This window comes from Eulemur rufifrons, chromosome 4 (assembly GCF_041146395.1).
Source record: "Eulemur rufifrons isolate Redbay chromosome 4, OSU_ERuf_1, whole genome shotgun sequence".
Taxonomy (NCBI): Eukaryota; Metazoa; Chordata; class Mammalia; order Primates; family Lemuridae; genus Eulemur; species Eulemur rufifrons.
In genome coordinates this window covers 21,988,969-23,142,401 of record NC_090986.1, presented here as the reverse complement: position 1 = coordinate 23,142,401, position 1,153,433 = coordinate 21,988,969, and the positions used below count along the sequence as shown (strand labels likewise).

General features: G+C 36.9%; 4 protein-coding genes, 1 non-coding gene and 2 pseudogenes across 13 annotated transcripts; 4 read left to right on the top strand and 3 right to left on the bottom strand.

Annotated features, from left to right (window-relative positions):
• Nucleotides 1–17,955: 17,955 nt before the first annotated feature.
• On the top strand, nt 17,956–25,812 carry METTL21C (methyltransferase 21C, AARS1 lysine). Its single transcript, XM_069467082.1, has 4 exons — nt 17,956–18,085; nt 21,167–21,318; nt 24,447–24,564; nt 25,418–25,812. The coding sequence occupies exons 1-4, from the start codon at nt 17,956–17,958 to the stop codon at nt 25,810–25,812; spliced, it is 795 nt and encodes a 264-aa protein (XP_069323183.1).
• A 6,129-nt stretch (nt 25,813–31,941) lies between these two features.
• On the bottom strand, nt 31,942–104,845 carry TPP2 (tripeptidyl peptidase 2). Of its 4 annotated transcripts, XM_069467079.1 has the most exons (31): nt 104,629–104,820; nt 98,474–98,602; nt 89,751–89,846; nt 87,915–88,019; nt 84,556–84,680; nt 79,725–79,888; nt 78,004–78,158; nt 77,261–77,337; nt 75,297–75,424; nt 74,727–74,826; nt 70,483–70,631; nt 68,748–68,863; nt 68,065–68,233; nt 67,199–67,356; nt 66,117–66,193; nt 63,977–64,083; nt 61,271–61,425; nt 60,045–60,161; nt 59,803–59,903; nt 58,413–58,509; nt 57,280–57,417; nt 55,293–55,537; nt 54,982–55,060; nt 47,500–47,651; nt 44,204–44,300; nt 43,029–43,159; nt 40,364–40,466; nt 39,770–39,788; nt 38,503–38,723; nt 35,464–35,583; nt 32,779–33,648 (listed from the first exon to the last, which is right to left on the bottom strand). In XM_069467079.1, exons 1-31 carry the CDS (start codon nt 104,791–104,793, stop codon nt 33,559–33,561), a joined length of 3,885 nt encoding a protein of 1,294 aa, XP_069323180.1. In that variant the 5' UTR covers nt 104,794–104,820; the 3' UTR covers nt 32,779–33,558. The 4 variants fall into 4 exon arrangements, 3 of the variants coding, with proteins under 3 accessions (XP_069323181.1, XP_069323182.1, XP_069323180.1); XM_069467080.1 differs by lacking the exons at nt 39,770–39,788; nt 40,364–40,466 and adding an exon at nt 53,067–53,105 and having other exon boundaries at nt 31,942–33,648; nt 38,503–38,710; nt 104,629–104,845; XR_011233465.1 differs by lacking the exons at nt 39,770–39,788; nt 40,364–40,466 and having other exon boundaries at nt 31,942–33,648; nt 38,503–38,710; nt 43,018–43,159; nt 104,629–104,845.
• A 137,667-nt stretch (nt 104,846–242,512) lies between these two features.
• Nucleotides 242,513–886,751, top strand: FGF14 (fibroblast growth factor 14). 5 transcript variants are annotated; one of them, XM_069467077.1, is made up of 6 exons: nt 242,513–243,075; nt 250,785–250,858; nt 741,516–741,626; nt 747,345–747,448; nt 881,457–881,655; nt 884,644–886,751. In XM_069467077.1, exons 2-6 carry the CDS (start codon nt 250,813–250,815, stop codon nt 884,778–884,780), a joined length of 597 nt encoding a protein of 198 aa, XP_069323178.1. In that variant the 5' UTR covers nt 242,513–243,075; nt 250,785–250,812; the 3' UTR covers nt 884,781–886,751. The 5 variants fall into 5 exon arrangements, with proteins under 5 accessions (XP_069323178.1, XP_069323174.1, XP_069323176.1 ...); XM_069467078.1 differs by lacking the exons at nt 242,513–243,075; nt 250,785–250,858 and adding exons at nt 328,269–328,281; nt 331,940–332,105; XM_069467073.1 differs by lacking the exon at nt 250,785–250,858 and having other exon boundaries at nt 242,868–243,075.
• Nucleotides 614,224–615,336, bottom strand: LOC138382863 (lipoyl amidotransferase LIPT1, mitochondrial-like; annotated as a pseudogene).
• On the top strand, nt 793,892–794,343 carry LOC138382596 (DNA-directed RNA polymerases I, II, and III subunit RPABC3-like; annotated as a pseudogene).
• Nucleotides 886,752–891,081: 4,330 nt separating the features above from the next.
• ITGBL1 (integrin subunit beta like 1) lies at nt 891,082–1,146,868 on the bottom strand. Of its 2 annotated transcripts, XM_069467071.1 has the most exons (11): nt 1,146,607–1,146,868; nt 1,145,419–1,145,636; nt 1,037,610–1,037,756; nt 1,026,646–1,026,768; nt 1,022,852–1,022,992; nt 1,019,521–1,019,661; nt 995,805–995,951; nt 909,060–909,176; nt 900,246–900,392; nt 892,988–893,101; nt 891,082–891,946 (listed from the first exon to the last, which is right to left on the bottom strand). In XM_069467071.1, exons 1-11 carry the CDS (start codon nt 1,146,705–1,146,707, stop codon nt 891,855–891,857), a joined length of 1,488 nt encoding a protein of 495 aa, XP_069323172.1. In that variant the 5' UTR covers nt 1,146,708–1,146,868; the 3' UTR covers nt 891,082–891,854. The 2 variants fall into 2 exon arrangements, with proteins under 2 accessions (XP_069323172.1, XP_069323173.1); XM_069467072.1 differs by lacking the exon at nt 1,037,610–1,037,756.
• Nucleotides 1,049,897–1,050,003, top strand: LOC138383127 (small nucleolar RNA U13). The gene has a single exon (XR_011233568.1). It is a non-coding gene; the product is annotated as a small nucleolar RNA U13 (small nucleolar RNA).
• Nucleotides 1,146,869–1,153,433: the final 6,565 nt, after the last annotated feature.

Genomic DNA, 1,153,433 nt, shown 5'->3' with positions numbered 1-1,153,433 from the left:
TTCTATGCGTGAGTTATATGCAACTCACGCAGCACTAGAATCAATTTTTACACCTCACACCTATTGAGTTGTGTGTGACTCACGATATACTTACTGAATTTATTTCAGAGAATTGAGTCTTCATATGCTTCATGAGGCCCCAGGCTCAAAACTGTCATGAGTTAAATACAACTCACATGGCAAGTAATGTGTTAAATTTCCTGTGGTCAAATTTATATATCTTTTTAAAAAACTGGTGCTGGATTTTCAATCACGGTTTAAAACGTTTTCTTAACTCCCAAATCATAACAAAATGTACCTATGCCTTCTAGTACTTATATAGTTTCATTATTTACCTTTAGATTTCAACCATTTGGAATTTATCCATGTATTTTTTCCCAAATTGCTCAATATTATTTATTAAAAATCCAAAATTACCCCATGATTTGAGATAATACCTTCATCACTTATTAGATTTGCATAGCCATATGAGTCTATTTCTGTATTTCCTATTCAAACGGAAACTTTTGGTCTGTTTATCTATCACGTGTCAGTACTATGAATCTTTGAATATAGGTTTCATGATGTTTTAAATATCTGATAGGATTGGCCTCCCATGTTGCTCTTTTCCCAAGAATTTTCTTTAATGGTCTTGTTCATTAATTTTTTTATACAAATTTTATAAACTAGCTCCAGGGGACAAAAACATGTAATTTTTATTGGAATTGCATCACATTTATAAATTTAGTAAGGGGGAAATTACATCTTAAAGAATTGAGTCCTCTTGTCAAGCATGCATTGTGTGTTTCCAATGGTTTAAGACAACTTGGTGCCTTTTATTTGTAGGCTGCATAACATTGTTTCTGTCAACCATGAGCCGCACACATGAGGGTGGTTCCATAGATCATAATACCATAGTTTTATTTCTGCATCCAGCGACCAAACTGCCTTCCTAAGGTGTGTGGACCAGGAAGAGGTGAGGGAGGTAGAGTCAGAAATCTTTTGAATCAAATTTTTACAAGTTTGCACCAATGATCAACAATACCAGATGCCCGTGGTGGTAGGGGGAGTGAGAGGGCCAGCAAGTAAGTATTTGTCCATTGCCAGGGGACAATTGTGATGAAAGGCACACAATTGTTAGACTGCTGATGGTCTGGAAAGCTGAAAATATCACAAAGATTAATTTCAAAGGCCCACAGCGGTGTGTCCAGAGTTGGCTAATTGAACTGGAACATACACAGTCAGCTGAACAAGTGTCCAGAGTGGCAGGGCCCCACCACAGCCCCACGAGGGGTTCAAGGGTCAGATGCAGTCAGGCTGCCAGAGCAGCAGGAATACCCTCTGCAATGTGGCCTCCCCATTGTGAGGCAAAGAGGTCAACTTGTGGTGCCCTCACATCATGAACATGGAGTCCTTCACTCTGTACCCTGTCTATGGTGGTGGGTCTGTTGACACTTCCAGCACCACGATGGATCCAGGCAGCAGCGTGGCCATCTGGGTGCACAGGCTCTGTCGGCAGCTTGGTTCTAATCGGTCTCATCAGAGAAGGGGCCCTTACCATTTCCATCTACGTGAGTGACCCAGATGCTTCTCTCAGCAGCCAAGATCTGTTTCCACAGTTTGTGGCCTGCAGAAGGGGTGCTGCTAATCTGGAGTCTGTAGTTTTCCAAGTGGCAGACCAAACATCTAGCCATTGACAACAGCCCCAGAATGACTAAAAATAGGACAAGCAGCATCAAGGGCAGTGTTGGCCAGAGCTGTGAGAGCAGCCGTGAGGTCTGCCTTGTGAGCAGAGAGATCACGTTTGCTCTTGGCTCTGTGCGGGCTGTGCTTAGTCTGTAGTCCCAGCAGCCCAGGGGATTCCACTGTGGTCCATCTTAGCCAAAGCGTCAGGGACCCAAGCCCATGCATTTAGGGGAACTTCTGTGAATTGAGAGTCTCTGAAGCCACAGTTTGCTTCAGGTGGTGAATGGGAGATAAAATTCCCCTCCGAGGGCTATGTCCACTGCCTCACATAAAGCCAAGATGCTGCTGGGGGCCAGGCTGGCTGAATTCCATTTTCCAACTGAAGCCTGTCAGGCCTTTCTCACCTTGTTAGTCTTTCAGTTTGAGGTTATGCACCTCAAAATGGGAATATCAGGCTCGGGAGTCACAAGGTCCCCATAGGTCAGGTATGACCTTTCCACCAGAGCCTGAGAGCAAGCCAATAGCTGATTTTCAAAAGGGTTGAGCCTGGTGGTCACACCAGGTAAGTGTCAAGCCTGAAGCTTCTAGATGTGCCTCTGGGTGGAGGCAGTCTCCCATTGCCAGAGACCCCAACTGGCATGACCATCAGTCACAGCAGCTTATAGCTCAAAGGAGCCAGGAGTGTGTCAGTGCCCAAGGGCACTAGCAGATCTCTACATGCAGCTCGCTCCTCCTGACCAGAACCAATACGCCTGGCGCTTTAGGACAGGAAGTACAAGCATGTAGCACATCAATTCCTACCATAAATTCAGATATAGAAGATGCTACAACAGCAATATTGATTAACTTTTTACCTTATTAGAAAATATAAATTTTATATACCTGCTGAAAGGGACCTTTGCTTCTCTATCCGTTTCCATTTGAGACTAATCAGGAGAAAGAAATCACTCAGGGAAAGTTGAATATAAAGAATAAGTATAAAAAGAGATTTGGAATAATGAAGCATTGACTAGTAAGAAGAGAACTCTAAAAAATGTAGAAATAACAAATGTAAGGAGCAGCCATTGTGCTTAGGGCTGAGATAGAACTTGCCCTTCCCTAACAGGGCTGAGATCCAGAGCTTGCTGAGAGGGCATGGCCATGGCTCACTGGATTGTGGAGAAGTCGATGTGGTGCTGCCCTGGCCACATTTGTCAGAAATCTGCCCTAGAGGGTGCCAGGGAAGGCTGTCATGGGGAAGCAGTGAGTTACCCGGGGGCGCTGGTGGGGGAGGTGAGCTGCTGCCGCTGGGTGCTGCTGGCTGCCATGCCCTGCAGGAGCTGAGCCCTAGAGAAGTTATGAGCTCTGCAGGAGCTGGGTCTGGGGAAACCATGTGCCCTAAAGGAGTGGGACACTGGAGAAGCCTGTGGGGCTGCAGGAGCACACCTCAACCAGGCAGCAAAAAAATCCTTTCCTCCCGCACTACCCACTGACAAAGTTTAGTAGGGCCCACATCCATTTTCATAGAGCAGGCAAAAAGGATGAATTTGGAGCTGAGAGGCAGTAAGTCCATGATTGACACAGTGTATTTGTTGGGAGGGACCTTTAGTTGTATCTGTATCTTAAAAAAAAATAACTGGAAGCAAATACAATAAAAATATTAAGTTAAAATTTTAAATGGTGGGAATTTTGGAGCTTATTATAATAGTTTTATAACTTTCTATATATTTTAAATTTAGCAAAGAAAAATCATGGTGAGAAAAATTGATCGATACATTACTCAAATTTGAGAAATCTTGAGCTGGTAGTTAAATCTCTCTACTTATAAACAAACTGATCTACATGAACTTGTTAAACTTGTGTGACCCGAATTCTATTGAAGAACTAAAAAAGATTTTGTTCCCATTGTTCGTTCATACATTCATTTACTCTTTAACATTAAGTGAGCATCTTTTCCATGCCAGTAACTAGACCAGGTACAAGGTTTCAACACACATGTTCCACACAGTCCAGAGGGTGAGAGACAGAGCCTCAGGTGATTAAACTGGACTTCAAGTAAAGAGAACATAAGATGTGTATCTTCCAAGAAGGGGTTCTAGAAGTTCTCCTGGTGCAGATGAAGCCTGAACTGTGCTGAAGGAAACAATAAGAATTATCTGTGTAAAGAGAGGCAGAAAGAATTTTCCAGAGAAAGAAAGAATTGTTTGGAAAACAAAAAAGTCAAGCCTAGTTTTTCATTTATAAAATACTTAAACCAAGAGAATGGCAAAGGTTACACTCTAAAAAAGAAATATCTGTAAGAGTGAGACATATTTTAAATAGAACGATGGAGTTAAAGCATTTATAAATGATCTACGATCCTACAGCTCCCACTGTGCCAGGAAAGCTAAAAAAGGAAAGACTATATTTGGGTCTCAGTCAATTTCCTGGCTATCTGCTAGTGTTGAAGGTTTTAGGTGGTTGAGATAACTTGGCATGCATTTCAGAGTAGAAGCAATACAATCAGGGACAGGTGACATAGATATCTTTCATGAAATGTACCTTTTATCACATTCATCTTCTCTTATGCGAGAAGAGGGTAACATTTCCATGCTCTCTCCTATTTATCCTGAGCTTCTCAAAGAGATGCTGCTGCAATAAGATCTTTGTTTTCCGTGTATGTGTAATTGAGTATTTCCGATCTTATTGTCTATGTATTAAGGCATGCTGCAATCCTTTCCTTTGGGAGAGTCCCTGTGTTGTTATTCCAATGTTTGGAGTGATTCACATGTCTGGAATGAAAAGATGATCCTGTATCAGAGCCACTGATAATGCCATCGTTATTGCTGTGCTGGGAAGAGAACCAAGACTGGTAACTGAATCAGCTGATCTTCGACACGTGTAAAGCACTTAAGCTACCCTGCAATTGAGGGTTTCAACTTGCACTGACTTGACGATTGAATTCTGATTTCCACTCAGGTTTTCTATTAACATTGTAAGACGGGATCGGTAAAGTATTGACTTGTGAAATTTTTTTTTTTTCCTGGGAGAACTAAATGGAACCTAGCCTATTATTAAAGTCCCTTAACTAAAACCTTAAATCTTGAGGATTTTGTTGCCATTTACTTTTATTATGTATGCAGCTTTTAAATTGCATGCAGTTTTAAAAAATAGATGTTATTTTTTTGAGTTTTAGGTTCACAGCAAATTGACCAGAAAATACAGAGAATTCCCATATAGCCCATGTGCCACCCCCTCTTCCAGCCTCCACCACTGTCAACATCCCACACCAAAGTGATATTTTTGTCACAGTTGATGAACCTACACTGGCACTTTATTCTATAGTTTACATTAGAGTTCACTCTTAATGGTGTACATCCTGTGGGTTTTGGCAAATGTATCCGCCATTGTGGTATCATAAAGAGTGGTTTCACTGCCCTAAAAATCCTCTGTGTTCTGTCTGTTCATCCTTCCCTTCCTCAACCCCAACCCCTGGCAACCACTGATCCTTTTACTGTCTCCATAGTTTTGCCTTTTCCAGAATGTCATATAGTTGGAATTATACAGCTTGTAGCCTTTTCAGACTAGCTTCCTTCACTTAGTAATGTGCATTTCAGCTTCCTCCACATCTTTGTGGATTGATAGCTCATTTCTTTTAGCCCTGAATAATATTCCATCGCCTATATATTCCACAGTTTACTTATCCATTCACCTACTGAAGGACATCTTGGTTGTTTCCAAGTTTTGGCAATTCTAAATAAAGGTGTCATAACAATCCGCATGCAGGTTTTTGTGTAGACATGATTTTCAGCTTATTTGGGTAAACACTAAGAAGCTTGAGGCCATCTGTGGTGGTTCACATCTGTAATCCCAGCACTTTGGGAGGCCGAGGCGGGAGGATTGCTTGAGCCCAGGAGTTCGAGACCAGCCTGGGCAAGAGGAAGACCCCATCTCTAAAAAAATAAAGCTCAATTATTGAATAATGAGTATGTTTGTTTAGTTTTGTAAGAAACCACCAAACGGTCTTTGAAAGTAGCTGCACCATTTTTGCATTCTCACCAGCAATGAAAGATTTTCTGTTGCCACATCGTCCCCAGGATTTGGTGTTGTCAATGTTCTGGATTTTGGCCATTCTAATAGGTGTGTAGTAGTATTTTGTTTTTATTTGCATTTTCCGGATGACACATGATGTGGAGCATCTTTTCATCTGCCTATTTGCCATCTGTACATCATCTTTGGTGAGGTTTAGGTCTTTTGCCCATTTTTTATTTGAGTCGTTCATTTTCTTATCATTGAGGTTTAAGAGTTCTTTGTATATTTTGGATAATAATCCTTTATCAGATATGTCTTTTGTAAATATATTCTCCCAGCCTGTGGCTTGTCTTATTCTCTTGATGGTGTCTTTTGCAGAGTAGAAGTTTTTAATATTAATTAAGTCCAGCATATCAATTTTTCTTTCATAGATGAAGTTGGTTTTTATTTACTTGTATTTTCCTTCTCATTCTGATAAAGATTGCTGTCATGTAGGCATCCTGCTGCCCTCGAAGAGATGACTACTGTGGCCTTCTCATCCTCCTTACTCATCCAGTATTGATAATAATGCCATTTCTGTGAATCCCACACAGCTGTTGTGAGCATCAAATGAGATAATGTTTATGAATCAGGTTTTTTTTAATTGAAAAGCAGTGGTACACATGTCAGGTGGCGATACTAGTCTCTTGACAGCACACACACAAGCATACACACACATGCTTTTATTTTCCTTCTTTGGCCAATGGATTTTACTCATGGTATCAATTAAAAAGAGACTAATTTCTCACTACAGTTGACAATAGTATTTGGAATCTAGGAGATAAGAAGCTGCAAATCCCATCTTTAAATCCAGAGGTTTTAAGAGGTTAACTTTCACTGTCTCAGGGAGAGCGTGGGTCTATTTCAGTGCCCTCTGTCTCTGGAAGCGACAAAGGTTCTTTGCTTGACCAAACTTTAGCCAGGCTCCTGAACCTTTTCCAGGGCCTATCTGGACCCTGCCTTGTAAAGCCCAGTTTTGGCAAGAATCCTGTTAAATCAGGTTAGTAGGAAGCTCCTACCCTTGGTCATCTGATCGCACTCCACATTCTTCCCCCTCTGGTTCAGGTTCCTCACCCTTCCATGCCCCAGGTGATGTCTGACCATGTCTGACCTCCTCAGCCTTTCTTCAGCAAGGATTTCATTAGGTCGTTAGTTAGGTAGGTTTAGCCAGAATCCTCCTCACCCCTTATGCTTCCTCTTAGTAATTTTCTATCCGCTGACTCCCCACCCTGCTCCTTGGCTACAAATTCCCACTTGCCCATCCTGTATTTGGAGCTGAGCCCAATCTCTCCATCTCTGCAAAACCCCATTGCAGTGGTGCCTATGCCTACCTTGAGGGTCCTGAATAATGTCTGCCTTACCATGCTTTAGCAAGCATCACTGAATAATTTTTTTTAAACAGAAGTATCAAGAATTATTTCATGATTTTGCAAGATTTTCCCAGTTTACATTCATCTCCTGCTTCGGGTGTTTTCTTTCTTCACATTTACACTCTACCCTTGACCACAGAGTTAGGGGCACCAATCTCTGTGTAGCTGAAAATCTGTGTATAACTTCGGACACCCGCACCCCCAACCCCGCCAAATTTAACCATTAATAGCCTACTGTTAACCAAAAGCATTACCATAACGTAAACAGTAGATTAACAGATATTTTGTGTATGTATTATATACTATATTCTTACAATAAAGAAAGCTAGAGAAAAAATATTATTAAGAAAATCATAAGGAAGAGAAAATATATTTACTGTTCTTTAAGTGGCAGTGGATCATCCTAGAGGTCTTCATCTTCATCGGCTTCACACTGAGTAGGCTGAGGAGGAGGAGGGAGAGGAGGGGCTGGTCTTGCTGTCTCAGGCGTGGCAGAGGGGAAGAGTATCTGCATATAAGTGGACGTGTGCAGTCAAGGGTCAACTGTAATTTGACAAGAATAAATGAAACTGTAGTTACCTTTAACTGAATAATTGAAGACGACAGAAAGAAAACAAAGCTAGAGAGAGATAGAGAGAGAATCCCATTGAACAAAGTGGGCCTTCTGTGGCAGCACCAGCACTTTGATGTCTTCTGGCCCACAGGCCTGGCTGCAGTGCACCTCGAACCCTCGGGGCTTGATGTTACAGTTGCCCATTGACTGAGCTGCAGGGAGAGGGAGCAGCAGAAAGACAGAGAGAGAGAAAGAGAGAGGAAGAGACAGGAGAAGGGCAACATGGAAGGCTCCAAAAGTTTCTGATTTATCTTGCTGAAGATCTACTCACCAACTAGAGAAAGAAAGGTGTTGGCAAATGTCCTAAGTGGTTTATGATGGCTCACAATACTTCCACCCCATGGGAGTCGTGGGAGTGTTTATTTGGAGATGTCTCTGCACCAACTTCAGGGAAAGATCCTGAGAAAGAGACAATTTCTTCTAAAATCTTTAAATAGATCCATTCCCTGGTACCTTAGAATTTTTGTTCTGTAGCCAATTACCTGTTTCTTAAATTACCTTTTCAAAGTTTTTGTTGTTAATGTGTAAGAATGCTGTTTTTGTAAAGGATCTTATACAAACTTGATGAATTCTTGCATTAGTTCTCACAGCTTGTCTATAGAATTTGTTAACTATTTTGTGTAGAAAATCATGTCATCTACAAACATGGACATTTTATTTCTTCCTTTCCAATCGCTCTCTTATTTCATTTTCTTGCTTTTACTGTACTGTCCAGACCTTCAATATATGATGCTAAATAGGAACAATGATAGCTGATAGCTTTGTCTTTTTCTTGTTTTTGTAATTTTCCTCGATTTAATGTATGTACACAATGGATACACTTAATGTGGGCTTTCCATGGATACACTTTGTCATGTTCATGAAGTCCTCTCTTATTTATGTTTATTTCAAAAGATCATGAATGATCTTGATTTGTACCAAACTTTTTTTTCTGTGTCTTTAAGGTATGTTTTTTCTTCTTTAAGCTGTTAAAGGGAAGAATTCTACACATCCACATTTTTCCCAACAATGAAGATATGTATTTTTCTGATTAGTTTAACAATGCACACTCATCACAGGAAATTCAACCAGTATATGAAGGTGTATCAGACGTCTCTTGTTTGGCACTTTAAATCATCCTGCCCCCGCCCCCTTCTCCAGCCATGGCAGCCACATGGGCTTCACAGGCCCCATCAGTACCACAGACTCACCTGTCCCCAGGGCCTGCCCTGTCCTGCTTGCTGACCAGGGCTTCTCTGATGCCCCCGCATGGGACACCCTTGGGAACCTGCTGGTTCTTATGCATGCACAACCCAGAAAAGCCATGGTGTTATGCTCACGGGGTCACCTGTGACCAATGGCAAACAGGAACACATGGAAGCTGTTTCCCCCTTTGGTCCTCTGGGTGAGTAATTCTGAGATGCATTTCATAAAGCTCCTCAGAAGGCCCCACAGAATGGAGTTCCAGTTACCTGCAGCAGTGAGCAACTGAAAAATGCATTCTTAGCCAGGTGTGGTGACACACACCACGTCTGTAGTCCCAACTACTTGGGAGGCTGAGGCTGAAGAATCTCTTGAGCCCAGGAATTCTAGACCAGCCTGGGCAACATGAGGAAGACCCTGCCTCAAAAGAAAACCCATGCATCCTTGGGTTTTTCCTTCTTCCTTGTTTCTCTTTCTGTTCCCTGGCGTCACTTCTAAGTGAACCTCTCTGGAGGAACCCAGATTAACACAGGGTGTAATGAAGCAGAAAAACTACCCAAAATACAACCATCCAGATACATTAAATAATTACCATTAACATTCTGGTTTTCTATTCATGCATGGGACCATAGCACAAGTGATATTTAAAATCCAGCCTCTTCATCAAATCCCACGAATATCCCAGGATATGTCCTGTGCTTTTCTTCATGCTCGTAGACCCTCATCATCTGACAAGAGTACATGCGCGCGCGCGCACACACACACACACACACACAATCACTTGGGTGAGACTGGAAGTATATGTGGTAACAAAACCCCAGCATCTCAGTGGTTTGTTTATCCCATGGAGTTTTGTCTTGAGCACATAAGATCTGCTGGGCACGGGGCAATGGCACCAGGCAGCAGTTGTCCATGAGATGACTCAGCTATCAAGGCAGCTTCATTGAAAGGCTCCATCATTTCTCTGCCCAAAGCTTCTGCTTTTACTAGGGCACAAGAAAGAAGCAGATTGAAGAACTAACTTCCCAGAGCTTCTCCTTCCAGAACCCTGGTGGAGTAGGTATGTTAAAGGTATTAATTTTTCTACATAGGCAAAGGAAACAGAGCCTCAGAGATTCAGTGATTCATCTGAGGCCACAGAGTTGGCAAGTGGGAGAGCTAAGCTTCCAAGGAACAGCCAGCTCCTCTCTGTCCCTTTTCACTTGGGTGGATATTTAAATAATTCAGCATATTTCTCCCAAACCTTGACAGCACAGCCTCATGGGAGAACATCTTTCTCAATTTGAGTCTAGAATGGGGGAAAGAATGAAAGGAATTCCCTGTTGTGTCACATCCCAGAATAGTTCCACCAGGTAAACACATTCTTTCCTAAGAGAAATCTGTTGGGAAAAAATGATCTTTCTGAACAGTGGTCAACTGCTGTTGCTAAAATCGGAGCATGATTAGTTACAACTAAGTCTCCTCTAAAAAGTGCCATATCCCAGCAGTGGATGGTGACATGGAAAGAGCAAATGGTGTTGGAGGCATTTGTGTCTGGCTGAGTCGTAGGGTGTCAGAGGTGTTGTGCAGTCTGTTCTTTCTGCTCCACAGGTCTCACAATAAAACTAGAACTGAGGTATCATCTCCCATCCTCATCCTCAAAACTGAAATACCATGAAGAGATGCTGTTTCCATACTGATACATTTATTTGGCTCCGTTTATCCTAGGATTAAGGTGAGCTTCGGAAAGCTATCATTTATTACAGTTTAAAATAAAAGGAATGTTGTTACCAAACTATTTGTTATTCCAAAGATATTTTCTATGTCAGAATTTCTCATCCAAACCTATTTTGCAAGCATGACATTCCTCCATGATTACTATCACAGGCTTACAGCTCAGCCCCCAAACATTCTTGGCTATTTTCATAACATGAAACCTGGCAATTGCTCATTGTGATTTGCACATGTTTGCAGTTGGAGATTTTTCATAAATTACAATAAAATTTCTTTGAGGGGAAATATGTTTTAAGAACTGGATTGGGGAAAAAAATTAAAAATAGAAACAAACAACTAAGTACATCTATTCTCCAAAATGCATGTTAGTCCGTCAAGGCAACTCGTTGGTTCTCTGTCACAGTCACTTTATAAGGCAGATAATTTATGGGCAGCCACGCGGGTCCACGAGGTTAACTATGAGACTCAAATGCCCAGGAACAGGCATGTGCTATTTTTAAAATGAAGTGACTATAACTTCACCTGCTATTTCCAAACCTATTGGATTATTTCACTCAGAGCCTTTCCCTCCTTCTTCACTGGTAATGTTTGTCATTATATAAAGAGCACTTAAGATGAAACAGAAGTACATTCTTCCACATCCACAAATCTGACAAATTTTAGTTTACAGAACTCCTTTCTTTGCAGGGGGAGATTTGACACTGCACGCAGTCCGTGCGGGATTTGATTGTTACCACAGCCGAAACCAAGGCAAGAAGAGTCCATCTTAAGATCCGGCTGCACAGGCTGTGTCTGATGGCTTGTACAGAGCTAGGTGGTCCCAGTCTTGCCATCCCACACAGAAGCATCAACAGACCCTTTCCTCTGCCACTCCTAGGAGCTGCCCCCAGAAGTCTGGTCCATGAAGGGGCACTGTAGCAGCCCGGGGTCATTTGACAGAGGACGTTCTGACCTTTGGGCCACTGTGTTAGCAGCTAATTGAGGGACTAGAAGTTAGGAGATTGCATGATTTCACTGTGGTCAAATATTTTCTGCATAACACTGAAAAGCACACTTGACATTAGTGGTTCCCAGGGTTCTTAAAGAAGGTCTAGTTCTCCAGGGAAACCCTCGCCTCTCTGGGAGTGAATTGCTAGCACAGTCTCCCTTATAAGTCAGTATGGTGGATATGTCTTACATTGGTGTGCTCAGCATCCCTTCCTTTGTGGAACTCTTGGGGATGATCATGTGAAAAGCAACGAGCCTCCTATTCCTGCTCTGGGATGGGAGCAGGAAGAGCAGCCTGTGATCAGCAGTGGTGAAATGGCCAATCAAGTTGTCATCCGTGGCCAGCTGGGATCAACGTGCCTATTGAGGAAGAAGCAATGGAGCCAGGGTAGAAACGGACATCATCTAGTGGTTTGGACTTGCGGAAGAGAGTGGCTACATTCCCTCTGGTTGCAGTAGCTGAATGAGATGTTAGGTCGTCTTCTGTTGTACAGAGGATGGGTCTCCATTTGGAAACTGTATTTCTGGAAATAAGAAAGTGTGGGTGGCTGGGGGAGCCATGAAGGGGAGGAGGGCCACACTGAACTCTTGCCTTCTATGGGCCCAATGTCCTTCTTTGAGCTGTCAGCCTGCGTGTCATGATTTGGCGGGTGCTTCTCACCCCAGCCAGCCCTGACAGCAATGGTGAGCTTATGACGGAGTTAGACCAGTAGAATCTTCTTCTCCAGACCCTGAATCTTGACCACAGGCACACGGGGCGATGGTGACTGCAGTTGAGACCTCCGACAGAATGTTTAAGGAGGCTGTCCATGAACGGCTGCTGCTGAGATCTAGCCAGAGCAGCGCTGGGTCCTTTATTTCTCACGGCCATGTGCTCAGCTTTTCTGTCTGATTCACTGAGTGACCCAGAATCCTTCCAAAGAACCCTGCTGATTCCATCCTCTGCTTAAATGACATATAATAGAGCACAAGACATTTATTTATCGATGACCTTGTGGGCACCAGGCGTTGTGCCAAATTCTTTCAGATGTATAAAATTTCAATTACTTGATATGATTGTGTAAAGGAATGATGGCATTTTGGGGGCTGTAGCAGATGCTGTCACAGCCTCGCTTGCCTCTCGCAGACATATCTGAGTCCCCAGCTGCTGTCTCTGCATTTGTGCCTGAGGTATTGGTGTAAAAATGCCCCAGAAGCTCTCTGCACCTGGACTGGGATAGTTCTGAAGTGTGTGTTTTGCCTCATTTCCCAGCGTTTGCCCATGGGTTTAAGCTCCCATTGCCTACTGCAGTGGCTGGCTTCACCTGTTCCCTGGATCACGTCCATCTTCCCGGCTGTGTTGCTCATATTTCACGAATAAAATACTTTCACTGAAATTCTTATCTTTGTGTCTGCTTCTGGGGCTAAGACTAAGTAAGACAGAGGTTGCTGGGATGCTTGGAAGACATAGCTCAGCACTGGCTTTGTATTAATCCCTCTATAAAGGAGGGCGCTGAGAGATGGGGGGGCAGGAAACTTACCCAAGGTCTCCGGGCTAGTGGACACCTAGGATGGCAGCTAGAATTCATGTCACGTCACAACTCTGATCCATTGCCTGGCCCAGGGTTGTTCCACCTCCGCACTGTTGACATTTTGAGCTGGTGATTCTTGGTTGTGGGGGGCCGTCCTGTGCATGGTAGGATGGTTAGCAGACTCCCTGGCCTCTGTGCACTAGATGCCACCAACACTCCATCCCCTATTGTGACAACCCAAAATGCCTCCCCCAAATTGCCAAATGTCCCCTGGGAGGAGGGGTGGGCTCTCCCATGAGAACCACAGCCCAAGAGAGCCAGGTTCCGTCAGAAGCAGCACCATGGCCTGCGTTGACGGAGAGGGCCAGAGTGACAGCACACGCGTGGCCTATTTACTGACCCTTATAAGCCTTTGATCCACTCTTGCATCTCCTGACTGCAGATCTGGCCCACTTTCCATTATGCGAGGCCTCCTGAGATCAATTGTTCCATTGCTCTACTTGTTAGAAAGTTCTTTCCTATTGAGCCCAAATCTGCGTCCCGGGAACTGACTTCATCAGCGTGCCTTCCAGGGCCACGCAGAGGCCTAATCCTTCTTCAGAGGCTGGCACTTCAACTATTTGAAAACAACTCCTGTGTCCCTGCCTCGTCCCCTCCCCACCAGGCCCTCCCTGAACCTCTTGGATCTTCCTGTGGCTGCTCAGGCCCCCAGAGGGTCACGCTCAACAACACATTCCGCAGCTGTAACACCTACTGTGTGCCAGGCACTACAACTCAAAGAACAGTTCTCGGAGGAATTCAAACTTCTAGGTTCCTACTCACATGTCTGAACAAGAATTTCCAGGGGCCTAGAGTTTATGTATTCTAAAGCTTCCAGGTCATTCTGCTGTAGCCCACCTACAGTCCCATATTCAAGCACTTCTGATCTAACTTATTCCAGCTCCAGGCAATAGAGTTCTCATTTATTTCTTAAAGCAGCTACCTAAAAGATGACTTCTGAAAAAAACATTAAAAGGAAACTCTTAAAATGATAGGATACTAGGTCAAAGAGGTACATGTTTCTCAGTAAAATATTATTTTTAAAATTTATACCAAAAAAACCTAGAAGTTGACACAAAAAAAATGCTAACTAGGTTTATTTCTCTAGAGGGTGGAATTAAATGAGATTTAAATTTTTTCCTTTGTTCTCTTCATTTTAAAGCTTGTGGAATGAATATATGTATATATGTGTGTGTGTATATATATAAATATACATGCAAATAGTCACATATGTTGTAATCAGTTTTTAATTATTTATAAAACTGTAACAATGACTACCTTTTTACTATTTCTTATAGGGATGGTGGCACCTGGTGGAAATAAGTGACAGAGAAGCAGCAAGCAGTCATAGAATTGGACCCATTTTGGGACTAGGAAAGCATTAGAAAGATAGAGTTGAAAAGCTCCAGGTCATCTCCCTTCATGTGCGGATTCGGGAAAGAAGACTTAATAGTTATGGGACCATCGCACATCCGGATAAAGATCCTGAGTGAAAAGAAACTGACATAAAGAACAAAAAATGGTGACGGCAGAGAAGCAAGTACCAAGGGTGGATAAAAACATAAAAATAGGCGCTTATATCTACTCAAGACGCAACACCATTCATCCAGCTCACTGGTTAAATAACCATAAATGATTATTTCCCATTTGCCTAAGGCTTTACTTTACATGACCTAAAGCCTTATAAATGTTTCCAAGCTTCATAAATGAGCCCATGATTTTCCTCCTTCCCTTTTGACTGTCCCTTATTTCAATTAAGTAAATATTACAATGGCTTACTTTTTTCTTGGAAGAGTTTCTCTGATTTCCTATTCTTGCTGCTCCTCCTAAACACCCATATGCGACTTTAAGCCTTTGACTCACGTCGCTTCTTATGGATAGGTGGTCTCCTTTCTTCCTCCCACAAGTGCACCCTGTCGGGAGATTCCCGTGTTATTTCTGGCTGCCAGGATCAGGGTCCTGGGCAGAGGCCGGGGCAGGCACGTCCTCCCTGCAGCCACAGGAGTTTGGCGAATGAGCACAGAGTTTGTGTGTCTGTACAAAACCCCAACTACCCAACCCCCACTTCTTTTTAAAGTGAACCGAAGTCTACATTTCAAACCATGCCACAGCAACTAGATACCACGGGGGACAGCCTTTGTTTTGCTGGAATGATATTTCTGGATCTTTCCAGGGCAATTCCATTTCACATTGCCAGGACTGTGTGTGTGTGTGTGTGTATGTGCGTGTGTGTGTGTGTGTGTTTGTGCGTGAGGGAGAGAAAGAGAATTCTACTTTGCTAGCAAAGTAACGTGTCTATGAGTACTGGTGGGTAATGCTACCCTAAATAACTTGGGCTTCCACTGGCTGGCTTTTGTTCCTAAAATGCTAATCCTTTCAGGTGTAGACCTATATAAAACATTGCGGATTATAGGTGCACAGAAACCTCAAATCTCTTCTGCTGCATAAGGTAAAGATATGTTTAAACTAACAGTTCAAAAGTATTTTGAGGGTACTAGCAAGGAGTTTAAGACTTTCCAAAGTCCTTATTAAATACTAACATGTGAGGGAGATGAACTAATAACACTGAATTAATAACAGGCACTAGGTAGATCACTGTAGTTATCGTCTAGATTGCCTTTCATGCACAGCTGTCTTTGGGAAAAAATTAATTTCTCATATCAACTAAAATGATGGGGAGGGAGTCACCTCATTTCACAAGGAAAAGTATCACCTGGTATTCGAATGAAAATAGTTCCCCTTTTCTTGCATGCAAAATGAAGAAGGGTCTTAGATTTAATGTTCAGCATCCCATGGTGATGGGTTGGAATTCTACATGCAGTGTCACACTGTGCTTTGACTCCATAGCTTTGGGGATACTAACCACAGTGGATATTGTATGTGTGAGGGGCTTTGCACAGGTCACCTCTCTTCCTTCCCACAACCACCATATTTAGTAGGTGTCATTATCTACATTTTCAACATGGATTCTACAAGGCAGTGCTAAGATTTAAACGCAGGTTCCTCACTATGCTGCTGAGACATCTACACTGAGGATCTGCTAGGGACTTTTCAACAACCACTCTGCTATTTCCTAGGGGGAACAATTAACTTACTGGAGTTGTGGGAAAGCTGAAGAGAAGGAGCAAGTAAGTATTTGCAAGAGGAAAAAAAAAATCTGCTGTGAACCACAGACTGGTAGAGCACTCTTGGCTGGTTTGGTGAGTTGGAAAATTGGGGTAAATATGTGATTCTAGAGCCAATGAAAATGCCACATTACTTCCATGACAGTCTCATTTCTTTGAAATCGGTTGCGTAGAGATGTGAAGGACACACAGCCTCTCCAGGTGTGTGATGGGATTACAGACACGGCAGGGGGTGCTCTTTCTGGTGCTGTCTTTGTTCACGGAGGGCGATCCTGAGCAGAATGGCTGGATTCAGTGTTGGGTGTAGGTGAGCCGGTTAGTAACGCACGGCTGGTGTGTCCAGTTGCCATCCTCGGTTGGCTGAAACAATGTGATGGGGCAACTCGTGTGTGGAGAGTAAACCCAAGATGGTAAAAGCACAGAGGAGGAAAATCATTTACTTTTTATAAAAAAAAAAAAAGACCGGAAGATGTCACTATGATAGGATGGACTTATGATAAGCTAAATATTATGAGTCATTTCACAGCAAACAGGGCAAGGAAAACCAAAGCGGAACCAAGGCAACTCAGGCTGCGTCCTGTCTGGTGGGCAAGATCAGAGACTCTGCAGCTGGACGTCCCAGGCTTCACACTTGGCTCTGTCCCTAGCCAGCTGCGTCTGGTCTTGGGCTGGTTTTTTAATCTCTCTGTGCCTGAATGTCTGTCATCTGCTTGATAGGGTTGTTGTGAGGATTCAGTGACTCCACTTAAAGCACTAGAGCCGTGCTCAGCGCCAGTGTGGCAAGTCCTCCAGCAGGGTCAGGCATTATTGTTTTGATGCTACTCAATGATCCCAATAGCCAGGTCTCTCGTTCTGAATCAGGTATAATTTTTGTACTGCTTTAATAACCCCTTTTTTGCTCTTCTGTTTCTCACTGCAGCCCTATGAGGTAGGCAGATATTATTATTCCCTTTCTGCTGATGAGGAAATGGGCGCTGAGGGGATTAAGTGAGTTGCCAAGTGTTAGAGAAGGAGCCAAATCAGGCTCCTGGCCCAGCCCCAGCGCTTTCTACTATCTTGCAATAGAGCTTCAGATGAAAGGAGGGCAGCCTCGTGTTTGCTCCAAATCCCAGCTTCTCATCCATGACGCCATTAACCCCATGATCCACAAGTTCCCCCAATGGTATGCAATCTGGGCAGGTTTTTGTTATTAAGATTCAGTTCCAAAGGTTATTAGAAATACATGTAAGACTCCCAGAACTTAGTGATGTGCTACAATACTTGGGAGGTGGGGGTGGCAAGGATGGCAAAGAATAAATTTGCAAAATAACAACAACTTGCCATAGCCTCCTGAGCAACATGGTGCCTGTTCTCAGGCTACCATTGCTGTTTCTGCATTTCTTCATGCAGATGGCTTTGGGAATGTTTAATGGTCTCCCTGGGCTTGAAGCTCGGACTCAGGGGGATGGGGGGGGGGCATGGGCAATATATATAACCTGAACTTTTGTACCCCCATAATGAGCTGAAATTAAAAAAAATGGTCTCCCTGGACCTTGCTCTGCAAAACCAGGATGGCAGCTCCTTGGGTGGCTGCTTTGCTCACCCAGGGAACGAAGCTGAAAAGCAGGCGTTCTTTTGGCTTGGATAAGCTACACCTTTGGAGCCCTCCAGGAATGTCAGACTTGACTTGGGCCGAGTGACTCCGGTCTTGTCCAGTTCTTTCCTCCCAGCAGGCTCCGGTTATGGACGTGTGTCTGAGCTCCGTGCAGCAGCCCGGGTGCGTGGGGGGAGAACCGAGCTCCCCAGCTGGCTGGTTGGAGGCTGAGAAGGAGGGGGCTCTCCAGGAAGATGGCGCCGGGGGACCCCCGGGAGGTAAACCCTTTCTCATCACCTCAACGGTTTTCCTCAGTTGCTTTCCTCGTGGTGACATTTTCAAGTAAACTTCAGTGACAGGAATTTCCATTTTCTTTTAACTCTAGATTTTTACTGTAATGAACCTTAGTAGAAAAATGCCTTTATGTGATCATAAACATAGTATTAAAAGTAATCTCTGTTTTTTCATTATTTACTTATCAAAGTCCACAAATTTGTCTTATCTTATGTATAAATCTAAAATAGCTATATTTTCGTAACAAGAACTTTTTAAAAAGTCTAGATTCATTTCTGTTTTTCATCAGAATGCATTCCTGGCAGCTTCGTCATACAGTGGATCGTTGTAAATCAATGCTTATTTTCCCATTAGGATAATTTAGCAGTTTAGGGTTGCATTTCTGGGCATGGATTCAGTAGTAAATAAACAACAGACATTAACAAATGAAGTCATAAAAGCCAAGATACAGCATTTAAAATGTTTGCAATCACTTAAAGTGGTAAAAATATATCCCGATTCTATGAGGATGTTATTTTATTGAATTGTTTACATAAAAATGCAACTCTCCTTTATTTCTAAAGTCTGATCTCTCTAAAATCTGTTCTCTCTAAAACCGTAGGCCAGCACAAATAGAATAAATGAAAATATTTAAAGTGCAATACACATCCATTTCTCTGTCTCCGTAGAACTTCGAAGAGTCTGTGAGAGAACAGTCATACGTCCACATTTCTTCACAGTGTCCACTGGGGAAGTGTAACTGTCAAGCTTAATATTTGTCAGTTATTTACCCGTGAAAGGATGAGCCATTGAAATCAGTCCACCAACTTTTCCTACAGTCTTGGGATAAAAATAAGTCCCCACGCAGTGATATGTGGGAGCATGGGCAGAAGGCACACTCCAGGCGATGGCGGGTAGGAAGGGGTGCAGGCCGGGCTGGCATGTCCCCGACTCTCTGAGTCAGCCGCCCGGTGGTGTGCTGGAGGTGGCATGTACCGGTGCCTGAATTTCGAATGTTAAACATGGCCGTTATTAAAATTTAAGTTATATAATCTTATGATTAAATAGGTTATATTAAAGACAAAGGTATATTAAAAAGCTAAGGTAATAAGTACTCAAAACTGATTATTTTACATTTTACTGCTATCTATGCTCTTGAGGTGCTTTTTGTCTATTGTGCCCATGTGCTACTGCACATCTGCTCCCAGTGAGCCATGCTGGTGGGAGTGCTTGCACCGGGCAATTGTCAAACCCTGCAAATCGGCGTTCTTCCAGGATCCTCGCCCCCCAGACTGGTTGTTGAACACTCATCAGCATACCACTGTCTCCTCTGCCTTTTCCAGCCTCCCAACCAGAATTCAAAGTCAGCCTCTCGGCTGTAAAGTAGAAGCTAGGGCTTCTTTGGTCACACGTCAATACTGGGTTCGTGGTGTTAGATGTCAGTGGCTTCCTGTCCTAAGAGGCAGGCGAAGGCTACGGGTCTCCCTCCCTCCCCTCCCACGCACGTGACGGTAACGCGCAGTCTCAGGACTGAATTGGCTACTATTTATTGGCAGGTTCTAGTGAGTTCGGTGAAGTGTCAGGTCTCTAGAAGAACACCCCATTTTGGTCAGGGCAGAGAATTCACCTTTAGGTGGCGAACACACTAAATCAGAACCGTGGCCGAAAGCAACACCTGAAGAGCTAAGGGCGTCCATCGTGCTAACTTACAAACGACTCGCTTCACTCACACTGCGGTCAAGGACCATTTCCTAGCGTGCTGCATGCTGATCTTTCGTCACACACAACAAAAACGAATTTCTAGAAAAACAAAATGAAAATATACAGACATAAAATATAAGCCCCATTGTTGGGTAGTTAGATTCAACTGACATTGTCAAATTATTGTAAATATTTCTAAGTGCTTACTCCAAATTTCTGTACTTACTGTGAACCCGTTACACAGGGCCTGCAGACCAGCAGCACAGAACTGCTCTAGCGTGTATTGAAATCAGCGATACTTGAAACAGCTTGTAGGGCCTCCCCCTGCCCCTGCCCCTGCGGGTGCGCTGCTGAGTAGACTTCTTCCAAGGGCCACTTCCCTTTGCCTGTATTCACTTTCCCTTCCCACGCCCCTCCTCTTGCACCCTGAGAGCATTTTTCTGAGTAGAGCACTTCAAATGTTGACTTGCTCCTTCCAGTTTTTTCCCAAAGCCCACATTCCAGCCCCAGTTAAACATTTTCCAGTCATATCCCAGGTAACAAAGGCAAATTTCATGCAAATAAAACTGACCTTCCCAGACTCTGCAGTGTTAATTCTTTCCCACTGCCAGTGCCAACACCTTTTCCTCTGCTCCTGACAGCCACTAAGTACGTGTTCACGCAGCATCCTCCTTCCTGACACTCCTACTCACCACTCTTTTTTATCCTTAAACACTCTGGAAACCTGCAATGATTTGTGATTCCATGATGTCAGCCCAATCAGGTGTTCTGTACCTCTCATTTTATATGATATTTTAGAGCTGCTAGAGTGGGCCGTGGGTTTAGAGGAGTATTTAAAGCAGTAGTAACTTAATAGTCAGAGCTCATCTGACAGCCCCCCACCCCCTCCCCCCGCAGGGCTGGAGAGCTGGCTGGGCTTTGGGTGGCCTGGACCTTTTGAGGAGCAGTTGTGGGAAGGATTTAAGGAACATGCTCCAGCCAACACGTGGGAATGTTACATCACTTCAAGACCTAAAAATAACCAGGTCCATGTTTATCTAGTTCCTCCTTATCCAGATAGCTCATTTGTGCCGGTGTGCTGGTAAGCTAGCTTCTTCCCATCAGCAAAACATAGGTGGATCCACACCTCTTCTGTCACCTCCTAAATAAAGGAAAGACCCAGGGCATACCTGGGCATGTTGTTGTCTTATTAAAAGGTCACATCTGAATTTCATGTCCCTGTCATCCCATATAATTCAGTTTTGTGCTAATTTGCAGGCATTGTCATTGATAGGCTCACCCCTCTGTTTGTGGAACACCCTATTCTCATCTCACCAATTGTACCAAGTGTGTATTTGCACTGGATGAACAAATCATGAAACCCGTTTTATTTTTCTGCTTCACAGGTTCTAACAAGATAGAACCAACTCTTCATAGCCTCCAGAAATTTGTTCCTACAAATTATGCCAGCTACACTCAGGAGTATTATCGGTTTGCAGGCAAGAAGATAGTCATTCAAGAATCCATAGAGAGTTACGGAGCAGTGGTGTGGCCAGGGGTGAGAGAACTGTTATGTTTGTGATGTTAGGATTTCTGGAAATAATTTCGTACATCTGTGTTGCCTTGGATAATTTGTCAAGTGCTTGAACATTGTGTGCTTCTCAAATTGAAGTTCAATTGCCAGGCCCCCTGAGGCATGGTGGTGGTGTGCTTCGAATCAGCAAGAAGTAGTACTTGCCCCAGAAGCATTGGTTTTGCTTTAAGCTATGTTTCTTGAAAAATTATTTTTATATTAAATAAACTTGACTATATCAGGAAGTAGGATGCAAAATCCATATGAATTGTTAAGCAAAAACCCCAGGTAAATTAGAGTTTAGTTGCAGTAGGCACCTTTGGGCCACACCCACTGACCTTTGGCCATTCATACCACTACAGGGTGGATATTTTAGCAGAAACGTTTAGGAAGCATTACTTCATCTCATGTTACCCCTGCAATACCCCTGGAAGAATGGCATTGAAATGGGGGACATAGTATGGGTTTAGAGCCAGAAACCCCGCCATTTCCATGTGGTGTGGTCAGCAATGTTCACTTCACCTCCATTTGCCTTCACTTCCATATTTAAAACGTGGGGTGTTGGTGATGTCTAGTGCCTGCCATGGTGGATGAAATTGTGAGAATTGAATTTGGGTTGTGAGAACTAAATGAAGTGCTACACGTAAGCTCATATAAGCTGTAGTCATTGATGTTGTATCATTTCCACCTTGTAGCTGAGGAAATGGGGGCTGGGACGGTTCACTGGTTTGCGAAAGCCACTCTGCTGCGGGCTCGTGCAGAGCCAGCTGGCACCTGTGCTCTTTCCACTGCAGAGGCTGTCAGTGCGTAGAAAGGCTCCAGATCAGAACTCCCAGATGGTTGGCAGGTGTGTGAATCATACTGTGATCCTGGCAAAATGCAGATTTTGACTCAAGAGATCTGGGGGTGGAGGGTGGCTGTGACCGCTTTTCTTGCACGCCCCCAGGTGATGTGCATCTGCTGGTCCAGGGACCCGCGTCGAGCAGTCATGCTCAGAGGGTCCACGGGGCTCCCTCAGGACGTCTAGGGGGTGGTGGCAAGTCAGGGGGAGGGGGAGCCAGAGGGCTCAAGGGTCTTAGGGCTCCCCACTTCCAAACAAGGAGGCTGTATACTTAGTCCTTATGCATAGAAGCATGATTTCCTTCGAACAAAGGCTTTTCTTTGCCTTAACACAAGTTTGAAAGCCACCAAACTACTCCACAGCTTCCCAATATAATACTTTTGGCAAATACACAACTGTGGCAGTGGTATAGCCGTATAGCAGTAGAGTGAGAGATTAGAAATGGGAAAAGAGTATTGGTCCACTTGACTGTTTCATTCTCAACAAGGCGTCAGTCAGCCTTTCACGCACCCAGCACTGGCCTCTCTTGAAACCTGTTTCCTGAAAGCCGCAGAAGGGTACACAAAATGGGAAGACACCCTTTTCTTGTGTGGCGTGAAGTGCAACTCTGTGAAAAGATCACTTCAGAGTTCTCTGCCAGGACTGAGGGGCCTATCTTGCAATGTCAAAAGACACGGCTGTTCCTGGGAAAGCTCTGTCTGTATGTGACACACGGCTGGAGTCAGCCATCCCACAACAGGGCTTGGAAGGGGGGATGCCGACAGCTATTTCCAGGAAGTCCCTCCACACTTGTCCACTGGACACCTGTCCTCTGGATCACTCTAGGTGACCCTCTCTCCCTAATATGGAATAACCCCTTACAGCAAATACTTACCGTCTCTCCTTAAGAACTCCTTTCTTCCAGTTCTGGAGCTCCTTGCAATGTGCTGAGGATGGTAGACTTCACACCGTGCTGCCGGTTCACCTGCCGCCCGGCCTGCAGCACCTCTTGTGCTAGGATGCCGGGCTCACTTCTCCCAGGCCCCAGGAAGTTGGTCTGACTCCTCAGTGGCTCCATCACCCCCCAATCCCTGCAACCAGTATATGCCTCCTTTATGCCACTAACCTCCCAGGGACACAATTTATAACTGGTTTAGGTGTCCCTCAGCCCCGCCACTGAGTCCCTGGACAGTAGAGGTGACTTTGCACGTGCCTGTTCAATATGAACAGATGAGGACGGAATGGAGTGACTTACGGGGTCAGGTCCTGGCCACCCCCCACTCCAACATGGGCCCAAAATAGAAAGTGGAGCCTGGAGGAAGATGAGGGCATATCTTTAGCTAGGGCTAAGCCTATAAGCAAATTATAGAGCTCATTAAAACAAAAAACAAAAAACAAAAAACAAAAAACACTCAGTGTTCACATCCAACTCTAGGCTATTTATACTCAAATTTAAGCCACTTTCTCATGCATAATTCTTCCTAACCTCTCTACTCCAAGGCATGGCTAGCTTGGCCTCACCATTATAAATGTAAACACCTCATTAATCAGTGCAGATCGAATACCCTTTCCTCTTTGGAGAAAGGTGAGGGGAAGGCGGAGGGACAGAATGAATAAAGAAGGAAAGGGACATTTGATTTCCTGTATAGAAGTCTGTATAGAAGGTTTATTCACACATAGAACATTTAAAAACAATTTCCTTGCCACCACTGCTCAAAGTGTGGTCCATGGTCCAGCAGACGGCGTCACTGGGGGCTTGTTTAGAAATGCAGGCTGTTAAGCCCTACCCCAGACCTACTGAATGAGGATGCCTGTCTTTAACAAAATAAAATAACCGCCTAGTTGTCCAATACAGCAAATAAATTCCTAACCAAACTGAATTTTGAAAGAGGAGTCAGGAGAGAGTGTTCAAGCTTATAAAACATTCTTAAAGCAAGCTGGAGACCCAATGTGATTAAACCAGCAGAAGAAGTTGCTATTTTTCAGCCTGATTTTTAAGAGCTGAGCTGATTTGTTGATCATCTTCTTCTTTGGAGATTGGTCAAATATGATGTAGGCAATATAACAAATCTGTTTCTCCAGTTCCTTAGATGCAATTTATTATAATTTTTATATTCCAGAGGTCTGAATAGGCATTGAATGTATATAAATACATTCAATAAACTCAATAATGAATAAGCAGAAAATATTTAATAACATGTATTTTAATATTTAACTTGAGGTGGCAGAAGGGGTCACGGCTGGTTTCCAATGTTCCAATGCCCAGGTGAAGACTGTAATAAATGTTTTTTAGGCTACAGCTTTGTGTCACTATTTGGAGGAACATACAGATGAACTGAATCTCCAAGATGCTAAAATACTTGAAATTGGCGCCGGACCAGGCCTTGTTTCCATCGTGGCCAGTATTTTAGGTTTGTTTGTTTATTCCTGACCTTGTTTCAAAAGACCTTTCCTGTGACATGATAGCAAGTGCTTCCTGTATGACAGGCCATGGTGTAGGTGCTTGGCCATGACTTCACTCAGTGAATGTCCCCAAACTGTCATGCAGCAGCGATTACTACTGTTATCCACAGAGATAAGATAACTGAGTCTTAGGGAGGTTCACGAACTTCTCCAGGCCACCCAGTTTCCACGTAGAGGAAGTGACCATCTAGAAGCCCAACTCTGAATCCCATCCCTGTTGATGGTCACTACCCAGGTGGGGGGAGCTGGGGTGCTCTTGACATCTGGTGGGTGGAGACTAGGGGGGCTGCTAATCATCTCATAGCACACAGGACTGGACCACCCGCAAGAAAGAACTATCCAGCCCAAATTACGCCAAATATGTCCAGCCTACAGGCCAACAGGGCCCGGGTTGAGACATCTAGTACTATTAAATATTTCTGGCCGGGCGAGGTGGCTCATGCCTGTCTGTAATTTTAGCACTCTGGGAGACCAAGGCAGGAAGAATGCTTGAGCTCAGGAGTTCGAGACCAGCATGAGCAAGAGTGAGTCCGTCTCTACTAAAAATAGAAAAAATTAGCCTGGAGTAGTGGCACGTGCTTGTAGTCCCAGCTACTCAAGAGGCTGAGGCAGGAAGATTGCCTGAGCTCAGGAGTTTGAGGTTGCAGTGAGCTAGGTTGACACCACTGCACTCTAGTCTGGACAACAGAATGAGACTGTCTCAATCAGTTGATATTTCTTGTGTTCCTCCCTGAGATATGCACGCTATGGCTGCCCAAATGTTTCCAGGTAATTATTACCATTTTTCTCTTTTTCTCTTAGGAGCTCAAGTCACAGCAACGGATCTGCCTGATGTCTTAGGAAACCTTCAATATAATCTTTTAAAAAACACACTGGAATGTACAGCACACCTGCCTGAAGTGAAAGAACTGGTATGGGGGGAAGACCTGGAACAAAACTTCCCCAAGTCAACTTTTTACTATGATTATGTTCTGGCCTCGGATGTGGTCTACCACCATTACTTCCTGGACAAGCTGCTCACCACCATGGTGTACTTTTCCCAGCCAGGGACTGTGCTGCTTTGGGCAAACAAGTTCAGATTCAGCACAGATTATGAATTTTTAGATAAATTCAATCAAGTTTTTGATACAACACTCTTGGCTGAATATCCAGAGTCATCTATCAAACTTTTTAAGGGGATACTAAAATGGGACTAAATCAAACAAAATGCCATTCAAAACACTAGTGTGTCTTTTGAGCTGTGTTAGAAACTGCATTAGCAATTAATGACTTCTTTTATAAGATTGAGGCAGTGGTGCATAAGAAATGCCTATACCTAGAACAGATGTAACTTAGTGCAGATATTTTCTAAAATAAGATTATCTGGTTAATCTAAATATCTACAAGTGATAATGTGAAAACACAAAAGTACCTTTGTTGACCTCCAAAAGTCTCAATTACGGTCAATGAATTTTACATGAATAAATTAATAAACAAGTGGATTTCCTCCTTGTTACTTCTGTTGCAGAACACAGTTTTAAACTTGTCAATAGTTTTGTCACATGATTTTTGAAACTGGGGTCGACAGGGTCACTATAGCTTAGTTTGAAGAATCTACTTACATAGATTTTTAACTGTAGCAAAAGGAGAGGATACTGAGTGACAGAAAATAGTTAATAGGCTGAACACTGATTAAAAGTGAGAAAACTGTTGGATGAAAAAAAAGCATGCTGTTCTAGGGACTTCATAAGAGAGTTTACTTTACAAATACTCTCCCTCTGTGTCAATCACCTGTGATAAGTTCAAGTTAAATTTCTGCACTGCCTGCTTTTCTCACAATAAATACTTTACACTTTGCAGGCCACACACTGTTTTTGCAACATATTCTTTGGGGTGTGTGTGTGTGTGTGTGTGTGTGTGTGTTGCTTTTGCAGCCATTTATAAAAAGATAAGAACCATTCTTAGCCCACAAAAACAGGCTCTGGGTTAGATGTGGCCTGCAGGTCAGATTGTCAACCCCTGGAACCATAGGCAATCTACAGTAAAATTACTGGAATTCGTAAGAGTTTAGCAAGGTTGCCAAATGTCAATAGCCAAAACTCAATTTTATTTATAAATTCTAACTACAAATATTTTATATAAAGATACCACTTAATTATAGCAATATCAAATACTTAGGAATAAATGTAACAAAAGATGTGTAAAACTTCTACACAAATTTATAGCATTATTGAGACAAATTAAAGATAACCTAAGTAAATGGGGAGGCATGCCAAGTTCGTGCAATGGAAGACACTGTAAAGATGTCGATTTTCTTCAAATTGATCAATAGCTTATGTGAAGTCATAGTCAAAAATCCCAGTATGAATTCTTGTGGAATTTGTCAAGCTGGTTCTAAGATCGTATGAAAATGAAAAGGCTAATAAGAGTCAAGACACTCCTGAAGAACCAGGTAGGAAGATGTGCTTTACAAGAAGTTCTTTAAAGATGTAGTAATTGAGATACCAATTAGTATTAGTTGCTGATACTAACATATATTGGTATCTTTTTTTTTTTTTTTTTTGAGACAGAGTCTTGCTCTGTCACCAGAGCTAGAATGCAGTGGCATCACCATAGCTCACAGCAATCTCAAACTCCTGGGCTTAGGCGATCCTCCTGCCTCAGACACCCGAGTAGCTGGGACCACAGGCACTTGCAACGATGCCTGGCTAATTTTTTCTGTTTTTAGTTGCCCACCTAATTTTTCTTCCATTTTTAATAGAGATGGGGTCTCACTCTTGCTCAGGCTGGTCTTCAACTCCTGAGCTCAAGGAATCCTCCCGCCTCGGGTATTTCTTAACACATGTACATACATATTGGTATTTTTTAAAGTAAACTTTAAAGTCCTCCGCAAAAAATTAATAAGCATTTATAAGTTTAAGGGCCAAATGAATATTCTAGACATAATTGGAAAGATTTAATTGCATCTATTTTCTCCTTTACTGATACTGTCTATTAAAAACATGAGTAAGGTATTTGGTGATGAATGTTTTTATTTTCTCCTTTATTGATACTGTCTATTAAGAACACGAATAAGGTATTTGGTGATGCATGTTTCTAAATACTTTCAATTCCTCTGGATGGTGATTAAAATTTCTTCTTTTAAAACAAATAAAAGTGTATTAATCAACTAACAGCAAGGCCTATGTGACAAAAACCTATTTCCAAGATTTTAAGACTAAATTTAAACAAAATAAAGAGAGGAAATTATGACGTGTTCCCTACCCTCACCAGAAAAAAAAAAAGTTGACTAAAGCAGTATCCTTAATTTCCTTCTCTTAAGCAAAGGGAAGGAAAATAAACACGCCATTTGCTATGTTCTCCCTTAGGATACAGAACTTACAAAATCAGGCCCCCAAATGTGGAAGAAAAGTAGGAAAAGATAGGATGTCTTTTACATCCAGATAATGTGTGGCAAGCACAGGATGTTCACCCGGTGATTCCTGATTATTTGACCCAGTTTTACTTGCTGCTGCTTCTCTCTCATGTAGACAAGGGTGGAAAGATAAGTCAATCTGGAAATCCTTGGTTTGTCAGTATGAAGCTCTGTAATCAAGTCAGTCGATTTCAGCATAAAAATAGAGATACATAGCAATGGAACAGAAGAGAGTACCGAAATGGACCCACATATATGTGGTCAATTGATTTTTGGCAAAGGTAATTCAATGGGAAAGTATGGTCTTTTAAACCAGTGGTGCTAGAACAATTACTCATGTACACACAGAGAACCCTGAACCTTCTCTCATACCATACACAAAAATTAAACTGAAATTGATCATGGACCTAAATACAAGAGTTAAAGTTATAAAAACTACAAAACTACTAAAAAAAGGATAAAATCTGTGTTATCTTGGGTTAGACCAAGGTATCTTAGATATGACACGAAAAGTATAATTCATAAATGGAAAAAATGATGAGAAAATATTTGCAAAATACGTATCTGAAAAAGGGCTTGTATACAAAATATATAAAGAATTTTCACAACTCAGTAAGATAGACAATCCATCTGAAAACACTGGCAAGAAAATTGAAATAAAAATTTTACCAAAGAAGATACACAAATGTCTAACAAGCTCATTATTTATTAGGGAAATGCAAATTAAAATCACGAGATACACAACCAGTAAAATGGCCAAAGTTAAAAAAGTGACAATATCAAGTGCTGATGAGGATGTGCAAAACCTGCAACACTCACACACTGCTAGTGGGAATGTAAAATGGTACAGTCACTTTGGAAAACAGTTTGCTAGTTTCTTACTATGTTAAAAAGAAACATATATGACTCAGCAATTTCAGTCCTATATACCTACCCAAGATAAATTTAAAATATATGCCCCCACAAAACACTTGTAAACAAATGTTCACAGCAGCATTATTCATATAGCCTCAAATATAAACAATCCAAATATTTATAAACTGGTAAATGGACAAAATCACACAATGCAGTTTTACTCAGAAGTAAAAAAGAATGAATGGATATATTCAACATGGGTGAAACTCAAGAACATTATGTTTAGTGAAAGAAGACATAAAAGATATATTGTATGATTCCATTTATATGAAATTTCTAGAAAAGTCAAAACTTTAGAGATGGAAAGCAGATCACTCGTTGTCTGGGACAAGCGGAGAGAATGGAGATTGACTACACATGGGCAGGAGGGAACTCTTTCAGACGAATGGAATTGTTCTAAAACTAGATTGTGCTGATGGTTGCACTACAGACATTAGACTGTACACTTAAAATGCTTAAATTTTATAATATGTAAATTATACCTCAATAAAGTTAAAAAATCCCCCCATGGTTTTTCCCAAATATAATGCAAATTCTCTTTCAAATCCTCTACCTTTCATGTATACAGTACACCGGGAACTACCAAGAAAATTTTAGCAATGGGATGCTGCCTCCTAAATCTCTTCTTAGACTTACAAATGGATTCCTTTCACAGTCCCAGGGCAAAGGGATATGATCATACACTTATTTTGTAAATGCACAGAATTCTGCCCTTTTAGAAAAGCTGAACTGATTGCAGTTATAAGAATCTTTTTCTTCCAATTTTTTTATTAAAGAAAAATTTAATTATGTGAAAAGTAGACAAATTATACACTTTAAATATGTGCAGTTTATTGTACGACAACTATAGCTCAATAATCTGCTAAATAAGTAGATGAGTATTGTGAACCCCTCCATCCTCTCATGAATTTTCAACTCATAAAAAATTTTGCATCACCTAAACCTCCAACAATCTCTTCACTCCTGTATTAATTTGAAGCAAATCACAAACAAGTCCTTTCTTCTATAAATTCACTTTAAATTAATGATACATAACCATATTATCACATCCATAAATATGAAAACATAATTTCATATTACATACTTTTAGTAACACATTAAAATATCCAATGTTCAAATTTCCAATCGGCTAGTAAGTGTGATGATATTTACAGTTTGTTTCAATCAGCACCACAAGGCCCACATACCTGTTTGATTAGTACGCCTCTTAAATCTCTTAACCTGCTTCTCCTCCATCTTGCTTTTTTCCTAGCATTTCAGTCTACTGCATTATGTGGACTGGATCATCAGGGTGTCCTTTAATTTGTTCTTCTACTCTCTGTTTTTCCAAAAAATTGTAAATTTTAACAACTCAGGCTTGGAACCATCTAGGCCAAGCTCAGCTTAGATCTGCCAAACTCCAACCAAGTTACACTCCTGAGTGAAAATAAATTATTGGAAGCTGAGTTTTAATTTTAAGGTAGCTTATTCACAGAATTATTGAGGAATATGTCAATACATTAACTTTAAAAATCATAGATAACATCAAGGGAATTATGGAAGGTTATTTCTACTTGCTTTGTATTCTATTTGCATTTTAGATAGGATCTGGCATAGTCAGATTCTAGAGTGAGTTTGGTTCATATGACTGATAATGCAGGCAGTCCTAGCTGAAAACTGTGACACCTGGCATTGATACTGGTTTATACGTGTAGTTATACATATATTAATAATTATACACGTTTGACCCTTGAGAGGACATGGCTTGAATGCAGTATACCCTTGCTTGTTTGAAATTCTCTCACAAAAGCAGCAGTTTGAAATGAAACTAAACAGCACCTCTGCTGCTTTAAAAGTAAGGACCCTAAGAAAATACAGAAGGCAAACTAAGCAGTACCTTTGCAGAGCTGAGTGCAATGACGTGCTGGTGGACACTGCTCCCCATCAAGTCCTGACCCTGGCACTTCCAGGGAGGGAAGAGTTCTGGGAGAGGCCCAAGAGCCTTTCATGTTAGAGCAGCACTAACATCACCTTTTTCTAGATTCTAGGAATTTATTCTGTTTCCTTTTTTCAATTTATTACCCATTACTACCAATGCAGTTTTCTCCTCTTAGTTTACTGTGTTTGGACTCAAAGTTCAGAATTTCTTTCTTATTCCTCAAAAAAAATTCTTTCCATTCAAGAGATTTTTCCCCCCTTTTGGTGGGGGGATGGAAAGGATCCTATCCATCTGCCTACACAGGCTTCGCTGACTTAACGCCTGCAGGGAAAGACAAGACACATATATACTTAATGCTGGGGTGCTGGGAATACAGAAAATGAAACATTGCTGAGGAAAAGCCTTGGTTAAATAATTTTTGAGTTGCAACAGACACACTGAATCCAACACCATACTTTTCTAGATGGGATCCATGGGGGTCAAGTGATTTGGCTTGTCAGTGCCTGAACCAGGACTACACAGCCAAGTCCCAGGATAGGGTTTCCAGTTTATGGACATGCCATTAAAGCTAGGATGGAATGAGAAGGGGTTTGAGGTTTGTGGTACCTAAGAAAAGGACAAGACTGGGCTCTTCTGGTGTAAAGAGAAGTTATACTAGGAAGCAGGTCAATATTAGTGAGGAGTAAGAAATCCCATGAGATGGCAAAACTACCAGTAACAACTGGGAACTACCTTTTATCATTGGAAAGGGGCCACAGAACCAATACTGAGCACACTTCTGCTCAGTATTGTCTTTCAGTTGTCTTCAGTGGGTGTGTGCTCTTTCAGTTGTCTTCAGTGGGTGTGTGCAAACGTTGGCCACTATGACCGAAACAGGAAAACTGTCACCTGACTTTTTAAAGCACCATCTTACCGCCTGAATTATTTTTAATCACACAGAGACAAACAATAATGATTTTACTGAGGATGCCTTCTAAAGCTTACCTGGGTCCAGCTGTTAGCATGGAAGCCCAGTATAATCCAGACAAAAAGCAGCAGCTGACAGCAGCCCTGTATAACTGCTTCCAGTTATAGGAGTCATAAATAGATGGGTATGGCTCTGTTCCAATAAAACAATTTACAAAAACAGGCAGCAGTACAGTTTTGGCTTGTGGGCCACAGTTTACTGATTCCTATTCCTCAAAATGGCAAAACCTGGGCTGTAAAACAGGTTTCTATAATCAATAATCAATCAGCAATATAATCTTGGGAAGTCATCCTACCCTTTCTGAGCTTCTGGATTCCCTTATTGGACTAAATAAGCCTGTATACATGGAGACCTGTACCTGTGCAGGTGAAAGTATGCCTATGTGTACAAGAATGCAAATGTGGTTGCTCATGGATGGTCTTTAGACTCTAGATGCCCCAGAAATTGTGTGCAGTTTACATGCATATTTGTATTTTCTCATAAAGGTTCTAATGGTTTCATGAGATGAAACAAAAATAGTCATGAATGACCAGAGAAGATTTTTGCAGTCTTTTGCAGTGGTAAATTTGAAGGAAACAAGATTAAAAAACCATACACACACCATTGCTATTAGATAAGTAACTACAGACTTTTTAATATTGTTTACGTGTGTGTTTATTTCATGCATTAATGATGAGAGAAGCAGGTATTGTAGCCAAAAGGATAAAAATAATAAAAAGTTAAACATACACAAAAGTTAATCACACAATAAGAACTGGAAATATATTCAAATAATTGTAAGCCTATAAGAAACATTATAAAATAAATTACCTTATGTTTAATTTTTTTGTCTGTGGATTTAATATATTGTTATAACCCCAAATTTTATTTATGAAAAATTAAGACCAACTTTAAGAAGCTTCAATATTCACTTTTATTATTTATTAAAAAAAAATTAAGGTATAGAGTGCGTATGGTGTACTGTGATCTTGGTTTTGCACATTTATTCACGTGTTTTACATTATTTCAACTTTAATAAACATACCATATGTGTATCTTTACAATACCTGATAAAGATTTAGCTGTCTGGCACTTATACATGTATTATTAGTTCATTCTGATGCTCTGCACTTCAAGAGGATGTTCAAATGACTTGCCTGTAATAATCCCAAGATGAAGATTTACGGAAACAGTTATGCTCCAGCAACTGCCAGGGATTTGTGCCATTTCCCCCCTGTAATTGAATGTAAACGTTTGCCAAAAAAGAAAAAGAAAAAGAAAAAGAAAAAAAAATCTGGAAATGAAGTTCTTTTAATTTTTAGTCCAATAAATAATTTTAGCTACGCTTAATGTAGCTTTTTTAAGGCCTTCATACAATTGAAACAAAAAAGTTGAGCATGTTAAAACCCTGTTCTCATTTATAAAATAAAAAATAGAATTTTACAGGTTTGCAGTTAAAAGTTACTGTTCAAAACCTATCATGCATGTATAAGCTGCAACCCAACTCAAAGGCCTGGGTGCTGGCAGGCAGGGCATATCCCTGAGCCAGCAATGGTGAGGCAGTAAGAAAACACCATGATGTCAGAGGTCTAGATTTACATGTATTAAGCCACACGCCAATGAATTATCTCATAAATACACATCATTTTAATAATCAGCATTTGATAGTGGATGAAAACATGCATTAGGCTAAAAATGCCACAAATTTGTGTTTATATCCATTCACTATAAAACTTCCTTTTTAAAAATTTTAAGTCTTGGTTTCTATTTTAGAATACGCAATAATCAGGAGGATACATGATGGGGAGCCAGTTTTCAGTAAAAGATGCACAATGAGTCCATCCAAGTAACTTCATCAGCTACAACAAAACACAGCAACATATTACTAAGGGAAATGACAGATTTTCAAGCTCAATATTGAGGGTGAATTCTGTATTAAATATTCAGTAATAACAAAGTAGTAGCATATAGAATCTTCCTTCCATCAACCCACCCATCCACTCATAGTCCGTCCTTCCTACCAATCAACTTTTCTTAACTAACAACTAATCAACCAACTTTCTGCCTGATTATTATCTCTACCAACTTTCCTTCTTCCCTTCTTTCCTACTAACCTTTCTGTCTTCCTTTCTTCCTTCCAGCTTAACCTACTTGTTCCATTCCTTCCTACCAACCTAACTTCCTTTCATTTTTTCTGAGTGTCCACTATTAAGTCAAATCATCTTCTAAGCATCAGGAAAACAGCACCGAACAAACTCAACTCCCACTTTCAGGAAAAACAAATAATAATAAGCAAATTAATAAATGGATGAATAAACAAGTAAATAATTAAGATATTTATCAGGCATATAGTAAAAATAATACCTGATACAATACAAAGTAACTGGGCAGTTAGATAGTCAAGAAAGGATCTCTGAGAAGGTGACATTTAAGCTGAATTTGAATGACAAGAAAAAAATCTCTGAAAATCTAGGGGAAGAGCTTTCCATATAGTTGTAACAGTTAGTGCTAAAATCCTTCTGGGAAAGGGTGTGGCTGCTTTAGCCAAGCAGAGAGAGGCTGCTGTGGCAGAGGCAGAATTTATAAGGGCAAATGTGGTATGAGACAGGGCTGCAGAGGTAGGCAGGAACCTTCTAGGCCACAGGAGAGAGTCTGGATCTTATTACAAATGCGATGGAGAATCACCAGACATCTTTTCTGGCATGTGGAGAACAGACAGTAGCGGGGCACAGTAGAGGGGAGACAAGTTCTAAAACACCCCTGATGTGAGTGTCCAGGGGGAGATCATTGGCTTCACAGACATAAGTACTCAGATTATATTTTATGTGATGAGAATCATGCAAGACACATCAACAACTGGCTCCAGAGAGAATTTTCCTGATCTCATCAAAGATCTGAAGGAGCCAATTTTAAATGTTTTACAATTTGGACTGACTGGTGAAGGTAAACAGAAAAAGTTCTAAGAGCAAAGATAACTTATACTTTACCCTAATTATCAAAAATTTTCAGAGGAACCTACCAGTCCGTTTTACATCCAAAGCATACTTTGAATATAAAGTATAAGTAACCCAGATCAGCCCCTTAGGTGCATCTGGCACCACCAAAATCCCCTGCCTTCATACATGCAAACCAATTGGCCAAAGACAAGGTAAGATTACAGTAATGAAAAGCTTATAAAAAAAACTTGACAATTTCATACTTGACAGTTAACTTGTGCAGAAAACTCAACTACAGAATTTCTCTGCCTATCTGATATATGATAAAATAATTAACAAAAATGGCCTATCATCTCAAATGAAGAATAAAATTCAATATAAACTCTAAAAGTCCAACCATTTTAGAATTGACGAAATATGTATTTAAGAGGAATTGGTTCCTTCAAAAAGGAAAACTGTCTTCTAATTATACAAGATTCAAAATGCATTTTGTCCTTGCTGAAAACATTTGAGGCTAAACATACATTTTATGGATAGGAGTAAAAAATGTTCTTAAAATTCAAATAGCTTATTGACTGTCTCTCATGTATTTTATAATTCACATTACATTACTTAAAGTATAACTGGTCATGATAAAATCAGTATTCTTATATATTTCCACCCCAAACTTTTCTAGTTATCTTGTTACTATGCAATATTGAAGTGACACTTAACAGGGACATTTTAAAAACCACTTACTTGAATACAATTTTTCCAGTTTTCTTTTGTTGGTTTTTCTTCCACAAGTTTAGTTGCAAATTTAAGGCCTCTCCCATACATTTTATTTACTAATGCATGCTTATATGCAAATGTCAAAACCTAGAATATGAAAAAAGATAAAGCTTATTTACGATATATTTACATTTTAAAGCACATAGCTTTAATAATAAAAGAATTAAGGTTTTAACAGAAGTACAGCTTTTAAAATGAATATGTTACATCAAGTAAATTTTTTAAAACTTTTTTTTTTGAGACAAGAGTCTTACTCTGTCACCCTGGATGGAGTACAATGACATCATTGTAGTTCACTGCAACTTCAAGCTCCTGGGCTCAAGGGATCCTCCTGCCTCAGCCTCCCAAGTAGCTGGGACTATAGGCATGCACCACCATGCCTGGCTAACTTTTCTATTTTTAGTAGAGACAGGATCTCACTGTTATTCAGACTGGTCTTAAACTCCTGAGCTCAAGCAGCCCTCCCGCCTTGGCCTCTCAGAGTGCTAGAATTATAGGCATGAGCCACTGTGCCCGACCTTTAAGAATTTTTAAAAGAATAATTAATGTCTTCAGAAGAGCCAGGTTTTCCTTAGAACAGATCATTTATTTTGGGGAAGAAAACTAATATTACGAAAAATCACTAGCTGTTGAAATCTATTTTAAAATAACCTCTTCATGCAAAAGAAACCAGAGCTAACAAAAATAATTATAAAAACGCAAATTGGGATAGGAATCCAAAAATATAGTCACTACAAATCAGCGGTCCCAAACCTTTTGGCACCACAGACCAGTTTCATGAAAGACAATTTTCCATGGACCCAGAAGTGGGTGGGGAATGGTTTTGGGATGAGTCAAGTGCATTACATTTATTACGTACTTTATTTCTATTATTATTACATTGTCACTTGCCACTTACTGATAGGGTTTTCATATGACTCTGCCAGCAATTGATTTATTATGGTCTCTGTGCAGTCAAACCTCTCTGCTAATGATAATCTGTATTTGCAGCCGCTTCCCAGCACTAGCATCACCGCCTCAGCTCCACCTCAGATCATCAGGTATTAGATTCTCACAAGGAGCGTGCAACCTAGATCCCCTGCATGTGGAGTTTACAGCAGGGTTCACAATCCTGTGAGAATCTTACGCTGCTGCTGATCTGACAGGAGGTGGAACTCAGGCGGTGATGCAAGCGATGGGGAGTGGCTGTAAATACAGATGAAGCTTCACTCCCTTGCCTGCTGCTCACCTCCTGATGTGTGGCCCACACATCAGGAGTGGGAGACTGCAGGTATAAATTACCAAAACCACAAATGAGGAAAAAAGTAAAACAAACAAACAAAAAAAAGCATTAGATTATATATATAAACATGCTCCTTTTGTACAAGTTTTATACTTGTCAAATATACTTGTAATCATTTATTTATATTTCTGGTCTCCACTTTAGAATGTGGAGAATGTACTCAAGGAGAGGAATCCCGTTACATCTTCGGTCTCCAATACCCGGGCCTCGGATCTGTACCAGTCCATGGCCTGTTAGGAACCAGGCAGCACAGCAGGGGAGCAGCACGTGAGTGAAGCTTCATCTGTATTTACAGCTGCTCCCTGTTGCTCGCATCACCACCTGACTCCACCTCTCCCTCCACCCCAATCTGTGGAAAAATTATCTTCTATGAAATCAGTCCCTGGTGACAAAAAGGTTGGGGACTGCTGTGTTACACTGATTTGTACTCTAAAGCCAAGTAAAGTGTTGAACAATTATTGCCATAAATGTGGTACACAGATAATACAATGCAAAGCTCCCAATATAGTACTATTGCAAAAACAGAAGTATCTATGACAATTTTATTATGATGGTCACCAAATGTTTATCGATCTCTGTTACATTCCTCAAAGACAGGGACCAGGTTATTATTGGTCTTTATGTTTCCAGCAGCCAGCAGTGTTTGGCACATAGCAGGCCCCCCCAGTAACTGTTAACAGTAACAGCAAACATTGTTGGGGACCTTCCAAGTGCTTAATACTCATTCCTAATGGCCTATAGGGTAGGTAGTGTAATAACAAAGTGAGGCATCAAAATTTAGTAACCTGCCTGAGGTCACGGATAAAAGTGGTTAGAGGGAAATTGAAGGGGTCTAATTTCAGATCCGAATCTTAATCTCTGGTGCAATACTGATTCCTTCAGTTTCATGAATATGATTGAGTACCTGCCATAAATGTATTGGGAAAATACACTGTTCTGTATTGGGAAAATCTGAAGCATATAGAAGAATTTTTTCCTACTTCCTCAGTTTTTTACTGCAAATTATCATAATTAATCCTGAGAACAAGCATCTATCTACTAAAACAAAATGATTTTTTCTCCTCTGGGCTGGGTGAGGAGAATCCTACTGATTTCACTTATTTTATTTCCTTTATCTCCACAGGAAAGAAAGACTGATAAAAACTTGTAGTTATATAACTTCTACTGCTAAGAATTATAGTGGAGAGCTAAAGGGATTTGAAATGTTTGTGTAACTAAAATCCAAGTAAGTTCATCAATGTTACTTTTACCAAAACTGGGTTTTAAAACTGATTAGCTACAAATCAAGATGACAGTTATTTGGAAGTTGAAGAGTTTTGAGGAAAATAAAGAATACCTAAACTAACAAGTATACTCCCCTCTCCCCCTCCTAATCTTTGACCACCAACAAATTAGCACATGAATAGATGTGGGGAGGCCTGAAGACAATTTCTATAAGACTTTATGTCAGCTTTACACATAACTGGTTTAACTAAAAGACTACTACATATATTCTCAAAGTGTTTTCAAAATTATTGTCGTTAAACAGCCACTTTGCACTCAGATAAAATGATGGCTAAATGTTTTTAAAACAGGTAAGACACACACGGTATCAGGCTAAACAGAAAGTCTTCTTCAGCTTCTTCAGAGATGAGCCTCCTCCTCTTCTGGCAAGCAATGAGGCACAAGAGAAGTTTGTCAGGTAACCCCAAGAACCGTTGTAAAACAAGAAGCAGAAAGATTACCTTATTGTCAAAAAGATCAGTCCATTTTGTAGTTTCCCAAAATGTTTCTGCCAGAGAATCCAAAGTACTTTCTCCCTCCTCTTCTTTTCCTTCTAAATCACTTGAAACAGCCCCATCGGGAGCCTGTGTGTGAAGAAGATGGTCTGCCAGCGCACATCCTTTCCTACAAAGGGCATCTACCAGGGTAGATTTTTGTTTGTCCATATCGCTGTATAGCAAATCAAAAAATACGTCACATATCAGTAAAATGTCTTTAAAAGAGTCTTACCTGAAATTAAATTCATGCATTCTTTTGCCGAAGATTTATAATGCAGAAATATTATATATTCACGTGCATACTTTTGCACTGTTCATCAAATAAAATGCCTTATTATTAATAAACATCAAATGAGCCACTATAATACACACATGATTAAATGAGTTAGCATAGCTGTACCTGCTTGAAACAATGTCATAAGCAATAGAGTTGAAAGATTAATCGCTATTCTAAATTCTGTTAGCTACGTATCTCTTAATCAAGCCAATATCTTGTAAGTCCTTAGATTTCTTATAAATGTAATTACTGTATTACATATTAGCCCATGTGTAGGCACAGAGGTTATTCTAGTCAAGAACTTTATGACTAGAGCAAACAAATATAATCTTACTTTGAATGAGTCAGCAACTGTCTTAGCATTTTAACTTATTAATTCACTCACACTCAAAACAATTCTATTAAGATACTGTTAATTACTGCCATTTTACAAAGGAGTAAACTGAGTTCCAAAGAGATGAGAGGAAATTTGTTCAAAGTCCTCCAGTTAGGAAGTGGCAGATCTAGGCTTCTAAGCTCAGCAGTCTGGTTCTGGAATCTGTGCTCTTAATCTTTATGGTAAACTGCCTTGCTTTGGGGCATCCATCTTTGTCTTCCCCCAGTGCATTCCAAGTGCCTAAGAAAATGCCCAGCAAAGAACAGACACTCAACAAATCATTTCACTGTTGAATGAAACATAATAACAACGTATACCCCAGGAAAAAGCCTCAGTCTCTGGAATGTTTATTTGAAACATTCTGTTCAACTCAACACATGTGAAGACAACCAGGACTAAAAGTGCTGAGGAAATGACAATGAGGCACTTAGATGTGGGATGAGTTGTCTAACAGTAAGAGTGGTTCTGAAGGAACCAGAGTGAAATGTGCAACCTGTGAAATCTGCTAGGATTATACAATCAACAAAATCAGGAGGAAAGACAATTATCAAACCAACAATTTGAGGGCTCAAGGGCTCAGCCACTAATCCTGCGTGCCTAGGAGTGCCGTTAATTTAAGAGGCTACATGGTAGGGAACATGAAGGCTAAGTATCATGGAAAATGCTGCTTCTGAAACGTTTCCCAAGACTGGGGCATTCTCAGAGGTTCAAAGCCCATTTGATTCTGTACCTTGAAAGCGAGTGGGGAGGCAATGTGGATACTAGAGCTGCCAAATTCTTTCACATTTGCAGAGTTCATCTAAGAGGGCAGTTATCAACCTCAATACATTTGCAATGTAGATGAAACTATGCCTAAAAGACGCCTAAGTGTTTATCAGCAAAGTTTCAAAGCTTTTAAAGAACCAACTTTCACTCCCTTTTTGTGGAAATGTGTCTGGAGACTGCTTGGTTACTCTGGACTGAAGAACAAAAGGATTTCTGAATAGCTTTTGGGGACTTAGGAGCTGTGGGGCATTGACAGAGCTTCTAATTTACTGAGCCTCACACCCCTCAGATGCCAGGTGCCATCCTTCATGTCTTCCTAGCAGTACTTCACCTACCATTTACAACAGCCCCAGGAGTCAGGCACAATTATTATCCCTATTTTGTGAAGAGAAAGGGGACGCTGGAACGGAAATGGACTGATGGGCAAATTTCCTGATCCATGCTAATACTGACTGAAGGGTCCTGGCTGCCAAGAGAAGGGCTGGAAGGATGCAGAATTCAGAAGGCAAGCTGGAGATGACCCAGGTGTTCTGTTCTCATCAGAGCTTGATTAAATTACCTGTGAAATCCCTTTCTATTTTAGCACCCTCTGATCCAATAATCTAAATTCTCTAAACCTGGAATATTCCTTTACCACCTTCTTGTAACTTAGTACTGACTGACTAAGGTTGAATACCTTGTTAATCTATGAGGCTTTTCCCACTCAGAAGAAAGTTGGCTTTCCTTCCCATAGGCTTTTTACATTTTAAAATATTTATTATATTTCATGTATCTCTTAATCACTTCCTATTTGGCAATTTCATCCTCTGGACTATAAATTTTCTAAGACTAGAGAGGGTCTGCCTTGTTCATTTCTTAAGTCCCTCTCAGTGACGCCTTGCATGTAATATTTGCTCAATAAACATCTTTTGGATTAAATTTAATTAGGTACCCATTAAGGTGATAATAGGTACATTTTAGGAAGCAACTTAATTTGAATCAGATATTTTAATGTTTAAGTATGTAAAGTGCAGTTTCAATTTACCTAAAACAGATGAGCAACAAAAGTTATCATTTTTAAGACTATAAAATGGCTATAATTTTTGACATGAGTGATTTAAGTGAAAGCAATTTTGCACAGAAATGAGAAATCAATGTTTAAGTCTGCTGCTACTTGCCAAAAGATAACACTTATATGAAATAGTAAATATTTTCTGATAGCATCTTATCTTGAAAGCAATGGATTTCTAGTCTGGATATGGTACTCTGTTCAAAAACAAACAACCTGGTCAGAATCCATTTCAGTCAGGCCGAAGCAAAGGCCTGGAGAAAAATACCTTAATTACAAGGATGGACAAGCTGATCCAATGCTACTAAAACGTAAAGTAGCTTCACTCTTTGCATTTTTACAAGGTTTTATGGCTCCTTTCTAGTTTTATCCCAGTTTATTTCTGATAGCCATTGGAGTCAGTGCCCAGCATTCTCCAAAGAGTAGAATTTTTATAAAAAACTGAGATTTAAAAAATAGTGAGAAAAAAGACTAACAAAACAAAACTAATATTGTATTTCTGCCTCACTTAAATATGGAATTTAATTTCCTCTGTGGATGGTAAAATTTAGAAAACATGAACCTTAATATTTACTGAAATTTTAAAATGAGCCATAACATCCCTTATTAAAAGGACTTGTTCTGTAAAATTTGGATTTGGTCAAAAGGCTGCACTCAAGGATCCAGAAGGCCACATGTGGCCCCAAGGCTGCAGGTTCTCCCACCCCTGCCAGACAAAGTCTTCTCACCCTAAAATGGAAGGAAAACAACAAGGATGGGGAGGCAAGGTGGTGATATGCCTGCTTTTTTCTATGAGAATTTTTGAGGTTATGTTCATTTTCTCAAGAAGGGAGTAGGAATTTAAGGAGAAAAGAAAGGGACAGGCTTTGGAGACAGACCCTGGTTTGACTGCTGGGTTTCCCACTTCCTAGCACTGGAACCTTAGCCAAGTCATCTCATCTCTCTGAACTTCAGTTTCCTCTTCTATAATATAAAGGAGGGTTAAAAATATCCCTATTTCACATGTTGTCTGGAAGACTAAATTTAAATGAGATAATGTATTTAAAATGCCCCAAATAGTCACTTGTACATAATTGTCACTTAATAAATGGTGGCTATACCATTATTATTACCATTAACAAAAACAAAATGGCAATGTTTTAAGATTCTTTTGGAAAATATGGAAGAGTACTAACAATGACCAAATAACCAATTTTAAATAAATTTTATTCTACTTGAAAATTATTGCTTGTAAGAGTTGTAAGATCCTATAATATCAATATAACCAATATAATGGCAAGAGTTCTAGCAGTATAGAATCCAAATGTTTTATGGAGAATGAAATACTGAAACTGCTAAAATTTTTTAAGGACAATCACAGTACTTTCAGGCAACTGCAACAGTTTTAGTTTATTAGTTCAAATGGCAGCTTGGTTCAAATGGCAGTTTGTTCACACCAACATATGGAAATGATCTAGATGGAAGCAACCATACCAATCACGCATAAACCCTGGTAAGCTTCTCTACATACATATAGATAACATTAGGTGTTGTAAAAGCTAAAGTATAAATTCTCCTCACGTCATACTGTAAAGTCAATTCCATAACACTAAAGTTGCCAGATAATTTTAATCTGATTTTATTTTTTATCATTTATTTCACTAAGCATTACAAACTAAATTTTAGGTTTATCATGCTACTGGTCAATAAATAGTTTAAAAATTAATTTTATTGGGTGTTATGCTTTTGCCTTCTCTATATGGTCCAGTTCACACAAATCCTCAAGTGCCTGGACTGTCTCATCACAGCTATTCAAGTCCCTCTCCCTCAACAGCACATGGTAGAGAAAGCAAACTACTTTTCTTGGGCTTAGTCTTAAAATTATTACAAAATTTCTAAGGAGAGACTATCCAAATACTGATAATCCTAATTATAAAGATACAACAAACACTGGAAGAGCATTATCTTCCATAACATTAGTCCCTACTTTTTAAACAAGTAACTAAGAAATGAGATGCAAGGAAGATTATTTACTGGTTAGGTACTTTTTTATAGTAGCTGCATCAGGCCTGGGATCAGTCTTCATTGCAATATAAACTGCGAGGGCTGTCTGATCTATATGAGAAATAACAGCATTTGCAGCTTCAACAATTTCGTTAAGTCTTTTCATTCGTTCCTGGGGAAGAAAAACGAAATAACGAAAAATCAGTAGATCAATCAGTACATGAAAGCATTTTCACTTCTGTAGAGTTGCAACTGAATTGTGAGAGGACTATGTCATCTACTTGCAGCCTAGGGGCTCTGTGCCACCTCTTAATGTGGTTTGTGTAATTGCCAACATCTCTAGAAACCTGGAGCTCAGATGTGAAAATACCTAATTTACATTCCTTGCTGGAGCTCAATGGTGATAGTAAGCAAAATATAAAGCTCATAAAAATGTAAAGTGTTCTTTTTTTTTTTTTTTTTTTTACCAAAGGCAACTCTTTTTCTGTGTATCTTAAGATTCTAGAAATGTGACTGGATATGTTATTACTCTGGTCCCACACTACATAAAACCAGAAGAAACAAAAAGGACTAGCTGATGAAACAAATCCTTTCTAATCCATCATTAAAAACACAAAGAGTAAACAAGATTATAACCAACAGGGTCTACATGTGATTATCAGCGTGTTCTCAGAAATCTGCTTCTCTCTTGTTAAAGTCTTTTAAGAAGTCTCCTTTGAACACTTTCTAGTTCACTCTAAACCCTTAGTGATTTTTAATTGGTTATGGCTAGCACCTTCCTAACTGCCTTGATTACTAATGAAAGCTGGTCCATGTTAGGACAGTCTGGAACTATGGCCAATTCTCACAAACGAGAATCACTAACAAAATTAATGCAAAGTAGGAATAATTCTATTAGTGAAATTGTTTAGATTTCCAACTGGCCAGGACCACTGCTTTTTGCTCCTTGCCCTGTAAGTTAAGGTCACAAAAACAATCCTTAGGGCGTCCTCTCTATTACTACTCTCACTAACCAAACATGTACAAGAATGCTAAACTAAACTCATAGTAGTGGTCAGCTTCTGTAATTACCTTAATGAAAACAGCTTAATACAACATTAAGTTTGAAGAAACATGTTTTTAATCAGTAAGAATAAAAGACAGTGATGCACTTTTATTCAAAACACAATCCTTATCTAATATTACCAACAAGATACAAAGAATGAACATGTCCAACCTTTTCAGCATCCAACTGATGAAGTCGTGCAACGTACAGAGGAAGATAATTAGGGTATGTTTCTTTCAATTCATTATAAATGTCACTAGAATCCAGCCTATGTATGTAAGAAAGAGAGAAACATTCACTTTTTTCTTCAAAAAAAAAAATTTCTGTCTTCTGTATTATTCAACATTGTTTGGAAATTTCCAGTCAATAAAATATGGCATCAATTTGAAATAGAAGTATAGTGGTTGACAAGAATTATCATTTTGACAAGGATTTCATTATTGGCAGGTAGTATAAATGCTTACCTATAAAACCAAGAAAATCAAACTGAAAATTATTTAAATTAAGAGTTCAATATGATGTTCAGATAAAAATATGCATCAATAGCTTTCTTACATACTAGCTGTAATTAATTTGTTAAAAAGGAGGAAAAATATTCACAAATAGCATGAAAGATTAAAATATTTAGAAATATCTAAGATCTACAAGAAGAAAATTTTAAACTTTTCTGAAAATTCTGAAGTCTTGAATGAATAAAAAGGACACTCCATGTTCCCAGATGGGGAACCTGAATCAAACTATGGCAATTCTTCCACAGGGTTAAAACAATCCAAATTAATATCCAAATGGTAAATAACTAGCATCAGAGACAGGTCACTTACATTAAATTCACTTAAAATATTACCAAAATTGCATAGTGATAGTATAAAAATAAGGTTGACTGGGATTTTGATAGTGGAACTTTTTATGAAAATAAATTTAACTTACACAACAAAATCTGTACCAATTCTTAGTACAAAATCAAGTTGTTTTTTTCTTTCCACCCCCTCCAACAATTATACAACAGCAAAACCAACATTTTCGCTTTACACTTAAAAACTACTACAGCTTAATTATAGAGAGGGTTTTTCTCCAAAAAATAGTCTAAGGCTTCATAAATTCTAAAAAGGATCTCTAAATTCTTTGCTGTTTTCTTCTAAAATACCTATTGGGTCAAGAACCTTTTCAGTTTTTCTCCTTGATGTTTCTGAATAGTCTAATCACATTTGTTATGCCTTTGTGAATAATTAGTCTTATTCTCTAATATCATTTGCATTAATTTCACTGACTCATGCATGTTTTACAAGATTTGCAATTTCATTTTTTAAAAACAAAAATAAAATTTTAAAGAATTTCATTCTTTAAAAAGAGATATATTTCACATATCATATAATTCATCCATTTTAAAAGTATATATTTCAATGGTTTTTAGTATATTAACAGATATATGCAACCATCACCACAGTCAACATTAAAACATCTTCATTAACACAAAAAGAAACTCTCATACCCTTTAGCTATCAACCCTCCCCCAGCCCCCACAGCCTTCATCAAGCACTAATCTATTTCCTGTCTCTAAAGAATTCCCTATTCTGGACATTTAATATGAATGGAATCATATAATATGTGGTTTTTTTGTTACTGGCTACTTCTACTTAGCATACTGTTTTCAAGGTTCACTCATGCTGTAGCATGCATCAGTCTTTTTTGTGGCTGAATAGTATTTGAGTGTATGGCTATACCACATTTTGTTTATCTATTCATCAGCTAATAGACATTTGGGTTGTTTCCACCTTTTGGGCTTGAATAATGCTGCTATTAACTTTCGTGTGTAAGTTTTTGTGTGAATATAGGTTTTTATTTTTCTTGGGTATATACAAGGGAGTGGAACTGATGGGGTATATGGAAACTATGTTTAATCATTTGAAGAACAGCAAGATTGTTTTCCAAAAAGGCTTCACCATTTTGCATTTCTACCAGCAATGTCTGAGGATTCTTTCTCCCTATACTTGCCAAAACTTATCTGACTTTGATTCTAGCTAACCTAGTGAACGTGAAGTGGTATTTCATTGCGGGTTTTATGTGCACTTTCCTGAAGACTAATGATGTTGAGCATCTTTTCATGAGCTTGTTGGCCATTTGTATATTTTCTTTACAGAAATGACTATTCAGATTCTTTGCTCATTTTTAAAATTGGGACATTTGCTTTTGTATTACTGATTTGTAAGAGACTTTATAAATTCTGGATATAAGCTTCTTAGAGGTATATGATTTGCAAATATTTTCTCTCATTTTATAGGTTGTTCTTTTCACTTTCTTGATGTTTACAAAATCCTACAATCAGCTAGAGACAGACCTAAAGACTTTGACTTCTGGTAAAGATACAACCTAGTTTTACATGGAAAGGTAATTTCAATGTGAACTGACATTACAATGGTTCAATCTTTGAAAATTATTTTCACATTATGATGACTTCTGTTCCCTCTAAGACCATATAACTTGAATACATAGCTAAAGACGACTCCCACAGAAAATTAGTGGTAAAAGAAATACTGCATAACAAATGGAAAAAGCAATTGATTCAACCACATAGAAAAAATTTCTACTATGTAAAAAGTAAACTAAAAGTCAAAGAATAAGCTGGGGGAAAATCTGTGACAAGTATAGAAAAACATTAATATCTTTTATACTAAAAAGTTTAAATTGACAAGAAAAATCCAATGTCTCCGTAGAAAAATGGACAAAGAATATGTTCAATTGACAGAAAGTATACAATGAAGGGTAACATCAAAAGAGCTCACTTTTAATAATAATTAAAGAAATGTAATTTAACAGAGCCAATAATGGCTTTTTTTGCATCCTGTGGTGGTGTACATATACACTGCTAGATGGAGTATAAATTATTATAATCAATCTAAGAAAGCAATTTGACAAAACATCAAGATGACTTTTAAAAATTAACACTTGATTCAATAATTATACTTTTAAGATGCAATCAAAATTTCAGCATTATAGAGAAAAGCTATGAACATATACCAAATAAAATGTTTAAATCAATAACACTGCATACATAAACCCAGTCATTAAAAATGGTATTTTATAGGGCTAATATATAATAAGAAAGTAATTAAAGAACTAGGATATACTTTGTTATACTGCTACATGTACAAATACAAAGAAAAATAATAATAGGACAATGACAATCTTTGGAGTGTGGGCCAAGGTGATTTTTATTTGCTCTTTTTATACTTTCCAATAAAATTCTCTTCTAAGACAAAATTAGAATAAGTTATTAAAATATTTAAAACATTTCTTATCACAAAAGGTAATTACAAAAATATAAATACAAGAAAATTTAAAAGCACCTGTAATCCTACTATCTACTGTTAACATTTTTGAAGATAGTGTATGCATATATACACAATATTGTTTTAAGCAGGAAAATAAAACTAAACATTTGAAGAATTAAAATACATTTAAAAACCTACTTTGTCATCCATTGAATTTTAAGATCTCGTAATGCTTCAGTAAACTCTTCTTTTAAATCTTTCTCTTTTTCTGGATCTTTTTCCTTATCTTTGCTGCCATTCTTAGTCTTTGTGGGTGGAGGTATTAGGTAGTAATGAACAGGGATTACATCCTATGAATGTGGAGAGAGTTTCTTAGATTAATATGCTTAATTTTACATACTTGAAAACCATCTTCAAGAGCTAAATATCATGTAACAAAGGCTGCACCTAAGTTCTAGTACATTGTTTTTCAGATTCTAAGGGTCACAATATATCAAAAATTCCAATCTGCAATCTCAGTAATTTTCTAGTAAACTTTAAAGTACTGATACTTCTAATGTCTCCCTTAAAATAAAAAAGAAAAAATTTTTCTCCATTTGAAAGTACTTGGTATTCTTAGCGTAACTTCACAGACTGATGACAAAAATACACTGACCTTTCACATTTTAAATCTGAGAAGCAAAGGAAGTAAGTTAAAACTAAAAGGGGAAAAAAATTATCTTTTCTAAGTAAATTTGAGGGGACATTTATTCCTTTGTCCAATCAACAGGACTTACTGAGCCCCTCTGATATGCCAGGTAATGCTCTAACAAGTGAAGAACAGAGCACACAAAGCCCTTTCTTGCCGTTATGAACACACATTCTAACTGGGGAAATTAGACAATAAACAAACAATAAATCATTTCAGATATGACATGTGATATGAAGAAAATAAAACAGAATAAAGGCTAGAGTGACTGTTAAGGTAAGGTGAGGGAAGCAATGTATACAAAGTGGTTATGGAAAACCACTCCGAAGAGGTAAATATCTGATCTAAATGACCCTATCTGACCAGAAGATGAGCAACTGCAAAAACCTGAACATGGTATATAGTAAGCATAGCTCTATGTGCTAAGAAAGCAGGCAGCAGCCAAATTAAGTAGGGCTTGACAGAATATAGTAAACAAACTACAAAAACAAACATTTTACTCTAAGTGCACTAAGAGGTCTACCAGAAGAGTTTTATGCAAGGCAGTGACCTGGTTAAAGATTTTTGCTTTTTGTTTAAATCTGGATCCTATATGGATTAAAATTCTCATTTTTTTAAATAATTCTTGATACTATGTGGAAAATGGATCCTAGAGGGTAAAAATGGAGGCAGGAAAATAAGTTAGGAAGCTCAAGAAACCCTACACTGCCTTGGATTAAAGAACACGCTGTAGAAATGGAAGAAAATGAATAGATTTGAGATATTCTTTGAAGGTAGAACATGTTTGCTGACAGTGCTGACAAATATGGGATGAAGAATGGAAAAAGAGTAAGTCCAGGACTTGGTGCTAAGCATTCTATTACCCAGATGCTCTGTGAATGAGAAAGGTAGGAAGCAAAAAAAATCTGGGGTCATAGAAGCCTTGAGGAAAAACCACTGTGAACCAAGAGGTAGCGGTCAACTGACCATGCAGGTGAGAGGTGGTGCACAATGGGGAAAGATGTAACTGGAAAACCCGGCAGCACAGAGCCTGTTCATCACTGTGACAAGAGCAGTATCACGGGACAGTGGAGGCATAAGGCCCGATGAAGACGGACATGAAGAGAGAATGGGAAGTAAGTATATCTACAGTTTTTTTGAGAAGCAGAGAAATGGAATGTAACTAAATCTATTTTATTAGCACATTAAATCTTTACTTATGAAAAAAAGTAAACAATTATTTGGAAAATGAAATCACATATTATACCTGCTAACTTTGTTTCTGGTACAATACTGGGTGCCCTTCATTAAGTCATTATTTATTAAATCAATCTCTCAAACTCTATCTTCAGGTTTGTATTAAAGCTGCTAAATGAAAATTTTATATTCATTTTAATTAACAAAGTTTCTAAAATTGGAACAAATTATGTTACCAAAAAGACTTTTATTGCCCTAATCACAGTAATTTCAGAAAAAACATTATACAGGTTGAGTCCAAAATAGTATTGCAAGCCCCCATCTTCCCCAAAATAGGATTTTTAGGTGTATATATTATATAAATATTCCCATTTTTAACAATTTTCACAATTAAACTCAATTTAGGGGTATAAAATGAGATAATGGTAAATATGAACTACTTTTGTAGCATTCCAACACAAAGTAACAACTATCTCCATATGACTCATTTAAAACACAGAACACCACCTTGATGTGAGATAACCATATAAATCCATTTATACCCATTCAGTATCACTCTCCCCCTGAGGTCAGGGAGCCAAAGCCTGTAAACAAATGCCTTATGTGAAATGTGGGACTGGGAAAAAGGAGGAGGTCTACTGCTCAGGCTAGCTCTTTTGGGACCTGGCCACCCATCCTTCTCTCCATCTTGAGGTTCACTCTCCAGGGTGGGCACTACCCTGAGCAAAGCCAAAGTAAGGTGTCTGCAAAATCTAAGCTTATTATCTACCACCAATTTCATATGGAAACAGACTTTTTCAGTGTCATCTGTATAGCACAGACAACATATCTAAGAATTAAAGGTCTAAGTGATTTCCAATATTTAGTCAACATAGTTCTATTCTTTTTGGAATCAAGCTTCTTTATTTACTCTCCAGTGTGCCAGAATGTCAATGCCACTTGCCTGGCAGTCCCCATTCACTCTAACATCAACGTGTTCTCATGCCTCCTTGCCCTATCAGGGAGAGAAGTATGACCCTTCCAGGCAGGAAGCCTATGTGAGGCAATTCCTCCTCTGAAATTCTCAGGTGAGTTATTTGCTATTTTTGTTTTAGTACAGAAGAGAAAATAGAATTGAACTTAAAATGAACAATCCATTAAAACTAATTTATGATTAACAATGAATTCTAATGAAGACCTGTAAGAAGTAGGAAGAAATCATATACGCGGGCAATCTTGAACTATCACTAAAAGCACAGAGACATGGAAAGTTTATGATGAATTATCTCAGGAAAAAAAAATCAAGGTTTTGTAATCAGCATTTTATATAAATATATCAAATTAGCAATTATAAATGTTAGTATAATCCTATAAAATATTTTAGGACAGGAACTTTTTATTATTTAAAACCATGAACTTGGTAGTTTTCGTTTCTAATCAAAACAAAAATGGTGCTATTTTTCATTTGTTTTATCATGGTCATTAGTTCTTTTTGCCAATAAGCATTTTTACAACTTATTTCTCAAGGGCTTAACATAGGATCAATTTCATAGAAATGAATTTGTACCATAAATCTTGAGAAATGTTGATTATGGTTTAAAAAGACAGTCAAAAAGAAATCTTCAGGGGGGCTGTGGTGGCTCATGTCTGTAATCCTAGCACTCTGGGAGGCTGAGGCAGGAGGACTGCTTGAGGGCAGAAGCTCGAGATCAGTCTGAACAAGAGTAGACCGCATCTCTACTAAAAATAGAAAAAATTAGCTGGGCATGGTGGCGTGCACCTATAGTCCCAGCTACTTGGGAGGCTGAGGCAAGAGGATTGCTTGAGCCCAGGAGTTTGAGGTTTTTGTGAGCTACGCTGACACCACAGCACTCTAGCCTGGGCAACAGAGCAAGACTCTGTCTAAAAAAAAAAAAAAAAAAAGAAAGAAATCTGCAGAGCAGAGCAGAAAGGATATGAACAGTTCTCTATAATACATATTTAATAGTAAGTTAAAAAAAACCATTTCACATTCCATCTATTCACTATTGAAAGCATTTCAACAGTGTGCAAATTGAATAATATTTTCTAGAGTCAGACCAATCCACCAAACCAGTAACTACTCTTTAAGCAACATAACAGACCATCATTTAAGTTGGGTTAAAGATTTAAGCAACATAACAGACCATCATTTAAGTTGGGTTAAAGATTGTAATTTCTTTAGTTTCTACATTATTAATAACTACATATTCAAAAACTGAAAAGCTTTACACAAACTATTTTAAAGATTTATATCATATTTGAATGCTATTTATGACCTGTTAAAAGTAACTATACTCTTTTCATATTACAATAAACTTAAAAAAGGGCAAGGTACTTTTTCAAATCAAGTCACAAACTCAGAGAACAAATACATTAAGGATTATGTACAAAATGTTATTTGGTATTTTCATCAACTAAAAATTATATGTATTTCCTATAAAACTCTTAATACTGATTAAGTTTAAAATAAAGCTTTACTGTGTACTTGCACTGGAGATAGGGAGGAATAAGCAGAGGTATCTCTAGTTGCCAAGTTCTTCATATGAAGCTTTACTAACCAACAAGTAATAACCTTCCTACTCATTGATACATTCCTACCTCATACAACTCCATCCAAATAAAAATCCAGGAAAACCCCAAAAGGTCAACCATAATATATAAAAGGAAGAAAAGAAATTGGCTATGGCTCTTGTGTACGTATCTTCTATTTTTAATGAGTTCCTAGGATACCTTTTCCTCATTCTCCAAAGCAGTGGCTTTCAAACTATTTTCACAATGACCCAAAGATACACACATCAATACATAAAATGAAATTACAGTTTAAGGAGTATGATGAACTAAGATTTACTACTTTTTAAAAAAATGCTGATAATATTCCATTAAATAAATTTACATGGCCCCAAACAGGTCGAGACACCCAGTTGAGAAATACTGGTCTTCAGTCATTTATCTTGAAAGATGATTCCTAGTGGTGCATTTTGTTTGAACAAAATGTTTACCATTATGTAATAATACGGACTTTCAGAAGACATTTTGATAAAGGAATTTTAGCTACTATAAAATGGTGACCCCCCGTCCCACATCATTATAAATTAAAAAAACAAAGTTATTTTTTTGTTTACACCTTAAAACTCTGATTCTCCCACTGCAATACTTTCTGCTTGAAGAATCACTAAAATGCTGATGTCAGCAGGTCTTCACCAGAGAGCTCATCAAGTGTCTCTTTCTTTAGAATATACCTAAAGTAGAAATTTTCTTTTTTGAGTTAAATTTGGCTCTCATAGTCAATCAAAGATTGCTTAATAAACTACAGGGAAGTCAATTAGACCACTTGTAAGTATGGTCTTAAAATCTGTTTGTGCTTAGTGTGAGCTTTAATTTTTGGTCAGCGGACCTTACTTCTGTTCTTTCTATGTCCATTGCTCTGCCCTTCCAGAACTAGGATAGATGGAAGAGCAAGGAATAAAGTTCACTTTAAAGAGCTGCAATATATTATAAATCATATCATCCAATTTAAAAATGCTTTTAGACTTTAAAAATAATAAGCACTTTGGACTATATGGCAAAAAAATTACACTCATCTCTCTGTAGGATTTTAGATATGCAAAATTTCAAATAGTTACTAGGCATCATATTTGAAGCAAGAAATGAATAGCATTAAAATTTTTCTATACACAGTAAACAGGGGTCCTTCCAGGAATTTATGGTTGAAAAATAAAACCTTTAGAAAAGCAGTATGTCAGCATTGCTTGCAGGGATAGTTAAGCGCACTATACTGCAGAATGTAAAGAAAGGAAACTAAGGGAAATATTTAAAAAAAAATTCGTAATAGTGACAGAAAAAAGGTTTAATACGCAAATAAGGCTTTAAGACATCTTTTTTAAAAACTGACAATCAGTACCTTTTTAAATTTTCCTTGTCGTTTTGCTGCAGACTGCCCCTGGGAGTTAGAACGACATTCTGTAAGAAAACATGCATAATCTACACAGGATGGAGACACCACCTCTGTCTAATTTTCTTCCAGTTTACGTTCCACCTGTGTCACAGCACTTAGAAGGGTCAGGTCTCTGATCAAAATGGCATGCTTTTAAGGAAAGCAACATTGCCACTTTAACTTTATAAATAAAAATGCACTCAAATATGTTATTCCTAAGAGTAAATCTTTTTCAACTTTTTATTGGAAAAATTTAGATCAAAATCCATTAGTGATGAAAACGTTTTTTAAAATATTAAATTTAGCTGATGGTCTACAGACTCTGATTTTAAAGGATGTCATGACAATCACACAAGCCTATGCATTCTTACAAAAAGCATCATTCAAAGTTCTGTGAAAGTCAAAGCTAAGTAAAAAATCAACAGTTACTTTCCCAACTACCAAAAAAAAGAAACGCAAAACTACCAAGGAAAGATTAAATAAACAATGTGATAGAAATTATAACAAACTCAATAGCTTTAGATTATTGCTCTCTCTCAAGAAAATCTACCCTGATAAATAATAACTATAGTTAATACCACATGTTTATAATTTAATATCACAACTGCCTCTGAAATAATTTAGGTAGGAAGTAGTCACTATTTCTGAATTGCTAAAAGCATACCTCTACTAACACTGCTTTTTTATTATACTCTTTACAAGGAAGTGGATGCTTTGTAATAGTCATCTGTCATGTGAATGAAAAATTCATAGCTGAAGCAGCTAGCTATACTTCCGGAGATATGAAATCTATCAAAAATGACTACCAGGATTTCTTAAATCAGTGCATATATGAATTCCAATATCATTAACAACTGACTTACTTTAAATTATACTGAAGTATGTATAAAAAGTATAAACTGAAATGAGAACCAAGAAATGTCAGAGTAGGCAACTTTTTCTAAGCACAAAATTCCCCATTTATGCTTCAATGACAGTAGATAAATAGCCTTGGGTTCAACAGCAGCAAGAAATAAATATAATTTTTAAGATGCATGAGATCTAATTTTGATAATAGAATTTATAGATTCTATTAGGTGGTAGACTTACTTAGGTGGTAGACTTACTTAGCTTTGTAAGAACTAATGCTAAAGAGAAATGCAAACGTGTAAGAATGACAACTTTTACTGCACTGAGCTAAAATGCTTTTATAAAAAAGGTGATAAATCTATACAAACACCATTCTCACAATAAATTTCTAACGAAAACACAGACAGAAAAAAGAAAAACAGGCACCTGTAAAATTGTAACATTTATCTCCAAACTACAACCAGCAACATGTTTCTAACAAAAAGCATAATTTTGAAACTAAAAGGCAATGCCAAAATAAATATCTCATATTTTCTATTATGTAAAACTCCAACAAGAAAAAGGTCTGTACATGTCTGAAAAATACCATTCCTTAGTAATAATTATTCTGACTAATTTTTAGAAGTAATCCAACAGGATTTTATTTATTCCTATGTCCACAATATTATGTTGGTTAAAATTCTATAACATGTTTTAATTTTGAACATCCCATTTACTTAAGCAAAGTTTGATTTGGATCTACATGTTTCACAGGAAGTTTGTGTGTATTAGCCACATGAGCTAGGACAGGTTCAGGGCTCAAGTATTTAGGCTTCTGAAAAAGAACAATAAATATTTGAATATATGACTCAATTTAAAAGATAACCAAATATTAATTGACCTTCACTAGTAACTTGGGGGGAAAGGCTATTAAAATTTTCTTTCCAGGGATATCTTCTCTATTATCCATTGTGAAATATGGAATTAATTTCCATCTTCAAAGAAATGGAAATTTTGGAATAGGTAATTTCAGGGTAAATAAACTAATACTTACAGCTTTTTTTCCAAGTTCAGTCTTTGATAATGTTAAGGATCCTGCAAGGTAGCATCCAGGTCCCGCCCCTTTAGGTATTCTAATAAGAGAATTCAAAGAGGGGGAAATAAAGCAACAAAAGAGAAAGTTTCACAAAGATAATTAAGGGGAAAAACATCAAAACAATTGAGTGAATTCCCATAGCTAAGATTTCAAGAATCAAAAGGGAGAAATAACATCAGCCTAAAATGATAAATGACAACATACTAAAAATTTAGCCTAATGTATTATGTATAAGATGGGCATTAGGTATAAGCAATGTTATCACTTACTTATCATCAGGTAAGGAAGTAACAAAGAATGGCTGGTTATATTTGGGTGGTAATGTCAAATTGCTTGATTTCTTCTTTCCCAGAAGCGCAAGACTATGATTTTCATGAATATCTAAGCTCAAGGTATTAGACAATCTATGAGAAACAATAAATGGAAGATCTTTAAGACGTTCCAAATCACTGATTTGCTCATGGCGAATCTGTAGCCGAATTGTATAATCTCCTTTCTCCAGTTTCAAAGAATACTAAAAATAAAAAACAACATTTGGGTAAATTAAGTTTAACCAAGTAAACTGAAATCACAGTTAAGAGGATAAGTGAAACAGTTACCATTTTCAGACTGCTTACAGTATGTGAGGTACAGTAAAAGCCACTATACAAACATCTACCTGTACACAAAGACCCTAGTGTGCTGGTGAGCAGACAGGCTCAGGGACATCAAGTGAGTTGCCTACACAATACAGAAGTACAAAGGAGTTGGAGTCAGGTCTAACTCCAAAGCCCTTAATTCTTTCCACAACAACAGAACACTCCCGTATTTTTAGCAAAAATCAGTGTCTGCTCAATACCAATAAAACCCATGACTTTCTAGTTCATACATCCTCAGAGATGTGTATGAAACAATACCAAAAAGTTCACAAAATTGTGGTGGGTCATGCCTGTAATCCTAGCACTCTGGGAGGATGAGGCAGGAGGATCCCTTGAGCCCAGGAGTTCGAGACCAGCCTCAGCAAGAGTGAGACCCCATCTCTACTAAAAATACAAAGAAATTAGCCAGGCAACTAAAAAAAAAAAAAAAAAAATTAGAAAAAATTTGCTAGGTGTGGTGGTGCGTGCTTATAACACACATGTGTATACATATGATGGTTGGTTGGTTTGGTATATATGTCTGTATGTATGTATTTATTTAATTAATTTATTTGAGATGGGGGTCTCTCTATGTTGCCCAGGTTGAAGTGCAGTGGCTATTCACTGGTGCAATCATAACACACTACAGTCTCAAACTCCCAGGCTCAGGCTGTCCTCTTGCCTCAGCCTCCTGAGAAGCTGGGACTACAGGTGCGTGTCACTGTGCCCAGCTCATCTTTATAATATAACCAAAATGCCATCACAGACAGGAAAAACAGGAAGTCAACAGAGATCAAAAAATAACAAATCTATGCTCCACACCAAGTTAACATGTACAAAAGAACAGGATGCTATACTCTACAGCAGCAGTTTCTTCTGAGATTTAAAAAGTGACCGAAGTAATGGCACTGCAATAATTCAGTCTATAATGAGGTGTGCAGCTGCTGCTTGCTTTGAAGAAAAAAAGGATGTCATTCCTTGAATGACTAACTGGAAAAAAACCTTCATAAATTATTTTCATCATTCAGCATAAAATTATAAATGATACAGGAACTTTCTCATTTCTTTGTAAAAATATTTAGGTGTAAAATTTCTATAAATTACATGATTACAATATTTTTTCTCTTCAATGTGACAGCACAAAGCATGGTGCCTCAGACGTAGTAAGTGTGCAGTGCAATACACAGCTGTCCAAGGAAGAAGTAAATTTGAAAAGTACTAATAAACTGAAGACACAGGGACACTGCTGTAGTGTTCTCTTTATCCTATTCAGACCTGGGATCATTTCAAGGTGCTCACATCTGTCTGATGATTTGCTTTCCACCTTCAGACAGGTGGAAGCAATACATGTAGGAAGGAGAAAAGCTATAAACAAAAAGCCACCCTGATCAGTGTCTGCAAGCGTCATCTCTGTCCTCTTCCCCAAAACATGATTCATCACAACTACATGACAGAAAAAGTTGTCACAATCTGTTCAACAACTACAATAAATAACAAATATTCTCATGGTTTAAAAAGTACTAAATGTAAAACTATGGCATTTAAAAAAAATATGAATATTACTATAACAAGAAATTAGCGTTTCATTAGTTCAGGAAACAGCTTCTGTTAATTCTAAAAATTACAGAGAATTTTATACCTGATGTGGATAGGCATCGCCTGAACCCATCTGTCTTTTGTTCTGGTCAAAAATAATCCACAGCTGGCTGTCAAATTCTGATTCATATAATAATTCACAAAGTAGTGGGCAGCTTGGAGTTACTTCCCCACTCTTAGGCTATAAAAAAAAAATAAGAATGATTACTTGACGTGGTATGAACTGTTTTTTTGTTTTTTTTTTTTTTTTTGAGACAGAATCTTGCTCTGTTGCCCAGGCTAAAGTGCCTAGCTTACAGCAACCTCAAACTCCTGGGCTCAAGCAATCCTCCTGTCTCGGCCTCCCAGAGTGCTAGGATTACAGGTGTGAGCCACCACACCCAGCCGGGTAACATATGATTTCTAATACAGATTTTCAATACTGTTATTGACATCAGACTTTTTCATTTAAAAATATTAAAAATACTTTCTTGTGCTAAAAAAAATTGTGAAATGTAGAACATCTAGTATTTTGGCACTAACAAAAGACACTTTTACAGAGTTTTAAAAATACAAATCTAGCTATCTTTATTCATTAATAAGCAATATATATTCATTAGGAACTCTAACGACTTCATAAAGTTGAAATGTGACAATTTATTGAAATCAGTCATCTCCCTAACATTAAAACCAAATTGATACTATGTTTCAACAACAGTTTTATTGAAGTCTCATCAATCCTACAAAATTCTTCCATCCAGCATTTCCACTGGTCTCAATTACTTTTACCACTCATCCCACCTAGGAGCTATTCTGATCTTTCCCTGTCCTGATGCCTGCCTCACAGAAAGCAGGCAGGCCCAGCACCATGACCAAAAGGCATGTGGTATTTCTGAAACATCTAACTGTCCCTGGATCAGATGGCACCTCTGGTCAGGTATTAGTATCAGTGATTGTAAAAACTAAGGCTCAAGACCAGGTCACCGCTAAATTATACTTTGTGACTTTACACCTGAATGATACTTAGATAATCATAAATTATAATTTCCTAAAGAGTAAGTCCAAATTAATTCCATATTAATTACTTGATTTCACTTACTTATGTATCTCATATTTACTTTCTACTTTTGATTTTATGAATCATAAACAAACACAGAAATTCATCATAAGGGTATACTTTATTAGGTAAACACTTACTTGATGAAAGCTGTACGTCAGGACCATCTCATAAAGTTGACGATTATTTGGCAAAACATCCCTTGATCCTAAAGGTTTTGTTTTTGCACTCACTGGCCTGTAATGAGGGAATCACATAACTGATTTAACAGTTCACTGAATGAGACAAATAAAAGTGTAAGTAACAAAATCTATAAAATGACAGATGAGCATTCCTGAAAATTGTTCTTTTTAGTATACTTCATAATATTTTAATTAGTAACATATAATTCTTTATTGACTGAACCATAGCAATACATACAGTTTAAATTTCACAGTAAATATTACAAACATAATCTTTTCATGATAAAAACATTTTTCAAGTGCCAACAAATGGCTCTTAACACAACCAAATCCCAACATTAGGGTGACTATCTCTAACAGTGTTGAAGGACAGGTTTTGATCTGAACCCTTCTATCTAAACTCCTGACAGCATTATCCATGCACAACATAGCCCACCCCAGCTAGGCCACCCTAGCTCCCTGGTGCTGCTCACCACACACCAGGGGCCACACTCAGCTCTCATCTTGACTGAGTGAATTGTATTTATTACTTTTAGGAGTCCTGTGAAGCAAGTTATTAAGGTATAGATTTTATAAAGGAAAACACTGAGATTGGGAAAATAAGTTTTAAATACAGTTTGAAATGTTGATAAAACTTAATAGTCTACTTTAAATTTAGCTCTAATTTTGAGATTTTGGGGGAAAACATTAAGATGACAGAAACTGGATATATCTTCTTCAAAAGTTGAAGTCTTAAGTTTTATTGCTAATTCTAGAAGGCAGTATATCTTTACATATTATTGTGTCACTGACTACTATCCTTAATTGGTTATCTTAATGTACTTATTACTAAGCTTCATGCTGATATGAGTTAAGGTCAGATTAAATAATAAAAATCAGGTATCTTTCTACCATAGTGAGTGTGTGAACATAGGTCAAGGTGCCCTGCTTTCATAAAGGGGGCTGCTAAAGCACCAACAGCAGACTACAGTACTTAAGTTTCTACCATTCAATAAAACTTTCTAGTACTGCAGTTTCTGAAAAGGACTGGACAAAGATTCAGAAAATAATGTCAGAGGGAATGTTAACTTGTTATTTTCTGGCAAGAAATAAAAAGGTTAATGCCCACTGATCCTAAGTAGGCTTGACAAGGATGGACTATCTATCCATCATACTTCACCAGCTTGTGCTGGTCAGGTGGGACAGTAAGGCTAGAAGTTGCTCCTGGGGCTGCCCCCCAGAGACCTGCAAAGATACATTCTCATCTCCAACATTCAGATGGATTAAAAAAAAACTCTTTTCAAACAGTGTAAGAGATTCCCCTCAATCAATATTCACTATTTGTAGCCCCTAAAATATGGAATGGTACCGCAGTGTTTGGACCCAGCTCTTCAAGGTTATGCAGGGAGCCAGATCTTCGTATTTCAAGGAGGACTGAACATCGAAACGGTTGATTCCTTCAGATGCATGCTACAAAGGATATTTATCATATTATTTTCTTAAACTTTTTAAAAAAATTTCCCCATTACAGTTTAAATCAAACCAATGAAATTACTTGTCAATAATAAAAATAGTTGACATTAAAAATGATGTAAATGTTGTAGAACTTACAATGTTTAACTGAGGAGCAGTACACACTATCCCATGGAAAGAAATGGTATAATCAATATTGACATCACTGAGACTTGCCCACCAACGAGCAATGCAAAATTCAATTGCTTTACCACCCTGCAAAAAAAAATTATAAAATATGGAATATAAATATTAGCTGTTTTAGAGGAATTCTATGCTTTTAAACTTTCCTATTTGTAGTAAGAAAATGTAAAGAACTTTTATCAGCTATGCTAAGAGACAAATCACAGTTGCATAGACAGGATGTAGGTATTTATATATTTGCCCATAATCTTATACTTTTTGTCAAGAAAGATCTGAGGCAGCTTTTGAAAGCACAATAAAATAATGGTGAAAAATAAGATGGAATAAAAAATTAAGACCAAGAGAAAAATAATTAAGAATAATGACAAGAGAAAGGACACTGTAACTCTGTAAGTTATATTCAATAGCCACAGTTGAGTTTTGGGCTCAGAGATGACTGCATGGTCACATTATTCTTATTAAAAAATAAAAATAATAAAATGGATAAACTGTTTTAAATCACCAAGTGTTTTAGCACTAAGTTTTAAATCAAATTTTCTAGTGATCAGTGAATTAGAAAGTTTAAAAAGATGAATCATGTAACAATGATCCATAGAAGAACACAAATGAAGGTAACCAGAAACACAAGAGATAAGCGGAAAAAAATCACACAACCAACTGAAAACAAAAAGTAGAAGTTTAGGAAAGAACATCAGTACCTTCACCTTCTATGGAAAAAAGGCTAGTCATCACTTCTAGCACCAGAGATAAGAGGGAGATCTCACATTATTTGAGATAACTTAGACAAGAAACAGTAGCAACTTAACCTCATAGATTCTTAACAACAGAGTATTATAAAATAACTGACATACAGAAAAGTCTTAAAGAAGGAAATAATCTATTTTGCAACAAGGAAGCAATCTAAATCAGGGTCTAAATTATGAGGTATCACAATCTACCAGACTAGCACTTTTCTTTGACTAATTATTCAAAAATTAAAGAGATGAATATTTACCTCCAATAGGTTTCAAGTACCCTAATTAGACTTCCTATCTTCCTACTTCATTTTTGGGCATTAACAAAATATACAGTTCCAATGTGCTCTGAATAGAAACTATAAAATCAAATTCAAATACTTAGTCTTAGCCCGTATCAAAAAGGAAAATAATTATTTTAGAATTTCAAATTGTAATTAAACTTACTAGGACAGGAAAAGCTTCCATCAGTGTTCCTTTTTCTGGGAGGGAACAAAACTTATAGAATTCATGACTTCGATATGCTCTTTGTTTCACAAGCTGTACTGCATGAAGAACAAACTTGGCTGACACCTCAGAAGAACAGGAACACACTGTAACTTCTAAAATAACAGGGAAAGAAGCAAAGTTTTAAACTGTTAAGACTTAAAATGGACATAGAGTAGTTTTAATAATTTCTACTTGTTTAGGGAACATTATATCAAAAATAAAAGGATATTCAAAGGAAATATGAAAACTTCCTTTAAAAGAATCAACAGAATATTAATAAAGCTAGAAAGGTATAAGATTTTCTTTGGGAAATAAATTAGTATAAAAATGAACCACCACCATGCTACAAACACCAGGAAACAGCAGCTGTCCACATATGCACACACTATTATCCTAAATAGGTACCTTTTAAAATCCCTTTCTTCTTGTTTTAGCTGAAAACCAATCAATTCCTGATATAGAGGATTATAATGTGTTATCATGCCTCAATCCCATTAGTACCTATTTATTCAACTTCATTAATAACTTTTCCTAGTGTCTACCTCTCGTGTCCTGTTTGCATCTAGAAAGTATGACCATCAGAACTACACGTGCTTAGCTTTACTCTGAGACAGAGCTGGAGAGAAGCCAAAATCATTGTGAGGCAAGATCAGCAACTTATCTAAAGAATATCTGCTTTAATTCAAGGGAACTGGGAACTGAAGCAAGGCTCAATCCATTGGTTCACAAAGCCAAGTGGGCACAGAGCTTTTGAAACCTTGCATCAGTTGCTAAGAATACAAAATCTAATGTTACCACACTATTTCTAATTATTTGAAATAGAAATCATCTGTGGATTTCTAATCTAAGACTGTTAAATGCTCTAAGCTACTTCCATTCTAGATCATTTGATAAATTTTTATTTAAAAAACTATTTTCAATACTTACCTAAATAAATCATAATTAGGGTATTATAATTACTGACATTTACCACTAAACAATTTCAATTCACTATTAACCACAGATTTTTATTCTTTAGTATTAATTACTAATGTACATTTTACCAGAACCTTGAGGTGTAAAACTTCAAGGGGCCCTGTGTGAAATGACACCACAGAGCTGTTCAATGCAGCAATTCCGACTGTACCCCTTTGAAAAACTGTCAAGTGTATGAATATAATCTCAACATGCATGAGCTATGAACCAAGGACTTTATAAAATCTCTAATCCTTTCAACAGGAGAATAAACAGTATTTATAGTTCAAACAGAAGTTCAGATAATTAAGAAACCTGCCCCAGGTAACCATTAGTGTATGGCAGAGTCTGGATTGGAACCTAGACTTGTCAGTGTCCAAAGCCCATGCCTCACTACTACTCCATGCTGCCTCCCTCTATTCCAGGTTCTCTTAACTGCAAAATAAGTAAGCGGTTTGGATTAGATGCTCCTCAGGCACTTCCTAGGAGAAGAGGTCTCTAGAAGCAGGGTTCTTTTCTATGTATCTCACCATATAGCCCTTTCAAAAGGGCCTGGCACACAGATGGTACATATAAAGATGTTTAACAAGTGAGTTCAGATTATCCACAGAAGGCTATCAGTACTGCAACAGCTCCACTGTTACCCAGTGTGCACATTAACAGGCTATACTGGACCCTGTTCCATTTGTTGCTTTAACTCTCAGCTTTTGCTATTCATTATTTTGCCCTTACCCAGTTGTATAAAACCAGAAAAGCCTTCCATTTCCTGTGCTATCAAGTGACAGACAGACGGACTGCATATAGATAGATGGCCAGAAGACGGTATGGGGAACCACAAAGACAATTAGCTCTTCCCAAACAAGCTCTCATATGATTTCATTATTTCATTTTTAATAAGCTCTTAGATGTAAATACCTCTATATTTGCATATGAGTATAAAAATACATTTCTAAGTCAAGTATAAGCCATTTTTACTAATGGCACCTATCTACCTCATAGATTCTGATGGGACTAGATGAGATATAATCTGTCTAAAGCGCCTAGCAGAGGGCCCCAACCCAAGAAGTATCAATAAGGTTGGCTACTAATTTAAATTGGGTGACACTTTCTTGACTGCCCACATTTCTTTCTTTCGATCAATGTGAGTGAGCTCTGACAGCTTACATTCCCCACCCCCAACAATGACTTCTGAATTACATAATTAGGACATAGAACTTGTGAAGGAAAATATGGTATATCCATACCCTTGTATAAAAGCATGACATGATTACTTTCATAGGACTGTAATATATAATTCAATAGCATTATTTTAACTAATCATTTACTCTCAAAATTTCAGAGACACTAAAGTGAAAATCTTTTATGAACTTTCAATTTGTTTACAGAGCTTCAAAGATTGAAACTCCATTACTAAAATTCTAGAAGTTTGACAGTTTCATGTTTAAGCAACAGCTGCTCTGGTTAAATAGATTTGTAGCATTAAAAAAAAAAAAAAAAAAAAAAAAACTTAAGATGGCCTAGATAATATGCTGTATGAGCCAATGCAAAATAGTACTAGATTTAAAAAAAAATTTAGATCTGACAGTAAATCCAAGGTACTAAATACATATAGTATTATTATGAGAAAAGTATGTGTTGCTAATGTATAAAATTCATATAAATCTTCATACAGATAGAATGTACATGGAGATCAGACTTCATTTTACTTACCAGCCCATGTTGCACCCTCAGGAACCTCAATAAAATGCCTTCGAATTTGACCAGGTTTAAAGTGTACATCTGTAAAGGCTACATCATAATGTGATGATTCATTTACTCTGAAAATAAAAATAAATTATTAAATGTGATTCTCTCATACAACAGTTTTATATTTATAATAAGCCCACTGGTACTCTAGATTTTATTGAATAAATATAAGAGAACAGTTCACTAGAATAAACACAGGGACTTAAAAGCTGGTTACAAAACAGTATGCACAAACATCCAGTTTTTGCAATATGTTAAAAAAGATAACCTCTTGATAGCAGATAATTCTTTCTACTTGTCTATTTCATAATTTGTAAGATACATACATACATACACACTATAAAAAAAAGCTCTTTTTTGTTAAAGGAATTTTACAACATACACAGAATTTTCCAATTACCAGATTCCGAATGATAGTGAGTCCTAGATATTAAAATCAAGGGTAATGTTTTGTGTCACTGATACTGTCTTACTGCTATAAGACTGGTTTTAAATTAAGCCCCTCTTGTAGCTTCAAAATGCTCCCATGCTGTAAAATAGTAAAGAAGAAAGACAAACTACTTTCGAAGCATTTTTGTAAGCAATCAATGAAACATAAAGGTCATATGTATAACCACATGCCATGGAAATTAAGTAGATTCTAGAAACAAGTTCTTGTCTGTATGACAAACATTTAACGAGTGCCTACTACATAGGAGGCACTGTTATTGGGAGCTACAAATATAACAATGAAGAAAACCTGAGCCTTTGCCCTGGACAACCTAGTGGGGAGAGAAAAACCATCAGAGACATTTAACATAAGATGCTCCTGGTAGACAGGAAGCATTAGGGGGAAATGGGTGAAGAATATACTTGTTCATCCAAAGGGAATCTAGGAATGCTTTCTGAAGGAGATGATATATCAGCTGATTCCTGAAGGTCTTATAAGTTACCTTGTCTAAATTCCTACTGGACTTTGAGGGAATATATGGCTGAGAATTTAACTGTTGTGCAATTTTTCCATGTGTATGCCACTTTTTAAGTTTAATGTACTCAATTTCAACTGATGTTTCTCATGGGCTGAGACCTGTTACATACTTAGTTATTTGCCCAAATAACAAATTCAACAGAAATTGTTAACTTAGAACTTTCACTTGTTTCCAATACTCTCATGCTTCCAATCTCACCATTCATCTACTAAACAATTTGCTTTGCTTTGTACATACTGTATAACAGGCTCCATGCAGGAAGGATTAAGATACAGACCCTGTGTCTTCAGTGGTCGCACAATCAAATGGCATAAATTAATTAAAAAGTTATAATATATTAGCTAATGTCTGTTCAGGGGCATGTAGAAAATGCCATGAGGCAGAAAGAAGGGACTCCCTCTATCCAGGGAGGAATAAGAATGTGCCTCGTCAATAAGTTAAAAGACAGGCAATCAAAGCCAACGAATCAGCTGTGCAAATGCACAAATCCCAAGGAAACGTGGAGTATCAGAATCAGTGAGTTGGTTAAAATATTAACCAACAATGTTAAAATTTGTTGCATGGAAACACTGGCTGGGGCTATAATTGCAAGGGACCATTGTTAACTATTTTAAGAAGCTTGAATCTGATCCTTGGAAGTGCTACTGAAATATTTTCAGCAGGAAGTAAAATGATCAGATTTCATGGCCCCAGGGTGGATAAGATGGAAATTTAGAAACTAGAAACATTAAATGCCTAGAAAAGTGGAAGAACCAGGAGAAAAGAATAACCCCAGACACATGGAAACAAAAAAGGCAGGGATGGAAGGGGATGAAGTAACATTGTCAAACCCTGCAGAGGAACTGAGTAAGATGAAAGCTGAGTTATCCTCTCAATTGGGCAATGAAGAGGTCATCAGTAACCCGGACAGTTTTGATGGAAGAGCAGGGCAGATGCCAAGTGCCATCACTTGTTCTCACAGTTAACAAGGAATGATATGGCTGACTCACACCACCTGAAAATGCTAACCAGTAGCAGAATTAAGACTACATCTCTGATACTTAGTTCTGGACTAGCGATCCATTAAAAGTCTACACTACTCCACAGCCACTGAAAACTGCAATGTAACAGTAAACTGTGAATATCCCGTTACTTACTTTGCTGCTATAACTGCGGTGATCGGAACTCTGAACAGAGGACCTGCATTAGGGGATGCTATATCATAGCCACATACCTCGAAAAAAGAAAGCTATGTTTCAATATCCATAAACAAACTTTTAAAAGAGGGCAAAAAAAGGTATAATCTTTTCACAGAATAAATTAATTCAATCTTAAAAGTTAAAGGTCCTAAGTACAAGATGATACCAATTTCCCAACACTAAATCACACAACAGCAAACAGACCAAACAAATACATGTATAACAATCTCTAATTCAGACTAATGGGGAAATGAGGCATCAAGTACAAAATAAATAATTTTAATTACTCTCAACTGAAAATCAGCTCAAATTAGTATTACAGACAACTCTGGAGGTAGACATACTGTTCTATGCTTACTTAAAACTACTGTTTAACAGATGCTTTAGACAGCTGAGTATGTAAAGGTAACTGCAGCCAGGATTAGCTGACTAAACAATGACCTAAGTAAAAAGGTTCTACTGTACCAATTCTCTCCCTTTGCTGCTTCACAAAAGGACATGACATTTTTTTTTCTTTCTTTATTTTTTTTTGAGACAGAGTCTTCGCTCTGCCCAGGCTAGAGTGCCGTGGCGTCAGCCTAACTCACAGCAACCTCAAACTCCTGGGCTCAAGCAATCCTCCTGCCTCAGCCTCCCGAGTAGCTGGGACTACAGGCATGCACCACCATGCCCGGCTAATTTTTTCTATGTATTTTTAGTTGGCCAGATAATGTCTTTCTATTTTTAGTAGAGACAGGGTCTCTCTCTTGCTCAGGCTGGTCTCGAACTCCTGAATTCAAACGATCCTCCCGCTTTGGCCTCCCAGAGTGCTAGGATCACAGGCGTGAGCCACCACGCCCGGCTGACATGACATTCTTAATGTATTTCACTGCTTAAATGGATACAGACATACCAGAAGAGCAGTAAAATTTTGGAAGTAAAAAGGTCTAGCTGTTTCTTAACAAGAAAGCAATACATTATAAATATACCTGGGATAGTTTATTTTTAACTTTTAAACATTTTAAAGAGCAAAGAAAGTAAAAGTGAAGACATGTCAATACCTCTGTATAATGCAATCCTTCTCTTAAGCCCCTGGGATCCACACGTATATTTATGTGTCTACATTGATTCATGAGTTCCAAATGGCTGGGACACTGAACCCAAGATGAATTTGAAGTTAAAGCTAAATGAAGCTGAAGGGATATTTTTTCAGAGTTTTCTGGCATTAAAAAGACCAAAAGTTAAAAATTAGTATTTTTTTCCTTTAGTATTTTTTCCCTTTTCTTCCATTTTAAAAAGTTCTGTCGTCTCTCAAAAACATTTAGCAACTTAGTTTAATTGACTGTAAAACATACCCAAAACATGGCTTAAATAAAACAGTCACAGAATCTTCCTTACATTTCAGTACAATCATGATCCAATCATACTTTCACCAAACACTGGTATGACCTTAAAATACATTTTAGTGGATATTTTTCATTACTGTGTGCAGATAATAGCATTCGACTGAATGAAGACTACCAAATATAAAGTGAAGACTACTTTTGTTTATACCTAATTGAGCTGCGATTCTCCCTGGCTGCTTCTACTTTCCACTTTCCAACTGAAAGCTCTATCTTCTACCCAAACAGTTAAGGGGGAAAGAAAAAGAATTTGATGTTTTATTATCCACAATGTAATAAAAATATAGGTTACTGAAGGCCCACTCTACAGTTTTTTCTCAGTAGTCAAGATATTAATTGCATTGCTATTGAACTGGGACCCCAAACTGCTCTACTATTTTCCCTTGAATCTGTAAGAAGTAAAATAATCATATTGTAAATTCATGCTTCCTTTTCAGAACACTGGCCCAAACAGCATTTCCCTATTGTGATATCATTCAAACCACAAATGTGAATCTTTCAGCTTATCGCATCCTATATCTGACCTGTGTTCTCTGGAAATACAGGTTCAATGCCAACACCGTGATCTGAAGGTGCAGCCACCTGGACAGGATCTCGGAGGTAGATGCCACGGTTGTTTCCAACAGTAACAGTGAAACCTAATTTATTAGCGAATGATGTATTCTGAACGAGGTAGTCATAGGCTTTATCAACCTAATTAAAAGAATATAAATGGTTGAAGTCAAGAAAATAGTTTGTTGCAATTTATCAATCCACTTGATTTCAGTTCAAGCAAGTACAAACAAAAAGTTTCCATATGCACCTCTCTCAACTACCCATTACCCCAATTAAGAGGACAATTTTACATTTTTAGACACCAGTTGCATCTTCCATTCTGCTCTTTAGTCACACTGTTCTCAAATGATCAAATTTAAGAACTGACGATCCCTGTGGCCATTATGACTGACCAGTTTTTGACCTTCTCTCCTTTGAATTTCCAACCTCTACATGGCCTCCATCTATTATATTTCTCCATCTTAGTGCAACGAATTTGTCTGTAACTATAAAGTTGCTTTCATATCCTTTCTGCTTACAGTTCTACTATGGCCATAGAATCTACAATTTAGATACACCGAATCATTGTTATAATAGAAAATATTATCCAGTAACATCTAAGACATTATCTTAATGATGTTTTCCAACCCATTTTTCATACAGGCAACAGTACCTGAATAATACCATGTCCTTGGGCAAATACTTCTATATTGTCAGCTTTCACTGCAGTGTTTTCTAGAGCTCTTCTGACTGAGTGCACTGTATAGTCAACATTATTAGCTTTCAGACCTAAAATTAAAAACAAAAACAAGAAAAGCAGTGTTAGAGAATTCACTATCTGAAACTCTAGTTCCCTCAAACCAGTATGATGACATGCAGACTCTCTGGTTTTAATGTCTTGTGTTTCAACACTCATTTTTTAATCTTTTTTCAAAGTGACCTAAACAGTCTGAGTCAAACTGTTTGCATCACACTGAGACTTCACTCCACAAAAGTCACTGCATGTCCATTATGCAGTGGCATTAATGCAGGTTATGCAGAGGTAATATAAATGTACAATCACACACCTAAAGGCACTGGACTGACATTTTTCTTTAAAAACATTTTCTTTAAAAGAACATGGTTGTTGGCAGTCAGTGGTCAACACAATTGCACATTATAAACACCTGGGTAACTTAAGCAAAAAGGATGCTGAGATCTCATGACAGACCAATTAAAGCAGAACCTTTGAGGACTGGATCCCAGGAATTCCTGTTTATTAAAAGCTTCCCAGGTGATTCTAGGATCCAGCCAGGTTGGGAAAAACATGGAGGCCATCAATTTGTAAGCCGTGTTATCTTGACTGTTGTTAGAGATAAAAGATGATTACTATACCATTCTTTTCCTCTCCAGAACTCATCAAACGAAACTATGATATTTTAAGAAATAAACAACACAAGCATGGAAACATAATGATGCTAAAAGAGCAAATCAAGAAAGTGACCAATTTTGTCAGTGAGAAACTTAAAAAAGTGAAGCTCCATCAGAGGAAATGACAGATGAGCTGGGTCTTATAGAAGGTACAGGAGTTTGCAAGGCCAAAAAAATGACAGAAAGGACTTCTAAGCAGAGAAAGCAGTATACCCAAAGATGGAGGCACGAGAGACCTTGAGATATTTGGTGAGGTTGAACAGGACTAGAAAGTGGGTAGAATCACATCAGGGATTATTATCCTAAGAGTTTGGACTCAATCTGGTAAATGATGTGGAATTGACAGGGGCTTCTAAATAAGTGGTATATAATCACTGGCTTGTGTTGGTAGTTCTGTAGCAGTGTGAATGGACCACTTTGGGGAGACGTGGTGAGCAGAGGAGAGAGGTATGATGATAAGGAAAGGGGTGAATAAAGGAGGCAGGGGAGAGACAACTGGAAGAGGGACATTTTTGAGGTGGGAGCTTCACAACAGCTTGGCTATCCTGACTCTGAGTCCTACGATGACCCCGATGACACCCTATTTAATACTGCGCACCACCCTAGAAATCCCTACTTCCCTTTGTACTTCATTTTGCTCCACAGCATTCAACTTCTGACGTGTAACATAACGGTTATTTATTTTGTTCAAAGTCTATCTCCCTTAACTATAATATAAACTCCACGTGGGCAGTTTTTTGATGTTTTATTCAATAATTTAGTCCTAGAGCTAAAATACTGCTTGATAGTCATTAAGAGTAGACAGCCAATAAATATATTGCTGAATGAATGAAGACAGATTCAAACTGTTATTATTATATTAATTACTTTCTACCTTAAACTTTACTTTGTGCCCTAGGACGTTACCAATTCTACCACATGTTTTTACCTAGAGAACTTCAGAAAACAAAAATATTGGTCTGCAATAAGGTAAGAGAATAATAAGCAATTGTCCTTACCTGAAAGTATCAGGGCAATACCTCCACATGCATTAGGGGAAGACATAGATGTCCCATTCATTAGCTGAGTCCCCCTCAATGTCCAGTTAGGAACAGAAGCAATGGCTCCTCCTGGTGCACTGATACTCACGCCAAGGGCCCCATCAGCACTAAAAAGAAAGCCATTGAAGTTTGTATATGGTGGTGAAAGTTGGGGACACTTGGACATTCTTAAGGAGGCTACTGGTCAAATCAATTATAGTATAATACTATGGACCGTTTGCAGTCATTACAAATAACGACAAAGATACTATTACAGAAAATCAATGGGGAAAACATATCCAGCATAGCTATTTCCCTACATGCAGCATTTATTTTTTTCCTTATAAGTGAACAGAAATCTCTGTGTGTATGGGCTTACGTGTGTGACAGGCCAAAGGGTGTCAGATATATTTACAGAGAGAAAAATAAATGAGTGTCATTGCTCAGACTCCTTAATTAAAGTACTTCTCTCTTATCTGTAATCAGTAGATTTCCCTTTAAATTTAATATAGCATTGTACAATAGAAATATAATGTAGGCCACATAATGTAATTTTAAATTTTCTACAAGCCACATTTTGAAAAACAAGATTTTAAATTTCTTTTTTTTTTTGAGACAGAGTCTCACTCTGTTGCCCGGGCTAGAGTGAGTGCCGTGGCGTCAGCCTAGCTCACAGCAACCTCAAACTCCTGAGCTCAAAGGATCCTCCTGTCTCAGCCTCCCGAGTAGCTGGGACTACAGGCATGTGCTACCATGCCCGGCTAATTTTTTCTATATATATTTTTAGCTGTCTATATAATTTCTTTCTATTTTTAGTAGAGATGGGGTCTCGCTCTTGCTCAGGCTGGTCTCGAACTCCTGAGCTCAAACGATCTGCCCACCTCGGCCTCCCAGAGTGCTAGGATTACAGGCGTGAGCCACTGCGCCCGGCCTAAAAACAAGATTTTAAATAATATATTTTATTTAATCAGACACATCTGAAATATTATTTCAACACATAATTGATAGGAAAAAAAGAGTTTACATTCTTTTCTGTACTCAACCTTCAAAATCTGGTGTACATTTTATACTTATAGCACATCTCAATTCAGACTAACCTCATGGGAATGGTGGCTGGCATACTAGACAACTCAAGTCTAACAGGACTGCCTAATTGAGGGCTTCGGCTAAGCAAAGTCTAATGAGTTAAAAGCCCTCACAGTTTGTGATCACATTCTCATCCAACACAAGCTCTGTCCTCTGTCCCAAGTAAAGAAATAACATATTGGTATACTTTCTCCTCCCTGGAAAAGTGGCCATAAATTCCCCAGAGGTTGCTAGACTCTCCCTCAATCATTCTTCCCCCAACTGAGTGAACTATTTTTGTTCCTGACTAGGAATCAATCCTAGGGCAATTAATTTGGTTTCACATTTTTTACAGAGAGCTGACAACAATGCACATTTGAAATGTGTTGGTGGCACCCCTTTTAGCGAAGATCTTAGAACAAGTATTAGGTAAACAAATCTGTTGACTGTAAAGATGTTCACGACATATTGCTGAGTGACAAAAGTAGGTTATAAAAGTGCCTGAATAGTGAGGACCTCCCATTTATGCATAGGAGAATGACAAAAAAGATGTTCATCAAAACATCACCCGTACGTTTCACAGATACTGAGATTTGGGGTGATTTTTACTTTCTTGTTTGCACTATCTATACTGCCTAATGATGTTCATAATGAGAAATGGGTATTTTATAATTGGAAAAAAGTAACTAGAAGAGTCATGAATTCTTTTTTTTTTCACATGCCAAACTTCATAAAGAGAGACATGAATTCGAACTGACCAGTTCGTATTGCTCTTTATTAATTTTCTACCAAACTGTTAAAGTCGCAAACCATAAAGCATTTCTCGGTATTTAAATCAGTACTAGAAAAATGAGTTGGATGAAATGTAAATAACTGTTTCCTTAAAATTTAAAAACACCAGAGATATTTTCTTCTAAATTACAATATACAATTCAAAAACATCAAATTCAAAATCTGTTTATGTAGACATTTGGTAATATGTCATTAAGAAATATGCTACAAATATACGTAATTCAAACACTTGTACTCTCATAATATGCTGAAATTAAAAAAAAAAAAAAAAAGAAAGAAAAGAAAATAAAAGAAAAGAAATATGCCACACTTGCAGACACCTGGAAGTAAATGCTACATGTCTGACAGTCAGTGCTGGCCAAGAGGCAGTGTTTTTCAAAGAGTACAGAACACACTCTGTTCAGTGATTATTAGTCAATGTTTTATATAATTTTATACTGTATAATAATTAAACCAAACAGTTTGCAATAATTCATGTTTCAAATATAGCAAACATGAAATAAATTCCCTCAATTCTTAGAACATTTGGTTTGTGAATCATTATCTGCTTTAATCCAAACTTCTTCCATAATTCATGAACTCCTTGGTGTTTTCTTAACATAATTCTTTAAATGTTCTATGGCAAATAAGATTGGCAAAGGCTGGTTTAAACATCCTCTAATACTTTGTTTCTTCATTAATTATAAGACAAAACTTAAAATTTCAAAATCAATTTTAGAAGAGAATTAAGTTTATTTTTTATTTTATTTTATTTCTTTGTGACAGAGTCTCACTCTGTTGCCCAGGCTAGAGTGCCATGGCATCAGCCTAGCTCACAGCAACCTCAAACTCCTGGGCTCAAGCAATCCTCCTGCTTCAGCCTCCCGAGTAGCTGGGACTACAGGCATGCGCCACAATGTCCGGCTAATTTTTTTATATATTTTTAGTTGTCCAGCTAATTTCTTTCTATTTTTAGTAGAGACAGGGTATCTCTCTTGCTCAGGCTGGTCTCGAACTCCTGAACTCAAACGATCCTCCTGACTTGGCCTCCCAGAGTGCTAGGATTACAGGTATGAGCCACCGTGCCTGGCCGAGAATTAAGTTTATTAATTTGATACTTTTATTAACTGAACATAAAACAAACTTTTGTTAATTTTCCACTCTCCTTCCTAGTCACTCTTATCCAGTGATGTTAGTTGGGCTGACGAGGGTGGTCTATGGAGATGGTATAAGGCGAAGCTTTCTGATCTATCACAGCCTCATTGTTTTCAATGACAGTTTATAAAAAAACTGCTAAATTTATTCTTTAAAAAGGAAATTACCTTAGAGAAGACTAGGAAGGTATTTGTAATTCATAGAATTGAATATAACATTATCTATCTCATCTGATCTGATCCCAACCAATTTTTCTCATTTTATCTTCCAATATTCCCTACTACCTCTTTTATACTTACACACACCCAACTCCTACTTATTTCCTCCAAAACTTTACACTAAAACCTGCTTATCTTTGGTTTCATGTTAATTCTTAGCATATCTGTCTCTCAACATCCTATCCATCCTTCAAAGAAAACCTGAATACCATCTTCTCCATGAAGGGTCCAAGTGATTGCTCCTACCTCTGTAGTCCCATCATCCCAAAATGACATTTTGAATTCAGATCACAAACTGTTCATTAATGCCTTGCCTGCTGCAGGCACTAAAGTATCTGCTGAACTGAATTCCAAGTCTATTCTTTTTCTAAATTAACTCCAAAGAAGTAGAGATGAATTAAAATAGGCTCTATTTTTCAGAAGGTCCCTGTACCACTGATGTCATAATGAAGGATTATATAAATTCAGACTTAATATACCTCTTGAGAAAGATAATTCCTGGAATCAGATAAATATAGTTCATAGAAGGTTTTAGGGAACCAAAACAGACGAACTTCATTTGCCAATCAGAATTTGCTTACTTAGGGATCTCACCCATAATTGTTCAAAGCAGGTCATAACTTAAAAACATGAACATTGGTATGCAGGCCCTATACTGTGATGCTTTACAAAAGCTTAGAGATTTTGTTACACTGAAGTTCAAATATCAAAATTATTTAGAACAAGGCCATCACTACTTTTTAAGGATAATAAAGTCCTGACATTCTTTAGATCCTCATAAATAAAGGATTATGAATACAGGAATAAGAATTTATACTCAGAATAGTTATATTCTGACAATGAAGCAATTATTTTATTTAATTATCAGTCCCTGAGATGAGACTGCTAATCAAAATGAAAATATTGAAAAACTTAAAAGCCAATAGAAGGAAACATCATCTAAAATTCTGCCCTTCCCGATAATGTAAAGTTTAACCAAATACATGTAATGGTCCCTATACTACTTGCACCTACCTCGGCCCCCTAGAAGACCATGTATATTGATTTGCAGGTAATTTCTCTCTCAACGAATACTCAGCAACCATCATATCAGGAGAAACATAAGCACCAACACCTGTGGAATGAATTTTATTAACAAAAGAAAGCCAAATGTGTATCTTAATTCTAAATCTACTGTTCACTTCGGTAAATTGCTTAATCTGTCTACACTAGTCCTGTTTTATAAAACAGAAAGATGAAATATAATAAGGAAACAAGGAAGTTTACTACGTACCAGACTTTATACTAAGTACTTTGCTTTTGGGTATAAAAATAACTATCTTCCAAAATTATTTAGTGTATTAAATATAATAACGTACCTAAAAGTATCATGTGTACCTCTATTGAACTACTTTCTCCAGTCTACTTTAAATTACAATAAACTCTAGATATGCTGGTTCCCATACAAGACTGTAAATTTCCTGAGGACACAGGTAAGCTCTACCAGTATCTTACATGTAGTGGAAATAAAATTAACATTTGTTTAACTGTCATTTTTTGTTTGCTTGTTTTTAAACAAATCTATTTCTAAAACAGGAAACTAACCTATCACACTTGATGTAGTTCCACCTGGACAACCGACTGTAGAAAGGCATGGACCGTTATTTCCAGCACTTGAAACATAAATTATATTGTGCTTCCACACTGCTTCATTAATTACTTCACAAATTCTCCTGAAAAAGAGAGAATTCCTTTAAACATATAAACTGTCTCATTTTTCAAGAAATACATTATAATATATAATATAATGTGAAAAAAATTTCAAATATAGTTTATCTCATGAAACAAACTAAAATATGGGTTCCAAATTGTAGAACTGAACGGTAACTATAAATAAGGGAGTGTACATTAGAATCACTCAGTAGACATACTCAAACTACAAACATTCTGCCTCTATTCCCAAAGTGTTTATAGTACCAAAATCTTGTTCAATTATATGAGTACATAAATTTTGGCACTTACACCCTTGGTGGAACATGATACAGCCATTCTAAGTGATACACTCCAGATGGGTTTTAGCATAGAGGAGTCATGAGGACAGATTAAATGTGGGAAAAATGCTAGATGCCAAATTTAATATATATGGGAAAATATACTACAATACTAAAATCTTAGCAGTGACTGTGGCAGTAGGTGTTTCATTTCCATACCCCACTTAATATAAAGTATTCAGAAGAAATTCCTCAGATGATTACTCTACATATTTGTGAGTAGGAACTGTCTGACTAAAAGAACAACCTTTAGTGGCAAAGGTAAATTAGGACACTAGGAAAAACCTAGGAATAAGATTTTCAAATATAAGAAATCTGGTTAGAGCTTGACAGTAAACTAGAAAAACTATTCAACGTTAAAAGAGATGAAGTTAGATAACAATGAAGAAGAAAATGGAGCTAATATAAAAAAGGTGTAGGGCCACAGGACTCTTCCAAATTATAAGCTTGAATATCCGGGCAAGGAAAAAATGTTAGAGAAAGAAGAATTTAAAAGGATGAATAACAAAGAAGAAGAGAAAGAAACACATGTATGTAACTAAGACAATAAAGTGAGAGGAGATGTGGCAAGATTGCATTAAAGAAAGAAATGACTGAGGATGACAGGGTGCATGTTACAACATCAGTAAGGTGATGTCTCCCAAGAAACCCAATACCAGTTATTTGAGAAAATTACATAATTTGATAACAGCAAACTACAGGGTCTGGCTTGGTAAAATTTCCACTCTAATAAGACATTCTTCAGAAAGCAGATAATGAGTATATTTGCATGGCTTGGTGGTGGGAGTAGGGGAGAGACTGTCAATAAGTAAATACTAGAGATAAAGTAATTTCAAATAGTTATTACCATGAACAAAAAAAGGCAAAGTAACATAATGTCAAGGTCACAATGCTAGGTTTGGCAGAGAAAGACACTGAAGATAAAACAAAGAAGAAGAGGGTGTGTGAGATACACTGGGATGCATCAAGGAGACGTGGACACTGAAGATGTGGAGACAGTGAATACACACAACCAACAGAAGTTTTGTAGATCAGGTGCAAGGTCACTATAGGGTACAGCAAGTCTGGGGGTCTGTCAGGTATGTACCTTCAGGGTGCTAATGAAATGAGTAATTATAACGATGGAGGGACCATCAGATCTAATCTGGCTGGGAAGGAAATGAAGATGCAGTGGAGGCAGCAGTGAAAAAGTACCAGGATGGGGTCTGTGGGTTGCCAAGTCTCAGAAGGGTTAGGGTAGAGTAATCAAGTAAGAGCTACAATGGACAGCAAAGGAATGCTTGCAATCAAAATTTCAGGCATGGTGCAATGAATGGCACTAAACAACATCAAAGATATGACCACAGGAATGGGGGCAGGAGGGCGGGGAGGACCCTGAGGTCCAGGAGACATACAGTTATTATCCAAGCACTGTGACTGTTCTTTTTTCCATCGTGACATTTAATCCATTTATGAAAAACATTTAAAACTCCTTACTTGCTAAGTTTCTATGGCTAACGACTAGGAAAAAACACTCACCCAGAATTTGGCCAGTGAGTTGCTTCTCCATAGCTGTAGTTGACAAGATCACACTTATGATTTATAACTTCTATCATCTATTAAACAGATTAAGAGTTTAGGCAGCAATTTACAGAAACAGACTAGGCAGTAAAATAAAGGTATATATATAATCCTACAGTTTCTGAGCCAATCTCATTCTAATTTATAAATTACTTCCAGGCGTATCACCGTGTGTTTGAACATTATAAACAAACAGAAACAAAAAGGTAAGAGGAGATACATAATAGTCAAAAAATAAAAACTAACATTTCCAGAATGGAGTGGGTGGGGTTAGAGGTAGAGGGAATAGAATGGTCCTTACTAGATTCTAAAATCACTCAAGTTGAAGTAAAATATAATTTGTGTGTTAAAATGAAGTACTAGTTGAGGTCTTACATTCCCCTTAGTCTGATGAAACAAGCTGGGTAAGAGGTGCTTTTAATTTTTTTGTAACAAGTATCTCAAAATTGCTTAGTAGGAGATTTACCAGAAATGACAAGTATAAAATAATTTTTTCACAAAGGTTACGCCAAAAAACTTTATCCTGATAGTTTTTAATAAAAATAATTTTGAAATAAATACATTTTTTTCTTTTTAAAACAAAGTCCTGTACACAAAATATAGTTCGATGTATTCTCAGTAAACCAGGAGTACTTTATAAATCTAAACATATCCAAGATCATTAATCATTAATCTTCTAAATCAACAACTCAAATACTCACAGCTCTTATGAGGCCTGTGCCTGTTTCCATTGTGCTTAGCCTTGTATCACCAATCTTGATGGAAAGAATTTGAGCACCAGGAGCTATTCCATTCCTTTCAGGTTCTTCAGGAAAATGCCCAGCAGCTATACTAGCTACGTGTGTCCCATGAGCTCCTAGAGACCAGAGTGGGGGTGGGTGACAAATATTCTCACAGACTGAAAGTTTTAACCATTTGATTCAATTTGCATATTATTTATCACAATAAAAATAATCAAATAACATATACTCTGATCTATATATATTAAGATAGATTATCTTAAATGTCTTGCCAATAATTAAAAAAAAAATCCTTGAATTACACCCACTATACTGCTACCCTGATCACTGAAAGCAAAAATGCAAGTAACAAAGGAGAGAAAGTATTTACAATATACCTGAAAAAAGCTTATATCCAGAATATATAAAGAATCATTGAGATTGAAACAAAAAAAAGAGAGATTACTTTAAATGTTTACATTAGAAAAAGCATTTCAAAGAAGAGGATATCCATATAGCAAATAAACATATGGAAAGATGTTCAATTTCATTAGTAATCTAGGAAATATAAATTAAAGCCACAATGAGATGCCTCTACATATCTTTCAGACTGGCTAAAATTTTAAAGACTGACAACAGCAAGTGTGGATGGGGGTGTGTGCATGATATACTGCTGGTGGCAGTGAAAGCTGAACACAGCCACACCCTATGACCCAGCAGTCCCACATCTAGCTACATACCCCCCAAAATGCATGCACATGTAACTAAGGCATCCACAAAAATGTTCACGGCAGCATTGTTCATAACATAAATTCAAAAACTTAAAATAACTTCAAGATCCATTACTAGTAAATGGTTACATGGCATACTAATTCATAGAACTGAGCAATACGTATGAATTACTACTATGAGATGAAGCTCACAAAAGTCACACACAAAAGCACATATACTGAATTGATTCCATTTACATAAATGAAAAAAGGCTACACATGTGAAAGTGTCACTATTTTATCATTTCTGACCACAAAAACAGCAATATCATATGGTCCAAACTAACGCACTGACAGCAATCAGGATTGTAGTTAACTTTGGGAGGAGGAAGGGTAGGTTACTGATTAGGGAAAAGCATGATGGGGACTTTCATACTGGAGCATGTGCGTAGGTTACATGCAAATATGCCACTTATATCAGGGACTAGAGAATCTTCAGATTTTGATATCTGAGGGAGGCCCTGGAACCCATTCCCCACAGATACCAAGGGACAACCATGTTTCATTGTAAGAATAACATACAATTAAAAAATATATATATTCTTTTGGTTAATGGTATTTAGGTAGTTTCCAACTTTTTGGAATTTGCACAGAACACTGTTAATGAGGATCCTTTTATCTGAATTTCTGTACTCATGGGTGAAATTCTCAAGGGTTAATATTTGGAAGTGAAATTACTGCTCACATGATGAATTATCTTAATGGATTTTCTGATGTTGGACCATGCTTGTATTCTTGGAATGGATCCTACATAGTTATGGCTTTAAAAAAACAATATTTTAATAGTATAAATCACATCTATGATTCCAGACCTAGTCCTTTAGTTAGGATCTCTAGATTAAAATTTTCTCTAAGGTTGCTCTGAGCTACAGGAATTAATCATCTTACCACCTCATAAATATATCTCTCATTAGTGAATTTGAAAGAGAATACCTCCACTGGTTACAATGGAGAGCAGGTTTCCATCATCATATATATTAACAGAGTAATTCAACATCTCAGCTGTGCCAAAAGAGCCATATTCTTGGGCCTCTTTGTAGTTTCTCAATACAGTAGATTTACTCAAGTCCCCATCTTCATTAGAATCAATGCAGGCTCTGTTAATCAAAAAGAAAAGGGGATATCAAAATTTATCAATTTTCTTACCTTCCTAAAAATCATGTGACAGTTTTTCTCTGCTACCTTCTTACTATCCTACAACTTCTACCACCATAAATAACTGCCTGGTTTAGTCTGTTTCATAGAATCAGCAGCACAGATTAGGTAAGATAGCTTATAGGAACCATTCCTTACACCATGTACAATCGGCTTTAAGAATACTGTCCTTCACAAAACCTTAGGTAGAAAACCATCTGGTCACTTAAGAAATCAGAATCAAAACTTGGCCTAGAGTTTTAGAGCAGTTTAGAATGGTTTAGACACACAGCATAGGCTTTAATTGCTGCTGCTTCTGTTAGTACTGGCTTCATGAATCTAACAGCTTACACGTGCTCCTTGACACTAATGAACTTCACTGAGCTTTAGACCTATAGTTACAATAGACTTAGGCACACTTCATAGGTCAGTTTCTTATAACTGCCATCAACATGGAGTGACTCAACAAATACAAGCATTACATCAAAACAAATTATTAAGTACTTCACTAAATAACTCCACATACAGCAAATATGAATGCAGTGGAATGTTATAGCTTTCTGAAGGTCTGTTTGGCCTAATTCAAGGAGTAGCTGTTAGAATTACAGAGAAAGGGAATATGAAAATGAGGCTCATAAATAGAGTATGTGTGAGAGTGGGGAGGAATAGGTGGAGGAAATTATGTTTTATAAATTTCCTGATATTTTCCACACATTTCTTTGCCCATTTTCTATGAAAAGAATCCACAGCTTTCATCAAGGATCTCAAAGCAAACACGACATAAACAAGATCAAAAAACCACTGAAAAGAAATCAATTAATAGCCTTTCCTTTGTGTAATCCTCTGTACATACTGTTTCTCTCAACCAGTATTTTCTCCATTTTGAGTGACAGGAAGTCTGACAGTATACAACCTGACAGATACTCACAGTATACTGAGTTACACTGGGTTACCTGAGAAGTGAAGAGATACTGGGTTAAGATTAGTACAAATGTGGAAGGAGGAGGGCAGACTGGACATTCCTTACAAAAACAAAATAAAACAAAACAAAAACACAAGGTACTTAAAGAATAGGTCACTATTTCCCCTAAGAAACAGCTGGCATTTCTGAAATGAGAACACTTGCAGACAGAGATAGATTCACCTTAGGTACCACGGGATCATCAAGATTCTCCTCAAGGCCGGGCATAGTGGTTCACGCCTATAATCCTAACACTCTGGGAGGCCGAGGTGGGTGGATCGCTCAAGGTCAGGAGTTCGAGACCAGCCTAAGCAAGAGTGAGACCCCCCCCCCCCGTCTCTACTAAAAATAGAAAGAAATTATCTGGCCAACTAAAAATATATATAGAAAAAATTAGCCGGGCATGGTGGCGCATGCCTGTAGTCCCAGCTACTTGGGAGGCTGAGGCAGTAGGATCGCTTAAGCCCAGGAGTTTGAGGTTGCTGTGAGCTAGACTGACGCCACAGCACTCACTCTAGCCCGGGCAACAGAGCGAAACTCTGTCACAAAAAAAAAAAAAAAGATTCTCCTCAAAAATTTTGGATCTCACACCTCTCACCACTCACAAAAATCAACTCACAATGTATAACAGGCTCCAACCTGAGGCATGAAACCATAAGAATTCTAGAAGAAAATGTTGGAAAAACTCTTACAGACATCAGCCTAGGCAAAGAATTTAAACCTGATCAAATTAAAAGCTTCTGCACAGCCAAAGAAACTATCATTAGAGCAAACAGACAACCTACCAAATGGGAGAAAAATTTGCATGCTATACATCTAATAAAGGGCAGGTAACTAGAACCTATATAGAACTCAGGAAAATCAGCAAGAAAAAAATCAAACAACCCTATCAAAAAGTGGGCGAAGGACATGAACAGAAACTTTTCAAAAGAACATAGACTAATGGCCAAAAAACATATGAAAAAATGCTCAACATCTCTAATCATCAGGGAAATGCAAATCAAAACCACAATGAGATATCACTTAACTCCAGTGAGAATGGCTTTTATCAAAAAGTCCCAAAACAACAAATGTTGGTGTGGATGTGGAGAGAGAGGAACACTCATACACTGCTAGTGGGACTGCAAACTAGTACAACTTCTATGGAAAGTAGTTTGGAGATACTTCAAAGAGCTAAAGGTAGAACTATCATTTATTTGATCTAGCAATCATACAACTGGGTTCTTACACAAAGGGAAAAAAAAAACCACATTCTATAAAAAAGATATTGGCACTCAAATATTTATAGCAGCACAATTCACAATTGCAAAGATGTAGAAACAACCCAAGTGCCCATCGATACTTGAGTGGATTAATAAAATGTAGTATATGTTTACCATGGAGTACTACTCAGCCATAAAAAAAACTGAACTACCTCCTCCTGTATTATCCTGGATGGAGCTGGAGCCAGGATGAAGTATCACAAGAATGGAAAAACAAATGCCACGTGAACTCACCATTAAATTGGTACTAACTGATCAAAACTTAGGCACACATATGGAAGTAACATTGATCAGGTGTCAGAGAGGGGCATGGAGGCAATGGGTAAACTCACACATAATGGGTGTGGTGTGTGCTGTCTGGGGGATGGGCACACTTATGGCTCTGACTCGGGTGTTGCAAAGGCAATTTATGTAACCAAAGTGTTTGTACCCCCATAATATTTTGGGGGGGAAAAAAAATTGGACCTAACTCTGAGATCAAAGCCCTACAGGATATACTGTGTTATGCAAAAAAGTTAAATTATTTCTAGTAGCCCCTGAAAGTATAATTCTGCTGTATTTTTCACTAATGATTACAATAAAATTTTCTAAAATGTTACTCTAGATTTCAGATTTTATTTCACTTAATGTTTGATTAAATTTCATTTCCAATACAAAAGTTCTTTAAAAAAATCTTAAGAGTAGTCATCAACAAACTGCTACAAGTGAATCACTTTATCAACTCCCTTGAAGACCAACAAAACCTGGAAACACACACTGGCACCCTGGACATTGTGACTCAAAAAAATTTCTTTCCATTAGCACAAAGTAACGTGCTTTCAGAACTTGGAGGAAACACTTTAAATGAAACCACTTATTGCCTCACTATGCAATCCCTACTAATATATTACTATTTTTTGTTTTTAAGTCCTTTGTAGTATACTTTCCCACATATACTCAGTTTCGTCTTTAGCATTTTCCTCACATTTAACCTTCCCTCCTCTCCAACAGTAAAATTCACCCAAGGCTTACAAACTTGGAGTGACTGTATCACCACATGGCAGATACCCCAAGATTTATTAAACTATACATCTGAACAACTTTTTAATATTACAAACATTGTGATCAAAACTTTCTGTATAAAGCTTTTGTAAAGAAATTTTTCGAAATATGTATGCACCTACACACACCAAAACAACATACCTGAACATACAAAAACTGCATTAATATTTAATGTCATCTGGACTGAAATAGTCATATGCAGATATTTTTATTAACATCTTCAGTCCCAAATGCAGTAGGGATTTCTCATACAATTGGCCATTTTATATAACTGTAATCAGAGATGAGTTAGCATCCAGATACATGGGAGGAGAACCCTCCTTTAAAAAGGTGCATCATAAAGGTGAACAATCTGAGAGCAGTAATTAAGTAGTCACATCATGTTCTGCCACATCTTGTGAAACAATGCCCTGCATTATGAGCAGGAACTCGAACTCAAATAATTTTTGATTACCAGTTTTAAGGAAGGGTTCCCCTGGTTTACTGCAGGAATTCTAAAACACACATATGGCTAAATATGTTAAGAACATCTTCCTGTTTTCATGCAGAGTAATTTAAGACACACTAACCAACTGTAAGAAACATACCTGCAGTACACAAGCCACGAAGAAAGAAACTGAAAAATGTACATGATGGGTAACTGGTAGAAATCACATTATTAGCAGTAGTGTAGTAGTAGAAACAGCAGCAGCAGTAATAGCTTCCATTTGCTGAGTGCTTACTATGTCTGAAAACATCAAATTTAATTTTCACAAAACCCTGTAAGTACTTTTATTATCCCAATTAACAGACGAGGAAACAGACTAAAATAGGTTTAAATGATGCGTTCAACGTCATACACCTAGGATTCCAACTCGCAGATTAGGCTCTTAGTCACTGTATTAGACTGCCTCACTTCAACTTAGCAACACTATCTCCATTTATAAATCTTCAACCAACTTTCCTCCTCTGCTCTTAAAATATCTCTAATAAATGCTTTCTTTTCAACATTCACTTGCAGTTACTTTCCAAATTGTCCAGCTTCAATTAGGAACATCTCCATATATACCAATGGTCAACCTGCTAATATCTAATTAATGAAATAAGTTTAAGACAGATAAAGGTCAGGTTTAGTGTCAAAGAAACTAACTAGAAGAAATGCAAAAGGCTTATCCAAAACTACCCAAAAGCCACCTTTCCCTGGTGGTCTAGTGGCTAGGATTCGACGCTTTCAAAACCACCCAAAAGCCAATTGGATTTTCAAACAGTTTTTCTGAGTGCTATCACATAAAGCAAAACTCTGTGCAGCTCTGAGGGTTTAAATGTTCATCAGAGTAGATAAAAACATTTTCAAATGAAGAAGATCTATGAGAGAGATGAAGTTTACCTCCAGGCTTCACCATCATGCCATACTAAGCAGTCATACACAGGGCCAGGATCACTATATTTTTTCTCAAAAGAATTTAGCAATTCCACTTGACTTTGAAGCTCTTCCTTGATTAGTTTATTTGTCTAAATCAATGTAGAAAAGAGAATAACATCAGTACATTTTGTGCTTCAGAAGGCTGTATTAACATATAAACAAAGATACAATGTCACCCAATAGCAAAATCATTTTATCCCAGAAAAATGTAAGAAAATTTTCTTGTTGTATTTATACAACTTATAATTCAATTTATTGAAGCAGATGTCAATTAATATATTAAACATTAAAAAAATACTTCTAACTCAATCTCATTCAATGACTAGCTTGGCCTGCTTTGGTAAAGACACTGTGCTAAGTGTTACATATCTATAATCTGTATAACTCATTTCTTAAAGTACCTCCAAAATAAAATTGCTGTAAACTAGGTTATCTATTGACTTAGATTTTTATATTAGGACCTTTCCTATCTCAAATTTATTTCTTAAGAACCCAAATAAATAAAAACACGAACTGTTTTATCTCTTTTAGAATCTGCTAAGTTAAATATATAGAAAAGTTTAAATGGGGTAAGTAAAACTTTTATTTTAGCTCTGTGGTTGTGAATAATGCAAGTGCTTCAAAATAAGATTATGTACAAACTGGACAACAAGTGGCCCTATCAGGTGTTACCCCCGCCCCAAAAAGAGTTCTCTAACATGCAGTATCAAAAAAATGTAAGTTAGGTATTCAAATAATTATGACAAAAAAATGACAGGTTTAAATAGAGAATAAGTTGGCAAGTATAAAAGCAAACAAATACTGAGATTGAGACAAATAATATATTAAACCCCTTAAAACTGTGGTCCCTAATCCCCAGGCCATGGCCTGGTAGGAAACAGGCTGAATATCAACACCTGAACTCTGCATCACACACTGCCCCCAACCCCAGTCCCTGGAAAAATTGTCCTCCATGAAACTGGTCCCTGGTGCCAAAAAGATTGGAGACTACTGCCCTAAAAGACACCCAATTATAGTCTAAAACAACAAAAAACACCTCTAGATTCACTATATTACTGTTTTAAGATCCAGCAGGGGTTGAGAAATCATGGTACAGGGCCAAATCTAGCCTGTAACATGGTCGTGTAAATGAAGTTTTAATGGAACACAGCCATGCACATTCAGTTACGTATTGCCCATGTTTTCATGATATACGGGTAGTGCTGAGTAGTCATAACAGTGCTGAAAATGTTTGCTATCTGGCCATTTACAGAAAATGTTAGCCACCTTAACAGCACTTAGTATTGTTTGAAATCTGTTTTCTCTCTATGAATAGTGTGGTAAGAGTATTATCCTAGAGCCAACAAATGTGCATTCAAATCCCAGTTCAGTCACGTATTAGCTGTGCAATTCTGAGCAAGTTACTCGTCTTTATGATGATCCTCTGAGGCTGTCACAAACTGGTGGGACAGGATGATATCTTGGCCAGTGGTACCAAACTTCACTGCAAATCACAATCATTTGAAAGGCTATTAAAAAGATTCTATGTCTCACCCCCAATTATTAAATCAAAATATTAGGGAATAAAGCCCAGAAATCTGAATTATTTTTTAAATAACTGAAGAGATTTGGAAACAACCAGCCCCTTAGTATCAGTTTCACAAATCAGCATCTATGAACCAAAGAGTATAACCCTGTATGTCTGAAAACAAGACCATGAGGTCTAATGTTGAGTGAAAATAAGGTATTTTGAAACCCTCTTTAAAAATACTTACTTATAATTATAAAATGTATTAGGTCAAATCATAGGAAATTGCTATTAACCATTTTTGATCAACAAAAATGGCAACTTCATATGCTTTGACCTAATTTTTTTTTAAAACCATATACTGTATTAGATTGCTTTACATTCACCTAAATAGTCCTAAGTGGACAAAAATTTGATTTTCACATGCTCTAAAAATTTTGTTTTGCTTCATTTTTATTTATTCAATATAGGCAACATTTACTCCTCCTTAAAGGAAATAGCCAATTATATAGACATTGCTGGTATTTAAAATGTAATAAAATGAATAATGAAATTCAGGTATCTCTTTATTACAAAGTTAGCTAAATATATGTAGCACCTAAAATACTACATTTAATGTGTCTAACAATGAGTGGTTGAAGAAGTATAAATATTGATGTAAAAGAAAATTGCACAGGTGCTTAAAAAGGATGATATACATAGATTAAGTAAATAAAAGTTAAATTTGTATATAGGTATACATAGGCCAGTGGTTCTCAACCCCAGTTGCACATTAGTTAAAGCTCCTGGGGAGTTTTAAAAATGTCTCCCTGTTCCACAAGGTTTTAATTTAATTCCCCAATAGAACAGAAGCACTGGCAGTTTTTAAAGCTCTTCATGTGATTCTAATAGTAGCCAGAGCTGAGAACTACTAATATGATTCCATTTTTGATTAAGCAAAGTTACATGCATGCATTAAAAGAACAATTTAGAATGATAAACACCAAGTTGTGGTGATCACCTCAGGGGGCTGGCATTATGAAGGCTTTTCACTTGCTACTTTACACACTTGTGTTGTCCAAAGTTGCTGCAACTAGCACATATTATATTTTCATAATAAACACCAAGACATTATATTCATCTTATAAACTGATTCAAAAAAATTTAATGGCAAGGGTGTAGAACAATGGGAATTTTCATATATTTCTTGTGGGACTATAACTGGTACAACCACTTTAGGACCCACCAAATGTTTAAAATAGCATTATTCTTAACAGCCAAAAATTGAAAAGAAAGCAAATAGCAATCTGCAGAATAAACTGTAGTGCACCCATACAACAGAATATCATAAAGCAATGAAAACTTAAATACCCCACAACATAGACGAGTATCATAACATAGTATTGTGCAAAAGAAACTACGAATAAAGGGATACTGTATGGTTTTATTTTACAAAATTCAAAATAGTCAAAATCATTCTACAGCATTGTAAGTCAGGACAGTGGCTGTCTTTGGGAAGGAGGAAGGGAGCAATGATGAAGGAAGGGAGGGATTTCAGGTACAGCTTACATGGCAGAATTTTTAACTATACACCTATGACTTATGCACTTTTACCCTATGTGTATTATATGCTAATTAAGTTTTTAAAAAATTGATAAATACATATGTAAATTGACTTCAGGATAAATGATAAAAGGAAAAATTAGTGAAATTAACCAACTTAAAAGAAAATTTGTGAAAAAAGAAAACTTATAAAAATACAGACTATTTGTTCTTTAAGAACTCTATGGTAATATGGTTGTGTGATAATGGTTAAATAAAAGCGACTAGCACCAACTTGAGAAGAGCCATTGTTGGCAACATCAAATTCTTCCTGTTTTCTACAGGCTTCTGCAAGGGCCACTCTGTGAACAGGGTCCCAGATCTTTTCCTTCCGTTCTTTCTGCAAGGACAGAAAAATTACCTTACAATTAGGCTGACAAATATTCAGGTAAACCTAGACGGTTATTTATATGTGGATCTTGTTACCAGTTGTGATGCTACACCATTCTCATAGAGATTTTTAAAGTGTTTCTAATGAAGTAAAGCAGTGGATCAATTATTAAAAACTGGTTAGTTAATTCATCATACCTAGGTTTTAAGACATTTACCAAGACACATCCAAATGTATTTTTATATATCGTATTTCCCAATTTAAATCCTTCCTTTTTCCAAAAATATATAGTACAACATCAGAAAACTAATTAAATTTCCAGTCATTGAAAATAAGAAAATACTGTATTCTGGGACCACACAAAATTGGAAAGTGTCACAAGCCAAGGGCAAGCCGAGGACTAGAGTACAACTGCAGCTGCATTGACAGACACGCAGGCTTCTTCCATTTCCTCCCTCTCTAGGTTATTTTTTTCCATCGTCTTTGACTTGACAGGGTTCTATGTTACTAAAATTTGTCTTAACCTTTATTTCCAGTGTCTTTAACCCATGGTGACTCCCAATGGAAGTTTGCTACTTAAAGGAGTCCTTTCCAGTATTAATAAAATAATCACCTCAGCTAATCTAAACGAAGAGTCAACTTTCACTTATATTTGCATGCTAATTATACCCTGTCAACGCAGCTGATTAAATTTAATACAGTGCATAACGCTATCCATGTATTTCAGCCAGAAATTTAAAAAAACAACATAGTATCCAATGAAAGTTAAGTTACAAGGATTGAAACTGACAAATAAAGGTTAAATATGTAATCTACTGAGTAACTTCTTATGCTTTATAGACCCCTGGGGAAGCAAATAATATAATAATACTGGACTCATATGAAAGGGCGCATAAGTCTTATTCATTTTCAAGGATTACACCTTACCTTACAGTTGAAACCCTGGACTTGTACCAGCTACTAGTGTTACTGCAGTCTTTTAAAGAGACACTGTCCAATATGGTAGCCACTAGCCACATGTTGCTGTTTAAATTTAAATTAAAAGATATTACATAAGATTAAAATTTCAATTCCTTCATCCTCTAGCCACATTTCAAGTTTTCAACAGCTACTGTGGCTGGTGTCTACCATAATAGAGCAGACACTGAACACTTCAAACATTTTCCATCATCACAGAAAGTTCTATTGGATAGCACCGTTTTAAATCAAGCTCCTTATTGCTCTACTTATAACTCTTATCTTTCTAATGACAAACTTGTGTTTCTCATACTTCAGCAGTTTAGGTCTGATTAACCCTTCCTTAATATTCAATGATGACTAATTGGGAGGAAGAACGCTAAACAGCAAAAAAAGAAAAAGAAAGGACAAATTGTCATGGAAACTGTAAGAACAGAAATAAGGAGGTCTGGACTTTAAATCAACTGTCTTTAGCTTTTTTCAAGTAAGTTCTTTAAAAATCCAATGAAAGCTATATCCTATCTCCCAGAAAAACACAAGTACCTAAAAATTTGAATATGATGTCAGTGTGCTCACAGATTCTCTAAGCTTATCCATGTATTCAAGATTAAGAACCACTAATTTAAATGGATAACACTCCATTGAACAGAATCCTTAAGCAGTCATTGTTTGAAAGCCATTCAGCCCCCTAAATAAAATTTTATGAAAAATTCCTTTTTCTTCAGTAGAAATAAAACCTGAGGAAGAAAATATACAAGTCATTGATACCAGGTTGTATATTACCTGTATCCTTTCCTTGAGAGCCTTTGGGTAGAAGTCATAACCATTTTTTATGCCAATATGATATTTGCCTGAGGGATTTGTCCAGGTTGCAGGAATCTATGGAAAAAAAGGTAAATTGTTCATTTGCACATTCTTCTCAATTCCAGTGATACACTACTGAGAAAAAAGTATTTTAATTCTACTCTAATAGCTCAACTTGGATAATACTAGAGCAACATTTTTAATACCCTTGAGTAGTCACTTAATATCTTTATAGCTTCTTTTTTCTCACCCATAAATAAGTTGGTTCAACTAGAATAATATCTTTCATTTACACAATGCTTCAGTCTATAAAGTGCTTTCAACATACACTACCTCATTGAACTGCTCAGATTGTTAGTTCTTAAATATCAATGACACCTCAATTCCCCTTCCACCATTCTACCACCTGTCAAATGGCTGGGAGGGGAAGAGGCAATTTACAGAACCTTCTCTATGCTTAGATTTCCTGTTAAGAAAAAGAATTTCACTGTCCTGCACATCACCACAGGGATAATGCATAGATACTAAACAAAAGCTCTTTGAATTCTTAAGAAGAAAACTCTATAAAATCATGTTAATTATTTATAACATCTTACAATACTATTTTTAACTATTTCAAAGTATTTAAAAACACCAGTTAAAGCTTTTGATTAACAGAATGACATAAAGAGCACGCCCAGTTTGCAAATAGAAAGCAAAGCAGCAAAGACAAATTAAATTACTTGTCCCAACAACAGTAAGGTTGAAAACTGGAACCTAGTTCTATCATGAAGACCAAAAATTCAGCGTAAAGGATATGCGATTTCAAGTCAGATAAATCTGGCTGTGAACCCAAACTCTATCAGTAACTAGGGAACTAGGGAGACCCACAGGCTTCTACTTCCTTAGAAAGAAAATAATCTTCCTTGGAAAGAAAATAATCCCTACCTTATGATTCTTGTGAATAATAAAATGTACTGAGCATCAACCAACTTGAAACGTCAATCAAGAAAATGCAGAATATTCATATTCTATGCAATCATAGGACCCCATCATCAAAAACAGCTTTTAAATGTATATAAATTATAAAGCTGAACTATCAACCACTCCGGGCTGGCTGACTTACCAATCCTCATTCGTGAAATATCTTTAACCAACTCATTCCCATGTTCTTCATCCAATTATTTCACAGGTAGAAAACTTTTAGATGAAATATTCTCATAATTCAAGACAAGAAAACAACCATTTGCAAAACTTCAAGGATCTACTGAATTGTGACTTTTCAAAGGCCTATGTGTCATTAATCATTTCTTTTTTTTTTAATTTCAGCATATTATGGGGGTACAAAAGTTTAGGTTATGTATATTGCCCATCTCCGCCCCCCCCTCCCCCCGTCAGAGCTTTAAGCATGTCCATTCCTTAGACTCATTAATTATTTCTGAATCAACTGGATGTCTGGAAATTGTGAAATTTCAAATACGTTCGCGTACAACCTAGCTTTTTTAATTCAAAAATTTACCAACCTTTAGAAAATAGGAATTGTTAACTAATGTTTTCTGCAACAGACCATGACAAAACAACAATAATAAAGTATTGCAGCAATACAGAAGCAAGCAGTCACTAGCTGGCAAATTCAAAGAATATTTGACAAGTATTCCACAGCATAGGCAGCCTCGTAACCCTCAGCTAGTGACAACTTCTTTGTTGAAAAGAGATTACAGAAAGCCATGAAATGCCAAAGGATTAAATGGAAGAACTAATTAAAATAACTATAAAATAAAAAGGGGTTAAGACATATTTAATCACAACTTCTTAAAATATATAATAAAAATAATCCAAGACATAATTTATATTTAATTATAAGACCAAAATCTTCGTGGTCCATGGAACCAGATGCTTCTTAAACCATGACTATATATTTTCCTTACAGTGAAGGCAGACTAGTTACAAAAATCAGATAAAGTTATAATCATGGTTATCCTATCTAACCTTAGCCAAGTTAAAGTTTACTTGATGAAGCCATTATGGAATATGTTATTTTATCTATTTGAATATTCTACAGACGAAGTTACTTTTGGTTTCTTTAAGAATCAAACCTTTACATTTGACCACTTAAGTTGATAGCTTTAAAATGGTTCTAATTACATGGTAATACAATGTAATAAGACTGATTCTCATATGCATAATCTCTAATTATCAGTTACACCTCATTTCTCCAACTCTTTTTTTTTTTTTTTTTTTTTTGAGACAGAGTCTCATTCTGTTGCCTGGGCTAGAGTGAGTGCCATGACATCAGCCTAGCTCACAGCAACCTCAAACTCCTGGATTCAAGCAATCCTCCTGCCTCAGCCTCCTGAGTAGCTGGGACTACAGGCATGTGCCACCATGCCCGGCTAATTTTTTCTATATATATTTTTAGCTGTCCATATAATTTCTTTCTATTTTTAGTAGAGACGGGGTCTTGCTCTTGCTCAGGCTGGTCTCAAACTCCCGAGCTCAAACAATCTGCCCACCTCGGCCTCCCAGAGTGCTAGGATTACAGGCGTGAGCCACCACGCCCTGCCTTTCTCCAACTCTCTTAAAAAATGGATGTCTAACAAATAGAACATTTTAGTGAGCCAAGTGTCATCTGAGTGTTATTGTACTAGGCAGTGAAGTCCTTTTAGAGGAGTTTTCTTTTGCTTCAAAACGATTTCAGCTATCACAGCCTCATGTACTCATGTGTCCTCTGGCTATCTCTTCATCTAAATAGTGTGCCTAGATTTACCTTTAAAAAAAAAATATGTAAGGCTAAATACTGATTTTAAAAAATGACTTCAAGTTAAATGTGGCAAAATTAAAAAAGCACTGTGTTCCCTTCCAAAATGCTCCTAAAATTAGAATAAAGGAGGGAAAGGAGGGAAAAAACACCCAAAAACCAAAGGGACAAAGAGAATAGGAAGTAAGACCTTAGAAGCTCACATTTTGAAGGCTTCAAACTGAAAAGAAGGCACTAAAAATTAGTGGGGAAATTGTGGAATATTAATATATGGTGTTGGGGCAACTGGGTCTTCTTATGGGAAAGAGAAAATAGAACTCCTATTTCAAACTAAGCATATAAAATCAATTCCTAGGTAAATTCTAGAACAAATACGAAAAGAAAAGCTGTGGGACTTTTTAGCGTATCAGAGAGTATTTTCATCATTATGAGGTCAGAAAAGTTTTTTTGACATAAAAACCCTAATCAAAAAGGCGAAGATTGATAAAACATCATACATAAAGTAAAAATACAAGTACAGAATGGGAAAAGACATCTTAACACATATAATCAAAGGACGGGTAAACGGATTATATAAAGAAATCCTACAAATCAGTAAGAAAACAACAAACAATCATTAGCATAAAAAAGGCAAATGTACTTTAATAGGAACTCAGTGCAAAAGTCTAAACATACGAAAAGGCACTTAATCTCAGCAGAAATTAGGGAAATGCAAAATTGAAACTACAATGTGATATGCCTGGATTCCCAGCATATTTTCAAAAATTAAAAGTTTGAACATGCCAAGTGTTAGAAGAGTAGTATAACTATTGAAACTCTTACATACTGCTAGCAGAAGTGTGTTTTAATATAAACACCTGGAAAAACTGGCACTGTCTAGTGAAATTGTATCCCTATGACTTAGCCATTCCACTCCTAGGCACACGACCTGGAGATGTCCACACATATGTGCACAGGATACATATACAACAGCGCAGAATGGACCAAATGTGGTATGTGCAACCATGGCATACTACACAGCAACGAAACTGAATAAACCACTGTTACACTTAACAACATAGGCGAAGATTACAAATCTCACAAACACCACCAAGGGTGAGAAGACATAAAAGGATATAGAAATGAGACGGTCATGTAAAGTTGAAAAATAGGCAAAACTAACAATACATTTTATGTGTCCACATAGGTGTGGTAAAACTACAAAGGAAAGCAAAGAAATGATTATCATAAAAGTCAAAATAGGTTATGATAGGAGAAAACGCAAGAAGTTTCTGAGGTATGACAACATTGTTAGTCTTGATCTATGGGGTAGATACAACTGTGTTAGCTTTAATTGTTCATTAAACTGTACAGATGTGTTTTACGTACTTTATGTATGTATATTTTACAATAAAAAGTTTTAATGATCTATTCACTTTTTTCCTTTTACTTATGAGAGTACCAATTGCCCAAAGTAACTTACCACTAGGTTTTTCAAGGAGGCCTTGGAACATCACCATCCTAGAGAATGAGACTACTAAAATGTTCAAAGCACCTAACTAGTTGATCTTAAACTGGGCGATGAATAAGACATCATCTGTCAGCAGTTTATGGGGCTATTTAAAAGATGGGGAAATAGAATATACATTTAATTCATTTTAAAGCATGACTAAATCAAAGAAACTGGAAGACTTTATTGTGCTGCTTTTTGTTGTGTACCAAAGAGTTGGACAGATTCAACTAGATAGAATCCCTGTGAGTAGTGATTCTTCTTTTTAATGACTACTGCAAAAATATATGAACACCTGCACATCTTTGAAAAAAAAAAAATAACCGAACATGAGTGTGGGTACATTTTATATATGGATGGAGAGGGGAGTTGTAACCAAGAAGATTGGTGGAAAGTTGGTACGAGGAGCAATTAAACTCCCACTGCCCCATCCCACATCCTGCCTAAACTTCACCCACCAGGCAACTCTCCCTATTTGAACCAGAGAGATGCTAGGATGTTAACTCTCCGAAGAGGTTTACATAGCAAAGGAGAGAGAGGCCCAAGGGTATAGCTCAGTGGTAGAGCATTTGACTGCAAAGGAGAGAGACAGGACATATTGAAAAGAGTCTGCCATGAAATCACCCCAAGCCCCTTCCATGGCATGACTCCCTGAATAACAGCGACAAAGTTTCGCTCTCACTCGTCCTCCTAAACCTCAGGCCAAACAGGCTAAGGTCCTCTTTCAGGTAACTGAGCGTATCAGTGGGGAAAAAAAATACTGACATTCTGGGGTCCCCCCAAAACACTGTTGTTACCCTACAGTGAAACCCACTGCCAAAATATGCTTCACAAGCAAAGAGAGCTTCCAATCACCGTTCCTTGTGCTTTGCTAAATAAATAAGAGACAGCCAGGGATGACTAGACACCTGAGGAAAACATCTAAAGTAAAAAGCAGAGAACAAGGAAAGAGAAAAGGAAGAGGAAGGACTTCACCCAGAAGGAGGAAGAGGAGGAGGAGGGCGAAGAAAAAAGGAAAAAGGAGAGGAGAAGGAAACAGATGAGGAGACTAACAGGAGAAAAGGAAGAGGAGGGAAGAAACAAAGAGCAAACAACTTTAAAGACAATAATTAATATTCTCATAGAGATAAAATGTTGCATACATGAGATAAAAATATGCTCTGAGTGAAAATAAAAGGGCTTTTGCAATGAAAAATAGGCAAAATTTGTAACAAAGTTTACACAAGGGCTAGAAGACAATGTTGAGAAAATCTTGGAAATCTCTCAAGAAGGAAAAAGACAAAAGCAGTGAAGAAAAGGTGGAAAAACAAGAAAACTGAAGGATCAGTTCAAGAGGTCCAATGTCCAATTAACATGAGTTCCAGATAAAAAAAAAACAGCAAAAACAATAGGGAGGAATTATCTAAGAGATGATGCAAAAGAATTTTTCAGAAATAAAGGACCTGCGAGTTAAACCCTCTTCATCCACATATTAATTCCACAAATAAAGACTAAGACTAGGGAAAAACTCAAGAAATAAAAAGCATTAGAGTGTTACTTAAAACACTGAAAAGAATTTAATGTACCAAAACTTAAGCCCAGTGGAGTCAAAATCAGCAGGGGGGAGATGGGACAAGGGACTTAACTTTTCTTGTTAGAAGTCTTGTAGAAATATTTGTCTTTTCAAACTATGCAGACATATTGAACACAATTAAAAATTAAATTAAAAAACCCAAAATGACGAGCTTAGAATTCTTAACAGTAGAGCTAAAGAAATCTGTCAAGACCAACCTTATCAATTTTTTAATATTATACATTAGCAATATACATGGTATATATAATTCTACCTTTGAGCACTAATGATATTATTAGCTCATGTGGTTTATCCAAAGCATGGGTTACTAGAGCTATTTTAAAATAAATGGTTGAGAAGAATATTTTATATGGTTCTAAATCTGTATGACTTACTAGGAATGCTCTCTAGTTTCCTAGGATAACATAACTCACAGCAATCCCAAGTTTCTCTTTGAAACATGTACTAAATAACAAGGTTGACTGGGGAAAGACAAGTCAAAGTCTAGAGTAATCCAGAGGTGTGGAAACTAATTTCCCTGCGGTTTTTTTTTTTTTTTTCCTTAATAAAAGCACATGGTGTCTTAACTCAGACTGCTACAAGAAAATACAGGGTGAGTGAGTATACCTTATTTGAAATGCTCGGAACCAGAAGTGTTTTGGATTTCAGATTCTGGAATATTTGCATTATACATACAGGTTGAGCAAACCTAATCTGAAATATGAAATCTGAAAAATGCTCCAGTGAGCATTTCCTTTGAGTATAATGTTGATGCTCAAAAGAGTTTCATATTTTGAAGCATTTGGGATTTTAAAGGGTATTGGATTAGGGATACTCAACCACTACATATGATGCAAATACTATAAAATCCAAAACACTCTGGTTCTAAGTATTTCAGATAAGGGATACTCAACCTGTACCATAAACTGGATGACTTTAACAATAGAAATTTATTTTCTCACAGTTCTGGAGGCTGGAAGTTCCAACAGGGTACCAGCATGGTTGAGTTCTGGTAAGAGCCTTCTTCCTGGCTTGCAGAGGCTGCCTTCTTGCTGTGTCCGCACACATCCTAGAGAGAGCAAGCTCTCTGGTGTCTCTTCTCATGAGGATACTAATTCCATCCTAAGGGGCCCCACCCTCGTGACCTCATCTAACCCTAATTACCGCCCAAAAAGGTCCAACCTCCAAATGTCATCACATTGCGTGTTAGGGCTTCAACATATGAATTGCAGAGGGACACATTCAGTCCATAACACATGGAAAAGGAAACAAAACTTGGATATTAATGCCTGCCATCTGCCTGTAATAGGCAGATTTCTAAGATGACCCAGACCTTTGTTTAGTACCTCCCCTTAGTGAAGGCAGGACCTGTGAATATGAGACATCACTCCCATGATTATGGTATGGTATGTAATGTGGCAAAAGTAAAAAGATTTTGCAGATGCAATTAATGACTTTGAGTTAATCAAAAGGGAGATTACCCTGGATGTGCCAGAACTTATCAGGTGAGCTCTTTAAAAGAGGAACTGTGGCCATCTCCAAGGTCAGAGATGCTCCTGCTGGTCTTGAAGAAGCAAGCAGTCACAAGTTCCACAGCTCCAAGGAAATGAATTTTTCCAACAACCAAACGAACTTGGAAGAGGACCCTGAGCTTCAGATGAGGTTTTGACTTTGACTGCAGTCTTGTGAGACCCTGGGCAGAGACCCATAAAACACCATACCTGGACTCCTGACCCATGGAAATAGTGAGATAATAAATATAAAAATGTATGAGATTTTAAGTTGTTCAGCTTGTGACAATTTGTTACACAGCACAGAAAACCAATATGCTGCTATAATAAGTGTATCTAAAGGACAATGCCTAAACATAATTCAGATAGGTGGGAAAAGTTAAACTATAGCTCTTCAGGATATCTAAATAATCACAATTTTATATTCCAAACTAATTCTGTTTGTTGCTTTAAAAGATAGAGTGCCGAATCATAGTCAAATTCTTGCCATCCTCTATAATCATTAGCTAATATCTCATGATCTGCTCTATGCTTGTTTGTAATTATTTTTCATGTTTAACTTACCCAAGTCCTTCCAGCAAGGACATAGAATAAGACAAAGCCAGTCATTTAAGTCTACAGCTATTACATCCTAAATGTTTTTTCATGGTCAAGTTTGCTGGGAATATTAGGAAGGGACAGGAAAAGATGAAAGCAAAACCATCATGCAATAGCTTTCTCCACCTTTCTATAGAATAGAATTTGGCAACCTCATTGAAAATAGTAACTCAATTCCAAGTACTTTTCCAAACAATAAAACAATGGCTTTTTCTAAGATGGCCCTAAAGATTCACACCTACTGGTATTCATGCTCTTTGTGAAATCCTCTCTCCTTAATTGTGTGCTGGATTTATTGACTCACTTCCAACGAATAGGATATAGTCAAATAATAGGTTGCCACTTCAAAGACTGCTTTTATAAAAAACATTGTGACCTTCATTGTGGGCACTCTCTCTTGGATCCCTATTCACCTGAGCGATGGCAGGCAGCTGCCATATATACAGTAAAGCAGCATTGTGGAGAGGCCCATGTGGCAAAGAACCTAGGCCTGCCAACAACCACTTGAGTAAGCCTGGAAAGGGAACCCTCGTCCCCAACCCAAGTGGAGCCTTCAGATGAAGCCACAGCCACAGCTAACAGTTTGCAACCTCATGAGAGTTCTTGAACTAGAGGCACCCAGCTAAGTCACACCCAGATTTCTGACTCACCAAGACTGAGAGGTAATAAATATTTGCTGTTTTAAACCATGAGATTTTCAGGTAATTTGTTATACAGTTATAGCTAATATCCTACCATCAAATGTAAGCTAAAAACATTAGATACTTTGAGGCAACAGTACAAAAAAAAATTCAAAAAGAAGATAAAAGCTCCAACCTTAAGCACTCTTCCTGAAAGACCAATAATTTCACCATCTTTTGGCTCGACTTCTGTGGCAGTATTCACATCACCACTTCCTGTTGTATCAATGATATCAATGATCTTTGGTTTTCCATCAGGTGTAACCTGAAAATTGAGACAATTAAAATATGAATTACAGATTTTAGACTTTTATCCTTAAAGAAAGCAACGTAAACTTATCTCTGATTCTTTACTCCAGTTTACTCCTCACATCAAAGCTATCACGAAGTCCTATTAATTATTTCTCTAAAACACAGTTCAAATCCATCTTCCCTTCTGATTTTCACTACCACTATTCTCCCTCTTCAAACCATCAACTCTTGCCTTCATTATGTGGATCACCTCCTTAGAGCTTCCACCACTTGCCTCAACCAAAATTAATCCAGGTTGAATATTCCTAATCCAAAAATCTGAAATCCTCAATGCTCCAAAATCTTTTTTAGAGCTAACATGACGCTCAAAGGACACGTTTATCGGAACATTTCAGATTTTTGATATTTAACCTGTATTAAAACAAGCTATATTGTATCAGTCCTCTCCTTTAAATTCATCAGTGGATTCATGAAGCACTCAGAATACTCCGTATAAAAAGTCCTGCGCTATCTAACCCCTGCCACCCCAGTCACTCACGACTCTAACCACACTGACTTCCTTTCAATTCCTGAAACATGACCAACTGTTTCCTGCCTCATGACTTTCTAAGCAGGGTATCCCTTCAACTGTTCCGCAGGACTCCACCTTATCTTTCAGTTTTCCATTAGTGTCATCCCTTCCTGATGACTTCCAGAGGTTGCCATCCTAAACTTGAGTATTCTTTCTCACCGTACCTTGTTTCTTTCACAGCACGTAATTCAATTTCTAACTATACAGTTACGTGATTCTTTATCTACTTCCTCAATTAGAATATAAAGCTCCATAAGGGCAAGAACTATGTCTATCTTATTCACCAACATATGCCCAATATATAGCAGTGCTTGTTAGGCATGCAAATGTTTATTTAATTATTGAATGACCTGACATTAATTACTTAGAGCAAAGAAAGGCTGATTTTTATGAGGTATGGTGTCTTGTCGGCCCACAAATTTTCATTTGAGCCATAACACTGCTACAGGTAATAGTAACACTATATTGTCATACTGTTTTTGTGGGGGGGAAATCATTTCTAGGCTCCTTCTGGACTAGCTTTGCAAAAGGAATTTGTTGCATTCAGGATGTATGCACCGAGTTACCAGCAGGAATCAGACACACAGACAGAGACTGAAGAAAGATGACACCAACCCTCAATAAAGAAATAGGAACATAAAAAATGTCAACAACGTGAAAGAGCAAAGTCTCCTCTTCCTCCTGGAGAATTCCTAATTTTTAAGACAAAGCTTAATGCCTATTTCTGTGAGTCTTTCTGACCAACATGCACCCCTCCCCAACACCAAGTATTTCCTCTGCAACATCCTCAAAGCTTTGGAATTAAGGGTATACCCTATAGGAGGAGAAGGAAATATGGAGGAAACAAAGGGCACACATTTTTTTTCTTTACAAGACAAAGCAAGGGAGTAGCTAGCTAGTGGACCCCCAAATCTCTCTTCAATTATGTTGCCACAGAAAAACTGAGGGCCTGATAGCTTCAAGTGCCATAGAGGCCTCCCAAGTACAGCTGTTACTTTTATGTACGGTAATTCTTAAGTTGGATGTTTACTTCTTGGGAGCTGTCTACAGCAGTAACAAATGAGAATTCTAATGCTCAGAAGGCTCAAAATCATAATTTTTTAAAACAATCACTGTGGAAACACCAAACCGTGATACAATTATGATAAAACTTAAATCAGATACTGATTTGAAGAGATGGGCTATGTATCTCAAAAAATAAAATCAAGAAAAATGTAAGAAAAAAAAACCTACCAAAATAAAAATGGAAACAATTAAGAGGAATACTATCCTGTGAACTAGCTAGGTCATGTACTAATAACATAAGAAAATATTTTAAAATGTATTCCAAATAAGTACATAATTTGAAAGACACACAATTAGCACTAAGAACACAAATCACCCATTTTTATATTCTCATTCAATGAGCAAACTTCAGTGACTTGAGATCAAGAATAACAAGTGATCACTAACAAGTCAGACAGATCTCTGATTAGAAACCTCATTATCAATATGTGCACAAAGGAAAAAATGCCTAATGAGATTTAGTGGCTTATTTACCATCTATTTCCACAAGCTTTACTTACAAGGATCTCTCTCTCTCTCTCTCTCTCTCTAAAAATTCTCATTAAAAGTTCTTTTTTGTTTTTCAGAAACAGGGTCACACTGTGTCACCCACCTGGCACAATCATAGCTCACTGCAACCTCAAACTCCTGGGCTCAAGTGATTCTCCTGCCTCAGTCTCCTGAGCAGCTGGGACTACAGGTGTATGACACCATGCCTGACTAATTTTTTTTATTATTTAGAGATGGAGTCTTCCTATGTTGCCCAGTCTGGTCTCAAACTGCTGGCCTCAAGTGATCCTCCCACCTCAGCCTCCCAAAGTGCTGGGATTACAAGTCTGAGCCACTACACCCTATTCTGTAACTTTTATTCTGAGAATATAGCGATGAACAAATAAGAAATCTTTGCTTTCAGGAAACTTACTATCAGTTGGGAAGACAGATGAGTGGAGAGATAATGACAACACAGAACAACAAATAATAGAAGTAAGGACAATATGAAGCATTTAAGAACACAAAATCCAGCTTGGAGGAATGAGGGAAAGCTAACTGAAAGAGAGGTAATAAAATTTAAAATTAGTAACCAATTATATATATAATACATAACTTACTGTACTCTTTACTGTATTTTAGTGAATGTAAAAATAGATTTTTATAGGACTACTTGTAACCTTTTACTCTACAAGGAAATGTTCCTTCCTTGTGCACATATATACATTTTTTTCCATTCAACGAAAACATTTAACATTGTAAGCACATTTCATACAAAATGAATTTTGATATATGGTTTCAAAGAATGTTAACCAGGAAAAAGGTACATAAACAGAAATACTGAAATGACTTATTTTAAACGTTACTGGAGGATAAGAGCAAATTGCTATGAGAAAAAAGGGGAAAAAAAAATCCTAAATAACTGTCAGCAGGGATCATCTTTGAAGCTTCAGGCTCTAACATAATGGCTGGTATGTACATATAAATATATGGAGGGGGGTGGATTTAAATCAGTTGATTTCCCAAAAAGTAATGGGGTCAAGAAACAGCTGGGTCTTAATGGATTAAGCGGTTTACAGGTGATCGTAGAAGGCTTGCAGAAAGATTATACACCACATGCAAAAGCATGTGTTGGGAAAAAGACCTGAAACATCTGGGTGAGTGGAAAAGCGTGAAAAGTTCAGGGGAGAGGCACAGGATGAATGATGGGGGATGGAGGGGTGATGGGCAGAAGAACTGAGGCTGCAGGAGGTGAGGCAGCTAGTGTTGAATGGTGAAAGGCCTTGTATACAAAGTTCACATTTTTTGGATTTGTATGCAAAAGCAAGTGGGATTCCAAAATGGTTTTGTTTCTTTAAGATAAATAACTTTGGCATTGTGAAGGATGGATCAAAGAGAAGCAGGACTGGTGGCAGGGAGACCTCCTAGCTACTATATATCTATATATATATATATATATCCTGATCTAGTCCAAGTTCCATTTTGTCTGTGAAAAACAACTGTTCCAGCTCTCACTGGCTGTCACTGCCTCCCATTGCCCAATCTCTGTAACAGTTACAGTCTGCAAGACTACATCACTGAACACAACCTTTGGCACCTGGCAGGTGCTTGAATATTTGCTGAGGATATAATTATTTACGTAATTATTCCTTCTCTCATGCTGTCCACTCCCCACCTCCCCAACACACACTTTTAACATGTCCAGAGAGCTGTCACAAAAGAACTGGGCCCAAGAAGTCATCAAAGAATGATACAACCCACCGTGTTCTTGAAAGTTTTCACTTGTGCCTCTAGCCCTTTTCTCGGATGTCACCTGGCTTTCCAAGTGGCCATTTCAGCCTCCTTTTCCTATTTCATTCTTTCCTTCCTTTTAATTTCTATCTACCTTCTAATCTTAATGATGTATACATAGATCCTAAGATAAATTTCTTAGAGGTAAGAGGGAAAAACTCCTTATAAATTCACTCATGTTTACAAGCCACCTTACTGAATTTCTTTTCACCAGTTGTGTTTAGATCAGTATCAGAGAGTTAAAGTTGTTAGAAGATAATGAGTTATGTTTTCATTTGATTTTAATATTTTGGTGCTTGAATATGTTATTACATGCAAAATCTAACACATATTTACCCTTCAGATAATTGATTAAAGATTCAGCATAAACTCCTACTAAATATCCTTGCTTAAAAAAATTAGTGTTTAATACTTTCCCTGAGCACTTTAAAAAAATCACATGTAATTTATCCTCCTATAATCAATTTTCATAGCAACTCTGTGGGGTGAAAAGCATTGTTACTTTAAAGAGAGTAACAGAATAATCTGATATGCAGGATCTGGAAATTGTATGAACAAATTTCTATGGAACGGTACTTCTCCAAACTTTTCTGATCCTCTTATTATCCTGACAAAAGAACCAGTGAACCACTTATCCCAGCTGTTCTCCTCCCACTTATCCTATAAAAAGTAAACACACTCCACAGTAGAATGGAAAGCATTATTACTCTGAAATAAAGCCTCAATGAGGTGACGGCTGTCATTATTTCAAGTCTTAAGAGTTATTAACAACACCTATATAACCACAGTTAGCAGGAGGGAACACATCACCTGCTCCTTCTAATTCCTTAAAGATGTGTGCTGTACAGAGGTGCTTCTGAAGAATTAACACCAGGAAGCAAGATTTCCAGACGGTTTCTATACTGTCAGACTGCCCCCCCTCATTACTTACTGACTTCCAAAATGCTACCTCAGTTATCAGAGAGCACAATAAAGGATCCAGAGGAGAAGAGACATTGGGGGCAGTAGGAAGAAAATTATTAAACCTCAATGTTTAGTGCAGAAAGGAGGATAACATACACAGATGAGGGACAGATAAAAAAGAGTGATGAGCATACAGTAGGATTAGACAGGGAAGACTCTGAGAGATGGATCTTGAACATGGTGAAATTTTGTTTATCACTAGATTTCAGTAAAAGGCTACATTACAAAAGTTAAACTTTAAAGCCTTTAAACCGAACGTTAACTGAGAGACAATTTTTTTTTCTAAACAATTACCTTTCGGTGTGGTATCCTGATCTAAATATTTTAAAGCTGCCTAAGGCAAAACTAAAACTGCAATTAAAGCATATCATCTTATGTTTTTGAGGTTTAAATAAAAATACAGAAACATAATTTCATAAGGCCTTCAAAGTTCGCAAAAAACAAACTCAACTGGATTCTTCTCAGGTCAACGAAGACTATGCCACAAGATTGAATGACCCTAAGCAAATACACTGCAGATCGTTTAAAAATAGAATACACAAATCTACCAGAAGAAACAATTCCGGAAGTAGATAACTTAGTTATCTTCTGAAACCCGGCTTTTGAGTTTAAAGACTATTCTTCCCAAAACCAAATCTCCCGAATCCTACAAATTAAATTCTGGATAGGTCATTTGCCTATCTGTTTTCTCCACCCCACCCCAATGATAAAATTATTTGAAAATATCCGGCAAGGATCGGTGCTCAAGACACGAGGGACCTGCAGAGGAAAGCGGCGTGGTGGGAAGGAACCCCGAGGTGTCCGGCCTGGCAGTGTCTAAGCAAAAAAGAAGGGGCATGCCTGGGGTGAAAAGCAGACCCAGGCTCCCCCAACCAGCCGCGCCAAGCACACTGCTTTTGTCTGGGCCACGAACGGCCCAGCCCGGGCGCCCAGGCTCTGGGCCCTAGCCCAACCTGCGCGTTCGGCGCTCGGACGCCTCCAGGGCCCCTTGGCGGGCGCGGGTCCCTCTTGCACCTGGCTCTGCCCTCTGCCTCCTCCCGGCGCCCAGCTCTTGGCGCTACCAACCCCAGCACAGGCTGGGCCACAAAGTGGGGCTTTGGCCTGCCAGGCTCCGAGGCTGGGTCCCTGCCCGCGTCCCAGTCCCCTGCGCCCCGCGCCCGGGCCCTCGGGGGCTGCCTCACCTGCATGCCCGGAGCCCCGGGGTCGACCCCTGTGTCCAGGACGGCGATGAGCACCCCCCGCCCGTCATACTCCGGGTAGCGGCAGAGGAAGGAGGCGGCCCCGGTCTCTTTCTTTGGCAGGAGACCGTGAAAAGGGAAGGGCTCCTCGGTCGCGGCGGTGGCCATGGACGCAAGCTAGAGGACGAGGAAGAGGCAAACTGCCAGGTTGCGCGCGGACAAGCTGCGCGAGGACACCCGGGTAGCCGCGGGTCGTAGGCGGGGGCGAGGGGCGGGGTCGACACGCCTCCACCAATCCCGACCCGCCAGAGTAAGCAGACCAATCACACGCTGTTACGTAAGCCAACGGCGCCGCTCTCGGGAGCTAGGGCCGAGTGTTGCCCAGGCTGCAGTGGAGGGGGCGGAGTCTGAGTGTATTACTAGAGGGTTTCGTTCTCGAACCTGGGGTCTTAAAGAGACCCACACTTGGGATTTTTAGGAGAGCGCAAGCCTCGTAGCAAAGGCCCTGGTGTCCCGGACCGAAACGCTCTCCGAGAAACTGGGAAGGAAATGGACCGCCAGCCAGGAGTAGCGGGAACCCTCCGTCTGGCAAACAAGGTTTCCGAACTTGAGGTGGTGGATGAAACTTTTCCGTGCGGCTGCTGCAGGGGTCCCAGTCCCAGTGTGCTGACCCGAGGAAGGGGAGCCTGCTGACATTGGCGAAATCCCTAGACCTACGTTTTTGAAAGATCTTAGATTCAGTGGTGTAGGTTTTGGGTTCCCCTGTCTGGTTGTGCCCGTTTGATGGCGGTGGGGGGTCGGGGCGGGGGAGCGGGGGACGAAGAATAGGGTGGGGATAGGCAATAGTTTCAGTCAACAGGAAGTGGGTTGTTGGCCATTCTATCGCCTTTGTAGCCTGTAACAAAGCGCGAGACTGAAATGGGCCCCTCCTATCCTCATTGCCTACCCTTGGCTTCCGGGATTTCGAAAAAACATTCTTTTTCTTTCTTAAATTGAAGTTCCTGATTGCTCCTTACAGCTCTCAGCTCAGTTTGCAGTTTTTCAGATTCTCAGTGACTGCCATCTATTGCACCAGGCTGCACAGTGGTCCTCTAATGATCTTTATGTCTGCGTTCATGCCAGAGTAATGCCTTTTTTTGTGCCATAGACCCCTTTGGCAATCTAGCAAGGCCTGTTTCTCAGAGCAATGTTTTTAAAAAGATAAAATGAAATATGTACGATTACAAAGGAAATAAATTATATTGAAATATAGTTATCAAAAATATTAAAGCCAATTTGTTATATAGCAATAGTTTTATACGTGTGTATGGAGTTATGTGTGTGCTGGTTTTCGCATTAAATAACAGGAGCTAGCGCCAAGTGTAATAAAATACCATAATTTCAAAATGGTGAACATAAATATTTTGAAATATCTGTAACAACTGCACTGTAAGAAACCGATTTTTATTGGTAACGGTAACTAACAGCTAATACTACTCTGGTTATTGACTACATTTGTAATTGAGGGAAACATTTAATTAAGAGGTTACCCCTTGGATTCTATCTATGGACACTAAGTTAAGAATGCCTGATATAAAGGAAAGCCCCGTATATGCCAGTTTCCAACGCACAGTATCTAGGAGATCCTCCACGAAGTCTCAAAAATTACTCTAACGGCTGTGCAATGATGGTTTAAACTGATTCCTTGACCATTTATTCATTCCATAAGCCTTAGAGAAGCATGTTCTCTTTAGTGGAGAGGAAGGGAGAAAAGTTAATGTTTTCTTTCTTATTCTCAACTATGTTTATATTATTTCTAGGAAAGAACTTCAAATTAACAGGAAAATAGAATGACAAACTCTCACAAGACATTGAGTATAGAGTTTATAGTGACAGAATGGAATGGCTCGCAGTTTCAAATGAATAGTCCAATCACTACATCTTATAGATGAGGCAACAAAGCTTGACAGGTTAACTGACTGCTGTGGATTATAAAACGAGTAAAAGAAAAAGCTGGATTTCTGTTCTCATAATCTCTCCCCATTATTTTCTACCACGCTATGTTGCCAGAGAATCACTCAATGAATAAATGGGGAATGAATTGTACATGATGAAACCAAAGTGGCAGACTTTTTATTAGACTGCTGTTAAGAGTTCAAGTTTTTTTTTGCTTACATATCTTATAAACATTTTTAGAAAAATTATCCCTTTGTACAGTTATAAGATAAAGTCTAAATTTGTCATAAATTTTAAAAATTATAAAGGATGTAATTTCTAGCATATTATAAATATTGGTATTCTTTGATGAAACTTTTACATCACTTATTGAAATATAGCCAATTGAATGTAATTCTTTGATACCATTGTCTATTTATAAAATACCTGAACATGTTCCATTTAAAATTAGCCAGACATTTTACATCACTATTTTTTCTCGAAGTTTTATTTCCATTCTCCACAGAATATTATCTTTATGTAATTTGCATTTATAATGGAAAGGCATATTAATAATTTATCTGTAAGAAAAATAGGTATATTAATATTTTAATTTTAAAAAATTTCCTGGGATCAAAATGTTAAAAGTTTTGAGTTATCAGTTATTATAAAGTTGATCAAAACAACATGAATAAGTCTTAAGTTTTTATTAAAAATTATAGAACAAAAAAATTTTATTGAAAATGCAGCTTTTAAAAAAGATACATGGTATGAATAAGTTACACTTACATTAATGACAAGACTAGTTAACAAGGACAAGGTTTCCATGTCTGTTTCTCTTGTAAAATTGGAACCATTAGTTGGTAAGCTCTTAGGAAGCAAAACTGGGATATGTAAGTATTATGTAATATACCTAGAAGGTGACGTGAACAAGATTCAGAAGCACAGCCACTCCCATTTTAAGAACCACCCATCTGACAACTGTCATCTTTTGCTATAACCTTTGCCTAAATTGGAGAAAAGATGGATTGAATGAGATGAGCAGCTGTTTAACATAGCACGCAGCAGAGTACTATATGCTGTTATGCTTTGGTATTTATTCCCTGGCACTTGTTCCTCATAGTAGATTCTCAGATATTTTTAAAAGACCTTTTACTAATTGTGGTCTTACTGAAAATTATTTTTTCCCTAACCACTATATGACCACAGCACATTATGATAAAAAAAGATGCATGGGATTGGTTACTGGACTCTGATTAAAGTTTTACTGACAATATTTCAAATTGTTCCTTTATTTGATGCCCTGGAAGTTATCACACCTGCAGGTGGTGCACAATAGCGAGATTCTGGATGTATGTCTTTTTTCTAAAAAGTGGAAGATGGAGATGCAGCTGTGAAATAGATGCAAAGGAGAAGAGTTATGTCCTTCCACCACACGCAGGGGCAGGCAGATAAGTTTAGAAAAGAGTAGATATGTTTAATCATCTGCAAGTTGATTTTGTTGAAATTATGTGACTTTATACCACAGTTTGAAAACCATTATTTTATATAACTCCTGAAATCACTAACTAAATGCAAAGTCATTTTACTCTTTGTCTTCAAGCCATAGCATTCTACATATTATATGTGTTTACAACATTTCCCTCTTTGATGTAATGACACTTTCAGCTAAGGGGAATCTTTCAGTGTTAAGTCAGTTCGTGCAATTTGACAAACAACTTGACAGTTCATTGGATATTGGAAGAAAACAAAGGATACTTGTAAAAAACAACGAACATATAGACGATCTGTAGTAACAGTAGATAATAAAACAAGGGCTTAGCATGGGGAGAGGAGGAAGGAGAGGAAAAGACAAAACAAGGTTAGTAGACCAAGGCATGTCACCTTGTGCAAGGTAAAGTAATAGGCTGGCCGCACGGAAACCTCCCACGCAGCATTGCTCATAGCAGGAAGTGCGTGGAGGTGTCCTCCAGGAGCATTTCTTTTTCCCAACACCTGCCCCATTTGAGGCTGCAAACCAATGCACAGGTGCGGTGAAAGGCAATAGTTTCCTAGGAGTCACCTTCTTTGCAGCTGTTGCTGCACCATATCATTTGGAAAATATTTTGAAAATCAGCTTCCCAAAACTGTGTAGAGATTGCGTAAGTATCCAACTCGTCCCGCTGCTGATCTTTGACATCTTCGTCAGCACTTGCAGCGAGGCCACACCTCCCGTGGGCGGTTCCCCGTCCATGATTGAGTGCAATAGGAATACTGGAGCAGATTAGTTCCTGGAGGAAGGGGAACTTCTCTGACAGTTGTCTTAGGCTCGAGGACTCCCCAAGGGCTTTGCCAAGTTTTCCCTAGACTGCAAGGTAGTCTAGGACTCTTCCATTCAGCCTTCTCTCTCTCTCTCTCTTTACTCAGAGTCAGACTTGCATCGTGGCCTGATGCCTTTCCTGGCCTTTTGTGTACCTCACACAGGCACGTTAGTAGAATCTTTGCTCATTTTAGTCTTGTCTGGGCGTCCCTTTCTCGCAGGACTTGAACTGAAAGAGCTCACACCAAAAGAAACTGAGGTTCAGATGCCTAAAGCTTCACCACTGCTGCCCCCTAATGGCAAAAGCCTACCAAAGATGCCCGCTTCCTAGTCGGTTGAGTCCAAAAACTAGGTGGGCTACCTGATCTACAAAGTTTAAGTCAGGTGCCTGAGCCAAGCTGTAAAACAGCCTGGGAGATGAAGTTCTGACTTCTTACATGGAGAGGCAGAACTGACAATGTGGGAAAATTCATTCACATAGGAAGGCCTTTCAGGAGATGCCAACAAATCATGACAAATATCCATTATGCCAACATGTATATGTATGTCAGTATATAGACATATATTCATTTAGCCTTGAGACTTTATGTCTCTAAATCCTTAGAGTATCTTTGCTATCCTCCCACTTTCTATTCTTTCTACTGCCAGATCAAACTTGGTGATATAACATCAAGTTCTAGACACTTGAGCCTCCAGTAATAAATGGTACACTAGGCAATTTGGACCATGCTTCTGGTGAGAATGAGAAAAAGCAGACAACATATGAAAAATATCTGCTTGAAATATACCTTCCTGAAGGCATCCTGGAGATAACCGTGTGGTGAAGAATTTCTGGAGAAGATGTAATTCTGAGACATAAGCCTTACATTTGAGACAGCTTTGCCTGTCAGGGCTTCTGCTAATTCTTAAGGCTGTAGCTGAGAGACTGAAAAGCCTTTTTACAGCCTTCCAGGGCTACGGGTACAAGGATGAGGCCACAGCCTGCCAAGAGTCAGGGCGGCCATGATAAACTAACTGCCTACATTTTGGGTCGAGACTGCACCCCAGAAGTAAAGTACTGCACCCCAGAAGTAAAAATGCCTTGAAAGTAAACTTAGACTGGCCCTTGGAGGGGTAGCCCATTATAAATAATATTAAGTTCTGAACTTGGATCAAGGTGATGATTCTCAATTTTGGATGTTCATTGGAATCACCTGGAGAAGCTAAGAAATACTGACATCTGGGCCCACAGATTCCTGGAATCCTAGAGATTCTAATTTAATTGTTCTGAGGTTTAGCCTGTGCACTGAGATATTTTATACCCACCCAGATTGTTCTAGTAGGTAGCTAAGGCTGAAACCCACTCGGCTGGTGGTGCCTGGCAGAAGCAAAGTACTCTAAAATACCTATTCTTACTACATTCAAGAAGATAAGGCAAGATTAAGTTGAGATTTTTGGCAGAAAACTAAAACCTAAAAAAAGACATAGCCAATTTAGAAAAGAGTCAACTGAAAAACACAAAAACAAAACCAAATTAAGAACTCAGTGAATGAGTTTAATAGCTATTTTCATTTAGCCAAAGAGAATTATTGCACCAGGAAATAGATTGTAAGAAAATACTTGAAAATACCTGGAGGGATAAAAGGATGAAAAACACAGAGAGGAAAATAATCATAGAAGTAATAGTGAAAAGTTGTAACAAACTTCTGGCAAATGAGAAAGAGAATGTGGTAGAAGCAATATTTGAAGAGAGAATTTATGAGAATTTTCAAAAACTGGTGAAAGGAATTAAGCTATATATTCAAAAGGTCCTATGACCCTGAAACAAGATAAATAAAAATAAATCCACATCTAGGGACATCATAGTAAAAAACAGAAAAGAAAAGGTCAGAGTAGCTAGAGAAAAAAGACTTTCAAAGGAGCAGCAATTGAGTAACACCTGAATTCTCAACAAAAACAAAGAAAATCAGAAAACAATGAGATGACAGCTCACCAATGGTGAAAGAAAATAATCGTCAACCCAGAATTCTATAGCTAATGAAAACATCTTTCAAGAATGAGGATGTGATAAAGACATTTTCAAAGACACAAAATCTGAGACAGTGTGTCATCAGAAGGGCAGCAGAAAACACTAAAGGCAAAAGAAAAACGATCCAGATGCAATGTTGGAAATGTATGGGTAAATCTAAATTAATATTGACTTAGGAAACAATAATAATATTAATGTATTGTGAGATTTAAAATACACTTGAATTAGAATACCTGACAGCAATGGCAAAAAAATTGGAGAGGGGGACAAATGGAATTAAGATGTCCTAGATTCGTTTCATTGCCTGGGAAGGGGATAAACATACCAACTCAGTTAGACTCTCATAAGTCAAGGATGCATGTCTGTAATCACTGAAAAGATAGTAAAGGAAGCTATACCATACAATCTCTAACCAAAGGAAATCTGGTGAAGCTATTTAAAACTTAAAGTAAACTTTAGGGCAAAATGCATTAGTAGAGTTAAAAATTGGCACTTAATAATAAAATATTCATAATAATTAATAAAATGATTCTAAATTAGTATGAACCAAATAACCTCAAAATATATAAAGCAAAAGTAGGTGAAAGACAAGACCCACAATCATAGTGGAAATTTAACATATTTTCCTCAATAACTGGTAAAACAACAGACAAAAAATTAGTAAAAGTGTAGGTAATTTGAACACTACTCATTTTTGAGGTTGCAATTTAGTTGTAACTTTTTTCAGGAAGTCTCTGATTTCCTACCTGCCCCCACTTCAGTCTACCTCTTCTCTTGGATGAGGTGATCACTGCTGCTCTGTGCTCCTAAGTGCAACCTGCACTTCTCCATGTTAGAAATGATCATAATTGTTGAATTGGCTATCTTACCAATCCCATCAAATGCTCCATGAGGACAGTGACTATGTCTCTCTCATCATTTGCTGTATACAGCACATATTATACTGTCAAAACTATTTATTGGATGGAGTCAGACAATATTAGTTTGCACTTAAAAATGAATGTGGTCCTTTGTATTCTCCTTCAATTTATATCACCATTCTCAAATAAGTATTCCATGGGGAAATAGGTATTCCATTCTGGATTATCTCTGGATGGAATGCTGGTATTATTGTTGCTAAACTTAATCTCCAAGGCTCTTCAGATAAAGAAATGAGGTGAAATGTATATGTTTTATATATATATATATATATATATATAATTACTTTGTTATCTTAGACTTACATGTCTAAGTAATCTAGACAAAAAGTGTATATATATATGTATGTGTGTGTGCATGTATATATTATATATACAAGAAATATATATGTATCCCTGTATACACACACACACACACACACACACACACACAAGAAATTATACCAAAGAAATCTCTAAACACCTCAATATAAAGCAAAGCTTCCCAACCTTATTTATCCAGACAGCCTGAGAATTTGGCTATGGAGCCTGCAGGGTTGTCACAGGCTGTGAGTAGCCTCGGCAAGTTTCTTCAATGTGCCATACAAATATTCTCATTTTCTGTGGGTGCAATGATGTAGGAAAGGTTGGGAAACTCTGACATACGGCATATACATTCAGTCTGATTGCATCCATGGTTGAAGGAACCCAGCGGAAAGCTAGTGATAATAAATTCTCAGTACAGTATGTCTCTTTAAGATGTATTTTGTTGCCCCCTCACTGCATGGCAATCATTTACTCTAAAGCCAGATAGAAAAGGATTTAGATATGGCTTTTGCTATTAAGAAATTTATTACATAAAATCTTTTACTTTTGAGCAAATTCGCCTAATGAACATTCCCGTTGTGGTCGCTCTATCTATCATCTCTCCATAACCGATTGTGCCGAGGGCCCCACTTACCATGCCTCGGTCTCTGAGCCAATCCTTGCTCATCATCTGTAAACTAGTGTGTAGGAGTTGAGTTCCAGCATAGGTGACACATTCTTTGTGGTGACAGAGTTTACTAATGGGAAGCCAGACAGCTATACAGAATTATGAGGAAAATGGGCAGCAAATTCTAAAAATTCAGATTGTAGAGGCCATAGACTGCTAGGGTGAGGCAATGTCAATTGTCCATCCATGTCTAGCCCTGCGTAGAAGTCACTGTTGGAGGAAGAGGAGAGTTGGCTTTGGGATGCTGGAGATCTGAAACTTAGTCTTGGCTCTTTCTTTTTAAAGATTTATTTTATTTTTAATTGACATGTAATTGTACATATTTATGGAGTATAATGTGATGTTTTGATATATGTATACAATGTATAGAATCAAATTAGGGCAATTAGTGCTTAAAAAATAGTAGCTGAACTACACCATGTCCTCCCTGGGTAAAGAATTGTGGTCTATCATACTCAATTATTTCTCACACTGCTTTTAACTTAGATAAATTCTCAAATCTTTGTGCATTAGCCCAATTTATTTTAATATCAAATGTTCACAGTATTTGGTTATGACTGACTGCATAGTCTTTTCAGCTCTATTGCTTTGGTATTCTAAGTGAGAAAAGAAAAGTTACAGAAAAACAGAATAATATGAATAATATTACACTTTGTAGTACCACAGTTAGTAGGAATGCCCAAGAAATGTCTCATCTTGAAGAGCATAAAATTCTCTAGACTTCTTTAAATTGTGTAACCTTCTGGAAATGTCTTCTACATATAAAGTATATTTCCTCTTGTTTTTTACACAAATGGTAGTATATTGTGCTCACCGTGCTGCACTTTGCTTTGTTTTTTTCTTTACAAAACTTTCTGATGAATATTAGTACACAGAATTATTATTCTGTCTTTTTAGTCCTGCATACTATTAATTTTTTTGGATATGTCATTGTTTGTTTGATCCTGTGGGTTTGTTTTTAAATCTCTTCTGAAGCTGGAAATAGGTACTTTCTTGCAAGTACAGTTGTTTCCAAAACATAAACCTTTCAGATAATAAAAATTTTTATTTACTTTAGCTCTGACAAAGTAAAATTTCCATTTATGGCTTAGAGAAGGCCCACTCCCATGCTTAGAGGAATTCAACCTATCGTCCCTGCTAAGTGAGCAGGAAGGATGTAACCCACCTACTTTCTGGCCATAGTTAATCAGGCCAGGATTGGACTCCTGACCTGAGACCAAGAGAAAGAAACAGGTAGGTATGCCATGTGTGGTAGAGGCGCAAAGGGAGGGTCTGTCCAAACAGCTTCTCTTTTCGGGTTGATGTGTGACTCCCTTGTATCCTTGTATTAAATGCTCTTACCTGACATTATGTAGAATTTTCTCTTACTCAAAAAAACTTTAAATAGAACAGACATGTGGCACTTATTTTGTTTCACCTCAATTCCTGATATATTTTAATCAGCAGAAAAAAATACTCCCACTGGATTCTATGACAGTAAATCACCATTAGGATGGCAAATATTTATTCAATCAGACAATGAAGGAATTGTGCAAGGAGTAGTTCCCACCCTCCATTGCTTCACTGCAGGAAGCACCTCAGAGCCTCTTGGGTCTCTGGATGGGCTCATGCCTGGGCTTGCCTAACTGGGACCTTTGTTATGTACAGCACCTGCACGAGATTTCATAAACCCCATCCATCTGCCCACACTTGGAATGCCAGAAAAACATGTTAGGTTTAGGATTCCAACTAAAGGCTAATCCCAGTGATGATCCTGAACATCTTGAATTGAACAAGAGGCTGACAACTATGGTAACAAAAGCAGTTAGACAGAAGTTAAAGAATCTAGTCTTCTAGGTCTAGTTCTGCCACTAATTAGCTATCTGACCTTTAACAAGGCCTCCATTTCCTCAACTACAAATCTGGAAGTTTTATAAGAAATGAGAAAAGTGAGTTGAGTTAAATGAGAAAAAATACCTTCCACGTGGCAATAAATGATTACCATTATTATAACATGGCTGGTACGTAGTAGAGACTCAATAAACTAAACTGAGACTGGTCATAGCACTCCACTACTAAAGTTAAGACTTAAGTAGTCAAACATTATTTTTTTTTAAAAAAGGACTATTTAGTTCATAAGAAATGTTTTTTTAAAAATCATTCGGCATATAGTAAAGGGATCTTATCAGCCTGTTTCTTTGAGGTAAATAGATCAAATTATTTCCTCCAGGATTTCTGAAACATAATATGGGCAGATAAGTTTATACTGTTTCCAGAATTTAATTTTTTTTAACAACATACATCTCTGATCTTGTGGAACTATTGTTTTTTCCTTTAATAAAGAGAGACAAATGGAGCACTCATTATAAAAATCACTTTGTGCGTGTGTGTGTGTGTGTGTGTGTGTGTGTACATGAACTGGGGTTTCACATTTTGGATGCCAGACTCAGAATTCTCTGAAGTGTTCTGAAACCAACTATTAATATAAATATTTATTTAGAACAAACCAATTTCCAATAAATTCATAAACTGTTTTGGGGTGTTTTGGGCTGATTTGGGGAGTATAAAAGGAGTTAGGGAGAAGATAGGAAGTAAAGAGACTTTTTAAAAAAATAAAATCTTTATTAATATTCTCAAAGATTTTGAATACATATTGGTTAATTTAAAACAAAAAGTTTAACAAAAATTACATTATCTATGTGCGTATATAGTGTACACTCTATAAAATATGCACACATATACACACACACACACCCACACCCACATTAAAATCAGGAAGCAGTTATCTCCTGAATACTGAGAAAAATATTTCCTCAACCAGTGTCTGCAAACTTGCCCAAAGGGTCTGAATCACGAAGTGCACTTGTTAAAAATGCAGATTACCTACTGAATCAGAGTTTCAAGTGGAGAGCCATAATAATCTGTGTTTTTAAACAAAGATCCCAGGTAGTTCTTAGCATCAGGGAAGTCTGGGGAACACAGACTTGCTGTACTCAGTGCTGAGATAGCGCTACAGTACAGAGAATTAAAACTGGGAAGTTTCTGTGGGGTCGTTTACTCCATTGGGTGGTGTGCCAGTTACCAGTTTATTGCTTCTGGTCTCCAAATGTCCCCTTCTCTGCTCTGCTTTGTTATACTCAGGCTGGACCCCGGGAACAAGTCTTCCTCACCAGATGCCGCAATATTAAGCTTTGCCAACTTTCTATGTGTGTTGTCTCTAATTTAACCCTTCCATTGTCTAAGAACCCAATCGGATTAGGCTCCTCCACCTTTGAGACCGTTCACCCTAAGACCTCCACACTGCTAAATCTGAAGGCTGACTCTCGTCTTTTTATCTGACGGTTGGCAGTAGTATTTGGGACAGTCAAGAGCTCTTCTTCTTCCACAGTTTTTCTTTCTTTGGTTTTCAGAACAGTGCTTTCTCCTGTCATCTTCCTGTCTCAAAGCTTCAATCTCCTTTGTTAGCTCTTTTTTTTTTTTTTTTCTGACTTCTGAACATCAGCATTCTCTAGGACTCAGTCCTTGGACCTCTTCTCTTTTCCACCCACACTTATTCTCTTGATGATGAAATCTAATTGCATGGTCTGAGTACCATCTGCATGCTGAAGATTCTGAAATTTGAATCTCCAGTTGGGCCTCCCTCCTAAATTCCAACTGCCTGTTTAATATCGTCACTTGGATATCTAACAAGAATATCACACTTTACATGCTCCAGACTTAAATGCTGATCTTCCCCAAATCTGTTCTTCTTCTAGTATCCCTCTCCTAAGTTCCTGGAACCTTCGTGCTTCTGCTCACTCAGGCAAAAAATCTTGTCTCCGCAGTTTCTTGTCACGCATCCTGCCCATCGGCAAAACCTGTTGGCTCTATCTTCAAAATACTTCAAAATATCTTCAAATTACTTTTCATCACCTCCACTGCTAACTTCTTCATCCAAGCCCAAATGATGTTTTGTCTGCATTATATAGGAGCCTCCTCTATCAAGATAGTCTAGGTTATGTTGTAATCAAAATGACTCCTCCCTTCCCTCAATCTTAGGTACTCACAACAACGTGTTATCTCTCTCTGGCTTGATCATTCCCTGACATCTTCTGTTCAGGCTGTGGCTGATGGAGCATCTGTACGCTAGAGCATTGCTAGCTGCCTATACGAATGAGGGAAAACAGAGTGTATGACACGTTGGCTCTGAAAGCTCTGCCTGGACAGCAAACACGTCCCCTTTGCTTCCATTTCATTGGTCAAAGCATGGACATGCCTGTTCAACACCGCAGGGATGTGCGGCTGATTCTTATTAGTCATGGTAGTTACATTCTATAAGTTATAGAAAAAATTGAATTCGCAAACACCGAACCGTTGCTCCTAGGCTGGGAAATACAAGATTAGGTTCCTGTGAGCTTCTGGTCACGTGTTCATCAATGGAAACATCATTTGTGTTAGGTAGGTTCATCTGCCAACATCCTTGTAAAACAAGCCAGTCTCATCAGTGCTGAAAACGTGCTCTTCCACATAACCCTTTTCTTATATAACACTTAGTAGGTATTTTTTTTTACTTCTGTATTTTCATATTGGGGAAGAAATCAGCCCTTATCCTGGGACTGATTCAATGGAAGCTTCTTGTTCCATAGGGATAAAGGAAGGGGCTTTTATCCCTCTGAGGGGATAAAAGCCAGTGTAGTTGCTTTGTATGCTGTGATGGGTAGAAGGGATGAAGTGAAGTGTGAAGGCCCCTTACGCCCTCATCTTGCCTCAGATTGGGTCCTGGAACCCTGGGCAGAGAGACTGGGACAGCAGCTTTGTGGGCCAACCCAGGCACTTCCTGCCTCGGAGCTCACAGTGGCCTCTCTAGCCCTGCTAGCTCATCTGCTCCAGCAGGGGTTTTTCAAATTCTTCCTCAGCCTCCTGATCTGCAGAACCTGCCTCAGCTGCAGGTTTAACATTCCTGGTGCCATTTGGCCTTTTGAAATGAGCCAGCCAGTGCCAGCTGAGAAGGGTTTAACCCTTTCCTGACCATAAGGAACATGACATACATTTCTTTGGCTTTCAGCCTCAAAACAACACTGTGCACTATGCTTTTTGAATCAGTGGTCATCTCATCAATCCACGAATTTGGCCTTCTTTCCCTCTTTTCCATAGCTTTATCCCACACTGTAGACGTAACTTCGGCACTTTCTGGAGTGATCTTATATACAGATTGATGAATCTCCTCTTCATTTTTCTGGATGTACCACATTGTTGATTCATTAACATTGAACTCATGGCCAATAGCACTAGAATTTACGCCTGAACGAAGTTTATCTAACTTGTATTTTCTGCGTAAGGCACATCACAGCCTTCTTTTGCTTAAAAACACTAGGCAGCACTTCTACATAAGGGCCATTTTAAACAGCAAAATTTCCAATAAAAAGCACAAAAAAAAAAAGAAAAAGCAAAAAAACTTGGCATAAAGTAGAACTTGAAAAAGATGTGAATTGTTTTCTTTTTGGATAGTTTGTTGGATTTGTTGTTTGGATAGTTTGTTGGTGGCGTACAGAAATGCAACTGTGGTTGCCAGGAGGCTTGCATGACACTTCTTATGGTTGTGATAATGTATTTTAAGCTGATAACTTCATTTCAATTGCATAGGAAAGCTCTACACGTTTATCTACTCCTCCCACACTTTATGTTATTGATATCAGAGTTTATTTCTTTTTATATTCTGTATCTATTAACAAGGTTTTGTGGCTATAGTTATTCTTAATACTTTTGTCTTTTAACTTTATACTAAGGTTGAAAGTGGTTTATATGGAGCCCTGAAGCCCTATGGTGAAGCTGAACTCAGATCACAGCCAGGATTCAGACATGCACAGCTGCATTCATGGCATTAACACGGGTAAAAGAGTAAGAGGGTGATGATGGGAAGTTGGCAGTCTACAATGCAGGTAGAAAGGAGAGGAGAGTGCCTAATCTTGCAGACCACATTGAGCGCTGCACAGAGAGTGGAGGAGGTGAGTGGGGTGATTTGGCCCTTGGATCCCTGATGTGTGCCTATGTGGAAGAGGTGGACTCTTTTGCTGTCCTGTAGAGCGGCTGAAGGGGACTTCTGCTTGGTGTTCTTTACGGTCCCCTCTACTTTCAGAGGCTGTACAGTACAGTGGTTAAGTGCATAGACTGCAGCTAGACTCCGTGGGTTTGAGTCCTGGCCCTGTCACCCATCCACTCTGACCTGGGGCCAGTGACTTAACCTCTCTGTTCCTCAGTTTACTCATCTAGAAAAATAGAGGTGCTAATATAACAACAAACCAATTCCATAGAGATGTTGCAAAAATTAAGCGACTGTGTAAAGTGCTTAGTACCATTCCTGGTAAATGGTGAGAGCCAGAAAATTTTGCTTAAATGGCTGTAATATTTACTACCGGCCACAATTGATAGTAAACTGCAAATCTACACATATAGGGAAGCATGCTGTGGTGGGAGCAAACTTTTAAAATACATGTCTTTTTTTTACAATTACAATTCCACTGTAATTATCATTAACAGGAGTACACATTTCTTGGTACTTTTATCTACATAAAATTTGATCCAATATCTGTGTGTGTGCGCGCGCACGCACACACATGCCCGTGGATGAGTGAATCTTAGAAAATCAAAAGCAATTCAGATTTTCTTTTACTCAGCATTGGTTTTGCAATAGTGCCACCTTGTGGTTGAAGTCCGCCTTTACAAGCCAGCATCTTGCCGAGGCTTGTCTGACCGTAGTGCTGGGTAAATTGTGATTTTGTGCCGGGGAACACTTGAGTGAGCCATGGTAAACCAATCCCAGCAGACTACTCCTTGAAGACGTCGGCCTGATATGTCCTAGAAGAAGAAAAAGGATACAGAATTCAGGACAACGTAAAGAAAATAGAACTAAGAAGTTATGATAAGCATATAAATACACCCATAGTGTGGATTGGAATACTCATTTGCTTCTGATTGATCAGTTCTCCTTTGGAAATACACAGTGGAACTTAATAAGTTGCAGAAAAGGCCAAATAAAATGATTTTGTCAAAAGACTAGGGTTTTTATGAGTTTTGAATAGAGGGAGGGAATACAGTGTTCCGTAACTGTTCTGGAAAAATAATTGTGGTAGTGTGGGGCAAAGGCAGACTCTTGAAGACAAAAGTTATAAAGGATAGTGCCACACTCTACAAATTATAGCAACTTTATGTGACTCATTAGCGTGAGGGGATAAGAAAAATAAAATATTAACATACTACGTAGTAGGTATTTTAGGTGTATTATCTAATTTAATTTTCACAACAACCATGCTGTACACTTGGTCTTATCGCCCCCTTTCAGATATGAGAAAACAGAAGCTGAAAAAAGTTAAGTATCTTGGTCAAGTTTATAGAATTTATAAGTGACAATTGTGTCTCTGACTCCAAAGGCTGTGCTCATGCTAGTGTAGTATATGCCCTGTCACTCATTTTCATTTTATTTTACTATCATTTTTTAATTTTTAGAGAAAGAAGAAAAAAGAGGCAACATGAGCTAATATTCTTTTAGCATTAACTTTGTGCTATGCATTATAGTAAATGCTTTTACACGTGTGGCTTCATTTACTTTACAAAAATAGTATAAATCACAGTGGTGTTTTTTTTTTTCTTGGAGCTCATACATGCCTCAGTTAATTGTGTATTCATACTGTTGTTTGTCTTGTCCAAGAACAAGGTCTTCCCTTCCCTCTTCCTTTCTTTCCTTTTTCCCTTTGCTTATATCCACAATCCTCACTTCCACCTCCTTAAGGTGCAATTCTAACACATGCAGTGATACTCTTTTTGCAGGTATGTGCTATTGTAAAATGTGTATTGCTGTCGTACGCGCCTTTGTTCTAACGTTAGTCTGCTGTATTATTTACTTGTCTCATATTGTTTCTTACTTTGCTCACTCTACACTATGTTAAAAATCCCTGTGTGCTGCGCTGTGTACACCACTCAATTACTTCTAATGGCTGACTAGTGCTCCCTTATACACTTGTGTCTTGGTCTACGTCTCCACTCCCCAGGGATGGCAAAGCAGTGACCCTATGTACGCCCTCTCACAGACCTGGGCGGGATTCCCAAGGAGGATTGATACTCCCTAGGCCACAGCGAGCAGTCCCCATGTGTTTTGACAGAGACCTATCAACTGTTCTCTAGAATGGCTGCCGAGAACTCGCCTGCAGTACGACAGCCCTATAGCGTCATCTCTCTGCTAGCAGTGGATTATCCAGCTTTCTAGTTTCTTCCTGTGTGATTAATCTAAAACAAAACCTCATTGTTGCTTTAATTTGCAATTCTGATAACCAATGTATTTGAACTTTTCTCCATAAACCTAGTGGCCCTTTGTTTCCTACTCAGGTCTTTGGTCCATTTGACTTCTTATTGGTTTGTAGGAGAGCGTCACATAAGGTCCTATTATTTCCATTTCTAGACAGGCGAGAACTGACTCTCAGTGAGGTTAAGTGACTGGTCTAAGGTAACCAGAGTAAGCGGTGAAACAGATATTTAACCCAGCTTTATACCTCTGCAAAGCTGGATATTAGGGGACAACTTGTTGAATTGTCCATTAATTTTGTCTATTAGGTTAAGAAAACTTCAGAATTTTGATTGTTGAGAAAGGAAGATGGTCCAAAGCAGAAGAGTAAAGTTGTCTTATATCTATTTGATACCTCTCTTCCTTTCTCTATCCTATATTCTTCTCCAGAAAATAGTTCATTTTATTTTTCGTGAATTAAAATCAAAAGATTTATCACCCACAACATGCCATGCCCCATTATCCCTCACCTGGAAAATATGTATAAGTATCTAAGATGTGCAACATCCTCTTCTGGAAACCATGAGAAATAGAGCCAGCACTGGGATTTTATATATTCTTTTAAATTTCTGTCTAAAAGACACTTTCAAAGATCAGGTAATTCCTCTTGAATTGTATATAATCATATAATCTGTACCTATATTGATTATATTCTTTACATAATTCTTGTTGGAAGGCTACAAATATATAGACTGTGGTTTATATCAAATTTGAGTTCATATTTAAGAGCATCATTATTCATCAAAATAAGTCACTTATCTCTGTAAGTAGGAACAATGATAATTTAAAATTAATTTATGGTGAAAAGTGTATAAGAAGGAAGCAGGCAAGACATTTAATATTGTCTCTTGGGATTTTCAGAGCTTTACTGCTATTTTTAAAGATTTCTGAACATAAACTTCATTAACACTTTAGTAAAAACCAGTACTATTAACATAAATATAATCTTGAATAGTTAGAAAATAGTAAATGTATTGATTATAAAATAAGGTATTAGTTCATCTTTTTTAGCTTGTAAAATAGCTGTTTCCAGAGCCTGGGAAGTAGGGGAATTGGGAAGATGTTGGTCAAAGGACACAAAATTTCAATTATACAGGAGAAATAAGTTCAAGAGATCTATTGTACATCATGGTGATTACAATTAATGACAATATATTGTACACTTGATAATTGTTAAGAGAGTAAATTTTAAGTGTTCTCTCTACCAAAAAATGATATGTGAGGTAATGCATATGCTAAATAGCTTGACTTAGCCATTCCACAATGTATACATATATCAAACACCATGCTGTACACCATATATATATATACAATTTTTACTTGTCAATTAAAAAGAAAGACACCTCCCCCAAATAGGTATTTACAACTATATATTCCAATAAAGAAAACAGAATTTTAAAGATATTGTAATATTAAAAAAAATTTAAGTTCTAGTTTGGGAATTGTTATACTTAGTAAATATTATAGTGGTGATAGTTTACAGTTCCTTTTCTTTACTTTTCACTTACTGATGTGTCCTGGATTCATATTTCATTGAAGTATATTGATTATATTATTAAAATTATTAATTTGTCATTTCTTAACATTAAATGAAAAGGATATTCATTTAAATGTTAACAAACAAAACTTTGAAAAAAATGAGACTTCTATAAGAGGTAGGAACTGTGTTTCATTGCTGATAACAGACCTGAAATAACAGTGACATAAACAAAAATAATGGCTTGTTCTTTTCTAAAACATCACAATCAGATATAGTCAGTCAGTTCACAGCTGGCATTGTGTTATCGGAGAACCAGGTTCCTTCTGTGTTTCTGCTTTGCTTTCCTTAGCACCTGGGTTTTCATCCTTAAGTTTTCTTCCTGGATGATTGTGGCCACTGGAATGGTAGAACATAGGCATATTCCAAGAAGGAAGACAGAAGAAGAGAGAAGGACAAAAATGTTATGTCTGCCAGTTGAGTAAATACCTTTCTACTTTTACTTATATGTCTCTGGCCTTCTCTGTCTGCAAGGGAGCCAGGGAGATATTGTTTAGCTGGTCTCACTGACACAATACAGTGGCTGTTTAATGAAAAAGAAAATAACTATTGGGTAGGCAATTATTAGCATCTAGCACAGCTCTTAATCATCTTTTATTCAGTACAAGGTTACCCACCATGAATGTGTATTTAAATATATTGAACGTCATCTTAAGTAATAAAAATCTTAAAATTCCAGGTATTAAAAAAATTCCAACCTATAAGGAAACTCTCCCTCACACTTCTTGATCTCAAAATCTACTATAATACTATAGCAATCAAAACAGCATGGTACTGTCACAAAAGCAGACATACAGACCAATGGAACAGAATAGAAAGTCCAGAAATAAGTCCATCCATTTATGGTTAACTGATCTGTAACAAAGATGCCAGAATACACAACAGGGAAAGGACAGCCTCTTCAGTAAATGGTGTTGATACAATAGGATATCCACACGAGGAAGAATGAAATTAGATCTTATCTCACACCACACACAAAAATCAACTGAAAATGAATTAAAGACTTAAACATAAAACCTAAAACTCTAAAACTACTAGAAGAAAACATAGGAGAAAAGCTCCATGACATTGGTCTGGACAATGATCTTTTGGATATGGCCCCAAAAACACAGGTAGCAAATGCAAAAACAGACAAATGGGATCACATCAAAATAAATAGGTCTGCATACCCATGGAAACAATCCACATAGTAAAGAGACAACCTATGGAATGGGAGAAAATATTTGCAAACCATAGTCTGATAAGGAGTTAATATCCAAAATATGTAAGGAACCCAAGCAACTAGAAAGAAAGCAAATAACCTGATTTAAAAAAAATGGGCAAAGGACCTGAATAGACATTTCTCAAAAGACATACAAATGGCCACCAGGTATATGAAAAAATATTCAACATCATTAATTATCAGGAATTAAAACCATGCTGAGATATTGCTTTACCTGTTAGAACAGCTGTTATCAAAAAGTTGAAAGTTAACAAGTGTTGGTGATGATGTGAAGAAAACGTAACTCTTGCACATTGTTGGTGGGAATGTAAATTAGTACAGCCATTATGGAAAACAGTATGAAGGTTCCTCAAAAAATTAAAAATAGAACTGTCATATGATCTAGAAGTCCCACTGCTGGATATGCCCAAAAGATATGAAATCAGTGTGTTGAAGAGATATCTGCATGCCCATGTTTATTGCAGCACTATTTACAATAGCCAAGATATGGAATCAACCTAAGTGTCCAGCGATGGATGAACAGGTAAAGAAAATGTGGTATATACACAATGGAGTACTATTCATCCTTAAAAAAGATGGAAATTCTGTCATTTGGGATAATATGGATGAACCTGGAGGACATTATGTAAGTGAAATAAGCACAGAAAGACAAATACTGCATGATCTCACCTATATGTACATCTAAAAAAGCTGAATCCATACAAGAAAGTAGAATGGTGATTACCAGGGGCTGGGGATGAATGTGGAGATGGGGAGATGTTGGTCAAAGGATACAAACTTTCAGTTAGAAAGACTGGAGATCTATTTTACAACATAGTAAGTATAGTTAGTATTTTATTGTACACTTTAAAATCGCTAACAGAGATTTTACCAAAATTGGTAAGCATGTGCAGTGAAGGATGTGTTAACTAGCTTGATTTAATTATTCCACAATGTATACATATATCAAAACATCATGTTGTACACCATAAATATATAAAATTTTTATTTGTCAATTTAAAAAATAATTTTAAAAAGCCTATAAGGGATCTTTCAACACGCTCTGGTCCAGTTTTCACTTCCATAGAAGCTGCCTCACTGCGTTGGGTTAAGGGTGGGCTTGTTAGAGACAGACAGATCAATTCTCATTTGGTTATTCATTCATTCAATAAACAATACTTAGCACCTAGTATAGTTAGGCATTATACTATTTTTGGGGGCAATAATTACTATATTTGTATAGTGCTTTATAATTTATAAAGGACTTTCATCCATGTTTTACCATTTAATCCTCATGTAACACCAAGAGATAGGTGTTATTTCTTCATACTGTAAATGAGGACATTGAGGAAAAGGAGGTTAAATAAATGCAATTCATAAAATCAGTGTCGGTCAGATCCAGGACATAAGCTGGGGAATTCCATCTCCTGTGAATTTTCCACTCTTCTGGCTTTAGAAATTGGACTCTGTTGCTAATTAGAGGACTAAGAGAATTCTCTCTCATTCTCTCTCTCTTAAAACAGGGTGTATGTAGGTCAGGAACTGCCAAAGCTGGATCTTTTGGGGCATCTGTTTGGTTTTCTTATAAGCATTTGATTGTAGCCATTTGAGTTTATCTAGACTGATAATTCTAAGCCTCCCTACCTCCAGCCTATTCCCCCTATTATGTGTGAAGTATAAAGTTAAAGTCTGAGACAACTGCCACAATCATACCCAGATTTTCACAAAAGCTCCTCCTCATTTTATTCTGGTAAAAATAATGCATTACAATAACTTGTATTCAGTATGGCTATTAAGGTTTAGCAGCAACGATTACTTACTGCTAAATTCAGGTACAGAATATGGACAGTACCCTGATTCCATCATTCACTTTCTCCCTCAGAAAAGCTTATTAACATGAATGAGAGTTTCTTTGCTATAGGAAAACTCTTGAATTCACTCTAAAGGACAAAGCTTAATGACTTCTCCACTGCACTGGATCTTGAATACAGTCTTAGAATAGGAATGAGAACCCCCCGTCTATGGCCCTAAACTGCACCTGATTGACACAAAGGTGACACTTTATTAGGAACCACAACTTACTGGACACAAACCTCACAAATGATCAAGAGAGCTTCTATTGAGATGCTCAGGTTGAGAATCTCTGATCTAAATGTCCTAAGCTTGATGACTATAGATACACTATTTATTCTCGTTTATTCAATCTTTCAAAATGTACTTAAAGCATCAACAGTCTTACAGCAAGGGTCACTAACAGCTTACCATTAATAAATTAATATCTGGATACATGAAATTCTTTGTCATACTATGACACTTTTAAGCAAAAAACACACACAAATTCTCAATCATGGAAAATAATAAAAGGGTCTCTTCGGAGGCAAAAATGGGTGCCCAAAAGAGTTAACTGGTGATTTTTTTTGTTTCTAAAGCTGTCAAACTTCTCAATAGGAAACAAAGCAGACAAAGTGCTGATCTCATTGTGAGGCACACAAACCAAAATTTAGCCTTGTATTGATATGTGAATATTAAGAAAATTTTTATCATTTTTTCTTTTATTTCTTCTCCAAACCTGATGACAAGCAAAGCTTTTAAATCCCATACACATATTTATATATTCACTTGTAAAAACTGTTCATGTCATCAGGATGTCAGTTAGTCACCAAACCTAAAAGTAGATTTGACAGGCCAGACCTGGTGGCACAAAAATATAGATTTCCTTCAAAGAACAAGGACCTGAGCAGTGTTCCAAACAAGGAAGAACCTGTAGATGTCTCCAGTTCATCTTCTATATTTGGACTTGTGAGATCATTAGTCAGCTATAATATTTATCTCCTACACAAAAGTATTTCAAGGTCTGTGGGAGTTTTCTCCAGTTAAGGTTAATCAATCTTTATTACTTTCGATTTTAGCTCCCAGATGCTAAAGTTGGTGAAGACTTTTCTATTTAAGAAAAGTTGAGTTCCTTATTTGGCCTCCTTTAACCATTCTCAAAAACCTGAATTCACACGGCTATTAAAAAATGAATTATAGGGAGACTTAGATTTTTTTTGAAAGTCCCTGAGAAACATCTATAGTGTGGCATATCATAATAAAGTAAGAATAAGGGGAAAATGTTAACAGGTCTAGGCTTTTGAACTCAGTATGTTTCCACTAAGCCTTTTGAGAACCCATAAACTCTACATTTCTAAACTGAGAACTACAATTTAATTTGTTCAGCTAAATAAGTCATTTATATAGGAGGAGAGATTTTGTGCTGAGCCCTAATTTATTATAAAACAAGGAGCTACTTTTGATATAATTGCGTTTCTGCTTAAAATAAAATCTATTATACATTTTATCCTAAAAATGAATCATCAAGCTAGCCCCTATGCTTCCATGTGACTCTGGCTTGTCATTATGAATGCTCCACACGACTGAATTGGATTCCTTTTCTGTAATTGCAAATCTGGTTTCCCCACCTTGGATTGGTATCCTCAGATGCTACCATTGCCAATACAGTCATCGCTTGGTAAACTTAGGAGATTGGTTCTAGGACCCCACATATATCAAAATCAGTTATACTCAGGTACCCCAGTTGGAACCTGTGTATATGAAAAGTCTGCCCTCCTAATACACAGGTCCAAATCTTTTGAAGACTGTATTTTTGATTTGCGTTTGGTTGAAAAAAAGTCACATATAAGTGGACTTGCATAGTTTAGGCCCATGTTGTTCAAAGGTCAATTGTATTTTCCTCACTATTTCTCATCAAATTGATGATGCAAACAATATGATCTACAGTTTCTTTACCAGTTAAGTGAACTATCCAACTTGAGTTCCTTTGCTGAGTCCTTCCAGAGTCCCTGGGGCATCGTGGCTTCTGTTGGTTGGTTTCCATCTCCACCTCTGGCTGACGAGTCTTGTTCTCCGTGCTCTAGCTGAAGCAGTGCCGTCTGTTTATGCCCCTGTTCTCCCCAGTCCTGTCTCTAGCAGGTCCCTTTCAGGACCCTTTCCCTGTTAGCAGCCAAACACAGCAGCAAGAAATATCAATTTTGATATCTGTGCGTATACACTAATTCCACTTTGCAGCAAGCCATGGGGTTTGCCTTAACTTAATTTCTACATTAAGCTGCTTAAATTTTCTCAAAACTCACTACTTACATTTGAATTCATTCTGTCAATCAACAAATCTTCCTAAAATATATCATTTAAAAGCCTCCTGCAAATGCAATCCAAATAAAAGGTACAAGTTCAAAGGGGCTTTCAGTACACCATCTCGAGAGACTCAATGGTGGAATCTCATGGCATAGAGGCATTCATGCACAGTCCGTAGTAACAGTTCCATGCTATGAACATTTTTCAATATCTTTGGATTGAAAAAAAAAAAACCTAATATAGATAATGATTTTTTTTGCATGACTGTCAAGGAAAAAGGAACGGTTAATATTTCTGGGGCACATAGCACCAAAGCTTAATGGGAGTGAAGATTAGAGGAGATACTTTCTTCTGATACAGTAAAGAGATTGAAAAAGTGTTTTTTATAGGTTTTTTTCTTTTTCTGTTTAAAATTAGACACACAGAAACCTGTAAAGCAGGTAAATAGGTAGGAGTTAGGGCTGAGAGATGGGGGAGAAAAAAACGCAAGCAGAAGATGGAACAACTACATTTTCATTTTAGTATTTAGCAAGACAATGAAGTGGTGGAATTGACTGCACTGAATGTAAGGCCATCATCGGAATGCTGCAGCAAAGTATGGCCACGCTGAGCAGAGGGGAGGAGCACAGCTGTCAGGGACAGCTGACACAGAACGTTTCTTGAATCACAAGACTACCATGCAATGAGATTTACACATGTAACTTCTGTACGTGATCTTTGTTAGACTCTCACCCACAACTCCTGTGTCTTCTTCATCTTCTACAGCTCTTCATTGCTGAGGCATTGCCCTCTCTCTCCCCCAGATTTGACCATTTAACTGAATTCTCCAGGATTTTTAGCTCCTTGGTTGAGGGTTAAGGAATGCAGCCGTGCTGGGAGGCATGCCTTCCATGGCAGGTGTCAGCACAGTAAAGACTTTCTGCTGTTAGGCAAAGCCATGACTGTAGTCATATCTGCCTGTGTTGTAAGATGTCTTTGATATAACAGATTCTTAGGTTTTCTGAGCAAAGTGCCTTGAGCAGAATAGGGACTCCATAAATATTTATGATTAATGGTTTCTAGGACTTGCATTATCCATGTCATCTTTGCAGCCCACTGTTCGGGCTGGAGAAATGGAAATTAAGAGCAAACAAGCAAGCCCTGTATTTCCAAATGGGAATATACCTAAGGGAAATGAGCTAATCATAAATTTCCTACCAGACTGCAACTTCCCATTGTTTATGCTGAATTCTGTTGAGCATACATATGTGACGACTGCTCAGACGATTCCCTGTGACACCCCCTCAAATGGGAAGGCATCTGTTTGGTCTCAGTTGGGAAAGCATGCTAAAAATGTCTTGTCTTTGGCGTTAAATCAGCTTATTTGAACTGCATACAACTCCCAAGTAGATGTTTCCTTCTTTTCTTTTTTAGTAAAGTATTTCATTTGTAATCTATTTCTGGACAATGTAGGGACTTTACGCATGCATTTAACCTAAATCCTAAGGTGAGGACAAGTGTCTGCTTGTTAAAAATAGTAATAGTTTTAATTATAATGTAAAGTGATCACAGAGAAGAGTTTCTTAACATTTGGGCAGATTTACTCTTAAGATACAAATCATGAGGACACATGGGTATATTAGTTTAGCAGAAAAATCTCTTCTTATTCTAAGTTGAAAAATGCCATTAAATAAAATTTACGACAAAAGGAGGATTTTCATAGTTGATTTTTAATAATAAACTGAAAATTTATTTCTAAGCAATAATAGTTCAAGCTTTTCATTCCTAAAGCAACAGATTCACTTATTTGGTTAGAATATGTACCACTTTTATGATAAGGGTGCATTAACAGGTTGCCTTTTAATGCTTTAATGATACATGAGAATTTACTCCTAATAGATATCTGTAACAGCAAGTATTTATGTGACAAGAAGAATGTACATGAGCATGGTGACATTACAGGTATAAATGGTGCCTAAAATAATGACAGTGTTGGAATAATAGGTATCTTGATAGTGGAATGTCTCTCCCCAAGAGAGACGTTCTGATAAGTCCTCCAATTTAGTTTGCTGTCATGAGAAAATTTATGACTTTTATACCAAAGTGGAACTGGATCCACATTTCATAATTTGGTAGGTTACTTCATACACTTTTGGTGTTTCTGCCAGATTTGGGGCAGTTGTGGTTTCTCCGCACTGGTCAGCCATGTTCCCTTAACACCAAGTTGAGTGGTCATATTAATAAGGATGAGATATGGGGATCACCGGCAGCAGAAAGCAGGAAGCAGAACGTCATCAGTGGGAGAGGAAGAGTGTGTCCAGGTGAGAGGAAGCAAGCTGGGGTTTGTGGGAAGAACGTGGGACAGGGAGGTTAGCAAGGCTGGTGGAGCTGCTCTGGAGCACAAACAGCCTTTGCAACCAGTGGGGCCTTGGACAACTCCTAATTTCCCCCAGCCACCTTGGGGTTACCACAGTTATGGCAAAACACACTGGGACATGCCTCTGTTTACTGAAGTATGTGCAAGTAGGCTCCGTGTTACTTAGGAAATTTACTAAAGATGCAATGGCTTTCACCTGATTAGTTGAGAGCTGTCAGCTCCACAGGAGTCTAAAGAAGTATTGACCTTCCAAAAGTCTGTCAGGGAAGAGACAAAGCAGAGTCTGAGGACTGATTGGAACCTGGGACACAAATAACATCAGTGACCTTTTTGCCCTAGTTCTTAACTCTGTATGTCGACTCAGTATGTTGTCTTCATTATTCTTATTTCATAATTTCATACGCTTCCTGCACATGATAGGAAAGGTGGTCAATGAATTCTTGAGCTTTTCATATCATGGTTTTATTTCATGAAAGACTGCCCTTTATTCTCTCCAGTATCAAGTCATATGTTTTTTGTATTTTAATGGTCAGAGGGGTTAATTTGAATTTCTGGATCAGATGGTCAAAAATCCCAAGAAAATCCCATCAGATCAACTTAGCTGACAAACCCATTGCTGTATAAACCAACTGTGCTCAGAGGTTCGGGGTCAGTAAGAACATGGGGCTGCTACGCCACCCAAGTGATGGGGAGCAGCCCCAAGGAAGGAGCAGCCCCATGGAAGGTGCAGCCTAGATTTTGGCTATAGGAGTAGGATCATTCCACTTAGTTGTGAGGCAGGAAGTTAAATCTTTTTTTGTTTTTAATTATTGCTATCTGAATTATCCCAGTTTTATTTTTACTAAATTCTCAGCCTCATTTTTTGTTTCTCTTGTTCTTATCAAAAGTCATAGTGTGTAATAGGAGCTAAAAAGATATTTGCTAATTTGAATGGGATTTATTTTCATGTCAATTATAACATGTGAATGTATTTTACAATTTTCAGTTAGGAATTATAAAAATTAACATTTTGAATTTTCTTTCAACATCTGTCACAAAAAAATTTATTTTGTAAGGAGCCATATTCACTACACTTTGTATTTGCTTTATGTACACAAGTGAAGTTCAGAGATTAAGGAGAGCATCAATGGTAAGGTAGCTGTACAAAGTGCAAAGTGGCTATTTTTGTGTTCTTTGGTGCTGGGCTGTGGTGATCTACATCGGGTGCCTCTGTCGTACACCAAGGCTCCATGGATTACATAATACCACATCATATGAAGTACGCTTTAAGGAGGAAAGAGAAACAGGCAGAGTTATCAAAGAGAGAAAGCATGGGTCCCCCACCCCCTTCATCCCAAGAGAAACATTCTCTGTTGGACACACAATTTGGAGTTGACTCTTATCAGAGAGAACATCCTACTAGGGGTCCCCTTTCTTAAGGAGCAAAAGTGAAAGTGACCCTGTCAGTGGGTAAGCCAGGCAGTCTGGATTTGGGTGCCAAATGAGTATAGGAGTTTTGTGGGGAAACAAGATGCTCAGAACTTGGTGACTTTGAGGGACCTGGGGGACTGAAGCCACTAGTACTACTGGAGGATGAGTTTGTAGTAGGAAAAAGCTTTCCTACTAGGATAAGAGGGTGCTCATGCTGCTCTGTCAAGCTAGCTCATTGTCACATCAGCCAGAGTGGGACCTAACAGTCATTCTGGGGGGGGGGGGGTGAGGGACTATAAAGGTACAGAAGAAGACAGCTTTTAAACTGAGGGATCAACGTGAACTGGATGTGCTCCATTTACCCCTCCAGGTCCACTCTTTATCCTTCTTCACCCTTCTCTGTGCTGCAGGAGACTGACCTTTATTGTCAATGGGCTTCCTTCCTTCCTAGCTTTTGGTGAGTGGCAGGCCCTGGCAGAGATGGGATGGAGGTAAGAGAAGAAGGCCAGAGTATTTATTTTCATAGATTCGCCCTATTTGGATCTCTGTGAGTTGGCTTCATCCTTCTACCAAAGGCTCGTGTTGATTTTCACTCTTCTATTCTAACTGTTCTCTCTGGTTTCCAGCACATTCTCCCAGATCTTGCTCCTTTGCCTGCAGTGATAACTGCTCCTGAAGGGCTGACCCCTGGAGGCAGCAGCTGGGCCACGCACGGGTTCTTCCCTGATATGGGACCTGGATGGCACCTATGGCTTCCATATTTGTAGTCTACTATTGCCCTGGTCTTCCAAGCCTTTTCCAAATTAGAATTTCTTTAGTTCTGATTTAACTTTTCCTTTATATTTAATGATCTGAACTTCTATTGTAAATCTAAAAAAAAATAACATTTATTGAAGGCCAACTATGACTCTAATGCTATGTTAAACGTTTCTGTCAATTGTCTTTTACATTTTTTCACAATAGCTATGTAAAATACATTAGGAATCTCATTACAAGGCTCAGAAAGATTGAACTTAATGCTCATGTCTGTTTTACATGGATACCTATACACATAACCACTATGCCATGCCTCTAAAATCCTTCATGAAGCAAGGCAAAAATAATTTACTAATTAAGTGAAAACAAGAACATGTTAAACTTTACATTCTTTGTGAGTACTGTGCATTGGAAGAAGAATGTTATGGGAAGTTAGCACCAAACAACTATGTTAGAGCCAGTGAGTTTAAGCTACCCTTTTTAAAATGCTAAATTTTTCCCTAAACTCACTTTAGGTTTTATCCTTAGAGAGTTCTCAGCTATTGCTTCTGACTGTCTTGGCTCCATCTCTACAGCTATCCACCATGGCTTCTGGACTTCTGTGTGTCTCTTCATCACAAGCATCCACCTATCTGTGTTTAATTTCACCCTTTCTCTCTTCCTTGCCTCTGCTCTGCTCTCACAACACTGGTCTTTCAGGTCTTGGAGCACAGCTAGTCCCTCCGCTAGCTTTTGAGTGAATAAAGGCACCTTGTAGGGGTAGATCTGGTTTCCTTTATATTGGGCTTGGCTAGTGGATGTTGTCTGTGCAAATTAGAATACAGTCCTGAGCTTGGATGGCACATAGTTTAGTTGGAGGGTGCATGGGTTGAGTGCCTGTCTCACTTCCCACCTTATTTAGGTATCCTTGCTCAGGGCCACACAACCTGCACAATCTTGCATGGTGACCCTCGTACCAGTCACCTACCCTTATATCAGACAGCTGTAGTTTGGGTCAGCTACCTAATTTCCAGGGTTTCTCTGCTGTTCTAACCTGCTTTGGTATCTATTGGTTTATTTCTGTAAATCCAGAACCTAGTGAGCTTAGGTGTGGGGAAGGTAACAAAATGCCTCTTGGACCAAAGATTCTAGTAGTCTTTCCAGTAGTCTGACATTGTTCTTAAAATTTTCTTCAGTACTGTGTCTGATAAGTTCATTATAATTTTATCTGTAAGAGTAAAACATCGGAAACAAACTAGCTATCTGGCTGTTGGAGAATGAATAACTGATCCACTTGATGTCATGATGAAAAAACAATTTTGATGTTTTGGACAATTGTTGATAAAAGTGTTAAAATTTCAAAAACATTTTCTAAATTCTATATATATTGTGATTGCTCCATAAAAATGTGTACAGGGTGATTTGAAGAAAATATTTAAAACTGTCATTATTATACTGTACAGTTATGGATGGGTTTTTCTAACATTAGAAAATTCTAATATGCTTCTTTTGCAATTACACAATAAAATTCCTTTAAATTCATTTTCTTATTTTTAAAACATCTCTATTAAATTGCAAATTTATTACTTGTCAATATAAGGACTAATAGGTGATGGTTTATAAGCTCAATCAAGTATAGAATCTCATAAGATCTTGTTGCATAAGAGTGTTGCAATTCCAGGTTGAGGGTGTAGAATTCAATCTATTCAAATCAGACAGTAAAAGCACAAGTTGGATTTGGATAGGTAGTGCAGAATCTCACCAACTTAATCACAAAAAGTTGTGATATAAGAAGTTACATCATGCTACGTCTGTAAGAAGCTGCTCAGGGAATGGCTCACACTGAATCATCCTGGAAGCAGCTCCCAGTTCCTGCATGGATATCATAAGCCTAATTGCTGTCACAGGCCCAAGATAGATAACTTTGTTTGTCTTAGAGGAGGGATTATACTGCACCCTTGAGAAGGTTTTTAAGTAAGAATAGAGATGATAAACAAATTTATAATTTTGTATAAGTTGGATCCACATAGGTATGACAATAAGTTCTCTAACCATTCTGCTTTTTTGCCTGCTTTTTCTTTCTATGTTTTTAAATGTCTAAAATAATTAAATGTTTATGTTAAATGTTTAAAATAATTAAAAGAGTGGGTTTCAAAGTATACGCTTGGACTCTTTAGGTCCCTCAAGACCCTTTCAAGGGACCTGTGAAGTCAAGACTATTTTTATGATAATATAAGATGCTACATGCTTTATTTTCACGTGTTATTTGCCTGTTAAGGGCCTGCAACTTTTAAGGAAAACAACTGTTAGTTTGTTGCCAATCATAAAACTTCAGCTTTCAAGAGATAATTAGATCTTTGTGTCTTTCATTGTGAAATTGACAGCTTCCCAGCATTTACTGAGATTGGGGTAATATCAGCACACATTTTTCTGATATTGTGAAATAAAATATGTCCACATTTGGAAGAATTACATAAATCAATGAACCAATATATTCCAAAAAACAATGCATGATGTTACAAAATCATTCATGGGTAAAATAATCTCTTTGAAGTGCACAATAGACCAATGGATTTTAGTGTTACAGAATATGAAAGGTAAGGTTCATTAATATGATTTCAGAGTCTACATAGCAACTAATCTTTATGAAATTATCACTTGTTGAATTTTGGTGTGATATAAAAGAAGAATAGCCAGAATTATTTGAAAAGTCCATTAAAAATACTCCTGCCTTTTCCAAATACTTATCTGTGTGAATCTGGATGCTCTTTGTATACTTTAACCAAAATAGCACATAACAGTACACTGAATACAGAAGCAGATACAAGAACCCAGCAGAGCTATCCTTCAGAAATATTGCAGAAATATTTCTGCCAAATAAATTACTCAGTGTTTTAAGAGAGCATGTGTACGTAAAAGCAATATGCCACGGTTCTCCAGAAATGGCCTGTGGTAGATTGAATCTCCAAAAAGATGTATGTACAAGTACTAACCCCTGGGAGACCTGTGAATTTGACTTTATTTGAAAATAGGTTTTTTTCAGACACAATTTAGTTATGGCTGTCAGGATGAGGTCATCCTGGATTTTAGGGTGGGCCCTAAATCCAACAGCTGGTGTCTTTATAAGGGAAATGACAGTGAGATTTGATACAGAGACACAGGGAGAAGGCCACGTGAATACAAGGCAGAGCGTAGAGTTTCACAGCTGCAAGACAACAAGAAGCAACCCCCGCAACCACGAGAAGTTGAAGGAGGCAGGGAAGGATTTTCTTCTAGGGCCTTAAGAGTGTGGCCCTGAAGACATCCTGATTTTAGACTTCTGGCCTTCAAAACTCTGAGAGAATATTCTGTGTTATTTGAAGCCACCCAATTTGTGGTAATTTGTTGTAGCATCCCCAGGAAAGCTCCTGAAATATGGTCTTTAATTGAACAAGGATAGACTCATCCATAATCATATGACTCTTTAAAATAGGGTACTATTTTCAGTATTATATAGAGTCATCTTCGTTGAAGCTGTATTTAGAACGTATAATCTCAGGACTAAAGTAATTTTCTTAATATGGTTAACAAGTCTCTCGTAACGGTGTGATATTTAACCGAGCCTGAATGTACATTATACATATTGTATTTTTGGTCTCCGCAAATATCTCAAGGTGGTAATGACTTTTTTTTAAATTTCAGACTGTTATGCAGGTACAAACTTTTTTTTCAAATGAACCTATAGCTTTTGGTGGGGTTTTATCTTATTTATTTATAAAGTCTACTCCTATGTCCTGTCTTGATTTCCCCTCCCTATGGTCTGTAGTGCTTCCTTGTCTGGACTACATATTTTGGCATATTAATTAAACTTGCTTTTACATTGTATAACATAATACAGGTTAATCATGATTAGGGAATAATAGCTACCATTTATTGAGCACATAGTTATGTGTGCATAATATATGTCATTTCTAAATCCTTCAGCAATGCTGCAAGCCGGTGTTATCTCTGTTTTATAAATGAGGAAGCTGAGATTCAGAGAAGTTAACGGACAGCCAATATAGGACAGAATCATAATTGAAGTTGGTTGTCTCTTTGACTTCAAAGCCTCAAGCCTTTCTACAGGGCTATTTGGCTTCTTTAGAAATTTCTGCAAGTCAGTAATTTGAAAAAAATTTTTGAGAGAAACAATACCTCCCATATGTTTATTTAACCTACAGTGTACCTGTCCCAAAACACAGATACCTTTAAGTATGTATAATGATTTTTTTAACCACTAGCAGTTATGGAGAAATAGAAGGCAGAAATAATAAAAAAGTAAAAACTTAAGAGAAGTGTCCCAAAGGCAGCTAGCTGCCCGTGATGTTCATTGCATGCAAATAAATGAGAGCTCACTCGCTTATCTTCCCTTTGCTGCAAAACATCTTTACTCTTAGGACTTCTAAACACCCTTCTCTTCCTAGTCTCTTCTACAATTAGTGGCTCGGGTCTCATTCCCTTACAAAACAAAGCTTAGGCCCATGTCTTCCCTTCTCAATCCCTTGGATCTTGAAATTGAACGTTGTTCTTTTTATTTTGGATTTTTTTTTTTTTGATTAGCCTCTTGGGGGCAGCAATCCCTCAGTACTGAGTGACATTTTCTCAGCTGGGATGATGGTAGGCTTCAAGTGAATCAGTGGTGGCTTATTTGTTTTGTCTTCTCTAGTGGAGTTTGTTGTGATGTCATTGTTTTAACGCTATGCTTCAATCCACAAACTAAAATAGTAAACCTATGTATCAAATTCAGATGCTTTTGTTAATTAACAAAGAACAAATTTGCATGTTCAATGAAAGGAGCAGTTGATAAATTGGCTCACAGCTTAATTTAGCTCACTTTCATTTTTCTGAAAATCTATAGAGCAAAATTCAGTTTTTTCATTGTCACCCCAAAAATTGGATTGTTCTTTAACTGTTTTGTGTGTTTGTTTCTATACCTGACTGTAACCTCCCTGAGGCCAAATGCTATAAGGTGTATTTTTCATTTATTTTTTAACTAGTCCAGTGCTCATGAATGTGTTTATGTAGGCACTTAATAGTGTGAAAGCTATTGGCTTGAATTTACTTTTTCTGATGAACACTAAAGTGTCCATTTTAGGGTAAGCATAATGCCAGATAATAAGAACGCAAAGATAGATACAGTCCCTTTATTCTCAAGGACCTCACATGTCTTATTTATTTTGTGTCCTAAATATTTATGTATTGATTTGAATAGGTGATAGAGATACATGGTTCTAAATTAGAACAACATATAAAAGGATTTACAGTTAGACATGCTGCTTCCACTTATGTCTCCATCCAACCCCCACCCCTAGTCCAATCAATCCTCATTTGGTAATCATCTTCATTATTCCATGTGTATCCTTTTAGGGTTTCTTTATGCAGACAGAAAAAATATATATATTTTCTTATTTTCTTTATTTTTTATACAAAAGTAAGCATATAAACCAACCTGCCCTTGTTTTTTCACTTACTGTACTCTAATAATAGTTTTATGTCTGTACATAGAATGTTCTTACTCTATTTTTAAATGACGACATACTATTACATTGCGTGACTAATTGTTTAACCCAGGATTTCTCACTCTAAGCACTATTGAGATTTTGGGCTGGATTTTTTTTTTTTTTTATTGTGGAGGCTATCCTCTGCAACGTAGGATGCTCAGCACCATCCCTGGCTTTTATCCGCTAGATTCCAGGAGGAGTGTACCCCTCCCCAGTGTGACAACAAAAACCAAATCACTCCTGGTCGAGAACCCCTGTTTTGAACAATTGTCTAATGAGGAACACTTGGGTTGTTTCCAATCTTTCTATTATCACAAACTATGCAGTAATGAGTAATCTTGTATATGTGTTATTTTTATGTGTGCAGGGATGTCTGTAGAATAAGTACTAGCCATGGAATTGCCGGGTTAAAGTGAAAGTACCTTTTTAATTTTGGAAATATTGCAAACCTTCTCCAGTCAGCCATGCATTCAAAATAGAGTTCAATTTATTAAAATTCCATTTTGATCCATGTTTTCAGGAACCCAAATAACCTGCAGGTGTGATATGTTTTCAAACTGTTATTTTATAGTTTCTTCTTTCCTCTTTCCATTAATTATAAAAACCAAACATTAAGTTACAGTTTATTTGGGGGAAGTTGTTTCTTCCCTAATATCTCCTAATTAATGGGTTAAGATAGTGATTTCACTTACAAAATTCCATATTTAAAAAATAAAAACATTTAATAGAGCAGAGTAGTTTGAACACAGTTTAAAAGAATCCTTGAAAATTTATGTGTGTTTTAGGACTCTTTCAGCTTCAAACACAGAAATCCCAACTCAGGTAATTTATGATCTCACCATCACAGAACATCCAAAGCAAGGTGGATTTCAGGGTTTGGTTCAGTGGCTCAACAATGTCATCGGGATACAAGCTTTTTCCATCTCTCTGCTCTGACATCCTTGGTGCTGGCTTCAACCCCAGGCTGGTGTCATGATGTTGCAGCAGTCTGTCCCCACCTGTCCCCCAAAGGTCAGAATCCTAAGCCAGTTGCTGGCAAGGAGAATGATGAGATTATATGGGAGACAAGAGTGGAGTCAGTTTCCCATCTGGTCCCTGGCTGCCTAAAGAAAGGCGAACTAAATGAACTAATTTGTGGATCTATGAGGAAGGAGGATTGGGAGAATTGCGTGCTGGCTAGGCAACCATGATCTTTGGAGAGTTTTTTTTTCTTTTTCTTTTTTCCAGTTCGATGTCTCTGTGGAAACTGCTTCAAGCTTTTCTCAGGATAGCATCATATGTCAAAAGGAAGTATTTCTACTTAGGCATTTACAAATAGCTAAGCACAAGTTCTGAAATCAAATTTTTAATCTTCAAAATTTTTTAAATTAAACAAAACAGCTATATTTTCCTAAAACTTAGAAAATTCTTTGGGTTGAGATATATTATATCTCATGTGAGAGGGTGACTTAAAAATATCTAAGCGATTATTGAGGCAATATGTTACCACTGTAGTTACAAAGCATTGATGTTCATTGCATAAAATAACTCCACTGTTTAATAAAAAGAGTAAAATTTTCTCTGTCCAAATGGTAAGTGATATGGTAGTGATAATATATATGTATGTATATAAACACACACATATACCATATATATGTATGTGCACACGTGTGTGTGTGTGTGTGTGTATATATATATATATATATATACTGTAGATAGAGAAAATATACATGTAAATGTGTGTATGTATATATCACTATAGTTCCATCATAATAATAGAAGTCTATGTTCTCATGTTGATAAAATATTATTTATTTTCTCCTAAAACTCTCATATGATTGGCAACTTTTAGTCTTCTACTTTGTGAATTTTTCCTCCTATTTCTTCTGGTTCAGTCTGACTCTAAGCCAAGGTGTGCTCTCTTTGGACTGTATCCTGAGGCTGTTATGGTCCTTGTGCTCTATTTGTTAGAAAAAGAGACAAAGGAGGTGGCTATATTTCACTCAGAAAAATAATATTATAATGTCAGGAAATATTGAAAAGACTTGAAGAGACGTAAAAGAAAACCAAATTTTGGGATACTGTTTCACTAACATTTGCTAGCCTCAAATTATTTTCCATTTTTCCATGGAGGAATTATTTAATCACAATAATTTTCATTTCTAGGGCAATTTACAGTGTTTTGTGAAGGTTTCACATTGAATCATTATTATTGACCTCAGGGAGCAGAAAAAATGTAGAGAAACAATGTGTAAATGGAGTGAGCTTTTTAAAGCTGGAGAAACAAACATGAGAATATCAGCTATTTTAGAAACAAGGCTTTTAAAATAAACAGCCTTGGGATTCATAAACACAGAAGCTTGACACATAACAAGGCTGACTCGGGCTTTAAATATTGAAGGGATAAAATTAACGTGTTTAAACACACCTCAGGTTCAAGGCTGTCTTTACATGTATTTTTCCATTTTATAATGTGAATTAGGCATTCCAGTATGTGCTAATGACACCCCTTTATAATCACTACTGTGAGCCCCAAGGCTGATTATAAGTTTTTGTAACATGCCATTGATTTGACATCTTTCCCTACTTCTCTGTTCAAACCTAACTTTCCTCAGCCACCCCTTATTAAGAGTACTTTAGGGACCTCTAACTCTAGTCTTAAAGATATTTGGGCATCTTTATGTACAGTCACAATCATTTATAATGACTGATGTTTGTCTTTCACACTTGGGCATGAAATATTTGAAGACAAAAGCTGTTTTACTCACTTTTGTGTCCATCGTCCTGTGCACAGTTTGTAACACATGGTATTCAATAAATGTATTGAGGAAACAAAATAAAGAAGGGCATGAAATACTTTTCCAACTCAGTTTTTCTTTTTAACATTTCTATGGTTGCCTCTGAAATATTTGCATGTTAAATAGTACAAGGATTTCCATGTCACTGTAGCAAATACTACAGATATGGCTTGAACTGTCCTCTTGTTGAATTCTTGTGTTAGGAGAATGATGTGATGTCTCTTTCAGGTGGTCTACAATCTCAGTGGAAATTATATAGATAGTTTAAAACAAAAAAAAAAGAAACAGATTTTCCCTCAAATATTCAGATTATGGAGTCTGAGGATATTCAAGCTGTTGTGGAGACTTGTAGATTAAGCATGTTTTGTTTAAGTTAGGTTGAACAGAGAGAAGAAATGGTTAATCAAAGATAAGATACAGGCCAGGCACTGTGGCTCATGCCTGTAATCCTATCCCTTTTGGGAGGCCAAGGCAGGAGAATTGCTTTGGGCCAAGAGTTTGAGACCAGCTTGGGTAATATAGCAATGACTAGTCTGTACAAAAATGAAAAAAAATTAGCCAGGTGTGATGGCATGTGCCTCTAGTCTTAGCTACTCAGGAAGCTAAGCCAGGGAGGATCCCTTGAGCCCAACAGTTTGAGGTTGCAATGAGCTATGATCATGCCATTGCACTCCAGCCCAAGTGACAGAGCAAGACCCTGTCTCAAAACAAACAAACAAACAAACAAAAAACCAAGAAAACCCCAAAAAACCCAAACCAAACAAAAACCACTTTGGGTAATGTCCAAATTTCTTTAATTTATTTTGGAATCAAATAATCATCAAGTCTGGTTTCTTTTCTGTTAGGAAGATACAACTGAAACATTCGTTGTTTTTGAGTCATGCGGATGATTGTGTTCAGGTTTGTGATCCATAAGTTTCAGGGAATTAGATTCACTTTCTGTAACTAAATGATAGCAAACCAATTGGTCAATTGGTGAGTGAGTGAGGGGAGAGCCCTAAAACAGACAATTCAGGAGAAAAAGAAGCAGCCAAACTATTTATGTGGATATAATATTTGTGAGACTGGTCTTCATGCTATTATCAGGATTCTTGTATATAAATAGCAGGATTCAGGAATCTCTTTGGCTCTTAGAAAGTGATCTGAGGCTTAGGTCTTTGTCAGTAATTTGTGGTACTGCCTTTAATGCAAACCATGGAAGACTGCCATGAAAAGGTAGTTATTATTTTGAAAAGATAGCACTGCAGTGCATATACGTAAATCAGACATCTCTGGTGGGTCAGCTAGATGATGGTGGAGTTGATGCATCCACTTGCCATTGCTAGGCATTGAGGGATAAACACTCTGAAGAAGAGAAATTATGAAATAAGTGGTACGACCAAGTGGGCTTCATCCCAGAGATGCAGGGGTGGTTCAACATACGTAAATCTATAAATGTAATTCACCACATAAATAGAAGCAAAACCAAAAACCATATGATACTCTCATTAGATGCAGAAAAAGCATTTGACAAAATTCAACACTCTTTTATGATAAAAATGCTTAACAAAATAGGCGTAGATGGAACCTACCTAAAAATGATACGAGCCATATATGACAGACCCACAGCCAACATCATTCTGAATGGGGAAAAATTGAAAGCACTCCCACTTAGAACTGGAACCAGACAGGGCTGCCCACTGTCCCCATTACTTTTCAACATAGTATTGGAAGTCCTTGCGAGAGCAATCAGGCAAGAGAGCAAAATCAAGGGAGTCCAAATAGGGAAGGAAGAGATCAAACTCTCACTTTTTGCTGACGATATGATGCTATATCTGGAAACCCCCCAGGATTCAACCATGAGACTCCTGGAATTGATTAACGAATATAGCAAAGTCTCTGGCTACAAAATTAATATACACAAATCAGAGGCATTTATATATGCCAATAACAGTCAATCGGAAAACCAAATTAAAGACTCAATACCCTTCAAAATAGCAACAAAGAAAATAAAGTATCTAGGTATATACCTAAGTAAAGAGGTAAAGGACCTCTATAAGGAAAACTATGAAACACTGAGAAAAGAAATAGCAGAACTTGCAAATAGATGGAAAAATATACCATGCTCGTGGATCGGAAGAATCAACATTGTTAAAATGTCTATACTACCCAAAGTGATCTACAGATTCAATGCAATCCCTATTAAATTACCAACATCATTCTTCACAGATGTAGAGAAAATAATTATACACTTTGTATGGAACCAGAGAAGACCCCGTATAGCAAAAGCAATTTTAAGCAACAAAAACAAAATGGGAGGTATTAATTTGCCAGACCTCAAACTATACTACAAGGCCGTGGTTCTTAAAACAGCCTGGTACTGGCACAAGTACAGGGACACAGACCAGTGGAACACAACAGAAAATCCAAATATAGAACCATCCTCATATAGTCACCTAATTTTTGACAAAGCAGGAAAGAATATACTCTGGGGACAAGAATCCCTATTCAATAAATGGTGCTGGGAGAATTGGTTAGCCACTTGTAGAAGACTGAAACAGGACCCACAGCTTTCACCTCTCACAAAAATCAAATCACGGTGGATAACAGACTTAAACCTTAGGCGTGATACAATCAGAATTCTAGAAGAAAATACAGGAAAGACTCTTACAGACATTGGCCTAGGCAAAGAATTTATGAAGAAGACCCCCAAGGCAATCAAAGCAGCAACAAAAATAAATGATTGGGACATGATTAAATTAAAAAGCTTCTGCACAGCCAAAGAAACAGTCACGAGAATAAACAGACCACCTACAGAATGGGAAAAAATTTTTGCATACTACACATCAGATAAAGGACTGATAACAAGAATCTATTTAGAACTCAGGAAAATCAGCAAGAAAAAATCAAGCAACCCTATCAAAAAGTGGGCAAAGGACATGAATAGAAACTTCTCGAAAGAAGATATAAGAATGGCTAACAAACATATGAAAAAATGCTCAACATCCCTAATCATCAGAGAAATGCAAATCAAAATCACAATGAGATATCACTTAACCCCAGTGAGAATGGCCTTTATCAAAAAAACCCAAAACAACACATGTTGGCGTGGGTGTGGAGAGACAGGAACACTCATACACTGCTGGTGGGACTGCAAACTAGTGCAACCCCTGTGGAAAGCATTATGGAGGTATCTTAAACAGATTCAAGTAGACCTGCCATTTGACCCAGCAATCCCATTACTGGGCATATACCCAAAGGAAAAAAGGTCATTCTGTAACAAAGACACATATACCCGAATGTTTATAGCAGCACAATTCACAATAGCAAAGATGTGGAAACAACCCAAATGCCCATCAATACATGATTGGATTAGTAAGCTGTGGTATATGTATACCATGGAATATTACTCAGCTATAAGGAATGATGAAGATACGACATCTCTTTGGTTCTCCTGGAGAGAATTGGAACCCATTATATTAAGTGAAGTATCCCAAGAATGGAAAAACAAGCATCACATGTACTCACCAGAAAATTGGTTTCCCTGATCATCACCTAAATACACATCTGGGAACGACACCAATTGGATGTCAGACTGAGGTGGGGGGCGGGGGAGGGGATGGGGGTATGCTTACACAATGAGTGCATTGCGCACCGTTTGGGGAGTGGTAACACTTGAAGGTGCTGACTCGGGAAGGGGGGGGTGGGGAAGGGAGGGATATATACCTACATGATGGGTGCAATGCGCACGACCTGGGGAACAGACACGCCTGGAGCTCTGACTTGGGGGGAAAGGCAGTACAGGAGCAACGTATGTAACCTGCAATTCTGTATCCCCCATAACAAGATGAAATAAAAAAAAAAAAAAAGAAAGAAATAAGTGGTGAAATTAACTTTTGCTTTAATTTTTTTTTAATCTTAAGATGAACCTGACTATTATCCAGAATGGCAAAGATAGATCTTCTATCAAATGAATAAGCCGTAAAACATTTGCTTGAATTTTCCATTTCACATTTGTGTCCTAGTTAAATGGAATATATTGTGAAATGAAAATTATTTCATTTAAAAGAAATAATTTTGCAAATTTTTCTTGCCTTAGCCTTCAGTAATTTTGCTATTTTTGTCATATAAAACATTTAATTAATTATAAGACATTTGTCCTGTGCTATTACCTTTTCAATCATCTAAACATACACAGACTATAATTACATAATTATTGGCTGTTAAAATGTGGATGCTTAGTTTTTAAAATGTTCAATTAAATTCAAAAAGGATGATATGCAATAGAAATGTATTTGTTGTATCTCCATTAGTGCCATCAAAGTGAAACAATTTCTAGTCTAGTTACACATTGTGGTTTTTTTCCTTCATGAAAATGAAGGAAATAAAGCAACTATTTCCTTATCAATTATTCTCAAAATAACATCAAAATGTTTCAAAATCTATCTACAGGTGACTGACCTACTGAATATCACTTTAAGAATAAAGTATAAGAGAAGAAAAAAATAATGGAAAATATTTTAATAAAGAAATGATCAGTTTCCTCTTTGAATGAATCTAGTCAATTAGCTGCTCAGTTTAGACAAAATTCAACCAGAAAGTCATCTAGAATCAAATTCTAAAGCAAATTTTATTCAAAATAAGATCAGGTCTTAATAATTCTGTTAACTCTGATATTCTTTACTTTGAATCTTAGCTATGGCCTTTATATTTTTTTATTAAAAATAGTATATGTGAAAAGAAAAGTAATATTCATTCTTTTGCTTATAAACACTCTCTTCATATCAATTATTTAGTTTATAAAAATTCAGAAAAGTTTTGTATACACAAAATGGTGCAAGGTCCGGGAGGAGGGTGCTACTGCCATCTAGTGGTTGGATGCCAGGACCAACCAAAATTTGCTGAATGACAAATGCAGCCCTCTACAACCTCACAGGTGCTGAGGTTGAGAAGTTCTGGAATAAATCCTTTAGGAGGATTTTCCCCAAATTAGCTAAATTTTCCCCAAATTAGCTAAATGTAGTCAACAGAAAGACAGCATAGATTAGCAAAGGTCTAGAATTCAAGTTCTGGCTCTGCTAATTAATAGTTGTGCAGTTTCATGTAAATCCCTTAATCTCTCAGTTTCAGTTGTCTCCTTTATAAAATGGGAATAATCCCTGCCTATTGCATATATTACTATGAGGATCAAATGAGATAATGTGTATGAACACACATTGTAAACTGTAATGCTAATTAAATTGAACCGAAGGCTTTTTCCAGTGGGAGGAAGATATAGACCAGAAGTGGGTGTAGGATGCTAAAAAAGGTTTGAGCATCTGATTCAGCTGTCTGAAAATAACCAGATTCTTTAATGTAAATCTGATTTGTGGCTGGAGATTTTTTTCCTTAGTGTTTCTTACATGCTTTCCTGTAACTACTTCATCTCAGCTTTTTTTACTTCAGTCACTGCATGATACAGAAATAACTTGCTCCTGGCTTCTCTCTATACTAGGGGTTGTCAAGCTTTAGCCTGCATCAGAATCACCCAAAGTTTCTTTTTAAAGCTTTATAAAACACAGATTGCTGGGTGCCACCGCCACTGTTGCTTACCCAGTAGGTCTGAGAAGGACTGAGAAATTGCATTTTCTAACAAGTTCGCAGGTGATGCTGATGCTGTTGGTCTGGTGACCACATTTTAAAGAACTACTCTCAGCCCTATTATTAACTGGAGGACAGAAGATAATGTTTAGATTGCTAATTTCTGTCACTGGCAAGCTTTGGCTATGCACATTTCAATAGCTCATTGCCAAGACTCTTTCGACATAAAGAATAGCTTTTATTTCCCTGGCAAGTGAAGCCATCTCCCATAATTATTTATTCCTTGCCTAAAAAGGCCCATTTATTTCTCTTTCCTATTCTCAATGATGTTAATGATTTTAACAATTTAGTATTGATAATGGCTTTGGCTGGTGCTCAGTTAATTGAGGCCACTCTAGTAATCACATTTAACAGTAGAGGATGTACACTTGGCTTAAACAAAGACAGGATGTGCTAATGTCTTTAGATAAAGAATAGTTTTGTTAGTCAATGTTTGTCCTCAGTCCAGGAATTACTGCACTATAAAAAATAAAAACATGAAAATGAAGGGACAAATGCGACCTGAAATCTTTGTGTGTAAATGTACATGTGCACCATGTGGCTTATGTACAATTTGCCTCAGAATAAATTGGGTTGTTTGCTTAAAATGCAGTTTCCTATGCTCCATCTCAGAAGTGAGGGTGCACACATACCCGATGCTGTAGGGGGTCTCTGAGAAAGAGCCCTGCACATGCCTGCCCCAGGCTGAGCCCAGGGTGGGTAGTACAAAACCCTCCAGATGCATTTGGGGATCTGATTGCAAACAGCCTCAGCAACCTGCCTCTATCTGGTGGAGAGTCCTAGGTATGCCTGGCACCATGCCAATGCAGACCCACATGGAGGAACAGAGGTGGCCTTCAGTGGTCCAGTCAGAGGGGGACTTAGATAGTCCCAGAGTCTCCTGTGGCCCAGGCAAGCATCCCACAATTTCTCAAACACCCAGGAAACTGCTGAGAGATGGCTGATAGGCGTGAAGTGGCTTTGCCATCAAATGAAGAAACTGTCAGGGCTGGTGCCGCCCAGACAGAGACGTTCATGCCAGGAATGTAGGTTCTCAGGGTGCTTGTGCTTTGACTCTGTGCACAGATGAGCTTCTATGCAGGGGTGGGGGGTTGTGGTACAAGAGCTAGAAAAAAACTGGAGCCACCTAAGGGGGAGCGGGGAGAAAAGTGACCTGCAGTGTGGAGCTGTGAACCCTCTGTCTGGACTCATACCCGTATCTCTGGGCACACTGGGGACACATTGTGCTTGCAGCCACTTCCAGATCTTCAAGTCCACGTTCTTACATATTGAGAAAAAACCAGATTTGTAGACAACCTCTTTAACTTCTTCAAGGAAAGAAGTACAAAAAATTAGAAGCATGCAATGGAACGATCTCTACGGGGGAAAAAGAAGTTAAAAAAAAAAAAAACACCAAAAAAAAATCAACCAAACAAAAAAGTAGAAGCAAATTTATAAAGATTTATTCTGATATAGTGGGCTTCTTTGGAGTCTAGATTATAAATCCCGAAAAGTAGTCATTAAAGATATCAAAAGCTTGAATATATTAATATCACAGATAAATTGTGTATAAATTGAAAGTACCCCATTGGGCAGAACATAGCCTAGTGCGTTTAATGCTCCAGGTATGTCCTGTTAGGTGGTAAGAACCACCTGAGCCTCACGCACCACGAGGAGGGATCTAGGAGAAACGGAGTATGTGTTTATGTGTGTGTGTGCGTGTATGTTTTAGGATGAGGTTTCCAAGTTGCTGCATAATAAATTCAGTAGGTTTGGATTTCTATAACGCCAAAGTTTTCAAGGAGACTGCAACAGGAACATCCCAGGTGTTGAAACTGAGCCAGGCAAGCTATGGAACTGTGTTGTGCTGTTGAAAGTATAAAATTGTGACATCAGATCTGTGAAATAAACAGATTTATTACATTAGGGGAGAAATGTGGCAGAGTAATGTTGTCAAGTATTCAGCGTAGCTTCTCTCCCACTATCTTCTTTTAATTTCAAAATATTAAGGGAGTACAAATGTTTTTGCTACATGGATAGCTTTTATAATGCTTAAGTCAGGGCTATTAGTGTGCCCATCACCCTAATAGTGTTCTTTGTACCTGATAAGTAGGTTTTTCCTCCTCCCCTCCCACTGTGTTTTCATTCCATGATCTCTGTTTGGACCTTGAATCATGAGGTGTGCACCCCTGGGAATGAAGGAAAGAAGAACGTCTGAATTGACTGATTTGGCCAACAGAACAATGCCCCCCCCCCCCCACACATGTCCACATCCTAACCTCCAGAACCTGGTGGACATGTTTCCTTACAGGGCAAAGGGACTTTGCAGATGTGGTTAAGTTGAGGATCTTGAGATAGGGAGATTTTCCTGGACTTTGTGGATGGGCCCAACACAATCACAAGGGTCCTTCTAAGGGGAAGAGACAGGTAAGAGAGCGAGAGACGAGGATGTCTCAATAGAAGCTGAGGTTGGAGTGATGTGATCACTGACTGTGAAAGTGGAGGATGGGGCCAGGAGCAAAGGAATGTGGCACCTTCTGAAAGCTGGAAAAGGCAAGGGGACAGATTCTCCCTTAGAACCTTCAGAAGCAACACAACCTTGCAGACACCTTAATTTTACCCCAGTGTAGTCCATTTTGGATTTCTGACCTCTAGAACTGTAAGATAATAAATGTGTGTTGTCTTAAGGCTCTAAAGTTGTGGTAATTTGTTACAGCAGCAGTAGGAAGGTAACACAACTGAATTTCAGTTTTAACTCAGAACTCACCAAGCTACTATTTTCTGAAACTGGACAGAATGGAGGTTTAAAGTGGAGATTAAGTTGAGTAGTAGAAAAAAACCTTGAGAACTAACTTTAGAGACACTAATTTACAGGAAATGGTGGTTTGAAGGTTTAAAATAGAAAATATTAAGCAGGGCAGCATTCTTTTCTTATTTCTTTGAAGGCATAGAGTGTGTGGAGTAATCACATTCATATTTCAGTGTACTTCATGTGCTGTGTTCCCAGTAAATTGAATATTTTAAAATATACATTCCAAAGCACCCGTTGAGGATGAAGGTATTCCACCACAGGTATTGTTACATTATCTTACAATCTGGAAACTTAAAAAATTAATTTACTCTACATGTCATAAATGTACAATTTCACTGACTCTTAAAATGATCTACAATGGTGCGTTAGTGGGCGTTTAATATTTTCAAAATCATAACATCATGTATAAACCGTATTCTGTGATGAGAGCAGTCACAGGCAAGATAATAGTCTATGTGTCACGTAACTTTCAAGAACCAGATTTTTTACCTTGTTGTGTCCCTCTTCATGTATTTCTCCAAATTTGTTGGTGAATTCATAGATATTAAATATTGGAAAATGACTCTTGAATTCCGGCTAACTCCATTTCCTAAATTAATAGTAAGAGGCCGTGGGTTGAGTGTCTCCAAGTGTCCAGGACTAGAATGTAGACATGTCAAGGGCAGGGAAGCTGAGGCCAACAGGAAGAAGCAGACGACATATTCCCTGGCAACGAGGAGGAGCAGGCGACAGCCGGTGAGAGCGCCATGCCAGCAGAGCGCCATGTGCCTGCCGCAGGAGTGCAGCTCACGCCTTGCTCGCCGCCTCTGCTCGCTTTCATCCCCATTCTCCCCAAACATCCAAAGTAGCGTGTCTTTCCTACGCCACTTTCTCCTCTTTGAACCTCTCCACAACTTGATAAATCTGTTTCTGCTGATGTGCCAGCTGCTCCCTGAGGGTCACATTCTTTAAGGTGGCCTGGCCAGAGGGGTTATCTGCATTTTAGAGGAAAGCTCTCTCAAGCACTAAGCAGCCCTGCTCCTCTCCTCTCCGGCTTCGGGCCCTGTCTCAGGTGCTCATTATCTCTCGCCAGGTAGCGTGGCTTTGCCTTGCCTGCATTGACTCTGCCCTGCTAACATACCTTGCATATTTCTGGCAGGGTTATTTTCAATAATTATAATGGTAGGACACTTATGTGTCAGGCACACTTCTAAGCTCATTATATATGTTAATTTAATCCTATAACAACCCTAGGAGGTAGAGTTTATCATCTCCATTTCATAGATGTTCCTCCTTTGAAACTCTGAGGAGTTAAGTGACTTGCTCAAGACCTCAAAGTGGTAACTCCAGGTTGCAGGGACTGTGTTAAATTTTCATCATTCTGCCCCTCTGAATCACATCACTACTCTGCTCTGTGATGATTTACTGTTTATATAGCATCCATTTCCCATGAGCTTTGAGAGTTGTAGACTAGACAGACATAATGAATGCCAGCTCTATTGCCACTAAATGGTTCTGTGTTTCTGGCTTGTTTCTGTAGAATGAAAGTAGTAATATTAATCTCATAGGGTCATCACAAGCAACTAAATCAGACAACACATGGGAAGAATTTAGTATTGTGCCTGAAGTGCAGAAGAATTCAACAGATGGTAGCCATTTTAATGCTATAAAATTGTGATTATTTCACACTTGAAATAATCCACTCCTGTCCCCAGGCTATACATTTCTTGCAGGAATTACTCTTCTGCCAATATTCTTCATTAGGACTTAGTATGAGTTATCAGCAGCCCTTTAAACTTGGGATAGAGCCTGTCCGACTTCTTACCCAACTGGTATTTATTTGCTGATTGCTGGGCAGACTTAGTCAACAGTAGTCAAAATTTCCATGGTGTGTTAAATGTCTCTGGGTCCAGCTATTACTTATCTAAATTTTGGACAAGTCTATTGATATAAAGATTAGAAACTAAGAGATTCACTGAAAGAAATAACCTTAGGAGTTGATTATATAGAGGCCTATCGAAGAAATGATTTGGGTACCTATTAATCCATTGAAATGGATTTTATGTAGGTAGATTCACTTTCAAGTAACTTAATAATCTCATGCCAAGTATCTCCTCAACTTCCTCTCTCATTGCTTTTCCCCACACAACCTATGCTCATGCTGAGAAGTTTTATGTCTCTCTGTGTCCATGGTGTTTTTTCTACCTGGAATGAAAAATATTCTTCATCTGAAATGTATCTCTTCTGCCCTGTCCCCTGCTCCTGGACCTCTCTTTAAAAAAATTCTATCTCCAGCTAGCACTTATCACAGCTTGACAAGCATTAACAAGCCAAGTTCAACATAATCAAATCCAACAATAATTTCTTAGTAATTGCTAGGCTGTGCTAGTGCTGAGGAAACAGGAATAGAGCATCTTTTTCAAGGATGTTTGAGATAAATTTTAAGCACATCAATGCCACATATTGTGGGAAGTGCAAACATATTTTAACTGTGGAGACAAACAGAAGAGAGTAATTGACTCACCTTGCAGAGGCAGGGAAGGCTGCCTAGGAGAAGTGGCACTTGAGTTGAGTCTTGAAGAATGAGTTGGAGTTTTCAGGGCAGACAAAGAAGACAAGAGCAGTCAAGTTTGAGGGAATTCCGTGTTCAAAGCAGCTTCAGTAAAAGAGGTGTGTCTCAGTGGATAGTGGGAGATGACTCTAGTGAAAAAGCAGGGACCACAAGCCAGCATTTGGATTGACATCCCATAGGAAATTGGAAGCCACTGAAGGAGAGTGATCTGATTGTACATGAGGAAGGTAATTCTGCTGATGTGTGTAGGATGCCTGTGGTGGGGCAGAGTAGAGGTGATGGCAACATCTCAGGGAGAGGCGATGAAGCCCTGAACTAGGGCAATGGCAGGAAGGATGAGAATCCTTAGACTGTAGGGCTGCGTAGGGGTTAGTAGTGAGTGAGATGGCAGAGCCCAGAATAACTTTCAGGTTTCTAACTTGGATGAGTGGATTATTGCCATGAATTAGGATTGATAATAGAGGAGATTAGTCAGATTTTAGGAGATCATGAACCAGTTTAGTTTCAGCTACTTTAAACTTGGTATAACTCTGAGACAGTCAGGTAGAGATGTCCAGTATGCAGTTTGTCCAATGACTCTAGCACTCTGGGACCTAGGCTGGGGATAGTTTTGGAATCATCTGCAAGTTATGAATCAATGTGTTCAAATTACTTAAAACTAAAGCCTGGAACATAGTAAATGCTACTATTATGCTTATGATTAAAATGATCATTTTTAAAAATCAGCATATAGGGATGGCAAAAGCCACAGTAGTGCACAAAAATACCAACAAGGAGCTGAGCAGACTGTGATATCGGGGGACGAGTTCTATGACTTCAGGCTAACCTCAGATCAAGAGGAATTAATCAGAGGGAAAGGAGCTCACACAAGAGTCAGGCAAGCTAGATGAAAAAAATATTTCAACAAAGAAGTGTTGTTGCTTCTAAATGTTTCTGAGAGTTCTAGTGTCTGTTTATTCCACGATGAGCTTTCAAGGCAAAGGCCTTCTTGTTCTGTCCCTCTCTGTCCTAACCTAGAACTTTCAATTGAAATCAATGGCAGCTTTGTCTTCCCTACAAATTCCCTACTAAGGACCTCAGGAGTCAGGGGTGTAGAATTCTGCTTTACCAGCTATTAGAAGTTCCACTGGGTGTAAACAGTTTTGCGATTGTTTTTGTGCTGTTAATCCTCTGTTTTATTGTGTAGAACTTCATTTTACCTTTCTTTGGGTCAAATCCTCCTCACTGTGATTTATGAGTACTTGAAGCCTCTAAAACTCAGACATAAGAGAACTGATCTGATCTTAGAATTTCAATATTTAGTCACTATTAGGTCTCAATCAGATCTGCAGGGTATCATCTCTAAGGAAGTGAAGGTGATTAAATCCCTCACTTTGCAAATAAGATATGTCCCTGAGGGCAGGAACTGTGTACTGTATCTGTCTTGCTCACCATATGTATCCCCAGGGCCTATATTTGAGCCGGTGGTCAATAGTTGTTGAATAAATCAATAAATTACATTTTAAAATAATTTTCTTTTTATTAATATTTTTCACAAAGGCAAGCTCTGCTGAGGTCTAAAATGGATTTTTTTCCTATTTGGTGTGATCTATAGTCACTACTGTTTCTATTAATTTGTTTTTTTAACAGCTTTTTTGAGGTATAATTGATATACAAAGAGCTGTGCCTGTTTGAGTGCAATCTGATTAGTTTGGACATATGCAAATGCCTGTGATATCATTACCACAATCAAGGGAAGGGACACATCCGATACCTCCCAGAATTTCTCTGTGTTCTTTTGTTTTTGTTTATTTTTTGTTTTTTATGGTAAGAACACTTAACATGAGATCTACTCACTTAGTAAATTTCAAAGTATACAATGTGTATTGTTAATTTCAGTACTATGTTGTATAGTAGATCTCTAAAACATATTCATCTAGCATAACAAACTTTATACTTATTAAACAACTACTATTTTTATATAAGGTATGTGATATAATCATTAACAAAGCACTTTAACTTACAAGACGTTTCAGAGGCCTCCAAAATTAACGAAAGGTCATGGGCTCTCAGAGCACTGCTACCTGGTTCCTACTTTTGTTTTTCTTTTCACATTATGAAATATGTATGTTATCCCAGTCTGTCAGTAAAGTTCACTATGGCAGCCTCTTGTGGTTGGTACTTGGAGGCAAAGGGCTGTATCTACACCTTGGACAAAGATATGGGAAGGTATCAGAGCAGTGCCCAGAAAGGCAGGTAAAAAATGTCATCAGGGACTTGTAAGAACTTAGCCTCAGAAGCATATGAGGAGGTGTCTGAATTTCTTGCTGTCACATAGAATGAGGCTTGTTATTTTATTTGTATTAATGAAAGGGCAGGGTGGCCCTGGGAGACCGGAAAACTTGATAACACCCGGTAGACATATGGGAAGAACTCAGGCAGCAAGGGATCAGCTAGCTAAAGGAAGTGCTAGCTAAAAGGAAGCAATTAAGCTTCGTAAAATGTGTTGGGGAGGATTCCTTCCTTCTCAATGTAATGGAATAATTTCTGCAGGATAAGTACCAGTTCTTCTTTGTAGGTATGGTAAAATTTGGGTATGAAATCTTCTGGTCCGGGACTTTTTTTTGTTGGAAGACTTTTTATTGCTGCTTCAATTTCATTACTTGATATTGGTATGTTCAGGAATTCTATTCCTTCCTGATTGAGCCTAGGGAGGGTGTGTGTTTCTAAGAATTTGTCCATTTCCTCACATTTTCAAGTTTATGTGCATAGAGAATTTTATACTATTTGCAGATGATATTTTGTATTTCTGTGGTATCAGTTGTAATGTCTCCTTTTTCATTCCTGATTGAGCTTATTAGAGTCCTTTCTTTTCTGCTTCTGGTTAGTATAGTGAGAGGTCTGTTAATTTTGTTTACCTTTTCAAAGAACCAACTTTTTGTTTCATTAATCTTCTGTATAGCTCTTTTATCATTGATTTCATTTAGTTCTGCTTTGATCTTTGTTATTTTTTTTCTTCTGCTGGGTTTGAGATTGGTTTGCTCGTCCTTTTCCAGTTCCTTGAGATGATTCATTAGACTGTTGATTTGTGATCTTTTTGTCTTTTGGATGGAGGAATTTATGGCTGTGAATTTTCCTCTCAGGACTGCTTTAGCTGTGTTCCACCGATTTTGATAACTTGTGTTCCCTTTATCATTGAGTTCAAAGAATCTTTTGATTTCCATCTTAATTTTCTCCTTGACTCGACTATCATTCAGCAGGTTGTTTAGTTTTCATGACTTTGTGTAGAGATGGGTGTTTCTGTTGGAGTTGATTTCTAATTTTATTCCACTGTGGTCTGAGAAGATACACAATATAATTTATATATTTTTTAAAATTTGTTGAGACATGTTTTGTGGCCTAGGATGTGATCAGTCTTAGAGAATGTTCCATGAGCTGATGAGAAAAATGTATATTCAGTGGTTTTGGGGTAGAATGTTCTATAAATGTCTGTCAGGCCCATTTGTTCTAGAGTTCTGTTTTTTTTTTTTTTTTTTTTTGTTTTTTGAGACAGAGTCTCACTCTATTGCCCGGGGCTAGAGTGCCGTGGCCTCAGACTCACTCACACAACCTCAAACTCCTGGGCTCAAGCAATTCTTCTGCCTCAGCCTCCCAAGTAGCTGGGACTACAAGCATGTGCTACCATGCCCTGCTAACTTTTTTTTTGTTTTTTTTATATATACTTTTAGTTATCTGGCTAATTTCTTTCTATTTTTAGTAGAGATGGGGTCTCGCTCTTGCTCAGGCTGGTCTCGAACTCCTCACCTCGAGCGATCCTCCCACCTCGGCTTCCCAGAGTGCTAGGATTACAGGCGTGAGCCACCGTGCCCAGCCTAGAGTTCTGTTTAAGTCCATTGTTTCTTTGTTTATTTTCGGTTTGGGGGATCTGTCCTGGTCTGTCAGAGAGGTGTTGAAGTCCCTGGCCATTGCAGTAATGCTGTTTATCATTTTGTTTAGCTCAAATAGGATTTGCTTTATGAATCTGGGTGCACCTGAGTTAGGTGCATAAGTATTTAGAATTGTTATGTCTTCTTGTTGAATTGTTTCCTTTACTCTTATATAATGACCATCTTTGTTTTTCATTACTTTTGTTGATTTGAAGTCTATGTTATCTGATATGAGAACTGCTACACCAGCTTTCTTTTGGTTTCCATTTGCATGAAATATTGTTTTCCCTCCCTTACCTCGAGTCTGAATGAGTCCTAATAAGAAATGTGCTATCTCAATGGCAGTCCAAAACTACAGTTTATTTTTGGATGGCACTTTGTTACATCATTCTGTTTCTTATTATAATCCCCTAATAACCATGTAGGACTGCAGGGTTAATAGGATTATCCTTGTTTTTACAGATTTTGTGACTCAGAAGTTGTACTACACCCATGATCATCAAACTATTCCTTTTCAGAGAGAACCCAAAGGATGACTTCAATTTCAATACTCTTAAAGTGTTTTAATGACATAATCAAGGAAAGCATAGAATTTTAAAAAGTTATTTACAATGTAACATAAAGAAGGTTTGAAAACCTTCCTTGAGGGAAGACTCATTGATTTCATTTTTGTGTACTCACTGTGCTTTGTAAATCATGATATAACATATATTTGTTGCATGAATACTGGTTATGTACTAAGGTATATTTTCATACCCATGTTGCTTAAAATTGCTGAATTTTTAGTGTTGAAAAGTGTCTTAGAGATCATCGACCCTCCCTTATTTTTGTTGTAGATAAGGACACTGAAGTGTACAATGGTTGGGGTGCTTGTTCAAGGTCCTATATCTAACTAATGACAGAGATGAAACAGATCACAAACATTTCTCCCTTCTATAACATTTTGCTATCATTTCACACAGGGCATTCCTACTGGCAGTTTTTTTTTTTATTAGTGTCTAGTTAGACACTTTTGTTTTAAGTAAGGTGTTTTTCCATCATTAAAGGCATAAAAAGCAAATTATCTTGCTAATCTGTTACCTCTTCTTTTTGTTTTCTAGACACATCAGATTACTCACTTCAGGTCCCTGAACAAAACATAATTTTCGTACCTCTGTACCTTTGCTTATGCAGTTTCTTGCTGGAATGGAGTGTATAGTTCATGAAATCTTTCTCTGTTGTAATATTAATATGCACAGAAAGCTCTTAGTGTAAGAGTAAGAGCTTACTGCTGTTCATTAACTATTTGTGGGTAGGAAGTTGTTTCACAGAAGTCCATTGGCAAGGCTGAGACAACTCTCGTCAACCATTGCCTTGTGTATCAAGTCAAAAATTTATTGAACTCTTATACTTTACAAAGAGCTAAAATTGATGAGGGGAATACAACAACGACAACAAAAATAACTGATTGAGTCTTTGCTATATACCTGCATGCACTACACTAAGTATTTTACATGCACTTTCATTTACTCTTCACAAAATAATTGTATACTTTTAATTCTGCACAACCTCCTTGAGAAATGTTAAATAGCCCATGATCTACATGCTATTTGTAAATTCATTTAAATGCAAATCATGTATTTGACTTCCATTTCAACAAAAGTATCAACACATTACTGAGGACCTAGTATGTATAAAGTATAAAAGAAGTATATGTATAATTTCTGACCATAAAGGTGTTGCATAATCTGGTTGAGCAAATCACACAACTTCTAACACACAAATGTTATAGGGCATCTTAACAGGGATATATGTACAATTGTTTGAGAAATTCAAGGAAAAGAGATATGCATACAGGATTAATTCAATTGTTTCTTCTCACTGATTTTAGACAGGCTCTGCAATGTTGCACTTTAATAAAGCTGTAATCTGGTTAAAGCTTTTCTTCAGTAATATGAGTAAAACATGAACAAACCTGACTTTTATTTATAATCTGGGTTTAGAAGTTTACTCTGTATCCACCAGCCTACCAGGCTTATTTTAGCATTCAGACAGAAGCTGAAGACCAGAAAGAGTCCAGGTGGTAAGTATTTGCTTCTAACTTACAGGGGGAAAAAAACAAGAAAAGAATTTAATTTCCCTGTAAAAACATAGAGCAGCTGCTCTTTGCAGTAAGAGCATTGGCTTCAGCAGTACACGTTATGTGCAAGACTGAAATTCTGGAACCTTATAATATGTGTGTGTGTGTGTGTGTGTGTGTTTCCAATTGGCCTCTTTGCTGAATAACTCACCATGGAGTTGTCATGAGGGAAAGATGGAAAGCTGAATCAGATTAACCAGCTTCTTTAAGAAGCAGTATTTCTACCCACAAATATGCCAGTTATGGTGATTCTCCTTTCTCAAAGCTTTTCCTTCTTGGAAGGAATTCTTGGTAGTAACACATGCCACTCAACTCAAGGTAGAGTTTTGAAGAGTGCTTTTGAGCTTGGAACAACCCATGTTTTGTGGAAGATAAGGGAATGTTTTTGGCAGAGTAAAAGAATGGAATGAAATAATGATTCTTTGCTCCTATGATTGGACAGGTTCAAATGTCACAGCCAAGCACAGCGTTGAAAACTAGTTAGCATCCTGAAATCATTATTGCTAAAATGAATTTTTCTTTGAAGTTTTTACATTTTCTTGTTTCATAATAATTTGATGTATTATGCTAAATGAAAGTTTTCTCAAATTCTAATATATTCTAAATTTGTTCATTACTAAAATGTTATTTTTTTGTTTAGTATTTTTTATTATATTATTACATTATTCATCAGAAATCAATGAAAACTACTTGTTAGATAATACATTTTAACTAGTTAGATAATAAATTTTAACTTATTTTCTGTAAGTTTAATTTTATTGTTATAATAAATTATAATGTAAGAATGTTATTTCATTTATAAAGTGGTCTCATACCCAAGCTGTTGCAAAAGATATATACACATATATAAAATATATCTTCATGGCTATGTGTATTATAAAAACATATCTATATTATCTATATGTAGATAACAATATTTAATGATCTGAGTAGCTCCAAGATACTCCCAGATACAAAGTTTTAACCTAAAGTCCATGAATCACCTGCAATTTTATGCACAGTTTTGTGTGAATATGCATTTTAATGAATATTGGATTCAAAGCTTTCATTGTCTTCCCCAAAGGATTTGTGATTCAAAAAAGATTATGAATTACTGTATTAAATAGTATTTTAATGCCTTGGTAATGCTAACAGGAATTATCTTAATTAGGAAAAATATGTTTTTCCTGTTAATGAAACAAAAGTATCTTTCCCCAAAGTGTGTGTTGTAATAAAAACTTACACAATGAAAAATATGGTTTGAAGTTTTCATTCTTTTCCTTCTTGCAGTTATGATACCTCTGTGTATTTGTGATGTGTGCTGACATTTTGTAGATCAGAGGTTAGAGTGTTATGTCTCAATAGCTGATTTAAAATAGGCTGGGTTTGTATTCCATACATTTCATATCTTTGAATCCACAATGTCCTGGTAGATTCCTTGGTATTTAACTGTCTTAATGATGAATCTCTGAAAAATTTATCAGAATGCATATGTAATTTATCTGGTTCTTTTATTAACATTGCCAAGAACTTAAAACTGGCGATTTCCTTCTCAGAACAAATTTTGCCACCACGTAAACTATGTAGTGATTTTTCTGGAAAGGATTTTTCCCAAGTTAGTTTTCTTGGCAGAAAAGACATTTGTAGAATAGATCTGACCAATTCTGACATTTAGAGAAGGTCATAAGGCATCAAAATTTTTCAATTTCAAAATATTAAAAGGTTTAGACATTTAGTTGTTCAAAAATGAGTTCCCAGTGTTTTGCTGGGCACTGTATACCTAGATTAGTGAAACTTAAAGGTATCATGGTCCAAATTACTCAATTTGTATATAAAGAAACTAAGACTGTTCTAGGTGGCTCCTAAGTTAGCCAAAGGAATTAAAGATCACCTATTTTGGTTCTCTGTAGCCAACTCCCATGCTCCAATAGATTTGAAGACTCACTACTGGGCACTTATATATAGTAATAAGGAAGAAGACCCAAATAATTATACTCTGTGTGGTGTGTAATAATAGAAGTAATACCACCTGTGCAATCCCATGTTTTCCAATACTTTGTCATAAATCAGTAACAGTCATTTTCTAGGCCTTCTTCCCCTTGTTAGAGTCCTGGGCCATCACATAGCTATGCTGGGCCTTGACCAATACTCCTTCATCCCTCCCCACGTGGAACTTCAATAAAACTCAGAGGCTTCAAATACTGTTGTTTGTGAGTTGACATTATTGTTTATCAGTTTCTAAATTTAAGCTTAATGAAAGAATGCCAAAACATGCATACGTATAATTAGAAATGTTCAGAAGCTTATTTTTAAAAACATTTAAACTTATTAAATTTTTACCTCACCTCTTTTCAAAATGAAACCTTGAGAGAATTGGTTCATAAAATTTAACGTTACTACCATGAGAATGAAGGCAGCATCTTAGATAGGAAACAGTGACAGTTTTGGAGTTGTTTGGAAGTGGGTTTGAGTCCACTTAGGGATTGTTTTGTTCTTGGTCAAATTACTTAATCTACCTGAACTTTATTTTTTCCATCTGTTAAACAAAAAGTGGGGATGAGTAACATTTAAATCAAATGGCTTTTGTGAGTATTCAATGTTGTATATATTCTTCTATATGTACATATAAGAAATTATAGCGTATGATAGGCACTCAGTGGATAGTCACCATGGCTCATTCCATACATTCAAAAGGTCAGACTTTAAGGGAAAAAAACTTTTTACATTTATTTGTATGTCATAAGTTAAAATCAAAACTGGAAAGGCAAAGCAGGCCATTAGACTGGTACTTTCATAATACTTCAGGAGATTACTAGAGTAACACATGGACTGAACATCATTAAAAATATGGCTTTCTAGCTTCTTTTGTTTAACTTAGATTCTCTGTCTTGCTTGGAATATAAGAGTAATAATAGCAGTAAAAAACCCACTTTTATTGGATAACTAATATACATGTCATTCTACAACTTTTGAAATTTAGTTAGATGTAAACAAAATGAGTATAACTATAGTTCTGCCAGTGAATACAAATATTTGCAGCAAAATAATCATAAGTATTTTTGTTAAACCTAGACACACCATTAAAATAAAATTGGATAAATATATGCCTAGAAAACAAAGGTAATAGCTCCTGATGCTCCTAGTAAAATGCTTTCAGGATTTACTAAATTGCGTTATGTTTGCTTTATAATAGAAAAATTCATAGCAGGTTAAAGTTATGTGACTAGTGACATAAGCAATTGACATTATTCTGCCTGAATTCTGCCTGGTATTTTCTGATTTTTTTTTAGAATAATAGAATGTTAAGCAATTCTGATTTTTTTAGTCAGTAAAAAAAAAAAAAATCATTACAAATTGTTGGGACTGATAAAAAATATGAGCTATTTTATTATCATTCATCCTTGCTTCTCTTCCCTCTTCTTGTCCTTCCTCCTCTTCTTCCCCCCTTCTTCCTCTCACTTTCCCTCCTCTTTCTTCATCTTCTCCTCCTCCCCCCTCTCCCTTTCTTCCTCCTCCTCAGCATTTGTACCCTAGCAATCCAATGTTATTCAAGAAAGATTATTTCATACAATTAACTATGCAGCTGGATTCCATCTTTCTAAAATGCAACAATCTTGGTTGATTCTAATATAATGTCCGGTTGGTGTTGAGTAAGCAGTCTGAAGGCTGGCAGGTGAAAGACCTAGAAGCGTCAATGTTTCAGTTAGAGTCTACAGGCAAAAAAACCTGACGTCACAGCTCAAACAAGAGAAATTTCCTCTTATTTAGGGGAGGGTCAGCCTTTTATACTATTCAGGCCTTCATCTGATTGAATGAGGCCCACCCACATTAGGGACAGCAATCTACTTTACTCAGTCTATCCATTTAAATGTTGAAGTCATCCAAAAACACCCTCACAGAAACACCCAGAATTGACCAAACACTCAGATTGACCAAAATCTGGGCACCTCATGGCCAGTCAAGTTGACACATTAAAATTAACCATCACAATGACCTTTACAGTTTTGAGAAACACTAGTGAGATATTTTGTAGATTGTCTTTCAACTTGAGTTTATCTGGTATTCTCCTCATGATTGGCCTGGGGTTATGAGTTTTGGGGAGGAAAACCACAGAAGTAAAGTACCAGTCTCATCACGTCATATCAACATGATTTATGACTGTTGACGTAAACCTTGATCACCTGGGTGAGGTGGGGTTGGTGAGGTTTCTCCATTGTCAAGTTCCCATTTTTCCCCTTTTTATACTGTATCCTTTGAAAGGAAATTATTAAGTGCCCACATTTAAAGAAGGAGGATTTATGCTGCTCCTCCTCCTTGAGTATAGAGTAACTACATAAATTATTTTGATTTCTATTTCAAAACAGATTTGTCTGTTCTCCACCATTTAATTTATTTATTCAATTACTTATTTATATCTGTATGAACTCCTGACCATTTTATACTTTGGGTTATAATTCAATGGAACTTCACATTGATTTTGTTCCTCCTATTATTCTGAACTTGGCTACTGGGAGCTCTTTTGGCTGGCAATTGATAAAATATTTCCAATCTGATCTGGGAAAAATATTTTATTGATTTGGATTTTCCAGATTATAAATGAGATTAGGAAGTTTTCATGGGTTTATTGTGCTTTGGTGTTGTTTCTTCTGTAACATAATCTTCTATCCTTTGCCCAAATATAAACTTGATTGAATTATATTTTCAATCAATATTTTGTATAGCTACACATATGTCTTATATAATCTTACCCCTTACCTTTTATTAAATAAAAATTTAATTTAAAAAATTAAATAAATTTTATTAAATATCTTTTATTAAATATTAAATGTTACAAATATGTTATTCTATCTATTTCTTGTCTTTCATCATGTAGAAGTTGCAGACTTTATGTAGTCAAATTTGGCAATAATTCCTTTGTATGGTTATTGTTTTTTTCTCTTTTGTCTTTAAGATTACAAAAAAAATTCTCATAGTTTCTTTTATATTTTACTTTGTCTTAGGTTCCTTATTAATTTAGAATTTATTTTCTTTTTAGATTAGAATCAAATTTTATTTCAGATTTTCAAATGGATATACCAGTTGTTTCAATACCTTTCACTGATTAGACCATTCCTTTCCTGAGGTTTCAGAATGCCAGTTTTATTTCTTGTAAGCTCAACTTTTGTATATACATAGATCTGTTGCTGCAGTTCCTGCTCTCTTCTATCAATCTATTCTTTTTAGAGTAAAATGGTGTTTATCCACTATAAATTTCAACCTTTTGAATCTGGATTAAAACTTCTATGATTTGACTTTGGACTGTAGAATTCCTGGCCTAGTTGTTGAGTATAAGGTATGGAGCATGAAGTTTTATATAGAAAAGATATTTCTGTATGGCACATTTTAAGATGACATGCAATTTACATTTATGAATAGTATCTTCCTGAAAAATGTAATTATTCTTGGCTTTCTTCAGTGTCAGATCATGTTTAGTCAAGCTTCAGGTAGGAAAACACAACCTCTGCCAGGAAGAGGAAATTTGGTATAGGAAACCAACTAAGGTGTTAGAAGGGCTGAGAGAGCAAACAGTGGAAGGTATGTTAACCCAAAAGAATAGCAATAATAGGGATGTAAGGAAAAAGGGAGGAGGTGGTATTACTGGAAGAGTTTGAGCTGCCTGGAAGTAGTTACATCTATGGTGTAAGACTGGCTGAAGGAAGCTGGGCTGAAGATGAAGATGCAGCTCCCACTGGAGATGCCTGAAGCAGAGAGAGAGGAGCAGAAATACTCTGACTTCTTCCCTCTTTTCACCCTTCAATCTACTATCAGGGAGTATTAGAGAGCCTGTGACATATAGACCTGCAATACCAAGCAAGCAGGAGGAGGAGAGAAATGGATCCAAGACTAAATAGACATTGATCAACAGGGATGGCAATAGGTTATATCAATATTAGTCTGCTTGGGCTGCCATAACAAAAGGCTGGGTAGCTTACACAATAGAAATTTGTTCCTCACGCTTACAGGCTCGGAAGTCTAAAATCAAGGTGCTGGAAAGGTAGGTTCATTCTGAGGCCTCTTCTCTTGGCTTCTAGAGGGCCACCTTCTCTCTGTGTCCTCACATGGTAGAGAGAAAGCAAGCTCTGGTCTTTCTTCCTCTTCTCATAAAAACATGAATCTTATCAAATGAGGGTCCTACCCTCAGGACCTCATTTCGCCGAAACTACTTCCCAAGGACCCTATTTCCACATGCAGTCACATTGGGGGTTAGGGCTTCAGCACGTGGGGGAGGGGGGCCAAACTCAGTCAACAGCAGTGATAAAGAAAGACCACTGTGTGCAGATGCAGGATACTTGGATTCTAGCTCTGTTTTTTCTATGAAGTGCTTTTCTTAGTTTCTCATCTGGAAAATAGGCATCTAACATCACCTGTGGAAGAGTCTGCTAGTTGTTCCTCAATATCCATTCATCTTTTCTTCCACTGTAGTAGATCCTTCAATTTATTCAAGACACATGGTCTCCCACATTAAAAAAAAAATGCATTTTCCAGTCATGTTTGCAACTAACTGGGGCCTTGAGACTGAATTCCAGTCAATAGGATATAAGCAGAAATGTCATGAAGCAACTTGTAGTAATAATACTCCTTAAGACACTTAGCCTATGCCCTTTGCCCTTCTTCTTTTTCATTTGTTCTCCTGTTTTGCAGCCTCCAGTTGTGAATGTAATGGATAGAGCTTTAGTTCCATCTTGACCATGAGGCTGAGTTCTATATGCCATTGATATGGGAAGATTGATCTGGAAGGAGCTTAGAACCCTGAATTTCTCAGGGCGAGGCCATCAAACAATCCTGGACTTTATCTTGAAAGAGAAATGAACCTCTATCTTTTTTAAGCCACTTTTGTTTTGTTCTTTACAACTGACACTGAATCTAATCCTAACTGGTACGTTGCCCTTATATAACTCAAAGGTTAACTGTGAAGTTCAAATAAAAATATATATTAAAATACTTTGAGAGTATAAAGCCTTCTACTAATCTAAGTGATAATTATTACAGGCTTTAATTTTTGGTCCTATTGCTTTAAAATTTTCTAATAGCTTTGTTTGGCTTTCTTTGAAGTTTATTTTTTATTCATGCATTTTTCAGAGGATGTACTGATGTATGTATCACTCAGGTGTGTATGACCTGGTATGTTTTTCCCAGTATTTATTACCCAAGCAGCAGTGAACATTTTTATATCTTTCATCAATGTCCAGAAGTCAAAACACTGTAGAATTTTGATGTATTTGCAAATGTGCTTTCCTTAGAATTGCTTGGTAATTGCTGGTAGAGAGTTATAGAAGAATAGAAGAGGCTTTAAACACTGGATGTCAGAGCTGTGGTATTAATTAATTCATAGTTCCATATTTATTAAGTATCTGTATGCCAAGCGCTGTGCTACAAACTTGGGATATTAAAGTAAATAAATAGCTAAGGTTTTCATGGAACTCATACTATAGGTATCAAGACAGACATTATGCAAGTAATCACGCTAAAGGAGGCAGCAAAGCTACGGGGCATATATCAGCAGGGGGCTCTAATCTTATGTAGGGGTCATGACGGTCTTCTGGAGGAAATGATGATTGAGTTGAGACATTAAGCAAAAGTAAGAGTTATCCAGTTGAAGAAAGGAGATTAGAAAATATGTATTCTAGGAAAGAAAATGGTTTAGTTGGAAGCATTGAGGGAATTTCGGGCTCCTTTGAGAAACTGAAAAGGCTTGAGCATGACTGGATGTAGTGTGAGCCGAATGCTAACTGTGGGTCTTGGAAGGCACAGAGTGGAGACTCCGCAGATTTACTGGCTGTGTTACGACGTGACAAGAGTTTGGACTGTGTCCTGGAGATTATGTAGAGCCACCCGAGGGCTTAAACCAGGAGGTGATACGAGTATATTTTCATTTTTGAGAAGTCACTTAGGTGAAAATGGAGAGAGTGGATTCGGGCGTGAGAAGAAGGGGCAGAAGCTGGAAGGCAGAGAGATAGTTAGCAGGTACTTGTCACCATTCATTTATTGTGAAGGATTCGTTTACGATTCATTCAGTTGAGAAAGAGGTGGTCTGGGGGAAGCGAAGAAGCCCAGAGATGAAAGATGAACGTAGGGGTTTTTGACTGGACGGGATCAGGTGAGCGATTGGATGCCAGCTGGAGGCTGGGGGAGAAGCAGGATTGCGTTCGGGTTTGTGACCCAGGTGACCGTCGGAGGAGAAGCAGGTTGGGAGGCTGGAGAGTGGCTGGAGGTAATACTATTCCTAATGGGTAGAACCTCTGAGAGTTTCATATGTGTTAGGCACTGTCTAGGTACATAACATGCCTGAACCCCTTTAATAGTCACTGGAACCCAATGAGAAAAATTCCAGTATTATTTCAGATTTTATGGTAGAGGAAACTGAGGCACAGAGAGATTAAAGACTGTGTTCTGGGTCACACAGCAAGGAGGTGGCAGAACAAGAGTCTACTCCAGGCACTTGGTCTGGAAGCCATGCTCTCTCTCTTTCCTCCATGGATGAGTTGCTTCTGGAGTCTGGGTTTGGAGCCTGAGATTAAATTCTGGGCTGCTCATGTGTGAATGGTGAAATTACAGAGAGCAGCTTCAGTACTAACAGCAACATTTCGGTTTTTATTCTACTTATGGACAGAGAAATAAATGGATGATTCAGGGGAAAAGCCTGGAATAAAAATATCAAAGAACCTTTGGCCTAATAGCATCTGACATTTGTATTAATACATAACATTTTATTATGTATTAATACAATTTTCAAATTGTTTCCATGAATACTATCTCATTTATTTTGCAGAATGACTAGTAGGGCAAATATTCTGTTCCCATTTCACACAGGTGAGGAAATTTAAGCTTGGAGGGATTAACTAACCCCCAAGGCCAAACATTAATATCTTATAAAATGGAGCATTCAAATTCAAGCCTTCTGCCTTCTTTCTGTTCAGGACTATTGGGGAAAAAAATTGTGAGGAATGAAACATTTTCTAATCTCACTTGAAACAATTAATTCTAGATAGTTTTCTTCTTACTGGAATCACCTTGAAGTAGCTGCAGTGCCGTGTCTACTTTATTACTTGGAATCATCATCAGCCAAAATAGTTTCAAATTTCAATATATAGGAAGAAAGCTTATGGAGTTTAGACATGATTTCATCCAACTTATTAATCATAAAAGCCATCTGGACATTGGTGTTCATTATTTTAGTTCTTCTTTGGGTAGCTACTGCTAAATTGACTTTAAACAATTGTCTCTCAGTATATTTTGTTCCTGAGTCAACATTTAAGAAACACTGTTTTGAGAGTGGGCTTTGTCTTTGAATTATAAAGAGGGAGTAAGGGGGAGGCAAAAAGGCTGACTCATTTTCCAGAATTATACGTGTTGAGGAGAGCAGCACAATTGCGTGTGCTGCTCCTGACATTTACAGCGAACGCTGAAGGAGAGGGTTCATGGTGGCACATGCTGTCCGTCACTGCCGTGTTTTAACTGGCCAGAGGTTGGCTCTTTTTGTTCTTATTTCTGCCAAAGTCCTGCTTTTGTAGCCCACACACTTATGATAAGCATATACAGGACAATAGTAAGGGATTGTAGGTTGGAATACGTTTTAATGAGAGCCCTAGGAAGTTGGATGGGATTAGGATCTATTGCAAAATTGAAGATGGCAAGGCTGTGGTGTTAACATCATGTTTTTCTCTGTTCAACACGAGGCTGAGCTAACGCCCTAGAATCACGGCGTCAAAGAAGGTTTATGTGCAAGTGGACCTTGGGGAGCTGATGAAAATGTTTTTGATTAACTGATTAAATCCTTATCAAATATATTTTCTTTCTGCCATGCTCTGTGGGGCGGTAGGGAGATGAGGGAAAACCAGAGAGACACAGCATTTGTCCACATGGAGTTTACAGCGTAACAGGAAAGACTCACGATTAAACAAGGAAGCATCTGTTTAGCCTGCCCAGCGGCTGGTTATCCAGCCTTCTCATCATCCCATCTGGTGACTGGACAACCCCCAAGGTGGCAGTGTAAGGCCTAAAATTAAGGCCTATTATTACAGGGGCCTTGATATGTTGGGGATAACTAGGAGGGCCTAAAGTGGCCTAATTGCAGGTTCCTCTACCCACTCTGCTGCCACGGGCAGTCCTCTACCCAAACAGCCCTCCTTACCACAGGGCCTGGGCACAAGGCCTGCTTATCCTTGAGTAGCTGCCTTCAGTTCCCTGCCAGCCTGCAGAATTATTCAAACAAGGAATTACATCCCCTCCCGGGACTCAGGGGTCACCTTATCCTCTTGTTACTGCAAAACCTGCCTGCTGCAGTCTCTGGTTCTTCAGTCTGTTCCGGAGTACCGTCCCTCATGGTGTGGCATCCTTCTCTCCCAGGCTGTGAGTATGTGTGGCTAATAAACAGCTGTGAATCTCATCTGGCCAGTGTTGGGTGTGTTGTGTTTGGCCATATCCTCAGTGCAGGACTCCTTCCTTCAAGAACGGATTGAAGAAAAGGTGATCAAAACAAAGGTATTTAGATATTGGGTTAAAATTCAATTCTTTATACTATCCACTTGTTGCAGGGCATTGGGAAGTGAGTAAGAGTTTGGAAATAATTGATATGAATGTAGACTACTCTTCGAAGTCATTGAACACCAAACAACCACAGAAAGAAGGAAACTTAAAATTGTTGTACATCTTCCCTCAAAACCTTATTTTCATGAACTCAGAAATGGCTCAGCATTATTGAAACTTTCATATTAATCCTAGCTATAAACCAATAGAAGAATTTAGAGCCTTTAAAAAGGCAGAGACTGAAATTTAATATTGTTGGGTTCAAATGTTTGGCTTACGTGGAAGGTTCAATTTTTCATCTGTCAGTTTTCAATCCTAACCTTGATTTAACAAGTCTTGCGGAAAATTATTCATCTCTGTGTCAGAAATCTACTGGGAATGGTTGACACATACTTATAATGCATGTCAGTATAAAAATGAGGTGGCTTATGCCTGTAGCAACACCACCACTTGTTTTCCTGAAGCAATACTTCCCTGACTAAGGACAGATTCATCACTTACCTCATCTTAATTAACTTATATTTTCATTTCAGTTAAGAGCAAACAAATCAGTCTGGCAGCCCTGAAGATGGAAGCTCTTCAAATCAGACGCCTGCTGTGTTTGTTTGGCCACATGCCATGGCATCCATGACAATGGTGATTTGAAATTAAGTAGACATTGTTACCTAACTGGACAAACAGACCACCCTCTGCCACTGAGCGTTAATAGTGTTGGGAATGTTTGCCCCTACTGGGAGCCTAGTACAGTAAGTGACGACTGAGGGTATTGTCGAGAGATACAAGGATGACGCCTTGATCTCAGTTATGCCTCACTCTCTGAGTCCAGGGAGTAGGCAATTCTACTTAGAGCTGTTTTCTACCCTATCCCGGCATCTTTAATTTCAGGGGTATTAGAACGCTGTCTTATTAGGGGAGTGGATGGGGAGAACGGAGATAAAAAAGGAGGATCTCAAGAAAAACAGGACAAACTTGGGGGCAGGGAGCCTCTAAAGCCAAATTTTACTCTGATTTTACTTTAACTGTCTGGGGACACTCAGATAAGAGAATGGAAAGAAAGGGCAGACAAGAAGACATTGTGAAATTTGATAGGACATAATAATTACAACCACCACTTACTGAAAGTCTGCTAAAGGACAGGCAGTGGACTGGTTATTTTCATATTTAGTACTAGCTCAACAGGGTTTTTTAAACTTGGCAGCACTTTGGAATCACCTGGGGAGTTGAAAAAAAAAAAGAAAACAAAACAAAACTGATATTCTGGTGTCCTCCCCAAGATTCTGATTCAATTGGTCTAAGGTTAGCCTTGAACATCTGGATTTTTTTAATAGCTTCTTAGGTAATACAAATGTACAGTAAAGTTTGAGAACCATTCAATTTAATTTCTACACTACCTTAGGGGGTAGGTATCCAAATTTTAATAGTGGCACAAAGAAGATCCAGAATTTAAATTATTGAAAATCATGCAGCCAAAAAGTGTCAAAGCAAGAACTGGAAACCTCTGCCGGACTCCTGGGCCTATGCTTTTCCATGAACTAATCTGCTCCCCTGATGATGTTGGAGTGGCCAGGCAGGGAGAGGGAGCCCCTGCCCTGGGTATATGAGAGTTGACGACACAGCTTTGCTGCTCATTATTCATCTTTTATATCAGAAATGAATTGTACATGTGGAAACTAGGATTCAGCAGCTTGAAAAAAATGCTACTAACATTTACAGCCCCGTGTTTCTAAGTTAAACCGATTTTTCTATATTTAGAGACATGGGAGCTGAGGTTGGTTCTCTGAGCTCCTTGACTGAAAGAAAAGAAAGGTTATATTGGAATTATGCTTCAAAGATTGAAATCAGTTCTCTTCTGTCTTATGAATGAATTGCAGTGAATATATTTGGCATTTTATAATTTGTCTTACCACTCCCATTATCTTTTTTTGAGCTCACTTTTCAAGTGACAGAGTAATTTATTGACTGCCTTTTAAAAGTTCCATTTCACTGAGCAAATGGTGAATATAAAAATCTGCCACTTGACCTATCACTGACTCAGATATTCAAAAGCTTCGTTTGATTAAAAAGAACCCAAAAAGAACAGAATTGGAGGCCAATAAATGTTAGAATATAAGAAAATTGAGAAAATTCCAAGATTTGTTCTTTCAAAAATCAGTAGGAGGCAATTTAAATTACATTTTCTTTTAGGGTGACCAGAGGCTGGGTTTGCTTTTGATTTGTAAATTACATGTTTTATTCCACAATTTTGTCTGTCTCCATTGACTTCATCTAAGGAACTAAAATGCATTACCACATTTCAAGGAACAATTTCAGTACACAAATCTCTGCCCCTCCTGCCAAAATCCAGGGCGGGTTACTTGCAGGAGAACTTGAATGTATAGCCTCAAACCAAAATTAAACTTCTATATTCTTTTAGGAATTATTTTGTTATAAAAGGTCTGATAATAACTTATAAAAGCAAAAGACTGGAAATAACACAAATGACCCTCAGTAGGGAACTAGTTAAAAATACTATGAATTATCTTTACAATGGAATACTATGGATAAGGCATTGCATTAAAATTTTTAGGGGTGATGATGATATTGTGATTATGTGAGACAATAGAAAAGTTGTGCTATAAATGCCATAAATGGAGAATGTTCTAGTTTCCACTGATCTTGGGGGAATATTATAATACCTATAGCCTTCCTTGCTTGAAGTAGCCAGCACTGTTAAACTGACATGATTTAGTTTAGGCTGGCTGGCATTTTAGCAAAACAAGGTCTTGTTATTTTACTACTGTTAATAAGATTGGAAAAGAGAATTCCAAATACCTGCAAGCTGCCAGAAAGGACTTTTTTCCAGGTGTGACCTGGAGTAAAAATTGAAAGAAATAACTGATTTGCCTTTGGAAACTTTGTTTCATCCCCTTGCTATTTGTTTTCTTCTTTGGACTCTTCGGCAGGGTGCAGTGTGAATTTTGGGGGATCCCTCTGGTCTGCCTCTTTGGTCAGTGCTATGCCCTAGTTCCAAGCCACTCAGACTTCTGTGCTACTTTGCCCCGCTCTTCCCTCTTTACTTCTTCTGCTTACCTTTATCCTAAAAATATCTACTTTTAATTGGGAGACTAAGATGTGAAGTGTAATTTCGGGTACAGGATTGGAGTCTTAATTAACCTGGGGACACTAGAAAGGAGCTGAGATGGTCCTGGGCAGGTAACACCTCTGGCTTCCTGCAGAAACAAAACACAAATCCTCTCTGAGGACAAAAATCTTCAATTATGGTCTCCAGTTTTTCTACAGATTAAGATCAAATATGGGTGCATATTAATGACAGTATCAGATACAGAATATAAAATATCAATTCATAAAATGTTTAACATAATTAAGGGTAAAATTTTAAAATATCAATATGAAGTTATCCAAAATGACCCAGTAATATATAAATATGATACAACATAACCAAGCTGGGTTGATTTCCCAAATGCCATGTTAAATGATACTGACAAACTCTGGAATTTAGTTTGGCTGTTTCTTATAAACTAAACATACATTTACAATGCAAACCAAAAATTTTGCCCTTGGGTATTTATCCTAGAGAAATGAAAATTTCTATTTACACAAAAACATATACATGAATGTTCATAGCAGTTTTATTCATAATAGCTCCAAACTAGGCACAACTAAAATGCCCTCCAATGAGTGAATTGTTGAAGGGTGCGGTGGCTCATGCCTGTAATCCTAGCACTCTGGGAGGCTGAGGTGGGAGAATTATTTGAGCTCAGGAGTTGAGACCAGTCTGAGCAAGAGCGAAACCCCATTTCTACTAAAAATAGAAAAAATTAGCCGGGCGTGGTGGTGCGAGCCTATAGTTCCAGCTACTTGGGAGGCTGAGGCAGGAGGATTGCTTGAGCTCAGGAGTTTGAGGTTGCTGTGAGCTAGGCTGATGCCGTGGCACTCTACTCAGGGCAATGGAGTGAGACTCTGTCTCAAAACAAAAAAAAGAAAAATAAAGTCAATTGTTGAATATGTGCATCCATATCATGGAACACTATAAAGGAAGAAACTATTGATATATGCAACAACTTGGCTGGATCTCAAGGGGATTATGCTGAGTCGAAAGGCCAATCCCTAAATGTTCCATAACGTGTCATTCTATGTAGATAATAGCTTGACATGCAACATTATAGAGATGGGGCTGAGGAGTGGGGAGGAAGCAAGGCTGATGGGGCTGTGAAAGGGTAGCATGAGGGATTCTTGTGGAGTTGTTCTGTATCTGGGATGTGTGGTCTTATGAATCTACACATTTGGTAAAATTATATCGCTCTAAATACACGTGTATAAACACACATACACAACTGAGTGTAAAACTGGTGAAGTCTGAGTAAGAATGGCAAATTTTATCAAGGTCAATTTCCTGGCTGTGATGCATAATCATGTAAGCTGTTACCCTTGGGGAAACTGAATGAAGCACATGCAATATCTCTTTGTATTATATCATGTAATGGCATGTAAATCTATAATTACCTTAAAATGAAAAGGTTAGTTAAAACAAAACCAAAAAATTGATACTTTTAAATTTTTTTTTAAAAGACAGAGTCTAGTTCTATTGTCTAGGCTGGAGTGCAGTGGCACTATCATAGCTCCCTGCAGCCTTTAACTCCTGGGCTCAAGCTATCCTCTCCCATTAGCCTCCCAAGCAGCAAGGACTACAGGCTAGTACTACAGATGTGTGCCACAACATCTAGCTAATGTTTAAATTTATTTGTAGACATGGGTTCGTGCTATGTTACCCAGGTTGGTCTTGAATTCCTGTCCCCAAATGATCCTCCCACGTTGGCCTTCCAAAGTGTTGGGATTACAGGCATTAGCCACCATGGCAGACCTACACTATTTTTAAAATAGCAAAAATGTAAGGTATGTTGGCATAGATCTAGCAAAATTATATGCATGATTTGTATGGATTAAATTATTAAACTTTATTAGGAAACACTATAAAAGATCTAAATAAATGGAGAGATAAATACATTCATGGAATAGAAGATTTAATATCATAATGATATTAATGAAGGTAGAGATCCAATAAAATTCCAGTCAAAAGTCCAATGGAATTTGTTGAGAAAATTGACAAGCTGATTCTAAAATCTAGATTCAAGAGGGTAAGTTAAAGATTACTTAAAATACCTCTAAAGAATAAGATGGAGGGAATTACTCTACCAAAATATCAAGATTTTCTATTAGGCTATGGTAATCAGTTTCATATGTTTTTGGTCAGGCATAGACAAATTGACTATGGAATGGAAAAATTTGCATATGTGCAAATTTCTTTATGATAGTGCAAGTATTGAGGATTGCTAAGGAAGAAATTTTATTAGACACTTGGTTATTTAAATAACAAAGCTGAAATTAGATTACTACTTTATACCTTACACAAAATTAAATTCCTGATGGATTAAATATTTAAATGTAAAAAGTTTTAGGAGAAAATCTTTTTATGACATATGAGTAAAGAAGGGTTTCTTAATCATAATACAGAAGATACTAACATAAAGGACTAATTAAACTAAAATCAAGAACTTCTGTTCGTCAAAACATCATAAAGAAAATGAAAGACAAAGCTTAAAGTGGCAGAAAATATTTATAATATATAAAATCAATAACAAATTAATATTCAGAAAACATAAGAACTATAAAACGGTAAGAAAATGTCAAATAACTCAGTAGAAAAATCACCAACACACAATAGAAGTCATGCAGAAAAAGAAATATAAATGTCCAACAAACTTATGAAAAGATAATTAATTCTACTAGTAATCAGAAAATGCCAGTTAAGACAACAGTGAGATACCATTTTATATTCACTGAATGGAAAAAGAAAAGAAGCCTGTTAATATGAAGTGTTAGCAAGGAGGTGGAATAATGGGAGATTTTTACATATTACTAGTATAAAAAATGTACATTGCTAGAATACTTTCAAATGAAACTAGGTACCAGCTGGTAAAGTTAAATATTCACATAGCCTCTTTGACAGAAATTCCATCCTTAGACCACGCTCTAGAGAAACTCTTGCTCATGTGTCAGGAGATGTTTATATAAATTTCTTTACAACATTGTTTGCAGTATCAAAATAAAGTAAACCTAAATGCTCATTGGTTAGAAAAAAGATAAACTGCTGTCATGTTTTATGCAGTGAAATACTACAGAGCAGAGAAAATGAATGAAATATAGCTACCTTTAAAAACTTCAGTGACTCAGAAGAATCATAAAGTGAAAAAAGACAAGCCATACTAGATAATCTTCAATCTGCCATCATTTTTATAACCTTTAAGACAAGCAAATTTAAACATTCTATTGTATTCATTATATGTTTGTCTCAGTCTGTTCAGATTGCCATAACAAACTACCATAAACTGGGTTGCTTATAAACAACAGAAATTTATTTCTCACAGTTCTGGAGGCTGGGAAGTCCAAGATCAAGTTGTTGGCAAATTCAGTATCTGGTGAAGGTCCACTTTCTGGTTCACAGAAGGTATTTTTTTGCTGTAACATGGCAGAAGGGGCAAGAGAGCTTCCAGGCACCTCTTTTATAGGAGCATTAATCCCATTCATGAGGGCTCTCCTCCTACAACCTAATCACCTTCCAAAGGCTCCACCTCCGGGGTTTCAACACATAAATTTTGGGGGGACACAAACATTCAGTCCATAACAACATTATTACGATATCTTTTAAAACAGGAATAAACACACAATTCAGGATAATGATTAACTCTGTGTGGGGTGTAGGGACAGGCAGATGCAGGATAATAACACATGGAGGGACCATATATTAAGATGCAAGCTTCTTGGCAATGTTCTAGATCTTAAATTATGGGTTTACAGCAGTTTATTTTAATACTTTACTTCATTACTTACATATCTGTTCTATATTTTTTCATGTTTCAAATATTAAATAATACATTTTAAATAGAAAAAAGTCCCTTATAGAAAATTTCAAAAAGTTCAAATGTCAGTAAAAATTCATGTTTCTACTTCATAGACAACAATAACATCCATTGGTTGAGAAAATATATAATGATGACATTCTGTGACTTCTATAACACTTTTTGAATGCATTTATGTATTAACCACAACAGTGTGTGTGTGTGTGTGTGTGTGTGTGTATCTGAAAAAAAAGTGTGACTTCCATCTAGCTGTTCATAGAGTTCTTGGGAGGGTTAAATGAGAGAACAGAAGTAGAATGTTTGGAATGGTGGCCAGCACATATTAGATACTCAGTAGGTATCATTTTCCAGTGTTGCTATTTATTCAGTTTTAAGGCAATTGGGATACCTATGAGTTCAGCAAGTCTATGAAATCATCCCAAAATTTTGGCCTACATGTGGGGAACCAATGAGTTTAACCCATGTGTAGGAGGCAGAAGAATGATCCCAAAGGATGTCCATGTCCTTATTCCTGGCACCTATAACCATGCTGTGTCATGTTATACGGCAAAGGGGAGCTAAAGGTACAGATGGAATTGAGGTGAATCAGCTAACCTTGAGATGAGGAAATTATCCTGGCTTATCCAAATGAGCCCAGTGCAATCACAAGGGCTTTTGTAAGTAGAAGAAGGAGGCTGAAAGGAGAGAACCGAGAAGATAGACAGCAGCATCGGACCCCGTCTGATGGAGCTGGCTTTGGAGATGGAGGAGAGGAGGAGCCAAGGAATTCAGGGGGCCTTTAGAAGCTGGAAAAGACAAGGAAACAGATTATCCTCTAGAGCTAGCAGAAGGAACACAGCCCTCTTGACACCTTGATTTTAGCCTGGTAAGATCCATTTTGGACTTATGACCTCCTGAACTGTAGAATAATAAATCTATGTTGTTTTAAGCTACTATGTGACAATTTGTTACGGCAGCAATAGAAAATGAATACACCAGCCACTCTACTAATGGCAATTTCATAAACAATCGGGCAATAATATGGAAAATGGGAGTTAGTATGAACTTTGGGCAGCTGCTATGTAGGAAGTTATCCCTTCTGCTTACATATGGGATTGCCTCTTTATTGCCCTGTGGTCAAGACAATTATACTAATCTTTACTTATTTTGGAGCTGGAGAGTCTTAGGATGATCCAAATTTCCAAACTCTGCCATTTAGCTGAGGTTTTAACATGTTCTCAGGCATTTCTAAAAAGAGGCTACTACAGAGATCTGAAAATGAAGATATGCAAAGTTTAGAGAGGGGTGTAATTGCTTTTAAGCTTTTATGTTCACACCTGCAAAAACAGGAAATGAGAAAAAAATGTTAAAACCAAGCAAAATGCTCTTTTCTTCATCTTCCCCTTCCCTTCCCTTCCCTTCCCTTCCCTTCCCTTCCCTTCCCTTCCCTTCCTGGGTGATCCAGTCCTAGAGCTGTTTAACAGACTTTGGATAGGGCAGAGCAACGTTGCCACTTACCTGAGGGGAAACCTGGTGAGGGCTGCTAGAACCACGGGAGGGTGTGCGTGCAGGGGGTGGCCGGGCAGGACAGGTAGTGTCAAGAGTGTGAGCAGGAGCAAGAGGGCTGATATGAAGAATGATGAGGAATGGTGTAGGGGAAAAGGGAGACTAAGCGGGGAGTTGGTGCAGGATGAAGTGACAGTAGCCTGAGTGGGGCGAACAGGACATCCATGCATGGGAAGGCCCAGCACAGGTTACCAGAATAAGCAGGGTGAGGAGGGCATTCTCATGAGGGCATAGCTCAGCACAGGTGACAGAGACATGCAGGGTGAGGTGGGCATTCTCATGAGGGCATGGCTCAGCACAGGTGACAGGAAGAGGAGGGCATCCTCTTGAGGGCATGACCAAGCATAGGTGACATTTAAAGACAACCAGGGTAAGGGGCATGTCCACATGGGTGGGTCAGTCCTGTGTAGTGTATCAGGGAAGTGTGAAGAACAATGGTGGTAACATGAGATTGGTAACATCCAGGGGAAGTGAACCTGTAAGTAGATATCTTAAGTATAAAGTGGGTCATGTTTCTTAATGTTGGAGGAGGGAGCTACAAACATGGAAAGAGAGAAAAGTAGAATATATACTGTGATATGGGATTGAATTTGGAGGTATAAGTGTGAACTCCTGGTTTTTAATGTATGTAGGTAAAGAAATAAACATACACATGTCTATGTCTATGTATGTATACACACAAATACATGTATATACAAAAATACATGGTATTGCATGCACATACAGAAACACACATATATATGAGCACATATATTATCTTGTCCACTGAGAGATTCTGGGAGTAGCAGTACCCCAATAGGTGTGAACACATCTAGCACCCAGATTTCGACTTCCAAATAGCATTCTCCACTAAAAGGTACCAGACTTCCTTGGAGAAAAGGCTGATTCCAGGGCTGAGGAGGAAAAGTAGAAGATGAGCCTGGAAGCTTTTTCTACCAGAAAGCACAGTGCCCTAGGATTGATGAAGACATTTCAAAAGGTCACAGAAGCCAGCTTGAAGGGTTCCCAATATTCCAGTTGGGCACAATTTGAGCAATTTGAGCACCAAAATCACTAATGAGAGCAATGATTTATAATCCATTAAATAAAATAAGAATCTATGAATCCATATTAAATACATGAATCAAAAGTTTGATGAAAAATAGGTTATTTACATGTTTAAAATTACCTCCCCACAAATATTTGTTAATTACAAAGAAGAATAAGAATGAGCTCTTGGTGTAGAAGCCTGGAAGTTACCATCTTAACCAAGCGATCAGAGTGACCACAGCCAGTAATGAGACAAAATCAGGTACCACCTATTAGGAGAGCAAAAATCACAACATTGCTTTTGTGAAATTCCTGCCACAGGTACCTAACCTAAGTCCAGTCATGTAGAAACATCAGACAAATCCAAGTTCTGAAAAACAACTAGCCTATGTTCTTGAAAAGGTTCAAGATTGTGAAAGTCCAGGGAAGGGTTGAGGAACCGTATTGGGCTGTAGAAGACCAAAGGCACACAGCACCTGATTGCAATGTGTGGGTCTGCAGTGGGTCCTGGAAGGACATCACTGGCAAAACTGGAAAGGGGTCTGGGGGTTAAGGCATAGTAATATACCAATGTTAATTTTCTGCTTTTCCTGATGGAATTGTGGAGATGTAAGAGAATATCCTTCTTTATAGGAAATATACCCTGAAGCGTTCAGTTCTGACAGCATCAGACCGACAACCTACTCTCAAACGATTCAGGAAAAGAATGTACTGTACTTGCAACTTTCCTATAAATTTGAGATTGTTTAAAATTAAAAAAAAAAACAAAGCCAATCATCGTCAGTGTTCTCAATGGGAAATTGCAGTGCTGAGTTTTCTATCTGCTATGCTTGTTTCCCCTACTTAGAGGCATGTAAACTCCTAGTCATGTTGAAAATCTGAGAAGCCCCAGGGGAGCAATTGCTCTCAATCTGGTGTTCACTTCAGACGGCCACAGTTTCCTCAGGGCCGAGTCAGATTGCTGACCCAGTGAGCAAGGGTCTCCCTCAGGAGACAGGTTATAAAAGGCCATTTGCCCAGATGCACTTTTTTTTGTTGTTGTTGTTAAGGTTTCCATTTCTGTGTTCTAAAATACAGGGATGTCAGAGATAGGCATCAGGGCATTGAGGGCCATTACCAGGAAAAAGAATGAAGAAGAGTCTCACATCTCTCCAATCTCTGCTTGCCATGCTGCCTCCTTCCCTGCCCCAACAACTCCAGTTTGGCATTTGGGTGCCACCCTCCCTTCCGGGACTGCTCCTGCTTGTGCTGACCCTTCTTCCCTACCCCTGCCCAGCTCAGACGTCCCCACCCTTCTCAGCAGCCAGCGCCACAGGCCTGCCATTCATCTGCTACATTTTAGAACTTTCATATTTTCTTTTCTTAATCAGGATTTATTTGTGAATATACATTGAGTTTAATATAAAATTAGTAAATATAATAAGCTGGATTTAAGTCTGGAAATGTCTCTAGTGTGGAGTTGAGCAGCTTTCTAACTGCTGGAAGAGCCTAGAGGACAAAGTAGAGAGTTCGCAGTGGGCTTAGGGCCCTGGCTGTTTTAAGTGTAATGTAGTAGCAGTACCAGTTACTCCTGTCATCTCTCAAGCATTCAGGAAAGGTTTGCTTAACCTCACAGTTAAAACTTAGGCAAAGTTTGAGAAGTTAAGGGATGGAACAGTGTTTGGGCAAAAAGAGCTCTTTGGCTGTGGCTAAGGCAAAGTTGGGGGTGGAACAGAAGAGAAAGTTGGTCACAAGAGGTAAATGGATTGCTACCTGTGATATATTTTCCAAACTTTCTACAATGGGTATGCATTGCTTTTGTTATATATATATATATATATATATATATATACACATACATATACATACACACACACACACACACATACAAACATACACACACACACACACACACACATACATACACACAGTGCCTGTGAAGATATGTCCCCAAAATGAGTTGAATAGTGAGTCTCAGGCCATGTGAAGTTCCACAGAGAAGCCATTGCTGAAGAGTATCTGATATTTTTCTCCTTTTTTAAATTTCCCACTTCCTTTAAGTACACCAGATATACAAACACTTTTCTCTTGAAAAATCAAGTCAAACTTGTCCCATTTGCAATAATGGTGCCCACTGATGTCCATTTTGAGGGTGAAAATGACCATAAAAATGTAAATGTAATATGAACTTAGTGGTAACTTTAATGAGAAATCATGTTTTTGCTATGGATAATAGTAGTATACCAATAATATGGTTAAAAGCTGCCAGGTGCCAAGTTTTCCTTAAATATATGTTATTTACTTCTAAAAAGTATATAAAAAAGTCACTATTTTGAAATAATTTTGTAGCACTTCTACTTCATAGTATTTTTATTTTTGGTTGGTCAAAAATTAATCGTATTATTCAATTGAAACATTAATGTTGCATAAGAAAGCAAGGCATTTTGTAAACCTAAAAATAGTTTAAATGTAACTCTTGAGTTCTCAGGGGACTTACAATTAATTTTTTAGAGGTGTTTTGAGTTTTCATATTGAAATCTTAGTCATTGTTTAAATGTATCACTTATAGCAATTCTTTCAGATACTCATTTATTTATCAAAACTTATTTTGGGTATCTACTATGTGCAATACATTCCTTGAGATATAAGACTTGGTGTTTGTCTTCAGAGAGCTTACAATCTAGAAGAGGAGATAGGATGTGTATGAAAAATACTATAAATATTAGAAAATGATGGGTCCAGCAGGAATGAAGACAGGTGAAGGTGGTTGTAGTGTGTGAATGGGATAGGGAAAGAGGAAGGCCACTCTTAGGGGGAGGAAGAACACAGCAAAGGAAGGAAGTCAAGAAACCCAGCGTGTGATCAGAACAGCGAGTAGAGGTTATAGCGTATGTAGAAAAACTGCTATTGGCCACTGACCACTGTGGTTTATATACAATGAATGAGAGGTTTGTGGGTTTTATGGTTCCTGTTTCATAATAACCTCAAACCCATTAAAGATGACAAGTAGATTTCTGTTGGACACAGGAGACATATACTAATAGGCCACCTATTTGACTTCGCTGGGGAGTAGGCTTCATTCCTCTTGTTCCCAAGGCTGTCTCACTTTCTCTCATAGTTATTAATGAAGCAAGCATTTTTTGATTTGCATACCTGTGATGATCAGTTTTGCATGTTAACATTACTAGGTGAAGTATTACAAGAATGGAAAAACAAGCACCACATGTACTTACCATGAAATTGGTACTAATTGATCAACACTTATGTGCACATCTGGAAGTAACATTCATCGGTGTCGGGCAGGTGGGAGGGGGGAGGAGGGGATGGGTGAATTCACACCTAACAGATGCAGTGTGCAGTGTCTAGTGGATGGGCACACTTGTAGCTCTGACTTGGATGGTGCAAAGGCGATATATGTAACCAAAGCGTTTGTAACCTTGTAATATTCTGAAATAAAATAAAAACTATATGTATAAACAAGGGGAAAGAAAACATTGCTAGGCTATAGTTCCCAGCTACTCAATCAAATGTAAATCTAGGCGTTGCTGTGAAGGTATTTCGTAGATGTATTAAAAGTTCATTATTGGTGAACTTTAAGGGGTATTATCCTAGATAATCTGGGTGGGCCTGATTCAATCAGTTGAAAGGCCTTAAAAAGAGAGTCTCAGCTTCCCTGAGAAAAGAGAAATTCCTGTGGCCTGGAGTTTCCACCAGCATCTTCCCTGCCAGCCTGCCCCTATTGATTTCAGACTTGCCAAGCAAGCTCCCATAGGCACATATGACAATTCCTTTCAATAAATCTCTTCATATGTGTCCCTTACTGGTCCTGCCTCCCTGCTTGACCCTGGTTGATGCAGCACAAAGGTTCTTATACTCCTTTGTGAGACTATACTTTTTGGCTCCCTTTATTGAAATTTCCCCTTTCCTAGTGGTCTAATATATGTCAAATTCTCCAACTTTTCTTTTTCCCAGGATTTATTTATTATTTCCCATTAATATTTATTACTAACTCATAATTCTCTTCTGGTTTTTAACATGTTTATTTTACTGTATTTCTTAATTTTTTGTGCTATAGAAATCCTTCAATCCTTGGCTCTAGTACTTTCTTCTTCCCATCCTCCCTCTCTCCTTCCTTCCTTCCTTCCTTCCTTCCTTTCTTTTCTCTCTCTCTCCCCCACCACCATCAGTCTCTGTTTACCTTTGGCAAGTAAGTCCCACAGAGGTAGGGAGTCTTTGATTGGTTCATTGATATTTGCCAAGCACCTAGAACAGTGCCTGGCACATGAGAGATCCTCTTTAAATGTTTATGGAATGATGGATATTATTTCTTTGTAAATCTCTCTCTATACACTACTCATACAATTATACTGGAATTACATAAACATTTCTGTCTGCCTCACTGTGGGATTTGTTGGTGTTAGGCAGCTATTTTGGGAAAGTATTTCTGCTTTGAAGATTCAAACTCTCCACTGGGTGTGTAACCCCAAGGTCTAGACATGAGGTCAAGTACAAGGCAGTTGGATGCTGGCCATAGAGCTGAGCTATTCCTTCCAGTTCAGCATTACCACTAACATGGGTAGTTGAATCTCTGTTCACCTGTTGCCTGTGTTTATTCTCAATCAGTTCTACACTCAGAGACAGTTGCAGAGGTATACTTAATTATGCCCCCAGACTCTACAACATGTGCTATGCAACAAATCTACTTTCGGTCTTTTGGGGGAAAGCATGCATTTTTCTTTTCATGGAGAACCTATTCCTTTTTCCTACTTAAAAATTTTTGTTATAGTGGAACTTCCAGTTAGATAGTACTCAGCCTTTCTTTCCTCAAAGATGGGTGTATGATGCAGGCCAGAGTTCTTCCCAGAGGTATTTTTGACAGGAGACTAAGAAAGTGAGCCTGTTCCTCTCTGGTGTCATTCTGATAGCGGCCATCTTTCCACAAAATTAGTTATGAATTTTGGAGAGTCCTCTGAAGGAAATTGTAGAGGGAATTGAGCAAGCACTCCATTGGCACTGTACTGGCACCAACTGAATTGAGAAACAATGAGTTTAAGAGTGCCCAAATGCCTACCTTTACAGAGTTTTCTTCAGTAGTGCTAAAGGTGAGAGAGCAGGAAAGGAACTTGTGAGTGAAATATGATGGAGATTCCTAGCTAAATTGAACTTTTAGGAGGTTCAGGTGGTAGGTGTTAAGATGTCATTCAGCATGGATTTTGGAAAAAGGATTCACAAAGTAATACTAATTGAATGGCATCAGTCACTGTATTTCCAATTCCTATTATCTGCTTTTTCCCGTAAAGAATGTTTGGTTACTGGCCTTGGAAGCCTCCCTGTAATTCCCAACCTGGTTCTGACACTGGGCATCCCATCCCCTAATGATCTCCCCTCTTGGTTCATAAACTGAATCTGGCACTCACTCAACATTTTTTTTAATATCAATTCTTCCAAGTCATAAACCCTGCTGGGTATGATAATGCCCAAGTTCTTTTACCAAGACATAATGTTACTTAGTTTCTTTAGTAGTTTAAATTTTTCAAATTGTTCTCTAGTAATAAATAGGAATGCATTTTTGTTTGAGAGAACATAAAGATTTATAGCCTTTTGAAATATTGGGCTTGTCTTTCATTCAATACAATATTTATCACTTTTGGTTATTAGAACATAATGTTCATCTCAAAGAAAATCAATACTTTCATATGCCTGTGAACATGAAGTGCTGTTAGATTCTAAAACTGATTCAAGTAGACAATGGAGTGACTAAGCGATGTGAGTTTGCTATTATTTCAAAACCTCCCACTTGTAGAAATTTGTGATTTATGAGCCAAGCTGAAAAGGCTTATTAATCTCTCTGGTAATCAGATAATTATAGCAAAGAGTACCTTCGTTAGAACTTAGCAGAGGGACATCTGAAGTCAAGTGTAGGGCAAAATCAAAGGAAACAAAAACAACACATTAACATCACTCATACATATGTAATAAAATTCCTTTTGTTAAGAATAAGAAGCATTAAAGTATCCCCTCCCCTGGGCAGGTCCCTACCACCCCTTCTGTTCTTTTGACACTGGTGTACTTTTCACCAAATACATTGTCAAGGCAACATCATTCCTCATTTGTTGAATGTCTGTTGGATGCCAGGCCTCGTGCCAGCTATTCCGCTGAATACAAACGTGAGTAGAACACAGTTCCTTTTGAAGGGGAGTTCATAGTCTCCTGAAGGAGACAGACGTATTTAAGGTGGGTAAGACAGACATGTGTAAGTATGTCTGATTCCACCGGAGGAAAGGGCCAGTCATGTTGTGTCACGCTGCTGGGAGATTTAAACTGCATGGAACCAGGTAATTTCCTGGGCTGCTGGCAGCAGATCAGAAGGCCTAAATGAAATGGCTGCATTCAGAAGATCTCAAGAGAGGAAGCAAAATTGGAGGCCAAGATCTGGGAAAATACTAGAATATGATGGGAAGGAAGCAAAATGTCAAGAAGGCAGGAATCTGTCAAAATGGCCATGATTAGGGCTCAGATATCAGAGGTTTTCTATTTTTTTCTTTATTTAAAAGTATTTTCTTTACCTTTTTTTGTTTCAAAATATTAAGGGGATGCAAACTTTTTGTTCCATGGATATCTTTTATAATGCATAAGTTGGGGCTTTTAATGTGCCCATCATCCGAATAGTGTTCGTTGTACCTGATAGGTGGGTGTTTACCCTTCCCTTCCTCCTCCCTCCCCCCTTCTTGATTTCTAATGACCTTTACATCTCTTTGTGTTTCCATCACTTAGTTCCCAATTATTAGAGAGTATATGTTTTGTTTGTTTTTCCATTCCTGAGTTACTTCACTTAGGATAATGGTCTCCAGTTCCATCCAAGTTGCTGCAGATGACATTATTTCATTCCTTTTTATGGCTGAGTAGTACTCCATGGTATATATACATGCCACATTTTCTTTATCCACTCATGACTTGACGGGCACTTAGGTTGATTCCATATCTTTGCAATTGTGAATTGTGCTTTGATAAACATTTGTGTGCAGGTATCTTTTTGATAAAATGTCTTCTTTTCCTTTGGGTAGATATCCCACATGAGATACATGATTTGCAAATATTTTATCCCATTATGTGCATTGTCTTTTCACATTCTTTTTACTGTCATTTTCTGTACAGAAGTTTTTAATATTAATGAAGTTTAATTAATTTATTTTCTCTTTTGTTGCTTGTGCTTTTAATGTCATATTTAAGAATCCATTGCCAAATCCAAGGGCATAAAAATTTACCCCTATGTTTTCTTCTAAGAGTTTTATTGTTTTGGCACTTATATTTAGGGCATGGATCCGTTTGAGTTTTTTTTTTTTTTTTTAACACAGTGTGAGATATGATACAGGATGGGGGTCCAACTTCACCTTTTTGCATGTTGATATTCAGTTGTCCCAGCACCATTTGTTGAAGATATGATTCTTTCCCCATTGAATGGTCCTGGTACCCTTGTTGAAAATCAGTTGGCCATAGAGGTATGGATTTACTTCTGGATTGCCAATACTTATTCCATTGGTTTATATGTCTGTCCTTATGACAGTATCACACTATTTGAATTATGTAGCTTTGTACTAAATTTTGAAATTGGGAAGTGTGGTCCTGCAAATTTTTTTTTTGTTCAAAATTATTTGGATATTCGGAGCCTCCTATAATTCTGAGAATAAGATTTTCCATTTGTGCAAAAAAGGCTATAGGAATTTTGATAGGCATTGCATTGAATCTGTAGATCACTTTGGATAGTACAGATTTCTTAACAATATCATCTGCTAATCCATGAAGATTAGATGTCTTTCCATTTGCTTGTGTCTTCTTTAATTTCTTTCAGTAATGTTTTGAAGTTTTTGGTGTACAAGTCTTTTCCTTTCTTGGTTAAATTTATACCTAGGTATTTTATTCCTTTGGATACTATTATAAATGTAGTTATTTTCTTAATTTTCTTTATGGATTGTTCATTGCTGATAATCATTTCATCTTTTGAATCTCTTCTCAATTTGAGCCTTTCATTTATATCCTCCAAAACTTCCAGATGCTGCTAAAGGAAAAGTGGTCCAAATGCTGAACCTAGCACCTCAGACTCCCCTCATCTCCTGGATATTGGCCCCACAATTATACACCTACTTGATAGAAAAATATATTGTTAACTAGGATATAGGCCCCATGGTGTTTGGTTGGGTCAACTGGAGTTCAAAGCACAAGGCCAGAAATAATACAAGTTAGAGCATCATAAGTGAGAAAGATGGAGCACATAGACTTGCAACCACGCTGATCCTGCCGCTCTCTAGTAATGTTTCACTGAACAACTTGTTAAAACCTTCTATATGTTAAGTGTGTTACTTGAATGGAAATGATTATAGCTATCTCATAAAGTTGTTTTGTAGATTAATGAAGATAAAGTGAGTAAGGCTCTTTGTAAATGGTAGCTATCATTCCTAATTGCCACATTAAAGACAGAAAGTAATGTGAGGATGGGCTGATTAAAAAACCTTGAGTAGACTCAATTGATCCAATTTGGTATATATCCTTTATTATTTTATAATTCTGCCTATCTGTCCTAAGGAATTTAGCATTCACTAAATTGATCTAACAAGAATTTTTTTTAAATTAAAACATAGTAATGTCTAATTAAAAATATTACACTTGATAGCATTCTGAAATAATTTCTAAGAAGAATATTTTTCCTTTGAACAAAGCTGAATATAAACAAGTCTTTATGTAACCCTATATATTGGAATTAGTGTCAAACTGGGGACACCCATCAAATAAGTGGCATCCAAATGCTCTATAAACAGCAACAAATATTTTAAAAAAGGAAATGGAAGAAAAAATTAAAGAGAAATATTAGCATTTGGTCATATAAATGTGGATTTAGGTCTCAACTGTAATTGTGTTTTTTGACATATTCCATGGATATGTTGTACATTAGCTCATTAGAAATTTAAAAAATAAGACAAATTGGAGCCAAACCCTTAAACACTGACTATAGAGATATCTTTTAAAGCCTTCAATTATTAAACAGCTGTATTAGTACGTTTTGCACTGCTACAAAAAATGCCTGAGGCTGGTAATTTATAAAGAAAAGAGGTTCATTTGGCTCACAGTTCTGCAGACTGTACAAGAAGTATCACATCAGCATCTGCTTCTGATGAGGGATTGAGGGAGCTTCCAATCAAGGCAGAAAGTAAAAGAGGAACAGGCGTGTCACGAGGGAAGAAAAGGAGCAAGGGAGGGAGGAGGAGGTGCCAGCCTCTTTCAAATAACCAGCTCTCTTGTGAACTGATGGAGTGAGAACTCACTCATTACCGCAGGAAGGTCACCAAGCCATTCATGAGGGGTCCACCCTCATGACCTAAGTACTTCCAACTAGGCCCCACCACATTCAATAATAGGAATCAAATTTCAGCATGAGATTTGGAGAGGCCAAACATCCAAGCCATATCAACAGCATTTATAAAATCCAAAATTCAAAAAGTGATGGTTTTATTTATATTCCTGCTTCATGGATCTTCCCTGTACCTAAACTTTGCCAGCTGTAAAAGAAATCTCTCACTTATATAGGAAAAGAGAGGGTAGATGGATTTGCTTATAACCATTACTACTGGTAAAAAATAATTTTTGCCCTGTCCTAATAGTGAGTTATTATCCCTATTGTCTTACGGAAAGGATGACACTTCGCTTTTTCATTAGTTCAGCTACAAACTTTTTGAACAATTGATGTGATTAAGTGACTTACTGACACTTGGGCCAACAAAATAATGATAGCATATGTCAATCTCTAAATATTTGTTGTTCAAAAGATCTGACTTCACCTATATTAGAAAGGAAGTCTTTAAAAATACTTTCTTGGTGACTTTATCATTAAAGTTTTAAAAACATTTAAAATTTTTTTTTATTTCAACATATTATGGGGGTACAGATGTTTAGGTTACATACATTGCCCTTGGCCCCTACCCCTAGTCAGAGCTTCAAGGGTGTCCATCCCCCAGATGGTGCACATCGCACTCATTATGTATGTATATACCCATCTCCTCCTCCTCTCTCCCATCTGCCTGACACCTGATGAATGTTATTCCTATATGTACACTTGGGTGTTGATCAGTTAAAACCAAATTGATAAATTTTCCAAGTTTATTTGACATTTTGGCTGTTATTATTAGAAAATAGCAGGGGTTTCTATGGATAAATGAGTTTCAGAACTTTGAGTATTCAACCGAGGTAATATGATATTTTTACTCCTATACATTGCAAAATCTGTAATATGGTCATGCCTTTTGTGAATCTCCAGGAAAATGAGTTTGGAGTGGAAGTTATTATCAGTTCCCAGAATCACAGAGCATATTTCTCAGCCTTTTTTGTCTGGAACACTTAGAAGAATTCTTATAAGATTTGTCTCTTTGTACTTGGATTTAAGAGAAATTTAAATTAGCAATTATCCACAAACGGATCTACTTAAAAAATTTTGTCCTTCGTGTTGTAGCAAAAATGTTATTTAGAAATTTTAATTTGATTTAATTTTATCTGTTAGATACTGTTATTTCTTGAAAATTCACATCTCAGGATCCCGTGTATTAAGAAATTTGGCATCCATATATGATGAAATGATATGCTGAAATGCCTTTTTAGTGAATATATTAGCTATGACTCTTTCGCTGGCAAGTTACAAAAATTAACCTGAGCTATATTAAAGAAAAAAGGAGGAATTTATTACAATGATACAAAGTTATCATCTAGAATCCATTGGCAAAAATGCAAATGGGTGCAGGATTGTCTAGGACTATGGTTTAACAGAAAAATAATGTGAGCCATGGACGTGAAGCACATCTCTAATCTTGATCTTTTTAATAGCCAGATGAATTTAATTTTATTAATAAAAATGTTTTATATAAACCAATATACATACAAAATATTATCATTTTGATATGTAATCATCCTAGCAATATTAGTAAGATATTTTATATTCTTTTGTCTTTGTACTAAGTCTTTGAAATCTTATGTGTATTATTACACTTAAAGTACATTTAATTATAACTAGCCACATTTCAAAGGCCCAAAAACCCTATGTAGGCCGGGCGTGGTGGCTCACGCCTGTAATCCTAGCACTCTGGGAGGCCGAGGTGGGCGGATCATTTGAGCTCAGGAGTTCGAGACCAGCCTGAGCAAGAGGGAGACCCCATCTCTACTAAAAATAGAAAGAAATTATATGGACAGCTAAAAATATATATAGAAAAAATTAGCCGGGCATGGTGGTGCATGCCTGTAGTCCCAGCTACTCGGGAGGCTGAGGCAGGAGGATCGCTCGAGCTCAGGAGTTTGAGGTTGCTGTGAGCTAGGCTGATGCCACGGCACTCACTCTAGCCTGGGCAACAGAGTGAGACTCTGTCTCAAAAAAAAAAAAAAAAAAAAAAAAACCCTATGTAGCCAGTGGCTACCATACTGCCCAGTGCAAGACTAGAGCAAAGAATGACAAAGATGTAGGAAAGCCAGGTAATTCTTTCTCAGTGTTTAAATTTCAGAGCAATTTATTTTGGTGAAAATATTCTAAATTTATTTAAAACCTGTTGAAAGATAAGGAATGGTACACAAGATTTAAAAATAAATTCATCTATATGTTATTTTCAGAAGTGGCACCTAGATAGAGAGCAAATTCTGAAAAACAAGAACACAGAAGAAGATTTCTCAGGCAAATACTATATAACAGATTAGAATATCACCTGACATAGGCTGTAAGGAATAAAGAGGTGCACACTGTAATGATAAAGTTTTCAATTTGCAAAGAATATATGATATTAATAATTCCAAACTATGTACCTAATATAGCCTCAAAACATACAGAGTAAAAATTGGTAAAACAAGAAATTTACAAAACAACTCTTTTAGTGAAATGTGTTAAGACACTTCTCATAGTAATTGATACATGAAAAAAAATTAGGAAGGATGCAGAATATTTAAACAATACAATCAATAAACTATCTTGACCTAATAGATAAATATAGAACTCTACTAAACAATCAGAAAAATGCACATTTTTTTTGAAATATACATTTAAAGGTTTCACTTATAAAAAGAGCAGCATACTATCCCATAGACTAAATTTCAATATAACTTAAGAAATGTTATTATACAGAATAGGTCCTCTTACTCCAATGCAATTTAGTTAAAAAATAATAATAAAAGATAACTAAAAGTCACTATGCATTTGAAAATATAAATGTGCAGTTTTAAATAACATATAGAACATAAAAGACATTTTAATGGAAATTAGAACTCAGAATTGGTAATAAATATACTATACATAAAAACTTGTGTGATGCAGTTAAAATCCTACCTAGTAAGAAATTTATGTTTTTCAATTCTTATATACATAAAGGATAAAAATTAATAAGGTTCAACTTAAGAAATAAAAAATGATCAACAGAAGTTCAAAGAATTCTGGGAGTTGACTTACAGCATTCTATTTCCTTTTCCATCTCATATAAACTTGTCACATATTGTTGATTCTGCTTTCTAATTTTCTCTAGTATCATCAGTCTTTCCTTCTTCATTTCCCATGCGCTTGTATAGGTTCAGCCTTCCTCATTTCTCCCTTAGTCCATTGGCTTCCTAACAGCATTCTTTAGCACCAGCATACCGCATCCCTTTAACCCATTCTTCTTATCACCAGAGGAACTTTCTAGATCACAAATCTGATAATTCCAATCATCAGTTTAAACCCCTCCAATGACTCTGGGGTTGCTCAGCTAAATCCATTCCCTTTCATCATTCTTTACTGGGAGACCCTGATTTTGTTTGAGTGCAGATCCTTTGTGTATCCACGCACTGAAGGCGTTCCCTCCCTGGCTCCATAGGGTGTATCATGATTGGTCTGATCACCATGGGCAAATTACCATTTTTCTCCTGTGCAGGGATTGGTTTATTCATGGGCATGTGACCAACTGGAAAATACTTGGCTCCAATAAATAGGGAGGGTTTGGAGGAAATGCTTTTTCTTCTTCAATGGACATATCATGTCTGCCTGTGACTTGGAAACTGCTGCTGCCCTATTTGGGTCATAAGGGAACATGTTGACCTGCTGAGGATGGCAGGCTGAAAAGATAGAAGGCCCTTGAGTCTTTAATAACATCATTGTGACACTGAATAAACAACTCTGGAATTGCCCTATTTCTGAGCAACTTGCTATGTTTGAACCACTCTTAGTTGGGGCTTCCACTACTGGAAGCCGAAAGCATTCTATCCGATTCAGGCTCTCAAATTCTTAAAATAATAAGTGAACACCTGAATAGTCCTATCTCTCCAGCCTCATTTCGGACTGCTTCTGTCTTGCTGTGCTTCCACCCGGTATTCTACATGATCCAGTCTCTCTGTAAGGTTCTCTCTGCTTCTGAGTTTGACTATTTTAGATGTCTCATGTAGGAGGAATCATGCAGCATTTGTCCTTCTGTGACTGGCTCATGTCACTAAATATATTGTCCTCAAGGTTTATTCATTGCCACATATTTCAGGATTCCCTTCTTTTTTAAGGCTAAATAATATTGTGTTGTATGTATATACCACATTTTCTTTATCCATTCATCTGCTGATGGAGTTAGGTTGTTTCCACATCTTGACTATTATAAATAGCACTGCAACAAACACATGGGAGTGCTAATATGTCTTGGAGATCCCGACTTCAATTCTTTTGCATAAATACCAAGATGTGGGATTGCTGGATCATATGCTAGTTCTATTTTTAATTTTTTAAGAAACCTCCATACTGTTTTTCATAGTGGCTACACCATTTTGCCTTCCTACCAACACCATGCAAGCGTTCTCTTTTCTCCATATTCTCAACAACAGTTGTTGTCTTTTGCTTTTTAAATAATTGCTGTCTTAACAGGTGTAATGAAGGATAAAAATCACATAATCATTTCAATAGATGCAGAAAAGCATCTGATAATATTCAACACCCTTTTATGATAAAAATTCTCAACAAAGTAGGAATAGAGGAAAATTACCTCAACATAATAAAGGCCATATAGAAAAAGCCCACACCTAACATCATACTTAATGGTGAAGATTTAAAAGGCTTAATTCTAAGATTAGGAACAAGCAAGAGTGAGCACTTCTGTTCAACATAGTAATAGAAGTTATAGCCAGAGAAATTACAGAAAAATAAAAAATAAAAGGCATCTAAATTGAAAAGGAAGAGGTAAAATTATCCTATTTACAATTATATGATCTTATATATACAAAGCCATAGGGACCCCACAAAAATCTGTTAGAACTAACAAATTCAGTAAAAGTAGTAGAATACCAAATTAATATACAATTATCAATTGCATTTTATAGACTAACAGGGAGCTATATGAAATGGAAATTAGGAAAAGAATCTCATTTTTAATAGCACCAAAAAGAGTAAATTACTTAGAAATAAACTTAACTAAGAAAGTAAAAGACTAGTATACTGAATCTACAAAACATTGATTAAAGAAGACATAAACAAATGGGAAGACATCTCTTGTTCATGGATTGGAATACTTAATACTGTAAATTGCCCATACTACCGAAAGCAATGTACAGATTCAATGCAATCCCTTTCAAAATTTCATGAATAGAAAAAAAAAATCCTAAACCTCATATGCAACCACAAAAGACTCTGAATAGCCAAAGCAATCTTGAGCAAGAAGAATAAAGCTGGCGGCATCACACTTCCTGATTTCAAAATATACCACAAAACTATAGTAATCAAAACAATATGGTACTGGCATAAAAACAGACACATAGACCAACGGAATAGAATAGAGAGCTTAGAAACAAATCTATGACAAGAACATACAATGGGGAAGGATAGCCTCTTCAATAAATGGTTTTAGGAAAGCTGTATATTGACATGCAGAAGAATTCAGTTGGACCCTTATCAAGCACCACATGCAAAAATCAACTCAAAATGGATGAAAGACTTGAATGTAAGTCCTGAAACTGTAAAACTCTTAGAAGAAAACATTGCGGGGAAACTCCATGACATTGGTCTGGGCAACCATTTTTTGGATATGACCCTAAAAACAGGCAACAAAAGCAAAAATATACAAATGAGATTACATCAAAATAAAAAGCTCTCCACAGCCAAGGAAACAATGACGAGAAAGAAGGGACAACATATGGAATGGGAAAAATATTTGCAAATCATACATCTGACAAGGGGTTATTATCCAAAATATATAAGTAATGCAAACAACTCAATAGCAAGAAAACATAACCCGATTAAAAAATGGGCAAAGGATCCGAGCAGACATTTCTCAAAAGAAGACATACAAATAGCCAAAAAGTATATGAAAAAATGCTCAACATCAGTGATCATCAGGGAAATGCAAATGAAAACCACAGTGAGATATCACCTCACACCTGTTAGAATGACTAATTATGAAAAAGAAAAAAGATAGCAAATATTGGTGAAGATGTGGAGAAAAGGAAACCCTTGTACACTGTAGGTGGAATAGTAATTAGTACAGCCATTATAGAAAGGCTCTCCCCAAAATAGAACTACCATATGATCCAGTGATCCCACTTCTGGGTATATATCCAAAGGAAATGAAATCAGCATGTTGAAGAGGTATCTGCATTTCCACATCCATTGCACACTATTCACAACAGCCAAGATGAAATTAACTTGTGTCCATTTGACAAATGAATGGGTAAAGGAGATGAGAATTCCTGTTTGCTTTTTGAATGCAAGTATGTATTCATTAACTTAGAATTTATATATATGTGTATTTTCCTCATTTCTCTAGGTGTGGAGTAAAAAAAGATTTTAATTTGTTCATTTCTTTATCTTGAAACTGCTGTCCTTTTCCTTTATTGTGCCAGTCCTTTCTTGTATTAGTTTCTGTTCCTCTTTCTTAGTAACTGTATCTTTTTGAACTCTACCTATATATGCTGATTACTGATATTTCATCTTGTAAAACTAAAACTCTATCCCATTAAACAATTACTTCCCATTCCTTCCTCCTCCAAGCCACTGGCAGCTACTATTCTACTTTCTACCTATGAACTTGATTACTCTAAGCAGCTTATATAAGTACCTAGCATATAGTATTTGTCCTTTTGTGATTGGCTTATTTTACTTAGTACAATGTCCTCAAGGTTCATCCATGTTATAGGACATGTCAAAATTTTCTTCCTTTGTAAGGCTTATGAATATTCCATTGTATGTTTGTATCACATTTTATTTGTTCATCCATTCATCAAAGGACTTGGGTTGCCTTCACCTTTTAGCTATTGTGAATAATGCTGCTATGAACGTGGGTATGCAAATATCTCTTTGAGTCTCTGCTTTCAATTCTTTTGGGTATATACCCAGAAGTGGAATTTCTGAAGCATATAGTAATTTGATTTTTAATTTTTGAGGCACTTCTGTACTGTCATAGTGGCTGTACCATTTTTCAGTCCCACCAACAATGCACAAGGGTTTCAATTTCTTCTTGTTATTGCCAACACTTAATATTTTCTGTCCTTTTTTTTTTGTAGTAGCCATCCTATTGATGTGAGAAGGTATATTTTTAAACACATAAAATTCAACAGACCTCAGCCCAATATTAAACTTTCATTGACTTCTAAATGAAATATCTTCTCAAAGCATCACATATAAGAATACCAAGTCCACGTGGCCACTAGTCTACCACCTCTGTGAAAGCAGAGACTGTGCCCCAGCTTTTGCCTGCCACTGTGGCTAGAGAGGGCCTGCACATGGGAGAGATCAAGGCATGTTTGTTGAATAAGTGAAAGGTGTGTTTCTATGGACAATGAGCTTGGAAACAGACAATGTGGTGCTTGTTACCATGGGTAGAGGACAGTGTCAAACATGCAATCACTGACAAACCTGGGGATCATGGGACCCCCTTGTTTCTAGTTAGCAGCAGGTTTGGAGTGAATGACTGCCTCTTCTTGTGCGTTGGCATGAGTTGATTTTGAGCCTTCAGTGAATAGTAAAGACTTGGCTTACATTTTAGAGAGGCAGCCTAGTAGTGTAAAGAGAAGATTTGGGAAACACAGCTCTGTACCTACAAGGCATGTGGCCTTTAAGAAAATCTCATCTCTCCAATGCCATCTCCTTGTGTGTAAAATGGGATTAATAATGCTGCTCCACAAGATTGTTGAGAACTTAACGGATAATGTATGTAAAGTGCAATGTATACATATATAGAAAGAGTAGACATTATTGTGACTATATTTTAATTAATTAAATTTTTTCCTTTAATGTGTGACACTTTTTCATGGGTGAGAAGGTTCCTGCATTAAAAGCCATTGATAAAATATTAAAAGCTCCTATTCTAAGATTTCTCTGGAGATCCCCTGATATTTTCTTTTAATTACCTAAAGAATTACTTTGATTAGAGAATAAAAATCTAGCACTAATGTGCTACTTTGTAATCTACGTTACATCAACTAGAGTAAGAACTGAGTGAGATTGCTGAATTTAACCTGGGCTCAAATAAAGAGCTAATTTATTAAAAGGGCAGTCAATGCATGATTACTGCGAGGATGAGTGTCCTTGCTCACTGTGATGAAGTTTACATATACTTCCCTCAACTTTATTAAATATATTTATGTCAGCTAAATAAGGTGATCAGCAGATATTTCTTCGAAAGTTCCAGAAGCAGTGAAGAAATCAAATTTTCCTGGTGGACTTTCCAAAATTCGAACATACTTTGTTCACTGTGTGTCTCTGGGAACATTTTATCCTTATGGTTCAAAAGTTGAGTCTCCTTGGTCATGGTTTATTCAATACATTTTCCAGCAGAGCAGCTCTGTCTAATAGAAATTTCTGCCTTGATGGAAATGTTCTGTGATTCTGGGTCTAACTCATAGAGTAGACATCAGCTACATGTGGCTATCGAGCCGTTGAAATGTGTCTAGCGTGGCAGAGAAACTAAATTTTTAATTTTATTTAATTTTAATGAATTAAAATCCAAACTTACATAGCCACATGTGGCTAGTAACTATCATATTGGATAGTGGACAGTGTAACCCTAGCATGTCTTTAGGAAAATAAGTGCTGGTATACAGCTATATGAGAAACACCAGCACATGGCCTAAACTGGGAAGCTTACCTGGAGCCCCTCACTCTGTTTTTTGTTTGTTTTAGTTTCAGTTTTAGTATAGTAAAGGAAGAATAGTATTCCAAGCCAGAATTTACTGTTGTTATGTCTACTAGGTATAAGGAGGAATAATTCATTTCAGAAGAAAAATGTGCTTCTCTATTGCTCTTACCTTTTGTAGAGATGGAAAAGAGAAGCAGAAATAGATTAAAATTTCCAAGCCTCGGTCAACCCCTCTATATATTGCTGTTGGGTGAGATCCAACAGAAATAGAAATCCAATAGAGATCCAATAGAAATATTAACAACATTTTGTATATGCAAAAGTAGACCCAGGTCTAGAAAGTGAGTGAAGAATGACTTCAAGTTTGAATTTCTAGGTAAGGGGAGAAGATAGTTCAAAATTTATGGAGTACCAAAGTGAAGAAAGAGAGAGAGGCGAGAAATGTGAGGCTGTGGGGGTGGTGAGAGAGGGATAGCAAGCTGGCAGCGGTGCGGTTGGAGGCTGGGGTTACCCAGAAAGTAGCCGGTGAGTAATCCCAGGAACAAGAAAGCTAAGGCCATTTTAAGAACAAGGATATTTACTTTCCAGTTTTAAGTTGATTGCATTTCTACAGGATAAAAACTTCTTTTGCCTTTTTTTTTTTTTTTAAAGCAAACTCTACTCCACCCTCAAAGCATTGTGTGGATTATTTGGGGGGAAAGTGAGAGAAAAGGGGCTCCTTTTTACATCTGGATTAGCACAGGGATGAGAGAACAGCCACAAGGAGTGAGACAGATGAGACAGGCAGGTAAATGCAGGAAAAGTGATTATGGGACTCTCACTCCCAAATATTGAAGGATGGAGTGGTCAAAATCTCAAAGAGCCAAGTGGTCTCCAGAAACATCTAAAGGAATGAAGACATTGAATATAGTATATTATCTTAATGCCTTCCCACATTTTTAGAGCAGTGGGATTTTGTGTTAAGTTCATGCTGAAGAAGTCCACATCAAACAGCATGTGCTATTTGCACTAAGATTTTTAAAAGCCTTGGATTATTGTTTATAGCATCAACAATTCTGATTTACATTTACAGTTGTCTCCAGAGTGCACTTCAGTAGCTGCATTTGTATACTTTGGGCAAAAATAAAATTATCCCTTAAGGCAGAAATATATGCAACCAGATATTCAAACAAAGATAAAACCTGAGTCCCAGCATGACTAACTGGGATTGAGAAGAGCTATAATCCATTTACAAAGAAATCAAAAATTTTCTCTGGAAAATTCCAAGAGTAAATTTTTAAAACAGTCTTTCTTGGAAATAAGAGAATACAATTAGAGACTTAGAGTTTTTCTTGGCCCTGCAATTCTCCAATTTCTGCAATTCAAGCACTTCCTTTATTTTAATCTAGTCATTGGAGTTCTGTTCTGCTTGTTTTCCACTTTCCGCCATGAAACTCTTTGACAGTTACAGAGTGTTTCACTACTTTTGTTAACTTACTTTCTTTTTCCCAAGTGACTCTAAAGACACCGGTTGCCACACATAAAGTTGTCAGTGCTCAGGAAACATTTTATTTGCCAGAGCTCTTCACAATGTGTACTTCAAACATATCCTCAAGGGCTTTTGGCTGGGCCCATCTGTTAGTTTTGAAGACCAGATTTCAATATGTTGGTGACTGGACTCCCGCACATTCTGTCCTGTCTTTTGCAGTCCTCCTACAGCAAAGAATCTTCATCCTGGAATTCAGAAAGAAGTCCAAGTCTTTTGTGTTTTAGCATGTGAAAACCAATTTTGCTTTGGCTGTTCCCCTTCTGTTTCAGCTGCTGCTGTCTCGTGGGCTAGGCAGTGAAGTGGACTGGTCCTCCTATCACTGTTTAGTGAGAAATACAGAAGTATCTGCAGATAAATCCCTATGGAGTCATCAGATTTCCAGATAAACCAGTCAAAGATATTTTGAAATTAGATGTTATCACATAGCCAACAATTGCAAATTTCCAAGAATTCTTAATTTAAAATATAATTTTGATTTTTAGAGATCTCATGGAAAACATCTGAACCAGAATGATTTTTAGATGTACTTCTAGTAGTCGGATTTTGCTTGGATGATCTTGATCAATTCCTGAAGAAAAAAATAAAAGGAAAAGTTTGTAACATATCATAATCTTTTATAAAGATACCTTAATAATTTTCAATATAAAGAACTTATGTTAAATATAAAGTACAAAATCGTATTATATATAAATGATATATGTAAATATACATAAATTATATATAAATTCATATATATGAAGAAGATAGACTACTACAAGTAAAATGAAGCACATATTACACCATAAATATTTTAAGGTGAAAGTAGGAGTGGGTAAACTAAGGCCCACAGATTAAATCTGTCCCACAGTCTGTTCTTGTAGAGCCTGCAAGCTAAGAATTGGTTTGTGCATTTTAATGAATTATTAAAAAAAAAGACTATGTGATGGTACGTGGCTCCCAAAGCCTAAAATATTTAGTAGCTGGTCCTTCACAAAGTTAGCTGAGCACTAATGTAAAAGGTAATGTTATTGAAGCAGAAATTATCTATTAAAGCAAATATATATTTCAAAAACATGAAGTTCAAAGTTGTCTCACTGGTAACGATCTTGTATCAGTGCCTTTAAAATTTCAATTCATTTCATTTTTATGAGAATCAAGTAGTGAAACTATTAGTTCTTAAAGGGCAAGACATGATTTATGAGAAAAAGACTTGTAATCTAATTAAGGAAATGTCAATTAAGGTCGAGAAAATATCTAAAGTAGCATAAAGTAACATTTTATGCTCCAGTGGATCATCTGAACTTTTGGTGGGTTTACACTCAGGTATTTGTAATTTAACCATCCCCCAAATTATGTTAATGTAAGATGACAACCTTATGCAGCTCAGCTTAGATGCCCAAGTCAGCAGGTCTCTGCTTCCCACCAGCTGTCCACGGTTAACAACGGTCTCTTTTCCTCACTTCAACTGACCTCTTTGCAGTGGTCCCTTCCTCCTTCCTCATATACTCTCTTTCTTTGTCATAACAGCTCCACACAATCCCGGTTCTCCTTCTATTTATCAGCCTTTCTCAGACCCTATAACCAGCTTCCCTTCCTCTACGTGTCCTCTAGGCACTGGAATCCATTAGCCATCTGCTCTCTTCCTGCTCTTCCTTGTCCTGGGTGATCTGGCCCAGCACATGCTGATGCTGCCCACCTCTGCCTCTGCTCAGCTTTCAATCTACTAACCCTGCTGACTCCAATATCTAGATCAAATGTGGGTCTGTTTGATGTCTTTTTTTCCTTCTTGATTATCACTCATATAATCTTGGCCTTTTCCATGTCTAGTAATTTTTTATTGTATGTCTAACATTGTTATAAAAGATCAGAGTCACCAGATGACATTATATTCTTCAAGAGAAGATTTTCCTTTCCTCTGTTAGGTGGATAGGGTAAAAGCTTGATCACCTTGGTCCCATCAAGAATTGAGGTGGGTAGGAGCTGGATTGCAGTTCAGCAAGACTCAGTCTACTTTTGGCTACCTAACTCTTGCTTATCTTTCAGTCCTTTTCCATCTAACCATCTCAACTGTAGGAATTTCTAGTTTCCTAGTTAAAATTCCTACAGTAACAATGCTAAAGATTGTGGTTAGTCCTAACAGTCTTAAGTAGAGTTTAGCTACAGGATCAAATAAATGGTCTTTGGTGGGAATTTTTAAAGGCGTTGCTAACAGAAATTTTATTCTCTTTGAATGTTTGCACCAGCACAGAGTCACTACTTTAGAAAGCCTCATAATTAGAGAAACACACTTAGTCTTTTCATTGTATAAAATATATGATGAGGAATGTTCTATTTTATTGTATACTTAAAAATTACAAAGAGAGTGTTAAGTGCTCTCACCATAAAAAGAGAAACACATGAGGTAATTGTTATATTAATTAGCTCAATGTAGCCAGTCCACAATGTACATATATTTCAAAACATCATATTGTAAACCATAAGCATATACAATTTTTATTTGTTGATTTAAAACAATTTTGTAAGAGAATTTCTATTTTATGAGATACACTGGAAAGACTTCTGCTATTCTCAGATTCTCCATTCTCTTGGCCCACCAAATAATATCCCCATGTCTTATGAAAATCCTGCCCCTAAGGACTTGGGCCTTCTGATTTCTGTCCCCGTATGTGTTGTCTTCTACTTGTGGCACCGTTTTTGGCACAGACACAGCCAATGATCAGTTCTCTCTTGTTTTGGTCCTGGCCAAGGTTGTAGACAATGATCAATTTCGCCATTTTCTGTCCTTTTCTAATAACCAGAAAGGTAATCTCAAGTCCCCAGGGAAGAAGGAAACTTTAAAAAGAAAATAAAAAGACTAAATACGGGCCAATGTGAGTATCAGGAAAAATTGGAAGTGTTGTTTACCCTTTTATGGTAAAAGACAAATGTTTTGAGTAACACAGCCTGCCTTTATTTCTGTCTTAGTATTATTCTATGAAATATTTTCAATAAATAACAATTTCAAGGCAAGTGAATAAAGGCCCCTGACTATGCCATCAAATTCAGTAATCACCAGCCACGTGTATCTATTGAACCCCTGAAATGGGCCTAATTTCAAACTGAGTTGTGCTTTGAGTATAAAATACCCTCCAAGCTTCAAAGAAATAGTATTTAAAAATACAAAATATCTCTTTAATTGTATTTTTATATTGATTGTATACTGAAAAATATATAGGACATATGGGGTTAAATAAAGTATATTATTCAAATTACTTTCATTGTTTCTTTTTGTTTTTGTTAATATGACTATAAAGTAACTTAGGGTCTTGCATTATATTTGTTGGACAGGCTGCCTAAATGTTTTAAGCATTGTTAGAAATAGGAGGATGCAGCAGGCAGGCATGGCACAGGCATTACAGCATCTGTGGGTCCTTCTGCCTCCATTGCTCGGGGGAGAGGACCTGCCTGCCAGATTATATCCACCCAACTGTAGATCTGGTTTGATCTAAGACCTTCCAGACAGAACCAGGAATGCATTAGCTCCATGCCTGTTCAATGGACCAGAGCAGGCAAGCATTTGAGGACATAGATTAGCACATGCACAGATTGCTTTCATGTCCTTGACAACAGCCTTGAGAGGTGCACATCTGGAGTGCAGCCCAACACGCCCATATCCGGAGTATAGCCCAAGATGGCAATGTCTCCAGGGACCCAGACAGCCCTCGTGGGAGGGAGACCTGGTACAACTCCTCCTCCCCCTCCAAACTTGGCCTCCTACAATAGTTTCCTAATGATTTCTGCCTCCATGTTTCCCTCTTCTTTGTAATGTATCCTCTCTACTTTCCCTAGAAAAAAAATTTTAATTTTAACAACTCTATCTAATTTTTTTTTTTTTTTTTTTTGTTTATAGCAGGTTTATTCATCCTGTGAAAGCCTGGAAGCAACCAAGATGTCCTTCAATAGTTGAATGGATAAACTGTGGTACATGCATACAATGAAATATTATTCAGTGCTAAAAAGAACTGAGATATGATGCTATGAAAAGACATTGAGAAACTTTAAATGCAAATTGCTAAGTGATAGAGGACAATCTGAAAAGGCTACATACTATATAACACTGACTATGTGACGTTCTGAAAGCCAAAACTTTAGAGACAGTAAAAAGATCAGTTGTTGCCAAGGGTTGGGGAAGAGAGGAATAAATACAATAGTTGGAGCACAGAGGACTTTTAGGGGAGTGAAGCTATTCTGAAATGATGCTATAGTGGTAGGTACATGTTATTATACATTTGTCAAAACCTAAAGAATGTACAGTCCCAAGAATAAACTCTAATGTAAACTATGTAGTTGGGGTGATAGTGATGTCTCAATGCAGGTTCATCAACTGTAACAAACGCACCACTCTGGTGTGGATGCTCAGAGAGGGGGAGGCTTATGCATGTATGGGGACAAGGGGCATATGAAAACTCCATGTACTGTCCACTTAATTTTGCTGTGAACCTAAAACTGCTCAAAAAACAAAGTCTATTTAAAAAAAAAGTTGTGCACATCTGAGCCACATGATATACTATGATTACATTTTTCTTGTACAAAAAACTTTTTGTTTTCTTGAAGTTGATCATTGCTTTTTGTCATCAGTTTTCTACATTCTGAACATTAATTCTTCCAACTCCCCATTACCACTGTAAAATCACAATCAATTTTATTTTTCATGTTCAAACACATCATACTCTATCAGACACATTTTTTTTCCTGGAGACTTTCCTCCTGAAAGCTGCCATTTTTTTTTTAATTTTTATTTTTATTTAAAAATTTTTATTGCTCCTTCCCTAAAGTATATGTTATTTAAAACACAATGATACAGAAGCCACATGATAAATATTCCTTGTTGAGAAATTTTCTGGATGGACAGAACTGGCTAAGATTTCAGGAAGACTTTGGATAGCAAAAGCTGAAGGAAGGACAGATTCCACAGCTTCTTAGAGTTGGTTTTGGCCACAATGACTAGGAAATAGTAGAATTTTGGTTATCACCGTGGGATTTACCAACCTTCCTCCTCCCCCCACTGTCATAAAAATCTGTTGGTGCAGGGTAAATCAGTTATATTTTGTCTGCCTGTGTAGACTGTGTACTCTTTGAAAGTACCATCCATGCTTTTTATATCTGTGTATCTTCAGATCTTAGCATAACGTCAGTGCCAAGTACTTACTCAAAAGTCTCTGAAACAAATCAATGAGTTGAGTGAGTGAGTGAATAAATAAATAAATGAGAGTGAGTCAATCACTCAGTCTTACTTAGCTGTCACTTGTGAGAGAAGGCAGTGTAGTGGGTAGAGCAGGACTCCAAGGAAGGCACAAAGTTGCCACCCGCAATCATGGTGACTGTTGGCAGAGAGGTGGTTGTGAATCATCAAAGGACGAGATCAAGAAACTCATTTTATGCTGCAAGCAGGATCTGTTCTGAATTTAATAACTGTTGCATTTAACCTTCTCTCACTAACTGCTCTGTGACATCCACTAGAATAATCCTGCTTAATTTTCTACAAACTGAATGAGAATGATGCATGCCTGTAAGTATTTATTTATTTTATTTATTTTTTATTTTTTGGGACAGAGTCTCACTCTGTTGCCCTGGCTAGAGTGCCATGGCATCAGCCTAGCTCACAGCAACCTCAAACTCCTGGGCTCAAGTGATCCTCCTGCCTCAGCCTCCCAAGTAGCTTGGACTACAGGCATGTACCACCATGCCTGGATAATGTTTTCTATATATTTTTAGTTGTCCATATAATTTCTTTCTATTTTTAGTAGAGACGGGGTCTCGCTCTTGCTCAGGCTGGTCTCGAATTCCTGAGCTCAAATGATCCACCCGCCTTGGCCTCCCAGAGTTCTAGGATTACAGGTGTGAGCCACTGCGCCTGGCCACCTGTAAGTCTTTAATTTTTTCCTTCTTTCCACTTGAAAGATGGATCTGGGCATCTGTGAGAGTCAATGGTGCTGTTCACCAAGTATTTCCCCCTTTCTGGGCATCTAACCTGAAGTTATTCATGATCAAGTGACTTGCTTGAGACAACAATGGATGTCGCTTGTAGTCAGAACCCTTAAGATCTACTATGTAACTGAGACAGTTCTTTCCCCTCTGGCACAGCGACCTGCAGTATTCCATTTAGTGCCTGGAACTTGGAATGAGGACATTGAAGAGTAGAGCTCCCAACCAGCTTATGATGGACTTGTAAGTGAGAAATAAAACTTTTAAATTTTAAGCTGTTGAGATTTTGCTATCATTCGATATGGTAGCATGGTTTAACCTCTCGTGATTAATACTGCACTGGAGAAAATAATAGATAAATTTTTTAAAAAAAGTGGATAAATGAATAATCTTTTCTGGAGAGGTCAACATATTTTAGTCTACTAACCCTTACTTGAATCAAATCCAAGTTTCACTACTTATGAGCTTGGTGACCTAGAACAATTTATTTACACACTCTGTGCCTGTTTCCACCATAATAGTAGTTAACTTCTAGAATTGTCATGAGAATTAAGTGAATCCAATATCTGTAAAACCTAGAGCAATGCCTTGCACAGCATAAGTGCTATACATATGTAAGCTATTGTTTTCAGTTTTAGCATTATTGGACTAGACTTTCACCTTGAGTTGTATCATTCCAATTCATTTCAGAACTATCTAGTCAAAGACCACATCTCAGAATATAGCCCTGTGAATGACTTGATGGTTAAGAGTTACAGATAATTGAAGTATAAAAATAAGCTAACAAACAAACAAAAAAAATAACAACGACAGCAACAAATACAAAATCTTGGGAGGTACAAGGAGGTGTCATGAGGATGCACCAAGAAGTAACATGGTCTTACAAATACAATAAACAATAAGAAGCATACAGTTTGTAGTATATTAGACTTACACAGCTTTGACACTGGACAAAATATCGTCAGAATTATTTATCCATTGATCCTAACATTTCCTACCCACTTGAAAGCCTGGCCTCTTCTTTAGCTAAGGCATTATTTAATATCACTTTGTTGGGAAGAGAATAACTTTCTAGTAAATGGTTCTATAATAGTTGTTGGGTCGGATTGAAAGTTGCAGAACTGGGATATGAAGGGAATTCTTTAGAGAGCTTTGCACAGGACTGTCACCAGTACAAGAAATTCCCAAACTTTTGAGTTTCTCATTCCTTTTATATGGAAGTAACCTAATAATAAGTGATCTGGAGGGACAAGATGGGAAAAGGTACACCCAGGTTAGCACACTGAGGATGGAGGATTAAGCTCATAAGAGGTATGAAAATTAAAAATGGACTCATAAATATGTATTTGGAAGCATTTTGTTCTTTTGACTTACTGCCTTTGTAAACAAAGTAGCTAGTTTAGACAACCAGAAGCTAGTGAACAAAAATCATCGTCAAATTGAAATCTCCAACAATGGTAGTTGGGTTTTCTCAACCCTTTTCAGTACTTCAGAAATCCTAATGGAAAGCACACATTTGCCCATGATAAGATGTACTGTCTGAGCAAGCTCGTGTACTCGGAGCTGGAATTATATAACATTATACGGTAATGAAGTAGACTTTGCAACGGGAAAAACCTGGGTTTAGGACTCAGTTTCACAATTTCTGGGTGACCTTGGGCAAGGTATATTTTTTCTTTGCTTGTAAAATAATTACATTTGTACCAACCTAATACAGTTTTTCAGAAGATTAAAGGAGATTATATAGAGAGTATCTAGAATAGTTAGTTCACTTTTGATGGCATAGTACGAATTTTTAGAAACCTTGGAGAAAAAAATAATAAAGGATTCCTGGGTGGTGAAAATATTGTGAAACATTTAGTTAATTAAGTGATGTTCAACTATACTGTGCAGAGCTGCAAAGAACTTGGAGTTGCCTTAGGAGCTCTGAGAGCCTTGTGATGGGAAATGTAGGCTACACCAATGCCAGGCCCAGTGCAACTAGAAAATCTGCTTTTACCTGTTTTATTCATTCATGCATGTGGTTTATAGTATTTCATCAAATATCAATTAAAAAGGTTCCTCTGCTATTGAAAAAAGCTAGGTCAATAATGATTTAAAGAGCATAAAATATGTATTTGATGTAACCTGAACTAATTTTTTTTTTTTTTGGCCACATTCTACAGCATAATGAACTGAGTTTTTTAAATCTAATGATATCATTTTACCCCTTTCTTAATTATCTCTAGGTGGAAATATTTATTTGATGACCCTGGAATCTAGCATTACAAAGTCAAAAATCAAATATCTGTACCTTTGATAACATAAAAAGGCACATGTTATTAATTCAGTATTGCATTTGCCTTTTCTCAAAGTTTTGTTACCATTAATTATTGAGTTCTCACCCTATTCCACTGAATTTAATCAAATGACAGTTATTATTGCAAGAGAATTCTGCTATAATATGAGGATAGGAGAACGAAGAGGAAACCTTTGCCACTGACTTCCCATGTTGTAAAAAGGAAGAATTATTGCCACCTACACAAGGAACTTGATTTATTTGCAGCAAATCGTTTTATAGATCAATGCTGAGGTCCTGGGCATAAGACAAGACATTTTTTCCCCCTCGTTACTCACCCATTGAAGACATACGTCAGTCTTCACCAAGGATGAATCCAGGTTGGAGCATTTTGTTCCACCCCCAAGGAGGTAGAGAGTAGCTACGCTGAAGGGTCTTGCCTTCCAGGACTGGGGCTTTCCCCAGAACAAGTATGTGTGACTGTCCAGGAAACAGCATTTGTTGACCTGACGTGGTCGTTGTTGTTTTGTTTTATTTTCTTCAAATCCTTGATGACTTCCTCTGGCTTACATTCTAATGAGAAGTTCCCAAACTCAATAATAATTATAATAACTAACATTTACTCTTATAGGTGGCAATTAAAACCCAAGCAATCTGGCCTTGGAGTCCATAAGCCTAACCGTTGCCCCTTACTGAGTCAAGAGTCATTTTGTAGGGAAAAGGGAAAATATAAGAAATTGAATTATAAGCTATAGGTGTCTATGACTAGTCTAAACAAAAGGTATTGGCATACTATTAAGTCATAAAGTATAAGGATTTAGGGGTCAGACTCAGTGGAAAACAAGCACCTGTTTCCCAGGCAATGTTCTCTCAGGTTGAATCAGGAGGATTGCTTGAGCCCAGGAGTCCAAGGCTACAGTGAGCTATGATAGGCCCACTGCACTCCAGCCTGAGCAACAGAGTGAGACCCTGTCTCAAAAAAAGGTTATTTAATATACATGTTTTGTTCAGATTTTTTTATTGGGGGTATCTGGGGGAAAAGGAAGCTTGAGCCCCTCACCTTGTGATTCATGTTCTTATATATTAATATATGCATAGAGAACCACATGACAATGATTGCCAGATAGCAGGTGCTTCTAGATAATATCATTGCAGTACCAAAGAGTCAAGGTGGGGATCCTAATAGCAGGACAAATGTCCATCACAGTAGCTAAATCTCGTGTAGGCAATGTTGCCAGGAGCATGACATACAAATGGTGAGCATAACATTCAAATCTTACAGCAGTGGGGTACTGAGATGGTGGGATCACTTGAGGTGGGCATAACCTTGCCAACCTTGTTCTAGCTCTGGTTATGTATTCATCCATTTTCCCCACAATGTTAGGCACGGTCTAGAAGCTAATGATGCATAAATTTATGGCACAATTCCAGCTATTGAGAACCTCAGACTACTAATAAATAAAGAGTTTGACATCTCCTTTAAGCGTCTATTTCAATGTCTCTATGAATTCCATATATGGTACACATATGTGTGTATGGATACTACATGTAAAGTATGATCCTGGTTAAGTTACACATGATACAGGGTTTTATATACTACTCTTTTCACTTTGTGTTCTGTCAGCACTTTTTAATGTCATTCAAATTCATTGAAGCCTTCATTTTTAATGACTACATAGTATTTTCTAATATAAATGTATCATATTGATTCAATCATTTTCCTTTCGTGTAGTTGATGCCAAATTTATCATTGCTATAAACAATTCAGGGATCCAGCCAATCCTAACGTTGGCTGGAAACTCTAATTCTGGCAGCCAAAACAACAAATCAACGTGTCCTGAGAAAAGATGTGAAATTTCTCACCGTTGCGACACGTGATGACTGTAATTATCGCATTGATCCTGTATCTCATCTCCATTGGTAGATATGGAAACGGAAGTTCAGATTGTTATGGAAATGTGTCCAAGGTCACACAATTAACCAATGGAAGAAGTAGAATTTGAACGCAAGTCTGCTTTACACCAAAATCCACACTTTTCCCCCTGTGGTGCATGTCCTGGTTCTGACTTAGGAATATTTCACTCTGTAATTCCAGTCCAGGGGGCTGCGGAGTATCATGGGTGTTGTGAAATAAGACCCGCCCTAGAGCTGCGCTCAGTACACCCTGTTTCCCCAGTGGTACAAAACAGTCATATTTCATTATTCTTCAAATCAAATGAATCAGGTCCTCCTCTTGCAATCTTTGAAGATCTTCCTTCCTTGCCTCTGGTATTTCACTCCTATCAACTGCCACATCCAGAGCATACGTACATGCACACTCACACGCATGACAGGTGCATCAGGGAGGGTCCCAGTTAGTGTCAAAATTGCCTTGCAGAGCGGAAACCCAAGTCTGATGGTCTTCTGCCGTCCCTGTAGCCGTTGCTGCCACATGGTGTCACTGTTGAAGCACAGGCAGACCAGCTGCCCTAGTGCTGTCTCCTTTGTCCCCAGAACTGGGCATGAGCTTCCTGACCTCAACAGGCCCTCCCTAAACGACCTGGTGACCTGGAAGTCTGATACAACCCCTGGCTGCTCTCTGGCTCAGGCACTTCTTTCCGCAGGGCAGAGTCACCATCATTCATTACCCATATATACAAGACTCACGAGTATTTGAGCTACCTGTCTCAGGTGTGCAAACTTAGCCCACAGACTCTTGGAGTTTACATACTAGTGATCTAGGTTCAACCCACTCACTGGTAACTCAGCTACTTGAGATAAGACAGGTAGTGGCGGTGATCTGCTGAAGATTGCTCCGTCCACTATTTTTCTCCTTCAGCCAAAAAGAAAAAAAGTTATTTTTCGCTCTTGGGTGTGTTGGGGAGCTGGTTTACTCATCCAAAAAGACTGATAGATGGAGATTATTCCCTTCAACCCCCCTCTGAGAGAGGGGATGAAAGTCCTTTATGTTTTAAGGCCTGGATTTTTCTTTCTCTTAGAGGAAAGAAAAAAGCATGTCTTTTGTGTCTCAAGAGTCCAGGGCCTTCTCTTGGGCAATCATGTTGACTTTTAGAGAGAAGGAACTGGTGTTTCAGGGGTTAAAAAGAAAAGCAACTGACTCAGTGGGTATCTCCAAATGCCAGGAAAAGAAAGCAAGGTGGGTGTGGGTTTTGTTATGGGCAGGTAACATGCATGTTCTGGCACAGTACTTCTGTGGCCCCAGCTCAGGGAATTGCTGGGGAGAAACCTGAGCACTACACCTGGGTGCTGTGGCTGGGGCCCCAGGTGCAGGTGCCCTGAAGCAGAGGAGGTGGAGATACCAGCTGTCAAAGAAGCTGACTGGCCTGAGGCTGCAGCTGGTGATGGCTCTGTCCTGTTTAGGTGGGAGCCTGGGTTGGAAGATCAGACTAAGAAGGGGGAAAAACACCCATGGGAGATGAGAGACACCAGGAACCCTCATATCTTAGAAGTGGACATTTGGAGGAAGCCACCTTTGGGACATGGAAGGTATTCATTTTCTTTGACTACCCCAAGGACAGTAGGAGAATCCCTAAGAGTTTAAGAAAGGACTTTGTGCCAATCTGGCATTTGGATGCCAAATCAGATGAAAGTTAATTTGGAGACATTAAAGTGATGTGAGACCACACCCAAGTGTTGAGTAAGGGTCTGTAGAATTACCCACGTCCATACTGCCACCTGTCCAGGTCCATCTGAAGGGTAATACAAAAACCCTCCCCTCTCGCAGGTCAGCTTTGCCGTCTGTCCCCTGGGTAGGAGGTATGTTTTCAGAAGAAATATATACCTGGTTATATGCACTGATCAAGTTATATCAAGGTTTTACTGTATGTATGTGTTGTATTCAGGGCATTGTGATATGGGAACATAATTATTCCTATGGAATAGCAGCCCCATCCCTGAGCCTGTATTCATGTACAAGTTTCCTTTGCACCAAGGATAGACTATCAATAGCATTTGTCCCAGAAATCATTTGCAAATAGTCTGCTGTTCTGTGCTCAACAGAGGTGCCAGGCACTTTCCTATGCTCTCAACTGGTGACCTCTTCCACTCCACTCTTCTTTCCCAAACTAATATGAATACTTCCTTTCTTTTCACCCTTGGCATCTTGGGGAGTTTATTTTGCACCTCATGGGTCTGTGCTTTCAGAAGGTACTGTAGACTTGCTGGGATAATTTCTCTGGTTCTTTCCCATTTATTTTTTGCTCTCTTATTTTGTAACATAACACTTGGATGGGTTCATTGTCCTTGCCCTGCACATTAGAGACTTGCTCAGTTTATAGTTGTTTTGGCTTGAACCCCATCTCCCTTGAAGTTTAGACTTGGGGACAGGATTTGACTGGATTTGCTTTGAACTTGGTCTCTGACTTTCAGATCCTTTAGAAGAATGCCACCGCTTCCCACATTTCATTTTTTTTGGCCTTCTGATCTCTGGGGCGTTTTGATTTTGACCTTTTGTCTTCATTCTTGATGTGCTACATGGCTAATACTGCAGTGGGGGCTGGTGTAACCAGCAGCCTCCCTAGCTCATAATGCCTGGGCAGGTGTGATGGTATTCTACAAGAAGCATCATGGCACAATCTTTGGACTCCAAGCATTTAAAGACTCCTTTCATCATAGGAGCTTTAACATCCTTAACATCATCACAGCATGGAGAATTTTTCTTCTGGACTAAAATGAGGCAAATAATTGACACCCCCCCCCTTTTTTTTTACTTTGAGTATTCAGGTTACATGGAAGACATGTGGTCTTGCGAGGCTATGGTCACAGGTAAGCATCCCTTGTAACATTTATGATGACTCGAAAGGAAAAGCAGACATCCCAGGGCAGGTCAAACAGTGAACAAGAAACACGTTGAAGAGAATACAGAACTGTCCAGCACAGAGCTTGTCACTTCAGTGTGTCATTACTAATGCATTGTCAATAATTAGTTTGCATAACAAATTACAGGCCATTCTCAACATCTACTGTAAGTTCAGTCATTCTCAACAGACACTTGTGTCATCTTAGCAAAATGCCTCCCTCTTGCCGGACTGGAAGAGGTCAGTCCCATCATTCACACTCGGGATCCCTCCAACCCTGTCCAGCGGCTTCAGAGACATCTCAGCATTGACTACTCTCTCTTTCTTCATCCCTTGCCTTGTCCTGGTCTCTTTCCTATCCCAGTCTCTTCTATTTTAAAAAGCTTTCTATCACGTTCCAAATAATCTTTGCATCAACCCCTCATATGTAGCTATGACACTGACCAAAGACTGTAGAGTGGTCTTGCTCTGTTGGCTCTCCCAAGAACTGCTTATTACCTGAGCATCCAGTTGCAACATAAACAATGGAAGTAATTGGGATCATAATGCAGTGCTAGAACTCATCACCTCTAAGGCACAATCAGGACTAATCCTATGGTGCCTCAGTTCCATGTTTGCTTCAGTCATCCCCAGAAGTCCAGACCTCTGCCCACATTCATACCACCTGAAATCCCCTTTACGTTCTTCTCTGTGTATCCCTGCACAACCTTCCCCTTCACCTCAAACCCTGTCACTGCGCCTCTGGAATTGTCGATCTCTGGTTAGCCAGCTCCTCTCTGCCCCAGTCAGCCTGAGCTGCCATGACAAAATACCACAGACTGGGTCTCTTAAACAATAGACATTTATCTCTTATAAGTTCTAGAGTCGGTGAAATCTGAGCTCAAGGTACTGGCAGGTTTGGTTCCTGGCGAGGGCTCCCTCCTTGGCATCCTGGTGGCTGCTTTCTCACTGTGCTCTCATGTGGTGGGGAGAGAGGCTGCACTCCAGGCTCTTCCTCTCCTTAGAAGGACACTAATCCCATCATGGGGCCCCATCCTCATGATCTCGTCTAAATCCAATCACCTCCAAATACCATCACACTGGGGGGTTGGGGTTTCCACATATGAATTTGGGCAGGGGGAGACACTCAGTGCATAACATTCTGCTCCTGGCTTCTCCCTCCTTTAATTCATGTCATTCTTGCATGCAAAGTACATTTATTCCATCTCAACTGCCCCCAAAGCCTTAATTTTTTCCAGTATTAACTCTAACATCTAAAGTCCAAAGTCTCATCTACATGTCGTCTAAACCAGAGATAGATGAGACTTGAGGTACAATTTATCCTAAAGCAAAATTCATCTCCAGCTGTGAAACTGTGAACCTAGATAAGTTATGTGTTTCCAAATTACAACAGTGGAGCAGGCACAGGGTAGATATTCATTTCCATTCCAAAAGAGAAACAGTGAAAAAGTAGGTGGTGATGGGTCCTAAGCCAGCTTAAAACACAGCAAGGCAAAAACCATTACAATTCAAGATGGGGAATAATCCTCTTTGGTCTGATACTTTGCCTTCCTGACCCACTGGGACAGTGGACCCACCTTTAGGACTCACTGGGGATGCTGTCCTGCCTTCTCAGCTCTGCCAGGTAGGGACTGTGACCCCAGACTTCTGGCAGCCCCATCTCCAAGGCCACAATTGGATCTGATAAAACTGAGGGGATGCTCCCTGGTCCCTGCCTTTTCAAAGCGAGGTGGAGGAGGAGCCCATGTGATCTCTGCACTGCCTTCCAGGTCATTCTTCCCTTGTCTCTGAGAAGGGTGTAGGGTGTGTCCCATTGCATATCTCCATGATCTGTTCCTATAGGATCTAAGAAGTCTGAAAGCCTGCCTTCATTTCCTCCCATCTTCCACTCCACCCTTAAATCTTTTTTTTTTTTTTTTGCCATTATTTCCAGTCAGGGCCTCTAATGGAAACCCTCTGTCCCCGCTGCTTCCCCTGCAGCCCTTCAATTGGAAGCATTTTTTTCCCTTTCCTGCACCATACACTACAGAGCCAGGTGGTGGGGTAGGTGTCTCCTTAATTCTCATCACCACTTCTGGACCATCAGGCTTTTTTTTTTGGCCAAATTCCATGCTCATACCATCTGATTCTATCATGGTATCAGTCAGAGTCCCAGTAAGGAAACAGATGGTACACTTGAAGTAGGAAAATTCAAAGAGGGTTTTAAAAAGGGAGCATTTACAAAGATACAAGTAGGATGGAGAGAAACCACAAGGAATAGTGCTGGAACCTGGAGCTAGTAACAGTGGTCACCTCAAAAGAAGCAATAGGGAGCTGTTACCAAAACCCAGAACCAGAGACTCCAGTAGAATCGAGTATCTCGAGCAAATAATGACCTTTAGCCAAGGAACACAACCTCCTGCAGCCTGGGGAATAAGTGCGCAGACCTTCCTCCCTCCAATCTCCTGAAAGGCTCCAGACGGGCTGAACCCTACCAGAAACCAGAGGACAAAGGAGCCCCTTGAGTTATTCCATAGGGGAGTTTCTTGGGCACAGAGCCAAGTGCAGAGCTGATCTGATGAGCACACAGACAACGTCCAGAACAATCATTCTCTTTTCTCTCTTACTGCTATTGTCTACTGACCTCCTGTATTATTATAAATTTAATAATTTATCACTAAATTTTCTTAACCACCTTCTGCCTCCTTCTGTCATTTTCTTTGCCTGGTAAACCCTGGTCTGTGATGACTCAGCCATGCAAGCACGTGTTCAGTGCTTACATACAGACAGCTGAACGTTGCAGGAGGAAAGTAATGCAGCCAGGCAGCCTGGCTTCTTTTTAAAGAAATCATATAAAACTCCAAGGGGCCATTCAACCCTGACTGACAACTCACCTGGATTTGTCTTGTAAGTTGCTTTTCTCACTCTTTAAGTTAATTATTTTGTACCTTTTCCTTTCTCCACAAATTTCTCATGCCTTCTTCCTGTACTTTCATCCCTGCTCTTAACCTGGCCCCTTATTTCACTCAAACATCAAAACCATCAGCTGGAAATTTCTTCATCATTTCATGTCCAAGTCCAGAAACCTACCTGCATTTAAACCTATATCCTCCTTCTCTCTAGAGAGAGGGAGATAACTTTTATAAAAGTGCAATTGGGGCTCTGGATCCCATTTCGTTTAGCTTCCTCACAACCCCTGGTTAGTTCCCCACCTCCACCTTTACTTCTTTCTCTTTCAACTGGGACCATTTCTGCATAAACATCAGCAATTGTCTGTATCTCCCATCTGCAGGTATTAGAGCCGCTCTTCGAACTTTACCCTTCCTTCCGCTATCACTTTATTTCTCTACATCACTTCTGTCTTGGCTTGGTTTAAACCTCTCCCTGATTTCCTCTACCCAATTGGTAATTTTTCCTCAGGCTCTTTTCCTGGAATCTTCTGCCGTATCCAATCTCTAACTGATGGTGCACCCCAGGGACAGTCTCGGAATTTCCTTTCTTCAGAGCTCGGATCCATTCTCTTAATTACAGATGGTCCCTGACTTACAACATCTGGACTTACAATGTTTCAACTTTACTATGGTGCGAAAGTGATACACATTTAGCAGAAAACTGTACTTCCAGTCCCCATACAACCATTCCGTTTTTCACTTTCAGTGCAGCAGTCAATAAATTACACGAGATATTCAACATTTTTGTAATAAAATAGGCTTTGTGTGAGTTAATTTTTCCCAACTGTAGGCTAATGTAACTGTTCTGAGCATGTTTAAGGTAGGCTAGGCCGAGCTATGATGTTTGGTAGGTTAGGTGTATTAAATGCATTTTCAACAATATACAATATTTTCAACTTACAGTGGGCTTATTGGGGCATAACCCCATCCGAAGTTGAGAAGCATCTGTACCACCTACATACAATATTTTTTTCCTCTAAAATTATGCTCTGGCACAGGGACAGGAAGGAGAAGAGGTACACATGAACTGAAAACCTTGTGATTCTGCTCTTCTGCCCACTTCCTGATGCTACATCTTTCTGCAACCCAAAAGAGCCCTTGTGAATGGGGAGTCATAAAAAGCTTCAACCATCTTCCTGGAGAGAACAGTTTGCATTCTTGATTGGCTGATCTTCATGGCCAAGGGCACAAAGGGCAGACACAGGGCTCACCTGTTCCCACCCTTGCTCCCACCATAGCAGGGACTTGGCACTACTCTTTCCCAGCCAATTGGAACACGGCTCCATAAGCTTTTCCCAAAGAACTGTCAAGTCATCCACTTCCAATTTCTTTGATCTGTCATAGCTGATGAACCTAACTTATTATCTTTGGCCCAAACAATTTCCCGAATTTAATAATCTTTTTACTAAAGAATGTTCCTACTTTTCCAATTTTGGGAGCCTATTGAAATGATATTATAAAATCCTTTTTAATGTGAATTGTTCCATGGAACATCTCTAATATCTACATCAACTAATCACTCTTCTTCTTTAGGTTTATAATGCGATTTTTCTCCAGATCTTTTCCTTCCTGAAGGCTTAAATTCACAGTTTATTTATGAAATCCTACAGCCCTTTCCATCACAAAAGTGGCCAACCATATCATACCTCAGTTAAGATGTCCTAGGCTTGCCGATCACAGGTCTTACTGCAGCACTGAACACAATGGGTCTGTATGACCTAAACTACACACAGATGTGGAATCTTGCTTGCTCTGTTGGATTCCTTGGAGAAACTATGATTCCCTGTCTTAAGTTTGAAGCAAAAAGTCCAATCTGCTACTATTCTTTCAGGTTATCAAATACGTTTCTAGAAATGAATTCTAGAAAATAACTTCTTTTATTTCTCAACCTCAAATCTTTCTGATTACACAAGAAAATATTCTTGGCAGGGATAATATTTGGCAAGCTCATCAATTTCAGTAAAAAAGTTCAAGGAATAATCATGGGGTTCTATCCTCATACAATAAGAATGTGTTTCTCTCTATCTTGATTCAATCCCTATTTCCTGTATAAATGGGTATGTTTTACAGATCTCATTTCTCTCGATAAGATACACTTGGATTATTTGGATATTTGATTTAGTAATCATTGACTTCCTTATAATCTAAGCACTTTATGTCTGAGAACAAAGATGTCTGGAAATCCATGTACCAGGATAATAGTGGCAATAGGCTTCCTAAGAATGAATAAAGGTTTTTATTTTACATCCTCTCTTTCTGAAGCCATGCTATAAAAATTTATTGTTTTAACAACTCAGCTTAATATATGCTTCCTTTAGTACTTCTTAATTTTAATTTTTTATTGGGAATACGGGGTTTATAAAATAATCTATACAAACTATTTGTGAATATTCTATTTTATGTGATGTCTTGCTTAATATGTCAGAATTCATTCTTATTTTTCATTCTTTCCCCCCAGGCTGCAGGAAGGGAAAGACAGAGCCCACAATTTCCTCATGGGGCACAGTCATAATAGGTTCAGTTGTCAACAATGTCTGGTACCAGAAATGTGAGGAGGCTTCTTTAGAGAGCTCATTAAAGTGGAGCTATTGAAGATATGTAGAAAGGAAAAATATGTTAATAAGATTAAGACAACTTAATTCTTTAATTTCACTTATTGAACTGTTGGTGTAAAGAAATTGGGGTCTGATTTGTTAAAGGTTAAGGTGAATAGCAACCAGTATTTCAAGATCTACTATTTCCATACCAATAGTAGAAGATAAGGAAGAACTAGGTACTAGGCAACCTATACCATTAATCATTGAATTATAAAGGTTTTTTTCTCCTAAATTTCCATTCAGCAATACTAATTTGTGTATATAAATAAATGTGGCCAGTTTTCTTGTTTGATTCAATGAGCCATATCCTTAAGATTTGACAAAGGGAGAAATAATCCCAGATTTCTTCCAGGTAAGGCTTTAATAACAGCAATGAGTTATACAACTATTCCTCTGGTTTTGGATACAAATTAATCATTTCCTCTTTTAAGAAATAACAAAAACTGTTCAACTTTTTTTTAGTTAAATAACACTGCAATGAAGATCTTTGCTTATAAAAATCAGACTTTGTATGAATTATTTTCTTGACAGTGGAAATTCAAGTCAAAGGCTAGGATACAGAAAAAAAAACAAACCCAAAAGCAAAGAGAAGGTTAAGATAATAGTAGATGAGGAAAACAAGCAAGGAAACCCCAGAAAACAAGGTACTATATTTTTTTAATTACATGAAAACAAGAGAAGAGGGAATTCTGTGAGACTGAAAAGAAGTTAGTAAAGCTGGCTAAAAAATTCTCCTTCTAAAATTAGGTAAATGAAATTCACATAAAAATAAGCAGTAAAAAAGTATGATAAATTCCATACTATGAGAAAAAAGGAAATAAGGAGCAAAAGAATATTTGTACAGACAATGCAAGCATGCTGGAAAGATATGTTTAGGAAGAGGAAAAGGAATATACATATGTGTGTGTATGTGTGTGCATAATTTCTAGCTCTATCCATGAAAAGGTCACTAGCTCAGTATCAATAATCATCCACAGCATCCATATGGTGATCCTAAAGACCATTCCCACCTTTTTTTTTTTTAAAGGGGTTCTTAGAGAATTGATTGGGGACACAAAAATGTATGAAATGAGACTGGAACAATTTGACATGCCAGATACCAAGGAAGCTGTACAAGACTACTAGGTTCTTGGCAGAGGGACTCAAAAGCCAATTCAAAGAAGCTTGTACTGGCCACAGGTGGGAGAATTTGAGCTTTAATAAGGATAAAAGTTGCAATGGGCTAAAACCTATCATATGTTTGAATCTATGAGTTCATAGTGACTATCTATCTATCTCTAACAAGAGAATATCAATCATTTATCCTCACTGTTCTATATAACCTCTACCCCTGGGTAATCAAATAGCAGATGAGAGGAAATGTCTTTTTATAAAGTTATTATAGCTAATAAGTGAAAACAAAATGAAAGAATTAATATATTTCGATTTGCAGACTCTGATGAATTAAAGGATCTAGGCATTGAGCTTCAAAGGCTGCTAACATCAAAAAATGGAAAGACATTATGTGCCTCCTAATGAATGAACACACCTACTCTAACCTTGCCAAAGGGATCAAACTGAATCTAATTGAGACTCGATCCAGCTGCCAATTTGCAGGAAATGTAGAAGAATATGTTGCACTGAAGCATGAGTATGCACTTAGCAAAAGCCAGACTATGGGAAACTTAGGTCAAAAATATTAGGTTCTTCAAAAAAGTGAATTAAAATAAAAGAAAAAAGGTGGGCTAAAAGGAAGTTAAAGTTATCAATTTTAAGAAATGAGAAGGCTAAACTCCAGTATCTAGGGATGCAAATGAAGGTAACAAAACAATACAGAAACAATGCAAGGAAGTGAGTACTCTAAAAGCCAGGAGGGCAGTTAATTCTGGAGGGAAAGAGCTGTGGTTGGTACCAGACATTCTGGGGGCCTTCTGGAGTGGCTGGGTAGTTTTTTTTCTTGACCTGTGAAGTAGCTAAAGGTATCTTGAAAAGATAATGTCAGAACAAAATTGGTTGATTTGCAAGCAAGAATGAAAAAGAATAGAGATAATCTATAGATTCAAGTACCTGTGGGATTGAAAAGAGAACTGCTTCTCAAACCCAAACAATTAAAGATAAAATCAAAGAATTCTTTGAATACAACCTAATTTTACATCTCAAGGGAGGAGAAAAAGAAGAGCAGACTAACTCAGAGTTAGTGGAAGGAAGGAAATAATAACAATTAGAGTACATATAAATCAAATAAAGGTAAGAAAAACTATAGAAAAATCAATGAAAATGAGTTGTTTTTTTAAAAAAACAAAACAAAACAGACAAACCATTAGTTAGACTAAGAAAAAAGAGAGAAATCTCAAGTAAAAAAAATCAGAAATGAATGTCACAGGCTAATTAAAACGCAGTAAGATGAGGATCAAATGAAGAGTATGGTTGTCATGCAGATTATTAAAGTTTCTGCATAGATTAAGATTTCCCCAGTAAGTTCTTTTAGTTGGATAAAATGGCTCAAGACAAAGAGACTAAGTGGGTGGCTCTCCCACCAATGCCTGATAAACTACATTAAAGTGATAAACTGATAAAAGGTAACAGCTTTTGAGTGTGGAACATGGAACAAGAAAGGTGATTGGAATAAAATAGATGATAAGCTGTCCACATCTTTGAGAGAGTTTTATTGTGCACAGAGCCACCAATGGGACTAAATGAAACTGTGGCTGTCTAAAATATGGCTGTTCAAGTATCCGTTGCATAGACACCCATATTTCTATTAGGAAGAAGCAGGCTGAGAAAGCTACTCAGCCCTCAAGGAGGACATACTCTTCAACGCTCTCTCAAGTTGTGGTCAAGGATAATAATAGAAAAGCAGGGGGACCTCTGGGAGAGCTGAGCGAGAGGGTAGAAGGAACGTGGCCTGGGAAGGTGCTCCCAGAGAGTAGCACACATCCTACCCGGGACGCGAGTGCCCATCACATACACGCAGCAGGACTTCGGAATTGTTTCTTGTTTTTCAGGATAGGATAGTGTATGGATGTGTTATCCTTCCCCGCTGTCTTTTGGAGTGTGGAGGACAGATACCTTGTCTCCAGTTCCTGAGTCTCCAGGTCAAGATTTGATGTAGAGAATATTGTGTATCACTCCGAGATCCGGGACTGAGTAGTGATTGAATGGAAATATTCCTTGGGGAGAGGTCGAGTGGGATCCGCACTGAGAAGGGAGAGGGAAATAAATATTTGATGTTCAGTAGGACAGGCCCTGAAAAGTCATAGTATTACCAGTGATCAGTTCTAGCTTGCGTTTGGTAGGAGCAACTGCATTTCCTAACTCTTTCAATCTCAGGAGTGGTCAAGAGGTTTGCCTTAGGCAATGAAATGTGAGTGGAAGTGATGCCTGTAACGTCTAAGAAGATTTTAAAGTTAGTTTCTGCTTTTCCATGCTCTACTCCGCTGCCCCCTGCTACAGGTACTGAAAATTTTTGAGTAACTCTGTCATACTAGGTTCCTGACTGAAGACACAAGTGATGAAATTATTATTTGAAAAATATTTTGAAGGAAAAGATAACATTATCTTCCTCTGGAGAGAGGTGTTTTTTTTTTTTTTTTTTTTTTTTTTTTTCCTTTTGGGGGCACTAGCAAAAAGGAGTCCTTTAATTTGACCCAAGATTTGAGATAATCTGTCCACCAAGTTGATTTGGACTTGGTTTGGTCACGTTGTCCTTGTAGCCAACATTTTTCCTGGAGTCAAGTCTTTCAAAACCCAACCCTTGGTTGCCTGGGGACTCTCTGACTACTGCCCCATATCTCTGGGATACTGTCACAAGTACCAGCCCTTCAGCAGCTACTTCCTCATGACAAACAGCCCCAGGAAAGAAGAGGTGCCATATGCAGGCTTACGTCTCTATTCTTCTTAATCTTCTTGGCTTACCCATTCCTTATACATTGTTATTTATTTATTAAAAGGAAGATGATTCTAGAATGTATACACATTTCAACACCACATGTTGTACATGATAAATACATATAATTTTTGTCAATTAAAAAATTTAAAAAATGTTTCTTAAAAAAGGAATAATGGTTCAGATGGAGTGTTAGAATGACTTATCTGGTCTCACATTACTGCTTGCTGAAGTAAAATTTTATTCTCTGTATTTTCAGGTTCTCTTGGAGGCATTCACTGTGTTTTTCAGCTACTGACTACATTTGATTTTCTTGATGAACTCATATGCTTCATTGTTTACTATGACAAGACTTTTCTAATCTATCATGGTTTCTTTTTTCCCCTGGCTGTCTGAAAACTCAAATTTGAAGCTTAGTCACATTGATCCAATTGAGCCTTGGTTGATTTTATACTTAATTTTATTGTTCTATATTCTTCCAAGTATCTTGTAATAAGTTGACTTTAAATACAAAGGGAAAGAGGCAAGGCACAAGTAATTCACAGAAAATACGAGACACAAATTAAAAAATGGAAATGGTTGATCTTGGGGGAACAGGAGTCTAAATCACACAAATGTGATGAACATGCAAAATATAACTCTGAAATTTCAAGAGGTCACTGAGAATATTTCACACATTGCTCAATATAATGTTTATTTGAGTAACTCCCTATCTGTATCCATTTCCCCTTAATTTTTTGAAAGAAAATAGGGAGCTTCTGCTAATACTTTATTAATTTGTGCATTACCTAAAGAAATGACTCACTAGCTGTTATCATGCAATAGTAGTCTAAGTTTTAGTCTAGATTGCCTACGACTTCTGTAATTCCTTGTTCTGTTTGTCTCTGAAGTCAATAGTTCAATGTCAGCTCCATGATGTCAGTTCCTCCATCTGTTCCAATGACTTTGTAAGCATCTAATTGCCTATATTAAATTCGTAATTCACCCAGAGTGATATCTCTTTCCTGAATCACTTACTGATATAAGTGAGTTTACATTTAAATGATAGTAATAATAAAACACAGTCATTAGACAGCAAAACAATAAAAAGTATAGACATTATAATTGAAAGAAAATTAAAAGAGCTTATAAATTATCATGAAGAATAGCTTAAAATAAAAATACACTTCTTCATTTTTTTCCCCCCACAAGTTAGATACAACATTGGAAAGTGCAAAGGGTTAATGAAGCATTTTGCTGATGACTTGCTAATTAACTTTCTCATTTTCTATAATTCCATTGTGGATGGAAATTGTGGAGAAGAGGTAATAGAAATAAATTTTTGGCCTTGGAAAAACTATTTAAAGGCCAAATCTCATAGTATTTTGTTCAGCCCCATTTTGTGGAAGTGTTTCAGACCTGTACCACATCCTTCTATCCCCAAAGCCAGGAGTTTTTAGGAGACATTGCAGGCAGCACCATGTCTCTTAGTGGTTTTTTTTTTTTTTTTTTTTTTTTTTTAGATGACGAAAACAAATGGTCAACTTAGGAGAAATTAAGTTCAAATACTTGTGTTTATGTGTGGGCTCACACAAGTTACATGTTAGAGGGAGAGGGAGAGAATTAATAAAGATGGTCTGAATTTTAAAACTTTCATTGGTTGGTATTATGGACTGAATGTCTGTGTCTTCCCCAAATTAGTATGTTGAATCCCTAATTCCCAATGTAATGGCATTTGGAGGTGGAGCCTTTGGGAAGTAAGTAGGATTAGATGAGGTTATGAGGAGGGGTTCCTCATGAGGAGATTAGTGCCCACATAAGAAGAAATACCAGAGAGCTCCCCTCCCCTTTCAGCCTCCTAACCACCAAGGAAAGGCCATGTGAACTCACAGTGAGCCATCTACAAGCCAGGAAGAGAACCCTCACCAGAAACAAAATTGGTTAGAACTTTGATCTTGGACTTTCCAGTCTCCAGAACTGTGAGAAAATAAATTTCTGTTGTTTAAGCCACTTTGTCTATGATATTTTGCTATGGTAGCCCAAGCAGACTAATACAGTTGGTTTCATCCAGACAAAACTGAAATTTGGAGACTCAGAAACAGATTTTCTAACACTCCCAGAGGCTTGCCAAATTCTAATCAATTGGCCGGCTAAATGTTGGAGATAAAATCATCAGGCATGTGCAATACAGATTTGCAAATTTTTAAAAAAATAAATAGAACTATTGATCCTCAAATACATTAGTTACATATCAGTGTTATACTCTGCTTTGTGTTAAATGCCACTCAATGCTGACTTTTGTTATGATTAACATAAATATTCTTCATGTGCAGAAGATGATACACAATAGGTTGGAGAGATGTGATACTTGAGAATATACTCAAAGAATTTATATTTTTTTCATTTATTAGCTGTCAGTTTTTAAGGAATGACAAATAACTTATTTAGAATATCATCAGGCATGTTATCTGAACACTATAGTTTGTCTTTGAGGCCCATCCTTGCAAATTAATTGGAAATAGCAACTTTATTTAAGTAGCTGCTTTGTTGACACCTGAGCATCTTATTGTGCAGACAAACCCTTTGAAAGCCAAATATTTATTTACTTTCAAATTAGTAGGAAAGAGCACTACCTTTGGAATTTAGCCTTGGATAGAGTCTCTGTTCTAATGAGACATGTGATGTCGAGGGAAACTCTTATGCCTCTCCAAACTTTAGTTTTCTTCTGAGTGAGAAAAGTAATAGTACTTTTAGTGTTGTTTAAATTTTAAGTGAATGATGCAAGTAAATTACTTAGCATTGTGCTAAGTAAATGCTCAAGAAGATTTAGCTATTATCATTCCATCATTATCATCACCATCAATTAGGAAATATTTGAGTTAGTTGCATATTCGCCCCTTTGGGAGCTGTTTAAATACATTCCCAAAATAATTAGACACCAATATGGTAACATTTAAATATAAAAAAATCCTAAGGCTAACTCATCTCTTGAAAATGATCCCTTTTTTTTGCAGACAAACGAACATTATTGCTGTGTGGACACCAAGACACATACAAGGTTTGCAAGGGCTTTTTCTTCTTGTTTTTGTGCTTTGTTTTATTTTTTTATTGAAGTATAACAAAATCTACAGAAGTGCTCAAATCACAGGTGTTTAATGAATTTTCAAAACATGTATACACCTGTGTAAACAGCACCCAGAGCAAGGAATAGAGCATTAGTAGTCCTCCAGATACCTTCCTCTATGCATTACTTCCCAGAAGCAAAATATCTTGTCTTGTACCAATGTAGATTAGTTTTGCTTGCTTTTGAAGTTGTATAAATGGAATTATACAGTATGTACTATTTGTCTACTTTGTGTTCTTTTTAACATTACTATGTTTGTGAAATGTATCCAAATGTTCACATGAACATAGGTGTGGTTTCCCTTGTCATTGCTATGCACTATTCCACTATGTAAATATGACACAATGTATTTATCCATTCTTCTCTTGATGGCCATTTGAATATCTTCTTGCTTTGTGCTATTACAATTAGCTTTATTGAGAATGTTATTGCACAGTTCTTTTGGGGAACATATGAGCACATTACTCCTGGGTATGCATATAGGTGTGGAATAGCTGGGTCATAGATGTGTCTATGTTCTACTTCAGCCAAAAATATCAAACAGTTTTCCAAAGTAGTTCTAATTTTCAGTCCCACTCAGTATATGAGTGCTCCAATTGATGTTTTCTTGGTGATTTCTGTGTTTTTATTTTCATACTCATATACAATCATTTAAACTATTTTTGGGAGTGTGTCTGATATGTCAATGCCCTTTAAAATGTGAAGTAATAATTTCATGTACATTTTCAAATGTTTACTGGACAATTGGGTATCCTCTTTTGTGGAGGTCCTGTTGAAATCTTTTGCTCACTTTTCTAGTGGATTGCCTGTTTTCTTTATTCATGTGTAAGAATTCTTTCTGTATTCTGGATACAAATCTCTTGTCAGGTATGTGTTTTGCATATAACTTCTCCAACTCTGAGGGTTGCCTTTTCACTTTCTTAATGGTGAATTGTTGAACAGAAGTTCTTACTATTATTATAGCTTATATTTTTCCTTCATGGTCTTTGCTTTTCCTGCTTTATTTAAGAAATTTTTGCCTACACCAAGGTCATAAAGATGTTTCCCTATGTTTTATTCAGAGAGATTTATTATTTTACCTGTTACACTTAAGTTTGCAGTCAATCTGAAATTGATTTTTGTGTATGGTGTGATGTAGGGGTCACTCTACAATTTTTTCAATGTGTATATGCAATTGACCCTACACAATTTATTGAAAAGTTCATCTTTCTCTATTATAAGGCAATGCCACTATGTTGTAAGTCAGGTAATATTTAATAGTATAACTGTGGGTCTGTTTTTGAATTCTCTAGTTTGTTCTATTGGTCTGTTTGTTTATGATTGCATTGATATCGACACAATGGTCTTAACTTCTCTGGTTTTTAATAGATCTTGATTTCTGTTACTGTAATTCATTTAGTTTTATCATTCAGGATTGCCTTGACTATACTTTCCCCTTCATATTTCCATATAAATTTTAGAAACAGTTTGATAATTTCATTTACAAATATACTGGCATTTTATTTGGAATTGCCATTCAATTTTAGGTAGAATTGACAATTTGTAATATTGATTCTTCAATTACACGAATACAGTATATCCCTCCATTTATTTAGATCTTTAGTTTCTTTCAATAGGATTATGTGTAGAAGTTTTGTACATCTTTTATTAGACTTATTCCTAGATAAATGATGCTTCTGGTACTATTGTAAAGAGTATTATTTATTAAATTTTCTTTTCTTTTTTTGATATATCCATCTTAAGTTCAGTGACCTTGCTAAAGTGACATGTTAATTTTAATATTTTTATGGATCCTACTGAATGTTCCTTCTATTTGTAATGCCTTCTATTTATAATGACAGTTTTATTCCTTCCTTGTAAAAGCTTTTACATAAGTTAAGCCTCTCTCTACATCCTGCAAGTCTCCACCTAGTTCAACTCCTTAACATCCATGATAAAGACCTGCTCTTTGTGAAATGCAGCAGGGGCACTGTCATGGAATAGAGGAGGAATGAAATTTACAATGACATCTCTGCCCTAAATTTTTTAAAAAATACCTTATTTTTTAAATGCTAAATATTTTTAATTCCTAGCACATGTTCACAACTACCAAAACGTCTTCAGATAGTGCCAGGTTGTCTAGACTTTTTATTACCAATGATATTGCTTAGTTCCTTCCCTGGGTCTATAATTAATAAATAAAAATAAAAATTTAATAAATATGGTACTTGAAAACTAGGTAAAAGATAGAAGAAACTCATTATAAGATAAAAGGCAGTGCAAGGCACCACTAGGTATCTCCTTTTATGGATAAAGAATTAGAGTTCGGACATAAAGGAGTTCAAGACATTAGGAGCAGCCAGAAATTGAAAGGCAGCAATTATGGAGAAGAAAAAGCCACAGAGGAAGGAACAATAAAATCTGCATACAAATTCTTTCCTAGTCTTGAATGACTTCAGAATTACTCAAACACAAGACAAGACTGCAAGAAACCAGATAGAATGCATCAACTGGAAGGCTAAATAGCTTAGCATAGATTTTAGCATCTGCTTGGTGCTATGGAAGCAGAGATTGCAGTTCAAGTTCCACAAATTATGAGAGACTTGAAAAGCAACTCAGGCTCTTAGTTGTGACCTCAGAAGGACCATACCCTTGATAGGATTAAAATGATCTGGTGATATTCCACCTGTCTACCAGGATAAAAATAAGCTCCTTTTTTGTATAAATATAACAACAATTAAAATTTATTCACATTTCCATATGCAATATGGCATCCAGTCAAAAATACAAAGCTTGATATAAAATAGGAACAATTGACTGTAAACCAAGAGAAATAGCAGACTTTAGAAATAGACCCATGAGTGATTCACTTAATGGAGTTTTCATACAGGAACTTTAAAATAACTGTGATTAATATGTTCAATGGAGCAGAGGATAAAAAATTTCAACAGAGACCTGGAGTCTGTAAAAAAAAGAGTAAAACTGAAGTTCTGTGACTAGAACATAAAATAACCAAAATTAAAATTTCCACAGATGGGATTAATAACAGTATAGAAATAATAGAAAAGGAGTTTTGAGCTGGAAGACAGTCAGTAGAAAGTTTCTATGCTGACACACAGAGAGAAGAAAGGATATAAAATATAGAAAAGAGTTTAAAAAACTTACGGCAAATTGTGAAAAGGAGTAGTGAACATGTAATCAGATTTCTAGAAGAAGAGGAAAAATTGATGGGACAGAAGCGCTATTAAAAAAAAAAACTGAGGAGAATTTTTCAATAGCATAAAAGACATCAACCTACAGGTTCAAAAAGCCCAAGTCAAATAAATGAAAAGGAAATCATATCTAGTCATATATTAAAACTGTAGAAAAGAAAACATAATGATAAAAATGCAAAATCAGTTACAAAAAATAAGGCATATAATCTTTGAGGAGCAGCAGTAAGAATAGTGCTGACTTGTCAAAGAAAAAAAAAAAAAAAACCCTAGGAAAATTAAGACAATAGTAGCAACATATTTAAAGTGTTGAAAAATAAAACCTCAACCTAGAGTTCTATATCTGGCCAAATATTCTTCAAAAATGAATGTGAAATAGAGACATTTTCTAGACAAAGAAACTCTGAGAGAACAGTGCAGAAAAGAACAAAGAGCACCCCCAAAAATAAATGTATTATAAATAAATATTGATTATAATTACAATGCATAGTCTAAAACATATACAAAAGTAAACTATATGTCAATGTAAGTACAAAAGACAAGGAGGTAAATGGATTTAAACTGTTATAAATTTCTTGTATTATAACTGGTGAATCACTTGAAATCGGAATTAAACATCTAAAAGAATTTTAAATAATTTTTAACAGGATCTGAGCTTATAATGTTGGCCAGCAATAAAGAAGCTTAGACTTTTGCACACACGTACACACACATGTGCGCACACACACCAAAACCATTTTTTGATGAAGAGGTGGCAAAAATTTTATTATTTCAGTTATGTAAATTGTGTTAAAAATTACAAGGAAAATACTTAAGATATTTCACAAAAACTTAAAGATCTCCTATTGAGCTACCAAAAAATTGCCTGAAGAATACAAGATGTTTCTATTAATAATAATAGCAATGATCAATTGATTCAAAATTGGAAAAATTTCAAGTTTTTTAAAGCTTCATATGAGTTGTATATTTTTATTTACTTATTCATTTATTTATTTATGTATTTATTTATTGAGATAGAGCCCTGCTCTGTGACCAGGGATAGAGTGCAGTGGCATGATCATAGCTCACTGCAATCTTGAACTCCTGGACGCAAGAGATTCTCTCATGTCAGCATCCCAAGTAGGTGGGACTACAAGCATATGCCACCATGTCAAGCTAATTTTTAAAATTTTTGTAGAGATAGAGTCTTGCTATGTTGCACAGGCTGGTCTCAAACTCCTGGCCTCAAGAGATCCTCCCCTTGGCCTTCCAAAGTGCTGGGATTACAGGTGTAAGCCACCATGACTGGCAAGTTGTATAATATGAAACATTGCTGAATTAATGCTTTGGCTATGTCTTGCCTCAAAAGATTTAAATTTTTAAAAGAATTATCAATTTGTACTCTAAAAATTCAAACTTGTGTCATTAATATTTTTGAATGTTTTACATTTTTCAAAGAAGGACTTCAGGTAGATATGAAAAATTAGTTCTATTACAATAGATAATATTCCAGCTATGTTAGGTCAAAAGTAAAAATTTACTGACATTTTTGAAACAAAAGCCTGAGTTTCTATAATTGCTTCATTCTACTGCATGATACATATCGAAAATATTGGTGCTCCAGTTTTGAAGCAGACTATGAAAAGTGTCATGGATATGGTTACTAAAATCATTTAGTATATATGTGAAAATGTTATGACCCATGTATTTCCAGTTTGTGTAACTGTTAAAAGAAATAGAAGACAGTTAATTTAGTGATAGTGTACACTTCTCAAATGCTCATTGGTTGAATCATGGAAGAGTTTTACACAGATTTACTTCACTTTTAAGTTCAATTCAATACTTTCTTAAAACAAAACGAATACTAAACGTTTAATAGTCAAAGATGAAAAATGACAGTGACTTATGTTTTCTCACTAATATCACATTGCATATGAATGAGATAAATTTGAATTTCCTAGGAAAAGAAAAGCTTATGTGTAACCTAACTGGACAGAAATAAGAATTTATGTTGAAATTGAAACTTTTCATTATACAGATCATGAATAATCATTTTATACATTTTAAACATCAGTCAATATAAAGAATATTTTAATTTTCCTCAATAGAATTATGTAAATTGATTGTAAAATCTATCAGAAAAATTCAAAGAATGCTTTGTTTTTTTTTTTTTTTTTTTTTGAGACAGAGTCTCACTCTGTTGCCCAGGCTAGAGTGAGTGCCGTGGCGTCAGCCTAGCTCACAGCAACCTCAAACTCCTGAGCTCAAGGGATCCTCCTGTCTCAGCCTCCCGAGTAGCTGGGACTACAGGCATGCACCACCATGCCCGGCTAATTTTTTTCTATATATATTTTTAGCTGTCCATATAATTTCTTTCTATTTTTAGTAGAGATGGGGTCTCGCTCTTGCTCAGGCTGGTCTCGAACTCCTGAGCTCAAACGATCCGCCCACCTCGGCCTCCCAGAGTGCTAGGATTACAGGCTTGAGCCACCGCGCCCGGCCAAAGAATGCTTTGTTAAAGTCCATAAATTTAGAGTCATTCTACAATGTATGTAATGATCTTTTGACTAAAATAATAATACTGCATTGACAAAAGATTTAGTAAATTTAGTTAACTTGAAAGACATAATTTTGAAACTGATACGATTTTGCTTCAAATGGTTACTTTTGCTTCAAGTTGCTCACTTTCTAATCTATTTTATGAAGCCCATATAGTCTGATTTTGCTTCAAGATCATATGAATTCTTATAGAAAAAATTTTAACCAGTTTTGTCAATGTGGATGATAATATAAAGGAAAATGATTTCTTGGTAGTCAATTCAGTTACTGGAAATTTTTAAAGTATATTTTGAATATTTTTGGTATATGAATCTACTTTTTCAACTGTAAATTTTATGAAATCAATATAAATTAAAGAATTTAGATAAAATTTAGCATTTTGAGATATACATATGTAAATTACAAATGATTGTGAGAACTTAGTAAAAATAATATAAAATATATCATTAATAACTTAATATTTATCAAATATTGAAATGATAATATTTTGGATATATTGGCTCAAATAAAACATATTAAATCAGTTTCACATTTTTATTTTACTTCTTAAAATAAAGGTAAAATTATTTTAAAGGTTTATAAAACTAAGATTTTAAAACTACATATGTAGCTTATATTATATTTCTATTGGACAGTGCTGATATAGGTGATTTTTATGACAGTATTAAAGGATTAAAACCTAACTGACATTCAGAGATCACTTTATTCAACTATTTCAGAATAGTTGAAATATTTTTTCAACTATTTTTTCAAGTGTTCATAAAATATTTGCCAAAATAGAACATATTCTGGGCCAAACAGTTACTTTCAGCATATTTCAAAAGATTCAATTATATTATCTGAAGGTTTTTCACTGACCACAGTAGGAGTAAACTAAAAATTGGCACCAGAATATAAATGGAAAAAATCTTCATATGCTTGACAATTAACTAATATACATATTAATGAATAATGAGTCAAAGGGAAAATTACAGGATAAATTAGAAAATATTTTTAACTGAATAAAAAAAGTGACATCAAAACCTATAGGATGTAGCCAAAACAATCCTTAAAGAGGTATTTATGGCTCCAAATGCATATATTAGAACAGTCAAAAGGTTGAAAATTAGTAATCTAAGCTTCTCTCTCAGGAAGCTAGCAAAAGAACATCAAATCAAATCCTAAAAAAGTGAATGGAGATAAGGGAAGAAATCAACGAAAATAAAAAGTAGACCAACAGTAGAAACAGCCAACAAAATCAAAACTTAGTTTTTTAAAAAAGAGATAATAAAATTAATGAATCTCTAGCAAAAAAAAGAGTGATTTTTTTTTTAAAGGATAAAACTTGAGTGACATTATTAGAAATAAAAGGAGGCACCAATACAGATCCTACAGACAATAAAACCTTAAGAGAATGTTTTAAACAACTTTATTCCAATTCATTTAGATAACATAGAAAAACCCTTGAAAAACACAATTTAACAAAACTAAAATGGAAAATGGAAAGAAATGGAAAAATCTGATATCTGTTAAAGTAATTGAATCTGTAATTGAAGTCTTTCCACAAAAATAATTACTGGTTTATATGGTTTTGCTGATAAATTTTTCCAAGCATTTAAAAAAGAAATATCAATCTTACACAAACACTTCCAGAGAAGAAAGAAGAGAGCTCACTTTCTAATCTATTTTATGAAGCCAGTAAAACCTAAAATGATAAAATTAAAGAATGAAATATAGCACTTCATTAAAAATTAAGAACTCTGATGATTAAAATACAACTTTAGGAAAATGAAAAGACAAGTTGCAGGCCAAGAGAAAGTATTTGCAATATACATATACACAACAAAAATTGTATACCCATAATGTTAAGGACTCCCACACATCAATGGGAAAAAGTAGACAACTTAAGGAAAAAAATAGTTAAATGATTGGAAAGGACATCTCACAAAAGAAAATATCCAAATGGCTAATAAGCAGATCAAAAATTGATAAACATGATCACTCATCAGAAAGATGGAAAGTAAAACCACAATGAGGTACAATATAACAGAATGCCTAAAATAAAAAGGGAAAAAAATGGTGTTAGTGACAGTGTAGAGAAATTGTAACTCTTGTATTCTGCTGGTAGGAGTTTAAATTTTCACAGTTAATTTTGAAAAACTGGTGTTTTTTTATTAAATCTTAATATATGGCTAACCTATAATCTAAGTATCTACTCAAAGAAAATGAGTTACTATGTTCACCCAGACATGAATAGAATGTTCATAATCCTGATATGGAAACTACCCTAAAGTTTATTAATAATAATGTGGGCAAAGAAATTGTGATATATTCAACAATAGAACAGATCATAGTAATAAAAAGAATGACCCACTGCTACATGTAACAACATGGATGTTTCTCACAGCTATAATGTTGAGCAAAAGGTGCCATACACAAAGACTATATTTATGATTCCATTTGTATGAATCTCAAGCAAAAGTAATCCTTGGTAAAAGAAATCAGAATAATAGTTTCCTGTAGGAGTAAATTTACTAGAAATGTACACAAAGAAGCCTAGGGGATACTGCAAATGTCCTATGTTATTATGTGTATAGTGGATGCTCAAATATAAACACGTGTAGAAAAGTCATTGTGTACATTTAACATCATATACTGTTCTGTGTGTATGTTATACCCTAACTTAAAAAAAAGGTAAAAGTAGTAATCATGCCCAATTTTGAAGATTAAAGGGGTGAAAATGCTAACCAAACATTTTTGTTCTCAAACCCTGAGAATACATAGAGATTCCACTGTGGCTTTTCCAATTTTAGTATTGACTCCCCTGTACAGTGTTTCCTAAATCCATGTAGCTTTTACAATTAAATGATCATTTTTAGCCCCTCTCTTCTTCTCCAGAGCCCCTTCCAATTGTGGATTCCTTGGGCCACAGAAAAAATCTTCCACCATGTCCTGCCCACTCTATTTCTTCATCTCCTTCACTGTGCAGCTTTTTTGCAATGTTACTCAAAAGTCCTAAGCCAGCTTGCATCCTCCATCTGCTTCGCAGACTCAGAAAACTTATGGCTCAAAGAGTCAGAGCAGGATAGCATAAAGGGAGTAAGAGCTGCAGAGTGAGAGCACCTGCGTGAGATTCTGGCCTTGCCACTTATTGGCTGGGATTCTGTGGGTAAATCCTCTGACCTTTTTGACACTCAGTCTCCTCAGTTATAAAGTAGCCTTCCATTTCATAGTTATTGTGAAGTATTGACTTACACTCAGCAGAGTGCCTGACATGTAGTGAACATTCAATAAATATTAGCTATTGCTACCTCACATTGTGATGTAGCCTTGATGACCTGAGAGATTAAAGCAGACAAGGTGCACTATGTGGATCCAAGACTTATACTTCAGGGGGCTTGTGTGTCAGTGCTCAGAGACTATTATGGATTCCATGTGGCACAGACCACCACACATCAGATTGAAAATAAGCTCACACCCATGGCCTGTCCTTAATAATGACTAGAACTTCCTAGAGGGTACCTTGAAAATGATCCACAGCAAAGTCATCTTGGGGCTGCCTGTGCTATTTCTTTTGCAGCCATCTTGAATTGATCAAAAGACAGACATCAGGAACCAAGACTATGCTGTGTTTCCTTGCAAAAGATGACACCTTGTCTCCTAATTTTGTGTTATAATGGGTAACGTGTCCCAAAGCAATACCACAAAAAGTGTATTCCTAATTGAGTATCACATTGGGCAAGTTACTTAGCTTCTCTGTGCCACAATTTTCTTGTTTGTGAAATGGAGATTATAAGAATACCTGCCTCATAAGGTTGTGGTGAGAACAATGCCTAGCACAAATTAAGCCCTCACTAAATCCGTCATCACCGTTGTTGTTGTTGTTGTTGTTGTTATCATCACATCTTGTGGTAGTAATATCCCATCTTGTAATTTCTTCTCTGTTAGAACTACAGATCCATTATCCACTCTTTTCTGCTCTGTGCCCTCAGAGACCCCAAAGACTGCATCACCCGGGCTCCCCTGTCCTCTGTCTTCCAGCTCAGTTTGGCAGTAGGAGGCAGCAGCAGGAGAACAGAGAATAGAAGGATAAAAATCAGGATATTTCTTTCTCCTGTCCTCTCTGCTCTCCATTTTGGTCTTGGCTTCTCACCTTGACCCACGCGGCTTATAATGTCAGCCTCTTCTTCTACCATTCTCGCTCTCCCTGCAATCCAATAATATTCTGTCCTCTCTTTCCCACTTCAACAGGGCAGTGGTAATGGTTTCCCACTGCTGCTGTTGTCTGGTGGACCTCAGCATTGCTTGTTGCTTTCCTTACCCCCTGCTCATGTTGCCACAGATAATCTCTTCAATAGATTCTCATTGGCTAAGCCCTTATGAGTGAAACTGACTTCTTACTGAGGTTTTTAAAAATTTTATAGAGTCAAAAACATGAAACTACTCTGATGTCCTTCTCACTGCACCCTCCAGATTCAGCCAGGAATCCATGGAAAATGGGCCACAATCAATTTCAAACTTCATACCATATTAAAAAATCACCATTCCTTCTGAATCTGAGTCTGTCTTCGTTGATCCAGCTTACATGTCTGAATACTTCTCTGAAGATGGGTCTTCTTGATCTCATAGGCACTTCTCATGGATCTCGTTGGCCCACAGCATCTCCCACGTAGGCAGGAAGGACAAGCATCCAGAGCTCTGTGCAAATTAGGGGGGGGAATGTCTCTTCTGGATGGACCAATTAGAAAAAGGCACTTTTTCTAGGTTGATCAATCAGAAAAAGCATATCCTCTAGGCTGACCAATTGGAAAAAGGCATTACCTCTGAAGGACCAATTAGAAAGTGGCAGTGCCTTTGGAGTGAACCAATTAGAAAATGATACTCCTCCTTGTCTAGGCCTTTGCTACCCTGCTGGGCCATTGTCCAAATGGAGGTAGTTTGCATTTTAGTTCTGACTAACACATCCCCTTGGGCAGCTGCTGCATGTGAAGTTTCAGTGTTCAAGAGTTAAACCAAAGTGTTTTGCTGCAAATAGTGTTCTTTCCCCCCATATTGTAGGAAATAAAATGGAAAAACTATTGATTTTTTAAAATTCAATTTTACTTTTTCTCCTAAATTCTACTAGATATTTTGGTGCCTGCTGCTAATGTTTATATTGTAATCTGATAAAGATGGTATAAGTTTTATCTCAAAAGTATGTTTAGTAACTTTAAGTTTACTGTAACACTATTCTATGTGGCTCTGTATTGAACACCATGACCTCCAATCTTCTATTACCTGAACGTATTTGAAAACCTAACTTAAAATATGCCCTTAATGGAATAATATCAGACTCAATTTACTAATGAACCTTTAAAACAGATACATAAAAAAAGTGGAAAAACCTATATAAAGCATATGCTCATTTTAAAATGTAAAATGAAAACAAACAAAATCCTAAAGTGTATCAGAGTTTGAGAACTCTGTATTAAGGGAAAATGGTTGCTATTGAGGTTAAACTATGATTTTTGTGTACTTTTATTCCAATTGTATCCAAATTATAATTCCCTTAAATAAAATCTAAAATATTATTCTGAATATGTTTGACTAATTATTTATTGTTTACTGTCATATTTATGTAAAAAAATAAAACTAAGTTAATGCTAAGTAGTAGTTATACTGAGCCAACATACGTGTATATTCTATTATTTATCTCCTTCAGGCCAGTAATAAAGTAAAAGTGCACTATTGTCCAGATGCCAATAATACATTAAACCAAATCAATGTTCAAAAACAACATTTTAAACATTTTTCACACCTTCATAGACAGCAATTCAATTATGTGCATTTAAATCTACAATATTGTAAATGTTCATGAGGATGCTGTTGACATGAAATGAGATTTTTTTCTGATAATGAAATCTTTAGAATTTAAGTTTATGTCAAAATTTAATATTTAAGACATGATAGTTAAACGTGTACATGTGAGATTATGAGGCTGCTGTATTAAGCAAGGTAAACTTAATTTTTGACCTCTGGAAAACTATGGTCCAACAGACTTGTGCCATTTATTTTTTGGAATGCAAATTCTCTCTGAGTTGACATTTTTCTTCATTTAGTTTGTAACCTAAATATGAGAATCTATGACACATTTTTTTGAATTGCAATTTTTATATTTATTTTGATAAATTGCCTTGTGAATGACATATTTTAACTTTATGGCAGGAAATGTCAGTTTACAAGTTAAATAATTTCATGTATTTTCTTATGTGAGAGTTGAATTTGATTTTATAAATCTCTTTTTTTGGGGAAATATAAGAAATAAGTCCAACTAAGTCATTTGAATTCAATTCAAAGTGAAAAGTACTACAGATTCAACTTGATTCTCTCCAAAACATGGCCTGTTGGAAGCTCATGCTGGGGTGCTCAGTAGACACTTATAGAAGGAAATAATCTCTACTTACATGTTTAACAGTGTGTTATAAAACACGTGGATATTGAAGGTGTCATTGTCATACTTGATGTTTAGGTATCACAAATTCAAAGCAAATTCTTTGGCAACAAGGTACAAGGTACCTGAGATGGCTTAGCAACTAGGCAAAGAAAACACTGAGGTGCCGTCTATGAAGGTGTGAAAAAAATTCTAAAATGTTTTTGAAAAAATGTTTCAAATGTTGTTTTTGAACCTTGATTTGGCTCAATGTGTTATTGGCATCTGGACAGGGGGATCAGTCAGAAATATTAAAGTCGTTTCATATTTTCTGGTTTCAAAGTGTTTTAGTATAGGAATTAGGGACTTAGAACTGTTGGGAAAGCTGGGAAGTGAAAGTCAGGGAAACTATCATCCATGATCTCAGCCTGAAGCACTGAAAGTGGATGCTCTTAAAAGTCGATTGGGAAGTGGCTGGGATTTCTGCCTGAAGCAGCAAAGCAATGATTCTCAAGGATGTGCCAAGAATCGACTGTGAATTTCACATTGGCTGGCAACTGACTTCAGAGAATAATGGCCTCTTCTCTTCTGCCATCCAAATCTCGTTTGAGGGCTTCTCATTGGAGAAAGCTATCCTGCAACCACACAAAAAGGGTATGCTGGGAAATTTAGTCCTGGCTTCTTCAGGTGAGCTTGGAACAGGGTATTGGTGCTGAGTTGACCACAGGCAATTAATCACACAGAGAGATGGTCCTCTTCTATTTAGGCATGTAAAATTACTTATTGCCCAGTTTTCCAAATTTTATAAACTATTGTCCAGGATAAATAATATTTGAATTTTGGAATACACGAATCTCTCCCTAAATGAAAAAAGTTTAGTGGAAAAATTTCTCCTGTAAATTTAAATGATATACCCAAAGTTGTCCTATTCAAAAGCTATAGAAATTAAGAAACTGGATTCTATGTACATAAAATGTAGTCTCCCCTTAGAAAACTTCAAATCATAGACAAAAATGATTTTCAACGGAGGGCACACTTTCCTAGAATAAGGTCTGACAAAAATCTGGGTTAGTAAGGAGAGAGTAGAGTATAGTATGAAGTAGTTTATAAAGTTACCATTGTTCTGATTTGGTTTTATTGAAGATATTTAATTCATATTGAAATTTAAATCACATTAAAGAAGGTTTAATATGTTTATTCACAGGAGGCATGGGTTACAAACGTCTAGAGACATTGATATAAAGGGCCATGCTGCATAGGTCCTCAAATTGCTTAGGGCCAATCCTGCCTGTGAAAGGATCCTCCTACCTGCCTCAGAGGACCCAAAGAGGGGTCCTCTGGACTCTTCCAGGGCTGAATAGGAAATTGGGACGTTATTGTTAGTTTTATCTATACAGGCTAAGGTAAAGCTCATTACAGTGAGAAATGAAGCCTCCTGGCACATCATATTTCCAAGGACTCAAGAGAATTCACCTGCTTTTACCTATATCTCTTTGCAGGTTCTTCTCTGGTTTATTATTATATTTTCTGAACATAATAGGAACAAAGAGGGGGACTTTTTTCTCACAGTGTTTTTTAAGTATTTTAGGGTCTTAAGGGAGGTGATAATTAATTCTGTCTCTTTCTTCTTACTTCTAAGTTCAGATTCAGTTAAGAAAATGGCCATACAAGTTAGAAAGATGGAAATAAAAATATTAGTTATATTACTAAGGTTATTTGGGGATGGAAACTTGACCTGTGGACAAGAATTGGTATTCCTAGATACTTCCCCCACATCTGGAAATTGCAAGGATCATCCAAGAAAGAATCTGGATCTGTAGAGCAGGCACATTTACCCAGAACCTCTGCCTTTTTTGTTCAACCCTGTCTTGGCCTGATTTTTCCCAGAAAATGAAGATTCTAGAGCTCGTAGTTTATTTGGGAGAAAATACAGCAGGTGAGTGGAGAGTGGCTATAGGGAAGGGGAGAAAGCCTATACCGTGGTGCCAACCCAACTAGCCCAGTGGGAGACTGTGTCTTTATCCCACAGGGAAACTCTGTGGATGGATGTAAAGCACATGCTTTATCATTATCTCTCCCAAGAGACAATGAATGGAGCTGGAGTATTTAGTGATAGAGAAATTCTCCCAGGGAGTATTAATTTCTACTCTTTTCTGTGAGTACCTAGACAGAGAGGCCTTCTGTGGTTGGAATAAATACTCCTGGGCTCAGAGATGGAGACACTGGCAGCTGGAGGTGGACCAGAGCACACGGATATGGTAGGAGGAAAGGGACATGTATACGGCACTGATGATGTGTGCTGCAAGCCCTGTAAAGAGTTCGGAGAGAGATTGGTCTCCAGACCAGCTTTTGGAAGGGCTGCCATGAGCTCTGAGCCTGACTCAATGCTTCTTGCACTGAGGAGGTAAAGCAGAGGAATCTGAAAACTTCTTGTAGGCAGGCAGATCACAAACATGGAGAGAAAAGAAGGGGCTGGGCCACTGAAGTCATTCCTCATTTATTGAGAAGTTGGGAGGGGGAAGAGAGAAGGACTGAAGTCACCTGCTCAGACTATTCCCTCCAAGAGAGAGGAGCAGAGGTTTTCTATGCCACAGGTCAATGTAGGAACATGGGGAAAGGAAAAATAGGGTACTAAGGAGTAGTACAGGGATATGAAAGTTAGAATTATTCCTTAAAAGGTGAAAATAGTTGTTAACACCAACTCTAGAGAGGAAATGTGTGCAAAGAACATAAGGCTTCATCTTTTTAAAAGAGGTTTACAAAGTAAATATAGACACTGAGGTCCTCATATACACATTGATCTTCTTTTTCTATCTCTAATCCCTTTACTACCAACTCTTTCAATCACTTTCCTCTCTGCTCTTCTACTTCTTTCAGTGATCAAAGCTTTATTGCCATGGTCATGAGCTCTAAACCTCCATAGGTTACATTTGATGGGCAGGGAGCAGGGCAGAGGAGACAGGGGAAATAAGTTCTGACAGTGTGATGTTTGCACCAGTGTTGAGGATAAGCAAGGGTGGTTTTCAAGAGACAACTGAGAGATAAGTAGCTGCTACAGTGACTAGAAAGGAGAGTAGCAGACTGGATAAAGCCTTATGTTTATGTTATGTACTTACGTTCTTTATCCTTTTAAAATAGATAAATAAATATTACATGTGCATTATTAATACAAGTCTGGTCCGTAAGATAGTAGAAAGGATAAGCTACTGTAACAAATTCACATAAAAATACAGTGGCCTTTATATGGTCTGAATATTTGTGTCTTCTCAAAATCCACGTGCCCAATGTCCTAGTATTGAGAGGTATGCCCTTTAGGAAGTGATCGGGTCAGGAGGGTGCAGGTCTCATGAATGCAGTTAGTGACCTTATAAAAGAGACCCAAGGGAATTCACTTTGGGTCACTGTTAGAAGGCACCATCTATGAGGAAGTAAGCGCACACCAGACACTGTTGGGACCTAGATCTTGGACTTCCGAGCCTCCAGAACTAGAAGAAATACATTTTGTTCTTAATAAATTACCCAGTTTATGGTATTTTGTTATCTCAGTGTGAATGGACTAAGATAGGCTCAAGATAAAAATTTCTTTCTCTGTCATCTAACAGTGAAGGAGCAGGTAGACAGTCCAGTATAGGTTGATGGCTTTGTCCACGTCCTGGGTTTCTTCTATCTTGATCCTTCACCATTCTTGGTGTGTTTTCCTATCCATGCTGGCAAAGCTGCTCACACCATTGCTTTCCAGCTCATAGGGAGGATGGAAGAGAGAAGAGGAAGAGAAGCAACTTCCTTTGAAGAATGTGACCAGGAAGTTGAACATGTCACTTCTGCTCACATCTCATTGGTCAGAATCTAGTCACATGACCATAGTTAACTATAATTGGGGCTAGGAATGATATTCTCTATCTGGGTGACCACATGCTCTTCCAAAACTGTGGTGGTGGTGGTGGGGTTTTATTAATAAAAGGAAGAATGAAATAGAAAAGCAACAGCTGAGAATAGAAAAAGCATGCTAAGATAGTTTCACAGATTTTAGGCAACTAACTTGGTGAAAGTTCACATGTCTTATATTAAAATAAAATGTATATGTTATTTTGTCATGAAATTCTGGTGATTATACTTTCTATTAGGTTTATTTACCATAGGATGCTGAAGGTAAGTTTAATTTTTAAATGAACTTATTTACGAGTACTGGGTTTATTTTACATTAGCTTTATGAAAACACAATCTTACAGATTTTTTTCTATCTATGCACTACAGATTTTACTGTCAATGCTTATAGTTTCAGTGAGGTTTTCCTTACCTTATTTTTTACTTACATGCATCTCAAAACTTGCATTTTCTTTCTAGTAATTTTCATTTTTGTCATCTAATATTGGTTTGAATGGAGCATGGCAAATGGCAAGCAAACACTTTGGTATCTTCTAAAACAAAACTTAAATAGTGGTCTGGAACTCAGGTCAGCATAATAAATATCTTTGGATCATCCCTGATCTGGAGGCCCCAGCAAGCTGGGTTAATTTTTGGACCACCCCTGGCCTTTATTGTGTAACTGGAAACTTGGTTCAATTTCACGATTTAGTATCCAACATGGAGTCTTGCATAATTACTTTCACAGAGTAGATGTTTGATAAATATTGGTTGAATGATTAAATTGGGCCATTCAGAGTCCATTAAAAATTGTGGGTCCTTTGGACCAAAAGTAACCTAAATTGGTATTAGTCAACTTTTCCAAACAAAAATAATTACTTTTTGGGGGAGTATGTTTAATAATGGGAATAATAGCCTATGCAACATAAGTAAATAATGTATCAGTAAATATAGAAAACAAATGTAGAAATATCAAAATTTCATACATTATAAGAAAAAGATTTCTTTTTTTAAATATCATAAAATACGAGAAGCAACACACTACTTGGCATAATAGAGTCTCAATAAATAGTAGTCACAGATAATTACCTTTTATGCTGTTCCTTAGGTCACAGGACAAAGAAGTAACACGTTTTCCACCAACGTGAAGCAAGGAAAACCATAGCTTCCTGATAGTCATTCTTTATTTTAATAGGGAACAAATTCATTGTCACAATGTAAAGAAAAAAGTTGAATTTGAAAATTCAAGAAGAGCTGATTTGAGAAATACTGTCTTTATACAAACTTAGCATATAAAAAGATCCAGAAATTACAGAACATTTCCTCAAATTTTACTCTATTTGTGAAATACCCCAGGGAACTCAGCAAGCTTTTACAGAACCTTAGAGCCTGGTGAGTACAGAAGACCTTAATGGAGAATATTTTTTATTCAACTGTTTCTCTGGCATTTGCCCAGGGGTAATATATTGGGATAGTCTGGAACCCCCTAGAGGACAGCAGAATGTTAAAGAAACAGCATATGGTATCTGTCTCTGATTGATATCAGAAATTATTTCCTAATTATTTGGCAATGCTATCCCATTTTTCCTCTTTCAAAAAAGAATTCTACTCTTCATTTTTTTTCAGTCTGCTTCTTAGTAAGTCATTTGGTATTAAATTCATGTACTTTTAGTATTCCCTCTTTCTTTACTTCCCAAACTTTTTTAGACTGCAGTTAATCTTAGTAATTGTTAAAGCTGTGTGACACATCAAGGCCATCACTATTTAGCTTTCTGATTTCTTCATTTTAATAGAATTTACTTGTTTTAAATTCTTTTTCCATCTTATCTAAAATTGACTGATGTTTCCCAAAAGGTCAGGATATTGGATGCAAATCTTGGCATCTTGAAATGACTCTTAATTGTTAGAGAACTCTAGGGATGGGGAAGTTGTTTATTACATTTTCATTTTTTGACAACTGATAATCAAGGAGTTAAATTTCTTTAAAATCAGTCTCTTCCATTAATCCTCAATGACATAATTTTACATCTTGTTTATAAGAGAGTTTGCTATACCATGCAGTAGAGGTAGTAGTTTTAATTTTTTGAAATTAAGATGGAGATTTTAAATATATATTTTTGAATTAGAGTTAAAATTTTTATGTCAATTTACTTACAAAAATGGAAACCAACCGGCATAACTTTAATTCATTTACCTAAAGAGAGTGAGAGTGGTCAATTTTACTTCTCCAAAATCCTTAGCTCACAAATATGATGAAATGTTCATTTTTATTAACTTTGAGTAGTGGATACACTGGAGTTTGTTGTATTATTCTTTGTAATAGTATGTACTACTTTGTACATTCTGTTTTCCCCCAAATAAAATAAATCAACAGCTTTCCCCTAAGTCCTTTGATTTTCTAGGTAAGTAGGAAGCTGGGTTATAGCTAGATGAAAATAGAAAATAGAAAATTTGCCTGTTTTATTAAGTTAATTGCAGTGTAGGTGATATGCATAAATGAGAAGTAAATGAGGGTGAATTTAATGTTAGTTCAATTAATGGGTGAAGAAACATGCAATGCATTAGGGCGTGATTTAAACAGAAGACATCCTGTACAAAGAAAATCATTTAAAGATAATGTGCAGTCTGTCTAGAAAAGACATAAATTTTCTCATGTACAAATTACCCTCCCCACAAAAATATAGTTTGCTACCTGGATTTTAGTGGTTGCCCTTTTAACAGGCTGTTTCTGGTAATAATATATATTTGTCATATATCTAGTTTGTATTTTTCAAACAGCACCTTCAGCAGGACTCAAATAATAAGAATTAGAGGAACTTGAGTTTCTTTCCCTTAATGTTTTAGATGCTTTATACGCTGCATTTGAAAATGTAAAGGTGGAACTAATTTTGGCTGTGTGGCGAGATATTAAAGTCCTATTTCTCTTTATCTTTCCCCCCACCCCCCACCTCCCAACATGTATTTTCTAAGGTTAATCATTATAATTGTTAATTTTCTTTTCCAAATTCACTTTTAACACGAGGCTGGTAGATTGGCTCCAAGAGCAAGCGGCAGGCCCACTCGTGCTCGGCGGAGGAGGGAAAGGGTCGCACGTTGGGGCTGGGGCTGGGTGCCGGCCGGTGGGAGCCTTCACTAGCAGAGACTGCAGTGACACTGCCCTCCCTGGGCTGGTTGAAGCATCTCACTGGTGACGGGTCTGAAAGCACGTGGCTACGTCATGGAAAGCCAGTCTTTTCAATGCAAACTTCAACTCCTCCTCCTCCCTCTAATGCCTGTAACTCACATCCGAGGCTGGGCGAGGAATCCGGAGGGGAGATTTTCCTCATGCTCACGGTTGTTGGAAACTGGAAGAGTGAGAGGAAGGAGGAAGAGGATTTGTGGCGCTCTCTACCTACTACAAGACTGACAAGGGGAGGGGGCACCTAGATTTGCATCTTTTCTTCGTGGTCGTTGAGAACTGCAGGTTCAATCCGATCCCACTGAGCGCTGGCGATTGATTATAAAAAAAAAAACAAACAAAAAAAAACCCGACACTGGGAGAAGGGAGGCTCTGTCTTCGGCTGTCAGACTCAATCTCGGAGGTGGTATTGGTGTGTGAGTGTGTGTGGTGGTGTTTTTTTTTTTTTTTCTTTTCCTTTTTTTCCTTTTTTTTTTTTTTTCTTTCTTTCTTTCCTTTTTTTTTTTTTTCCTTTTCTCCTAGGGGCTACACAATGGCAGTCTTCTCTCAGTAAGATGAATCCTGCTTTGCCTTCTGCAGATCCACCCATCCTCATAGCGATCAAGTAAAAGGCTATGGTTTTCTCTTTGGGGATCTTTTGTGCATTACTGTTCTCCCTGATTAGTTTTGGTCTCAGTTGGGATTTCTTTGCTTTTTTGTTTGGCTTCATGCTGAAAAAGGATTTTTTTTCCAACCGTTTGGTAATAATCCGATGGTGACCAAGGGGGGATAAATCATTCACCCTGGCCGAAAAAAAACAATCACTGAGAAGTCTCAAAGAAATATACCACGTGAGGGGGAAAAACTGGGAGAAGATCCGGAATATTATCGTTTTTCCTATGGTAAAACCGGTGCCCCTCTTCAGGAGAACTGATTTCAAATTATTATTATGCAACCACAAGGATCTCTTCTTTCTCAGGGTGTCTAAGCTGCTGGATTGCTTTTCGCCCAAATCAATGTGGTTTCTTTGGAACATTTTCAGCAAAGGAACGCATATGCTGCAGTGTCTTTGTGGCAAGAGTCTTAAGAAAAACAAGAACCCAACTGGTAAGCAAAACATGCATCATGTTATGTTTTTCCTCATAATAACCTGTCTGTTGCTCATCCAGCTAGATCTGCAGTTCTGCTATGCAGGAAGGCAGGGGAAACATACAAGGAACCAGGACAGTGTTGCATATAGAGGTGTTGCATGAATAAACAAGTAACAGCTGGATCAGCGTCTGAGAACCTGAAAACCATTATCAGCATCTCTTGGCTGTGACACAATCCATCACTAGGAGGGAGGAGGAAACTTTTTTTTTTTTTTTTTTTAAATGTATTTGCTGGCCTATGTTTGGTGGAATATTGAAGGGCTATGGCTTAAGGTTGTGTCCGTGTCCTAGGCAGCTGAAGCTTCACTAGTTGCCAGGAAAAAGAACCGCGAGCTTTCCTTACTTTGCTGCAGGTTCGGGGACATAGCTCCGTGCCGAGAACCTGCTCTAGACTTTCTGATTAGCTTGCACAATATTTGCCACCGCGATCACCTTTACCAAAGTAAAAGAGGCCCCCTCCTTCGCGGCCCCGCTCCTCCGTCAGCCCCCGCCTCCCTCTCCCGTCTAGCTCTGGGTGCCCGAGTATTAACTCATTCCCCCTGCCTGCCTCTGACACATCCTGCCAGTGGGAATACTTGAGCAGGGTTTATGCCTGGAGGGAACCCCAGACTTAGAAGACAAGCCCAGCCCCTCCAATATATGTAATTTAAATCTCCCATTTGAAAAGCAGTGTCAAAACCCTGCGTCCGGGTTCCACGAGGGGATCAGCCAGGCCGTGGGTCCCTGCTTTAAGCCTCCTGGTGATCATGCGCCCCGATTCCAAAGGGCTCCAACAGGGAAACTTGCAGTACATTACATAAGAAATGCAAATTCAAGTGATTTGGGGAGTTGGATCCCAGGGGTTCACTTCCCGGGGTCTCAATCCGAGGCGATTAGGGGCGGCCACGAAGTTGTGGGTGAGCAACCTAGTGGAGGCAAGGCCGGAGGGCTGCATGGTGGCGGCGGCGGCGCGGGCGAGGAGGCTGGGCGCAGCCTTTCCCGGAACCGCGCTCGCTGGCACCCGGGGGTGTGTGGTGTCCCCTGGCTCCATTCAGGGTGGGGAGTGACCCGGGGCCCAGTGTTTGCGTCTGGGGCTGCGTTTGAAGGAGAGGGCGGGGGAATCCGCTGTCCTGCAGTGGCAGCCTGGGCGCTGGAAGCTCCTGACGCTGGCACTGCGGTGCAGTAGATCACGGCTTTCCGCGGCCGCCCTGACACTCCAGGCTCAGCCGGGGGCCGCACTGGCACCTAGAGCCCCGGCGGCTGGGCAGCAAGTGGCTGCTGCCTCCCAGCCTCCGAACCTTGCAAATGCAACCAAGCTTGGGTGGCGCGCTCCGAGGGGGCTGCCGCCTGCGGGTGCAGCGGGAGGCACAGGAGGAGGTGTGGGTGGGCGGGGATGGAGGTGGTGGGCGTGGAGGCTGAGCTCCCTTTTCGGCCACCACTTCCGCAGCAGAAGGGAAACTGCTAGTTGTTAGACCATCCAAAAGGGTATATGCTCTGGTGCTCAGGCGGAGAATGGTGCCCCCAGCTCGGACTTTGGGGAGTCAGTTGAGGCTCTGGGAGTAGCCTCTGGCTGCTCCGCGGGGGCCCGGTGCTGCAGTGGCTCCGTGCTCTGCGCTGGAGTCCCCATCCCCATGTTCTAGCTCCTACACTCTTTCTACCCAGCCGCCTCTGTTTCCTCCTCCTCCGTCCCCTGTCCTTTTACCCTTCTCTCTCTTAACTCCTCGGCGTTTAGCAACTCTGAACCAATACCATCATCCTGAGAATTATCCAAGGGGAAAACAGTGCTGTCACCTTACCATCCTCGTTTCTGATCCATCCATGAGGTGCACCCCAACCCCTGGGTGCTATGTAACACTTGCTGGTGCTTTTGTTCATACAAAACCAACCCACATCTGCAACACTATCTTACAACCTAATTTGAAGACCTTTTTTGCAAGACTTCTCCAAAGTGGAACAAGCCAAGGGCTGTAGTTGGGAGAGGAGGGGTTACTGCCTCACACAGTAAGAATAGTGGGTTTTGAAGCTTTCTTGTGCTCTTCTGTGAAGAGATTTAACTCCATTCTGAGAAAAGAATACCGTAAAAGCATTTTTTTAAGATGCGACCATTTATTTGTCTAGGGACCTTGAAGCCCATAGTTCAGTTCTTCCATAGTACTGGAGAGTGGGCAATAATTCAGCAACGAACAGTAAGTTTCTTTGCAGGGCTTTGTATTTTTTTTTGTAAACGATGTTACTGGAAACACTAATTTCTCCCTATACACGATTCAAGATCTTTTTATTACACCTCCCCCACCCCACCCACTTTCATCTCTCTGGAATAGTTTTTTTTCCCCCTTTCAAGGCGTTTTGGAATGTGTCAAACAAATGACAGTTTATTTTTAGAGCAATTTATTTTTCAGCTTATGAATACTAAAGTACTTGGGTGTGAATTGATAGGTTAACTCAAAGTGTGTCTAATAACCTCACCAACTATTCTAATAGGATAATTTAGTTTTAGATTGCTAAGGATTAGAGTTCCAACCTGGGAGTTAGAGGATTTAGTAGATTTTTAAAAAATGGGACATTAATGTGTCACGATACATATCTCACCTTCTAAAAGTTTTTGCCTATTAAGCTTGTCTCACACCCATATCTTGTCATTCCCTTTCACTATTGTACTTGGTGAGTTCCATGCTCCTTCTGCAATTAATGTGAAGTCTAAAATCATTTGCAGGTTTTTGATCCCAAGATAGCAGTACAACTAAGAAGTTAATTGGGTAATTAAAATAAAACAAAGACTAAAATCTTCCTAACTGTTATAACCAAAAAGAACAGATTGACTACTATCTATTATGTTATCTTAAATCTAAAAAGAGGACAATTAACTGATTTGAAATTAAGAAATTTGGCAGAATACTGCCAAGTACCAGTGAGTTTGGTGTAAAGCACTTCTTAGTATTTCAGAGATAAATATTAGATTAATTTTTCTTCCCAATCTTTGCAAGTTATGAAATAATTTACTGATTATTCCCTATTCTTTAAACTGTCAACAAGTGTGGATAGTTTGATCCAGGGTTCCTGAGAAGAATTTCAAAGTACTGCTATATAATCAGTTGGTGTAAAAATAAGCAGATGATAGAATTATGAAGTTAAGGGCAAAGTTATTCATCTACCCAAAAGTTTTTAATTAGCTTCATAGTGCTTAAGTAAGAGGTGTTCATTAAATAGTGTTTTGCAGTTGTTTTAATGTAAAATTTTACTGGAAAAGAACATGAAAAATGTATTTGCACAATATATGCTTTTAAAAATAAATTGCAATAGCTTAAAAGTCCTGGACATAAAGTAAACTTACTATCCTCATAAAAACACCCAATATCTCACAACTATTATCAGAGGGAACACACACAAACACACACACACACACACACACACACCCAAATGTCCTACTTTCCTAGCAGAGCAAATAGCTATGCATTTAGAATAAATGTTACCTGCTTCAACTTTCACTGCATGAGTCATGCAAGGTGACTGTATTTTAGGCAAATCATTAAATAGGGAATACTAAGTCCAAGGTACTTAGTTTGCCTGGAGGAGGCTTGATATGTTTCTTTCCAGTATGAGAGTTTGGACTGACCAATGTATATATAGCAGGCTGGTTTGGGAAGTAATGTAGGTCACTGCACTTTAAGCCAAGGGCACTAAGGAAAGAAATGTGGTTGAAAAAAAAAAGTCCACATAAAGGTAAATACTAAAGTCATGGCACTCCTGTCTCTTCAGACACATAATGTAAAACAAACAAAGGAAGCCATAGACCCTTACATACACACACACACACACACACACACACATTCACCCCCACACAGGATACCCCCAAACCTCCATGCCTTGATAGGATTTTGGATTAAGATAAATTGTGATATAAGAGAATTTATTGAGTAAGAGTGTCAGTGGTGTGGCAAGTGTCAGTACAAAGCAGATGCCCTGGCCTAGACCTAGTTCTGCAGAGCACTTTGAGAGCATCTCTTTTTGGAACAAACTCTCTCTCTCTCTCTCTCTCTCTTTTTGGAACAAACTCTCTCTTTCTCTCTCTCTCTCTCTCTGTCACGTAACCGTGAGATGGAACAAGCAGGGTTTGGTAGGATCCATTATCACTTTCTATTTCCTACTTGTTTGTCTACCTTTTGTCTCTACTATTTGCCTTTCACTAAGCTGTTTTAAGTGCCAAAACTCACCTGATATGCCACTGTTACTCAGTTAAATATACCTTTTTTTTTTTTTAAAGCTACTTGTTTTACGTCTAGGGCTGTCATGGTGTTTTGAAGTGAGAAAATGGGGAGAGAGGGAAGGAAGAAAGAGAGTTAGCACTTTTTACTCCTTCTCCTTCTCAGCCTGCCGACTCATCCTGGGTTCCTGTAGAGCTGGGAGCCACAAATGGGCCACAACCTCTGCATTTCTAAACACTGAGTGTATGTCAAATGAAGACATCAAATCCAAACTGTATGGCTGGAACACCAAACAGGTGTAAGCTTCTTCTCCCTCTAACATGTTTGATTTTAGAGTGGGATTCAATGTAATTGGCATTGGACTCCATTCAGGAAGCTGTAGCTCCTTGAGGTAGCAAAAGGAGTTTTACAGAGCAGTGCTATTCCAGGAACAAAAGGATGGCATTTTAGATAGGCTTCAAAGTACTGACTTGTTGGGAGAGTGAAATTTTCTTTTTTGAAATTGATATCCAAGTTAATAAGTGTAAAATTCAATGCATGATAATCTAAACTTAGCTTTAACAATGAAGATGACTTTGGCTGCATCCAGGTACAGCCTGTTCTCATCTTAGACAGGATATATAACTGAGAAAATTTGTTCAAATGATGCATTGCTTTCTGAAGGTGCTAAAGCTAATTCTATACTGTATTTCACATTCCCCACAATGAACCATTCCTTTAAAATGTTTGAACCCAGTCTTCCATGTTTTAGCAACACAAACATTGGAGACTTTTGTGAAGTGTTTTTATACATATGGTAACAAGGACAACAACCAATGTTTTCACTCCTTTGCACATTTTGGCATCATACCTCACTCAAATTGACTCATAAGGTTTCTATAAATACCATGTAGATGTCTCAAAATGGAAACATTTATTCAAAATAGTTTCTTTTGCCTTAAGGGGAAACAGTTGGGATGTTTGAACAGTAGAGCAGAAGCTCCTCTATTCAGTTTTAAAGGAATCATTGCACTGAGCCTATATTTTTAATAAAATCTTGAGCCCAACCCAGTACCACCTCCAGGAGGGACAGGGAAATACCTATTTAAACAGCCACCTGCCCAGTGCTGTAGTCTGTGTGGTGTTCCTTAGGATTGTCATTTGTGTATCATATACTAGATTTAGTTATGTGTTCAACCTGGACACTGAAAGGCAGGGAATTTTCTGACAGAGACTTTCAGTTCCTCCATATACCTTTAGAGATGTAATAGTATTTTTGCTTTTCTGCTTTTGTAGGATCAACTATGTCCTGACGTTTTTCCTGTATATTTCTTCAGTTGTTACGAACTAATTTTTTACTTTGGTCAGAATGTAAAAGGTAGATTGATGAAGGGAAGGGAATAAAAGGAGGAATTTTTAGGGACTTCCTAAACATAAATGCAAAAAGGAGGAAGAATGCAGATGTGTTTTATAGGGACCACTGAAGTTTTTGTGTGTTTAATCTACTAACACCATCTAAGAAAGTCATTTGGCAACTTCTTAAAAATATTCTGCACATGACACATGGCAGGTTTTAAATTCATTTTGGTAAAACGAATTAGTAGTGAAAAAGAGGTGACTCGGAAAAAGTAACTGTGGGATTACAACTCGCAGGATTATACATTTTACTTGGTTAAGTTCACTTAACGCTTACTCCTTTCCGATAGTGTCAACCAAGAATTTGGCTTCTAAATGATAAAAAACAAAAAAGAAAAAAACGTGTTAGTGGCCTTAACGTCCCGCTCTTCCTCCGCCATGACTGGGCATCCCAAATCGGGTTCGCACGTTCCCTTGGCCCGCGGTTTATACCTTCTCTCTAAATCTCAAAACTTGAGGCCTGTAGTCTATTCTCCACACTTGAGTCTTCCACAAAAATACAAGCTAAAGACCCAGTTGCATTCTCCCCTTCTGTCACTCTGGGCCTTAAAATAGCAAATGTTGGGGCACCTAATACTAGGTTCATGTCTGGCAGAGCCCTTTCATTTTCTTTTCTAATCTGAATTTTCTTCTCCTTAAAAAGGAAGACATTCACAAAACAGTGAGTACACTGTTCCTCTTCTGAGGAACTCCTGTCTCTGAATATGGTAACGGGGACCTCATTTGCGGCAAGTTTCTATTCTTGAGGGGACCGCACATAAAGAACTTCCAGTTCCGGCTGCTTTGACAGGAGCCTCCCTCTTTAATATTTTGTTCTTTCACAGTTTTAAACGCCGTCATCTAACTTGGTAGCTCCCTGCACTTGCGACAACCACATTTATCTATTTCGCTTCCTCCTTTTTGGAGCCACTTAAAAAGGGAGTGTGCTGGGCCGCTGTGGCCTCGGGCTGAGAGGCAGGGAGTTTCTGTCAGGGACGAGTAAGTTTGGCGGAAGCCACGGCTCTGGGCAGAGGCCTCTGGTTTCCAGAGAAGTGTACCATTATTTGTCTTCTGCAAAGCCGCGAGAGGGCCAACGCGGCAGCTCTTATTTGCTTCCAGGTGTCCAGCCCCTTGGTGATGTGGCTGAATCTGGCTTCCGTGTCTGCACTACTTTGGTCCTGAAAAGAGTGGGGGCGGGGTTAAGCGGGCAAAGCGCGCGGGCTTCCTCCAGGCGTCACCCGGCGGCTGGAGTCCCCGGCGGCCAGAGTCCCCAGCCCAGCCGCGCTACTGCGCTCGCGGGAACCGGCCACCAGCGCGCTCTCTGCCTCGGCGCGCCGGGGACTCCGCTACGCAATGCGGCGGAAGCGGGCCGTTGGGGCCGCCGTAGCGCGGGAAGTTTCCGTTGCCACGGAGATGACCTCTGACCGCGGGGTGTCTCTGGGGCCTGGCAGCCGGCGCAGCCGTTGCTATGGAAACCATGGCGGCGCTGGAGAAAAAGTGGCGCTCCGGCCGGGGCTGTGGCTCCTGGGAGGGCAGAGTTCTTCGCTCCTCGCACGGGGCCGGAGGCCAGGGTCGTTGGCTGCTGGTCCGGCGGCTGGCAGGGGTCGTGTTTGCAGGCCACTCCGCGGACGTAGGGGCTGAGAAAGCCACGGGAGGCTCCCTCTGCCCGTGGCTCCTCGCCTCACAGTCCTAAGCGCCTGCTCTGGCCCCAGAACCGACTTCAAGGAAAAGGGAATGGGCGGGAGGAAGGAGCCGGTGATTTTGCTCAAGCTCAGGACTGGGAAAGGATGAGACGAATTCTGGTCTCAGCTTCCCCACTAGCTACTAGGAGACCCTGGGCGTGTTCCTGAAGTTTTCTGGGCCCCAGTCTGTTAAACTGCTGTAAGAAAAGTATTGATTAGGTTAATCTCAGGTCAGCCCCAGCTCTAACAGTCTAGGTTCTTATAACTTCCATACGCAGCAGCTCTGATTCTAAGTGAACTCTCCTGCCCTTTCCCTGTATCTCTCCAGACCTACGTTGAGTATAAATTTAAATTGTATTCTCAAATCAGAGACTATCAAAGATAGGGAGGGAGCGACCATGGGGATCATGAGCATCCTCCTTTTACAGGTGTGGCAGTTCCTTCTTAGTGGAGAAAATGACAGTTCCAAGAGACAGTTTTGGGACTGGAGGCACAAACACAGGTGGCAACTTTGAGTCTTGGATGAAGAAACACGTATTTTACTGGTGACACTACGAAGAGCTCCTTATGCATTTCATAGAGTTGTGTGTTTGGTGCTGAAATAGATGACATTTCATTATATCTGTTATATTCCCCAGATGGCTTTTCCTTAAAGACTTCTAAGCATTTGGGAGGGGGTGTCTATCTACACTGTCTTGTTTTTCCTTCTGTCAGTTTCAGGCTATGGAAAAAATCACTTAAACGTTTTAAATCTTTTTTTTTTTTTTAAACCTCATTTGTAAATTAAGTTGAAGAAGATTATTTTCAGGGTTTATTCCAACTCTGAAATTCATGAAGTATTTCTTTTAGGTCCACATGCTCTTTGTCATCTGAGTAGTAACTATTCTCTCTCTCTCTCTTTAATTTACTCAATAAACACTTTAAAAAAGTACTACTGTGTTCCAACTGTTGGTTGATGTTGGAGATACAGGGATGAAGAAGAGTTCTTCCCTCAAGGAATTTGCAGGAGACACAAAGGGTGAGATCAGTTCTGGTGATGTGACATGTCCTATGAGCTGTATGTAGATGGATAAAGGTGTTATAGGGCCAAAGAAAAGGGCATGGAAGGCTTTCTGTAGGGAATAAAACTCAGGCTGAGACATGAAGAATGACTAGGAGTTAGCCACGTGGGAACAGCACTGGTTAGGCTGCCAAGGAAGAGAAAACAGCATACTTTAAGCTTTGAGGATGTCAGGGAGTGTGGTGTGTACCAGGAATGTCAAGTACAGCTGAGAAATAGGAGGGTATTTGTAGGGAGTGGCAGGTGGTAGGGTTGCAAGGTATTCAAGAACCGATCATGTGGTCTGTTTTGTGACATGGTCACATTTACACTTTAGACAACTGTTATGTTATGGCCACAGTGTGGAAAAGACCTTTAAGTGAGGCAAGATTGTGGAAAGGCCATAGAGGAAACAACTGAAGCAGCAAGAAGTGGTGAGGTACAAAATAAGGCAATGACAGGCACTAGAGAAGAAGTGGAGTCCATCCATCTCAGTGGCCGATGTGAATTTGAGAAGGAAGTTGAAGGAGGAGTCTAGAATTTCTGACTACAGGTTTTGATTTGGACAGCTCCTGTTGAGCTAGTCCTCTGCCTATTTGCCAACATAACACGCCCATCTTCTTGAAACATGGAATAAAAACTTGGCTCTCTCCAGACTGTTCATGTTGAGGGGCTGAGCTTTTAATAGCAAGCAGAAAACTTTGACACACTTCTTTTTATAGATTAAAATTTAAATAGGTAGTTCTAGGGAGAATTGCTCTGGGATAAAGAGTTCATTTTCTTGATTTCAAACCTGAAAATCCTCAGGAGTGGGAAAAAATGCTTTGTAATCAAGTAAGTCAAAATGATTTTTTAATGATTACATACAATTCTTTGTCAATAGCAGATGTTTTTATACACATAATACTTGGTTTAGTTTGAGGAGTCAAGTAATGCAATTAAAAGCCAAGTTTTCAGATTATTCAGGTCTGGGAAGAAAAGGAAGTGTGAACTTTATTGAATTTACATACATAAGTGTATGCACCTGCTTTTTAGAAGGAAATGAATGTAGTTGTAATTAAAATGCCTTTTTTTTCCCCTGTAACATTTTGTTTTTCTGCACAATTATAGTGGATCATTGGAGTATGTAGTAACCTTTTCTGTAATGCTGCCTCTTAAAGTGTAGTTTGGGAGGGATTGTGATCTCTATTCTTTCCAATTCCTGTGTGGAGCACATGCTATAATATTGTTGTACTTTAAAAAATAAGAAATGTGAAAATAAAAAGGCTTAAAGACTAAAATACAAATAATATTTCTTACCTTAAGAGCTTCTTTTTTTTAAATAGCCACTTATTTAAAGTCAGAAACTCATCTTCATTAGTTGTATTACTGTTGTACACTAGGTGCTGTAATTCTTAAGCAAAGGAAAGACTGTTAGGAGACCTGTGTCAGTTTTCTAATTAAACACTCAGTAGTAACCATCATTCTGTCTCAATATTGTACTGTTGGGGCAAACTGAAAACACTAACCCAATATGCAGTTTCCTTCTTCATTATTAAATGATTTATTTCTTAGGGATATATATTTTTCATTAACTTAATTATCTTTCTTTTACATTTAAATTTTTCCACTCAGATTCCAATTGTGACAAAATCCCTCATATCTCAGACAATAATGGATATTAAATATTGGAAATACTTTTAATGAAATGAATACTAAATGTTGGAAATATTTTAATGATGCAGTAACAAATTTGATATAGGGTAAAAATTTTGCATCATTATTGCTTATACTTTTCTCTTTTCTAATTATATTTCCTTTTAAAATCTTGGGAATAATTTTAAAGAACACAGTGCTGAGGTGATTCTGATACATCTGTGGCACACGTGCATTTGCATGGGGGATACTAACCAGTGGCATGTTCGCTACAGAGAGCATGTGGTCTGATATGCAGAGCCATGAAGTCTGGTCGACTCTGCCTGACCCCTTGCTCTTTGCTGTAGCAAAGTGCTTTTCCATCACTGAGAATTCTTCCCTTTGTCTCATTCTCCCTGTATTCATACTATCCTACTCTAGATTTTGTCCTTTTACATATTTTCTTTAGTTATATCTTTCAAAAGTTTTGTCATCAACTTACTCTTCACATAAGATCCGGATTAGCGTTCAATTGGATTTTCAACTTTTACATGCATCACATTAGAAAAATAGGCAAAAAATAACAATGCAGTTGTCAGAAAGTAAATGAGACACATCTGCCTGAACTTGAAACATTTACCCAAAGTGGCATTTGTTTGACTTAATGTTTTTCTTTTTGTATTTCAAATTAACATGTAAAACCACTGTGATGTGGATTTACTGCTTTATAAGATTATATAATTAATTGATTTTGGGGCTCTTATAAATAAATATTCCTGCTCATTTTCCCATTGATGAATGTGCATTAAACTTACTAAATTTTTAAAAGCATATTATTCCTTTTCTTTAACCAAAATATCCTGAATTATTTTGAATACTATGATGTTATCATTAGCTCAGCTCTAAGTAAGTAGTAATATTAACTAATCTTTAGAGAATGCTTTCTTTATGCTAGGCACTCTACCTATGTTACCTAATTTAATCCTCAAAGCCACAGGTCAGAACTTCTATTCCATTAAAAATTATGAAGCCTACGCATGAAAAAGTTAAGGAAGTTGCCGGAGAGTACCCAGCTAGTAATTGAAATATCTGTGTATAAACCCAAGTAATCTTACTCCAGAATGCATACTCTTAAATCCTTATATTTCAGCTGCCTCACTAAAAAGGATGTTCAACAGAATGTTTGTAGAAGTGACCAGTATTTGTCTATGTTTTTGTGAATTATTTTGTCTTGAAACTAAAAGGAACTGCAACCAATTCAATGTTTAGGCATCTAGAGTTTTTAATGCTTTCTTATTGAGATATAACTTACATACATTAAAATGCATAGTTCTTAACTGTATAATTCGATGTAGTCTGACAATTAAATGCATCATTGTAACCACTACCTCAATCAAGATATAGAATTCCCATTACTCCCCCAAATTATCTCTGTTTCCATTGAATTACTATCCATGCCCCCTTGAAGAAGCAGCCACCATTCTGATTTCTCTTACCTTAGTTTGGCCTGTAGTAGAACCTCATATCATTAAATCATGAAGTCTTCAGACTTTTGAGTTTGTTTGCTTTATGCAAACATATTGTTTTTGGGATTCATTCATGTCATTTGCATGTTAGATATGTAGAATTTAATGTGGTAGCATCTGTTTTATTTTGTAAACTAGAAACTCTTAATTGAACAGACTGACTTTTAGTTAACATCCAAAAGTTGTCAGGAACTGCCAAGATCTAAGAGTTTACCCAGCTTGCTAGTCTGCCACAGTTACATAGATGCTGGTAGAAGGCAGGAGACTCCTGGGTCAGAGATAAAGGAGTTTATTACTCAGGGTACAGAAGGCAGCATGAGCTTCATGTGCTCCTCAGTTCCCCTTGTCCCCCAGATCCCTCAGGAGCAATGCTGAATGGCCCAGGTGGATGCTTGCACACAGTGGGTTTGTATCACACCTGAGGAACTCTGAGTTTAGGAAATTCCCAATCTTTTAAGAGACTTCTAGCAAAGCTCCCTAATCTTTGCTGTGCAGGGAGCATTATCTTTATTATCCTGGTCAGGAAACAAATCTGTCCTCTAACCAAGAGGAAGGCTCTCTCTCTAGATGACAAGGTTGTTTGCTATGCAAATAATTTTGCAAAGATAGTCTGGTACAAAAGCTGTTATAAGACAGGCAGAAATGCCATGAGTAAGTTCTCATTTAAATCTGTTTTTACAAGGCAACTCTTTCTTCCTTTTCTATTTCTCTCAGTACCATCATTCTTACTGCTCTAGTGATGCACTTAGTCTTTAGAAAAATACTTGTTATTTAGAAATTATCTTAAAAGTGATCCTGAGGTTTTGAAGAGATAGAAAATGTACAATCCTAGATGATAAACTCATCAGCATTTATTAAATAACTAAAAATATAAATATACATGTGGTATATTACATGTTCCCATATTCTGTAAGGATTTGGTGTTTGACCCGTAAGTACTTCAGCTAAATGTATGAAGAATACTAGTTATGAGAAAGAGTTCTGCAGGAAGACTCAACTGGGATGAAAGGGGAAGAAAGGGCAATCTTTTAGAGAAGTGTGACCTGAGGTGGCTTTTGAATGCATGTTTCATTTCGTAGGAGAGATAAGCATATTCTTGGCAAGGAGAATAATGTGAATGAAAGTCAAAGGCTAGAATTATTTAGGATAGAGTAAAAGGTGCATGATTGGGGATTTGTGGAAAAGTTAATGGAATCATATTTTGAAGGATTAGTGAAAGCATATTTTGGAGTTTCAAAGCCTGGCAGAGAAGTTAGACTGAATGTGTTAAAAATTAGTGCACTAGAGAGCATTGCTAAAAAGGGGAGTGACATGATTGAGAATTGCTCAGTTTTAGTTGGGAGGTGTACTGGGAGGAAGGAGGGATTTTTGTAATAAGAAAGCAATCAAATGAAAATGTCTTTCTATCAGTTGGAAATGGGGAACAGGAGCCTGGAGGAAAGGATGGTTCTGGGTATGTAATATGGGCAGAAGAGAGATTGCTCAGTAATTTGGAAGAAATAAATCGAAGGCATACATTGAGAAATCATGGACCAGAAAGGGCACAACTTCCTTGGAACTTGGAAGGAAGGGCGCAATGAAGGGTGTAAATGAGATGTAGAAGTCACTGTGGTCATTGTGGAGCCTCATGGAGAAGTGGCCTCCATCTACTGTTTGAGGTCATAGATGATTTTTTGAGAATGTGAGACAGGAAATAAGCTATCAGCTGCATTTATGTTGTTGGTAGTTACATGTAGTTGATAGTTGGATGAGCATGTGTTATACATTTTCTTACATAGTTTGAGCCCAGTTCCCAGTTTAAATTTTCTTATGTAATTTGAAGCCACTCTGCTAGCCCTGATGACTTTATTGGCTTTTCTAAAGAAGGGAAAATGGCTTTCACTACTTTCTTCAAGATGTAGTAATAAACAACTTTGTAGTACTTATGTACTTTTCTTTGCAGCAATTTATTTCCCTGCAAGATGATGTTTTCTAGTGAAATAGCACAACTAAGAAGGACTAAAAATGCCACAGGCTATTTGGATATAAGGAACTTTTTATCAACTTGGACCACATTTTTTTTTTTCTGCAAGAATTCTAATGTGCTGCTCTGGCTCTAGTAGTGTTATGTGTTTTAGTAACCCTTGATCATTGCTTAGTGGAGATATGTGTTAAGGAAAAGTTTGCTAAAAAGTACTTTTGTAAATGAATTTTGGTTTCCTGTTCTTTTCTGTTATAAAATCTGAATTGTATTTTAAGGGGGTCAGTATCTGTCTTCTGGATGTTTTAGTGGTTAAGAATGCCACAAAATTTATTGATGTTCTAAGGAAGAATGATATTCTAAGGAAGATAACTTTTGTTAAAATAAGAGCAATTAAATTGTTAATAGCTGTTCACACTTTACAAAAATGTAACTTATTAATGCCTTATAAGCAGCGGTTGCAACTTCTTTGATTTAGAGCTAGGATGCTTACTGGAAATCACAATTTATAAGACCAATATTTATAGGGCCACAAGCATAATTCATACAAGAAGGCAGAAGAGGTTCATTTTAGGTGGTGATAGCATAGTAGACATACTGTGGTGGGAGCAGAGTGGCAGTATATACCTGAATTCTGTCATTTCAGTGGCTGAGTAGTGATTTAATCAAACTCTTTGCAAATTAGGGTAAAAGCAATAGGTAGCTGAATAATACTAAATACTACAGCATTAATTAAAGGGTCTGAATGTTTTGCATTAGCATAGCTTTGAGTAAAAAATTGAAATGTACACCTTTTACATGTAAAGATGCCACTTCAGAATCATGGTCTAGTATGTGTCATATGGATATGTACACATTTTCCTACCTGGTATCTCTGGTGCCCACTAACTTGTATTTGAGAGAGCCTGAGGAAAGGAAGTTAGAGTCATTCAATTCACTGATTAACTTGCAACCTTACTGTAATTTTTAAATTGGGTTTAAGTTTTCCCAATTTTAGGGGCAAACATTAAGCAAGTTGAATGTATTTATGGGTATATATAAGAGCTAGACATTTAGCTTGTGGCTAAATCCTAAGTGTTTGTACACTTACCCCATCTGTTGGCCATTAGAATCTTTCACTCAAGAGAGCCATTTAGGAAGGGTTCATATTAACAGTAATTCGAAAGCAGAAAGAAATATCTCAGAAGTAGAGTAGGTTCAGTACAAAAATAATTAATATTTTGTTTTTAAATTTGTAATTTTGAAATTAAAAATAATATTTAATACTCACACAAATTCATTTCATAGCTTTCAAGTAGCTTTTGTTGAGATTATTTTAATTAAAATTTAGGCACTGAGATCTGCAGCATAAGATATAATTACCGAACAAGACATTTTTAAGTGTATCTATTTCCTACATCAAGTTTACTAGTCAGGCATCTTGGTTATTATTATTTATGAATTGGTACAGTATAACCAACACTTTAAGGAGGCCATATAAATAACTTAGAAGTAAGAGTTGAAATCTCCAAATAGGTGGTACGTTTAAGACACACTATAGGTTCTTTTATGGTACAATGTTGTCTGATACCATGATTTCTCTGTATACTGACAGATATTAGATGAGAAGCAGAAAATAAGATGCAAAAGGAAACATACATAGTCAATAAGACTGTAGGTTATTTAAAAATTCACTGGGAGGAAACGAGAGGCATCCTGAATAACTTCTGTTGTCTCTTGTCTCCATATGGTCATCAAAGGGGTTTTGAGATACCCTGTGCTATCGATTGCCGCTGCATGTGGCTAGACATACTTGCCAATAGTTGCCAATAGGTTTTTACTTTATAATCTCCTAAGGACTTCTATGACTCATAGTTCCTTATTTACCTTTCATCTAAAGGAGCAAAAGCTGGAAAGCTCTGGTTGTTTGATTTTAGATGCTGTCCGCATTATTTTTTATTTTCTTTGTTTGTTTTTAGTTTTCCTTTAGATATTTTACTTGGTAAGGAGAAAGGACATTCTAAGACCTTGATTCCAAGACCCCTTTAAAATTAATCAGCTTGTGATCACTTTGAGGGCTGATCTCCAATTTGATCAGAAGTGATGGTTTAATAAAACAAAAACAATATGTAGACTTGTGGTATGTATCTGCAAGGTAACACTTAACTAATTTTTCTGATTAGTATTGCAGGGTACGGTAATGTCATAGAGTGATCTTTCATTTCTGTGGCTGTGGTGCTATAGGGCCCACGAAAAGGGCATGGAAGCCTTCCTGGGGGGAAAAACTCTGTCTGATTCACAAAGAATGATAGCCAGGTGGAAAAGGCACTGGGTAATCTTTCAAGGAAGAGAAAGTAGCATACCTTAGGCACTGGGGGCATGAGTGAGTGTGGTGAGTACCAAGAATTAAAAGTACAAATAAATGAGGAGTAGAAATTTGAATTGATATGCTTTCCAGTAGACATAATGATATGTGAAATCTGAGAGTTTTACCTTATCAAAAATAGTTATGCTTTGTATCTCCCAAATATAATCCTCTAGTAGTCCTTCTTTATATGATACAATAGACAGATTCTCAGCCATCTTCTTATTTGCCATACATGATGGATAATATTCTCATGTCTAATGTACTTTTTTGGTTATTTTTTCCTGCCCACACAAGTTATAACTTCCTCCTTTCTCTACATCTCAAGAAATAATAATGAAATATTGTAACAAAAGCATTATTAAAAGAATGGCTTTGAATATATTTTAATTATATAAAAAGTAAATATTGACAAACACAGGATCTTATTTTATTATTAACAAATTACTTGAGCAACATCTTACAGCTGATCATGACATATGAGTGATGGGACACCATGACTGAGAACTGACGTTTTAGATTTTAATGTTTAAGGGTTGGTCTCCTTTTTAAAAAAGATATTAAAAATTTTGGGTAATATTTTAAATGTATGATATACCACTTCAGATAGTTGATTCAACACCCAACACTTACTGACTTCTCTCTACATGAAGAACAGTATGCTTGGCCCCATGAGTGATCCATAAATAAGACAGGATCCTAGCCTTTCTAGGGGGATTAGAGGGCTCTGGACAGTTGGGTAAAGAAAAAAGAGTTGCTGGGGATGGTCAATCCTGGAGCTAAAGAAGTGATACTGATAGAGATGAAGGAATGAACTGATTCATACTCCTTCTCCTTATTCCTTCCATTCCCCTTTTCTCCTTGTCACTGCCAGTCATGTCATGAGATTCTACTCATTGTACCAAACTAGGGATGGATTTGGACTGGAGTATTTCAAACAGAATGAAGAGTCCACCCTGTTCTTAGATAGCATTTGATGATAAGTTGGGTACATTTTTAAGTTGGAAAGATAGTATGCAATGAAGATAGTAACAGCTGCAAAATAGATTATGACTGGAAATTAGTTTATTGTTCTACAAGGCTCACTGACATTGCCTTTGGGGTCTTTGTGGTTTTGTTTTTTGTTCTTTTAAATATGCTTACTTGCATACAAATAAACATATTTACCTAGCAAATAATGAGAAAATTTTAAACAACATTTTTCTGTTACATAAGAAATCTTAAATAATTTGTGGTATGATTCAATTATAGTTGTCATTGCATTTCTCAAACCTAGATTATAATCCCACTTTTATTAACAGCTTTTGTGAAATATAATACACATACCATAACATTCACCCTTTTAAAGTATACAATTCAGTATTTTTTAGTATATTCACATAGTTGTGCAACCATTACCACTAGCTAATTTTGGAACATTTTCATCAACTTAAAAGAAACCTTATATCTGTTAGCAGTCATTCCCCATTTCCCCTTCCCCCCATACCATGGTAACCACTAATATGTTTTGTATCTCTTATGGACTTTCTTGTTTTTGGTATTTCTTATAAATGAAGTCATTCATTATTTGGCTGCTTTTACTTAGCATAATGTTTTCAAGGTTCAAGTATGTATCAACATTCATTCTGTTTTATTATTGTATGGCATTGCACTGTATGGTATACCATATTTTGTTTATCCATTCTTTAGTTGATGGACATTTGAGTTATTTCCATTTTTTTCCAATATAAATAATTCTACCATGAGCATTTGTGTATAAATTTTTACATGGATATATGTTTCTATTATCTTGGGTATGTCAATAGTAGTTGGATTGCTTGGTCAGATGATAATCTATGTTTCACATTTTAAGGGACCACCAAACCGTTTACCAGAGCAGCTGTTCCATTTTACATTCCCGATAGCAATATATGAAGGTTATAATTTCTCCTCATCCTTATAATACTTGTTATTGTCTGTCTTTTTGATTATAGTGATCCTGGTGGACGTGAAGTAGTATGTTATTGTGGTTTTGATTTATATTTCCCTAATGAACAATGATGTTAAATATCTTGTAAGTGTTTATTGGCCATTTGTGTATCATCTTTGGAGGAATGTCTATTCAAATCCTTTGCCTATTTTTAACTGGGTTATTTATCTTTTTATTTTTGAGTTATAAGAGTTCTTTATATATTCTGGATACAAGTTTCATATCAAGTATATGATTTGCAAGTATTTTCTTCCATTCTGTGTATTGTTATTTCACTTTCTTGATAGTGTCCTTTAATGCACAAAGTTCTTAATTTTGTTGAAGTCCAATTTATTCATACTTTTGTAACTTATGTATTTGGTGTCATACCTAAGAAACCATTTTCTAGCTTAAGATCATAAAGACTTAGTCCTAAGTTTTCTTCTGAGAGTTTCAATCTTTATATTTAGGTATGTGATCTATTTTGAGTTAATTTAGAATATAATGTGAGGTCAGGGTCCAACTTCATTCTTTTGCCTGTAGACATCTAACATTTGTTGAAAATATCATGAGACATATAAATCTTGTTTTGAATTAATATATAACCAAAAGATATTTTTACCATTCTTAATTTGTTTTACTAGGGAACAATCTAAAAATGTCTTGGTATTTGAAAGAAGTGAGACTGTAGTAGGGATACTGTGAAAATTTTTGGTAACAGTACATGCCTACTTTTACTGTAGCTTAGTTTGAAGAACTTTTAAAAAATTAATACTCTTGTGAAATGTATAAGCACTTTTAAGAAATTAATACTGTCATGAAACTAGAACATGTCTTAGTCCATTCAGGCTGTTATAATAAAATACTTTAGACTGGGTATTTACAAATAACAGAATTTAATTTCTGATGGTTCTGGAGACTGTGAAGTCCAAGATCAAGGCATCAGCAGATTCAGTGTCTGACTGACGAGGGCTCACTCTCTGCTTCAAAGACGGTGCCTTTTGGTTGCATTCTCACATGGTGAAAGGGAAGAACAAACTCTCTTGAGCTTCTTTTATAAGGATACCAATCCCATTCCTGAGGACTCTGCCCTCAGGAACTAATAATTTCTTAAATTCTTAATACTATTGCATTGCGGATTAGGTCTCAATATGAATTTTGAGGGGACACACACATTCAGATAGTAGCAAACACTTAGACTATGTGTAGATAACAGAGTGAACAATTTTTATATACAGATGGTCCCTGACTTACAATAGTATAACTTACTATTATTTGACTTTACAATGATATGAAAGCAATACATGTTCAGTAGAAACCATACCTCGAGTACCCATTCAGCTGTTTGGTTTTTCACTTTCAGTAAAGTATTCAATTGAGATAGTCAACCCTTTATTGTAAAATAGGCTTTGTGTTAGATAGTTTTGCCCAACTGTAGGCTAATGTAAGTGTTCTGAGCACATTTAAGGTAGGCTAGGCTAAGATAAGATGTTTATTAGGTGTTTTTGATTCATATTTTTAACTCATGATAGATTCATTAGGACATAACCCCACTGTAAATCAAGGAGCTTCTATATTTATCTTTGATTCAAAAATTGCTTTGACTCTTCTTCTCTATGTTTATTTTCAAGTCATGGACATTTCATTAATGTATCAAAAATATGTTATATTTACATTTAATTTGTCTACTTAATTTTAAAGTTAATGTAATGAAGTTCAGGAGTCGCTGTGAGATATAAACTATACTTCTTGAAATTAAATTTATTCTGATTCACTTATTAAATATCTCATGCAAAACTTAAACATTCCTTGATATGAATGTCATCTAAAGTTATAACAGAGCAACATTTCCTGCTTCAGCTTACTGTGCTTTTTTGAAAAAAAAAACCCAACAAACCCTATTTTTCAGTAGATTAAAGCCCTGTCATTATAAGTAGGTAGAGCCTTTCTCAAAGCAGGTAGACGTTCTCAAGGTCAATCATCTGAGGAAATTTGCAAACATTAATTTGAACCCAGAAAGTTAACTAGAGTTAACTAGATAGGAAAAGAAACTTTACGCTCTCTCTAATACTTCTCTTGAGTTAGGATATTTAGGTTGCTAGATATAATTGGGCATTTTGGGCAGGTTGGAAACTGAATAGGGAGGCAGTCAGGTACTGAACTTTTCACTGAAAACAGGTAAACTGTATGTTAGATTATCTAGTTCTATGACATTCTATGTTGATTTCCTTTGTATTATATCCAAATATTTAGTTACCTTGTTTTTAAATATTTCTGCCTTGCCTTGGCTGTTTTCTAGGGAATTAAGAGAAGAGACATTTACCTTTTCTTGAAGCAGGGTATTAAATTTAGAGCAGTGCCAATATTCTCTCTTTTGAAACCACGATTAGTGAGATACCCAAAGGGGAAGACGAATTTCAGGAGGCAAGATTAAGGCTATAAGAGGCCTAGCTGGCTTTCCAGTGAAAAACTTTAGAGGATCCTGGGTTTATTTTTTAAGGATTATGGCAATTTGTCTCTCCAGAAGTAAATTTTTTTATGACATAAAAAAATTCTTTTCAATTACATTGCCAGGGAAGAGTACAATTATGTGAGATGACTTTTGCTTTACTTTTCTAACTTGTTTACTTGTTAGACAAGTAAGCAAAGTTCAGCCTCTAAACTTTAGAGCAGGGTAGAATTGTTAACATGAGCACATTAGCATGTTGATGTTCTTATTGTCTTAATCTGTATGCACATTTAACATTCAGAAACATATAGTAAATGTTGGCCTTTGAATTCTCTCTTTTTTTGTCTTTGTGTGTGTGTATTAAAAAAAAATCTCCATATTACCTAGGTCTACAGGTAGATAAAACATACAGAATCAAACACAGAGATATCTCTTTGCTCTTTCTTTATCTTCAGTGTTAGACATACAGCTTAACACTTAGTGGATTTGCTGAATGAATGTAGTCAGAATAAGATGGATTTCCTTGAAAATAAAGATGATATTTTTCTAATGCCCTTAATTTACTTATCTCCAACCTAAACTTGAAAGTGGTGCTGTAAATACAAATAACCACTTTAGTAGAGGTTTTTGATGATGCTGTTATAATGTTAAAAATAAAATATTTAAAAATTGGAATTTGACTTGCTTAGCCATTTCCCTTTAATCGAAAATGTCCTTTAGAATAAATGAAAACACTCTTTTATGTCCTCCTCCATGTTATAGATGAAACTTTTGGTACAACTCTTAGTGAAATGAATGTATCTCTTTTTGACTTGTACTGACAAAAATGTCTCTAGTCCTATTTATCTAGATGGGCTAGTTTTGTGTGATCCTGTTTAAAGGCCACTAAATGCCTGTGTTCTTACTGTTTTCCACTGATAATTACATAGCTATATATTTTAAAAATCCTTTTTTTGCTACCGTTAGCTCTCTTACTGAAAGAGCAGTATATGAACTTTGGAGTTAAAGATTAAAATCCTAGCTGTAATTTCTCTGTGTCTTAGTTTTTGTTTGTTTTGTTTTTGGTAATAGAGGGAGAATATTTCCTTTATATATTTGTAGTGATTAAAAGGATATGTTTGTAATATACTTAATGCAATACCTAGCACATAGACATTTGTATATTAGTTCTTTCCTCCCCATTTCCTTGTCAGAAACAATGTTAGTTTCTTTGCTACATTCTTTGATAAGTTATCTATACTAAAATTCATATTTTTAATTAATTTAGTATTTTAAAGCTTTTACCTATAGCTAGTGCTATAGGGTTCATAAATACATTTTTTTTTTTTTATTTTTTTAAGACTTTATTGTTTTGGAGTAGTTTTATGTTCACAGCAAAACTGAAAGGAGGGTACAGAGATTTCCCACATACTTTGCCCCACACATGCACAGCTTCCCCCATTATCAATATCCCACACAAGAGTGATACATCTGTTACAATAGATGAACCTACATTGACACATCATCACCCAGAGTCTGTAGTTTATATGAGGGTTCACTCTTGGTGTTGTAAATTCCATGGCTTTAGACAAATGTATAATGTATTTACCATTATAGTATCATGCAGAGTATTTTCACTGCCCTAGAAATCCTTGTGCATTTTAAAAATGTGTCCAAGTAAAGGTTGAAGGCAGACATATTTAGAGGCCTGGTAAAAGCCTTGGTCTACTGAACCTTCTTTTGTGCTTTATAGGCCTAACAAGTTAATTATTTGTAAGCCTTTAGGACCTAAAGGAGCCTAGAACGTTGCATATTTCGCCCAGAGTGAGACTGGCTGCAAACAGACTGTTTTGAAGTCCTTATAATTGTTCTTGAGCTTTTAAAGAACATTGTCAAATATCTGTGCCAGAATATTAGAACATCTGTTTTTCTTGTATATATTATAGAGCACCTTTTTGGCAATAGGGACTGGTTTCATGGAAGACCATTTTTCCATGGACCAGGGGTGGGGGGAATGGTTTCAGGATGATTCAAGTGCATTACATTTATTGCACAGTCAAACCTCTCTGCTAATGATAATCTGTATTTGCACCCACTCCCCAGCACTAGCATCACCACCTCAGCTCCACCTCAGATCATCAGGCATTAGATTCTCATAAGGAGAGTGGAACCTAGATTCCTCCACATGCACAGTTTACAGTAGGATTTGTTCTCCTATGAGACTCTAATGCTGCTGCTGATCTGACAGGAGGTGGAGCTCAGGTGGTGATACAAGCAATGGGGAGTGGCTGTAAATACAGATGAAGCTTTGCTTGCTCACCCGCAGCTCACCTTCCTACTGTGCAGCCCGATTCCTAACAGGACGAGGACAGGTACCAGTCTGTGATCCAGAGCTTGGACACCACAGTTATAGAGTATTAGTCATGTATACCAAATGAATACTTTAAAATGTTTTCTAGGTTTTTATGATATGTATATTTCACTTCATTGTAATTATTGTCTTCCTTAATTGCTTACACCTGAAAAACTTTGAGGAAAATTTTACTGGTAATTCTCATTCTTGGATGCTTTTTACCCTAGTTATAAATGAATGAAGGACATTTTAAAAGCAACCTTTTCCTATCATTATTCTGCTAAGAGACTAACTGCCCAACTATTCCTTTATTTCTTTGGATTTAAAGAAATCTCATTTGCTGCTTTGAACTCTTTATTTTGCTGTTGGGTTTTTATTTCTTTTCCATCCCCCACCTAACAAAGTACTTAAGTCAGTTTTGCTATGGGTGATTCTGCTCACACCTGAATACTATAAATAGCCTGTTCTGTCAATTTTTTTACTCATGCAAAGTGTAACCCTTTCCTTTATTCTTCCTTGACTACTTGGGACTCTGTCATTCATTTCTTTTCTTTAGGGAAAAAAACTAACCTAGATATTTGAAATCTAGCTTATTTGCATCTTTCGAAGGGCTTGTAGGAAATGCTGTGCTCCATAAATGAGCATCCAGTCTTGGGAGGCAGAGACGTTGTACCCAATGAGCACATTTCTCACACCAGGCTTCAGGTCACTGGGGCTGCTTCTCACAGCTGGCACCACTGGGCTTGTGACAGGTGCTTATTGCTTGAAAGTTACCACGAGTAACCGACTTCTCTTTTTCTTTGGAATACATTGGAAAACACACAATTCCAATGCACTCAGAAAATAGTTTAGAGAACCTTGCAAGTAAAAATGATCTGATTCAAATGTCAACTAATTAAGTAATTGACTTCCTGTTGAATACTTACTATGCCAGGAACAATGAAGTTTCACTTAAATTTACTTCATACGTCCTTGAATATTTAGTTACTTTATTTACTTAGAATTATATAGTTGTGAAGTTTTTTTCCCAGGAATGTCTGTGGGTGAGGAGAAATATCTTTAAGAGAGTTGTAGACTAGGCAGTTCTTTCTGCTACTCAGAAGAGAGGCTTGGGCTATAGCAAGCCATGGTAGCACCATCAGTGGTATGGCTGATAACTGGAAATTTAGGAATGAATGACGGCACAGAGGGGAGAGGAGAAAGAAGGGGAAAAGAGCACAAAAGAAGGTGCTCTAATAGTTAATGAAATAATTGGCCCAGCCAGGCATTTTTATTGACTAATTTATTCCTTAAAATTTGAATATCAGTGTGAGAGATGGACTCTAGAAGCTACAGCTTCAGAATTAATAGATTTTTTTCACTTCAATCAGATTTGAACTCAAGGAAGGAGAGAACTTTAAAGAAAAGATACACTAGTACATCCTGTTCTTTGGTTATGATGTTTGTTTTCATGTATATCATTTTTAATTTGTTTTTGATCTTTTCATGGAGCAAGGTTGAAAAAAAACAAAGCAAATGGCTTTAATTGACATTTTATTTGCTGATTTGAGGTTGGGCTCTCTTAAAACTAGGAATTGGTTATTTTGTATGGGAAGAAACCTGGTGAATGTTTTACATTACTGGAGTTTGGAAGACATAGTCCTAAAATAGAAATTAAAGTTTATACTTAAAAATGTAGCTTCCCATACAAGCAGGCTTATTTTCTGAATTTTAAGTTATTTATTTTGCTTCACTTAGAAGGTGGGTTTTGTATAATAAAATTATTATTATTTTTATTTATAAAGCCTTGCCTAGTCTTCTACATCATTATCATTTAATAATTGTAAGTCGTGTGAAAGAGTTGACTTACCAGTCATTAATATACTCCAAAGTCCTTATCTTCAGCTAAAACATTTTGTTATTTGTATCACACTACATGCAGCCCCTGATGTGATCATTGCTGTGATTTATGCACTGTGCTAGAATTAGGGGACAAGAGCACAAAAACTTAATACGGCTCCAGCTGAGCACCGGCCCCTCGATCAACCCTGCATCTGGTTGTGAAGATTAACTAAGACAACATGGATGTAGATTCCATTTGTGGGGTGTAACTGTGGCAGCAGGGGTATTACTTTTTACCAGTGTTCGTGACCTTTCCTCTTGCTCTGTGTGTTTCCAGTTTATATTTGGGTATAGTCAGCTGAAATGACTGGCCAGAGGTGATGGCTCATTTTACCAAAGTCTTCCTTTAACTCTACTTTTGTTACATTGCTCTGTCTTTTAAAACTCCTTTTGTGAGTTTAAACAAATAAAAATTTAGTGGCCTCAAAGAGAATTTAGCAATTGCATGTTTATTAATCAACATTCTCTCATATCTCAAATATTTTTTATCTTTCAGAATCAGCATAATTCACTAGCAAGCTTGTATTCTTATGACATTGCTTCAAGTTTTTGGGAATTTAGTTGAAATTGCATAAACTCCCAATAAATCTTGAGTCACTCAAGAAAATTGCACTTTAGCCCTTGATTAAAAAATCTTTGGAAGAAATTGGTTTGGTTTTGCATAACAAAATTCCTTTCAGTAAGTGCTTAGTGAGGTTAAAGAATCTGACACATCTGCTTACTGATATATATATAATATATATATATACGAAATATGATCTAGGACTTCTAAATTTTACTTATACATTTATTCTTCTTCAAAAAATATGTAAGATAAGGACTTTTGCTCTTATAAAAAGAATACTTCTGCCTGCATTTCTCCGTCTTCACGACTGGAATAATCTCTTACATGAACTGTCATGCACTGAGACTTCAAACATACTGCCCTTACTTTTAAATTAGAACCATTTATGCATATTAAATTGTAAGTTCCAATAAGATCTGAGACTCTGGCTAACTCATTGTTGAGTGTTCCATACCTATAGGAGAGTTTTGTCAGTAGGAGATGCTCAGTAGATATTTAATAATTGAATTGATTGTTCAGTTTTAATGTATCTTCAATAGATAATCAGGACCTGGAGAAGAAGTATTAATAATAGCGGCATCCTCTTTGTACTTTGAAGCTAAACCTAGCAAAAAATATGGCTGCAGTAATTTATTCCTAATTTGCACATCCAAAGAAACTTCACATTTGGTGTATTACAATGTTATAGTAAGGGTCACATGGACAATCAAACTTAGACTCTAAGACTTGTAAGTGTCCCGAAATGTCATCCATTCCAGCTGTCCATGCAACGTTTAAGTTCCTTCTGTAGCAGTGGTTCTCAATCTTGGCCATATGTTAGAATGACTTGGGGAGGTTTAAAAATTCCAGTGTCAGGCCTCATTCTAGTCTGTATCAGAATCTCCAGGGGTGAGACCTAAGCATTGGTATTTTTTAAAGCTATGTAGGTGATTCCCCTGTCCAGTCAGGGTTGAAAGCTATTGTTCTATAAAATTCCTACAATATTTTTCCCCAATCTGATTGAACTCCTCTGGAAATGAGCACTTCACTACCAACTTAGACTTGTGTTTAGTCCATTTATTCAAATAGTAACAATTTATAAGGGAGTTTAAATTATAAACTGGTTAAGTATATAACATAAATCAAGGTCACCATTTTAATACTCAGCTGTTGATAAACAACACAGAAGAGAGATGTTTAACTTTGAATTATCTTCTTTGAAGTAGTATTGTAGCACTTTTGAATGACTTCCAAAAGGCTGATCATAAAAATTACTTAAATCATTTTCAAATTGTACTTTAGCAGCAATCAAGTTATTTGGTGTGACTCAGATGAACATTCTGCTCTGTGCTACAGTATTATGATCATTTCATTTTCTGGGACATGGGGAAGCAGAGAAGTGACAAGCAGATTATTTTTGTTTTTACCTGTACCTTACTGGTTTAACTTACAGTGTTTAGAGTTAAAAGTTATGTGGGCCCTTTCAGAAATGTGCTCACTTCTTAGGAAAGTAATGTATCATGTAGGAAGCTTCAAATATACTGAAAGAATTGAGGGAAATAGTGAAGGTTTGGCTTTATAAAGCTCTTTGATTTTAGAGTAGAATTTTTAGAGAAAGCTCCATGTGACCATGCATAAACACACAAGCAAACCTGTATTATTGCTTAGGAATTTATCTGTCCTGAAAAAATCCACCTATATGTCAATTCTTTTGAGAACATTTGCATTTCCTTTGGTTCTTTAATAGGATCCGGCTACCAAAAGTCAGTATATAATATCACTTATATAATATCACTGTTAAATAGTTAAGTAGTTCTGGAGTCAGAAAGAGCTGGGTTTGAGTTTTACCTCCATCTCTCCTCATGGTATGGCCTAAGGCCAATTATCAATTTATCTAAACCTCAGTTTCCTTATTTGTATAGTGAAGATAATGGCATATGTTTTGTAGGGTTGTTACGAGGATTCATAGTAATAATGCACATAAAACCTCAAATTGCCCCTGGGTTATAGAAAGGGCTCATGAACTTAAATTTTATATTGCATTCGTGTATCAGCATTGCTGGGAAGATTACAATGATTATTAAAAAAAGATGTTTTAAGGCAGTAGTAGGACAAAATCCTGAAGCTAGTTCTGTAGAGAACATCATCTTTACTCTCTTTTATTAAAAACTATTCTGAAACATGATCTTGAATTGTGACTCTATAAAACTGCGTTTCCTATTGGAAATCCTAATGCCACGGCACATGGGTAAGGGTGAGGCTCTTTAAGGCTACAGAGAGTTGACCAACTAAGACCCTCCTAGCATCTCTTTATTTCTAGTTTTCTTATAGACCGCGCAGAGTTGTCAGATAAAATAAAAGACAACCATTTAAATTTGAATGTCAGATAAATAACTATATTTTTTAGTATAAATATGCCCCAGATACTAAAACATTATTCATTATTTACTTGAAATTCAAACTTAACTTAGTATCCTGTAGGTTTGTTTATTTTATTTTTTTAACTCTGGCAATTCTGTCTGCATGCTATGTAGAAATTTTTGGGTTAGATGTTGGGCAGGTTTTATCTAAAAGTAATATATTACTATTTTTGAATGAAGTATAGAAAATACTGTTTAATAAGTGAAAAAGCTAAATTATAGCATTAAAATGGCTTTATTTGTTGAAATACTATAAATATAATTGTTACAAATTAAATATTAATAAACATAATTAGACAATGATGATCCAGATAGAAGGATGTCTTCCTACTTCTCTAATCCCCCAAACTTGAGGGAATTCTGAACCCAAGCCTCTTCCAATTACTGACTCATGGCATATTCAAGAGAAGGTATAATAATCTATGTGTCCTATTTTAAGAAAGTCTGAAGTTAAAAAGGGCTGAAGTGTGAGTAGTCCTTGCTTTTTTAGTGCAAATAAAACATGTTATGTACAAAAATTTTAGTTATGTATGTTTTACATATATTTTAATGTAGCAATTCTTGATCATTCTGTAACACAGTGAATTCTCTTTTCTATAAACTCTTTTTTTTAGAGGGCAGAAGTTTATTTTGGAAATTTAGTTAGGGTACAGAAATGCTGAGGTTATAGGAGTTCTATAAACTCTTAAAGTACTTTGGTATTCATTCATTCATATTAACTAAGGATCTTATGTGTACCAGGAATTATGCTTGGTGCTAAGGATATAAAAATAAGTAAGACAGAATCTCTGCCTGTATGGAACTCATACTACAACTTTGGAAACACATATAGTATTGACATTATAATGCACTGTGACCAGAGCTATAACAATAAATGAATTGCTTCTAGATCCAGAAAAAGTAGCCTTAGGAAGGCTTCCCTGAAGGGGAGACATTTAAACTGAATTTTCTAGGATGAATAGAAGTTTGCTGGGCAAGAAGAGAGTTAAGGCTGTTTTAGGCAGAGAGGGAGAGGGGGAGAGAGAAAGAGAGAGAAAATAAAAACAAAACAACCCCCTCCCCTAAACTCAACAGCCCAGTTTGTGAAAAAACCTGGTATAACTTGGAAATAGGAAGAAGATGGCAAGAGGAGGGCTACTCTGGAAACAGGGTAGAGTGTACGGAGTTGGTGATTACAGACTAGATTTTAAAGACCTAAGAATTTTATATCAGGTTATGAGTTTTGATTTTATTATATAGTCAGTAGGGATTTAAGTAAGTAAGACTGAGGTTTTAAGTCAGTAAGACCTAATTGTTTAGTTTAGGAATATATCTGGAATATGAAAAGACAAATAGCCAGAAATTGTTGCAATAGTTTGTGGGATACATTATGATAACAGGAATAGAGTAGTTGGTAGTTGCCCTAGAAGTGGGAGACATTTTTAAGTTAGAATACTTTTTTTGGTCAATTTTTGGATTTGGTCAATTTTTCTGTTTTCTTAATTTGTTTTTGTTTGGTATAGGGAAGAAAGTGTGAGGGTAAAAAATAGAGAGAGGTCAGATGTGTGTGCGTGTGTGTGTGTGTGTGTGTATTTCCTCAAGGTCTTCAGAGGCAGTGTCCCTCTTCTAACAAACAATTCTCAATAAGTTCTTGTTAAATTTAAACAAGGAACACAAAATGACAAAATGTGTAAGATGGGGCATGTTTGCATATCTGTACATCATTATCATTTTGACAAATCTATTGGATATTACAGGAATAACACAGGATGCATAGGACATTTTTTATCCCTCTTAGTTAAATAAAATAATACAGTTTTCTGATAATGATTTGATGAAAGTTAACTTTTGTCTTTAATAACGTCTTCTGCCTTGTGATTGCTATCATTCACTTTGAAATGCAATTATGGCTGGGTGTGGTAGTGCATGTGGCCATCCCAGCTTCCTGAGAGGATCGAGACCAGCTTGGGCGACATTGAGAGATCCCGTCTCAAAACAGACAAAAAAACAAGCAAATGTAATCATGTAGAGTTCTTTTATTTTTTTAATGTGTCAATAGAATTGTTCTTCCCATGTTACAGTTAAAAAATTTAGTGCTGGGGACCTCTGAGACAAACCAGATTGTGGACTTTGAATTCACAGTTGTAGCTTTGTCCCTCAGCACTTAAATCATAAAACCTGAGACAAAGAAGCAACAAACAGTGAGGCTAATGTAAGGACTTTCTTGTTTCAAGAAGTGTATTTCTTTATATACAACACAATTAATGTACTATTTAGATACTATAACATAAATAATAATATATTCTTATACATTACTTTTTTGTCTCTCTATATTTTTATGTTCATGATATTTAATGCTTATTGAAAATGCTACATGAGGCCGGGCGCGGTGGCTCACGCCTGTAATCCTAGCACTCTGGGAGGCCGAGGCGGGTGGATCGCTCGAGGTCAGGAGTTCAAGACCAGCCTGAGCAAGAGTGAGACCCCGTCTCTACTAAAAATAGAAAGAAATTATATGGACAACTAAAATATATATATACAAAAAATTAGCCGGGCATGGTGGCACATGTCTGTCGTCCCAGCCACTCGGGAGGCTGAGGCAGTAGGATCACTTAAGCCCAGGAGTTTGAGGTTGCTGTGAGCTAGGCTGACGCCACGGCACTCACTCTAGCCCGGGCAACAGAGTGAGACTCTGTCTCAAAAAAAAAAAAAAAAAAAAAAAAAAAAGAAAAGAAAATGCTACATGTGAGTTTAGTTTTACACAGTTGCATTAAGGTAGGCATATCAGTTGATGAGGTCTCCAGTGAGGTCTTCAAACACACCCAGACTCCAAGGCAGCAATGCATAACCTTGAACAGGTGAAGAGCCAGTGGCCACAGAGTAGGGAGAGAGTGCGACATTGTAACACCCCATTGGATAAGGTCTGCAGCAAGATACTGTGTCACCATGACTCAGCACCACTCACACATTGATTCCGCAGCACAGGAAACACACAGGAGAGCAGAGCCGGGCTGTCAAATGGTGATTAGCTTGACACACTGCACCTGTATTCTCACAGCGCATCTCATTTCCCTCTATCTGTGGCTACAGCGGTGGAAAGCAGAATGGATCAGGGCAATTCGTTTTCTCACTTTTGTTGAGGAGAGGGAGAGCAGGAGGATGCCTGCTGTCCTACTTTTTCTGTGCTGCAGTGGGCATGTTGGCCCTTGCTGGGAGCCTCCATGTGACTAAGAAGCCACATTCCACAAACACCAGTAGTCTAGCATTAGGCTGTGTGACCTGGGCACGTTACATGGGCCAACAATTCCATGGCTTACATCCAAAAGACACACAGGGACTAGTTTTTCAGTGAGGAAACAGCAGGTTATACTAGTCTGTTGATTGAGAGCTCATAGTATATTGGTGGTGAAATCTCTCTGGAGCAAGTCCTGTGAAGCCGTGTAATGACTGTTGGCACACAAATGGCTGGATTCTCTTAAAGAAAATAATTCTCTTACTGTCTCTTACTCAAATTCACTTAGCGCCAGAGGATCCAATTGTATTTCAGTTTTATATGTTATTGAATTTAGAGATGACAGAGTCAAGTCACATCTTGCAGAGTTCTTTTGGTGGGACAAAAGACCTGAGAGAATAAGGTGGCATTTCTGGGCCTGTAATATAAACATTAAAAAAAAAAAAAGGCAAATTGCATTTTCTTTATGTGTAAGAAAATAATGACTACTTTAGGGTGATTCTGAAATGAAGTCATGGCTTTATTGTCAGAACTGGTAAATCTTCTAGTTAAACTATGACCAGTTCTGTCATGCGGCTGTGTTTTAGGTTTTAAGTAGAAAACATGATATTTTTGCTGGAATTATCAAATAAGCTCAGTATGTTAGCTTCCCAGGGACTCTGAAGCTTTGAATATAGAGGAAGGGAAGTTCTGATGGAAGGAAAAAGACCTTCTGCCCCCCTCTATGATCACATTTCAGGGAAAGGAAGGGACGAAAATCCTGAATATTTATTAACTCCTTACTAGGTGGTAAGAATTTTTGTGTATTTTATTTCTTTTAATTTTGAGAGCAATTCTGTGGGGTGAATATTATTCCAATCTTTGTGCTAATGAGGAACAGGCTCAGAGTTGAGAACGTGGTCAGAAACTGACATGTCAAAACACCTATCATGTATTAGTTACTGTGTTAGGAACTTAGCACATATTTTCTCATTTAATTCTGAAACTAAATATCATTGTTTTAGGTATGTGAGTTAGGATAGGCTAGATTATACGGTAGTGCTAACAGACACAAAATCTCAGTGGCCTAATAACAGAAAGGCTTATTTTTCACTTACGCTAAGTTCACTATGGTACCAGGTGATCTTCCAAGGCAATTCCTTGAGTGGTTGCTTGGCAGTCGAGGCCAGGAAGTACCACCATGTGTGATGACACTGCCTGGGACAAGGGGGTCCTTGGTTGTTGCCACAGGGAAAAAGGAGAATAGTGCATGGGATTTTAAGGCCTCGGCCTAGAAGTTACGCACATCCTTTCTCTCATAGCCCGTTGGCCAGAGCTCTGGTCACATGGGCTCACCCCACAGTAAGCAGGATAGGAAATGTAAGGGGACAAATGGGTAGTGGGACCATCACTGAGTCTGCCACAATATTGTCATCCCCATTTTAAAAATAAGAGGACTGAAGTTCAAGGAGGTTAGATCATGTTCCTCACTCCCATCCTTAGTAATTGGGAGATTTCGTTCTTGAAACTAGGTCTCTCTCAGTCCAAAGAACACTTTTATGCCCTCCACCCCACCCTGCCACACACTGAGCATTTTGGAGGTTTAGAGTCATGTATGCATCTGTGGTAGCCAACCTCCAAGGTGGCTTCTGGGATCCTCGCCTCCTGGTACTCACGCCCTCGTGTGGTTCTCTCCGTCAGTGAATAGGGCCGAACTCTGTAACCAATACGATATTGTAGAAGTGACGAAGTGTGACTTCTGGGACTAGGTCACGAAAGACAGTGGTTGCCACCTTGCTCTCTTTTGGATCACTCGCTCTGGGGAGAGCCAGCGGCCATTCTGTTGGGACACTGAAGCCGCCCTATGGAGTTCCCATATGGCAAGGAACTGAGGCCTGCTGCCAGCACCCAGACCAGCTCGCCATCCGTGAGAGCGAGCCATCGTGAAGGCGATGCGGTGGCCCAGGTCAGCCTTCAGATGGCCGACGTCGTGACAGCGCACTCACGGGAGATCCTGGGCCAGAACCACTCGACTAAGCTGCTCCCAAATAATGCTCAACTCACAGAAACTGTGTGAGATGATAAATGCTTACTGCTGTTTTAAGATGCTAAGTTTTGGGGTACAGACCTTTTTGGATTACTTCCTTTCATTTTGTTTTTCCCTCAATTCTGAGACTCTTCCTATTTATGGCAGTGAGTTTTTAAATTGGCCGAATTATAAAGTAGGATATATCATAGTGATTGCTGTACAATAGTATGTTATTAATGTTATTACATTTTAGTTGAATAAGTCTAATTATTTACTTTAAACTGGTAATTCTAAGCAAGCTCTGTGTAAAGGTTTGTACTAAAAAATAATATACTCCACTAGTTCAAAAGAGAGAATTTTTGTAATTTATTTTCCAGTAAAGGTATATTTTTCTGTTTTAAGATGTTAACCGTTTGAGATTATATTTTAATTATATTGTGAAGTTTTGAGAAAGAACAAGCTAAGCACACTTTTATTAACAGTTTATTGTTGGGAGGAAGGCAGAATATAGAAGCGACTGCTTGTTTCTCGGCCAGGAGAGTGTTTTCAATGTTTCGGTCAGTGCTTGTTGCTGAGGCAGAAGGAGACCAGGGTGCATAGAGCAGAGTTCCGCCGAGGACAGACGGCCACAACGTGAGCTCCAAATCCCCATGAGGATCCCGGTCTTGATTATGTCCCGAATGCCATGCCCAGCATTCTTATGTGATTGTCTATCGCTGACATTTAGGTTATTAATCACAGAACATGTTATATTTATAAATATAGTGATTTTAAAAAAGATTATAGTTCAGCAAACTGAACACTGGTACAACATGTAATAATATATTGTGCTGTTAAGTTTTTTAATCACTCATGGGCACTAAGCGGGGAATTCTTGTGTTTCCCAGGGTACGGGGAGGGGGAAGATTGTGTGCAAGTCAGTTCTTGCTAAAGAGTCAATAATTGATGAATTCCAATAAAAGGCAACAGGATACTATTTCTATTCTATTACACATTTTCTTAGTATCTCTGTTTTAAAATCCTTGCATTGGATGATATAAAATTGTCTTAACAAAAGCCCATGCATTGGCTGTTCGTATTCATTTGCCACCTTCCTCTGTTAGCAGATTCTCTCTCTGTGCTCTAAATGTTCTGTCTTGGCTTACTTTTTGCCAGTTGGGCAAATGATAGTAGACAGTATATCATTTAGATCAAATAATACTTATTGTTGGAAACATGGTTATCTCATAGAAACACAGCCAGGGGAATAATGAATGTATATCACATTCACACATACAAATTTTATGTTTATGTATATAAAAATAGATACATATGTCTATTTCCATATATAACAACCTATGTATATAACAGGTTGGAAGTAGGAGGGCTCCAAGGAAGTGGAGATTGAAATTCAGACACGAGGACCTTCTTAGCAAGGTGGGTGAGACAGTGAGAAGTGCTGAGAGATGCCTTGTGGGAACATTGGACAGATTTTAGGAGACAAAACAAAGAATCAAAGATAACTCTAGGGTTTCTAATTAAAAGGTATACTTTAACCTGCATAGGGAAATATTATTACAAAATTTTGATATATATATAACAATTTTTATTGATAGAACTCAGAGAGGTGGCTATGGCAGGAATTATTAATATTATCACCATTTTGTAAGTGAGAAGGCTGACTCAAAGAATTTTAATTGATTTGTTTAAGGTTTCACAATTTTAGTAATGGACAAAGCTGAAATTTGAATATGGGGGTTCTGACTTCAGATCTTTTCATTTCTTGGGATTCCTCAATTGGGGTCCAGGCATGACCCTCGGGGATCCACGAGGGGCTAAAACGTCATGTGTAGGACATGTGTGTGTGTATGAATTTTCCTAATTAGAAGGACCCAGACTTTGAGATTCTCAAAGGAGCTATGACTCAATGGGACTTCAGAACTTTGTTTCTCCTTGGTGACTGCCTGGCTCATGTGACAAAAGGATGATGAAGTGGGAGGGATGGCCCTACTTAATAATTAGATCATGGAAAAGTGCATTCCCAGAATGGAGGCACCTAGTGGTGTGAAGAATCCTGATTGTGAACAAAGAGAAAAGAGCAAGAATGTTGGAATTTAGATGAATTTTTAAGGAAAAAATTGTACTTGGGGCTGGGCTAGTTCTGCATCCCAGTTGGGAACCCAGGTCAGACATAGGAGCTTAGGCCACACAGACATTACAACTAAGCCAAGGACTGGAAACTCATCCATGTGCATGAGGTTTCTAGTTTATTCAGACATTTCTGCTGTAGACGGTTGAATTTTTGCATTCTGCTGTGTGCTGACGATCAACTGTAGAGGAACTGAGTGGTGAAGTTTGGAGAGACTGGTTTCTGACCGCTGGCTGTGGTGCTGTAGGTGGTTCCAATGAGGGGTGTGTGCCTTTTGTTGAAAACTACCTTAGATTTTGTTATCAAGGGCCTGTTATCTCTGCCATTTTATAATCTCCAGTCAGATATATTCCATAAGTAAAATATTGTTGGGTTTAGTTGGCAATCTTAAATGTCTATTGAGAAGTCCTTCAATTGCTACAATTCGTTTTTTCTCAGAGGTAATAAATAGGAAACATTCTTAAGCATGAAATAGTGAAGAGGTAAAGTGGTAGGGCTGGATTCAAAACTACCTGAACAAATTCAGCCTGTAGAAGAATTCTACTTTAGTTGGGGCTACTGTGAATACGCTAGCAAGTGTCTAATGTTGAATTGAGTCCACCATGGGGTTCTAGCCTGTTATAAGTTTTGAAGCCATGAAAAAAATTACCATGAAAGTGGTGTCATGATAAAGTATTTCTGGTTGCTCTTAACCTCAAGCGTGGTGCCCCGAAACATGTTTTACAGCACAACTGCTTTTGATCAGTTGAGTGTTTACTAGGGAAATCAGTGCTATTGCATCATTACAGATGTGCACATTTGTGCTGTCGGCAATTAATTTAAAAAGTTTAGTCCAGAATCTAGTGACACTTACAGCATCTTCCTTATAATAAAAAAAAGTAGCAGTGACACAGTTGCCTTCAAGTCCACCACCATGAAACTGGGTATCCAAAGGATCTAAAATTGTTAGCTTAGCTCTGCCTCCACCTCAGGTGGAGTCAAGGAAGCTGAAAGTGTGTTTTGAGGCTAACTATTCAAATGCAACTAAATAACAGTCAAGAGCTTTCTACAAGAAAAGATTCACTGCAAGACTTGATGGTAAGATCCTGCAGGGCATTGAGTTCCATTGCCCTGAAAAATGGAAGTATCTCCCTGTTTAAAGTTAAATATGAGGATAAAGAATCTTGCCTATAAATTTGTAGGGGTGGATAGAGAGCAAATCATTCAAACTATTCAAAGTGGCAACAGGACAAAGAAAGAGCTCCCGACAGCTGTCACTAGTAGATGATAGAGATATCACATTAGAAAAATAAAGTATAATATATTTTCTGCAGTTCAAGAAAATGCCTTATGTTTCTCCTTTTGGAATAATAGCAAACATTAATCTTAATGGCAGCATCGTGCTATGGGAAAAGGAGTCTTTTGTAACAAAATTTAGTGGAGGTGTATTTGAACACATAGTGTTCTAATCAAGCATGTACAGAACCTACGTTTTTATAGCACTTTATAGTTTACAAAGCTCTTTTAACATTTATTATCTTATCCAAATGGGCTGGAGTCCTATTTCTGATTTCCCAGATGATCATGTGAAATACAGAAAATTGCTAAATCTCTCCCAGAATCATTTCTTGCAAAATGAGGAAGTTAAAGCCATCCCAAATGAATGTTTTCTTCCAAATAAGTGAATGAGTATATTTTCTCTATAAATAAATTGGCAACCATAATAACTGAAGGTCACAATCAACTGATCTAAATAAGTCAGTTAACCATTTAATTTGAAATTTGGATTGTGTTCATTTTACCTGTGATTAGAAGAGCTTGGTCCAATGTTAGTGTACATTTTAATTTCTCTGATATTTAAATGTTTTTCTTTCACATGTATATATCTCTTAAAAACAACCAATTTTACTGTATTTCATGTGATCACAATCAAGTATTATTAAGGTCAAATCAATATATAGTAGATTACAAAGCATTATGCCTTAATGGTCTAATTTTCTTACCATGCTCACTATTTTTAATTAACTTTTTTCCTATGAAAAGTAAATCATGTTCTTTTTCAACACCCTGAAAAAAGTAATATTTCCCACATGTATTTAATTAACATGTAAGTTTTTTTCCTTCACAATGTGATTAGATAAAGATAATTCAGAATTATTTTAATCTGATTTTTTAAATTTAACACTGCAAAATAATTATTTAAAATTTGAAATTTTTTTCTATACTTGTATGGGCCTTAAAAATGAGTGTCAAAATGAAATCCTTTTTCTTTCTTCTTTTAGTGTTGAATATAACAGTGATGTGGATAACATAGTCTCCATTGTCAACAAACTTGTAATTTGGTGGAGAAGAGAGATAGAGATTTCTTGAGCATTTAAGTGCCATGTTAACAAAGTGCTATTGTACATAGAGGCAAAGCAGTTGATTTTGTCTACAGGCAAGACTAAGTGCCCCCATATCATTACCTTCATATTGCAATTATCTTGTTGATAAAATATTATAATGAGTAAAGTTTCCATCTCATCTGCTAAATATTTAACCTCTTAGGGCAGAGCACTCTTATTTATCTCAATATCTGGATTCCTGACCTTGCTTCATGCTCATTAAATATTTACTGAGTTGAGTTGGGTGGACAGAAGTTAGAACAGCTCATGGAAGAGATAATATTTAGCAAATGAGATATTATTCAACCTGAGCCTTGAATAGTAATAATAATAAGCCAGAAAAGACTCTATTCTAATAGGGGTGAGGAAGAAAGTCCAATCCCAGCAAAATCACGAAGCACTTACAGGACCGAGTCTGTAAAGTATTTGAACAATGTTGTCTCAGTGTTAGGGAGTGGCTGGAACTGGAGACGAAATGGGAAACCCAGGCGATAATTAGAAGGGCCCTCACTATCATGGCAATGACTTCAGGGTCTTCTGGAAACAATCAGATCAGATCAGTTTCCAGCAGTAGTGAGGAAGCTGTCAGTAGTGATGGCCCCAGAAAGAAGTGACAGTAGTCAAATAAGAGCAGACAAAGTCCTGAACCAAGGCAGTGGCCATGGAAACCCAGAAAAGGACCTGGTTTCAAGAGACAATGAAGCCTGAAGGAGACTGGGTTCCTGACCCCATGAATCCCCCACAGCAGCCATGACTGCTCACACTTGGACTGTTATTTAAGAAATTAAAAAAATATATATCTTGTTTAAGCTAATGCTATTAGGTTCTCTGTTATATCAGTTAAAACCACACCGTAACTAATTCAAGGACGACTCCCAGTAGGTTCAGTTTGGGAAATGTGGAATCTGAAGTTGTTTTAAAGGTCTAGAGTTCAAAATAGTATTCAAAGCTAAAGATAAAATTTTGGAAATGAATCCCACACGAATTCATAGTTGAAGCCATAAGAGTGAGTAAGATTGCACAGGAAAAAATGCATAAAGTTAGAAGGGAAGAGAACCAGGAGACAGAGGAACATCAGCTTTAAAGGGAAGGCAAGTAAGGAAGGAGTAGCCAACGGTGCAGAGAACAGTCAGGGAATGAGAGCAGCATTTCTGGAAGTAGATTCTGTTATATATTCCTGTGTACCAATCTGTAGGTGTGCCATAAAGGAAAATTCACAACCAATACACAGCTCTGCTTGTGCCTGAAGCCTACAACCTCTGTGGCCAGCCTTTATCTTTGGCACCATTTCCTAAACCATTTTGGAACCTGTGCACTTTGAACATTTTGGGTATCAGCATTTGAAGCCAGCTTAATTTCCTCCTTCTTCCCTGACTCTGTGTCACCCAGGTAAACAGTGTTCTGCCTGTTCTTGGCTCACCTCCTCTCCTGGACCACAGACAATTGCTGGGAGAAAATGCTGAGCACTGAATATGCTGTTGATGATGACATTGGCTTTTCTTTGGAACTGCTCTGATTTGATGGTCTATCTTTAAATGAGATGCCCTGTAAAAAAGCATATCAATTGGTATTACTCTTTAATTTATGGTTAAGATACTGAGATACTATTTGCTTAGTCATTTTTACATGGAGATCTTAACTCACTGTCTTTTATTGCCATTGTAAGCTCTCTAAGTTAGATAATGGTAATTTGTCTGGGAGATACATTAGAATTACCATCAAATGCAGCAGCAATCTAATATCTTCTTTGCAATTTATGGCCTGTGTGTGTGTGTGTACATGCACATGCATGTATACTGTCCAACATTTAGAGTGCAGTATGTAATAGGAACTGGCTTGGCTATGACATGACAACTAAAGAATTATTTTCCAACTGAGAGCAAAAGTCCATCTAAGGAGGAGTGTTCTCTGACAGGTGTGAATGGTTAGCCAGGGGGTGTGATCATCTTGCTCCTTGTCATTGACTTCAAAAGATGTCTGCACTCTTATCTTCCATTTTTCTTAACTTATTATGGAAGTATTATCTTTGATTTCTATAAACTCTAATTTAGTATTTATATTTTCATCTTGTAATACCTCTTAGGGTAATAGTTCCACTAAGTAACTAGTAGTGCATGGATTGCCATTTTATTTGTCTCAAAATTATCTCCTTAATTTTTAAAGAGCATGGACAAACTCTGTCATTCCTTTTTAACCTATTGTACTTCACCCATGGCAGGTAAAATTTTTAATCTAGATACTGCCATCTAGGCCAAAATGTTTGGGTTTCTTTGCCTTTGAGTAGATGCAAGTACTACAGTTTTTGGGGCAAGTCATTTAATTATTTTGTAGGTTAGTTTTCAAATCTGTAGAATGTTCCTAACAAGATCTTCTTGAAATTGCATGTTATACCATAGTTTTAAAATCATAACAAGCTGACAAAAGGCATGATCTTGATCTCTCTTCAAGCAAAGATTTTACACATTTTATATCCTCTTTTTGTGTGTGTTGATACTACTTTAGTATTAATTATTGCTTAGTAAGAGTGATGTTAGAATGGCTGAAGGGGAAAATTGGTAATCAATCCATGTTTTAATGTGTTATAGCTACTTCTGATATTTATAGCTCTTTAGCTTTGTTTTAAATACATCATATTTTTGGTTGAAATTATATTTTTATTCAAAATCTGGTCTGCTCTTTCTATGTGTCTATATATTATAACATTTTCTTCCATTATATTTAGGGCCCAGAAAAAATTTAAACAGAAAGCAAATTATTCTCCCTGAAGACTGTATTCCTTTTAACATAAAGTTGATTTTGGTTCATTTTTTTTCTAATCCACTATAGAAGTTTTCCAATGGAATTATGTTTAGATTTTCAGAAAATTAACACATAAATAAAGTAAATTTTGCTTTTCCTAGTCGACCTGGTGCAAAAGTGTCACGTAATAGAAGAATTTCACTGAGGTATGAAGGATTGAAAATGAAGTTTTTATTTGGAACAGCAGCTTGTAACTTTAACTAAACCACCAACCATTTTCAGATGCACTGTTACTGACTTCCAAATTCATCATGTTATTTTGCCTTAGGAAAACTGGGTGCTGGGGCAGCTACCTTTTAGCTGATATTACACAGACAGAAATGCAAAGGTGAAAACAACTAAGATGCATAGGAATGCAGATTTTACTTGTGTTTTGATTAAATCATCAAAATGTAGAGGGAACTTTATGTCTTAAAGATTATGAGAATGTGGAGAGGAATATTAAGGTGCAACAATAGTTTAAATGCTTGTTTGTTGTATGCAAAGCACATTTTCATCATGCTTGGCACTTATGAGATGGTTATAAATCTTATCTGAATATGACTAATGAAGATTTTTCCAGCGTTTAACTAGCATTCATTATAGAGTTATAGCTCAGATGAGCACTTACAATATTTGAAAAAAAAATTTATCTGAATCCTTCTTTTCAATATCTTCATTATCGAGCTCTAATTTATGTCAAGAATCATATCTTGTGGACTATGCAGAGAATGCTCTCGTGTCAAGGAAGTAAAAACAAGCATGCATCCAAACACTTATTGTGTTTTCAGGTGGAGGAAAGATAAGAAACACACACACCCACACGCACACATACACACCCAATGTTACTTGTAGATTGATTGATGGCGTCAAATCATAAACTGACCTGGGCCTTGACAGCCGTGCACAGTCTCCACTGCACCCTGAGCCCTTTCTTAGTTTGTTGGCACCAGACTGTTTTCAACCATCCAAGATAACATATAGCTATATATATGTACTAGCAAGATAGTCTATAGTTAAAAGCCGGTAAGTTAGGAAATCCCTTAAGTTCACCAGGATATATAACTGATTGGGGTATAAAATTCTTTATAAATGTGATGGTGTCAATGTCTACTAAATATCAAAAGCTAATTTAAAGTGGCCCTCAGTGAAGGTCATAGACAACAATGATAATTTTTTTGTTTTCTATACTTACTGTATTCCTGAAAATATATACATGAATCAAATTTTTGTTAATGATTCGTATCTCAACGGCCTTATATGCAATGACCATTTAGAGGAAACCAAGAGCTTTTAAAATTATCTTAAATGATCATTTTCAAAGGCAGATAACCACTTTCTGATTTTTTAATATAAAGTTCAAGTTTTTTCCCCTAAGAAATAAGATTTTCCTGATGTGACAAACTCCTGTCAAAATGAAAATAATTGGGTTGCTGTTGGTAAAAAAATCTTCCATTCTGATATCTCTGTCCATACAATTGTTTAGCGTGTGACTGCTGGTATAACTCCTACACATATGTACATCTTAGCCTAAAGAATGATAAACCAGACCTTGAGGGCTTGTGTGCATGTTTCCCTCTGAACTTGGCTAGTCTGAGATATTTATAAAGTGAGTACAATCAGTGAACCCATTTTCAATAACACCCCCGCACCCCCCCTACCCCCCCACTCCCCCCCCTCACCCCTGCCTACAGGTATAGAGACAAGAACACTAGCAAAAAGTGACATTTATTGAAGACATTATGTTCCAGGCACTGTTCTAAGCACTTCATCTGCACTAACTCATTTAAACCCCACAATGTCCCCATTACTGTCTGCGTTTTACAGGCTATGAAATTGAGGCACAGAGAAATAATTTGCTCAAAGTCCCCTAGCTAATAGCTGGAGGGTTCAGGATTCAAATTTAGATAGTCTGACTGCAAAACATGCTGTTTTAACTGCTAAATTGAATTACCTTTTTAAACAGGGAGAATAAGAATTCCAGAATTAAATGTAATATTCTTTTATTTCTGGACCTTTGCTACAGCTATTGACAGAACTTCTCTGTATCCTGATAGATATATTATCAGTGCCCTCATACACTCTCTCAGAGTAGACCTCTGGGGCCCACTTCAGAAAGCTCTGGAGTGGGCATGCAGGTGTGGCCCCTTCCTTCCTGGGGGAACTCTTACATGGTGTACCATGAAGGGCCATGTGGTACATAAATATAATGTACACTGTGCGCTGTGGAGGTGTGCAACAGGGCCTTGATGGTATGGGAGGAATTTACCCTGATTAAAAGTTTGGACACTTTCATTTTTAAAAAACATTCTGATGGGAGTAGTCCATGTTAAAATCAAACAGCTGGGGTGTTATGATTTAAAAGGTACACTGGTCCTTGTTCCTCTACCATTTCCTACACGTAGTCTCTTTTAACAGTTCAAAGTGGAACTTTCCAGATATTTGAAAAGTATCCACAGATATGAATCTCTGTCTCTCTCTCTCTATATATATGCACATGCACATATATATATATATATATATATATGTATTTTATAGACTAAGATCATACTTTACCTCTTGTTCTGGCATTTTATTTTTTACTTAATAAATTATAATTATCTTTCCATTTCAGAAGTCCATGTCAGTATAGTGAGAATTACCTCATTTTAAAAAACAGTTCCTGAGTATTCCATTATATGAATCTACTTATTATAAATAATAATGGCATTTAAAGTAATACAAAATGTATTTAACTGATCTTCTATCATTGGAAATTGGGTTGTGTCCCATTTGTGTGACTCAGTGGAACAGTGAACAATAGGACTTGGGACATTCCGGGTAAAGAGGCACAATCTTGCTTTAAGCATTGAGACTGGTGCTAGATCTCTACCTATCTAGCAAATTTTCAGTTTCCCATCAATAATGAGAGATTTTATGTAATATACAGCTGTTTCGTGGGGAAGCTTAACAAACTCTATGTGGTTGATTGCCTCATGAAAGCTCACTATACTTTTGTAGTATAGTAATAAGCAAGAGGTAGGAATTAGCTTTCTGAATACTATATTTTTAAAGATAAGACAAATACAATGGTTTCACATCTCAAGTTCTAGATTTGTATCTATTTGCTTCAGAGTTATTCTCCTCTTGAAAGAAACTCTTCAATCTTGTTTAAAGTTGCAAGGTTGAGTCTAAAATGTTTCATTGTTAGTAAGGAGCAAAGAATTGTGTTAAGCAAGAGCCAGTGTTTTCTTGGTCTGGCTTTACATTCAGCTGAGATGGCCGAGATGTTTCAATTGCTTCTCAACAAGGGCTCATTGAAGTCTCCTTTCTTTGACCTTTGTTGAAACATTCATTACTTTCTTCTCCAATTCTCCACTTAAAAATCTGTTATGACCCAACATCAGGTAGTAAAACTGTTTTGTGAAAAGTTCTAAAAATAATAATCCTGAGTAAGTGACTTCTAAGTGGCAATATAATTGATGTCCAGGAGGGAAGGGGACATTGTGCTAACTCAACTGTTATTCTCTCTGTGCAAAGTTGCATGAGGTTTTAATAGCACGTTGGTTGCTACCTCTGATGGAACAAAAATCTTAGGACTGAATTAGCCCTAAGATAATTTATACTTGGATTATTTCATTGAATTGGCATGAGAACTTTCTGTAATTTTCATAAAAATAAATTTAAGAATTTATATAAATATATTCACATACATTTATACTCAAAGTATACTGCACAAGGCTTTCAGATTATGAAGATACAAGCTACAGTGGAGTCCATACTGTCAATAAATTATAACTTTGTAACAGTGAGAGTAGAGCTACTCAAAATTCTCTTCCTTCTGTAGAATAACTCTAAATTCAGAAGGATGTGCAGATTGTGTTATTTTGGCTAGTGATTTCACACACCTTGTCTCATATAACAGGGTGAGTTTAAACTGGGCTTAGGCAAGCCTTCCCACTGTGTCAAAGATCTGAACTTCTAGCCAGCAGCACATACTTAACTTTCCAGAAATCACCATCTGGAGAAGGCCTCCATAATATGACAACACTCTGTTAGTTTGGACATACCTCACTGACTCATTTGGAACATGTCACCAGAATCCAAGAAGCTTTAGACAGAGGCCTTTGGTGCTGTGAGTACCCCGGTGCCTGTGAAATACGAAGTCATGTGAATTCCACTGAACACTGTGTTGATGGGACCCAAGAAACTCAATGCATTTGTTCCTTTGTCACGACCTGTGTAAGTCCATGCTTTGTTAGAATCTATGTTAGCAAGCATGTTATTCCATCGTTCCGTGTTTTTTTTTTTTTTTTTTTTTGACAGAGTCTCTCTCTGTTGCCCGGGCTAGAGTGCCGTGGGGTCAGCCTAGCTCACAGCAACCTCAAATTCCTGGGCTTGAGCAATCCTTCTGCCTCAGCCTCCCAAGTAGCTGGGACTACAGGCATGTACCACCATGCCCAGCTAATTTTTTCTGTATATTTTTAGTTGTCCAGCTAGTTTCTTTCTATTTTTTAGTAGAGATGGGATCTTGCTCTTGCTTAGGCTGGTTTCGAACTCCTGAGCTCAAATGATCCACCCGCCTTGGCCTCCCAGAGTGCCAGGATTACAGGCGTGAGCCATGACGCCCGGCCCATCATTCCGTTCTTGTTACTGCTACTTTGCTACTTCCATCATTCATTCCTCATTCAAAAAACATTTACTGGGTCCCTTCCAAGTAATAAGAATACAAAGGTGAAAAATATGCTTTTTTCCTCAAGGTTGTCACAAAGGCAAAGAGATCCATTGCAGGCAGAAAAAGTCTGCTACAATATATAAGAATATGGGTCCTGAGGGTGCAAAGAAGGGCGTGACCAGCTACTGGTCAGGGAGGTAAAGGAGGTTTTTTATAAATAAGATAACTCTTAAGCTAGGTCTTAAAGGATGAACAAACCTTACCAAATAAATGAGAAAGAAAATACTTTCTCTCCAAAGAGAGAACAGGCACTCACAGAGGTATGTATGCAACACGTTATGTGTGGGGAACTGCAAATGACTCTTTCAACAATGTTGACGTAGTGTGTGCACCAAACATGACTGGGCTAGAGGGCTAAAGGTGGGGAGCTGCTGGAAGGGAACCCAGAGAAGAAATGAGAATGAAGTCAAAGTCGGCCTTGCATAACCATGAACACGAATCTAGACTCTATCCAGCGATTGAAGTCATAGAAGGATTGATTATAAATACAAGACAAATACAATTAGGAAAACCGCTGTAACTGTGTTGTGAAGAACGGATGTGAGGGGTCAGGAGTGTAGAAAGGGAACAGTTAATTAAGAGACCGTTGCAATCAATAATCTAGGTGGGAGGGTGGTGGGGTCCCGGAAATGGGGGTGGATTGCAGAGATCCATCTACTTGGCAAAGAAGCAGTGTGGGAGTATCGGAATTGATTCAAACTGGGAAGAATGGAGCTGTGAGAAGGAAGCTTGAATTTAGTGCAGTTGTACCAGGAGGTACCTGAGGAGGAATGTTTGTGGAGAAGACACTGCTTTCAGTGTAGGACATTTTGAGTTTGAAGGACATCGAGATTTTCAGGTGAAGGTTTTCAGTAGGCAGGTGGGTATCTACATCAGAAGCTTAGGAGAGGAGCTTTAGCTGGAGGTATAGCTTTGGGGGTGAGGACATGTATCTGGTATTGAAGCCCCAGGTTGATGTGATCACCAGGGAAAGTGCTTCAGCTGGAAAGAGAAGAGGACCATGCTCAGAACCTTGAATATCACCAATAGCAAAGACCTGGACAGTGAAGAGGAGCCCACAAAGAGAAAGAATGCACAGAAAGACAGAAAGCAGGCAGTTTATTACCAAACTAAATGTATTTTTTTTCATGCCTCTCTGCTTTCATGGACTGTATCTGATATTTTTCTGTATGAATCAAATATACCTCTTTACCAGGTATATTGCTTTTATTTTTAGATGGAATGGTTTTCAGCTCCTTGTGAATTTGACACTGGACTCCAATTATTTTAGCCAAGAGCCTTGGAACTCGGAATGTATGCTTTCATGTGGTATTTATAGAGGGGGAAAGTAAATCTAAAGTCTTTTGGTTCAAGATACTTTCCTTTCAGGACAGCAGAGAAGCACAAAGGAGTGGGAAGAGGGTAGGGGTTAGAGCAATCTATTATAAGAGAGGATATTTTGAGAGGGAAACTTTTATCTCCTAAAGACACATTGTTCTCTTACTAACTGGATCTTAAAATCTTAAAAGAAGCCCTGGGTTATGTGATGGCAGATGGCTAAGGATGGACATGTCCTAATGTATGAGTAAATGTAGATAAGGGTTATGAGCTATTAAAACAACTTGTCTTCTTAGTAGCTAAAAGTTCTCTCATATTTTCATCAATGAATCATCTGATCCTATGGTTCTACAGAACCCTATAGCTATTCTATTGATATTTTAATTTTCAGATTAATATTGGAGATGTGTGTGTGTGTGTGTATAGAAAGATATAGATAGATACAGATACTCTGGTTGCATATTTTTATAGTGGTGAAATCTGTAAACTTTTAATAAGTTTAAAAGGCTCAATAATGCACCATAGTATTTGTCAACTTCCCAGCCATATTCATACAATACGGGCGTAGAGGGGCAGTGTCTGGGGAGGAAGTTGTGTTTTCAGCGTTTGCTTGTAGTTAGATTGCAGAACCTTCTTTTTTGCATGGAAATAATATTGTAAGTGGTATTTGCATTCAAGCCTTGCTCACCATGGTGGTTTGATGTTCAGAAATTCTTCGAGATGGTCTTCAAATGGTGGACCTAATTCTTCCTTCAGCATAGCCTGGATTTAGTGACTTACTTCTAATGAATAGAAAAAAGTGGAAATGACTGAATGTGGCTTCAGAGACTAGATGACAAAAGGCACTTTGGCTCTCTCTTCTCCCCTTCTCCTGAATCACTGGTTCTGGGGCAGCCTGTGGAAAGGCCCAGGTGGTGAGGAACGGGGAGCCTCCTGCCTGCAGCCATGTGAGGAAGCCCCCTTGGAAGTGGATACCCCAGTCCCTGTCAAGCCTTGAAAAGACAGCCCTCTCTGCAAAGCCACTCCTGAATTTCTGACCCACAGAAACTGTCAGATAATAACTATTTGTTCTGTCAGCCACTGAATTTTGCAGTAATTTGTTACTCAATAATATACCCACAAAAATCTGTTTAATCCAGCTTCAATACTCTGTGAAGCTTTCCAATGAGAAACTATTAAAAATATGATCTTAAGCAAAGGGGAAATTGTAAAATTGAATAAAGAATATGATTTGAAAAAATGAGGGGAAAATAGTACATTTAATTAGAGAAAAATGAGGAAGATTTTTTTTTTCTGTTTTGATTTAAGTGCCAAAGGGAAATTCTGGATTTTAAAATTGGGTATAATTTTATTATATGTATAACTATACTTTCACAAAATTTTGGTCTTTTTTCATTCACATCCTAAAGAAACATAATGAAAGATTGAGAGGAGAGGAAGAATGATTTTCCCGAGGCAGGAGTTGGAAGAGAGGGAGGAGGAGGAAGAGGGTCGAAGGGAAGTTTGAGAAAGGAGAGGGAGCCCTTAGCAACAGTGGGGAGGACGGGAGAGGGACTCTAGTGTGCAGACGTCCTCCTGAAAAGCAGCAAAGGTGGTGTTGCAGCAGATGCTTCTGCCCTGAGAAGAGGAGCTTCTGTTGCTCCCGGAAGCAAGTTATGTTGGGATGACCTGGTGCCTAAGGTGGTGAGAGGGAGGCTGTGGCGCTGACTAGCTGCACGCATTGAGTGGACATTTCCGGGAAACTCGTATGAATATGGCTGGGTCTTATGCCACTCCTTACTTCAGTGCAAACTCTATTCCCACCAGCGTCCTCTGAATTCTCATATCATCATTTTACCCCTGAATACCTGGAGGGTTGTCAAGAAACAGAGTGCTTGTCAACGGACTGATCCCCCCTCCCGCCATGTGTTCTATATAAAGGCCATGGCAGGCAGCTTGATTTTTGCCAGGTACAAAGAGGACATTTTTTGTCCCAATAAATTCTGCAGTTTTTTAAAGGAGGAAGTGTAAGTTAACTACACAAGATAGGAAAATAGAGTTGGTAAAATGACACACCTCAGAATTTCTACCTGGGCTGGAAGTGTAGAGAGGTGAATCTGCCTTTGTTCCAAATGAGCTCAAAGGATAATTTTTGCAAGGCCAATAGCTTCTTTCTTTATGCCCTTTGGAGAGGTGAATTTTTAAGGTTGAATTACCTGCTGGCTGCTATCATACAGGGCTCTGGTAAATATGGTATTAATTCATTGTTAATGTATTCACAAGTATGTGTTTTTAATAGGTCACTGTAGTCCATATTCAGTCTTCATTCTCTTATCAGGTTTTTATTTGAAAAAAGTAGGGCATAATTCAGTGTGTGTGTGTGTGTGTGTGTGTATGTGTGTGTTTCTTTTCCCCTTAGTATCTATCAGCTTTTATTCTGAAGTAGAAAAATAGAGTCCATCAATTCTATGGGACTACTGATTAGTGACAGTAATATTTTAAAAATACTTTGCAGGTTTGTTACACCATGATTTCCCATATATTATAATATTCAGAATTTGTCCTACTATAACCCAAACCCATGGGTTCATAATATGTTATATTTAGGTAAAACCGAGGAACCAAACATATTCAGGGCTTTTAACTTTCCTGCCAGAAAAATTCATTTCTCAGCTTCCTGGCTTTGAATTTCCTATTGATAAAAAGAAAGTAAAACCTGTTTCTGTAGAGATATGCATTTTTATTATCTTCGTGGGACTAAAATTGGCAGACTTTTACAACTCCCCACTCCATGGTGTTATTATGGAAACTATCTTAATATCTTTGTACAACCTGTTCAAGTCAGAAAAAATGAACTGCTAATAACATGACATCAGTTCTATTTTGAGATTTTTAAACAATAAAATGAATGTTATATTCATTGTTGACATGGAGAATACAGTAGAGAGGATTGTGTCACCTGAGAAAAGCCATAGGTCACTGAGTAGAGTAGATGGAGGGCAAATACGGAAAAGTTTGGATATAGAGAGGAACTGACTATATCAATGGAACCAGGACTTCACACATGTTAGTGGAATCAACTTGAATTGGAGGGAGGGAGGCGCACAGAGATGAGGTTTTTGTGTGGATTTAGTTCTCAGAGCAACTGATCTCAATTCTGGTTTCTCAACAGCAGCTGCACTACTCACATTTTCGGCTGGAGAATTCTCCGTTGTGGAGAGCTGTCCTGTGAACTGTAGAATGTTTAGCAGCACCTCTGTCCTCTATCCGGTGGGTGTCAGTAGCATTACCCGATCCCTCCAGTTTCGATAACCAAAAATATCTCCCACTTTGCTATATGTTCCCCAAGGGGCAAAATGGCTGGAGTTTAGAACCACTGGTCTGGGCAAAGGCAGTGGGAAGCATTATATTAAGATAGAAACCTGTGTTTACGTTTGCAGTAAGAGGAGCCTGCTGAGTAAGAAGTACATTTTTGCTAAAGGAAGGTAAAAGCAGCTGGAGAGAAAAGGATTAGCTAATAAAGAGAATGGCCCTTTGTCTGATGAGGCCTCCTACAAACCCAAGTTTCCAGGTAACTACCTAGACCTGGGGTGGGAGAGTGTTCTCCTTAAGTCTCCGTGTCTTCATGGCTGTTGTCTTCCACAGCAGTGCTTCCCAAATTTGAGTGTGCATCACAGAGCCCTGGAGAACTTATTAAACCACAGATTACCAGGACTCAGAATTTCTGATTCAATAAATCCCCGATGAGGCTGAGAAAGATTTTGTATTTCAAACTGTAGTTTCCAGGCGAGGCTGATACATCACAAAGACGCTCCATTTGGAGATCCACTGTTCTAGAATAAAATACCTTTGGCACTATCAGCTGTTAGACTTTTCTTGATTACTTTTGTGGTTTCCTTTATGCCCAGGCTTGCTACCCTTAGTTTTTCTTACATTTGCTCTTTCTGTTTAATCTTTGCCTTGCTCCCGCCATCCTTCGTTGTCCTCCTTAATTCACATTCTGTACTAATGGATGAAGGGAAAATACCTTCTCTTTATTTTTCTTCTCTCATTGGGTTTGTTTTTCTCTGCTTCAAACTGTATGAGACTCAATTTCCCTCATGCTGTATCCTGTGTCACCCCCCCGAGGCTGCCCATCTTTTGGGAAACTTGTTTCCTTAAGGCTTGGCTACACCACGGTTGTCAATAATCTAGGGTTACTTAGCATTTTATATGCTATTTTGACTATAGTAACACATTTTTTAGGGAATATCTGACTTTTAGATCCTTTTCTGAGCTGTAACTGATTTCTTGGAACTCATCTATCTACAGGGGACATTTGAATAATTTGCATAAATGAATAATTTTACACTTGCCCACATCAAAGCTTCTCTGTGAATTTCTTGCCCACTCACACATCCTCATGAAATGTCCCTATCAGATTGCATTATATTACCCAGAAAAGCTTACTTAGGGTCATATACATTCTTAGAGATATCAATGTATCCTATTCTTTCTTAGTCATTAAAACCTTTTTAATTGATACAGATCGGCCCTTGGGAGACCATCACTGTTTATATTTTTATGTGTCCATTCCCTTTGCTGTGTTGCTAGAGAACTCCCTATCCCTGATAAAACAGAATCACACGATTCCATTTCAATTTGGGGTCCAAAGTAGACTACCTACTCTGTGGCATCACCTGGTTTACCTGTGCCCGATTCCACTTAAGTAGCTGACCCCAGTGAACCACTATAAAGCTGTCAGTTCTGTCACTCTGGATCTTGCAACATGCTTGTTCTAGTTGTGTTTCGTGGCCAGGGCAGCTTGGATTGAAAGCATCGTTAGGGATGATTGCTCCTTATGCAACAGCGAGAGAGGACTTCCATTGAGTTCTGCGACAGGTCTCGCTCCCTCCCTCTCTGCACGCTTTCTAAAGCCACCTTCTGCCCTTATGAACTTGGCCTCTTCCTTGCCACACCAACTCCTGATCATCCTTCAGGTGTCTGCTTGTATGTGTCCCCTTCAACACCGCATAGGGGTCTTCCATGACACGTAGGACAAGCCATGTTGTGACTTCTCTTTCAGGACACTGCACAATACTATATTTTAATTCTTTGTAATAATATGAATCACTCACTCACCTGTGAGTTCTCTGAGGGCAGTGTCTCTTCCTTGGGTCGTTATAAATCCCTGGTGTCAAGCATAGAGCCTGGTGTCTAGAAGGACCTCAGTATTTAAGGACTGAGAGGTCTATTCCCTCTACTCTCTGGAATAACACTAAAGACCTTGCTTCTAAACTTTCCCATTTTGAATGGTCATGGTCATACATCTTGCCTTTGTTTCTCCCCTTTATTTTTGTTCTATAAGCTCTGTTTTGTTCCTTAGCTTTTCCTCATGGGACATTGTCTCCAGGCCTCCTACCAGTCTGGCTATTCACTTTTGGACGTCCTATTGAACACAGTGTTCTGGGCACTAGCACAAAACATGTGAAAGTGTTTTCTTCCTCCATTCAAGTATAGTCTGTCTCTAATATGCATCAGGACTGGTCTAATGATTTAGCACCCAAGTTGAAATGTTGACTACCACTAAAAGTCTGACCACCGCAATGCCTCAGCTATTTGCATGATGCCTTTTAATTACAGAAACAATATATAATCACTATGAAAAACTAGGAAATTTATGTAAAAATGATAATTTAAAATAACTAAACAATACCATCACCCAGAAACATTCAGTTTTAAAATTTTATAACCTTAAAAACTTTTCCCACGAGCCATCTATATATATATATATATATAATGTATAGTATGCGTGTATGTCTATGTGTGTGTGTCATGAGCTTATACGTTCTCATGCTCTCTTTCTCTATGGCTCTATACACTGCCATATGTTGCAATGTCTATTCATATCAGTACTTGTAGTTCTGTTCTGCCTTAGGAAGCAATGTAGCATAGTGGTTAAGAATCCAGGATTTGAATTCAGGTGGATCTGAACTCTATTTCCCACCATTTACTAAGTGTATGACCTGGGATGGGTTACTAATCTTTTCTAAACTTCAGTTATATAGTTATTTATCGTTAAATAGCTTACACTTACATAGTATAAAGAGTTACATAGTTGCTGTATATTACACAGTTACATAACATATTCCTAAGATATTATATAACATATTATAAATATAGTTATATAACATATTTAGCAGCTATATAGTTTATATAACTTTATAGTATTCCATTTTATGTATATAACTATCTATAACATCTTTAAATTAGATCTCCCTCATCCTACAATTTGATTTTTGATTTCTAAAGCTGAATTTTACATGTTTGTGCTTGTTAAATTTTAACTTATTGATTTCAACCCAATATTTCAGGCTTTGGAATAATTTAAAACACCTTTAAATCTTTATCTGTTGATTCTGTGTGTTATATACACATTTGATAATTAGACATTTAATTCAAATTATAGATAAAACTGTTAAATATAGTAGAGAACTATATGTCCCATCATTGTTACCATTAGAGTAGCATCTCCCCCCCATTGTTTTAGGGATTTTGATTCACTAATAACCAATTTACAATACCCTTGGTTAAGGTTATTAACTGACTGTTGAATCTATCCAACTCATTGGCATGTTCCCCATTAATGTCCCCCTCTGGCCCTGTGGAAGAGCAAAAGAAATAACACCAGAAGCCTGGAGGAATAAGAATATATTATCTTTGTGGCAATCTCACAATTTATTTTTCCAATAAGAATTTCACAAAAGTAAATAAGGTTAGGTTAGTTTGATGGATTTTTAGTGAACTCCTACTGGCTCCTTGAAATTTTCACATTTTCTTAACGATATAGGCACTATGGACACATGGTTTAAAATGCTAATGCATTTAGAAAAGGAAAATCCATAACACATCTATGCCAACATGTAAATATGACATAGACGTGTTCCAACTTTTTACTTTTAGAACAGGATGGAGAGAGGGAATGCTTTGGAGGGAGAAAGGAAAGAATGAGAAAAAAAGACAATATGGGAGGATGCCAAGAATTTTTATTTGGTTTATTATTTTCCCCTTGGGACAGCACTGGGTCTCAACAAAAGAAGAGAAGGACATGCCAATATAGTGCCCTGTTTAACAAAGTCATTATTGCATTAGAAACATATAAATACATGCTGCTCACACATGCCATAAAATGTGTGTTTCTGCTATTTCTTCTTCACCTGAGGTGGTTCACAATATCCATAATAATTATTATTATTAAGATAATAATACCTTTAAATAATATTGTGTTTATGCTCTTCAAAGCACTCTCTTGTTTGTTATCTTTTTTACTTCTTCAATATGCCTCAATAGGTTGGTGGGGTATCTCTCAAAAGAGAAAACAGATATACAAAGACTAAGTGATTTTCCCCAGATGTTCATAGTAAGTGAGTAGTGGAATTAAGACCACAAACAAGAGGTTATCTAATAAGAACTCTCACCTGAAGTTCAGTAAAATTTGTCCTCCTCCTACTCCAGAAGAGTGAGCCAGGCTCCTGCTCTGGTTCTAGAACATCCAGGATGGAGAATTACCTCCTCAACAGTCCCATCTCCCACAGTGCCTCACCTGTATCTCATGTTCCTCACGCCCGTGCTGCTCTAGGCCTTTGTGTCTTAGGCCTTGTACGTTCATCTACATCAAATTTTCTTCACATCTTTCTTTACCTGGAAAATTATTACCATGCATCAGACTTTAACTCCTCTTCTCCAGGAAGCCCTTCTTTGAACCTCATGTGTGTGGCTACCCTAGCACTTGACCTTGCAAAGCCCCTTGACCTTGTACTCAATGTGGCAATGATCTCTTGATTTGCCTCTTCCCTACTTCACTGTAAATTCTTTGTACATCCAGAGCCTAACTACCATATAGTGAGTGCTCAAATATTGTGAAAGTGGGTAAACTGACAGGTTGTCTGTATCAAACAGGATATTAGAGGAAATCTAAATCAATGAACAAATAAATGCTCTTGGACTATGTCCTACTTAGAGGGAAATTGTTTGATTTTTGAAAATACAATTTTCAAATAATTACCCTAGTAGTAGACGTTGTTTGTGTTGTTACACATCTAATTAGTGTTTTGTCCAAGTGGGCAAACATGGGTATTCTTTATCCAGAAGGAGCATGTGTTACAATCTTAACGGCTAAGGGGTTTAGTAAGGTTCTTTAGGGAAGTGATTCGATTTTAATTCAGATTCCTAAAGAAATTGGAAGAATCTTTATCAGAAATTTTAGCATTTTGACAATGTCTATCTTTTTAAAACATTCTGACATGTAAGTGATTTGACTAATATAGTTTTTAATAGGTATGAGGTAATTTTAAAATATTATAGCTGAAGCATAATTTATTCATGGAGGATCATTTCATAAGTGATGAATTTCATTCCTTCTTTTCTGGTTGAAGTAGAAAAAAGCATGTGAATTGCTGCTGCTAACTTAATAATTTTACTGATAACTAAGAATGGAACAGATCTTGCTGTGAATTATATAATCAGCTTTAAAAGCACTGTATATTCTTTCTGTGACAGAGTATGACAAACACAAGGCAGATAATATGATTATTAGAATTTTTTTTCCTGAAAAAGCTTAGCCACATTGTATTTAATAGTATAGTCAGAGAAAGATTGGGTTAAAATGATCATAACAGCCGCTCCAAAAAATGTATCTTAATGTCAGTGTGGTGTGGCTTTTCTTTTTCCTGCTAAGGAAATCTAACAGGATATTAAAAAACATATTAACCTTCAAAATATGTTTAGATTCTGCTAGGCTTTTAAAGAGGCAGTATGAATGTGAGAGTTATGTTTAGTAGAAGGTTTGACCCATAGAATTTGTAGGAAGGGGTCACTTAAATTTAGTTTGAAAGCCAACACTCTAGCATATGACTGTCTCTAATATCACACCCCTCTAATCCATTCTCTATGCAGCTGGTACAGTTATCGTTCTAAAAGCAAATCTGATTATGTGATTCATCTGCTTAAAACCTTTTAGTGGTGAAATCTAGACGCCTTAGCTTGGCAGACTAGGTCCTCCTTGAGCAGGCCTTGCAACATCTGCCCTAGAAATCCTTGTTTGAGCTATAAGAGGAAACTCACAGTGCTCTGAATGCCTCAGCCATTGGCTACTTACTATTTTGCAACCATATCTGTCTGCCTGGAATGTGTGGTCTCTGTTCCTTCTCCCCAGGGATTGACCACTTCCTCTTTTGCACACACAATCTGCCCCTACAACACTGCTCTTTCAAGCCATTCTTAACAGTTTGTGTATTCAATTACCCTTCCCTCTTAGACTCTAAACTTATTATCTGGGTGGACAGGTCTTGCAAGGCACTTGGCTGGATAGATTTATGAATGGATTCACTGATACCCAGGAGACATAGTGAATGTGCCTACTCTCAAAAACAGTATCCTTCATGGAAGTTTTGCCAACAATTTAAAAATAAATGATCTCTATCTTGGATGTTTCCTTGTGCTTTTATAATTACACTTACTGACTTTATATTAATGTTGTAGTTGAAAACATTGGAGATTAGTAGCTTGGGTTTCTAATTTCAGCTCTTACTCAAATACTTACCTTGCTATGGAAGAAAATACCTTAGGCTAAGAAAACGAGTATAGTCGGCAAAATTCTCAATTTTGACCTTTCCCCGCTCCCCTTTATTCCATAGAAATGTGTCTCCTAAAATGTTCCTATTAACCCGTTTTGCCCTACACTGCTGTTATTGGATGGGTTTAGCATTTTATGAGAAGCAAATACGGGAAAGATATCACCATTTTTAGCTAGATTGCTAAAGTTGGCTTCCTTTGACTATTAAGATGGATTCTATGTTATTTTGTTCCTTGAGCAATCACTAATCCTGATTACCAGTTTGTTGTTATTTCTGAATCATTTAAATTATATAAAGTCATATATTAATATTTAATTATATACAGCCATTTATTAGTAGATATTTTATATAGTTATAGAATTAGTCATTGCCATTGTCTGCAGGCTTAGAAGTAATTACTGAAGTAGATACCATCACTGGGATGTAGTTAGAATCATAGATTGTTGAGTTAATTTTGTCCATTTTCCTTTTTTCTTTTTTTGTTTAAAGTTTAGAAAAATGAGGCCTGAAATCTTAAGTGACTTATATAGAATTTCATATTCAGACATCAATTCAAAGAGAAGCACTGAGCCCTATGCAAAACATTTCCAAACTGCATCCCTTGCCTTTTGTATTTGAAAATCATTCCAATGGTGCTTTAATGTTGGTACTATTCAGGGACACGAGGCTTGGAGCTGGGAATTATACCATAGCTTACTTTCTGTTGTCTTCTGTTGTCTCCTTGCCAAAGAGTGCCACATGAATATTTAGCCCTTAATGAACAAAAAGACTGAGGCACACAACTTCTTTCTAACTTCTGGCTTCATCACAGTGGCTGTACATTTTTAGGTGATACCTTAAAAGTATCAGAAAACACTGATTTTCTACTTAAATCAGTAGAAACTTTGACTAGGTGAGTGAAGGTTCCTGGTCTGTAATTACTTCTGCTAACAAGTGAGCCTGTTGTTTCCCTGCAGCTTACAAGACCCCACATTGAGCAGGCTCAGTTTGGATGACAACATGGAGGTATGGATAAGCTAACAGGGGAGGCAAAGGAGAGAAAAGAGCCTTAGAGGTAAATGCAGATAGTCTTGAGAGTCCTTTCTAAGTATATCCATGCACCAATCTCTACATGGCACCTGTCTGGCATTTTTTCTCAATAGGTCAACTATTGTTGCTAGATGACTTTAATCATTTTGCAATTTCAAGTAAAAAAAAAAAAAGTAATACCATAGCTGTGCATCAGCTTTCTGTCTTTTATTCACAGTAAGAAGGATATAAAAAAGTTCTTAAAAAACACCTTTGGAAACCTTCAGGATGGTAGCCCTCTCAAGCATAAAAACATTTCAAATAACAGCTTTGTCAGTCTTCTTGCTTTGAGCTCACAGTAGGGACCATAGGTAGATTGGGGAAGAGGAAAAGAACAATCTTTAATGATACATCAGCAGCACTTTAAGGGAAGGAGCTATATATTTTTGTATTCTTCAAAGACTACTATTGTCTTAAACACACAGTCTGTACTTTGAGGTGTCTTTGCTGAATGAATGAATGGGTACATGGGTGGACGATGGATGTATATGGTACATCTACCTTGTGCCATTTTTGAATGACACAGGATCTTCCAAATAAATTTGTCTCCTCATAATGGAATGCTTTTTCTTTCTTTTATATTTGCATAAATAAAAGAATTATCCTCTTATTTTTCTCTAGTCTCATACGAAAACATTTTCTCTTCTCTGTAAAGCTGTTCACTTTTATTCTGGATTACATCTCATCCTATCTCTTTGGGACCCTTAATTATCTCTCCAGCTTTTTTAGAATTCAGTAGAGCCCCTGACCTCTGCCATGCCATCTCTCCTTGTTTGATGCTCAGCTCGTTAAAGGTGTGGTAGGTACCTACTGCGTTTTTCCCTCTCTTCTTTCCTTCTTCCTTCTCTGCAACTTTGCTCAAACTCTTTGAGGATGGAGATTCCCATGTGCAAAACTGAAACAATAATACTCCCTGGCAAGGTGGCTTTTAATATTTGTTTATTGTCTGCACATAATTGATATGTGGTTTCTCTAATTAGAATGATTTTGTTCCATAATTATAAGAAACAAAAGTTTTGTTTCTCCCCAGTCTGGGAGAACCTTTCTTTTCCCCCTTTACTTCTTGTAATTTTGCCTTTAAGGTATAGCAAAAGCAGCACCTCCTCCGTGAAGCTTCTCTTTGGTTATTCTACATTATCCTGTTTCAATTTAAAGTGTATTTAGTACCATAATTACATGAGGCAACATAACAGCGTATATTTTACTTAAAAATATCATAGCATCTAATTCAGTGCTGAGCACATAGTAGTTAATTAATAAATACTTCTTGATTGTCCAAACTATTACCCACGTATGAGAGACTCTTGCTATTTTGAGTAATTTGATTGCCATTTTATTACAAACTATGAATGTCCACCAAAGTACATTCATCATGGTAATTAATTGATTACCTCATTTTTAGCTGTTATAATAAGAAGCCCTTTGCATCCTTATTACTGCCTTCTTGATCCATATATTGATTTTAAGTTTTGTTTGTTTGACACTTTGCTGTATTTCTTTTCATATATAAAAGGTCATCCTTAATAGAATGGGTTCCAACTCTCTTCAGGAGAACAAAAGTGATTCTATATCACCATTATTTCTTACAGCTGAGTAATACTCCATGGTATACATATACCACATTTTACTAATCCACTCATGAATTGATGGGCATTTGGGTTGTTTCCACATCTTTGCAATTATGAATTGTGCTGCTATAAACATTTCGGGTGCAGGTATCTTTGTCATAGAATGTCTTTTGTTCTTTTGGGTAGATGCCCAATAAGGGGATTGCTGGATCAAATGGTAGGTCTACTTGAATCTGTGAATCCTCAGAATGAAAAAATAAGCACCACATGTACTCACCAGCAAATTGGTTTCCCTGATCATCACCTAAGTGCAAATTTGGGAATAACACCAATTGGGTATCGGACAGAGGTGGGGGGTAGGGGGAGGGGATGGGTGTATACCTACATGATGGGTGCGATGCGCACTGTCTGGGGAATGGACACACTTGAAGCTCTGACTCTCGGGGATGGGGGGCATGGGCAATATACATAACCTGAATTTTTGTACCCCCATAATAAGCTGAAAAAAAAGGTCATCCTAGGAAACACGATTGTTAGATAAAAGGACTTGAGAAGTAATACAGAATCTCTGATCATAAATTAAAAGATATGTTGAGATACATCCAAACTTTTAGGGTAAAAGGCTTGCATATTTTGTGAACCTTCTGGGACTGATGAGTACTCTTGTTTGGAGTGTGAGTTTGCGTTTGTTCTGGGGCGAGGACGAGAAGGTCAAAGATTGCTGACAGTCCTAGATGTAACTCAACCAAGAAGCAAGATTATCACTGTTATGCTTTCCTCTCTTAGTTGCTGTCAAAGAAAAATATTGTTTTTGACATCAAATGCAATTGCTTCCAATTCCAAACTAGTAATACATGGCTGCCCTCTAAGAGATTTGCCAAAATGGCAAAAGAGGTAGGGACAGGGACAATTTGCATATAAAAACATCACAACTGGACAGAATTGTAAATGAACTGAATTTGGTTGAATTTTCCTAAGTCTGCTAGGAATCTGAAGATACTATTTTTTTGTTTGCTTTTCTTTTTTTTAATGACTAAATAGATCCAAGTGCCTTTGAAATTCTTTCTTTCTTTCTTTCTTTTATTTTATTTTATTTTTTTTTTTGAGACAGAGTCTCACTCTGTAGCCAGAGTGCCGTGGTGGCGTCAGCCTAGCTCACAGCAACCTCATACTCCTGGGCTCGAACAATTCTCTGCCTCAGCCTCCTGAGTAGCTGGGACTGCAGGTGCTCATCACCATGCCCAGCTAATTTTTTGTTTCTGTTTTTAGTTTCCCAGCTAATTTTTTCTATTTTTGGTAGAGATGAGGTCTTGCTCTTGCTCAGGCTGGTCTCAAACTCCTAATCTCAAGCCATCCTGCTGCCTCAGGCTTCCAGAGTGCTAGGATTATAGGCGTGAGCCCTACACTGGGCTTGAAATTCTATTAGTTTCTTACCCAAACCCTAGTAGACTCCTTCCTTATTCAGTTTGTCATTAACTTCACTTTCACCTCCAGTTGCTTCCTACCAAACTATTAAATAGTACAAATGAAAATGAATTGTGATAGATGCTTGATTCACTTCAAATGATGTGGTTCTTTTATATTTCTTGTTTATATTCTTGTTAGTTATGTAGTCCATGCTATCATTTTGGAAGTTTCTTTAACGTTTTTTATGTGGGAACCTCTATTTCTAATATCTCATATTATTTCTCAGTATGATTTCTTGAGAAAGAAAAAAATGTCTAATATTGCATATCTAAAAATCTCTATTTCTACCCTCATGCTGGATTGATAGTTTTGCCAGGTGCAGACTTATAGAATGAAAATTGTTTTTATTTAGGTTTTTTTTTTTTTTTTTTTGAGACAGAGTCTCACTTTGTCACCCTGGGTAGAGTGCAGTGGTGTCAGCCTAGCTCACAGCAACCTCAAACTCCTGTATGGGACATTTGCTCTCACCCTGGAAATTTTAGGTATATGATGTGGTTCTTTATTGATTTTGCTAGACATTTTCAAGGACTTTTCATTTTGGGGATTTACATTTTTCAGTTATAAGAAATCTAAAAAATGGTATCTTTGATAATTACCAAATAAACTATTTTGTTTGGTCTTTCGTTCTGAAACTCCTATTAGTTAGACTTTGGACCTTTGGATTTTCCAAACTACTGCTCTTTTTTTGGTTGTTTGTTTGTTTATAAGCCCTTTCTTTCTCTTTTTGTTTTTTGGAATCCATTTCCTTGCTTTTATCTTCTAATCCTCTTATTGAATTAAAAAATATATGTTTATGTTTTTAATTTCAAAGAACTTTTTTCTTGTTCTTAAAAGAACAGGAATTATTAATTTATTCCTTTTTATGACATCTTGCTCATAATTCATGGATGCAATGTTTGATGATATCAATTATAGATTATTTGAAATTTTCATTTTTTCCTCTATTTTATTCTCTATTTAGAGGCTTTTCTCCAATATGTGATAATCCTTGCTTTTCTACTCATGTTTATCCTTAAACACTGTTGGGAAACTTTGGGAGAAAGTTATCTTTGCCCATCGATCAGCTTTTCTTTGACTAGCCAGATCATTTTTGGCTGGGGCTTCTCAAATGTCAGCCAGTATGTGCATGTTTTCCTCCAGTCTCTCTAGAGTAGGCTCCTCCAATCTCCTTTTAAGGAACAAAGCATAAACCCAGTTGTTGACATCCCAGAGCTGAGCAGTGGAGGAAGCATAGATATCTCACTGTTTCTCACCCTCCCCTGTCCCTGAGGTCCTCAAGTCCTGAGAGTCTCAGGCTCAGTTTCTCCATCTACTATTTCTCAACACCACTGAGGGAATGAGCGATGTGTAGTCATGTAGTAGGTTATGTTGGAAGTAGGGATGGAAGAAAATAACTGTTCCTTATAGAAACTTTCAAAATATCCCCTTGTGTTCAACCTTCTCCCTCCACTATACAGTCATACCTCAGAGACACTGCCAGTTCAGTTCGATACCACTGCAGTAAAGTGAATATATTATCACTATAAAGTGAGCCACGGGAATTTTTGGGTTTCCCAGTGCATATAAAAGTTATGTATACTCTGTACAGTAGTCTATTAACTGTACAATAGCATTATGTCTAAAAAGCAATGTACATACCTTAATTAAAAAATATTTTATTGCAACAAAATGCTTACAATCATCTGAGCCTTTAGCAAGTCATAATCCTTTTGCTGGTGGAGGGTCTTGCCTTAATGGTGATGGCTGCTGACTGATCAGGGTGGTAGTTGCTCAAGGTTGGAGTGGCTGTGGCAATTGCTCAAAATAAGACAACGATGAAGTTTTCTGCATCAATTGACACTTTCTTTCATGAAAAATTTCTCTGTAGAAATTTGTGATGCTGTTTGATCGCATTTTAACCACAGTAGAATGTCTTGCAGAAGTGAACTCAGTCCTCTCAAACCCTGCTGCTATTTTATCAGCTAAGTTTATGTAATTTTCTAAACGCTTTGTTGTCATTTCAAGGAAACACTTCTTTGCTCATCCATAAGAAGTGACTCTTCTTTCAAGTTTGATCATGAGATTTCAGCACTTCAATTACATTTTAAAGCTCCACTTTTAATTCTAGTTCTCCTGCTATTTCTACCACATCTTCAGTTATTTCCTCCACTGAGTCTTGAACCCCTCAAAGTCATGTATGAGGGTTAGAATCAACTTCTTCCATGCTCTTGTTATGTTGATATTTTGACTTCCTTCTGTGAGTCACAAATGTTCTTAATGGCATCTAGAATGGTGAATCCTTTCCAGAAAAGTTTTCAATTTGCTTTGCCCAGATCTGCCTAAGGAATCAGTATCTATGGCATCTATAGCTTTAAGAAATGTATTTCTTCAATAATAAGCCTGAAAGTCAAAATGACTCCTTGATCCATGGGCTGCATGCAGAATGGATGCTGTGTCAGCAGGCATGAAAACAACATTAATCTCCTGTACATCTCCATCAGAGCTCTTGAGTGACTAGGTGCATTGTCTAAGGAGCAGTAATAGTTTGAAAGGAATCTTTTTTTCTCAGCAGTAGTTCTCAATAGTGGGCTTAAAATATTCAGCAAACCATGCTATAAACAGATGTTCTGTCATCCAGGCTTTGTTGTTCCATTTATAGAGCACAGGCAGGTAGATTTAGCATAATTCTTAGGGGCCCTAGGATCTTCTGAATGGTAAATGAGCATTGACTTCAACTTAAAGTCACTAGCTGGATTAGCTCCTAGCAAGAGAGTCAACCTGTTCTTTGAATCTCTGAAGCCAGATATTGACTTCTCCTTGCCAGGTAAAAAAAGTTCTAGTCTTCTTCTAATAGAAGGCTGTTTCATCTACATTGAAACTCAACTGTTTAGTGTAGAGTCACTTTCATCAACGATCTTAGCTAGATCTTTTGGATAACTTAATGCAGCTTCTATATCAGCACTTGCTGCTTCACCTTGCACTTTTATGTTATGGAGATGGCTTCTTTCCATAAACCTCATGAATCAACCTCTCTGCAAGCTTCCAGCTTTTCTTCTTCATTTTCCTCACCTCTCTCAGCCTTTTTAGAATTGAAGAGGGTTAGGACCTTGCTCTGGATTAGGCTTTGGCTTGAGGGAATATTGTAGCGGGTTTGATCTTCTATCTAGACTACTCAAACTTTCTCTGTATCACTAATAAGATTGTTTCGCTTTCTTATCATTTGTGTGTTCACTGGAGTAGCACTTTTAATTTCCTTCAAGAACTTTTCCTTTGCATTCACAGCTTGACTAACTGGCATGAGAGGTCCAGCTATCTATCTGTCTCAGCTTTTGACATGTCTTCCTCACTAAGCTTCATAATTTCTAGCTTTTAATTTAAAGTGAGAGATGTGAGAATCTTCCTTTCACTGGAACACTTAGAGGCCATTGTAGGGTTATTAATTGGCCTGGTTTCAATATTGTTGTGTCTCAGGAAACAGGGAGACCTGAGGAGAGGGAAAGAAATAGGAGAACCAGTCAGTGCCGCAATCAGAATGCACACAACATTTGTTAAGTTCACCACCTTATACGAGCACAGTTTGTGATGCCCTAAAACCATTACAACAGTAACATCAGAGATCACTGATCACAGATCACCATCACGGATATAATAATGATGAAAAAGTTTGAAACATTATGAGAATTACCAAAATGTGACACAGAGACAGGAAGTGAGCATGTGCTGTTGAACAAATGGTGCCAATTGACTTGCTCCATGCAGGGTTGCCACAAACTTTCAATTTGTGAAACATATGATATTTGCGAAGCCCACAAAAATGAGACATGCCTGTAATATTCCTTTACATCATTCCTGGTGCTTCCAATTCTTGAGCTTTTTTTTGGTTCTTCAGGCTAAAATGGAGTGCATCTCATTGGTCTTCTCTTTCAGTAGATACCTGGGTTTTACTTCCTCTTTTCTACGAAGTGTTTTAACTGTACTTTATTTCTTGGCGGGAATGGGGTTTGGGTTATGTCTGCTAAAATTACTTGGTCTTAACAAAAGATTGCTTTTCTTGAGAAGCCTTATGGTTACATATGGAATAGACCAGTGTATAGACAAAAACAGAGATAACTCAGCTAGAAGTAATTTAGAAAATCCATGAAGTCCAACATGTAACTAATAGGAGTGTCAGCAGCGAAGACCAAACAAAATAGTCAATATTAAAATTATCAAAGAATAATGAAATGAAGGCTAATGTGATCCATTCGTGTATCTACTAAAGTGATGTTATTCTCTCTCTCTCCAGTAGTTTCAGAGATTCTGCAAGGAAAACAGGGAGGCTAACTGAAAATACAGATATTTAAGCTAAGAGATATGAGGTATTACCGAGTCACCACGAATTACTTTTCATGTAGTGAGACAGAGGAAGGTCCCTGGAGGAATATGAATATGCATGGATGGGAAAGTAGGTTTAGGTGGAAGCGGGTGTGGCTGGGGAAAAAAAGCAGAGATGTGATGATGATTCTAACATTGTGGATTCTAGCCAGAGAGGGTGCTTCCTGGACACTTTAGGTCCTATTGTGGATTGAAAACAGGTGCTTTCTTGGGGTTGGAGGAATGCCACCAACATAGCTGCCAAAATGGCCCTAGATCCCAGAAGTTCCCTTATCATAACGGGTTATTTTAAAAAATCTAGGACATCCTTCACATGATTGTCTCAAAGATAACTAAAAAAGCAAGACACATTTTCGGGTACAAAAACCAAAATTCAAGATACCTTAGAAAACCAAATTGTATCCAGTTGAGTTCATAAATACTGTGCATGTAACATGCAGTTAGAATTCTGACCACAAAAGCCTTATATTAATGCATTCTTTTATCCCAATCTAACCTGTAATGACTGGCAGTTTTTTTGCAAAACATCATGAATCTTTGTGCAACAGGGTGATCTTGAAGCAAAACAGAACATCCCGTTTGGTTTTATCTCACTGGGTAGAGCTACATGACACTGCTGTTTCTGAGAGTGGTCATTATCTGCATGCTTTGCTGCAGACAGTCTTTCTGACTGCAATAACTTAGGGGCACCTGGGAGCTGAGTTTGACAGCGCACTAATATACCATCAGGTGAGCACTGAGCGTGATGCCTTCTGAGGTGGGCTCTGTTTAGTAGCCTGAATGCAATGCACATTTCTATTCTCTTACTGAATCTACCGGGTATACCCACATGTCTGTGAGATAGGACTAAGCCAGAGATGTTCAAATCAACTGACCATTTGTCTAGGGAAATCGACTTAAAAATAATTGTGCCCAAACCAATCCATGACTTAATTGGACTTGGCTGCTAGGAGAGGAGATAAATGGGTGGGCTGCTCAGGCGGGGTCTTCTGGTTTACCCCAGGTGGCTCATTAACAGGGCTGGAGCACACCCCCTTTGACATCACCTTTCTGTGCGCGTTTGGAGAGACTGGGACCTGAACAGATGGCTTTGACATGGGCTCCCATGACTACCAGGCATGCCAAGCAGGCAGATGAGTGATCTGGCTTGTTCCTTCTTTTTTAGACTGCTGTCAGCCAGGGAAAAGTGGTGAAAATAAATCAATGGCTCCCTCCTCCAGACCCAGCGTGTACCTTTCAGTCATCAAAATAAGAAACATCCTGTGGTGGCTGGTGGGTGATTTCTCTGATGGGAAGAGCCCTTCACATGCTGGAGATTAACATAACACATGGCCAGGCAGTGCCTGAGGGAGGACACTTTTTTTTTGTCTGGGACCAAATGTTGGCACTAAATGGACAACAGCAGATTTGGAGTGAGCATTGTTTATTCACTTCCAGACTCTGTGTGTCCTTTGTGACCGGGATCAGTATTTTTGGTAACTGGTTGGTAACTGTTTACATCTCCCATCACCAGAACAAAGGAAATCATAAACAAGAACCACGCTGAATATCTCTGGCAGTGCCTTTGTGTTCCTACTGTATGGAAAGCCCAGGGGCCTCTTCTTGTAACACCCATAGTTTTGACTCTTCTTTGAGTCCAAGGCTAGCTCTACAGCAAAGAACTCAGTTTAAGACCCACAGCATAAGCTTGAACTCTTGTTTAATCTCCAAATAACAAGTTGACTCTGGGCTTGACTATTCTGTTGCTTATTTTTCTTTTATTTGGAATAAAGACCTCCCTACCTTGCTTGCAAACTATGATTATACTCTCAAAGACGCAAACTGATTTTCTGGTTCTAAATCATGGCCATTTGATGTGTTTTCAAACAATGGACATTTTGCATATGTGAAAGCCATGTTGGGTTAAGGGAGAAGGGAAGTTTTACTTTTGGGAATGAATTACATATATATAATCAAGAGGCTTTTCAATTTTGGAGGTTTCATATGGCCCGTGGGTGGCATGTTGGATATCCCAAGATTTACTTAGTGCAGTATGATAATCTAGTTCCCAAATTTTACATAGCTTAACACATAGAATTTGTAATGTTTCTAGAAATACCACATATAGAAATATCTTCATAAGAGTTCTATGTTGTGATCTGCTTTAAGTTAAATCTCATTAGTTAGCTAGAACTGTTATGGGACAGTAAGGTCATGGAATGAAAAGTGAGACTTCTGGTCTTATTTCTGATTTGTTTATAACTGAGCTATTTCTTGAGAAATATCACTTATCATATCTTTTCACTGGTGCTTAAAATACATATGCAAAATAAGGCTGTCTAACTTGCAAGACTTTTGGGGGTCTTCCTTTATAAATGTTAAGAAACTTATAAGTAAAAATTATTATTAATAACTGACATACTTAGACCTGTCAAGAAGGATGGCAACATTTCAACCAGCCCTCGAGAGGAGACAGGTCTGCTGTGAGTTAGTCATCATCTGTGGATGATGTATTTGAGGACATGATGCACAGAAGTTGAATTTATAAAAAAAAAAGTTGGTAAAGCTCTTTCTGGAGGAATCATGGATTGCAGCCTTAAGTTCTGGGAAAATGGAATTTTCCCTTAGCTTTACAAATGTGGCAGAAGGGATCCTCACTAGTTTGCATTTTTGGATTCTCATTAATGTTTCATACACACACATAGAGTCAATAAAATCTGTGATAATTAAAAACGCCATCTTAGATTTAAGATGTATTTTAAAATATTCACATATAATGGCATGTTAGAATAATGGGCATTTTACTTCTGCTGCTTGCTTTGTGTATTTTCTTTGGGGAAATGGACAATTATTTGTGCATACATACTCTTTTTTCAAATGTTTATTTTATGTGTATTGAAATAGAATGTGACCTTTAGGCTCCAATGTCCCAGGACAGCCCTGGAAATCTTAGCACAAAAAACTTAAATGTTTCTCTTCTCCTCTTCCTACCACTGCAAGTTACAGTCAGCTACCCAACACGCCCTTACGTTAGTGGGACCTATTGACTCTGATGTTAAGTACAAAGATGAGAAAAATGACACCAAAGAGGTGAAGTAACTTATTCAAGGAGAACTTGAGCAGAGCCGTGACCAGAATTCAGGTCATCGTACTCTTAATTCAGTTCTTGCACAAATATTTATTGTGTTGGGTGCTGTGCTGGTTGCTATTTCTGGGTCCTTTCTATTCCATTATGCTGCCTGTCTCTGCTCTAGGGGATTTGCTCTATGGAAGTTATTTTCCTTTCCATGGGGAACCATTTTCTTCATGCTCATTCTCTTTGCATAAACTCAGTGGATCTCCTTAGTTTCCTCATTTATAAAATAAGGATGATGTCCTACCAATTCTAAATTTTTCTAATTCTATAGTCCTTTCATGAGTTATATGTGAAAAAGCATTTCAACCCTGAAAATTCTTTATTGTGCATTTCATGTAGTTTCTGTTCATTATGCTGTGTTGTCGTTATTTTTACTTCACCTTGTTCTTAAAGATGGCATGGGAAGTAATGCTATAAATTCCCTTGGTGATGCAGTGCTGAAACGAAGAGTTCAATAATTTCAATCAGATGATTATATTTTGCTTTAGGTCTCATGTTGTGAACCAGTGAGGTTTTGTATCATTGTGGTGATTTCTTGTGCTTTGCTGGGTCATAGGTGCAGCCACACAGTGGAACATTGTGAGCGATTGTCCTTACGCCCTAGCACAATGGGAGTGAGTAAAAATGAGGCAAAAGTTTAACTAATAAGTACCAGCTGATGATGCACATGTGTGATGGAGGGAAACAACATTTCCAATGTGGGCCCAAGGTATTGGGATTATACTAGTATCTGTGCTAAACTGCATAAGCTGCACCTATGACTTTTGGGGCCTTGGGATATGAAAATATTGGAAAATGGGGGGCGGTGCAGAATGTAATCATTACAAATGCTTTGTACCTTATGACCTGGGATAATGTAAAAGTGGCCACTCATTTATTGGTTGTTTGCTGTGTCCCAAGGAATTTGCTCACTGCTTTATGTACAGCATTTTGTTTAATTATTTTAATAAATCTATGGCATAGTTTATTATCCACATTTTACAGTGAAGTAAACTGAGCTGCAGTGAGTTTCAATGACACGCCCAAGCACTCAAAGCAGCTCTTCAGATGGAAGACTGTCCAATTCCAAAGCCTTGGTGTTACTTCAGCATAATACTATAATTCTCCCACATCCATTTGTGCATTCATTTGCTACATATTCATTGGCATATTACCATTTTAGATACCAGGAAAATAGCAGAGAATAAAATAGGCAAATAATCCTGATCTCATGGAGGTGTCCTACTTAGAGGGGTGACAATAAGTGAAGAATTGAGTAAAATGTGTAGGAAGTCACATGGTAACAGGGGCTTTGGAGAACAACAAAGTGGAGAGGCAAGGAGAGAGTGATGAGCAAGGGTGTAGGGCCTGCACTTTTGAGAAAGGGGATAAGGAAAGCCTTGCCAGGAAGATCATACTGGAGCAAAGGCATGAGCAGAGGCAAAATTGAAGTAGGGGTGAGGTGGGATGAATCCCTGTTGTAGATGACTACAGAGAAACTGGAGAAGAATTGGAGAGAACGAGAATGGAGACAACCCTTTGGAGTTAGGTGTCAAAAAATTAATCCTGTATCAGGAGAATATGGGATTTTTTTTGTTTTTTAAGATTTGAGATATCATAGCATGATGAATTGGTGAATAGTAATGCTGTCGTAGAGAAAGAAAATCGATGATGTAGGAGAGAGGGGGGAGAATTGCTATAGCAATGTTCTTGAGTAGGTGAGATGGGATGGGACCCAGTGCAGAAGTGTAGGACTCGATCTTAAATAGGAACAGAGAAAATTGGTTCATAATAATAGGAGGGAAGACAGAGGGTAGGAGTGCAGATGCTGGTAGGTGAAGAGCTGAACTTGTGGGAGTTGAAGGCATTTTCTTCTGTGTGCTCCTATTTTCTCATTGAAAAAGCAAAATCAGATCTTGATCTGAGAAGGCAGATAGGGGAGGCTGCATTGGAAATCTGAGGGGAGAACAATACAGAATTGTTCTCCAGAAGAGAGGTAGAGTGACCAGAATATGTCTCTGCAGATTTGTTGCTTGCGGGTCCACCTGGGGTTAGTGGCTGGGTGTTCAGAATGAGAACAACCAGTGTGGTTGTGGGTTCAGCCTCTGGGGAGTGAACACGTTGCTCAGGTGAGGTTCAGGATGCACAGAGCAGGTGGTGAAAAGGTGCGTTTAAATGTGGTCAGGGTTTTGCCGGAAGAGTGAAAGAAAGAGATAATAATTGTGAACTTTAAGCTGGGAAGGTGGGAAGTAAGGACATAAGGCAGGAGGGTGAGGGACATGAAAAGGGTGACAAGATCAATAAGTTATAAATCTTGATAGGGTCAAGGGTGAGGGAATGAGGAGGAATATGGGAGGTGGGGATCTGAGAGAGGTGTGCATGATGATGAGGTTATTTGCAGAGTAAGTCTTCTTGGGTAGAACTTTTGGGCTGAGCAGCTGAGGTAGAACAGAGGCCAAGATTGGAGAAAAGGGTCAAGATGCTACAAGGCCACTATTAACTGGAAAGAGAAGTCACCAAGACTTATTCTGGGTATTCTTGGAGAGGTTGATGAGCTGAAATTAAAGAACTCTGATGGGGGCATCTTCAGCAGATAATTGCCCTCAGAAGCAAGTGTTACTGGGTTTTCAGGGGATGAGAAAGGCCTGATCACTGTGAGTGCTGCTCACAGCAGGTACAGAGGAGCTGTGGGTCTCCCGGTGGGAGGAAGGGAGAATGATCTGGCTAAGGGGAGCAAGGAGGACACCAGCCTCGCTCTTGGCACCATTTGGGTGGTGTGAGCAAAAAGCAGCCTTCACTCACAGGGCTAAGGAGAAGCTGAAGTCTCAAAGGAGAGCCAGGGCTCAGCCTTGGAGCAAGAAGCTGATGGGGAGACATGGAGTGAGTAGCAGGTTGTACTGTAGCCATGAGCTTTGGTGGCTACAGCAGAAGAACTTCAGGAGTTGGGGCCTGCTGGATGGGGAAGAGGATGTGCAGAGCCAGAGGGGATGATGGTCTGAGAAAGAAGGAATGAGCTGGAACTCCTAGGCTTCTTGAAAATGGACAGTGAGCTCAGCCTTTATGGTCTCCAGGCAGGCCGTGGTGGTGAGGCTGGGTGTGATGAGGAGAGAGGGGAGGGGAAGGTCTGTCACCAGCATACAGGGCCTCAGGATTTTCCTGTCCCTGCAGATGGTGGTGTCAGTTTCACTGCAACACCTGGATATCCGGAATGCTCTTCTCACTCCTAGAATATGAGCAGTGTTAGGGTGCACTCTTAATTTATACAAGATATTTATACTAAGGAACTCATTTTCTTTATTTGCGAGGATGCTCAGCTATGGAACTAAAGATTCTTCCCCCTTTCCCAGGATATGCTGTTGCTCCTCCTTCGTGTGTCACACTCCGCAGCTATTCTAAGCACCCACAATGTACCAGGCAGTGCATTAGCACTTTAAGTGAAGGAGTAGGTGGGAGCTACATGAATGGATAGAGCCCTTGCTTTGAGGAGTTTACCGTCTAGAGAGGTAGACAAATATTCTAACAAACAACAAGAATAGAAACCTGTGACCCATATGGGAGGGTACAGAAAGTAGGGACATGTTTATACGGCCATTTTTCTAGAAAGGTGGAATATAGAATATTCTATCTAGAGGACAAATTTCACCCATTTTAGCCAGAATATTTAACAGAATTTTACAGTTATCGGCAAAGAATTCGATTCCTGCCACATTATATAGTACTCAGTACAAAGTTTATACATAGTACGTATTCAAAATTTTTTGATCAATAAATGAATAGGTGGACAGATGAATAATAAATGAATTTATGAAGGACTTCAACATTCAAAGTGATTAACTTGAATAAGTTGCAAACATTTCTCATTTATGTTAAAATTTGAGTACACAATGCAACAGTGGGACTTCCCTGCCTTTAATTCCAGAAAGGAGAGTGGAGAAGACCATTTCTGCTCTGGTTTGGGATAATAGGCAGGAGACTCATGAATTTTAGGCCACTTTCTTCATTTTTCTTTTCTTGTAGTGAAGAGGAACACCCCCCGGCCCAGGTTATATATCCTTAGATCACATTCCAGTGTTTGTTCTCAATCTATTTATTGAACCTTGCAATTCACTGTATGCTTCCTTTTGCTTATAAAGTAGTTTCTGGAAATGAGTCCATTCTTGATCTCTTCTGTTTTCATGATAGTAGTACGGTTGCCTTCTGTCAGATAAAAGAGATTTATATAAGTGATTTGACCAAATTTATTTATTTGAATTAAGAGAATTGTTTGGAGTTCGAAGCATCTCTTAGTAATTTAATGGATACTTGCCCTTGCATTATAGATTGATGTGAGAGCTTTTGTAAGATAACCGTAATTACTGGTGTTGATTTTTAAGCGGCTTTATGTTGTTCTATGCTGGTTCCCCTCTCCCCACCCCCTGCCCCCTACCAAGGAGTCTGAGACTTTGGATCCTAACAGGGGTATCGCAAAGCAGCCAAGTGTGAGGAGTTTTGTGTATAATTTAATGTTAACATTAATGTTACTGAAAGTAAAGGAATATCTACTTAAATAGTTCATGCAATCTGGAGGACCAGAAAGCCATCCCTACACTGGCAGGCCATTATTTGGCATTTTTAACTTTATTTTGATAAAGACAACCTGGAAATGCAAGTATAGATGCTGGAAAGCTCATTATCCATTTAACTTGTTTCAGTTCAAGCTTTTGGATTTTTGGTGTGTTTTTGTGTGCTAGGCTGCAATATTTTTCTGGTTTCACATGTGTGCTGAACAGAATCTTCCCGTTAGGTCTTCTATGGGGAATATTTGGGGTTACGTATTCTACTGACCTATAGTTTATGTATTTTAGTCTTTGGGGACCTTCCTTTTCAGTCACAATCTCCTGGCCCTGGAACATTCATTTCCTCATATGCATTTTTTTATCTTTCCCCCCTTTCTTTCTTTCTTTATTTATTAATTATTCAAGTAACATATAAGATTTTAAAGTTCTTTATAATCATTTTGAGCTATTTTCTTGTATACATGTTTCTCCTTTCTCCCAAACTCTATTTCATAACCAATTTATGAATAAATACTTTTTTCTTTCTTCAGTGATCAGGAAATGGTGATAAATATTTATGCTATTTATTATGCATTTATCAATCATTAATTTGTCCCAAGAAAATAGTTTACAAGGCCAAAGAAAGCATAAAAAGGAAGTCAGTATTCTTATTTTGGTTTTGGTTTATTTAAATTGAACTTATGCTATGAAATAATTCTCTGTGAGTTTGGCCTAATCATACTGATAGTTTCATTTGGCATCGGACAGTTTGTGACTTTAGCATATTTAATGAAATTTTTGAAAAACAATGTTTTGGATGACATTGTTAGTGGAGAAATTTCTTTTCTCTAGTTATTGCCTTTGATGTTTTGATGATTGTTCCTGGCTTCTGGGCTTATTCTTTACAATTTTCACAAAGTTATTGTTTGACATTGTACTTTAAACTTGAATTGAACAATATTCATGGTAATTGTGATTCATCTCACATCTCAATCCTATAAATCATAGTGACAGTAAGTTCTCCTTTACTTTTAAGAATGCCCAACCAGAAGCGCAAAAGCTGTTTTCTTTGTTTTGTTTTGCTTTTAAGCATTACCTATGTCCATTGGAGTAAGTATGAAAAAAATTATTGGCATTTAAAATTTGTTGAACAAATAAATTCTTTTTGTTTGTTTACACGAGTCACTGTTTATATATATCAGTGTACATCAATGAAAAGATAGACAAAAACAAAAAAAAATTGTGCCTTCATTGAGCTTATATTCAATTTAGGGTAGGCAGGGGGAACAGACAAAATAAAAAATAAACATGGTAGATAAGTGTAGTGTATAGTGTGATAGGGGATGGTAGTGATAGAAGAAAATAAAGCCAAGTAGGTGAGATCAGGATTGCTGGGGAGGTGGTGAGTTTGCAAATTTAAATTTTAAACAGTAAAGACTGTTGGCCTCTTGATGGACGTAAAGCCATTAACCACAATACCCTTGGGAAACCAGAATTCCAGGCAGAGAAAAACAGCCTGTGAGTGTGCCTCTTTGCACATCCAGATGATTAATATCAGGGCGGCCAGTGTGGCTGAGCAGTGTGAACAAGAGAGCGTGGTAAGAGACAAGATCAGACAGAAAGCGGTCATCAAAGGGAATAGCTGTCTTTGTATGGTCCAAAATGATATTGTTAAGGACTGTTAGTGTTGTTTCTTAGCAATAATAAAAGAGAAAAATAAGTTCAGAGTAATATTTTTCTAGATTTTTTTTTTCTTCTGTTGATAACCTTGATCTGATTGGATACTCTCTACTACTTTTCAAAATTCTGTGGAAAAAAATAATTCCAGGGTTGATGAAAAACCAGTATAATCTTTTCATCTTTCCCTTGGGATCCTTTATTCCTTGTTTCTGTCAGGTGATATTTGAGATCTGTTTGTGGAAATCTGGCCTGATCTCTTATTTTCAGGTTCCTTCCATTTTCTTTGAGCATTTTCTTCTTGATGTACTATGATTTCAAGAATCTTTTCCTTGTATTAGAAAAAATTCTATGATGCTCTGTGTGTATGTTTATGATATCGGATTGAGAATTACAGTAAAGTTTAAAAAATTCACCTTTAACATTTCTCAAATTATCAACAGAAATAACAAGTATCAATGAATGGCTGGCAGGCAATATGGTACGGTGAAAAGAGGGTGAGTTTTACTGAGTAATTATTTAAATGTGTTAATATTTGTAATGTACTTAGAACATACAGATTTTTATTTTCATAAAAAATGCAATGTGTTTTTAACAGATGAAAATAACTGTGAATGGGCAAGGCATGTCACCTCATTAAGCCTTAGTTTCCTAACATGTAAAATGAAGTTCATGACTACGTTACCCAATTGCTGTGAGGATTAGAGGTCATGTAATCCTGCATGTCCTGTGTGGTGCCTGACACTCCATCATAATAATCATCCCATAAACTGGCACTTATTAAGGCCTGCTCTCTTCCAGTCACAGCGCCAAAAGCTTTGCATCCATCATCTAATCCGATCCTCACAAGGACCACTTGCATGAAAACTTCCGAAGGAAGAAATCCAAGCATTGCTCACTGTTGCCTCTCAGTATGGAGCTTGGTGCTCAGCTTGTATTGGGCACTGAACACATACTTGTTGAATGAGTAAAAGTAAATGCCCCTTTTACAGGTGAAGAAACTGAGCTTTGGTGAGAGTAGATCAATGACCCAAAGGACACACTGAGTGAATGGCGGAGCCAGAATTTGAACCCAGGCAGTCAACCCTAAAGCACAAGCTCTTACTCACAACACAGCAGGCTCTAATGAGTGTTGTGTGTGTGTGTGGGGCGGGGAGGGACCAGAGAGAGTGTTCTCTCCCTTCCTTCTTTAGGTCCACAGCACCTTTCCACTTTTATCTTAGAATTAGGATATGGCATTAGGCACACTGGATTTAATAGCTGTAATTATCATCCTTTGATGTAAAAATACTGTCCTGTCTCTCTTTTCCCCATAATGTCAGACAGGGATGTATATGGTAATGGCTACAAACATGTGCACATGCTCACATACAACAACACATGCACAGCAACACACACATATGCATATTGCACATTGGGATCTTGGACATTCGTCTGATATATAACTCTCTTAAGATTTCATTAAGCAGTAGTTTGAAGGCTCAAGGAAATAACCCCTGACCTGGACTAAATTTGTTTCCTTTAGTTGTATGTTACACGTGGGAGAACAGCAAATTAATCTCAGAACCTGAATTCAAGTCCCCTGCAAGTATATCATTTTATTGCTGCTAGGAGGTTAATTTAATTCCAATCTTTTAAAAATGATTGATAGGATATTGATTATTGTAGGTCATGTATCTTTTTCAATGCTCAAAGTTTAAAAAAAAAATAGAAAACTGGTAAGATCTTAGTGCTTATGTTCACAAAGGAGCCAATAAACTTTTTAAAAAGACAAGACTCTTGGTAAATTTTATCTGGATTGCTATACAAGTAATATGATTTCAATTTGGCTTTGAGATAAGGTTTTGATTTTTACCAATGTCAGTGAATGCCTTTTGAATTGGCAAAACCAGCCTTTTGTGTATTTATTTGTTAGGTAACTTACATGAAAATTATGAAAGAGACTTTTAGTGGTATTCAATAGCTTACCTCATCAATAACAAAGCCAGGAAACAAAATAAAAAGATGCAAATTAATGAACTATAGAAAATATGATTTTACAAATCCTTCATAACTACATATGATTCTGATTTAATTGGAAGACTCAGAATTCCAGGTATTCTTAGAGAAATCTGTGACTAACGTAGCTTAAAAGGTTTCAAACTGACATGGAACAATTTTGCTCAGTATTTCTTATATACTGGAATGTGTCAAATGCTGACGCAGTATTAATGATAATTTTTAAATTGACATTGCAGCAACTTTTTTAACCTTACACTTGGGCAAAAAAGGGGGAAAAAAATCACTGGAGTCAATACTAACAAAATTTATGTCATGGGTGGAAATCGCAGGGCTTCTGTTTCACCTTTATGTTGTTTGCCAATTTAAGAAATGCTGGCATAAGGATCAAGTTGTGAGAAAAGCAAGGACCAAAGAGGTTAAAGTGGAACCTTCCTTAACCTTACATTTTTTTTTTGTTGTTTTTTTAATATCACATGGTGAAGTTTCTTTTTAAGTTTGGTGATAAATTGGGAAGAGGTATAGATTATACAGAATGGAGATGAATGTGTATTTGTTTCTATAAGTATGTAGAATTAGAACACGTTACAAAGTGTGCTCTGGGAATGCTTTGTACACATTTTAGTATGAAATAGCAAATGTATTAATCCTCTCAAATTACAATGTGGCCTTGGGTTTTAAATTGTTTTTGAAAAGTTAATGATGATAGCTTTGCCTAAAGGAAATCATTCACGAGGCAGGGAAGAGATATTGAACCCAAACTTTATTCATAGGAATGAGAAGGCTTCAAATTTAAGGCAGAACTTTGGATAATTTTCTTTAAAGATTATGTGCATCTCAGGAGTCCAATCAATAGTCACTACAATACTCTGTCTTTGTAAATGTCCATGACTCACCACCAGCTACTAAAATCATGGTAGTTATGGGATCCCCAAAGCAGCAGTTATAAATTGCACATTGGCATAGTGACGGACAGGCCTACTAGGTCTTTCCCACCCATAATAAATGTGTTCTAGTATTCCATGCCAAGGTATATTTTATTGACTTCCTCCAATACCATGGTGAAGCCTCAATCTTAATAGTAACGTATGTTTCAGTTAATTAACAGTTTAAAGTTAGTTGCAAGTATTAAGCCACTGATGTAACTGCTTGAGAAGTTCGTGGCAGTACTCTGCACATCTTGGCGTGACATTTAGAAAGCAGTATGTAGGTGTGTTCAGTAAAGTAATGCTTAAGCTCTTCCTAGAAGGCGTCTCTCCAGCCCATTAGTTTTTCATCACAGTGAAAGCTGGAAGGAAAGTGTCTGGTGAGCCACCCTCCTTGGGTTCCAGTGTTTGGGAGCTTCTCTCTGATCCTGCTGTTCTTAGGCTCAATCTCACCCTGTTGGGTCAAACCACTCTGGCCTGGATGTGCCTTAGGAAATTCGGTCTGCTCCTGGTACAGCCTGAGTTGAAAAAATTTAAAGGTCACTTTGCATCTTTGGGTTTGAAGACAATTAAAATGGGAGGTTGACAGGGGGGCACTAAATTAATCTGAACCAATTAATCAGGATGAACCATGATTCTTAGTTATAGAATGACAAGCCACTGAGAATTTATAGTCATTATATACTTAATGGTCCTGGTTATGAACCAGATGTGGAATTTAATTTTGTTGTATATGGTACACCCTGCCCACATTTAGAAGACACAGTAAGACTCAATCAAAATTAGTGAAATTTAAGCACATTTAGAGATTAGTTCAAATGTTCATTTAACTTCACTTGTAATAATCTGACATGCATATAAACATGCTTTTAAAATAAGGTATACAATAGTCTATTAACAAGAATTCATCAAAAATTTCTATCAACTATCACTTCACAATGTACTAGTAAATGGAAATTTGTGTTCATAATAGCCTTGGGTAGTGTTTTATTTCAAATTTATTAAAAAATTATATTCTGTATAGTTGCATTGTGAAATACCTGTTTTGCATTATAATTCTTTGAGAATTGATAATTATGTGGTAACTCCCTATATGGAGTTATATGGTAATTCCAAGTTAACCAAAATACCAAACCATCTCATTTATCTAATACTATGGAATAGTTTATATTACTTGAATTTCCAGCTCTGTCCCTCCCTCTCTGGTCAGCAGTCAACAGGCATCTGCTTAACCTGCTTATTAACTTTGAATCAAAGAATATTAGAGATATACCTTTCAATTCTGTCATTTTACTGATAAAAAGTGTGATCTGTAGCAATGAAGGGTTTGTGCGAGACCATATAGATGTTTAGAGGTCAAGGAGAGACTGTAGCCTCGCCTCCCGACTTGCAAATTGGTGGCCTTACCTCTACAGCATATCAAGCAGGAATAAGACATCTTAACACTTTTGCATGGCCCAAAATTTCTCCACATTCATTTGAACTTTACCAGCTACCCAGGTTGTGAATTGAGCCCAGCTATACTGGTTCCACAGGGAGTCCATTTTATGTAGAGTTGGCTAAGAATTTGGTGTGAAAGGTGAATGGATAAAACAAAAGGAATAGGAAATGAGTGTTGCACCTTAAGGAGCTCATAATAAAATTCACTATCCCTTCATATCTTGCATTGCAAGTTTCCAGATTTTGGTATAATGTGTGCCATCTTCAGCCCTGTTTGAGGGATGTGGTTATGTAGGTAGGTATGGGGAGTGCAGATGAGTGGATAGACATCGGCACCTGTTTCTCCTGGTGCCCCCAGATGGGTCCATGCAGGTTCCCTCTCAGAGAGCACCGTCTTCTGCCACCTTCTGAAAGAGGCGCCACCCAGTCTTCAACCTCTAATTGTGAATGAGCAAACCAGACTCCTTTCCTTTAGGATCACATGAGAGAATGAGTCTCCAAAAAATGTCAGAAACGACCATGAAAAAGCTAAGTGTGGAACACTGAAGAGGAACTTGGCCTAGTCACCATTTTCTCCAGGGTCATTCCAGTCCCACAGCAGAGGCTCAGGATGCACTCATGTGGCAACTCCAGCACAGCACCAACTGAATGCATGCTGGAGATGTTCCCAGGGGGTCTGCAGGGCCAGGAGGGGCAGTCTCATCTCCATTTGGATGAACAAGGTTGCCTGCAACTTTTACCCCACGATTGTTACCTTTGCTGACCTGGGAAGTCTCATAAATATCATTTTATTTTTTTGTAGTCTACAAGGTTCTTTCACATAATGTCTTTCATTTCATTTCATTACACTTTGTGTAATAGAAATCATTCTTTCCATTTTTCATAAGTGACAGGACTAGGGCTGAAACCTAGGACTCCTGATTGACTCCTACACCACTGTTCTTTGCAATACCCTACATGCATACACACACACACACACAGACACGCACACACACACACACACACACACGCACGCAGAGGCACAAGCATACATTTTGAAAGTGGAAACCGTAGAGATGCGTATCTGTCCACAGATACACTTTGGTAAGTACTCTCAGAAACAACACCAACAGGCCAGGTGCAGTGGCTCATGCCTGTAATCCCAGCGTTTCCAGAGGCTGAAGCAGGAGGATCAATTGAGGCCAGGAGTTTGAGATTGGCCTGGGCAACATAGCAAGATCCTGTCTTTACAAAAAATTAAAAATTAGTGTGGGCCGGGCGCGGTGGCTCACGCCTGTAATCCTAGCACTCTGGGAGGCCGAGGTGGGCGGATCGTTTGAGCTCAGGAGTTCGAGACCAGCCTGAGCAAGAGCGAGACCCCATCTCTACTAAAAAAATAGAAAGAAATTATATGGACAGCTAAAAATATATATAGAAAAAATTAGCCGGGCATGGTGGTGCATGCCTGTAGTCCCAGCTACTCGGGAGGCTGAGGCAGGAGGATCGCTTGAGCTCAAGAGTTTGAGGTTGCTGTGAGCTAGGCTGACGCCACGGCACTCACTCTAGCCTGGGCAACAGAGTGAGACTCTGTCTCAAAAAAAAAAAAAAAAAAAAAATTAGTGTGTACCTGTAGTCCCAACTACTTGGCGGGGACGGGGGCGGGGGGGGAGGCTGAGGCAGGAAGATTGTTTGAGCCCAGGAGTTGGAGGTTGCAGGGAGTTATGATGATGCCACTGCAGTCTCTCCCAGGTGACAGAGCGAGACGCTGTCTCAAAAAAATAGATACTAACAATATGCTTCATAAACTTGGAGTCTATATTTCCATGACAATTTGGGGATATCAAGAAAAAGTCTTTATCAGTGTGTGTATATATACATATATATAAAAAATAAATGTAAACATAGACTGACACACATATGTATATATGCATATATGAACATAACATTTAGTATACCTATATCACCTATATTATATATCATTTATATATCAATCACTATCCTTAGCTAGTGCCTGAAGTACCCTCCAGGAAATGTAGTGGCCAGCAGCATAAGCCTGTAGTGCTAATGGTTTCAGAGTAGGTGGAAGCACACAGGCAACCTGTCATTTGACCCGAGTACTTGGGAGTCTCCTTTGTGTTCAGAAAGACTTCCCTGAGATTGCAATGACACCCCGTCACAGCTATGTTTGGCTTGTAGCAGCGACGACAAAGTTATTATTCTGTCCCCTCACGACATGACACAGGCAGTCGCTGGCATCCCTCATGCTGGCCGTTCCTCGCCGCAGAGCTGCTGGGCTGTGCAGTGTCTGTGCTGCGTGCTGGTGACAGCAGGTCACAGAAACTCTGCGGGAAGGCAGGGAGGCCCAGCACTTACAGGACCACATTCTCACGGTTTCTCTTTCACAGTCAGAACCTGCATGGCCCCGAGTGGGGTTGCTTTGTGGCGTCATCACCTGAGCAGAGCAGGGGACATGCTTCTCAGTCCAAGCGTGACATTTCCAACCTTTGCCAGCTATGATTAGACATGTAATTGTGCATCTAAATTTAGTCTATCATTTGCATATGTAATTAATTACAATATAGTTAGTTCTTTCTGGTCTCCGTTCCCTATAAATCGAATTACTCAGGGACTCTCATATGACACTAAAATCTTTTTTAAAAGTACATATGACATTTTGAAGGATAAGACTAACTGCTATTTATAGCACTCCAACTTTGAATTCAGAGCCTTCTGCTGTGATCAGACAGCAAGGAGGCCTTAGTCTTTCAGCACACAGCCTCAGAAAGCTGCTCGCAGCAGCAGCTGCTCTCTTCAACAGGGTTCAATGTCAAGGGCGATCACAGAAGCCACATCACCCCAAGTCAGAGGCTCCTTTCCTGGAAGTCAGAAAGGATTATGCATTCATTTATTCACTTATTTAACACACATGTACTGAGTACCGACCCACTGTGTGACAGGCCCTGTCTCAAGTAACCCACAGGTAGCCATCGATGTCATTCCAAGTGTTTCGGGTTGAATTGTGTCCCCTCAAATTCATGTGTTGAAGTCCTAACCCCCAGAACCTCAGAATATGACCTTTTTGGAAATTGGGTTGTTGCAGATGTAATCAGTTAAGATGAGGTCATACTGGAGCAGGGCAGACCCTTAATCCAATGTGACTGCATCTTTATGCAAAGGGGGAATTTAAACATAGGCAGGCACACAGGGACAACACTGTGTGAAAATGAAGGAAGAGGTCAGGGCAATGCTTCCACAAGCCAAGGAATGCCAAGGCTTGGCAGCAAACCACCAGAAGCTAGGAAAAGGCATGGACTAGAGGGAGACCTCACAGCCCTCAGAAGGAACCAACCCTGCTAACACCTTGGTTTCAGACTTCCATCCTCCAGAGCTGTTAGACAATACCTTTCTGTTATTTAAGTCACTCAGCTGATGGTGCTTCGTTATGGCTGCCCTAGCAGACACACACCTGTGGGTACCCCGTTAGGGTTGGGTGGGTGCTCTGCACCTGAGGATTCACAATCGGGATCCCCTGCTGCCGACAGCTCCCACACCGCCTGGGGAGCTCCCTCTGCAGATGAAGGCCAAACTGGATTCTGGCTCCTTCCAGTGGTTTAAATCCTCCCCACCTCTGGGCCCTAAATGCCTACAGGAGTGCTGGGAGTCCATCTTCTCAGCCTTCAAGTTGTCCGAGGGAGATCCGGGTTACTGGCGCCTCCAGCTTCCTCTTTTTACTGAAAATGCCAAATACTGTTGTCAATTTTTTAAGGCATAATGGTAAAGTAACGGAACCAAAAATCAAAAGTCAAAGCATAATTGGGGCTAATATTGATTTGCAAGGACCCAGGGTGATGGCCAAGGCACACGATAGCATTCCGCTTTCATGTAGCAGTGCTTTGCGGGATCGCAAGTGTTGCAGGAGGCTCCTGTAGAAAGGGAGGATTTATCTGAGTTGAGGAAAGTTACTGTAAATAGGGCAATTTATTGGAAGGAGTTGGCAGGAATGGGGCAAGGGTTTCCACTTGGTCAACCTGGAATTGGGAGCCTGGCTGCTTCCCAGGCAGAGTGTGGGAGTGGGACAGGAAATCAGGCACTGGGAAGAAGGCCAGTCAGGCGAGCCACGTTTGGTGGACACTAGATGGGATGGGATGGATGCTCCCTCCCTGATGGTGAGTGAAGGACAGGTCCTGGCCAGGAGGGGCTCTGCTGCTCTAGCGTGTCCTGAGCTTGCTCAAACCTCCCAAGCATGTTGAGAATTTGGGCCAACATTTTGGGAAGTGTGCAGAAGAAACAAAGGCGGTTTAGAAACCAGCATGTCTCAAAGCTACGAAAAAAAAAAATTCATTTATAGTGAGGTGATTTAATTTATAGCAGGGAGAAAGGGGCAGAAAACCAGCAGAAAGAATGAGACAATCTCAAAGCCTTAAATGTGTATAAATGTGCAAGGAACATAACAATTTGTTCCTAGTATCCATATGCATGTTTTTAATCCCTCTTGTATTGTAATCATTTTTCTAATAATTATTTCCACTACAAAGAACATGGGTAGGAATAAAGGAATAACAAAAGAATATAAATTGCTGAACTGACGTTGCAGTGTTTATACATTGCTCAAATTCTTCACTAATAGAAGAGACCTTAAAAATCTTACTCAGAACCTGTTTACTCTTGCTTTAGTCACAAAGCTGGTGACTGGGTTGTGTAAATTCATGGCTTACGGAGCCAGGGGTAGGGGAGGCCACGTGGGTCCCTGCTGGAGGCAGGGGTGCTGACATCAGTAAAGAGCCTCTCTAGATCACATGTCTGAAAAGGCAAGTGACTGAGTGAAATGAATTAATGAATGGGAAATGACCTACAAAAACAATGAAGTCATTCAATTGAAACAAGTAAAATGTGGGGGATCCACTGCACATAGGAGCTGCCCTTCTACATCTCAAACATCCTGAAAACTGTCAGTGTGTAATATTGATGATCATGATGATTACTCTGAGAAAGAATTACATTATTTTTAGTGTAATCTCTCAGGTATCTCAGAGGTTATATGATTAGTTTTGAGATAAGGTAGTTAAAATTTTCAAAATTTCTTATTTTTAAAGAGTACTGCATCAGACATCTAAGCAAAAAGGTCAAGTTCTATAATAACATGGCTTAAAATTATGTGTCAACATTTGTAATATTTTAGATGCGCATACACACACACACACACACATACACATACAGAGGTGGTTCAAGAGAGCTATTTCAGGTAATTTGTAAATATATTTTATTTAATTTGTCCTAAGTGGTTCTCAATGTTTCAATATGTTGAGTTCCATGTTCAGCTTGCATGATGCATGACATTTACATGTGCAATATATTCCTGTTTTTAAAAAAATTATTTATTTTTAATGGACACTGATTGTATATGTATGTATGGTGTAAAGTATGATGTTTTGATCTATGTATACATTGTAGAAATATTCCATCAAGCTAGTTAACATGTCCATCACCCCACCAACTTGACATTTTTTCACTGAATGTTCAACCTTTGATGTGCTTGTTGGGAGTCTACTCTCCTCCTCTCTCCCACTCAAGAAACACTATTGGAGTACAAGTGACAGTAATGGTGATGGAGAGCTAATCTTGATCGGCTTTAATTTATTAAAGATACATTATTTGAAAACTTTAATATTTGAACTATTATTGGTAACACTGCTTTTGACACTCCCCCCCCCCCACACACACACACAACATGATAGTACACCATGAAAGCTTGGGTGCATTCTGTGGCTAAGAGCTCAGGAGTTTAGGATTTGAGAAAGAAAGTTTTCTCTGCCAGGCACAAAGCTTATCCTTCTGCCAATTTCTGGCATGTTGCAGTCCCCTGGGTTTAATAGGGGACTCCACGGGGTCTTCCCGTTTAGACCCTTGCCTCCTGGCAGGGCATATTTCCCCCGAGTTAGGCTGCACTGGCCAAATGTAGCTCTGGGATTGCCTAGTCCTGATTATGTATCGAAGTAGTCATGTCCTAGTTTCTGCCCTTTACAGTGCTGGTATGTTCATGAAAGAGTGTCATGTAATATACAGCAGTTTTTTTTTTTTTTAATATCCTGGGATATTGTGGAAAGGAGTAATTTGCTAGAAAGGTAAGAAGAGGGAATTAAGGCTTCCATAAATCTGTGTTAGGCTCACTGCCTTGCTGTATTTGAGGTCTTACCTAGTTTATTTTAGGCCTGGGGCTCTCCCTAAGGTACACAGGACCCAAGCTAATATATTTTAGAAGTAGTGATATTTGGGACAGAAATTTCCACCTCTTGTTTTGTGATATGATAGGGGATCCTCAAGTGTTTCAGGAGGGATTGCAAAATAGGTAAAAAGAAAATGCATTTTACATTTACTTTAATAAACGAATCCATGCCATTGAGTCCCCTTTCAGCAGTGGTGACCCAGTATGACCCAGACCACGCCGAGTACCAGGCATTTAAACACAAACAGTTCACAGTGCCATCGTGTTTTAAATTCTGCAGGGAATTTAGTCAAGTAAAACAGACCTGCAAAAAGTGTAGTGAAATGTTACAGGCACTGCCTAGGAGAGAGGGTTTGTGGAAGCGATAGTTCTTGAACTTGAGGCAGAGCTTCAGGGGATGGCTCTGGTCTTCTCGGCTCAGTCAGGGTGCAGGCTGGGAAGCACCTTGGAAGTGATGTCTTATGTCTGTGTTAAGTGTGACGGACTTAGAGCAATCAGTGTTCCTTTTTGAAAAGATCCTTTTCACAAAACAGAGGGCAGCAGTTCTTATAATATTTTCTCCTTGCTACTTATTTCTTTAACCTATTTATTAGGAAAGGTGTGTACATGTATTTAACACATAATATTCGCACTATATACACATCACTTACATACATACGCACAACCATATATACATATACATATATATACCTATGGATATGTACACACATATGTACACTGTATACTATATGTTTGTATGTATGTATATGTTTATTGTGTGACTATTTAATTATATGTTAATGTATTATTTATAATAATATATACATTATATAATTATATATATGTTATATTTTTATATATATAATTTTATAGCTAAAGCTAATAGCAGTGAGATCAATAAAACATATATTTACTCCCATGTCCACAAACACCCAACCCTTATGGCAGGCATGCCCAAGTGCTTCCTTTCAGAGCCTAGCAGAAGTGAATACACTTGAGACAGTTTTTTTTGACAGCAGAAATTAACTTTCAGAATAAAAACAACTCTTGTTGTAAACAATTTTGAAAGAGTGGTTGACATTTATTTATTTGCACATCCATCTACCTGTTAATTGACCAAGTATTTTTTGAGTGCTTACTATGAATAATTGTTTTGCGAGTTTCTGTGATAATAAAACTAGACTGCCAGCTCTCTGAGGGCAGGAGAGATTTCTTATTATTTGTTGGTTCCTGGTACCTGACAAAGTGCCTGCAAAATGTAGAAATTCCGTATACTATGTTGCTTGTTTGAAGTCACCTGTAATGTGAAGACCTGTAGACATGGTCCCTTCAGTTCAGGAAATGCACAAATGAGGACATATTCAGAAGGAACTAGTCAGTATGTGATATGTGCTGCTTAATTTGTGCATGTAGTACATATTTTGGGCCATTGATAGGAAGAGAGAGACAGTTTCAATTGAATAAAACACGAAGACACAAATAGATACACTTTATTGATGACTTCAGACGAGCTCGGGCAGGTTCAGGGTGGTATGGCTGTAGACTGATGACTCCAATTTGTAGGATTACCAGGTCAGGCAAGTCGCAGTGTGGCTAATTGACTTTAGTTCAAGGTAAATTTTCTGTTATTGTACAAGCACTGGAAAGAAATTTCTCTTATTTTCCAACTGACCTCTCTGAAAATAAGCCATTTTTCTTCAATTTGTAATACTTCATGAAGGTGGCTTGCATGGCACACGGAGTGGTTAGGTGCTCTTTCTTAAATGGAATAAACATCTTGTGGCTTGTGTGTTGGCTGTGTCTTCCTGCCTCAATCTGGCAGAGTTGTTATATAACTGCTGCATTTTCTGCCTGAGTGATGGAAAACAGGTTTGGTGGTTTCAGAGAATAGAATTGTTGTTCAATAAATCATTGTGTAATGACTGCTTTTTAAGTTTTTTTTTTCTTTCTCTGTCACTATTTTGTGGAGAGATTTGTGAAGCATTTGGGTGATATCGTTAATCTTCCATTTGGACTGTTGCAAAAATCACCAAGGTTGATGACTATGAGTGGTTTTCCATAGAATTTCACTTGAAAGGTTTTGATGACTATCTCCTTTAATGAAAAGAAAAATATGTTTGTCCTTGGGTTGGAGATGGAAATAGACATTTTTAACATCATTATGTTATTAATTTAAAAATCTGTTAAAACCAAGAATGTGAAACTCCTCACCCTCCACTGCCCCCGCTTAAAATATAACTGGTGTATTTCTGAGAGAACTCCCAAAGAATCTCCTGTTTGTACCAATAACTACAATTTCCACATCAAACTTCTCACCATTTGCTGTAAATTCTAGGCTGTTGCATCAGTGATGATACGCATTCTCATATGCCTTTCCCTGTGATTAGAAAGCCCTTCCCTGGGCTCCAGGGACACATTCTTGTTTATCTTTCAAGGTTAAGCTCAAATGTTACCTTCTAAGACTCAGTTTCTGAGTTCTCCACTTCTGTTGTAATTTATTATATAAGGAGACCAAGTACATAGTTGTAATTTCGCTGTTTGCATGCCTGCCTCCCCTGACTGAGTTCTTCCAGGCTCAGGATTGCATTTTATGCTATGTGGTACCTTCGGGGCACAGTGCCCTGTTCACAGATGAGGTTTAAGGCATTGTTGAGTTTATTGTTGGATAGATGACTGAGAACCTTGCTGTGGAGCCTTGCTTGGTACTGCCTCTCTCCTTGGAGAACTGTAAGTCTATCCATGCTCTGACGGTGTTCTACTGTCCTTGAACTAAATTTGCTCCTGTGGCCATGGCTTAGGAAGGGGCAGTCTGGTCTGCATGCTGTCCCGCCTGATGAGCAGGACACTAGCTTTGTTTGTCTTTGCCAGGGTTTCATCTCCTTTCACCCGACCTGCCTTTTCACACAGCCCCTGAGTCATTTCCATGCAGAGTCTGCACTGAGGGGGATACACAGGGCTGCAGACGGAGAACAGAACCCGTGCATGTATCTAAAAGCTGGTTTCTTTATTCTTTATGTGTTTCTGAGGACATTGTTAACACCAGAAAACAACCAGCAAGAGCTTCCTACTGTAGGAAGCTTTCAAACCTATGCCCTAAAAAGAACAGTAAACCTCCTTCGCCTATAAATAATCACTTCTATATTTTTCCCAGGGCTAGTGCTCAATGTCTTTATCCATTTAAGCCACCCAGGGGTAGCTGGAATTCCTAACAGTGCTGGAATTCATAGTGAAATGATTTAATGCTATTAATAAGTGTGTGTGGGGAATACAGTTTCTGATGGATTTGATTTGTTATAGAATATAAAGACATTTCAAACCATTGGTCCGAGCGTCAGTCCTGTTTATTCTTTTAAATAACATTATTAATATTTTGGTGACCCTGGGTAATCACTGATTTGCCCCATCGGTAAAACAGTGTATTCCAAAGTTTGTTGTAATAATTGAATAAAACTATGTAAATGAAACTTCTTTGAAACCAGAATATTAGTATTGTCCAGATGTAAGTTGCTCATATAAGTTCTTTCACATTTAGGGTATTTTTTTTTTTTTTGACTTTTGTTTAAATGAACAAACAGGGTTTACCTTTCTTTGCCTGGGTCTTTTACATTGTTTATTATGTAATATACTGGAAACGTGGGGAGTACAAAAGAGAGGACAATAATGGTTTCGTAAATCAGACAATGTTAAAGAAAATGAAATACTTTATTTAGCAGAGGGGGAACTGAAACTCAAGAGTATGAAACTTATCAAATGCCAAACAGATCTTAGCAGCATAGCTAAACTATTATAAACTCAGGTCACTTGGTCCCAAAATTCAAATTTTATTAACCCATTAATATGAAAGAGTGAAATGTGTGAGCTAAATGAAACAAATATTGGAAAATGTGAGACCCTAATAATATTCAAATACTCATTTCTGTTTGGTTTACCTCAATATCTGGAAGAGATTTTTAGTACATCAGTAAGTTTTCTACTTATTATTATGGTAAATGTTGTGATACATCTTCTGTATTTCTAAGAAACATAAAGAGAAGGGGGATAACTTGTTCTGCCCTCATCTCTGATCACAGATATTTGAGACGACTGCCGTTGTGCCTTAGAATAGCTCCATTCTTTGTTCGTTTTAAATATCCTGTGTTATACACTGTCATTTTTTAAAACTCTTCTCTTAGCCTGACCCTTAATCTCTTCTGCTTACTTCCCCCGCCCCGCTCCTTTCTACAGCTTTATTTTTGGTTCTCGGTAGTATGACAGCACTTCTGAATTGTAATGGGAGTGTTTTTCCACATCTCCAACCTGTCCCAAATGCATGAGGTGACTTTTAAATCGGCCAGATTCAGCTATGGGGAAGTGTGGACTTTTGCCAGCAGGGGCGTTGTAGCTCGCATTAGAGACACCGTTCTTTCCTGGGGAGAATCATTGACAAAACTTAGTTTTGCTTTAAAGAGCTCAGACAGAAAAGATGTTTTTCTCAGCACTAATCCTATAATGGCACCTAGTAGATCGTAAATCTCAATCTTCCAGGGCCCAGAAACCAGGACAAGAGAAACTCCTAATGCAATGTCATCTGTTCATGACCTTCTTAGAAAAGAACATCTCAGTTCTCCCTAAGGAAGGCATGTTCAAGTGCATCTTTTTTCACACCCTTAAGAAATAACCTCTTCCCTTGGACCACGCTGAACGTAATGAATGGAAGGACACTGAATGAGGCTGCAATCAGAGCAGCCAGCCGAGTTAAATGGCTGACCAAATCATTTTTGAATCGTGTGTGCGGCGTACATGTGTATAAATTTCAACGGAAGTGGGCCATATGGGGCACAGCTGGTAATATCAACAGAGGCAATGCTGGCATGGTAAAGGACACTGGCTTGAATTAGGTCATGCCCTGGGTGCCGTCCTCGGCTCCTGAAGGTGAGACCCTGGCAGTCACTTCCCACCCCCAAGGGGGAACAATCTGGTCTGGAATCTGGCCCCAAATGATTAGTTAACTCCTGAGACCAGGGACAGCAGTCCTGGTGGAAGCCGGGCTTTCTTCACCCAGACCTTGAGGCTTGTTACTTATAGATGGAGGAAGGGGATATTTTCTGGCAATTAAGGAAACACGTAGAGAAGGAAAGAAGGTTTTATTCCTTGCCTCCCTGTATCTGCTGCAGGCCCAGAAAGACACTTTTCAGTCCCTTGTGGGCACATACTCTGAGGACAGATGCAACAAAGATACATATGGGAGCTCAGCTCATAGTTAAAGAAAAAAGATTCCATTCTAATTTCAAAAAGTAAATTCTCTTCTCCTTTAATATTTATCAGTTGCACTCATTCCTTGTGTTCCTCAAGGTCACTTCCATTTTTTAAATTCCGAGATTCTATCTGTTAGGATTTCTCACTTTAAATAGTTGGTAATCCAAATAAAGATAAAAAAAAAAAACAAAAACACAAAAAGATTCTAAGTGGGGAAAGGAGGAGGAGTGTGTGCGTGTGTGTGTGTGTGTGTGTGTGTGTTTCACCTTAACCAAGACCAAATAGGGCAAGAGTAAAATTATGCTCTTATTTTTCCTTCTTTTCATTCTTTTGGGCTTGTCGGAATTACAGACCTTCCAAAGTTTTCTGAATTCAAAGCCACACCATTTAAAGGTAAATTGATGTCAGAATAACAGAGCTAGAATGAAGCAGACCTTCTATATAGTGTAAAAAAAAGAGTTCTAAATTGGTGAAGTGACAACTTAGAGTCACCCAGAGACATTTGTGGACAGTGAGCACCTTGCATATTTTGTGAGAGGTATCTATGCAGGGGTGAAAAATTAGAGCTCGTGGAGACCCTATCAATGGTTTCTATCCAGATAAGTTCCCTAGATATTCAAATGTAATTGGTTCAAGAGTAAGTGAGATTCAAAAACTAAACCAAATGTAGAGTGAAGATTCAGGAAGGTCCCTGCCATGATGTGTGGAGAAGGAGCGGGGGGAACCAGGATTTGTGCTCTAAGAAGATTGTTATTTAATTCTGTAGAGTTTCCATTCATATAATCCTTTTAATGGACGAACATGTAGCTGCTCCATCCCTTGCAACTTTGTAATAGACAACATTAATTTTAGCATACTGTTTATTAAATATTTCAGTGCTTGCCTGATTTCTCCAGAATATTATTGAATTTTCTCTCTCATGATTCTATTCTTTGTGCCTAAACTGAACAATCCTTTTGTGCAAAAGACATCATTTGTGGGCAGTAAAATGCAACTTTCTCGTTTCTTTGATTCTTTGCTAGCAGACCTAGGCAGGGTCCCCTTTGCTTTCTGGTACTGCAGAGAATCAGAAACTATGAAACTGCATTTCCCAGGGCTGGCTAGTGCAGGCTAATAGCCCCGTGGTTTCAACTGGTTAAGTGAATGCCTTTACCCAGCTGATAAAAGTGTCAGGGTTTGGAGGAGTTCCAGAGCCTCCTCTATGCTTGTAGGGAAATGTGGTAGCGTTTCCAGGCATGCTGTGTGCTCAGCGAGTTTGGTGCAATGCAGCAGGCTTGTGTAATAGCACCATGTTGATTGGCTCATTGCTCCACTTGAAGGAGGGAGAAGCACTCACGCATTGCTGTGTGAGGGGATGTGTGTGTGTTATATGCATGTATGGATTTGTGTGGGTGCATGTTTACTTCCCTCTAAACCCCATTAACCAAGTGTCAAATACATCTGCCATTACTTACTATTTCTGGTGTCCCATTTTTATTCAGGTCTTAGAAAACTCACTATATTTTTGCTGATACTTTGAAGTGCTCTTTCTCTAGGGTCTGTTTTTTTTATTAAAAACCTTCCTAGTTCATGTACGAGTGGCTGTGGGGTTTGGATCTTTGCCACCTTCTGCCTCTGGTACCACTCCAGGGACCAGGACCCACTTTAGTTCCTTGTCCAGCAAATTGCCTGAATCGAACAGCTTCTCTTGTGCAAGGGCAGATTGGCAGATTTCAAAGAGCAGAATCACAGAAATCAGAACAAGGAAGATATTTGATGTTTTGTGGACCAATCCTTTTATTTTACAAATGAGGAAATGGAGGGAGACATGAAATGACTTGCTGAGGTCATTCAGGTAGAGCCGGGGCTGGAAACTAGGTCTGCTGACTTTTAATCCAATTCCTTTCTTCTGACATAATTGCATTGAATTGTACTAGATTTTACTAGTACATTATAAAAAGTTGATTGCACTTCCCCCTGATATATCCTATAAATTTCTTTAAGGCCATGGCTGTTATCCAATAGATCAATGAAGCTCTTTTAACTTCTCTTGAAAATTATAAAGTGTAAATACACTGGGAGAAATTATATCTGTTTGGATGGTCACTGATGTTCATTATATTGATCTGCATATAATGGGTGTCCAACACATGTGGAGTCAGTTTTGTAATCAGGATTGGATTTGAAAAGGGGGAAGGTGATTGAAGCTTTTTTTTTTTGTTGTTGTTAAATACAAATATTCTGAGTTGTAAAGTTCACTTTCTGCCAACGGAGAGCATCTCAAGCATCCTTAGGGAGAGATCTGCCTTGATTCAGCTGTTTGGAGAAGTTTTAACTAAAATATTCCTATGAAGATTGTTAAGGAAGGGACACCCTCTGGTAGTTGTACATTTCTGCTGCCCATGCAGCCTTACTGGGCTTCTCTAAAACACCCTGGATGGCTAAAAGAGTCTGTTCTCTGTCAGTTCTAACCTTAGCTGCACTGTTTGTTCATTGTGAGACACCGAGCCGGTTATTAAACTTTTCTGGGCCCCAGGTTCCTCATCTGCAAATCAAGGTGCTGTTGGGGCATTAGTGCACTAATGAATGGGTAGCACCTGGAATGCAGCATGCTCCCCATAAATGCTTGCTTCTACTAGAGCGTTGCTATGGGGATTACGTGATTACTATGCGTGTGACCTTGGCACCTTACTCATAAAATCCGTGTCTCAGTTCCCTCATTTGTAAAATGGGGATAATAATAGAAGTTGCCTTATAAGGTTGTTGTGGAAATTAAATTAATAAATACATGTTAAATGCTTAGAACAGTGCCTAATCACATACTAACATGCGTATCACATACTCAAAAATGTTAGTGATTATTGGTGCTATGTAAAGCACTTAGCACAATAACAAGTAGATGTCATCTCTTCAGTAAATAGGAGCTCTTGTTATGACTTTTACCCCTTCTTCCCTTTAAGGAGAACTAGTTTATAAAAATGAGTGATGTCATTGTAATATTTCTGCATCTTGTACAGTCTTAAGTTTTGCAAATCCAAGTTATAAGCCTGTTCTTATAACTCCATCCTTAGGTGATAAACAGAATATGTTGGTGTATGAGTTTCCAAATGCTGCTATAACAAATCACCACAGATTTAGTGGCATAAAACAACATAAATTTATTACATAAAATTATTTCAGTTCTGTAGGTCTTGTATGGGTCTCACCTGGCTGAAATTAAGGTGTCAGCAGCCTGTGTTCCTTCCTGGAGGTGCTAGGAGAGAGTTTGTTTCCTGTTCCTTTGGGTGTTGGCAGGATTCAGTTCCATGTGGTTGTGGAATCAAGGTCCCTATTTCCTTCCTAGCTGTCAGCTGGAGACTTGCCTGGTCTCCTAGAATCTTCTCTCTCATCCTTGCCTGCGGTTTCAGAACCGAATTAACCAAATCCAACTCACAATGCCATCTCTCTGACCACAGCCAGGAAGTGTTCTCTGCTTTTAAGGCCTCATGTGATGAGATTGAGGCCACTGGGTCATCCAGGGTACTCTCAACATCTCAAGGTCCTTAACCTTAATCACATCTTCAAAGCCACTTTGCCATGTATGATAACATAATATACATGAGTTCTGAGGATTAGGATGTGGACATCTTAGCAGGTGGAAGGCTTTATTCTGCATTCCACAGTTAGAATACAAAAAAAATGACTCTGGCCTTTGAACCTGATTCCTTTTGGATAGTTCAGATACTATGTTATGAGCTCCAAATGTCATTGTTCAAAAGGCGAAAAGGCCTGAACGTCTCAAGAGAGGATATGCTAATTTCTTTCTTCATTCTTTTGGTCTTATGGGCCCTAAAGACATACTTATTGGATGATTACTCTTTCAGCAGTGTTTTTGGTGCATAGTTTTATCTTGCAGAAGCTCCACCTTTGTGGTGTAGGGTCCCCTTTGACCTTGTCAAAAGTCAGCTGTCTATCAGGTGACCTATGTAAAGATCAAGCTCTAAGGTCATTAATTTCATGACATCCTTTTCTCTAGTCTCCTGTTCAGCCTGTCTGTCTCTCCTACTTCTTTCCAGAATGTATGATTCTTTGCTTTGTTGTTTCCTCCACCATCTGTCTCCCCTCAGTCATGACGTTTTCCCTGCCCTGTAGTTGTCTATGTGTGTTCCTGTGTCTGCTGCTGACTGTGAGCTCCTCCACAGCTAGGATTGTTTCTTAAACTGCTTTGTATCCTCAGCACCTAATACAGTGCCTGATAGAAGATGAGCATGTAACACATCTTGGTTGTATTCCATTGCACCAATTAGAAGATGAGTTTTTGTCTAATCTGTCACTCAACAATTGTCTACTGGCCAAACACAAAACCTGAAGCTGGAGGAAGAGCCATAAATACACACAGTTCTGATACCCTAGGGGTTTACAGCCTAATTTCTAAGGAAGCAGCAAAGTGATACATCTCTGACAAAATGAGTGGTACATTCCTCATTGGGAGATGAATGCTAAGTGCTTTATCTGAGGGCAGGTCAGGCCATTAAAATTATTTAACTTTTATCTCCTAAATGCTTCCCAAGAGCTTCATAAGAGAAGCCAAACATTACTTTCAGGTCTGCTGTCTTCAATTTTGGATTTATAATACTTCTTTTCTGTAAAGGGTGATATATCAAGGCCAGAGTAAATATTGGCAACATCAGGTGCATCTATAAGTTGAGTGCACAGCTTTTCATCTGTTTATTTGAGCATTTGAATATTGACTGCAATTGATGATTTGGGTTCACTTGGCTTATGTCACTCTCTGTGCTACCACTTCAAGGAGGATGTTGTAAATCAGGAAAGAGAAAAGTTAGTTATGGATGATTGAACTCATATGTGAATGACTTATGTTCAGATTTCTAATTGGTTACTAAAGAAAACATATTTATATGAGAAAGTACAATGCAGATCTAATTACTGTGCCATTCTGGTATTAACACCAAGCTTTCATCCTTAAGGCAAATATTTCTGCCTTGGTCCTGGTCTTGATATTTTCTCTCACAGTCATGGCCTGACATTGTCTTTAACCACCTGTATTGCACATCTGTTTTTGTCCTAGACAATCCACATCTGATTGGTCATTCCTGTATTTTAAATCAGGGCTATTTACAGCAGAAAGTTATTGTTTGTTAATGTTTTTCAGAGTTCAGAGTTTAAAGTTTAAAGTCTTTGGAGCTCTGTTTTCTATAGTTTAGGCTATTGGTGCTATTAGACAAATTTATCAAAATACTGATATTTAGGGCCCTACTGAAGGACAGAAAATGTTAGCTAATAGCCTTAAAAAAAGACTCATAATCAAAACTCTAAGCTATGTAAAAAGACAAAATCCTTGTTTAGCTGTTTCTTATGCCAAATATATTTTCAATGCTGAGTTGAATGTCTGCACAATTTTCTTTGTTACAGGGCTCATGACTTTTTGGGGTTTACTTTTTTTACAAATAGATTTTGTATGCACATTGTTTTAGTTATCTTTTGCTGTGTAATGAATTACCCTAAAACTCAGTGGCTTCAAATAGGAATAAACATTTATCGTTTTACACAGTTTCTTTGGGTCAGGAATTCAGGAGAATCTTAGCCAGGTGGTTTGGCTCAAGGGCTTTCATGAGGTTGCAGTTACAGTGCTGTCAGAAGGCGCAGTCGTCTGCAGGTTGACCGAAGCTGGACCATCTTCTTCCAAGATGGCTCCTGCACATGGATAACAGGTTGGTGCTGCCTGTTGGCAGGAGGCCTCAGTTCTTTGCTAAGAGGACTTTCCCATAGGGCCATTTTGGTACCTTCATGACGTAATCACTGGCTTTCTCTAGAGAGAATGATCTGAGAGCGCAAGGCAGATACCCCAATGTCCTTTATGGCCAAGCCTCAGCTACATGGGTCATCCTATTTGATATGGAGGGGACTATAAAAGAACATGAATATCCTGGGGTGAGAGTCACTGGAGTCCCTCCTGGAGGCTGCTTATTACCACCTATTCCTCTTTCTTACTTCATAAGCCCTATCTGGCTGAGTAATGCTGATTCTGCATACTTAGAAGATAAGATTTCAGTTGATTTAGGCTTGAATTGAGTCCTCATGTTAGGGAAGCATCTGAATCTGGTAGAATATAGGGTTAACAATATTGGAAATAGTAAGGCTGTATGGAGAAGCAGAACAGCAGCAGAGATCTGGGTCAAGAAGACAAGTCCAGAAAAGAACAGGTATTGAACCAAGCAACATCTCAAGGTAGCTGCTTCCTTTGAGCAAGACAGTTTGTGGGCCAAGGTGGGAAGACAGGACTCTAAGGAACGGGTTTCAGAGATGAGAGTAAGGTGTACACCTTCCTATTTATCCTGAGAGAGGATATTTAATCTAATAGGTTTTTCTGGTTTGTGCATATGATGGTGGTGATTTGGATTCTGTAGTGGCTTGGCAAACAGATTTCAACCATTTGAACATTAGCGTCAATAGCAAACTTGTTGAAGCTAAGTTGACGATATGCTAATCCCAAAGTTACAGCAGTCTATCTGTCCTCTTAGCAAGGCAATGAATGAAAATATACTCAATGTCTGACGTCTCTGTTAGTAAATGTGGTGCTTAGCAATCTACATAGCTTTTTGAATCAGATAAGTTATCAGTCAGTGTTTTACCTGGTGTGTGGAGTTGGATTTTTAGTGACATGAATTGCAGATGCTTATTAAATGTTTCATGTCCACTAAAGTCATTATCTAGGCTCAGCACAACAACACAACTATGAGGTATGCAGAGTCAATTTAGAAAAATAATGGATTGTGGGGTGAAGCAGGCTTGGGTGTCTGCCTCAAGTCCACCGTGTACCAGTTGTGGCTGTGGGACTTTTGGTGAGTTATTTGACCTCTGTTAGCCTTAGTTTCCTCATTTGTAAAATTAGGGATTAAAAGAGCCTACCTCAAAGATTATTGTAAGGATTTAGTAAGACAATACATGTGAAACACTTCAACTGCCTGATAGTGAACACCCAACAAATGTTAGCTCTTATGATTCGTATGGATATCCTCTTAAAGATTTCAATTAATTCACTTATTTGACAATTATTTATTGATTTCCTTTTATGTAGCTGGTATATTTTTGGTATCTCTGAAGCAGAAGTGAAAAGAATGGTCAAATCCCCATCCTCATAATGTGATGTTCATAATCATAAAGTAAGCACAGAAATATAAATATGAAATGTGTATGATGGTGATAAGTTCTATAAAGAAAACAGAAAAGTAAAAAAGCAAGTGCTGTAGTTGTGGAGTGGATGCTATTTCATATAATATGATTAAGGAAATCCTCATTGACATTTGCCCGGAGGACTGAAAGAAGTGAAGGCAGGAGTTAAGCAGATGTTTGGGGAAGACGTTCTAGGCAAAGGAACCAGCAAGTACAAATGTCCTGAGGTGGGAACATGCTTGGCACATTTGATAAACATCAAGGAGTCCACTTTGCATGGAGCAGAGTGAGTGAGGGAGAAAGCGGTAGGATATGATGTCAGAGAAGCAGTGCATGGTCATCTCATTTAGGGTTTTGTAGCTCTTAGTGAGAAGTTTGCCTTGAACGTCTAGGAAATAGAAAGACACTGGAGGATTTTGAGCAAGGGAGCGACATGATCTGACTTACATTTTATAAGGATCACTCTGGCTACTGTGTTGGAATGGACAGCAGGCACCAGAGTTAGAATGAAATACTACTGAACTAGTCCAGGCATAAGATTGCTTGAATGAGGGTAGCTTTTGGTGGAGGTAGTAGAAGGAGGTCAGATTCTGGACATTTATGGAAACTAGAGTTGACCAGAGACAAAGATAAATCCAATATTTTTGGTCTGAGCAACTGGACAGATGGAGTTATTGCTCACTGAGTTGGGGAAGTTTGTGGGAAGACATCTGGCAGTTAGGATCAAAAGTCTGGTTTCAGATATGCTAAGTTTAAGACATTTTTAGAGACACTCAAGTGGAGATGGTGAGTAGACAGTTGGATTTCTGAGTCTAGAATTTGGGGGACAGAGTAAGGGTTGGGGACTTAAACTTGGGAGTTCTTAGTAACTGAATTCACAGATATGCCTGGGAAACATCATAGATAGGAAAGAGGAGTGGTCTGAGCATGCACCAGCGAAGGCCAGTGTGTACAGCACAGGGATTTGGGGAGAAACCTGGAAAAACCTCTGCTGGGAAGATGGACTTCATGATTCCTGAAGCCACATGAAAGAATGTCTTAAGAAAGAGGGGAGATTAATTGTATAAAATACTGCTAGTATATCAAGTGAAATGTGATTGAGAATTAACCATTCATATATCTCCAACATGGTGAACTAGGTACTCCAACACTATGCAGAAAACAATTAAATATGCAGGATATAATATTTTGAAAACTGTTTGAATTCTCCTTTTGAGCTGGCAAGAAAGCAAAGAATACTCAAGGAGAAAAATTGCTAAGGCATTGCTCTTGAATAGGCAGTGTGAGAAAGGATCTGGGGTATAGGATCGTTATAGAAAAGTCTGGACATTTCAACAGAAGTAACAGGGAGCAAGACATCGTGTCTGGGCACAGACGCAGGTAGTTTGTAAGACATGACGGTGGGAACGTGTCATGTTCTCCTGATGGTTTCTTTTTTCTTAGTGACGGCAGAAGGAAAACCAGTAGCTGGAAGTAAATGGGGGGTGTGTGTGCATGTGCACACACAAATACTGGAGTTTGAGAAGAAAGGAAGTATAAAATGATCTCCAGGGAATGTTGTAAGATTTTCTTTCAGCACTAAAGGCCCACTTGAGGTTAGCAGTTATAGATTTTAATGAAAGCGTACCAGCGAAGCTGCATGTTTTTCTCTGTTTATGTTCATCCTCATGCACGCAAGTGTGGGGTGGGTTTGACCAGTCAGTGTAAGGGGGTGGGTAAGGCAAGACAGAGGACAGGAGGGAGATGGGGAAAGCTCAGAAATCAAAGCCTTCTGCATTTCCATTTTGCCATTGATTATAATCTGCCTCATTCATTAATTTATACTTATTTCTCCCTCCCCCAATTGCTAAAGAGCCCATATCTTAGTCTTTGCTGTTTCCAACATACTCTGCAGCAGGGGTTTTTTCCTTCCAAAACAAGAAATCCATAACTGTCAACTGAATTGTCTTTTCATATTTTTCTTAGTCATTATATATGAGTAACATTATGTGAAATTTTATTGTAGACTCTCTTGAAAAAGTCAGCTCCATATAAATATGGATAAGGTGGTATTCTGTTCCAAAATGCTACTTTTGATTATAGCTGTATCAGCAAGGCTGAGGTAAATTAAAGTTTTAACAGTATGGTCAATGTTTTCAATTAAATAGATGGATGAAACTAAATATTTCAATAGAGAATTTGGCCTGATCTATTTGATTTGACTGTTTACGTTTTATCAAATTGGACTAGTGCTTGCCAATTTTCCACTTTATTTTGAGGAAAGCCTAGAAGATGAAAAGAAAAAAGCAATAGCCTTTTCCCTTTAAAAAATAATTTCTTTATAGTGATTATCAATTTGAAATTTTGTTAAAGTTGGGTGTGTGTGTATGTGCTTGCATGCATGTGTTGTTAAGGAGTTGGTGAGGCCAGGAGGAGAACATAGAATATAAAAAAAAGTTTGATCAGAGTTCTGTGATTGGTAAAAGATTTTTAAAAGTCCTCTCTTGTGTGATTATGTCAAATATAAAAGACTAAAAGACTAACAACTAAAATCATTGTCTTGCGGTATAGTAATATATAACTGCAGTCAATAAATATGTATTGCATATCTTCTGGTGCCAGGTACTGTAGGTGCTGGGCTACAGTATTTAAAACAAATAAACAAATTTAAGATTCTTGCTATCATGGTGGGTAAACTCACAACTAATGGATGTGGAGCGCACTGTATGGGGGAAGGGCACGCTTATAGCCCTGGCTTGGGTGAAGCAAAGGCATTATATGTAATCAAAATGTTTGTACTCTCATAATACTCTGAAATTAAAAAAAAAAAGAGAGAGAGAGAGAAAATCCAATGGGCTGTAAACTAGAGTCCTGTAGAGATAGATTGGGCTCACTTTGGTACCTGATTGTAGGTGAGGGGTCAGGTAGAGAGGGTTATAGAAGATTATATAGAAGTTTTGATCCTGAGTGACAGAGAGGATGATGTTGACACGAACTTATTCAGGGAATACAAGAAGACTGTAAAATCTGGGGAAAGATGCTTTTTAGATGTTGAGTAATTTGCTGAAAAGCACATACAGAGATTTGTTTGGAAATGTCTAGCAGGGATTAGGTAAGATTATCAAGGCATAGATAACATTCAGCATGAGAAGAAGGCAGAAAATATATATGATGCTGCTGTAGTTTTCTGGTGCAGAGAAGGGAAGATTTGAGGAAGTGACAAGAAGGTTGGCAGGAGAGAGGGGTTAGGAACCAGGTTCTAAAGAGAAGAATGCTCCTTGTTGCTCATTTATAAAACAATCAATGCTGGTATATTTTATGTATGTAGGTGATTCTAATTTTTGAATATGAGGTTTGTATTGTCATCACACAGCAGATTTGAAATTACATGAGCACGTAGGAGAAAATAGAAGTATACTCCAAAACTGTGATTTCAGCAGAACAGGTAGCTTTAAAAATATCAGTTAAATAAAATTTAATTTCAAACACATTAAAGATGATATGCATATATAAACAGAAGTTTATTTAGGGATAAGATTAGCAAACTTTTAAAGGTTCAGTTCAACTTTCTGCTTAGTTTACTTATTTGCTTTTCTCTCTGATGTTCCTAAAATATTACTGGGGAATACTCACATTTTGTGTTACCCACGTTGATCTATTCTCAACATCTGATCTTCCTAGGGCCTAGGGAATTTCTTATGTGTTGCCCTACTCATGTTTGCATCTTTCCTCATGCTGTACTTTTAGCATCAAGGTTAATGCTTGGAGGAAGCAAAGAATGGGAAAAAACAAGATGTCTTTGCGGTCCTAAGACTTTACTTCCTGGGGCCTCCCGCTTCACTCTGCCACCATCTTTCCCTCTCCCTCCACCTCCTACCATCCAGCCAGTCCTCTTACCTACACTGGGAGAGATGCAGGTAGGATTCCAGCTTGTTCCAGCAGTTCTATTCCTGTTTGATTTTCCTCTTGATCTCTTGTCTACTTGTCAGCCAATATTTCTGACTAAAGCATGCCCATAATGGAAATATAAAAAGTCCAGCCAAACCTACATGCAGACTGAAATTCTCCTAACCCTTAAACATGCAGATTGCCTGATCCTAAGACACATTGCTTGTGGATTCTCTGTACTATTTTATATTCCTAAGGGATGGTTAGCATCCATTTTCACTCTTCTGGATTTTGTTTCTCAAGTATATTTTTATAAATGCCCTATTTTAAAAAATTACTCCTTCAAAGCATATTCCAGACTAAACCACCCTGATTTTTAAGGACCATGTTTTCCCCAGTAAACAACTAAATATGTAAATAAGCATTTAATTTCATTCGTGGTGTCCTTAGAGCATCTTGCTGTTCTTTCACTTGTTAGAAAATTCTAACAGCTTGGAACTATTCAGCTTTGATTACAATGAGTTTTTTACTGACGTAGAAAGAAACAGCTTTGTCACCATCATTGAGAAAGATAGATTTGTTGGGGAAGGTAGAGTATGTCTTAGTGATTTGCTTTCAGCATAAAATAAGAGACAGATTCACATCTAGTGTAATCTGTTTGGTGCAGCAATTATTACCTAGAAGTCAAGAGAGAAGCACATCACATTTATTCAGTTCTCATCTTCACTCCTGCTTAGAGTTCTTGGAAAATACAGTCACTTAATTTTGAAGAAATGATGTTGTTGTCTCTGAATTTGAATTAAAAAAAAATCAAAAGCGTTTTTAAACTCTTTTGTTCTTGGGGAATTTTTTCCCTCCAGCTTTCACATACATAGCTCTTTGCATTGTTCATCTAAGAAGCCACTTTAACTAATTTGCTTCTTACAAGGAGCATGGTATAATTAGGCAATCACCCTTGTGATTGTGTCTAGAGTCCACCAGGGGAAAAAAGTGGCAGAATTGCACAATGGGTTCATTATAAAGTAGTGCGAAATAAAAACCTAACTTACCAAATAAAGGAAAGATAGCAAAATATAGTGTAAAATATTAATGCATGAAATAGGAAGCTAAAAATTGCCTTCAATAGAATGTCATGGTTCGTCAATTGGGATCAGTTGTGATAGGTTAACTGAAAAGATAGTTAACAAAAAGAGAGTAAAACAGGGCAATTATTAAAAGTGATACACACATATTGTGACATTTTATTTTATTTTATATTAAATATGTAAACATTCCTTCACCAGTACTTTGAGATAGCTCCACCCTCTGTTCTTTGATTGTGGTTGAACTGATTTGAGTTCTTGCAGAAATCATACCCATAATCTATGATTTCTAATTTTGGTGTCTTTAAGTGGAGCAGAATTTAAAGGACATAAGCAAGCTGAGTGCAGAATATGTCTTGATTTTCATGACATTTCCTCCCAATCTTTTGCAGCAATCCCCAACTTTCTGGCACCAGGGACCAGTTTCATGAAAGACAATTTTCCCACGGAAGGGAGTGGGGTTGGTGGCGGGGACGTGAAGCTCAGGCGGTGATGCGACAGGTGTAAATACAGATGAAGCCTCAGTCATCAGTCCAGGGACTTAACTCCTGCTGTGTGTGCGTGCGCGCACACACCCCCACCCCCACACCCCACTCCACTTTTTAGGTTTCATGGAAGACAATTTTTCCACGGACGTGGGGCGGGGTGGTGGCGGCAGAGCTCGGCGGCTCGGTCCCTAACAGGCCCGGTCCGTGGCTCCGGGATTGGGGACCGAAGTTTTATGGTAAGAAAACACATATTCAAATAAATATTTCTAGCCATTTGCCCTTAAGAGGTTTATTTCAGATCATCCAATCTATTTTTCATAGAAATAACTCTCTTTTGCACTTATACTTGTGAATTCAAAAATAATTAAATCAAGTAATGAAAATCACAAATACAGCTTGTGTAAACAAGATTGGGGCATGTGTTGGTAAGAATAGAACCGCATTGCTGGACGGTCCATGAGGGAATTGTGGTCAGCTTTCCACAGGCATCGTCACATTGCTCTGTAAAACATAAATAAAAAAATTGTTTTGGGACTGATACATAGAAATCAGTAAAATAGAGGAATGACTTATTTTTGATGAACCTCTTATTTCAGAATAGTTTTAGATTTTCAGAAAAGTTGCAGATATAGTACAGAGAGTTCCCGTTATACCCCACACCATTTCCTCTTACTTAGCATCTTACATAAGTATGCTGCATTTGCTACAACTAATGAATGCATAGCGAAATGTTATTGCTAACTCAAGCCCATCATTTATTAGGATGTCATTAGTGATTTCATTAGTTTTTACCTAATATCCTTTTCCTGGTCCAGGATCCCATACAAGATACCATGTTACATTTAGTTGGCTGTCATTTTCGTGTCCTCTAGGCTGTGACAATTTTGCAAATTTTCCTTATTTTTGATAGCCTTGACACTTTGAAGAGCACTGGTCAAGTATTTTGTAGAATATTCCTTAATTTGGGTTTGTCATGTATTTTCTTCTTGTTTAGACTAGGATTATGGGTTTTGGAGGAGGAAAATCCCGAAGCTAAAGTGCCATTCTCATCACATCATGTCAAGGGTACCTTCCAATACTATCAATAGGACTTGTCACTGTTGATGCTGACTTTGATCATCCGGCTGAGGTGGTAGTTATGTTTCTCCACTCTAAAGTTACTCTAATTTTTTGTTGCTTTTGCTTAAATGATTCTGGTAGGTAGACCACAGGAGAACTTCAGGGCTGGGCGCAGTGGCTCATGCCTGTATCCCAACACTTTGGGAGGCTGAAGTGGGAGGAATGCTTGAGGCCAAGAGTTCAAGACCAGCTTGGGCAACATATCAAGGCCTTGTCTTTACAAAAAGGGAAAATAAAATTATCCAGGTATGGTGGCACGTGCCTGTAGTCCCAGCTACAGGAGAGGCTAAGGCAAGAGGGTCACTTGAGCCAATGAGTTGGAGGCTGCAGTGAGCTATGAGCATGCCACTGTGCTCCAGCCTGGGTGACAAGTGAGACCATGTCTCTAAGAAAAAAAATAATGAGAGAGAATTTCTGCTGTATTTGCGTGATTTTTATACTACGATAGTTTACTACACTGACATGGGGACATGTAAGTGCTTTCAACCATGCTGTCTCCATGATAGAGGTCAATAGTTTGGCCTTTTTATGAGGATTTTATGAATAGATAAAAGGAGTGCACTTAGTGTCATCTTAGCACTGCTACTGAATTCCAGTTTTCTGTGTTGTTTCATGTTTCTTGAGTGATAGTATTTAACTGGAGGAAAGACAGGCTAAGAAGCTGTTTTTTTTTTTTTTTTTTTTTGGCAGTGATTTGGAAGGAAGAATGAAACACTGTGGTTGTACAATTATGCTTCTACAGTTGTGTGTGTGATTCAGGATTTCAAGCTCAAGACTGTGCCATTGCTTGGTTCAGCTTGATTTGAATCTGTGGTTAGCATTTGGATGGTAATTTGAAATTTTCCTAACTACTCTTGAGTGCACTTAGCAAAAACGTACTTGATAATTGCCTTGCAGTGCATCAGTGGGAGACCAAGGCCAATCAGGCATCCACAAGCCCTTTGCCCTAGTTGGCAGACCTAAGTCTTCCATCGCAAAGATGGAAAGCAATTCCAATGTGGTGTAAAGAGAGGTTATGTGCACTAAGCTGCAAACTGCAAGAACTCATAATCTTATACTTTACAGAAGAATTTGCACAAAACCTAAGGAACAATCTTTTAATAAAGAGCCAGACTCCTACACTATGTCAATCTATTGGAAAACGTTTTAATATAGAACACAAAGAGATCTCTAAAACTCAGAGGCCATCTGTTGCCTTTGTGGGCCTGGGAGACATGATGAGGATGTCACACCAACGTCCTTTTACCTCAATTTCTATGAAGGGGATGTAAAAACTTTTCATTTTAGAACTGAAATTCACTTACCTTACTTAAACAATGAAGTTTTCTAACCCTCAAAAAGGAACAGAAACAGTGGACCTGACAGTTTAAACTTTATCAACATGAAAGGAAAACAAGACTGAGGCCCATTCTTTTGGTTTTCTCTTCTGTAGTCCAAAAGGACTTTAGTTTTCAACTCTATCTTGGGTGAACATGGAACTCAGGCATCTGTTTCCTCAATCTCTATATCACACAGCCTCAGTGTGAACTTGACCTAGAGCTGCTGAGTGATGTAAATATCTTGCTGCCAATTCAGACATTATTTTAGTGTTTCTGTGTCATTGTCCTGGTTCCCTGCCCATTGCTGGGGCATTTGTTCCCACTGATACGGTTTTACGGAGCAGAGTATTTTGGGGAGCAGCAATGTGGTGCTGTGGAAACACCTTTGGAGAGGAAATCCTAACACTTGGGCCTTTTGTCTCTCTCTGGCACTTCTAATTTTTGATCGCAGGCAAGATCCCAGCCTTCAGTTTCCAGTGTGCTGAGGAAGAATGAGGGAACAATTAGGACCGCCTTACCTACAGTTAGGAAGGTGGTTTTAGGGTCCAGTGTGTCATAACCATGTAAAGCTATTATAAACCACACAGTACTGCACAAGTCAAAGGAAAAGAGAAAATTTAAGGCTGCCAAGGGGAGAGTAAAAGTCTACCATAACCAGGAATCCTTTTTATCTACACCAATTACTATTAGGTATCAGAGTGCATGGTGAGATGAAGATCTGCACTGTTCAAAAACAGCGGATAAGAGGGACGGGGAAGAAAGTGAATTTGTAGATACTGTTGAGAACATCTCCATGTTTCTCTGCTTAGATTACAAATGCACTTCAGTGGCATCAGAATCCATTTTCTCATTGACTTGAATACTTTAGTTGTACCAGACCATTCACAGATTTATGTCATAAGATTTTGACTAACGAAGCCACTTGTGTTATGATTGCATAAAAATTGCTATGTTCCATTTGTTAATAATTTTTGCCTGGTGTTGTGGATGTCAAGTGTTTATTTATTTTTTCATATTTCAGGTTTTAGGTTTCTACTTCTGTTTTTCCATCCCTGAATACTAATGAAAAATTACTGTACCTATGACAGGTTGCATGATGTTTTCCCCCTCTGTGCACTCAATTTGTGTATTATTGTATCATATGACATTTTGAATCAAGTGCTGCTAGTACCAAGCTGCTATCAGCAGCTGATGCCAAAAATATTCATTATAACACTTCTCAGCATGCAAGTGAGAGCATTTCGAATCACAGGGACAGAATTTCCAGCCCATTGTTCTTTTCTTTTTTGCTTATCATACAGCAAAAAGAACGCAAAATAAAAGGGAATTTATTAGAAAATAATGCTTCAGTAAAATGTTGTAAAACATGAGATTCACTGTTTGTGAAGGTCATATGAAATTCAGTACTGCATTAAAGATACCATCTCAGAGGTTTCTTCCCCCCTTTTTTTCTCTTTTTCCAAACGTTTTTCAAATGCCATCATTTTTCATTCTTTGATTATATTAAGGTGCAAACTATTTACACATCTGGAAGTAAGAAATACCTGCAACAGAGCACCAGGAAATGTACAGTGCAGCCTGCATCTACCTTATACGGCCTCTTTATATCAACATGCTGATCAGAACAAATGCCCTACCCATAGTTACAACAAGGAGAATGAAAGTGTTTATTCCCTAAGGGGAGACAATTAAAAAACAAATTGAATAAGTAAGGTTTGTCATTTTCTAATATTGACAGTGCTGAACCTGCAACTATTGGCCAATTTCATATAAATGAATTCATTTTACAAAGTGAATGCTGAAACTTGGACGCCAACTGACAAGATGCCAGGAGATGGCATGGCAGAGAAGAGGCAGCGTTCAGTGGCAATTTTGAATACATGACCTCTGGCTTTCACCATCTTTTCTGGAGGAAGAAAGCCAGAGTCCGTTGGTTGATAGGTGAGGAGCAGGAACTGATAGCTGAGACAGAAAGTGGGGTTGGTGAGGAGGGAGCTCCAATTTGCTGGTTCTTTTTCTACTGCCTGAAAAACTGGGGTTAATAATCTTGCTTCTCTCACTTACTGATCCTGGAGAGACTTTGTGCAAAAAGCTGGAGTTGGGCAAATCTGAGCTTCATTTCAGCTCTATGAATCCATCCCAAGTGCTCTTTAAATCTGTGGTTCCTGCACAATGTGCTGTGACCTCAGTCTAATAGAGAGGGCCCAAGGTCACATGTGCCAATTAGGAAGAAATCAGGACCACTGCTATGGCCCACTGTGTCCAAAAGAGATGCTAATACCACCCATGGACTCTCCTTGCCATCTGATACTTTACCTGCCCTGCTGTTTATTATGTGGGTTGGCTCCATATTTTTAAAAAAGTATTCATGTAGAGATGTTTCCCCCTACTGAGTCTTAAGCCCATTGTTGTAGATGAAGTGGTTTCTTTTGTCTGGCATGTAATGTTTTGCTAACTTTTGACTTTGAAATCGTAAAAGCTTGCCAAAAACCTTAAAGGAAAAGCTAAGAATTTCATGTTTATTAAGAACTTAGTAGGTGTCTGATACTGTAGTCAATACTTTATTTATGAGAGCCCAGAGCAAGTTGATGTCCCTGTTCATGGTTTTTAAAAATATAATTACCTCGTCTTATCTGTGGAAACCGTTTAAGATACTGATTGCACATTTTCCTGTTACATTTGAAATTCTGGAAGTTAATATCCTAAAAAATTTACCCTCAAGAAGAACAATGCATTAAAATCTCCTGCTTTGAAAAATGCTTTGAAATTGTATGTATTTATTTCGCTCTAGAGTGTAAGTTAGGAAATGTTTGGCAGGTAAAATTTGACTTTTTATAAACCCTGTTAGGTTTTTGTCAATTCTTTTAAATTTATAAAAAGCAGCCCTTTTATTAACAATGACAACAAAGGCCCACAAAACATAGGCTTTCTTGAGTGGAATATTATCAAGCCATTTGCAAACATCTATCAGTGAATTTCTGGGATGATAAAAGGCACACGAATGGGAAGGGTGGTTTAGTACTGACCACTGATTTGTGTTAGATAATTAAATGCAAACCAGAAGAACAAATTTGCACTGGCCATTCTGCAGCTGTGGGGATTGGGCAAAAGGTGAGTCCCGGCCACAGACACGGCGGGCTCTAATCCAGACTGCGGAGTCAGCATTGATGTGCTGCCTCACTGCAGCCACTCAGGCATGTCTCTCCTCTCTTAAATGCTTCCATAGTTTTTACATAGAGCAGGATGAGTGGTCCTCGCTTGGGCAAGCAGGAGGGGCTGCCTGGGGCCCTACAGGTGATTGAAACAGGAGCATCAGAAGACCTTCCCTGGACCTGTTGAATTCTTTCGGGTGCACAGTAGATGCTGGTTTCTGAGCTCTGTCTTTTTTGCCAGACTCATTCTTAGGATCCCATTTTATTCAGATTATGTGTTTGAAATTCTTCCTTTGGTTTCCCCAGTATAGCTCGGTGTCATGTGGGGCCTCTCAGCTTGGTGGATGGTAATTTTCTGGTTCTATAAAGTTTTATTTATCAATCTATCTATTTTAACTTATGTAGTTATTTATTTGTTTTGGTGAATAGAGAACACATACTTGACACAGGGAAGAAATAAGCTTTTATTAGGCTTCTCCTAGCACTGCTATGTAAACTTCCTCACTTTGTCCTTCCAAACTTTCTGAACGTGCTAGCAAGTTTCTCTGTCTGCATTCTATTGAGAACTCTAAGTATAGTTTCTCTGCTCTGAAGGTAGGACCAAGCCTCATGTATAAAATTCCCAGGGTGATGTTTGTAAAGACAGTTTCAAAAGAAGAAAATGCCTAGTTTTAACTTGTAGATGATGGCTCCCATAGGAATGTAGATAATGTATACCATTATTTTGAATTAGTTGGTAGTCAAATAATTTCTACATTTTGTAGCTGAAAAGCTAGAAAATCTATATCAATCATGCCTTTTAGCAAAGCATCTTTTTGCTACTTTCAGAGTCATGCAAAAGAAAACGTGCAGTTTACCTCTTAGAAAATACTATTGCTCAATTGTAATGCTTTTTGTTTTGATGTTTTTCTTTTTGCATGAAAATGATGCAAAGTGGAAAAGAATAACATTGCTTTTCAAAATGTTGTTGGTTATATAATTTATGTTTGATTTCTGCAACAGCGAGTGTTCCTCTCAAGGACAATTACAAACTATATAGCTTTGCATGAGGCCATAGTGCAAGCCTCACAAAGACAGGGTTATTCTCTGTTGTTGATATACCATTTTGAGGCCACAGTAGCTGTGGCAAGGGCTGGGGACAACTGCATAGAATGAAAATGACTATGTGATTTAAAGGAAGGATTGTGGAGAAACAAGGAAATAAAACTGCTCTGGCAAGGGTGACAGTGGCCTTGGATCTAGCTCAGGGTTGCACCCTATCATTCACTCCAGGCTTAAGTTGAAGACCACAGCCAAGTCCTGCATATGCAGAGGGACACAATGCTACCCTGAGAACTCGGCTCAGGCACAGCACTAGAATTTAATAGAAAAATTGATGGTTGGCATTAGAACAAAGTAGACCAGGTCCAGAGGGCCAAAGATACATTCCTCTCAACCTTAGTGGTTGTTGACTATTGCATTCAAAGGCTGCACTGGGGAGGTAGCAGCAGTGATTAATAATGTACTGTACGGCTTATTACCACTTGTCTTTGTCTGTTCAGGCTGCTATAAAGAATACCATAAAGTGGGTAGCTTATAAAGAAAAGAAATTTATCGCTCAGTTCTGGAGGCTGGGAAGTCCAAGATCGAGGCACTGGCAGCTCGCATGCCTGGTGAGGGCTCATTTTCTGGTTTGTATTTGGTGCCTTCTCTCTGCATCCTCACATGGGGGAAGGTGTGAGTCAGCTCTCTGGGGTTTTCTTTATGAGGGCACTAATCCCATTTGTGAGGGCTCCACCCTCATGACCTAATTACTGCCCAAAGGTCCCACCTCCTAATACCATCACCCTGGGGATTAAGATGTCAACATATGCATTTTCAGGGGACATAAGTATTCAGTTCATTGCATCCTTTGACTTATTTAAATGAGCTTTCCTTTGACAAATAAGTCACTTTCTAAATATCCTGAAATTAATTACACCTTTAAGGCTAACACATTTTGACTTTACTGGAGTCTTAGAGAAAGAGAAAGAGAGAAGGTATGAACAAATTCACTCACACATAAATAAGGTAACCATGGTATTCAGGGAACCATAAATTATGTGGCAGTGATTCATCCCATGAACATGCTTTGAGCCCCTGCAGTGTGTAGAGCATTACGTAAGGCGTAAACCTGTGTTGGCAGATGAAACATGGCACAGAGTCTGTTCTCATGGGTTTTAAAGTCTAATGCAGGGCTCAGCAAATTGTGGTCTGCAAGCCAAATCTATCCAATGCTTGTTTTTGTACAGCTCACAAACTAAGATTGAAAGAAATCGTAAGAAGACTAATTTTTTTTTTTTTGAAACAGAGTCTTGCTTTGTTGCCTGGGCTAGAGTGAGTGTCGTGGCGTCAGCCTAGCTCACAGCAACCTCAAACGCCTGGGCTCAAGCAATCCTCCTGCCTCAGCCTCCCAAGTAGCTGGGACTACAGGCATGCGCCACCTTACCTGGCTAATTTTTTCTATATATATTTTAGTTGGCCAGATAATTTCTTTCTATTTTTTTTTTTTTTTTTTAGTAGAGACAGGGGTCTCGCTCTTGCTCAGGCTGGTCTCCAACTTCTGACCTTGAGCGATCCACCCGCCTCGGCCTCCCAGAGTGTTAGGATTACAAGCATGAGCCACCGCGCCTGGCCAGAAGACTAATATTTTGTGTTATATGAACAATCATATGAATTTAATTTAGGTGTATTGACACTGAAATAAAATTTTAATGGAACATAGCCACGCTCCTTCTTTTATGTATTGCCTGTGGCTGTTTTCCTTTTGTAATGTCCAACTTGAGTAGTTACATCAGAGAGTTTGTTGTACACAAAGCCTAAAATATTTGATTTTAGCCCTTTACCAAAAAAGTTAGTCAGTAGGCTTTCTAATGGGTTAGAAAGCCATGAATCAGATTACCACATCATTAAAATCAAGCGTGCGGGAAATGCTGGGCAAGAACGGTGTATAACTGTATGAACGTGTAGAACGAGATCTAGAAACGTAGTGACGGCAGGCAGACGCACAGTAGCATTAAACCTTCATCACTTTTTGTTTAATTCTTTACAGGGCTCACAAGAGACCACACTCAAGGAGTGATGAACAAATTGTAATTGGTAACGTAATTCTAGCAATACTAAGTGTTGAGAAATTTCTTACTGCTCTGGTGTTGAAGGGTTTGTGAGGCACAGGGCAAGGAATCAGTTTAATGACATCCTATAATGCCCGGGCTTTTACTGGCTAACTGTGGCACCTATTGGTACTGCAACTGAAAAAGAAAAAATGACTCATTTGTATAGAGGAAAATGTTGGATAGAAACTTTTATTTATTTATTTTGTTTTTGACCCCCACAAACTTTAAAAAATGAGAAAAGAATCACCTGCATAGATATATGAAACATAGGAAATATATTTTACTCGATAAATAAGCAAAGAGTATATATTTTTGTGTTATGAAAGGGTTATTTAAAATTTATGAGAATAAAACTTTTCTTCTGAGAGATTCAAAGTACTTGTTTTGTTTTAATTCCTTGAATATTATTATTGAATACAAAAAAAGCTAACTATCTTAGTCTGCATTTAGAATGAATACAAAGCTAGACCTTTGAACCAGTTTTCCTGTTAATTATTGAGAATAAGGGGATATGTGAGAATAAGGCTGTCCACTCAATTGTGGCAGATTGTTTTCACGAGTTTGCAATAAGCTTCCGTCTGCAGCATTACATAAACAAACCACTTTATTAGTCTTTTCTGATCATGATTGAGAGAAATAAAAAAAGCTAGATAAAATAAAATCATTGTTTCAAAGTGGCATTGATATGAAATAAAATGTCAGGGTAATGTAGAAGAGCCTTTGAATTTTTAGACTCTTAGACAGATGCAACTTCAAAGACTACTTTATTCTCTGATGCAGATGCTTTTTATCATCCATCCTCAAAAGATTTTAGTGCATTTGTGTGGCTTCAAAAGAGTCTCATTTATTTATTGATCAAACAATTATTGAGTGCCTACTGTGTGCCAGGCACTATGTCTGATGCTTGGAATAACAAGACAATTAAAGAGTTTTTACTGTGCTCAAGTGGTGGCAAGACAAAGGCAAAAAGATGGACTCTAGTCATCAAAGAATTACCCGCTCAAAGACAGGCCTGTAATAGAATGAGGTGTTTAATAGAGAAGTACATGGAGTGACACGCATAACAACAATCATTTCATGTCTTTCATTTTCAAAATTTCATTTGACATATTTTATTGGATCTTCGTGGGCCATTTATACTAAAAGCAAGAACACTTTAAAAATTAAACAGTCAGTATTAGCAATTTGATCAACTGAGTTATTTATATTTTCTCATTGTGGAGATACAGATTGTTATGTGATCTGCCCTAGTGTTCTGGTCTGAAATTTAAATAAAACACAAGCCAAAACATTTTGGGGAAGAAAAGAAAAAACAAAGTCATGGCATTAATACAGATGTTTTCACAAAGAATTACTCCCCAAATTGCATACCTACCTTTTAAACAGTTCCTATGAGACAGATATATTAATAATGACTATATTCAAATAATGTCATAAACTAAGGTGGCTCTGATATCTAAGTTCAGTCACATTTAATTCCATACACTTAGCATAACACCAGACATATTACGTGCAAACATGCCATGTACACACACAACATTTACAGAAAGGTCAAAGCAAAACTGAAATATATTTATGCAAGGGAGTGCATCTTTTAGTTACTGGGACTTTTTCTAATTGCTATCACTATTAAAACTCAAATTTCACAACCATTGTCAACTATGTGTCAGAGATGAGGGAGCTGACCAGGGATGAGGTAGGTTCTCACCAGGCTTGAGAGAAGAAAGAAATGTTTTCCTTCTTTAGAAATGAATCTCAGGGATTGTGTTCATAGTGTGGTTTATGTAGAATTACATGAAGTGCCTTAGACATACATTATTAAATATTATTTATTTTAGATAACAAACACTAGATTAGGATCGTGATTTTTTGTTATATTAATAATACTGCAAACAATCTCTGACTCAACAGTGAAGCAATTCATTAATCAATAAAGATTTATTGAGCAACTTTTTTGTGCACCACGAATAATGGGCTGATGGAAAAAGTAGCGTAACATATAAATTATGACATTCATTGCTACATTCACTTAGCAAATCTCCATTAGGCAATTTGTATAAGCAAAACACCATGATGTGCACTATGAGTGACAGAATTAACGCTACATGGTTGTTGGCCTCAGAGAATTCCCAGATGAAATACTGCTGAAGAAAAACAAAAACATTTCAATGACATATGGGACTCGGTGCAATGTATAGATGATAAATACTATAGCTATTTAGGTCTTTAAGAGAAAAGGGGGGCGGTTTGTGGAAGAGGTGAAACTTGATCAATTTCTGCATGATGGGCGAGCTTTGAGCCGCAGGAGATTTCTTTCAAGGGAGGGCAGATGGGTGGGGCTGGGGAGAAGTATTAAGGATAGCTGGTGTTGAGGGGTAAGTGCTCATAATGCATGCAGGAGAGAGGGTGTGGACACATCTGGGGAGAACATGCAATGATTGCTTGGGAACCCTTGTCCTGTAAATTAAAAAGATCCATGATGAGATTACTTAACTCCATCGATAAGGTGGGAGCCTGTCTTAAACAATGAGACCTATTTTGTCCTCAGAGGATGTTTTAGGAATCTCAGACCAATGATTCAGAGACATAGACTCAGGTGAGTTTTCCTTCTGTCTGATGCTGCTTTGCGGTTGAACCCTGTTCCATGAGAGACACCTCCTTCTTGGTCCTTGTCCCTAACCCTCTACCTTGTACTAAAATCCTTGCAACTCTGCCACCCATTGCCTTGAAGTACCTGCCTTGGCTTCATGCCCTGTGTTGCCAACTATTGCAACTCTGGGCAAATTATGTACCTTCTCTTTGCCTCCATTTTTCATTTGCAAAATGGAAACAAAAGTAGTACCGACTCCATTGGAAGTTCTAAGTGTTTACAATATTTAGAACAGTTGCTGGGTACTAATTAAGTGCTATGAAAGTATTAAAAAGCATCAAAGTATTATTTTGGCTAGTTCACAAGAATTTGGCTTAGTCACTGACTAAACACAGATCTAAAAGAGTGGAGAGTTTGTGAAGGAAAATCATTAGACACCTTGGAATGCAGTGAGTTCTCAAACAATATGATATCAAAATACGGAAGAATTCTGGGCACAGATTGTGTGGTGTTAATTCTCAGTGTAACCTTCCAGGTTATTGGAGAGCCAGGTTTATTGTTGACGTGATATAAGTCTTAACTAGCATTTATCCCACTGACTGTTAGTTCATCCTGATTCCCAAAATCCATGCATGTAAATCATTGCAAACAAGTTAATTTTCTATACTTTTTATTATCTCCAAAGAAAAAACAGTTACCAGGAATGTATTTCATATAACATACACATATTCTGGAGATTCTTCTCAATGAAGTAATAAAATCCACCTTGAAGCAGCATACATAACCAAAAAAACAGTATTATTTTGGGTACCAAGAACATCCATCATATCACCAAAGGGATTATTACTATTATTCATAAATATTATCCTTTGCTCTATAAAAAATTTCCTCTGACATTAGGAAGGTAAAAGTAGATGAGTTCTATAACTAATTTGTAAATGAGTAAACATCAATTATAGGGTCCTCCAAGATTTATTCTTTAGAACTCAGGAAAATCAGTAAGAAAAAATCGAACAACCCTATCAAAAAGTGGGCAAAGGACATGAATAGAAATTTTTCAAAAGAAGATATAAAAATGGCTAACAAACATATGAAAAAGTGTTCAACATCTCTAATCATCAGGGAAATGCAAATCAAAACCACAATGAGATATCACTTAACTCCAGTGAGAATGGCCTTTATCAAAAAGTCCCAAAACTATACATGTTGGCGTGGGTGTGGAGAGATAGGTACACTCATACACTGCTGGTGGGACTATTCTTTATTTCTTTTACTCCTTTGGTGACTCTCTTTCCCCTCCTTTTTGAAAAATATGTAATTCATAGAGCTCAAAGTGGTGAGGAAGACAAATGGGGGCAGAGAGAGGTGGAGAAGGGAGAAGAGAATACAAAGCAGAGAGTGGAGCTAAGACTTAAACACTTATTTTTTGCAGTAAGAACCAATCTTAATTATTTAGAGTCTTCTTTATGCATCAGCTAGTAAGAGATGCCATTTAAATTTTTTATGTAGGATTGTTTGAATTAAAACTATGAATAAGCATTTGTTTGGTATTCCCAATGAAATGCTTTAGTTTTTGTTTCTTTTATTTTACAGCTGACTTGTAAACTCACATGTGTTTTTGCACTTGTACTCGATGCATAGAGTTGTATTTTATCTGAAAAAAGTTAGACTGAAATTAACATCACATCTTAGTTTCTAAAAATTTTACAGCACAAAAATATCATAACAGAGCATCTAGCCCAATTTCATTATTTTTTAAATGAGGAAATTTTAGTGAGAGGTCATTGCACTGTTTATTTCTCCATTGTTCTTATGCAAAGGTTAAACTTTAGGCAAAGTAGAGTTTACTAATGAATTTTTTCCATTAGGACTTTGCCACATTTATCCTTGTTAGGTTTTGTCTTATTTATCCAGCAACTGTCAATCATTCCCTTAGTCATCAAATTTTATTGAAGACTTACTTCATAGAGTTCTTCCTGGGGACCTTGAATAGATCAAGACAATTATACAAAATCTTATAATAATTGTTCTTTGTCAAAGAGTTGAGATTTGGAGACACTCTGGGTCTGCTAGCTGGGATATAGTTTTGTGCTGAGAGGTGCTTTTGGAGGAAGGATGTCTTGGCCAGGTCATTCCTGTTTCCACCACTGTTTGGGACATATAGCTATTGAGTTATTCGGTGAGATATCTAGATGGACATGTGCAGCATGTTTTTTGAAGTAGAGATTTGAAGCTGGGAGAGATGAGAAATCTGGAGAAGTACTTTGGGGGTCATTTTCAGTGACTGTTGAAGCATGAAATGTATGTGGAATAAACACACAGAACAAAGGGTAGGATCTGGGAAACAAACCATTGAAGGCACTTGTGCAGGAAGGAGTTAGGATCAGAGTAGTGGTGGAATAAATAAGAAAAACAGAGTCAAGGATTCCAAGGGGAGGTGAACAATTCTATGACAAGACTATGATTAAGGCTCAGGTGCTGAGAGATGGGAGCGGAGGGAAGAGTGCCAGCTTTGATCAGGAGGGGGTTGTCCGTGACCGTGACCGTGATGCAGTAGTCAGTTAGAGGGATGGTGGGGGTGGGGATAGAACATGCTAGAACAGTGGCTGGACACATTCCCACTTTGCTGGGCTGCTGAATAGGGTTTCCAGGGAGAGGGCTACTCTCGCCTGTTTTTCAGTGGACATTTCTAAATCCGGAAAAGCATTCAAGGAGTGACAGTAGCACAAGCCGCGGGGCAGCACTTAACCACCTCCTGAGTACGCTCAGAGCCTGCATCCAGGAAACTCAGTTTTGAAACTACTCTATTTTATAAGCAATAAAAGGAAAACCTTACTTTTCACCAGAACAATGGCTTTGGTTCATTTAGAATTCTTTTAAAATTATTTTACATTTGTCTTTTTGAAAATATTACTACTGAAACTCAAGCACTTGGGAAGAAAAAAAAAAAAAAAGAAGAAAAGAAAGTGGTAGTAGAGATAGATGAAATCCAAATACCGTTCCCCAGGCACCAGGCCTTTTTACCCTGTTCCTTTTATGCTGGTACGCTGCGGATTGCGTCTAGTCTGTTCGTTCCTGGAGCCCTTATGTTAGTTCCCTTGAAATGTATACTGAGTTGACTCAACTCCTCTACTCTGTATTCTGCGGGAAGTTCAATGTCCTCCGCACAATTTCTGTTCTTTCCCAGGGGCTCATGTTCTCACGTTAATTCTAGATCTGCTTTCATATTCGTGCTAAGCTCTAGAGCTCATTTTTGTCTTAGCTCCTGGAGCTGTTCTTACTTCTGTCTCCAAAGTGGACAAATTTGCTTACTCCAGGGTGAAACAAAAAATACCATTCAAATAAGACATTGGTGTGTATAATGGCTTCACTCAAGGGTTGCAGTGATTAAGGCAGTTTACCTTGCAGAACCAAACACTGATCCAGTTGCTGTCCTCCCTTCCCTTCCCTGCCACTGGAATTTGTTAACTACTCTCCTTTTCTGCTCGATCCAGCCTCCTGTCCTGGTGCCGTCCACTGCCCCTGCACTCTCACTGATCCCTTGCCCTTCAGATTCTGTATCTCATGAGCGGTCTTCATCAGTGGCTTTTGCAGTTTTTCACGTAAAACATTCCTTTGGGTCACACTCCCCCGCTTAAAACAGTCTCTCCAGGTATTTTCCTAAACAAAGACAGTTCTCCCTTAGGGGAATTCTGGTGCCAGCTGTTAAAATGACTTTTTTTCCCTCAACCTGCTGCATAATTTTAAAAAGATAAATATGTTATTTATTCTTCAGTAGCTGACATGTCTGGATAATGCTGGAATAATTGCCTACTATTTTTTCCTGCAGCATGTGGTCTAAGTAGGACTGTTAGTTGAACAGGGTGAAGAAAGGAATAATACTTATTATTTAATATGTGCAGAGCTGCGTCCATGATATACTTAAATAATGCCTGTAATTATTATTTACCATGTATAAAGCTTCCTTCCCGATACATTAAATCATGCACAGAATATAGCTTTAGGCATGATTCCTGGGTAGTTTATTCCCAAGGTAGTCTGTTTCTAATAGATGTAAACGTGGGAAAGAATGAGCATAACATTTGGGAGAAGACTTGGAAGGCATCTGTGCGTTGAGCAGGGAGGAAGAATGGCTGGAAAATTTTCAGGGGATCCTAGGTACATTGCAAGTGGCGTTCCTGGAGGATTTTATTCTGAGCAAGATGTTAACAGTTACATTATAAAAGCTTAGACTTTCGACTATGTTGTTTCCAAGAAGGGTTTTATTTTTATTTATTTGCTTTTTGGAGGGGAGCAAAGCTGAAGAGAGCAAAAAAAAAATCATTTAGTACACATTAGGAACTGTGCCAGTTACTTTATACGTGGCATTTGATTTCATCCTCACAATAACGCAGAGAGATGATGATGTTCCCATTTTCAGATTAGAAATGTGGCACTCAGGGAGGTAAGTATCTGTTCCATGATCACATCTAGTAAAAGGGTAAAGTTAGAATTCAGCTCTGGTCTAATCACACCATGATTGTTTAGAACAGGGGAATCAACTTCTCTGTCATTCACTTCTTGAACTTAAGACTTTGTATTCCAGTTTTTCTCTCAAAAATATGAGCACAACACTTTGTCATTCTACAAGAGGATGAGTAAGACATTCTTCATTTGCAGGGAGAATAAAGCTGTTTCAGTGAAGGAGTTGAATCACTGTGACTATTTTCCTTTGGATGATGTTTTTCCTGTTTGTCATCCAAATACATCAACATTCCTGTTCTTACATGCTGTTTTTAAAAATGGGAGTTATATTAAAATAACATGCTTGACAAATGTAGAATTTTGTTCTTTAGAGTTGTGGTCCCCAACCCCTGGGCAGAGGACAAGTACTGACCTGGCTCCATGGCCTGTTAGGAACCGGCTGCCCAGCAGGAGGTGAGCAGTGGGCAAGTGAGAGAAGCTTCACCTGTATTTACAGCCACTCCCCATCGCTCACATCGCTGCCTGAGCTTCACCTCCTGTCAGATCAGCAGTGGCATTAGATTCTCTTAGGAGCATGAACTCTACTGTAAACTGTGCATGCGAGGGATCTAGGTTGTGCACTTCTTATGAGAATCTAATGCCTGATGATCTGAGGTGGAGCTGAGGCAGTGATGCTAGCGCTGGGGAGCAGCTGCAAATACAGATTATCATTGGCAGAGAGGTTTGACTGCACAATAGAAGTAATGCACCTGAATCATCCCGAAACCATCCTCCTCCCACCCCAGTCCGTGGAAAAATTGTCTTCAATGATACCAGTCCCTGGTGCCAAAAATGTTGGGGACCACTGTTGTAGAGAAATGGCATACTTAAATGATTTGAAGCAGGTCCCTGGGAGCCAGACTTTTGGATTCCAATGCCTGGGCCATCCTGTGTTGACTCTGTGGCCTTAGGAAAATTACAGTGGCTCTGCCTTATGGCTTAGTTTTCTCTTTTCTTTAAAGATGACACAAGATAATAATAGTACTACCTCCTAAAGTTATTGTGAAGATTAAAATGTGTAAATATGTGCAAAGTGCTTAGAATGGAGCCTGGCATATACATTTATTAGAATTAGTATTATAAATTAATGAGGAACAGACAATAGTTAATAAAGACAGTCATATATAACTCTAAGTTGGAACATTAAGGAGAAAACTCTGGCAACTAAATTGGTTAAATATAACATGTACACTTTGTTAAAATATTGCTAATTGTAGCATTATTTTAATAGCTGAGAAAAAGTGGAAAGGTTAAACAGATAAGCTTATGTATGATGGTAGCTACCAAAATATCATGTTTTCAATATAGCATATTTCCATGTAAATATATTATATGGAAAAAGATGAAAACATTGTAAAAACCTTATTTAATCTGTCTTCTATTTATTCATGTATGCATATATGCATATAAAAAGGACTAGAAGAAAATATAGCTTTATGTTAATATTAAAATAATAATTTCTTCATAGAGTGATTATAAGTAATTTTAATTTTTTTATTCTTCCAATTATCTTCCACGTATTCCCAATACTTTTATAGTTACAAAATAACATTGAAATAAAATAAAACAATCCAGTTGGTACATAAGTCACAAAATATATAATATCTGTTGTCACATCATCTTTGCTTCCTGTATACTTTAGTGCAAAGCCACTAGAGGAGGGCCTTAAGATATACTCTGTGTCTACATTTCATCATTACACTCTATCTAGAGTAGCAGGTACCAGATATTCTGTCTTTGGTAAACTTTAATTTTCTCTTTCACAATTGTTGTCAGCTTTTAGTCACTTAGCTTAAAATTTAACACATGAGCATTATGATAGCAGCAGAGAGGACTTTTTCAGAGTAATAGATACACCAGGATGTAATGAAACTTGTTTTCCTGACACAAAATGTACGTAGAGTGAAGCTTACTTTTGGGGTCACACGTCTAAAAGCCTGAGTTTCAGAGTAACTTGATTTTATTTTCCGAAGGAATGATGCATTTTGAACCTATGCTCAGTCACTCTATGTTTAATCTACCCAGTCAGTTGGTTAAATGCAATAGCTTATGAAAGAATAACTTTAGGAATGGCCATGACTGATGTCAATATATATATATATATATATCACTACTTTGTTCACTCTTATCTCAGAAGTTACCTTTCTAGAATTTTTAACTTGTCCACTGCTTATTCTGTGATGGGCAGACCCTGAGCCTCAGGAGACGGCTGCCAGTGAGCTCTGTAATTTTGCTCAATTATACCTGCTGGGTCTCTGTTGTTTTTTCATCTATGACAGAGGTTCCTCTTCAGAACCTTTAGCCTGTGACTCAGGATGCCTCTCCTAATGGGCTGTGCATGTGAGTGAGGTCATTTAAAGGATTTCAGCTGCATTTTGTATTATTTCATTAGAATTTGATAGGAACCTGGTAGCAGAGCCATTTCAGCTGCATGGTGGTTGGGCTGCCACCTTGATTGCAGTTCTTAACGAGGCTCTTCAAAAACCGCTGTCAGCCCCAAAGAAGCTTTTACTCTAAGACTTTTATTTAGTTCTGGGCCAGTACACCTTGCAAGTGAATCGAGCAGATACGATCCCAACTGTGTATTTTTTGCAATCTCATACAGGTGATAATGACCTGAACAGGGAGATTGAGGGTGTAAATTAAACAAACACACACATTAAATCAGGTGGGTTACACAAGTAGGCTAAGAACTCATGGGGTGCAGGAGCACTTTCGTGGGCTCCCTATAGTAGATGTCAACGTGTGTCAGAGAAGGGTTTGAAAGGCAGTAAAATTAGTGGAAAAGGTGGAGTTCAGCATTTGGCTTTCTTCCTTCCCCCACCCCCTCCCCGCCCCCAGTTCGTAAGATCCGGTACATGGTTGAGGTTATGAAAGGCCTCCTCTCTCCTGGGATCCTCCCTGGCTTGGGATGCTTCCCAGCAGGGTAATGGGAGGCAGCAGAGCAGAGCCTGGGACTGGCCTTCGGATGAGCCTGGAGCTCCTCCAGGTCGCTCCCCAGGGAGAGAGAAGAGCATCTGCAGGCTGCAAGTTGGACTGGTAAGTCACATTTATGAGGAATCTTCTAAACAACCCTGGTGGGCGTGGTGTGGGGTACGCATGTGAGGGAGGGCACCAAATCCACGGGGCACTTCCCAGAGGAGGGAAGAGAGGAGGGTTTGATACAGAAAGCTCATAGTGGGATAGTCTCTCCCTTTAGATGGCTCATAGTTTTTCCAAGTTTTGAATAACTTTCAATGTAAGCACAACTTTAGAATTAACCATGAATGCACAAATTTAAAAGTAAAGAGACACTGCAGTTGTTTTAAATAGAAATATAAAGTCAATAATGATTTTTAAAATAGATTTTCTTGACAGTCATTCTAAAATAGATTTTCATCAACCACAATCTCTAGTATCTGTTTAAAAATAAGGTTAGTAAAACTGGCCATATTTTGATAATGTGTCAGTTGATAAAATATCTGACTACATAAAAGAATTGAAATTAAAAATGAAAAAAATATACCCTTGTGTCATCTTTCTAGGCTGACGTGCGTTTAACAAGCATGCTTGGTTTCATAATGTAATTTTCCCGGTTTCCATTAGTTTTAGAAAAGTGACCATCAGCACAGATACCAGTAAACATACAACTAAGTTAGTCAAAGTCACATTCTCCTCTTAATGGCAATACTAAGAACTCCATAGTCTCTAATTCCTTGCATCATTTACTATCAACTTTAAAATGTCATGTTAGTCACTAAACATATCATTTGTGTGTTTCTGATTGCTTATATAAGATATTGCTTGAATAAAAAAACATTCTCTAAAAACATTAAGGCCCAAACACCCATCTCTTTGTAGTTTGTTTATAATGTTTCAGAAAGAAGACTACGTATGCCATGACAGTTATGTTTTCTTAGACAACTTGAATAATGCACTAAAGGCTTTAAAACTCTTCTTAAAAGGAAAAAGAATTCTTTGAACTGACAGTGAACAATCTACTCAGAGCTGCAGAATTTTTGTGTGATGGCCTGTGTCAACGTAATAAACATTGAGAAAGTTTCCATACCCTAAATATGTCAGTACTTTGGAGAAAATTCCAAGAGGTCTTTGCTGAAGTGCCTTTGATTTCAGCAACGATGAACTAATAGTATATGCATATTAATTTCCAAGCTAGGCAGACAGAAATTTCTAGAAGTCTCTAGTTAGTATTATTCAGTAGTTAAGATAAAATCACTATCATTGAGACCTCATCTATACAATAGTGCTCACTTATATTATCCCACACAATTTCCAGGGCAACTTTAAGCATCCAGGTTACTAACAGAAAAACTAAGTCTCAGAGTGAGCAATTTGCTGGCTCCATGGGGTCTGGCTCCAATTTTTACAGTAATTTCACATCCCACGATGCTTCTTAAGCATAGTATATTTCACTTTAATCTTTACACAGTAGCAACATAGTGGCTCAAGAAGTATGCATGATACAGGTTTTTTTTTTTTTTTCTGCTCTTTAGTGTTCATTGCTCTTAAATTCAATTTAAGATTACGTTGCTTTTAGAATTATATTGCTGGCATCAATCAGTGATCTCATTCTGTCTTATATCTATATTTCATTTTAAATAATTCTTCCTTTCCGATACTCTTGGGAAGATTTTAGAGGGAGTTAAATTGGAGCCAGAGTAGTCCACTGGGGTATGCAGAGGTGAAAACTGGGAATGGACATTCCCTTGGAGGATCCAGAATCCTTTGGACTCACACTACTCAAAGGACAGGACTTTAAAAGTACTTGAAATCTAGCAGTTCATCAGGCACAAACGTCTGAGACCCATATTCTATATCGAGTGTGCTTTGCAGGGATCCACGGAAACTGTTGGGATTATTGGCAAGTTATTTCCCAGTGGAATGCCTTTATGTCTGAAAACTTAGCTTATTACTTTCAAATTCATCTTAACCTTTATTTTTAAACATTTCAAAGTTATTTTTACTATAAAGATTAGGAGAGGAATCCCTACATTTTTAAACACAAATTTTCAGAGGTTGCGGGGAATAAAAAGGTAACAGTCCCTTGTCCAGACATCATGATTTAAATTCTTCATTAGACAGTATATTTTTTTGCATAATTTTTATTTTATAAAAAAATAGCAAGTATGAAGTCTTTTCAGTTTTAGAGTGCTAAAAGAGAGATGTTGTCTCAAGAGGCAGATGAGTAGCTTCTGCAGGACATTATGGGAAGTTTTACCCACAAGGTTGAACTGTGGAGAAAACAATTAATCTCTGTCATTTGATACGAAGATAGAAGGACATAACCAAAACACTCAGGAGAAAATGCTTCAAATATATACCAAGATTCTGTCCTAGGCAAAACATAATCTTGATGTGTTTATAGAAAATCAATATGCATTTAATTATTGTGGACTCTATAGATATTAATGAGTTGAATGCTATTGCCACTATCTAAATAATTTATTAAGTAATGATGAGTAAAAACAAAACAAAACAAAAATGCTATATTGGGTACAAGGTATGTAGATATGGTTCTTACATTCCATAGATAAGAATCAAAGACAGATTCTCGGGCCACGGGCTTCTTTTAGAGAGAGAAGTGTATTTGGACTAGTTGTTTCAGAGGTTTTAAAATCTATAAACAAGCTGCATTCTTAAAAATGTGCATTAGCTATATGAGTGTTATATATAATATATATGTATTAGATATATGAGTGTTAATCAGAATTTCTGAGCAGCATTAAAAAATTGACATTTTATTCTTATTGATCACTTGCATTTTGCAGAACACAGCACTGAAACATCCAAACAAACAGCATCTTTGTTTGAACGAATATTGGAATTGATGTGTATGTGGGGGCAAAAATAGCTAATAAAATTCCAGATTCATTTAAAAGAAAAACTTGACGTTTTTGTTAGTTTATGCAAGGCTGCCACGGATAACCTGCAGCATTTCTGTCCAACTTAAACAGATGAAAATCTTTCTGACTCTCAGAGGTACAGGTGCCCCAAGATGGGATTCACTGTATTACAACAATTATATATTCAGGGATGTTATTGCATTAAATATCCAAAAGAATGTTTAAAGAGAAAGTACGATAAAGGGAGTCGCAGAGCGAGACGGAAGCCCCGCACATGGACAGGCATAGGGAGTGAATGGCAGCAATGTACATCTGCTGTTGAGCATTCACCGTGTGCCAGGTGCTCTTCACAAAGTATCTACAACTCTTGACGAACCCCATGAGGTCAGTACTATCGTCACCATTTCTCATATGAGAAGATGAAGCCTGAGAAATTGGGTGTTATGCTCAAGGTCATGTGGTTAGAAGCGGCAGGAACTGGAGCTGGATCCCAGTCACGCAGCCCCTTGACTGGATTTGCCACTGTGCCCCTTGACTAGATAGGTATTGCGCAATAACTGCAGTTATTAGGAATAAATGCAAAAACCAAAGGGGAGAAAAAAATGTAGAAAAAGAAATGCTTAGTTGAAAGAGGTGTTAAAACTGGACCTGTAGGAGAAGAAAAGTAAGTTGGAAATTTTTAAGATGAGAAAAGCATTTACTATGAATTGAGAATGCAGCTTGATCATTAAAAAATTTTTTTAGAAATCACTATTTTCTGCTTATTAAATTTCAGGTGTTCTAAATTAGTACATACGACATATTTGTTACTAAAATTAAGTTTGAGAATGTAACTATTTTTTACTTTGTTCTTCTTTCAGATCACAAAATTTACCTTTCAGTGAGCGCAATATTTATTTTTATCGTGTGGCATAAATGAATGCCTTTAGTCATTTGGCGGTAGGCCATTCTGAATCTTAGGAAAAGCAAACATCTGAACAGGTGGTGAGTCTTCAGATTTCCTCTCGGTGAAGGCTATGCACAGGGAAGGAAATTACATGTTGTGGATTAATTCTGTCTCATGCTGCTATTTCTTTTTGTCATGAATTCTATTTCCTATAAACACCATTAGTTGATGGATCAGTGGTTTGCTATTATTAACTAGGTTAGTTATATTTTTTAGTTTCCCTGTCCAAACGTAACTCAGCACGAGTTTGAACCACACCATATGTCCAGCGTTGCTACGTTTTGCCAAAATAATGCAATGCAGCAAAGTCCTTCCCTTCAGCTAGGGGAAAGGAAAGTCTTTGCCTTTTTCTCAGGACAGACATTGCATTTGGCTCTCACATCATTGGTTTTTATTGGTCTCACGACAGGTCCTAGGATATGATTTCAACAGTGACAACCTAACCTGCTGTATTTTTAAAAAAATCTTCTTTTAACTCATGAGATGCATTTTTTAATTAAACCAAAATACATTTAAAACTAGGTTTAAAAATGTTACTGATGAATTTTTCTGCTTGTTTTAAAATGAGATGCACGTAGTACAGTGGTTAAGAGATGGGGTCCCTTGTCAGTGTGTGACGTAATTCAAAGTCTGGCTCTATACCACTCTATATCTTGTGATTTGGGGCTAGTTATTTAACAGCTCTATGCCTCAGTTTTCCCCTCTGTAAAACTGGGGTAGTGACAATGACTATTTTTTTCCTACTGCATAGTTTCATATGTGTATGTGTTTGTGTGTAAAGTAAATGGATTAACACGGGTTGAGTATTTAGAACAGAACTTTATATGTAGTCATCATTCAATGAATGTTAGCTATTATTACTTCCACTACTGTTATGATGTACTTTCTTAAGGATATTTACTATGCACCTATGTTGTGCCAAACACTGGGCTTATAATGATGAAAAAAAATTACAGACAAGGTCTCTGCTATCTTAGAGCTTACATACTACAATAGGAGACAAATAATAAACAAGAATGTATAAGCCAGAAATACCATCAAATAGTCTAACAATCAGAAATGTATGAATTGACATAGGATGATATGATTTAAGGACAAAGGGGCGCTTTAGACTGAGTGGTACAGGAAGGCTTCTCTGAGTCTGTGACATTTAAACTCAAAGCTCTAGGTAACAGAAATCAAGTCAAAAAAGATATCTGAGGAAAGAGCACTGAATGGGGAGGGAATAGGCAGTCACAAAGCCATGGAGGGAAAAAGTGTGGAGTGTTTGAGGGAAAGAATGAAAATCAGAGTGGCTGGAAATAGTGAGCACAGGGGAGAGTCAAAAAGGTTGGCTGGGGTCAGCGCATGGAGAGCCGTTGGGCAGGATACGAGTCTGGATCTTAATTTACATGCGACTGGAAGCCATCGCCGAGGAGAGACTGATCAAGTTATGTTGTATAAAGATTCGTCAGAGTCCTGGGTGGAAAATAGACTCTTGGTTGGGGCCAGTGAGGAAGTGGAGACCAGGTAGGAGACTACTAACATGGATCAGGGGAGAAATGGTGGTGGTCTGTTCTAAGGAGGTGTGAGTCAGGAAGGAAAGAAGAGGACAGACCCGGATTAAACTTCTGGAATGATTTCTGTGCCATGCATCTGTTTGCCCAGCAGACAGGCTCCCCAAAGTGCTTGATCATAGCAATCATAATTCATAACATACTTATTGGACACACAGGCACTGTACTAGTTATTGGGAATTTCAATGTATAGTCTATTTGAGAAAATGGACATAGTAAAATCGATAGGATACAACCTGATAATGAGTTTAGTGAGTATGAATAAATGGTACCAGTACTCACAGGAACTCACTCGTCTGGGGCTTTCCAAAAGAATTTACTGAAGACATAATATTTGATTTCAGCTTCAAATGACAGGTTGGAGTTTGGCATGTTGAGAAATGGGCAGAAATGCACTCTGTGCAGAAAATGGAGGAGCATGACTCAGAATTATAAATGTTCATGGAGAATTTAGGGAAAATTACATCAACTGGTGTGACTGGAATATAGCAAATGGACAAGACTAGAATTAAGAAGGGAAGGATGAGTATGATGGAGCTCTCTTTTGCAGGGAAGAGGACTGAGGAACCAGCAAACAAATACAAGATATAGAAATTTCAAAAATTTGAAAAGATTCAGAACTCAATTTGAAGAAAAATTTCACTAGATACCAAATTAACCCAAAACTATGTATCTTAATTTTAATTCTGATAAAGATTTACCACAAATCTAGGGGCAATTGACTGAATCCCTCCTCCATAATAACAAGATAAAACTAATAATATTTCTGCAGGGCATGTGGAGTAACCAGCTAATACAAATACAGAAATTTTGTCCTTTATGAACCATGTTAACTGCTTATTGTACATAAGCAGTTATCCATTCATTTCTTTTAGCAAACAGCATAAGCATGGAAGTACTATTATACTTTAGTGTATTTATTCAATGGAAACAATAATGCTACTCACATTAATCAAATTTTATGTAACAACACAATGTTGAAAACACTTTGCAACAGAAAGTAGATTAGCAGACGGGAAGTGACCCCTTTCCCTGGGGTCAGGCAAAGTGAGACTTGTGGGAAGGGAGAATGGGGGGTAACTGCTAATTGAGCTATTGAGCTTCTTTTTGGGTAATGAAAATGTTCTAGAATTCAATAATGATGATGATTGTACAACCTCGTGAATATACTAGGAACCACTGCATCGTCCACTTTTTAACAAGTGAATTTTACAGTATGTGATCTATATCTTAACAAAAAATTTGCTTTTAAACAATAACAACAACAACAAAAATATATACACAAATATCAGTTGCTATAAATATGACAAAGGACTAATATACTTACCCTTGTGTAAGTATATTCACAATAAGCTGTGAATTCACAATAATCAATAAGAAAAACATTAACGCATATACGAACAAATAAGCAAAGAGCTTGAACAGACAATTCAGAAAGAAAGAAAAACAAATGGCTAAAACATATAATGTAATGCAATGTGTAATATCGTATATACATATATATGTCTATATTTGAGCTCACTTGTAGTTAAAGGTGTGTAAATTAAATTCAACTTACATTGCTTATCAAATTAACTTCTTAGCAAGCAATTTGACAATATGTGCAAAGATCCTTAAAAAGTTTTATATATTTGGTAAGTAATTCTGAGAATCTATCCTAAGGAAATAAACCTAAGTGGGATAATATTGGTAGCTATGAAAACAGTTGAAATTTCCAAGTATAGGGAAATGTTTTGAGAATCAGTGGTAAATTCACTTCATGTAATACGATACAGATTTTGAAATAAGATTTATGAAGATTATGTAATAACATAAGAAATACTTCCAACATAACATAAAATAAAAAGAGTAAAAATTATGTTTACTGTATGTTTAAAATATATGAAATACCTTAGGCAGAGAGACAGAGTGAAAGGAAAGACATTTACTCTGTGAGTGTAAGTGAAGGGATAGGGTTTTTTTTTTTTTTTTTTTTTTTTTTTTTTTAATTTTGGAGATAGAGTCTTTTGCTCTGTTGCCCTGGGCATGAGTGCAGTGACATCATCATAGCTTGCTGCATCCTCAGACTCCTGGACTTGAAGTGATCCTCCTGCCTCAGCCTCCCCAGTAGCTGGGACTACAGAGTAGCTGAGGCTACAGGTGCGTGCCACCATGCCTTGCTATTTTTTTCTATTTTTAGTAGAGATGGGGTCTCACTCTTGCTCAGGCTGGTCTCGAACTCCTGAGCTCAAGGGATCCTCCTACCTTGGCTTCCCAGAGTGCTAGGATTGCAAGCATGTGCCACCACGCCTGGTCTCTTTTTATTTTATTCCCCTGAATGTTTTGTATTTTCTTGAAGAAGCAAGTAATAATTTTATATCATTTCATCTAAAATTTTACAACTCTCTGATCAGATGACAGATTAATTCTATTTTAAAGTTGTAGGAATTCACCACCAGAGAATTTTTTTTTTTTTTTTTAACTTGCTCAGAACAGTGCTAGGTACTGGTGACCAATAACAGAAACAACCTGGACCCTGCTTTTGAGCAGCAATCAGATTCAGGCATGGTCAGATGCAAAGCTCCTGGTCAGGTCTCTAGCTCATGAACATCATCATAACCGGAGTGTTCCAAACAGCTGGGGGCAGGGCTGTCTCTCTATATTGCCCAGGCTGGCCTTGAACTTCTGGGCCCAAACAATCCTCCTTCCTCAGTCTCCCAAGTAGCTGGAACTACAGGTGCCCACCACCACATCCGACTTCCACTTGTCTTAAAGATTGCCAGGGCAGAGCCAGGCGGGCTGGTGCATGCCTGGTAGTCCCAGCTACTAGGGAGGCTGAAATGAGAGGATCGCTGGAGCCCAGGAGTTCAAGGCCAGCCTGGGCAACATACTGAGCCCCCACCTCTTAAAAAAAAAAAAAAAAAGAATATTGCCAGGGTGATAATTTGACTTTTTTGGCTTGCCTAGGAAAATCTTCATCTCCCTACTTATGTCTGAACAAAATTCTCTATCATATAGTTTAAACTCATTTTCCCTAATACTGTCCTCATAAGAGATGATAAACAGTTGATCACCATTCTTTATACAATAACCCACCTAATATAAAAAGTAGAATTAACACTCCATATGGTTTTCCCCAAATAATCTGCCCATGCTATCCATGCTGAGAGACATTTTCAGAGTTAATAAAAAGACTTTGTTTTATAATTGTAGTCCATTGCTGATCATGAAATTTATGATATATTCACAGAAATTTCCTTGACTGTTGAATTCCCACATGTCCAGCTGGTCTCCACCTAGGACTTTGTGGAATTTTTGCTTTCCCTGATGAATTGTTTTTCATTTTTCTACTTATTTGTGCCTACAAAATTTTTCACTGCCTGTTTCAGGCCACATTTTCTGTATCAACAAAACATTAGGCTTGAATTATGTTTTTCTCAGTTGAATGTTATTTGAACACTTAATGAGAAGGTTCTACCCCTCCAGATTGCTAATTGTTTGGTGATACGGTACAAAATCTAAAGCTTATCTTGCCAGCATAAATGGCATCCCTATCTTCTCGGTGACCTGTTGAACCATCTTCTTGTTATAGAAGCAGATAAAATTGGTTGCCATAGTGAGTTTATCATTAGATTTATCATAAGATGAGTCAGGTTTTTGATGGAAAATATTTTTTCTTAATTTGTCTCTATTTGAATAATACAACATGATTTCCCCCCCCATGTATTTTAGTGATCTAACTTAAAGGATTAATGCTGGAAATTTCCAGATGACATTTGTAGGCTTTATTTATTTTCAATTGAAATGATTTAAGTTATGAAACCCACATTTTCATTGTAAAAAGTTAAAATATAATGGGCAATTCAGAAATGAAAGGTGAAATTCTCCCTCATCTCCTATCATTTCATTTCCTTAATTAGAACTTCTATTGGGATTTTCATAGATGTTTGTGTATGTTATTCCAAACATTTTCCTGTATATACAACCATATATGTGTGTATAATGTATTATTACTTATATAACTTTTATGTAATATCTATATATTTTGTTTTTACTCAAGTGATATAATATTATTCTGCAGTGCTTTCTTTTCACTCAAAAAATATCATGCAAAATTTTCACGTCAGTCATTTTTAGATCTTCCTTATTGTTTTTCACAGCTCCCCATTATTCCTTTGTGTGGATTATTGTGAATTATTTCACTAACCCTTAAAGAGTTAGTCAATGATACTGAGTTCCTGCAACGTGCCTGACCCCAGGCTGGGTGCTAGGGATACAGCGATGACAAGAAAGACCAAGTCTCTGTCCTCAAAGTGCTCACATTTTTTTGTGCCCTTAAGGATGGCATTTATATTGCTTTAGTTTTTCACTATTACAACATCTTTTCTATGAAGACTTTATTTTATTCCATTTACATTTATTGATTTCAGAAATATGTTTGGTCCTATTCTGATGTTCTAGAATGCTGTTTTCCATGATTTACTGCTTCCTTTCTTATCTATTTTTAGCTTAATTGAATATATTCTTTTATGTACTTTTTGAGACATTAAAACAATGTCAGCTAAAGCTAACCAGCTTCTTTTGGTAGTTTTCTTAATATACTTAGATAATAAATTTGAATAATCATTTCTTGATTATTAACTCTATATAATTTTCTGTCTGTCTTAAAAATTAGAAAAGTGCTATGTTTATAATTTCTTTTATCCCTTAATCTTAGTGTTTTTACATGATTATTTTTATAATATAAAGGATTATGACATTTGCATTCTGTTTTGTAGCCATAATTTCCATGTTTATTAAGATCTAGTTTTTCATTATATTGATTCAAAATTAGCACTCATCGTTTACATAGAACACATTTTGATTTATCACTTGGTTGGAGATTAATAATATTTATATATATAATATGTAACTTTTTTTTAAAAAAGCCTAATACCTTTCATATGTCCTCAAATGTTCAAAAATTCACTTTCTTCAGTTTATATATTTGACTGAAAATCTTGGCTGAGCATGCAATTTAGGGTCATGTATTTTCTCTGCTAGAATTCTGCAGGCATTTCTGCACCATATCGGTCATTGGAAGGTGATGTGGAAATGACTAAGGCCTGTCTGAAATGCTCCTAATTTGCTTTTCCTACACCACACTGTGCCCAGCAGAGTGTTAGGTGCTGAAAGCACAAGGATAGACAAATCTCAGACCTTTTCATTGAGAAGCTCCAAGACTAGAGTGTGGTTGATCCCGAAATCAGTTACCTGGCTCACGGCCATAATTCTAACCCAATATATTTTGAATAGAAAGTTCACCTTTGTTGTTAAGGTGCAGTAAGTTCACTAGCATATTCAGTCTTAATATTCTGCATAATTTCTTAGTAAATACAGTGTGATTCTTTAACTTCAAGTCACCTCTTAAGAAAGATTTCTTTTGTTAAATCTTTGAACTTTTTTCTGTTTCATTCTTTATTTTTTTCAGGAATATCAATTTTGAACATTTGGTCACTTTTTGTCTTCTGTATTGTTTTCTCTCCAGTGAGATTATATTTTTATTTTTTATTTTTGTTTTTGTGTAATTTGTCTTCCAAGCTTGCCCTTGATGTTTCCTACTGGTTTCAGTAGTATATATATACTCTTCTCTCTTTCAAATATAGTTTTCATCTGAAAAATGGCTATACTGATATTTTTAATTTCTTTCTTAAAATTGGTGAGTTGGTGTCTTCTCTCTGTTACCTTTGATCCTCTTTTATCTCTTTAATATCTTTCTTAAATTCTTTACCCAGAATCCATGTTTCCATGCCCAATAAAAACAGCAAGTGAGATGTTTAAACAAAAAAATATCATTTGGTATAAATTTACTTCTGCTTCTTGGGAGCAATTCTTTTCTGAAAGGTAGTATTTATCTGATTCTTCTCCCTCCTCCCTCTCTCTCTCTGTCTCCCTTTCACTCCTGTATTCTCTCTTTGAAATGAGCAGATCGCCCCTGAAGAGAATTAGACTTGTCATTGGACATTTAGATTGCATGATTTTTAGCTTGTAATTTAGAGTCTGCTTATCCCTGATCTGGTGAACTGGTCAGCAGCTCCAAAGAGGGATGGTCCCCACCTCTTCTGCCGTCCTGATTCCTTGTGAGATGGTTTCTTGGTATTAGGAGTTTTCATGAGAAAAACAAAGGTGGCCAATGTGCATTATCCATCTCCAGTCTGGCTTCTTCTGCCGTCCTGGGAAGTAGAAGTTGACCTTGCTCTTTCTCACTCCCAGTAAAGGATCACTAATGAAACTTTTCTGAATTTATCAGTTACTTTTAACAAATCTGCATCTTGGTCAAGATCTAGAGAGGTGAATTGTCCACTATTTCTTCTTTCATTTTGTACCAATTCTATTGTATTTTGCAATAGTCTTAGTCTTTCTTGTGGGGTTGTTGTACTTCCTAATTTCACTGCAATTGCAATTTTATCTTATTTTTACTTATTTATACCAAATTTGTGAGTGACAATACAGGAAGTAAACAAATATTTTTTCTTCTCATATTTTATAAGAAATCTTATAAGATTTCTTATAAGAATAAGAAATTTTATAAGAAAGTAGTATGCTTTAAAATAGAGTAATCGGAGTATGTGTTAGAATATATTTGTATTGATTAAAAAGAACCACTTTTCAGTGTTTTCAGTTTTTAGTTCTTAGGTAAAGTATTTTCAGTTCTCAGGGATAAATATATTTATGTTTGAAGAAATCAAAATTAGAATTCCAGAATATACTCTAATTTTGATTTTTTTTACTCACCAGCTGTGATTCTTCTGTTTAGTCATTAAATCTTTCTCAGTCTTAAGGGGATAAAAATTCCCTTACCTCACAGGGAAATTTTATGAGAATCAAGCAGAATATGACATGTGAAAGTTTGGAAAGCTACCAATTTCAATGCAAGTATCAGGTACGGTCAATATTTACATTTTCCATATGAAAAAATTTCCATTTTTACATATGGAAAAGAACCCCAAGGCAAGGCTTATAGAGGACCATAATCTATTTTGCTTTTTGCTTGAGTTGTCTCCAGATAAGTGCTTATTTTTTTTTAATTTTTTTAAACTAAGCTTGATAGAGATCAACAGGAGTCCATATCAGCGTGTTTGGTCTTGCAATTATTCCCTTTTAACCTCATCTTCCTCTGTGTTTGCTAAAAGAGATCATGAGTCTGCCAGTTCTGTTTCTGAGCATTTGCAAGCAGAACAGGGCATAGAAAGAATTGAAATGGTGTTGGGGAGTTTTGCAAGAAAAAATACTGGAGAAATAAAGGGTGGTGGGGACTTCATTTTGGAGGGGAGTTTTGGTGGAGGGTGAGCATGAGAAAGGAAGAGAGAAGCCAGGTCAAAGAGAGAGAAAAGGCATTTTCAATTGTGTTTTTGGTTAGGGATTGGGTTTCTTTTAATATATTCAAAGGACACGAGTAAGTATTAGAACTAATTTTAATTACTTTGGGCAAGGGGCTGCATTTCTTTGTGGTACTGCACGACATAGGACCTACACGGGATGCCTTCCATTTCCCCCTCCTACCTACTCTCAGCTCTTGTCCATTCTTGGCTGTGCCCTGGAGACTGACCTTGACCTTTGACCAAAGAGGACCATTATCAAGCAACCACCTTGAGAGAGGAAAGTAAGGTTGGGGACTTAACCCTTATACTTTTTCCCTAGAAGTCTCTGTGGACCAGCTGTGTCCCTGGACCTCAGGTCATAGTTCCTGTGAAGGTCTCCCTCTGACTCCCGGGTTTGAGTGACCACTCTCCCTCATGCCCTTTTAGGCTCGGGTGGTGTGGTGTTCTCTGGCCCCACTCCCATCTTCAGCACCTGATACTGTTACTATCCCTGGTGGCTTCTGTACAACCCATATAGACTCTTATAAACATCCCTTTATAAACTTGTTTCTCAAACTACCCAATTTAAGTGTGGTGCTTTCTGCTGGAATCCTGAATGGTACAGGACCACATGAGTCCTTCGGACTTACTTGGTTTACAGAAATATTTCTACAGTGTCTGGAATTCTCTTAGAAAAAACACAGATGGCTTAAGTGGCCCTATAGCTCAATTAGTCAAAATGGGCAGAACAGTTATTTTCGGCTAGTTTTCATGCTTTAAATGGGAGCCCGCTGAGTTAGAGAACTGGGAATAAGCCTCCATGTTGACCATAGATATTAATTTTAGGGAGAGGGAAGAAAGAATGCAAACATTTTTGCGTATCAACTTTGTATTTTTATCAGTGTTCAACATTTCATTTTCCTATGTAATCCTAGTAAGATCTTGTAAGAAAGAAGGGTATATTTTCCTTCATTTTATAGATGAGTATCATGAAGGTTAGGTAGTCTTAAATTGTTTGTCCAGTGTAAACTTTTGACTTCAATTCACCAAAAATTGGTTCTCCAAATTTTCTGTACCTCAGAACTCTTTTAAATCACAGATTGCTGGGACTATCCCAGATCTGCTGGGAAAACCCCTAGGAGGCAGCTTTTGGATAGGGATCATAAGCCATCACCACCTCCCAGCCCCAGGGGGTGATTCTGCTATGCAGCTGGTTTGGAAAGACTGAGCTAAAGTTTCTAATTCATTTTGCTCATAAAAGACAATGAACTTTTCTTCCCCCTTGTTCTTGAATTTGGGCTATGTATTACCTTAGAGGCATATACCAGGGAGTGAATTATTTCACTAAGAGTGTTTATTCTGAATTTCCCTCTAGATGACTTTTAAAAGATATTCTGAATTTTAGCAATTGTGCATGAATTTAAGGCAATATGCATTATGTCCTGAAATACTGTACTAGAAGTATTTTTCTCTCTACTAATATTTGTATCTAAAACAAGAATATTATTTCGATTCTGTGAAAATACAATGAGCCTAAATTATTAATACTGATAAAGTAAAAAATTAGGTATATGTTTTTACAAAACTTGGCATAAAATTAGAATATTGGTATTTAATAACCTAATAATCTCTCTTTCTAATCCTTCTGCACAATAGATATTATCTCTGCTGTGGGTTCCTTGCGTGTGTTTTAGAAGTGGAGGAGAAAACGTGATGTTATACAAACCCTTAGCTCTTGGGACCAAATCTTAGTTATGTTCATCAAATTATAATACCATGTAATTTTTTCACTGCTTACTGCTCCATTTCCCCATCTTTAAAATGAGGATAAGTCTACCTTACTTAACCTCAAAGGAATATCTATCAAATCTGCTGTTTAAAAATAAATCACTGATTCCTAAGATGATATGAAATAAAAGCATTGATCACACAAAGGTAAAAGTGAACTACTTGGGGGCTTGTAAAAAGTCCAAATACCAATAAAAATGTCTTATTTCATCAGCTTTTGCGAGTCCAGGGCCTAACATGATGCTTATCTCTTAGTAGGTGCTAAACTTCGGCTTTACTTGGCTATGTTGGATTATTATTATATAATGTAACAAGTGAGAGCATGGGGCTTTCTGGGAGCTACATTTACGTAAAAAAGCTATCAAAATAATCACCCCTGCTAAAAACTTTAAGACGACTGCTTAAAATAAACAAGTGCCCATTCAGAAACAGCAAGGCTGAAGGGGTGTCAGTGATAGGAATTATGGTATCATTTTTCTTTATAAAGCTCCTCACAGGGACAGAGTGAACAAGAAATAAAAAGTGAACATGTTTTAGGGGGGTTGATCGCTTGAACGGGAGGTCCAAGCAATAGGAGGTAGAAAATAATGATTCCGAATTTTCGTTTCAATTGTAGATAGTAAATGATTGCTTCTGAAAAGCTTTAGAGCACCTCACCTAAATATTTTCTCTTAAACTCTTGAAATGTTCATTTTAAAATGTAAAAACATTAAAATATTGTATCTTAGGCACCTATAATATTAAAATACAGTGTGAATATTTCTTGCCCTAGCCAGGAAAAAAAGTTTTTGCAAACAATGTGCTACTGAAAATCAGCAACTGCTTTACAACGTTCACATCTGCTTGCCTGTGGGATTCACCCAGGCTTCCGCCCGCCACAGCTGACACGCGAGCCCGAGCCTGCTGCTTCTAGAAATCACGTAGCCAAACACCAGGGGACTGAAATGGACAGCATTCCTCTGTGACTCCTGATACAGTCACTAATGAAGCCATTCATCCCATCCGTGAATCACTGTGGATGATTACACTAAAGAGGCCATGGGCAAAGGCGCCCACATATCTCCAGCTAGTCACCCTCTGTTTTCAGGGTAGTGATCTCTTTATTTGAAATTCAATAGGAAAAATCATTTTGTCTTTAAAGCATTATGAAAATCTTTGTCAACAGACTAAGGTTAATTTGAATTCTAGGAATATGCTTTCAGATTTGCTCATGTGTGATGTATTTTTATAGAAGATATTGGACGTTCAAATCTGATAGCCACCCTTGTTAGGAAGAAACAACTTAGTTATTATTTTTGAGGCCTGCTGTCATCTTTCCTTTCCTAGTTTGGGAAGGAGAGGGTAGTATGACGGGTTATTTTGGAATATGCAAGACATGTGCTGATGAGCTATAATTACATAGTGACATCTTGGGAACTGCTATTTGGATGCTGTTTCCAGCTAATTTATAATTCTTTAAAGATGCTATATTCACATTGGTTTTCATTTACTTTCATTTTTTCCTATTCCTTTAAAACTGGGTGCACTGCTATTGGTTTAAATATCTCAAAGATTTTTGTCTACAACATGCAGCCAGACTGAGTTAAAGCTTGTTGTATCAGACAAGAAGCTAAAGGTAAAGCTCCTTAAATATTTTTCAAAATCCTCTAATTGCTTCTTGCAAAAGTTTTTTTTTTGTTTTGGTGCTTCATTCTGTCCTATTATAAGACAGAATGAATCTTCCTGAGGATCCCATGGCTTTTTTACCCTTTATTGGGGGCTAATTTAAAATAACGTTACATGAATTTGTTTAGATGAAACAATTTAAGGTATTTATTTTTCAGACATCTGAGTGTCTCCTACGGGCAAAGTCTCTGCCCCTCAGTAGCTGACAATTTGGGAGGAGACAGGGAAAGAGGCAGTCATCACAACCCTGGGTGCAATGGGAGCGCCCAAGGGGGCCCTCATCTCTCTTAAGGAGTTAGGAAATGCCCTCTGGGGAAGTAACTTCTCTGCTGAGACATGTGGCACAAGAAGAGTTATTCAGAGAAGGACATGGAAGACCACTTCAAACAGAGGCAACAGCATTTCTAGCAATAAGGAGGTGGAAGAGAACAGGCTACATTAGGGGTGCTGCAAGTTGCTGGGTAGGATGAAGGTTCCAAAGGCTCATCCAGCCCCTTTACAGAATGTCTTAAAGTGTGACCAGTTATTTTCCTCTCGATTCTGATGCCCGTTTTGCTTCTTGGCATCTTTCAGCACAATGAACAGTAGTCTATGTGACTGAGGGGGAAAGTTGTATCTTGACTCGCCCTGTTAGTATGTTGTCGTGAATTGGAGAAGAGAAGCAGCTGCAGGTTTGCAGAGAAAATCAAAACACAGCCCTTGCTGACACTCCCTTTGGGACTCTCATGAAAGCTGGGCTCACGAGAGAGCCCGGCAGACTGAAATGCTGCCCCGCCCGTGCCTGTGGCGTAGCACTTTGCTCTACGTGGCATTTGGTCTTCAATCTTCATTTGACACTGAAACAACCTCTCTGTTTTCCAGAAAGTGTGGTTAGGTTTCCAAAATCAATCAATGGTGAGTTGATCTATTTTTTATTTGAGACAACTTGAGATTTAGTCTTTACATGAGATGGAAATAACCAAGGATTTGAGTATCAGTTATCCATCTGAAAGATAATTAGGCTTCAACTGTGTCCTAAAGAAAATTTATGTAAAATTATTCTCTCCTCCTCTCCCTCCCTTCTGCCTTTCTTTTTGTCTTCTCCTCCTCTTCTTTCTTTTTCTTTTCTTCCTCTCTCTCTCTGTCTCTCTGTCCTGAAGATCAAAGGCTTCTCTGGTGATGTGCTCACTCTTAACCAATATGCAAGCCATGGATCTCCTGAAAAGGGGTCCTCGAGAGTAATTCTTGCAGAGAGGGTGAGCAGCAGCTCCCTCTGTCCAGTGAGGTCTGAAGAGGTAGTATTTATACTTAGGTGTTTAAACCATGCAGAAAAACATGCTTCTTTTTTTTTCAGACTAAAGATAGAAAGCAATGGGTATAACAGAAATATTGCTAGAATCAGAGACAGGTTTCTGGTTTTGGCTCTGTCACAAACTAGCTATGTGGCATCTTAGGTGGGCTTTTTATTTATATATTAGTAATATAATATTTGAACTGTATGAGTTATTCAGTGCTCTATCTTTAATATTCTATAATTCTAATTCCATTTGTTCATTCATTCATTCATTCTTTCATTTATGTAACAAACATTTGTGGAGAACCTAGAATGTCGTCCCAGGTGCTGCGCTAGGTTCTGGGAAATATGAAGGTGAAAAAAATCCTACTTCAAAGAGCAAAGAGTGAGAAGAGGGAGAACTTCCCTAGGCATGATGAATTTAGAGATGAGCAAGTACACAATGATGGTGGGACGAGATGTGTGCTATGTATGAGACAGGGGGACCCAGGTATTTACAAAAACAAGGAGTATTACCTAACAGGGACTGGGGCATCAAAGCTGAAGTCAGGGAAGTTTTTGCAAGGGAAGGAATCCGAAGTTATCCAGGTGGAGGTGGGCAGGGACTGTGCTCACAGAGGGGAGCATGGTCCATTCAGGAACTGTGTGTGCTTAGGGCATGCATGCTGATGAGTGCTGGGCATGCAATTGGAAGGAGGGGCTGAGAGCAGGTCCCCGTGTAACCTTGTATGTCATGCTTTGGGTCTTATCTGGAGAGTGGTGGGGAGCCACTCAAGTCTTTCAAACAGAGGAGTGAGATAATTATAATTGTATTGCAGGACAACCTCTGTGCCTTTACAAAATGAGCAGACGAATGAGGATATGGTTTCTAAACTTTTCAGATCATGCTCTTTTTTGAGGATATTAAAATACTCTCTAGAAAAATGCATATACAGGTAAAATTGTACGTTAAATTTCCAGGGGCATAAACAGCCCCTGAAGTTTGTCCATGGATCACAAGTTGTTAAACTCCGAGCCATAAGTAACATTCTATGCGTAGCTTTCTTATTAGTTTTACTTCAGTGGTATTCGTCCTGAACCTGTTTAGCTGACATTTTTACATTATTGTTTGTATGTTTCTTTATTCACTTAGTGAAGCCAAGAGCACATCTCTCACAAGGTCCATGTGCAAACCCTCTGACATTACGTACAGCACAGGGTGGAATAAACGATTCATTGAGATGCTGTCACTCTAGGGAGCTCAGGCTCAGGGCTGCTGGGATCATCGATCTGCTGCCATCTGCTGCCACGTTGTTCCCATATGTTCCTCGTCCTCAGACTGCAGGTACGGGGGCAAGAGATGACCACTCATGCAGGGGTTTGGCAAGCAAACCCAAGCTCTCAGGATCCTAGGCAGGCAGGCCAGTGTCTAGGGTGAGGCAGTCCTGAAAGGGAGCTTAGACGAGTAACTGAGCTGAGAGTGGTGTGAGGAAAGGAAGCAGTGGCTGGGGCAGGCAGCCCCCACCTCTGGGTAGGCACAGTAGAGATGGATAAGCCCCCTTAGGCATGGGCTGTGGTTGCTGCTGTACTCCTAGCTATAGGCATAACTGGTGGAGGAACTGGGCCACGGAGGGACACCAGTTAGCTCAGCATGAAGAGTTGGGAGAAAGAAAAGAAACAAGAAGACTGAAAGAAACAAGAAGCCCCTCCAGGAACACTGCAGACTGTCAGCCTTGTCAAATGCTTGAGTTCCTGCATGAAGCTCTGTCTACCCTTTCCTCGTGGCTTAGTGGAAGCAAATATGAAAAATGGAAGTATTGATGGAAGAAAAAATACATGTTGTCAGAAGATAGGTAGTCAGGGACTCTATTGATTAGAAATGCACATGCACATGAAAAGAACAAAAAGTGGTGTTAACATATTAACTGCCATGTGAGTTGTATGTAACTCATGCCAGTTTTGAGTCTGGGGCCTCGTGGTGAAGCAAAGCGCTGCAGTTGGTTCATGAAAATTTTACTTGTTGATATTCCTATTGTTACAATTAATATTGACAATTTCATTCTAAAAACGCAGATTGCATTGCTTATAACTCATGCACAGAAAACAATAACAATAAAAAATAACAAATTTATAATTAAATTAGAAAGATCATTTTGTTTTTGAAGTTTTTATTCTATTTTTGCAATAAAACACTGTCCTTATGGAAAATTTTTTTCTAATGTGGCAGTCAGTGTGTTAAAGATATCAGCAAATTATCAAAAGAATCTATTTCAGTCACTATTTGAGAGATCTATTTCCAGAAAATGTCATTATTCTGAAGACTCATTCTTGGCAGTAATGAATTTCTATTTGGTGATAGGTAATTTTTTTTCTAGTAGGTAAACTATATATACACCACCATTTACTCTGATACTATTGTCATGAGAGATATGTCACTTTTAAGTCAGCTGATGCTTAATTTTGTAATAGTCTTTCTGCCTTTAATATTCCAATTATTATGCAAGCCAGTTCTCTCTTTTCCTTACATACCAGATGAAGTTCAAAACAAACCACCAAATTTGGGTAGAAATGTATTAAGCCCATTTAAAAAGTGAAGGTAAATGGATATTATTTCATTGGGTAAAAATACTATTTATTTTTTCCATAAGGTTTTACTTCATGCCCTATTATTTTAATTCAAACTACTTAGATTTAATTTATAAATCTGCTATTGCATAACACATAATTTAAACTATGTTCTACATAGACTAATTTTATTATATTATCAGCATGAACTTTTAATTTTAAATCAAGCAATGTCACCCATTTATTAGGCTTCATTTAGTTCTGGCATGAGCAATTATTAGTAAGTTATATAATAATTTAGGGCAGATCTTGTGGAGAAAGTAAGTTCTGCTTAAGATGTGAGAAATTCCAGAAGATACATTAACTCTTTAGAGGATTTAACTCGGTAGTTCCCAAGGGAAGTTTGGGAAACATTCCAACAAAATGGAACTAGTTGCCAGTCACCTCTGTTTTGGCTTCTATATTAGCTACTCTTAATAGACTTCTTAATCTGGCTTCTCAATCTTCTTTTCATTTTTCCCTCTCTTTCATCAACTCATACCATCCTTTCATGTTTCCAAATCAAAATAGTGCTTAGTCCTAATTTAGAGTTTCAGTGATTGCTGTTGCCAATCTGTTCCCAGGTGATAGCTGAATGGTCTTGGATACTTTTCTAATCAATTAGTATATATGTTTTTATAATTGTAAAATTCAAATTTTATTTTCTAAAATCTACTTTCTCTACCAGAATTGGTCCCACCAGAAAGTATGCCTTGTAAAGGTGCCCTGACATGGGAAGGTATAGAGGAAGCATGCATTAATGTACCAAGGTTGCAGTCCTAGATGAGTTTATTCAGTCACAAGATTAGCCCTTTAGAAATTAGGTGATGGTGGGTGTTGTTTTTCCTCTCTGCAGATGTATGGTCTTAACCCAAGTAGACATGTACTAAATCAGGGGTTAATAGCCTCTTCTTTCCCAGCAGAAGTTTCTGAGACAGAAGAAAGGCTGTGTTTCTCCATCTAATTGCCCCCCAGAAGCAGAATTCCTTGATGAGATAATTATTTACTCTCAACTTGCCCAGGAAATTACATTACTTTGTAATCTTGCCTCATGCACCATCAAGGGCAAATCTTCCACATCAGGACCTTTCTGACTACATCTCTGCCTATGGATCAGGAAGACAACTGATTGTACGTGGTAGTCTCTTTTCTTTATTTCTTAGTTTTTTATTTTTGTTTTCTTTATTTCCTTTATTTATTTAAATGGATTGATTCTCCTTTGAGCTGGTCTACAGTATATTTCTGGTAGACAAGGGCAAAATGATTTATTTTTGATTAATGGAAACAGCACTGACAACAATGATCACAATAAAAGGGGTTTAGAATTTGAATTTGAACTCTTGGTCCAAAGCAAGGGTCATTATTGTAAATTTACATGGAACTATCTCAGATGACCAATACTTTAGAGATATTACCTAGCTATTTCCTAAAGTGGTCTATTAACAATTAATGAAAAAATAAAGCAAGTGGGTGAAAAGAGACAGTAGCATACAATCTCTGCTATATTTCCTCAGGACTTCAGCTACACCAGTGGTTCTCAACTGGAAGACATTTTGCTCCCCAGGGGACGTTTGGCAATATCTAGAGACATTTTTGGTTGTGGTCATAATTAGGGGATGGTGCTACTGGCATCTAGTTGGTAGAGGCCATGGATGCCGCTAAACATCCTACCATGCGCAGAGCAGCCCCCACCACAGAGAATTATCTGGCACTCAAAATGTCAGCGGTGCTCCTGTTGAGAAACTCTGAGCTATACCAACAACTAAGACTAGATGTTAGGTGTCCCTTACCAATGGCCTCAAACAGAGGACCTCTAAAGACTCTGGCCATTGGAATTCTTAGGAATCCTAATGAAGTATAAAACTGCTTCTGGGTCTGCAGTTATTTGGGGGGATAAAGAGGTTCCTGGGCTCTCTTGGAAACTCTTATAAACCAAATTATGAAGATCCACGTTGAGCCCCTTGGATCCACCTATAACTTATTTTCAACCATCTGATCCAGAGCTCCAATAGGTCCTCCAGGCTGACTTTGCCTTCCTACAGCATTTCGGGGCAATTCCAGACCCGACACTCCCAGATACCCTGAACTGTGGGTTTGTGCTGTAGGTCTTCAGCATGACATTAACAGAAATATTAATCAGATTAACTTTATAAAGGCTGCTATCCATGTTATGGTTTTGAAAGTTCTGCGATTGTTTGGAGCCATTAACTTAATCAGAATTGTCTCCAAATAATGGAGAAATTCACCGTCACCCACCGCTCTTGCCCTCTCTTGCTAGGGATGAAATTCTTACTGATCTTTGGTGGTGGTATGTGTGCTGTGTTTATAGTCCACCTTCACCTGACCTACATTATGTCAAAATCTCATGAGACGGGGGTAAAGAATCTTCATCTTATTAATATTTACTTGGGCATGGGGGTGGGCAGAGAGCTGTGTTAATGAAAGGAAATTTTTCTATTCTAGGTTACTTCTTTTTCTTCCCAGTGGATCTATATGATTTATATTTACTTTTAAAAGATATAATATATATTTTTTATTTCAGCATATTACAGGGGTACAAATGTTTAGGTTGAGTATGTTGCCTTTGCCTTGCCAGAGTCAGAGCCTCAAGCATGTCCATCCCCTAGATGTTGCACACTGCATCCTATCCCAGGTTACTTCTAATTGCAAGGGTTCCGGACTTAAGAGGTTTACATGGTACTTAAAGTTTGTTTGTACAGTTTACAAGGCTTTCACCTCTGCTACAGGTGGTCCTCCATATCCGGGTTCTGCATCCATGGTTTCAACCAACCACAGATCAAAATTATTCAGAAAAAAATACAATAAAAATAAGACCATAACAATAAAAAATACAAATAAAAAATGATACAGTATAACAACTTTTACGTAGCACTTTTATTACATTAGGCATTATAAGTATTTTAGAGATTTAAAGTATATGGGAGGATGTGCATAGGCTATATGTAAATACTACACCATTTTATATAAGAGACTTGAGTATTCACAGATTTCGGTATCCAGGGGAGGTTCTGGAACCAATCTCTCTCAGATACTGAAGGATAATTATATTTCAAGAAATGTTCACATTGTTAAGCAAGTATCATTCTCACCATCCCCATTTAGTGATGAAGGATCTGAAGCTCAGCAAAGTTTACAGTAATTAAGTGGCAGAATCAGAACATAAGTGCTATATTTTCCCTCTGAAACTAATGAGATTCCTATGGTATCTGAGCTAGACCTTACCTTGGTGACCTCACCCATGTAAGTAAGGGTACGTTAACCCTCAGAACGTCCCTCCTTCAGCTCTTCCCAATGCAATTGACATTTGACAAGTGGCTCATCTTTTCTGTTTGGTTGCAAAATGTGCATCATGCCTTTCCCAGCTCTCTTCTTTCTTAATGTGTTCCAGACAGATTGGATTAGAAACGTGGATATTCAGGTGTCTGGGGTCAGTAATACGTTGTGATTGGGCCAGTATAACATTATGTTGACAATTAATTTTGTCCATTTGTGGGTCATTGCCTGGGTAGGCTGAGAAGCAGAGGAACAAAGAAAATTAGTTTTGTGGGTTAGCAAATTTCATTTCAAATTTATCAGTGATATTTAAATAATAGTGTACTTTTGCCAATAAAGGGAAACTTGTTTGGGGATTTAATGGGGCTTGGTAGAAAGACAGATTCTGTAACATTGTTTGGGGGACACAGGAAGAGAAGTCTAAAGAGAATCAAATAAAGGGCATGGCATCTCGTCTCCGCTGAAGCAGCAGGGCTGTCTGATCACCACCGGTCCTTAGGGTGCCCCTGAGTGAATTTGGATAAGGCACCTCCTCTGGTTGTGTAGTCCTGTGAGTGCAGAGATTAATTAGTGGACAAATAACGAGTCCCACAGGCTCAGAACTTGATGGCTGGCATCTCCACTGAGTTTTAGTCCCTCTCACCGCAGCCCTTAGTCCTTTATGCAGTGCACAAACTATTTACTGTCTGCAGCAGTCCTGAGAACTCAAGAAATACTGCTTCATCATGAAATCCTGTTTCCTGACATTTTAAAAGATCGAATCTGAAAGTGAGTAAAACAAAAACCAACAAGCCAACAGCAAAGGTTCTTGAGTAACCAATAAAGCTTTCACAAAGCCTAAATACTTGCAGTGCCATGAATGCCCACAGCCCCTAACTCAGGGCTTGCCGACCGGGAGCGGCAGCTGACAGATGGATTGCAAAGAGGAAACAAAGTGATTTTCAAACAGACATCCAAGCCCTGTGCCTCTGTCCCCAAAGTCCCCAAGGGCAAAGATACTACACCACTGAGTAATAATAACTTTGTGTAGCATTCATGTTTATAATGACAAACCTGAGTAGCAAAAATGCTTGATTATATTCTGAGGTTTTGTTTTTAATGACTGCCATTTTTAAATGTTGAAATTTATAGAAGAAAGTTCCCATTATCCAGAAAATTCACTTATGTAGATGTTTAATTTCTCAATGAGATTAGCCAAAGAATTGTAGAAAAAGTACTATGAACATATTTTGTTATATAATTTATAAATAAAGGAATAACACTGTATAGCTCATTCTTTAGAATGAGTCATTAAGTAAGTACACCAAAATATATTTTAGGACATAGAGATTTAGTATTGTGCCAGAACAATGCTTTAAAACTCTTTTCAATGAAATACGATAATGTTAATCAACATTCTCTGAAAAAAACATTCCTTGGTAAATACGTCTGGGAAATATTAGGATTAACAAAGTAATAATGGGCTCCTTTACTGCAGGATTTGTCAGGGCTTTAAATATGTCAAAATCCACTGTGGCTCCCCAGGAGAGGAACATACTATGCAATGACTACCATATTTATGTATGAACTCAGTGATTAAAACCTGACCCTGTCCCTTTACATATTATTGCAGGTGATCTCCTTTTCCTTGGGCAGAGACTTGCACGGGTCCATGATATTTGATCACTCTTAGATGATAAAATTTCTCTTGCTATAAAATCGAGACAATTTAGAAAACATGCACACAATATACTCAGTGCTAATTAAATTTACAAATAAGTACATTAACTAGATCTTGGACTCTCCCCCAGGTCAGAGGGTTCAGACTGGAAGCCTATGTCTCAGGGAAAAGGTGGCTCCTCCCTCCTTGCACACCTCCTCCCTCTGGCAACTGCCATGTGGCTCCTTGATGAGCTGGGGTGTGGATAAGAGGGTAGGGGAGACATTCCTTCCACGATGGTGCTTTCAGGGGCTTCCTCTCTAACAGTTCCATTGGCAGGGAACACAGGCTTCTTTATACCCCAGGGGGTGGGCTCCTCCCAAGCCCTGGGCTACAATGCCCCCTGCCTTGTTCCCAACCAAGCCAAGGTCTCCTCTTTTGCCAGGTGGCTTACATGGGCAAGAGCAAAGCCAGCTCTCTTTCCCGCATGGTCAGGAGAGGTGGTCCAGGGAGGAGTCTGCGTGTCTCCCTGCCCTGGAAGAGCAGTCTAGAAGTGCAGGCTGCTCTGGGTCTGCCTTCAGAGAGGACAGTCAGCCCTTCTCCCAGCCCACATTAATTAGTTCTAGAATCCATGAGAGGTTTCTCATGAATAGGAGGAAGAAAAATGCTACTGTACTCTAACTCTGAAGAAATCTTTTTTGTATCTTTTAATCTCACCAAGACATTCAAGAGATGTGAAAGAACTTTCCCAGACCATTTTTCCCCTAAATTCTTAGAAATGGGGGACAGACAGGGGGTGCTCTCTCTCATTCACTTGGATATCTGAGGACCACCAGGTTGGTGATGTGTTTGAAATAGACACAGATGAAATGCTGTTCCAACATTAAGTGTTACTTGTTTCAACACAGAAGATATCCCCTGATACATGCGCTGTTCTCAGTATTGTGCCCTAATTCTCCGAATTGTTGGTGATTTTCACACTTAGCTTCCATTCCTCACTATCTACTCTTCTTGGATCCTTAATCCCTGCTGCCTCATTGTGCAAAACTGCTGTCTTCAAGGTCACCAGTCTCTTTCTGACTGTGTGACCCATTCACACTTTTTCAGTACTCATCCTCTCTTTCCCTTTTGATTTGAACAACATGATACTATCAAAGTTCTCTCTACATTCTTAACCATATCTTCCCTGTATCTTCTTTTCCTTGCTCTCAAGTGGTGGAATAACATAAGAATAAACTCTCACCCCTTGGCGAGTCTTTCTACCCTTTTAGGAAATCCCAACCATTGTGATAGATGCTCTGACATCTTCATCTTCAGGTCTCGATGTCCCTCTGGTCTCCACATACATGTCTCCAATCCTATGTCTCCAATGAGCATGACATGGTTCTGCATAGATGCCCTGCTGTACCCAGAACTCCATACATCCTAAACTAAATTCTTTCCTCCCCCGGGACTTATTTAGTGTATTAGTGGCACTGTCATTCTCCTGATCATCGGCTTGAAGTTTTGGGGTTCAGACTCCTCCTATTCCTTTCCTTTATATGTGATCAGTCATCAAGTCTCAATGGTTCTTTTCTTTTAATGCTTTTTTCCACCTTTCTTTCCACTACCTGTCTTGTTCAGTCATTTTTTTACGTCATGAAAGATTAGTCTTCACATCTTTTCTGCCTCCAGATTTTCTTTCTGCATGCAATATGTGTTGCATGTTTTGCCTGAAGTCATCCTAAAACACAGCTTCGGTTCTATTCTATCAAAATAGATAGCTCAGAATTTCCTGACAAATTTAATCCAAATCTAGCCTGAAATCCAAACCTCTTGGTAATCTGGTCCCACCCTCTCTTCCACCCCATACTTCATTTACCCCTCTACACAAACATTATGCTTGAATCAGACTGGCTTCCACATATTCATGCTGAACCACATTAAATCTATTTCCCACCCCCTCCTCTTATTGTAATCTTGAATATCTCAAGGTATATATACTCTAAACTTCTGTGAAATGCATTTCTGAAGCATTTCCTCATTTTATCTGTTTCCTCATTTTATTTAAGTTGGTAAAGAGATACACATTAATAATGTCTAAAAGTCTAAATAACAAGGACAGCGTTTTCTACTTTTTTATATATCTCATCATGCCAAATGCCATACCCTGTGCAAGGAGAATATACTAATATAATGTTGATTTATTGAAACATGTAGAGCCAATCATAAGTTGTCTAGCAAATCTAGATATGAAATTTCCTCATTTTCCCCCATGAATAAAAATAGTTTGTGTTTCTCCATATTGAAATTTGCTTCGCCTTCTGTCAGTGCCAACTATGTCTTTTAAATGCTTTTGCATGTGTGTGGATATAACTTGTGGGTTTGCCCTTACCCTTTCAACCCAACTCACCTTGATTTTCAGAAGTTGGCATGGATAGACACAACTGTAAAGTGCTGTTTGCTTTCCTTTGTTAATTCAACATTTGAGGGCTAATTGGTAACATTGCCATGACTACCAAGGCAGTGTAACAACTTTAACATAAATGGTTATTTGCTTTATCAACTCTCACAGTTAGTGTAATCATTATTACATTTTTGAAAGTGCATATAGCAAAAGTAGTCATTTAGAGATTCAGGAGAGATGAATTCTGGCAATAAAACTTCCCTTAGCCTGCTAGATATCTTGGCTAAGTTAATCAAACTTTCTATGCTTCACTTCTTTTCTAAGACCAAGGAAAATGATAATATCTACCTATCACATAATCTGTTATAAAAACAAAGGAATAAAATAAATATTTATGTTTTACGTACTATGTTCAATTGCAGGTAAAGTTTGTCAAGTGTGAAAATGAAGGGATACATCTTTAATTGATTATAAGCTGCTAAGTTAATGTTTTTCTTACTGTACTTTTTAAATTGTATGTGATGGATCTGTCTTGCACATGTTTGTTCCTGAATATTGAACAAAAATTAAAATTTTAGACATCCAGTGACATTTTAAATACATACCTCAATTCTCATATTTGTTTTTTGAGGGTAAATAGAAGCCCTTAACATGTGCAATTGTGCTTATTAAATGAGATAATGCTGTCAAGTGTTCGTTTAGTCCAGTGTGCTTAGTAAAAGCTAGCTATTATTGTGTTATAAAGTTATTTCTCATAAAGTGTTTATAAGAATAAAAAGCTAGAAGAAATTATATCAAAATATCAATGGTAGTTGAATTAGAAGTTATGTATTAATGTAATTTTTTTCTACTTCTAAATTGCCATTACTTATCTGATTAGTTTGTTCCTTCATTTAGTACCTTTTCATTGAATGCCTCCTACGTGCCAGGCACTTTGCTGAGCCTTGGTCAACCAAATATGAATGAGGCCAACATGGTCCTTTCCTGGTGAAACTTAGTTTACATTTTGTAAAAGTGTACCATAAATACTTTAAAGAAATGTCCAGTAGCTATTCTTTAATGTTTTTTAACTAACAGATTCCAATAGGAGTGCTCTTATTTACATACTACTTTAAGCTTGGCAAGACACATCTGCATTACTCTTCTGGATCTGAATTGTTAATTCTTACAGTAGCCATTTAAAAGAGGCAGTTTGAATATCTTTTTATAGATATGACTAAATAACTCACCCAAGCTCAGGCAGGCAATGGACGGATGGCATTTAGGATCACTCAGAGAAGGGGCACATGTGCAAGGCTGATTTGTCTATTGCTTGGGATAATTAAAAACAAGCTGAGATAAATATCTTTGCTACTGTTTCCTAAATGGTGAGCAACTACTTTTCTTTTGACATTGATTAGAGATAGTTGGTAGTTTCCACATTTTATGTAATAAGAACAAATTGGTGTTTTTTCTATTAAATACTATGTTGTTGAAGGACCATTATTGTGAAGTTATATCATTCCCTGTTTCAAACACATTAAATCGTTTTGGCTCTTGCACTGATGTGTGTTCACAGAAACATATGTGTTTCTTCCTTGGACGGGTATATTCTAGGATATTCACAGCAATGGGCCAGTCCACATGGCTTCTGTTGGGGACAGAGCAGGACCTCCTTCACTGTGCTGAATCAGGCACATTCCATTCTTACTTCCAATATCGTTCATTTGAGAAGTTATATTTACTTCACAAAACCAGTAGTGTAATCAAAATGACACCCTAATTTTCACCAGATTAAAATATTTAGCTTGTTGTATGCAGTGGCATAAAAAACTTAAGGGACTCAAGACAATTCAGATAGATTCACTTGCTATTTTTACACTTAGCTCTCATTTGTTGTTTTCTTGTTTCTGCAAAAGGCTAGCTCCTCAATTTGATAATAATCTAATTTTAAGGAAGAATTTCTTTTCATTTAAAGTGCTATGGTTTTTTTTTTTTTTTTTTAGCTTACACAGCTGCGCGTGTGAATTGTCAAAGAGTGGAACCCTAGCAAGCCAGAGAGGATATGGGGGCTGCACAGAGGCCATTACATCCTATCTCTCTGCACCAGGGTTGAGGTTTCCACCTCACACTCAACTTGGAAGTTAGACTTTTCAACAAAAGGAGAACTCAGGACCAAATACAGAACCCCAAAATGCAGAAGAATTCAGACCCAGTGCAGATCTACAGTGCTCTACAAATTCCAAGAAAACCCAATTCTGGAGTAAAAAGTACCAGTTTAGGTTTTACGGGAGACATGGAAGATGCAAAAATCCTTAGTAGTAATCTTGTTAAACACTTTAGTGTTTAAGGGAAACTTTGAAGCAATTGTAGGCAAAGAATTAGCATTTACATATAATGATGAGGGCCTTCTATGGAAGAAAAATAACACAGAAGGGTATGGAATGAGACTAATAAGAGATGATGGAGATCATCTGTTGAGTCAAGACATCCACAAAAGATGAACCTGAGTGGGGCTTGAAATGTGCTCATTGACATTGTTGCCAAAGGACTTTTAGTAGTGGTTCAGTGAGATCAACTGTTCTTTATAGTTGTTGAATATAAATATGTTCATTAATTAAAGGATTATTGCAAGTAGCTACACTCTTGCTGACCACCTACTACTTGCCAGTTATTAGGCTAAACACCTATTATTATTATATTGTGTTCTGGGTTGTTAATTCTAATTCTTAATTACATTAAGGGTCAGAGAAACTAGGGAACATGCCCAATGTCATGCAGCTATTAATTGTGAGATCTTGAATTTAAACCATGGTCTGCCTACCTCCTTTCCATTTTATCACACTGACACCACTAACTCATTTTGTAGCAATAATTGGAAATTGGTCCTTTTTTCCTTTAGTTTTAGTTAAATAATTTAATTATGCATTGTTATAAATACAATTCAGGTGTTAACATGTATTTATCATCAATGACTTGGGTTTATAAAATTAGATAATCTATTTGGGACTTTTAAAATTTTTTGAATGATCTGAAGTTCATATTCAAGTGGAGTTACTGCTGGGAAAAGTAGCATGTTAAAAAGCAGAATTTGATTGAACAAATTGATTTCTTCTGTATTTGTTATGATAAAGGCTAAGCTGCTATGACAAAAAGACCTCAGAAAACAGTCACTTAAAGTAGATAGAAATTTATTTTTTCTCTTATGTTATAGTCCAACCAATTTAGTCTGACAGGGTAGCTCTGTTTTGTGATGTCATTCAGAGACTCAGGTTCTTTCCATGTTGTTGCTCTATTGTCCTATAGGGATTTGTCCTTATCTTCATGGTTATTTGTAGATGGTCACTATCATATCCCTATTCTAGATTGTGAGGAAATGAGAAAGAAAGAATAGTGGAATGAATGACCAGAGTTTTATGGCCAAGATGTGAAAGTAGCACACATTATTTTTACTCACATACACTGACAGGAACTTAGAACATTACCATGCCTAACAGCAAAGGAGGCTGAGAAATATAGTCTCTAGCTATAACCAGGTGCCTCAGACAAGAGCAGAGAATTGATTTTGAGGGAAAGTTACAGTCTGTCACATACTGGAAGGGGTAGTACTCTACAAAGACAAGATTGGTTGAATAAATGGATTTTCAAGCAAAATATTGGGAAAAGGACAAAGATTAAACATATGAAGTGGGTATACCTAGAGGAGATAATACATGTGCTTTGGTTTGAAGTGTCCTACAAAAAGTATGTTTTCGAAATTTAATCTCCAATGCAACAGGGTTAAGTGGTGGGGCCTAATGAGAGGCAATTAGATCATGAGGGCTCAGCCTTCATGAATAAACTAGTGCCATTATCATAGGAGTGGGTTCTTGTCATGGGAGTGGGTTCTTTATAAAAGAACAAGTTTGTTCCCCCCTCTGTCTCTGTCTCTCCTTCTCTCTTTGCCCTTCTACCTTCTGCCATAAGATGATGCAACAAGAAGGCTCTTGCCAGATGCTGGCCCTGATCTTGGACTTCCCAGCCTCCAGAACCATGAGCCAATATATTTCTATTCATCATAAATTACCCAGTCTCAGGGATTTTGTTATAGCAGCAAAATGGACTAAGACACCATGTCGCTTCATGGAATTGCCAGGGCTTGGTTCTTCCTGACTGTCAGATTCTTTTATAAGAGCAATTTAAATGTAATATTTTCCATATTGCCTGAGGAATACTGGAGAAAGAGGAGGTAGCAGCAGGATCACCTAGGACCTTTGTGAACTAATAACTTATTTATGCAGGTTGCAAATATTTTACATTTATTTTAGCATCTCAAACTAGGTTATTCTGATGATGCTCATTATATGAATGCTTTATACTTGAAATTCAGGGCAATGAGTTGAAGAAACAGGGGTTTAGTTTTCCATAATCAAATTCCACTGCACCTTTCATTACCCTCACTTTAGGGTCTTAAAGCCTGAAGAGAGCATCTAGTTTATTTTTCATTTTCAGTTTGCCAAGAACAAAAGTTCTTTAAATCTTAAATACAAAGCAAGCAGAACTTGCATGGCTTGTAGAAAATCATTTCCTAACTAAAAATAAGACTTCCTGGCAGGAGCTATCTGCTGGATCAGAGCTTCAGGGCTTCTCATTGGCAAAACCTTGTCTCCAGTGGTTTGTGTATCCTCATTGTACTCTAAACAAACACTTTCTTTCTTCATTAAGTGGATGGTTCTGTAGGTAATGGGAGGACAGGTTGGCTGCTACTCATGAAAAGGATTTTTTAATAATGAAAAAAAATAAACTATCTTGATGTTCAAGTTCTTGAGCCCAAATTAGCAAAGCAGGTGGACAGATCATATTTTTTTTTTCTATAGTATAGCTCCAGGGGGATTCTGAGCTGTCTTTGTTGGTTGTCCCAGTTCCTTTTGACCGATACTCAACAAAGAAATCTGCATCTTTTAACTTTACTGTTGTTTCTTCTAAAGAGTCTTTTTATGGCTGGGAAAGAACAGGGCTGCTGTGTTTAGCTGCACGGGTTGTATGGGGTACAATTCCAGAACAACCTGGTAAAGTGAAAGCATGAAGGGACCCCTATAATTTCTTGTTTACTAGGGGAAAGGGATGTGGGATTTGAAATTATGCTCCCTTTTTGGGCAGGTTGGCTCACACACAGAGGTAGTCTGCACTTTCTTTTTTTTTTTTTTTTTTTTTTGAGACAGAGTCTCGCTCTGTTGCCCAGGCTAGAGTGAGTGCCGTGGCGTCAGCCTAGCTCACAGCAACCTCAAACTCCTGGGCTTAAGCGATCCTCCTGTCTCAGCCTCCCGAGTAGCTGGGACTACAGGCATGCACCACCATGCCCGGCTAATTTTTTCTATATATATTTTTAGCTGTCCATATAATTTCTTTCTATTTTTAGTAGAGGTGGGGTCTCGCTCTTGCTCAGGCTGGTCTCGAACTCCTGAGCTCAAACGATCCGCCCACCTCGGCCTCCCAGAGAGCTAGGATTACAGGCGTGAGCCACCGCGCCCGGCCCCACTTTCTATGCAAAGGAAAAAAAAATAACAGCAATTGGATTGCCAATGAGATAGTCTTCTAGCGAGGATATGCAAGAGTGCCTCTTTCTCTACAACCATAAAACCACCCACTGTTTATTATCAATCTGGTGGGAAATGTAGACCCTAATTCTTTTAATTTGTATTTTCCTGATTACTGGTAAGGTCGAACATCTTTACTCATGTTTATTGGACATTTGCATTTCCCCTCCTGAGAATTCTTTTCAGAACACTTGCTTATTTTTATATTGGCTTATTTTCTTTTCTCTTAATGAGTTGTATAAGCACTTTTCATGTTTCACACCTTAAACATTTTTCTACTATATATTTTGATATTATTTCCTCTAACAGGGCAAAAATTATTCTCTTGTATTGTTTCTCCTAATTTAATCTTTTCCCATTCATGTTTGCATCGTCACCCTTTCAACAATTTACATATGTTATTCTGTGGAAGGTATTTTATCTTCCTTCCCCTGTAGCTACTTCTCCCAGCAACACTTATGGAGTGGTTTATAGTTGGGGAGAACTGGAACTATGGTTGCTGGTCTTAAAAGTCGTGCATTTTCCAAGATGCTACTCTGTTAGAGAGGGAGACTCGAAACCAGATGTAGTATGAAACTGAAAATTTGTCTATTATTTCTAAAGTTGCAAATATCACCTCTCCAATCTGCTGGAAAAGATTTTGATTGGGCAAAGTAACAGGAGAGGTAGGAAGGGAAAGTGTGCTTTGCAGAATGAAGACAAGTCTTTATTACATAATGTGTGAGCTGGGGAAAACATTATTTTATAGAGCAGGGAGTGGCAGGGATAACAGAATGACTGCATTTGCTTGGCCATATGCTTTATAGTCTGTCTTGAAGTAAGATCACTATACATAGAGACATTTAATCTGTACCCTCTAAGCTTCTGTTCATAATCCTGAGAGCGATGTATGTTATCTACAAGAAGGATTTTTTTCCCCCTATGGTGCTGATAAAAAATAATAATAATGTAGATGCAAGGAGACAACCAGCATTTCCGGCAACATCCTTGACATAGGCTGTGCTGTAAAGAGCTAAAAGCATTGTGTTAAAGTTTCCATTGTGAAATAGCACATCTTGGGAGTGTTCCTTTTAAAGAGTCTTTTTCTAATCAGAATAAAATACTAATATATTCTTTTTATTTACTTTGTAGAATGATATTCTAGATTCTTTGATCCTCATGATGTACTTTTGGATGATTTTCCTGCTTCCACTGACATTTTTTAATGATGCATTTTCTTAAACTTTGTATTGAAGGAAAGGACTTTCTGGTCCTCTTTTTGGAAGGTAGCCTATTCTGAGTGAGTGAATCAAAAATAATTAGGAAAGTGTTGGAAGGATTGCAGTAAGAAAAGTAAATAATGAGTTATAAAACCTGGTAAAACAGTGTCCAAGTTTTCTTGGTCATTCAGTGGCTCCACTCATTTGCAGTAGTTCCAGAAGTCAAAGGGACCATTTTGGTTAGGGGCCTTATGTCATAACTTTATCTATTTTTTTTTTTAACTTGGCAGGTAGTAGCTGTGTTAGTCAGATGTGCAGCTAATGCTGTAAGTGCATATGCCCCATTTAGCAGTTTAGCCAACCTCGTTCAAATCCCAAAGCAGAACATTGGCCGTAGTCTTCCATAAGCCTTGCTACTCATGTGATCCTTGAACCAGCAGCACAGGCATTCCCTGGGAGCTTGCTAGGAATGCCCCACCCCAAACACAGTGAATCAGAATCTGTGTGTGTGTGTGTGTGTGTGTGCGCGCGTGTATGAGCTTGTGTGTTTTACAAGATTAATTTTTGAGAAACATTGTTCTGTAGCATTAATAGAATAAATATAGCTTGGATTTTAATTTCTGTTATCTTTAGCTCATCTGATAAATAGTAGATCAGATATTTCTTTGAACGTAAACCAATCAACCAACCAATCATGAAAACAAACCCCCAAAACAGATTGGCCACAGTGTGATGAAAGGGAAAAATCTGTGAAATAGCTAGATAATAGAAATTTATTAGTATATAATGCAATTGCCTCCTCAGGGCTTTCAAGTCTGGCAGACCTAGGCTGGGATCTTGGTTATGTGATTTACCAGTTTTGTTACCAGCAAGTTACTTAAGGTATATTTCTACCTCAGCTGAAATTCAGAGTTCTGACTCTCAGTTCTGTAGTCTTTTTACTCCACCATGCTTTCTACTATGTGAAGCAGATAAGCAAAATAGTTCATGGCTGTACAGAATTATATTCACTCCTGGTGTTTCTTTCAATAAACTTACATTCTATGCTATATGTACTACCTTTCTAAGGGCAGACACATAAGCCAGACATATGAGTCACATAAATGAGCTAGAGGTAAGGGAAAATTAGGGGAAATCTATGTAAAAGCACTATTAGATTATTTAATAGTTTAAATAGCATTAATAAATCTCAAACTAATTGCATTAATAAGTCTCTAGCTAATTTGCTCTAAAAATGTATCAATGATTCTGGCTGTCTGCTATATCACCATCTATACATCAAAGCTGATTTCTTGGCTATAACAACATGGGAACACCTCTGGTGTGATGATGGTCTAAACCATGGACAAATTTTGAATATGTACATTATTATGAACTATGTTCATAAATATATCTTAAAGAATGGCAAAGGGAAGTTCATCTTCTCTCTGAAATATCTGATTGAGTTGTGAGATTTGTATATGAATTTTAATTGAAAAAGATATAGTTCCAAGTATGCTGATGAAGTATGTATCTTTTGTAATTTAGAGTACCAACATGGAAAAAAATATTTGCTGTAATAGCAGTGCAGGTAGAACGAAAGGATATACAAGATAGGATAAAAAATGGAAACATTCTTTACGTTCTCCGTATTTTTCATCATGTCTGGAAGAGTGCCTGCAACCTGTTTTATCTTGAATTATGGCATTTGTTTTTGACATTTGTTAATCATTGGCTTAACTTTTATCTCATTCTCTTAAAGCTGTCACTTTATATTACTATTTTCTTCTTAAATCATTTCCTCAATGTATTTCAGAATATTTTGATTCAGTGCCTCCTTTACAATACATATTTCTCATGTCCCAATTATTTCATTTAGTAGGCATGTCAATTCATTTAAAAGACAAATTCAATGATGATAATGAAAATGTTGCCCATTAATCACATGCCAGGTACAGAAATGATAATTAACTAGATTTGGGGGAAGTATAAATGGCTGCATAATTAAAACTTAAGTAGATCTTAAAAACAGGATTATTCAGGTAATATGTGTGCCTAATACCAGTTTAGAATGAATGCCAGGACACAGATTTCCTAAATAGATCTGGTACAAAAATCTGCATATAAATCTATACTTGTAAATCAAATCACTTCTCTATTGAAACCAATGCCTTACTTTTAAAAGTTGTTTTAGATTTATTATTTTAGATTTGTAATTAATATTTGTTAATTTGCAGAAGATTAGAGTTTTCAGGGGTTAGTTCTACTCTGTAAATGTTTTTGCTTGAGAGCCTAAAGACAGTTTTTAAAGAGTATATTTAATTTATGGCTTAGATGATTTAAAAATTCTTGGTAGTATTTTAGCTTGATTTGAACCAGGTTTGAAACCCTTTCTTTCTGAAGGTGGAAAAACCCCAGGTGGTTTAGAAATCCCATGAAAATCCTCCCTCTGCTGAAATAGAGCTTGCACCAAAGCTCTCTTCCAACAATGTCAAATGATGACACTCACCACTTCTCAAGGATGCGGAATGGGCTCTATTCCCATGGACCTGTTTTCTTCCAGAGCCCATCCAGAGCTTTTGCTGGGGCTGGAGGGGACACATCCAGCCCAGTCCCCTCTCCTGTGCAGAGAACCTCTGGCTGCCCAGGTTTCAGAGGCCCAGCTGCAGGGAGCCCCCCTCATTTTGTTCAGATGTGCTCAGAGAGAGAATGTTCCCATCTCCAGAGAGACCTGTGAGTCTGTAGGGTTCCTGACTGTGGGTAAATGTGTGTGCGAGGTCTCAGGTGAATGAGTGAGTGTGAGCTAATGCTCTATCAGAAAGCCTTCCTTGTGGTGGATGACGCCACCACCAGGCGGAGCAAACAGCAGGAAAGGTAAGGGTCCTGCACCCTACAGTAGTCCTTGCAGCCTTTCTCTAGGACTTCTTTGGGAACAGTGCCGGTGAGGCGACATCAGACAGAAGAATGCCATTCACAGGACTCAATGCAAGGGATGCAGCCTGGGCTCCCTCCTTGCTCCCTGCACTCCTGTGGGACCAGCCCTCTGCACCCCAAGCTGTCTCCTTTTACCTGTCTCCTCTCACTGGGAGGTACGGGCAGTAGACGCCCTGTGAGAGCTCAGCATTCACCAGCTCAGTCTTCTCTCCTCTTTCTCATGGCCTCGGTTCAGCAGGAGTGCAGGGCATCACCCTACATCTGCTCTAAACCCGAGGTGCAAGGAAGGGCTCCGCATCCTATCTCCACGTTGACTCAGCACACGCCCACTTTGTCAACACACTGTGGGAAAACGCACCCTCTTTACCTTCTGTACTTTTCGCTCAGTGTAAATTCTTTGAAGCCAGACACACTTCTAACTTGCCTTCCAAAGTTTCTTGCAATACCCAGCCCTGTGGTAAGCATGTGGTGGGGACTCTGTTATCTCCGATGCAATACCACAAATCCCTGGCCAGGCACTGTCTAGAGATGAGACTATTCATTCCACAGCCTGGAAAACTTTGCTTACTTTAGAGTTCTCGGAGCACTGTTTGGCTTCCCAGGGCAATACATTTTGTTGTATTCTTGCCACTAATTGTTGCTCTTCTCACTAATAGGGTAAGGCTTTTTATATGCTTACCCGTGAGAGTTCTTAGTCCAACTGCCATGGGTCAGCAAGCATTGATGGGTTATTTACTGCAGGCAGAATTCTTCCCGAGGCTGGTAAAGGGTTTTGCTTCTGAAGAGGCCTATAATTTTAGGCCATTCCTAATTATTTTTCTCTCTTCTCATCCTTGGTCTAGTGATCCTAAAGGTTTAAAGACAGGAATCCTGTGTCAAAATATCCAGTTGTCTTGAAAAGACATGCTTTTCTCTAAAAAGTATATTTTACTCGCTAAGAAATAAGGGGATCAAGACATCAGAAAAATGAACAAATGTTCTTCTATGATCCTGATCCCCTTGGACTATAAATTTGGAAAATATTTATTATGTGTCTTTATATACACATAGGGCAGCTCTTCTCAAATGCTGAGATGCACACAGATCATCTGGGGATCTTATTAAAGGAGATCTGGGTGGAGCCCAGGATTTTCCATGTCTAGAACATTTTCAGATGACCAGGGCACTGCTGGCCCACAGACCAAATTTTGAGTGGCAAAGACCAAAACAAAGAATTTTCATTGAATAATTTTATTTGGTTATATTGATGACTGATGGAGATTAGATCTGTGAATTATTTGTAATTTTAATTTATTCATTTGTAAAACTTTAATGACATGCTGAAATTTTAGTATTACCCTACATGATTAATAAATACTATTGGGCATGATTAAACATCAGAGAAAAATATAAATAGATCCCCAAATATAATTTCCAAAGGAATACATGCTGCCAAATGATTTTGTGTTGTTTCAGAAATTCACTGGGCATATATACAATGGAACTTATGGATACAGCAAATTTACAAATCAGATATTTTTCAAATGATACATTGATTTTACCAGACAAGAGAGATCTTGTTCTTTGGCGGCTCCCTCAGCATGGGAGATAGTATATTTTATGTGTAAACCTTAGATGTAGATGCACATGAAGCAGAATTCATATTCCTCTGATAATAAAATAATTTTACTTCTCCCACTCAGCTTTTTAAAGCTTCACTAACCCATATAGTCTTTTCTATACAGATTTCTCCACGTACAGAAAGAAATTTATAATTCCAGATTCCAATGTATCATAACTCATACACATCACTGGGGAGATATCAAACATTCAAATTTTATAAGCTCAGCTATGATTTATGACTAACATACATTTAATGAATCTGACATATATATGTGTGTATATTAATAAAATATGTACAGAACTTGAAAAAGTAATTCTGAACTCTTTGAAGATAGTGATATAATATCTAAGCATTTCAGAAAAAAATGTTGAAAATTGTCAACTATTTAAAAATTTTATTTTATTTCAAATTATGGTAAAATGCACATAACATAAAACTTATCATCTTGACTATATTTAAGTGCATATTTCCATGCTAGTAAGTGTCTTCACATTGTTGTGCAACCATCACCACTATCTACCTTCAGACCTCTTTTCATCTTCCAAACTGAATCTCTGTGCCCATTAGGCAATAACTCCCCGTTCTCTCCTCCCCAAAGCCCTTGGCAACCGCCATTTTACTTTTCTATCTCTGAATCTGACTACTCTAGGTACTTCGTATATGTGGAAAATTGTCTGCTATTTAGTAGTCAAATCTGGAAGAGCATAATTTAACAGTTAAAGATAGACGGTTAGAAACTTGACAGAAAACCAACTAGAAGCACATTAAAAATTAGCATGATGCAAATATGAGAATGAGGATGCAGGAATCCAGTTTCTCACAGAATTCATTCTTTTGTACATCAACAACATTCGGCATCCTGTTGAAGTTGCTGGGGTTTCTACTAAGTTTTGAAGGCAGTCTGATGTCATGGAAGACTCATATCTGACCCTCCCTTCCCCTAAGGGAAGTGCAGACATTTCATCTACAGAATTACGGGGTTGCACTAGAGAAAATCTTCCAAGTTCATTCATTTGCTCAGCTATTTAACTGGAGCTTTTCCTAGTGCCAGGCCCTATTATAGGTGGTATTGCCCAGACTGGTCTCAAACTCCTGACCTCAAATGATCTTCCGCCTCAGCCTCCCAAAGTGCTAGGACTACAGGCATGAGTCACCATGCCAGTCCACTGGGGAAGCTGGACAAAAAACAAACTAAATTTAAAAAAAAATGGTATAGTATATTAGATGGTGAGGCATGCTTTGGTAAAAAAAAAAATAAATAAATAAAGCTATTTAGATAAAGTTGATACTGATGTAAATGTGAAAAATTATTTTTCTTTTTATTCTCATTAGCTTCTACTCATCACTATGACTTTTTCCTGTTTTTAGTCACTTAATAGCTAAAATAAAAATATTTTAAACATTTAGTGATAACTGTAGTTAGTTTTGTTCAACTTAATTGTAAGGCATGACTTTGGATACTTAGATGTATAATCTTGTGGGATTCATTTATTCAATTTCATGTTGATGGTAGTCTGCCTCTTTTTATTGATTACCAAAACAAGTGGTGGAAAGGATCAGAAAAAAGTGAATAAAATCCCTATATAAACCACAGCACCCTCTAATTGAATATAGATTGCACTTTAGTCTCAGGGCATTTTCTCTGTCACAATCAATTTCAGCTGATAATAGTACTACTAATAATGGTAGTAATGCTTATGGGCACTTATTATGTGCTGGAATTTTTGCATGTATTCTTGTATTCAGTCTTTCTAGTTACTCTGTGAGTTAAGAATTACTGTCATACTCACTACCTTGCAGATAGAAGAGTTTTAGAGAGCTTGGGTAATTTACCCAATATCTTTCACTTAGAAAGAGGTTGAGTCAGGTATCTGAATTCAGAGTCTGTCTCCTTAACATCATTAGATTGATGAGATCTTACTCCTCCGTGCTCTTTCTCTGGTAGGTTCTCGTGAGTATTGAGATAGCCATTGGACACATCACAGGAGAGAGAACATAACATATGCTGTCTTTGGCTGGTTTGTCAGTTATTGAATACGTAAGAAGAAACATAATTCCAAAGCAGCATAATTAGTTATACATCTCAAGAATTATGCCTTACAGTTCTCTACTTCTATCTATGAAGCTTTCTCACCCCACAAACTCTGCCTTTTGCTCTAGCTTTAAAGGATTATTCTCATTTCTAAACATTTCTAGCTCATTCTTGTAGCCAGCTCACCTCCTGGCACTGCTGTTCACGAAGAACATTTTTCCAGGTTCACAGGGTGCAAAAAGGTCAGAGAGATTATTTTTTAAAGAAATAAACAGATAAAAATGCAAAGTAGGGTGTTATTTTATGTGACCTTGATAAGCTGTTGATTTGCAAGCTGCCGTTCCGTGTAAACAGTTCTTTTGCCATTAATTTAAAATTCAGAACTTCAAAAAAAAAATGATCCATATATTTCACAACATATAAATCTGTATCTGAGAGAGGGAGAGAGACAAGTATTTTTAGTGGTAACTTGGCTCACCAGATTGGCATACATCAAAATATAATATTTCAGAAGAAAAAGAGAAGGGAAATAATTCAGTGGAAAGAATATCTTCTGTATCAAGATTCCCAAGGTCAGATTCAAGCTTCTTCACTTACCCTGAGAGCTTGAGTAAGTCATTTTAAGACTGTTTCTTTACCAGGTAAATCAGAATACCTTTTATTTTTTCACATCGGTTTGAATATTAATAACTTATAAATATGGCTTTCTCCATCTCTAGCTATATATTTATTTAACAAGTTTCAGTTAACATTACTGCCTATCTTTTCAATGCTCTGTACAAGTATTATGGTAGATTACAAATAAATACTTGGATTGTTCCCATCTACTTAGTCTTATAACTTAGAGAAGTTAGGGCCTTTCAGGAATAAACAACACAAGTCCTTTCTGGCATAACTAACACAATAACAGAAATACTAATAAAGTGTGCACACACACCCTTTTCCGGAATGCCTTTCACCCCTTCTACCTGCTACTGCTTTGAGTCAAGGGCTCCATGAAGCCAACTCCCCATACTGGGGCTGGGCCAGGAAGGGGAGCCCATGTAAATTGTCCTGTCTTTCCTTTCTGCCCCGAAATACCATTTACAGAGCTCTAATATGGACCCTTTTTATTTTAATTTGTCATCAGAGTATTTGTTTACTTGTTTCTATCATCTATTAGACTGCGAGCTTCTTAAGAATAAAGATTGTCTTATTAACTTTAGTATCTGTCTTAGTTTACTCAGGCTGCTATAATACCATAAACTGGGTGGCTTATAAATAGCAAACATTTATTTCTCACAGTTCTGGAGGCTGGGAAGTCCAAGATCGAAGCACTGGAAGATTTGGTGCACAGTGAGGACCTGTTCCTCACTGACAGTGACTTCTAGCCATGTCCTCACATAGTAAAAGGGGCAAGCAAGATTCCTTGGGCCTCTTCTTGTAAGGGCACTAGTCCCGTTTATGAGGTCTCTGCCCTCATGATCTAATTATGTCCCAAAGTTTCCACTTCTTAATACCATCACCTTGAGGGTTAGGATTGCAACATACAAATTTTGCAGACTATAGCAGTTTATTAGTGATTAGTACAACACATGGACTCAAATAGACATTCAATAAATATTAATACTTACTGAATAACCGAAAGCTGTTCAATATTTTCCTCCTGCGATAAAGCCTTCCACAGCGCACTCAAATAATTCACCCCAAGGTCACCTCTGATCTGTCCACTGTCATGATCCAAAGTTCATCTGGAAAATTTAAAATTAAAGCTCCTCCTCTTTATTAAATCCTAAATGTCCAATCATGGCCATTGGTAACCACACGTTTGGCTGTTGGAAATGCAGAGCCTATTTTATTAACCATGTCCAAGTCTTGAGAAGCCCTGAGGTTGGATAAAGAAGGAGAATTCAGAAAAGGAGGCTGAGAAGGAGCGACTAGAGAGAAAGAGGAGGAAAACTAGGAGAGCTTTGCCTCCAAAGCTGAGAGAGTGGCGCATTTTCAAGGAAATGCAGTTGTCTGCCAGTAAATCCTGATTAATCACAACTTTAGAATCTTTTACACCTGCCATTACCAGTAGCAAGAGATATTAGAAGGAAGAATGTCGGCCAGGGCCCACAACATGTGTGTTCACATCCCCTATTCCTCTCCATCTCTCTTTGCCTCTCTTCATCTATGAAATGGGGATAATAGTCATTCCTTAGCTACAAGCCTGTCATGGGGGTGAGGTTGCCACAGTCATGTGAAATGCCCTTAATGGAGCCCTGCAGGTCATTAGTGCAAAATAAACTCTAATTATTAATACTGTTGTTGGTTGCGTTATCCAAATTAAATTAGGAAAACAAAACTTAATATCATCATGTAAGATTTTTGTCTATAAACAAAGAACATCTGTAAAATCTATGATGTCTCCTATGGGTGAGAGCTCCCACAGAGCCTGGGCTCCTTCTGGGTCTTCTATGCTTCAGGGCAAGTTTAGACCCCGGCATCTCATCCAGGATGTGTAATCATTCAAGGTGACCAAGAGAAACAGGGCTTCTTTTCCCTTAAACTAGAAAGAAGTGAGGGTACAAAATAAAGGGATATTAGAAGAAGACCACATTCAGTAGAGTCTTGAGAATTTTATTTTAAAATCAACTCAAAATGTATTTGAGACTGTGTTTAAAAATATCCTTAACCATGGAAGAGGAGGTTTTATATTTTAATATTCAGCTTGCATAGGACAGAAATGTGCTATGGTTAGAAGACAGTATAGCAGAACTGTTAAGAGCACACTTTTAGAGTTAGTAACACTTGAGAAAAAAACTTCTGACACTAGCAGTCATTTACTGTGCAGTAATGAATGGTTTCTTATCTAAGCCTCAGTTTTCTTATCTGTAAAATGGGAATTGCAATAGCGAACTCCATGGGCCACTTTGAGGATGAAACTGGATAATGTTAACAAAAAGCTTAGCAAAAGGTTTGGTGCCTAAGAAGGGGTGTAGTACAGCTATTGTTAGTAAGATTGAATACAATAGATGGATGGATAGATAGACGGACAGTTACATAGAGAGGTAGATAGATAGACATTGTTTTTCAATCTCGGGGAAATAGATATTAAATATTAATTAGGCAATTCTAATTTTAACCTTCTTTAATCACATGTCATTCAATTAATACCTCCCAGTAAGTTTAAGGGACAAAGGCCACCTTCAATGTCAGAGTAGGGAGGAAGATACGGAGACTTTAATTAACTAGTGTTCTATTCATTTCACCTTCACTGTTTCCTAAATGGCTCCCCCTGCCACATAGGAATGAATCTTAATTTTTTAAGCTACTGTTGAACAACAAGAAAATATATTTTGTGTTGGTAAAGAAGTAAAACTGTTCAAAATACCTGAGGATGAATATAGTTGGATAAAATTAACATCATTCATTTTTGATGAAAACAAATCTGAAATAGGAAAAACTGCCATGAGGAAGGAACCAAAAAAGCATGTTTCCATTTTGTCATTTTTACAGTCAGCAAACATGAAAGAAAATGTTGGTCAACGTAAATGTTCAATAAGAAAAGTTGGCTGTTAGTCAATGAGGAATGGAGAGCATCATATGCAAAGTTTCCTTTTGTAAACACATTTCAAATAAAGAAATCTGGAAGTGTATGTGAATCAAAAATGTGGTGCATGCAATATATGATGTAAAACAAAGGTGGGTGGTCAACGTAGCTTGGCAGACAAGATGCCAGATGGTATGTATGCTTGATTGAAAGTACCCACCTGTTATTCTGAGAGCACAATGAGCAAAATCCTCGATTTTCATATCCCCTTCATTGATGACTCTTATTTTTCCATACTTAATATTTCTATACCTGTATCCATTATTCTAGGTTGTGCTAAGTCCTTTTGGGAAGGCAGAATATAAATAATATAATTTTATTAATAGATAAGTGTCAGTAAAACTTTGAGTTAGAAGCAGATGCATGACTGACATTGGGTAGATCTGTGCGATACAGATGGTGGTACAAATCTATGATTAGGTTTGCCAAACATGAATACCCGCAGCATGTCAGACTGTGACAGACATCAGGGTGGGGTGGAAGGAGGGAAAAAAGTAGATAAAATATTGTTTCTGCCCTCAGAGAAATTACAACGTAGTAGAGGAAGGCACAGCAAAAAAACATATATTAATAGTAAAAGCAAGTGCCCCAAATCTGTGTGATTAACTTTGACTGGAAGAGAGGCTTACTGAAGACCTGACGTTGGAGGAGTGCATTGAGGAACGAATAAGTAGATCTCCCTTAGCAAGTAAATAGACCAGGACATTCGAAATGGAGAAAAAGCAAAGTTCCATGAAGCAAGAGAGTGTGTACCAGTCCTGAAGGAGCAGCCTGGAGGGCCCCTAGTGGAGGATTCCCCAGCCAGAGGGAATGGGAGGTGGAAAAAGTGACAGGCCATGCATGTTATTATGACAATGTAGGCATTATTTTGAGACAAATGGAAATCTGTTAAATATTAAACTGGAAAGAAAAATGACCAGAGCTAGACAGGAAGCAAGACTTGAAAAACAAGCCCCAGGAACTTGAAAATATAGAATTGACCTAAATGTATATCGGGCCAGGGAATGTGAATGACATTATGGACTTAAATATGATTCTGTTGTTTCTGGCTTGGATATCAAGGGTGAAAATTGGCACCGTTAACTAAGATAGGAAATGCAAAAAGAAGAGAGGTTTGAGGGAGGAATGACAGTAAGATGTGTGGTTAAACTGATAAATTTAATTCTGGTGGCTGTTCGTGAAGAAACGTGCTAATGGCATTAGAAATAAAGATTTAGTTTCAGTGGGCTGGCAGACATAGATTTGAGAGCCATCAGGATCAAAGCAGTAATTATAAGCATGAGAGCAGAGTATGTCGCCAAAAGAGATCAGGTACAATGAGAATAAAAAAGGTCAAAAACTGAAAGAATAAGCAGATTTCAGAGATGAAGATAGAACTTATAAAAGGAGAATGAATAATGTTTGGAGAAATAAGAGGAAAACCAGGAGGAAGCATTGTTGTTAAAGTACTGAAGGTAAAATGTTGAAAAACATTTCAAAAATATTATATTCCAAAACATTACCTGTTGTCAAAAAATTGAATAGAATATGAACTAAGAGAATATTGAAATAGGCATTAGACAGCATAGTTTTAGAATAGTTTTATCAGATAATGGGATAAATTTAAAGTTAGCATAATTAGCTATTGTTTATTGAGCCCTTTCTTTGTGCCTTGTCTATTAACTTGGATCCTCACAACACCTGAATGAGACAGGACTCATCATTAGTTCATTTTTTGGTTAAGGAAATAGAGGTGTGGAAAAGGTAAATGACTTCCTCAAATTCTTATAGCTAATAAATGATCAAGTTGCGATTCAAACCCAGGCCATCTGGCTGCAGAGCCCACGTTTTGAACCACTAAGTGTAGTGACCTGGGATGAAAAGTCAGGTGCAGTGCTGGAAGGTGTGCTGCAAGGCCTGGCCCAGCCAGGTGGCTTCCAGATGGATTATAATTTGGAGGCAACTACAACACATGTGAGCTCTAGTATAATTGACACAACGTGGTTTGGTTAGAATCCGTATAAACTGACAAGATCTTCAAGTGGCCACATGAAAACTCTGCCAAGGACCCTGCAACAAGCTGAAATGGTACAAATATGGGGCTACAGTCTCAACTCAGAGGCTGCCTCAATGACAGTTACCCCAAGTGGTTAGTTACAATTTGTAAATTCTGTAACTGAATAAATGCATGGCAGAATCTTGTTTTCAAGGAAAATAAGATTTACTTTTTTATCTAAATGTTAATTTCTCTCACATGCCTCTAAGAAATAATCTGGTTTGTAATATTGCAAGAGGAAACCACAGGAAAGATATATTTTGCTGACCTGAGAGTGAAAACAACTTTTATAAACATTTTTCAATCAGTCTTTTCCTTTGTAGTTTTCTTCTACCCTAAGTGGGTATTCAAGGAGACTAATATTATTTAGTTGGAGGTGTTTGGAAATAAGCAAAGTGAAAAACAATTCTAAATCAGTTAACAGCATAGGTTGAGTACATGAAATAAATCTTTTATTGAACTGATGGGGTGGCCTGCAGTTTGCATTCATGGAAAATTGTCTTCTCTGGGGCAGCATAAAACAGAAGAAAGTAAAACAATGGTTTGAAGGGGCTTGAACTGATTAGGCCATATGTCTGGTCTAGCCCCAAATGAATGTGTAATTAAAAATGTCAGCAGTGGTTATTGCACCTAGAAATGTATTAATAGCACTGAAGAGACAGATCCTGAAGTACTAGGGTTTTAGGGGAAAGTCAGGGTTGAAAGACAATTCTTTAGAGTTGAAGGGCTTGTCCATGGGCTCAATGGAAAAGCCAGTGAAGAGGAGAGAGAGATTGAGAGAGGAGCTGCGATCAGAGAAGCAGCTGTCAGAGCTGGGAAGGCCTGGGGTACAACACTCATAGGAGGAGATGCTCTCCCAGCGGTATAGACTTTCTGAGGCAAGCAGGAAGACAGGGCTGAGATACTGGGAAGTGTGTGCCGTTGTGAAGAGAGGCTGGGACTGTTACCCTCAGAAGGGCTTCTCCTCCAGGAAGTAAGAGCAAGCCCTTCGGCTGGGAAGTGGGGACTGAATTTAGGCCTGGAATCAGGAAAATACTTGGAAAATTTCTGTGAAGAGGAATCAGAGAGTAAAATGCTTACTGCTCACCCTAAAGATAAAGTTGCAGTTTAATGCACCAATGTAGATGACGATGTGTTAAAGAGATTTTTACTTTTCTTTATGGACATTGGGGAAGTGGGGAACAGAATGGGTGTTATAAATGATCAATTATTAGTAACTGAAGGCCGGGCGCGGTGGCTCATGCCTGTAATCCTAGCACTCTGGGAGGCCGAGGTGGGCGGATCGTTTGAGCTCAGGAGTTCGAGACCAGCCTGAGCAAGAGCGAGACCCCATCTCTACTAAAAATAGAAAGACATTATATGGACAGCTAAAAAATATATATAGAAAAAATTAGCCGGGCATGGTGGTGCATGACTGTAGTCCCAGCTACTCGGGAGGCTGAGACAGGAGGATCGCCTGAGCTCAGGAGTTTGAGGTTGCTGTGAGCTAGGCTGATGCCACGGCACCCACTCTAGCCTGGGCAACAGAGTGAGACTCTGTCTCAAAAAAAAAAAAAAAAAAATTAGTAACTGAAGACACAGAAGTTTCTGAACTGGCATAAAAATAGGCATTGGGATAAGGAGAACATGTTAAAAATTGAGCTGAAATATTTTCTCTCCAAGGCATCTTTTAAGATAGCCGTAATTATTGATCATCAACATATTTACTCAAAAGGATAAAAGTATAGCTAATATTTGAATAGTTGTATAATATCTTATGTTTAATGGGAACATTTTACTTAGTATGGTTTGGTTAGATCCAGAGATGTGAGGATACTTAAAGTAGCTTATCTAACAGTTTAAAATCTATTTGATATCCATAACACAAGTTACTATCTAGAAATACTGTTTCCAGCAATCCTTGGTGCTTTTGAAAATTATTTTTTGTCAGTTTCAGTTGGAAAGGACCCTGGATATTTCCTTCTCTTTGTCCTAGGACAACCTGCACAAATGATAAATGGGATGTATTAATTCAGCATAGCAACATCCGGGTATGTCATATGATGGTGCACAAAAGAGTTGACATCCCTATGATCCTGAACACAGTACAATTAAAATAATTTCTTATTTAGGAAAAGAGCTCTCTTATAGAGGTACCACCAAAGAAGTGATTCTGAAATAATACTTTCATAGTACTAAAAACCTTTAATCTGGAGTTTCTTTGCAAGCAGTGTACAGCCTGCCCAGATGATATGGGAGAGAGCACCTTTTATCCAAGGGCTGTTGGGATGTACAGTCATGCACGAGAACCTTTTTGGAGATATGTTTTCTATATTCAAATTTTTTTTCTACTAATAATGATAGGAAAAAGTTACAGGATGAAAATAATTTTGATAGCATTTTGTAACCGCATATCTTTATTAACTTCAATATGTTTATATATGAAAAAAGAAGCCAGATGATTTTTAAAAATGCCTTTCAGAGGCTGTAGAGACTCACCCCTCACTGTCCTGATTAATCATTAGCTCAATTCAAGTTTTCACTACCATTATGTTATTCCATTATTTCAATCAGAATGAAAATCACAAACATTCTAATATAGTATATTCTAAGGTAGAACATCTTATAAATTATGCCAGTAAGTTATAGAAGCAAAATTCAGGATAGATGGTGATGAAGATTGAAACAGATAGGATAAATGTGAATTGTGACAGTAAATTGAAAAGATAAGCTAAGACTCTGATGATTTTTAAATGCTTAAAAATCAGGATGTAAAATTCTTCTGAAAGCCATAGACCATAATAGATGACTGTCACCATACAGAGGAAAAATCAGTAAAATTATCATATCAAATTTAGATAAGATGGGACCTAACAAAATTCTAGTCCTATTTAAATAATATTTAAACCACAAAACTGACAAGTGTACTTGCTGTGGTACCAAGGACAGCACTGAAAAAAAGAATTTATTTGGGAGATATAAAAACTACTGAAAAGTTTGGTCCCTTTTGGATCTCCAGTAGCTGTGACAATTCTCACTCCTGAACTGACAATCTCTGGGCTTTGCCCTTTGGCCCCAGCCAGACGCCTGTCTCTATATCTGGTCCCTGACATTGCTTCCCCTGAGTTACCACCAAGTCTTTTCATAAAGTGGTCTTGCATATAGCCTCACTCCCGCCCATAGCGAATTATGGTAAAGGTGTGAATGTGTGGCTTTAGCATTTTTCTAGGGTGGTTTTTCTCTAGGTAATTTGAAACCTATATTTGGAACTGTAGAAAATGAGGTTTTAAGCAAAGTGAAAGCTAGCATATTCCAGGATAGTTTAACTGACCCAGATAGCATCCCGATAGATGATGAAAGACTTCTACTGAAAGTTGACTTCTAAACAGTCCCCTAAAATATGGTTTCAATATATTTCCTCCATTTTCTACTAAATAGGATCTTGAGCTGCATTAATGGAAAACTTGACCTGGATTTTGGTATGTAATCAGCACCCTGGGCTGGACAGATGCCCTGAGAGGACTGTGTTCATTTCTGATGCTGTATTTGAAGAAGGGCATAGATTAGAGCAGTGTTCATGGAGATTGACGAGGATGAGCACCAACACCACTCAAGGAAAATGGGGTGCTGACCCTGGCTGGAGAAGAAGCATCCTGAATGAGGCAGAATTGCTGAATGTATCTTGAAATAATGTGCTCTAGAAATCCAGAACAAGCTATTCTGCCTTTTTCTAGTTAGAGCTAGTAGGCACGAGGCACAAGGAGAATCATTTCAGCTCAGAATGATGTCAGAGAATTCTCTGACAACTAGGAGTGCCTCTCTCTATAACAACTAGGGCTGCCTTAGGAGTTTATGACTACAGAGGTATTTAAGCTGGGGATGGCAATGCATGGGTCAAAATTTCTTAACCTGGTATAAAGCTGCCATGCATGTCTTTAATAATGACTTCAACTTTCAAAACTGCATACTTTGCCAAATAAGTATTTGTTGTCCACATGTATGCCAGACACTGTACTGCTATAAAATGCAATGCTGAATATAAAATTAACCCTGCTAGAAGATCTAGCAAACAAATTAGGGGAAATGGCATGTGTAAGACTAAGCATAATACAGCATAAGTGGTGCAATAACTGTGTAAGCAAAGTCCTAGGAGAACCCTGGGAATAGCAGTTAATGAATTCAACAAATATTTATTACATACCTGCAATGCTACAGACAGGAATTTTACTGTATTCTTTGCTCAGAATATGACTGAACTTCATAGTTCCTGAAGACCATTTGCATAAAGTAAGGAGGATTTGGAAATCTATAATAAATTCCACAATTGTACCAGTTGTTGAGTATCAAAAAGTGTTATTGCTAAAGACAAAGGAAAACAACTTCTGGCTCCTACTCATCTCCCAATCAGTGATAGAAATTCCAAGTGTCTACAAAGTTAGGGGATTTAGGGTAATAATTCAGACAACACTTGTTTTAGTTAGTTCTGGGAACATAAATACCTTCCACAAACTCACGGTCTAGTTAGGAAAGTAAGCAATGATATGAAATAATTACATAATAACCTAAAATTTTAACAAATATTTATTTTATACAATAATTCTATATTTGTAATTGAACGTCAACCATGACTAATTTTTATCCCACCTCTTTGCAAATTATCTGTTAATTTAACAAACTTGTGATCACATTTTCATTTATAATCCATTTTATTTGGGAGATATCACCCATATCAACTCAGCCGTTAAATATATATTCTGAAAGGCTGAGATGGCTGTGCTGTGTCCTTGTTATATGCAGTCTCCTTATCAGTGTATTTCTGCCTCTCCTCTTTAGACTCCCAGCTCCCTGAGGATAAGGATTCTAGCTTGTTTCTTTGGCATCCCTTTCAGTGGAGGAGTAATAGACAATAAGTTTAGAGTTAGCATCTTATCAAATTCATTTGTTGTTTTACTCCATGTTCTCAAAGAAGTACATTTTTCTGAATTTAATGTTCCCTGTTTATGATGGGTGAGTATTTGCTAGTTCTAATTTATTTTATAAAATTTCCATCTGAAAAAAAATTATTTTATCCCCAAATTAAGTTCTCTCCTGAAAAGAATTGCCTCCTTAATATAATTTGCTTAAGATCACATGGATGTGTTTGTAAAAATTCTGTTATTTAATTATATGCACTGCTAGGGTATCTAGAGTTAGTTGGACATTGAAGACCACGAGCTCTTAAGAAAATTCTTTCACAGAATCTGTTATATGTCTGCTGTCTTTCTGAGATGATGGATGTTAATGCTACCATCACCTATTTACAGAGTGCTATGAAACTGTCATTCACTTTTATACCTGTTATCTCAATATCCCTGGGTAGCATATTCCCTTATTTTGCAGATGGGAAGAAGAGTGTCAGGAAGATTAAGTGGTTTGTCTAAGATTACACGGATAAAGAGGGGCAGAGCTGAGACCAGCATGACGGTTTCAGCTCTGGGCTCACTTTTAACTCCATCCGTAAATCATGATGTTAACATGTATACGCTTGTGCTCTGGAACGTGTGCATGCCATGAATTCAATAAAGAACACATTAGTATACTAAATGGTAGTTGCAGACATTGTGTAAAGTGATTCTTGATGCCAAGAGAAGTTATAGCAAACTACAAAATATGCTTTTGAAAAATGCATATAATACCTTGAAAAACTTTGCTGTTTTCAAACAAGAACGTGATCAAATATTTTACTTTTGTGCATTAGACAGGGAAGACTAAATATAAAGAACTATAACACTATTTTAGCCATCTCTAGTAACCTGGATTGTATTTTGGCAAATATAATAAGTAAAAATGTACCTGACATCTTAGAACTTCTAGATGTTTAGCCATCTTTCTCAAATTTCTGCATGTTTTCAGTAATGACTAAATAAAGTAGCCCATTTTGCATTTTATATGTCTATCTAGAGTTTATCCTGTTGATGTCTGAAGTGAGATTTATTTAGAATTTTTTCTTCAGCATCTATCTTCTTAATGGACTGCTTGTATGTCTAACACTTCTATTTCCCTTCTTAAGTGATAAATATAACCATGTATTTTTGTTAGGAGAATTATTAATACTAAAATAAGGTTAACCGTAAGTGCCACTTCTCAAGTAAAAGCACTTTTCTCTGTGCAGTGTTGGGTCATATGGGCAGAAAAGTTTAGAATTCAAAAAGACTAGATATAAAATAAATTTTAAAAATTTGATTTTTGCCCACCATTTAGCTTTTATGGAAGGGGCAATGGAAATCCAGAAATGTAAAGTCACCTGCCAAAAGCTGTGCATTTATAGTTTTCATGTAATGATTATTTATGTGAATACTATTGTTAACAAGATTAAATTTAGCTGTAACCAAGCTATAATGTCCCAGGGTTAGGTCTGCCAAACAAATATTTCTTGAGAAGCTCTGAATATGGCTCAGACTCAACTAAAAGGAAATCTTTTGCCTTTTAATTGCCATTATTGGCTCCACTGTGATCATTTTATAGAATTCGGAGCTGTGAGTCGTGAATTGGGGCTTGAGATGTATAAACTGAGGATATTTTAGTATCAATTTCAACAGCTGAACCCCACCAAAATGATAATCCAGCCTTCCAATTTCAGGAGGAAGTTAAAAAGTAAACATTATAAATTCCTGCCTGAAGCATATTACTTTTTCTTTCATGATTGAAAATATCATTTATTCAAATTCCAAACCAATCTCCACAAGCTCAGAAGGTTCAACTCTACAACTAACTTTAACAAGATTTGAAATGGAAGAATCTCACTTGACAGTTGAACCTAGGAGAGCATGGGTTGGTATCGGATCCTAAGGATTCCTCCTTCTGTCTCTGGGGTAACCACTGCATGGAGGAAATAGCCCCAGGAATTACCACCAGGGACTATGCCTCATATAAATAGGCCCTGAGAAGACTTCTGAGATGCTGGGAATGGATAGTCTAGAAAGCAACACCCAAAGACAAGCACAGAAGAAAGAAAGCTTTTACTCTAACTGCTATAGCTCTTCTGAAGCGAGGGAGAATTTTGAAAAAGAGGTGAATTTGAATATTATGCAGGCATGAAAAGTAATGTGTTAATCATGAATTTGCTCTTAAGTAAAAAGAGCAATTTAAAATCTCAGGTATGTAAAGTAAAGAGAAAAATTGTACATGTTTATATTTCTACACACTCAGTATATGTATATATCACTGTTCTATTTTATGAGTAAGTGTAATGGTGAGATGAAAACATCCAAAGTGGTAACATCGGATGGGAGCGCTATAGGTGCAGGTGAAAGAAATATGTAAAGGAGGGTGATATTCATAGCCTCCTCGCTTAATTTTATGCCCCATTAAGATAGAAATAAGCATACACTGTATAATTAGATTTTTTTCTGTAAATCTAATATTTTCCTCCTTTTAAATTTTCTTGCAATACCCAGAAGATTCTGAGTTCTCTAAAATTCATCTAGGAATTGTACCCATTCCAGTTACAATTTCCAAACCAAAAACTGTTCTCTAACCTCTAATTCTAATTTCACAAGCCCAGATCTGCTCTGCCACGTGCTGCGGCCAGGCGTGGGTTTGCTGGGCCCCCTTCTCCCTTGGCGCAGAGCCATTCTGATGTGGTCAAAGCGCTAACTTGCAGTAATATTTGCTGAACAAATCAGATGGAAAGAAATCTCTGCTTTGAGGTCGGTGTTTCTTATTCAAGCAGAGCTCTAGCACTAAGGAGAAAAATGGGGATTTGATGAAGGATCTTACTTGGAGCTGGGATTGATTTCCTCTAAGAATCGATACTGCATTTGCAGAGTTGGGCAAAGCAGGCTTGATGAGGGTCCAAGAGCAGATTGTGCTACTAAAAAATAGAACACGTGAATACTAGAAAGAGCTCACTCTTGAAACAGGGTCACAATTTTGCTTCTTGAGAGGAATTTTTTAAACCATGTTAAGTGCTGGTTTTTAAATATATGTATATTTTTACTGTGCAAAATTGGCTTGGTCCGCACAACCATGATGACCTTACTGCCAGTCTTCCTGGCTTTCACCATCTACTCTAATAAGCAACACTCCCCATCCCCACCCACTGCAGCACGTCATCTCGGCCTAGTGATGCTTTGCCAGTAGGGCCCTGCGTTTGCTGGGCTGGTTGCATGTTGCTTTGTCTGTGGAGCTATGTAAGGGCAGGGGGGGCTTTTGACACACTTGTGAATGACCCTTCTTTTTCTGAATCAGTTTTTTTCCTGTGATTCTCATGTTTGCCACTATTTTGGGAACTTAAATTCAAATTTAATCACACAGAGTAGGCTTTTAATTGATGATTATTAATAAATAAAATGTGATTTCTTGAGTACTGAAGTATTTATTCACCTCATTTTTGTCAAATGATCTCTTAACATATAAAATGATTTTTTGGCTAATATAATAATTGAGATATTCTTTGCACAATGATTGTAACTCTGAGGTTGGGACTGAAAGTTTCTGGATTTCTGTTTCCTTTAGAACAGAAATATCTTATATGCAGTTTTGAGAGTGTCTTATTTTCCTCTCTGGAAAAAGGTAGCAATAAACCTGTGTGTGCATGTATTCCTTTTTACTCCCAAAGCATCTTAGAATTGTAGTGCTTTAAAGTCTTCTTCAGAGAACAAGCTTTCTTTTCTGGGGATTAGTGATTAGCTCATGAAGTTATAAATTGCCATTGTATTAAGAATGTTCAATATTGGGTATATGTGCAAAGGAAATAAAACAGTATGTCAAAAGGATAGTTGCACCCCTATGCTTATTGCAGCACTATTCACAGTAGCCAAGATATGGAATCAACCTAAGTGCCCATCAGTGGATGAATGGATAAAGAAAATGTGCACTATACACACAACAGAATACTTTTCTACCATAAAAAAAATAACATAAAATCCTGTCATTGTGGCAACATGGTGAAACCAGAGGCCATTATGTTAAGTGAAATAAGCCAGGCACAGAGAGACAAATACTGCATGATCTCACTCATATGTGGAATCTAAAAAGGTTTTCTCCTAGGAGTAGTGGGTAGGTTAGTGGTTACCAGAGGGTGGAGAGCAGGAGGGTAAGAGATTGGTCAATGGTACAAAGCTTCAGTTGGATAGGAGGAATGAGCTCTGATGGTCTTTTGCATGGTAGGATAACTAGATTTAACAATGATACATTATATATTTAAAAGTAGCTAGAAGAAAGGTTTTTGAATGTTCTTATTAAAAAGAAATAATAAATGTTTAAGGTGATATGCTCATTACTCTAATATGGTCAGTATACAATTTATGCATGTATTGAAACATCATGTGGTATCCCATTTGTACAATTATTTTGTGACAATCATGAAAAAGAATGTTCATAATTCAATTTGGCTTTCACTACTGCTAAAATGTTTCATCTCCAGTATTAGAATATTGTATGATGTGATAATAAAGTCCTGCACATAATGTTTGCTAATGCACCTGATTCTTTACACATGTTACCTCAACTCTATTATGAATACCTGTTTGTCCCTACTTTAAGGACGAGGAAATGGAGTTTGAGGGGAGTTAGATGACTTGTTTAGGGTCATCCAGCTCACAGCTGGTGATGCCAGGTTCAGTCCATTCTGTCTGGTTCAAGGGTATGGCTTTCCTGAATTCCAACCTATGTTCCCTCAGAGGTACTCTGAGTCCTAAAATGAGGCACATAGATTTGGGCTCTGTTTTGGCAGATTAACATAACACCTGAGAATTTTGTGTCTCTCCCAGCAATGTGAACCCCTCTCTCTTCTCTTGCCACGCTGATGGAGAGTTCGTGGTTTATCTTTCTCCCACTGCTTAACTTATGCACCCTTTAGTTACCTGGTTCCTTTCTGTGAATATTCTCCATCTCAGTCAGCTTATCTTCTGTTGTGGCTCTGGGTCACATCTCTGAGGCTCACTAGACCTCCATCTCTGGCTTTTTTTTCTCTCATTCCATCTGCTTGAGGCACTTGCAAATTACAAAGTCAACTTAACATTCCACATTGAATGAGAACAGTGCTTTAAGAAGAGGAGACATGTGCCTTAAATAATGTACATAACATCCCTATTTTCTTTCGACTCAGAAAAAAAAAAAAATTGTCAACCAGCATTTATTGAGTGTTGTATATATAACCCTATGCTTGAAAAAGCAGAGTTTCAGATGATTCAAAAACTCATAGTCTACTTTTGAAAAGCATGTTATCTCAAGAAGGACACAAAATGTTCTAATCAGCATTATATAAACGGTGCAAACACACACACAGTGGCATGGATGGCAAATTGGGGAGGGGGCTCAGGTCTAAGATCAAGGTACGTTGATTTAATCTGATGTTGGGACCCAACATTGCTGAATTTGATAGGCTTAATGCAGGCATGGGGACTACAGACGATTTTTACTTGGGAGCATTGCCTGTCTAGGAGGGTTCTTTTTACCTTTTCTGAGTTCTGAGCCAATTTGCCTGAAACATATGTCACATTTATACTTTATTTTTAAGAAGTACAGAGAAAAAAATAAAGGAGTAAGAAACAGTGCCAGCTTATGCTTAAAAGACTATTTTTAAGAAACTGGAATCAAATCAGTGAACTTTAAGTACATGTGTTATGTTATCAGTCATTCTAACTCAGCACTCAGGGGAGGCAGGCTGACCTCGGAAGCTCCTGTACTGCTCTGCGATCTCTCAGCATCGGGCCCGTGGCTGGACCAGAGGAGTAGGAGCAATTAACCTGTCAGTGTCTCCCATTTTTAGTACATTATAATTTGCATATAACCCCCCAAAAAGAGATAAATTATGAAATTTCAAACTTAATTTTCCTAGAAGAGTGAATAGTGATAGGCCCCTTCTTTACAGAACGTGGGTGGTGACATTCAAGTTCCCACCAGAAAAGAATATCTGTTTCCCACTCCATTGTTCATAGGTGAGTTGTTCTTTCAGAATTTATGGGAACTCTTCAGGCTGATGAGTACATTGGTCTTTCCATACCAAATATGAACAAATCAGACAAGGAAGAACATCTAGAACAGGCTTTCTCAACTTTGAGACCCTTGACATTTCGGGCTGGGTAATTCCTTGTTTGGGGGGCCTGTCGCCCGTGCAGTATCAGATGTTCAGCAGCTTCCCTGGGCCCTGCCCACTGGATGCCAGTAGCAGCCTCCGAGTTGTGACAATCAAAAATGTCTCCAGCAGTAGCCAACTGTCTCTCCCAGTTGAGATCTTCTGTTCTAGAAATATAAATAGTAAATAATGAGCCTAATAATAACTTAGTGGGGAGAGACCATTCCAGATGGTTGCCTGGCTTCTGTAGGAAGGGGTGAGGGTTGGAACTAAATGGTATTCCAGAGAGTGTGATTTTAAAAGGATGAATTCAACAAAGTTAATGGATGTTTTTGTCATGTTTATTGTGCAATAACCAATTTGCTCACATAGTTTCATAGAAGACTGTGGATCCTCCTTGGGAACAATTGAGGATTTTTCCCCAGGAAAGAACACCTGTCTTTGTTCTTTTTAAGCTTCTGAATTTTAAATGGTGGGTCCGAGTCTCAAATTAAGAATAAAAGGAGACAATGAAATGACTCTCCCTCTTTGCTTGAAGATAAACAGAACTTTTTATGACAACCCTTCACCATTTGGTTGTAAGTAGTTAATGGCAAAGAAAGGGAGTTAATGAGCAAGTCAGGAGACTGGAAGGATCTTCCCAAGGGAAAATAATAGACTGGTATTGCTAATCTTGCCGAGGGCAACTAGCTCAAGTAGTAGAAGTTCTGTGGTGCCATTTAAGACAGTGAAGGGCAAGGTTAGTGAAGGCTGATGACATGCTGCAGTGTACGGACTCAATGCCTGTGTCCCAACTTGTCCGTCATTTCCAGAGAGGGGCCATCTTGCCCACGGGACCTGACTCCTGCACGATGATCTGAATTCTCACCTGAAGCTGTCTCAGGTCCGAAGTACCATCCATCTTCCTCCTTTCTGAGGCTGGGGCGTTCTGAACAATACCTCCCAGCACCATAGACTGAAATGCCTCCTAATTAAAGGAGACAGGCTATTTTTCATTAGTGTGGTCTAAAGAGGCTTGACTATCCACAAATGTGGTTGGTGGCCATGGCACAGCGAGGAGTGTTTTCTAAGTTGGTTTGGCTGACTGACAGGCAGAAGTAGACACAGTTGAGGTTGCTTGTTGGGGAAGGAAGATAAACAATGATTCCATTTAAATTGTTGAGTCAATTTCTTCTCACTCATCAGTACCAGCCCTCTGACATATTGCTTTTTTCATTAGCATCGACAACAATAATAGCTATTTAAATACGTACAATATTTTGGGGTTTCCAAAGAACTTTCTTCTTTGGGACTTGATTTATTGGCAGCTGCTCCAGCAGATTCTTAACTTTAAAGTCACTTGATGAGTCTATTCCCGTACTCCTGAAAATCGACTTGACATATATGCTTCCTGACATTTCTTCACCTACCATTTAAACGATGCTTTGATCCTATTCCCAGCCCTACCAATAGCTGGGGAATGCAAAGTGTTTCAAGACTCACAAGTGAAAGGAATGTTCTAGGAGGAATGATGTTATTTTCTCAGTACAAAGTTCTAAACTCTTTCATTTATGTTTTTCCCAGTGTGAATTACTATATTAACATATAGTACCCCTTAATGGAAAGAAGTAAAGCTCTGTTAATATTTATACTGTTTGTTAAAGGTAATGGCAGAATTCCCTGGGTGGTTCACTTCATTTAATGTATCCTGATCCTTAAATTGCAAAGCCAGCTGGGCAAATGCTGGCTGCAGGCATGAATCCCCACCTTAGCAGCTGCTTGAGAACGCTTTTCTAAGAAATCTCCATCTTTGTCACTGTTTCTTTCAAGGTGTTGAATAATTTTAAAAGTGGCAGTTGCAATAATATGTAAGAAAAAAAAAGCTGACAGCTGGCAGCATTCAGCTTACTTTTCTATCCCTTTCATTGAAAGCTAAGAGTGTTTTGCACTGTGGGGGGAAGTGGAGTTTCAGACTTTATTTGGATTAGGTGCAGCATAGAGCCTGGTTAGAATAAAGACTCCTGCCAGAGCAAAGCGTTTTGCAAGCTTTGTTTGGTAGCACGAGTAGACGCCCTTCTTACTTCCTAACTTAATGTGTGTCAAGATACCTGTGCTTGTCAGGGTGTCCGTTCATTTTGAAGAGGAAGACAATTGTTCCCCCCACCCCCATGGTCTGTCCTGTAATTGGTTCTTGTTAATCTGATAATAATGTCAGAATCATAATTCCCTGATTTCTTATCAGTGCATATTTTCAAAGCTGTTCCCAGAGTACATTCCTTGCAGCTCTAAAGGAGTTAAGAGAAGAAGAAGGGAGACATGGTTCCCCACCTCCGGAAGCGTAAAGGTGAAGGTAGAGAAAGGCAGACGTTGAAATAACCACAAGAGCAGGTGGACAGGGCCCCCGAGGGAGTACAGCGTCCTAAGAGTGCTGGGGGAGAATTCAGGTTCAGGGATGCTTTGGGATCCCTTTGCTTAGTTTCTGGGATGCTGCATTTGAGATTTTATTGTGTTCAGTGAATTTGTGTGGTGCTCTAGGTTGAGACTTTCCCTCCTCCATTTGCTTATAGCTTGGGAAACAGGTTGACCTACATTAGTGCTTTAAGAGAAACATGTAATGTTAATGAAGAGCAAACAAAAAGTTTTTGAGGAGGCCTGAGACTGCAGAGAACTGGTGTGGAATAAAATGCACAAAGGCCAACTCTTTGGGGAGGGGAGTTGTGGAATGGGTTAGAGAATTGGAACTGAGCCATCTGCTCACTCCCTAACATCCTCTGATAAGAGAAAATCTGTAAACACAGGGGCCCTGAATGCTGCCTCAGAAAACAACTGTGCAACTGTGAAAGGGAAATTTAAGCAAAATCAGAGCATTTGACTTAACAGAATAGGAATTTAGGATTGAAATGGGTAAAATTATGTGTATGTCAAATTGAACCAAGAAGCCTTAATAACAAAGTCTCAAAACTGAAGTCCTGTGTATGAAAATCAGTCTTAAGTGCATGTCCAGCTGGTGGCTATGTGAGATATTTCTTCTCCAGCTCCTGGGCTCTGTTTGGTAAATTATTCTGGGTTCAGAATAAAGCTGAATGTAACTTTGCTGATCTTGAATACTTTTTGAAACAGAGTTTAAAAGAGCAACCACATTGCATTGAAAAAGTATTGAACAAAATTAAAATTTAAAGTAGATTTGAGAGCTAACCCATGTTTTCTTTCTCTAGGCCTGCCAGGTGCCTGGCACAAAGGAGTCCAGTGTCCGTATGTCGTAGTGAAGTGGTGAAGTGAAGAGCAGGACAAATTTGCCTGTTGTTTCCCCTCCCCCAAGTCTAACTCCAAAAATTCTGGAAGTAATTGAACCAAAAATCTGATTAGTTTCAAGCTAAAATGGCAGATGCAAAAATAATCTTGGAAAATAATAAAGGGGTCACAAGAACATATAAATTCTGATTATAATGAGGGGAATAAACAAGTTTATAATAGGGGAAGGCATTCTTTAAAGTGTTTTATCAAATAAGGCTGGCAGGTAATCACACACATATAATTTATATGTAATTTTTTTTTGAGGAATAGAAGTAGATACAGGAATCTAAGAGACTGACTGGGGTGTGTTGTTAATTAACTCCTTCCTGTAAAGCTATGTTTGCCAATCTGTCTCTTGGTAAAATAATTAGTGATTTTTATGCTGCTCGTTTTTGCCTTATAATCATAATCTTTTCTTTTTTACTAAGATAGGAGTCTTTCAGCAGCGAGACAGAGAATAAAATGTGAAAATAAAGGGATGAGGAACAATAAGAAAAATAAATAACAAAAGTTGTAATGTTTGCAAAGGAGAGAGAACCCGGGGGTCTTGCCTCCCAAAAGGGGTCCACCTCCTAAGGCAGGAGCTGTCCGACTACAATAAAAGGTTCAGTGTACTCTGTGGATGGGACCATGATTGTTTTGACTCAATACAATGTGCTATTTTGTCCCTCTTGATTTTGACTAGTTGGATTTTTTCCTACCTTGCAAAATTCGAATTTTTCAACCCTCTCTTTCCTACATTGTGTTAATGTGATCAGTTTTTACCCCTTTACTGTGCTGAGTAGGATTCTTAAAATGCTTCCCCTTGATGTTTAATTAAATATGTTTCTTTTGGTGGTTCTAAGGTGCTAGATAGGCAATAGTTTCGGGCCCTTGGGGAAATACAGTTCATAATTAGGAGTAGCTAAGAGTTGGGAGGGACTTTAAAATATGTGCTTTTTAAACTCCTTTGCTTTCATACAGTTCACTCCCAAAATCATTTTGAAACTCTATCTGCCCCTTGCATATTTTAAAATGAAGCCTAAAATTCATTTCATAAGTTTAAATATTGTAGTCCCAAAGTATATAATTTTTAATGTAAATGTTTCCATTTTAAAATATGTGTTACATCACTCTTTTAAAAATGTATGATCGTATCTGGAAACTACAGTGATGTATTAATTACCACTATCTATTCCAAAAATATGTAAACAATCTCTTCCTTAACATATGGAAAAATTTCCATCATTTTCTTTCCTCGACGAACTTGTACTTCCATTTAACTTTCTTCACAAAATTTGAAGTAATATATTTATATTTTAAAGTCTATTATTGATTTTCTTTTCATAATCCTCTATGATAAAAATATTCACATAACTTTAATTTTTTTTGAATTGGGTTTTCATTAGAAACATTGACAAAATAGCATAACTTTAGATTTTGATGATTATTAAACATAACTAAGTTTGTTATAAAATGCGTCTCTCAATGAAATGGATAAAGCTTTAAAAATTTCAAATAGTTCACATATCTGGGGTGAATATTATTTATTGGTAGAATGAGAAAAATGTTCAACATGAATTCTATTTTACCTTTTCATTTTTATAGTTTTAAGTGCTGAAACATTTGTTTATATATATGAGCTGATGGAAAAAGATTTATCTGTCCTTCCTCTCTTCCCAGTATTTAATTTAAAAAAACTGTTTTTTATCTCTCTTTTGTTCTATAGGTGCTTGCTTTTCATTGGCTAGGTACCCTTGGACTATGCTAGGTCTTAAAAGTTTGAATCAAGATTGCTCTAGCTTGAAATTTGACTGGGTGGTGCTTGCTATAATTAAAAATCCTCTTTGTGGGGGACACTGTAGTACTCTTTCTAGATCTCTCCTTCAAGTTGGAAGAATCATACCTAAATGCTGAGAAAATGGGCAACTGATGGCTGACAACTACACCCCTCCCTGGGAATTGCTCTCAGCCACAGGGAACTGCCCGGCCCAAAGTTAATCCTGCAGGTCCACAGCCATGACTAGCTGGTGCAGAGGAACAGATGCCTGGTTTCAGCGGGGCACAAATCCCAGCTCCAGAGCTTCCCTGAAGAACTGGCCTGAGGCTTCTGTTGCAACTATGTTGAGATTTTCCCTTTGCTCAACCCTGCCTTCCTCACACCTTGCAGATGTATTCCTGGGAGGACCTCTCATACCTTTCTTCATCTCAGTCTAGTCCTGAGAAATCCATTGCAAAACATCCGTTCATTACATTGCATGTCTTGAGTGTGATTCTGCTGAAGAGAATAAAAAAAGATCACTCTATTTTGGACAGCAACGACAGAATGGGCCTATTTCACTTATCATGGTTATTTTTGGTAGTATCTTTGTTGTGGTGTTTGTGGTACGAAATATTCAACAGAGCGACAGCTGTTGAAAATATGACCCACCCTTGATAAATATTCTCCTTGATTTTTCATTAATGAGTCAATAATGTCTTGGTTATGCCGTGGATTATCTCCTTTCATTCCCATGTGCGAGGTAGGATAAACTCAAGTGTGCAATATACTCAAACTTAATAATTTAATAATCGTCACATTTAAAATGCCTCAATAAAAACTACATTGTAGTTGAGGATTTGGTTCCTAACAGGGAACATAAACCCAAGCACACATATCCCTTAATAGCATGGAGCCAAGAGAAAAGTGAACTACAGTTCATGAATAATGCAGAATTTTTCTGTTTATGCCATTTCCATCTGTTGTGTGCATGGTATTTATGATAGTCACAAGATAAACTGATAGGAGTGTGTGATCTGCTAATATGTATATTTAAAAGCTTTAATTACTGTTTTCATGGAAGAATGATGTCATGTACTGTGACTCCAGAGATATGAAAATTTGAAAATAAAAGAGCAACACAAACAACACAAACACTCTGAAACATACAGTATTTTTATTTTCAAATGAGTGATACTTGATGTGTGTTTTATCACATTCCAGGCTCTCAAAGTGCTTGCCAGCATTGGTTGCTGATTACATGTTAGATGGTAAAGGAAGACAGATTTGAGTCTAGTGGTCCTGTCTTTCCCCTGCAAACCTCTTACCTGCACTGCCTCTCAATGGCTGTGTGTTGACTCAGCTAAATGAGGAGGGATAACTTATGTTTTTCAAATGCTCTATTAGCCTTGGAACTTATCTTGGATAACTTACCTTGGAAATTAATGTTTTAATGAAGTGAAAGTGCCTAGAAAAAATTAATAGGAAAACACATTTTTCTTTGCCATAAATAAAAGGCATGATTCCACCAAAGAAAATTTTGTTAACTTTGTACTCTACAGATTTCTGAGTTGATGTGGTTTAGTGAAAAGTAGTATAGACAGAGGGCCTGGCTTCTTCTATCACTGGGTAAGAAAAATCACCGTTTACTGTGTGGCTCTTTTAACGTCTCTATTATAATTAGAAAAATGTAGTGTTTAGGCTAGGTGACTTCAAACATTCTTTTAGTACAGATATTTTTAAGAGTCTTATATACATTGGATTTTCATAAGAATATGAATGTTTTCAGTATTTCTCAAATGCTTTTCAGATACTTTGATTCCCTTTTTTTTTTTTTTTTTGTGAAAGTTTACTGAAATAATTTGGAGCCTGTCTCCTCCCATTTTTTGATAAGCCTGGAAAGAGGTTGATTTGCTTGTTTTCAAGTTTAGCTTTCTTTGATGACTATCTTCTGACAGTTTTCTTGAGTTCAGAGATTTAGAGGTGTAAAGTGGCTTCTCAAAGGTCTTTGCATTAACTGAACTGAGAAAATGTTAAATCCAAGATGTTTGAGGGAAGATTTGTTTCTGACAACAAATACAGCTTGTTATGAATTATTGACATTTAGGTAGTCAATGGTATGATTTCAGATGAGACAATGCCGCAAATATTTGTCCAACACTTCCTAAAATTACAACAAATACTAATTCTTTTGGTCTAACACCAACCTCTTTGAAATAACATACAATATCTAGCTGTGTGTGCGTGTGTGTGTGTGTGTGTGTGTGTGTGTGGTGTTTTGAAGTTTGGTGTGAATTAGTTAAATGCTTTGTTTTCATCCCAGCACCTAAATGAATTTATCTTGTAACCCTTGTGGTAGTAACCTATTGGATTTCTTCACCAGAGGGAAGTTCTTTAGTTACTTTCTGGGGGAAGCAAAATTTGAGGGATGGGTCCATGTTCCCCAGCTGGGCATTCTAGTGGGTGATGATCCTCCCAGCATGCAGTACTAGTGTTTCAGTGCTAGATACCCACTTTCCACGTCTCATTTTGAATATGCTTCATTAGTTTTTTCTGTAGACACACTGGATTACAAGGGAAGTTTTAAGCAATTTATTTGTGGAGGTTTCTTTATGTCTCTCCCTCTCTCTACTTAGGGGAGAGATGGCAGCATGTTTTCATGTCTCTCCTTCGTTTTTGAAGGAAAGTTATGCCCTTTCCAATGGTGTCCTCCATTTGGGGGGACTCTTTCCCTTTGGAGAATAAATTCCAGGTCATCAGTTCTTCCTGTGGCTTATAAATTCCTCCCCCTCTGCCTTTTGAAAGCAAGTTGAGATCAGAGACAATATGTTATACTTTGTATCACCCATAGCATAATATATATTACATGTCCTGTCTATATACAATACACCCAGGTACTTTCATTGACTATGATTATAGTAATAGCTACTATTGAGAGGTTTTTTTTTTGTGTGTGTGTGTGTGTGCACACGCGCACCCTTGGGCCTTGTTTTATATTAAGCATTGCACATGCATCATCTCATTTAGTCCTTCCATCCATTCTGTAAGTTCGATATTGGAAATGATCTCCATTTATAGATGGAAAAACCAAAGCTCACAGAGATTAAATAACTCACTTGAGTTAACACATGTGCATTCATACGCACACACACATATGTACACACTCATGCCATGTGTCAAAGCCCTTCTCTCAGTTTCCGCTGGCTGTGTAAACAGGAGAGAAGAGAGCTATTCTTAGTCGCTGTCTTCAAGATGGGGCGGGTGCAGCTACAGAGAAGCTGCATAACTTCCACTCTGATTTGCACCAGTTTTTCCCTGAAGTACAAAATCAACCCAACTTGTACCAAGACATTTTATCTCTTTTTGAAGGACACTCCCACATTATCTTTTTTATCTCCTCATGTTAACATGACTTTAATCTTGTGGTAATAATCTTGGACATTTGTCCCTTTTCTGCCCTAGGTTTTATTATAAAGATTCTTGCCCCCCAACTAAATAAAAGTATTGCACTTGCACCAGCCATGTAGGGATGGTGCCATGCCCAGCCTGCTCTCTCTCTCCTGACTCCTACGCTTCCATGGCCACTAATGTGAGGCTTGGCACAGAGACGGAGTTGGGGGAGTGGGAGTGGTTGTGCTGGTGGGAGATGAGGTTGTTCAGCTCATCCAGCCCAAATCTTAACTGAGATATTTGCAGTGGGAGAAGAGAAGTATGGGGAGGGGGGGTGTTCCTCCTAGGAAAATGGAACCAAGTAGACCAAGGACGAGGAGTGTTTGAGCAACTACAAGATATTGTGAGGGCGCAGACAAGCTTGGCTGAAGTGGGCCAGAGAGCAGAGTTCTGAACACAAACCGCCCACCTCACAGTTCACCTGGGTCCGCTGAAAACTAACTGAATCTGAAAGCTTAGTCAAATCACAAATTTTGGATATTGTTACCACGGATTCAATTTGCACTGTGGTAATTTAAAAGCTTTAATTGGAGCACAAAATCAAAAATCCATCTTGTTCTACAAGACAGGAGACCTCACCCATCTGCAGCACCTGATCATGTAGCCTTTTCCACTGAGCATAGTTAAGCTGCTTGTTCTGACAGAAGCCACTTATCTAATTAAGTGAAGAGTGCACAGTAGGTAACAATTAGGCTTTTATTAGCAGTTGTTTCCAGTTGCAGTCGAACTTTGTGGGAGGAGGGGCGAGTGGTCTCCTTGCGTTAAATTGTATTTGCCCCAATGCAAACTGGTGTCCAAACGTGTTAAGCAGGAGGAAAAAAATATGGAATTGCAACCTCATTCCACAATAAAAAATTAGACTCCATGAAGTACACTTAAAAGCAAAGTAGAAAAATGTTTAAAATTAACTGTCTTGATAGAATTTTATTTTTTCTTAATATAAGTATCCCAGATAAGAGACTTCTAGATTTTACATATAATAAACATAATTTAATTCCACTAATGTCCTCTTATTGGCCTTGTTTTGTATTAAAATCAGTACGATGTGATTTACTTTCACAGCAGCGATAGGTACATGTTACTAAATCATAACCAGAGCATGAAGGGAAAGAAGCCCCCTTTGTGTGCCTGTTCTTGGGCCACCAGGAGCCTCTCCCCAGAGACAATGACTCTATAGCTGCTCTGATATCTTCCCAGAGTTACTCAGGATTTTATTATTTTTTACTGAAATTATATCAAAAAGTCTGCATATACATGGCTGAATTTGAGATTTATAAATATGTATTTAAAAAGCAGATTCTCCTTTGTTGCTGCTCAGTTCTTTTGGGGGCTGCCTCACATCATTAGTTGTTGATATGTACTTGGGAGATGCAAACTATTATATTAATAATTTCTTACACTATTTGCATAAGCAGAACACAATTCAGAAGGCAAATATACTGCTATCAAAACAAAGAAAAGCATGGGTTGTACTAAAACATCAAACTGAAGTAGAATTTGTTTTGGATAATTTTGGCTGCGGCTGTTCATAACTGCTGGAATGGGGCCCCCTACCTTCCATGCCTAACTTTGTCTTGGAGAGACCTAGGTGAGTCCTGATCTGCTTGTCAGTTATCGGCACTAATGGTGAACATTTGGATCAGCACTCCAGAGCACCAATAACAAGGCCTGTGGGCACTTTGCCCAATCTCCACCTCTTAGATAATTTTGGACAGGGTGTTAAAAACCGATCAGCACTGCAGGGCTCCGAGCCTGAGCCCCTTTCTTGCTGGTGGTCAGAATGATATCACGAAGTTTAGAAGCAGAGATTTTGCCAAATTGTCACCTACTTAAGTGTAGCATTTCTCTGCAAATGCTTTTGAAGGTACTGCTAGGAAGGGAAAGTTTAATTCTGTGAAACAGCTAAAAAGGAGTTTTTTTTTCCCCCCCCCAATAGAGCAGAGTATAATCTGGCATAAACAGAATGCCTTTCATGTAATACTAACACAGGTGAGTGGTGCTTCAAGACATTCTGTACTTTCTCCTTTTGCCGTCTGGCTGTCACCCTCATCCCCTCCTCATCTGTAGAATCCCAACCTCGCTTCTTGCTAACGAGTCTCCTTTCTTGCAGGTGATTGAGAACAAGAGTTATCAACTTCCTCACCATTTCTGCTAATCAATGTCTGCAGCCTTTATAGGCTCTGGACTGTCTCTGGAAGGAAACATGATACCATTTCCTGGTGTGCTGGCTTATAGGAGCAAGGCTGTTCACTTGTCCTTCACCAGTAACAGAAATGGGGGTGCTAGTCTTTCGTTTTCAATCCTTGCCTCTCTCTGGGTATTTGTCCATCAGTATTCTCTTCAGCTTCAGGATCACGACAGTACTAGCTCAGTATTTTTTCAAACATTTGCCCCACTATCCTCTCTGCTTTGTCTTACACATCATGCTCAATAGCTCATCATTCAACTCTGGACCATCCAAGATTAGTGTCCTCTAAACTCTTGCTAAAGAATCAGACATGTGTTCAGGAGACATTTCATCATCTGCCCTGGAAAGGATTTTCAGCGAAACAACAGAAGGATTAAGGTTCTTAATTATACCTAAGAGAATTTTGTCAGCCACTCTGTCTTCTTAGGGAATGTGGAAAGCTTTTGGAGGGATTTGAAAAAGATGGTAGTTGCTTTCTCTTGTACAATAAGGTCATTTTCTCTTTCTCTTTTCCCTTGATAAGTACATGTTCACTGGTATATTTTACTAATCCCTTGGGCACCTTTTTAATCATCTTCCAACTCTCTCCATATTCCCTATGCTTATCATGTTGAGGGATTTTAAGATAGAGATGGATTCAAAGGCACCTAAGTAACATTTACTAGCTTAAAGAGATCGTCCACTAGATCTCAAATTTTAGCATTCCCATTTTAAACTTTCCCTGAGGAGGCTTTTGATAAATAAGACATTAGCTCTTTTTTTTTTTAAAAAAAAAAAAGATGTGTGGTCTTCTCAGTGCTGTTGTTTACGTCTGCCCACATCTTCAAGTTGTCAGGCTTGTTTTGAGTTGCAATGACACCCTCAAAATGTAGTTGACACTCCACCCACATGGTGCTATCCACAGTAAGTACATTCTTTGAATGTCATTAGTAAAAATGAAGTCCGATTCATCAAGGAAAATGCTGACAGAACAGCCTGGTTGGAAAAAAAACAATGTCAAATGAGAATTAGGAGATCTGCATTTCCTGCGGCTAGTTGTCTATCTACGCACTGATGCATTTCTTTAGCCTTTACATTTTTCTAATGTATAATATAGGAATAATGATTTTTCCCTAAGGGTCTTGAAAAAATTCTTAATCAAGTGTATGCTGAGCATTTTTCGGAGTATACAACACTGTTAGAACCTGAGAAAGAAAATTGTATCAACAAAAGATATTGCTACTGTTTAGGAATCCAAAATGTAGCCGAGGAAGCAAGGTATACATATATAATAAACCAGTTAAGCAACAGGAATGATTCTTTACCTTTTTAGAGCATTTTATAGTTTTCAAAGCCATCATATGTGTATATATGAAATTATTTGCATATATAAATATATACATATATTCACATATAAATATTACATAAGGATTAAATGAAATTATGCATATATAAAATTGTATGTATATAAGCATATACATATGTATGTGTGTGTATTCATAATTTCATTTAATGCCTATAGCAGCCCTAGGAGGCAGATAGTAATGACTCCACAGCATAGGGTGGAAACACTGAGGCTACATGATGCTATGTAGAATTGAAAATAAAACAGGATTTTAGCACACAGGTCTCTAGATTCTAAACCTGGTGGTCTTTCTATTACAGCATAAATTCTTTTTATAAACCACAGAGTGCAATACAAGCAGTCAATACTGTGGAAGGTTTGCATGCAGAAAGTGGGGCTTGAGGAGAGCCTTGGGCAGTGCCGGAGGAAAGGGGATCCCACGTAGGGAGAGGAGCATGCACTAAGGTCTAGTGTGTGGCACACTGAGAAAGAGGAAGTAAAAACCTTACTCAAGGTTTTAAGATGAAAATAATAAGATCTATTGTTTCCGTACATGGGGTCTGAATGTGGAGGGCATGTGAACATGGAAGGTCTGTTTTGAAGGACTGGATTACATGAGTGAATACAGTGTGGTACGACAAAACCAACACTTTAGGAAGTTTAGGATGGAGACTGCCTGTGGAATGGGTCACAGCTCGGAGTCAGAGAGATGGATTACAGGACTTTTGTGCCCTCCAGTCATAAAATGCCTATGGGAAAATATGGAAAAAAAAAAGGCTGGATAGAAGGACACTTTTAAAGGACTTGATAATGAATTTATCTAGTCTATTGTTAGGGATTGAGGTTCTAGGTCCACCTCTAACTAGCTTTGCTACCTGGTAAAGATGTTTATTCTCATCAAGTCATAAAAGTACCTGCTTCATCGGGTTGTTCTGAAGATAAATAATCCATATAACGCTCATCTTAGTTCAGTACCTAACACTTAGAAAACACTCATGAAATGTGAGTTCTTTATCCCAACTGTTCTTAGAGGCAAAGTGGTAGAAGATTTTAAAAGATAATATACTGTATGAAAGTGTTTTAATTCCTTGGAAGTAAAATGCTCTTATTAACTAGACTGTTTTAACTAAGAAGCAAGCAATACCAGCCTTCTCTGTGGACAAGATTGATTTTAGTTTGGTTGGACAATTTCTATTAGAATGCAATATTAGTGACTCATGACAAAGATAATAAAACTGAGAACCACCTACACATCTTTACAAACCTTAAAAGATGGGTAATGGTGGAATAAGAGTGTTTCATGTTCTGATTTATGTCAGCTGGAGCCAGTTCTTTGTCTATTTCAGGACCTTTATTGCCATTGTGACATTTAGATGGAAGAGGATAATTTGGGACTTCACTGAAACCGTCTTAGTTTTAGAGTTTGGCAAACAGCGAGGAGCAAGCCCTTTCCCTTTGCTCAGTGAACTCAAACATTTAAGCCCCATGGAAAGGCTAAGGGTGTCTCTAAGCTGTGTCATCTACTACAGGAGGAAGGCAGTGAACAAGGGTAGGGAGTCTCCACTCATCCCACAGGTTGGTGTTTTAATGACTCTTTAAAGAATTTGGTTAATCAAATCACTTTGGCAGATTTTCCTCTCTGTATTTAAATTACAGTCAATTCCAAGTGCAATATTAAAATGTCCAAAAGGATATAGAATTTGTCAAGTGGAGGAGAAATTTTTCTCTGATCCTCAGAAGGAAAGAATGAAATTACCACACCCCTATTTCCCACTCAGAAGTATGCCCTGTTCAAATTTAGCATGAATTGCCTGGCTGCATTATGCACTTCTATCTCTCCTCTGACTTCCTAAAGGCAATTTTAAGAATAGGCAGCTGCCAATAGAATATAATTTTGGTGGAAGCAGAAAGTCCATATACCTAAAATGTCCACTTTTTAAATCATTAACAGTGGCTGGATCATCCTCTCTAGCAGGCTACAATTCAAGTTTATGTGTTATACTTCACGTTGGTTTGTGGTAGACTTATGCAGTTGGAAGACAGTTTGCATACTATTGTAGTCTGACTTCGTTTTCCATTTGGGACAATAGACCTTCAGCTTCAGGAGATTGTGTTTTCTTCCTTTGATTCTTGTCCAGCTCTGTGCCTTGACGCTTGTTGGTGTCCAAAGCAAGCATCCTTGTTTGATGCTGCAGCTGCAAGAATCAACCTCAAACGGATGTGGTGCAGGAAAACCACATTGGAAGGGACTTTGAGAATCAGGAGGTGATGACTCTGAGTAAAGGTGGGAAGGAGAAAACAGGAGGAAGGAGCTGGTGCCTGATAAAGAGACAACTGTGACTAGAGAGCCGGAGAAGAAGACTTTATTTCACTGTGATACCCGAGGCCATTTCTATTAAGATAATTTTGTTTCAAGTTTTTGGTTGTTTTCTCTTTAGAGGTTTCCCATTGATAAATGCCCCGTGAATCAGGAGTGGGCTATTATGTACCATGAGGCTGAGAACCCTAAAATAATTTTGCGATGACCTAAAACTACTTTGGATGTGCTATTTGGAGACTGTCTCAAAACACGTTTCATCACAATATATTTTGTTTATATCTCCACATTATGCTATGAATGTATGTATAATTACATATAAATAGATATCATTTGTCTTGTACATAATTATATAGTTATGTGTAAATTTATAAATATATTTTACTTATTTATTTATTGTAAAAAAAATTGAGGAATTTATTTCACACGGAAGGAGAATCTAAAATCACAGAATTTTAAAGGCGCAAGAGAGCCCATCTAGTTTACCTTCCTCCTTTTACAGATAAGGAAACTGAGGGCCAAGAAAGTAGAGTGACTTGTCCATGGTCTCAGGAAAAAGCAGAGCTCTACTGAGAAGTCACATTGCTCTGTCCAGGTCAGGACATCCTCCAATACACCCCTGCGTCCAGGGCAGCAGCTCTTGGTGCTGGTGGAGGGGTGAGGCTGTGTGTCTTGAAACTGTATCCTACATGTGATTCTGAGATGTTCCATCCCTTACTTTGACTTCATAATCACCGTAAAAGGACCAAAAAGAGAAATGTTAAGAAGTCATTGGCTTAGAGAGCATGTAATAAAACTTTAATAGGAAAACTAAATGAGTTTAATTTGCTACCAAATGCAAATGGATACCTGTTCTTCCAATGGAATATCTCTAACTGTGATCTCAAAAAACTATCCTAGTAAATGCCATGCATAGAAATAGGTTTTTCCTTTTTCCTTTTTCTCTTAATTATTGAGATCACTAATGTTCACTCTGTTTTAAGGTTTCACTGTAAGGGCAGGAGAAGCAGTCTGTGCTCAGCTGTGGACTCTTCAAAGATAAACCATCGGTAACCATGATGCTATTCTCCATTAGTGGTTTATCTTTGAAAAGAGGATGGGAAAAGGGGGTGAGTGGGAAAGAAGAGGTGTTGATCAAAGGGTACAAAGTTTCAGTGAGATAGGAGGAAGAAGCTTTAGTGATGTTTTGCCCGGAATGGTGGCTAGAATAAATAATAATGCATTGTATATTTCAAAATTGTTAAAAGAATAGATTTTAAATGTTTTCACCACAAAAAGTTATAAGAATGTGAAGTGATGGATTTGTTAATTAGCCTAATTTAATCATTCCACATAGTGAACATATATCAAAACATCACACTGTACCCTAAGAATATATACAATTATTATTTGTCCATTAAAAACAAAATTAAATTAAAAAAATAAACCACTGCCTTTTCCTTCCCCAGAGGCCGTTTATTAGATGGCCTCCACTACCAGGCCAAGGAGAACCCTGCTGTTTGGATAACAATGCTGTGTAGGAAGGGTATTTTTTCCTTCCCTAAGGCTTTTTGCTTGAGTCTACATTTCTTTACAGTTGACTCATTCCTTTCTCCTGACCCCTGCCCACTTCTGTTAGCTGTTCTGGGAAAAACAGCAAATGAATTTAACATTTGCAGCCAGTGGCTGGAGGCCACAAGACCAGGACACTTAATATGATACGGCTAGCTTTGTTTCAATTAGAATTGGAACCAGTAATGTCTTAATGGTCTCGTCTAGACAATTGTCACGGCTGTAAATTATCATCATAATAGCCACTGAATGGTTTCTAATGTCCTTACCAAGACATTATTTGCCAATCCTATAAACTTTTTGAACATGCTGTTTAGTTTATCCTAATTAATCTATTAAGAGGACATATATATCTCTGCTTCCTCTCTCCAAAGTGACATTTGAGAATTCAATTCCTTGCTTGTTGCTTGTGCTACTTGGTAATCTCACTACTGATCTAATTCTGTCTTCTGTCTGTCTGCAACAAATTTAATCAGAGGAATCATTATTGAAATGTGATGTTTTCCTTTCTGTGTTTGAGACAGTGACTATTGCTTCTATAGATTCTTGGTATTGAGCATCTTAAATGATTAACAGCTGTCTACATATATTTTGTTCAGGGTAGGGATGGTAGCACTTTGCATAGGCTACTAATAATGGTGTGCAACAATGAGTTTAAATGAACTCTTTTCAACCAAGAACTTACAGAGTTCAAAATGTGCAGAAGATAGGCCTCTAAAGCCTTGTCTACAAAGCATAAAAACCCAGTCTTTAAATCAATCAGAGTAAGAAACCATTCCACCTTAGAATGGGTGGGGCAGCTAATCATTTAGGCCATTAAATATGAAATGTCCGATTTCGAATCAAAAGTGCAGTTTAATATATATCTCAAACAAGAAGCAGTATAATTAATCAAAGTCTGCACCTTTGCCATCTTAACAGTAGCTTGTTTACGAAGCCTGGAGAGAGCAAGTGGTGAAGAAATCGCAAAAGGCTTGTTTCCACAGCTTGTTGAGAATTGAATATTTTTCCTTGCAAGAAGTGGTCCAAAGCCTGCAATAAATGGTAGTCAAGTGGTGCAAGCTCTGGTGAATACGGTGGGTGACAGAGGGTTTCCAAGTCCAGCTTCTGTAGCTTGAGTAGCATCGTTTGTGCGACATGTGGTCGAGTGTTGTCTTGCAAGGGGATTTGTCTGCCTCTATTCACCAATTTCAGCTGCTTAATTGCAAGCATCCTCATCATTTCATCCAACTGGTTGCAGTAGACATCTACTGTAATCAATTGACCAGGTTTCGTGAAGCTGTAGTGGATAATACCAGTGCTGGACCACTAGACAGACTCCATTAGCTTTTTTGAATGAGTATTCAGTTTTGGACTGTGTTTTGGCACTTCATTTTTATCCAACCATTGTGCCAAATGCTTGCAATTTGGAAAAAGAATCCATTTTTCATCACACGTAACAATACAGTGTAGAAATGGTTCACTTTTATGTCGTGACAGCAAAGAAAGGCAAGCTTTGAGGCGATTTCTCTTCTGACACTCGTTTAATTTATGTGGAACCCATCTATCCAGCTTCTTTATCTTGCTGATTTGTTTCAAATGGTCCACTATTGTTGGTATAGTAATGTCAAACCTTGTTGCTAATTCACGCCTTGGTTGAGATGGATTTGCTTCCACTACAGGTTTTAGTTCGTCATTATCCACCTTAGTCTCAGGTTGCCCACATGGCTCATTTTCAAGATTAAAATCACCAGAGCAGAACTTCTCAAACCATCCACTATACGGTGCGTTCATCAGCCACATCCTTCCCAAACACTTTGTTGATATTTCGAACTGTCTGTGCTTCATTGGTTCCACAACAAAACTCATATTTGAAAATGACACGAATTTGTGACTTATCCATGGTTTCACAAAAATTTCTCTAAAAAAATCTTTGAAAGATAATCACAAGCCAAAATATGTTTGAAAGACTGAGGATGTACCTTCACAATAAAAATAAAACAAGAAGTATCAAAGTGAAACATCAGAGATATCAACTGTCAAATTTAGTACTTAAGGAAATTGGACATTTCATACTTTATAACCTAAATATGTAGTTATAAGCTCAGGTAGTATCTAAACTGCCTATGCCAAGCTCTTGTGTGTGTATGTAGGGGGAGAGTGAAGTAGGCTAAGCTAGTACAGAGGGAGAGCAGAAGACAAGAACAAAATCAAGAAAATGTCTGAAATCCTGGTTGCTGTACTTCAGTTTCTCTAGATACTTACAAGGAATGTTCTTGTCATTTCTGCCTGAGAAACTCATAATCAGCCTTAGCATTGCTCCCTCTTGAAGCGCATTGCACACAGCTCTTTCCATTGCAGACTTCTTTCATTTGATGACTATTATTTGTCTACTTGTCTGTTTATATCAGTAAAATGTGATCCCAATAGAAGGGACTTTATTGCTGCTAATGAGGAAGGAATCAAAGGACCTAGGGTTGAATTCTGTTTGCTACTTCTTTCCCTAGCTGGATAAGTTTCAGTAGTTTTCTTTGCCTCCCTAAGCCTGGTGTTCTTCCCTGAAACTCAGGAATAATAATATTCTCTGTTTCATAGGACTGTTGTAAAGGTTAACTGATCTTAGCTATCATCATCATCACTATCATCATCATCATCACATTTACCTCCCTATTGCCATTATAAAACACACAGTTTTTTTTAAAAAAACAATTATTTTAATTTTACCTCTGAATAACCACTCTTTCAGTTCCTCCCAATGTTTTTTAAATTTACATACCATAAAATTCACCCTTTTCAAAGTGCACAATTCTGTGACATTTACTATATTTATAAAGTTGTGCAAACATCGTAAGTACCTAATTCTAGAACATTTTTGTTACTCCACAAATAGTCACCATTCATGCCCCTGTGTCTCAGTCCTTGTCAACCATTAGTCTGCTTTCTATCTGGATCTGCCTTTAGTGGACATTTCATATAAATGGATTTATGCAAAATGTGTCCTCCTTTTGTGTTAACAGCTGTTTACATATATTTTGTAAAATGTGGTTTATTTCACTTAGCATGTCTTCAAGGTGCATCCACCTATGTACGTATTTCCTTCTTTTTATGGCTGAATAATATTCCATTGTATGAATATACTACATTTTGTTTAGCCATGCATCAAGTGATGGACACTTGCTTTCTCCCCCACATTTTGACTATCATGAATAACGCTACTACAGATTTTTATAGACAAGCTTTTGCACAGCATATGTTTTTAATTATCTTGGGTGTAAACCTAGTAGTAGAATTATGGAGTCACATGGTAACTTTATGTTAAACTTTTAGAGAAATCGCCAAACTATTTTCCAGACTGAATGCCCATCTTTTATTCCCACCACCAGTATTCAAGGATTCCTATTTCCCCATATCCTCACCAAAAGCTGTTATTGTCTGTCTTTTGATTATAGCCATCCTAGGAGTGTGGAGTGGTATCTCATTATGGTTTTGGTCTGCCTTTCCCTAATGCCTGATGATGAGCACCTTTTCATGCGATTATTGATCATTTGTGTATCTTTCTTGGAGAAATGTCTATTTATTAATAAATCCTTTTCCCATCTGTTACGTGATTTATTTGCCTTTTTATTGTTGAGTTGTAAGGGTTCCTTGTGTTTAATATAGTCTTGATACAAGACCACTGCAGATATATAATCTGCAAATATTTTCTCCCATTCCATGGGAGAGATATCTTTTTACTTTCAGGATGAAAGTGAAGCACAAAATATTTTAATTTTGATCAAGTTCAACTTATCTGTTTTCTCTTGTTGCTAGTGCTCTTGGCATCTTATCTAAGAAACCATTGTCCAATGCAAGGTCATGGAGCATTACCTCAATGATTTCTTCTAAGAATTTTATAGTTTTGGCTCTTACATTTATGTCTTTCATGTATTTTGAGTTAATTTTTTTTATGGTATGAGGTAGGGGTCCAACTTCATTATTTTGCAAATGGATAGTCAGTTATCCAAAGACTATACATTGAAAAAAGTTTATTTATTCTTCGCTGCATTGTCTTGGCACCATGTTGAAAATCATTTGACAGTAAATATTTATTTACTGTCAATTTATTTCTGGACTCTCAATTTTATTCCATTGATCTGTTTGTCCTTATTTCAATATCACATTGTTACGATTACTTTAGCTTTGTAATTTTGAAACCAGGAGGGTGCGTTCTCCAACTTTGTGTTTTTCAAGATTATGTTTACTATTTTGGGTCCCTTGAGTTTCCATATGAATTTTAGGATCAGCTTATCAATTTATACAAGGAAACCAGCTTAGATTTTGATAAAGATTGTGTAGAATCTGTAGATTATTTTAGGGAATATTGCCATCTTAACACTATTAAGTTTTCTAATTCTTGAAAGTGAAAGGTATTTTCATTTATTTAGATCTTTAATTTCCTTCAATGATATTTTGTAAGTTTATTGTAAAGGTCTTATACTTCTTTTGTTAACTATATTCCTAACAATTTTATTCTTTCTGATGCTATTTTAAATTTCAGTTTTGTAATGTTCATTGCTATTGTGTAGAAATATAATTAATTTTAAATATGAATCTCGTATTCTGTAATCTTGCTGAACTAGTTCATTAGTTTTAATAGATTTTTAGTGGATTGCTTATGATTTTCTATATACAAGATCATGTCATCTGTGAATAGAAATAGTTTTATTTCTTCCTTTTTAATCTGGATGCCTTTTATTTTTTTTCTTGACCACTTGCACTGGCTAGAACTTCTAGTACAATGTTGAATAGAAGTGGTAAAAATGGGTATCCTTGTCTTGTTTCTTATCATGGAGCTTGAGGGTTTAATCTTTCACCATCAAGTATATATTAGCTGTGGGTTTTTCACAGATGCCCTTTATCAGGTTGAGGAATTTTCTTTTTATTCCTAATTTGTTGAGTATTTTTAATCATTAAAGGATGTTAGGTTTTGTCAAAATTTTTCTGTATCTATTGAGATTATCATTTTTGTCCTTTATTCTATCAATATGGTATATTTTCTCAATTGTTTCCATATATGAAGATAATTTTGTATTCCTAAGATAAATCCCATTTGTTGATATGTATAGTCTTTTTTATTAATAAACGTTACTGGATTCAGTTTGCTAATATTATGTTGAGGAGATATATATTAATTAAATATGTATTCATAAATTAATTTGGTCTTTTTTTTTTTCTTGTGATGTGCTTGTCTTTTTTTGAATAGCACTGACCTCATAGAATGAGTTGGGAGGTGTTATGTTTATTTTTATTTTTATTTTTTGTGGAAGTGTTTGTGAAGGATTGTGTTAATACTTCTTTAAACATTTGGTAGAATTCACTAGGGAAGCCATTTGGGCCTGGAGAAGTTTTTTTGGAGTAATTCAATCTTTTTATTTGTTATAGGTATATTCAGATTTTCTATTTCTTCTTGAGTCAGTTTCAGTAATTTGTGTCTTTCTAGGATTTGCCATTTCATCTAGGTTAGATAATATGTTGGCATACAATTATTTATAGGGTATCCTTGTAGTCCTTTTTATTTGTATAAGGTTGGTAGTATTGCTCCATCTTTCGCTAATGATTTTAGTGAAATTTGAGTCTTCATTTATTTATTATTTTTGTTCTGTCTAATGGCTTTTCAAAAAACCAATTTTTGTTTGTGTGGAGTTTCTCTATTTTTTCTATTCTCTACTTTATTTATTTCAGCTCTAATCTTTATTATTTCTTTCTCCCACTTGGTTAGGGTTTAGTTTGCTCTTGTTTTTCTAATTTCTTAAGGTAGGTTAGGTTTTTCATCTGAGGGCTTTCTTCTTTTTAGTATAGGCATTTAAAGATGTACATGTCAATCTAAGCATTTGTGTAGCTATGTTTTCTATGTGTTGGTATGTTTTGCTTTTATTTTTAATCATCTCAAATTATTTCCTAGTTTTCCCTGTAATTTTATCTTTGATCCATTGGTTATTTAGAAATGTGTTTTTAAATATCTCCATACTTATAAATTTTCCAAATTCCTTCTGTTATTAATTTCTAACTTCATTCCATTGTGGTCAGGGAACATACTTCATATGATGTCGATCCTTTAAAATTTATCAAGAATTGTCTTATGGCCTAACATATGGTCTGTACTGGGGAATGTTTCATGTGTGCTTGAGAAGAATTTGAATGCTGATGTTATTAGAACTGTTGTATGTATATCTGCTGGATCTAGCAGTTTTGTAGTGTTTTTTAAGTCTTTTATTTCCTTGTTGATCTCTTGACAAGTTGTTCTATCCATTATTGAAAATAGAGTATTCAAGTCTCTAGCTATTATTGTTGAATTGCCTATTTCTCCTTTCAGTTCTGTCGGGTTTTGCTTCATGTATTTTGAGCTCTGTTGTTAACTGCATATGTGTCTATAATTGTTATGTCTTCTTGATGGTTTGACACTTTTATCCTTTTATCCTTTTGAAATGTCCTTCTTTGTCTCTAGTAACAATTTTGTCTTAAAGTCTATTTTATTTGACATTAATATTGCCACTCTAGCTCTCTTTTTCTTACAGTTTGAATGGTATGTATTTTTCTATCCTTTTATTTTTAACCCATATGTGACTTGAATCTAAAATGTGTCTTTTGTAGACAGCATACAATTGGATTATGTTTTTCTGTTCATTTTTCCAATCTCTGCCTTTTGACTGGAGTGTTATTTACATTTAATGTTATTTACATTTAATGTAGTTACTGATAAGGTAGGATTTACATCTGCCATTTTGCCACTTATGTTCTATATGTTTTTTTTGTTTGTTTCTCTCTTCTTCTACTGGTCTTCTTTTGTGTTTATTAGATCTTTTCTAATATACCATTATAATCTCCTTATTATTTCTTTTATTATATTTTAAGTTATTTTCTTAATGGTTGCTCTGGGGATTACAACTAATATATTAACAACCTAGTCTGGATCAATACCAACTTAATGTTAGTAGTATCCCAAATTTTTTTGCCATATAGCTCCAATTCCTTCCATTCTTTGTGCTCATATACATTATAAGTGTAAATATTTATAGATTACAAGTCCATCAAAACAATTTTATAGTTTTTGCTTTATGCAGGTGTCTTTTAAATAAATAGGAAAAGTTACAAACCAAAGGTACATTAATAATATTTTTTATATTTACCTGTATTGTTACCTTTATCGGTGCTCTTAGTATCTCTTCATGTGGATTCTATTTATTGTCTAGTGTCCTTTCATTTCAGCCTGAAGGAATCCATTCAGTATTTCTTGAAGAGTAGATGTGAGTGACAAATGAACTCTGTTTATCTGGTGATGCTTTAGTTTCTCCATATTTTTTGAAGAATAGTTTTGCTAACTATAGAATTCTTGATTGACAATTTTTTTTTCAATACTTGCAGTATATCATTCCATTATCTTCTGGAAACCATGATTTCTGATGAGAAATCAAGAGACACTGCTCTACTACTGTGTTCAGGATTCTCTCTTCATCTTTGACTTTCTTTTTTTTTTTTTTTTTTGAGACAGAGTCTCACTCTGTTGCCCAGGCTAGAGTGAGTGCCGTGGCGTCAGCCTAGCTCACAGCAACCTCAAACTCCTGAGCCCAAGCGATCCTCCTGTCTCAGCCTCCCGAGTAGCTGGGACTACAGGCATGTGCCACCATGCCCGGCTAATTTTTTCTATATATATTTTTAGCTGTCCATATAATTTCTTTCTATTTTTAGTAGAGGTGGGGTCTCGCTCTTGCTCAGGCTGGTCTCGAACTCCTGAGCTCTAACGATCCGCCCACCTCGGCCTCCCAGAGTGCTAGGATTACAGGCGTGAGCCACCGCGCCCGGCCCATCTTTGACTTTCAACAACAATTTGATTATAATGTATCTAGGCATAGATCTTTTTAGTTTATCTTACATACATTCTTTGAGCTTCTTGGATATACAGTTTGATGTTTTTAAATCAAATTTGGGAATTTTTGGCCATTATTTCTTCCAATATTCTTTCTGCTCTTTCTCTTTCACCTCTCCTAAGGTTGTCATTATGCGGATGCTGGTGCACTTGCTAGTGACACAGAGACCTCAGAGGCCTTGTTCATTTTTCTTCATTATTTTTTCTTTCTATTCCTCAGACTAGATAATCTTAATTGCCTAACTTCAGATTCCATGATTGTTCATTACACTAAATGAAATTGTCTGTTAAGCCCCTCTACTGATTTTTTATTTCAGTTATTGTACTTTAGAGCTCTAGAATTTCTGTTGTCTAAATAATTTATATCTTTTTATTGATATTATTAATTTGCTGATACATCATTCTCATATTTTTCTTTAAATTCTTACTCATGGTTTACTTTTTGTTCTTTGAACATAATTATAATGGCTTTAAATTATAATTTAAAATTATGATTTACAATTTTTGACTAGGAAGTCCAATGCATGGGCTTTTCTGGGACACTTTCTATTTCCTACATTTCCACTCCTGTTTGGGGGCCATACTTCCCTATTTCTTTGCGTGTACCATGATTTTTATTGAAAACCCAATATTTTAAATGATATAATGTGACAACTCTGGAAATCAGATCCCCTTTTACAAACTTATTGTTCCTATTTTTGTTATTGTTATTGCTCTTTGTTTTGTGGCTTTCCTGTAAGGATGTGTATTAGAGTGACTGGTTAGTTTAATTATCAGCTAATGAGTTTTCATGTGTAGTGACTGGTTAGTTTAATTATCAGCTAATGAGTGAACATGTATTTCCTTAAATATCTGTAACCAACAACTCTCCCAGTCTTTCCTGAAGGGTTCCATGTGTGTTTAGATATGTGCCTTTAATTTTCTCATAGGCAGTTAAAAACTCTGCATTATCCTTCATTTCCTTTTTGCTCAGACCCTCAAGGTCAGCAAGAGTTGAAGAATTAGGACCTTTTCAGATCTCTCCACTTGCTGCACATGCGCATGGCCTTCTAGATTCTCAGCAATATGTTGGAACTTTTCAAAGACCATATTATTTACTGAACGTTTCTATCCCCTCACCAAAAATGGATGTCCTCATAACCCCTAATACAATGGTACTTGGAGATGGGGTATTTGGAAGTTAATTAAGGTTAGATGAGATCATGTAAATGGAGCCCTTATGATGGGATTAGTGTCCCCATAAGAAAAGATACAAGAGAGCTTGCTCCTCTCTGTCCACATGCATGCACCAAGGAAAGACCATGGGAGCACACAGGGAGAAGGTGGCTATCTGCAAGCAAGGAAGAAAGCCCTGGCCAAAACCTGACCATGCTGGCACCCTGATTTCAGAATTCTGTCCTCCATAACTGTGAAAAAATAAATTTCTGTTGCTTAAACCACCTAGTCTATGGTATTTTGTTATGGCAGCCCAAGAAAACTAAGACAGATCTTGGTACCAAGAAGTGGGGTGCTGATGTAACACATACCTGAAAATGTGGCAGTGGCTTTGGAATTAGGTGATGGACAGAGGCTGGAAAAATTTTGAGGAGCATGCTAGAGAAAGCCAAGATTGCTATGAAGGAATTGTCACAGCCAATTGTGGTGAAGGTTCAGAAAGAAAGAAGGGAACTAAAGAGACATCTTCTATCTTTTTAGGGAATGCATAAATAGTCCTGGATAGAATGTTGATAAATATATGGATATTAAAGGCCATTCTGGTGAGATTGTGGATGGAAATAGGAACAGGTTATTGGAGCTATAGGAAAGGTGATTCTTGCAATAAAGTGGCATAAAACTTGGCTTATTGTGTTTTAGTGTTTTTTTGGAAGATAGAATTTGCAAGCAATAAAATTAATTAGCTTTGGATATTTCTAAGCAAGGTCTTGGAGGAGTGGCTTGGTTCCTCGTACTATTTGTGGTGAAATGTGAAAGAGATGGGTTGAAGAAGAAATTATTAAGCAAAAAGGAATCAGAGTTGAATATTTGGAAAATTCCTGGCCTATCTATATACAAAAATATGAGAAAGCTTGTTGTGAAGAGAACACTAAGGGTGTGGCTGAATAATCATTTGATAAAGAGATCATGACTATGACTCATGGACTTAATCAGCCATCTCAGAAGAGGCCAGGAATAGAGATCAATTATACCAGCAAAGACACTGCCAGTTTGAACTACAGGGAAAAGAAAACATGAGATGCAATAAAGAAAAGCCGTCGGACTTCTTAGATCCTACAGGACAAGACCATAGGGCTGTTTGTCTATGAACTTGTGCTTTTCTTCAAGAAAAAGGAATAATGATCTCAAAAGCAATTCAGAGATCATCAGGGTGCTTCCTATGCATCCAAGGATGAGATGATTGCCTAAACTTCAATAGGCCAGATAACCTTGACAAAAGCCTTGGGCACAGGGTCTCCTGGAGCTTGAGGACAGGGCTATTCTTGAGTCTTAAGAGCCAATGGAATTTGCCTTGCTTGGTTTTGGACTTTCTTGGGACCTGTCTCTCCTTCCTTCTTTCCTATTTCTTCCTTTTGGAATGGGAATGGCTATGTCATGCCTATACCACTCTTGAATTTTGGAAACACATAACTTGTCTGGTTGCACATGTTCACAGCTGGAGAGGAATTTTGCCTTAGGATGAGTTTTACCTATATCTGATTAAGATAATATTTAGGTGAGACTTTGGACTTTAGAATTGATGCTGGAATGAGTTAAGACTTTTGAAGCTATTAGGATGGAATGAATGCATTTTGCATGTGGGAGGAACATTCATTTTAGAAGTTTGGGGTAGAATGTCATAGACTGGAGTTTGTGTCTGCCCAGAACTTAGATGTTGAACTCCTAAGCCTCAATATTATGGTGTTTGCTGATAGGGCCTTTGGGAGATAATTAATGAAGGTGAGATAAGATCATGCAAATGGGGCACTTGTGATGGGCTTAGTGCTCTCGTAAGAAGAGACAGCAGAGAGCTTGCCCTGCTCTCTCTCTGTGAGCCATATGAGCACACAGGGAGAAAGTGGCTGTCTGCAAGCCAGGAAAAGAGGTTTCACAAAAACCTAACCATCTTGAATCATTCTATCCCCCAGAACTGGGAGAAAATGCATTTCTGTTGTTTAAGTCATCCAGTCTGTGATATTTTATTAAAGCAGTCTGAGCAGACTAAGGCAGACCCTATGGACAGCTCATTTACCAGATTTTCCCTTAAAGTTTTTTTTTTTTAATGTTAATATTTATTTATTTATTTTTACTTTTTTATTTATTTTTATTTTTTATTTTATTTTTTAAATTTCAGCTTATCATCATAGGGGGTACAAAAGTTCAGGCCACATATACTGCCCATGTCCCGCCCATCCCCCCCAGTCAGACCTTCAAGCGTGTCCATTCCCCAGACAGTGCACATTGCACTCATCATGTAGTGATACCCCCATCCCCTCCTCCCACCGCCCATCCTCCTGAGTCAGAACATTCAAGCGTGACCATTCCCCAGACGGTGCACAACGCACTCAACATATAGTTATACACCCATCCCCTCTCCCCACCCCCCTCCCTTAAAGTTTTTTGGTTAGGTTCTTGTTTGCCCTAAATTTTATAGCTGTCTCAGGCAGTAATAATGTTAAGCAATTACCATTAATTGTTTTTGACAAATGTCCTGGGGAAAGATTGTTTACAGGGAGTGATCTCTGAGTCAGTTCAAATAAAGACAAGTCCAACTAGTAAAGGTTTCCAGAAAACTACCTGCAGATCCAATAATAACAATAACTGGTAATGCTGCTTTTGAGGAGCTTCAAACCTATTTTTTGCCCTCCATTGGCTGGTAGGCTGTTGGTTTTCATGGCTATGGCCATTATGTTTGCAAAGCTGTTGGTTTTCAAAGCTATTGTGAAGCTGGGAATAGAGGATGAGAATAGGGCAAGTTAAAACACCACAAAGCTCACTCTTCTCATTGAAATTGAGCTGTTTTTCTTCAATAAACAGTCTTTGAATTCCTCTGTTGGTTCATTGCTAGTGTTCTTGTGGCCATTATGGATGAGCAGATATCCTTTGGAGGTGTTTACACCATCACTCCTGCAGTGCTCATCCACACAATTCATTTTTGATGAGTACATTAACTTAATGGATTTTGTGGTTGTCTTTCTAACATTGATTTAATCCTTATCTAATAGTGAGATTGAGTTTGGAGCTGATCTGCTCTCAGACCCAGGGGTGTCCTCTGACTGTGGTAAGCCAGCATTCTTACCCTCAACACCATTGAAATTTTAGGTGCAATAATTCTGTGTTGTGGGGGGCTATCCTGTGCATTGTAGGATCTTTAACAACGTCCTAGAATCCACCAACTAAATGATGGTAACATTTTTGCAGTTGTGACCACCAAAAGTTGTCCAAACATTGCCAAATGTTCCCCGTGTGGGGCATGAGAATCGCTGTTCTAACTACATTAATATAGTCTCATTCTTTTAGATACCAAGATTGATTCAGGTAAACAAAGCTTATATTCTAAAGCAAATAAAAATCCCCTGATCACAGTTATTGATTCAGGAATGGAGGTGCAACCAATTCAAGCCAAGGAGATGTGAGGGAAGGAAATGGCTGAAGGAGAAGTTTCTTTCCTTTTCCTTCTTGGTTGGGCTGTGTTAGGAGGTGAAATCCATTCTCAACATGAAGCAAAAGTGGCACATAATATGTGCCTGACACATAGGAGTTATTAATATTTAGGATTATAATTACAACACAAATTGCGCTTATGGCATGACCTTGGTTCTCCATCTGAGACCCATTTTAGCCAAACTCTTTGAACTTAAAGGTGTCCCTTGTAAGAGATTCTCCCTCCTTAATATCTCTTTCAAATTCAGTCCCTCCTTTTCATATCACTTCAACTGCCTAATTCCCACTTCACCCCTTAAGTCATAAGTGATTAATTGGAATCTTTTCATGAAATGTTCTCTCTGGTTTTGACCTCTCTCCACTTCATCCTGCCATTCTTAGTTATTTTCCCAAAGGTCACCTCTGATTTTGTCACTACCCTGTTCAAGAAGTTTCAAGGTTTCCTTACTATCTACACATTAAAACCCATATTTCAGCCTGTTTTTTCAATTTGACTAAAACCAACTTTTCAAACCCATCAGCTTCTACTTTTCCTTTTTGATGAGGAGGCTCTATCTTTTCTGTCTCTGTTCATTTTCTTGTGGCACCAATATATTAAAAGTAACAATTACAATGAAAACAGGTGGCCTTTAGCACTATCCCTGTGTCAAATACTGTGCTTTATCTCATTTAATTCTCCAAAACAAAAATAAGACAAAATATTTGTTAGGTACTTCTATTTAGCCTTCTGTCACATAAAAGGAAATTGTAGCATGGAGAGGTTAAATAATTTCCCAAGGTCACACGGTTAATTGGAAAAACTGGAACTTAAATTCAGATCTTTCCAGTTCATATTCTTCTGCTGAGCCACAATACTATTAAATATATTGCTTTCATTTTGCTTATCTTTGTTCTCTCTCTCCTACCATTCTCTGATGCAATTCTGATTTGTTCTAGTCTAAATTTATATGTTCATTCATAACTTGTCTTTTATTTCAGTCTTTCAATTCAGAAACAATTTTTGCCTCTTTGTCTTTCATTGACCCCAACACAATGCCTGATGCATTGTGATAGATGGTCAGTATTTTTTAAATAAAGGAGATGGATGAATAAAAATTGGAGCCCAGGTATTTGTTTGTTTTATTTTGTGATTGATATAAAGAGAAAAATCAAAAGTGTGGAGTATTTTGCAGAAAATAGACACAATAAATATTAAATTATAAATTAATGGCTGAAAATTCAATAAATCAGCTTGTTGGGTACCTATTTCCTGTTTTGTTTCTCTGATAAAGGCCATAGCTATATATGTAATAGCAAAATATCAAACCATCTACCAAATATATGTGTTATGTCCACTGCTTTCTGTGTTAACTACGCAGGTGAGCTGGCCTGGGGGTCTATTTGTTCTGTAGTTGATAAAGAAAAAGGACTCAGTCTTAAATGCTTGTGGGGGAATTAGGGATTTCTATCTACACAACCAACTGTAACTATGGCTTTCCTTCCATAGAGGAGCTGTTTTATGGAGTGTCAGTCTGAAAACAAATCTGTTTAAAGGGTATGTCTGTTTCGTCTGTCCCCAAATGTGCATGGTGTTTAAGAAGAGCAAGGACAGGACACTACAGTGGGAAAGAGAGGAGAAGAGAAGATAAAGGATAGAGAAGATAAAGGGTGGAGACTAGATTAAATTAAATCCCAGAGTTCCCAAACCAGGGAGGCTGGTGCTGACGCTGTTGGCCTGAGTCAGCAACATAAATCAATTAGTCAGATCTGGCTGAACTCTGTCACCCCAAAAGTTCTTTTCAAATCAGGAATTCTATGATTCTCCTTCACAAAACAAAATTTTCAAAATTTTTAGACACAGGTCATGACACAGTTACCCCTACAGGAATGTATGAACATTTGTTCTGTGCCTGTGTGTTCCCCAAGAAAATGATAAATTTTATAATTACATTTGATTATAGTCTAGGAATGTAACATATGTATGTCTGGGTTAACTGGGGCTCCTAAAGCAGTTTGATCATGCAATTTTAGTATCACATTTTCTATCAGATTAATCTGATTAGTATGAGGCAGTGCTGTTTATTTATCCTAGATTAATGGAAATGACTAGATACGTCCTCCATGTGTAACTCAGGCTGTGCTTGTATGTCCTCCATATGCATATTATATGTTTAGCTCAGGCATGTGTCTGTATGTGTTTCACATGTGTACTACATGGATAACACATGTGTGTGTCTGTATGCATTCCACATGTGCACTGCCTGTCTAACCCAGGAATGTGCCTGTATGTGCACTACACATATATAACTCAAACATGTACTATACTTCATAAAAGTTGTAATACAGAAAAATGTTAAGAGAATTGTATTTTTCCACAGGGGGTCACCAAATTTATTTAATTTTTAAGTAAACTATTTAATTTAAGAAAATAATTAAATTTGCTTTTAATATTTTCTTCATTTGAATAAATACAGCACATTAATCGAGTGAAGGGACCCTATCAAAGGCTTCCCCCCCCATTTTGGTGTGAAAGAGTTAAAATAATAATTTCACATCATCGCACTCATTTCCACATGTATTATCTCATTTCATCATGCATGAAGAGAGGATGATGTCATCTTAAGTCAACACATGGCAAATATGTAGGTCAAGGGATCTGTGAGTTGTCCCTGTCATAAATCTGGTGAATTCTGCTCCAAACACAGGTGTTCTGACTTTCTTTCACTATACCATGTGGCTTCTCTAAATTAAATTAAAATTAATCTTCTGATAGACATGATGTTATCTAGGGAAGGTGTAATATTAACTCATGGAAACCTTTAATAGATAAATTTCTCATTCCACATCTGATATGGTTTGTGATGGTGATTATGGAATGTATATTTATTCCTGCAGACTATCAAAAAGGATTTAGGTAAAACACAATACTATAATGTAAGACAGATCTCTTAACGTGGATTAAAATATGAAAGTCAAGTAATAGAGGAAGAAAATAAGGATAAAATAAATTTTTAAAAAGTCTTGGCTGAAAAAGTTAAAGGACCACAGCATAAACTTTTTGCTCTTAACTTCCTGGAAGAGGAAAAGTTAAGAGTATAAGTTTTATTGTCTAATGAAATGAAGGCTTTGGTAGAGAAAGCTTTATTTCTCCTTAACTTCCAAGAAATTTATTATCAGGAAAAAGACTTAAAGAAGCATCTCAGAAGACAGCATAGCCCAGGTATATTCTAAAGCTTTAACTCTTTTATCTAACAATTCAATTAACAGAAATATAAAAAACGAAAGTGAAAAATGACACATTATTTGGAATATAATTTGAGGAGAGACTCAGAACCTTTCTTCTCTTAGAAATGGCTCCCTCTTCGAGAACTGATGTCACCATCCCTTAACTTCTCTTTCCACTGCTTCCTGGCCTTTCAGAAAGTCAACACAATATAAGTACAATTACTTTTCCCCTGAACATTTTCTTACCTTTCTTCTCATGAGCATAAGGCCTCAGAACTATGAAAGAAAACAGATGAGAATAGTTTCCCTTTATCTTTTATTTTTTCTTATTATGATAATTGTTTTAGCTTTATGTTCTTCTGGAGCTTAAAGATGATGCATGTGCTTTGTAGGGAATTTGGAAAAATGTGAAGAATCAGGAAACGTGTGTTCATAATTCCAGCAATAGTAATTTCTTGGTGTATTCTTTTCAATAAATTTTAGCTTATGTGAGAACATATGCTTTCTTTATTGACATTTTTAATGTTATTAAATTTCCCCATGTTATTAAAAAGCCTTCATTTTTAATGGCTATGAAGTATTCTACTATATGGATATACTTTGACTTACTTAAGCATCCTCCTAATATTGAACACTTGGGTGATTTCCAATTTCTCACTGTCATCATAATGCTGCACCTCTGTGCATGACTTTTGTGGGCACTTTGGCTTCTCTCCTTATGGCAATTTCTAAGATGAATTAATAGGCCAAAAATACAAATATTCTAAATTATTTTGATAAACATTGACAAATTACTTTCCAGACTCTTATACCAATTTACGCTTCTGTCCGCAATGTTTGAGTACATCTACTTCACCATAGATATTTTCCTGGTTAATTCTTTTTTCGTGGGTTAGGCAGACATTGCATCCCATTGATCCATGGATTTAATCTGCATTATTAAAAATGACGAACTATTTTTGGTCATATTTACTAGTCATTTACCTTTTTATTTTGATAATTGTCCAAATCCTCTTCTTACTTCTCAATTATCATTTATCTCCACTCTACCTCAGAAAAATAGAATCATGAAGATTGAAGAAATACAGAGCTGAGTGAGCGGGCAATCCCTCACTACACGTGTGAGTCTAGATCAGGGGCTGGACCACAGTCTCGTCCCTTAGACGCTGAATATCACACGTCTCTGGGCCTCCTGCCATCTTTATTTCCCTCATCCTTCCTTTCATTTTTTCTATGCCTTTCCTCCATGCATCTTCCCTTGCCATTTTTTTCTCTCTTTAATTTACAATTTTGGACATCCTTGTAGCGCCCTGGGATCAGTAGGCTTGCACTGGAAACAGAAGTTAATCCTGTTCCAAGCAGTCTGATGTTCCACCCCAAGCCTTCATGTACACATTTTCCCTGTCCCGCAGCCATGTGTCTGTGAGTATAGCAAAGGCTCGGTTACAGCATCCCCTGCATTGCAGAAACCTAATGAGTTACAAAAGTCCTGCACAATTGTGCAAAGCAAGCTGAGCGTTCTTTTCATTGTATTTCTTGAAATTTACTTTAGTTCCTATCAAGACTTTCATGGTTAAAATTTACCAAGCACCTTGTCTGACAAGCCAACCGGGTGAGCCTCTGTGGCTTTCCCGGTCAGTCCTCACAGCAACACAACAGAGGAGATGCTAGGACCCTTATTTTACTTCTGAGCTCAGAAAACTGTGCCCCACATTTTAGACTATTTCCTCACCGTCATGTAGCCAATAAGGAAATTGGGTTTGAATCTCAGTCTATCTAATTCCGGAGTCCAGCATGGCCTCTCTGCTATATTCCTTTGCCTATCTGGCAATGGGTGGAGAAACCTCAGCTGGTGCGTGTTCTCTGCTGCTGTGACCCACAGGGTGACTCACGTGGTGTTGGGTGCAGTGGGGTGGAGCAAATGTTAAATGTACCCTCCATTCTGACAGCAGATGACTGAGTTCACTGAGGAGCAGGGACAAGTCTGTGGTTCCCATTCCTGGCACATAGTAGACACTTAACAACTATTTGTTATTACTGAATGAAAGATGCTTTTCATTAAGCTATCTGCTTCTGTGTATAAAAGCAGGGTCAACTAGTCTTATAGAGAAAGGACAGTCCGGCAGTACCTGTCCCCATTTTTAATGACTCAGTCTTTCTTAAGCAATTCACTTATGCTTTCTTAACTTCCAGTTCTACAAAATGAGGCTACCAAGCTCCAAGTGGTGTGATTGAGATGAATAAGTTTTGAATTCTTAGAATAGATGATGGATAAGTAATCATAGTATTTTATTTAACTTTACTGATAATCTAGGACTTTCTGAATACTAAAGAAATACTAAGGGGAATTAATTCTGAACATATTATAGATGAGTATCATTTTTTAAATAGACTAATATTTATTTTCCCAGTCTTGCACATTACTATCAAACACGTGGTTTTCATAAAGTGCGACCTAGTGCCAGTGCTGCCAAGCTACTTGCAGACAGGGTGGTGTCCTATCCATCTTCCTGGGATGAATAGACTTGCCCATATTCTGAAAAAGAGACTCAATACTCACCTTTGTTTCAAGTAGTCTCGTATCTCATTCTGACACCCTAGACTTACATGTGTTTTCTGTCCCAACTGTACCATGGTAGCACATCACAAACTGCACAAATGAATTTTAACAATGAATAAATATAGTCATAGTAAGAACTGATATGTTTCTTTTAACTCTTTTTGAGAACCACAATTATCTTGCTCTTTATAATTAATCTGTTTCCCTAATCTGAACTTCAATAAACTATTTGGTAAAAAATGTACTGTTTAGAAATGAAAGATCCACATTTTAAGTATTTTTCTTTTAAAAATCTTGAAATTTGCTAATGCTCAGAACCACAGGTCAACAATACTTGTCTGTATAGAGACAGATAGTAAATATTTTAGGCTTTGTGGGCCAAGATGCAAAATTGAAAAATAATGTAGGCACTTCCCTAAAAAGAGAAAAAACAAATTTTCACAAAATTTGATAAAATTAAAGCAATAATAATAATGACAATTGAGAACTTTTTTTTTTTTTTTTTTTGCAATACAAGCCTCTTGTATTCATTTTCTATTGCAGCCATAACAAATTATCACAAACTTGGTGGCTTACATAACACAAATTTATGATCTTATAGCACAGTTCAGGAGGTCAGTAGTGCCACACAGTTGTCACTGGGCTAAAATTAAGGTGTGTGCAGGGCTGTGTTCCCTCTAGAGGCTCCAGAGTAGAATCTGTTTCCTTGCCTTTCCCAGATGCCAAAGGTCGCCTGCATTCCTAGGCTTATAGTCCTCTTCCTTCATGTGCAAAACTATAACTTAGCATCTCTCTAACCCTACTTCCATCATCATAACTCCTCTACCGCAGCCTGGAAAGGTTCTCCACTTTTAAGGATCCATGCAATTACTAATATATTGGGCCCACCTGCACAATCCAGGATGATTTTTCACAATTCAGGGGTCGTGAGCTAATATTCAAGGGCTGCCAAAACAAAGTACCACAAAATGAGTGGCTTAAAATAACAGCAATCTATTTTCTCCCAGTTCTAGAGGCTAAAAATCCAAAATCAAGGTGTGAGCAGGGCCAAGCTCCCTCTGGGATGTTGGGTAGAATCCCTTCCTTTTCTCATTCAAGTTTCTGACAGTGCCCCTCAATCCTTGGCGTCCTTTGACTTGCAGCTGCACTGCTCCAGTCTGTTTCCATCAGTACAAGGCTTCTCTCCTCCTGTGCCTCTCTGTCCCTTCTCTTCCTGTAAGGACATCAGTCATACTGGATTAGGGCCCACCTTAATAACCTCATCTTCATTTGATCACATCTGCAAAAACCTTGTTTCCAACTCAAGTCACATTTACAGGTATCAAGGATTAGGAATTTAATATATCTTTATAGGGGACACAGTCCAACCGTAACAGTCCATAACCTTAATCCTATATGCCAAATTCCTTTTACCATGTCCGGCAACATATTCATAGGTTCTGGGGATTAGAGTATGGACATCTTTGTCCATGATAAGAACATTGAAATTCATTTTTACTTCTTTCTTTTTTTGAGATAATAGCCTGTTTAGTTGAGATTCAAAGTTAGCATTCCTTGTTGTCAAATTTATTGCAAATCTGGAAAAATCTTTCTTAGTTATGGGTGATAGGAAAATAGGTAGAGAGTTGGCTTTGGTCTGCCGGCTATAGTTTGCTGACTTGTCCTCCAAATAAAAATCTTATTTAGGCCAAAATCTACTAGAGTGTTACTAGAAATACCATTTAGTGTTTATTAGAAATTAAACCCAGTTTGGCTGGAATTCATATGTGGGAATGAACTACATGGTAAAATAGACCCTTTGGGGTAATTTGAACAATTTCCAGATTTAGGACTTTAAATTTTATCATTGATTTATTTCAAAGGAATACTATTAATACTATCCTCCTACCTGTGTGTATTTCTCCAGGCTAATATGTACAACTCAGTGACAGAATTTCATACAGTATGTACATCCTTTCCAGGCAATTGCTAATGAACAGAATAATATCATCAGGCTTTTTACTTAGGAAAACACTACTGAGTTGGTAAAAGCATATATCTTTTATCTAAAATAGCTCATCTTAATTGGTATTGACATATTTTAATACTTGTTCAGAATGACACCATGGAAATGATAGTAAATGATCCTAATGGTTAATATTCATACTGGCAAAAGAAAAGCATCAATTTCAAATAGTGTGTCTTTCAAATAAGGAAATTATAGCTGTTGACATTTCACTGGCTAGTAGACCACAGTCGTGCTTTAGCAGTCAATGTTAACCTTTCCCTCCATTGATTTCCACAGAAACTCTCTGCCAGAAACACTTTGATTTTTCTTTGCATTAGTAATAAAACATGAAGTCAGGAGCTGCCTAATTGAGATGGTGAGTGGTTAGGTAGGAATAAAAAGTAATCATATTTATAAATCTGATTAAGTATCATTGGGAAATATATTTTAGAATCCATATGATATAAAAAAAAACTGACCAACCATCAAGATTTTTTCAAAAGGAATGGAAGATGAAAGAGCTATGGTCTGCTTGATCCTATTCATAGGATTTTCTTAAGGGAAGAATTATATATTTCTAAATTTTAGTTATGTATCTAGATTCTTTTATACTTATTAAGTCTTCACTTGTGAGCATTAGCATAGCATAGTGATAAACAACATGGTCTTTGGAGCCGGACTGCAGAGGTTTAAATCCTGGATCTACTACTTTTTAGCAGATCACTTAACCTCCGTAAGTCTCAATTTACTTCTCTGTGAGATGTGTATGAAGGTAGGACCTAAGCATAAAATGTTTAGAAGAATTCCCGGTACATAATAAGCATTATGTAAGTACTGTTCATTTGTTTATTATTACCAATAACAGTAGTAGTGGTGGTGGTAATGCGGTACCCTGTATTGCCAAACATGCTGGAATGTGGAGGCCTAGGACTAGTGGAAGATTGTGTGGTCCCCAAACCACTAAGCAAGTGATTCATTGGCTGAGAAACCTCAGCTTATCATGGAATCACTTAAACCAGGAGTGGAGGAATCTTCTGGGCCCAACACTGGGATAGAGCCTGCTGGGAGGAGAGCAGTGAGATGGGGCCATCCTCTGTAGTCACAGGAACTGCACTGATTCTTGAAGAAAAATGAGTGTTTTTTTCGTGGTCCTCATCTATGTCTTCACCACTTGCCGTAGGAAGCCCGAGAGAGAGTGAGGACTTCATGCTCACTCCACGTCTGTGCTGCTTGGTATGTGGCTGCACTACTGCCACAGGCTGCAGGACTGGATTCCATTCTGCATTTGAGATTTCTGTTAGCTTTCATTCCTGCACTTTTCTCTTTCTTTTTTACTTCCTTCTTCCCTAAGGTGTTTTCCTCGGTATCTCTTCCTCATTGCTGCTTACTGTCTCTACAATATCAGGTCCTCCGAGCGATGTCTAGCTCCATGATTACAAAAAGGAAATAGATAAAATCTTTGCATTTGAGTTTAAACTATGACGGTAAATGCAATTTAAAATTAAAGTTAAAATAATGAATGGTGAATATTCAGTAGTTATGTTAGAGAGCCAGGGTATTGAAGTGAAATCGGTGACTTAAATCAGCAATGTCATTTTTCAGTAGCCATTGTGGTTCTGTTTTACGGGATGGGAGGCTATGACTCTAAAAGGTTTTGATTTTCCAACTGCGATAATGGTATTGCTGTAACTCCCATTGTCTCCTTCTTGTCCCCAATCCTCATTTTATTTTCTCCTCAAGCTAATGAAGCAGAACAGAGGCACTGGGATTTGGGCATTTCTAGAAACCAAGAGTCTGGGCTGGGAAAGAGGACTGATCAGTCAAAATACCAATGAAGTTAGAGAATCCAGTCAAGGAGATTTTGGCCCTGTGTTTGTGCTGGGGATGAGGGTGCTATGTTGGGGGATTGCAGATTTAGGATGTCCACGTGAGGTGCTGTGGCTGAGGGGGGCAATGGGGCATGAGCAGAGAGAGGCAGATGTTGTGTATTGGAGTGAAGGACTGATATTATGGCCAGTGAATTTTTGAATGCACTTATGGGGGTATAACTAGGGATTTATATATTTTCTTTAACAGTAGATTTAAAAAGTGTAGTGATATCAACTTTTATTTAGTAATCATAAAATAAAGTGAACTTTATTTTATGAGATGGAGCTTAAAAAATATGGAACTGAGGTGGAAGTGTGTTTTTTTCTCTATATTTCTTCTACATCAGACTCGCTAAAATACCTCTTGGTAATAGGCTCCCCTTTGCACAAATGCAGGATTTCAATGAGCCATAAGGTTCCCAAGAAATCACTCGAGCAGGCTTTGAAAGTTTTGCATTATTTTTCTGCAAATAACTTGCTGACAAAACAGTGTAGGATAGATTTGCTGCACAGACATCAGCAGATGCAAAATCAGAAATAAGAGGCAATGCAGAAAAAGGATGGTGTTTCTGAAAAGTAACAGACACTGGCACATAACATAATAATTGGATAGGTTGATGATTTTCCATGAGAAAAAGAAAGAAGCACTGAGTTATTCTATGAGTAAAATGAAGAGTTTGCAACCTAAAGAAATGACAGACACATCAGGAGATGGTAGAAAGGACATTATGGCTGAAACGATTTGACGTCATTGTCATTTGAATTTTGCTTGTACCAGATATTATGTGGCTTCCACAGGGATCTGGTTACACAGGGCCTAGCTCTGGCTTTCTTTTCTCCACTATGAATGAGTTAGTAAAAACTCATCCAATTTTTAGAAAATTCAAATTTTCCAAATTAATTTATTATCAAATGCTAAGCTCTGTAAAGACACATTTCCCACTGAATCAGATCCTTAATAAGAGTCACAATGTGTTTTGTATTTGAGTTAAGTAGATCCAAGTACTTGAGCGTACTCCACCATGCGGTCATTCATTCACCACCTGAGCCGTGCATTGCCCCATTGCTGTTCTTATGAAGTAGTAAAGGCCTTGGCCACAGCCAACTCCGTTTTCTAAGACTGACTTGGAAACAGCATGTGGTAAGCATTGGTCTAAAAATGAGGAACGATTAATACGTTACAGGTTTGTGCAAGTATTTTTTAAACAACTTTATTGAGTATAATTGATGTACCCCAAACTGAACATATTTAGTGTATATAATTTGATGAGTTTGGACATATGCATACACCTGTGAAATCATCACCACAATCAAGGTAATAGATATATCTACCACCTCTAAAAGGTTTCTTGTGCCTCTTTGTTTTTTGTTTGCTTGTGTTTTCCTGTTATCATTGTAGGAACACTTACCATGAAATCTACTCTCTTAATATATTTTTAAGTGCACAATACAGTATTGTTAACTATAGGTACACCAGATCTCTAGAACTTACTCATCTTGCATAACTGAAATGCTATACCCATTGAAAAACAACCTCCCATTTCCCACCTGCCTCAACTCCTGACAATCACCATTCTATTCTCTGCTTCTATCAGTTTGACTATTTTAGATATCTCATGTAAGTGAAATCATGCAGTATTTATCCTTCTGTGGCTGGTTTATTTCACTTAGCATAATGTCCTCCAACCTGTTGTTAACAAATGACAGAATTTCCTTCTTTTGTAGGGCTGAAAAATATTTCAGTATGTGTGTGTATATTTGTGTATATATATCAAATTTTCTTCATTTATTCATCCGTTGATGGACATTAGGGTTGTTTCCATATCCTGGTTATTGAGAATAATGCTGCAATGAACATAGGAGTGCAGATATCTCTTCAAGATACTGATTTCATTTCTCTTGGATAAATATCCAATAATGGGATTTCTGGCTTATGTGGTAGTTCTATTTTTTAACTTTTTGAGGAACCTCCATACTGTTTTCCAAAATGACTACACCACTTTACATTCCAACCAACAGTGTATAAGAGTTCCAATATAGAGACTATATCCTCACCAATGCTTGTTATCTTTTGGTTTTTTGGTAAGAGCCATCCTAACAGGTGTAAGGTGATATCTTATGATGGTTTTAATTTGCATTTCCCTGATGATTGGTGAAATTGTTGAGCACCTTTTCATATGTCTGTTTGCTATTTGAATGTCTTTGTAGGAGAAATGTCTATTCAAGTGCTTTGCCCATTTTTCAATCAGGTTATTATTATTATTATTTTGCTATTGAATTATAGAAATTTCTTATATATTTTGAATATTAGCTCCTTATCAGATATATGGTTTGCAAATATTTTGTCCAATTTCATAGGTTACCTTTTCATTCTATTGATTGTTTCCTTTATTGTGCAAAAGATTTTTAGTTTAATCCCTACGTGTCTGTTTTTGTTTTTGTTTTCTGTGCCTTTGGTGTTATATCCAAGAAATCATTACCAAGACCAACACCAAGAAGATTTTCCCCTACATTTTCATCTAGGAGTTTTATTTTGTGCAAGTATTTTTTAAAATATCCTTGTCTACATTGCCTCAAATATGATGTTTTTATGTCCATATCTATGTTGCCTCAAACATAATATTTTTATTCCCAGTTTTGTTTATTTTTGAGTTACAGGATGCTTTGGATTAAGCAGATCCAATTAGATAAGGTATTGTCCGGGTTGGTGTACACCTGATATGCCCCAGTTTGGCCATCCTGGTACTTCACAGCCAACAGAGGATCTGACTGTTTGGTCCCTGTGTCAAGCTGTTGTTAAACATACTGGATATAAGCCATGCTTGATAACTGACCTAACAGGAATGGAAGCAACTTTCCCAGTGGTACTTCAGTGTTAGGTGATACAGATGTGCACCTGGGTTTCTGAGCCTCTCTAATTTTGTCCCATATTAGCAGGGTGATCTCCAGTTCTAGGTGAAAAGTACAAGTGGTATTGATGGAGAAAATATTTGTCTTGTGTGAGCAGATGAGGGCCTTTATAAGACTGACACTTTTCAGTTGTGGGCCAAACACATTAGAAAGAGATATGAGAAGAATGCTGAGTGGGTAGGGTAGCATCCACAGAGCATAATCACTCCCACCAAACTAGCAACTTTAAGAGATGGGGTAATTCAAAGGGAGAATGTCCCCCAAAACTAAGCACAGTCATAATAGGAAGCTTCTTGATATTTTTCCCAGAATGACTGACAAAATTCTCCAGTTGATTCAGATTCAGTTTCGAGGGGAGTGTAAATGTACATCAGCATGTTACTGGACTAGGCTCTAAGCTACCACCAATCCCTTGATTTTCTCCAAAATCTTGTCCTCTTGTTCTTTGCCCCAATCTCCCCTTCTCCCTTCACAAACAACCTTCTAAGGGTTTGTAATCACAGGCATGCTAAAAAATAGTATTAAAGGAAGATAATTCCAAGCTAAACTAGGGAGAAGCTGGGTTGATTAGATCTGTTTTAATTCACTGGTAAGAATTGATTGAATATTTATATTCTTCCTGAAATTCCATGAAAGTATTTTTATCATATGTCTTAGAAATATACAGGTTTAAGTTTAAAAGCTAACTAATTGTGCTTTTTTGGCAAAATTTTCATTGAAATATCTTTTGAAATATATAGAATAGCAAAAAAAAAAAATCCAGAAAACTGAAAGATTTTGTGTTTTTTTTTACTGAAGAATAATTGGGAGTGTACAATGTCCAGTTCATGACTATATGGGGGTATCTTGTGGTTTTTGTTAAGAGGATAACAACTCTCATCAAAAACTGGCATTAACAGTGTTTCACTGACAACATAAATTTTTTCCATTTTTAAAATCAACAACACATATAATTATTTTCAGAATAAAAGGATGATTTTTTTTAAAAGGCTATTTGTGGCTTGTAATTATTTTATTTGTTTTTTTAAACAAAGAATTAAATATTGTTCAATAAGATTAAGATGAGAAATGAAGACATTAAGGCTTGCTATTCTTTTCTTCTATTTATTCATGTGCTAAAAAAGAAAGATAGGCTTTTTGTCTCTTCCTGAAAGATTTCCCAAATAAGGAAAAATTAACCCAAAGGGAGAGACTTCCTTTTATACCTAAAGAGTCTGATGTTAAAAGCTACATTATCATTTGCCATTTCTGATGAGTTTAAGTGGATTTTTGGAAGACACTATTAGCAAATTTATTTCTTGAATGCTTCATGGTGTGATCATTCATTGATCTACTCAGTCATTGTTCTATTGCCCTTCTTAGGAAGTAACAAGTGTCTTTCTCACAGCTGTCTCTCCTTACTTTAGGACTGACATAGGAACAGCACATGGTCTAAGCACTTTGGACTAAACACGGGTCTAAAAAAGAGGGCTCGATTAATACATCTTTGTGCAAGTATTTTTAAAAATGGCTATGTCTACATTATCTCAAATATTACATGTTTATATCCTGAGTTTATGATTATTCTGAGCTATAGGATGCTTTAAATTGATATTATCCTATAGTTTCATTTTTGCTAAAATAACTTTAACCAAGACAATCACTTTTCAAAATTCGTGTTTATATTTTTTAAACTTCTTTTGTTAATAATTTTAAAACAATGTTTTATATTGTTTTTTGCAATTCCCTGTGTTTGTGAGCTATTTACATGAAGGATTTTAAACCGTAAGAGGTTGAAAATGTAGATAAAAATAATTCAGAAGTTAGAACATAAAAAATATTATAAGATGCAGGTCTGAATTAGCTATTAGGAGCATAAAAGAAAAACAGTTCATACTTTCTGCCATTAAAAGAATTTACCTTTGGTTTGCATGATCTAGAAGAACATAGAGCTGGGTAGCTGAATTTCACTGAAAGTTTTTTGTTTTGATTTTCTAAAACAAAACATTGCTGAGGAACATGTTGGCCCACCTGTAGTTTCATGAGAACAAAAACTACCTTATGTTCTTGGTCATTATAGATCTTTCACCATACTGCAACACTGAACTGATTATAAAATAAATGGTTTTGTGATGGAAGATGTATTTAGAAATATCATACTGTTCTTCTGCTGCAATTGCCTGTAAATGACTTTTTCTCTAAGTTAGACCAGGACAGCCATCTGCTTGGGTGCAGGGCAGAAGCAGGAACATTGCTATTAAAGAAGGAGGAGGAGGAAGAAGACAAGAATGGAGAGGAGAGAAAGAGGAGGCCGGCAATGACAGGAAGAAGAAGACGTAGAACAGTTGATATTCCCTATAATAGGTTTTTTGTGTCCTCATGGAGATAATAGACTTGAAAACTAAAATTTGTCAAAACAGAAAACTCTTAGTATCTAAATACCCTTACCTCCTCCTTTATCATACGAGGAGCCAACCAGATCATAGAGATTCCCTGTACGCCCAGGAATAGAAGATAAACCAAAGGAGGGGTGGAAAGCCACGCCTTGCCAGCGCGCTCCACAGGATGCATGGAGACATGGACTTTGCCCCACTGGGCCTTCCTGACTGTGTCTGCCACATGCCCACAGCAGCATTTGTCTTCTGCAGCTGTGCTGTCCAGTTCCACAGCCACTAGCCACATGTGGCTATATAATTTTACATTTAAGTTAATTAAAATAAAACTTAGGAGAAACTCAGCCCCCTCAGTCTCACTAGCCACACATTAAGTGCTCAATAGTTACACGTGGCCGGTGGCTCCTGCACCGGATGGCGCAGCTATGGAACATGTCCATCATTGCAGCGCCTCCTAGTGGGCAGCAAAGTCTAAAACTTCCCCATGGAGACTGAATTCCGGCAAGAACTTACCATACTTGGCTGGGATAAAGGTTATCCAATTGAATTCTTTTGATGGTGGGTTTTAAGCAGATTTAGATCAGTTAATAAGAATTTTTTTTGTTTATTTTCACATCTTCATGCAGTCCTGTGAATTCGCAAATATGGTCATATAACTTTAAGGAATTATTTCTTTTCCTTATAGAGGGGCTTTTATTGTTACTTTTGCTTTCCTGAACGTCTTATGTGATGATAATGATGACTGCCTCGCCTTTTACAACTCCCATTTAGAGCTGCTTATTTCCTTGGCACTTGGTTCAGAAACACATATAAGAAAGATCTGATCTGATGATCTGGTCTGAGTCCTGTCCTCAGGGGCCTGAGAGAAACTGGCTGTCCAACCAAGCAAAAATGTCTAAAGGGGTCTGGGAGGGTGACCGGTGTCAGGTGGAAGGCAGCAGCAGGAGACTGGAAATGGTAGAAACCAAGGGATCCTGGGCTGAGGATGTTAGGAAGATGTGAGGAAACACAGCTAAAACCAAGGAGCTCCACAGGTGAGAGTGCAAATGAGAGCAGGTGTGCTGGCTCAACGGCAGCCTTTAGTGTAATCTAGTTGTCTAAAGATTGCAAATTTTACAAAGGTTCTTAAATCCCAACACGATACCTGGGATCAATGACAGGATCAGTGTTCCCATCTCAGAGGACGGAAAGAGAAAACCGTGCATGCCTTTTCCTCTCTCTTTCTCCTCCTCTCTCTCCTTGTTCTGGATACAAGTTAGCATCTAACTGTGCTCTAATTCTCCATGTTATTTTCCCAACCATGTTGTAATAGCTGCAGCTTGGGCATCAGCATTTTACAGTGCTCTGTATCTTCCTTAGCACAGGGCAGATCTTCAGTGTGTGTTTGTTGACTGCAACAGTTCAGGAAGGGAGGAGACATTTGTCCAGGGGTTAGTCTCTTCTGGGAACCCCCACTGTTTATTTCCTGGGCTCTCTGCAGTGGTCTTCCTGGGTTTGGTTGGCTTTCCTTGCCTCACCTAGAAGACCCCCTTACCTGGCTCAGCTGTGAAAAGTGAGGGCCTTCCTTCAGCAGATATGTGAACATCTTGATGCCTTCAGCCACAATCAGAAGTCAAAAGACGGCATCCTTAGACCTGAGCGTAGAAGGGAAAAAATAGTTCAAAATCGCCATCCCTATTCCCCGGGTTCTTTTATAATTGCCAAATTGGCTCCATCTCTGAAGAACATGGTATGTTCCTGCTTAAATTAATTTTAAGGCAGACTTCCTCAGCAATGAAATATTAATGTATTTTAAACAAATTACATTCGTGTCTATGGCTTATTATAAGGAGGTCAAAATAAGAAATCCAACTATTATCCTGCTAGGTGCATTGGATTTATACAAGGCTATTTCTTGAAGTATTTTTCAGTTCCTACAGATGGTTTCACATTAATCACTGGGTAGCTGTGCTCTAAAACCCCACTGCTCAGGCTCAGTAGACTTTTGTGTCGATGCAGAACCAAGAAAAAATTAATTACACTGATGCCCTATTTTGCCCCCTAGTTTGGAGGGATTATCTGAAATGTGCTCATCACTTCTAAAAACAATAAAATGAAAGCAATTTATGGCTCCCTTTTGCCACAATTTTGCTTTTCTCCCTGCTTCCTTTCTTTGTTCTTTCCTTCCTTCCTGATAAACAAGGCAGCTACTTTTTTCCATGAAAGCAAATCTCTCTTTTTTTTTTTTTCCTGTCACTCATTTTCTGGCCTTAGCTCAGCAGTAGGATGATAACTGTTTATTGTTAAGGTTGATTTGCAGTTTGAATGTTTCTGTTGCCAGGTTAACGAGCTCAGATTTTCAGAATATGTTTTTCACAAGTTCCTTTGAATGCAGGGTTCTTCTGTAGCAGCATAATTCTCATTGGAGAGAACATTATTGATTATTAGAGCTGAAGCCTCTGATATAACATTTAAAGAAATGGCCTCCACCAAAGGAAAAATTGTAAGCTGTGGAAAATTGGGTCACATAAAAAATAAAAAGAGAAAAGCCTTATCTCTGCTGACAGTGTTTCCAAACTGTGTCCGAATTAGCAATCATGTCAAAGGTAAGGACGCAGGAACCACTGTTTCTTGAGAACTGTGATTGAGAGTGGGAGAACCAGCATCATTTTCACTGTAAGTGCTAATAGATGATAAGTGGTCAATATTATATATATCTTAGATTTTTAGGTCCCATGTACTTGAAAACACGACATATATGATTAAAATCAGAAGACAGTTTATAAAATAAGGGACATGTGATTTTCCTTTTAAGTATGATGGTTGAGGAATGAATTTGAGACAATTGAGTATTTTGGGAGTGACCTCAAAGTTCCACGGTATACGGCAATTTGTGTCTTTATCTTTGTTGATACTCACACGTGAATGTTGAGTACTTCCAGCTTAGTACACACGAACAAGTCTGTTTGCTCTAAGTGAGGACCATGCATCGTCTTCTCAATCAGGCTTTGTTGTCTTTGCGATCCTACTAATAGTTTGCTTAATCCTCCTCAGTAATCAAAAAAAAGGTATTTTCTTTTCACAGAAAAAAAGGCAAGTTTTCAGGTTCAGGGAATGATAGCCAAGCTAAGAAAGTTATGGCATGTTTAAATGTGGGGGTTCATCAGAGTTCTGGGAGGCAGCTCTTATAAATACCAAATGTCCACACGATTTTCTGAGACCTTGCTATGAATTAGTGCTGAGGTGGGGAGAAGGGACCACACAAAGCAAGTCTAAGGCTCAGTCCCTACTTTTAGGACTTCGCAAGTCTGGTTGTCTGAGGCACATCCTATCCTTATGTGTTGTCTCCTGTGTTTCTCTCCAAGTGAGAGGTGAAGACATTCAACTTTATAAAAGTACAGCAATTCATTGATTCACTGACTCCTTCACTCATTTAACAACTGTTTCCTTGAAAAAGAACCTATTATGTGCAAATACTATGCTAGGCACTTAGAATGACATGGCAAGCAAAACAGCACTCCTGAACCTTACAATCTACAGGGCGAGTTATTCATTATATAGTTGCACTACTGTAAAATTCCAAATAGTTGGAGTGCTTTGGAGGGAAATCTCATGGAGTTAAGAAATAGACATGGTGACAGAGCAGTTGACATGGTGTTGGTATTGAACACAGGTCTTGAAGAATGCATGCAATTAGATTAGACATGGAGGATTTAATGTCTTTGCCTGGCCTCCCATGTATATTTTTTTCTTCACTCTCCAGGAATTGTTGACACTGTAGAAGCACATACTTCCTATTGATACGATAATCAGCAGCACTATGCAAACATAAACTTTAATGTTTCATAAAAAGTAGTGAAGCTTTAAGAATTGGCTGTCAAAGATTTGCTTCCTCCATGGTCTGTGTGAAAAAAAAAACAAAACAAAACAGAAATACACGGTTTGAAGTTTTCAAAGCTGTTATTTTATTGAAAGAGATTCAGTTACTATGTACACTAAAAAGCCATGACATACAAGGCAAGAAAGTTAAATGAGGGGTTTTGTATATGTGTGCATGTAATATCTGGTTCTTTATTTTAACTGATCTGTCACTTGAAGGATTACGAGACATGACCTTCTCCTCTTATTAATTGACTCCTCCTTAAATATGTCCAGCATTTTTCAAACTATATACATATATTTAAAAAAGAATCTGACATTCCAGTTTCTAATATCTTAATGAGGATTCTCTAATGGATTTTCCAAAGCTCAAGGCTCTCTAGAACTAAAATCCTGCGTGTATACAGTTCCTACCTCAATGAGTTCAGTGTATCCCTTATTTTTCAGACTTTTGGTTTGCTAACTATTCAGGTAGAGAAATAGAGTGAAAATTAATCCAGGTTGAATGGTTCACATGGAGACACACAAATTAGAACTCCTAAATACAGAATTGTTTTTTTTTTAATTAAAAGGTAAACTATTCAAAGTATTGGTTAAATTTTTAGTAGATTTAAAGAAAATAGTCTGAGCAAACAGGCCAAAAATTCCAGTCATACGTGGCTTCTTTCCAGTGACTATGATCAAATCTTATGCTTTAATTAAAAGAAAATTCTGGTCTGGGACCTGGTATCCTATTGTTTCAATAGGCGCAACCTGGGGTGACCATCAATTCTCTGTCTTTGTCAGCTGCTTGGTGCTCAGGCTCTGTTGTGTAGCCTTTTGTAATACCTCTTCTGCATACAAGCCATTATTCATATTCATGGTACTTATGTTCTATATAGGCACCAAAAACACTGAATTAGCAAATACTGAACTATTGTGCTAAGGGAAAATACAGGGTTAGGTTCCTGGGAACCTCTGACCATAACATTTTCCTCAACCAATCAATATATAACCTTGTTTTATATGTGTTTCTATATAAAGACACCTCATTTTAATATACATTGTTGATTTATTAACATTGAACTCATGGCCAACAGCACCATAACTTATGCCTGAACGAAGCTTATCTAACACACTTATTTTCTCTGTAAGGCATCTCATAGCTTTCTTGCTCTTAAGAATGCCAGACAGCACTTCAGCACTATGCGTGAAGGCCACTTTAAACAGTGAAACCACCAACTCAAAAAACATGAAAAACATGGCACTGAATAGACTCAAAAAGGACACTCGTTTACAGTATAAGAGCTGAAACGAGAAGGCGGAGTATTGCCCTGTCCTCAGCTGGGACTGTACACATCTGTCAGGTGACTGAACTTTATGCTGCATCTGTCTTGTCTGCTAATGACTCAGAAAGTGCCATAAGTATTAATTTGGGGGTTACATATACATTTTAGTGAGTGGGCAAATTTGCAGATACAAGATCCACAATTTATGCGAACCAACTGTGTGCCCTTTATCTGTTCTTACCATCACCATTTTGGTCTAGTTCACATTCAGTTTTGGGTCGCTGCAAAATTTCTTCACTATCCTGTTTCACTCAATTCTCCCTTATTGCTAATACTACCCTTTCAATTACTTTTATATTGTCACTACCCTTCTTAAATTTTGAACTTTTAAAAATAAACAAAATGTTATCCTGACATTCAAAGACTCTCTGATTCTATATATATATTTTTTTCATTTCAACCTTATGTCTAGACCAGCACTGTCCAGTAGAACTTTCTGCAATGATGAGATCCTGCCCATCTGCACTGAGCTAGCCACATGCGGCTGATGAGCACTTGACTATGACTAGTCAAACTGAGGAACCAGTTAATCTGGACAGCACAGACACTACCTATCTATTAAGATTGTTGTGCTCATTCTGTCCCAAAGATGATTTACAAATCTCTCCTTTTTTGCCTTTGTCTATATGACTTTACCCGCTCTCCCTGTTACCTATCCTGGTTTTAGTTGCCTACTCCTCTTATTTTTTCTCATTTTTCCTTATTCACATTATACTCTGAGGGAAAATCATTCATGACCCATTCCAGCCAGATAGAAGGAATTTCTATACTTTCTGAATTCCCAAAGATATTGTTTTGCTTAATGTCAGCTCTTCCTAACATGACTACAAAGTCTTTAAGGATAAAAACTGGTCACCAGTAAACAGTGTCTAATATTCAAGTAGATGTCTAATAAATATTTATTCATTGATTGTTAGTGATTTTAGGCAAAGAAAATAGGAAAAATAAAATGCACACTATTTGGGAGCTATAGAAGTCAGGATAGGCCAGGAACAAAAAGACCCCTAAATCTCAGAAACATACAAGGATTCATTTCTTGCTCACATCCTGTGTTCATTGTGACTTGGCTATTGCTCTATTAGTCCATGTCCCCTTGGCTGATTGATCAGCCTTTTAAAACTTTTGCCTGTAACTGACAGGTGACATTTTATTGGCCAAAGCAACTGACCTGGCCACTCTGAGGTCAACAGGAGGGAAGATATGATCCTCTTGCATGGGGGACATCAGAATATTGGGTGAAAAGTAACAATCTACAACAAAAATCAGATTTTTAAGTTAGGCTTTCACCATTTTCCTCTCTATTTCTGGAATAGCTTCATTAACCCATCTTCTCTGAATCTCTCCCTGTTCTAGGCTATTCTTTTATTATTAATAAATCAGAATATTACAGGGTACACACATTTTGGTTACACAATATGCTTTTGTACAATTTGAATAAGTATGTCCTTCACCCGATAGTGTGCATTGTACCTGTTACGTGTGAATTTATCCATCCCCACCTCCCCGCTCCCACTTACTTGGTTTCCATTGAGTTTTACTTCCATATGTGTACATAAGTGTTGACTGATGAGTTTCAATTTAGTATTGACTACATGTGGTGTTTGTCTTTCCATTCTTGTGATACTTCACTTAGAAGAATGGTCTCCAGCTCCATCTGGGTTGTCATAAAAGACACTAGATCACTAATTTTTTATGGCTGAGTAGTACTCCATGGTATACATATACCACATTTTATTAATCCACTGATGGGCACTTGGGTTGTTTCCACATCTTTGCAATTATGAATTGTACTGCTATAAACATTCGAGCGCAAGTGTCTTTTTCATAAAATGTCTTCTTTTTTCCTTTGGGTAAATACCTAGTAGTGGGATTGCTGAATCAAATAGTAGGTTTACTTTTAATTCTTAGAGGTATCTCCATACTACTTTCCATAGGGGCTGTATCAGTTTGCAGTCCTACCAACAGTGTATAAGTGTTCCTTTCTTTCCATATCCATGCCAGCATCTGTTGCTTTGGAACTTTTTGATGAGAGCCGTTCTCACTGGAGTTAGGTGATATCTCATTGTGGTTTTGATTTGCATTTCCCCGATGCTTAGAGATGTTGAGTATTTTTTCATATGTTTGTTGGCCAGTAGTCTGTCTTCTTTTGAAAAGTTTCTGTTCATGTCCTTTGCCCACTTTTTAATGGGGTTATTTGATTTTTTTTTTTGCTGATTTTTCTGAGTTCTATATATATTCTAGTTATTAGCTCTTTATTGGATGTGTAGCATGCGAATATTTTCTCCCACTCTGTAGGTTGTCTGTTTGCTCTCATGATAGTTTCCTTGGCTATGCAGAAGCTTTTTAATTTGATCAGGTCCCATTTATTTAGTTTTATTATTGCTCTTTGATTGCCTTTGGGGTCTTCTTCACAAATTCTTTGCCTAAGCGAATGTCTATAAGAGTTTTTCTAAAATTTTCTTCTACAGTTCTTACAATTTCATGCCTTAGGTTTAAGTCTTTATCCACTGTGAGTTGATTTTTGTGAGAGGTGAAAGATGTGGATCCTGTTTCAGTCTTCTACATGTGGCTATCCAATTTTCCCAGTGCCATTTATTGAATACGGATTCTTTACCCCAGTGTATGTTTTTTTCTACTTTTTCAAAGATCAGATGGCAATATGAGGATGGTTTCATATCTGATTTCTCTGTTCTGATCCATAGGTCTATGTCTCTGTTTTTGTGCCAGTACCGTGTTGTTTTGGTTACTATAGCCTTGTGGTGTAGATTGAAGTCTGGTAAAGTGATACCTCCTGATTTGTTCTTATTACATAAGATTGCATTGGCTATTCAGGGTCTTTTCTGATTCCATATGAAGTATAGAACTATTTTTTCTACAGCTGCAAAAGATGACATTGGTATTTTAATGGGGATTGCATTGAATCTGTAAATCACTTTGGGTAACATTGACATTTTAACAACGTTGATTCTGCCAATTCATGAACATGATATGTTATTACATCTGTTTATATTCTCTGCAATTTCTTGCCTCAGTGTTTTGTAGTTGTCCCTATAGAGGTCCTTCATCTCCTTAGTTAAATATATTCTTAGGTATTTTATTTTCTTTGTAATTATTGTGAAAGGTATTGCATCTTTGATTTGATTCTCAGCTTGACTGTTGTTGGTGTATATGAAAGCTACTAATTTTTGTATATTGATTTTATAACCTGAGACTTTATTATATTTATTTATCATTCCAGGAGTCTCTAGGTTGAATCTTTGGGGTTTTTTCAGTATAAGATCATATTGTCAGCAAAGAGCGATAGTTTGACCTCTTCTTTCCCCATTTGGATATCCTTTATTTCTTTCTCTTATCTGATTGCTCTGGCTAGGACTTCTAGCACTGTATTGAACAGAAGTGGTGATAGTGGGCAACCTAGTCTGGTTTCAGTTCTAAGTGGGAATGCTTTCAATTTTTCTCCAGTCAGTATGATGTTGGCTGTGGGTTTGTTGTATGTGGCTTTTATCAGTTTGAGGTATGTCCCATCTATGCCATTTTGTTAAACATTCTTATCATAAAAAGATGCTGTATTTTGTCAAATGATTTTTCTGCGCCTATTGAGAGGAACATATGGTCTTTGTTTTTTGCTTCTATTTATGTGGTGAATCACATTTATAGATTTTCATATGTTGAACCATCCTTGCATCTGTGGGATGAATGGCAAAGCCTTGGGACTACTGTACTAACCTCTGTAACCTTGTTGCATAGTATGGTGCCTGTTGCAATGGGTGCTTAATATATCATTCCCCTAAGAAACAGGAATAGTAAAATTCTGATCTTGTACAACATGACATATTGCACAAAATTTTACACTTGATGTGTAATACCTCTTTGCTAGAGAATAATTTGTAAAATAAAAGCCGTGAAGCTGTAACACCCATAAACTGTCCACTAAGCTTTTATTTGTCACCACAGATGTAATTTATCTATGAAACGTCATTAATGGAATTGGGCAAAAAACATTTAAAAGTATTTACATTTATTGAGAGTTTGGCTCTGTTTTGGCACTTGATGGGCTTTTTAGAAAAAGAAAATCACATGTTTCATATAGTTGAAGAAACTTATGAGTCACTGTGAAATATGTGGATGTATTTTTACAACATATTGATTTAGAGGTATTTTCAAATCAGATCTGTTTCTCTAAGAGTTAGAAATGTTATTCAACTTTTTCTTTATGGTCTTTACCATTAACCTATAGGCAAATGATAGGAAAGCTCCTAACCACTGCTACTGACTGGAGGGAAACTACCCAGACTTATAACATCCCCCAAAACATCTTTACTAAACATACAACGGAAAGAACTTGGCAGCTTCTCACATACACATTTTCAGTAGCATTCCACTGATAAGAGAATCCCAGTGAACTATGGCTATAACTTTTTATATAATTTATTACTTCTGTCATTTCCATTTATAAATCGAAGATCACTCTCAGTAAGACATAACAGAATCTTTCATTATACTGGGAGATTCCAGAAACTTTATTGGTTATTTTTGAAGATCAGGTTATCTGTCCAGTGATGCAAATGGTATTACTAATATTATAAGCTTGATACTTGTAGACTCCTTTAGGTCAAAACTTTGTGATACTTTTAATGATGCAAAGTGCTCATTTGTAAGCCTGGCTATTCATCTCTGTCTCCTTGCATCTCGTATAAAAGAATTGATTTTTTAATGTGATGTTCATTTATATTAATTGCTTTGGAAATTTGCTTTATGGACCTCATAATGCCAAAGAACAGAATAGCTCATGGCTGCTTTTGCCAAAAATCTGTTTTTCTAAAAGCTTTCTCTTCAATTGCTTTTCAGTAAATGTATTCTTGTGATCCATTCTTATAATTTATCACAAAATGCCTAAAATAGCAGGCTTTGTTCAGCCTCTGACCAAGAGATTCTGAGTTTGCTGAGGGCTTCAGTTGTCATTTGAGATAGCACTGTTCAGAAGCATGCTGCCAACCAGCTCGCGGTTAGCTTCAAGTTATGGAAACTTCAACTCATTCTGGTCCCCTCTCTTAGCATCTCATAAAAACCAAGAGATAAAGAAGAAAAAAAGGTAGCTGCCTGAGTTCTGCAGAAGATTTTCCTCACTCTAAACAAGGAATTATTCCCATTCTCCAGGGAAAAGTGAATCTTCTGTTCCAGTTACCACTAGTATAATTGTGACTGTCTTGTCACCACTGTATTCCGATGTTGTCTGCTGGCTAAAGCGGTGGGGAAAGCAGCAAATACTTTCTTACAATGAGTAAATGATAGTAAGTTACAGGGTATGCTTGCCTTAACAAGGGAAGGAAAACTATCAGAGGAAAGCTTTTCAAGGATTCATTTTTATAATATTTTATTTTATTTATTTTATTTTATTTTTTTTATTTCAGCTTATCATGGGGGTACAAAAGTTCAGGTTATATATATTGCCCATGTCCCACCCATCCCCCCGAGTCAGAACATTCAAGCATGTCCATTCTCCAGACAGTATGCAATGCACTCATCATGTAGGTATACACCCATCCCCTCCCCCCATCCCCCACCTTAGTCTGAAACCCGATTGATGTTATTCCCAAATGTGCACTTAGGTGATGATCAGGGAAACCAATTTGCTAGTAAGTACATGTGGCACTTATTTTTCCATTTTTGAGATACTTCACTTAAGAGAATGGGTCCAACTCTCTCCAGGAGAACAAAAGGGATTCTATATCACCGTTATTTCTTATAGCTGAGTAATATTCCATGGTACACATATACCACATTTTACTAATCCACTCATGAATTGATGGGCATTTGGGTTGTTTCCACATCTTTGCAATTGTCAATTGTGCTGCTATAAACATTTGGGTACAGGTGTCTTTTTTATAGAATGACTTTTGTTCTTTTGGATAGATGCCCAATAATGGTATTGCTGGATTGAATGATAGGTCTGCTTGAATCTGTTTAAGGTATCTCCATAATGCTTTCCACACGAGTTGCACTAGTTTGCAGTCCCACCAGCAGTGTATGAGTGTTCCTGTCTCTCCACATCCACTTCTACATGTATTGTTTTGGGACTTTTTGATAAAGGCCATTCTCACTAGAGTTAACAATACTCTTCATGTAACCAACTTTTCATTAGTCATATTTATGGAAGAAGAAGAACAACAATAATAGCAATGACAACAGCAACAACAAGAGAAATGTGTTTAAGAGTTCCTTAATGAGACCAAGCTCTCTAAGGGCAGTAACTGCTTAATTCATCACTGTGTTCCTAGCATAGTGCACCTAGAAAAGACCAAAAGAAAATATATTTGGAGAATGAATGAATGAATGATATTGCTTACTATGGGCATTGATTCTCATCTCCTTATCAAAAACAATCATAATTTTCCTCAGTGAGCATTTCTGATATATTATATTAACATTACTATATAACTTAGAATATAAATGTATCACCATCAAATTGGTATTAACTGATCAACACTTAAGTGCATACATAGTAATAACATTCATTGGGTGTCGGGTAGATGGGAGTGGGGAGGAGAGGATGGGTATATTCACACCTAATGGGTGTGGTGTGCACCATCTGGGGGATGGACACTCTTGAAACTCTGATTCGGGTGGGGGCAAGGGTAATATACAAAAACTAAGCATTTGTACCCCGTAATATGCTGAAATAAAAAAAATTGAAAAAATTAAAAAATTTTAAAAAAGAATCCAAATGTAAAAACCAAATAGAACAACAAAAACCCAACACCTGTGAGACATCTTATTGGTTACAAAGCTTTGAAGATTGTGGGGAAGTTCTGTTTTATGTTCCTCTGTTGAGTCATAATTCAACAACACATTTTGAGCTGAAGCTGGATTTAAGGATTGGATAAGGAGTTGTATCAGTTGTTTTACCACCTTACAATCATTTTTGCCATCAAAATAAGATATTCCCCATAGTGTTCATACACTCCAAATCATATCCTCACCATTCCCAACAGTGAGCATTCTGACTTCTTCTCCAAGCCCTGCTATCTCTGGAATTCTCCTTTCTCCTATTCTAGTGACATTTTGGTTGCTGATCTTAAGGGATGAAAGGAAAGTCCCTTTGTTTCCTGTGGAGCATGTTTTCTTCTTCCCAAGGCCATTCCAAGAGAAGCTTTTGTCAAATGTAGGATGTCTGCCAAAAAAGGGAAATAATATCTCATTTTGGAGTTGAACATCAGCTAAAGCAGAGATTTGCTCATGTGTCCTTAAGCTTCTCTGAGGTGGAAGGTGGGGCAAAGAGCTGAATGTGAGAAAAGGTGGGGCTTAGAGAAGACTCAGCCATGGAGCTGGCAGCCCTTCCCTGTGCATGTGGTATGGCAAAGATGCTGAGTTTGCTGGGGGTGGACTGAAGGGTGTGGAACACAGCCAGGCTTGAGCCATCATGCCATGGCAAGATGGAGGGGGCTGTCCCTGGGAAGAGTTAGGTGGGCCCTACGAGGCAGAATTGAAGGAGAGTGAGGATGCTGGGGAGGAACCAGGTCCCCCAGAGCAGGAATCTGTGCATGCAGAGCCTCTCTGAAGCACTCCCCTGTGTGCCACCTTTGATTGCCTGTAAGGACAGACAAGGAAAGAACAAAAAAGTACCCTTGCTTCTTTCCCTTCTTGGAGCCCAAATATTGGAGCCTAGAAACATAAGGAAGAGGAGGGTATGTGAGGGGCAGAGCATCCTGTGCACAGAGGGGGACAGCTTTGAATAGGAGATGAGAGGGAGGTTTTCAACTGATTCATACTAAGTTTTAATAACCAAATATTCTACCCAGCAGGAAAAAAAGGATTTGACATAGCATACTTAGGAGTACTGATTACAAAAAATAAAACTGTTTCAATGGTATACCTCCCTGAGATGAGACATTTACAAATGTTAATTTTCTTAGTATCTGACAGAGATAACTTTTAATTGTAAGATTTCTTACAGAAAACATTTAGAAGAAGAAGTAAAGCCTTACTAGAAATTCAGCCAATGCTGACTATACATTGTAATTTTGTACTTAATCAATCCAATGTGTGTGAAATTCTACTGAAGGTCATGTATCATGCAGGGTGTTGGGCATACAAAGATAAATAAAGTAGGAGTTTGTAGAGCAATAAGCACATCATTATCACTCTGCTACCATATGAGAGGGGAGCTAGCAGAGGAGGGCATGATGGGCTCCACCTCAGGTTTTATCACAGATAAATAATTTATAGTAGTTTCCAAATCTACTCACTCTGATTTCATGATATAAAAGTTATAAATCAATTTGTAGATCTCCAAATCCAATTTTGGAATCCTCAAACTGGAGCCATTGGTTGAACTCAAAAGATTTAACTATATTTAACTATATTTACCTCTGTGTTATTTTTCGTGGACACCGTATATATAGCACAGGAGCTAAAAGCAGAGATACCAATAAAGTTGGACAGCCAAGAGACAAAGCCTGCCTTTGATTCTTACCTCTTTAAACATTACTTTTGTTTCCTAATAGCTAGAATAGAGAGAAGAATAATGCCTATTTCAAAGGATTTTTGTGAGAATTAAATAAGGCAATGTTTATAAATTGCTCAATACAATGCCCAAGAATAGTAGTAGGATTAAATATTAGTTCTAATTGTTTCTATGATTTCTGTGATTTTTCCTCCTTCTGTCTCCATCTCTGAGATTAGATGGATTTCCAACTGGAGGAGGGAGAAATAGGTTCATTGAGGTGCTTTGGTTTGCAAACTTGTCCTCATGACCTTTTCCCACCCTTCCAGTGCCCTGAATGGAAAAAAAATGGAAGCCTTTACAAGAGTTAAAACCTTTGTCTATATAGTGGTAAATTTGTACCTTAAATGAATGCCAAATACTCCTATTCTGAGGCATCCTATTTTGAAGACACCAGCTTCACTTAAACTTTAGCCTGAATTTGGGGTTGGGCTAATGGTTAAAGTCTTAAGGTACATGTTCAACTCCTGAAGACAGAATTTGGCTTTTGCAAGAAAATGAGTAGAAAGCTATAGAAAATGAATTTAATCTTTCCAGAAATATATTGCTAACCAAAATTCTTCTCAAAATGGTAATCGTTTACATTAGCACTTCACATACTGTATCTCATTTGTTCCATACAAAACCTGTAAAAATAAATAGGCTGCACTGAAGTTATTACTTCTCTATTGCATATGAAAAAGTGAACCTCAAAAAGGGTGAGCAGTTTGCCCAAGGGCATGCAAGAAGCAAATGGCAGATTTGTGGATATAATCCAGACTTCATGAGCCAAGAATCAAGTTCTTTCTATTTCTATAACTTGCTGTTATTTTATAGACCAATTGCCATCATCTTTATTTCAGATAAAAATACATATGCATATTAGGGGGTATCTACAAGTAAAATTCTAGTTCTTGTTCTCCAGCAACACAGCAGCACCTAACCCTGGCAGTTAGTTCCCTTCTCTATGATGTTCTTTCTCTCTCCTCCAGCCTCTCTTAAAATTTGGAAAATGTCAGATATGCTTAGAAAAGCTTTGTCTTAGTTGAGATAATTCTGAAATTAGTTAATCACTTCATTCTCTAGGCGAACCTCAGGTTAATGCACCTAGAAAGAAAGGAGAGCAGCAGCCTTGCAGCTCCCAGCAGCTCCACCGAAGCTGTGCACTGCCTGACGTTAGCAAGGACCTGGGCCTGCCACGGTGTAGGCAGGAGAATGAAGTCACGTAGAAAGTCAAAAAGTGGTTTCCCAAGCAGCCAAAAACAGACCTCTTGAACAGCCCCCTCACATCTTTTAAAATTAAATGTTCAGCAGAACTTGAAACATTAGTAGATTAACATGTCAATACATTTTCCACATCACTGCACAAAGGTAAGCTCTAAGAATAAAATGCACTGTTTAGGTATTTTTTTAAAAAGATATAAAAATTATAGGTGAAAGCAGAGCATGCCATAACTCTAAAAAGATCTTTTTTATTTTGGAACTGATGTTTTAGTTATTAATGGGACCCAGATCTGAACTCTAATAGATTCCCTGACACCAGTGTTATGGGCTGAATTGGGTCCTCCCAAATTCATAGGTTGAAATCCTAATTCCCAGTACCCCCAAAGTGACTGTGTTTGGAGATAGGTGTCAGGGTGGGCTGTAATTCAATGTGACTGGTATCTTATGAGAAGAGATCATGACACAGATACACACAGAGTGAAGACCACGTGAAGACACAGGGAGATGGACATCTACTAGCCAAGGAGAGAGGGCTCTGAAGAAACCAACCTCAGTCTTGGACTCCAGCCTCTCAAACGCGAGAAAATAAGTTTCTGTTGTCCAAGCCACCCAATCTACACTTTGTTGTGACAGCCCTGGCAAACTATTACAACCAGTAAAGGAGCTTTTCCAGGTCTTCAAATTCCAATGAAATGATAATGAGAGGTTGCCATCAGTAGCAACAAACTAGCCTTGGTAAAGACAACCACCATATTTATTTCCAGGAGGAGAAAACTAGTATTTGTCTTCATGAGTGTGGGGAGTGATGAAATATAAATATCAGCACTTCCATGCTTTATGTTGGGTAGCCTGAAAAAGTAGCTACTTGGGAGTCAGGATTTGCTTGAAGACCTTGCCAGCCTTGTGGCCTTAAACTTCTTGACCATTTTTTCATGAGTAAAATGGACTAATAATGTATTATAAGTTTTTAGTGAGAAATAATTGACCTAATGTCTATGAAATATTGTGCTATACATAAACTATAGAGTTATATAAATGTAAATGTTATATAAGTGTTGTATAATAATGTGAATCATTATTTCACATGGACCATTTACTTGAAAGTAAAAATGGAACTAGAGAGGTTTGAAGCTCAATTCATCTTCAGCATACAATTTAACATTAGCCTGGCTGTTAAGTACTCTCATCTTGGAAAGGGAGGTTTTTAAAATAAGGATTAAGAAGATGGTAGAAGCCTCCCAGCATAAGTTAGAGAAATGGGGATCACAGCCTTGCTGTGGGACCTCCCCAGCATCACAATCGGCATGGCCCACAGCTGTTAATTCCACTTGGATTTAGCAATTTCTCATGACATATAGCTCATTACAGTGGAAAAGAATCAAATAGCTTGGAAATTAACCTCATGGTGACCTGTCTCTTGGTTCTCTATCATAATAAAACCTCAAAAGCAATGAAGTTTTCCAATAGCATTTCTTCCTCTGCTCCCCCAAAGAGTAGGGGAAAAAAATAAATGCAATATGAGTTAACTAAAAAATGTTTTAAAATGCAAAAATAAACTAAAAAAAAAAAGCATAATCCTCATAATCCTGTTACCTACTGCTGGTGTATCCTTTTACTTTACATTCTAACACACAGTCTTTACCAAATTGCATACTTCAACTAGGCCAGAGCTTCTCAGCCTGAGTCCTACTGCTATTTGGGGCTGGATGATTATTTGTTGTAGGGGCTGTCCTGTGCTTTGCAGGTGTTTAGCGCACCCCTGATCTCTACCTAGAAGATGCCAGGGGTTCCTTCCCTCCCCCACAGCTATGGCAAACAAAAATGTCTCAGGATTGCCAAATATTCCCCTGTTAGGTGAAATCACACACAATTGAGAATCATAGATCTAGACCAAGAGAGAGATGTTTTGGGGAGTCCTGGAGAAGAACGCAAGGATGAGATGAGTAGGCTGATGCCAAGATACGAAAAACCTCTGTATTCACCCCTCAGTCCTTACCTTCCTTACTCCCTGACTTGTTATGTTCAAGGGAGGCAAGTAGAATTGTGAAGGATCAGCAAATAAGACCACAAAACATGAAGGGAGAGCTGTGACTTGGAAGGATGTAAGTGAGGATGGTGGGCACATGTAGAATCCAGTGCGAAAGTGGCCATGCCTTACGGGAATAATTTACATTTATATTGTTAGTCTTTTACATTAAGTCCTATCCCCACCTCATATCATAATATTTACTGCTGTTATTTGAAAACACAAAACACAAATAAAAATCACTCTAGAGAACATGGACTATTAGGGCTTCATAGACTTTAGACCTTCCAGCCACATCTCTACCCTTCCTGATGATCTCTGTGAGGTTCAGAGACACTAAGGGCCTTACTTGTCTGTAGTCATGAAGCAAGTTGAACTGGGACCAGAAACATTTCTTGGTTTCCTGGTCAACACTTTCCGTTATCTTACTCTGCTTAAACTAGAGCAGCATTTTCCCCTCCATCCACATCTAAGAGATCCCCAAGTTAATGATCCTGGTTAATGTCTATTTAATAAGACTGGCTCTTCTACACGTGATGATTTTGGTTTTGAGTTGGTTTATAAGCTTCTCTTCAATAAGAAGAACTGTGCTATCACAGCTAAGTAGAGGCTGTAGAACGGGGGCCTGTGACTGTCTGTTATCCTCAGTAGGGAAGAGAGGGGATGGTGTAAAGAAACGAGCATATCAGAGCAGGATTTCCCGTACCCCATTCCTACAGTTGACTTGCAAGGCCTTCTGAGGTCTGCCCCAATCTGCTCTTGCTCCCTTATCTGCCTGCATCCATTTCCTTGTCCTGCCTGGCCTCTGTGCCTGTCTCTGTCATCCCTCCCAACTCCACCTTTCCCCTCCCTCTCCATCAATCAAGTTGAAAGTCTCGTGTCAGACAAATTTCAAATCTAATCTTTCTGAACATTTCCCACCCACCTGACACTGCCATGATGTTGCACTTTGATTTTCCATACTGATGTTTTCTAAAGTATAGTTCTAAGATGTACTGTGTTCTTGGCATGGGTGTGGACATCAGCATCTGCAATCCCTCTCACAGAGTTGTTCCATGTGTAGTGGAATAATAAAGAAGTGTTAGCATACAGAGATCCATTTGACTTGCTTTACCTTATACTTTCTTAAGCTTATTTTAATTTTTTTAAAAAGCAATACCTATTTGTAGTTAAAGAACGTAATGTTTCTTAGAATCCTCCACAGGAAATACCATTGTATATCAATGTGTTTCAAACATTTATTTATAATTCTTTTAATAAATATAAAAGGCAATTATAGTTATTTTAAGATAATTACTATATTATTTTATTTATATAAATTTAATTAATAACATGCTGCCTTAGACATTCCTATTTTGCCCAATCCAAGTAAAGCACTTAGCATATAGCCTAACACATAGGAGATGATCAATACATGTGAGCTATTATTAATAATAACCTGCAGTTTTCCGTGTCTCCATGACAAATTTATGCACATCCTAATATATATAAAAATGTATTTGTACATGTTTCTACTGCAGTACACACACTGTGTATTCAAGGTATATGCTAGTCAGTGTTTGCAAAGAGGCTTACCATTTAGAATCCAGTCCAGGTAACCAATAAGTGTTTATTTGTTCAAAATATATCATAAAAATGCAGCAAATTGAGCCTAATGAGACTTTGGTTTAAAACTCTATTCCTAACACAAACTTGATCCCTCACTCTATATGTTATGCTTTTTTCATTTTTAACAGGCCAACATTGATATAACTTTCAAGGAGATTAAAATACATAATAAAGTGTAATTTTTAAAAATCAGGTTCAAAAATTCTTGTTTATAATCAGTACAATTAAAGTGATTTTATAATTTTATTTTAGAAAATAATTCTGATTGCTTAACTGAATTCTCAGTTTGAAGTCTGAAAATTACTTTTTATCCCCTCAAATTGTGTTGAATTTAAGTACAAGATTTTCGAGAGTAACTGGACAGAAGTTAAGTGAACATTTTGTGTAGGATAAAACTTTCTTTTTTGATGCAGAGACCATTGACACATTATCCATCATAGCCTTGGAGGCTCTATGCTTGGCAAAACATTTTAATTCCAAGTTATTAAATAAAGATTTTGCGAAAAATTGCATACCTTCCAGGTACAGGAAAATTGCTACATATTGGACATTTGCCAAATTTTGAAGAGTAATTATTGCTTATATTATGTGTATGCATACAAAAAATTCTCTAAACGCATGGCCTAGCATACAGAATAGACTAAAACTTGCACACTTTTTCCCTATTAAAATTTAACAAGAGAGCAATTTTTGGCATGCAAAACCTTCCTACGGGACAAGCACAAGATCACTGACATAAGGTAAACTCAGTGAAGTTTGGTTTCTTTAGTCCTTTGGGACCCTTTTCTACCACTCCCCTTTTAGTAAACCAAAAAGACCAGCTACCCTCATCCCCAAGGACTCTGTGCTACTTCGCTGGAATATTCACATTTCAAAAATCTAAATAGGTAGTACCCTCCCAAAAGGCATTTTGATGACATTTTTGACATGTACAGGAGAGATGGTTTTTAAAAGTTGTCTTTCTAGTAATCTCTCAAATTTCTTCATTGTCATAGTATTTATCACATGATAATAAAATAGCTGTTTATGTGTCTGCCTTCCATTGTGTCATATAAGCTCCTGGAAAGTGGGCACTGTCTTGTTCACCTTTATATCACATTTCCTACCCAGTGTTGGGTATATGAGAAGCCTGAATAAATGGCTTGCACGGTGCATGTACCTACCTGCATAGTCAGAAGTCCTGGACTGGTTTAACGACAAGCCTGGGAATTTGCCTGGTCAAATCTGGGGCAGAATAAAATCTGACCAAGAGTTCAGAAAACCAGAATTCAAACCCTATCAGTGACTTCTAGGATCATCTTGGGTCAGTCACTTCAGCCTGATTTTCATTTTCCCATCTGTTAGTGAAGACTCATGACTAGCTGTGAGTGAGAATCTTTTCAATAAATATTCTTTTCTTTTTGTTGTTGCTGTTGTTGGAGGAAAAAGATACAAATTCATTTTATGTGTATACATGGGAGACTTCAGAATGGAAACTCCAATAAATATTATTTCCAGTAAATATTTTGCCTAAGTGTGGCCTAAAATAATTCAACAAAATACTTGATAGCCACGAAATTATACTGTAATTTATTTTAGGGGGAATCACTAGTGGATGCTATTTATTTAGTAGCTCAGCTTTTATCAATGAGCGTCACTGATACCTTTCTTGGTGTCATAATATAAGCCACAACCCACTGGTAGAAGCTAAAATGGAACCGTGGATTGAGAGTTAAGTTTCCATCAGGACTTTGGACTTTATTCTTTGCCTCATGGCCCCTGTTATTTTGTATGATAGTCTTCCCTTTGTTTTGTACAATCCATTTTCATTATGTTCTTCATGAATGAGTCAGCTCACTAGGGCTGGTTTGAAAAAATAGTTTATTCTTTTTATTTGAAACTCATGCTTTTTCTTGGTTTAATTAAACATAAGCAGTCATTTGGAGGATTCTTATGTTATCCAAGAAGGATGGCATAGTTGAAAGAGCAGTGGCCTGGAAGTTAAGAGATTCGAAATAGAATTCTGATGCTGTCACTAAATAGCTGCACTGGTGTAAATCTCACCTCATTGGGCCTCCATTTTCTCACTTATAAAGAGCAGAGAAAAGAGTATCTTCTTGCTGAGATTGTTATTACTCTGTAAGGCTGTTATAAAGGCAGTTTCTAAAGTATTTGTTGAATGAATTAAGAAAGTAATGAAATATTGCTGTATGTATTTAAGTTCTCTTTCACATGTCAAACATAGAAAGGGGGCCACTTGTATTCATGTTAACACATGGACAAGTAGCACTGCCATGCCATACTAATGCTTATGTTAAAATTAATATGACTTTGGTGCTCATCCCACAAAATAATTTGTCAACCACCAAAATCAACACTGACCTTCATCAGCAAATTACTTCTTCAAGGTCCTATGAAGAGCTACTAGAATCAATCTAAGGTGACATGTACTGCATATAAATTACATGTTACACTGAAAAGGGTAAAATGAAACAGAACAAAACTCTTTTTTTCCCCACTGACATTGATAGTCCATGTGAAGTGACTTTGTACAAGCAACCAGGAAGGGTTTTATGAGTCACAAGACCAAGGCTTATAGAATATAAAGGTTCTTGAGTAATTGTTCTCAGTAATTTGCTTTGCTTATCCGAGTGCTAATAGGTTGGATCTCTCTTTTTTGACATACTCACTGTTTTTTTCCCCCTGATGCACAATCTTTGGGGTTTAAGTAGAATACTATTGAAAATTAAATAGGAATGATTTTGCAAGGAGGTAATCTGGTTTGTTTCTTTCACAGTAAATGGATTTCATATCTCTTGCACTCAAACAAAATAATGTTTATATACTTCTCTAAGTACTGTCTCTCCCTTTTGGCAGGATTTCTGTTCCAAATCTATTAAGATAACCAAATTCACTGGTTCATTTTATTAATGTACTAATATTTCCTGAGGTGGTTTGGGGCCCAATGTAGCTCTTGGGCTGAAGGCATATATTTATCACTTCTGCTATTCATGAGGAGCATGAAAACTACGGTGACTTTGCAGCATAAAGACTGTCATTGATGGTATAACTGGTACACCGAAGGGAAGTGCATATTTGGAGTAGGCATGGGTCATATGATTTGACATACTTTGAATAGGAAAATTCAGAAACCCCAGCTAAAATTTGCTTCAATATAAATAAAACAACTGGGGGTAGAGAAATTCAATAGTTGGTTAATTCAGCAGCTGACATTCATGTAGGTTCTATTAATATTTTTTCCCATCTTACCCCTATGCCACCAAGGGTAGGTAGATTGGCTTCAGCCCTCATAACTGTAAGATGGCTGCAGCAGGCCCGATGTCACTCAACAATGTCCAAAGCTCCTTCCATCCCTAGTAGAACTTTTCATACAGCTCCTTGGCCAGAATTCGGTTTCATGCCCATTCCCAAATCAGTCATTGGCAAGAAAACAAATTACCGTGATTGTCATAACTTAATCAGGATTCACATAGTAGTGCTAAGGAGAACTCAACCTCCTCCAACTCATACTCCCACCCACAGTACCTTGAAAAAAATTGAGGTTCTGTTAGAATTGAAGACAGGAGATAATAGTTGTTGGCAACCAAAATCATCTGTCACATTAGTCAAATGACAAAATCCCAGAATGTTTATTTTGGAATTTATATATCAAATATTACTAGAGAAATACTTGATAGTCTTTATATATTCATTTTGATTAAAAATTAATGGATAGATAGATAAATAGAAAATGTTCATTCTTATTATTAGTTTCTATCCCTCTCCCTTACCCTCCCTGCTTCTTAGATTCCAATGTCCATTACTCCACTTTATGACCATGTGTATCCATTGTTTAGCTCCCACTTATTAGTGAGAACATGTGGTGTTTATTTTTCCATTCTTGAGATACTTCACTTAGGATAATGGTCTCTAGTTCCATCCAAGTTGCTGTAAATTACATTATTTCATTCCTTTTTATGGTTGAGTAGTACTCCATGGTGTGTGTGTGTGTGTGTGTGTGTGTGTGTATCATATATATTATATTACACATACATACTATGTTTTCTCATTTTTTTGGTCAGAGGTCTGAAACAGTTTCTTTGGGCTTAAAATAATTTTGAAATCAATTTGACTGTATCAAGTTTGTAGAAACATGGGTTAAAGCTTGAATATTTAAAGCTGATTTTCAAATCTAGAAATCACTGGACAATATAAATTTCCTTTGATCTCTATTCAGCAGGTGAATTTCTTAGAATATTAATATGTAAGATTAAAAACAAGTATGTTTTTCTCCCTGGGGAGGGGGAATTGGAAATATTTTAGTAGATGGTCATGATTAATTTCAAAATGTTCGTCATATCCCTCGCTGTTTCTCTTGAAGGCTTTGTTGATGTTAAACATGTGTGTGTGTATATATATATCTCACTAATATGTATTTATATGTAATACATTACACACACACATAAACACACACAGATGCAAGTAGAAAAAGCTATATAGAGGGGTAATAGTTCTTCTGTCACATGGAAGCAGTTTGTGCCCCCCCAAACCTCCATATTTGTAAAAACCATTAATATTCAAGAAATTCTAGAGGAAAAAGCATTTGAAACTGGTAGAGGAAACTTTAGCCTCCAGCTCAGATTGAGAAAAGCTGTTTCTTAAAAGGAATACTTATTGTTACATGGATGCCTGTCGATGGGAGGGTATGTGGGAATTCGTGTCACAATTGCCATTTCCTGTGGACTTATCTATGTATGGGGGCAAACCATGGTGGAATCTCAAGTTGGCATCAGGAGGAAATAACAAAATTTTGAGCAGGAAAGGACATAAGATTTTACTAGGGGAAAACATTTGCAGAATGTGTCAGATTTGTTACTGCAGAAGGCATGCAGATTTTAGTGGAATATTTTTTAAAAAAGAATATGCTTTTTAAAAGGAAACATTGGGAGAGACTAAGCTGAGTGATTCTATGAAAATGTATGACTTCTTATTTATAATCTTTAAAATTTGTGTTTTAGAGAAATCTCAATAAAATGAAGGCAATATATATTTTGATACATTCTTATTGCTACCTGTGAATTAGTGCTTGGAAACACTGAGGGAAAGAAAATCAAGATGTAAAAGGCACAGAAACTACCAACTCATCACTTTTATACAGTTTGCTATAGCGTTTTCACTCTCATCACTGAAGTGAAAGAAATCATGCCATTCACCTTGCTATACCTTCTGTACTTTGAAGACGTCCCAGCAAACATTGAACTCAGTTTGTTTTGGCTTTATTTCCAACAGAATCATTGGATCTAAAAAGTCTCTTTTCCTTAAAAAATACCTGAAAACAAATCAACAGAGTCATCAAACCTAATCATAGTTATTTAGTACTTGTCAGACATCCAGAGCGACAAGATTAGGGACTGTTTGCTTATTCTAGAGAAGTTGGTCGTTTTTTATTTTTATTTTTTTCTTGCTTGCTTTCTTTCTTTTTAAGGCATAAAACAGCTGTTGAAGATGGAGGTATTCTGCAAGCATGACTCAAGTACATTATTGTGTGAAGACAACAACCAAATCATATCCTATTTTTACCAGGGTGCTACATTTGCTAAGGAGAAATGTGATATATACCTGATATTTACAAGATGTAGAATCAGTTTTGTGAGCTATATCGTGCTTGATGATTTTAGGAGAAAATGACTCCAAAGATTCTAAATGTCGTCTAGTCAAATATGAATACCTGTGTTAATTTGTGGCATCTTGCCATGTTTCTGTAGCAGTATTTCCATGTGTTAGTCTAGTCTTTGACAACCATTTCACTTTGCTCATTTTATTTATTTTATTTACGTCTAAATTCTTATGAACCATTGATATTTCGTATTCCTCTCATGCATGCATACTTTTAAAATTATTTTTGAGAGAAAAAGAAAGAGAGGGAACAGAACAAAATGGTACATGGTTAAGTATGAGTATGTTTTGATTTTTCTTCTCAGATTTAAAGAAAACATGCATATCTACATATCTTAACTCATTCACCGTTCCAAAACATGGAATTTTGTCATTTTCAAAACCTTTTTCCCAGAAAACAGCCTTATTTGTGCCCTCTAGTGGTCGATGCATAAATGTATGCAGTAAGATAGAAAAAGCTGACTTTTTTTCTTAAAGCGTGTAATGATTCAGCATCCAAATAACAGAATAATGCTAACCTATACATATACTTTGAGAAAAATCTTATGCAATTGAGCTTAATGTATTTTCCAAATGCACCAAAATTATGTACTAAAGAGATAACCCACCACTTATCTAGCTAGAGAAAGTTCATATGTCACAAAAGTACATCTCAGGATTTTTATGGTCCACTCGTCCAACAAAATGCTGTTATTTTTCGAGGAAAAGTAAGCACGTATTCCACAAATGCATGTTCTCTTCTTGAGGTCCATTTTATGAACATTATTCTAAATTGCTGCATTAGTCTGTAAACTGTTTCTTACTTTTGTATATATGGGTATCATTAGAAAGCAGCATGAAAAAGGAATCTGTCTTGTTTAACATAGCAAGAATTGACTCTGACAGAAAACTCCCAAATAGGAGTGGATTCTGAACTCATGGCCCACTGGACATCTGTTGGATTGACAACCAGTTCAGTTTCTTGTCCCTGAAACAGCCATTGCCTTCATGTGATACATCAATTTATTTATATGACCAAGGTTGATTGGGCCAGGAATGGACTCCTTATCCAAACCAAGCCAACTAGAATCCTCCCCTGGGATTTTTGAAACTAGAACAGAGAAAGAAAACAAGTCTATTTCTAGTGTAGGAAGCCTTGAGTTATACTTTTTGGAAAATTGTTGGTGGCCATGTTTACTGCTCAATTTGAGTGAGAGGTGGTAAGTCGAAGATAGGAAAGGACATTTTGGTGGCATTCATGGCCCTGGTATCTGCCTCTGCTGGGATACAGTTATCTGCCCTTCCAGTGTCCCCACTTTTCTCTTGATGGGTCATTTAAACTATCTTTGGATTTTGTCACCCAATAAATTCTCAGTTTGCTTAGGTTAATTTGAGTTTGAACTTGATTTCTATCATTTTCTGCCAAACCAATATGACAGTACTACAGGGTATATTGTCAGTTTTTCATCTTGAATTTTCTAATAATCCAATCTACAGATCAAGTTTTGATATAGAAATCAAAGACAGAGTTTCTGCGAAAGGGTCAGGGAGTTCCCCTCACAAAATTGTGACCTCTTTCATATTCATTACAATGGTTTGTTAAGTTCAAATTGTACTACTTTAGCCCCATTTAGAAACAACACATCTCTTTCTTTAAAACCTCTTTCTTCCTACTTTCTTACTCTCCCTTACAAAAAGAACAAAACAAAAAAAAACTAGGTAATACTAAATTACAAGCACACTGGAGTTCGTTCATAGCAATCTGTTATCTCTTACAGGTAAATTTTAGCCTTTTATCTATAAAATTGTGGAATGACACACTTTGTTTTCTTTTGAAGTAATTTTGAAGTAAAAGTAGGGGAGAAAAAGCATAAAAATCTCTGAGTGGGTTGGGCACACACTTCTTTTGCCTCTGACATGATCCAATATCTAACATTGTGTCTAGTATATAGAAATCATTTAATCAGTTTTGGTGAAATATAATAGCGAAACTACTTAACATTTATTGAGTATCTACTATGTGCCAGATACTGTACTGACTAGTCAGTTATGTTAAGTTTTAATTTTTACAAATTTGTAGGCCTCTATTGTTTTTCCCATTATAAATGAGTAAAAGTGGAGAGCTTGCCCAAGAACACACAACTAACAAGAAATGGCACTGTCTCCAAATATTTCTACTCTGTCACTGTTTTCCACCAAAGCACCAAACATGGATGAGTAATCAGTTTAGGGGTGTGTAGAGGAGTTTAACTTAAAGCTGCCACCATAAACTTGATATTACATTAAGACTTGTACATAATGAAATTTATATGAAGTTTTCATTCCACTATGTTTACTATAAGACAGTAACATTAGAATGAAAATAATTAGTCTGTTAGACACCTTGGGAAGATATGGTGGGCATACCCTGGCTTGGTTTACAGCAGGCTGTCAGAGAGAGAGGACGAATGGATGAATTAGTTGTGATAGCTGTCCAGCCCTGAGCACCAACATGATGAGATAGAAACTTCCCAGACATTCCTTGTTTCTCACGTAACTAACCACTCTTTGATTGTCTCACATCTCTGCCCAGTGCCCTCTGCCTCTGGGAATTAAGAGCCTATTCTGGGTTCCTCTCCTTCCACCCTTAACAGGAATCATCTCTTCCTTTTTCCCTCCTTGAGAGTAATCAAACCGTCATTCAGGGAGCATAGCTCTTGGGACATAGGAAGTGATGAAAAGGAACAACTTCTTTGGTTTAATAACAATCATTTTATCATTTGCCAATCACTTTTACTAAGCATTTTGCATATTTTGCCCCCAATCTTCACACCTAACCCTACAAGGTATGTGGGATTTTCCATTTCATAGGTGAGAAAACGGAGACTCAGATGAGTTACGAGCATTCAAATTCCTCCAAGCTCCGATGTGGGAGAAACAAGATTCACACTCAGGGCTTTTGATCACAGGGGCTGTGCTGTTTGGACAAAAGTGACCACCTCTGCCTCCAGAAAAGACCACAGGGACATTTGAAAGCGTCGCATAGATGGAGCTCACAGCAAGGCTGTCAAGGGGAATTCTACATGTTGGGAAATATGAACAATGACTTTTGCCTTACAATGTACATAGTGACAGATAATTAACAAGCATATGGTATTCAGGAAATTTGTAGGTTTTAAATTTGATTATGTATCTTACTTTGTATGGGTACAAAGTAAGAATTGAAAAACTGAAAAGTGGCTTTACTGTATAAAAACAATACCAGTTACAGTCATTTATGTAAGCTGCTTACCATCATGAACAACTGCTATGTAGCACCATAGCCATGCTTCATAGAATGACGCCAACCATCCTTGGATTTATTGCTAGAACTTAGTGCCCTTTCAAGTATGCCCAGCTATTTCTGTTCAGGTGCAAGGTCTGGTGTCTCTTTCCTCTGTCCTTCTCAGGGCACTAAGGCTGCCTCATTAATGAGGCACTGGATCGATGTCTTGCCACGTGCCCAGCCACTGGCGGCCACTCCTATGTTACCATTCTGGCCTTGGAGGGCAGGATCCTTCTGCACTGTGTTTTCCATGTAAACATGTGGGTTCTTTTCCCTAATTCCCACATCACAACTGACAATGAGAAATTATGAAAGTGTCTGGCAATAATGGGGACAAGAGGATGACACGAAGGATAACACAGCTTTTGTCTTACCAGGCTTCCTTTTTCATGTCAGCACTTGCCTCTATGTGGCAAGGGACAGTCCACTTTCCACCATAAGGACTCCTCAGTACCTGGTTGTCTAGGTCAACCTGAATTCTCAATCCTGGTACTTCTCTCCCCCAGGACCCTAGCTTGAGGACCATCTCCTATGTCACCATATCTTATCCCAGGACTCACACCTTTCATAGATTGGCAATGAGACCATTGTTTCTTTCAGACAAAGCCTCACCCCATCTGAATGATGTGACCTGACCTATTACAGCCCTAACAAAACGATAACACAATAGTACAACATCTGTACATTTCCCAAGGTTTGTATTATGGGACTCGAAGGGTACAGACAGATGATGACTATAATTCATTCACCAGACTAAGACATTTTGAGAGTGAAATGAAGAGCTATTAATAATTATACCAGGAGAGTAAATGAAAACTAGAATGTATGTTTCACCTTACAAACTTGGGGTGTTGACAGTCCAGAGGAGGCTGCCTGGGTTGCACCAAGCTTAAGTCCATTCCTTTCCAAGGATGCCTTATCCAGTTGGAGTCATTTTTTTCATGACATGTCAAACTATGACCAAACACTTTGGTTGTCTATTACTTTATCATTGTAGAATAATCCAAAGCCTAGACACCTATGTATAATTTCAAGTATTGTTGCTTAAATAATTTTGTTTGCTTATTCAAAGCATGTCTCCAGAGGATAAGGTTGCAGTTAATTTTTGTGAAGACACTAAACACAATTTCATCATAAATTTTAGCTTTTAACCTCTGTCAGTTATCTCAGTTTGGTTGCCAGGAGGGATAGATTTCTGAGATGAGGTTGCTTCCGCATAAATACATTGTGACCACTGGAAAAACAATGAGAAACTCAAGTTTCATAAGTGTGCCTGGTGGAGAGGTGGTGCTGCAGGAATGACTGCACGGCTGGACCAGGACACAGTGAAGCACCACGTTAGCATCCAAAACTTCGCACAGTTTAAAAGTGACCTCATTGCTGTTTCTCAAATTTAATGGGCAGGGTGGCCTAGTTTCACATTCTTATCATTGTCACAAATTTTGTAAATGTTGTTTGACTGCATAATCTAATGTGCCAGCTGCTCTCCCTGTCTTGAATAAAAACTCCATGCTGGTCCATTAGCCAAGTATGGGAGACAGGAAGGGAAAGGCTCCAGGTCATTATTCTCTTTTTATCTGGAATAAACCAAATACATATGAGTTAATTAAGATTAAAAACATGGAGAAAGATATGTTACTTTTATTTTGTTTTGTTTTGTTTTGCTAACTGGAAACAGGAAATTTTCATGTTCATATCAGCCATCCTTACTTTGGATGACTTCATGTGTTTAAGCCTGCAGACTCACTTTATCAATCTCAGCTTTTTTTCCTCTTAGAATTTATTTATTAAATCTGTGGGCTGCTTTACAGCTAGGCTTGCTGCCTATGTTGATCCTAGAAGAACTAATTCATCCAACAGGATCACTCTGGCGGCTAGAGTTTTTTTGGTATTTTTTTTTCCCCCAATTAAAGCCTTTTGAATGAGAGAGCCTATTTTCCAAGCAATGCTGTGGGTGTGTTGGAGCTGATTATTTTCTGTGGATTTTTTTTTTTTTTTGGTTAATATGGGAGGCAGAGTAGTGTAGCAGTCATGAGCTCAAACTTCTGATGAATCTACCTGAGTCCAGCCTTTAGCTCTGCCACTTAATGTATGATCTTGGACACACCCCTTGAACTTTCTATGCCTCAGTTTCCTCATCTATAAAATAGGGACAATTGTAATAACAGTGCCTACGTCACAGGATTGCTGTAAGGATTCCATGATTTAAAACACATATACTGGTTAAACCAGTACTTGGAGTCTAAAAATTATGTGATAAACACCAACTATCAGTGTTTGTATTCCAGATATGAACAATATTTTTATTGTTAAGGTATAAAATAACACAGAATGGAGCATCAGATTTAAAAAATTCTCATTGTCTAAAGATTTTTGGGTCATATTAGGATATATTTCACTTTTGGAGATCCTGCTTCTTTCAGGGAATACAGCTTTACATAGCAAATGCATCAAGATATGTAAATTAAGTGCAAAGATTTATAGCCCAACTCTCATTTAAAATTCCAGTGGGATTGAGTTTAAATTCCCACATGTACAGAAACTCTGTTTACAGGCAGTTTTCCAAATACCATAAACTCCATTATAGAGCCGTCAACCAAAGTCTTAGTACCTTATTCACTTTTAACTCTTTTTATGCTATTTGTAATAAAACAACAAATTAAAGAAATTTTTAATAAAAATTCCAGATTTAACTCAGATAAGGTTTTATTGTAATTGCATTCCTGTAAATGTGATATTTGTCCATGTGGTTTTTAGAAACTAAATGCTGTTGAACTTTTTCATAGTGAAGTTTGTTTTGCATGAGCAGTTTGATACCAGGTCTCAGTCAGGTTGGATGGAAGGATTTTAAGAGGAGATAAGGCTGTGTTCATCAAGGGAGTTGTCACATTATTCTAGTCTGTATAGGGACAGTTTCTAGGAATTTACTTCTGTGATTTGTTAGTTCAAAGAAACTTTGCCTGAGGATACATCGAAGAGGTTTGAGTTTAAGAATCTAGAAATGACCAAGAAACATCTATACCAACAAAGATTTTTTTGTTTCATTTAAAAATCCTTAATTTAAGCTACTTTGTAAAAAGATAACCAACAAATACTTGTTTTCAAATTCCTTTATTCAGATGCCATATCATTCATTATAACGAATGTTCATGTCTTTATAGAGCTGAGTTTCATCGTGGTGCACCAAACAGTAAGTCCTTGTCACTTGAGAGAAAAGCTCTTTGCCAGTTTACACTGTGAGTTGTTTCTCACAGTTTCCACACCAAGGTGGTTAAGATTATCAATTTTATTGTGTGTAAAGGCACGAGCCCTAAGACAGGCTAAACAATATCTGATGCCCATGATTACTGTAATTACTGACCGTCGTGGGGGTCCCGTGTCCATGCCTGTGTGAGGATGCCAATCACAGCACCACTTTTCCATCGAGGTGGGCAGAAATATACCTGCATTGTTCTCTTCGGCAGGTTCAGGAAAAACTCACAGGTCTGGTCAGATGAGGCTGTTTGGGGATCTTCTTTCCGCAGCCCTAGAAAGACTAAGGGGGCATAAAAGACAGGATGGAAATAACTTAACTAAACACCGCGCTCTCTCACAGACTCTGTCTACCGCGATTGTCTTTAGAATACATGGCACCTGCATATTTCTGAAGAGGTTTTCGTCCCCTTAGAGGCAGGGACTATGTCTTATTTGTCTGTTCAAAACTCAGTGTCTGGCCCAGTGCCTTGTTCAAGGCATATACACAACATATGAGTTTCAATGTAATAAATATTACGTAAGGAGAAAAAAGATGACAACATAAATTGAAGTTTTTTGTTTATTGCTCTTCTTTTGTGTTTTAGATATTTGTTCAATCTGTGTGTTTTGCAGAAAGAGATCAAGGAAGGTGAGGTATGTCAATTTTCCCAGAATAGACAGTAGGGAAACATGTCAACAGTCCACCCCACCCCCAACCCCCCACCTCCTCACCCCCCCTCCCCGTGCACACGGAGCAGGCTGTTGGTGCTTGTGACATGGGTGTTAACCTCCACAGGCCCACACCAGACACCAGGGAATTCTAGACAAGGCAGCCCATGACCTACTCTGTTGTATGACAAATGGAAGCTAAAAACATGCTTTTAATAAGCCCCAATGAAACTGTTAAGTAAGTCAATTGTCAGGTAACCATTAATTGATCAAAAATGTTGGGACTGGCCGGGTGCGGTGGCTCACGCCTGTAATCCCAGCACTCTGGGAGGCCGAGGTGGGCGGATCGTTTGAGCTCAGGAGTTCGAGACCAGCCTGAGCAAGAGCGAGACCCCATCTCTACTAAAAATAGAAAGAAATTATATGGACAGCTAAAATATATATATAGAAAAAATCAGCCGGGCATGGTGGTGCACGCCTGTAGTCCCAGCTACTCGGGAGGCTGAGACAGGAGGATCGCTTGAGCCCAGGAGTTTGAGGTTGCTGTGAGCTAGGCTGATGCCACGGCACTCACTCTAGCCTGGGCAACAGAGTGAGACTCTGTCTCAAAAAAAAAAAAAAAAAATATTGGGACTGTTTTAACTAGATTTTCAACTTAGTAAATTATGACTACTAGAATGAATATTTTTCTTTTTCCTTGGGAAATACTACCTTCTCAATTTCCATTTCTATATGTTTCTTTATACATTGTTCTCTATGGAAGTCTTTTAAAGTATATATATTCTTCTATTATATATATACACATATACACAAACACGCACGCACACACATATATATAATAGAGAACTGATTTAGCATGGTCTAAATTATAGCCTATTTTAATAAGACTTTTGTAAGTCTGATTTTCTTTTATTACTTGAAGAGTAAGCAACCTTTTATATACTCCTTTTATGTACCCACTTGTTTTATTAGGAGAAGCTATTCCAACCTGGTCATATTATTCTAAATTTTATGTAATAACTGTGATCAAAAAGCTATTTGAAATAGTTTGTCAGATTAAAATCAGGGCGAACATAGAATCATAATAGTAAGACTAATTATTTTAAAATAACTCTTCCATTAAAATATTACAGTGCTACGTTGGTAGGAGATTGCTGATGAAAAATAAATGTGTTGAGGGTAGAAAATAATGGTCAGCATCCATTTCCCTATAATTATAGGAGATAGAATAGAAAGGCCTTCGTTTCAGATGGTTTTGATAGCAGATGTTCCAAAGCTCCCTGCTGACTTTGTTTTCAGGATAAATGCAACTGCTCAAATGGAAATTTATTCAGGTCAACAAAACACCTGAAAGTCTTTTTAACATTTTCACATAATGTTTTATTGATCACTTTTAGATTTAAATAAAGGGTAAATAATGGTATCTTTACTCAAAAGTAAGCTCCCTTAGGAGACAGAAAACTGCTTGTAACTTTTAAATGAAGACATTCCTAGAGTCATTTGTCTGTTGGTCACCTGCTTCTTTAATTTGGACCTCAGAATAGAGTTAATCAAGCCTCTACTTTAATAGCTCTATATTAAAAATGGTCTTTGCAAGGCCCCTAATTTATTAATATTATCTATCTACTTATTATGATTATTTCTCCTACAGTACACATGAAATGCTTTAAAAATGTACCAACATGTGATGTTTTGTGTATATTTACAAAAATAGTTCTGTGCTATCCATTTTTTGTCTTTTCTTTCTTCTTTCAATGTTACATGTTTAAGGTCTCCCCATGTTGTCTTTCTCTGCTGCATGCTGTTCTGTAGTGTGCTTTCAGTATATTCTACAATTCCTCCTCCTTGTGGAGGCCCCAGGGCTACCTCCAGCTCCCCATTACCACGTCGAAGGCCGTGGCAAACATTCCCATTCATGTCTGCTGATGGATTTTGTGAGGGTATCTCTGGAATATACACCCAGGACTGAGACTCTTGTTCTTAAGGCAAAAAAATTCTTAATTTCATAAATCCTGCCAATTTGATGCAGAATAGCTGTACAACTTTATATCAACAGTAAATAAGAGTACTTGACTCCTCTTATCTTTACTAAAAGTTGATAATATTGACTTTCCTAATTTCTACCATTTTGAAGGATCAAATGTGTTATTTTTTCATTTCTCATTGTTATAATTTGTGTTTCTGTGATTACCAGTGAGTTTGAACATTTAGTTCTGTATTCAGTACTGAGAAAAATATAAAACAAGATGTAGGATGTCATCTAATTGAGCCTAGAGCATGTTTGAAGATCAGAAACATTACATATAAATAAATTAGATAGCAATCTCTGTGACCTTAAATACTAAGGATTTTGGAGTATGATATTAACTGAGTTGTAGTATTTGATTAAGGATTAATAAAAAAACGGGATTCAGATGAATCCCAATGAGATGGAAAGAAGAGACACTATTACAGTTCAATTAACAAGAGTGAGAGCAGGAAGATGAGAATGGGTTGAGCATATGACTGGGGCAGTGAGCAGATCAGGTTGGGGACAGCAGAGGACTGTGTAGGAGACATCGGGGGCACATCTTAAACAGGAAGGAAGAAGCTACATCATAGACAGAATTGAGAGCTTTCATTTGGACTAATATTAAACGATGGGATCTGCTGTGGTTTCTTCATGTAAAAGCATCAGTTGAAATAGAAATTTAACTTGCTCTACCTCTTTGGTTTGAAAAGACAACTACTCACATGATGGATTTCATCACTGGCATGGGAGATACTTCACAAGTATCAAGTACGCCACCAGCACATCCCAATTTGTCAGCTGCGCAGTTTCAGAGAGGATTTAGCCTTCATTGCCTGCTGCGTTAGGCAGACACATTAGGGGGAGGCAAAGGAGAGAATTCATGTCTTTATGGAGACACCAGAGACACATCAGTTGGAGGCTTTTGCTTTTAATTTCAATGAATTTCAAGTCATCCACTTTAGATGTGTTGACTGTCCACAATGCAAGAAGGCACCCAGTTTTGCTATGTATTTATTCATTTGGTGGAAGTTCTATTTAATCAAGCAGGAAGGGAGCAGGGGTAACATTTACCAAGTACACATCCTTTCAGTAAAAAATCTCTAAGCATTTGCGCTGTAATCGTAGTCAACTGGTAAGTGGATTTCATTCCCAGGGCTAACAGGGGCCTGTCCTTCCCTCACGGAATCTTAAACATCTCATGCCTTCAGCTCTTTGTTCACTTTAACAACTTAAAAAGACAGGTGGATGTGATATTTGATGATGTCATCTTAAGGCATTTGGCATTCCCTTGTACTCTGTTTTTCTTTATATTAATACTTTATTTTCCTTGTTTCTTGTTTCCTACTTGCAGCAGGTAGAATAATTGCTCCCCAAATGTGTCCACAGCCTAATTCCAAAAACCTATGAATATGTTCCATTACATGGAAAAAGCAGTATTAAATTTGCAGATAGAATTCAGTTGCTGATGTGCTGATCTTATCATAGGGAGACAAATGATCCTGAATTATCCAGGTGGGCCCAACGTAGTCACAAGTGTCCTTAAAAGTGGAAGAGTGAGGCGGAAAAGGGCAAAGCAATGTCATGTGTAAAGGGTTCAATCCACCATTTCTGTCAAAGATGGAGGAAGGGGACCACCAGCCAATGAATGCAGGCGGCCTCTAGAAGCTGGAAAAAGCAAGGACATCCAACTTCCCTAGAGCCATGAGTTAGCACAACCCTACCTTGACTCTAGCTCAGGGAGACCCATTTTGGACTTCTGTCTTCAGGAGTCCAAGATAATAAATTTGTATAGTTTTAAGTCACTAAATGTGTGGCAATTTGTTACAGAAGCAACAGGAAACTAATACAATACCTTATTGCTTTTTTTTGGCCCAAGGAAAGCACATTTTATAATTCAAGGGATTATATCTCCAAAGAACTTTAATTTACCAGGCTGTCCCTTAATTCTTAATTAGAAAATAATCTTTATTATACATATTGCACTTGTATCTTCCCAAAGAGAACTAATATGTATGTGTTATAAAGTATCGAGAAATGGAAATACCCACGTAATACACATTCCTTTATTGGTGTCAAATAAAGACATAAATCTATTGCAACGGTTATGGAATTTTAGTATCAATACTCTTTCCAAGTTTTGGTAAAAGCAGTCAAATTATGCCAGGTCTAATTCTCGTCTATTATGTGGAATTCTTCTAAATAGATATAAAACTGTATCACAATGCAATTATTAAAGAATCTCTCTGCTTCAAAGTTTAGTCAATGTCCCCAGAAGTCAGTTCAATGTGGAGTGAAAAGTTCTTTAAGTGAGGGGTTAATTTCAAATTTTAAGAAAATTCAGCATTAATAAAAGCTTGCCTATGGCCAAAGAGAATGCCATTAATCTCTTCTGAACTAAATCACTTCTCTTTGGAAGAGCATGCTTTTCTTTTTCACATACATTCCTCAGTGACCTACAGACTTTGTGCTCTCTGTGTTTCCCTTTGTCTGTTGTTTGCTGTGAATTTGGAGTGTTATCAAGTGTTCACGGGAGAATGAGGGTGGGGTTTTCCAAAATCAGCACTCACATGGGGGTGAGTCACGTGGCCATCTTTGTTAAAAAGTTGAGTAAGTTTGATTTACTGGAACTAATTCAAACTTCCCTTCACTAGAACATGGGTTCCGAGCCAAATGGTCATTACAGAATCAGCTTTAGCTCTGTTAACATTGACACTGCAGAGACCCAAGGGCCTCCTATCTTTCCTCGGTCAGTCTTCTTGTCAGACACTGGCATATTAATCCAGTTTCTTACTGGGGCCAGAGTTCCTGAATGGCTGGCCTTCCCTGTGACAGAGTAAGGCTTAAAATTAATAATGATAATAGTAATGGTAATAGCTAATAACTATTGAGCTCCTAGTATGGGCTACACTATTAAAGGGATTTATATCCTTTTAACAACCTTATGTGTTAAGTGCTCCTATATTCATCCTTTTTACAGATGAGGAAACTGAGGCACAGGGAAGTCAAGCAACTTGTGCAAAGTTCCCTTGTTAGTAGTGGTGGAGTCAGGATTTGTTATCAGGCAGTGTGGAGTAAAGGCTGTGCTGTGTGGTACTGAACCGACTGCCTCTCCATGAAAGCTGGGACAGGCAGTGTTCACAAAGGCTTCTTCTCTCCTGGAGAGGGGCAGGTGCTCCCCCACCACTGAAAGATGGGATGGAGGAGTAGGCATGAGCAGAGCAAACACAGGTGAACCTTGCTTGCCTGTGTGTTATTTACAGCTGACAACAGAGATAATAGTTGTTATTTTTGTTAATTTATAGCTCTGCCAATAATCTTATTGTTAACGCCATTCATTTGTTTGTTTTTATTTTAGTGTCTTCTTCATTCAAGTCATTGGCATTGCTCAGTGGTGAGAGAATTTCTCCCATTTTGCCTTTCCTGGAAGAAATCTAGGGTCAAGTGACATTTCATGAATGTAACACTTGTAACAAAAAGAATAGAACATTAAGAAATAATGTGTAAATAATAAAACCATAAATATTCATGATTCTCTGATTTATGGTTTCTTATGGTTCTAAATGTGAAGAAAAATCATACTAATGATTTTTGGATCTGATTTTATTTTTTATGATAAATAGCTTTTAGAGAATAAGAAGAGTTAATGTCATGGACATTGAATTTGGGAAAACTGGGAGCTGAAGCATTCATTGCATTACAACTTAGTAGTTTTGTGACCTTAGAAAAATCCTTTGATTTTTCTGATACTTGGTTTACATTTCATCTGGAAAGTAGAAGTGATAATAATTCTTAGCACATAGATTTATTGTGAAGTTAAAATAAGATAATGTATGTAAAACATTTGGTCTAATGCTTAGTGCAAAGATATTATTTCATAAATAGGTGTTCATTATTATTGTATTAATCTTGGTCCCTGTTTTTATGTATGTCCCTTTCTTCTTATGAGACAAGTGAACTTTTGTTTCAGAGTAAATATAAATTTATGGATATGCAAAAATGATCACAATATCATACATTATGAGGAGTCCTTGGGCAGGCAGCCTAGTGCAATGGAAGCACTGGACAAGGCATGAGGAAGTGAGTTCTGGGGTAACCCTGCAGTTCTGGTAACCCCAAAGTTACTCTGCTTGTTGCCTCGAGCCAAACATCTAGTCATTGAAACTTTGATTCCACCTATAAAGTGACAACAGTCAGATCTTTAGGTATTTACATTCTAATCCTGTCCACCCCCAGAAGGACAAATGGCTTGATCCTTGTTAGGCTTGGTTTCCTTATTGGTAAAATGTGACTAATGACAGTAACTGCTGCACAGAATTGTTGAGAAAACTAGATGAGATGCTGGCATACAGGAAGTGCTCAGTAAGAGATAGATATTCTTATTAACAAGATTATTGGCATTTAATTATTAATTTGTCATATAAACTTGAAGATTGGTTGCAAGTATGCTTTAAAACAATTTGATAGTTCCTCAAAAATTAAACTTAGAATTACCATATGACCCAACAATTCCACTCCAAGGTGCAAACCCAAAGGAATTGACAAGAGGGACTCAAACAAATACTTGTACTCCAGTGTTGATTGCAGCATTATTAACAATAGCCAAATAATGGAAAGAACCCAAGTGTCAACCAACAGATGAATGGACAAACAAAATGCGGTATATACATTCAATAGAATATTATTCAAGTCATAACAAGGAATGAAGTTCTAATATGTAAATGAATTCCCAAACAGGAGAGAACCATGAAAACATTATGCTTAGTGAAATAAGCCAGAAACAAAAGGACAAATATTGTATGATTCCTCATACATGAAGTTCCTAGAATGGGCAGATTCATAGAGACCTAAAGTACATTAGAGATTATAAGGGGCAGAATGGAGGGGGGACTTGGGAGTTGTTGCTTAATGGGTACAGAATTTCTATTTGGGATGATGAAAGATTTTGGAAATAGGTAACGGTTGCACAGCACATGGAAGGTAATTAATGACACTCAGTTGTACACTTAAAAATGGTTTGGATGAAGGGAGAGGGAAGAGTCAAGTCCTCTCTGGCTTGGGTAACCAAGTGAATGACAGTGCTAACCATGGGGGTAGAGAAGGGACAGAGAAGAGCATATGTAGGTAAGAAGTAAATGATCTAATCCCCATGCAGGCTTTCCCTCTGAATCTGAGAAGAATTGAAAAATTGTATAGCTTTGGAGTTTTCAGATAAAGCTTTTATTTTAACTTGTTTCATCTTTTATATCCACATCGTGAGTTGCCAAAAGGAAAATAAGAAGTAAACATTTTTTTGAAATAACTGTTGTATTTTATACCATGCTATATGATGCAAAATTTATTCTAAAAAGAAACAGTTCAAATCCACTCAACTCTGTGATATAACACAAAACAAAAAAATAAATAGTTTTTAAAGTGTTATTGCTCTATTGGTCAAAAAAAGCTGACAGCAAAATGGCTTTTTTTGTTTGTTTGTTTGTTTGTTTTTGTTTTTGTCCTGTCATTCAGCAGTCTTCCCAAGGGAGGATATTTTGTCCCAGGTCCCCAGAACCAGAATCGTAGTATCCAGTGGTTGGTGGATACACACATACATCTTTGGGTATCATCATTTTCTTTCTAGCTATATTAATTCTGGGATTAGTTTTTTATACTAGCAAGTGGTGTTTTATCTATTACTCTTAGAAACGTAGCCCTATGATTCTAAATGATGATGCAAAGCAGAATGTTAACAACGGTTATCTGTAAGTTGAGGTGTTTTTTTCGATGTTCTCTAACTTTTTTTCTGTGAGTATGTATTTTAATAATAGGAATGCATATGTAATAAGAAAATTCAATAAAATCTTTCCTGTTTGGCCAAATATATCTAATTGACTAATGAACTGGAGAATTAACTTGCTAACCTTACCAAAAGAAATTTTCAATAGAAATACCATACAAGGAAAATTTGATCAAATGTACATATTGAGCAATAGTATCTGAGGGTTTATGATGATGCAGTCAACAGTTCGAAATGTATAAAAGAGATAAACAAAAAACCAATGGGAACATGTTATGTAAATATGTGGTTATTATGTTCTACTTTGAATTATTGGGATTCAATAGAGGTTGCTGAACTTCAAAAACTTAACCTGAAGAAATTGAGGCATGTTCTGCATACTGTAGTAGGAAGACAGCATTTCTAAGAGTAAAGGGTAAAAGGTAAAGGGATTATTATTTTTCAATATAGAAAGAAGGAAGATGAAGATAAAAGTATTATTTACTGCCATAAGCTTTTTATTCCTAAGATGAATGCTAAAGAGTTTTTGCTATGAACATGTTATAACACAGGAAGATGAAGCAAAAGAAAATAGGCTTAACAGAAAGCCAAAGATGGTAGAGAAAGACAAAAGGAAAATATTAGAAACATCAGATTGATAAAAGCAAGAAATGTGCTAGCCCTCCTGCTCTTGGCTGAGGAGACAAAAATCTGTGTGGTGCATCAGAGGACTTGAACTGATGACCCCTACAGAATGTTTCTAGATCTGAGTCCGTGCTGGAGTGTTCTAAGCCTAAGAGGAGTCTGATTTTCCTTTTCTTTTAACTCTCTTTAATTTTAACAAATACAAAAAAAAAAATCTGTTAGCATACAAAATTGGTCTTATTTCTTCTAATTTAATAGCTGAACATTCCATTGTCTTGTACTTTTTTTTATAACAGACGCCCAATGTGGCTACACTTCAACATTTCCCTTCTTTTGAGAGTCTGATGATCTTTATTTTGGGTGGTCAAAATTAATGCTCTTTTAAAAAACTCCATGGACTTTTCTATTCTATGATTTACATTTCCTATACTGTCTTTTGTCCTAGATCCACACTTCACAGTCCACAGTAATTTTTCCTCTTTTAGTAACCCAGTTAATACTTTCAAATGGGACAGCTTTTTAATTTTTAGTAATTGTTAATTAATACTACTCTCTATTCTTCTCTCCCTTTATAGCACATACCTTGAATTTACCTGAGCATGAACAGTTCCCATTCTTGCTTTCCACCCTCAAATTTTTCTCATGTCACCATTCTTTCTTCTTTCTGTTCTGGTGCTATTCCCTGGATTTGAAGAATAAGGTTGAAGAATATCTTTTATCCACATGTAAATTTGTATTTAATTCTGAACATGTATTGCATCTGGAGAGGTCCTGAATGATTTTATGTATGGCAGTATTTCTGTTAACTAAGGCCATTTATGTGTTTGTTTCTAGGTCCCAAACACTTCCACGTTAAAACATTTAATTCATAAATGACTCTTGTTTCTTCATACTTATCGTATGCAGGGCCTTACAATTGTTCTTCAAAAATAAATCCAACATGAGTCTCTCCGTGCAAAGAGCTTAAAATCTGTTGGGGGCAAAAATCACTTATTGTTAAAGCTGTTGATAATATTAGGTATGTACTAAAACTCCTTTAAAGATGTAGAACAATATGAACGAAGAAAAGTAATGGGGACAATGGGAAAATGGTAGGACCATATGTTGGGACTTTGAAAGCTTCATATTGTTTGATTTTGGAAAATTGAGCAACATTCTGATCATCTTCAAAAAAATTTTGTTTAGTACCATTTCTTTTTTGTCCACCACTCAATATTCTGAATGTTAATGTCTCTCAAGGAAAATCAATTTTTACTTAATCTTCCTCTCTGGGCTAAATTCCTATAGCAGCAGCACTACATGCATTTTAATTAGTTGCTTGAATGCTTTTCTCTAATACCTTAAGCAAAAGTTCATTTTATGACTTAATTTAATTATTGATTAACCTCGCATTATTCCTCCTACCATCTTTGTAATTTTACTTGGAAAAGTGCTTAAAAGAAAATGTAGCTTCTTCTCAAGCTAGTAGCAGGCATGGTTGGCTGCATATGACCTAGAAAATTCTGTTCCAGACTTGAGTTGATGACCTTGAACAAGTTCTCTAATCTGTCTGTGCTTTGGTTTTGGCATACCAAAAGGTAGACCAAAGGCATAAGAACTCACATGGAGATGTTTTCTTCATCGGCTCATTCTTACCCTCCATTTATCTGTCTGCCTATCTTGTCATCTCTCTACCTACGAATTCCTTGTAAATGCTATTTGTCTCAGAACCAAATCCCAGTAAATCTGATTGCTTGAGGAATGAGGCATCTGGTCAAGTGAACTTTACAGGTGACTCGGCACCATTTGCTGGGTGGAGGGCGAGCTCCGCAGTCAGGCAGCCTGAGTTCAGGCACTTGCTGCCTCGGTGGCCTTGAGCAATCGTATTCAACTTTCCCTTAGTGTCTGTAAAATGGAGAAAATATGAGCACTCATCTCAGAGTTATTTGGAGGGTCAAATGCTTTCATACGTGTGAAGTATTTAAAGTAAATCTTGGAAGATTTAAGTCCTCAATCAGTGTTTGCTGCTATTAATATTATTATGATTACTAAAAATATTTATTTCAAAAATCTTTCTAAGACCAAATTGTTCACTTTCCTGCCAGAGTAAATGGAATGTAGGGGATATAACTAAATCTTTCTATTATGATCAAAATGCTTATAAAAAATGTTTTGATTTTTAACCAGTGTAAAATGCCGTTTACACAATGACCGAAAAATAACCATTGGATTTAACAACAAGGTAAAGGTGGGTTGTCTTGGAGGGAGTGCTGTATATGGCGAGATACTCCCACTGTCATAAAATCTATAAAAGAAGAAGTGATGGATGTGGGCACGCATGGTCTAGGGGCTTGTTGTGAGGAAGCCGTGAGATAAAAGGCGAAGGTGCCTACTGAAATTCAGAGGTGGGGTCGAGGAGTGGGATGTGATTAGGGTTTCAAGAGAATAAAGCTTAAAGAGCCATCAGGATAATGGAAGAGAATTCCAGCTAGGCTCAGAAGTCCTGTTACTAACATGTGGGCTGAGTATCAAAATACTAGCCTTACATACTACTGGGAAACTAGCAAATTCCTGAATGAATAGAAGCCCTCAGTGTGTTGGATGACATATTTCTTGGGTGAGTTTGTGACTAAATTAAATTGCCTTTTAATCTGTTGCTTTTAAATGCAAAAACATCCCAGGAGAACAAAACTCATGACTCTAACATATCCTGTGGATTTGTTGCAATTACAAGCAATATTTCAGTCATTAATGGTTTCTTATTTTGTCTTGGTCAGTTTACATTTGATTCCATTTAACCGAAACATAACTTTCAAATACTAAAATAAGGTTCCCTTAGCAGAAAGTGGCTTTCTTAAGCTACCCCTAAAAGTTAAACTGATAATTTTGCTTACTTTAGACATCTTAAATTTTATGTTTAATTGCCTTTAAGCCAGATGAGACAAGCCTTCGATTAGGAGCTAGACGAATTTTGAACACACTTGATACTACAAAGATGGTTCCTTTACATTCCCACCCTCAATTCAAAGACATACTCCCAGGTCTTACAGGAGTATTTGGGTGTATATATACACAACACATACACTTCAGAATATTTTCAGAGCAAAATATAAGGCTATAAATTATTAATAGTATAAGTAAACATTTCCACTGGGATATTCTAGATCTATAACACATAGTTCTTGGTAACAAAATATGATTATAAATGAAAATTAAATTTAAAAAATTTTCATGGGAAGTAAGGTTCCAAAGGTTGAAATTTTTCCCCTATATTGAGTTCTGTTATGATTATTAGTAGTAAGTAATGAATGCAAATATGATTTTTTTCAAAAATTTTAGTAATTATTAACTATAAAAACTAATTTGCTTAGATAGACATCTCTTCCTGAGATGGGTGGGATGAGAAATGGTGAAGAGTATGATCCCTTGGGCAAAGGAGACTTCGCCAACAGCAAATATTTTGAATTGCCCCTTGAGAAGATTTTCCACCTGTAGGCAATGCCCCACAGTAAGACTCCTGACCAGTGAGAGGTCTGCTTCTCCTCTGTGAAGTGGAGAAGCCCATTTGTGGAACTGGCCAGCGGGCAGAACAACCCCAGAACAAGCCTGAGACATCCATGGCAGGAGCCGTCTCAGTCAGGTCCAGTTTAGAAAAGAGCTCGCATAGAGGGGAAAGATTTGGAATCCGATTTCCTTAAACCATTCTCACTTTGAGTACCTTGGGAAGTGTTTGTGTGTGCTCCAAGGTACACATTCCCTAACTTAAAGACCACTTTTCTATGGTTTGTAAGCCATAAGGCAACATTGTGCTGTACTGTTGAATTTTTTATACGTTTTGGACTATTAACCAATTTTTCAAAACAGCTACATTTCACAAGGGTTCTGGACAAAGGCTTTGAGAGAGGTAAGTGAGGCAGGACATCTGGGAACACACACCTGTGCTGCTTCTAAAATTACTTTCTTTTCTGGTGAAAGCATTGTAGTTGGACCAAGTGTATCTACTTTTGCTCCGTTTCCCTGGATCCAAGCTTTTTAATCCCTAAGACAAACAAAGGTCTCTCTAATAGACCTCCCCCTCTTTTAAAACTCCACACGATACTGCCGTATTTACATCATAAGTGTGATCCTACAGCTTAGCTGTGCTTTGGGGACTCTCACTCCTACAACTTTCTAGTTCCTTTGCTGTTTTCCTTAGGTCTTTTTATTCAGTTGTCTACTGCTTGTTTTGTGTTACTGCTTCCCCGATTAAGCCCATATCTTCCCCTCTATATTATATTTGTGTGCATTTGCAGTTTTCCATGACAACGCTTTTCTTGATGAATGTGTTCCTGGTGGGATTTTGTTTGGCCATATAAAAAAGCATGTACAGTAGTGAGTTGAAGGAGTGGCTCCCCCAGGAGGGCAGCCTGAAGATTTGACTCAAGTGACTCAATAAGGCAACCCAAGAGCCCTAAGGAGGTGTCTATTTGTAAGGCCTGGAGATGCCAAAATCAAGCAGTGTTGGGTGGCAGGAGGGTGGGGCGTGAAGGGAGAGGGCAAGGCACAACACCGGCCCTGCATCTGTATCATAGGGAAGTTTTTTGAAAGCACCAATGCCCGAGCCTCACCCCAGATAATCTGAATCTTTCTGGGTGGGGCCTGGTGTACTTTTTCTGACTTTTATGATGAAAATGTTCAAACATACAGAAATGTCTAAAAATTAGAATAATAAACATCTTTATTCACTATCCTGCTTTAACAATTGGAATGTTTTATTATATGTCATATATATGCACACATACATGGGAACACACACACTTAAATATATTTTTATATATATATATATATATATATGTGTGTGTGTGTGTATATATGTATCTATTTCCCTCTCAGAAACATTTGAAATGAAGCTACAGACATCACTGGGCTTCAGCTGTAAGAATAAGGATTTTTTTCTGACATAGGCACACATCATTATTCTCCCTCAAACATTAAAAATAATTTCTTAATATCAACCAGTATTCTGTCCATGTTCAGATGTTCCATTTTGTCTTCCCTAGCTATTCTGTGAGCCAAGATCCAGTCACGGTTCATGCACCACACTTGGTTATTGTGTCTTATTCATTTCTCCCAATCTAGACGAGTCTCCCCAATTATTGTTTGTTTAAAAGACTCAGCCAGTTGTCTTGTAGAGTCCATGTTCAAGATTGATCTGAGTGCTTTGTCCAAGTATTAGCTAATTTGTTTCTCTATCTTATATTTTCTCCCGAATAAGAAAGTTAGGCCTAAATTAGATTGAGCTAAATCCTTTTGGCAAGAGTGCTTCATAAATGATGCTGTAGACTTCATATTGCAACACATTAGAGGCCCATGAGGTCACTGTTACTGATAGTCAAGGTGATGTTGGCCATATCTCCTTGTTATAAAGATCTTAGCATCCAAAGATGATGTCTGCCTAAATCAATTATTTCATTGAATTCATTAAGGGTTATAGAATTCTATGATTCTTCTACTTTTACTAGCTGAAAATGAACTACACTTACTCCAAAAATATAAGGTTAAAGGCATAATTATTGTCATTTGATCAATTTTCAGAGTAAGAATTATATAATAATTACATCCAGTGGTTGTAAATGAGTCATTTTAATTAACTTTTTTGGCATAACTGAGTTCATACATTTTATTTAGTCTGTTTTGTAAACAAATATAGCATTTTTTTCAAATTTATTTCTAAAATTGTATGTATTTATTGTGTACAACTTCATGTTTTAAATATATATACATGTACACAATGAAATACTATTCAGCCATAGAAAAGAAGGAAATATAGCATTTTTTAAAATTTTTTTTTCCCAAACTTTCAAAGTAGAAGTCCTTGTAAGTTCATTGATGAGTCCTTCAGAAAAACCCTTGTTAATGTTTGAACAGTTATTTGGTTTCTGGCACAAGATATCTCAGGCTCACCTTAAACTTTTTCTAACATGGAAAGGCTATCTTTTATCCAAGAAGCCCGGGATCCTTTGAGTGTGGAATGGCCTCAAGTCCAATACTTGGATGATAGGGGCTCTTGTTGCTACTGGAATATTATTTTTCCTAGGCCCTTTTGATTGTCAAAGTTTAAAAAAATATTTTTAAATAAAAATTTAATACTTTAATATTACAGAATTTTCTTCAATTATTTCTTTCTCTCTTCTTAACATTAATGAGCTTGGTTCCTACTAGCAATATATTTACTTATTTATTCTATACTATAAATACAATAATTTCAAAATCACAATTTCAGCCCAGGAATAGTGGCCCAGACCTGTAATCCCACACTATGGGAGGCTGAGGTGGGAGGATTGCTTTAGCCCAGGAGTTTGAGACCAGCCTGGGCCACATAGTGAGACTCAGTCTTTACAAAAAATTTTGAAAAATTAGTCAGGAATGGTGGTGCATGCCTGTAGTCCTGGTTACTTGGGAGTCTGAGGCAGGAGGATCACTTAAACCCAGGAGCTTGAGGTTGCAGTGAACTATGATTGTGCCTCTATACTCCAGCCTGGGTGACATAGCAAGACCCCATCTCCTAATGAATAAAAGATCAAAATTATAATTTCAACATTACTATTAACAATGAAGCTATTGTTATAATTTCACATTAGATTTTCTTTTGTCTTGAATATATACACAGAGTCCTGTGTTAAAAAGTCACTTGAAATAATTATGTTCTTTTGTGATTAGGTACTACTTTGGTAACCAGTTATGTTCATTCATTGTATTTTATATTTTGAATATGTAAAACATCTACATGGCTAAAAGTCAAAATTATATATTAATAAAAAGTTCCACACAGAGAATTATCATTTCTTTCCTATGCTCTCTACCCCATTTCTTCTTCCTCATTAGTAACCATTTGGCTTAGTGTCTGATTTATACTGCCACTGTTGCTTTTTGCAAAAATAAGTGAATAGATGTATAAAACACATGCATGTTTTTCTTATTTTTTTCCCTGTTCTTAGCAAATGTTGCACACTATATATGCTATTCTGCACATTGCTTTTCTTTCTTTTTTTCCTCTTAAAATAATTTATCCTCAGAATCTCTCCAACCTAGCTATTTTTCTTCAACTTTTCTCTGGCTACCCTGTAGCCATAATTTATTTAACCAGTATCCTAGGGATGAACATTTCAGTAGTTTCCAGACTTTTACTATTATGAACAATACCCCCTTATGCATAAGTTAGTTTTTACTTGTGGAGATATGTCCTCAGGGTAAATTTCTACCCTGACAGCATTTTTAAAACCTCTCCAAGTGATTCTACTATGAAGCTGAATTGAGGTTTCCTGGGATAAAGGTTAGGACTGTGAGTTGGCTGACTTAAAAGTTAGGTGCTTAGAACCACAGAGAAGTTTGCATTCCAGATGCCAAAGGTACAAAGCATGGTGTGAATCAGGAAGAGGGGGAAAAACTCCAGGAGGTGCAAGGATGTGAACAGGTCAAGGGCAGAAGCCCAGTATATGAGGAAAGCTCCGATGTGGAGAGTGAATAGCCCCTGCGAAGACCAAGCCAACCACCAGCACTAGGAAAAAAGGATAGAAACCAAAATGAAAGGCTAGGTAAGTGAAAAAACAGACCAGAAGCTCCAAACAGCTGAAAAGGACTTTGGGATCTGAAGCAAACAGTTGGCTCATTTATTAAGAAAGTGAGCAACACCTCAGCCTGGCTAGCGTGAGTTCCTCACGATGGGCAAGTGGCGGAACCTGTCTGGAGGTAGGACCGAGGGGCAGACAGAGTTTAATGCCACGTGGGATGCTCAGAGTTGCTGTTCGAGGTAACGCAGGACTGTGCAAACCTAAGAGGAGGTGAACTGGCGTTTTCTTTTTCTATTTTGATAAAATACAAGGGACTTCAAAAAGTGTGTAGAAAAATAGAATTCAAGATTAAAACAAAAGATATAAACTTTATTTCTTAGCAGAAGCTCCATCAAGGTCAAGACATTTTTATAAATGATGATACCAGCCATTTCATCCACCCCTACAAACCTGAGAGTCCTGGGAATTTCACCACATGAACATAGTCCTTTTTACATTATTGACAGAAGGAAAATGGATGCCCTTTACAGAGTTTTTTAAGATTAGGAAACAAAAAGAAGTCAGAAGAAGCCAAATCAGGACTATGAGGTGAATGCCTAATGATTTCCCATCAAAACTCTTGGAAAATTGCCCCGGATTGATGAAAGGAATGAGAGGAGCATTGTGTGTATATAATTAATTATTTTTTATTATATATAAAATATACACTATTGTGTGTACATATATACACACACTATCTATAACATATGCTCTCTCTCTCTCTATATATATAGAGAGAGTTCTCTCTCTCTATATATATATAGAGAGAGAGTTTGTTTATTTATTGATCTGTTGATGAACAGTTGGGTTGTTTCCACCTCATGGCTATTGTGATTCATGCTTCTGTGAACACTGGAGTACAAGTGTATGTTTGACTCTCTGCTTTTGGTGCCTTTGGAATATACCTAGGAGATTACTGATCATATGATATTCTATGTTTAATTTTTTGAGGTACTGCCTAACCATATTCTGTAGTGGCTACATTGTTTTACATTCCCACTAACAATGCGCAAGGATTAAAATTTATCCACATTCTCAGCAACACTTGCTATTTTCCTTTTTTTTTGTTTTGTTTTGCTTTCTACAATAGCCTCCTAAGGACTATAGGTGGTGGACTGTGCTTTCTGAGCAAGAGTCTTGTCCTGATGACCATGGTGACATGACTGCAGTGGTGTGGATGTGATAAAGCCTTCCCATCCTAAGCACAGAGAGGGGAGGTGGGACGGTGGGGCAGGGAAGGAGAACCAGAGATAGAGCTGTGACTCTGTGACAAAATCCATTCCCCAGGGTGGCGTCTAACAAGAGGGCTTCTTATTCAGTGTGCTGTAGTTGTTTAAGAAGTTGTGCTATCATCACCATTATCATAAAGGAAGAGGCAACCTTCTAAAATTACATACCTGGTGGGCAGAGAATTCTCTATCCTTATTTCTCCAATATTATCTTTTTTTTGTTAGCCCCATCTGCCCAATTCAGGCTAGACAATGAAATGTTTAACTTATTTCTTTTTATTGTAGTGAAAACAGTTAACATGAGATCTGTCCTCTTAACAAATTTTTAAGTGTACAATATATTGTTTTGAGTTATAGGTACAATGTTGTACAGCAAATCTCTAGAGCTATTTATTTTACTTGACTGAAACTTTATGCCCATTGATTAGTAACTCTCCATTTCCACCTCCCCTCAGCCCCTGGTAACGACCATTCCACTCTCAGATTCTATGAATTTGACTATTTTAGATATTTCATATAAGTGGAATCATGCAGTATTTTTCTTTCTGTGAGTGACCTGTTTCAATTAGCATAATGTCTTCAAGATTAATTCACGTCATCACATATTGCAGGGTTTTCTTCTTTGTAAAGGCTAAATAGTATTCCATTGTGTGTTTTTATATATATGTATATGTGTGTATATATATGTATATATATGTGTATATATATATGCACCACATTTTCTTTATCCATTCCCCTGTCAATGGACATTTAAGTTGTGTCCAATCTTGAATATTGTGAATAATGCTGCAATGAACATAACATATCTCTTCCAAATCCCTACTTCAATTCTTTTGTATAAATACCCAAAGTGGAATTGCTGGATTGTATGGTTGTTCTATTTTGACACTAAAAGCATAGATAACAACAAAAATAAGCAGCTGGACCTCATTAAACTAGAAAGCTTATGCATAGCAAAGGAAACAATTAACTGAGTGAAAAGGCAATCTACAGAATGGGAAAAAATATTTGCAAACCACGTATCTGATAAAGGGTTAATCTCTAAAATATGTAAGAAACTCCTAAAACTCAAGAATATAAAAAATTAATAACCCAATTTTTAAAAATGGGAAAAGGATTGGAATAGCTATTTCTCCAAAGGCATGCAATGGCCAATAGGTATATGAAAAAATGCTCAATGTCACTAATCATCAGGGGAATGCAAAGTAAAACTACAACAAGATATCACTTCACACCTGTCAGGATGGAAATAAGTGGGAGGGAAGATCAACATATAAGATTAAAGTGTTGGTACATTATCTCTTGTTTTCTAAGCACCCTAATCTGCTGAAATTACTAATTTCCTTCTATGCTGTAGGAGACACTATCAGTGCCTCTTTCTTGTTCCCTTGGCTTTAACCCTTCAGGGCTAAATTCCAAGGGCCAGTATCTGCATTGCTTTGCCTGAGGAAGGTCCCTCTGTGGTCCATGTATTCCTTAAGTGCCAGGAAATTAATACCATCTCATCCTCTCCAAGGGCCCTTAGGGGCCATGAAGGGTGGGAATTGGTGTACAAATAAATAGCCCAGCTCCCTCACTCTTTGGCTGGATGACTCTGGAGCATGTGTGTGCTCTGTCCCAATTACCCAAAGTGAGGTCTGTGAACCAACATCAGCATCACCTGGGAGATCATTAGACATGCACATCTAGGGCTCTACCTCGGATCTACTAAATCAGTCAGAATTTGGGGGCACGGAGCCCAGAAATCTGTGTTTCCACAGGCTCTTCAGATAGATGATCCTTGTGCACGACAGAGCTCTAGAAGCATTGCTGGCGCCTTTTCCCAGAGTGTCCCTTGGGATTAAGCTCTGGCCTTCTGAATGGGTAGCTCTCTTGAGAACACTGTCTGGGTTGGATTCCTCTCTGTCCCAAACTCACTTTCTGCATTTGCTGTTTTCTTCATCTCTCAAACTACTTGCCCTTGAACTCTAGTCTCAAGGTCCGCTTCTGGGAGAACCCAACAAAGACAGTCTTCCAGTTACATTTTCCTCCTTTGACTGAATTATTCACATCATTCTCCTTTCCTTGTGGTTCAATCTAGTTTCCAATCCAAAATCATGGTATTTTCTTTAGCCTCTTGATGGTTGAAGGATCAGAATTGTGTTTGGGCTGGACCAGAGTTCCCTCTCAGCTTAAAATAAACCAGCTGCCACCACAGTTAGGTGAATCCCAACATGGCAGCATTGGTGCTAAGGGGATTTCCCTGCCTTTTCTTGAATGTCTACTTTTTGGAGTGTGGTAGCCTAAGTAGTAACTGTTTTTCCCACAATTTTATTCTTTCTACTACTTATAAAATTTGAATGTATATAAACTAAAATCAGTAGGGTGGGGAGCTTGTGGCATTGGGGCCACATGTGGCCTTCTTGATCCTTGAGTGCGACCTTTTGACTGAATCCAAATTTTACAGAACAAATCTTTTAACAAAAGGATTTGTTCTATGATATTTGAATTTGGTCGAGGGGCTGTACGTGGGGATCTGGAGGGCCACGTGTGGCCTTGAAGCTGCAGGCTCCCCACCCGTCTAGGTATCTCCTTCTGTCAGTGGTTTTCAAATGTGGCTGCACAGCAGCGGCATCCACTAGGTTTTAACAAGTACAGCAAGAAGATTCTGGATTGGTAGGTCTGGGGATAGAGCTGGATGTGTGTATTTAGAAAAAGCTCCGAAAGTAATTCTGGATCAAAGCTTTAGATAGATTCAATGTGGAATAATGAGATATCACAATTGGATTATAATTAAGATTCCCTCAAGCAGCTATATTTGACAGCAAATAATCCCCAGGGAGCTTTGTGGTCTAAAGAAGGGTTTTGTATTCTGCTATGTCCCTTTTATGGGATTGCTGCAGTGTTTGATCAGTGCTTCAAATATATACCTTTGAAGGATATAGACATGCCACCGGGGGTCAGGTTAGGATGTAGAGAAAGGAGGGGAAGACCGGGTTCTAGGATCCTAATGAACTCAGCATCCAAACCAAAAAAGAAATATGATTCCTCTTGCAAATTGCTTTTGATCTTTCCATTGTTACACTAGCAAATCCAATGCAGAGTACCCACAGTCCAGCTTTCAACAGAGATGTTTGACTTGTTAATATAACTTAGATTCTCAGAATTAGTACATGATGAAATATTTGTCTTTAGATCTGTTCGTACAGCTAATTGAACTTTCAGATGAAAACCAATCAAGATAATTTTATGCCATTGAACATCAATTTCTGATCTAAGTCAGTAGCAGTAAAGTGTGTAGCTACATGTCTGACCTTTTCTGTAGAATTATGAGCTACCTTTACAAGCGTGCAAGAACTATGTCTTGTAGTGCCTTGTGTCCCCAATCTTTATAATACTGAACTTGAACTTGGAAAACCTCAGTGGGAGAACCATGGGAAAATTGCTCAAGCTTGATCAATCTGTGCTCTCATCTGTAAAGAATACGATACACCTGCAGAGTTATTGTGAGGACAAGAAATCCAAGTATAAAGTGCAAAAGCTACAAAGTGTTGCACGTTTTAAAAGAAAATAATATGGCAAATTAATTTATTATGACTACTATTAAAGATTTTACTAAAATAACCCAGAATTATTGCTATTTAATTATATCATCCCCCAAGAAAATTTGAGCTAATGATTTATTATTTATTCCAAGTGCCTAGAGCACAGTAGACTTTCAGTAAATGTCGATTAAATAAATGTATGAATGAATGGTTCATTCAAAACATGGTTTTTGAAAGATGGTAAATATACTTTTCAAATGATCTGATAGTCTTCAGAAAGAAATCAATATAAAACTTGCAGGTGATGTGCAAGAATCCACACATGAGGTATGACTCAGGTTTTTAATACTGAGCTGGTTGGACAGCCCTATGAGCTGGAGGGTGGCAGAAGTGAAAAGAAGGGACCCACAGCTTCTCACTCTCTCTTCACCTGAGCAGATACATGTCTACCTGCTGTAGCACAGTGTGGCCCTTTCCAGCCTGGACTTATGAGACTGACTACCTGGGCTTGAAACCTGGCCTTCTGTTCCTACTCTCTGGGCCAGGTTACCTCTGTGCCTCAGTTTCTTATCTTTGTTCTGAAAATGAGAAAATAGTGATAATAATACCCACCTCAAGGTTATGGGGGATTAGTGTAAAGCACTAGATTAATATTGATGTTCAATAAATAAATGCTCAATAAATGTTAGTAATAATTTTTACAAAATGGTTTTAACATGTCAGATTTTATTTGTGCTATGGTCTGGTGCTAGATGTATAGACAAGCCTACAGGACCGAGAATAACATGAGATTTAACTAGAGAAAATACAAATTAAATCTTAAAAAGTATAAGGACTTTTTCCAAAGAAAATGTTAGTTCTTGCATGACACTTAAGATAATAAAATGAAAAGAGGGTAAGAGTAAGGCCAGGCTGAAGGACTGTGAGTTTTTTAAAAAATTTATTTGTTTTGGTTTGTTTTAATTTTTTTTATTTCAATGGATTTAGGGGGTATAAGTGTTTTTTTTGTTGTTGTTGTTGTTGTTTTATGGATGAATTGTACAATGCTGAAGTCAGGCCTTTTAGTATGCCTGTCACCAGAATAGTGTACCTTGTACCTGATAGGTAGGTGTTTCATCCCTCATCCTTTTCCCTCCCTCTCTCCCTCTCCCTTTCTTAGTTTTCAATGTCCATTATACCACTTTATGATCATATATACCTTTCGTTACCTCCCACTTATAAGTGAGAGCATGTGGTATTTGTTTTTCCATTCCTGAAATACTTCACTTAGGATAATGGTCTCCGGTTCCATCCAAGTTGCTGCAAAAGTTTTTGTTGGGCTTATGAAAGCCCATCTCTACCAAAAAAAAAAAAAAAAAATTAAAAATTAGCCAGTTATGGTAGCTCACACCTGCAGTCCTAGCTAACTTGGGAGGCTGAGGTAGGAGGATTGTTTGAGCCCAGGAGCTCGAGGCTGCAGTGACCTAAGATCATGCTACTGCACTTTAGCTTGAGCAACAGAACAAGACCCTGTCTCAAAAAAAAAAAAATTATACTGATTTCCTTGAAAATGGATACAATAGATAAGATCAAAAATCAATCTACAGCACAAAGATAATTTTGATCATTTCCAAAGATGGAAAAAATAACCTAAAATATGTAATTCATATTTAATGAATTCATATTTAATGAATATTTAATAAATTATTTAATAGAATTCAATTTAATGCCATTATTTAGCTTAAATCATATATAACTGTCCTGAAGAAATGCTCTAAAATATATTCACATAGTCCATTAAAGTTATTGAAAATATTTTATACATACCAAATTCCCAAATGAGATTAAATGTCTTTGTGGTAACTATACAAGGATGGTAAAATTCCCCCTTTCACTAGCATGCCCACGACAGAATCAAACCACATGGCTTTCTGTTTTCTGAGTATGTCTTTCAGTTTCTGCTGTGCGTGTGCCTTCACTCATGCGGTTCCATCTGCCTGGAATGCCATCCTTTCCTTCTTTGACTTCTGGATCATGCCATCTTAAGAAAGTCCAGGTGCCAGCTATTTCATCATGGCATTATTGCTTCTCCCTCAGTACCAGCTACATACAAACACATGTGAACAGTTACATCTGTCTTTATGCATTCATCATGGTAAGTGCTTGGAATAGTGTCTAGGGTTTAGTAACTGCTCAATAAATATTAGCATTTTTCTTGTCTTCTCCTCCATCTCCTCAGAGGCCAATATCTCACCATGCTCAAAATGTGTATTGAGTTAAATTGAATTTTATTCACTATAAGAAATATAACTATCAAGGTGCAATTGGATAAACCAAACCAAGAGACTTGCCAAGTTTCCAGCTGTCTTTCCTTAAAATTCAAGCCCACTTCTTCAATATGGTTTTATCAGTTCTGATCTAGGCTTTAAATATTGTGGCATTCATTCAAATTCTATGACAATTTGTCAACAGTACATGGAACCAGATTTCTAAGGGGTTAGCAACTAGGACAGTTTGACAAAGTTCTATACTCCACTCTATTTTGGACTAATTTTTATTAAAGTTGTCTTTAAACCATGTCTCTCTTATAAAATATGGCCAGTAATCATCAAACTGAAATTCAAAAGTAGGTAAAACCTGCTGAAGTTCCAAAATGATGTGTTACAGGTATGCCAGATACTGATCAACAAAGAAAATCAAAAGGACGTTAATGTATGTTGCTCAAATTCTACAACCATCCACTCTATAGATGATTTTCTTAAAGTGGTTTCATGAGCTATGAGATTGCCCTCAGTCAAGGTGTGGGACACCTGATTAATTTTCCTCACTCACAAATAGCATTTACTTTAATGGAATATGATTTTAGTTTAAAGATGAAATAAGTATGCAGTTAACTATTTTATTTATTAACTAAAAGCTATAATGTATTTCCCCTACATCCTCAAGAAAGCACATAAGCACATTTTCTCTTAAACAAGCCTTGTTAGAAATACGAGAAGCTACTACTTATAAACACAAATAGAAATATTTGCATATAACTGTGCACCTTGTGATCATGTTATTTAGGGGTAAGGGTTTTTCAGTTATTAGGAGTGATTTACTGTTATATATTTTATATTTCCATCAGTATATGTAAATTAGTTTGGGTAACTTGGGATCAGTCGCTCAGCTCTACATTGGCTTACTGAATATGAAAATATTCAAGTTAAATTTTATTTTATAAAGGAAATCATATCTATATTAGAAAAAAATATTTTTGAAGCTGAACAATTTTGGAGCTCCTTTCTGTGGTCTAGTATAAAATTCTGTTGATCTTTTTGGTTATAAAACCCTATGGGTAAAAACCCTATAATCAATGATATATTTACTAGAGTCTGGAATCTTTAATGTTCATTGAATATGCAAAATGTCGGCTGTAATATATTGCAACATATACTCACACTTGCCAATAATAAATAGATGATGACATTGATCATTTAAAACAAAGCACATCATGTATTTAATCCAATATTTCCTGAGATTCTGGCTACCTAATTCATCAGATGAGTGGCTGAAATGCTCTGAAAGTTGAGTTTACACAATGACAGTTTCTATTTAGATTTTTACACTTAGAAAGCTACTGGTTCTGAATCACTGAATGTATTACAAGAACAATGTGTCAGCCAGGCCCTGTTGGAAGAACAAAATAAATGAAACAGGCTTCATGTCCCACTTAGCTATATTTAACACTGTAATATTTCATGCTCTCAGAAATCTACTTTCCAATAATGTAATCACTTTCCATTAAAGATACAGATTATCGGTGATAAAAATGCCTGGAGATGCCTTAGAATTTCTATTAATTAGAGATTCATAAACATTACAATCAAACCAGATTCTTTTCATCATTTTGTCAAATATTGGAAGACATGAAAGTGGAATAAAATAGGTCAATGGTTCCTCATAAAAAAAGTCTAATTGTCTCTGACAGAGGTCAACCATGGTCAATTAAATGATCAGGGGAAAATACCTAATTATTTCTCCAGACCTACTTTAATGCTGGCAGCAATTTTCTTCTTTCCTCTTAAAAAAAATAAAGAATTTTGCCTGAAACAATGGGAAAATACTTTTAGTCAAAAATATGGAATTCTAACCTCCAGCAGCAGACCATAATGTGCTGCCTTCAGAACACAATCATTAGTTTACTGACATTAAGAAATGAGCCAACTAGCCTCATTTTTCTAAGCTCTTTAGTGAATGTCCTCTCAATCAAAACAGCGGGCAACAGTTTAGTGGAGCAGAAACTCCTTATATTAGAAAATTGATATTTTCCTTGCATAAATCATATCTTGCTTCATGTCCTGGACTTGGGTTTTGGACACAATTCTTGCTGTAACTTAATTTGGACTCCGGAAATGTGTTTTACTCTTGATTGAATCCCTTAAAACCCCTGCGTATTTGTACGTAGGATCCTGTCGCAGGGCTTATGCTTTCAGGGGTGAAGGAAAGCTTTATGCCAGTGGCTGCTGACATTTCACCAGGTAGCTCCCCATCTTAAGGCTTTTAAGGTTGCTAGAATGCAAATGCCTTTGGGAGAGAGAGCTCTTAAACCATAGATCATTTAAAGCTCCAGATAAATGAATAAATACCCCTAATTGTGTGACCTATGGCAATTTACTACAGTTTTCTGCCTTCATGTTTCTTACCTGTAAAATGGAATAATGACAGAATTTACTATTATTGTGAGTTGTTGTTATGGAGATATTATGAGGATTAAATGAGCAAAGTGCTTAGCTCAGGGTCTGGCAAGTCACACATGTCTAAAAGATGTTGACTGCTGTTGCTTTTATTGTTACTGAAACTTCTTTGCAACTTCAGTACAAGTCCAGAGCTTAGCTCATAGCCAAATCTTGCTCGTGGTGAATGGAATGGTTAATAGTGGTGGTGATGGCTGGTTTAGCGAAAAGAACAGGACTTGAAGGACCCTCAGTTCTTGGGGGCTAGCGAAGATAAACATATGATTTTACAGTTTCCACTTAGGTCACCCTTGCTTGATGTCCTTTTTTGGGGAGAGGGAGCACATGAGTGAGGTGAGGGGCATTGCAGGGAGGCAAACAATAAACATACAGTAGTAAATGAGAAGATCTCTGAAGTAGGAAGTTGGAGAAAATAAAATTGAGCTTCAACCTCTGCCACTAACTTGGTGGACAGCCAGGGTAAATGTCTCCAGATGTGGATGATGAAGAAGGACCCTTATGGAGCTTATAATCCTCAATTCCAAGATGATCAATGACTTCTGCATTATCCTATAACAGAGAATGGGAGAAAGAGTCCAAGGCAGGGTGGGGGCCGGGACCTAAAATTAGGCCTACTCAGGTAAAGGACCCTGAGGAACACAGTGCTTCTCAGACTTACTGTGCAGGCAGACCACTTGGAGATTTTGTTCAAATGCAGATTCTTGTTGAGTAGGTCTGGTTGGAATTTGATAATTTGCATTTTTAACTAGTTCCCAGGTGCAGCTGTGGCTGCCTGTGTGAGAGCCACATTTTTATTGGTCACGCCTATAAAACACTAATGACTTGTTTATGAAGCAAATCAAGTCTGAAAGGGAATAGAAAATGATTTGACTTACAACCTAAGCTCTGCACCCTTAGACAAAAACAGCATGGGTTCAGTCAATAACAAACAAAACTTATTAATGTCCTCACAGAGTATCAGCATACCAGTGTGTTGGTTTCACAAAATACTTACGTTGCCACCCAACCAGGTTCATTTGCCCACTGCCCAAGAGGAAGCCAACACATTCAGACAGTAGGGTTTGTGGCATAGAAAGAGTTTAATCCACATAGCGCTAAGCGGGGAGACAGGAGAAATTTCTCAAATCCACCTCCCCAAGAATTTGGGAGACAGGGTTTTTAAAGACAGTTTGGCATAGGCAATTGGGTCTGCTAATTGGCTGGGTTTGGGGAGGAACCATAGGGTTGTAGAAATTGTCTTCTTTGCTGACCAGGTTCTTGGGTGGGGATCACAAGACCGCTTGAGTCAGTTCCTTGGTTTGGGCTGCTGGTCTGCATGGGTCATCCATTCCACTGGAATGTGGGACCTGGAAGATATCTCGGAAACTACCCCTAGGTTTCAAAAAGTCGAAGTTATCTATGGAGAACGCTAAGAATTTTTATGACCACCAGGTATGTGGCTCCAGAGTAGCAATTATAAAGAAGCAAAAGGGGGACAGTGGCTAACTATTATCATTATTTTTAGCTAGGCCCTTGCCACGGTTCTCGCCTTGCACCCCTTTATCAATTTGTAAAGGCAGTTTCACCTAAGAGGGCATTTTAAGTTAAGGTAAGTCTCCTCCTTCTAACACTTTGTAAGGCTTGTGACCTAAAACTGTGTGGTTATTTGCATTATCCACGGAGAAAGCTGAGGTTTCTTTGCTTCTAGAACTTTCATTTTCTTCCTGAGCAGAGCTATGTTTAGCAGCTCTTGAGCTGTGAGCCCATGATTTACCACTGGTATTCATTCTCTTGTTTGGTTGCTTTACAGAGAATTTAATCAGGAATTTTTACTTACACTTTTTGTCATTGCCTCTTGTTTTTGCCCTCTCCTCCTCCGCAAATTTTGTCAGATTTTTAAGAATGGCAAGTTTTTAGACCTTCAATATCATCTCTGAAAAATGGCCTTTTTGGAGAATTATATTTTGTCAAGCAGACTTCACAGGGATTTAGTGATTTATGATTTAGATCTGTCTCTAGAGTTCCTTCCTCCTGCCTGTGCGCTGGAATGAGGACTTGCAGGTTTGGGAGCTGGCCTGAGTATCCCCAGCATCCTGCAGGGTGACATGTTGCTCTATTTGAGATTTCACAGAGACACTGTCTTTTACCTGGATACGAGTGACTTCTCTGCTTCTGTGTGACTCTCTGAACATCAGTTATTCTATATGGGAAACGGAGTAATATCTATTTTACTTACACAGAGGGCTAGAAGGATGCCATGAAAAATGCATATGAAAGTTCATCATCAGTATGTATACAAATTAATTATTAGTAATCTCATTTGAGTCTCATGGGAGATTCTGTCACTCACTGGTTTGTCTGAATTATTTTGATATTTGATGGCAGGGCAGGGCTTCCTGGGGTTTTGAGTGACCATCAAGGCTGATCAAGTCAGTGTAAAACAGTCATCTTCCGCTCAAGGTTTCCCTGACGAGGAGGCTGGGTGATAGCTCCTACTCCCCATCTTTGTTGCTTACAATAAATAAACAAGAGGTTTTCCCACTTTGAGTAACAAGCTGACAACACAGTTCTCAACAAAGAGCGTTTTCATTTCTCTGACTTTCACAACCATCGCTTGTTGGACTACCACACCAAACAGTTTAATTAAGCATCAAGTCACTAACCATCCAAAATGGAAAGGAGCCCACTTCCAACTCCATTAAATACTTCAGTGGGTTTTTGCAAGAAAATGGCTTTCATTGCCATTTCTTCTTACACTGCATTCTTGTTACTACTTGTTTAGTTCACATGGTTTAACTGGGATCATTTAGGAAATAGCTGATACATATATTATTATTTGTGCAAAATTAATAACTCATAAGAAGTTTATTGGATCAGTTTTCAGTAGAATTTATTTTTTGTCCCTTGAAAGGATGCTCAGAACAATAAATATTTGGCAACTTCTGTCGGACGGTGTCTTAAAGACAACCTTGGTAAACATTGCTAGAATATTCAGAGTTAGTACTCCTAAGAGATGTATGTTGTACCTGACTCTTATCTACAAGTTTCTAGGCTCTTTGGAAGCATACTTTGCTAAGGAATGAATGCAAAGTGTGTTTGAGATTAAGAATGGGTACACTATTGCCTTTTGAAAGCTGTACCATACTTATGATGTTTGGCAGACAATTAAAAAGGACATACATAAATAGTGAATTTGGGCTACATCCCTTTTGGTCAGGTGCATTCATAATTTATCTGTTTTCTCGCTGGGTTTCCCTACATTTAAAGGGAACTCTCTGTTTATCATATTATATTCTGTTGATTTACAAAATAGTTTTAGGGAAATGACCCACTATGTATGTAATAGTAAATAGTTACACTTACTGTAATATTTCATAATGTTCCCAAATAATCATTTACTGGATAAAAGGTCATTTCTAGAAGATCAGGGACTAAGTATAAGGGATGTGAGGGGTTAAGTAGAATGGACATGAATAAAATACCACACAATCTAGTAGAAATAACAAGACTAAGCTGTATGGCTTTGGGCAAGTCACTTTACCTTTCTAAGCTTCAGGCTACTCATCTTTAAGATATAGAAAATGCGCTGTTCTTAAAAAGTTGTTGCAGAATTTAATGAGTGAATGTATATAAGGTATCCAGTGTATACACCAACCAGGTTACTGCAAACTGGAAGCTAAATTGTTCTGGTTTTAAGACCCAACTTGTTTCTTGCTGAGTCTCACCAAAGTATCCCCAAGTAGCAAGTAGCATGCTACTAGTGCTCAGGCACTTAGTTCTGATCCTCAATCACTAATGTTGTTACCACTGATAAGCCTTGTCCCTACACCTGACGTGCTGGCTGGACAGGTGGTCTGGAAGCACCATCTTCTGCTCTGCAAAGAGAGGAGACTGCTGCTCTTGCAGATCAGCCTCAAGCAGTCAATCCCCTTTCTCATATTACCAGGAGGACTTGGCCGTTTGCTGAAGGCTGGGAAAGAAATGGCTCTACGCATGTGTTACGCTGGTACGGGGAGGGTTTCACAGCACCATTGCTTCGAACCAAATCTATAGATTTTAAAAGGGTAGATTTTTGTTCCTAATGTTTTTGGTTTACATATATAGTCCTTCTTTGCCACTTGGGATATATATTCTGCTTTCATGGGTAAGTCTTAGGGAGTTCAAAGCATTTGCCATTTTTCACCTGGACACACTGATTCATTTGATTCTGAGACCCTGGTACTGCGTCTGGGTCATCATGCCATTCTTTGCTCTTATGATGAATTATCTTTCATGGGATAAGTAAAAAGAAGCTTTTATCTTCTTCTAACCTCACTCCAATTCATTAAGCATGTCTATATTTGTCTAAGCTCAATTTAAGACGTGAGTCTAATTTTTGCTTTCTTCAGAAGGCTGCACAGTACATATATAAATCCATGGCTATGAATAAATATTCCAGGGAGGAGTTGCCCTGGACATGTCTGGATATTGAATCTCACATTGCTAGGGTCCTATTACAAATGACTATGTATCATCATCATAATTATTTTATTAATAATTTTACTACAGATATTATGTATTAAGAATTTTATCAGCAAACAAAATAGTAATAAACACATGTATTTATTTACAAATAATTTAATAACAAATAGTACATTTTATTAACAAACAAGAGATGGCATTGTTGAGGTATTTATAATAAATTGGAAAGAAATTTTGGAGCCAGAGAAATCTGGGTCTAAATCCCTGCTTGCCACTTGCTTATTATAAGACTTTGAATTAAGCTATTTACATTTTTTTGAACTTGAAGAAAAAAAATGGAGCCAGTAAGATTGTTGTAAGAATTAGGTGATATAACTGTATAAAGGTTTTTTGCACAGAATCCGTTCCATATAGGTGCTTAATACATTAGACCTATTTTTATTTATCATCAACAATCTAGTTCTAAGAAATCGTGTGCAGTTAAGAGGCAGGTGGTTGAGGACTGGAGAAAGTGGGGTGTGGAGAGATAGTTAGAGCAGTGGTTAGTGGTGCAAGTGCGCACTGTTTCTCTGCAAGTAAATACCCCATTTTACAAGCCCTCTGTTATTTCTGTCCTCTTTCCACTAATTTTGGTTTTTGTAAAATGTCACACATTGCTTTTCTTTTCTATTCCATTTATCTTCCCTCGCGCCCATTCTTCTTGTCCCTGCAAAAGTATGACTTTGAGGACCATGTAAATACAGTGTGTGGTTGATTGGAGAGGCCCCTCAGCTAAGAAGGGATGGGAGCAGGAGGGCTAGGGAGAATGACACCACCCCTCAGCAAAGCTGTGGGTGGCTGCCTTCCGAGCCCTGCCCCTCCACCCTGCATCCCTTTTCTTTTCCCAAGCTCCCCTTTCTACCTGTTTTATGTGTGGTAGCCTACAGCTCCCTTCCCACTTCTAAGAAAACTGAAAAAGCAGTTTTGTGTCCTTTACTTCAAGTCAATCTATTTTCTCTCCTTGAGGTGTTTACATTTTGAGGTCTAAGTTTAATTTGGTGTACAGGCTTTGCCCCTTGTTAAAATCATTTTAGGTAACAGGCCCATTGGAGGTAACCTGGGCAGCAGGAGAGCCTTTTGTGTCCTAAGAGCACACGAAGCCATGCCTGCTGACAGGCCCGCTCCAAAATGAGGGCGAGGGCACACCCTGAGCGCGCAGACCCCAGGATTCAGCTCATACCCTGTTCTGACCTCCTCTAGCCTTAGTCAGTTTTAATAACAGCAATGCTTTTAACATCGCCTGCTTTCTGAATAAATGCTTGCTTATTTCACAGTCCAGTACCTAAATCTAATCAAGCCAATTATCATGCACAGTCTATTTGTATAAATATTTCAACAGAACATAGCAAGAGTAAATTATTAATTGCTGCAAATGAAACGTCTTTCTGAACTGTCATAGACTGCCTTAGCATAAAAACACAACACTCATACATGAATTGCTTCAGAAAAATCTTAATTCTGAAAGTATTGCTCAGATAGTTCTTTTGTTTGTAAGAAACAAATCTTAGGAGATTATCTAGGTGTTACACCTGGGCGTATCAGCCATATTCTCCTTCTAAGTGTGAATATCTAGGGACATGGCTTTCTAGAAATGGCGTAGTAAATAAAAAAGCAAATCGGTGACAGGCTGTCTGCTTGTATTCTGCATAGAGGCTCAGGGTGCATGAGGTGGAAAGGAAGCTCTTGTTTATTACTGATGGTGACGTGCAGAGCTGGCTAGTGGGGTTTCAAGACAGTTTCATCAAACGTGCAGAATTAGGGCAGGTCCAACCACAGGAATGCAGGTAATGCTGCAGATGGGAATTAGTCCACCCCTGAAGAGGAAGAGGGGACGCATGGCTGTGATGAAGCCACTGGGCTTTGAATAGGCTGCTTACTGCACACCCAGTGCATCCTGACAAGCAGCTGGCCCTCCAGACCTGGGCCAAGGCTCAGCAGTTTTCCTCTGGTTGACTGCTGGTTATCACCAACGGGAGCAGGCCGCTCAGCTCACGGCGTTGACACCTGCGTGCTCTAGCAGGCTTCAGTAGTGAGCTTTACACATGTGGCGGTTGTTATGTTCTGATTGCCCCTGCTCTGCTCACACAGAGTGGCTTCAAACACTCCATGGGGTATTGTTTGACAGATGTGCTCTAAGACAAAAACAACTTTCCTACAAACGAGGAGAGGCTGGTAATTTGGAAATGGGAAAATGGTAAACCCTTTCACTCATTTTATACCCTCCCTACGCCCCGGAGGGAGATTTTGGCATCAACAGTATGGCTTTCAGCTCAAAAGGTATTTTTGTACATCGGAGTGCTATTGGGTTGGTCTAAGATTTTGGACTTTTAATCACTTGGATCATAAAGAATATGGCAAACTGTCAGCCAAGTCTATTTGGGAGACAGAATTGCTTCCTACTAAAAGGGAACATGATAAATATGTCTGATTTGGTACTATGGTCAAATAGACAAAATAATTCAGTAAACTTACCATAAATTTGTCTAGAAGCATATTGGGAAACTATTCATCCCAGACAGATTCACCAAGAGATAATATATTTCTGACACTGTCTCTGACCAAGTGCTTTTTCTGGAAACTTGGGAAAATATTGACTCCTGAATCCTCCTGCTCTAAAAACCTCAGTCATTTTGGAACAGGAGGTACATGACTATATTTTGAAAGGAACAGGCTGATCATTTAGAGATTTAACATAGTCAAAATTGTGGAGTAATGAAAGTTTGTTTTAGGCATTTTGTGGCAACCACCTTGGATTTTTGAGTTCCACCTGCAAGGAAGTTTCTCAACAATATAGATTATTTTTTTCTTATGACTCAACAATACAGTCAGTGGAAAAGATTGTATTCTCTTGTCATTTACATGAGACAGACAAAAGCCATTTTATTACAAGTATGGGGGTTTATACGAGTACAAATTATATATAAATAGAGAATTATGGGAGCTAGCAGAGGACATAAATTAGTCTGGCTTAAAATGTATCTTGTGGATAATTTTTTATTTTTTTGAATTTTCCATTGTTCAAGAAAGGTCCTAGCTTTTGTACTTGGCCTATTTTCTTCCCTTCCTGGCTGCACAAAAAGTCTGTATTTCCTGGTTACTTGCCTTTTTTGCCTACTCTCCTCACAGAAAGAATATCCCAGGCATGTTCAGTAGCAGCTTGAAATCTGATACCTGCAAGTTGAAATCCGCCTCTGACAGTCAGAAACTGCATGTCCTTGAAAAATTCAAGTATCCTCTCTGAGTGTCTGGGAATCCCGATAAGTAAAACAGGGTAAATACAACTCCGTTTCTTGGTTGTGTTCTAATGAGTAAATACAATCACATATGGAAACCTGAGAGTACCATCCCTGGTGCCTATTAAGTTTTCAATGAATGTTACTTGTTATTCTCAAACTTAATTTTTCTGAATTTTCAAGCTAGAGTGAACATCATCCAATTGATTTTTTTTGTTTTAGAATTAAAGAGAGAAGTATTAATAAATGCCAGGATAACAGGTCTAAGTCAGACTGTCCTTGGCATACAAGGACATTGATCACCATTTTCCAAGGACTCTAATTCCCAATTCTAATATCTAAATGAGATTAGGGCTTCACCATTAGTTACCTCTGCTCATCATATGGACAGCAGTTTAACTGATCATCAGCATTTACAATTCTGTTGCTTTTCAGTTGACTATCCTCACTCTATAATTTGTCATTCATTCCTAATTTTACAGATATTTATTGAGCTGACCTTTGCTAAAAGGTCATTGTTTGTACTTTAACCTAATAATTCTTATTTGATATACTAGAATACAAAGTAATTTTTCCAGCTGTAAGAATTTAGAATAAGATACAAAAAAAGCAATGTCCTATTTATGTCAAAGAAGTAAAGCTATTTGTGCAATTGTATTTAAATGTGTACTGTTGACCCTTGAATAACACAGGGGTTAGGGGCACCTACCCTCCTTGCAAATGAAAACTTACGTATAACTTTTGACTCTCCTAAACCTTAACTATCAATAAACAAGTGTTGACTAAAACCTTACTGATAACATAAAGCTTATTAACACATATTTGTATGTTATATGCATTATTTACTGTATTCCTACAATAAAGTAAGCTAGAGAAAATAAAATTTGAAAATATGAAGGAAATCATAAGGAAGAGAAATATATTTACTATTCGTTAAGTGAAAGTGGGTCATAAAGGTCTTCATCCTCATCATCTTCATGTTGAGTAGGCTGAGGATGAAGAGGAGGAGCCGGTTTTGCTGTCTCAGGGGTGGTGGAGGCAGGAGAGGCAGACACACTGTGTAACTTTATGAAAATATAATGTAATTTCTGTCTGACTCTTTTGCTTTTTCTTCTAAAAATGTTTCTATATGGTACCAATCTTTTCCCACCATTTGCTTTATTTTCAGTGCCCAGATTATAGAAGGGTCCTCATAGAAGTCAAATGCAGTCTTAAATACTTGGAACCTTTCTGAGAGATTGTCTAATGCCAGTTTGTTTTCTGGCACTGCTTCTTCTATATCTTCTTCCTCATCATCTGGTGTTGGTTGGGAAGCACTCATGTCCACCAAGTCGTCTTCTGTTAAGTCCTCTGGTGTGGTATCTGTTAGCTCTTGAATTTCTCTGAGATTCATATCTTGAAACCCATCATACCCACCTCCTTCTTTTTCCCATATTTACAATCTCTTTCCTGATTTCCTTGACTGGCTCTGTCATCAATCCTGTGAAGTCATGCACAACATCTGGACACAGTTTTCTTCAGCAGAAATTTATTGTTTCAGGCTTGATAGAGTTCATGGCATTTTCTGTAACAACTATGGCATCTTCAAGGATGTAATCCTTCCAGAATTTCATGATATTCTCTCTATGAGGCTCTCTTCCACAGTGTTGACAATCCTTTCCATACAGTACCATGTGCAATGAGTCTTAAAGGTCCTTATGACCCCTGGATTTGGAGGCTGCATTAGAGACACTCTGTTTGGGGGCAAGTAGACCACTTCAGCACCTTCAGTGTTGAACTCACAGAGTTCTGGATGCCCAAGGGCATTGCCCAAAATCCAAAGAACTTTGAAAGGCAGCTCTTTATTGGCAAGGTACTTTCAGACTTCAGAGACAAAGTTTTTGATGGAAACAATCCAGAAAAAGTGTTCTCATTGTCTAGGCCTTGTTGTACAAGTGAAAGACTGGCAGCTGGTGTTTATTTTTTCCCTTCAAGTCTGGGAGTTAGCAGCTTTGTAGATAAGGAAAGTCCAAGGAAAGTCCTGATCATAAATACAACCGCATTTGCATAAAACAGTAGAATTAGCCTATCCCTTCCTGCCTTAAGTCTTCACGCTCACATCTCCTTCTTACTAATAATGTCCTTTGTGGCATTTTTTTCCTCCATACTTTCGTCTGCATTAAAACCTTTTCAGGCAGATATCCTTTCTCCTCAGTGATTTTGCTAATGGCATCTGGGAACTCATCTGCTACCTCTTGGTTGGCAAAAGCTGCTTCTCCTGTTAACTTGACATTTTTAAAGCCAAACCTCTTTCTAAAATTATCAAACCATCCTTTGCTGGCATTAGATTTTCCAGATTTAGATCTTTATCTTCTTTTTGTTTTAAGTTGTCATATAATGACTTTGCTTTTTATTGAATCACATTAGAATCTATAGCTATGCCTCTCTTATAGCAATCCTGGACCCACACAAAAGCTGCATTTTCAATCTGAGATAAAAAGATATTTGGCAAAAAGTGCAAGGTTTTCACACCTGCTGGCATACCTGTAGCAATGGCTTCACAAATTTCCTTTTCATTTTTCACAATGGTACTTCCACTGGATTCATTTATCTGGAAATGGTGGGCAACGACAGCTGCAGTCATCAATCTACGGTCCTTGTCAAGCAAGTCAACTTTTTTCTCTGCTTCATGGGAGCACTTCCAGCATCACTAGTGGCACTTTATATGGGTCCCTTGGAGTTATTCAAAGTTTATGGTATTGCATTAAACATTATGAAAAATACACCAGAAACATGAGAGCTGACTTTTTACTGTGATACACAAGTAACTAGAGAGAAAAAGTGTTCTTGCAGAGATGATCAGTATCACAAGGCATTTTAAGGGGATACTTGCAACACTTGAGCTCACCACAGTAGCAACAAGAGGTGGCTGTAAAGTTATTACAGTAGCACAGTATGCACTGCAGTTAATTTTATGCAGTTATAATTTAACACTGCATCTTCATGTTTGCTTATATTTCTTTTCACTGTGAATGGCACAACGTATGGTATGTGTTTTTAAGTTTTGATATAACTTTTATAATAGATTTGTATATATTTTATGGTAGTAAATGATAAAATAGACTGCTATCTACATATATTTTATGCATTCATGGCATACTTTTTTATTATTTTTTTTGATATTTCTAGGCTATGTGGTTTCTCTGTTTTTTCAAATTGTCACAAATCTCAAAAATAATTTTAAACATATTTATTGAAAAAATCTCATGTATAAGTAGACCCACACAGTCCAAACCCATGTCATTCCAGGATCAACTGCATCTATCTGTGACCACACCAACTGATTTCCAGAGTGAAAATGCACATGTATGTTCCATAGGCAATGTTTCATATGTTCCATCGAACATACATGTGTATTTTCTCTCGTAACTCCACCTGCATTTTTAAGGCTCTCTAACCCTAAACTTATGCTTTCATGTTGGTTTCTTATTCATAAAATCTTTTCTGTACAACATATTTATTAAGATTTAGAATCATTATCTTTCTTTTTCCTTTCTCTCTTCAAACCATAGTTGTCTCTCTGATGTCCTGTGTTAGGGTGTTCCAGGGTAACTAGATTGATAATCATATTCACTCTTAATATCTGATGTAGTTGTGCCTAGTTGTGTCATGATATTATTATGCACTAATATTAGTAATAATATATGTATTAGTTTTATTTCTTTCCTGTTAAAATTAACATATTATATTGATTTTAAAATGCATTTATAGGGGCTAATAATTTCTTTTTAGTGTGTTATCCCTCTCAGAAAAACTATCTTCACTCCAACTCAGATGCTCAGATTTTTGCCAAGTGAAAAGAAATATGAGGAGATGCTCTGTCAGTGTGAAAGGGCCAATGGGGTGAGTTGCCCTCGACTCAAGGCATAAGGGAAATTGCCTCTCCTGCCTCTGATTACCTTATATGATGCCCAACACATAGGGTATGTTTTAAAAGGCTACGGGGACAATATTGGTTATACTGGCATTTAGTGGGTAGAAGTCAAGATTTGTTAGACTGCGGGGAGTTAGCTACGCTCCCCGCAAAGAGGTCCTTTTCTCTTTGTTCTGATCAGATCTCTAAGTTGACTACGCCAGTTTGCAGGGAGTTAGCTACGCTCCCTGCAAAGAGGTTTTTTCCTCCGATCTGGTCTCTCAGGCAGGGGTCATCGCAAAGGATGAAAAATATAGTAGGAAACAGAAATAAAAATATAAAGTAATGGCAATAATAATACACAGAGCCAAAGATATAGTTTATAAAGTGAAAGTTTATGAAAATAGATAAAGGAGGGTATCCGGATGGAAATATTTTACCCGCATCAAATATTTCCCCGACTGAAACTCCACACAGGTATTATATAGGGTACATACAGGCTTCGGTTGCCAAGGGCAACGGGATTTTCATACTAACAGGCAGTTTGCTTTAGGGTCAAAGTCTCCTAAAAGTCTACTACAGATCCTTTAACTAACTCTAACTAGGGGAACAATGGGTTATAAAATCGTCTTGGGGCAAACTTCTAAGTTTTATGATAAGGCTATTACTTTAGCAACAAACAGAGACATCTTGGCTCTGGTGATTGTGTTCTTGGAGACAGAGATGATCCCAGAAGTCAACATGGGCTGTGCTTTGTGTTAATTACTTTAACCGCATGGTTCCATCTGGGCCCGGCTTGGGCAATAGCATATCTATCTGATTAGCTCTCATCTCCGGGGGTCCACCTGTCAGCAGCACCGGCAACCTTTGGTCCTAAGGGAGGCCTGCCTTGTCTTTCAAAACAGGTGAGAACCAAAGGCCCAGTTTACAGCTGTCTCCTTGAGATGCAGCTTCTACTGACCAGCAAGACGCCCTCCTGAGACGAGGCAGCTCTTGAACTAACACATTTATCTTTTCCTTAAGGCAAAGCCTTATTTGACTTCTGAAATCAAATCTTGTCTCCAGAAATACAGGGGGCATTTCTATAATTCAGTATTCTTAGGCTCAACATTAGACGTATGGCAATGCACAAGACTGTCCTACACAATGAAGTTTTCTATATTTTACATGGAAATATATATTTTCATATTCACATAGAAATACAAAGTGGGTCTTTTTTTTTTTTTTTTTACCATTTTAATAAGTGTGCTAAATTATCCAGGAATGCAATTGCACCATAAATCATGGGAGATTGTAGTTTGTTTTTTTCAGCACATTATCAAGAGTTGTTCATCATTTTTTAAAATAACATCATCAATGGCAATGCTGCTAGTGGTTTTTCAGTCACCAGTGTGTCACCCTTGCATCAGTCAGTGTCAGAAACTGTTGTATTTATGATGATTTTATATGTATATATACATTTATTTCAAATATTCGAATAAAAAAGAAATGATGCTGGTGATATTCAGTAGATGTCATGGTCAAAGTCCATTCAGGAGACAGAAATGACATCAGCAATTTGAACAGAGAAGATTTAATATAAAGAATTCTTAATTAGTAAAAAAAAAATTGTCATCTAGTAACTAAAAGGGTAAAAAAAGAAACTCTAAGGTATCGTGAAAGTAGCAACTTCAGGGAGCAGCTACCACCACTAGACTTGAGGGAACAAAGGGAAAAACTTAGAAACTTAGAGGCAAGGCCCAAAGAGGCTCAAACTCGGACCTCTGTGTTGGAAGTATGGCTGGGCGTGTGCTGATATTTCTGAGCTCAGAGGAGAGGCCCGGCCTGGGAAGCTGGGATCCAGACCTCTGAGAGGAACAGTGGCTGGTGCGTGTCCTAGGGAAAGTGCCAATTAAGCTGGTTCTCCAAGTGCTGGACAAGACTGCAAACTATATTCAGCTCTTGCCACAAAAAGGCTCTAATGTTGCCGGGGTGACAAGGCCTTGCAGAGTGATGTTCACAGGACCCACCAGCAGCCAAGGAGCTCCCTAGAGGCACAGGAAGGAGTAAGTTTCTGCTGCTTCCTCCAGCTTTGAAGTCCTTAGTGCCCCTAGTAGCAGATACTAACAGAGAGAAACTTGGCAAAGCAAAATGTTGGTTTGCAGGATCCCAGCTTCAGCATCACAAAGCAGAGCATAGAAGAGTAAGTTCTTTATTCACTGAGAGACAATGAATAAATAACTAACAAACACATTTGGCTATTGTCTTACATTTCCTAAATCCAAACTTACTCATTCCAACCACATCATCTAGCATGGCTATATCCCAGAATTTGCATATTGTAATACTTCTATTATTATGTGTTAGTCTCTTAACCATTGTCTTTTGTATCACAATTAACACAGTGCATTGATTTAAAATGATGCTTATAGAGAGTTAATAATTTCATTTCAAGACAGCAAAGGAGACATTAACAAATATTTGTTATGGAAAGTGGATTTTGAGTCTGATAGCACCGAGAGCCACTAACTTGGTTCAGACAGTGTAATATACACTTAGACTGTAGACTCTTGGCCCCTGGCCAACTCAGTGGCAGTGCCATCTGATCTCAGCTACAGGCTTGTATATGAAAAGGATCTCATGTGCGGTGAGACGCTTGCTTCATCGAGGAAACCATCTCCCAGTTGGTGTGCACTGATACTTGTTGGGAATGGGCATGCGTTAACGGAAATGCAAATCCCTTCAGTCGTGCTGGTAGTCCCAGCTTTGCAGCCCTACTTTTGAAGGCAATGAAGGCACACAGAGGAAGTGGCATACTCGACTGCTGCCATCTGTGCCCTTTCAGTGGCAGAACTCTGAGTGACCTTTACAGCCAGGGCATGAGCTTTCAATAAAAATTATATTTAAAACCAATGGTTACCAGTTGTTTAGATTCTACAGCAGTTAAGTACCCTGATAGGCATTGTAAACAAAATGTATTTACTCACAACCATTTCTAGGTGGTAAATATCATCTTTATTTTATAGGTGTGGTAGTTGACCTTAGGGACTTGCCGAAGGACTGCACAGCTAGTGAGAAAACCCCCTCTGCCTGTTTCCTACCACCTAAAACCCCTTTCCACTCTGCCTCTAAATGGTAACACAGGAAACAAACTCATTATTTATAAGGGGTTATTTTTGCATGTAGTACAATTATTTGACAGATTAATTGACATTAATTGAAAGATTCAATAACTCTATAATATATATGTCTTATACATATTAAAATCTCAATAAATATATGTTGTATATATGTTGTAAGTGTATCCACAACAAATTTTTGTTGTAATGATAATTTTCAAGTTGGTCCATTTTGATCTTGACTGTATTATCTATCTAATCTTTCTACAAGACCATCCTGCAAATGTAAAGCTAATCTTAACCTAACCCTGGAAGACAGTTCTTCAACAGGGTCTCTTTTCATTTGAGCTTCAGATGTGGCAAATGGAATCTCACAGCTCAGGGAAAAGAGACAAGGCTCTATGACAATTATTCCCAGAGAGTTTCCAAGTATAAACCTTGGACACAAAACAAAGAGCACTTTCATATCTATACAGTGCAGAAAAGAAAAGCACTGCTTGGAAGATAAAACTAGTAATTAAAATGAACTGAAACAATTATATGATTGATAAATCACTTGTCTCAGCCATTCAGGAAATCAGACTTATCAAAACCACCATTGTTTTCGATCTCTGTGCCTTCTAAGCTTCGATGAAGCAGAATCATTTTCCAAGACTTGGTATCATGGTGCTTGTTTTGTTCATAGTCACCTTACATAATACTGTGTCATGGTTGACAGGAAGAACTTTTGTAACAGAATGCTAAATGTAAACTCTTTGAAAGTAAAACTTGGGGAAAATGACTAGAAACACACTCTTATGCTGGCTGATAAATTAGCAGCTAAAAATCCTAACATCAGTTTTCAAAATATCATTTTATCTAAGTGTATCAATGTTCCTTAAAGTCACATTGCAGTTCATGAAAGAAAATATTTAATACATCTTGCTGAAAAAGACACTTGTTATATTTGAGCTTTACTTCCTTCTGTCTGAAATATCAGATAGCAGGTTGAATATCTGCCAGTGCCCTCTTCTGGATAGATTATAACACATTTGCAGACTTTATCCACCCTCTTTACAGTAGGGGCTAAACAATTTTTTCTTGACCTCAGAGAATGGAATCAATTGATAATAGAAAACAATCTGGTTATGTTGTGAGCATAAAAGATACACTCTATTCAAATGAATGTGAATAAATATTTAAAATGTTACCTTGGTACTTAGTTTTCCCTGAACTCTGGAATACTTCACTCTAATATTAAGATTGTATTCTGAATTCTGTATCTGTGAAGGCAGGGAAATAGATTTTAGAAATATTTCGACAACCTAATTTAAGCCCAAAGGAATTTGACCTTCCTTTTACAGAAGTGCAATCTTCAAAATCATACTAACTTGGCTCCAAATTCTGGTTTAGTGTTTCAGTTACCTAAGCTACAAAATGTAGATCAACAACTGTACCTACTTTATATGGCAACTGTGAGTATTAAATGAGTTCAGGCAGGAAGTATTCATTTTTCTACCTGATCTATGGTAAGCATTTTCTACAGTATCTGCTATAAGAGTTTCTATGACATAAACATATCTCTCTTTTAATATAAAGTGTCCTACTTTGAAAAAATTGATTTAGGATATATGTTTCTAAACATTAGATTATAGAATGTTAAACCTATACATTTTTTCTGATTAAACCATATTTATATTTTCCAAGTGTATATGTCAAATACCTTACGGATTGACTTTGATTTCTCAAGGAAAGGTTGCAGTGAAGTATTTTTATCATAGATCTTGAAAATCTACATTTATATTCTAAATATTATTCTATATCTTGAGGAATAAAAGAATACCTCATTTGTATACTAAATTTTATTAAATTTCTAAGTTATGCAAGTGATATGTTTTAACACTAACCTGTTTTTTACCACATGCTAAATATGATATGTGCCACAGTTTGAGATCCATTTTTATTAATATAAAATAAAGAATTTTTTATGATAATCAAATTTACCATTTTTGTTACTTTTCCCAACTTGGAAATGATTGTTTTTAAAGTAGCCTTTATTAAAATATAGCATTTCTAAAACTTGACAAATTATTAGGAGAAACTTAATCTCTGATGGATTACAGTTTGACAGTTGAGCCTATATGTTAACTGTGTATTGTAGAGAAATGAACCCAAACAAGGATGAAAAACTAACTCACTTAAATATGATCTTGGCATATGACACAACTTTTCTGTGCTGTAGTTCCTCTTACATAAGATGGGATAATAGTTTCAAATTCATAGGTTAGATATGGGTATTAAAGAAGAAAACTAATACAAAGTAAGTACCCAGTGTAATTCATTCTCAATGTTGTTATACTTTACATACATATGGAGACGTAGAAAAGCCATGGGCTTTGAAATCAAACATCTGCATAAATATCATTTCCTATACTCATTTCTGAAACTTACATTTCCTGCCTGTAAAATGATTATTGTGAATATTCAATCAGTTAACATACACAAAATGCTTCGTGCAGTATCTGATGCAGAGAAGGTGCAGAGTTGGTAAAACAAAAGTGACAACTTTTAATATCATTTTTGCATACTACCTGTTTTGTGCTGGCTTCTGTGTTAAGAGTTACAGTCTCTAATTCTCACTACTCCGAGGCAAGGTAGACATGACACTTGCCCCAGGTCACTCTGCTAGGAAGTCATTAAATTGCATTAGTTCTTCTCTTTTCTTCCAGCCTTGATGTTTCCCGTACTTTACTCAGGGCCGCATGTTACTTCAGGTCACACAGACCTTCACACTTTAGAGACCATCACGGTCTATGATTTCCTGAATTGCACAATGACCTTTTCTATCTCCAATCCTATCAGTTTGCACCAGTCCTGTGTCCTATTTCTTAAAATGACTAATCTGATGACCTAAACTATGGCAGGGCTATTTTTAGATCTCTGTGGGGTTTTTTTTTGACAGATAACACATTTGCCTTCTAAAGACTGGTTTCTTCTGCCTCAAATCCTACAAGTCAGGCTCATAGAGGATTATCCAGGTAACACAGGAAATCTGCAGAGAAGTTTTTGGGGAGTGCTGTGATTCTAAATTCACCCCACATCATCAGACCAACTCCTATCTCAATTGCCTTTACTCACCCTATGTAGCCCTGGAAAGTTTTAAAAACGTATGCACAGTTTCATGTGTGTCAGCCCATCTTCAATAGTCGTTATAATTGCACGTGTTCAATTTCAATCACACATTAGGAAAAATGAATTTCTTTCCCGTTCCAAATTAGGTAGATTATTTGGGCCTGGAATACAGAATGAGAGGGAAGAAAAGAAGCAATTCTTTGTCTAATAAATAGCAGTTCTAACACATGAGAACTTCAAAATCTGAGATTGAAAATATCTGTTTTTTTGGTTTTTTTAAGGATTTCTTGAGAAAGTTGCTTAAATTCTCATCTGTTAATGAAAAGCTTTGATGAAATAAGGTGTAAGGTACTTCTTAACTCAAAGAGTACATATTTAAGGCTGGGTGTGCTGGCTAATGCCTGTAATCCTAGCACTTTGGGAGGCCCAGGCAGGAGGATCTCTTGAGGCCAGAGTTCGAGACTAGCCTGGGCCACATAGTAAAACGCTGTTTCTACACAAAATAGAAAAATTAGCCAGCCACGGTGGTGTGCATCTGTAGTCCCAGCTTCTAGGGAGACTGAGGCAGGAGGATTTTGCTTGAGCCCAGGAGTTTGAGGTTGCAGTGAGCTATGATGGCATCACTGTACTCTAGCCTGGGTGATTGTCTAAAAGAAAAAAAAAAGGAGTCTATATTTAGTCTATATTTAATTTGATTTGAAATTAACTAGCAAATTGCATTTAAAATTGAGATCAACTATAGACCAGGAATCTATGTTTAAGAAAATATTGTTTTTAGCTTTTAATCAAGATGTCATGTAGCACAACTTACTAGCTAGAGCCCTTCTAACTGTTGATTAATCCCTATATGGGTTTTCAAAACTGTAGCCTGTTCTTTTGCTTGCTTGAGGGACCTTGGATATTTAATATATGCTAATTAACGACTTATTTTTAGCTACGATTCAGCAGAGCTGAAAAAATATCAGAGGCCTGATTTTCAAGATAGCTACTAAAACAAAATTCAAGAGTGGAAATTAAAATGCCTTATACCTTTGTCTTCAGCTTTTCCTCTCTACATGAGGTAGCGTGACTTTCCTTTTAAGATTTTCAACCTATATCTACCTTAAGGGATAGTTGAAAAAATTCGATTTTAGCACCTCTGACCTTCCACAGCCAAAGAAGATGTTAGGTTTCTGGTTTTAATGCACAGGTCTTTGGGCACACAAGCTTTTCCTCTCATCTGAGTATATTTTCTCTCACCTAACAAAAATAAGTTATTAGTTCCTCAGGATTATACATTGTCATAGAAACTAGTGAAATCAGTTTTACTGTTCTGGATATCACATTATGAAATGGCCTATGTCTTCCATTGCTAAATATTGTCATATTCATGGTTTATTCCATCAAAATTCTCCTCTTAATAATTATTTAGAAAATGGACTGACATCACCCCATTGTTTCTAACAGAAACAATAGGTGGTTTAGAAAAATAATATCAAATTGCAAATTGTAAAATTTCAACCAAATTATTTATCCAGCACTTAATTGTGGCATTGTGGGCAAGGGAATGTCCATTTTAGGATTGTTTTCAGGTTAAATGAACTTGGATTAAGCACAGTGCGTAGCACCTACAGAGAGTAGGATAATTGATAGATCAGCTCTTCCCAGACAGAACATACACAGACAGGCACATGCACAAGCACACACAGGAGGTGGGGGAACAAAAAGAGAAAGAGAGAGAAAAATAAACTTAGTTTTTGTCTAAATAGAATTGAATTGAATCAAAAAAGTATGTAAAGAGTGTATGGCACAAAGTGGGCAGAGGAAAGGTGGTAAATGTCAAAGCCAGTTATATTACTTGTCAACTTTCTTTGCTTAACTTTGCTGTGTTTCAGCTTTGGTGAATGGTATTTCCTAAGAACATTTTAAGTACAGTCAGAGGGTAACTGTTGGGAGTTTTGTGGGAATTTTCCACTTAAAGACCAGAAATTGCGACAGTAGGAGGTATTGGAAATCAATATTAATAAGTGTTTTGGGGAGCCATTTCTGACAGTTTAGCTCTGTGTAGTAGAAAGTATCACAATCATTTCACTTAAAGTAATCCATCTAACATGCTAATGAGAGAATTCACACCTGGGCAATGAGGTTCTCCTCTCTCAAAATGCATTTCCCTTGTTTTGATTATGACTGTAAGTTATCTGGAGAACACATCCTCAGAGCCCTTCCTGTCGCTATTTTTTTTTTTCTTTCTTTCTGTGATTGCCTCAACAACTTCCTGCTCCCTTTGCCAATGTATAATTCATACCGTTATTACAACAGATATTTACCTCTCAGTGCCAGAGCCACCTTAATTTTATGCCCTACCCTAAAATGATCAGCAGATAACCCTAGTCATTTTAATTACCAGCCTACACAATGTTTCTCCCCGAATGAATCTCTATTAGAAAATGAAAGGAAAGCATGGAACTAAAAATGTCTTGTTAGTAGCAAAGTTAAAGGGAAGAGAGAAAAATAAATTGTTCCTTCATTCATTGAATTTTCTCAACATTATTTATCAGTAACCAGTTCTGTGGTGCTGGGGATATATCTGTGAACCAAAACAAACCAAAACATCTTACAAACATGGAGTTTAAATTCTAGTCGGACAAGAATAATCACAATAAGTAAGAACAGTATACAGTATGTTTAAAATGATAACTGTAAAAGAAAAAAATGGAACAGAGTTAGGGGTTAGGGAATGCATGGGGACGTTGCGGTTTTAAATGGGCTAAGCATCACTAGGAAGGTGATATGTATGTAAATATTTAGAGGTCATGAGGACGTTCACCTTGAGAATGTGAGAAAAGAACGTTTTACAATGAGCGAATGTCTTGAGCAAAGGCTTGAAGAGAGGATGTGATTTATGTAAAAAAGGAGACAAATTACAGGAGTAGAGAGAAAGGTAGAGAATTAGGAGACAAACTCTGAAAGGAAAGAGGGATTTATCATGTAGGGCCTTTAAAGGCTCTCACCGTGGGTGGAATGGGAAACTATTTCATCTGTTTCATGATTTTGAACAGACAAATGACTATCTGCATTAGATTTTAAGAGGCTGCAGCATTGAGAATAGACTAAAAGAAAGCAAGTGGGAAACAGAGAAACCAGACCAGGAAACTGTTTCAGTAATCCAGGGGTAAAACAATGGAAGCTCAGACCAGTGTCACAGCAATGGTGGTGACGAGTAAACTTATGATATTTGAAGGTAGAGCAGACAAAATCTGCTGATAAATTAGGTGTGAAATTGGGAGAATAGAAAGGTAACATGGATGATTCCAAGATTCTTGGCTTCCACAGATAAAAGGCCGGTGAAACTGGATAGAGGAACTGAGTCAAGTGATTGTGCAGGAAAATTGGTTTGTTTGAATTATTAAATGAGTTGCCAGGGTGCACTCCAAGAGATGACCCATTAATGTGAGTTTAGAATATTTTACTTTTCATTCCAGGGACAGGAACTTATGTATCTATTTTTGAGTTGAATGTTGACTCTGTTTTAATTTTTTCCATCTCTCAGCTCTGAATTACCCAGAGTTCAGGACATATCGTTTATATAGCCATTTACCCACTTTTGTTGCTGTTGTTGATTTTTGGGCTATGAGTGTGGTTCCTGAAATTAATGAGAACTAGTCTTTGGGAAGACAGATTAAAGTCATTTGGCAAATGCCAATTCTGCATTGCCTGTTATCACAGCTTTCTATTCTATAACGAACACAAGCTAACAAGAGAAGACATGGCTTCAAGTTTTTATAATACTAAGGAGTAGCTTTGTTGGAGGGCTTGCTGAATCCACTGTGTTATTGTTTTTCCTTTTAAGTCCCTTCTAGGAGATAACAGCATTTCACAACATTATTTCACATTTATCTATAGCACAACCTCTTCAGAGTGCTGTTGACAAAATGTTATAGTTCTAATTTGTTTATTTTGCTTTTTGAAATCAGGCTATAAATTTCTTAGTGGTAATTTTAAATATAGTCATATAGTCGCTGTATTTAGTAATGTCAGAATGAGTAAATTCATAACATCTTGATATGGAATTTTTAGTTTCCCTGTTTGTGTTGGCTGCTTAAATAATTACAGCTAATTAAAAAAAAATTCCTGTTATTTTAGGTATTTTAGTTGAAACAAATAATGCTATAGTATGATTCCATTTTATAGAGACTAAATCTGAAACATTATAATTTTATATTTGGAAACTCCTTCTAATTTTGATTTTATAATTTTACCATACATGTTCTCAATTAATATGTAGGTATATGTGACACAAGCTAAAAGTTTTGGCACATTTTAACAATCAGACATTATCCCTAGGTATAATGAGTTTGTGGTTTTACATGGAAGGCAAAGGCAAGTATTCATAGTAATGTAAATAAATTTAAATACATAGGATAATGAAAACTATTTAAGAATGTTACAATCATAAAATATCAGAGCATGAGCATCTAATCAAATTGATAATTAGGTCATAATAAAAAGGAGCAAGGATGAAAAGAAAAGTTGAATTAAGTGAAAGATCCTGAAAGATGGTAGAAAATATCACTGGGGATCTTTTGACAGATGCCAGTGCGATTCTCAGGATGGCCTATTGCAGAGAGCTGGAGAATGTTGAGCAGAGAAGATCACACCCTGAGTGAAGACGAAGTAAAATGTAAAATGTCCTGGAAATACCTTGGTATTTCCTAAATTCCCCCCTCACTAGTTGATGCCTAAATTCTATCATCAGAGTATTATTCCTTTATCTGAAGTCTTTGATACATACTTAACATGTCAGGCCTCTACTTAGAGCTTCAAGGAATCTGTACCCAAAGGCAAGATGAAGTAATTCTCTCTTTTGCTTGGTTTAAGGGTTATGTTTTGGCTGAATGAATGGACAAGAGAAGCAACAATTTGACTTTAGCTAAGTAGCATGAGAGACCTTCCTCATCCTCATGTATATTAATTCAGATTGTTTTTTATGGTTTTTTGGGGCACGATTTACCATTTTCCCTCCTGCTATTTTCAAATGTTTTAATGGTCCTGGAATATGAGAGAAAGGTTTCAGGCAGAACAAATTCATTAGAACATCCCAGCAGCCTTCATCCAAAGGAATGGGTCATTGCCTCAGAGCTAGAAGGGCAATGGCATCTTTTCTCATCTTAGTTGCCTGGTGGCTTCCCCTGGGTGGTCTACAGATGCTTTCTGTCTTCCTAGCTTTATGCTGAGAGGCAAATTTTAGTTGGTCTTTAATTCAATGGCACAATATGATAAACATAATAAATGTACTTTTCAAAAATGTGGGTAAATTAGATCATTCCCACAAAACAAGATGAACTTTTCTGGAGCCAAGCTAATCCCCATTCTGCTGTATCTACATTGAGAATTAGTTCTGGACGGAGGAAAAGAGGCTGTGCAGACAAAACACCAACATTTATCCTTTTAAGTTGTCGTCACTTTTAACACTTTTAAAAAGAGTTTAGTTTTCCCACACATTTGACACCTTTGGAATGTAGATGGTTGATATTTGGAAAAAGGTGGGGCAGATAATTGAGAGAGTGATTCTTAAATGTTCTAGTCTTAAAAGAGAAGAAAATGGCTAGCAGGGAAGCCAGCAGTCAAAGGGTGTGAAGTCATATTTGGAGGACTTGAGGACAGTCCCAGCAGACTCATCTAAAAGGCTTGCCTAAGACTTGTCTAAGAAAAGCCGCAGCACCAAACCTGGGAAAAATTCTTGACGTCTCTCACACCCCACCTGGGTTCTTTCAGCAAAGTCTGTGGACACTTCTTCAAAACATGACAAGAATGTGACAACTCCTTACCACTGCCATTGCTAAAACTCCAGCCCAAGCCACCACCCTCTCCTGGATCATCCCAGATTATTGCAAAAGCTTTCTAGCTGGTCTTTTTGCTTCCACTTTTGCCCTCCTGCAATCTATCCCCTATTCAGAAACCAGAGTCAACCCATTAAAAACCAGGTCAAATGACATCATGCCTCTGTTCAAACACTGCAATGGCCTCTTAAGTCAATGAGAGAAAAAGGCAAAGTCTTTGCAATCCCATCCCTGCCCACTCCTTCACCAACTGCATCTCCCAGATTCTTCCTCTTGCTCACTCTGCTCCAGCTATAGTAACCTACAGACCATTCCTTACACATGCCAGGCAACTTACTGCTTACTGATCCCACTTCCAGAATATTTTTCTCCCAGATATGTGTGTTTCCTCTGTCACTTCCTTTAGGTTTTTGCTCAAAAGTCATCTTCATAATGAGGTTTTCCCTGGCACACTATAGCAAAGCCTTTCCTCTTCTAGCCACCAGACAAATTATATGTTGGCATATGCATTTATACATACCCATATATAAATTCATATATATATATGTGTGTATATATAATTTGTGTGTATGTAGTATGTATGAATATATACAGTCTATTTCATCCCTGAAGACTGAGCTCCATCATGGGGACAGATTCTGTGTGTGTTTGGTTTACTGCTGTACCCCCAGCAGCAAGAATGGTGCCTGGTGCATAACAGACTCTTAATAAATATTTATTGAATAGATCAATGAATAGCTTACTTTTATCTTTAATATGATTTCCTCTGGGAAAGAAAACATGCAAATTCTGTTTCTGTGACTCCTTGAAAGTTCAGACTGAATTGTATTTCATTCTTCTGCAAAAAAAAAAAAAAAAAAAAAAAAAAGCAGAAATTGTAAACATTGACTTTTGAAATAAGTGCTAAGAAAGAATTTGACATAAAAGTGAACATGAAAAGACAGGAGCTGGTGGCAGAGATCCTGTGTGTATCTGGGGAAGACACTGATGGTGAAAATAAAACTGACCACTAAGATGAGCTATACTTAGAGGCTTTCCGGTAACTATCAGCAAAGACTTCAGCTCTAAGAAACAGGAGGGCAGGGATAGCTCTGACCACATCCCAACCCAGTGCTATCCAAAGAACCACAGAGTGGTCAGGTTTCCTTCCTAAACATCTTTATAGCCTCCTCCATTCTCACTGTTACTTCCCACTGTCCACAGGTTCTTTTACCACGTTTCCCAGACTTCAGTTTTGCCTCTTTTTCCTCCATAGCATGAATGGAGAGGATTTTCTAAAAGGTGAATGTGATCATGTCATGTCCTTGCTTAGAACTCTTAGATAGCTCCCCCCATTTAATCTAGGAGAATAAAGTTCAAGTTCTTAATATATTTCACAGGAGTTTTTAACTTCATGGCTCACTATTCTTTCAGGTTTTTACACTCTTTAGCTGTGCCGCATTTTTTCCAATTGCTGGGCCTTTATGAACATCCATCTCTCTGCAGCCCTAAATCTTACCCCCTGTTCACCTTCTATACTGATGTTTGGATAAGAAGCCTTCCCTGATGCTTAATTGGGCTAAATGTCTCCATAAGGCTCCCACAGCATCCTTCATCACAGTACAGATTGCATATGTTGTATGGTATTTTAATTGCATGTTTACTTATCATTCTTTTCTCTGGACTATGAGTTTCTTTGTCTTTTGCGTGGGTGTGGTTTTATTTAATTTTTAAATTGACAAATAAAAATTGTATATATTTATTGTGTATATCATGTTTCAAAATATGTATGCATTGTGGAATGCCTCAAGCCACTTAACATATGCATTACCTCATGTACTTATTTTTGTGGTGATAACTCTTAAAATCTACTCTCTTGAAATTTTTAAGAATGCAATACATTGTTATTACCTGTAGTCACCATGTTAGACCATAGATCTCTTGAATTTATCCCTCCTATCTAACTGAAAATTTATATCCTTTGGCCAACATCTCCCTAAGCCCCCACCCTCAGCTCCTACCAATCACCATTATAGTCTCAACTTCTATGAATTCAACTTTTATTGGATTCTACATGCAAGTAAGATCATGTGGTATTTGTCCTTCTGTGCCTGGTTTATTTCACTTAACATAAAAGCTCTCCAGGTTCCTGCTTGTTGTTGCAAATACAGAATTTCCTTCGTTTTAAAGGTTTAATATTCTGTTATGTATATATATCAGTATTCTGTTATGTATATATATCACATTTTTTTAAATCTATTCATTTGTTCATGGATGCTTAGAGTCCATATCTTGGCTATTGTGAATAATGCTGCAACGAATATGGGAGAGTAGATAATCTCTTCAACATACTGATTTCATTTCTTCTGGATATATATCCAGTAGTAGGATTGCTGGATCATGTGGTAGTTCTGTTTTTAATATTTTGAGGAATCTCCATACTGTTTCCCATAAAGGCAGTACTAATTTAAATTCCCAGCAACACTGTGCAAGAATTTCCTTTCTTTCACTTCCTCACCAACACTTGCTATCTTTTATGTTTTTTATAGTAGCCATTCTAATGGGTATGAGGTGATATGTCACTGTGATTTTAGTTTGTATTTCCCTAATAATTAGTGATTTAGAACACTTTTTTCAATGAGAATGGCCTTTATCAAAAAAACCCAAAACAACACATGTTGGCGTGGATGTGGAGAGACAGGAACACTAATACACTGCTGGTGGGACTGCAAACTAGTGCAACCCCTGTGGAAAGCATTATGGGGGTATCTTAAACAGATTCAAATAGACCTGCCATTTGACCCAGCAATCCCATTACTGGGCATATACCCAAAGGAAAAAAGGTCATTCTGTAACAAAGACACATGTACCCGAATGTTTATAGCAGCACAATTCACAATAGCAAAGATGTGGAAACAACCCAAATGCCCATCAATACATGATTGGATTAGTAAGCTGTGGTATATGTATACCATGGATACATGGTATACATAATATAAGTAATATATATATCCAGTAATATAGCTGGAGTATTACTCAGCTATAAGGAATGATGAAGATACGACATCTCTATGGTTCTCCTGGAGAGAGTTGGAACCCATTATATTAAGTGAAGTATCCCAAGAATGGAAAAACAAGCATCACATGTACTCACCAGAAAATTGGTTCCCCTGATCATCACCTAAATACAAATCTGGGAATGACACCAATTGGATATCAGACTGAGGTGGGGGATGGGGGAGGGGATGGGGATATGCCTACACAATGAGTGCATTGCGCACCGTTTGGGGAGTGGTAACACTTGAAGGTGCTGACTCAGGAAGGGGGGGTGGGGAAGGGAGGGATATATACCTCATGATGGGTGCAACGCGCACGACCTGGGGAACAGACACGCCTGGAGCTCTGACTTGGGGAGAAAGGCGGTACAGGAGCAACATATGTAACCTGCAATTCTGTATCCTCCATAACAAGATAAAATAAAAAAAAAAAAGAAAGAAATACTGAAAGAAGGTAAATCAAATAAGCTAGATTCTAAATATCAACATGGTCTAGTTTCAAAAACATAATTTTGAATATAAAAAAAAAAAGAGTCTAAGCCAAAACACTAAAAATGTATTGTGGGGTTGGTTTATAACTCTGTTTGGTACTTTCCTAGACTATGTGCCTTTTCTTTTGACAGATTTTACTCTGTATCCTTCAGGTATAATAAACCATAACTGTGAGTATAACAAAAAAAAAAAAAAAAAAAAAGAGGCCATGTGTATGCCTCTTTTTGAGAGATATCTTTTCAGATTTTTTATCCATTTTTAAAAACTGGGTTATTTGTTTGTTAACTATTGAGGTGTTTCAGTTCCTTACATATTTTGAATATTAAATCCTTATCAGATGTATGGTTTGCAAATATATTCTCCCCTTCCATAGGTTGTATCTTCACTCTGTTGATTGCTTCCTTTGCTGTGCAGAACATTTTAGGTTGATGTAATACCAATTTTCTGTTTTCACTTTTGTTACATGTGCTTTTGGGTTTATGTCCAAAATATTATTGCCCCGGGCAATGTCATGAAGCTTTGCTCCTACTTTTTCTTCTAGTAGCTTTACAATTTCAGGTCTTACATTTAAGTCCTTAATTAAGACTTAATGGATTAAGTCTTAGTCTATTTTGAGTTGATTTTTGTAGATGGTGTGAGATAAGAGTCTAACTTCATTCTTTTGTATGTGGGATATCCAATTCTCCCAGCACCATTTATTAAAGAGACTATCCTTTCCCCATTGCATATTCTTGGCATCTTTGTCAAAAATCAATTCACTGTAAATATGTGGGCTTCCTTCTGGTTCTCTGTTCCCTTCTGCTGATGTGTTTGTCTGTCTTTATGCCAGTACCATGCTGTTTTTGTTACTATAGCTTTGTAGTATATTTTGAAGTTAGGTAGTATGATGTCTTCAGCTTTGTTCTTTTTTGCTCAAAACTGCTTTGGCTATTCATGGTTTTTGTGGTTCCCTATGAATTTTAGGATATTTTTTCTATTTCTGTGAAAAATGCCATTAGAATTTTGATAGGGATTGTGTTGAATCTATAGATTGCTTTGGAGGATATGGACATTTGAACAATGTTAATTCTTCCAATCCATGAACATGGGATATTTTTCCATTTATTTGTATCTTCTTCAATTTCTTTCATCAATGTTTTATAGTTTTCATTTCATAGGTCTTTCACTGCTATTAAATTTATTCCTAAGTACAGTCACACATCACTTAATGATGGGAGATGTTCTGAAAAAATGTGTCCTTAGGCGATTTCATAGTTGTGTAAATGTCATAGAGCATACTAACACAAACCTAGATGGTATAGCCTACTACACACCTAGGCTATATTGTATAGCCTATTGCTCCTAGGCTAAAAATCTGTACAATATTTTACTGTATTGAATACTGTAGGCCATTGCAACATAATGGTAAATATTTGTGTACCTAAACATATCTAAACATAGAAAGAATAGAGTAAAATAAAATATGGTATAAAATATTTTAAAAATAGTGTGCCCCTATATGACACTTACCATGAATGGAGCTTGCAGGAGTGGAAGTTGCTCTGGCTGAGTCAGTGAGTGAGCAGTGAATGAATGTAAAGTCTTAGGACATTACATTACAGTACAGTACTGTAGACTGTATAAACACTGTGTACTTAGGTTACACTAAATTTATTTAAAAACTTTTTTCTTCAATAATTAATTAACTTCCTGGTAACTTTTTTACTTTATAAACTTTTAATTTTTTTAGCTTTTTGACTCTTTTATTATAACCCTTAGTTTAAAACACAAATACATTGTACAATTGTATAACAATATTTCCTTTCTTTATATCCTTATTCTATAAGCATTTTCTCTATTAATATATTTTACTTTTTAAACTTTTTCCTTAAAAACTAAGACAGAAACACACACATTAGCCTAAGCCTAAGGCAGGATCATCCATATCACTGTCTTCCACCTCCACATCTTGTCCCACTAGAAGGTCTTCAGGGACAATAACACACATGAAGCTTCTTGTCTCCTGTGATAACAATGCCTTCTTCTGGAATACCTCCTGAAGGACCTGCCTCAGGCTGTTTTATAGTTTTAATAAGTAGGGGTGCACTCTAAAATGTCAATAAAAAGTATAGTATAGTATAGTAAATACATAACCCCATAACATAATTGTTTATTATCATTTTCAAGCATTATGTTCTGAACATAATAGATTTACTCTACTTTTATGTGGCTTGGTAGTGCAGTAGGTTTGTTTACACCAGCATCACCACAGACACATGAATAATACATTGCACTATGACTTTACATCACTCGGTGATAGGAAATTTTCAGCTTCATTATATAATAATATCATGGGACCACCATCTTATATGTCGTCTGTCTTTCACCAAAATGTCATTATATGGCACATGACCATATTTCATGTTTCTTGTAGCTATAGTAAATGGGACTGTTTTCTTGATTTCTTTTTCAGATTCATTGTTAGCATATAGAAATGCAACTGATTTTTGTATGTTGATTTTGTGTCCTGTAACTTTACCAAATTTTTTTATTAGTTCTAACAGTTTTGTGGGGGTTTTTTGTGGAGTTTTTAGAATTTTTCATGTATAAGAACATGAAGTCTACAAATGGGGACAATTTAACTTCTTCATTTGCAATTTGGATGCCTTTTGTTTCTTTCTCTTGGCTAATTGCTCTGGCTGGGACTTATAGTACTGCATTGAATAGAAGTGAAGAGAATGGGCATCTTTGTCTTGTTCCTGATCCTAGAAGAAAAGCTATCAACATTCCCCCTTTGAGTATTTTAGCTGTGGGCTTGCCTTAAATGTTGTGTTGTAGTACATTCCTTCTATACTGACTTGTTGAGAGTTTTAATCAAGAAAGGATGTTGAATTTTGTCAACTGATTTTTCTGTGTCTATTGAGATTATCATGAAATTTTTTTCTTTTATTCTATTAATGCAGTGTGTTACATTTATTGATTTGCATTTATTGAATGATCTTTGCCTCCTTGGGATAAATCCCACTTGATCATGGCAAATGATTCTTTTAATGTGACTTTGAATTCAGTTTGGTGGTATTATTTTGAGGATTTTTGCATGTGTGTTCAGCAGGGATATTGGCCTATAACCTACTTGTAGTGTTCTTGCATGGCTTTGGTATTAGGGTATTAATAGCCTCATGAGATGTGTTTAAAAGTCTTCTCTCTTCTTCAATATTTTTGAAGGTGCTGACTAAAGTGGCTTTGTTTATAGTTGTGTTTTCGGTGCCTAACACAACACCTGCCACACATTAGGTATCCAAGACTTGTTGGATAAATATTTTTATTTCGACAGATATCAACATCTGGTAGTCACAGTCTAGGAGAATACTCCCCAGATAGAGGGTTGGGTGAAAGAATAAGGTATTTTCCCTCCAGAAACAAATGTGTAGACCTAGAGCTCATAAAAAACAGCCCTTTCTTCTTTGCTGAAACTTTGTCTTGGACTTTGTTGAGAGGGCAAAGAGAGGGAGAGATGAAAGTGATATAAATAATTGTCCCACCTTTGGAAAAAACTATCATCAGGGTCTATTCTTGGCTCTCAAAAACTTGCATTCCCTTTTTAACCAGGTGTTGGTCTTTCTTTTTCCATTAATTGTTACATAGTTTAGGTTCAACTGTAAATATAGATTTTAAACATAGTTAATGAAGATATAATCGTAGACCATTGATATAAAAATTAGATGACAGAGAGATCTTCCATTTGATAATTATTGCTTTTCCCCAATTAGCATGAAAGACTTGGCCAATTAATATAAGGTTTAAGGAACCAATGAATCACTAATTTTAAATGTATTGAAAAATTTTCTTGCAATGAAATTGGCAATGATGCTTCTCTATTGGAGCTTAAAAATAGGCAAATATGCTTTCTTGGACAAATTTAACTTTCTTGGCACAGTGTTCCAATTATGCGTAAGTGTTAGGCTTTATTAGCTGGTACTGGAATAGAACAAAACTTGTGATTATTTTAACCCACCATCAGAGGTACTCTGAAATCCCACATGAACCATATGGGAAAGGATGTGGCATGATGTGTGCTGTATGTGAGAGTAGGCTTGGATGAGGAGGAAGGACAGACTCAGAAACCACTGCAAGGCTGTGTTGCTCATGGGCTTAAAGTCCACTTTATAATCCAAGTGGACTGCTGAGCTCAGGATGTGAACCAAGGAAGGGAAAACTCAAGTGTGTTTTCATGTTAGAGGTTGAAAAGTGATGTCCCTCTGGCTAGGGAGATGCAGCAGATAGTATAAAATATGTTTTCAGCATTTTCATGTCAGTGTCTCTAGGCGGGGTATGAACTCTCCAGTTTGCCACAAATTTCACCACTTTCTGTTGCCATTCATCAACCAATTTACACTTTTATATGACTAGCCCTCCTCCAGTAACACATTTGATTTTGAGACCTCAATTTACAACTTCTATTTCCCTATTCCCTAACTCCTTTGTTTTTATAATTTTTTCAAAAGTGTAAATGAATGATTTGTTTCCTAGTCCTTTCTTATTTAAAAATATCTTTCTGTTTTCCTCACACATTAAAGCAACTTGGCTGTGGGGAAATTAACTAGTTGTGAAAGTTTTTTCTTAAAACTCTGTACATGTCACTCCCTTGTCCTATATTAGTTGATTGACAAGGCGGGTAGGACTTTGGGGGGGGTGTACAATTAAATTTGTTTAGACCTCAGGACCCTGTGTCAAATGATTTCTATTAGGAAACATTTCTTTCATTAGGATATTAATTATTGCTTTAGTTCTTGGTGATTCCTCATTAATCCTATAATTCTGAGAGTGACATTTTGCCCTCCTTTCTTTCTTTCTTTATCCTCTTCTGTTTAATTGTTTGCAAATTGATTTTTTTCTATAACTTCTGGGTAAAGATATGAAGTTTGTCTTCTAAATCAATGATCAATTTGTCCCAAGAGTTAATGCCACTCTTTGCTACTTCCAATGAGGATGGCAATTCTCTGTCCTGAAATTCTACCTTCTCTGTCCCATCTCTCTCTGTATCTTATTAGAATGCATTTATTCCATCCCTTTTTTTGCTTTATGGTTTTCTGTTCATCTTTCACAAAGACTGTATTTACTTGAGGTAAAGCCTCATGGGAAGGTTTTGTTACAGCAATGAGCCTTGCCTCTCAATTTTCATGACTTCCCACCTTATTTTGCAGTAGTATACATGGAGCCCATCCATGCTATTTATATTTTCCATTTACATTTTGTGTGTAGGGGGGAGGAGTAGTTCTAGTCCCAGTTACTTTTTTCCAAGTGTAAGTCTGTTCAGGAGAGTGCAGTTACCACACTGCCACAGCAGGCTTCATCTATTTTCAAATATTTCCATAGTTTAATCCTAAATGATAAAAAATGGCAACAACTGCTGCTATATTCTTACCCAGTAGGTATCTTCTAGGGAGGCTCAAGAATGGAGAAAGATAGGATATGTCTGTATCTAGTTATCTACCATTGGTGTAAAAAGATGCAGAAAGGAGGACACACATGGATCTTTCTGTTACATCTGGAAAAAATTGTGCATACAGATGTACACAAGAAAGACAGTGATGAATCTCAGTCAACTTGCTTTTGGAGGAAAGGTTTTTGCTCTGTTGTTTAATCTTGACATGCTGAGTATAAAATATACCAAAGTGAAGGAGGAAAAGTAGAACAAGTAATCAGAGGAAGACCAGTAGAAAGCTAATAGAAGACCGGTAATAGATCGGATAGATTACCGTCATTAATTTAAAACTGAACAGGCCCCTGAAGATAGCTGGAGCGTCAGATCATCAACCAAAACTACCCAGTAACGCATTTTACTATGATTTATAAGTATAATGGAGAAACTGCTTTGGTAGTTTTCTCTTTGCTTATCCACAAAGACACTGTATTTAAACCTCCCCTGCCATCTCAGTGTGTTCTCTCTCCCTTGTTGTTGGGCTGTTATTTTGACACCCACTGTCTGCACACAAGTGCTTCCAAGGGCAGCAGATAACTTTGGTTTTTAAATTTCTTTTTCTCCTCCTTTGCTATAATTTAGGCAGGAAGTAGGTTGGCTGGTTTTGTTGCTAGTGTAAGCTCTTATTTATTTAGATGCTTAAATTGTGGGATGTGTGCCTTTTCCCTCAGATTAACTTAGAAAGTTTTCAGTGATTTTTTTTTTCCCCTGGCCAACAAGATTACAGTCCTTAGAGAACCAGTTGCCAACTGGAGTTAACATTTATATGTGGTTTTGTCATTATGGCATTATTCGTGAGGACAGAATATGAAAACAGGCCTTTGTATTGTATACTACAGAGGAAAAATTAAAATCCTGTTTAAAAAACATAATTTATTTAACATAAATATCCCATATTTGTCTTATTTTCCATGAAAACTCTCCTAGTGTAGTTCATTTTCTTTGTCAAAATATTGCTCCTAGAGTTTAAATGGAACTATTTCCAATGCAATTGCTCAATTGGGAGTTGAGAGAGTGGGGAATTCAGCAGGTTTTCATTGGGTAATAAAAGCATCTCATTACATCTTATTCATCACCATTACCAATGTTTCTAAATTATTTGCATGATATGAAATCATCAAATTCTGTGAGGCAGAATTCTTGTTCTGCTTTGTCCACATCTAGCTGAGTGGTCATGTGCAATTTACTTAATCACCTTACCATGCAACTAAATACTCATATTTATAAAATGAGAGACTTGAACTAGATTATTTCCAAATGGCCTTTTGAAGATCCTATGACTTGGAATGAATGCAAATATCACATGTCTGTTGCTTGTTTTGTGCAAACTTCTGTTGGAGACCTGGGGAAAAGTGTGACTTCAAAGCGAGCCCAGCAATGCTCTGGAGACATGCTTCCAGGTAGTAAGGTGGAGACAAGAGCTTTTGTTTGCAAGCAATAGGAGACACAGTGAGAAGGTGAGGTAACGCCAGACTGGTGGAGAGCTTTGAATGCAATTCTTTATTTCTGCAAGTCACGGGGAACCATGCAGCTTGTGAGCAGGCACATTTCATCATTCCAACATGATCCATACCACCTAGGGGTGGATGGATGGGAGAAACTGAAAACAGAGAATAGGCCCGGAGATTCCTACAATAGTCTAGGTACAAAGGGATGAGCCCTTGGACTAAGAGGAGACTGAAAGTCTGCAGATTCAAGGAAGATTCTAATTAAAGAATAACTAGGATTCAGTGCTAATTATATCTTATTTAGAGAAAGACACTCAGACTTAGAAATCTTAAGAATAAGGAGAGAAACGTGTATGAAGAGAATTCTTTCTTTGTGGAAATTTTGTTAACTGAATGTATCATTTGCAAATTCAAAAGCCTATTGGAGGGGAAAAACATTGTATTATTTATTTGGCCCCATGAACTTATTTGATGGGAGCTTTGTAAACATGAATTTAATAGAGTAAAATATATTTGATGGTGAAAAATTCATGTCTGTTAGTGTCCTTACTGTTCACTGTCTTTAGTAAAATAGTATTGTTACTGATAAGATAATTTCACTGGTTCTTCTATTCTTGAGTGCCTAATTTGTTTCCAGCTGAAAATTAAGAACCTGATGCAAATTAGATGTCAGAAAAAGGAATAGCTTTTTAATGTGTTCTCAAATCATATGCTACAGCAACAATGATAAAGAACTTTATGTACATGGTAAGGCACTTATTAGACATTGAATTAAGATTAATTTTTAAAATAAAGTTGCTATTAAGAATTAGCTTCCTATTTTAAATTCTGGGCATTCTACCATAATAATTAGTATGGATTCATAATACATTAATAACCTCCTGCTTAAAATTGGGTATATTTTAAGCCAAATGTTATTATTAATGTATTACTTAACTGTATTCTTGTGTGCTGACATTCTTAACTAGCTATATCTGAAATATAGTTAAATAGAGCCAAGAGCAATCTTCTCTTCAAAATCTACATCACAAAAGTGCTTTTTAATATGTTGAAAACACAATTGTCTGAATATTCTTTTATTAGATTACATATCCATAGGTAATGATTAAAAATAATTGATGGTTTATTCAAGTTACTTGATAAATTGGTAAATTCCTGGTCAAATCTCAATGACTTTTTAATTAAATATATTTATTTTTATTAGAAACATGTGCCATTTATTGCTCTTCTGTGCATTTTAAAATAAGTTATGTTATCTCTCTTATACTTCTGGAATCAATTTTCATAATTGTAGATAAGTTAATGTAGCAGAAATATTTTGAAGGGGTGTCTTAAGCTGTGTCATTGTATATTCAGGGACTCTCTGGGCATTGTTACAAGTTATTGAAATGATAACTTGATTAAAACAAGTTATTGTGATTGGACAAGCCAAGGGGAGGTGCTGGGCTCCATTTGACTTCAGTTCCTAGGAACAGAGCACAATAGATCATATATAGATAATTTGCCTGGAGCCACAAGTTAGACATGTTAGCCTTTATAGTGATACATAATCCTGGAGGAAAGCAGTATTTCCATGCTGGAAATTTCTAGAAGCACGATTTCCTTTTTCCTTCACACGAAATCCATCCAGGCCTAATAGATGATGGTGAATCAGGAGGCTGAGCTGAAAGTCACTAATTATTTTATAATAATGTTATTTGAAGCAAAAAGCAGTGTTTAAACTTTTGCAATGGTTTTTCATGGAAAAATTTTAATTTTGAATAGACAATGACATTATAATATCATCTATTTCATGTTTATGATAAAAATTAGCAATCAATTTTCTTTTTATCTTTCATATACAGTCATCTCTCGGTGTCTGTGGGGGGTTGGTTCCAGGACCTTCTGTGGACACCAAAATCCATGAATGTTAAAGTCCATCATATATTAATAAATGGTGTAGTATTTGCATATAACCTGCACACATCCTCCTGTGTCCTTTAAATCATCTCCAGATTACTGACAAAACTGAACGTAATGCAAACACTATGTAAATAGCTGTTATACTGCACTGATTTTTTATTATTGTATTGTTATTTTTTATTTTTTTTCCCAAATATTTTCTATCCACAGTTGGTTGAATCTGTAGTTGCAGAATCCATGGATATGGAGGGTTGACTGTATTGTTAAAAGACTCAATTATACAAATTTGAATGTTGTGTACTATGTAAAATGCCTTGGTTTTTAAGGCTACCTTTTATTTTCATTTTCTGTTTTTTTTCTCACAAATATAATATGTGTTTATATTGTTTTACTTATGTCATTTTGTTTTTTGAAGTTTGAGTAATAGAGCTAATATATTTTTCTTCTTTTGAACTCTTTAAAAACTGTTTTGAAGGACTTCAATGTGTACTAAATGTTATAGAAGAAAATGTAACATAAAAGTGGATATTTCTGACATCAGAATCCAAGTGTTCATGTGTAATGTTCTTGAAATTAGCCTAAGCAGTAATCTCCTTTGAAATTTTAAAGAGCATTCAAACCACTTCTAAATATGGTTTGATGCACATTGTCTTCAGATCTCTGGCAAAAAAGGGGAGAGTCAATATCTCTTTAGGCCCCCATTAACCAAGGCTCACTTCATGTATGTCTTAAGAGCACAAGCAATAATTTTTTCAGTTATGTTGATGATCAGCTCAGTATACTCTAAGGGGGAACCCATCTGAAGGCTATATCATTGACGTATCTGGCAATCTCAAATTAAAGATGCTTTATTTTTATGCCTTCAGTGTTTACTCTGACTTGTGATAAAATGTAGTAATTTTTCATGAACAAACAATGTCTCAGTTTTACACCTGATGGTACCTTCGTTCTTTTCTAAGTCCCATGCTAAATATCATTTCTTTCTAAAACTATTATTACATCCCTGAGTGGAGATTCTTTCAGGTTCCTTCAAGTGATCACTGGAAGAAAAGAATTTCAGTTTGCACCATGTAAGCCAAAGCAAGCAGCTTTTATGGAAAGCAAAAGTGAAAGTTACCCTCTCTTGAGAGAGAAGCAGCCAGGCTCAAAAAGGGCAGCTACACCAGGAGGATGTGGTTTTTGAACTTTTAAAGTCTTACTAAATGAAAAGAGAAATATTCAAGGTTAAGGGGTTGGATTTTACTAAGAATTTGGGTAGTAATTCCTAGAATTAACTTCCCTCCCATTTTCATACTTTATACGGTTGCTTTGGAACTGTCACGGCAATTTTGAGGGCAGAGAAATTTTAAAACCATAATGCAAATGATATTTTAATTACCCAAAGTTCATGTAAGGTGGCAGAGATAGCTGACAAGCCAGTTGAAGCACATTCTTTTTTTTTTTTTTCTTTTTTTTTTTTCTTTGTTTTTCAGCTCATTAAGGGGGTACAAAAGATCAGGCTATATACATTGCCCATGCCTCCCCATCCCCCCGAGTCTGAGCTTTAGTTGTGTCCATTCCCTAGACAGTGCACATCACTCTCATCATGTAGGTGTGCACTCCTCCCCTCCCCCCACCCCATCCCCCCCAGTCAGAACTTCAATGGTGTCCTGCAGTTATCAGTCCCCCTCTAGTTACCTTCTGCTTGAAGGTTGTTTACTTTAACACCGGCAGCCACTCTGCAAGCCCCTGCATTTAGTCCCAGCCCTGTCTCCTAGTCTCCTAACTCTATCATTCATTCAGATAATATAATTCTTCAACTTCCTTCTTTTAATGTAGGTGACTAGGTAAGTTAAATGTTCTTTGCTCAAATAGTTAACTCTAGAAAAAGAATGACTTCAGTTTTGTCCATACATTATTTGTATAAGTTTTCTCCACATCAACTAAATGAAGATGTCTAATAAGTAGTTAAATATATTTGGATGTATTGTCAATACACAGATGCTATTTGAAGTCACTGATTTGAAAAAGACAATCTAATGTGTACTTAATCAGATGAGTATAACACTGAGGAAGGACCCTTAGACTACACTGCTTTTGAGGGATTGCTAGATAGAATAAAGATTAAAATGTTAGTATTAACAAAAATAAAAGTCTATGATAAGAATACATACTCCTTTTAGAAGACATGGGAAATACAGAAAAACATAAACAATAAAATTAGAATCACCTATAACCTCAGGAACTAAAGATAATAACTATTTAATTTTATCTATTTCTTTGGGTTTTACATGTGTATATTAAAGAGAAACATAAGTATAGCTACTATAGTTTACTGATTTTTTTTAAATAAGGATGTTTCAAAAAATTCTTCAAAAATATTATTGCTAGTGGCTATGTAATAGTTCATCACAGAGTATTCCAGCTTCTTTGTTGGCTTGATATCCTAAATCCTTCAGTTGATTCTCTTGGGGGACATATATAGGCATATTGTTCGCAAACTCTGACCAGTTTATACCTCTTTTCTACTATTTGTACATCTTATTCATGTTTCATGTGTTATTGCATTGTCTTTACCTTTAGATCAAAATACAATATTAGCGATAATAGACATTCTTATTTTGTTCATGATTTTAATGGTATTGTGTTTAATGTTTTAGCACTAAGAATGACATTGCCAGTTTATAACAGAACTATATATTTGTAATAAAATGTTATGAATATATCAATGCTAGTGTCTTGATTTTGATATATTTTGTATCTATGTTCAAAGTGAAATTGGCTTACAGTGGTATTCTCTAACTTGTGTCCTACAGTAATGCATTCCACTGTGTTACAGAACATTAATAATATTCTGTGGATAAAAAAGCCTTTTACTGTAAGGAAAGTTTAGAAGCACTAATTTCTATGCTCTTGGAGATTCATAATGTTCATTATTTTATCGTAGACTCTTAGGTTCTACACTGTAACAGCAACAAAAGCCTTCAAAAGCAAATTTCCCAAATTCTTCTTAGCACAGAATTTATTTTTATTTGGTGCAGGTGTTATTAAATAGTATTAAAACTATTATTTTGATTAGGAAATGCTGTTTTAAGCAATACCTTGGTGGGCTTCTCAAATGACATTATAGTAATTTTGCATAAAAGTGGGTATTTTGCTACTCTGTTAATATTTTTTAAAAAATTGTTTATTATTGAGATTGTAGTCCATAATGGTTTGAAAGAATTCACAACTTAAAGAAAAGTCTGGCAATGGAATTCTTATAATATTTTACATTTCTTCTCTTCAGCTCTTCTACTCCTTGAAACAATGTGGGAAATTTAAAGTCATTCCAAATCATTCATTTCATTCAAATGCTTACATTTACCTCCTTGTATTATATATAATTTTGAAAATAGCCTTTGTATATTTGGCAAGGTTATTATTCTTCATTTTGATGTTATTTCAGTTTTATTCTCATTTTTTTCTTGTTTAGATTTACAAAAGGGCTTTTTCTGAGTGTGATGCAGAGCAATTTACAGGTCTACTTAACAATTCTTTTAATTTCCATTTCACTAGTCACATTTTTGCCATTATATTTGTTGTTTATTTGTTTATTTTTTGATTAGGCTTGTTTTGTTCTCTTTTCTTTTTTTCTTTTTGAATTTAATGCCTAGGATATTTTTATTCTTTTATTTTTGGCCTTTTAATAATTGTATTTTGGTCATTTATTAGTAGGTGATAAGTAGGTTTCCTATTTTAACTCAATCTGAGTATCTTTTCTAGTTGGTATTTGGAAAAACCATTTACATTTAGTGTCACAAAAATTATAAAACCTATATATTGCATTTTCTTATTTTGAAAAAATGCATATATATGTGGGTGTTTATTAGGAATGATACACTAAGAGGTAATAGTGACCCTCTCTAGATGGGGAAAATGCCATGATTTTATTTTCTACCTTTATATCTGTCTATGTTACAATGCATATGCACAACTTTCTTAATAATAAAATGCCAGTTTTATTTTTTTAAAAAAAGAATTATACACTTTGTTAAACTTCGTGGGCTAATATAAAACTCCTTACTGGAAAGTTAAGCAAATACTTTTCCTAAAGAAGAAAAAAGGACATGCTGACAAACTTTTGATCATTATCTGATAAAAAATGAGTTGGGCTGTTGAGAAAATAAATACAGATGTCTTCTATGTAGGGGAGTGCATCTAGATTTTATTTTCACATTATTCAGTTTCTATATGTGTCAAGGGAGTTCTTAGAAAGCAAGAAAATTGTTAATAAGATATTCTTTTTTTTTTTCCTGTATTTGACTAAAATAGCTGCATGTGTTAGTAGCAATGAAACTTACATAAGCAGAATCTATGTTGTTCTGTCAGGGAGCCTTAGCTTCTCTGTAACAATGTTTGATTATAGAGGCTCATGTCCTCTGTAACAAGTGCTAATGAAAATAATAAAAGCTTCACAGATTTCGGATCCATCTGCTTTGAACATGTTCTTGGCAAATTGTGTGTTCTGAGCTGGTGGCTGAGACACAACAATAATAAAATAATATGATTGTCAGTGGACGAGTTACACACACTTCCACAAATTAACTCCGAAATATACTTAGCAATGGGAGAGGGTGAGCTCAAGATTCAGCACTTGGAAAAACTAACGTACCTTGAAGAATTAACTCAAAGTCTAAATTCTTCCATTAATTGAATTGGGAATATGCTCCTTACAATTGATAAATTTGTTCAATCATTTATTCATTCATTCATTAAAGAAGTATTTTCAGTCATTCATTCAAGAGTATTTTTCAGAATTATTCATTAAAATAAGTACATATTGTCAACAAAGAGAAATTCATAGCCAAATATAAATTACAATGCACTATTCACTTTATAAGTAAGCATTTATTCAACAAATATGTATTATATGCTTCCTATGTTGGGCATGGGGCACGAGTACAAATGAAGACCATATGCTATACATCAAAAGAGCTCAGAAACTGTTGACTGAAATATGTTCTCTTCTGCTTTGACAGATAGGCCTTCATCATAACAAGGTTTTAAAATACACATAAAACTATTAGATTTGTATGATTAAAATTAGTAAAATATTAAAGTTGATTGAATTTAGTTATCATTGCTTATTTTTCTATGTTCTGTTATTGAGTCAGTGATCTTATAGCCATAATATAATAAAAATGTATAATTTATGAACTAGTATATATTATTAATTCTTAGAATTTATTTTTCATGCTTTAATTTTAGCACAATCACTTAGTTTATATAATAGAAACAGTCACATAATTCACATTTTATTGGCAGGAATGATCTAAAGGATTAAAAATTAAAATTTAATTGTTTTCAAATTGTATAGAATTTAACAGTCGTCAAAATGCAAATGAAAGCAAATTTTAAAAGTTGAAAAAAATTAAACTTATTTATATAATTTCCAAAATAGCTGCTTTTCTAAAATAGTCAAAATTACCTATTGTAATAAAAGGAAAAGTACTACTCATACTACATTCATATAAAAAGTATTTAAAAAATTTTGTTACCTTTTATATAAATATAAAATAATGTTCATTTCAGTTTTATAATAGGTCTATATTATATTTTATAAATATAATACAACTCTGCTGTTCAGTGTTGAATAGTTGTGAGGGTAAAGAATTAGGATCATGCTTCACATATCTAGACCTACTTATATATAAATTTAAAACTAAAATTTTTTTCAAATATTACAAAATGTTTCTTAGCTGGTATGTGCAATAGTTACATATAATTTGTTAAATTGTGAGTATTCCTGGAACCACAATGAGAACATGAAGAGCAGTAAGAAAATAGACACTTTTAGCACTTTGGGGAAATTATATTTTATTATGTAAGTATCTACTGCGTCCATATTTTCTGGGAGGAATGATTTGACAACTAATGTGTCTTTCTTACATCTAAAGCACTCAGATCCTCCCTAGCCTCCAAAGCCGTGTCGATCTCTGCTGTTAGTAGTGGCACAACCTGCAAACTTTTGCACCAGTTGGACAAAAAGTAGCCTTGGTTTTGAAGACACAGGTAAATAGATGTTGACAAGTGTTTTTCTGGGATCTGAATATAGGTAGTCACAAGAGCAGATATTTGGGGTTACAGGCTACGTCAGGGGCTGGTCAATTCTTCTGTAAAGGGCCAAATATTTTTGGCTTCCTGGGCCATAAGATTTGTAACGGCTACTTAACTCTGTCATCGTAGTGCAAAACTAGCTGTAGACTACATATCAATGAATGGTCATAGCTGTGTTCCCAAAACCTTTATTTGGCAAAAATAGGTGAGCTGGATCTGGCTCCCAGAGTTACGGTTTGCCGTCCCCTATGTTGTGCTAAGCCATCACTGATCACTGGATCCCAGGAGGCTCAGTGACAGGTAACAAGAGGTACCACGTCTTCTTTAATACATGTGTTATGGGTGTGGTTTTGAGATGCTGAGGGCTGGGGCACCACGCTGAAGCCTCACCACCTGGTTCTAAGGGAAGCTCTGCCAACAGAACAGGAAAAAGAGTTTAGATTTTATCCTCAGAAGAATAAGAAGCCCTTGAATGGTATTCAACAGGAATATGATATAATCTTAGTTATGTTTTAAAAAGGTTCTACTGACTACAGTTTGGAGAATAAACAAAGTACGATGAAATCACAGAAAAAAAAAAAAGACAAAGGTTGGTCCTTCAAGTGGAAAACTATAAAAATTTCACAGAGCAGATGATATTTGATCTGGCTTATAAAGGATAAGTTGATTTTTACCAGAGAGTGAGGCAAGGAAAGGAATTTCAGACACAGGGAATTGTATGTGCATAAGCAGAGAATCAAAAAGGACTCAGCTTATATTGGAGATGATTTTAAAAATTCAAATCGACTACAAAAACATGTGCATGAAGCATGTGGCAGGAAATGAGACTGAAAAACTAGGTTGGATCCTTGTATGCTACAAATGGGGCATTGAACTGTGAGAAACAATTAAGGAACAGGCTAAGTATTTAAGTGGATAAAATGAGATTTTATTTATAGTTAGAAAACTGGGACTGGAGGGTGGGCAATGGACTGGAATGGGAGGAACCGATACCTAGTTGTGCAAAAAGATGGTGGTGAGAACGAGAAATGAAAGCATGGCTATGGGAACAGAAAGGGGAGCTAGTTTCAGAGGATACTTTGGAAATAACACTGATGGGATTTGGTTTTGATTTTATGTTGGGAATGAATTAAAAGGAGGAATGACTTTGTTAACTACCTAGAAAATGTAGAAGCAGCAACACTGTGATCTGTGTTGGGAGAAGAGGTAGAAGAGGTAGAAGAGGAGAAGAGAAACAGTGACTTGTGTCTTGAACACCCTAAGTTCAATTTGGGGTGGGACATCCAGGTACAATGTCCAGTAAAATGTTGAAAATAAAGGATGTAGAAATATTTTGGAATTGGCAGAGTGGGTTATAGCCAATGCCACCCAAAAGTAGTTTTTCAGACCTAGAAGAGGACAAAGAATGGCTATCTGGTTAACATTAACCAATAAGGGTAGTATAGACATTTTAACAATCAGATAAAGGACTGATAACAAGAATCTATTTAGAACTCAGGAAAATCAGCAAGAAAAAATCAAGCAACCCTATCAAAAAGTGGGCAAAGGACATGAATAGAAATTTTTCAAAAGAAGATATAAAAATGGCTAACAAACATATGAAAAAGTGTTCAACATCTCTAATCATCAGGGAAATGCAAATCAAAACCACAATGAGATATCACTTAACCCCAGTGAGAATGGCCTTTATCAAAAAAACCCAAAACAACACATGTTGGCGTGGGTGTGGAGAGACAGGAACACTCATACACTGCTGGTGGGACTGCAAACTAGTGCAACCCCTGTGGAAAGCATTATGGAGGTATCTTAAACAGATTCAAGTAGACCTGCCATTTGACCCAGCAATCCCATTACTGGGCATATACCCAAAGGAAAAAAGGTCATTCTGTAACAAAGGCACATGTACCCAAATGTTTATAGCAGCACAATTCACAATAGCAAAGATGTGGAAACAACCCAAATGCCCATCAATACATGATTGGATTAGTAAACTGTGGTATATGTATACCATGGAATATTACTCAGCTATAAGGAATGATGAAGATACGACATCTCTATGGTTCTCCTGGAGAGAGTTGGAACCCATTATATTAAGTGAAGTATCCCAAGAATGGAAAAACAAGCATCACATGTACTCACCAGAAAATTGGTTTCCCTGAACATCACCTAAATACAAATCTGGGAACGACACCAATTGGACATCAGACTGAGGTGGGGGGTGGGGGAGGGGATGGGGGTATGCCTACACAATGAGTGCATTGCGCACTATTTGGGGAGTGGTAACACTTGAAGGTGCTGACTCGGGAAAGGGGGGGTGGGGAAAAATATGAAACTATTGTTTTTAACTTGCACTGTTCACTTAATAATTTATCATGAATAAAAAAAAAAAAAACCAATAAGGAACAAACTAGGAGGAGGTTAAGAAAATGGACACTTTCTAATCCTGAGAGTAATTCTGTGCCTCAGTATGTTTTATTCATTATGTTACAGTACAGACGGCCAAGCAGAGGTATAGAATTATCTTCTTCACATTACAAAATAGCTTTAAGTGTAATTTAAATATATGACTACAAATTATGTCCATTATAAAAAAGGAGATTAAATTCTAGGAAAGAACATCTCTAAATATACCTAATTTAAAAATTTACATATGTAATAGGATATGTCACACCAAAAGTTGTGGTAAAAAGTTACAGCCTTCCAATATCATGGTTAGTTTTTTAGTTACATTTTTAAAAAGTAATTCAATATTCCTTTATATGAGCGATAACAGATTGTTTTATCCTGCCTCAAATTTAGCCCATTTTGTCTTACTCTGTTCCCAAGGATGCTGTAAATCCTTAGGTAAATGTCCATAGCTATGAAGACATATATATCAACCATTAGGTAAATGTTGCCCATGTGCCTGCAGTCTAAACAAATTTGAGCAATGAAAACTCATTCATTCATTAATTTGTAACTTTTTGAGTGAGTACCACGTGCTAGGTACTGTGTTAAGTGTCAGGAATAAAATGGTGAACCTCTTTTCTCATGGGATTTACAGCCCGGTAAAAACAAAAGAGGCAGAACACGAAAATAGAACTGAAATTCTATTTACTTTTGTATATAATGATGTATAATCATTTCAAAATTCCAACTCTGCAAATTATAAATTCTAGGTCTTTAAATGTGTTGATTAAGTTCTCTGGTTTTTCCTTTGAGAATTGGATATAATTTTTATCTACCCCAGGGCTTGTATGAGAATTAAACATTTAAAAATCACTAAGCAAATAAATATCTGACCCTTACAAAGCTTTCTCATTTTTTGATGTAGGCATTTATTGCTATATATCTCCGTCTTAGAACTGCTTTTGCTTTATCCCATAAGTTTTCACAAATTGTATTTCCATTTTTATTTGTCTTAATATATTTTAAATTTTGCTTTCAATTTGTTCTTTAACCCATTCGTTGTTCAGGATCATGTTTTTTAATTTACAAGTATTTGTGAATTTTCTGAATTTTCTTCTACTATTGATTTCTAGCTTTATAACATGTGGTCATAAAAGATAATATAATTTCAATCTTCTTAAATTTGTTAAGGCTTGTTTTGTGGCCTAATATATAATCTATCCTGGAGAATGTTCTGTGTGTGGTTGAGAAGAATATGTAATCTGCTGCTGTTGGATAAAATGTTCTGTACATATCTGGTAGGTCCATTTGGTCTGAAACGTAGTTTAAATCTGATGTTTCCTTATTGATTGTTTGAATGGTCTGTCTTTGCTGAAAGTGAAGTATTATAAACCCCTGCTATAATTATATTGCAGTCCATCTATCTCTTTGGATTTTTTTCATATTTGCTTTATATATTTAGTTGCTTTGATGTTGGGTGTGTATATATTTATAATTGTGATATTCTCTTTATGAATAGCCCCTTTATCATTATATAATGACATTCTTTGCCTTTTCTTTACAGTTTTTAATTTAAAGTATATCTAATATAATTATAGCTATTCTTGCTCTCTTTTGGTTTCCATTTGCAAGGCATATCTTTTTATATCCCTTCATTTTCAGTCCCTGTGTGTCCTTAGAGGTGAAGTGAATCTCTTGTAGGCAGCATATGGTTGGATCTTGTCCCGTTTTGTTTTGTTTTATTTTGTTTTCATTCAGCCATCTATGTCTTTTGATTAGAAAAAATTTCTGTTTACATCTAAGGTAATCATTGATATGTAAGGACTTACTACTGCCATTTTGTTAATTGTCTTCTAGTTGTTTTGTAGATCTTTTTCCCTTTCTTTCTTTCCATTTTCCTTTGTGATTAGGTGATTCTCTCTAGTGTTATGCTTTGATTCCTCACTTTTTATCTTTTTTGTATCTGCTATTGGTTTTTGCTGTGAGTTTACAATGAAGCTTATGTAAAGCATTTCATAACAAGTTATTTTAAACTGATAACAACTTAACTTTGATCTCACAAAATTATTCCACAGTTTTACTCCACCCCCTCCCACTTTTTATGTTTTTGATGTCACAATTTATATATTTTTATATTGTATATTCCTTAACATTTAATTTAGCTATTATTATTTTTAATAGTTTTGGCTTTTAAGCTTCCTACTAAAGATATAAGTGATCTACACACCACTATTATAGGATTAGAGTATTCTTAATTTGTGATTACTTTTATCAGTGAGTTTTATACTTTTAGATGTTTTTGTGTTACTCATTAGCATTATTTTCTTTCATCTTGAGAAATTCTCTTTAGTATTTCTTGTAAAAGAGGTCCAGTGGTGATGAACTTGCTCACCTTTTGTTTGGGAAAGTCTTTACCTCTCTTTCATTTTTGAAGGACAGCTTTGCTGGGTACAGTATTCTTGATAAGCAGCTTTTTTGTTTTTTCTTCCACATTTTAAGTATATCATTTCACTCTCTCCTGGCCTATAAGGTTGTTGCTCATAAATTCACTGCTTCCTGATTAAACACTCTTATATATGATTTGCTTCTTTTCTATTGCTGATTTCAGTATCCTCAATGTCTTTGATTTTTAAATAATTTAATTATAATATATCTTGTATGATCTTGTTTGGTTTGACTCTGTCAGAGACCTTTGACTTTCCTGTACTTGAATATTTATGTCTCTTCTCAGATTTGGAAAGTTTTCTGCTAATATTTCTTTAAATAAACTTTCCATCTCTTTGTCTCTCTTTTCTTTAACTCCTAAGACTCAAAAATTTGTTCTTTTGATGCTTTCCCATAAATTCCATAAGCTTTCTTTATTTCTTTTCATTCTTTTTACTTTCTTCTCCTCTGGCTGTAAATTTTCAAGTAATATGTCTTTGGTTTTATAGATTCTTTCTTCAGCTTGGTCAATTCTGCTGTTGATGCTCTTTATTGCATTTTTCATTTCAAATTGTTGCATATTTTAGCTCTAGAATTTGTTTGATTTTTTAAAAGTAATTTCAATCTCACTATTAAATTTGTTGCTTGATCATTTATTGTTTTCCTGATTTAATTGGATTGTTTCTTTGTATTTTCTTGAGGCTCACTGAGCTTCCTTAAAACAATTAATTTGAATTATTTTTCAGGCATTTATATTTCCATTTCTTTGGGTTAAGGAGTAAGTTACTGGGAAATTATTGTGTTCTTTTGGTAGTGTTATGTCTCCTTGATTTTTTCATGTTTCTCAATGCCTTATGTTGATGTCTGCACATATGAAGTAGTCAGTCACATTTTTCAGACTCTATTGGCTAGTTTTACTGTTGAAAGACCTTCCCCTATGGGAAAGCGGGGATGTGAGGGTTCTTGCTGATTGGGGTACAGCATTTCTGGCACTAGTGAGGGTGCAGCTGTGTAGTCTCTGTGCAGTTTTGTCAGTTGAGGTCAGTGTTGAGGAAGATTGCAAAACTCCTCAGCAGCCAGTGCTGTGATGCTCACAGTGGCAGTGAGTATTGTGTGGTCTTCAGTAGTGATGGATGCTAATGTCCTCCTGATTTTTTTTCTCCCAGTGGGGGAGTTGTGGCTGAGGGGGTCCCTCTCAGCACTGGGTCTGGGTTGTCAGTCTATTTGCAGTGGCAGGAGCACTGGTGTCTGATTTGTGGTGCCTGTGGAGCTGAGGGCATGCATGGAGGGAATATGGCTCTGGGATCCTGGGCAGTAACTGCACTGGCACCTGCTATGGATGCTTATGAAGCTTCCAGGGAAGCTGGGAATGAGAACACAGGTGTATGTAGAGTTAGTGTTAGGTTGGGGCGAGGCCTAGCTCTCTATGGCAGCTCACCCAGCACCTGGAGCATGGGCTCATGCAGTGAGGAGTTAGTTCTGAGGCCCAGAGTGTAAAAAGCTTGCTATGGTGATGGCTGCATTGTCTGAGATATGGGTGGGCCTAATAAGCCTCTTTCTGAAGTCAAGCACTTATGTAGTGGCCACAGCTAGGGGTTGGGAGAGGTGACAGCTTCTTTTCTGAAGCAACTCAAGGTACCTGTGCAACTGTGTCTCCCTCTCTGGGGTTCCCCAGCAGGAATAGCTGTTGGACACTGCAGTAGCAAGAGTCTACTGGAGCTGATTCTCATAGCTTCTACCTTTTCATTGTTCCTAGAAGTCTACTGGTATCTCAAGTATGCTGATTTCACCAGCAACCCTTTCTATGTGGATATTCCCTGTTTTTTGCTCCACTATGTTGCTGCAGACTTTTTCCATGGGCTCTTGAGCCTTCTCTGGGCTATTCTGGTTTGTAGATAGCTGTCTACACTTGTTTTTTCTTTTTGCAAGGGTGAAGGTTGACATCTCCTACTTCGTCATCTTGTTGACATCACTCATCTACATTGACACTTAAGGAATATATAGATTTATCAACTAATTTTATCTCTCAATCCTCATGATTAGTCAGAACATCAATTCATTCCTAAGACAGATATGAGCATCTTGATAACTATCAGTTATTGTGTGTCTATCTGGTGCTAGGTGTAGATGCAATTTTTCTAAGTTCCACTGTGATCTGTAAAAGTCAATGGTTATGGTGATTAAGGATATGAAGGCCATAAAGTATGATCCCAAAACTACATAGTTTTGTTTATTTGCTTATGAAAAGCTTCGCCTGTCCTCCAAGGTGGTTTGAAGGATAAGATACAGAAAGCTTTTAGCTTTCTATTAACCTATTGACTTATATTGTATCCTAATACAATAGGAAGGATATGTATATCCTAGAAGTTTTTTATTTATTTTCCCCTTAACATGTTTGAATCATCCACTCGGTCTTGAAACAAAATAAACTACTTGGACATTGCCTTATTATTTCTACACATTTTTATAGCTTCTTTAACTGGAAAACGGAACACTATGTCTCCGCAGCATGTTGCTGAAATAATCTGAGTGTCTTATTAGCAGTTTTCTAGCAAAGCTATCATAACATAATTGCCACAAACTGACTGGCTTACACACTGAAATCTATTACCTCAGAGTTCTGGAGGCTGGAGGTCTGAGATCAAGGTGTCATTAGTGTTGGTATCTTTTGAGCCTGTGTGATAGAATATGTTCTATATCTCTCCCCTAGATTTTGGTGGTTTGCTGTCTATCTTTTTTGATTCTTTTGCCTATAGATACCTCTCCACAACCTTTGCTTTCATGTTCACATGGCATTCTCCATGTGTGTGTTTAAATCTCTCCTTTTTTGGGACACTAGTCATATTGCGCTAGAGGTCTATCCTCTTCCACTATGATCTGATCTTATTTAATTAATTATGTCTGTAATGACCTTATTTCTAAATAAGGTCACGTTTTGAGGTACTGGGGGCTATAACTTCAACATATGAATTTGTTGGGGATCTAATCCAAACTGTAGCACTCAAGCAAACAAATCATATAGATTTAATGATGATTTTGACTTAAAAAATCATTTGTGTCTCCTATTTTTTTTGGGGGGGGGGATGGAACACACCTATTATTAGATTCAAAATTAGCAATCACACCCAAAACAAAAGGAAGGGTTTCACAGTAACAGTGAGGCCCAATAACAGTGGGTCTATACCAGGTGCTCAGTCCTGGAACAATGATTTTAAAGTCAATGATAAATTGGATTTTCACATTTATTTATGTAGAGAAAAGAGCACATTTATTGATTCATTAAACTTGAGAATGTGGAGGTAAGAGAAAGGACATTGAATTATGTAAGTGAAAGTCTGTGCCTTTTATTTTCAAAAAAGTTATACATGGCCCATAAGGATTTTCTGACATGTTCAAGATTAATATCTTCTCGTATTTATATTGATTGTATTTTTCTTCTAAAATCTTCCTTTCAGATGGTTGGTTGGAGTTTCCTTGACTATTGATTTTTGCATTGTTTTCTCAGGAGACATGAGTTTTAGTTTTTTATTTTGTGTTATAATTTTTTGCCCTTCCTTTGAATCTAAACTTTTTCTCTGCTTATAGGCTGAAAGACATCTATATCAAAGATTGCTATTTTAGGGAGGGAAGTTATCTAGATTTAAATAATTAATGTGACAACATCTGAGGAATTAGTTGGAATCAAGAGCAATGAATAGGAAAAACCTGCTTTTCCTGCATAGCCAAGGAAGCAAAGACTAAGTAACATCACCAACGTGCCTGAGTGAGGTCACAACCTCAGTTCTGGAATTGAGCACAAGCTCTGGCCACTGTGGATTTCTAAAAACCAATACCACTCTCCTTGGCAGTACCTTCCCATTGGCAATTGAGCCAAATAAGTTGGGTCTGTTCCTTCTCACACAGATGCAGCATCATTGTCCTCAGCTGACACCTACCTGATGCCAGGTATTCCCCAGGCAGGATGAGTAGTGGAAAGTACCTTTCAGACTTGGATTCAGAAGACTTTCAGATCAGTCATTTGTGACAATAGGCAAGTCATTGAACCTCTAAATAGGCCTTACATGACTCAACTGTCATATGGAGATTATAGTTTATCTATAGTTCCCACAATGTTGTTGTTGTGGGAAAACAACACAAGAAACTAAAGTGGACAATATAATCCAAAAAATGATAGTCACCATTTACTAATCTACAATGTATCAGGCACTCTGCAAATTGTTTTACATGTATCTATTAATATTATCCCATAAGACTTTCACAGCAAATCTTCAGGGTAAGTATTTTTTTTTTTTACTCCCCGTTTTTCAGACAAAAAAATAAGACTGAGTACTTTTCGTAAGACCACAACAGCTTGTAAGTGGTAGGGCCAGGGTATGATATAAGATTTGTGTTTTTCCCAGTCTACCATGTTATTAAACAGTTTGTACTGGCCAAAAACTCCAGTTATAGCTGCCTAGAGCAAGTCACTTCATGAACTACAAATGCAATCTCTTCAGCATCAACTTTGGTTAAATATAAAAACTTTATATCAATTTCTGCTTCTTTTAAAAGCTAAGACAATAAACCAGGCTTAGGAAAGTCTCATTCCAAGGGAATATGCACCATACTAACTAAAGAGATCCATTCTCCTTTCTCATAAAAATATACTTTTGCTGCTAAGTAGAAGCATGGGTTTAACTTTCTTTTTAAATGCTGACAAAAACTACTTGTAAAAACAATGTTTAAAACATTTCAATCTGAACAGGCCAGTAATAAAAAATAAGTTTCTTTAAATATCACTCAATAGCAGAAATGATTACAATAAGAATCTTTTGGGTTTGAATTATCATCTAAATTATTCCTAAAATAAAACAAAAATTTTTAAACTGCCAAGATATGTACATGTGTGTGAGAGGAGGGCCAGAGAAGTAGGGGAGATGAAACAATTAATTTTTTATATAAAGCAAAAATAACCTTTTTGAATGATCTTTGTTGTTGTCTATATGCATTTCAATTCTAAAATTTCTTGTTTAAGTATATTATTCTCTTCTTATCTAGGTTACAACCAATAAAAGAAATATAATATTTGTTTTGAAATGTGAATTTTGTATACTCAATATAGTTCTCTAATTCACATCCAGAATGCATGAGCGTGGTTCTTTCAATACTATAAAATAACATATTCTTAGCAGTTTTATGCTAAAATATAACACTAACCTGACACCTTCCTAATGGATCCATCTGCTAAGATAATTTGGTGACCAATTAATATTTTTTTCTAAGTAATTATGGCAGTTGTGGCCATGGAGAGACATAAATTATTGGGGTGGTAACATTTACTCTGAACTAAATTATCAATGTGGAAATCATACTTTAAGTATAGCAAATTTATACATTTAATTTTTTCAGTCCTCACTGGCTGATGGTAGAAAAGAAATTAAGGCTTTCAATCTGTCAACCTTACTTTTCAACAATTGTCTGAAGACAAGATAAAGTAATTTTAATAAATCTTTTTAGAATATTTCACCTTTTATTGGATACCACAGACATTACTCACAATTTGCTAATAGTGCCATTTGAGGGAGGAACAACAAAAGCAAAATGGTAGTTTAGCAAAATAATGCATTACATCGTCAAATAAAGATTGATGCCTAACACCTCCAATTTGACCCTGAGCATCTATGCTCACTTTTCGTATTTGCTGCTTTGTCATACACCTGCTTTTTGTGGCTCTTCCTATGTAATTCATGTTCCTCTAATAACTTGTAAGAACTATCTTCTTAGTGTTCCTTTTATTAACAAAGTTTGAAAATATTTCCTGACAATATGCATTAATTTTTCTGTGTCATTATGGACACACTTCAATATTAATAATGTTTATTTGTGGGTGCAGGTACACACAATCCATTTGTCTTCATAACTCCATTGTATTGATATATCTTTTTCATTTTAATCATTTCAGTGTGATTATCTTTCCAGAAGTCAGCCCCCTGAAAAGTGACCAATAAGAGGCTTGGGAAGAAGGACTTAGGAGTTGGGTAACTGGAAAATCAGGATGTCCTGACTGGGGGAAGGATAAAAGGCATCTCTTTTTCTTGTGGATGAAGTTGGGGGTTAGAGGAGTGGTAAATGTCAACAGAGATCCTTGGTATGCAGGGAAAAGACTGTGTGATAAGTCAGTGATTACCACATGATGAGTCTTGTGAGGATGCTTTGGAGAGGAGGCTGGGCCTTCAGACCTTTTTCTTGCCATTACCCACCGCGATTGTCACACTTTGACCCTTCTACAGGAAGGACGTTCTTAGTGCTACTTGGAAACTCCAAGTCGCTACCAGACGCTATTTTATGGGTCAAGGAGCAAAGGTTTTCAGACTGAATTAAGATGCTTGCATCACAGTTTATTTTCTCAGTTTAAAACATACAACCAGAATTAATGGAAAAAAGATGTACATAGTGCACATTTCTAAACTGTGTCAGGGATCAAATATAATCGCTGATCAGACACATACATTTGTGGCTCTTCCTTTTCAAGGATCCCTATGTCTAATGTAATGTGTTCTACATCCCCATTATCCTGCCCCCGCATGGTCTTTTTTATTCTTTTCTAGCTTGTTAAGACATCTTCATGGTAAGCATCACAGTTGGTGTGTAGTAATCAACACCAGAAAAATGAGTTGTGATGAGGGTTTCTTTATATGTTAACTGAGTCATCCTCTCCCAGCCTTTTGTGCCATTTTGCATATTCTTCTCACTATGAAATTCTAAAACCTTAATGTTCATGAAAAAGATCAAGCTTTCCTGTTTCAGACATCTTGTAAGAATTAAAATTTCTATGTGTATTTACATATATTTATGTCTGTGGTTACAGCCTTTCCTTCATCCGCACAGCAATTTTCCCTTAAATCATTCCTAACGGATGTGTCTTTAGCTGATGTTGTGACATTCTCAGTCTACCTATGTGCTCACACAGGTGCTTAATTGAAAGTGTCTGAGACAATTCTTAGAACTTCATCCTTGGTTGTATATTTTAACCATCTAAATTAAACATCAAAACTATTAGATGAGTAAAAGTCAACAGATAATCTCAGACTCTGAGGACAGCTTAACTGACATGAATAAGGAATGTGAGATGATGACCACATATTTTGCCATTGTTGCTGTTCTAATTTTGTACAAGAATGATAAGAAAACGCCCCTATTTGCAGTCCATGACAGTAAGCCAGAACACACTAGCATCAGTGACATTTCTCCAATAGATCTGGAGTATTTTGTTTGACATGCTTCGTCAGTATTTCCATTAAATTGAAAATGATCTGCACGTACCTGGTCAAATAACGTGCTTGGGATTTGGTATTGGAAAGTTCTAACAATGTATATATATTTCCTCTTCTTAAATGGTGGAGGGTAACTTAAGATCCTAAGAGTGCTTTGTGCAACAATTAAACAGCTTTGCAGGATCATGGCTTTGGAAATAATTAATGTGATGATCACTTAAAGACAGTTTTTAAACTGGGTTTAACTCAATGCTGCAGAGTGTTTCCATGCCACCTGAACGTTATAGAAATTCTCATGCCTTTGTTAAAGGAAGGGGAAGCATTGCTTTTATTCCTTCCTCAATGTATCAATGATCTGAAAACCAATTGCCCTTCTAGGATAAACATGCAGCACAGGTTTTTATGGAGTATTAATTTATTTACACATTTCATTCTTCCAAAAATATGTAATTAATATAATTTATTTACACATTTCATTCTTCCAAAAATATGTAATTAATATAATTTATTTAATACAACTGTTTCTCATAGTTCCAAAGTCCTTTTGCAGTTGGTGGGAGAAGCAATAAGAAGGGAATCAGTTATCTTTTCTGGTAATTAGCAATTAGAGCAGACTCTGCTAGGAGGGGGAGAGAATCTGTGTGAGTGGAGAATCCTTTCAGAAGGTGCCTCACTTGCAGCTCCCTGTGCAGTCACAGGGCATGTCAGTTGCCAGTCCGCTGGCCAAGCTGATCTCGACCACAGGTGAGACTCAGTGGGGAAAGTATGATTGTTCTGGAGGGATCCCCTGTGCAAACAGAGGTTTCAAGACCAATCAGTCTAGCTGGCTGGAGCCACTCTGCCTTGGACTTTGGCCTGCCCATTGCAGTGTCATTTCCGTGCATTTCCACTCATAGCATTCCAGAGTCAGAGCTTAACTAACAGAACGTGAGCACTGTCATTTCAGAGATCTTTCTGATCGCTACACTTGTACAAGGCCATTGCAGCAGCTGTGGCAATAGTCTGGCAGCTGCACTGATATTCCAAATCCAGGTCAGTTAATCTGCCCTGAGAGCTGCAGATAATCTGGAGTGAGACCGAGAGAGGTGAAATGGTTTGCCCAAGGTCAGCAAATTAAGTAGTGGGACTGCTGGAAGGCAAAACCAGGTCTCCTAGATCCTAATCAATTCCGTGTTTCTCACATGGCTCCCTCTTTCGGTCAGGTATTTGCTTTTATCTTGCTTTGCACCTCTCTGGCCTTATTTGAAAAAATTTGCAGTTTTCATGTGCCAAACGTTATTTTTTCTCTTTTTAATTTTTCCCACAAACCTGCTTTTAGAGTTATAAGACTTTCTTTACCCCACAATCTGAATTCCTTTAGGTGAAAAAATGCCCGACTTTCAACACACTGTCAAGTATTTGCCTTTCTAAAAAAGAAATCTGTTGCTCAGAGTTTCAGCCTATGTTTAACATTGTGCCTGGCCTAGAGTAGACACTGTGGAATGGATGAAACCTACCATATGGAAGTTATTAAACAATTGTGATTTAATACAGCCAGTACCCGACTGGAAGAATACATCATCTGACTGGTTAGAGTGGCTTAAAACGCAATATATATTGAAGGACAGTCCTGAAAAGAAAAAAGACCACTAAAATCTAAAGGTGCCTTTGAGCACTTCATTTTACTTATCTAGAATTTTTTTTTTTTTTATTTTAAAAAGGAAGAAGTAAATATCAACCCTGTTTCCCTACAAGGTTGTCGCAAGAATCATATGTGTCTAAATGGACATCATAGGTTATAAGAGCAATATGAGTGTAAGGTATTCATCATATCTTTTTATTCTCAATGCTAATGCTATTTGATAGAATGGAAAAGATAAATAACATCCATATTCTGTCATCCAGAAGCTCATGTTTTTCTCCTCTTCCATTCGTCTGGTAAATTTGTATTCTTTAGTTCAACGCACCAGCACTCACATCACTAATATTATGAGTTTATGTCCCCATTTGACAGCAACACAGTAAGGGTGGTGAGTTTGCCTTTTCTACCTTGATGTTTATCGTGGTACTCACACATATTGGACATTGTATTCATTTATGTATTCATTTATTCCAGACATTTTTGTTTTTGAGTATCTATAATATACCAGGCCCTGTGCTAGATTCTGGGGCTACATATCACTGAATAAAAACAAAAAATCTTTGTCCCGTTGGAATTTACATTTCAGCAGGTGGCGAGTACTTACTATGAAAATTGCCTCTTAGCGTTAATATTAAGTACAAGAATAGGCACGGTCACAGAGGAACAATAATAACAATAATTATGACCTTCTATAATTCACTGAGCTAGACTGCAGTGACTAACAAGGGAGAAAGAGATGAATAAATTGTGCTAATTCATTGATAATGAGACGAATTAGGGCACATTTCACAGTTTAGTGTCACGCACGGAAGCGCCTGTTTTACTAAGTGATACCATATTTTTATTAGCATTCCTTGTCAGCTGTCATGCAGATGAGAACTACCTCATCATTGTCCTTCATTTTACATGTGGATGCCTGCCATGTGCTAGGTAGTAGGTGAATCAGAATTCAGATGTGAAAATTGATTCTGTCTTTTAGAAAAAAATTATGTGTAAGGAAATAACTAAGAAAGAGAAGTTTTCCCTTCATTTGGTGTGTTCGCTTTTTACCGTACATTTGGTTGTGTTGGATATCAAAATGAGTTTTCTAATTGAACTTTGGCTGGTCTGTCAGGGTACTGAGATGTACATCTTTGAGTAACAGGACTGTAGTAGAAATGTGAAGGAAATTAGAGATGTAATTGTGGATGCTATTGAAAGGTGAAATCATGCACAGAGCTAGAGTCTGAGAACTTTGATTTAGGTGAGTGGTTCTTGATAAGGGTGCTGCCAGCCCCTAGGGGAGGTTTGGACGCTTGCAGAGGAAAACAGGGAAGCACTTCTAGCCTTCATAAGGGTTAAGGACCCCTCACCCCTCCAGCTGTGTTTAAAGTGAAAGACAGTCTGCACACAAAAGAATTAATTGCTCTGCCTACTTTGACTTCCAAAATTCATGTTACAATTTAAATAGGAGAAACGTAAAATCTCACTCTTTTTTAATACACATGAAAAAATAATTTTTGCACAGTTTAACATATGCTGAAGTTTTCAGGAACACAACTACCATGTATATCAGAAGAAGGCCCTGCTGTTTTTGTTGAGAACTTTATCAAGAGTTCACCATTTTGGAAAATCTTATCCCAAAGAGCAACACAAGTCATATATATATATGTATCAGCTTGAATATGTAACTGTCATAATCACAATGCTTATCCAAATAGATTAGAAACCTCTAATTTCACTCATAACTTTCTAAAGTTAGTTCTATTTCATTAGAACATACCGCTTAAGAGGGATCTGACTCTTGCTTGTTTCTTCTAGTGCAGTGACGCTTGATCATTTATATATTGAGATGCATTTTTTCATTTTAAATAATTATCTTTTTATTGCTTCTTTACATTACAGTTAGGGCATTATATTGAATTTTTTAAAAATTGTGTGTGAGGGAAAGTTATATGAATTTTATTTCAGATTGGCAAATAGGAACAACATACAATATTTGTTTTTAAAAGGAAGTACTGAGGCGGCTAGAATAGGAACCACAGGCTGCAGTGGAGAGGTTCAATTCAATTCATCATTTATTGAGCATCTGCTGGGTATGGTAGTGTGCTTAAGCAAACATCATCTCTGCCTCAGCAAGTACATCAACGTGTGGTTAGGTAAGGGAGGTTCTATTATCAAGGATGGGTATTATGGTAGCTAGCTCTAAACCTTAATGAGGAGCCAGCCACCTCACATTCTTTATGAAATGAGTCAGAGATTAAATTAAATGAAATTAAAATGAAGAGCCACTAGACCCAACAGAAACAATAAAGGACTATGATTTTCCCAGGTACACCACACCTGAGTCGATTGTCTAGAAAGAAGAGGAAGTAACCAAAATGCATGCTGTAGCTTTTCCTTTATATGCCTTGGCCAAGACTCAAGAATTTTCAAGGTTTTAACACACTGAAGCAGAATCAGGATTAACACATTCACAGCCAACAAGTATTTATTCAATATTTACCATGTGCAATAGATTCTAGGAAGAAGTTTTTCCAGGACTTCACTGCATTTCTGTGGTATTAATGCAAAGCAGTTTTTATTATCTATATTTTACAGACGTATAAGTCAGGGCTCAAAGATACGAATTGATTCTCCATTACTTTTTCTGTAGCAACTATCACTGTGGAAATGCAAAATGTTCTGAAATTTTTGACAGCATATCTGTCAATTTGCCAAACATTCAATCAGCATCCTTTCTGTGAAAGGCATCGTATGCCTGGAAATGCGAGAGATAAAAGACAAATGTGATTATTCGCTGTGCCCGCAACTAGTAAGGTATGAGATAGTAAGGAAGAAAGATTTGATCATGGAAATCATAGGACGGAACATAAAAAGTTCAACATCACAGAGAAAATAACCCACCAGGGAGCAGAAGAGCAAGACGGAAGTTTTTAGGGTAACAGGAGAGATTCACAGAGATCACAATTTAAAAGAGGCTTTCAGAATGGGTAGAATTGTTGTTGTTGTTGTTATTGACTGAGGAAACAGCACAGGTGAAACTTTCAGAGGGGTCAGTAGTTTGGTTTGACTTTGGAAGCCCTGGAGTAACAGGCATGCCAGAAGAGGAAGAGGGTCACCAATGAAAGCTTTCGAGTGGCAGAATAATGAGCATCATCAAAGCAACATTACAGACAGAAAACTCTAGTGACCATGGAGGGATTTCTCTGTTTAGGGAAGCCACCAAAAGGAGTAATCCCAAAAAGGACCTCATCCTGTTTTCAGGAGGTGAGAGACTGTTATGGGTTAGATTATGTCCTCAAAAAGATTTCTTGAAGTCCTAACCTCTGGTAACTATTAATGTGACCTTATTTGGACATTGAGTCTTTGCAGATGTAATCAAGTTGCGGTGAAATCGTCAGGGTGGGCCCTCATCCGGTATGACTGGTGTCTTCATAAGAAGAGGGGAATCTGGCCACAGCCACATTAAGAACGTGTGATGACAGAGGCAAAGATTAGGATTAGGCTGCAGAAGCCAAAAAAAAAAAAAAAAAAACCACCAAGGATTGCTGACACCTGAAGCTAGGAGGGCATGATGGACTGGATTCTCCTTCCGAATCTCCAGAACCAACCTGCTGACACCTTGATTAGGGGCTTCCACCGTCCAGAACTGTGAAACATAAACTCCTGTTGTTCTGAGCTACATCATTTATAGAACTTTGTTACAAAAGCCCTAGAAACCCACAGAGGGACTATGAGCTTTTTCTCCCCCCAGGTTAAGATGCCACTCCATGGATTCTATTTTTTTTTTTCTGTCGTGCAAAAGGAAAAGAAAGTTATCTTGAAACTAAAGGGAAAATACGAGTGGCTCGGAAAGCTTCCCTTTAAATAATGAGAGCAACGAAAATGTAGTGAAAATATCATAATGTGTGGGTCGGAGGATGGACTCTGAAATCTGACAGGCTTGAATGCACGTTCCAGCTTTGCCACTTGACCAAGTAAGGGCCCTGGCTGTGTCATTTACCTGAGTCTTAGTTTCTCCCTGTTAAGTAATAGGGATAACAGCACCTATCTCAAGTTGCTGCTGTGAGAATTAAACGGGATGATCCATGTAAAGACTAGCGCAGCACCTGATGTAGAACATATTCAGGAACTGGTATCTAACAGTGCTCATGGTAGCATTTATACTAGCAGAAGTAGTATTTATGAGACAGGGACATCTTTCCTAGAAGCTCACATAAAAGCTGCAAGGCCTTAGATAAACTAGCTGGAAAACAGACATGCAATTCTGGTTGGTTTGATTTAAAGTCTAAATACAAGTGTGAGACATGATCTCATGGTAAGAACTGCCCAGATTCCCATCCTTCTTCTCTTTCCTTGCACCTGTGGCAGCCAGTTGTCATCTGGCCTTGGTAGGGGCATCCTGGGGTGTCCACTGTTTCTGTGAATCTCTTCTGCAGAGTTCTGAGCTGGATTTATTTTCTCAACATGAGCTCCCCTATTGTTCCTAGATCCACTTTTCCTGTGACTGCCTTGTAGGATCTGCTGGAATTCTCAGTCCATGGCCTCTCTTTATATGGGTGCCCCGCCCATCTCTTTCCAGACACTCCTTCCTCTGGGATACTAGGTGATCAATCCTAGTGTCACATGTATAAAAGAATGCGTTTAAAGGAGCGTTAAATACACTTTTTCTAATGACGAAGATGGCATGATTTATGAGGTTGTATTTGACCTCCTCTCCTCTGGTGAATCCTGGAACTCGGGAGCCCTGATCTGAACTCACCAGCCTCAGCCTTGATGAGCTCGGAAACCCAGGTTGGAATCCAACTGAGAAGAGGCTTGGCTTTGTGCACTGAATCAACTCCTTGTTGGGGTATATTTTTCCAAGTGTAGAGTGACAGTTTGGGGACAAATAATGTTATGTATGAATTTTTTTTTAAATCAGAAGCTTGAGGCAATTCTGGTAAAACTAGTGTTCTCTGCAAAGTAACTGTCTTTGATTCTGTCCCTCTACCCATGGTGTGATTCCCCTAACTTAGGCTGAGCTGTACAGTGTACAGTGATTTCCCCTTATTCATACTGTTACTTTCTGTGATTTTAGTTATCCTTGATCAACCTCTGTCTGAAAATATTAAATGGAAAATTCCAAAAATAAACAATTCGTAAGTTTTAAATTGTGCACAGTTCTGAATAGTATGATGAAATCTCACACCTTCCAACTCCATCCCTCTGTGCCCCACCTGGGATGTCAATCTTCCCTTTGTCCAGAGTGTCCGCTCTGTCCATTAGTCCCTAAGTAGCCCACTTGGTTATCAGATTGACTGTCTTGGTGTTGCAGCACTGTGTTCAAGTAACCCTTATTTTACTTAATAATGGCTCCAAAACCCAAGAGTAGAGATACGTCAAAGGAGATCGTCAGATGCTTTCTTTGAGTGAAAAGGTGAATGTTCTCTACTTAGTAAGGACAGATGAAAAATCATATGCTGACGTTGCTAAGATCTACTGGGACTAACTTATCTTTTGCTGCCCACATTAGTGTATATCAGTGACCCTTTAACTTTTGGGGACATCATAATCACCTGGAGGTTTTGTTAAAACATAGATTGCTGGGCCCCATCCCCAGAGTTCCTGATTCAAGTGGCATCTTAGTCCCTCCGGGCTGTTGTAGCAAAATACCTTAGACTGGGTAATTTATAAACAACAGAAATTTATTGCTTACGGTTCTGGAGGCTAGGAAGTCCAAGATCAAGGTGCAAGCAGATGCAGCGCATCTAGTGAGGACCTGTTCCTCATAGATGGTGCCTCCTTTGTTTCCTCACATGGTGGAAGGGGGCTAGCTAGCTCTCTGGGGTCTCTCTTATGAGGGCGATAATCCCATTCATGAGATCAGAGCCCTCATGATCTAATCACCCCCAAAGTCCCCATCTTCTAATATCATCACCTGGGTGATTAAGTTTTAACATATGAATTTGTTGGGAGCACAAACATTCAGACCAGAGCAAGAGGGCTGGTATACGGCTGAAAGTCTGCATTCTCACATGCTCCCGCATGATGTTGGTGCTGCTGGTCTCGGGATCTCGCTTTGGGAAGGACAGCTATTTAGTCTGTCCTTTCTTTGTTTTTTCATGCTGTAAAGACCAAGGTGAACGAGTTTACAACTAGCTCACATGAACATTGTGTGAAAAATACATTATATTGCTGAAAAGAAAAAATGTCTTGCAAATCCAAGGCTAGACATTATAAATTAGATCTCTGCTAATGTAATATAATATTTTTAGAAAATCACTTCATTTCTTAAGAGTAAGTGTTAATAAATAAAGTTTTTATGTGCAGTGTATATTTTATTTAATCATTTGGAAATATAATATTAAAAGTTAAAAAATTCACACTGAGTTAAAAGATGTTGCCTTTATTTTATAAATGATGTGGGAAACCCATGGATATGCCTAACTCTAGATCTTGTAGGGGTACAAAACTAATGCATGTGCCAAACACAGTCAACTAAAGATTAATAGGATAAAGAATAAATCAAATTAAGAAGTCAGTGTCACGTTGGGCTGTTACCTCACAATTGCCTACCTGATTTGTTGAACACAAGTCACCCATGAGGAATGAAATGGAAATTTATAATTCACATTGTAAAAATCAGGAATCAAGGAAATTAGAGATAGGAAAATGGCTAATATAACTGTTTTCAGCTGCTTCCTGGAAAATGTTTTATATTGATTTACCAAGTTTTGCATGTCCTGGGAACAGAGCTTCAGTCAATCTCTTCTGCTTTTCTATGGGTAATTCTATCATAAGGCAGCATAACTTCTTAAAATGGCTATGCTTGCTAATAACATGTATTCTAAAACAAACTGTTACATTGAGTGATATTATTCCCTTTTCATTTTGGAATAAAAGAATTTAGGAAACTTTCAATGACCCATTGGTATTTGGCTTTAGAATGAATTTATGGACATATAGTTCAATATGGGCATTTCTAAACTTGGGTATTACAGCGTTATATGCAAATTAATGAAGTCTTATTCTGGATCCCAGCCTAGAAGTATTCAGTTGACTTTTCAGTCATCTCTCTAACTCTACATTACCTTCTTCCACACCTTACCTCTTCTTATTCTGATGCACGAAACCCATTTTGCTCACATTTCTGCCTCCTTTCCATCGTCTTTTCTTTATTGCTTGTTTACTTGCTATAAGATGGAGAAATTAAATGTTTGATACATTGAAAGGGCTATTTATACTTTTTAGGGAGTTGCTTAAGTGAGTTGGCTCGCTTTGCAGTGAGTGAACATGGTGTGACTCAAGCACTGAGGACACGAGTACATCACTCAGCTCAATTCGTCTGGAAATCGATCTGTAGCATGGTTGATGTGTGACGGATTTTCTCTAGTAAATTTTTCTGTAATCATATTAGACCACGACTATTATCAACCCATTTATCAAACTACTGACTTTTGATGAGCAGAAAAGCTGGCATATACTAGGTATTTATTTATTTAGTGTTAACAGTTGGAGTAGTTGTTACAATCTTTTCCCCATTCCATTATTTTCCCCTATTTCTTGAAAACTGTTCTCTCTTCAACATTCCTATTTTTAATTTCTAGACAGAGGTTTCTCTCTTTTTTTTTTTTTTTAGAAAATTACAGTTTTAAATATTTGAGATGTGTTTATAATTCATTTTATTTATATTAAAAATAGTGCTTCACTAAATATTTTACCTATTATGAATAAAAATAGATCTGTGTGGTAGGCTGAATAATGCCCTCTCCCTATAAAATATCCATGCCCTCATCCCTTGAGCCTGTGAACTTGTGACTATGTTACCCTACATGGCAAAAGGGATTTTGCAGATGTGATTAGGTGAAGGGTATAGGAAGATTTTCCTGGATTATCTTGGTGGCTCACTATAATCAGGTTAGTCCTTAAAAGTGGAGAACCTTTCTCAGCTGTGATCAGAGAAGGAGGTGTGCCCATGGATGAAGGGCACAGAGAGATACAATTTTGCTGGCTTTGAAGATGGAGGAAGGAGGCCATGAGCCAAAGAATACCGGCAACCTCTACAAAATGGAAAGGATAAGGGAACTCTCTCTCCCTTAGACCCTCCAGAAGGGACACAGCTCTGCTGACACCTTGATTTTAGTACAGTGAGAATTGTGTTGGACTTTGCATTTACGGAATTGTTAAGCACAAAATTTGTGTTGTTTAAAACCACTATGTTTATGGTAATTTGTTTAGCAGCAACAGAAAATTAATACAATATAAGAAGACTGTATGACATGCTTTAATAATGAAGACTAGTTAAGAGTTACAGTCTTTCTTTTGATCCCTAGGAGTAATTAATCACCAACAAATTCTTAAGGGCCCAAAAGATAATTTTTCCCCAAAGTGCCTTGATTAACATAATCATCAATTAGAGTGACAAGTATATAGAATTTAGATAGTAGGCTTCTCTGAATATATGCTCCCTGTGTATTTTGCTGTGACCACTTTCAGATTTTGTGATTGCCAAGCAGGAAAGAGGTCTCCTGTCCTTCCTCACACTCATTTTCTCCAAGATTATTAAAACATAAGAGCAAACATTAGCATTGCTTTTTCTTTCTCCAGGTTAATATTCTTGGTTTCCCTCAGATCTGTTTGTGACGCAGAATTCTGCATTTCTTAGAAGCTCATTATAGAAGTCCATAGCTTTGATCTACGGCATGATGTGTTGATGCTTGTTGCTCATAATGGTTACAAAGCCCTGATCTTGGGACAGATCAATAGTTCAGCATCTGGTCATCGTATGAGCGGGAGGTGTATCATGCTTACCATATTTTAGGGACATCTGTGCTGGTGTTGGGTATAAGATTGTCTATCACATCCCCATTTACCAAAAACTCTTGCCAGACTCTCCCCAGTTCTTAGAGCTCCCTGACTTACCTGCTAGTCATTTTGGTGTACAAATAATTTAGTGAAAATATCTTTAAACAAAGGCATTGGCACTGTGCTTCAGCCCAGTGGTTTTCAGATTTCCATGAGCATCGGAATTACCTGGGGGCTTGTGAAAACACATTTCCTGTGTCTGCAATATCTGGGATTGTCTTTCTCCCTCTGTTTTCCCACCCCCACTTCCCCTCCCCAGGTTACAGCCTGGCAGCTGTTACTTTTCTGCTCCTGTAAAAAATTAATCCTCTGCCCTTAATCTATTATATAACACATGAGGTGATCTTAATATGACCTTCTCCCCAGCAGGCCCTCCTTTCTGATTCCTTTTTCCTTTAAGTGCTCCACATTTTGCTTCTTCAAACTTATCTTTAGCACATCTTCCTAGAGACATTGACACAGAACTTTAGAGCTGGAAGGACTATTGATGACTATCTGGCCAAATGTTGTAAATGTACATGTGTAGAGCAACTGTATTTTCACCTGAGATGTGGAGGGGAGGGGACTATTCATCCTCTGACTCCAGAGAAATATTCTGAAGTTAAATTACTTAATTGTAAAGCACTAAGAAAATGTTAAGATGGCATTATAAAAATCTGGTTTCCTTCTCCATGAGACTAAGGAGAGAGACTAAGAATGACTCTAGCAGTGAGAAATGAAAGTTAGCAATGCACTGCATGTGAAAATGTTGGGCACAGGTCCAGCTATTAATTGACTGACTGTCCTGAGTCAACCAGTGATAGCAGTGGTCACATCTATTACAAGGCCACGTGTAACTTGTCAGTCATATACAGTTTACAGCCCAAGAGCAAATCTAACAGAGAACTAGATTGGAAATTCCTGACTGGTGTTAGAATTGTGTTTCAGGACAAGACAGATGGGGCAAAGGTTGAGAGGCCCTTCCTAGTAAGTTCACATTTAAGTAAAGCTACCTGTTTTTTCTATACCAACCTTCATCTAAACACATGGCTGCAAACAACATAAAAATAGACTTGTAAATTATTTGTCTCCTCTTCCTGTGTGGAGTTAAGATTTCACCTTACAGATCCTTAGAATCTTATTTCTGACATGGATTTTGAGAACAGGCTTCTATACCAAAACACAGAGCTTTTTCTAGGAAGGTAACCAGTTTTTTAATCATCAACTCAGGCATCAGAGAGCCCCACCTGATCTCTCTGTATTATTTCAAGTCGTTAGAATGCATTAAACGCGTTTTCGTATGTGTTTCATTTTAGTGAATAATTGTGTGTTGGGTGGAAAAAGCACAGAGGACTTAGCTAGACACCCAGGGTTCAAATCCTGGCCCCGATACTTGACTTTTGAAAAGCTTAGTTGCCTCATTTGTAAAATGGAATGATAATGGTGATATCAAACTTTTGCAAGAAATGGGATACTGTTATAGAGAGTCTGGCACCCTACATGGACTCTACTAGATGCTCAAGGATAATTTGCTTTATTTGTAAAGCTTCCTGGTATAGACCCCACTTAATGCCACCAACAGCCCTGTGAGGAGCAGGACCGGGACCAGGGTGAGACGGGTGAGTTGAGTGGTGCAAATGCAGCATCATTTCCTGTTTTAACAAAAAATGTGATATTTTGTTTATCATGGATATTTATGATTTAATTTTTATATTTAAAAATATTGTGTTGGGGTATGATCTTGATTTCTGAGTGTTTTTGGCACCCCATCAAGTTTTGTGCCCAAGGCTAATGCCTCACTTGATAAAGAAGTCATCTATACAAATCACCTGCCTCAGAGCTAAGCTTCTAACTCCTAAGAGCCTTCTTGTTCATTGTTCTATCCACAGCCAGGAGAAAACACTGTGACTCCATCAGATGTTCCAGCTGACTTGTAATGTGATGACTTGTCACACTCCATTGAGTCAGTTCTATCTCATTATGGCGTATCCCAAAGTCCTGTACTTCTGGGGGATACAGTCTCTAGGGAAATTGAGTTGTAGCCTCTGCATTAACATTCTCTCCTCTTGTATCTGCTGCCACATTACACAATCATCTCCTTTCCTGCTGTTAGATAAAATAGCGCATCGATCCCAGAAAGAAGGGAGGCACAGCTGTTGAGATCACGGCAAAAGCAAAGCTTGCGTTTACCTCCAATATGTGGGCCTCACTTTTCCAGGCTCATTTTCTGGAGATGCAGTATTTTGCAACGAATGGCTTTTCAGGCAGACGGTATGCTGACACCGTGCAATATACAGCCCCACCTCTCCATTCTGTACATCTCCACGCTGGTGGGCAGAGCTGATATGAAGTGTTGGTTTCAAGTGCATTGAATTGCAATTTTGAAATTCTTTCAATGTCTGTGTTTTGCTTGAACCAAATGATTCTTTGCAAATAATCCTTAAAAGTGACATACATGCCTTAGAACCAGTGAGTGTTCTTGCTGAATAGATGTTGCAACATAATATAACTAAGTGCCAGGCTCTCCTCTCCTTTTTAAATGTATATTTTAGCACAGGTAGTTCAGATCTTGTCCTGAGAGGGCTTTACAAATCAGGAGAAAGTAATGCTGAGGTGACAAGCCTAAGTGTATAAGTTTTTAAGTCCCTCTGAATTTTATGGGGTGTGTGTGTGTGTGTGTGTGTGTGTGTGTGTAGGCTAAAATATTGATTTGGATGAGTCTGTTAAACTTAGTGTTCTGTTAAAATATAGAACATGCTGTTTTCTCCCAGGAATTGGTCTAACCTAAACCTTCTCTGGTCAGGTGCCCCATTAACCACTCACTTTCTCATGATGATCCTATTATAGAACTTTTTTTTTTTTCATTTGTGCTCTGTTTTGTGACCTTGCTGCTGTTTGGCACACTGTGTAACTAGCATGGCTAGTTACAGTCAGATGTCATTCAAAATGTTCTGTAGATCAGAATATGCTAGAAATACATCAAAAAAAAAATAACATCAACCGTAAAGATACTATAAATACTATCATGTGTATTCACACAAAGAGATTCCAACTTTTAAAGTTCAAGGATTTTCTTATTTTAAGGCATTTTTCTTGTGTATGAGGAAATTCTGGAAAGCAATACATAGTTGGGGTCAAGTGAGGTTTTGATTGTTGTCATTAATTTATTCTTCTGAAGAGTCTTGGATCAACATTGGACCCCATGAGCTTCTTGTCAGTGTTCCTTCTCAGCTATATTTCATAAGAAAAACTTTTAGGGAATAAAATCTTGGCTGTTTAGAGGCGAAAACTCAGAAGGGGATTATTGATGTCTTCCCTTATGGGTGGGGTTTGTATGGTGCCATTTTGATATGGCTATGACAATGCCCCTCCAAGGGATGGTGGAAAGTCAGCAATGGTGTCTGTCCCCTGCCAGCCTCCCTCCCAAACTGTGCCACATTTATACACAGGTGACCCACATAGTACAGCCCTATTGTAGTATAAGCATTAAAGAACACAAATACAACCATGCACCAAACAGGTTTCAAAATAACTCAAGATCTGTACTGGAATTTCTCAAATATATGTAGGGAAAAAAATACAGTTTCTCCAAATATCTTAAGGTCCTATCAGTTTTCTCTGCTGTCGGGTACTGTGGCCGCTCTCTCATTTTTCTTTCAAGATTTTTTTTTTTTTTTAATGTAAAATTCCTCCAACTCTCATCGGTTTGCCTCTCTTGTCCTCTTTCCTTTCCTATTTCTTTCCAAGTCTTGATCACGGAGCACAGGAACTAGTCAGACAAAGCAGGACCCTCCTTGGAGGGTAGAAGGAAGAAGCTGGCGGCCAAACAGGAATCATATTTGGTGGGCAGCAAAGAGAAGAGGCATGACCCAGTTGCATTTCAGTAATTTTTATTCCATCACAGATACAAGTTCCCAGTGGTCAGGGTCCTGCGCTGCCAGCTGTTTGGTAAGAAGAAAAGACAGAGCTGAGGACCAGCAGGAGTTTGGGAGTCAGACATCACAATCTTCACTTAGAATATCAAGAGCAGCATATTTATAACTTTCATATGATGTTATAAATTCAACATTACCCTCATCATTTTTATGATTCTCTTGCTAGGAAGCTGATGAACAGATTTGTAATTTTAGAAATGTACAGAGCAGACTATGTTAATTTTATTGTTAGTCTTAAGATCTTGATGAATAAATGAATAGAAACCTCATCACCATTATTCTTTAAATATGTTCTATTCCTTTATAAAATATTTTATTAAATATTCATATGAATAGGTTCAGCTATAGATTTTTGTCATGGGTTATACATACTCTTTTGGCCTTAAGGAAGTCAATTTCTAAGGGTCATGCGAGACCCATTTATGAACTCAAAGCTATTCAAAGGTCCAGACTGAAGAGTGCCAATATTGTTATGCTTCTTCTGTTTTGATGTTTTATCTTTTTATTATATCTTTATTGGGATTTTAACCATAATTCAATCAAATAAGAAAATACAGATTTTCAGTTTTTAATCTCTGGAGGAGTATTTATAATTCTAATTTCAAAACAAGAGGTAATGTGTCAAAATTTACCAAGCTATTATTATATTGAACATAAGAGGAAGAACTTTTAGTAAAGAGAGCATGGGCTTCATAGTGACTCAGATCTGAGCTCTAATCCCAGCACTAGCTACACAAATGTGGGCAAATTACTTAGCATTTCTAAGCCTCAAGTATCATAAGAGTTTAAGGATATCCAACTCATTGTAAGGAATAAATGAGGTATTATAATGTGTTGCTAAGTACAAGCCACATTCACCTCATTCTAATGTAGCACAATTTAAATTTCATTTTCTAGTACAGAAAATGGTCTATGCTTTGATCTTTTTTATAATCAGGTCTCCAGTTATAAAAGGTGCAAAATGAGTAAGTGGAAGGGGAGAAAAATTGACCAATGTACATGCTCTTTGTGGGTGGTTACATCATAAGACAATACACAAAATGCTCCATAAACCATAAATGTAAAACATGAACATGTTTGCTACTTATAATTTTTATGTAACTATATGAGAGACATGGAAACCAATTTTATTTCGATTTATATTATAAATCTGTTGCCAAACACCCTATGCTTAAGTCATGTTTCACAAGGAGATAGTAATGCCTAATGCATTTCTATGTAACATGGATCTTAATTTTTCCCTGTGAGATCAGAATTACAGTGGGATCCCATTGAAATTCACTCTGAGTATTCACTATACCATATTTTCCATTGAACCTCAGGAGCCTAGATTGTTATGGGAGCAAAGATAGGACAGTTACTCTGAGAGAGGGGGTGTGGATAGGAGAGAGGGCTGGAGGCTGTTTTGTATCTGCTGCTCCTATGGTCACCTTTTATCCAGGCATCTCTCAGAGTCCCATTGCAGGGCTGAGACCCCTGACACTGGCAAGACAGGGATCACCCCAAGACATTAGTGAAGTTGGATGCCCGAGCTCACCTTTAAATGGACTCTTACTGTTCAAGATTTTGCATAGAAGTTCAGAAACCATGTTAAGGCACCTTTCTGTGCTGGAACCACAATGTTGATGTTAATCTCGAATCCCGAACATATTCACCTGAGCCTTCTTTCATTGCCTGGTGACTGTCCCAAGCTAACTGCCCTTTCTTGTGCCTTGGTAGCCCTTTCTTTCCGTTGATTGGTTGGTTGCAGCTATTTCACAATGATGATGCCCAGAGCTGTATCTACACAAACTGTCCCCTTGGTGATCCCACGTCATCTTCGAAGACACGTGGGGGCATGTCCTCCCTAGGACGCAGATCTCTGGAATCTGGGGCAGACTGACTTAAAAAGCATATTAACTCTTACCATCCAGAAGACTTTACAAAGTCAAGGTACACATTTTTTTCCCTTGGCTTCCAATAAATTTATCTAAAAACATATTATCCATAGACAAAGATATGTTCCTTTTACTAAAGTATATCATTTTTTTCTTAGGAATCCTGGGGATCAATAAAAAATAGTATTATGAATGAAAATCTCTCATATAGTTGATGACCTAGTATTGCTAAAAATTATATTGCATACTTGACATATAATACCTCTTTCCTTCTAACAAGGAGAATTCATAATTTATATATTTGTTTACTTGTTTGTTGACTGCCTCCCACACAAGATCATAAACTCTATGAAGATAAGAAAAATTATTTCTCTATTGTTCACTCCCATATTCCTAGCATTCAGCATTGACCCTAATGCATAACATAGGCACAATGTATGTTGAATAATCTAATGAACTGAGCAATTCAGAGCTTTTCCCATCATTATTGTTAGTTATTCTTGAGTCCCAAGGAAAATATCAGCTCTGTTTCCATTTTGGCCACTGTTTTACACAGAGAAATGATGGGAGTGGAGAGTGAGAAAAATAATTTGGTTTCATAAATTCTGTTATTCCAAAGATTTCCAAGTTTTTCTCTTATAAAATCTCAAAGTTAAATATTTCTGTAGTGTCTGCTCTGGGCTAGGTTCTTTAAAATCATAGAATGAAAAGAGTGATGATAGGCCGCAGAAATTTTATAGTTTAATATTGCTTAAGCTTTGAGTTATTTGTAACAACACAATTCATTTCAATCTACCTACACATTGCTACTGTGGCTCAAGTTGTTGCATTTCTCAAATGCATTTATTTCAAAATATTTTGTTCATTTGGTTAGCTCTAGTGTCAGATAAAATATTTGTCATGCAACTATTCGATCAGTAGGTGAATTCTGCTTTCTGTATTGCTTCTGCTTCACTTAATACTTCAAGATAAATGTTAAAATAGAAAATGTTTCTTATTTATATTTTATGAAATTCATAATGACCTTCAGATTGGACGAGGAATACATGTTTCAAACCGACTGCATTTTCCCTACCCCCAGACTTTTCACAGCACATAGTAACCAAGCTCTTCATCTGCAGGCTCCAAATGTTTCAGCAGTCAGTCAAGCTCTATGAGACCTCAGAATGAATGCTTTGTATCATTTTACCAGCTTACTCTACAATGGACTGAACATGGTCAGAGGGAAACTATAAAAGGAGCAGTTTATCGATAAGGGAATCTAGTTAAAGAGAATGAGATGGAGAAAGTTTTGCATCCTATGTTATACCATTACAAAAAAAAAATATCCACTATCACACGTAACAACAGTGAATTAACCAAATCAGCCTTTTAAACATAGGGACGTTTGTTCTAAGTAGATCTAGCACTTGACTGTAAAGAAAGACGCACACAGAAGGCGATATGAGAGTCTTATTCTGCAATCCGCTTTGAAGTGCTTGTCAGTTGATTTTTGGATGATTTCCAAGCCACTGAAGTTACCATGTGTGCTGTGACAATCATGTCGCTATTGTTTGTATATAAATCTGGCATGTTTGATTTCCGCACTGATGAGCTGTGGATCTCTAATGCGCACGGAGAGTGCATTTTGCCGAGGCTTGTCCTCAGCTGAGTGTTCTTCCCCTGTGGAAAGTGAAGGCACGTTCCTGCCTCACAGCACCTAAAACTAGCAAGGCCAGTAGACTTGCAAAGCCCAGGAGAGACTTGGATGTCAGGCACAAGATTTACAGTCTGGGAAGATTTTAGGTAAAATAATTCATTCCATGAGACTTTTTTACACCTCCCAGTTTCTCCTTATTTGATCTTCCTTTATTCTGAAAGAAAGGCATCTGTTATTTAAAATTTAAAAAGGAAAAAAAAAATTCCTCTAATGAGAAGAATCAAGAACCAGGACAATAGCTAATTTTCTCAGTGTCTTCCTCAATACATACAGCATTTGCTTTTACATAGTAAGCACTTGATAAATAAGTGCTTGAAAGTAAGTATTTGAAAATAGTAAGCCTTTGATAAATGCTTTAGTCAGGTCAGGCTGACAAAAATACCACAAACTGGGTAGCTTATAAACAACAGAGGTTTGTTTCTCACGGTTCTGCAGGCTCAAAAATTCAAGATCAATGTGCCAGCAGATTTGATGTCTGGTGAGGGCCTGCTTTCCGGTTCATAGATTGTGCCTTATCACCGTGTCTTCACATGATAGAAGCATGCAAATAAGCTCCCTTGGGCCTCTCTTATAAGGAAAGGCACTGATCCCACTCATGAGGGCTCTGCCCTCATGACCTAGTCACCTCCCAAAGCCCCTCCTCTCAATAACAGCACACTAGTGATTAGGTTTCAACATATGAATTTGGGGGAGTCACAAACATTCAGACCATAGCATGAAGGAAGGGAGGAAGAGGAAAAGGCATTGTCTTTTGAAAGACACTATCCTTTCCTGCTTCCCTTCTTTTGGGGTTACCTAACAATGACAGTTGGCAGAGTTGTGTTGTAGCACAGAGAGTGGGCAGAGGAGAGATTTAGGTGTGACTAGGGTCAAGTGATACAAAATCAAAACCCAGAGGTAGCCACATGCTGCCAAATAGAGGGAAATGAATAATCATAGAACATAAACTTCTATTAGTTTCTCTACTGAAGAAAAAAGCATCCCTAAGATTGTCACCTTGGTTGGTGTCACAGCAATAATGGTCGTTAAGGGTGCTGCTACAGAAATATCTATAGCCTAGTCTGTAATAAATATGTGTAAGTCTTGAGGAACATGACTCACCAGCCCAAGTCAAACATGAAGACACACTCACAAGCACTGCACCTGAATTCTGTCTTTATCTTAAACTATTTTACAATTTCACCAGCAATGTATGAGGGTTCTAATTTAAACTATTCTTTTCTCTAAAAGGTTACAGTTAACAAATAAGATCACATACTAAGTCAAGCAAAGGATGGATAGTTTAATAAATAAGATAGCTATAAGCTAAAATTTTCTAAAATCCTAGTATAGATTTGACATTTCTAACAGATTTGGGGAAACTTACTTGCCATTTCTGATTTTTCTCTTTATGTGTGGAATGGGTAACTTTGGGGGAGTCAAGATAGTTACAACTTTTAGAACATAGTCAGTGTGTAAAATATCTTTAGGATTATCTTTCATGTTAGCAATTTAAGAGATATATTAGGGGAAATTAGATTACCTATCCCCTTTTTTCCTCATTTAATCTCCATTTATTCTGAAAAGAAGAAGGATGTTTGTGATATAAAGCTTAAAAAAGCAAAAAAAGAATATAATGACTATAGTATATATAGTCATCATATATGTTATATATATCATATATATGCCATACTTATACTATTTTACAGGCATAAATGTGTGTGTGTACATGTGTTTTTTATTGACAAGTTGGTGGCATTGGCTTAAGGATCACTGAAATGATGTATAAGAAGAGAATAAAAAAACAAGGTGTCAATAAACATGCAGATTCAAATGAGGTTGAAGAATTGTCCTAGTGGGAGAAGATAAACAAGAAAATTAGAGGGAGAGTAGTTGTGGTCACAGAAAAAGATATTTTAATTTCTTTTTATTGCCAAGTAATATTCCTTTGCATGGTTATACATTTTATTTCTCTATTTTATCAGTTGATGGACATTGGAGTTGTCTCCACTTTTTGACTATGGTAAATCATGCTGCTACGAAAATTCATGTACAAGGTTGGATATATATGTGTTTTTTACTTTCTTGGGCAAAATGTAAAAATTTTATTAGAAATGAAATTCCTGAGTTATGCTAATTCCATGCTTAACATTTTAAAGAGCTGTATCTGTTTTCCAAAGTGTCGCACCATTTTTATTTTTCAAGTTGAGTGAATCCCTGCTTATTAGGAATATGGTTTGTTAGTTACTCTTATTAAAACGTCTGATTTTAAATCCAACTTTGACTTGGGAATCAATGAGGTAAATGAAGGAATGATAGTCTGGCCTGAACATTAAACATATTGATGATTTACTTTTCAAATTTTGGTTACTTTGATTCCTGGGTCATTTTATTTAGGCTTGCAAATTTACTGCAATGAGTAGAAAGACAACTCAAATTGTCAGCCTATTAATAGAATCTAAGTCAAGCTATTAAAAGAATTTGTCATAAAACTCTTTCATTGAGTTCAATTCTAAGTAAAATTTAGTTATGTTATATAGTCAGGAGCTTGTTTTCTCACATAACACTGACCTTTAAAAGTATTTCTTATGTAAATAATGACTCAGAGTAAGAAAAAAAATGCAAAATAAGGGAAAATTAAATTCTGAAGCTTTATATGTATTGCTACCTAATGACATTAAAGATAGTGTTATTTCTAATTATTAACTGCTCTCATTATTATTTACTGACTTGATTGGATTAACTTTATTAAGAATTATAAATCTTATGTGTAGAAAATAGATTTAATAATACAGAACATTGAACTCACAGTTCTCAAAAAGTAAAATGACTAATTATTAGCAAATTAGTTTTAAAAGAAGCTTTTTCTAAAAAAGATTTAGCTTAATAATGTGTTTAAGATTCTTCCAAGAAATAGAATAGGAAGAAACACTTCCCAACTTTTTCTACAGGTTTAATATTACCCTATTAAAACCAAAAACTATCAACAGGAAATACATCTATGGATCAATATCACTTATGCATATAGATAAAAAAATTTTCAACAAAATACTAGCAAACTTAATCTAGCAGCATATAAAAAGAATATACACCATGACCAAACGGGATTTATTCCAGGAATGCACTGGTGTTTTAATACACAAAAATGAATTAATATAATACCCCACATAATAAGATTAAACATCTCAGGGTATGGAGTTCTTAATAAGTTATTTTTATGACAGTATTGAGATAAAATTCACCTTTTTAAAGTGTACAATTCAGTGTTCTCTAGTATAGTCTCAGAGTTGCACATCACCGCTCTTTAAACAATTTTCATCATCACAAAAAAAAAAAAAAACACATCCTCATTAGCAGTTACTCCATACTTCTCTCTTCCCCCAGCCCCTGACAGTCACTAATATACCTTCTGTCTCTATGAATTTGCCAATACTGGGCAATTCATATAAATGGAATCATACAACATGTGGCCTTTTGTGTCTGTCTTCTTTCACTTAGAAAAACTTTTTCAGGGTTCATCCATGGTGCACTCACAGGTATGGTAAGTACTCAGTTGTCAAGTTATTGTATTTTTTATGAAGTTCTTCCCCTTATTAAAAATCTTAGCACTTTGGTTGATAGCACAGTAAAATGAATGGAAGTTCAAATTTGACTTTAAGTTCAAATATCGGTTTGCTTCTTATCAGGTGTGCAACCTGGAGAAGATGCTCTGGATTTGTTCCCTTATCCATCAAATGAGTTTTGAAAGGCGATCAGGATTAAACTATAACACTTTCTTTAGCAGACATCTGGCAATCAGTTCAGCACTAGCTGGCAATGTTAATCTGTTTCATAATTTGTGTGTATGGCTGTATGTTTATGTGTTTGAAAATATTTTACTACTTGTGTATGGGTTTTTTTACTACATTGTGAATTACTCTAGATCAGAGGCTCTATCTTGTATTCTTTCCTTTTTTCTAGGGAGCCTAGCACAGGGCTTTACACAAAGTAGTTGTTCTGATTTGTCAATAGATTGAGAAATTTTCTTAAAATACCATAATGGATATAGTTAATTTTTAATGTGCATTGTGAAAGTGACACATAAAGCACTTGCCTAAAACCCCAAATTAAAAAGAGGCTTTATACAAAGGTATTCTCTTTTTTTATAATTTAAAATGAAACTGACATAGGCCGGGAGCGGTGGCTCACGCCTATAATCCTAGCACTCTGGGAGGCCGAGGTGGGCGGATCGTTTGAGCTCAGGAGTTCGAGACCAGCCTGAGCAAGAGCGAGACCCCATCTCTACTAAAAATAGAAAGAAATTATATAGACAGCTAAAAATATATATAGAAAAAATTAGCCGGGCATGGTGGTACATGCCTGTAGTCCCAGCTACTCGGGAGGCTGAGACAGGAGGATCGCTTGAGCTCAGGAGTTTGAGGTTGCTGTGAGCTAGGCTGACGCCACGGCACTCTAGCCTGGGCAACAGAGTGAGACTCTGTCTCAAAAAAAAAAAAAAAAATGAAACTGACATATCTTTTATTTGAGTACCATTTTACTATGAAATAATTCTTAACATTGTGTGCCATTTAAACTATTTTAAATGAATGGGTTTTTGCTTTTCGTTTGGAAATTAAACTGAGCGATTTTATTGGCTACCTGAGACTGTGTCATCAATTCCTCTTCTCTGAATTTCCTTCCATTAATTTATAATTCTCCAGCAATCTTCATGCCAATCCAACAAGAGGATTTGGTTACTCTGAGCAGAAGGAGTGAGGAAAAAATAAAATAGCCACAAAAAAAGAGAGGTTGATGTTGCCATCTCTTTGAGAGGGTTTAGCTTAACATCTCAAATTGGTGGGATTCCTTGCTCTAAGAGAACACTTAGCTTCGTGGACTTTTCTTAAAGGCCTATGATTAGGAAATCTTCCAACTTCTCCTAATTGTCCTCCGCTCTTCTTTTCATTTTAAAGAGATGATTACTGGCACTAGAAAGGTGTTATGCTTCTGTCATTTTTTAGAGTTCCAGGAGAGGCAAGTGGCTGTGTCCTCTAAGAACAGAGGGTTTCTCCTTGTTCTTAACAAAAAGAGCAGGCTCTATTGACTGTTTAGTAAGACCATTGAGTGAGAAGGGCCTTGTTAACAGCACTCTGGAAGTTTCAGGGCGGAGGCGGTGAAAGAAGGAAGAATTCAGCCGGATAGTTGCCAAAGTGGAAGTACAGCCGTCTGGCTGCTCTATTTCCGGGTTGCCAGTGGATCATGGCGTCACTGGTCCTGGAACTGCAAAGGTGATTTGTGATCAGCTAGCTAATCTTCACTCATGCTGCAGGCGAGGAGGCTGGGGGTTAAGGTTGCAAGTGGTTGATCAAGATCTTACTATTGCTAGAACTAAGGACAGAAGTCATAGCCCCTGCTTCCTTTTTTTTTTTTTTAATTTCAGCATATTATGGGGGTACAAATGTTTAAGTTACATATATTGCCCTTGCCTCAAGTCAGAGCTACAAGCGTGTCCATCCCCCAGATGGTGCACATCGCACTCATTATGTATGTATATACCCATCCCCTCCTCCCCCCTCCCATCTGCCCGACACCCAATAAATGTTATTCCTATGTGTGCATTTAGGTGTTGATCAGTGAAACCAATTTGATGGTGAGTACATGTGGTGCTTATTTTTCCATTCCTGGGATACTCCTTTTTTATATGTGATCTAAAAAGAATATGCTGCCTCCTGCATCAGATATATACATTAGAGTCCTTGAGGACGATGGGCTTAGGGAACAGTTTGTTATTTCTGATAGCGGATATAAATTGTCTCATCTGTGGATTCTTAGCCAAAGTAATTTCTCAATAAATACCTGTTGAAATTAAGTGATCAATAGTTTTCTCTACTTGGTCCAGAGCGAACCAGTTTTCCACATTTTTTTGTCAATTGTCCTTCCCTTCAACTTCAACTATGTCAGGTGTCTGCCATTTCTACTCTGTGACTCTGGGCTGCAGGTGAGTGAGATGCAGCAAAGAACTCCTCACAGAAGGGCAGAGCCATGAAAGGAGAAGACTTGGAAAAGCTGAGTTCCCCTGCAGTTCTCTCGAAGGGCTCTTTCTCTCTGCATCACATTTCCTCAGAATTAGGGGTGAGTTGATGTCCACCTTGAATTCCACTGCCACCAGGCTATTACTACCTTACTCTCTTTTTAAAAACCTCTTCTCTTTCAAGAATGTTGCCATATAAATATATCATTGTTCCCCATTTCTCCCTCCTATCCCCAGACCTAGAGACTATCCATCTTCTGTTCTTCGTTTATCCACAACTTTGGCACCAGACTCACTGCCTTCTTAACTCTAAGTCCTGCTTCACCTTTAATAACGATGATCTATTCCACATTTGGCCTACATCTCCAATGTCTTTCTCCACTCCACGTAAGTCACACACACCCAGTGCTCATTACCCTGAGCTTGTCATTCTCAGAAACCATCCACTTCCCAAACCACTAATCCCACAACCCACTACCTCCAGCCTTCTTGTTTATGATCTTCCTCGGGGACCATTGTTCACCTCTTTTGGATCCCTGTGTTCATTGACATCTCATTTTCTCATTTTTTTGTTATATGCTATTCCAATGGCCCTTATACCGCCCCCCCACCCCCGCCCTAAACTATCTTGACTCTGAGTACTCATTGTACTTATCAGATAACATCTCAGCTGTGGAGAAACCCAATTGTCCACTTTCAGTGTTCCTGCCCTCTGGTTGCTAAATGGTGCTGGAGAAAGTTACAGACACTGGGAAAATATAAATTCATTAGGATCAACATCAACTTGCTCCTAGCACTACTCAAAATCCCGCTCCCTTTTTCTAGTCATCTAACTTTTCCGTTCTTCAAGTAGCTGATCATTCTGCTTTTCTCTCATTCTCTTACATCCCAGAAATTTTTTTAAATCCCCTCAACTCTTTAATACCAAAGCTACAAACTTAGCTTACACTATTCATCAACAACATTGTGATCATCAAATGATTGCTTCATATAATTTAATGAGAACATTAAGTGTTCGTGTTTTCCCTAAATATTTTTCTGAAATGTAGTCTTTTATGTTTTTGTTTTATTTTGCTTTAGGCAAGTAGCTGGCAAAAATAAAATTATTTTTTATTTTTGCGCTAAACATCATCTCCCACGAAAGGCATCCATAATGTTTGCACCTGCACTAAAATGGGTTGGCTCTCCTTCTGGGTAAGCATACACATCCAGCTCTCACCCTTTTATAACAGAAGGACAATTCTGTCTCTCCTAGCTCTGTATTTAAAGTGTGCCTTTCTTACATAAACAAACAACTGAGCATACCTTCAGTGCAAGTACAACATGGAGAGATTTGAATTATGAATGTCCCAGGATTCAGCCCCTGCCACAGGCTTGCTTAAAACATCACATTTTGGGGAGAGATATCTAATTAGTATGCTATCAAAGTTAAGAAAGAGTATGACTTTAAAATTAGAGACCTATTTGAATACCTGCTCCACTACTTTTTATTAATACTTAATGTGAATTTAAGCAAGTTATAACTTCTCCAAGGGAGAGGCAGGAACATCAGCCTCAGGGCAAACTTACCAGGGAAAAAGTGAATGTTTATCTGTCATGGGAGTCAGGGAAAACAGGCACACAGCTAGCACTGGAGATACGCTGGAACAGGAACCCGGGCTCCTGAAAGTCTTAAGTGGTAGAGGAAAGCAGGTGGTTAGGCACAGGTGATGTCATGATCCTGCCTGGAGAGAGAGTCAGCAGAACCAGATTCTTCAGATTCACAGAGCAGCAGAAAATGATTCACGTACTCTACTGGTTGGTACAGCAGGAGTTATTGAGACCCTCTTCTGAGAAAGGTTATGTGGACTCCAATCCACCTGGAGCTCAAGATGAACACCTGGGATGGGTTAGGATGTGAGGACAGGGTTTGACCAACTAACTATGTTCTGAAAATTGCCATGACTCTGTCAGGTTGGCTTATCACAAAGCACAGCATGTTGTCATAATGCCTTGCAAAATGTCTTCACTGAGAAAAACATGGTGTTTTGCATTTATAGAGGACTGATACATAAGGAAGCATTTTGAATGCAGTAAATTATAATGATACGTATCCTCAGCTTTGATTAAACATGAGATTCATTGTGGATGTTTGTAAAATGTACATGTTCAGACCCCATCATTGAAGGTTCTGATTCAGCAGATCTAGAATGTTTTCTGGTACTCTATAATCCTGTAAATTCCATACTGATTCAGAAGTAGCATATTTAAAAGGAGCTACCATATTTGAAAATATTACTGTGTTATCTGGTTCCAAAATCTGTACAGTATAGCTCGTACTATATTTAGGTCTATGAATTTGTATTAATTTTGTTCCAACAATAAAAAGTTTCAGGAAAATGAGCTATTGCAATGAACTAATCTCAGTCCTCTCACATTATTCCCTGTTTCTTTGTAGTGGCTTTATTTAATTTTAAAATTTAGATGTATTTGTTTTTCATTATATTTAAAATTTCAAAGCCTTTTCAAATTATCCTGGTAGCAGCTTAGTTAAAATTTCTAAATACATATAGTCATATATATTGTGGCATAGGAAGAGAGAATAGGAAATTTTTCTTCCCTAAACCTTAATTTTCTCACCTATAAAATAGGACTTATATATGTTAAAGCTGAACTACCTCCTAGGGTTAGTTTGATGCTGAAATGAACTAAAATACTTAAAATAATGCCTTAGTTTATATTGGACACTCAAATCCTAGTTGTTATTAATGACAATAATGACTTTTCTTTAATTAAGAAGGAGTATCTTTTATGCCCAAGTTTATAGAACTATCTTTCAAAAAGAGCTTTAGGATGAGGGAGTAATAGTTCTGTAATCTATCAGTTCTATAATCTGTCAGTTCCATTTTGAGGACTAATGAGGTACGAAGTTTGGGAGAATATTTCTATTTTAATAGTTTTTAAAACAGATAACATGCAATCTTCTGAGAATGCTATTGAAGCTGAAAAAGTAAGTTTAAACTAAGGTCATTTTCAAGGCCTATACAGGGAGAAATGCACATTGTGCTTTTTAGTCAATTTTTTTTTCCATTTGAGTAACAGCATGTATTGAGCTTTTAATTTTATTCAGAATACTGCTTTAGAATCTTTGGGAAAATAGACAGAAGGAGACAGTGTTGTTCCTCGCAGCCCATCCTCCAGGCCCTGACCCCATGGGGAGTTCACAATCTGGAAATGACACTGATGCATTGTCTCCATGTTTGATGGGCACAAAGGAATCTGAGATGATCAGTCCACACACCGTATCCAGGGAAACAGAAACAACCTGTCATGAATTCCTTTGAAAAGAATTTATTATAAAGGCCTTCTGTGCATGAGAACTGTGGCAGAGAAGAACAATTAATGTATAATTGGTAGTACATATTTTTGTTGTATAATAATTATTTTTTTAGATTTATTCTTCCATTATGAATCTTTTGTCATCCAAGCATTTAAAATTATTGCATCTGTGATGATGTGAAGTAAGTTAACAGGTTAAAAAATATTCTTACAGTGACACCAAAAGGACATTTTTACTGTTTAGATAAATTTGTAGTAAATAAAAGTAGCTAGAAATGTAAACAAACTCAAAATTTTGCTGGTGTTTCTCATTATGAATTTCGACAGGAAAAATAACTTCTTTTTGAGTGGGTCTGGATTTCAACAATATCTTATACACATGACTTTTCTTAATCCTGATTCTCTCTTTCCATTTTTCTGCTACAAAGATCGATGGCAATCACAATTAAGAAAAAACAAGGAAAATTGTGGTATTTTTTATTGTGTTTTTTAGCTGTTTATATTATGAAATAGTCATTTACCTTGTGAAATGAATGATTATGGAATAGGAAATGGAGAACTTGTGTTTTTGAATCATCAACAACCATTTATATGTTTTTAAAATTCAAATTACCCACTCTTTTGGACTGAGAAAAGAGTTGAAGAATTTAGCTCTTGGTTTAATGAAATATAAATTACTTTTTCATAATCAGTCTCTCTGCATTTTTCTTCATGTTTGTTTGCTTTAGTTAACCTGGGATCCAAGTCAATACATTTACCATGATACATATAATATGGACCCAATCTCATGACTTCTTGGCTAGTTTTCACACTAGTACTTAGAGATAACTCTCCTTCAAAGCATTCATTGCTAAGGAAGGGACATGCTTCTCTGGGGGACCTTGATTCTAACTTTGGGAAATACTGCACACAGTGCCTTTCTCTCTCTCTCTCTCTCTCATATCTTGCATCCCGGCCTCCCTCTCCCATCTTCTTTCTCTTTCTCTCCTTCTTTTTTTATTTCAAAATATTAAGGGGTGTAAATGTTTCAATTTACATGGATCGCTTTTGTAATGTTTGAGTCCTGGCTATAGGTGTGCCCATCATCCAAATAATGTTCATAGTACCCATTAAGTAGGTTGTTGCCCCTCCCCTCCTCCTCTATTTTAAAATAAAGACAAAATGTTTATCTGAAACAATTGCATTTTATAGGTTTCAAAGTGCATTTAAATATATGATCTTATTTTGTTTTATCAATGACTTATGACATTATTGTTACCACTTTATAGATAATAATGCTCATGCTTGGAGGAGAAGGTGGCATTAGCACCTGGTGAGAGCTTGTGCTGGAACACAGAGTTTTCTAGCTCAGGGACTCTCCCAAGATGTATTTGCAAAACAGAATGTCTTGCTGCTGAATCTGACCACTCTACTCTTTCCTGATCCTTTATATTGCAAAGAAGAATTCCTTTTTAGGATTTTTAAGATTTTTGCACTGTTAGGATTATGTCTGATTCTGATTAATCTATACATGTGTGAGATTATACTGAGTATCAGAGAGTTGCTTTTTAAATTTTACCTATGTTAGTCAACCCACCCCAAAAAAGTCAGAGAAGAGGAGAAAAGAGAATTTTAAGATCAACATAGTATATTTACATGCTCACTATTTACTTGTGTTTTCCTCTTCTCACTCGTAAGTTCAGGCAGTATAGATAGTGATTCAAACTTCGGACTGCTGGGGTTCAAATCGTGGTTTCACCATTTTGCTTTTTGACCATAGGTACATTCCTTAACTACTCTGTGCCACATTCTCTTCGTATTTAAAATGAGGCCTTTATAGATTGTTAAAGTTGTTGTGAAGGTTAAATTCATTAATACATTAAAAGTACCTGACATATAGAAATCGCTCCATAAATATTAGCCATTGTCCTTTCTGCCCTTTCTGTGGGGAGACCTCTTCTCTCAAGCTAATTATGCCTCTTACAAGCTTTTAGACTCTAAGCAAGCCCTGTCACCTCTCCATCCTAAGGTATCTTCTGTTTTAAAATAGAGACAAAATGCTTATCTGACACAATTATTCTAAGGGTAATATAAAATGGCATATATGACAGAGCCTAGCAGGTACAGGGCTCTGAGACAAATAGATGTCAAAAATGAATCCTTTCAAGCAAACTTGTGCTTCAGTGAGATTGGCAGGAGAGATGGTCAAGTCCGTGAAATTGCTCATTGTATTTCAGTTGTCAAATTGTGCAGCTGATGGATTCTGTGATTGAAGAATTGCACAACTCCTTTGGGTTTAAGAATCTGTTTATTTATAAATTCATGTTTTTTCAATGGAAAATTTTAAACAGCCCCCTAGCGGGACAGCAGATAGTTTGTGAATGTTTCAAAATTTATGACAGAAACTTCAAATACCATTTGAGAGTGTTTGCTTCCAAGAAGATGATCCTTAGGCAAACTGTAATAGATACAATCAGTAATGGTTCTTGAAGTCTCTGTATTTTTGACATTCATTCCAATGGTTTTTTTTTTTTTTTTCAGAAAAGCTTATGATTTGTCAAGTTTTATTAAAGTTAAATTTTAGCACACCTAAGTAGGAAATTCTAGCTATGGAGGGCCCATGGTCCTTCTAATGTTTACCATCATTTCCACATCATTTCACTTCTTCTTCCTCTTTTTCTCTTCTGCTCCTCTTTGCCCTGTTTGCGATCTGTTCTAATATCTGTGTTCTTCCACTAAAAAGATGATAATCTACTTTGAAGGGGTAATTCATCACACCATTAGCAGTTGTGAGTATCTCAACTTGTATCAAATCAATAGTTAATTACTTGGCGCCACTTTTCGAGAATGAACAGAGACGAGCTTAATAAGAGGGGTCTGGCATCCAGAAGAGGTGAATTTCATGACGAGCCAGTACCAGGGCCCGAGATAGACAGGCTGAAAATAGGAGGGAGGTGTTGCCACAGGGGAGCTTCTCTCTACCCTCACAAGCCCTGACTTGGGAGCGGTTCCTCTTATTTCTCTTATCATCTTCGTTTCATCAAGTTATGAAAACCTGGGATATTATGTTACCACATGACTCTGTTTTTCATCTTGTAATCTTATTGTATTTGTTCTTAACACTCTTTGATTTCACTGTAAATAGCAATCTACAGTGAAAGAATCTGAAATTTTTTTGTCCTGCCTGTCCTTTAGCAATTGCTTTGCGTTTGTCTCGATACATCCTGCCAGTGACTAGGATGACTTCTCCAGATCACTAGCTTTAGCTGGAGGGTATGTGTGAACCTTCCACATGCAGGCAAAATAATCTAGACCACAGTCCCTGAGGGCCGAGACATAACAAAGTCCTCTAGTAACTATCTGTCACATTAGCATCAAAGACTTCAGTTTCTCCTTCCAAACCGAAGTACAAAGAGTAAGATTATAGTAAAATTTTAATTTTCATAATATTTCTGAGGCCATGGTCCCTCTTTCTTCCCCCATCCTTGTCTTCTGTCCATTTCCGCAAGGCATTGTCCAGTTCCTGGCTCGGCAAATTGATTGGTTTATATTCAAACGTTAGGGACTGTTCAAGCCTGAATGTGGTACCTCCCCTAGGTACAAAATGATAAGAGATCGTGACTATCTTACTCCTGTCCTTGGTTTTGTCTCCAAGCTAAACCTAGAAAAATCTCAATAAGCAATATTATTTTTGTTGGCAAGAAACAATAAAGACATTACCATGAATTATCATTCATGAACAAAGCCATAAGATAGCTGAAAATGGATGATTTTCCCCATCCATCTTTAGTTTAGCGGCTCTCCACTTAATTCAGGTGCAGGAAAAATATTTCCTTGGCAGATGGGCGAACTGGAGATGGGTATTTATAGAATCCTCATACCCAGTTCACATTACTGCTGCAAATGCTCTGAGAGCTGGGCAACGAGAGACTTCTGTGGTCCTTCCAGAAACACTCTTCCATGGGTTGCCACTACCTGGAGAGCAAAGTACCTTTTACAAAGCATCTGGAGCTACTCCTGCTCATGTTTCTTTTAGCTGCTCTTTAAGCTCCCAGCTATGGCTCAGCTAAATACTCAAGCAGCATTAGAAAATTATACACTTAAGTCCTATCTTTCTCCTGGGTATTGAGAAGGTAAGAAAAGGGAAGGAGTATGTATTGTAGGGTTTTTAATGTCTTGGATGAATTTTATTGGAAGCTCCATGAGAGAACGATCAAAGCATGTCACCATAGTACTTCTCTCCATATTGTGTTTAGGAAACTCTCATGACAAATTAGACAATTAATAAAATGTTATTATAACAATGCCATCCTAAATGAATCCCAGAAGAATGCAATATGACAAAGACAATGTCTTCACGTTTTTTAAATCATTTGTTCCCATGGAGATGAGATTCTCGTCTTTTCATAAAGGGCATATCACTAAAATAATACACTAAAATGAACAATGGCATTATTAAAAATGGAAAACCTAATCTAAGTATATTCACTTCTTAAATTTAGAATATTCTGATTTATATATGCAATGTTAAGAGAACAAAAACCCATTTTGATTTCCGTAAGAGTAATTTTCTCCACATTCTCTTATCCTTACCCACAGATGACTGAAATTGAGCAAGTGGTCACCACTCTGCCATACTGCCCATTATCTCCTACCTTCCACCACTGTGCCCTACACTGAATGCCTTATCTATAATACTGTAATCTGGCAAGGAGAGCATTGTTACTGTCACCTTATTTTGCAAAAGAGAAGGCTGAAATTGAGAAAAGTTAATATCCAAATATTAGAGCTGGTAAATGGTGAAGCCAGGTTTTGGACTTAAGTCTCCCTGATTTTAAAACCTAACTTTTTCCAGAAACTGAGCTATGATCATCTGCTTGGGATTTCGTTTAGCACTGACAACATAAGAAGTTTTTTTTTATTATTATTATTATTTCAAAAGATTTAGGGGTTACAGTGCTTTTTTTTTGTTACATGGATTAATTGTATAGTGGTGAAGTCAGGGCTTTTAGTGTACCCATCACCCAAATAGTGTACCCCATAGGAAATGTTTGATCCCTTACCCTCCTTCCCATTCTCCCCCTTCTGAGTCGCCAGAGTCCATTGTGCCACTCTGTAGGCCTATGTATACTCATAGTTTAGCTCCCGCTTATAAGTGAGAATATGTAGCGTTTGTTTTTCCATCCCTGAGATACTCCATTTAGGATAATAGCTTCCAGTTCAATCCAAGCTGATGAAAAAGACATTATTTCATTCTTTTTATGGCTGAGTAGTATTCCATGGTATATATCTTATATCCACTCATCCGTTGATGGGCACTTAGGTTAATTCCATATCTTTGCAATTGTGAATTGTGCTATGATAAACACAGAAGTGCATCTGTCTTTTTGATATAGGGACTTCCTTTCTTTTGGGTAGATATGGCAGTGGGATTGCTGGATCGAATGGTAGGTCTACTTTTAGTTCTTTTAAGAATCTCTATACTTGTTTTGCACAGAGGTTATACTAATTTATATCCCACCGATAGTGTGTAAGCATTTGGAGATACCACAGGAAGAAGTTGCAGAACAGAACAAGAAGGAGCAAGATTTTGGCAGATACTGACCTCTGAGGAGTGTTTAATAACTTCTTATTGTATAAATAAATAGCTTTATAAAAGATAAACACACTTTCCTTTTCTTCTCAGTGTTTACACCTAAGAGTAGGAAGGAAGTTGATTCTGGTCAGGGCTGATTGGACCCAGTTGTGTTATCTCTGTGGATTATGCACATCTCTTGCTCTAAAGTGTGGAGCAAACCAGGCTAAAGTTGCATTGGAGCCTTCTTCTCGTCTCTGTAGGAACAGCCCCTGCCTTCCTGCACTAGTGTCATATGCTGCCATTTTAACTGGTTGAATGGTGTCACATCAACTTTATTTTCTGTTTCAAACCTGTTATATAATATAAACCCACTGTGAGAGAATGTTCTGTTTCTAAACTAAAGTGAGGAGTTATGCTATTTCAACCATGTACTTAGTAAAAAGAGAATGGTTCATTTAAAGTGTGAAAGTAACTAAATAGGGCCCAGCGGTAGCAGCAGTACCATCTTCTTTTTCTCTCCCATTGCTTAATTTTAGAAAGACTTGACTCTTTCCTCCATTTCTGTCTGGGTATTTTTTTTTTTATCATTCAAAAATCAAGAACTTTTGAATAAGGAAATTTTGTGGTCATCTTTGGCAGGTTTTCTATAGAGAACTGGAAAAGATCAATGTTCTTTACATCATCTCTGTCTTGCTTTGAAAAGTTTGACTAGTGTATGTGTTGGGGAAAGAGCAAGAGGAAGAAGAAGAGGAGAGAGGGTACTTTTACCTTTTTGATTATTTCCTTTAGAAATCCAGTAACCAATTCATAGTTTACCTAATCATAAATAAGTCAAATCTTTCCTTAAAATTATTAACACGTTGGAATGTACAAAATAAGATATAACTAGTTTTTTTCAAAAATAACAACCAATTATTGTGGAGGTGTCCAGAAATGTTCAAGCTCATATCCTGGTGGTGGATGTTTAAATTGGAGGAGACTTTCTGAAGTACGATTTTGAAATCTCTGTAATAATATTTAAAATAACATATTTTGACTCATGTTTTCTATTTCTAAAATCATATCTCAATGAAATAATTTGAAACATGTGTACAGATATAAATACAAGTATGTTGATTGCAGTGCACAGTGAAACCACAAATTCATGCATGTCAAACTCATAAACAACAAATTCCAACCAATTGATAATAGGAGATTGATTAGAAAATTTACCAAAAGAATGGAATACTATTTAGTCATCAAAAATTATGTAGCACCTATCTATTATCTATCTATCCATCCATCCAGCTAAATAAACTGTTCACATGGAAAGATGCTTATGATATATTATTAAATAAAAAGGGTTATGAAATATCATTTTAAGTATGATCTTATATACATACAATACACACATACAAGCATACATGGTAAAGTCTGAATGAATATACAAGGTGTTAAAAATATAATAGATACGGACCTATGGTTTTTTCCCCTCATTTTTTAATCTGTACTTTCCACTTTTTCTTCAAAGAACATGTATGACTTTTATATTAAGGGAGAAAGTGTTTTTTTTAATCCATTCTCACAACCAACAAATATGCAAATTTGCCTGTTTTCAATCAGTTTGCTGTAAATCAGAGTGAGTATATCTGATCCTCATTTGTGATCAAATATAGATTTAGGATTGGTAAAATTAGATCCTAGAACAGGAGTAACTCACAAATGACTCTCAATCTTTTCCAGCCAACACTTATGTTGGATTGTGATTGCATATCAGTTTCACTGGTCTTAAAAATTTCCACTAAAAATGTGCTTGATTTATATTAAATAGATTAGCTCCCACAACAAGTTCAAGAGAACATCTGCTCACATCCTAGAAAACACTAACATTTACATACATATTCATGCTTTCCTTGTTCAAGAGAGCAATCAAAGCAACACATGGAAAGAACCGAGAAATATACTAATCATCTTGTTATTTAAAGGCAGTCAATTATCCTTTGAGTGTGTGACCTCAAGGCAACAAATGACATTACATTACATGACTCAGCATCAGTATCATTGCACTTTCCCAGTGCAAGATGTCAGATCTTTTTAGCTCCTGCCCTACAATACGCACAGTTTAATGGGAAGACGTGTGTAACCCAAAAATACAAAAATGCCTTTGGCAGTGCAGAATAGAGTCATTCAGTCTTGAGGTCTGTTCATCAAATAAATAGTCAGCAGAAATGATTTTAATAACAATGGAGAGGTTTAATAACCTCTGGAGAGGTCTTTGCCCACTTTGGAAATACAAGAAATTCAGTAACTGTGGGAAATGAAGAATGGATGAGTGTGTTTTCTAGGTAGATGGATGCAATACCATTTCAGAGCTCCCAGGTAGGAAAGATTTGTGGCAGGCTCTAGCAGCTGGTACATCCACACTAGATACACATCAATGAGGTGACAGTTGGTTATCCAGTTTTCTTTTAATATTCTCTTGGTGGTCATTAGAAGATGTTTAAATTTCTACAAAACTGATTTTTAAAATTTCTTTGAAATAAAGACATCTTTACTTCTTTATTTTTGTGGCAGTTTCCACCTGAATTACAAATAGGGATGCAGTGAGAAGGATGATTCACTTGTGACCTGTAGCCTCATTTCTTCTCTACCTTAATTCTCAATGCACTCATTACTTTATACTCCCCCATACTCTGATTTCTTTTTTTCTTCTTCTACTCCACTTTATTCCAATAACAAAATGTCTTAGAAGTACAGTAGAACCTCAGTACAGTTTTTTCATTACTATAGTAACTTAAATACATCACCAGAAGAATCATATCCTTGAAACATAACGATATAGAGTGAAAATTCAATAATCCCCTGTCATGATTTTAATAAAAATCAGAGGCATTTTCAAAGGTCTTCCTTCTTTAGAGTGAGCTCTCACAGGGATGAACTCTCTGGCAATTTGATTGATAGGAAGAGTTTGATGAATATTGTTTGGCAGATTGAGCAATGGAGTCACAGAGTCCCTGAACGTCATTACCTGCTGGATGGTGTCAGAGCAGCGCTGGGATTCATCTCTCCCCAGCTACCCAGTCTTTTAAGTGCCTTGCTGCTCTAACCAGGAGCACAGAAACATGCTCAGAGTTCTACACTTGGCCTGCTTTTATTTTCATCCCATTTCTCATATCTATATAATAAATGCATTCATGGTTTTTTGCTTATGGGACACATTTGCCTTAAAGTGAAACTTGTCAATAATGCCTCAGATGTACTTGAACACATATATGATAAACGATGTGTTGTGTCCAGTGGACACCATTTCATGATTCAGAGAGAGTAAACCCGAGGCTGTCATTATTCATGAAGGCACGTACGTCATTTTATTTCCTTTATTTCTTCCAAGACAAATTTGGAGAGCTATGCTAATTAAAACAACTGCACTGTTGAAATTACAGTTAAAAACTTTGTTTATAGTAATAGTCTCATATCCTTTGTTTTCTAGAAAATGGACTTCCTTCTGACCTATGGATTTTTGTCCACATTCTCAGAAGTAAGATTTTGTGACTCATATTTCAGACCTTGGTAGTTTTCAAGGCTTTTGGTTGTTTATTTTGGCTTGTTTCAGATATGAAAAGGCCTATGTATTTCAAAATTCAGTTTGTCTACTTTTGGCTTGTTTGTTTCTGTGTTTGGTGGAACAAAAGGGATTCGCCTTTTACAAAAAGGTAGGGGATTTCTAGAAGATTTTTATGATATCATGTGGTATTTGTTAAATCCATTTGCTTTCAGGGTTTCACATTATGTTGTACATAATTACAACAGACTGAAAGCAGGTGGCCTCATGCTGAGGCGGAATTTTGCCTCATCTACCTTTGGTTAACTACCCCGAGCTCCTCTCTCAACAGTCAGTATTATCGATTGACAAGTAAGTAGAACCACCTGCTGTTACTCTGCCTCAGCTGTCTTCCTTTATGCCTTTTTCTCTTTATAATTAAATAAGAATATATTTTATTTTACCCAAAAGATTTTTTAAATATTTTCAAAATAATTTCAGGTTTACATAAAAGTTGCAAACGTAGTACAGAGAGTTCCTGTATACACTTCCCCACTTTCCCACATTGTTAATATTTTTCCCAGTAAGCTTTAAATTTCTTGATGACAGAGAATAGGCCCCATTTGTCTCTAGAGCCCGTTGTAGCACTAAGAACATTTTTTGTGCCTGGTACTTACTGATTGGGTTTTAATAAGTTGGGGGTAGATACACAACTGGAGAAGCACATTTTAGCTGATTTATATTTTACAGATAAATAAGAGTGGTGGTTGTATTATGTTTATTACAAGCATGACCCACATGCATCCAATATCATTGCAAGTTTAGGAACAAGCTGTCATTTATTTTAAATTTCCTTATGTCTGTTCCAAATGATTATAATGATGACTTTAAGTATGCAAAGGTTTTACCTAATTTAACTCAGAAATACTTGAGAAGTCAAAGTTGGTCCATTTCTCCAAATTGATTACAAATTATATCAGGAATAATATTTCAGGAAAGATTGACATTTATTTCACATATTATATCAGGTTGATGTATTTTACAAGTTAGTTTTATAAGATTAATTTACATCATTGGATTTTTCCACATCTAAGTAATGATGAGAAGCCATTAATAAGGTATGTCACCTAATGTCCTTTTTCAGATGACTTTGTAACTACTGGGGTCATCTTGTACTGCTGTGCACTACAGCTTAAAAATCAATCAGAAAAACATACATAGCTATTGGAGTGATCAGTCAACTGATTGTCCCTGCTCTGTATAAAGAAAAAGATGAAATGCAGTAACCTGAAGACTAGGCCACATTATGATGTTTTGTGTGGTGCTGGCATTGAACAGCGAGATCTCTGTGCAAATTTAAAAGCTACTATCTGCATAGAGAATACTGTAATTCAAGAGCAAAATAGACATTTCTTGGACTTATTTGCATTTGATTATGTATCCACATGGGGATTTTTATAACAGCATCACTAAAAGGATACAAGAACTAAAAAGAAATCCTTTCTGTGGAAAATAGATAGTAAAGCAAAACTTGCACAATTTGCATTAAATTTTGGATTACTTCCTTAGACTAAATCCCAGGAATAAATTAAGTCAAATGTCCAAAATGTCATCCATTGCCTGACATTCCTAATGCAATCTCTTCTTTGGAAAGGAATTGATACCTCCATACAAATGCATGCTTCTCCAAAGGTAAATCAGCCAAGATAATTACTGAGGGATGAGATAACCTCACATCCAGGTCTTGGAGCTAATCAGGTTAACCTGTGCATGGAGGGACCATAACTAGAGAGAGGCATGTTGTCATGGAAAGAAAATGTCACCAAGGTTGACTGGTGTTCCAGTAAAGACTAGATTGCTTTGCTACCTACAGGCAATACTTTGGCTGAAGGGTCACTGGTTTTAAAAGAAGGCTTCAGGTCAAACATTTGCATATGCCAGGCCTTAGTCTATAGGATGATGGACCCGACACGTTCCAGTCTGGTCTGATGAAACAACTGTTTTTTACTCCTGCATGGAATCAGGGAAACATAACATTCTGACATGACTCATCTCTTTTTTTCTCCCCAAACATAATCAGACTGATAGAAAACGTCTGGAATAAGTTCTAGTCCCTTTTCAAGTGTAAGCCTATTACAAATTCTCCTTTTTCCCCCTCTCTGCTGAAGGCACAGGATGCTTTACCTCCCAACCTGATGGAGCAAATACTGTTTTGTTTTATTTTTATTCTTTTGCTTAAATAATGCTAGTCAACGCAGAAGCGTGGGCTATAAGTTCCCCGATAAAACCTGGGACTCCACTGCACTTTAGTCAACTTGGCAGCTCTCTGCCAGTGAGGATAACACACAGTTCACTCTCTGGGAAGAGCTAAGAGAAAGCAGAGGGGACGTTTGGGAAAACAAAAAAGCACCAGACAGTGAGTTGAAAAGCTTTTCTCCATTTGGTCACTGACTGGATGGTGAATGCAGTTTCCTTGTTAAGTGTAATATCTATTTATTTTGTTTCCATATGTGGGCATTAGAAGCATTTTAAAAATCCATTAGTCCCAGCTAGAGGTTGCCATTTTTGAAAGCAGAGCAAAGCTGGCAAAGGAAAGGGCATCTGTTGTTCCTGCAGGTATTTGTTAGCATTGTGTGCATTTCCTATGTAAATTGCTCCCATGCCCACATTAAAAAAAGAAAGCTAACCCTTTGCAAAAACAAAACAAAACTCGTACTTTGTTATGATATCTTTGATGTAAGAGACTAAGCTTACCTGTGGCCTCTAGTCTCGAAACATGAATGTCCTCAGCGTAACATTGTGTTTTCACAGAAATAGGCACGTGGTTCCCGACTGAGCTCACCCCTGCCCTCCGCCTTCAGGCACACAAGCACACACATCCATAATCCAGCCATCATCACATGTATTCCAGTCCCTCACGGTGAATCTTTTTTGTTTTTTAAATTTAAAATTTTTAATTTTCTCATTGAAACTGTTAGTATTAAGAAATTTACATGGACTCACATGACTCCCTTAATTTTTTCACAGGGAATATTCCATTTAATCTGCAATGCATGGTCTTGTGGATACGTTCTAAGTAATATATTTGTTAGCGCAGTAGTTTCAATTGGGCAAAACTTACTGCCAATAAAACTTGAATTTAATACATTATACATTTCAGTGCCAACCAATGATAGAGTGCTTCAATATTATAGATTTCAATTTTGCATTCTTTATGTCTATGAATACTTTAATTTCCAAGTGTGACTTATAATACATTAAAAGGAAGTGTTTACATGAAACTTTGGAGTTTTGCCATATATCTACTTCCAAGTTTGTCGTTCTTTGGCTTTGCTGTTTATTCCAGGAAACAGTGTCTCCTCTGTTGGGTTTGTTAGGTTAATGTGATTGTCAGTTTGGTGATAGCAGCATACCCTGCAGCAATAGCATTCATCAGTACTTCTCAGGTCGGAGTGGGATCCTTTTACAAAAGACTTTGTACTAAGGAAGGTGTTCTGGCAGTGATACTGCCCCTAATCCCTCGGGAAGGGCTCCTCAGCAAAGAGGACGAGAAGGTCCCATCAGTACTAGGTAATAAAGTGCAATAAAGCGATGAGCAGTACTCTGGCCGATCTTAGAAGCTGTTCCTGAGATTTTCAACTCTCCATCCAGTGAAAGGCCACATCTTTTGGTAGCCTGCACATCCCACTTGGGTTGGACAGCATTCAGAGCTCTCACAACTAATTCCAGGTTTTCCATCCTATCAGACTTGTTTTGGGTTGGAAAGGAAGTCAACTTGATATTATCCACAGCATGGTAGACTGTTCCTCCTCCACTTCTCCCAGCCAGTTTTATACTGTTTTTTTCCATCAGATTCAGGTTACATTCCTGCCAAGGATTCTGAGGTCTACCAATTACAACAGAGGCAGAATTTCTCCAAAGGAAAATAACTGGCTTGCCTTCCAGATTCATATGATCATGGATCCAGCACTCTACAGCTAGATTTTGGTAAATATTATTGGAAATTGACTGTGAAATGAGCCCACATTTTACTATGCTTTTAAAGCCACTGTGGGAACCTTGAGGTTACAAACTAAGTGAAAGCCCTTCTTCTTTGGCAACAGGATCAGCATGCTAGAGTCACATTATGGTTTTGTGCATGTTTGACTTCACCTTTTTGGCTCTTTGGGTATGCACACAGTTGGCATCCAACAGATTTTACATTTTATACCTTACTGGGTTTGGAATAAACCATTCCTAACCGTGGAGTTGGGTTGTCCAAATAGCTGAGTGTAAACTGCAACACCTTCTGCATCAGCCAGCCCCAGTCTGAAGAGGCAACACATGGGACCCAGCTGCAGGGTCCGTGGTCCCTTTCTGCCACCCAGATGAGGGCGTGCAAGCCACAGCACACACCCCTCAAAATTAATCTTATTGTTCTCCTTTTTTTCTAGTTTTCTTGGAGCACTCTTCCCTTTCTTCTTTATTCACTTGGTGAACTCATCCATTGGTTTTTAAGTTAGATGTTATTTCCTTAGGAATCATTCCTGACCTATCCTAGACTAAATTAGACTTTTCTTTTAAGTTGCTCTATAATCCCTGCTGATGTCCCTAGCATGGGACTTATGTCCCTGCAAATATTACCATGCAGTGTAATGTGAATAGTATATATTAATATATTTCTCTGCATTCTCAACTCCAGAGTTATCCTTATGGGAATGGTATATACCCATGTTCTCAGAATGGGCAGTGCACATGTAGATCATTCAGTTCCCTTAGCCTCAGGGACACTCGGCACAGTGTAGGGTAGCAGTGGATCACAGAGTCTCTTCTCTTTACTCCAGTACAAATATTGTATTTTCTGGATGACCAGATGTGAAAGTACTGGGAGGCACTGTGATAGTAGACTATGAGCTCTTTGAGGGCAGAGTTCATGTCTGTTTTATTTTTTACTGCCCTCCAGAACCAGGTACAGTGTCTGATTGACATATGGTGGACACCTGATAAATACATAGTGAATGAGGGGGGAAAAAGGTCTTTACAGAGAAATTGGGTCTTCTCTTATATACAGCACCAGGGGCATCTCTGTGACCCTGAGAAGTTATTTAAACTTCCTTCCCTCAGTTTTTACAAATGAAGATATTAATAGCATCTACCTCATAGAGTGGTTTGAGAATTATGAGTCAATGTGTGGAAAGCATTTAAAACTGTGCCTGAACACAGGGAACACTTGGTGAATATCAGTGTGATTATTGCAGTGGTTGTAATACATTAATAAAAAGCCATCTTTAGCTGACCTTTGCTCCAGGTACTTTCTCTGGAACTTAGAGATTTGTAATAATATCAGCTAAGGGGTAATCTTTGCATGCATGTTTTACAGTATCATTAAAGTATGATTACAAGTGAAAAAATCTATCTTTAATAATATATTACTGAGTTTTTTAAAACTCTAATTTCTTTAAAAAATGTCAGCCTTAATAGGAAAAAAATACTTTGACTAACTTGCATAATTAATCATACTTTTATTGTCAGGGAAAGATATAACAGGTATAAAAGGGAGGAGAGGCACAAATAGAAAAGGAAAAAGGACTCACTGTGTTCTCACGTGGTACAAAGACTAGAAGGAAGTCATGGTTTATGAGAAATTGTGACAGGTCAGTACTGTCATGCTAACAATACTTTCAACAATACTAGAACCCTCCAATAGATCCTTAGAAAGAGAACCTGGGAACAGTCTTCTATCCCCTTAAGAATGCTCTTACAATGAGTAGCTGACAGTAGAATCACGCGATTCAGTATATACATCACGTATGTGATCCAAATGTCTCTTTGAGCCTCATGCTCACTGGGTTTTCTGTCATGGGGCTTTCTTGGTGAGCACACATCACTCAAAAGTTTCTTCCCTGGACTTCATCCCTCCTCTGAAACCAGGTACTATGCTTAGGATGATCTTTCTTATTTCTAATCAGAAAAGACAACATGTCAAAATTTTTTTAGTGTGTTCTTTTCCTGGAATTGCTCTTCTGAGTTCTTAAAGGATCAAAACAATATTTTTGCTAGGAGTCCTTTTAAATTTTTTCAACGCATTCTTCTATTGTCCTGATTCTGCTACTAGGTATAAATACGCAGCATTTAATACTCTAGATCTTTCTTCTCAGTTTCCATGATATCGCTTTTTGCTGTTTTCTCTCTTTGTTACATTTTTCTTCATCCCAACCCCAAATGCTGGCTCTCTCCCTAGACTCCAGCCTTGAACTTTTTTCTAGCCCTTCAGCCGTGGCTTTTGTTCTCTTGGCTTTTGCTATTATTCTTAAGTAAATAGTTTTCTGGGCCTCATCTCCAGCCCTAGCCTCTCACTCACAGTTTTGGTTGATCACAGGACATTTAAGCACAGCCGGATTGTAAGAGTCTATAACAGAGCACTGGGCCCCTCTAGGATCAGAGGTGTCGTGAGCGGGAAAGCCGAGAATAGCATGAGCACTTGCACTTAGACGCACAGTTTTAGCAGGAGTCAGGGATAAAAATCTAGGGGGACAGAAGAGCAAGGGGAAAAGGGAAAAAGCAAAGAGCAGCAGATTAGAAAAAGCCAGCTCAGAATATTTACGTGCAGAAATATTTACTTGCAATCCAGCTGGTTTTCGAAAAATAATACATGTTTGAAGAACATATGGAAATCAAAGAAACTACAAATAAGACATTATATTTACCTGCAATATCCACACCTAGAGTTAATATTTTGGTGTAGGTCCTTGTGTACACCCTCGTCACATTTATAAATATTTGCATCATAATGTAATTACCTTTTGTACCCTACCTTTTAAACAATATATCATAAGCATTTTCACATGTCGTGAAATATTCTAGAGCATGATTTTTTTATAGATATGCTATGCTATAGGTTTTACATAATTTATCTAGCAAGCCCCCTATTGTTGAATGTCTAGGGTAAGAGTGACTTTTAAGAAATCCAAGGAAGCATTTGAGTGACCTCTGGGGAAACCCGCTTTGGGCTGGTCCTTAGTGGCAGGGGCGGAGGAGGGACAGCACGGTCCCCTAACAGCAGAATAGCTTCAATAGTCGAAAGAGAAGGGCCTGGCACTTCACTTATCATCTATCCGACTGGATATATTACTTCACATCTCTGGGTCTCTTTTTATCTATAAAATTAGGACTTTGGATTAGGACTCCCAGGTCCTTTCAGCTCTGACATTTTAAAATTCTAAGTGACTGGGGATAATGTGTGAGGAATAGTTAACTGTGTGGCATTAGATTCTGATGGAAGTCCAGAAATATGGGACTCAGGGCAAAGCTCCTAAAATGAGAATAAAGATCGCCCCATTTCCAGAGCACTGCTCATGGATTCTGCTCTTCTCCCAAGCCCTCCCCCCATCTGCAGCAGGCAGATGCTTCCAGCAAGAAGAGCCACATTGCAAAATAGTTCAGAGCTTTTGAAGACTCTGTGTGTTGAAGGAGAATGAAGTAAAGAAGCGTGAGAAGCAGAATCAGCTTGTGTTCAGCGACATTGTGGGTGACCTGCCTACCACACTATGGCCCTCCGGTCTCTAAACCACTCTCTACACATTGCTAGATTTTCTCCATTTTCTTCGAATTTTATCCAGAAATTCAACTCGTTTATATAGTTGGTTTCTGCCACTGATTCTTATAAACCTATATCACCTTTGACAAATATCTAAAAATGCACATTATTCTTTAATAAAATGTCAAATTATAAAATGAATACTTGACTACTTAGATAACAAAGTTGAGGTTTCCCCATTGATTACTTTCCAACTTGTGCCCCAATCTACCTCTCCCCACTCCCAGCCCTGTTTGTTCACTCAGAGATTCTGAGAAGCATAGTTGAAATCACTTCTTGGAGTTAGTAAATTATATGAACCTCCTAGAATAGTAGGATTAACTTTTTACCTTATAGACATTTTGGAAAAGAAAAAGAAGTGAGAATTTAACAAGCACAGACCATAGAGCATTCCAGGTGCTTTGTGCTGTTGATGTGCGTAGCTATTAGTGATCATCACTTACCCACAGGGGAGCAAATGTGCAGAGAGATTCAAAGCCACATGGCTGAACTGGGCTGTAAACTACATTTTTGCCACCTACAAAGTTCTTCCTATTGCGCTGTGGTCATATACATACACCGAATGGGGGCCTCCAACCTATGTGCGTATATGAAGATTTTCAGTGTGGGAAGGTGGAGGGGAAGACTTTCTGAAGGTCTTGCATAGCAGCTGCAAATAAATTTCAGAGATTCTTCAGAATGATAAAACAAAGGCCAATCAATAAGCAATGAATGAACTGTTAAGATCCGATTTTAATCTAATATGATTTTCTAACATATCTAGGATGACCATACCCCCTTCAATAGTCCTTTATGATAGCTATTAACCCAGTGTAATAGCACCCCATCCTCCCCCAAAAGTGTTCTTCTTCGTATGATACTAATAAATAATACAATCCCTCTATTTATATTTGGCTTTAATCATTAAAATCTGCATGGTATTAGGTCATATGTCAAAAAGGGCCCTAGAGGTAACATTAAAGAGGAAATTCCCAGGACCTTATACTGCATAATTGTACCAAAAAATGTTCCAACATTCTTTAATGTTGTCCTCACATTGTCTTGAGAGTAACCAGAAGTCATACGGTGGTGCATTCTCCTTCTAAGGATATCTTTTTTTGTTTCCTATGACTGCTTCAATGTTCTTTAAATGTGAATGTAGCTTTTTGAGAAGTGTGATGAAACTGACTGAAATGAAGTGCCATTTTTTAACCCAATTAGCAAATCAAAAGAGGTCCAGGTATTTTTAAAGTAGGTTATAGTCAGGATTTTTGCTAAACGAATAGATTTTAGCAGCTCCTGCTACACATACAAAAAGGAGTAACTATGTGAGATGATGGGTATATTAATGTACTTCACTATAGTAATTGTTTTTCTATCTATAGGTGTCCTATAACATCACGTTGTATACCTTATATATGCACAATATAATTTATTTTTAAAAGTTTTTAAATAAAGATAAGAAAAGAAACTAAAAAAAAAATAGGCTAGAAAACAGCAAGCCCGGTGGACAGAGGAGTCCCTTTGGGGCCTGCTCTTCCATCACCAAAACATGGAAACATTTAAACTCCCTAACTCTGTAGACCTCTCTCATGCTTATGCTGTGGTTATGCTATAGGTGGTGATGCAGCGGTTCTCAAACTGCAGGCTCCTGACCAGCAGCATCAGTATCACTTGGGAGCTTGTTAGAAGCAAAGTTTTGGACCCATCCTAGATCTACTAAATCAAAACCTCTAGTCCTGGGGTCCAGCAATGTGCTTTAACAAGTGGTTCTGATGCATGTTCGGGTTTAAGGGCCATTACTATAATGTCAAGAAACTGTAAGATCAGCTGTCTCCATGATTCTAGTATTAATAATTTGATTTAAATTTAGTAAATAAGAAAGGACATAGTTGCCTTATTATTGAGAGTTACCCACGTAGTAACAAATCAGCTTGAAAACTCTTGAAACCAGGATGTCTGATAGTTCCAAGTCTAATATATAAGCATCATCAATTCACTCAATTTTTATTTAGGATTCACTATCTAGTGGGCACTGTTCTAGAAGCCAAAGGTACAACTGTGAGTAAAACAAAGGCCCTGCTCTCATAGAACAATTTTTTTTTTCCCCCTGGGAGGAGACAGACAATAAACACAGATTAAATGCATACATGTCGAGTAGTCTATTGTGTCAGGACTAGTGGCAAGAACTGCTAGAAACTGCTGTGAAGCTGAGTAATAGAAAACTAGCCAAGTACCGGGTGAGGCAGCACTGGAAGTTCAGCAAGCTGCAGAAGCCCTTCTCATCAGCTCATTTAAATGGAGCTGGGGATGAGCCATGCAGATACCAGGTAGTGCCCTCGGCACAAGGAACCACAAGTGCAAATGTCCTGAGGCAGGAATCTTCCAGGCTTCAGAAAATATCCTTCATGAATTTGTTTTCTAATTAGGGTGCTGGTGGGTTCTGCTGGTTTGTGTTGCTCCCTCTCTATGCTTGGGGGATGGAATAAAACTGTTCCATGCAACAGTAATTTTGTAAACTAACTCCCTTTTGTCACTCATGAGTTTGGAAAAAAGAGCAATGGAAACCTAAGAGAAGATCACTTGGAGTATCAGGACTGCCTTTTATTTGTTGACCACCAATTCCTAACCTACTTGCAAACTAGCCGTGTGAGGCAGCTATCACACGGATTCCTAAAGCTCAGTGCTTTATTTCCAGATCTGGTCCTTTCTATGTTCCATTTCAGAGGCAAGATTTCAACCACGCCAGAAACCAGATTTATCTTTGATCTCATCTTTTTCTTTATCCACCCCCCCAGTCTAATCAGAGTTTGCTAATTATATCTCCTAAATGTTTCCATGTCTGCTTCCTCTCTTCTCTTCCCCATTGTTCCTCACCTGAATCACTCTAATAGCCCCTAACTCATCTCCCTGACTCGTCTCACAATTACCTATTTTTTGGCCGGGCACGGTGGCTCACGCCTGTAATCCTGGCACTCTAGGAGGCCGAGGCGGGAGGATCGTTTGAGCTCAGGAGTTTGAGACCAGCCTGAGCAAAAGCAAGACCCCGTCTCTACTAAAAAAGAGAGAAATTAGCTAGACAACTAAAAATATACAGAAAAAATTAGCTGGGCATGGTGGCACATGCCTTTAGTCCCAGCTACTCGGGAGGCTGAGGCAAAAGGATCACTTGAGCCCAGGAGTTTGAGGTTGCTGTGAGCTAGGCTGATGCCACGGCACTCTAGCCTGGGCAACAGAGTGAGACTCTGTCAAAAAAAAAAAAACAAAAACAAAAACAATTACCTATTTTTCTACCCATGATTCCAAAAACACAGGCACTAGTACCTACCCTTATCAGAAAGTTTCTCCATTGACACAAGGCACAAGTATGATCCAACTCTCAAGGTCCTCTGTGATCTTCCCCAAATCTCTTTTTCAAGCTCATTTCCCATATACCCTATAATTTATGCCAATTCAAAACCCCCCAAAAGCTGTCCTGCCTAAAGCAGTTTTCAAGGTCCTTTTCACACTTCTGGGCCCAACTCAAACACTAGCTTTTCCATGCAGGATTCCCTGAGGGGTGCCCTTCCGTATTCTACTGCAGCAAATGAGTTTTACTTTTATTAGTACTTCGTCTTGTATTACAGTTACATGTTAACTGTAACCCCCATTAGATTCTGATCTGTTTCAGAGTCCAATATTGGTTTTAGTCATTTTTATATCAGTCCAATTGTTAAGACAATGTGATACCACTATGTACTTGTTAAATTGAATTTAATTAAGTATTGGAGGTTGGCATGGTCTTATAAAATAAACTCACGAGTTAGCTCTTCCTTAAGCAGATTATTTGACTCACTGCCACACCTCTGTTCCACCAAAGACGGAAAACAATTGTTTTCTTTGCTCTGAACCACACTACATTCATGTTTTTGAATTTGTTGTAACTGAGATCTTTTTTTTTCTCTGAAATCATGATCCTTTTTGGTTTAGAGCCATGCTGTTTAGAGAAATTCCTCATCTATCCATCTTATATTGAGTAGCAAACATACAAAACACACACATGCAAATGTAATTCTTTCAAAGGACAATGCAAAAGCAAAAAAGCTAAATCAGGCTCTCGATGAATTTTTAGAACATTACTGCTCTTCAGATATTTTTATGACCATTTAACACAACAGTTGATAAAAGACATTATGATCCTTACTTTAACAAGATGTTCTATTCATATTGCTATAATTACTTTTTATCTTGTGGTTATCAGTACAAAGGATTTAAAGGAGAAAAATAAGTGTTTATAATGCCCTTCCAGTTTTATTAGCCATATATTAATGTGTAATGCCTAATTACATAACACAATTTATGGCAGTACTATAAGAGATCATTTAATCATGTTGAGAATATACTATTGAATGCCAGGCATATTTCAAATAACTAGGAAATTGACTTAAGAGTCTTGTTTTTTCAATAAGGAATAGCATGAGATATAATTGTAAATTTAGCAAAACGTGTTTATTAGCTGATTTTTAACTTCACATGCTACTTACTTTATTTCCTGAAGTTCCTATAAACTTCAGATTACTTCTCATGACACAATTATAGTATATTGCTTAGGAAGTAAAATAAAAATTGCACAACTTGTGATTTATGGGTTTAAGTGACCAGCTATGACCATCGTAGCTGATGATTTGGTAGTCTCTTGAGGCCAAAACTAACTTATGATGGCATTCTGGCAATTATAGTAAACTTAAGCAGCAGTGTGACACACAAAAGATCTCATTATTTGTAAATTTAAAGAAAAGATAGCATCAGCCTCATTGGCAATAAGTCTTCTGCCTTGTGAATCTTCAGAGGACACCTTAAAAGTTAAAATACGAATTTTTATCATGATATTTGCATTAATTAGTCCATTCATTCATTTTCCAACATTTTATTTTATCATTTTTTAACATATGAGAAAGTTGATAGAACCATACACTAAATGCCATGTAGCGAGCATCTAATCAACATTTGTTGGAATTTTTGTTCTATTTACTTTTTCTCTTCTTTGTACATAAACATACATATGCACACATACACACATACATGGTAAATCATTTAGAGTAAGTTTCAGACATCGTGGTATTCCATTCCTAAAAACTTCCACCATGCATATTCTTGAAATAAAGTCTTATTCCCAGGTAACCATTATCATATGTAAGAAATGAAAGAAAGAATTCCTTAATCGCTTCTAACATCCAGTCCATAGTCATATTTTCCCAACTCTTCAAAAAATATTTTTCATAGATTTCTTTGCTGCTTCTCCCCCCTCCACCATTATTTTTTCTGCCATTTATATGCATTCTATATGATCTCATTTTCTTTTCTCTGGGATTATTACTTCTACTTCTTTTTACAAAAAATTTAGTGATTGTCCAGGAGTTTGAAATATACATTTACAATGAATGTAAATCCACTTTCAAATAACACGGTGCCACTTCACGTGCAATGCAAATACATTAGCATATTCCCAGGCTGTCCCTCCCACCCCTTAGCACACTGATGCCATGCATTTCATGAACTCTTAAGCTACGAACACCCCATATATTTGTTGCTAAAAATATTTTGATATATTATCTGTTAGATCAGTTAAAGTACAGAAAACTTTAAAAATATATTTTACTTTTCACGTATTTCTTCTCTAATGCTCTTCCTTTTTCCCTTTGAATCCAAGTTTCTCATGGATATTGTTTTCCTTCTCTCGTAAGACCTTTATTTAACATGTTTTGCAATGCAGGTCCACTGGCAACAAATTCCCTCAAGTTTGGTTTCTCTAAGGGTATTTATTTCTCCTTAATTTTTGAAGGATAATTTTGCAGGATACAGAATTCTAGGTTAGTAGTTATTTTTTTTCTTCTGACCTTTAAATATTTTACTCTACTCTCTTATTTGCTTGCATGGTTTCTGAAGAGATGTCTGATAAAATTCTTGTCATAATTTCTCTATGCATAGGTTTGTCCTTCTCTGGCTTCCTTTAAGATTTTCTCTTTGTCTTTCATTTTCTGCAGTTTGAATATTATTTGCCAAAGTATAGATATTTTGAAATTTATCCTGCTTTGTGTTCTCTGAGATTCCTGAGTCTGTAGTTTGGCATTCATCATTAATTTTGAGGAATTCTCAGCTAATATTACTTGAAGTATTTCTTCTGTTCCTTTCTTCTCATTTTGGTATTCTAAAAATGTGTATATTACACCTTTTATAATTGTCCCACAGTTCTTGGATATTTTATTTTATTTTTTTTTATCATATTTTTCTTTCTGCTTTTTAGTTTGGGAAATTTCTATTGACTTATTTTCAGGCTCAATGATTCTTTCTTTGACCATGTCAAGTTTTCTAACCAGCCCATCAAAGGCAGTCTTCATTTCTGTTTCAGTTTCTTTTTTAAAAAAATTATTATTTCTAGATTTTCTTTTAATTCTTTTTAGAGTCTCCATCTCTCTTCTCTCATTTCCCATGTGCTTTTACATACCTGTCCACTTTTATATGAGATACCTTAACATAGTGGTCATAATTGTTTTAAATTCCTAGTCTGATAATTCCAAATTCTCTGTCATATCTGAGTTGAGTTTTGTTTGTTTGTTTGTTTGTTTGTTTTGATTTGGGAATTTATGTCATTTAGCATGATTTGCAAGCTTTTGTTGAAAGCACAGACATGGTGTATCGGGTTAAAGGAACTGAAGTAGATAGCTCTTCAATGTGAAGTTTTATGTTATCTAGCCGGAGTTAAACTGTGTTTCCTGTTGCTCTAGCTATGGTACCAGAGTCTACAATTTCCTCAACTGTCCTTATTTTTGCCTCCCCAGTTTTCTCTGAGTTTCCCAAGAGTCTCCTCTGTGGCTTGCAGTTCCTTCAGCTGTAATCCTCTGTTTTTATATAGAAGCCCTGTTTATATATGGTGGCAAGACTGGGGAGAGGAGAAGCACTCTGTAGTTTTCACTTAGGGTCAGGGTTCAGTGAACTTGTACACCTGGCCTGTGACCTTGACAGGTACTCTCAGCTGTCTAGGAAGAAAAGAAAAGTCTAACATTAGGTATTTGCCTTCTTCCACATGGATTATGCCAAATCAGTTAGGCTCTAGTAAAATAGATTGCATTGCTAAAGAGCACAGAAAACTCTGCACATGTTTCAAAGTGGTTACTTTTTCCTTCTCCCTGCCTACAGCACAAGGGGATTTTTCTCTGAGAACGTGGTGAAGCTCCAGGAGGTAAAATTCAGGAAAGTGTGGTCCTCCTCCCTAAGACTAGCTTCCTTTCTCAGATTTTTTTTTTTATTTTATTTATTTATTTATTTTTTTTATTTCATCTTGTTATGGGGGATACAGAATTTCAGGTTACATACGTTGCTCCTGTTCCGCCTTTCCCCCCAAGCCAGAGCTCCAGACGTGTCTGTTCCCCAGGTCATGCGCATTGCACCCATCATGTAGGTATATATCCCTCCCTTCCCCACCCCCCCCTTCCCGAGTCAGCACCTTCAAGTGTTACCACTCCCCAAACGGTGCGCAATGCACTCATTGTGTAGGCATACCCCCATCCCCTCCCCCGCCCCCCACCTCAGTCTGACATCCAATTGGTGTCGTTCCCAGATGTGTATTTAGGTGATGATCAGGGAAACCAATTTTCTGGTGAGTACATGTGATGCTTGTTTTTCCATTCTTGGGATACTTCACTTAATATAATGGGTTCCAATTCTCTCCAGGAGAACCATAGAGATGTCGTATCTTCATCATTCCTTATAGCTGAGTAATATTCCATGGTATACATATACCACAGCTTACTAATCCAATCATGTATTGATGGGCATTTGGGTTGCTTCCACATCTTTGCTATTGTGAATTGTGCTGCTATAAACATTCGGGTACATGTGTCTTTGTTAAAGAATGACCTTTTTTCCTTTGGGTATATGCCCAGTAATGGGATTGCTGGGTCAAATGGCAGGTCTACTTGAATCTGTTTAAGATACCTCCATAATGCTTTCCACAGGGGTTGCACTAGTTTGCAGTCCCACCAGCAGTGTATGAGTGTTCCTGTCTCTCCGCATCCACGCCAACATGTGTTGTTTTGGGTTTTTTTGATAAAGGCCATTCTCACTGGGGTTAAGTGATATCTCATTGTGGTTTTGATTTGCATTTCTCTGATGATTAGGGATGTTGAGCATTTTTTCATATGTTTGTTAGCCATTCTTATATCTTCTTTCGAGAAGTTTCTATTCATGTCATTTGCCCACTTTTTGATAGGGTTACTTGATTTTTCCTTGCTGATTTTTCTGAGTTCTAAATAGATTCTTGTTATCAATCCTTTATCTGATGTGTAGTATGCAAAAATTTTTTCCCATTCTGTAGGTGGTCTGTTTATTCTCTGGACTGTTTCTTTGGCTGTGCAGAAGCTTTTTAATTTAATCATGTCCCATTCATTAATTTTTGTTGCTGCTGTGATTGCCTTGGGGGTCTTCTTCATAAATTCTTTGCCTAGGCCAATGTCTGTAAGAGTCTTTCCTACATTTTCTTCTAGAATTCTGATTGTATCACGCCTAAGGTTTAAGTCTGTTATCCACCGTGATTTGATTTTTGTGAGAGGTGAAAGCTGTGGGTCCTGTTTCAGTCTTCTACAAGTGGCTAACCAATTCTCCCAGCACCATTTATTGAATAGGGATTCTTGTCCCCAGAGTATATTCTTTCCTGCTTTGTCAAAAATTAGGTGACTATATGAGGATGGTTCTATATTTGGATTTTCTGTTGTGTTCCACTGGTCTGTGTCCCTGTACTTGTGCCAGTACCAGGCTGTTTTAAGAACCACGGCCTTGTAGTATAGTTTGAGGTCTGGCAAATTAATACCTCCCATTTTGTTTTTGTTGCTTAAAATTGCTTTTGCTATACGGGGTCTTCTCTGGTTCCATACAAAGTGTATAATTATTTTCTCTACATCTGTGAAGAATGATGTTGGTAATTTAATAGGGATTGCATTGAATCTGTAGATCACTTTGGGTAGTATAGACATTTTAACAATGTTGATTCTTCCGATCCACGAGCATGGTATATTTTTCCATCTATTTGCAAGTTCTGCTATTTCTTTTCTCAGTGTTTCATAGTTTTCCTTATAGAGGTCCTTTACCTCTTTAGTTAGGTATATACCTAGATATTTTATTTTCTTTGTTGCTATTTTGAAGGGTATTGAGTCTTTAATTTGGTTTTCTGATTGACTGTTATTGGCATATATAAATGCCTCTGATTTGTGTATATTAATTTTGTAGCCAGAGACTTTGCTATATTCGTTAATCAATTCCAGGAGTCTCATGGTTGAATCCTGGGGGTTTTCCAGATATAGCATCATATCATCAGCAAAAAGTGAGAGTTTGATCTCTTCCTTCCCTATTTGGACTCCCTTGATTTTGCTCTCTTGCCTGATAGCTCTCGCAAGGACTTCCAATACTATGTTGAAAAGTAATGGGGACAGTGGGCAGCCCTGTCTGGTTCCAGTTCTAAGTGGGAGTGCTTTCAATTTTTCCCCATCCAGAATGATGTTGGCTGTGGGTCTGTCATATATGGCTCGTATCATTTTTAGGTAGGTTCCATCTACGCCTATAAGGGAAATTAATAAAACAAAAAGTTGGTTCTTTGAAAAGATAAACAAAATAGACACACCTCTGGCTAAACTAACCAAGAGCACAAAAGTAAAATCTCTAATAACCTCCATTAGGAACATGAAAGGAGAAATCACAACCGATGCTACAGAGATACAAGATATCATCTATGAATTCTACAAAAATCTTTATGCACACAAACTGGAGAATGTGGAGGAAATGGACAAATTTTTAGAAACACATAGTCTTCCCAGGCTCAACCAGGAAGAAATAGAGTACCTGAACAGACCAATATCAAGAACTGAAATCGAAACAGCAATAAAAAACCTTCCCAAAAAGAAAAGCCCTGGTCCAGATGGATTCACACCTGAATTTTACCATACATACAAAGAAGAACTGGTGTCCATCCTACATAAACTATTCTCCAATATTGAGAAGGATGGAATTCTCCCCAACACGTTCTACCAAGCCAATATAACATTGATACCAAAACCAGGAAAGGACGCAACAAAAATAGAGAACTACAGACCAATTTCTCTCATGAATATAGATGCAAAAATTTTCAATAAAATACTAGCAAATCGAATCCAAGTACTTATCAAAAAAATAATCCACCACGACCAAGTGGGCTTCATCCCAGAGATGCAGGGGTGGTTCAACATACGTAAATCTATAAATGTAATTCACCACATAAATAGAAGCAAAACCAAAAACCATATGATACTCTCATTAGATGCAGAAAAAGCATTTGACAAAATTCAACACTCTTTTATGATCTCAGATTTTTAAACTCTCAAACTAGTCCACACTGAGTCTTCGGTAATTACAGTTTAAGTGTTCCTACTGGTACTGGCTCCACCTGTAGGACTCTGGTGCTGGGCTTTTGCTCCAGAAAGCTGTGATTCTCTGTACCCACCCATCTCTGCAGTTTTAGGGGAGGCAGTTGGCCCTATGATCTCAATTCTTTCGTGGATCTAAGAAGTGTTGTCCATTTTCAGTTTGTTCAGCATTTTCTTGTTATGGGGATGGGAGTGAGAACTTCAAAGCTCTTTACATGTCAGACTGGAAAGCTTTTCTGTTTTTGATCCAGGAAGCAATCAAGGGTTACACATTTCAATTGGTTATTGTGCCCCTGCAGGCTCCTTAATCTAGAAACAATCCAACTAAACTCAAACTTCTTGAAAAACATCATTGCCATTTCAATTATGGAAGTTTTACAATATGATTTTGTCATATTGTTTCCTTATGGAAGGGACAGCCTTTGGTGATACTGCATAAGAAATTCAAGAGTATATTATATATTTGGTGGTGATTATTACACAGTTCTGTCAATATGCTAACAAATCATTGAATTGTACCCTTTACATGAGTGAATTTTATAGTATATGAATTATGTCTTGATAGTTATATTTTGAAGTATATATTGAATATATGATTAACACTGAGAAATTAATTTTCTGTGAAAGATGCAAAACAAATATTTTGCAATTGCAGGGTTAAAGAAGTATATGAGTGTTAATAAAAATACCTTAGTATTGTTTCTTTTCATTTAAATTCAGATTCAATTGTGCTCTGCTAATTTTACTTAAGTTACCTTTCTTGGCTACCATAACAACATTGTGGAATGTGTTTTATTATCCTAATGCTACATGTGAAAAACTGAGACTCCAAGAATAATAAAAATAATATCACATGGCTCCTAACAAGCTGGGATTGATTTTAACCATTTTCTCTGGTTGTAATATTATTTGTAGTTAATCTATGATGTTATTCCTCTCCTACTTCTACAACTCAAGTTGTCTAAGTTAGAATTCCCAGAAGCCTATGCACAGCCAGGCTCCTGCTCAGGCCTTTCTGTGCATGGTTCACCCCAGAGACCCACACTAATGTAGTACCAAAGATGGTCATCCTTTGGCCTCATGGTCATATAACCCCTAAAGGACAATCATTCCTTAAAGCCAAATAACTTTGAGGTGGTCAGTGAAGAGAACTGTCAGTATAGATAGACCTGGACATTTAATTAGATCAAAAAATTGAGTGAACATGTAAGACAATTTTGATAAACACCCATGCTACATTATTTAAAATTGTCAAAAATTGTGCCTTTTCTTAACCACATAATCCTATACCACTAAGCCCTGAGTAGAGTTTCTAGTTCAGGGATAGCAAATAGAATTCACCTTGTGTGAGAACCAATCCAATACATTTTTAGTGGCTGCCTGTGGTCCTGTCTGAAAGATTGTGAGGCCAAAAGAGGTTAGTAACTGATGAACTATGGCTACCATGTTTGAGGCAGGGAGTTACAGCCCTTATATATGCCAGCCCTACTCTGAGTGAGACCACCATTTGTGAATTGTGAACATAGATTTAATTTGTGTTTCTTGTCTGTGTTCTGAACTTTAACTCATTTTGTGAGCAACACAGCTCATGTGATTTTGAAAAGTTAATCTCAAATAAAAAGTTGACAGAACTATTTGGAAGAAACTGTGAGATAGAGCTCTCCTAGGGGTAATTTATTAATCTTACAATAAGTCTGGCTTGTGTTTGGAATGAGTAATACAGAGAACTTGGCAAGAATTGCTAATTAGAAGTTCTCAGTGAAATAACTTCAGGATGACATCCAAAAGGATTAAAAACAATAGGTGCAGTGAGACATCTAATTAACTCCTCCAGGAGATGCCATACTAGAGAACTTAGTTAAAGCCTTTTAAATGTTATTATGGGGAAAATCATAAACCTGGCTTCTCTGTTTACCGAGCAGTTTAAGACTAAAACATATTTATTGATCAATAAATTTACTGAATATATAAACCTAATTGTATTTGTAAGCTTTAAACCAACAATTATATATTTATATATACAAACAAACATATGCATGCCTAGTGGTGATGTGGTGTGGTCCATGAAAGCTTTATTTACTTATTTATCTTTTGTCTCCTTTTTTTCTGTATTCATTGTTTAAAATTTTTAGTTATTATGGTGTATAATAGTTGTAGGTATTTATTAAAAGAGTAGCCATAGACTTTTATCAATCAGTTAATTATCCCTGTCTAATGGATTTAGGAAATAGTAACTGTGAGATTAACTAAGAATAGTACAGTATTTACAAAGTAGAAGAAAACATGTTATAATATAGAAAACCAAATGTACATCACCCTTCCTTAAAATCAACATAGAATTCTCTATAATCTTTCAGAAAAATGAAAACTCATGGATAATTGTTTTGCATGTAGTAAATAAAGATGAAAGATATAAAAATCCACTTGGTAAATTTATTTGTGAATTGGAGCTTATAATGATAAATTAAAATTTTAATGTTTTATACATTTAATGAAGTAAAATTTACAAATAACACTATATCCCAAACAGAGAGGACAATAAATTACTTGATTATTTTAAAGCCAATTAATTCTCTCAGACATATGCAGTTCTCTTGAAAAAGTATATCTTAAGCAAAGTAAACAATTACCAAAGATTCTTTTTAAATCACTGTAGTGCCAGTAAGATTGAAGCTAAGAGCAAGACCGGTAAGAGTTATCTGAGAGGCATTTCTTGAGATATCAGTGAAAATTCAGGCTTTGCCTGGCACTGGGGAGTCAGATGTCATGTGATACATCCAGATTCTTAAAAACAATAATGTTTTACCTCAGGGATTTAACTCATTGGATACAAATCGTCTCTCTGAGGGTAAAAACATTTATTTGTCTTGAGTTGAACTTACCAGAAAATGTTGCTTCCTTTGGCACTGCCCATGGTGCTGGCCAGTTATCCTTTCTTCATTCTTTCTGAGCTATGTTGACTGATCAGCCATTAACTTGCACTCCCACTGGTTGACTTCTACTTATATCTCTCTGGCTGTGGTTGTCATAGTCTTAGCAACTGCACTTTCCTCATATTTGATTCATTAACACCAGGACTAACTTCTGCTGATTTGATCACCATTTGCTCCCATTTCTGCCTCAACTATCTAAGACCCTGACTCGACTGTCTTTGCTAATAACTCAGGAGCCTTCTCACCTTCTTAAATCTAAATAGTTGTATTTTCCCATTTAAATTTAAGTGTCTATAAGAGACTTACTTAGTAATTCTTATGCAAGAAATAATTGATTTTCTGTGCATTTCATTTATGGTTCTAGAGTGAGAATGAAAATATATCACAGCTATTCACTCAACATCTAACAAACGAGCCATAATTAGTTGTAGATACTGGCAATATATCCAAGAACATGATAAAATACACTCCTGTGCTTGTGACCTTATGCAGTAGTGGAGGAAGATGAACATTTAACCAATGATTCAGGTAACATACTGTGAATTTGCCTTATAAATGCTAATAAAAACAGATTTAGAGACTTCTTAGAAAAAATATATTAAATATTCTGTTCGCATTGGTTAATTCAGCAAATCTTTGTTGAACACCTACAGGGAAAGCACTGCTCTAGGTACCGAGGATAACGTGGAAAACAAAAGCAGATGAAAGTCTGCTCTCATGGAGCTAATAGAGAGAAATGGAAACAAATGTGTAAAAGTGCTAAAAGTTGCTGTGAAAATAATTTAAGAATAAAAGAGGGAAACAGAATGATGAAACAAAACCTTTCAACCTATAGGGGTCAGGAATGGCCTCTGAAAAGGTGATTCTTGAACAGAGACCTAAAGGACTAAGGGAGCGAGAGACACAGATATGTGAGGAAAGAGAGTCCCACGCAGAGGCAGACGGTGGAGGAAGGAGCAACATAGTGTGCTTGTGGAAGAGTCTCGCTCTTCCAGTGTCTCTCGACCAGTGTACTGGGGATGGAGCTGGGAGAGGAGTCCTGATAAGAGAGGAGGGCATAGTAGCAGGCATGGTAAGAATGTGGCATTTTTACCTTGAATGGAGTAGGGAAGCATTGAAGGATTATTTTAATAGAAGAGTTATTTGATCTGAATTATGTTTCAAAACGAGAAGATACTATGAGGAGATTAGACTGTAGAAGACAAGGTAGAATCAGGGCAAGTAGTTAGGGGACTTAGACAATAATCTAAGCCAGAGGAGATCATGGCTTGAACTAAGATGAGAGCCATTGAAGTGGGCAGAGAGAGAGAGAGAGAAATAGAGAGACAGAAAAGAGTGTCAATAAGATTGTTGGCCTGAAAAACTGAAAAGATGGTATTAGCATCTAGTGAAATGGGGAAGGTTTAAACATGGATGGAGTTTGGAGGGAGAATATCAAGGGTTCAGTTTTAGACAAGATTTTGACATGTCTATTAGACATTCAATGGAGATTTTGTGGTATGAAGATGGATATGCAGTGTGTTTTCTGAAAGTATCTCAAAGATGCTACTTGCTTCTGAGCTGTGAGCTAGGCCTTTCCTTATAAAAATATTTTCCGAGTCTCATTTTAAAAGTTCGTGAAATACAGCAATAAAAACAGTAAAAAAATGGGCCCCATTTAACATATTTCAATTCATTGTTTCCCTTTCTTATTGGAGCCAGAGCATCTTTTTCTTTGGGGCTCCTAACACCAGTGTTCCATGGGAGTACAGCTTGAGATGTACTGACTTAGAACGTTCACAGAAAGACATTAGCAATTCCAGTGTAAGATTGCTGTAGATTCAATAAAAGAGAAAGTTATTGAACAATTATTACCTCATAGCTCTGCAGTAGGTGTTGCCAAGAAGTGGAATGGACTAGCAGAAAACCAAACAGCATTTCATTTTTTTCCCCAGAAACACAAGTTGCAAAACTTGTAAACTACTGGAAAATATCTTCATGGAAAGCTAGAAAATATGAACAATGTCTAATGATAATTGTACTTTCCCTGGGTAATAGTGGCTAATTAATCTTATAATAGACCTTAAATCCTAGTCAAATTGGCATTAAAACAACAAACAAGAAGCCTTAAATATAAAATTGGATTTAAGGTTTTTTTTTCCTCCAGGCAAAATTAATTTCCTAACCTTGAAATTGGATTTTCTTCTGTCTTTGTGCATAGATCAGTCATTAAGAATCATGAGTGTAAATCTCGAATATAGATAGCAGTTGGGTGTCTTCTGAACCCTTGCAGAATTAGTAGGAATGGTCAAAATGGCAGAGCCTAATAAGTAGCTATTTTGACAAATTTTTATGACAATGGGAAACTGATGGATCATTTTATTCTACTTTTAAACGTTTAAGCTGCATCAAAGTCCTTCTGTTTATTCAGCATATATTTTGAGTAATTTTTATTGTCAACTGAATAATAATGACTCTTCAAAAATCTATGCATAGCATTTTACAAGATGTCATTTGCAGCTGCAAAAAGAGCCAGAGATAAAGATGAAAAATGCATATTTTCAGATTTCGTTATCAGAACTATGGACTTTTTTTCAACAAAGAAAAAGCTATTTCCTTGGTAGATGTTTTCACACCATGAAGGACAGTACTAATGCATTAGGAATATGTCATCTATGATTAATGCTGATGATTCAGTGAAACACAGCAAGATATCAAAATAATGGGATTTTTCTGCATTTTAGGGATGCTATTATCTTAACACATGGTCCATGGGATGTTTTAATATGTGTGTAATATTTTTTATTTTTAGAAATTATTTAGTATGATAATATAATGAATTCTGTAAAAATAATAAAATGTATGTACATGTAACTCTTCTTTCTCTAAATATGCACAAATGAGAATACAATCAGTTTATTTAATTAAACTGACTTAGAAATTACAAGTAGATTGGGAACTGTGTCCAAAAGACCTTAAGCTTTTGTTCAGGGTTAAACCCCTTTCAGCAGGTAATAAGAGTGGCTTGATGGTTTACTTATACAGGACTAGGAAAACTGATTTCTAAAGCAAATTTCTGAGATAAGTTTTTGTTATTGTGCCAAAAACCTTGAATTCATGAATAGTTCTTGATACACTCCTGACTACTAATTTGGCTTATTGATATCATTATGTTTTCACATTTTAGGTGTTTGTCTCTCCTAATCTTATAAAATCACAGAGTTTAAACACAGCCCAGTGAATCTTACAAAAAGTTAGACTTTTAAGAATATTTTTGTGTTTTTCTTGTTATCAATTATCCATATTCTATTATGCTTCCTGCATATAACTGCAATATTTTCATGACTCAGGCCTATTTCCCCCAAAATATTACTTTTTAAAACAATTTATGAGCATATGTCTTCAATGTAATTTAGTTGTCATTATTTGTTTTACAATTCATGTGTGTATATTTAGAGAATACTGATTTTTGTCTGTCTAAAATAGGCCCCCTATTTATGAGAGTATCACATTTTATAGGAGTTGGTGATTCTGATGGACTTAAAAAATAATGTTGGCTAACAATGGCTAGATAATAATGAAATAATGTAGAAGGGAATGTATCCCTTATCCAAGTGTTCTTAACATTGCAGTTGGAAATGAGTGTTAGTAAAATATATTTTATTCATTTATATTTGAATGACTTTCAAGGAAGAGTAATTTGTGGGGTCCCCCATCTTAACGAAACAGACTGAAAACCAGGTACTATTAATAAATAGATTTTTAAAAAGAGAGTTTTTTAAAACTTGGCTTATCTATATTTTTTAATGTTCATGGTTACAGTAAATGATAGATTGAATTCATGCTCTGTTCTTAGAAAATTTATGACTCCTAATATGACTTATAAAGCAATTACTGTTTTAATATTTTAGGTGTGAAGTAGTTATAGGGAAGATGCAAAACTGAAAAGCATTACAATGCCAATCTTGGGATTTATTTACCAGACCTTTTCTGAAATCAATACGAAAGACGGTCGGAGTTGTGAGTCACAGTTTTGCCTGTTACATGGCAGTTACTTCATGTACATTACCCTGTTAAATCCCTATAGCAATGACATGAAGAGCATGATATTATCTCCATTACATGGATGGATAAACGGGCTAAAAGAGAAGCTAAGTAATGTATTCAAGTTCACAGGAGTAATAAGTGGAAAATCTAGGTTTTGAATTCAGATCTCTCTGATTCCAAAGTATAGATGAGAAACAGTGACCAGGCGGTGATCCCGGATCACCAGGCAATGCCATCACCCAGGTGGCCACATGCCTCCAAGCTCTCCTCTTGTGGGGAACCCAGCTGTTGAGGCCGTTCTACATGGATGTGGGACAGGTGGATATTGGCAGGGCCCCATCCTTCTCTAAGCCCAAATCCTTATCTTATTTTTCAGGTAGTTGATGTCTACTCAAAAATGGCTTAGCACAGCTCTAGGTTTGAGTCTTGTGAAATATTTACTTTGTCAGTTCTGCCTCAGGCTGGGGTAGATGGAGAACCTGCAGCCTGAAGGCCACATGTGGCCCTTCAGATCTGCAAGTGTGGCCCGTCGACCTCATCCAAATCTCAAAATTTGGATTCAGGCAAAAGGCTGCACTGAAGGATCCAGAAGGCCACATGTCGGGCCAAGCTGCAGGTTCCCCACCCCAAAATGTGAATTCCCCACATAAAAGACAGTTAACGGGCCTGCTATTTCTACCGTAGTAGGTGGATACAGAGCTAATAATCAAAGATATTAAAGTGTCTTCTTTTTTTTTTTTTGTATTTTTATTTGCTACTTATTATATCTCTATTCCTAACAAGGATCATCTATACCTTAAATATTTAAAATATGCATTCAATTAGTATTTGAGAACTGGTCAAAGACTTGAATTTCAATTATACAGTATTGGAAATATTTTAATAGTAAAAGAATGAAATATGTCCCATATATATGGAGCCCTATATAATTCTAATATAAAGATATAGAATTAACCCTTGTACGTAGGCTAATTTCTTTGTCAGGAGTACTGAATGCTTTGTTCGGAATACTGAATGATTTGTCAGGAATGCTGAGTGCTGATTTGGAGAAATAAAAGGGTACAAATGATTCTGGGTAATAAGTAGCTTCACAAAAGTTTATTTATATCCTAACAATTTAATTCTGAAAGCCTCTTTACCAGTTCATTTATTTATAACTCCAAAGAGACAATACACAGCCATTCATATCAACTGTTGGCAGTAATCAATTGATAGGCTTTTGTTTGGGCATCTGGGTAGATTGTATCCATGAGAATTTTTAAGTAGAAAGTTCATGCATAGAGGAGTTTCTATATGGCGTTATTGATTCTGAGCTAGTCAGGTATATCTTGTCTCTTAAGTAATATGGGTTTGTACAGTAAAACATTCTCTCCAGTTTTTTCCATCTGGTTACTGGAATCTTGACTTGGGTAAAATTATTCAGAGCTTTTAGAGCCTTCTTTGTATTTACGCAAGATAGGCTATTTATATCAGACAGTAAGTGAAGTTTTATTTTGTCCAGTTTTCCTTTCTGTTCTCCAGGATAGAGAGGTCAACTATATCCATAGAGTACTTCAAGCAAAATACGGATAGAGCTTTTTGTCTTTATAACCCAGTTCCTTAAGCTTTTTTGAGATTTGGCATGACTAGCTCCCATACATATTTAGAATGCAAATTTGTACTTTTAGATAATATATGAATTGTTGTGATCTATTTTATAGAGAATTTTCTACAAGTTAGACATCCATACAAAAGCTGTTGTCTTTTAATTCATCACTTTGCAAGGTGGCAAGATGTGTACACCTTTATTCCAGAGTATTGCAGTATTCAAAGCCTTGCTGGAAGTTCTCTTTTGTAATTCTGTCTTACACTGTGGCACATTTTTAAAACATTTCACAGTGCCAAGCCTTAACATTTTGAGGATGAATTTTTGAAAACAATCAAATACTTTTAGATTTAAACCTGCTGTGTAAAATGGAAAAACATAATTTAAAACCATGTATTAATTAGAAATATGTATTTGAAACGTCCAGTAACACTGGTGGAACATTATATCAAGCAAGCATTGGAATTAGAAGATTTAGTCTAGTCTTTTTATACCTGTTCTTCCACCATAATTATTACTGGTGACACTTCTCAAAAGGGTTCTCTTTAAATCCCAAATGTTATAATCACCCTACTAACTGGCAAAATTAGAGGAAATCAGTGGCTCCCACCCATTTTTCTCCCAGTGACTACACTGGACACTAACAAGGCTCTTCCATACCTGAGGCCACACTGTCCCTTCCTTTTCATCCTTTTCGTCCTTCTAAGATCCCCCAAACAGGAAGTAGAAATGGCCATGGTAGCTATGTCTATGGAACTCGAGAGGTGCTCCTTCAAAGGCTGGCTTTGCTAACTCAGCCTGATGTCTTTCACTAGCATCCCTTGCTACTGTGGCTAAAGTAAGGGCTGATTTGTTCCATTTCCTCCCTTCTCAACCTCTGTTTGGCCAAGGGTCTGAGGGTATGTTTTTCTTTTGAGGAGACTTCCTAATCTTCAACAAATCCCTGAAGACCCTAATTTAAACTAAGCTTGAGAATCAATAGTTTATATTCCCCTCTTCCCACCCTAATATAATTTTGGGTTACTGTTTTTTTATTACAGTAACCTTGTCTCCTATGGTTTTCATCTTCTGATTTTTCTCAAACCTGTGGTCCTTACAGAGCTAGCTGTCTTTACTAGGGTGTTAGTTAGGCCTGACCTGCATTTTCCATCTCTGTCACAGGTTTTCTTAGTCCCTTTGGGATACTATAAGAATTGCTATGGACTGGGTAGCTTATAAATAACAGAAATTTATTTCTCACCATTCCAAAGGCTGGGAAGTTTAAGATCAAGGTGCCTGTAGTCTCCATATCTGGTGAGGGCCCATTTCCTGGTTCATAGATGGCACCTTCTAACTGTGTCCTCATGAGATGAAAGGGGCAAGGCAGCTCTCTGGGGCCTCTTTTCTAAGGGCACTATTCCCGTTCATGAGGGCCCTACTTTATGACCTAAATTACCTTCCAGCGGCTCCACCTCCTAATGCCATCACACTGGTGATTAGGTTTCAACATATGAATTTGGGGTAAACACAAACATTCAGAACATAGCACATGTGCTGGATAGGTTTGTTTCAAAACCATCTTTGTCTTTATCCCATTCCTCTGAGTTCTATGCTGTGCCATGAAACTCCGATGTAACATTAGGGATTATGCATTAATGTGTTAACCCTCCCTGATGGCTTGTTGATACATTGTAAGGAGAGGGGGATTTTCTATAGAAGATGTCTTGATCCACTGCAATAAATATATTAGAATATTTTAGAACCCATAATAGATATTTCTGAGAGGGTAGCCATTTCTTCAAAGGCTCTGAAATTTTTAAACAAATCAGATATAAATTCATACACTGAAATTATTTCCTTATCAACTGCTTTCCAATAGGAAATTTATCAAAATCATTATGATGCTCTAGTTTAAATTTTGTTACCTTTTCCATTTACAATAGGCTTCTTTTACATTTTCATATATGCAGAGACTTTTAGATACACTCTCATAATCAAAAACCTTAGAATGTAGCCTAGCCCTGCTTTTGGCATCTTTATTCTAATGAAGAGTATTATATTATAAAACTAACCACTAAATCTATGTAATATAAGTCAGAGTAAATAGACTAGCCTCGACTCACTCTATATTTAATATTTAGGTAGTTTAAGTTATTAGGAAAAACTACCTTGTATTTTTGCAATTTTGCTTAATTAAATTAGACTTCATTGCACATTTATCTGTTTATGAAATAACAGGATGTTTTATCCACTACAGAATGCCAGAAGTAATGAGATGAAATTACTTGTGGATGATTAATCCTTTCATTATTATGAATAGTAGCAATAACACCATGAGTCTTGGCACTTGTAGGTAGTACAAAGTCCTTTAAAATGGCATTGGTTGTTTTACTACTGATAGTTGGTAGCTTTTTTCCTTGCAACAAATGATTAAGTGTTGACTGGCAGTTTAGATGGGAATCTGGAAGTTTCTACATTTCCAATACCTTCTATGGTTCCACCTTGCCCTTTGCTTGTAGTAAATGATTCTGCATTGTCATCAAAGTGAACTTCTGCATTGTGCCTAGTTTTCTTCTTGTCATCTTCTTTCCATCAGTAATCAGCTCCATGTAGAACTTTTTTCTTTATTTTTCCATGGAGTTTACTCATTTGATTGTAAGGATAGAAATGAGAGAGATCATCCCCTTTTGCCTTCAACCTATTTACTATTTGCCTTTATCTGTTTCATTTTTCAAATCTCCTTTCTATTTCAACGTCAGCTCTTTACCATCCTGTTCCAGCTTCTAGATATAAGGTTGTACAATGGAAAAACAAACAAGCACACAATACATCAGGTTTGGGAACAATGGGGATCTAGATGCAAATCGTAGTGTTTGGGGGAAGTTACTTAAACCCTCTGTTCTTCGGTTTTCTCTTCTGTAATATACGGATAATAATACTGCCCATCTTGAAATTTGTTCAGGGAAATTAAGTGAGATAAAGAAAGTAAAACATCTATTTCTTTCTCCTTTGTGGGAGCAATTAAAAAGGGTGAAATGGCAACAAACAGCTGTAATAAATGTCAGTCCTATTTATTATTTATCAACCACGTGTATAAATACTTAATATTGTTTGAAGCACTTTATAAAGATTAGCTTATTTAATGCTGAAAACTACCCCAAGAAATAGGCCCTATTAGTGTCCTCATTTTTACCCTTGAGAAAACTGAAACACTGACCAGTGGAGTATGTTGTTGAAGGCCACACAGCTAGCAGTTGTCCCAGGTGGGACCTGAGCAGGAGGTCGGGCTGTAGAGCTCACGCTTCTGACCACACCAAACCCCTCTTTGCTGGACATGCCCTCCCTCTCTTTATTCCCTGCTTTCACATGACGAGTTTTCTTGTCTGGAAATTTGCCCCTGGTCGCTAACTTGGCTTCTATTCTTGCCCTTTGGTTCTCTGCTCTGCTTCTTCTGTTTGGAATGCCATCACACATTGGCCATCGACGGAGGAAAGGCTCTGTCACTTTGAGGCAGGTGTGCTGTGATTCAGAGGAAGAGTCGGCCTTTGCAGAGCCGGGGGAGATGAATTATTCCCCAGGGAGGCCTCATCCGTTAGAGGTGCTGTCATCCTTCTGGTACCACAGTAGTCCTTGCTGGCCTGACAAGAGGTAATTTATTCCTTTGGACAGAGATACTCTGAAAGTAGATCTGACATTTACTAGAATTATCATTGTTTTCCACAAATGCCTAACAGATTCAGCTGTGATGTTATCAGTACAGTAATATAAAAGATGCATTCCTAGTCTGGTTTTGTACTTATCCTGTTTTAATGCTTACAAAACCCATTTGGTATTTAATTTAAAATCTATCCCTTCATTTTTTACCACAGCAAATGACTTCGTTTTTTAGAAAAATTATCATTTGCTTTGGCCTTTTAAAAGCATTGGCAAAAATGTCTTTGATAACAGTGTTTTGTGGATGCTGTTTAGTGACACATCTGGCTCCGTGGAGTTATGATTAAAATCAGAAGCTAGGATGAGATGTCAGCTCTGCTACGTAGATGAGGCAGAAACAATTAAAGAGTGTGATTATAGTAGGATAGAAATGTCAAGAAAATGCCACATCAAATATCTCCATTCTACACAGATTAGAGGTAAGTGGAAAACTTCATTAGCAAGACAAGGACAGAAGGAAATTTTGCTTTGAAAATGCAACTCTATTAAAAGAGAAGTTTTGTCTATTACAACTGGAAAGTTACACTAAACAGAACAATTTAAAATCATAAAAATCACCCCAAATTTTGTTAACATGTTTGAACGTCCCTTTTGTGCAAAAGGTATGAGTGGAGAGTTAATCACGGAGCCCTTGAAAGATGAAGTAATTATCACAAAAGCTGGCTTGGCTGATTTTTCTCTCAAATGGAAATTTTAGTTCCCTAGTATTTTCTTTCCTGTTGGGAAAATTATATTCTAGTTTTTTTTTTTCTTTTTCACATTGGAAATGAGCTGTTTTACATTGCTGAAGCTTCCAGTTAGCAGATATTTTTCTGATCTTATGATTTAGTAAGCATGTAAGTTAAAGAAAACCCAAATTCTAATTGACTTACATGAAATGGGGGTTTATTGGTTCACATTAATGTAGGGTCCAATCACGATTCAATGGTTCTAAGATGATACCGGGAAACATTTTTTGTTTTTGTTTGTTTTTATTTTTGCTGATCTACCTTCTGTGATGTTGGCTCTGTCCTGAGGATAGCTTGATTTCCATTTGCAAGATTGCTGCCAAAAGTTCCTGGGGTCATCTGCTCTCTTATCCAGCTCAGAGAGTGTCATGTTATTTAAAAAAAAAAAAAAAAAAAAAGTAAAGAGGAAAAAAAAAAAAAGGAAGGAATAAAGAAGAGAAGGGAGGAAAATTCTGGGACCTTTCCCTGATTAGGTCATCTTATGTCATTTGCCTCCCATGGCCAGGAAATGCCATGGAGTGATCAGATTAGGTTCAGGTAAGAAGTCCACCCCTGAACCTTTAGACCAATTTGGGATCAATTTACTAACCTTCATAGTTGCTTCATAATGTGGAGGGTGGAAAAGGTAATCAGAAAACAACTATTTTTGTCACTGCAAGTCACAAATGGCTGTGTTTCAAAAAAGTACTGTGTATTCATAAACAGTACTTCTCTGTTTCCGAATCTCATCTATGGTGTTAGAAGTCAAGGTAGAAGTTAACTTTAGGGAGGAGGTGAGGAGTGACTGGATATTGGGCATGAGAAGCTTTCACGGTGTGTTGTTAATGTTCTATTCCTCGATCTGGTTGACAGTTACATGGGTGTGTTCACATTCTGTAAATTCATCTAGCTATAGCATTCATGATTTATATGGGTTCTGCATTAATTGTGCTTTCATAAATAAATATAAAACTTAACTGAGAATAGAAAAGATTGTAAAGTTATTTGTGTACAACAATTTACATAGAGTAGAGTAATGATAGCCAAGCTTCACAAACTGTACCCTGAGGCATCCCAGGTGCCACAGAGGACTCATAGTGATGCTATAGGCTATTTTAAAATTTTGAAGGAAACACTGCAATATGCAACATCTTCTGATCACTGTGTAAACTACTAGCTTGGGATAGTTTATAGCTTTTATATGAGATCATGCTATCTTCATTTTGATGATGTCCTGTCTTTCCCCATCTGGATGTTTTTGGCAATTGCTATGATAAAAACCAAGTGCTGCATGAAAAATCAATGAGGAACAGTGTCCAGTACAATTTCAAGGTTTAAGAAGCTGTGCAGTGCCCAACAGGAGCACACACCCCAGTAGCAATTATGGCTATTGAAGAATGAAATAAAAAGATTATTCTATTTTTTTCAATGGGCTACTGAGTTGTTAGGATATTAATGCTTATTAAATTGCTTGGACATAATTATGTAATAAGCATAACTATGATCTATTCCTTTTGGCCCAGGGTATAGCACTAAGAGTGCTAAGAATTGAGAAAGTTTAGGAATCCCTGGATTATACTATTTTTGGATGGCCAATTAGCTTCTCTGTTTGGCTACTGAATAATCAGATCAGCAAATTAATGAAAGAGATGAACAATGTATTGCACAATTCTCTGCCTTCTAATGCAGAGAATATTTAATAAATAAAATATTTTTTTATAACCCAAGCTCATTTTTCTGAACACCAATCACCACCCAGACTTTTCTACTACAGACAGGTGCTTAGGGTTCCCGACGCTACAAGGCAGAACCAGGCTGGGCTTGGTAGGACTTAAGGCCCAAACGCGGCTTTGTGTGGCTTTCATCATGAATGTATTTTAGGCTAATATTGGCAGTTTTCTACTTTGTTTAATTGGCTTTTGTTTTCTCCTGTCAGAAAAACAGGATACAGTCATGGAAGGGTGATAGCCTTTAGAAAACCTGTGCTAGAACAACCTCTGTGGAAAGTAATATGGAGATACCTCAAAGAGTTAGAAGTAGAACTACCATTTGATCCAGCAATCCCATTACTGGGCATCCACACAAAAGAGCAAAAGATATTCTATAAAAAAGAATCTGCACTTGAATGCTTATAACAGCACAATTCACAATCACAAAGATGTGGAAACAAACCAAGTGCTCATCAATACATGAGTGGATTAATAAAATATGGTATATGTATACCATGGAGTATGACTCAGCTATAAGAAACAATGGTGATCTAGCACCTCTTGTGTTGTCCTGGATCGACCTGGAGCCCATTCTCCAAAGTGAAGTATCCCCAGAATGGAAGAACAAACACCACATGTACTCACCATCAAATTGGTATTAATTGAGCAACACTTAAGTGCACATATAGTAGTAACATTCATCGGGTGTCAGACAGGTGGGAGGGGGCAGGAGGGGATATAGACATCTAATGGGTGTCGTGCACACCGTCTGGGAGATGGACACGCTTGAAACTCTGACCAGGGCGGGGCAAAGGCAATATATGTAACCTAAACTTCTTCCTTTTTCTTATTATTTTCCACCCCCCTCTCCCCCTCATTCCCTCATCCCCCCACCCCCTGCATTTAGACTTGTTTCTGAGACATTTCTATATTTCTCAGCTTTTACCTCAAGAAGTTTGGCTTCTTTACCATCACACTCAAGGATAAAGCTCTTCTTTCTGGTCTAGGCCTGGATGCACAGTCATTCAATAAGAATTTAATGAATATCTGTGTGGTACATTATTTGGGACTTTAATTTCTGAATTATCAAAAGAATATTTTGAGGGTAGTACTGGCTGTTCACCAATTTTTGTCACTGCCTGTGAGATTGTATTTTAACTGGTTAGTCAGAAAGACTTTGTCCCCGAGGCTGTCGTGAATGGCCATGCAGGGTCTGAGTCCATTACTCCAAGGGGAATCATTCCTACAGCATGTGATGGGAATGGCAGCCCCTGGCATTGTGGATCTTCAGTGGTAGCTCTTCAGAACTTGATAAGGACTAATTTTTTTATTTCCATCTTGTCTATGTCTAGGTATAGACACTTTCTCTCTTGCCTGAGTAGCAGATGCTACAACAAATTGAAATGGATGAATAACACACATATGATTTATTAACTCAGCATTCAATGATTATAATGACTGATAATGAATGGGGTATTTTTATTCTAATAAGTAAGAATAAATCTCAAGCCTTTAAAGGAATATCTAAGGAAGCAAGTAGAATGGTTACTAGCTATTGAGCCAGACAACAGCAACCATCAAATTGAGACTTCTTTATCAAGTATAAAAGAGAAAGTAAAATAATTACTGTGGCAAAGGAAAATATCTCCAAGCAAACTTATGTTAGTTCATAAAATATTTATTTTTATAGATGGTGTTAAAGTTTTCCTTTGAAAGAATGGATATATTTTATTTAAAGGTATTAGCAGGTTTCTATGACTACGACCTCTGGAGGAAGAGGATAACTTTTTTTAAACATGCCTGTGTACTATTCAGTTCCAATTATGTACCAAACCAGCTGGTTTGATGCCTTCTCAAGAGCTATAAACACAGAAATAAAGGGGGGAAATGAAGTGCATTTTCTGATGGGATCAATCAGCTAGAGTAGTAGGTATGAGAAAGGCAAAAATCATTTTTCCATTTTTAAGGGAAGGGAAATTCCAGGACTCGGGGTATTTGTCCAATTCACCTAGCAAGTCACCAATATTTCTGAAACTAAATCCCAGACCTGCTGTTTATCATTTTCTCTGCCAAAGATATCTCTTTCCATAAAATCAGCTCTTTCTCATGACAACTGAAGTTCTCCTCCAGCAAAGGAAAATCCCTATGCAATTATTCTTGGGTTTGGATTGTCTAAAAAAATTAAATAAACTACAAATTTAAAAGAATGACTTTGTCAGTAAGATTGAAATGAGTCATGAGGGTAAAAGGAGAATTTTTTTTTTTCTAAAAGTGTGAAGGAGAAAGCTGGATTCAAAGAACCCTCAGGCCACTTTCACTTCTAAACATTTTGATATTAGAGAAAATTTTAAAAGGGGTCCATGTGTAGATGAGTCAATCACACTGCAGTTTTAAGGTTCTACCTTCCTTATGCCAAAATATTGCAGCCTTGGGCAAAAATGTCCATGAAATCAGTTACCAATCCTCACATAACTGAACAATGAAACTTTTGAATGTATTTTAATATTTTCAGTTGATTGCTTTGAAACATCCTGACTCAGGTAGATATTCTCAGGGCCTTGTGCTAATCTACTCTGGTGCCAGCAAATGCACTGGGTGTTGGATGTGCAGCTGAGACCAGGTGGAAGAATCTCCATGCTAAAGTAGTAAGATATACTCACTAAATTATAAACAGAGCACCCTTGAAAGCATGCTTATTTTTGTATGACACAGATAACCTGTCATTCATCTGCTGTTGTACTGAATCTGATTCATTAGGGAATTTTACTGGCAACCTAACATTCATAGAGCAGGGGCCCTGGCTTCTCCACCCATGTGTGCTCCTCAGTATGAAATCCTCCTTGGACCCTATGTCCATGGAAAGTGCAGAGGTTCAAAACATGGCCCTTGACCTGGTATTAATATATAGAGCACACACATGTAAAATTTAAAACTTGCTGCACTGCAAAGTTATCACTCACCAGATTTCATAAGAGACAGCTATTTTATGTGGAAAATAACTTTTGTGTTTCACCCTGTTGGATCCAAATACCAACTCCGACACATCCAGTGCAGCTAAGTTGGTTAATTTCTCTTGCTCCTATTTCCCTCATCTCTGAAATACAGTGAGAATAGCTACCTCACAGTTTTGTGCTGAGAAACGAAGAGATAATGTATGTACCTGGTACTTAGTAAACATTCAATAAATGAGACCCCCCACACACACATACATTTTCCCTGATAAAACATTTGTTCTTTAAGCCTAAAAGTACTACGTAGCTTTAAAACCACTCAACAGAATTAAAACATAATTTGGGGTAGAGAAATTTTGTGTACCCCATTAGGTAACTGGAAACATCACTGCAGAAACCTATAAAAATCAATATTTTGTTATTTGCTCATCTACGATCTTTAGGGGTGAAGGGAACTTTTCTTTCACCTTCTGAAGGTTTGATTTCTAGAATAAACATGGTAACTTGATAGCAGATAGATTAACAGGAGAAAGGCATACACATTTATTGTGTGCATTTGCATGGGGGTCACACAAAATATGAAACTCAAAGAAGGGCCTTATGGTTGAAGCTTAAGAAAGAATTCTGAGATACAGAAAGAAATAGGGGTTTAATGGCTCCTGGAGGCTGGTGGTGACAAGCTCTGGGAGGGTGGTGGAGTACCTGCACAGTGAACAAAGGTTGTCTTATCAAGCAGATAAGTTCTCTCTGGTAGCAGCCCTCCCTCGAAGAATAGGTGAGAAATCTGCCTGGGGCTTGGTGGCCTGGGTGTGGAGACCTTTAGTTTCCTCTTCTCCACAAGTTCATCTTCTCTGCTTAACATAGATTCCAGGAAGGAGTTTCCTTATAGGGGAATTTCTTTTAGTCAGATAAGGGAAACTTCAGAGAAAGTCCCTTCCTGTGCTTCAGGAGAGTCTGAGGGCAAGAGGCAGGGGGCTGAAGAAGGTCAGAGAGACCTTGGGTCTAAGACTGCTTCTCTAGTTCAAAGCACTTAGCATGAGAAACTGTCATGCTTTGGAGTATTGCTTTCTGAGCACCAGCAGATTCCAGGATCTCCATATTTGATTAATCTGAAGTCCTTAAGAGTCACTCAGGGAATCCTCTAAACAGGGCAAATTAAAAGAGAATCTCAAAAATGTTTTTGGTCAAGGGGCCCAATATGCAAAGAATCAAATATATTGTGTAAGGTAGGGAATTACTTTTAAACATATACTGGGAACAAATTCAATTGAAGAAATGTTTTCTGGTTTTGCTGAAGATAAAAATAGGATTTGAGTTCAAGGATTTGAGTTCAAGGTCTAGATCTCCCATATATTATCTCTGTGAAGAGTTAAAAAACATGTAGTGTCTGTGAGCCTCAGCCCCCGCATCTTCAAAGGATGAGACTCAGATGGTGTCCCCCAGACTTGACAGCCAACGGAGTGAATTAGCAAAGGCTACCATACCGTTATTCATTTTGAATAGAATAAAAGACAGTCAAAAGAGGTTAAGAGACTTATGAAGCAAATGGCAATAAAGCTAGAAGAAAAAACATCCAAAATGTCCTGACCCATAAACTATGAATGTTTGTTACATGCATGAATAATGCAACAAACAAAAGAAAAAAAGAAAGAACATGCTGTTTTGGCCCTTTGATGGCACTCTTTGTTGGGATGTGGGGTGTTTTGTGCACGGGAACAATGGAACAACCTTCTACCCAATCCCTCTTCCACCCCCTAGCCCTCACAACTCAGGCCCTTATCAAATGAGGATTTCTTTTTTTCTCTCTCTCTCTTATGTGCCTAATTGGATGCTGTTTTTTAACTCTATGCAGCAAATTTTCATAAAAACTAACATAAGCCAAAATTAAAAATTAGTAGAAATATGTCAATTTTGAGTTTAAGGTGAACAAGTACTCATAAAACAGTCATGTGGACATAGTGCATGCACTAGTGTAAGAAATGAGGATGGGGACCACAGCCTATTACATAGGACTCTACAAACAACTCATCCCTTTACTGAATTGAAACATAATGTTTAGAAGGCACCAGGAGCCTTCAGAGGCAGAGGTATTTTGGATTTACCTATGACTGTTCAAATGAGGACAGCCAGAAGCACTAGGCTATACCTTTGTTATCCTTCAATACAGAGTCACAGGACCAAATAAAATTGTCTAGATATTTATTACCAACACATGGTAAGTGGCAACTGTGCACTAGGTGTTGGCAAAATGTAATTATGAAGACCTAGGGAGTCCACACCTTCACAAAAGAGGATCCACGACTGTTTCAAAGGCATGGAGCTCACTGGCCAGATTTCCCTTGCCTTCCCTTCCATGGGGCGTTCTCGTGTTTCTCTACTGGTGAGTTCCATGCTAGCTTCAGGCTCTAGGCATGTCCTTCTCTTCTGTCCATATAAAGAGTATCTACATTGAAATTGTGGATTAAAAGCAATCTGACTATAGAAATCCATCTTCCTGAAAGTACCCTCCCTACTTCCAAACTCTCAGCTCTGCTCAACTCAAACAATGTCTGGGAAAAAAAAAAAAAAAAAAAAATCTGTTGATGGAATGAATAACCAATTACAAATGGGAAGGGAGATAAAGGAGCTGTGGAGTGGAAACTTAGTTACTTAGTTTAGTAACTGTGTGCTCTGACTCTTTTGTAGTTTGGGTATTTTTAAATATAAAATACTAGAAATATTGAGCTGGGGGGACTTCTTAAATGTTTTCTTTTTTGATCTTTAAAAAAAAACACAAAACATGTGTCCACTAACTATTACAAGCAAATAAGATTTTGCACATGCAGCAGTTAAAATATTTTGTTACTGTTTGGTATGTTGCAAAAAAAAATCAAATAATTATTTTTCAGACTTCTTGTCAGGTTTATGATGACATGCCTAATAAATTAGACATAGGCTTTACCTCACAATTTCAGCTTTATTCATTTACATTAATTTATCTCCACTTCTGAGACAATATTTATCTACTTATAACTGCACTTTCACTCACGTAACAGATTTGTTGTAGAATGTAATCCATTATAGATTCTCCCTCCAAGTCATCAATCTTAGTTAATAAAATGCAGACAATCATTTTAAAAGTTATTTTAAAGCACTGGTGGAGAGCTACAAATTTATAATATGTCCATTGACCCAGTGGTTCGTCTCCATTACAGTTGTAGGTGAGCTTGTAATTCAGAAAAAGAAAATGTTATCTCTGTCACCAGTGTGCCCAACTCATCATCCCATTTTATCCCAAGAGTATTCATGTATCAGATTTTCCTCCTTATAATTAGGCAGCAGGAATTTATTGGGCTTTTAATGTGTCTGAGCCATGTGATAGATTTTTTAGAGAATTCCAAGGAGATAAAAAGACATCAAGAGCAAACACATGACCTCTGTCTTCAAATCAGTATTATAGCGGGTGGTAAACACAGGTGCATAAAAAATGCCACGTGTAGGATCTTTAAAGAAGTACCTCGATTTAGCCAAGGCTATGAAAGGAGAACGGTTAAAGAACAGATTTGCTTACTTATGACTTCTAGTGTTTCCATTGCTTGTCTTGCAGTTTGCGTTATTCATGAGAAGGAATAAGAGGTTCCTCCCACACAGCATAAATGTTCTCGGCGCGTGACCTTGAAATAATCATGCTTTGCCTGTACTGCAGAAACTGATATTGGCATACATTTAGCTCAACAATTTTAACTTTACCACCATCAGAAGGAAACATTATGAAAACAGTCACATAAATATAGAACAGTGGTTCTCAAACTTACTGTGTGCAAGGATTATCCAAATTGGTGTTCAAGAATAGTTTAAAATGACTTCAGATCATTCTAATTCAATAACATACCCACCCTCAGACTTTCTTATTCAACAAAAGAGGTTATCCCACCTTTAGACATTTTGTCTGAGTCAGTAGATTTGGGATGAGCCCTGGAAACTTGAGTTTTAAGGCTCCTTCTAAGTGACTCTAGTGCAGGAAGCCCAAAGTCATGGTCTGAGATATTCTGCCGTAGAACTTAACGAATGCCACAGCAGTGCTAGCGTGGTGCTATTTTTCAGAGAGCTGAACATTATAGCATCATATCAGTGCTGGGTGTTCTTATTCAAACATTGGGATTAAGGTAGCTATTGATGGGAACTTAAACTGAGGAAGAAAATTCTTATATTCCTAGAATAATTTTCTTAGGCATTCCTTTAAATTCTTTTTCTTATCTGGTTAGGAATCCTACTGCAATTTGCCAAACAATAACCAACTGTCTCACGACCCTTCGGTATTCCTGGGTCTACCCTAATAAAGTACCAAACACTGGGGTGGTTTAAACAACAAGAATTTATTCTCTCATGGTCCTGAAGGCTGAAAAGTCCAAAATCAAGGTGTCTACAGAACCATGTTCCTCCAGAGCCTGTAGGGGAGTCTCTTTTCTTACCTCTTTCTGGCTTCAGGAAGTGGTTGTTGATCTTTGGCAATCCTTGGCATTCCTTCTCTTGCAAATCATCACCCCGATTTTTGCCTTAATGTTTGCATGGTATTCTCCTTACATGAGTGTCTGTCTCTGTCCAAATTTCCCATTTGCATAAAGACACCAGTCATGTTGGATTAGAGCCCACCCTACTGACCTCATTTCAACTCAATTAGCTTTATAAAGATCCTGTTTCCACATAGGATCATATTCTGAAGTAATGAAGTTTAGGAATTCAACATATCTTTATTGAAGAAGCACATGGTCCAGACCACAACACCTTCCTTGTCCTTAGTTCTGTCGTTGAATATATTTAACACTCAGCTATAGGCAGTAGAAATAGAAAGGTTGAACTGTAGTTCTGGTAACTGTGGTATGTATATTGTTCTGGCTGACTTCCTATAAAAATATAAAATTATCAATTTTTTTTCTTTCTGGGTGACCCTTTTCAACTGTATCCTTGAAGAATATTAGGACTGGACTGTGATAAATGAAGGGAAGCTGCTGTAACCTCATCCCGGGGGTCAAATCAGTCCCTTAAAATTGATTGCCTTATGCTTTCAGCATTCTTTTTTTTTTTCCCTCCATTAAAGCAATTGACTTCTTCCTTTCCATCTTTTTATCTCTAGGTTTTTTGTTTTTTTTTCTGTAAGGCTACCTTAAAAAATCAGCACAAAACCCTTTTTATGATCTTGTGTTTCTTCTAATATTAGTCCTGGAAAACAACATTTTATTCTCTCCTTAAGTATTTGGATTAAAATAAAATTTTCCAGTTGTCAAGTCTTAAAGGTAGACACTTAGACTATTCTGTTAGTTGTTCTTAATCTCTTAGTCATTCAATTTTTTTGAATGAAATCCAAGTCAGAAAGCAATTTTTCAACAAACAAGTTAAGAAAAATATTTTTTTTACATATTTGGTGTTTGGTCAAGTTTGACAGAAATTAAATTGTTCATAATTTGATATGGTGACTGAGAAGACTGAGAAGTAATTCTACTAGGTAATATGGCACACCATATGGCATTGAATGGTGGAGATTGTTGTGGGTTCTGCCACCTGTGAAGACATGTATAGGGTTTGCGATAATTTCACGCTGTAGAGGAAGAGGTTTTGAAGGAGATGCCATGCATAAAAGCCAGAATGAGAGCCAGAGTGGGAAAACGCTAAAAAATGAAAAAGCAAAAACAAAAAAAACCCTAATAATAGCTATCGAATACATAACTGTTTGTATCCTGAATAAAGGAGAAGCATTAGCTTATGAAGCTTGTCATTGAAAAGAAAGAAAAGCATGAAAGTAGGAAAGGAAAGGGAAATAATACTCTTTAATTGCTAGAAGAGAAAAAAAGAGAATTGCAGCAAAGATGTCAAATGTTTGTACCTTCATAATATCCTGAAATAAAAATAAATTTTAAAAAAGGCTAATTAATGTTATTATTAATATGATGCTTTTGCCTTCACATGAAACAGTCTCAGTTATGTTTCTGGGCTCGGAGATACTCTCTGGGTGACAGCTTACATCACTATATTTCTTTGTGTTGTGTGCTGGGATCACAATGAGGAGGCTGTGCTCTGGCTCTTTTGTTTGTTTGCTTGCTCTGAGAGCAGACACCAGGCACTGCTGCAACACAGCATTGAAGTTCTCAGCTTCTTAAAAAGCAGGCTGTTCCGCATGGGTTGATAGACTTGGTCCCCAGATTCATAGGTCGGAAATTTGTTTTGCAAGTTTCTGTTAAAAATCATTCCTTGGTTAATGTTCACATTTCATATCCAGTTGAGGTATATGCATGTATGAGTATAAATTATATGTGTTTTTCAAACAAGATGTGAAAACTTTTAAATATCCAGCTAAAAAAGCTCTAAACCAAAAAGTCATTGGGCTAGCTACAGGAGAAACCTGTAGTTCAATAAATTTAATAAATCAAACCAAATTAATACTTTTTTCCTAATTATTAAATATTGTATACAAGCTTGTAAAATCAGATGTCTAACTTTTACCCTCAGTTACCTTGCTGGAGGAATTGTGGTTTCAGTATGGTCATATTTCATGATAAATTCCCTTAGAACTTTGAGATTTAAAAATAAACTATGTTTGAATATGTCTTCAGCATTTATCGTTTTATCTTTTATCACTTTGTATTTTGACTCTCCGCACACAGTGTTTCAACTCTTCTTGCCTCAGTATATTAAACTATTCTACGGCAAAATGGAATCTGTAACATTCCTGGTTTGTCCCAAGTACTTAAAAATCCCTTTAATCTCAAATTTCTTACAACTGGAAATTTTTCTGTATTCTCCAAAACTAACACAGTATATAGGATGTAGTAAATGTTAATTATATCTTTGTTGAATAATAAAAAAGTAAATCATTATGAACACAGAATGGGTTCAGTGATGCTGCAGAAATCACCAGGGCTATCAACAAGTTTATTTACACAGAAGCATGACAAAAAATAAATGTATTAATATTGTGGATATCTTCAAAAGCCATGGTCAGGAGCTCCTGTTGTGTATTTTGGTACAGAATGCCACTTAACTTAATCCTTGATCTCTGTAGAAACAGGGAGCCTTTGAATGATTTTAAACACAAGAAATATGATCATATCTGAAGGAATAAAGCCAGGATGAAAGTTAGGCAGTGCTGTAGAAGATGAATTAAAGTAAAAATAGCTAATACTTATATTCCACTTATATGAGCTAGGTGGTTTGCATATATTTCAAATAGTTTGCATATATTACAAGTGGTTTACATATATTAACTTAAACCTCAGAGCAAATAACAAAGTTAGGTACTGTTATCACCACTATTTTCCAGATGAGGAAATTAAAGCACAGTGAGATTAAGTAATTTACCCAAGGTTGCACAGACGGTAGATGGCAGAACCTGATTTAAAACTGTCAGACTGGGTCCAGCACTCTAAATTACTGTGCTGATCATTCTCCAAACAATACATCTAGAAGCATAAGCATGTTACATACAACTGTGATCAATAAGTCATCACAGATTTTATATTCAAAATATAGAAAATTTAACTGAAGCTATTCAAAAAGCATAGTAGAGGGCTGTCTAATTTGTTTTACTATTTTAGGAAAAATGAGTTTTATTTTTTTTCTAAATTGATTTATGATAAATTTCCCTATTTCTCTATCTTTTAGTAGCATTTTTTTTCCCTCATTTACCCTCAAGTAACTGCAATTTTGATTATTAGTTATTTCATGGGATATTGGGACCCATGAATTCAGTTTACATTTTTCAATATCATATCAAAATTATAATCTGATTAAGAAAGTAGAAAAGTAAAGATTTATTTAAAGAAAATTCTCAAAGGCCAGCCTATGTGCTTAATAAATGTTTATCAATTTTAATACTTGTTGAATCAAAATAATAAAGAAAAATACTTAGGTTGAAGCAAGTGAAACTAAATTGCATTAGTCAATAAACAGTTGATAACTTGACATGTTAAATTCAGTACAGCTTAAGTTAGTTGCTATAACATAGATTAAAAGCTTTATGGTTAAGCTAAGATATTAAATTAATTTACACACACCTCTCAGCATTTTCAAATTTCAGCCATTTGAAACTTCATTTCCAGACTTAATTCAGCAAATATTGATTAAAATTTTATTACATACTAGGCAGAGAGCTGGGCAATCTCTAGGGAAAAGAGAGAGAGATGAGGCATGATTAGAATTCTCAAGGAACTTCTGAATCTGGTAAAGGAGAAAAATACATAAATAACTCTAGTGCAAGATAAAATAGAGTAAATATCAAAACTAAAGTATAAACAAAATACTGAGGAGAAAGTGATAGGTTTTGATTGGATAAATCAGAGAAACTTGCTTGTGGAATTTAACCTGAGCTTTGAAAGATAAATAAGGTTTCAATAGTTGGGAGTTAGAAGAAAAGAACTCTAAGTTGAAATAATAGCTCAGCACATGCAGAGCTGTGAGAATATAGTGCATGTTGGGGGAAATGCAAGTAGTTTAACGAGATGGATATGAGACTGGAAACTACACCACCAGGTCAGGGAGGGCATTCAGCATCACACTGAATTGCTAATGCCCTTCAGCCAAAGACCACCAGGGATACACCTGTAGTTAAACAAATGTCATTCCTGCACATTGTATCGAGAGAGAACACACACCATGAAGAACTGTGGTGTGCCTAGGAGGATACTAGGAGGAACCTATCATAGGATTGGGGTTCTGCTTGGATGGTTTGGGGTCTAAGGAATGGAGATATGCTCTAGATTGGATGCTGTCAGAAAGGTGGGGTATCTCAATAAGTCTTATCTACAGGGAGGGAAGGCTAGAATGAGGATGGAGCTGCCATCGCTAAAGAACCAGCAGTTGCTCATTTTGGCCAAGACAAGGGGCATTTGATGTTTTATGGGTGTAACCATGTCTTTGATTTTGCCATGGCTTAGGCAAAATTATGAAGTGCCCTTCCCTTGTTTCACTTGATTATGATCTCTGAGTAACTTTCACTTCAGGTGTGTATGCTGTAAAATTGTTTAGGCACAAGAGAATATCCCAGTGCCAGGATGGCTCCTTAATGACAGGAATGCTCTTTTTTTTTTTTTTGTCAAGACTGATAACAGCATTCTGTAGCTAGTGATTATTATGGAAGACTTGTGAACTAAGAATTATTACATTCCGACTTCATTTTTCTTTGAAGGGCAGTGAGTGAAACTTGGAGAGAAGGGAGGCTGGGAGACCTACTGCAATAGTTCAGACAAGAAATGAGGAGGCCTAAACTAGACCAAATGCACAGCAGGACTGATAGACTACAGGAGGATGCGCAAGCACTTTGGACTCAGAAGTGGGACAGGAAGAAGGAAAGGCAAAGTACAGGGGGTGATGAAACCACTTCAGAATTTTGCCAGAGCTTAGCATTCCCACATGCTTCCTACCTTAAAACTCCCTGTCAGTACGTGGAAGCTGCCAATCATGGGTCGATTTTGGTTAACCTCTCTCCTCTAAGGTCACTCAGAGCATTGCTTCTGAAGGAATAGAAACACCTCACTTTATCGATTGCCAACCTCACAGACACAGAGCTTGCTTTAGAGAAGCTCTCTGAATTTAGGAAAGCTCTCAAGTTCTCTGAAAGCTGAGTACAAAGAAAGCATCATTCCCAAGAATAGTTGTTCAGGTGAGAGTTGTTTTCAGATGTTAACAGGTTTGCCATAGGCATGGTTTTAGTTACTATATTTCAATTCATGATTTTAGACCCATTTGGCACTGAGAGTCCATGTTCTTTGCCAATTCTTTTCTTGTCATGGATGGATGGAGAAGAAGCCACCCCCTGTGAACACCTGTGTGGTCGTGTATGGCATGGATTAAGGGAGTGATAATGGCTTCCTTAAACCATGCCGCACTTCCTGCTTTAGAGTTGAATTGTATTTGTGTTCTTGTATAAAATAGTAAGTCTGTGTAAACAGATAATGATTACTTGTGAGGAATAGTTATCTGGTCATGAGACATTGGGGTGGAGGGAAAGAATGAACTGTAAATTGTAACAGGCCAGAAAGGAAGGTTCTGACTTAGAGGTGCTCAAATGCTAATGTGTGTATGAGTCACCTGGAGATCTTGTTAAAATTTAGATTTTGGTTTGGTAGGTTGGATACAGCTAAAATTGTGTTTCTATCCAGTTACTTAGTGATGTCAATGCTGCTCACGGGGGACCCCATTTTGAGGGAGTGAGGCTCAGTTTGTCTTTGTATTTACTTAGTTTGTGAACTCTGGTTCAATTTCTCCAAAGATTCTATATTTTCTTATTCTCCCAACTTTGTCTAAAATATATGGTCTCTCCTTGTTCTTTTCTTCCACTTTCACTTCTACTTTTTTTGCCCAAGATGAATAATCTAAGTAAACTTAAATAACGTTTCTACTTTACTTAAATAAACACACCTAAGGTTTGAAATTGGACAATAAAGGTGTAGCTTTCGAGGGATATGGATTCATATCTCTTTATTTTATTCTGTTTTGTGTTATACTTCTCGTATCAGAATGCAAATGTGAGCACCTGAAATGTAACCCTGGGAATATTGGCCCTCCTTGGAGTTCAGTGTCTTCTTTTAACTTGGCAACCATCTGCATTCATGAAGCAGATTCTTGATTATATTTCTACATAGTATCTTGATTATCTTGAATATATTGATTACATTTAGCTATAGTTTCATTATTCTTCCAGTTAAATGTACCTTGTAGCAAGAGTTTAATTTTCTGCCTCCAAAATGGAATAATGAAATCTATCTCTTAGAGAAAAAGAGAGGAGAGGGGGGTGAGAGAGAACAAAGGAAGAACATTTTATCTCTTTTTTCTTCTTTTCTGGGAGCACCTCAGCAGCCTGTTTTATAGTCTTACAGATTGGCAGTAAAAATGCTTTTTCTTTTTTTGGTAAACTGATTAATATGTGAATATCAGGGATCTTTGCATTAAAGACCACCAGAAGTGATTCCTTGTGCAAATCAAGCAATAATTATCAAAGTTACTCCATATGATGTGTTACTATTAAAATAGCTTGTGGATATTATATTTTTTACCTCATCAACTCCAGTAGCTTATATAGCTCAGGCCTCAGTGTTGTTTGCATTTTTTTGAGAACTGAGGCTCAGAACCAAAATGAATTCCGCCAGAGAATCTAGCTGATGAATAGGGCAGTCTGCAATAAACTTCCAGTCTCCCAATATATTTCTGGCCTGTATATTCCTCCTTGTGAAATATGATCACTTCCTAACATAGCTAACTGGCAAATTCAGATTTTCCTCCATTTGCTTTAAAAAGTATTCACCACTGTAATACGATAGTGTAATCTAAAATTGGAAACTAGTTCTGTAATAATATGAGATGCCACGTATGTGTGTTACATAGAGATATTAAGATCAATCTGTCTATATCTATCCGAGGTTCAATATTCATGTTAATAAAATTTATCATGTGAATTTGTGGACCAATGGGCCATTTGCTTTATCTGGGTAGAAATTTTTCATGCAGCATTTCTCTTGTCTGGGAAACCAGTGGAATCGACTTGCTCCCTCAGGGGTTACAGGGGCTGCAGAGAAAAAATGAAATATTTTGAGATGATGAAGTTACAATGTTATTACAGACTACTTTGTTTCTCCCTTATGATTCCCTCTGGGTCCTCACCAATGAACTTACTTGCCAAATACTTTAATGAAAAATAAAAATGAAAGTATAGGACTTGCTTCATGCTTTTGCTTTTTTTTTTTTTCTGGGAAGTGCTAGGCAACAACTATTGTTGGTTTAAATGCCAATCTGAGGTTTATTTTTATGTAAAATTCAATTAATGAATAAAAGGTAACATGAGTGGAAAATAGCTCTTTGGGCTATCCATACGAGTGTGTCTGAATCAAAGACGTCTTTCCTGTCATGTTGGAACATAGGTCTTGATTCTATAGCAAATGTTTTAGAAATGTTAGTGCCATCACAGTAATTTTTACCATAGAAAATACTATAAAATGAGCTGTCCCCATAGTTTCTGCTCAGCACTGGACACTCACATCTCTTCCTTCCCCTCAGGAGTCTTTAATTGGAAGGTAGCAGGTGATGTACATCCTACATTGTCACGTATAACTTTGGCATCTAAATACATATGCACTCTATAAGATTTTAAACCATTTTCCCATTTTATTGATATGAAACCGTAGAGCAAATCACTTTGAAAGCTAATTTTCATGTCTTTATGAGCTTGTTTCCTTGCTTCAAGAATTGCATCTCTTCTTTCACAAGAAGCCAGCTTCCCTGCCTGAGAGAACAAGCCATAAGGCACAGCCACACTCCCGAGGAAGGCAATGGGCCTGCTAGCTGTGAGGATAATTGAAGCCATGCTAGATTAGCATTTTGAAAGCAAAATCCCACTGCAGCATGGAATAGTTTTTAGGTAAATTGCCTACTAGTTCAAGGACATTCCTGAAAAGTGAGTTACATATGGAAAACCACTTTGGTGTATTGCTGTAACTTTCAGACACTTAAAATGAAAGTGATCAGGTGATCAGGCTGCAGTGAACTCTGAGATTACTAATTCTGGATTTCCAGATCTGCTTATGGCCTCCAACTGGGAATGCCCCTATTGGCACTAACCAAGAGCTGGAAGCCTCAGAGCAGGTGGTAGGGCTTGTTCAAATGACAGAACTGAGACCTGTTAGATCAACAGTTAGTAAAAGCCCTAGCAAGAGTTTTTGTGTCTTTTTTTTTTGGAAACAGTTTTTATTTTGGAAACAGTATTCATTTCAGATTTAACTTGGAGAATGGGAGGGGATTAGTCAATAGACACCACGTTATCTAAGCTATTACTTCTGCCTAAAATGTTCTCCTCCAGGCTATATCTATTAGCTGAAAAGCTTAACACCATGTCTAATACTGATCTCCTTCAGCTTCTCAACTTTCAAAGCGGTTAGAGGTTATACTGTTGTTTTGTTACCACTAATATTTGCCTGTTTCATGGGCTATGCATGTGCAAACACATCCTTGTATGTGCACACTCACACACATTCACACTTTCAGGGAATTCTGAACGGTGTTCTGCCGAGTTCCCTCAGGAGCCAGAGAAGCATAGCTCAGTCTATGCATGTTTTATATATTGGACTCTCCCATAACCTTTTGTTGAAGAAAGTGGTCTATGGCTAATAGAAGTATGTAAACTGTTAATGTATCTAATATCCTCATTTTCAGTTTCTGGCAAGTATAAATTATAACTCAACATTTTTTTTTCTGCAGCCAGCTCCTCCTCCCTAGTGCCTCATACATTGTTGATGCTCCATAAATATTTATGGACTGAGTAATTTTACTAAGCAGAGCAAGTCCAGGTCAGGCCTAGTCAAGTTGTTCAATGGTGCAAAGAGATGGGTCTGACATCCTCTGCTTCCCTCATATTAGTGAGCACCTTTAGTGCTATAAGAACGCTCTCAACACTAAACATTGAGCAGTAAAACCTAACCCAGCCTTGCTTTCACCTGCTTCTTCAAAAATTTAGACAAGGGCTTGTCTTCAGTCAAGCCCACAGTAGTACTATGGAAAGAACTTTAGACCACAGAAATTATTAGAGCAATCTCTAGTTATTCACTCAAAGTCAATTAGTCTTTTCTGATTTAGACATAAACAGATGGTTATGGATGTCTTGATCTAATATTTATAGCAATACATTGATAAAAAATCCAGCAAGCTAGCAATTGGCCAAGTAATATTTAATGGTATCTCATGTATCTTGAGTAGTGGATGGAGCCTTAGAGAAGGGGTCCAAGAGGGAATGTGACATCATCTGTCCAGCAAAGTGACAGGTGGTTCAGGAGCCACCTGTCATTTTGCTTTCACATCCATTCATCTCTGTTGGACCAGGACAGCTCCCAGATCCCCTGCTGGGTTAAACAGACACTCAGGGTGTTCAGTTGAGTAGAGAGAGTTGAGTAGAGAGAGTTGACAACAGTGTGCAGGTCATGGAATGAATCAAAAAGAAAAAGATACATAAAAAATCTTGAGAATATAAAATTGTTGATGCACAGATGAATCTTAAGAAAAGATGCTTTTGAATCTGTGCAAACCAAACAGGTGAAGGTAGAAAAGGGAGGACTGAGATGTTGACTAACTTCTCAAAATGACATAGAACCACTGTTGACATTTATTAGATTGTAAAATAGTAAAGCAACTCTGGCCAAGTAGTACAGGGTGGTTTCAAATGGGTCATCTGCACAACTTTCCAAGGTATTTTTAAAATTTTATGTCGATCCATTCATCAGAAATGGTTTAGGAATAGTCTAGGAGAAGTTTATTTTGGTGCTAGGTTTCCTTTGTGGGTACCATTTGCCACCATTTAGTAAGATTAGGTTTATACAAAGGTGCTTATTCCCTCCAGTGATGATGACTGTGATGCAGGGACTGTTCACTGATGAAAATTGGTCTCTGGTAGAGCTGGGAAGGCTCACTGTTTAGTCCACACTACAGATTTGGCAGCTGAAAGGGTTATATACATTCCTATATTCGAACATGGGTATCCTAAAGAACTATGCTTTATTATTAAATATTTATTAAAGCAAAAACTGGTTGCCTCTTCATTATGAAAGATAGATTTCAAAATAATGGCATTTTAAAGAGTCAGGGTTATAAAATTATACAAATAGTGAGATGAAAATAGTGGCTGTGTTGGTTAATTCCAAACCATGATCAACCAAACACCATTGCATTGATTCTTCTGCATGTATTAATTAAGGTACTTCTACCTGCTCCAGTGAGAACCCTATCTTAGGCTGCAGTCTACTAATCTTAGGGACTGAAGTTCTGGCAAAGGCCATGTGACTCCTGTCTGTTCTAAGAATCCTGAATGTTCTTCAATATGTCAGGGAACAAAAGATAGAACTACATGGAAGCAGGTACTGGACATGACACCCTTAACTATCTATGAAAGCAACCACAGAAAAGTTATTTTTGCCAATTGTGTCATTTCATCATTGAGATTCATTATTCTTATGTAACAGACTAATCATCTGGGACAGAACTTATTTTTTGCTTGGCAATTTTTTTCTTTCAGACAATGAAGACAAAAGTAGTAAAAAGGCACCGAAAAGGAGTTATGAGGACAGGAATAATGTGTTAAAGAAGAGTCTATAGACGGCCGGGCGCGGTGGCTCACGCCTGTAATCCTAGCACTCTGGGAGGCCGAGGTGGGCGGATCGTTTGAGCTCAGGAGTTCGAGACCAGCCTGAGCAAGAGCGAGACCCCATCTCTACTAAAAATAGAAAGAAATTATACGGACAGCTAAAAATATATATAGAAAAAATTAGCCGGGCATGGTGGTGCATGCCTGTAGTCCCAGCTACTCGGGAGGCTGAGACAGGAGGATCCCTTGAGCTCAGGAGTTTGAGGTTGCTGTGAGCTAAGCTGACGCCACGGCACTCACTCTAGCCTGGGCAACAGAGTGAGACTCTGTCTCAAAAAAAAAAAAAAAAAAAAGAAGAGTCTATAGAAATCTTGACTTTAAAAGCCAATTTTATGGTGTGTAAGAAAGGGATACATCTAATGATCTAGAGTATGGCAAACAAGCAAACATTGGCAGTGGAAAGACTTGGAAGCCACTCCTGGCTCTATTGCTTGCTATTGTAAGATTGTAGACAAGCTTATCCTCTCATTCTTCATTTTCTGATCTACAAAGTGGGATAATGCATAGTTTGCATGCTTATTTTAAAGATAAAATGAAAAGAAAATGCACAAAATATCTTCCAATGTTTAGCATAGTAGGCACATAACAAAAGTTGACTGGGTTTAATTAAATAAATTGTATCACAGTTGTGAAACACAAGTTTTCAAACAAAAATGGAGTAGTTTTATTAATATAATTGGAAAACTCCATGATGTAAGCAGTAGAGTTAATATATTGACCATTGTCGGCTATTTGATAGGTGATGCCATGAAATTTAATATGACATAGTATTCTCCTCCAGGCATTAAAATTTAAGGACTGAAAAGGGTTAGAACAGTCTGGGTTATTAATGTTAGTACTAACAACAATAATGATAAATAGGTAATGATGGTGATGCACAGTACTGCTGTGAGGACATAATTATTCATTGGATTTCAATTTGGAATTCTTGCTAAATACCTATTATTTGAGGATGATGTCAAATTATGCATTGTTGAAATCTGAAGGCTTAAAATTGACTAGTTCAAAAACTATCAAGCTTTAACATTCATAAGAAAGATGAGCAACACTGAAATTCATCTTTTTTAAAGAAACAGGGAATATTAATCTTCTTGGGAAATATAACTTGAGTCTAATTCTTGTACCATGTTCCTTAATGATCCCAAGTTTCTAGAATCCATTTAATACATAAAATGAATGATTTGCCTCTTACTATAATTTCTAGAATTGTCCAGTTTACAGATTATAATTGAGTACAGGGAAACTGAAAAAAATAGAATTAAATACTTTGTTTTTTCTCTGTCCACTGCTATGGTCTATGGTTAGAATTTTACCCCACTCTTCTTAGACTGGTAAAACTTCGTAACTTGTACCCCATGTTGCTAAAAATACCTCTTTTACTAGCCTAACTATTTTCTACAACACACATCACATAAGATTAACATCATTCCTTGGCCACACATCTTAGGCAATTTTGTACTACTTTTCTTAATAAAGAACAATGTTCTTAGCCTGAACTATAAGGTCTCCTGTGATAGAACATCAAATAGCTGCTTATCACATTAGCTTCCTTCTGTAGTATACATTTTACCAAAAATTCAAGACTTTGCTCTAGCTATTATTTCAGTTAGAATTCTCATTCTTCACTCCCACTTTAACTCAATATATATATTTTAAATACTGGAAACCTACTTAACCATCAAAGAACAGCCCAACTCTTTTTCTCTTCTTGGAAGAGTAAATGCATATTCAGTTAGGGGCAATCTCTTTCTCTTTCTGCTATCATGCCATGTTTTCAGTTTACCACTTCAACCACCGTTTTCTTTTTAACTATACAAATGTGTTTTTCTCCAGTTGGCTTGAAAACTCCTTAAAGACAAAACAATCAGGTTTTCTGTTTAATCTGTTAATCAATCATATTTTAAAATTTGAATTTATTCAAAAAGCAAAACCTGCTGAGAGCAAAGACCCTGCCTAACTAGCTTTTTCCCTTTGAACAAAAAGGTATTTTGAGGTTGTGACTACACAAAAAGGTGTCTCTGAGAGGCTGGTTTCAGTGATCCAAAATTGTTTGACATTACTAGTTTGACAGTTGTTCAAATTTTAATTGAGTATTTCTGAAGCAACTCACTCTAGATGGCATGTTTAGAGACAGGATATTAAAAGGCAGTAAAAGGCACGCTTGCTGTCACCAAGGACTTTACTGACTAATGAAGAAGATTAAAATGACACAAATCAACACAAGCAAATATAGTACTCTTGTCCCTGAAGGTCCTGAGTTGAGCTTCTCTGTGGATAGCTAATGTTGCTTTTTATTCACACCTAGAAAATACCTAAACGTATCAATTAGGATGCATTCAGCCACAAGTAACAGAATACCTAACTACTAGTAACTTCATTTATAAATACATGTTGGGTTTTTTGTTTGTTTAATTTGGAATGTCTGGAGGGAGGTCATTATAGGCTTGTTGAGTGGCTCCCTAATGACTTAGAAACTCAGGCTTTTCCTATATATATTGGGCACCTCATAAGCATAAGATGACTTCCAAAGCTCTAAGCATCTCTTGCTTATACCAGTGTCCCCAACAGAATGGAAGAGGCCAGGCAGAAATACATTGTCATTTACCAAGGAAGAAAATTAAAAAAAAAGAAAAAAAACTTCTCTAGCTCCCCCCCCCCAACATCCCTCATGCCACCACTTGCCCAAAGTCTTTCTTTTATATACCATTGACCAGGAACTGGGTCCCATAGCTGCACGTCTACAAGGAAAGCAGGGGAAATGAGTTTCCAGAAGAAAGCTAATCATAGCTGGCTCAGAGCAATTGCATTTCATTCTCTGGGGTTATGCATATTGCCACAGTGAACAAAATCGGGATTCCCTTGATAAAAATGGGTGGAATGCTGTTCAGTGAAAATTTAGCATCTCCCACACCAGGCAATTCAAAATCTTTTACTAACTTTTCTTTAGGCCCTTTTCAATAAGTCAGTATCTTTCTGGGGAAAATTTAGGCATTTGGGAAAATGCATGAGCCGTTTTAAATCCCCCTAGTACAATAGCTAGAGGCCTTGCACTTCTAAGAACCAATGTGCTTTTACTGAATTTTTGTTCTGTTTACTTTTCAGCACTTGTCAAATTAATAGTATCTATAAACAGCATCCATTTACTAAATAGTATCCCAGTGTTCCCAAACAGCTACTAGCACAGTCCCTCAGGTTTCTGCTGGCCCCCAGGTGAGCAGCTATGCAGGGCACTTGGGAAGAATACTGGAGAACCTTTGTAGCAGGCAGGACTACCATCCAGTGCTCATCAGAACTGCATCATCATGGAAGTCCACACGGGGCAGCAATTGCAGCAGAGAATAGGACAGATTTGGGGGTTATTACTAGGAAAGGTTACTGGTAGAGAAAAATGTTGGACCGTGCTTTCAATTTATGGCTAGAATTCAGTCTCCTCAACCCAAGGTCCATTGGTCATTTCATAGAAAGGAAAATTAAGGCACATAAATATTAATCTCAATGTAAAATGGAGAAACCACTGTTGATAGAAGAGCAGTGCCATTATCTTGCAGTTTGCAATCACATTATCGCTGTAACTGACCCCCCAGCCCCTCCACCCACACAAATGGAAAAGAAACAGGAAATCAATTTTCTCTTTTCAAATCTTCAAAGTCATGCAAATGAGACCATCATAGTCACTTGAGTTGGACATGGTATATAGAACACTGAGGTTAAAAAACAAAATAAAACAAAAAATCGGTTGCAAAGCTGGAGAAAGATTGTTTTTATATTTTAAAATTTCAGGACAAATTAAAACTGGCTTGTGTCCTATTCTAAGTATGTTTGATAATTATATTTGCTTTAAAAACTTTTGCAAATGTGAAAATTCTGTGCCAAACTCCTCTTTTATTTGTCCTTTGAAAAAAAAACACTAACTTTTGCTTCTTTATCATTAATGAGGCTTGTGCATTGGGAACTCATTTACCATCGTTGCTAATGAGCTCATTTTAATATCTGCATTTGTGATTAAGCTGACTTCATTAGAGAAGCCTAGAAATCTGCTCTTTTGATAGTGAAAATGGTATGCAGCCACATCAACCACATCTGTTCCCGATCTCTTCTCTCTCTCTCTCTCTTCTCTCTTTCTTAGTGGTTCCTATAGAACTGTTTAGTTACATAATTCTCAATGTATATTTGTCACGCTATATATTGGGCAATGAAATCTGAGCCATTTGAAAATACATTTTGATGACTAATTACTGCTAATAAAAAATAAACTCCAATAGTAATATATGACCTCCAAAGACGTGACCACATGTCTTTGCTTCATATTGATGTTTACTATACATCATTGCTAAATTTTAGCATGTTGAAAAATATTTCCTGAAAACCAACTCTAAGAATTGACAAAAGACAAAATGGTAGTAGAAATGCATGTAAATGGCCTATTTGCACACCATTAGCTCTAAGCAATGCTTTTCTTTCTTTAAAATGTGAAACTTTAAATTTTATTTGAATTTAATTACCCTGAAAGAATTGTCCTATTTTAAAAGTATTTTTTTCCACCATTAAATTGTCTTTTACATATTACTATTTCCTTTTACATATTATTTTAATTTTTAGAAACAACTCATTTTAAAGAAAGATTTATTTTTAAGATCCCTGTATCAAAGAATCTCAGCATTAAGTGACTAAAAATTGTGGGCACTAAAGAGTTCTTCCTCTAGGTATGATATATCACAACCTCACTGGGTTCAAAATTTTAAAAAATTGTTAAATCTCAGGCAGCCAGGTGCCTCAGGAAATGATCCCATCCCCAAATCCAGAAATAGCCTCCATTTAAAGTCATCAAATGCACCTCACCAGTGACAGATTTAGCAAGAGCCACGTGACCCAGTCCTGAGCAGTGAACTCAGAGGACTCAGTGGAGAAGAGTTTTTATTCTTAAAAAGTATTTCCTAGGAGAGGCAATCTATTCTCCCCTGGATGTTACCACAACTGTTCATGATGCCAAGAACTGCTATAATCGTTTTACTACCAGCCTGAGGAGAACACCAGGTCCGCAGGTTGCAGAACAGGGAATGGGCAGATCTGAAGGATGATATCTGAGTACATAGTTGAACTCCAGATCAACCATGTGGACTGCATCCCCTTGGGATTTACTGCACGTTCGATAATAAATTTTCATATTATTTAGGACAGTTTGACTTGGGATTTCTGTTATCTGCAGTCAAAAAACATCCAAATGGATAGAATAGAGCCTGGGACTTAGCCTCTTGCCACAGTCCACCAACATCACTGCCAAGATAGAGGTCTCACCCCATCTTCTGCAGCTGTGTGTGGCTGGCTGTCCTAACAGTCACCATGAAACAGAACTGGAATAGAGCAATAGTGAAGAGTTATTTGGTCTTTTGCCCTTTTATTCTAATACTTTTAAAAATTATGTTAAAACATACATAACAAAAATGTACTATTGTAAGTATTTTTAAGTGTACATTTCAGAGGCACTAAGTACATTCATACTGTTGTGCAACCATCACCACCATTCATCTCCAGAACTTTTTTCATGTTGTAAAATTGAAACTCTGTATCTATCAAACCATAGCTCTTCATTCCCTCCTCCCCCCATCCCCTGGCAATCACCATTCTACTTTCTGTATCTATGAATTTGGCTATTCCAGGTAGCTCATAAAATAGAATTACACAGTACTTGTCCTTTTGTAACTGGCTTATTGTTTAGCATAACATCCTCCAGGTTCACCCACATTGTAACCTGGGTCAGAATTTCCTTTCTCTATAACGGTGAATAATATTCCACCGTGTGTATAAAACACATTTGGTGTATCCATTCATCTGCTGATGGAAATTTGGATTGCTTCCACTTTTTGGCTATTGTGAATAATGTTACAAAGAACGTGGGTATAAATAGCAAGCTTTAACACAGCAATCAAGTTTTAATCTTCAATGCATATTTGATAGTCTAAATCAGGGACTGGCAAACTATGACCCTCAGGCCAAATCTGGCCTGACATTGGTTTTAATAAATAAAGTTTTAGATACCAGAACAAAATTGAATTTGGTCTGGGCAGGAAGGAATGTAGTTTGCGAAAGCAGGGTTTGCGCAGGAGATAAACCAAAAAATAGTATATAGATACTTGGGAGGGTAGAAATAATCACTTTTAGGGATGTATTATGTGTCAGACATTATAAAAGTATTTTTGTGTTCTTCATTTGATTCTGAGGAAGGCCATGGAGATAGAAATTTCCTAATCCTCCCATTTCTAATAGATAAGAAAACTGGGCTTGCAGGGTTTACCGATTCCTGGCCTTTTGACTGCAAAACGTCTGTTCTTTCTGCAATATGGCACTGTCATTGAAAATACATAAACAACATCACAGTCTGAAAGCATTTAATTCATCCCACAACCCTAATTGTCAAGTGAATATTATTTTTTACCATCTTTAAGGGATGAGACTGGGAGGTTCAGGCAGCTCATGCAAGTGGCTCAAGTTCACATGAAGGGTAAGGGGCAGAGCCTGGCTTCAGACTCAGCTTCTCTTACTCTACAGCAGCCTTTCTCAACCCTGGCACTGTTGATGTTTTGACCTGGATAATGCTATGTTGTGGGGGACTTTCCTGAGTGTTGTAGAATGTTTAGCTGCATCTCTGGCTTCTACGAACTAGATGCCATAGTGCACTCTCCACATCGCATTGTGACAATCAAAAATGTCTTTAGATTTTGCCAGATGCTCTTGGCCAGGGGTGATCACCTGGAGTTGAGAACCACTGGTATATATCCATGTCCTTCCACCATGCTGCTTTGATTTTCTAACCCAAAGCAATACAAAATCTAGTAGATGGCAGCAGACACATGTGGTAAAATCTAAGCCAGGAGGGTATTATGCTGAGAATCAACATGGAACCCAGATGAGCACTGCAGTGGCTTTAGGAACACTGGCTTTCCAGCTAGACTGCCTAGATTCACAGTTCAGATCTAACACTTACTAGCTGTTATCCATGGACTAATTCTTAATTATCTGTGCCTCAGTTTCCTTATCTATAAAATGGGAATAATAATACCTACTGGACACAAAGTAAACACCACAGCCAGCTGAGTCCCCCTGCTGTGTAGGGCAGAAAGTGGGGAGTACTGGGCTTTCTATTTTGAGCTTGATTTTCATTAGCTCTGCAGATTGACTTCCATAGTGCTTACCCTGAGGGCTGGAGCTTATGCTTCTGGCCTCATTAAGGAAGGAATAGCTGTTTTATATGGTTAATTTCTGGATGGAGATTAAACAATTAACACCTTACCTGATTATATAAGTGTAGCAAAGGCTTTTAGCTCCAGTCTGTCCTGACAGAGTCACAGAAACACAGACATCAGTGTAGGAGTTATAGTCACTGTCTAGGTTAGCTACTTCCTTTACAGACATATGACTAAGATGAGAGTAAAATGGTAATCTGCCTGGGATTGCAGAGCTAGTTCCCAGGAAGCCAGGTCTGACCCGAGCCACTGATTTTAAGTTCAGGGTGTTTTTTACACCGTGTCAACATTTTCTGTTTTGTAGATATGTAAGATACACTTGAGAGTGATGATGATTGGCTATTCTGTGGCTAACAGATATATTCTATAAATTTAAAAGACAAAATCAAATGAGTATTATATTTTTTAATGTAAGTATTTCTTAATAATCTTTGTGTGTCTAAGAATAACACTGATTTTTTTTCTAAAATTTATTTTGTTATTTTCCAGGAATAGCTGCCTATGTTACTGGCTTCTGCTCTCTCTAAGGGAGTAAAGAGAAGGCGTCTTCTGAGATATTAAGCAGGCTTTTCCCTAGTCACATTATGGTGATAACTAGAGTAACAGTGTCCACTGCTGGCAAATCAGATAATTGCACCACAATTTACACAGTTACTAGATGTGAAAAATAACATTTTACCTTCACCAAGATGTATTTTCACATGCAGGTTTTAAGGCAGGCAATCGGAAAAGATACCATTATGGTTAGAAAAAATGTTAGCTTTATATTAATCCAATAATTATTTAATGATTTATAAGTAATGAGTTTGTTTCTATAAACCTAAGACTTCAGCATAATAACAGTTCCTATTTTAAGACAGTTGAGGTTTAAAATATTAAGAGAGTATAAAAGATAATTTCACACAGTAAGGTTTTAAAATAAGCAAAATCACTGATTACTTTATCATGATGCAGTTGAGATGTTTTTGAGCATTTAAAACAATAATTCACCAAAAATTTACCTGGGTTTATTCTTTTCAGGACATTCATCAAAGATTTGGAAGAGGAAAAATAGAAGACTACTAGAATAGGATATTTTTTCTTAATTTGTTCAAACCATTTAAGGGACATTTCAATTTGTTAAACTTTTAAAGCACATTATTGTAATCTAAGAATTTGATTTACTTAACTGGACAGTTGGACAAAAGCCTAACTAGAAATGGCCTTTTTTCCAAGATTTCTATGTGCTTTAGAACAGCTTCCTGGCTTTCAATGCCAAAAACAGGCAGCAGAGGGCCCAGCAAATTTTAACTATCAGGAGACTTGCTGAAACTGGAGACAGTTTTTTACTCCTCTTTTAAATTTCTACTTAAAATTTGTACTTGTAAATGGTGAAAGCTATATTCTTTGCTATAGGGAAAAAAAGTCACTAGAATACATAGAGAAAATGATCTTCTCGTGTTGATATAATTTATGGAAATCCACAAATAGCAATTTGTTCTAGTTTTAGAAATATAGGTTGGATAGTTAAAAGCTAATGTAGAATTTCACTATTTATTAGCTTAGAGATCAGGTAATTGCAATACATACACACACCATAGCAGGGAGCATACACCATGCATGAAGACCATGCATAGTGATGAAGATTGTTAAATTCTGTGGCAGTGCTGTGACCCCTCCTCTACTGAGTTTGTTCTTGCTTTGTGATGACTCACATTGTTTGAGATTTGGAGCTGTAGGGTCCTAGACATCAGGACTGGGTTAGCTGATAACATAAATCTGCCCACAATTTCGCTCTTTCAGTTCATGAGTGTATTCTTTCGTGACTGCAGGTCTTCTCTTGACCTGCACAATCAAGTCCTGTTCCCTTTCTAAGTCTTAGCAGTACCTCCCAAGGGAAGTCTTATCTCCCTGAGGAGTCTGTCTGTTCTTAAAATACAGATTTTTCCCCCCTGTCTTCCAGATCATCCCAAATGCAAATTTTATTTGCAGGATTTCTTATACATTTTTTTTCATTTATATCTTTCAACAAATATTTATTGAATTTTACCCTGTGCCAGGAGCTGGGAACAAACCAAAGAGGCCACTCATATCATGGAATTTACACTGTAGTGGAGGGAGACTAATCAACAAATGTATAAAGACAAAAATCAAGACCAGACATCATACCAACAAAAGATTTGAGAAGACAAGGAAAATAGGTGAGGATTAAAGAGTGCAGGTGGTTACTTTAAATTATCATTTACTCTAGATTGGATGGCTAGGGAATGCCTCTGAATGCCTTGAGAAGGTGATATTAGAGTAGAAACTTGAATGAAAGGATAGGTCAGCCCTGCCAAGTATTTCAGGCAGAAAAAAAAAAAACAAAAAAAAAAAACCAATTTTTGTGGAAAGCTTCAAGGCAAGCACAAGTTTTTCATGTTTAAAGAATGGAAAGTAGGCCACCCTATCTCCCTGTACTGTTTTCCATGTCACCTTGCAAAGAACAGGTGAGCACAGGGAATATTTTTCTCCTTCATCTCCCACTGGAGAATTATGGCTCCCTCAGATGCCTGTGCTTCCCTCGCTCTCCCTTAACCGCTGCCTTCCACATACTTCCAGAGGAAGAGGTGACCTCGTTTAGGAGACCTCTCAAGAGCCCTTTTAGAACTCTCTTACTTTATCCTACATTCAAAAGCCTGCTCCTTTAGGCACCTGACAACTGAGGTTGTCGCTAGCCAACCCAAAGCACAGATACAACTAGATACTTATTGATGAGAAGGACTTTAAGCTAGATCATTCCAGATAAGTCCTCTCTTTTTCAGGTCCAAAGAGGTTAAGTGACTTGACCAGGGCCATTTTTGCGAATTTAAGGAGAAAGGAGAACCAGAGAATTCTGCATCCCACCCCAGAGCTCTTTGAATTACCTTATTCTGTCTGTTGTAACATATCTCTCTGCAAAATTCTATTTTTCTTCCCAGCCAATTTTCTCCACTCTTCTCTTGAATCTCATGGTTCTTTTACTTTCTGATGCTTCCATTCATACTATTGCTCTCCAAAGCATGCCATTTCTTTCCCCCATTTTTACATAACAAGAGCTTTGATGGTTTTTGGCTCCAAAATTTTCCCAATAAACTAGATTAAACACAAACAATATAAACATTTAATCCTTCTCACAGTGAGACTATTTCAGATAGATAATGCACTTATACAAAACAGATTGGCATTTGCAGTCTATGAACTAGAAAAAAGGAGGAGGATTGAAGATTGTGTATTATCAGAATGTAGTAAGATTTTTACAAAGCTTAATTACTCAAGATCCAATTCAAACTATGGACGGCGGTACATTTTACAGTCTTACATTAACCCAACTCCTTGGCTTAATTCCTGGCTTAATATCCTGGTTTAATTCTAATTTCTTTTTTCCCCCTAGATATTGGCCTAGGAAAATTTTTAATTATTATGGGTACATAATAGTTGTATATATTTATTGAGTACACGTTTTGATACAGGCATAGAATATGTATTAATCAAATCTCAACCTTACTCAAGGTGGAAGTTGGGCTTACACTCAGGGATAATAATGTACAGAAAGGATGTTCTTTAACTCTTGGGGCCATGAAAAGTTAAACAAAAATAGAGTAAAGCATGGACTGAGATTGTTTAGCAAGCTGCCTATAGCTTACTAAAGCCATTTCTAATCATCATTCCAATGTGGGCAACGGTGCTGTTAATAACTTTAAATCTATTTTTAGGAGAGCTGAAGATATCCTGTCATTAATACTCAGAGAAAAAGAAACCAAAGACAGAACATCTATGAAATGCAAAGAATTGTATTGAACAATCATTTCTCTGGAACAAGAAAGTATAACATAGAAAAAGTTAAAGATCAATATAGAATCTGAAACTCATTAAGCTTTATTCATTCATCAAACATTCAGTGTTCAATGGCCTTACAAGCTATTCTAATGTTATAAATACCCTAACTCATGCCAAATATGAAGGCTCACACCTGTAATCCCAGAACTTTGTGAGGCTAAGGCAGGAGGATTGTTTGAGGCCAGAAGTTTGAGACCAGCTTGGGCAACATAGTGAGAGCCCCACCTCTACAAAAGAATAGAAAAATTAGCCAGGCTTGGTGGCACATACTTGTAGTCCCAGCTACTCAGGAGGCTGAGGCAGGAGGATTGCTTGAACCCAGGAATTTGAGACTGCAGTGAGCTATGATTTTGCCACTACACTCCAGCCTCGGCAACCGAGTGAGACTCTGCCTCAAAATAAAACACACACACACACACTCTCTCTCTCTATGGCAGGGTTAATCAACGTTGGCACTATCGACATTTTGAGGTGGTTTATTCTCTGCTGTGGAAAGGGCTGTGCTTTGTAATGTACAGTGTTTAGTATTATCCCTACCTACTTTACCTACTAGATGTCCCGTAGCACCCACTCCCCCTCCCAGTTGTGATAACTAAAAAATATATCCAGACATTGGTAAATGTTACCTGGGGGACAAAATTGCCTCCAGTGGAGAACCATTGCTCTTTAATGAAGGTATTCCATTTTCTTAAAAGGATAATTCTTATTTATTATGTATGTCTTATCTAATTCCAGAAAAGGATTTGAAGAAGCTTATGGGGGAAAAAAAACACAGTTTGGTGCATTTATTAGTTTAAAGACTGAAGGTTAAATGAAACATAGTGATGAGAGAGTGAGATACACAAGATAACTAGGCTGACAATAGCAATTATATTTAAAGAATGCATTTAGCTTTGAGATGCCAAGGGGATAAATTTATTTATTTATTGTTTTAAGCAAACCTGGAGGGGTTTTTTATTTGCATAAATTTAAGGGGTATAGGTGCAATTTTGTTACATGGATATGTTGGGTGGTGATGAAGTCTGGGCTCTTAGAGCATCCACCACCCAAATAATGTACATTGTACCCATTAAGTAATTTCTCATCACCCACTTCGTCCAATCCTCCCACCTCCCCCAGTCTCCATTGTCTATCATTCCACACTCTATGTCCATGTGTACACATTATTTAGCTCCACTGATGGGTGAGAACATGAGATATTTGATCCTTTGTTTCTGAGTCTTAAGACAATGGCCTCCAGTTCCATCCACGTTGCTGCAGAAAGACATGATTTCATTCTTTTTAATGACTAAATAGTATTCCATTGTGTGTGTGTGTGTGTGTGTGTGTGTGTGTACACACCACATTTTCCTTATCCATTTGTCTGTTGATAGACAGTTAGGTTGATTCCTCATCTTTGCTATTGTGAATAGTACCACAATAAACATACAAATGCAAGTATCTTCTTGACACAATGAGAAGGATTGCTGGATAAAATGTTAGTTCTATTTTTAGTTCTTTGAGAAATCTCCATATTGTTTTCCATAGTGATTGTACTGATTTACATCCAAGGGAATAAATTTAAAAGGAAAATATTATATTCTTATTGACCAATAAAAGGGAAAAATAAGTACTAGTTTTCTGTGAGTGCAATTTTCTCTATGCCTTGGATTTTATTGGGATAAACCTGGCACAGTGGTGTCTTAGTAACAATTTTTATTAGGAACTATATAAATGCTCTTCCTATGCGCGTATATATTAACCCAAGAGATAAAAGCTAAGGGAGTAATTTCAAACATTAATTTCATGAAGATATTCTTTACCAGATGTTCCCCATAATTAATTTTAACAATGCTTGAAAGGAGAGATCATTCCCAGTAAATGCATATGAGAGGCTTCTCTTTACGCCAATTAATTTGTTTGTTGTGTTTTAAGCAAATGGCCCAAAGTGGTCTCTGCCTGCAAGGGGATGATGCATTTTATTCACAAGTGGATTTAGTCTCCAAGACCGGACTGTAAAGTCAGATGTGAAAGTTTGATGAGTTGACTGTTCTTCCACCCACTGATGTTAGCAGAGCAGCACATTCCTGGCAGGACTTTTTAATTTAAGAACCTGGCCTCAATTCTGGAGGCTAGAAGTCCAAGATCAAGCTATCTGCAGGGTTGGCTTCCTCTGAGGCCTCTCTCTTGGCTTGCAGATGGCCACCTTCTCACTGTGTCTTCATGTGCTTTTCTCTGTGTGTGCACAACACTGGTGTCTTTTTGTGTGTCCAGATTTCCTTTTATATGGACACGAGTCAGATTGGAATAGGGCTCACCCTAAAAGCTTCGTTTTAACTTAACCTCCCTGTCTGCAAATACAGTCACCTTCTGAGGCACTGGGGGTTAGGACTTCAGCATATGAATTTGAGAGGACACAACTCAGGCCGTAACCAATAGATTGCCGGTTAATGCCATTTAAGTGAGGAATTATTCTAATACATTCATTATCCTCAATTACTCCATTAATCCGTAAAAGGACATAGACATAAAGAGAGAATGTTATCTACAGTGACAGTGAATTTCAAATCTTCCCAACTGCCTTTCAAGGCTGCGGCAGGCTTGGAGGTGCTGTGAAAAATTAAAGTGCCATCCTTTTTAGCAAGGGGAGTTTCTGTATATTTCACAGAGATATGAGTTGTGTAAAACACATTCTTCATTCTGTTGGAGTTCCAGACACCCCCAGCCCTACCCCTTTAATCTGACATTGTTGAGATGATTTACTCCTAAATACTCATTAATTTTTCTGTCTAGAAAAAGAAGATACATTTGCAAACATCTCTTAGAAGGCCTTGTAGCTACTGATTGAATATCGCATTCTAAGCATATTTTCTCATCCATTCAATCCTTCATTTATTCTTCCAATAAATATTATCAACAATCTACTGCATGTGCTAAGTTATTGGGAGATGATGGTGAACAAATAACATAACTTATTTTGCTGTGGAAAGCAGGAGAAATAAGAGAACTATAGGAAGAATACAGCTAGCTGCCAGAGGAAAGATTTATGGTGCCAACTGGCATGGTGGTTCTACATTCTGGATTTTTTTTTGGATCAGACACTAATCAAAATATTTTATCCCATGATCCTCACAAACTGTTGAAATGTCCCTGAAATGCCAACATTTTGCTCTCCACAATTGCTTGCCCCTTATAGTTAGAAATGATGTTGGCAACTGGCATCCCTGCCTTGAGATCTGGAATTCCTGGGGACTGTGACTCAACACGATGGGGGAATGAGACGTGGCCTGAGGTATGACCTTCAATGCCTCTGTGGAGACAACTGGCAGGATTAGCGCACCCTTCAGAACTCAACTCTTCTCAGTAAATCACTAACAAATCTACTGAGAAGTCTTTTCATTTATTTACCACATAAATGCCCAGAACTTTCATAGGTTGAGCATTAAGGAGTTTTGATCTGGTCTCAGCAGACTACAAACACCATGATCCTATAGCAGCATACTCACTTTCCTCATCTGGGGAATGCAAGGGAGAATTTCTCCTTTATAAGATTGTCTTGGTCAGGCGTCATGGCTCACGCCTGGAATCCTAGCACTCTGGTAGGCCAAGGCAGGAGGATTTTTTGAGCTCAAGAGTTTGAGACCAGCCTGAGCAAGAGCAAGACTCCTCCTCTACCAAAAATAGAAAAAATTAGGCAGGGGTCATGGTGCATGCCTATAGTCCCAGCTACTTGGGAGGCTAAGGAAAGAGAATCACTAGAGCACAGGAGTTTGAGGTTGCAGTGAGCTATGATGATACCACTGCATTCTATACAGGGTGACAAAGCAAGACTCTGTCTCAAAAAAGAAAAAGGAAAAGATTGTCTCAAGGATTAAATGAAATGATGTGTGTTAAAAGCCTGCTACTGTGCCTGACACTCAAGACATGTTAGTTTATGCATGATGTTTCAGATTATGGAAAAATCCTTTCCATAACCACCTTCAAAATTTTTCCCTTCATTTATCTGGAACAACACCACTAATATCTTATTATTTTGAACTTGCACACAATGTTTAAAAATCCTTCACTTGAGCTAGAAAAGATAATGCATTTAATGCACTCTCAAATTAATTGGTCAGAGAAGCTAGGTGACAACTTAGAAACCCTGTGGAGAAAAGAGACAATTTGCTGAACAGATAGAATACCAGTGTGGCTTTGTTTTTTGGATATGTGCATATTGTGCTTTGGGTTGGGGTCACCTTGAGAATCAGATCCATGAAACACCTACTGGTCTCTTGGTAGAGTGTGAGGAGTCAACATTGCCTGGATAATGAGTCCTGGATGGTGGACTAGGGGCCCTCACAAGCTGCTGGATGTAGCCCCGAAGGAATAGAAAGGAGGATACTGGCCTCACATCAGTTCACTCACATTTACCTAAACCTAATTTTAGAAAGTGATGAGCTTCCTTTTATCATTTCAACTTTAGTAGAAAATATTTTATTAAAATGTAGTCTTGGAAATAATTGCCCATTTTTTTCTTTGACTTTAATGTTCTGTATCTATACCTCTGTAATCTCCTTTGGTATGCAAGATAAAGAAGTTCTAGAAATCTGTATAGTATTGTATCTATAGATAAGAATATTATATTGTATGCTTGAAAATCTGTTACAAGAGTATATCTCATGTTAACTGTTCTTACCACAATGAAATTAAAGCAAGGTAGAACTGAATTTCTTTTGTAACAGTTTGGACCATGTAAATACCCAGGCAAACACCCAATCAACAGACAGTCTGCAGCAGGAGGATGTTATATTCCCCTGATCTCCACCAAGCATCAGTGGGTCCTTATATGTAAATGATTGCAATGTAGAGTGTGGGGAATATGGACTTTCAGAGAACCTCCATGTGCTGAAATTGTGCACAGGGCTACTAGTTCATTTGAGGTGAAGGTTTTGATTTGATGCTCATTTGAGTTCATGTTGTTATTCATTTATTTTGAATAGTATTTTACTGAGGTATAATATATACAAAGTAAGATGCAAATAACTTAGGTGTGCAGCTCAAATTTTGGTGAATGTGTACATCTCACATCCAGGCAAAGAATATTTCAACACCCTGGAAAGTTCCCTCTTGATGGATTCTAGTCAATCCTCCACCTCAGAGACAAAGACTCTTTAGATGTCTATAGATATCAGATTCCATTTGCTAAATGGGACCATGATTTCACTCTTTTGTGTCTGGCTTCTAACCTTTCAACCTAATGGTGTTGAAGTTTATTCTTGTTATTGTGTATACTAGTGATTTGGACTTATTAACTGATAGGTAGTACTAAAATGTATGAATATACCAATTTGTTTTACATACTCCTATAGATGGACATTTGGTTTGTTTCTTTCTGTTGTGTTTTGGAGAACCAGCTGCCTTCACAAACCACTGCAGCTTGGAGACTTCTTTTTGATATTGTAACAACCATATTTATTTACCAAATCAAGGTCTTCCATCTCATAGATCAGTGATTTATTTAAGGTCTACTTCCTTTCTTTGGTGATGAATCAATTTAAAAGTTTAAAAATAGCAAGTAAAATGTTTCCTATCTTCCCATTATTTCTTGGCTATTATAAAAATCAATACTTAAGAATAGTAACCAAAATTAGATATGGGAGTTTATAGTTTCACATTCTGCCAACAATTACTTAAGAATAGTAACCAAAATTAGATATGGGAGTTTATAGTTTCACATTCTGCCAACAATTATAATCCAAAAGAAATTATGAAATTAAAATTTATTTCCTACTCTGAATCATACTTGATATATGTATATATGAATCATACTTGATATATGTATATATATACATACACACAAAGATTTGTTAAGTAAATGCATGCATATTTATGTATATGTAAACAATAATAATATTTAGACTGTTTAGTTATTTAAATTGACTTTAAGAAAGATTAGGCAATATGTAAAATTTTTGTCACAGATTAATTAGATAAGTACACCAATATATTATTAATAACATTAATTTAATATAATTCAATGAATATATATTCACAAATCCGAAAATTTTGTACTGGTAAATTTCTTATTTATTGTTATTGAAGCATTTGCTTTATGAACAATGGGAGGTTAGAGGTGGGAAGAGAATGGGTTCTGACTACAAACTCATACAAAGTAAGCAGAAAAAGGGACATCAATAACTTTGGTTAATTTTAATGTATTTTTTGAACTTGTTTTGAAGAATAAAAATAATTAAACTCAGTTTTTAAAATATTGAGAACAAAATATATACTGTATCATTAATGTCACTAATGATAATTCAGTCATTTCCATGTTATGATCAATTAGGAAAGATGGAGATGGATAGAGTGAAAAATTAGAACTAAAAGAAAAATTTAATTAAAAAAAAAAGGAAAATGAAACACAACTGAGAGAAAATAGAACTTCAGGATGTCACTATAGCTGGTTAGGTGGTTCCATCTTCCCCTCAGGTTCTATCTTCCACCTCACCAAATTTGACTTCCAAATCATTTGATTGAAGTTTTATATTCCCTCTAAATTTGTCTCTTATATTAAACCCTGAGGCAAAAAATATCTTGGCCTAGAATTTCAGAACCTGCTTCCCACCCCTAGAATTTTTTTCTAAGTGCTTTCAGCTTTTAAAACTTAATTTACTATAATTTAAAAAGATGGGTGGAGAGTTTCATAAAAGTGGGTAGGAGCAACTGATTAATAAATAATTCATTTTAGGAAACTTGCCTATCGCCTAATTCAAGTCAGCCAGTAGTTATGTGTGACCCAAGAACCAGTTTCCCCAGCACTACCCCATGCAGTTTTGTAATGATATTGTCTGGTTTTATGTATTTGTGATTTCCTTTTAAAAAACAATGAAAAGAACAACATACTCCTTTTTCAATGGGCTCAAAATAAGGGCCACTCTGCTTTCAGTTAAAGAACTTTGTTTTCCACATGCTAAAAGGAAAATTGCAGAGCAAGGCTACAGGTCAGCATATAAAAGAAATATGTTTCCACAGAATCTTTGAAAAGATATTCTCTTAATTTTAATCGAATGTCTGATCATTTACATAATGTCTTAATATTTGAAGTTCATCTCTGAGAACTTTCAGAAAAGGTTCTTATACTGAGGACCCACTTACCCCCAGAGATTCTTTGTAAAAGTGTTCTCTGTGATTCTAATCAGCAGCTCTATGGAACTCTACTGGATTAAAATAATAAACTAATTTAAAATAAGAAATGTTGTGTAAAAGACTTAGAGGTGAAATGGACCAAGTTCAAGAATGGTCAATAGTGTTCTTCAGGTACCTGACACCGTGAGGGGGTACAGATCCACTAAAACACTGATTCTATCTGTCTCTGTGATGTGCATTTCTGATGTGAAGCTTTAACATGCCCATCATTACCCTGTCTGGCTCACCCAGAGGAAACCAATCTTTCAGCTATTCAACAACTATCCGTTGAATTGCTTCTATGGGCCAAGCCCAATTCTAGGCTCTGAGGGTATATTGTACGAGCAGTAAACAAAACAGATAAAGTCCCTGACTCAGTGAAGCTGAAAATCCCTCTTGCCTTTCAAACATGATGGAGGAGGAGAGAGGGGAGCAGCCCGTAGGGTTTTAAGAGAATTGAGATAATTGCAGCCTCATTTTGAAGTCTCTCAGTATTTGCGGCTGAAGAGAACATCAAAATGTGTATTCTGAAGAAGTGCCCAGGAAAGTGAATGCAAACTGCTAACGAAATTGCTAGTAAAACAAACCAAGAGACAGAATACAAATGAAGACTTGGAACTGAGACAATGTGAGGGTGAATATAAGGAGTGGGGAGCCAAGGACAGGCAAGGACAGAGCAGGCAAGCACGGAGGGGTTCCTTTGCATTCCAGAGACAAGTAGAAAAAAACTACAGGTTTTGTGTGATCTCAGCAATGTGGGTGGGTCAGTATCTCTGCAATGTCCTGAAAGCAGAGGGGCAGAAATGATTAGAAGGGGTATGTTTTGTAATAAAATATTTCAAGACCGTTGTGTGGAAGAGAGATAAATATTCTTTTCCCAATGAGCAACGTAAGGTAAGAGAAGACAGCACAGTTTAGAAAACCAGGCTTTGGGCCCAGTTTTGGGAAAGGCAATCTAAAAATTCAAGCCATCTGAAAAAGGAGAAGGGAAAGGAACTCTGTTGGGTCCTAACTCACTGGAGTGTTTAAGTGGAAATCAGACATCCACATCATAGGGTTGTTAGAACAAAGTAGGACCAGATAATTATGAGGACCCTTTCTACTGAAATTTTGAGCAGAAGAATAAATGTGAATTTAGCAAACTAGCCTCTGGAACTGTATATGGAAGCAGTTATTTTTATTTTCCTTGACAGATACAAAGGGTTTAGCAATATTGGTTTACCTCTGTATGTGTGTGTGTGTATGTGTGATCTACAATGATGTGCAAGAATGGTTACAGTGGAAAATAATTTACTTCTGTGAAGAAAATAAAATTGAACTGTTGATACCAGTTAGCCCAGGAAAGTCGATGGAGAAAACTTTGCAACTGACTAAATCCCTCTAGGCTAAAAAGAAAATCACCGAACGATTATGTGACGGCACAAGGAACATCATGAAAACTGAGTATCCCAGTGACAGAGATTTATTTCTGCATTTATCAATATAGCATTAAAACGAGGATATGGGGACGTGAGTGTGCTATAAATAAAATGAAGTATGTTTACCCAGGAACCAAGGTATGACTGTAAAGAGAGCAATATTTTATCACAGGAAATTAATTTTGCTCTTACTAACACGAGACCTTGTAAATACTCTCAACCCATGAATTACATTACTCATATCCCTAAAAAGCTATATTGAAGGTTGTCTCAAAGACTGAAACCTTGACTTTTCAAGGAAAAATCTTTTTAAAAAAAATTTTTTTTTTTTTTTTACTATTTTATGTCTCTAAAAACAGAAAGGGCAACGGAAAAAAATTGATGTTTAAGAATTCTAAATGCAAGGCTTTTGATAGCATATAAATGGAATATACTCTCACATTAAAAGGAGTAATAAGATTGTTTAAAATTTAGAAGAAAAACCTTTCTAATCAGCTAATGGATACCCACAGCTTGATCTTCAGCTAAACATAACGACCTTTTCCTTTATGCATGTGTTGCCCTTCTTCCATCTTTTCTAAATGAACATCTGTTAAAAACAAAATCAACCCTTTATGATTATGCAGGTAATACATGCATAAAAACGCATGCATGTGAAAAATCCAGGAAAAAGTGCAAAGGATAAAAAGTATGAAGAACTATAACGTACCACCCACTGATAAACAGTTTATACTCCCTTTCAGTATATGTGTGTGCATATATTTAATGACTCATAACCCACGCACATATATAAAAATAAATCATATCTTGTGTACATCTCCAATGACCATATCTCACATATTAATAGAAAAGTATTGGACAAGGTCAACATGAAAATAGTGAGATTACATGAAATACCCCGGTAAGTAAATGGGTCATATTGCAAACCTATGTGGAAAACAGTTCCTTGTGAATTATTATTTAATGTTTATTAGCTCAGCTGGTTCTACTCTGGTACAAATTGTCTCAATGACATATATAAGACTCCAAATTTGGTCACTGACTGAAGCTCCACAGAACTGCTTCCACTTCCCTTCACATATTAAGCTGTGCCATAACTTGGGTTTTCTCTCATTTGACATTTCCTGCCCAGAATCTCCATGTCTCCCTTGTCTACCAGGTGACTATCTCACATCTTTTAAATCTTAGCTCCAAGTGTTCTGTTTCTAGGAGACCCTCCTGGCCCACACAGGTAGAGCTGACTCTTGCCGCTGTTCTTGCACGTGCTTCCCACAAAGCGACTAAAACACTTAGGCACGTGCATCCACGAAGCATCTTCCCCACTGTGCACTGAGCTGCTTGAGGGTAGATGTCTGAACACTAGGTCAGCCATAGTGGTAGAGAGTTAGTGCTCAGTGGATTTGTTCAGTGAGTTAATAAATGATGAATAAATGAGGGTTGATCACATAACTAAGATATAAGCCTTTGTGAAAATTATATTTTGATGAACATATTCATCAAGGAGGCCTATTTTGCAAATATCAGATGCAGTAATTCATAGCCAACTCAGGCTATTTAAGGATGGTATGTATATCTGCACAAAAAATAATGGACCGTGCCTAAAAAGAAGAGAGAGAGGATAGCTGCGTTCCAGAAATGCTCTGGAGAGAGGATAATGGTCACTCTTCTCCAGTATAGCCAAGGTGTTCTAAGAAGTACAGAGGTATGACAGAGAGGTTCTTGCAAAGACACAATCAGAGAATGGAATTCAGGCCTGGGGCTGCTTCTTATTAGCTGTGAGTTTAGCAGGTTATTTAAACTCTATGGGCCTGAGTTTACCGATCAATAAAATGGGCTTATTAGATTAGATCATTTCTAAGGTTACTAAGAATTCTAACTTTTAGAGATGGGAAAAAATAATATCATATGACAAATTAAGACTTTAGTTCATGGCCATAAGTGATTAAAAATGAGAAATAAAATGCACAGTGACTTTGCCTATTTATTGAGATCAGCAAAACTATGTATGTGTACGTATTTGTGTGTGTGTATATATGTATATACACACACACAGCAATTTTATAATGTTTTAATTTTAATTTTTAATTTTTAATTGTATTAATTTTCAGTAATTTAAACAAAAAAACCTCATTGATTATTATGCTAATAAATATGTACTGAAATATGATTTTATTTTCAAACTCATTGTTATCAATAAAGCAGAGAGCTTGCATTAGGCTGACTTTTTTTTCCCCTCTTTTGCATATGCCATTCCCTTCTATTACGATGCTAGAAAAATCCACTGGGCAGTGGGGTCTCCACTTCCTTCCACATTCCAGACATAGCGTATCCCACTCATGGTGGTCTCAAGACCTCCACAAGCCTCTTCCCCTAGAGCCTCTTTTAGTGCTACAAGGAGTGTAAGAGTAGCTTCTTTTAGAGCAGTATTATGTTGTGGGTCCTTTGAAAAGTTATAGTGTTACCTGGGACAAGAAAGGGAAATAGGGCCAAGGGCAAGTAGTTTACCACTGTGTGTAGAATTAAAGACCAGGAGAAGCTCAGCCCCTGAGGCTATTGCCTCCTTGCCCTCTTCCTCCCTTTGACAAACCCTGACTGAGGACCCAGGGTGCTTTGTGATGGGGAGGCCAGGAGTGTTTGGGAGCCAAAGAGATGATCCCCAGAGAGGCAGAGGAGCTGGGAGTGGGTACACATACATTTACCAAGGGAGAGTAGCAGAATGACCTTTCAAAGGGGCCAAAAAGGGTCACTTCACAGTCGTGGAAATGGAAGCCACAACAAAGTGCTGAGAATTAGGACATCTGCATTTCAGCATCTGCTCTGACTCTTGTAGCAGGGCACCAAGAGTTAAGTTTGTAGTATAAAAATACATTAAATTGATGTCTCCCGTTTGTAGTTGAAAATCCCTGACATAAACTAATCTGAGACTTGTCCTGCTAGAACCAAATCTCTGGAGAGATCACTAAGTCCATTTCATGGAGAAGTGAACACAGGCCTGTGAGCATGGCCAGTGCTGTCTTCTCCTTAGCACAGCTGACTGCATCGATTAGGTGTCTTGGGGAAAACATTCTGTTTGGACAGTTTATCCCTGCCTGTCAGGGAGAGATCCATTTGCTGATATGTCTTGATGCTTTCAAATATCTTATATATATAGAAAATATATATAAAAGAAAATCTTTAAAGTGGAATAACTACTGTATTTGACTCACAGCCAAAGACTTCTTTTAACCATTGGGTGGTCTCATCTGTGGAAGCCAGTTTCAAATCTCTGTAGGGACTCAGAGGAAAGTAAAGAGCATAACAACACAAAGGGGACAAAGGAGTGATCAAAGAAAAATTTAGGGAACCGGGATTCTTCTGGGGCCCTAAAGTTTGTTTATTTAAAAATATTTATGGTGGGTGGGGCTTGGTGGCCCACACCTGTAATCCTAGCACTCTGGGAGGCCAGGCAGGAGGACTGCTCAAGCTCGGGAGTTGGAGACCAGCCTGAACAAGAGCAAGACCCTGTGTCTACTAAAAATAGAAAAGTTAGCCAGGCGCTGTGGTGTGTGCCCATAGTTCCAGCTACTTTCGAGGCCGAGGCGGGAGGATCACTTGAGCCCAGGAGTTTGAGGTTGCAGTGAGCTATGATGATGCCACTGCACTCTACCCCAGGGTGACAAGAGCAAGACTCCATCTTAAAAAAAAAAAAAATCTTTATGATGTTTTTCCTGAAATTATTATTTTTTTTCCTGAGGTTCCTCTTCCTCTTTCCAAATAAAACTCTGGGAAATATTTCTGATTCCTTTAAAAATCTTTCATGTAAGTGATACCTTTCGTTTGTAGTCTGTCAAACCAGACGGTTCAGGCAAATTCTTACCTAAGGAGCTAGTCTAAATTTCTAAAAGGAAAGAGCAATTATCTACTATCCCTACAGCTACATAAAAACGAAAATGGAATGGGAAAAAAAGACTTTCCTTTCACAATCTATTTCCTTCATTTGGTGATAGCCTTAGGCTCCAAATCTCATTTTGTAGAGCATCACATGGCTAGCCTTAGTTTTATTTAGTTGGATTCTATGGCCTTGAATCTCATGAAAGGCGTGTTATAAACTCAACAAATTAAATTCTTCATGGGTTTATGTGGGGCTCAGGAAATGCATTCTCACAATCCGCAGGGGAGCATAATGGCTGTTTCCACAATAGCTGAGAATTGCTGTACATTTTTTTTTCCTGAAAGATGTAATAATTAAAGTCATAAGAAATTCAGGTAAGCAGGTGGTACCAGAGAGGTCCAGCAAATGATAACACGTCATTCTGGGCAGGGAGTAAAGCAACCGGGGCGACACGAGCAGGCAATATTCAGAGATTCAATCAAATAAACAGCTGGTGTTAAAAAAAAATGATATTGGTAAGAAGCAGGACTCTAATTTAAAAACTGGCATTCTAGAGTATTTATTCTAGTATTCTAGAGTATTTATTCTAGTATTCATTATAGTGGGGTTGGGGTGGTGACTGTCAAGTGCAGCCAGTGAATATGTTAATTTACATGGTAAAAGTGACTTTGCAGATGTGATTAAATGAAGGATCCTGAGATAGGGAGATTATCCCGGATTATATGGGTGGGCCCAGTGAAAGCACTGGGGTCCTTACAAGAGGGAGGCAGGAGAAGCATTCATTGGTAGGAGAGGTGACAACGGAAGCAGGAGGTTGGAGTGATGCAAGGAATGGTCCATGAGCCGTGGAATGCAGGTGGGTTCTTGAAGATAAAAAGGCAAGGAAATGTATTCTTCCCTCAAAGCCTCCTAAAGGCTTGGCAGATATCTTGACTTAAACCACGTGAAGTTGATTTGGGACTGCCTGTCTGCAGACCTGTAAGAGAATAAATTTGTGGTTTTTTAAGCAACCAAGTTTGTGGTAATTTGTGACAGAAAATATAGGAAACTTATACTATAGGTTACTGAGACAGACTCAGGGGAATAATTTAAGGATCAAGTTTTTCAGTGCTTATATACAAAGTAGGAACTAGGCTCAAGAATAAGGCATTAATTTATAATTATAATCCCACATGCATGCACTTCGGAAATGACTTTCACATGCATCTTTTAGAAGTACATTACAAGATCAGAGGCAGATTAACAACAACTTTGCCAGAACCCTAAGGCTTCTGGTATTTAGATGTAGACTTCCTGAAACCTGCAGGCTAAGGTAAGGATTGATTCCAGAAGTTAGAGCATGCTGAATATGACTTAGGAGGAGGTGATCGCTTAGTTGTAGAAAGTTTTTGGAGGAGTGTAGAATAGGGTAGTCCCTGATGGATTCCACTTCATATCATTAAAGTGTATAATCTTTGATGCACTCACCTTACCTCTTCTCAGTCGTTAAACTGTGCCAAAAGTATGACAGCAAATTTTTATGTAAGATGATTTTTTAAAAAAACTGGGAAAACATTCCAAAAAGTTTAAACATTGAGATTAAATGTAATTTTTATTTATTATTTATTTTCATATTTCAATTTTTTTTTCTCAATGAGTATATATTTCTTTTATAGTTAGAAAACCTAGTATTGGATGTTGTGTGCTCATTCCGTCTTTGCTCTATTTAAAGTTGTGAGTTCTCATTCTTGCTATTGTCACAGATCTCTTTACCAGTTGAATGAAAACTGTGAATCCTGGTGTTACCAACATGCACATACACCCCTTTTTTGGTATAAATTTCAAGGAAATCCCAGATAATCCTAAACCCATCCATGAAGCTGCTGGGAATCCTTGGCTCTCAAATAAGAGTCCTTATTTTACGCTTAATGCTATGACAGATATTAATAGTTACATTTCAAATAGGAGACTCCTGGGTGGCAGGTAGTATGATAGAAAGAGCTTGAGCTTAAGAGCTGGTTCTTTCACTTCCTAGCAGTGTAACTTTGGCAATTATTTAACTCTGGGACTTAATTCTCTCTTCTATGAAATGGAGATCATGACACTCACTTCACTAAAATTAAAAATTCTTCAACTATCATTACTAATATTATTTAGATGTTTTATAAATTAAGAGATGCATAGTCTTAGTTCACATTTAAACAGCTATGACTGAAATATAAGCTCTAATTTATTATTAATTTCCATTTAACCATTGTGCAGAAAAATTCCAAAAGTACATTTAGAGAGATAGTATTAAACTCTTAAAGTAGTAATGAAAAAATATTTCTAAGTGTGTTTAACTGGGGGTTTGCAAACCACTTCTTTTTGAAATCACTAAGGTTTCATACTTATCTTCAACAGCATGAGGAATTTAATTGTTTGTTTTGCATGCATGCATATGTGTATGTATGCACTCATGTGTGCATGATATATGTTTAACCCATGTATACTAAATGCAAAGAACATAATCTCAATCCAGAGCACTTACTTCCTTAAAAAAAGTGGCCATTCTAGAAATCATTGAATAGAAATTGGTTACAGTGTTAAATATAAATAAAATTATATCATATGTGCATTTAAATTACAAATAAATGCTTTTTTTCCCCAAACTTTCATGACAGTTGAGTATTTTTTTTGTTGAAGTATTCAATAATATTAAAAAAAAATCCACTGATCTATCATTAAAACTCTTGGTATTATAATCTCCCCCTGCTTATTTAGATAAGGAAATATAAGTCAGTATTCACAGCTCTGAAATGACTGCAGTGCACATTTTGGATTCCCTTTAATATAGAAGGCTGGAAGCCACTGAGAATATTTTTTCCAACTTATTAGCGAGATTAAAAAGATTTACTAAATTTGTAAAGCTAAACCATCTGCTAGTATCAATCTGGTATTGAACCTATAGGAAAGAATATTCACACGTTTTTGGTACCAATAGTTTCCACTTTTTCTTTATTGAATCAAAATATTAGGTAACAATAAAATTTCTTCCAGGTTTTTTTATTAGCTAGGAATCTGTTACCTACTAGAAATAAATATATGCAGCAAAATTAACCAACAAGGCTATTATAATACTAATGTAATCACTTAGTTCTTGAAATTCTAATTTAAAATACTTTAATATTCATTTAAACTACCCTTTGAATCTAAATAAGATCAATAATACTATCACAGAAAAAATAAAATGTGATTTTGAACTTGAACTATAGTCAGTGAATAGGAATTCAATCTTAATTAACTAGTTTAAAATTTGTCTCAAGTGCATATTGACATTAATTTTTATATTCTTCCAAGTGAGTAAAAAATGAGAAGGGACATGAATATTGATCACCTTTTCAGAAGTATCTTCTACATTTTCATACAGAACTCATTTATCCAGAAAGGGGATGAAAGCAAATGCCAATATATTCTTTTTAACCCAAATTGGTTTATAATAATTTAATTGTGGAAAAATAATGTTGGACCTAATATTTTGTCTTTAATTTAGTAAATGTTTAAGAATTTCAAAAGTGATTGATTCACAAAGGAAACCATGTGACGAAATGCAGTGACTCACTAACTTGGGGAAAATGATCAAATATATATCACATTTCCTTGATTCTAAGATGCAAATACTTTTTGTGTATAAACACCTCTAAAATTGGTATTCGTATTATAATCGATAGAATGACATAGCTTAAAAAAGTGGGTTTTTCTTTGCAGTACCTAAAATAATGGTGAATTTTTAAATGAGCGGTTTCTTAGATTTGACTAATTTAGCAACGGTGAAATAGTGGCTTTGACAATGTCAGAAATGAAAGAAAAATAGGCAGTTTGCTACTTTGTGAAAAATAATAAGCGATAAAATTTGATATGGACATCCATGTACAAATTGTGTTCTTCAGATTTTTTTATTTGAAGGAGAAATAAAAACAAAAATCATGCACTTTTTAAAGTAAATCATACCAAAACTTATCTATTTGGAACTTAAACAATCTGTGCAACAAAATTACCTAGAACATATTAAAAACTCAGAAGGCAGTAGAAAAAGATGAAATCAATATCAATAAGGCTGTTTCTTACTTATACACTCCTCACTTAGAATTCATTCATTCTTATATTTATAGATATTCTAACAAATATGTTCATCTGGTTTCAAATTCTATGATGGAGTCAATGTAGCAAATTTAAAAAGGGACTTATTGTTGATTTGTCAATTGGCAACCTGAAAGCAAGAGAGAAAACAGTGTATATGTGTGTGTTGGGGACAGGGGGTTGAGAGGATGAATCACAAAGATCAGTAGTAAAGTTCTTTCTGATTCAAGTGGAATCAATCTCACATGCTAAGGTAAGCCCCAAAAGTATCACTGTGGGAATTCAGAACTCGAACTACATGTCATATTAGGTTGGGCCTGAGCCCTCAAGCAAAGGCTAAAGTACTCTCTGTATATCCTATTTATGGAATTGAGATTGTGTGTAATCCAGATAGAATTTTAGATGTCATGGTGCTTAAAGATACCCCAAGTATCATGGGGTAATTCATCCTTGACAGACTGGTTTAAGCAAGATTTTCTGTTCCTCTTATTTGGCATTAACTGTCTATCCGTACAGCCAACTTCTTAATCCTTTCAATAAACACATATTTATTGAGAATCTATTTGCCTGGCATCATTTTAAGCACTGGATATGTGGCAGTAAACATATGTGACAAAGTCTGTACCCTTATAGGCTTATATTTTAAAAAGAGAAGATAGCCCAAATAAATAAGGAAAACATACAGAAATTTAAAAAAATTATAAGTACTACACAGAACCCTAAACCAGGGAAGCAAGGATTGACTGTGTCTATGGGTTGTCATTTTAAATAGATTTGTGAGCAAACAAGTGAGCAAATAATTGAAAGAAGTGAGAGTAAGATGGAACAGCAAGTATAAAGTCTTGCTATAGGAGCATGTCAGGTAGTTTGAGGAACAGCAAGTGGTGAGTGAAGGGAAAGAAATGGAGATGATGTGAGAAGATAAACAAAGACAGAGGTGGGGCACAAAACATATAGGACATAGTAGGCTACTCTGAGCCCTCTGGTTCTATTGAGGTGTAGGATTTTTAGGTTACTATGGAGTAGTTCAAAAGATAATGGTGGTAGGTAATAGTGGAGATGGTGAGAGTGATCATATTTTGAATATACATATATTTTTTAAATAATTTATTTTTTATTTAAGAATATTATGGGGGTACAAACACTTATATTTTGAAGATAGAGTAAATAGACCTTAAAGCAATATATGTGGGGTGTTAAAGAAAGAAATGGCATTAGTAAGATACCAAAGTTTGTTGCCTGAGGTCAAGAAAAATGGAATTGCCATTCCAGAAATGGGGAAGATTGGAAGAACAGGTGTAAAGAGGAAGAAGAGTAATTAATGGCTGTGTTAAGAATTAATACAGGCATTACAGAAGTATTTAGAAGGGGTGCTAGATTCAACATTAATTGGAGTGGGGTGGTGATGGATTGGGTGTTAAGGTTTCCAGAGACGATAGCTATGCTAAGACCTATACCATGCTATCAGCTCCATGAGAAAATAGCCAAAAACCCTCATTATTTTATTTTTACTTTTTAGAGATGGGGTCTTGCTCTTTCTCCCAGGCTGGAGTGCAGTGGTGAGATCATAGCTCACCACAGCCTCAAATTCCTGAGCTCAAGCGATGTTCCTGCCTCAGCCTCCCGAGTGTCTGGGAGTACAGGTGCATGCCACCATGCCAGCTATTTTAGAGATAGGGTCTTTCTATGTTGCCCAGACTGGCTATTTATTTTAAGATTTAATGTCTACAATGTTGGCATGGTACATAGAAGACACTCAATAAAGACTTGATTACTGAATAAATGAAAACCTGAGTGATGAAGAATTAAGTGAGAACAAGTGGCTACTCTTTATTGAATTCCCATTATGTACCTGACACTACTATATATGTTTTACATATGTGTTTTCATTTAATTCTCATAATAAACTTATTGTATTAATATGACAATTTTATGGAAGAGGAAATTGAGGCTTAGGGAGGATAACTGAATTGCTTAATGACACTTTGCCTTACTCCAATTGTGCTTTAGCCACTCGTTTATACTACCAAGGAGAGTATGAAGAAGGAGCAATGAAAATGTTCCAGGCAGAGGGAAAAACATATGCAAAGTAAGAGGGACAAAGGGAACATGGCATCCTTAGGAGATTTTCAAGCACAGCAAAAAAGTGGACTAATTACCTTTCAAACTAATGTTTGTAAGGTAATTTCTGGTTTTAAAATTTTTTTCTCATAGGTGTTCATAATAATCTCTGAGAAGCAGAGAAATGTTTTTATCATCAGCATTCATGGGTGGGAACATAAGCCTACAGGGCTAATTTTGCAAATCTAGCCAATAATGACAATGGTTTAAACTTGGACTTCTTTCACCAAAACTTAAAATCATTTCTTATGTTTTGGATTATCTAAAATCTTGTCATGTATTCGTCAAGCGGGTGAGGAAATATACATGGGAATGCATATATTTTGATATTTAATAAAATATATGGAAATTGAAAAAGAATGTACAAGGTAGAAATGAGTGATCTGGAAGATAATACAGTAATAGCTGTCATTTGCTGAGCACTTAGGACAGACATTGTACTAATATTTTACATTCACTTACTAAATTTGATCTCACAACAGTTGAAAAGGGATTTCTGTTATCATCTCATTTTGGAGTTGAAGAAATTAAGGCTGAGAGAGAGTAAAACAACCTAGTAGAGTTCAGTATATATCCAGGAAGTTGCAGAGTCAAAAAATGAACCAAGAGCATCTGAAATCAAAGTTCAGACTCCTCACAGCTTGGCTAGGAGCTACACTACCTGGGCAGTACTTCATTTTGTTTTTGTCTTTATAGAGTCCAAGGTGAAATTAACAAAATCTAGGAGATTCTGATGAGTGAGAAATTATTTTCTTAATTACAGTAATGTTTGGATTTGTGTTCCCCGGCTGTGAATCGGGTTTCACTCCAGCTTTGCATACTCTTTTATCACAGCTTAAGACAGCAGATGGCTCTCTTGCGTTTTCTTTCATTTACCTCCATCTGTAAACAACCAAACAGTGTTTTGGGGAGGTAAGAGGGAAACGCAAGGATTAAGCTAAAAGACCTTGGTTATCCAAGGCTGCCCCTTACCAAGCTCCTTGAAAATCGGAAGCCACATAGAAATGACCGCTCAAGGAGTCTGAAATTCACAGTCTGAACAGACACCCCCGAGACTCAGGAGTTCGCTGTTCCAGGTGCTAAGTCAGGGGTCGGAATGCTCAATAAAGGCATATTTCTCGGTTACCGAAAAGCTGAAAAGCTTTGTGCTCTAAGGTGTGTTATTAATGTCAGTAGAAGCTGTGAGGATTAATTTCCTTTCCACCTTGGTGGGGGTCGGGGGGAAAGAAACTGCTCTTAAGGATGGAGAATATCAGAGACCCTCTTAGCCAGCGCTTTTCACCGCGGAACTTGCTCTGCTCAGAGAGGCAAGGCTGGGGCACGATCCCTGTCCGTGGTGCTGAATCCCAGCCCCGACTGGAGGCTGCTGAATAATGCAGGAAGGGTCTGAGGAACCCAAAGGAACCTCCCTGATTCACCAATCCAAGGATTTAGGGGAAAGACTGCAGTATAAGAAAACGCCTGGAAAGGGAATAATTAACACAGCCATAATAACAAAAAGCTTAATCTCACTGTTTTCAAATTCATATGGTTTCACATACATCAAAAGGTTTTTAAAAAAATCTTTAAAAACAATCTAGGTATGTTAGTTGAGGAAGTTGTACTAGATTTAAGTGGTTGCTATACTTAACATTTTGCTTATGCAAAACCTCATTACTAGAAGCTTTAGATAAACCTGTGTTCTTTAACCATCTAGCCTTTCATAAATTCAAATCTAGAAAGTCTGAAACGTCCAAATGGCCTCTCCTCAATAATAGAATCCAAGAGCAGTAGTGACTCAAAGTTCAGTGGGACTTATTTCAGTGACTTGTTAAAAAAAAAAAAAAAGACACACTTTAATAGCCACTGTATTAGGTACATTCATCTTTCTATAGATGGTCTTCCCTTTTTGAGCAGAGGCATGGCAACACAACATATTTAATAAACACACACTTACCAAAAGTGGAAGAACAGAGACATATATGAAACAGAAAATAGGGACAACAAAATAATTTTCATGCCCCCTTTTCTCACTTTTACTAACTCAAGGGGCCATTTGGGATTGGAAATTTCTGGCAAAATAACTCTGCCATATTCCTTTTAATAACTGTGCTGTTTTGTAGATGAAACAGCAAAGTGAAGAAAATAAACTTAAAAATGTTCTTTAATAGTAAATACTATATACACCATCCTAAAGCCAATAATATCTGCATTATATCCAAATCTACACACTCCAGTTAGATTGGATTCTCCTCCCAAAAGCAGCCTTGTTGGTAAATATGGAGTAAACATAAAGAATAGCAGCTAAGCAGCAGCTGCTCACATGGAGCAGTTGTGGAGAAGTTGTGTAGAGCGGAAGTGTCCAGCCTCCCTGTAATGGGCTCTCAGCTGCACTTCTCCCAGTTGCCTAGTGGCGAGTCTTTGTAGTACTTTACTGCCTATTTCTGAGACAAAGAGAAGTATGTTTTGGTTCAGAACTGCTCCCAGGGCTGCCTGTGTAGTGTGCCTGCCCTCTTTATAGCTCTAAAGCAGTCACAAGAGAAGAAGATTTTTGTAAGTCTCCTGATTACCAAATGATTCTTCTTCCCCCATCCTTCGTACTCAATTGGGAGAAGTCTCCTTTGTGCCTTTCTTTTTCTCTGCCTTCCTGTGATGATAGGCAAAACAACATAAAGGGAAGAGGGGGGAGAGTATGAAGCCTCGAGCAAGCGCTGCACTTGGTTCTGTCACTCTGAGTGTATCCTAGAAACCACAGATCTGTATTCATCCAAGCATGAAGTGTTTCTCTCCCAACCTCCTTTCTTTGGGGGTTGGGGGTGCCCTCTCCTCCCTCCCTTTCCCTTGGACCTTCATCTTTTAAGTTATCCAAGACAGAACACTGTCGGAACATAGACAGGAAATCCAGGCGAAGAGGCAGCAGCTGTTGTGCTTGAATTTTAGACACAGTTCATACGGCTTTGCTCCCTGACAGAGCTTCTCTACCCAGGGACACCCAAAGACGACGGTTCAAATTGGAGTGTCCTCAGTCTGGCTGCTTTTTGCAGTCACTGGAATACTGTGACGCCTTCCCCTCCTTCCTTAATATTTCTGCCCAATATTCTCCTGAGCGTTTTGTCCTATCCAGCTGCTGTTTGTAGCAGCTACAACGGCTGTCATCTCCTCCTCCAAGTGCTGGGAGCAGATTTGGGAACAGGGTCTCTCCATACCACATTACCACATCTCTCTTTCTCCCCTTCCCTCCTTTTTGCTCCATGTTTTCCTTCCAAAATGACAAGCCTACCCTTCCTGGCAGCAGAAGAGAGGGTCCAGCAAGTTTGGGTGGACTAGGTGAGGAGTGGAGGCACCTCCCTCCTCCTCGGGACACACTCCCCTCCCTCCCGGCCTCCCCCCTCTCCCTCCTCCTCCCCAGGGTGGGGGGGCTTCGGTGCTGAAGGGATTAGCGGGGAGGGCGGAAACCACCTCGCCCTTCAACCGCTGCCGGGAGTTTCTGTGGACCAGGAGCCACGTTGAGACCGAGAAGCCTCAGCTAAGCCACGGAAGCCTCGGGAACCAGCGAGTTTCATCTAAGAAAAAGCGCACGGATATCCCTCCAATTCCACCTGCTTTGGCTCAGCCTCTTGGCACCCCGCCCCTGCAATCCATTTTATTATTATTATTATTTTAATCATTATTATATGTACTTTTTTTCTTTCTGAAGAGATACATAGGGAGAGACCACCTAGGTGGTGGGAGTGTAGTGGGGTGGGAACGGAGCGCTTTGATTAAGGATCTCAGGGGAGAAGATTGCTCTCTCCAGATGCTGATTTCCAAAGCACTTGACAATCACGGGCAGAAGCTTAGAGCGGGCGGCGCCGCCGGCGGCACCGGCCCAGGGGCAGCCGGAGCCGGGCTCTGAGTCCTGCCCCGCGCCCTGGACAGACGGCCCCGCTGAGACACTGCCCGGACCTGCCCTCCAGCCCGTGCCCAGGCAGCAGGCGGCCGGCTCTATCTCCCGCCCGCCCGGGAGGCGGGCAGGGCAAGAAGGCAGCGCGAGTGGAGGTGGCGACCCCTGAGAGGGCTCCGGCGACGCGCAGTGACCGGCAGCGCCCACAGCAGCGGTCCCCGCTCTCGACGCGACGCAGCCAAGCGGCAGCGGCCACGACCTGCGGCTCCCGCGGCTGGTCCCTCTGCGCCCCGGGCGCATCTGCGCGCCTGGCCCCGCGCTCCGCAGAGAGGGCGATGGGACCTAGTCGGGACTGAGCGCCCTTACCCACTCCCCAACCCGCCGGACTCCCCCCTCTACTTCCCTGAAGGTGCGCCGCGGTCTGCACCGCCCCTTTCCTCTCCTGGTCCCCCCGGCTCCCCTTCCTTCTGTCCCCTTCCTTCCCCGGACCCATTCCCTGGGCCACCATGGCCGCGGCCATCGCCAGCGGCTTGATCCGCCAGAAGCGGCAGGCGCGGGAGCAACACTGGGACCGGCCGTCTGCCAGCAGGAGGCGGAGCAGCCCCAGCAAGAACCGCGGGCTCTGCAACGGCAACCTGGTGGATATCTTCTCCAAAGTGCGCATCTTCGGCCTCAAGAAGCGCAGATTGCGGCGCCAAGGTCTGTGTGGGTCACTGCTGGGAGGTGCTCCTCAGATATCTCCCCTGTCCCCGCCTGGATGGAGCTTCTTCGTGCTCCCCTCTCTCCTTCTGTCCCTCTGTCCCTCGTGTCCACCCCTTCCCAACCCCCCAGGTCTCCCTTCAGCGCGCTCCCATCGCCGTCCGCGGGGATCTGGGAATCTGCTCTCAGGCAACCTGTAGCCCCTGAAAACTCAACCCCGCCAAGAGCTGGCAAGTTGGCCCGCTCCCCGCTGGCTGGCTCTCGCTCTGAGTCCTGTGCCGGCTGGGCCCTAGAAAATGTTTCTATCCCTAGAGTCTGGCTTCCCAAGAGGATGGCACCTGACTCTAGGACGCTGGGGGAGGATCTTCCCGCTGCACCCCAGGGGCGCGCTGCTCCCAGTCTGATTCTGGATGTCAGGAATTTCTGGGTGCCTGGCCTCACTTGGCCTCCCAGCTCTCCTGGAAACCTCCTTGGACCTCGGCAAGTGCCCAGTGCCGTGATCCCCACCGTGCCCTCAGCAGGGGCCGGTGTACGAGAATTGAGTGGGGGCTGCTTGTGAATTAAGGGTTAGTTCTAGTGAGATTTACCCAAAAGCTGGTTAGTGGGCAGCACTGAGCGCTCTGAAGCCCCTCAGTCAAACCTTGGGATTCGGAGAGGGGCACAGTGAGTCTAAACAAGGAGTGCGAAGTGGGGGGAGGGAAGGTTGGGGAAGTATAAATCCCCAGTATGTGTCAGTTTTAATGGAAAACTAGCGAATTACATGAAGCAAAACAAGCCATTACTACATAAAGATAGCTAGAATAGTTGCCTTACTATAGGATTTTTGTTTGTTTGCTTGCTTTTTTTCTTTTTTCATGAAAAATAACTAGTGCCTAGAATGACCTTCTTTTGCTGGCTTTAAAATGTCAGGGTCTGAGAAGGCAACCCATATGGGAGATGGAGCCGCCGCTTTTGTCTCTGTGCTTGTCTCCACATCCAGTTGCTAAGGGTGGTTGTTTTGAGAGTATGTGAGGTGTTCTGTGGGAGAGATGGGGATTGCTTGCTTTTCATAAGCAAGTGGGCTTGGCAGGAAACAGTGAAGAATATATTTACGTTAATGAGAGTATATGTTTGCCCAGCACATTATATTCTCAGTGCCCAGCTGTATTTGTTTCAAATGCCCAGTTGTTCCAAAGCCAGGGAATAGAAATAGATGCTATACATGTGTTTTTAGGTGAATGTGGGTTTGTCCACACAGTAACAAATTTATAACCAAAAGTTTTATTGCTTGTTTTTTTTTTTTTTTTTTAAGGCTAATCCTAAATGTTTCAAAAGCACAACTGCTCATTTTCACAATAAGAAACTGGAGAATATTGAGTATCAAGCTTAACAGGCAAACATCTGAGGAAAATCAGAGTGGAAGTTCTAAAGGAAATAAAATTATATAAATGTGATAGGAGAAACTTCTGGATGGAGAACTTGGGGGCAATGATATTTTCAGAGTAGGGTAGATGCTATTAAGAAAAATGAATTTTACTTTTCTGCTTTAGCCTGGAGACTTATGCAGCCCACCTCTGTGTTATGAGACTAGCTTGACGGCTTTAATTACTGCTGATACATGGCTGGGGCGTCACATTATCATGCCTTGAATTGTTTGCTTCCCCCTTTATGGCACCAAAAAGACTATCTCTTAGAATACAGTCTTTACCTCATAGAGCTCTAAATTTGCTATTTTCTTAAAGGAAACACATTCTCTTCAAAATAAGTTTATTTTAATATCAGCAATGATTAAAATGTGCTTTAAATACATAACCAGTAGTTTATTTTATAAATATTAACAATAAATATGTTGTGTCCTATTGTGTGATGAAGCAGGATTTGCTTTACACTTAATGAATTTTTTTTCCCCTAAAATTCCCCCCTGAGAACACTTAATGAATTTTAAGATGAGGATATACTTCTTTCCCCAGTATAGAAAGACATCTGAGCTTCTTAATGGTCTATTTCTCTATTTTCAATCCTGACACCTCTCTTGGTAACCCTGAATTGGAAAAGAGAGGCATGCATCAATGATTGATAAGAAAAATGTATTTGAGGTCACTTTTGCTACATTATTTTTGGTGGGAAAATGGAAGAGAATATAGATTAGAAGGAAATTTCATCAGAATCATGTTTTATTCTTCTTATACTTCTTATGTATACAAGAATGAAGAAAAATATAGCTGTATCTCGAGTATCAGAGTTAATTTACTAGTATTACTAATTTTAAGCAAATCAAATATTAAACTTTATATTATTAAATTATATGTTGATATATAGTAGTATAATGCTATATTACTATATATAACTATATAATTATTCAATTAACTATTATTTCAGGAAACATTTTCAAGCATTTTTACTTGTTTTACACACTCTTACACACATAGGAATTTCCCCCAGGAAATTTTTAAAATGTTATTTGTTAATTTAAAGATATAACTTTTAAATATAACAGTTTTATCTATCTTATATTTGAAAATCATTAACTTGACAATTATTGAGTCTTTACAATCTGTTAGGCCCTGTTGCAGGTATTATATATACAGCACTGAACAGAACAGTTGAACTTCCTGCCTCATGATGTTCACAAACATGGGGTAGGAAGTCATTACATAAGGAAAAGAACAAATAAATAAGAAAATACAAAATTCAAAGTCTTACAAAGTATGAAGAGGGCCGAGGTAGAGAATTATAGGGGTGAGAGTAGTGGGGACAGAGATCTAACTAGATGAGGTAGTTGGGATTGGCCACACCAGGATCCACAGGTTGAGAGCTGACCTGTGAGAAGGATGCAGAGGATTTCAGAGAAGGCAGAAGCAGCAATGTGTGTGCAAAGACCCTGAGGTGGAAGAGATCTTAGCCCACTGGGATTAAAAAAAAAAAAAAAAAAAGCACAGAAAATTTAAGTATACTGCCAGTGCTGCCAGGAAGAATGCATTTTGATATATTTGCAAGCAGAAAAAAAAAAAAAAAAACCTTCACATTTTGTATTTTGGGGAAGGGTAATGTACATTTCTTAAAAGTAGGTTTTTTTCCCCTTTTTAGTATTTTATTAAGTAGTAACTTATTTATATTAATTTGTAGTGAATTTATATTTATAATTAATTTATTTAATGTAACATGTATTGTATTGGAGCTGAATGCTCCCTATCCCATCTCCATCATTCCTACCCCATAGAAGGGTGATTTTTGTACCAGCTTACTTGCTCTTGTGAAGAACAGAAATTTGCCAGATGGCTGTTACTAGTATGGTGAGCACTATGACTGTATCCCACTTTGCTGGGTTCATGGTCTTCTACTCCTTCTTTCTCTACCTTTATAGATTCCAGTGTCATAATTCACTGTACCCCAAACTAGCCATGTGCTTCCAAATCCCTGTACTTTTCTTTGTGCTTCACTGTGTGCCTAGAATCTTCTCCCCATTTCTATCTTCACCTGTTGAAATTATTTCTCTAAAAGCTTGGAGAAAATGGCATCTCTTCTGAGAAATCTCTCTTCACTGCATAAAATTAAAAGTAATCTTGGTATCAATCTTTGGTGTTTAAAAAATAAGAAAGATTAAAAAAAAAAGAATTAAAAATAGCCCTCCTGTGGCATTTTATCCCTCCCTGTTGTTTATATCAGATAATAATTAATTCAACACACAGATCCAGTTGATTGTAGTTAAGAAACAAGGCCTGTGTTTTCTGCATCCTTAGAGGATCTCCAACCTTGATAAAGTGTTTTCCATGGCCTGGGTGCTCATCATTGCCCTTGAACTAGAGTGACATAAGGAACATCCACAAGCCCAAATCTAACAAAACTGTCCTTGAACCACAATGCTCTAACCAGGTAATTTTAGAAATAAAGACTCTTTTCAAATGTTTATGTAATTTTTAATTTTCCTAAATAAATACATATAATTTATCTCTTTATGAGGGATTAGAGGGTGATTACATATTTGTGGTTATTTACAAGAATTCAAGAGTATAACCAACCTTATTTTAAGTCCTAATTAATTAATGCAAACAGATATTTAGAATATATGTTAATTTATCCAAAGAAAGAGGAATACACAAGGAAATCAACAGTTTGCAAGTAATTTTATTATTTAGAATCTTATCCAAAAAATGAAAACTAAAATAGAAACTGAATGCAATTATGTAAAATGAACACTTTGTCCTAAAAGTGTTACATTTTGTTATGAATTTTTAAACCAAACAAGAGCCTTAATTGTTTGCAGGATAAAACCTTTCCAAATCTTTGGTGGGGCCAATGTAATTGTTTCTCAAAATTTCCTTTTTTTTTTTTGGCCATGATCATAAGAGCTATAGTATTATGTGCCATGTATGTTTAATCAGTAGCTGTGTGGGTTTCTCACCAACACATCTCACCCAAAATAAATTACAGGACATCATAAGAAATAAGGAATGAAAAATGAGCTACTTAAAATATATTTTCAAGTTAATCTGTAATAGAAAAAACAGAAATGCATATACAGCTATATAAACAAAACTGCTTTGCTCAAGTGTGATAGTGAAACCCATCAGTTATCCTAGGAAAAGTGCACTTTCTTTTTACAAGGTACTATGCAATGAAAGAAGTGTCCACTCTCAGGAAATAATCAATAGCAAATAGTAATCAAAAGACCACCATTTTTCATGCTACTATTTCAGAGCCATTACCATGTGCACATAATACAAAGACCACATGATTATTTTTACTGTTTGAAGAGAACTTTTTTTTCCCCCTCTAACGTATCATTCTTTTCATTCTTTACTTTTGGGAGTGTATTTCTTTTTTGTTTTTCTTTCTTTCTTTTTTTAATTTTCTAAGGCCATGTCTATGAGACTCTTCCCACACATCTTCTGATAATACCTGTTGCTAACTTTTTGATAATTAGACAGAGTTTTATTATTTGTTAGTTGTATTGATTAATGTTAGAAAAAATTAAGTGATTCTCAAATGAAATGTCTACTTTTCAAAATATCTTTTAACAAGGAATTCTTTGTAAATGAAGTGTCTAAGTGAGAGATCTTATGGGAATATTACTGAATTAGTAAATGAAACAATGTTAGAGACAAAAAAGGTGTTTGCTTATGCATTTTTTTCCCTTTAGCTAAATTGTTATGAGTTCAACATTCAACATTTGCTATAGGTTTCTGAAAATGGTTAATACTGCAGTAGTGCAATAAGTAAAGTGTAAAATGGCTTAGGTTAAGTATCATATAATTAAAGTTAAAGAAGATGATTTGCTTTGGATTGAGTTATATTCATAGATTGAGTTCAGTTTACATGTCCTGAGAAAATAATGAATACTTCATGGCCAACTGTCTAGTGAAGAAATCCTTTCCTAACATTTTCCTAATATAAAATTTCAGAGGCATCAAACCCTGTGTCCCATCCCCTCCCACCCTGAGGTTACCATAATCATTACAAGTTTCACTTTATATTTCAAATTAGTGTAATTATTAGAATAGTTTTACATTTGGCCCCAAACTTTTGTGTTTTTTGTTAGTAATTCAATTCTTTATAATGTTAATCTTTGAATAATTTTATTCAAATTGAACAAGAACCTCCCTTGTCTTTAAACTGTCAAGTCTTCTAAATTTTATTTACTTAATTTTAAAAGAATGACAAAAATTTAAAGGGAAAAATTTTTCAATCTGATTTATCCATTTAGTTTTGGAATTATAGATTTTTTTCTAGTTATAATTGATATTAACTTTTCCTCAAATGGTGAGAAACTTTAGCCAAAAAAGACTAGAGTATTTAGATAATACATACTGTATACGACATTTTAAACAGCACCCAAAAGCTAAAATAAAACATAGTGGTAAAAAACCTGTAATAGACCATTTTAGAGAGATTAATGCAATTTAAGCCAGTCAGAGTGCTGGCATGACTAGAAAAACAACTAATTTAGTAATTCTACCTGTAATGATCCCAACGTTCATTTTAAGAAACTCCAGTCACATGGATATGGCAACTCTTTCTGTTTACTGGGGTGAGAGGACAGCAGGAGGGATGAGTACTAGGAATCCAGATACCAGTTTCTAATCCATTTTGTGATAGTTACTACTTTGTTATTCAGAGAAATTTCCACTTTTATAAAACTGTATTTTGTAATTTTTTTGTGGAATGCATGTTTCACCCTATGCTTTTATAGTTCTTTGATATACAGGTATTAATAGGGACCCATATGGTATCACCATAGGTCACGGCCCCTTCAAAGCTACAATCTCATCAGTGCCTGGCGTACAACTAACACTTCTACAAATACTTGTTGAGTGAATGAAAAATCCCATATTTCTCAGGAATATATGCAACAGTGGCATAAAGTGACAGTTAAATTAATGAACACACAGCAATGGCTATACTTGACAGGGTAATTATTAATGTGTTTAACAACTACCTACATGACACTTACTCTGTGTCCATTGAGTACTATTTAATCTCCACAACAAACCTATGTGGTAGGCACACTACCTTATCCATTTATTAATACACTAAATTATCCATTAATGGGTAATATACTAATATTAGCTACTCATTCATGTTACAACTGAAGAATCTGAAACAAACAAAATAAAAGATTGTTGTCTAAAATGTCCAAGTTCACACAGCGTTGAAGAGTGGGACTGGGATTAAGGGTAGATCAGGTTGCTAGTCTGATTCTAGGGTCCCTGCTCTTAATCAATGTCCATTCTCAATTGCCACGTACTTTATGTCATCATCTCAACTAGTTGAGACTCATCACCATTTCACAGCCTAGGAAACTGATGCTTGAAGAGTTTGTGTTTTGCCAGAAGATTTACAGCTAGCATGTGACACAGCCAGAGTTTGAAAAAATTGTGTCTATCCTGAAATCCTCTCTCTTCTCTACTACTTTACACCTTTTCAGTTCTTTATGACATTGTAAACTCTTCACTAATGGAAGTTACATTACTTCAGGGAGTATAGTAGATGCTCAGCATATATATCCATTGACTGGATTAATTGTAATGCAATTATTATTACTATTACTACAATGGTAATCCAATTACTATTATTGTAATGGTATGCTATTAACTTATTTAAATCAATGATGTAAGAAGATTAACCCAGAAGTAGAGACTGATTTGTGGGTTTTAGGGGAAGAGACCATAAAAAAAAAAGTGCTGTATTTTAACCAAACCATTTTTGACATAGGAATGGAACTTTGGTCTCCAATAGTGTCTGGATGAGGTGCATGTTAGTGTTATTTCCTTAATGAATTGCAACTTTGACCCGAAATTTTACAAAAGGATTCATTTGGACTGCTCATTACTATGTAATGAATTTCATGTTCAGTCTTGCATTACACTTTCATTAATTTTCCTGTCTTATATATTTTAAACATTTCTAATTTCTAAGTTGCCTTATTGGTTACATTCCTTGAGCCTTATTTTACTTGATAAACTGAAGCAAATCATCAAGGTTATAAGGTCACAAGTTAATCATGAAAATTACAGACTGTTAGAAATCTAGATACTGCATGAGTTTTGCTTTTTGAATTACCATTGGTTCATAGTCCTTTTCTAATGAATTCTTGTATCTTATTCTTAAAACTGATGATGGAAAAACATAACGTAGTCAAGTCTAATTTGTTTGTAAATTGTATTATGCACTTTATAGAGATTGCACACAAATGGAAATTTGACTCTGGTAATGCCTTACAAATCTAGTTTTATGTTATTTGGAGATCTTTTACTGATTCATCTTATCTGACTCTTCTTTTCTTGTTACCTTCCTTACATGGTAAAACTAACTGATCAATCCAACCGCCTACCTATTTTGTGCCTGCAATTACACAGCTGATTTTGGCTGAAGAAAAACACATAGATTGGTCCTACTTTAAATTCACCATCAATAAAATCAAGGGGGCCCTTTGTCCATTTCTTTTTTAAAAAATTATTTCCACTTAACTAGATAATATTTCTTACCTTCCTTCTCTTCCAGTCTCTTATATCTCCTTTCCCATTCCCACTCTCAACTATGTTCTTACTTCTACCTCTCTGAGAAAATAGAAATAATCAGAAATAAATTTTCACATACTTCACAACTGCCTTTTTAAACCTATCTGCAGATATATCCATTTACTCTTCCTTTTTTCCCTACTGAACTTGGGAATAAACTTTTTGTGCTCCAATCTAAGGTCAATTGAGCAGTAGATGCTCTCTCCTACTCAGGGATATCAATCCAACAATTTCTTGCTGTCTTCTGCATCATTCTACTATATTATTCCACATCTTACTGTATTAGTCTCATCAGCATATAAATGTGCTATAATATATCTCATCTTTAAAAAAATGGCCTCTTGATCATGCATTCCTTCCTAGCTATTGTACCAATAGTCTTTTATTGGCAAAACTCCTTGAAAGAGAAATCTCCAAATCTTCTCCCATTCTCTCCTGAGTGCCTTCTAATCAGGTATTTGTCCCAAGCAACAAACTATTCTTGTCAAGGTCACCAATGACCTGTAGGTGATTATACCCAAGATTCTGTTCTTAGTCCTTATCCTACTGGTGTAGCATTTGGCATTCAAATTTTTGCAATGAATTTCTATCTTTTACTATAATGTAGGTAAAGTTAGCATGAAAATACATTTATGCTATAATTTATCTCACCAAAAACCTTCATGTGATCATCCTTTCATAGTTGCAATACATTTGAATTTCTAACTGAGTATGTTAATGTGTTAACTATTGCCATGATGTGACTTGAAGTTCAGCCAAACACTATTAGTCATCAGTTGATATTTGGGTACCAATAGAAGGCAATGCTTGGTGTTTCCTTACTTAGGAAAAATATTCTTTTCATCACACCTATTTGTGTTTGGACTGAGTGACTTGTCTCCATAAAATAGAAAGAAGAATTTCAACGATCTTTCTAGGTGTTAGTCTTTTAATTGTTTTGTCTTTATATTCAAATATAATAGATTAGTAATGAAACAATCACTGTTTTTCAAACTCCTTAATAACTATTATGGCAAATAATAAATGGCAAACTAAAAATATTAGTTAATTTGCTTAATGAAAAATATCACTCAAAGTGTCATAAAGAAAAAATAATCATAAATTCAGGAAGGGCTATTTAATATAGTTTATTTTCTGTATGTGGAATATTTTCACTGATATATTTGCTCTTTATCTTTATGTCTAAGTTTTTCAACTAGTGCTAATATGTTCTCTTCTGTATCTACCTATTAATTATAGGTACATAATTATCAGCTCTGGTAACAAAATTAAGGTAACCTTTTTGCACTTGTTTTTGATTTTTCTATTTTATTTTTTGTCCGAATGACAAAGAACTTTTAAGTTATAAGAAATGGCAAAAAGCTGGCAATTGGAGTATAAGAACAAATTTATAGACAAGAGTTCTATTATCTCTTCTCATTATATCCTCTATGGATGATATGTAACTACTGGCTTCAATAGCTACTATATGAACACAGTAACTTTTCTCAGGAAACTCCTGCGTACCGGGTGGGCACCTGTTTGTTTTCTCCAGAATCCCAACAATTCTCTCTTTTTTGAAAAGGCCTTTAAAATAGTCAGAATCTCATTGCTTAATGTCTTTTTATTCTACCACATGCTTCATCTTATCTCTTTAAATTTCTGTAAATAATTCCTGCCTATCCTTGGATACATCATGCCCTTTAAATATTTGTTCATGGCTTTTTTATTCTTCTTACCATTTGACCAACTTACAATTGTTTAACTCTATTAATCTTTCTGCATAAGTAAATGCCACCAGCACCTTAATCATTGCTGTGGCTTAGGTTGTTCGATAATTACCTCCTCCTTATTCCAGCAAATGAGATGACTGCTGTTTTCATGAAGAGAATTTCATGCTGAGGCCAAACCTGGTGTAGAGAAGATGGGAATGCATCTGTTGTTTCCCTTCTCTCTGGGGGTGGGGTCTGATTTAAAGGGAGGAATGAAGAAATTAGACAAATCTATGCAAGGCAGAAGTCGTCTTCTTGGCTTTATGCCTGTCAAATTAAAGGAAAATGTAGCAAAAGTAACCCAACATCTTCACTGCGTTTGCTAGGATTGTAGGTGTTGTATACCACATCTCATATTTCTCCCAGCCACAGAAGTAGTTCATGTTATTTTCATTTTTATGGATGAGGGGAAGTGAAATCATTTTTACAAGGACTCATGCTTGGCAGAGGTAGTGTTTGAACACAGGTCTGAATGATGCAGGGTACATATTTTTAGAGTTATTAACTCAATGAATCTTAAATAATAGTAGAGATCAGCATTATATTCTAGTGTCTTCCTGGGTTCACCCCTGGGATGAGCTAGGATATCAACCACAAGGTTTCCTCTGTTCATTCCTACAAGCTAATATGAGGGAACATGGGTGCTACAGCAGTGGCTGGGACCAGTGAGGTTACACACACGATAACTGCCTTGCAGATAAGAACTTCCTCCCACTCTGCCTCCACTTTCCATTTCTGGCCAATGCTTGGGACAACAGCTTAACAAACTGTACAGAAGAGCTGAGCCCAGACACATCTCATAATCTCTTAGACCTTCCTTTTGGAGTAAGCTGTCATAGAGCATATGACAATGTTGAAGCTTTCCTGTAAGGTTTGGAGTATTTCATGTTTGTCCAACTTCTGTTTTCTTCCTCCCAAGGCCTTTGCATTTTGGAAAATTATAAAAGTTGCTGAAGTGTTGAGAATATGGTACTAATGAGCAAAGGGTTTCTGCTCCCATGCTACTGCTGCTGAACTGACACAATTTTTACCATTAGAAATGTCCCCGGTGTCCAAACACTCCCATAAATGTTACCATTTTTACTTTCTGGATAATTTATTGTTGTATAGGCAAGTGAAATTGAGACTCATAGTACAATACTGTGTACTTTTTTTCAACTTCTATACTAACAAATCAGCATACTCTAAAGGTAAAATTTTTATGTTGATGTGAGTTTTTCTTTTGCCCCTTGGCAGTAGTGGCAGTAAGGGGTTACTTAATTACAATCTCCCTGGATACATTAGCGTACAACTTAAGTATTCCCATTTATTCACTTTTTAGAAAAGGAAGCATAGCACTTTGTGACACACTAACCGGAGTGCCATCATAGTTGGCTGGCCTCATACTGCTGTTCCTTTCTTATTTATTTTTTTTTAATTTTCTACAAAATTCCTATTGTTATCTTCTGAGGTAGACCTATTGATTTTTTTAAGTGAATGTAAAAAATACTCCAAATCTCACCTATAATGCCTCTTTCATATACTTCCATCAGTGTTAATTATCTCATTCTTACTAGAGCACAATGGTCCATACTCAACTGACCCTCCATAGTGCAATGGGTCCCGGTAAGAGCACTGGACACAGACACAGGACACTCTGGATCTCACGGTGCCACAAACCGGCTGAGAAACTCGGGCAGGTCTGTTAACATGCCGAGACCTCTACGCAATGAGCAGGTTGAAAGAGATGATTCAGAAGACACCTTGCAGCTTTAAATAATTCTTCTGTGCACTTGTTCAGAGACCTTCATGAGCTAGGCCTTCGAGAATCCTTTGCCGCAGGGATTGCCTGTTATGTTCAAAAGCCATCTTCAGAGCAGAACTGTCCTCTCGGTGGTGATAGTTTATGCTCAATGTCTGCCTCCGTGTCCCCTGATCCAGATCCCACATCCTCACACTGTCCCACCCCTTTTTTTTCGGATTGGCTTTGGCTCCGTGCTTCCTGCTGGCTGCTCATTAAAGATAGCGTGAAAATAGTTGATTAATTATCCCTGTATATTATATAGATTCTATAAATATGGTGCACCAAGCCCTCCTTCTTTCCCCTGTAGTCACTCTGCTCTATCTTTAGGCATATAAAAATGATAATTGTTTTATATTCACAGATTTGAATATTGAGACAGGAAAAAAAAAAAAAGCCTACCCAAGTCTCCACTAAAAGTCTATTTAATGCTTCCCAGTATTTCTAGAACTCTATTCTTCCAGATACCTTTATTTGTTTACCTTAACTGGCCTCCTTACATTCTTCTGGGGTTGGGATCTGCACAAGATATTTTTATAATTTATAGCCTGAGTACACAAGACTCAGTCACACTAAGTGCTGAGTTAAAAACCATTTAAAGGAAATAAAGCTTTAATGAGGAAATATGGAAATAATGACAAGCCTAGGATAAGAAGTATAACTAATGTGAATCAGTACACACACACACACACCACAAAATACACACAATACAACACACGTGCGCGCGCGCGCACACACACACACACACACACTACAGTCACAGTCCCCACAACTCTGGTCTGCAAGTTAAATGAATGTCTAGTTGCCTCATAGGAATTTCAAAACTTCAGTTTGAAGTCCTGTTGAGTAATATTGAACATATTTCTCAGGAATAGCATACAGTGCTCTTAAATAGCCACTAGAATACATTTGAAGAGAGCAATTAAAAAAAAAAAATCAAATAGAAAACTGCCAAAAGGTAATCCAGATGTCAGCATTGGATACACTAGAAAATGAGACCATTGGCTATTAACCCATTTGAATTAAGAGTAGCAATAAGCTTTCTTTGGAAGAGAGGGAGAAGCACGAAATAAGTGAAGTTCTCAATTTTAATAAGTCAAATTAGTCAAACACAGGACTAAAGTTATTGGATTTGTATTAAAGTGCTGCTTTTGAAAGAAGGCTAGACTAATGTACTTCTGATTAGCAATCAACCAGTGAAAATTCAGATTCTCCAAACCATGACAGGATGTTGAGCAGGAAAAATATCCCTTGGTAAAAATCTCAGTAAATAGTAATTTTCCTAGTGAAGGAAATAATTATAAGTCAAAAGGATTCCTTTATGGCTTCAGGGAGTTAGTTATTCTGTGGGTTAGTTATTCTGTGATGCAGAATAATTGGGATCCAAAGTGATTCCATTTAGAGTGCTTTGCACACAGGCGGTTTGATTAAACATACTGATTTCATAGTGGCTAAATCAACATTGGCTGCATCGATTTTGGTTGGAAGCATCTTGTTTCATGAGGAAAAAATGTGGGTGGATCATATACTGCATATCCTGATATGGTATTTAAAGTTGCAATTAAGAAACTGTGCAACACAAAAAGAAATTTTTGATACCTGTTGTTGGGTTGTTCTTAAGAAATATATGAACTTCTTTCATTCAGATATCTCTGGACACCATGATGAACCTTAAATTGCCACAGTAAACATCAGGAAAGAGGACCAAACAAAAGGACAGAAAATATAATTTTAAAAAAGGAGAGACATCTTTAAAATGTAGAAGGTTCAATCAACAGCTAGAATTCTTGAGGTTCGGGACCTTGTTTATTCTTGTATACATTTCCCTGGAAGAGTAGCTGTCTCTGATTCTCTTTAAGCATTTTATGTTTTGAATAATCTAAGGGTGTTGCTAGACTGATCAAGCGGGATACTCCTATGGTTACAAGCAAAGATTAAACAACTGATATCTTAGCTCATCAAACTTTACCATTAACTGCATTGAACCACACAAAAACCTTGATCTGGTAATGATATCACGTGTGTATCCTCATTCCTAAACTCATAACAATGTATTGCAATTTCTGTATGTCAATTATACCTCAATAAAGCTTTAAAAAACCTATTAAGTAGACAATATTATCCCTATTTTTCAAGTGAAAGAATGGAAACTCATGACTGCTAAGTAATTTTTCCTGGGTCATATAGTCTATACAATAGCAGTAGTAGGACTACAACGCTGTACACTTTGATTTCTAGTGCAAGAGTTACTCTATTGTGTCATGACATGACTACCTCCTCTCCTGGGGACTATCTGATAATATATAAGAAAAATGTGCAGAGGGCTAGTGGCAAGAATATTCTTTCCAATTAGGTTTAGAAGTCACCACTTAGAAAGTGAGGAGGTCAAGTGTGGTGGCTCACGCCTCTAATCCTAGCACTCTGGGAGGCTGAGGCTGGAAGATTGCTGGAGGTCAGGAGTTTGAGACCAGCCTGAGCAAGAGCGAGACCCCATCTCTACTAAAAATAGAAAACATTAGCTGGGTATGGTGGTGCATGCAGGTAGGCCCAGCTACTCGGGAGGCTGAGGAAGGAGGATCACTTGAGCCCAGGAGTTTGAGGTTGCTGTGAGCTAGGCTGATACCACGGCACTCTAGCCTGGGCCACAGAGTAAGACTCTGTCTCAAAAAAAAAAATGTGGGAGGAGATGCTGAGAATTATGGTTTTATTTCATTTTCTCCCACCTCTTTCTCTTACATGTTGCTACTTAATAGGAGGCAATTCCATGTCATTTTTTAAGAAAGACTTTCTTTATTTTCTTGTTCCATGACATTTGCAAGACCATAAAATCCAGGAGGCAACCTAACAGAATAAACATTCTTCCCAACCTTTGAAAAACACGATTCTTCTTTTTATCCATTCCTAGCCTTCATTTTTTTTAAAGGCATTAATTTTCTTTTGATTAGAAACTCTTCTCAGTATTTCTCATGCAAGACTATAGTTGAAGACGTAAAAAAATTCCTAAAGTATAGCATGTCAGAAGATTCACTAAATACCCTATGTATTAAAGATGATGTGGAGGTCATCTAATTTTATTTCATAAATTTTATGGCAGTTTTTACATTCAAAATGCCATTTCACTTTTAAAGTAAATGTTATTGAAGTACAGCATGCACATTAAAAAGTGCACAAACAACATACAACTTAATGAATGTTCACAATGTAATAAATACACTTGTGTAAAGACCACCCAGATCAAGAATAGACTACTGTGAAGCCCCCCAGAAATCTCTCATATGCCTTTCCAATCCATAAAACCTAAAGTCAGGCACTCTTTTGACTTTACCACAATATATTAGTTTTGTCTATTTTAAAACTTTACATAAATTATATTATACAGTATATACTTTTTGTGTCTGGCTTCTTTTACTTAATGTCTGCAAATTCATTGGTTTTATCTCTGGGAGTAGTTCATAAGATCTGTGGTGATGTCCGCTTTTTGTACTTGCACCTTTTCTCTTTTTCTCTTGTGAGATTTTGTTAGGGCATAGAAAATTTCTTTAGTCTTTTTCAAAGAAAACACTTGTGGCTTAGTTAATTATTTCTGTTGTATTCTTTATGTTGTGTAAATTTTTGTTCTTAATTTTAAATTTTCTTTAGATTAAATTTGCAGTTTTTTTAAACTTCTTGAGAGTATAAATTACAAGCTTACTGGTTTTAAGCCTTTGAGAGATTTAAACAGGCATGTAAAATTGTAAATTTACCTGTAATTGTGGCTTCAGTTGCACTGCACAGATATTTTAATTTTCATTTGGCAGAACATTTTCTAATTCCCTTGTAATGTCATCTTTTACTAATAATTATTTAAAAGGGCTTGCTTATTTTTTTTTCAGCTCATTATGGGGGTACAAAAGTTCAGGTTATATATATTGCCCATGCCCCCCCAGCCCCCCGAGTCTGAGCTTCAAGCGTGTCCATTCCCCAGACAGTGCACATCGCACTCATCATGTAGGCATGCAGCTGAAAAAAAAAAAAATTATATTAGCTTTCACAGTCTTCTAAAAGCTCTAGTAATACATAATCTCTGCTAATTATAGATATAAGTCACCCTGAACTTTTCTTTGAATGTTATAGAAGAAAAGTAGCATGTTTCGATCTATAATTCTATGTTTGCATTTAATTGATTTTTGCAAAGTCATATTTTAAAATAGGCTTTAATGAAAAAATGTAACAAGAGGCAGCCCTAAATGCAGTCTTTCAGTGTTTCATTTCTTCCACCCCCTAGTTAGTGACCTTTCATGACTGAGTGGTTTCCTTTACAAAGGAGGAGGTTCAGTTCTATGCTAAATGTATTAAGATGTCAAAAAAATAATAATTTGGGTGTTAACACTTTTTGTAGAAAGATTTTAAAATTTAATTCATTAAATTAAAACCTTGCAATATATTCTTCATAAGCAAACTTTTTACAAAGAAGATATATCCAGGAGCTCTTCCAAACAGAATTCTATACATAATATGTGATCTAACGATCGCTACTTACACCTATTCCCTTTTCTTAGGCCAAATTGTTTTGCCTAATTGTAATAATCTTACAACCTTGTGTTCAGATATGTAGATTTAAAAAATCTCTTCATCTATCTCATTTTCACCACTGTGTTATGCTTGCTAACGCCCACTTTTTAAACTAAATACCTTGCTATTAACTTCATCCACTCTCCTACGCAACCACCACATTCCCAGATCCCTAAAACTCTGAGCTTTTTGGATAATCTACGTAAATTATTACCTTCCCTTACTCTTTGCTATATAACCATCTTCAAAAATGTATTAATAAATCTTGATCCAATAAAAAAAAAAGTTCTTGCTTAATTTCAAAATATTTAGGAATTATCTAGCTATCTTTTAATAATAACAATTTGCTCAATTTCGAGGTTAAATCTACCATGAACAGAAAACCAATGAAATATGAAGATTGAAAACAAAATATTTATTTTATTTTTGGTGGCCAGATACAATATTTTATGTTTGACAATTACATCAAGTTGGTTAATTATGCAGTTCAAATTTTCTATTTTTTAAAACTTGTTTTCTTCTCTCCTCTTTTGTCAATTATTGAGGCAGCTGTGTTAAAAATCTCCCATTGATTGTAAATTTTTCTATATCTCCTTGAGGCCTCTCAGGTTTTCCCTTCATTCTTCATAGGCCAATATAAAATTATTATATCTTACTGATAGATACGTCCTTTTATCATAACATCTGGCTTTTTTTCTTTAATGTTTACTTTGCTATTATTAATAGCATATGAACCAGTTTTTTTTGGTTTAATATTTGCATGGTGATTTTTTCATACTTTTAACTTTTCTGTATTCTCATACTAAAGGTGAACATCTTGTAAGCACAGGCTTACTTTGTTTTGGTTTAGTTTTTATTTTAAGTCCAATCTGACAATCTCTTTTAAGTGGATTATTCAGTCTATTTACATTTAATGAAATTACTGAGATAGTTAAGTTTAAATCTACCACCTTAATATTTGTTTTCTGTTTGTCCAACCTCTTCTATGTTCCTTTTTCTTTGTTTTCTTGTATTCTTTTTATCAAGAATGTTTTAACTATTCCATTTTCCACCATTATTAGCTGTGGTTTATAAATTCATTACAATATATTTTAGTAATTACCCTGGATATTGTGACATTTAATGACTTACTAGACTCTAATATAAATTTGAATACTTATCTTTTAAGACAATATTGGAACCTAAGTATTACTTTGTCACTTAATCTCTCCATTTGTTTATTGCCCTGCTTTTATTTTTATGTATACATAAAACTCATCAAAATTATTTTTATTGTTTAATATAGTCAATATTTATTTAGATATTTGCCCTTTCCATTGCTCTTTTTTTTCTATTTCAAAATATTAATGGGGTAAAAATGTTTTTGTTACATGGAGACATTTTATAATGCTTAGGGCTATTAGAGTGCCCATCACCTGAATAGTGTTTATTGTACCTGATAGGGAAGTTTTTACATCTGTTTCTCCTTATTCCTTCCCACATTTTTGTTCTCCCTCTTGGAATTTTTTCCCTTCTATCTAAACATTTTAGTGTAATGTTCTTGTTATGAATTCTCTGAGTTTTGTTTGTGTTAAAATTTCTTTATTTTTCTTTTTGAATGATATTTTTACTGGGCTTTGAATTCTAGATGGGAAGTTGTTTTCTTTTATCACTTTAATGACGTCATTCCATTGTCTTCTGGCTTCCAATATTTCCTCTTGAAAACTCAGCTGTAATCTTATTGTTGCTCATTTGAAGTTAATGCATATATATGTTCTTTTTTCTCTGGCTATTTTTAAGATTCTGTCTTATCTTTCATGTCAGTTATTTTATCAAGATGTGCCTAGGTGTGGTTTTATTTGTGTTTACCTGGCATGAGGTTTGCAGTACATTCTAAATCAGTAGTGTAAGGTTTTATGTCAGCTTCAGGAATTTTCTTTTCATACCTCCAAATATTACTTCACCATTCTCTCACTTCTGTCTTTATAGACTTCAGTTATAATTATGTTAATCCTTATCATTATACACCACATGTTCTTACTCCCTTTTCTAGATTTTATACATTTTTTATGTTCTGTGCTTTTTTTCTGGTCATCTTCAATTATTTTCAGTTATTTAATCTTCTCTTCTTTTGTTGTTAAACTCGTCCATTGAATTCTTCTTTCTAGCATTCCATTCTGTTCAGTTTTAGAACTTCCAATTGATTAACTCAGTTCTCTGGTTATATCTCCATAATTTCTTTGATTTTCTTAAATATGTTAATTATAGTTATTTTAAATCCTGTGTCTGTTATCTCATATCTAGACCACCTATGCATCAGTATTTATTTTCTGTTTTCTCCTGGTTCCTTTTGCATTTTCTTTGGAAATTTTGATAGTTTTTATTGAATGTTGGACATTTTCAATAAAAAACCTTAGAGACTCCCTATGATTTTTACCTTCTCTGAAGAGGATATTTTTTTTCTTTTAGCAGGTAATTAGAGTAGGGGCAGAAAATCTCAGTGTACTCTAGTATGAAATGTATTTGCAGTTGGCTTTCATATATGTGTATCTGTGTGTGTGTGTGTGTGTGTTAACTTGTCTATTTCTAGTTTTATTTTTGGCTAAAGCATAGCTTTATAGGGATTCCAAGTGAAAGCCTGGATGTTCACCAAGGCTACTCTTCATTGGCAAGCCCTGAACTCCGATTTTTGTCTCCCTAGCACTGTGGACTGCCAAAAGTTTTGTTCTGACTTTCAGCTTTTTGCCTCTCTCCACTTTTGAAGCAGCAAATTCTGGAGAGAAAGGGTGATATACAACACAGTGCTCATTTCCACATGTTTTCCTTTTCTTCTGAATGTTGTCCTCAAGTATGGTTGCCTTGGAAGCTCTCCAGTGCCTTCAACAAAATTTCTTTCTCCTCCTTTCTACTTTTTAAGAGTATCTAGTTTTCTTAATTTGGTAGGAGAGTTGGTCTTATATTTATTAGTTCGTTATAACTAGCAGTGAAATTTCTTTCTTAATTTTATATTGTAACTCTCAGAGAAACTGGCTATTAGGAAATATTAGGAAATTTTGGTCCCTATTCCTTAAATATAGAAAGAAAATCAATATTTTGACAAAAATAGAGGGATTTTTTGTGATACACAGTTTATTGCCAAGTCTTCATTTCTAAATTTTCATATAAATTCTCTGGAATTTTTGGAAGAAAAATCTTTGCCAGGTTTTTATTTGATTTGATCTGTTGGAACACTACTTACTGACTAAATCCATATTTATAATAGTTCTAATTTCTAATGAAATCTGGGGCAAAGATGGATATTTTTGTCAATAGTGGTTTCTGGATATACACTTTTTTTTAGCTTATTAGTATTTTTTTTATTTCAGCTTATTATGGGGGTACAAAAGCTCAGGTTATGTATATTGCCCATTTTGTGTATTATATGTTTCACACCTTTATACATGTCGAGTATCCCTTATCCAAGGTGCTTGGGACCAGAAATGTTTCAGATTTTTTTAGATTTTGGGATATTTGCATTACTCTTACTGGTGGAGCAACTCTAACCTAAAAATCCAAAATCCAAAATACTCCTGCAAGCATTTATTTGAGCATCACATTGGTGCTGAAAAAGTTTCAGATTTTGGAGCATTTTGGATTTGGGATTTTTGAATTAGGAATGCTCAACCTGTACTGTTAATACTGCCAGCTGGAATTATTTTTAGCCTTTTGTGTTCTGCCATAAAAATTGTGTTATTCTTTCACTCTTCAACTTTAGTCCCTGGCAGTTGTTAACAGCAACAAAGTTATAGATTATTAAACCATAGTCTGGAATGTTAAGAAACTATAGGTTTACCTGAGAAAGTGCAATATAAAGATTTGTGTGTGATCTAATTTCAGCTTAGCTCTTGAAGTTTATAAGAAAGGTTGGAATGGCAGATCTCATGCTCTGGGTTGCTGTAACTGGGCAGCACCCTGGGGAGACTGGAGTAGCCCTGACAAGAAATCCCAATATTCTTACATGATGCTGGTGCTGGCTTAGACCTCACCTAGATTACCTTGTTCCTTACAGAGCTCCTTCAGATTAGACATGTGTGTTTTTGAATGAGTGACTCAGTTGCTGTAGTCTTCAATATCCTTATTGTTCAAGTAAGTTTGTAATTTCATATACTCTGCCTGCTTCAGAAGTAAGATTCAAATGAGATAATGTACGTGAGAGCACTTTGTAAATTGCCAAACTCTATGCACACATAATAATAGGCACAAACCCAGGACCTAGAGAAATCTTTTGGCATATCTATTGATCAGAGCCCTTTTCTTCTGCACACATAACAACATATCTCCGAGCACGTCATGTTTCTAATTTCATTTCTGGGAATATTAATATAAATCACTTTGGGAATGTGGACTAGGAGAAAAAGATAAAGGTTATTGTTTATTTACTTTTATATTTCTTATCTTTATTTGTGCTATAGTATATTTTCCTATGTCTTGCCAGAAGGAATTTCAATAATTATCAGTTCGTTCATCTTATTTTATAGATAAGGTAACCCAATAATATAGATAAGGCCCAAAAAGGTGAAATCCCCTATTATGGTCTCATGGTTAGTCATTGTCAAAGCCAGATAAGAAAGAACTCTCCTAATTCATTTTGTTGATATACTATATGATGTAGCATGGCATCATTGCAGATAGAGCACATACACATGTCTTCCTGTGTGCACATACATCCACATGCACACTCAGAAAAAATAGCTTTTCTAAAGCTGTGAGAAAGGATCTGACGGCACATCTCATCTCTTTCTTCATCCTAAAGTGGTAGGGAAGAGTGAATTTCCTTTCCACTCAAGTACTCCTCTGTTAAAGCATCCACATCTGCTTGTTGGAATCTTTTGCTTCTTCTCAGCATATCTTTCTCCACTGTGGAGTCATACCCTGAGAAGATGTGAATATTAGAACCCAGAGTTTGTGACTATGACTCGTAAGGTTGAGGGTTGGAGTAATGGCTGGGGAGTGATGCCAGAGGAGAAGTGGGATGCATAGAATGGAGAACATGGGAAAGGGAGCTCCAGAGTTTAGGCAAATACAAAAGACGGCACCTCAGTGTGAGTGTGATAGTCTTAAACTTTGAACTCAGGGGTGTGGAAGGCATTGATTTTGGGGGAAAAGAAAGGCAAAATATTTAGATGAGACTGACTTGATGACATGAATACAAAGTGAAAAAATAATGTTCAGGGACCATTATTGTTCTACTTCAATAGCTTGAAAATTTTGTTTTCTGCTAGCTAGCGTACTTTGCAGATGGGTGTGGATACCCTTGAGGAGATACACAGTACATGGGTGTGAGAACACCTGGGTATATCTGTGAACATCAATTTTAGTTATGGTGAGTAATTTAAAATATTTTATATCAAACAGAAACAAATTGTTGAGTAGGATATAATTGTCTAAATACTTGAGTAGAATACAAGATTCCAAGGAAATTCCTGCTTACTGGGTGCTGTTTGAGGCTCCCTCCCTCAGGCTCACTGGTAAATATGACACTCACTTTCCTCTGTCATTGAAAATACTTAAGTAAAAACACTTGAGAATCACTGGAGCATTTGTGTTCTAGAATATGTCTAGGCACCCTACATAATTCTAACAAATCCATCCTTCTGCTTTTCTGTCCTCTTAATATCAAAAATCAGGTGTTGCCTTTTTGACTTCCTAATGCAAAGCATAGAAAGTTGATTCTTTGTATCAGCTTGATACATTCTTACCTGTACATTTTAATTTGCTAGTTACTCTCTTGGGCAGTTGTGTTTATACCTCAGTATCCTTTCTAACAAGAGTAATTATTTTACATCTGATTTTAACAGGTTTTACAATTTTGAATGATTCTGTGCTTAACATGAGAGAACATGCTATGTTCATGTCCAGAATAGGAGCAAATCATTTTTACTGTACAAAATCTACTCTGAATGAAAAACAGAAGTAGAAAGTAAAGGAGGAAATGGAGAAGAAGTGCATAACATGCTTTGCCTGATGGAATTATATACTGAAGTTGACATCCTTACTTTGTATTTATAAAGGATTCAAGGAATCTGAAATAAAATTAAATTATCAGACTTCAAAAAATATTTAAAATTCAATGATTTTTTAAAAAATATGACTTAATATACTTTGTAAAAAGTCAAATGATCCTTCTCAGTAATTAAGCATTTGTTTAATGGTATGTAAGCTCTCTGAAGCATATACTCACATTAAAATTATGGCAAAAGAATATAGACATTGATTTAAGGAAATTAAGAGATAGATATTAATATTAACTGGGTCTCAAAAGTTGAATTATTGAAGATGTGTTAGGGAAATAATTTAAGAGTCTGAGATTTAATAATTTCAAACAATTCTCCATTTGGGATAAATTAATATTCTCTATGAGGCCCTTAAATGGGGGGAAAAACTTTTATCATCTATTTTACTTTATTGTCTTAGGTTATAGTAGAATTAATATTTTCTCTTTTTCCATACTAGGTTCTCAATGATGTAAATGCAAAACTAAAGGTGATGAGTAGTAAAGAGCTACAACATATCTGACAGTTTCAATTACTGACACCATTGTTATTAAGTACAATTTCTCCTCATTGCCCTTCCTTTTTTTTATCTTAAAGTGAAGAGGAACAACATTATTAAATATCCAAAACCATTATAGGAACTTTGAGAAGCTTAATGTTATATGTGATGTACACTCTAAATGGATTACTAATGAAATCTGCCAACAGGTATATCTTAAGAAATATAGTGTATTATAAAGAGCTTCTTGGCATAAATAGTGGGTTAAAATCAGGGTGGATTTTTTTTGTCAACTTCACAGCAGTTGCACTGGATGTGGGACAGGATTTTGTGTTTATGATACTGCTTCCTTGTACTTAGAACAAGACGAGTCTCAGTTAGTTCCCCTAAAAATTGTGGGGTTCATTAGACTAATAGATAATTGCTAAGATGCTATCTACCAGTAGGCAGTGTTTCCCCAATTAGGAGCACCAACAAACTAAACAAAGCATCATGGCAATGATCATACAAAGGAGAATTTAAAGTTTTACCTCTCTCTCACAACCATTTGCATCTTTCTGTGTTCTCTTCCATATTTATAGATTTGTACATTCATTTAATCATAATGTAGATACAACCAATCTTAGCAGGAGTTAGTAAATCTCAAATGAGTTAAAGTACATGAAATCACCTTTAAAACTCTAAAGGGTTATTTCAAGAGCAAAAGAAGCCTATTATTATTGACACTCTTTCTTAAATATTTTTCCATATTTCTACAAGGGAAATAGTGCTTAAAAAAAAGATAGAAAGTTTGCACGAGGTTGTTGTATACAGTGAAAGTGCCTTCAAAAACACAGAGGGCCTGTCCTATACAATGCCTCAGGGGGTCAAAGAAGGTATGGTCCCTCCCCTTGAGATACTAACAGTCTCATACAAATGTATTTTTTTTTTTTTTGAGACAGAGTCTCGCTTTGTTGCCCGGGCTAGAGTGAGTGCCGTGGCGTCAGTCTAGCTCACAGCAACCTCAAACTCCTGGGCTTAAGCGATCCTACTGCCTCAGCCTCCCGAGTAGCTGGGACTACAGGCATGCGCCACCATGCCCGGCTAATTTTTTGTCATACAAATGTATTAGTTTCTTACTGCTGCTATAACAAATTAACACAAACTTAGTGGCTTGACCCAACACAAATTCATTATCTTATGGTTCTATAGGCTAGAATTCTGACTTGGATCTCACTGGGCTAGCATCAAGGTGTCAGCAGGGCTTGGTTGCTTTTTGGAAGCTCTAGAAAAGAATCCATTTCTTTCCTTTTTCCAACTTCTAGAGTCTATCTGCAGTCCCTGGCATGTGGCTGTTTCTGGTAAATTCAAGGTCAGCAGTGTTGCATCTCTCTAATAATTATTCCATAGTCATATCTCTTTTACTCTCATTTTAGGAACCCTATGATTACACTGGACCCACCCAAATCATCCAGGGTAATCTCATCACATTAAGATCCTTAATTTAGTCTCATATGCAAAGGCCTTTTTGCCATGGATTGTAACATGTACACAGATTTCAAGGGTTAGGATGCAGGTAACTTTGGGAAGCCCTTATTCTGCCCACCACATAGGGCAATCACCTGAACACATAATCACAATGACAATTCAGTCAATGAAGTAGCCACACTTGGCTGTAAAATATTGTGATGACATAATGCAGGCTGATTTTGTGCAGCTCCAAGTGCAGGAGGCAGTAAAAACCTGCTGGAGGAGATCATGGACAGAGAGGTCACAACAGGATAAGTAGGAAATAGCCACTTTAAAGGACACAGAGGGTGGCTTTCAATAGCAGGCAGGCAATGCAGAGAGCAAGCCTCTATTGAAATCCCTCCTGTCACTGCTACCTCCTACAGAGCCCTCACATCTATGCATTGCATTTGTCACTGCCCCACCTTAGAGAAAGGCTCTGTCATCTACAGCATGGTCACAGGTATCTCAACTGCATGCTTCATCCCCGGCAGTCCAACAACCAGAGCTATACTTTAACCATCTACATATGATCCTGCCACTTGCCTGCTTTAACTTATTGCCCTAACCACGTCTTCTGAATACAATTCATCTTTTATGTAATAAACCAGACCTCCCAAGATCAGGACACACAGCTGTCCTTTTCAGCCTCATTCCCTAATGACTCTCCTCACTCCTCTAAAATAATGCATGAGATTCTTATAACTAACATCCTGTGAGGTTAGTTGGACAAGTATTTTCATGTCCATTCTATGGAGAAATCTGAGAGGCTATGACTTACCTCAAACCACATAGCTAATCAGTGACTGAGCCCCACTGTTTTTCCCACGACCCTGTGGGGGAGGCCAGCCCACTGTCAAAAGTTAGATTTCACCTTTGTGGTCAAAGATGTGGAAACAACCCAAGTACTCATCAATACATGAGTGGATTAATAAAATATGGTATATGTATACCATGGAGTTCTACTCAGCCACAAAAAACAATGGTGATTTAGCACCTCTTGTATTATCCTGGATAGAGCTGGAAGCCATTCTCCAAAGTGAAGTATCCCAAGAATGGAAAAACAAGCACCACATGTACTCACCATCAAATTGGTATTAACTGAACAACACTTAAGTGCATATATGGTAATTACATTCATCGGGTGTCAGGCAGATGAGATGGGGGAGGAGGGGATGGGTATATACACACCTAATGGGTGCGGTGCGCACCATCTGGGGGATGGACATGCTTGAAGCTCTGACTTGGGCGGGGCAAAGGCAATATACATAACCTAAACATTTGTACCCCATAATATGATGAAATAAAAACAAAAAGTTAGATTTTGTACCTGGAGATTTCAGGATGGATTTGGGGATAAACCACCTTCTTGTTTTCTGAAAATTCATTTTCCCTGAAGCCAGACAACATTGGGTTTGGGGTATTTTGGGTGCATGGTAGTGAGTCATAACAACTTTAATTCCTTTCACTTCACATGTTCAATGGCCCATATAATTACAAAGTACAAGGATTTCCTCTCTGCTGTTAAAAGAATTATCAACTTAAGACTGTCTTGATCTTAATTAACTTTTACTAGGTCTTTCTGATGCCCAAATAATATATGTGGCTAAATGGTAAACATTAGGGATGAGGACCATTTTCCTTTGTTTCTAAAACACTGTTTAAAGAATATACAAAGGGAACCTACGTGGAAATATTTATATCAAAAGTCTTTTTTAATGTAATATATGCCACTTTTCCATAGGAGAAAATTAAGAGTTCAGATAAGGGATACACTTTTAAAGATCAAAAAAGTATAAAAAAGAAAGAATAAAAAAAGTGTATCTTTTACATTTTGCATTGAGTTGTCCATTTTCCTTATTTTTTTTCCTTGCTGTGCAAACTCTAGACATCTTAAACCTTAGCCATTGATAGTCTTATCAATTCTTCTGTAAGTCCTGCCAAATAATTGGATAGCTTTTTTCTTCATTCGCCTATGTGCCAGTCTTCTTACCTCTCACCTGCACACTCCCACTCTCTGCATTTATACATACAGCTCTCACCCCTCAGCTTCTTCCCTTGTTTTAGATGTTCCCCATCTGAAGCATTTCTCAGAAGATCCCTCTGTGACTGGTGGAATAAATTAAAACTCTGTAATTATTTATTACTATTAATACATTCGGTAGCTTGGAAAACAGGGATCAAAGCCTAGATTTACAACTTACTGTGTGAACTTTATCAAATTCTTTTTTGGGTTAAGTGTCAAATTTGGTTTAAATAAATACAATTAGAGTAAAAATAATAGATCTGTATGGTTTTCAAAGAATGGGATCAAATAATGTTTATAACGTTCTTAGCAGTGTTTTTGATACATAGTGAGTAATGGCTAAAGGATGGCTGTCATTGTTATTACTATTATGGTTACAACCAGCACGACCATTGAACCTTTACATACAGGAAGATACGGAGGAGAACTTGAGGACCAGAAAGAGAAGGATGCATTCTTGTATTATTTCTAGGCATGAAGGTGCTTTTTGCAAGGAGAAAGCTATAAAGCATTCTCCTGGGATGCTCCAATCTGAGTGCTGAGAGCCGAGGGGACCCATCCCCAGAGAGAGCATCTAGAATTGGATATTTTTCACACAGTTGGGGAGAGGGGCAGGCCAAGCATTAGGAGAGGGCCCAGGCCTTGAGAGCGGTGTCAGTGAACTGGAGGGACTCCTGTAGAGGAGGAGGCGCTGAGCAACATGTAGCAAGTCTCTCCACACAAAATTCCCACCCCACTGTATTATTGTTGCCAATTTCACAAAAGATTTGGATTAGGAATTCTAATTTAAATTCCTATATTCCTGTAGAAGGAACCGTGAAAATAAATGCAAAGGAAGTGGAAAACTTGACCTTGACTTTGCCTCTACTAAGTGCTAGATACTGTTCTTAAACCAGCACATACCTTATGTCACTTGGTGACATAGTGAGCCTACATTGATGGGGTAGACATTATTCCCCTTGTCGTCTTACAGGTGAGAAAACAAACCCCTGAAAGGTTAGGCACCTGATCCAACTCACTGAGCTCACGGGAGAGGACCTGCCCCTCCTTCAAGTTTTTTTCCCCTCTACCCCAAATCCCATCTTAATCAGGAGTCCTGCAGGCATCTGAGCAGAGAGCTGGCAGAAGCCCGTGTAGCTCTGCTCCTGGACTTCTGGCTGCGCTGGGCATCGCCAGGGCAGTGCTCAGCTGCAAGGCTCTCGTAACTGAGATCTGTCTGCTTTCATGAATGTTCAGAAGCGTAAATTCTGTTCTCTGACTGAGAAGCATTTTGTTCCAACATCAAAGTTGTGTGGGAGTAGAGCATTGTTGTTACACCCCATATTGTTGTAACCTATTTCATGCTATCCTTTCTGAGATGTGAGTGTTCTTTTTTTAGTTCCCATTTTGTATAAAGTTCTGCCTTTCTGGGCTGACCTTATGAGCTACTGATCCCCTTTTCACGGAGGGACTTAGAGGAACGGGAGTCACCAGTGGTTCTCTGTGGCGCTCTGCAGAGCAAAGCAGACATAAAGGTTTCATAAAAGTCCTGAGCAGTCAGCAGTAGTCTGTTTTCCAAGAACAATGTTTTCTCAGGTGAGATAGGAAATGATTTTTATAAATGGCATTTAACAGTATTCTACAGATGTGGACTGGTTAGGAAAGAAACAAAATCATCACAAAAGAATGCCCCAAACCTCCTGAGAAAGGCTCTGAAATATGCACATAGGCAATTCCTAGCTTGTATTCAGGCCCTGGCACAAGTCAAGATTTATATCAGAATTTAACTGTAACATTTTTTACTCTAGAGGAGCTATGCCTTTTGTTTTGGTTTATTTTGTTTTTGCTTTTGTTTTGCATTGTCTAAATAAATTGAGTTTTAGAACTCAACAAAGATGGTTTGTTAAAAGATCCAAATAAGGGAACGCAAAGACTGGTTCCCAACAGGCAAGACAAGAGACCGTTTCATAAACAGGGGGATATGTAAGCTCAACCTTGATACAGGGTGGTGTTTTGACAGGTGTAGAGGCATAGGAAATAGTTTGAATAAATATGAGTATAATAAAAATGCATATGTGTAGGCAAAGCAGCACACTGAGCAAACGTGCTTTCAGAGCCCACAACACGCAGGATTTGGAATCAATTCCATCTCTCACTAACTGGGCAAAGTAGGCAAATTTTGTATGTCTTCAGATCCAGAGTTTCTTCGTATAGAAAGGGCTAGGCTAAAGGTAGAAATAGATAAGGTACATTAAAGTTTTTAGATCCAAAATACACAAAGTTCCCTCCCCCTTTCTTTAATCTGACAAAACATCAACTTGACATTTTGCTTTTGATCGGTGGTTTGCAATTTATTTCCCAAAGCGGAGATGGGTGGACCTCTTCAGGTGTGGTTTTATAAACATATTTGGTTATGGGGTTTTTTTTTTTCACTTATTTCTACACCCCATGAATAAAATCAAGGGCATAAAAATAGTCCTATCATTTATTTAAACTTTGAAATCTAGAAAATTTATTACAGTATTTATGTTGAGGCAGAAAGCTGATGTCAAATTCATTTCTTCAAATATGTTAACACATATTTGTGTTAGAACGCATATTTGTGTTGAGAAAAGGCAACAACTATCTCAGGAGTGGGGGTTACAGCTCCAATTTTTCTTATCTTTAGCTACATAACCCTCTTAAATGCAGCCTGTTTTGTCTCTTAATCCATGAACATGGTAGTTAAACTTTGGGTTTTTTTTTTTTAAATTGGCAATCCCTGTATTAGTCTGCTAAGGCTACCTTAGCAAAATACCACGGGCTGGGTGGCTTAAATAACAGAAATGTGTTTTCTCACAATTCTGTAAGGTAGAAGTCCAAGGTAAAGGTATTAATAGAGTTGATTTCTTCTGAGGCCTCTCTCCTTGGCTTGTAGTTTTCTTCCTGTGTCTTCACGTGGTCTTTCCTATCTGATTGTGTCCTAATCTCCTTTTCTTAGAAGCATGCAAGTCATCTTGGATTAGGGCCCTCGCTACGGACCTCATTTTACCTTAACTTCTTCTTTAAAGGTCCTATCTCCAAATACAGTCAGGTCCTGCGGTGCTGAGGGTTAAGACTTTAACGGGTAAGGTTTAGGGGGACACAATTCAGGCCATAACACTCCATTTGAGACTTTCACGCCATTAGATATAAGTAAGTGGAAATATTCTTTTAAGGAGATGGACACGTTTGAAGCTCTGACTCAGGGGAGTGGGGGGGCAAGGGCAATATACGTAACCTAAACTTTTGTACTCCCACAATATGCTGAAATAAGGATAAAAATATAAAAAGAAAGAATTAGAAAAAAAAAAAGAAGTGTTTTGTTGTGATCTATCAGAAAGCAATGTTGAAAAGAAGTGATCTTTTAAAGTTGCCTGCCTCTGAGTTGATCAGGGAGATGCTAATGTATTTAACTGCATGAGCACATTTCAGAAAAATGTTGACTGAGATTTAAAGCTTTGTTATTTTCTATTAATGATCTTGTTACATATCTTCCCATCATGAGGCAACAGAGTAAGCTTGATTAAAAAATTATTTAAATTAATCCCCTGTGGAAATATCAGTAGGACTCATATTGAATCACCTAAAGTCACAGAATTTTAAAGTCTCCCAATTATAGAGCACAATCAACCTTTAAATTTCATATATATAATACATACACATAAACACATATATATGCACACATATATCTATGTGTGTATGTATACACTAATACACTCACAAAATGCTAACATTATAGAAAAGCTTAGCATTTCAGATTTGGAAATTTAGAAACAGAATCAATCATATTTTTTCAGGTTAACACTTTAAAATTTATTTTACCAAGCATCTGATGTATGGAGAATAGTTTGCTCCTGTCAGCAGTTAACAGTGTTCTCTAAAATGTGACTTTTGCAGGTCACTTCGTCTACTTAAGAAAAAGTAGACAAAATACTATGTGTTTACTGTCTCTGCAATGTTTAATGTGTAAACTTTTAGCTTGAATCTCACATATGCCCAGCAGACTGCCATCACCTTCACCTACTATTATCCCCAAGCCCTCCAAAGCCATTGTTCCAGTCAAAATGTCTTCAGAAAATACTTTGGACTTGCTCCCATGAAAACACCCCTTGCCTGGAAAGCTGTCATCCACAGCTTGACCATCTCTACTCCACTGCATCTCACTTTCTCTCTGAAGCATACTGTTAAACACCTGAATTAAAATGACCAGTTCTTAGTGTTTACATCTATAACAAGCATTTTTTATTGTTAATTTTTTATCAATACATAATGATTGTACACATTTCTGGGGTATATGTGATATTTTGATACATGCGTACAATGTGTAGTGATTAAACACAATGTGTAGTGATCAAATCATGGTAATTGGGGTATTCATCACATCAAACATTTATCATTTCTTTGTGTTGGGAACATTCCAAATCTTTCTTCCAGCTATTTTGAAATTTATCATAAATTATTGTTAACTATAGTCACGTTACTGTGTTATCGAACACTAGATCTTATTTCTTCTATCTAACTGTATTTCTTTACTCACTAACCATCCCCTCTTCCCCCCAGCCCCCTCCCATCTACCCTTCTCAGCCACTGGTAATCTCTATTCTATGTTCCACCTCCATGAGAGCAACATTTTTAGCTCCCACATAGGAATGAGAACATGCAGTATTTGTCTTTTTGTGCCTGGCTTATTTCACTTAACATAATGTGCTCCAGTTCCATCCATGTTGCTACAAATGACAAGATTTCACTCATTTTTACTGCTTAATACTATCCCATTGTGTGTATATACCACATTTTCTTTATCCATTCATCACTGATGGACACTTAGGTTGATTCCATTATCTTGGCTATTGTGAACAGTGCTGCAATAAACATGGAAGTGTAGCTTTTTTTCAATATACTGATTTCCTTTCTTTTGGATATATAGCCAGCAGTGGGAATGCTAGATCACATGGTAGTTCTATTTTCAGTTTTTTAAAAAATCCCCACACTATTTCCCATAGTGGCTGTACTAATTTTCATTCCCACCAGCAGTGTATGAGGGTTTCCCTTTCTCTGCATCCTTGTCAAGATCTGTTATTTTTATTCTTTTTGGTAATAGCCATTTAACTGGGGTGAGATGATATATTGCTGTAGTTTTGATTTGCATTTCCCTGATGATTAAGGATGTTTGGCATTTTTTTCATATTCCTGTTGGCCCTTTTATGTCTTCTTTTGAGAAATATTTATTCAGATCCTTTGCCCATTTTGAAATCAGGTTATTTACTTTTTGCTGTTGTTTCTTACATATTCTGGTTATTAGTTCCTTGTTAGATAGAAGGCTTGCAAATATTTTCTCCCATTCTGTGGGTTGTCTCTTCACCTTGTTGACTGTTTCCTTTGCTGTGCAGAAGCTTTTGGCTTGATGTGATCCCATTTGTCTTTGTTTCTTCTTGTTGCTTGTGCTTTTGAGGTCTTACCCCAAAACTCTTTGCCTAAATCAATGTCCTGAAACATTTCCTCAATGTTTTCTTGTAGTAGTTTCAAAGTTTCAGGTCTCACATTTAAGTCTTTAGTCCATTTTGAGTCCATTTTTTCTATAGGATGAGAGAGAGAATTCTAGTTTCATTCTCCTGTATATTGATATCCAGTTTTCCCAGCACCATTTACTGAAGATGTCCCTTCTCCATGTATCTTCTTGATGCCTTTGTAGAAAATGAGTTGGCTTTAAATGTGTGGTTTATTTCTGGGTTCTCTATTTTGTTCCATTGGTCATGGTGGTGTTTTTATGCCAGTACCGTGCTGATTTGGTTACTACAGCTTTGCAGTATATTTTGAATTCAGGTTGTGTGATGCCTCCAGCTTTGTTCTTTATAGCAAGCATTTTATAGTTAGTTCTAAAGGATGACTATCTCTGTTGGCTAGTGACATTATATAATTAATATTTAAATGTTTTTTTATTATTGATCTGTTTTCTATCTAGTCCAACTTGATAGCCACATAAAGCTATCAATTTCTTAAGGAAGAAAATACCTTAAACTTCCTAGTAGATTTGGGTCTTAACATTGTCTTTTGCATAACTCTGGAATTAAATGAAGAGTTTTTAAACAGCTTTCATACATGTGCTGAAGGATTGATCTGAAAAAATAAACATTAAAATCCTTATCCCCTGCAAAACTATAGTATAACATAAAAGAAAAAAACAGATATGGGCATATACAGAGTTCAAATGTGTTTTTGAATGTGGCATTTTAACGTTTTGCTTTTCATTTTTCTATTGCCATTTTTCCTCATTTGAAACTAGGCTCATTGAGGTCTGGCTACAAACCTTCCAGATCTTGCCCTTCTCTGAAGCTCCAGGCTTCTCTGTTTGTTCCAGGACCCTGCTATTTTTTTCAGATCAGTTACAGGCCAAAAAGGCTTTCAGGTAAAGGAGACCTTCAGGCACTGAACAGAGCAAGCAGATGAATGTGAAAATATAGAACCCCCTAGGGACAGGTAATTAAGTAGTTACCTATGTCTTCTCTCAAGAAGTGTGCCAAAATATGCTCTAAGTAGTGCCTTTCTCAGCATTTTGTTTCTTTTTTTAGAAATTAAAAGTATGGATCTGATGCCAAAGCTACAAACCACAAATCCAATTTAAGCAAAGAAAATCAAGACGTAGGATTTAAATGTACATTTGGAAGAGGCGGGGGAAGGCGGCGGGGGAATCTGTTTCTGAATCACATCACCTCCTTCTCTTCCTCCCTCCCACCCTGCGCCCTGAAAACATGTACAAACAACGAGATTACTTGTTAAATTAGCACACTATGACTGTGTAACTATATTCGTGAAACAGAGTCAAAGTAAAACTGAAAGAAAATTGAAATACAAAAAAAAAAAAAACACCGAAAATTGAATGCATAATTTAATGCAAATCTTCTCCCAGATTTGAGTAGATCTAACGCCCTCTAAAATAGGCCTGGCTTGTCTACAGCTCCACATCTCACAGTTTGCGTTATGAAATATCAAAACACTCTCAAACTTTTAACTGCTATAGACTTCTGTATTTTCTAACTTCTGCTCTAATAAGCAAGGTCTGTCTGTTTTCGTTTAACAACTGAGTAAGAAACCATTTTCTTTTCTTCTCCGCATCCCTTACGCATGTCCACTCTTCCACGCTTAGATATTACTCACGGTCCAGCCCTTAGCAAGAGGAAAGGGGCAGAGCCTGCCACACTTTACGGGGGGTGTGTGTGTGTGTGTGTGTGTGTGTGCATGTGTGCGCGCGCCTCAGGAGACAGGGGTCCTACAGTAATGAACTATTTTTTTCAATAGCGTCTGCTTTTTTCTCATGGTATTTGTTTTGCATCTTCAGGTAAACGATTTTTTTTTCAAAGCAAGCCTGAAATTTGTGCATACAAGGCAGCAATCCTCTCCCCAATTCCTTCAACAGATAACCATCCAATTTCTTATTGAATGCATCCGGCAAAGACGGACCCATTACTTTGTGGGAGTGTTGATTCTTTCTTTCCTTGGATAGCTAAAAGTGTTGGAAATTTCTTTGTTCTTATTGATCCATTTATTCATATATTAATCATGTATTTACTGAGCACCTACTATGTGACAAGCTCTGTTCTAGGCGTCTGGAATCTAGCAATAACCAAAGAGACAAAAATCACTGCCTTTATTTATGTTCAATCTTGGTGTCAGTCTACTTATTAATATTTGTCCTAATTCTGTCTTCCAAAGCAAAACTAAATAATTCACTCCATGGTTTTTTTGTGGCAGCTCCACAAATATTTGACCATGACTACATTTCACTATCTTCAGATTAATCATTCTCTAATACAATTCTTCCAATGTCTACCATATCAATCACTATCCTAGAATCTGGCGGTGGGCCCTCATTGTGTGTTTGCACTAGTCACTGTGTGTTGCATGTGGTCTGAGAACACTGGGCTCATCACCCAGAACAAGGCTGAGTGGCAGGTGGACAGTCTGGGATGTCCAGCTACAGGGACTTTAATACCAGCTCCATCATTTCCTTATGTTGCTCTTGGACAAATCACATAGTGGCTTTGTGCCTTGGTTTCCTCATCTGTAAATAGTAATGCTACCTACCTCAAAACATTGCTATGAGGATTAAATGAGTTAATATAAAAAAATCACTTGGAGTAGTCTTTGGCCCAAAGTGTGTGCTCAGGAAATGAGAGCTATTATTCTTACTATTATTATAATTAGTTTTGGATATGACCTCTCTTCACACAGCCTCATTGTTTTAGGACCCACATCATACTATTGGCTTACTGATGCTGGGTATGATTGACAGCAATCTACTTTGGCTATAAATTCCTCTCAACTCCTAGCAAAGAGCCTGGGACAAAGTAGATGCTCAACAAATGCCTGCTAAGTGAGCAAGTTAAAAATCTTAGCTTTTGAAAACACACTTAAACAGCACATGGGAATGATTTTTACTCTTATTTTTCAATGTGAAATGATCTATTCCTTGTGGTTGTATTGTAGAATGTTAGTGATTGATGTGCCATTAAGATTTGTTAAGGAAATTTTTATGAACTGCCATTCATTTTAAGCCTTAATAAATAAAAATGATGGAGATGTACCACTTCCTGGTAATAAAATATGCAGAAATTTTGGGCTTTATATTTGTGGGTTTTATACATACGTAAGCACACACACACATACAACTAAACTGGTCACAACTAAACTCTAAATTCAAGACCAAATTCTGCATGGAACTTTCACAGTGATTTCCAGGTTTTTTTTCTTTTCATACCCTCTGGTTTATATCTTTTTCCCATCTGCCTGAAAGTGTCAATGTCTATTTTGATAAATAGGCATCTCTGAGTCCTCCTCCTCCTGCTCTTCCCCCCCCCCACCCCCGACTGCTCAAGAGGTTCTGTAGGGAGTGGCACTGGTTAATCAAAAGTTTCTATCACTCCCATCTCCTCCCAAGGCAGCTGGAAAACAAATGTCTGGGAGAGCAACTTAGATGGGAGCAGAACTAGGATGTCTGCACCTTCCTTAAGTGGAAGTAGCTTTAATGTATTTATCAGTAACCTTTTTAATTAGCTCCCCATTAAGTGGAGGTTTCTTAATAGTTCTAGGTATGAACAGGCAAAATGAGTTCTATACCCACTCCAAAATACTATTTCTCAAATGGATGAGTCTCAACTCCGGTGAATGTATAGATCAGTCCTTGTCATGTGCAGATATTTTCTTAAATTTACCCACTCTCCTGTTGATTTTCTTGAAATGATACATTTAAAGAAGTGCTTCCTGGCTCTAAAGCAAATGTATGCAAAAAAAAAAAAAATTTAAAAACACCTTTTTCATGCAAAATTCCCAGTGTACTGCTCTACTCTTTCTTTTAAGAAACTGTACATCTGTTGTAATTCTTGTTTTCAAGGTTAATACAATATCCTGATTGCAATGTAACTTTCACTGAAAGGCTTTTGATACTGACTTTTATCGAATAATAATGCACTTTAATTTCAACAGATGTCCTTGATTTTTTAACATCATAATTATTGTCATGCTAATCCTGTATTTTAGACAATGCAATACAGCTGAAGAGAAAAATTAATATCGTCTGCTCTGGGTTTGAATGGCTATGAAAATTCTGTGAATGAGTCAAATAGCAGTTGTTTTCCTGATTCCTTCAGTTTAGGGAATCCCATTTTTCATTTATGAAAGAAGAATTGAATTATGCTTTGTAGTAATTTAGCTGAGTGTGCTAAATTTATGTTTTAAATTTTCCTGGGTGCCCCCTCCTTTTGCCATGCCTTGGAATCTCTCTCAACCCTTTAAAGTCAGGCAAGAGAATGGCTCACCTCATTCGTTCCCTCATTTCTCAGGGACCACCGTCCTTTGTTCCTGATGTCCAGTGTCTTGCACCATTCGGTTTGCCATGTTTTTGTTGTTTCATGTGAGAGGACACTTCTGGTCCCTGTTACTCCACCTTGATCAGAAGTAGCGGTCACTTAGGCCTTTAATGAAAGTCTGCATGATTATTAAGCTTTCTCAGATTGTGTCTTATGGCTCATGCAATATTCACATTCTTGTTTTGTTATATTTCCAGCACAGAAATTTGTTCATTATATTATTTGACTCTAACATATTAGCAAGCATTTATAATACTCTTGGGCCCTTGCTTCTCAAGCCATTTGTTTATATTTGATTAGCCTCAAATTTTGTAAAAACATAGTGGGAGATGTTATTAATATTTATAATACACAATTGTATTTTGTGTTATAATAAATATAAAATGTCTTTTTTGTTGAGCAGCATGAAGTGAAAGGATTGTCTATTAAAATCAAAGGATGTAATTTTGGCCACTTAGGTGGTAAAGTACAAACATTTTTCACCCACTCTTTGCTGTTTCAGGTGTGTGTGTGTGTGTGTGTGTGTGTGTATGTTTATTCTGACAAAGTATCATGATTTAGACATAGAATTTGCGAGGATTTCAAGATGGTACAGTTTCCTTTCAGGACCATTCATTCAAAAGGAGGTCTGCAACAATTATTGCCACGGCGGTTTCTTAATACAAAATCCTATAATGAGAAAATAGAAACAAAAGTGTCATTAAATGTCTAGAGGCTGGCTGAATAAGCATGGGATATTCTGGTAATTTAACCAGAAATACTATGTAATATGTGCTTGTTGCAAGAATATTACTACTAATTTGAACACTTCTTTGAGATTCTTACCTGAAAAAAGGTATTAAGGGCACAAATACCCAAATGTATATATACCTAGTATTTTTTGAAAAATAGTATTTAAATAGCATTTAAACTAAAGTATCTCACATTTCACTCTTTTCCTGAAAATACATTTGAAAATTTAAGTAAAATATTTAGCTATTTTCTTAATAATCTAGGGAATCTGCTTTCTCAGTTAGCTGGCAGCGTAGTCCTTTCTAATATTTATACTAATATGAGAATAATACATAAAAATCCCTCAAAGGAATGAAAATGTCTTTTAATATTTGGTGTCATTGACACATTAACAAGGAATCTGAAAATTAATAATGTGCTCATGTCTTCAAGTACTACAGATGTCACACCAAGTGACATATAAGCACACATGAGACAGAGCTCCTGCTTCCTCGCCTATGCACTCGTGTCCTGGCAAGGAGCAAACGAGATCATTCACAAACTAGGAATCCCTGGCACCGTACGAAATCAGGAAAGCAGTAGTAATAATGGAATTGACTTGGATCCCAACTGTTGTCATTGAAGAATACATATTTTTCTTACTTAAATATGCACAAGAATTTTTCATATTATCATCTTTTGCAATTATATGGTTAATATTTAGGATCTAATTTTTACAATATGTAATTACAATTTATAAGGAATAAATTAGTAGGCTAAGGCACATGATGTTTTCGTCATATAATTAGTCATCTTTGCAAGTGATGAATAAATAAGGGGAAACAATAGATCCAATATTTTGGCCATTTTTATTATTGTCCAATTCTGGATTATGTTGGTGCCATGCGAGCTCTAATATGTCTCTAATATATTAGAATTTTGCAATTAGAAAACCTCATTGGAAAGTAGTATTGGCAAAGGGTGCTTTTCTAACCAAGTTCCAAAGATTTCCTTCGTTTTGGAGCTTGAAGACTCTGGATATTCAAAAAGCTAGTGACAGTTCAACCTTGACCTTGGAATCCTGAGATACCACTGTAAGGTCTGCTGCTTGGAGTGAAGGGTCAAGTATTACTGTCTGCTTTCCCTTTAATGATCTCTTCAAACATTTTCCACAAGAGCAAGCTTTACTCATTATTCTCTTAATATAGTTTACCTAGAGGGCTTTTTATTGCCACAATAGTTTTGGAAAAAAAACTTAAAAATGATTGGTGTTTCCATTTCAAAACCCACTTTTATCTTTATCTCAAGCATGCTCTTCTCTTCCAACTCTTAAATAAGATACCAAAAAAAAAAAAAATACATTTTGCTTTAAAAGCCATTTGGGAGAAATAAAGATTCTTTAAAAAACAATCAGATTGTGAGTTCAGTTTAATAAATATTTGTTGATTGTATGTTCTGTGCGAAGCACAGTGATAGGCTATTTTGACTAATGTACAATGCAAATTATCAAGGGATTTATAATGTGAATTTGCAGGGCAGAAAGACATGCAAACCCACCAATTTAACACATGGCTAATTGACATAAAGCCAAAGTATAGGTTCTCTCCCTCTTCCCTCAATAGACAGAAAACTCTTTGAGAGGAAGAATTGCTTTGTATGAAAGATTCTATCCTTAGTGCTGAGAGGCATAGGATTCTGATAGGCAGAGAAGTGGTGGAGAGGCCATTCTAGTGTGTGGAAGCACCAGTTATAAAAAATTTAACACACATTATAGTGCATTGCACTGGAGCAGTGCACTGGGTAGTCACTCTGAAATGGCTGGAACAGGTGCATAGAAGGATAGGGTTCCTGAGGTACCACTGGTTCAATCCATGAAGGAAACTGAATGTGATCTTAAGGGATAAGCAGAAAGACATGGCAAATTTTCCCATGCTTTTGGTTTTATCTGTCATTTTCCTTTGTGTCCTTATCCCACCTTTATTTTCTCAGCCCCTTTGGAAAAGTTCCTGGACATGGTTTATTTTTATGGTTGGATTAGATGATAATTTATAGCTTTGGGCAAATTATTCACAATACTATTTTCTGCTACTGGGAGTGCCAAAATCTAATTAGATCTGCTACATTTTCCCACAAAAATGTATATTCCAAAAGTTGTTTTTAACCCTGTAAAAAAATGTGATTTTTCCATAGCTAATAGAAGAGAACCTACGTTTAAGAACCTACCCTGATAACCAATTAGTACTGAAATTTATGTGTGCATAAACACAGTATGTGCAATGTATAGACATTAATGTATTTGCTATATAAAATGTCATATTGTACATTTTTTAGTTTAAATAGTCATTAAAAATATGTGCACCATTTGATAGGTTTCCTATTCCTCTTTTGTCAGTCTGCATATTGCATGAAGACAACTTGTGTCAGTGATTGATTTAATTGAAGCAGCTTCTGAGAGTGATTGTTTTAATTAAAATGTTGTGCATTTTCCCCTGTATCTGAAGGCAATTTGACTTATTTGCATTTCTTTCAGTTCTGCATGTTGAGGGTAATATATTATGAAACATCTCTCTTTTTTTGATATGCATGCACATTAGCTTTCATTATTTCTATTTGAATTAATATCAGAGAGCATAGTTAGTACAGAGTTTCATGCAAGAAGCATCTTAAAAATGTTCTTAGTAAAATTAGCAGACACAGTAAATATATATAGAAGACAAAATTAGACGAAAAGGGGAATTAAGACAGGCAAAGAAGAGAGTCTAAGTTTTCGTATTTTCTCAAGCAGAGTAGATATTCCAAATACATAAATGTTTTAGAATAGAATAAAGAACACTTCAGTATCTTGCAATTTATAGCTAAAATATAGGTGTAGGACTTGAGATATTTATTCATCTTTCAATTATTAATTGGGTACCTGAGTTGTAGAAGTTTGGGCTACATCAGTATTGAAAACAAAAATTCTTGTTCTTTTAGGGCTTGTATTTAACATTTACTAGAGGAATATCATGAATGTCTTATCCGTGAGTTTAATGAAAAAAGTGAGCATGCACTTCATATAAATTTGTTTGTTTCACACATTTTCACTGTTTTATAACTCAAGCATTATATTAATTTAGGATGAGGTTCTATTTTTATCATAGTAGATACATTTAAGATTGACTTAATATTTTCAAACTCTTTAGGCTGACTTCATATTAGATCTGAATAGATCATTATTTCTATTTGTTACTTGTTTATATGTTTATTTTTAACTATATAATCTGTGCAAAAGAAAATGTCATCTTTGCTATTTGTTTAGTATTTGCTTTTGCTTATTTTATTAGTATCATCTTTTTTTTTTTTTTTTTTTTTTTTTTTTGAGACAGAGTCTCTCTCTGTTGCCCAGGCTAGAGTGAGTGCCGTGGCGTCAGCCTAGCTCACAGCAACCTCAAACTCCTGAGCTCAAGGGATCCTCCTGTCTCAGCCTCCCGAGTAGCTGGGACTACAGGCACGCACCACCATGCCCGGCTAATTTTTTCTACATATTTTTAGCTGTCCATATAATTTCTTTCTATTTTTAGTAGAGATGGGGTCTCGCTCTTGCTCAGGCTGGTCTCGAACTCCTGAGCTCAAACGATCCGCCCACCTCGGCCTCCCAGAGTGCTAGGATTACAGGCGTGAGCCACCGCGCCCGGCCTATTAGTATCATCTTTAATCCACATTATCTCTGTGGGATTTTTTTCCCCCTAAACTATTCTAACTTTAGTTAACCTAGATAATATAACTTATAAGTCTGCTTAACCAGGAACACATAAACTTCAACATATTGCAAAGCACTAATTGCGAACGAGTGACTGAGAGCCAGTGTTATTGTGTCACCCCTCAGAATTACAGGATGCTCAACTTGAATCAAGTACTATAAAGACCTAATGTAGCATGCAACTGACTAAAGATACCTATATCCATTAGTGTGTTAAAAAAATTAGCAAAGCTTAATTTTGGTCTCACTTTTGGAGATAATAAACAGAAAGTTCTAATATAATATCTTCACATACTGCAACACATTGTCTTGGACTCTACTTGCAGGAGGGGCACCCTACTTTGGACTCTGTTAGAGTCATGCACTTCTATTGCCGCTGCCCAGTCTGTGTTCTGTTCATTCTAGTAGTCATGGGAGATCTTCTTGGTCCATTTTTGGCAATTTTCTCTGACAGTATCATGAAACAATATATGTAAGTGAGTCATCCAGTATGTATTAGACTGAAGTTGAGATTTGCTGTAGTGTGAGAAAATGAAGGATCATATCTTCCTATTCACAATAGGTCTGGAAACTTAGTCATATCTTTGCCTGATGGTACATAACTGATATATTTCTTCTCAGTAAAATCTTTTTCTACTATGATCATTTGGTTGCATACTTTTGGCCTCAGGGAAAGGTTTTGGGTTTTGCTATGTTTTAATTATTTGAAGGAATGCTGTTAAGCTATAAATGGCCATACTGCACAATGGCTAGCTTTATACATAATAAAATATCATAGCAGGCACTTTATGGACATCTGACTGTGCACAAAAATAGACTAATAAATGTAATCCTTGAGAATCTTGGACAAGCAATTAATATACAGTAGTAATGTGTGTTTTGGGTGACTTGCACACATGTATGCAATATTATTTGCAAATATGTATGAAATGCTATTTTTACTCATTTTTTCACAGACGTTAATAGAGTTTATTAAAATCTCTGCATAGTGATTATAAAATTACCATGCCATCATTATAGAAAATTGTGCAAATAATAAAATGTTGAAAAATAAATATTCCAATTACCATCAAAATACAGTAATATTTAACATTTTGCTGTATTCTCTCTCATGTTTTTTCCCCCGTATGGATAGTATTTTTTATATAACTATGCTCATTTTGTATGCACTCATGTTATTGTACAAACAGTTATGATTTATTTTTAAGTTATATGTGTGGAAAGTACAATTACCTAGTCAAAGATGTGGGTACTTTTAAGGCTTTACTTTAATTGCCATCTTGGGGTTTCATATTGTTGTTCTAGTTTTTACTCTTATCAGCAATATATGAAATTACTGGATATTTTATTACCCCCTTGTCCATATTCATTCAACAAATATTTGATGTAGAGCTCCTATTTATTTAGACCCTTGTGATGTGATGGTTAAATATCACACATTTCAACTCTCTTCATAAAACTTGCTGTCCAATTTGTGAGGCAGATATTAATCATATAATTTCGCAAACAAATGTGAAATTACAACCATGAATTATAAAGCCAAATATTAACATCTGTTTCATATCGATGGTAGGTCCATGGGTGTAGGTTGTATCGTATTCTGTGCTGCCATACAAGAGTCCAAAGGGAGAATCTGACCTCATCTGAGGTGTCAGGAAAGTGCTCCTGAGAAAGTGGAAGTGTCAATGGAGTCAGCTTGGGAGAGAGGAAAAGCAGTTAACAACTGTGCACAGATGTGCGCATGTGGGTGCATGCCCACACAGATGTGCAAGGGGGATTTTTATGCAGGTGAGCGTATTTGAGACAGGTAAGGTGAAGTGAACAGGATGAAACTGGGAGATTATGGAATGCTTGTGAGTAACCCACAGTGGCCCAGGTGAAGCTACCTGCAGGGAATGGTGCAGGAGCAGCGGTGAACATGGCCAGCAGGTAAGATAGGCCCTGCTGCTGGAGGCTGTGTACACAGTTCAGTGGGCCGTGAAGAATCACTGAATTTTTCTAGATAGGATGGATTGTAACAGGCAAACTGCAGGTGGGAAGACCACCTAGGAGAGATAATGAGGGCCTGGCAGTGAAAAGAGAAAAAGGGAAAAGAATGAGGGACATTGTGAAGAAGCTCCTATAGGAACTGGGCAACTCATTGGGTGGGATAAAAAAGACAAGTATGGTGTAGATCTTAGGGGACTGATACTGTTAACATAAATAGTAAAGCCAGGGGTAGAAATATCTCTTGGCTGGAGATGGTGGAGATGGAAGAATTAAAGTGAAAATGATACTGGAGAAAGTTTTAAACATACAGTACCGAATTTTCAATTTTGGTGAGCATCTCACGGGGTAGATATTTGTTGGAAATGTGGCCAGTGGCAACATTTCCAACCTTTGTGTTATTGCTTGATAACACAGATTTAGCTCTGAGGATGCAGCGTTTGTATTTAGGTATAGTTGTGATTAATCTTCGAAGTACTGTTGTCTCTGTTGTTTTAAACAGATTGGTTTGCATTTTATTTTGTTTTTAAGATATTTTAGTTCAATTATTCCATTTATGGAGACCACATAGTATAGCAGTTTAAGTGGGCAGGATCTAGAGCTCAGTGTTCATATTCAAATTTCAGCTTTGGGCTTATGAGTTATGTGCCTGTTGTCAAATTACTTTAATTGCTTTGTGTCTTGATCTCCTCATCCTTAAAGGGGGGTTCTTTTAAATAAGGTTGTGGTGAGAATTCAACAAATTAATCACGGGATGTGCTTAGAACAGTGCCGGGCACTTGAGAAGTTGTCATGATGTCGAAAAAGAAAAATACCAAATAGTTTGAAACTAGATAAATCAAAATCAATTTGCTTTTATTTCCTTGAAATTAAAGGAGAACTCAGAATCATATTAATAATTTCATTTGTACTCTTCATCAGAAATGAGGGGTGGTCCAAAAGGGTGCTCTCTGTGTCGGTGTGAGGGAGCTCAGGAGTGAGTGTGTTGGTGTCTTCTCACTGCCTTGCTGGATTTAATTAATTCAACCCCAGAAGATACAGTAGCTAAAATATAGGGTTGCTTAGAAATAAGTGATGTCAGAACATAGAGGTTTTATAGAAAAACTATCAATCTCTAAAATTCTCAATATTTTTTCATGGCAATCAAGAAATTTTCCCTCAAGTAAAAAAAAAAAATACTTTGGTTCTCTTATTTTCCATGCTATTTATTTGTAGTGAAAAGCATAAATAAAATACAGCAAAACTGTGAAAAGAAGTCTTTAGTACTTGAGGATTAATAGCCCATTCAAGTCTTACTGGGTGATGGACAGACTAAGGCACAATAGTAATTTTTTCCCCAGCTAATGCACATCTTAGAATTATGTGATTCTGGAAGTTAATTATTGCAGAATAAGGTACATATGTAAACAATCCTAACAATCACTTAGATAATTCTTTTTAAAATCTAAGACTTTTAAAAACATCTATATTCTAACATGTTTAGTCACACTGATGTTGCAATGCTGTGCTGTTCATGCATCATTTTCTGGAAGGTTATTTTTCAATATCGTAGCATGCATGAAGCAAATCTATATGCAATGGAGGGGGTCATTTTTCAAATTATTAGTTATACATGATGTGCTTAGAAACAGATATTGACATTTCTTTGCAAGTTTTTGAGAACTAATCAAAAGCTTAAGGATAGTCTGGTTTTGAACAGCTTTTTTTTTTTTTTTTTTGCCTGTGTATTTTTCATGTTCATCTGTTTGCAAGTCCACAGTTTTTCTATCGATTACAAGATGCCAGGTTCATCATTCAGTAACGTCCAACTGTTTTGACAGCATGGTCACATTTGCACGTTCCATTCGGCTATTGTGGAGAGAGGTGCCAGTTGCCATGGTGAAGATTATGATGTCCCACATCAAATCTAGCCCCGTGATGGCATTGGCCTTTGAAAACCCACATGTAAATATTTATTTCCAAAGGTATAACTGGTTGTTTGTGAAGCCCTGGGTACCTCGAGTGGTTATCTTTTTAACGAATCATCAGATGAGAAATCTGTTACCACATGATTTCTCTTTTTGTTTTAATAAACTCCCAGTGCCCTCTGCCTCAGTGCCTGTTGACCAAGAATCAGATTCCATGTTGCATAACTTGACTATCCTTTTTATATATAAGTTAACAGGTTCACCTGTTTAATTTGTCTAGATTATCGCCTCAGAGCTGACTGCACTGCATAGGTTTGCGGTGCTTCACCCTGAGTTAGGAGGTAGAGCCTTCCCTTTTCCTGTGGATTATGTCTAAGCACCACACACGCTTCTGTGGATGTGAGGATGACCCTTTAGACATCAAGGGGATGTTCTCCAAATCGGAGCTTTTTCTAAGACTGTGTCTCAAATGTTAGTTAGAATGCTCTAAAAATACAGGTTTTCTACATTTTGGGGAAACTTGTCAACTTGTAAAAGGGAAACTCCATTAAAAGACCTTTAATGAAATTTCCTAGAGTTGCAAATTTGCAAAACTCTTAAACTGCCATCCGGAATGATAATATTGCTTACGTTAATTCGTCTATAGTTTAAATTAATAAATAAACTAATAGCTTAATCAGCTTAATAGTTTTAACTAATAATTTAAATACACAATATTGCTTTCCTAAAATTGCCTGTTCTATAGCTTACTACTGCATTTTCTTTACCGTCTATGATTAGTATACTGTAAGCTTGATAAAACACAGAGGAATCTGAAAGACATAAAATAAAATGTGCTACTTCTATAAAATGTCCTCCTCTGAAAAAGAAAGGAAAAGAAACATAAAAGAAAAAAGAAACTGTATCATGACACATTGTGATGCTTATGATAACTATGTTTGTCTTTCAGATCCCCAGCTCAAGGGTATAGTGACCAGGTTATATTGCAGGCAAGGCTACTACTTGCAAATGCACCCCGATGGAGCGCTCGATGGAACCAAGGATGACAGCACTAATTCTAGTAAGTGACAAGCTCAGGCCACCAGTTAACACAGTTGACAGAAGATGTATTGCCACTTAAACGACTTTTTAAGATATATTTGCAACTGTTTGGTTATGTTGATTCATTTTTATAAAGGATACATACTAGAATGCCATTTAAGATTTTATTTAAAGCACATGGCTGAAAATATTAATGGAACAACAAAAACAACTTTTGATTTTAAAGATAATGATGTTACTATTTTTTCTAACAATTGTCATACCCCCCAAATTGCCATTACTTTTATTATCATTAATATAAAAGTTGAGTACACTAGTTTATTGAGGTAAAAATTGATTATATGATATCTCTGGATGTATTATGTGATCCGACCCCTAGGATCTTAATGGTATGTGTGCAAATTCAAGTACTACAAGGAGTAGTTGTTTCAAATAATAGAAATTGAATTTTTAAAATTCTTTGCATTTAGCAAGAAAAGATAATATCTGTCTTATAGAGAGGATGTGAAGGTTGTGTGTACCTCTAAATACATTGTACAGGATGCTTAACTATTTTATAGAATTTTGTCTATGATAATTCTTTTTATTAGAAAGCCAAACACCATCCATTGTATTAATGTCTGTGTTCTTTTTGCCATTTCTTTACATATAACTTTTCTCTGGTGTACTTCTTTGCTAAACTGTCTGTCTTTTCCTTTCCCATTTTCTGTTTATATTGGCATTGGATTTTTCTTAATTTAGCATTTTAGTTGAAAAATAACCATAGTTTTTACTGTTCAGGAGAGTTAGTGAAAAGCAAAATTAAAATATTACTAGTGGATCAGCAGTGGGTATGAATCTTTTCATTTATTCATATTTTATTCTTCACATATAAACATCAATCCATGAAAAGAAGGGAGGATTTGAATAATACACATAATCAAATTATAGGCACTTTCTCTTTTAAAGTCTAATAATCAAATGGTCAGTAACACTGATTCTGGAGCAGCTAATGATATAAAACAGATCTACATTTGTTTGTTTCAATTTTTAATCTCTTTGCTCTCTTTGTGTCTCATATCATCCTTTTTATTTTTAAACTTTTCCCTATTATATGTATTTATTGGTTTATTTTTGTTTCCTCTCAATTTATGAGAAAAGAAGCTAAAACAATTCTGGTGCAGAGAAGAAAGAGGAGGCATTTTTGTGTCTGACATTGTTTACTTGTTGAAATTTTGTTATTAGGTTGGATCTTTTAAAATTATCAGTATTTGCCCATCTTTGACCTACCAAAGATGAAGATGTCAGTTTCTTATTGTTTGAGCTAATGAAAGTATATCTGCTCATTTTCTTTTCCCATTTTTAACTCCTTACCTTTTCTTTGTCAAGAGGCATTTCCTTTTCCTTATGTCTCACAGTTGCAGAGGTCGTGGAGTTTAGAGATTCCTAAGCTCTTAAATATTGTCTGATTTTCTTTGGCCAGAGTGTTACAGGACATAAGAACTACTATAGTTTTCCCTAACTCTGATCACTATATGAGCTATGACACTATGAAAGATTCATCAGACTAGAGACTGACATCATCCCTACTATGACAAAAGTTTTCAAGAGATGAAATAAACTATAGCTGTATGAAAATGCTTCATTGGACTGCTTGGAAAGATAACTTCTTTCAAACAAAGGTGTTATGGATTTTTTACCTAGCTTTTTTCATTGTGTGTATGTGTTTGTGTGTTTGTAATACGAAACAAATTGTTTACCCTTAATGATGGGAATCAATATTATTTGAGAAATTGTCTTTTAAAAGCAAAATGCTTCAGAATTGTATAAGCAGCACAATATTTTTTACATTACGAAAGTTTATATGCATACATACACATAGGTTGGATTATCTGAACACTTTTAAACACTAAACTGGAAAGCTAAGATATAAAAAAATACTCCATCTCTGTTCACTAGATGCATGGGGCTTTTTCCTTCTATTGTGTATCAGCTCTAGAAGAAGCAAGAATCTCTGAGTAACTCTTGAAATCTCTGACCCCCCAAATGTTGGTGAGGGACAGTCTTGAGAAAGAAGCAGGAACAGGAGCCCCTGCAAAAGCAAATAAGAACCAAATCATAATACCCATGCTGGAGAGATTCAAATTCTTATGCAAAGATCTGGTCGACAGCTTTTCTTACACATTATATTCCATTTGATGTGCACTGTAAGCCAAGTAGATTAGTTTTGTTACTTATTTCAACATTTGCAAAGACATAAAGAGGGTGAGATAAATGTTCTTTCCTCAAAAGACTATACAAAGTATATGAGAACAAAATTTAATAACGATTGGAAAGATTATAGCAGATTTATAAAAGCAATAAGAATTGCTAATCAACTCTACTTTTGTGTCCTGTCACCTTTTTAAGTTGAAAAACACTGTTTTTTTGGATGAATTTTAAGATATTTTCTTTTCCCTGGTTCATTGTTGTAGTCTGATGAATCTTAGGAAAAATGTAAGCACTGAAAAGAGTTGTTTAAAAATAAGGTGTGTGCATTAGAAATGATGACAGACAGGTCCTAATTAGAGTACAGCCTTTATTTGTTTGAGGAGGAGGGTGATATAATAAGGATGTAATAATTCATAAACATGTTTCCATTTTTTGATAATTCCCTGAATACAAACTATGGATTAGTCGTCCCTGAATAGGAAAAATGATGAGAAATAACCTAAAACTCACCCAGATATCACTCCAAATGTCAACAAATCACAAAACGGAAGACTTGTACCTTCATGATTGGAGTTCAACACATTTCCCACTACTAAATATGGGATCATTTAGAATGAGGAAAAATAAGAGCCATCCTGCTAAGCTGTTTTTGCTAAAAATTTTAGATGAGTTGAGTAGAGAAAAAAAGGCCCACTGGCAGGTGAACCTGGTTACCCCTCATCTCCCCTAAGATCTGGAGATCTCTGGGAAGGAAAAATGGCAAGACAACCATTGATGAGGGGTAAATGGTTCTAGTGGTGAAGACACTGTAGCAATTTGACTGCTTATTATTTTAGCTACTATGTGCCCCAGAAAGATCTTTCACAAAAGGAAGTGAGCACCTGGGTGACTTTACACTCATTTTCAGAGGTGTATTTCTTTAAAATTCTCACTGTCGGCATTACCATGAACTATGGTATTTTATTAGGGGCTGTTTTTTTCCTTCTACCAGTTTGTTTTTGGGGATGCCATGAATTTTTTTCTGTGCTGTTAAACTTCATTGTCCTATTACCAGACTTAACAGATACTGCGAGCAGAGTAGGACTACACAGGTGCTTAAAGCCTCAAAAACAAAACAAAAAAAAATCCTCTCACCTTAGAAATTCTCAACCTGGTAACTTGTGTAAAATTTGTCAGTAACACAGTGACTACCACCTCACAGATTTTAGGTTGGTGGTTCTCACTGTGGCTGTATGTTAGGGTCATTTGAGAAGCTTTTCGAAAAATTTTAATACAAGAATTGTAGGGCATAAATTTTCAAAAAATTCCTTATGCCCTAAACCCACTGGAAGAGATTGTAAATTAATAGCTCTGGGGTTGAGCCTGGCCATCCTATAGTATGAACACAACTAGTTGTAATGTGCAGCTGGAGTTGAAAATCTCTGTTATATGGAGAACTAGAGTGTTCCACAGAATAAACAAAGTCACTCAAACATCTTCATTATTCTTACACCTCTGGGCTTTGTAATTATGTAAAATACAGAGAGTAGAAAAATGTAATGATTTCTCAATTAATGTGGGTGTCTGTGGTTTTAATTAGCACCATTTCCATCATGGTCAGCTCTGAATGGCTCTCCATGTTATAGTGGATATAAAGATTCACTTCTGATTATAATTTTGTAAATCATAATATTTCTTATTTATCATGCAGGTTCCCACTAAAATCCTGGTTGAAAAAAAAAAAAAAGAAAGAAACTACTACCATTTTTTTTTTTTTTTTTAGTATGGCCATTTTAGACTATCTTGTATACTTTTTCTATTTCCCATACCACATTATTTTAATGAGTTCATGGTCCATTTGCCTTCTAGAATTGTACCATCTGGTCTATATCAAATCTGTGGCACCCAAAACTACCATTAGGGGTGCATAAAAGTTAGAATAATTAGGTTTGAATTGGCTAGGTTAGAATAGGTTGCATGGACAGGCATACAGTTATTTTTTCCCAAAAAATATTTTGCATGGAAATCAGGATTTATCCCATGGTGCTCATTTTTTCAAAATATAAGGGAGGTAGAATAGTTCAGGTATCCTATACAACAGTAAATATGGCCTTCTCCCACGAGGAAGGACTACTGAGAGTCACATTGGCACAGGTAACTCCTAGTACCCAACAACCCCATTACCTATATTTCATGTTAAATCATAGAAATGAGCAAAAATAAACCCCATTCTTCTCTGTATATGTCATAATCCCCTAGTGCCCAGAAGACGGTCTACTGTTAGTTTGCACAGTGAAAGCTAATATCCAGCTAACCAGTCATGCCCCTGAATACTCTTCCAGGGATAGTTATCCATGGCCATGGCCTGCTGTTTCCTGTCACCATTTGTGTAGTACAGACATCTTGAGATCTTGGGAACAGTAACAGATAATAATTGGAAGAGAAGGTATAACTTCTTCTACCCTATTAAGAGAAAACATGTCCCTGAGAATTAAATAGAACACAATTTATAAAGTCTATTTCTAATTATGTACTGCATAGACCTTAAAATGAATCAAAATTGTCCACATTTTGCAAATGATTTGTCTTTGTGGACCACAGTTCAGAGCCTAAAGTTAAATACTTTACTTATACATTTACTTTCACATTTTAGTGTTTTCAGTACCTGTTCTCCCCTGCTCCTATTCCTTAGAATTACACTTGAGTTAAGAAGGACTTCAGTGGGAGCAGATAACCTCAATGTGGATAATTAGCAGTTCTCTTATAACTGTATGTATAATAAACTCTCCAAAATTGTCAAGCAGTTATCAATAAGAATGATGCTACAGGACTCACTAGTCAACATGTAACACTGGCATGGAAATGCATTAGAAGGATACTAAGATTTTTAAAAATCAATTATAACATTGCTATCTACGCTATACAAAAATATAGAGAAATACCTTTATTATTTACCAACAAGGGAAGAAACAAAACATGGAAACATAAATGGATTGTTTCTCTAAAATTTTCATGACATTCAGTTTGATTAGTTCTTTCTAAATTTAGCCCACTGGCAGGTGCACATCTTTTCCTGTCTTTCTGGCATATCATATTGGTTCTGCAATAGTAATTTAGTTTTAAAATTACCCTTTCAGCTTCTGGTCTGATTACATTGTAATGACAAATCGCACCTTCTGCATGAAGGGTCAGGATAAACATTCAACTTAGACTTTTTAATTTCTGCTCTTTGAGAATCTTCACAGTTGATTTTGGTTTTTTGGTACCGAATGGCGTCAGAGACTGTGATACTAGAGTCATGATTACAGGCTTAATTCGGTTTATTATCCCACCAGCTCTTCAGAATGCTGTAGGAAAGGCTGCTAAGAAGATTTACAAAGTAAAGCTAAAGTGCTAATTTTACCCATAGCAGAAACTTTTAATTATAAAGAGAAATAAAATTTATTTAATTAGAACTTCTCAGAAGATATCAACAAAAATGATGTTTCTTAAATAAATGAGAGAAAAAAGCTGTGCTATGCTTTGCTTCTTCCTGCCTGTCGGTGATGGACCACGTTTATCTTTCCAGCACTGTTCAACCTCATACCAGTGGGACTGCGCGTCGTTGCCATCCAGGGAGTGAAGACAGGGTTGTATATAGCCATGAATGGAGAAGGTTACCTCTACCCATCAGTAAGTACTATGCAAAGATATTGGCCATTCATTCGATGTGTGTAAAAAACAATGGCAACAACAAAAACAAGTTCCATGTCTATTGATTCTGCCATTTTTGCTTTAGTATTTGATCTTTATTAGAATGTTGTAGAAGCTATTTATTTGTTATTCTTCAATGTTTGGTAATGGGAATATATCTAAAGGAAGAATAATAATTACATCTTGAATCGTGCATTTGCCATATTTTGAAAAATTTTCACAGAAAATTGATGGATTTTGAAAGAGTTGGTTTAATATAGTCTTTTGTATTTCTATTTAGAAATGCACTTAGCAAGTTTCTTATAAAACATTATTTTTAGAAAGAAACAATGTGAATTCTAAAAATAGAGAAAAGAAAAAGGAGTGTATTTCAAAATAAGACTTCAAATTGTATAAATATTTTGATGGAAAATAACTGCTTATAATATTAAAATGTATATTTCATTTTAATGTATAGTCTCAGTTTTGCAGTAATGTTTATTAGCAGTTGAGCACTTTTTCAGCCATATGACCTTTTCTGGAATATTTTTTCTTGACATCTAATTTGTACTCAGATGTGTTGTATTCATACATTACAATACAGTTAGAATTCATTTCTGCCACATGTCCAAGCAAAAAAGATTTACATAAGGTGCTTCTTCTCACTTTCCCTTGAACAAAAAGTGATACAGTAATGTCTCTAATACCTTTAAATATGCTCTTATTTGGGTTTGCCTATCATTCTCATATAAAAACTGCATTCGTTAAAACTGTTGTTGTTAAATATCGCCGCCAGCATCAAAAAAGTACAAGTATATGTGCATGTATGTGTATGTATGTGTGTGTGTGTGTGTGTGTGTGTACATATCTTAAGCAGAAACATTCTCTAAGGAATGGTGCTCCCATGGAATGTGATCTGTTAATATCTTCTTCAGCAAATTTAGGAAATCTTGTCAAAGAGAAATGAAATGCAAGCGTAGATGCCCTTCTTGGTGAGCTCAAAAAAGCCGGCTCCTGTACTCTTGAGCCTTCATCTGAGTTTTTTGTAGGGTGTTCCTGCACACGGAACTGGGTCCCACATTATGCAAATGGCATTCTCTAGCACAAGATGAATATGCAACACATTGTGAGCAAGATCAAGCTAGAATTCCCTATGCTCTCTTTAGAAAAAAGCCAATAAAGAAAAGGATCATTTTCTAGAGATGCCTTATTTCAGATACAAGACAATTTTATTGATTTGACATTTGTTCTTTTATTTTTGTTTCTTTATTTTCCCCCCAAGTAATCTCTGAGAGGCGTAAAAATCATTAGAGGCAGTATCTGCCATAGCCTCTAGTTCTCTCCGTTAATGATTTTATCACATTGTTGTACTCTAGTATATATGTTGATGACAGAGGAAATTTAAATGTTTTATCTTTTTGTTACTGAGATGCTTTTAATTTTTTTTTTTTTTTTTGTCATGAGGTTGTAAATGTATGCCATTCGTTTTTAAAGGTAAGGTATATCATCTTGAGTGTGTGGCTTATCCTAAAATAAAATTACTGATTATGCTTGGTGCAGTCTAAGCAGCAGGAATAGAAACAAGAAATGTATTAACTGCCAAGTCCAGTCCCCAGCATTTTAAATATGGCTTCCCTACGCAGGAATCAGACAAATCAGAATCAGCTAAACTAGCTGTGGGCAACAGCATTTTCCAGGATTTCAGGCTCATTGTTCTCTATTCTCAACCCCTTGATTATTATTCTCCAGTTACTTGTCTTCTGGGCCTCCCCTTTGGTGGCTTCCTTCTCTGACTTACAGAGCTTGATTTTCTCCTCCTCCCATTTTTGATTTTTTTTTCTGAACCCAGAGTCTGGAAAGAGATGCTATTTGCCCAGCCCCCACCCTAAGAGATCTCTTCTGCCCAGGCCAGGCTTTATAATTCTCAGCCACCTTTCAGGAAAAGGAATTAGATAAAAATGAAAAGCAATTTAAAGTCTATACTAACACTTTATAGTTAAAGTGCTCTGTTTATTTCAATGTAATAAAATTTGAACTTGAAATATTTCAATACTACCTTTATTCTGTAGTTACCAAGAGCCTACTAAAATAATGGTATGGAGTGCAATATAACAATTATTCCACTATGTAATAATAAAAGCTATACTTACATAATAATAATAGTGGTAACGTTCGTATAGTCTACTCTGCCTAGCACTGTTCTAAACACCTTAAATATATTAGCTCATTTCATCCTTCCAAAAACCTTTTTTAAGCAAATACTATTAAAATGAGAGAACAGAGAGTTTAGGAATTTGCCCCAAATCATCCAGGAAGCAGGCAGAAAATGCAAGAGTTAAGCATAGTCAGTCTGACTCCTTGGCTTACATTTTTAACTGTTTTTCGATACTGCTTCCACATACCAGACACTTTTCATAATATGGTCTGGCACCTTCCTTTTCTGACAAGAAGTTATAAACACATGATGATGTAATGAAAACCTTTAGGGAACTGTTACCTACAGAATAAACTTCATTTCAGGGCAAATATTAAGAAGTATAATATGAAACCTATCTGTTTCCTTTAGATATTCTTGAATGAAAAATAAAAATCATAGAAAATTGTCAGGGAAAAGTTTCATGTTATACAGTGAGTCTGTGATATTCTTCAAATTTATTACATTTAACATCTGACCTTTAAATTTGAAAAGATATTACAAACATAGTCAACCCAACTAAGACATTTTGAACTAAGTTGAGTAAATTTTTTAAAATGACAACTCCAGTCAAACTCAGATTTAAGGGAAAAAGTGCATAAATATTTAAATCTGGGATATGGAGTCATTCATTTTAAGCTTATGCCCACTTAAAAAAAATCAGCTTAATGTTTGTGCGGTGTTACCTAGTTTCTAATATGGGACCAAATTTATTGAGGATCCATAGATTTAGAATGTCATCAGTGAAATACTCAGGTCATTCAAGTTGAATTCTGTTAAATGAACATCACACCAGTGATTTGACTTTAGGTGCGTATTTCTCTATTTGTATTTCAGGAAGTCACTCTCATAATCCCTTGCTATCCAAATAAAGATATTCAATGTGTCAAATAATTCCACCTTAGGGAGACAGAAAAAGATATCTTGACTGAGCTATAAGTAATCACATTTCCAATGCCGAAGGCACTTGTTCCGTGTGAAATCTTTTCTTCAATATGATAATAGTTATTTCTTTTGTGGTCATGATGATTGTAATATGTTACTTAATGATGTGTCTCAAGAGATTTAATGTTATATATAAACTATTTGTTTGCAGGTAGAATATAAGCTGCAAGGCCACAGAAAAGAAACTGACAAAGAAATACTTTTGGTCAAAACTTAGTTTAGAATGATGTTTAAGGAAAATTGTTTTTTTCCACTAGCTATAAACTATTTATAGTGCTGAGAGGAATAATCAAACTTTTTGTTTGCTTGTTTGTTTTCTAAATAACCTGTGACTTTGAAAGACTAAGAAAATCCTCCACAGAAAGCCAAGGTCTTCTAAACCCTAAAGAAAAACTGGGAATGAAAGGAAAATATCATTCATCATCTGGGCAATGATGAAGAAGAGTTGAAGTCAGAAATGTGCTTCTGACACAGGAAAGAAAGAGGGGGAAGGAAGGCAGGCAGGAAAAGAGACGATGTTCCAATGAATAAAGCCCTGGGCTTTCTTCAAAACATCTGGATTCTGGATCTGACAACCCATACCTGTGTTACAATTTCCCAATCTCTCTGGGTCTATCTCCTCATCTGTAATAGTATAGGATTTCCCTTGTATGCTTTAAGTTAATTTCGAGGTGTAGAATTCTGGTTTTAGTCTGCTTGATTTTTGTGAATGATAAGATAAAAATTTCACATAAAATGTATAAAGATTCATTATTGCTGTTTTATCACAGGCTGGCATTTATGAGAATATTATTTTCCTAATGGTGCTGTAAAGGTTTCTATTACCCAGATGCAAGCATCTAGAGAGTCAGTAAGGCCTGGTCTTCTCCTGAAATTAATGTCTCATCTGAGTCTCTTAACCAGGTGGTACAACAGGAGAGGAAAATAATCCTTTTTCATCTATATTTTTTAAATCAATCAAGAAAATACACTGCTATAGTGTTTTGCAAATATTATGGCTGATAAGAATCACCTAGGTAGCCAGGAACAAATGCAGATTCTTTGGATCAACCTATAGTTATTTCAGTTCAGTAGGTCTGGTGGGAGGCCCAGGAATCTGCAGATTTAATAAAAATCACCCTGCCCCCTCCTACTGGCGAGTCTAAGGTTATTGTTCCAGCCATGGACAACCACACAGCCGGCGCTGCTGCAGTAGCCCGTGGGGGAGATGATGGTAACTGGAGAGCAAGGTGATGAGAAGGGAGTTGATGAGAATCAGTAGAAGGAATACACAGACACTAAAACCAACACAGAATACAATAAAACATTTATATTTCCTAACTTTTCTACCACTAAGTTGGAGTTTACCTAAGTTTTAAAGCAGATCTGCACTGTTCTTCACTCGTGCTGCAATCCAGGAGCCCTGGAGTATCGACTGATCACCTCTGTAGGCCAGCACCAACCCCCCCAGCCGTCAATACAGGGTGAATGTGCATGTAGGAATGAAATGTGTTTTAATTAAGGAAAATAAGGTAAATGCTATGTATTCTGCAATAAGCATTTTCAAGGTCCCCAAAGTTTATTTATTCTACATAAGATAGTTTTCTGATAATATGATTATGCCTTTCAGGAGTATTTTTATGAGCCTCTTCTACAAAGGTGGTTCCACCTGCTCTCCTCTGTGCCAGCAGGCACCTCTCACTGATGTGTCCTGACTTGTGTTGCTGTCTGTGCTCAGTTTTGCAAGGGCACCCAGAAAGGACAGCCTCATCCTACCAGGAATTGTATGTCTTCTTGCACGATCTGTAGCTCTAGCAAAACATGCTCGAACGATGTCATTTTCCTCTTAACGTATACCCTTCTGTTCATTGCTCAAGTTTTGGGTATAGAAATAAACTGCTATTTTTTCTTCCAGTGTGGTACCTATTATCCCTGAAACTCTTTCTATTCTTCCCTAGAGTGACACACATAAAGTCACACATATCGCTCACCTGTAATTATATGTTCACGGGGTATTGCATGAATTATTTGCCCATCCCTGATACTTGTCCTGTCTTTGAATAACACCTCTGAATGTCCATCCTCAGGAAACTGTTCATTATTTATTCAGGTGTTGGCAGGGTACCCTATTCCTCCTCCATGTTTTAGGGTTGGTTTGTTGGCTTGTTTTTAGCTAGTGGGAAGTGCATGGGATTAATTAAATAAACTGAGCTACAATGACCATCTCCAGCCATCAACATCCATTGCAGGCAAATTGAGGACCTCAGCAGCTTCTGGGGATTGCTCATCCTGGGGAAGATCCTTTTGTTCCCTCTTGGTGCAGGGAGACAAAGCTATAACTAAGCAAGACTCCAAGTTCACCTGGTTACACACAGATATACCTTTAAGAATGTAAATTTTCCATTCTTCACCTTTTGTTCTTCATCTCTCCAAATAGGTTAGTTTCTTTATTTTATAAAGTGTATTAAATTTGAGATAGTTATTAATGTCTTTGATTATTCTAGTAATCTATGACACCATATGCATGCTTTTCTGCACAAATAATTTCTAACATTTTTTGAGAATATATATACACACACACATAATTCTCATATATGTGAATGAGTTTGTGTATTTCTTTGGAATTATGCATTGCACTTAAACTGTACACACACTTATTCACACAATTCTACTCCTAGTCAGAGTGTTTCTGTTTATATTATTGATACGTTAAGTAATAGTTTCAAATTTTACATATATTTTATTTTATTTTTTTGAGAGCTAGAGTGCCATGGCGTCAGCCTAGCTCACAGCAACCTCAAACTCCTGGGCTCAAGCGATCCTCCTTTCTCAGCCTCCCGAGTAGCTGGGACTACAGGCATGCGCCACCACACTCGGCTAATTTTTTCTATATATTTTTAGTTGTTCAGCTAATTTCTTTCTATTCTTAGTAGAGATGGGGTCTCACTCTTGCTCAGGCTGGTCTCGAAATCCTGACCTCGAGCAATCCTCCCGCCTCAGCTTCCCAGAGTGCTAGGATTACAGGTGTGAGCCACTGTGCCCAGCTATATTTTACATATATTTTAAAGCTTTACTTATGCTTTAAACACATTTCTTTTTTCATTAAGTTTTCCTGTGGTTTCTTTCATACTACGGCTCAGTGGGATAAATGGCTATTATCCTTCCTTGATAACTTGGCTAAAATAATTTATAGTAATAAGGAAGCAAGTATGGTACTTCACCTAATTTTCCTCCTAATGCTAATTTCAACATCCAGCATTCATGTAATTAACATGACAGTGAACATCGATGCATAGAATATAATTGATTATGACCAAGGCAAGAATGCCATGATTCTACCTAGGGTCACTAACCAGAAAAAAAAAGGGAATTGAGAAACAAAGGCACCTGGTAAACTACATATAATTAGCTTTTGGACAAAAGAAAAATGTGAAGCATCCAATTTTTCTATTTGTTAGGTTAATAGTACATAATAAAATGACATAAATGTACTTTGAGACTATCCAAATTCCAGTGACATTTTATGGAAGATAGAGAATAGAATTGGGGGGAAAGAAGAAAAAAAGACATTGAGAGCCTATGAGAAAGAAGAGAGGAAAAAGCTAAATGGAAAAAGAAGGAGATAATAAATCAGCAGCAGGAAGATGCATTAGGCAGCATTAGGGAAAGGAGAGAGAAAAGAAAAGGAGAGAGAATGGGAGGAGGAAGGAGGAAGGAAATGGAGAAAACATGTTCCAAGAAGAGAGGGACACCCTGTTTTCTGCTCACTCCATCATGTTACTGGAATCCACCTAATTCCGGATTCCAGCTTCCTACTAGGGTGTGGGAAAAACAAAATCATGCCTCTGAGAGCCCAGTCCAGAGTTTCCTACCACACCAAAAATACTTTATCTGCTCTAGCCTCATGGCCACCTGCACCTATATCCCCTTCCCTAACCTGCTCTTGCAGAGCAATGGCTAGGCTCCGTTAATGTTATTCTCTAGGGAAAACAAAACAAAACAAAAAAACAGTATGGGCATATTTAACTTCCACAGGGTTACACTTGTGACAATGAGAATTAGTGGAAAGAGATAGTGGCAGTCTAAAAACAACTACAGTAGTCAAGGTGAGGATACTGAGGAATTGAAGAAAGCGAACTAAATAGGGCTTGAAAACTACAAAACATTTACTACATATAAATAGAACATACAGGTCTGTGTGTGTGTGTGTGTGTGTGTGTGTGTGTTTTCTGTGTGCTCTGAATGCCTTTAGGTGAGCCTTGCACTATTTGGTTTGGCCACAGTGACAACCATTCCTTAATTGTATAAAGGCAGACTCTAAACCCACAGGTTTACTTTGTTTCTACACGTAATGCTTACTCTGTTTGTGGGTCTGGAGATGTTGGTGTCTGCAATCTCTGAATTAAGGGGTTGGAAAGGATGAGAGGTATTTGAAAGTGTTTTCCAAGGAATTATAGAAAGAACTCCATGATTGTCTGGATTCTTTCTGGGTGTGACTAGCTCAAAACCAGGTAAGCTGTGATACTTTTCACTAAGAAAATAAAACCCAGAGGAGGAAGGGGTTGGGTGGAGGAAGATGCTGCATTCGGATTTGGACACACTCAGCTTGCCCATAGGATAGAGTTTAGTCCTTGTGAAGGACTATTGGGTGATAACGAAGCTCATTTATCCTGGAAAGGCTAAATTACCCTCCACATCAGAATAACACCCTTCAGGTGAATTGTTCTGCTGTGGATGGTATTTGTTGTCCTCTTACTCCTGCGTGAGAGATAAAGATGAAGAAATGGGGTCAATGGCATCAGCATGAAGTTAGATTTTGCAAAGAACTTTATTAAATAACATACCATCTAGCTTTCTAAAGTATTTTATTTGATTCCTAAGTATATAGAATGGATGGCAGCAGTTTTGGACACTGACTAATAGAGCAGAGGACCAGCTGAGTTAAATTAAATTCAGAACTTTCGTTTTTATAAAAATGATGCTAATAATATGGGAAGGGAATATCAGTTCTTCAGATCCTCTCATAGTGGTTCACATACATAAGACTTACTCAGGTAGACTTGTAAATATCCAAATTTCAGAACATTAACCTACCAGAGTCCACGATTCCAATTCAGTGAGTCTGACATGCCTCAAGAATCATAAATCTGACTATGCATCCCAGGCCCGAAGGAGAGCACACTTTGATAAACACAGGTCTACACCACAGCCTCACAAACCATGACTTTCAAATTACATGATTTTATTTTTACCATCGATTACTGTTACTATCATTAATATGATTTATAAATTCATGGTTCAGTTCAAGTGCCTTGAAGTGGGCAGAATGACATGACCATGATCATTGGCCAAATGAGTTGGCCTTTGAGGAAGTGCACGGAGAAGAGTTCTGGCTGTCGTCACTCCAATCAATCCATGGAAAGGCTGGGACAAGAAATGTGCCCTTGAGCACCAAAATAATATAGGGAGAGAGAAGAATTTTGATTTTGCTAAGGCTTTGAGAAAATGAAATAAGAAAAAATAGAAACATGTAAGACATTAAATTACAAACTAGTAATGGCTGGTTTCAATCCTGAAAAAGAGGTGTAGTTTACATCACATAAAGCTCAAGGGGGAAACCAGTCTGGGACCATCAGCCTGGGGCTGGCCGGTGCGTGCCAAAGGGAAGGGTGCGACCATGGACAAGAGCATCCTATCAGAGCAGATGGTCAATGTCATCAAGTCTGGGCTGCTTCAGGAATGAATCGTTTTTAGATTTTAAAAAATACTAACAAAAATAAATATATCTATATTCAATAAATTGTTTGTTTTTCCCTAACCCTCTATTTTCTCTGAGACTTAATTTTGTTTCTATCTGAGCCTTCCTGTGCAAGTGCTGTTTCTGGATTAGAGACTTCCTTCCCATTCCCGAGGTGACCAACAGTACCCTGCTGCTCTGTGGAAGACAGGAGCAAATTCTCTTCCATGACCCGTGTAGGGAGTGGATTCATCCCATATGGGCCATCATTATACATAGCTCTTAACTATGCCCCAAATCATAATATCTACTTAACAAAAATTAATTACTTATGTCTGATAACAAAAGGGTCTGCAAGAAATGTATGGAAAACCATTTCGACTCAATGTACTTACAGCTTAAATATTAGCTGAGGAGTCAGGCTTTTGGTATGGACATGTATATTGATGAGTTAATTTATTCCCTCATTCAGCAAACATTTATTGTATGCCTCCCATTGACAGCAGTTGTGCAATATATGCTGGGACTTCAAAGATAAGTAAAAAATTCCGGTTTAAAATTTTTTAAAAAATGTAGAGTCCAATAGAGAGGAGTTAACCATTCAGGGACATCTTGACTATATGAATTCTATGAGTTCTGTCTTTTCTCAGAATCTATGATTCCATGAATATATTTGTTCCATTTCCTCTCACTGCCTCAACAGTGGTGGCTATGCAGGAAGTCTTTAATCTAAAGTTTTTGATTGATTATTATTAAAATGGAATCAATTTCCATAGCAAATTTTTAAAATTTATTCCTTGAATAGCTTCATGTTCATTATATTTATTGTGCATGTCACTTATCTTTTTTCCCCTTGAAAAACATTAAGCATCAGCAAAGATGATATGAGTCTGTTTAGTTATCAAGATAGAATTGCAGAAAAGCACTTATTTACAAATTGCTTTCCTAAAAGAGCATGGCAGATCCACACAGAGACAGAACACGGATATTCAATGTCTGCATTCTAATATGGCCATATTTGTGTTGATGAAGTGAGTAGTAATATTGTCCTTAAATTAACAGAGAATCCTGGGGGCGAGGAATAAACCCTGGTTTTTATTTCCAGTAAATATTGCTACCACTGAAACATGAACACTTTAAAGCAAAAGCATGAATGATGATAATTAAAGAGAAAAGGCTTTGTTATTTCTACAGGTTCATAAAATGACACAAAATACTTTGGTTTTATATTTTCTTCTAGTGTCAATGAAAAAAATTATAAACACCACTGCAGTTTGTGTTGTTAACCTGATTTTTTTTCTGGGGTGAAAACTTTATAAACTACTATAAATAGCAACAAAATTTAGATCAAAATATTTCAAATTTTGTTTATCTGTATTTGTGGAGAGTATATGGTTGGTAGTAGATGGTGAATGGAATTTTTATATATAAGGAGTTTCAAACACTATCTTAAAGTTGGGTCCTAGAACAATAGATGAAACAATATTTGAAAATGTATCATCTCTCTGTTTTCACTCTCCATGTCACACACAAGAAAATGGCAACGAACTACATAAATGCTAACAAAGCCAATATATTACAGAGTAAATGACAAATCAGCTACTAAAATTTGGAGAACATTTGTGCTTCTTTAAAAATTATTTGCATGTATGAGAGACACAGCACACCATCTACCCTAGTTGAGTTGATAAGTTCTCTTCCTGACTATTTTACTTTTAGAGAATTATGCTGCTTCTTACTTCTTACTGGGAGTGGGGATGCTAGATCGACCTGTCAGGGACTATGAGAATCTGGGCTCTGAATAGGAATTGGGTATTTCTCTCTGGATATTCAATGCTGCCCCAATAATTTACATCCCATTTCTTAGTTCACTCTGGAATTAATAAGAAAAAATAATTTATTTAAAAAATTTGAAAAACTACTCTATTTTTATTTCTTTTCCAGAGAAAGAACTAAAACAATATTTATCAAAAAACCAAATTATTCTTTTTCATGTTATATACTAAAAATTGGCAAAATTATTTCTGTGATGATAATTTTCAGTGTTTTCTTTTCTTTATGCTCTGTTTGTTCCTACTGATTTTAAAACTATAGTACCATTGAAAGAATAATGATCATTTACTGGACTTAAGATATTGGCCACATTTTCATTCTAATATTAGCTGTCAGCCAGAATGGATCCAACACGTGCTAGAACCTAGAGAAATAATGGTGACAAAGACAGAGATGTAACTATGGTCTCATGGAACTTAGAGTTTCTGTAGATGCAATGCACACTGCATTTTAACTTTGATTTCTCTATGTTATGAAAGGGCGTATGGTACTCTGGGCTACTTAGAGTTTCACTGAATATTTCTTGGACTTAAGATAATTCATTCAGTACAGAATGCAATTTCATGGAAAGGCACACAGTGTACTTCTGACCAAGTACATATTAGATCTCTTAAGATTTTTATCTGGAGTAGGACATTGTTTTTAAGATCTGACCATTATATTAAATGAACAGAGATGACTCACACGTTAATAAGCATGTCCCAGCTCAGACAAAAACATCATAATTGCTTTCTATTTGCTGTTCCAATCGAGGTAGAGACTTAATGGGAACAAGATATTTTTGTGAGGCTTTGGAATCACTACATTTTTGTTCTCTGACTAGGTAGAGATATTTTATTTGGTCATTAATCCTGGATCCTGGCCATTATTTAGCAGAAATAATTATGTGGGAAAAAAGGAAACATTATTCTATTTTACTTTTAATCTGGTATAACTAGTGCCCAATGCTAGTAAACTGATAAATGGTGAATATTTCTTTGTGTCATGAGAGAAGCATTTGCTAATGTTATGTAGTAAATTAACTGTATATGCTTTCCATGAGAGAATAATTACAAAAAGTTGATCCTTGATGACTTACTATTAGCATAAACTTCTCCAATGAACTCATCTGTCTTTCAACTATGGACTCTTTATAACATTGTTTGTGCTCCGTGTACCTTAGACTCAGTACGTAACAGATGCCTGTCATTGGCCAATTACTTTCTTTTTCTTTCTCTTTTTTTTATTTATTTATTTTTCTTTTAGCATATTATGGGGGTACAAAATCAAAACCACAATGAGATGTCACTTATCTCCAGTGAGAATGGCCTTGATCAAAAAGTCCCAAAACAATAAATGTTGGCATGGATGCAGAGAGATAGGAACACTCATACACTGCTGATGGGACTGCAAACTAGTGCAAACTCTGTGGAAAGCAATACGGACATACCTTAAACAGATACAAGTAGACCTACCATTTGATCCAGCAATCCCATTATTGGCCATCTACCCAAAAGAACAAAAGACATTCTATAAAAAAGACATCTGCATTCAAATGTTTATGGCCAATTATTTTCTATGGTGAGTGATGCTCTGCTATGGTTCAAGAGTTTCCTGGGCTGCGTTTCAGACATAGCTTTAAAGCAATCGATGTCTTTCTTGCCTATAGGTAATGAAGAATACAATTGCGACACGATGATGTATTACCTTGAGACATATATTTATGGTAGTATGAGGAATAACTGTTTTTATTAGAAGCCACGTACAATGCTTATAATGCAAAGATGAAAATTAATTTGCAAATGCTTTCTTTATAATCAAGACATATGCTCATATTATTTTTGCTATTGTGTTAAGGGTAAAATGATGGTAAAAAAATTATGTACCTCTACAAGAAGTTACAGCATCTACCACATTATTATTTAAATATTGCCATTTAACATTTTGTTTCCTATCTTATAACAATAAATTATCAATAAAAGCAAAAGAGAATTGTTTTATATTTTAAAATTATCAGTTGTAATTATTGAATAAAATTCTACCTCTTGGTTTACAATAATGAATTGATATTGCAAGTTAGATAACTCTGTCTACCATTTCATGGTAGCCTTTATGTCTAATACCTACATCGTTTTTATTTTTAACACATTAACTACCATATGAGTTGTATTTAACTCATGCTAGTTTTGACCCCAGGGCCCATGAAACATATGTAATTTACACATCTCTTTGCCTTGGGAGCCCTGTGGTGTGCAGGCGACTCATGTTACCATGCTACAGCATACATGTTATATGATGGGTGGCCCCTTGGGCAAAACTATAGAAAATAATAAAAAATAACAAATTTTTCATTAAATTAGAAAGGATTATTTTGTTTTGAAGTTTTTATTCTATTTTTGTAATAAAACACTGTGGCCCCAAGGAAAAAAATTTTTTTTTCTAGTATGGCCATTCAATGTGTTTTAATATCAATTAAAAATCTATATTTCTAACAACATTTTAATAACAGATAAATCAACTTTTAAACTGTTCAAAAGTTTTCTAGACAATTTTTACCTAGGGATGAAGTTATAAAAGTTATTTTAATGTCCATAGAGAAATAAACTCTAATGTGAAATATCATATTAAAATAAAGGAAATTATTAAGAAATTATCCCACAGGTGCCATAAATGGCTTAGCTATTTTCCTAATGAAGTTTGAGCCATGTGAAAGACTGTTTTATAGAGTTAACAAAGTCAAATATATACCCAGGAGAAATAGCAGCAAACCTTTATTCAATTTAAAATTTCATTATACTAGAAGGCTTGCACAATGAAATCTGTAGACAGGAGAATTACTTTGGGCAATAGTTCCCCTGTGTTTATCTTAAAAAAAAAAAAAAGTAACACCTTGTAGGAATTTGAGTGTGAACAAATTTCTTATTAATTTTTATGCATCATTCATGCAATATAACAACAACAGCCATTAAAAAAAAAGAAAACCATGTCATCAATGGTTGTTTAAATGCACAGGGTGTTCAATCATACTTTGGTTCTCTGAGCCACAAAAGCCAGTCCTTATTTCATTTTATGCCTGATGGTCACCCTTCAGCAACAAGTAGAAATTCTTTAGAGTTTTTAAACCATGACTACCTGGTCTAAAATATGTTATTTTAATTTTTTTTTATGAATAACAACTTCATTAGACATTATATTTCAAATAGTGATTAGGGAAAAGTACTGAATGTGGCACATTGCAGCAGTTAATTTCAATTATCAAATATTCCGGCCACTTTCTTAATAAGATATTTGCCCTGGGCTCTACTGAAACATTGCGTATCTGGCCAATAATTAGTGTATGCTAATTGATATAATCGTGGAATGTTAAAATGACCTTAACCATTATGTTCAATACCTAATTATATTTTCTATAGATGCCAGTATTTTACCTAGAAACATTTGGTGCTTTAAAATAATTTTTGGCTTTAAATAAGGTGGTAGATTGCATTATCAGTTATCTGAGGCAATTATATTAATATATTTGAGGTGGTAATGGGGTGAGAACAGCAAATTGAAGGTGAAGAAATATATTGCCCAGGTTGGGCAAATGTAGGGAATTCAAAGCCCGGCATCATTTTTAATGTATTATAATAACCAATTATTATTGGTAGTTTCACCTCAAAGTGAGTATTTTAAGGGTAGTTCCATAACCAAAAACAGTGAATTCAGAGTATGTGGGTATGTAGAAAAGTAAAATTATTTTATTATGTACGCTCTGTGTGTGAATGTTTGTATATAATTATTCTATAGACATAAACTACTTAGACATCTTTCTTACATGATGAAAAGGGCATACACGTACAATTTGGTATTCTGATATGTACACATAGATATTTTCCTCTTAGCTATCATTCAGACATTTTTCTTCATACTGATTTTTGGAGTACTATAAAAATAAAATCTATCTTTAGGGCTATTGTGTAAGATCTATAATTCATAACTTCTGTTATTTTTAACTCTTCAAAGGCAAATGACTTTTAGAATTTCTCAGACTAAAGTGAGATTGAGAGGTGGACAGGTTTGATGGGAGGAGAAAATGGCCAACTCAAGACTGAATGAGACCCGGCAATATGACCAGCACTAATTTAAGCATTCAGGGTGACCTTGAGAATTCTGAGTGACTGTTTTATAACATCATGATGACATTTGAAATGCTTTCTAAGAAATAGATAAAACACTCAATTATGTTTTGTTTAATCTTCAGATATTGTGATTATGTTCTGGAAGAATGGTGACAATTAATTACATTAGGTCAGCAAACATCACCATGCCTATCATATTCACATTAAGACCAAGTCAGGATTTCACCAGCCATGCAGTTAGCCTGGCATAGTATCAGCAGTAGTATTCTTCTCTCTGTGACATTTCTTCTCATACCACAGAGAGAGCTCAGTGGTGAAACATTGGTTTAGTAGAGAATGAATGGGTGCTATTTCTATTGTCCTCTTCTATACTTTGAGATCATTCTTAGAATTTTTGTGAAGACTAAAATTATGATAACAGCAATGGGCATTTATGTTTTTGCATGAATATGTATATATATTTGTTATAATCTCAAATAAAGTAAAGATTATATTCAAACACATGGTTTTTCCAAATGGTGCTCACACAATTTGAATATTTGTAAGAGATCTACAAATGTAGCTAAACGCAATAATTTCCAGCATTGTGTTTGCTGGCATTAGAGGTGTATTTCAGTAGTAGTGCAATATAGAGTAAACACTTTAAATGATGGTATTTATCTTATATCATATAACAGTGATTCTAAATACTCTTGGAAGACAGTAAATACTGTGGTAGTGTAGAGATGTTTGAGACTGAATTCAAAATGGAGCCATCAGTGCATGTTACCATTTTGAGGTCACATGCTGAGTTTGACATAAAGTTAATAGAGATGCTTTTTCGGCCGGGCGCGGTGGCTCACGCCTGTAATCCTAGCACTCTGGGAGGCCGAGGTGGGCGGATCGTTTGAGCTCAGGAATTCGAGACCAGCCTGAGCAAGAGCGAGACCCCACCTCTACTAAAAATAGAAAGAAATTATATGGACAGCTAAAAATATATATAGAAAAAATTAGCCGGGCATGGTGGCGCATGCCTGTAGTCCCAGCTACTCGGGAGGCTGAGACAGGAGGATTGCTTGAGCCCAGGAGTTTGAGGTTGCTGTGAGCTAGGCTGACGCCACGGCACTCACTCTAGCCTGGGCAACAGAGTGAGACTCTGTCTCAAAAAAAAAAAAAAAAAAAAAAAGAGATGCTTTTTCTTTTGATAAGTGTTCAAAATACATACAATGAATATCTTAATATCAGTCTGTAACTTTTTTTATTCCCCAAAGTACCTAGTGGTTAAGGCCATAATGTCTGGGAACATTTAAAATATTTATGGGTAGATTTATCAGTTATGTGTATCATCACTGCTTTTGCTAGTGAAGAAAATTTGCTGGTTACAGGCTACCGTCAAAGTTGCTTCTTTAGGTGACTGTCACTCCCTCTCTTTACCACTCCCAACGGGGTAAAGAAGCCAGACACTTCCCCATGTACCTGATGAATAGAGAATGGCGTGATAGGAAAGCCATCGTGGAAACAGGAGAAGTAGGTTGGGGCAAACGCTGGGTGTGGTGTTCTACACACCGCTCAGGACCCCATGCTGCCTATTCTCTACACATTCCTAGGAGATCACATGAATAGGCAACTGGCCCTTTTATTGTGTCCCTTACACATCTGGACAAAAGTGCCCCTAAGTCCTCAATATTCTCAATAAATAGCACTTCCAAGTATCAATCTAATTATGTAGGATCCCCTTGAAGAAATTATTAATTTTCTTTCCATAATCATTAATTGAATAGATATTGATTTTGGGTAGATTTTGCTTTAGTTACTAGCATTTAAATGGCGACCTAAATGGAATTGTTAGTTTCATATGAATATAATCAAGAAACTGATATGTTAGACACTAAGCTCTCTGACACTTAAAATATTTAATTTGTTATGCATTAAACAAGGAATTTATTTGCATGTAGTGTTGGAAAAAAATAGATGTCTATTACTATGGGTCCTTTCCATGTGAGAAGTGAATTAGGCAGGGGAAAGAATTAGGGATTTGGACATCAAGCATCCTAGCTGGATGTCATTAGGCCTGTTGGGGATCTCTGAGCCTGATGTTCTGTCCTGTCAAAGACATCTATTTTATGAGATTGTTATAAAACTTAAAGCAATAATGCATAAAAAAGCACTTGCCCCATAATCCATATTCAAGAGTTATGACTATGCAGACAGCCACATATGCAAATGGTGTTACTGTTTGACATTGCCTTTTCATTGACTTTTGGTAGGAAGTCATGTTGGATTGTTCTTTTTCTCCTCCAACAAGAGGATATGCACACACAAAAAAATACAAATTCTTTTGTCTGAAAAGGTTATTTTAAAATTCTGCCATTAGAAACATTGTCATGCTTGTGGGTAATTAGGAATTATGGCATCTATTAATGTCTTATTGAAATGATTAAAGTGATATGAATAAGGTTGAATACATAGACCCAAGCTTTTCTTTTAATACTTATATATTTTGGTGGCAGGTATTTCAGAATTGCAGCGATATTGATATACAGCAACTAGCCTGTAATGCAATTATTTTAGTAAAATAAAAACACCTCAGTAACATAAATGTCATTTAAAATGTTACTTTATTTTTGCTTCTTATCCTCCTCTGGGAAAGTCTTTCCTACTCTGGCAGAATAGTTAGAGAAAAGCACAGTCTAGTACTTGTGAGCACAAGGTCTAGGGTCAGATTACCTGAGTCTTGATTCCGCCAATGGCTGTGTGGCCATGAGAAGTTATTTCATTTTTCTGTGCTTCGGTTTTCTTTTATTTTAAATGGCAGTTTTAAGTTGCGACCATTGAGTGGATTAAAACATATAAAGTATTCAGAACCATGCCTGACTCTTAGCAAGGCTCATTAAATATTAGTGTTAATAAAGCTGATAATGAGGAGGAAGAGGAAGAGGAGGAGGAGGAGGAAGGGAATGAGTAGAAGGCAGAGGTATAGATTGAGGTCTCCTGCTCTTGAATTGCTATGTTTAAACCTCTCGTAAAGAAGTTGCCATGTAATGTCTGCTGATAATTTTATATTATCCCCTTGTCCAAATTGTAAGCTGTTAAAATTCAAGTGACACATTGTATTAATTTGCTAGGACTGCCATAACAAGGTACCACAACCTGGTCGCTTAAACCAGCAGTCCCCAGCCTTTTTGGCACCAGGGATTGGTTTCATAGAAGACAGTTTTTCCACGGACTAGGAGATGGGGATGGTTTGGGGATGATTCAAGCACATTACATTTATTGTGCAGTCAAAACTCTCTGCTAATGATAATCTGTATTTGCAGCTGCTCCCCAGCACAAGCATCACCACTTCTGCTCCACCTCAGATCTTCAGGCATTAGATTCTCATAAGGAGCATGCAACCTAGATCCTTCACATGTGCAGTTTACAGTAGGGTTCACGCTCCTATGAGAATCTAATGCCGCTGCTGATCTGACAGGAGGCGGAGCTTATACAGTGATGTGAGCCATGGGGAGTGGCTGTAAGTACAGAAGAAGCTTCACTCACTTGCCCACTGATGACCTCCTACTATGCAGCCCGGTTCCTAATAGGTACCAGTCCACAGCCTGGGAGTTGGAGACCACAGGCTTAAACAACAGAAATGTATTGCCTCATAGTTTTAGAGGTCAGAAGTCCAAGATCAAGGTGTCGGAAGGGTTGGTACCTCCTGAGGGATGTCAGGGAGAATCTGCCCCATGCCTCTCACCTAAGTGAGTTTACTGGCAATCTTTACTCGGCATCCCTTGGCTTGTACAAGCATCACCCTGACCTCTGCTGTCATGTTCGCATGGTATTCTCACTGTGTGTCTGTCTCAATCCCTGTGCCCATGTTCCCCTTTTTATAAAGACACCAGTCATATTGGATTAGGGCCCACTCTAATGACTCATTGTAAATTAATTATTTCTTTAAAGATCCTGCCTCTAAATACAATCACATTCATTCATAGGAGTTAGAAGTTCAATGTCTTTTGGGGAGACACAGTGTAACCTAAAACACAGGTCTTATTTAACTTCCTACCCCTAACAAATGATATGCAGCACCTTATGCAGCTATGAGACTCAAAAACGTGTCGAAAAAATGACTGAATAAATGAAACTGTTTTTGTTAGAAAGTTGCAAGTAAAATATGAATAAGGGAAAAATTATTCTCATGACTGTTAACATTTCAAGGTGAGCTAACATGTATCAGACTATAATCTCAGATTTAGACTATTTAAAAATTATGTCCATTTGAATTAAAATTTATCTTGTTTTCATTGCATTTAGTTAATGGATTCTTTGACCCTGCCCTCCTCTCCCTCTCTCATACTTGTCACTCATAAATCTCATGATTTGTTTGTTTCCCTTCTCCATTAGGTAACCTCATTTATAAAGAATTCTAATTTATATATTTAATTTGGAACAGTGTATAGTCATCACAGCTTTGCTGGTCACATTATCCCACATCTTTGTTTGATGATTGAGGATATCTCAGAGGAGCTGAATGAATTCCCCAAGTTCACACAATTAATTAATGGAAAAACTGGAGTCAGACCTGGGATTTCTGACTTTCAGGACATATATTTCCAGGAATCTGAGTTGCCTCTCAACCATCTGCTATCATGCACAGTGTTTTCTCCATCCCTATAAGAAAGCCTTGGCCAGAAAATACCTAAACTCTGCTCAGCCATGTGTGTCTCTCTCATCCATTTCATTCTTAGGTCTAGGTTGGTGATTGTTTAGTAGTCGTGTTTCCCCATATTTATCTAGATTTTGTCTCATAAGTAACTCATAAATTTTGTGTAAATAGCATTAAAGTATTTGTTAAAAGATACTGGATGTCTTACCTAAGCATAAACATCATGCATCTTATATATCAGGACCTTTCTCCCTGGAGAAAGAAGGTATAAGGAAGCTTGAGTTGGAGACCTTACTACTTTTTTTTTTTTTGGGGGGGGGGGAATTTTTTTTTTTAATTTATTTTTTTGTTTGTTTTTCAGCTCATTATGGGGGTACAAAAGATCAGGCTATATACATTGCCCATGCACAAATACCTACACATGTTTATGAAAATTAATGGAAGAAAACTAGTGAATTATTTAATGTAGTAAAAAAAAGACGTGTTCCTCAATTTTAAAAATGTATAAGCAAATACCCCCTGATTTTGTTATTTTTAGCATTTGTGTTTCAGATTGTTTATTGTAAGGGAGACAATTGCTTATTGCTAATTGTAAGGGAGACAATTACAATTGTCAATTGTCTTCTCAGAAAATTCCCCTTTTCCACTCTAAATGCTGAATATATGCCAGGAGTAAGTGGAAACTACTCAAAGTTGCAATTTGTTGAAATATAGAGGTGTTAATATGTTTTTCCACACATGGACACAGAAAAAAGTGATAACTAGTGACACTTGTCAGATTCAAATAATCAACACTATAAAAAAGCCCTAGTTTGAAATAAGAACTGGAAGAACTGAGGGGGAAGGAAGAGAGGAAAGGAGGATAGACTGTACGAAAATGGGAGAGAAGAGGTGAGAAAAAAATACAAGTCCAATAAATTGCACTTTTACATTTATACCAAAATTTATTTTTTCAGGTAAGTTTGCAAAGTAAAGAGACTATTAACATTCAGAGGAATTTTTGTGTGAGTTCCTTTTGTTTAAATCCCAAACTGATTTTCCTTTTTTTTTTTATTTTTACATATCTTCAAACTTACAGAAAAGTTGTAAAGGTATGTCTAAGACTCAGTTTATTCAGTAGTGTAAAAGATAAAGTTCATGTCCCAACAGGATTAATGAAACTAAGACATGATATAAAATAAATTAATCTGTATTAAATATCCTTTATTTTCCTGAATATTTTTTAAATGTGATAAATCTTTTAAGAGTTATAAAATTGTTACCTCTCAAAATGAAATGTTAAATTCAGAATACTAGAGTAGTTTTCTAACTGTCTATACTAAATTTTAATCATGATTTTCTTTTTCTCAGTTCTTTCTACTTTACATTCTTCATTAAAAGTTTTTTTGTGACTGGAAAATGCCTTAATATTTTTACTAGGCTTTAAATTTCATTGGGTTTGTTCAGTCTGAGATAAACTGAATTCTGCTTTTTTACTATATGGGACTCTATAAAAGAGAAATTCTTTCTAAAATGAAACCTATAATATTATTCAGTAACTTTTTAGATTTGAGGATGTCTTGACAAAAATTGGAGTTTCTCTGAAAGGGTGGAAATGTCTATTTCATTCATCTCACAGAGTAAGATGTTACGTTTTCAACAGAAAGTTTGTCACCATCAGTCACCCCAGTACCTGGCTAATTATCATGGTTAATTAGAATGGCCAGGCCCCCATTGTCCCTCACCTAGTCCCAGCTGTACTAACGGAGAGTTGCAATACAGCCGCAATGCAGACAATCATGATTGTGTTAGTAACAAAACAAAATATAGATTCAGTTGTCTCATTTTTTTAATTCAGTAGTTTACTGTCTACTACATTTGTTCCCATAACTGATGTTTCAGGTTCAGAGAAATATAGATAAGTTGTGCTTAATTTTCACATCTAAAATATTCCTATAGTTCACATTAGAGACGAAGACAGAGTTGACACAGACTGAGAGTTTCAACAGACAATGACTAAAAGGCTTTAAATAGGCACTCATTGCCTTAAATCAGGGGCCACCAACAATTATACCCAGCATAAGAAACTACTATTTCTTTGTAAAGCTCTTCAGAGACAGGGGTAGTTTTACTAACTTTATCAACCCACATGGGAGTTTCTTCTTTGTTTCTAACCTAAATTCTAGTCTTGTTTTTTAGAGAGGCCATTTTCTTTTGTTCTTTCTCAAAATTGGCTGGATAGAAGACTTGAATTTTAGAATTGAGAGGGACATCATAGATCAAATGCTTTAACTTCTTCAGTTGGGTTATGAATAATCCAAGGGCTAAGAAGGTTGAAGAACTTATCAAGAGACCCAGTTGAAAAGGCAGGAATAGAATTCAGATTTATTTCCCACTATACTGCATGGCCTCTTCCCCCAGTTGATTGACTACGGGAAAACCCACCTGCCAGACTTTGCTTCTTCAACCCTTTCTGACTTTACATATAATTATTTCATAATGCTAATTTTGATTCTCTACTGAATGAACTCAAAGTTTTCCAATATACGTTTGAAGCCATTGAACTTATACTGGCCTGGAGACTTCTAGAGAGGATGTGGCCAGGGCTGAAGATATTGATGTGGTAAATTCAGAAACAGTTACTCTGGCTATGTGGATACATTAGTTACATCATCCCACCAGGGAGAAACCTGAATTTTAAGATCAATATTGAGTATGCTAAGGCCCTCCTACACGCCCTCTCTTTTCATTCTACATCTCAGCCCCAGCACCACTGAAAAAAATCAATCAGGTTAAATTCTAGCAGGGAAGAGGGGAACATTTAGAAGGAGGCAGAAATGCAGTGAGTTGAAGTTGCAGCCAATATAGACTGTGTGCATTCCATTCCAGGGAGAGTGTGGGTTTATGCCTGCATTTTCAGTAGCTCTTAATATGCTGACATGCTACTGAGTAATTCACAAATTCTATGGTTTTCTAAGTTTCATAAAGTGTAATGAGTTTTAAAGAGAGATGAAATAAGTTTTCTTCTGTCATGTTTCAATTAATAAAGTTGCAAGCCCATGGGGGAAAAAATCTGGAGCTTTGTGGTCAAAAACTTTTCTTCTTTTCTTTACTTTTTTAAGGTTTCTAACTCAGTTCGCCTCATTGATGAACATCAATATTTATTTATCTCATGCCTACAATTATTATTGTTATATCTTAACTTTTACTTCAATGGTAGGTATCATGGTAGCACTATTAATGAATTGTATACATTTGGCAAATATATTAGACACAATTCCTATAAGATAAAATTGCTGTCCATGGGATTTCAAGTGAGCAATGTTGTGAGATATTGGAAATACTCATATAGTTGCATAATGTTGTCAAGCTTGTTGTCACTTTGACAAGATATGCTCATTATCCATGTAATTACAGTTTTATGCTGACCTCTGCCACAACTACCACCCCCTCTAAGGGAGAGTCAAGACTCTTCCACGGAATTCAAACTTTTCTACCAACCTAACCCAGAAGGCTTTTCTGACCCTTTGCTCCTACCCCCATCTCATCTCAAAATACAGAGTAACTTTTTGTCTTCTTTAAACACTTACATTGTAGTACCTCATTAATGACTCTGATGCCACTTTTTATTAATTTATGGGCATTTGTTTATGAGTCTCAGATTATTTTTTACCTTACTCTTTTATCTAATCACTTTCTCTTTCTCTCTTATCCTTCATTTTTTTTCTGTCTCTCTCAGAATGCCCTCACTGTGGCCTCTCTGTGTTTTTCTGTCTCTATCTTGTGCCTTCACCATTCCCCCAAGTCATAATTAGTTTCTGCCACTGGGTATTTTCAAGTTAATCATTCACCTTTACATTTGTCTCTGTAAATGGCCACATTAGAAGTCTGTTCTTTCTCATGCAAGCAGAAATTCTCCCTATCCAGCTATTATAATTAGATGAATTGCTCCCCAAATTTTCATATCAGATCAGAACTGTTATTTTGCAAGTTCTGTGCACTTCAAGACTTATTAAACAAAACATGTGTGGTCTAGGATTAGAAATGCTTCTAACATGCAAACAGACTTGATAGCTGTTGTGATGATCATTGAAAAATCCAGCACATTTCTGAACTTCCCCTAAAATTTAATTTTTCACGAAACTGCTTTCACCAATGAAGGCATACTACATTCCTTGTAAGTGGCATAGTAATCTTTCTTAGCCCAGACATTTAAAAAATTGCTGAACTCTAAATGATCATATATATTATTAATTAAGGATTTTCTTTAAAATGCACTGCTTTTTCATTGTCTGACTATTTTCTGCATTGCTGCCCACTACATGACATTTGCAAAGGACTAGCAGAGGCATGGCGTGGTGACGTGTATCTCACAAGACAAGTCCTTCCAGGCTGAGAGTTCACATTTCAAGTGCATTGTTGGTATTTACTAGTATTCTACCAAGTACTAGAGAGAACCAGCCCAAATGAAAGATTTTCTGAACCTAAATACATCCCTGCAAATTTCTGCAATGTCAGGAGACATGGCTTCTGGCACTTCTAGTATGGTTTTCTAGACTTTCCACATCATATCTCTTGTTTTGTATTTGCCAAGGTATGTTCAAGTACACACACGTACCTCCATGGAAATTTTCCCCAAGCAAATAGCTGTACGTATAGAGAAATTAAGTCTTGCTAAAACAAATGTCAATGAGAATGTACATTGAGAATGTATGTAATGATTGCATTTTATTACTTAATATCTGGCTATAATAAATGGGAAAATCATAACTGTGCTGCCTATGATAAGCCCAGAATACCACATATTATAAAATTGGTGATCATGTTCTGCTATAGGGCAAAGAATAAAAAAAAAAAAAAGAAACTCAACCATACTATAAGAAAACTGTGAAATATGATTAAATATGTGATTAAATAAAATGCTAGAGCTATAAATGTGTGGTTATTATGATAAATGGGCTTTAAATATATGTCCTTTACTAACCAGGGCTTTAAAACAGAAAGATTTCTATGGAAGGTAATGTTCTTATGCATGGTCTTCAAGCCAATTTCCAGGAATGATGTCTTTTTGTGAGGTTGAGAGTGCAACAAACATAAAGTTTTGGGACAGTGAGACTATGTATGAGTGACATAATGTCAAAATCTTGTCCATGAGAGGTCTTTACAATATGACACTGTAGGTTAATTTTATAATTTTATAGAGTTATTTCTTTCTCATAATAATTTAAAAATGAAAGATAAGGATAACTGACAGTATTTGTTTTATTTGTATGTCCCACGTTCTTATCATAAATCCCATGGAGTGTGACAAAGCTCTTTTTATACACACTTTACTCTTTTAATATTTTCACCTCTCTCTCTCCCAAAGCTGCTATTCATGCATTTGTTGTCAGGAAAACTTCCACTCGTTAGACATAGATTGGGAAAGAGACCACCTTCACTGATCCTCCTGAGACAAATGTAGTCATTATTTCTTCCCACTCACTTATATCTAGTTACATAATCTTTTTTATCCTTATTCTGTTTCATCACATGGATTTGTTTACATTGCCATCTCCTTCCTATAACCACACTTGAACTACTCAAGATAAGTATACATTTCAACTTTGTGGGTAGCATCACATCATACATAACTTAGTCAACCACACATATCAACTTGAAATACATACTAACGAATGGTGGCAGAACGTATGAGCGTGTGCTCAAAGTCAGCATCAACGGGAGGTCGTGTCCTGCTCTCTCTCATCAGACTCAGCTCAGAGAACCTTTTGTAGTGTAAGCCTCTCTGCACGGTGACTACACTTCTCTGTGCAATAGTTGTATTATAATGATGAAATTATAATATACATTGGCTCCTAAATGCATGTCTCTCCTACTTCATCTGGTGCACAGTGAGGTGAGAGTGGGGGTTGTTTGCTTTAATGCTGGAGGAAAAACTAGATTTGTTAAATATATTGATATGATATATTAATCTCCAAAAATGCCACAGACCTAAGAAATAAGAATAATTTTAACTAAATTTAACGTCTGCTTTCATTGCTAATTTTAGAACCTGATCACCCCTAATTACAGATTCAATGCTATTAATGCACCCAGCCACACGACAGGTACTTAATACATATTTGTTGTTGAAAGCCTCAGTTGTGTGTATGTCTCCTTGTAGTTGAACAGTAATTAGGATAATCATTTGTCTTAGTTTGCCCAGGACAGTTCTGCCTCACACAAGTAGTTCTGGTATAAATATTAATAGCACCTTCTTTTAGCCTCAAAGGTATGCCAGTTTAGAGGATAAAATACATGGTCATGCTTGCTATGATTATATTTGGAATTATTTTTGTAATTAATTGGGGGATTGGCATGCATGATGTGGCAGAAATAAACAATGTTCAGTCAAAAGAACACAACCATGGAGAAACTTTCTTAGTGGTGCACATTGCTCTTCAAATCACTGGTCAAGACCTGCTGACTTCACCTCTGTTCTCTCCCTCCTCTCAACTCTCTTCTTTACCCTTATTATTACTTTGCATACTAAAATAAGACTCTGTCTGCAACCATTTTATTTTCTGAGTGTACTTTAGACATTCCTACCCAGTTATCCAGTAGCACTTACCCTTGGCTTCCTAAACATGGCCATTTATTCTCTTGTCTGGGTCTGAATTTGACCTGTTAAAACCATGGGTCAAAGTCCTGTCCTATGGGGTTCAGTGTCAAAGAGCATCTTTATTGTTACATTTATCATTTGTAAAACTAATACTGTACCGGTAATAACACTGACAAGCTTAACCTGATAAAAGAATTGCTAATGTTCTAATAAGCAAGAAGGGAGGAAAATCCTAGATGTGTTACTAAGATGAAGAGAGTAGAGAAAGAGAGAAGAGACACAAGGATGAAAGGAGGATGCAGTAACAACCACTGATATCTGTTTTCTGAGGATAGACAAGAATACTAGAAAAGAGTAAGGAGAAATTTAATTGCTTTTTTCTATTAATATTATCTTGTGTCTGAGACTCTTCAGCAAAGGTTAAATATAAGTCTGAAACTCTACCAAGTGAGCAATAAACTCTATAGCTGACTTACCATTAACAGACCATAATGTTGAAAGGAAAACTTGAAATATTTGAAATTTGACATATATTTAATGATATGCAAATTAGTCATAGTCTGCATGGTAATCAGATGGTTCATATAAATGACTATAGTGAGTATTCTTTTCACTTGCAAAAAAAAAATAGTTCATTCCTGGGGCCTGCTGCAGAAAATGTGGGACAGGGCAGAGGGGCTCTGAAAGAAGCAGAAATCCTTACATTTCTAATTCGGGGACACTCAAATGATGAAAACACCCCACTGTGGTCTATTAGAAAGGCTGAGGCATGATTCAGAGAGAGCATTGACAAAAAGACAGTTTGTTTGTCCTACGGAAATAAGAATCATTAGAACCTGGCCACCCTATAACTGTTACCAAGACAACCATTGATTTCCTAGTTATTAATTGTAGGGATACTGTTTACAATGCCAATGTCCAATGAATGCTGGCAACAGCTTTCTACTGCTCCACAGTTTTCTTGGTAGTCTTAGGTGTTATGATTTCCAAGGGAAGATGCTAAATTTGAGGTTAACATGATGAGATTTCGTAGTACGTTAAGAAATAGTATGCATGCTTAATGGTAAATTATGTTGGAAAACAAATCTGTTATTGCCACAATCTAACTTGAAATGCACTAATTCATAGTATCTTTGATTCAGTAAGCAGTTTAGAGTCTGGGGAAAAAAATGACCATGCAGATCTTTGACCTGGAGACCAGTATAAGAGATTATCTTTTTTGGTTCAATCAGTGGCCCCTTTAGGTATCTTCTGGTAAACTGCTATCCCCATATGTCGTGTTTACGGTGTATTCTGAGTGGATGACATCATGTAGAGACAAAATAATAAAATAAGCAGTTTAAATAGCTTCTTAATTATTATCTCCTTATTGCATATGCCACATAAGATTTTTTAATCAAAAAATAACTACTAACAATGGCAAAAGTACCAATTTGTATCCCAAATACCAATGGGATGCCTATCTCTACATAAAATTTGAACTTCCCTGCTCTCATAGGTTCAATACCGGAAGATATGATTAATTGATTTTATTTACTGAGAAGGATTTTTGCACTTAAGCGCCACAGTTGAAATTTTAAACACCCCCATGCTTGACAGTGTAAACTCTTCATTACAAGGACAGCCAGAGGATACTTTCTCTGATAATGATATCTTTGTACCAGTCCATCTTTTATCTAGAGATAAAAAAATTTAAAACTACTGAACTTGATTAGAAATTTTTTAAAGTGTTATAAAAAACATATATTCTTGATTTTATCTAGGTATGGATAGGTTTGAATAGTTAAGCTTATGGTAAGAGAAATGCATAAGCCATTTTAGGGAAAATGCTCTGTTACATATACGTAGTACCTATGTGTTGTCCTATTTGGTTGTTATACATGTACAAAATATTATATTTACAACTTTGCATGAAAAATGTAAATACAAGCGGCAATTCCTTTGACTTAAATTCGTAATTTCTTTTAGTATTATTTCAATACTATTCTTTTTGTGCATCTTTAACTATCAATTTATAAATGTGCATCTTGTAACTATCAAATTTACATAATGGAGCCAGGAAAATTATCAGAAAGTACATCATTATATTAGTGGATCAGAGAGTTATTACACATCACTGAAAAGACATTCATAAATATTTTTAAATAATGACAGAAATAAAATAATTGGCCCTTCAGATCTCTATTTTAAGTAATTGAGAAATAAGGAAGAGTTGTCTTCATATAATAAAATAAACTACAATAAATTAGGACTTGCTTCTCCATAATGTGTTTTAAATGACAAGAAAATGACATATATAAAAATGACCACATATATGTATACCATGGAGTACTATTCAACTACAAGAAACAATGGTGATGTAGCACCTCGTGTATTTTCCTGGAGAGAATTGGAACCCATTCTATTAAGTGAAGTATCCCAAGAATGGAAAAATAAGCACCACATGTACTCACCATCAAGTTGGTGTTAACGGATCAACACTTAAGTGCACATATAAGAATAACATTAATTGGGTGTCGGGCGGATGTGGGGGAGGGAGGGGATGGATATATACATGCATAATGAGTGTGATGCACACCGCCTGGGGGATGGACATGCTTGAAGCTCTGATTGGGTTGGGGGGAGACAAGGGCAATATATGTAACCTAAACATTTGTACCCCCATAATATGCTGAAATAAAAGAAAGAAAAAAAATGACCACAATAATTTTTTGAATTGAATAAAAGACTAGAGGAACTGTAAATAATTTTATAATTTAAAACACATTTAGAATCCTTTCAAAATAAATATAGTCAACATTTCTTCTATAAAAGCAGATTTGAAATATCAGCTGGTATCCACTTTACACTGGAATTAATTGAACTGGTATTTATATTTCAGGACATTTATTTCTCATGTACCAAGAAGAGATTGAGGCTTAGTTTTCCCTCTGTAATGTCTTTATTGGGCATTTAACCACAAGCATTTATTAAACGCTGGTGTTAAGGGATACAAAAACATATCAGCCATTTTTCCTGATTAGATTCGATTTAATTTTTTATTTTCTCCTAGATCTGCTCAGGAGAGTAGATTCTAGTCTTATTTCTTTAGACAGAAATACCCCTAGGGAGAAGATGAACTATATGTTGGGTTCCAAACCTTAGAGGAAACATTAACTTTCCCTCATTTTGAGTCTGTACATGTAGAGAGATTTTCTAAATTGTACGTCATTTACCTAGGAATTTCTATAATAGTCTATGAAGTATAACTCATGTTCATCAACAAAGAAGAACAATTGGGAAAACACAGTAGCCAAAACCTCTGATGAAGCTTTATATTCAAATTATGGTTTTTGAAGCTATCCTAAGTTCCCCTTTCAGTTTTCTGTGGCCTCTGTTAAGCTAGGGGCACCACTGTTCAGTTTTACTTTTTCATGAGAGTCCTAGTCAGCCAAAACCTGATCTGTCTCTTTATTTCTAAATATTACCTTCAAATACTGAATTTCTTTTTCTTTAAAGTCAAAAGCTAAGGCCTTTTTCGGGATCACACTTGTATATGGCCTATAAATTAAACTTCACAAGGTATTTCATGACCATTATTGCTAGAAGGAATCAAAGAGAACCTAATTTTGCATTCAGTTTATAGTTCATAAATGGGCTTTGAATAGAGTATGTTAAAATTGTGTATTTTATTAGACACAACAGTGCAGAGAAATGGGTGTTAAAGTTATTGGGTTCTAGTTATTAGGAGATATATACCATTAGAATGATCACATCTTTCATGTTAAAGTAGTATATTTCAATCTTGACTACACCTTGGGCAACTTTTAAATTGTATTGCTGCCTATGAATCTGCTATAATGGTCTGGGAAGGAGTATGGGCATCTGTGTCAATAATTTTGAAAGCTCCCTAGATAATTGTTATAGATACCCTAGGTTTCATCTACCTATGGCTCCAACAATAGATAAATTTAAAAAAAAAAAAAACCCTCTGAAACCAAATGGAAAATATATGTTTCTGCTTCATTGATCATTATTGTGCATTAGAATTTTTGCCTGGAATTATTTACTTATCAATGTTCTCATTATTTGACAGGTTTAATTAGGTAAAAATTATTTGTGCTAGTTTCTGTTTCTCTTGAAAAACTGTACTTTTTCTGAGTTACTTGTCTAGTTCAAGCTCATGTTACACCATTTATTAATATTTATATTACTTTATTTTTGATCGACTTTGCACAGTGCCAGGACTTCTTGCTTATTGACTTTAGATCCTTATATGAACAGAAAGGTAAAAAGTACATTTACCCCAGAAGAGTTCTTATGAAGGTTATGTGATTATCAAGTGACCAAAATCTTTTGCGTAAGTACTCAGTTCTACCAGCAATACTCTTTCAAATATAAATTTTACTCTTTGAATAGCGATTTCCATGCACATATTGGCTTCAAGATGAATCACTGTGCCTGGAGCAAAATCTTTGTCAAGGATGGAGCCAAGCATCTGAAACTGTGGCTGGAAATCACAGGGTGGGGGAGCCCTCTGTCTCCAGGTCTCCGCTTAGGAGAAGAACAGAACATCATAGAACAAAACTCCTGAGAGCTGAAAATAGTTGCAAGGTCACAAATGAGATTTAAAAAAAAAAAAATATGAACAGGGTTAGGAAGAAGTCACACTATTGATGACAATTAGAATATATTTCAAAATATATTGTGAAAATGAAAGTCATTAGGTTTTTCCAGGAAGTTTTACTCAGGAGCTTGTTAACCATAAACCCTGGAGTATAGACTGAGGGAACTTAGAGTTTATAAAGTTATCTTTCTTGAAAGAAGAGTTTCTCAAAGATCTATATGAAAGCTTTTTAAACATCATTCTTAGGTATACCAGGGCATTTATAAAGATAGCTGTAGCTTATTCAGCACCTACTGTGCATCAAACTTTCTTGCAAGTGTTTTACATACATTTTCTTATTTTATTATCACAACAAACCTTATCTTTTTGGAATCTGGGACTTAAGAGAGTGTTGCAGTTCCCTCGAATTCACACAAGTAGCGACTAGAATACCAGAATTCACATTTAAACTCAGATGTGTCTATTTTTTTTTAAAAGCCAGGTCTAATTTTTTATAGACCAGAGGTGGCAAATCCAACAGATAATGAGAAAATAACTAGATAACTGTTAAAATGTAGATAGTCAATCTAATAAAACATGACTGAGATAGCACGCGCGCACACGCACACACACACACACACACCAAAAATAAAATAACAGGTCATTCACACTTGAAAAATTCAAAATAAGATATTAGCAACTAACTCTACTACTTTATTGAATGATTAACGTGACATGCTTATGCAGGGTTTATTCCCCATTTAGTAGGTCAATATTATATTAAAAAAGTAAAAGAGAAAGTTTCTATCATTATATTAAGAGATGCTAACAGAAAGTGTCTAATACAATTCAGCAACAATTTCTAATAAAAAATTATAGGTTAAATGGAAATATGAATTATATGAACATTATATACTATTTACCAAACCATCATTAAACATCAAATTAAGTATAAAATACTGAATTCAGTGGCATTAAAATTATGAACTAATCAAACATACTTTCTAGTCTATCAACTCTCAAAACTCTTTGCAGGTTCAATTTAATACAATAGGAAAATCATATAAAATATTCATTACAAATACTAGAAATTAAAATTTTTAATTGCATATGATACTGTTTTACATTTGTAAATAAACAAAATCCTTAACAATAACTGCTAACTAATGAGATATTCTGATAACATGTATGGAGACAAGATAAATATACAAAAAGTATATTTTTTATACTTTAGTTTGCTAGACAAGTTAGATCCAGAAAGATGAATGTACAAGTCAACCTTATTCTTCTACTGCACTTCCAATTTGCTCTAGAAACTGGTTATTTATCCCCTTGGCTGTTAGCTCAGGTAGGTCCTCACTTTTTGTGCCTGCTCAGTTACAAAAACTTCCTGACAGTTAAAATTCTGGTCCAGTATAACACAAAATTCCAAATTCTTATTAAAATTAAAATATTTTTTTCATCTAGTTGAGTTATGCTGGGAAATATGAAATAACTCGTTGCTGTTTTTGACGGAGGGAAGATAAGAGGTTATGATCAGGTAAAATCTCACTTGATTTAGAACAGCCATAATCTCATGTCTTTGCCTTTTGTTTCTGGCAGATGCACATATATCAGCTTGTTCTCTTGGGGCTCCAGTTTCCTCACCGGAGACTTCTAATTGCCTATGCCTATATAAGCAAAGTGATAATCTCACAGTCATGTTTTGACTTACTGTCAGCCACCTCAGATTATAATAATCACTGCCTGTTTTAGTTACGTGTCACCACACCAGGTTATCTTTCTGTGGTTTACCACTGCTGTGAATTCTGCATCTGGTCTATACAAACCCCCCATTTTTAGAAATACAACTGGCTCCCAACACAGTCCTCTCTCTTTTGCATTGCACTTCCATACCTCTAGCCTTTAGATTTCTTCCAGCAAGAGTTATATCCCAATGCTGTATACCTTAAATATCAAGGGACACATCTTAGCTTTCTCAGCAGTTTTCTTGAAATCTCCTTTCTCACTTGAATTTAAGGTAAAGGGAGGCACATCCCCTTACCTTACTTTGTTTCGTGGGTAGCTATAAGCACAGTGCCCTAACTGCTCTCTCCAAAGAATTCCATATTATCAATACCTCCGTTCTACTCATGCAGCTTATTGTGCGTTTGAGCAGAGCTGGTTTCTCAGACCCTCCATGTGTCCTGTGTAGTTGGGTTAGCCCCTCACGTTAGGACATGAGACTGCTGTGTGCCTATTTTTCATTTGGTATTTTGGCTGCAGCTGAAACCATGTCAAAAGAGTCGTATTTATTATCCTGTAACAACAGCAAGTTATAATCAACCAATAAAATTGGCAAAATATAAGAACAAGTCAATGCAAATGGCATATAAACATACTCAGGGAAATGAAAATTAAAAGAAGAACAAGATAACATGGTTTTTGTCCATGAAGTCAACAAAAATTAACTACTGAAAAAAAATGTGCAACCATCCAGTGTCATCAGGTTTATGAGAAATTGGAGCCTCCCATTTTTTCCTTTTAGAAATGTAAATTATTACAACTTTTTGGAAAGCAGTTTTACAATTTCTATTTTCATTCAAAATATGGATAATTTTTTGGACCTAATGACTTTATCCTCTGAGTTTATTTTTGTTTATTTTTTTAATTTTTTATTAATATTACAGGGGTACAGAATTTTACAGTGGTACAAATGTTTAGGCTACATATATATTGCCTTTGCCCTGCCCGAGTCAGAGCTACAAGCGTGTCCATTCCCCCGACGGTGCACACCACACTCATAGGTATAAATATACCCACCCCTTCCTCCCCACTCCCAATATGGATAACTTTTTACTCAATATCTCATTTTGAAAAATTAGTTGTAAAGAATAAAAGTCCCAAATCATTAGAATTTATGTTTATTGCAACATTGCTTTTAAGAACAAAATCTGAAAATAGTCTGAATGTCAATAGAGCAATGGCTAGATAATTTATGTCCAAACTATGGAATATCATATAGCTATTGTAAAGAATGAATTATATCTACTTAACCAGAAACAGTACATAAAAATAATTTCTAATATTTTTATATTTATATGCTAATTATACATAAAATTATCTCATTTTTCAAAATAAATATATTTTAATACTAATTCTAGGCTAATACTTTTAAAAATATTGATGTTTGGCTTCTACACATTAAAATTCTCATTTAATTGCTCTCGGGTACAGCCTGGATGCCAGGAGTTTTAAAGGCTCCCAGGTAATTTTCATATAAAGGACAATTTGGGAAGCACTGATTTAAATCTTACTGAAACCTATTAAATTAGTTTCTAAATGGCTGTGAGATGTTACAATTTGCATCTTAAGAAACACTACAGATGATCCTTATACACAATGTTTATACTTAGAACACATTTAATAATGGCATAGTCCCCTATAAGCAGTGAGAATGTGAAATAGATCAGTCAGAGGACAGGATTGGGTGAGTATGTTTAGAATTGTCTCCATTAAGATGAAAAAGAGAGAAAGAGAGAGAGAGAAGGGAGGTGGATAAAGAAATTAAAAACTATTTAGATTGATGGAAGTATGATTAGAATTAATGTATCTTCCTAAATGACTATTTTGATGGGAAGTATTCATTTAAATATAGTTTTAATAAGCAGTTCCATTAACTGTACAACAAAAAAAGAAAACCTTTCAGACATCTTCTATGTTATAAGAAGCTAAACAAGTCAAAATACGTTCTTGTTTCTTCTATTGCATCAACAACTATGAAATATATAATTCTGAAGATCAAATGTGCAACTTACATTTTCAAATTTATAACTTTATACAGAGAAATATAGTCCCTCATCTATCCACTAAAGATTATTGTGCACCTACTGTGTCTCAAGCACTGTTCTTAGTGTTGTGGATACAGCAGTGACTAGAGACATACATCACTCGAATAATGTACATTCTTTACCTCTTTCATAGTGTAATGCTACCCTTTATTTATAAACTTGGAAATTTTAATGTCTCTATGTAGTCATATTTGGTTTTGCAATACTTTATGATTTTTTGGTGTCAAAAAGTTTGTTATCTAAATTTACCTGGCTGGGTTAATTTTTAAGTAGTTTGTTTAAATATTGAAAAATAGAAACACAAGTATCTCACACACACACACACACACACACACACACACATAACCTCAGAACATTGAGTGGATGAAACACCATTTATCTTCAGAAAAGTTTATTGCCAATTCCAATGCAATCAATCTAAGGAATAAATTTGAAATTTTCTTATTTTGAAACAATAAGAGAAGTTGAATAGGAATTTATAATAAATGATTTTAAGTGCAATACATTTTGTTTGTTACAGTTTACAAAATTCCTTCTCTTGCTTGCAAATATCTTTATTCCATCATAGTTAAACTGTTTCTCTCTGTCAACAAACAACAAATGTTTTCTGTACAGTCCATGTAAATATGAGTAACATTTATAGGAATGTTGCATATTTACTTTGGCTTGACCAAGATTAGTAAGAAACTGTTCATATGTAGTGGCTCATGCCTATAATCCCAGTACTTTGGAAGGCCAAGGCAGGAGGATTGCATGAGGCCAGGAGTTCAAGACCAGCCTGAGTAACACAGGAAGACTCCGCCTCTACAAAAAAGAAAAATAACTGGGTTTGCAGCAGGGGCTGGGGGGCGGTGATGCATGCCTATAACCCCAACTACTCAGGAGGCTGAGGCAGGAAGGCAGGAGGCTCGCTTAAGCCCAGGATTTTGAGGTTGCCCTGAGATATGAGGACACCATTGTGAGACTCTGTCAAAAAAAAAATTAGTAAGAAACTTATAGTATCATGGTACCAGAACATTTTAACCAGTATATTTAGGACCCTAACACATTCTTCATATACGACTCTTATGCTGACTAAATTATAGACTCTCATTCATATACATTTACTTATGACTTATCACCATTGAAATCTAGGAGGTTTTGAGTAACATATTGTTAAGTACCTTCAACAATATGTCCCCTGTCCTATATTCTCTGGAGTTGTCTGTAATGGAAGGGAAGATTTATGTTTCAAATGGTGGTTCTGTTGAGAATGGAGATTTAAAAGTTCTCGGTTCTTTTCCTAGCGCTCCCTTTGAAGTCCTACTTTATGGTGAATGATACTCAGTCTTCTTATTTTAGTGTTGAAAATAATAACACATAGTACCTTCCACTTAGCACATATGAGCGGGTGTTTGGAAGAATCTTTTGGCTTCATTTAATGCTGAATTAATTAAAAGCTTATATCTTTTTTTTAAGGTAATGCCTGTCTTTACCTATGAACCACCACACATTTGCCATCCTTTTGCTTAAGGTTTTATTTGGAATGTCTCATTTTGTCTATGAGAGGAGAAATCTTCAAGGTACCCACATTCCCAAATGCTTGGATTATAACAATGCTTTGACACAAATGCGGAAAGTACCCAGAGATCAACATTATGATATAACAGGCCATAGCTAAAGAGAATGAGTGAATTTTGTGAAATCAGAAAGTCTGCATCAAATAAAGATTTAGTACCTAAAGATCAAAATCTGATAGGAGCACTGTGACTTTTCAGTTCTAGTTTCACTCTGTGTCACATTTTTCAACCTGTGTTGTACTCTCACTTATAGGTATTTGATGACTAGGTGAAAATAATATTACTGGTTTGAAAAATGAGGTAGCTATGGTGTTCTCTTATGAATAGCACTACATATGAATTTGGACTATGATATTATTTGTGTAGAATATTCCATTAAATTTTATGGATTGATGTCAGGATATAACAAAGTACATTGTTTATCTTCGGAGGTTTGCTAACCTTGGCATTAGGCATAAGTTTAGTTACCCCAAGTCTGCAATTAAGCAACAAGACACAACAACAGACTTTGAGTTTTAATGGCAATTGGCAAGATGCTTAATTGTAATTAAACCAGTGGAGATGAAAAATTACTTGCAAATAGGAACTGTGTGCAGACTAGCCAACATCAAGCAAATAGTCTCTATGATTTGCTCTATTGATATAGTCCTGTACATATAAAATATATATGTACACACGTACATATATACACACATATGTATATATTGCATATACATACCTATCTGTAAGTATACATGTGTATACACACACATATAGCAGTATTTCTATATAGTCCTTTAAAAAATTCAGGCATCTCATGTCATTGAGCAACTATTCAGTCAACACTGTTGAAAACATTTCTTAAATGGAAATCTTACTCCTTTTCCCTTACAAGGTAAAAAGTACCTATGAAAGAGCAATGGGGTTGCTAAATATCTTAGTTTGTATAGGCATTTATCAACAAAAACTTCTCATATGGAAAAATATTTGTGTATCAAAATAGTTTAGAATCATGACTGCACTGATACTTTAAAAACAAGCTTTTAACGCCATGCCTATTTAGAAAAGTATAGAAGTGTTTGTGTACTGTGTGAAGGATCCTACCTCCTACCAACACTGGCCTGACGCAGCCGTCCCAAGTGATAGCAAGGAGAGGAGAACAATCCCAGCTGTGGGTTCCCCAGGCTAGACCCCTGATCCCAGGACAGGGAACTTCTGTCTTTCCTGGTCTATGTCTCCTTTCTGACCGTGGTGCCAATGAGATCAGGAAAGTTATAGTTAATCCACGTACACAGAATTGACCAGAATTTGTGAGGAAATCACAGGAAAGCAGCAATATCTACTAGTTCTTAAGTACATGGATTCCAACCCCTTGTATGAATAACTCAAGTCTTCTCTCTTCATCTTAATTTTGTGATATAAACTCATCCCATGCTATTCCTAAAACCTTCCCTCAGGAACTCCGGTGGCTCCATTTATAATTACTCTTTATTTAAAAGTGCACGTCCTCTTTCTCTCCATAGTGTCATCACCATGGAGCAGTGGTCTTGTATCCAGGATACACAAAAGTGGGGTAGCCAGTATAATTTCAGTCTCAGTTGCTGTCTTAATTCTATTTGCTTTTATTTCCACTCTGCTCTTCAGTTCCCTCTATTCTTGTGGTTGAAAAATGCCAACCATGCTATAGCTTATCCTGCTTTCTCTTCGTGTTTTATCTCCCCCTCCACAAAATCCAGCTGATCTCTAAATTTTGGGGGGAAATTACTAACTCAAACTTCTTATTTCTAGATTTAATGACTTTCTATCACTTTAAACATCTGAATCCTCTATCTTATTAACAATACTGCCTCTATGAGTTTCTCATGGCTGTAGTAACACATGACCACAAACTTGGCGTCTTAAGAAAATAGACTGATTGTCTCACAGTTCACAAGGATGTAAGTCTGGTGTCAGTTTCGGTGTGCAGAAATCAAGATGTTGGCATGGCTGCACTCCCTCTTGAGGACTTAAGAGATCAGTCTGTTCCTCCAGTTTTCTGGTATCTGGTGGTTTCCAGCAACCCTACCTTGCCCTGTAGCCTTCAGTTTCTGCCTCTGTGGTCACATTGCCTTCTCCTCTTCTGTGTGTGTCAGATCTGCCTCTCCCGCTCTTTCACAAGGAGACACATGTGACAGAACTCAGGTCTTACCCAGATGATAATCTCCCAATGTCAAGATCCTTAACTTAATTGCATCTACAAAGCCTCTTTTTCTTTATAAGGTAACATTTACAGGTTCCAGGAGTTAAGATCGGACCCTTAATGGCCATTATTCATTCTACTATATTGCCCAATTTGACACTATCATGCCCAATATTGGACCATTAACATCTACCAAGCCTTCGCTAGCAGTACTAAAGTGCTACCTCTTTCTCTGCAATCTTGGATTTTGCTCTAGTGCAGACCAGTCTGTCTATTTGAGTTTGCCCTCAGAACACATTGATAATTGGCCTTATTTTAACTCAGTAATTGATCTTCCAACTTTCTAGCTCATTGGCAAGTGAATTGAAGCAAAGATCTATGGAAGGCCCTGACATAATAAATTAGGAAATGCTTATTAAATGAGTAAATTCTCAAAATCAAAAAAAATTCTGGAGACACCAAAGCCATTTTATATCTCCTGAGGGAATCCACCTTTCAGTGGTCCAGGATGCCAATTTGGTCTCATACTCACAGAATCTCCCTGTAGTTGCGTGGCCATGTCCTTGCATCCAGGGGCACTGGATGAGCCTGGGTTTTCCATAACAGGAAATATTGATAAAGTATACTATAGAAGATGCAAGCAAATGAATACCTTATAACTCTCTCTGGTTAGAATTCAAAACATATATAGTACTTACTATACGTCTAATACTTGTCTAAGTGCCTGACATGGTTCATTTAATTCTCACAAAATCATATGAGATGGTAGCGTAGGTGGATTAATGCCCTCCCCTAAGATGTCCACATACAAATTCTCAAGACCTATGACTACATTACCTTTCATGGCAAAAGAGGTGTAGTGTATATAATTAAATAAAAGACCTCGAGATGAGGTTATCCTGAATTATCCTGGTGGACCAAATATAATCACAAGAGTACTAAAAGTAGAAGAGAGAGGCAGAAGGATTTCAGAGCAGTGCAATAGGATAAGAACTTGCCTTCCGTTTCTGAATTTACAGATGGAGGAAGAAGCCACAAGCCAAGGAGCGCAAGCAGCCTCTAGAAGCTGGAAAGGTTAAAGGATGGATTCTCCCCCTAGAGCCACCAAAAGGGGACATAACTCTGCCAATCCCTCGATTTTAGCCAATGAGATCCTTGTCAGACCTGTAAACTGCAATGCTGTAAAATAAATTTGTGGTGTTTTGAGCCCCCCAGTTTATGTTACAATGTTAACAGGAGATTAATACAGATGGTGACTATTTCACTTTCACTTTACAAATTAGGAAAATGAGTCCCAGAGAGTGTAAGTGACTTGCCTTGGGTCAAACAGCTAGGAAGTGGCAGAGGAGGGATTCAAATTCAAGTAGTCTGCTTCCAGAGATAATGTTCTTGACTTCATGTTTGTTCGCCTCTTAACTCATGCACAACCAACAACCAAATTTGTCTCCTAAATGAAGGTATCCTTGTCTTGTGATGGAACTACTTGTTGCAGCTGTAAAATTCTGGCCAGTCAGGGACCTGCACTCCTCAGGGCACTTGGCAAATGATGGAACATCTACCACTAGTTGGCGCTTCTGGCATCTTTCCCCTTCTATCTTCCATCACAACAGTTTCTCTATTACTGCTGCCGCTTCCCCCAGTCCAAGATGATAACAAAACCTCTCCTAAATGATGATAATGATGTGGAGAAAAAATTAAATGGTAGGACTGTACTTCTACATACCAAAATATGTGTTTTCACAGGTTTCTACTACAGCTATTGTTTCATTTCAGTCAACACAACTCTACTCAGTACCTTTTACATGTAAGAGAATTGATGCTTACGGGGGTTCAGTGCCTTGCCTAAGATCTCCCAGGGAGTAAGCGGCGGGAGCAATGGCCAACCTGTCCCCACCCAGTGCCTGTGCTCCAACGCAAAGGAAGTCTACAGACTTGGTTCGATTCTAAGTCAGAGTCCTCATTAGCTCAAAGATCATGGAAACATCACTTAACTATTCGGTGTTTCATTTAACGCGCCTGCAAAATGGAGGTGAAGAGCCTACTGCATGTATTTGTTATGAAGATTAAATAAGATAAGACGCTAAAAAGTTTCCCTCGTAGAGTCTGCTGTGGGTTAGTGATAAGGCCATTCAGCCAAGGCAGTTATTTCTGAAATTCTTCCAACTCTAACAGATCCTGGAATTTACTTTATTCCTGCGTCATCACTTCCCCTAATGAATCATGGATTTTTTTTTTTTTTTAATGATGATGCTGGAAATGGGTTTTAAATAGGGGGTATTTGTTCCCAATACCTCCGGAACAGTTGAAGAGTGAACACTTTGAAGAGTGTTCGGCAAGGCTGACTGGCTAATGTGCTCTTAGTTGGTGCAAGAGAAATGTAAACCATTACCTTTTAAATCACTATTAAGACTCTTCTTTCCAGGGTTTCAATGTTTGTAATTATACGATTTTTATTCTCTTAATGTGGTTGGTGCTTCTTTGTAAATTAAACTCAGGAGAAACCTGTGATAACACATTACGGTATTGCATGGAACAGATTTCACACAACTTCAGTCAAAGTTGGCATCACCCTGCTGTGTGACACCTGCACTTTAAAGGTGCATCCCCCACAGGGATGTATAATAACTGGACTGGCTGTGAGCTAGCCAGTTTCTTTCCCAACTTACTTTATTTATGCTTTCTGTAAAAGCTTTTGGATGGAAATTGTAGTATTCCTTGATTCTGCTTTTTGTTGTCCTAGATGTCAGTGCTCACCTGCAATTAGATCTATGTCCCAGCCCAGGGATAAGTAGCAAAATCTCAAATTTGGAAGCACCATAAACACAGCAGTTATAGACCCTGAGGGGCAGAACCCACAAATGAGTTTCCCTGACCTTGACTTAGTTTGCCATCGGGGTTTCCAATGCTCAGTGTGACACTAGTAATGAGTTTCTAATGAGAGGACAGGAAAGGTGGGAGAAAGCTAAGGTGGAGCTAGTTCTCTTTGCTTTCCCTTCCTGAGCACATATATAAAAATAAATACAAGCAAAGCAAATCAGTAGAGAATTTTTTTAAACGTGTTCCTTGTTTTTTAAAGGCAGAGATATTTTTATCTCAACCCAGCAAGCATAATTGGAATAAAATTAGAGCATGTATGGAATTGAATTAATGCATAGATTAAATCCATCCAAGCAGGATAGCATGGTTATTACGGATCTAATCTAAACGTCAGTGTTGGCCTCTTGTACATGTGGAACTCTTCTGTGTGACTACGAAGGATACGGGATGCCCTTTCAGTCCGCAATTTGGAAACTTCATCATGACAACATTGATTATCAGGTAAACTCATAAACAGCACGAGGCATGCTTTCTCTCATCTCCTTGCAAAAAAAAAAAAAAATCTACTTTATTTTTAAAGCCTTTGAAATGCTCTAGGAATTATTCGACAGTTAATGCGTATCATATGGTCACAAAAACTGTTACCAGGGATGAGTGTGTTCATTTTAAATGGCTTGGAGGCAGGATCCAATGACCATATTCAATTCTCAAAGAGCAGCGTTACAGAAATACTTTCCTGTACTGTGCTTGAATCGGCCACGTAGAAGCAAACCTATCAGCATATTGGACATATTGAGGTCTGCAAATTGATATGTAGTAGGTACTGAAACTACTGCACTAAAACGGTTGCAAATCATCTCCTCGTGCCTATTGTTCTATTTTTAAAAATCAGAATAATATATGTATATGTATGTGTGTATATGTAAGATATGTGTGTTATTTTTAATGTATAATTATTTATTTGAATGAGTTCTACTTGGGAGAATAAAGGAGTAGGTTTCATAATTCAGACATGACACTGAAATCTGTCTTGGCATTCCTAGAGTGAGCATAGCAATGTATCACACATTTTTTTTTTTAGTAATTAGCCAAATTTGAAGGTTGATTTGCTTAAATTTACCTCTAATGATTGAAGTTAATGTCTCTAAGTAGTTGAAGATGTCTTATAGTAGTAAAGATCTATATCGGTATGATTGTGATTCAATCAATGAAACTAAAGTGAAAAATTATGATTTGTTTTTACTTCAACTAAGTGAAGAGTGATTATTAATTTTGTATTTCATAATTATGATTTCCATGAATGGTCTTAAACTCATAGACAATCTGAGTTATGAAAAAATCCCAAAACAAAAAATATTATTTTCTTTGTCAAATATTTCCTTATAAATAAAACACAAAAATAATTGGAATAATGAATTTCAGTGCATGCTTCCACAGATATTTTTTATATATATCTTAGAAAAACACTCATTTTTTCTTGAGATAAAAAGTATAGAAAGTACTTATAAGAAAATTTATAGAAAACAAATCTTAGGTGGCTTTAAATAAGAATGATACACTATATTTTAAAATATAAATATAAAAACTCACATTTAATTTGGAATGCCAAACTAGTAGAACAAGGAGAGGTTGATATAATATTTTATGATCATTATATTTTTTAAAAGTTGATTATTTGCGAATATAGTACATCTGGTAACTATTTTGTCATCAATACCAAGCTATGTGCATTTTCAATGTAAAGAAGGACATTTTCTAGTGCTATACAAAATCTATTTTTAAAATATGACATATACCCTTTAAACATTAATTCTCTTAAAATTAGCATTTAAAATGGTAATTTCTATGTATGATTTTGTTATGTATTGACAGAAAAATAGAAAATTTTTTCTTGTCTAATTGGATGCTGTTATTTTCTTAGGAATATAAATTACCACATAAATATATTATTTCACTTCTTATAAAGTAAGATTTACTATTTTAATAAATGTTCACAAGATTAGGACACCTCTGTGTCTATGTTATCTTTATCTTGTAGTTATTGCCATGAATACTGAGGTAGTTGGTTGTTTCATAAGCTAACTTTGAAGTGCTATGTGTCAGAAAAGCCACAGGGAGTACCACTATGCACTAGCCTATTAGATTCTCACTATGCTAAAGTTAAATATGTTGCAGATATATTTGCAGATGACTCTCTTACCTAAAAATTTCATGCTTAATTTTAAATGTAGACTAAATTTGGAATACTTTTAAAAATAATTTTATGTTACTTATCAAGCTGGCATCAAATTATATATACCATTTAAGGTAAAACTACCAGTAAATAGATGTTACTGCATAAGAAAATGAGATATTTCTGTTTATTTTAATTTGAAACAATATAAGATAGCTCTGTGTTCTTTCCATTCCACATATTACATTTTAATGAAAAAATTTGAGAGCCTGGCATATGGGACATGGGAAGTTTGAGATGATGAATTATTTTAAGTAAATATTAATTAATCAATAAAAGCTTGAGATGTAAGTAGGAGAACTATTTCATTGGTTATCTGTTTATGATCTGGCTACTCAAAATTTGATGTATGTCAATATGAGTATTTAGTGATAGAATGGGACAAATGAATCAAATTAGACTCAGCCTATTACATTTCTGTAGACTATGCCTCTGGATAAAGCTTTATTGCTAGGTGTCCCTGTGAGACATGGAGAATTTAGTGGCAAAAGGGTATTAAATTATTGGAACACTGAGAAAATGATAGAGAAGATAAGACTAAAAGATGAATATATTGATGACTGCTTGTTTTAACTGTGAGAAAGAAAATTCTAATTTTTGAAATATATGTTCTATTTTACTTCCTCTCAAATGGTAATAAGAGCAGCTTTAAATAATAGATATAATTTACATAGATATGCATATTTGCATATATATAAACTGGATTATGAGTTGGTAAACAGGACATGTGTTACAAATATTAACATATGATAACATCATTGCACAATTGAATGGCAAAAGCCTTATAAACCAACTTTTAGAGAACTCTGTGTATTGTTTTTTAAGGATATATGTGATATGATTCTTATGTTTAGAATTTTATGTTCATGTCGGGAAATGTCAGATTCAACCTCCTTACAATCCTCATGATACGGTTCTAATGTGATTTATTTCTTGGCTGGAACTATCTCACGTTAAATACATGACTACCTTACAAATAGCTTGAGACACTTGTATCTTCTCAAAGTATTTTAATAGCATTTGTTCATCTACTGTAGGTTTTGTGGATATAAATAATATAAATAATATATTCTGATGATATTTACACCACACAGTCTGATTCAGGGTGCATACTTTATATCAGAGTGGATTTTCCTGCAGTATTAACCATAGGATGGGTATTACATCATAATATTTAGGTAGGATATGAGTTATCACAATCTATTCTAGTTTTGTAAATAGTTGGCAAAGATTAGAAATGCAGAGACAAAATTAATGGTATTTTCTTATGTCCCCTCTTTTTTCATAATAACAGTTTGGTAAAAGTTACAGACTCAGGATTATGTTGAAATTCTTGTGTAATAGAAAAAAACAAACCATTTCTCTTCTTACTATACTCTCAACACTCTTTACTTCTGACATCAGATGTGTTTTTTCCCCCTGCACAGCAATTCTCTGGTGGACACCAACTGGGTGTCCTATAATTCAATTCAATTCTGACACTGTCTTCCTGGAGTTAGTGTCAGATCCCACAGGCTAAGGGATCAATGCCACGAGACTGCCACCCACTTCAGACACTATTTGTGAGTTCAGTCCTATGGAAATTCTGACCAACCAGCTATAAATTATAGTTTCCTCCAGCCCTTTCCTCTGGTTATATCATTTGCTAGAGTGGTTCACAGAACTCAGGTAAACACTTTATTTACTATTTTGAATTAATTACAAAGGATATTTAAATGATGTCCCTGGGGAGTTGGAGCATGTGGACGTATTAGGCAACCTGGAAGCTCTCCAAATTCTGTCCTTTTGGGTTTTCATGGAGGCTTCATGATGTCGACATGATTGATTACATCACTGATCATTGGTGATCAACTCAATCTTCAGTCCCTCTCCTAACCTTGGAGGTTGGGGTTAAAGCTGAAAACTGCAACCCTCTATTCACTTGGTTGATTCTTCTGGCAACCAGCTCCCGTGCTAAGACTACCCAGGAGCTCCCATTATCAGTCATCTCAATTGCACACAAAAAGACACACCATGTTGGATATTTCAAGGGTTTCAGGAGCCGGGGGCTGGGAAACTGGGACTAAGACCAAATATATTTTTATTATACATCAAAATATCACAATCCTAAAATTATTTTATGATTTTAATATCAAATATTCGTTTACTATAGAAGAAAATGGCATAGTAATTTAAAAATCAAACAAAAACAGTGACATCATCTCAAGAAAGGAGAGAAAGAATAGCAAAGTAATAATTGAAGAGACTACGGCTGAGCAAACTGGTTAAAAATTTTAAAAAAACTGTTTATGCATGATATAAAAAGTTTGATGTAAGAAGCTCAGGAAATTCCAAGATAAATAGAAAGAGATATTCTTGGTCATGAATTGAAGACTCAATATTAGGATATTACATCTCTTCAAATTGATGTAAAGATCCACTAGGAACCAAATCAAAATCCAAGCAGTTTTTTTTTTTTTTTTTGGTAGAAATTTTGTAGCTATTCTAAAATTTGGATGGAAATGCCAATGATATTTACCAAACATTTGAAGGACTTATGTTACATATCTCAGGACATCTATGAAGATGTTGCAATAAGATAGTTTGTGCTTTTGGTGAAAGTATAGACAAATTTAATAATGGAATAGACTACTGATCTCAAAAATAGATGGTTTTCTGAATTATGATAAAGTCATTTCTGCAATTCAGTGGGGATGTAATGGTGTTTTTAATAAAAAGATGTTAAATCAACAGTATACCTATGTGGGGCGGGGGGGAAAGAAACCATATTCCCTATCTCACACAATATATGTATACTAAGTTGAAATGAGAACATAGACCCAAATGAAAAGGGTAAAACAAAACTTTCAGAAGAAAAATTTCTAGAGAAAACCAACATAAATGAATAACTACATGATCATGGAGTAGAAGTTTTTCCTTACAGTGTATAAAAAGCACTAAACACTTAAGAAATAATTGATAAGTTCTTAGTTCTTTCTTAAAACTAAGAACTGTTCACTAAAAGAGCATTATGAGAATGAAAAGCAAGCTACTGACTGGGAGAAGATACCTGTAATACCTATGTCTGACAAAGAGCTCATGCCCTTCCTTTCCTCATGGCTCCCCCAGGGAGGTGCTCCTGGAGCAGCCAGGCCTGTGGGGATGTGTGGAAGTGGAGGAGCTGCTTTTTTCCTCCTCTCCTTTTCTCCACGTGAGGAGATGTGCATACCCGCAGTGGTGGTCATGTGCTCAGTGCTGCTTCTTCTCCCTTGGTCCCCCTCATGATGGCAGACATCCTGTTTGAGGATATTTTCGATGTGAAAGACATTGACCTCGAGGGCAAGAAATTTGACCGAGTGTCTCGACTGCATTGTGGGAGTGAATCTTTCAAGATGGATCTCATCTTAGATGTAGACATCCAGATTTACCCTGTAGACTTGAGTGGTAAGTTCCGGTTGGTCATAGCTAGTACCTTGTATGAAGATGGTAACCCTGGATAATGGTGAATACAACCCCACTGATGACAGGCCTTCCAGGGCTGACCAATTTGAGTATGTGATGTATGGGAAAGTGCACAGGATTGAGGGAGATGAAACTTCTACTGAAGCAGCAACACCCTCTCTGCCTACATGTGGGTGGGGGTCTGCTCATGAGGCTGCAGGGTGATGCCAACAACCTGCATGGGTTTGAGGTGGATTCCAGAGTTTATCTGCTTATGAAAAAACTGGCCTTCTGAACTACGAGGGAAGCCAGCTTTGATGATTAGTCACTCAGGTCATGGACATTGGTGAAGCCTGAGATACAGATGCTATTGTTCTCCTGTTAAGGAGAGGCTGGCCCCCTTTCTCCTGTGGGTGTGTCTTTAGCTGATCTGGACTCAATGGGAAACGGACTTGCCTGTGAAGGACCCAGCGGGAGAGCTTAAATGAATCAGAAGTTGTTTTGTGTATATGATTTTTTAATTAAACTTTGCTTTTTTCAGACTGAAATGTTAAGTAAAGTTAGTTTATTTTAGTCACAGTTCTTCTAATATAAGCTGTATGTAAATACTGATACTGAGAATATTTTAAAAGCCTATGAAACACCACCAACAAAAAAAAAAACTTGACAAGTTACTTAGAAATGAGCAAATAAATTGAAACAGCACTTCACAAAAGAGGATATCCAAATAGACAATAAACTTATAAAAAGGTGCTTAGCACCTTTACTCATCAAAAAAATATCAAAACTACAAAGTGATACTACTAGACTCCCACCAGAATTGCTAAAATTAAAATAATTGCGAATCCTCAGTATTAACAATAATGTAGAACAGAGAGAACTCTCATATATTGTCTTGGGATGTCAGTTGGTATAATCATTTAGGAAAACATTTGGCAAAGTCTGCTAATGTTAAACATGTATATACTTTAAAGCATAACATGTGCACCTAAATGTGTGTACCCCTGTAATATTGTGAAATAATAATAAAAGAAAAGCATAACATGTTCACTCCTGGGTATATAGCTGAGAGATGTGTTTGTTTCTACTAAAGCGACATATATGAGAATATTAATAACAGCATTAGGAGTAATATCCCCAAACTGGAACAACTTAAATGTCCATCAATAGTAGAATGTATAAATAATTGTAGTATATTCATACTATAGAATTGTATATATTCACAGCAGTGAAACTAACACACTATTGATACACATAAGAACCTAAATGGATCTCACAGATATAATAAGGAGCAAAAGAAGCCAGATACAAAAGAATACATGAGGAATAGTCATTACACATGAAACTTAAAAACATTCAAAATCGAATCTTTTATGATAGAGGTCAGAATAATGGTTACCTCTGGGAGAGAATATTGACTAGGAGGAAGCATAAGTGAGTCTAAAGTGCTAAAAATGTTTTATTTATTGATCTGGGGTGTATGTGTGTGCATACACACTGTAGGGTAGCTATAAACTTAATATTTGGGCACTTTAAAATGTATACGTTATACTTCAATTGAATAGAAAAAAGGAGTGTAATCATAGACTAAAAAAGTACTTTCAATATTTCTTTTCACAATCACTCTTGCATTGCCATAGATATAATACTTTCTCCACTGACATGAAAAAATAATATATTTCGATAAGCTTTTAGTATGAGAAACACAGTACTTTTAACCCAAACTTACCTTTTCTTCTTAAATATGAACTATGATTTAGCTGTCCTAATTCAGCTCAGAAGTATAAACAGAATATGAAGTCTTAACCTTCCCCTTGGATATGTTAATTTTGGCCCAGTTTCATAATTTTATTTTTATTATTAGCCAGTATTTATTTTATTTTAATCTATTTTCCCTCCTTCTTAATAGCAAAAATATTAAAAATTATATAGGATTGATCTATTCACCATTGGTGTTATATATAAGGAAACCTTGTTTTAAATAGTATATCTGCTGAAAAGTGGTGTTTTTAAAATTCTTTTCTTGTACAGTCTCATTACAGAACACAACATCTTTTATTGATATAATGTGTTCTGTCAAGCATCAGAAACATTTGGTTCATTGATATATTGCTGCTGCTGTTTCTCTGACATTTTATGTCCTTTGGGGCCAATGAGCAACTCTCACAGGCATGTCCCTTGGTAGCTTTATATCAGTGTAATTAATTCTCATCTTAAATCTTTTCACCTGCTGTCAGCCAAGAAATAGCTAGGAAAAGTTGATTTGCCAAAAGCTTGTGGATCTTAGATGACAACAACAATGAATATAAAGTTGAGGCCCAAGTATACCCTTTTTTCTAATTATATACCCTGTTCCCTGGAACATCTGTTGGTGACATACATCAGGGAGGGCTTCAACATGAGAGAGAGATGACTGGGCAAAAGTTAGGATTTAAACTCCAAAGATAGAAGGTATAAAGGCAGGCATGTTTTCTCCCTCATTGTAATACCTGCACTTGATCTATCATGTATCGTCACAGAAATTCAAAAAATCCATATTAGAATAGCTTTGAAAGAGGAATACCTTCTTTTTTGATGCCAGAAATGAAATCAAGCTGATGATGGATGTTGCAGTTATTTTGAAATAACTTGAAAAATTCAATTTCACATCCTTTTTTTAAGAACCAAAATTATGCTATGTTATTCCTTTCTATTTATTTGGAAGTTAAATTATTGATAGCTAGAAAGTAATTGAAGATATTAATATCTCTATCCCTACTAAAACATGGATCTCTCTCCTATACACACTGAGTCTCTGGACCTAGTTTTGATGCAAGATGCCCTACTGCTATGCATGGTTATCATAAGGAACCTCTGGATTAATCCATACTGCCTGCAGGGGCTTTCAGTTGAGTTTATTTGATTTTTCATTTAAAAAAATAAATCTTCCTTATAAGGCCAGGCCCAGTGGCTCATGCCAGTAGTCCTAGCAGTTTGGGAGGCTGATGCAGGAGAATTACTTAAGACCAGGAGTTTGAGTCCAGCCTGGGCAACACAGTGCAACCCCATCTCTACATAAAATACAAAAATTAGCTGGGCATGGTGGCACACATCTGTAGTTCCAGTTACTTGGGAGGCTGAGGCAGGAGGATCACTTGAACCCAGGAGTCTGAGATTGCAATGAGCTATGATGATACCACTGCACTCCAGCCTGGGCAACAGAGCAAGATCCTGTCTCAAGAAAAAAAAAAATCTTCTTTATAAAGAAAAGAATCTTGGCTCTTTCTCTCCTGCTCTCATCTACAACACCTCCTTCCCTGACCTATGTTTCCTTGCTGCTCTTTTTAGATGATTTAGTTTGTCACAAATTAACATCTCAATTAATTTAAGAGCTCTGTGGTATTAGTGACTTTTCTAAACTCTTTAAGCTTTGGTTTCCTCTCCTCTAAATTTAGGGTAAACAATCCCTACCTTCTTTGCTTATTATGAGGAATGAGTGAGCACAAAGAACTTGGCATGCAGTAAATGCTCAGCAAATGACTGCTATCAGATTTGTTTTTTAAATTGGTAACTGCTCAGGAGGACCCAGACTGTAACCTGGGCAGTGAGTTTCAAAATAAGGAAGTTGAATAAATGAATAAAGAAGTGATTTTTGACCAGGAGTAACAGAAGAGTAATGCATAGATGAACTGATGTTGGGGAAAATAGGCAAACTGGAAATTCTATTAATAAAATAAAATCAGGAGGGCTGAGCTCTGCATAGGAATCATTGCATGTTAAAGGTTCATGTTCCACTTCCTTTGGTAAAAATAGAGCTTTGTTTATCTTAAATTGATTAACTTGTATTACTCTCTGAAAGTTTATAAACTATTTTGAAATGGTTAGAAATACAATTCATTGGGAAATACTAGTGGATTGTACTCCTGCTTAAGATACCTATTGATACGTATTAATAAAACTCTCTAAACCATCCAAATACTTAAGAGTGTACTTGTGATAACCAAAAGAAACCACAAAGATTTCAAATTAACATTATGGTTGTACGGACACTGCCCATTGGTTTCAGTCTTCCTTGGGTTGACTACAGCACACACATACATATTTTTCAATGGCCTTACACCATTGTAAGAAAATTGGAGGAATAGCAGAAGATAGGATGGAACATATTACTCAAAATGTCCCATATAACAGAGAGAGGACCTGCTTTGGCGGGCATCCAAGCTCAAGTCTTTTAGAAGGGCAAAAACTGATAGAGAAAGTATCAATTGGGAATAATTCCTTTATCAGAATTACTGAGTTTAGGTTTGGTCCAGAAGCATTTCCACCTAAAGAAGTTTAAAGAAAATAACAAAAGAAGTTAAAACTAATATTTCATTCCTGACAGTATGACACAGAATATTCTTAGTAGATTCAAGCTTTATTGAGGTTTCAAATGTCAAGGTTTCAAATGTCAACAAGTATTTTTCCCTTGGTTAGAGCATCTTCAAGTCATGGTTTGTGTTTCAGTCACCTTGACTTTCTAAGAGCCTTTCATAGAGTTCCAAATGTATAACAAGCATTCGATAAATGCGCCTTGACTGAGGGAACAAAAGAGCAAGTTAGTGAAGGATAATAAGGATGATTTATAATTTATTGAGATCACTTATGTTCTATACAGTTGTACATGGTAGTATTTTTACAATCTGTTTCTCTCTTATTGTTTCAGTAACCAAAACCATAGCTACCAGTTCTCTAGGAGACCAAAGGATAGAAATGTTTCTCAGACTATCACTTTTTCTAGGCAAATTTTGCTCATTTTCTCTGTTTTATATGAACTCATGCTCATGCGGTGGCTCAATCCTAGTGGCATCCAGATTGCTGATTAAGTTTATGGGAGGAAAGTCAGGCAGCATTACTTAAAAGAGCACCTTTACCCAGAACTTCAGAGACTAAATTTAACCTTTTCATGTCTCCAACTTCTCACCAGTAAAAGCAAAAATAAATTAAAATTAAAAATAAAAGATTAATTGAAGTGCCTTTTCAAAGAAGATACTGCAAAACCAAGTAATAGCATTAGTAATAATAAAATTGTGTTCCTGAAGCTATATTGGACAGAAAGAATATAGTTTGACTGGTTGTGCTTTGCTCTTCTGAATAACATGCCAGTATTTTTATCTGAAGTCCCGAATAAGTAATTAGTGTTTACATTTTAGAGCAAATTTTGTATTTAAGTTTTATTCAGGTATTTTTCTTTATTTCTTTATGCTTCAGGTACTTCAAAGCATCTTTGTTAATTAATTAATTGGAAGACAAGCCTCACATCTATTTATTAAAGTGAACCAGAAAAAAAAGGGGTTTCTTAAGAATGACTATAAAATAAAGTGGCTATGGCCTGAACATTGCCAGTATTCTAGATGCTCATTGAGAAACCGGGTCCCGTAATGCTAAGAGATTATAACCACAGATTAGCTCATGTACATTTTGGGAAACAGCTAGTTACTTAAGATCTCAGAACAATTCAGCAAGGACACTATGTTAGTCCTCTCACAAAATGCTTTAAAGACGAGAGAAAGAAGTCAGTGAGATGTGGCCTTAAGCGTTTCCTTTGGCAGAAGAAAACAATTGTCTTACATAGCTTTTAAAAACCTGCCCAAAATTGATTTAAAAAAATGAGTCAAAATTGATAAAGAAGTTGAGTTTAGCAAAGTAACAATTATACTTTTAACATTACAATAGAAGAAATTTTTCCATTGTTAACAGTGATTATCTTTGTGTTGTAAAAATAGGGTGATTTTTAAAATATACTCCCTCTATGTGAATATGTGTAACTTATTTTCTGATAAAAGTAAATAATATAAACAATATGTTGGATTTCTCTATCTTTTAACTAAGAGTTTTGTAATCAGACATCTATACAATTACACTTATTCATGAGGGTATAAGAAGGTTAATGAAGCACAAAAATAGCATATTTTTCCTTATTAAAATATGCAAAAATCATGCTGAGATGAGCTGAATTTTTTGTATCCAAAGTAAGGTACTGTTTATGATGTGTAATTTTTTTTTTCAGATCTCTGTAGCTATAGGGCTTTTTATAATAATTTTGTTTTATTAAATGACTTAGATCAAAACAGTGACCCAGGTAACTATATTTTAGGGAATAAGTTGATATTATGTTATTTGTAGGTCAAGTGTATAATTTCACTTTTAGATGAATTTTTAATCCTGTCTTAGGTAGGAGAGGGAGAGCAAGAAGTTCCAAAAGTCAAAGAGGTAAGTATTAAATAAAACTTTTCAACCTTAAATCTCCCTTTAGATTTCAGGTAAGCCAACTTTTTTATAGCCTTTGCAATAATGCCAGAATAATGAAGGCATGAATTCAATTGCATTAATTCAGATGAAATTCCTCTCATCTGTGGTTAAGAGGGCTTATCCCTTCTCTTGCTCATAACCCATCAGCCACCTGTCAGCACTGCACGACTTAGTTTCTTTCCCACATCATTCTTGAATTTTGCACACTTGGGCACTTGGAAACATCTAGTTACTTCTTGGCAAAGTGCTTGGGAGAAATCTACATGAGTTTATCCCAGTGGCTATGCCAGCCTCCCCCAGCTTCAACTGTCAGCATCTTGGGTCCGCTAACTAGCTCATCAAGTCAGTGAAAAGTGGCGGTCAATCATCAGCGTGGCATCCTTGTCAAAGTGTCTCCAGTCTGCCCTTGTTTTCAGTGCTTCTTAAAATATAAGGTTAAGAGCAGCCTCCAGTACCCGGTAGCTACAGCTTCATGAAAGAATCCCAGGCAGCCATCAGTGGGCTGTTGGAGGTTCTCTGTGACTGGGACCCTAGAGGTGCTGTATTACCCAGTCAGTGAACATCATTCAAAGACCTAACACTTGGTCACTCTTAGGAAGTGGACAGGCAACTGAACACTTGCTGCAAAAACCATGGTTCCCAGAGCAGAAGCTGGGAGCTGGTCAGAAATGCGGAAGCTGGGAGCTGGAACAAAAAGTGTGTGTGTGTAGGGGGGGTAGAATTTAAGTGAAAAAATATGTGAAATAAAACAATGCAAAAACATAGTTTTGTGACTTTAAAAAAAGTTATCTTCACTATTTTTTAACAGCTTGAAGCATAATTTATATACCATAAAATTCACCTTTTAAGGGTACAATTCAATGAGTTTTAGTAAATTAACACAATCATGTGGTCATAACCACAATTCACTTCAATCATTCTGAAAAGTTCCCTAGTGTCTCTTTGCAGTCAACCTTCACTTCCATCCAACCAGATAACTACTGATCTGGTTTCTGTGTCTGTAATTGTGTCTTTTGTGGAAATGTCATCTAAATGGATTCATATAATATTTAGTGTTTTGTGCCTGGCTTCTTTCACTTAGCATGATGTTTTTGAGGTACATCTATGGGAATCAGCAAATAAGGATTTCATTCTATGGATACGCCTCTTTTTGTTTACCCACTCACCAGGTGATAGACGTTTGGGTTGTTTCCAGTGTTGGGCATACTATGAATAATACTGCTATGAACACTTGCATAGAAGTCTTTGTATTTCCACAATGGTTTTGATAACTATTAATCAGCAATCAGATTTACAAGTAATGTGTAAGTAAAAAAAAAAATGAAAGAACAATGAAAGACTCAAACAGACTTATTAGTCTTCTTGGTTATTCTGGCAATAAGTATATTTGTACCAACAAGGTGGGCAACGTTTCCTGTGGAGAGACAGCCCCATGCTGTCAAGTAGAGGAATAAACGTTATCGTGTAACTCCACAGGAAGGTTAAGGAAGAAGGACCTTGCTACCAGAGCTGGATGCTGATATCTGGGCTGGTGGAAAGAAAGAAGAAAATGTGGACGTTTACATTAAGCATCCATGTTTGTGGGCAATTCTCATAACTGAATTGGTGTGATAAGGAGGTGAAAGGAGGGTGGAGTGGATCATTAAGTCTGGGAAACAAATGACAGATATTTGTGAAAGGCAGGGGAGGAAAGGCACTGAGGAGGTACTTTTAAGATTTGATAACACCTAAAGATGGGAGAGGAGGCGATTGACTGCCAGGGTGGTTAGTGGTCATTGGTATTAATAAAAAGGCACATGGTAAAAGATTTTTAATCATGTATTCTGAAAATAAAAATAAATTTCTAGAATTCAGATTAAGTGTTTTTTTCTCTACATAAAGTATTTTTCTAAATATGTGCACTTTTTATCAAGTCATCTTGACATATTATTTTACTGTAAAACATAAGATAGCTGAAAAATTTTGTCTGAAATGTGAAAAAATAGTTGTTACTCTCAGATTTTTAATATAGGACATATATCAAGTGAAATATTAACAGCACTGGATCAATTCCCTAATTTATCAAAAGCCAAGAACTCAAATCACTTTAGCTATGAGTTGTTATTTGCTATTTATATTTTTGAAATCTTTATTCATTAATTTATTTCACTCATCCCATAAACATATATGTGCTGGGATTACAAGCATGAACTATTACACCCAGCCTTGCTCCAATCTTTAAACCATTACATTATCCTCTCAGAATAGGTTACCAGACACAAACTATTCCTCGGTTCTACCAGAATTATGCAGAATAGTATCATTTCTGTACCAGATAAAACCCCACCGAGGGCCTGGGAATCAAGTGTTTTCCTTACTTCAGTGACATAGTATTGTGGAAGTTATTAAAATAATTTTGTAAGCTCCAAATATTTAAAATATCTCCCTGACTTGGCAGCAAGTAACAATCTCACTGTATTTATATTTGTAATTCCAACCACTTCCTTTCCACTCACTCCTTTGTTTGCAAGTGGTATAAGTATACCCTTCCTATTTAAAAAGGTGTATATATTCAGTGTTTATTTTCCCTGACCTAGGAGTCTTATGGAATTCCCATCTTTTTTTCCCAAATTATAAAATGCTAGAGCAGAGAAATGATGCTTTAAGAGACCCACACAGCAAAATGCACATGTAGTAGCAAAAAGAAAAAAAAATGCCCACTTAATAGGAGGACATAAATGAGGATTATGTTGCTTTGATACCTCTTAGCTTTCAGAGAGAACATGTAAGGTGAGTAATCTTTACCTAATTCCAGGAATCATAACGTTATGAGGCTGTCGAGCCTACTAACTTCTACCCAGTAGGGTTAGCAACTGGGGGCATTTATCAGGTAATAGGTTTCCTCAACAAGTAAGTTAAAATATTGGTGCAACTCTAGTTCTTCTCAATAGTCAGAATGGGAATAGTAGTGCTTATGTCCCAGAAACTGATTTTAAAAATTCCATTTTATATACAACATGAGTGCTAGTCCACTAAAAATGGCATGCTGTCTGGAGTGAACTTAGAATAAGGTTATGGAGCCTTATTTTTTAAATTTTATTCCTTTGTGCATCATCCCTTCTCTTTTTCTTTTCTTTATAATCATCTGTGCCTCTTACTTTTTCTGAATTTAGTGTGTTATGTTAGGCTAGATAGAAGCTCACACAGAAAATTGTAAGTGCATTGCATTCCAGAGGGGAAAAAAATCACCCTAAATAAGTATTAAATCAGTTTTTTTAGAATTTGGGAGATCTAGCACTGTGATAGAACCCCCACAATTCTCTTCAAAAACAGTCTTTGATCCTCAAACATAAAATTGTTGGGCTACTTTCATTTCAAGAGTATTAGTAATGATGCTAATATTGTTAGAAAAAGGAGTCTAGACTAGTTCTATTTTTAATACTTTGCTATATTCAAGTTAAATAACATTTTCAGGGTGCTATAGTACAATTTTATAAATTACTGCATTCCGGGAGCTAATCAGTACTATTAAACTATATTAACTATTTTAAAGTTGCAGCCCTTTTTCACAAAATATGATTTGTCATCGGTGGTTAGTTACATTTATCAAAAATGTGAGTGCCTAATAAATCCCAGATGCCAAAAGTCTCCTTAATTATTTTTTATTCACATATTAACCTGGAATTAAAAAGATAATTTATAGATTAGTATATGTGTGCTTGTGTCAGGGGGTATTCACATATTAAATTAAATGTATGCAAATGTTACATAAAATATCTTATGAAGGGCAAGTATCATGATATATTCTGGCATACACTTATTTGAAAACACATTTGTGCCCAAATTTTACTCAAAAGATCATGTGGATAGCCCATATAATTTAATACTCCATAAGGAAATCATGTGTTTAAAAAATGTCATTACCTAGTACATTGCTATGTGCTAACCATGAGTAACAAAATGTATGACATAAAATTTATGTTAAAGTTTTTCTGAATTTACATATACACATATTCTATATTAATGCTTTTACAAATTTTTGATAAATGTAAGCACCTTTTTTGATGTGCAGCTGAATTTGGTTTACTAGGATTTTATTGAGAATTTTTGCATCTATATTCATAAGGGATATTAGCCTGTAGTTTTCTTTTTTTGTTGTCTAGTTCCTGACTTTGGTATCAAGGTGATATTGGCTTTGTAGAATGAGTTGGGGAGGATTCCTTCCTTCTTAATCTTATGAAATAATTTCTGCAATATAGGTACCTGTTTTTCTTTGTAGGTCTGGTAAAATTTGGCTGTGAAATCATCTGGTCCAGGACTTTTTTTTTTTGTTGGCAGATTTTTTATTGCTGCTTCAATTTCGTTACTTGATATTGTTCTGTTCAGGTATTCTATTTCTTCCTGATTGGGCCTAGAGAGGTTGTGTATTTTCAAGAATTTGTCCATTTTCTCTATTTTTTCAAATTTATGTGCATAGAGATTTTTATAGTATTCAGAGAAGATATTTTGTATTTCCATGGTATCAGTTGTAGTATCTCCTTTTTCATTTTGAGTGAGCTTATTAGGGACCTTTCTTTTCTGTTTCTGTTTCAACTAGTGAGACGCCTGTCAATTTCATTTATCTTTTCAAAGAACCAACTTTTTGTTTCATTAATCTTCTATATAATTCTTTTGTTATCAATTTTATTTAGTTCTGCTCTGACCTTAGTTATTTCTTTTCTTCTTGTGGGCTTGAGAATGATTTGCTCTTCCTTTTCCAATTCCTTGAGATGATTCATTAGATTGTTAATTGGTGATCTCTGTCTTTTCAATGTAGGCATTTAGGCTATGAATACTCCTCTTGGACAGTTTTGCTGAATCCCACATATTTTGATAAATTGTGTTTCCATTGTCATTTAATTCAAAGAATCTTTTGATTTCCGTCTTTTTTTTTTTTTTTAGGCCTTCTATCTTTATTTTTTTCTCCCAATTTATTTATTTATTTTCTTTTTAAAAAAAATTTTCAGAATATTATGGGGGTACAAATATTTTGATTACATATAATGCCTTTGCATCACCAAAGCCAGAGCTACAAGCATGCCCATCACCTATACAATGCATTCCACACCCATTAATTATGAGTTTACCCATCCCTACCACCCCTCTCCCACCCAGCACCCGATGAATATTACTTCCATGTGAGCACCTAAGTATTGATCAGTTAGTACCAATTTGATGGTGAGTACATGTGGTACTTGTTTTTCCATTCCTGTGATACTTCACTTAGTAGAATGGGCTCCAGCTCCATCCAGGATAATACAAGAGGTGCTATATCACCATTGTTTTTTGTGGCTGAGTAGAACTCCATGGTATACATATACCACATTTTATTAATCCATTCTTGTGCCTTTAGCTTTTCTGTGATTTTATACTGGTGGGTGTCTGTTGTGTTGATACATGTATAATGTAGTTTTGAGTAATTTCTGTAGGGGAAGTCTTGTTTAGACACATTCCCTCAGTATTTGCTTGTCTGAGAAAGTCTTTATTTCTCCCTCATATAAGAAACTTAGTTTTGCAGGATACAAAATTCTAGGCTGGCCATTACTCTGTTTGAGAAGACTGAGAATGAGGCCCCAGTCTCCTCTGGCTTGTAAGGCCTCATTTGAGAAATCTGCAGTTAGTCTGATGGTTTTTCCTTTGTAAGTTCTCTGATGCTTTTGCCTTATGACTCATAGAAGTGCCTCTTGCATGTTTATTTTGGCAAGTCTGATGATCATGTGTTGTGGTGATTGCCTCTCTGTGATGAATCTCCCAGAAATCCTTTGAGCTTCTTGTACCTGAATATCTAGATTTCTAGCAAGTCTGGGGAAATCTTTTTCAATTATTCCCTCAAGTAGGTTTTCCAACCCTTGTGTATTTTCTTCTTTGCCCTCAGTGATACCTATGATTCTTATGTTAGGCCTCCTTACATAATCCCATATTTCTTGTAGGCTTTGTTTGATAAATTTATCTTGTTTTAGAAGAATTCTTTAGAACTAGATTTTGGCTGTTTACTGAAATATTTTTATAGTAGTCCTCTTTTATTTCAGTTATATTTAAGGTGACATCATAAATAACAACATTGAAGTGAATGATCTGTGTTTTTGTGGTGGTCAGAATTTTATATTTATTATATACTAGCTATCTGTGCAATTTTGATAATAGGGTTGGTCATTCAAAATCATTCTGAAAGGGAAGTGGCTAATGGAGCCATGTTTCAGATTGACAAAGGCTGAAGCTATGGCTTGCTTACAAATCTTTAATTTCTTTACAAGAAGACATCACTGCATGTTTGGTGCCCTTAGTGGCCTTTCATTAGCCCTTAACATCAACTGTCTGAATTTGTGTATCTGAAATTGAATAAAATATTCATGTTTTTTACCTGGAAGAAGCTCAGAAACACAGCAATGAAAGTGAATTTCAAAGCCCTTGGAACCAAATTACAGCTGTCTATACTTTTTATATTTCTTAAGTTTTTAAATTACAAACCCTCATTAATGAATATTTCTATAACTTTTTAGACATACTGATTCACAATGATAAATATCTTTGTTGGGAAATATATCACTTTGACAGAACCCCCAGAATTCTCTTCTTCAAGAACAACAGTCTTTCCTCCTCAAACAGAAAATTGCTGGGTTACTTTTATTTCCAGAGTATTATTAATGATGCTATTATTGTTAGGTAAAAGAGTCCAGACAAGTTTTATTTTTAATACTTTGATAAATGCAAATTAAATAATATTTTCAGGGTGCTATGAACCACACAGTTTCCTTTTTTATAAACTCTAGTTTTCAAGATCTTATAATCAAGATAATCACTGAAAGAATTGTTTTTACTTACCAGGGGTACGTGGTTCTCAATCCTACAGGAATCAAATCCACTTTGTACAACAAATATCTGAGAATGCCCCTTTACTATTTTAACGTGAAATTCATAGACAATATAACCTGATTTTAGTCATAATAAAAAAGCTATAATGTAATATTCTACTATAATATAAAGAAAATATTGAAGGAGAGTGTTTTCAAATTTAAAATATAGGTATTTCAACATTTAAATTCTCAAGCATATCCACACAAGAAGACACAATGATGCCATATGGTTCCACCATAGGTAGAATTACTATGAATGCAACAGTTACAAATGCAGATTGATGCAGATGTGTGGCATTGTGTATTCAGATACCAGTAATGGAAGTGCCATGGAATATGTGATTTTCTAAACAATTCTCGGTAATGGTCAAATAAAACAAAAGATAGCCTTTCTTTGAATTGCATCCAGTTGCATTTTTGTAAGAACTAGTATATATAATATACATTAGTCTAGGTATATATGTATAAAACACAGTTACCATTTAAGTCTTGATAATTTTAATATGCCTTCCTCACATGAAAGTATGTGTATATGTGTGTTTGTATATGTCTAATGGAATTGTGATTTAAGTGCAGGTATTTATAAATAGGTTTTTCACCCACACAAACATTCTGTGAGTCACTAAAAATTTGTGCAGGATGCAAAATAATTCCTTCTTGTGTGTAGGACTGTCTCACCCACTGTAGGGCACAGCATCTGTGACTTCCGTATACTAAATGCCAGCAGCACTTACCTTTACACACCAGCAAATTTCCAAAATTCCTCTAGGATGCATTGTCATCTCTCTTAATTACCACTACTGGAAATATTTTTTACTCTACATCATTCTCTCACTTTATATCAACTCTTCAATCTACTTTAATCTGGCTTCTACTATCTCCTCATCCACCCAGCCCAAACTCAAAGAATTGTATTGAAACAGTTCCCACTGAGGTCCCTAAGGACTACAAATTGCTAAATGCTCGTATGTACCTTTTAAGCAGCCTTAGATATAGATTCCTCACCTGAACAACCTCAGTGACCTCCATGGTAACAGGTCCGTCGGATGCTCCTCCCTACTCTCTGGCTCCTTTTGCTGGCCCCTCTTCTAAGTAATCTTCATTTATTTATTTATTTATTTTTACATTTAAGCAAGTGATCTTTTTATTGTTTTTTTATTATTATTTCAGCATATTGTGGGGGTACAAAAGTTTAGGTTATGTATATTGCCCTTGCCCCCCCCACCGCCGAGTCAGAGCTTCAAACGTGTCCATCCCCTAGACAGTGCGCATCGCACTCATTATGTATGTATACACCCATCCCCCCCACCATCTACCCGACATCCAATTAATGTTATTCCTGAATGTGCTCTTAGGTGATGATCAGTAAAACCAACCTGATGGTGAGTACATGTGGTGCTTATTTTTCCATTCTTGAGATACTTCACTTAGTAGAATGGGTTCCAACTCTCTCCAAGAGAACATAAGAGATTCTATATCCCCATTATTTCTTATAGATGAGTAATACTCCATGGTATACATATATCACATTTTGTTAATCCACTCATGTATTGATGGGCACTTGGGTTGCTTCCACATCTTTGCAATTGCGAATTGTGCTGCTATAACATTCGGGTGCAGAGGTCTTTTTTTAGAATCTATTTAGAACTCAGGAAAATCAGCAAGAAAAAATCAAACAACCCTATCAAAAAGTGGGCAAAGGACATGAACAGAAATTTTTCAAAAGAAGACAGAAGAATGGCCAACAAACTTATGAAAAAATGCTCAACATCTCTAATCATCAGGGAAATGCAAATCAAAACCACAATGAGATATCACTTAACTCCAGTGTGAATGGCCTTTATCAAAAAGTCCCATAACAATAAATGTTGGCGTGGATGCGGAGAGACAGGAACGCTCATACACTGTTGGTGGGTCTGCAAATTAGTGCAACCCCTGTGGAAAGCAATATGGAGATACCTTAAACAGATACAAGTAGACCTACCATTTGATCCAGCAATCCCATTATTGGGCATCTACCCAAAAGAACAAAAGACATTCTATAAGTAATCTTTAAATATCGTAGTTCCTTAGGGCTTCATCCTAGGCCCTTTCTAATCTTGCTCACCTATTCCCATGGTTAAAATTTCCAACTAAATGTGAATAGTGTCTATAATTATATTTCTAGCTTAGAACTCTCTCCTGAGCTCCAAACTTGTATATTAATTCAACTGCCTACTCAAAAGTTCCACATCACGGTCTCACATGCATCTGAAATGTAATGTGGCTGAGATTGAATTCATGTCCTTCCGCCCAAAACCTGGCTTCCCCCAGTGTTTCCTGGCTCAGTGAATGCAGCAACATCTGCCCAATTCCTCATGCCAGAAGCCTAGGTGCCATCCAGGACACATCTCCCAAATCGTATAGTCAATCTGTTACCAAGTTCTGTATATTCTACCACTTAAATAGCTCTGAAATCCATCCACTATTCTCCATTTCCATTTCCACTATCAACACAGTAGTCTGTCAAAGTCATTCTCTAACTAGTTACAAACTAGTTCTTAACCTGTTTTTTCAGGTGCCCTCACTTCTAATTACTCTCTCTAAAAGACAGTCAGAACGAGCTTTTGAAAACATCTAGATCTCATCACAGGGCCTGATTACTTTGATACATTAGAACAGGCATCTGCAAGATATGGCCCTTGGGCCAAATCTGGACAATCCCCTAATTGTGTAAATAAAGTTCTACTGGAACACAACCACACTCATTTATTTACAAAGTATCTATCTATGGCTGCTTTCACATTATAGCAGCAGAGTTGAGTATTTGCAAAAGAGACTTCACGTCCCCCAAAGCCTAAAATATTTACTATCTCTTTAGAACAAAAAAAAATTGCCAACACATGCATTAGGCACATACTAAATATGCACTAGGCCAGATGTGGTGGCTCACGCCTATAATCCTTAACCTTTTGGGAATCTGAAGTGGGAAGATTGCTTGAGCCCAGGATTTTGACCAGCCTGAGTAACATAGCAAGATCCCATCTCTACAAAAAACTTTTTGAAAATTTAAAAAAATTAGCCAGGTGTGGTAGTGCACACCTATAGTCCCAGCTACTCAGGAGGCTGAGGCAGGAAGATCACTTGAGCCCAGGAGTTTGAGGTTGCAGTGAGCTATGATGACACCACTGTACTCCAGCCTGAGCAACACAGCAAGACTATGTCTCAAAAACAAACAAGCAAGCAACGAATTGCATTAAATTTAATGAATTGTTTTATATCATATTCTCCAAATATAGCATAGCTCTCCTTACTATATGGACCCTAAGACATGGTTCTTCGTAATTTTTTCTTGTAGATAGAGACCTCATGCTCAGTTCAGATTTTGTGTTCTGTTCAGACTTCAACCATGTGAAGAAAGTCATTATGTATTTGGCATCAGTGATAATGGACTTCGTTGCTTCCTACGAACTGTCCCTCACTCAGACACTCACTTGCTGGCACCCAGTTTATATGTTTCTTTTAAAGGGAATGCCAAGATATTGTATCTGATTTTCTAAAACAGTTTAACAATCCATCCTCCAAGCATATTCATTATTAAGTAAATATTTATTCAGAATGTTCTGTCTTTTGATTATGGCTGTAAGTGATTCCCTACTAAGGTGCTAACTCTACATACAAAGTAGAAACGTACCCAACACAGCTAAGCTGCATTTTGTCAAATTTCTTTGCCATCTAATATACCAATCAAAAGTTCCAAGACACACAGAATGTAGGGATTGCTGATAAATTTGATGTCATTTTTGTAAAATAGTAACCTGTTTTATAGATGGAAGCTTTGATTGTATTATGATCAGGAGAAGCATTATCATCAGTTGCTATGTTTGGATAATTGAGTATCAGACTTTTAGATTAATGCAAACAACAGAAAAATAATTCCCTTTTGGCTTAATACACTTTATGATTACCATAATATCTATTGTTATTACTATTAATGCATGCATTATCATGTTATTACATATATAAATTATTATATTTAGCAGTTAAATTTGACAAATAGATATCCCCAATTCTCATTAGATTTTATATTTTATATTTATGCATCATTTTTTAGATGAAATAGTCTTTGAAGTATAAATTATTTGAGGATATCTTTTTCTAAAAACCATTTAAGTGGTAAAGGGAGGGTAGTCCCATAGGAAAGTAAAATAAATTTTCAGCCGACACACAATCCATAATGATTCCTTAGATACTCAGTCTTTATTCAAGACACCCTTTCTGTCTGCAAATTCTAAAATATGAATTCATTAAAATGAAAGGCAATTTTTATATCTCTGTGGAGACATAAATGTCTCTGTGGAGGTCTAGGAAGAGAACATCCTGAAAACATTGACATTCATTCTATATAAAGTTTACATGACAGGCAATTTTACTTGCCTGCACTAGATACTAAGGCTGTTAAAATCCATAAGCAGTTTTCTGTATATGTTATCATATAATCGCTCCTGTAATTTTCATGAAGTCATCAATGTTGACAATTCTGAAGATGATTTCATATATGTTCTTCCCCTCGGATTATTCTTTTTGAACATTTTTATAAAGATCTTATTTCCTGATGTTCAATTATATCACTGGCCTCTCACTGATCTTTTGGCTTTGAATAGTCTTCGAATTATCCTAAGAATAGTTTACTTTGGGAAGGAAGTGGGAGGTAGTCTACCAGGCAGAGCAGAATCAGCAATTTTACATTCAGGTGGTGAGAAAAAGTAATGGGTCTTGCAGAATAATACAGACATACTTTCTATTTATTAACTCCCCCGCCCGCAAGCATCTGACTTCTCTGTTTCTGTCAGTGCCACACATGATTCAAATGGACCTAGACCCCTGCTTCTCTGCCTTAAATCCTTTTCCCCCAGCACCCAACTATGCAAAGTGATCTTTTGCTGTAGCAAATCGCCTCAGCGGTGCATTTGCCTTCACTGCTTTGCAGGCTCCCCTCTGCTTAAAGCAGAACAGCTGAGTCTGCGAAGGAGAGGGAGCAGGCTTCTGAGACATCGCATCAATGTCACACGAAGGCATTGATGTGACTTCTCTATCCTTTGGGCTCGTAGATTCTATGAAACTTCAGATGTAAAAGACAGAATGGATATCAGAGGGAACAGCACGCATTTGAAATGAGAAAGATCAGATGGGAAAAAAAATGTCTCCAACCTTCCAACCCCAAATGGACTTGAGTTAAAGAAAGAGAAAAATGACGCTGAGATTTAAGAAGATGTAGAACAATTTTGTACACTGATGTTGCATAAAAAATTCACTGGAAGTTGTTCATATGCAACAAACCGTTTTTTTTTTTGTATTTACTACATATGTACAAGGCAATCTTTGCCTCAGATCAACTCATTGTCAAATGATTAATGCTCTAATTAATTACACATCTAATGACAGAATACTGTATAGTTTCAGAAAACAATACTTCAAAATTACAGTTAGCGGCCGGGCGCGGTGGCTCACGCCTGTAATCCTAGCTCTCTGGGAGGCCGAGGTGGGCGGATCGTTTGAGCTCAGGAGTTCGAGACCAGCCTGAGCAAGAGCGAGACCCCATCTCTACTAAAAATAGAAAGAAATTATATGGACAGCTAAAAATATATATAGAAAAAATTAGCCGGGCATGGTGGTGCATGTCTGTAGTCCCAGCTACCCGGGAGGCTGAGACAGGAGGATCGCTTGAGCCCAGGAGTTTGAGGTTGCTGTGAGCTAGGCTGACGCCACGGCACTCACTCTAGCCTGGGCAACAGAGTGAGACTCTGTCTCAAAAAAAAAAAAAAAAAAAAAAAAAACAAAATTACAGTTAGCTCAGAATTTTGCAAATGTCATGCCAAAGTCATTGATGATGCTGACTTTCTCTCTGCTTACTCCATCCCATACAGTCATAAATCTAACACACACACACACACACACACACACACTCACACACAAATATACATCTCACTTCTTAATCCCATCTTTCAGTTACTTATATAAGCACATATCTCAGCAGCCTTCCCTGAGACACAGGAAAACACAACCCATGCTTCCACACAGCACTTAAAATGGCAGCTTGCAAGATGTACACAATTAAAAAATTGTATTGGCTTATTCATTGCAAGATTGTTCATTGGCCTATGCCCATATTCAGTTCTCACCACATCCCCCACCCCATCCCATCAAAAGACCAGTTGGACCTCTGAGTTGTGGAATGGTGCTATTCAACATTCAGTTTAGATTTTTTCCTCTATTATTTTCTAGACCAATTGTCATGAGTTACAATCTCAATAAGGTCATCTGTTTATGATAAACATAATTGAATTACGCTAATGTCAAACTATTTCATCACAGTGTGTTTTATAGGTCAGAGGCTGAGATAAAGACCAGAAAGTTTCCCAGAGTTTTCTAGAGCACACATGATTAATTAAAAAACAAATTCTTACCTCCTTGTTTGTTGGCTTTACATGACAGCAAACATTTCTGTGGCATTAAATTGTCCACTACGTGCTCTTAATATGCTTTATTTTTATTACTGCTCTAGGGAAAAATGTCAAAGACATCTTGAGACTGGGATTTATTTGTTTATTTTCTTTTAGTAAGAAAATATAACAATTCAAAGCAGGTTTTTTTCATGACAATACAGAGTTTCTTAAGAATCAAATATGAAAAATAAGTCAAGTTATTCAAAAGCACCAAGAAGATAAAAAAGAGAAGACATTTCAGACTACAGCTTATCAAAAGACAGAAAATGCTGTTAGCAGGTACTTCCATAACTCAAAAATTTTACCATTTATTGATAATCATCATGCATTTTCCTAATTCATTATTTCCTTGTAGTTTTATGTCTTTGAACAAAAGACTGCTTTTTGAAACAACTTCAAGACAGTGATTATTAAACAAAAGATTATTTAGTTTTTTGAAGACTCCTAATTTCCAAGACAACTTTTTCTTACTGACTCTAAACCTGTTTCTACTGAACACATGCACACACACGCACACCCAATTATTGACAGTCTCTTTAGTTTTTCCCCAAGACTGATAATGTTCATTTTCTTTGCTCAGATAATAAATTTTAATAGCGAAAACAGAGTGAGATTTGTTTTCAAAGCCAGTACATAACATTGAAAACAAAAGGTTGAAATCAAAGCTTGGTCTGCCTACTGATGTGATGCGTTGTTTCTTGATTAATCACCTACCAATAAATATTTGTTCAGTTAATTTTCACTGTGGCTCCTCCCCCAGCCCCCAACCCCACTGATCATATTCTATAGCTATTTTATGGGAAACTTGTGTCACCAACAAGTTTTGAACTCATCCCCCAATCACCAACAAACATTTGTACAAAGAAGGGGGGGCAGCAATTACATGAGACAAATTAGTTGGTTGCTTCATTAACCCGTGTCCAGAAAGTACCTACTGAGAAGCCATAGGACAAGAGCTGTACTAGGCACCCTGTCTAGAAAGATGAATAAACATAACCCATGTACTCCAGTATCTTGCAACCTAAAAGAAACAAACAGAACCATAAACAATTAAAAATAATGTAGCACAGAGTATGCTGTAATGCAAGAAAAATGCATTCAATAAATTTATCTACAAGAAGCACCAACTGTGTTTTCACACATGCTATCTCATGTTGCCAGGCATGTAAAGTTATTCTAATTTTAGAGATGAGAAAACTAAGGCTGGGGAGGGTGGTTATTTCCCAAAGGTTGCCGTGCTGGTAAGCAGAAGAGTCAGGAGTTGGATCGGGTTCTTGTGATTCCAGCCCCAAGCCCTGCTCCACAGAGAAGAGAGGACTGAGTCGTGCCTGCGGAAGGCAGTATTTGGGAAGACTACCCCGAGGAGACAATGATCAATCCAGACATAGAATGTGGAGCAATAGCTTGAATGTCCTCGAGGGAGGAGAACAGCAATGAGAATGTATTAGTTTGCTAAGGCTGCAGTAAAAAGTGCCACCAACTAGGGGGCTTAAACAGGAGAAGTTTATTTTTCTCATTTCGGGAGGCTGGAATTCTGAAATCAGGATGTGGGCAGGGTTGGTTTTTCTTTGGCTTGCAGGTGGCCATCTTCTTCCTGCATCATTGCATGGTCTTTCCTCTGTGATTGTCTGTGTCCAAGTCTCCTCTTCATGGAAGGACATCAGTCCTATTAGATTAGGGCCCACCCTCATGACCTTATCTGTCCTTAATCACCTCTTTCAAGACCCTGTCTCCAAATACAGTCACATTCTGAGGTCCTGGGAGTTAGGACTTCAACATATGGATTTTGGGAAGGACACAATTTTATCCCATAATAGATGGTAAGAAGCCACAGGAACGAGGTTGGGGGCATGAGGATATACAGTGCATGCTCAGGCTTAAGGCTAGGGCAGAGTAGACACAGGACTGCGTAGGAGGTGAGCACCAAGATGGAAAGCGAAAAGTGAGTCACATCAGAATGGAGAGGGCTTAAAGGCATCAGCAAGGTGTTTAAAGAAATTATCTCAGATTCTCTCTAAAAAAATGATTATTGAGAGTTGAAGCAAAATGAATTTTGGTAACAGGTTTTTGTCATAATCTGTTTCTTATATATTGAATAATGCTCAAATTATTTAAGGATCTTAATTTTAAGCTATTTACTTATGCAAAATATGACCATTCAGTGGTACTTTATGTTTTATCATTTCTAAAATTTTTATTAGTTATTTTTCTAGGAATTGCCATTAGTTTTAGACAGTGCTACTATACATTTGGGACATACATAAAATATTTTCTTACTAAGTATTTGGGGTTACATTTACTATCTATAGGTAGTCCACTTTATATAAGCTAAATTTCATCATATTTGCTATTTTTTTCAATTCAGCAATATTTCAGGGGAAAAGTCAAATGATTACAGAAATTTATGCTTAGTAAAATACTATCTAATGATTTCTGTATGTAGCAAAATCTAATTTTTATGAGATACATGTTCACCACACACTAAATGCACGTGAATTCGTTACAGTGTATGACATGAATTTTATCTGTGACTCACTTCATATACAGTAGTTTTGTTTGGATCCTAAGGGTAATCCCTATGAGGGCTGTTCTATAGTTGGGTCACTATCATGGTGGATTTGCTTCTCTAGTCTTTGCTTCTTGTTTTGCTTGGTGCTGCTTTTCTCTGTTCTCTAGGCTACTTTTGCTTTTTTTTTTTTTTCCCTACTTCTGATGGTTCAGGAGTATGAAGGCAACAATAAGAAAGTGCTTGTTTCCCTGCTGTCACTCTGCCATGGTGAGAATCAGGGATGTGGGAAAGCTGAACTTCTAAGGAGCCATAAACCTCATGGATTAAAGGGATTTCGTTTCCTGCCATCATGTCCCAGAAGGTCTAAGTTACTAGTTAAGTTAAATAAAAGAAATAATTACATAATGGATAAGACTCGATAGAAAAGTTTTCCTTTCTCTTTTCCTTTTTTTTTAATACACTTCTTATATATAGTCCTAAAAGGCCTTTCTCTCTTCTCATAGCTTAACAATCAAACAGCGTGTGGCAGAATTTGGCAGAGTATAACTGCTGGTTAAATCCAGCCTGCCCCTGTTTCTACAATTAAAGATTTTTGGAATACGACCACGCCCATTCATGTTGGTACATACTACCTATGGGTAAAGTTTTGGCGATATCATGGCAAAGTTGAGTAATACAAAGTCCATTCAGCCTCAAAGATGAAATTATTTATTGTCTGACCATTTACTTTGGTTTAGGGTAATGAAACTTTAAGTGCACATAATAATGTACATATTTTAATATGTGACAATAAAGGATTTGCTACATTTATACAGCACATTTTTGAAATAAAAAAAACTAATGGTAGAAATATAATTTTAAAAAGTTTGAGCAGCTTGCATATTTTAAGTGACTTTATCATATAAAGGAAATACCTAATTATAGAATAAAATGTTTTAAAATCTATCTGGTTTACAGGAAATAGCATAAACTTCTATTCCAGTAAATTTCCACTAATAAAGACATACCTTGAACATAAGCTACTGTTGTGAATTTGTCAACTTTTCCACTTGACAATTGTACCAAATTGCTAGAGGTGGCTCTTCAATCAATGACATTAGAATATCCAATTGAATATATAACATGGATTTTGGGAGGAGGGGTTGTTTTGTTTTGTTTTGCTTGTTTTTAGTTCCCTGCTACTAGGGAGCTCTAAGCTCCAGGAGCTCAAGTATGAGGAGCAAAAAATAAATTGCAGGCTTTGAACTGCTGATTAAACATAGAAACTCTGTCCACGTATTAGTTCATGTGTCAAAATGCTCTTCAGCACTAGGAAGAAGGGGCCACAGGCACTTTTGTACGTAAGTTGCCATGCTTTCTTTGCACCATGTGGCCATTTATCTTAGTCACTTCTGATTGAAACCAGGAAGTCTACCCAACAGGAGCATTCTATATTGAGTAGCACCTGACTACTGACCAAATCAGGTGTTTTCCCTTGGTAGATTCAAGAACTAGAGAGAAAAGGGCAGACTGTAAAGTGGTAGGAATGCTTAGAGACATAGGGAGGGCACAGATGCCTACAGAGAGCCTCAGTATTTGGTAGCAGGAAACTGAAATGGGGGTGAAGAAAAAGAGAGAGAACACAAAAAGGGGAGGAGAGAAGGAGATAGAAAGCAAATAAAGTAGAAACAGATGAAGCAAGGGAAGCTGTCAAGTCAGAAGAATGGTAGAACGAATACATGGTCAGAGCATTTCTGAGGAGGCGGCTGCTTCAGGTGCTGATGTGATGTTGGAGGTTTGTGTGTGTGTGACAGAAGCAGCATTCCAGCTCTCCCTGAGGGTGTTCACCTGTCTGCCATACACTTCCATGCATCTTTGCAAAAAGGCTTATCACCTACAACAGAGCTACAAACACCACAGTCCCACTAATGTGTATAGCTAATTGATAATTTTCATAGTAACATGTGGAGGCAATGAACCACAAAACAACCCTATTTAGAGTTTAGCAAAGAATCTCAAACTCACGTCTACGAGGTCAGGCAGGTCAAGAGTGATTCAGTCTGGGTGTAGGTAGTAATACCTGCACACTGTTGGTGGGACTATAAATTAGTATAGCCATTATGAAAAACTGTATGGAAGTTGCTCAAAAAACAAAATATATTTGCCATGTGATCTAGTAATCTTACTTCTGGTATTTACCTGAAATATATGAAATCAGAATGGGGAGGGTGGCCATTCATATACATCCAAAAGATGTCTGCACTCCCATGTTTACTGCAGCACTATTTGCAATAGCTAAGGTAAGAAATCAATCTAAGTGTCCAACAGTGGATGAATGGATAAAGAAAATATGGTACATATACACAATGAAATACTATTCAGCCTTTAAAAAGGAGGAAATTATGTCATTTGAGACAAAATGGATGGAATTAGAGAACATTATGCAAAGCAAAATAAGCCAAACACAGAAAGGACAAAAACCTCATGATCTCATTTACATGTGGAATATAAAACAACGGAACTCATGAAAGCAGAAAGTAGAATGGTGGTTACCAGAGGCTGGGAGTGGAAGGAATGGGGAGATGATAATCAAAGGGTACAAAGAATCAGATAAAAGGAATAAGTTTAATTTGTTTTAATATATCTATTGCATAAAGTGGTGAATACAGCTAGTAATTGAGTACTAAACATTTTAGTATCACTAAGAGAGTAAATTTCAGATGTTTTCATTGCAAAAAATGTAAATATTTGAGGTGACGTATACATTAATTAGCTTGATTTAATCATTCTACATATTAAAAATAATAACATCACTTTGTATCCCATAAATACATAAAACTATAATTTGTTAATATACAATAAAATAAATAAATAAGATTTTGCAAATAAAAACAAAGGCAGCTTCAACTCAGCTCCAAGCAATTGTTGTGTCAAAGATTGTATTACAGGGCCTGAGTTGCTAAAGCTTTTGATTTTTCTAGAGAAGCTAGAAGTTGCAATTTTACGTGAATTCTCCTGGTTTTTAAACGTAGAGTCAATTGGTTAAAAATATGAAACAAAACCAGTATGAGAGGCAAAGAAAATATCTGGGCACAAGATTTGTTTTATGATGTTAAATTTACAACTAACAGCAAGCCTGATTTTTGATAGCCTTCTTGCACTGGCTGTCAGTGTGGAGCGTAAGTTGATAATTCTTTTCTATGATATTTTTCCTTTGCAAAAATGGCCTTGATCCTAGCTTATCTCATGAAATGGGATTTTACTGTGTTCTTCCTAGTTTTCAGTTTTTTCTGGAAACTTCCATGGCCCATGTGTGCGAGATAGCCAGTGATGAGTTGTGTCATGTATCCTACACATCAGTTGTCAACCTGAGTGACGCCGGACTGAAGAGCTGTCATTTTGTACCAGGAACCTCTTTGCTTTATTTCCTGTTGTTTTGGCAGTCCAAAGTGACAGTGGTGTTTGGCTGTGGGTCACATCTCTTCACCTCCCATCTAGGGGTTTCATCTGACATTAGGAAAATAGTCATAGTTCACTGTAATCGTTAATCTTTATATCACACTTACCAATTTTGTTTTCCTTTCTTCTGACTTTTTCTACCTCAATTCTCCTTAAACTGCACTGTTAGTAGGATAGTTTCTTGTTTGAATATTATTCCCTGTGACAATTATAGATCTTTTTACTGTAACCATTTTGATTTATACTATATTTTCTCATTTGTCACAAAGGCCAGATAAGGCTTTGGTAACATTTTCTATTTACCTTTATTGGGTAGTATACTTAATTGTACTCATTCTCTAGGGACACTAAGTACTGTGTTAATTTTATGTTTCAATGCCAAGATACAAATACATTCAGCTTATCATTTGACATCCAGAGAACTTTACTTTTCAAGTGGGCCCCCTAAGTGAATGAGTTAGAGTTAGTCACCCCATTTCCTTAATGCCATACAAATTGTAGATTTTTTTAACACATTTTTTACACTGTGGGTTTCAGTGAACATTTACAAACTCTACTTGAAACTGGCCATGAAAGAGTTAAAAAGTAATGCTAATGGGTAGATCTTGCCTCACACATAAGCTTTTAGAAATCTTCCATTCTACTATGCTTAGCTATTGCAGAGTTCATGATAGACTCTATCACTAATAACAGTCCCCTTGTTTATAAGGAAGCATTGTAGAAAGTGGATGAAAATAATATTAACAAGAAGAAGATTTTACTAAGGAGTAGATATGCTTTTAAAATTCCTCACTTGAGCCAGGTGCGGTGGCTCACACCTGTAATGCTCACACCCTGGGAGGCCAAGGCAGAAGGATTACTTGAGCTCAGGAGTTTGAGACCAGCCTGAGCAAGAGCAAAACCCCATCTCTACTAAAAATGGAAAAATCAGCCCGGCCTTATGGCACACACCTGTAGTCCCAGCTACTCAGGAAGCTGAGGCAGGAGGATCGCTTGAGCCCAGGAGTTTGAGGTTGCAGTGAGCTCTGATGATGCCACTGCACTCTACGCAGGGTGACAGAGTGAGACTCTGTCTCAAAAAAAAAAATTTTTTTTTTGAAAAAAAATTCCTTACTTGAAATATTTATTGAACAACTGTCCTTTGCAGACTGCCATATTTTAGAGAGTTCTAGAGGAGTACGGTGAGGCTTCCAAACTTACAAAAATTGTAATTTAAAACTTGGAGGTGATGGAGTATAGAAATGGGAGGAGAATAAAATTATCAGCTCATTGAGGCCAGAGTATCTAGCAGACAACATGACATCTCACAATGCTTCAGATCCCAAAATATTAATGCCACCTAGTTTTTGCTCCTGTTCATAGCAACATATAGCACATTCTCATTGGAACCTCACAACGACTCCTTGAAGTAAGGGTGCTATTCCCAGAATATACTCAGAGGGGACACAAGTTTGAGAGGTTTTGTGTTTATCCAAAGCCACACTGCTACAAAGAGAAAGGGCCAGAAATGGAGCCCTAGACTTCTCTGCACAAGCGGTCCTTCATAGCCACCCACGAGAGTTGCTAACCCTTGTGTGTGAGCAACTATTTTTCATCACACTTTGAAAATTCTGTACTTCATCTGGCTTATGGATTGAACAGAAGAAAAAATAGTATGCACTTTAAAATGCAAGCACTATATGGAGTTTGGCACAAACGTTAGTACCAAATCTATATTATAGTAGGTACATATGAAAACAAATGTAACAAATTGAAGATACCCTAAAAATTTGAAACTAATTATCCTTCTCTAATCCTTTATTGGCATTTATCATAATGCGATCTGAGGTCAGGATGCATCAAAATTCTCTTATATCCTTATTTAAAGTACTCATTCTCTAGCACAAGCCCAAAACTATTTAACCAGCGATGGTGGGACCCAGGAGTAAGCCTTTAACATTTTCCCAAAAAGACAGCGAGGCACACTGAAGTGTGAACATTGCAGCTAGCTTTATGGAATTCTAGTATTTCATATACAGGTGGTATATTTATTTAATTCTGGAGCACTTAATTAAGTCTCAAAATATACATATATATGTGTGTGTGTGTGTGTGTGTGTGTATTGTGTTATTAAGTATGAGATGTCCAATATTCTTAAGTACTAAGTTTGACAGTTGGTATCTCTGACATTTCACTTCGACATTTCTTGTTTTATTTTGATTGTGAAGGTACATCTTCAGTCTCATTCTTACAAACATACAGTTTGGTTTGTGGTTATCTTTCAAAATTTTTTAAAGCAATTTTTGTGAAACCATGGATAAGTCAAAAATTCATGTTATTTTTGAATATGAGTTGCATCCTGGAACCAATGCAGCATAGACAGCTTGAAATATCAATGCAGTGTTTGGGAAGGGATGTGGCTAATGAATGCACAGTAGATGATTTGAGAAGTTCCATTACAGTGATTTTAATCTTAAAAATGAGCCACATGGGTGACCTGAGACCGAGGGTGGATAATGATGAGCTGAAAGCTGTGGTGGAAGTGAATCCATCTCAACCTATGTGTGAATTAGGAGCAAGGTTCTATGTTACTATTCTAACAATACTGGACCATTTGAAATAAATGGGCAACGTAAAGAAGCTGGGTAGATGGGTTCCATGTGAATTAAATTAGCATCAGAAGAGAAATCATCTCAAGGCTTGCCTTTCTTTGTTGTCACGACATAAAGGTGAACCATTTCTACACTATATTGTTCCGTGTGATGAAAAATGGATTCTTTTTGAAAATCACAAGTGGTTGGCACAATAGTTGGATAAAGATGAAGTGCTGAAACACCGTCCAAAACCAAATATTCATACAGAAAAGCTAATGGTGTCTGTTTGGTGGTCCAGTACTGGTATTATCCACCACAGTTTCATGAAAACTGGTCAATCCATTACAGGGGATGTCTACTGCAACCAGTTGTACAAAATGATGAGGATGCTTACGATTAAGCAGCCGAGACTGATCAATAGAGACAGGCCAATTCTCTTGCAAAACAACACTTGACCACATGTCACACAAACAACGCTGCTCAAAATACAGAGGCAGGACTTGGGAACTCTGTGTCATCCACCATATTCACCAGACCTTGCACCAACTGACTACCACTTCTTCCAGGTTTTGGACAACTTCTTGCAAGGAAAAATATTCAGTTCTCAACAAGCTGTGAAAAACACCTTTCGTGATTTCATGGCCACTTGCTCTCCAGGTTTCTTCGCTGCTGGTATAAACAAGCTAGCGTTAAGATGGCAGAACTGTGTTGATAGTTTAGGTGCATACTTTGATTACTTGTACTGTTTCTTGTTTGAGATATAATAAACTATTCTTTTGGCTCAAAATCAGACATTTCATATTTAATGAACTAACATAGCAGTCTACAGTTGTTCAATAAATGTTTCAAGTGAGTGGAATTAAGCTCCACTTCATTCTGGAACAGACATAAATAGTTAAAAGAAAATGAATATCCCAAATTTCCCTTCATTCATATATAGTTGACTGTGCTCTGGAATTTATTAAATAGGAGCAGCTTAGTTCTCACGTGTTTGTTGCAGTTACTCTTACTGGATATAATTAGAAAAAGGAGGGAACTCCTGGATGACAAATTGAAAAAAAGAGAGGTAGAATGGATAGCAGAGAGTCAAAGGAGGTTAATATGTTTTAAAAAGATAAAACTTGGCAAAAACATGATTTGGGGGAAAATTAAAGGACAATGAAGGAAACAAAATGTTAGAATTAGACCTTCATCCAAGAAACAAACTGAAATGATTATAAAATTTGATGATGGAGGTGGAACCCATAAGGGTCGTAAAATCAGGCCATATGAATGACATATAACATCTGGCCAAAGGCTAAAAACAGAGAGAAGAAGCCTCTTATGATGCATATTATTTTCAATAAAACAAAAAAAATGTAAAGGCATTCATTGAAATAAGAGGAGGAGATTCTGAAAATTTTCTGATGCTCAAAGGGTGATAAATGTTTCTCAATAATAGCCCTCTTATTAACTTAATGTATATATAAATGTTATTAGTATTTTTCATTTAATGTACTCTTTATTGTTTTACCTTAAAAAAACTAGCAGTATCTATAAGGACTTTCGTATGTTCATTCCAGAATGGATGGATGACGTCTCCTCACCCTAGTTCACTACAGGCTCTTAAGTGCCTCAGATTCCCTGGATTTTACTGGAACCTTCTAAAATTAGAGAACACGTGAAATTCTGGTGCCTGATAGCTGATTCACTTTAAGTTTGAAGTGATCCAAATGACTAGAGAATGGTCTAGAAGACTTACATGAATCGACTTTACAATGGCCAGGGAATCTGTGAAAGATTCTAAAAAGAGAGAATGTAATTTGACAGAGAGTAAGGGATGTGGTTTTCCAAGTGAGTTACAAATTATGGTTTGAGGTGGGATATGAAGACCAGGTCTCACAGGACTAACATGGAGATCAGAAACCAGGGCGTGAAGGCACCTATGAGGCTCTGAGACGTTGATAATGTTTGGTGCGTGCTGACCTGTGGAGGGAGAGAGACCCCTGCTGGGTTCCAGAGTCACAAGCCCTGCAATGCAGAAGGGAATGTGAATGGAGGGAAGCATGAAAATGGGAAGAAACGGTTTCTTCAGGAAGAGAGCCCCATTCCAGACATTAATTCTAGATACTGAAAAATCAGAAAGGAAATACTCTGGCCACGTTCAAGCTCACCACAAAGAAAGAGAAGCAGGAAGGTCTGACATTAGAGGCAGATATGAATCAGAGTGGTTAATAAATTCCTAAAGGAGAGTGTACACATGGGGGGAAGGGAAACCAAATCATGAGCACTTCTATAAGAGGAAAAAAGAGAGTCTTATAATGAACATATAGGGTCAGAAAAAAATATACATAGTCAAAAAGGCACAAAGAACAATAAAGACGTAGGGAGCATCCTGGATATAAAAGGTGAATAAATATCCAAAACCCAAGACAGGTAGGGCTGTAGATGCTTCCAGAACTGGAAAGCAAATCCTCCTGGTTAATATTGCAAACACAAAATAGCAAATTATGTAGAAAATGCACTCTGAAAAATCCAATTAAATGTCTGCCTCTCCTCTCCCTTGTATTTGATTTTGAACTTGATCACATTCAAAGTAAGCAAGGAAGGCAAGCATGCAATGTCCAAGTCACATTAAAGGAATCGATTTTGTCTTTCTCGTAGCAACATGCTTTGGGTGCATAATAAGTTAATTAATCCAGCATTCCATCTCAAGACTGCTTCTTTTTTGTTACACTAGCAGATATTTCAGGGTTTTCCTCAGTGCTTACATACATGTGTAAATTTCCTGGAGGATGCTGAGGGAGGATGGTGATTACCATTCCCCAAATTAATTTTCCCATTCACAACCCTCATTACTAGTTAATTGCTCTAATCGGACAGAGGCAGCCTGGACTGGGAAACCAGAAAGCAGACATTTCAGCAACCTCAAATTAGTTGGGGGTTTTCCCAAAATCGGTGAGGCACCCAGCACTAGAGTGCTTGCACTCTATGTCATGCTAGCAGAACTGCCCTGATGATTTGAGGGGGAAAAAAAAACAAAAACAAAAACAGAAAGGTTATTGGAAGTAGCCTGGCATATCTGTGTGATCCATGGACAGAGGTGAGTAATGGCATAAAAAGAAACACCAAACCCAACCACAGTCCTCTAACAGTGTAAGAGCATTGGAAATATACCTACATGCCCACTCTCACTGGACGGAGGCTGTGAGACGTCTGGGGAGGAGGACAGAAGAAAGGACAGGATGTCTGCTCCTCAGAATGAAAAGCCGCTGTCATGCTCTGAGCAGAGACAGTCGGTCATCAGAAAGCACAGTGAGTTTCTCCTGAGAACCAGAGGTTATGCATTGGAAATGGAGCTGCTTGCAGAAATGATCCTTTTTTTCAGGGGTTTGTAACCCACTGGGAAAACAGATGAGTAAACTTGCAATTAAAATACAGTGTGATGAAAGTTCTAATAAAGCGAAATGAAGACAGTAATGAGAATCTATAGGAAAGGTAGCTAACTGGGTTTGAGGTATGAAACGGTAGGTCATCCATCCATCCACACAATAATAATCATAAAAGTGGACAATGGTAGCTATTCAATATGTTAGATAGTACTTTACAGCTTTCAAAGCACATTCAGATAGATTGAAACTTTACTACAGCAGTTTTAGAAATTAGGGAAAGCATTATTGGCTTAGTTTTACAATATACTCTTGGATGAGATGTTGACGAATACACAATTAATTAGTGACATGGGTGATGTCAAATTTTCTGAATTATAGTCTAGTGGTTTTTCCACAATGCTTATTCTGTATTTTGAATAGTCACCTGGAGATAAAGAGCAGAATTAGCCTTAGATTCTGGCTTTTAAATAATGCATAGCATAGTGTAGTGGGAAGCATGAGACAGATTGTATACTAAAAGGTGGGGCAGCATTAAACAACAACATGATGCACATTATCAGTGTTGACCATAAAATCCAACGTGAAGACAGTTGACTTTTTTTTAAGTTTCTTAAAATACACACACACACTCAGACTTCCAGTGGCCTATATACATGCTATTTGGTTTAATAGCCAGAAACCATAGGAAAAAACCCAAGAAACAGAATAGCTGGGAAAAGAAAAGTGTCACGGGCTGAATTGTGTCCACCTCCCCGCAAATGTGTATGTTGAAGTTCTAACTCCCAATGTGATGGTATTTGGAGAAAGGGGCTTTAAGGAGGTTATTAAATTAAAATGAGGTAATTAGGGTGGGCCCTAATCCAATATGACTGGTGTCCTTATAAGAAGAGGAGATTAGGACACAGAAGTGTACAGAGGGAAAACCCTCTGAAGGCAGGTGGAAGGACAACGGTGGAGAAGTGAAGGAGAGAGGTCCCAGAAGGACCAACCCCACCGACATCTTGATCTTGGACTTCCAGCCTCCAGAACTGTGAGGAAATAAATACATTTCTGTTGTTTAAACCCCACGGTCTGTGGTACTCTGTTATAGCAGCCCTAGAAAACTAATACAAAAAGTATTTTCTCTCTGTAGTTGAGAATCAATGAAACTCTGTATGCACATAATTAAGTCTTTGCCTAGGTAACATCCCTGTTCTTGTAGATAAATGGGAGAAAAGAAACAGGAGTAGACAGTTCATGATAACAAATACACTCAGTGAGGACTAGCACTTTTATAATTCTGTGAAATGGGGTAAAAGGTGTGATCTGAGCCGCAGGTGACACCGAATTACCAGCACCCCAGGCCAGTGGTGGCCACTTCCTGGCCAGAAGCCAGTCTGCCCAGTTGGTGTAGAGAAAGGGTGACTTCCAATGGCTGCTTACGTCAGCCAGGATCCTGGACACCAACTCAGGGAGTGTGCCAGGTGGCACAAGGTCTTCAGGAACTTTGATAAATCTTATGTCATCAGTGCTGGTTCTGGGATAGGTAATAATGAAACTTAGGCAAAAAGTTGTGATCACTCCATGTCCTAAAACATGGGTAGTAGCACCCATGGTGTTTTTATTAGAACATTTGGAACATTCTGATAGCAAAAAGGAAGCACTATAAATTAACTTAATCTTTAATGCTCTTTATACTTGATCACTTGATTCTACCACCTAGAAAGGACTCCACAATGATTTATGAAAGGAGGAAAAAGACTTCTTAACACATATATTACTGTTGAGCCAGCTACCTTTATAATAGGATAAAGTTATAATATATAACATGTCTTAGTTTAAAGATAGATAATGTACCATGGTTTAAACTTCATTAAAGTTCAATTTAGTATCCAGTTACTGAACTAATGTCAGAATGGCTTAACATGACATTTAAAACTGCAAAACCTATATGACAAACTGCCCAGAACTCAGAAATACTATTGTTTTACTTTATCAATTTTTATTGATTTTTTCTTTCCTCTTTTTAGCTTGTGAAGGAAACTAGGCTTTGCAACTTTGGGTATTTAAATAGAGGCTGTCCTCACCAGCTGGTGTTGTTGGTGTCTTACAAAGCAGAGAGAAGATACGTTCCTTACCTTTGAGTAGTTTATGCATCTATGTATATCATACAAAAAAATTTAAAACTAAAGATATATCAATGTCACTTCTGTGTGACAGATGTCACACCTTGGGAAGAAATATGCTTTTATGTGGCAGATGTAATGACTGAACTTCTCATTCTGCTCAAATAGAATATCCAGGAGGCAATGAGGAAAAATGGGAGCATTTTGGCAGATGTGGGGTTGGCTGTTTCCCCTTTACATGGAACAATATGAATAAAGCTGGAGGTGATCTTGAGAGTGATTCACGAAATGGATGGCTGGAGCTCAACCTAGACCCTTCAGGCCCCTGCTAGCCCACTGTTACAGACCACGTAGCACTCAGTACCCCTCCTTTGCTGCATTGGTCCCATCGATTGCACAGGTTAATGTACAGTAATGTGAGTGATGCCTTTCTTTTGCACCAAAGCAAAGGCCAAGTCCGATTTGTTCAACACTTTATACCCACTGTCTTAAAACAATCCAAGACACACGGCAAGTGTTTAATAAATACATGTGGACCCTGAAAGGCATTTGGGAAGTGGGAAAAGAGAAAGATTAAATAGGTTAAGAAAAATAGATGGCGGATGGGAAGATTATAATTCAAGCATTGACATGATTAAAGCATCTTAGAATGACATCAGCTAAACATGACATAAGATTAAGGAACAATGGGTAATGTCAGAGAGTAAATAAAAAATTTGCTCCCTGGAGCACAAATATTTTAATGGTGTCTCTTGGAGTTGAGCAATGTGGCAACTCAATCAGAGATGGCCTCATGAAGGTGGGTCACATGCTGAGGTTGGGGGATCTGAATAAATCAAGAGAAGAAGGGACTGTATGACTAAAAGTGGTCAGAGTGTGGAAAAAGTTCTGGCAGCAAAAATGAGTAGGGCAAATTTAAAAAACTTCCCTGAACTAGAGGATAGTAAAGAGTAGTAGAAGTTAGGATCAAAAGGTATATTGGGACCACAGTGCAGGTGGCTACTTCCAAGCTACAGTTTTCAAAGTCTGAAGTGTAGGCAGTGACTTTTTGAGAGAACTTTTAAGGAATATTAATTTGGCACTAATGTACAGGATGAATTAATAACAGGCAGACACAGGAAACAGAAAGATCAATCAGGAAGCTTTTGCACTAATCCAAGTGTAAGCTCACATAGATTTGAAATATGACATTGGCAGTGAAAATAGCAAAGATGAGATGAGTGCAAGATATAAACATAATTTAAGTAAGAATTGATAGGACATAACAACTATTTGGTTAGGTAGTTAAATATGGCCAATCTTAGTGCCAGGACTGTGATGTGACTGGAAGAGAAAATTCAGGACAAGGAGCCAGTTGGGGACAGAGGGAAACATTGACTTTGTTTGGGGACATGATGGCAAAAACCCAAAGTGAGAATATTCACTAGACATTATGAGACAAGACTGGAATTCAAATGGAAGGTCAGCCATAGAAATGCAAAATGAAGGTTGTGAAGCCATAAAAAAAAGAATGAGCTCTCTGTAGACCAGAAAAGCACACGTCTTGAATCTTGCCTATTATCCCAGCGTCTGTGTCAAAGTTATCTTGCAATATTAACTACTTAACTAAAACTTAACAAAGTCCATAAACTCTCTAAGCTTCTTTAAAACTTACTTTACACCTATGTCATGTAGAGACAAAATTATCAGATTTGGAAACTAAAACTCAAGACTTAAATCCTGGCAGTCTCTAGGTGTATACCTTTCGACAGGGCAAGCTGTATTTTAAAATCAGAGACTTGGTTATAAAATGAGATGAAAGATACTCCACAATGTTTCTTTGATAATTCAATGTGATAATGCAGATAAAGGAACTATGTCAGGCCTCTGGCGTGTAAGGTAAATGTTAGTCCCCGAATCTTTCCTACTTTTTTAGAACATGCAACATTGAAAGTCTACTATTCAATACTTTGCATAACACTCTTATTCATTTAATCTTTGAGTTTCTGTTATAGTCAGGCACTGTTCCTGAAGCTGAGGATACAACAGAAAAAGAGACAAAGTCGAGTCTGCCTGAGGTCACAGACTAGTGGGAGAAAGATAAAATAAATGAGTAAACTGAAAATACATGTAATTCAGGCAGTGATAAACTCTTTGCAGTAAAATAAAGCAGGATAAGAGAATGACAAGATTTGTGTGGGAGTGGCTCTATTTTAGATGTGACACTCAAGGGACACAACACAACTGAAATGGGGTGGGGAGAGAGAATGAGAGAGAAAGCAGGACAGAATGCCATGGAAAGATGTTTGGGGAGAGAAAGCACGTGGCATGGACAGCAGGGGCAATGTCCGTGAGGTAGCAATGAGTGACAAGTGCGAGGATCAGCAAGAAGGCAGACCTGTGTGGCCGAAGTGGCACTTGCACAGGGCGAAGGTCAGAGCTGTCGGCAGTGGTAAGGTCACAGGGATCTAAAGGTGATGGGAAGCCATTGGAGCTTTTAGAGCAAAGGGGTCCTATCGTCTGCTTTGGAGGAACATTAGAGTTCCTGAATTCAGTAAAAGAAATGCATACTAACCCTCCCTACGCTGTGCTTCTCCACGCCTCTCATTTTCTCCCCTACCCTATAGCCTGGATATCAGCGCTGTGCTGTGAGTTCTGAACTGGGTGAATCTTTGCCTGAACTGCAGCAAAGATCCTTCAGTGTCTGAAGGGAAAAAAAACACACTGTTTTAAAGGGTTTAAGAATATTTTGTTCAATAAAAAAAAGAAAAGAAACAAAACAAAAAGAAAAAATAAGAAATATTAAGTGCACCACACCTTTCCCCTACCCCACTTCAAATAAACACAAAGAGAAAAATCCCACTGTATGCCACTACATACGGTTTCATTATTTCCACACACCCTGGCTATTATGAGTCAATGACGGAGACTTTGACTTCATGTTTAAGAACAAAAGTAGCAAAGACTTGAAGTTGTAGATTGGCATCCACATAATGAATTCATTTTTTTAAAAAATGCTGCTAGAATTTCTTAGAAAAGAATTAGAGCATATGGTACTTCACAAGTGCCTGCTGGAAAACTATAAAATCAGCACAGTCTTTCTGGCTGCTGAGATACTGTGAACAGCAACTACCTCCAAAAGATAGAGGGTAGCAAAGGAACCGAGGATGCCTTTATACCTCCACACAGTTTGTAGCATTTTACAACTTGTTTTCCTTAGCTAGTGATGGTAGTTCTCTCAGTAAAACGTGTGGGGCAACTTACTAATAATCATTTACGTTAGCCCTACCTCAACTTTAAATAGTAAGTATTGTACCACCACCATCCTGTCCATTCCAGGTACCAAAACTGATGCTCAAGGATATTAAGTGACACTCACTTAATAATAGCTGAACTGTTGGGTTCTAAAGTCTATACCTTCGATATTTTATCATAGAACTATAGAGTAGGGAGGTTTATCAGGGCATTACATTTACTCAAAATGAAGAGATACTATTTTAAATTTGTCCAGAAAAACATTACTAGAGAAACGTGCAGCTCATGTAGTTTATCTCATTGCTTCTTTGTAACATTACTATTTGATGGAAAATAAGGTGCCAGCTTTTCCTTGTGTAATTATAATAATCACATTACCATTGGGATACATTAAATAAGTCAAATTACCACTGGGCATCATATGAATATATTAAGATAATAATGACAGGAGCGTGTTCAGTTCAATCTTCAGATCGACAGTTTAAATCCAAAATATTTATAGCTTTGGATGAGATACATGTAAATTCATTGATTTATCTATCTTTTGTGTTGAGTGCTTTTTTATATTTTTTCAAAATACTTAAGAAATAATTCAAAATGAAATTCATGTAAGTTTAAAAACAATTTTTAATGTAAAATATTGTTGTGGCACATTTACGCTTTATCTTTATTTCTTGGAAAGGTTTATTAGTCACTGAAACACATTAAGACAATGAGAGATGTGAGCCTTTCTAAGGCTTTGAGTACTAGGTTTGCCATTGGTTTTTTTCATGATAGTAAAACTAGGTTCCGATTTCTAGATTAGGAAGGAAATTTTATTATTGTTAATATGCACGAATGGCCTCTTTGCCTGACTTTTGATCCCAGTTATAGTTTCTGGCCTTTTCAAATGATTCTTTAATATCACATGAAGATAAGGGGGAGGGCTGGAGATAACACAGGGGGGCAATTCAGGACTAAGAAGCAAGGGAGCATAGAGAATATGACGCTTGGACATCTTCCATGACTTTTCAGTCATTCATTTCGTTAATTGACAGATCTCACAAGAAATGAGGAAGAATGTAACTAATCCATAGTTTGAGGGCATATTTTATGAAGACAGAGAAATTCACAAATTGGTCTCAGATATTTTGGAAGAAACACAAAAAGTAGAAGCTGTTTTCTTTAAGAAATTACAATTCGTGTCTATCTACACAACAAAGAGACACACAACCGTATTGAAAACCCATAGTATAGCCTATAGACACTTTGCAGAGGAAGGAAGTGTGGGGGGTCAAGAGAGCCAGGCTTCCTAGGTGGAGTAGGACGTAACAAGACCTTAAGGGTGACCAGCACTTGCCAATAGGGAGCAGGGGAGAAGGAGAAGGATGTTACAGACAGTGAAGAGAGCACTGATAAAAGCAGAGACAGGGGCCAATGAACACACTGCATGGGCCAGTCCGCAAGGAGCCCTGCCCGACTGCCAAGAAGAGGCTGCCTGTGGGAATGGTGCACAAGAGCATTGGCTCCACGCCAAGGCTGGGGGATGGAGGTTGAGGCTCCGATGGGTGAACTATTTACACAAGGACAACCATGCTGAGAGTGGAGTTGCAACATTCACACGGTGTGGATTGTGTTGGCAAGAGGTGAACCAGGGGCTTGCTTAGCTGATGGTAATGGATATCTTTAGACCAGAAGAATATGAGGGAGATTTCAAAAAAAGGACCAACAGAACTGAATTGTATTGGAGCACTAAGCTAGTGTAGGTAGACAATTCCAATTGTGTAGAATAACATATTGCAACCTTCTTAAGTAAATAATTTGGCATCCTGGACCTTCCTTTGCCTCATTCACTGAAGCAAACATCACAGCCATTTGATTTATCTGCTCCTCTCACAAAGTAGCTCAAGGATATGCTTCCCTTCCCATGTTTAATCACAATTTCATTACAGTATGCATATAGATTTTACCCCTCTGGGGTTTTAAAGGGCATGTGAGGTTTAGAGGAAGTTTAAAATCTCTCTCTAACCTTGAGATTGAATTAATGTTATTTTAAATTCAAAACTTTCTCCTGCACATAGTAGATAATTAATGTAATTGAAAGAGATTTGATTCCCAGATGTTTATGCATTTGTGATCCCCAAGGCTTCCCTCAGGGAGTCATTCTCATTTGCAGTTCGAGACACAAAGGAAAGGCAGCCTCAAAGCAAGCAAACAGTGTCAGTTAAATTCAGATGTCAAACCTGGCTTTTTGGTGACAGCCCTGGGGTGTAACACGCCTATACTAGGCCCCATAGCAATTTCTGAATTTTGCCAATTATAATATTAAAAAGACTGCTTAACAAAGGCTGGTATCTTAACCAATGACCATTCTTAATGACTGTTCCTCCTTTACTTGCTAGTGGCAGAATAAAACCTTTTTGTAACACAGGAAGCTTTCACTGACTCTCACCAAGAATCCAATGTAAGTAAAGAGGGGCTACAAAACAACGGTGTGCAGCGCTAGGAATTTAGAAGTGAGCTGAAGAGATAAGACAAATAACAAACACCTCCCAGGCTTGGTGACAAGAATTTCAGAATACGAATTTTGGGGGAACAAAAATATTCAGACCATAGCACTATACAAAGCCTGAAAGCATACAACACTCCTCTGTTTGAAATATCTGTAATTAGAAGCCAAAGAACAAAGGTCCTTGAGAAGTGTTTAGGTCATGAGGGTGGAGACTTCATGAAGGGGATTAGCAACCCTATAAAAAAGGCCTGAGGGACACTCTTCACCCTTTTCGTCATGTGAGGACACAGCAAGAAGGTATCATTTATGAACCAGAAACCCTTGCCAGAAACAGAGTTTGCCAGCACCTTGATCTTGGACTTCCCAGCCTCTAGTACTGTGAGAAATAAATTTCTGTTGTTTGTGAACCACTTGTTTTATGGTATTTTGTTATATTAATAGCAGCCTGAATGGACTAAGACAGTATAGCGTAGGGATTACCAGGAAACCCAGAAGAGCAGCTATGGGTCATGCTGAGTGTGACCAGATCTCAGCATAGGGATGTGCAGTGGAGGAAGTGTGGGTTTCGTTCCGTGGCCAGGATTTTCTTCTGCTTTCAATGACTCTAGCTGGGACTGTGGCCTTCTACATATTGAAGGGGTCAGCCTTGAAGGCTGCCTTTTGCTTTATGAGATCTGACACTGATCTGTATAAATTGGGAGTAGATTTAGTGTATTACCCGTGAACTGAAAACGGAGTCCCTGAATGGCAAGTTTCAGAAGAAAATAAAGTCTGATAATTATCTTTGTGCTCCCTGTACAGTGCCCTTGAGAGAAATGCATCCTGATAATTACGGTTTAAAGTTAAGATGGCCATGCTCACGCCACACAATTTTCACTTCAGCGTTTCACAGAACAACTACCTTTCCATTGCCCCATTCTAAATTTTCATAGCTTCATGTTCTGGCTGATTAGCTGACAAAGGCAGTTAAATAACAAGCTTTCACTCAGAGAGAGATGATGCAGAAAGAAAACTGCCTTTCGATATTCCGACTGATAATGATGGGAATTATGGAAGGCCTGAGACATCTTTGTTGGATACCAGTGGGTGTAATTTCCATCTATGTTAATGAAACTGTTAAATGCACCATGCGAATAAGAAAATGAAACTGTAGAAGGTAGTCTCTGTTGACTGGGCTGGTTTTGAATTTCAGAAAGTTGTATAATGCTTTTATGAATTTTCCTTCATCTTGGAAACACATGGCCATGCAATATATATTATAATTACTCTTAGAAATAGTGTTTCTAATTGAGAAGACTGTGAATGTGGCCCGAGCATTCTCCCTCACGTGTGTAATTGGTAGCAATGAATAATTTTAAAGGGTAAAGATGTTTTTCCCCCTTGGCTCGGTAACTATTAATAGCAAATGAAAGCACATACTAGCATCAAGGAGAACACAGCCTCCTCACCTTCCAATTTCATTTCACATTACCTGCTGACTTCTAGGAAATTCTTTTGGCATAATTATAGTTTTTCCCTAATATCATCCTACCTAAAGGCTTCCATGCTTTGCTATACTAATCTACGCAGGTACAGGGAAATAACTCTTAAGTGCATCTCTTTTCTTTCCGAAGATATGTTGCTTAAATGCAAGAGAAAAATACTTGGCAACAAACACACACACACACACACACACACACACACCCCTCAGAATTTCTCAGCTCTTCACATGAGTGTGTTTTCTCCTTATGGAGAAGTTGATATGGTTCCATTTATAAAAATAGCAGCTATTTAAATGGGAAAAGCTTTCCCTTATATCATCTTTGGGCCAAATGTTTTTCTAAAAACATACATTCTTTTTTTCTAGCAGAGAAGAAAGATTCTAATTTGATTCATCGTTCTTCAAATCTCACAGCGTTTTCTGTGGGTTAGTGCATTTGACAATCAAGTTCACACAAGTGCCAAAACAAAAATAAGTAAATTAAGAACAGTTCTATGAAATTATATTGTGTATGTTTGTGTGTATGTTTGTATGTATATGCATGTTACATATATATATATATATATATATATATATATATAAAAATTGGCATGTTCATATATTAATCCATGATTGTTTTTATTTCCTAAGTGAATTTTAGGAAGTTGGAAGGTGTAGCCAATATAAATTGTTGCTTAAACTCTGTGTTCTCTACATCAGGGAAGCAAAAATAGGCGTTTATGTCTTCTTTCCAATCCTTTTGAAGCTCATATATTCATCACCACTTTTAAAAGTTTTGGTTTCTGTAGCTTGTATTCATAGACTTTCAGCTGGATGTGACCTTGAAATTCAAAGGTCCACTCTTTATCCAATGCAAGATTATCTCTATTATCCATATTCACCTCTGTTTAAACATCTCCTCTTGTTTGTATCACAGTGTGCCAGGAATGGGAGCGGGTGGGGGTTGTGGTAGGCAGGCATTCGGGATTAATGTAATCTCCATCAGCCCCTCTGGTCACGTTAAACACCTATAAAAGCTAAGTAAAGCATTGAGCTATGTGGTGAATTGAGCTTGATTCAAGTTAAGCTCTTACCCCTACCCCATTCTAGCTCAGGCTGTTCTAAACTTTGAGCTCCCCAAGTGATAAATTCTGGGTCTCAACTGGTTTCCAAGAATAGGAAGAAATACAGAACACATTCAAATTATTACAGATGTTGCCCTTAGATTAAGACACACCTGCCTGGCCAGTGGGGGTCCCTATTCTGCTCCTCTGGCACAACATACAAAAGCAGGCCCAACCTCTTTTTAATAAAATACTTCTTCAAACATTTGGAGAAAACTATATTTGACTAAACTTAGCTTTTCCAGGATAAATCCTTTCAGGTTTTTAAGCATTATTGGTAGCATTTATCAATAACAATAATAATTGTTTATATTTCTATAGCACTTTGGAATTTCCAAAGCACTTTCACCACTGTGGGTTCTTAATTTTATAAATGAGGAAACTGAGGCTCAGAGAGGATAAGTCACATGCCTAATACTTGATTCAACAACCACTTATTGAGTGCCTACTGCATGCCAGGCACAGTGGAAAAATCCTAAGATATAGGAGAGAATAAATTAAGTCTGGTACCACCCTCATAGCTCTTAAGATCTAGTGGGGGAGGCACACATTTTAAAAAATTATTACAGAGGATATGCAGATAATAGTCACAACTGTTTCAGAGTTAGGACTTTAGCACAAGCCTTTGCCTCCAAACCAAATTAAGTGAACTCTCACCTTCACTGCAATGAGCACTCCGCTTGGATCCATGAAACCCATTTAAACTTGTCTTTTGGCAGCCAGTTGTTTTGGCACAAACCCTTCTTAAGATTGACCTTCTCCATCACATAACTGTAAAGTTGTGAGGGGTCTATATGTGTATGGTTAACTTAGAGGGGAACTTCACACCAATTTCCATTGAATTTTATTTTACCATTTTCTTTCCATCATTCTAACTTGACCTCTTCTTTTGAACTCTTATTTTATCATTTCTAACATACTATCTTTCCCTCTCAGTTTCTGTTCATCTGCAAGTTGTATGAAATTGTGTTCACCTATATCACTGATGAAAAAAAACCAAATGTCCACAGGTGTTTAGTGTGAAAGAAAGAGTACACATTTGTCATTAGTCGCAAATTAGATTTCCTATCAGCTGAGTGACCTTGGCAGATGACAGCCTCTCCCAGGGCATCTGATTACTCATCTGTGAAATGAAGAAATCGGGCTAGAGAATTTCTAACGGATTTCCCTGCATTAAAAGTTTTATGATTCAATATGTTTTAAAATTTGAGGCTGAGTTTTAAAATCCTTTTCTCCTGGATATGAAGAGAAGAAAATGCAGAATATACACTGATATGAACTAATGGGCATCACCCTTGCTTCACTAATGGAATGAGGCAAATCAGCAAACACTGATGTCCAAACGTCATACAAAATGGACAGTGGAGTATACTATTTATCCAACTTTACCTTACTCTAAAACAATGGCTCTATGAAGTCCCTCATAGTTTCTTTTGCTACATATATATATATATATATATATATATATACACATATATATGTATATTACTCTTCCCCTGTATTTTTTATTATTAGAAACCAACACAGAATAAATTGATTATAACTAAGACAACTTAATTACTAAATATGGCTCAGAATTTGGAGTCTGTGGTGAGTCTTCCTTTTTCTCCTCTATGTAGGAAAATCATCTTTGATTCTACAAGCAGTATCTTTCAAAAGCTTCTTCCAAACATTTACCTAAAAAAGGGAATGGTTATTTTGTAACTTTAATGCTGTGATTTATTTTTGTCTCTAAAGTTGAATAATTTGTGGGTTCTGCTTTCTTAACATTGCTTGATTGTCACATAATGTGTCTGTTTTACTCGGCCCTGTTTTGGTTGCAATATGTGCTATAATTTATTCCTGTCATTGTCTTAAACTTACCAATTAGACTGGATTCAAATTTAATTAATAGAAAATTTCACCCACATTCAACTAGGGATAAATGGAAAGTAATCATAGAAACTAAAGCCTTTCTATTTTGAGAGAAGAGAAAATAAAGACAGTACCAACCCCAAAATGTAATGAATAGTCTCTTCCATGTGGAAAGTTCTGTCCTGATACTGTGGTTTAAAGACAGACTATTCAGAATGCATGTCTACGCAGAAAAATATCGTACCTATTTTATTTCTCCATTTAACGACAATTTAATATTACTTATATGAAATTGTGGTGGCTTAATTAACAGACAACAATGGATTTTATGCAGCTTAAAAATTCTTCTGGCACTTTTCAGTTTCTTAGTTCTTTGAAGCCTTCTCATAATTGTAGCCAGATTGTCTCTGGTTCCTAGAAGCTTCCCCAATGTCCTTGTGAACACAATAATCCATGCCCTATTCCAACAGTGACTTTTCTTTCTCCAAGTGTGAATGGCTGCTGTATTTGAATATATTACATATTATTTACTGTATTTTACCCATATGTATCAAATGTACCCATTAAATAACATCGGCTTGACAGTATTATTGTTTTATACATGTATAGGCACAGGATAGGTGGAACATGTACTTAATTTGAGAGTTTTCTAAAACTTTCAAATTTAGGAGAAAATTTTTTAACTCCTTCCTTTAATTTATGTATATTTAAACTTTCAAAATCATTAAAATGTGTTTTAAAGAAAAGAAGCTAAAACCAAATACATGGAATTGCTAGAATTCCACAAAACTCAAGTTGAAAAAACTTCAAAGAGCTTTACCTAAAAATGTTGTCAGCCCATTCCCTAAATTCATACATCAGAAAATCAGGCTATATATTGTATATTGTGGAATAGATTAATATTCAATACTAACATGAATAAACATCCAGATATTTATTTGTCTAAAGTCCAAAATGTACTGTAAAAATAATTTCACTGCATCTCCCTATGTCAGGTTCAAAGATTTCATTTCAATTGCATGCATAGACTTATTACTCAGTAAAATTTGCCCACATAAATGATAATAATCTACTAATGCTTTTGCCCTGATTTCTTCTCTTAGGTCAACACTTGCAGGGAAAAAGGGCCATTTCTCACATTTAATAACTAAAGCCTTGCAACAGGTTAAATTAAATTTTCATCATGTGTCTCATTAGCCTCAATGTATTTGCTGAGACTTTCTTACATTCTCTTTGTGCATGCAGAGATAGAATGCTAGCGCACTGCTAATAAAATATGGTGTCAGGTGGAGCTAAGCCTGTAGGGACTTGAGTCTTTCCTTATAGAGAAGTATGAAGATCCATGATGATTTGCACCAAAACATCCTTCTGCTCTATAGATATGTTAAGATACTTATGCATTTCTAAGCATCCTCTACAATTTCTTAGATTAATTAACCCAAGATATATTGGCAATTTGAAAATATTATTCATAAGCTGTTTTAATTTAATTTCATGTAGTTTTAAATCTGTGTCTTTTCTTACAGTTTGTTGTATATTTCCCCAATAAGTTCCTTGATAGGTCTGTGTCATCATTTGATTCCAATTAACATTCCTAGAACACTGCAATATACCTTTGATTCCTATTGATTAGGTTGTCTTTAAATGAGTATGTTCTATTTATTTCCTCCAAATGAACTAAGTTTTAAAATGCCTCAAGTTTAGTCTATAACCATTATATATCGACCCATTTTAGTTCTTTAGGTTCTTACTTGATATTTTAGACTATGCACCTCAATAGTAATTACTTGTTAATATATGATTAACATTTATTTCTTGTTCTAGTTACAGAAACTTCATACAAGAAAATAATTAGAGAAGTATGTTTTGTCTTATTAATACTTTAGGCACCCCTCAACCCTGAGGTTGAATAATAAGCCTAACACTAGTATTTCATGTTATTCTTTTAAAAATGTAGTATTTATTCTATTAATCATTAAATTGAATTTAATATGTCCTCTATTATCCAAATATTGGATTTGAATTAATGAATTTAAATTTGAATTCATTTGAATTAATTAATCCCACTTATAAAACAATACTTAATATTTCAATAAAAATGTTGGAGTGCATTTTTATTGTTGTACTAATATACACTGTGATAAGATGAAGACACAAATATGTAGCAAACATGAGGAAATTACTAATATCATTTATTTTGAATGCATCAACATACATTATTCTACAGCAAATGGTTTGTACAAAAATCACGGTTAGACCCAAACCATTGATAAGTGATTCTGCCATTATAAATGTAGGAAAATCCACAAGAATAAAAACCTTGATATAAATGTACTTTTTTTAAAAAAAGACTTTATTCTTATTGCACTTTTAGGTTTACAACAAAACTGAGAGGAAAATGCAGAGATTTCCCATATACCCCTGCCCCCAGAAGCCTCCCCTATTATCAATATCCCCCACCAGAGTGGTACATTTGGTATAATAGATGAATCTACATTGACACATCATTATCATCCAAAGTTCATCCTTTCCATTAGGTTCATTCCTGGTGTTGGACAGTCTATAGGTTTGCACAAAGGTATAATGACACGCATCCCCAATTATAGTATCATGCAGAGTATGTTTGCTGCCCTAAAAACCTTCTGTGCTCTGCCTATTCATCCTTCCCCCAATCCAACCCCTGGCAACCACTGGTCTTTTTACTGTCTCCATCATTTTGCCTTTTCCAGAATGTCACACAGTTGGAATCACACAGTATGAAGGCATTTCAGATGGGCTTTCTTCACTTAGTAATATCCATTTAAGTTCATTCCATGTATTTTCAAAACTTGGTAATTCATTTCTTTTTAAGAGATAAGTAATATTCCATTGCCTGGGTGTTCCACAGTTTACTTATCCATTCACCTACTGAAAGACATCTTGGTTGCTTCGTAGTTTTGGCAAATTATGAATACAGCTGCCATAAATATTTGTTTTCAGGTTTTTGTGTGTGCATAAATTTTAAGCCTTTTGGGGTAAATACCAAAGGTGATTGCTAGATCCTATGGTAAGAGTATGTTTAGTGTTGTAAGAAACCACCAAATTGTCTTCCCAAGTGGCTGTACCATTTTGCATTCCCACCAGCAGTGAATGAGGGTTCCTATTGCCCTACTTCCTTGTCATCATTGGATGGTGGAAGTGTTCTGGATTTGGACCATTCTAATAGGTGTGTAGTGGTGTCTCATCATTGTTTTACTTTGCATTTCCCCAAGTACATCTGATGTGGAGCATCTTTTCATGTGCTTATTTGCCTTGTGTGTACCTTCTTTGGTGAACTACCTGATAAGGTCTTTGGTCCGTTTTTTAATGAGATCATTTGTTTTTTTATTGCTGATTATTAAGAGGCTTTTGTATATTTTAAGCAACAGTCCTGTATTAGATATTTCTTTGGAAAAATTTCCTCCAAGTCTATGGCTTGTGTTTATATTCTCTTAACAATGTCTTTTGCAGAGCAGAAATTTTAAACTTTAATGAAGCCCAGTTTATCAATTATTTATTTCATAGGTCATGCCTTTAGTGTCATACCTAAAATGTCATAGCCCAACCTAAGATCATCTAGATTTTCTCCTTTGTTTCCTTCTAGGAGTTTTATAGTTTTGCATTTTACATTTAGGTACGTAATCCATTCTGATTTAATTTTTTGAAGGGTGTAAGATCTGTGTCTAGATCCATTTCCCGCCCCCCCCCCGCCCCCATGGGGACATCCAGTTGTTCCAGCAAAATTTGTTGAAAAGACTACCTTTTATTTATTGTATTGCCTTTATTTTTTGGTCAAAGCACTATATTTATGTGAGTCTGTTTCTGGGCTCTCTATTCTGTTCCATTGGTCTGTATGTCTAATCTTTCACCAGTACTATGCTGTCTCAATTACTGTAGCTTCACAATAGTCTTGAAATTGAGTGGTACCAGCCCTCCAATTTGGTTTTTCTCTTTCAATATTGTGTTGATTATTCTGAGATTTTTGCCTCTCCACGTAAACTTTAGAATCAGTTTGTCAAAATGCCCTAATTAACTTTCTAGGATTTGATAAGGATTGCATTGAATCTATAAATCAAGCTGGGAAGAACTGACATCTTAACAATATTGAGTCTTCTTACCCATGAAGAAGGAATATCTCTTTGTTAATTTGGTCCTCCTTTGATTTCTTTCATTAGAGTTTTGTAGTTTTCCCCATATATGCCTTCAACATATTTTATTAGTAAACATACTTTTAAAAACATTTTTTCCTACTATTTTATATGGACACTCATTTTTGGAGTATATTATTTTTTAAGGATGTATGTTTCTAAAAATCACAGATATTTTATCTTATGTGCAATCAGAGACTTCCCTTTTGACACCAAAATGTTTACATATTATTGATTTTTATGATTTCCTTTTATGTCTATTTTACAAACAATAATGCTTTCCTTCAATTATGTAAACAATAAGATACAAATATGGGCATCAAAGAGGAAAATGAGAAGCCTATTTCAGGCTGTCAAAAATATATTCTCATCTCTATTTTCAAAAGTACCTTATTTGTATAAAAAATAACTAAATTCAAATCTAACACTTTAAATTTTTAAAAAGCATTTCTGGCAAAATACACATGATCAAATCACCATTTTTTTCCTTCTGTTTAGTTGCTTATTCTAGAGAGTTTTGCCCCAATAGTGTAGCAGGCTGATAATAGTTTTATTGTTGTCTTTGAATTCTTACCCTCTTACTACTGCCAATCTGGATGAACCATTCTCTCTTTCCCAAACCTGTGGTTGACCTTGCCCCAAATCAATGAAATATTGCTATCTTTCTGATACAGGTTACCTTCCATTTTCTTATCTTTCCTCAGTTTCTATTGCAATAATATTAGAGTAAAATATTGCATGAGTTTATAAAAGAGATTTAGTAAAACCACAAGCACAAATGTAGAGACTATTCTTGAATTTTACTTACATTATCAATTTAGTGCCTTCAGTAGTCATTTAACATTCTTTGCTTCAGCATATCCACTTTTAGTAAAAAGCCTTGCTCTATGTAAGTAGCTTTCAACCTATGCTGCACTTCTGAAACCCCAGGGAGCTTTTAAAAAAGTATGGTCTAGTATCACACCAGACCAATTAAACTGGAATCTCTGGAGGCTGGCATTCTGGCATCGGTACTTAAAACAGCTCCCAGGTGATTCTCAAATGCACTAAACTGCTCTAGACAGCAGAACAGACTGCTTCTTTATAATTATTAATCATAGTGTATATTAATTCATCATCACATAGGTGGCTTGGAAAAGTTTTGGAACAAAGGGATAAGTAAAGGTCTGCAATAATTTAAGCTACTTGAGAAGAGCCATTATTTTATTGTTATTGTTATTTTATCTTTTATCAGTACAAATTGAGAGAATAAACAGGCAAAAATTACAAGAGAGTGATCAATTCCATTTACAGCCTAGTTAAGTAAGAACTATTGTATATAAACAGGAAAATTATCCTTTTTATTGATAATACTCCTAGGCAGGATGATTAGAAAGTCCAATGAGTCCTTCTTAGTTCTTGTATTTATTTTCTAGGGCTGTTGTAAAAAATTGCTATAAATTTGGTGGCTTGAAACAATAAAAATTTATTTGTTTGAAGTTCAGGAGTTTAGAAGTCTGAAATCAAGATGTGATCGGGGTCGGTTCCTTCTGAAGGCCCTAAGAAGGAATCTGTTCCCTGCCTCTCCTCTGGTTTCTGGAGGTTGCTGGCAATTCTTGGTGTTCCTGGGCTTGTAGGTACATCACTCTCGTCTCTGCTTCTGCCTTCACGTGGTGTTCTCCTCCTTGTGTCCTGTGTGTGTGTGTGTGTGTGTGTGTGTATGTGTATGCATCTCCTATTTTTATATGGCACCAGTCATGAGATTTAAGGCCCATGCTAATCCAGTATGACTTTATTTTAACTTAACTAATCATATCTACAAAGACCACACTTCCAAATAAAGTCAGCTTCTGGGTCCCAAGTGGACATGGACTCTGGGAGGACACTCTTCAGCCTAGTACAGTGCTTATCTTACTCAACTTCTTCACTGCTTTTGATACTGTTCTATACTCTTCCCAGAACTCTTTCCTCCCATGTCTTCTGTGCATATTTTGCATGTTTTCCTTACTTCTGTCATAATGCTCCTGACAACATATTGCAACAATCTGTTATATACCTGTTTGCTCCCACAGTCTGTGAAATCCTAGAGGGGAGTGACTTGTTCAGGTCTACATGTGAACACTGAGCAGTTTCTGGCTCATGCAAGCCCCCTGTAAGTACTGGATGAAAGGAACAGAGGAAGAAAGAGAGAAAGATGTGTGATTAGTCACCTGCACATGACAGCAAGGCAAAGGTCTGCCTCCATAAGCATCAGCAGGAAACATATATGTACTTCGACTTGGTGGACGTCTGCAATTTTTTTAATATTGATATTTCTTACCCATGTTGAATACCTTACACATGAATGATATTATGCCAGCTAGTACATTTTCTGGTTATAAAATCATAGATCAGGATCAATGACTATTGAGACCTGTTTTTCAGATTATTGAGCCTCATGATTTTTGGAAGTATCATTTCTATAGATTTGTTCAAGAAATAAAAGGCTTCTATTAATATATATGAACAACAAAATTTGTTTTGTATGCTGATCCACCTATGTGACCTTTAGTTCTACAATTTATGAGTCTGTAGGGTGAAATATTTATTATTAATAGAGATTCTATCAGAGGAAGAGTGGGAAGGTATAATTCCAGTTAATTCTGAGACTTCATCTCATCAAGTAGTTCACCTGTGTGTCTCCATGGAAGCTATCCTAGTCTAGCACAATTTGAGAGTGACAGCAGAGCATCTGTGCACTATCATTACTGTCATCAATGGCAGTGGTCCCAGTGACCAACATTTCCTGTTGGTGAGTCATGCCTTTAGATGCTTCAGGGGTTTACAGTTTTGGCCAAGAAAGGGTTTGCATTTAATTAGGATATGCATGGAATTTTGAAGTAATTTCTCTTTTTTTGTATATATGAGGTTTTTAGCAGTCAATTCAATTGTCATTAGCTCATTAATATCCAACAACTAGAACAGGAAGCAGGGAGGGAAAAGGGTCAAATTAAGAGAAGGAATACAAGTGACAGAAGCAGAGTAACATCATGTAGTCCCTATTTAGTCATTATGATCTAAGTTATTCTTTGCTACTGCTTTCATATAAAGGTTGTAGAATATATGAACCAAATCAAGATGGAGCAATGAGAGTTGTTTGCTCCCAAAATATCTGTGATCTATTGTGTGCACGAAGCATGGCATTTTATGGCAGATACCTGGAGACTCTAGATGGGGGAAATTAATGTCTATGAGTGATTTTCTTATTGAACACAGTGGAATCATTATCGTTTTATGGTATATTAAGATGCTATTTCTAATTCAAGGTCAAATTCAATTCCATACAAGCAGTTTAAAATGCAGAATTAATGGCCGGGTGCGGTGGCTCACGCCTGTAATCCTAGCACTCTGGGAGGCCGAGGCGGGTGGATCACTCGAGGTCAGGAGTTCGAGACCAGCCTGAGCAAGAGCGAGACCCCGTTTCTACTAAAAATGGAAAGAAATTATCTGGCCAACTAAAAATATATATAGAAAAAATTAGCCAGGCATGGTGGCGCATGCCTGTAGTCCCAGCTACTTGGGAGGCTGAGGCAGGAGGATCACTTAAGCCCAGGAGTTTGAGGTTGCTGTGAGCTAGGCTGATGCCACGGCACTCACTCTAGCCCGGGCAACAGAGCAAGACTCTGTCTCAAAATAAATAAATAAATAAATAAAATGCAGAATTAAGCTGCAAATTTACTTTTAAAAAGTAAATTTGAGATTATTTGGAAATAATTAAATCTTTTGGCAATGTTCTGGCTTCCTTTATGTCAATACCTCTACCTTTGCCCCTCTTGTTCTGAAATACTGACATTACTTTAGAAAGGTTGTTCTCAACCTGGGGTGATTTTGCATTCTCCAGGGGACTTTAGGCCAAATTTGGAGACACTTCTCTTCTCATTGTCACAACTTGGGAGGGAGGGAAGTCCTATCTCGTGGGCAGAGGCCAGGGCTGCCACTAAACCTACAATAGGACAACACCCTCCACCCCCAACAAAAAATTACATGTTCCAAAAGGTCAACCAGGCCAAGGTTGAGAAACTGCTTAGAAGAAGCTAACTCTCAAACTAGCGCATCTCATCTCATCATTACCCACTTTCTACGACACTTGTGGGTTAGAGGACGATTTTAAACCCAGAGCGAAGATGGGGTTAGGAGGTCGCTAGTGAGCTTCAATTTTCCATCACATTCACTCTGCTCCACACCTCCAGGTAATCATGTGCTTAACTGCCGCAATTTGCTTGACAATTAGAGAACACTTTCTCACCCATTATCACATTTGATCTTCACAGTTCCGAGAAGTAGGAGGGGCAGGTACTGAAATTATCATATGCAAGTCAAGTAACTGAGGGTTAGAGACAGACAGCTTAGAAACCTATGGTGGGGGGGCAGGCAGGGTCAGTGGAAACTATCCCTGGATTCAGGCCACAAGAGGGTGCATTGTGTGCAGATTATTAAAATAATAATAATAAAAAAAACCAACTAAAATTTACTGTGCCTTTTATTTCCACTTTGTGCCAATAATTATAAATAGTGTTGGTGATGAAGTATTGTGCCTCATGGGAGGGGCTTCTCCGAGCCCCTTCCACCTGGGTCAGCACTGCTTTGGGGAGGTTCTGTACATCACTTCGAATTGAAACTAGAGAGGAAAAGAGAATGCACAGATATGGAACCAAATTTTACATGTGATGTCTCCACACACAAGGCTCCTTCATGATCCCAGTCTCAATCTGGTCGTTAAAGTATTATTTCCTTTTTAGGAAAAGAAGAACAAGGCCCTTAAAATACTGTTCAGTCCCAGAGGTGGAGCAGATTTCATATGCACAGTGACATGTTCGATACAGCTGCGGCAACCAGCCCTTTTACGCCAATCAGTGATGTAGAAAGCTCTTCCTACTCCACTGCTGGCCTTGCCACAGCTGGGGATGATTGATTGGAGAATTTTATGGGTCTTTGATTTTGTCACAGATAAAATGCTGTTTCTCAGTGCAATCACGGGTCCCTGTGCTGCGGCTTTCCCTTCATCATTCTATATTTTCTCTAATTTCAACCCCACCAAACTCATCAGGCCAAATTTACTTACTTCTGTGCATTTTGCACACTTCCAGCATACTCTATATTTGACTTTCTGTGTGATGGAAAAAAAGAAATGGCAGTTAGCTGTTGGAAAGATAGTCCCCAACCTTTTCATGAAGCGGCTGAAGGTTGGAGGCTGGGGTCGGGGTGTATGTTTGGTGCAGTTCTACAAGGCATTCCCTATGGCTGTGTCAGTGCCTGCCAAAATACAGCTTGCTGACTAGCATAAAAATATTCCTTAGGGCAAGAGGGAAAATATGACACCATAGGAGGTAGGATTTGACACGATACCAATTTGGGAAACGGAAATGTGACAACTGCTAATTCCATGCAGTTCCATGAAAACTGGCGCATTTCAGGTTTCCCACAGGTATTTCATATTGAAGTGTAAAGAAAGGTGGTAAACTTAAAATTGTGTTGACTACACTATGTTTATCTGCATTCAACTAGAAGAGCATTTCCAATGATGTTTTATGGGCCAGTTGTTTCAGTTTTTGTCGTATTGTTTTATTTCTTCACCCATGTTACATAATCCCTCAGAAGAGCAACAGTGTACTGAATTGGTACTACATTTATATATTACCTAAGGTTATATTTCGTGTTCATCTTTCAACGGATACCTCAAAGCAAATGAAGTGAAAAGGACAATTAATGCCTATGCTTGCTTTGCCTAAATAAATGCCCAGGGCAAAAGCTACTTTTAGTGTAATAATGTGTGAGTTTCTTGTTTAGGATCTCAAACTGAATCTGAAAGGTTGGATTTTCCACAATGGGGTAAGAAGAGTGCACTGAGAATTTATCCAGCTAAAGGCAAGCATCACTAATTTCATGTTTAGGACATGCTATTTCAAAATGTTGCACTACCAGGCAACATAACTTAACCTTTTTGCACATAAGGCACACACACATCCCTATAAGCTTTTCCAAAGCATGTTTACCAGTGCTATTAGGAATCAGACAAAATGCTCCTACCATTTGGGTTTTGGCTTCACCAAGTTTAATTCATGGCTTCTAGCGATGAAACAGCTGTACTCACAGCACAACACAGTACCCCGATGGCTGGCTACACAGATCACTGATACACATTGTTTAGTATTCGAATGTCAAGTGAAATCAGCAGACTCAAAAAGGACTGGAGTTAGCAAGTTTCTAACTTCTTGGCAGTCAGTCTCTCTCACAGTGAGTGTTCTGCGGTTTGTTTTCCCAGAGATGGGAGCCTTTAATTGTGATTTCAAGCCATGGAATTATGAACTGAATACTTGCAGAGATATGCCCACCCACTTGCTGCCAGTAAGGAATGGAGGAGTTCTTAATTGCCATGAACTTGACCAAGAAACCTAAATAAGCATCTCTCTGCAGTTGGACTTCCTGCATGCCTCAGAATACTAAAAGGGGACTGAACAGGAACTCATGGTTATGAGAGTTCCAAGCTTTGATCTTTCCCCCGGCTGACCAAGTGACAGGCACTAGTCACATGGATTTTTAAAATACCCCAAAATACAACATTAATTGTGGCATGACTTTCTCATTGAGTTTGCCAGCTAACTAGAAAATCTCTCTATGTGTGTGTCATTATCTCATTTTTCCTTAATGTTTTAGACATTATATAAATTATAATGAGAAGTTTGGTTTGTGTTTTCCCCTGTGTGTTTTGTGATTTATTTGAAAGTTCACAAAGTATTTATTTTTAACATAAATTAAATACCGAATCACATGGCATTATTTTGTTTTTGTTGTATGAGAAACATCCCCTAATTTAAGCCATTTGGCTTTATAACATTTTTTAATAAATAGAATTGGAGAAGAAGTATGTCTAATTATTAATAATATTTTAGTCTGAAAAGATTATTGTATTAGAATCTTATCCAAGGATTAAATTCTTAATAGGTGATTTAGGTGAAGTAATACTACTTTTTTAATCCTTTAGGGCATTAATTAATTCTACAAGGTACCAAGCATGCTGGCTTTGAATTTTTAAAAAGACTTTTTAATTTATTCAACAAATGCTCATTGACTACCTGCTGTATGCTATCGTAGGTGCTGAGGATACCAGGGTGAATAAATCAGTCTCTTCCCTCTTGAAGTTTACATTCTAGTGGAAGGAGACAGATAATAAACAGCTAAATGAAAAAAAAAAAAAAAACAGTCAGTGGAATCAGTGGCCATAGAAGAATAAATCAATGTAAGCAAGATAGGGCATATCAAGGGTGAGAGGAGGGGTCTGTTTTATAAAGGGTGATTTCTAGAGCCTCTCTAAGAAGGGGATATTTGAGCAGAGACATGAATAAAGTCAGGGAGAAGAATGAGCCTTGTGGATGTGAGGAAAAGAGCATTCCAAGTAAAAAAAAAAAAAGAAAAAAACAACAAATGCAAAGGTTGGAAAGTCCTTCAGATGGATGGATGGATGGATGGATTATGGATGAATGGATAGATGGATGGATGAATGGATAGATGGATGGTTGGAAAGTCCTTCAGATGGATGGATGGATGGATGGATTATGGATGAATGGATAGATGGATGGATGAATGGATAGATGGATGGATGGATGGATGGTTGGATGGATGGATGGATGGTTGGATACAGAATGAGCAAGGGGGCCTTTGGGCTCAAGAAGCCAGCATGGCTAGAATGGGTTAAGTAAGGAATAGTTGGTTCAAGGTAAGGTCAAACAATTAGCAAAGCTCTAGATCATCTATAACCAAAGAATATTAATTCTTTGTGAAATAGAATCTAGTGAATTTTTTGGCAGTAAAGTAAAATAAAGTTTATAAATAGTATTTCATGGAGATTGATTATTATAACACATTTGAAAGACTTAAAAGTAAAATAAAATGAAACTATTTTAGCATTTTGTTTAAATAGGCATGCTTTTGTTCCGTTCAGATTAAAATTATAGTCATCAGAAGGGTGCCCAAAGGCCACCTGAAAAAACCCATCTAATGATTTATCTCTTTTTTCTAACACATTAATGATGTTCTCCTTTCTAATGATGAGCTCATACCTTCCTTGACTTTGTCTTGGTCTCATATGTTGTACTTATGATTCTAATCCGTAATGTGCCAAACCTCTTACAAGAAATTATGAGCATCTGAAGTGATTTGTTTTGGTGTATATATTCTAAGTTTTAAGAATATTGACTGTTTTAATTTACACACAAAACATCCTCATTTATAATCAATTCTAGATTCTTGCTGAGAATACATATTGAAATAACTTGCATGTACTTCAAGGATCTATTTTTTCTCATTTTGAAAGGTAGAACTATCTCAATTTTCTGAAGCCATCATCAATACCCACAGATCCATGAAAATCCATGATAGTATGTTTAAGTTGCTCCTCTGGTAAAACAGAAAACTATTAATAATTAAACAAATGCTTGTATTTGTTGCATTTAAATTTTTTCCTAGGAAATCTTTATAGAACTTAAGAGTGTAGAAACTATGAATCATATCATTAAAATACTAAATGAAATTCAATGTAATATTTTCACTTGCTATATGTTGTCAGAATTTTTAAGAGAGATTCTAAAGTTTGTTTAAACAATTGTTTTAAGCAAAAATAATGAAGTACATAGTAGGATCTTGGTTTCCTGTGACTCTAATTTTTAGTGTTTTCTTTTTCTTTGTAATAGAAGTAATATGTTGTCTTTGCTTTCATGGATAATAGTTAAAATTTTCTTAAATGATTTTTTTAAGAATTGGGTTTATAATTCCATCAGCACCTTTATTTTATTAGAAGAGGAAAAATCAGAAGATAAGGCTATATTGTGTGTATTGAGGGAATTAAGATAGAGAAAAATTATATTTTGTTATGGGGCTTCAGTTTACATAATTCTTGTCTTAGCCTTAATGGAAATGATTTTTCAAGGCACCTAGTAATGAAACAGATTTTGCAATCTACCGTTTGCAAGTACTGCACTAAGCCTAGGTAGTCTCTTCATAAACTAAGAGTTTATAATCCAGATTCAGAGATAAGACATATATGATAATAAATATGGCACAACTCAGAACATGGGCAGTTTTATTATAATGCAGTTACAAGCACCACCCTTGGGAAAAGACAGAATTGTTCATTAGGATCGGGACATTATAGAGAAATTCATGGAGTAGGTGGTATTGATCCGAGACTTGAAGGATTGTTAATTGTTGATGATAAAAAGAATGAGAGAGTGTTTTAGGTGGAAGAAGAAAACGTGGTAATGAGAAAGCACCATGTTCTGTGGCTGGAGTGAGAGGAAGGCTAGAGGGAGTTAAAGAAATATAATATACCAGATCATTAGTATGCAGTACATGCTTGGTAAGTACCTCTTAGTGTTTGAAGGAATCCATGGATTGATGAGGTGGTTGGTTAGGGCAATTTCAGCATATCACATGCCAAAAGATCTTAGGTGACAGGGAGCCACTGATGGCTTTTGATCGAGGGAAGAGCATAAATACTTTTTTGAGCACCTGAAGCATTGGAAAGCCATTTTAAAAGTGCACTTTATGCTTGCTGTTCATCGATTTTGTTGCCAATCTAACGGTCTTTGTGACTCTGAAAATTACCATGTGAATAGGCAACATTTGACAATAGGTATTAATAGGGTGAACATTAAACCACCAAATAAGTGGAGGCCTTAGACAAAAGCCTTTAATGGAGGGTGGAAGCTAGATGAGAAGCAGTGAACAGTAAGTCCAATAGATACATTTTCTTTCCCAGACTGCAGGAACTGAAATGCTTCCAAAGAATTTAATAGAAGTCCTCTTGCCTTTCATTCTCAGGTACCAGTTGATGTTTCACTCAGGTTTGTGTCTGTCAAAAATAGTTCCATCTAAGGACACTTTGTTACCCTGTGTTGTATAAAAAGTTGATTTTCTCTTTAGTTGCTAGTGCTGGATTTTGTGCAAAAAGAACCAGAACCATTGGAGTCACCCCTGTTTTCTGCAGGCTTAGGGGTTGGTATTAGATGAAGAGACATGAGATTTCTCTGTCAGTTGGGAAATCCTTTTTCCTCTTAGGAGTTTATTGTCTTATTTAGCTGCCACTGAGCTCAGCTTATAAGAAGAGATGGAAGCAGCCTCTGAAAGTTCCAGGCTGATCCTTTCATTTATCTAAATTCCATTTCCACCTCTGCAGAAAAGGGCTAGATAATAAATCTGATCCTCTTTTCTCCACAGTAATAGCTCACACTCAAACGCTATTATCAGGCTAAGCAAGACAGGATCTTGAGGACTGAGAAATACTATAGAGCTCATTGCATCCTCCCTCTTAATTTTACAGTTGAGCAAACAAAGGCCCATAAGGTTAAATTATTTTCCCACAAGTGACATCAGCAGGAAGGTTGTACATAAAATTAAAATAGGTGAGACAATTATTCATTGAATGATGTGAACCTGTGTCTCCAACCTAGGGTCAGAGGTTAAGAATTATAGGAATGTGTTGGCAGGGTACTAAGCACTCAGAGAATCTACATGAATTCTGGGCAGCAAAGCTATGATGGGGACAGGAGAAGTGCAGCCCAGCCAGAAGCAGTCTGCATATGATGCACCACTGGCCCCACCTCTGCTAACTACTCATTGCCCACTAAAGCTGTTATGATCTTTAGCCATCCTAATCACTCTCGGAGTCACCACTGAAATCTCTACTCCACCCCAGGTTTCCAAATACACTGGGCTGCGCTCCACACCCTCAAGATTCAGACTCCCAGTGAGAGTATCTGATGAGCCACATTAGATCATCTGCAGCACTCCAGCTGCTGGGGTTGGGGGATGCGGACAGGAAGGTCAGGGACACGTCCTGCCTATCACCTGTTTTGAGATTCTACCCAAGTCAAAGTTGTGTTGGATGCACAGTAGTCAAAATGACAAGTACGCAGCATAGCTCTGTACACTTGTAGCCCTGTTTTGCACTTGACTCAGAAAGCAGTCATAGCTCTGGCATGCTCTGAACAAAGATTTGGCTAGAAATTGGATCCCTGGTAGAAAAACTGCTTTTGTTATTATTGTCATTGTTACTGTTTTTCTCATGCCAAAAGCAAACCAAATATCTGTTGAACCTTTAAGTCAGTGTGTCTCAAAGGATGTCAGACTACCGTCCGCATCAGAATCACCTAGGGTGCTTATTAAAGCAAATACCCCATCACCCAACCCAAAACTGCTGAATCAAAATCCGTGGGGCCCAGATACGGATGCAAACTAAATTTTGAGAACAATTGATCTATACTCAGGGTCGCTACATCTGCTCCTGTAGACATTACATCCTTTCACCAATTCCTCCAAACAGTTGCCAACCCCACAGAGAACTAGAAAGTTAGATCTAGAAATAAGGGAAAATCTTAGCTTTAGATTCCTGAGTGCCAAGCCTCTGCAATTATTTAGTTATAATGTCTTTATGGTTACTATATCTTTATCATTAGGAGGTCTACATAATTACCATGTTATGCTCTGCAAGGGCAGAAAAGTCAAGTATATTAAGCTACTACTATGTGCTCATCAAATTCACACAAGGAATTTTCATAGCAAAAGTCCTCCATGCATCCTAACTTGGATTTTCAAAGTGTGGTCCACAGGCAAGCAGCATCAGTATCACCTGGGAACGTATTAAAAATGCAAACTCTCCCCTATCTATCCCCAAAGGTATATTATAACTAGCTTCCTAAGTGATTCTTATGCATGCTGAAGTTTGAGAACTGCTGCTCTAGGCTTCCATTTCCTTGTCTGGAATATAACAATAATTTGTATCACATAGTTTGATTCTTGTATTCTTTTCTATTGTTATCATAAAACTAAGATAATGTACAAAAAACCATCTGGTCCAAGGTAAGTGTTCAATAAATAGTAAGAATATTATTGGATCTACATTTAAGTTTTTAGAGCTGCTCTTATTTTCTAATTGCTTAATTTCAAGGGAATCCACATGTTGCCTATAACATAAGCAGTCACGTTAGAAGTTACACATAAAAGTTCTAGAAGAGATCCAGATGTTGTAAAATTGTGATATTTAATAAGAGAAATGTCAGTTTCTTTGTTTTTCCCCATTTTAAAATTAGGACCAAGTTGTTTATTTTTTTTACTGTCATTTAAAGCCACGCTAAGACTTAGTCACAGAAGACTTTACCATGGCATTTGTAAGCTTAGTGAGTCTTTAAATACCTTAATCCCAGTCTCATGCAGCTAAGTACAATAACCTGTACCTCTTCATTTTTGACATTCAGATAAAACCCCTGAACCCTGAACTTGCATCTGGTTTTCAAAATCAGTCTCTTTGATACTTGAAAGGCAAGGCAAGTGACGTATCTTTTCCAAGAGTGAAGATTGAGATTGAAATACGTATCAACCCCACTAGAGGGTGACCTTTATCTAAATCAGGGTGCAGATAAACTAAGGGCATGTTCTGCAGCCACTGAGACTGGATTGTGGTGCTGCTTATTCAAGGTGAGGAGTGACTCATATCTGAATAACTTCCTGTTTCTAACTAATCTGGAAGTCAGGGTGGGACTAATTAACACCAAGTTTTTGCATATTCTTAGTTTGTATTTTAGGCTAAAATTTCTTATTAATAAATTCAAATCTGAATTTTAAAATTCTTTATCAGTTTTAATTCTACTTCTCAAATATATTCCCCCCTTTTCCCCGAAAAAGACCCACACAACTGAAAATATGAGAAAATAGCACCCTTTGTTTTATAAAAGCAAACAAGCAAACAAAAATCGACAGGACTTTGTTAAGTTTTATTCGGTGATTTAAAAATAAAGCAAACATATTCTCTAGATACCAAAGAACAAGAACACAATTAAGATGTTCACACAGTGATCAGAGAGCTCAGTTTAGGTCAAGCCCTAAGAAATTATTAAATTCTAGATTTGGTTTCCCTTTCATAGTTCAGATTTAAAAAGTAAGATATTTGTGTTTTTTATTATAATAGCCTTGCTACAATCTCTCAGTTAGACATGAGTTTAATGTTATTTTTAAAAACACGTTAGTAAATATCTTTTCGCAGCATTTAAAATTTTAAGTCAACATTTCGCAACACTATGAATGCAAATAATATTTATATATTCTGGATGCGTTATACACTAACTTGATTTTTTCCTAATTTGATTTTTACTAGTTCTTAACAGAAAAATTCTGATTTTAGGACAGTGCCAATTGTATGAAAACGTGTAGATTCTACTGATATTTGCTTCTTTTCTCATACCATTTTAAAGAGTGTATCTAGAACACAAAATAGCTATCTACCAACAACAACAACAACAACAAAAGAAACCAATTAACCTCAAGCAAAACAAGACTACAGCAATTAAATTTGGGTTCCTAGATACAAATGATTTTTATTTTTATCTACCTCTATATACCAGAAAAATACTATATTATAAAATGCATTTCTATTAAAATATGAAGAAAGGTTTCGGGTGGCATGAATTAGTCTAAAATAGTTTTAACCTGCATCTAATTTCATGAGAAGAGATTCTTTGGAAAAAGGTAAGTCTTTGAAGGATGGTGGTTTATCATTATAATATTCTTGAAGGAACATTGCAGCCTGAATTGAAATCTTTCTCTCTAGAAAAATCAGCCTGCTGTGCTCTCATACTAAAATAGTATCTTTGTACAATTGCATGTTTTTTAGAATTGGTAAGAACTACACCAATAATTTTTACAATTCTCTCTAGTTCATGAGTTATTTACCTGAGAATAGTTATTTCTATCTTTACGATTAGGTATTTTTCCATTAATTAAACAATTTCCATTTTAAAACTATAGAAGACATTCTTGAAAATCTTGTGTGTGTTATGAATAAGCATACATTCTTATAACTAACTATCCCAGCCCAAAGATTATGATACAGGGTTAAGCTCTTCTTTGTAAATTAGAGTCAGAAGAGGAATGTGCAATTTAATCACTTCATGATGAAGCCACTCAGGCTTTCCCTCCAATTGTAAACTAATCAGATAACTAATATGCCTAATTGTCTATCATCTGCTAAGATCTGACAGTTCCTGGGCCTATGGAGAGCCACTAATCAGGCAGTGTCTTCAATTCTCTCCCCAATTTTTCTGAATTCCTTGAAAGTTTGACTTCATTTATTTATTTTTAGCCAACTGTTTTGATTCTTTCTTTTTAATGTAAAATTTAAGAGGCAACTGACATAGAGAAAGTTAGGAGAGAATAGGCAAGGGCTAAGAGGGTGGGTGGTGTGGGGTGAGAATTTGTCAAGTCTCATTTGATTCTTATCTTTTTCATCTGGCTGAGAATATGTAGATAATGTTAGCTATTCTAAATATTATTAGAATGTCTTCTCCGCATTCTTTCAAACCAAACTCAAAAATAATTTCAATTCAACCCTTTATCTTTCTAGACACTGTTATGATTTCTATATCTGTATCATAAATATGTAATAGTAATGTTTCTGTAGTATTTGTATATGTTTGTATGTACATACTTAGATATTCATATCTCCCTGTTTTCTTCCAACAACATTGATGTGGCATACAAGTACTTTACTCTGCCAGGGAGATAATCATGTCATTTAACTTCCATTTCTTGTAGGAAGTGTATTCTACTTAGCATTTTAACTCTAGTTGGTAGTTAACTGAGGAGAATTGATTACTGATTTTTTTTTTTCACTAAGATTGAGAACTGTCATCTTTCACTTTATCTATTAGTAGAATTTTGGATTTTTAATTTCTCCATTTATAGAATGGAAATTATGGAAACAGATTATTTTTGTACAAAAAAGACAACTTATTTTTTATTGTTAAAATAAAAGTATACTCTAATTATGTGGCTTAAAAGCATTAGCAACACTGAAAAAGAAAGCAGCAGGGAAAGATAATCTCTGGGCAGAGCTCTGTTCTGATTTTTGGCAAGAAAGAAGAAGCAGGCTTTCCACTCGTTATTTATTTTACCTTGCAAGTGGCTGCTGTGAGGCAGGAGGAGACACACACATGCATATCACTCCCGTGTCACCAGCCATCCGCATGGAAACATGACCCTCCAGCACCCTGCATCAGCCCCCCGGAGCCCGGGCAGCTGAGGCTCTTGTGCTCAGGGAGGCAGAGAAACAGCCTAGGACATACCTAACCCATTTCTAAGCTAGGACAACCACTGCATTCATCCTCAAACGGGGACGATTTTAGGAGTAAAAGTAATCTAGCTAACACAAAAGGCAAAGAAACAAGGCTACTCCAGGCACACTGGCATGTGTAGTCACCAGACTCTGCTACATTCTTCACACATGGGTCTTCCTGCCATGCTCCCTGTCCTACATTTGGAGGGATGTTTATTGAGCTCCTACTCAATAAAGTGTATCAGAAACTCCTCTGCACACTTGGGATACATAAGGGAATTAAAAAGAAAAAAAAATAATTGTTTTAAAATTAAATTTTCAACAATAAAAATTTGCAAAACACAGAACCTAAGAAAGCAAAGTCAATATTTAGAAACAAAATAGTTTAAGATTTGAATTTGAAAAGGTGGAAATAAAATGGAATTAAGGTCCTCTTTTATCACAGTTCAAATTACAGACTATACATATATATATATACACACACACACACAAACACATATATTTGAACATACATAATATGTGAATGTGGTATTAGTTGCATTTGCAAGTCATATTTTTAAAATTGTGTCAGATATAAAGAAATCATGCCTGTGTGTGTATATATTAATATATGGATGTATATGTGTGTATATATATGTTAATGTATATATAATCTCATTCATACATATCTAAAACATTGCAAGAGGAAGACAAAATTTAGTTCACCTCAATTCCAAAATAATTCCTTCATACTCATAAACAGAATCCCACTTTAATTAGGGGGGCATATGTTCTAATCCTGGAAATTAATAATTCTTTGTTTAAAGCTTAAACTTTATACCCATCATACCTGCCCCATTTCACTCACCCAACAATTAGTACAGGAATTGTTATGTGCCCTAGTTCTGACTATTCAAATAAGTAAGTTCTATTAGGGAGCTTTGAGAAAATATTTCCTCTTTCAGAAAAGAGAGACAGGGTTTTTTTTGTTCGGTTGGGTTTTTTTGTTGTTGTTGTTCCCGTTCTCTTCCATCCTACCTGGGATGCTGTTCCATAAAAATGTGATAGTTGGGCTCCACATGTACTCACCATCGAATTGGCACTGACTGATCAACATTATGGTGCTCACACGGTAGTTATATTCTCCAGGGATTAGGGGGTTGGGTGGGGGGTAAACTCACAACTAATGGATGTGGTGAGCAGTGTAGAGGGGAAGGGCATGCCTCTAATCCTCACTTGGGTGAGGCAAAGACATAAAGTGTAACCAAAATGTTTGTATCCTCATAATATCCTGAAATAAAAATTGAAAAAAAAATGTGATGATTGGAGCTACAGCAACTATGATGTGAGAGAGAGTCATCAACACACTTGGAATGGCACAGAGGAAAAATAGAGAAATGAAATCAGAGTTATTTCTTGGTGTGTCATCTCCTGAACAAAGGAAAAAATTACAAAAGAAATCAGAATTACTGATCCAACACTGGAACCACTAAGAATATCTAGAGAATTTTTACATGAAAGGAGTTCAATTTCTACTGTTTAAGCCTCTGCAATTTGGATAATCCATTCCTTGTAGCTGAAAACGTTCTGAAATGATACAGAGACTGCACCAAGTGCTTGTAGTTTTTTATGTAAGTGATCATATTATACACTTAATATGTCATATTTGTATTATGAGTCTATCATCCCTCATAATATTAAGACTTGTTTGGTATTTTATACAAGTAAATTACTGTTCTCCTTTTGTACCTTATGCACCCGATTACAATTGATATTGAATATTTTTAAAAAATTATTTACATCAGATTCTAACGATTTCATTTTTACTTCCCTGGTCAACAGTGCATGACACTATTGAAAGGATAAATATTATACAAATGTGTTTTTTGATGTTTCTGATTAAGCAAAAAGAAATACAGATTTCTACTTTTCCCTTTAATGGCTACTTCTTTCATTACAGATTTCCTTAAAAATGTACCTTTATAGATTTACTGATAATGGTTAAAAAGTACCAAATGTGAGGATTAAAATACAAATAAAATGTGTTGTGTAGAATGCTGTTCAATCTGTTTCACAACTGAGTTATTTTAATGAATCAACATGAACACTGTATTACTGTCTATAGATCAAATTGGAAAAACCTCTCCAGAACCATCTCTCCAGATCTCATATCCTCTTAGGATCTGTCCAAGAATGGAGTTTGGGTTTTTTCCCCAGGGAAGGTTTCCATATCTCAGTATGATTTTTTAATAACACGAGAGAATCCTATGAATGGCTCTGCTCAGCCGGTAAGAACCAGAGCAGGGGTCAGCAAAAATTTTCTGCAACACGCCAGATAAATGTGTTAGGCTTGCGGGTCATCTGGTCTCAACTGCTTCTCTGCTGCCGCTGCACATCAGAAGCAACGACAGGCGGTATGTAAATTAGTGGGCGTGGCTGTATGCCAATAAAACTTTATCTGCATAAACAGTTGGCAGGCTGCATTTGCTCATTCCTGATCTAGAGATGCCATTTTTGCTTCACTGGTCTAAGGCTTTCAAATATCGGTCTTGAAACCTGCTAATAGATGTATCTTCTCTGATGCATAATGGCAAAGAATTCCTGCTGTGGAACTTACTAAGACACTAATGCGGGAGCCTATGCGGAGCCTGCAGTATCTCTGCCTCCAGACCCAATCCTCCTCCGCCCCAAGTCAGCTATCCTTTCTTTTTTAATTTTTAAATTAATAGACTTTATTTTTTTAGCATGTTTAGGTTTACAGAAAAATACAGCAGAAAGTAGAGTTTCCGTATACCGCTGCCCCCTCCACCCAGTTTCCCTTGTGCAGTACAAATGTTATAACTGATGAGCCTATATTGATACATTAGTATTAGATAAAGTTCATAGTTTACATTAGAGTTAACTCTTGGTAGTGTATTAAATATATTCTATGGTTTTTTGAAACGTATAATGGCATGTATCCACTGTTACAGTGTCTTACAGATACTATGGGTTTCACTGCCCTAAAACTCCTCTGTGTTCACTTATTCATTTCTCCCTCTCTCCACCTGCCCCCATTCCCTGGCAACCACTGATCTGCTGTTTACTGTCACCATAGTTTTGACTTTTGTGGAAAGTCATCTAGTTGGAATCATACAGTGTGTAGGCTTTTTAGATTGGCTTCTTTCACTAGTAATATGTTTTAAAGGTTCGCATGTCTTGTGGCCTGATAATTTCTCTTTATTACTGAACAAGATTCCATTGTCTGGATGTGCCACCGTTTTTTATACATTCATTTATTGAAGGACATCTTGGTTGTTTTCAAGTATTGGCAATAATGAATAAAACCACTAGGAGCATTTCTGTGCAGGTTTTTGTGGGGAGGTAAGTTTTCAGCTCATTTGGGTAAAATACCAAGGAACAAGATTGCTGATCATATGGTCAGTTATCTTTTCAAAACACAAATCTCATCATGTCATCCCTTTGATTAACAATCTGCAGGGCTCACCTTTGCTTATTAGAAAGTCATGACTCTACAACTTGGCCATTACAATACTCTACATTTCATCTTTCTTTTTTAATTTCAGAGTACTAGGGGAGCACAAACGTTTTGGTTACATAAATTGCTTTTGTACTGTTTGAGTCAAACTTATAAGTGTGCCCATCACCCAGATAGTGTGCATTTCATCTCCAGTTGACTACACAACCTTAGCTTCCACCACTCTTATCCAGAACTCCTACCTCGGAAAATGTTTAATAATTTTCAGAATGCAGTACTCTTCTTTTGAAATGAAGCGCTTTTCTCTTTCTTCTTCATCCGACAAAGTCTTAGTCACTCTTCAAGATCCAGCTAAATAGCACTGCATTTAAAGAGCTTCTCTCCTTCTCCTAGTCAGAATTAGCTAATTACATAATCAGTTTAATTCTCCATGTGCTTCTCAAGAATTAGTTTCACATTCAGTATGTTCATCTCGAATACACAATAAAGGCACTGCCAACCTACACTGTACTTTAGTCCCACTACACAAACACCTGCCTGTTAGTGTAGTGTTCTGTGTAATGCCATGCTGGAAAAACTCAAAATGTCCAACCCATCTCTCATACAAATGACTGGATTAGATTAGAGTTACTATGGGATGGGGGCATTGAAGTCAAAGTTTTAAGAAATTTAAGCACAACCATGGTCTTTGCTTCATTTACTGAAACAATGGTACCTGGTGATAGAGCTCAATTTACTTCTCAAAGATCATTTATATTTCCTGCTGCCAACCTCCCCATTCACTATCCTTTCCTAGGGTGAAATCAGTTGCAGAGACCCAATCTGGCCCATTTCTCACTAGCCTCTTTTGATATGTTTAAGTGCTCTCTATGTTATTTTCTGCAATTTTCTCCCTGGTGCTCTCCATGGAGCCCACTCTCCCCCAGCCCTCAACAATTTCAAGACTGTCCCCCAGTTCCCACTCAGTGATGCTGACAGTCCTCCCTGCAATTCCCACTGGTGACCGCACTTCCCCTGGCCCCTGTCACTCCCAGTTATTGTTTCCATTAGTTTCCAGTTTTGCATCATATGAACACTCATTCCTATTATTTAAAACTTATTTTTCTACACAAAGACTTGTCTAGCAGAAGAGAAGATGTGTGAATGCCATCCAGCCCTCAAAATCTGAACCTTTCCTCAAAATACGTGTTTGTATATGTACTACTATATTTTAAGATTTTATGACTTTAAAAGTTTGTTTTCATCTTTAAAGGGCATTGTCAGTTCATTCTGCCTTTATTATTGTTCTGTATGTACTGTGTAATGTATACTATAAATAATATATCATATTTATATATTATATATCATATTATTTATAATGTACCATATATATAAAATAATACTATATAGTTTAGTCAGGTGCTCTATGTCAGTAAGTCTGGAATCTTCCATGCTGGCAACTATGTGCTGGGCTATATAACATTGTTACTCAAGCCAGGGTAAGGGCAGAGATCTCTGTATCTTTTTTGCCCTCCATTTGTAAATACTGTTTTAGTCCATGCAGGCTGCTACAACAAAAAAACATAAACTGGGCATTTTAGAAACAATAGAAATTTATGTCTCACAGTTCTGGAGTCTGGGAAGTCCAAAATCAAGGTGCTGGCAGATTTGCTGTCTGGTGGGGGCTTTCTGGTTAATAAACAGTGCCTTCTCACTCTCTCCTCACTTGTTGAAAGGAGAGAACTCTGGCCTCCTCAGCCCCTTGTAGCAGCACTAATCCCATTCAGGAGTGCTTCATCCTCATGACCTAATCACCTCCCAAATGCCCAACCTCCAAACACCATTGGGGATTAGTTTTCAAAATAAGAATTTTGGGGAGAATACAAATATTCATGCTATAGCTGGCACCACCTTCAGTATTCATCTCTTTAATTATTTCACAACAGTTTATAATTTTTTTAAAAAAATATGATAGGGAGCTTTTAGTTGTACCATAATTTTCAAAGTCAATGTGAAATAAAGGCTGGTAAAACTCTGCTTTGAAAAGTAACAAATGTTCTCAGATGCAACATTTGTTAAACTGCAAATATTTATATATATTTACATAGACAAAAAGTCAAACATATCCCCTAATCCTGACACATATGTAGAGAGCACATTGGATATTGCACATTGAGGCAGTAATGTGAGGGTTTTTTTTCTTTTGCATATACTTTTTAAATGGTTGTAAAAATCATATAATGTAAACTTACCATCTTAATTAATGTTAAGTGCATTTACATTGCTGTGCAACAGCTCTCCAGAACCTTTTTGTCTTGCAAATCTGAAACCCTTTGCCTTTAAACAACTCCCTTTTCTTCCTCTCCCCAGCCTTTGGCAAACATAATTCTAGTTTGTTTCTATGGATTCGACTACTTTAGGTACCTCATATAAGTGGATTTATATAGTATTTGTCTTTTTGTGATTGCCCTATTTTACTTAGCACAATGTCTTCAAGAGTCATCTAGGTTGTAGAATGTGTCAGAATTTTCTTCCTTTTTAAGGCTGAATCATATTCCATTGTATGGACAGACCACATTTTGTTCATCCATTCATCTGTTGATGGACATTTGGGTTTCATCCAGCCCTTGGCTATTGTGAATAATGATGCCATGAACACGGATGTGTAAATACCTCTTCAAGACCCTGCTTTCAATCCTTTTGGATACATACATAGAAGTGGAATTCCTGGATTATATTGTAGTTCTATTTTCAATTTTTTAGAAACCTCCATTCTGTTTTCTATGGTGGCTGCACCATTTTACAATCCCATGAACAATAGGCACAGATTCCAACTTCTCCACATAATTGCCAACATTTATTATTTTCTGCTTTTTTGATAGTAGCCATCTTAATGGTTGTGAGGTGCTATCTCATCGTGGTTTTGATTTTTATTTCTCTGGTGATTAGTGATGTTGAGTACTTTTTCATGCTTATTGGGAAGTAAGGTGAGTTTTTGTCTTTTTCTTTATCATCAGCCTCACATAGGTTTTCTATTCTACCTGTAGTCTTGACTCTTCCCCGACAATTGGAAGGAATTGTCATTTAGAGACTTGCTAAAAAGTAATTAATTTGAAATCTTTAAATAGTCAAACTAGCTTTTTCTAACTGTCTTTTGTTGTTGTTGTCTTGAAGTCTAAATTTCTCAGTAAAATATCACTTTCTTGAGGACAGGAAGTTTTATCCTCTTCTCTCTACTGCAGAGCCTGCCACGTGATTGGGTGCCCAATACATGTTTGCTGAATGAATCACAGAGTCTTGATGAAACAAATTCTTTCTTACCATCTGTCATGAACTCATTAGCAGAGTTCAGTCATTAAATCACCTTTACCATGAGGCTTATCCTAGGTTTCTTTCTTTGGCAGGTACACATTTCTTATTTGAGGCTCGTTATATAATGGGAAACAGCTTCAATATCAGTGGCCTTGACAATGCCCAAAATATTGCTGCCACAAAATGCCTTATGCACTGTAGAAACTTTAGTTACAAGAACAAACCTAGGGGCAAATATCACAGTTTTGTCTACCCAGAATGAAGTATATTTTCCAATCTAATGTGTTCTTTCTGAGAGTGGCTAGGTATATAATGCCGTTCCTCACTATAATTATTGCTAGTTTTCAGAAAATAATACAATTAAATTTGCAAAGTATAACAGAATTATGGCTAAAGAATGTATTTTGTAATTTTAAGGGGTTTATGGTGTGATTGTCATGTCATGGGCGATGACGTATTTACATTGAACAACATTGACGGTTTCCTTAAAATTTGGATAATCACTCATGTTTAGTGAAGCATGCATTGCATTGATGATGAAGCACCTGCTCCTGCTCCTGCCTACATTGCACTTATAACACAAACTCTGCTGGGCACCTTGTAAAGTCTTATTCTCCTTCCTAAAATGAATCAAGAGAAGGGAAAATCATTTGCTTCATCTCTGTACTTAGTCATTTAGAGCAATGACTCTTAACTGGACTCTCTAGGAGTATATGAACATATTGAAATTATTTACAACATTCCATGAGTACTAAATTTTTCTGGGAAAAGCACCACTGAACTAGAGTTTTCAGTAATTTCTAATAATAAAATACTTTCTTTAAAGGCAGATGAACAGAAAAAAAATGTTGCAGGATGATTTGGGACATAGATTTCAGTCTTTATATGTCTTATACATTATTACTTTACAGAAGTTTCAACCTTAACTCAATGTCCCTCATGGCAGTTCCTGACATGACTGGCAGTGAATTAGTGCCTATACTCTCAAAATTACAAAGTTGCTCAAAACCCACTTACTAGTTTTCCAAATAATTAATGTCAACCACATTGGAATAGTCTGCATTAAGATCCTAAAGACACTACACCAAGTTCTCACATTGAGAGTTGGGCTCATTGGATACCAGTGTGACAATGTTAAACATTTTTAGTGGCAGGGTGTTTAAAATTTCTGTAACATTCAAATATCATACACTATACCTTGACCATATTTTCTTCCTTCATTTATCTTACACATTCCCACCTAAATGATCTGTTCTCTCTTTGTAGGACACTGTCCATTAATCAGTCCAGGCCCTACTACCTCTCCCACCTTTACCTTCAGCTACAATCTTGTGAACATTCTGCCCAAGCAAACTCTGTCCATTTTAGTCATGGTTTCCCTAAATATGTTCTCAACATTCTACCTCCATACTTAGCTTCTCACCATGAAACCCACCTACACTCCATTCCATTGTTCTCTCCGTCTGAGCTTTATTCTTCAAGACCTAGTCAAACCTACCTTCCTTGAAAAGTTCCTCCAAACCATCTACAATTATTAATAAAACAATATCTACTAATGAGCTATCAAGCCATGAAAAAACGGAGAGGGAACTTAAATGCATATTACCACATGGAATAGGCCAATCTGAAAAGTCTCCATATTGTATGATTCCAACTATATGACGTTCTGGAAAAGGCAAACTACAGAGACAGTAAAAAGGTTAGTGGTTACCAGGGGTTAGAAGGGAGGAATGGATAAGTAGGTGGAGCACAGAGATTTTGAGGGCAATGAAATGATTCTGTATGATACAATAATGATGGATACACATCAGTGTACATTTGTCAAAACTCATAGAATGTACAACACCAAAGGTAACCCTCATGTAAACTATGTGCTTTAGGTGACAGTGATGTGTCATTGTGGATTCAGTGATTACAGTAAATGTACCACTGTGGTGTGGGATGTTGACAGTGGTGCATAGTGGTGAACCCTGTGGGTGTGCAGGGTATATGGGAATTCTCTGTTCTTTTTACTCAATTTTTCTATGAACCTAAAACTGCTCTACAAAATAAGGGATGGAGATATATCTATATATAGAGATAGATAGATATAGATCGATATACACATATCTCTCTATATATATCTTTACCAAAGTAATCACAGAATTATTGTTCTATGTAATTCACACAGCCAAGAAAATACATAAATGATCATTTAACTATATTTTCTTATTATTTAGGTTTTTACATATTAATTTTCTCCTAAATAAATTGAACCTCTATAGAATTAGGAGTGACATCTTACTCTTTGTTATCTCTACCATTCTAGTCATAATTCTGACCACATACTAGTGTTCAAACATTGATTCCATGATTGGTGCCTTATCTTTTTCTCTCTACTGGAATATGAGCTCTTAGAGGGCAGGGGCTCTGGCTTGTTTTGATCACTAATGAATCTAGAAGAGAGTCTAGCACAAGGTAGCCATTGGATAAATACTTATTATCTGAATCTGAATAAATATAGAAACATGTTAATAAGTAGAATGAAACGAACTATTTACAGTATCAAGTATCACTTCTCAATAAAAATAACATCTTTTTTTAGTTCCAGACCTTAAAAGCATACAGCAGAAAAGGATTATTTATACTCCTTAGCTCTTAGAAAAACTATTTTTTTTTAAGCAGGATTTCCCAAATTAAATCCTAAACATTTTACAAAACCACTTACTTGTTCATTCATTCACTCATTTGGCAAGTATTTATTGACCATTTACTGTGTGGTAATCTAAACTAAATAGTTTAGTTTGGATGTTGGGGAGGGAGGGGAGGGATCTACATAAGCCAGGATGGTCAGTAATTGTGACTACGCCCCTAGGAGCTGGGTGACACAGCAGCCCTGAATTAGGTGGTCACAGCCCAGAAACAGCAAAGGTCCTCTTTGGACTCAGATCTGTAGGATTTTTAGAATTTATGGCCAGGCTCTCTTATGCTATTCTCAACACATACACCAAATAATCACATACAAGCCCTTAATCAAAGCATGATACCAGAAGTTTATATTCCTGCCTGCATTTTAATAGTTCAGTAAAATAGGAATGACTGTCAAGCATTGCCTAGTTAATTGTCAACCATTTTGGTGGCTGTGGGAGCATGGCCAGCACTTGCTCATGGAATTATGGCAATGCTGCACTTCCTTAGGGACTTTTAACTTTTATTTGCAACTTTTAATTGGGTTTTTATTCTAATTTCCTGAAACATGTGCAATATATTTGTAAAGAATTCTAAGGCTAATAGTACATTCAGATAGAGTATTCTAACTTTTAAATGAGACTTAAATATATGAATATAAATAAATAAAGACATATATATATGATTTGTAAACCTTCTTTAAATGTGGGTCAATTTTTAAGAAATGTAGCATGAATGTTTAAATCTTTTTAATAAGCTTACAAAATATCTACAGATGTGGATATGTTGGATATTTATTTTCTCTTTTAAAGGAACACCAAACTCTAAAATATAGGCAGAGGATTCACGTTGCTGTGTTATCCATGCCTCATTTATTTGAACATTCCATCATTGACAATGTGAAGACAGGAAAAAGCAAGAGAAAAGTCATTTCTAAATGATGTTAAAGTGACCTTTGCCTTCTCTACCACCTCCTCAAAAGAAAAGCGATTCCTCCTCACTTACTTTTTCCTTAATATTTCATTACAAATTGAACAACCACGGATAACAATATTTTGATGGTGGTTACAAATTCCATTCGTAGCAGCTTCTAGCAAAGCAGAAAGCCGTGCCTTAAATTTACCTCTTTAAACAACAAGCTTATTGTTCTCATGTGCAGAGTTCCACGATTGAGAAACAGATCTGAATTAACCTTATTCGCCTCCCTCACAGTTATGTGAATTCTGTTAGACATTATTACAATCTCTTCATCCTTGGTCTTTTAATAATAGCAGTAGCTAACATTTACTGAGCACACACTTTGCACCCAAAGCTGCTCGTTCTCATCAGATAATACCACAGATGTAAGTATTTTATTTTGGAGGTTAAAAGGCTTTTCCAAGATAATTTTTAGTAGAATTCCAGGGTAGGAAACAAATCCAGGTCTACTTAGTTTCCAAATCTTTAATCTTAATCCCTGCACTACACTTGGAGTTGGCTATACTCAGCGATCACTGGTTTTTCATTTGTAAAATGCAACTACATTCAGGTTGATTGATCTGTAACTTCAAGTACTTCCTGACCCCTCGGTTGGTTCAGTTGTCTTTCTCTGCACATTTATGTTATCCTTAAAACTGTACCACCTCAGGGACCACTCGGTCCCCAGGGGCAGGCACAAGGAGGCTGGGCAACAGGGTTTGCTGATACTTGCCAATTTATTTTCAATTTTCCTCCTCGGAGGGCCCACTCTCTAGTTGGTCTTTTTAGTTGTTACAGCAAATAGTACTAATTATGTAAATGGAAGAACTGATCTATAAAACCAGATCCAAAAGTTTACACAATTCAGTCAGGAAAGATAAATTTGGCAATAGGATCAAAGTATATAGATTAATGGAAGGCAGGAGGGTACACTGATGGCATTTTTATTTAGCATAAAATCATGTGAAAATAGCAATCTTTTTAAAAAAGGTTAGATGAATTCATGAATTATGGGTAAATAACAGCTATTAAGGTAACAAGTATCTTAGGAGTTTACCTCCCACTCTTTGGCGTTGACATCAGTTAGAATAACCGTATCTCATATCACCCTGCAAAGTCACAAATTTACTTCCTCTGGTAATTTCTGAAGTCTTTTTCTTATGTGTTTAATGGATTCGCTAAGTATCAATGGAATGGTTTCCTACTGTAGGAAGTTTTCTATTTACTACTTACTATTAGTAAGCTAATAGTTTCCTACCCTATTAAAACTTATGAGAGAAACCTTTTGCAAAATTTTCTGACCTCAACTTGGAAGTCTTGTGTGGCCATCGTCCTCTTATGTTTTGGTAGTGAGCTGGGAGCCACTCTGTTTACTGACTAGGACTTTTTTAAAAAAATAAAACTATAAGAAATTTAAACAATTGTTCCTTCCAAATTCCAGTCCTTTATCTTTCAACTTCACTTGCTCTGTAACTAACCTCATTTTCTCAACCACGGTTTGTCTTTGTTTTAGGAATGTGTAAAGTTTTCAAAACTAATTTGAAATAGGAAAAAAAAATGCTAAATAAACAAAACAAAACACCAAAAGCAGGCTACCGAAAGAAAAAATTAAATATGCAACTTTGTGGAAAGTTACCCTATAGGTATTTGAAGTTATAGTCTGTAAAACAAGAGAAAACACCAGGTCAGCTTATGTTATACATTTAAGCTTTATTTTGCCCAAGAATACAAAATTGCAATATTTGACCTTTCAGAAACAGCAATGAACACATACCAAATGTCATCCAGTTCCACAAGCAAGAAACCTGCACACTGTGCTTGACACTCGTTTCCCTTAGCTGCCATCTACAATCACACAGCACTGACCTTTTGACATCCTGATTATTTCTCCAGTCTGCCATTTTCTCTCCATCTCCACTGCCAATGTCCTTGCCTGCACAACTACTATTATCTCTCTCTCTATCAAATTTTTATATCAAAATTGGCTCTCTTCTGTTCTTCACATTTTGGCCAGAGTGGTCTTTCCAAATTTGTACCCGATTATGACAAGCTCCTCCTTAAAACTTTTAATGTCTTCCCACTACTTTTAGGGAAAGATCCAAACCCTTACCAGGACCACCTAATTTTGCTGATGGCTAGTACCCGAATCCCAACTCCCACTGCTCTCTCGTCACACTCTGCATTCTCATTTCACTGTTTTCTTTTTGCCTTTCAAATGCTCTGTCCCTGCTCCTGCCCCAGGGCCTTTGCATATTATGTCACACTTTCCAGAATAATTTTTCACCTCGTTCTTAGCCTAGTTAACTCATACTGGCGTTTTAGATCTCAGTTCAGAGTTAAATGATTTTCCTTACCAGCCCAGGCTAGGTCAGATTTATTTATGTGTTCTCATAGAAGTCATTCCTTTTCTTACAAGAACCTGTCTTATTTTGCAATGATTTGATCATTAGTGTAAACAGTTGCCTCTTCATCAGTCTGTATACTCCAAGAGAGGATAGACAATATCAATTTTTGCTTATTATAATATCTCAAGATCAAGAACAATGACCAACAAATAGTAGGAACACACTAAATATTTACTGACTGTATAAATGAACACATGGATTTTGACATCATCAAGTGTAGAATACATAAAACTAGTTTCTATGTGTTCATAGTACTCAAATTTTTCAATTTGCTATCTGATATATGAAACAGAAAGTTTAGTATTTTTAATGGCAGTTTTTTTAACCAATCATAAATATTATGATTCTTCCCATTTCATAGTCCTATACTCTCAATCAACAACTTGGAAAGTAAGACAATGTAATTCATTAATTTCCATAAAATTTCATAATATAGTATAAAAATAACTTAGTGCTAATTTAGAAAGAATTAAATCCACAACAAAGTGAACTTCAATAGCTTCAGCTTTATCTGGTTAGAGTTATTTAACCAAAAGGTTGACATTTTCTTCTCCTCAGTGGCTCTTTTTTCCCTAGAAGGTATTGCCTCTCTTTTTACTTTCCTGGCCTCTCTCTTCAGTGTTTAGCATTTGTCCTTTTGTGTTAACCTTTGCAATTATCAAACTAGTTGTTGCCAGAATCTGGGGAATCGTGGTCTATGCGTTCCTATCTAATAAAGCAAAATTAAGAGAAAATAATCCTCAGTTCCTCAGTGTTTCATTTCCTCACATGTGGGCTTCCTGTATTCTACACATTAAGTGCTGGTGATTCTTTTTTTTTTTTTTTTTTTTATACTTTTACAGTTTAATTTGCAAACAGAATTTTTATAACAAATTATTTTTAACCAAATCATATCTTGAAAACTGTTTCTAGAAAACCCAGGGAATAAAGTGAACTGTTGTGCCCTCTAAAGTGCAAACTCGTTACCTATGACATGGGCTGGTGCTGTTTTTCTTCTTAAAGCAATTTTGACTGCATTATTGTATCAAATAAAATCTATGTGAATGGTCTTTGAAAATTGTAAAGCTCAACTAGAAATTTTTATTTGATGAATGTGGTATTTTAGGAGTATTGTAGAACCTGGTTATAGTTCCTTCAGTTTTCAATGGAAGTTCACTTTTAACAGTTGGATAAACAGGTAATTTTGATTTTTTGTTTGTTTATTTTTTATTTACACAAGTAAAAGGTTTTGACTGGGTATGTTTTTATTAGGAAAAGTCCACAACACATAGGTTTAATACAAAAAAAGTTTTATGTAAAGGTCTAATTCGCAATGGGATTTAAAGGCAGAAAAGTAGAAAAAGCTTGTAGTGTGTATAGAAATAGGCCTAAGGAAAGAAGCAGGGAGAGCTGTGAGAATACTATTAAAATACAGTTTAAAGAGTTAAGTGGAGGAAAAACTTGATGAAAACAAGTACATGTTCATTCATAGACTCTAGTAGAGTAAAAGGCACAGATTTGTATTTTCTTGTTCAAAATTTGTCATTTCATATTCAACTACTCAAAATAGAATAGGCTGAGAAGTACAAGGAGATGAAAGAAAACATTGAAAAAGGAAGATAAACAACCAACTAGGTTTTGGTAGGACATAGCAAGATATTAAGTAGGCATATTCTAGCTACATTGACTAAAAAGCCTAATTTTTTGCATGATAAATTATATTCTTGTTTTGGCTAACAAAAAATGTTGGTGCAGTGAATTGAAAATGTGTTCATATCGCTGTCCAGTTGAGTATAAAAGAGCTGAATATTTTCTGCAGCATTTGTTTCATTCAGGAATAGCCTTCTTGAGTCTCTCCTCACCTCCACTCCCATGAAAACTGCCACCATATGAACCATGACCATTAAAAACACAGGTCTTTGTTGTTTTCCCCCCAAATCTTGGGATCTTTTATGCACTCATTTCTTAAATTATACCTCCCTTTATTTCTTTCAACTATTTTTAGTACACATAATATCTACACCAGGTCAAATCCTATTCCAAACCCAACACTCATAAGACATTAGGTTAAAATAGTGAAGTAAGATTAAATAATAAAATAAAAGCTAAGTCTGATAACTTTTCTAAATAATTTATCCAAATGAATTAAATAATCTTTTAAACTCTCTATTGTGGTTATATCCTTGCCGTTTGTTGTTAAGCTGCATTTCTCTCTGATTTTTTTTTAGAACAATATTAGGTTGAGAACTGGTATAACCAGTGGTTTAGAGCTCAGGACATAGGCTGGGATCAAAAATCTCCTCTGCCACTTACTAGCTATATAAACTGTCATGGAGATACTTAATTTTAGCATCTATCTATTAAAAGGAATGCAATGTGATAATGTATGTAAGTCATTTAGCATTGTGATTGGCTTATGCTGATAAATAAATGTTAACTGTTACTAATGCTCATTTTAGCTTTCCTTTAATTAGATGTACATTCACATCTAAACCCATGGATAATAATAAAGCAATGTTCCTCAGACTATCTGTGATGAAGGGCAGTATTTTTTTTTAATTGACAATCTTTTGTAGAGATAATGTCATAAAATACAATAAAATTCAATTACTAGAAAAAAGTAAAGAAATATAAAATACAAGCCCAGAGTTTTTATTTTTATATTTAACAGATATAAAACATACTCTATTAAATTGCTATAGAAGTTTATACATGTTTTCACTCAATTTTTGTACTTGTTTTATTGCAAACAGGAATTATAATTATTGACAGGCAGAGGTCTGTGGACCATGCTTAGGCAGTGCTAATATGGAGACTATATATTTTATTATTGTCCTTTTGAATAAGATAACTTCATTTTCAAAAAATTCAAATGTTCACTATTATTGTCATTACATATACATATATAATACATATTATACATAATTATATGTAACACTGTGTGTGTTGGCTTAATATGATCCTTGTATTAGAACAAAAGTACAAATCACTAACCGAACCTGAAAAGTCCTTAAGCTGGAGGGTGAGGAAATGATGACACTCTGACTTGGGGACACCACTCATCTCTACTTTGATGCTTCCTGGTATTTGCCAGACAAAGAAACTCTTTGCATATCACCGTGTACATCTGTCACCTGGTGACATTATTCACTTGGATCATCAAGAAAAATGTTTAAAAACTCATAGCAATGCTTTTTTTTTTTTTTTTTTTTGCTACATACATTTAGTTTGATTCCTTTCAGATAAAGCACTATCAGTTTTACATCTTCCTTTTAGGCCAAGTTCTATACTGTTAATTAGTATATTAACCTACTTATGTCAGAGAAATGTATTGTTGGGAAGGGAATGTATGACAAAACTCATTTGATCTTAGAGCTCGACTTTCACTCACACCCCTGGGTCCACTCTGACACCCTCATCCAATTCTTGCCGTTCCCTAGGGAATTTATGACAGTGAATTGTGTTTTTCTAGGGGGATAATTGGCAACAGATAAAAGCCAACCCAATTGCTGTTTTGTTCAATGTTTCTTTAACTAATCAGTGAGGCATAAAAAGTGGTACAGGATGGGTGAAGGGGAGAAATTCATTTTGAGTGCCTGTGCATTTTCTGTTACTTTTTAAAAAAACTCTTTTAAGAATATATTTTATAGAGATAGAAAAAATAAAATATATTCTTAAAAGAGTTTTTTAAAAAAGTAACAGAAAATGCATAGGGGACAGGTGTATAACTACATGATGAGTGCGTTGTACACCATCTGGGGAATGGTCACGCTTGAATGTTCTGACTCTGGCGGATGGGTGGGACATGGGCAGTATATGTGGTCTGAACTTTTGTACCCCCATGATGATAATCTGAAATAAAAAAATAAAATAAATAAATAAATACAACATTATTGGTGACAATGCAAAATGACATATCCATTCCAGAAAAAAAAAAAAAGAATATAGTTTATATTTACTTTTTTCCTCCTTACATGTTTCTTTTTTTTTTTTTTTTTTGTTGAGACAGAGTCTCACTTTGTTGCCCAGGCTAGAGTGAGTGCCGTGGCGTCAGCCTAGCTCACAGCAACCTCAGACTCCTCGGCTTAAGCGATCCTACTGCCTCAGCCTCCCGAGTAGCTGGGACTACAGGCATGTGCCACCATGCCCGGCTAATTTTTTCTATATAGATTTTTAGTTGTCCATATAATGTCTTTCTATTTTTAGTAGAGACGGGGTCTCGCTCAGGCTGGTCTCGAACTCCTGACCTTGAGCGATCCACCCGCCTCGGCCTCCCAGAGTGCTAGGATTACAGGCGTGAGCCACCGCGCCCGGCCCATGTTTCTTCTAAGAGATGTGTCACCTCTGCCAGTGTGATAGCATACATCATTCCTTACCATTTTCCATCCGTATTTTTTTCCATCTGTAGATATAGGCGAAGGTAAAGATCAGCAGTATAACATACACATTTTCTGTGTTTAGTTGAATAAGTAATCCAGTTGAATTCATAATTATCTATATCGGTTATCAATTTCCTTAATGATTCTGTGTAACAAACAGTCACAAAACCTGGCATAAGACAGTAAGTATACCTACATTGCTTGTGCATCTAGGATCAAGTGGGGTGTGGCTAGGTGGCTCTGTGACCACGTGTCTGGGAATCGGCTCGCTTGGTTGTGGCGATGTGGCTCTGCTCCTGTCTCTCCTCCTGCCAGGCCAGCCCAGGTATGCTCTCAGGGCAGTGGAAGGCACAGGAGAGGGCAAACCCAGTTGTCCAAGTGCTTGTTAAGTCTCTGCTTTCTTCATCTCGGCTCATAGTGAGAGGACACTGCAAACTACATGCTAAAGGTCATTGGTTGGGGGGAGAGGGATGAAGAATCAGGGCCGTGTTTGCAATTGATAACATACCTTACAAAGCAAATTCTTTCAATTAAATAATACAATAAATGAGTGGCAATAAACAATTATATTTATCTTGGTGAAAATAAATGTACTCGGGCAAGTTACTTAACCCTTCTGTGCCTCAGCTGTTTCATTTCTAAAATGAGGATAATAACAGGATCAATCCCATAGGATAGTGAGGATTAAATTAGTTGAGTATGTAAAGTGTTTAGAACAGTGCTGCTATAGAATTTTGCATAATTTAAGTGTTACTTGCAGTTGCTTACATTATTTTTAATATTATTAGTATTGAGGCAGTCACTGTTGAATACAGACAAATGCATGAGGATGATATATGGTTGTTTCAATACTTTCTTAACCATATTTATTTTGTGATATTTTTTGCTAATATTTATAGCACTAGTACCATCTGTTCATCTTACAAGTATTATTATTTTAGGAGTTTATACATGTTTATATTCTAGAGAAACGAATTTAACATTATAGAACCAGTTAGGACATTTTCTTTTATTATGGATGTGCTGTAAATACTTGAGATTTTTGTTTCCATTTTCTTGCTTTTATAAATTTTGTATTAATGTTAAGAAATGGTAGTAAGCTTATGAATGTCAGTTTAATCAATATTTCTTAAAATACTATGATCATTTATTAGTTTGTTCTATATAGTAATGAGAACATATGTGAATGCTTCCCAAGCTTTAATGTGCATACTAACGACCTGGGGTCTTGTTAAAATACAAATTCTGATTCTGCACGTCTGGAGTGGGCTTGACTTTCCAGGTAATGAAGTTGCTACCAGCCCCTGAATACCACATTTTAAGTATATACACATATATATCTATATCTTATTACACATATTTAAAGATTTTATATATATGTATATAATATATATATTTAAAAATATGTAATACACATTTATATTAAATAAAGGTTTTCATTCAAATCATATATATTTGCATATGTAAAAATATGTACAATCTAAATTTAACTTAGGAATACTTAGCTCCTTAGGAATTTGATACTGAGTTAACAACCCTCCTACCATTACCTAGGTTGGAAAGTCCTCAGCATTTACCTTAGATCAGGGCTGGCAAACTTTTTTGGCAAACTACCATACAGTAAACATTTTAGGCTTTGTGGGCCATATGATCTCTGCCTCAGCTACTCATCTCTGATATTTGCAGTGTGAATGCCAAAACTCACAAGCAGACAGTATGTAAACAAATGAAAGTGCCTGTTTTCCAATAAAACCTTATTTACGGAAACAGGTGACAGCTGTATTTGGCTTGAGGGCCAGTCTACCTAACCACTGGGTTAGATTCTTAGGTTCCTCCAGATTTTCTGGGTTAATGGCTAATTTTCTCCTTATGGGCCTTCTCTTCCCTGAATCCTCTCCTTTTATCCTAAACCCAGAAGCCTATCTTTGTACATGCAAATGGACCATCAGGGTATTTTCCCAAACAAAGACATTTCCCTTAAAAGAGGAATTCTGCTGCTACTGTTAAGATAATAAGCACACCACAGATGGTGCTTTCATTTCAAAAACAACCACAACATTAAAAAAAGATGAAAAATTTTTTCTGTTTAATTATCACAAGTTTTTCTATCAGATGACTTGATGTAAATTAATATTTAAGCTTTTGCTGGAACAAAACTATTGTTGGTTTTGTTGTGGTGGTGGTGGCAGTGGTTCTAAATATAGGCAGACAAGATGAGGAAAAGGCACATCAAACTCCTTATCTATCTTGTTTTGGCAATTTCAAAGAGTTTATATTTAAGCCTAAATTTAAATAAGCATTCTCCTATCATCACTGCCAGTTTTAGATTGTCTCACTGGCATAATCATCATATTAGCCAACTGTATAGAAACCATAAATCAGATTAGGACTGCATAGATATGCAACCTGGGATTCCTTCTTTTCCGGTTCTTTTTTTGCCACTCTGCGTTAGAGGTATCCAGCTTGAAGCTCAGGGACTCCCTCAGGGCTCCTTGGCCCACTCAATGCTGAAAAACAAAAACTAAGAAACAGTTGCCGATATTAAAGGGGGATTTTGTGCAGAAATTTGAATTTCTTGCTTCCTTTGAGATATCAGATCTCTTAAAGATCTAAGGTTTCTATTTTCACATGAGAACCTTGTGAGAAGCAACTGCTCCTTTAAAAAAAAAAAAAAAAATTTGGAGCCCAGGTTCACACTGTCACCCAGGCTAGAGTGCAGTGGCAAGATCACAACTCAATTGCCATCTCAAACTGCTGGGCTCATGCAATCCTCCCGCTTCAGCCTCCTGAGTAGCTAGGGATATAGATGTGTGCCATCACACCCAGCTAATTTTTAAAAATTTTTTGCAGAGATGGAGTCTTGCTATGTTGCCTGGGCTGGTCTCAAACTTCTGGCCTCAGGCAATCCTCCTGCCTCTGCCTCCCAAAGTGCTGGGATTACAGACATGAGCCACTGCACCTGGCTGCAGCTGCTCCTTTTATCATGGTTTCCACCACTCTCTTTGTCTTTCCACCTTAGAACCCGAGTCAGGGGCAATTTATCCTAATAACAGTGCCGTGATTATGCCAGCTTGCCTCCCTCCTTATCTGCCTTGTCAGTATAGGCACTTCAGTTTGTGGCCCTGGCTGTGCACATTATCCCTGGATATCTCATCAATTACAATTATTTCCACCTATTGTACTTTAAATAGTTCTACCTATCTGGACTTTTTCAATCCAGTCTGTCTCCCTAAAGCATATCGTTGGATTCAAACATAAACTGTGACTACCTCAATTGCAAGATATCATATGATAAATGAAGAGTATTTTTGCTTACGTTGGTCAATGTAACTTTATAGGTCCCTTGTGAGGAAGTATCTTTTAGAAATCAGTGCCAAGAAAAAGAAAAGATTTCCTCTCTGGAATAATTTTTATAACATATAGTCTTTCTCTTTTTGTCCTGGCTACCAAAAAGTTCAGAACTCAATGTGTCATAATTCTGGTAGTATTTTTCCCCTTACTTTGTGTGTTCCGCTTTCTCTATTTATAATATTAATACTCACTATTCAAGTGAACTCACACATAGTTTTGTTCTACAAACAACTTTCAACTCTTCTGTGAAAAATTGCATTTAAAACATCAATATAGAAGTGTTATTAATGTGTCAAAGTCATCTTCCACACTGACAACGGATTTGTACTTATAAAATATGAATTGGGCCATACCATTATTCCCTTGCTTGTTCCAGAATTAAACATGTCTTTCTCTCACATATAAGAAGCCTAATTGTTTTATTAGAGTATGCAAGACCCTTTATCACCTTTCTCCAACTTCCCTTCCATTCCACAACATTCTCGACTTCTGCCCTGCAAAGTCTGTATCTCCGTGATGAACTAAACATAGTTCTCCAAATGTACCATGGCATTTCCTACCTCTTTCTTTCACAATATCATTTATTCCACCTATAATCAATCTAGTATTTTACAGGTAAGTCTACCACAACAAATATTACATTGTATGGCCATTTTTAATGAAATTAATGACTACTCTTATTCATTTTGGTCTATCTGGTGCTAACCTCAATATTTTGTATAAAATTACGCTCATTAATTGTTTAGCTGAATTTTGATTTGCTGAGCTTTTGATAGAATTGAAATAACTGATAGGGGGTATATTTTGACTACAAATACTGGGGAATTTTAAAAAATAATTAATGAATGCTTACTCTATGCCAAGTTCTCTTCTAAATCTGTAAAATGTTATTTATTCACTCAGTCATCCCAACTTCCTTATTATCCTATTATTTTTGTCCTCATTTTAGTGATGAGGAAACTGAAGCCCAGAGAAATTAAGTAATTTCCCCAAGGACACACAGCTGGTAAGGAGTGGGGCCCACATTGAATCCTGAGGTCTGACTCCACACCTGGTGTTCCTCTGTTCCATTGCCTCCCATTTCCATGTTGAAAGTATATTTATCACTTATGACACCAAATAAATAGTAACTAACCTCAGCTTTCATTGGTTCTATCAGTTCTCCAGAAAATGCTGGGATTTTTGTGGAGCTCCAATATTTGAGGAACAGATTATGTTCTTAAAAAATCTTGAGAAAATGTATTAGACAATAATATCTTTCAATGTAGCATCTCTCTGTGTGTGTGTGTGTGTGTGTGTGCCCATTAATTACTTAGCCAGGAATAAAGAAGGCTGAAAATGCACCAGTCTCCACTATCACAAGCAACTGAAGGCAATTGTTCTCATTCATGGAAAACAGAAAGAATCACGTATCTGTGAAGTCACAATTGCAACTCACAGAAAGGGGCTGTGGAATTGACTTCCTGAGAGTCCTAGGCCACAAATATTTTATCTGAAAAGATGTAGTGTGTCAGAAGTCCTTAAGGTATCCATTGAGAATAAATTACTTCCTCCACATCAGAAGTCTTCATCCTCTTTCCTCATCAGCTTAATCAATTCAGAGTGGGCACAGTAGTCCCTAATTTATTAACAGTAACACAAGCAACATCCGCCATGTTTTGTCCATCACGGCAGTGGTGATCAGATGAGAACGAGGGTTAGACTACCCTATAGAGCTACATTTCCAAAGCTGGAGACCCTGGTATCTGTAGAGAAAGGATGGGCATCAGTGATCCCCTGGCTAACGAGTCCGGCTCTGGACAGAGACCTGATGCCCCAGAAGGCAGGTGCCAGCTCCTCTGACCTCCACCGAGTGACCTCCCAGCCTGCTCTTACCATTCTTCTTCTAGCTGGTTTTGAGATAGGTTTTATCTAGTGAACAGTATGCTTGGGCGCTTTGGCCTGTCTCAATAAAATGACAAGTAACATGCCAAAGTCTAACCTTTTTGACCTAGAAGGTATGGTTTCAATCAATATGTTATATTTATTAGTCTCTTGGGGAGAATCCAGATTTATAGTATTCCATTTTGTTTTACTCTCCACAAACATGTGAACGTGAACCACTTTATCAGTATTTTCTCTGAGGCATGGCCTGTGTACTGACTCGGTGAGACTATCATTTATTAGTGAGAGAAATACCAGGAGGGTATCTGGCCTTCCACTGAGTGGAAGGCCAGAACTTTATTTTGGTGGAATTTTACTCCAATCTGAGGTCACATTTTCTAGAAGAAATAAAGATCTACATAAATTGCTCTGAGAGGGGGCTAAATCTGTCTTTTGGCTATTTTAATCTAATCACATTGATTGCTGTATCTGTGATCTTTGTCATGAAGAGCATCTGCCATTAACAAAACACATTCCCCTTGGAAAACTATGAACTCAGTGAATTAAAGTTATGAAGCACACCAAATAAATCGTATCTTTCAAAACATGCCACTTGGTAATTCACACACTTAAGGGAAATGTTGAAAGAAATTTTCTACGTGCAATTATGTCACATTCCTATTACAGTCAGCATAAATTCAACTCTTAGGTTTTTGCCCCAGAAAGTGTGTTTTTCAGGATGTTTATAGAAGATTTTTTAAAAAGAAAAACAAAAATTGTTGTTTTCTTCAATGATAAAATCTATGAAGAGAAATGAAAACCTTGTGTATATTTTTTTGAGCATGGTGATATTTTTATATAGATCAATGAAAATAAAGCCCAATTTTGCATCTATATTTCATATATTATAGAATAGCGTAATGTTGAGCCTATTTAAAATAGCCACAAAAACTAGTCAGGTGTCTCCCATGGTCTAGGAAGGTTGAATGTTAAAATTATTTTTAACAGAGGGGTATCAGAAATGCATGTGTAGATGGCACCCTTATAATTTTTATTAATATGCATGGCATTATATTCATTAATATTACTTCCAAAATAAGAATTTTTAAAAGTATATAAAAATCATCTATGAATATTTGCAATATTAATGTTCATTGTGAAGTAGTAAGCTTCATGCTACTCATCAATCAGTGTAGACCACGCTGTTGAGCCTAATGGAATTTAGTATACTATACTCCTTCCCAAAATGCTGGGTGGTTTTCAGTAAGAGAAGCTTTTGATGTTTATCTTCAGGAGTTCCAGTGCTGCTCCACACCATGAAAGTAGGTAGTTATTTTCAGCTCCTGTCACTATGACCGGCTAACAGGACACCTGGCCTCAGCTGCTTGTACAGCAACAGCTCTAGCAGCTATTTTGTGTGCCAGCTGATAGTCATGGCTTTCATTTGAGGTTTCAGTTTGTTTCTTTGTAGATAAAATGTATCACCCTATAATATCAGTGATCCAAGTAACAACTGGCAACTCTTAGGGGATCATACAATTATTTCTATGGAAATATGTAAAATAGATCATATAATTATTTCTATGGAAATATGTAAAATAGATCATAAATATCTTCTATATATTTTATTTTTGTTTACTTTATTATGAGTATTGTATGCTTCTTTAATGCTCCCTTTCTGATTATACTCTGGTTGGATTGTATTCTGTCTAAGTGAAACTATTAAGCTTGCTCACATCTTCGATTTTCTTATTAAAGGACACCCATATTTAACCTACATGTATTCCAAATAGCAGATTCTTTTCAATTCATTGTATACTGAAAAACATCTATGGACAATTATTGCATGCAGGAAGAGGTATGTTTCGCTGTCCCTGCCAAAAAGCTGACTCTTTCTTTCACTCTGTGTGAGTTTCTAGAAAATGAATAAAAGCACAGTGAAGGTCCGGTTCCTTCCTCTGACTTTTTTCTCTTTCTTTTCTCTTCACAGGAACTTTTTACCCCTGAATGCAAGTTTAAAGAATCTGTTTTTGAAAATTATTATGTAATCTACTCATCCATGCTGTACAGACAACAGGAATCTGGAAGAGCCTGGTTTTTGGGATTAAATAAAGAAGGGCAAGCTATGAAAGGGAACAGAGTAAAGAAAACCAAACCAGCAGCTCATTTTCTACCCAAGCCATTGGAAGGTGAATGTTATGTGTGCATTATCCTTATCAGACTTATTACACATTTCGTTTTTCAAATCGATACGTCTACCATAGCTACAAGGAACCTGATGGAGTGCTACAGGTGTCCTTTATCTTGACCTCGGGGATGGGTGCACAGATGTCTACTCAAGCTGTTCATTTAGAATTTGTGCCTTTTATACACTTTGTGTGTGCGTGTGTGTGTGTGTGTGTGTGTACCTGGATAAACTTTTTCTCTTCCCACCTTCCAACATCTCAAATCCTCACTGCCTCAACCATTGTAACTCTTAGATAAATTTAATTAAAGAAAAATATTAAAATCTGTAATAATATTACAAATCTATGATAATAAGTATATTACAAAAAAATAAGTTTTCAGTGTGGAATCAAAAGTATTTGCCCATCTTGATGTTACCTAAGTGAAAGTACACACGTGTGAATTATTATAATTATACAAAATGAAGAGATAATAACTTGACTTTTAAAGAACTTGTTGACATTATATATCGCCTTCCAAACTGCATAGTTCTTCACTGGATACAGTTGTGGTACTACCTTCTTTTACTAAAATAATTTTTTTATATTTACATGTAAACAATGGAGCCTTCAGTTTTGCTTTGATCGGATTCCCAAGGAGCAGGCTACCAAATTTGTTAATTAATCAGAAATATCCGCACCTTTCTCATTGATGATTCTGCCAAAGTGTCATTTACTTTTACATATGTAATATTTGAGAACTGAAAAACAATTGATTTTGAGGCTATTCACATGTGTTTTCTGTTCAAATACTTTTGTTTCTTCTTTTGCAGAAGATCAGATCTACAATAACCGCTAGCTTAGTTCGGTTTCCTTTTTGTCTTTTGTTCCTACAGAAAAGCCTTAGCCATCAAGAGAAAATGCATACTGGTTTCATAATCCATATTCTCTATGTAGAAATAGATAATTTGAAATTTTTCATTATCTATGAGTGTATAATTAAGTTTCAGTTTGCCTAAATTTGGAAAATGACTCTTGTTGGTTAATACCTTTGTATAATAACTTCAGTGATGTTGACTTACTATCACTGTTAATAAAATTTGCTTCTAGAACAATTTATTGAACCCCAAACACTTAGCCACCAGGACCTATGTAAAAAAGGACAAATTATTGCAGAGTCTGAAATATGAGTGAATTATTCTCATTATATGGTAAATCATAAGGAAAATTAGAGTAAAAGACCTCAGAGGATTTCTCTGTTCTTCCCAATAAGACATCCATGATATGACTTTATTGATTGAAATGAATTTTGATACTATCAGACTCACCAATATTTAAATTCAAATGAAAAATAAAAAACTAAGTTCATTGCACTCTACAAAGACCATGGTTTATTTGCTACCTTGCTTTGTCTATTTGACTAACTTTATGTTTTGAGTATAGACAGTTAAGAATTGACTAAATTTCTAAAATCTTACCTCAGCTGCATAAATGTAATGAAACAAAAAGTGCCTTTATGTTACTTAACTGAGGTAAAATTTGGAAACCACTTATTTTGTGTATTTCTTAGGAAATATCTGAGACTCTAATAGTGTGGTATGATAATGATACTTGATATCTTGATCATGTGTTGAACTTTTGTGTGTATGTGAGTGTGTGTGTGTATTTATATATGAGGAAAAGAGAAACAGTATTTTCATCATGTTTTCAAATAATTAGCAGACAGAAGTACTCCAAAAATAAGGGGGTAGATACTATAACGATTAAATTTACCACATTATTTACTTGATAGAGGAAAATTAATTTCAAACTTTCAAAACCCATATAGGATATAAATTATATCACTGGAAAAGTTAGGACAAATTAGGTACTTGGTTTAATTCTTCAATATATAGATAATCACGATCAATGCTTTGATCCTATTATCTCCTAATTTAAGTAGTAGAAGGAGAGATTGGAATGTGCTTCAAGAATGTGGATCCATTCCTTTTACTACCTTGTCAAGTCATATTCTATAGGCCTAATGTCCAGTTGTACTTTCAAGTATGTGTACTTCACATGATGCATTGATGTAAAAGGTAATATTCTACTACCCTGAACACAGAAAATGCATATGATAGTTCATCCTAAGTAAACAAAAGGGCTCTTCATAAAACACCTTAAACTTGCAAAAACTTATAAAGGAGTTTGGGCAGCTCTAATGCCCTTGTATTTCTAATGGCAGATGACTTAAACTCACTAGTTTCTCCCAAGCATCTGTACCTCTTGCATGTCCTTTCCTAGCATTTCCAAAAATCATTTCCTAAAGAGTCACATGAACTATTGTGATTATATCACCAGATACTATACAGAGAAGTCCTCAGAGTTTACTCAGGCATCAGTCTCAGTTGCTGTCCTGCCATTCTATGCTTCTGCCATATGTGACATCAATTATTAGATTTTTAATAATATATCAGAAAATGACACACAAAAAATATAAAATGCCACACAGTTGCCTTCAGTTGTTTAAGGGTCTCTTTCCATGATTGCAGGAGAGAAAATCGAAACAATGACAAGAAAATCAAAACAATGATCTCCAGAAGGCCCTGACTTAAAAGAAGGGAGTTCTTTATTATTGTTCACGTGAATCTGAAATCTGAGTTTTCCTTCTATACAAATAGGATTAGGTTAAATGCTTGCCATTTTCCTACAGTTCGTCACATGTGTGTATGAGACATCATAGGTCTGCAAAGAGGCCATAGCTCCCATAGAAACTTTCTTTCCTAAACAAAATTCCATGTGCACCCATGTACATATTTTAGATATGTAAACCGGAGAATGTGGAGGAAGTAATATCCTCTGCCTGTGGGCTGGAAATTACTGCTTTAAAGCAAGAATCCCCTCTCAATGGCATTGCTTTACTTCAGGGAAAACAGAAATGGGCCAACTGCTGAGGTCTCTGCATGTATGGACGGGCTATTCTTGCACCTAACCAGGCAATGTTTCCTTTCCCTCCTTTCTTCCCATCCCTAGTTGCCATGTACCGAGAACCATCCTTGCATGATGTTGGCGAAACGGTCCCGAAACCTGGGGTGACGCCAAGTAAAAGCACAAGTGCGTCTGCTATCATGAATGGAGGCAAACCAGTCAACAAGAGTAAGACGACATAGCCAGATCCTCACAGGTGTTGTGACTTATTCGTCCTGAGCACAGTTGAGTGATTTATCCCTACCAGACACTCCTGCTCCCGCGGCTGAAGAGCAGCTGGCAGCAAGCTAAGTCTTGCTCTCTGCTGTCTCCGAACTTCTTTGTTGCAAGTGGATAAATCTCAATCTGTTGCACCCCCCACAACAAGAAGACACCTGGATAACCAGCTAAACTCAGACCATGGAATGCCCTACCAGATATGGAATGCCTTTTTAATATCTTTTCTGTGACTGTGACACTTCATGTGAATGACATACTTCACAAGTACACTCGATACCTTGCCTGCTGACAGCTACCCATAATCCTTTTTGAGTCCTGTTTCAGCAAAATCCATGTGTTTAAGTTCGATTTTGTAGCACACAAATAATATTGAGTAATTTCTAGTTAGATGCTGTAAACCTGTGCTATTATGGATTTCTCTTCTTCCCATTTTTACAGGGCTGCTTGCTCCACTGTCTGTGACCTTTTTGCAGGGATTGTGTTCCTCTAAATCTTCAATGTTGCAGTTGGCTTAGTTGGGAGAGCAATCAGGGAATCAGGAAGCCTTCTAAATCTATTATTATAAATCGCATCTATAAAGATTAAGATTGTTGTCTCTGGCTCACACTATCAATTAAACACACATATACGCTCTATCCAGTAGCAGATACTGTGCTCCCGAGGTCGGCATTGCCTGGGTGGGAAAAGGGTCAAACACAATCCATGGGAAGCTCTCTATGATACGTGTTTGACATCCCCTATAGTTTCTTTGTGTGTGTGTGTTTTATACATATCACAAGCTTACTGGTAATGGTAACATTTGCCTTGCCCAGCGAGCAAGACCCACTGGTTTTTGAGAAAGTGGGTCCAAAGAATTCTGTAGGCCTTGTAGGCCTGATTAAGGTTCATTTTTCATCTATTAATTCTCATTATTTGGAAAAAAAAAAAGAGAGAAACCAATAATTACAACCTACAAGAATTGCGCTACCTAAGTCCATTTCAGATATACTCCTTCCTGTTTTTAATGAACCAAACTCGATGCCACCCCCGTTTTGGGCTGCGTTCCACTCATACTCAGCAGAGCATGGGCAAGGCGGCTGTTGTGTTCTTTTCTGCAGCAGCAATGCAAACGTTAGTTATAAATTAGACTTTAATATTTTTGGTGTTTAATGACAAGTTTTTAAACTGGACATATTAGGAAAAAATATTTTTTTTAGCTCAGCATGCTGAGTCCGGTACTGTGTATCTCACCAGTACATACCTCTAACTCAGCTTTCTGGGCCCCGTGTGGCCCAATGGCTGGGTTAGAGGTGCCTTGCCATGATCTCAGAATACAGTCTGTTGAATTATCCTAGATACAAATAAAGGCAAACCAACACATTTGGTCATCAGGATTTTGGTCCATTCAATTCATTTGCTTTTGTTTTCTTCTGCATTCTTCATTTCCTTTCTAATTTAATACTGCTTAAACTCTGAGCTTAGGGAAAGACAGCTACTAAGAAAGGCCAAGAATAGTTGATTACATAGTGACGATTCCATGCAAAATGTTCATTATTGGATATAAAGAGTTTCAAAATGTTTAATACTAAATTGTTTGGAAATATATTTGGTAACTCTGTGTACACCTAATAAAATTCAATGTTTTCTTCTCAGAAGAGTTATTTGAGACCAAACTGAACCTCATTTATAGAAAACTATATGTGGGATCAATGTACTGGCCTCTTGTTATTATTTCTATGTGGAAGGATGACCCAGTCGCCATTTTTCCCCATCTGCACTGTATTTATTGGGAAATTATTTTGTCACTGCTTTCATAAATCTCCATGACAGCCCTTGCCCAGCATTAAAAAATTTTGGCCTGCTTAGCTGATTAAAGGTTTAGTATAAATTTACCTGTTTATGCTTATTTCATTTTCATATTGGATTCCACTTGAATAAATAAAAACTTAGCATAATGTTTGAGTAGATTTATTGTCAATGATGCTAAATTACAAATACAACAGAATGATTCCTTTAACCATTCTTGATTTGGTGTTACGCCATTTTAAAGCCTATTGTTTTTAACAGGATAAGTTAAAATATATTAATTCCATTAACCAATTGTTTAGGGAAGACATATATCCCATAATATGTGGCAAAATATTAATATGAATAATTTACTTGTAAAACCAATGGGGTTCTAGACACTGCTTACACCAATACACACACACACACACACACACACACACACGCTCACCCTTACCAACAACCCCATCCTATTTGTTTCTGATAATCAGCTCTACTTTCTGGTTTCTTTTCCCCCTGCAAGCTTGTTTATTGGTTTAAATTAAAACAAGATTTATTTTTGTAAATGACAGACTTATGTAAATGTGCACCTCTGTTTTGTTTTTTATATGGGTTGTCTATAAGGGCATTTATCCCTATGAATGGATGTCAAAATACTCTCTTCTAATATATGTTTAGATATATTGCAGAGGGGTCCTTGTTATTTGTAATTTAGTTAGGTCATTTATTTTGTGTCTGGTCTCACCTGTTGCATGGGAAGAGGACAGCACTGATGAACTGCATGTAGTAGGACCTGTATATCAAGAACTGTTGGTATGTATTACTCAATTTGCATACAAAGAGTTTGTCTGCATTGTACAGTTTCTGTGTTTAATATCATTTGTTGTATTTATAAATACAACATATTGAATAAAATATTTATATGAAGGCATATTAAAAATCATCAACAAACTTTATGTAACAAAATGACATTGCATCACCCACAAATATAGAAAAATGTCATGTAAATAAGTTGGTAAACTCAATTTCCCCCTTTACCATGCCAAAGAAAATTTTAGCTCTTTGATGATACCTCTCTTGCTATTCTTCTGGGATAAGACTTCACCATTTTTTTCCCTCAGAAATTAAGTTTGCTGTTATTAAGTAAGTGCAATCTGTCACTATTGATGTTCTGTATAGTAAATCTGATGGAATTCATTTGTATTTATAGACTGTGTGTTTTGTACCTCTATGTGCATATGTCCATTGTATCGAGTCTCTATAATACCCCATTCCTTCTGCATGCATATCTGGTATGGGAGGGTTATTTCTTCTGATTTGTTATGGTAGCCGATTGCTTGGCCAATCCTTCAACAATGCTAGGAAATGTTAATTGTTTTGATATTTCAAGTGATGTCCTTTTTGTTTCCTAGTAAGTTTACATTCTAAAACATTTTGCTACCACTTTAATTGGAAAAATTATAGAAGACATGCAAATTGTCCACCCTATGTAAAGAGCAAAATGGAACTGAGCATTATTTCATTATGAATCCTGTAGACTCCTCCTTCTAATTGTTTGCCTCTTGGAGAGTAAACAGTTTCTTTATCATACCTGGCCACTTGCTTAATTAATACTGAAAGTACTAAAATAGCTGTTTTTTCAGGATGACCAATATCAGAATTGGTTCTCTTTAAAAAACAAACAAACAACAACAAAAAAGAACATAAACTTCTTGTTCTTTAAGTTAGGCATGGATCACTTCATTTAAAATTTTATCCCTAATGTTACAGGGATAGTTAATATTTGATACTTCTCCAATAGGAAACTAGATTGACTAAGATCCAGTTTAGAAGAAGATGAAAAGAATTGAAAATTATTTTCAATTTTATTTCATGACAAGGCTATATCAAGGGAAAGCAATTGAGCTAAATGCTTAATTATTTATGGGCATATCAAAATCCAGAATGTAAATTCTGTTGCTTTGAACTAATATACATTTCATAGCTGAGGTTTCTGAGCTTACAAGGTGACACATAGGCCTGTTGGCACTCTTGAATACCAAGGGTTTCAAAGTTTTGACAGTTGACTCTGCAACTAAGCCTGAGTTTTTATATATATATATATATATATATATATATATATATATATATATGTTCTTTCTTTCTTTCTTTTTCTCTTTTCTTGGTTTTCACTCAGTCTAATTCTGATGTCTGGCACAGATGGTATTTTCATATGAGATGGCAGAGGCCGTTCCTTCCAATGAGCTGCTGGAATCCAGATAAGCTCAAGGAGCCCAGAAAAGCAAAGGGTATAGTGATTCTCCTCATATGTCTTAGGACTTTGGTTGACATTTTTGGAAAAGTCCTTGTGGAGGAATTCCTTAGTGCTGGTTTGCCAAACAAGCAGGGTTAGTGCTGACAGTATCTGCAAACTTGTTGCATCCCTTCCAATTGACATTAATCCCACTGCAGCTTCCTAAAAACATGAACAAACAAATGAGATTTGCTTACCTTTTTCCCACCCATTACAAGTTTGCTTTTGCTCTGCTTGTTATTTAGAGGGAGTTTGTATCTTAAAGTCTAAGTTAGTTAAAATCACATTTAAGAAGGTTAGAATTTACATTTTACATGTAACTATGTTAGTTTTATTTTTTCCAATCTAAAAAGTTTAAATTCAATCACATCTTAATAAATATATTGATCCCTGTATCACTACAGTCAAAACCACACGCACACACACACAAACACATACACACAACTATAGCAGGTGGAAAGAAGTAAAAGTAAACTATTTCTCTTTTCAAAGAAAAAGCATTCCTCAGAGTTTAGGTACTATGTGACTTATGCTATAATTCAGTTTTGCTTCTATAATTTGTCACTAAATAACCCCAGAACATAGCTGACTCTAACATTTTCATCTTTGTCCAAAAATTTAGACAAATCACACTTTGAACTTTATGGTATAATAATTTCTCCAGTATCTAAACTTTTTTTCCTAGAAAACTTGAATGTCGAGAACATTTTTGACACTTCTGTGAATATATAAAAAAGAGCAGCATGTTGGTTGTAGTTGTTGTTAACAAAAAGAGGTAATGACATATAGAGACTTTAAAGAAAAATACGACACATCTAAGGTTACGTGATGAGCCCTAGGAATTCAGGGCAGCTCCTGGGGAGCAGAAGATGGCAGATTGATGCTCAGCCACAAGCCAAACCCAACCCCCAATCTGGCTTGGTATGGCCTGGGAGCTCAGAATGAATTTTTATCTTTTTTCAGTTTTAAAGTATTAAACACAAACAAAGAATGTAAGAAAGAGAAATATGTGGCCCACAAAGTCTAAAATATTTACTATCTGGTCCTTCACAGAAAGCCAAGCATTGTGATACAGGAATCTGAAGGTCATTTGTATTGTGATGGCTAGATATTGTCATGAACTTCAATGCCTGTACATCACCAAATAAGTCATCAAAATTGCTACTGAAAAATTACAATAGGTTTTTCTGAGGCTTCAAATATTTAGACAGAGAAGAAAAAAGAATATATCTACGTTATTTCTTGACTACTTATATTTTCCTCATTTTACAAAACTAATAGATCCATTTACATACTCAACAATAGAGACACAACTTAATGTGGTTGCACTCCTTAATCTCAGGATAGCGATAACAATTTTATAAATCTATTAAATTATGAGAACATTATTAGTACTATAAAAATCAGCACCAGTTAAATTTTCTCTTAAAATAATTTTCAATATTATATTTTTAAGTAACTCAGCAGATGCATATTTATTTTTGGTGATTTGACTTAAAAAGTCCAAGCCATGACTCTAGAATATTTACATCATTAAAATAAAATTTCCAAGTAAAAATGTTCATCTTAAAATAATATGGAAATTATTTTGCCACATTATTCTAGGATTTTACAAAATAATTCACATTTAGGAAAAAAGTGGGTTTTTTTAAGCTCTAAATAATTAAAGGTTGTCTAAACTAATGTGTTTAAGTAGATTTACCTGTAAATATGTAAGGGAAGTCCCAATTATTGTACATTTTCATAATCCAATGTGAATTTCATACAGAGCAAAGTTTCACCATTAAAAAAATAAACATTTTATTCCTATCACTGAGTGAATATTGGAAATTTATGTTTAAGCCATTTCTAGATTTTTTGGGGTTTTTTCTGAGCTTTTGAGATTGGTGCCATTTTATCCCAGTATCTCTTCTTGACTTCTTTCATGATTCCACTCTTCCCGTAAGGTATCCTTAGAAGATAGAAAGTCTTTTAAGGGAAATAAATGCATATTTCAGGCCCATCGGATATCTAACTAGATTTTGTCTTTTTAAAAGGCCATGATATAAATTAATTAATCAAAATCAGATTTCTTGTATATGTAACCTCTGCCTACTCTTAAAAATGTGATCCTTTAATTCTAGGAACCTAAAATGCATATCCCTGAATAGCAATTCATTTTTTTGTTGTTGTTAATTATCAGTAGGTAAATATATATTGACACAAAGTAGAAACAACTTCTGTCACTATTTATTAAAAATGTTAAATTGTACAATTTTCATAATTTCTTCTTTTATCTTAAGATAATCTTTTGCAAGTTTAAAGTGAGATTAGACAAATGACTTTATAGCTAAAAATGACCAGCCTCTTCCCTTGATCCACCCCCAACCTAGCATTATACCTCATGTGTGCTGTCTTTGCTGTTCCCATATGGAGATGCTGAGTGATAGAGAATTCTGGAAAAATCTCATCGATTGATTTACGTGAAGATGCATCTTTTCCTTAGATTCTAATATAGTCTTTCTTGTGTAAGAATGTGGATTTGTAACAACTGTGTAATTCAGTGTTTCTCAACTCCAGCACTATTGACATTTGGAGTCACACAGTCCTTTGTTGCAGGGGTGTCCTGTGCATGGCGGGACGTTCAGAGTATCCCTGGCCTCTACCCGTTAGATGCCTGTACCGCACCCTCCCAGCCCGCCCAGTGTGACCATCAAAATTGTCTGTAGACGTTGCCAAATGTCTTTTGGATGGCAAAATTGCCCTTGTTGAGAACCATTCATGTTTATTATAGAAGAAAGAGTCTTTTTAGTGTTATTTATAACAGAGTTTGCTTAACTCATTTGTAATGAGTACCCAGATTTCATTCAGGCATTCAGAAATAGAAAACATACAACGGTCTCTTGAACCTGTCCTAGTGGTGATTATACATGATTTCCTTTGCATTTATATGTTCTAATGGCCTAGAAAAGTAAGAATCCAGTCCTCTCCTGTGTGATTGTTAAGGATATTCTGTGCCAAGCCAGATTTCACATGCATTTCCATTCCATCCATCCCAGCATTCACAGTTTCCACAGCTACATATTCCATTCCCTGCAATAAAATACACATGGGAAGCATTATCATGATTGAAATGCACCAAGTTTAAATATGCTGTTATAAACTCTAAGTGTCCATAATAAAACCATTTCATCCATCCTTAGTAGATTTTCTTACTGTGCAGTGATCTTATTGTTACATCTTATTAAGCAGCTGTGAGAAATCTAATCTTTCCAACACTTAATGGCATTTATTTGGTGCCACCATCTACAGATCAGATAGTAACCATCCTGTAACACTCCGGTGGGGTTTCCCCGTCATGATTCTGTTTTCCCTTAGAGAGCAAGTTATTTCTGGCTTACGAATAAATACTGAAATACATAAAGCTCCTTGACATAATCTGAGGCAGGCCAATTAATTATCTAGAAGAGCAGTCTTGCAATAGTAGGGATGGACAGAAAGCAACTGTCTGACTTAATGACACACACAAATATTCATCTTTTACTTTCAGGTAGAATGAGGAGAGCAAATATATGTACCTCCATCTCCCCTATAACTTGGTCAAGCAAATGTATTTTATAACCAATTATTAAGACTCAATAAGTAAGGATGGCAGTGGCTATTGCCCTGCCCAGCCTCCTTTATACCTTGCCCCCGCTTCTCCCCTGCATACATACACACATCCATTTCCCTGAAAACAGCCAACACATGAACTAGTAGTACCTGGATCCTGTTTAAAAACATTCCACTCCCTACACCACGTTCAAACTAAAATGGTTGCCAAGAGAATTCTTTGCTCTTTTCAATGTATTTGAGATTCAACTGTGTGAGTCTGGGGGGAAGATTACTTTGTGGAAGTTTCCCAATAATTGTATAACTTAGCTTCACTATTTTTTATTCTTCTATGCCTGGGAATAATGCTAGTGCTTACTCCCAAATGCCCACCTCCCCTTTCACAGTTACTTCACGTTATCAGCTGACCCTTGATTATATGAAAGCTACCATATCCAGCCACCTAAAGCATTGTGTCATGGATGCCATTTGGCCCTATTGCAAACTGTGGCACAGAACAATTAGAGTAGGTCGATACTGCACCTGTACAAATGAGGCCATCATGTTTGTCGCAGTCTCTGTCATCACAGTCACAAAATTCCCCCGAAATATACCATTCTTCAGCAGAACAAATGCACTTTCCACAATGACAAGAACCTGAAATTACAAAAGGTATTACTGGCCATCACAGTGTAACTAAAGGTTTCCATGTAGAATAGAATATCATTGACACGCTGACAATAGGCTTCTAATAACCTATCTTCCAAAGGTAAAAGTTTATTGAATGGCCGGTTTCTCAGAGGGGAGCTTTCCTTGCTGTAATTCATAAAGGTCATCCAGGAAAGCCTTCATTATGGATCTAGACAGTCGCAATTAGCCTTGAGCAAATGTCCCATGGCCCAGTCTGGTTGAAATGTCAACAAGAGCAGAATGTAGCTGATCCTTCTAAGGACCTTCCAAAAAGGTATTCAAAAATAGGTATTTTTTTTCTGAATTGAGTCATGTTTTTAAAGTGCCTGTTCTTTAAAGGAATTGAATAGTAAATTCTGTTAGGTGAGGATGCATTCGTAATTAAAATAACAACTAGATTATTATGCTCATAATTTTGGATTTTTGTTTACATGATTTTCTTGCAGTAGGAACACACTTGCATATTGGGTGGCTAATTAAAGTGCTAAGGATGCGTGCAGGATCATTCATGTCTATTGACTTATCAGACCTCTTCCTCAGGATTGTCTGCATAACCAAGGATAATGCTAATTGCCCTTCATCCTTTTTGAAGCTCTCGGTTCAACCACCTTCCCTTCTACTTCACCCATTCCCCCCTTTCATCCTCCTACCTAATTAAATAAAACTTCCCCTTTGGTTATTAAAACTATTTTGGGTTATTGAGCAAGAATTTTATTAATGCTATATGTAAAATCAAAGAAAAAAAATAAGGTAAATGGTGTCCCAAAGAAAAGAAACTTCTCTCAGTCTAAACATCTCTACATGACAGGCTAAAAATCCCTCACAGGGCAAAACTGTTTCCACTAGAGCAGGAAAGACAACTTTAAAATGAAAAAGAAACAAATAAAAAGGAGTTCCCCTTTCTTCTATTTCCTTGGGCTGGCTGTTCTTTCCAAATGTGATTTCCTTTTACTAAAATATGATTGTCACTAAATTTTTCAGGTCAAAAATCACCTTAAGAGAATGTGACGTAGAAAAAGTATTTTGACATATTTAACAAAATTTCCAGACTTCATTAATTCAAAGTATATGGGGGCTATGGGGGGGCAGGAATTAATTATTAGCATCTTTTTGATATACAGTGATAAAAAATGAGTTAACCTGAGTGATTAAAATAATTAGGAAAATGAAGTCATACTTTTCACAAATACCATGAAGGGATCTGTGTTATCATATAGCATTAAGCACTATATGATATTTCATATCATGGAAACTAGTATATGCAGTTTAGTTGCAAGAATCCCTGATAGCCAAATGAAACTTTTGCCATTCCTTGCCACACTTCTCAGGGTAAGAGAGTAGGCAGAATTAGTTATATCATGAGAATTGTGTTTACATTTATTTTTAACTTCTTGCTTAGTGATAGCATAATTTCATTTAGTCTTGACTTGTTTTCCTGAGGGTCTTGATTGATTTGCATGTTCCTGAGCAAAATATAACCATCGTTCAGTCCTGACGAGTGACTGACAGGCTGGTGGTTTCTCTGGACCTGGGAAATGGTTCTCCCAGGTCACTCTGCAAGGGATGGTGGTTCCCTCTTGTTCTCCCCAGGTACACAATTTCCTTGTTTTAGAAATGTGTTTACCCTAATTTTAAATATTTTCTTTCAAATTTGTAGCATGAAAATGTCCACCACTCAATTGCTTTTTAAAATAAAGTAGATTAGTGATATATGTGCCAACCAAGAAAACATGGAGTACTTCATTGACAATCAGAGCAATTTCCTCAGAAGGAACCATATTTAGTATTATACTTCCATGAATGGAGGAAGATTAATTATTTGAAGACTGTTTTAGTTGTTCCTAAATAGTATCTTCCTTACACTGAAAAGTTATTTCTACAACAAACGTAGATTATTTTATATGTCCACAATATTCATATGTTACACCTAGGATATATTTTTGTGTGTGTCACAATTCATGAAAAGATCTCACATTTCATCTTTGACCTTATCCTCTGGCCCTGGAACTATTCTAATCACTGCTATGGCTTCTGGAATGCTAAGCTTCAGGCTACAGTAAACTATTTTCCTAAAACTCATAAGCTCAGCCAAAGTTAATATGGTATATATGGATAGAGCATTTGATGAGTAAGTTCCAATTCCAAGAGTCTACTAGTCATTAAAATGGTTAGAATGAAAAATGAGGATTGATTTTGTACGTGCCATGAAACAGTAGCTTTTCTAGGTCAGCGTTTTCCCAGCTGTGTTATTCTTTTCTGTTTGTCAAAGCTCAGTGCATTTTAGAGGTAGGAAATTCTTCTAGTGCTTGTGAAACTAGGAGTAGACAGCATTTACTCATAACACAGTGTGAATAGTCATTAGGACCTATCATAGTACCTTTCATGTAGAGCGTTCTGGCTGTTTTCATCAGTAACGAGGGTCAAATTGTCCCTCTCTGGGACAACTTAGGGAGAGGTTCTGTGAGGCAGATATGGGCTGCATGACTCCCAAGAGGTGAGCAATCGTTCAACCCAGCTGGCCGGAATCCACACAACCCTGAGACCCAGCCCATCCAGAGGGCAGCAGCCAGCCAGAAGATCTTGGCAGGAGCTCTGGGGCAGTAAGTTCACAACCACAACACCACTGGTCCATTCATTTCCTTTCCCAATAGAAGGGCCTTTAAGAATGTTCCCATCTCCCTTGTTGCTATTTGCTGGCTTCCATCCCTGGGGAATCAGCCACATTTTCTCATGTGTCTTCAGAACATTCTTAGGACTTAAGAAGGGGAAAGAAATGAAATTTTGCCTTTAAAGATGAGAATGAAGGTACAGTATGGATGAGGGAATTGCCCCTGGACCACATAGGCAGTACACAACAGTTAAGACTTCCACGTAATTAAATCTCCCTTCTATCTAGCTATCTGCCTATCTGTGATGTCTCTCACAGCAAAAACTTTCCTGTGCAGTAGTTTCAGACATGAGCTGCTTGTTCCTGCAGGTCTGCCTGGACAGTCATATTGGCAATGAGGACACCAGGCTGAGATTGGTTTTGTGAAGCGTAACTTTGACTCTTTCTCTTTTCTGGGGACATGGGATGGGGGTGCTAGAGGGGCGGGTGGTGGGTGGGTGAGTGGGTGTACTCTGAACTTATTTCGATGAAGCAAGGCCTGACAAGAATCACTGTGAGGGTTTAAGGAGCTAGTTAATGGCGTGTTTCCAGTCATGACCACACAACAGCAATCTGTAGGATTATCAGAGGTGATCGCCTGGATCTAGGTTGAAGTAATCAAGGCAAACATGTTCCTGTGGAGTCTTGGATCCAAATAAATATGTCACCAAACAAACAACAAACCCAAATGCATTATGTCATGTATTCGTAATGGAGGTCTGGCTACTAAGCTCATCGCTCTTGGTTATTCCCAAAAACAACTGGAGTCTAAGGGCAAGGCACCTTGTTAGTGGCCCCATTCCACTAACAACCTTGGACTTTGGTTTCCATTCATCAAGCCTGACAAAATGCTGCAACCTGACATCCCAGCAGGCGGTTTTCACTATTGTACTAACTACTCCATCTGTTATGAAGGTCACAACAATGTATCTTGTTTTAAATTTTTCTAAGGAGTGATTTATTGTCTTGGCTATAAATTTGTAAAGAAATAAAATGCTATTTCTTCATCGTCTCCTGAGGTGACGGCTTTATTCACAGCTTGTGGGAAGGGCATGTTTCAGCCTTGTTTTGTGGGGACAGGCCATTAAATGGTGTGCTCACGCCCACTGCTCAGCCCCGGCCATAATCAGACAAGGACGACTCTGGATATTTTGCAATCATCAGGGTGAAGGGCTTTCCTTGACAAATTGGAGAAAAATGATATGGGATTTGGACAAGCCTATGAGACTTATCAAGAAATACATGGCCCCAGTCAAATTATTTGGAACAGGTTTCTCTTTTCTGCCACCATGTGGACGTCCCTAGTTCTATTTCATGGGTTACTTTACCAGTGGTTCTGGGGTGGGGGTTACTCCCCATAGGAACTGGGAATAACTGCTGCATCCCCATTGTCCTCTGTGCTTACAACAGACCACAGTTCCATGGTCGTGATTTTGGCCCCTTTCTGCCAGGACTGATATCTCCGGAACAGGAGGAAAGAAAAGAAAGAGCCCACAACCAGCTGCTGCCAGCAGTACAAATGCCCAGCCGCTAACATGAACATCCGCCCCTGAAGCCCTGGGCAGCTTTTATATTCTCTTTTGCGTTTAAAGACTCTCAAACTCTCTACTCATTGAAGGATAAACAAATAGTTTAGACAAATATACTTTCAATCCTTCGTTGATCTCCGGATATATTTCCATCACCCGGAGCAAACAATTTGAAAAGGCATTAACCATAGAGATTTTTTTGGGTTTGTTCTGTTTTGAGAAAATGCCTTTGGGCCAATATTTAGTCAACCTATTTTTTTTTTTTTTTTTGTATTTTCTACATTTATGATGCTGAAAGATGAGGATCTTTCCTCAGACTGTAAAAACATGAATAAGAATGTTTATTTCTTGAAATGAAACAATTCTTTTTGAATGAAATTCAGTTTAAGAGATGGAGGGCTGCTATTGACTATATATACTGTTGCATACTGCTTTGTGTGTTTTTCCTGCACTTGCAATTGGATGTGACTTTGGGAAGACCTGCTTATGGATAGTGTTAATGATTTCATAGTGTGCCTAGCAAACACACACACACACACACACACACACAAAATGGCTGATTTTTTAAATAAACAAATATGAACAAGCACACTAGTGTTTTAATATGAATGGGTGTCCCCAGTTTGGTAGAGCTTCTGTGAAAAGCTCACATCCTTACTCCAATGATAATGCTATTTAGGAAAACCAAGTAAAAGCATATCTAAGCTTTAGAGCTCTATGTTAGGAGCCATGCTCAGGAAAAAAATATCTAATTCAATAAAATTAATTATTTTCATTATTGTTTATACACAGAACATTCCCTTCTGATCTGATAACATCTCTTTGCTTCTCTCCTACTTCAGTTTAATTGCATCTCTGCCTCTTTTCCTGCTTTTCTTCATTAATCTCTTTCTCCACAGTTCTTTCCCTTGGTCTCTTCCTTTTAACATTTTTTTCCACCTTTTTTGTTTTCCCAACATAGCTTGAACTTAAGGCAGGTGTTTTCAGGAGCTGAGGCCCCCTGAGAACAGAACTGGTGGAAGATTTGTTTAAGGCTTGGAATTAGATTGAATTTGATAGGAGAACAAACAGGAAACAAAGTGATTGCTTTAAACTCATTTAAGTGCCACCTGCCTGCCATAATGGCATTAGGTTGAAGGCATGGCCTCCTTGCCTGAGCACTGTAAACAGAAGTTCTGGAACACAGAATTCCTGGAAACTAAGGACACTGTTATCCATTGAAATGAGCATGTTTGTATCCATTTTCAACTTTCTTCTTGGCACCATAGGTAGTCACAGCATCCACCCTCTTTTATCTGAAGTTATGTCAAAAAGTCTCTTTCAACCTGATAGCATTGGCCCTGTGTAATGGGAAAAGCAATAGCCACTCTTCAGGGGACATATAATCTTTGGCACATCCCGCTTCAGAGACCTCCTTCACCTGGGAGGTGGTATCACTGGTAGACTTTTTTGTTAACACTATTCAATGGCCCTGTCTGTCTTCTTCAGAAAGTTATTTATGTGCTCATCCTGACCCAGCAGAAATGTCTGAGGGTAAACAAAGCTTCAGCCAGAGCTGTGCTTTGTCTGAAAAGAGGGGACTGTCTGTTCTGCACGGAGACTATCGAGCTGAAGAGGAGAGCTGAGGAGCTTCCTAACTCCCAGTGCCTTGTGGGTCATCCCCTGAACATGTAGTCAGAACTGCCTACGCCCCCGGTGTCTTCCTAGGCACTAAAAACAGCAAGACAGCAGCCCCCTAGACAGTGAGTGCCATATGCACTATGATAGCAGGTTCTAAAGTCCCTTCAAGAATACTGCACACTTACAACCCTGACTCAAGTGTGTTACAAAAGCAATCCTTGTAACCAAAAATATTTGTACCCCTGAAATACTTTGAAATTTAAAAAAAAGAGTTAGACTTAATTTTAATCTTTCTTTTTTAACTTTTTCTACAGATCTATCAGGTTTTCATTTTTGACCATAATACTTCTCCCTCATTTGTACATATATTAAAAATTATGCCTAAATAATTTGTGATTTATTTTTAGATGAAAATTGAAACTAAATACCTTTCAAAAAATAAAAAGAAAAAGAACAGTATACAGAAACATCAAAAGCAAGACGTCCAAAATTTAATCTATTAGTCTTTTTTATTCTGAAAAAAATCTGTTCTAGTGTTTCTTTTTCTGCATATGTGGAGGGAGGGATAGAGGGAAGGTTTACTTTTTCCCGGAATCTGCTTCTGTGGCAAAAGTTTGGGTTGATGGCTTCTATTAAACCAACTTGGAGGTTATAACCATTTGGTAAGCTTCTTTTTTTTTCTTTGCTTAATTTTTATCTATTTTTTTATATTAGGTTACACATGTTGCTTGGAACAGTTGGTAATTTTTAGGTCAAAGAAAATTGCACCAGAATTGTGGGACCCATATACTTTTTCTTTCATTTTTTATGAAACTGAATATTTAGTCTCCTCTTCTATCTTTCTCACACTTCCAACCCTCCCCTTCTCCAGATACATCTGTATAATTTAGCCCCAAAAGTTCCAAAAGTCAAAATTTTTGGCATCTCAGATGCATGTGATCACTTTTCTGCAGTTCTGGGCTTGCTATTTCAGAGGTGAGCTCAACAATGACCCTTTTGCCTTTTTTGTGTACAGCACCCAGTATATTTTGTCATCCTTATTCTTTATAAAATTATTTATCCTATTGCATTCAGCAATAACTTTGCACACAAGTGGCTAAGGATCTTTTTGCATGAACCTTCTCTCGTGTATTTCATTTTCTTAGATCCAAAACTTCACATGACTAACCTTCAGGCTTCAAGTTTGATACAGGCAGAGGGCATAGTGGTTTTTCTTCCATGCAAAGTTTGGTCTGGAAAAGATGGTTGCTAGTGCTGTCATGCAAACCATGTGTCAGAGCAGGAATCCAGGCCAGGCTCCGGCAGAGATACTCACCCTTCCCCGAGCACAATATGCCATCTGCTGATTCACACAGACTCTTGCTTTGTTCTTCCGTCATGTTACACTTCCGCGGATGCTGGCAGAGCTTTCCGAACCACCCTCTCTCACACACGCAGCGGCCACAGGAACATGTGCCGTGGCCTGAGAAGCAACCACAGGGCGGGGGTGAGAAGAGAGGATGGGTAAATAACCAGCTGAGGCAGAGTTTTTAAGAAAGAAATGTATAAACCCTAGGATCTCATTTCCTATCAAACACGCTTTTCCCTTTATGCATAGTCAATTTGGCATGTAATTGTTTAAGAGAACTTCACCACAGAGTTCTAGTTTAACATAATAAATTGGAATGCAGCATAGGAAATGGACGTGAGAGAAAGAAACCTTGAAATAATTTAAAATGGAATTAAAGCATCCTTTCTTGATACAGAGTATTTACTCATTTGCATTTTTATCAGTATGGAGTCTTAGTGCGACTCTTCATTGTGCACAGCATGACATCCCGACTAATTTGCAAGGCTAGTCACGTTACCACTGCTGGCAGCATTTAATGATTGCTCTCCTATTGCTTACTAATAAAAACAAAAGGTTAACTTCCATATGAATGACATTTGGCATTATATTACTTTATCTGTGTACCTCTTTACTTACTGATAAGAATAGATGTAAGTGTAAGTAATGGTGTCTCCCTATTATTGCATGAAAGTCAAAAACATCAGGCTTAGATTCACATTTGGCACTTTTTTTTTTTTTCGGTTCCTGACATTGGCTTCTGGTTTTTGAGATAGTTCTCTTCTGATATATGTGCAACATTGTATTTGTGACAGTTACACACCAACATATACACTGGTTGTGTTGCTTGCCACCAACACCCCGTTAGATTGCATGGACTTCCATTTTAATTTCTTGTTTCTACTCAACACTTTGTTTCTTTTCCTGATATGTGCACTGCCTTACACCAGGGTCTCTATGAATCAGCTCTTTGCCTGGCAAAGAGCTACTGAGTATCTATTATGAACAGAGTATTTTGCTAAGCACTAGGGGATAAAAAATCAAGCACAATGTACACAGTGGTCCCTGGTCTTCTACCAGGGACATATATCATCATCATTCAGACTAATCAGACTCTCTGAAGCTGTTGACACCATTTTCCCTTGACCATTCATTCTGGCAGGACCTTTAAGAGTAAACCTTGCTCCATTTTTCCCCTCTAAATTCAGCTCTGCACAAGAAAAAAACAAGTGGCCAACACTCAACAGTTTGCAATTCATTGTTATGATTAATTTAATGTAACAACCCATGAATCCTGGCGATGATTTTCCATAACACATGATCATCTGGAAGTTAATGGAAAGCAAATGGGAGGCAAACTCAAAGGAGCTTCATTGACAAACCTATTTCCCACAAGTCTCTTCTACTCCATATGGCAATGTATTAAATTTATTCTCACCACAGCCCTTTGAATCTAGTATTAGCCCCATCTTACTTTCAGGCAACTGAGCCTCAGAAAGACTAAGTGATTTTGCTTCAAATCACATAGTTCAGCTACATAGGGCTAGAACTCAATTGTAGGTTCCTCTGATTTTAATGCCCACACTTTTTCCAATGTGTCACACTGCCTCTGTGCTTCATTTTAGAAAACAAGACTCTTAGCAGACTTTTTAAAATTCTTACCTTTTTAAGCTATGCATCATTTGAAAGTGTACATTTGACATTCATGGGCACTTTCTCAGGGAAAGTCTCTTCTCTCTTGGTTTTCATGACACGAAACTCTCCTTGCCCCATTGAAAACTCCTCCTTTGTCTCTATTTATTCTTCTGCCTTTTTTATGACCTGATAAATGTTGTTATCCTCTCATTTCCTATCTTTAATCATCTTCTTTTACCTCACTACAATTTCTCCCTTTAAAAATTCATCAAACCATAGGATATCAGATAACCACAATGACCACAGGGCTATATCTCCAGCCCCCAGTTCTCTCCCCAGCTCCATTCTCAGGATTCCATACTTTGTGTGCTATTAGCATCCCCACTTAATACTTCCAGACCTAGTTATATAATGTTCTTTCCAAAGGTGCAACTGTTTTTCTTATTTCTTTTAATAGCACAGCTACCCTTTCAGGCAACCAGTTGAAAATATTTTGAGTCACATTTGAATGTCCCTTAATCCCTTCATCCAAAGTTGTCAAGTCTTGTTGATGCCACCTCCAACATTTCCACTTATATCACAGTCGTGAACTTGGAGAAACCTGTCTATCACATCTCTCTGCAATATTCTTGCTCACAGATTCCCACAGCACAACTCTGCTCACATAACAAGCCTTGATCTCTACTCCTATATGTTTCCCTAATGCTTGTGACATAAATTTCACCTACTTTAGCCTTTGTTATGTTCTAGCTTCCTAGAAAACAGAGTCCCAAGCTTCTTTTCCAATCCTATTCCTTCTCTTTTCCCTGTAACCAAACTGACATACTCATTGTTCCCTGTACATTTTGCAGCTTTTCCGACCTCATGCTTCTGCAGAGGTAGGAATGCCTTTCCCCTACTCTACATATTCAGGTCCTACTTAATTGTCAAAGTTCAGCAAAAGTGACTACAACTTCATGAAGATTGTCCTAATATCCTTAAGTGGAACTCATTGCCTCTCCTCTGAATTTTTTATGAATTTGTTTTTCACCTTCTGTGGAACACTTGTGGTCTTCCACAGTACTTATTTGTCAAATGAATCTATCACTTGACTGTGAATTCCTGACAGTGGGAATTACTTCTGATTCAGCACCGCAGTTTCTAGAGTGCCTTGCACACTGCCTTAGACACAGTGGATCCGCAAAAACTCTTGTACTAGATTGAGGTTGACTTAATCAAAATATGCTTCTCATTTTTTCCCCACAAATTCAAACTGAGAACCAACCCTAAACTAATTCTAGGACATCTTTACAGGTTATTTGGTTAATGGACTTTCATTTAAAGGCAACGGGCAGTTCTTGAATTGCTGTTTTATTTCTATTTTCTGTAGAGTAGAGCCAAGTTAGAGATGTTCCCTAAGTGAATCGGTGTTCCCTAAGAGCTATCCACTCAATAAATAGTTAATAAATAGATTCTATCTTGACTTCTCCACTAGAATCAAAGTCCACTTAAAGTACAGGTCTCCTTAATAAGTTAAGTAAATGTCCATCTTTGAAGGCAGAGATTCCAGAGGAAAAAAAAAAAAAAACCATAAAGAGAGAGAGAGCTTCTAGTAACAGGCCCATTGAACTGTGGACTTTTTAGCTGCTTGTGTTTCTTACTGACTTTAAGTTGGTAAGAACTGTCATCAATTTGACATAATTGGAATCATTTGATGTCGACTGCAGAGGAAGATATTCTGCCTTTGATTCAGGGTATCATTAAGAATAACTCAATGGCTCCTCATAGCAATTAATTTAATATAAAATTATATGCACAAAAATGGGAGATTGATTCTCATGTATTAGCTCCTTTGTCACATCCTTCTGGAAAATTAAGTTAGCACCTAGCCCTACGATCACCAAAATGCGCTGGTATTTCAATGCTTTGATTAGCAATTTATCTGACCTCCTTTTACTTAAAATTAATAAAAAACAAAAAAATCTTCTTTATAAATTCTAATAATTTAGTCATCCATTCAAGATATGCCCTTGTATTTGTTGTGTACCAGGCATTATATTAGTAGTTTAGAATGTAATAATGAATAAAATACACATTGGCCTTGTCTTCCTGGTACTTGTAGTCCATTAGGGAAGAAAACAAGTCACAATAAACAAACAAACACACTTGGTTTATAGAAGACTGAAAGAGGGTACTAGTATATGCAACAATGAGAACACTGAAAACTAGTGTAGGCAAGGGATGACACTCAAGGGATGAGAAGGAGCCAGACAGCCAGTGTTCTAGGAACAGAGCCTAGAAAAGCTAATGAAAAGTCCTTGAGACAAGAAAGAACCTGGCATGTGACAGGCAATGAAAGAAGGCCAACATGTTTGAAAAATAATACGTAAAAAAATGAAATAATAAGGTTGGAGAGATGTTCAGAAATGAGAACATAGTATATGGTTTATTCTTAGGAAGGAAGTTAAATTTATTCTAAGAGAAATGAGAAATAACAAAAAGGTAGCAAGAGAGTGATGTGATATAATTTACACTTTGCAAATTCATTTTGGCAACTTGGTAGAACAGACTAAGGTATGTCGGGAGGAAATGAGTATAGAGAAAGTGGGAGGGCTACTGCAGGGCTACTCCAGATGAATGGTGGTAGAGGCTTTAAAGTAGGGCAGTGGCAGTGGAAATGCAGAGAAGTAGATGGAGATGTGCTTTGGTGATGGAGCCTGTACTTATGGGCCATGATGCTGGATTGGATGTGACAGGTGAGGGAAAGAGAAGGGTATTTTTCTTGTTAGAAAAATAATGTGAATAATGATGCTATCTATCAAGCATAGCAGCTTCAAAAGGGAGAAGTTGAGGGCAGAAAATCAGCTCTGTTTTAAATGTCCTGTGTTTGAGACATTCTTAAGATAACCAAATTGCAAGGTCAAGTACCAGTTGGACATGGGCTGGTGCTCAGGACAGGTTAGGGCTAGGCTCTGGGCATACACACATTGGGATTTACAAACATAGAAGGCATGTAGTGCTGTAGAAGTGAATGAGTCCACCAAGGGAGACAAAAGTCTTGGGAAACTCCAATATTCAGGGCCAGGTTAGAGGAAGGGAAGCTAGACAAGTAGGAACATTCAGTAAGGAAGCAAGAAAAGAAAAGTGTGTTGTCTTATAAGATGACAAAGGAGAGGACCCCATCAAGGAGGCCTACTGAGTGAAATGTTCCTGAAAATTTGAGCTAAAAATTGAGACCATAGAAGTAGTTTCAGTCAGCTTTTTTCCTGACCGATACCACTGTGTTGCCACTTAGGCCTATGAGTGGAAGACCCAGAGGTGGCAGAGCTGTTGGAGAATCATCCATATAAACCATTAATTGAAAATGACATCTCTGCTTAGTGGTAGAATTGGCAGTGATAACTCATCTCCATATAGTAAGTCTACAATATATCATCAAAAAATGAAACTGTAAAGAGAACAAGCCTAATGAAGCACTGGAGGTGCTCAATCTGCGTGCACCTGGCTTCCCACGTCTTCATAAGGTGAATAATTTTCCAGACGTAGAATGCCATCCGTCCACTCCCAGACAGTCACCTCCTCACACCTGGTACTGCCATCAGGGATTTTTCTTCTCATTCCCTTCCCGTTCCCCACACAAAGATATTCACCAAGAATGCTCTGGACTTGCATTGTCCAGTATAATACAGTAGTCACTAGCCACATGTGACTTTTAAATTTATTAAAGTTAAGTAAAATTTAAAAATCAGTTTCACAGTCTTACTAGTCATGTTTCAAGTGCTTGATAGCCACATATGGCCAGTGGCTACTGAGTTGATGAATGCAGATATAGAACATTTCCATCATCTTTGAAAGTTCTATTAGACAGTGCTGTTCTTTATAATGCCCTTTTTCGATAAAGTTTATTGGCTCTTATGCACATTTCTTTAAAACACTGTGATGATGGTTCTCAGTTAGGAAACTGACCTATGAACGGATACCATTCAACCAGATACCACACCTTGCCTACTCAATATCCTCACATCTTCTTAATAGTAAGAAAACCATCATTTCTTTTTTCAGGGAGATGATAATTTGCGCATCTGGAAGGTGTTTTGCTATCCAGGCTCCTTTTGACCTAGAGGCACCCATATGGCATAGCTCTAATAAATGAGAAATAAGAGAAAATCTCCTGGATAAGATTTCCGGGAAACTATTGTTTTCCAAAGGAAATTGGACGAACTTCGCCAGCATGTGTCATTTTCCTTTTGTCGTTTTCTTTCCCATTTCTTTTTTCCTGGAAGAAAGACACAACTGGAGATTGTTTATGAGCATGACGTTTAAAGTCATGCTGGGAGGACAGAGCAAGAGGGAAGATAGCCAGGGCTTGGGGACACTGATGGCTCTCAGGCATCCCTGGAGTGACAACCTGCAGACTTATCTGTGTTCTTCCTCTTTTAGCCCAACACAGTGCTAACTGATACGGTTACAAATTCGGGAAAGAGGTTTTTGATTTTATGATGTAATTTGGACACAATTGCCAGCTGACTATATTGTCCATCTAAGAAAGGCTTGGCCTACGTGCACTCACTGAGCTCTTCCTCAACATAACAATCCAGCAGTGCCTGGGAGTCACTGAATTCATACTCCCAGGCTGCATTATTTCCTTCAAATTCCAGCTATGAACTAAAGAACTCCCTGAAGAATTGTGAACTGATTATGTAATTAAGAGGTGGCTCTTCATTATCCCTTCTTGTTTCTTAAATTGGACTCATGGGCAGCTATTCTGGGAGCAGAGAGGCAAGAAGAAAAGCAGTGAACAGTCTATTTCTTATTCTCACCCTGGGTATATGAGGTACAGGAGGGAAGTCTCTGATTAAGCTTATATTAGCCTAAAACAATAAAACACACATGAGCCAGCATGTGAATATATTTTCTTTATGGAACCTTAAAATCACATACACTAAAAATGAACAAATCTTAGGGACTACAACTGGACAAAGCATGTTTTTACAATAGTGACTTATTTGATGAGCAACCCATGCATTTATAGGACATACAAATTTTTATTATTAATAAAGATGTTTTCAGAGGGTCCACATATAGTCTAGGATGAATGAACATGACTCACAGGAGAATTAATGCCTCCTAGAAATAGTCCTTAACTAGCAAGTGATGAGTATGTAAGAATTGTGTGTTTTACACAGGCTCCCTGGGTTTTATCCCTTGTACTGGGATGAAGCTGCAGTTAACCATAAACAAGAACTAGATTGATCACACGATTTTTATCAGCTCCCTTGCCTTTCCTGCCATGCTTTCCAACTCTCCTACCAGTATTTCCTTCACTTCACAAATAAGTTACTTGCAACCAAATCTTTACTTCAGGATCTGATTTCCTACAGACTCTTCCTACAGGGAGTTCTAATCTTTGGGGGCAATTATATTTTTCATTGTAAACCAAATAACTGGTGTTCTGGTTTATACATTGGTCTTCTACAAGTTTGGTTCATGGCAGTCCTTTCCCCCGAGACATAGGCAGCTCTGTGTAGACAGACAACATAAAGAGTGTAGACATGCAGAGCTGAGAATTAATCAAACATTATCACTTCGTGAGATGTCATTTCACTTACCCAGTTAACATTTGATTTCATCTAATAGATTTGTTCGCATCTTTGATTTCCTCCCCAAAGTTGGAGATAAAGAGAGATTCACGGAGGAAAGTATATATAATTTAATGGGTATAGAAATGTAACAGGTTTCTATAAAATTGACCATTTCAACCAAGTCACCAAAGAAGTTGGGAAAGGAGGCCCATGTGAGTAAACATGGAATGTCAGAGAGAAAATGACAGGGATGATAAGAACAGGGACATGTATGTTGTACTTTCTAGGTGCCAGCCAGGCTTTACAGATATTGTTGTGAAAATTAAATGAGTTAATAGATGCCATGTGTTTAACAAATAAAAAAGACGTCTACTGAGATATTTCTGGTAACTAATACCAGTGAGGAGAGGATTTAACCTAAATATAATATTGACATAATGCGAAAATAGTTTGGTGTCATGCTTGGGAAAACTGTGGCATAGGGACAGATCTGTGAACTGAACATCAGAGCTCCAATCCTGGATCTGTAACTTTATAGTTACGAGACGTTAACTCCTCCAACCTCAGTTAATTTCCCTTTTATGAAATGAAAGGAATGATCTCTTAGAGTGGCTGCCATGATGAAGGCGTAAGATAAAACACTCAACACAACAGATATTTAAAAGGACGCTTTCCCTTGCCTCAGAGAGAAAGGAAAAAAGATATTCTTGGTTAAATTGCAAGTATTTTGTAGTTGGCTAGAGAGAGAATAGGTGGACAGATGATAGATACGGATGTAGGAGGGATGGTGCCCCAGCCTTCCATAAGTAAGACATGAATTCTGTTTTTTTCCAATAATAGTGCCCAATGTATTATAATAATTATCTCAAAGCAATAGAACGATATTCTTTTAATGTGATTCTGTGTCCAGTTCACTTCAATTGTAACGAAAACCTGATGGAGCTGTAATTCGCAGGTATCAATCTCTACAACATGAAGTTTCAAGTCTGAAATATTAATAAGTATGATGTTGACCCACATTCCCTCCCCTGGATGGCGCTCAGGTCAGCATCTACTTCTGGGCCTCTCATTTTTGGGGTTACCTTTGCTGACTACCCTCTATCTGCCTTTTTGTTTCTCTGGACACTCCGTCACTTTCAGTAAGCTCCTGTTTGGGTCCGAGAGCCATTATGGAAACAGAGTGTGTATCTCTTGTGATTTTGTAGTTCAACTTAGCGTGTAATCTCACTACCTGTTTTTCAAGTTTGGGGATGATACTGTTCCTTGCCAGTGCTTATTAGTAAAGTCATAAAAATCATATTAAAGTGTTGACTTGCGGCAAAGCCTTTCACTATCATAACATCACAGTACTTAGTTTAGTTTAGACTCAACGATCTTTTATCGATAGTGTACCAGGTACTTTCACCTACCTCCCCCCAAGTCAAGAGTTCAAGGAGATAAAAGTCATTATAAACCTACTTGTATATTGCTTTTAGGTCCAATGCTATATTGTTATTTGTTTATCTTCTTTTAAAGAGCAATTTAAAAAATACAAGTAAGTTGAATAAGAAAGGCAGGTGAAGCAAGTTGCATGCAGGTAGCATGAGCCTTTGAGAAATGTTATTACCTCCACAGACCACACCGTCGAGGTCCTCGCAGCGGCGGTCATCACACTCGCACGTCTTGCCATACACCCTGCGATCTCCTGGAGGGTAGCAAGTGCATTTGCCGCATTCACATTTACCTGGAGAGCATAGAGACAGCACACTCGTTGGGAGAGCCACAGAATCACCAAGGATTTCAAGGAAACAAGCATAATCTTAAACCCAAATCTCCCAGACCAGTTCTAGGCTGTGTCTGAAAATAGGCAAATAACTTTTTTAATCTCCTTCAGGTAAGTTAAAGGTGAAGAACAAATGCCAAGGAGGTAGGGAGTTGAAGTGACAATCAGTGGCTCAGGAGGCACCCATATCTGCTACTCTCTTTTTGTTTCATTTACCTTTTTTTTAATTTTTTTTTTTACAAATTTACTATTTCACAGTTTCTTTTTTTTTAATAGGTAGTGTTTTACTTTTTTGTTTGTTTGTTTTTTATTTCAGCATATTATGGGGATACAAAAGTTTAGGTTACATATATTGCCCTTGCCCCCCCACCCCGCTCCCCTGAATCAGAGCTTCAAGCGTGTCCATCCCCTAGACGGTGCCCATCTCATTCATCATGTATGTATATACCCATCCCCTCCCCCACCCACATCTGCCTGACACCCGATTAATGTTAACCCTAAATGTGCTCTTAGGTGATGACCAGTGAAACCTTTGAAGAATAAATCAGTTATGAAACTCTCTGGATTTCTTATTTAACTTACATTGATGATACCATTTAAAATAACTGAATAAATTATATATATTTGATATCATTTAGCATATTGTCTTTTTTTTAAATATTTTTACTTTTGAGGATCTATCTGCCCCATGAGGAAAAAAAATTCATAAGGAACATTTCAATGTGATATTTTACTGATTATATGTAGTCAAGTTTACAGCTCACAGAACTCATTTTAACATGAAACATATGTCAAAGCACATGATCTAAACATCTTTATTCTTCTTGACTTAAAATTTAAAAGTATAAATATTTTTGGAATGAATTTGGATCATAGTTGGGAATCCCTTAACTAGTAACAGTTGGAGGATTTTCACTATTATTTTTGAACTATAGCTGTGTCAAATGCTATAATTCGTTGCATTACGTCACTTTGTTTTCAAATACCACACATTGAATAGCATTATTACTACCATTTTACTAAATGGATACATATTGAGGCCAAGTAACTTTCCACGTGAACCAGCTAGTAAGGAATAGATTCAAAATTTCTATCCATCCCCATTAACCTTAAAGTTTGCACACCTAACCATTAAACCATATTGCATCTTAATATACTCATACTGCAGCATCAGGAGCCTATATGAGAAAGTAAATTCCTTTGTATGAGGGATTGGTACTGTTTTGCCCAAAATTCGGTTGGGTGACAGTGCTCTAAGACATCTGTTACTCTCTGCCATTAGCCCAATCATCATAATTACACACCCATTGAAATGATCACAAGACGCTTCAGGGCTGACCCTGCAATATTGTTAGTCATTCTGTTGCTGAACTTGTATCTTGTTAAGGAAATTCTGAGTTGGTAGATGATGGAGGAAAGAAAAATTAGTATTTAGGATCATATAATTTCTGAGCTGTAATTAAAGATAATCTAATGCAGTGATTCATAATCTTTTCTGGCAGAAGTGGTGAGGTCACAGCCGCTTTGAGAGGCTGGTGGAAGATATGGCAATACATGGTGTTGTTCTGGCTGCCCGTCAATAAATCTCTCTTTCTACTTGGAGGTATTCCCAAATCCAGCAGGAGGCAGGACCATCCCCCCCCACCAACCACCACCGCTGAAGTTCCCTCGTCTTATGCCCTGGAGGCCAGAACAGGGACACACCAGATGCTCTTGGTCAAGACTTTGCTTCTGAGGGTGAAAGCAAAGGCACAGGGCCTGTGGCAGAGCGGCAAGTGCCACACACAGCAGTGAGTGTCCAGGAGCAGCAGAGCTGAGCCCACAGCAGCTGGCATTCAGAAGTGATGGCAGCAGGAACCGAATCCCGGCAGTGCCTTGCTTCTCCAGGTTGTTGCAGGAGCTGATTGTTCAAAGCTGCATTTGGAGCCTAACCCTTTCTGATAGAATCTTTTTTAAAATCCCAGTTAATGAAGTTGGTCTCTGTTGTTTGCAAACAAGAACCCTAACTGGTAGAACTCAGATCTCTCCCTGGACAAATATACCAACACACATCTTTTTTTTTCTTTTTTTTTCCTTTCTTTCTTTTTTTTTTTTTTTTGGTGAAATGTCAGGAGGATCTATGACTTCCTTCAATTTATTTAACAGATGAGGAAACTCTAGCATACTGGGGCTAAATGATTTGCCCAAGGCCAAATAACTACATATTAGCAGTGCTAATGTTAGCAGTTAGAATGTTGATTTTCTGAGCTCCAGCCACCTTATGATGTGCATAAACACTCATCCGCTTCATAGGTGGATGTGCAAATAATTCCAATAATGCAGACTGTGGAAACAAAAAGACAAACTACAGGACCATCAGCAGTACGGTCCAGTATGGTTAACTATTCCTTCACAGACAGACATGGGAAACTACAATAATCAATTGCATTATTCTAAAGAAGTAAGCACTCCCAGTTACAAAGACAGAATGCTTTTAAGTTTCAGGTTTTATGTATTTATGGTCATTACCACAAGTCACTACCAACTTCATTTCAGTCACTATCATATACCTGCAAGATAAATTTCTAAACTTTCTTCAAAGTCCAAAGTAAATTTCACCAAATCCACGACACTTTCATCCCCCTTCTCGCGTACCTTCACAAATATGGAAGTAGCTATACTTCATATCTGTCCTCATCATGTTTTGAATCAATGTTTATCAAATGGATGTATCTAAACAATAATCATGTGTAAATAGTTTAGTAATATTCACACACTATTAAGAGTTTTAATGGTAGAATGTGACTTTGAAATGGCATAACTCTCTCAGAACACAGATTCATTTTCAATTGCCTGAAGACCTCCGTTTGTGTTTCCCACAGTTAGATCAATTAAATATGTCCCACAGAAAATTCATCATCTCTAGTCACAAACCTACTCCTCTTCCTGGGTCCTTTATCTGGAAGAATGTCACCATCATCCAATCTGTCACTGAATCTAAAAAAACCTGATAGCATATTTGATTCTTTCTACTTTTCTTCTCCTTTTAATTTGAAATTTCAAAAAATCTACTTTCTTAAACCATACATATGGTTGTGTAATTGCCTTGCATAAATCCTTCTGATGGCCTCATCTGACCTTCAAGGCCAAAACCAAATTCCTCAGCAGAGTTCCCCTCGCTTGGTCCAGCTCACCTTTCCCAGTGTATCTCTAGCAATCACTGTGCACTCATGTTCAGAGACTTTGCTTATATGCCTTATTTCTGCTCTCTGGTGTGCACTCTACCACTTTCTCTGTAAAATCTTACCCAGTGTGCAATAGCTAGCTCAGCTCTAATTTTCCCTCTCAAAGTTTCCTTGCCATCCCTGTTTGGTTACCTGGGAAAATTGCTCCTTCTCTCTGATCTCATAGCTCTTTGAATGGAAGGCAAATTTTATAATATATAAGTAAATCACTGATCCCTATCAAAAATAGTCAGATCTCTCAGGTCTAGACAAATAGTGAGATTTGAATCTTGTTATCAGCCAACTAAATTCTCCACTGATGTAATAGAAAGACACTGACATATAGATTTATTGACTTTTTTTCCAAATGAAATTGAGTCCAATCTTCTTCTTTTATTTACTAAACAACATTATTATTATTGTTTTCATGATTTGAAGTTATATCATGTTTTATCAGATGACTACCAAATTAATAATCTCGTAAATAAGAAAGAAGGATAATGGAAGTCTGCATTTCTAGCACTAAGAGCTATTTTATACAACATATTTACAGAAAAATCTAAAAAAGATATACCCAAAGAAATAAAAATAAATCAAGTCATTTGTAAGAAGACAATTCAGGAACAGAAAGAAAAGAGGCTAGAAATAACGGTGTGAGAAGAAATTAATTCAGTCAACATCATCAATATCATCCAACCAAAACTTACCTGAAATTTACTCTATCCTAACTCTGCCTACTCCTATTGAATTTTAATAAAGTAGATAATCTTTAGACACATATACAAATCAGTCCAATGATATTACTTTATAAATGACTACAATCCCTATACATTATATTTTAAGACTCATTATACACTAGCAAAGAAGGATAATGAACTAAGGCAGATATCTAGAAGGTCTGAACAAAATAGGTTTTACTTAAACATTTAAAATTTGACATGTAACTTTGTAAAATACAGAAAAACTCTAAGTCAAGACATTGACTGAAAGCATAGTTTACAACTCTATGCACAGCTAATTATTTTAACAAATAAAATATATCTCATTTAACTTAAACCTCTTTAACTTTATACTTCCCCACAATCATTAAAAGAATAAGATAAACATCTTCTTTTAAAGAAATGCATATGTTTGCCTTAGAGTACATTTTTCTATAAGAACTAGATTAAAATTTAAAAACCCAGATTCGCTTACTATAAAATATTTCTTGTATCAACTTCAACAAATATTTATTAAGAATCAAACTAGTGCAACCCCGGTGGAAAGCATTATGGAGGTATCTTAAACAGATTCAAGTAGACCTGCCATTCGATCCAGCAATCCCATTATTGGGCATATACCCAAAGGAAAAAAGGTCATTCTGTAACAAAGACACATGTACCCAAATGTTTACAGCAGCACAATTCACAATAGCAAAGATGTGGAAACAACCCAAATGCCCATCAATACATGATTGGATTAGTAAGCTGTGGTATATGTATACCATGGAATATTACTCAGCTATAAGAAATGATGAAGATACGACATCTCTATGGGTCTCCTGGAGAGAGTTGGAGCCCATTATATTAAGTGAAGTTCCCAAGAATGGAAAAACAAGCATCACATGTACTCACCAGAAAATTGGTTTCCCTGATCATCACCTAAATACACATCTGGGAATGACATCAATCAGATATCAGACTGAGGTGGGGGGTGGGGGAGGGGATGGGTGTATGCCTACACAATTAGTGCATTGCGCACGTTTGGGGAATGGTAACGCTTGAAGGTGCTGACTCGGGAAGGGGGAGTGGGGAAGGGAGGGATATATACCTACATGATGGGTGCAACGCGCACTATCTGGGGAACAGACATGCCAGGAGCTCTGACTTGGGGGGAAAGGCGGTACATGGGCAACGTATGTAACCTGCAATTCTGTATCCCCCATAACAATAAGATGAAATAAAAAAAATCATATGGAAATCGTTGTCAAATAAAAAAAAATATGTTTTGTGTGAAGTACTGGAATAAATATGGGATAGATATCTACTGCTAAAGAAAAGATACATGAATTCTGTAACTCCTGCTACTCTATAGAGCTCATCTCATTTCACTAAGTATTAACTACAAATAAACATGTTGGAGAATGATTATATTGCCAATGTTAACCACTTCATTGTTCTGAGCAACATTACTGACTTCATGATAAAAAAATGTACTACTAGTATAAAACTAAAAGGTGAACATACTTTAAATAATGGTTTTATAAAATATATAGACAGCTAAAATTTCCAAAGACATTCTCTCATTTTAACCTTTGGGCCAGTCTTATATATAACTATCTCAAAATCTTAAAATCATTCATTAAAAAAAGGAAGCTTAAAATTTCAGAACGCCATGCATATTTTGAACAATATTACATGCACTGATTATTTTGTATGTAGAAATAATTCTGGCAATAGAATTCTCTTCTGGGTTTATCGAATAATAAGCACTTGCATATTTGTCTAAATCCATTCCAGATCTCACCTATAGATCATAGCATGCTCTCGCACTAACAATAGACTGCCTTCAAAAATTATCTCAACATAATCCACGATAAATATATTATCATCTTTTTCTATATATATGGGTGACATATGGGAGAGATTAAACTTCAAAGCAGTTAAAAGGAGAAGGAGGAGGAGGAGGAGGAAAAGAAGGCTTAGCTAGAACTACTTCATTCTAATAGAAGAAGGCCGTGGTGGTTGTGGTTGGGGAGAGTAACACGGGAACTGTGCAAAACTTATATGAGAAAAAGAAAAGGAGAGCACCTTGTATTGCAAGAGTATAGCTGCAAAGTTTAATTCAAAGTAAACTTCTCAAAAAGAGTCATCTGTTGTTAACTCCACTCTCATCTCAACCCACCCCAATCATCTTGAAACACAGCTACTTAACAAGTACTGGTTTAGCAAGGTCTCCAGTGACCCAAATCCAGTGGCCAGTTCTCTGAACCATCTTATAATAGCCTCACGGAAGCTTTCAAGAGTTGACTTTCCGTGTTTTGTTGTTTTTTTTTTTGGAGGGGGGGAAATACTTTCTTCTATTAGCTATTGTTAGATTACTGTACTTACTGTTTCTTCCTTATACAAATATCTAAACCTTAGACTGACCAAAGGCTCATCCCTCAACCTTCTTTCCTCTGTATTTCCCCAAATCACATCCAGGCCCATGGATTCAAAATCTACCATACATGATGAAAACTCTCAAATATATCATTGGCCTCGTTCTATCCTCTGAGAACACAATGCTCTATAAAATTGTTTAAATAATAATTGTGATAGGTATATATAATAATCCATTCAAACAATATCCAACATCATGTTTAACAGGGAGTAATCTAAGTCAGAGATGAGAGAAAGATGCTTATAATAATCAGTTATATTTTAAGTACAATTTAATAAAAATTAGGTGAGAAAACAAAGAGCTAATGTTATTATTAGCAGCTGGTGTGTTTTTATGCCCAAGACAAAAAAAAAATTGCAAATGTATTTAAAGTAATGACATTTTGGCAAGGTGTCTGGTGACAAAATTAACATACAAAAATGAATAACTTTGTATGTACCAACAGTAACCAAATCTGATAAAATGGGAAATTGCCTCATGTACAAGAATATCAGAAACATAACCCAATGAACTTATACTACCTTTCACTATAAAGTCACAGTGAAGGCTTTAAGACAAGACTTACAATTTTATAAAGGACATACTTTCTTACTGAATAAAAAGAAATTACATGTTTTTTTCTGAATTACTATATTAAATAAACGTGGTGCCAACTGAAATCTCACTGAATGTTTTCAAATTGATAAAATGATTCTCAAGTTTATTGGAAATAGCAAGTATGATAACATTAAAGAATACTATGAAAACAGAGAGAGAGAGTGTGCGCGCATGAGCTTGTGTTTGAGTGTGTAAGGAGGGCAAGTGGAGATATGTCATCAGATAAAGGTGAACCACATAAAACGTCTCTTTTTGTAAGTCAAAATGGTCATCACCAATTTTATATAACTCAACCAAATAAAATGTCCTCTAACTATAATGAAGTGTGTTACTGGTGAAAAAGGAAGAAAAGAAAGAGGAACAGACAGAAAAAATATTAAAGAAAATGTATGAGCATAATAATTAATGACAGTGATTGCTTGGTGCTGTGAAAATTTTAAAACCTTCTCTTCGAGGTTAGGAATAAGAGAAAGATTACTTTCTCATTAGTTCTATTCAACAAGGCACTAGATCTCCCTGTCAGTGGAATACGGTGGTAAGAAAATAAAATGACATAAAGAATAGAAAGGAAGAAACAAACAGCATTACTTCACAGAAAAGTGTGTACATAGAAAACAAAAACCACTACTAACAAATAATCTGGATTATTAAAAGAGAAAGTATATTAGTTGCCATATACCAAATATGCATACAAAAATAAATTGTATACCTATACATCAACGCTAAACAAAAAATTTAAGCAGGTTTAAATAAGTAGAGATACTGTATATTTATAACTCAATATTGTTAAAATACCAAATATCTCCAGATTGATTTATAGCTTCCATGCAATCACAATCAATATCCCACCAGGATTTTTGTAAAAATTAAAAGCTATTCTAATATTTATACAGCAATGAGAAGTGCCCATAACCAAAATACTTATGAACGACTAGAAGGTAGAAACACTTTTTCTAAAAGATATTAAGGCTTATTAAAAGGAAGCAGTAATTTTATTTTTATTTATTTATTTTATTTCAGCATATTATGGGGGTACAAATGTTTAGGTTACGTATATTGCCTTTGCCCCCCTCCCCGAGTCAGAGCTTCAAGCGTGTCCATCCCCTAGACAGTAAGGATAGCAGTCATTATGTATGTATACACCCATCCCTTACCCCCCGACATCTACCCAACACCCAATTAATGTTATGCCTAAATGTGCTCTTAGGTGATGATCAGTGAAACCAATTTGATGGTGAATACATGTGGTGCTTATTTTTCCACTCTTGGGATACTTCCCTTAGTAGAATGGGTTCCAGCTCCATCCAGGAAAATTCAAGAGGTGCTATATCACCGTTGTTTCTTATAGCTGAGTAGTACTCTATGGTATACATATACCATATTTTATTAATCCACTCATGTATTGATGGGCACTTGGGTTGTTTCCATATTTGCAATTGTGAATTGTGCTGCTATAAACATTCGAATGCAGATGTCTTTTTTATAGAATGTCTTTTGTTCTTTTGGGTAGATGCTCAATAATGGGATTGCTGGATCAAATGGTAGGTCTACTTGTATCTGTTTAAGGTGTCTCCATATTGCTTTCCACAGAGGTTGCACTAGTTTACAGTCCCACCAGCAGTATATGAGTGTTCCTGTCTCTCCACATCCACGCCAACATTTATTGTTCTGGGACTTTTTGATAACGGCCATTCTCACTGGAGTTAAGTAATATCTCATTGTGGTTTTGATTTGCATTTCCCTGATGAATAGAGATGTTGAGCATTTTTTCATATGTTTGTTGGCCATTCTTCTGTAGAAGCAGTGATTTTAAAAGTTGGGTTTTGGTGGAAGGAGAGACAAAGTGGAACAAATAGAGAATCCTGAAACAAATCCTAGCATATGTGAACATTTGATTTGGACAAGGTGGCAATACAGAGCCATAAAGGGCAGATGACCTTTCATACAAATGGTGTGTGGGTATATAAACAATAGAAGAAAATATTAATTTGAATCATAATTAGGAGCTTAAGTTCATTAAAGAAATAATAAGAAAGAGAAAAGGTGAGCCACAGAATAAGAGATGATATTAAAAGTCTGACATGTACTCACCATCAGATTGGTTTCACTGATCATCACCTAAGAGCACATTTAGGAATAACATTAATCGGGTGTTGGGCAGATGGCGGGGGGAGGGGATGGGTGTATACATACATAATGAGTGCGATGCGCACCATCTAGGGGATGGATACACTTGAAGCTCTGACTGGGGGCGGGGGGGGGGACAAGGGCAATATAGGTAACCTAAACTTTTATACCCCCATAATATGCTGAAATAAAAAAAAGAGATGATATTAGCAACACATATATCTGATAACTGTCTCTTATCCAAAATATGTAAGGACTCTAACAACAACAGCAAAACATACAATCCATTAAAGATACGGGTGAGAGATCTGAAGGGGCACTTCAGCAAGTGGGAAACTGATATGGCCAATAAACATACAAAAAGATGCCTCTTCTCTTATTCATATGGAAAATACAAGCTAAAATCAAAATGAGATTCTACTAGATTAGCAAACATTTAAAAAATGACCATAATAAGCATTGGCAATGGTTTGGAACTACAAGACGTGACTTATACAGCAGGTGGAAGTATAAATAGGTAGAGTATTTTAGAGGATTATTTGGCATTATCTATTAGAGTTGATATGCATAATGTAAGAACCAGCAATCCAATTCTTGTTTATGTTCCCTAGAGAACAGCATACATGTGTGCACCAGGAGACGTTCCAGAACAATCATAGCAACATTATTCCTAACAGCCTCAAAGAAGAAATGTACCAAATATTTATAAATTATAAAATACTTATCAGTTATATTCTTAAATAAAATACTACAGCAATTACGATGAAAGAGTCACAAATACATGCAATGCCATACCTGAATCTTAGGAACATAACGGAGAGTGCAAGAAGTCAGTCACAAAATAATACACACTCTTTGATAGCATAATTCCAAAACAGGCAAGTCTAAACACCATAGTGCTTAGGGATATATATTATTACAATACTTTCTTTAAAGAAAGGCATAGAGGTGATTACCATGAAAGTGAAAATGGCTGTCTTTTCATGGGAGGAAGTATTCTGCCTTTGGAGCGGTGGGAAGGGAGCTGTTGGGATTCTGGCATTATTCTATTTCTGGACCTGGGAGTGTGATTACTTTATAGTGATTCATAATGCTATAAATTAATATGTTATATGCTTTTCTGGGCAGAACAGATTATTCAAAAAATAAGTTTGATATAATTGGTGAACCGTGTTGCAGAAATAATCAGTCTTTTTATATAACTCCCTGCAACTAAATAAATTTCCAGTAGATTCAACATTTGAATGTAAAAGTTTGAGTCATAAAATACTAGACAGAAATATAGGTTTGGGTTTTCATAACCCTTGGGTATGAAAGACTATTCTTAACATGATACCAAAACAGAAACATAAAAAAAATTATAAATTTGACCATAAAATATTCAATATTCAACAAATAACATAAACAAGACTAAAATATAAACAATAAATGAGGACAAAATATTTGTAAAAATAAGACAGACACCAAGTAAATACCACTATAGGTATGAGCTCCAATAAAAATAGCTAATAATAAACACCCAGAAGAAAAACAGACCACAGACAAAAATGGATCATTTACAATGAAAGTAATACACATTGATCATTGTCAATAGTAAATTATTTACATCTTTTAGTAAATTTTATGGAAATTAACCACAAACTTTAAATAATTACACTTTTTTTGGCAAGGTACCATGTTCATTAAAATAATTGAAAATTTACGTTGATATGCCTGGAAGAAACTTTCATTCATGTGTTTTGGACTTTACTCACGAGATGCTGCAAAGTCTATGTAAACAAAATAACATTATTTTAATATTAGCAAGAGAAAGTAGAACTTTCATTCTACTTATAGGATAACTCAGTACAACTAAATTATGAGATGAAATAAAAAGTAGCTTGAGACCTTTATGAAATGTAGATTGTTACAGATTGAAAGATAAAAACATTATTTAGTAATTCCATTGGTGTTCTTCCTTATTAACTGCTGGAGTACAGTTACGGTAGAAATAACCAGTTAATTATTCCACAAAATTGGGGACTGTTAGAAGTAGAAAAGTCGTGAAGGATGACCAATTCCAGTGAGTTCCACCATTTACAGATGTGGAAAATGACGCTCTGAGTGAGATAATATGTGACTTGCTCAAAATCACACAGTGCTCAATGCATACACAGGTCATATCTCGAGGTCACAGAACAAGGGAGGAAATGGAACGGTCATTTCACTCCTCACCATTCATATAGCTATTGTTTGTCTTTTTTAATAGTTAGGACTTCCTGGGGGAATCTTTCATAATGAAAATAAGAGATATCTGAAAGCCTTTTGTAAAGCTGTTAATCTCTGGTAGAGGTTCATTTTCTAAAACTGGTATAAGGTTAACCATGTGGAATTGTGAATCTGACAGCATTTGTTTCTCAGTCTATATATAATAGGCTGAGAATAATATTTTGTCCTCTTTTTCTCCTTCTCTTCCTTCTTTCCCTCCTATTATTCTTCTTGATCCTCCACTCCTTCCCTTGCCTCTCCAGCCACTCTCCCCAACCTCACACACGCACACACACACCCCTCACTTTCACCCCCTCCCTCTTTTTGCCAGGTATTTTTCTTCTTGATTCTTCTTTTTGCATAATATTAACCATGAAAAATATCTCCAGTTTTAGACTTTGACTTCCCTTTCTCTTACTTTATTTCGACTTCGCGCTTCAAGGTCTCATTTCCACAGGGCTCAGCCTTCAAACCAGCAGTGACTAGTGACTCGACGCTCGAGGTGGAGATGGAGAGGACAGACACTGCTGCCCCCTAACCGCATGGCTTAACAGGGGAGAGTCCTTGGATAACTAATTGAAGAAACTCATTCTTCACTCAGGACCAGTTGAATCTTCTCTTGTCCATTACCACCAGTAATATGGTTGTGCATTTGTGAAACCCAGCGAGAATCTGGAAGTTTCAGACACCACAGGGTGGATCCATGGACCTGCACTGTCACTGTTCAAGATTGAAATCATCTCCAGAACCCATAACTGAATATGCAAGACACACACACACACACACACACACACTTACATCGTTTCTACCCTATATGCTCATGTTTGAGGTGTTTGGCTAGAGGACATTAACCTCTTTCAAATTATACCACGTAGAGAACACACACATGTTCTTGCTCAAGAACAGGTTCAGCAGGGCTCACAGTCTTGAATGCCTGCATTACTTTGATCATTCCCTCAGTTATTAATTCAACAGACACATTTTGACTATAACTGTGGGTTAAATATTGTGATAGATACTGAGATATAAAATTAAGAAGGACATTTAAACACGGGGAAATAAAGGTAAAATACATAGGCACACACAACCTGCAGGGTTAGAGAAGGTTTCTGGGAAAATTAGTGTGGATTTGAGTCTTAAAGTGTCTGTTCAAATGTTAGGAAAGGAAATAAATTTTATGGCACAGATACAACTAAAAACACAGGCTCTGACTTTAAATAGGTCTGGATTTTAATTTTGGCATATCCGCAACTAAATGTGATTCTTTGGAAGAATAATTTAAACTTCATTCATTGTGGTTGCATTATGGGAATAAAAATAATACCAATAACATAGGATTATTATAATTTTGTAATGCATACAAAATACACAGTCCAGAGCCTGCATATAGTAAATGCTCAACAAATATTGTATATTATTATCATTATATTTTATAATAAAACACATGTGGGGGAGCTTGGATTTTAATTACTCATATAAAATTTGTCCACTTATTTTCTCAATCTATTTTTCTATAAAAACAAAAAATTAATGTTTTTCCTGATCCAGAATGAGATTATTTAAGAAGAGCATCGTATCATCAAATGTACCTGCCAGCGTGGTAACAGTGGGCACAATCTCTACAGCCTTATCATTTTTCACTTTAAAAAATAGTAAAAACCACACTTGCAGTACATGCTCAATAGTTGGGGAGTAATTAGAGGCTCGCATAAAACAGAAAATAGATTAGCATTTTACTAACATAGTCCTCCTTTGCCTAAAATAATAGGTTTACCATAGCAACCTGATTGCACTAGAAAAAGTGCCTGCCAAATGCATCCTAAGTTCTCTTGAAATTTCTATGAGAAAAAATTAAACACTTGAGAACTATAATATTCTACGCCATTTCATCTAAGTACAAATATTTTTGTGAGAATAAAGTAATCTTCCTCCAGACCTTTGAAAGTGCAGAGGCACCTTCACCCTCCATTTCAAAATAAGCAATAAAACTTCATATAATTCAAGCCACACTGACATTACAGATCAATTGCTAGCCAAGAAAAAGTTGCTCATGACTTCAAAATACAGATAAATGTCAATCCTTTATGTGTGCCTTCTTAGTACATAGAGATTAAAGTAATCAATCATGGACTATGTGAAGAACTTAGACATTTAAGCAAATGCTGTACTAATATAATTTTCTATGATTTGCTCTAGAGTATCTAAAATTGAAAATGGAAAAGAAACACTGAGCCTCACTCATCTCTAAAGGTTTTCCAAGGCATGGAGCCAAACATCACAAAGGAGGTCGTTTAGTTCTCTAAATCAGATTATCTCATGATTTCAACCTTAAGATAGTTTCCTAAATAACATCTAAAAGTATTCAAGATTCTTTTATTTTCCCTAACACAATTCCTATAAATTAGGTAGTAATACCATACTCATGTACAAATGTAACTCAGAAACTAAGTGACAGGTCCAAGGTTAAAAAGTCAGGAAATGTAGGAAATGTAGAGCTTAAGTAATTAGCCAGTGTAGTCCACTATGAAGCAGCCAATATGAATTAGAATAGGCATTTCTTTTTTTTAGCTGGTATAACCCACTAACTGGTCATCGGGTTTCTGCAGACATAAATCCTAACAAATATTGGCTTATCTTTGGTATTGACTTTATGACCTGATTCCATTCCAGGTCATAAATAAACACATGCCACTGTAATTCGCCATAAAAATACTCTATGGGAAAAATGCCAAAGGACAAACACAAGCAATAAATGCCATTCACCAGTGAAAGAGAACACTATGATTGATATAATCAGATAAAAGTTTCTATAGAAAGTGTTTCTCGAAGATGACTCTGTTTGGGCAAAGGGGAGTAGAATGGAATTAGGCCCTAGTCACTTTGAAATTGTTTTGTTTTGACACTTCAAAAATTAAAAAGCGTGAGTGAAGGTATCACTTTCTTAATACACATTTCAAAAGTGCTAATTAAACTGTTTTGAAATAAGTGTGGATTTTCTCCCCAATCAGGATAATTAGCAAATATATTTTACAAATTGAACATCAAAATCTATTGAAAAATACATAATATACTTTCCATCACAAACAGATGACTCTTTTAAAATTAAGGGAAAATTCATCATAAAGCAATATTTTCTACTGGTAACTTATTTTTTGTTAGTCATGTTTCTAACTCTACCAATATTAATTTCCCCAAGTCACAAAACATTAGAAAGAACATTGCATATATGTGAGTTTATATATACATAAGAATTATGTATACATGTACATATGAATTTGGGGGTGAGAGAATTTCATGTGAGTAATTTATCTTCACAGTTTATTTAAAAAAACTCTTTGTACTATTCTTAAGTCTTCTAAGTTTGAAATTATTTCAAAATAAAAACATTTTATCACCTAAAATATATATAAGTAAAACTCTATACATAATTTATGTAGCTAAATGGTATTTTTAAAAATAAAGTCTTATCAATAATTATGTATACACCTACCCACACATTTCACATCTAATTTTGAAAAACATATTTTAGCATCGTATTCAGGATTTAAGGAATTTTGTCTATAAAGTTGTGTCAAAATGTGCAGAGATTGGGAATTGTGCAGCACAAAATGCCAGAAACCTAATAAGCTTAAAGTTTCAGGATATAGTAAACTTGCTTTAAATTTTCCATTTTACAGCACAGTTAGCACAATCAGGATAAAAGTTACAGGGAAGCAGAGTTTAATGTACTGTAATAAATAGCATTCTACCCATCAGAGTAGTCCAGAATAAAATGGACTGTCATGGTAGGGAGTAAGTTACCCATCACTGAAGAAATTGAAGGCAAGAAGTTAGTCTTTCCTAAGGGTTGAGAGTTTGTACTCTGGAGTCAGAAAAACCTAAGAGAGAATTTCATATCTATCACTTATAAGCTCTACAATCTTGGAAAATAACTAAACATTCCTATTTCAAAAAATTCAAAATTGGGAGTACCTACTTAATAACTACCTTTAAAGAGGTTTAAATATAAATCTAGCTTTTCAAATACTAAAGTTTGAATTTCCTGAACACCACTGTGATATTAGTTTGTGGCACAGCGGTGGAACAGTTTTAAAAATTTAAGAAATACATAACATAAAGAGTAAAAGGCTTCCATGAATTGACCTATATATAATTCTACATTTTTTTTTTTTTGAGACAGAGTCTCGCTCTGTTGCCCTGGGTAGAGTGCCATGGCATCAGCCTACCTCACAGCAACCTCAAACTCCTGGGCTTAAGCAATCCTACTGCCTCAGCCTCCCGTGTAGCTGGGACTACAGGCATGCACCACCATGCCCGGCTAATTTTTTCTGTATATATTTTTAGCTGTCCATTTAATTTCTTTCTATTTTTAGTAGAGACGAGGTCTCGCTCTTGCTCTTGCTCAGGCTGGTCTCAAATTCCTGAGCTCAAACAATCCGCCCACCTCGGCCTCCCAGAGTGCTAGGATTACAGGCATGACCCACCGCTCCCGGCCTTACATTTTTATATAGTTGGAAGTAGCATACGTTTTTTCGCACCTAATATGTTTCTCATTCTAATATGAACTTTTACTTTCTTTTTTTTCCCCCACTTCCAACAATATGTTTCAAATAACTTATGGTTTCTATATTAAGTAATGCTATTCTTTAAAGGAAACTTATACTGACATTATTTCTCAACAAACTCCTATTGTAACATAAAGTCCTATCGTGGTTTTGTCTCTATCTTTAGAAACAGTTTTTAGAGTAGCCAAAATCCAATGTATAAGATTAAGTAAAAGGCTCCTAAGGTGCCAAGATTTAAGTGGCCAAGATATTAGAGAAGAGGGGAACCATAGAGAAGTTAGTGCTACCTTGTATGCAAATAATCCTCTTAATGAATTTGTCAATTCTGAAACTATGTGGGGCAAGAGTTTGAAATGTCAAGCAGAAAACAATATTTAAAATAAGAATAAACTAAGAAGAGCTTCTAGCTTTTTCATCTTGCTGCAAATACAGTAATTGGAATACAAGGACCTTCAAGAAGGAGGGTACTGATAAACATCCCTGGTTTTCATTTCAGATATCATCTCAATCCCTGATGGGATACGCGTTTACGTCTGCCAGAAAAAAAAGTAAACTGTCCCTTCAAGGAAGATAACATCATTTATAAAATTCTACCAGTTTTGATAAATCTTTATACTCAACAAAAAATAGCAGATATATCAACAAACAGGACAGAATTACTGAAAATAAAAGAGAAAAAAATAGATAATAGAAAGAGATCCAAAAATGATACAAGTAACCAAACTGAAATTGTCATTGACTTTACAATATTTATGATCAATATGCTCTAAAAACTTTATTACTACATGAAGAAATTCACCAATTATCTGTAAAAAAATAAATAAAATGAAAATTTCTGAATTAAGAAATACAATAACTGAATTTAAGAATTGACTAAGAAGATTCAATAGTATATTAGACACAGTAGAAAAGAAGATTAGCAAACTAGAAGATAGGTTAGTAAAAAATATCCAGATTGAAGCACAGAAAACATCAACAAAAAAGTTTGGGGGAAATAGCATAGGAGATACACTGGACATGTAATAGTATTTCATGCATTTAATTGGTTTTCCAGAAGGAGAAAAGATAGAATGGGGCAGAAGTAACATTTAAAGAGATAATAAGACATTTCTAACACTGCTATTAGAGGTTGAAATGTTTCCCTCTCCCCCAACTTTACATGTTGAATTTCTAATCCCCAATATCTCAGAATGTGACTATATATCTCCTATTTGGGAATAAGGCCTTTAAAGAGGTAACTAATATTAAATGAGATCAGTAGGGTGGCCCTAATCCTCTGGACCTTTTAAGAAGAGGATATTTGGACACACATTGTACAGAGGGAAAACAATGTGAAGACACAAAGGAAAGGCCATCTATTGAAGAACAGGAATTGATAGTAGGAAAATGTGTGCTCTCTTTGATTCTAACTGATGCTATTCGCTTCTGTGACTATGCTTGCTTTTAGTTGTTTGATAAATATAGTTAATCAGAATGAAAAACAGGGATAAGGGCAAAGGTAACTCCATGATAGGCTAGGCTTCCTGGATGTGAGAAGCCTAGTTCTGCTTTTGTATATATGGCTTGCTGGCTTGGTGCTTAGCGTAAGTGGAGCCATGGCAGGCTTCACTAAAGTAATGGAAAACAAAGCCCCGGGGAGGTAACCACAAATTACTTCCTGATAAAGGGCTGGATAGTCCAGGGACCCTCCAACCAACTAAGTAGATAAGAAGAGCAAGACATGATCAGCGCATGAACGGCTTGTGCAGGGCGTGTGTTCCCAGTATCGCTTGTAACCAAAAACTAGAAGGTATGCAACAACAGCCCCCTCCCCATCGGAGACCCTCCTCTTCCTCTGGATGACGTTAACTACAACTGGCGCCAGCGCGAAAAGCCCAAAGCTTAGAGTCAACAAAACAGGAGCCAACGCGATCAGCCACTTCTAAAAAAAAGGACAAATAAACTAAAGGGGGATGAAGTGCAGACTAGTGTGTCATGTGCAGACTAGTGTGTCATGTGCAGACTAGTGTGTCGTGTGCAGACTAGTGTGTCGTGTACAGACTAACATGTTGTGTGCGGACTAACGTGTCGTGTGAAAACTAGCATACAGAAGAGTATAAAAGCTTAACCTTTACCCCAGGGTGGGGTCCTAGTTCATGGAGAGGCCACTGCGTTGGTGCTCTGGAATTTGGACCCTAGCTCGGGCTAGCCAATAAACTCCTTTGCCTTTTTGCAGCCTCAATGACTCTGCCTCTCTGTTCCTGGGGCCAAGGGGAACCGGATCTAACACTATAAGACAAGGAGAGAGGCTATCAGCAAAAATTCAACCTTGCTGACATATCAAAAAATCAACCTTGCTGACATCTTGATCTTGGATTTCTAGCCTCCCTAACTGTGAGAATAAAATTCTATGGTTAGCCATTCAATCTGCAGTAATTTTTGGAAGTTTTAGCAAACTAACACAAGTGCCAAAAGAATTCAAGTTACAGACTCAAGAACTCCACAGGGCATAAAGAGAAGAAATAAAAAGAAACCACACTGAGAAATACTATAGTCATGTTGCTAAAAGACAAAGACAATGAGAAAAATTTAGTAGTAGTTAGAGAAGGCTAGAGCAAAGAATTTATGATGAAGACTCCAATGGCAATCACAGCAACAACAAAAATAAGTAAATGGGACTTGATTAAACTGAAAACCTGTACAACCAAGGAAACAATCAATAGAGTGAATAGACAACATACAGGATGGAAGAAAATATTCACATGCTATACATCCAATAAAGGTCTAATAACCAGAATCTACAAAGAACTCAAGCAAATCAGGAAGAAAAAAATCAAACAACCCCATTAAAAAGTGGGCAAAAGACATGAACAAAAGCTTTTCAAAAGAAGACAGACTAATGGCCAATAAACATACGAAAAATGCTCAGCATCACTAATCATCAGGGAAATGCAAATCAAGACCACAATGAGATCTCACCTAACCCCAGTGAGAATGGTTTTTATCAAAAAGTCCCAAAACAATTGATGTTGGCGTGGATGGGGACAGAAAGGAACAATTATACACTGTTGGTGGTACTGTTAGTAGTACTCTGTACTAGTACTAGAAGTACTAGTACAACCTCTATGAAAAATAGTGTGGAGAGTCCTCAACGAACTAAAAGTAGACCTACTGTTTGATCTAGCAATCCCACTACTGGGCATTTATCCAAAGGAAAAAAAAGTCATTTTATCAAAAAGACACTTGGACTTGAATGCTTATTACAGCACAATTCACATTCACAAAGATGTGGAATCAACCCAAATGCCCATCAATTCATGGGTGAATTAATAAAATGTGGTATATGTATACCACGAATTACTACTGAGCCATAAAGAATGAATTAATACCTTTTGCAACAATCTGGATGGAACTGGAGATCATTCTCCTAAGTAAAGTATCACAGGAATGGAAAAACAAACACCACATGTACTCACTAATAAATTGGAACTAACTGAACAGCACTTATGTGCACAATAGGAAGTAAAACTCAACAGAAATCAAACAGGTTGTGTACTATGTACACTATCTGAGAGATGGACATGCTAATAATGTTGTCTGAAGCAGTAAAAAAGCAACCCATGTCACCAAAATATTTGTACCCCCATAATATTCTGAAAAAAATAATAGTCAGAGATGAATAGGTGCATTACTTTCAAAGGAAAAAGCAACAAGACTGATAAACAAATACATCAGATGACAATGGAATGGTATCTTAAAAACTCTGAAAGCAACTGTCAAATTAGAATTCTACGCTTAAGCAAAATATCCTTCCAATTTGAAGGCAAAATCAGAACACATCCTAACAAAAACTAAGAGTTGTGACCAGAAGAGCCTTATCATAAGAACTATTAAAGAAAAATGAAGTTCTTCGTACAGAAGAGAATGGACTGGTACAAGTCTGCGGCCAGGGGCTTAGGGATTGCAGGCTTTGAGCAACAGTTTATTTCTCAGTCACATTACATGCCTATTTGGGGTTAACACAGGGCATCATTATTCATTACTGTTGCTTTGGAACTCAGGCTGCCAAGGCTTTATCTCAACATGAGCTTCTACCATCACAGAAACTGGAGAAAAAGGAAATGGGAATTTTTACACTGACTGATAAAGTGTCTTTTGACCACTTGCTTTTCCACAGAGCAGTTATGCATGCAGGCATGAACACAATATAGGTGGATAGGAATAATGTTATGGTTGTGTGTTCATAAGTAAAACAAGTCATTATAGCTTGTCACACATTTACGCTAACCTCACAAAGTATTAATGTAATTTACCGACTGGAAGGGTATAAAGAAATTCAAAGCCAAAGTGTAAGGAACAATTTTGAATTTTATCCACCAGAAAAGAAAATACAATATTGCAAATTGTAACTTACATCAATAAGTCAATATAATAAACTTTCAATAATGTGAAAAAAAAAGAAAAGAAAAAAGATTAAAAATACAAACATTGCAGTAAAGAAAGAAAAGAAGAAAAACAAAAAGCAAATACAGGATAAATCTAAATGAAAAATTTCATAGAAATAAATGTCTTGTAAAAGTTAAACTAAATCTCAAATTTAAATTTTATGATACTAGAATAATAACCTAGCTACTAAAATCACATGAGGACATCAGGAAAAGGATATTACAAATTAGTCTCTCCCATGAACTTTGAATCTAGCAATATGCAGAAAGAATTATGTCCAAGTGGATTTAGCCCAGATATAATGGATTGTTTGTGGTTTTGGTAGTCTTTTGTGATAATTCTTGTTATTAGGCAATTGTGTGTGAGACCCTCCCTTCATAGGCTTTCTCCCAGCTTCATTTTATCAGGGTTTGACACAAGTGACTTCATTTTAATTATGACAACCTTCACATTTCCCCTTTTTGATCAAGATCTTTCTCTAAAAGATCTGGAAGAACAACTATTCTGTTTTTTAGGTTTTGAACATCCCTAGATGCCAGGATGGACCTGCTCTGGGTTGGTCTGGACCCTTATTAGAGGGAAGTGATTGGTGATGAGGAGTCAGTGTCAAAAGGCTTTAGTGACATTTGAGCAACAAGAGAGGTCTGGGGGAATGGCTCTCAGGCTAAGTCTACCTGGAGTTCACTGTTAAGTTCAAATTTGCCCCATGGGCATTGGCTATCATCTCAAAGCTCTGGGTTAGCATTATTCTGTTAGGAGTTGTAATTCTTCAGAAATTTGATGAGCAATGGGTACAAAGATTCTTTAAAAATGCAACATAAATGAATACTAATAAATAGTACCATAATAATAGTAATAGGATAATGGGACAGGATAAAAGTAATAGTAATAGTAATAGTAAAAGTAATTTGCATAATAGTATTGAGTCATGAACCAAGGCTTAAAAGCAACCAAATGAATAAATCAAATGACCAGGGGAATTAGGAGGCCTGTTGTACACATGTGGCCTGTTTTCTTAAATTTTGAGTATTTGGATCTCAACTTCCCCAGAGGAGTTTATCCAAGTACTGCATGTAGTATTAGCAATAGCACAGATATCTCCTTATTTAACCAACAGATAATCTAGAGCAATTCCATCATTTAGTAACCCATGATTGGGTTGAATGAAAGCACACAGCGAGCAACAGTTGTATTAGTTATGTTGCTAAAGTTATTCACTGAATGGGCTAAAGGAACTGTTACAGGTCATGTAAATATTTAGGATTGGCATGACAGATCCAACATTCTGTCAAGTTCCCTTCAGAAGCTACTAATTGTGAAATTTTAACTACACAATTATCCTGCCAAATGGAAAAGGTAGGCATACATAAGAAAGGAAAAATTAAGAGTCTTATTATGATAGGGGGTCTTGTTCAGATGTCCTGGGGAAAGCTGTCCACACCATGAAGTTGAAAACTTCTCAGCCTGGTTTGCAATTTGAATGTCTCTGGTTATGACATTAGAAAGTTTGGTGAACGTTCTGTGTGGCCCACATATTAGGCATCAGGCTTGTCCCTTGAAATTTACATGAAGTTACCTAGCTTTAGTTTATAGGGGATTAGAAAAGGGAAGTTTTGTTCTTATAAGTAAATTCATGGGAGAAAAGTGGATTGGAGGAACATAGAAAAATTCAGGATCCAGTCCAGTCTACAGACAGGTAATAAAAACTCAAAAACAATGCACAGGGACACAATCTAATAACAGTATATTACAGTGTTTCTTTGGAAACATAATTTTTCTCTCTACAATCATCCCACATTTTAACAAGGGTAATCAGAATAGACTAATTTACTGGTAAAAGAAGTTTAATTTTGTCATATTTGGCCCATCATTTATATAAGTAGAGCAAGAATAGTGATTGACTACATAATAATCTCAGATTGGACCTTTAAAAATCTCTTGTGTCTAGAAAGGAAAACCAAGAGTTTGAATTTTTTCTGTAATATCTATAAACAAATATGACATCCCAATCAAAACATTGGTAGTGTAGCTAATGTTTCCAATTGTATCCCATTATAAAGAGATCAGATTCTTACTGAAGTTAAACAAACAACTATGTTGCCAATAAAAAAATAAGATACTCATGTAGTTCTGAATTTTGAAGGAATCAAATAGGGAGAAAAAGTATTAATAAATTTTCCACTTTTGTTTACAAAAGCCTGCTTGAAGATTTTTTTTCTTATGGCATTCCAATGAAATATAAACACCAACGAATTAAGCCTTTATCTCATTTGAGACTGAATAAAAAAAAAAAACAGAAAAAAAGAATAAAAAGGGCTCCTTAAAGCAAACTGTTATGGAAACTGTTTTACCCAACATTTGGTCCACAGCCTTCATAAGTTTACCTATCAGGACAAATGAAATCTTCAAGTTTAGCCATGTGAACAGGTCTCATTTTGTCAGAAATATAATTTAGATCCAACTGTACTCTTCCAAACCAATCAGTTTATGTGACTGTGTTTTATTGTTTTTTGATTAAAATTCTAAAATGAAAGTTATAAGATGTTTGTGTTTATATGTGTTTATGAGAGTTTACACATATAAACACTAGTTACGTTATATGCTGTGTCTATATGGTAAAATCAGGCATAGTCAGTCAGAAATCCTTTAAGGAATTCTATTCAGATTGGCTTAGAGATAAGTTATGTAAATTATACTTAAGACTGTAAAAAAATAGTAATTAACACAAATATCTTTTAGTTCATGTGATTCAAATAAATCTTTGCTAAATAAACTGGTTTTAAATTTGTTAACATAAAAATGAAGGTATCTTCAGAGTTGTTAGCATATATTTTTTTCCTGGGTTTGCTGGTCAGGGAGCATTATATTAGTCTCTGCTAGATGTTTTAAAGTCATAAAACTATAAATCTAGGTTCAGAGAAAAATGTCTTTTGCCCACTTTTTATGTGGTTGTTTGTTTTTTGCTTGCTGATTTGTTTGAGTTCTTTGCAGATTCTTGATATTAGCCCTTTATCAGACATGAACAGAAGCTTTTAAAAAGAAGATAGACAAATGGCCAACAAATAGAGAAAAAAATGCTCACCATCACTAATCATCTCTCTCTCTCTCTCTCTCTCTCACACACACTCACACACACACACACAAACACACACACACACACACATATAGTACACCAAGTAGTACTACTCAGCCATAAAAAGAAATGAATTAATGTCTTTTGCAGAAATTTGGATGGAACTAGAGACCATTATCCTAAGTGAAGTATCTCAAGAATGGAAAAAGGAACACCACATGCACTCTCTAATAATATGGAACTAATTGATGGGCACACTTGGGCACAGAAAGAGTTAAAAATTGTTGGAAATCAAAAAGGGAGGAGAGGAGAGGAGAGGAGAGGAGAGGAGAGGAGAGGAGAGGAGAGGAGAGGAGAGGAGGGGTAAAAACCTACATAACAGGTACAATGAACACTATTTGGGTGATGGGCACACTGATAGCCCTGACTAAAGCATTATATTAATAAAAGCTATCCATGTAACAAAAACATTTCTACCCCCTTAATATTTTGAAATGAATTTTAAAAAAGAGTTAAATGATCTTTGTGTAACTCTTTGATGAATAAGACTAACTTAATATTTTCGGGTTAATGAAAACAGCTGTATCCTCTGAGTTATAGGCAAAAAATACCCATACATTTAAGGTTCTTATTTAGGTGATGAACACTTGTTATTCACAAGATGTAAAAAGAGTTAACAGAGAAATAACTTTAAATCATGACTAGCTTTGTATAATATCTCAGTTTTCACAAGTAATCTAAGTATAATTTTTTAAAAGAAATAAATTAGGTGAATGTAAATGTGAAAAGTGCTTATAAATAAACTTTTCATGTAATTTCAGATTATAAAGTTATGCTATATTAAATTAAGTAATCAATATGTTAAACTGGGTCATTTCCAAATAAGACAAAATACTAAACATGAATTATTAAACAAATGTTTGTGTTTATTCGCTTTTGACTTAAATTTTATAGAAGGACAAAATATATTTGGATCTGTTAATAAATATGTCCTGTTCCACACTGAAAGTTTGTTCTATAACAAAGCACATATTTCTAGAAGTTATAATAGGTATATTCATAAGCTGTTGGTATATAACAGTTCAAAATGCTTACTTTCTAGGTTTTAACTAAAGTTAAAAGTTAAAAAATTTAATTACTATACATAATTCTGTAGGCAAGGTGTACAAAAAAGCAAGGTATATTTTGGGTAAAAAAGTTATAGATACGAGGATGTATTTTTTGGCTGAAAAAAAGAATAATTTTGCCTAATACGGGAAGTGTTTCGAAATATGCAAAGAAATAACAAGTCAAAAAGAAATAAACCGATAATTAGGAGAAAGAGAAGCAAAGATAGTTATGAGTATGAGTATGTATTTTTGATAAGGAAATTAAAAGGAGAAAGAGAATAATTTTTATATGAAAAAGAATCTTGTGTGGTCAGATTGATAAAGGTAAAAAAGGGAAGTAAATTTTTCCCCCAAAAGAAAAATAAAAAAGAAGAACATATAGGCCAAGACTAAAGGCTTAATCAAGTTGTAAAGGTCTGAGGAAACTGCAAAGATCTGCAAAGGATGAATCTCATGAAATGAATTTTATGTGCAATTAAGTTGGCTAAAATTAGAAGGGACTTGTTTATAAGTCTTTCTAAAATTGAGCATTAATACACCGAAGTATCACAAGAATGCAAAAACAAGCACCACGTGTACTCACCATCAAATAGGTACTATCTGATCAACACATATATGCACATATGATAGTAACATTCATTGGATGTCAGGCAGGTGGGAGGGGGGAGGAGGAGATGGGTATATTCACACCTAATGGGTATTGTGCATACCGTCTGGGGGATGGACATGCTTGTAGCTCTGACTCAGGCAGGGCAAAGGCAATATATGTAATCTAAACATTTGTACCCTAGTAATATTCTTAAATAAAAAATATGCATATATCAAAAAAAAAAACAATGATACAAAACCAAAATCTAGTCCTCTATGTTTAAAGCAATGAGGTTTTCTTGATCTGCTCTTAGTAAAATTTGCAAGAAGTTTCAAATTTGAATTCTAAAATCTGTTTCTTTAAATTTGTAATCATCTTCTGAACTGCAGCCTTTTTTCTGTCTTACAGTTTCCATTTACTTTTCCTAATTCCAGGTGAAAACTGTTATCTTCTTCATTTAAAAATACTAATTTAATTTCAGAAAATGGATTTTTCACTTAAAGCTTTTCAGATTCAGATCTCAGAAATAAAAGTGGTGACTCTTTAATATTTAAGCAATTCCTGCAGCATTTTTTTCCTCTCTAGTTCTTACTCTGCTATTGCGGCCTGATGCTGAAAACTATTTGTCTTGAAGGCCCAGGAGAGCAATGTTTTCCTCCAGTATAACTTGGTTCTCTACTCTTGGCTTCTCTTGATGTGAGTGAAGTGTTCCATGTCACCAGCCAATTTCACATGCTTTTACTTTTTCTAGGAGCCCTGTAGTGCTCTGCTCAATGTACTAGTTTTCTTGTTTATTTCTATAATATGGAGTGCACTCAGAACCTTGGACAAACTCGTCTGGTGTCTTAGCAAATTCTAGCACCTTTTCATTAGGTTCAATTTCCAGGTTATCTAGACGGGCTTCCCATAAAGGAGAAGCAATCACACTGCAGGAGTGTTTTGTTTTGTTTGTTTGTTTGTTTTGCCTTTTGGTAACTAGCCTAGGAGACACAGATTTTGTGTTTTATCAAGATAATTCCCTGTCTTTCATATTTTCGTTAGTAGAGTTTGATTAGTTAGAAAAACTGAGATTTGAAAGAGTTAAGGGTTTTTTTTTGTTTGTTTGTTCTTTACATCCATGTAACTTTCTATATTTACTTTTGAAAGCTTTTGTTCCTCTGGTTAAGTGTACGACTATTATTTCACAATGACTTGTGACATCTTTGGCAGGATTTCCCAGTATCAAAGTTCTAAATTAAGTCTTTTTGACCTCAAACTAATCTTTGGGAATTTCTAGTTGGACCCCTGGGAATGCTGAGGCATGTGTCTCTCACCTTGCAAAAGAGATATTAGGCTAATTTAATATGTTGGATTGTATGGTAAGCATTGTCAAATAATAGGGTGATGCTAAATCTTGTTTAACATATATGAATACATTATTGATGTAAATGTTTTAAAGATTATGGAAAATTTATAGAAGTCTGATGGTTCTTAAGTGATGCTGTTAGCCATGATTCTGGTTATCCTACAATGTTATATGAAACAAAAATAATTGGATTTCCTTGTCAATTGTGTTAATCTTATAATGAACTCTTCAGAGTTCAAATTCATCAGATTTTTAAATCATGATTATTCTAAGTCTTTGTCATCCACAGTTACAGTTTTGATTCTTCTCTAAAGGCATCTGCAATCAGATTCATGAAAAAGACTCCAACAAGTACTCTTAAATAGAGGCTTTTGATAATTTTAAAATCAACGGACTAAGTAAAAATTTCCAGAACTCTATATTCTGAAACTGAGTAAATAAATTCATGAAACTGCTAACCAATATCAAGCAGAACAATAACTAATTACATGATATGAAATAACTGATGAACATGTTTTTATGACTTTTATTTGAAACATTGCTAGTTCTTCACTTAATGTTTTATTTTCCAGATCTAAGAAAATATTCTCTCTTAAGCTAACTGCACTTTATAGCTATTTGACAAAGTATTCTTTTGTAAACAAAAACAAGCTTGGAGGGCTCATATGATCCCCATAAATTATCCTTATTGTAATTTTCCCATCAGTTTAAAAATGTACATAAGAATGGGCCACAAATTTTAAATGGACAGTCGGTTAGAGTCCCAGGTTTGGCTTGCCTTAGAAGTTTAGAATCCCATTCAGTTTTTTTTTTTATACATGGGGGCTCTGTTTTGAGACCGCTCAGGTTTTATTAACCTCTGGAGAGCTAAACAAGACCCTATTAGCCCTGTCAAGGACTTTTAAGGGTTTGGGCAAAGTGTTTTGCTTTCACAAGTGTACCTAGCACAGCATTCTTTTTTTTTTATACTTGGCAGATGGCCTATGCCCTAATTATCTGACCAATGACCAAGTTGCATGGAATTTTTCTTGAGACTGGCAGGCTCTCCAGATTCCCCAGTGGTAATCTTGCCTTTCTGTAACCAGATGATCCTCACACAGGAGACTTTTTCTTCCCAAACTTTCTTATTAGGGTCCTTCATAGATGGTGGTGACCACCCTAATGGCTTTTAATTGGCCATGCTCCACCCACTGAAGATTATTTATTTTTCCTATTGAAAGATGTTCAGTAACAGAGCCAAATCATTTACAGATGCATGTAACCAAATCAAAATGAAATAAAAATAAGAGTGCTCAGAAAACTTTTAAACTGTGGTGCAGATCAAACAAAATATTGAATCAGGTACACAGAAAAAAAAAAAACTAAAAGTGGATTCACTAGAAAAAAAAAAAACATGCTTCACAAACAGAACGTAAGTTCTACAGAAACCAGAGCACTCTTCAGAAGGATCCTTGCTCCTCCACCAGAAAAGGCTTGCCAGAAAAGACAAAAAGTCTTTTACAGTTCCAAGGTGGATGCAAGATCCTTTATTCAAGGCAGCCTTATAACCAAACTAGATCCTAAATAAAGTCAAAAGAACTCAACGAAAGGATCCGGGAGTTCGAGAATCCTAGAGGAGATTCACCAGGTCAGACAAGGTGACTCAGGGACCTGAGTACAGTACTCAGTTGGTACTTTACTCGCTTCCAGGGGCCGCCGACCTGTCTGACATGAACTAACTTTGGTCCCACTTCTTGATACCAGATTATGTCAACCTAAATCACAGAGAGAGAGAGATCTTTCAAAGGTGATAAGTTTATTTGAAAGTGAGTATTACAACATGGAATATGGAATAATATGCCATATGCCATAGTAAATTAAGGACATATTCAAGGGAACAAAAGAAGACAAGGGTTTTTAAGGTACAATGAGGAGTTTACATAAGCTGTTTTGAAACAATTATCGTTGACTACAAGGATCAATAACAAGGCTAATGTCACTCCAAGGTTAGACAGGTGGTTGCTGGGCAGGTGTCCTCACAGAAGTATTACCGAAAGCCCAGCACTTGTCCAGGAGGCTGAATCAGAAGAACAAGGACAAGTGGTTTGAGGAGGAGGAAAGAGAATTTTTATTACTTTGCCGGCAAAGGAGGAAAAATGGTAGACCTTCTCCTCTCAAAATCCGTATTTCCTGAACATAGAAATACAGAGCTTTTAAAGGGAGGGTCCCTCAGTTCTAGGCTATCGTGGTTAACTATTCTCAAAGTTCCATCTTTGCCAAAGACAAAGCCTGTGAACTCTGCCAGCTGCCCACCTTGGAGAGATGACACTACTCAGGATGAGAACAAAGGCCTTCTCCCTGCTCCTCCCAACCACTGGCCTGAGGCAGGGATGCAGGTTTCAGTTCTCAAAAAGAGTGGGGGAAGTTTCAAAGAGACAGAAAATAGTTTTGCCATTTTTTCAGGCCATTCTCTGTTATAAAAGTATATATTAATATATATTTTTGTGTAATGTTATGGTGGCCTTTGTGCAACATTGTGGTTTTGGCAGAATCTTTTGTGATAATTCTTATTACCAGGCAATCGTGCATTAAAACCTTCCCTTCATGGCCCCTCCCAGCTTCATTTTCTCAGGGTTTGATACAAGTGACTCCATCCTGATTCTGATAGCTTTCACAGAGCATTTCCCTCAAGATTGGGAAAAAGACAAAAATACCCACTATCACTATATCTAATCAACATTATACAGAAGTCATAGCTACTTTCCCTAAGGCAATAAAAAGAAATAAAAATATAAAGAAAGGAAAAAACAGCACTGTCACTATTCACAAATGACATGATTATGTAGGTTGAATATACAAAAGAAACTACATCCACACTATTAAAATTAATAAGTAAATTTAGTAAGGTCTCTAGATACAAGTGATTAATAATAAAATTTTATTTATATTTTTATATAGTGCCAACAAACATCAGAACACAGAATTTAAAAAGTTATGTAAATTATAGTAACATACAAAAAGCAAAAGGTAGGAATACTCATAAAAGATGCCAAGACCCTTATACAGAAAACTATTAATTATTAAGTGAAATTAAAGAATACATAAATAGCTTAGCTGGGTACAAGATTTGAAGACCCCCAAGGCAATCACAGCAGCAACAAAAATAAATGAATGGGACATGATTAAATTAAAAAGCTTCTGCACAGCCAAAGAAACAGTCACGAGAATAAACAGACCACCTACAGAATGGGAAAAAATTTTTGCATATTACACATCAGATAAAGGACTGATAACAAGAATCTATTTAGAACTCAGGAAAATCAGCAAGAAAAAATCAAACAACCCTATCAAAAAGGGGGCAAATGACATGAATAGAAACTTCTCAAAAGAAGATATAAGAATGGCTAACAAACATATGAAAAAATGCTCAACATCCCTAATCATCAGAGAAATGCAAATCAAAACCACAATGAGATATCACTTAACCCCAGTGAGAATGGCCTTTATCAAAAAAACCCAAAACAACACATGTTGGCATGGATGTGGAGAGACAGGAACACTCATACACTGCTGGTGGGACTGCAAACTAGTGCAACCCCTGTGGAAAGCATTATGGAGGTATCTTAAACAGATTCAAGTAGACCTACCATTTGACCCAGCAATCCCATTACTGGGCATATACCCAAAGGAAAAAAGGTCATTCTGTAACAAAGACACATGTACCCGAATGTTTATAGCAGCACAATTCACAATAGCAAAGATGTGGAAACAACCCAAATGCCCATCAATACATGATTGGATTAGTAAGCTGTGGTATATGTATACCATGGAATATTACTCAGCTATAAGAAATAATGAAGATACGACATCTCTATGGTTCTCCTGGAGAGAGCTGGAACCCATTATATTAAGTGAAGTATCCCAAGAATGGAAAAACAAGCATCACATGTACTCACTAGAAAATTGGTTTCCCTGATCATCACCTAATTACACATCTGGGAATGACACCAATCGGATATCAGACTAAGATGGGGGGTGGGGGAGGGGATGGGTGTATGCCTACACAATGAGTGCATTGAGCACCATTTGGGGAATGGTAACGCTTGAAGGTGCTGACTCAGGAAGGGGGGGTGGGGAAGGGAGGGATATATACCTACATGATGGGTGCAACACGCACTACCTGGGGAACAGACACGCCTGGAGCTCTGACTTGGGGGGAAAGGCGGTACATGGGCAACGTATGTAACCTGCAATTCTGTATCCCCCATAACAATAAGATGAAATAAAAAAAAAAAAGACTACATAAATAGAAGAAAGGTTATAGACTAGAACATCAATATCATCAATTCTCCAAGAACTGATTTATAGATTTAATGCATCTACATCAATATCCCAATAGGTTTTATTTTGAGAAAATTTACAAGTTTATTCTAAAATGTATACATAAATTCAAAGGGATAAAAATAGCCAAAGCATTGTCATAGAAGAAAAATGAGTGGAGGAATTTCAATCCTGGATTTCAAGATATAGTATAATGCTACTGTATTTAAGAGTGTACTTCTGGTACAAGATTAGACAAACAGAAAAATGGAGCAGAATAGAAACACCAGAAAACATCCACACATATGAGGTCACGATTTATGACGGCGTGACATTACAGTGCAGTGGGGAAAGTTTATTTTTCAATAAATGATCCTGGATCAATCATATATCCTGATAGAATTTAAAAAGCATTTTAACCCTTACCTTATATTATAGACATACATTAAAAATAAGCATTAACAAGATTTAAGAAAAGAAACAAATGTAAATATATTTAAAAAGGTTATTGCTATCCTTTAACAATTCTTGTGACAAAGATCTCTTGGGTTACCTGTAATTAATTTGATTCAGGATCTTCAAAAATATTAAATAACAAATTTGGGGTCTTGTTTACCATGGAAGTCTCATATATTATGTCAATGTAAATAAAACCCACTGGGGCACAACTGACTGATTGAATGATGCTATCATATCTGAGCCTTCATCACTTCATATTAGGTAACTAGAAATGTTAAGCTCTAAATTCTCCATTCTCTTGAAAACACTGTCTGGAGTTTAATTACAAATGTAACACTAAAAACTGTTCTGTTAGTCCTCTTATTTCCAGAGCCTTTGTATTTTACCAATAACCTTCTTTAGAATATTAATTTGGTAAAGATCTCCTATCACACTACCAATTTCTTGTTCACATGGTTAATTTTTGATACAACAATCACACTCAATTTGCATGGACTTCCTATCCACTGGCCTCCTCAAGAGCATTTGGAAATTATAAAGACAATAAATTTGCTTTTTCTCAAGAGAGAGAGAAAGCATTTCTTAAACAGCATTTCTTTTTTTTTTTTTTTTTTTTTTTTTTTTTTTAAATTTTTTTTAAATTTTTTTTATTTCAGCATATTACATGGGTACCAATGTTTAGGTTACATATATTACCTTTGCCCCACCTGAGTCAGAGCTTCAAGCATGTCCATCCCCCAGAGAGTACACACCGAACACTTTAGGTGTGTATATACCCATCCCTTCCTCTCCCCTTCCATCTGCCTGACATCTGATGAATATCATTACTATATGTGCACATAAGTGTTGATCAGTTAATACCAATTTGATTATGGTGAGTCATAAAGTCCATTCAAGATTAAACAGCATTTCTTCTCTTTCTTCCCTTAGGCCATCTTGAACATGGATGTAATTCAAGTAAGAAAAAGATGTTTTGTTGTTCTTTTTTGTTTGTTTTTTAATTGTTCTTTCAGTCATCACCCAAATAGATTCATAGAAGTTTTAGTGCAAATGCTCATCATATACTAGTAGTAACAGAGATAAATTCTGAAGCACAAACATTTGTTTCCTTCCTGGAGATAACTAATAAGATAATTTAAGTATATAACTAATACTCATGACGCCTTGGTCTGAATCACTATTGTATCTGCTTTTGATTGAGAAAGCTCATATGATAGTCAAGTGGGACATTCTGATTAATTTATTTTACTCATATTCTCCTTGGCAAGAAAGATGTTGCTGACATACCAAAAAGAGAGAGAGAGAAATTTTACCTCAAAATAATTTGGATTATAAAATATAAATTTCATCTTTATTAGCAGGACATGAACAGGAAAGGGTGGACTGAGTAGAACATACTCAGGTCTCCGGATAGAAAACAGAGCTGACACAAGAGCCCATGGATGGCGTGGGCCAAGCACCACGACGGCAGTCGGAAGCCTCATTTTGGTCACAGTTTTTATTATCTAGCCTGAAAAAGTTACGTTTGCTTCTCAAAGAATCAGTTTCCTGTTCTCTGTACAAAGATATTGGATCAAGTGATGTTTAAAATGTCTCAGCTGTAATCAGAGAATTAGATTCAGAAAGCTGCATTGATTGTAACTACGAGTCCTGTTTCCTATTAATAGTTAAATGTTCCAGATATGTGGTCACGTTGTACAATTGATGGAAGCTATCATGGTATTACTTGCAATTTTTCCCAAAGACTATTACTGTGTAATGTAAACATAAAATTCATACTCATTTATTTAACTTCTACTTAAATATTGAAATTGTTGTCTTCCATCACAAATAGAAAGCAAAACTGTTTGTGGCTACCCTTGAATCAATTTTTTTCCTAGAGAAGCTCAGAGAGAGAAACATTCCCTGCCATTGAATAGTTAAGTAAAGAAATACAGTTCCATCCCAAGAATGGAAAAATAAGCACCACATGTACTCACCATCAAATTGGTTTCACTTATCATCACCTAAGAGCACATTTAGGAATAACATTAATCGGGTGTCAGGCAGATGGGGGGGGAGGGTATGGGTATATACATACATAATGAGTGCAATGCGCACTGTCTAGGGGATGGACATGCTTGAAGCTCTGACTGGAGGGTGGGGGCAAGGGCAATATACGTAACCTAAACTTTTGTACACCCATAATATGCTGAAATAAAAAATAAAGAAAGGAAGAAATACAGTTCCAAATAATAGAATTCACTGGGGCCACAAGTGATATAGATCTAGGAAAATATAGATATTCTCAAATTACATCTTAATGAATATTTCCTATAAAAGCAAAAGAGAATAGTTTAAAAAGTGATAGAAACAGTTCAGACACTGTGAGAAGACATAAAAAAATTCCTTGACTATCTTTTTCATTATTCCAAGACAATTAAAACCTAGCCATCAGAGAAACTTCTGTAGACAAACTTAGTTACTTAGAAAACCAGAAAGGTGACCAAATAAGTGTGAGTGCTCTACTTTCCTCAGATGCTACCAGATAAGAGGAAACATTCCATTTTAAAAAGAACATCAAAGGGATAATGGTAGAGATGGAGGAAGAGAGGGAAAGAGGAAGGGAGGGAGGGTGTTGGAAGAGGAGGAACACCCAAATGAATGTGTCTATACTGGCAATGGCAAAATGTCAGAAAGTAAAGGTATTTGAAATGCAGGTCCTTCATACAAACCCTCACATCTCCCTGACTATAGAAAAATGTAAACTAATTAGTCATTTGTTTGAAATATAACCTGAGCTTACTTTGGGACCCGTTATATTGAAGTTAAACTGTGCTCATAGCTCACTCATTTAAGTCTTCGATAAAATCAAAGAAGTTAATATCGAAGAAGGGAAACAAAATAAAAAACTTTAAAAACTCACATGTAAGTGTTAATTGTTGAAAACATTTATGCCATTGTTTGAAAAGTAATGTCTCCTTTTAAGTAACAGGAAATTGCTGTGAAATGACTTTTGCTTTCACCCGATGGCTATCAAATGAAATAGACTATTCAATCAGTCCAAACAATAATAGTTAACATCACTCTGCAAAAGCTATTCAGGCAATGAAATGAAAGCAATAAAAGAGAACAAAGGATGGTTAAGCAATGATAAGCTTTATATCACACAAAAAGCAGTGTTGGAGGAACCCTGATTACTTTTGTCTTAAATCATCTTTGGCTTAAATACATCTGATTGCCTGAGAGTCCAAAGGATGGATTGCTTGCCCATGATGTGTTATATAATGAGTCACTGCATTAATTCCACCAAGAATTTTAATTTGCAGATTCATTTTTTTTTCTGTTAGCAAATGACAACTGCTTTGTGGAAATCATCATTAATAATCATTCTAAATGTATTCTCTTCCAAATCTAAGTTTCTTATTTACCTTCCATTTAATTTTTAACTTTTTTTTTGGTGGGGAGATGAGCTCTTGAATGTCAGTTTTTAGTAACTGTCATTCTTTGAAATAGCACTACAAATGATATATTACAATGACATACACAGTATATGGGCTTTACCTTCCAGCAATACAAAGACCAAATAATATATTGTATGTATAATATGCTATTTGTTTTATTACTGGGCTTATGAGGAGTAATGCAATTCTTCAAGAAACCCAAAAGCAAACACTATGAGCTGAGAGGAAAGTGACAAGCTCACATGAAAAGAGGCCTTGGAGGTAAAAACCTATGTCAGCACTTCAAGCAATAAAGGTAGAAAAGATGAACCTGAGACAACCTAAGCTGGGGACCCTGGAAAGAGGAATACTGAGTCCAAGATCAGAAATATTTCCCTCAAAGAGTAACACAAATCCTCACTGAAAAAAAAAGTGTCCTGAATTTAGGTTTCAAAATTTTCCAGAATTTAGGATAAACCATATATAAACTCACAGAGACCAACAAATGCATACACAAGGAAACAAACCACCATGAGTGAAAGTCAGCAAAAACAACATTCTTTTATCTCTCTGTGCTTTAGACTGCATATTGTCTAATCACTCATCTTGTCATCTTTTTGGACTGTATTTTTATAGCTATTTAAATATCTATATGTGTTGATCACAAAACTTGGTGATTAATGCATCTATTTCTATTATCTGTTATTTCCTTAGTCCTGTTTCTTATTTCTTTAATTGAATGTCAAAAATTGTATATGAAAAGATTATATAGCTTCTGGATGATATTCTTTCTTTCTCCAAATGGTTCACCTCTTAGTAGCAGAGAGAACAGTGTTTCTCGATCCCAGACAATTTTACTGCCCTCACTCCCCAGGAAACATCTGGCAGCATCTGGGGGCATTTTTAGGTATAGCAATGGGGAAAGAAGTGCTACTGTAATCTAGTGGGTGGAGGCCAGGGTTGCTGCTAAACATCCTACGATGCACAGAATAGTCCACACAACAAATAATTACCAGGCCCAAAATGTGAATAGTGCTGCTACTGAGAAACCCTGGGATGAATGAAGGCAGATCACCTAAATTTATACAATCAATGATTGAGCTCATCTGAGGCTGAGTTCCATTTATCTCTTGCTTACCCCACCTCCCCTTGCCCAGAGGTCCAAATACACCACTGGTATCTTGTACTCATACACATACATACATACATAGGCACATATACACGCTCACTTGCAAATTACTTCACCAAAATCTACTCTTCGTCCTTTAAGGCTGATCATTTTTACCTCCTCCAAGAAACATTGCCACTCTCTAAATCCCTGGACTCAATCACTACTTTAAAGCTGGATCAGGCATCATTATAATGTTTAAGATAGAAACTTGTTAGTGCTTTAGCCTAACAAATATTTATTGATCTAAACTGTGCTCAATGTGCCAAAGTCTGTTTTATTTTTTTTTTAATGTAAGCTGCTCACTTGTATCTTGCATTAAAACTTACACGGGTCATTAGCACTTTTATGCCATTACCTGAGACTCCCATCCGCTATATATGTTTTAATGTATACTCCTATTATCCCCTATTTAAAAAAATAACTTCTCTAATTGTTAAATTAAAAATTTTAATATAAAATATGTAAAGCATATATACATAAATACAGGTACATACACTAAAATTACTGAGTGCCTTTTTCTTTTAAATTATGATTTAACAGATTTTTAAAAATATGATTATCAAAACAATATATAAATAATATTAAAGCAATACAAGATCACTGTAAATTAAAAAAAAATACATAAATAGAAGGCAGAAAATTCCCCATTAAACTCAGCTTCTGGGAGAAATACTGGTAATGTTTCAATTGATTTTCTTGCAGTATTTAACTATACCTATTTTTACAGATATGAGTAAAAATACAACATAATATTATCTAAAATCATAAAATAAGTATTACAGTTAAGAGCACTTTGAAAATAATTTATTTTAATTATGATAATTCTTCCAGTAGCCCTTTTCATGATCCAAGCTGTAGTTGGACTTAATCCCAAAATATGGCATTGTTTCTTAGCAGGAGCATATATATCTGGTGCCAGCCAAAACCTCTGCTACACACATTTGAATCTTTTCTGCTGACAGAATTTCAAGTGTGGATTAATTTACTTTAAGCTTGACTAATTGGCCATTCTTTCCCAGTGGAGAGAGAATGTTGATGTAGTCACTTAAGTCAGTAAGTAAAACACCTCTAGGATTAAAAAAAAAAAAAAAAAATCAGCTTTCTACAGCAGTCTCTTAAAATTGCCCATGAACGCTCACAAATGGCCTTCTTGGTCTTGTGTGCTACCAGGGGACAGGAAGAGCTGTGAGGGCCAGGTGACCCCTGTTCTGCCCCCTTCATTCAGTACTGCTTTGATGTGAGATTATGTAAGAGAGGACTATTTGTTCTCTGCTTTATTATTGGTAGAGACAGACATTAATATTCATCCATGTGGGCAGCATTCTAGGTATTATACAGAACACAGAGAGAGGGTGTCTAAAATCTAAATCAAGCAGATGAGTCTATGAAGATTAATGGGCCCAAAGGAGAGAACATCACCCTCCAATATGAATCCAAGTCCAACAGGAAGAAAACCAATCTCAAAATATTTTGTAACTTTAAAAAAACACAAAACACTATTATGGTTTGGGAAGATGTAGCTCACCTGTAAGGGGAGTCAAATGTAATAAAATAAATCAAAATGAAAAAAGGGACCCATATAATATACAGAATAGGGCTAAGAATGTATCAAAAGTTTTTTTTTAATGTTTGATAGACAAGTGAGGAGGCAGGTGGAATTACACCTTCAGTGTATGTGTAACCATCAGACCATTTACCTAGGGCTAGCATATGATCAGTTCTGCAGAGAGGGCATACGTTTGATAAAAGCCTAAAACAATGAAGTTACATGAAATAGTTAACAAAAAGTCATTTTATTAAGAAGCAAGATGATGAATTTTTGTGCAACTTGAATTAAAAAGTAATGATATACTGGGATAAGCATAATAAAAATAGTTCCTTGACTTAATACAGCAAAACACATATCAATTACATTCATATTCAAATTTCAAACACAATGCACACTACATCAGCTTCATCATGTTTAAGGCCAAGTCATTTTCCTTTCTGCATTTGGGCTAGTCTTCCATAGATAGAGCCAATACTGGGAACATAGTCTAATTAACTTTAACAGCACCATTTGAGCTAAAGAGGAGCCTGAATGTATATTTAAGATGTATTTTATTGACTAAAAGAAAAAGAATAAGGAGGACGTAAAAATAGATTAGACTTACAGTTGCAAAATATGTACTCTTGAAGACATGTTTAATAAAGCTGAGGGTTAGTTATCCATAAATGAAAAAAATATTGCCACCTATTACAAGCAAATTAGAATATGAGAGGATTTTGAAAAATTTACATTTTGAAAACGTAAGGTGGTGACTTTTACATTTCTCTATGGAAAATACATCATATTTTCTGTATGTTAAGGCTTCCATGGCATCTCTTCTGGGCATTGCCAATTACCACTTGGGGCCAGCATAGCAAGATCCACCACCGCATAGTCAGCTCAGGTACCACTACGAGGCACACTGGTGAGAGGCCGTGATCTCCTGACTTAGCAAGAGAGAAGCAAATGAATGTTGGCAGTAGGAGCAGATGCTTTAAATGTAGTTAAAAAAACAAGATGTAGCACCAGCTTCATAGAAAGGGAAAGTGAAAGTTGGGTTTGCAGACATAGAAATATTAATTAAGCAGCAGAGGAGAAAGGAACTTAAAATTATCAATGCTTCTTTTCTTATACACCAGGTTGCTCTTAATTTCCAAACTGTGGTTTCCCTGTATTATCAATGCTTTATTTACATTTGTAGGAATAGGAAAAGAACTACAACAAGCATTTGCATTTTGTGAGGATAAGTTATTAACTCATTAATTTGACTAAATTTATCTTGTCTACCACCTCACATTTCACAACATTTAAATCGTGTCTGGCAACTTCTTTTTGCAATATGCCCACTCCTCCCACCTAAGAAAACAGACAGATAAGATAAACCAAACGCCCATTCTATGTCATCAATCTAGCCTCAATCTAGCAGTGCGCTGAGATTTCAAGGGCAGGGTGCTTTGATGAATTGATGCTCCTCTTTGCCAAGATCCCCACCTCCACGGCATGCTTTGCTTTTAAGCAAGCTATTATTCCTTGCATCACTTTTACCTCAGACATTTTCAGAAATCTGAGTCTCCAGATCACACACCACTGAAAGGAAATACATCACTATTCTGTTCTATTCCTCATGCCCCCATCACCTCTACACTCCTTTCATAAGATCTATGAAATTTACTCTGTCATCACCAAGTTAATTTATATCCACATACTCTTCTCTGAACACTGCTCTTATCTTCTTGCTCTAACCAAAATCTGGCTGTTCTCAAGGACTCCTCTGATCCTTTCTTCTTGGTTTTCCTTTGTGGCCTCTCCTCCAAGACCTGCAAATGTTGCTTTGCCCCAAGTTTTCCCCACAGCTCTGTACACTCTCTCCCTAGGTGGTCCTCCCCAGTCCCGGGGTTTCTGAAGAACATCACATCTCCATACCTAACTCAGACTTCTATCCTTACTTCCAGACTTGTATAGTCAACTTTCCACTTTATATCACAAGCAACTCAAACTTAACATGACCAAAGGAGAACCAGTGATTCGCCCACACTAGCATCTAATCTGCTCCTTGGAGCCTTCCCTTTCTCTGTAAATGACATGACCATATACCCAGTAACTCAGACCAAAAATGTCCTTGATTCCCCTCTTTTATTCATAAAACAAATCCAAACATTGGTAAAATAGATCTCATATGCAAATAATGATACCATTTCCACTGCTCCCAGTCTAAGCCATCACCATCTTCTAGCTGAACTGTTGTTTTTTAGTTGGTCCTTGCCCCACCATTGTTTCCCTAGAAGCCACCCACAACATAGCAGCCAGAGTGATCTTTCAAAGGAAAGGAAAAGGTCATATCACTTCCCCCTGCTTAAATTCTCAAGAGGCTTCATTAATTTAAAATAAAATACAGACTTGGACTTCAGGGCCATTTGTGGTCTGTCTCTGAACAAGATCTGAACTCATCTCTCTCTGTTCCTCAGGCTCAATTCTTATGATCTGAATACAGTGGTCCTTTTGTACCCTAACCTGCAAAATCAGGGTTTTTGTATTTGATGTTATTTCTGTTTGTAAAGCTTTCCCCAGATTTTTTCTCACTGCCTTCTTCTCATTTACTTCTCAACTCACATGTCATCTCCGAGAAGCCTTCTCTGCCACTCATATTCATTTCCTACCATGTCGCCACAGTTCATCGTAGCACTTAGCAAAATCATGTATTGTCTTGACACCTGTTTACATGTTTTTAGAGCCCCCTCCTTCCCAATTATAACAGTATGCTTCTTAAAGATTCTGTCTGTTTTGAGCACCAACATATCTCACATACATGCTTAAGATTTGTTGACTGACTTTTGTTGATTGATTTTGGTAATGCTTTAAGGCTGCATTTACTTTTTAAATTTGTTCTTCAACTCCTTTCTGGATCCCAGAATTCTAATTTTCTCCTTTCTTACTCATAAAAATAATGAATCTTATACAGTCAATGACATCCTGATACCTAGATAAATTCAGAGGTGTCTCTTATATGGTCAATATTCCTCATCTCTACACTAGTAACAGTCTTTTCTGTCATGATACTGGCTTTAGTCATTTAGTAACTCAAACTTCTTATTCTGTGATGATCACTATATGAGGTAACTTTGGTGCATCTATTTCTTTCTCATGCATTTTATGTGTGTCTGAGAGAATACTCCCTGAACCTTCTTCCAGTTTTCCCCATCTAGAAGTTCCTATGTTTAACTGTAACAAAGCACTTGTAGGGGAGTAAACATTCATTGATACCTTCATTGTCTTTAGACAACAAATTTGGATTTTCCACATATGAGTTCCAGGCCTGGAATTTCTGAAAATGTCCTGAAACCAAAGGTATGTAAGAAAATAAAACTGCCCAAGGCAGTTGTGTGACTATGACAATTCAACTAATTTCCTGGTATCGTACTAAATATTTCTTGTCCACTGTTTGATTTCTTCTTCACTATGACCCCATAAAGTTTTGTTTTTATTCCTGTTTTTCAGATGAGGCACATGGACGTATAGGGTTTAGCTAATTTACTCAAAGTCACATCACCAGCAAATGGTGGAACCAGGACTTGATACAATTTCTGGATTACTCAAAAATATATGTTTTAATCACTAGGTGATACTTATTATTTTGGACAAATGCCAAAGATAAGTAATTAATAGTATTAGTTAGCATAAATGTAATTTTCCAAAATGAAATAGTGTCATGACATAAAAATTACTCTCAAGCAAGGGGAGGTACTAGAGAAATATCCAATATAAACATTCAACTATCAGTTACAAGAAAATTTACTTTATATAATCTCATTACAAACACATTTACAACCCAGTTAGTTCATTTGAAAAACAAAGTAAGCATCCAATCAGTCCATAAGGCTATAGTAACCAAAACAACATGGTATTGGCACAAGATCAGAGATATAGACCTTTGGAACAAGACTAAGAACCCAGACATAAAATCATGCTCATATTTTCATCTAATCTTTGACAAAGCAGACGAAAACATACACTGAGGAAAAGAATCCCTACTCAATAAATGGTGCTGGGAAAATTGGATAGCTGCATGCCGGAGACTGAAACTGGATCCACACCTCTTACCTCTCACAAAAATCAACTCACCATGGATAACAGACTTAAACCTAAGGCAAGAAACTATAAGAATTCTAGAAGAAAATGTTGGGAAAACTCTTATAGACATTGGCCTAGGCAAAGAATTTATGAAGAAGACCACAAAAGCAATCACAGCAGCAACAAAAATAAATAGCCTGATCTTTTGTACCCCCTTAATGAGCTGAAAAACAAACAAAAAATAAAAATAAAAATAAAAATAAATAAATAAAAAAAATAAATAAATAAATGGGACTTGATCAAATTAAAAAGCTTCTGTACAGCCAAGGAAATTATCATTAGAGTGAATAGACAACCTACAGAATGTGAGAAAACATTTGCATGCTACACAACTGATAAAGGGCTGATAATAAAAATCTATATAGAACTGAAGAAAATTAAGGAGAAAAAAATCAAACAGCCCCATCAAAAAGTGGGCAAAGGACATGAACTGAAACTGTTCAAAAGAAGACAGAAGAATAGCCAACAAACATATTAAAAAGTGCTCCACATCTCTAATCATCAGGGAAACGCAAATCAAAACCACAGTGAGATATCACTTAACTCCAGTCAGAATGGCTTTTATCAAAAAGTCCCAAAACAACAAATGCTGGCATGGATGTGGAGAGATAGGAACACTCTTACACTGCTGGTGGGACTGCAAATTAGTACAACCTCTATGGAAAGTAATATGGAGATACCTCAAAGAGCTAAAAATAGAACTACCATTTGATCCAGCAATACCACTACTGGCCACCTATCTACCCAAAGGAAAAAAAGTCATTTTATAATAAAGACATTTGCACTTGAATGTTTATGGCAGCACAATTCACAACTGCAAAGATGTGGAAACAACCCAGGTGCCCATCAATACATGAGTGGATTAATAAAATGTGGTATATGTGTACCATGGAGTGCTACTTAACCATAAAAAACAAGGGTGAATGCCTCTTGTATTATCCTGGTTGGAGCTGGAGCCCATTCTTCAAAGTGAAGTATCACAAGAATGGAAAAATAAGCACCACACGTACTCACCATCAAATTGGTACTAACTGATCAACACTGAGCTGTACACATGGAAGTAATATTTATCAGGTGCTGGGCAGGTGGGAGGCGGGTAATAGGGGTGGGTGAATTCATAACTAATGGGTGCAGAGCACACTGTCTGGGCATGCTTGTAGCTCTGGCTTAGGTGATGCAAAGGCAATATATATAACCAAAATGCTTTGACCCCCATAATATTCTGAAATTTAAAAAAAGAAAAAAAATTAATTAATTAAAAAAGTAACCAAATATTCTTCCTAAAGGAAAGAAAATAAAGCACATCTCCTGATCCTATTTGTATATATCTAACAAAATATAAAGCAATGGTGCGGGGCATCCGTTACATTTACCTTAATCAAAAAGCTATTGGGCACTCAAGGATCTGTTGAGAAAGTTGAGCACTAACAGTACAAAGAGAGCAATGCAGTTTTAGAAAAACAGCCAACAGTCTCTCTCCGCATTCATTCTCACTCTCACTCCTCAGGAGTTTTACGCTTTATTGGGTGGAGCAGACAAATAAGCCTACACATTATGACACAATATGATAAGAGCATGATAAATGTAACTGGGCAACAGAGAGCTGGGTCCCAACCCTGACAGTGTCACTTAGTTTTGAAGTTAAACTAAGTAGGTGTGGGAGAGGAAAGGAGTCTGGATTTGTCCTAAAGGCTTAATACTTTAAGCTGAAAATTTAGAAAATTTGGATTTTGGCAAGATTACCTTGAGAGCAGTGTGGCAAATGCACAAATCAAAGTACACAGGACAGATAATAGCAAAGTTGAAAGCTTCTTAGGACAATGCAACTGAGAGATGATGATCTGTGCTAAGGTTACGGCAGAGGTATTCAAAGGATCAGACACCACCTCATTTGATTGGAAAAAAAATCTAAACAAGTAAAAATTCCCATGAGCAATATTATCATCCACAAGGCCATGACCTTGAAAATATTTTAAATAATCTCTTTCTAATTCAAAAGATGACCCAGCTATTCACACTTTCATTTTTTCAGTCACTTATTTAGGGGCCCTACTTTCATTGATCTTATACGCTAATTGAGAAAGACAGAAATAAGCAAGTAGGAAAGTAAATATTTAATAAACTTTCTCATGTAAATGAGTCACCAATATAAGTTGCTGATTTCAGGACTTTATTGCATCCTTCCTCATAAATAATATGAAGACACATCCCTTATGTTTTGAATAATTTCCCAGTTCACCACAACTGTCTCATTTCAGAGTTCACCACAAAAATATGAATCAGGGAAACAGATGTGTTTTCACATTTGAATTTCAATAAAAATTAAAAACCTGTGAACAACAAAAGTGAGCAGATGTTCAAAAGCCAACAAGATTCTAAAACTAAAATTATCCATTTCTTGATTCATATGTATACTCCTCGTTATTAAGAGGAAAAATATGTTAATCATAATTTTAATTATGGCTCTTCTTTTTAAACTTTAAAATATTATGTAGGTATCATATTTCTAGTGTATTAATCTTAATGTCACTTATAATGTACTTACAGAGAAATGCACAAATAATGAATGTATGACTCAATGAATTTTCATAAAGTGAACAGATCCGTGTAACACTCAAATGAAGAAATACGTTACCAGCACCCCGTAGACGTTCCTCATCTGCCCCCACAAACCCCTAAAGGTAACCACTAATTGAATTTTTATTACTATAGATCAATTTTTTAAATTTACATAGATGGCATCCTAGCATTGTTGCTTGGATAAAGTTATGCAACTGATTTTTTCCTTCTTGTTTTCTAGGAACATTCTAAATCCATTTAATAATTTTAATGGTTTGCCTGAAATGCTTTTGGATACACACACACGCCACCACACACACATTCATGTCATTGGTGAATAATGACAGTTTCTTTCTTTGCATTCATTATGCCTTTTTATATTTTTCTTGCCTTAATATACTGACTAGGGTCACAAAAACAATAATGAGCAGAAATGGTGCTATCAGGCACCCTTGTCTTGCTCCTGAGCTCTGGTGAAAATCTTTAAATATTGTAGCATTAAATATGTCTTTTATTCTTTTTGACTAATTCTCTCCACTGTTATGCCCAATCTGCTGTTAAATCCAACACCTGAGTTCTCAATATTAGTTACTACATTCTTACACTGATTCTAAATATCTGTTGAAGTTCTACATCTTGTCATCTATTTTCTTATATGTAGATCACATCTCTCTGGATAACTCCACAATCAGTATCACCTATGGGTCTCTTTCTATCATTGGTCTTTCTTATTGGTTGTTGTATGTTTGGACATAGTTTCATTTAATATGGGACACTGTAGAGTTTATAATAATTCCTCTGAAATAATTTACCCTATACTCTCTGGAAGGCATCAACATTAGAGGCAGATCTCCCCAGTCCACTCAGGGACTGAGCTGACTCAAGGTAGGTTGTAGTCTTTGTTAGATTTGATCTGTCTCTGATTCACCAACACTTTTCCAGACTTCTAGAAGAATATGAGGTCCACACTTTTTAGTGGGTCTTGAAATTCAATTTAGTTTTTTCTTTCAAGTACCACAAAACTCCCTGAAGTTCTAGTTGGGTTGTTAGTCACTTTCTCCTTGGCTTCGTAGTCTCTAATCTTTCACTGTTCATAAATTGGAAAATTCCTTGGAGAAAAAACTAGGGTGGAACATTTGGCGCACTCTCCTGCATCTCTCTTTTCTCCAGGATCATGACCCCTCAAGTGCTGGTGGCTTGGCAGCCTCAACTTGCTACGTTTTTGTTCCATCTTTGTAAGATCCCAAAAAGTTCTCATATCTTTTCATTTTACATCCAAGTCCTCTGCTGGGCTTTTTCCCCTCATTCTCTGCACAAGGTCAAAATCAGCAAATGGCCTCAGGGGTTAGCACTGCACAAAATATCAGGTTCATACTCAAATTAGTTTCTCTTCCCTAGGAGACCTTGGCTTCTCAAGCCCTGGCTGCCTCAATAGCATTCTAATTCCTTCAAATATGACTTTTTTTTTTTTTTTTGGTATTTTATCTAGTTTTACTTTTTGTCTTTGGCAGCAGCATTGGTCTACTAAAACTATTTCATCATAGTGAAAAATGGAATCACATATTGATTTTTAAATGTGTTCACAGTAAAATTTTGCTATACAAAATTTTATATTGAATTACAAAGGATTTATAGTCAAATATTTTCACATCATAGAGGATTTTGAAAGTGGAAAATATTAATTTGGGTAACTATTTTTACTACTACTGGATTACTTGTTTGAGGTTAACTGAGTGCTCTAATTATGGTGAACAGAGGTCTAAAAATCTATTCTCATTATCATGTGACATATCAGCTATCATTTGCCCTAGAAACTGACTTCAGTATTTAGTGAATAATAAACATCATACTAACTGAGATGTTTACTCCCATTTTAGTGATTTCATAAATATATATTCACTGCATACATTTGAAAAATAAAAAAAAGAAGAAAACAAAAGTAATGCATGAATCCATGATGTAAAAGTCTATCACTTTTACATTTTTGGCCTATTTATTTCTATTGTTTTTTCTTTTGAACAGATTATACACAATATACAAAATAAAATTTAAGAAAGTGTTTTGAGTCTTATTTATTTTACTTATTATATAATGAACCCTGCCCATGTCTTCCAATATGCTTTGAAAAGTTTTTTGCTTTGTCTTGTTGCGGTGGGGCTTGGCTTCCTATGTCATTTAATCCTTTGATCCTCTTATTAGATACTTAGGTTGTTTTCCTTTTTTCTACTATTAGGAATTCAATTTCAAAAACTATCTTTATATATACAAATCTTTGCATTTTTTGGTACATGCTGTGGTACATTCTTTGAAATAAAACTATTGGGGTCAAGGGCTATAGATTTGTAAGTCTCTTTAATTCACATTGGCAAATTACTCCACAGAAACTTTAAGTCAAAGCATGTTCCTTATGGTGAATCCTTATCAACACCAAATGTCATAAAAAATATTCTTCCATGTTATATGTAAAAAGATTTAAATTTCCAAATTAATACAACTTTTATATATCATTTTTAGTTATTTTCCCCCTTTGGATAAGTTATTTGTTAAAATCCTTTGACCATTCTTTTATGTAATTTGTACTCTTCATATAATTTTGGGGCTTTTCATATTAACAATTTTTTCTACTGAAATACAACAAGAAAAATAATTATACCTAGTGGCTCTCTAAAGGGACCACCAATTACTCTGATAGACTTTCATTCATAGAGAAACTTAGTAGAGTGGTAGAATATACGAGAAATGGGTGCACTACAACAAAAGGCATTATCTTCAAAATGGTGCTTACGGTTCACACTACTGTGGATGCGAGGAAACAGTGGAGGGTAAACGCCAATGAAAACACATCAATCTAATGGACAGATGGGAACACTACCCAGCAGTTCTGTTCTTCCGTCTGAGCACACACTCACTGGCATTAATCACAATTAACTGCTTTCATTAGGCAGAGAAAGCATTAGACTGCTCCTACGACAAAATTAGAGACTTTTTCTGGAGTGAGGTGGATGAGAAATTCAATTGGAGGATAAGAAAAAAACACTAACATCAAAAGCTAAATACTAGGCTTTTCCCCCACTTAATTTTCCAAAAATGAAAATAAATCATCCCAGCAAATGAAACATGAAAAATGAAAAATTCACTCATAAAATATATTTACCAAAACTCAGTGCCCTTATACATGTGGACTTCCTGCATGTGGCCATGGCAGGGTGTGAATCTTGAGGTGGCCATGCTAATACCCATCCCTGATCTTTCCATCTTCCCCTCCGAGTGCCTATGCGCAGATTCCCTGCCTCACTCACATGGCTGCTGTCAGCCTCCAACAAGATACATTTTTTGCAAAGATGCTGCAAACCATACAAGGTTTATTATATTTAATTTCCCTGAGTGAGAGAAATGTGATAGAGGATGCTAGTTGCCTATACAATACAATGATCCCCTTACTTGTTTAGAAAAAAGCTTCTATTTTATTATGGTGTACAATGTACCCAAACAGAAAGCTATTCCAAGCCTCACTCACAGATAGGCATGGCTAGAGTCCTGTCCAATGCAATATAAGTCAATGAGATATAACAGAACACGAAAGAAGGGGAAGCCATTGAGTGGGCTCCTAAAAAGGCTACTTTCAAGAAGCTAAGTTCTTTACTTATAGGATAAATAGGATAAGTGGCTTTTTTTTTCTGCCCTTAGCATTTTCCCTTCTTCCTTCCTGAGGCTTGAACATGAGTTTGGGGTCCCAGAAGATATCAGAGCATGAGGGTATGTGTGGTCTCACCCTACAAACCATGGAACCAAAGCAAGTCCTCAATGACACCTTGTGGAGCTGTCACACCAGCCCTCAACTGTCTACCTTCAGACTTCTGCAAAATGAGACCTCCCTCAAAATTTGCTGAAGCTACTATTTGATTGGGAGAAGGTGTGTCTGTTAATCAGAGCCAAAAGTTATTCCTGACGGATGCAATTCTCTAGGTACTCATTTAACTACCTCATCTCCATTCTCCTCTACTGCCTCTCTATTTTGATTGCATTCTCTTGCAACTGACTAAATATTCTCTCCCAGAATCTAGTGCTTAAGATGACACATGAGTTAGAAATCCTCCTTATTTATACAGTCTGATATTTCCATCAGGTACTTTGCATTATCTAATTTGTTCCTTTATTTGTCAATTGCTTATGTACATAAATGAGTTAAATATTACCCATCTAAAATAGTTACTGGATTTTTATAAAACAAAATCAGAAGCATGGTTAGATTTTGTATATTTTATACAAAATGGCTACATGTGCATTTGGTTACAAAATACAAATTTTTGTATAAAGGTGACTTTCATTTCCAAGTATTTGCTGAATCCCTAAAAGAGATATTTGAATCTTCATTTGGAATATTTTATTTACATTTTATTTCAATGTGAATGTGGTGAATTCTATTTTTCCTGCTGTAGTCTTATTGTGGGTATACTTAGAAATAGGCAGATACACTACTTAATATCTTGATGCTATATCAGTATCTGTATGTATCACAGTCATTTGCCATTACCATTATCTGGAGTAGATATTAGATACTACTTCTAATTTTGATCTCCTTTTTGCCATATCCATGAATAGCATTCAGCTTGAAAGGAATAAAACTAAGCTTAACCATGTCCCTCTAGTTTACACATAAAACTCCACTGTTTTGTGTTCTGGTGGGGAAAGAACAAACCCAAATATCTAAAGCAACCAGGCCCACAAATTAAGGGAGTGAAGGTGCAGAGTCCATATACTATTCTCCTCTAGATGGTACTAAACTAGTACGAAGACAACTAGCAGCTGTCACTAAGATTCAGGTAAGGGAGCAACCAGGAGTGTTAGGGCTGGACGACCAAGCATGTGTCCTTCAAAGAGGGCAGCCACTACTCAGATGAGGTGACACAGCCAGTCAGGGGTCTGGGCCAATGTTGCCAGATCTCCTACTTTCTCAAGAGTTTCCAGAAATCTGAATGTCGGTCCTAATTTTGAAATGGAGCTGAAATTGTGTGGGCCAATCTGGAGGACCACCAGTTTACAACCCCAGGAAGAGAAGGAAAAGCTTGGTATTTGTTTAGAAGTTGCAGCACTTCTCATTGCAAAACCAGAAGTGCTGAACACACAAGTCCAGGGTGAGAACCCAGAGTTACTGATCTCTAAGAGCTCAGGTGAGGGAACAGAGACTTGAAGAGATTAAGTGACTCTCTCAGTCCACACAGTGGATCCAGCTGACTCTCGGCGGCTCCCCTTTACCCTGCACCAGGAATTTGAGGGAATGAACGTAGGTAATCCTCACTGGTAACTAAAAATCTTCACATAGACTTTTTTTTTTCCCACAAACCATGTTCCATCACCATGTTGGACTTTATTCCAACATACTAATGGGATGGAGAAATACACATAAAGGAAAGTTGTGAGAGAGCACTAGTGCTCTATTCTCACAAATGACAATAAACACCATAATGATGTAAATAGACATTAGGAAAAATTGGAGGTGCTTTAGAAAGCATCTGTTAGTATTTTAATTTTTATTGTATGGACTAAGAGGAAATAAAGAGAAATATATAGAAAAATATAAAGAAATATATGTATATTTTTCCCATTATTTGTGAACTGACTGGCAGGTTATTATTAAACTAATGCATTTATTCAACAGCCATCATTTGACACCTACTGTGTACCCAGACGTATACTCATCATTCCCTCCTTGCACACATTTACACTCAGCTGCTGACCTTTGTCAGACATGACAGAACTCAAAAGACGAAGATACTGCCAGTTTCTTCCAGTGGCATGTTTACATTCCAGTTGAGAAGAAAGATTCCCATACACACATGAAGAAACTAAGAAATATTTACACTCAGAAAACAGAAATAATAAAATATATTGACAAACAAAAAGATCCATGAAATCCTGCAGTGCAGATTTCAAAACCTGTAGTCGTAAATGCCATGTATGAAATGTACCGGGTAGTAAAATGTATGCTAATTCTAAACAAACTAAGCAATGACGATTTTTTTTTCATTCATTTAATCAGTCATCTGCTATTTATTGGGACACCAGACTACTAGATGTGCCGTGTACTACTCTAGCACGCAAGACCACAGAGATAAATAATAAAAGTGTGCATTCTTCTGTAATGTCTATTCTAAAGGGTGAAATAGACTTCTAGAACTAAACAAAAACATGACATGATTTCAGATAGTGAAAAATGCTTTGAAAAAGTATAAGTCAGACTAAGGGATAAACAAAGAGAAGGATTGGTGTGATCTAAATCTGCAGTCCCCAACCTCCTGGCCATGGACTGGTACCAGTCCTTGGCCTGTTAGGAACTGTGCTGCACAGCGGGAGATGAGCAGTGGGTGAATTAGGGAAGCTTCATCTGTATTTACAGCCACTCCCCATCACTCACATCACCACATAAGCTCCACCTCCACTGTCAGATCAGCAGTGGCTTAGATTCTCATGGGAGCACAAACCCTACTGTAAACTGCACATGTGAGAGATCTAGGTTGAACACTCCTTATGAGAATCTAATGCCTGATGATCTGAGGTGGGGCTGAGGCAGTGATGCGAGCGCTGGGGAGGGACTGCAAATATAGATTAGCATTAGCAGAGAGGTTTGACCACACGATAAATGTCATGCGCCTGAATCATCCCGAAACCATTTCTCCCCACCCCAGTCCATAGAAAAATTGTCTTCCATGAACAATTCCTAGTGCCAAAAAGGTTGTGGGCCGCTGATCTAAACTGAGTGGTCTAGTACCTTATACTCTGCTCATAAAGTGAAAATAATGTTTTCTACCAAACAGACTCCCTAATGTTTCCATTTAACTTTAATCTGAGAAAATTTACATAGGAGTAAATCAAAAGTGCTATCACAAATCAGATTTTATATATTTAATTCTTTAAATTATGACAAACAAGTAATAAGTTTAACCCTTAAACCCAGAATGCTTTATTCTGTGAGACAAGAATTTTCTCAAAAGCAATAGAGCATACTGATTTTTATGGAGTTGTTGTCTTTCTGAAAGCTGATTCAAAAATTAGTGTGTAAAGTTCCTCCTTATAAGTATAATCATTTTCACTTGTGAATATGGGCAGAGAAGATTATAAGTTGTCAGGAATTTCCAGAGCTTCTGTCCATGACAGAATGATAGGTCTACATGCTGTATTTAAAATCCAGCTGAATGGATAAAAATAGTATTTAACTTTCATAGTCATTATGAGCTGAAGCAATTTATTGAACCCTTCAATCAGTAAAGGAAACAAAAGGCAGGAAATGGGTGAGTGACTCATTTCTTCATGTGTAGTCTACATAGCGCTATTCTGATAATTGGATGATCTGAAGTTTAAACAAAATTGCAATAATGCATTTTAGAGAGGGGGAAACCACAAAATATTTCAAAAAGAAAACCAGAATGCTCTAAAATGCTGAAAGAATCTAGTGAAACACATCTTGTAATTAGAGACACACAAGATTGTACATGATGCAGAATAGTCTTCCTTATATTTAAAACCCAAATTGAAAACTTGCATCTATTCAATGTAGTAAAATACTTTGTCTTACAATAAATCTTATAAGTAAATATTTAGTCCCTTTTTATATATCTTTGAAAGGATAGCAATTTCAGGAATATCTGTGGACTGTAACTTAAATAATTGACTTGATCATATTTCAGATGAAATCACTTGGAGATGACTCACTCAACTCGAAATGACAATGAAATAAGTGTACTCTTTCTTCTTGTGCACAGTTTTCAGTACCTTCAAATATTACTTGTTCACACAATTTTATACCATGAATTTTAGAACAAAAGAAAATTTTATCTCAGTGGAATGTTGGCCATGAGTAGGAAATACGGCACAGAAAACCTATGAGATGTCTGAAACTTTAAAAAATATTTCTCTTTTCTATTTCTAGATAAGATGTTTAAAGAAAATACTTTGAATACTATCTTCTAAATGTAAATGGCTGTTTTAGGTCTTGAGTTCAAGAAATGAGGGTTGATGTTTAGATGTGGGCTCCTAGGCGTGGATTCTCATGTGGGAGACAGGGTTTGGGGGCTTTTGAGAAAAAATCTCATGCTGTAAACCAGATCATCTACTTGCATATAACACAGCGTTCACTTCCCTTCTCTTTTTTTCTTAGTCTGTTAGTTATTTGTATACTTCTTCAAAAAATTATTAACAAATACAGTTTAGTAAAACATGTAACCCTATGACTTTGTTCATTGCTGAAAGCCAAAATTGCTTTTTACTCAAAACAAAATACTGAATGATTTTCATTTCTCACTCGCATTTGATAACAATGATTCCAAATAATAGCTGATTTTTTTTTTAGAAAGAAGATAAACAAATATTGGAAGCCTAAGTCATGCTCTTCCCTTTCAACTTCAAGTAATGTCTCTTGAAGGCTACAGCAACTTGTAATAATATACACCATGTAGCAATTACAGATATAATGCTTTTGCTTTTATATGAAATTAAATTACATTTCATTCCTACCAAATGGTCTATAAAATAATGTCACTGACTTTCTTCAAAGAAGGGGAACTGAGCTTTCAAAGAAAGAGAAGTATACTTCCATAAGAAGCTCTCAAAACACCCTGAAATTGTATATAATGACATGTAAAACTTTATTTGATATATATATATATATATATTTACTATAGATACTTTTTTTCTTCTACCCTTACACTAATATTTGGTAATACATTTCACAGTATACTAGGAATATTAATTTCAAATATGTATTATTTCATTTTATAAGAATTTACTCTTCATAATTAAATAGGGCAACACAAGTAAGTGGGGATTTGTTTTTGTTATAGATCTAAGCCTTACTGCACAAAATCAACTCAACTCAGTTATGAGCTGTTAAATGCTGTCAGATTCATTTAAGTGTCAGGAATATTGGACAATGTGAAAGTGTGCTACTGATTCCTAGAAAATGTATTTCCCTATAGACAAAGAGGGGGTTTCTGTGTAAACCAAGGGTAAAAGAGACATTTGTTATACAGTGATGGGAGTATTTCTTCCTGTGTGATGCAGCTAATATAAAAATAACTGATGGTCTTATAATAAAATTATTGTTCTAATCATTTTTGCTTTGCCCATCACTGATTTAATTTCAAAGTAAATGCATGCACATATACATCTCAAAGTAAATGCACGGTTACATACATACACATACAAATATTTAATTGGTATGGTTTTAAATTATTTTATTAGAAAATATCATCACCCTTAAGACACTGAAAGTGCCTACATATATTGAAAATTCAGGTTTATTAGCAAAGTCTGTTCTATATAACTCAGATTTATCTTCCCATTTTATTTTTGGTAATAGACACATAAAATCTTCATGACTATGAAAAGGAAATTGTCTAATTAATACCCATGAAATTTTCTAGACTTAGTAGATTTGAACCTCAGTCTCAGTGAAGAGTTAATTTCAGAATTAAGTAGATGTGATTGTTTGATATATCATATATAAAATTAATCTAAATAAATTCATAAAATATGCTTGATACAATGAGCTAGAACAAATTTTATCAAAGCAGTAGACTGAATCTCTGGCATCTAAACAAATACCATGACACATTATTTTCAGAGTAAGATATAGCAATATCTACTCTAGAAACTTCAGAGATGCTAGAATGCACTGCAGTATTAAAAATCATTATGACCAGTTTATGGACATTAGGAATGATTACCTTCAATAGCCTTTCCTTCCCACCTCTAACAAAGAACAAACTGAAGCTATTTTTAAATACTTCAGTGCACTTAAAAATAGTCCACTAACCTAGGACTACAATTCAGTGTCTCCAAAGAAAGTCAATAAGAAGGTTCCAATTAATTTTTAACTAGTTCCACTTGATAAGACATACTGAGGAAATATAAGTAATATATTTACAAACCTATACTCTATAAATGTTTGAATAGGCTTCTAATCAAATATGGAGATTTTATATCTATCAAGAGTTCTAGTGCCTCCTGTTAGCCCTTGATTAAACAACACATCATAAGTTTCTAATTCAGCTTGAAAATGAATAATATGATTAAATGACAAATTAAGATAACTTTCCCATTACAGAGATATATGTGTGATGATTAAAGGAGCAGGTGACTCTTGGATCCTTGCCACTGGCTAATTAGAAAGTAGCCTTTCTTCCTGAAAAGTGTCTGCAATAGGTTGTCATTGCCCCAAATCATATTTCCAGATTTAATGGTTCTTCTATTCTGAATTACTATTGGGAGTCTCTTGAGTAATGTTAGGGACAAACTGAAAAAATAGAACATATTCTGAAATTTAATATTGTATTGCATAAAAGAATAAAATAGAAGGAAAAGTATCAAAATATGGTCTCTTACTCATTGAAAAAAACCATTCTCATTGCTGAGCAAACAGTTAATAATTCAAATTCTGTATGCTCTATATTTTCTAATAGTTCACTGGAAAATAAGTATTTTAAAACAGAAATAGCTTTGTTTTTTTTTGTTGATGGTTAGGTAAGCAGTAATTGTTTCTCCTCAGCTTTCCTTAGATACTGGTTGAATTATGCCAAAATTAAGTTGTGATGAATATAAATGATGAAAGCATTTTCTGGTCTTCATTTTCTTTAGTCCCTTATGAGAGTGGAAAATTACCCCAGGGACTGTCTAGAGTATTTGAAATAAATATTCCATACATTTATTAAATATTACTTCATATATTTATTAAATATTTATCAAGTATTGCCAGCTTTATACATATATAATGACTACCTCCTATATGGTTCAGGTTTACATTTGTTATTGAAGCTAACTCAAATGCACATTGGTATTAACTGATCAACACGTAAGTGCACATGTAGTAACAACGTTCATTGGGTGTCTCTCAGGTGGGGAGGGGCGGAGGGGATGGGTATATTCACACCTAATGGGTGAGGTGCGCACTGTCTGGGTGATGGACACGCTTGAAGCTCTGACTCGGGTGGGGCAAGGGCAATATACGTAACCTAAACATTTGTACCCCTGTAATATGCTAAAATAAAAAAAAAAAAAGAGCTGTGCATTTAATCTTCTCTACCTCAGTGCATTCAGATTAAGGGATGTCTTCTGCCTTCACCATGGAGGTCAACAAAGTATATATACAACAGCACTAACTGAAATAGGGTCACATTTTATATAAACCTTACCCTATTAGTAAACAACACAATTATATTTTCTTTAATAAACTTTGAGACTGACTTTTTTTTTACTTCATACAACTGTTTGACATAGAATAATATCCTTGTGACTAACATGAGTAATTTGCTTATGATAAAATTGGAGTTTATTTCAGAAATCATATTCTTACTCATTCTATTGAAATAGATGTTATTTTTGGTTCTTTTATTTGGTTTATTTATCTAGATATTTAACATGTGTTTTATTTTCATTTGTTTGGGATTTTGGGGGGGGGGGGGGCAGGGGTGAAAATAGCTCAGTGACTAAATAATTTGCTCCATAGGATATTCTGTGCCACAAAAGCTTGAGGAACTCCTATTTCTAGAGGCAGCCCAGATAATTTAGGCAACAAAAATTATTTTTCAAAATGTTTGTATGAATGATATGAAACTTCCCAGATAATTGTACATTCTCATTTTCTTTTGACTATATAACATACAACTTAAAATGTTCCCAGTATAGCTGTTACAGTTAAGACACGCCCAGAAAGCTAACACAGAGAGAGAGAGAGATATCAAATGGTAGGTCTACTTTTAGCTCTTTGAGGTTATCTCCATACTACTTTCCAAAGAGGTTGTACTAGTTTGCAGTCCCACCAGCAGTGTATGAGTGTTCCTATCTCTCTTCATCCAGGCCAAAGTCTGTTGTTTTGGGCTTTTTGATAAGAGCCATTCTCCCTGGAGTTAGGTGGTATCTCATTGTGGTTTTGATTTGCATTTCCCTGATGATTAGAGATGTTGAGCATTTTTTCATGTATTTGTTGGCCATTAGTCTATTTTCATTCGAAAAGTTTCTGTTCATATCTTTTGGCCACTTTTTAATGGGGTTGTTTGATTTTTTTCTTGTTAATTTTCTCAAGTTCTGTAGAGATTGTAGTTATCAGCCCTTTATCGGCCATAGAGCAGGCAAATATTTTCTCCCATTCTGTAGGTTGTCTATTTGTTCTACAGATTGTATCCTTGGCTGTGCAGAAACTTTTTAATTTGATCAGGTCCCATTTATTTATTTTTGTTGTTGCTATGATTGGTTTTGGGGTCTTCTTCATAAATTCTTTGCCTAGGCTGCTATCTATAAGAGGTTTTCCAACATTTTCTTCTAGAATTCTTATAGATCAACACTTACGTGCACATAGGGAAGTAAAACTCAATGGAAATTAAGTAGGTGAGGGGTGGAGGAGAGGATGGGTAAATTCATACCTAATAGGTACAATGCACTCTATCTGCATGAAGGGCACACTTATAACTTTGACTCAAACTGTACAAAAGCAAATTATGTAACCAAAATATGTGTACCCCTGTAATATTCTGAAATTAAAAAAAAATTCATGTCATGTAATCAGTGCGAGAAAAGAGAAATAGAACAGAAGTTAAAATTGAAATTGAGCATATCTGCCTATAAAACTAATTATTTAAAAGTAGTCCAACATCAGAAACACACAGACACACACACACACACACACACACACACACCTTTTTCTTATATTCAAGGATATATACGCTGTTTTAGTTCATTCAGGTCTCACATCAAACATCAGGTCCTTTTTATGCTCATCCCATTTGGCCCTCTTCCTCCTGCAAATATCATCCGTGTCCCCTGCAAAGAGTCACACTCCAAACCATATTCTCTTACCATTTTACTTCATTGCATTTATGATTTCCAAAAGATGATGACCTTATTTATTGTTTGTTTACCCACTGGAATGTAAGAGATTTGTGAGATCTATTGTATTTACTGCATACAACACACACCTGGCACACTTAGCACAGAGTAGGTGTACTATAAATGTTTGTTTAATGAATGAGTGAATGATTTGAGAAAGCTAGTGCTAAATGACTAGCCCTGTGGATTCTCCAATCTTCCTTTGTATGAAAACTTCATTGCAATCTTTCTATCTTAATGGGAAAGTAGCTTACCTTGTATATCCCTAAACTTAATCTCATCATTAAAACAAGCCTCCTAAGTATAAAACTTGGATGTCAAGGCCTTTATCATATCTCCTATGAAGTTTTCCTTTACTGCCTCATTAGCAACCAAAATACCAATGATCTGTCATCATGTTGGTTTACTCAACTAAACACTTCTTAAATAGGCTAAGGTCATTTTCCCAGCCATTCTCCCTATTGGAGTCTATCGTCTTTCACTTTCAAACATAAAAATCTCAGTCCATCTACTCCAAGAAACCTAATTAAATTGTACTCAGAGTTTTGCAGAGTAAAGATTTTTAACCGGAAGTTTTTGGTTTCAGTAGTTAAAAATATATTCAATCAAATTCAAATGGAAAAAACAATGGTGAAGAAGGCTGTTCTGCTATAATATATGGTTGCATTAATTCTGCCCATTGATTAAGATATTGGGATTAAAATATTATATCCTCAAACATAGTATTATTTACTTGTATTTCACAATTTTATGCCTTATCACACCATGGTGCAATTGAAAGAAATCTCTTACCAGAATTAGTATAGACAACTCTCTGTAAAACTTATTTCTTTCCCTATAATTTGAAAAAAAAAATCTAACCATTAGGATTATTGTGATGACTAATATAAATAATATACATAATTAATCTAGTCCAATACTTGGCATCAAGTAGGAGGTATAGAGTATTTGCCAATTTTCTTTAGATTCTGCTATAATCATAACCCCAAAGTCTCACTGATACATAGTAACAAATATGTGTTTTTTGCTCAGGTTACATGTTGGCTCCAACTCTTCTCTACGTATTTTTCTTATCCTGACTGAAGGAACAGCTGCTACCTGTGACATGTCGTTTTTTTACAGCAGAAAAGAAAGTACAAGAGGGTTAAGGAACCACAGGAGGGCTCTCAGAGCTTCTGCTCAGAACTGTCATACTCACATTCCAAATGGGAGTTCTTGGCCAAGACAACTCACAGGACTAGGCTTGTTTTCAGATAGTGTAATATCCCCCATAACCCTTTCTATCCCATACAGCAATGTAAGTCACATGACAACATGCATGGAAGAAAGAATTGGGTAATAAAATCTACCACACCATCCTATCCATTTCAATGCACCAACAACATGGCTTGATAACACACATACATTTTGGAGAGCTTAATGCTAGATCATTTAGGAGATTCAAAACAATATGTGAACCCTCCTTGATCCAGTTCATCATTTCAAGATTGCTTCTCCTTAAGGTAAGGAGATATGAAAACAATCAATCTGGGCCAAAAGTAGGTACAATCACTATAAGGATGCCTAAAGTAGCTTAAAATAACACAGCCAATAGTCAAATCAGCGATATACCTCAAAGGGCAGGACTCAGCAGGTGACCTCACCATCCTTTGTTATTCATGTGCTCTTTGAAAAACAAATCTACAAATCATGAAATCAACCATTCTTCTCAGCTCTTCCACCATTACCCAGAAAGACCACCATCCCACAGACTCCTCTGCTCCTGAGCCAGCAGAGTCAGCATCACCTGGGAACTTGTTAGAAATGAAAATTCTCAGGCTCTGCTCCAGTCTGAAACTCCACGTGACTCCAATGCACCATAAGGGTTGAGAAACCACTGCTTTGTCATCAACAGCAATTATCATATAAAAGCAATGTCACCTGGTGAAATTAAACTAAAGGCTGAACTTAGTCTGTGACTCAGGAGGTCTTTTCTGAAGTGATGTTTTATTAATAGAAGAGCGGCATTCTTACTTCCAAACTTGAACACCTGATAGTCTCTTTTGGGGAAAACTCAGATAAAGAAAGAAAATATTTATCTTCCCCCCCCAAATTGGTCACTTTTCAATGAGTGGACATAAAATAAAAGCTGTATAAATAAATCCACATTCTTGTATATAAAGTAATTTATTCCTTTTTATTGTTGAGTTAGGTATAAATTATTGTATATCTGTATAAATTATTGTCAGATATACATATTCAGAATATTTTTATTTCATGTATAACTTGCTTTTTCATTTTCTTAATAGCCTTTTTATAAGACATTCATTATTTTTCAAATATTTATTCCATTTTTCCAGCACCCTTTGTTGAAAGTTTTCCATCCCTCATTGGCTTGCCTTGACAAGTAGCTGTAGTTTTGAAGAACCTCTTCATTTTCATTTTTTATATACTTTTGTATAAATATCTTTTCATAGTCTATGTAGCGATAAAATAATGGAGTGTAATTTTTGTGATACACAAAAAACATATCACTTACATCTTTCAATAACCCCTCACACACACAACAGAGTTCTTTAATTAGCAAATTTAGGCAAAAACATGATTTCACATCCTGTAATTAGTTAATTTGACATCTTTTAGCACTCCTTTGCAATATTTCAACATGATCTATGATAGTAGGACATGCATGGTAAATGTGTTTGCACTTCTCTTCTGTAGTTCTCTGTGTGGGTGTCTGAAAATGTGTCCATAAAAACCTCATTAAGTGATTTTCCTTCTCATTGAAAGAACTATAAGATACAGAATTAACATCTACATATCATTTTTACATTACCAGAAAAAAAAATGGGAAACTCTGCATCACAATTTCTTTTCATTCGTAAAGAAACTGTAACTCAATATAAAATCAGATAAATTGACCTTAAAGTGAAGATGAGTACTAGTGGATAATCATAACAGTCAAGGATTTCTTGTGATATTTACTGATTATAAGATCACATATTTTAACCATTTGTGGTCAAGTATGATTTCATGAAACACTAGCTCTGTGAGGTGTTTCATGGGGAAAAAAATTTCCAGGTTCAATTAATTTTAGGAGATACTGGGTAGGACAGAGTTAAAACATTTTCTTACCACAGGATGTTTCAGAACTTTTAACTAATCAATGGGCACTGTCCATCTCTAAGGAGAGAATAGAGTGATTAAGATACGTCTTATCAGCTGGAGTGTAAGACTAACTACAGAACCAGCAGAGCAACAAGATGAATTCAAGGAAACATAGGCTTCTGAAACTATTTTAGTAGAAACACTAAAAGAAGTTTTTTTCTTTATTAATTGCAAAAAAAAAAAAAAGACATAGCTTTAATTAAACAACAACAAAAAAACTCCCATACAGAGAGAAAGAGAGCCAACTAAGATTGAAAGGGAGCAGATGAAAAAGAAACAATTTATATATAAAATTTATATATATAGGTATACTTGTAAAATTAAATTCTTCATTGAAAACAATAAAGACCAGCACTTACAAGGGGAGATCCAACCAGTAATTTGGAATACAGACTCAACAAATATTTCTAAAAATGCAGAAGAAATCAATAAAAGCAAAATCACTAGGAGAGGAATTATATCTAATCCAAGAATCACGGGTCTTCTCCAGGAATAATCTAGCACAACAGTACCAGAAGTGATGGCAAAGAAATTACTGAAATGCACATTGTGTACCTAAAACCAGATCTCGGTGTGAAGTTAGAAACAACTTACCATGTTCCATGGAACCATCAACTAAAAGAGTCACATAATGACAGAATGTAAATATACAGTGGGAAATTAATGTAGATCAGATACAAAGAATCAGATTTCTTATACTTAAAATACAAGAAGAAAATGGAGCATTTACAGATTAAAATATTATCATTCAAATTATTGGTTCCCAAAGGTAAATTGGTGTTCATCTTTGGGAGCAATGGAAAAAAGTAATCTTAGATATTCAAGCTTTTGGAAAATAAATTGCCCAAATAACATTCTTTAAAATTTTACTTCAAAATGCTTAACAGACAAATGTAAGTAAAAGGTCTCAAAATATGGCAGCAGTGGGAAATGGGACTGGTTATAGTACTGCAATCAATACTTATAGCAGTGAGATTTAAGAAATGTTATAAATATGATTACACAACTCAATGAAAATGTCAAAATTAATGCTTAAAACAGAAACACAATAGTCAAAATTTAATTTATCTGGTTCTAAAAATCAAAGGTTACACTAATAATTTCCAGTAAGTAAAGATGAGAGGTAAATAAAACAGATGCTAAATCTTTCATATTAAATAGATTAAGAACAAATGACATCATTTAATTGGAGACCTTGATAGCTACAAAATAAATACTCCCAATGTTTTTAGAATAATATAAGGTAACTATTAAGAGGAATAGTTTATTTACAAAGGATTGGAGATTAAAGCATAAAGTGTATTTCATAAATGACTTGAAAGAAAACACAAAATATAAAAATATAGCATGAAGAAAGGATAAAATAAGTTGGCAGGAACAAAATCAAATATATCAGTTATAATAGTAAACTCCAATAGTTTAATCCTCACTCTCTTACAGCAAAGATCCACAGATTAGGTAAAAGTAAACAAAATCATAAATTGAAGTGTGTAATGCTCACAAGAGACAAATCTGACTCAAAAGAATAAAGACTACAAGTGAAAGAATTGGCAAAGATTTATCAAGCATATTGAAAAACACATGGTTCCATAAATTCAGAAACAGTAGAATTTAACACAAAACAACTAACAAAACAATAGGGTCATGAGATTTTGTTCTTCTATAAATGTTTATGAATATGTAATGTCATGATTTTTTGGTTAGGATCATGCATTAACAACACATAAAAACTGTTAGAAACAAAATGAGAAATTAAGTATTGTTCTGGGAAAACTTAGTACCTTTCTTTTCATCTTTGATAGGTTAAATCTAAACATATAGAATCATAACAAAATAATCAATAGGAATTATTAAATATGTCAACTTTGTCTCCTACTCTGAGCAACCTTATTTAAACCTATAGAACATTTACCAAAATTGGTTATATACATCATATACTAGATCACAAAAAAAGCATTGAAATATCAAGAGAATGACAAGACAAGGAGAATATATTTGCAAAGATATATCTGATAAAAGACTGTTATTTAATATATAAAAAGAACTCTTAAAATTCAATGATAAAAGAAAAACAATAAAAAAGGGCTAAATACCTTAACAGACAACTCACCAAAAAATACATTCAGATTGCAAATAAGTATACAAAAAGATGCTCCACATTATATGTCATCAGAGAAATGCAAATTAATACAATGAGATACCAACACACACCTATTAGAATGGCCCAAATCCAAAATGCTGACAACATCAAATGCTGGAAGGATGTGGAGCAACACGAATTTTCATTCATTGCTGATGGTAATGCACTTTGGAAGATAGTTCAGCAGTTTGTTGCAAAACAAAACATACTCTTACCACATGATCCAGCAATCACACTCCTTGGCATTTACTCCAAAAGGCTGAAAACTTATGTTCACACAAAAACCTGAACATGGATGTTTACAGCAGCTATATTCATAATCACAAAAACTTGGAAGCAACCAGATGTCCTTCAGTAAGTAAGTGGATAAATAAACTGTGGTACATCTGGGCAATGGAAAATTATTCAGCACTAAAAAGGAACGAGCTATCAAGCCACAGAAACACATCGAAAAAACGTAAATGCATATTACTAAATAAAAGAAGCCAATCTGAAAAGGCCATATACGGGATGATTCCAACTATTTGACATTCTGGAAAAGGCAAAACTCTGGAGATAGTAAAAAGATCAGTGGTAGTCAGAAGTTTGGGGGAGGGAGGGATGAATGGGTGGAGCACAGGGGATTTTTAAGGCAGTGAAATTATTCTGTATGGCACTATAATAATGGCTTCATGCCATTATAAATTTTTCCAGACCCATACAACACCAAGAGTGAACCCTAATGTAAACTGCAGACTTTGGGAGATAATGATGTGTCAATGTAGGTTCATGAATTGTAACAAATGGACCACGCTGTTGGGGGATAGTGGCAATAGGATAGGTTATACATATTTCAGGACAGAGGAGATGTGTACTTTCTGCTCTATACTTCTGTGAACTTAAAACTTCTCTAAAAAAATAGACTTTTACAAAAAGCACCGAAACATTCTAATAAATGACCTCTACAACCTCTATTCTGTGATCATAATACTATAAAGCTTAAAATAAATGTCAAAAAAATTTAAGTGAAATAGGCATCCTACCACAGAGACTATGCTTTGAGAAGCAGTGGAAATGAAAGTAAAACATAAAACCTGTCGCAGAGACTAGGAAAACAGAAAACTCCAATATGTAATCCTCATTTCATTCTAACAAGTGTTTTATCTTTATTTGCAGACAAGATAAAGGCGAATCCAAAAGGTTAAGCGACCTATGCAAAGTCAAACAACTTGTAAGTGGCTGAACCAAGACTTCACCCTCTAGAGCTTCAGCCTCCTATTCCAAGGCTATTTTCAAGTTACCCCATTGTCTCCCTATTGGATAAACTAGGATCAGAATTGGAAAACATTTAATTAGCCAATCCCTTGACTCTAAAATATTTTTTTCATATTTTAAGGTTTTTGAAATTAGCATCTTAAAATGATTTCTTAAAGAAAAAAAAATTCTTATTGTCTGAGAATAGGAAAATTATTAATAATATCAACAGAAAATATCTGCTGATTAGATTTTTCTCCTCAATTGAATTATTACCTTTAGTAAGAATGTGTGCAATTGGATTTCAATTTAAATTCAAATCTCTCATTTGTATTTAAAATGCCTTTACAAAGAATTGAGACACAAAAAGTTACTGTCCATGCAAAAGACTGTCACAAACAAAGCAATGCAGTTAAAAGCAGTAGAAACTACCAGGTTTCCTGGAGTAGACGGTGCTTTTTAAAGTTAGATGAGAGATGTGACTAATTCTTCCCTGAGAACTAACACCAATCAGTCACAGACTAACTTTTACTGTAGGCTGCTTATTTTGGAGAAAATTGGTATTCACTTAAAACTAACTCTTATTCTTTCCTGTGCTATGAAATTATAGTGTCATTTTCAAAATGCTTAATAGATCAAAGATCATGAAAAAGGCTGCAAAAAATCTGTGGATGGTACTGATCTATACTTTAAAACAGCAAAAATACTTCAGAAAAAATTTTAGACACTGTCGATGAAGAAGACTACAAACCATATAGCCATCTCATTAGAATGCAGATTCCGATTAAGTAGGTCAGAAGTATGCCTGAAATTTTGCATTTTTAATGAGCTCCCATATGATTTCATGCTGATAACTGCTGGTTCAAGGACCACAATTTGACTAGCAAAGGTATGATGGTTAAGAGGACTGGAATTGGCATCTAACTGTCCAACCCAACTGAGTCAAAGTCCTATCACTTAGTAGCCATGTGACAATTCACAGGTCTTTTTTTCCCATGAGTTCTAATTTCTTCCTGGGTAAAATGAGAATATCTATTGCATATTTTTAAAAATGTTGTAGGATTAATAAAAAATTTATGTGAAGTATTCAGAACATTGTCTAACACATTATAAGTTCTCAATAAAAGTTAACTATTACTATTATTGGATATAAACACTGAGTTGGGCCAGATGAGCTCTTGCAGTAGTATACTTATACAACTGTCTAGCCACCACGTGTAACCCTTAATCTACAGATAAAGCCATGTTATCCCTTGAGATCAAATCTGTCATCTCATACGTTACTGGCTAGCTGACTTTTCATTGACAAAGCAAAGATACATTAAGTCTTAACTGGCAGGAACATAACTCATTTGAAATTTGAGAAGGTAAATCATCAAGAATCTACCCATTTATAACTAAAAAGTTCTTCAATTGTGAAAGTCTGTGCCAAGAGAGTTTACTAAGTCAATCTGTACACAGCAGGGCCACTGTCACGGGGTTTATTTTTGTCACTTTGTGACACCAGTCCTCCATCAGGCATGATGATTACATCTACAACCTTTCATTTGATAAAACAGGAAAGGTAATTGCAAGAGCTGCAATCGCATCGCCAAAAAATGTCTCTTGCTTTAAAAAATAAATATACTGTCTTTGCCTCTGCATTTATCTACCAGCAGGGGACCATTATACAGTGACAACATTCTGTTTCAGAAGCATTATCTCTGAATAATTACCTGCTTCTTCTCTCCATGGAATGCTGTACCGGCAGAACCTCTTTTAATTTGGTATATGGTAGGATTCACAGATTGTACCTTATTACTATAAAAAATATCTTTTTCCACCCCCTACAAAAGTGAAGGTAAATGTTAGCCGCATCATGAATTATGCTGCGGTTTCGTACATCTGCAGCCCACTGCTGGGGAGGTTCTCCCTTACCTTCCTGAAGCACTTACCAACAAAGGGAATCTGTGGGCGGCTCCAGCTGGTTGCAGGGAGCAGACTTTGAAGGGAAAGGAATCCTTGAGGCTGGGCGGGCTCTCCTGCCTACTTGTCTATAATAGAGTCACTCACTTCACAGGGATAAGATGCAGAGGGGCTGCCAACAATGTGTCAGGACTGGGCAAAGAGGAAGCACAGATGCTCGCTGAATTCTTCTCCCCTTCATTTTATTCGACCTCAGTTTTTCGTTTGGTCTCAATCCATGACCAACCCCAGGTAAATCTGTATCCTGATTATAGTTATTGGAGTATAGAACATAAATGTTTATCTAGAGGCAAGTGGTTAGCACGGAAATGTGCAGGAAGTAATGGTATTTGCTTTCACTAAAGCAAAGGTTTCCACATTTGGACAATAACAAAAAGAAACCAGCAGAAACATCTCATTCCAAATGAAATTATGAATAGATCTTTGCTAAATAAAACATATATAAGTGAAGCAGCAGCAGGGGTGGAGTGAGTAAAGCCCAACGAACCCAGATTTCTTCTCACTCTCCGAAGCAACCTCTCTAGGATATACTTAGGAATAGCTCCAGGAATTCTGGCAGCTCTGGGTCACCCTGTACAACTCTCAGCTCTGAATGAACACAGGGGACTGTATATATTGCTCTTTTAAATAGACTGGGTGGGGGTATCCTGTTTAGCCACGCTAATGGAATGCTTACAAAATTTGTTCCTTTACTTGTTTTAAGCAATGGGGTATTTTAAAATGAGATTTAAAACAGGCCCAGAAAGCTAGAGTGTGTACTCAAAAAAAATTTTCATCCCTTTAAAATGTTCTATAATCAGACTATTTACTACACTGCCCTGATGATCTCACCTAATGTGAAGGAGAAAGGTCGTCTGTTAATTTTCCATTTTTAAATCATGCCTCTCCCTTTAAATCCATGCTATGTGAAGGTTAAGTGTGATTACAAGAGATTTCTTTACATCTTTGAACTACAATGACTCACAGGTGAACCCATTGCCTGTCCTCAGATGAAAGTCAATGGGAGACCTCAGTTTTATAATTTTATAGAATTTTCTAGTCAGGGATTTGTATGGGAAGCATACATGAAGGAGTAACTATTTATAAGCCTTTTATAAAAATAATGACAACGTTTCTCCATGTGGAATGAGAAATAAAAGAGAACTGTACATAGATATTTGGGTAAGAATAAGACACTAATTTCAGTATAAGAAAATATGAGACTTGATTTCATCTCACAAACTTTTTTATGACTTTTAGAGAAAACAGTAGATAGTTATTACCCTAGAATCATCTAAGAGGCAACCATTGAAAATTTCTTACAAGTTGTTGACTACATATTCAAAATTAGCTCACTTTGTCACAGGATCAAAGTAAATTAATAAACAACAGATTGAATTATTTTTTAATATTTAAAAATTTGTAGCAAGTTATTTTTGAAAGGAAAGGTTAAAACATAAAATTTAAATGAAGAATAACATCCATCCTAATAATGTTATCAAGTGTCAGTGATTTCCAAAAATTACACGCTATTAATGAATTTAAATTTTGTCTGTCTGCAAAATGTAAACATAATCTATTCTCAATTAGAGAAAGGAAGTGTAAATAATGAAAAGTGCCCATATTATCTGTTATTGACTTTTGTATTAGGTCACAACTACAGGAAAACACACACACACACACACACACACACACACAGACTCACACACTCCAATCTCATTCCAGATTCAATTTTCTTTTTCTAGATCCTAGAACTAAACCCATGAGATGGAGGCCCTATGTTAAATGAAATAAAGATTTTCTATTCATGGCTGTTTAACTACGTAAGAATCTATGCTTAGAACCAGTTCTGTAATTGCTTATGCATGATCACTTATCTAAAGCATTGGTTCCCAACCTTTTTGGCACTAGGGACCGGTTTCATGGAAGACAATAATTCCACGGACTGGGCACGGACTGGGGGTGGGGTGGGGTGGGAAGGGGTGGGGTGCTGTGGGTTGCGGAGGGGGGCGGTGCAGAGCTCAGACAGTGATGTGCGGCCTGTTTCCTAACAGGCCACAGGCTGTGGCCCTGGGATTGAGAACAGCAGATCTAAAAGAGGAGACACTGGATTCATCTGTGCGCTGATATGGTCACTGATTTCACAATCATCACTCTTTACCCTGAGTCAAGCACTCACTAGATTCTAGATTCTAGAAATACAAAGAAAGACATCACTACTCATGGAGCTAAGAGTAAGAGGGACCAACATCAGCAAATAATTATAGTTAAGTGATGTCTACATAAAATTAAAAGCATGCACAGGTTTAGTTGTAGCATGGAAGAGAACATGATTACATCTATATGTGAGGTTTGATTTCCCCAAGCATTCAAGGTGTCAGTGGATATTCTAGGCAGAGAGAAGGGTGCATACAAGAACCTAGACTGCAATGATATTGATGGAAACACCAGTGACTGAATTTATACGGACAAACAGATGTTGTTATCAGCTGTGTCAGGATAATCATGATATTCATCATCGTGTGGTTGGTGAGAATATTAATGAGATACATCAAGCACTTAGCACAGTGACTAGAACTGTATAAGTACTCAATAAATGTTAACTACCATTACTCTTCTATCTAATATTAGGAACACTGAGTAAGAACAAGAGTTTAACCATACAGGTAGATTTTTGCCCATGGGGAAAGGTTAGTTCAATCAACACTTAAGGGCCTAGTAATAAACCTATGTACCAGGCAGGCAAAGAAAACACAAGAAATAGAAAACATAACCTCTGCCTGCTTATTTATATACCACTGTCTTAAATATATTAAGATACTTCCTCCCATTTCCTTTTTTTCTATTCTATCTCTTTGCTTTCAACCATCCTTGGCCCTTGACCTGCGGGTGCATATCTTCACTTAAATCTGCTGCCTCTGGTATATTTCATTGTCTGATCCAGGCTTCGGGGATAACTGTCCAAACGTTTCCATTTCCTTATTTCAATTATCCCCTCAAACTTTAATTTGTCATTGCCAACAGTCTCCTTTCCTTTTGACTAAGATAAAGGTCTGACTTTTCCCAAGAGAAGTCTTTTTGAGACTAAAATTTTTGAACAAGCTTTCTTTTCGTATTATCTTCATTCCAATGCATTAGGACTGAAAACCTCCTGTCTCCCAAGTCTTGTGAAGAGATGGACAAGAGCATTTTAAAAGGTAGAATAAAAACTCTAGAGTATAGGGAACTCTTTTCAACGGGTACGCAAAGCTCATTTTAGGCTTAACATCAATTTGGGATGGATCAGCCTCCTTATCCCTTTTTAAGTGAGGAAGAAATAGTCAGGAGGACTCTGAATTTCTATAACCAAAAGTCTAGCTTTTTGTGGACTGCGAAACTAATGCTCAAGGTCATGATTTCATTTTGCTGGAATGTCTGCAAGGGGTTCAGGTGAGAAGTGACGCTCTGTATGACAAATAAACAAAAATGGAAACACTGAGGCCCCAGGCTACACACTTCCAGATTAGAACAATGTATCTGCAAGCTGATAATGTGGCAGACATTTCTAATTCCACACATGCCCGGAAGCAGAAGGATGTCTGGGCTGGAGGCACCCACTTGTACAAAACTATTTATCTAAACAGGTATTTTTCCTGTTAGTACGCCAGAAGAATGTTTATGATATTAGTATCATGAAACAGAAAGCTACCAGGGCATAAAGATGTCAACAGTCCTTTGGGAGACCATCACAAACAGTTACAGACAGGCTTCACCTTATCCAGTGAGATAAAGAAAGATTCAATGACAGCACCTGTTCCACCTTCCCAAATAATTTGCTCATTATTCTTTTGGAGAGGAAAGGTAGAAAGTCAATGACACTCAAGACATAGAGACTCTCTATTCTCTACTTTGGGTACAGCCTCAGGTAAGGTCCTTCGGTATCAATTATTAAAGAGACAGGCACATTTACCATGGAGCTACTAGCAATTGATCTTCAGATTTCTTCATGGGTGGGAGTCCCTGGCACTGGTGAGGACTCTGGCAATAGGTGATACATATTTTTGAAATTTTTCAAAAATGAGAAATTTTAACTGAATTAAGACAACTGACTCTCTTTCTATTCCGACGTCCATCAGCCACATTTCCTCTCATGTCAAGTGACACTGGCATGGCTCTAGGTACTTCTGAGATTCAGTCAAGGGAAGATGAGTTGAGGATACATTTCCTTAGAGACTGGTGGGGTATAGTCATTTCCATGGTTTTCAGGGTATAGCAACGAAATGACTTCTAGGAATACTCATATAGACCCACTGGGTCATGAAAATGTAAGACCGGATATCAAGTCATAAAATTATATGCATCTTATAATGTGCAGCCCACATTTGAGAAGCTGAAGAAAAAAAAAACAATTTTGAAGTATATAGAGCCATTTACAACAGATGTGTTAAATTATAATTACATCATATTCTAGATCTTGTGGTTTTTATGGTATTTGTCTGCTATAAAAAATGTAATTTGTGTTGATTGCCTTCCCATCCTAAATTAGTATTCACCTTAACTAACTTTGTACTTGCAATTTTGAATTCACTTTATTAACAAGAACTCCCAAAATGTAGGCCTTGCAAAATGTGAACCTGCTTATCTATGTTAGATAAAGATGTGCATCCAGAATTACTACATGGAATTATAATGTACAAAGAGGAAAAAATATTCAGACTATAATATTGAAATCTTGTAATTATGTTCCTAGGCTATTTAAAGAGAATACTGGAGTAAATGATGGAATACTGATACATATTATGCTTGGTCAAAATAATATAGTATATAACTATTAAAAACAATGTATCAAGCCTGTATTACAATATTTAATAAATTGTAAGATTAAGTGCAAAAGGTAAGATATAAAATTGTGTTTAAAAACTAGTTTCTGTTATTTTAAAATGAAGCAAGGGGAGAGTCAAAAAGGAACTCATACCTCAGCTAATCTCTCTCCGTTTTATGCCTATAGTTTAAAAGCTATCAGTAAAAGAAATAATTTTTAACATTACTCTCCTATTATCTATAAAAAGTCTTTAAAAATACATAATTTACTCATAAAAAGATTCTGATATATATTCTGGTGACTATGCCTAAGAATATTTCTAAAGATCACTGTATCCATTTCCTATTGCTGTTATAACAAATTATCAAAACTTTGTGGCCAAAAACACCACAAATTTATTATCCTACAGTTCTGGAAATCAGAAGTTTAAAATGGTTTCACTAGGCTAAAATCAAGGTGTCTGCAGGACTTCATTCCCTCTGGAGGCTTTAGGGGTGACCCGTTTCCTTGCTTTTTCAAGCTTCTAGAGCTCATCTGCATTCCTCGGCTCTTGGTCACCCTCCTCCATTTTCAAAGACAGCAGCAGCAGGTTGAGTCTTCATGCTGAACCATTCTGATTCAGACTCTTCTGTGTTCTTTTCCATTTGTAAGGACCTTGTGATGTTATTGGGCCCAGCCAGATAATCCAGTATAATCTCTTGATTACCAATCATAACTCCCCTTTGCTGTGTAATCTAACACATTCACAGGTTCTAGGAATTAGAACATGGACATCTTGGAGGGGGGTGCATTATTCTTCTCACTACAATCATTAATGAATTGCTCTGTCCTGCTGTGCTGTTCTTTGGTTATAAATCTGAAAATAAGCTATATATCATCCTTGCTATGCCAAGAAGGCTCTTCATGTAATCAATGATTCTCAAGATCAATACCAACCTGAATGTAATTGTAGCTAGTAAAAATTGTTTTGTCTGCTCATAAAAGCCCTTTGAAGTCTTACAGTCTCACATCTCACCACCCCAGCACTGACCCAGGGTGGGGCGAGTTTAGTACTCTATCACCCCTCTTTGTGCACAGTGCTTGGTCTAAACTTTTGATCATCAGGTCCAAGTTAAGTCAATCAGAGTGTTTTCCTCAACTTTTATTTTCTCCCTTGAACTGCCAGAGAAGAGTCTCTTACCTTCCTTGGTCAGGGCATGGTAAAAATATAACCTTAGATGATGCTAAAATCCATGATCCCCCACTGCATGGAAAAGAATCCAACTGCACCAGGCAAGGTTAAGATTAAACTGCTGACAAAAGCAGAAATGTGTGTGCCGGGGGTTGTTGAGTATACGTGTGTGCATGTGTGTGTGTGTGTCTGTGTGTGTGTGTGTGAGAGAGAGAGAGAGAGAGAGACTGATGTGAGGTTGTCTAAGTCCCTTTGCCATTCATCCCCAATGTCATCTTTACCCTGTCCTTGGTTTCTAAGCACATAGATCACTTGTTTGTTTCTGGTTGTTTGAATTGGGATTCCGCCAGTTTCATCCAAAAGACTCTTAACTAAAATAGGTGTTGTGTGATTTTGTTATGTGCTTATTAGCACTGTAATTAATGATAAGGGAATTAAAAGCATAATCTAGAAAGCTACAGTTCTTTCAAGACATAGAAACCAAAGAACAACTCCTTATATGTCCAAAACTGGGGATTGCTGCTAAGTGTGACTTGGCACCTGTAATGTCATAGCTTTTTGTTACTGAGACTCTTTGATCTATAGTAGGCATCAACCATGGTCTCTTGAATACCTTCCAAATCTATTGCCCATATTGAACCAATAATAGCATATATTCTCACTAATAATAATTTTCCTCACTGTAGCCAGTGTATAGCATGGAAACAGTCCTTGGATTCAACCACAAGCTATAAGCAGCATATGCAGAGAGACAAAATAACAGCTACCCAAATTTATTTCATTAAATACTTGGCAGATTTTCCTGTCATATTATATTGCCAGTGTAACTAACTGCATTGAGTGAATGAACAAGTAAACAGATATATGATGAACAAATAGTTATAAGCCCAGGGGCTGGGCCCTGGGTCACTCATTATCAATAACCAACAGTTACTGCTGCTTCATGACCTGTTAGTCCAGCTTCCTTACAGCTTCCTCAGGTCATGCACTCTGCCACACTGTTAGAAATCTTCTTTGATAATTTAGCCCTATCCCACACATTCTCAAGATTCATATGAACAGCCAAAGTTAAAACAATCATACTGGCTAATGTAAGAATTGCAAAACACCAATTATATTTCTTTATTAAATTTCTACATTTGCTAATAAAATACCTTATTTTTACAGGATGAGATTGGTCTCCTTAAAACAATTCCAAATGAAACTTGATTAGCATACAAATTAAAATCTTTTCTCTTTTTGTTCTCATACTCCTATTACTTACGGAATGCCAGGTTGTACTTATATTTGCATCCAATATTACCACATTTATTAATCAGAATGAAAAATGAAGACCCTTCTCATGGACAGACACTAAAACCTAAAGTATTATTAAAAAAAGGCCATCCCCTCTAACAGCAGAACAAGAGTAGAATTTTTTTCTCTGCTTGAGCTATAGCTTATGTTTCCAATTACCCTAATAAGAAACTTCAGTGGCAAATTCTCATGACTTAAAATAAAATGGCTGAGGGTTTGGTCTATCTTTTCATTCCAAACTTGAATCTTATAAACAACTTTTGTTTAAAAAAAAAAGCAAAATGAAAAGCTACATAAACGATATCACAGGGTATTTTTATATTTGATTATTATTTGGATAATTTACTAATTTACTTAGTAAACTATACTGTACATAGTTAAAGCATATGTAGCTCAAAATACTATCCTCAATCTACTGCAACAACTAAAAATCTTTGGTTTTATGCGGTGGTTTCTAAATCACTGTCACCTTTTGTTGATATTATGGAGCCCTTTTAGAATCTGGTGAAAGAAGCCAGGGACCCTCTCTCCACACAAATATTAAAAGGTACATATGACAATATACTTGTGGCATTTTAAGAGGTTCTCATGGCCTGATACCCAACCATAAACCTCCAGAGTTGCATAAATTGCAGGTTAAGAAAGGTTGGATATAAGATTCCCCAAATCCCTCACTACAATGCAGATTATTCTGGTTAAGGAAGCACATCACAAACTAGTTCTCAGAAAACTATCTATGAAGGTTGAAAGCAGATCTAAGGGTTATAAACAACTGAGGACTATAGAAGAACATTTTTATAAAACAGATATAGCCCCAGCATCCATCCCCAAATGCATCAGAGATCTATTTAAAAATACAGATTCCCACTCCTACCTTCAATATTCATAAGCTGGGGTGAAAGAACTACCTGAACAGACATACACATTCTTTCATCTTTCTGTGCCTTCTGACGTGATTTCCTATCTTGGAAATATTCTTTCCCCTTCTCCAAGAGCAAACCTCTGACCTCTCAGGATCTCCCTTACCCACTTTCTCAATTCCCCAGACAGAGATCACTTCTCCCCATCCGCAGAGACCAGCGGTCATATCTCCATCAGAGCACTGACTACTCTCTACTACAATGATTTATGTTTTACTCTTTTCTATGCCGTGTCTAATTCAACTCTGACACTTGTCTTAGTTGATTCAGGTTGCTATAAAAAATAACACAGACTGAGTAGCTTATAAAAAACAGAAATTTATATCTTAAAGTTCTGGAAGCTGGGAAGTCCAAGATCAAGGCACTGGCAGAGTCTCTGGGGTCTCTTTTATTCCCTTTCCGGAGGACTCTACCCTCATGGCCTAATCACCTCCCAAAGACCCTACACTTTCTAATACCATCAACTTGGGGGCTAGCTTTCAACATACACATTTTGGGGATGACACAAACATTCAGACCATAGTAATGTCCATCACTCAGTACAGAAACTAGCACCTAGTAGATAAGAAATTCATTTTCTGAATAAACACCTGTGGTGGAGGAAGGCTTGCTTTCCACTAAGGGGCTGTAATGAGTTGAATAGTGTCCTCCCAACATTCATGTCTACCCAGAACCTCAGGATGTTACTTTATTTGGAAATAGGATCTTTCCAGATGTAATTAGTTAAGGACTTGGAGATAAATAGTCCTGGATTTAGGGTGGGCCCTAAATCCAAATGACTAGTGTTTTAAGGAGAAAGGAGAAGGAGATTTAGACACAGGGAGAGGCAGGAAGGCGGCCATGTAAAGACAGAGGCTAAGATTGGAGCTATGATGCCACAAGCCAAGGAATGCCAGAAGCCACCAGAAGTTGGAAGAGGCAAGGTAGGGAGGATTGTCCCCTAGATACTTTGGAGGTAGTGTGGCCCTTCTGACATCTTGATTTCAGACTTCTGATCTCCAGTACTGTGAGGGAATAAACTTCTGTTGTTTTAAGCCACCCAGTTTGTGGACATTTGTTTCAGCAGCTGCAAGAATATAACAGGTGGGGGTGGGATGGAGCTCAACTGTGGATCACAAGCGGTCAGCTGTGGCTAAGAGAGAACAGGCTCTTTAAAGACAGGCTCTTCAAAGAGACACTATGCATAAAAAGGGTTTCTGGGAGGGCATCTGAGGACAAGAATAACTTTATCTAGGGTGTTTCCTAGCTTTGGTCCTGAGTAGGCTTTGGATAATGTGCAGTGGTTTTACTGCCAATCTCAAATTGGCTAATTACTCCCCAAGCATGTGGATCACTTCTCAAAAGTATCCCTTCTTATGGTATCTATAAACGTCCAAACAAAATCTTGGTTATGAACCAGACAAGCAGTTAGCTGAGCAGCCAATCAAATGGAAAGTCTGACCAGAGAAAATATCCCAGGGAGCTAATACAAATCAGTTGGTCGATTCTTTGATTAAATAATAGAAAATGTGCTCAAATTAGACTTCCTCAGAGACAGCCACAACAATCTTAGTTTCATTAACAAGGAAAATATAATCCTGGGGAATTCCCTTCCTCAGAACCTAAGATAATATGTATGGGAAAAAAGACAACATGGAAAGTAGTTTATTAGTGCATTTGTGGTAACAGAACTAAACAGTATTTTATTATTAAATTTTGTCATAGTTATTCCAGAAAAAAAATGGCTAAATAGATTCCTCCATATTCTTCAATCTAAAAATTACCTATGGTGAAAACCCAAAATGTATTTCAGCCAACTATCTTCTGTCTTCAAAAAATCACTGTCCTGCATGCTGCCAGTGTTAGAATGTGCCTAACATTGTTCACTATTCAAGAGCTCCTCTCCTCCTCTCCGTTCCCTCTCCCTCTCTCTTTCTTCTCCACCCACCCCTGGTTCCCCTGCTTCCCATCTATTCCACAAAGCACTGGGCAAAGACCCCACACAACAGCAAGTTTTGTGCAACTTTGAAGCACTCTCTAAATCCTTGTTCATGCAGTGGGAAGTAGGTCAAAAACTAACGTGTCCATTCTCCTGCTGCAGAGCACATTACACAACGCTGTAAAGCGGTGGTTCTTAATGTGACTGCAACACTAGGATCACCCAGGGAGCTGTTAAAGTCCCTGTTGCCCAGGCCGTACAGCAGATGCATTAAATCAGGTGGGAACTTGGCATTGGGGTTTTAAAAATATTTCTACAAGCTCTAATTGTCCTCATCTCCTGTATGAATTCTTTAAGGACAAAGCTTCGGTATGAAATTTATATAAACCATTTTTTCCCTGTTTCCTCTGGCTATCCTCCCTGGGTTCTCACTTGGTCTTCTTGCATTACTCAAATCTCGCCAAATATGACCTCCTCAGAGAGGTTCCCTGACCACCGTCACTAGAGCAGCCCTCAAACCCCAGCTTGGCCACTCTATCGTATTATCTTCATTCCCTTTTCACAGCACCACCCAAATGATTTGCTCTCTGGTTTAATTTCTCTTCCCAGACCCACTAGAAGCTCTATGGCATTGACTACGTTGTTTATTATTCTATTATCAGCACCTAGAGTGTTTCTTGGCACACAGTAGGATCCCAATAAATATATAGTGACTGGATGAATGAATACATGAATATTGATCTCGTTTTCTCTGTTAAATTCTATGTCCTTGAGGTCATTTGAATGTCATCTACTTAAACCCTTATAATGTCTTACAATTGTATGTTAGTTTAAAGTTAACAAAGAAATTTCACATGTCCTATTTTAATTGTCCCTAACAGCAGCTTTTGAGAGGAAACGGAGCAGTAATTGTAACTCCACTTTTACAGATAACAAAATTGGGAGTCCAAAAAGTTTTAAAAAAACACAAAACTCTCCAGAGTCACACCGACAATAAGTGGTGTGAGGGCATCTGCTCCATGAGGGTGTCACGCTGCATGTGTTCTTCTCCTTCAGTCCTGCACCCTCAGAGGTACGTGTCTTCACTTGCAGAAATTGGCTGACTTGATATGGCTCTAGGTGCCGAGGGAGGGCACGACGTTGGCGGCATGTGTGATCTCTCTGTGCAAACGATACCTGTACTCAGTGTTTCTGGGGACCACACCAGTGAAGAGTGAAGTAACACTCATGAACGGGGGGAACGGTGTCAGCGTGGGCCGGCCCTGTCACACCCGTGTGCAGTCACAAGACTCCAGGCCTCCTAACACATCCAAAATCTTATTTACTAAAAAGGCTTACCTGAAGACTATTTAGTATAATCTCTCTGAATTTCTCTCTTTAGGTACTGGAATTATCCAGAATAATGTATCCAAAATCAAGCACCACTTATGCCAGTTGGGCTTTGCTGCCACCCCTTTTATAATTACAATGAACTACACTCAGGAGGGCAATTCGGTCTTAGCATTGCAACTATAATTTATTAGTAGCATTAACCATACCCAGACTTCCAGCAAATTAGAGGAAGCAGTGTGAGAGACCTTTCCAGGCACTGTATACTGTCTTAAATTATTTTTCACATTCCTTTTAACCTCCTTCAGTTAGCTATTGTGCAGTACAGGGCTTTGGGAAGAATTCTGGCAAGGGAGTAAACATCTTTGTAAAGGACTTTCTACATGACCTCAAAATATCTGCTGTTTCATCCTAGGGACCATCCAAACCTTAAATGGTTCACAACTGTACTATGACAGGCCATTTGGTATTATTTACAAGCACCCACATGGCATGAATAGTTTGAACAGCAAAAAGGCCAAAATTATTTAGAAATTTAAATAGGAAGCCAAAGAATCCTGTCTTTCCTCCCTTATCCAAATAATAGGCATCACATGAGAAATAAATATTTATGGAGAACTAAAATCTCATCCATCTTAATTATTACATTCCAAATGAAAGGATGCCATAACTGAAGAATACATGACTCCCTACCAAAACAGACACTTGGTAGAAAGCAGAACGTGAAAGAACAGTGGGTTAGTCAGGAGGAGCAGTCAGATCTCAGTCTGTGTAGTTAGCTATGAGAAACCAGACACAAAGTCCGCTGTGACGATGAATAGTGTCCACGAGAGCAGATATAAAATCTAGGGGTCTGAAAGAGTCAGAACACAGAGTTAAAGTCACTTAGTGCAGAGAGAAGTGAAAGGGAGGGAAGGTAGATTTATGGAGCTAAGTTCAAAAAGTGTCGGAGAAGGGTCTTGCTGTCATTTTAGCCTGTGACTTGCTGGGTCACATGGCTGGCTATGGCAGAACCCAGACTACGTCAGGGTCTGCTCATCCCCACACCGGTCACCTGCTAGCTCACCGAACTGCAGCAAGATGTTCCTTTGCCATTTACAACCTGTAGGTTTGTGTAAACATTACCCAATACCTAGGTAATAGGATCCTCACAATACTAATCGGACTGCTAAACACTTGTCATTTTAATACTTTGCTGATTTGAATGACTTTGAATAAAAACAATCTGGATTTGTGTGTCTTTTCTCATATTCTGTCGGTAGATAAGTAAACATGATATGAGGGCAGAAAGGCACATGAAAGGACGATAAAGCATTTGTCTTGTTTATGGAAAGATTATCTCGGCAAATTTAGTTACATTACACTTGGTCATTAACCTGGCATTTCCATGTCATAGTTTTGGTGTCATTACAATCCACATTTACAATGTGTGTCCTTCTTACTAACAATTAACCTCATAAGACAATTATGAGAAAAAAGCACTGCAAAGAAGTTGCTATTTTCTGTCTAAAACCTATAACCTATCACAGTCTGGGGAGGGGACATATTTGCCCCAAGGCTGTCTCTCACCACTTTCTTAATCTTTACATGTTATGGAAAGTGAGTTTACTTCCTGTTCTCTACACAAGTTATTCCCTTCTCAGCTCAGAATTTCTGCCCATGCTGTTCCCTCCACCTGGAACGCCCTTCTTTCTAAGTCATTATTTGTCTGATGCTACTCATCTCTGCAGACTCGATTGTCGCTTTGCTCATTTCATGAAGCCGTATTTGCACCTAAACAGAGCAAATAATATCTTCCTCCACGGCCTCTCAAGGCACTCAATGCCTTTGCCCAACGCATTTGTCACATTTATCCCAAATGCTTAGAACAGGGGTCAGCAAACTTTTTCTTCAAGGGGCTAGATAATAAAATTTCAGGCTCTGTGGGCCGTACATTGTCTGTGATAACTACTCCAAGTTTCCATTATAGCAAGAAAGGAGCCACATGCAAACAAGTGAGCATGGCTGTGTTCTAATTGATCTTTATTTACAAAAACAGAATGCAGGCCTACTAGCCCTAGCTTCCTGATCCCTGCTTAGCACACACATACATGGTAGAGTGACCAATAAACATTAGATTGAGTGAATAGGATAAGAAACATCATTTCTGAAAATATGATGCCTATGTTGTCTATATGCTATTGTGTGAATATATATAAAGTATCTATAATTTTGCAACTGTGGCACAATTATGGGCCCTATGAATTTTTAACAACATCTTATGGATACAAGAGGGAAATCACAGGATTCTGATCAGCTATATGACTCTAAAGGCTGGACAAAGTGATGACACTCTGTCTCATTGATTTTCTATTTAAAAGAAGATCTGTTGAGGGTATGATTCCATGAAGATGATAGCTGATAACCAGACCAAATTGTTTCCCACTGAAAGTATGTGGTTTGCCTGTTTATATTGAATAAAATCAGGTAAATAATTGCTAGAGCACCACAGTACAACCTCCACTGTGATTTTAGTTTTGTAATAGAAATAAATACTTTCAGTAACAAAATTGTCATAGTTGTCACACATTTCATTTTAAGCTTGCTTAAAGAAATTGAAATTGAATTCATGTCCAATTTTCTATTTTCATTTCAAATGGATTGTGAAAATATTTGTTGCAGTCTTTACTAGGAAGTTTTCTTAGCCAAAGAATTTCACTGGTTTTCAGCTTACCACATAAAAATGCTGCAAAATGTAATAAAAATTGTCTATTCCGATCAATTCCTATCTTTGATATAAATGTTCTGTTACCATAGATAAAGACTGTTGATGGGAACATGAAAAACTACTCTGTCTTACTTGGTAGTGATACAGCTTTCTGGACTATGGGTTAGAAAAACCTCCGGTAATTCAAAAAATACTATGTTTAATGTTTTCCATTGAATTATTTACTATCATCTTTTAAAAACATAAAAATTTTTAAATTCAGCACCTGAATTTCTTTTTTTCTCTCTGTTCTGTTAAATATAAAAAATAGCAAGAAGAAAGGTAAGATAAAACAAAAGAGGAGAAATAAGCAATATAAATAATTACCCACTGGAAAGGGAAGACCCTGAATAATTACCTTGTAGGAGATCTCTCCTATTTAACATGGCTCTTTTCAATTCTGTTTAGCAACTTCCTTTAATGTATTCACATTATGTCTTCAGTTTAGTAAATGCTGCTTCATCATACAACTGAGAGATTTAATACTGGATTTAACCAAGACCTTCAAGTAGGCCACCCGTTCTGACCACCTGCACCTGTGGCCACCTCTTTGAGAATACTCAATGTCCCAACACACAGAATCCAAGTACAGCATGAGAAATAGAGAAACGATGCTGGAGGCAGTCCATTTAGTTCTCTCTTGATCCCCATCTTTTTCTCTCAGTACTATCTTTAATAAAGTCATAATAAATAACAATTACATTCCTGGGGTTTTATGACATGTAGGATGCATATACAGTTTAAGACATTCTACTGAGTTTTTGTGAAGACACAAGAAAGCAAATGATAAACAGGTTCCTCTATTGCTAGATACCATATTACTATTATGGGTCACTGCATGGTAATAGAGCATCTATAAGCCATAATAGTGAGCACCATTAGTTCAAAGCATGCTCAAAAACACACGAAAGCCTGCTGGTCTCAGGCTAATTTCTTATTTAATGTCTATAACATGCCAAGGTCCAGACTTACGCTTCTGACAAAATACACAAATACATTTCTATTTCTCCTCCTTTGGTGCACACTAAAAGCAGGATCGTTCTCCTGGATAAGGAATAGTAAAGAAGTTAATTTTGCAGGGTCATTTCTTTATCATCTTTGACTATGGTTTATAAAAACTGGATTTAAAACACCACAATTTAGTGCATCACCATTCCAGAGCCCTCTAGCACTGGCAGACATGGTGGATCAATCTACCAGGACACTTTGAACACAATAAATCTGAATCTCACTTGCTTTCTCAAAGTGCTATTGAATGAACACACACCGGGGTGCCTTGTCACCCGAACACTTAGTGCCTTTTCTGCAGCAGTTAACTGACCATAAGATAGTTAATTAGGCCACAGAGGATTTTAAAAATATAATCAAAATCACTATATGTGGTATGGTGCTTAATTGAAAATGTTTGGAGGACTTCAAATTTTTAACTTTCTCTTTGTTCCAAATTAATGACATCTCTGTAAACATGAATAAGGCAAGTAATGATTCAGTTGTCCAAAATCACAGTAAAAAAAAAATATGTTAAAAAAAAGAAAACATGCATGAAAACTACTCTGATAAATAAAATGGGAAAATTTAAAGATGTGCTTTGTCAATAAAAGGGAGAGATAAATTATGACTTCAGCTGAAAAATCTCCAGATGGTTGGAATTTGGCATGCTATTATTCTTTGAAAGTATGTTCATAGGTGAGGGAATTGAAACAATTTGCTTAATTCATTAATTAAAGCATACTAATTGATAAAAATGAGGACACGGTTTCTGTTTTCTAGAAGCTACTATATTAAATAATTATCCTCAATTTATCATTCCTCCTCCAGTTCACACCTTCCCTTATGGGAGTGTAGGGTTATGTGTTTAAGGAACTAGAACATATGCGATACTTCTTAGAATAAGTTTGATAAAAGAAACCAAAGGGCACAGAGGACAGACAACAAAAGCATATGGGATTACAGAACCAGACAAAAAGATGACTTAGCCACAAGGACAAATGATGATCAAAGGCGGCAAACACTGCAAACCACAAGCCTCTGAATAATAATGCCTGCAGATAAATCATTTGTTTTGATGATAATAAAAGTCAATGAAAGGAGTTTGATAAATGGCAAAAGTTTATAACACTAAGAGCAAAATACATCAAGAAGGACTAACAGATTACCTAAACTGTCACTATTGATGGGTGAAAAGAACCTCTCTTCTGCTCCTAGTAGGAAGGTATACTGGTACAATTTTTTCTAGAGATTATAAATTGTTTGGGCATGTTTTTATTCAAAAGACGTAACCTATTTTTATTTAGATCTATGCATTCCATAGAATAAGGATTTATACCCAAATCTGCTACAAGAATGTAAATTATGGTATTTAGAACCTGAATAAAGTAAGAGACAATATAGATGGCTAATAAAAGAGGATGAGTTAAATTATTTTGCTACAACCATATAATGGAACATTATGCAGCAATTTCAATGTTTTTGCAGAATTGTATTTGTAACATGGAAGTATATTTATTATATATTGTTCAGGATATTGGTATGGTAAAAGAATCTGTGAATTATCTAAAACAACAGATCTGGAGTCAGGGGGGCCTGTATTAAAAGTTTTTTTAATATTAAATTGTGCCTCCAGAACTTATTACATAAGATGGCAGACTGTTCAAATTTCCTATTTCTTTTTCTGCGAAAATAAAAATTTTTCTTCCTACCTCATTGTATTTTTAGGAAATTTAACAAAATGCATTCAATAGTCTTAGCATTTTACCTGTTGAATAAGTGCACATAGACTCTGTAGACAGAAAATCTTAAATACATCATTTGCAAAATATATGCATATTTATATTTATTTTGATTTGTATATTGATATTGATAATATAAATACATAGTTATAAACCTCAGCTGTTGATAATGTGATTTGTATTGTGTTTGCTTGTTTGTTTACTTTGGCTTAACTTTATTCCCTAAATTTGGTATGTGGAAGAGAGTATCAGTGAAGAGTTCTACTGCAATAACAAACAACTCCAAAAGGTCACTTGCTAAAAACAACAAAAATCTCTTTCTCCCTCAAGCTGCAGGCCCTTGGTGGGTCAGCAGAGGTTTCTGCTAACCATTCTCATTCAGAAACCCAGGAGAATGGACCAGCAACCATTGCAAGCACTGCAAATCCTCATGCCAGAGGGAAAGAGAGGACAGCAAATCTTTCACTGCCTCATAAGGCTTCTGCTCACAAAGAGACACATGTCACTTTTGCTCCCATTCTTTGACCAAAGCCAGACTCATACTCAGGAGAACCTCAATAATAATAAAAATGTATTTTTAAGTCAGGAAGCATTTAAAACTTACGTGTAGCCTATCATAAGCCATTATAGTTTTTGAGCAGAACATTGATATAAGAATACAGAAAATGGTTCCCCTCCCTACTCCCAAGAGCTGAAATTAAAATGAATAATTGTATAACTATATTGACTATACAAAGTACATCTAATTAAGTGAAAAGGTATCTACAGGAAATAAGGAATAGAAATCAAGGAATTATAGGAAAAATAGATAATTTAGAATCTCATCTAAGTTATTCCCCTACAAGTATCTAAAGAATGGAAAAACAAACACCACATTTACTCACTATTAAATTGGAACTAACCTAACCGATGAGAGCACATGCGCATAGAACGTAAATCAATGGGAGGGAGGAGTGGGCGGGAGGGATGGGCAAAAACCTAACTGGTACAATGAACACTCACTGGGTGATGGGCACACTTATAACCTTGACTCAAGCATTACAAAAATGACCCTTGTAACCAAAAACATTTGTACCCCCGTAATACTTTGAAATTAAAAAAAAAACAACACATAATGATCACACTTAGTCATCACTAGCAGAAGCAAGTAATCTAATTTAATTTTTAATTTAAAAAAAAAAATGCCTTTGCTTGGCCCCTGAAGAGCTTCAGTACATTCTACCAGGAGATTTTTATTTTTTAATTTTGCCCCAGCTGGTGAGCTGATGAGACTATCAGGCTTAGGAACTGATGGGCCTTGTAATTGCTTTCCGCACTCATGTAACCACAGCTGCAGTCTTCATTCATAAATTGCAAAACTAATCCTTTAAAAGTTTTCATATTGGCCATTTGCTTCAAAACATCTAGTGCCAATGAGTTTGCAGACGTAGCACCACGAGGAAAGAAGGGTCTCTGACCACTGGTCCAAGCACTAGGCTGGCTGTAGTAAATTCTTGGTTTTCATTCTCAAAAATCTGTTTTGTTACGGTTCCCTGGAAAATCACTTCATTCATCAACACCTTCATTTCTCTGTGAGGCGACTAGTGAAGCTTATTATTTGTTTGTAAAGTACTGCTAGAGGCTTACATGAACTATAAATTTTTTTCAATCATAATTCTATACATGTATTCAACAACTTCAAATCAAATAAACTTTAAATATACCCTTTTGCTTTAAAATGGTAGCTAAGTAAGTTAGCAAATCTCTAGAAAGATAGGAAACTAGTATGTATTGGAAGAGCAAATCTAGCTGGAGTTTATTAAAGATTGATATATGTAAGTCCACAATCATTTTCTTGCACTTGTTCTATATATTAAAAAATATTAGACAAATGGAAAATCATTGGTTCAAGTATATACTTAAAGTGATTTTCTGTATTTGAGAGATATTTTGTATGCTTAAAAAAATCTTAATTTTCCATTATTAATTTGTCATTTTTCACCTCAAAATATAAAAACATTTGTAAAACTGCATGAACTTTATCCAACTATTTTTGGTTTGAAAAATAAGTACATATCCCTATTATCAATAGTTTCTGTTCTGTTTACTTCTACTAATGACATAACCACTTGAGGTTTTAATAATTTTGCAGAATGCAAATCCCTTAACTTCAATAACGTTTTAAGACATCAGATCACCCTGTGCTTTATCACTTTAAGATAACAACAAAAATCACTGTACCTAAACTTTTCTAAAGTAAATATAACTGGAAGAGTTTCTCAAGAACAAAAATCTATTTTTGAGATAAATTTATTTTCTTTGCCTCCTAAGCTTTTCAATTTGGAGTAGAATCGTCCGAGTATTACAACAAATTTTTGAAAAGATACACATATTTTTAATAAAAAGAGACACTGATTAGCTTTCCTATGTTCTTTTTTTCTTTTTCTTTTTTCTTTTTCTTTTTTTTTTCTTTTTTCTTTTTCTTTTTTTTTTTTTCTTTTTTCTTTTTCTTTTTTTTTTCTTTTTCTTTATTTTTTTTTTTTTTTTTTTTTTTTACAGGGCTGGGCACAATAGATAAAGCTTTTTGTAAATGTAAAATAATTTATTTGGGACTGTAGATTATAAGTATAGGTAAACAAGAGTAGTCTAAAGGATACTAATTTTAATCCTCATTACTTTAAAAGCATGCTAGGCTTACTCAGTGGTATAATGACAATATTATTAACATAAGTAGAACAGTCGTTCCTGTCTTGTGTTATTGGTGAAATATAGGGCTAGTCAGAAATATTTCTGAAATCAAAAATGACAAATTCTACCTATATCCTACTCTCTTATTCATAATCATTAGGGGAAAATATTGGATATGAGAAAATACCTATGGTACAAATAATCTTGGAGACTTTAGGGAGTTTTCTATATAAAGAAAACTATAAGTAATAAAAAAGACAGGCAATGGCAAGGATATGGAGAAATTGGAACCTTCATACAGTATTGGTGGGAATGTAAAGCGGTGTAGCCATTTTAAAGACAGTTTTGCATTACCTCAAAAATGTAAACATAGTGTCAACATATGACCCAGCAATTCCACTCATAGGTAGGAACCCCAAAGAAATTAAAACACATGTTCATACAAAAATTTGCAAATAGATATTCAAGCAGCATTATTCATAATGATCAAAAAGTAGAAACCACCATGTCTGAATGTCCATCAACTGGTGAATGGTTAAACAACTGATATATCCATACAGTGGAGTATTTTCAGCCATAAAAAGGAATGAGTACTGATATATCAGTACTCATGCTACAACCTTGATAAACCCTGCAAGCATCATGCTAAGTGAAAAATGCCTGATGCAAAAAGAACACAAACTTTATTATTCCATTTATATGGAATATCTGGAATAGAAAAATCCATAGAGAAAGTAAATTAATGTTTTCTAGAGGTTGGGGGACAAGAGAATGGGGAGTGACTCTTACGGGGTACAGGAGTTTTTATGGCAATGAAAATTCCCTAGAATTAGATAATGGTGATGGTTGCATAATTCTGTCATTATATTAAAAATACTGAGTTGCATGTGAATTTTATGGTATGTGAATTATATCTCAATAAAAAAGAAAACTTTTAAAAAAGAAAAAAATACAGCATAAAATTAAAGTTCTGCTCTAACATTCAAGTAAAGAAAGTCTTTCTACTTTTCTTCTTTCTTGAACAAAATTTGTAATAACTTCAATTACCAGTTCTTCCAAAAGCATATTTCATATTATTAACTTTGCTATTCTCATGGGAGAGATGAAATTGTATTTCTCATTTTGATAAATCAAAAAGAATGGAACCAGTGTTCCTCTAGATGAAATTTTCCTTCTCCTCCAATTTGTACTGATCTCATATCAAGAACACACCTGAGGCTACATGCCTTCTAAAACAACAAAATCTTGTTCATAGCTACCTGTCTATACAACGCTTTTTCAAAAGCCAACAGTCTTCTCAGAATAATATATTGAGGAGGTTTCATAAATGTCAGTGGACAATTAGATGATCTCATTTAGAAAGCTTTAAGCAAACATCCAAACTTTTTTTTTTAATGTATCATTAAACTGAATTGAACTGAACTGAAATTGAACATACCCCAAAGCGATGAGAGAGTAAGTGAGTGAGTAAGTGACTGTGTATGTGTGTAACAGAGACAGAGAGAGAAAGAGATTTCTTCATGTACTTTCACTCATGGAAACTGGATTTATTATTAGTTCTGAAAAGACTAATAATCCCTCATTCAGGCATGTCAGCTATTTTTTAAATAAGATATATGTGCACTGAATTCATTTGAATCATATGTTAGGAGACAGTGACAAGTCCTGAGAGAGACCTCACTTACCCCTTCCAGAGCAAGGCAGATCCGAGCTTCCCTGACACTTCTTGATACTCTCCTCAGCCAATAGTGGGCAGGACCGTGGGTGCTCACACTTTTTTCCATACCAGCCTACTTTGCAGTCACATCGTCCACAATTACACTGCCCATGACCTTCACAAGGAGAGGAGTAAAAAATAAAAATGTATGCAAAGATAATGAAGTCAGAATTAGTTTCATTCTAACAGTGAATGTCACAAATGAGTCAGGACCTTAATTAACAAAATATAAAACATGCAGGCAAAGGCACATTTTTTCTCAAATTCTTAAACAACTGATATATATTAATTGATTATGGGGGTTAATGAAATGCAACAACTAAAGATAAGCAGTTTAGTAGGGCTATAAACTTGAATCTATCAAAATCCAGATGTAGGTGATTTTATTGGTCTCCTGGGGCCTAAAGAAGTATTTGATGGATTTGACAATTAATTCCCATGGAGGGAAGCCATAGGAAAAGGAAAACTACTTATTTTTGAAGCAAGATTTTTTTAATGAACCATTCAACTAATCTTTATTTATAGAGGTCTCACACCACAGAAAAATTAGGAGCCATGAAATGACAAAAAGCAATGAAATCTATAATTTGAAAAGAGGTCTTTTCCCAGCTTTATTGAGGTATAACTGACAAATAAAAACATATATATTTAAGGTGTATGACATCATGTTTTGATATACGTATGCATTGTGAAATGATTACCACAACCAAGCTAATAAACATATGCAACACCTCACGTAGTTATCTGTGTGTGTGTGTGTGTGTGTGTGTGTGTACCGTGAGAATACCTAAGATCTACTCTTCTCATGAATTTCAAGTATGCAATACATTAAATATAGTCACCAGGCTGTACAGTAATTCCCTGGAACTTATTCGTCTTATAATTCTGAAGGTTTATATGCTTTGACCAAGATCTCCACATTTCCCTATCCATCTGTCTCTGGTATCCACCCTTCTTCTCTCTGTTTCTATGAGGTTGACGTTTTTAGATTCTACATATTAGTGAGGTTATGCAGTATTTGTCTGTCTGAGTTATTTCATTTAACATAAAGTCCTCCAGGTTCATCTATCTTGTGGTAAATGAAGGGATTTCCTTCATTTTTAAGGATGAATAATAGTCGATCCTGTATATCACCACATTTTCTTTATCCATATTCATCTTTCAACAGTAACTTAGGTTGTTTCCATATCTTTACTAGAATAAATAATGCTGCAATGGACATGGGAGTGCAGATATCTCTTTGAGACAGTGCCTTTATTTCCTTTGGATACATACCCAGAAATTGCTAGATCATATGATAGTACTGTTTTCAATTTTTTGAGGAAACTTCATAATGGCTATACCAATTTATATCCTCACCAACAATGTGTAAGTTTTCTCTTTTTTCCACATCTGCCCCGACACTTATCTTTTCACTTTTTGATGAAAGCCATCCTAACAGGTGTTGTGAAGTGATATTTCATTGTGGATTTGATTTGCATTTCCGTGATGATTAAGGATGTTGAGTACTTTTTCATGTACCCATTGGCCATTTGCATAGCTTCTTTGGAAAAATGTCTATTCAGGTACTTTACCAATTTTTAATCTGATTGATTTTTCCCTATGAAGTTGTATGAGTTCTTTATATATTAATATTTTAGATATTAACACCTTATCGGATATATGGTTTGCAAATATTTTCTCCCATTTCATAAGTTGCCATTTCATTTTGTTGATTATTTCCTTTGCTGATGTAGAAACTTTTTAGTTTAAGGCAGTCCCACTTCTTTACTTTTACTTTTGTTGCCTGTGCTTCTAGTGTCATATCCCAGATATTATTGCCAATACCAATTATGTGGAGACTATCTCCTGTTTTCTTCTAGAGGTTTTATAATTTCAGGTTTTGCATTTAAGTCTTTAATCCATTTTGAGTTGATTTTTACATATGGTGTGAATCTAATTTCATTCTTCTGCATGTGGACATCCAGTAGTCCCAACATTATTTATCAATACTATTTATTGAAGAGACTGACCTTTCCCCATTTTGTGCTCTTGTTGTCTGTGTCTGAAATCAATTGACTGTAAATGTGTGGGTTTATTCACGGGCTATGTATTATGTTCTATTAGTCCATGTGTCTGTTTTTATGTCAGTACCATACTGACATATTGATTACTCTAGTTTTGTAATATAATTTGAAATCAGAAAATGGGATGACTTCAGCTTTGTTCTTGCTCAAGATTGCTTTAGCTATTCAGGGTCATTTGTGGTTCCATATAAATTTTAGGATATTTTTATTTCTGTAAAAAATGCCATAGGACTTTTTCATTTTTTAAAATCGACACATTGTACATACTTATGGGGTACAATTTGATGTTTTGATACATACATAGGTTGTATAATGATCAGTTTAGGGTTTTTAGTGTGACCATTACCTCATGCAGTTACCATTTCCTTGTAATGAGGACATTCAAAAGCCCCCTTCTAGCTATTTTGGAATGTACCGCATCTTATCATCTGCACCCTACTGTTCAACGGAACACCTGAATTATTCCATGTATCCAACTGTAACTTTGTAATCATCAACCAACCTCTCCTTGTCTTCCCTCTTTCCTCCCTTTCTCAGTCTCTGGGAATTACAGTTCTACTCTCTGCTTCTACAATGTCAATTCTTTTTTTGTTTTGTTTTGGTTTTCAGATTCCACATATGAGTGAGATCATGCAGTATTTGCCTTTACATATCCAGCTTATTTCTCTTAACGTGATGTCCTTCATGTCCACCCATGTTGTTGCAAATGACAGAATTTCATTCTTTTTTGTGGCTGAATTCTTTTTTGTAGTTACGTGTGTATATGGACCACATTTTCTTTATCCAGTAATCTGTTGTTAGACACTTACGTTGATTTCATATCTTGGCTATTATAAGTAATACTGAAATAAACATGGGAGTGCAGATATATCTTTGACATACTGATTTAATTTCTTCTGGGTATATGCCCAGTAGTGGAATTGCTGGATCATATAGTAGTTCTATTTTTAATTCTTTTGAATTAAAGAATTTGAATGTTTTCTTTTGAGAAATGTCTATTAATGTCTTTTGCCCATTTTTAATTGGCTTATTTATTTATTTTGCTTTGAGTTAAGTTCCCTATATATTCTTGCTATTAATCCTTTGTCAGATGTATAGTTTGCAAATATTTTCCTCTATTCTGTAGGCTGATTTTTCATTTAGTTAATTGTTGCCTTTGTTGTGCAAAAGTTTTTTAGTTTGATGTAGTTCCATTTGTTTATTTTCATTGCTTGCACTTTTGAAGTCTTATTTTTAAGAATCCTTGCCCATATTCACTGGAGTTAAGTGATATGTCATTGTGGTTTTGATTTGCATTTCCCTGATTATTAGAGATGTTGAGCATTTTTTCAAATGTTTCTTGGCCATTAGTCTGTCTTCTTTTGAAAAGTTTCTGTTCATGTCCTTTGCCCACTTTTTGATAGGGTTGTTTGATTTTTTTCTTGCCAATTTTCCTGAATTCTATATAGATTCTAATTATCATCCCTTTATCAGATGTGTAGCATGTGAATATTTTCTCCCATTCTGTAGGTTGTCTGTTTGCTCTCATGATAGTTACCTTGGCTGTGCAGAAGCTTTTTAAATTGATAGGTCCCATTTATTTATTTTTGCTGTTGCTGTGGGTGTTCTTCATAAATTCTTTCCCTAGGCTGATGCCTATAAGAGTTTTTCCAACATTTTCTTCTAGAATTCTTATAGTTTTATGCCTTAGGTTTAAGTCTGTTATCCACTGCGAGTTGATTTTTGTGAGAGGTGAGAGGTGAAGATTCCATTTCAGTCTTCTACATGTGGCTACCCAATTTTCCCAGCACCATTTATTGAATAAGGATTCTTTTCCCCAGTGTATGTTTTTGTCTGCTTTGTCAAAGATTAGATGACTATATGAGGATGGCTTTATATCTGGGTTCTCAGTTCTGTTCCATTGGTCACATCTCTGTGTTGGCATGGATATGGAGAGATAGGAACACTTGTACACTGCTGGTGGGACTGTAAACTAGTACAACCTCTGTGGAAAGTAATATGGAGATACCTCAAAGAGCTCCAAGGAGAACTACCATTTGATCCAGCAATCCCATTACTGGGTATCTACCCAAAGGAAAAAAAGACATTGTATAAAGAAGACATCTGCACTGGAATGTTTATAGCAGCACAATTCACAATTGCAAAGATGTGGAAATGACCCAAGTGCCCATCAATACATGAGTGGATTAATAAAATGTGGTATATGTATACCATGGAGTACTAGTCAGCTATAAGAAACAATGGTGATCTAGCGTCTCTTGTGTTATCCTGGATAGAGCTGTAACCCATTCTACTAAGTGAAGTATCACAATAACGGAAAAACAAGCACCACATGTACTCATCATCAAATTGGTATTAACTTTTCGACACTTATGTGCACATATAGTAGTAACATTCATCGGGTGATGGGTAGGTGGGAAGGATGAGGAGGGGATGTGTATATTCACACCTAATGAGTGCAGTGCACACCCTCTGGGGGATGGACATGCTTGAAACCCTGACTCGGGTGAGACAAAAAATATATGTAACCTAAACATTTGTACCCCCATAATATGCTGAAATAAAAAAAAAAATCCTTGCCCAGCACCGTGTCATAAATAATTCCCCCTATGTTTTCTTCTACAAGTTTCATAGATTTGGATTTACATTAAAGTCTTTAATCCACTAAGAGTTGATTTTTGTGTATGGTGAGAGGTTGAGGTTTAGTCTCATTCTGCATATGGATATCCAATACCACCGTTTATTGAAGTGACTGCCTTTTCCTCAATGCGTGCTTTTGAAACTTTTGTTGGAAGTCAGTTGTCTGTCACACCGTGGGACTTTAGACAGGGACTGAATTGATCTGAAAATCACTTTGGGTGTTACGGATATTTTGACAATATTGATTTTTCCAATCCATGAACATGAGGTATCTTTCCATTTTTTGTGTCTTCAATTTCTTTCATTGATGTTTCATAGTTTTCAGCTAGAGATCTTTCACCTCCTTGGTTAATCTTATTCCTAAGTATTTTATTTTTTGACACTATTGCAAATAAGATTGTTTTCTTAATTTCCTTTTTGTGTATTTTTTGAAGCAGGATCTTACTTTTGGAGTCTCCACACTTAATTTTCATTCATTCTTTACCAAGCACTACAAGCTTAACCTAGAGACTCCTTAGCCTAAAACTAGTAATGTATGTGGAGTTTACATATTGAATACCAGCTTATTATATACAAAAGAGGTCAGGAAAGATATTAAATTCCTTGACACATAGATACAGATTTTGTGAAGAACTGTGATGGACAGTGGTATGCTACAGCAAAAACCACCAACATTATCAATCAAACAGTGGTTTACAATCCTGGTTCTACTACCTACAGGGTGGGGCTGGTTAAATGACAATCTCTTTGAGTTTGTTTCTTCATTTTTAAACAAGACCATAATATATTTTCTATCCACATTTTTTGGGAAGTATATTATTTATTTTAAAATGCTATATAAAATGACCAGCTCTTATTTGTATTCATTTGAGCCCACATTTGTAACCAAGAAGCAGAAAGCATGATAATTTCAACTGAGTTTTTCTTAATTCCTAGTAAACTTGAAGATACTCTTCATTACCGATGCAGAACAAAGGAGATTTCCATAATTGCTGCAAAAATGCATGAAGAATTTTAAAAGCAGTGGAATCACACTTTTAAAAAGTATATCAGGAAAAAGATGGCGGAGTGGTGGTGACGGCCTGAATCTGCGCTCCCGGGAAGGAAGGCATCGATCCGGACCTGCCACAACGCTAGAGGACCGCTCCCACACAGGAACAGCAGTGTGAGTCCACGGAGAATCAGCGTGGGACAAACAGAGCGAGTGAGGTCTGAGGTGAACGAAAATTGGGAACGCGGGACAGACACTAGCCAGCGGAGCGCGGGTCGGATACACCCGCCCCCAGCCGGGGCGGGTGCAGCCTCTCGGGAAAGCGGCTTGTCCTCCTCATTGACCGCCGCTCCCAATTGAATAGAGCCCTGACCCAGGCCAGCGCAGAATCACTGAGGGATACGTGGCGCATTGCAGACAGGAGGCTTTTTTGAGAAATTACCTTAGAACCTGGGGGATCTCAGCTGAGACAGCGCTTGGCGAGGAGGGACGGATCTGCCCCAGGGCAGAAAAACACAAAAGACTCCCGGACAGCAAATAGCGTTGTACCCCGTGCTGCCTTTTTCGGCAGTTCTCCAGCCGGTCACCCCCGGTGCGTGTCCTTGCTGGCCAGCCCCTGGGCAGTGGCGGTCTCTGCCTGCCGGGGAGCCGGTCCCCTCCAGCCCCGGAGCTTGGCAGGCGCCATCTTGAAAGCGAGAGCGAAACGGCTCGGGAGCCAAAAAGTGCCCAGCGGCTCTTTCTGCCGGTGCTGCCTTTTTCGGCGGTTCTCCAGCCGGTCACCCCCGGTGCGCGTCCTTGCTGGCCAGCCCCTGGGCAGTGGCGGTCTCTGCCTGCCGGGGAGCCGGTCCCCTCCAGCCCCGGAGCTTGGCAGGCGCCATCTTGAAAGCGAGAGCGAAACGGCTCGGGAGCCAAAAAGTGCCCAGCGGCTCTTTCTGCCGGTGCTGCCTTTTTCGGCGGTTCTCCAGCCGGTCACCCCCGGTGCGTGTCCTTGCTGGCCAGCCCCTGGGCAGTGGCGGTCTCTGCCTGCCGGGGAGCCGGTCCCCTCCAGCCCCGGAGCTCGGCAGGCGCCATCTTGAAAGCGAAGGCAAAACCGCTCGGGAGCCAAAAAGTGCCCAGCGGCTCTTTCTGCCCGTGCTGCCTTTTTCGGCGGTTCTCCAGCCGGTGACCCCCTGGTGCGCGTCCTTGCTCGCCAGCCCCCGGACAGTGGTGGTCTCTGCCTGCCGAGGAGCCAGTCTCCTCCAGCCCCGGAGCTCTGCAGGCGCCATCTTGAAAGCGAGGGCGAAACCGCTCGGGAGCCATAAAGTGCCGAGCGGCTCTCTCTGCCCGGCGCCCTCCGCTGGTCTCTGAACCAACGTCAGGAGTACGGGATATGCCGGGGCCGCGCTCGGGGTGAAGGGGCAGAGCTGCGCTAAGGCAAAAAAAAAAAAAAAAAAACAACACGAACAAGAAGAATAGGCTCGCCGAACTGTATATTTTATTCTTGGTAAATTTCTTCTGGGTTTTGTTTGTTTGTGTTTGTGTTTGTTTTTGTTTTTTTGGGGTTTTTTCTTTTTTTTTCTTTCCTTTTCTTTTCTTTTTCTTTTTTTTTCCGGTGGCGGACAGCCTCGGCGGGCACCTTTGCCCTCTGGGCCTCTGGCTGCCGCGCCTTTTTGAGCGCGGAGGTTGGATCCCCACCACCCTCGGAGCTGTGCGGGCGCGCAGACGCCATCTTGAAATCCACTGCGAAACCGCCCGGGACCCAGCCGGGCGGGCGTGAAGGGGCGGAGCTGTGCTAAGGCATAAAAACAAAAACATCTAATGGCCGCTCCGGACCCAACCGAGCGGAAGTGAAGGGGCGGAGTTGTGCTAAGGCGTAAAACAAACAAACAAACAAAAAAAAACATTGAGTCGCTGAATTATATACTTCAGATTTGTGTATCTTTCTGCCTTGCGGTGTGGTGAAGTGCTATGTAGTTTGTTTTTGTTCATTTTTGTTGGCGTTTTTGGTGTTTTTTGGTTTGGCTTTTTGCGTTTTTCTTTTTTTTTTTTTTTTTTTTTCTTTTTCTTTCTTTCTTTTTCTTCTTTTTTTCTTTTCTCTTTCGTTTTCTCCTCTTTCTTTGCTTTCTTTCCTTTTCTTTTTTCTCTCTCTTTTTTTTTTTTTTTTTTCTTTTCTCTTCTCTTTCTCCTCTCTTCTCGCCTTCAAACTGTGGACCCACGGTGAGCTTCGGAACGGGCCAGGTCCCTGGCTCTGGTACATACCGGATCCTGAGTAGTCACCCCCAGGGCCGGAGATCTGCGGGCACGCAATTGCCACTATAGAGCCCACAGCCAAGTCACTGCGGAGCAATAGGGTACCAAGAGGCTCCCTGGACGGCCCTCTCCCCTGGTCCACGGACCTTATATAGGATCCCTGCCCAAGTGTAAACACTGAATACTTCTCCAGAAGCGAGAGTGTGGAACCTGATCCCTGGGGACATTGGGCCAAGACAGACTTTTGCCCGTGGGAGCTACAGCAACTCCCCCTCTTGCTAAAAGAAGCAACATACCTAGACTGTTTCACAGCCTAAGAATAGAGCACAAAGAGTCCTGTTAACCAGACTAAACCTATAAGTAAAGATCCAACGACAAATCTAGATGGGAAGGGCCCAGCGAAAAAACACGGAGAGCAAAAAGAATCAAATGGAAAGCTCATCCCCAAAGAGAAATACCAGCTCCCAACCATTTGACACAAACCAGACTCAAAACACCAACATGTCACAGGAAGAATTCCAATTATGGATTATAAACAAGCTGAATAATATACAAGAATCAATGGATAAACAACACAAGGAAAACACAAAAAAAATACAGGATTTGGAGGAAAAATTCACTAAAGAAATTGAAATATTGAAGAAAAACCAAACTGAACTCCTAGAAGTGAAGAATTCACTCAGAGAGCTACAAAACACTGTGGAAAGTCTCAAGAGCAGGGTAGATCAAACAGAGGAAAGAATCTCAGAAATTGAAGATAACTCCTTCCAACTAAATAAGTCAGTCACAGAGATAGATCGAAAAAGTAAGAGAAATGATCTGAGTCTTCAAGAAATGTGGGATTATGTGAAGAAACCTAACTTGAGAGTTATTGGCATTCCTGAGGGTGAAGAAGATAACAAGCAAGGGTTGGACAAGCTATTTGAAGACATAATCGAGGAAAATTTTCCAGGCCTTGCCAATACTCTAGACATACAGATTCAAGAAGCTCAAAGGACCCCTGGGAGATTCATAGCAAATAGGAAAACACCACGCCACGTAGTCATCAGGCTGACCAAAATATCCACTAAAGAGTCACTTCTCCGAGCTGTAAGGAGAAAGAAACAAGTAACTTACAAAGGAAAACCCATCAGAATTACGCCAGATTTCTCAGCTGAAACCTTACAAGCAAGAAGAGGTTGGGGCCCCATTTTCACGCTTCTGAAACAGAATAATGCCCAGCCTAGAATCTTGTACCCAGCTAAGCTAAGTTTTCTATACGAAGGAGAAATCAAGACATTCTCAGATAAACAAAGGTTGAGGGAATTCACCAAGACAAGACCAGCCCTCCAAGAAGTACTCAAAAGAGAATTATACACGGATCAGCACAAGAAAGATCCACGAATGTAAAACTACTCAAGAGCTAAAGATCAAATTCCAGATACCACACTGGCCCAGGAGAGAAAACATCACAATGAAGTTCTACCCAACAAGCTGAACAAAAAACTGTCTCACTTATCAGTTTTCTCAATAAATGTGAATGGCTTGAACTCCCCGCTCAAGAGACATAGACTGGCCCAATGGATAAAAAAATACAATCCAAGTATCTGCTGTCTTCAAGAAACTCACCTAACCTGCAAAGATGCATTTAGACTGAAAATAAAAGGATGGAAATCGATATTTCAAGCAAATGGTAACCAAAAGAAAGCTGGTGTGGCAATCTTAATTTCCAATAACTTAGCCTTCAAACCAACAAAAATAATAAAAGACAAAGATGGCTACTACATACTGATTAAAGGCACAATTCATCAAGAAGCCATGACTATACTCAATATATATGCACCCAACCTAGGTGCACCTAGATTCATAAAGCAAACCCTACTAGATCTCAACCAAATGATAGATAACAATACTGTAATAGCTGGAGACTTTAACACCCCACTGACAGTACAGGACAGATCCTCTAAACAGAAAATAAACAAAGACATAATGGACCTCAATAGAATGCTAGAACAAATGGGCATGGCTGACATCTATAGGACATTCTACCCAAAGTCCACAGAATATACATTCTTCTCATCAGCTCACGGGACATTCTCTAAGATTGACCATGTCCTAGGACATAAATCATGTCTTCAAAAATTCAAAAAAATAGAAATTATACCATGCATCTTCTCAGATCACAGTGGAATAAAAGTAACAATGATCACAAACAGAAACCCTCACCCTTACTCAAAGTCATGGAAGCTAAATAACCTTCTCCTGAATAATTATTCTATAAAAGAAGAAATCAAGATGGAAATCAAAAATTTCTTTGAATTAAATGACAATGGAGATACAACCTATCAAAATCTATGGGATGCAGCTAAAGCAGTCCTGAGAGGAAAATTCATATCCATAAATGCCTAGATCAAAAAGACAGAAAACATGCAAATAGACAACCTAACGAATAGACTCAAAGAGCTGGAGAAAGAAGAACAGAACGATCCCAAACCCAGCAGAAGGCGAGAAATTACTAAGATCAAATCAGAACTAAATGAAAAGGACAACAAAGAAACTATAAGGGAAATTAATAAAACAAAAAGTTGGTTCTTTGAAAAGATAAACAAAATAGACACACCTCTGGCTAGACTAACCAAGAGCACAAAAGTAAAATCCCTAATAACCTCCATTAGGAACATGAAAGGAGAAATCACAACCGATGCTACAGAGATACAAGATATCACCTATGAATTCTACAAAAATCTTTATGCACACAAACTGGAGAATGTGGAGGAAATGGACAGATTTTTAGAAACACATAGTCTTCCCAGGCTCAACCAGGAAGAAATAGAGTACCTGAACAGACCAATATCAAGAACTGAAATCGAAACAGCAATAAAAAACCTTCCCAAAAAGAAAAGCCCTGGTCCAGATGGGTTCACACCTGAATTTTACCATACATACAAAGAAGAACTGGTGCCCATCCTACATAAACTATTCTCCAATATTGAGAAGGATGGAGTTCTCCCTAACACGTTCTACCAAGCCAATATAACATTAATACCAAAACCTGGAAAGGACACAACAAAAATAGAGAACTACAGACCAATTTCCCTCATGAATATAGATGCAAAAATTTTCAATAAAATACTAGCAAATCGAATCCAAGTACTTATCAAAAAAATAATCCACCACGACCAAGTGGGCTTCATCCCCGAGATGCAGGGGTGGTTCAACATACGTAAATCTATAAATGTAATTCACCACATAAATAGAAGCAAAAACAAAAACCATATGATACTCTCATTAGATGCAGAAAAAGCATTTGACAAAATTCAACACCCTTTTATGATAAAAACGCTTAACAAAATAGGCATTGATGGAACCTACCTAAAAATGATACAAGCCATATATGACAAACCCACAGCCAACATCATACTGAATGGGGAAAAACTGAAAGCACTCCCACTTAGAACTGGAACCAGACAGGGCTGCCCATTGTCTCCATTACTTTTCAACATAGTATTGGAAGTCCTTGCGAGAGCTATCAGGCAAGAGAGCAGAATCAAGGGAGTCCAAATAGGGAAGGAAGAGATCAAACTCTCACTTTTTGCTGATGATATGATGTTATATCTGGAAAACCCCCAGGATTCAACCAAGAGACTCCTGGAATTGATTAACGAATACAGCAAAGTCTCAGGCTACAAAATTAATATACACAAATCAGAGGCATTTATATATGCCAATAACAGTCAATCGGAAAACCAAATTAAAGACTCAACACCCTTCAAAATAGCAACAAAGAAAATAAAATATCTAGGTATATATCTAACTAAAGAGGTAAAGGACCTCTATAAGGAAAACTATGAAACACTGAGAAAAGAAATAGCAGAACTTGCAAATAGATGGAAAAATATACCATGCTCGTGGATCGGAAGAATCAACATTGTCAAAATGTCTATACTACCCAAAGTGATCTACAGATTCAATGCAATCCCTATTAAATTACCAACATCATTCTTTACAGACATAGAGAAAATAATTATACACTTTGTATGGAATCAAAGAAGACCCCGTATAGCAAAAGCAATTTTAAGCAACAAAAACAAAATGGGAGGTATTAATTTGCCAGACCTCAAACTATACTACAAGGCCGTGGTTCTTAAAACAGCCTGGTATTGGCACAAGTGCAGGGACACAGACCAGTGGAACACAACAGAAAATCCAAATATAGAACCATCCTCATATAGTCACCTAATTTTCGACAAAGCGGGAAAGAATATACTCTGGGGACAAGAATCCCTATTCAACAAATGGTGCTGGGAGAATTGGTTAGCCACTTGTAGAAGACTGAAACAGGACCCACAGCTTTCACCTCTCACAAAAATCAAATCACGGTGGATAACAGACTTAAACCTTAGGCGTGATACAATCAGAATTCTAGAAGAAAATGTAGGAAAGACTCTTACAGACATTGGCCTAGGCAAAGAATTTATGAAGAAGACCCCCAAGGCAATCACAGCAGCAACAAAAATAAATGAATGGGACATGATTAAATTAAAAAGCTTCTGCACAGCCAAAGAAACAGTCCAGAGAATAAACAGACCACCTACAGAATGGGAAAAAATTTTTGCATACTACACATCAGATAAAGGACTGATAACAAGAATCTATTTAGAACTCAGGAAAATCAGCAAGAAAAAATCAAGCAACCCTATCAAAAAGTGGGCAAAGGACATGAATAGAAATTTTTCAAAAGAAGATATAAAAATGGCTAACAAACATATGAAAAAGTGTTCAACATCTCTAATCATCAGGGAAATGCAAATCAAAACCACAATGAGATATCACTTAACCCCAGTGAGAATGGCCTTTATCAAAAAAACCCAAAACAACACATGTTGGCGTGGGTGTGGAGAGACAGGAACACTAATACACTGCTGGTGGGACTGCAAACTAGTGCAACCTCTGTGGAAAGCATTATGGAGGTATCTTAAACAGATTCAAGTAGACCTGCCATTTGACCCAGCAATCCCATTACTGGGCATATACCCAAAGGAAAAAAGGTCATTCTGTAACAAAGGCACGTGTACCCAAATGTTTATAGCAGCACAATTCACAATAGCAAAGATGTGGAAACAACCCAAATGCCCATCAATACATGATTGGATTAGTAAACTGTGGTATATGTATACCATGGAATACTACTCAGCTATAAGGAATGATGAAGATACAACATCTCTATGGTTCTCCTGGAGAGAGTTGGAACCCATTATATTAAGTGAAGTATCCCAAGAATGGAAAAACAAGCATCACATGTACTCACCAGAAAATTGGTTTCCTTGATCATCACCTAAATACAAACCTGGGAACGACACCAATTGGACATCAGACTGAGGTGGGGGGTGGGGGAGGGGATGGGGGTATGCCTACACAATGAGTGCATTGCACACCGTTTGGGGAGTGCTAACACTTGAAGGTGCTGACTCGGGAAAGGGGGGGTGGGGGAAAAAAATATGAAACTATTGTTTTTAACTTGCACTGTTCACTTAATAATTTGTCATGAATATTTCCCATATTATTTCATATCATTGTACAAGAAATAATGTATACATTATGAGGACATACTGTATCTAACAAGATATACTGTTAGACTCTTTGATTCTGTAAAATAAAAAAAAAAAAAAAAAAAAAAAAAAAAAAAAAAAAAATAATAAGTATACAAAGATGGCTGCTTTTGAAAGGAAGTTGTTCTTCAGGTAGAGCTGAAAAACAGCCCACTTCCTCTTAGATTTCAACTTAATAACTTATGGTTTGGATGGCATATGAGTTATTGTTGTAAAGAAATGACCTCCGTTGACTTATAACTTTTTCTCTCTGTATATAAAAATAAGAAAACTTAAATCCCTGGAAAATTATTCAGATAATTTTCCCAAGGTGAACCTTCTTATTCCACTTTGTGCCCTCCATCTGTCCTAAAAAGAAACGAGAAATATTTTCACCATAATGGAAGGCAATCTTTGTCTCCCACCAAGTTTCCTAAGGTAAAGAATTCTCGAGAAAAAATGAGGGCTCAGATGGAAAGTGAGCAAAATAATAGACAAATGTCCACTGACACTCTTCTACCTTTCCAATACTTTTCAAACCCATTTTATAAGAGCCATTCTTTTAGGAATAAAGCTTTTCAAACCATTAAAAAAAAAAAAAAAAAATAAATAAAAAGTATATCAGGTACAATGCTAATACATGAAAACCCATGCTATTTTGTCTTTGTCAGCTGACATTAATATATATCATGCAATATGGAAATTGGCCTTTAGTGAAGTCTAGACCCTTTTATCAATATTCCCTGAGGTTTTTGAGTCCATCTTCTGAGTCCAAAAAATTTGGAAAATATACGTTTGCAGAAGCTTTTCACTATCTATTAGCCTGTGTTTTTTGTTTGTTTGTTTGTTTTTTAGAGACAGAGAGACAGGGTGTCACTCTGTCACCTAGCCTAAAGTACAGGGGCATGATCATAGCTCACTGCAGCCTCAAACTCCTGGGCTTCAAGCAATCTCCCTGCCTTAGCCTCCTGAGGAGCTGGAACTACAAGCTGAGGCAAATGCCCAGCTAATTTTTTTCCTATTTTTTGTAAAGTCAGGGTCTCATCATGTTGCCCAGGATGGTCTCCAACTCCTGGCCTCAAGGGATCCTCCCACTTCAGCCTCCCAAAGCGCTGGGATTCCAGGAATGAGCCACTATGCCTGACCTAACCTCATTCCTTATGGAGAAAGTCACAAAATCATAGGTCAAAGTGGGATGAGATATTAGGGATCACTGAATCCAAATTTCTCATTTAACACTGAATTCAATCCAATGATCATTTATTGAGAACCTGCTATGTAACAGTCTATTGAATAAATTGCTGTCATCATTAATCCTCTGCCACAGAACTCAGCATTTTAAAGGAAAAGAAAATTGTGATTATTAATAAATATATGATTGTTAATATGATCAGTTAGGCCTTGGAATATGAGAATTTTTCTTACAATGCTTTATACTTATTAACAATTATATTTCATAGGTTGTTGGGTTCTGTGGCTTTTGCTATGTAGCTGTCCCAGCCTAAGAAGTACTTATCCTTCTTCCCAACCTACATGTAAGTCACAACAAACTTTTCAAACAGAACTACATTGCAAATGCCTGCATAAATAACAGTTTTTAACACATAAACCTTTAACATTTAAATTACAATCAATTCTGCTGTTTCATAGGAGTCAATGTCTTTGAAATTTTTGAAGACAAGTGGTTTTATTTCAGGGACAGTTAGATCTGCCATGAGGAAACTAGACAAAGTACAGAACATGCTGCCATTTGTGAACGACTAGTTGACACTTTAACAATAAAACTGAAAAACAGTTAGATTGAAGGAGGAAAAAGCTTCTCTATACTCAAAGTTTAAAATGCTTGTGAAAGTTAGAACAAAACATCTAGCAGGTGTGGATGCCCAGAAATCCTTACCTACCCAAGGGAATGCCACCTGTTGTTGTGGTCCACCTGAAAGGCAGTGACACATGCTCCACACACAGATTCACACCCCTGGGCAGTAGAATGAAGCAGAAACTCTGGGGACAAAGGTGTGGAGGGAGACCAGTGGCTAAGGGGAGAATGTTCTCAAGTTGCATCGTTGGAACACATGTACAAGAGCAGTAATTACTTCCTAAGGTTCACTTACATGTTGACATACAAAAAAAATATGATGGAATAAAACAAATCCTATAGTCAGTAAGACGTTATTAAAAAAAGATTTTTAGAGTAAGAATCTGATCCAACTAATATCAAAGGAAGTCATATTAATTGTGGAGGCCTTAATAAAATGTTTAAAAATGCAGATGCTCTAGACCTGGAAGAAGAAATCTCTGACAATCTTTTACCTTAATGCTCCCAAATTCACTGTTTTCTTATTTTCCTTGGGCAGTTTTTAATTCTCTGAACTTTTCCCCCAGCATAATGCTATTAAGGCTGCTTTATTTTTATATCCCACTGCTATTTCTGTGCTCTGCCATAAACACCAGGAGGGAAATAGAGCCTACAAGGTCCCACACCACTATTTCCTGTGCACTTAATGCGGCATCATGAACATTCTCAAGGATTACTCCTATAAATCCATGCTTCACCTCCAGCATTGTCAACTCTAAGGAAGGTTGGGAAGAACATATATAATGCGTCCTTACTTTTGCCGTGTATGTGATGACCCCTAACTTCCTGGGCTTTCTACCTCAGCCTTGTAGCCCAGCCCTTGCTTTACCTATTAAAACACACCTGTAGTCAACTGGGATGAATTTATGAGACAGTGCCATTGCTGTGATTGGTTGTAGGATGAAATGCTTTGCCCCAAAATAAGAAACTATCAAAGTGGGAGAATATCATTTAGTTCAGGATGGCCACCCTCTTCCTCAAATCATCCACTTCTGTGTCTTCTATTCTTTGCCACCAGGATTTAATATCAACTGAACAAATTCAAGCTAATGAAAGAAGAGGACTTTAAATATGAGTGAAATTAAGTCAGCCATCCACAATGAATGAAATTCCTGAAATTCAGTGAATATATGGTGAACAGTTTACATGACAATATAGTGGCATAGGATGTTTTTGATGTTTTATTGTTTAGGGAAAGTAGGATTTCCTAAATCAAATATCCCAATGAAGATCATAGAAGAAGCAAATGTAAAATAAATGAAGGAAGGTTTCTATAAATATACTATACTATAATGAAAAATAGTATTGACAATGGTATTGCCTAATTTAAATGTTTATTAGAGATGAATTGATAGAAGCTTAAAACATAAACATAACTTTTACTTTCCCAGTAATGAAAATTATATCCTGCGTCTTTCAAGAATTCAGTCTCTTGCTGACACAATATATTTCAGAACGTCAGAGATCCCACTTTAAATGAAACTGTACATTTCCAAAAAAATCTTTTATGATATTTAATCAGTAGAGTTGGAAAATCACTTAGCAATGCAAGGTATTGATACCAGATTCTGAAGCAGGTATTGAGCATTTCAGAGAAGAGAGGAAATTATAAGATAAGACTGCAAGTTTTCTTCTAGAGTTACCAGTTTCTCAATTCCAGCATAAACGTTATGCCAAAGAGGGAGAGAAGGGATCATTTGGTAGGGATAAAGTCAAGAAGATGAAAATGTTTGACTTTGATATGTAAAGAAGAGTTTAGAAATAATGAGATCTATTTAGCACCAAAACCCTATAGACTGCCATGACATATTATATGAGTGTCTTTCATAAATAAATAGTGAAAAGGTCATAAAAGAAGAAATTAGTAGACATGTGTCCTTGATCTAGATGTGCCACTATCCTTTCTGGGCCTCTTCCCAATTTACTTTATCTTTCGCATGAAAAAACTAGAAAAAGAAAAATTTACCACATTGATCTGAAATACAATGCTTCCATGTTAGTTTGTCAAATTTATGTGTACGTTAAACCTGCAGGAGTTCATTTCAATGCTTCTAACAAGTATTTCTTTAAACCATGTAGGCAGAAAATCAACAAATAAAGATGAAAGATACAGACTGTTGTTGTTTATCCCTGATATCAAACATCAGAAGAATTCAAATGAGAGAACTGCTCTCAAAAGATCTATACCTATTTATTAACACACACACACACACACACACACACACACACACACAAAGCAATGGAAGAACAATATAGTGCTCAGTGTTGGTATAATCTACCTACTCTAAAGGTGGCCACAACCCAATCTGCACCACCCAGACAGGAAGGTTTACTGTGGTAGCAGCTATCAAGTGGTTTCAAGGCCATGCTGACAAGGGAGGAGCTATACAGCTTCTCATGCTATTGTAGGAAAGGGCATTGGCACTAAAGCTTATTTTTTATTTATAACCATTGTGCTCTTTTGAGTCAAGCTATCCAAACTCTAGAAATATCAGTCCAGGACAAATGTAGTTGCATCTTAGCATCTATTCCAGACTAACATTCTTCGGTTGTAGAGTATATTTCTTTCTATTTTTTTTTTTTTTTACTGATTGACAGTTTTCATAGGTTGTAGGGTATATTTCTTTCTTCATAAATGATAAAAAAATGCCCATGAATTTGAATCTGATATTTATAAGCAGCTGTTTACAAAGTAACATGAAGTCCATCAATAGACAAAAGCTTTGGGGAATAAATTAGATATAACTAGTCCCTGTTATTTTATAAAAATTCATTCCATATATTGATTTTCCTTTCAAGACAATGTAAGCTGAATATACTTAATCATCTCCTTTAGTTTCATTCCTTAACACTTTGGCAATCCACAATGACAAATTTTCCCACATAGTATAGTTCTAGCAAACGATTTTATTTTCCAAACTAATGTAACTTTAAGCCAGGACCATCCTTATATTTTCATCATTTTGGCAGGCAGCTGAAAGATAAAGTCTAAGGTCAGGCCACGGCATATTTTTCCAATTATGGGATTTTGGGAAATAGACTACAGTAGTAAGCAGTCATCAGAAATAAAGGAGTTATTTCAGAATCAGGGAGTAAATTGAACATAACAAACAAAACAGTCAGTATTTCAGGATGGCTGGCCATACCCTAGTCATTACAGTTACATTCTAATCTTATCAACAGTATCATCTTTGAGGAATGTATGTGTGTGTGTGTGTGCACGTATGCACAAGTCATGTCTGTGTACAGATGAATGAACATATACACACACATACATATACACCATGTGGGTGATGAACAATAAACTGGAATGAAAGAATAAATAAATAAAATTGGCTTATTTGGGGGCAGGAATTGTGATACAACATATTTATATCCCCAGGACTCATAATCTAATAGGCATAAAATATTTAGATTTGAATGCATTATTGAATAGATGAATGGATAGAATGAGAATGAACAAATAAAATGAGAATGGCAATTAAAAGAGCCAACTTCAACTAATCCATCCAGAGACTTCTCTTGAACTTAAATAAGACCCATATTCTCAGGATGACAGGAATGGGAGCTAAAAATAAAACTGTATTTCATCTGAGCCTTATTACATTCTAGCCTTGCATGAAGGACTAGAGAATATCTATGGAGCTGGGTTACTTCTATCTTATAACACGAAGGCATTAACATGCTCAAAAATCAACTGTATGGCATCCATCTTATGGTGCAACTTGGACTGGTATTGGCAAAATTGTGAAGACCAATAACCCTGTAATCACAATAAAGTACAGTAGATAGAATTCTACATATTTATTAAGAATGAAGAAATAATCCAGATGGATTCCTGCCTCATATTATAATCATGTGCAGAGAAGCTTAGTTTTATAGGAAGTTTGAGCATTCAGAGGACAGTTCTTCCTCACCAAAATAAAATTGAAGAATTTTATTTGTAGCACCTGGAAGTTAAATTACATGAGTGCTCAGGCTATACATGTTTTTAGATGACACTTAATGGCAGTGTGAACTTTATCAGGTTACTTAATTTCTCCGAATCTATTTCTTCTTCTGTTAAAATATAGATAATAATGTCTCCCTCCCTGAGTCAGTGTAAGGATAGAATGGAATGAGGCGTCTGAAAGAACTGGGTAAGGGTCCAACAGAGCAGGATCTCTGGTAATGAATTTCTTCTTTCCTAAAATCCTCATCCTAAGTGTGGGAGCCAGGCTGCAGAGGACGGGCCACATTCAATTCACTTCAACCATCGAATCATAAAATCACAATTACAGACTGACATTTTACTCAAACCAAGGTTGACTGCCCCACTGTCACTTCTTCCCACCCCTGACCCGTCTACACCCACAGCACTGAGGCTCACAGGAGAGGGAAGAACAGAAAACATGATTAAGAGAAGATAGGGCAGAAGGGAGAGAGGGGAATAGGTGGAGTGGAAAATTAGATTCCAGAGAGGTCTCCTTAATGACACTTCACCTGCTCAACCTATAGTAACAGCTCTAAGCCCAGACAACACGCAGCAGGACCTGGGAGCTCATGAAGGGGCTGAAGTGTCACTGGCAGGACGCTGGATCGTCATGATAATGTAGTTATTGTGAGTTTTTCAACCCCACTCCAAAATCAGGATCAAGATTGGCATCATGGATTTAACAAGAAAGAGCATATCCATGGGGGGTGGGGGAAGGCATCATATTAGCAAGTCACAAACATACAATTTTTATATACAGCCTGTCATATATATATATATGTGTGTGTGTGTGTATGTGTGTGTGTATATATATGTCTTTTATTTTCCTATTTTAAATTGTGTCGATTCATGTTTATCTCACAATCTTAAAATGGCATTCTTAAGTGGCGTCTCCTGAACCCTACTATAATTTTAACTATCAACTCCATGCTCATAACCCTAAATTCTCTTATTTGGCCCTGACTCTCAGATTCACGTATTTAATAGGCCAGAAAAAATACCAACTTTGGCTTGCCATTTGTCCTTTATGCTCAAAATGTCTAGAAACAAACTTGACAACTTCCCTCTATATTCCCCATTTCGGTAAATGGCACCAGCATTTTCCCTGACTCCCAGACTAGAAATCTGGTGACTATAGCACCCTCCTGCCTAAAACCATCGCTAGCTCCCCATTGGTTTTAGAATAAAGCTTGGGTATGCAGCAAGCTAATCTCATATTTCTCACTAGTTTTACTGTTTACCACATCCTCCCTTCCTTTTACCTTCTGGTAATTTCAGACTGATTCCAGTCCCATGCACAGATCCTACCGCCCCGCCGACCTCCTTTCCTTCTGCCTGGGATGTTCTTCTCATATTTCGTTTCCTGCAAGCCTCCCTTTTAGGGCAAAACCCCAGTTGCATTGTGAGCCAATCCATCCAGAAATGCATGAGTCAACATCACCACTCTTGTGAAGAGCCACATTACTCTGATCGAAATGTCAAACAGGTCCATCCCCAGATATTCTCAATGTCTGTCTGGCATACAGAAGCCACTCCATATTTGTTAGCTGTTTTATTACCAGTGTGTTGAAAATGATGATAATGAAGAACACTGACATATATAATGAATAGCAGAAAAATTGCCTCAAGAGAGTAGTGTTCACAAAACGTTTGGGGAATTCTCCAGAGCACAGAGATTATCAGAAGAGGGAAACCCTTCTGCAATGAGAAGTTTTAGCAGCAGGCTTCCCTCAGCCAGTCTGGAGAAGCCTTTGAAGTTGCATAATCACAGTTAAATAGGGCAGCTTTTTTATCTCCCTTAGCTGGCAAACTTTCAGGAGACAGGAGGAGTTTTCTATCTATGTGCACCAATCAAGCAGTCAGGCTTAAAGAGACATATAGGCATATGTCTCTGCCTTCTGGATTGTCGAATATAGCCGGACTGAAAACCCATAACTCAATTTTTACTAAATGACACCTTTTCAGATAAATCTCTGACTACTTTTTCTTTGCACCGTTAAACATTCTGGCCAGATGCATTTTTTTCTTTGCATTTAGATTGCAAGCTCTATAAAGTCAAAGATCATACATGTGGTGGAACTAGTAGCTCAGATGTCCAGATCCTAACAGATAGTGTCTGCTCCATAAATATTTATGTATGAAATTTTTAAATCTACTAAATTATATTCAATTCTAGACAAAATTGCAGAATGATTTTACTATAAATTCCATCAAAGAGTTAATGCACAAAAATATCCCTCAGAGCTGCGTTATTCTAAGTTTTGTAATATATTAATATAGCTGAATTAATTGTAACTATCCTGTTCATTATCATCAGGTTTGCAGGTTTTGTAGTCTCAGAGTTGAGTTAAGTAGGTATCTGGAGCTAATGGTTCTCCTGCATGAGAATCAGACTAATTTTAAAAGAGTGGGTACACTCTCATCTTTATAGTCTGCCAAATGTGTAAATTCTCCGGCTGTTTTCTAAGTTACTAATAGGAACACTGCGAATATCAAATGCTTTGGAATGTGCTTTGGGATGCACATTTAGTTTACTACAGAGTATTTGTGAGAATCAGAATGAATCTTGAGAATGGGGAAATGAATTTTTTTTTTATTTCAGCATATTATGTGGGTACAAATGTTTAGGTTACGTATATTGCCCTTGCCACCCACCCCCCGCCCCAAGACAGAACTTCAAGCGTGTCCATCCCCAGACGGTGCACATCGCACTCATTATGTATGTATATATCCATCTCCTCCTCCCTGCTCCCATCTGCCTGTTGCCTGATGAATGTTATTCCTATATGTGCACTTAGGTGTTGATCAGTTAAAGCTAATTTGATGGTGAGTACATGTGGTGCTTACTTTTCCATTCTTGGGATACTTCACTTAGTAGAATGGGTTTCAACTGTTTCCAGGAAAATACAAGAGATGATATATCACTGTTGTTTCTTATAGCTGAATAGTACTCCATGGTATATATATACCACATTTTATTAATCCACTCATGTATTGATGGGCACTTGGGTTGTTTCCACATCTTTGCAATTGTGAATTGTGCTGCCATAAACATTTGAGTGCAAATGTCTTTTTTATAGAATGTCTTTTGTTCTTTGGGGTAGATGCCCAGTAATGGCATTGCTGGATCAAATGGTAGGTCTACCTGTATCTCTTTGAGGTATCTCCATGTTGCTTTCTACAGAGGTTGCACTAGTTTGCAGTCCTACCAGCAGTGTATGAGTGTTCCTATCTTTCCGCATCCATGTTAACATTTATTGTTTTGGGACTTTTTGACAAAGGCCATTCTCACTGGAGTTAAGTGATATCTCATTGTGGTTTTGATTTTCATTTCCCTGATGATTAGAGATGTTGAGCATTTTTTCATATACTTGTTGGTCATTCTTCTGTCTTCTTTTGAAAAATTTCTGTTCATGTCCTTTGCCCACTTTTTGATAGGGTTGTTTGATTTTTTCTTGCTGATTTTCCTGAGTTCTAAATAGATTTTAGTTATCAGCCCTTTATCAGATGTAGTATGTGAATATTTTCTCCCATTCTGTAGGTTGTCTATTTGCTCTCATGATAGTTTCTCTGGCTGTGGAGAAGGTTTTTAATTTGATCAGGTCCCATTTATTTATTTTTGTTGTTGTTGTGATTGCCTTTGGGGTCTTCCTCATAAATTTTTTGCCTAGGCCAATGTCTAGAAGAGTATTTCCAATGTTTTCCTCTAGAATTCTTATAGTTTCACGCCTTAGGTTTAAATCTGTTATCCACCGTGAGTTGATTTTTGTGAGAGGTGAAAGGTGTGGATCCCATTTCAGTCTCCTACATGTGGCTATCCAGTTTTACCAGCACCATTTATTGAATAAGGATTCTTTTCCCCAGTGTATGTTTTTGTCTGCTTTGTCAAAGATTAGATAGCTATACGAGGATGGTTTTATATCTAGGTCCTCAGTTCTGTTCCATTGGTCTATGTCTCTGTTCTTGTGCCAGTACCATGTTGTTTTAGTTACTATAGCCTTGTAGTATAGATTGAAGTCTGGTAAACTGATGCCTCCCTTTTTTTTTTTTTTTTTTTTTTGCCTAGGATTGCTTTTGCTATATGGGGTCTTCTCTGGTTCCATACGAAGCATAAAATTATTTTTTATATATCTGTGGAAAATGATCTTGGTATTTTAACAGTCAAACTGAGAACCAAATCAAATACTCAATACCCTTCACAACAGCAACAAAGAAAATAAAGTATCTAGGAATACATTTAACTAAGAAGGTAAAAGACTTCTATAGGGAGAACTATGAAACACTGAGGAAGGAAATAGCAGAGGACGTAAACAGGTCAAATTTCTTTTTTTTATTTAAAGACAGGAAGTGGAAGGGTCCTTACCTGAACAGAAATCATCAGAATATCGGTCATAGACAGCTCTACAGTCCCTTTCGTCACATTCACAGGTATCCCCGTGAATATCTCCCCAGTCTCCAGTTGGATCAACATCGTGGCAAGAACATTCACCACATACGCAAGTCCCTAGAAGGGAAGAAAAATGTTATGAGGATCCAGTCAAGAAAAACCATGAAATAAAGCATCTCATATATTTTTTTCTGTTGTTTACTTTGTATTTATAAAATACACATATTTAGATAAAAATATTCTAAAAAGGAAAAGCACTCTCTGAAGTTGATAGTAAAGATTCCCTAAGAGATAAAAAAAGTTGTTATCTATGTCTATAATTATGTGAGATTGTGGGATGTGTCATTAGCACTGTGATAGTTTCTCTCAAAGATAATATAAAAACAATTTATTTAAGATATAATCTTTTGCCTCATGAAACTTACAATCCATTTGACAAAAAGAAAGCTAATGAAAGACAAATTAGCAAAGACTAAAAGCAAGTGTACTAACATTTTGTAAACTAGGACATAAATGCCATTGATATAGGAGCTTAGAGAAGCAGGGATCAATTTTGGTTGGAGTAATTGCAGTAGATGGTCTGGACAGTAAGGGAAATGTTCTAGGAGACGTTGGAGGTAGAACTTAGGGAAAGTCAAGAAAGCAAAAATAGGCAAAGAACAGCAGGACTGAGCACAGAGTGCCTGAGGAGCATGCTAAGAAAGACGAAGAAATAAGGTTTGACAATAGAATATAAATGAAATTTCCTTTTATTCAAAACACCCAAAGCACAGTTATTAAAAGGAAAAGAGAAATAAACTTAACCACATTAAAATGTAAAATTTTGGTTGGAAACAGTACCATAAAAACTGTAAGAGACAAAAAAGGCTGAAATAAGTAGTTTATATGTATGTAAAAGACAAAAAACACTTTCATAAACATATATAAACAATTCATAGAAACCAATATGTAAAGGATTAATATGCCCAAGGCAAAATAGAAAGGCAAAGCATAATAAGAAGAAATTTCTTAGAGCAATAATGATAGATAAACATGAAAAATGTTTACCACTCAACCTATTGTTAGTAAGGGTTAGTGGTAGAGGTCTTTAAAACAATAGCGAGTAGAATCATTTTGGATGTCAGGCTGTTAGAGGTGAAAAAGACTGCTAGGATCCAGAGTTAGTATAGGTGTGGGACAACAGTTACTTTCCTGATCTGAAATAGAGTATAAAATGGTAGAACTTTCTACCTAGAAATTTTACACTATGTACTTTTTAGATGTGCGTTATTTAGCAAAGTAGTCCACTTCAGTTAAAGTATCCAACAGAAAAGTACACAAAGTACATGCTCAGAAATATAAAATGTGGTTGCACTTATGTTATCGAAAAAGGTACTCGTGACCAAAATACTGATCCATGGCTAATCAGTGCAGTAATGGTATATGTATGTTGTGGACTACAAAGCCCCCATTAAGAGTAATAACTAGGTTTTTGCTCTGTAAACATAGAAAGATAAGCAAAATATATTATAAAATAAAAAATCAAATGACAAATTATTGTATATAGTATGACTCAGTTTTTGTATTAAACAAGAAGAAAATACGAGGGGAGGAGAAACTATACAATGAACTTAATTAAATAAATAAATAAATAAATAAGCAAATAAATATAGACTGAAAGGCCACGGCCATGTACTAGAATGTAAAAGGAGGTTATATCTGGATGTTAAGAATATGGGTCATGTTCTTATTCTTCTTTATACCCTACCTTAGTATCTGGATTTTAAAAGATGGATATGAATTGCTGTCATACTAGTATAAACGTTGTTGGTAGGAGACGATCAGGGGCCGCCAGCCATGCAGAGCTGATGAGGCAGCAGCCTCTCAGGCATGAGTCAAGTGGTGCAATGTGAAACTGTGAATAAACTGTGTGGACAATGGAGGACACTTATTCTATGACCAATTGGTTGTGTCCGCAGCCCAGAAGATGGACCAGAAAGGAAGATGAGGTAGGTAGGTATGTGCAGGGACCAGTGTCTCTCTGCTCCCTAGGGAAGCAACGGTAAGGAACCGGTTCCAGGGTAGACAGGAGTGGTACTTTCTAAGAAAAAAAGGACTCATCTCAGTGCCCACCCCTGCCCTGCCTTCATGTACCCCTGGATCTCAGAAGCTGTCAGCCCCTCGCAGGTAAGCCACTTCCCATTCTGCCTCCGCCAGATCTCCAGATCAGAACCCAGCTCAAGCTTCACACGCTGCCAAAGGGACACTATGAACCCTATTGAATAGAAAGGACTTAAGCAGAAAACACGTCCTTATATACTAAAAGAAAACAAAAAGTGAATTCGTGTGATATATAGTAAGATCTAGTCCACATAAAGAGAGGACTTTTCTTTATGATTTTTGTTCCAAGTTCAGGTTTTTTGCTTTCTTTTGTCCATATAAAGAACTGTGGCACATTATACTCTTCTATGTCAGTTTTTAAAAGGCAGTGTGTGAGCATTATCTATTAAAATACACCATACATTTACAGAAATGAGAAAAATAGTCTTCCAGCTATCTAGATTTTTATAATTTTATAAAGGAAAATATGGCCACTTATTTATGTCATCGAGTAGGCAATGGAAAGTCCAGCCTGGCTCTCTTTTATCTATCACCACAGCAGACAAAGGGAAAAATTACAAGGAGTTTTACAAAGCATTAAAACTATTTGGTTTGATATCAACAGTCAGTTAATTAACTTTATAGTTTAGTAATATTAATATATTTTTTAAATTCCTATTTAAGGCCAGTCTAAATTTCATATGGCTATTTGATGCATAATTTCTATATATATTGTGTTCAATATCATATTTTTATTATTACATATAAAGTTAAATTAGTCTATATCAATTCTTCATTTCAACCAAGCCTTCAATTTACTCATAATTAAGACAAGAGGGTTTTCTGAATGCTCTCTGGATAACTAGATGCTCATGCTGTAGACGGTTCTGTTAGTCAAGAGACATTTAACACAAGTATCTACAAGAACTGCCTTTTAGCTGCACTGTGCTATTTGTGGATGGCCGCCAAAGAAATTACAGCCCCTACGTTAACTATTTGTTCAGCGAAGCTTAAAGAATGACAGCAACTTCCTTATCTTTCTGTTTGCTACTCAATAAAAAAAAGACAGAGAAGATTGTTGATATAGTAAATGTTGATTTACATCAAAGTAAATGATTATAAAAGATGACTTCCTCCCACACTAAAGGAAATACAGAGAAAAAGAGTGTTAACAATTAAGAGCTTTGTTTTCCTCCCAATTATGTAGTAGCATGTATGAATGACACACCTCTGTTACTGCAGATTTTGCCATCTGGGGATGTGCATCCTCGCTTGCTTTCCCAGGGGGTGATATCGCACTGGAATTCGCATTTATCTCCATGCCAACCAGCCTCGCAGTAACAGTTTCCACAGTAACACTTCCCATGGCCTTTACCCAAAATGAATTTTATACAGTGAGGAAAAAAGCAACTTTTAAAAGCAGAATTAACTTTCTACCTCTTTGTGATCATTTTTGCCTTCTGAATAATATAGCAGCTTCACATTCCTTGCTTAAAAATAATCAAATTATACAGTTTCCCCTCAAAATATCATACTTGGGCCTATACCTGCATAATTGTACAAATAAAGCAAGCCAAAGCATCCTTTAACTTTGCCTAGACAGGGAGCTGATTGAAATAAAAGTATTTTTAAAAGACATGACATGAAAGGCTGTTGAGGTCTATTACTCTTCTGTCTCAAATGCAGACATCAAACTCAAATGTATCTAAGCATTCACTCCAAGGACATTTCTTATACTAGTCTTTCAAATATTTCATTTGAAATCAACTACTGAGAAACCAATGGTGCATATTTACTTAGATACACATTATTAATGACCAACCAATTTTTTTTAAACCAGAGGAAACAGTCATCTTTTTAACTGTGTCCCACAAGCTGTTATGTTCCACCATGTGGAAGAGAGGTTTTTAGCCTCATCAATGTTTAGTCATCCTTCAGATCGATAAAATGGCAAGAGCCCTTGGTCTCACAATCAAATTCCCATCCTACCTGTCAAGGGCACCCATCATTGTGTGTTCAGATGCCCCTTTCAGCTCCCACCTCTCTATAACCTGTTACCTGCTCATTGTCACCTCATTGCTTTCCCCGTCCACGTCTAGCAATTCTTCTACAGAATTCCCCAAAGATTGTATTTATCCCAAATTCACTTCTTGTGCTCTCTCTTCTTTGTAGTTGTGTCACCTAAACATGAATGTATGTCCTTGTTCTTCTTTTGCTTTTTTACTCTATTCTTTCTGTGTTATAGAAGTTTGTGTTTTATAGGTCTATGGCTAAAATCTTTGGTCATCCATCTCCCTTCTTATAGCCAAATTCCCATGCAAACTGACTGCGAGACTATTCTTATTTCTCCTAATAGCATATTTTCATTACTAGAGCCTTAAAGCTCACATAAGAAGCAGGAAATACAAGAGAATATTTTGGTCTCCTATGCTATTCATGTCTAGCAGATGAGACTTCCATCAAGCATACATACATTCCAAAGAAAGAAACAGAGATGAAGAGAAAGAGTGCTATAGTGAGAGACAGAGAAAGAGACAGAGACCAAAGAACACAATACCATGTTTTCTGTCAAAATGAGCTATACTTGGGGTATACATGGAAAATAACTTCTTAACCTAACATACAATGACCATTTTTATAACAAATTTTAATTTTAAATCTGTTTACTAAAGCAAATGCAAAGGATATCAAATGATTTTAACACTAACAAAATATATCATTTCTACCTTTTATTAACTTAAAAAGATCTCTACATATACGCGCAACAAAACTATCTCAACATGTACACTAAACAAAATTTCCAGTGCTATATCACAAACCTCAGGAAGTTAAAGATTGCACTGGAAAAGAGCAAGACTGTGTACTAATTGCTTTTTCTAGGAGTCAGGCTTTGTAAGATCAATCAACTTATTAGACTACAGAATTTATTTTCTCTGTAATTTCGGGAAATTTATACAGAGGGGCTACATATGTAAGATTACCATGATATTAATAAATTACCACAAATCTACATTACTCACATCCAGATTCTTTGAATATTTATAAAACTCAGTACTGAATTAGGGTTTTACTAAGAAATCACTGAGTTCTAGGTGAATAAGGAAACAAAAATCATGTAAAGCTATACCTGTATGCAGATATGAAAAATTAAAACAGATATCCATATAATTCAAATGAAAATATTATGACAAGACATGTATGAATAAATAATTGAGATTGAATGTATGCCTCAAGACAATACACATGCCAGCCAATAAACACAATTCTTTGCTTTGTGTAACCGGATAAAACAAGAAAATCTCTTTTTTTATTGCCTCACTGATGGACTGTAGAATCATCTCTCAACAGATTGGTTTCATGTGAATGACACATGGAAAGATTTACAATCCAAGGCAATGTCACCCCCAGAGGGTGTTTACTGGAGTGCTAGTGTCCTTGGTCAGACTTTGCACCATGAAATTGCTTAAGCCTCAAACAAATGGAAATAACAAGTAGAAATGTTGAGAGTAAAACATTTACTGCTGTGTTGTTTCAACCTAGATTTTTGTATTTATAAATGCAAATAGACTTTGCTTTGGTGGTGTGTATCAGAACACAGTGGCCCCACAGAATGTTCCCTTCCTCTTCCTTGATCTGTAATAATTGGAAATGAAACATCAAGAGGACAAATACATAATATTTGTGTGTGGATTTATCCAATTGATCTAATTATTTTGGACTGAGCCCTTTAGGAGAGAATTGTCTGAGTAGCATCGAGCTTAGGTCACTGGCTTGGAAAAATGAGTAGAAGAGTTTTGTGTTTGTTTTACGCTGGTGCATTGTGCGGCCAGAAGACCAAGGAGAAAGAACCAAGTGGGCCTAAAATAAGAGTCTCTGGATGACCACAGGCATCAAAGCTACAGAAATGTAATCAAACGAACAAGCTTATCATATGCTAGTGACACTTTCTCAGGGCCTTCTGGTTCCTCAAGGCCTCATCTACCCTCAATCCTTCTAGGGAAATACTGTTCTAAAACCACCCTTTCCAAGTGCAAGACAGAATTCCGTGGACTGGATCTTGTCAGCTATGAGTGAAATATGTTTAATAATAGCAGAGAAGAATTTACCTATACGGAAGTGATCCTCACTGCTTTCTACTTTCCTTTTCCAGGGCTAGTCAAGGCTGCAAATTGAAACTCTGGGTACAGGCTTGCAGTTAGGTAAGCGAAAGAGAAGAAAACTTCAGATGGTGAGGAGGGACGCTTCCCGTGGAGCTCTCAACTCCCAGGCACCAATGCAGTTCCAAATGGCGAGGGGGCAGGAGCACAGTCTTTGTTCTACCAGGCTTGGTTCAATGACCCTAGGTAAGTTACCTAATTTTTCCAAGTCCCAGTTTCCACATCTGTCTGCAGGGATAAAAATAATCCCCACCCTAGAGTGATGTTATGAAACGTAATATAATGAACGTAAAGCACTTACAGAAGAACTTGACACTAGCAAACATGTGAGAACTGGTACAACAGAAAAATGGACTGAGTATAGTGGTACATAGAAAAGGACAAGAAAAAATGTTATCCAAGTGTGGAGTCGGTGGGGAGGGGAGAGGTAAACCCTAGGCCAATAATCCTATTGCCCTTCAGTGTCCCAATAGAACAGGAGACTATCTAAAGGTCTTTGGTTTAGAAAGGAGAAAAAACGAAATTAAAACATACAGCTCAGGGAGAAGGAGAACATAGAATAATAGTGGCTAAGGTGAGCAGAGACGGTGGCATTCCACTAGGACTACTTCAGAGCTATGCAGTTGGGCTGTTGCCATAATGATAAGGCTCTCCTCTGGGGACAATTCAGTTTTGCATTTAGAAAGTACTAGTCTACTCTTAATGCCCTAGTCTAACTCTCCTTATGTGAAGTGTTTTCCAAACAAACAGAAGTTTAAATTGAATTAGTATACCTAGAGCTGAAATTTATACAGAGATGAAAATACAATGAAATACGTGCAAAAACAGATTCTTTTATTAATTTCTACAAAGTCAGTATACATACCTCCACATATTTCTTCGGTTTCATCATCTATGCATTCTCTATCATCACACTCACAAAATTTACCATAAACAAGTCCATTTCCATCTGAATTATCACACTTACACCTGCCACAGTGACATGTACCTAAATGATTAAAACAAAGAAAAGACTGTTACATGCATACAAATTACAATTAATGAATTTTTATCCTTTCCTTTTCAAGAGGGTAGATAATTTAAATCAATTTAATATTTTAATTATGTATATTTGTCAGTAAGTTGAGATAGAAACCAAGCTACTCTTTCTTGAGATTATTGTAGCATAGCAATCATATTTTATAACACACAGCTCTTATTATTGACCTCTAATATTTTAATGAATGTAAATTTGACCTCTCCAAGTGCAGAGCTACTTTGGTTCATGTCCATCCAACCAAAGCATGAATGAATATCTTCTGATTACACCTGGGTCTGAAGTGAACTAAAGCAGAAAATTCTAGGCTTTGTGAGGGGGGTAACCTTGCTTATCTTCCTCACCAGTATTTACTTAATGCTTTGCACAATGTTTGAACATATTATTTATATAATGGATATTTGTGGAAATAATTCATTATCAAATGCATAAATGAAAAACTCAGATGCCCTAGATAATTTCATATCCTCAGCATTAACTTATACTGATTTACGTGTTCTTATAACAATGGAACCAGAGTGGGTTTTCTTAGGCCTAGATTTCACTGAAAGTAATATTGCATTCAAATGATATTGAGAGATAGAAAGGCCACTTGAGGAACTTACTTTTTAGTGTATATTTTTCAAGTTTTAACTGATCATGACAGCAATCAAGATATATCAATTGAGACTTTATCACTCACCAGAAATCACCCCAGATTCTGAAAATCCAACAGGGGGTGAAGTCGGCCATAATCTTCCTCTCAGAGTTTTATGTAAGTAAAAACCAATGTGATAAAATAAACAGAGAAGTGGAAAGTGTTGCAGAAGCACATAGCGAGGGGATTTAACTGAGAGCTGAAGGTCAAAGACAGAGTCCCTGAGGAAGTGAAAGCCAAGTAAAAAAACATAGCTAAGAGTGGTGAGATGGTGAATCGGCTCTCACTTCCAGCAAGAGACCATAGCACAAGCCCTGTGATAAGAGAGGATATAAAAGGGACAAAAATGGACACACTTGAAGCTCAGACTCGGGGGGATGGGAGGCATGGGCAATATATATAACCTGAACTTTTGTACCCCCATAATGAGCTGAAATAAAAAAATAAATAAATAAATAAATATAAGGGACAAAAATCAAACAGGGTTGAAGTATACAAAATAACACCAAGAGTGACACAAAATGAATAACGCAACTAAAGCTGCAGTTTATGGACGTCTTATAGGTCATGTTAAAGATTTCCAGCTTTAATCCAAGAACAATCAGAAGACATAGACGTGTGTTCTCACAAGGGGGTCACATGATCAGGTGTGCATTTTTACCAGGTTACTTTGGTTGTCACTTAGAGAATGAACTGAAATGAAGCAAAAGTGGACATGAGGAAATGAGTTAAGAGGCTGTTACATTTGTCTGTAGGAAAGAAGGCAGAGGCTGGAGACAGATGACGGCAGTGAGTTTAGAAAGAAGCAAATACATTTGGGGATATTTTCAGGAGAAGGAGTAGACAACATCTGGTGACTGACTAGGTGTGATGGTTCAAGGAAGAGAGGAAACCAAAGGTGCTATTGATACTTGGCTTGTACTACTAGATATTGGCAATTCTATATGTGGCGTACTGGAAAGAGCATAGATTTCTGGCTACAGTAGATGTGTAGTTGAATCCAGGTTTTTAATCCTTACTAGCTGTGCATTTTTGAGGTCATTAATTTCACCTCTAATTCTCAGATTCCATATCCACAAATAATCTCTACATCATAGAACTGCTGTGAGGACCAACTGATAAATATATCACCTAGGTATCTTTCTAGAAAGTCTGCTGTGCTTAGTACACAGTGGGCTTTCAGAGAATTTAGGGTTCTTTCTCTTCTCCCATTGAGATATTGAATATGACAGTCGTATTTCCAAACATTTATCCGTACTCACCTTGTATTTATGGACCCCGACAACATCTTTGTTTTCTCACCTTCTGCATGATTTTAATACCCAGATCACTTGCAATTTGCTATTATCTATGAGTTTTTCTCACAGTTACATATAAATGGTGACTTTGCAAATTTGAGTTTATTTTTCTACCTTGAGAATACTTACATGAATTTTACTTTTGTGAAACTTCATTTTCTTGTTATTTGAAATCTAATGCTACAATTCATGCTATTGGTTGATCCAATTTTTGTTCTCTAATTATCACCCTTCTTTTTTATTTTCACATTTATTCATTCTGCCTCTGAACTGCCCACAGATTCAGTTATTAAACTGTCTTGTTACCTAGTATGTTATTGGCAAAGTACTAGGTGTTATAAGAAATAATGAGATGATTAAAATTAAGTAAATCATAGACCAAGAAGAAAGAGATAATCAATCAGTAAGTTTTATATAGCATTTCCCACAAATCTGTTGCAAATGCCTTTGTGTCATGTGTCCTTTGGTTTTACATACACACACACACATACACACACACACACACATGTATTACCACATATATTATATATAACCTAAGACACATGACACAGATATTTTTAACAGATCTGTGACAAACACTATATAGAAATTATAAACTTCAGTCTGGCTTTGGGAAGGAGGAAAGGCAGAGTGAAGAAGTAAATTCTTGAGTGGGTATCTGATATATGAATAGGATTCTGACAAGTGGAAATGAAAAAGAGATTTTTGATGTCAAGGAAAAAGCCTGGGATAAGGAATAAGAATGGAAAATTAAAGAACAGTGAAGAGTCTGGCTTAAGTTTCAAAAAAAGGGTCACCATATAAATGGTGACTTTGCAGAATTTGAGATTTTTCTACCTTGAGAATACTTAACATGAATTTTACTTTTATTAAACTTCATTTTCTTGTTACTTGAAACCCAATGCTAAAATTCATGCTTAAAGGCAGGTTAAAGGCAGATAGGAGATGATCAAGAATATCATAAAGGATTTTAGATTTTTTTTTTTTTTTTTTTTTTTTTTTTGAGACAGAGTTTCACTCTGTCACCCAGGCTAGAATGCAGTGATGTTATCATAGCTTACTGCAACCTCAAATTCCTGGGCTTCAGTGATCCTCCTGCCTCAGCCACCCAAGTAACTGGGACTATAGTCATGTACCACCACACTCAGCTAATTTTTCTATTTTTGGTAGAGACAGGGTCTCGCTCTTGCTCAGACTGGTCTCAAACTCCTGAGCTCAAATGATTCTCCCACCTCGGCCTTATAGGTGTGAGCCACTGCTCCTAGCCAGATTTTGGATTTTATTTGTTGGAAGACCAGGACCCTTTTACGGTTTGGGAGCAGAGAGTAACTTGGTTAGGGCTGTGGATGTAGAAGCTGGTTTTGGGGGGTTTTATGGTTTTTTTGCCAGAAAAGATGGGAAGGAACAGGCTCTGCCTCTGAATTCTGCAATTCCTCACTGCTGTCCTCCACAGGCAGCCTCACTCTCATCCACATGTCGGAACCATTCCTGGCTGATGTGGGAAGTTTACAACAGCTCAGAGACTTCCTGTCTCACCCATCAAGTAGAATTCACAACTGAGCCTCCAAGACACGGCATATGGAAGCCCAGGCAAAAGTGCCAGACTCCTGTGCTCATGCTGTGTCATACTGCTCCTCTTTCTTGGTTGCCAGTTAACTCAGTCTCTAGGACTGGTCTTCTGCTTTACACTAGATTATTTTAGCTCTGATTTTTCATAGTGCCTAAGATAGCAGACTCTCTCCAGGATGACTTACCAGACTCGTGAACCAGCCTGCGCCCTTGTGTAGGGGTGCTGGGGCCTCATTGCATTCTGCACACAGAGCCTCACCTTCCTGGGTCCCCCACAGAGTCAGCTTCTGGAACTCTTCAGTCAATAGCTCTACCTCATTCTGCCTTTCAGCCTAATTCCACACTCCATTTATCTCCTCTTCCCCTTCTACTCCAAGCCACTTTCAGAAAATCACAATGTGATATGAAAGGGAGAACCCATAAGCGAAAGCAGTTTGGGGAGAATGATCCTGAACTACGCTGGTAGAAGTAACTATTAAAAGACAGACAGGTGAAAATGAGATTGCCAAAGTAAACCATGAAAGGCTTAGCTACTGAGATGAAAATAAGTGAGAAAGAAAAGATTAAATGTAATACTGAGTATGAATTTACCTTTTGGACCAGGAATCTCATTTCTGGTAATTTACCCTGAAGATACATCTCTAAAAATATGAAAGTATTACATATGCACCAGATCATTCTGGGCATTGCTATTTGTAATTTCAAAATATTGGAAACTGTCTAAATGCTCAAGCATAGGAGATTGAATAAAATATGTCACATACATAGAATTAAGCACTATGCTTTTGGAAAAAGAATGAGAAAGATTTCTACAAACTGATATGGAGTGAATTCCAGGAGATAATGTTGAGTCACAAAGGCAGCGTGCAGAAAAGCATTTTTTTTTATTTATTTCATCTTATTATGGGGGATACAGAATTTGAGGTTACATACGTTGCCCATGTACCGCCTGTCTCCCCAAGTCAAAGCTCCAGGCGTGTCCGTTCCCCAGACAGTGCGCGTTGCACCCATCATGTAGGTATATATCCCTCCCCTCCCCACCCCCCCTTCCCAAGTTAGCACCTTCAAGCATTACCATTCCCCAAACGGTGCTCAATGCACTCATTATGTGGGCATACACCCATCCCCTCCCCCCACCCTCCACCTCAGTCTCATATCCGATTGGTATCGTTCCCAGATGTGTATTTAGATGATGATCAGGGAAACCAATTTTCTGGTGAGTACATGTGATGCTTGTTTTTCCATTCTTGGGATACTTCACTTAATATAATGGGCTCTAACTCTCTCCAGGAGAACCATAGAGATGTCGTGTCTTCATTATTTCTTATAGCTGAGTAATATTCCATGGTATACATATACCACAGCTGATGGGCATTTGGATTGTTTCCACATCTTTGCAATTGTGAATTGTGCTGCTATAAATATTCGGGTACATGTGTCTTTGTTATAGAATGACCTTTTTTCCTTTGGGTAGATGCCCAATAATGGGATTGCTGGATCAAATGGCAGGTCTACTTGAATCTGTTTAAGATACCTCCATAATGCTTTCCACAGGGGTTGCACTAGTTTGCAGTCCCACCAGCAGTGTATGAGTGTTCCTGTCTCTCCACATCCACGCCAACATGTGTTGTTTGGGGACTTTTTGATAAAGGCCATTCTCACTGGAGTTAAGTGATATCTCATTGTGGTTTTGATTTGCATTTCTCTGATGATTAGGGATGTTGAGCATTTTTTCTTATGTTTGTTAGCCATTCTTATATCTTCTTTTGAGAAATTTCTATTCATGTCATTTGCCCACTTTTTGATAGGGTTGTTTGATTTTTTTTCTTGCTGATTTTCCTGAGTTCTAAATAGATTCTTGTTATCAGTCCTTTATCTGATGTGTAGTATGCAAAAATTTTTTCCCATTCTGTAGGTGGTCTGTTTATTTTTTTTTATTTTTTTTTTTTTTTTTTGAGACAGAGTCTCACTCTGTTGCCCAGGCTAGAGTGAGTGCCGTGGCGTCAGCCTAGCTCACAGCAACCTCAAACTCCTGAGCTCAAGCGATCCTCCTGTCTCAGCCTCCCGAGTAGCTGGGACTACAGGCATGCGCCACCATGCTCGGCTAATTTTTTTCTATATATATTTTTAGCTGTCCATATAATTCTTTCTATTTTTAGTAGAGATGGGGTCTCGCTCTTGCTCAGGCTGGTCTCGAACTCCTGAGCTCAAACGATCCGCCCACCTCGGCCTCCCAGAGTGCTAGGATTACAGGCGTGAGCCACCGCGCCCGGCCAGGTGGTCTGTTTATTCTCATGACTGTTTCTTTGGCTGTGCAGAAGCTTTTTAATTTAATCATGTCCCATTCATTTATTTTTGTTGTTGCTGTGATTGCCTTAGGGGTCTTCTTCATAAATTCTTTGCCTAGGCCAATGTCTGTAAGAGTCTTTCCTACATTTTCTTCAGAAAAGCATTTATAGTGTGCTACCATTGGCACTGGAAAGAAATGAAAAATAATACCACATACATGTATCTATCTATCTTTACAGAAATATACACAGATAAGGTAGGAAGCAGTCAAGCTGGTTACCTGTAAAGTTGAGGGTAAGTTCACAGGTTTAATGGAAAGAGTGATGATTCTTGGACTATGCTTTTTTGCATAGTTTTGACTTTTGGAAGCATGTTAGTGTTCTACACATTATAAAATGTATATTGATGAAGATGAGAAGGGATTTTGAAAAACCTAAAACTGAAAGCAATCTGAGATAGATAAACTCAATTGTAGTTTAAATAAGTACCATAACCACACTAAAGGGCAGAAAATAAAGAAATCCAAGTAGCTTATAAACATAGCATTTGATTGCATACTCCAATCTTCTGTGGAATCCCTGAGTACATAATGCCAGTCAGGCTTCATAAGTGACCATAACCTTGCTTGATTTGCAAAAATAAGTAAAATTTACTTGACCTATTTTTTATAAATGCCTATATTAAAGAAAAATAGAACTTAACCTCAATCCACCAGAAGCAACCAACAAAGTTATAATTATATAAATAGAGACTTTCCTACAGAATAGACCAAATGAGGCAACTTTATAACAGTTACCAATCAAATGTTTTTCTTTGCTTTACTTTTGTGTTCATTTTACAAAAGCCTCCCTTTTGCATTCTCTCAGTGGAGCTCCTTAACCACTCTGGTTTGGAGCTGTCCAATTCATGAATTGCTGTTTGCTCAAATAAACTCTTTTAAAAAAAATGTATTATGACTCAGTTTTTATACTAGTCTATCTGCAGAAAGAGCCAAGAAGAGAATACACTCCAGTAGAAATAAACATCCCTAGTGCTTATAATTTTTATTCTTTTATTAAAAAATAAAACTCCAATATAATTATATTTTCAAAGAAATTAAGAGCTCATAGAATACATACAAACTGGCAACAGTTTGCTTCTGGGAAAGGAAACCAAAGGAGTGGGGACAGGAGTAGGAAGGAAGGTTACATATGCTATTTCCAAATATTGTTTGGAGTTTTATGGCTACAATTTTTATTCTAATATCATTATTCACTAAAAGGAATCAGGGCTCTTTGAAGAAACGACTGATTCCAAAACTGTGGCAAAGCCGGTACAATATGACTCTGGCATATTTTGTTATGTCAAAAAGTAAAGAATTTCTAAAAATGAAACAAAACAAAAACAACAGAGACATTTCACAAAGACACAAACGTTATCCTGGAGCGGCTCCGATACCTAATCTGGAAAAACCTGTGTGCCAGAATAATTATGTGCAGAAATGAATAATAAATCATTGAAATAATAGGAATTGTGTTTCCAGACTGATAATAAATCACTAAGTAAATGAAATATCAACTAATTGGTAAATGAGAGAGAATTCTCATTTGTGAGTGCCAACTGGTAAAATATGGAGAGAATGCTGGAGTTCATAAATCATCATATTCTAATCATCATTGTGAACACTAGGTCAGAGGAGAGTCATCAATGGATGACAAATCTAGGGTAATTTTATGAGGAATGTGATATATATATCTCACATATATATGGTACATATATATATGGTTTGAAAATGTTTCCCCACAGACTGTTCATTTGTGAAAAGGGTAAATTGGTAATAACAGAATTGAGATATCAGACAACACTTTGACCAGATCAAAATTAACCTCACCAATGAGAGCAGATGGGTATCATGCCCTTCCAGACGGAGCATCTTGAGAACACAAAATCATCTATCTCTTATTTCACTTAGGAATGTATCATGTGAATCTAATCACAAGGATGCATCAGACAAATCCAAAATCAGTAACATTTTAGTATTCTAAAAAAGGTGGGGACCATTTTGTTCAAAAATTTTAATGCTATCAAAGCTAAAGGCTGTGGAAATGGTCCGTATTAAAGAAGGCTAAACAGAGATGAAAAGTAAACATTACATTTTCCATAGACTGGGTCCTGTAAGGAGGGGGAAATGCTATAAAGACCATTATTGGAACACTTGACAAAATTAGACTATGAATGATAGAGTAAATAAAACTATTGTATCAATGTCATAGAAAGAGGTACAAATATATTACCAAATATATTTCGTCATCTATTGAAACAATTCTGTATATTTTCTCCTTCATGATATGTTAATGTGGTGAAGTACATGTTTAGATTGCTTAATGCTGAAACATCTTTGGATTCCTAGACTAACCCCTATTTGGTTATCACATATTATTTTTTTAAAAATACCTGGATTTTCTTTATCAAAAAAACCCAAAACAACACATGTTGGCGTGGGTGTGGAGAGACAGGAACACTCATACACTGCTGGTGGGACTGCAAACTAGTGCAACCCCTGTGGAAAGCATTATGGAGGTATCTTAAACAGATTCAAGTAGACCTGCCATTTGACCCAGCAATCCCATTACTGGGCATATACCCAAAGGAAAAAAGGTCATTCTTTAACAAAGACACATGTACCCGAATGTTTATAGCAGCACAATTCACAATAGCAAAGATGTGGAAACAACCCAAATGCCCATCAATACATGATTGGATTAGTAAGCTGTGGTATATGTATACCATGGAATATTACTCAGCTATAAGGAATGATGAAGATACGACATCTCTATGGTTCTCCTGGAGAGAGTTGGAACCCATTATATTAAGTGAAGTATCCCAAGAATGGAAAAACAAGCATCACATGTACTCACCAGAAAATTGGTTTCCCTGATCATCACCTAAATACAAATCTGGGAACGACACCAATTGGATATCAGACTGAGGGGGGGGTGGGGGAGGGGATGGGGGTATGCCTACACAATGAGTGCATTGCGCACCGTTTGGGGAGTGGTAACACTTGAAGGTGCTGACTCGGGAAGGGGGGGGTGGGGAAGGGAGGGATATATACCTCATGATGGGTGCAATGCGCACTGTCTGGGGAACAGACACGCCTGGAGCTCTGACTTGGGGGGAAAGGCGGTACAGGAGCAACATATGTAACCTGCAATTCTGTATCCCCCATAACAAGATAAAATAAAATAAAATAAAAAAAACACCTGGATTTTATTTGCAAACAAACAATAAATAAATTCATGAGTGGATTAGTAAAATGTGGTATATGTACACCATGGAGTATTACTCAGCTATAAGAAATAACAGTGAAATGGAATCTCTTTTGTTCTCCTGGAGAGAGTTGGAACCCATTCTATTAAGTGAAGTATCCCAAGAATGGAAAAGTAAGCACCACATGTACTCACCAGAAAATTGGTTTCCCTGATCATCACCTAAGTGCACATTTGGGAATGACACCAATTGGGTATCAGACTGAGGTGGGGGCTGGGGGGAGGAGATGGGTGTATACCTACGTGATGAGTGCGATGTGCACTGTCTGGGAAATGGACATGCTTGAAGCTCTGACTAGGGGGGCTGGGGGGGGCATGGGCAATATATATAACCTGAACTTTTGTACCCCCATAATAAGCTGAAAAATAAACAAAAATAGAGAATTCAAGTCCAAAAGAGAATTCAAGTCTTGTTACTGAAAGAAGTTTGAAAAGAATAAATTTTTCAAGACAACAGAGACTATAGATTGTGTGTGCATGTGTGTGTGTGCATGTGTGTGTGTGCCCGCTCATGCATGTTTGTAGGGTGAGGGTTATGAACTGGAGGTAGAGAGATCCTTCTGAGAGAAAAGAAAGTGAGAAGTGCTGGAGAGAAGTGAGGAGAACATCACAAACACAGAAAGTGACCTAACTGCTAAGACCATTTGTCTTGGTTCCCAGCTGATCCACTAACACCTCGCTTTGGGTATGGTCCTACTTCCTATGAATGAAACATCCTCACAGAGTTTAATCTACACTGAGCAATTTGTCACAATCAGACTGTGGAAATGTCCCTGTTCTGGTTGCAGAAGGGTTCTACCTACAATGTGAGCTTTAGGAGGGCAGCTGTTGATTCATGTAGTCAAACCCTTACCTTTAGCATGTAGGGCAATGAATCGTACCCCAGATCTGCATTAGAATCACTAAGAGAGCTTCGAAAGACCACAGAAGTCCAAGCCACACCCCAAGGCAGAAACCTCTGGTGTAGGCCATGATCGTTGACATTTTATTACTTTCCCCTTGGGATGTTCATATTCAACCATGGTTGAGAAAAACTGACGTTGAGGCTTCACGTGGCCAAGTGTTAAAAGAGTATTTAATTATAATAATATTGGCTAAATATCGTTGATCCTAAACTACAACTGTTTTATATGGTTTTGCTAGTTAATTTTAAAAGCTTCTCTGTAATTGTCTAAGACATGTTTTTAAGTGAATTCTATGAAATCTAAAAAAAATTTGTTCAAACAAAATATCTTGCTGTCACTATATTCTTCGATGAGCTTTATAACCAGTACATATGAAACATCTACTCAATTTAAAAGATTTTGTTCTATTTTGATGTGAAGGTATAAATTCAAAGCACCCTTGTTCTGTAACAGAAAATAATTAAGTCAGTTTATATAAATCCTTTTTAAAATATTTAATCCAGTATTTCAAATCATGGCTCACAATTTACATAAAATCTTGTTGGGGTGTTGTTTCCAGTGAATACCCTGCTAGAAGGAGGCATTTGGAACAGCTGGAGAGTATCAAACTTGCCAGTCTCAGCAAGATGACATTTTTTTGCCTATTGATTTATCTGAATTTCATTTCTAAAAAATATACTAAAAGCAGTCTCACTCAGAGGTTCGACTTTTTCCACACCTACATATTTCCATTAAAAACAAAATTTGATTATTTCACTTGAGAATTTTCATAGGATATCATTCTTACCTGCATTAGAGCAGATAACATCTTGAGAATTCTTGCACATTTGGTTACTTTTTTTCTTTGTCAGGTCACAGTTAGTTGGGTACTGGCAGGCATCTCCAGACCATCCCTCATCACATTTGCACTTGCCACAGTCGCACTTCCCATGGCCTGAGGATCGAACAAAATCCAGTTAGACTCGAATTGTTTTCCAAAGGAAACCATATTGGAACTAAAACTCTTAAGAGTGGCGTTGGTTCAGAACTGAGCTATAATGAATTCAAACACATTTGTATCACAGTGGCTGAAGGGTAATGCTATTATGTATAGTACAATGGACTATGAGAATTTAATTTCAATAATCAACTTTGACAAATGATTATAAAAATATTAAATTAATTTATAAGGGTAATACAGCAAAATTGTAATAAATTACATGTTCCCAAAAAGTCAGCACTAAAAAAAAAATACTCTACCTTCATCATTTGAGAGAAAAAAGCCCAGCAGAAATTACTTCTACTTAACTGTACTTTATAACACATAAAACCACAAGCCCTGAGTAAGGAAGCATGTAAGAAGCTCCACTAAACATTAGCCTTATATTTATTTGAATTAAACATGTAATGAAATTGTATGGATATATTAAATACCATCTTGAGATAAGATTGACATTAAAAAATATGTGTATATATTTTGTTTCATATTCATCTACCTCCACAGAAATTTCTCAATCTTTAATGCTCTCAATTGTCATTTTGCTTCATGACAATGTCATTTCTATTGTTGTGATCAGTAATATTAAGTCCTGCCTGATGAAGACTATTAATGTTTTTTGACTGCACATTAGTCTGACAGAAGTGCAAAACATGTACAATACTTGGCCCTTGTCCTCAAAGAACTTATAAACTTCAAAGTCAGCCTGATACACAAAGAAGCTCACGTTAGCCAGAAGTGATTATCACCTCGTGTTAAGTTGAGCAATATAGTCTACGATCATTAGAAATAAGAGGGCAGACTTTCTTGACTTCCTTGACCAATATAACTGGGCCTTGAAAGTTGGGCAGAATTTGAATATGTTGCAAGGAGAGAATTCTTACATTACTCAAGATAATAACGCTATGTCTTAATGCTTGAAAGTCATAGGCCACGTGGAATGAAATCACTGATCTGGTGCCAACAGTCAATTCAACAATGTGGCGGCCAAAACCCACAGGATGAGGTCCAGATGGTCAGTGAGAATGAATGGCTCAGAGGTTGCCCATTTGGGCATGTTGCACACAGCCTAAATCTGTGATTGGCTCCAACTTTAAAACCCCTCTTTCATGTGGTCCAGTACACTCAAATTTTCTATTTCTGTTGCATTTGTTAAATTAATTATTCTGTTTTACAAACAAAACCTTGCAAATACCCTAATTGAACTTCATTTTATTCAGTGCACATTACTCTGTCAAATTGATTATATCATTTTGTGTTCCTGTCTGGCCCTACGTGATATTGTCAATCTTGGCCAATTTGGTATCATTTATAAGCATACGTGATCTCCCCTGTCAACCATCCAGTCTTTATAAAAGTATTAAGCCAAATTCTTGACGTGGCTAAAGCTTTTTTGGTAAATTAAGCATCTTGGAAACTCTACTGACTCTTTAATAACAGTAAGGTATTAGGCTGAATCACACGAAATTGCCACTTTTGTAATTTGAATATCAGCTATTTCTTATAGTTCATCCCAATAAGAAGGCTTCATATTAACAACACAGAAAATGGAAATGGTTGAGAAGATAAGGAATTATGGTAGTAATGATCTGATGAATTAAGAATAAAAGACTACTCAATTTTTTTTAATATTGGATGGGGCATCTTAGATTTGAATATGAAGTATACACAGCAGAGATGGGCAATGGTTGTGGGTCAAAGGTTACATATTATTTTTCAAGGGGGGAGATTAAAAATGGGGGTGGGATAAAGTAAATGTATAGAGGATAGGGAGAGACCCATTCATTCCAAACTGACCCAATGAGGCATCAAAATAAGCAATATTCTTAGGTGTTTATTCCCCAAACTGAGTCCATAGAGGCCTAGTTTCATGAAATTCCCCAAATAAAAGATTCTAGGGTAAAATAAACATGGAAAAGAATCTTGCTATATTCTTCTTTTAATTTATCATGATATATATTGGCACACTAAAGACCCGCAGATGCCCCATTATGAAAAAACTATTTAACTTTATTTGGCTTAGAATTTACAATTTTTTTTTACTAGTGGCCCCCTTTTCTTATAACCTATATTAGCATTTTAGCCACACATTTAGACTAGCACTGTGTCAGACACTTAAATGTTTTCAAATTCTCCTTTAGCATCTGTTTGGAGGCAAAGATGGCAGCTAATGTAGGACATTCATTTGCTTTTTTGTTCTTTCTTAACTTTATGCCTCATGAAGACCTCTATGACTCACCCTCCCCCCCACTTATAAAATCTAATAGAATAAACATTGATTTTTGACTGTCAAGAATTATCAAATAATAGGCTATGTAACCTTATTTGAAGATAAATGTATAATATTTTTTAAAAGAAAACAGTTTTCAGACAATTTTTACTATTTTTCCAAGGTTAGTAAGAACTTTGGCAGACCTCAGGGAATTAGATTGCTGTATTGTTGTGTCAAGGTAGTTTCCATTACAACATCAATACTATGGCTTCAAAAACACTTCATTTTTCAAAATAAGTTATCTGTTATGGATTAGTTTCTTGGGACCACCATTTTACAAAGTACCATGAATTTGGTGGCTTAAAACAACAGAAATTTATTCTCTCACAGTTCTGAAGGCCGGAGCCTGGAATCAGCTTGGTTCATTTTGGAGACTCCGAGGAAGTATCTGAGGAAGAAACTGTTCCACACGTCTCTCCTGGCTACTGGGGGCTGCAGGCAATCCTTGGCCTTTCTTAGCTTGTGGCAGCGTAACTGTCATCTCCTAATAACTAATGATATTAAATATATTTTCATATGCTTATTTGCAATCCATCTATCTTCGTCTGCCCATTTTTATATTGGACTTTTTTCTTAGTGTTGAAATTTGAGGTTGTTTTGTTTTTTATCCTGGTTATAAGTCCATTGACACAAATATGATTTGCAAATGTTTTCTCCCGATTTGTGGCTTGCCTTTCATCCTTTGAACAGCATCTTTTGAAGAGTAAAAGGTTATCATTTTAATTAAGTCCAACGTATCAAGTTTTTTCTTTAACAATTACTCTTTTGGTATCTATCTAAAAACTCTTTGCTTAACTCCAGATTTTTCTCTTGCCACTACCATACAGTCTGGACGACTATGACTTATAGTAAGTACGGAAGTCAGGTAGTGTGGGAACTCCAACTTTGTTCTTCTTGAAAATTATTTTGGCTTCTGTAGTTCCTCTGATTCTCTATATAAATTTTAGAATCGGCATGTTAATATGTACAAAAAGTTTGCAAATACTTTAATTAGGATTGCACTGACTGTACAGCTAAAATTAGAACTGCCATCTTAACAATATTTAGTTTATGAATATGGTGAAATACATTAGTTGATTTTTGAATGTTGTACCAGCCTTGCATTGTGAGATATACCCCATTTGGTTGTTAAGTACTATGTTTTTTATGTATTTCTTTAAATATCGGATACTGTTTGCTAATATTTTGTTGAGGATTTTTGTGTCTATATTCATTAAGTTATACTGGTATATAGTTTTATTTGTTGTAATTTCTTTGTCTATTTTAGTATAAGGAAAATGTTGGCCTAAAGAAACGATTTGAAAGGTGTTCTCTAATCCTCTATTTTGTGGACGAAGTTGTACCAAATCAGCATTATTTTGTCCTTAAAAGTTTGGTAGAATTTGCTAGTAAAACCATCTGTACCTAGAATATTATTTTTTGTAAATGTTTAACTATGATTCAATTTCTTTAATTCACATTGGGTTATTTGGGTTATCTATTTATTTTTGCTTGAATTTGGGAGCTCACCTCTTTCAAGGTACTGGTCCATTTCATCTAAGTTGTTGCATTTACAGGCATACAGTTCTCTATAACATAAGATTATCCTTTTAATATGCATAATGTTAGTTGTTATCTATGATATCTCATGCTGATGATCATTTTTGTCTTTCCTATATTTTTCTTGGTGAGTCTGGCTAAAGATATTATCAATTTTATTAATACTTTCAAAGAACCAGCTTTTGGTCTCGTCAACTTTCTTTGTTGTTTTTCTCTTTTGTATTTCATTAACTTTTCCTCTAATCTTTATTATGATAGTCCCTTCCTTCTCTTTACTTTGGATTTAATTAGGTCTTCTTTGTCTAGTTTCTAGGGTAGAAGTACAAATGAATTTTAAACCTTTCATCTATTCTATTATAAACATTTAATGTTGTAAATTTTTCTCCAAGTGTTACTTTAGCTGCATTTTACAAATTTTGCTATATTTTTATTTTCATTGAGTTCAAAGTATTCTAACATCCCTTGAGATTTCCTTTTGAACTTTGGGTTATGTAGAAGTGTGCTGTTTAAATTCCAAATATTTGGGGATTTTTTCAAATTTATTTCTGTGACTTCTAGTTTGATTCCATTATGATATGATAATGTTGCTCTTCTTTTAAATTTTTAAAATCTTCCTTTATGGCCCAAAATATGACATCTTATTTAATTTTCCTTGTGTATTTTAAAAATATATATATTCTGCTGTGGTTGGGGGAGTGTGCTATAACTGTCAATTAGGTCAAGTTGGTAATAATTTTGTTCAAGTTTTCTGTATCCTCAGTAATTTTCTGTCTACTTGTTCTGTCAATTACTGAGAAAGGAGTTTGACATTTCCAACTATAATTGAAGATTTTTCTTTGTCTCCTTTTAGTCTGTCATTTTTTAATTTATGTATTTTGAAGTGCTATGTTAAGTGCATGTATACTTACAATCATTTATCTCGTCGAATTACCACTTTTTCATTGTGTAATGTCCCTCTTTATTCTTGATATTATTCCTTGCCCTAAAGTTTTTGTCTACTATCCAGATAGCTAACCTGGCTGTCATCTGACTAGTGTTTGCATGGAATACCTTTCCCATTCATTTACTTTTAACTTATCAACTTATATTTAAAGTAGTTTCTTACAGATAATGTATAGCTGTGTATCACTTGTTTTATGGAATCTGACAATGTCTGTCTTTTAACTGGTATGTTTAAAGAGATATCATTTAATATGGTTTTTGATATTGTTGAATACAAATCTACCAATTTTTTTAGAAATTTTTATTAGCTTTTTTGATGCTTGTTTTCTTCCTCTTTTTTTCTTCTCTTTTGTTAATTGAGCATTATTTATTGTTCTCTTTACTATTTACATGCATTTTAATTTTTAGTGATTGCCCTAGGGTTTATATTATACATCTTTAATCAATCAGAGTCTACCTTCAAATAACACTATACCATTTCACATGTAATATTAGGAACTTACAGTAGTAAATTCCCAATTCCTCCCTCTCATCCTTTGGGCCATTTTACTTTTGCATAAACACACACACATTTATTTAAACACAAAATATACTGCTATTAATTTTGCTTTAGACAGTCAGTTACATTTTAGAGAAATTAAAAATAAGGAAAATATAAATGTTATTATACTTCAATTTATTCCATTTCCATTGCTCTTCATTTCTTCGTGTAGATCCAAGCTGATGTCTAATATCATATTCCTTTTGCCTAAAGAACTTCCTTTACATTTCTTTAGGGTAGGCCTGCTGTAATGAATATCCTCATAAAAACCTTTAAGTCTTTTTTATTTTTGGAATATACTTTTGCTGTATATAGAATTCTATGTTAACATTTTTATTTCTTCAGCCCTTTAAAGATGTCACTCTCTTTTCCTCTTGCTTGCATGGTTTCTAACAAGAAGCATCTTGTAATTATTACCTTTGTTCCTCTGCATATAGTATGTTTTTTCTGTAACTGCCTCTAAAAGTTTATGTTTGTCTTCGTGTTCAGCAATTGGAATATGATAGGTCTACCTATTTGTGTGCGTGTGTGTGTGTGTGTGTGTGTGTGTGTTCTTTGTTATTTATCCATGCTGAGTAACAGAGCAAGACCCCTTTTCTAAAATGAAACAAAAATAAAAATAAAACAGTACACAAGCACTCTGGGAGGCCGAGGCGGGTGGATCGCTCAAGGTCAGGAGTTCGAGACCAGCCTGAGCAAGAGCGAGACCCCGTCTCTACTAAAAATAGAAAAAAATTATATGGACAACTAAAATATATATATAGAAAAATTAGCCGGGCATAGTGGCGCATGCCTGTAGTCCCAGCTACTCGGGAGGCTGAGGCAGGAAGATCGCTTGAGCCCAGGAGTTTGAGGTTGCTGTGAGCTAGGCTGACGCCACGGCACTCACTCTAGCCTGGGCAACAAAGTGAGACTCTGTCTCAAAAAAAAAAAAAAACAGTACACAGAAGGACACAATGTGCAATTTGGGGGATAAGCACAAATTTTTGTGCATACATGAAGTATTTAACTGAATTTTAGTAATATCTTTAAAAATTTAAATGGGATTCTTGTCCCCGGAGTATATTCTTTCCCGCTTTGTCAAAAATTAGGTGACTATATGAGGATGGTTCTATATTTGGATTTTCTGTTGTGTTCCACTGGTCTGTGTCCCTGCACTTGTGCCAATACCAGGCTGTTTTAAGAACCACGGCCTTGTAGTATAGTTTGAGGTCTGGCAAATTAATACCTCCCATTTTGTTTTTATTGCTTAAAATTGCTTTTGCTATACGGGGTCTTCTTTGATTCCATACAAATTGTATAATTATTTTCTCTATGTCTGTAAAGAATGATGTTGGTAATTTAATAGGGATTGCATTGAATCTGTAGATCACTTTGGGTAGTATAGACATTTTAACAATGTTGATTCTTCCGATCCACGAGCATGGTATATTTTTCCATCTATTTGTAAGTTCTGCTATTTCTTTTCTCAGTGTTTCATAGTTTTCCTTATAGAGGTCCTTTACCTCTTTAGTTAGATATATACCATCCTCATATAGTCACCTAATTTTTGACAAAGCGGGAAAGAATATACTCCGGGGACAAGAATCCCTATTCAACAAATGGTGCTGGGAGAATTGGTTAGCCACTTGCAGAAGACTGAAACAGGACCCACAGCTTTCACCTCTCACAAAAATCAAATCACGGTGGATAACAGACTTAAACCTTAGGCGTGATACAATCAGAATTCTAGAAGAAAATGTAGGAAAGACTCTTACAGACATTGGCCTAGGCAGAGAATTTATGAAGAAGACCCCCAAGGCAATCACAGCAGCAACAAAAATAAATGAATGGGACATGATTAAACTAAAAAGCTTCTGCACAGCCAAAGAAACAGTCCAGAGAATAAACAGATCACCTACAGAATGGGAAAAAATTTTTGCATACTACACATCAGATAAAGGACTGATAACAAGAATCTATTTAGAACTCAGGAAAATCAGCAAGAAAAAATCAAGCAACCCTATCAAAAAGTGGGCAAAGGACATGAATAGAAATTTTTCAAAAGAAGATATAAAAATGGCTAACAAACATATGAAAAAGTGTTCAACATCTCTAATCATCAGGGAAATGCAAATCAAAACCACAATGAGATATCACTTAACCCCAGTGAGAATGGCCTTTATCAAAAAAACCCAAAACAACACATGTTGGCGTGGGTGTGGAGAGACAGGAACACTAATACACTGCTGGTGGGACTGCAAACTAGTGCAACCCCTGTGGAAAGCATTATGGAGGTATCTTAAACAGATTCAAGTAGACCTGCCATTTGACCCAGCAATCCCATTACTGGGCATATACCCAAAGGAAAAAAGGTCATTCTATAACAAAGGCACGTGTACCCAAATGTTTATAGCAGCACAATTCACAATAGCAAAGATGTGGAAACAACCCAAATGCCCATCAATACATGATTGGATTAGTAAGCTGTGGTATATGTATACCATGGAATATTACTCAGCTATAAGGAATGATGAAGATACGACATCTCTGTGGTTCTCCTGGAGAGAGTTGGAACCCATTATATTAAGTGAAGTATCCCAAGAATGGAAAAACAAGCATCACATGTACTCACCAGAAAATTGGTTTCCCTGATCATCACCTAAATACAAATCTGGGAATGACACCAATTGGACATCAGACTGAGGTGGGGGGTGGGGGAGGGGATGGGGGTATGCCTACACGACGAGTGCATTCCACACCGTTTGGGGAGTGGTAACACTTGAAGGTGCTGACTCGGGAAAGGGGGGGTGGGGAAAAAAATATGAAACTATTGTTTTTAACTTGCACTGTTCACTTAATAATTTATCATGAATATTTCCCATATTATTTCATATCATTGTACAAGAAATAATGTATACATTATGAGGACATACTGTATCTAACAAGATATACTGTTAGACTCTTTGATTCTGTAAAACTAAATTGAAAAAATATATATATATAATAAAAAAAAAAAAAAAATTTAAATGTACATTACTTGTTTTAAAACTAAACATTAAAAAATTTTGATTATTACTTTTCCATGATTATTACTGACAACACTTTGAACACATAGAGGAGGATGGATATTAAAAACTTATTCTCTCTGGGATGTAAGTGTACCACTGCTAGAGCCTCATGGTAACCTTGAAATAGATATTTTAATTTGAACACTTGGTTGGCTCTGCAAACTAAAACCCATTTGCTTTTGTTCAAATATGTGAATTCCCAAGGCCTGCATTGTGTCCTATTTTCCAGTGGATTCAAACATGCTCACTTAATAATAGACTCAATTTTTCTCCTAGACTCTTTGAGCCACTGTAGATTCCCCAGTCTTCTCTAGTGATAAGAAACAAAAGAATTAACTGTGCCACATCCAGAATTCTAAGAAAAGACTGTAAAAGAATCCCTTATTTGATATCACAATTTTTTCATGATTTGAGATAGAAACTTGACCACTTTCAAGACAGGGGAACCCGTCTTGGCTTGCTTCTCAAGCTAAAAAAGGATGACCTCTTCAATATTGCCGCTTTTCATTTCTGAGAACATTTCGATGTGGACAATGGAAGAATTCCCTGTAGAAGGGTTCACTGTCTAGAAATTAAATGTCCTGCCCGGATACTAATTAGCATGGGATTTTGATCAGGAAAATGAAAAAGAAGAGAAGAAAGGAAAATTGATAATTATTGGCTTTTAATACCACGTTAAGTACTTTACTCAGTCAAGCTAGTCTGTTTAATTTTCGTAATGAGCCAATGAGATAGATCTTGTTTCTGCATTTTACAAATGAGAGGACTAAAGGGCAGAGTTTAAGTGATTGATCTTGTTCAAGGTCGCATAGCTTGTGAGCTCAAAAGCTATGTTCTTCCCATTGCAGCCAATGTTCTCTGTTTAGTTCTGGAATGCAATGGAGTTGAGAGGACCCTGTTGCTCTAAGAAGGGCGGTGCTAGTAAAAGCTGTGTCCTGGTGCTTTGACAGCACTGGTTTTCTTTCTGCTGTTTCCTTTTGGAACTCACATGCCTATAGTTGAATTATTCATAATCTTTGGTGAAAGATCCCTACCAGTAAAATTCTCTGACTTTACAATTTAAAATTAATGCTAAAACTGATATAAAAATTCAGACGTCTAGTAAGCTAATTTCTCTAGACTTCATTGTGTTTATCTGCAAAATTAAGAGACTGGACTGAATAACCCCAAGATTGCATTCATCTTGAAAACCCCATGCTATAGCCTCAATTATTTTTCTTTTTCTCATGACAAGGTAGTTTCTTCAAATTGGGCACAGGATATATTAACACTGGGTGGTGGTAGACATCAATTGTTATCAAATCTTGTTTGCTACTATAAACAATCATGAAACAGTTAAAATTCTATTTGTTATTCAAAGCACCCATTAAAATATTGAAGATTATCCTGATATGTTTATTTTTAAAGTGGGTTTGGATTGATACTACTAAAATTGGGGGGGGCGCCTTTAAAATTAGAATTCTATTATAGTAACCTGGGATTGAAGGATGAAATTTAAATTACAGTAAAGCAAGACACAATATTTTGGCTGAACTTAGGTAGTAAATTTCATAAAGTCAAATGTGTACTGATATTTCAAATTTATGAAGAATTACACACACACACAAACACAAACACACAAACACTAGTTTGAGAACTTGGGAAACAGGTAGGTGCTAGTATAGATTATGCCACAGCTAGCTTTGTGACCTTCAGCAGATTTCTGGCCCCATTTTTTTTTCTTTGATCTGGTAGATTAAAAATATATATGAGCTCACAATTTCTTGAGGGATGCAGAGTAAGTCTTTTAAAAGGGATATTAGAATTATCCTCTCCTGCCCTGTTTCATCCACATAAAACCCAAGAAGCTTGTGCCCCCTTCCCTGAGAATCCCTGATAATAAAAGAGCGAGAAGGTGGGAAAACAACTGAATTCAATGACAGATGTTCTCATTTCTCTTGGCCCCTTCTAGCTATCAGTTCTAAGATTCTGTTTGTCAGAAATATTTACATAAATCCCTTCACCTTATTTTTCAATAAAAATAGTCCTTAATTTCTTAGCTTTTTCATCGGTCTTTTGACATCTGTTGGTGCATTTTATTCAAGAGTGTCTGTTAGTATCAAATACACCGAATGACAGAAGCCACTCAAGCTTTAGAACTTAACGTGAACCAATAACATTTCTTAGTCAATGGAAGTGAACTTACTCAAATTGGAATCTAAGAATCTCAGAATGTTGTAACCAGAATGGGAGACCTGAGATTAGTGAAATCTCACTTTTACTGAAGAAAAGATGAAGCTTCACAATCACTCTTATCTCCTTCTTCTCCATAGATAAATACCTGTGCCAAGGAATCTTCTGGGCAAATAAAGTTATACATGCATGTTTGTGTGTGTATATGTTTGTGTGTGTGTGTGTGTGTGTGTGTGTGTGTGTGGAGACAGTCTCGTTCTGTCACCCCAGCTACAGTTTAGTGCCACCGTCATAACTCACTGCAACCTCCAACTCCTGGGCTCAAGTGATTCTCCTGCTTCAGCCACCTGAGTAGCTGGGACTACAGGCGTGCACCCCCATTCCTGGATAATTTTTCTATTTTTAGTACAGATGGGGTCTCCCTCTTGCTCAGGCTGGTGTCAAACTCCTGAGCTCAAGTGATCCTCCCGCCTCAGCCTCCCAGAGTGCTAGGATTACAGGCATGAACCACCGTGCCCAGCCTATGTGTGTTTTAATTAACTGTTTTTTTATTTGTATAAATTTAAGGGATACAAGTGCAATTTTGTTACATTGATATATTGCATGGTGGTGAAGTTGGACTTTTAGTGCATCCATCACCCAAATAATGTACATTGTACTCATTAAGTAATTTCTCATCATCCACCCCCTCTTCCACTCTCCCACCCTTCCAAGTCCCCACTGTATATCAATCCACACCGTATGTCCACATGTACACATTATTTAGCTCACACTTATTAGTGAGAACATGTAGTATTTGTCTTTCTGTTTCTGAGTTGTTTCACTTAAGATAATGGCCTCAGTTCTATCCATGTTGCTGCAAAGGCATGATTTCAATTTTTGATGGCGGAGTAATATTCCAGAGTGTGCCTGTGTGTCTCTGTGTGTGTGTGTATTTTGTTTCTTTATCCAGTAATCTGTTGATAGACACTTAGGTTAATTCCTTATCTTTGCTATTGTGAATAGTGTTGTGATACACATAAGTACAAGTTTCTTTTGATATAATGATTTCTTTTCCTTTGGGTAGATATCCAGTAGTGGGGTTGCTGGACTGAATGGTAGTTCTATTTTTAGTTGTTTAAGAAATCTCCATACTATTCTCCATAGAGAATGTACTAATTTACAATCCCACCAACAATGTATAAGTGTTCCCTTTTCTCTGCATCCTCACTAACATCTGTTATTTTTTGTCTTTTTAATAATATTTATTCTGACTGGAATAAGAAGAAATCTCATTTTGGTTTTAACTGGCATTTCTCTGATGATCAGTGATGTTGAGCATTTTTCCATATGCTTGTTTGGCCATTTGTATGTCTTTTTTTATTTTACATAATGCTATACTGATATGATTATAATGGTGACATGCTGCTACTCAGAGGAACTCAAGGAAAAAACCGTAAGTTCAAGGTTAATAATGTGGTTTATGACCTCTAACAAAGCTAATCAGAATTAACTAAATCTTGTGTAAATATGAAATTCAACTAGACTTGATAAATTTAGCCACATACAAGGAGCATTTTTAGAATTAACACTTGAATCTCAGACCCTATCATAGTTGACTGCATGTGATGATGGGGTTTTCCTGCTCATGTATGAGATATGCCTCCCTCAAACTTTATTACAAGGTCAGAACATTACCCCTGTCTGATGAGAAAATGATAGTAACACTTGAATCCCAAACTGTACTCAAAACATAAAAGTTGGGTCGTAACATTGATAATTATCTCTTTTGGCTTAAATACAACAAAGTTCAAGAAATGCTAGTTTTAATATCTATGCACATCATATTTTCTAAATTGAATCCAGTTGGCACTTTTGCCATTTAAGAGCATAATGAGGTCTGAAGTCCAAGGAGAGATTAGAATGATATACACAGCTTTTATGTGTTAAAAGATTTTAAAACTACAGCTTAAAGATTGAATAGGGTGGGCATGCAAATTTTTAATTTTTCATGAACCTGGCTTTTCTAGGCATCTTTATTTCTATTCATAGACAATCTTCCTTTATTTTCTCCAAAGGAGAAATTATTGTTTAGTATTTTGAGTCAAGAGGCCAGTTTAGCAATTTAAAGTAAAAAATTATACTAACAGTTCTACCATAGAGCTTAAAAGAAAGGATTTAAATTTAACCTAAGTGACATAAACCCAACAAGACAGATATGTTTGATATCTTGAAATAGTACCCCATCTTTAGATATGGTATTAAATCCAAACACTGAAACAATGAAATAGGATTAAAAGTGAATGAGAAAAATTAATAGAACTTTGAAACTTCCTTGGCTGTTCATACTGTAATAACTTTGCTTCTTTAAAATGTAAGTCTTCTTTTGAAAAATGTCTGTGCATGCCCTTTGCCCACTTTTTAATGAGATTATTATTTTGTTGTTGTTGAGTTCCTTGTAAATTCTGGATATTACTCTCCTGCCAGATGCATAATTTGCAAATGTTTTCTCCCACTTTACAGTTTGTTCACCCTGTTGATTATTTCTTTTGCTGCAAAGAAGCTTTTTAGTTTAATTAAGTTTCTTTTGTCTTTTTTGGCTTTGTTCCTTATTTTTCTGATGTCTTAGTCATGAATTCTTTAATTAGACCAACGTCCAGAAGATTTTTTTCTCCGGGTTTTATTTTAGTATTTACTTACAGCTTCAGGTCTTACATTTAAGTCTTTAAGCCATCTTGAGTTGATTTTTGTATATAGTGAGAGATAGGGGCCCAGTTTTATTTTTCTGCATATGGTAATCCAATTTTCCCAGCACCATTTATTGAAAAGGAGGTCCTATCCTCAGCATATATTCTTGCCAATTTTGTCTACATATCTACAATTAGTAGATATGTGGTATGTGTTTATTAACACATATATGTATGTATTCATATATGTATAAAAGTATATGTATATATGATACTTTGCAAGACTATAAACTTAGTCTTTTAGTATGGTTACCCAAAGTGAAAGCGCTGCAGTGATGAGATGGTATTTAGCATTTTTCTCAATGTTGAACATTTTTTCAGAACTTTTTGAATGTGCATTTCTGATAAATAATATTCTTCGTTTGACACTGTTGCCTTCTTCATCTTAAGTTCTATTGGTTGCCTGTAGAGCGAACTCTGCATATGCACTTATTCCTCACCCCCAGTAAGGAACTGTGCGTCAGCATGGCACTGCTCTGGCTCCTCCGTGTGGTGTGTAATGCAGGGCTTCAGAGCATGGGCACCAGTGACAGACTGACTGCCTGGGTTCGAATTCTGCTTCTATGACTTGCTAAGTTTGGGCAACCATTTAACCTGTCTTATTACTTTCCTAAGAACTGCCATAATAAAGTATCAAAAATTGGGTAACTCCAGACAACAGAAATTTATTGTCTCACATTTCTGAAGTCTAGAAGTCCAGAATCAAAGTGGGAGCAGAACTGCAGTCCCTTGGGACTCTGGGTAGAAATGCCTCTTCTTAGCTTCTGATGGCGGTCGGCAAGCCTTAGCATTTCTGGGATTGTGGCTGCATCACTCCAATCTCTTCCTCTGTCATCACATGGCCTTTTCCTCTCAAGAATCTGTGTCTCTTCTCTTCTTCTCATAAGGACACCAGTCATCCTGGATTAAGGGCCCACCCTACTCCAGTATGACCTCATCTTAATAAATTACATCTGCAATGACCCTATTTCCAAATAAGATCAAATTCTGAAGTACTGGGGGTTAGGACTTCAATATACCTTTTAGAGGGAAACAATTCAACCCACAACATCACTCATTATCTCTGCATCTTCATTTGTGAAAGCAGAGATAATAATCGCGCCTATCTTATACAGTCGTTAGGAGTATGGAATACATCAGTACTCATAAAGCACTTACAACTCTGCCTGTCAATAAAATATTAGCTATTGCCACCTATACTGAAAGTACTTGGAGAGCAAGTTGCCCTAACACAACTCTCCTGATATTCAAAATCCTGAACTTAAGTGGAGAAGTACTTTTGTAGAATGAAAAAAATGGACATTAAGTGCAAATTCTGAGTCATGTTTTTCTCTCTCTCATGTGGCACAGAAAAATCCCTGATCAAATACTAACAGTGTATCTGGGTTACAGAGATATGAAATTTTCCTGGATAAGGTCCACATTTCACAAAACTAACAGGCAAATCTACTAACAGATTAATTCAATAACCAATTGGAGCCAGATAAAAATTTAAAGACTTTAGAAGTACTAACCAATATGCTAATATACAGACACACACACTTAAATACGTGCATATATATTTACTCATGTGTGTGTTTGTGTATTTTTAAGGTTCCTAAAATCCACCTACATTCATACTAGACCTTGTGATCAGCTGCCTTTGGAAAAGCAACAAAAACACAAAAAGCAGCAAAAACATCATCTTTCTTTGTTTATCAGCTTCAGGGCAAAGGTCCTGATAAAAACTGGTGGTTTCCAAAACGTGGTGCCCTTCCTTCAGGAAGTACATGGAAGATAATTGGGATGCAAGATGAAAACACCAGAATTAATACCTATCCTTATTTTTATCTTATCTTTAAAAATGTTTGTTTTGTATATTTTGGGGCATAACATATTGATATGAAATATATCTACATAAGTTATAAATGAATATGCACACATATGAGTAAGTTCTATTTTTTATGTGTATTCCAAAGAGTTTTGAGACAACTGCCTTAAGCATAGATTTGCAAGGCTATAAGAAAGATTCTATTTCTCAAGCTAGGTGATGGAGACACAATATTGATATTTTTTTACACTTTAGGATACTATTTCACTCAAAAAATCTAAAAAGAAAAAAACACATATGTTAGAAGCAACGCCCCTATAAGCAAGGATGTTGTTTTGGGATTTCAGTGACAATCAGGAGATGCTATGACCCTTAGTACCCTAACATACTCATGAGATACTGCATGGGGGAGACAGGTAATACTAACCTTTGCAACCTGAGGGTGTATGAAGAGACAACAGAATATACTTAATGACTATTGGGATGAGGAGAACACTACTATTCAGAGGAGCCTGTTGAGCCAGTATGAGAGGTACACAGGAGAGCTATGAATTATGTGGCTCTCCAGGAAAGGGCAAAGTCCCCTGCCCCACCCCAGTGTTAGAGAAAAGACACAGAGAGACAGGGTCAGAGATCCAATCTGCCCATCCCGAAAGGAGATTTATAAATTTTTTTCTGGACCAGCTAGAAACAGTTTCAACAGAATAGAACTGGCTGTTCAGGTCACAAGCACCTGACACAGGCCACCGAGTGTTCTGCAGATGCAGCGCGACACAGGAGAGCAATCATCATTTTTTTCTAGTAGAAAGTCACTACCTGAAGAGGTTCTGTGGTTAGAATGAGCAGATGGACCCACAAGAAGTGCTAACCACTGACCAGCTGGGAAATACAGATGTTGTAGTATCAGACAGCAACTAGGGAAAGTAACCACTGACCAGCTGGGAAATACAGATGCTGTAGTATCAGACAGCAACTAGGGAAAGTAACCACTGACCAGCTGGGAAATACAGATGCTGTAGTATCAGACAGCAACTAGGGAAACTAACCACTGACCAGCTGGGAAATACAGATGTTGTAGTATTAGACAGCAACTAGGGAAATTAACCACTGACCAGCTGGGAAATACAGATGTTGTAGTATCAGACAGCAGCTAGGGAAACTAACCACTGACCAGCTGGGAAATACAGATGCTGTAGTATCAGACAGCAGCTAGGGAAATTAACCACTGACCAGCTGGGAAATACAGATGCTGTAGTATCAGACAGCAACTAGGGAAACTAACCACTGACCAGCTGGGAAATACAGATGTTGTAGTATCAGACAGCAACTAGGGAAATTAACCACTGACCAGCTGGGAAATACAGATGTTGTAGTATCAGACAGCAACTAGGGAAACTAACCACTGACCAGCTGGGAAATACAGATGCTGTAGTATCAGACAGCAGCTAGGGAAACTAACCACTGACCAGCTGGGAAATACAGATGTTGTAGTATCAGACAGCAACTAGGGAAACTAGACATGAGCAGGAATAAAGAGGTAACAGCAAAACCCTGTGAACGGTGAGCAGTTTACTCCCAAGAACACTGCATCTCCTTGCTGTTTTGACTCCAGAAAAAAACCCATATTGACTGAGTACACCTTGAATAGAATTTAATAATATTTCCATCATCACTGTAATAGACGCTGTTATCAGGTGAACTGTGTCCCTTTAAAATTCCTATGTTGAAGCTCTAACCCTCAGTACCACAAAATGTGACCTTATTTAGAAATAGGGTTGTTATATATGCAATTAGTTAAGATCACACTGCAATAGGGTGAATCCTTAACCCAGTATGACTGGTGTCTTCATAAAAAGAGAAAATATGGACACAGAGACATGCACACAGGGAAGCCATGTGAAGATGAAGGCAGAGACCAGGCTGATGTGTCCACAAGCCAAGGAATACCAAAGAGCCAGCAACCACCAGGAGCGAACCACCAGCAGCGAACCACCAGCAGCTCATGGAACGGATGCTCTCTCAAAATCCTCAGAAGAGACGAAACCTGCTGACACCTTGTTCTCAGACTTGTAGTCTCAAGAACAGTGAGACAAAAATTTCTGTAGTTTAAACTGCCTGGTTTGTGGTACTTTGTGATAGCTGCCCTTCTAAACTCATACAGGAGCTCAAAGGTGTAGTTGAAAGAAACTACAGGAAAATGGAGGTAAATCATTTTGCATTTCTGAGTTTACAGTTTCAAAATGTAATTGTCACACATTGACATATTCAACACATTTTAATCCAAATGCTTAAAAAATGACTCCATAAATAACGCTGAAGTTTAGCTGCAACTTGGGGGAAATAGTTAAATCTGAATGTTGTGTCTAGCATAGCCAGGACCATCCCGAAAATTACATTAGAAGGCAAAAACCTCTGAACAAGATTATATATTTTTCTTTATTAACTGGTGTCTAAAATCAATAGGAAAAAAATGCAATAGAAACTACCCTAATAAAATACACTGCTTAGGAAATCACTGAGAAATAGCCCAAATGACTCGATGACTTACCATTCTAATTCTTCTTAGGAGTCTTCCATTCCCCAAATGTCTACAAAATAAGGCCATGATTTTTGTCTGAAAACAGCGCCAGGTCTTTCCTATTAACTCCACTGCATTACTAAATTCCAGTGGACTGTGTAAATGCTCCCCTATACAAAACTTATAAATTATTCCTTAGAAGTGGCTTTTTAATAGACAGAGATAACTTTTCTATTCCCCTTTCAATAAATGTCTGTAATGGCTAAATCAAAGATTATCTATTAATATAATCACCTTATGATCTGCAAATCTTATGATCAATCAATTCTTTGGAATGTTATTTTTTCCTCACCCAACTAAAAAGGAGCAGATGGCAATAATTTATGTTATCTTCCTTTCTCACTTAGTTCAAAAATTAACAAACATTTATATTTTGAGTTAACATTATTGTGAACTCTCTAATTGCAATGAGTTTTCTATTAGCTCTAATGCCCGAGGGTACCTCTGCTGTAAGCTGTTATAAAGTGGGTAGTAAAGAAGTTATTGACAGTTTGGTTGACTTGACTTTAAAAAACAGAAATCATTCTCTTGCAAGCCAATAGAAGGACTTTAAGGCATGACTACAGTACAAAAATCAGCCATCAGAAAAACATATATCTCCAGTTGCCATGGAGACTAAATTGAGCTCATTATCATTCACTCTTAAAATTTTAATAACTCGTGAATTATCTCACAAAATTTAGGAAGCAATTAGTGGACAAGGTAAAAAATGTTTAAAATGAGGTGTCAGTTTTGATTCTTTTTTTAAAAAAATAAAAATCCTAGATCAGTAGACAAAAAAATTAAATTGGGAATAAAGCCACAAGGTAAGCAATACTTTTTAGGATACAATACTCTGTCACTCTGCTCTGCTACCCCTACCTCACTCCTTGAGGAGCAAACACAGGACACAGCTCACTCCACAAGTAGGGCTCTTAAAGAAATCGGATATATTGGAAAAGGGGAGGCAAACCATACTTAGGTGTGCATGTAGGTGATTAAAATGAGAGCAAAGGTTGCTATAGCAGCCAGTGCACTCAGTTGTTCTGAAGCCAATTTAAAGCCACAGCTCTTGAAGATTTAAAAAAGGGCGTTACAGTGGTCGCAGGTACTCAAAAAAGGGGTTATCTTCATGTAGAAATATGATTAGTTCAAAAAAATACCAGCCCCTGTTAAGGATGCCCTCCCTGTGCTCAACCCATGAGCTGTGGCACTCCCCATTCCCGAAGTCCATAGTTATCACAGTTCATCATAGATAACCTTCACCTATTTTCACATTTAAAATTATCACATTTTAATCATTCTAATTAATTTATATCTTCCTTTTTGCATTGGCATACAAGTATTTACTTTGAAAAATAGTTTTACCAAGTTTATAGTGCACAGAACATAAATATATGCTAAGCTTCTGAGTCACAAATCACTTTGATTCTCAGAATGGCATGAAAGAATAGAACACAAGTATTATCATCCTCACAGAAGAGGAAATCTTGATGAATATCTTTCAATGATCCCTCCAAATTTTTAGCCAATGTCTCAAGTCACTTACTCAGCTCAGGTACCCCGGAGCTCAGGAGCAAGAGTGAAATCCCGTCAATTCCTGTCCTTCTGTCCTCTTACCATCCTTCCTCATCCACTTGCCTCCTTTCCTCCAGCCCCAGAGGCCATGTCTAGGTTTATGCCTATCAAGGACCTTTGACTTATTTGCCTTCTGGTTCTTTGTAGGTTCTAATTCCTCTCTCTCCTCTAGTTCAACCTCAGCTTCCTTAACAGGACCTTCCCTTACACCATAAGACGGAGCAAGTGCCTCCTGTTCTTTACAAAATATAATCACTACTCTATGAAACCCATGTCCCTACATTTAGCTTCTATCTCAATTCAATTCTCCCTTTCTTATTCAAACCTCCAGAAAGGGTAGCTTTCACTCTGAGTCTCACCTTTTATTTACAATCAGATTTCAATCCCACCATGCTACTGACATTTTTCTACGATGGACTAATAAGCTTTTTATTGCTTAATTCAATTGTCATTTAGGTCCTTACCTTATTGGTTGCCTCTTTGTCCCTTGACACTGTCTCCTCCTTCTCCCACCCACCTCCTGTCCTCCTCTGCATCCTCACCCTCCTCCACTGTGACTACAGCCAGAGCGTCAGCAAAATCCATACACCCCACTGCATCTTAGAAAGGATGAAGCAAATAAAAGGAATGAGAAAGACTGGAATATGTATTCTGAATAGAGTTAATTATACCTAAAGATATTCTTTACATTATTGAATCACACTAGGTTTTAAGCAGGTTTGAACTAAGTTATGTTTTATTAAGTTTTGCTCTATTTTTTCCCTGGCATCCAGTGAGCCGTTGGAAAATAGGAAGAAAGCTCATGAGGAACATCAGAGAATATATAAAGCAATTAAAAGAAATATTTCCTTTGCATATCCAAATATCCAAGTTTCAAGATAAATAATGTAAAGTTTAATCTGCCACAAGCACATACTTAACAGTTTTCTTAAATTTAGTAATATATCACACACACTGTTCTGTGCCTTGATTTAATTTTCCACCTAAAATATATCTCAGAGAACTTTTGTCAAGAACTGTGAAGGGAGACTGAGATTAGATTTTACTCGACTTTCAAACTAACGAATTAGCTTGCCACAGTTTCATGAACTCTGGCAGAAGACAAGAGACTCTTGAATCAGAATCAAAGGACTTATTACTCACAGTAAGAGTGGTAATTGGAATATCAATTTGAGATAGCTATCGGAGCTTTACTTCCTAAAGGGCAATTCAGTGAGGACCATGTGATGCCTGCACGTGCAGCGAGCTGGGGTACAGGAGAGGAACCTTCGGGATGGGGGTGGTCCTCATTCTTCCAGAGAGGGCAGTAAGAACGTCTGACTTTTGCCCCAGAAGGAGGCATTGTTTTATTATATAAGGCTATAAACAAACTTCTCTTTTCTGCTGAGGAAGACATCATGTCTACCTTCCAAGGCTGTTCTTTGAAAAAACATCCAGAAAACATAGTCTGGAGAGAAAGTATTATAGGTAGTATACCTGTGTAGACAAAAAAGTACTAAAACACAAGAGATCTATGGCGAATTTTCTTGCAATATCTATTCATGTCAATATCTTAGCCCTGTCACCCTGAGTAGAATGCAGTGTGTATTGATTTTGTATCCTGAGACTTTACTGAATTCATTGATCAGTTCCAGGAGTCTCTTGGTTGAATCCTTGGGGTTTTCTAGATATAATATCATATCATCAGCAAAGAGTGAGAGTTTGATGAACAGACTATTGATACCCAAAACACCACTGATACACCTCAAATGTATTATGCCAAAGGAAAGAAGCCAAACCCAAAAGACTACATGTGAATGGCTCCATTTATGTTACTTTGCACAAAAGGCAAAACTACTTGGACAAAGCAACAAATCAGTGGTTGCCAGGGGGCTTGCGGCTGACTGCAAAGGGATATGAGGGAATTTCGCAGGACGATGAAACTGTTGTATATCTTGATTGCAGTGGTGGTCACATGACTGTAGGCATTTTTTAAATGCACAGATTGTACATCAAAAAGGGTAAATTTTACTGTATGTAAATCATATCTCAATTTGTTCGAAAAAGTGACTGCACTAATAAAAAGTGCTTATGTGTCTAAAAAGAAAAAAATATCTTAGCCCATAGAGATTGACTTTACATTTTCTAACAGATGCGTAATGTGGGACTGTATATAGCCACAATAATTTAGCAGTCCTTCGCTGAGGTACATTTAACTAATTTTTGATCATTAACCACTGCAAACTATGTTGTCATAAGTATTCTTCCTTACACCTAATATCTTTGTGCAGAAGTGTAAATAGATCTGTGGGATCAACTATTCTAAGTGAAATTTATAGATGAAAGCATACACATACAATTACAGTTTTAAGAAATATAAACAGATTTGTTTTCAAAATTATATTAAATACACTCCTACTAACAATGTGTGAGAATACACTTGCCAATACATAACAGAGACTATTGTCAAATAACCTGTGTCAAACTGAATATTAAAAATTATACTGGATATTTTCATTGGTAGGTGTCAACTGTGAATAAGGTTCAATATTTTTTTCATTGGTTTTAAATCATTTTTGTTTTAAAAACAAACAATTTTTGTTTTATTTTCTTAGAATTTTTTGCTCATATGTTTTTTCTATTCTTCTATTGGATTCTTGGACATTTTCATGATTTTATGAGCATTATATTTTATTAAGATCATTAAATACAAAATGTCAGATTTTGAATCAAAGGTTTAGTTTATTATATCTCAAAAAAGCAGTACAATTAATCAAAGTGTGCACCTAAATTATCGACACAGTTTTGCCATCTTAATAGCAGCTTGTGTATGCTAGCAGTGAAGAAGCCTGGAGAGCGAGTGGTAATGAAATCATGAAAGACATTTTCCACAGCCTATTGAAAATTGAATATTCCTGGAAGAAGTGGTAGCCAGTTGGTGCAAGGTCTGGTGAATACAGTGGATGGCAGAGAGTTTCCAAGTCCAGACTCTAGTCTGAGCAGCGTTGTTTTTATGACATGTGGTCAAGCATTGTCTTGCAAGAGGATTGGCCTGTCTCCATTGACCAATTTTGGCTGCTTAATCACAAGCATCCTCATCATTCCATCCAATTTGTTGTAGTAGATATCCACTATAATCAATTGACTAAGTTTCATGAAGTTGTAGTGGATAATACCAGCGCTGGACCACCAGACACCATTAGCTTTTTTGGATGAATATTCAGTTTTGGACTGTGTTTTGGCACTTCAGCTTTATCCAACCACTGTGCCAAAAGCTTACAATTGTCAAAAAGATCCATTTTTCATCACATGTAACAATACGGTGTAGAAATGGTTTGCCTTTATGTAGTGATAGCAAAGAAAGGAAAGCTTGGAGACTATTCCTCTTCTCACTCATATTTAATTCATGCGGAACACATCTATCCAGCTTCTTTACCTTGCCCATTTATTTCAAATGGTCCAATATTGTTGGAATAGTAATGTCAAACATTGCTGCTAATTCAAACATAGGTTGAGATGGATTTGCTTCCACTACAGCTTTCAGCTCATCATTATCCACCTTGGTCTCAAGCCGCCCACATGGCTCATTTTCAAGATTAAAATCACCAGAATGGAACTTCTCAAACCATCGATGTACTGTGTGTTCATTAGCCACGTCCTTCCCAAACACTTCGTTGATATTTTGAGCTGGTTTCCACGGCATTGGTTTCACAATGGAACTCATATTAGAAAATAATCCGAATTTTTGACTTATCCATGGTTTCACAAAAATTGCTCTAAAAATAAATTTGAAAGATAATCACAAGCCAAAATGTGCGACTGAGGAAGTACCTTCACAATAAAAATAAAAGTGTCAAAGTGAAACGTCAGAGATATCTACCAACTGTCAAACTTAGTACTTATGGAAATTGGACATTTCATAAAGACCTAATATATGTTAAAGAATTCAGTTTTGTTTTCCATCATATTGCAAATATTTTTCTTAGTTTATTGTCAATCTTTTGACTTCATAAATGGCATTTTCCACAAAAAATTTAGTTTTATGAAATAAAAACAATTCATTATTTCATTTATGAATTCCATGTTTTGTGATATATAAAGTTTCTAACACTCTGAAATCATATCAAATTCTCTCATGTATTCTTCTTGAAAGTTTGATTTTATGCATAAATCTGGAATTCTTTTGGTGTAAGAAGTAAGTGATCATATTTATTTTTCCATATGGCCAGACAGGTTTTGAGACACAATTTATAAATAATTTATTATTTTCAAATTGATTTAAAGTGCCTCCTTTGTCAAGTATTACATTCCTGGATATATCCAAAAATATATATATGTAATATATAATAACATATGTATTTCTCAACACTATATAACCTTATGTTGATATCTCTATCAATTCATGTGTGAATGCCAAACTGTTTTGAATGCCTGAGTATAATAATGTATTTTTTAAATAACTCGTAGGTCTGGTATTTCTTTTGTATTCTCTGTTTTCAGTACTTATCTTTACACTCAGTTTATGTAATTGCAAAAATTAATCTTGGAACTTCTTGGAGGAAGGAATTAATCATATACAGATTAGCAAGGTAAATTTACAGACATACAATAGTGTAAAATATAAAAACAGTTTGTCAATTTCAATAAATTAACTACTGTATTCTCTTATTAGAATCATTTTTTCAGATAGCTATTTTATTTTATTTTAGGTATATAATAAGATCTGCATCAAGTTAATGATAGTTAAATAGTTAAAATAAATATTTTTCTTATGTTTAGTTATTTTGTCTTCTATATATAAAACAATGTTTATAATGGTACCAGGAATGCCTATATGTTTTCATTCTTCATTTAAATGCACTGAATTTAATGCTACTTGCAGGAGAGTGGCTATGATGTATATTCTTTTCATATACAGAAAATATTCATCTATTTTATTTTATTGTCACCTTTTAAAAAGATAAATGACTGTTACATTTCATCAGATAACTTTTCAAGCTCTATAGAAATGATCACATTATTTTTCTAGACTGGCCTATCATTATGGAAAATGATATTAAAAGATACTAAGATTAGTTTGGGAGTGGTGGCTGATGCCTCCTAGCACTCTGGGAGGCCAAGGCAGGAGGACTGTGTGAGGCCAGAAGTTTGAGACCAGCCTGAGCAAGAGGGAGACCCCATCTCTACAAAAATAGAAAAATTAGCCGGACATGATGGTACGTGCCCATAGTCCCAGCTACTCGGGATGCTGAGGCAAGAGGATGGCTTGAGCCCAGGAGTTTGAGGTAGTAGTAAGCTATGATGATGTCACTTGCACTCTAGCCCAGGTGACAGAGTGAGAGAGACTCTGTCTCTAAAATAAAATAAAATAAAAAGCAAAATACTAAGATTAAACCAGACTTCCTTTTCTTGTATAGACTGCATTGATAATGATGTAATATCCTTAAACATACTGTTATTTCTATTTGCTAATACATTACTTAAAAGTTTTGTAATACAGTGAGTTTGTTACAGAGATTTGTAATGCCACATTTGTCTGGATATATTGTCAATGTTTTGCAGGATTTAAAAATAAAATTTGGAAATTTTCCTTCTCTTTCAGCATTCTAAAAGAATTTAAGAAAGAACTGGACTTATCCTTAAAAGTTTTATAATGTGTATCTGTAAAACATTTTGCCTTGTTCTATGCATTTGAGGGTGAGAGGACTTTTAAAAATTTAAAATTGTAACTGTGGTTAATAGGCCTCTTTAGGATCCATTTTAGCTCTTCCTGTGTTCATTGTGGAAAATATTTTTAGAAAATTATCTATTTTTTCTAAAATTTATGTGCATAAATATTATTTTGTTTAACATTATCAGATCTTTTTTTATGTATCTAAAGAAGTGTTAAGGCAAAAAGCTGTCTTCTTAAACACTTTTTTATATTGAACAAGAAAGGACATAAAAGTAAGCTTTTAATTATAAAAAGTCAAAAAATAACAATTCTTAGAAAAGAGTAAGGAAAGAATCATTAAAGATGAAAGCATAAATTAATAAATTAGAAAAAAATCACACAAATAAATGGGTTTAATAAATTCAATAGCTAGCAAAATGGCAAAGTCATTAGCTCTCATAATGACTACAAAAAGAAGAAACATACATATTCACAAAATAAACAAAGAAAAATTAGCAACAAATTCTGAGAAAAGAAATCATTAAGTACATAAAAGATACATAAATAGGTAGGTTATAGAGACACATACAAATTTCTGATATTCAAGATTTCCATGATTTTTATAATCTTAATACTCTGCAGTTTGGGTTTGACTTTCCTTTTGTTGCAAGAGTTCTAAGAGAGATTTTTGAAAGGATCTATAATCAATAGTATCTTATTTTGTGTTTTATTTTCTACAATTTGATTATTCTTTTCTTTCTAAAGCTATAGGGAAAAAGTAACAATACTACAGTATTAGAGAATTACTTCTAATTCAAATTCTTATAGTGTTTTTACCTCCTAGCATCTTCACTAAAATACTGAATAGAGGTGTGATAATAAACCTCCTCATTCATTCCTGATAGTGAACAATTCTGTAATTCTTTGGAGTCAGATCAATAAACTATGTATTTATGGGAAATGAATAGATTCACCTAAAATTGCATTCATGCTGGAAAAAGACTGCTCACTACATTTTTATTAATCTATGCCGATTTTGTAGCTAATATTTGCAGTTTCATTCCCAATATATTTCTTTTTTGTTTCTTTTTTGTTTTTATTTTAAATTTGTTGGTTGCTTTTCACTTTTATTTGTTTTGTCATTAGTTTGCTAGCTTACTTTTTGTTTTTCCTTGTTTGAGTTTGCATGAAGATTGTTTAGTTTTCAAAGATTTAACATATGACTTTCTTTGTTGTATTATTTTTGTTTGTTTTTATTAACTTTCCTTTACTTTTTAAGATTATGTTGTTCTTTTTCTTACTTTGATTTTGGACCCTTAAAATTGTTCATTTTGCTATGTGAATTGTTTTATTACACAATATCATAAACACAAAAATATGTATATAAAACCTACAAATGGTTTAACACCTAATAATGAAATGAAAGACTTTGTAACCATTTCCCTGATAATATAATAAAAAACAAGATCTCAGTGAGTATTGAAGTCCCCTGTACCCTACAGCAAATGCACCAACCACCCCAAAGTTTATGTTTATTATGATTTCTTTGCTTTTCTCTATAGTTTTATGGCATTTGTACATATGCATAAACAACAGTATAACTTTACATATTTTCTAACCTTTATAAAGGAATCATATTATATCAACTCTTGTCATTCAATGCTACAATTAAGGTTTTAATCATAACATTTTACTCAATATTACATTTGTAAGATTCAGCCATTTTGTTACTTGTAGCTATATTTCATTCATTTTCACCTTAATATATCTCATTGTATAATTATTTTTTAAAATTATTCTTTCTTCTGCTGTTGGACTTTGAGGTTATTTATACTGGTTGTCATGCCAAGAATGTGACTATAAACAAGTGTAATATTCAAAATATTTACAAACTAGGCTTATCCAATCTGAACATATGCCAGCCTAGAGGCTCCATGCTACACTCTGCCTTAAGTTGCTGTAAGTTGCTGGACCATGGACAAGAGCATGCCTAGGGAGGCCCTGCAGTGGGCAGAGGCTGGGGAACCTTAGAAAAGTTGGGACAACATCTTTTTACCAACTGCTAGAGGTGCATTCCAATATTAACAACTGTTAAAATTTAATCTGTACACATCAGTTGAATATAACCCTGGCAATAAGCATTCTTGAACATACTCTAATATTTTTATTCTCTAATTTATTTTTCTCTATACCATTATAGAACTAGAATGTTAGCTCAGCGAGAACCAAGACAGTTTTGTCTTGTTAACTTGTGTCCACAATGCCTGGGAAAGGTATTTATTAAAGGTGCTCACCTGTTACTTCCTTGATAGAAATTTTTTCTCTAGAAGTTTCTCCAAGAAATGCTCTGAGCATATTCCCCCTGTCCTTGCATGTTTGAAAATATCTCTTTTGTGTACATATCTGATTGAGGGTTTTTATATAAATTTCCCTAAACAAATTGATATTTGTTTGACTGCTTATATTTAGCCTGCTTGCTCCATAGGATTCTTTATATTTCAAGTCCACTAACTTTACCACATTGGATTTTACTGCTGCTTGATCCAGTTCCCATATCTACCCGGAGACATGTTTTTCCCTTTCTACAAATTAAAGGGCACATATTTTCAACAAAGCAATCTTAAATTATATCTTTGAAAATCACTCTGTTCCATATTTTCTGTTCTCTTCTATAGGCACCAACTACATTTATGTTGGATCTCACTTTTATCCTTCTTGATACGACATGCTCTCTAATCATTGATATAACACTTGGTTACTCTTCATTTAATATTCTTAAGCCTGTGTTTCTTGTTCCCGATTGGCCTGGGAATGTCTATTCTTTTTTCTACATTCATTCTTACAGTAATTTTTATTTTTCCTCTATATTTCCCCAAAAAAACACTGCCAGCTCATTTTACTTTTAGAGTCAGCACATCATAAAGCTAAAAGTCACTGACTCTGTAACTGCTGGTGTACAAACTCTCCCTACTTGTCTTTGTTGTGTGAACTTGGGCAAATTATTTAAATTCTTTATGTATCAGAATACTCATTTATAAAATGGAAAAATAGCAGTATTGGCATCATAGAGTTTTATAAGGATTAAATCAGATGATTATTGTAAAGTGCTTAAGAGTACTTGTCACATAATAAACACTATATGCAAGTACTTTTTAAATAATTTTAAAAAAAAAAGAATTTCTCTCTGTTTTCATGTAATTTCCTCCTTGATTACTTGACATTTCTCCTTTGAGCTCTTATTTCTTGGAAGCAATATATCCATTAGCTTCTTATATAAAAACTCTTTCTTTTTAATTTCAAAACATGAAAAAGTGTTCATAATTTTTTATCAGCTCCAGTAACATCTTTCCGGTACTGACTTTTTTAAATAAGTTTTGCTTGTTATGCTCATGTTCTATATTTCTTTCTTGTATTATTTTTTCCACAAATCTCATGCTAGTTTTTTAATTATTATTCATCACTGAATGAGAAGGAATTTTCCCGAAGCAATTATTTTTGAAAGGATAATGTGGAGAGGGATCAGATAAATAAACCTTTGTACATTTGGGCAAATATTTTATTATCAATTTCTAAAGTTAATTTGATTAATCAAATGTTATCTGAATATATAAGTTTAATAGATATGGCCACAGTGTTTTCCAAAATGGCTGTAAACCATTTTTATTTCCACCACCAACTGGAAGTCAGTGCTTCTTCTTGATTTTCTTTTGTTTATGCTTCCCCTCTACTTGAAATGCTCCCTGACATTCAGCTGGGAGAGAAAACTTTTCCTGACTCCCAACATACCAGATGCACATTCATTATTTCTTATCATCTTCATGCAGGGCTCCTCCTGCACCCTTCCCCACCCCTGAGTAAACTGTTACCTTCCTTAGGACTGGGACTTGGTCTTCCTTTTTTATATCCTAAGTTCCTATCCAATTTTCTGGCACACACTAATTGCCAAAAAAATAAATAAATAAATCTGCTTGATTCATTTACACTTTCATTTTAACTTGACTTCTGCCAAAACCACCCTGTGACCAACAGCATCCCCAAACTGCCAGATATTATCAGGCTTAATGGCTGAGTCCACATCCTTCCTCTGAAATGTTATGACAAATATATAAAGGATGAAGGCAACTCAAAATTTCTTGCTCATGGGCACCCCACTGATAAATAGTAAAAGCAGAATAGAAATCAGTTCTTCTCTCTACAAATCATAATTGTTTTCACTATTACTTGCCCTGGTTATATCAATATAAACTAAAAAACTCAAGTCTAGGTCAAAAATCTGTTTTACATACATGAAGTTATAATTATCCTTCAAATGACTTTTGTAAATGACTCATTTATTTTAATACTGGTAAAATTATGGTGTATGGTTTGCAGAGACATTAATAAGTTCTAATTCATATGAGATTTTAAAGCTTGATCCAAATACAGTTTTTATCTATGCAACCAAACTTTAACATAGAATTAATAAATCCTCCTAAAAGTATTGTGTAATTCATTGATTAAATTAATTAGGCTGTAACTGACAATAATCATGGCTAAAATGCAATTCATATTGATGTAAATAATCTTATGAAAACCCTTGGTTTTTACACAATAAAGATATAGACTATTTTTAGACAAGTCCATTCTAAGGCAAAAATGACTTGGAGATTATTATACTAATTTAATAGGTGTTATTAACATGGCAATTTCAATTCTCTGAGAAATGAGAGGAACCTTTCAACTTTATAAGAAAAATATGTATGCTTTAAAATTAATAATTTAGTTTAATTCAGGTTACTGAATAAACCTTGAATATAGGAAATCTAGTGAGGTTATCATAGTGCTCTATGTTGAATGAAATTAATCATCCAGTTGTCAAAATGTATACCTTCATTTTAACTTTACTTTTGCCAGACCACACTGTGACCAACAGCATCCCCAAACTGCCAGATATTATCAGGCTTAATGACTGAGTTCAAATCCTTCTTCTGAAATGTTATGGTTTATTAAGACAAAGTTTCCTATAAAATTATTTTAATCTCATATATTTCAGTCACTTGAGATATGTATTCTATTTTTTGTTTAATTTCAGAATACTATGGGGGCACAAATATTTTGGTTACATATAATGCCTTTGCCTTGCCCAAGCCAGGGCTATAAGTGTGCCCTTCCCCCACACAGTACACTCCACATCCATTAGTTGTGAGAATACCCACCCCCACTACCTCCCAACCTGACCATCACCCAGTGAATATTACTTCCATGTGAGCACTTTAGTATTGCTCGGTTAGTAACAATTTGATGGCAAGTATGTGTGGTGCTTGTTTTACCATTCTTGTGATACCTGACTTTGAAGGATGGGTTCAAGCTCTATCCAGCATGATATAAGAGGTGCTATATTCACCATTGTTTTTTGCAGTTGAGTAGGATTCCATGGTATACATATACCATATTTTATTAATCCACTCACCTATTGATGAGCATTTGGGTTGTTGCCACATCTTTACAATTGTGAATTGTGCTCCCATAAACATTTGAGTGTAGATGTCTTTATTATAATTTTTTTTTTCCTTTGGGTAGATGGCTAGTAATGAGATTGCTAGATCAAATGGTATTTCTATTTTTAGCTCTTTGAGATATCTCCAAATTACTTTCCACAGGGGTTGTACTAATTTGTAGTCCCACCAGCAGTGTAAGAGTATTTCTACCTCTCCATATCCACACCAGCATTTGTTGTTTTAGGACTTTTTGATAACGGCCATTCTCACTGGAGTTAGGTGATATCTTATTGTGGTTTTGATTTGCATTTCCCTAATGATTAGAGATCTTGAGCACTGTTTTATATGTTTGCTGACCATTATTCTGTCTTCTTTTGAAAAGTTTCTGTTCATGTCCTTTGCCTACTTTTTGATGGTGTTGTTTGATTTTTTTCTTGTTAATTTTCTTAAGTTCTATATAGATTCTTGTTATCAGCCCTTTATCAGATATGTAGAATGCAAATATTCTCTCCAATTCTGTAGGCTGTCTATTCACTCTAATGATAGTTCCCTAGGCCGAGCAGAAGCTTTTTAATTTGATCAGGTCCAAATTATTTATTTTTGGTGCTGCTATGATTGCTTTGGGGGCCTTCTTGATAAACTCTTTGACTAGGCCAGTGTCCATAAGAGTTTCTATAAGAGTTTCGCCAACATTTTCTTCTAGAATTATTAAGGTTTTGTGCCTTAGGTTTAAGTCTATTATCCATCATGAATTGATTTTTGTGAGAGGTGAGAGGTGTAGATCCAGTTTCAATCTTCTGCATGTGGTTATCCAGTTTTCCCAGCACCATTTATTGAATAGGGATTCTCTTCCCCAATGTATATTTTTGCCTGCATTGTCAAAAATTAGATGACAATATGAGGATGGTTTTATATCTGGGTTCTCAGTTGTGTTCCAAAGGTCTGTATTTCTGTTCTTGTGCCAGTACCATACTGTTTTGGTAACTACAGCCTTGTAGTAAAGCTTTAAGTCTGGTAGACTGATGCCTCCCAATTTGTTTTTTTGCTTAAGATTGATTTGGCTATACGAGGTCTTCTCTGGTTCCATATGAAGCACAGAATTATTTTTTCTAGATCTGTAAAGAATGATGATGGTATTTTGATAGGTATTGCATGAATTCTGTAGCTCACTTTAGGCATTATGGACATTTTAACAATATTGATTCTGCCATTTCATGAGCATGGTAGGGTTTTCCATCTGTTTACATCTTCTACAATTTATTTTCTCAGTGTTTTGTAGTTCTCCCTATATTGGTCTCTCACCTCCTTCATTAAACATATTCCTAAATATTTAGTTTTCTTTGATGTTATTGTGACAGGTATTGCATCTTTGATTTGATTTTTGGCTTGACTGTTATTGGCATGTATGAATGACACTGATTTGTGTGCATTGATTTGGTATCCTGAGACTTTACTGAATTCATTTATCAATTCCAGGAGTCTCATGGCTGAATCCTTGGGATTTTCCAGATACAGTATCATATCATCAGCAAATAATGAGAGTTTGACCTCTTCTGCTCCCATTAAGACACCCTTAATTCCCCTCTCTTGTCTGATTGCTCTGGCAAGGACTTACAGCACTACTCTGAATAGACGTGGAGATAGTGGGCAACCTTGTCTGGTTCCAGTTCTAAGCAGAAATGCTTTCAGTTTTTCCTCATTCAATATGATATTGGCTGTGGGTTTATTGTATATGGCTTTAAAAATTTTAAGGTATATCCCATCTTTGTCTATTTTGTTAAGAGTTTTTAACATAAAAGTATGCTGGATTTTGTCAAATGATTTTTCTGCATGTATTGAGAGAATCATATGGTTTTGTTCTTACCTGTATTTATGTGCTGAATTGCATTTATAGATTTGCATATGTTGAACCATCCTTGCATCTCTGAGATAGAGCCCACTTGGTCATGATGACTTATTTTTTTGATGTGCTGTCGGATTCAGTTTGCTAAGATTTTATTGAGGATTTTTCCATCTATATTCATGAGGGATATTACTCTATAGTTTTCTTTTTTTGTTGTGTCCTTTTCTGGCTTTGGTATCAAGGTGATATTGGCTTTGTAGAATGAATTGGGGAGGATACCACCCTTTTCTATGTTGTGCAACAATTTGCACAGTATAGGTATGAGTTCTTCTTTGTAAGTTTGGTAAAATTCAGGTGTGAACCCATCTGAAAAGTCCAGGACTTTTTTTGTTGGAATATTTTTAATTATTGCTTCTATTTCTGTGCTTGATTTTGGTCTGTTCAGGAATTCTATTTCTTCCTGATTGAGCCTAGGGAGGCTGTGTGTTTCTAAGAATTTATCCATGTCCTCCATGTTTTGTAGTTTGGGGGCATATAGATTTTTATAGTATTCAAAGATAACATTTTGTATTTCTGTGATGTCTGTAGTGACTGCTCCTTTTTCAATTCTGATTGAGTTTATTAGAGTCCTTTCCGTTCTAGTTCTTGTCAGTCTAGCAAGAGGTCTGCCAATTTTGTTTATCTTTTTAAGAAAACAACTTTTGGTTTTATTAATCTTCTGTAAGTTCTTTTGTTCTTGATTTCATTTAGTTCTGTTCTGATCTTAGTTATTGTTTTCTTCTACTAGATTTAGGATTGATTTGCTCTTCCTTTTCCAGTTCCCTAAGATTGTTTATTAGTTTGTTGATTTGTGAACTTTCTGTCTTTTGGATGTGAACATTTAATGTTATTAGTTTTCCTCTCAGGAATGTTTTTGCTATATCCCACAGATTTTGATAACTTGTGTCCCTGTTATCATTTAGTTCAAAGAATCTTTTCATTTCCATCTGGATCTATCCTTGACCCAATAGTCATTCAGCAATAGACTGTTTAATTTCCATGACTTTGTGAAGTGGTGAGTGTTTCTGTTGGAATCGATCTCTAATTTTATACCACTGTGGTCTGAGAAGGTACATGGTATAATTTCTATTTTTTTGAATTTGTTGAGATCTGATTTGTGGCCTAGGATGTGATCGATTTTAGAGAAAGTTCCATGAGCTGATGAGAAGAATGTATATCCGGCTTTACTTGGGCGGAATGTTCTGTAGATGTCTGTTAGACCCATTTGTTCTAAAGCTCTGTTTAAGTCCGTTGTTTCTTTCCTTATTTTCTGCTTGGAGGATCTGCTCAGTCAGTGGGGTGCTGAAATCCCCAGCTACTATGGCATTACTGTTTATCATGCTATTTAGATCAAACAGGGTTTCCTTCACGTATCTGGGTGCTCCTGTGTTGGGTGCATAAATATTAAGAATTGTTAAGTTTTCTTGTTGGATTTTTGCCCCCACCATTATATAGTGATCATCTTTGTCTTTATTTTCGCTGTTTTAAAGTTTATGTTATCTGATATAAGAATAGCTAACCCAGTTTTCTTTTGGTTTCGATTTGCCTGGAAGTTTATTTTCTAACCCTTTATCTTGAATCTGAAATTGTCTTTGTGGGTAAGATGCATTTCCTGAAGACAGAAGATACTTGGCTTGTGTGGTTTTTTTTTTTTCCACTCAGTCAGTCTATGTCTCTTCAGTGGACAATTCAAGCCATTCACATTTATTTAAAGAATTGATGTTTGGGGTAAATTTCTGTTCATGCTGTTAGATAAATTCTTATTTTTTTTTTTTTTTGTTTGTTTTACCTCTCAAGCCATTGTGGACTTTAACTCTTGAGTGATTTTACTTTGGTGGATGTCTATTGCACTGTTCCATGTATAATGCAGCTCTGGGTACTTCCTGAAGGGCAGGTCTGATCTTCACAAATTCCATCAGTGATTGCTTGTCTGGGAAAGTCTCTCTTTCTTTCTCATAAATGAAGCTTAGTTTTGCTAGGTAAAGAATTCTAGGTTGGCCATTATTCTGTTTTAGAAGATTGAGGATGGGTCTCAGTTCCTTCTGGCTTGTAAGGTTTCAGTTGAGAAGTCTGCAGTTAGCCTGATAGGTTTTCCTTTGTAGGTTATCTGCTGTTTTCACTGTACTGCTCAAAGAATTGCCTCTTTCATGTTTACTTTGGTCAGCCTAATAACTATGTGACATGGTGACTGCCTTTTCACATTGAGTCTCCCAGGAGTCTGTGTGCTTCTTGTACCTGGATATCTAGATTTCTGGCCAGGCCAGGTAAGTTTTCCTCCATTACTCTAAGAAACAGATTTTCCAGCCCTTGTGTATTTTCTTCTTCTCTCTCCAGGATGCCTATAATTCTTATGGTTTTTTTCTTTACATAATCCCACATTTCTTGTATGTTTTGTTCATGTCTCTTGCTCCTGTGTTCTTTTTCTTCATCTGGTTTGTTTAGTACACAGGCATTATTTTCAAGCTCTGAGATTCTTTCTTCTGCATGTTCCACCATATTGTTAAGGCTTTCCACTGTGTTTTGTAGTTCCTTGAATGCCTCTTTCATTTCTAGTATTTCTGTTTCTTAGTACTCAATTTCTTTAGAGAATTTTTCACTCATTTCCTCTATTGTTATTTTGGCTTCTTTGTGTTGGATTTCTATTTTCTCTTCAATTCCACTGAGTTTTCTTACAATCCATATTTGGAATGCTTTCTCTGTCATTTCAGTCATTTTATTTAAGTTGGTATCTGTTGTTGAGGATCTAATGATTTCTTTTGGGGGTGTCTTTTCTCCATGATATTTCATGTTTCCTGTGTTCTTTTGCTGATTCTTTCTCATCAGGCTACTTGGTCAAGAACTAGGGGTGCTAGGACTGGTTTATGGCCCTATCTCCAAGTCCCCAAGGGTCATTCCTTGACAGTGCTGGGGAGAGGTGTTCTGTTCCTGTATTATCTTACGGGTATTTTAGCAAGTTGGGTTACCTCTGACCTGTTGTCTTTACCTCTTGCCAATGGAGACTAGTGGGTTTGGTCCCCCAGCTTAAGCTCCCAGCTGGTGGATCATATTTGTGTGTATGACTCTACTGCCCTCTAATAACTTGAGATGGAAGGCACTGTGTTAAGCTATGGGGTTACTCTCTCTGTCGTTGGTTGATTGTAGTTTGCATGGAGGAGCCAGTTATCGAGGCAATCTGATGTCTCTGTGGTAGGCTATGGTCCCCCAAATGGGGTATACAAATGCCCCAATCTTTGGGCGGGTCCTTGCCACTTCTGAGGGTTACATGGACCCTGTTCCCCCTTAAAGTGGGGGTAAGGGCAAGATAGATTGTAGCTGGTGTGTGCAAGCCTGGGTTTGTGTGCTTCTACGGTTGCTTTATCAGCAGCTAGGGGGAGCTGCTAATATGATATTCAGGGCTCTTTCTCCACACTTGAAAAGCTGCTCCTGATGGGAGGGGTTAATTGATGCAGTTGCTCATGTCTCTGGCCAGGTTTTTCCTTCCCTGTCCACAAACCCCAATGCTGGCAGCTGCCTGGATCTGGAGAGCAAGCCCTAGAGTTATGTCCTTATTACATGACCTAAGAAGTTCCAGCAAGCCAAATCAACAGGCCACCGACTATTTTTTAGCACCAATGTCCCACTGATTCATGCCAACCACACAGAGAAAGTGGCTTTTCTTGTTTCTCCCCTCCTCCAAGAGCAGAGGCCACGGCGCCTGGTGCGAAAGTCCCTGGGCTGGGGGAGGAGTGTTGCCTGAAACTGCTGCATATGGCAGCGTCTCCAGGCTGGGGACCCCAAAAATGGCAGCGGCCTGACCCTGAAGAACTAGCATTAGGGGCGACCACTTAGAAGTTGGCAGATGCCAGTCTGGTGGGCTGAATCAACAAGCTGCCAGGGGTCACCTCTGCATCACAGTCCCACAGTCTCAAGTCTGCTTAGCAGAGGGTCCTGCTCTTTTTGTCCCACCATGAGTTGGCCAAATCATCAGTGGTTTCCAGGGGCAGAACCCCTTTTTCAGCATTCACCTCCTGTGCTCTGGTCCCACTGACCACCAGAAGTGAGGTACCTGTCTCTAAACTCCCTCATGCTGGTCACAGTCACAGGAAGTAACCATGCAGACCAGTCCCTCCCCCACAGTGCGGTCCCAGCACAGAGCACTGGGGAGTTCAAAATGTTTCCCGCTATCGTCTCCTCTCCACAGAGCCTGTCATCCTGTGCCATGACTTTGCACTAACTTCAGGTGCATCCCTGTCTGAGTGGTATGGAGATCTGTGGGGGAAACAGGTGTCCTCCTGTGGGTCAGATCACACTGCGCTGGCCAGGGAGGAGCGGTCCTCCTGCGCTTTATTCCCTACTGTATATCTCGCACTCTCCAGTCTTTGCAAACGTATCTCCCTTTCACCATTTTTTTCCCTGAGCTGCACCTCCCACGCTGTTTCTCTGCAGATTCACAACACAACACTGTTCTTGGTGGGGAGTGATCCACTCGTGTGTAGTTGTTTGAGTTCTCCACCTCCTTCTCTGGGAGCAGTGAGCCAGGAGGCCACCACTAATCCGCCATCTTTTCCTCCCCTGTATTTTATTTTAAATACTGCCTTAGTTACTTGGCCAAAATTTGTTTTAGTTCTTGGTATTCTTCTCAAATGAGGTAAAGTAGCCTGAAGAGCCACACTTTGGCCAAGATGTGCTTTGAGGCAGTCAGAGCTGCTATAAGTTTTCATGTCAGGACTGATAAAATATAACATGATTAGAATATTATGAATTTCACATATCTCAGGAGACAGACCATGGAATGCAAGAGAAGGTACCACTGTAACACTGTCACCTCCATATGTTCACACATGTTTGATCATAATCAGAAAGAGAAACACTGGATGCTAGAATAGATTTAGAAAATAATTTATTTAAAAATATAGATAGTTTCCATCATAGACAAAAACATCCTCCTCAAAGTAGAGATAAGCAAAGAATAGCTATGTAGTAAAAGTTTATTAAATGCTGTTGGTTTAAATGAAATATTTAAATGTCATTGGTTTCTTGAATATGCACAAATATCATTTGTCCTAGATGTTTTCCAGGGAACAATTTTTAACAAGAGATTATAATAAATTAATTTAATCAGAAATCATCCTCTGTGTTGAAAGGTATTATTTGCTAGTGAGATAACCATAGGAAAATAATAGAGGGCTTACATCCATTTAGTCAGACATTTTCAAAAAGAAATGAGGGTAGGAAAGAAGCACCTATGGTACCTAGGTCCCTCAAAATCATTAGCCCAGTGAATTATTTACCACCATCTTATGAGCTGGGAATGAGAATTCCAACATTTGGACCAGGGAGACCAACTGACTCCTCTCAAATCATAATGTTCTAGTCAATCCTAATATCCATGATCTTGTCTTTTCCTCTGCACTCCTCAGCTTCAACGATCGCTCTCAATTTTGCCTGTTTCCAACATAATTTTCAAGAAAGTACATGCCTCTATGGTTAGTTATTGTAGAATTATATATGTTTAGAAATTATTTTAAGTAAACGTTCCTAGATTACCTATTCTAGAGAAAATGAATGTTATTTTTTGTATTTCCTCTTCTGGAAACCAAAACCTTCTAGAAGTTAAAAAAACATATATATAACATTGTTCTAATAGTAAACTTGACTTCAGGGAGGGATGGGCAGCTAATATTGTTCTTTTTTTGTGACTAATTAAATATTGTTTTCATTTTATTGGTGGTTTCTTTTTTTTTTTTATTCAGCTCATTATGGGGGTATAGTTGTTCAGGTTATATAAATATTGTTCTTAAAGGAGACAATTACAACCTGATCTTCTTTATTTTCCAGGTGGAGTCCTTTTTAGTAAAGGACCACCAACCTTCCCCAGATATTCATATTTAAGAACAAGAGAATAAATTGAGGATCAAATGTAAAATCTATTTCAAAAAGCTAAAACACAAAACCAACAACGAGGAATATATTTTAGAAACTCTTTCTCAATCAAATTATGCCAGTTGTCACTGTTCAACTAATAGTTCCTAAGGGCCATATGAATAATATTCAGCCTTAACTTTTAGTAGAATAATTATGAAGAAGATCTTGCAAGAATTGGGAAATCTTGCAAGGAAAATGTTTTGAGGAATCAAATAATCTGAAGAGCTTAAGAACATCCTGGGACAAATTTTTTGTTGTTGTTGCCGCTGTTGCTATTTGGGAAGATTATGACAATTAGTTTCACCATGTTTCAGTTCTGGACAGATCTTATATGCTCAGGAGAACTCTCAACTTACCCTTATGGAGTAAGTCTGGGCCTAGATAAAGTTGCCACAGAGAAAAGCTTTGAGTCAGCCTAGATTTCAGCCAGTCAAAGGAATTTTAGGAAACTTTCCCCAGTCATGATTTTCATAGGGTTTCAAAGATGTTTTGAGAGAGACTGAAAGTCCACACTAAACTCATTTGACCAGGATGTCTTTGCCAACTAACATCACATTCTCTGAGGTCCAGCGTTAACACCAAGCATTCTCCTAAGAGCACAGACTCATGGAGTTCTGGAAGAGTGGGTGACACCTCATCACAAGGTGATGTCCGGAGTCATCAGAGTATACTTTTCCTACTCTTCTGCCAGAGCATATGGGGTTTGACTTTGGGGGGTTAATGAGAAAATATTTAAGATTTCTAAAATACTATCTGTGAAGATTTAATTTTAATATGGTATTATTACCAATCAGGTAATGGTCCCATACCAGACTATGCACAATGCAGTTAAGTACAACAGCAGCAGAGAAACAAAAAACTGTTCTGGACTCCTTTTGGGGTCAATTCGGGAAAGCCAATCCCAGGTGGAGTAAAAGCGGTGATACTTCTGAGGAAGAAACTATAAAGGCAGAAGACTATTACAAACAGAGCTACAGAATGATGACAGTAAGCATGGTGATCACACTTGTCCTCAACAAGTGCTCCATCTGTCCTTGTTATTAATACAATACCACTGCAATGATTTATGTTACTCTATTGTTGTATTTTATTTTACCCTGGACCAATTTCACAATCTAGTCTCTCTACCTGGATTAATAATTACTATTGGAAAAAATAACATCTATGTGCAGATTTGTGAGCTATAAAACCACAATCTCCAGATTCCCCTGGGTACTCAACATGGTTTAATAAGCCTTTTACAGCCAGCCCTTTTTTTATTCCATTTCCTTCTATTACCTTTGTGACCTTTATGAATCTTTTGTACCCCCTTCCTAATCTTTGTTCTTTTCAAGACTGCCTTGCTTTCTACTGCATCAAGAGGACTGAGCCCATTGGGAACTAAGATTTCTTTTTACTGAACCCATCAGTTATAACTGTCCAACCTCTGCACTGACCCTTTCCAGCGCTTTTCCATGTTCAGAAGAAACAGAAAGCTGCCTGTTAATGGTTTACTGGTGTATATGGATCTTGGATTTCATCTTTTGTCTCCTCCTGGATTTGGATCCATCTTTCTCCTATACTCTCAAACTGTCTTATCTTTTAGTGTTTTTCCTTCAACCTAAAATTATGCCTAATTATTTTATTTTCTAAAAGACAAAAAAAATAATAATAATAAAATAAAATACAATAGAGACAAAACCTTTCTCAGCCCTAACACTCATGTACCTGTTTCTCATCGCATCCCTTCCCTCCCACCCCAAACTTCTCGAAAGAGTAGCCTGTGCCTTATGTTTCTCCTTTCTCCTCATCCAAAATGGTTCTCCTCATCCTAATTATTGCTCCCATTACTCCCTGAACCCACTCTTCCCAATGCTGACAATGACATCTGTGTCGCAGATACAAGTACAGTCGTCTACATTTGCCTGATTAGACTGCGCTGATTAGGATACTGTTGGCCAGTTATTTGTTTTTTCTTTGAAAAACTATCTCTGTCTTCCCTTACACTATTTCCTGAATAGCCTACTGTCACTATTTCTTCTTTGTTGCCTTAATGGTCTCTCACTTTTAAACTTAGAAAATAAGCAAAGATTTGAATAAATGAGCACTTACTATTTCACTAATTTAAGGTTCTTAATGGAATCTTCAAGATTCTTTGGTTTCAAGTTGTCCACAGTAGCAGCTGAATAGATTGTTTATTATTAGAAAAGAGGGTTTTTATGACTCATACTAGGAAAGCACTGACATTAGGGCTTAGCCAAGATGCCTAGCCAGACTCTTTTACTGGACTTCAGCTTTTGAAGACAGAATATCCAAATACCTGCTGCAAAATCTTCTCTCATCCTGAATATTGCTTTTGTTATGCCTGAGTTTAATATCATACCAAACCAGTTTCAGAACTTGAGTGACTTGAATAAGACTTAGTGTTTGGATTTACATTTAACTTTTAATCAAAAAGTTTTCATCAGTACATTTAGCATTTATTTAGCATCAAATATAAGGAAGAATCCAGACTTTAAGAATTATGTTTCTTAAAAAGTGAATTAGTAAAGCAGAAAGTGTATTCATGGAAAATAAAAGAAATTATGCAACAATTTTAAGTCTGTTTCTAAAAATAGTCAGAAAGTATCTTCTACAAACACTGCACAAACCTTCTTTTAGGGACAATATGTCAAGTCTCAAGATTGTAAAGGAGGTATGGTGTCACCTGAATCGGTTTCTCTGAGAGGAAGAAAAGCTTAATAATGTTGTGGCAACCTGACCATTAGCAGTAACCAATTATGGCAGAGGTGGGTCTTGCTGTTCCACAGACCTAAATTGAGAGTCAGTTTCCCTCTAGAATGACAAATGTGCAGCAGGGTCACTACAGAAATAATCACATGAAAGTGCTGAGGAATTACAACACGAAGATTTTCAAATTTGACCATGAAAGCTTTTAGTCATAAAATTAATAAAATTAAAGTTGTTTGTCAACTTTCAGATGTACTTTTGTAATCCTAGAAGTGTGTCATGTGATGATGGTATCCAGCTTTGGCCTAAGCTGAGCTGAAGGTTGATTTTCACATTCAGCCATTGGAAATATGGTACCTCTATTATGTATTGTTAATTGTGCTTCCACCAGGAGTTCTTTATTTTCTATCCCGAATAATCCTAGTTCAGTTTAATTACCTGTCTTTGAATAACCATGCAATAAAAATTGAACCTGATATTAGGAGTTAGGACCTAATGCTTCTAGGCCTCCAATGATAATTATAATCATCCTTATGGCAGTGAAATGTTATTATTTAGATTCACTACTTTGGCCAATCTTTTCATTTTATCAAAAGAGTGTTATAGAAAACAAAACATTTTGCAAGATAACGGTTTACAATTGTTTTTTTATCTGTACATCCTCACTTGGTAACTTCATGTTCAGAGATTTTCATTTGTTCAACTGCTTCCCTTTGTCTTTCTAATCTTAAGCACCAAGTAGTGAAGAGGACTTTACCAGCAGAAACATTATTTAGAAAATCTGCAATAGGAATGCTGTTTATAATCTATGGAACTTACATTTTAGAAAGAAAGATTAATATGTAATTAGCATCTAAATATATGCATACTGAATTCCAAAAATATACTTTAGCATATATTTGGAATCTGCTAAAATATATTTAAGCATCTATTAGGCAGAACAATTGTGAACTTGAAGATTTTTAATTTGTGATGAATAAACACACTACTTCTCAGATAATGTACTGAATGTTTATTCTCTGCATGTTCTTAAAATAGAAATTAGCTTCTTAGATAAGTAGAGAATTACTGCAAGTGATTTTATATACTTATTTTTTTGTTTTAAAAATGCATTCAATGACACGCATACCATGAAAAAGGTGCCTTCAAATAAACAACTGACTTCTAGGGAATAATTTGGAGAAATTAGTTCTTTAAATAGAGGTGTTCACCTTATTTTAAGATGTACACCTTATCTGTCTTGAATATTGGAAAGCAAATAAAAAAGTAAGAAACCTTCAAAAAAAAAATCAAAATCGCTAATAAAACATCTAAATTAGTTAGTAGATAAAGTAGATTCCAAAAAAATCCTATGAAATAAACAGTTTTGGCACGTTCCATACACCAACAGCCCCTGTTTTTCAGTGTATGTGTCATTCTTCCAAATCTGTGAAAATTCGCCCACTGACCCTGACTTCACACTATACTGTTAATGGCTAATTTTTATCCCTTCTATAGTATTGCTTTAAAACACCACAATATCTAAGCCACAAAAAAGTAGCAGGATGTGGGTAATTATTTAACAACTGAATAAGGAAATGAATATTAATGATCAGCAAAAGCTTAAACCATAATTTTAAGTTACAAGAAGGTAATTTTAGTCCAATAGAATAGCAGAAATATCAGAGCCCTGAAAACACCTCATGTAAGCAATTGTTTATTTTTTCCTATTCAGTAACTTTTAAGGTCACTTTTTTAAATTTCAGAATATAATGGGGGTAAAAACATTTCAGTTACATAATTTCCTTTTGTACAGTTTGAGTAAAAGTTATAAGTGTGCCCATCACCCAGATAGTGGTGAACTAATATCTTTTGTAACAACCTGGATAGAACTGGAAATCACTCTTCTAAGTGGAGTATACCAAAAATGGAAAGATAAATACCACGTGTACTCAATACTAACTGGGAATTAAAGTCACTTTTAAATTACATGAAGTAATATTGAAGACCTCTGATTGGAACCAAGTATAAGATTTTGACAAAAATCAACAATTACAGCTAAATATACAGTCTGCACATTTCAGTTGAATTTAATAAACTTGGCCATCATTTAAATTTTATCTCACATGCTTCCAAAAGTTTTGAAAATCGAAAGAATTTTCCTGTAATATTTCTTCCCAGAATGAATTGCAACTTCTCTAGCTAATACTGAAAGAGAGGGTTGAGGGAGGGAAGAAAAAGAAAAGAAAATTCCAGGGTGCTTTCGAACATGTGCTTTTATTTTTCTTAGTCATTTTTATTTTTTAAGATTGTCCCAGGACCAACCAGATGTCAATTAAATGTGTGGTTTGCCCTTCAAGAATTGGAGTTGATGATCAAGATTAGTTCATTGGAAACTATTGCTGCTCACATACAACATACCCAAAAATGTGTTTTTAGGTTAAAACACCCCAATGAGTCAAAATCTTATCAGTATAACCCATAGGTCCACTAAGAAATAGTGGCAGAAGCATTCTTAGAGGAGAAGTCATTCAAGCAAAACCCTGCATGGTGACAAGAATCACCCTGTTATATGGAATCCCATTATGCCTGAGACATAAGCAGGAAGACAATTATCAACATTGTTATAATTACTCTTAAAAAGCATGAGATACTAGTAGTCATCACTGTATTATATTCTTTAAAAATAAGATGTACAAATTTCACTTCATTCTTTAGCACTACACCATTGAAATAAAAAGACATAGTTATTTACACATCATACTTTTTCCTTTGACCCTTACTTAGCCATAGTTCTATACTAAGCCGGGTTCTAGTCTAATATGAATATTATAGTAAGACTTGTTCAACACAAGCAACTACATTTTTAATGCTCACCACCAGTATTTAATGCTTACCACCTGCAATTTCTCTCTAGTTATTTTCATTACCTGAGACTCATTCTTTACTGGCTTACTCAATAATGCCTGAATTCTTGCTTGTATATAACAATTTGTGTCTTTTATATTTGAAGGTCATTTTTGTTGTATATAAAATTATTGGACTGTAAGTTCGTTCATTGATTATTTTAATTATGACAATTTTTTTCCTTCTGGAATAAGGCATACTTGACAAAATTGATAACACAGTTTTCTTTTCCTAATGTCACTTACTGTTTTTCCAGATGCCCAAATATTTTTTTTTTCTTTTTCTTTACAGTCCAGGAGTTCCTTAAAACATATCTTGGTCTTTGTTGATTCTGGTAAATATGGTAAATATTTTCTCGATGAAACCCATAAAAATGATATATATAAGTTTACACATTTAAATGCACAATAATGATTAGAAGACTAAACATGAAATTGATACAAGTTTATTTCTGGAATGGAAAATAGAATGAGGTGTTATTGCTTAAAGGGGACCTTAGCTTTACCTGTAATGTTTCAATGTTATTCAATGGGAATGTTTTCATGTGCGTACGTATCACCTATCTTTTTTAATAAAAAAAGGTTAAAATAGAAATAATAACAATGAAACATCACTGATTGCAGTTGTTTTTTCCTTCTAAGGGGGTGACACATTTACCTGTAGAATAGTTAACATTTTAAAAGAACAGGACTTGGAATACATCTGGAATTGTGAAAGAGTAAGAAAAAGAGACATAATTTTTCCCTAGATCATAAAATGTCACCTCTGTTTTTGCAGAGTAGCCTAGGGACAGAATAAGGGGGCCAAGAAAGAGGTGGGAAGAGGAGCTTAAGAAAATGTAAGTTTGAATCAATTTCATTTTAATTACAATGGATAAGATGATCCCAACTGACTTTTGCATACTGCCCATATTTTTTCCACAACAAAATCCTTTTCTAAATCAGTTTTAGCCATTTGTAATTAATAACTACTCAAGTTTTGTGAAGAGTGCTTGGATGGAAGGGGATGAATGCCAAACAATAAAAGACCATTAATAGGACATAAATTACACAAAGATTATTGTCCCTTAATATCAGTCATTCCTCTCTACACATTTTATTTTTGAATAGTAAAATGTATATATAAACATATTTCAACTCCATAAAAGAAAAAAAACTTTCTAATACCCAACGCTGTCCAAAATGCATGAGTATCCTTATGAAGAAAGATTTTTCTTTATAGCTAGAGGTGTTCAAAAAAAGTCTGTAAAAAGAAATTGCAGGAAACTCTAGATATAGGCGGTGAGTTTAGTCATTAATTCTTTAACTCGACAAACACTCAAATGGAGTGCCAACGATGTGCCAATGTTGTGTTAGGACAAGGTCCTGCAAGAGGAGCGATGAGCCTACACATCTGTGATTGTTGTCTTCATACACCTTATACTCTAGTAGGGGAGACAGATAGCAATCAAGTAATCACACAGACAAATGTAATATTACATCAGTGTTGACAGCTATGTAAATAAGTCAGTTGGCCTAATGACCACCGATATCTTTCCCAAACATGAATTGCATTCATTTTTTTCACAGTCCCTACTCTAGATATCAAGTCCTGGTATCATATTTTAAGTTTCTTATTCAAGAATAATTGTAACAAAAAAAGTGAAAATACACTGAGTTTTATAATCTCTTTCATATTAAAAAAAACTGAATTATTTCCTTTATAAAGTAAATCATGATAGTGGCACAGTGTGACATGATTTCATATAATCTGAAGCATATCATCAGTGGTATTGTTTTTTGAAAGACAGGCTATGCTCTTAATGAGAAGAATTTCCAGCAAAAGAACAATTGTTCTTTTCTTTAAAACTTCTACAGAACCAGTTGTTTAACCTGCAGTGTAAATAAAGGAGAGCTAGTAAAAAAAAAAAAAAATGAAAATAGATAATTTCCCCCTTAATCTCATTAGGAAGGCATAGATTAATCATACTTAAGCACAATAAAAACGGTTCTGTCTTTCACCCACATTAGACCAGGGAGTGACAACTCATTTGGCCACAGTCCATGATTCTCTCAGCCATCACGTTTTGCCTTTCCCACAACAAACTTGGTCTGAGGAGCAGTGAGTGAAGCTTTCCAAAAAGTCATCATGGTCCACGCAACAGTTGCTCATGGCAGCCCAGAATGGCTGTCCCTCCCACCAGCTGGTCCTGAATCACTGAAAGTGACACATACTGGTTCTGGAACAAAACGGAGGACTACTATGATGGAGTAACACAGGAGCATGTGATGTTATATTCTTTTTACACTCACAAACCCTCTAAAAACTGTCTGATATGCATCCATTTTAAGTTCAAAGTGTCAAGAGAATAAAAATAAGCAGTCTTAAATGTGAACAACACAAACTCCTTTAGTGAATAAGCAAAGTGTTTAGTTTTGACATTTTGGAAGTCATCTGCATTAATAACAAACCTATGGTTTTCTAACATGAAAAACAAGCAGTCTTGGATTAGCATTACTCCAGAGCAGAAGGTTCATTGTCAATAAAGGTACATGGTATTTTTATCAAAATATGCCATCTAGATAGTAAAACCTCATTAATTTGACATTCAGTTAGCAAAAACATGTTCAGCTTCCAATATTGTGGGTGGTAAACTACACGCTCCAGGACATCTTCTAAGCCAACTTCGAGTTGGGCTCTCACAAAGAGGATAGTTTGCCAAAAAAAAAAAGGAAATCATGGGAAGAATGAAAAGGCTACTTTGTTAGTCATCCAGGCTTGGCCTTCTTCTCTTATGAATAGGTAATTTAGGGTCATTCGCAGATTACTGAAACACTTCCAACAATAAATTCAATTTCCTAAGAAATCTTGGATCTAGGACCAAATATTTATTTCAAAGACAAAGAAGCTAGGATGGAAAAATATCTTTCATTTCAAGAAAGGTAGTTAAAAGTGAATTTTCATAAAGCAACACTATTTCCATTTAGTCTACATTTTTAATTTGCACAAAAGGAAAAGCATCCCTGAATGATCTGAGGTGAAATCTTTGGATGGGAAAGGAGTAGATATTGAGATGTCTATCCATTAGCATTATTTTGTCTGCAGCTACATAACCAAACTCTCTCTTCATTATAGACATTACTTCATTTTTCTAACACTAGGACTTTATTCCATTACTACTACTCTGTGCTCTTGCTCTTTGTCACTTGTCTGCCTGAATCAAAACAATGTCTCCCTTTGCCTGGGTTTAAAGCTCCTCAAATCCAACTTTTCATTATTTTCATTAAAGGCAAATGCCATTAATGCAAGGAGCTCTGGCTTGTTCCTAGCACCCAGAACTATGTAGATGGGTGATAGTAGATATAAGCACACAGTAGATACTCAGTAAATATTTGTTGACTGAATAAACCTCTGTCAATGTTCCACCTAAGAGCCTCATCACATTTTTCTTAGAGTATTCTAAAACCTAGTAGACTGGTCTCCCTTCTCCTAATCTTTCTGCCTCCCACAAAGTAGTTGCCCATGTTTATCTTCTAAATCATGGTTCTGATCAAGGTATAGTTCTTCTTAAAAGGCTTCAATGGCTCCTCACAGTCAAATTCAAATTCCTCCATGACATGTGTTAGGGGGTAACAAAAATAATAACCTCTGCAGCTGGCAGAATGAAGGTAAATTGGATGTAATAGTAAGAGTGTATTTCTTCTTCATTTAGTGTAGTTTTCTAGATGGAAAGTAACTAGCATATATGTTCTTTACTAGAATAATATAGGCAAAAATTTTTATGCTACAACTTTAGTTTATATAATGCTATGGACTACACATTCATATGTTCAGTACCCCTAAAATTCACATGTTGAAGCTCTCACCTCAATTGTGACTGTACATGTGGATAGGGGCTTTAAGAAGGTAATTAAGGATAAATGATATCATAAGGCTAGAGCCCTAATCTGATAGAGGTGGTGTCCTTATAAGAAGAGGAGAACACCAGAGCTCATCCTCTCTCTCTGTCCGTGGGCACAGAGAAAAGTCCATGGGAGGATACAGCAAGAAGATGCCATCTGCAAACCAAGGAGAGAAGCCTCACCAGAAACCAATCTTTATAGCACCTAGATCTTGAACTTGAGCCTCCAGAACTGTAAGACAATGAATTTCTGTTGTTTAGGTGAGACAGAGAAAGAAGGAAGGAAAGCAACTAGTCTACAGAGGCAGCTGTTGCAATTTTACTTGAGCTACTCACAAACAGATATGTCAGGAAGAGGGATGAGACGCTGTTCTTTGTTCCTGTGGGGATCATACGGGGAATAAAGCCTTCTCCATGCTGCTGCAGGTTGAGAAGTAATCTCCCTCTCTGCAGGTTGTCTGGTCGGGGTCTATGAGACTCTACCACACCCTCCGATCTTACTCATTGCTCTTCTGACTTCCTCTCCTACTGCTCTCCCTCTCTCCCCACAGCCCAACCACACTGGTCTCTGTTCTGTTCCTTGAATACAAAAGTGAGACACTTTGCATTTGCCGGCCTTCCCTGGCTACCCTATTTAAAATTGCAGCTCTTCTTAGCCCAACAAACTCTATGCCCCTTTCCCATGTAATTTTTCTGTAGTATGTATCACCATCTAAAACACTGTATTTTTTAGTTCTTTTCTTGCATATTACCATGAAAGGTGCATGTGAGCAGAGATTTTTATCCATTGTATTTGCTGTTACATCCCCCATTTCCAGAACAATGCCTGGACATGAATGAATAAGTGAAATACTACATAAGTGAATGGATGAGGAATAACTTTCCAATATTGTCTCAAGTTATATGTCCCCAAACACAGTTCTTATATTAGCAAAGTTCTGTTCTTTTGAGTCAACCCAAAGTTTATAAATGTGCCACATATTTTTCCATTCCAGTACTTTTTGTCATCCCTTCACTTGGTAACCCTTTCTTATTTTATATCTCTTAAAATCCTGTCAAGTGGCATTTTGATCGAGGACAGGAATCAGGTACAAGAGGACTCTGCCATCGCAATCTAAAGGAAGTGAGTTAACTACTTCACCATCCCACTCCTTACTCGATACCACTTCCTTCTCAGGCTCTTGCCACAAACAGGTTTGACTGGAAGCACATCTGGCCTCTAGCTTGCTGGACCCCCACCTCCCTCAGGCCCCATGAATTTGTGATGTACCCAGCAATCCTCTGGTTTCACTCTTCTTGCTTTGGCATCTCAGCAAATCACTTGCATTCTCAGCTTAAACTTGCTTCCTTTCCTACCATTTGCTAAATCCCTTGGTTCCAGCAAGGCAGCCTTGCGGTATTGCTCACATCCTGCTGGCATTCCCCACGGAGCAAGTGGGATGTCCTGAGCAGACAGTGGTTATCCTTTAAGAACACGATTAGATGCCATCGCTTCCATGGTACTATGACAAAAGTGGAAAATGGAAGTTGATACATGACTTGGCATGCTTCCTGGCCACAAGATTACTTCTTTAATTTTTATCCCTTAAGAATAGTGGACTTTCTCTCTCATTTGCTGCTATCGCACTCATTTCAACGACCTGGGCTGAAACTTTCCAATTGCAGGATTAAACAAAATAAATGCTGCTCTCTAAAAAGCACTGCTAATGATTGGTTAAAAAAAACTTAACCAAAAATAATCTCATTTGTAATTCTGATCATACTAAACCACTGATTCCAATACATTATTGGTTTATTTCATATCAGAAAGTTTTAATGAAGTCCCATAAAAATTCTTGTTTTTCATTAAATATTAGAGTCTTTCATCTTTTTGATAGGCAATATGATAATTCAGAAAGAGAAGTAGATGGGAAAAGAAGATGGGAATTTGAGTACAAATTCTATGTGATCTACAGCCAATCCCTCTCTCATAAGACTAATATTTCAACCCTTTACTCAAAAAGCATATGTACATGCTCATTCATGAGAAGTTGCCCCATACTCATAAACCACTGCATACATACATGGCTTTATTAACAGTGCATGAGACATTATTATATCAATGAGTAAACATGTGACATTTTTAGCACATGAGACACTGATGTATAAGTGAGGACCTCCTTTCATCACATTTGCTGAATGAACACACCATTAGCATCAGTATCGTCATCATCATAATAACTATCATCATCACCAGATCATCAATTATAGCAGGAACTCCACTATATGCTTTATATATTAATAGATTTTCTAATTAGTCCTAAAAATAACTATAATAATTAGCTGTTGTTATTTGTCTCATTAATCCTAAAAATTGCCATATAAGTAGGTGTTACCATTTACTGTGCATTTAAGAACGAAAAACTCAGTTGGGTACCCAGATTATTATTAGGTATTGAACTTTCATTTGTCTAATGGAAGGAGGTAAGGAAGGGAGGAAGAAAGAGAGGGAGAAGGAGAGGAAGGGAGATAGAAAGAGAGAAGGAAAGAAGGAAAGAAGGTGCACTGTGCAATACAGTAGCCACTGGCCACATATGACTACCTAAATTAAAACTAAGATTTTTTTAAAAATTAAAAATTCAGTTCCCTGGAGAACATTATGTTAGTGAAATAAGCCAGGTACAGAAAGACAAATCTCAAATGTTTTTACTCATATGTGATCTCATTGATCTCATGGAAACAAGAGTAGAATGATGGTTACCAGAGGCTGGAAAGGGTAGCAGGAGGAAGGGGATAAAGTGGGAATGATTAATGGGTGCAAAAATATATTTAGATGGTTAGACAGAATGAACAACATTTGATAGCACAACAAAGTGACTATAATCAACAATTAGTTAGGGCATACTTTAAAATAAGTAAAACAGTAGAATTGGAATGTTCCTAACACAAAGAAATGAAAAATGCCTCGGGTGATGGACAGGCCAAGTACCCTGATTTGATTAATTCACATTGTATGCTTGTATCAAAACATCACATGTACCCTATAAATATACACAACTATTATATACTCATAATAATTAAAAATTTAAAATTTCAGTTACTTATTTGCACTATTCTTATTTCAAATGCTCAACAGGTTACCATATTCAACACTGCATTTCTATCACCAGATATATTTGATAGTTGTACTAGGCAGCTCTGGGTGAAATCACAGTGCTCCTAGTGAAGTGGCCTTATACCTGCCTTAGGTATCAAGAAACATTTTGCAGAGGCCTGGGTACCATCTCTCATGTTATACTCAAAAGGTCTATTTCCAAAATATTTCTAAGTTCCCTTTAATATTCCATTATGGATTTGAACATATGTATTCTTAATGCACACCATTAATTTTATTAACTAAGTTTAGCACCTGCTAGGAAAAGGAGGATTCACCATGTATGTGTACATGTGCACGTGTTTACAATAATTAGTTTCAAACATCAAGAATGGCCTTCAATTTGTATGTCTAATGGATAAGAACACAGTGTATGTTCTAACTGCAGTTTACTCGCTGAGTGAACTAGGATGAGTGATTTGATCAGTTTTCTCATCTGTGAAATGGAAATAAAATAGTAAATACCCCCACCATAAGATTATGAGATTAAACAAGACAATGTATATATAGTACTAATGTGATATTCAACACATAATAAGCATAGAATTAAGTAAACCGTTGTTACAATAATAGTAACATAAATGCCATTATTATTTAACTTGGACTTTGTAAGGTAGATTTACATTTTCTACAACATGAGACAAACCTGAAGGATCCCTGCCTAAGTTAGAAAAATTGAGAAGATATGCTCAGTAATGGTACTAATCAATAAACTCTTCTTCTTCTCCCCTTGAACTGGCTTCAAATATTCACTAAAACGAAATAATTAATCCAAATCAATAATTAAGAAGAGGTTCTGAATGATGAGAGAGCACTAATTGGATTAATACAAATACTCTGGAGGAGGCACCAGCTGATAAGATTTTAAACATGATTCACACTGCTCAGAAAGATGACAAAAGTACCTGAGAAAGACAGAGACAAATGAGATTTATCCAGCAAAACAACTTGGAATTGAATATTTATATTAATATCCTTTTTAGTGCTAATGTTTAATCAAACCATCATATGCTAAAAAAGTTACTTCAAGACAAAAGGGCATGATTTTATGGTTCCTTATAAATGCAAAAGGAATGTACAGGCTTTTGTCTAAGAAAGAAAGAAAATGTTGGTTGTACGGACAAGGAGACTCAGTTTAATCATTGGTTCCTTTCTTAACATTTTCATTTGTGGTCACAGTAAGTCTCTTGGAAACAGCAAACACATAGCCATTTTCCCAAGTGTGGAGAAGATAAGAGAGGAGAAAATGTTGGGGGGTGCTTCAAGAAAGACAGAGGCCAGCCCACCTCACTCCATAACATGGCATGGGAGAAGGAAAGGGCCCTTCAGGTGGGGTAAAGGCAGGACCACTGACCACTGGACAGACGCACTGGTGTGCATTTCAGCAAGGCTAGCACCGGTAAGTAGCAACCTAGGACAGAGTCCTCTCCAGCCCCACCCCCAAACACTTTAGTACCCCATAAACCCGCTGGAATTCACTTGCAATCTTAGGGAAAGAAAGAATGCTGAATTGGCCGAGATTAGCTCTCCACCACATTGGCTGAATTACAGAATTTGGATTGTGCAACTCATAACCAACCTGTGTTTCTTCAACATGTGGATCTGCAGATCAAGATCCTTATCTACTACATATGTCAGCATGTAGGATTATGATATTGTTTGACGATGTTCATTTGTAAGACAATGGTTCTTGAACTTGGCTCCATATTGTTGTCACGTGGGGAGCTTAAAAACTAATGATGTCTGGTTCCAACTCCAGTCGTTTTGACTTAGTTGGTCAGTGACTGCGGCCCAAGCATTACGAATTAAAGAGGCACCAAGATGACCATAATGTGCAGCCAAGACAGAGCCAGTATTCTAAGATAAATTTTACATCTTACTTTTTGTTAAAGATGTTCTAAAATCTTGGGGGGAAATGATATACATCAACAACTTGAGATGCAGGAAGGTCTCTGGGTACCACTAGTGGCCTCAGGAACAGGTATTTATGTACGATTCACAAGCTGCGTGATGCATGCAGATCCTCTCCCCAGTCACTGCGCCTCACCATGCTGGGAATTTAGCTCTGTTTTTTTACCTAAAATGCAAATATCAAGTATTGCTAGGGGCAGAAAGAGGCAAGGCAAAGTTAGCATATCCTGAACTAATTCCTTTCTTCTCATACCCAGAATGAGTGAAAAAAGAAGCCACATTTCTCCCTGGTGACCAAGGAAGCTTAATGTCACCTTGAGTGCAGGAATATTGGTCATAGAAATCTTTGCAAATAAATATCAGGAAAAGCTTTTGAGCCAAAGTTCATTTTATGCCAATTCGATTTCACACAGTTGAGATAGGAATATATTTTCTCTCTAAATGGTAAATACATATGATTGGAGCAGTTTCTAAACATGCTGAATTTCAGAATTGAAGTAATTATGCAGGAAGCTTAGGACTCCAAATCATTTTACATGAAATTGTTTGAACATATTAATTGAAATACTTCCATGTATTTTCATTCATAAGTAATATAAACCTAAAAATAGTATGACAATTAGCAATGACATTCCTGAATAAAAATCTATCTAACTCAGAAAATTTACCTTGATTTTTAAAGACTTCCATGAGAAACATAAAATATAATACATTTAGCTTGTGGGCTATGGTAATATCCAGTCACTATCAAAATTGGTTTGTGTTTTTTATCTTTTCTTTTGCTTGTGCATATTTTGAATTTGAGACTAGGGATGGTCTTAAAGTGCAGTTAATTGGTAGTTGCAATAGTGTGGATTTCCTTGAACAGAAATGGAATGCAAATGCCTGGGAACACTGTCAAATCAAAATCCCAGTGAATCATGGGGACTAGCTGGACTAGATTTATTATTACATAGTTCTGAATAAAAGGAATTTTATTTAAACTTCCAAGATAGATTTTATACAATGATAATTTCATATCCATGATTCAAGGATTAAAATGCTTTTTAATCACCATTGTCTCATGGAAAGAAAGCAATGGTTGGGATAGAGGAGGATTCAAAAAAAGCCTGCATTGAAAAATATCATTTTACAATGATATTTACTGATTAGAACAGAATTCAAAACATTGCTTTAAAACTACTTCAATAAATACAAGATACACCAAAATTAGTTCCATTTTCTATCCTCTCTCTCTAAAGAAAAGGCACAATCAATAATTCTCAGACCAGAAGAACATAATGGATAAAAAGGAGAACAGATTGTTTTATTTTCTTCAGCAACACAATATTTCAATCTTACAGTGAAAAAGACAGCATCTAGGTGTGGGTGTATAATTGAGTTAATCAGGCCCTCCATGTTGTTATTCCCTTTGATACACATTTAAGTGCAGAAGTAATAGGTAATGTATTCTAGAAGAAAAGTAATTGAAAAAGGTAGAATGGTTAAACACCATTTTCAGTTACCGATGATAAATGAATTGTGGTTTAAAAGCACAACCTGGAGAAGATCAATCTGATGACTCATTTGAAGTGTTTCACCTGGATTCAGAGAGTTCCTAAAGATGACAGTGTTTGAAGTGTGTTGTGCTGTGAATTATAACATTTCCGTTAAGTGCTAATCCTCCCTTCTACCTCTTGGCAGAAATGTCTGCAAACATAAATACTATGGGCAGGACTTGGGTTATCAAAGCCAGACAAATTACCACCATTAAAAGGAAAGAAAAAAATGGCAGATACCTTTGCTGCTTCTAGTAGCCCTCAGAGAGAGCCTGGTGTGTCTCAGCAGCTGGGACTGGTTTTCAGCTAATACAGCTCAACAAAAACCAGTGGAAATGTCCATAGCTTATGGCATTATTCCTCTTACCACCAACATCCACTTAAAGAAACCCTATCATCTTGTTCTATAAAGTTTGTGTACTCTCAAAAGCTGAGCTATCAAAAATACCCATTGTTTCAATTAAGGATTATTGACATAACTAGCTTGTGATCTAAGACTATACTCCAATGACTAGAGTCAGTTGTATTTTACATCATTCATATGTAAATAATGAATTTATATACAACTTTACTAACATCAATATTTAAGAGATGGAATTAACAATTATTAAGTATTACAATTCTATATGCCATAGCCTCCAGAAACAAAGACAAAACCGAATGCAATTTAATCACTTTGTCTTAATGAAAGTGTTTGTTTCTTAAGTTTGTTCATTCAAACAATTCTGTATAAGAATACAGTGGGTTTGAAGCATTTTCACCCTATTGAGAACTATGTCATAAAGTCCTACAATATATTTTATTCGATGATGAACTTTATGTTAGTTGTACTTTGTAGTTTTATACTTAGATGGAAGGAATATGGGAGCCCTCTGGTGGCCAATATCAAAGTCCTTATTAGTTCAACCCAAATTCCTCTAGCCTGGGGGCACCGGAGCAAAGGTGGATGGAAATAATGGAAGTCATCCAAGTTCAGAGAAGTGAAGGTGTACACACCACATTCATATGTCTTCCCGTTTTTAAGGCAATATATTCAGTGGTCATTTCAGGCTCAAGGTTAAACTTTCATATACAAGGGATATCAAAGGAATTGAAATTCAGATATTAAATGGGAGCGATTTTTGACAACTAGAGGGATAAAAAATGGAAATCTCATAATATAAACAGATATAATTATTAATATATAATTTTTTAATATTCATGTTTACTTATAGTTGTTAATATCTCTCACTACATAAATGACATTAAAGAAGAAATCAAAGACTTCAGGAAATAAATTAGCTCCTAAATGATTCCTAACGAAATAATAACAATAATAATAATAATAATTAGATGTGATTCATTAAATAGCTCTTTGGTGACCTGAAAGAGTTCGTGCAGTTCTAAAAGTGATTAGTTTTTTTCCAAGAGAGATATTTATTCACTGTAGTATATTAAATTGCAGTAATTTCAAAAATGAAACTTGGCACATTTTGAATATTAATAAATGCTGACATTACGACCACTTTCAAATGCAAGTTTCCCTTTATCATTCATCCAGCAATGGATTTATACCTAATTATTAAGTTTGCATAAACTGATCACACTTTCTAATGCAATGCAAGAAGATAGGGACGTGTAGGATGGAATGTTTAGGGTATAGATTATTTTGCCCCTAATTTTAGAATGTGTCCACATTTATATATCATCACATGAAAACACAGAACATGTGCTAAACATCAGATATGTTCTAAATCTCACAATACAAAGCAATAGTTAAAAATGCAAAAGGTATTAAATGTATATGATTAAATTCACATTGGATAAAGGAATACTATAGGTGTACATCTATATATACACTTTATTCCTATTGTAGAAAAATAAAAGTTATCATACATTCCTTTTTATTATTTTTTTTTTGTTTGTTTGTTTTTCAGCTCATTATGGGAGTACAAAAGTTCAGGCTATATATATTGCTCATGCCTCCCCATGCCCCCGAGTCTGAGCTTCAATTGTGTCCATTCCCTAGACAGTGCACATCGCATTCATCATGTAGGTGTGCACCCCTCCCCTCCCCCCACCCCATCCCCCCCAGTCAGAACTTCAAGCGTGTCCATTCCCCAGGCAGTGCGCATCGCACTCATCAAGTAGGTATACACTCATCCCTTCCACCCAGCCCCGACCTCTGTCCGATACCCAGTTGGTGTTATTCCCAAATGTGCACTCAGGGAAACCAGTTTGCTGGTGAGTACATGTGGTGCTTATTTTTCCATTCTTGGGATACTTCACTTAATAGAATGGGTTCCAGCTCTCTCCAGGAGAACCAAAGAGATGCCATATCGCCATTATTTCTAATAGCTGAGTAATATTCCATGGTATACATATACCACATTTTGCTAATCCATTCATGCATTGATGGGCATTTGGGTTGTTTCCACATCTTTGCGATTGTGAATTGTGCTGCTATAAACATTCGGGTGCAGGTGTCTTTTTTATAGAATGACTTTTGTTCTTCTGGGTAGATGCCCAATAATGAGATTGCTGGATCGAATGGTAGGTCTACTTGAATCTGTTTAAGGTATCTCCACATTGCTTTCGACAGGGGTTGCACTAGTTTACAGACCCACCAGCAGCGTATGAGTGTACCTGTCTCTCCACATCCACGCCAACATGTATAGCTTTGGGACTTTTTGATAAAGGCCATTCTCACTGGAGTTAAGTGATATCTCATTGTGGTTTTGATTTGCATTTCCCTGATGATTAGAGATGATTTTACACTTTGTATGGAACCAGAGAAGACTCTGTTTAGCAAAAGCAGTCTTAAACAACAAAAACAAAATGGGAGGTATTAATTTGCCAGACTTCAAATTATACTACAAGGCTGTGGTTCTTAAAACTGCCTGGTATTGACACAAGTGCAGGGACACAGACCAGTGGAACAGAACAGAAAATCCAAATATAAAATCATCCTCATATAGCCATCTAATCTTTGACAAAGCAGACAAAAACATACTCTGGGGAAAAGATTCCTTATTTAATAAATGGTGCTGGGAAAACTGGATATCCACATGTAGAAGACTAAAACAGGACACACAGCTCTCTCCTCTCACAAAAATCAAATCACGGTGGTTAACAGACTTAAACCTTAGGTTGGAAACTATTAGAATTCTAGCAGAAAACGTAGGAAAGACTCTTACAGACATTGGCCTAGGCAAAGAATTTATGAGGAAGACCCCTAAGGCAATCACAGCAACAACAAAAATAAATAAATGGGACCTGATCAAATTAAAAACCTTCTGCACAGCCAAAGAAACAGTCACGAGAGTAAACAGACAACCTACAGAATGGGAAAAAATTCTCGCATACTACACATCAGATAAAGGACTGATAACAAGAATCTATTTAGAACTCAGGAAAATCAGTAAGAAAAAAGTGAACAACCCTATCAAAAAGTGGGCAAATGACATGAATAGAAATTTTTCAAAAGAAGATATAAAATTGGCTAACAAACATATGAAAAAGTATACATTCTTTATTATCAAGTTGTGCTTTGAGATCAGAGGTATTACATGTATGATATTTTCCAAGATCATTTAAGTCTAGAATATTATTGGTCCAAAATAATTACTGCAGATGTGAATAATACATCCTTAATAAGAATTCATTACTTGTAGGTCAATTTCAGAACTTGATTTCACAGGGTCAATGATTCTTCATTAATTTGAAGTATAATTATGAATGACCGTATTAAAAGCTTTAGACTTACAAGTAGAAGGGAATTATAAAGGCAGAGGAATTCTAGCCATACTCCCAATGCTAATTTTGATTAATGAAAATAATTTTGAGGAGTATATAATTTCTCTTTTAAAATTGTAACATACTTTTAAAGACATAAGAGTTTTTTGCTATTTTATCTCATCATCATCATCATCAACATCATCAACATTATTTTGATACCAGGTAATTTCTTAAATTTTAGTGTGCACAAGAATCACATGGGAGGCATGTTGGATCCCTAAGCTCCATACTCAGAAATAATGATTTAGTAAGTCTTGCTGTGTATGTACTTTATGCCACAAGCAGTAGTATACCCACCCAGACTCATCAGTGTCACCTTCATAGTATATCTCACATTTGTTACACCTGGGAGGCATTTGTTATATACTGTGAAAGCAACCCTTTTTTATCTTTATAACTTCCGTATCCCTTTGCACACTCCCTGGAATGTCATAATTATTCACTAAATGCTTTTTACATGAAAGAATGCAAGATTTTGGTGAAGGAAGAACTCCCAGACAAAACGAATTCACCAGCACAAACAAAAGTATTTCCTGCCACACAAATGGGCAGGACACCAAACCACTGCTATGTCCTGGTGCAGGAAACACCCAAGCAGTCTTTATAATTTATTCTGTTATAATATATTCTGAATCCCAGCTTCAGAGAATGAGGCACAGATGTGGGGGTGAGGCTTTGGCATACTCATCAACTTAAGGGAAAAGGTAACCAGAGATGAGAAGCCATGGCTACAGCATTCAGAGCAGAGAAGAGGTCCTCCAGTTAAAGAACAACTTTCCCTTCAGTGCTCTGGCTCTCAAAACGAAAGGTCATACATCCCCTCAAATTGTCCTCATGCTCACCCACAACCTGTAAATAATGGTTCCTTGGTCCTAGACCTTGGATGAGGTTTTCATACGTGATCTACATCCAAGGAGGATGAAAAGCCTCATGCTCGCTGATTCTCATGGAACATGAACCACACAGGGAAATAGAGCTAAACCCCACATTTACGAATTTGAAACTTATGCAGAAAATGAAAAGTCTTAAGTGGAGGTAATCTTAAGGAGAAAAGGAGACAGAAATATCTTGAATGTTGAGTGGCCTGGGGAGGAGCCAGAGAGACCTAGAATGGGACTGAGTGGGAAGTGAGGAGGAAGTACAGACTTAGCCAGCAAAGGCCAAGTGCACGGAACCGGCAGGAGAGAAGATAGATCACCGAACACAGTGGCATGTGGAAAAGGGGTATCCATTTGAGCTCGGAGGTAAAATGACTTAAATGAGAATAGAAAAACTGAGAAGAGTAGTAGAATTATAAGGAAACTCAAAATCCACAGGAATAAGTGCTACTATTAGTCAGAAGGGGTATTATTTCAAGAAAACTCCCTTTGGCATTTTTATCAGTGTTCCTTAATAAAAATAGTCCACAAAGGAAGAAATACAAGTACTATACCAGTTCTTCAGGCATGAACATAATTTCAAATTAGAATAACAACATTCAAATTAATCTGCAAACTGAGAAAGGAATTGTCCAGGAGGAGGAATTCTCCCTCCTTTAGCTGATGTCATCAAGGAGACTGCTTGTTTTAGGTTTCTACTGCAGCATAACAAATTACCATGAACACAGATGCTTAAAATAACATCCATTTATTATCTCAGAGTTCTGTAGACCAGAAGTCTGGGCACAGCTTAGCTGGGTTCTTCGCTCAGTAGGCTGACACCATGGCATACGTCTGGCCACATTCTCATCTGGAGGTTCAAACAAGGAATGTTCCACCTCCCAGCAACCATAGGTTGTTTGTGGAATTCATTTCCTTATGGCTGTAGGACTTATGGAAACTTGCTTCTTCAAAGTCAGAAAAGGAGGGAGAGAGTTTCTGATGCTTTCTTTGAATCTCTAACTCAGGAAAGGGCTAGATTTCCTTTAACACATTTACTTCCATACTGGAAAAAAAAATTTTTTTCCTTGGGGCCATGGTGTTTTATTATGAAAATAGAATAAAAACTTTGAAAACAAAATGACCCTTTCTAATTCAATAAAAAATTATTTTTATTGTTTTCTGTGCATGAGTTATATGCAATTAAATTGTCAATATTAATTGTAACAATAATAGTATCAACAAGTAAGATTTTCATGACTCAGCTGCAGGGTTTTGCCCAGGGAGCCACACATCATGTAACATGTATGCTACAACATGGCAGCGTGGATTGCCTACACACCACGTGGCTCCCAAGGTAAAGAGACATGTGAGTTACTATGCTTCATGAGGTCCCGGCTCAAAACAAATGTGAGTTAAATACAACTCACATGGCAGTTAATGTGTTAAAGGGCTCACCTGATTAGGTCAGTCCTACTAAGTATAATGCCCCTTTTGATTAGTTCAAAGACAACGGGCTAAGGACTTAACACATCTGCAAAATCCCTTTACCTTTGCATATAAGTTAGCAATATCAGTGGAAGGACATCCCATCAACTTTTGTCATATTCTACTGGTTAAAGATAAGTCCCATGTTCCACTCATGGGAGTTCTTTGGGGTGGAGGGTTACATTCAAATTCTATTTCTTTAAGAGTTCTCATTTATACTGCCTAAATAGGTGAGCCCATACCTTCTGCAAATTAAAATCCTCTCTCATTCTACTCCTGGAGTTTTCCTTCTTATCAAAATGCAATAGAAAAGAACAATTATTCTAAAGAAAAAGCCAATAAATAAATGAGGAAATATAAGAAATCAGCAGATTTCTTTTTCCTTGCCATTTGTTTGAGACGGATTCTTGCTCTGTTACCCAGGCCGGAGTGCAGTGGTCTTATCACAGCTCATTGTAACCTCAAACTCCTGGGCTCAAGTGATCCTCCCACTTCAGCCTCCCAAAGTCCTGGGATTACAGGAGTGAGCCACCAAGCCCAGCCAGATTTCTTTTCTCTAGTATCTTTGTTCTTTCAAGGTCACTGCATAATCTATGTCTAGGAAGGCACATTGTTACAGTAAATTAAATTTATCATTATAGTAAACAATCACAGTTATAAAACATTGGTGATTGGGATTCCGAGGTGAAGTTAACTATGGGAAACTTGAGAAGGTTGTTTTTCAGAGATTAGACTAAGGAGCTTCAGTTGATAGGTTAAAACTTTAAAGGAACTACAGGAAGGCATTTCTATTCATTCTGGAATCACACACTGAAGATCACTGGCTTCCTGCATTGCTAAAAGCAAATTTTCCCCATTCATCCTTGCCTATGGACATCACCAGGCTCAGTTTCAAACCTGCCATTAGGTCTATGTACAAACCTTGCCATCCAACCATAACAATAATAACATCCAATAATGATTCAGAACAAGGATATAATATTAATTTATATTTTTGAATAAAGTTAAAATGAGAGATGAGTGAACATGATTTTCAGACTTGCTTAATGCTAGTGCAAGATTAGATAGATATTCAAGATATAAAAGCTTTAGTTTTATGGTCTTCCTTTTTTTGTCTGTGATTTATGTTTTGCTTCCTTAGCCAATATTTTCTACCTACTAATATGAGCCAGTTTCACATTTGAGAAAGAAAGAAACTTTTTCAAAACCCTTAAAATAAAATTTATTAAAATGATTTTGACAAAGGAAATATCTCAAAGTGTTGAAATATTGAAAACGCCAAAGAATTAAAAATAGAATACTCATCTGATTTCTGAAAGAAATCATAAAGGAAAGAATCAACTGATTTGACTATAGAGAAGTTTAAAACTTCTAACATTTCATAACAAAACAGTGTAAATTTTATTTCAAAAATATAATCAAGTAGGAATATCCATAATATACTAAAACTTAATGACTGTTTGTAAGGAAAAAAAACCCTCTAAACTCCAGTGAAAAAACAGCAAAGATTCAAACATGAAAATATTCAGTTTCAGTGATAACGTGATAAGAAGGAAGCCCTCACACATTGCGGGCAGGAAAGTGAATTGGAACATTATTCTTATAAACCAGTTTGGCAAATATATAAGATGTAAGATGTTCCATATCTATCCATTCAATAACACCTCTTCTGTTATTAATCTATCCTAGGGAAAATCTCAGAAATCTAGAAAAATATTTTTATGCAAACATGCTCATCATTGCAGTTCTTATGGTGGTAAATTTAAAAGAAACTGAATGTACAACTTCTGGTGAATCAATCATATTAATAAAAGTGTATAAAATATGTAAAGCCCTGGCAAAGTGTTAGGTACTGGGGTAATGAATGAAACAGACAATGTTCTTGCCCTTTTGGAGCTTACATGCTAGTGGAGGAGACAGCCAAGAGACATACATAAATAATTATACATTGTCAGAGATGCTACAAAGAAAATAAACTGGATAGCGAGACAGAGTAACTGGGAGAGGCCACGTGTGAATCAGTAAGCAGATGAAGTCTCTCTTAAGAGGTGACTGATGGACTGAGGCTTGAAATATGTCAGTTGTGTGACCAGCTGGAGGAACAGTGTTCCAGACAAAGAAAATAAAAGCATGAAAATCAATACACAAGAAAGAGTTTGGTGTGTTAAAAACTACAGTTGCCATACTCCCTTGGATGCAATGCCCCAAACATGACCTAAGTTTGACGAAGCATATTCAGAAAGAAAACAAGATCAACGTGAAGTTATTTCCAGAAGCTCCATCTTAAAATCTCTTGCTTCAGGCGTGCAAATGGCTCTGTGAGCTTGCTGTATCTGTTCTGCATTAAAACACGAGCTAGAGTTAATTGTAGAAATGATGCTGTAGTTAACGTCAGCTATGTAAAAATGTATACAAAGAAGACTATTAAGACCTATTAAAAGAATTAATGGTTTCCTTAGATGAAATTGTGGTTGCTTTCCTGCCTCACATTATTTTGTATTTTTAAAATACTGAATGATTTATATATTTTTATCATTAGGAAAGGTAATAAAAAAGAACCCTAGAAATAGATATTATATAAAGTGGGATGATAAGTAAGGAAAAAATCATTTATTTATTCTACATAATCATAAAAATGGAATCATTTATTTTTTATTTGTAAATAAATAAGTAAATTATTTGGTCAAGCATTTTCTGGGTGTCCCCTCTCCCAACCACTGTCTTTGGTATTGGGGGTTACAGCAGAGAACAAAATAGGCTATCCTCTATCCTTCATGGAACTTTGGTGAAAAAAAAATCAGAAAACAAATAGTTTCAATTGTACAACAGGCTGATGAGAAACCAACACCTTCCTGAAGATTTCACAAAGGTGCAAGGAAAGAGTATATTCTATATACTATGTGAGAAGGCTATACTGAGGCATGGAGATGAGCTCTTCTTTAAATATATTCCTTCCTTCCCCTAAACGTCCTCTCTACCAGGCAACCAGCCTTTCTTTATTTCTTCTTGCCCGACCCAGGCTGTCTCCTCCTTCTTCCAGATCTCCCTGGATGTCTTTAGATCTCTTTCCCTCATGCAGAAAAGCTTAGCTCTTCCAATTACATCTTCAAACCTATCATCTCTACTGAATAAACAAATGACTCCCTTTAAAATCCACAATCCTTGGAAATTAGAAGCATATTATTTTTTCATGGCACACCGGCTAATCAGTTCAGAATCAAGAGATCTCAGGAGACAAGAATCCGACATGTCACAGAAGCCAGAGGAAATAAAAAATAAAATGCAAGTTTCAGGATAAAAGAAAAAAGGAAGTCTTTAAGCTGAAGCAAATTTTTTCTCAGTTAGAAAGTCTCTAGCTTTCAGTGGTCAGGAACCACTCTTGGTTTGGCACTGCTCCGTGGAGCCTGCAGGGAGAAGGTGGGTAGAGGCAAGGACACAGCCTGGCTCTGCCTGGCTCCCATGGCCCTGCTGGCCCATTCATGCACCTGCTACTTCGCTCTGAGTATCTGGCACATCTTCCAAGTATTCCAGTATCTTCCTACATGTGGTCTTTCACAGTTGCTATGGAAAAAACGACTCCCATCAAAAGCCCATTGCTATTCTGATATGTATGACTCTAGAAATTTATCCCAGAATGAACAAAATAAAGAAATTATAGCATTGTAGTTGATGTATTTTAGTTTTGTTTTGAACAATCAAACACATTTAACATTTCTTCTATCTTCAATGTCACAGATGCTATATAAATGTAGAAAGACATGCCTCCTGGTATTTTGTCCTAAATCAAACCAAGGTCTAAAATCCAACACATCAGGAATGTCTTGTTTAGCTCAGCAGTGCATTATCACATTTTAGGACATCTGAAGTATTCTCAAATGTCCTTAGGTTAGTTCCACATTGAGCACATTGCAGTAGGCTCATCATCAAAAGAATATTCACTTGGTAGGAAAACCTATCTCTTCAGAAGTAGCTGAGTCTCTTGCTAATAGATCTCTTTCTCATGTCATTACTGCACTGTCACCCTGGGGCTGATGTGCAGAGAGAAAAGTGAACTCAGATGCTGGTGCTCTGCTGCCGAAGCAACTTTCAAATCTACCAGCCTAGTCCCAGCAAGTTCAGTTTCTTTTCTGCTGCCAGTTACGTAGTTTCTGAGGAACTGGAAAGCTGCCTCCCAAAGTTGCCTGTGTCCTCTGATTCAGGGGCTGGCTCCAGAAGTGGTATAATTGCTCCTGGGGCTGTTAGCAAGCACAAAGAGGATAAGAAAATCAGATATTGATGGTTCATCAGAACAAGAGAAAGCCTTGAGCTTGTTAGCAGGCAAGGAGGGTAAAAACCTCAGACTTTTGCAGTTCTTAACACTGCTGTTTTGTCACTAATATATTCCCAGCACCAAATACATTGCCTGACATATACTAAAACACTCAGTAAATACTGAATAAAATAATGAATGTTTTATTCATTATTACTCCCCTAAACCCTCTGAGCAGAGTTAGCCACAACCTATTTGGGGTCCCCAGGGCAAACAGAACACCTTTCTCTAAAATATTTCATCACATTCTGTTCTATATATTTATTTGCTTATTTATATCTTCTGCTAGACTATGAGCTCTTCAAGGACATGCACATCTAGTACATAGTAGGCACTCAAGCAGTGCTAATGAAATTGGCAAAAATGCCATTTATGTGTACACTTCTACTACAAGAATCTTTGTGTTCCTTATCGTCAAAGCCAAATGACTCGAAGAGAAATACAAACATCCTTTGAGACAATTCTGCCAACAGTCCATCTAACAGTAGAGAAATCTCATTCAAATACATGCTCTTTGTGTAAATGCACTCACTGTTAATTTTGGCCTTTTGTGAAGGTCTCAGCTTTAAATGTTTATAATAAATAAGTAGGCATGCTTGAAAGGTGGTAACAGCTTAAAGCACAGCATGGACAGCCCAAATGCCTGAGTATTAAACACTTCATGGAGAGATGACCTGCTGAACATTCTATTTTGCCCTTACCTTCTTCCACTTAGGTAGAATTATCCCTAATTGTACAAAAAGGCTGTGTGATGCTGTTTTTGCTTTGACATTATGTGGAGATGCCATTTTCTACAAGTATAGTGCAGTGCGCATTAGAGGAATTTGCCAGGTATATTTTCCCCTTAAAACATAGACAAGGCAGAGGAAGCAGCTACCAAAGCAAGTTAAAGCAATGAGTCAGCCAGCCAGCTATCATTTGCATGTACTATTTTAGCTTCTTTAAATTATCTTCCTGCAAAATAGGTACAAAAGGCTTCTGGCTAAGGTGGGACGCTCATGTGACATTTCCGACTTCACTGTTTTATTAATGCCTTCCTCTCACAGAAAATGTATATAATGTATTTAGACTTATGTACCTAAAATGAATTTATTAAAATGCTGATTGTAAACATTAGTGACATAAGAATAATAGCATTTTCATATTCTTGATGAATTATTTGACATAGACATTTAAGGAACTAAACAGAACATTTGCTTTATTAGTGGATGATATTCTACTTGGCCATAAAACTACAATACACACTCGTTATCATCTAATTTAATCTTCTTCTGAGATCAGTATAAAATAGTAGTTAAGAGCTTGAGCTTGGTGGTCGGGCTGTCATTTTCAAATCCCTCAGTGGGTCAGGACTCCATGAGAGGGCACGATTCGTTTCCAACTACTTTGTGTCTCTAGTAGCAGATGTCAAGTGCTGAAAGGATAACCACTTTTATAATAAAAACATTTCTTTTAATTTTTTTGAAGAAATGGATCTGTTCTAACCATAGTGTTTTGACAGTCCTCCTGGGAATAGATCTTTATGAAGCAAAATAATTATTTTTAATAATTATTCCAACATTTAGCAAATACATATTTTCTTTTACAGTCTATTTTTTTAAATTGCCTTTATCTTTTAAAGATTGAGGGGCATGCTTATATTTCAGCCACAACCTGAATTTTTCATGTAGTCCCTGATTTTAGCAGGCCACATTAGCCTAAGATGACCGATAAGGTTAGAGTCATAATTTTAGGGTTTACATATAGCCAGATGTAAATACTCCCCTCTTCCCAGTGACCAGTTGTCCTGGTATAGTCCTGGTATATCATGGGCTGCTGTTTATTTCTTGGTTGTTCTGATGCCCAGAGTCTATTCTGTCATCTTTAACAGCACAGGGGTACAATCTCAGCTCTGTCATTCATCACCTCCCAGGGTTTTAGCTGTCGAAGCTGAAGGAAGACCATGCCCTTGCAGGGACTAAAGCTCCACAAAAGACACCAGTTCTTTCAGTTTTTAGTGGTTCCTCATTTTTTGAGAAATTCAGGATGTACTGCCCCCAGGGGGCATGTTAGAGGTCATTTCAGGGCTGCCCATCAGCGTGTCTTTTAAAGGCATAATCTCTACTAACCATGGATCCAGTCCAAGGCAAGTTGCTGATCCATCTTTGATCCAGCCCCCAAGGATAGGAATGTAGTATGTTTTCCTTCATTATTTCAGAGTATAGTTTCCTGGTCCCTGAGCCTGACTCTCAGCTCAAATTCTTGTCACCATTTCTTCCACAGGTCCAGCAGCTCTTCTGTGAAGTAGACACCTATGAACCCCTACTCCTGTATATCCCAGAGTATCTAAGAAGAGCCTCAACCCTGGACCCCACTACAGATAGTCTGAGAAACAGTGGACTCACATATGTAAAAACAATGCACATGACTAAGCACACAGCTACATTTCTTTAGGGGCTCTGGATCCTTCTGCCTGAATCCTAATTTTTCCCTTCCTAAATTTCACAGTATCGAAAGACCCAGAGGACTTTAAAATTGATCACCTCATATTTCTTTTACCAAATATGACATCTGGCTGGTAGAAAATAGCACTTGCTTCAAATTTTGTACCAGTTTCAACAGACCACTATCAGATTAATGTCATTTTATTGGGTACACATAAAATAAGCTCCCAGGAGCACAGCATTTGAATTTGAGGAAGGAAATTGTTAGAGGGCACAGTCTGTAGACAGAGAGGCATAATGGAAAAAGACTAAGGAACAATCCAATTCATCTTGCCTCATTCTCTCTTCTCTCCAAAGGAATGGCTGGTGTAGAAAAAGAAACATCCCAAATCATTTTTTTCCTTTCTGTTGCAAACATTAATAGTCTGGAATAAGGCACATGAGAATTTAGGGGAAAAGAGCCTCTGACATTTACTAGTAACCTTTACTTCACATTGTTTGCATAATGTATAATCATTGTAGAAGCAAAGATTTTGATTTATTCATATTTATATCTCTCATAATTACCAACACAAGGCATCAAATATTAAAAGTTACCAATAAAATTTATTTAACTAGTAAATGTATGAACCAACCTATATGGACCCAAGTAACCAGAGCAGTCATATAAATAGCAGTTTTTGAGAATGAATTTGCAGGCCAAGAGAATAAACTTTATTTGGAACAATGTCTTGGATACCTAAGAAGACATTCTGAATGTTTCAAGTGGAAAAGGAAAGACCATTGCATGCCAGGTACTCTGTAAATGTTTGTTGAATAAGTGAATAAATGAATAAAGGAATAGGCACCAAGACAATGATTACTTTTAAAGGGACAGAGTGGGGTTAAACTTGGGATGGGATACATGGCTTCTGGCTCATTACTCAGACTTCAATTCCTGGTCTGAGCAGTGAGCATGAGATTATTTAACCTTCTGATAACTCATTATACCAGACATGATATGGTTTTCTTAATTCGTGTTGTATTTAATAAAATAAAATTTTTAATTGGAGAATACAAACTACTAACTTACATAAAAATTAAAGACTATTAACAACTTAAAGTGTTTATCTTACAGAAGGGTTAACTGTCAAAAACTAATGACTTTAAAAAAAGTGTTCACTTATGTTTATGAGATCCATTCAATCCCTAAATTAGGGTGTCTCCTTGGGGGCCCCAGTGCACATTCTCACTCTTTGTTCTGTCCACATCCCATTTTCTTCCACTCATGGGACTAAGTCAAGTAGCCTTTTCTGGTCAGGCAGGTTACTGAAGCCCTTGAGGGGAGAGAGATATATGCAGAGTAAGCAGAATATAACTGGCTTATTTTTGACCCTCTGGTTCTCAATTTCCTCTTCTTTATGATAAGGGATTTCCAAAAATTACATCTTTTGCCACTTCAAGAAGCTAGTTGGGCAGCATCTGCCCCACCGGCCATAGCTTTGCTCACCATTGGTCCAAAAAGTTATCCATTAGGACAGAGCTTGGAGAAATCTTGACCTCACGGGAACAAAACAATGAACATATTTTGTGGGAAAAACTGACCTCACTGGATGATAGAGCCTAAGGTCATACAGCACTTACAGATCTTCTGATCAGAAACCGTAAGGGAGGTGAGGGAGTTTAAGGGCTATTGCGGGCATTACGGTGCCCTGCAACACTGTGGTTTCCTTGCTGGGTAAGATCTAAGAGTCATTCCTGTTCTCACCAAATTTCATTTTGGGTTTCTGCAATCAAGGCATTTCAAGGGAGGGTGTCAGTGTCAGACAGCTGAACTCTCAAAGGGAAAGCTCTTCTTTGGTTTTGCCCGAAACTAAATCACTAGGAGAGTGACTGGGCACTGCACACTGGGACTGCTGCATCCCATCAGGCCGCTGAGAACTAGCAGATAAGCTAGCAAAGTCAGGCTGGTGCACTCACCGCTGATGACAGGACAGTCTGACAGCTCTGCTGCCATGCTCAACAGTTACTGTGAGTGTGCTATAGAGAAGTGTGATTCAGGGAATCCTAGAAAGCTGGGCCACCACAGGAAGACTAGGAAGTGCAGAAGGACTTCCTACCATCTCCTAGTCTCACCTTTCCTTTCCTCCAGAAAAGTAATCAGATTAGGCTACTTCAATTCTTCCTAGAGCAGATCCCAGAACTGACAATACAGGCCAGGGAAAACAGGCCTAAGGCATCAACCCAAACAGAAGGAGTCAAAAGGGGAAGGATCATGCAAACAAAACTCCACCCACTGTGAAACAGAGCAGGAGACAAACCAAATAATCATAATATCAACCACTAAGACATATATCCCTTTATTGTTTAAAAAGAATCTTTCATTATTTTATTTACTGTCCAGAGGAAGCAGGAAGAAGTTTAAATTGTATTGTGAGTGACTTCAGCTAGGTAATGAAGGTGGGGTTGGATTCCAAATTTAATTTGCTTTTATCCTCAAAGGGTACAAAGGCACGTCCAGACTGGATATTGGAGTCAACTCTGATCCCTCTGCTAGGCACAGGTTCACAGAGGACTTATACAGAGTCTGAATAATTTGGTTATTATTTATTTGGGAAAAAATCTGTTTGAAGGCTGTAAAATGCTATTTCCCACCAGGGTGCCCTTCTACATCCATGATTGATTTACACGAAAGTGCAGGAGTAATGTAATTGAGTGGTTATTAATCAACCCAACATCAGAAAAGGGGGTGGTCCCCTTTACCAATGCGTAAATCTGCTCAAGTTCCCCCTACTTCTGGGAGAGACAGGAGGATTAATTAGTAAATGATTTTTAAATTCTATGTAATTTGAAAGAACAATAATCTCACAAGAATTTTGTGGCAGTTGGTTGATATTCAGAAAGAACATTTAGCTCCTTAGGAGAAAGGATTCACACAAATATAATAATATAGCATAATGAACCTCATTGACAAAGAGCAACATGACATTTTTAACTCTGCAATGCTTTAATTACATCCTTAAAAATGAAACTTTCATTTCCAATATCGGTCAGCAGGAATTTCACTACATTAAACTCAGTGTTATAAATGGGAATCCAACGGACTCTGTTCATAACTATTCAAGAAAACAATTTATAAAGAGATGCTTCATGATGCATATTATTGGACTTCCTGCTGTTTAGTTGAACAAGGCAATGATCAAATATTATCCTATGATGAATTAAATAAAGGTTATTTTAGATACACTGGCTTTATCCTTAGGTGTTAATCCTGGGAGACCAGAGAAAATGCAAGATACTAGTTAGTGGGCCAGTTTGGCTGAGACGACCTGGTGGTGGGAGATAAGGCTGGAGCCTCGAGAGGCAGCAGGAGATGGCATCAGAGCAAGGAAGCAGCGAGGGTCAGCCAGTGGCCACAGCGGGAAAGCCAAACTGAGGGGAAGGAGGTTTAAGTGCCAATGGAGGGAAGCTTAGGAATATGTTTCATCTCAGGGGCAAATTAGGAGACATAGGCGTCCAAGCCCTGAGTTACCTCCCACTTCTTTTTTCTCTTTTTCCCAATGATTGTTATGAAAAATTTCAAATACAGAAATCTTTTTCCTTTTTTTTTTAAGTCAGAGTCTTCCATTAGTGATTCCTATGGGGAATATCTGATTACAAACAGAAAAATCAATTGCCAAAATCTGTTCATTTGTATGTGCCTCACACTAAGGGGATACGGAAAACGTGAGACATTTATTTGCCCAAGTCAGAAGTGACAAGTCTAGATCATTTCTCCTGTTGTCTTTGTCCAAGTTCCAAAATTAAGTCAGGGCATTTTATAGTGAAAATCAGATTTGGGGGGTGGGGGTGGGGAATGAACATAAAGAAAAGAATATTTGAGTGCTAGGAAACAATCTTTTTTCTCCAGATAAAACCATAAAAATCTGTACTGCCTTCCGCTGCAAAGCAATCTATGCTGCTGGTACAATGTATTTTGCACCGAGTACCTCTGTGCAATTGCAAAGGTGAAGACATGCGGTAGGGGCTGACAGAGTTACAAGAAAAGTAGCAATGGAGGCACCGATATCCAGCAGTAGCTGGTCTTTAACAAATGTAGTAAAGGTTGTCTACCATAATAAAATGATATGGGATAAATGCAGGAATCTGGAGCTCTTGGGTTTTTTGGTTGTTTTTGCAGATAGCCAGGAAACAACTAGCATGAAATTAAAGCACAGACAATACAAAGCAAAACTGTGCTCAAAGAGGACATTCGAGAACCAAGGTGACACCCCCATCTCTGGTCATTCACATTACTAGACTCTAGGAGGCAGGATTGGAGGTTTAATAAGCTGACTCATGCATGTATCATACCATCAAGTGTCATATATCATATAAGTATACATCTGAACAAATTATTTAGGCCACCTGTCTATCTTTTTAAACTGAATGATGACAATGTGTCACCTCTTCTTAACTAATATATTTATTAACTAAAAGCCTCGATGAACCAAAATTACTTGAATCCTAAATGAATCCCACTATAGATCTCCAGACATAAACTGACACGAGCAGCACCTCTTACCAAATGCCCTGGATAAACAAATCAATTTGTGGAGGTACCTCACAGGCATTAAATTAAATACAAAAGAATGACTGTAATACGTATCTCTATAGAAAAATGTGGTGCACATTTCTACCTTAAGACAAACCATTACTGAAAATTATTTTAGCAGTCTTAGATGTGCATCCTATTTGAAAGTTAAAAATAAAAAACTTGTTCACATCTGCAAAGGAAATTCGATGACCAGGCATAAGGAAGGGACTTCTCCTCAGACCATGTGGAAAGTCAGGCCAGCCACTGGAATTTCAAAGGAAATGTAAGTTGAAAGTGGAGACAGCTCCCAATAGAAGCCATATGAGGTCTCAGTAGAGAATTTTTCTGGGGTACCAAAATTAAATGGAAAAAAAAAGTGCAACAAAATTTTTAAGTGAAAGGTCAGATATATTAAATTAGGGCATGCATACCAGGAGTACCAAATCATAAAGCTAAATGGAAAACCTTACTGAGTGAAATCCTACCACAGAACCAGGCCCGACTATTGGAAAAACATTCTGATCAGAGGTTGGCTTCAAAATCTCCCCAACGTCTACTGAAACTGTCAAAGTATCAAACCCTGCAAAAGAACATTCATCTCTGAACTCAACAGCAGGGAATTTTGTACCTGCCTGAAAGGAAAAACTATCTCAGCTGAATTATTGTACTTAGAAAAGAAGAAACAAATGCTATTTTGTCTCAAGAACTCCTCAGCAACAGACTCAATTTCCAGGTAATCTTCCCTGCAGACCACTTGTCATCATCTAGAGGGACTGACTTAAGGAGAGCTCTGTGGTCAGGCAGGGAGTAGGCACACAGAGCTTCCATCATCTCAGGAAGACAAGCACCAGGCCACTTGGGACACTGAGCTCCTGTGCTCAGGAATTCCCCACGACCAATTTAAATTAAAACACACCAAGTGGAATCGAAGTTTGTCTGTCATTTCCAGCTTCACTTTTTGAGTAGTTTGCCCAATTACATAGAACTTCTCAGAGATTCAGTGGCTCCCCAGTTTAAATGCCCCGGCCCAACTCAACAGGAAAAAGTAATTATACCTTTTGGGGAGGAGAACTAGAGACTGTGAGGTAAGCAGAAGTGGAAAGACATCCTCCTGTGTCTAAAGCTGGCTCTGTCCCCTGCTACCCATGTGCCTGGGACCGAGTTTCCAGAAATTCCTAGGGCTTAGATTCTTGACTTAACAATTCAGGGATTCAAAAAGCATTCACTCAAAAGGAATAAAGTGATGAGTTAAATAATCCTTTAACAATACTTATCATAGTGTCTTGCACATTTGTAGTGATCAATTTATGTTAGCTATAATGATGAATATAATTATTTGTCAGGTAAATTTACTTACAGAGCCAGACAGCTACTTTAGATGGCCTTACTTATAGCCTCTCCCATCCTGTGAAGCCAAGTCTCCCTCTCTTGCCCTCCGACATCAGAACCGCCGGGTGGGAAGGCAGGCTGCAGAGCCTCTCTCACTGTGGGCTTTCCCCTCTCCCACAGCCCCAGACAGCCCTGATTCCCAGACCTCCCCTGCACCACGATCTAGACGCCTGATTTCCAACTCCCCAGGCTGTCTACAGCCTCCTATTTCACAGATCCTGTTTTCTTAATTCCTCCATGTTCACCTTTAAATGTTTAAGGACTCCTTTATTTAGGATGTGGCAGGAAGCTACCACAAAAGTATCTTCGTTGGATGAGAGCGAAGGATATGGGAGAGGATCATCTACTTTAGAGTCAGAAAAGGGAAAGACTTTAGTCATACAAGAATTAATATTCAACAGAATGGTCTTTAACATATGTGTGGGTTAGTGATTGTGACCACCATGATGATAAGAAAGAACAATGGCAGGAAGGAAGTTGAGGACGGTAAGGATAAAAGGATGCAAGATTTCAACGGAAAATCAAGACTATTGATACTGATTATCAATATTTGAAAAACCAATAAAATGAGAAGAGGAGAAGACTTAAAAATAGATTTGTTCTCTGTAGGAGTAAAACTAATTACAACCATTCATTACGAGCCACTTATCATTCATGCCTAATTATCATGCAGCACCGTGCAATTATGTGTATTGTGAAATACTAAAATCATAGAACCAGAATTTTCAAGCTTAAAGGGACTCTGGACATCATCTAGGTCAAGCAGCTCCTTTTACAGACAGGGAATGTGCAAGGGGAGAAGTTAAATGGTTTACAAAAACACAGAGCTGTGCTCTGGCAGAGGGAACCCCAGCCCAGGCCTCCTGACTGCCAGCCCTGCCCTCGTCCCCGCTGGACACTAGCCTGCCTGGAAGCTTATCTGCCTTTGGAGTAAATTGGATTTGATTAGAGTGTGAAATTCTATACTGAGCACTATCTGTTGTTTTGCAACAGAAATAGGTTAAATATTAGCAAATCATTCAAGTAGAAATGTTCTGTGAGAAAGAGTCACGCTGGAATAACCCAGACTGGTAAATATATATTTGTGGAGGTGGATGGGGTTTCTGCATGTAGGTAAGTTGTGTAATTTGAAGCTGGTGGGAAAATGACAGAGTACTAAGAAAACCAATATAAGACAAATAAAGCTTTAAAATGCCCCATTATCTTATGAAATATACAACGTAAGATATGAGATATTAATTTTTATCTCGATGAATTGCTTTTACCCAGAATCACTGTCTTCCTTTTCCTGTCTTGAGATAAAGAGAAGCTATGCCAGTCATGCAAACCGTTAAGTTTACCTACCTGAATGGAAAAGCTTATTCTTAATCATGTCCCAGACATATGTAATCCCATATATCTCCCTGGTAGCTCCAAGTAAAGACCCCTCTTAATCTTCTTCGATCTTCCCAACCCAAGCCCACTCTTATGTGAGGTAGGCCCCTCATACAGTATGATTTGATATTTACCAAAAATCATTTGCATGAAAAATATTCCTTCTGCTAGTTACCTCTGTGTGCAAAAAAAAAAAAAAAAAAGCGTATACTCAGAAGATTCCCATAAAAATAGCAATACTACTGTTGAGGAGTAGCCCCCATACATGGATTAAGTCTTGACAGTAGGGTAAAAAGCTGAACCATGAGACGATGAGATGAGAACAGATACATTTTCACAAGAGGACTCCAAGATGGAAACAGTAAAGTATGCCTGGGGAAGAGGTGACCATGGGTCTGTCTGTGTGATAGAAACAGAGCATCATTTGTATGGCTGCTGAGAAACAAATGTGAGTTAGTTCACAGTTATGCCAACGGCCAGCTCAGTTCCTGCTGTTTCCGTCACTTCCAGAAATTTCTAAGTAATGGAAACTGGACGCTGGAAGTCTTCCCCAGTCACCATTCCTGCTTCTTATATATTTTGGAGCCCCTAAAGTCAATAGTTTTTCTAAACAATTACTTTGGAATACATAGTTAATTTTACTGTAAGAGTTAAAAATAGTTGGCAGCTCCCATGCTGTCAGTGATCAAATTAGGGACCCGGAGGCCCTGTTGAGGAGGATTCAAAAACCTTCCCCCATAGATTAGGAATCTCAGTCATGGGAAGCAGAGACAAAGAGCACTTGTGTAATGTAATCACCATCTCCTTTCACCTACCTCATTCCTACTCTCTGACAGTGTGTATCATGCTATTGCAATCATGGTGTGTTATGAAACCAATATCAACCTACAGAAACATTTAAAAGTGGAAAAAGCACTTATAATTTCATCAGCCTAACACTTCATATTTCATAGACTTTTTCGTTTTTGTCTGTATGCATACATACTTTTCACAGAGTTGAAAATAGAGCGAACATAGTGCTTGTGGCTTTTTAAACTTGGTTGTATATCCTTTTTCCATTTAGTAAGTCTCCATACTTGTCATTTTAATGACTATAAATTATCACATTAGTTAATATGCTATATTTTACTTTATACTACTGGATAAACAATTTGCCTACAATATTTTGTTACTGTAGACATCAATTTATTAAGAAACTTTACATGTACAGCATTTTCTTTTTTTTCTGGATTGCTTTCTTCGTATAAATTTCTAGAAGAGAGCTTACTGGCACTAAGGTTAGGGTGCTGTATGTGAGAAAATGTATATAAAGTGTATATAATGATATAAAACATAATATATATTTATGTGTATAGAGCTATGTGTGTATATCTTTGTATAGCTATATATTGTGACCAGAATGTTATATTTGTCTCAAATTTTTACCAGAAAATAAGTTTCTTATCTTTTTAAAGAATCATGTATTAATCAAAGAATCAAAAATAAAATCTGAAGAATAAATGAATGGTCACCAGAACTTCAGTGCTATAGTTGGTCTAGAACGTGAAGGCAAATTTCATCTGAAATATGAGCCAATTTTGAGATGTTGATAAAACCACATAAGCTCTCTGGGTTTCAATTTGCTTATTTAAAATAAAGCAAAACAAAATAAACAGGAATCTCTAAATCCCCTGTTTGCTTTTTGGTTTTTCTATTAGCATGCATTATTATTTTATGACTACCAAATAAACACATGTTGTATATTATGTCTTACCACAATAAATGGCATATAAACAATATGCCCCCTCAAAATGGCTGAATAGTGGGGTATTTAGGTAAATGATATTGGAAGGACAAACCTAAGAATGTGCTCTTGGGTTAAGTACAAAGAAATATAATTAGTTAAAATGTCTATAAAAATCTAGCCTGGCAAATCTCTTAAATGGATCTGAGATTAGAAACTAGCAACAGATGGCAACATACTTTGTACAAAGCCAAGTTTCCTATAACCTTGAAATTCTGAAAGGTCCTGAAGAAGAAAATTCAGATAGGCTCTTAGTCGGGATTGTCCTCAAGACAGATGAAGCTAATGGACTTGTGTCAAAAGAAAGAAAATGAGATCGATGTCCTACAGGCTTAGGTCCCCCAGGTGCAAGGACATTTTGTCATCAGGTATGTGGAATAAATCTTCAGGCGAATGAGAGGACAGATGTGGAAAATATATTGGCAGGATGAACAGGTGATGAAGCCACGACTCACATATCACTCCGGAGGAGAGCTGTTGTGCGGCTGAAGCACGTCCTGGACAAAGAGGATCTTGGCGCTGATGTTATTACCCCACCCCCAGATCAGTCACTCCAGACCATGCAAGTGAACGCAAAATTTAGCAAGAGTCAAAAGACTCTCAAAATTACAGCTAGATAGGAGGAGTAAGTTCTAGTGTTCTCAGCACCGCAGGATGACTACAGTTAACAATAATATATAGTTTCAAATAGTCAGAAAGAGAATATCAAATGTTCCCAACACAAAAAATGATAAATGTGTGAGATGACGTATATGCTAATCACCCTGATCTTATCACCATACATTATATGTATTGACATATACCACTACCTAGCCCATGTATATGTACCATTATTATTTGTCTATTAAATAAGAAAATTAAATTAAAAATTTTTTAAATACTCTCAAAACATAATTTACTGTAATATTGAGAATCATAATAAGAATACATGAAATGAGAGTTATTAAAATTATTTAATGGGAAATAATTTTTTTTTCCCCAGAAAGTAAGTGACATTATCGGTATCTTCTTAAAAGTGCCCTCAACCTTCATTAGGTTCTCCATCCTTCAACAAGTCTTTGGGCTAGAAGGTGAAAGATAAAAAGGCAAGAGTTCCATTTCTGCTAAGAAAGGAAGTTATACAGGTCAGCTGGCTCTTTTTTTGTGAACTTCTGGAGGTTTATCTTAGCTCTAAATATCAATTCCTGTAAGTAAAATTTTGAAAATGCTAAGGATGATTTGAAATCTGCTCATTCCACAAAATCTGTAATTTCCACACACACCCCCACCCATTCACCTATTTATTTATTTACACAATAAACTTTCTAGAGCATCTACTATGTACTTAACAAAGGATTCATTCCCGGAAAATGCCTAATTCTTCATAAATGCATGTATCCTTAGGCAGTCTAAGTCTTCTCCATTTGAACTTAGAAGAGGAAATGAAATGAGGAAGTTTAGGATTATTACAGAAACAGTGCAAAGAGAAAGAAAGAATTCATATTCAGTTTAGGAAATTAAAAGAGGCTGGTACAGTGAGACAATATATTTGAGAGACAGGTCCTGTCAAGAGAGAGAGGACTTTAAATCCCTCTGGTGGCTACCATTAAACCCATCAACAGCTGAGGCTGGTGAATTACAGTCTAGTGTTTACATCATAGGATTTCAAGGAGGACAGGAAGGGGGGAAAAGAATCTCATCCTTCAAGCTCAGAGGAACTCTGGGAAAAGAAAAAGAAAGGAAAGAAAGAACAGAGAAGCGGAGACAGAGGAGCAGCCCCACAGAAGTGAATCAGACCCCCTCTCAGGGCACAATTCCACACAGTAAGGCCCAGTCCTAACCTCTGTTCTGACTCAATAGAAGCCGCCATAGAAAACCTGAGCAGGAAATTAGCATCCACCGTAAATTACAAAGAGGTCCTAAAAATGGTAATAAAGTGTGTCAGCTCCATTGAGCCAAATGGATTTCTGGACTCTAAAGCAACCCCATTTATTCTTCTTCCCTTTTCTCAAAAAAAAAAAAAAAAGCAAAATCACCTTCTAAATGAATAACTGTTGGGCATGACCACAAATACAGTCATATATTTAACTGAAGCATTTGAACTTCCAAAAGAAGGAGCTGCATTTGTTCCAGACACTTCTGTAAGAAGTGTAAGTGTTTTCTGTAAGAAAACAATGCTTATCCAGGTGACTCAGAATTTGTCATCTTATAAATCAGTTTGAAAATAAGAGAATTATTTGAAATGATCCAAGGAGTATGTGGCATAAGAAACGGCAATGTACAATGGAGGAAAAGTTGTTAGAATCTGTGTTTTGACATGGGCCATCTTCCATAATTTGTCTGATCTTAAATTTCCTTCAAGTGTAAAAATATGAATAAAACTTCACAACTGATACCTGGCAGATAAACTTTCTCATAATGAGAAATTAAAAAAGTGGATTAATTTGGAAGCTATCAGTTCTGTAAGGTTAAGTTCTGCAGTGATGGGGATGATGAGACCGTCCAGGACGGCGGTCTGGAGTGGAGAGCACTAGAACTTGGCCCTGACAAACTCCACCATCTCACGACTTTGCAGAGGGGAATGGAACAGCAAAAAAGACCAATGCATTTTACTCATAATCTGTAATCAGAGACAGAGAACCAGACAGAGCTTCATTAAAGACAAGATTACTCACAGTAATTTATGTAGTTACAGGTGGGAGATATATAAGCACTTACAAATTACATAGCAGAAAAGTCATTGGAATTTTTTAAAATGTATTCCTATAAACTTTCAACCAAATGGTCCACCCAGAAACCAAGAAAAACCTTATGCACTCAATGTGTGGCAGACTACTTTTTAACAGTAGAACCAGTATGAAGAAGAAATTTAAGAGGTCCTTTACTAAATGTCAATAAATAGCTTTCATTCTTAAGCAACCCTAGAGATTCCCAGCTAATCAAGAGAAAACTTGCTATTCAGTGATGATTTTTCTAACAAATGGGAAACTCTGCCCCTTCTCTCTGTAAATCTGTTAGAATAAAATCTGAAGCAATGAGGAAAAAAAAGAGCCAGAGCTACCACTGCATGTGGCTTGGCCTACGTGCATTAGGGTTAGCATATTTTATCAACGCATTTATTTGTAGTTTAGCTTCTTCTCTGTATCCACTTCTAGCTTCATATCCTCTGAAGCTATAACACCCCAAGAATATAAATTCCTCTCATTCTACAAGACCCAGATCAAACAGCACCTCCTCCATGATAATCCCAGGCAGAATTAATGGCTTCTCACTGTGTGTGAACAGCACATTACTCACACCTCTATATGTAGTATTATTTTAATCAGTCTTTTCTTCATTGGCTTCAGGGTTGGACTATTCTTTTATGTTAAGGGGACTCTGTGCATAGCAGCTACTTATCAAGTATGTCTTTGTCACTTATGGCTACTATGACAAAAACACCATAGAAGGGGTGGCTTAGACACCTGACATTTATTTCTCACAGTTGTAGAGGCTGAGAAGTTCAAGAACAGGTACCAGTAAATTTAGTTCGTGGTAAGGGCTCTCTTCCTGGCTTGCACACAGCAGCCTTCTTGCCATAGCTTCCACGGGGGAGAGAGGAGGCTCTTCATGTCCCTTCCTTTTCTTATAAGGACACTAATCCCATCATGGGGCTCCATCCTCATGACCTTATCTAAACCTAATTACCTTCCAAAGGCCCTACCTCCAAGTACTATCACATTGGAGGTTAGGGCTTCAACAAAGAATTTTAGAGTAAAACAAACATTTAGTCCGTAACAAAGTGCTAACTAAATTGAAAAAAAAAACACTATTTACCCATATTAAATGTTCCCATCACCACAACTTAATTCATGAGAGAGTTTAAAGTAAAAACACTTAGTTTTCCACTTGTTCTAAAAGCTAGCAATCATCACACCAAGACCTTTAGTCCACCTCTCAGTGGTTTCTATTTTTTCCCCAATGAGTCAGACAAACTAAATGCTCTTTTATCAGTGTTCATCAGTATTTCAGTGTCCTTTGATATCAATGACCTCATCCCTACTGGGGACATTTGGGTTGTTTTCTTCTAGTGTGAAAAATATTAAAAAATTCCCTAACTCACTTCTTTCAGAATGGATCTAACCAAATGTTATTCAAAGGCATGCTGCCCTAACATTATTTACAATCACATTTCTGAAAACTAATTTTTCTGCTACAGATGCTATGCAATATTTTTCTAACCCTGAATCTGATATATATTCAACTGTGTCAGCTGGTCTTTCCAAATCACATACCAAAGCAATGAAGGGGAACTGAAATATATTGAGCACCTCCTATAAGCCATGTGTTAATAGATGAGGAAAGGTTCCATAAAAATTTAATGGGTGTGCTGGGGGGAAAAAACTGTCATCTCAAAGCTGTAAACAGTTTATGTCTCAAAAAAAGTAGAATTTGATCCCGACTTTGGAACATGGCTTTTGTTTGTTTGTTGTTTCAAAACCACCTGGATAGCTGTATCCATTCTTCTATCCATGTGTTCATCCATCTATCCATCTTTTATTTTATATATATTTTTAGAATATACTGGAATGTCAGGGCTAAATGAAATAAAATTTTATCTGTGTATAAATTTAGTAACCTTTCTTTTAATTGTTGGGTCTTTACCTCGACATGTCTAAAGGCTATCTTATGGCATGTTTTAAAACAGAGGGATAGCAATACAGCCATTCATTATGGCTTCTATACTTAAAAATATAGTTTAGACAAAGACACATGTACCTGAATGTTTTAGCAGCACAATTCACAATAGCAAAGATGTGGAAACAACCCAAATGCCCATCAATACATGATTGGATTAGTAAGCTGTGGTATATGTATACCATGGAATATTATTCAGCTATAAGAAATAATGAAGATACGACATCTCTATGGTTCTCCTGGAGAGAGTTGGAACCCATTATATTAAGTGAAGTATCCCAAGAATGGAAAAACAAGCATCACATGTGCTCACCAGAAAATTGGTTTCTCTGATCATCACCTAAATACACATCTGGGAACGACACCAATCGGATATCAGACTGAGGTGGGGGGTGGGGGAGGGGATGGGGGTATGCCTACACAATGAGTGCATTGCGCACCGTTTGGGGAATGGTCACGTTGGAAGGTGCTGACTCGGGAAGGGGGGGTGGGGAGGGGAGGGACATATACCTACCTGATGGGTGCAACGCGCACTATCTGGGGATCAGACACGCCTGGAGCTTTGATTTGGGGGACGGGCGGTACATGGGCAGCATATGTGACCGGAAATTCTGTATCCCCCATAATGATAAGATGAAATTAAAACAAAAAAAGGAGGGGGAATATATAGTTTAGAGATAATAAATCAAATTTCTGTATTTGGAGATACTAGCATTAAGGGATTTTTCTTACAGAAAAGATAAAATAACCACATCCCCTAGTTTCTTTAGTGTGCCTTGTATGGTCTCCTACTGGAAAACAGCCATTAGCTCCTGCAGCTGGGCCACTGCAGGGGGCTCAGGCAGAACGGTTTCCTGAAAATATCAAAAGATATAAAGGAATAGTCACAAATGAAAGGAAAGGAATGTAACTCACTTGCTTTGAGAACTAAGAACCTAATATTGGAATGGCTTTAATCTCATACTCAATGAGTCTCTAATTTCATTGATTACTCACACACACACATACAAAATTCTGTGAGGAAGATACACCATTACTGCTGTTGTCAGAACATAATGATGCAAATCTCCAACGGCAGTAGTGGGAATTCCACAAGTAATATATAGGGTACTTAGCACAATGCATGGGCACATGGCACATCCTCAGTGAACAGCACTTTCTATTAAAACGTCCTAGTCTTCAGTTTAGACAAGGAAACTTGAGACTCTGGCAGGTTAAGTAGCTTTATTTCCCAACACAGCTCCCACAAGATGGGCTTCCCAGTCAGTCTAGGTCTTCCTGTGAAGACCCTGGCTACAAAGCCTGTGACCAGGAAACTTTCCCAGGATCAATTCCTGAAAGCATTACAATTCTGCTCTCTTCAAAACAATGAACATGGCTTCTCTTAGGGAGTCTAAATGACACTACCTTTATGGGTGTCAGTGCAGCAATACTTATTAGAGGGCCACACAGGTGAACACCCTTGGCACCAACTATTTACCTTGTAAATAATTTATCTTCAGGGATTACATAAGGATGTGGATAAGGATTTGTTTATAAGGACTGCTATTCTGATAATTGTCTTCCTTTACTTCTGAGCCTGGTGAAGCTTGAAAGAGGCAATCTCTCAAGATGAATTTTGAGTGGCAAACTGGGCCTATATTGGAATCTAGATCCAAACGGCCATTTGCTGACTAGACATCACACATGTACTAAGTTCCAGGAAAATCCACAAGTATGCTTAACTTTTGGACTTTCAAAGCTGCTCCTCCTATTAATGCTGCCTGAACTACCAGAGAGGCTGCTACCTACATTAACCCATCAGAACTTAGCAAACATCGACCAATCAGAACTAAAGAAGTTTGAATCTTTCATTTGCACAAGTGGATCTGAGTGGGAACTTGTGTAGATCTTTCTCTATAAAAGACAAACCCTCCTATTGTTCTCTGAGACAGCACCTTCATTTTATTTTGAATTCTGCATCTCCCTTGTTTGTATTCACTGGAATAAAGTCTCTTTCCTCTTAAAAAAAAAAATGAACACAGGAAATCTAAGTAGACATATTCCCTTAGTCCACTGAGAAATAAAGAAACTCTGAACCGCCATCTATTCTTCTATGCTAAGATACAGAGTCAGTGAAATGTCTATGTCAAGCTAAAAACTAGACTCCTTTTTTAAAATGGCTGTAAAGAATAGACAGATTGCTCTGAAAAGACCATGGCTTTAATACAGAAAGTAACTGCTCATTTGATTCCAACTTCATTTGGAATTGTACACTCCCCAAAATGCCAATGCTAAGGCTGCCTCCTTGTTAGAAAAGCATGGCATGTGTAATCTAAACAGGCTTTAGGAAATACCAATATCTCTGTTTACTTCAAGTCCCCATCACTGCCACCTCCTCTGTCCCTCCTTGGCACAAGGGAGGCCCATGTGATCTCCCTCAGACCCTCAGGATTTTTATTGTCACCACCTCCTCAGTCTCAACCTTTCCTCATGGCTGTGTGCAGCCACACCCTCTGCACCAACTTCACACTGAGCACAGACCTAGTTAACCCTTCCTCTGTCTTCTCAGGCACCATTTGAGTTAGGGAGATTAACCCTTCCTTCTGACCTTAATGAACTGTGAGGAAATAAAACCTACAAGCTGAGACTGGACATACTTCTATGAGCTCCCCACTTCAGTTCCCTGAAAAATGTAAGTATTCCTTACTTTAGGTCAGTGTGTTGCCAACATGCCTGAGCATAAGAATGAATGGAAACACTGTATAAATATACACATCTATGGAATGTACTTCTCTAGAAAAGGGGTTTAGGAAGCTACATTACAGAAAAACACCACAGGTAATTTTTATGCTCACCCAAGCTTAGAACACATGGCTTTAGGCCATCAGTGATAATTTTATATATCCCTGAGGTCATTTAGCTATACATCAAATAGATTTACCTAAAAATTGCTTTTTCCAAATATAATTATAATTGCTAATTTCATCTAAATTTTCACTACTGCATTCAACAATTACAACCATACAATCGTATCTTTAAATCATAATTTTCTCTTTTTAGTGACATTGGTATAAACCTCCAATATAGGTCTTACATTTTAACAAGAGAGTTTGTAATGTAGCAAGTTGGATATTATTTTAGGTCACAGGACAAGAACAAACTGTTATCAATAGGCTCATATAATTTCCTGTGTTCCTCAAACATCTTCCAGCAACAGACCTGACGTGACTCAAAATTAACTTGAGCAATTTGATAGGATCACACCACCTGCCTTGGAGCTATAACCACATATTTCTCTTGTGAAATTTAATGTGCTCAGGTAATATGCTAAATTGAGTATTTTTACCTAATAAATATATTATAACGAAAAATAAGATAGGTTATCAAAATCACTGTGAGCACCTAGAAGCAATAAAAGAAATTCAACTGTTTGAGCTCAGGAGTTCAAGACCAGCCTGAGCAAGAGCGAGACCCCGTCTCTACTAAAAATAGAAAGAAATTATCTGGCCAACTAAAATATATATATAGAAAAAAAAAAAAATTAGCCGGGCATGGTGGCGCATGCCTGTAGTCCCAGCTACTCGGGAGGCTGAGGCAGTAGGATTGCTTAAGCCCAGGAGTTTGAGGTTCCTGTGAGCTAGGCTGACGCCACGGCACTCACTCTAGCCCGGGCAACAAAGCGAGACTCTGTCTCAAAAAAAAAAAAAAAGAAAAGAAATTCAACGTTTATGAAGTATAAAGAAAATTTTATTATTTTAAAATAGTGACCTTAAGAATGCACTTAGGTAGTTCTTTACATATTTTTAGAATTTTTTTTCCCATTTGGCTGATGCAATTTAGAAAGCATTAAAGGACTGATAACTGGAATCTATTTAGAACTCAGGAAAATCAGCAAGAAAAAATCAAACAACCCTATCAAAAAGTGGGCAAACGACATGAACAGAAATTTTTCAAAAGAAGACAGAAGAATGGCCAACAAACATATGAAAAAATGCTCAACATCTCTAATAATCAGGGAAATGCAAATCAAAACCACAATGAGATATCACTTAACTCTAGTGAGAATGGCCTTTATCAAAAAGTCCCATAACAACAAATGTTGGCGTGGATGCGGAGAGATAGGAACACTCATACACTGCTGGTGGGACTGGAAACTAGTGCAACCTCTGTGGAAAGCAATATGGAGATATCTTAAACAGATACAAGTAGACCTACCATTTGACCCAGCAATGCCATTATTGGGCATCTACCCAAAAGAACAAAAGACATTCTATAAAAAAGACACCTGCACCCGAATGTTTATAGCAGCACAATTCACAATTGCAAAGATGTGGAAATAACCCAAGTGCCCATCAATACATGAGTGGATTAATAAAATGTGGTATATGTATACCATGGAGTACTATTCAGCTATAAGAAACAATGATGATATAGCACCTCTTATATTTTCCTGGAGAGAGTTGGAACCCATTCTACTAAGAGAAATATCCCAAGAATGGAAAAATAAGCACCACATGTACTCACCATCAAATTGGTTTCCCTGATCATCACCTAAGAGCACATTTAGGAATAACATTGATCGGGTGTCGGGCACATGTGGGTGGGGTAGGGGATGGGTGTATACATACATAATGAGTGCGATGCGCACCGTCTAGGGGATGGACACGTTTGAAGCTCTGACTCGGGGGGGTGGGGGAGCAAGGGCAATATACATAACCTAAACTTTTGTACTCCCACAATATGCTGAAATAAGAATTAAAAAATAAAAATAAATTTAAAAAAACAAAAACTTAAAAAACACAGAAAAAAAAGCTGGCATTGAATATCTACATTATAGTCTTTGTGTGTAAAATTAAACTGAGTAAAATATGAACTACTGGATGTGTGCTTATGTCCCTTATAGTGCTAAAAAATATGTATTGACTGAATAAATGAATAGTTATATAGCCATGGAGAACAGCAATTAGCATTTTTAAATTACCATTACTTACAATACTAAACATGACATTTAAAAATAGTATCATAAATCTTTAAAGTTGCAAGAGGTCTAGACTTTTAAAATATGAAACCCATGGTGCAGATTTGCACTATTTATCATTTCTGTCAGTTTCTCAAATAGTCTTTATTTACCCAGTAACCTTCTCTCCTGTTTTTTCTCCAATCTCTTGTTACTTTTATTTTACCTCTGACCTTCTCTTTTAAAGGGATGTGAATAAAAGTAAAACACACTGAACTTATTTACCCAGGTAGTCACCATTTCTAGTTCTTTTCATTCCTTTCTGCAGATTCACCTTTCAATCTGGCATCATTTTCCTTATGCCTGAAGGATTTCCTCTAATATTCTAGTACACATCAACTGGTGATGATTCTTTAAGGTTTTGTAAGCCTGAAAAAGTCTTTATTTCATGTTTGTTTTTGAAAGATATTTCCCTGAGTTTAGACTTCTAGGTCTACATTTTTTTCTTCAGTCCTTTAATGATACTGTTTCACTGTCTTCCGACTAAGAGAAATATGCTGTCATCCTTATTTTTCTTCCTCTGTAGGTAATATTTTTTTTCTCTAGATGCTGTTTAAAATTTTCTCCTTATCATTGGTTTTGAGCAATTTGATTATGAAGTGCCTCAGTGTACTTTCTGCAGATTTCTTTGCTTATGATTCAAGCTTATTGGGCTTCTTATGCTTGTGGGTATATAATTGGCATCAAATCTGGAACATTTTCAGCCTTTATTTCCTCCAATATTTTAAGTGTTTCTCTCCTTCACAAACTAAATTAGATATCTATTAGGTCATTTAAAACTGTTTCACAGCCAATTGGTGCTCTATTCAATTTTTAAAATTATTTTTTCTGTTTTTCATGTACATAGCTTCTAATGGTCTGTCTTCAAATTCACTATTTTTTTCTTCTACAATGTGAATCTGCTGTTAATTCCATGCAGTATTTTTTTTTATATCAGATACTGTGGTTTTCATATCTAGAAATTCAATTTGGGTCAACTGGCAATGTTGAAACAGAAAAATGGCTGAGAATTGTCAAGAATCAAATAAACTATGACTGATGGAATAAGTAAAACTAAGTCCACAGCAAGAAATATTTGAAACAGAAAAGCACTGTCATTCAGCTCTAGGTATTTTGTAATTCAATTCTTATTGTCCTAGGTATTAGAGAAGTAAGATATTTTTAACCATATGGATTTTTACATTTTTATTTTAGCCCTAAAAAGAAAAAATAAAGTGCAGAAAAAGACTGGAAACAAATTAGCTAAAATGTTGCTTCTGGAAAGTTTCCCAAATGTCCTTGTTTTTGGGTATTTTCAAAAGTATCTACGATAAGCAATATATAACTAGTTAAACTAAAAGCTGAAAAAGATAAGAATAAATATGCCATTTGCATAAAGAATGGTGATTGACAAAGAAAATCATGATGGACCTAAACTTTGTAGTACTGTTTTCCCCATTCAAAAATTTCTGCTATTTCTAAGGCCATGCTGGGTAAAACAGAGGATTTCTGGCTTACGCTAAGCTTCCTTTTTAAAAGGAGAGGAATTAAGGACATGGAAAAGATTATAAAATGCATAGAAGATAGAATTTACACTGAGGATTTCTCATTTACCCACATTTCAGATTTCTATGCTTCTACTTCTCCAAGTAGTCACCTGAGTTAATTGATCCTTTAATTATCTTAATGATTATAAAACCATGCCACTTACATAACTGTGATAGCAATATTATTAGATGTCAAAAATATGTGATAAAATAAGATTAAAGTGAAAAAAAGGTTTTCTTTATATTAAAAATAGAAGTTGAATTTTAGAAGAATATATGCAAACATGTTTATCATTTTTCAAGCATCAAGTCTTTCTTCTTTACTGACCCAAATACCTTCAGTACTGATATTGTCATCAAGACAATGAAACTAAACTTTCCCTTTAGGTAGAGGGGAGGTATAAAATGGGAGTATGCATTTTGTATGAAGGTGAATATTTTCTCACTCTCCAGTCAAGTGACTGACTTTTAGAGCATCTTCAAATATATTTTTTTTCTTCAATAGTTTCAGTTAAATGAATTTTTGCCCTGAGATTCTCTCCTGGGACTCAAGAAGCTTTCTTAAGCTTGTTACATTGCTGTGAACATCCTCTGTTGCTGTTCTACATCATCTTGTCCTTCTTGTGGCAATGCCCACACATCAAGTAGATTTCAACCACGGAGTCTATAGGTGGGTGACATGACTACACTAAATCGATTAGAACACCCCATCTACTCAGCATTGTGATTGGCTCAGGGAAAGAGATAACTTCCTAAGCCAGGTTACATCCGGGGACATCAAGACTAAGTTCCAGGTGAGATAATTTCTGTCTACTGGATGGGGTGCTGTGATGATAGGTATCCAAAGCTGTCACTGGCCACCATGTGAAGCCTGGAAATGGGTCTATCCAGGGTTTAGCAGAGCCCACATTTAGATTCTGGTGGTTATCCTTTGAGCCCTAAGCTGATTTGCACCCAAAGATAGATTCAGTCCCAGACCAGTGTTTCCAAACTTTACCATGCATCAGAACCACCTGAAGGGCTTGAACGCACAGATTGCTTTGCCTCACAGCCAGAGTGTCTGATTTGGTGAGTCTGAGACAGAAACTGAGAGTTTACATTTTTAACAAGTCCCCAGTTGATATTGATGTTGCTGATTCAAGAACCTCACTTTGGGAATCACTGTCCTAAATTTCAATTAAGTGGGCTAGTAAACTGAATTTTTTTTTTTTCTTAAGCATGCTTGGGTTGAGTTTTCTATTATTTGGACTCAGAAAGAGAATCTCACCTGATACACATATGAGTATCTGAAAAACACCTGCCCCCAAAATGAGCCTAAATTACTCTACCTTATTAGGTGCTTGTATATTAAAAACTATATGAAGGAAATTATTACACAGAATAACATAAACTTCATATTATATTAAATATTTAGGGCTTTCTGTCCCACTTAATACTATGCTATAATTAAATTTCATCATATCTGGTAATCAAATATTATAGGCACATAAAAAACCAATATTTAGATTTATTTTCCTTATAAAAGAAAATAGGTTTCTGATGTTTTTCTTGAGGAATTTTATTATTGAGAAATTTCAATTGAAGCTATTTTTACATGAATGTAATTAAAAAGGTAGATAAATCTTATTTTACTTTGAGTAGAACACTATAACCAAAAGTTACAACTAGTGTTTTTCTTTTTAACATGCAATCTATAATTTCACTTATCATTCATCTTTATCAACCCTAATGAGAAATGGTTAACCTACATCTAAAGGGTCAAAGTGTCCTAGACACCCATAAATAAAAATACTAATTTAAATAACTAGGAAGATACCTGGATACAGTATTTTTTAAAAAAAAAGTATTGTACTCAAGAGTTAATAATTTTTAAAGTCTTCTCAGCTACTAATACATGCTCATTATGTAATAAACTGGCAGTCTTTGGTAAGTGATATATTGTTTGGCCACCATTTTGTACCTTCAGACTGCTGTTTCATGAACAAATTGCCCCTCACCCCTTTGCCCTCAAAAGTATTTCCTTCTCAGTTTCCCATTTCTGGCTCCAACATATCTACCTCCACTCTTCCAGGTATGATAAATGTTTGAGGTGATGGATATGCTAATTATCCTGAGTTGATCATTAGACATTGCATACTCATATCGAAATATCACTCTGTATCCCATGATTATGTACAATTATTATGTATCAACTAATAATAAAAGGGGGAAAAAAGTATATACAGCTCAAAAAAAAAAAGAGAAGCCTGCATGTTACTTGGGAGTGTACAGAGAAAGAAAGATAATAAATATGTAAATAAAAAACAAAAGCAAAAAATTTAACCAGGAATGTGGAAAAGGTGTCAGTATTTAGCACCAGAGCAGGGGGTCTCCAGATATTCAAGGATTCAACCCTTTAATTTTGAATCATGAAGAAACCCAGGTGTCTCTGGGATGGGGATGGAGGGGAAGGGATGCAGAACATGCAATATTTGAAAATCAGGATGACCATAACAGTTTACATTTAGCAAATCACAGGCTTTTCTCCGCCTCCCCAACCTGGTCTTTAATTCCTGTCAATTCCATGATCTCACAATGTGCCTAGCACCTTTCTTTCCCTTTTCTTCCTATGGCCACCAATAAAATTCAAAATATTATTAGTTTTCACCCTTGGCTTTTAAAATAGCTTTCTCATTGTTGTCTCCATTTGAAGGCTTTTCTTTTTCCATTTATCCCAAGAGCAATGTCCCAGAAATTTCTATTTAGAAAAGCCAATTCTCTGCTCACACTGCCTTCCAAGGGCTGTCCAGCCTTTTTTTTTTTTTTGGTATTGAAAGACCCCCTATGAGCTGCTCCTCCTCCCATCTCTCTGCAGGCTTCTCTCTGACAATGCCCTTGAAAGAACTCATTGACCCAAACAAGCAAGACTAGTATCCATGATGTCCTACCTTAAAATATTATTTATTTTCTCTCCCTGGCTAGCTAGAATGTCCTTCTTCCCATATCCACTACTAGTGAATATCATGTTCATCTTCTAAGTAGCTACCAACCCCCCATGTGTACTTTGTACCTCTTTAATACTGCATTATGGGCCAGGTGTGGTGCCTCACGCCTGTAATCCTAGCACTCTGGGAGGCCAAAGCAGGAGGACCACTTGAGGTCAGTGTTTGAGACCAGCCTCAGTAAGAGCGAGACCCTGTCTCTACTTAAAAACAGAAAGAAATTAGCCAGGCAACTAAAAATAGAAAAAAATAATTAGCCAAGTGTGGCGGCACATGCCTGTAGTCCCAGCTACTCGGGAGGCTGAGGCAGAAGGATTGCCTTAGCCCAGGAGTTTGAGGTGGCTATGAGCTAGGCTGATGCCACAGCACTCTAGCCTGGGCGACAAAATGGGACTCTGTCTCAAAAAAAAAAAAAAAAAAATACTGCATTATGCTATATCATAAACCAACTACTAAGTTTCTCAAGGACAAAAATCATATGTTTTAATCTTTATAACCTCTACAGCTACAGTGCAGGGTCTTATCCATAGCAGTTGCTTAATAAATAGCTGTTGATTGAACAAATAATTACATGCATATAATAAAAATATATCTCTTATACCTATATATAAATCTTTGCCTCTGCATATGAGAAAGCAGTCAATTTTTAGAGCTTCAACTCTTAAAAATATATCTATTGTATAAGATTAACCTTTCTAATAATCAATCATATTTTTGTCAAAAATATTTATAAACATATGAATTTCCAATCAAACTTTATTTTAAATTTCAAAATCAATCAAACTTTATGTAAAAAGTAGTTCTTAAATTGATGGGCATTTGGGTTGTTTCCACATCTTTGCGATTGTGAATTGTGCTGCTATAAACATTCGGGTGCAGGTGTCTTTTTTATAGAATGACTTTTGTTCTTCTGGGTAGATGCCCAATAATGGGATTGCTGGATCGAATGGTAGGTCTACTTGAATCTGTTTAAGGTATCTCCACATTGCTTTCCACAGGGGTTGCACTAGTTTACAGTCCCACCAGCAGTGTATGAGTGTACCTGTCTCTCCACATCCACACCAACATGTATTGTTTTGGGACTTTTTGATGGATTAGCAAAATGTGATATATGTATACCATGGAATATTACTCAGCTATTAGAAATAATGGCGATATGGCATCTCTTTGGTTCTCCTGGAGAGAGCTGGAACCCATTCTATTAAGTGAAGTATCCCAAGAATGGAAAAATAAGCACCACATGTACTCACCAGCAAACTGGTTTCCCTGAGTGCACATTTGGGAATAACACCAATTGGGTATCGGACAGAGGTTGGGGCTGGGTGGAAGGGATGGGTGTATACCTACTTGTTAAGTGTGATGCACACTGCCTGGGGAATGGACACGTTTGAAGTTCTGACTGGGGGGATGGGGTGGGGGAAGGGAGGGGTGCATACCTACATGATGAGTGCGATGTGCACTGTCTAGGGAATGGACACACTTGAAGCTCAGACTCGGGGGGATGGGGAGCCATGGGCAATATATATAAGCTGAACCTTTGTACCTCCATAATGAGCTGAAAAAAAAAATAAAAAAAGTAGTTCTTAAAGGACACACAGTTCCTCATTAGAAAAAAGAAACCATAACCATATTCTATATTAAATTAATGGACTACATAATTGCGATGTCAGTTAGTTTACAAGTTGACTGACCACCCAGTGGTTATGTGACAACTAACACAATGTAAAATGGTTTATGTCTGTTTTCTTTTCTTCTTAACTTGAATTCTATTGTTTAAAACTCAAAAGATGGAAATCTGAAGAAGAAGAATAATATGTTGACTGATTCCAATGCTTTTATGAAGTTCTCAAGAAATTCTAAACATAGCTTTTTCAAAGAACACAACACATTATGCTATAAAAAATACTCTTTTAAGGTAGGAAAAGTGTGAAAATTAGAGTAATTTAACAAATAATAGATAAATGGCTTGCTGACTGTGCATATGAAAACAGACAACTTTTGAACCCATCTTGTGACCTGTATCAATAGTTTGGTTTTCATCTAACTGCTATGCTTTATGGGATTTGGAACATGCGTTTTACTAAGAAGGTGCCATAAAATGACAGATTGGGTGTATTTAAGTGCCGTGTCCTTTGCTCATAGGACATTATATCTTTACTTAGTGAACTAATTTTTATGAGATTGATATGAATTCCCTCATGTATTAGATTCTGGATGTATTTTTGCTTTTTAAAAAATTGTTCTTGCCCCTTCATGAAAATACTTTAGATGCCAATATAATTTACTATGTAATGAATATGGTTACACTTAAAATAAAAATGAAATATTTATTTCCAAATTAAATGTAAATATCAGTTAGTCACCAATCAACTAACTTCACTATTTGAATATCTGCCCTAAATCCTACGGCTGATGAGATTATTGCTGTCGGCACTTCACATCCTCCTGCCACGCCACCATGCAGAGCACAGGCATCTGGCTTGGCCCTGTGACTCCTTTTGCCCAGTGATATGTGGATATAAAGTTCAGGTTACTGGGTCTGAGTCAAACCTGTAAGACACCTCAAATATTAATATTTCCTCTCACTCTCTAGTGCTCCTGTGATCCGCCATGATGGAAACACACCCTGAAATGCATAAGAATAATGTGCAGCCTGGAATCCAGCCTTGCTCAGCTGAGCTGTAGCTCAACCGCAACACCCAAGAATGGAAAATAAATATTTGTTTTGTTTTTTTATAAGCCACTGACTTTGGGGGTGGTCTATAACACAGCATTCTTGCAGCACTAACAATAAAGTCATAAGAGAGAATGTTATAGAAAATAAGATAGCATTCCTGCTCTTGGGGAGTATATAATTGGAGTAATATGGGAATAGCCTGATAATAATATTGATAACAATAGTAAGACTAGCTGCTGTTGAGCACTTACAGGGATTTTTCTGAGTCCTTCTACTCACAATAACACTGTGAGATGAGGAAACAGAGGCACAAGGAAGTTCCCCAAGTCACACAGCTCATAACGTATAGAGTCAACTTTCGAACCCAGGCAGTCCTTCTCTTTCAATCTCCTCACTATTCTGATTCTCACACTTTCACTTATGAAAATGACATTTAATTATTGGGCATTAATACTGCATATTGTAATTCAAAGCTGCAGAAAAAGGATTTAATATTTTTTGGGCATCTGTTAGCTGGTGGCACTGTGCTACATGGTGCAGCTTAATAATAGTGTGCACAGTTATGGTGTTGGACAACATGTGATAAACATTTAATTTAATCTTTCTCAATCTCATGCCTTTATCTTTAGAATGGCAAAGTGACTCACCCTACCATAGATTTATTGTGAAAACTTCACACCACACAAGAAGCATATAGCAAAACCCAAATAAATGTTACTTGTACTACCATTACCTTATTTCAAGTTCATAATAAGCTTATGGGATATATTACTGTAATTAAGTAGATTTTTTTAGGCACACCCCATAGAATGTTGCCCTTTTAGAAAAGGAATTTGTTTTCTAGACTATTGCTATTCTCTTCCAAATATCTCCACCCATCATTCATTAGTTGTTTTTCAAACTTACTAGGTTGCCTAGTTGATTCTTCCTTATGGAGGGCAGGAGAGACTATCATGGTTTTTGATAACTACACATCCAGGGGGTAAATTCTGAGATGCACACAAATATTATTATTTTATTGTACTTTAACAGATTGTGTGCAGAAAGTTGGGGGATTAAAGAAAAACACCAAGTCTATAAATAGTAATGCCTATATTACAATACATTGTAGGCACTGGGTACTCATTAAATAATTACCTATGGAAGTCAGAGTTCTTAAAATCCTCAAGGAAAGTAGAGCTTTCAAGGTGCAGGTGACAGGATTTTTCTCCTTAGTGGCCAACTACAGGAAAGCAAAATCTTTCCAGCCCTTTACTGAACCTGCGGTCACTGGCTTCAGCTCCTGCTGCATTCTGATGGTTCAAGTCTCCCAGCTATGGGGTTAGGTCTGATAATAAGACATCCTTTTGGAAATGCTTAATAAATTCTTGCTGAATTTAACCTAACTGAGGCTCAGAGAAGTTAAGTGACTTGCGTAAGATCACACAGTAAGCAACAATGATGGAGAAAGAACAAATGGCTCTTGTTTTTTAATTCCAGTTTCCAAGCATTTTCCAGAGTTGTCTGCCTCTGCGTTTCCAACCTACTCAAACCAGCCCACCTAGTTTTCCCAAGGGAAAGATTACTAAATTCCATAAAGACTATATTAATTACATATCAGTGCATTGTCACTCATAAGTCTTAAAATTCGCCATCAGGCTATCAACAGGGATATTTGAAATACAGAAAGAGTAGAATTTCAGAAATCTTGGGCAGGCAGGATGTCTCCATTGGCCTTCATATCATGACCTAAAGGTCTACATATTCATCTCCAAGGTGCAAAGTAAACCATCATGATAATCCAATCGAAATTGTTCATTTTCTATAGACATCTTACTTCCCTCCCTCTGCATTGCTATTGGTTCACATTGCTTTGATACCAGAAAGGCTACACACATGTTAAGAATTTCATGCATCTGAATTTCTGGAGTTCATTTTAGAAATACTTTAATTTTGTAAGAACAAAAGAAACTTTCTAATGTGACTTACTCATAGTCAAAATATATAATACACAAAATAACATAATGTCCATGAAAATAACAAATATGTAGATTCAACTCTCCTACCTACCTTTTCTTTCACTTCTAAAGACAAGGAAAATTATAGGTTATGGAGGAGTTTCTTCAATTGCTTACTCAAGAGGATCCTGATTATTTGGATAATAGTTGATGCTAAATGCAATCTCTGTAAGAACTTCAATTACAGTTGAGAAAATGCTCTTTCTTGGTATGACAAGTAATTTTTTCCCAGTGACTTCTGTCACCTCAACTTCTTTTGACATTAAATACATAAGAGATTCTTATGCCCAGTACCTTCCCAGCATTTGAGCTTTTATGTGCACACTCTGACATAACATAGAAATGAGAATCAAAATCTGCTTTCCTAAGAAAAATAAACAGAAGTTATATTTTTTAATGTAAAAAATGAGGTTTCTGAAAATTATGTTCTCATTTCCGTACTCTAAAATTTATGAAAATATTTTCCCTAAATATGTGGTTTCAGGACAACCTTAATTTTATGCTTGAAGAAAAGCCTCCTATTGATTTGGTGGGTGGGGAGCAAATTTCTTCCTAGGGTTACTTAGTACGATAGTTGGAAAAAATTATTTTGGCTATCTCTTAAAAATTATAAATATTGAATGAATTTCTACATATAAAAATATTTTCCAGGAAAGCATACTTAAATATAAGTAGATATTTTCTCATTATTCTTTTGTATTATTAATGCAGCATTAATTTCAAGGCTCAAATCCACCCAAGTAGGCAACTGAAGAGAAGTCTATCCACTACATAGTTAACAAATAAAATGTTTCCTTTCTTGAAACAGATGAATTATTTTCATGTCAAGACGGCTACTGGGGCTTATATAACTAATGGTGTTGACCATGAAAGAAATAAAATTGCCTATAACTTGTCTTTTGTATTTTGGAGATGGGAAGGCTTAAATGGCCAAGTCATTTGTTTAGAAAAATAACTAGTTTTGTCTAAGTATTTTGCACAGCAGAAAATCATAGCTTTGAAAGAGCAGTAATGATCAATTAGGAAATACATTTACCATGTTTTCATTTTCTGATTTTGGCTCCTTACTCTACTCTACTGATTAAGTCACAAATTTACAGTTAATGCCTTGCCCTAAGAGAAGTTTTGAAGCAATACCAAAACTCACTGACCTCTTTAAAGAACAAAACCAAAAAAAAAAAAAAAAAAAAAAAAAAAAAAAAACTGTTTTGGACTGCCTTTCCCTAGGAAGTTTCCAGATAAAATAACAGAACAGGAAACTAGAGTGGGTAAGTATTCACTAGGGATAATCTAGTGTTTGAACAAGTGACTATATGCAAACAATTACAATGACAGGGCTCTTGGCATAGGAACTTGTTTTATGTTATAAGCTAAGACTGCAATGGTACAAGGTCACGCCAGTCAGCACCCTTATAAAAGTCTTATTTTTCTTTTCCCTTTATAAAGCCGTCATTCCTCTACTGAGCCTTAAGTAAGATGATTTAGAGTAGACAGGAGAATGAGTTCTATTACAAAATTTAGTTTCTCATTTGCCAGGAAATGTGATTCTTGGAAAGACAAAGCACTCTTTTTCCAAAGAAAATGAGATTTGCAACCTTCTTGCAGCTCTCTATCTTTATCAATTTAAGAGTTAATGGAAAATAGTATCAGAATTTATATGCGCAGAAGCCTAGAAATGCCCCAGTAAATTTCTGTTTCTTTCAGTCCTAGCAGTACTAGACTTCTCCACTTTCTTACATGTGACTCTTGCCCTTGAATCCCAGACCAGGCCTGGAAGCTAAATTTTCCAAATGACAAAGGTTTCAGATCTCTCAGTTGCAGTGATTTGGCGTTTCCTTTTACCAAGATCAGCTAGTAAACCAGCTGCGATGGTCTGAATGTCGGTTGGACCATTTGTTGAAAACTATCCCTAGTGTGATAGTATTAAGAGGCATGGGGTCTTTAGGAGGTGATTAGGGAATGAGGGATCCACCCTCATGCATAGGATTAGTGCCCTTATAAAAGAGGCTTGAAGAGGCCCATGTGCCCCTTCCTCACATGAGGATGTAGTGAGAAGGCACCACCTTTGAAGCAGAGAGCAGCCCTCACCAGACATTGAATCTGTTGGTGCCTTGATCTTGGACTTCCCAGCCTCCAGAACCATGAGCAATAAATTTGTGTTGTTTCTAAACTACTCAGTCTAAGGTATTTTTTATAGCAGCCTGAATGGACTAAGATACCTGCCCCATGATAAGTACTAAAGGGAGTCTTTCAGGTGACATAAAAGGACATTAGACAGTAATTCAAGTCCACATGAAAAAATAACTCCAATAAAGAGAATTTTGTACTATTTATTCAACACTGTGCTAAATACTTTAAACATTTCCAGAAAAACATGTAACATTGTACCAGCATTCAAAGAGCATCCAATATATTTGTGAACACAAGAAACACCTGGAACAGAGTGATAACTTGTGTGGTGCAGACTATATTAAGTGACAGTGTTGTGAAGATCTGACCAGAGAGGAGGGAGCATGTATGGTGAGAAATGGAAAATATGGTGGGCATGCCATTAAAAAGGGGAACCACATTCTAGAAGGTCTTAATGGACAAGTAGGTTTGAAGCCAAAGTTAAGATTTGATACCCATAGCACATGGCCTCAATATATATTCACAAAATAAATCTAAGAAGGGCTACAGAACAAGCAGCCAAAATAAATGGTCAGAGTAATCTTTGAAGGGAATTTGCAAAAGCATTGACACTTGACAAAATATCATTCATGTTGATTTACCAAGTGGTGATATGCAGGGTAGACAGCAGGAAAGACAGCCTGAAGTGTGATGAGAACTTAACTGCTGTTCCTAGTCAAGGGAAACAGAGGCTGAACTAGGGCATGAGCAATAGAACTGGATTCCATAGAAAATTAAATAAGAACTTTAGCAACATTAGCAGGATATGAAAGTAAATGAAAGGATAAGTTAAAGTTGACCATGGTTTTCTTGGATGGTTAAAGAATGTCATCTCGTCCAAGTTTTCTTAGCCTTTCCAACTCCATGTTTTCACATTCTAGGTTTGCTTGGCAACTGTTTGCCCGAGGCATCACTATTTCTGCTCTGACAATGATGAGTGTCTTCCTCCCCTGCCCTCTTCACTGTTACCACCATCCTTCATTATGAACCTGTTCAGACACCTTTACATAAATATGCACACCATAGACACAATAGTGATTTGAATCTCATTTATCCACTGAACAAGTATTTACCGAGCCCAAAGTGCCAATTACTCATTGTAGCATTCTTCAAACTCACACCTTCCCTTTGAAAAAGTAAGAAGAATAAGCATTATACCAAATATAAATGGATAACTATAGGATTAGGTGGACATTTTTGTTATCTGCCAAGATCACATAGTAGGTAAGTGGCAAAGTATATAATAGGGCCTATTTCTCCTGTCTCCTAATCCAGTTATCTTTCTATTAATGCAAACTGCTTCTTAAGTTAGAGGATCCTAAATCCAGATAGATCTAAAGCTTATGTATGCCATTATTTTATTTCCTTTTTTCTTCTTGCTGAAGTGTGACTAGAAGATTCAGAGGAATTTAGCAAAGAATAAAATTCTGTAACACAAAGTAGAATTATTATTAGAAGCAAGACAACACAAGAGGAAACTATTGCCTGAAAGATACAGAAAATTGATGATTAGTTTTTTTATTTCTAAGACTATGTCTCCCAGAGGGTAGCTGTAAGAAAATCCTGAGTGATTTTTGCCTCCAACCATAGACTCAAGGATTTAGCATGCAACAAGCGGTCTTGCGGAGTAACCAAATTCTCCACAAAATGCATGTGGCATAAAAATATATTAGTGACAAGAGTAGCACTATTACTTATAAAAAACAAGAAAAGAAGCTATTTTCTCTTTTCTGTCTTCACATAGTTTTAGTATTACAATAAGAGGACCCATTAGCAAATCTTAATTGTAATTCAAACATGATTTCCACAGCCTAAAAACATTTAATTGACCAAACAGCGAAAAAAGACAATCAAATGAGGAGTCACCCAAATAATATCTCATTGTCTTCATGATATTCACTGAGGTTTTCCCCAATGAGATATCAATGTGTACCAGATTTACAACGTGGTAACAGTCCCAAGGAGCCTTATAAATCAGGAGGGTCAGCATTACAGAGATCTGAATGTGGACTTGCCTCTCCTCTGCAGGCAGCAGTCTACCACAAGATGGGCTATGCATGTGAGTCTCTGTGTATAACATTTACACTCACACACACATATATATGGGTATGTTTATGCACATATTTATATTTATGGATATATGGTATATGTATATAAAATTAAGGTAGCAAATATGTATGCATACATATATAGGTAATATGTTTTTATACATAATTTATGCTTGTATAGGCAATCAGAATATATATGTATAAAGAGAACCTCCTCAGACCTTGTTATTTATGAATACATATGCATTATGCAGCAAGATTTAAAATATATATATACACATATATATATATATGTGTGTGTCCTTAATTCCTGAGGGCACCAACACTTGAGGTAGAAGTCAAGACTTCAAAGACGATGGATGAGCAAGACATGACAGAAATAATAACTAAACTCCTTGCAAAAAATGAATCGAATTTGCCCATGAAATAAAAGCAAAGAAATGTGACAAGAAAGAGGAGTTTAAAGTGGAGAAAGAGGGAATGGCTCAAGCACATGACAGAATATTGAGAGTTTTAAGAACTAGAATGACTACGATTCAATCTGCAGTTGTTTACATGCCTGTGATTAAACAATCCTGACCTCAATGTCTCCAGAACATTCGGTAATGTTTAATACATACTTGAACACTCTGTGAGAGTTATTTTCGTTTGGTTTTGTATTGTGTTGCCTCTTGCATTTTTATAATTGAAGAAGCAGTTTCTGGGATCAATCTACTCAGTATCAACACTCTGAAGGAGATAAAGGAATAGTCTGGAAGTACAGACATCTCAGTGGTGGTTAGAATCAGAAGCAGAAAGGCACCAAGAATGTAAGCCCTGGAAATTTGCAGATATCTGAAGGTTTTCAGTAGAGAAAAAGAATGAAAGTTCTAAATTCAAAGACAAATGAATTACACAGTTTTGAGGGTAGGGCTCTGGAACACTCCATCTAACCAAATATTATGGTATAAATCAGGATGACGATTTCAGAAACGGGAACACAAAGGACAAGTTCTGTGACAAAGACAGAAACAAAGGTCAGAAATGTAGATATCCACAGAGTTGGAGCAGGATGTGGGGAGTTCTTAGTCCCTTCACGCTGGCCAGGGCTGAAAGTGTACACAGCCCTTGGCACTAAGAAGCAGACATGTTGTCTGAAGTAAGGCAGTTCCAAAGACTCACTGATCATCAAAGGAGGAAATGTGAAACACACATTCAGTCCCAGAGGAAGATATAGCGTGGAAGGAAAATTGCTCTTTGGGGAATAAATATCTCAGGACTAGGAATTAAGCTAGGGTAGGCGAGGGGCATCCAATCTAAGTAAGCATAACAACTCCAATGCTTACTATTCACTCCTGTGTTTTTGGCACTGCCATTATGCACATTTGGTACCATTATTGTCCTCTTTTTGCAGACAAGGAAACGGAAGTTGTAACCATTTGAAGTAACTTGCCCATAGCTCCACCATCGGCATGTGATGTCAGATATGGAACCCAGGGAACTCTTAGGCTGTACGTCTCTCTTCATTACCTGGTGTTCCTTATCAGGAATGGTGTGGGAAAGGCTGGGCCAGAGGAATTAGATCATGTAGATAGCCTCTGAAAAGAAGGAAAAGACTCAACACTTCCGTCCTGGATGGAACATAAGCATAGCCAAGAGTTAGTGGAGTAGGAACCTCTCTCCCGTGCTGTTCACACATAGAATTCCCTGCACTTTACAGGAGTGTGATTATGCTGTGACAAATACAGGCCCTGACAGGTGTCCACACTTTGCATGGAAAAAGAGACTTTGCTGATATGATTAAGGTTATGGATCTTGAGATGGTAAAATTCTCTGGATTATCTGGGTAGGTCCAATGAGTCCTGAAAAGTGGGGCACCATTCCAGGCTGTGGTGAGAAGCTATGCAACAACAGAAGGAGCTCAGAGAGATGGCAGCATGAGAGAGATCTGACACCCTGCTGCTGGCTCGGAGATGGGGAGGGAGGGTACCTGTAAGGGCCCTGGAGAGGCTTCTAGGAGATCAGAGAGACACTCCAGCTATCAGCCAGTGAGGAAAGGGGGAACCTCAGTCCTACAACCACATGGAACTAAATTATCTCAACACCAAAGAATCAGGAAACAGATCCTCTACCAGAGCCTCTAGAAAAGAACAGAGCCTATGAACTCCTTAGCCCTGGTAGTTCCATGTCAAGGAACTGTAAGACGTACAGAACTATTAAGAAAAGGTATTTGTGTTGCTCAAGCCACAAGGTTTGTGATAATTTGTTATATCAGCGACAGAAAACTAATACATGGGCAGGATATGGAACTTAGGAAAATGTCTGGTTTTAGTTTATAACTCCGTAGACAGGGAATTCTCCACACAAAGGATCATACCAGACTCTCTGCTCCTATTAGTCACCCACCTCAAGGCCAATCATAGGTCACAAGGACAGATTTAACATACTGTGTCTGAGGCCCGTAGAGCTGAGCAGCTTTCGGGGGGGCGGGGGGGGAGGTGTTATGATAGCAAGAGACTTGGAATATCAGTTTTAGCATCATGTCTCAAAATATATGGAAGACTTTTGAGAACCCCATGGAGGAGGCTTATGCTTTGCAAATTTAAAACCTGTAACACAAATAAATTTGTTCCCATATGTTCCCTTTTCTTTCCGGGAAATTTTTACATAAAAAATAACCGCTGAACTTGTCATATTTATACTATTTGATCTAAACACCATATTATTATAAATATGCTCTTCCAGGTTATCAAGGTGCTGGAATGACCTGATCCAAGGCCAAGGTATGCCAGTCTCTATAGTAGAACTATAGAGCAATACCCAAATACAGAGAGAAAATGGTGTGTACGTCTGGCACTTTCTTTAAGAACGAAAACCTTTAACTTTTAGGTGTTACTTGGGGTATAGGAAGATGCATTTATCCAAAATGTATGAATGTAAAAGAGTAGAACCCCACCCCCCTCCAAAAAAAAGTGGCTTACATGAAGTGGGTAGCTACTAATGGAGAACTCCTGAATATGTTCTCTAAAACTACATGAGATGTTAAGACTATGATGAAAGCACATCAGAGGAGGCAACGTGGAATCCAGAGTCAGTCTGTTCAATAAATTCATTCATAGGTGAAGGCGGTTAAGGAGCAGATAATGTTCTTACATGTGTGGTACCATTGACTCAAGGTCATAGGGGGGATATTTTTAAAAAGCAGGGAGTGATAAATCCCAGGGGACTAGACAGAGGTGAGGAGTGGGGAAGTAAGACAGGATAAGGGTTGAAAGAAGGAAGAGAAGCTGGAAAACAGAAAACAACCGAGAAACAAAACCTAAAGAGTGATTCCACATATAGGCTTGGAAGGAAATTATTCAACAGTCTAAGAAAGATGCAATTGTGAAGGAAAAGCAGGTCAAACAGTCCTCAGACAGACTAGAAAGAGCCAGAAAGTCTAGTTCTCATGAATAATTACATAAAATTCTCATACTATTTACTTAACAATGTAAAAGTCAGAAATATCTGCAAGAAAATTACTAATATTTATATATTACAGATGTTTCAATGTATTTTAGTTTTATAGTGTTGTGTTTATACATATATATATTTTAAGAGACAAGGTCTCGCTCCGTCTTCCATGCTGAAGTGAGGTGGTGTGATCATAGCTCACGGCAGCCTCGAATTCCTGGGTTCACGCGATCCTGCTGCCTCAGCCTCCTGAGTAGCTGGGACTACAGGTGCGCAGCACCACACCTGGCTATGTTTGTGTTTATGTGTATAAACCAAAGTTGATAAAAATGTGTTATAGTCTGATAAATGTATAAATTATATGCATATTAAATATATTTATACATAAATATATGTTATTTGCTATATCATGTAGGATATACGGTGCTTCAAATCCATAAGGATGTTGTCCCAGAAAAAGACACTAAATGGCAAAGAAATCAAACAGCTGGCTAAAGGTTAACAATATAAGCAAGTCAACCCAAGTTAACAATTCAGACTAGATTTCCATCTAGCCCCAGATCTTTTGGCCAATGAAGTCCAGAATCTCCTTCTGCTAGCATAATTTTTCACTTTCCAGCAATTCCAGATAAAATTATTTGTTCTACAATAAGAACTTTAAGTCATTGATTATGGTATTCAGTTCTTTCTCCTGACTTCTTTATTCCATCAGTTCTATCACACTCCCTGTCTTTCAGACTTATAAACTCAGTATCAGTTTTAATTGATCATCTTACTCATCCTTGAGTACTAAATAATATTGATTCTACTTTAAAATAGTCTTCAAAATTCATCATAATTCTTCCCTTATTATCTCTCTCCTGGACTATAATTAAAATAGCATCTAAACTGAGTTCCTCCCCATCAAGTCCACTATAACCTGCCACGCCCTCAGGCACCATCTGGTCGACCCTCTGCATCTGTGGGTTCAACCAAGTGTGGATTGAAAATATTCAGAAAAAAATAACAATACAACAATATAAAATAATGCAAATTAAAAGCAATACATTATAACTGTTCACATAGCATTTACATTGTATTAGGTATTATACGTGCTCTAGAGATGATTTAAAGTATATAGGAGGATGTACGTAGGTTATATATACAAATATTATGTCATTTTACATCAGGGACTTGAGCATCCGCAGATTTTGGTATCTGCGAGGAGGTGAAGGTCCCCTAGCCAGTCCCCCATGGGTATGAGAGACGACTGTATTTCTTTTTATGAATCAGAGCACTAACCATCACTTCCATATTCAAAACACTCAGAGTTCCCGTATGCTGTTTAATGGAACACAAACTTTGCATTCAGGTTCAAAACTCTCCAACAGCTATTAACTCTCAACATATCTTTTACTACTCTCCCCACAGCCCTAAGATCCAGTCAAGCCAAATTTGTACCCCTCACTATTCCCCAAACACACCTGCATGTTTTTCTGCCTCTATACCTTTACTTAAGTTTTTCTTCACTCAGAATTTGAACAGTCCACCTTTGGGATTAAAAACCTTCCTACACTTAAAGACTTACATCACATTCTGCCTCTTTCTCAAGAACTTTCAACCACAGCATGTAACCCCTACTTCAGTGAAACCCTCATAGAAATTTGTAGAAACTGCATCCTGCATTGCATTACAGATATTTAGGACTTCTCTCAGCCTCCCTACTCGATGGTAAGCTGCCACATATTTCTCATCTTTCTATCCCCTTCAACAGCACAGAGCCCAGTGATTATGCAGCCCTTCATACGTGTGTGCTACATTGAATTCTATTCGCTTCCCAGGTACTGAAACTGAAACTCTTTAAAGTGGCATATTTCAAAAGTGATTTTAAAAGATTTTTAAGAAACCAACATTTTATTTAAGTGTAATCACAGTTGTCCATGGAGTTACCCAGAGATTCCTTGGAAATATCAACTGAAAGTTTTTTTTTTTTGTTTTTTTTTTTTCTGTAGACCACTTTATAAAATAAAATAGGCAATGATAACATGCATATTTTTGCAAGCATAAACACTCAGGTATACTAATGACAGTCACATGGTTATAAGCAGAAGTTATGAGCAAATGAACCATGTTCATTAAAAAATAGGCCAAAAAATGAAATATATACATGCATATCACTATGGTCAGTAATTGTGTGCACCCAGCTTTATACCTGTGGCCATCTGAAATACTGTGACGGACAAGTTTGTTTTCATGAAATCAAACAAGCTGCTGTTCTTAAAGACACATTTCACCTAAATTAGTTTACCACTTAATAGACTTTCACATCCACAGGAACAATTGTTGGGCCAGACCCTTTTGTTATAGAGGTATGACAAAGATTCATATACCATGAACAAGTGGACACCAAAAGTGGACCTAACCACTTTCAACCAGCTCAAACTTAAATAAGTATGTTTCCTATGATTCACGGTAGAAGAATCCCAATGGACTTAATTTGAAAAGGGCATAGTGTACCTAATACAGCTGCTCTGAGGCTGGGCCAAAATAGTTATCCTTGCTTGACTTTTGGGGCCTTGAATCAATAACAGGCTAAGACAACATGAAGAAAACTAAATCGCTATCCCTGCATCAAATGCCCAATGTAAACACAAGGCCAGGCTGTCTTCTATCCATCTACCTGTCATTAATCCACACATCCATCTCTCCATTCATCCTTCCATCCATACTAGTCCATCTTTTGTGCATCACTGCAAAAATATTGTTATTTACACATACACATATTAATATACACTGACTAAGCACTTACTTTGTGTCACACACTATTCTGTTTTCTGTATGTTAAACCTCACAACAATTCTGTAAGGTAGTTACTGCTATTATTCCCATTTTACAGATGAGGAAATCAACACTCAGGATGTTTAAGTAACTGCCCAAGTTCACACAGGTGCTAAGGTATGGAACTTGGATTTGAATTCTGGAAATTTCCCCCTAGAATCCTTAATCAATCTATGATAGACTACCAGAGCAGAATTTTGCTTTCTTCATGGATGTTAGAGAGGTCTCCAGAAGTTACCTTATTTCTGGAAAGGACCTACAAGGGCTTATCATAGAGTTAGAGGCCCAGGTGCACATAAAAATAGAAAACCCTCTGTTTCCATCTTACTAGTCACAAAATTGGAACTCTCTCTTGAAAATAAAATTGAGAAGCTAAATTTGAAGTACAGGACCAGCCAGCAAGCCTGCGAGACAGCCCCATGTGCCACGTGTAAGGATCCCCTCATGGGCCCAGCAAAGCATGCGCAAGGACAGATTCTGCCTGAGGTCTGCAAAGTCGGCCCGATGGTCATCAGTCAGCAAGGTGAGAATGGAAAATGAAAACAATTATTTCATTCAGCCTTGCAATAATAAAGAACAGTGTTTCTCCTTCTGTTGAAATGCACACATAACCAAACAAAACCATGCTTGACTCAGTACTGCATTTTATATCAGGAAGGAAAGAATGTAGTGGCTAAGCTGTTATGAGTAAAAACAAACCACTTTCTATGGGAGGAACACCAGAGTGCTATATACCGTAGCATTCCCTCTGCACAGTTTTACAGAAAGGCACCAGCTCAGCTTCTTCAATAGGGGAATTTATCCGATGGCACTCATAACTAGTTTCACCAGGTAAAGGCTGCATCTCATTTCTCACTTTTTTAATGAAACAATAATAGAAAAAGCCCTGGAAAATTTATTCAAAACTAATGATATCGGAGAGGCCTTGCCAGAGGCAATAAAAGCCAGAGAATCCAGGTAACAGTTGAATTTGGAATGAAATATGAGACAATACTTAACTTTCATTCCAAGGGGGCTACCCTTAATAATACTGCAGCTTGTGAGATTGATGAAGTTAAATAACAAGTTGTGGCATTCAACATTTTTAAAGGTTTGAGACGCAGCCCTCACAGGGGGGGTCTATATGGTAAACAAACCATATAGATGCACCTGTGCCCCTCTGAATTACTTCTATGACTGTTATCTCCACTGCCAAACAGCCTGCATATTAAGTATTCTCACTATGCACTCCTGGGTCCAGGTGCCAAGAAAACACATTCTGCTATAAACCCATTCTGGATCTCTCTGTGTTAGTGTTGGGTGTCTTATTAATCTTTGCTACATTGAGGGCAAAATAAGTTGCTATTTTTTCCCTACAAATTTGCCAAACCCTGGCTGAAATGCATTGTGTTGTGCTTTCACTAATGGAGTTCCTGTGTCATTCACAAGAAACTAATTGAGGTTCTTGGCCTTAAGTAAATGACACCATCTATAGGAAACAGGTAAAGAGGTTAAGGGTGTTCCCACCAAGTAATTTCTCGACCCTTTCCAATATCAGAACTTGAATAATTCCTTAAAAATGTACAAGAGAAATGAATGTGTTTTTCACTCCACCCTTACAAAATACCAAGTTTCCCTGCAGCTAAAAATCCAAGCAGCTAAAGCAATACAAGAGCAATCGCTTCTAAGTAAATACGTGCATGTTTATTTTTTTTTCCTTGTTAACAGTTTTGTAATATGCACCCCTGCCTGTGAACGATATCCTAAGTTATGAGAGAGCAAATCAGTGTTCAAAGACACAACCTGCCCCACTGGAATCCAGGAAAATAATACCCCCCTGTGTTTCCTAGGTATAAACAAAATACAGGCTATGTTCTGCAAATGTTATGATTAACATTCTTGACAGGGGTAGGAGAGCCCAGCAAAATAACTCCATTTGTGAGGACGTTGAGGAATTTCGCTTGTAATAAGGAACTTAAATAGAGGCAAGTGAGACCTAGAATTAAGTGAATGAAACTTACAAATATGATTTCCATTTACGTTCGCACCCTAGAGGGGAGAAAAGTATTGTAATAAATGATTTCAGAATCGACCAGCAGAAAGTACGACCTCCACCATGGTAATAACTTACTTGGTGTTTATCTGAAGGAAGGCATGTCCCACCCTTCACTCCTCTGTGAAGTGGTAGAGTTCCCAGGAGGGGAGTGCTGACCTCACAAGGAAGGAGACAGCGCCGCCCCCTTACCTGCACAGGTGCTCCCGTCGTAGGTCTCGCACACCCACTCGTGGCACTCGCACAGGGGCCCGAAGTATGTGCCCGGCTCGGTCACGTGGCAGATGCACACGCCGCAGTCGCACCGACCCCGGCCGTGGCACAGAGCGCCCCCTGGCGGCTGCCCTGGCGCGCGGCACCGGCGCTCCGACTCGGCCCGGGACAGCCTGCAGGCGGCGCCCGACCAGCTCCTGCGGGGGGACAAATGCCAGGTCCAGGCCTCGGTCAGACTCAGACACTGCCCCCTGCTCTGAGCCCAGGCTTCCTGCCAAGAGACCCCTCCGAATGGAGAACCTTCCTCCCAATAGAGGGGAGCCTGAGGCCTACATTTCTGTGGGGGTTACGCGTACCCTGGAAGGGCTGTGTTTCTCCAGGCAAACTGGTACCACCCACCTGAGAAATGACCGTGACCCAAAAGGTCTAAGGATGATCTGCCCACCTGAGCATAGCCCCTTCTTCCAGGTGAGCAGAGGTGATCCATGCCCCTGCCCGTTGGCAGTTTGTCCCTGAATCTTATATTCACATTTAAATTAAAAACACATTAATCCAAAGTATGATACTTGGCTGCCTTTTCTTTTCAGTTCTCTTTTTAAAAATGTCCGCTTGCTATCTGATGGCCAGGGGGCAGTTATTTTATGAAAAAGAAGACATGAATATATAGAAAGAGTTATACATATTATGATAGAGTAGGGCATACCGTTTTTTTAAATTTGAATTAGGCAGTCTTTGCAAACTCAACTTTTAAAAAGTTTAGTTAAGCTACTGCGATGCACTTCAAAGTCTTTTTCAGAATGTAATACCAAATGTAATACATGTTGATGCTGTTAGGAAACCAAAATAATGTTGCCTTATAAGCTAAGAGAGCATGCAGGTACATATAGGACTGCTTTTAACTCTTGGCAGAAATCCCTCCTGACATGCATTTGCAGAGGAGGATATATTTTTATTCAATGACTGTATTTTGCCAAAGGAAAAGCAAAAGGACAGAGATGGGGCAATGCGCAGTGTAGATATAAGGAAAGGAAAAGGAACAGGTTGAAAACAGTTTATCCCATGTCCAGCATAGTAACTCCTCTTGGCTTAGGACAGCCATCCTGCAAGCTTGAGCCCTGCCACATAAGCAGGACAGGTCTGTCTTGAAGAATAACAAACCAAACTTACCTCAGAGACGGCGGCGAGAAGCTTTGAGGAACAGCTGACAGCCCAGCGAAGAGGAGGGAGGACGCCAGCAGCAAGAAGTTCCTGAAGCCTGGGGGACGCATGCTGAGCTCCCGGGCTGCGCAGGGCGAGCTGCACTTCTGCAAGGTGGGGCTCACCGCAGGAGGGGCAGGAAGGAGAGGTGCCACCAGCAGATGGCCGGGCAGACGGACCCACGGACACCCAGGCTTGCAGGTCCCGGACTCCACCCGGAGTTGCGATTGCGTTGATGAGCTGCCTGCGAGGATTTGGGCAGCGGCACTGCTCTGGGCGGGGTGCTGGTGCCAAACCCCTCGGTGGAGAGTCTAGGCAGGGAAGTAATTAGAAACAGTTGTACAAGCAGATGGTTTATTTTGACATTAAAAAAAAAAAAGTGTCCTGTTCACAGATTTGAGAAAATCGTTTCTTTCTTCAAGTACGGGGCCCCAGAAATATTTGACAAGAGAATATTTGGGCTGGCTGATATTAAAGGGGCGGTTAAAATAATCCCCAAGTAGTGAAGAGGAAGGGTGAGGCCAGTGACACTGGGTGCGAACACTTGGGTGGTGAATTGCTGTCACCACGAGCTTTTTAAGAAGATGCACTGTTTGGGGTTTGGGCTGTGGGGGCAAGCAAATCTGACAAATGCAAACTTTTTCTTGTATTTATTATCCTTTATTTTAAACTGTGGGCATTTTATATCTGAAGTCTTTAAAAAGTGTGTCGTGCTTCCAGTTCTTCAGGCCAGTAGCTTATCACACCACATTTTTTCTTGCCTTGGACAGTTCAAATTGTAGCTGTCCCAAATTCACCCCATTCTCCCCCATGGAACAAGTATGAGGAAACAAAATTAAATATTTATTTATATTGTAAGCTACACTGAAAAATAATCAGTGTCACTCACTAAGTACCTACTATATGCCAGTCATTTAGGATATTCTAATTGTGACAAAAATCACATATTCACTTATTCATTTGGCAAATGTGGATTTAGCCCCTATCATGTGCCAGTCTCTGTGCCAAATAGAAGGGACACAACAGCAAACTAAAAAGAGATGATCCCTGCTCTCCCTGCATGCAGTGGGCTAGTGAGACATTGATCAAAACAAAAACAAATACAAAAGGACAAACGGTTCCAAGTGCAATGAAAAGTTACTTCCGGATTAGGTACAGGCACCTGGTCAAATCTAAGATGATGACATTTGAGCTAAAGCCTGAAAAAAAGAACAGAATTAAGTTGGGTGGGAATAAGAAGGAGGTGGCAGAGAGTGGGGAGGCGTTCTCATTCCCACCTTAAAGATAAAGGAACTGAGGCCCGAGCGGTCAGCCGACCTGCTCAGATTCACACAGGAAGTTAAAGTGGTGTTTCAGCTGATACTCATAGTAACCTAAAGCACACACGCTGTTCCCTACATTTGTGGTCATCTGGAAAAAGCATGTAGAGGGTTATATAGAGGGAAGAAAACATTTCTGCACTCTTAGTAAGACACTTTAGATGCAATGTTTTCTCATGAAACAGAAACATCCAAGAGTCATCGGTAGTTCTATGGTCTTAAAATCAGGGATGAGCTATAACAGGGTGACATCGCTCCCTGTCATTTACATGGATAGTTTTATAAGGGCAAGACTACTGCAACATTTGCCTGCTGGAGCAAGAAGGCAAATGAGGGTCCTCTGATCACAGCCCATCCTGTGGTCTATTTCTATTTCTATTTCTACCCTGGACTGAACCTTCTACTAGGAGCGGCTTTGCATGGGGCAGGTCTCTGTAACTACCTCAGCCCACACAGCTTAATCGCCAAATGGCTGGCCTTTTGTCAATCCTTAGACCCAGGTGTGTACACACTGGTAGAGGGTCTTCCATTAAGAGGACAGACTGGGGTCAGGTGTGCACGGTCCAGGGAGAAGTATTTTGTGGATGTTCAGGCAGGGAATTCTGGGGTCTTGGAAACCCAGAGTGTGGCTTAGAAGGAAAGACACAGGCTCCGGGTTGGCAGGTACCCTGGATCACATGAACTAGTCATCTTGTGGGAAGGGGTCTGTCTGAAGGAGAGACAGAACGGAAGTACTAAATCAGTGGTTCTCAAAGCATGGTCCATGGAGCAGCAACATAAGCATCACCTGGGAATTTGTTAGAAATGTAAGTTCTCAGGCCCCAACTCCAGATCTAATGAATTACAGAGTGCATTTGAGTAATATCCCAAGAAATCTATTTGTATATTATAACTTGAGAAACCTTACAAATCACAGGGCCCAGGGCTGTGCCTGAGGGTGCCTGGATCTAAGAGTGGTGTTCCACTCACTCCTAGCACAACTTCTAGAGTTACATTCATTCCTTCCTACCCACGTGTGAGACTATGAGGACACAGGACTAGGCTTTCTTGCCAACATCTAGAAACCTTGGTGACTCAGAGAATATGGGAATAGTAGAAGAGAAGTTTTAATTCCAAAGCCCGATTAGGAATTTGCAATGAAAACATGGGAGTTTTAATAAATGAGTCATGTATTGTTTACTTTTTGCATATTTTCCAAGGGGAAAAAAGAATCATTGTGAAATAGGGAGCTGATGTCTGAACATTTCTTTCGTGGATTAAAATGAACTTTTTAACCTGTGGTATTATCATACAGTGTAGTATTCAATAAGCAATATTGTCTTTAATATATTAAAGTCTGTGGCTGTGAAGTAAAGATAGTATGTACTAGGGGACTGAGAGAATTAAAAATTCAGGTCATTATATTACTGTGACTCAGAAACAATATTCCCAGTAAGCTGAAATAGTTATATTGTGGCTGACTTGGTGACTCAGTAGAAAGACTTGCGTCCACAGGACCTCTGTTAAAATGAAAGGATAACTTCAAATTTATTTCTTTTTTAGCAAGCTTGGATATTTTTTTTTCCTGCCAAAGCATTAAATGCCTTAGAAATACTCACTTCCTTCCCTTTCCCCCAGTTTGTAAAACCTCAAAGACACACACGCTGCATGGGGGGCCCTGGGTTTCTCACTTCACCTAGTGGTGAAGACTCCACACCAGCTTCCGGACAAAGCAGTGGAACGCACAGTGAAGGGTGCCTGAGAGGACTGGTGCATCTGGAACCAAACTCAAAGAGACTGAAAGCATCTTAGTCCTTGAATGTAACCCTTAAGTGTCCAGGTAACAAAATTACAGAATGTCAGAATTCAAGGAATTTTGCAAAGTTTCTCTAGATCAAAATTAAATTTTTTGAAAACATCCAATATACCTCCCAAGTGATTAGGTAGATTTGGTGAGAAAACAAAAATTAAGAGGAACACATCCTTTCCTGAGAATTGCTCTGAAGTTTTTATCCTTTGGTTCCAGGTCTACTCCACGAGGCCATTTAAAATGAGATCCTGGCCACTGGCCTTGACTCAAATATTTGAAGATATAATAGTGTGTTCTCCAGTCTTACTACCTCTCCACATACTCCCCAAATAAGTCTATACTTTTTAAAGATAAATATTCTCATTTCTTTCACCTCCTTGTATATTACAACTTTAAGCCTGCAATACCCTGATTTCCTGAGTGTTTTTGCTTTCTCTGTGGTGGATGTCTTTTGTAAAGTATGATATACACAACTGAAACCATTAAAGTAGGTGCGGTCTAATGTATGTAGGGCAGATCAGTACTTCCAGCATTTTTGTTTCATATACTACATTTCTACTAATAATACGGAAGATCACATTAGCTTTTTTGACTGCTACATTGCCCCAATTGTGTGCTTGTACAAGTGTATTTTTCCCCTAAACACAAATTGATCTTTATCTTTGTTAAATTTCATCTTGGCTCAGCTTTTTCATCTAGATGGTAAAAACCATTATAGATGCTGCTTTCATATTTCTTTCATCCTCCCCAAAGTAAATATTAATATGATGAGCATACCTTCTCTATCTTTATCCAAGTAATTGGGATAGTCGAAAAAAATCAAGGTGAGGACTACGCTTGGATAAGACCTTTCTTCAAGACAATACAAGTCCCCTAAGGCTGATCACTCAGATTCAATACTGTTCCCTAATCTCCACCTCCAACGTTGGCATCCTTAAGCCCCTCGCATTTGGAAATTGTAGAGCTAAACAGTTCCACCATTTGTGCTTCATGTCAACAACACAGAAAGACTCAAAAACTGAAGGCAACAAGATGTGTGAGGTGTGAGGTTGAACAAGAAGATTGTATAAATACCTTTACAGGAGCAATTGTACCTCAATTATCCACCTATTTATGCTCCATTCAGCTAGGGAATTACCTCTTTCCAAGCCCTACTGAGACACTAGACTCCAGACTCAGGAATACTGTTCACAGCAGAGGCCAGATGGAAGAAAACAGAGATTAAGTGAAAATGGACCCTCTGAACAGTGATAATCCAGGTGCTTCCCCTGCCTGGCCTATGGCCAGTCTTGTTTCCCTCAGGCTATTAATTAAATTATTAGTTTTTGCAAAATTGAACATATATAGAAAATCAACCAGTGGATGTGGATATAGACATTTGAAGTTCCCATAAAGAAAATCCAGCTATGTGAAGCTCACCCTCACTAGGTCGTGCTAACAAACTCTGAATTTACACTCAGATTTTCAGCACCACACTCTTGATGAAAAGAACACTAAAGATTACTAGGCACCAGAACTTCAAGGAGACTTTCCAAAAAGAAAGGCAGAAATCAAAACAAACAAGCAACTAAACAAACATATGCACAAATGAAAAAAACTCAGATGAAATAGATGATGAAGGCAATAGGAGGTAACTCGAATAAAAACTTATAATCCCTCCCCTCAGAGATCTGAGAAGATCTGGATTTGCAAGAATATGCAGTCATAAGAATAGGACAATCAAAAAGAAACAAAGTGCCCTTAAAAGTTAATTATACAATAGCTGGAAAGAAATCACTAAAAAGATTGAAAAACAAAGATAAAGAGAAGTCTCCTAAAAAAAAAAAAAAAACCAAAACAGAGATTTGAATAAAGAATTAAAAATTAAATGCCTGATCTATGAGACTCAACATCTAACTAATAAGAGTTCTGGAAAGAGAATAAGGAAAATAATGAAGGGGATAAAATTATTGAAGAAAAATTCAAGAAAATTTTCCCAAACTGAAGGGCATGATTTTGCATACTGGAAAGTCCCACTTAACATGTAGGTAAATGAATGAAAATGATGGAAACCAAGGCACATAATGGTGAAATTTCAGAAATATAGGAAATAAAAATTCCTGAAAACTTCCAGAAAGCAAAAAAATATGCAGAGAACCAGGGACCAGAATGGTATTGGATGCTTTAATAGTAACATTGGAAGCAATTTTTTCAAAATTTGGAATGATAATGATTTGCAGCCCAGATCTCTATTTCCAACTTACATGTTAATTACAACATTTTTAGATATATTGATTTTAAAAAAATGTTTCACCCTGGCCCCCTTCTTGGGAAACTGATAGAATATCTGGTTCACTACTACAAGATCAAAAATCAAGAAATAGGAGACATGAGATCCAGGAACTAGGATACAACTCAGAAGAGAAATGAAAATAAGACAAAGAAAGTAAGGGGAATGCCAAAGGCTAATGTTATGTGGCAGAACAAGCCATCCTGATTGCTGTATGGTATGAGGATGTGAGGCCTTAGAAAGCAGATCTTCAAGAAAACAAAAAATGGACCTCATCGATTCGACCTGATAAATTTGACCAAGTAGGAGCATTGAAGTAATAGGAAAATGTAACCATATATACACAGACAACCAAACAAATAGAAAAATAAAATAAAATATATTTAAAAAATTGTACATAAAAATAAATACGACACATTTTGGACTAACAGTGAATAATATTTACATTGTCATAATAATATATATTCTCAATATTGATCTAGCTAAAATTAGTAATATCACTGAACCAGAAGGTAGAGTATAGAGAAAATGGAATGGTAGCATGAGAGATCTAAAGTCTTTCCTACCATAAATTGAATACCAGCAGTACAAACACATAGTTAGCAACGTGAAAGTAAATGCCGGCGGGGGATGTGGCTAAAAGTGTTGAAAACGCTTGCCTCAGTGTAGCCACACTGGAGAGTGGGAAGGATAGAACAGGGAGCTTCAACATAAGCCTAGCAGTAGTGCATTGTTTGGCTTTTAACACTATTTTCAAGGATCTGCATTATACATCAATCAGCACAATAGAAACCCATCAGTGTAAAATCACCCAAAAGCTAAAGTTCAGAGCCCATATAAAATAACTGCTCAGGAGGTAAAACAAAGCAATAAGGTTCTACCCAACAGGATGAACAGAAATGCATCCCACTTATCAATCCTTAAAAATATTAAAACAATTAATATTATGTACACCAAGGCCACCGAGTGATGAAGTAATATCCAGTTCTTAGGGCAAGGAGCTCCCATTCAGCAAAGTCCACACTGCATGGGGCAGGGCACTCCCTTGGCCTTTGCTCTGGGTTGGCTCTTCTTCCTAACACCCCGCAATGGTCCCTTCCTAACACCCCCAATGGTCCCTTGCAGCATGCATCAATTAATGAACTCACCGTGCAAACATTCTCACTGTGCAAAGCATTCCCCTTATGCTTACATTCCAGCGGCTCAAATGTAAGCATAAGATGATAACTTTCCTCAAGATTTGGGTAGGAAATGACTATAAATCTCAATTTCTAAATACTCTCCATTTCTTCATTTCTACAGCCATGGACATCCATTCATCATCTAAGATCAAAGCTCTTTCTAGGCTAAATCCTTTCTCAAAATTAGGACTCCTTTGAACATAATCTCTCATTTTTTTACTTCAAAGTAATGCCAGGCT

Coding starts and splice junctions, on each gene's coding strand:
- METTL21C (XM_069467082.1), top strand. CDS start 17,956: ATGGACGTGTGTCTGAGCTCCGTGCAGCAGCCCGGGTGCGTGGGGGGA. Junction 18,086..21,166: donor CGCCGGGGGACCCCCGGGAG/GTAAACCCTTTC, acceptor TCTGCTTCACAG/GTTCTAACAAGATAGAACCA. Junction 21,319..24,446: donor GAGCAGTGGTGTGGCCAGGG/GTGAGAGAACTG, acceptor AATGTTTTTTAG/GCTACAGCTTTGTGTCACTA.
- TPP2 (XM_069467079.1), bottom strand. CDS start 104,793: ATGGCCACCGCCGCGACCGAGGAGCCCTTCCCTTTTCACGGTCTCCTG. Junction 88,020..89,750: donor CTCTCAAGGAAAGGATACAG/GTAATATACAAC, acceptor CTGTCCTTGCAG/AAAGAACGGAAGGAAAAGAT. Junction 77,338..78,003: donor GCACAGGCCTCATAAGAGCT/GTGAGTATTTGA, acceptor TCTGTTTAATAG/ATGATAGAAGTTATAAATCA.
- FGF14 (XM_069467073.1), top strand. CDS start 242,868: ATGGTAAAACCGGTGCCCCTCTTCAGGAGAACTGATTTCAAATTATTA. Junction 243,076..741,515: donor GAAAAACAAGAACCCAACTG/GTAAGCAAAACA, acceptor TTTGTCTTTCAG/ATCCCCAGCTCAAGGGTATA. Junction 747,449..881,456: donor AAGGTTACCTCTACCCATCA/GTAAGTACTATG, acceptor TTCTCTTCACAG/GAACTTTTTACCCCTGAATG.
- ITGBL1 (XM_069467071.1), bottom strand. CDS start 1,146,707: ATGCGTCCCCCAGGCTTCAGGAACTTCTTGCTGCTGGCGTCCTCCCTC. Junction 1,026,769..1,037,609: donor TGTTATCTGCTCTAATGCAG/GTAAGAATGATA, acceptor TTAATCATTTAG/GTACATGTCACTGTGGCAGG. Junction 995,952..1,019,520: donor TTCTGATGATTTCTGTTCAG/GTAAGGACCCTT, acceptor CTCCTTGTGAAG/GTCATGGGCAGTGTAATTGT.